Raw genomic sequence first — 1,153,433 nt, 5'->3', positions numbered from 1 at the left:
AATGATGATGGAAAAATTGATTCTAAGGGGTAAGTACATAGAGTGCATGGTAAGGAGGCTGAAGCGTCAGCTATGTACTACTTTTCCAAGAAGCGTGGCCATGAAAGGAAGGAAAGTAATGGAATGCTAACAAGATGAATAGGAGGATTAAGAGAATGCTCTTCTTAGAATCAGGAAGACCTGATCATGTTTATAGGCAGATAGGAAGGACCCTTTGCAGAAGGAGAGTTTGAAGATAAGTGAGAGAGAGGATATGCTGAAGGGGAGGTGGGAGGAGGTATGATCTGAGGCATAGGTAGAAAAGGATCAGCTTTGACAAAGATATCTCTTCCTATGAGAAAGAAGAAAGCCAAAGAGAATAGGTAATAATACTGAGATGTTTTGAGAGGTGAAGGAGGAGAGTAGAAGGAATTCCTATCACATAAACTGTTTTCTTAATGAATGAAGTAGGAGGCTGGGTCATGTGCTAGTATGAGGATTGGTAGAGGAAAAGAGAAAGGAAAAATGTGAAAGAGGCACTTTGGAGAATGAGACAGGAAGTCCATATATGTAGAATAATTTTCTAACATCTCTTTTTGACCCTGGCAACTTTTAAGGACTGTAAAGGGTGAAGTAGTTTCTGATCTGCGTTGGGAGAAGGAGTTTCCTTATGGGAACCTAATTACCCTGATAAAATCATAAGTCCTAACGGAAAAAGGTGGAGAGGGAGGGAACTATACAAGTGAACTTAGTAAGTTTATCATATTATTATTATTATGGAACACCATGTATTGTATTTGTCTCTTTATACTTTCAAGGACCTCAGTAGCCTTCCTGCCCTGTGCCTATTTAATGTGTTTTTTGGGGTATGAGAATGAAAGTTTGGATGGACCAGTGATTTTTATATTAACTTGGTTCAACTTTTGTATGAATTCTTGTGGTATTTTATTTCTGCCTTTCTAATGTATTTTTACATTATTCTTGGTAAAACATGCATTTTCTTCCAGTCTTAATGTTTCCCTCCCAGGCCCCCTCCACTCTAGCTCGCACATGCGCATACACACACGGTAGGAATCTTAGAATCTCAGAGCTTGCAAACACTTCAAAGGTGATCTAACCCAACTCCTTCCTGATTCATGAATACGCTTATCTGCATCTCCAGCAAGTAGGTATAGAACTTCTGCTTGAACTTTACTAATGAGGAACTCACTCTTTTATGACCACCTTCCCCTTCATTTCTGGTTAACTGTATGGCCAGGAAGTCTTTCCTTATGAAGGGCCAAAATCTATGTCTTTGTAACTTCTAACTACTTGCCCTAGTTCTATGTTTCATGAGACCAAGGAGAAAATGTCTGCATGAATTCCACGAGTTTATAAATCCCTTAAGGACGGAAACATTGTCTTACTCATCCTTTATATTTTATTTAGTTCCTTGCTCAATGCTTTGTACATAGTAGGTATGCACTAGTATTAGTTCAATTAAATTAATTTTTTTTCTTCCTTCTTGGAATTGAATCAGTTACATCCAAAATGCATGTTTTCCTATTAGTCCAAATAATTAGTAATGTGTTAACTCAGTGCATTTGTAGAGTTTAAATACTTATGGTTGGCAACTTCTAATTTTGATATATAATACTATATTTTATATGATGTGTATATATATATATATGTGTGTGTGTGTATGTATATAAAATATATATACTACAGAGCATATATGTACCTATGCCTATGCAACATATTTGGTATACATATTCTAAAACTATTATTAATCACCTCCTGGTGTATAGGATTCACATTCATATATCTTTGTATGAGTTATGTGAATAATACTGATGTTAACTTATGCTTTATAGTTTCAGGTAATACTGCATATCAAACCCAGAAGTATCAGAGTACTCTTTTTCTTTCATAGCTCAGCTATAGAAAACTGCTAACTGAGGAAAGCAGACTATTTGATGTGTTTGCTTTTTCCTCAGGTCTAGCAAATGATTTGGGGATCAAGTTTAGGAGGAAGTCACATGGAATAAAATTTGAAAACCCTGGTTTAAACCAGAACCTGTTCATTTTCCCTCTTCTAGGTTCGTGTTCTGATCCTTGTTCCAGGGAGGAAGAATAAATCATAGAAAAGAAAAGTTTTATTGAAGCAGTTTGCCAATTGAATCATACCATCTTGAGAGACTTCTAACGCTTTTAATTGGAATTCAGTCTGTGTGCTTCTTGTCCTGACTTTGAAAGATGCCTCAGTGTATCTAAGATCAAAGTCATTTAAACCTATCTGTCTAAGCAAGGCAGCCTGGTACTTCTCCTTTTCTTGGCAGTACAGTACATCTGGCTTGCATAAGGATTCTGTCATTCTAAAGTCATTTTCTGGCAGGGCCTCAGAAAAGATAATTCCCTACATGAAATGTGGCTGTTGTGGTGACCTCGTATGGGAGGACTGGTTTAGAAAATGACTGCACGAACTTGAGAAGTCATTGTTCTTGTTCAGAGCTAATACATTTCCCTAAGAACTACTACTGGAGCTGTGATTTAGAAACTGATTTGTACCAGTGATTTCTCATAGTCTGCTCTGGAAGCAGAGCTATCACAGAGAGCCTGGTGATTGAATACCAGGAATTTACTTAACATATCCAAACCAACGTATAAACACATGTGCTCATCTCTGTTGGATATATAAAAGGATCTGTTGTGCGTATAGTACTGAATATAGAGATAGGAGTCAAATTCAAGGGCTACTATGCAGTCATGGGCAAGTCACTTAACCTTAGTTTCCTCATCTGTAAAATGAGTTGGACTAAATTACCGCCAAAAGGTCCCTTCCAGTCCTATATCTTATATCCACATATACGTACATACATATATGTATATACATATACATATATATCCAGTTTCTGAATAATATTACATTTAGAATAAACCAACACTACAGATCTTTCACAGGGAAAAAACAAAAATTGCTTGTCATTTTAGACATGTATAAACTTTGGTACTTCTAGAACTCTGTTAAATCTTTAAAGACATACCAAAGAGACTTTAGAGAATGGGTAAAAAGGGAGTTTGAAGAGGAAAAAAGCCCAATGACTTGAACCAAGTTTCAGTTTTGTTTCAGGCCATATTTAGACTCCCTATCCCCTATGCCTGATGTAAAGCATAGTTATTCACTTCTGCTAAAACATCTAAATTCAGTCCTACTTTGATGAATGGGACAGAATATCACTTCACAATAAAAAATAATAAGGGAAAAATTCAGAGAAATGTGGGAAGGACCTATGTGAGTTAACATAGAGCAAAGTAAGCAGAACCGGGAAAATAATATACTTGACGACCACAACAATGTAATTGAAAGAATGATAAAATAAAACTGAGTCTTGTGTAGTTATACATTTATAATGAGTAAAAGTTGAGAAAATCTACCTTCCTCTTTTCACTGGAGAAAAGATATTGCACATTCTTGTAGATATGGTCTGTGAGTTGTTTGATTTTGTCGATCTTTTTCTCTTCTAAAATTTTTATAAATGCTTTTTCATTCAGTCTTTTGAAATCTTGGTTATAATGTGCATTTGAAATCTCTGTCACTGGTTAGGAGACAGGGAGGTGTATATTTAGAACTGAATGTGATGTAAACACAAGATTTTTTTTAGAAAGCTAAAGAAATACCAACTAAAAAGCCAGAAATACTGTTAAATGTTAAAGGTATTATTTTTCATGTTTGCAAAATAATATTATAATGGGACTTTATTATGTATTTTTGTCTTACTCATTGCCTTAGTTGAAACTTGTTTAGGAAGCTGCCTCCTAACTACATCTCTGACCCAAACCTCCTTCTTGCATTCTTATCCCCTCTCTTGAAGAGTTTTCTGGATATTTCTCCTCTAGTAGAAGGGGTTTGACCTTGATTCTATCAGCAATAAGGAACCCTTGGAGGATTTTTTGTCCCATCCTCACCTTAGACTCCACATGCCATGCCCTGCACACTTCATCTCTGCCTTCCAACTGGTCAGGTAACTCCTAGTCTTTCCCCATTATAATCCATTCTGCCCACCATTGCCGTGCTGATTTTTGGAAAGTACTGTTGTGAAAATGTTTTCTCATTACTCAGAAACCTTAAATAGCTACTCATTGCCTACACAGTAAAGTTCAAGTCCCCCCTTCTGTGAAGGCTTCTCACAATATTTCATCCCACCACAAACTCACTCCTCTTAATTTAAAACATTTACTGTTCATGCCAATTATTTGATAGTCATTTCTTACCTTTTAGCAGATATTATGCTATGGTCTTATTTTTATTTAACTTTTATTACTATTTAACTGTTCACATATTTAATTCTTTTTCTCCTACTAGAGTATAACTCCCTTAAGGGCAGGGGCCATGTCTTTTTTATATTTCTTTTTAGTCTCTACCATATATAGGATAGTGCTTTGCATGCAGTAAGTTCTCAGTAATTATCTAGCTCCTTGAATTTGTTCCATGCTCATATGTAAGTTGTGATGATTCATAATTCTTTAAATTGAACAAAGCAAACTAAACAGAATTTTGTTTTTAATGCGACTAATAGAAACTAAGGTTTTCATTGACCCTATTGACAAACATTTCACCATCTGCCATGTTGCAAGGCATTCTCCTAGGTGGTGGGGAATATGATGAAGCTTCCATTCTCCAGGATGTGGTGGTGGAAAGGAGAGGCTGTAACACATAGGTAGATAAGTATAATACTAGGCAGGGAATGGTGGAGCAAAGGAGACATCCAGATTAAGTGCTCTAGAAAAATTTGAGAAAGGAAAACTCTTTTAGCTGGGAGAATTAGGGGAAGCTACATGTTGAAGGTATGGCACTTGAACTTCAGCTTTGAAAGAAGAGCAGGATTCTGAAATGCAGAAATGAAGAGAAAATGTGTCCTGTAGAAGGGTACCATCCTGGACAAAAACACCAAAATAGGGGTGGCATATTAACTTGTTAAGACATTTCAGCTTGGCTGGAACATAAAATGTCTAAAGAAGAGTAATATGTCAAAAGGCAGGGTGCAGCCATATTGTGGAGGGCTTTACTTGTGGGCTCAGAAATTTGTATTGTGTCATAAAGGCAATAAGGAGCCAGTGAAAGTTTTAAACAGGGGTGAGGCATCATAGGTAAAACCTATGCCTTAAAAAGACCCCCTTTTTATGGGTAGAAGATGGATTAGAGGGGAACAGTTTAGAAACATAAGGACTAACTTGAAGACTATTGAAAAACTCCAGAATGGATTTAATAAGAACTTGAACAAAGGTGTGTAGCTATATGTGGGTAGACAGAAGAGAACATGTGAAAGATGTGGTAGATATCTAATTAACAGGACTTGGCAGCTCAGTAGGTATGGAAAAAGATGGAAGAGGCAAGGATGAACCCAAGATTTCAAACATAGATGAGCATATAGATGGTGCTGCCATCAATAAAATAGGAAAGAAATTTAAAAGAATAGTTTGTTGGAAGGAAGCAAGCAAAGAATTAGACATTTATTATCTCCAGTATGTCAAGTAATATGCTAAGTACTTTACACATATTTTCTCATTTAGTCCTCAAAGAAATCCCGGGAAATAAGTGCTGTTATTGTTCCCATTTTACGATTGAGGAGACAGAGGCAAACAGAGAGTAAGTGACTTATCCCAGGTCACACAGTTAGTAAGAGTCTGAGGTTGTATTTGAACTTAGGCCATCCCGACTCTAGGCCCAGCACTTTATCCGCTGAGTTTGGACATGTTGATTTTGAGGTGTAATCAGTAATTCAATTAGAGATAAACATCTAGTGATACAAGTCGGAAAATCAAGAGATTAGAGTTGGATAGAAAAATTTGTGAATTATTTGCAAAGAGGTGGCAATTGGACCAATGGGAGTAGAGGAGATCACAAAAGAAAGCGGTGTAAAGACAGAAGAGAACAGGATCCTGGAGAGAAGCGCAGAATTTTAGAATCTGAAGGTAATGCATCAGAGACCAGCCCATAGCTAGAAAGAATCTCCATTAAAAGATATCTGGAGGGGTTTGAGGTGAAGGCGATCTTAGCCATTTCTACTAAAGCAGTTTGCATCTTTGAGTAGAGTCGTTTTGATTGATAAGATGCCAGTGGGTAATGTTGAGAAAAGTCTCTTGAGATCTCAGCAAATTTTTTATTTACTCTTTTAGCAAACAGAAAGTTTTAAAAGCCAAAACGCGACCATTCCTGAGCCTGTATGCCTATTAACCCTGTGTTGGTGCCTTATGTCTCCACAGATGTGCACTGGGAACTACACGTTTGTTCCATACATGATAACCCCCCACAACAAGGTCTACTGCTGTGACAGCAGCTTTATGAAGGGATTGACAGAGCTCATGCAGCCTAATTTTGAACTCCTTCTTGGACCTATCTGCTTACCGTTAGTGGATCGTTTTATTCAACTTTTAAAGGTGGCACAGGCTACTTCAAGGTAAAATTTCTGATGACATATCCAACTATCAGTCTTGTCCAGAGTCTTGAGGTGCAGAGTGTTCTGTTGTTCTCACCATAGGGTTTAGTGATAAATGTACGAAATGATCTGGTAGACAACGAGTAGTGAGGGTCCAGGGTTCCAGTTGCCTTAATATCACCTTTGGGATGATTTTGCATGCCTGATAATCCCAGGCACTAACCCTGCCCAGGATGACTAGACTGGACCTGAGGGGCCTAGAACAATTAGCAGGAGGAGGAGGGGTTTTTACTCAGCGGGACCAAAGGACTTGAAGCCACTTAAAAATACACTAATACAAGTAATTATTATAATTCTAATTATTCTGACTACCTTGAATAATTCATATAAGGATAAGAAAAGGATTTGGTAGAACTCTTTTTAGATCAAAAGCTACACTTTCAGATTTATCATTCATTCAGATGGATGGGTGTTCTCTTCAGATGTTTCTTCCCTCCCCTTCCTAGTTCTTATCTTAGACCACATCACTGTGAAATAAGTGCATAATTTGCATAATAACTTCATTTACATGTAGATCACTTGTCCATAACACAACTAAAAACACGGAAGTAAATGAAAATGGCCTCTTAGTAGCCAAAAATTGTTATCACTAAGTCTGTATTTTAAATATCCTGTGTTTTATTCATTAGAGATCTGCCTCTCAGACTCTTGGTGTTTATTTAGGTACAATTCTATTAAGATTGATTGCAAGGTAGCCTTAATTGATTATAAGAAAGCTGTGATCTATTATAAGCATGCTGTTATAGAAAGAACTCTAGAATATTAATAATAGCTAGCATTTATATAGTGTTTTAAGGTGTACAGAATACTTTGTAAATATTATTTTATCATCACAACCATTCGGGGAGGGAAGAGGGGGATGGGATTTGCCATTATCATCCCCATTTATATAGATGAGGAAACTGAGGCAGATAAAAATTAAGTGACTTGCCCAGGGCCATGCAGCTAGTAGTGTTTTAAGGCCAAATTTGTACTCAAGTCTTCCTGACTCCAGATGTGACTCTTTATCCACTCCCAGTTCCACTGCCAAGGACTTGACCCTTAGCCAAGCCACAAAATTTATCTGAGCCCAAGTTTCTTTCTTTAATAAAATTACATTGACCATGCTGGCACTTTCTGACTTTAAGGGTTTTGATGAGGTTCAAATGAAATGATGTATTTTTGATGTGCTTGATAAACTGTGGTATGCCTAACAGATATATCCGTTACCACAATCAATGCTGTCACCATCATTCAGTTAGACAGGCCAAAGGAGCTTAGACTTGGATTCTCTGGCCTTGCTATCTGCTATCCAAATGACCTTGGACAAGTAATTTCAGCTCTCTAGAAGTCATGTTTTTCAACTATAAAATTAAGGGATTAGAATAGTTCATCTCTAAGGTCTCCTCCAACTCTAAAATTCTGTGATCTTAAATGAATTTTGATCAAACAATTGTAATAGAAAGAGGAGGTAAGAATTTAAAAAGCACATTATCACTTCTGTGGCCTGGGTACATCGCTACTTCATAGTATAGTATTCATTCTTTTTAATTGTGAACTGGAATCATCAAGGTTACATTTTGTTCTTCAAGCCCTGTTTAAGAAGGCCGAAAAGTATGTAATGTATTTTAGAAACACATTCATCCCAAATGGTTAAAATTAAAAATTTTTATCTGAAAAATTTCCTTATGTGGAGTATCTCATTTTCCACGATCACAGATGTCCAACAAAATGAGGCATCCCTTTGTATTTCTTAAGAATTTGAAAGCCACAGTTTTTTTTGAGAACTTTGCTTAATTACTTAATTAGCACTTTCTATGAAGATTCCTGAAGAAGTAAAGTGATAACTTGTTGGAATTTATGTTTTCCTTTTAGCCAGTATTTCCGGGAATCCATACTCAGTGATATCCGGAAAGCCCGTAACCTCTACACAGGTAAAGAATTGGCAGCTGAGCTGGAAAGAATCAGACAGCGGGTGGATAACATTGAAGTCTTGTCGGCAGACATTGTCATAAATCTGCTCCTGTCCTACAGGGATATTCAGGTAAGAACACACTGAGGTTAGTCAGAAATTCCAGGGATAGCTAAAGGATAGTTGTTCCTTATACCTGCCTTCATTTTCTTTCTTATTGGCTTCCCCTGCCTTCTTTCCTAATGGTGGAGCTCGCCTTGCATATGAGAGACAGTGCTGGTTATGAAGTCCCTGCACGGCAACAGTTTTACTTTTTTTGTGAAAGACCAGAAACAGCAAAAAAAAAAAAAAAAAAAGAAATCTTAGCATAGCTACCCTCCAGATAATCCAGCTGTTCCATTCCAGTTCTCTGGACACACAGCTGTTACTTGTGAAATTGAAGATTTGTACTGAAGGCTATAAAAAGTCTTGGGTTTTTTAAAATAATTACTCAAGTTATCTCATAGCCAGTTAACTTACATAGCAAATCATTGCCTTTTAAACCTACTGTATTTGAAACTAGCAATTATGCAGCAAAGCCAGCTTGCAACAAGCCAATGGAAACCACTGGTTAGTTATTCAATTTTTTTTTACAATACACACACACACATACACACACACACACACACATTACTATGTTAAGCATAGTAATTCATTTTATTTTAACACTTATTAATTTATATTAAAATTTAATGGATAAGTAGGTGGCACAGTGGATAATGTCAGGAAGACTTCTGTTTCTGACTTCAAATCTGGCCTCAGACACTTATTAGCTGTGTCACCCTAGGCTACTCACTTAACCCTCTTTGCCCCAGTTTCCTCATCTGTCAAATGATCTGCTGAAGGAAATGGCAAACCATTCCACTATCTTTGCCAAGAAAACCGCAAATGAAGTCACAAAGAGTCAGACACAACTGAACAAGAAAATTAAAAATTAGAAACATAACAGAAAATGCAACATGGAATGAACGTGGTCTCTGCAGTAAGAGGACCTTGGTTCAAAGATCAGCTTTAACACTAATTATTTATATGAAGATGGGCTTTCTTCCTCTCTGGACTTCAGTCTCCTAATTTTTAAAATGATAGGGTTAGACTGAATGCCTTTTCAGGTCTCTTCTAGTCCTAAAGTGATGAGTCCTCTGAAAAACAATTTGAGACTTGGGCCTTTGTTTGCATCTTGTGAGTCTTTAGACTCCAAAAGTCAATAATTTAGTAAAATCTTCCCTCACTGGCTTCTTCTTGTCTCCTGTTTCTAGCCCCAACCTCTCAAACTCATGGTCAACTTCAGGTATGGGGGGAGGGGGAGGGAGCGACAGGGAGAGAAAGGAAAATGGGGGAGGTGAGATAGAGATAGATACAGAGAGAGAGAGAGAGAGAGAGAGAGAGAGAGAGAGAGAGAGAGAGAGAGAGAGAGAGAAGCATAAATAGCCACTACATATATAGATGACCCTGAGCCTTAAGGAAGAATATTGTACCTCAGACAACACAGTCCTCATGGAGTGAAGCAGTGTCATTGCACTAGAACTCTGTCAGTCTTGGGTACTAAATTGTCCTCAGACCATGGGATAAAAGGTATTTACCAGTCTGCAGATAGTTGATATGAGAAAGAATTCAGTGAATCCAGGTTCATGGAAAGAAATAATTGTCTGTGTTCTTTATTAATTCAAGAACTGTAACTTTGTAGATCTTTCCTACACAATAAGATTTCTTTATAAAGATGCTAATTTCTTTAGGGAGTAACATCTCTCTAGATTTCTTTAAAAGTTCACCAACTATTCAATACTCCCCTTGATAATACCATTCTCAGAATTAGCTCTCAGTTTCCTGTCTGCCAATAACATTTTCATAGTCAGAGTGTACTGCTTTAATAATTTCATTCTCTGTCGTTTTCTTGCTTAAAAGGACTACGATTCTATTGTGAAGCTTGTAGAAACTTTAGAAAAGCTGCCAACCTTTGATTTGGCCTCCCATCATCATGTGAAGTTCCATTATGCATTTGCACTGAACAGGTAAGAAGAATATTTTTCCTTCTGTGACTCAGGAGTTCATTATTGTTTAACTCACAGGCTGTTGGTCACGGAGTATGTTTATTGCAGCACAGAAACCATTCCCTAGTAGAATTTAATACTGTTATCAGTGAACAAATTATTAAACCACCCAGGCGTGCATTGGGAAGTCCTTCTTATCTTTTTCTGAATCTCAGTTCTTGTAATTCTACTTTCTTTATTTCATATGGTTTGATGTTCTAAAATTATGTAATTACACAAATATCTTTAGCAAATGAAAAACAAGGTACCCATAGCTATTCCCAGAATTGCATTCTGAAACTGAGCAGGAGTAGTGATGGCTGATCGTTGCCCACCCTTGGGTCTTGATTATTGGTAATATTTACTCAAGTACTGCTCTGAGCACTCTTGATTAAACTCAGGTCTTCATAGCTCACATTTTGGATTTTGTTCATGGATCCTAACTGGCACCAATATTATCTACTTTTTCTTCTCTCCTACTCGTTATAAGCCCAGGAGCCTTCTCTCTGCTCTGCTACATATGCAAATACCACTTTCTATTTTGTCTCTGGAATGGTCCTAGAGAGATGAATTTCCCCATTGTTCTCCATGCCATATCCCCCCTTCCTCCCTAGCACATCTCACTTTCATGGAGGAATGGCAGGTGAACTATTTTGTTTTCAGTTATTTATGTCACTGATCATCTATGCTGTGGGAGAACTGACTGAATCATTTCCATTCCAGGGAAGAAGATAATGATAAAATGGAAAAAAAAAGACCCTAAAAAGATAGTGTACCTTTCCCTCCCAAATCCCTACCTCCCTGTCATTTACCAACCATATAATTCCCTAATGTTACCAGTGAAATCAGTCCCTGTGCTGTTGGTTCATCCATTTAATGTTTCCTTCATTTGAAGCATCAGACTTAAAGGAACCTCCAAAGATGATTGATTTTGTACTGCTACCTCCAGGCAAACATTACCCAGATCATTGCAGGAAAATAGAGTGTACTCTATTGCTTTCACTTTTCCAAAGGGGAAGCCAAAGTCCATAAAAACTTAATCTGCAATATCTTTTGTCCCTCATCAATGTTTGAAAGTTGCTTTCTTCTAAAGTAAATTGTGAAGAAAGAGTAAATGTAGTTGTTGCTTAAAGCAGGGTTCTGAATTCTCGCAGTTGAGTGCAAAGGTCAATAGCCTACCTTTAGAACCTAAAACCATATTGAGGAATGGAAATGTGATATCTTTATTACGTTGCTACCCATTCCAATCTGCGAAGGTGATATGTGCAGTCTAGTCATTATATGATAATTGTGTGGTAGCAAATTACTTGGAGCAGCTAAGAGGCTTAGTGGATAGAGCACCAGGACTGGAGTCAGCCACATCTGAGTTCCAACCTGGCCTCACACACTTTCTAGTCATGTGAACCTTGTTTGCCTCAGTTTCCTCATCTGTAAAGTGAGCTGGAGAAGGAGATGACAAACCACTCCAGATCTTTGCCAAGAAAACCCCAATGTGGTACAAAGAGTTGAACAGAACAGATATGACTGAACAAGAACAAAACAGATTGTTCATGACTCAGAGATTGAGAGAACTCTTTAAGTAGGTTGATTATCTTGCTTAAGGAACAGTGTGGTTAAATAAAAGGAAAAATAACCTGCTGAACTTGGAATAAGTACTAATTCCAGCTTCTGATTACTAGGTAGTGGTAATAACAACTGACTTTTAAAGTTTGTGTGCATGATCTAATTTAAGTCTTTCAGCATAGGTGTTAAGGATATGATTATCCTCACATCTCACAAGAGGAAACTGAAGATCAGAAAGTGTGAAAAGACTTGTTAAGGGTATGGGGTTGTATCTGAGGCAAGATTTGAACGCAGGCCTTTGTGATTTCCAGTTTAGCATGCTTTTCCCCTGAGACCTAGGCCACTTTTTCCTCTCCAGTCAACCTACAAAAATCGATTAAGTGCTGCCTTTGTTCCATACCCTGTGCTCTGTCCTGGACAACGAAAAATGAAGTGTGTCCTCCCCTCAGAAGGGCTTATGTTATATTGGGGGGAGAGAACATGGACATATGTAACTCAGTCAGTCAGTCAATAAGCATGAAATTCCTGTTATGTGCCAGGCACTCTGCTGGAATATACATGCATGCATGCATGCATATATGTGTATATACATAGATACATGAATACACATATATGGAGAGAGAGAGACCTATGCACACACATAAATATAAATTCTGTTTTGTTGTTGTTTAGTTGTTTTCTCAGTCTTGCCTGACTCCTTGAAACCCTTTTTGGGGTTTTCGTGGCAGAGATATGGTAGTGGTTTGACATTTCCTTCTCCAACTCATTTTGCAGATGAGGAAAATGAGGCAAATAATATACATATAATATATAATACAGATATACTAAATATATACACATGTATATTATATGTATATATTCTATATACATATGAATGCTATAAGATACATGTATATATCACACATAGAATATATGTCTAATATATAACTACATATATAGTAAAATTATATGTGCATAGAATATATGCATATTACATGTGTACATATATGTGTAAGTGTGATTTATAACATATGTGTATGTCTATATATGTGTATATATAGTATGTGTGCATGTATATCTTACAAGGCACATATAAAACAGACCTTGATGAAAAGACTTAGGCAGGTGAGGGGAATAAGAAAGCCTCCTTGCAGATGGTGGCATTTGAGCTGAGTTTTTAAGGAAATCAAAGAATCCAAGAGGCCAGAAAAAGGAGAGAGCACGTTCTAGGATAGCTCTAGCAAAGAAACAGAAATAGGAAAATGAGGCAATTGGACCAGGGAACCTCTAAAGTCCTTCCTGGCTGCACCATTTTGTGCCTATGGTTTTAAACGTTCTTCTAGAATTGTCTGTTACTAGTTGTTAGCTCACTGGGTGAGAGGGAGTGAGTGGAGCCAAGTAACTTTGCTCTCTTTCACAACCACAAATTTCACCCCTAATCTCAGCTAGCCATCTTACAAAAGCATGCTGTTGCTCCTAAAGTACACAGCAAGAATGTGGAGGGATCCATTCCAGTTCATCAGCACTAAGAGAAAAACAATGCTCAGTGCCTTCCCTATAATTCAGTAAGGGATCAATAGTGATTCCCTTTCATAAATAAAGGATGGCAAGATCATTATGTTGTGATGAAATTAAAAAAGAAGGAAATCAAGCCTAGAACAAAGAAGCACAAACTAGGCAGGGCATGCAAGAGCTGAACAACCAAAATCCTGTTGAAGTTTATTTGCATGTCATTGATATGTGAAGTTTTAGAAAGATAGCTTGTGTCTATTACTATTGTGATGTATGTCAAAATGACAATTTTTTTTAACCACCAGGCGAAATCTCCCTGGAGATAGAGAGAAAGCTCTTGATATTATGATTCCTCTGGTGCAACGTGAAGGCTACGTTGCTTCTGATATGTATTGTCTGGTGGGCCGAATCTACAAAGATATGTTTTTGGACTCCAATTTTACAGACACAGAAAGCAGAGATCATGGAGCCTCCTGGTAAGTGTCCATAATGCAAAAGGTTTTCTACAATTTAGACATCATTGGAGGAAATAAATGGTTCTTGGAATTTTTTTAAACGTAGAATGACATGTTATACTGCGTAAGCTATAGAAGATAGAGGGCTAGTCTTTAGGAAGACCTATGTTCTAGTTAACTCCTGAGGCATACTCTTGGTGATCACAAGCAAGTCATTAACCCCTCAGTGCCCTAGGCAACTTACTGAAGTTATGAGTAATATGCGAGAGTTGTCAGATTGCATCCACAGAGACATTGTTCACACTGACAACTCTCCAATAGATGAAATAACCAAAAAAGAAACCAGCAAGCCAGAATTTTTCACCTGAAACTTGAGCCATCTTTGGTTAAAGGTTAGATTAAAATTTAATTAGAGGTCATACTACTTTACTTTTTTACTGCAATCCTTTGTGGTGGTTCAGTCATTTTGCAGTCATGGCCAAGTCCTTGTGATCCCTTTTTGGAGTTTTCTTGGCAAAGATACTAGAGTGATTTCCCATTTCCCTCCCTGGCTCATTTTACAGATGAGGAATCTGAGGCCAGCACAGTTAAGTGACTTGCCCAGGGTCACACAGCTAATAAGTGTCTGAGGCTGGTTTTGAACTCAGAAAGAAGAGTCTTCCTTATTCCAGATCTAACACTCAATCCAATGAGCCACTCAGCTGCCCTTTACAGTAGTAAAAGTCCCCTCACTTCAAAGCAATCTCCTATCAGGTATAACTAGAAAAGAAGAATTATCCAGTGTTGAAGCTCTCATTTGGGATGACAAGGGGGTTCTTTCTGACATACCAAGTTTTACAACTTTATTGAGCCATGTGTCCTGAAGGGAGAATGTTGTAAAGCTTCCCATTTTTCATCAACTGAATCTTCTGTGGTTCTTCTGTCATACAGTGTCCTGGATAGGATATGGGGTCACAAGGAGTCCCTTGGGCTCTTTCTGTGAGTTTTTAAATATAAACATTAAATGAGAAGGTAGAGAAAAAGACCTTGAGTCTATCAGAGCATTTTAAAAAATTTTTTAGAGAATAATAGATACAGAAATACACATAGATACAGATACAGAAACAGATTTTTAGGGGAAAACTTCTTGATATTTTTGCTGGAGGAAAGAATGGAGGCTAAATTTAAATTTATAATGCTGGCTGTAATATACTAGAGTACATTATGGGGTGTGTGTGTGTACAGAAAGAGAGAGACAGAGAATATTATTGGATTTTTCAAGGAGATAGAACTAGAGTGAATCAGAATCATAGACTTTGGTTATTGATAACATGCAGATAACTTAATCTGTGGAACAGATTCATGGGCAGTATTAGCTTGAGTGAATGGAATAGTAGCAGGAATGTTGGATTCGAGATAAGAAAACCTTGTTTCATATGCTAGCTTTGCTCTTTCCTAGCAGTACAGCTTTCATTTTTCTGGGACTCAGTTTCCTCATCTGTAAAACTAGGGGATAGGCTGAATGAGACTAGATTTGGATTCCTCCAAGACCTAAATCTATGATTCTATAACTAAGCTCCTACCGTGCTTTAGAAGGGGAAAAATACCTTGGTGGCAGTTGGTTTTATGACACATTAAAAGTGAACTCACCCTTGGTTTTGCTATTGTTATTTCCTTATTTTGTTTACTCAGGCTCCTGATTCAGACAAAGGTATTTTTGGCTCAGGTAATAATTTCAGTTTTTATAATTAGACTTAAGGAATAAAATAATTTCCTATCAGCCTTCATTTTCAGGGCTTGCCTTGGAAATGACCAAGTTTAATTGGATTGTTAAGTTTTTAAAATCTGCTTAGAATTTTTAGTCCAGATTATTTGGTTTGGTTTTATGAGTTTTATGTAATTTAACAGCTACATTTTCCCTTATGCTCCTGATATTGAAGGACATTTTCACTTCCAACAGGGAGGAGAACTGGGCTGGGAAAAAAGAAAAAAGTCTAGTTATCAAAAGAATTTTTGATTTTCATTTAAAATCTGAGATTCTCTAACCCAAGAATCTTAGACAACAATCCTACAGATAGAGACTTTGGAGGCTTTTGAAGTGAATGACTGGAAAAATGGGAAATTATCTGAGGAAATATTGTATTTGTATTATACCTGGTTGGGAAGGGGCCCTAATGAATGTAAATTTACCAAGTTTTTTTTCTCATAATTTTTTCATTCCCAGTCTTAAAAGCAAAATCAAGAATAATTATGAGCTCTTGCTCGTAAAGACCTGTTTTTAGAGCATTTAGTTATGTGTCACATTTATATATGCAGAACTAGAAACTGACTTATTTTAGAAAATGAATTATTTGGTGTTAAATTAAACAGAAATATTTATGATGCATAAATATATTCTTTGCTAAGAAAGGAGCACATTTTATAATTTGTAGAAATTTAGAAATAGGTTGGCAGTGTGTCAGGCATTGTGCTAAGTATTGAGGATGCAAAGAAAGGCAAAAAAAAAAGTTCCTGCTCCCACGTAGCTCACAGTCTAGCAGGGAAAAAAAATATGCAAATAACTATGTTCAAACAAGTTATATACAGGATAAATTAGAGAGAATTAACAGGCATTAAAAGAAATTGGGAAAGTCTTCTTTCAGGTAGGTTGGATTTCATCTGGGATAGGAGAGAATTCTAGGCATGGGGTATAGTCATTGAAAATGTTTGGAGTCAGGAGATAGAATGTCATGTATAAGGAACTGCAAAGAGACTAATGTTCCTGGACCTTACAGTATGTGCAAGAGGAATAATATATATATTTTTTAAAACGTGAGAAGGGGGCAGGTTATAAAATGCTTTAAAAAGACAAATAGAGGATTTCATATAATCCTGGAAGTAAAAAAGAGCCACTGTAGTTTATTGCAGGGGCAGTTGGGGTGTGGAGGAGGAGAATGACCTATGCTTCAGGAATATTCATTTGACAACTGAGTGAAGGATAGACTGGAATGAGGAGAAACTTGAGCCAGGAACTTACTGCAGTAGTCACTATTTCATAGTGCAAGCATGGTGTATCAGCAAGCACCCCAACATACACAGAGAGGGGCCTGCTTTCACAGGTTCTTAGGTCTGCATGTATAAAAGGAAAGGCAACTTTTGAGGGGTCAGCAGTCACTTTAATCAAGCACATCTATCATTCACTTAGTTGAGGGGGAAAAAATCAGCACCCGGAACTTCAGAGAAAATACAGAGAAATCAGAGGTCAACAGACATGGCTTCCTCTCCCTGACTATCAACAGACAGGTCCGACTGCCTGACCATCGTTACCAGAGAGGGAAGCACCAACATCTGGGTTTTCAAAGCCAGGGAACTCCTTAGCAGCTCTCCAGAGTCTCCTCTGGCCAAATAAACACTTCCAGTCAGTAAGCCCCCAAATAAAACCTCATCTCAGAGAACTTATACATTTTTCGAGCCAGAGGGCATCACAACCCTTGAGAACCACTGCCTCATTAACAAAAGGTATGAGCCTTTGTACAAATATTCCCAGGCCCATTAATGGGTGAGGAAGATCTTCTTTAATCACATCATTCAATCAGAGGCACTTGATTCTACAAAAACAAAAACAGCCAAAGATCCTGCTTTGCTTGCCATCACACATAGTTCATAATTTCTTGAGCTTTTGCCTAAATCCATTGAGAAGAAATTTAGGCATAAGTGTAAATTCATATACACAGAGTCAAAAAATCAACTTCATAAGCACAGCTGTGCATTGGAAGAAAGACCTTTAGAGACCTTAGGAGACAATAAACTTAGTTTGAGTCAACAGTCTTATATGGAACCCAAGAAAGCTAATGTAATCTTAGGCTGCATGACAAAAGAAGTATTGCCCAGATCTAGGGAGGTGATGGTTCCACTGTACTCTCTGTTCTGTTCAGATCACATTTGGAATAGTGCGTTCTTTTATAGGTGTCACATTTTAGGAAAGACATTAGTAAACTTTAGGACATCCAGAGAGGAGAGCAGACCATGTTGAAAGACCTTAAGTTCATTCCATAGAAGTATTGGTTGAATGAACTGCTGGCAGTGGTAGTGGTGGTGGTGGTGAGTGGTGATGGTAGTGAAGGTGATGGTTGGGAAGAATATTTAGCCTAGAGAAGTGAAGGCTTAGAGAATACTTAGATCTGTACTCAAGGATTCTAAGAATTATCATATAAAAGAAGGATTAAGCTTGTTCTCTTTGGCTCCAAAAGGTAGAAATAAGAGCAATGGTTAGAAGAAGTTAAAAAGAGGAAAATTTAGGCTTGATTGTTTTAAAAATGCTTCTTAAAAATTAGAGATATACAAAAGAGGAATGGCTTCCCTTGGGAGGCAGTGGGTTCCAATAAGGGGTGTGTTGGAGTGTGCTCAGACGGACTTTGTAAGAGCCAATTTTTAAATTTTTATGTGAGCATTAACACCTTGGAAATCAGCAAGTGCTACAAATCAAGTCTTGATATATTGTGTTGTTGCTTGTTTAGACTTAAGAAAATGAAGGAGGAAATGTTAATAACATAGCTTAACTCGAAAGTATACCATGAGTTTTTATAGAATCAGGTGTTCAACATTTCCAAGGCCACCACTGTCTCATGGTCTTCAAGCAAAGAAAGGCCAAATGACTACTTTTCTGATGTTTTGTAGACATGGTTCTTGGTAAGTATGAGTTTAATTTAGATGATCTCTTATGTTCCTGCTAATTCTGAAATTCTGGTTTTCTGTTTGTCCCATTTATGAATGTGAAAACTGGACCTTCGCTTCATAGTAAACTTGAGCTTTTTCTAAAGCCTTTCTAGATGTTGTTCATTTTCTTTTTCTGTTTTTCACTAACTGTCTAAGCTTCTGAGGAAAGCAATGACACATGTTGGTCTTCTTATTCCAGTGAATATATTTGTGTGTTTTTACACTGATGGATTATCATCGAGGAACAGATACTACTTTAGATCACATCTTTTTCTGAAAAAGATGATTCTCTCCTTTTTAAGGGAAGATCTGAAGTCATTTTAAGGATGGGGTCCTCTCTGATATTAATATAATGATAGTTCTCCTGTTGTAATGTCAAAAAGGCCCATAGCCAGGAAACTGAAAGAACAAAGTTTGTTTTTAGCACATTAATGTGTTCATTTTTTCCATAGTAACTTGGGTAAAGAACAGCGAGTCTTACCTTATCAATTAATTTTCTTTTACGTCAATGGCAATGTTATTCAAACAGTTTTGTGTGCCTAATTATAAAAATTTAGTTTTAACATTATTAACTGACCTTGACTTTACCCTGGGACAGTTATATAACACACCAATAATTAAACAGAAGTAAAAGCTCATTTCTTCTTTTCTGTTACCTGACACTAATTTTTTTCATTAAAATAAAGCTGGTAAGTATAAAAATCACCTCTATTTCCTGAATAAGCTGCATTGTTGATACATTATCACTGAGAAACAGAGGTGAACATAGATCATATTTATTTTTGGAAAAGATTTTCAAATTTTTAAAAGATCTTTTGGCATTTTTAAGGATTTTAATGAGAAATTAGGGGGGTTGATTTATAGTAACAGGCTTCTTGTTTTTATATTCTTATTCTTAAATGACCCTAACTCCATTCCATTGACCTAATTTTTAATGATTTGTTACCTTGGCAATCCAATTTAGAAAAGACTACATAAGACTTTATATTCTTATGATACTTTTATGTTACCTTTATGTTTAAGTTGAATTATTTTGGGATTCAAGCTCTTGCACAATCTTGCATAACTATGTAGGACATCTAGCTTCATAGCTGCCTGGGTGCTTATTGACTAATAAAAGGAGAGAATAATACCTGCATGACTCTAGGTATATTGACATAGCAGAGAGTGTGCACAGAATCTTTTTGTATAATGATATACAGAACATTCTGTTCCCAGGAGTTTCATAATACCTTAAGCACACATTGAGTGGATAGTGGATTGGATGAGGGTCTGATATGGCATGACCAGCTTGATGCCCAGCCTTAAGAACATTCACATTTTATTCCAGAACACTGTGGAAATTTCCCAACTGGCTAACAAATGCCACATCCCTGCAAATAGCTACCAGAGGCTACTTTTCTAAATTCAAAGTACTAAATTAAAGTACATACGTGTGTAGCAAAAACAATGTTGAAATAATTGCTGTTGGACTTCTGATTAATATGGTGATCCCAAAAGTCAAGGAGCCCACCTGTCCCAAATAAACTTCACCAGTGATTTCAAAAGGGCACCAGAGTGAATAATGATCAAGAAAGATAAGGATATCAATAAAGTCCTTCATCCAGCCCAGGACTGTATTAAAAAAAATAGAAAACATAGGCACTGGAAGGAGCCAGAAGATCTTATAAGGGAAGATGATGTGAGTTCAACCGAACCATCTAGAAGCCTGGAGCAATGACCAGCTGAGGTCAGTCCTGGAATGGAAGACTGTAGTAGTTCTGTGACTGAGTATGCCCAGGCCAGAGGAATAAGGACACATTAGACTCTGAATGCAGGTCCACACACCAGAGAAGACAGAAGTTAGTGACAGAACCTCAGAAAATTGAGTTTAGAGCCAAGTGGGGCCTGAATATCTAATCAAGAATGTGAAGATGGAAAAAGCCTGACCCTGGCCAGAACCCAAATCAGAAACTGAAGCTAGAGATGTAAGTAAATAGAAGACACTAAACTCTATAAAGAAATATTATGGGTCAAATATCACTCAAGATATAAAGCCAGAAGAGAAAGTAGAAATTAAAAATGGAATTGTGAGTAAAAAAATAAGAGACCTGGAGGAAAGAATTAAGAGAGAGAATTACTATTTTAGAATAGAAAGTACAAAACCCTTGTTGAAGTAGCAGGTTCTCTAAATATATGAATGATCCAAACAATAACTCTGTGAGATAATAAGAAGTATTAGAACAAAATAAAAACAGTGTAAGAATAGAAGAAAATGTAGAGTATAACTAATAATAAATATAATGGAAATAAATAAATAAGATAATAGAAATAAAAAATAAAGATAAATTTAAAATAATAAAAATGAATAATAAAGAAAATGTAGAGTACCCAATAAAAAGAACTAAACTGAAAGATAATTTAAAAATCTTCTATCTTCCTGAAAAACATAGCGAAACAAAAAAAACCTGAATGCCATTTGTTAAGAAATCATAAATTAAGAGCAGGGGAAGAAATAAGCATTTGTATTGTGCTTTCTATGTATCAGGCATGATTTTTAAACACTTTTTACAAATATCTCATTTGAGCTTGACAATAACACTGCAGTGTAGGTGCTGTTATTATTCCCATTTGAAAGCTGAGGAAACTTGGGCAAATATGCCCAGAGTTTTATAGCTAGTAGGTGTCTGAGGCTGGATTTAAATTTAGGACTTCTGACTCCAGGTCCAGTGTTCTTTCCACTGAACCACTAGCTACCTCTATCTGAAATGAAAATTGCCCTGCTATATTCTAGAAGGCAATGTAAAAATAGAAGGAAGCCACCAATCACCTCCTGAAAGAAAGGCCAAAATGACACCTCCCAGTCTTAGTCAAAATTCAGAGCTTTCAGGTCAAAGAAAAAAAAATATGTCAAGTAGTCAGATAGAAACAGTTCAAGGAGTCACAGTCAGAATTATACAAGAACTAGTAGCAGCAACTTTAGAGAAGAAAAATCTTGGAGTGTATTCCAAAAGAAAAAAGAAAAATTGACAACCAAGAATAATTTGCCCTCTAACACTTGGATTTAATTGGGGGGGTGAAAGGGAGGGAGATATTTAATGGATAGAGAACATTGAAGCATTTCTGATGAAGAGACTAGAGTTCATTAGGAGCTTTGAAATGCAAACATAGGAGTCACAGGAAAGCTAGGAAAGTGATATGTGTACAGTAGAAGGAGTTGAGCAATTATGAAATGTTTAGGTTCTAAGAGGGAGAAAAAAGAGAAACATCCATTTAGAATTCTAATACCCTCAAGGTTCATAGATCACATTAAACGAGACAAGAAATGATGAAGAAAGTAGAATATTACTGTCTCTTAAGTGAAGTGCAGAAGAAGAAAAGTATGGGAACATAGAGGTCAGTAAGTAGGAATCACTTGAATCACACTCTAATTTAATCAAAGAAATAAGGGTTGGACATACACATGTAAGAAAGGTTTGTTTGTTTGTTTGTGTGTGTGTTTTTTTTAAGTGTAGTAAGACATTGAACTCAATAGAATAATTTTGGGTTGGGAAAAGGGGAGGGAGGGTTCCATGAGAGAAGGTAGGATTGGAGAAGAGAATCATAAAAAAAAAAAACAAACTTCAGCTTCAGAGAATGGATCATTAAAGAATATTAAGAGGAAAGAAGGTTTTTAAAAAAAAGGAATCCAGGTGGATATGAAGGGGAGGGGAAAAAGGGTAATAGATTAAAAGCAGTCTCTTCAATTACAGTTTACAAGGGTTATTACATGCCTTATCCTGTCAATCTCTCTCTCTCTCTTTCTCTCTTTGTAAAAGAGAAGAAAAATTATAAGATAACATGATGAAGATAAATTTTAATTTGCTATTTCAATTTAATTATGAATGTGAATGAGATGAATTTATCCATAAAACTGGGGAGGATTAGAAAGTAGAATCCAATCACATGTTTAGAACAAAGACAGTTGAAACAAATATTCACATATAGTTAAAATAAGGGACTGGAACCAAATTTATTATGCCTTAGATGAACTGCAAAAAGTGAAGATAATAATTTTGTTCTGGTTTAGTGTATAATTAGATTCCATTTGATTGTAAGCTCCTTGAGCCCTGGAACTGTCTTTAGCTTCTTTTGTTATCTCTAGTGTCTAGCATATGCCTAGCACATAGTAGATGTTTTAATAAATCTCACTGAATTCAATTAAGTTGATCTTAGACATGACAACAGTTAAAAAATGTGGTTAAAAGAGATAAACAGGAAATAAAATACATTTTGATTATAGGCACAAACAAAACCAAATAGCATAACATCCAAATACTTAAAGGGAAAGTGATTTAAATAACAGAGAAATAGACAACAAAAATTTATTTGAAGACTTTAATGTACCCCTTTCAGACCTGGACAAATCTATCAAAATTACAAACAAAAAAGAAATTAAGGACCTGAGCGGAACATGTAAAAAGTTAAAAGTCATCAATTTCTGGCAATTAGTTAATGGAAACATATGTATAAATTTCAAAACTAGTCATATTCTAGGACATAAAACAAAAGCAGAAAACCATACATATTAAGCACATCATTTCCTGGCCATGGCAAAATAACATTATAATCAAGAAAAGTCTTTGAAATAAAGATATGGAGTTTAAAAAATTAAATAACTTAATCCTAAAGATTAAGAAAATCAAAGAAATGATAATTTCATAATTGAAACTGATAATTGATAATTTCTTCCAAGAAAAAAGTAGCAATGAGATAAGTACTAAAACTTTAAGGATGCGAAGTAGTCCTCAGGGAACAATTTATATCTAAATACTTTCATCAACAAGAAGAAATAAAGAGATCAACAAATTAATAATGCATCTTTAAAATAGCATACAATCAAAAAATACCAATTAAATAGAGAAACTCTGAAGATCAAAGATTAATAAAATGAAAAGCAAAAGAAAGTAACCAGCAAAAGGAGGGCATAATGTATATTAAAGTTTTTTATGTAAAAAAAGTTTTCAAGTTTATTTTATTTCAATAAATGTAATTGTTTTTTGTCTCAGTTAATTTGTACACCACTGTATCCCTGGCTTCCATATTGAGCCTTTTGCCTCATACAAAACACATTACTCATTGCTCTCTAAACATATAGTGTGCTATCTTTCCTGTAGGAATTTTCTGATGTTTTTGCATGCTCTGTGATATCTTTTATGCTCTAATATATTGCTGTCTCCTTTATCTCTTTCTGTAAAAACTGTATACGTTTTAAAAGATCAATTCAAATTCACCTCCTCCATAAACCTTTTCTTTGACTACTTTAGAACAAAATGAAAACTCTTCCTCTGAAATCCTACTTGAGTTTATTGCCATTTTGATTCATTTGTAGATTAGGCAAATGAATTGATTTCCTTTTGACTTCTATTGTTTACTTGAAATACTCTTAAGTCTCAAAAGATAACCATTTACCTATCTGTCTTATCTTTATAACTAGATTAGAAGCTTCTAGAAGATGGGAACTACTTCTCTGAAGAAAAATTTTTTAAATTCTGTTTTATCTTAGGTCCACATTCACTCCCTCCTACTTCCCCATCCCTAAAAAACAAACACTGTCAAGCAGTCTTTATTTGTCTATGTACAGAAAGGAAAAAAAATGTCTTAGTCTGCATTTTGAGTACATTATTACCAGAAAGTGGGGTAGCATGTTTCATCATGAACCCTCTAGAACTGTAATTGGTCAGGATTCCTATAGTGTTCCAAAGTTGTTTATAGTATTATTGTTATTTTAAAATTTTTCTCCTGGTTCTGTTGACTTCACCATGTCAGATCATACAAGTCTGCACAGTTTTCTCTCAAACTATCCCCTTCCATCATTTCTTAAATTATAATAGTATTCTCTCATGTTCACAATAGTATTCTCTCATGTTCACATATTATAATTTGTTCAGCCACTAATGGGCACCTTTCAGATTCTAATTCTTTGCCACCACAAAAAAAAGAGCTGTCACAAATATTTTTGTACATAGGAGTCTTTTTCCTTTTTCTTTGATCTCTTTGGAATGTAGACCAACTAGTGGTACCACAGGTTCAAAGGATATACTTTTGGGGGCATAATTACAAATAGTACCTGTTTTCCCACAGTTCCTCCAGCAATCATTTTCCTTGTTTTGAACTTTTCAGATCTGATGGGTGGGAGGTGCTACCTTTAACTTGAATTTCTCTAATTTTTAGTGATTTAGGGATTTTTTTTTTCATGAAACCATTGATAGTTTGAATTCCTTCCTCTGAAAAGTGCCGACTCAGCCTTTGACCTTTCAATTAGAGAATGGCTCTTACAAATTTGAATCAGTTTCCTGTGTATTACATGACTATATCTTTGGAAAGGAAGCACACTGTTGGCTGACCTACTTTCTATTCAACTGCTTTGTATATTTGCAGTTATTCACTTTATATTTGTGATATGTGTGTATATTATATACATATATTTTTTTTGTCTCCTCCATTAGAACATAAGCTCCTTGTGAACAGGGATTTTTTTCATTCTTTATACTTATATTTCAAGCACAATGCCTGGCACATTTTACATGCTTAATAAATGCTTCTTTATTTTATTGATTTTGATTTACTTTATCCAGTTCTTTGTAGCTATAGTGAGCTATATGCCATGTTTTGTGATACCAGCTGTGAAATTTGTTCATGCAAATAATTAAACATATTTAACATAGTATCTTGTGCCATAGTTTGTCAAACTGAATAGTTGGATTTAGTTCTTACTCAAAACTTGCCTTTTCACTTTTTATTTTAATAATAGCATAAATCTGATCTTAGTGATAAATATTCTATATTTGTAGCATATATGTGGAAATACAGTAACTCATTAGCCCATCACCTATTATGTTTTTAAAGTGTTCTTGAAATTGACAGGATTTTGGAATAGTTTTATAAGTACCAGTTTGTGATTGTTAACACATTTGGTAGAACTGAAAGGAAAATTGAAAGTCTTCCCATGGTAAGAATTGTATAGCTAGAAAGATTTCTTGATTTTTTTCCCCCATAATTAAGGGCATAGATTTGTTTTGTAAATATGTCTATTAGAATTCTGCATTTTTTCTAATTTGAAAAAGAATACAAGTTATTACTACAGTTCAAGTGATAGCTTCTTGTGGGTGAGCGCCAAATTATCTTTATATGTATGCTATATAAATACATCTATCTCTTTTACAAATGAGGAGTCTCAACAAAAGTTAATTGTGTCATCTTTTTAGGCATATTAGGAAAATGATGTGTAGTTGAGATGAATAATAGTAAGTCTTAAAGAATTTTTCTGTATATTTTTATAGATTTTTATCTATGTTTTTGAATGTTTGAATCTTTTCATATGTACACTAATCAAACTTTCTTCTCTAGGGAGAGACATAGTCTCTAGATTTAATTCTTTAGGATGGTAACAAATTAAGTATATTATAAGAGTTGCAGAATAAAGTCCAAACTCCTTAGCCTGGCATTTAAGGCTATTGCAAGAGTATTAATGTTTTGTTTTTTAATAGAAAATGAAAGCTAACCCAAAGTATGAATTATAGTCGTATATTTTATTGTGAATATCTTTTTTCTTCCCTTTGGCTCAGCAATTTGAATTTCATGTTGTTCTTTTATGAATGATGATTTTAGAAATACCCCTACATAGATGAATTTTTATGAAGTTCTCATATAATTATTTGTATGTACAAGTTTCACAGCTGGTATCACAGAGATATGGAAGATATCTAGCTCACTAGGATGTACTTTACTCAAGCTCTACCATCATTGTAGATGGGCTCTAGGTGGTATTTTACTAGAAACATTAATTTCAGTAGTGTGCCCTTCCTGGTTTGGTTTAACATCTAAATAAAGAAGCAATAATAGCTTGTCAAAGTGTAGGCTATTAAGCCTTCTTCATTCACTTGCAATTAAAGATTCATTTATTGATCTTAGAGGTAATTTCATTGAAGAGATCAAATGACAAGTCCTTGGAAACAAGTACTGAGATTTAAAGCCTTTGCTTTGAAATAATGATAGTAAACAAAGAGGTGAAGAAAAGTTTGCATCTTTTAAAAGGAAAAAATGTTCATGGCAGAATTAATAATCTAACCTTAATATCCAAGAGAAAAGAATTAATAGAAATGAATTTTACACATTGCTTTGATGTTTGAAAGACCATTCTTGTCTTTATATAGTGAACTGATTCTTCCCTTGAAAGTTAAAGCTCATTTATTCATAAACTCTTCCTTACCTTCACCTTCTTCCAGATATTCCATTACTCTGTTTGAGTATATGGTTTTTACAAAATTTAACCGTTTATTTCTATTTATTCTCATATCTTTTTATGTCAGTTTGACTTTTCTCTAAATTGTAAAATTCCTGAATTTCACGGCCAAGCACTTCATACATACTAGGCAATTACTAAATATGTTCAATGTTCCCCTTAAGTCCTACTGTGACGTCCCATTGCATAGAGAGGTAGCTAGCCCTAGATTTCTCAAAGAGTAAGCCACTATAATGCAAGCTATAGGAGCTTCTGTCTTGCTAAAATGTTTTCAGTATAGTCTTGGCAGTCATGTCCGAGTATGGGTAGATGCATCACTAATTAGTGGCCATGGTATTAATTATTTGACTGTGACAAAATGTTCCCTCTGGGGGCTCCATTTTGGAGATGGACTATGCCTCATTCCTTCCTGGCTGTACATCTGACTTTCTCCAGATTTGGCCCCCATCACTTAACTGCCTTCTGGCCCTGGAACTGTCCTCAATGCAGGAGTCTTCTTAGCTTGGAGCACTGTTCTGCCACACCTCCTGGCCCTCTTCTGCCATTAGTGAATTTCTTACATTTTGAAGATGGTCCAAGGATAGCCATTCTTCATCCCTTTCCCAGTTGTTCTTCCATCTCTAGACTTTACTACCAGGCCCCGTGCAGATATCCTCTCTGCTCCTTACCACCATACTTTTTTATCTCCCTCTTAGGTGTTGTCAGTCTCCAGGAGAAGGTAAGCTCTTTGAGGTCAGGGGCTATCTTTCCTTTTGCTTGTATTTATTACCACCCTCCCCCCCACTGCTTAGCACAGTACTTGGCACATTGTAAGTGCTTGTTTGCCTGTCTGCGTGCCTGTGACAACCCGTGAAACAAAGCAAAATACAAAATGGTATTCAGTGCTTTGTGGTCCTCTTCTGTGTCTACAGTGATGGTTGCATCTTCCTAGACAAGTAACTTATCTTCAGGAAGCAAATTGCATAACAGAGGGGATGTCTCATGGTTTTTGACTGTTGTGTTTTAGAGTTAAGTGGATTATTAATTCTAAAGATGTATGGTGCTTGTAATGCATGGATAACAAGACAAACTAAAAATCTTAATACGAAGAAGCAAAGTGAATGTTAAAGGACTTACTTAGACTTACTGGGGTGAAACCCATGACTGGAATGTGTCTATGAAAGGATATACTTTGCTCAGAAAGAACCAAGTAAGAAAAGGAAGGTTAGGTGGGATAGGATTATCTCTTAAGAACACGTATTCTCCACAGTGATCCAAGACAATTCCAAAAGACTCATGATGGAAAATGCTATCCACATCCAATCCAGAGAAAGAAATATGGAATCTGAATGAGATTGAAGCATACCATTTTCACTTTTTTTGTTTTTTCTTTCTCATGGTTTTTTCCTTCTGTTCTGATTCTTCTTTCATAACATGGCTAATGTGGAAATATGTTTAACATGATTGTACATTTATAACCTATGTCAGATCGCTTTGCTGTCTTGGGGAAGAGGGGGAGGGAGGGAAAAAATTTGGGACTCAAAATCTTACAAAAATGAATACTGAAACTATTTTTACATGTAACTTTTAAAAATACTATTAATAGAGGAAAAAAGAATATATATTCATATACAGATTGAAGCATATTTTATTTTTCTCTTCTTTGGTCTGTTTTCTTTTGCAATATGGCTAATATGAAAATATGTTTTGCATGACTGCGCATGCATACTCTATATAAAACTGCTTCTCTTCTCAAGAAAGGGAGAGGAAAAGGAGGGATCAAATTTGGAACTCAAAATTTTTAAAAACAAATGTTAAAAATTATTTTTACATGTGATTGAGAAAAAAGAGTATATATTCATAGATGGGAATCCAGGAAACAAAAGTAGGAGGCATGGGAAAAGATCAGTGGAGACTGAATCAGAAATGATAGTCATTAGAGTTTATTAAGACCATCTAGTTAAGAGAGTTAGAGAGGAAGAATGTCATATATGGTATTCATGAATATCTGGTGATCTCTATGCCAATATCTAATAATGCATTGACTTATCACAATGTTAATTCTATCCTTCCAAAGAAAGAACAAGCAAAGGAAAAAACAGATTAACTCTTATCCCCAACTTGCTTCCCCTCAAGGAATAGCAGGTTTGTGAAGTCTAAGTGATGAGAGCTAGGAGAAAAAGTGAACATTTCATTTTAGAGTTTGGGACAGGGAAGAGGAAAGCCTGGCATGATCTGAGATGGACCTAGAAGTTAGGCAAGTTAGTTTCCAAAGGAAGGAAGAAAGTGAGATTCTGTCAGCTAAATGTCTATAAAGGAAGTTCTTGTCTAACTCCTAGCTACGGCCTCTGCCACTCAGGTCACCTTCCTCTACTACCAGAACTCAGTGTCTCTCCTTTGGGGCTCTGGACTCTAATAAGTGAGCTTTTCCCTTATCTTGTGGAGAGCCAAGCCACCATGACACTTTCTAACCAGCCCCAAACCAGAACTTTCCCAAGTGCTTCCATTATATGTAATGACTTTATGTAAACCTCAGGGTCTAAAGTGAAGGACTAACTCTCTTTGTCTGCCTTTTTATTCCCAGTGCATAACACCATGCCTGGAACATAATAAGCCCTGACACATGCTTTTTTCTTTCATTCACGTTAGCCCAGTAGGCATGGGATGAGAAGTCAAGAATGACATTTTGAAAGCACACAGAAAAATAGTCTGGAGAAGAATAGAGAGCCAAGGGTATGTGTAAAATTCTCTAAAGTAGAGGCATTTAAACCCAAGATTCATGAACTTTAAAAAAATTTGATAACCATTTCAATGCAATTGACTTCCTTCGTAATCCTATATATTTTGTCTTATACATTTAAAATATTTATTTTGGGAAGAGATCCATTGGCTTCACCACACAACCAGAGGGATCCATGAACCAAAAAGTGTTACCTTTGGTCTAAAGAGATTTCTATAATTGTATATACGGAAGTTACTAGCAAACATAGATTTTGAAAATACATGTAGAAGGATGAAAGTCAGGCAGGGTAATAGAGCTTGAGTGCAGAAGTGGGGCCTGATCTACTCAGTGTAGTGTCAGGGGTGCTACCAGCTTAGACAGAGCAGGCAGGAATCCAGAAAATGAAGAAAGACGCAAGTCATGCTGCGGTGAAGAAGTGATAACACCATCCCTTCCAGATGATGGTGATTAACAAAAAGCATACAGAGCTACCCAATGTTTGTTTCGCCTCTGTGTTCTCTGCCAAGTATATTGCTCTTTCAGCCGGAAAGGCTGGAGCAAAAATGGCTAATAGGAAGTTAGTAACCTCATTTAAATGCAAAGATAATTAAAGAGCACCTAGCTGCCCTCGGTAAGTTCAGGACATCAGTCACAAATGAACCACATTCCAAGATACTGAAAGAATTGACAGATGGGATTTCTGAGCTACCTTCCATGTTCTTTTAAATTTTTTTCTTAATTTTTAAAGTCAATTTATTTTGAACTTAAATACACAATCAGAAAAGAAAAAATATATTATAAACTTAAATATTAAAACTTAAATACAAAATAAGAAAAAAATATTGCCAATACATAGTAGAACTTAAGAGAATATTCAAAATATACAGCAATAAATTTCTGTTTCCCGAAAACCTATATAATAAATACTACCCATTGTCTTCAGAGCTGTTCTTCTTTTCTTTGCTTCCTTGTAAGTTTTTTTTGTTCTCAGCTGCATACTTTTTAACCTTGTTCTTTTTCCTCCCTCCCCAAAAAGTTACAGTTAAGCTTGGATAGGTTTCTATATATACACGTACTATACATGCACACATGTATACATATATGTATACACACATATATGTACACAAAGATAAATACATGCATGTACATGTGTATGCATATACTTACATACACATACATATACTCAGATATGTGTAATCATACTTATATAGACGTAAACATTCATTTGCATCTATGCAAGACTGTACTATACCTATTTGTCCTGTGTTTTTCTGAGGGTGGATAATCTCTTCCTTCATGAGTCACTTTACATGATCTTATGGAGACCAAGAGAAATATGGCCAGAATGGCGAAAAAGACCATGTCCCAGTTTCAAAGAGAATAAAATATGTGAAACTTAGGCTGATGAACTTGACTTTTATTCTTTGAAAAATTCTGGAATGTATACATGGCTAGAATAAAATGAACCGTTAGTATCTAGAAAAAGAACGGTGATCACAAAGAGCCTGACTTCCTCAAGAATGCTGGTTGTGCTTAACTGACCTAATTTCCTTTTCTTGAAAGAGTTGCTAGAGTGGTACTTCAGATAAATGCTACAGATATAATGTACTTTTGTCAAAGCAAAACAGTTCATGCTATTCTTGTGAACACAGTGAAGAGAGGTGGTCTAGAAAACAGTGGAACCTAAACTGATTGAATGGTTGTACCCAAAGAGTATCCGTTAATAGTATAATATCACTTTGGAAGGAAATCTCCAGTGGAGCATCCCAGGGATCTGAGGTTGACTAAAGGGACTGGAAAAGGGTATAGAAAGCCTCATCAGATTTTCCGATAGTTAACATTGGGTAACAGAGTTAAGATCTGAAAAGGTTTCAACTGGTTGGAACATTGGGCAAAATGTAGTAAAATTAAATTTAGATGCATCAATGTGAATTTTTATGTTTGGATTCAAAAACTAAAGTTCACAAGTACTAGAAGGGTGAGGTTTGGCTAGACAGAAGTTCCTCTGAAAAAAAAAATTTTGAGAGTTAAGCACAAAATGATTCTACATTGTGATGTGACAGTCAAAAAAGAGGCATACTAGGGGCAGCTAGGTGGCACAGTGAGTACCTGGGGTCCGAAGAACCTGAGTTCAGACACTTGATACACTAGCTGTGTGACCTTGGGCAAGTCACTCAACCCCAACTGCCTTGCCTTCCCCCTCCAAAAAAAATAAAAGCTAATGCTGTCTTAGGATACTGTGAGAGAAGAATGGTGTTCAAATATGGGAGATAATCATCCTTCTGTGCTCCGACCTGGTCAGAATCATGCTTTAATATTTGTGCTACAATTTAAGAAATTCAGCCATTAGCTGGAGAGCATGGACAGAAGGGCCTTCAAGATGGTAAAGGCCCTCAGGATCATATTATGTAAGGATCGGTTGGAGAAACCAGCAGTTTTTAACCTAAAGAAGAGATGACTTGGGGAAGCAGCTGTTTTCAAATATATTTTCTACATGTAAATCTATGATTTCAAGTAAAATTTAGAAATGCAGCAAAAAATCCCTAGAGTAATTCAAAGAAAGGAAAGATTACTTCTGGACAGTGGAGGGTTCTGGAGGAAAGGGAAGGCAGTGATGAAACAAGGCTTTTCAGAAGGTGATACATGAACTCATCTTTGAAAAGGGTGCAAATTTGCTAGGACTCATTATTTAGATGATTAGACATAAGGTAAACACGTGGAAATGTGAAAGTATGAAGTGTGTTATGGGAATGACAGATGTATATGTGTATATATATATACATATATGTGTATATGTACATACATACATACATACCTGTATATAGGTGTGTGTATATAATGACCTGCAGGAGGAAGGGACTAACAGAAGGAAGATTGTTACAAAAGTTCAAGTAAGAAGCAGTGAGGCCGGAGCTGGGATGGTGGTAATGGGTGGTGTAAAAGGGAAAGGGAGGTAGATTTGAGAGATATTGTGGAAACAGAATCACCAGAATTTTAAAATCTGGATGGGAGTGGAGGAGGTAAGAAAGACAAGTCAAAGAATTAATTTAAAAAGTCAAAAAACTTTAAATGTCTACTTTGTCCCTGGGAACTAGGGACGCAGATAAAAATGATTTTGTCTCTGTTCTCAAAGATCTTTTGTTGTTTTGGAGGAAACTGAGGTTTCAAGTTTGGGTTACAAAGGATACCAGTCACAGACATAGAGAAGTGGAAGAGGAAAAGGTTTTGAGACAAGAATGATGAATTTAGTTTTAGAAATGTTGAGTACAAGGTGGGTCGATGGACATCTAAATGAAAATATCTACCAAACAATTGGGAAAATGTGTCTTGGGAATGAGATCAAGTTAGAGAAAGATTGGGGGGCCATCTTCAAGGAAGTGATAGCTGAAGCCATAAGGAGAACATGAGTTCACCAAAAGAGTAGGTAGCAAGAAGGACGCAAAATAGAATGCTGAGGAATGCCTACATTTAGGGGAGAGGAAGAAGAAAAATAATTGAAAAGAGGTAGAAAAGGAGTGCCCAGAGAGGTAGTAAGAAAATTTGACTTTTAGAATTCAAAGGAAGCTTCAGAAAGGAAGAAGGTGATTAAATCATCAGTCAGTCAACAAGTAAGTCCTTACTCCAGGCTCTGCTGAAATCCTTTCACTTCTTACTACCTGGGTGACTTCGGACAAGTCACTAATCTCTAGGCCTCCGTTTCCTCATTTGTAAAATGAGAGAGGAGCTGGATTACATTATCTTTAGGAACCCTTGCAACTCCAAGTGCTATGAACTATAGGCAAATATTGTCCAGTTCCTTGTTTTAATTTTAGATCTAAATGACGAATCTCCTTTTTGCCTGGATTAATACTGTGCCTGATGGGTTGTCTGGTGTATTCCCATGAAAGGTTTACAAATCACATTTTCCCTGGTCGGAGTAACTTTGATTACCTGCTGCTAGTGTATTTAGTTCCACTTTTTAGTGAAAAAGACTTTGTGGAAAGGGGAAGAAAAGGTGTTTTAATGACTATAATAAAGGAACAGCTAAATAGCATAAATTATTTTCCTAATTCAAGGGCACATAATTACAGGAACCAGCTAGTTAAGATGAATGTTCATTTGGTTTTTGCTTTCATTCAGAGGTTTGTTCTAATTTTCAAAATTCCACCTTTAGATAGTCTTTAGCATTCTTCAGTGAATAATGATAATTGTGACTCCATACAGTTACAAAGTCCTGATCCTTGCACTAGTTCCATGAGGTAGGCAGTGCAAGTATAATTCCCATTTTACAGATTTGGAAACTAGGGCAATGAAAGGTTAAATGACTTGAAGAGTTGGACCTTTGACAAGTCTGATTTCCTCTCTAGGGCCATTTTTATAGTACTGCTTCAGGTCAGATTTCATCATTCCTACTTTGACTATTTTCCGTTTAAGTTCTGTAATTTTAACATCTTTGAGGAAGTCATTTTCCCCACTTTTAAAGTTTCTTAGTATCCTTAAAATAACAGATTTTAAGCAAGTTTCTTTGTATTTAATCGCATCTTCTGTTTTTAAGGTGTTGTTGCTCAGTCGTTCAACTGTATTGTGATCCTGTGAACTTTACTCTCCATGGGGTTTTCTTGGCAAAAATACCAGAATGATTTGCTGTTTTCTTCTCTAGTGGGTTAAGTGACTTGCCCAGGGTCACACAGCTAGGAAGAGTCCAAGGCTGGATTTGTAGTCAGATCTTCCTGACTCCAGGCCCAGCACTCTATCCACAGAACCACCCAGATGCCCTTCTATTTTTAAAGTAGACCTTTAAAAACACAGCAAACTAACTAACTTTTGTACTTTTCCATTTGAGTGCCTGAGGAGCAGCCTATGCTCACGTTAATTTTCTTTTTTCCAGAACCCCTCAATGAAATGCAATTGAATGATGACACTGTTACCTAAATAATGATGTCGTTTTTGAAGAAACTGTCTAAAAACTGATACTGAAAAGCGTCACCAAGAAAATACAGCAGATGTACTGTTCTCATCCTGGGGCTTATGCATAATTCTCAACCTTTGCCAGAATGGCATATGATGTGGGACTGCTATTTCCTTTCCATGAATATTCACAGAAAGGGTTCATTTCAGGCTGATTGTCTTTGAATCCAAATTACTATGCACAGCCACAAATCCCTCTTTCTTAATTTGCATCGTTTGTGGATTGTATATTCTCATTTTTCATTTTTTGCACAACTTCCGCAGAACTGAGTGTCAAATCCAAGGAAATGAGATTTTTTTCTCTTAGATTCTCCCTTTCCCCATCAATGTGTTTCAGTAGAGGTAGAGGTAGAGGTAGACTTTTTTTTTTTTTTTTTTGATGTCCGTATCTTTGATCTTCTGCTGGGTCTCCTTTTTAAGTGTCCATTATAAAATGCAAAAAGTGGTATGTTGTGGCTAAAGGGAAACTGACTGGGTTATGTAAACCATTGAATGTTTAACTGTGACTGAGATTCTGGGGTGAAAGCCAGTGGAATCCTTTTACTTGCTAGAGCATTGTAGTAATGCAAACAGAAGCTAAGCACACCCCAGATTTCATGATTTAGAAAGTAAATTTATGTGTTTGTTTTCATAGGTTCAAAAAGGCATTTGAGTCTGAGCCAACACTACAGTCAGGAATTAATTATGCGGTCCTCCTTCTGGCAGCTGGACACCAGTTCGAATCTTCCTTTGAACTACGGAAAGTTGGTAATTACCCCCTGGTTGAAATCAAGAAAGAGCAGCCTCACCTACCTAACATTGTGCTCCATTACTCTTTATTGATCCACAAGTAAATTGAGAAAGGGAAACCTCTTTATGTAATGTTCCGAGTTTTGCAAAATGCTACATATATTTTATCTCATTTTATCCTGTTGGAGTAAGTGGTATTATTATCCTGATTTTACAGATTTGTAAATTAATGCTGAGATTGAGAGAAGTTAAGTGATTTGCCCAGGATTCCACAGCAGAGAAAGTATCTGAGGAGGGATTTGAACTCAGACCTTTTTAATATTGGAGGCAGCTCGGGCCTCAGTATGTGGAGCACTGGGGCCTGGAGCCAGGAAGACCTGAGTTTGAATGTAGCCTTGGATACTTCCCAACTGTGTGACCCTGGGCAAGTCACTTAACTTCTGTTTGCCTTAATCCATTGGAGAAGGAAGTGGCAAACCTTGGTTTGACAAAAAAACAAAAAAAGACCAACCCAAGGGCAGTACTGGCATACTGCAGTCCTTGGGGTCATGAAGAATCAGACACAATTGAACAAAAATCTTTTGATATCAAGTCCAGCCTTCTATGTATAGCATCACCTAGTTGCCTCATATCACTCAGATATAATGGAGAAAAATTATGGACAGATGGACCCTCTGCCTCACTATTAGATATTTTCAAACTCATTTTGATTCTTCAGCTGATTTTCTAATTTGGAAAAAGTACTGAGGTTCTCTTTGACTAATGATTCATTCTGTTTTGCTAGAGACCAATATTTGGTTCTCGGAATGCACAGTTCTAGGATGTTTTCTGTCATACAGGATATTAGATACATTTGTCTAGCTACACTGAGGTCATTGGTAATCAATTTTTTCCTTCTTCTGTTTTAAACGCCACCTTTCTGGTGGGTGTGTTGTAGCTCCTAAAAGAATTATTATTGTAGTCATATAAATATTATGAGCCATTTCTTTGGAAAAGCCAACCCCCTGACCCCTGGTAAAATTCTAAACTATGTAATTGATTTCTGCTTAGGTTTTTGAACTAGAAAATACAATTTTTTTTTTACCCCTTTCCCTCCAAAGAAAAATGTATAGTTGGTTCTAGATAATTGCTATGTGAGTGAGGGCTTACTAATCTACAGAGCATTAAAATTTCAGAAGAAAATCCTTGAAGGTAAAATGAGTTTGGTAAATAGTAAAATGCTTTTAAGAAATTGTCCAGTCAATCTGAAGAGACTGTGATGAAATATTTGTCAGCACAAGATTGCAAGTCTTTGCTGTTGCATAGAGTGTGAATTTCCATTTTGTTATGAACTTATCAACTGGTAAATAAAACACAAAATTACAAAAAGAAATTGACATGGGCTTTTCAGAAGCCTCATAAGTATAGGAAACTTGACACCTAGAGTTAGTGAGGGGGAAGGAAAGTACAGTAGCTGAAAATCAGACTCTGAATAGTTTTTTATGTCATACATTCTTTGATATGTAAGTTTATTTTTAAATGGGTCACAAGCATTCAGATTCTTCACAGACAGATCATTACTTCCAGTTACACAGGAAGACAGCTGAATTTCTGCTTGCATGTTTAGTAATAGCTGATGACAATTGGATGTTTGAAAGTAGAGTTTCTGCAAAGGTGTCATTTTCCAGTTGAATATGGTTTATGACAGGCTTGATAAAGTTAGATAAAGTTAGAGGCAAATGTGTTTCATACGTCTTTCTAAAGTACAAGAAACATTTTTATTTTGTTTTCTAATAACTGTAGTAATTATACCTAAGGAGAATGCATTTTAAGATCTCTGCCTTGGAAGGCAGATACACTACACTAAAATGTAATTAAACAAGACAACTAATGTCAATAAAATTTTGTTAATTTGGAATCCACTCTTTCCTAGTGGATGTTTCTTCTTGCTTGCCTGGATTAAATTAGATAAGAAAGGATTAAGAAACTATTCAAAGAAAAATAGGATGGCAGTTAATCCATAGTCATTTACTAAGTGTCTACTATGTGCCAGGCTAGTAACTTAGGATAGTTACTAAGCTTTGGGGATACAAAAATAGGCAAAAATCAGCCCCTGTTCTCAAGGTGCTCGCAGATGAATGGAAGAAATGACATGAAAACAAACTATGTACAAACAAGGAATATACAGGATAGATTCTGAGATAATTAAGACTGGGAAAGTACCAACAATAAGGAAGATCAGGAATGACTTCTTGTAGAAGTTGAGTCATTTGAAGGAAGCCAGGAGGTAGAACTGAAGACAGAGAGGGAAAGTCTGTGAAAATACTGGAGTTGGGAAATGGAGTGTCTTTTTCAAAGATCAGCAAGGAAACCAGTCTCATTGGATCACGATGTTCACGTGAGGATAAAGTTATAAAAAGACTGGAAGGGGAAGGGAAGTTATGAAAAGCTTTGAATTCCAAACAAAGATACTGTCCTGTTTGATCTCAAAGGTGGCAGAGAGCCACTGGGAGTTTGCTGAGAAGGGAAGAAACCTGGCCAGACCCATGCTTTAGGAAGATCACTTTTGATACCTAAGTGAAGGATAGACTAGGCCAAGGAAGAAACCTGAGACAGGGAGACCAATCAGTAGGCTTTTATAATAGCCCAGAGGGTAGCTAGGTGGTGCAGTGGATAAAGCACCAGTGCAGGAGTCAGGAGGACCTGAGTTCAAATCTCACCTCAAACACTTGACACTCACTAGCTGTGTGACCTTGAGCAAGTCACTTAACCCCAACTGCCTCATCCTGGGTCATCTTCAGTCATCCTGATGAATATCTGGTCACTGGATGCAGATGGCTCTGGAGAAGAAGTGAGGCTGGTGACCTGCACAGCCCTCCCTCACTCAAAACAGTCAAGTGCAAGTCATGTCATTATTTCTCTGATGGCATGGTCTTCTTCGACAATGAAGGATGAACACACACACATAATAGCCCAGACATGAGGTTATGAGGTCTTGCCTTCTGGTGGTAGCCATGTTAGAAGAGAGAAGGGGGCCATATATGAGTGTTGTTATGAAGACCTGGAGTCAAGATTTGAGTTCAGATCTGGCCTCAGACACATGCTATTTGTATGTCTCTGGGCAAGTCACTTATCCTCTGTTTTCCTCAGTTTCCTCATCTGTAAAATGAAGGTAATAATAAGCACCTACTTCTCAGGGTTGTTGTGAGGATCAAATGAGATAATATTTGTGAAGCGCTGAGCAGAATATTAAGTAGGCACTTAATAAATGATAGCTAGTATTACTGTTATCATTATAGCAAAATTGACAAGACTAGGCAACTGACTGCATGTGAAAGATGAGAAAGAACCAAGCACACAAACAGTATAAGGTTGTGTGTATTTCAAGAGTATGTTTTTTGAGGATTTTACTGTATTGAGGCCTTGTTGTATGGTGTGATTATATTTGTTGCATGTTGTACTTTGGGATGCTTGACCAGAGTTTTTATGGGGCCTCTTTCTTCATCCATGGAGATGTTTCATCGTTTATGTGTCTGTGGCCACTAAAACTGTTTAGGAGTTGAACAGCCCTGGTTTTCAAGAATACACAGAATTCAAACTGTTATCCCAAGATTACACACTTAGAAGTCTATCAGTAATTGATGAATTATCAGATGTTTACATAAATGAAGACAAAATGTGACGGGCATTTTTTATTTCTGTTAGAAATCAAGAGTTAATTATGCTTCAAGAAAGACCAGTGTTATACATCAGGTATACATTTGTGAAATCTGAATTCTTTTTATTCTCTCAGGAGTGAAGCTAAGTAGTCTGCTTGGTAAAAAGGGAAATCTAGAAAAACTCCAGAGCTACTGGGAAGTTGGATTTTTCCTTGGCGCCAGTGTTCTTGCTAATGACCATTTGAGAGTGATACAAGCTTCTGAAAAGCTTTTTAAACTGAAGACACCCGCATGGTAATCTTATGCTAAGTGGATGCTCTTATATGCAACTGTTTTCTTGTATGCCAACCATTCAAGGCCATGTGTTACTGTATTATATTTATTTATTTATAGGATGGACTTGTAGTTGGGGTGTGCATGTGTTGTGTGTGTGTGTGTGTGTGTGTGTGTGTGTGTGTGTGTGTGTGTGTGTGTAGTGGAATAAATGGAGACTAGAAAAAAAGCTATGATGGTTGTAAGAAAAATAAATGTTGAGTAATGCAGTTTAGACCCAAGTGATGTCATCTTTTGCTTAATTAGGTGTTTATGTCACATTTTAAAAACCACTAACAGCAAGTCTGTTAGACCTAAGCACATTAATAATAATAGGAATCTTACAATTATACATCTAGTGAAATAAACACAAAGATGGAGAAAACTCCCGTTTATTTATACACTTCCCGACTCAGTCTCCATGGCCTTTTCTCCCAGTACATTCCTTTATTTTTCCAGGGAATTCATGCTCAGTTCTGGAATTTTCATTGTTTATTTTTAGTTAGCCTTCTTTATATTTTGAGTAACCCATTTTAATATTATGTTTTTATTAGCTTCCCTGGTTTCCTAAAGAAGTGACTCAAATCCCACTTTCTGTACAAGGCCTTTCCTGGTCTCTTCCAACACCCACCTTCCCACCCTCTTAATCCCCCCACCTCCAGCTAGTAATGCCTTCCCTTCTCAGATTATCTTCATCTACCCTCAGTCTATTGGATTGTAAACTCCTTGCTGCCAGGGATTGGCTTCCCTCTTTTTGTTTCCCGTACACTGAGCACAGTGATTGCCACAAAGTATGTGCTTAATAAATTGATTGATTGATTGATTTAATATAGCTCACATATACGTAGTTATATACATGTTGTCTCCCCATGATCATGTGAATTCCTTGATAACAGAGACAAAATTTTTGCCTTTCTCTGCATAGCCAGCACTTAATACAGTGCTTAAACTATGCATTTGAACAGACCTGATTACATATCTACCCATCCATCTGGTTTTAAAATGGAATTAGGCTTCATCATCCATGAAATAACTTTTTAAAAAATTAGTTAGGACAGAGTGGGACTATAGGTAGAGATGGTTACCATCTTCACCTCTCACTACCCCTCTCCAAAAATTTGCATTTGGTACTTTATTTCCAAAACCCTACTCATTTCTGGAATTCCAGGCATGTAGAAGTCACTCATCTCATTTGAATTAAAGATTTCATCTTAAAGAAAGAGAAGCAGCAAATGAAAAAAAAAAAAATAGCCTATATTCCAACACAGATGTTGCTGCCTCTAGGCTGCCTGGGGGTTCCTGGCAGGCAGAGCATTTTCTGACGGTACTTTTTTTCGGGCCTCCGGTTCCCTCCTCTCCTGTGTTAGATCTATAAGAAGATCCATGTTTTAGCAGACAGCCCTCGATGGCCTGGAATTCTGCTTTGTCTAAAGTGAATTAGATTTTAGGCCATCAGCATCCTCTGACAATAACTCACACATCCATCGCGTTGTTCAGGTTTATGTTCTTGCTTGTGAGGTAGGCTGTGCATCGTGCAAATATTATTATTATCCCCATTTTACAAATGAAGAAACTTAACTTCAGTGAAGCCAGGTGGCTTGCCCAGGGTCAGATAGGTACTGTCAGAACCAACTTCCAAGCTCACCATTGTTTTCCTTCTACCAAGTTGTGCCATACATGCTAGTTATAGTATGTGTTGGTTAGTATTGGATAGTATAGAGACAGCTGGTAGCACCAGTGAATAGAGCACTGGCTTGGAGTCAGAAAGACCTGAGCAAACCTCTGTTTGCCTCAGTTTCTTCAGTTGTAAAAAAAAGGATAATAATAGTACCTGCCTCCCAGGGTTGTTGTGAATATCAAAGTTATATCAAACTAATATTAGTTTGAAAAAAAGCTTAGTTCAATGCCTGACAAATAGTAGATACAGTGTAAATACTTTATCCCTTCATTTTATAATCAACCTTTAGGAATTTATTATCTAATTTTCTCAACTACAAGTCACTCAGATCCCATGCACACCTCCCTCTTCTTTCCCCTGTCTATATAGTTGGATAACTCCCTGTTGTTGGGAAAAGATTGGGATCATTGAATTCACCAAACACTGGGATTGTGCATAGTAATAAATTAATTTATTTGGTAATTACATATGTTATTTCCCCCTAGTAGACCTTAAGAACAAGGGCTGTTTAAATTTTCTTTTTGTATCTACCTTCTAGCACATATCCTGGAACGTAAGTAGGTTTCTAATAAATGCTAATTTAATTGGATTAAATTTTCCGACTTGTAGGTACCTCAAGTCTATGGTAGAGACCATTTTGATATATAAGCATTTTATGAAACCAACTACAGAACCACATGGAGCCAAGCAAGAGCTTGTGGATTTCTGGATGGATTTCCTGGTTGAAGCCACAAAGACAGATGTGACAGTAGTTAGGTTTCCGGTAGGTATGCTTCATGCAACTTAAATTTCATTTCTAATTTTGTTTATTTCCCCTAAAAAAAAAAAAAAAGCTTAGAAGAATTCATTTGGTGTAGCTAAATTACTACTGATTTTTGTATCTTGTTTTATATATATATATATATATATATAAACTTAAATAAATTTATCAATTGGCAGATATATGTATATATCTGCCAATTGATAAATTTATTTTAGTTTATATTTTATGCTTCTTGAAATTAAGATTTGGTGACTAGAATCTCAAATGAAAACTCAGTTTTATTTTTTTTTTCTTTTGTGTGGCTTTTTTATGTGGGGAGCATGGGAAGGCAGAAGAAAGAAATATGCAGAAGCAGCCAGCACTGGGGGTTTATAATTTATTATAAGTCATAATGCTGGCCAATACAAATATTAATTCTTGACTTAGCCCAGTTTGCCCGTGCCTGGATTTTAATAGAAACTTTTAATAGAAACTATAACGTTAATAGGCTCATAGGAATTTTTATAAAATGTTCGAAGAACTTACCAGTTTGCTTGTTGAACAATGATGAGGATGATAACAATCTGACCTTTCTCCCCATTTCTGCTAGGGAGAGCTGATAATCTCCCTACCCCCACTCTGAAAAGTGTATGATCAGCCCACTTAGCCAGCTCTGGCTCCTAGCTGGGCGACAGTTCTGGGAATCCTTCAGAAAGCCATGTATCATTGCTTTTGCAGAACAATTCAAACCTGATTGCTGGCTATTCAGGATATGTATGAGTTCTGTTGACTGTTTTCCAAGATGATTCCTTAAAATATATGTGACTTTCAAAGCAACCAGCCCTGTTTATATTCTATATAGTGAGTGTCCCATGGCAAATGGTGGCTTGCAAATTTCTGTCGGCTCTGCCTGGTTAAATGAATTAATGGCATTAGCATGGTCTCTGTTTATTGTTATCTCCAAATTCAGCATGTAACTCAGTAGAATCTTGAAGAGAAAAACCTTCAAGCTAAAAAGAAATTGAATTGGCTCTCTTACTCTGGAGAGGATGCAAACTAAGGAGAGTCCAAGTTTCTAAACTGAGTACAAGCTTGCATTAGGCTAGTGCTGAACATTAGTCTGAAAGGCACCTAGCTGCAAATGGGAATGGCTAAGGACATAGATCAAGTTCCCAGGCAGAGCTCCAGGTAGTTGACTTGCTGAATTGACTGAGAAGAGGGAGTTTCTCGGAAGTTGTAAAACAAAGTTACCCATATCAGTAAAATCTTATTAATTTTCATTAGCTGTGGAGCAGGTAGGTAAAAATTAGTCTTAATTATAAAATATCTTGAAAAATAAAAGCAATTTGACATCTTTCGGGCAAAGTATATATATATAATTATATACTTGAAATATTTTATATGTATATATATATGTACTCTCTATATAGTATATATTATAAAATATACCTAGGAAGAAAGGGAAAAGAAAATTAAGGTCCCTTAGTATAGTATAGACATAGTTGGAATTGGAGAGAAAGGTAGAGAGTGAAAGTAAGCTGTTGCTTAGCTCAGAGAGCTGCCCATACTCTGGAGAGGTTATGATACAGTGAAACAATGTCAGTGAAAAAGAAATATTGCCATAAAAGTTCTCCAGAACTTTTTGACCAGACTAGTACTCTCAAATCTCAGCCAAAACTTAGAAAGGACGAGCAAGGCCACAGGGGAATTAAGAATTGGCGGTAAGAGAGCCAGAGAGGGCAGGGGGAGCATATATCAAGCCCTTACTATCTGCTTGGCACTGTGCTAAACATGGGATTACATTAAAAAAACAAACAACCCATTCTCTGCCCTTGAAGGACTTTACATTCTAATTAATGGGAAAAGACAATACCTAAATGGGAATGGTAGAAAGGATATTGGGATGAAGGGCAGAACAGAAGTGCATGGAAGGAAAGGAGAGCTGGGAGTGGAATCCTTGTTTCTGGTTGGGGTGGAGATGGTCAGAGAATGGAGCCACATCACAGAGAATACAGTAAGTGATCTGATGGCCTATTTCTATCTGGCTATCTAGATGAGACAAAAGACTCACCTTTCAGAGCCTGGAGCCAACAAGGAGATAAAATGGGGAGAAAACAGATTTGTAGAACTCTGAGACTGTGAAGAAAGCCATAGACTGAAATTTGGGGAGGGAAAATTTGAGAGTAGTCAAAGTGAAAAAAAGGCCTTGGGAGAAAGAAATTAAAGGAGAGGAAGGAAGTTGGAAAGTGACAGAAAGGATGTTAGGGGTGTCTATAAAAGGGCCAAAGAGGTGAGAGTTACAGTTATAAGATTAGGTCTCTGGGGGAGCTGGGAACAATAACTGCTATCAAAAATGACAAATGGGACTTTACTTCTCGGAAGTATGGAGAAGAGGGAGAATTTACAGCAACCTGCAATAGAGTGTACCTCATTTATCTTTCTGCTGTGGCCAAGTAATCAGTCAGGCCTCTCTCCTATAAAAGAAAGTAAATTGGCTCAAAGAATGTCTCTCTATGCTGTAGATCCTAAGAGAGATTGAACTATTTCTTTAAAAATGGGGGGACAATGTTTTAATTGCACAAACAAGAGAGGAAAATCACCTAGAAGCAAATTATCATTGTTCCTCCTGATTAAAGGCAGATTTGGAACATGAATAGTTAGTTAAGAAGATGATGTCTGCCTTTCTGTATTGAAAGAAGGAGGAAGTTCAATAAAAGGATAGTATTGGCTGCTTGTGACAATGGAAGGTAACAAAGAAAGCTGCTTAACTGTTATTCTGATTTGATTTGAAAAAAATAATGTTTGGATAAGAAAGGGAAGTAACAAAATATCCAATAGTGAACTTCTGTACAAGATATGTAGGAAGATACTAGAAGACTACCTGTTTTTCCCATAATGTCTTCCAAAAGCAATTAAAGACCAGAGCAAATAGTAGATATTATTACTTGACTTTAAAAGATCAAAGAGAATAGGAGAGGTGCCACAGGACTGGAAAAGAGAAAATACCAGAAAAGGGAAGACAAGAGACTCTGCTAATTCCAGGTCACTGTGCCTGACATTGATTATTGGGGAAATCGGAGGACATAAGGGATATGTGGTAAACATCTCAAGAAAGGAAGTGATGGTAATAAGCAGTTGTTAGGGCTTTATCAGGAACATGTCATGTCAGCCTAATCTTACTTTTGTCTTATGATACAGTTTCTAGAATAGCAGAGCGGAGGAATGCTAGAGATAATAGCTTGCTTAGTTGATAGGAAGACTTTTGACAAAATTTCTGGTGCTATTTTTATGGAAAATGTGGAAAGATGTGAGTTGGATACTAGTATAATTAGGCGGAGTCAGACTGGACTGCAAATGGCTAGAACCAAAGAGTAACGATCTGATGCCATCTTGAGAAGAAGGCTCCGGTGGAGTATGCCAGTGGTCAGTGCTTGATTCTTTGTCAGTTAGCATTTTTATTTTACTTTTATTCTGAACTTAACAAAAACCAAAAAATGAGCATTTTCATACTTCATAGAGCTGGAGAGAAATTGTACATGAAATTGCAAACCTCCATTGTAGAAAACTTGCTTTTCTTTTTGAGTATTTGAAGAATTCGTTATGTAACTTTAAAAGCTGTCCTCTTTATCTTTGATTCTTCCTGCCTGTCTTGCTGTTCTTTTTTTTTCTTAGGGTAAGAAGGAAATTATCCTCAGAACTTCCCCCTCTATTAAAAAAGCAAAAATTTTGTAAGAAATATTCATAGTAAAGCAAGACAAATTCAGTCCATTCTCTACTAAGCTATCAAAGTAAGGCTAACCACATCACACACTATTACCCAAACCTACCCCTCAGTAAACTACTGTGGCTCCCTGTTATCTCCAGAATCACATATAGAATTCTCTGTTTGGCTTTTGGTCTTTTCTAACCTGGCCCCTTCCTACCTTCCCATTCTTCTCAAGCTTTTCATACCATGTATTCTACAATCTAATGGCACCCACACCTTCTTGTTCTTCACACATGTGAATCTCCCTACTCGGTGCATTTTTACCAGCTCCTCCCTGTACCTGGAATGATCTCCCTCCTCACCTCTACCTCTCAGCTTCTGTGGCTTTCTCCAAGTCTCAGCTGAAATCTCCCCTTCTTTAAGAAGTCTTTCCCTAAGCTCCAGTCTCACATCACTGTATGCTTATTGGACATTTCAAAATGGATGTCCTAAAGAAATCTCAAATTCATCTTGTCCAGAACAAAATTCATTATTCTTTTCTAGAAAGCCACCCTCCTTACAAATTTCCCTGTTTCTGTTGGGGGCACCGCCATTTTTCCAGTCTCTCAAGTTTATAACCTTGCAGTTCTCAGTGACTCTTTATTCTCCCTGGCCCGACATATTTAGCAAGCTGCTGTATTTCACCATTATAAAACTCTCACATCTGACCCTTCCTCTCTATTCACACAGTCCCTACTTTAGTCTAGATCCTCATGACTTCTAGCCCAAATTATTGCAACAGCCTTTTCATTGAGTTTACTGGCATATCTCACCCCATTTGAATCTGTCCTTCTAGTGATTTTCCTTAGCTATCGATATGACCATGTCACCCCCTAATCAGTAAAATCCAGTGGTTTTTCTCACCTCTAGGATAAAATATAAAATATACTAGCTTTTAAAACCCATTGACAACCTGGGTCTAATCCATCTTTCCAGTTTCAGTATGTAATGCTTGCTCCTGTACTTTATAACCCAGTCAAATTGACCCATTCTCTGTTCCTTACACGGAACATTCCGTCTCCCACCACCATGCCTTTCCACTGGTTATTCCCTATGTCTGGTATAAATGCCTTCATCTCCATCTCATAGAATTCACCTCTTCCTTCAAAACACAGTTCACCTTGTATGGGAGTCTTTTCCTAATCCCTCAGCTTCCAATTCCCTTCCTAACTACCTCGTATTTATTTAAATTTATTCTTTTTACAGTTATTCTTTTTGTACTTATATGTGTCATATGTATTATTAGAACATGAACTCCTTACATGCTCAAGGAATTGTTTCATTATTTGTATCCCCAGTACTAAGCTTAGTGCCTGGTACAAAGCAGGTACTTAACAAAGGCTTATTAAGTTGTTTTCAGTGAACTGGGAGGTTTTCAGACAAGCTCCCCTCCACCCAATCTATGTTAGGACCAGCTCGGGGCCATCTCCATTCATCCTGATCTATATCTGGTCACTGACTCCAGAGGAGACTTTACACAGCCCTCCCTCACTTAAATCCAATTCATTTGCAAGTCATGGCATCACCTTCCTGATGTCATGGTCCTCTTCAAGAAGAAACAAGGACCAGCTACAGACATGGGGCAAAGCCCACTTAAGGAAAGCTTGAATCTTTTCTAACCTCTTTCTGTTTGTCTAAGTGCCTGCAAATTGAACTCTCCTTTATCCTTATTTCTTCAATTAAAATAATTATAATCATCATCCCACTTAAATCTCTTTCTCCCCTCCTGTTGAAGCATTGTATTAATGTGGTTCAAATTTCTTTTTAGGCCTTGAGTGAGTAGACAGCTAAGATGTCAAGAACCAGTTGTATTCCATGACCTGAATTTTTTCCCTAGGACTTAATTCAATGACTCCTTCTTCTGCACCCACCCACACTACAAAGTTGTGGGGAAATTAGTTGTATTAAGCCTATAGTGTCACTGTGACCTTGAAGAGACTGACTCCCAGTACACGTGGCAACTCACATTACCCAGGGAGAAGAACTTTACCACAAGACCTTCTGACTTTTCCGTGAAGAGACATGACTCCAAAGATTTGTGGTTGTATGTTAACTATTCTAAAGACATTCAATCCTATAGTTAATGTAGAAGCACTTTCTAGCCAACATTTTTGAGGATTGTAATAGGGGAAAGGTAGCAATGTAGAGTAAAGTAGAATTGTCTTCAGGATAGAGCAGACCAAAATAACCAAGGTTGAAATGCACTATTTTCAGTTATCTTTCTTCCAAGTTCTCAGTCACTCTTCTGAGAATGAGATGCCTTGAGCTTGGAAGCACAAGGCAAAACTGCTCTTAGCAGTGAGCTTATTTAGAAAGAGTTGATTAACCTGATATGTCTAGGTGTTTTTCTTCACTTTCTCATTTCTCAGTTCTCTTTTTCTTTCCTCCTTCAAAAAAAGTACCTTGGGCTGACTTAGGGACATTACCTTTGCTAAGAAAAACCTGTTTACTCTAGAAAACTATGTGCGTTCTTCTAAATATGTTACCTCCAGTGAAAGTGTCAACTATTACCTTTTCCTATTTCAGGAATATCAGGTTAGTGGTACACTTAGAGTGACCTAGAATCTAAGACCAGTTAACAGGCAGAATCTTTGTAATGTACTCAAGATGGTTCTGTTTGGTTTTGTAGGTATATACATGTCCTTTATTTTGTTTTTTTCTCAACTGTTGGGTGCCTTATGTAATACAGTCCTTATTATTTGAAATAGTGTACAAAGGGAAAAAGCTTTAGATAGTAAGAATTCAGGCAGGCAGGCACTAAATATTTATTAAATACCTACTATGTGCCGGGTACTGTGCTAAGTTCTGGGAATACAAAAAGATGCAAAAGATAGCCCCTGCCCTCAAGGATCTCACATTCCAATGGGAGAAACAACAAGCAAACAAATATGTGCAAAGAAATCTAGAAAAATAAATAGGAAATAATTTAGAGAAGGAAGACACTAGAATAAGAAGGACTGTGGGCAAGAGCTTCCTTTAGAAGATAGGGCTTTAGGAAGCCAATTAATGGTAGCTTTGGAGAGAGTAGTTGCAGTGGAACGATGAAGTTGAAAGCTGTATAATAAGTGATTAAGAAGAGAATGAGAGGAGAGAAAGTGGAGACATCTGATGTAGACAGCCTTCTCTCAAGCAGATAAGTCACAAAGGGCAGAAGAGACAGAGGACAGTAGGTAGTGGGGAGAGAAGAATTAAGTGGAGTTTTTTGAGGATGGGAGAGACATGGGCATGTCTGTAGGCAGTAGAGGAGACAGTAGGCAGGGAGAAACAGAAGATAAGTGATAGCACAGAGATAACAGATGGAATAGGATGCCTTGTAGAGATAAAGGGATTAGACTTGGTAAGGAATAGGGCCACCTCACCATGTGAGACAGGGGTGAAGGAGGAGATAGTGGTAGAAGGCATCCAAGCAATAGAAGGAAAGATCCAAGGGAGAAGAGGGAACCCACAGTGAATGACTTCAGTGTTTTTCTGCAAAACATGAGACAAGGTTCTCAACTAGGTGGGAGGAGGGGGAGCTGTGAGAAGTTTGAGGAGAGATGAAAAAGTTTGTATAGAAGGACTGTCTCCCAGCATCAAGAGCCTAGCTAAAGTTGTATAATGTCAATTTGCGGTGGATCCAATCAGAACGTTGTTCAGCAGCTTGTATGATGGTGGGAGTTATCTAAGGCAGAAGCTTGGCAGGGCACAATTGACAGTATGATAACTACAATCTTACTCTTTATCTCAATCCAGAAATAGATGAATGAATGACAGGAAAATACCCAAATGGGGCTTTATCTTCTGGCAATATTTGAATTATTAATAACAGAATTTGTGATGAGAAAATCTGCTGCCACCACTCTGTAGCACTGAGGAAAGCTCTTTAAATCATCTATAGCATAAATTATAAGAATGTGCTATGTTGTTAGAGAAGTCTTTGGTATTTGTGGGGAATCAATATTCTATTCTCTGATGTTAATTTTTTCAATTCCAATTGTTTTGTTTTTGACTTATGGAATAAAATAAACATTTCCATAACATAGTATAATAAAAAATGTTTTTACATGAAATTGCAAATCTATTATGTGCAATTTGCTATTCCTTTCAAATATATAACGAAGTTATTAATTTCATATTGCACTATCAATTTTTTCTATTTTTCTGGCCCTCATGCATAACTTCTGGTGAGGGTTTGTGCAGGGAAACTCTCAACCTGGAAACTCCCTCTCTCCCTCCCTCTCTCTCCATATACATATACATATACATATACATATACATATACATATACATATACATATGTATGTGTGTGTGTTTATGTATATATATATATATATATATATATATATACATATATATATATATGTGTGTGTGTGTGTGTGTCCATATCCACTGACTTAGATCAGTATCCATGATTTAGCATGGCCTGAGGCATTGAAAGGCTAAATGACTTACTTGCTCATGATCCCATAGGTAGCATTGACACAGGCTATATTGGAATCCATTTCTTCTTGACTCCAAACCTGGCCTTGTTTTAATTATATCAGAGCACATTCTTTTTCAATGCCCTATGATGCTGAATGTTTCTAATGTTGTATCACTTTAGAGTAATGAGTGATTTTAATTATGAAAAAATACCATTCAGCATTTCTGTTTTAAGGATATGACAGTGGTATTGTATGTACATTTTACCTGAATCTTTTAAGAAATTTATTTGTGGTTTGTTTTATCTGAGTTTTATTCCCAGAAGATGGGAAGGAAATAGATCTTTGAGCCCCAGAACTTTGTTATTCTTCAGGGGAAATAACTTTTGCTTCTGGCATCTTATTGTTCATCTATCCATTTTAACTGTTTTATGAATAAATTTATTGATATAGTATTGATACAGGCAGGTAGTGGACATGGAGGCAAGAAGACCTGTATTTGAATCCAACTAACTCTGTGACCTTGGGCAAGTCACTTAATATCTGTCTACCTTAGTTTTCTCAACTGCAAAACTGAGGATAGTAATAGCACCTTCCTCACAAGGTTGTAAAGATGAAATGAGATAATATTTGAAAGCACTCATCACAATGTTGGAAATAGTAGGTGCTTAATAAATGCTTGTTCCCTTCCCTTGTACTATAATAGTCCTTGAGATAAACAAATACACTGTGTTTGTGGTTTATGGTTAGGAGCAAGTTTTTATAGCCCATATCCTTGTGTAGTTAGGCTTTCTCTCTTAATCTGTACTCTTAGACCACAATGAGTCATAAGGTTGGATCCTCCTCTTGTCATGTCCCAAAGCCATGGGAGGGATTTTCTTCCCCCTCCTTTTATTTAAAAGATGCCATTAGGTACACTATAAATTCTAGCAAATAAAGTGCTTCTTTGAATTTTGAACAAGAGGGTAGGAAATGACTGTTCCAATTTCCCCTGTGCCTTATGTAGACCTGTCTTTTTTTTTTTAACTGTCAGTTGTGACCCTTGATAGGTCTTTATGTGAAAGCTAGATCTTATCAACTCCATGAATCATTTGGACACTTAGTGTTTTGGAATAAGATCTGTATCTTACTGCGTCATATACTTTAAATGTGAAGTACCAACCAGAAGGAAACAGACCATCTCAACTCCTATTTCGAAACCAAAACGAAATGTAGCATGGCCACCTTCCCAAGTAGACTATATAGATCATCCCTCAAGATGCCGGTTTGCTCCTGAAGGCAAAAGTCCCTGAGAAGTAAATGTAGTCTTTTTACATCACCCTAACTAAATGTATATATATTTCCCACAAACAATAACAATTTTTGTTTCTAATGCCATTTAGCTGAATAGATAAACCGCACACCTATATTTGTATGGTAAGGTCCATGAGATCAGGAATTCTTAAAATAAATAAGTGACTGATTCTTTACAGAATATTTTGTATCTTTGTTTTGTGATGTACTGGGCATTTTCATTTTGTCTGTTTTCTATCACTTCTGCCTTTTTCTGCCAAATCCACATTTCACAGAACTTCTAGACATCATTGATTCTTTATGTTTTAAAATTTTGCCCTGTGTTTCTTTAAGAATTTCATTAGAATACTTAGCCTCTGAGTATAGCTAAAAATACATGCAAATGTACTTGTTTTTCCCCAAAGTCTTTCTTCAATGAAAATTCATTATCAAGAAGACAACAGGCACTTATTAAGCATTTATTATGTGCCAAGAACTATGGTAAGCAATTAAAACAAAAAAGAAGGAAGTCTCTTTCCTCAGGGAGCTTAAAGGGAAGGTGAGGGCAAGATTCCCATTAAGAGGAATGGTGATAAAGCCTAGAACGTCAGAAGTACGACTGGGAGGGGAATTTTACATGGCTAGCCTGAGTCTGTCTTCCAAATAGGGCCATTTTGGGAAAACCTCACCTGTAGGAAAAGGGGGCCAACATGACAGAGGGAAGTTCCAAGGTGAGAGGGCATCTGGTGGTCAAGGGCAGATCCCAGTTGTCATTGAGCTTTATCATGATTGTGTAATTCTATAATGATAACAGTCCACAACCAGCATTTACATGGCCCTTTAAGATTTGCAAAGTACTTTACATATACAATCGCATTTGATAAAATATAAAAATAGAGGCTCTTAGGTTGCAGTAATCAGATATTTAAAATGATTTGTACTGAAACAGTGGGCCTCTGAAATATCATTGAATTCTAGCCTACTAAGATTTCATATAGAAAGAGACATAAAAATGGAAAAATAGATATAAGGCGGCCTTAGAGTCAGGAAAATTTCCTGTTTTGTCTGTTTTGCATCACCTGGATTCAGTTCATGCCTCTGATGCATACATGTTATATGTGTGATAGATAAGTCACTCAGTGCTCCAGGAAGTTACCTAAGTTACAGAGGGAATTTCTGTAACAAGAATTCCTTGCATGGATGAAATCCCAGGTCCAGACCAAATGACGTTTGGATATATGTGTGTATTTGGATATATGTGTGTGTGTGTGTGTATATATATATAGAGAGAGACATATATTCATATAGTGCCAGGCACTATGTGCTAAGCACTTTACAATCATTAATCTCATTTGATCTTCACAAAAACCCATTGAGGTGGAGGCTATTAATATGTGTTACGTATAGATGTTTTGGTGTCTTATAATGGTCTTCCTGCCCAATTCTAGTTTTGTTTTATTCTCTGAATTGAAAATAAAATGAAGTTTTTAAAAATTAAGATATAGATGTTTCAATGTACCTGTATTTTTGTTTTATTATATGTCTTTCATCTAGTTTGATTCTCATAAACCACTGAAATGTTAATTTCTTTTTCTTACATTTATAAGGTTTTAATATTAGAACCAACAAAAATCTATCAACCTTCCTATTTGTCTATCAACAATGAAGCTGATGAAAAGACGATATCTATCTGGCATGTGCTTCCTGATGACAAGGTAAATGATTCCATTTTTACTAGAACCAGACTGTTAGATGAAAAGTTTGCTTCACAGAACAGTTAGGCCCCTGTGACATTTAAGTACAACCAGAAAAACTCTGTTCATAGATGATAAAAATGTGCATGAGACTGTTTATTTTGGCACAATCAACTATGATATGTCAACATTCAGTATTTAGGGATTTTGAGTTACATGCATTTACTAAATTATAGAGAAGATGTATTTGGTTTTTTAAAAGTAGAGTTGCACAAAATGACTTCATAATTGTAACATTTTCCTTTGCTTCTTCTCTGATGCTACGTGAACTCATGTCCTAGATTTGAAATGTGTCCAACGAGTCCTTTTCTAAAGTACTTTTGTCTCACCTTCAGGAATATTATGCTGCATAAAACCAGTATAGCCTATGCGTTGGGTTCTTTCAGCCCATTTTCAAACCTTGAATAGAGCAGAGACCTCAGAACATTGTAGAGATAGTAAATACCATTACACTGTGACCATAGTCCATCCAGGTACTAAAAATAACCACACACAAACATATTACATCTTCCTATTTAGTTGGGGGAAAGTTCTAAATTCATAGATCTTTGGCCATCCTGAGAAGCCATCTCATCCGGTATCCTTGTTTTATATCAGATAGGAAAACTGAGACCCAGAGACACTTGCCCAATGTGACCCAGAGATTCAGTTTCCAGTCCAATTCCTTCATTTCACAGATGAAAACATTTAGCCGCAGGGAGTGAAACATGACTTGGTCGAGTCATTGTTGGTGTTTATTCATTTCAGTTGTATTCAACTCTTCATGACCCCATTTGAGGTTTTCTTGGCAAAGATACTGGAATGGTTTAACATTTCCTTCTGTAGCTCATTTGACAGATGAGGAAACTGAGGTGGAGTTAAGTGAATTGCCCAGAGGCACACAGCAAATAAGTGTCTGAGTCTAGATTTGAATTCAGCAAGATACATCTTCCTGACTTCAAGTCTGGCACTCTTTCCACTGTGCCCCTCAGCTGCCAGAGCTAGAGCCAGCATCTAAGTGGTCTAGTCTATAGTCCAGAGTTCTTTTCACTTTTCTAGGCTGCCTGTCTTTACTGAACAAATACTTTCTATGAATAAGACACTGTGGCAGGCCTTTCAGAACTTGAAGATGACTGAAACTCTCAGAGAGTTTTAGTTGCTTATCCTAAAGACAGTATCAAAGATGAAGTAGGAGACTATCCTATTTTAGTTTTAGGAGGGTTTTGAAAACATTGCATTTTTGTTTTTTCTTATCACATTAATCATTGGTGTGTCATTCCTTTTCATTATTATTAGAGGTTTTTTCTTAGTTGAATTCTGGGGATGCCATCCATCTCACTTCTGGGGGAAATAAAATCAAACACCAGGCAAGAATACCCATTAGCCACCAAAGACTTTAGGTATCAGCTCAGGATTCCCAAGATAAACACTACTGACAAGTTTTCCTGTTGCCTGAAATCCACTCCCGGTCCCCCATTGCACCAGAAGTTATCTCAACCTTGCTAAGGCTGGGGAGAGAATCTTCATCCAGATCCTTGGAGATCTCTTATATGTGCTTCCAGGAGTGATGGTGGTGCCATCAAAGAAGGTTGGGGGAAAATATTTCTTGTACTAAATTATTCAGAATAGATCTTTGTGATCTACAAAGTGTGATTACCAGGGCTTTCAAAGGAGGCAAAGGGTAGGCCGGGTGGTATATATGAGTGTGTGTGTGTGTGTGTGTGTGTATACATATCTGTTTCTGGGTTTTTGTAAACCTCTTCTTTTAGCTGAGATGTCTTCCCTTCTCCCCTTTACCCAGTCAAATATTTCTCTTAAATAAAAATTTAAATCAAGACCCATCTTTTGCTTGGCTAATCCAGTCTTTACTCAGATCTCCTGGAGCACTTAGAATCTCTGCCCCACAATTTAGCATTAAATAATATCCTGAATGTGTGGTTTGCTGTCATTTTGTTGTGGTTGTGTTTTATGAAACTTGATAATAAGTTTCTTGAAATCAAAAGTCATTTCTGCCCCTTCCTGTAAATCTAGATAATAACCAAGGTCATTTTTCCAGCTCTAAATCTAGGACCATGCAGGTATTTGTTGTGTATAGAAATGTGCTAGACTGGGTGAGGACTATGGAGGAAATACAAGACATAGCCCCTGCTTTCACCAAATTTGTTCTCTAGGTGTAGAGAAAAGGTGTAACGCATCAAATCACAATCAGCAGCAGAATGCAGTATGTGATTAAGTTCTAAATTGTGTGGTAAAGGTTCCGAGTGCTCAAGCATGTTTGAAAGAAGGAAAAATCTGAAGGACCGAATGAGTCAAGGAAGCATCCAAGAGCTGGTAGGACTGGAGTTGAGCCTTAACTGGCAGGTAATAGTTAATTAGATTGTCAAGGGAAGGGAGCTCAGAGGGCCCAGCTAAAGGAAGACACGTAGAACTCTAGCAAAGGTACAGAAACAGGAATGCTACAAGGAGGACTCAGTCTCATAGGAGAGGAGGGAACATGTTTGATGAATAGACGAGACCTAGGTTAGATAGGTACAGAGAGGTCAGATTCTATTGGGACTTGAAAGTCTGGTGAAGTAGTTTAGTCTTGATGGGGTCAGATATTGGCAGTCACTGATATGTTTGAATAGGGAAGTAGATTGATGAAAGTAGGATTTAAGGAAGATTAGTCTGGCAAACTTGAGACAGCTGAGTAGCACAGTGGAGCTCCAGACTCAAAAGTCAGGAAGATCTTAGTTCAAATCTGGCCCCAGATACTTACTAGCTATGTGACCCTGGATCAGTCACTTTAACCTGTTTGCCTTAGTTTCCTCATCTGTAAAAAATGAGTTGGAGAAGGAAATGGGAAAGCACGCCAGTATCTTTGCCAGGAAAACCCCAAATGAAGTCAACAAAGAGTCAGACACAACTGTGAAAAGCTTAACAATAAAAGTCTGGCAGGAGTTTACATAATGAACTAGGCTAGAATCTGGAGTCAAGAAGGCTAGCCAGGAGCCTCTTCTAGTAATTCCTACTTGAAGGGATTTAAAAAACTGGAATAGGACGGGGGTAGTAGGAATAGGGAAAGGAACAGATTCATGAGACATTTTGAAGAAAAACTGAGCAGTCCTTGGAGACTAATTGGATATGTGTCACGGACAGAGATGTCAAAGATTTACTCCAAAATTTTGAATATGAGTGACTGGGAAAATCGTGGTGCTGTGACAATTCAGGAACTTTGGAGATCATTCAGAGAAAAGATGAATTCAGTTTGTGACATGTTAATTTTGAATTGACTGCAGCACATAGACATGAAAGCTAGGAAAAATGCCATCATTAAACAGGTGACAAAAGTAAATTTACACATGTATATGAATGAGATATTTATGATTTTATTTTTAAAATGTTACACATGTATATGTAAGGATAGGGTACGGTATGCTATTTGTATACACAGAAAAACTTTTAGACAGTCTATCCAAACTATAAACAGAAAAACAGAAAAGATAGAGACTGAAAATTGTAAGCTAAAAAGAGATTTTTGGGAAGCCTGCATGGAAAGAGAAAAGTTATCCAAGGACACTTGGAAGCAGAAAATGGGGTGAGAGAATCTGGAGATGAAGCAAAGCCAGGAGAATGAGAGGGAGTAGCCAGGGGTAATTGGAAGGAAGGAAAGGAAAAGAAAGTAAGCCAGAGTTATTTGGAAAACGAGTATCATTTCCAGCTACTTGTGAACATTTTTTTCATCTCTCTTGCTTAGAGATTCTTTGGATTAGAATCACAACTTTTTAAATTCATTTCTCTGCTGTAACTAAAGAGTGTTTTATATATACATATATATATGTACCTATTTCTATATTGTTGCATTGTTACAATTCAGAGGCGTAGATAGATCTCATCCTTCTATTGTGGATAGAAAGCTGGCCTTGGAGCTAGGAAGATCTGGGTCCCAGTCCTGACTCTTAAAAATACTGTCTATGTGGCCCTTGGCAAGTTGCTTAACCACTTACTGCTCTAGGTAACTTTGTAAGACTCTAACTTACAGAAAAATTGCTCATCTACATTAGTAGAGGACATTTCGTTGTCTCAGAATTCTCAAAATTAAAGAACTCGCAACTTCAGTCCTAATCCCCAAGACAGGCTTAGGAATTTAGTCTGAATCTTACATTTTCACCATTCTTTTTTTCTTAAGAGAACTGCAGGTCTACAGCTGCCTCTTTTTATGCTGGCCACTCTAAAAATTTGTTTTTAAAGTTAAACACTTCTAGTGAAAGTATCTACTCTATTTATGTCCAGTTCTTATAGTGTAAAGGAAAGAGGCCTGAACTGTCAGTCAGAAGACCTGAATCCATACCCTCACTGTAACATTGACTTGCAATGTGACTTTGGGCAAGTTGTCTCCTCCTCTTGAACCTCAATTTCCTCATTTGTAGACTGGCAAAATAATATTTGTGCTACTGACATCACTAGGATGATGTGTAGGAATAATCCTTTGTGGAAGAGTGGAAAGAGCATCGAATTTAGTCAGAATAGGGTTTGAATTTCAACTTTGCTACCTACTACCTTTGTGTCTGGGAGCAAATAATTTAATTTCTCTGGGCTTGTCTTCTAATTTACAAAATGATGGTGTTGGGTCAGTGGGACTTCAGTTATGAAGGTCCCCTCTGGTTCTAAATCCTATGGGCTTGTAACAAGTATATACTGCCAGATGGTACAGTGGATAGAGCACTATCCCTGGACTCAAGAGGACTGAGTTCAAATTGACCTCAGACACTTGCTAGCTGTATGACCCTGGGCAAATCAATTAACTTCCCCCCTTCAAAAAAAAAGTATATTGTAAGTATAGAACATCATAGAAATATGAGTTATTATTATTTCTGCTTATGTGAAATCTGTCATTTTTCTTAGTTTTAGAGAAGTTACATAGGTTGAGCAACCAGGTGGCACAGTGGATAAAACACTGGGCTTAGATCAGCAAAGACTCATCTTCATGAGTTCAAATCTGGCCTCAGATACTGTGTGACCCTGGACAAGTCCCTTCACTCTTTTTGCCTCAATTCATCATCTGTTAAATGAACTGGAGAAGGAAATGGCAAACCACTCTAGTATCTTTGCTAAGAAAACCTTAAATGGGGTCATGAAGAGTTGGACATGACTGAAAAATGACTGAAAACTGAAAAAATAGTTCTCAGGCTTTAATATCTGGCTATAAATAATGGAGATCAAGCTATAAACAAATCTGATCTACATCATTACTATTTTAGCTGCTCTTTGGTTCAAGTAAATAAATAACATATATTGAACAAGCCCTTAATCAGGTTTTATTTATCTAGTGGCAATAATGAAATGGTATTATTTTCTAAATAAAGGCAGAACATTCCTTTTTGCAGTTTATCTGAAAATTAAACTAAACCCTGAAGAAAAACAACTTTGATACATCATATTTGCTCACATATTTAAATCATTTCTCACTTTTTTTTCTTTTTAAAGCAAGAGATTAAAATTTTTCTGAGCATTCCACGCTACTTTTCTCAGAAATTTCAATCTTTGAGATTCTCATCTGTATTTACAAAATGATTGACTCATCCATCCAGAGTTACACGTACAGTGGTCAGTGGCAAAGTTAATGGAAACCCAAATCTCCAAACATTTCTTCCTTCAGTATTTCCTTGCTGCTTAAAATGAATAACTGCTTTAAGTGAAGTTGTGTGTCTTGTCTGTGAACAAGAAACAGCTTATATTTGGGACTCTTCATCCATTCAGATTTGCGTTTGGAATTTAAGTACTGTTAGTCCACAAATTCTTCTCACAACCACATGTATCCCAAGAGATTGGATATATGTTGGAGCTCCAAGGGCCTCATGTCCCCAGACTGGGGGGAGTAGCAGGGGCCAGAGACAATACAGAAGCATCGTAAGAAGTAATTGTGCCGTGGTGGAAGGGTGAGGATCAACTAGCTTTCTCTCAGTCCTACTCTAGCCAGTGACAAGCATCTAGCTAGTCCTGCTTCATTAGAGAAGGAGAGAAAAGAGGTATTTCAAAACAAGGGGAAAAAAACAACTATAAAGAGAATTATAGAAAGAAAGTTTTAAAAATGTTTTTCTCCTCAAGTTAGGAGGAAGAAGAAGGAAAAATATGAATAAATATGGCAGCTCAATTTGAATTAAGCTAAGAAAGAAGGGACATTCTGAATTTTTTTTTAATTTTTAAATTAGGTGTTATTGTCTTTTGTCTTTATGTCACAATTATTTCCTTTTTCTTTTCTTTTTTTCCCATTTCATGGTATTTTATTTTTTCCAGTTACATGTAAAGGCAATTTTCAGCCTTCATTTTTGGAAAGATTTTAAGTTCCAAATTTTTATCCCTCGCGTACCTCCTCACCAAGAAACAGGGGATCTGATATAGGTCGTATATGCATCACAATCATTTCAAACCCTGCCACCCCAGCCTAATTGAACCCTTTCTTTCTACTAATAAAAATAATTAAGAATGAAACATCTAATACAATGACTGCAACTGACCACATATACAATGTCCTCTCCTGGTCATCTTCCTTTTTCTTGTGAGGGGACAGTATGTTGCATTACCTGTTCTCAGGCATGTTTCTTTGGTTTTTCTTTCCCCTGGACAATCTTTTTCTCTGGTGATCTTTTCTATTACATTGTTGTCACTGTGTATGTAATGTGTATGGAATGAAATGTTAATGTACAGTAAGAAATTACAAGTATGAGGAATTCTGAGAAAGATGGAAAGATGCTTAATAAACTAATGTGGAGCAAAATAAGCAAGAGAACAACATAAACAGTGACAACAATGGAAATGAAAAGATCACCAGAGAAAAAGATCCAGGACACACAGGTCCTAGTCTCAGATTTGTAACCTATGTGATTGTGGACAAAATCTAGCCATCCTTCATTTTCAGTTTCCTTATTTCAAAATGTGTTCAATCCTTTTGAAAAGGAATCTACAGGCTTTCTCAAAAATGATTGCATCTGAGCACATCTATTTTGATTTTGTAAGGACATAAATACACACACACATACACATGTATACATGTATGTGTGCATACCATCAATGTTCTACGAATTGTATTAAAATCATATATCACAAGTTGAGAGGCGCTTTGTGTGATGAATAGGGAGCTGGCCCTAGAGCCAGAAAAACTTGAATTCAAGTCTCATTTCTGACACATGTACTTCTTGGGATCTTGGGCAAATCCCTTAATGTCTCATTGCCCTAGGCGACTCTCTAAGACTATGAATTACAGAGGATGTACCAACTTGCATTCATAAAGGGGGGTGTTTTCTAGCACTAATTCCCTCTATCAGTGAAATCACAAAAACAGCTCCCATCATTATTTCAAGTTACTATTTATGACATGAATATTGTATAGCCAAGATTCTAATCAAATTGATCAGCTTATGCCTAATAGTTGAAGAAGAGTAAAAAAAACCTTAATTCAATTACATAGACATTTATTATTGAGTACCTACTATGCACTCTGCACCATACTGTTACAAGGTACAAAGACAGATCTGAAGGGGAGATGCATAAACCTAGGAATCAGAGAAAATTATTCATGCATTCTTTTTAGGAAGTACAATAGATATTGTGTTGCTATGGAGCCATTGTAAAACTAAATTTTGCTTTGCTTCTCCCTGAAATTCTGTGGTCAGAGATTGCAAGGAAATAAATACTTTTGCTTTCAACAGTGTGACAAAGTAAAAGGAAAAAAAACAAAAGAATTTAATTATAAAACAAAGAAATAGCAAAATTCACTGGAAAAAAAATACTCACTGAACTTTAAAATTCAGTTTCATAAGCCATGTGGAGAAAGGGAAAGAGCATGGACTTAGGTCTGGGGTATTATCCCAATGCTATTTACTGACTATGTGACCCCTTAACCCCTCTCTGCTTCAATTTCCTCATTAGAAAAATTAAAGGATTGAACTAGCTGTTTTTATATATGTAGGCCCTATATGTCTGTGACTATATCTTTGCATTTCTCATGGTCTATCCATCTTAGAGATTTCCCATTCTCTTTTTTATTCAATCATGTGTGTACATGTCTTTTCTCCCTTACAGGATTTTAAGGACAAAACATTAAAGACAAAGGTTGCTTCTTATTCATTTTTAGATTCCCCAACATTTAAACACAGTACACTGTACATTCTGGGGGCTTATTAAATAGCTATAAAATTGAACTGAATCAGATGAAGTAGAGAAATCTCAGAAATTTGACTTGATAGTTGAGGTAAAGAAAAGAGTTCTGAACCAGTCTAGACCCCAAGCCTCCCCTTCCTACTACTTGGCCAGAAAAGCAGTCACCTGCCTGACTGTTGAGTTTTTATTTAGGATGAGCCCAAGCTTATCTCCCTGTTTATTTTAGAGTTCCTGAACCAGGGTTATATTAGGATTGAATTTGCTGTTATATTGTCATTGCTAACCATGGCATAAGCTCCAGCCAGTTCGTGTATGTGAGAATATATTAGAAATACCAATTTACGTAAATAACACTTTAAACTTGTAAATTGCCTTCCTGATTACAACCTTGTGTCATGGGCAAGGCAAGTATTTTTATCCCCATTTTACAGATCATAGTCTGGGTGAATTCCCAGTTTTATAGGTGAGTTGACTGAGACTTTGAAAAGTTAAATGACTTAACCTTATGATCACCGAGCTAGAGCCAAACTTAGAACACTGATTTCTTGGATTCAATTTGAACCATCTTTCTACCACACTCCTATTTTCAATTCTGTTGTCACTGTAGCTATATTTTATTATAACATATGTGAACAGTCTTGTAAATTTCACTGAGGCATGTGTGGATTTTCTGTCTCTCAAAAAAAGTAATATAAAGGCTATATATATATGTGTGTGTGCATATATATATATAAAACAGAAGTGAAGTCTTGTAAATTTCACTGAGGCGTGTATAGATTTTATATCTCTTTAAAAAGAAATAATGTAAAGGCTATGTATTATAACAAATGTGATCAAGTCTAGTAAATTTCATTGAGGCATGAATGGATTTTGTATCCCTGTGTGTGTGTTTGTGTGTATAAAAGGGTTAATCCACAAATTCATTTTGTTTGCTTTTATAGCAACAAGTGCACAAATTGATTACATTATATTTGTTTCCTAAGGTTTAAAATTATATTAGAAAATTTAATTTTATATCCTTTTAATCTTTTGATGTTGATTTAATTAGTGCAACGGTCGGACCCTTCTGGCTTTTGCTTTTCTTTTTTGTTTTTATTTTTAGGGGATTTTATTTTAAAGGATTACAAATATCATTTTTGTGGACTCTGAGAAAGTGCATCCTCAAAGGACAATGACTCAGTAATTTAAAAATCATTAAAGGCCATATTCAAATGAAAGCTTTGCTTCTCAAAAAGAAAATGTCCATGCCTTTAATATTTGAGTTTCTCTTAATTTTCCAGAGCAGTATGTGGATTTTTTCCTTCAAAATTCTGTCAGAAAATTTTTACGTTAAATTTTTGAAAATTGAGAGTTAGAATTTCATGAAGCTAATTGTCCTAGGCACTTAAAAACTATTCTGGCTCTCAGGTCACCAGGTAACTGTTCAGTACCTCAACTATAACTCCAGTGACCCAAAAGAGTCCATTCAAAATCCATCCAGAGACACAAAATTTATTCCTGGAGCATAATTTATGCACATGAGGACCATAAATAGTATTGGCAGCAACATTGTGGATGGCAGTGTCTAGCATTTGGGTGGAAACAAGACATGGTCCCACTCATCCCTGTCATCATCTCTCCTCCACTTTTTCCCAGTCTTAAAAGATTTCACCTTTATGTTTATCATAACTATGTACATCCTACAAAAGACAACAAGTGTGTTTTATTTGTGTTTTGAATTTGTTATTTTCATTTTATAACTTGTTTCTTCTTTTATCCTTCTCTGTGTTTTAGAAAGGTATTCATGAGTGGAATTTTAGTGCTTCTTCTGTCAGGGGAGTAAGGTAAGTTTTATTTGATATGTTTTGTTATGCTTAAGTAGAGATAATGTTTCTGGCACATCTTGTTAGGAGTCAATTAGGACGATAAATGCAAAAAAAACTTTACTTAGTTTTCTAATGACCAGCCCTGTTCAATCTTATTACCATAATCTTGAAGATAACTGAGGCAGCTAATGGACAAGGTAAATAGAGTTTTGGGTCTGGAGTCAGGAAGACCTAAGTTCAAAGATACTTTCTAGCTGTGTGACCCTGGGCAAGTCATTCAACTTCTGTTTAACCTCAATTTTTTCATCTGTAAAATGGAGTGATAATAGCACTCACCTCCCAGGGTGGTTGTGAGGATCATATAAGATGATAGTTGTCAAGCACAATAAAAATCCTGGCACATAATAAGTATAAATGTTAATCAGTAACTAAATAAGTACAAAAAAAGTGAGCAGTTATCATTAGTAGTAGGATTTGAAGGATATGTTTCTAATAATAATTTTACTTTTAGAACTGGATGCAACATCAGTCACCTATCAAAAATAAGGCAATGGGGAAGGAAGGTCAAATGTTGATCCAGAAAATAAAAAATAGTAAAGGGTGAGCTAATTTTAATCAGTCAAGCAACATTTATCAACTAGATACATAAGCATAGAAAGCCAGCCTAAAAGCCAGGAAGACCTTAATTCAGGTTCTGTTTCTAATAATACATCTTGTCTGTGTGAACCTCTCCATCAATTACACCAAGCATGTAGCCTCTCATATTCCTAGGCAGCTCTTTAAGACTTTAAGAGACAGCTAAGTAGCATAGCATAGGATAGAGTACTGGACCGGGAGTCAGGAAGACCTGAGTTCAGATCTGGCCAGTCATTTGACCTACTTCGGTTTACTTATCTATGAAATGGAGATAATAAGAGCACCTACTTCCCAGGGTCATTGTGAAATTCAAATGAGATAATATTTGTAACATCTCTTGTAAACCCTAAAGAATTATATTATCTATTATTAATATTAATATAATTAATACAGTTACATATCTATCTATAATTATCTATTCTTATGTTATCCATTATTAATATTAATATAATTAATACAGTTCTGTATAATTATATAATAATATAATTAATGGTTAATATTAAGACTTCTCTTTGGATCTATGCCATGACACAGGCTTGTAGATAATGCCATCTTCTATTCAGAGGGAGGCAGCGTGGTATAGCAGAATGACCACTTATTTTAAAGTCACAGGACCTGGGTTCAGATCTTGCCTCTGTTATTATTTCTTGGACCTCAGGCAGGTGACAATCTCTCTGGAGCTTAGTTTGATCATCTGTGAAATGTAGGTGATGGACTAGGTGTTTTCTAGGATTTCTTCCATTTCTAATCTATGGTCTTAAGAAATTCTTTTGGTGCTCTCATGCCTAAATATTTCTCTGTCCTCTCCCCCACCACCCAGGAGGATGTAGGTCCAAGGTATATCTGTCCTATAGTTAGTAACAATGCTTTTAGAATGAAGGCGCAGTCCATTTAACATTAAGTAATTTCTTTTAGTTAACCTCTAAGTAAAAGTAGTATCCAGTAGTGAATAGAAAGCCTGACCTTGGAGTTCAGAAGACCTGGGCTCAAACCTTATCTCTGACACTTCTGACTTGCTGAATGTTAGCCAGTCATTTATTTTCTCAGCATCTTAGCCAGCTGTTAACTATGTCCATGCTGCTAGTATCCATCAGTGGAACACATTTCCATGCAGAATTCCCCATATTAATGAAATCAGAGATCCAGGTCAAATTTATTTGCAAAGAACAAAGTTACTATTTGGAGTTGAGATCCACTGTGAGTTTGATGGATGCTTACTTTATCTAAACTTAAAATATGCCAGCTCTTACCAATTTCAGTAATTGAATTGTTGGGGTTTCATTAAGAAATGTGAATTCATATATACTTCAAAGAACTGAAAAACAGGGAAAACCAGGATTTTGGCACCTATCTGGCTATAGAAACTGTCTCAATCTCTCCTTTATCGTCATCACTCTCTACTTTACATTTTCATTTTCTTTATCTGGGTCTTATTCTCCTACTCTCCCTAGCAAATATAAATTTCTCAAGGACAGAGATTGCATTATGTTGTCTCTTTGGCACAGATCCTTGCATACAGCAGGTGCCTACTAAGAGATTGTTGAATTCCTGTATCAGTTCTGTTGAAAACTCTGTGTATGCCGACAGTTCCCAAAACTATATGGAATAGGGACAGGATTGGATCTGTGATTTCATTGTTGTTGAATGCCCAGGTGAATAAACTGCCTCTACCAATGCAGATAGGAATCTTGTCTCCGATATAGGCTTAGCCATCTTTCTGGACCACTGGGTGATGGTTCATCATTGTTGTTCAGTTGTTTCAGTAGCGTTCAGCTCTTCATGACCCCATTTGGGGTTTTCTTGGCAGAGCCACTGGAATGGTTTGCCATTTCCTTCTCCAGCTTATTTTACAAATGAGGAAACTGAGGCAAACAGGTTAAGTGACTTGCCCAGGGTGCCCTAGCTAGTAAGTGTCTGAGGCTAGATTTGAACTCAGGAAAGTGAGTCTTCTTTGATCTTCCCAGGTGAAAGACTCTCCCTACTCACATTTCCACTCCCTGCCTTTTGCTATTCTGGTTTGTATGGGGTGTGTACTTCTCCCGCCAATTAATTTCCCCCTGTAATATCCCAAGGCGAGGGCCTGTGCCATTGTAAAAATGGTTTTAAAATATTTTCCAGTGTCTTGTGCATAGTAGGCATTTAATAACTATAAATGAAAATGATAGTTACTGCTTTGGGATACTAGCCAGGTTTCTCAATCAACACTAGCCTAAATTCAGCTTTTCAAATCTTCAGACTTAGTCATAGGATGTATTTAGATCTGGAAGGAATCTTAGAGGCCTTTAAGTATAAAACATTTATTTTACAGCTGAAGAAAATGAATCCTAGGCAGGCTAAATAACTAAATAACTTGCCCCCAGATCATACAACTACTAAGTAGCTCAGCTGAGATTCGAACCTGTATCCTTCAGACTTCGAGTCCATTACCCTCTCCGTTACAGCACACTGCTCTCAGTCTGTAAATGTTATCCTCCTAATTCAATGTAAGGCTTGTATGGTAGGCAGTAGATATTGTGAAGGATGTTAAGTAAAGATTACTGTCTCCCTTCCTTGTATTTATTTTCTGTGGAATCCATTTCCAAGTTTTCTTTGTTGTTGTTCAGTCTTTGCAGTCATGCCCAACTCTTTGTGACCCTCTTTGGGTTTTTCCTGGCAAAGATATGGGAGTGGTTTGACATTTGCTTCTCTAGCTCATTTGACAGATGAGGAAACAGAGGCAAACCAGGTTAAATGACTTACCCAAGGTGACACAGCTAGTATGTGTCAGAGGTCTGATTTGAATTCAGGTCTTCCTGACGCCAGGTCTGGTTTTCTATCCATTGCACCACACCAAGTATACTAAGCATTGCTAATTTCAGAGCATCCATTGTGATTTATTTTCGAGTAGAATTTGCCTGAGTCCTTGCACTAAGTAATGATTTAGGAGACTTGAATTCTAATTTCAGTTCTACTGTCAACTCTGGCTCTGAGAAAATTATATACTCACCATAAAATAGATATTATGACTGAACTCCTATAAGAGAGCTCCGCCAGATCCTCTTTTCTTCCCCTATCAGCCCACAGCTCATCTCTTTTATTTCACTTGCTTATTCTAAACCAAGTCCTAGTGGACTTTGTTTCTTTTAAATCATTTTACCAGCTGTCACAAACCATCTGACCATTTCCTTCTATAAGCAGCCCTCATGACAGCACCACCAGGCATTCACCAAGTATTGGTCCCTAGTAGCATATGGCCATCAGTACTGAGCAGTACTTCCCTCCTGTTGTCAAAGTGTGAGAGTGCAAGAATTTATAGTAACTCCAGTGCCCATACATGAGGATGTAGGATACAACTCAGTGCGCTAAACACTTTTGTCATTACTACACAGGAAATATCACCTTAAGAAATCCCCCACAGTTTTTGTGAGTTTTGCTGCTTCCATTCACTGTATTGGGTTTTTGGTGTATGTTATGTTTATCTCTGTTCTGAGTCCCCAGCCACCTACTAGGTGGTATTTTCCTTAACTAACAACTACTTGTATTGTTTCAGTATTTCAAAGTTCGAGGAACGATGCTGCTTTTTATACGTGCTTCACAACTCAGATGATTTTCAAATCTATTTCTGTACAGAGCTTCACTGCAAAAAGTACGTATTAGTCGTCATATTAAAGGGGGGGGGGGATGAAATTACCTGATTATTATTTTCTTTTAATGAATGAATTCACAGTCTCTGTTGAGAGTTTCCAGCTGTGTAAATTCTTTGTATAAGTTAATACTACCTAATTCTTTTTTTATCACCATTTAATCTTTGGCGCTCTTTAAAAGATCAGACTTTATGTAGAAGCGTAATTCTTCCCACAGGAATAATATTATTTTGAACTTCCTTGGTTAGTTTATAGGTTTTATCTCATTTTAAACACAATCGTTATAATTTTTGATTACCACAGTTATTTTTCCCAAATTCCTTTGTAAGTATCAACACTCATTTTCCCATATTAATGGGACAGAGCACTGAGGCAGGTAATTTTTTTTAAAAAATCATTTCTCTTTGATTCTGTAACAAGTAGTATATAATTTTCCCTAGCCGATTTACCCTCCAAAAATGTGTTTTACTTAGACAGGTAATTAAAATAATGTCTATTCCCTGATCATATAGTGACTAGGAATAGAAATTGCATAGTAGGAGTGAATTGACTTAAAAATCTGGGGTGAATAACTCACGTGTAGATTATTAAAATTTGACTACATCGTGTATAGTTGCAATTCTATTTGCTTATATATAATACATATATATTCTAAGGCATGATTTTCAAGTGTAGCATTATCCTTAATCTTGTATAATGTATAGCTACAAAATTAGTAGGAAATTTAACAAATTTATTTTTGTTTTTTATTAATTTGTAGAAAATTTGTTTAAAATTTTTTGTATTTGTATTGTTTACAAATTTTTTGTATTTCCTACTTTATATTAAATAAATATAAAATGTATTTATAGGAAATTAGCAAATTTGTTAATTATATTTCAGTCTACATTCCAATTCTAAAGGCTAATTATTTGTTTAACACATAAGAAAGGAAATGCAAAGGAACTTGCTTGATTCAGATACTTTTTCATTTACTAATGGCTGTGATTAAGGCAGAAAATCCTTTGATTAGACAGAACAATTTTAAAATAGAAATATGGACAGTAAAAATGCATATGTTAATTGTTCTTGACTCCTGTGGAAATAATTTGGTTTGAACGACATATTCATGAACACATAAAATTTTATATGAGATAATCAACCATGATGAATTCATTTTAAAGTCAACCTCAGTGACTTGAGTATTTTCATTCAATTCTTGCTCTTGATTAAATGCTGTTTCTTTTGCATTTTCCAAATGCGAAAACTCATTGCTGACATCAAAGAATGCTTTGGCAGAGGCTAAGTTTCAGACCTTTATTCTCTGAAGGGGAGGAAGAATCCGTCAAAAGATACGTTTAAGAAAAAAACAAGTTAATTCACTTGTTGGGAGTTAGTAGTTTGGGTTTTGATTCTGTTATTGTTGTTTTTCACAAAAAAGATTAAGGATATACACAGAGAGCTGTCTCTTCTCCCCTCTGCCTTCTCTGACATCACTAAGATATCTTTTCTCCCTATTTGCTGCTTCACTGCAGTCTGAGAGAGGGAAGCTAGGTGGCATAGTGAACAGAGTGGCAGGGCTGGAGTCAGGAAGACTCATCTTCCTAAATTCAAATCCAGCCTCAGACTGTGTGTGTCCCTGTGTGACCCTGGGCAAGTGCCTTAAACCTGTTTGCCTCAGTTTCCTCATCTATAAAAATGAGCTGGAAAAGGAAATGACAAACCACTCCTGTATCTTTGCCAAGGAAAACCCAAATGGAGCCATGAAGAGTTGGACACAAATGATAAACAGCTGGACAACAGCAGTCAGGCCTCAGTCTTTAGCTCAGATCAAATGTACTACATTCTTCTGATCTCATCCCCTCCCATCTTCTCCAGCAGATTGTGCCTATAATCATTCCCACTCTTTCATTTTCATTATTTCTCCATTCTCTCAGTGTCTCTCATTTTTTAAAGAAGACACCAAAAAATCTTTGCATGATTTGACCATGCCACTTCTACTTCTCTTTTCACTCTCTTCTGAACTCTCTACAATCTAGTTTTTGACCTCATCATTCAGGTACAACTGCCTGCTCCAAGGGTACCAATGATCTCTTCATTTCCAAGTCTAATGGTCTTTTTTCTGTCCTCATACTACTTGACCTCTGAAAAGCATTTGACATTACTAACCACCTTCTCTTCCTAGATATCTATTTTTCTCTTATTCTCCCCTGGTTCTCATATCTGCCTGACTACTTTTCATCTCCATCCATGTCATATCCCTTCACCATGAGAATCCCTCAAGACTGTCCTTGGTGCCCTTCTCTTTTTGAGCTGGGCTGTTTTATCTGGTAATCTCATCATTTTCCATGAGTAGTTATCATCTTTATATACATGATTCTTAGATCTAAATATTTATTCTTAATTTATCCCCTAGAGGACCAGTTAGGTGATACCGTGGATAGAGCACCTGGCCTGGAGTCATGAAGACCTGAGTTCAAATTCAGCCTTAGACACATACTAGCTGTGCAAGTCACAACCCTGTTTGTCTCAGTTACTCCTCTATAAAATGATCTGGAGAAGAAAATGGCAAACCACTCCAATGGCTTTGCCAAGAAAACCCCAAATGGAGTCATGAAGAGTTGGAAACTACTGAACAACAAAAAATGTATTTCCTGTGGTCCAACACTGTACCTCTATCTCCCTTTTGGACACATTTAACAGGATGCTCCTTAGTCTTCTCAGACTCAGCATGTCAAAAACAGAACTCATTATGTCCCCCCTTCCTAAGTTCTATCTTACTATTGAGACAACCACTATACTCCTAGTCACTCAGATCTACAACCTTGGTGTCAGCCTCGACTCCTCATCCTCATTCACCGCACACATCCAAACTATTTGCCAAATCTTGTAGTTTCTACTTTTATAACATCTCTGATTTGTGTTCCCTTCTCTCCTCTGACACATCCCAGTTAAGGCACTTATCACTTTTCACCTGGACTATTGAAATAGTTTTTGACCTGGTTTCCTTGCGTCAAGTCCCTCTCCATTCCAATCTATTCTCCATTCAGCCACCAAGATGATTTTTTAAAAATGAAATATTGACCATGTCATCCACCTGCTCAAATGGCTCCACATTACCTCCAGGATTAAATGTAAAGTCTTGTGTTTGACTTTTAAAGATTTTCACAACCTGCCTGTTATCTTCACCCCTTTTCATTTACTCTGAAATCCATCTACACTGGCTTCCTTACAAGTCCATCTCCCATCTCCATGTCTTTTCGCTGGCTTTCCATCATTCCTGGAATGTTCTTGTCCCTGTGACTGCAACGTTCTCTTCCATATCTCTGCTTCTTAGTTTCTTTGGCTTTCTTCAAGATTTACCTTAAATGTCACCTTCTTGGGAGGCCTTTCATCATCCCTCCTGGTGCTAGTTCCTTCCCCTCTGAGATTATCTTCCATCTGCTCTGTGTGCATCTTGTCCTTGCCTATTTATTTACTTCTTGCCTCTATTATTATAATGTGATTTCCTTGAGGGGAGGGGCCATATCTTTGCCCATCTTTGTATCCCTGACACTTAGCTCAATGCCTATTACGTAGTCAAGTCTTTTGACTGACTGATAACATTGTCTCTATTGGTGTCCTGCTTCTCCTTATCTCACTTTGTTCCAGTTCAGTCTTCCTGTGGTTCCATATTCTTCATCTTTTATCAATGGGCTTTTGATTCCAATTCCTTGCAAATACCAAAAAACCCCCCCAAAAACAAAAAAACCCCACTGCTATAAATCTTTTAGCATATATGGGGCCTCTCTTTCTTTGGAAGTCTTTGACTTCCCCTTGAGGTATTTGACTAACTACGCATTCTTAGATTCCAAAGATATGGACAGTTTCATCACTTTATTAGCATAATTCCAGATAGCTTTCCACAATGGTTGAACCAATCCACAGCTCCACCAACAGTGATTCACTGTGCCTCTTTCTACAAGCCCTCCAACACTGAGCCTGCCCATCTGCTGTCATCTTTTGCAATTTGCTGAGTGTGAGGTAAAATCTCTGAATCTGTTCACATCTCTTCAATTGACCTTGGATCTTTATCCCTTTAGAGCTTTCTTCTTAATGAGAAATTTTTAGCAGTCTATGAAGAAATGCTCCAGATAGTGTAAACGTGGATGATGAAATGAATTAAGCCAAGTGCCAAATACCTGTGGGTCTACCCCCTCCCTCCAATTTAGACAACTCTTTAAGATTGATGATCTTTTCCCTCTCTTCTTAATAGCTCAAATGATTCAACAATTCTTGCTAGCTCCAAAAATACCTCCACTACTCAATCAAAGCAGATAATTAATTTTATCTTAATTGGTCATCATTTTTCTGAATTGCATGTCTTCTTATGTGATGCTGTCTTCAACAGTCTTTGACAGAGAAGTTTCTAAGCAAAGCATGCTTGTCTTAGAATGAGGAGTGACTCCTTTTTTCATCTAGACCTCCTTACATGCCATTTTTCTTATATTCATTTTTGCATCTCTCAATCTCTGCCTTTTCTGAAACATGAAGAAATAGGCAGCACAGATCATTTATCCCAGAAGATAATTATTCATGTCATACCCCATCTCTTTGTGTACTATGAAATACTTTGGAATAAAGTGTGATGTGGGAAATTTCAGGGAAAATCCTGCAACACAGAAGGAACTGTTAACTTTTTGAAAATCACATTTTCCTTCTGTTACCTTGTTAGGCACAATATTAGCTATTTTTTGTGCACTGATGTCACATTGAAATTTATGCCTTGCTAATTTAAGATTTACTTTTTTATTTCTGCATTTCAGGTTTTTTGAAATGGTGAATACTATTACCGAAGAAAAGGGGAAAAATACAGAAGAAGGGGAATGTGATAGTGATTCCTTGGAGGTAATATTTAAATTTGTTTAATTGTTAACTGAAGCTTCTTATAAATTGATATTCATAAAGTTGATTATTTAAACCTCAACTAAACTGTTTGGAGCAAAAGAAAAATAAATCTCAAAAAAATCTGGAGCAGCTAAGTGGCACAATAGATAGAGCACAGACCCTGGAGTTAGGAGGACTTGAGTTCAAATGTGACCTCAGACACTTAGTAGCATGTGACCCTGGGCAAATCACTTAACCCTGATTACCTCAAAAAAAAATCTGAAAAATTTTGGCAAATACTCCTTCCTGGCAAGTTCAAAATTAGCTTTTATCTTCTTCAGAAAATTCAAAAGACAGGACAAACATGGTAACCATCATATCTTGGGATTGGAAGCTCAATTCCGTGTGGACAGTCTCGGGCGGGTAAAGGTGGGAGCTTCTAAATCTTAGAGCTCTCACGAGACCCCCCCCCAGGAAACGGCAGGGAATCGAGGTGAACCGAGCTATCTCGAGTAATTCCGCCTCTTCCCGTGAGAAACGTGATGGGAGAGAGATCTCCCCGCCCTCGAGATTGTCCCGGATCTGGGCACACCTAGTTACCTAACAGCACGGTATTCAGATGCAAACTATGCGGCTGAAGGTTAAGTAGGATTGAGGAAGCCTGAAAGCTCTCTTAGCACGTGAGGAGCCAAGAGGACAGTAGGCTCCGCTTTTCCTCTTTCCTCTCTCCCCTCCCCCTCTCTCCCTGCTTGTACTTCTACTTCCAATCCCTTAAGATCTTAGCCTCCTTAGGAAATCTCCCCCTCTTCCTCCTAAGGAAGACCTCCCTGCACTTGTAACCGAGACCCTGAAATAAAGCTCAACCCTTGTTCGACTCTGGAACGTCCTTTCTCTCATATGAGCATCCGGTTTTGGCCAACCGAAGACCTCGGAGGTGAGGTAAGAAGACTCGGGTAGCCCACACAGGCCTCTAGGCCTGGCAATCATAGGTTCCCAAAGTGGGCAATACTGTACCTCCCCTCCCCCAGGGAGTGCTGGAAAGATCCAGGGGGGTAATAATAGCCTTGGGTGAAGTTGCAGGGAGTTGAATAAAAATAAGGGGGCTGTGGAAGCATAAGGAAAGAAGAGAAGAAAATTTTGAAAAACCATTCATACACATTTCATCTGTTGTGTAACAGAGTTAAAGTCATAGTGATTACATTATTTTCCAAATAAACATACAAAATGAAAGTTAGAAACCATCACTGGTCAAGTTCACCAACAGGCCTTAACAAGCAAGTGTTGGCAGGCAAATGTGTTGGGAAGTCCAGCGTGCATCAGCAGGAATATGTGCATGTAATGACTTGCTTACAATACGATACTATACAGTTATATGACACAGTATTGCATCATTAAAATTTCAGTGCAGGAGAAAACCCACAATTTTATAACAAATTATTAAATTTAAGATGCATCATTTAAAAATATATACATATTTTTAAAATGACACAAATATCAAAAAACCATAAAAGAGTTAAAGAAAGTAGATTTCCAGGGAGGTGCTGAATAATTTTTTTTAAGGGGCAGTAGGCCAAATAAATTTGGGAACCTCTGATCTAGATGAATCTTTTGCATTATTTTAGTTTAATTTTATATTAGATCCTTGAACCTTAGTTGAATGTAAGCTTCTTGCAAATAAGAACTTTTTTCATTGATTGTTTAATACTTAAACGTAGCACCTAGCACATACTTAATATTTAACAAATAATTGTTATTGGTTGATTCTCATCTGATATGAAAATGGAGGATGGTTCAAGAAGAATGCATGCACAGAGAAAAGAATTTCACTTCTCTTAAGTTTCATCCTAATTTGAATACCACAGTGGAGATATTTGATTGACATAGTGAGTAGAAACACATACTGTACTACTGAACAGTGTTCAAAATTTCTCTATGTTTCTGTCATTTGGAGCCATGGTCCACTGTGAGGTAAGCTCTTTTGAAAAGCCTAACATGAGGAATTTTACGAAGTGTAGCATAGTAACAACTCAGTTATTTGGCATTTTGGGAGGAGATTAAAGTATTTTGATGAGCAAACTTTTCAGATAACTGAAGTTTAAGTCCCAAACGCAAAACTTTCAAGTTTTCAACAATTTTCAAATGATATCTTTTTTAAATGTATTATATAGCTCCTAACCTTTTTGAAAATGCAGTCTTTTGAGGGGGAGTAAAATGTGAAAGTGGAAGGTAACTTAGGCTTATCATTATACATGACAGTTACCACAAAAGGATAGTGTGGTTTAGTGGAAATTTTAGTGATTTTTTTCCCCAGTCATCAGAATTATACTGGGAATCTAGTCATCTGGGTTTCAGTCCTGGCATTGCCACTGACCAGCTGGGAGTCTTTGAGCAAGTCCCTTAATCATTCTGGATGCCATTGATTTCCTCCTCTATTAAACGAAAGGGCTTGATTATTTGATAAGGGTCCCTTCCATCACTAAACCTATGATTTTTTTTTTCTACACTATTGATGCAAAAATAACATTGAAGAAAATGGACATTGATCTTAGGATGGATCTTAGAATTTGCATCATTGGGGAAAGTCCTCATGTCAGCTTTTTTTTCCGAAGGGGCGGGTGTTTATGGAATGTGAAGAAGGTCAAGGGGAAGTAGAGAAGGAGTCATAGGAGTCCAGTCTTTTTTAGAATTGGAAGGAGCTTCTGAAGTTGTCAAAGTCCTTCCCAGATAAAGAATGCTTTGCTCTATAGCTTAACTGATGCCGAATCACAGATGATGATCCTTTGCTTCTTGCTTATAAAGATGGGATGAAGGGCATGCAGCTGTGTGATCTCTTATGTAGAGTAACCAGCTTTCTTTCCTGCTCAATTAATTATTGCCTCAGAGGTTGAGCATATTTTTCTCATTTGGTTTTTTTGCCCTCCAGAAAAAAAATGCTCTTTCACTGTTGTTTTTGGGAACTTTAGCTTTCTAGCAGCATTATTTTCCTCCATCATGAGTACAGTGGACCCAAGGCATCCCCTTGTTAACTTACACTATCTCTTCTATATTTGCTCTGCCAGTTTGTTGATGGGGTATGGAGGAGACCTACACCCCCAAGGATGTAGGAGTCAGCCCTTGCTATGTCCAAATTGTTAAATTTTCAGTGTGAGCATTTGGATCTCAGAGATCTTGTCTACACATCAGGCCTTGATTTATTGCTTTGCTGACTGTCTTCAGGGCTTTTTAACCTTTTTCCACTTGTGACCCCTTCAGCATTTCTTAAACTGTGGGTCAGGTAACCCTCAGTTTAAGAAGTGCTGGAGACTTAAGTGGTCATGACATAGACTTAAAAGCTTGTGCATACGTTTTGTTTTCTTGAAAATCTGATTGTTAAACATTTACCACCATGCCCCCATATTGCTCTGTAAACATTGCTTGAGCTCAGCGGGAAGGCTCAAGGAGTGATTTTATCAACAAGTTTGAGGTCTCATAACTAAAGGATAGTAACAAACATTTATATAACGCTTTAAGGTTTACAAAGTGCTTTAGATCAATAACCTCACTTGAGTTTCACAATAACTCTGACTGCCCCTCACCACTCCAAGAACTTGTGTGAGAGTATCTTAGGGAAGTCACACTGCAAACTAGAAAACCCAAAGAATTTATGAACATCTGCTTCATTGTCAAGGAGAAGATGGTATTTCTGCTTTCAGGATACCAGGCTAGAATGCTAATGTTTGACTTTGAACAGAATTCTAGGCACTGGCAACATTGATAAAGTGCATTTTTATGAGACAAGGTTGAAATTCCTGTGTCATACCTGCATGATAAATCAACTCTCATGAAATCTCTTTCATTGGTGATATTTATTAATATGAATATCCCCTAGCTAAATAGGCTGATTCAGCAAACACTGGCAGGTAAGAATAAAACAATAACTCACATTCATTAATGCTTTAAGGTCAACAGCCCCATGAATAAATAGTACAAGTAATATTATAGTACAATAAATAGTACAAGTAATATTATCCCCGTCTTATAAAGGAGGAAACTGAGGCCAAAAGAAGTGTTAATTTTACCTGGGGTCAAGAAGTAGTATTGGAGCCAGGATCTGAACACAGGTCTTCCAACTTCAAGCCTAGGACTCTTTCCATTACAGAATTCTGTTTTACAAATAGTGGTAATATCCATCACTAGACCTTGTTCTCTTGGGTGAGTTTTATATGGTGTCTAACAATGAAATATCTTTGCTTTCTTTGAGTAATCCTAGGCTTTTCAAATACCCTTTCCCTGAAAGTACAAAAAGATGGGGAGATCATGCAAAAAATAAAAAAAGTCCTCACCCCCACCCCCAGCCTTTGCCAACTTGCATTCGTTTGTGCCCTGTAAAGCAGTGCACATTTGAAATCTCTTAAGGGGAGTAAATATTCCAGTAACTGAAGAATTTCTTTCCAGAGAGCCTGCAGTATTTGTACATACTAGAACAGCTGATCTGTCAGACCTTTTATTGCATAAGCTTGATTTGCCCAATTCCAAAAGACATTTGATTCCATGAAGCCAAGCACCACCAAAATAGATCATCAGTTTTTAATCAGCACAGTAAAACTTTTCAAAGGAACTTAATAAACATGTTGAGAAATTAGTTCCTTTAAAAAGCCACAGAATTCTTCTGAAACTTTATGATTTGTTGTTTTTTCATCTACTACATCTAGCTTTCTATGGTGAAGTCTTTGTTTGAACTGGCATGGCTACCCTTTGGATAATGCAAAAGTTGGCAGCTATAAATGCTGAACTCATGGATATCTTAGCAAGAATCAGGCTGACACTAAGCTACCAAAGTCATTTCATTTCAATGAGAAATTTCCTAAATAGGTAATCTCATTTCAATGAGAACCTCTTCTAAGCCATGAGTCCCTACCTTTATAGGAAGGAGCTCATAAGCTACCCTTCCCCCTCCCCCCCATTAAGTCCCAAGATTACCAGAAGGTTGGAGAAGATGCTGGAAACCTCCAACTTAGCCACCTTTTCCCAGTTTAAAAGGTCCACAGGCTTCAAAAAGAGGTCTCTTGACACAGATTCCAGCCATCTTTCTGCTCTCAATCCTTACTGGAAATAGCCAAGGGGAGAAGGGTTTGGAATCATGACCATATTTTGACCTGGGTAGATTTTGTGATTGACCAGTGGATTTTATTCCACTGGTTGGATATAACAAGTTTAGATGCTTTGATTTATCCCTGTAAATGGCATGGTAGAGCTCTTAAGCTCTGATTTGATTTACAATTTATAAAGACTTTAAACTTTTGTCTTTTCAGAGACTAGATATTCTCATTACTATATACCCTCACTATCCCTAGTGATAGGGAGATTTGGGGCAGAGATGCCCAAGTCCTGCTCACCTTGATTGAAATTAATCCAGTCCCTACTAAAGTGATTAATATAACTAGTAGAATGGCATTTGGAAGAGAAACTCTGGACAAGCTAGTTGAAATAGCTGAAAATGTTAGTCATCATTGACAAGATTAGAAGGGAATGTCTCAGATTAACTTCTGGGAAATATGAGAGTATTGAGAGAAAATCGCTAAATTAATTCTGTAATATAGATGAACCAGAATTGTACTGATCCTCCTAATTTATCCCATGTTTGCCTTCAAAAAGTTTATACATATTCATCTTCTCTTTAAAGATGAGTGTGATTTTCTTAAGCTTTTGCCTTTTTCCTTTAATTGGAAAATTTTGAAACATGGATGGATGGATGGATGGATGGATGGATGGATGGATGGATGGATGGATGTACTCATACAGGATGTTTTAAAAGTCTCATTCCAGTTTTAAACTTATTAAATCTTGAAGTACAGAAAGATTTTGAAGACATACTATGTATATAGTGCTTTCAGTAGTGATACAGGGTGGGAGGAGGAGAGAGAAAGGAAGGAGTGAGAGAGACAGAGAGAAAAATAGAGGAGAGAAAGGGGAAAAGGGAGAATAGAGAAACAAAAAAAGAGAGAAAGGAGGGAGGGAGAGAGAGGGAAGGAATGCATTTATTAAGTACTTACTATGTGACAAAACATCATGGATAAGGATATAAGCAAGCAAGGCAGTCCTCCTCAAGAAGCTTACATTCTAGAAGTGGAAAGACAGCATATGAAGAGAAGCTAGAAAGCACTGGGGAGTCAGATTGGTTTCTGTAATGGTGACTGGGAGGTGATTTGTCTGGCTGGTTGTGAGTAGGATAAGGTAAAAAGTTCATCTCTCAAAGTGCAAGGTGGTTCCATGGGCAGAATCCCTGATTTGGGTGAGAGGTAAATGGGGATGATGGCTAGGGTACAAACACCAGAGATTGGATATGATGATCAGGAAGCAGAAATTTAGAACTGGAAGAGACTTCTGAGGTTCCCTATAAAGCCATTGAAATGGTAGGACCCAACAGACTCATCCTTTCACTGAATGTGTTGGCCCAACAATTTGATTCACAGAAGGAACTAAACTACATCCATATGGTCAGTGTTGCTATAAATAAAACCAGAAGACATAAAGAAATAAAAAGCAAGTGAAAGGCTGACTCCCAGGTTTTTCTCAGAGGGTTGATGAAAGGAATTGATAGACTTGGTTTTATTGTGTATCCCAAGATATCAAGAAACATCATTTCATGGGACACTTGATTATGATTATCTTGCTTTGTAATGCTTATGAAGCTTTATAAGTAAGTAGAATTCTAAGAAGATCCTTACATTACAGCTCAATCAACAACTTGACATAAAGTACATGAGAAACTATTAAAAATTTACAAAGCTAACATCCAGTCCCAATGAATAAATGAACCTATGAGGTGAACAAATAGATTTTAAAGCAGGAAGCAAGCATTGTTAATTATCCTTTGAAAAAAATGCTCAAGCTCACGAATAGCAAAAGAGTTGCAAATTTAAATGATGTTTAGATACCACCTCACTCCGATTAAATTATCAAAAATATTTAAATGCTATTAACTCAATATTAGAAGTTATAAAGAACCAGATATATATTCTTTGCTGGTGGAATTGCAAACTAATGGTAGGAGAAAAGTCAAGATGACTGGCAATCAGCTATGAAGGATATATGGGAAACCATAGACAAGAATGGCAGCATGAGAATTTGTAGAAGAAGGGAATGGGATTTGCCCTCCGTAATACTGAAGAATGTTCCCACACCAAAGAGATGGTGGATCTATCCAAAACTTGGCTTCCTTAATTTGATCCTAGTAAACTTCCACTTTTATAATTTGGCTTTCTAGAATATTTTTTAATATTCCAAGTTTATGTTAACATTATGAGAGGCAGCATAGAGTGAATAAAGATAAAGAGCCATCCTTAGACCAAAGAGACTGGGGTTCTCACTCTTGACACGTGTGAGCCTGAGAGCTTAATCTCTGATTGCTCTAGACAACTCTCTTAGGTCTATAAGTGCAGAGAAGGTGCTGACCTGTATTGGTGGAGGGGATTTCCTCATCCAGGAATTCTTTATGCCAGGAAAATCTCAGGTCCATTCTTGACCCCTTTTTAGATAGACTAAACATTCTTTATTTTCAATATCTCATATTTCAAAGTGGAATGGTACTTAAGTCTGTGAATATCCCATCCACTTCCACCTCTCACTCTTCACATGATAGACATAGCAATGACCTTATGGATGTCCTTTGCACAGTTTCTTTGAAAATCATAGAATAAAGTCCTGTGATGGCAAAGCCCTCTTACAGATGGTATAAGGACCAGTGTTTTTGGCATTGATGACTACAACCTTTCAGATGCCTTGACAAAAAAAATAAATAAAAGTGTAGAACAGGCCATTTGGTCAGGAAGTGTGTATTTGATTTTCATTCCATCACCCAAGGATATAGTCACCAGTCAGCAAAGATTAACTAAAGCAGTTCTATAAAATACACATTTTGAAGCTTATCTCTAGATTCTTTGCAACTTGTAAAAAATTTACATCGGAAAGGATAGGTTTAAAGTCTCTATTTCTTCTTGCTTTTAATACTTAGGTTTCTTTGAAGCAATAAAACATACAGTTTTATAGGTAAGAACTGGTACAGAGTGTACAAGGATACTTCTAATATACCTCGTTGTCCTCTTGTCTAAAAGAAATGTTCCCATTTATCTACCATTCATATAGCATTTTAAGGGTTGCAAGGCACTTTGTAAATATCTCATTTGATTTTCACAACAAACCTGGGAGGGGGTAGGTGCTATTTTCCCTTTTACACATGAAGAAGTTGAGGCAGACCGAGGCCAAGTGACTTGCCCAGGGTCACACAGTGTCTGAGGCAGAAACTCGGGTCTTTATGACTCCAAGTTCAGCAAATTTTTTTCCTTAATTTTTAAAAATTTCCATATTAGCTATGTTGGATAAGAAAATATAAAAGACCAAAAAAACCCCAAGAAAAATAAAGATAGTGTGCTTAATTTGCATTCAGAATTCACCAGTTCTCTCTCTGGAGGTGGATGGCATTTTTCATCATGGGTCCTTTGGAATTGTCTTGAATAGAGTAGCAAATTTTTCATAGTGAATCATCCTTAAATTGTTGCTGTTACTATGTACAATATTCTTATGGTTCTGCTCACTTTACTTTGCATCAGTTCATGTAAGTCTTCCCAGGTTTTTCTGAAAGTACCCTGCTCATCATTTCTTACAGCAAAATAGTATTCCATCATACATAACCACATACCACAACTTGTTTAGCCATTCCTCAGTTGATGGGCATCCCCTCAATTTCTGATTCTTTGCCACCAAAAAAAAAGCTGCTATAAATATTTTTGTATGAATAGGTTCTTTTCCTTTTTTTCTTTAATGTCTTTGGGGTGTTGTGCTGTATGAACAAAGCAGAAAAGTAGGATGCCTAAATTTGGAGTATCCATCCCAAATGTTCACATGGACTGCCTGCGGCCAACCTGTGGTAGAGCATTCCGACCTCATATTGGCCTGATCAGTTACAGTCAGACACACTGAAACTTGAGTTTATCATGGTGATGTCATTTTGGTCCTCTTCAAGAATGAAGGACAACAACCAATCAACCAACCAATCTCTTTGGGATACACACCTAGTAGTGGTATTTCTGGGTCAAAGAGAATACACACAGTTTTATATCCCTTTTGAGTATTGTTCCAAATGGTTTTCCAGAATGGTTGAACTAGTGCCACCTAGTTGTCTCTTAAATTCATTTCAAGTTTTTTAGAAAAATGATCAGCTATATGCAAAAACCCATGCTAGGATACAATCCAACACTGCCCCCCTCCCCAAAAAAGATTTCCTGCCTTTAGGAATATTACATTCTTCTTCTTGTGGATCAGGGTGATTTTTAAACCCAGAAATTTAACATTTAACAGTTTTGAGCATGACACTAGGAAATCTGTATATTAATATGTTTATACTCAGTTCATTAAACCCCTTGATAAGACAGGATGACATTTTGCCTCCATGAAATTGGGCTTCATCATTATGATTTCAGCAGTCAAATGATATAGTTCTTAGCATGGTTATCAGTAGAAACCTCTGTTCCCTATTAGTTTTCATTTTTATTGATTTCTGTGTCATTGATTTTCTCCTTGTAGATGATGTGAAAATAACAAATATGGAAAACAATTTAAAACCTAAGAGATTAGCACTCCCATTTCTTGCTAAGGCCTGAGCAGGTGGACCTATTATAGTTTAAGGCTCCTTTTCAGGAGATTCTCTGAGATGCTATGGAAATGGAACTAGCCCCTGAAGTAGGAATTGTGCCAGGTTCTATTGCCTACTCTTCTAAATGAATATTGTTACATGAAAATGTGTTTTTACCTGTTCTGATGGATTCTTATTAAGGCAGGCATAGAAGGCTTTTTCTACCAGGGAAGAATTATACTTCCTTATAACATGTATGACTCATTTGGAAAAATCCATGTTTACATATGCATACATGTGTGTGTATGCCCATGCCCTAAAAAATAAAAAGCCAAAACTGAACTCTCCACAAATGTGTTGTTCTTTAGAGCAGATAATTTCACTATAATTCGTTTTTCGTGAACACCCTATTCACCTAGCAACAACAGCCCTCCCTGGTGTCCCATTTCTCTAAATGCCCTTTAAAACATCTGTTTCATACCTAAAGCTGAAAATTGCATCTGAGTTTTGTAAACACTTTGCGCATCATTTGGCCCTGCTACCACACAGCAGACTAATCATAACCCTTTCAACATTCTCTCTCTGAGGAATATTGTGAGGGAGTCCTTTTATTTTTCTACTCAGTGAGAAATAAAAGATCATTTGACTTTGAAACTGCATAAATGAATGGATAAATAGATGAAAAATGCATTTATTAAGCCTTTGCAATGTGTCTAGTCACACTGGAATTGTGATTTGCCTAATCTTCTATTAGGAAATGTCATCATGTCATCAGGAGTCTCCACAGGTTATCACGGTCTTTTCCAATTGATATCCTTTAAATTTCTGTCACCTTCCTTCCCTTATCTCCTTTCCCCTAGCAAACCAGAATTCTTAGTGTCTCCTCTGTTTAATATCTCGGAGTCCATTCAAGCCACAATGTAAATTTCCCACTGCCATTTGAACCTGAAATCAATATTTCCTTTTGTTGATAATGGGGCATTTGCTAGACCTAGCAGAGTGCCAGACACTGTCAGCTGAATGGGATCAGATGGGCTCCTCTTCAGCTCTGTGATAGCTGGTGATCTTCATTTTCAGTGTTTTCTGTAAGGAAGATAAGTGGTCTTCTATCCTTCTCTACTTCTGCCAGGCAGAAGTTTTATCTTAATGACCTTTTGCTACGTATGGACATAAGGAAAGGTCATTTTTCTCAGTTCCCTTATTTCTGTGCATGAAACAAAACTCTCCTTTTTCTGCCAACTCTTTTTCCATGGAAAGAAAAGAAGTTTCTTCCTGTCTTCTCACTGCATCTAGAGGACAAACAGCCACTCATGGTTTAAGTGTCTCCCATGGGTATGACCAACAAGCGAGATTGTTATTTCTCTTAGCTTATATAGGAAGGAGATAATCTCTTCCTTTTTTATATATCGCTTCCCCTCCCACTGGGCATACATTTGGTTGGAAGCCAGCTAGAGAAGCTGACAGAAGGTCTTCTGGGCAGGTTTGTGCACAGCCTTCTGCCAACCTGCACATTTCTTAGCAGAATTTGCTTCTCAGGGTAAGGGACAAGAAGGAAGGCATTTTTCCCATTTGTCTACAACATTTGCAAATTTTCTTAATTTGTATCAATGGCTAAAAGCCTCGCCTTGATGTGAAGATCTGGGTTTGAGCTTTTAAGGCATCTGGGTGGTGCAATGGATAGAGTACTGGGGCTATGGTCAGAAAAGCCTAAGTTCAAATCCAGCCTCAAATATTTACTGGCTGTGTGATCCTGGGCAAGTCACTTAACCTTGCTTGCCTCAGTTTCTTCATCTATAAAATGGGGATGATAATAACAGGTTGTTGCAAGGATCAAATTAGATTAATAATTGTGAAGTGCACTTAGCACCATGCCTGGCACATAGTAAGGGCTGTATAAATATTAGCTACTATTGTTGTTACTGTTATATTTGTAAAGCACTTAGCCAGCCTTAAAATTCTGCATAAGTTCTAACTATTATGTCCTTGGTGCCTGCCCACTGGCAATTACCAGACTTCTGTGTGCCCCATGCATCTCTCCTTCTTTGAGTTGTTCGTCTCTATCAGGCTCTTGTTCATACCAAAAGTTTCCTTACTCTAATGAAATCATAAGCCTAGGCAAAACAAAAGCATGCCCATTGAGGTATTCTGGTTTACTGGCTTTTTTATTCAATGGAGTAAGCTAGGAATACACATTCCTATTTACTCCCAGACATGGTTCAATCAGTGGAAGGAAAACTGAGCCCTGAGGAGCCTCCATGAACCTCCTGGACCACTGCCACCATTGACACAACTACTACTGTTATTACCAACAATACTGCTAGTAATAATAAAAATAACATTACTGCTACTAGCCACACCACCACCACCACCACTAGTAATTAATAATAGTAATCGTGACACTAATATAACAGCTAGCATTTATATAGTGCCTGCCGTGTGCCAGACCCTGTGCTAAGGCTCTGGTCCTCTTCCTCCCCTAAGAGAGTACATCTTGAGAAAGCAAATACACAAATAGATTCCTTTCTCTCTTCCTAGCTTTCATTGCATTGTGTAATCCCAGAAAGATCTGATACCCACCTTATTTGCTAACACATTATTTTCCATGTCCTGCCTTCTATTCCTTCTTTCACCATCTGCTTTTTACCCTCACTTCTCCTTTGTTGGTTCACTCCTTTGCCTTTTGTCATTTTTGGTTGTTAATTTTCCAGTTTCCCTCTGTCCTTTTCAGCCAGGACCACTTCTTTTTTATTCTGTTTTTGCTCACACGGTAAAGATTTGAGGAATAATGTAAAAAGACAGAAGCAGACAAAAGCAGGAGCCAGTTACCTGTGGTGATTGGCATGTTTCTCTCTAGCCTATCTTGCTAAAAGTCCTTCATTTATGATTGTTATCCTTACATACAGATTGAGTAGGTTTCTACACCTAATAGAAATATGTTTTTGTTATTTTGGGCTCCGGAGGAGTACTAAATGGCAGTCCCTTGTTCAGAGCTTGCATATTCTTCAGTCACTGCCTGTCCACTTATGTAGTGGAGTAGGGAGGGGGAAGGAGGCATTCTCTTAACAACAGTGGTAAACTGAAATGATGTGGGGTTTTTTTTGATACCTTCCTTTTCTGTATGACATACATTTCTAAATATGATTGTCCACCTTTCCCCCTCCATCTAGTGAACCTTCCCATATATACATACATATATACTTACACACATATTCAAAAATATATATCTACATGTACCTAGGTATATATATTTATATATGTGCATGTGTGTGAACATAGGAAGGTTCACTGGATGGGAGAACAATCATATTTAGAAATGAATGTCATATGAAAAAAGGAGTGTGTGTGTGTGTACACATGTACATTTAAAAGTATAAGGGGGCCCAGTTGTCAAAGTAAAGCCTCCTGGATTACGTATCATCAACCAAATCGTCCAAGTAGGTTGGCAGCAGACAGAAACATCCTGTACTTGCTTTGAAACACAAGGCAGAACCCTCCATTCTACTTTCCCCGAAGCAGGCTCTTCCCACACCCATGTGTAGGGCAGAGTATGCTCCACATGATAGTAGGGGCAGTTTGCTGGAGAATACGTGAGGAGTCTAGAAAGCATTGTAAGTCTTGGGGTCACAAAGTGGACAACGTTAGGAGCCTGAGTAGAATCATTCAACATTCTTCAGGCACTGACTGTGTGTCAGCCTAAACATTTGGGGATATGAAAAGAGATAGAAGACAGCCCTTGTTCTCAAGAAGTTTACAGTGACTGGGGGCAGGGTATATGTGTGGGTGTGTGTATTTTCACATTGATAGAATGCGTTTATTGGTTGGTCTGAGGGAGTCTCTAAGGTATCTTCAGACATCTCTAGCATGCCACAGTCACTGTTTGATATTTACAGAAAGATCTGTAATTTCTATAGCCAACCTAGATAGCTCTATACTCTCTCCAGGTAAATTCCTTGCTCTTAACTTAAGCTACCAAAAATGAGGCCTCTTTTAAAACCATTGTCCTCCTTGGTCTCAATTCATTTACTATTCTCTCTGTCTCCGTTGAGAAAAGCTTGCTTGTTTTCTCTGTATTGTATGCCACTGTCCTCAACCAGACAGGATCACATTGTCCAGCTTTGTTCCCTTTTGTTTCATCTTATTCCAGGTATATTTTCCAATATTAATAGGCTAGAGGCTGGCATGTATTGGCCAAGAGACAATTTCTAGATCATGAGAATTGTTTCCAGGTAATTCCTTTTAGGTACTGAGAACCCAAAGGCAAATAATCTGAAATCCCAGGTTGCCACGCTTAGAGGAGCACAAATCATCACATTCTCTCCTATGAGTGACTCACTTCTTGAAACATTCCTACAAATACATATTTTGAACACGGTGCTCCCAATTGCCCTGCTAACTGGGGCAGAATTATGTATTATATGTTCAATAAGTAGAATGGCAAATTGCATTTTGATTTTCTTTGTTGATAAAGTTCCCATTTGAAAACGTTTTTTGATCTCTCCTTTTTCCAGATTTGTTTTTCAGAATTTTCTATTGATGCAAAATTTTTCTGTAGAGGTTTTTAAGTACAGATTGTGCTGACAGAGTATCGGTTACTTTGAGAGTCCCTAAAGATCGTAGATAGGAAGAAGATTCATGATAACATTTGGTTAAATGAAAGTCAAAGGGGGCCTCTGGGGCAGAAATCAGTTACATAGGCTTCTAGACTTATGAATGGATTGAATTATCTTTACACAATGTTTTTCTCCAATTCACGTTTCTCTTCTATTAAAATATAACTGTTCTTTGGAAGTGTATATATCAATAAGCATAAGCTGGTGTGACAGTGTCAAAAATATGTTTATATGTATGTATATGTGGGTGGGTGTATGTATGTCTATATACATATGTAAGTGTGTGTTTATGTATGTTTATATATGTTATGTACCAGTCACTATTTGAGTATTAGCTTCTACAGATCTTGTCTTGAAAGTGACATTCTTTCTGACTTCCATTTTCTCTCATTAATGCTATTTTGCAACTCAAGTTTTGAAAGAAAGTTCTTTTAAAAGTGATGCTAAGATATTGAATGATACCTACACTAAACCTTCTCTTTTTTCCTTTTAGTATGACTATGAATATGATGAAAATGGTGACAGAGTCATTTTAGGGAAGGGCACTTACGGTATCGTTTATGCTGGACGTGACCTGAGTAATCAAGTCAGGATTGCCATTAAAGAAATCCCCGAGCGCGATAGCAGGTACAGTAATTGTGGTTCGTCAGGTCTGTTTTCTAAAGAATCTGAGACTTTGAGTCAAAAGTAAAAAAAAATAACTGGGCCATCTGATTAACAAAGGTCTCTCAGAAAAGTTTACTGTTTAAGTTGGCTGCCTTGGATGGTGCCATATCTACCCAAATATAACCCACCAGTTTTTATCCTTCCCTTAAACTGTCTTGTATATCCTATGTGACTGAGTGTGTGGTGTGTGTGTGTGTGTGTGTGTGTGTGTGTGTGTGTGTGTGTAGGATACACGTATGTGTATTATATAGAAATTGAAAAGACGCCTATAAAAGTAACCGACTATGAAAAGCTCTTTATTTGAGTTGAAAATAAAAATTCTTTCACATTGAATATACTTTATGAAATAATTTTGTAAAATTATTTTTCATTATATCTATCTACCTTTCTATGTGTTTATGAGGTGGTGAGGTACCGCAGTAGATAGAGTGTTGGGCCTGAAGTCAGGAAGAGTCATCTTATTAAGTTCAAACCTGTCCTCAGACAGGCACTAGCTGTGTGACCCTGGGCAAGTCCCTTAACCCTGTTTGCCTTAGTACCTCATCTGTCAAATGAGCTGGAGAAGGCAATGGTAAACCGCTCCACCGTCTTCGCCAAGAAAACCCCAAATGGAGTCATGAAGAGTTGGACACACCTGGAATGACTGAACACCAACAAAATACACATTTACATTTTTCCTCATTGAGAGATCTTATTTTAGAAGTGTAGCTTCTGTTTGGGTTAGTAGGCTATAGCTGCCATATTGTAATTATTTATACTTTTTTATTGTTTATGGTGGTGTTTGTTTCACATTTTCCACTTCCTTTAAATATAAAATAACATTTTATATTTATATACATATATATATCAATATATGTATATATATATATGTTATATATGTATATAAAACATTTATTCTTGGTAAAGTAAAACATTATTAGTATGTGCTTATTGTTAATAATTAAATAAGAAGTGATTCTATCAAGAAAGGCAGCATAGTTTAGCATATAGACAGATAGCCTCATGGTCAGGAAATCAAGGTTCAAGTCCCACTTGTGGTACTCACTGTGTAGACAAACCATGGATCCCCAGGCAACTCTCTCTCACTACAATTTGCACAGCGGTCTCTAATCTGCAGTGGTAGTTTCCTCATTCCTAGTTCCCTATACCATAGAAATCAGAAGTCTAGACCAAAAATGTATATACGTTTGTCATCATATTTATTAAGCATTCTCATAGGCTAAACATATATAATATGTTTTGGGGAAACCAGGGGGAAAGATGTGCAAAACTCTTGAAATATAGTATCACTATATTTCTCATGACAGTGGCTAATAATTAGAAGATAATACTTAAAAGCAATCAGTACTGCCCAAACTTCACAATAATCTGGAGAGATATTTCATAAATCACCCGTGCTACCCAAGACTATGTTACTCCCTGGTGGTATGTGCACATACACACATTTGCACAGAGTATGTTGACAAAACAGTACCTTATCCCAATCACAAATATACGTAGGTATATAGATGTAATATCCAGTAGAACATGCTGAAAAGGAATTATATGCAAACTTTCACTATTAAAACTAAGAGCTTGAAGAATTAGTGCATGAAACTTCTTATACTTTATTATATTTTCTATACTATACTGTACTATACTTATACGAGATTATAGAGAAACTTACTATCATGTTAGCATGCTATATAATACAGAAATGTATGTGTAGTGTAAAGGGGTTTGGTGTGCTGTTAAAAAAGGGAGTTATAATTGCTAAGAAGTATAATGCTTGATTATGAATGAGGCACCAATTAGACAATCACTGGGTAGTTGGGTAGCATTATCTATGCTGAAAGATAATGTCTTTGCCAAAATGGCTGAGGAAAATAGTTTCCATCTGAGTTCTCTTCCAATACTGAAGAGGCCTTGCGAATGATTTTTCTCTGGCCTCCATTGTATACACATAGATTAGGTGTAGGCACAATGTAAGTGTAGGCACCTAGTTGATTTCCCTATAATCCTCAGTACATTCCTTAAGCACACATCGTTGGGATAGATACTTAGGCAAGGCTATTTTGAGTGTTACCTTCTCTCAATAAAAACCATTACAAAAGGTCTACTCATTTAGTATGTAGGCAGTGCATTGTTGACATTTAATAAGTACTCAACCAATATTCATTATTATTATAATTATGTATAATAATTATGCAACAAATGATTGTATTATCATTGATTAAACTGAATTCCAAAACCAAATGGAAATTGCTCTTCTGGATTACAGTTTGGCTTTATCTGGAGCACTGATTCCCTCAGCTAATTGCTAGTTGATTACGTTCATTTTTCTCATATCTCTGGACAAGGACGAACTCTGACTTTGTCTTTTGTTCAGTGGCTAGTGTATTTTAAAGTCAATAGAATGTTCAAACTGAAATGAAATTTGGAAATCTAAACCCCTAATTTTCATATGAAAATGAGGTAAGGAAAGATGAAGTGTTGCAGGAATGGGACATGCAAGATTTCTTAAGTCACAATCAGTTGTCTTTCTTCTGTGCCATGTTACCTCTTTTGGAGAGAGGGGGCCCTCAATAAAGTATAAGATCATTTATTCTTAACATTCTTTGTATTTATAATCATTCCATTTCCTTGCCTTAAATGATTTAAAATAATCTGTGCCCACGACATAATAAAGTTAAATATCCATCATGATGCTCATCAGCATGAAGAGTGATGGTCAGTTGATTCTTATAAATACAGAATGATTAAAAGAGAGGATTCCTGATTTGCAGAATGTTTTGAGTATTTCTTAGAAATTTCTATGAGAGCAGAAATATGACTCTTTTCTGACTTTTAACTTATAAACTTATAATGCTCTTATATAGTGAGTAGGAGCTCTGTCTTTTTATCATTTAGAGAACTTGAAATTTAATTAATATGTTGGATGGGGGCTGTAGGTGATATAGTGAATAAGATACACTGACCCAGGAGTCAGAAGAACCTGAGTTCCAATTAATCCTCAGACACTTACTAGCTGTGTGACCCTGGTCAAGTCACTTAACCCTGTTTGCCTCAGAAATAGAAAGGAAGAAAGAATGGAAGGAAGGAAGGAAGGAAGGAAGGAAGGAAGGAAGGAAGGAAGGAAGGAAGGAAGGAAGGAAGGAAGGAAGGAAGGAAGGAAGAAAAAAGGAAGGAATTAATATATTGGAAGTGTCTTGTGTACTTGCTCCATCCATGCTTTTGCTCCATTTCCTCCTCATCTCTGTAGACTGGACACCATACTTGCCACTGAGATATCTCTGAGGGATATTAAGAGTGGCAGTGAAATAACCTCAGTTAAGTGTTTCCATGGAGAGAAGCCCTGTATAAATACAAATATAAAATAGCATTCTCATTCAACATTTATGGCATTTAGTCTTAAATGTAGCATGACAGTTGAGGGTTATTACTTGGGTTATTAATGGTAATGGTTTATCATGCTCTTGCCCTCTCCTGTCCTTGATATAGGAATATAATGGGAGGATTAAAGTAGCATTCAACATTTCCAGCTGCATATTACTGACTTAAGAGATAATTATAGAAAAATGTAAAAAATTGTGTGAAGACATACCCAGAAGAGGTAGCTGGGGGTACAATGGATAGAGCCTATGCCTGAACACAAGAAGAAGTGAGTTTAAATTGATCCTCAGACACCAGTCACTTAACCTCTGCCTCGGTTTTGCCATCTTTAAAATGGGAATGATAATAACATCTCTCTCTCCTACTTGTTGTGAGGATAAAATGGCATAATATTTTAAAGTATTTTGCAAACTTTAAAGTGCTAAATAAATGCTAGCTATTATTATCATTATCATTACTACAAAATAGCTGATGAGTTGAAGTTCCAAAGTGGAGTTAATAGTTGCTTTCAGGCCAGTACTATTAACATTTACGAAACAAGTTATTTTAATCAAGCGCACATTTGGGTTATAATAGTCTACTAGCAGCTTTGGCTTTGTAGCCAAACCAGTAAATCAAGAAGGAAACTTAGGAGGACATGTGACTGTACAGTGAGAACAATGTTATTCCCTGACCAATTAGTTGGTATTTGTGGTTAGCCTTTTAGAGAAACTTGCTGTTTACGATTTCTGATAGATCTATCACTCAGTAATCCCACAAAAATGAAATGCAGATGTATTTCTGGACAGTCGTCCATTTTCTACATGTTGGCCTGCAAAGTAACCATGAGGCCTTTTAAAATAGTGAATTCCAAAGATGATTAGGGTAAAGGGAAAGAACCTATATGTTCTAAAATGTTTATAGCAGCTTTCTTTGTGGTGTCAAAGAACTGGAAATTGTTGGGATGCCTGACAACTGGAGAATGGCTAAACAAGTTGTGGTATATCATTGTGATGCAGTGCTACTGTGCTATAAGAAATGAAGGGTTCAGTGATCTTGGAAAACATGAATAGAGTTACATAAAATAATGGAGAGCGAAATGAGCGGAACTGAGAGAACGTTGTATGCAGCAACCACAGTATTGTTTTAAGAACGACTTTGAGCAAATAAGTCATATTGACTGTTATAAATACCCAAATTAAGTATAAAAGAAAGATGCTCTCTGCATCCAGAGAAAGACTTGATAAATAGAAGTGTGTATGGAATAATTTTACAAACACACACATTTATTCATTCATTCATTCATTTATACATTTGTTTGTTTCGTTTATTTATTTATTTGTGTGATGGTAGCCATCTCTAGGACAGGGGAAGGGGTAGGGAAGAAAAAGAACAAAAAGAAATTTAAATGATAATTTTGTTGCATATTTGAAAGGAGTAGCAAATTGTGCATAGTCAATTAGCAGTTTCTTGTGCAGTCATCTTTTTTTATTGTACTATGTTATAGAAATACTTGTTTTATTCCATAAATTAAAAATAATTTTTTAAAAAAATAGTGAATTCCCATTTAAATACCCTTTCACATCTTTTAATAGTCACAGTACAGCAAGAGGAAAAGATGATTCCTCAGGCTTTTAGACTTACCACTGTTCCTGATGTCTGAGATACTCTTCTGCCTTTCTCCCTCCCTCTTCAGTAGTACAGTGGATTATATACTGTAACTACACAGCAATCAATATAAAAGAGTCTCTCTGAGAGCTTGTCGGTCCTCCCTGCGAGGCAGCCACTGTAGTGGAGGAATAGGGGGTGTGTGTCTGTGCATGCATGTCGAATATGTCAAGCATGTGTATACACACATCTGTACTGTTTTGTGATTTATATGGGAACCATATTGACCAAATCCTTAAAGAAATGTAGACGTCTTTTTTATTTGTTTGTTTTGGGACTTAGAGCCCATGAATTTTTATTAAAGGCATGGCACAAATCAAAACTTGCTCCCGTCAACAGTTTTCTGGGACTTGAAATGTCAATGCCAACAAAATTACTTCAGTATTCCTCCTAAATCCTCATGAAAGGGACGTAATGGCCTTGTTTGGGCATATTGGGAGGTGGATCTATGGTTTGTAGATTTAGTTAGCATTCAGAATCCATAGACTACTACAGGCACTCTCTATGTCTGTGTTGAATTTCTTTGTATTTTGATTACTTCCAGATATTCCCAGCCTTTACATGAGGAAATAGCATTACATAAGCACCTGAAACACAAAAATATTGTCCAGTATCTGGGCTCATTCAGTGAAAACGGCTTCATTAAAATTTTCATGGAACAGGTTCCAGGAGGTAAGAACTTTTTTTCCCTATCTTTATTTTATGGCCTTGAAGGAGAATAGTAATAAAGTTTTTAGAACCGTGTGATCATTTCAGAAAAATTATGGACTGATTTTACAGTTAGACAAGAGGTTTGAAGGGGGAAATGAAAAATTAAACTGATTAAATGGCATAAATAAGTTTGAACTTTTTATTTGATTATAAATCATTTTAAATGTGATTGATATCACAAATTAAGGGGTTTTTAAAAATCCTGCGGAAAAAAACAACTGCTTTTCTTCTCTGCCCTTTCTTTCCACTGTACTATCTAAAACCCGTTTCAATTTTAAAAACTCTGTTATTAATAACTGTCATCAGAGATACTTTCATCTCAAATTATCACTTATCTTTTCACTCATATCTGTTGTTAACCTTGCTTTTAGAAACTACTGGGTCTTCTTTAGTTGGAAAGGAATTCAGACAAAAGGACCCTATGAAAAGTGCACAGTGAACAAGGGTACCAACAAATATGAAGGATCACCAGAACTCGTAGTAATAGAGGGATATATTCTCCCTCTCCCACTCCTCACCCCAGAGGCAAGACTGACTTTATGAGGATTGTATGAAGAAAACTTGGCCTTTTTGAGTGGACAAAATGGCTGACTTCAATGAGAGTATCAAACCCATCTTTCACAAATGCCTGCATTTCCACATCCTCTTACCCTAAAATTACAGTGCAGTGGAAAGAACACTGGATTTAGAGTCAAGAGAACCAAGGTTCTAGTCCAGCTCAGACACTACCTATGTGACCATGGGCATGTGATAGCCTTCCCCTCGCCCTACCCCCCAAGAGTTTCATTTTCCTCATTTTGGCCTAGCTACCTTCTATCATGTAGGCCATGCCTCCTCCCCTGCCTCCCTGAGGTATTGATCCAGGAGACGGAATCAGCATACACCTTGCACCTTAGACCTTCCCTCAATACATGTTCCTGGGAAACCTCTCTTTTGAAATATTCTCCATTCATCAGTATCACTTGGGTCCTTATCTTTATTCCTGTAATCTATTAGGCTCCAGATCAGTCTCTCTTTTCCAAAGGAACTAGTACCTGGCTTATAATGTTCCTCTCTACTTCTGCCCTCTCACTTGGGATCTTCATGTTGATGTTCCCTTAAGCATCTTGCTTTCCCAGGTAATCAGCTTCATTAACTCCCTTGCTCTTCATCTTCATCCCACCTAATTTACCAAAATAGGATATTGAAGAGACAGTAGGAGGAAGTGTTGAGAAAGAGGAGAAGGCCCAAGATAGTCTTGGAGAAGATATATATGTATGAAAGGTAGATGGATGATGATTGAGTGAAGGAGCAGTCAAAGGTAGAAGAAGAACCAGAAGAAAGACATTTGGGGAAACCAAGAAAAAAGAGCATTCAGGAAGAGGAGATGGTCACCTAGACAACCCATTGGTATCTCAAAAATGGAACTTATCTTTCCCTCAAAGCTCTTCCTTCCTCTGAATATCTGTATTTCTATTAGGGTATCACCATTCAACTAGGTAACTGGGTTCACAATCATCACTTCCATCATCCCTGTATGTCTTTTTAAGTTGTTGTTGTTGTTCAGTCGTTTCAGTCATGCCCGGCTCTTTTTGAACCCATTTGGAATTTTCTTGGTAAAGATACTGCAGTGGTTTGTCATTTTCCTCTCCACTGTGTTCCTATTTTACAGATGAGGAACCAAAGCAAATAGGGGTTAAGTGATTTGCCCAGGTTCACACAGTTAGTGAGTGACTGAGGCCAGGCTTAAACTCAGGAAGATGAGTCTTCCTGATTCCATGTCTGTCTGTCTGCATGTTCACCAAGGCTCTGTCCTGTTTTTACTCTACCTACCCATCTATTAATGATGACATCTGTTAACTAGATAACTTCGCTAAGTAACCACATTCCTCCTTAAATCTCACCATCATCTGTAGCTGTGTTTTGTCTGTAATCTTTTACTCCAAATTTCCCCAGTCTGATGATAATCTGTTGTCCTTCCATTTCTCCCTTTGCCCCATTCATTCCAAACCTATTCTTGGTCACCATTATGACCCCCAATTCCTCCATTCCTCCCTGTTTCCTACTCTGGCCTCATCTCTTTCCCTTCCTAATCTTGACCCTATGATTAACCTTTTTAATTATACCCTATTCTCTACCCTTGAATGCATTGCCCCCTTGTTCTCCTGCTATTTGTGCCATGCAGTCTTCCTACTCTGTCTTGTTCCAACTTCTTGGCTGTTGCATATGTGAAGCCCTTCAATCATGGTGACTGCGTTCACTACAAATTGAAGTATCCCACATCAGCTGGGCTATCACTGCTGCACTACTTCTTTATATTTTTCCTTGTGCTATCACATTCCTCACAATAATTCTTAACCCTTCTAAGTCCCATCTCTCAAGAGATGCCCCTGATTCCTGTTTCACTAAGAGGATCAAACCCATCTTCCATGAATGCCTGCATCACCCTAAAATTACAGTGCAGTGGAAAGAACACTGGATTTAGAGTCAAGAGAACCAAGGTTCTAGTCCAGCCCAGACACTACCTATATGACCATGGACATGTGATAGCCTTCCTCTCGCCCTACCCCCCCAAGAGTTTCATTTTCCTCATCCGTAAAATGAAGGAGTTGGACCAGAGGGCCCTTCATATTTTCTGCCCCCCTCCTCTACTCCTTTGCTTCAGTCTCTGATGAAGAGGTAGCCCTTCTCACCCAGGCCAGACTTTCTACTTGGACACCACTGTTCCTTGTTAACTCTGGGAGGTTGACTTTCAGAATAGTTTCCCCATTTTCACCTATATTTTGTCTAGACTTATTAGCTACTTTCCTACTGCCTACAAACATGCCTAGATCTTCCCTAATTTGAAAACCTTCAGATGACCCTGTCATCCCCTCATGTCCTTGCCCTATATCTTCCTTCTTTTCATTGCCAAGCTCCTAGAACAATTGGTCTACTCTTGTTTTCATTTCCTCTCCCCTTAACCACTACCCACCCCACCATAGACACACACAGACATTACAACCTGCCTTCTGACCTCACCACCCAATGAAACCGTTCTCTAAAAGATTACCAGCAGTGGCTTAACTTCTAAATCCTATGGTCTTTTTTCAAGTCTTCAGCTTCCTTGATCCCTCTACAGTTTTGGCCATCACTAACTATCTCTTCTTCCTGAATTCTTTCCTCCCTTTGTTTTCTTCATACCTTTCTTCTGATTCTGCTTCTCTATTTTGACAGCTCCTTCACTTGATCATCATACATCTACTTTTCATCCATATGTGTGTCCGTCAAGACTATCCTGGGCCTGCTTCTCTTCTTTCTCTACACCATGTCCTTATATCTTTCTTATATCTGGGTTCAGTTAACATCTCTCTGCATGTATGTGTTGTCTACTATATGTGTTGTGTTCCCTAATTAGAATGTGAGCTCCATGAGAGAAGGTGCCACCTCAGTTTACTATTTGTATCCCCAGTGCTTGGCACATAGTAAGTGTTTACTAAATGTTTTTTTCATTCATTCACTAATTCGTTCTGCAGATGACTCAGAAATCTAGCTATTTAACACTAATGTCTCTCTTGAATTCTACCACTATATAACCAATTGCCTACTAGCCATCATCACCCAGATGGCCCACTGGCATTTCAAAAGTGAAACTTACTGTCTTTCACCCAAAACCCTTCCCTCCTCTAACTATCTTTATTTCTGTGGAGGATACCACTATTCACTCAAGCAACTAGTTTCATATCCCCCACTCCCATATATCTTTCTATGTCCACTAAGGCTCTATGCTTTGCGTTCCTCTTTTTTACTCATCTGTTAGTTGCCATAGGTACAATGATCACCTTTATGATTACTCCCAGATCTATATATTTAACCCTATCTAGCTTCTCTCCTGAACTCCAGTCCTACGTCACTAACTGCCTATTGAACATTTCCAACTTGGTATCCCTATAGGCACCTCAAACTTAATATATCTGAAACATCTCATCTGTCTCCACCAAGCTACTGCCCTTCTGACTTTCCTGTATGTGTGAGAGCACCACCATCCTTCTAGACAACCAGATTTACAACTTCAGAATCATATTGGACTCTTGACTTCCTCTTGCTTCCCATACCCAATCAATTTTCTTGCTACAACCTCTCTTGCATATATATCCCTTTGTCTCCATTTGTATTATACAATCATCCTACTCCAAGCCCTCACCATATCTTTTCTGTATGATTGTATTCACCTCTTTATTAATCTCTCTGTCTCCAGTTTCTTCCAGCTCCAATTTGCCCTTTACATGGCTACAAAATTAATATTCCTAAAGTAAAGATCTGAAAATGTCACAGCCCTCCTCTTTACCCACTATCTCCCACTTTTCCTCTACCTCCTCCCCCACCAAGATGCAGATAACATAATACCTAATGCTGTGGAAGATTTAATGACTGTGGAGTCAGACAAAACTAGAATAAAATCCCAGCTTTAGAGCCATGATCCTAGTAGAAGATGAGTTCCATGAGAGCAAGGACCATGTCATTACTTTTTAATTGTAGCACAGTGATACATGCACAACAAGCACTTACCCTCTGTTGAACTGAATGATATGTTTATTGAGCTTTGAAAGCAACTTATTAAGCATTTTTTTTCCCGTGAACTTTTTTCCCCATCACACTCCAGGAAGCCTTTCTGCTCTTCTTCGGTCAAAATGGGGTCCCTTAAAAGATAATGAGCAAACTATTGGCTTTTATACAAAGCAAATTCTTGAAGGATTAAAATATCTCCATGACAATCAGATTGTACATCGGGATATAAAGGTAAAATTCTGCTGTTTTTCTTTTCCACAAGCTGTTTGGATAACTCTTTTATGGTTAAAAAAGGACTTTGTGATCCTTTTCTGTGGTCAACCTTAAACGATAAAGTTGAATAAATAAAATTTCAAATAATTTATATTTATATTATTTATCACCTATTATATAATTTATGCCATAAACATATAATAAAACATAGAATAATTCAATATCTGTAGTTTCAAGAATGCTACCCTACACAACTAGAGTATATTTTCTTCAGGAGTTTCCAAGTCCAAACATTTGTCACTCTATAGTCAACCTGGAGGTATTTCCCTGAACTTCACTGAGTAACCTAGTCCTTAGATAACCCAAATATGACCTTATTGTCAAGCATTTCCCACTGGGTCAGAAGTACTGTAGCTTATGTTTCAAAGGCATAGATGAGAAATCAGAGCCATCTTCATACCCCAGGGAGACATTAGAAGAGAACGTTAGTGAAAGAATGTCTTTTTTCTTATCCAGCTACATATTTTTTGTGATTGTTTATTCTCTCTCCCTCTCACTGCGTCCTCTCCTGAACAGTTTTTAAAATCCTCATAACCAATATATATAGTCCAGGAAAACAAATTCTAGCATTGCTCACATCCAGAAATGTCTGACTCATTCTGCATTTTAAGTCCATCACTTCTCCGGCAGAAGATAGACGAGCGGTTTATTTCATCTTCAGTGCTCTGGATTGGTGGTTTATCATGGCACTGCTCAGACTGCTCTGATCAGAAGTCTTAAAAGTATGAAGGATCGTCTTAGATGTGACAGTAAATTCAAAATAAGAGAAGAGAAAACCCTTTTCTCCCTCAGATGGTAGCCAGAGAAAGAGAGGAAGTTCAGCACGAAAAAAAAAATATGACAGCAAAAATAAGTATGCTAATATGAATGTGTATATACATACACACACATATATAAAAATATATGTATATGATCAGATCGATTTACTATCAGATCTAATATATGGCATTTTTATACCACTTTACGGTTTGTGTACCTCTTTACATACCTTATATCATTTGGTTCTCGTAATAATCCGATGAAGTAGGTACTGTAAGTATTCTTATCCACATTTCATAGGGAAAGAAATTCAGGCATTGAGGGGTTAAGTCATTTGTCCATAATCAACCAACTGGTATGTGTTGGAGGCAGGATTTTGTTCTGTATCTTCCTAACTACAAGTCTGGTATTCTACCCACTACTCTCTTTTGCCTCTAAACATTTTTAAAAAGTACAAATGTCTGACTACTTCTGTATTACCAAACTAAGTTCCCATTTTTTACAGCACTTAACTATAGTATTATATGGAAGCCTTTCATATATAACTTAATATTGAATTTAAATCCTCTGTTCTGTAGGGTGACAATGTGTTGATCAACACATATAGCGGTGTTCTAAAGATCTCTGATTTCGGCACATCAAAGAGGCTTGCTGGCATAAATCCATGTACTGAAACTTTCACTGGTATGTTGTTTTGTTTTGTTTTGTTTTAGAGTGAAAGATTGATGATAAGCATACTACAGCTTTCATAAAATGTGTCCGTGAACCTATAAAACAGTTTAATTTTTATGTACCTAAAAAGAAAAATATCTCCTTTTTCAGATCATAGATATTAACACATATTTACCTCAATGTTTTGCATTTGGCAACTTCTAAAATGGATTTGTAAAATGACTATTTAAGAAGAATTTGCCACTTCTATAGAAAGAAGCCCTCCAAAAAATAAAATTAGGAGCTGGTATTGTGAAAAGAGCAATCAGATAGCTAAAACCAAAAAACAAACACAAACTCTTTAACCCTGCATCACTACATTTTATTAGGAATAAAGAGCTTTTAAACAAAACTGAAATCCCTTTCAAGAGTCAGAAGGGCGTCTCTTTCCTGACCTTCATCATCAGCCAAGTCTCTGGAGGACTGGAAGTCCTGAACAACTGGGCTAAATTTTAAATTTTGATTATTTTGATTTAAAAAAGAAAAAAGACCAAACTGTCAGTATCAAAAATAAAAAGGGTGAATGCACTACCAATGAAGATGAAATTAAAGCAATTATTAGAAGCTATTTTGCCCCATTTCATACCAGCAAAATGGATCACCTAAGGAAATAGCCAAATATTTACAAAAATATCAATTGCCCAGTTTAACAGAAGAGGAAGTAGAATAATTGTATAAGCCTGTCTTAGAAAAAGAAACTGAACAAGCCATCATTGGACTCCCTAAGAAAAAAGAAGCCCTCTCCCTATTCTCTGTTCCAATGACTTAGCCCTCTGCTCCTGAGGTCAAAACCTGTAGTCATCTTTGCCACTCTCATTTTTTTTTCAGGAAATCCTTTGATCTCTCCATCCACCTATAACCACTTTTAAAGCTACCAAAAGGTTCTTTTCCTTAACCCTGCCCTCTGTTAAACTTCTTACTCATGCATTAATCACTTCCCATTTTTATTATTACAGTTGCTTTTTTCATAGTTTTGTTTACTCCCTGTGGCTCTCGTTCTCTATCCCACCACACAAATAACTCTGTCTGCCTTAATTCAAAAAAGAGGAAATGACTCACAAATACAAAAAGAGATAGGGGAGGAGGGTACTGGGCTGGGTACAGGAGGGGAGCTTTCCTGAGATGAGGCAATGCAGGGAAAGGAGCCATCTCTAACTTAGTCATAGAAGGTAGGAGGGAAGACAAAGCCTCCAAAAGCAGAATGAACAGGTAAAAAAAAAAAAATGAGGGGAATTTGTGGTCTGTAATCAATTATGAATGGGATTTGGAAATAGAAAAACACCATGGGCTAATGGATTATCTTTCATGTTAAAAGTCAACTTAGCTAACATAGGCTAACTTACACTTACATGCAGAATTCAACATAGATTTATTTGGAGCTAACCATATAGCAGATACAGCTAGTTACTAAGGATATTAAGATTAAACCTGCCCTCAAGGAACTTAGAGTCTATATAAAGCACAATGGTCAAATGGTGTTGTTTTTTTTTTTCTTTTATGGACAGGCACCTTTAAAACAGTTTAATTTTTATGTACCAAAAAAGAAAAATCTTATTTTTCAGGTCATAAATGTTAACACATATTTACCTCAACACTTTAGAAATATACTATTTCATTGGTTCATACCAATGCACTACTTCTATGGTTGCAAATAGTAACTCCTCTTTGCCAAAGTAGGGTTCTTGTGAGTTGTTCTGACCAAAAAGAAAGACTATCAGCATGTGATGGCCATCGAGAATGAGCCTTTCTTAATTTTGTTAAGTTGACCCTTAGAGAACAGGCATGCAATTGCTTTACCAGAACTATACTCAAGTACAACTGCTGGACAAATGAGAGCTTGTTCTCTTCTGCGTAGTTTTTGAGACCACTTGAGTTACCCTCCATGCTCCTGCTAAGGGTTAGCGCTTGAGTGACATGTGTACAGCAATAAAACCTTATACTCCCCTCATGATATGAATTTAGACAGATTCATAAAAAATTCATATCCTTCCTGATGATTAGTTAGATGGCTGACATTTCCTTCTTAGTTATATAATGTTTACACTTAATGCAGACATAACAAAAATCCATTAATAAAATGCAAACAAAATAGTTGGGTGTTTTTTTTTCCGTAAAAGTGCACTTTTAAAATTGAGTCCAGTGTTTCAGGACTTCCAGTCCTCCAGGGAGTTGGTTGATGATGAAGATCAAGAGAGAGACATACTTTTGGCGCTTGAAAGGGATTTCAGGTTTTTTAAAGGCACTTTATTCCTAATAAAATGTAGTGATGGAGGGCTAAAGAGTTTCTGTTTGTTTTTCTTTTCTAAAACCATGTTCTCCCAGGTTTTATGAACAAAACAAAAACACTAACAAATTTTTCTGCCCTCTGTTACTGCATTCTATTAGAATATATATACGTATATGTGTGGAGATTATGTATGAAATGAGAAACATAAATCAAAACCTGAAAGTAATATTAAATATAGTAATTAGCAGAAATTAACATTTATGTTATATAACAGAATATTAATATAATGGAATATATAGTATTATTTTATTTGATATTTATTATACAATATTATTTTAATTGATATTACTATAACATATGTACATATATATAATATTGGGTAGCTAGACGGCACAGTGGATAGAGTGCCAAGCTGAGAATATTCATCTTTGTGAGTTAAAATCTGTCTTCAGACTAGCTGTGTGACCCTGGACAAGACATTTAACCCTCTTTGCCTCAGTCCCTCATCTGTAAAATAAACTAGAGAAGGAAGCAGCAAACCACTTCAGTATCTTTGCCAAGAAAACCTCAATTGCAGTCATGAAGAGTCAGGCATGACTGAAAAATGATCCAACAACCAAAATAATACTTTCAGGTTTTTATTCATGCTTTTCATGCCATCCTCCAAATCAGAGTGGGTCTGTATCCCAGGGTGGGGAGAAGGAGAAAGTTTCATACATAACATGGGTCTGTTTAATTGCAATAATTTAAGTTTAAAAGTTTGCGATTTCCTCCTTCTTTATCTCAACACACTCATACCTTGGCATCAAGCATTTTAAATCTTGCCAACACTCATAAAACTTGTGGAACAAAACCCTCCCTTGAGCACACTTCTTACCAGCAAATCTGAGACTGTGATTTTTTTTAAAAAACATTTCAGAACACCTATAAAGAGAGAAGCCGTTACCAAGGTATAGCACAGATCACCTGCTAGATGCAGAAGATTACCAAGAGGAATAATTTAATACAGTTAGCTTGATGGGGAGAAGGTGATCAGAAGTTGAATTCACAAAAATTAGAGTTTCATACATATTAGGTGCCTAAGAAACCATAGGGTTTAGAGCTGCAAGCATCCTTTGTCCTACCCCTTCCCATTATAGAAGAGGAAAGCTAGTTCCCAAAAAGAGAGAGAACTAATCCAACACAGAAGAGGTAATAAGTAACAGAGCTAGGTGAGATTCAAACCTATGTTTCTGAATCCATATCCAGCACTTTCCAATGCAACAGTGGTTGTTTTGAATGAATGATAAGAAGCAGAAGGATGGTCTGAAAAATCTAGAAAAAAAAGAGCAGAGTTTTAAATGGGCCAGAGTTTTTATATAGCGTTGTCAAAGTTAGAGAGACACTCACTGTACCAGGCTGACAGTAACATTCTGAACCCTAGAAAAGAATACAATGGTACGATCACAAATTTTTAGGCTCTACCAAAGCTTAAATGAAATATCTGGTAACATTACCTCTCTTTGTTCCAAGAAAACCTCTGATAACTAATTCCGTTGCCCATGTATCAATGGAATGACTTTTTGCTGGTTTTAAATGACTGTTGGCATCTGGTTTCTAAATCAGTGTCTTGTGGGTACAGTTGACATAAATCTTGTTTCCTAGAGTCTGATCAATCATTCTTGAGTAAATGTGAATTTCTGAAAATGTAAAGATGAGGTCCAGAATTCAGGATGTTAGTAATGACACAGAGGCCTAACTTGCCATCAGACAACTGGCCTCTATTTTTCTCTCCCTGTTAAATTCAACAGGGAATGGCAGACCATTTTAGTTCTGATAACATGACTATCAGAGGAGGATAGTGGAATATTATGAACAGAATCCTATTACAAGAAAGCAAGAAGTTGTAGAGAGTAAAAACAAATTTACCGGAAGTTGCATGAGGGATCCAGTTAAGTCAGATCATTCTGAGTGTTTTGTATATATTGATTTCCCTGTTGTAGGCACAAATAGTCCACATGAACATTTGGAATGGAGATGTCTCTAAATTTGTACATCTTCCATTTCTTTTGAGCTACCACATTTCTGCTTTTCTCAAAGAGCACAGTGCCTTCTTTGATGCAGGAATGCCAAGGTGGGCAATTCTGTCACTTCCAGGATCATATGTAATATCTTCTGTTTCATGTTCAAAATCCTGCATAGCTTACTCCCCACTCCCCAATGTTCTTATACCTTACTCCCCACCCCCACCTCCATGTATTCTGCAATCCAGAGACACTGGCCTCCTTGATGTCCCTCAGACAAAACATGCCATCTCTTGCTTGGCATTTTCACTGACTATCCCCCAGGTCTAAAGTACTCTCTCTCCTTATCTTTTCCTCCTGTCTTTCCTAACTTCTTTCAAGTCCCAGGAAGCCTTTCCCAGTCCCCTTTAATTCCTGAGCATTTCTTCTCTTGATTGTCTCCAACAAATCTTGTCTGTGTCTTGTTTGTACATTTTTACGTATTGTCTGTGCACTCCTTGAAAGCAAAAACTGTTTTTACCTTTCGTTGCATCCCTAGTGCTTAGCCCAGTGTCTGGCACCTAATAGGCACTTAGTAAACGTTTGCTGACTAGCAAATTCAATAATTGTTCAACATTAATACAGTTTAAAATCAGCTCATTCATTCTGTCTTGAATCCATTAAGAATGAAAGGAAGAGGGTGAACATCAACCTCTGGTACCCTGTAGCGCCATCTGGTTGAATACAGAGACCTAGATAATTCATAAGGGCTGTCACTTGGGTCCTTTTCTTTAGTTGGAAATGAAGGAAAAGATTAATTTTTCCTGTGTACTATTAAATTTTTGTGACTCATTGGGGAAAGTCCCTAGTGTGGGTCAAAGATCATGCAAGTTCTTTCCTTAGGTTTTTGATTATTTAAATTGAGAAAAGACAAGTTCAGTGCTTAAGTATTAATTGATAGTCCCCTGAAAATGGGTTTTTGAGGATAAGATTGTTAATTGACATTTGTTGTAGTAAATGAGCTTTGATTATTCTATGAAGCTGATAGCTTTATTAGTAGTTAGTTCATGGATCCTTAAGGTGTAAACTTAATTCCTTGCAGAAGTTTTTTGGTTTTTTTTTTTTTTGCACTAATGGGTAATAGTACAATGTGATTCATAAAAAGATATTGGTGATAGGTGTTCATATTGTGAAAAGTCTTTCACTTTGGTCAAGGATCATCATGTATTGAAATAGCTTGTGTAGCAAAAGGCTCAGAATTTGAAATTAATTGAGCATGGCATCTTAGAAGTCTTTGCCCATAGTAGATTATCTGAGTAGACCTTTAAGAAGCATGACACTTGCAGAAAGAGGAAAGAAATAAAAAGTTCTACTCATTATTGTGCTTCTGACAAATTGCTGGACTTTGGGAAAAATCACAATGTATTGGTGCTCCACCTGGCACTATCTGGAAAAGGGGAGAGCATGGCATTGTCACCAAATAACGGTCATCATCCATTTTTATTCCCTTGATAAATAGATTTAAAAAAAGAAATAGTACTATTTATTGTAAGGCCCTTTTTCTCCATTGTGGAAGGTGGAGACTAGCAGAGATGAAAATTAAAACTCAAAGCACATTTTACAAATTATTTCATCACTGTAGAAATAAACTCATTAGAAATCAATAGAAAATATATTTGAACTATTTCCAGGTACTCTTCAATATATGGCACCAGAAATAATAGATAAAGGACCAAGAGGATATGGAAAAGCAGCAGACATATGGTCTTTGGGTTGTACAATCATTGAAATGGCCACAGGAAAACCACCATTTTATGAACTGGGAGAACCTCAAGCAGCTATGTTCAAGGTCAGATTTTTCTTTGGTGCCTTATTTCATGTAATGTCCTATTTAAACTGTCATATGCATAAAAATTCATGGTCAAATATTATATGCATGTATGTATATGTGTATTATATAGATCTATGTCAGAAATATGGAAGGTTTTGGAATTTATATGTTAGTACTAGTCATACTAGTTATATATATATATTTTAAGATCTCATTGGATGAGATATATATATATATATATATATACACATATATATATATATATATATATATATACACATATATATATATATATATATATATATATATATATGGTAGCTAGACGGCACAGTGGATAGAGTGCCAAGCCGAGAATATTCATCTTTGTGAGTTAAAATCCATCCTCAGACTAGCTGGGTAACCCTGGACAAGTTATTTAACCCTCTTTGCCTCAGTCCCTCATCTGTATGACATATTAATACATATTTGGAAAAGGATGTTTTTATAGGTCACTCACTAGTGTGTGTAGTATGAGAGTTAGTGTTAATATGGATAAATCTAATCTACAGAAAACAAAAAAAAAGTTCATTTAAATTACGATTTCATTTGCCACATTTGCCCGAACTGTTACCATGGTTGCTGCCAAATAATTAAGTTGTATTATTTAGATTTCTTCTGTTCTCTCTACTATTCCTTCTATTCTGATAGAGGCTCTAATGACCATTGTAGTCAATAATCATAAGTAACATGTATGTTGAATTTTAAAATTTGCAAAGTTCATATCCCTCATAACACCCACTTAGGAGGTGTAATCTTTAGGATTCACAGCTTCAGACAGATTAGGTAACTTGCCCAGGGTTATAGTGCTAGTGAATGTTAGACCCAGGATTCAAACCCAGGTGACTTAGTTCCCAATTCAACACTTTTTCCTCTCTACCTACAAAATTTTCTTGATAATCAGATAGTTCACTTAATCGGGAGTAAGCAGCATTTTCTCTTAGTCAGAAGTAAAATCTAGAGAGAGCATTTTGATCATTCAGTCCATATTTTGGAGAAAAGATATGTTCCATTTTTGTCTGTGACCCAGTAAACAGATTGTGTGTGTGTATGTGTGTGTGTGTGTGTGTGTGTGTGTGTGTGTGTGTGTGTGTAATACAAGTCTTGAAACTGATTCTTTTTGCTAGTATCAGTACATGTGTCCACTGAAGCATTCTAGAGATAGTGTGATTTTTTAGAAAGCCTACTACTCTTGGAGTCAGCAGAGTTAACTCTCTTTTTGGAGCTGGAAGACTTGAGCTTGAATCCTAGCTGTCACATTGGAAAATGACTTCAATTTTGTGAACCTTAGTCATATTATCTGGAAAATGGGTATAATCATAATTTTATTACCTGCTTCACTGGGTTTCTGAAAAAAAATGTACGTTATAAATCTGAAAGCACATACAAGTTTTGACTGTTATTACAAAATCTTAGTTTTTTTATTCTGAAATAGGATTAAATATATATACATATACACACTTAACATCCTTTCTAGCAAAGCAGTTTGAATAACACATTGACACAAGGGAAGTGAGTTCAGCTCTTCAAAGAGAACCTGTAAAATATCGTTGAAAGCTAAGCCTAAAGAACTTATTAGTCTACAAAAATATTGCACTAACCATCTCCTTGGGAAATTTTCAGGTATAAAATAAAACCAATATTTTATCCTACTTGCCTGGCTTGTCATTTATTTTCACCAACAGTCACAAGGCAGAGTTTTTTTAAGTAATAGGATTATAATAATATTATTATATAACATAATTATATATTATAATATATAATTTTACAATATGGTTATAATATAATACAAGAAACTTCAATTCATGTTCTCTTATCTCTACTTCAACATCCTGCCTGACAAAGAAAGCCCAAGTAGCCACTCTTGGAACGTAAAGCAAGAGCTCATCACTGCAGTTTTTGGTGTTTATCCTTCATTTTCAAAGAGGACCATGACATCAGGAATGTGATGCCGTGATTTGCAAGTGAATTGGATTTAAGTGAGGGAGGTCTGTACAGAGTGCAAAACAGTGGACCCACAAAATTTCCTTCATCTCTCCCCGCCATGAAAGAAGAAGCCTGATTAGCCTAGTTTTAACAAAAATCACCACCCCTACTTGGATCTTTGGAAATTAATATGCCAAGGGAGGAGCTTTTCCTGTGTTCTTCAACCTGCCAAATAAAATAAATCGGGGGGAAATTCCATAGCCATAAAGTTCCACCGCGTCTTCTATATTATTCTTCTTTAAAGGTAGATTTGGATGGGGGTAGGAGGGACAGGAAGGGTACATGGCAGCAGGTGCTCAGACCTGTGATTTCATTAGTATGGGAGAACTCCCAGGATGGAAACTTTTTTCACTGTTATAAATCTAAAACTCTTCTATAGTCTTAAGAGCATTATCAGGGACACTGAGCTATGAAATGACTTATCCGTGGTCACATATAGACTATATGAGTCAGAAGCAGGACTTGAACCCAGGGTTTCTCATCTCCATGGCTAATACTTGATCTACCATATCAGTAATTCTTAACCATTTTTTGTGCTATGGTGACAGTCTGATGAAGCCTATAGACCCCTCCACAGAATAATATTTTTAAATACATAAGATAAATACATGGGATTACAAAGGAATAAAATTATATTTAAATAAGTATGTCATTTTTCTCATCCAAGTACACAGACCCCAGGTTTTTTAAGAATAACCCTGCATTGTTATTCTGTCTCACAGAAATGGGATTTTAATAGTTGTTATGTTGTTTTTTCCACTAGGAAATTTATCCCATTTGGGAAATTTTTCATGTGTATTTTTCCACATGTCATATGACTTCTACCTCTGGCATGTAATTAATGGGGCATAATCTGATCTAATGGTGACTTTTCATAATCTTTGAATTTTTCCAACCATAGAGGGTAGCATATCTTGTGGAAATTTATATTCATATTCATAGACAGTGGGAGTTAGAAAAGATCTTAGAGATGCTTTAGTAAAATACTCCCATTCACCTCCTCCTTTTAACTTTTACTTACTCCTTCCAGTTATTTCCCAGTATGCACCACATCTGACTTCCTCACCATTGCATCCCTCTTCTTTTTGTCAGTCAAGAGGATCTAAATGTTTTCTCCCCTTTTCTCTTGGGGCCGTGATTAGTCATTTCAACTCATCTGAATTTATCAGCATTTTAGAGTTTTTATTTAAGTTATCATAATCCCAGTATCCACATTTTGTGGATGAAAGAAATAGAGGCCCAGAAAGGAACGAGGATGTGTGCAAATCAAATTCATAGTATATCTAAGACTGGAATCCAGTTTTTCAGCCTAACACATCTATATTTGTCCAGATAACACCATCCTGCTTCCCTGTGACAGCCAAGATATACATATACATATATATATATTTATACACACACATACACGGAATACACACATATATGTATGTGTGTACATGTGTATGTATATATGATGTATGTATATATGTGTGTGCGTGTATATAAATGTGTCTGTTATAAATATATTTGTATGTTATTTATGAATATATATAAACCTTTATATGCATATATGAAACTTTTGTTGCAGTCTCTCTCTATATATACACATACACACATACACACATAGATGCATACAACTTTATATACATATACACACATATGTATGAACACATACATATGCATATTTACATGTGTGTGTATATATAAACACACACCTTTGTTGCAATACCTCTGCTTTGGGAAGATTAGGAAGTCTTCCTATCTCTTCATAAATTATTTATTCTCTGTACAATATGCCATTAACTAATTATAATGATAGGCTATAAAGGAGTTAGCCGGTATTTCATTTTAATGTCTCCTGCTGTTGACAGCAAAATTTGTTGACAAACAATTTTTATTGTATTATCTGTTTTATAAACTCTATGCTGTATTTGATTCTCCTAATCTTGGCATCCCAGTTTATAATTTTTTAATAGCAGTGAGTGGAAAACATGTAATTAATTTGTAATTCAAATAGGACTATGTTAGAAATTGTGTGTCCTGAATCAAAAGTATGAAAATAGCAATAATTAAAAAGAACAAAGCTTATCATAGAATTAATATGAAATTTCAAGTTAGAATAAAATAGAGTCATATTTCTCTTTTTAAAATATTTTAATTAAATTAAACCAATTGAAAATACAATATCAATACTTGATCAATATTAACAGATTCTTCTGTCTTAACTGTTTCATTTGTGAGAGTCTTGCTACAATCTAGGGGTGTTCACAATAAATTCTGGTAGACGGAACACTGACTTATGACTGAAATGTCTGGGTCTGTTACCAACTTCACTAATTGTCCTGTGAATCTTTGGTCAGGTAAAAGTAGGATGTTCTTTAGGTAGGGGATTTAATGAATAAGATATATGCATAAGAGGTAAGAAGATGTCATCCTCCTTAGGGGTAAAACTTATGGTTTTATTTTCTGTTTTTTTTAGGTAGGGATGTTCAAGATACACCCAGAGATCCCTGAGTCTATGTCAGCAGAGGCCAAGGCTTTCATATTGCACTGTTTTGAACCAGATCCTGACAAAAGGGCCTGTGCCAGTGATTTGCTCGTTGATGAATTCTTAAAAGTTTCCAGCAAAAAGAAGAAGTCACAACCTAAACTTTCAGGTATGTATCTGCATTGAAATAAGAATGAGTCAGCAGGCACAATGGTAAACACCTGTAATTCCAGATATCTGGGAGGCTGTGACTGATAGATCCCTTAAGACAAGGAGTTCTGAGCTATCATAAACAGAACTAATTGGATAGCTGCACTGTTTGGCATTAACACGCTAAGGTTGCCTAAGGAAGGATGAACAGGCCTATATCAGAACAAAACAGGTCAAAGTTCCTGTTCTGAGCAAAGTAGGACCTTTAAAAAAAAATAAAGGAAAAAAGATATAGAGATGAATCAAAGTCACCAAGCCCTAGCTGAATAAAGTGTCAGGTAAATTATAAATTTAGGTGGCACAGTGGATGGAGTGCTCAACCTGAGGTCAGGAAGTCATCTTTCTGAGTTCAAATCTGGCTTCAGACACTTACTAGCTGTGTGACCCTGGGCAAGTCACTTAACCCTGTTTGCCTCACTTTCTTCATCTGCCAAATGAGTTGGAGAAGGAAATGGCAGATTAGTATTTTGCCAGGAAAAGCTTAAATGGGGTCACAAAGAATCAGACATGATTAAAATAAACTTTTACCTGTTCCCAGCTATCACTGGAAATTAGGAATGATCCTTATCTAAGAAGTCAGAGAGTCTGTTCTTTAACTTCAAAATGTTATAGTGTCATAGCATGGTGTTTGAGGTCTAATTACAGACCAGAAATAACAGGGCTATGTCTTTAACATCCCATTGCTGTAAATCCTGTTAAAATATATGAGATTCGGTGCTTTGTTGTAGCTGCTACCCAGAGTACGCTAAATAAAACTTTCAAATGTTCTTGTAGTTGTTGAGTACTGTAAATGGCATGTCTCTTTAAGCTTCAGGTGTGAGAGAATACCTGCTCTACCTTTAAGAATGTCTCTGACTATTGAACAAAAGTAGATGTAAAATAGACTTTCAGTTATACAAAATTTGTAAAAAAACAAACAAACAAAACCAGTACATGAAAGAATAGCCCTTTAAAGCAGGTTTTGGGGGGAACTCTCTCCTTTCCCCTTCCCCTAGAGGGATATCATGGCCAACCACTCCTAAAGACCTCTTCATGGAAGCAGCCTAGTACTTGACCTTGGAGTCAGACAACAGATGTTCATGTTCCACCTTTGACCCTTCATACACCAATAATTCATTCAACAAACACTTATTAAGCACAGACATAAAAAATGAAACAATCCCTCCTCCCAAGGAACTGATATTCTAAAGGAGGGAATAGCAAGTAAATATATAAGTATGTACTCCCATACTATGAGGAGAATAAATACCAAGTAGTTATTAAATACAAGGTAGTTGAGGAAGGAGGACCCCAGCAGTTAGGGGATCAATCTTAAAGGAAAAGTGTGATTCTAGGAGGAGGTAAGGAGAGAGTGTGTTCCAAGGTATGCAAGAATGGCCACTGCAGAGAAGGGAAATGGAGTATTGTGTAAGAAACTGAAAAGGCCAGTTTGGCAGGATCACTGAGTGTGGGAAGGGGAATACTGTACAGTGAGGCTGGAAAGGCAGTTTGGAGTCAGGTTGTGGAAGACTTTAAAAGTTAAACAGAGAAATCTGCATTTTAGCCTTGAAGCACTAGGGAGCCAGTGGGGTTTATTGAGTAGAGGAGTAATAGGGTCAGATCTACATTTAAGGAAAATCACTTTGGCAGCAATGTAGAGGGTAGGCCAGAGTAAGAAGAGACTTTAGGCAGGAAGATTAGTTTGGATGCTGCTGCAATAATCTGTGTAAGAGGTGATGAATATCTTGAAGTAAGGAGATGACTCATAAGTAGAAAGAAGGGTTAGGAGATGTTTTGGAGGTAAAAGGACAAGATGACAACTGGCAGGATATGTGGAGTGAGCAGAAAGTAAGGAGTTGACGATATCATCAGGATTACAAACCTGGGAGACTGGAAGAATTGTGGTGCCTTTGACTGAAATAGGGAAGTTTGCAAGAGGAATGGGTGTTAGGGAAAAGAGAATGAATTCTGATTTGGATATATTGAGTTTGAGATGTCTTTGGGACATCCACTTTGAAATGTCCAGCAGGCAACTGTTCATGGGGGTCTGAGGCTCAAAGGAGAGACAGAAACTGGATATAGAGATCTGAGTCACCTTACAAGAGATGATGAAGCTAAGAGGAGCTGAGGTTTCTGAGAGTATGTAGGGTATGTTCCAGACAGAATTATGGGGAATCTCCAAAGTTGGGGGATGCGATGTGGATGATGAGGCATCAAAGGAGACTGAAAAGAACAGTCTGGAATGGAGGAAAAGTAGGAGCGAGTGAGTATCATGAAACCCAAGAGAGGAAAGAGGATCCGGAAAGAGAATGTGCTTGTCAGCATCAGATGTGGCATATGGGTTGAGAAGGATGAAAATCAAGAAAAAATCCAGTCTGGCAATTGTTGGTAACTTTGGAGAGAACATTTTCACTTGAGTGAAGAGATCTGAAGTCAGATGGTAGAGTTGAGTGAGTGAGAAAAGAGTGAAAGCAACCAGTTTTTTTTTCTTTAGGAATTTGGCTGAGAAAGGGAAAGAAAGACGTAGGACGGTAGCTTGATGGGATGGTAAGGTGTTAAAGGATGGGAGAAACTTGTGCTTGGTTAAAGGTGGTAGAGAATGAAGCAGTATGTAAGATGAGGTTGACAATTAAGAGGATAAAAGGTGACTGAAGTTGCAAACTGCTGGCAAAGATGTGGAGGGATTGGCTTTGGCAAGGAAGAATGGCAGTATTGATTTGATTGTGGCTGTAGAATTGGAAACTAATTGGGGTGGGGGCAGGGGAGTGGGGTGGGGTGAGGAACATGAATCTTTTCTCCCAGATACTTAGGCATGAATCATAAGAGTCTTTGGGGCAGGACACAAAAATCTGGTTCATTCTCCTATTTTTTTTCTTGAGATGACTTTTTAAAAATTGCTAACAATAATATTGAAAACTCAGTTCAGGACATATTTATATGTGATATATATACACATAGACATAGATATATACATACATACGTATATGTATACATATTTTTCATGAAATGAGTTCTGAAAATATATACATTTATAGTTTTTCTGAAGCATTTCTGAAGCATTCTCTATATATTATACATTATATTTGTTTTTATATATATTTTAAATAACATATCTAAAACTTAGGATACATCATATATATTACTTGGAAATATGTGATAAAATATATACTATACTAAAATATGTAATATATTATCTGAAAATATGTGTATATATTTTCATATATATATACATACATATGCTGTCATTTCTTGTCCATATATTAAAAAGCTATCTTTTGAGAGGAATCTATTCTTTGCCCACTGCTTTGGTTTTTGGTTAGTTCCTAAGAATGAGAACATTGTGTATTCATCCTTCGTTGCCAAAGAAGACCATGCCATCAGAGAAATGATGACATGACTTGCACTTGACTTTGTTTTGAGTGAGGGAGGGCTGTGCAGGTCACAAGCCTCAGTTCTCCACAGCCATCTGAATCCAGTGACCAGATATTCATCAGGATGACTGGAGATGACCCAGGATGAGGCAATTGGGGTTAAGTGACTTGCCCAAGGTCACACAGCCAGTGAGTGTCAAGTGTCTGAGATGAGATTTGAACTCAGATCCTCCTGACTCCTGCACTGGTGCTCTATCCGCTGCACCACCTAGCTGCCCCCTCTAGAAGTGATATTACATTCCCCAATTGATAAATGGCCAAAGGAGATGAACAGGTAGTTTTCAGAGGAAGAAATTAAAGCTATCTATAGTCATATAAAAAAATACTCTAATCATTATTAATTAGAGAGATGCAAATCAAAACAACTCTGAAGGACCGACCACATCACACCTATCAGATTGGCTAACATGACAAAACAGGAAGATGATAAATGTTGGAGAAGATGTGGGAGAGTTGAAACACTAATTCATTGTTGGTGGAGCTGTGAGCTGATCCAACCATTCTGGAGAGCAATTTGGAACTCTGCCCAAAGGGCTACAAAAGTGTGCATACCCTTTGACCCAGCAATATTGCTTCTGGGACTCTATCAAAGAGATCATAGAAATGGGAAAGGGTAGCACATGTACAAAAATATTTTTAGCAGCTCTGTTTGTGGTGGACAAAAACTGGAAATCAAGGGGATGCCCATCAGTTGGGGAATGGCTGAACAAGTTGTGGTATATGAATATAATGGAATACTATTGTGCTATAAAAAATGATGAACAGGAAGATTTCAGAGAGCCTGGGAAGACTTATATGAACTGATGCTGAGTGAAAGGAACAGAACCAGGAAAACTTTGTACACAGCAACAACCAAAGTCTGCGAGGAATTTTTCTGGTAGACTTAGTATTTCATAGAAATGCAAGGACTTAAAAAATTCTTTATTGGAAACAGTTCTTTATTGGAAAGAAATTTGATTTTAATCTATCATTAGGGAATATTTAAAATTATGGCTCCAAAGAAAAGACAAACTTTCTTTTTCTCCTTAAGTCATATAGATCACATAACTCTAAACATGAACCACCAAAAAATGGTTCGCATTCTGTGCTCATATCCAACCATATGATAAGACATTAAAAACAAAAACAAAAAAAATTGATCTCAATTCTAAAACTCTTAGAAAATGAAATCTCATTACCTGTTATCTCTTAACTATGGATTGTGTGTTAAGAATGACTTGAAAAGAAAATATTGTATGTAGCATAAATCTATTATTTTCAAAGTTTTGCTAGGTTTTTCATTTTGATATTTCAGAAACTGAAACTCTGATAAGTAGTAGGAAAACAATAAAATTTTAAATTGTGGAAATAAAAACAGGAAATTTGTTGATCAGAACATACTTAAAATGAGAACATACTAACTGTATGTATTTCCCTCCACAGCTCTTTCAGCTGGATCAAATGGTAAGTCCAATTTTCTTTTTAAACTTTACCTATTTATAAAGCTATTTTTAAAAATTTTCACCCCTCAGGGGAACAAAACCTGGTGTGTTGTGTGCTCAGCTCTAGCTTCCTTCATCAATTAGTTTAAATAATTTTATTCTGTGTTATGTGCCAGTGCTGGCCAAAAGAGCAGTAAACCAGATTAGGTACCCTGTTGAATTTTTCTGCCTTAACTGAACTTCGATTGCTATTTCCTGGTGGTAAGCTGGTGACCATATTCTTTGAAATTTTGGCTTTGAATATAGTCAGATATCTCAGTATTACCTCTGTATTAACTAACCACTTTGTAGATTTTTTGAGGCAAATTTTCAGTCTAAACATTTTACAGTCACCTTGGACTGCAAAGTCCATCTGCTAGTTGGTAGGAGCTCAGAGAGTACAAATGAATTTTCAACATTAGCCTAAGGAAATCATTACGAGGAAGGCAAATATGCTCCAAAGTGATAGTGCAAAGCCAAATGAGAGTAATTTTTAAATTATCCCTGCCCTGGATTACCCCATGTTTGTTCCTCTCTACTGCATTATTATATTACAATGTGAATAAATAGGTGAAACTGACTTTTTATGGGGTCTAATCAAATATCCTTCCCTTTATTTCTGAGAATACTATTTCTCAAGGTTGGAATGAGAGTCAGAAGACTTAGGTACCAGTCCCGTCTCTACCATTAACTATCTGTGTGGCATTAGCATATCACTTTACCTCAGTTTCCTCATTTGTAAAGTGACAATCGGACTAAATGTTCTTTGAGACCTCTATATGGATCAAAAAATACAATAGGAGCAATTGTTTGTAGAACAAATTCTTAATGATTTCTAGAAAAAAGACCAATCTGCTATTCTTATTATTTTTGTAAACTTGAGGTGTGAGCAGAGGCAGCACATCTGGACTGCATAGTTTATGCCCTACTTGGTACATAAACCCTGTATATAAAGCATGATATAGTCAGCATAGAGCAGTGTCAGTTGTCCATTACTTTATTATTATCACAGGAGTTAGAATAGGAATGGACCCTAGAGATTATCCAGTCTAACTTCATTTTCTTAAGAAACCAAAGCCCAGAGAGATGTTACTTGCCTGAGATCATGTTAGAAGATGGAAGAGCAGGTCATCCAGATCCCAACCCAGTGTTTTCTCCACTACATCAAACTACCTCTTTCCCCACTGAGACTAATGCTATTGATGATCTATCGCAGTGTCAAGAAAAGTCAAGTGTCTTAGAGGATTCTGTGTAGAAGTAGAGTTGGTGTTCCTAACATCTTTGCATTTAGCTGAAGCACACAGTTGACACTTAATCAGCATTTGCTATGTACCAGCTAGGTTGTGCGATGATTAGAGCCCTGGACTTGGAATCAGGAAGACCTGAGTTCCAGTTCTACCTCAGACACTTACTAACTGTACTCTTTGCCTCAGTTTCCTCAAACTGTAAAGTGGGGATAATTGTTGTTATTACTGTCCAGTCATTTCATCATGTCTGACTCTTTGTGACCCCATTTGGGGTTTTCTTGGCAAAACTACTAGATTGGTTTGTCATTTCCTTCTCCAGCTCATTTGACAGATGAGGAAATGGAGGCAAACAAAGTGACTTGTGCAGGGTCACACAACTAGTATCTGAGGCCACATCTGAACTCTCAAAGCTGAGTCTTCCTGACTCCCGGTCTGGGGCTCTATCCACTTTGTCACCTAACTGCTGTGGGGATAATAATAGCACCTACCTTGTGCAGTTATTGTGAAGATCAACTGAGATAACATTTATAAAGAGCTTAGCATGATGCCTAAGATGTGGTAGATACTAGGTAAATGCTAGCTAATTTTATTGTTATCTGTGCCTAGCAGTTCAAATACAAATAGAAGCAGAAAGACGTCCTCTGCCCTCCAATTCTAATGAGGACGTCTAAATATAAAAGAGAGCAGAAAAGCAGATGGAAGAAAGAGGGAACCTGGAGAAAAGGAGCTGGGGGTGAACAGTAGAGAAAATATTGTGGAGATGAGCTGGCGATGAAGCCTGGAGAGGGATGAAGTGTGGTGTATTGAATGGGGTGGTGGGTTGGATTTGGAAGCCTGAGTCCTCCATTCCACCATTTACTGCGGTACGACCATGGGCAATTTATTTAACTGTTTTCAAATTTTCTTCATTTTTCCATCTATACAACAGGTGAATACTACTTAAACTCTTTCACAGAATTCCTATAGGGTCAGCCAGTTAATCAGTAAACATTTATTAAGCGCCTGCTATGTGCCGGTCTTTGTACTCAGCACTGGGGATACAAAAAGAGGCCAAATATAGTCCCCACTCTTGAGGAGTTCACAGCTGTACAAGGCTGTACAATTGTGAGCTACTTTCTTTTGAAGCAGACTCGGAATTTCGTCCGTGTAGTAGCTAAGTGGAGCAGTAGATAGAGTGCCAGGCTTGAAGTCAAGAAGTCTCATCTTCATGAGTTCAAATCTGGTCTCAAACACTTACCAGCTACTTGTGTGACCCTGGGCAAGTCACTTAAGCCTGCTTGCCTCAGTTTCCTTATCTGTAAAATGAGCTGAAAATGGCAAACTGCTGCAGGATCTTTGCCAAGAAAACTCCAAATTTCAGACATGACTGAAAAATGACTAAACAGATAAAATCAGCAAATACTGGTGGAATTTTGGTGACTACTGGACCAATGACTTTCAAACTAACTGAAAATCATTCTATATTTAAAGTTAGAGTATAACCTATAACTGCTGGTGAGTGTAACAGGATCAGAAGGTTCTTAATGTTTAAAAGAACCTTCATATTGTCAACAGTTCATAGATACATTTCCTTCCATAAATGATAGTTTTAAAAAAATCGATCATGCTTTTCTCCCTCTTCATTAATGAACAGAATATCTTAGGAGCATATCCTTGCCGGTCCCTGTGCTAGTGGAAGACACAAGCAGCAGCAGCGAGTACGGGTCCGTTTCACCTGACACAGATTTAAAAGTGGATCCCTTCTCTTTCAAAACAAGAGCCAAATCCTGTGGAGAAAAAGATGGGAAAGGAATACGGACACTCTTTTTGGGGTAAAGACCTGGCTTGGTCTGAGTGGATAGGGCAGGGGGGCGAAGGGAGAGAGAAAGAGGGTGAGTAGCAGGAGGGAGGGATGGGAAGAGAAAAAGAAGGAACAAAGGCAGGAAGGAGGGATAGAGAGAGAGAAAGAAGGGGGGAAGGATGGAGAGAAAGAGAAGGAAGGAGAGGGGGCAAGAAGGAGGTATAGAGAGAGCCAGAGTGAGAGACTATATTTGTATCTTTGTTTTCTAAACGAAACCATGATTTTAGTGCACGTATATTTATAGAATTCCAGATGAGAATTTTGAAGATCACAGTGCTCCTCCTTCTCCTGAAGAAAAAGATTCTGGATTCTTTATGCTGAGAAAAGACAGTGAACGAAGAGCCACTCTCCATAGGATATTAACAGAAGACCAAGATGAAGTTGTAAGAAACCTGATGGAATCATTGGCTCAGGTAAAAATCACTTCTGGACATAATTTTGAAATATAAGATGGCAGATTCAGATAGTTGGCAAGTAATTGTACTGATAATAAACTAAAACAGGATCACAAGATCATTAGTTTGGAGTTGAGACCTTAGAGGACACTGAGTCCTGTCCTCTTGTGGTACTGATGAGAAAACAGAGATGCAGCAGTAAGATGACTTACCCAGGGTCACACAGCTAGGAAGTGCCTGAAGCAAGATTTGAACCAAATTAAAAGGCTGCTGTGAGGAGTCAGAGTTTAGGGAACAACCAGTGAAGGAAGGGCAGAAATGGGGAAATAGAAGGCTATGTTTCCTCCTCTATAAAATGGAGCTCATAATAGTAACTACTACACAAGGTTGTTTTGAGAAGCAGATAAGAAAATAGGTGTAAAGGGCTTTGCTAAAACTTAAAGATTTTTTGGGGGCAGCTAGATGGCAAAGTGGATAGAGTCAAGAGGACCTGAGTTCAAATTCAGCCTCTGACACGTAACAGTTGTTTGACCCTGGTCAAGTCATTTAACCCCAATTACCTCAAAAAAAATGGTAAAGATTATAACATCATAGATTTAGAACTGTAGGGAACATCAAGGGCCATCTAGTCTAATTTCCTCACTTTATAGATAAGGGAGTAAGGCCAAAAGGTGCTCAGTGATTTGCCCAGAGTTTCCTCACCTGGGATTTGAAGCTGGACTTCAGTGTTCCTCATTCCAGGTCCAGCACCATGTTGCTTTACACAGGAGCTCAATAGAAATCAGCCAGTCTCTGCTCTTTTGTTTTATCAGTTTGAGAGCAAGTCACAGAATTTTAAAAATATTTTTCCCTAGAAACAATGTTGTTCATGGAAACCAGTTCTCAAGACCAGCCTATAAAAGCTAATGTAAACCTATAACATCCTAATTTAGGGCATCTGTCCTAAGCCCTCTTCACTTTTTGCTCTGACTTGCATCACTTGGTAATCTCATCATTGATTTTGGCTATAATCTCAATGCAGATGATTCCCAGATCCATATCTGTTGTTGTTGTTCAGTTGTTTCAGATGTGCCCAATGCTACATGAGCCTCTTTGGGCTTTTCTTGGAAGAGGTACTAGAGAGGTTTGCTGTTTCCTTCTTCAGCTCATTTGACAGATGAAGAAACCTAGGCAGATAAGGTTAAGTGACTTGCCCAGGGTCCCATAGCTAGTAAGTGTCTGAGGTCAGATTTGAACTCAGGTCTTTCTGACTCCAAGCCTGGCACCACATCTACTGTGCCACTTTACTGCCCCTAGATCTATATACCCAACCCTCATTTCCCAGAGGCATCTCAAAACAGAACATTTCTTCACCTTCAAGCACTCCCTGCTTCTGAATTTGCCCATCACTATTTAGGGTGCCACCATCTTCCAAGTCACCCAGTCTTCCCAGGTTCCTACTTCAGGGTTACCCGTTCAGTACATACCTCCCAAAGTTGTTGGGAGGATCAAATGAAGTAACATGTAAAATGTTCTGCAAACCTCAAAGCACTATATAAAATGGCAGATATTATTATTATCATGATTTTCAACTGGTCTACCATGATAGCCTCTGGCTGACCTCCCAACCTAAAGGCTTTCCCCATCCAATCCATCCTTCACTCAGGTACCAGGATTTTCCTAAGGTGAAAGTCTGATTATGTGATGTCTCCTGCTCAGAGAGCTCCAACAACTTCCTGTAATCTCCAGGATCAACCATAAACTCCTGTTTGGCGTTTAAAACCTACTAGCCAGGCCCCTTTCTACTTTTCCAGTCTCTTAGACCTTACTCTTCTCCATTCTGAGGTCTAGCTGCACTGACCTACTTCATAATAGCTAGTATGCGTATAGTATTTTGCTTTACAGAAACCCTTGACAGACATCATCTCATCTGTTTCTCACATCTCTAATTCCTTGCACATAACAATCCATCTCCTGATTCCAGATATTTTCATTGGCCTGTACCGCTATGTCTGGCATTCTCTTCTTTCTCATTTCCATCTCCTGACTTCTCTAACTTACTTCAAGTCTCAGCTAATAATCTGCCTTTTACAAGAAGTCAAAACTCTTTCCCAGGTCTCCTAAATAATAGTGCCTTTCCTCTGAGATTATTTCTAGTTTTGTAAATATCTTATTTGTACATGGTTGTTTACCCCATTAGACTATGAATTCCTTTAGGACAGGGGCAGTTTTTTGCCATTTTTTTTTTTTTGTATCCTTGCTGCTTAGCAGAATACCTCATACATAGTAAACACTTAATAAAATATTAGTTGACTTGGCTCTTCCTCTGATCCATTCTCACAGATTCCTCTAGATTTCTGTCCTGAAAGCAAGGAAGGAAAAAAAAAATCCTCATGAGCTGTTCTAGGGACTTTTAGTTCAAGTAACAATGGCAAACAAGAGGGTCAGAAGCAAAATTTCAAGAAATCCTTAAAAGTCTTACCCTGAAATTTGTTCTTTGTATTTGAATAGAAGTAGAACTGGGCCTCATTCAGTTCAGTTCAATCTGCATTTTTTTTTAGTGTGGTGTATCAGACACTGCAGGCCTCTGAGCCTATAAAGATAAAAACCAATTATTTCCTGCCCTCAAGGAACTTACATCCTGTTGGCCATGCATAGAGATAAAGAAGTATAAAATTATTCAGAATAGTGTCTAGAGAGAAGACAACTAATAACTTGGGTGGAGGGAGAATGGAAGTCATCTTTCTTGGGCTCTACAATTCATCTTTCTTCTTGATGGTCCAGTTCAATCCAATATAACCTTTGTAATCCTAGCACTAGGGCTTCTAGCTCCCAGTTCCTTCCATAAAGAAATTCTCCCTTCTTTGACTCTTTCCCTCCTTCCTTCACAACCCTACCAACCAATACATAGATACAGTCAAAAGAAAGTACCACTCAGGTATTAATGGAAGCTTTGAGGGCATGCAGACAATTGAATTAATGTTCACACAGGTTTCAGAGAAAAACCTGAACTCTGTTAGGTTTCCTTTGGAAAGAAGGAAGACCATCTTGTAAATGTCACTAGAGAAACTGAGAAAGGAGCTCTGGAGTGAGAGATACGGGAGACAGTTGCTTAGACTGGTAGATTGGAAAGGATGGAACCCAACATGGGCAATATAGTTTTGGGGGAGGGAGACGCCATAATAGAGATTCATCTTTCCCCACCTTCTCCTCAATTTTGATTTGGTGTGTGGTTGGGTTAGTTAGTTTTGGTTTTTGGTTTGGTTTTTTTTTTTTTTTTGTATTTTTGGTCATGTTAGAAAGAAAGAGATCAAGTTTGTTTGTGTTCCACAGAAAGATAACTAAGTGATAGGGAGGGAGTACTGAGAAGAAAGAAGCCCCAAGGTCCCGCTTCTGAAGGAGATGTGTGGCACTACAGAGGGGTACCAGAGCAAGGTATTCCCTCAACTGTGCTTGCTTCATAAACTTCTTGCATATTAACTGACACACCCCGCATAAAATTATCCCTCCATTTTCTGATCATGGGATCTACGTTGAAGTATGTTTGGGAGGAGGGAACATGCCAAGAGTGACATGTGGTGGGTAGCTTAAAAAGATTGTGATGCAGAAGAGCTAGGACCAATCCCAGCTCTGAAAGGAGGAACAAAGTGGCACTGACAATGTTTAAAATTGTTCTTGCTTTTGTACTGTGTGTCTGTTCTTGGGGAACAGCACCCACGGCTCAAGACGTGTAGAATAAGCCGCCTTTCTCTGCCCACTCTGTCTTTGAGTTGTTTTCATGAGAGTGGCACGTTTCCAACAGTTATTTCTCTACTTTCCTTCACCAACCTTAGCTCTACTGGGTCTGAAGTCAAATAAGCAACGGAGGCCAAGTTTGGGTGGGGAGGCTGGAGAGGAAGGGGACAGACAAATGATGGATTTGTGGCAGCAAAAGGAAAGATGAATGAAATAGGTGAGGGAAGGAAGGGTGGTTCCTCTAGTTGCTTTTCTGGGGTCTGTGGTAGCTCTTTCTATGCAACAGATCCATATATGTTGAATATACATGAATTAGACGGTTTCTGTATACTGGATGGGCCAAAGGTCTTGGTGTAGTTTTAAGCTTTGACAGCTTAAGCTTTATAGTTTGGGGGACACTGATATTTTAAGTTATCAAAGCATAAAACTGCGCCAAGATCTTTGGGTCACCCTATATTAATAATCACAGTTGATTTTTCTAGTTCAGAAGGGATATTTACTTACCAAGTTTTCCTCAAAGATACAGAGTTGAATTTTGAATACTGGATTTGGAATGAGAGGCATAGGAGAGAAAATGCTAGCCATAGAATCAGGAAGACCTGGGTTCAAGTTCTACCTCAAGCCCTTACTAGTTCTGTGTGACCCTAGGCAAGTCATTGAATCTCTCCGAGTCTCCCTTTCCTTATCTGTGAATGAAGGACAAGACTCCCCTCTGAGCTCTAAATCTGTGATCCTACAAATCAAGTGTTATAATTGTACTTTTAGAAACAATGAAATAGGGAAGGACGAAGTCATGTGACTGCCACACAGTGAATTAATATAGCTATCAGGAAAGAGAATCCAGGTGCCTATTGTTGTTCAGTTGTTAAATCATGTCTGACTCTGTGAACCCGTGGATATTGTCCATGGGATTTTCTTGGCAGATACAGGAGTGGTTTGCCATTTCCTTCTCCAGTGTGTTCCCATTCCACAAATGGGGAACAGAGGCAAATAGGGGTTAAGTGAGTTGTCCAGGGTCACACAGCTAGTAAGTATCTGAGGCTGGATTTGAACTGAGATCTTCCTGACTCCAGGTCCAGTGCTCTGTCCACTGTAACATATCTCCACCCCTTGTAGATGCCCAGGCATATCCTAATGATGATATCTCATAGCTTTTTTTTTTAATTGCGACATAGCTAGCTTTTCTTTGAATTCATTTGCTGGGTGTTTTTTTTTCCTCCCCAGCACTCACCGCAATGCATTGCGCATAGTAGGTCCTTAATAAATTCTCTGTTGATGGATACATTTTTCTGTTTCTGCTCCATAGAACAAAGTGGTTTCTAGTTCTAAATGCCTCTGAATAGCCTTTTAGAAGAATGCTGAATTTGCTTATTAAATGCCAGCTGTTGATGATTCCATCAGATATTACTAACAGTGAATCAGGCTCTCAGGCCTCTCTTTAAGGCACTTTAAGGAATATCCAAGAGGACCCATGATTTGGGCCAATATTACATAAGCCAGATAAATAGAAGCTAAAGTGATACCATATAGAGAAAAACTAAAGCACTAAATGTTCCTTCTTAGGACATTGGTACAGGACAAGAAGCAACATGTTTTTCTGTTATAAAAACCAAGCTAATGCCAAGAAAGTTTGCTATCAACTTTTTTCGCGAACAGGCAGATTTTTCAGGAAGATTAAGTATCTGAATAGCGAACATGACTCCTTTTTTTTGCATTGTTATGATTTTGTTTATTTTTCTACCCCAATTGCAGTTCAGTTTCAATTTAGAAAAAATGAGTTTTTATAGCTTTTGTAGTCTATAAATTGGAAAAAGAAGGGAAAAGAGAACAAGTCTTTTAATCACAGCTACGAGTATTCTTATGCTAGATAGCTCAGTGTATGGAGAGCTGGGCCTGGAATCAGGAAAACTCATCTTCTTGAGTTCAAATGTGACCTCAGACACTTAGCTTAGCTGTATGACCCTGGGCAAGTCACTTAACCCTGGTTTCCTCAGTTTCTTTATCTGTCAAATGAGCTGGGGAAGGAAATGGCAAACTTCTCCAGCATCTCCGTCCCCAAATGGGGTCACAAAGAGTGAGACATGACTGAAACGACTGAACAAATATTATTTGAGAAAAGCTTTGCCTGTAAAATGTAAGTATGTAGTGCAGGTATCCTAAATATTTTAAAGGGAAAAAAAAAGGATAGTCTGACATATCTTTCTGTAGCCTTCATAAGATATAACTCTGGAATCTCGTCTGGGAATGTGTTGAAATGGTTAATGAATTGTGGATTTATTATAGTGAATTTGCACCTTTGGAAAGATATGAGAAGAGATGTTCATTATCTCCAATCCCCACAAATCAGAAGATTTTCATCCTCCTCAGATGTTCCCAGACATTCTATCTAGCTTTTATCCTTTCCCTCTCTCATTCTCTACCTTATAATATACTTATCTGTGCACATCATACAAACCAGTGGCTCTGGGTCTTGGCCTAGAGTCAAGAAGTTCAAATCCCACCTCAAACACTAACAGGGTAACCTTGGGCAAATCACTTAAGCTCTGTTGGCCTCAGTTTCCTCATCAGTAAAATGGATATAAGAATAATGGCATCTGCCTCACAGGGTTGTTGTGAGGATCAAATGAAGTAATATTGTAAAGGGCTTCACATTGTAAGTGCCTGATACAAAGTAGGTGCTTAATTAATGCTTCTTCCAGGGTAGCTAGATAGCTCAGTGAATAGAGTGCCAGCCCTGAAGTCAGGAGGCGTACCTAAGTTCAAATTCAGGCTGTGTGACCCTGGGCAAGCCACTTAACCTCAATTACCTCCAACAAATAAATGCTTCTTCCCTTCCCTCCCTAAATAAAAAGTTAGAAGGCAGGCACCATCTTTGTATCCCAGGAGCCTAGCACAGTGTTTTGAACATCTTAGGCATTTAATAAAAAAAAACAATAACAACAATTTCCTTTTCCGTATGGATTCTACCATACCCAACTGAGGTCACTTCCAACTCTCAAATTCTAAGAATTAAGCTGAAGGTGTGGCTTAATTTTTAATGTTAAACGACAGTTTCTTTCCTAGTGTTTTTGTGTATCATTAATACAAAGGGATATGGAGGAGGAATGTCTTTCATGGGAATAACATTCCTCACTCAGAGCAAAGCAAATAGAGATGAGAGAGAATTTGTCATAAGCTTTACATTTTGCCTAAAGTATCTTTATCTGCATCCATCACTGATTAAAATCATTAGGGGTAGGGTGAGTGATGAAGAAAAGGTTGCAGGGATGGGATGTTTACCTGACAAGCTGATTTCTTCCTCAGGGAGCGGAGACACCCAAACTAAGATGGGAGCACATCACAACTTTAGTCACGTGCCTCAGAGAGTTTGTGAGGTCCACAGATCGGAAAATCATAGCCACCACCTTGTCAAAGCTGAAGCTGGAGCTGGACTTTGATAGCCACGGCATTAGTCAAGTTCAGGTGGTTCTGTTCGGTTTCCAAGATGCTGTAAGTATCGTCCCTCTCACCTCAGCCTTCTTAAAAGCCAGGCTAAAATTCATGAACCACGTGGGATAGAACCAGAATTGTCTTATCTTAATTTTTCTTTATTAAAAAAAAAATGGATTCCATTCACTGCTGATGAAGCACCTGCCTTCTTACAATCATACTTCTAAAAAAAAAAGGAGGGGCATATTTTCAGTTTGTTTTCTTGTTTTGTTTTGTTTTTTTGAGGAGAGAGTGAGTTGCAGAACCAAGACAACTATATTTAAGAGAGTGTTATTAAATGTTATAGGCAGCTAGGTGGTGCAGTGATTACAGCACCAGTGCAGGCGTCAGGAGGACCTGAGTTCCAATCTCACCTCAGACACTTGACACTCACTGGCTGTGTGACCTTGGCCAAGTCACTTAACCCCAGTTGCCTCATCCTGGGCCACCTCCAGTCATCCTGATGAATATCTGGTCACTGGATTCAGATGGCTCTGCAGGAGAAGTGAGGCTGGTGACCTGCACAGCCCTCCCGCACTCAGAATAAAGTCAAGTCCAAGTCATGTCATCATTTCTCTGATGGCCTGGTCTTCTTCGGCAATGAAGGATGAATACACTAAATGTTATACCATAAATGTGTATATAGTATTTGATATCTATGTATTTGGTTATAGATAGATAGGTAGATAAGTAGATACAGCTCATTTTACAAACTCTAAAGTGCTTCTGTTATATCAACAAGTAAAGAAAGAAAAGCTAGGGGTTTTTTTTTTATTTTAAAAATATTACTCATGTATTAATGTATTTGTGTTACCTTGCATCAAACCTAATCACCATGGAAAACAGCGAATTGACAAACATCTCCCGGAGCTGAACTTTGTGCTTATGAAATCATGCAGTAGTAGGTCATCATATTTATTTTGATGACTTTAGCAGCCCCATAGCATTCTTCAACTCGCACTTTCTTTGCATAAGAGTGAGACATCTGGTGGTCGTTGGGAATGGGAAATAGAACGAATGGAAATGGATCTGGCCCCTGCTCCATAAAACCAGCACTTTCTTGCAATGTTCCTTTGACTTCTTTCCTAATGTTTGGTTTTGTTTTTTTCCACCTAAGTTTGTCCATTTTATAAATGTTTCCTATTCCCTAGCTGGTAGTGTACTCCAGACTTCTGTTCATTACTGAGTCAATAAAAACCCCACATGACCCATTAGAGAGTTTGTTGTTTTTTCACTCTAAAAGTACGTTGCTACGACATGGCCTTCCTTTTGACATAATAGCTCTGCTAGAGTCTGTTACAGGCATTATCCAAAAATAAGATGGATGATGTTGTCTGCCTTAGCTGCTTACTACATATTCTGTATCTTGCTTCCATGAGCTTATCTCCAAGAAGCCATTACAGTGCCTAAGAGAACAGGAGAGCAGGGGACTTTGGGGTATGTGGCAGAGGTGATTTGTAGACCGTGGTCTTAATAGAGAACCTCTTTGCAAAATTTGCTAGAGAGCCAAAAAATTAAATGCCTCATCGCTGCTTCCCGATATATTTAATTGCTTCACTCTACAGTCTGATTTATAGTATTATTGTGGTCACTCCTTTAAGAAAGGTGTTTTTTAAGAGCCAGGCCCTGTGCTAAGGGCATTACAAATAATATCCCGTTTGATCCTCACAACCACCCTGGGAGGTAGATGCTAGAGGATCCTCATTTTATACTTGAGAAACTAAGGCAAACCTGATACCTTGATTACTAGTCACAACAGGGTCTGCCTGCCTCGAGTCTCTCCCCAGTCTAGTCCATTTTCCATTCAGCCACTAAAATGATTTTCCTAAAATATACATCTGATCGTGTCACACACATTCCCTACTCAGTAAATTCCTGTGGCTTCTTGTTATCTCCAAGATCGGATACAAAATGCTCTGTTTGGTGCTGAAAGCCCTTTCATAACATAGCTGCTTCCTACTTTTCCGGTCTTCTTACGTGTGTCCCCCTGATACATACTCTTCAATCCAGTGACACTGGCTTCCTGGGTGTTCTGCAAACAAGACAGTCCATCAAGTCATTTTCCATGACTATTACCTGTCCCTGGAACACTCTCATTCCTCTATGCAGACTACCAACCTCCTTGGCTTTCTTTAAGTCCCAACTGAAATCCCACCTTGTAGCAGAAGTCTTCCCCAACTCTTCTTAATTCTAGTGCTTTCCCTTCATTATTTCCTTTTTATTCTGCCTGTAGCCTGCTTTCTATATATTGGTTTGTATACTGTCTTCCCCATTGGATTGTTCCTTGAAGGCAGCAGCTGTCTTTTGCCTCATTTTGTATCCTCTGTGCTTTGCACAATGCCTGGCACCTAGTAAGTGTGTGGGTGTGTTAATAAACGTTTATTGAATTGAAGTGAAACCGTTTGGCAAGTTGATTTACTTGCCTAAGGACACATAGCTAGTGAGTATCTGGGTCTGGATTTGAACTTGGATCTTCCTGACTATTTCACCACCTATGTGCCTCTAAGACTGTATTCTAATCTTTGGCCTTCCTGTTGTGGTCTATTCATTGGATCTCTGCAAAATAGAGACAAAAAACCTCCTCCTTTCTTTAGATAACTAAGTTCCTAAAATGGTGATAAAATGCATTAACAATAAGATGTTGTTTCATAAATGCTAAAGGGGAATGAAAACCAGGCCTGGGGGAACTTAACACTTCATTTTGTTCTAGAAGTAGATGAAATAGTCTGGTTAATTTGCAGTTGTCCGCACTTCTGGCTTCCCGCCTGGAAGTTAGAAAGCAAATTAGCCAGTTAGATTCAGATTCAGAGCTGTTGAATATCAGGCCTGGGCAAAGGGCCTGTTTTACTAGGACATACATACAAATACTATCTCTCCTGTTTCTTCTCTTCAAGAGGACCCAGAGAAGAGTCCGAATTTCTTTGTTGCTTTTATTACCCAAGAGAGTGAGAGTGTCTGTGTGTCTGTGTGTCTGTGTAAAAAGGTCTTCCTTATTTCAGCCCTGCAACCTCACCAGCTATTTTGGCTGACAAGAGTGTGAGGGAGGTTACTAAAGCAGGTAATCATTTCATTTCGTTGAATAGGGCCATGCTGTCACCATCAACAATGATGCAGCTTCTCCACTGAAATGAATTGGTGGAAACCAGGTTTAGTCACCACGTGTTCTTGGAACTAGAAGTGGTCCGGGAATGAACTAGACCTTCCTCAGGAGTAGCTCCTCCAAGCCTAGGTAGACTCAGTACCAAATGAAGAAATTTAGGTATAAATAGACCAGTATGAGAATTTTTACCACCCAAATACCAGCTGCATTACCAACTGTGAGGAAGGCTACTTGTGTTTGTGAAACTAGTTGTCTTCCTGTTGAGGTCGCTTCTTCCAAGGTGACCTTTCAGATTGGGCCCAGAGTTACTAGGCAGATTGCCTCTTTCCTCAAAGCCCCACTGCACCTCCTACTAGCCATTAGTGGGTCTACTCCAAAATAAATAAATGTGTTGAATTTAGCCTGATTGTGCATTATTTTGTGTCAAAATGATAACAAACATATTCATTGAATCTTTTTTCTACCATTCTCTTTCTAAATGTGTCAATTATACTTTAATACATTTCCCCATACAAGTGCTCAGAACATTCTTAGCACTTGACCATGGCAGCATAAGATTTTTTTAAAAGGGCAGATTTGTTGGCAGTTTTACAGATAATAGTTATTTACCTGCCTTACAACACAGTTAGAGCTGATAAGAGAAACCCTGGGCATGAAAGATGACCAACCAGGAGATACTGTGTAAATGCTCCCCTTCTCCCTCTCATACCACTAGGCTGTGCTGGAGTGCTTTATTTGAGTGAAGGAGTAGTGTAACATCCCTGATGCACAGTATATTTTTTATCTCAAAATCCTCCTTTACTGTTACAACAACCCAGATTATCGTTATAGCATTTATATAGCTTCTACTCTATGCCTTTTACTGAGTGCCAGGCACAGTGTTAAGCACTTTACTGTTATTATCTCATCTGATTTGATGCTCACAACAAGCTTGGGAGGTAGGTGCTGTTATGAGCCCTGTCTTAGGGAGGAGAAAACAGGCTGAGGGAATACAAGTGACCTGACCAGAATCATACAACTCTAGTAAGTATCAGAAACCAGATTTGAAATTCAGATCTTCCTGACTCCAGGTTCAGGGCTCTATCCACTGTGCCTCCTAGCTGCCTGTACTGTGGAATGGTATCTGCTGCCAAATTTGAACTCAGGTCTTCCTTACTCCAGGCCACCAGCTGCCTAAATATAATATATTTGTTGTATTGTATTTTTTTATTTTGTTAAATATTTCCCAATGACATTATAATGTGGGTCAAGCTGGACTCTGTGGCCACTTATGGACCATGGGCTGTACATTTGACACTTCTGGTTTAGTGGAAAGAGAATAGGACTTAGAAGATCCAATGAGTTCAAGTTCCTAGCTTCATCATCTAGTTTTGTGACTGGAAAGTCACTTTAACTCAGTTTCTTCATCAGCAAAAAGGAGGGGGGGAACAATCATATTTTCATCACCTTTCTCACCAGGTTGTTGTGCAAAAAGACTTTTGTAAACTGTAAAGCACTGAGTAAGTTGTTATTACAGGAAGAATTTCATTCAAAAAGACCAACTAGTATACTGACTTTTTTTTTCCTTCTAAACCTCTAATTTCATTAGTGGAACAAATTGCCAATGAAGAATTCCCCTCTCCCGGTGCAAATGAGCAACTCTTTAGCAACTTAACGGCCTAGAGAGTCACTGGTATGTTTTTAAGAGATCAGGCTTGAATCCAGGCTCTCCTTACTCCAAAGCTGTCAGTCCATCTCCAGCACCATATGGCCTCTGAGAGTATTGAGGATGAATTGACAATTTTTTTCATGTCATTTTCTTTCTCCAGGTGAATAAAGTCCTCCGGAATCACAACATCAAGCCTCACTGGATGTTTGCCTTAGACAGCATCATTCGAAAAGCGGTCCAAACAGCCATTACCATTCTCGTTCCAGGTTAGGCACATTTCATTACTCTGAAAATATTTTGTATCTAAGCAGCATCTGTAACTGTAGATCCATTGTTCCCAATGGCTCATTGTTGCGTTGAGGAATGACAGGGGCTGCCTTTGAGTCAGTATCATCCCAGCTAATATTTATTGGGGTTGGGGTAGGAATATGTGCCAAGCACTGTTCTAAGCACTTTACACATATTATCTTATTTGATCTTCTGCAAGATAGGTGGCCTTAGTATTCCCCTTTTATAATTAAGGAAACTGTGGGAAACAGTACTTCATTGATTTGCCCAGGGTCGTACAGGTGGTAGGTGTCCAAGGAGGGATTTGAACTCTGGTCTTCCTGACTCCAGGCCCAATGCTCTATCCACTGTGCCACTTAGTTGCCTCAGTGGTTATTAGTAACATATTGGGCATTATGGCTATGTACAGAATAGATTGGTCCCTGTCCTTCAAAGAACTTTTATAATACAATTAAAATAGGGCATATACAGTAATGATTAATGTTAGTATATATTTAAATACATAAATATTTACACATACAGTGAAATGAATATATGCATCGATATCATCTAGGCAGATGAAGGGTTTTGTTGGGAGTACAAAAGAGGTCTGGAAATTTTAGTCAAGGACATTTCTTATGATGCAAATGAGTATTTGCCCTCTGAAGTGTGGAAGGTAATTAGATGATGTAGAAGGCTCTCTCTGTGTTCTCTTCTCTACATCTTTTCTCATGGACATCTCACTGGCTTCAGTGGGTTTCATTAGTATCTTATGCAAATGACTCCCCTATCTTTGGATTCAATTCTAGTATCCTTCCTAAGCTCTGATCTTAACTACCTGTTGGATATTTCAAACTGCAGGTTCTATAAGCATCTCAGTCATAAACAGAGCTCATTATCATTTCCCCCAAACCCATTCTTCTTCCTAACTTCCCTGATTGTGTCAAGGCACTCAGAGTCACATATGCAGTCACCTTAGACTTTTCACTCTCCTTACTTCCCCTCTCCAGTCATTTGCCAAGGCTTACCATATCTTTCTCCACAGCTGCTCTTGTCTTTATTCACATAGCCACCACCTTAATCTAGGATTTTATCATCTCTTTCCCGGACTATTTTCTCTTAGTTGGTTTTCTTGTTGCCAATCTCTCCCCTCCCCAATCCAACTTCCACGGAACTGTTGAAATGATATTTCTAAAACAGTTCTGACTTTATTGCTTCCCTTTATTCCTGACTTTCTTCCTCCCTTCCTCTTTAAAAAAAAGTATTCATATCTTTTATATTACTTTAATTTCCAAATATATAACTCCACCCCTACACATGCAGTCACACACACACAGCCATCCTTTCTATTGAAGAATAAAAATGAAAGCAGAAGCAATTCAGCAAAACTAACAGAATTTGTCAGAATACACTGTGTTCCATACTCCCAAATCCTTACAAAGAAGGGAGGGAAGCACATCTTTTCATCTCTTTTTTCAGGGCCGAACATTAGCATTTTGTTTATCTAGTGGCTTTGTATTAATGCTAGGAGAAAATGCCAGCTCTTCCGTTTAGCATTTGAAGTCCTGCCTAATAGTGCTCTGGTCCACCTTTCTAGGCTGGCGTATTCTTTGGGCTAGCCAAAGTTTTCTCCTGGCTATTCCTCATGCACAACATTGCATCTTCCATCCCTATGCCTTTATATCTGCCTTCCCTCACTTATAACAGATTGTGTGTCCTCTGTCCAAAAATGAGATCAGCAAGATTTGAAGTCAATGAAATTGAGGTCAACAAAGACTGCCATGCAAGGGGGGTGATTTCTTTCAGCCGCTGCATCTCAAGAATGTCACCTGCCAGGGTATGGAGACGTTGCCACCACATCAGCTGAGAATATCCACACCCATCAAAAACACATCCTCAATATATTGAAATCTGAGTTTTTGTAGAATCAGAACAACTAGATCACAGCACCTAAAATTGGATGGTTTCAAACTATATTACAGCCACTGCTACTCACTGTGTGTTTAATACAGGCATAATGATTGTTGTTGACCGTCCAGAAGGCTAAAATTACAGAAGCAATCAAAGGCATCTCTTTTTTTCTACTCGAGGTCAAGATAAAGATTTGAAAATGATCAGTTATTTGGGGTGAAGGGAAAAGAGGAAGATTGGAGCAAGTCCCACATGTCATTTTCCTGAAGGTGGTAGTGGTGGCTTGGGGTCAGTCAGTTTGCATCTCATACCTTCCTTCTGTCCCACTCCAGTCAGGCTGAACATGGGCAGGATTTTTAAATGTCCAGAATGCTTGAATTAGCTATTTTCTTTACTGAATTCTCAAACAATCCAACTAGGCAGCTAGTAAACAGCTTTGTTCCTACCCTCCCTGTTTCCTCCCCCCTCAGCATTCCCTGGAGCTATGGAGAGAAAATTTCCAAGTTAAACTAATACTTTGCATTTCCAGACTACTGTTTCCCTGTCTTCCATTGTTGGGATTCAGAAACATTTTGGGGTAAAGGTATGATAACCAATACCTCTGATCTCTGTTTCCCAGCACTCACTTCCTCATCCATATACCCACTTCTGCAAAAAAACAAAATTCTAGCTGTTTTATGCCTCACAAGTTTCAAACTAAGAAAAATAAGCACAGAAATATATCCCTGCAAATTATTAAAGAATTCATAGACCCACCTGTTCGTGGCCTCTAGAGCTGGTGCATTCTACAAGTATAAGATGAAATAAAATGATGGATTTTCCAGATCAAAAGGCAGCATTTGTATAACTCAAAAGGCATATTTAGGACTGGCAGAAAGGATAACAATATCGTATTGTTTTTGAAAAGTAGCCTCTTTAAATGTTTTTCTTATGCCCAGAAAGTAAATATGTAGGGGGAAAAAAGGCTGGGCTTAATAAAAAAGAACATTTAATAGCTACTAATAATACTATCTAACATTAAAATAATGCTTTAAAGTTCACAAAGAGCTTTCCATCTGCTGTCTCATTTGATCCTTGCACAACTCTGTGAAGGAGATATTATTATTCTCTCCATTGTATAGATGAGGAAACTGAGGTTGAGAAGTTAAGTGACTTTCCCAGGGTCACACACTTACTAAAAGTTTGAGGTGGGATATGAACCCAGGTCTTCTCGACTACGTTCATTCTTCTGTACCTTAGTCCAAGCAGTCTCATTTGAATTTAAATGAAAATATTAAAAATGTATATATATATATTATGCATAGTGTGTATATATATGTGTTTTATATATATATATACACAAATATATGTGTCTATATATACGTATACATGTATGTATGTGTGTACAATTTTTTAAACTTCACATTGCTCCACTAATTCATGTTCTTTAGAAAGGACACAAAGCATATTCCAGGCAACAGATTGTGTCTGCCTGAGCACCTAGAGGCTCATTAGTGGGATGTCTGTGGCTCATGAATTCTTTGATGGATGCAATCAAGGAAATAAAAAAGGATGACACTTGCTCCTGTGCAGCTTCCTGCTCTTTCTGGAGGAGGGTGGCAGGAAGGGAGGCAAAGATAACTGAGGTCCATACCAGATTCTGTTTTCCTTGGTTATTGTTTCTGTAATCAAGAGATCCTTGTCTAGCAACCATCACATGAAGAGACTACAGAACAAACTGACTCATTGATCTTGACATTCTCTTATGAAATGAAATCAGGAAACAAAGGGAGAAGGTTGCAGCCTGATGGAATGTTGACTCACAGGTTGTCCTTGCACAAGCACAAAAAGAAATGCTTGAGTTCATATTAGCTCGCCCTCCAATGACGAGAAGCACCATTTCTTTGGCCACTTTGTCATCTCGTATTGAACTGCTCCACACGCTGTCACACTCAGTGGCCTCATCATCTCCCAAGGGTTTAATTATAGTCTCTATACAGATGACTCCCAGATCTATATACCTAATCCTAGTCTCTTTCTGATCCCAAATCATGCATCTCCAGCTACCTATTGCATATTTCAAACTAACTGCCCCAAGGCATTTCACACTCAAACCCGAATTCATTATCTTTCCTACAAAATTCACCCAGCTTCCCAAAATTCACCCAGCTTCCCAACATTCCTGCCTCTATCGAGGCTCCTCAGCATCCTTGCAGTAATTTTGAGTTACAGTTTTGATGTTAGCCTTGACTGCACCCTCTCCTTCAATCCCACATAGCCCCAGAATTTCTAAATATTTTTGTTTCTACCTATACAGTGTCTCTGTCCTCTACATAGCCACTACTCTCACCTTGACTATTATGATGATCTTTCTAATTGGTCTTCATGCCTCAAGTCTCTCCCTTCTCCAATCCATCCTACCTGGATCACCCAAAGTGATTCTCCTTAAATATACATCTAACCTCATCACTTCCCTATTCAATGAATTCTGATGTCTCCCGATTGCCTCTAAGATCTCCTCTGTTCTGCTTTTTAAAGTCTCCCAGCTGCTCTTCATGCTTTCAAACCACCAGACTCAAATAAAAGAACTAGTATATGTTGTTGTCAGTGGTTTTTGACTGTGGAGAATAAGAAAGGTACTCTAGGATAGGAGAGAAGGAAGTGCCCCAGTTTTCCAGGAAGAAAAGACAATGGCGTCTGAAAACTGGCTATCAGTAACCTAGTCTTTGACTCCTGGCAAAATTCTGGGTTGTATTGTTAAAAGGATGGTTAGTGGATTCCTAGAAAAGAAAACAGTGAGAGAGAAAGCCAGGAGCATTTTCTTCTGTGCCACACCCCCTTCCCTGGAGATTTAAGGGGCACGTGAACTAGAGTCCACAGAAGGATTTGCACTTTGTATCATTTCAGTAAGTAGTTGCTTAGATGAGATTACTGATCCGTCAAAATACTGCAACTTGAAAGGATAAGGGGGAAAGATTTTCATTCTTCTTTGGTAGAGATTTTTCTCCATCTGCCAGATTTTTCAGTTTAGCTCATATTTTTTTTTTTTACTGCATTTACTATTTACACAGTTTTGTGGGTTGATGAATATTGACTTCGAGAAGACACTTAGAGTTCACAGAGTTTTCTGTTATGATGCCTGATTAAAGAGAAGTGAGTTGACAATACCTTGTTAATGTGTTTGATATTAGATGTATGATTGTCAAAAGAGATTTTTTTTAAAAAAAAGGAGTTAGAAGTGTTTGGATACTTCTACGAGGAACATGATTTTAGAATTTTTTAGAATAACAATATAGTTATTAGACTGTATCTACTATTTACCAGTTTTCTCATCTGGTACACTGCTTCCCAATTTTAATTCCTTTTGCTATCTTTCTTTTTACTGACTTAGGTTTTCTGTATCCATTAACATACTTGTACATGTAATTCCATCAGTTAATTTGAAAGTCTAAAAATGGGAAATTGTGCTATCATCTGCATTTCTGAGTGGCTCCCATTCTTGAAGATTTAATACATTTTCTGATTTTTTTTTTCATCTCTTAACTTCTCTCTTCCAAGTAGCTGTCGCTCTAGTTCACTCTCATCTTGGCAATGACAGAAGGGGAGTGATTTTAGTTCTAAATCTGATGCTAAATTCATTGCATTGACCCAATAGAAGTGGATGAGAAAGAGGAAAATGGAGAAAGAGAGCCAGTGGTTCTCATTCCCCCTGCACCCCATTACTTACAAGTGGCAAGTGGAAAGGCAAGCTTTTGTTGCCCTAATAGAAGCAAAGCACTTGGGGTTTTATGGAAAGGGTGCTCTATAAGGAAACCATTCTGCCTTCATCTGCAAAACTGACTAATGTGGTTAAATACCCCCTGGCAGTCTCTGCTGACTGTTGTGGCTGCTGTTTCAAAACAGGAAGAGGATGTTGGAGTGGAAGCAGTGCCTCTGAGAGGAAGGAGGAGGAGGCTTAGACTGAAAAAAATCTTCTTTCTTGACTTTCTTCTTAAAATAGGAAAGATTATAACTAATTTGGAAAGAATAACATGTGAGCCATATAAACCTAGAAAGTTTGGGTCTACAATGTCAAATAAAAATTCTCTGTCAAGATACAATAAAAAGATCATACAACTAAGACACAAAGAGTTAATCAAATGATCCTAGGAGGTATTTATATGGTACTTTGAACTTTGAAAAGCAGTTTGAAAACTTTAATCTCATTTGAGTCTCACAGTAACTTTGTGAGGTAGGCAGTATGATTATCATTACCATCCCATTTTCATAGATGAAGCAACCGAGGCAAGAGAGGCTGTATCTTGCCTAGGGTCATGCAGGTAATACGTGTGCAAGTCAGAATTTGAGTTCAGTTCTTCTTGATTCCAAATCCACCACTCTTATCAGTATTCCACAGTACCTCTTACTAAATGATACAAACCTCCTCAAGATTTCTTTAGAAAGGGAATAAGATGTTTTCATGAATATCTAAAAATTCAAAGTTGATGAAGGAAACAACAACACAATAAACTTAAGAGCTTAAACACTTCAGTCCTTCTAGAGAAAGCAACCATTCAACGAAGAAGCAAAATTCAAGCATTTTGGAAACAATTCAGTGTTACACTTCAATTCTCAAGCTGTTTCTTAATTGAATATAAGACCATCAACATTGAGGTTATGGTAAGATAGAAAGAGTATCTTTTGTTTTGTTGTGGCTCAGTTGCTTCAGTCGTGTCTGACTCTTTGTGACCTCATTTGGGGTTTTCTTGGCAAAGATGCTGGAGGGGTTTGCCATTTTCTTCTCCAGCTCATTTGACATGTAAGGAAACTGAGGCAGACAGGATGAAATGACTTGCCCAGAGTCATACAGCTAATAAGCTAATGAGGCCAGATTGAACTCTTATATATGGGTCAGCATTAAGACAGAAAAAGATGCTTACCTTTACAGTTTGTAAAGGTATTAGTCAAGTAAAAAGAGAGGTAAAATGGGGATACTTTTTGTTATAAATAGTAGAATCCTGTTTTAACTAGAAGGACTGGAATTTAAGAATAATAATACAAAGGATGAAACTGCAAAAATTGACACTGCATTTTTTAAAACCATAAAACAAAGAAAATAGATACAGGATGAAAATTTTTGTTTCAAAGTAAAATAATAATAAACATTTTTGCATCAGCTGATGCCCCATATCCTTGGTATCTAGCCACAGCACTGATTCTTGCAATCTGTATCAAATTATTCACTGTCCCTCTGAACATAGCCCAACATGAAAAGTGACTGTCTTTTTCACTGAACTGCTAAAATTCATGGTATATTAGTCTCTTCTCCCAAGTAGTATTGGGCAGCTAGGTGGCACAGTGGATCGAATGCTGGACCTGAAGTCAGGTGACCCTGGGCAAGTCCCTCAACTGTTTGCCTTAGTTCCTCATCTATAAAATGAGCTGAAGAAGGAAATGGCAAACCACTCCAGTATCTAACCATGGTTGCCTCAGTTTCCTCATCTGTAAAATGAACTGGAGAAGGAAATGGCAAACCACTCCAGTATCTTTGCCAGGAAAACTCCAAATGGGGTCACAAAGAGTTGAACATGATTGAAACAATTAAACAGCAACAAGAACAACCAATTAATATTATCTGAACTTAAGTAATTAGAAGCATAATGTATAGAAGGAAAATTACCCTGGTTCTATTTATCTGAGGGGTGATGCTTCTTCTGGGGAAATCGTGTTACTTTGATGATGCCATTTTCTTTTCCCCAGACCTGCTGTAGCACCCATGTCTCTCCCATATTTGTTTTGAAGCAACATTGGCACCCTAGCCACGGTACCTAACTGAATTTTCTTACTTATTTTCTTACTTATGATGTGCTTTCTGCTTTTCTCCACCAAGGCAAGATCTTCCCTTTTTTAACCCTATTCAAGAGCCCCTCCTCTAAGAATCTATCATATGAATTCCTGTCTGACTCCAACATTGCAAATTCACTCAACTTAACCCTTCGCACACTACCTTTATGTAATTCTTTGTAGTCATTTTATTTCTGTGGTTCCACATAGCTATATAGTTACTTAGCAATATTGATTGATTTTCATTTGTTTCTATGATTCTGCTTGAATGTTTATCCCTCTATGTTCTTTCCATTTATTCTTATGTCTTTAATATGTAATTATCTAGGCTCCTTCTGTAGATTGTCATCTATTTGAGGGCAAGGACCCTGCTTCTTATTTTAAGCTGGATGATTGACAGAAATAAGAGTCCTCCCCCTCCCCTCTAGATTATAATCTTGCAGGCAGAAGTTATTTTCTCTCATTTCTACTCACTTTACCAACATCAGTTCATAGAAGTTTTCCCAGTTTTCTCTGTCCATTTTGACATTTCTTATTAAACAAAAAATATTACATTACATTTGTTGTTGTCCTATCTACATGTACGTAGGACAGTGGATAGAGTGCCAGGGCTGGAGTCAGAATGACTCCTCTTTCTGAGTTCAAATCTGGCCTCAGACACTTAATAGCTATGTGACCCTTGGCGCGTCACTATTTGCCTCCCTTCCTTATCTGCAAAATGAGCTAGAAAAGAAAATGGCAAACCACTCCAGTATCTTTACCAAGAAAATCCCAAATGGCGACACAAAGAGTTGGACATAACTGAAACAACTGAATAACAACAAACAAAAGTGGAGCAAAAATATTTTATAATTTATTTCATCATTTCCCTAATAGGTGGGTACTCCTTTAATTTACAGCTTGAGTATTCTGTGAAAAGAACTACTATAAATACCTTTAAACATATGGGTATTTCTCTTCTTTCTTTGATCTATTTGTAGCATAAACCTCATGGTGTTTGTTATAGCTTAGTAAATTCTCACAGCTTAGTAAATTTTTGGACATAATCCCAAATTACTTTCCAAAATGGCTAGACCAACTCATAGCTCCACGAAGAGTGAATTAATATGCTTTTTCCTACAGCCCCTCCGGCATTTGTAATTTTCCTCTTTTTTTCATTATTGTCATCTGATAAGTATGAAGTAGAACTTCAGGGTTATGTTAATTTATATTCTCCAGTTATTGGTGATTTAGAGAAGTTTTTCATACAGCTATTGAAAGCTTGAATTTCTTCCTTTAAAAATGGCCTATTCATATTCTTTGATATACTCATGATCTTTTGGGGAATGGCTCCTTATTGCATAAAATGTAATCGTTTCCTTACATATTTTGGAAATGTGACCTTTATCAGATAACCTTGATGCAAAATTGTACATTCTATCTTCGGTGATCCTCTCTTTCACTTGTTTAGTAATGAACTTTTCCCCTCTTCATAGATCTGAAAGTTAATTGCTACTTATTTTTTAATTTGCTTGGGATGTTACTCCTACGTCTAGGTCATAGATCCATTTGGAGCTTATTCTGTCATGTGATGTGAGATGTTGCCCTATACCTAATTTCTGCCAAACTGCTTTCCAATTTTCCTAGCAGACAAATAGTGAATCTTTTCTCCTGTACCTAGGGTCTTTGGGTCTACTGAACAGTTATTCTACTGTGTCTGTATGTTGTTGAGTACCTAATCTTTACCACTGATCAACCTCTCTATTTTTTAACCAGTACCAAATAATTTTAGTAATTGCTACTTTATAGTAGAGTTTGAGATTTAGTACTCATACCTTCCTTCCCACTTTTTTTTGTTATTACCCATGAGAGTACTTTATCTGTACCATGTGAATTTCATCATTATTTTGTCTGACTTAATAAAATAATGCACTGGTAATTTGATTATATGGCACTGAAAAAGTAAATTAATTTAGGTACTATTGTCAGTTTTATTATATTGGCTTCACCTACTCATGCATGAGTAATTAATATTTCTCCAATTATTTATGTTTGTGTTTCTACAAAGAGTGCTTTATAATTGGATTCTAATAGTTTCTAGATATTCCTTCCAGATAGGCTCCCAAATATTTTATATCCTCTCAAACAATTTTGAATGTAATTTCTCTTTCCAGCTATTTCTGCTGAGTTTTATTGTGGATTTATTTTATGTCCTGCAACTTTGCTGAATTTATTGTTTAATTTTGACTCTTAAAGATTTTCTAAATAAATTACCATGTTATTTGTAGAAGTGATCATTTTTGTTTCCTTTTTGCCTGTGCTCATTCCCTCAGTTTCCCTTTTTTGTTTTATTCCTATAGCTAACATTTCTAGATTGTGTTAAATAGCGTTGGTGATAATGGGCATCCTTGCTTCACCCCTGATCCTTTTGGAGAGTCCTCTAATTTTTTTTGATTACATATGATGTTTGTTCTTGATTTTAGATAGATATGATCTATTATATTTTAAAACATTCATTTATTCTTAAACTTTCTAGTGTTTTCACCAGAAATTTGGGTTGGATTTTGCCAAAAGACTTTTTGGCATCTATTGACCTGATCATGTATTTTAAAATTATTTTTATTATTAACATGATTTATTACATTTATAGTTTTCCTTATGTTGAAACCATCCTTTATTCTTGGTAATAATATATACATATATGTTTATGTATTACATATTACAGATGTAATGTATAATCTTAATAGATCACTGTAGCCTATTCTTTTTCAAAATTTCATTTAAAAATTTTGCATTAATATCCTTAGGGGTCAAAGCTGATTTTTTTCCTGCTTTGTCTTTCTCTGATTTAGGTATCAAGACCTTATTTGTGTCATAGAAAAAAATATTGAAAGGTTCTCTCCTTTTCCTGTTATTGCAAATAGTTGATGTAATACCAGAATTCATTGTTCTTTCAATGTCTGATAACATTCACTGGTAAATCCATCTGACTGGTTTTGGAGCTGTTGTTTATTTTGGAATTCATTTAAGGCTTGTTCAGTCTTTTTATACTGGGTTAATTAAATAGTGCATTATTTATTTTGTTCATCTGGGTATTTTATATTTTTCCACAGTGAATTTCCAAAATAGATAATCTTCCTCTTCCCTTCCAATAATGTGCCAACTTCTGAACTGTCTCCTTCCTCTGTATAAATGGCCTAAGAACAAAACATCCCAAGCTTGTAGTTATGTATTAAAGAGCACCAATTAATCTTTTCAACTTTCTACCTTCTCTGTCTACCCTCTCAACCTTGCCAGCTTTTCATCCTCATCCACGTAGATTCTTTTGACCCCTCCTTAGTTTGTCTTTCCCAGCTTCTCTTGTTTTCCTACCCAGCTTAGGCTCCATAGTAAGCCATTCTAAGGACTCTAGCATATGATGATCCTTCATTCCCCCTTAACATTAAACCACACTTCTCTATTCTACATTATGGAAATACTAGTTTTATTTGGAGTTTATTAAGTTCAGAATAAGTTTGTATGTGAACTATAACAGCTTTCACAGGCTGACTAAATGATACCAGTGGCATTCTTCACACCAGTTATAGGGCTACCAAATATGAGTAGAGAAAATTCCAAAAGTGTGCCAACTGATTTCACTAAAAATGAATGCCTCCCTCAACTGGGTGTTCACAAATACTAAGAAATATTTTTATTTTTCTTGAATTTATTCCTTGACTTACTCCCCAGAGCAATTATTGTAGACTTTTAACAGTTTTCTTAACATCCCAACCCTATCCCCATTTCCCTCATTCAAGGCAGGTTATGTTGCCTTGGACTTTACTGAGGTCCCTCAGCCATGGGCTTCTCAACTTCCCTCTTCTCAATCTCAGTATTTCTCTGTATTTTCAGTCTCCTCTCTTCACTTCTGGTTATCTATGAGGGAACAGAGGCAGCTAGGTGGTGCAGTGGTTACAGCACCAGTTCAGGAGACCTGAGTTCCAATCTCACCTCAGACACTTGACACTCACTACCTGTGTGACCTTGGGCAAATCACTTAACCCCAGTTGCTTCATCTGAGTCATCTCCAGTCATCCTGATGAATATCTGGTCACTGGACCCAGATGGCTCTGGAGGAGAAGTGAGGCTGGTGACCTGCACAGCCCTCCCTCACTCAAAACAAAGTCAAGTGCAAGTCATGTCATCATTTCTCTGATGGCATGGTCTTCTTCAGCAATGAAGGATGAACACATCTATGAGGGAGTAATGTTGCTTTTTCTTTTCAAGATTAAATCTATTGACCTGTTGACTTCCCTGTCTTACTTCATCAGTTATTCTCTCTCTCTCTCTCTCTCTCTCTCTCTCTCTCTCTCTCTCTCTCTCTCTCTCTCTCTCTCTCTCCCCCTCCCTCCCCCTTCCTCCTTCCCTCTTCCCCCACCACCCCTCCTAAAAAAAGCCATCCATAGGACCCTTCTATACCCTTATGTTACCCTCCCATATTTCTTCTTCCTTTCACCACCAAACTTTTCAAGAATAGCATGCACTTAATACCACTGCTCCTTAGCTTTTTACCTTCTTCCTCAGCCTCATGAACTGAGGCTTCATACACACACACACACAGACACAGACACACACCACACACACAACACACACACACACCACACACACACACAGACACACACACACATACACACTCACACAGATACACACACACACACACACACACTTTTGAAACTTTCCCCCCTTGTTAAAAATGCTTTATTGAGACTTTTTTTCTGTTGCTGGCATTTCCTAATGACTGCATCTTCCTCCTTATAACAAATAACAGCCAACTAAAACAAAGCAACACACTGAACTTATATGTGAGCCACATTCCACAATCTGCTATAAAATATACACAATAACAGGATTTTTGAAAATGAAATAATGATTAAATAAATGGCATTTTTAAAAGTATTATCATACCTTTTTTACTTTAACAAAAATGAAAGAAAGGTAATTGAACATATGTCATTATTTTTAAAAATCTTGGCTTAACATTGTATGATATAGGGGGTAAAAGGGCAGGTTCTGAGTTGAGTTTAATACATGCTCTTAATGGCTGGGATGGATGGAAAAGATATGTTATAAGGATAAATAGATCCAAATGGATGAATGGGTTGAGGTCAGCACTTACTTAGTCATGGTCCTCAGTTTTCAACCTACTCCATCCTACACTGCAAAGGGCTGTATTGAAATTCAGCTGGCAAATTTTCATTTTCTGTGAGGTCAGTGAATTGTTTTACAAACTAATCAAAAAATATGCATATTTGTATTTTAACAAATTGTTCAAAATCTGTGGATACTCTTTGGAAGCTTTAAACAGAAAACTGGGATGGGTAAGATATGAGAATTTTGGTAGGTGTATCACATTTTCATAATTTCTGGCAACAAAATGATACGAGTGGAAACATTCCCAGAACCCCTTGTCCAAGATGTTCTCTCCACGGTATGAGTAGTTTCCTTTGAAAAGCAGTTACTTTTCTCACTCATTGTTAGAAAGTTACCCTTTACCTTGAAGAGATGGACTGTATGTTTTATTTTTTTAAAATATCTTCTAGGTAACATACTACTGTCAACATTTTGTTATAGAAAACGTCAACAGACTTAGAACACTAGTCTTCTTTTGTAAAAGAAAAATGAATATGTAACTCATCTTGAAGCTCAACCATTCTTTTTTTTAAATTAATTTATTTGTTTTCAGTTTTCAACAATCACTTCCCTGAGTCTTAAATTTTCTCCCCCTCTCTCCCTGCTCCATCCCCGAGACAGCATGCAATCTTATATTCTTATTAATATTTAGTTATAATATATTTAGTTATAATAATTATTTAGTTATGTTGCATAGAAGAATTAAAGTCAATGGGAGAAACCGTGAGAAAAAACAAAACATAACATAAGAGAAAACAGTCTGCTTCGTTCTGTGATCCAGTTCCGTAGTTCTTTCTCTGGATGTGGATGGCATTTTGCTTCAAGAGTTCTTTGGGAATGTTTTAGGTCTTTGTATTGTTGTGAAGGGCTAAGTCTGTCAGAAACAGTCATCTCACACTGTGGTTGTTACTGTGTACAGTGTTCTTCTGGTTCTGCTCATTTTACTCAGCATCAGTTCACATAAGTCCTTCCAGGCCTCTCTGAAGTCCACCTGTTCATCATTTCTTATAGCACAATAGTATTCCATTACATTCATATGACACAACTTGTTCAGCCATTCCCCAGTTGATGGACATCCCCTTGATTTCCAGTTCTCTCCATTTGATAAATGGTCAAAGGATATGAACAGGGAGTTTTCAGAGGAAGAAATTAAAACTGCCTATAGTCATATGAAAAAATGCTCTAAATAACTATTGATTGGAGAGATGCAAATCAAAACAACTCTGAGGTACCACATCACACCTGTCAGATTGGCTAACATGGCAAAACAGGAAGATGATAAATGTTGAAGATGTGGGAGAGTTGGAACACTAATTCATCATTGGTGGAGTTGTGAGCTGATCCAACCATTCTGGAGAGTAATTTGGAACTATGCCCAAAGGGCTACAAAAATATGCATATCCTTTGACCCAGCAATACCACTTCTAGGACTGTATCCCAAAGAGATCATAAAAATGGGAAAGGGTCACACATGTACAAAAATATTTATAGCAGCTCTCTTTGTGGAGGTCAACCATTCTTTTCAGCAGTGGCACAAGATAGCCAGGGAACCTCTGAGTTGTCCAAGAGATTTTCATGATCACCACCCATCAGATATTCTGTCTGATCTGATTAGATCATAGCTTTTATTTTATCATGTGGCTAATAAAGAACTAGTCACAGAATGGGAAAGGTGTCAGCTCTGTCTTTTTCCTGTTGTTCCTCTGTGTTTACATGTTTAATATTGTATTTAATCTCTTTCTCCTCCTCCTCCTTTTTCTTCTTTTTTCCTAAAACACTCACCCATCCTATGAGGGTTAGTGTAGTTACAACCAAATAATTTTCACAATTCTGCTTAACTGGGTACAGATAAGTTGCAATACATTGCATTGTGCTCACAACACATGAGTGAGGGTATCAGTGTCAACCCCTCCAAAGTGGAACTCTCACTTCGGGCTACTTCATGTATCATATGTATCTCTCTGACACACAGATTATAGAAGGGTGTTGGTATCAATAAATATACTAAGTATTAGCAAATCATAATTCATTTCTATTTTTAGGCAAAAAAAAATGAAGCAGCATGATACAGTAGATATCAAAATGACCTTGGAGTCAGGAGGAACTCTGGATTCAAATCCTTCCTCAGACAGTTACTAGTTCCGTGACCTTGGGCAAATCATTTCACTTAATCTTTGTCTCAGTTTCTTCGTCTGCAAAATGAAGGGTTATATTCAAAGACCTCTGAGGCCCCCTTCTAGTTTGAAATCTGAAGGTAGATGATGCAGCGTGATCTAATCTAGCCTCAGACGTTTACTAGCTGTGTGTTAAGTAACTAGTTGTCACTTAATTGTTTGCCTCAGTTTCCTCCTCTGTAAAATGAGCTAGACAACAACCACAGTGTGCGAGGAATTTTTGTGGTAGACTTAGTACTTCATTGCAATACAAGGACTTAAAAAATTCCCAATGGACTCTTGAGGCCAAATGACTTCCACATCCAGAGAAAGAACTATGGAAATGGATCACAGAATGAAGCAGATCATTTTCTTTTGTATTATGTTTTGTCTTGTTTTGTTTTATGGTTTCTCCCATTCATTTTAATTCTTCTATGCAACATGACTAAGGAGAAAACATATTTAATAGGAATGTATGTGTAGAACCCATATAAGATTGTACACTGTTTCAGGAAGGGAGTGGGAAAAGAGGGGGAAGAAAATCTAAGATATATTGAAGTGATTGTAGAACACTGAAAACAAATAAAATAATTTAATTAAAAAAATAAAAAAGTAAAAAATAAAATTTCTATTAACGCTTGCCTAAAAAAATATGAGCTAGTAAAGGAAATGGCAAACCACTATAGTATCCTTGCCAAGAAAACCCCAAAAGGGGTGATAAAGGGTCAGACGCAACTGAAACAACTCAACAACGTTTCTAACATTTTCTACCTCTCCCTCAGGGTACCATCTTACATACCCCCTAAGATGTGTATACCCCACTTTGGAGATCACTAGCCTAAACTATTTATTTTATTCATCACAGCATTACCAGATTATTCTTCCTAAAACCTGGACCCTCCTGGGACACTCTCCAGCTCTAAAGCCTTTATTGTTTCCCCTTTGTTTATAGGATAAAGTACAAATGCCTTAACAAGGCAGCTAAATCTTTAACAAATGGACCCTAAAACTACCCTTTCAATCTTACCGCTCACTGTTACCTTCTGCCATTACTTTATCCCAATCCCTGTGGACTATTCACCATGTCCTTACTGTATCCTTTTTCACCTTTGCTCACAGCATTCATTCCTACTTCTGAAATGCCTTCTCCTTTCCATAGCTCTGTCATCACTTCTCAACATCCTACCCATTGTTGAAGGAAGGCCCCACTCACTGCTACCTCTTCTACAAAGCTTTCCCTATTCCCAAAACTGGAATTCCTCTTTTTTTTTTATGTCAGCCCATATACTTTGGATTGGGGTTATTTGTGGTTTATATCTTATCTTTACTGCTATACTCCAAGTTCCTAAAGGGCAGAGACCATGTCTTCATCTGCACACTTCTCAATAGTGTCTAGCTTAGTGCTTTGCTTATAGAGAGGGTTCGGATCATTGCTTAATGAAAGATTCTCTATGAAATAACAATTCACCACATTTGCTGTGTGACTTTAGGGGTTAGTTTAGTCACTAATGAGGGTTACTTTAGTTACAACCAGGTAATTTGCATGAGTCTATTTAAATGAGTCCATTTAAATATATTGTAAACTCATTTCCATATTTAAGGAGACACTACTTGCTTTGCAGATATCACATTTTAAAATGGACACTGAGGCTCTGCTTCCTCCCTTCTCTTCCTTTCCCTTCCCCAAATGCCACCACCATTGGGATGAGAACCCCTACCTCTGAATTCCTTCAGGCACCATAACTTGCTATCTTGGACTCCCCTCCTTTATCATTTCCTTCATTGGATCCTTCCCACTCCCAACCAAACCATAATAGCCAATACTGCTACATTCTGTCTCATTCAGCCACAACTTCTACATCACACTTCCTTCCCCCACCTCACTTCCCATAGTGTCTAGAACATTAAGTACTCTCTCCTGTTTTTTTTTGGAGGGGGCGATCAGAGTGTGGAGTTAGTGGGAGTACGATGTGGACAGGATAGAAGGCTATGTTTCCACTGATATGGTAGGAGGAAAGATGTGTTCCTGGTCCTCCCTGGACTTTAGATTATAGTTTCCCAAAGAGAATAGTATTATAAATAATTACACTTTCCAGAACTGTTATTATTAATGATATTAATCTCCTTGCTTCCAGTCTCCCCACTTTAATCCATTTTCCACATGGCTGCCAGGTTCATATTCCTGAAAGCCAGATGTGACCCCATCTCTCCCCCACTCGAAAATCCTTCAATAACCTCCTTTTGGCTCCTGTGTAAAACAAAAACATCTTTGCTTGGCATTTAAAGCCTTCCATAACTGGGCTTCCACCTTAGCTTTCCAGTCTTATTTCATAGTTCTTTTCACACATTCAGCCTTACAGCCAAACCAAGCTGTTCCCTGAAGTCTTGCCAAGAATACTCTTCTCTCCTTAGCATCACCTCCAAGAAAGAACCCCTCTTTTCCTTCAGTGTACAGCTCAGGTGTCTCTTCCTATAAAATGCCTTTCTCAGTTCTCCCAGTTATTATTTTTTCTCTCTTTAAATTACCTGATATTTACTCTTCTGTCTACATATGTTATTCATCCTACTCCCCCTACCCCCAAGGAAAATGTTACTTCCTTGAAAGCAGGAATTGACCCATTTTTACTTGGTATTCCCAGTGCCTAATATGGCACTTTATTCAACAAACTTAAGTATTTGTTGCATTGAATTGTTTATATCATGCATTTATTATCTCATTTGATCTTCACAGAAACCCTGTGATATAGCTAGAGAAGATATAGTCCCATTTCATAGATGAGGAAACAGTTTCAAAGAAACTAAGTCAATTTTGCCCAAGGTCACATAACTAGTAACTGGTGGAGGAAGGCCTAGAATCAAGGCTTCTAGTGAATTGTTCTTCTGAATACATCATATTTGCTGTTAAGTGGACTTTTGTGAGCTGACTTAGAAACCTAAGTGGTATTGATAACATTTTTTTTATGGGTATGCGTTCCAAGTTCCACACAACCAACTCTGTCACTAACTAGCTGTGTGGTACTTTCACCCTCTCTAGGCCTCTTTTTCCTTATTTGTAAAATGATCATGTAATTATTTTTTAATGATATTTTATTCCCCGCCCCCATTAAATATAAAAATAATTTTTAGTATTCACTGGGTCTTTTTTAAGTTTTGAGTTCCAGATTCTCTCTCTTCCTCCTTCCCTTCCCTTCCCCCTTCCTAAGATGGTAAGCAATCTGATACAGGTTATATATGGCAATCACATAAAACATTTCCATATTAGGCCCATGTAATTCTTGATGTCTCTTCCACTTCGGAACTTCTTTGTCTCTGTGACTTTGTAGTACAGAAACAAAGTGAATGCCAGTCACATTATATAAGAATGTCAGGGTCACATGCTATATTTTGGTTAATGCTATTGTTAATGTTCTCTCTCCTAGAACTGAGGCCACATTTTAGTCTTGCATCTGAAAGTGATACAGCTGATCAGGATGACCTGGATGTTGACGATGACCATGATGAACAGCCTCCCACTCAAACAAATCGAAGACCTCAGGCAGTCATTGAAGATGCTGTGGCCACCTCTGGGGTGAGCACACTCAGTTCCACAGTATCTCATGATTCCCAGGGTGCTCACAGGTCTCTGAATGTCCAGCTTGGGAGAATGAAAATAGAGACAAATAGGTAAGTCTTCATTTTGTGAATCTCTTTTCTAAAAAATTAGTTTTATTGTTTCTGTTAAAAATTTTTTTACATCTCTCTCCTCCTTCCTCCTATAATTCAAAGAATTTAACCCTCCCTATAAGAATGAAAAAGTTAAAATTGATTCATTGTTCCTATTTGATAACATATGCAACATTTTATCCTACTAGTTCTCTGCCTCTTTGCTGAGGGAAGGGGGGAGATAGGTTTCATTATCTGTTCTCTGGGATCATTCTTGGTTTTTCACTTACCAGTTGACTGCCTTTTAGTGACATTATATTTACATTGGTATTGCTGTAATAATTAGGAATATCGTTTTTGTTCTCCTTATTTCACCATGCATGTTTTCCCATGTTTCTCAGAATTCATTGTATTGGTAATGTTTTGCTGCCCAATAACAGTCTGTAATATTCATATATCAGTTTTCAGCCATTCCCCAATCTATGAGAACCTGCTTTGTTTCTGGGTTTTTGCTAGCACAAAAAGTTGCCACTTTGAATACTGGAGTATATATTAGGATTTTCTTTCTGTTTTGACCACCTCAGGATATAGGCCCAATAGTGGCGTCACTGGATCAAAGGATATGAATCATTTAGTCACTTTTCTTGAACAATTTCAAATTGTTTTCTAGAATGGGTATGCCCAGTTCACAGGAATGCCTACTATATATTAGTGTGCCCATCTTCCCACAGCCTCTCCAATATTGATTTTTCTTGGGTGTTTCTTGATTTTATAAAATCAATTCTCTTTTTATCCTCTCTACTTTGATAGACATTGAAAATCCAAATATAATTCAGTTCTGTATTTTTTCATTTTAACATGATTTCCAACCTATTCTTTACAAAATAGCATCAATGCATACATGATTTCATCAGTTTACGCCTCGTTTCCCCCACAGAAATCACAAATCCTCTGTGCCTTCTTGCCCTATGTCATTTTTGTTCATATTTCCCACACAGATTCTCTAAGGCAGATCAATCCAATGGCAGAAGAGACCCTCTGTTTGTACTTTGGCTATCATTGGGATAGCTGTATATGAAACAAAATGTTTTAACTGAGCTAGTTTGGTTGAAAACCACTTATTGTTCCCATCAACGTAGATGTCAATTCATTCTTTGGATCTTCATCTCTAGGATTTCTAGAGCAACTCAGATGTAACATCTCATAGACTGCCGATGAAACAGACTCCAGAGCATCATATTCCTTCTGACAGATAGTTAAACAAAGAACAGAAAGTATACATTCTTAAAAATCCATGGATAGAAATATAGAGTCCTTTCCAGGAGGAAAAAAAAGACAAAGTTAATGCTGCTAAAGCATTTGCTTTTGCTCTAATAAAAGGATGAACATTAGCAAATAGTTACTAAGTCAGTTTCATTTGACCAAAAATACCAAATGTATTAAACTTAATTTGTCTTCATGAGACCTTGGTAGCACAGAGAATACATAATATGTGTGACTTAAACTGACTTAATATTTCCTCTTTTCCCCCTGCCTTTGGTATAGCACACGATCTAAATCTTTATAATTTATGCTTCCTGTAATAACAAATAACAAATCATTGGTATCATGATAACCAATAACATGAGGCAGTTTATTTTAGAACTCTGAGGTTTCTTTTGTTTTTTAGCAAAGCAGGGGAGGGAGGAAAATATTCAACAGGTGAGGGCTTGTTATAAAGTCTCAAACTTCACTACTAGGTTTATTATTAAAGAGAAAAGACCCCTATTATCTTATTATCATTTAAGATAAATGTTCCATTCTTCTCTAGGCATTTCAATAAAATTACTTTTCAGTGACTCATTTAGGCTTTGAAAAATTAGTCTGAAAAATGTGAAACTCATTCCATATTTAGCAATATATATTGACTTCCCAAGGTTAAAATAAATAAATAAAATCTCAGTCTGGTTTGGTTTGATGAGTTTTTCTTGTTACGTCTTGTTATGGAGTGAGGGAGGGGAGATTAGGAGGCATGACTTTCAATGCTGGAGTTCTCATTTCATACCTTGATACATGCATTCTTTATTTGCCAGAACCACAACTCTCAGGGTAAGAGAACTTTCTTGTTTTCAAAGCCACCCTTTGAGTCCGGTTTCACTTACCCTCTCCTCATATCCGACCATACTTTGAGTTCTTCGGCCACTTGTGGAAATTCAGCGTGACATGTACTAGAAGTGATACATGACCTTTGCTTGAAGAGTGCCTCTTAGAAGAAATACATTACCTCTTGAGGCAGGCAGCTTATTCCATCAAGGGATAGCTCTAATTATTGGGAACTTTAATTATTAGTTTGCCTTCCTGAAACTTCTAACCATTAACCTTTCCATCTATGCCCTTAACTCTTCACACTTTCTTGGTTAGCCTTTTCCCAATACTTCTATTCCTTTGTCTTAGAAGATTACATAAATAACAAATCTTTTTATATTGGCATTAATTCCAAAATCTTTTATTTCATAATATGTTAGTGTCCCTGACTCACCAGCAGACTGTATTCCAAAAGGGCATCTATTTATAATTTAGATGTTTATTTCCCTATAAAAACAACTTTATAAACAGTTATTAGGCTCCCAGCTTGCCCACAGATGTCTCTTTATTCAGTGTTCACATGAAGTTCTCATTGATTTCGTTGTTTCTTTCAAAGTAATGCAGATTCCAACTCACCCAGACACCTTCTTCTTCTTCTCCTCACTGGGGAGTCAGTAGACCTTGCTTTGAATACTACCTTTAGTGATCACTCTAGTCTCCTCATGTGCAATATGAAGGTATTGGACCAGTCTTCTCCAGTTCTATGAGTTCCTCTAGTCTCTTTCCAGTGCATGGATACTCCTGAGCACATTAGGGGTCCATCAGTCCTTCACTCAAGCCCCATGACACCAACCCACCTCCATTTCTCAGTATACACCTCTCTGGTCATATCCTTTGTGCTGCTTCATTCTCCATAATATGTCTTAATCTATTCGTGCCTCCCATGCACCTTTTGATATTCAGGTTCCTGAGTTCTTATGGGCTAGTGAAGCACTTCAGAAAGTTCTATCATGCTGAAAAGGCTTTGAGTCCTATCTAAAATTCTTCTGGCATAAGGATTATATTTCAATTATTATTTTATTTTCCCATCCTCCATGGAAACATGTCCCAGGAAAGGATCCTATATGAATATAGATTTAAAGCTTGACAGAACCTTGCAGAGCATTTACAGATGAGATTTTGGTAAGTTAAGTCAAGTCACATAGGTAGCAAGTGGTGAAACCAGTATTTGAATCCTGATCTTCTGTCTTCAAATACAGTACGCTCCTCTAGAAGAGAAAAGAATATCACCTCCCCCAAAGGATTCCCCACCTCCTACCCCCATCCCAGTAACTGAGAAGAGTGTCCTTGCATACATCCCAATAGTCATACTAAGCACAGATTCGTTTTCTCTTATATATGCTTCTCATCTCTAAGAGCAGGTGCCATCTTTTTCTCCTTCTCTAATTGTATCAGCAAGAGGAGAATCCCCATGTGACTCACTATAGGAACAGTTCACATGTAAGGGATGTTTATAACTATATTATTTGTGTCTCAAAGGTTGCTGTTTTTTCTTGTAATAAATAGTCATAACTAAAGAAGATGATTTCTCAAATTTTATCAGTTTGGAAGGAGAAATGGAATGTTTTTCTTCTTTGCATAAACATATTAATCTGTTTTTATGGAGAACTAGACTTTGTATGGTAAGTTTGTGAGCCCCAAGTTTTAATTTGTTACTTAGAAAATAGGATATAGAATTCAAGTGATTTTGGTTGGAAATTACTGTTCCGTGATAGGTCATTTCAAGTCCTTCCTACAGACAAAGGGTAACCTGGAAGATTTCTTAATGATATTTTTAACTCAACAAAATTTAGTCATATTGTTCATTTTTCTCCCTACAGATTGCTAGAGGAATTAGTTCGGAAGGAGAGAGAATTCCAAGCACTCCTTCATCAAGCAATTGAAGAAAAAGATCAAGAAATTAAACACTTGAAGCTTAAGTCACAACCAATAGGTAAATGGTGGAGAGTTTTAAAGTCTTAAAGTAATGGATTTCAAAGGGGCTGCAACAACCAAAATGTATGTGTGTGTATACATGCACACACACGCTTACACTCATAGACAAGCATAGATATATAGGTGTGTGTGCATATGTTTGGAAGAAAGACAGATGTTTGTGTTTCCTGCACACAAAGTCACTATGTGTCACTTGAATCATACCTATTAGCAGCCATTGCTTTGGGGGCCGGGGGTGTGGGGGAGTGTGTCATTGTTGGTAGCAATCAGTCAATAACCAGTTATTAAGTACCTACTAGGTGCCAGGTACTGCACCAAGTGCTCCAAAAGAAGCAAACAAGTAAAAATAGGGGTTTTTTAAAATTATGCACATACACATATATACATATACACACGTGTGTATATGTGTGTATACACATATACATTTATATTCAAGGATAATGTTATTGAAATAGGCTGCTGCTCTCCTTTCTTTTTCTCCATTTCTCTTTAAGTCTGTATTTTACTGCCTTGCCATGATATTGTGTTTTTCCCTGCCTTATTTAGAATTTGAAAGGCATACTTACCTTAAAGGTTCATAGAGCAACACTGTAGCAATATCCCCCCTAACAGTTACAGGCCTTTGTGGGGTAGAAAAGAGAAATCATTATCTACCTGGCTTAGAAAGGGGAAAAAAGAGAGGTCATTGGTCATATCAATGGTCATACTTCAGAAGCTCCATTGATTTCTCCCAATGTGGATTGTTCTCTTTATCCACAAAAGATCACAATCCTTCTGTATTTTAGTAGACAGTCTTCATGAGTTACTATTACCCCCAAAAGATATCACCTGGTAGGCATACTTTGGGTGATAAACCCTTCCAAACTTAGCCATACTGGTTTGTGGACAAGAGACATACAAAGTCACAAGAGACATGCTTCATCATCACGCATACAAGAATTCTTCCCAGCTTGCAAATAAGCCCTGCTGGAACTTAATTCTGCTGGCCTCCCCTTTGACATCCTAGAGTGAGGCATCCCAGTAGGGCTTCAGTGGAGGTTGCTGTTAGCTTTGTTTGAAAGTGGCTACTTCAAAGACTAGAGATTGTTAAATATATGAGAATATCTCCAAATTATGCCCATGCTATGTCAAGTGAAAAGACAAACACCGCACAGATGGCATAAATTCTGAAAGCTTACCAAGCTAATTAAATGGATAAAAAAGTAAAATATGAGAATCATTCTGTCATTTCCAAAAAGCAATTACAATGCTGCAGTATACTTCACCTATAAGATATATAGCACTTCATTCAATGCTGTAAAAAAAGAAAAATTTTCATGCCCCTGATCAAGACCCAGATTAACATTGCTCTTCACAAGGAAGCACCAATAATCCATGACAACCTACAATAAGCCTATGTTCATCAGAAATGATATTTGATATTAAGTACATCATTAATTTAGGCATTATTTCTGTGAAATTTGTAATTATTTGGACACAGCCATGGCTGAAATATTCCTATATGAATTTTACATATATAGTATATACCAAAAGAGTCTTAAGTGTGCATATATATGTATAAACATATACCTATATATACATATGCACATGGTTTATTTATATGCATATACACATACATATATGTGATTGTATATATTATATATAGCAAATATATTTATATATGTACATATATATACATACCTATATACACACATATATTCAACTAGTTTTTGTTTCTACCAATTATATTTTTTCAAAGACAGAGTGAAAACCTAGGAAAATGTTCATTCAAATTCTTGTAACTGGAAGGTCAGGGTTCTCAGATATCCAAGTATATGAAGTACACATGGTGTAGAAACTAAACATTTACAAACTCCATCTTCCCTAGATATTCCTGGACTGTATGTTTGTCGCCTAAATTCTCCTAGCATAGGAGCTGAAGACCCTGCACTTATCGACTGGCTGAGAGAGAAGGGAGCTGATGAGGACACTATAAGCAGGGTAAAAAAAATCAAGTTAGAAATCTGTGAGATGACTGTTAATCTTCTGAGAGCTGAAGGGTTGAGGGGGAGAAAATTTCAATCATATTTCCCACATCAGATTAGAAAAAGGTTGAAAAGGCAGAATGGGGAAGTAGATCCAAGAAGAACAAGAAGTATTTATTCTAATGCAGTAACTGCCACAACTCAAGAAATATTTTGATAGACGCTAGAAATGTTAGAGGTTCTTGTGTCATTTCTTTGCAGCTTTCACTCTTTTTGAGCGATGAATATTTGTGGCTGTTTAACGAAATGATGGCCTTAATAAAGGTACAAGCCATTCCTTACGGTCAGATAGGATAGTATATTTAAGGGTAGGATTCTCACTGTACATTTTTCCTGGGTTAGAAATAACCAGCATAAATGATAATTGCCTAAATGTGTATATACATGTTTGCTATAGGATGCGTGAGTTAGAGGCACTCCTTTTGTGCTAATTCAGCATTCTTACAAAAAATGACATTGTCAAGTTCCCAGATTTTTGTTTAAAATAAAATTATCAGAGATCAGTTGTTCCACCTTTACCATCACACCCTCCAAGTAAAAACTATTGAGTGACCAGACAAAACTTAGATCAGCTTTAGAAAACTGCAACTTCTCAAGTTACTGATAAATAACTGGAAAGAATACACCCCACCTATAAGATATATACCACTTCATTGAATGCTGTCAAAAATAAAAATTTCATGCCCCTAACCAGGACCCAAATTAACACTTCTCTGCACAGTGAAAAACCAGCGGTCTCTGATGACTTACAGCAAGCCCATGTTCATCAGAAACGATAGTTGAAATGAAGCACATCATTAACTCAGACTTTTGTTTTGTGCAATTTGTAATTATTTGGATACCAGCATGACTGAAATATTCCTCTGTGTGAGAGATGTCTGCTAATCATAGAATGTTGACTGAATTGAAGTGGTGATAATAATGTTTAGCCCATCTGACAGAGAGCACAGTAAACATTTGAAAATCACTTGAAAAGCACACATTTGCATGTTGACAATTCCCCTGGGGACTCCTAGATGGCCACGCCTTGCTAGCCTAAACTTCCTATTATACTGAATATGCATAGAAGTAATAAATGACTATGTGGTTCCTTAAAGATATTCTCTAATTCAGCCTTTTAATAAATTAATGTTTAATTTCAAAACTCTCCCTCAATTCCACAATAATGAAGTTACACTAAATTTTCTTTGATTTCTTTTTAAAATTATTGCCGTAGTGTAGTCTAAAATTCTAGACCTTCTCACATGGCCTTAAAAGTACTTATTTTTATATCTTTTATTTTTCCCCTCAGTTTTTGGCTGAAGACTATACTCTGGTCGATGTTCTCTATTATGTCACTCGGGATGATTTGAAATGCCTGCAACTGAGGTAACCTGCTGTTTTTATTGTTGTTTAAGGTATATAGTTGGGGCAGCTGGGTGGTGCATTGGATAGAACACCAGACCTGGAGTCAGGAAGACTCATCTTCTTGAGCTCAAATATGGCCTCAGACACTTACTAGCTATGTGACCCTGGACAAGTCACTTAACCTTGCTTGCCTCAGTACCCTCATCTGTCAAATGAGATAGAGAAGGAAATGACAAACTACTCCAGTATCTTTACCAAGAAAACCTCAAATGGGGTCATGAAGAGTCAGACATGAGTGAAAAATGACTCAATGACAAGGCATATAGTGTGGTAGAAAGAACAAGATGGTAGAAGTAACAAAGTCCAGGTACTAGTATACTGCCAGCCCTGTGAACCTGGTCTTCAGTTTCTTCATCTGTACAAGAAGGTTGAACTTTATAAAGTTCCATTCTAGCACTAAAATTCTAAATTTTTTACGAAGACATACAGATTAACTGGAAGAATTTCTTGAAACATACTAGACAGTAATTTTTTTTTAATTTTTTTTTGACGGTCTAAAAATTCTAAGACATTCCATTTGTGGATGTACCATACTTTATGAGAATGGGAGTCCTATGGAAGAATTTTATTGTTGCTTAGGCATTTCAGTCATAACTGACTCTTCATGACCCCATGTGGGGTTTTCTTGACAAAGATATTAGAGTGATTTGCCATTTCCTTCTCCAGCACATTTTATAGATAAGGAAACTAAGGAAAATAGGATTTAGTGATTTGCCGAGGGTAACACAGCAAATAAGTATCTGAGATGAGATTCAACCTCAGGAAGGTTCTCCTGACTCCAGACCTGGTGCTTCATCCACTGTGCCACCTAGTTGCCTAGAGAGAGAAGATGCTCCTTAATAATTTTTAAAGTTTATATCATTTAGTTTCTGATAAATAGTTCTTTATATTATATTGAGCATATAAAAAGCCACTTCCCAAGAATGGCTGATTTGAAAGATGCCATATTTTAAAATTTTCAGTTGTTTTGTTTCTTGAGACTGTGGATTAGAGGGGGAAAGGAGGTAAGGAGTGAGGTAAGGATAAATTTTGGGGATACCAGCAACCAAAGAAAGATACTTAGTATCATATTAGGATGTTAAATCCAGGCCTTTTCTCATCATAGTAACTCAGTGTTAAGAAACCATATTATATAGAGAATTGAGGGCATTGTGGAAATGAAATATTATAGACTTGTTTATTGTATGTTTTTACCCAGGGGAGGAATGCTGTGTACACTGTGGAAAGCTATCACTGACTTTCGAGAAAAACAACCTTGATCTCTTCAGTGGAGATTCTGAAAATTCACCCAGCACAGGACTGATGTTTTGAAGAAGGGTGGGTGGCAGGCAGAGGGAGGCGAGGATGGGATAGGGAGGGAGATTTGGAAGAGGTGGAGAAGAAAGACCCTGCACTTTAATACAGTATTTGTTTACCAGTGCTACAAACAACACTGCAGCTTCCTAACTGCTTAAATTTCTACAGTTCATATGGACTCTCTTTAAAGAATGTTTAGTCTAAACATTTTTTACACAGGGACGTATTTTTATTCTAGCAGCTATGATCCTTTAAAGAAGCAAATGTTAATTTCACACAAAAGAGATGTAACATTTCATATAATTGTGCATCACTGGAACAAAGGCAAAATGTGACCATAATTTTTTTTAGGTTTACGTTTGTAACATATTCTAATATCCTACAGTAGTAATTCATAATTTCAATTATTGTGTAAAGCTTATTTTTTAAGTGTGCAGAACCTGTGAGCAGTTGTTTTTACTTCCTAGTTTATGTTAATTATACTATTGTATAGTTTTTGTAACTTAAGTTTCTGGTCTATGGTACATTTGTTTTAGAGTTGTTTATGTACTACTGAACTGTACCAGTTGTATATGCCTGAATCATAGTACCGTTAGCTTGTTCTAAAGCTATCTATTGTGACACACATTCTTAAAAGTAAAAAGAATCTAAACATAGTTTTTGATAAATTCTGACTGGAGTTTTTATTTTATTTTGTGAAATCAGGTTAACTCTTGGGTGAAATTCTTAGACAGTGTGCTCACCTATTACATTTAATGGAATGTAGGTTCTGTGCAAGAGATTCCAGATCCTCCCCCTCAGGAAAAATAAAGGCAAACTATGGTTTAATGGAAAACTCAGTGGATCTGGAGTCAGAGGCCAACAGCAGCAATACTGGCTGCTATTTATAGTCAAGTCAACAAATATTTATTAGGGGCTTCCTACAAGCCAGGCCCAGTGCCAGGCCAGCAGACACCAATAAGAAAAAGAAAGCGGTAGTCGGCTGCAGGGAGCTTATAATCTAATGGAGAAGACTACATAGAAAAGGAAGCTGGGAGCTGGAGTGGGGGATGGGGTAAGGAGGGCATCAAAGAGGAGCTGGATGTCCCATACCTGCCTCTATAAAGGAAAGCTTTGGGAGAATTTAGAACTCCAGCCTTCCAGTTAGAGGGGAGAGGAGGCCAACACAGGTGGGAAAGGGGTGAGTATTCACGGCTGCATTAGAAGTATGATTATGAGGTATGGTTGTTGTTCAATTCTCTCTAACTCTTCATGACCCCACTTGGAGTTTTCTTGGGGGAGATACTACAGTGGTTTTCCATTTCCTTCTCCAGCTCATTTGACAGAGGAGTAAACTGAGGCAAACAGGCTGAAGTGACTTGCGCAGGGTCACACAGCTAGTCTGAGGACAGATTTGAAATCAGAAAGATGAGTCTATCTGACTGCAGGCCCAGCACTCTATCCATTGATCCACCTAGCTGCCCTAGCATACAGTATACTGTACACACATATGCCAGATGTATTATATACTATAGGCATCATACACTAGTACATTAGCTGCCCCCACTTATCCTGGGAGGAGAGTCTTGTTCTTTGGAACCAAACAGAGCAGCAGATGAAGAGCGGAGTGACTTACTTAGTGCTTACTATGTGCTAAGCATTAAGCAGATAGACAAAACCAAAAGTATTGAATGTTGAGGGACTCAAGGCCGAGACGACTTGGGCAAAGTCACAGAGGCAGGGGAGGGAATGAAATATACAGGGACAAGCTAATAAGCCAGACCAAGTCTAAATAAGTCATCAGTCACTGTCCAACAAAACAAGCCCAAATGCGATGCCATAGGAGAGGTAGGAGGGAGGGTACAAGCATTTATATTATCTCATTTGATCTTCACAACAACCCTGCAAGGTAAGAGCTATAATTATCTCTGGGGAAACTGAAGCAAACAGGTTAACTGACTTGCCCAGGGTCACACAGGCTGGATTTGAACTCAGGTATATGCCTAATTCCAGGTCAGTGCTCTATCCACTGTATCATCTCATATAGTTTCTGCCCTTGAAGAATATTGTCTTGGAAACACAACTTACCATGAAGTAATCAGCAAACAGTATCATAATCTCATATGTATTATGTATAGCATGTTATATTTAATATCTTTCTACTCTAGTGACATACTTACATATTCTGTGTAATATATGTATGTTTGTGCTAGGTATATCTTTAAGGTTCCTTATAGAAGGATAATGTATATGCTAGATATATATATAGAATGTACTATATGTAGTATATGCCATGTTTGGCATACATGCAGTAAATACTACCTGTAGTATAGTCTACACGATACCATAGGATAAAAATAATCTTTAATAAATTTGAGTATATGAGATATAACTGACTTATTATAGTGTTCTTTTTAAAAAAACATTTTAGATGTATTTATCCTGTAAGTAGCACTTTAGTAGCATTATACTATGTGTAGCATATAAATTATGAGTATACACTAACCTCATATAAAAATTATATTGTAGCAAATACTATATGTAGCATATAGATCTGGACTGTTTTTAACATGTACATTGCCTACTTAGCACTGTTTTTAGTTTAATACTATGTTTAGCACTAAATATAGATGTGTATATATACATATACACATACTGTTCAATGGGCACATACTATTATATTTAGTATCTGCGTATTTACTGTATATATTCGATGTAGTATATTCTATATATAGCGTGATATACATTGGTTGGTGGTTGTCCTTTGTTCTTGAGGAGGACCGAAAGGACATCATTTTGACATCAGATGACATCAAAATGGCTACATATATTATGCTACAGGGTGTATACTAACCTCATCTTTAATCTTTATATATACTTTACATGCTATTTGTAGTCATATGTAACCTTTATGCTTTATATGCTATGCAAATATGTAGTATACTATGTGTAGAATGTACTATATGTTATCTATAGTATACAATGTGTAGAATGTACTATATGATATCTGAGCATTGGTAGTATGCATCATGTCTGGCATATGTGTGTAGGGTATACTAGGGCACTAAGTGGCACTGTGGATAGAGTGCTGGCCTGAAGTTGGGAAGATTTATCTTCTTGAGTTGAAATCTGGCCTCAGACACCTACTGGCTATGTAGTCACACACAGGGCAAGTCACTTAACTCTGTTTGCCTTGGTTTCCTCATCTGTCAGATGAGCTGGAAAAAGAAATGGCAAACCACTCCACTCTCTTTGCTAAGAAAAGCCCTGAAGATTCAGACACAACTGAATGACATATACCACATACCATCGTACCTCAAAAATCTCCAACATTTTTTTAAATAATAAGAGCTAGCATTTATAAAGCATTTTAAGGTTTGCAAATTGCTTTATAAATATCATGTCATTTTATCCTCACAAAAACTGTGGAAGGTAGATGTTCTTGTCCCCATTATTGCAAATGAAAAAGCCGAGGCTGACTGAGGTTGTTAACTTTGGGTCACAGAACTAACAAAGTATATGAGGTCAAATTTGAGTCTTCCTGACTCAAGGTCTCTGTAGAATAATCACTAACATGTATATAGTGCTTACTCTGCGCCAGGCTCTGTGCTAAGGCCTTTGCAATTATTTCCTCATTTGAGCCTTACAACAATCCTGGAAGGCAGATGCTATTTTATCATTATGGTATAAGATGGAAACATAACACATCATTGCAAAAAGCCATACTAGCTACAAGAACTCAAAGGAATTTTTAAGGAGGTGTGGTAATACTAAATTCCTAGCATACCACGCATTAGAAACAAAAAATTCCTAAGAATAGTGGAGGTGATTTAGTCACATAGTGGGCTTAGTTGTGTTTCTTTTGCAAACAAGGAGTGAACTACCAGATTGGGGCTTAAAGTAGGAGCTGGGAACATGAGCTAAGGGTGGGTGGAAGAGAAGGACTTGGCAAAATGAAAAGGTGGAGAACATGACTACATAACATTCAGGAAACAAGGACTAGACTGGTTTGGCTGGAGTAGTTGGAGATAAGGTTGGAGTGGGAGGAGGTAGGTAGTTGCCAAATTAAGGAGCACTTTGAATACCAGAGTAAGGAATCTGGACTCTACAATGCTTCTATCATTACCTGGGATAATCTAGCAGCTGCATAAATGCAGAAGGATAGGAAAAACATCCACATCCACCAAAGAAAAATAACAGGTAAAAATATTTCAGTGAGAAGACTAGACTACTTTCTGATAAAAAGTGAGCTTTTTAGGAAATTTTGATACAATGTACCAGAAGTAGATCAGCATTCTTTTCAAGGGCTCTACTAGAAATTTTAATGGGTTTCAGATAATGCAGTATTCTTTAAATGCCCAAACAGGAAGGTGTTCAGTCATATTTATTTATTTCATTTGAAAGAACCTCTTAGATCTTAGCTCACATTCAAATGACTTTATTAGTAGAAAATCTGGTTAAAAAAAAAAGAATCATTTGGATTTTGTAAGCCTGCTAAAATAGCTTAGTTTGCCTATAAAACTGTTCTAGAGATGTCACCATGAAAGAAATCTCCATTTTTGACAATACTTTGAAAAGTTACTCACCTGGTATGTATGCCCAGGCCTTCTGTCACTCCAGATTATAAAAAAAGTTCCAGAATAATTTCCATTTATGAGATAGTTTCAGACACAAAACAACTGTAAAATCTTTTTAACTGCTATACAATATCTGTAAGTGCATATACATGTGTACATCATCTAAAATTTTTGAAGGTTTACAAAACACTTTCTCTACAACAGCCCTATCAGGAATGTAACATTATCCCCAATTTACAGATGAGCAAACTGAGCCTTAGGATAGTTAAGTAATCACACCTGTGGTAAATGATGTAGAAAACAGAAATCAGGCCTCCTTATTCTCAAATCCACTAATCTGCTATGCTGTGCCCAACTGTGTATAAAAAGTGAATAACAGTTTATATTTTACAGAGGGTCTGTGTGTTTTCACGTTCATTATCTTTCAACCCTGTGAGAGATACAAGTATCTTTACCAGTTGGGAAAGCTGAGGCCAGGTGATCAAGTGGCAGAGTTGTAGCTCAAACCCAGATCTGATTCCAAAGTGTTTCCACTTTTTCCACCCTGATTCCATGTCAATCAATCTTAAGTGTCTGCAGTATGCCAGACAATGCACTCAATGTTTGCTATTCACCACCATCCACTGCATCGTGGGCCATAGGTAGTCATCTTGACCTTCCAGTTGCCGCTGGACTTTGTTGACTCTGGAGGACAGAGTGTGGCTGATGACTTTGCACACTTTTATAAAGAACCACCACCACCACCACGGAGGAGCTTGAGGGAGAGAAGGTTGTTGGGGGTTTGCAGGAGATGGTCAAGTATAGGGTGGACTCAGAAGCTTTTTTTTTTTTTTAAGTATTGACAGGCTATTATATAGAAGAGGGCTTAGACTTTTCTGCTTGGAAACAAAAGAGAATTAGGAGCAACAGAGATTTAAAAGAAGCAAAGTCAGGCTTGATTCAAGGAAAAAATAGCTTATAATTTGAACTATTCAGAAGTAGAATGGGCTTCCTTTGGAAGGAAGGGGTTCACCCTCACTGAAGGTCTTTCAAAAGTTCAATGAATTTCCTTAGAAGGGAGTACAAGTTCCACTTGACTAGAGGTCTTCAAGCAAAAGGTGTAAAGGAGAGGATTACTTTTTGAGTAATGGCTGGATGACCTCCAAAATCTTTTACACCTTTCACAAGAATAGGAATTGGACTTGTGATTTGATTGACTGGAGAACTGAGGAAATTCCTTCTACCAACGTAGGTTGGCATCTTCTCTGCAACTAATAATCTTAACTGCTTAGAGCACAGAAAAGACAAGCAGCTTCCTCAGGATCACACAACCAATGGTCAGAAATTGAAACCACATTTTCCTGGTTCAGGGGCCAGATAAATTCACTACACCAGACTGCCAACTCAGATTCAGTTCAGTCTTGTCCAACTCTTTGTGACCCCATTTAGGGTTTTCTTGGCAAAGATACTGGAGTGGTTTGCTATTTCCTTCTCTGGCTCCTTTGAAAATGAGGGAACTAAGGTAAACAGGGTTAAGTGACTTGCCCAGGGTCACACAGCTAGGAAGTGTCCAACCCACTGTATTTGAATTCAAAAAGGTGAGTTTTTCTGACTGTAGGCTGAGATCTCTATCCACTGCGCCCCCTAGGTGCCCCAACTCAGAGATGGTTGATAAAAATAAGGTTCATTCTATGAGCTCCAGAAAACATATTCTTAACCTAAGATCAATGCATAGATTTTAGGAGATTTGTGAGTTATAGAACAATTGTATTTTTTTTTAAATTTGTAACTTTCCATTTAACTAGTTTTCTTTGTAATCCTATGTATTGCATTTTATTCATTTAAAAACATTATTCTGAGGAGAGGTCCCTAGGCTTCACCAGATTTTCAAAGGACTCATGATCCAAAAAAGGTTAAGAACTGATAAATGGTCAAAGGATATGAACTGGCAATTTCCAGAGGAAGAAATTAAAGATATCTATAGTCATATGAAAAAATGCTCTAAATCACTTTTGATTAGAGAGATGCAAATCAAAACAACTCTAAGGTACCACATCACACCTATCAGATTGGCAAACATGACAGAACAGGAAAATGATAAATGTTGGGCAGGATGTGGGAGAGTTGGAACACATATATTGTTGGTGAAGCTGTGAGCTGATCCAACCATTCTGGAGGGAAATTTGGAACTATGCCCAAAGGGCTACAAAAATATGCATACCCTTTGATCCAGCAATATCACTTCTAGCACTATATTGCCAAGGGATCAAAAAAATAGGAAAGGGTCCCACAAGTACAAAAGTATTTATAGCAGCACTCTTTGTGGTGGCCAAAAACTGGAAATCAAGGGGATGCGCGTCAATTGGGGAATGGCTGAATAAATTATGGTATATGAATGTAATGGAATACTATTGTGCTATGAGAAGTGATAAACAGGAAGACTTCAGAGAGGCTTGGAAAGATATATGAACTGATGCTCAGTGAAAGGAGCAAAACCAGGAGAACTTTGTGCACAGCAAGGACCACAGTGTACTAGAGTTTTTTCTGGTAGACTTGGAACTTTGTAGCAATACAAGGACTTTAAAAAAATTCCCGGTGGTCTTCTGAGGCAAAATGCCTTCCGCGTCCAGAGGAAGAACTATGGAATTCAATCGCAGAATGTAGCAGATCATTTTTTTGTGTGTGTTTATGTTTATGTTTTGGTGTGTTATATGATTTTTCCCATTCATTTTAATTCTTCTACACAGCATGACTATAGTGAAAATGTATTTAATAGGAATGTATGTGTAGAACCTATATAAAATTGTATGCCAGCTCCGGGAGGGAGGAAGTAGGGGGGGAGGGAAAAATAATAATCCAAGTTATGTGGTAGTGATTGTAGAACACTGAAAATAAATAAAATTAATTAAAAAATAAGAATTTGATCTAGAGGCTTCCGGTGTTGTAAAAAACATGAGAACTAACCTCCCTGGAAGTAAATCCAACACCATTCTCTGTCAGACAAGGACTTTAAAAGGATTTTAAAGGATTGGCAGTTGTCTTTCTGCTTTTTCTGGATTATGCTCAGCCAACCTGAAGGTGTGGGTGTGTATTTTTGTGTAACTAAGCAGAAATGAATCACTCCCCCTTTTGTTTCTCGGTGTTGTTTCCATTTATCATGTAGGCTACATCACGGGGCTTTAACATTTTGTTGGGTGCTGTTTGCATGCTAACGAACAAATTGGTTTTCAGCGTTCCTAGCCAGTTGTCTGGGGCTTTTGCTTTTCATCCTTATTTTATTGGACAAAGACATTTTTAGTTAAAAATATCTGGAGCAGACAGTGGCGGTCAGGGGGAAATAACAGTCGCAACAAATAATAGTTATATGCCTCGTCGGCGAACAATGGGGATCGCTAAGTCCCAAGACCCAGAGTGTAGATCGAGTCTTCGGAAATAGCCCTGGAGGAGGCCGAGGGACCCATCCGATCACACCGTGGTGGGGCAATTCGCCAAGACTCTCCACGTAGGAACTGGTCCGGCCATTGACATCACCTTTCTCGGACTACCCCGTAGGAGGGCAGAAAGAGTGGAGGCCCCCCGGTGATCTCTCCTCACCTGTACTGGAGTGTCCGTGGCCCAGGGACATAACGCGGCCAATCGCACTGACTCGGAAAACAGGGCAGCTAGATCCGAGCCCTTTATGAAAGTCTAAAAGTGCCCCATTCCAGCCGACCTCGCTGGCTCGGAGCGCCTGCCATCTCTCACCTGTCCAGGAGGGGGCGCCGCTGCTCCCCTTGCGCCAGGCTGCTGCGTTTCCTCACACTCCTCCCTTTGGAGGCGCTCACCTGTCTGCGCCCTGGAGGCGGGGGACTGGCTAGAGGGAAACAGGGGAAGAGGGCGGAGCGGCTCTCCCTGGACGCGTCACAGGAGCACCATGGCGGAGCTGGGAGCTGGCGGAGGGAATAACATCCACGGGGGGAGCGACGGCGCTTCCTGGAGCGAAACAGGTGAGAAAGGTGACGGCCCAGGAGCGCCCCGCGTCCCAGCTGGGAGGGGGTCGGGGTCGGGGGGTGGGCAGGTGACCGGTGCCGGGAGTTCTACTTAGAACGTTGCCAATGCCAACGTTCTTCCCCTCCCCCTTCTTTGGAACGCTCCCGGGAATAGGCTTCGGGGCGCGGGGCGCTCGGCTCGGCTCCCCTCTCCGCCTGGCTGGGGAGGGGGAGGCCACGAGGGCAGGAGGTGGGGGTGGTCGCCGCCGCTGAGCCCTAGATGCCGTCGTCACGCCCGGGCTCGGTTGAGGTCATCCCGCCCGCGGCCAATCGATCCTTGCCTTGTAGCCTTCTCTTTTCCTGCTAACAGGTGGAAGCCGCAGAGAGCGAGCGAAGGAAATGGAGAAGGGGTGAATGTTCTCCTCCCACCCCAGGGTGTTAGGTTCAATTCAACTAAAGCAGGAAACCGTATCCCTAAAAGAAACCCCGTACAGGTGTGAATAGGGATCTTTCCTGAACTGAAGGATTAAACTGCTTCTGGGGCCGCGATGCGTCCCCAGGAGCAGGTTAAGGTACAGTCGAGTTTTGTTTCTTGGGTGTTTTTGTTTGTTTGTTTGTTTGCCTTACCCAGAAACACCTTGGATCACACTATCTCAACCCTGCGTTGTCCAAGGAGACGGCTTAGGCTTACTAAGCTCACACCTTCTCTTTTCTATTCGAGGTTACAACTGGACACTTCGTAGCATCTGAACTTGAAAGGGAAGGGGAGCGGGGACTAATAGAATGATGGTGCAGCTGGTTAAAATTGATCTTTGGTTTGAGTGAAATCACTAGTTTCCAAACGTGTATACAGAAATGTAGGAATCGGTTGGTTGTCCTGCGCAATATAGTGTTCACAGCATGGAAATTCACATGTATTATGGATCCACCTTGCATGCTGCCAGTGGAAACTGACTTCCAAATCAGCCAAAAATAATTGAGGTTGAAACTCACTTGCGTCCTTGAACTTGTCCTGGATGAAGCTGGATTGTCTCTTGAAATGTGGATTGGCTTGTCTTTAACATGTAAATCCAGATATTAAATCATTATTTTGTTTTGGGGTGGGAAAAGGGGATGGCTAACTATGCTGTAGGGATCCGGAGGAGCTGGGTGCTGCACCTAAGTTCCCACCCTGAGGGCAGGCTAGGAACAGCCTACTCATTTATTTAAGGTAAATAAAGGGCTATTTTTATCCTTCAGAACATAATTTTTCGAGGGAGGGAGGGAATCCTATTTCATTAGGCTTATGCATATTTATGGAAGGAAATGTTGAGCACTTTTTGCCATCTCCCTGAGAACTCTTATTAAAAAATACATGCAGAAGAATAAACTGATAGGTATTTCAGTGTCAGATACTTTTAGATAATTGGTGATCTAGTGATGAGTAATGAATATTTGGATAAACCCAGAGGAATGCCAATAAAATATTTTGCTTTATAAAGGATGATATGCTGTTGTTTTCAGTATCCTTCAATAAAAACAATTGCTTGTTTCTGTCTAAAAAGATATCGTACACATACATATGCATGTACGTCTTTCCAATATATTTTATTTTCCAAAGTTAACTTAAAATATTAAGATGATATTTGCCCAAATTTTTCTAGTTTTGTATTTATTTTCTTTTTAGCTCTGAGTACCTTTTATAAGTGTGTTAAAGAAATTTGCAGATTAGATATAATTTGGATTTTTTTGGTCCAGATTTGTGGTTTAATTGAGGTAGGTAATTCCGGTCACAGCTCCCTTCATGTAGCCAAGTCTTCTAAGATTGCCTGCCACACTGAGAAATTAAGTGACTTGTCCACGATCTCAAAATCAGAATGCATCAGATAAAATTTGAACTGTAGTCTATCAGGCTCCAGGGATAGCACTGTATCCATTATGTCAGGCTGCCTCTCTAGGTATAATTATTGGCAATATAAAGGTCTCTAAGGACAAGTATTTTGAAAGAAAGTATTTTTTTTACCTGACAGCATTATCTTAATGCACATAAAAAGTCATTGAATTTGTAACAGCTCAAAGGATTTGATCTTTTAACTCAAGTTTGGGAGGTGCAGGAGTTCACCAAGGACTGCTTTAAGTCATGTGATAGACATGTGAGCTCAATTTTAGTGATTAATCATCCTGTATGTAATATTGCATGTCTTACACACCCAGCAGCTGCAGATCTTCCTTCTTTTATTTTTTTTTTATTTAACTTTTAACATTCATTTTCACAAAATTTTGGGTTACAAATTTTCTCCCCTTTTATCCCCCCCCCCCAAACCCAAGCATTCTAATTGCCCCTGTGACCAATCTGCTCTCTCTTCTATCATCCCTCTCTGCCCTTGTCTCCGTCTTCTCTTTTGTCCTGTAGGGCCAGATAGCTTTCTTTACCCCTTTACCTGTATTTCTTATTTCCTAGTGGTAAGAACATTACAGTTGATCCTAACACTTTGAGTTCCAACTTCTTTACCTCCCTCCCTCTCCACCCCTTCCCTTTGGAAGGCAAGCAGATCTTCCTTCTTTTAAAGGCTCTCTCTGCTTCTTTGTATTACTCCTTTTTATTCTCTGCTTTTTATTGCAACTGAAAGGCTCCAGTTGCAACCCTAATGGTAAGATCTGGTTGAGAGACACATTTGATTGCTTTCTTAATAGTGTTTATCAAGAGCATAATCTGTCCTTAAACTTCTCTGTGTATCATCTTCAAGGATCCTGGTCTAATTTTAAAGCAACTTATTGGATATAATCTTGATTTACTGCTTTGAAAACAAACCCGATATATTGAAAATACAACATAAAATACACACAATCATAAATTATACTGGTCTTGAATAAATCAGTGGAAGAAGCTGCAGGATGTATGATTTAAATAATTTGGAATAAAAAGATAAGAAATATAATATCTGTAAAATAATTATATTGTCTGTTACTAGTCATCGGTGAGAGAAGGGATAATGCAGCACCTTTGGTAAAAGGCACTTTATAAAGCCTAGTGTTACAAAAATCAAAGTGATACTATCTTTGTTATTGGGCATTTTTTCTTCTGTTAATCCCACTGATACCAGCAGAGGCAGCATGGTGCAAATGGAATAATACCATCCTTGTTTGCAGGAAACCTGAATGCCTCTCTCAATTCCTTTTCCACTTAGCATTGTAGTGGACTAGGCATTTAATCTGTCTTCACCTTCATTTCTTCAAATAAGGTTAGCAATGCTTGGAGTACTTACTCATAAAATTGTATGGACAAAAGGAACCTTTTGCAAAGAATATTAAATAGATGTTTTATTTTTAATCCAGGGTGAATAATTTTGTTTCAAGGTACCCAATTAAAAGAAAAGGTAGGTGCCAAAGGACAGGGAAATCTATTAGAATAAAAACAACAGCAACAGTAATAATTATTATTATTAATAGTAGAATAGGATACAATTTTAGTTATTAGTATTATTTGTGATGAGGGAAGGGACTAACACATCTGTCATTTAAGATATAGGTTAAATTGGAGGCAATTAGGAATTCAGAAAACGTACCAGAATTGACTAGTTACTGAAAACACCATCTAGATTTCACCACTAGAGGATCTCATGTCCTTTTCCTGTGGAACTAAGAGTACCTAGAGATTATTTACAGAAATAACTCAGCTGAAGTCACATGTGCCAAATGCGCCGAGTCAATAGAAAGTATTAAAGGTATAATTTGAAGATCTAATTGACCCCTGTAAGAAAACCTGATGATTGAAATATTGCTTCTTGATAAATTTTTATAGCCATATTTCATCACATGAAAGAATAATAAATCAGTTTTATCTATGAATACAACTAGTATTCTTTTGAAGATATTTTATCTAGAAAGTTTCGAATTTTGGAAAATCCACTGGCTATGGAGTCAGAGGGTGGCATCAAACCACTCCCCTGATTTTACTGCTTACTTACCAGCAGCTTTACCTTGCTTGGGATAAACTTCCCTTTCCCCCCTTTCTAACTCCTCCATTATAATGTAAATTTATTGAGGGATAAAGAGAGTCTTGTTTGATTGTTTTTGCATTCCAGGCATCCCAGTACTTAACATGATGCCTGACACATAGTAATTGCTTAATAAATCTCCTACTCATATATAAGGGGCATCAAGGTGGTGCAGTAGATAGAGCACTAGACCAGGAATTAGGGAAGCTCCTATTTCTCTGGCCTCAAACACTTACTAGCTGTGTGACGCTGGACAAATCACTTAACTCTATTTGCCTCAATTTTCTCCTGTTAAATGACCTGGAGAAGAAAATGGCGAACCATTCCAGTACCTTTACCAAGGAAACCCCAAATGGGGTCGTGAAGAGTCAGGCACAACTGAAAAATGACTGACACTCATATCCATAGCAGATATGTCTTAGAGTAAGTTCTTGCTAGTATCCAGGAGCCACATGTGTTTCCTTATATCTTTAGGGTCATGCAGAAATTGATCCTAAATTAATTGCCTTTTTGGCCAAAAGAGAGCATGATTTTTTGTAGTTCTCTCTAGAAATAGAGAGCTCTAGAATAAAAGGGATCTCAGAAGACATCTGGTCAGAGAATCAAAGGTATAGAACCAGAAAGAACCTCCAAGGCCATTTTAGCTTAACACTCTAATTTATTACTTATTTGTTAATTTTTTAGACAGATGAATGAATTGAAACCCACACATGCCCCAAACACTAAGGCAGTAAATGTTAGAAGCGGCTTTGAATTCAGGTCCTCTGCCTCAGCGGTGCATTGTTCTATCTCTTGGACCATATTGCCTCCATAATCATATTTTATTTTTGTGTTAATATATTATGTCCATATATAATATATATGTCCACTTACAATGTATATGTTATATTCACCCTTTGTTAAGCACCTACTATGTGTCCTAGTACTGTCCTAGGTACGAGATATAAAGAGAAAAAAATGAAACTTCTGTCATCAAGTGAGAGATACAGCATATGCATAAAGAAATACAAAATACATATGAAGTAAATATAACTTAATTTATAAATTGGCAGGGAGGCAATACCTGAGCTGAGCTTCAAGCAATCCAAGGCTTCCAAGAGGTGGAAGTATGATGGGATAGCATTGTATAAGTGAATTTTTTCATAAAACAACAAGGAGTTGAGTGGTTGCTTAACATGGTGTCTTCTAGCCTCTGTATGGCATGAGGTAGGAAAGATTATAAAAGAAACAAGATGTGACATGAGGTGAGTTGTTCTGTTCCTTTCAAACAAAATCGTTTATTAAATTTAATATCATCACTTGTGATCTCAGTAATGAAAGTGCGCATCAACATGCACTAAGTAATCTTCAAACAGAAATTCCATCTCACTTGAAAAACATGAGGCAGACAAACAGGTAGTTATATTTTTCATGCTGTGACATGCTCTGTGCAATCAAGATGTGGGGATTTTCACAGTGTTAGAACCCAGGAGAGCAAAGCCTGCAGGATGAATGACAGCCAACTTCAGGTGAATGATAGGAACTTGATCTAACTATTGTTCTTTTTCCAAATTAAAAAGATAAGTGAAAAAACAAAGTTAAAAAGAATTAAAAGTCAGGAACCCAGATTGTCATTTTGGTTAGTCTCTGCTCAAAGTATGTTATTAAGTTGTCTGGACAGCTCTTGTCCTCTCCAATGGTTGACTGGACGTCATGGCAAGTGGGAGGATGTGTCATTAAAAGAATGCCTAAGAGCTTGCATTCATGTACATGTGTGAAATACTTAAATATATTTAGGCTTTTGACTATATATTTCCTAATCCTCCTTCCTACTTGCAGAGGAGAGGAACTGGACTTGTGATTTCATTGGTATAAGACACTCCCAGATGAGGTAACTTCCTTTACCTATTCAGGTTGGCCCCTTCTCTGCAACTTAAAATCTTAGTTGCCTAGGACAGTGAGAAATTGAATGACTCCCTCGAGGTCACCCAGCTGGTATACATCAGAGATGGCATAACTCTTTGGAAATGAGTCTAAAAGAACTTGTAATTAAAGAATCATTGAAGTAATAATTTATGTAAAGATAATCTGAATTCAGAAAATATCATTTACATTTATTCTGTCTTAATTTGTATTAGAGATACTCATGACTGTTTTCTCACCCAAACTCTTGTAAAAGAGTCAGTGTGTTGTAATGTAGAGAGAGCCAACTTTGGAGGAGTGAAAGCTGGTTTCAGGTCCTGCCTTTGACACATACTTTGTATGACCTGGGACAAGTCATTCCATCTCCCTGTACCCCCACAAATCTGGAAGACTATAAAGTGAAGAACAGTTACTGATTTTATTTGTCAAAAGAGCTTCTTCTTGGGGCACTTGGAGTTCTGTATGTCAATAAAGTCATAGATCCAAATGAAAAAAAATATAAGCTTCTTGAGGATAGGGACCGTCTTATTTATCTTCCTTAATCCTGACTTTGACACATTAATTTGAGAGTAAGTCAAGTAACCTTTCTGGATCTGTTTCCTTAATTTCTTTAAAATGAGGATGTTGGGCTAGATGACCTCTGATGTTCCTTCCAGCTTTAAATCTACTGATTTTTTTCCCCAATTACATGCTAAAAATAATTTTTAGCATTCTTTTTAAAAATTTTTGAGTCCTGAATTGTCTCCCTCTCTCCCACCCCCTCCACTGAGAAGGCAAGCAACTAGTTTTAAATCTATGAATCTGTGATCCTAATGATCCAGAAATAAGAGTCGCTAACTTCTGGAGGACTTTCATTTGTCAAGGTGACTAGTAGTAAAATTACTATTACTGTAATCTGTAAAACTATTCTGGTAGTATTTTTTTAAAGTAGCAGTAAAAATTTTAAGTAAATGGGAGGTGTAAAGTGGTTTTTGAGACTGAGAAAGGAAAGATTATTACTGAAATAAAAGCATTAGAAATGAAACCTCTAGATTTTTCTCTAATCCTCTATATTTTTCTCATCCAAGAAATCTATTATGGGTCCTGCAAATAATCTGTGGGAGGAGTTATGCAAGAGGTCTGCAAATCCATATTGCATCATGGATTTTTCTCAGTCAGTGGTTACTAATACACTCTAATACAGCTGTTATTATATGAAAGTCTTAAATTGTTTTGACATGACTTTATATTAAAAAAAAGAAAAAAAGATTGGGAACTACTGTGGCTTTAGGCATGGGAGGATAATGACCTGGCAATAGAATGGTAAGGAAGGGAGAGATTGAGGAAAAATAAGTTGAGAGGACTTTGTAACTGATTGGCCACAGGGGACCTAGGAGTGGAAGGAGTTGGGGACAGTTCTTGTTTTGAACTCATGTCAATGGGATGATGATGACATTGTTAACATAAATAGAAAATATGCAAACTGAATTGAGAGTGAGTGGTTAGTTTTAGTTTTACTTATGGTGAGGTGCTGGATATTTGTGACAAGGTCAGGAAAGAAAATAGCGTGGGAAATAAATAAGTGGATGAGATATCTTATAAGGAAGTGATAATATAGATAGAAGAAAAGATGTTGGATATCACCAAATGCACAGGGTGGAAGGAAGAGAGACCTGTGGATGAGAAGAAAAAGGAACCATCAGAGACAGGAAGAAAACTAATATAATGCCTTATAAAGGAAGCCCCCCCCCCCAAAAAAAACTCAAAGAATCCCAACAAAGAAGGTTAGTTCAAAGTTTCAAGTGCTGAAGTAAGATCAGAGAAAACAAGCATTAAAAAAAGATCATAGAATTTATGGTAGGGGGGTCATTGATGACATTTGTTTATTTGGGGCAATCAGGGTTAAGTGACTTGCCCAGGATTAAACAGCTAGTAAGTGTCTGAGGCCGGTTTTGAACTCAGGTCCTCCTGACTCTAGGGCAGGTGCTCTATCCAGGACTGTGTTTGAAAATGCTGAGTGTGGAGTTCAGGTGGGAGAGGAAGATGTATTCTGTTTTTTGGAAAGGTTTGTGCCCAGTTTTGATCTCCTGCTCATTAAACTACAGGAGCTCCCTATTACCTCTAGGATCAAATATAAATTCCGCTGACATTTGAAGCCTTTACAGCCTTATGCTACATTACTCCTCTGTTTGCCTCAGTAACTGTAAAATGGGATAATAATAGGTTGTACCTCTCAGATGTGTTGCAATGATCACATGAGGCAACATTTGTAAAAGTACTTAGCACAGTGCCTAGCGCAATAATTTTTTTATTGTTGTTGAATTGATTCAGTCCTGTCCTACTCTTCATGACCCCATTTGAGGTTTTCTTGACAAAGATACTGGAGTGGTTGGCCATCTCCTTCTCCAGCTCATTTTACTGATGAGGAAACTCAGGCAAACAGGGTTGAGTGACTTGCCCAAGGTCACACAGATAGGAAGTGTCTGAGGCCAGACTTGAACTCTGGAAGAGGAATCTTCTTGACTCCAAACCTCGAAATCCATCTACTGCATCATCTAGCTGCCCTCTAGCATAGCGCAGGCCCTATATTAATACTTACTCCCTTTCCTTCCCTGTTGCACTTCTCATAGTCTACATAAAGTCCAGGAAAACCAGGCTTCTTGGCTGGTCCTCACTCATGAAATTCTACCTTCTGTCTCTTCCTATGTACAGGCTGGACCCAGTGCCCAGAATGTCCTCCCTCCATCCCTTCTCACTTTTCCTCTTAGAATGGCCAGTTTCCTTCAAAGCTCAGCTCAAGTGCCACTTCCCAAAGAAAGCCTTTTCTGATTACCCCCTCCCCTCATAGCTAGTGCCAGCTCCGTACCCCACAAATTATCTTGAATTTATTCTGTACATGCTTACATATGTCCAAACTGTCTCCTTTAATAGAAGGTAGGCTTCTCGAGGGCAAAGATAATTTTATTTTTTTTTCTATATCCCCACTGACAGGACATAGGAAACTTATAATAAATAAATGAATACTTGTTGGTTGATTGAAAGGAGGGAAAAAGCTTTTAGATAGATTGCTACTTAACATCTAGATTTTAAAGCCCTAGGGTTTCTTGGTTTAAGCATTCCTCTGACCCAGGCAGCCCCTGCAGGTCAGCGTTATCTCATTGACCTATTTTCCTTCTTCCCTGGCTGTTCACTGTTTGTGTTATCTCAGGCTCTAACCTTGGGAAACAAGACACAGTAGATCTCCCGCTTGCCAATGGTGTTTTTATATTCGCATAATTACAGCCTTCTAGAGAAGTCATTGCTGGATGAAAGTCTGGGAGAGAATACAGATAATATGCTACCAAATTCAGTTAAGATAGGCCTTATGATGTCTTAAGTTCCTGGAGTTGGGCATGGCGGCAGACTTTCATTTCTAAGGGTTGCAATATACAAATAGAAACCAAGATCTGATTTCCTGGACAAGAAAAGGCTTAAAGGTGCTTGCAAAATTTAGCAACAGTAGTTCTCTCTTATCATCTTCATCCTCTTGTTTCATTCTGTACTATGATCACAAACATTTTGCCCTATTTTCTAATATTGCCCTATTTTCAATATCTAAAACTCTAGGCAATCTTCTCTTGCATTCATGGCAACCAGAAAGTTGTTTCAGTGCAAGAGCCCTGTATTGGTGCAATTTACATATGTCTTCACTTGCATCCTTTTCTGCTCTGGGACCTTTGTTTTTCTCTGGAGCCTACCATGATAAATGGTAATGGATCTGCCTTTTTTTTAACTGCATTTCATGCCCATTGAGAACCATGGTATCTCTTCAGATAAGTTCATGTATGTGAAAGCATTATGTAAATGTTAAGAGGTTTATGTTCTTCCAGTTCCTTCTGTCTCTCCTTTCTGACTTTGGATCATTATTTACATACTAGGACATGGAACACATGGTTAAACATGGTGGTACTTGATCATATGACTTGCTTCTAGGCCCAGAGACTTAAATCCTTGCTTATAGAAATTAAAAGCCTAAGTACTTAGTATCATTTCATTACTTACATGGATGACTTACTTGATGGAATCTATGTGGGTACCTCCTTCCACCAATGCAAACTGAAATCCCTTCAGGCTTAATGAATATTTGTGGGAAAAAAAAAGGAAAACCTGTTGACTAACAGTAATGTGTCTCTCTGAAGTTAGGTAAACTTGAATATAGAACTAAAGCCTGTAACCACACTCGTCCACCAGAGTTTGAACTTCATTGGCAAAGCTTTCAAAAACTTTTAATGTTTGACAAAATAGACAAATATACAGTGCAACACAGATAATATTAATTTGTGGTTTTCTAAGTCAATATGTACCCTATGGAGTATTCTATTTGTGTTTCATATCACTGCTTTAAACAATTCTCAAATGATTCCAGTCTCCTCACCATATTGATAACCCTCCTCTGGAGACTCTCCACCATTCCAGTGTTTTCTTAAAATATGGCTCCCATTACTATGATGTGTATTTAAGAATAAAAAGATAATTCGATATTATAAGTCCCATGTGGAATCCATGAAGGAAGACAGATGTATTGATGTCAATTTAAATTTGGAGCCTCCAAATAAAAATTCTCAAGAGGGCTCCCCTCATTCTGTAAGATCACCCCCAGTACAAGGTCAACTCAGGTAATATTTGGGCCCATACCTGATGCTACTGATGAAACTTATTCCTATGGCTCACAACTTGGCTTCTTATTAGGAATCCAGCCCATCCCACTAGTTCTTAGAAGCTCCTAACTTCATCATTTGGCATGCCAGAGAGACTGACTTGGACCTTGTTGTAACATTCCTAGGTACCAGGTGTTTGTGGACATCCACTGAGGCTACCTCTTAATTAACTGGGTGACTTCCTTGCCTGGCGACTCTGCTTATTCATCTCAGTATGGTTCATCCATCTGGCATTGGGCTATTACTCATTTACAACAACTATGCCAAATCAAGCATAAAATTAGACACATGCCCTACTTAGTGGTTTTTCGATGATGTCCAGTTGGGCAGAGTTCACTGCATACTATTCTCATGAGACATTTTAGATTATCCCATTCATCTTACGTGCATGAAGTCCATTTCATTTCTAGTATTCTTCACTATATTTCTGTTCCAGGTGGAGTGTAACCCTAGCTGGGCAAGTAGTCCCTGGTTTCCTTAGTTTCCTCATCTGTAAAATGGGATTAACCTTGCATCTCAGGGTTTTTGTGAGGATCAAATAAGATAATAGTTGTAAAAGAGCCTAGCACTTACTAGGGTGCTATACAAATGCTGGCTAGTATCATCATTATTGAAAATCTTACCCAAACTAATTTTTTTTTTTTGGAGAGAGATCTTTTTTAAAATTCTGATGAATTTACTCAGATTGTTTCTTATTTTCACATAAGAGTGTTTTGGGGGGAATTATAGACATACTTAGAGACAGTGGTGGATAAATATTATCTACTCATTCCCTGTTATCATTATCCTTTCTAAGTGGGGCAGCTAGGTGGTGCAGTGGATAGAGCACCAGTGCAGGAGTCAGGAGGACCTGAGTTCAAATCTCACTTCAGACACTTGACACTCACTAGCTGTGTGACCTTGGGCAAGTCACTTAACCCCAATTGCCTCATCCTGGGTCATCTCCAGTCATCCTGATGAATATCTGGTCACTGGATTCAGATGGCTCTGGAGGAGAAGTGAGGCTGGTGACCTGCACAGCCCTCCCTCACTCAAAACAAAGTCAAGTGCAAGTCTTGTCATCATTTCTCTGATGGCATGGTCTTCTTCGGCAATGAAGGATGAACACACACACACACCCCTTTCTAACTATAGTATTCATAATTGGAGACTCTTGGCTCTGATGCCCCATGAACCCTACCTCAAATTAAATTGAAGGTAACCTCAGCTTCCTCATCTGAAAACTGGTGATTACTTCACAGAATTATCACAATGATCAAATGAGAAAAATGTGTATAAAATACTTTATAAGCCATCAATTGCTATATATATGTGGCTATGTTTCGTTCTTATCTCATCTCATATTGATACTCCTCAAAGTTTATCTTCACTTATTGTTTCTGTGTTTTTATATACAGAGCTCACGATTAGTATATGCAAAAAAACCATCATATCATTTATAGCTCTTGTCTAAATAACTATTACAGACCACGGATGGGGAAATTGTTAAACCAATTGTGGTACATTTGAAGAATCTAGAGAACCATAGAAAAATTTATATTAACAGATACAGAGAGAAGTTAATCCAGGAAAACAATTTATACAATAATTCCAATGGTATAAATGGAAAGAACAGAAAGATTAAACTGAACATTAGGTAATTATAATGACTTGAGTTTGACTCTGCAGAACAGATGAGAAAATGCTACTCCCTCTCTTCTTCAAAGAGATGGGAGACAATAATTGTGGAACATTACAATAACATTTTGATGTATTTGCTTTTTTTTTTTGATGCATTTCCCCTTTTACTTCTTTGTTTTTAATTCTTTGTTACAAAGCCTTTGTATACTCATCATGTGCTCTGGGTAGGGACACAGGAAGGGATATAAATAAAGGAAATAAAGGTAATACAAAAGAAAAGGCTCATCAGTCAGTTTTTTTAAAAAAAAATCTGTTGTAGATGCAAAAATTTGAGAAATTCTGTAAGAAACTCACTTAAATTCTTAAATCAAAATATACTTTCATACTTGATGACTTCAGTGGGCATCAGAGTAAATAGAAGAGAAAGATGTTGGAAAATATGGTTCAAAAGAAGCAAAAGAAGGCAAAGGTTTGTAGCCTAACCAGAACACTCATACCTGTTTTCTTCAAGAAAAGAGGTGGGTGGTGCTGGACATGTCCAACACCAAGGAACATCACAAAAAAGTAAAACAGTCTTAACAGACAAGAAATGACTAGTCCCAATGTTGGGGTGACTTCTGAATCAGCCCTTTGTATATTGTCAGACCATCAACTTGTTAGAGCAAAGAAATTAACACAAAATGAGAGGAAAGGATAAAGATGAAAAGAGGATTTGGCATGCAATAGAAGAGCCCTACCCTGACCTAGTCAAGCTGCTCATGCTGAAAAATGAAAACTGGTGGGCTAGTGATGCAATGAGTGGGAGGGACCATAGACAATCTGCCTGTGTGCTGTACTTTACGACTTGGTGTAGTGGGAAAAGCAAAGGATTTGGATCTCAGTTCAAACCCAGGCTTCGTCATACTCAGCTGCTCACTCTGACTCACCTCACCTATCCATCCAGTCAATCAGTTTCCAAATCTTGTGGTTTCTCCCTCCACGACAACACTCTTCTCTGTCTCCTTCTTCTCATTCACACAGTCACCACACCATAGTTCAAGCTGTCAGTACCTGTAGCTTAAACTATTGCAATAACTTCTTAATTAGTTTCTCAGCTTTAAATCTCTCCCCCTTCCACTCCATCCTACACACAGTTACCAAAGTGATTTTTCTAATGTATAGCACCAGCTTACTACTCAGTAAATGGGTCTTTATTATCTGTAGGATCAAATAAAATGCTTCTTTTTGGAATTTAAAGCTCTTCATAGTCTAGTTCTTTCCTAATTACACTTAATCAGACTGGCCTCTTCTGTCCTCTTCTGCTTCAGTGCTTTTACATTGGCTGTCCTACATGCCTAGAACGTACTTCTTCTAATTCTACCCCTTGGGATCCCTACTTTCCTTCAAGACTCAGCTCAAGTGACACCTTCTACATGAGGCCTTTCCTGGTCCTACACCCCCTCCCTAGCCTATTAGTGCCTTTCCCCAGAGTTTGCCTCCATTTGTTTTGTATGTGTTTCATTTACATCTGTATAGGTAATACTATCTACCTCCTTGGAAATTAAGGTCTTTGAGGGCAGAGATTGCTTTGATTTTTTTTCCTAAGCATCTCCAGTCCTTGTCACAGTCTCTGCTACATAGGTGCTTAATCACTGTTTATTGATTAATTTATTATATATGTGTCTTTGAGGAGGTAATTTAATTTTCTGCACTTTGATTTTTTGATACGTAGAATGAAGTGGTTGGATTCTGGGGTCCCTCACACTTCCAAAAGTATGATTTTATTATGCTGTTTTACCCTTGTAATGCAGTAGGGTGTTTTAAATGCTAAAATGACAAGTCTAAAGGCTTGTCAGATATTATAAGTATGTGTTTACCTTATATGGGGCAAGATGCTTAACTAGAAACATTCCAAGATGGGGAGGAAGGGAAGGTGAAACAAGGATACACTTGGTATCACAGTCACCCAGAATGGATAGATTACAACTAAATCTCTAAAGTGGGGAGTATACGTAGGGTCCCAGTGTAGAGCAATGATCTTCAGGCCAGCAGGAGGAAGAAGGACATCAGTGAATTATCCTCCTGTCCTGGGACTCAGGTTATGATAGGCTTTCATTCACTTCTCTAGTTCTCAGTGTAAGACACCTGGGCTGCCACACCCAATAGGGTATGCCTACATATGTAATATTAAGGGACCTAAAGGATGATGACCATCACCAAATCACTACTCCTTACCCTCCCTAGCCCAATGGGTGAACCTCTTTCAAGCATCTATCAGAGGAGACAGACAAGAGTAGCCTAGGAGGCCTAATCTTGGGTGGATTGAAATCCACATAGTTGAGTTACCCATGTTGGTAAGATTCCTAATACGTGAAAGTAGAACTCTGTAACCTGTGGGTCCGTGAATTTATGGATGGATGGATGGATAGATAGATATTTCAATGTAATTGATTTCCTTTATAATCCTATGTACTTTAGTAGTCATAGGTTTCATCATACTGCCATAAAGGTCCAAGAGACACACAAAAGAGAGAGAGAGAGAAAGAGAGATGATCTCTGCATTAAAATATCAATGTATATTTCTTTACTTTTAAAAAAATTTAAATTTTTATTTCTAGTTCCAAAGTCTCTCTCTCCCTCTCTCACCTTCCCCACCTATTGAGAAGGCAAGATACCCATTATACATATGAAGTCATGTAAAACACATTTCTACATTAGCTATATTGAGAAAACTTCATCACTGTAAAACAGTAACACATTCTTGGGCTCTGAGACCTGACATGCCAAATTACTCCTTTAAGCAAATATTTATTTGTAATGATACACACCTAATAAGGAGAGAATCAAAAGACTGATTAAGGCTTAAATGTGGCTGCTTATTGTTACCATCAGATGAACTTGGCATCCTGTAAACATGTCAGAAACATTGCTTCTTCAAATACTGACTAAAATGTTGGTCATTTGTGATGGAGTGCCAGGAAAACAAATCAAGTGTTTGATTTCTGTTGTTTTATCACTGTAAAAATTCATTTGTTCTTCCAGAAATTTGCTACCACTCTTGTCTAAGCTTAAATTGTAAATTGTGTACTTATTTAAAATTTTAAAGGCACTTAAAAAATTTTATATCACCACAACAATCTGTCACAAATTCATTCTGTGACTTTAGCTTTTTTTCTTTTCTAATTTTGAGCTTCAGTTTTTTCACCTGGAAACTGGGCAAGTAATCGGTAGCAAGAATCCACTGATACCATGGGAAGGTAATAGGGGGATGATGTCTATAAAATATTTTTAATTTCTTGGATGAAGAGATACAGAAATATCAATTGCTGGCAATTATATTTTGCTTAATTTCTATAAATTCTATGATACCTTTCTCACTAGGAAATGCTATCATCTTATGAACTCTTACTCTTAATTATTTTTTTTAAAGAGATACAGTATTATATAGAGAATAGAAAGCCAGCCACTGAGAAAGGAAGACCTGGTTACAAGTCTTAACACTGATGTATAATAGTTCTAGACTGTTAACTGATCTAGTAACTTAGTCTCTCAGTACCTCCAGACAATTCTCTAAGACTATTAAAAAAAAAACACACAACTCTTTGCATGAGTTTCCTCACCAGGAGTTTTATTAAACCAATAGAATCATAGATAAGCCCCCCCCCCCATTTCTTTTTTAAAAAGATGAATGACCTTTTAAAAAAAGATAGTAAATAACTTAAGAAATTATGTCAGGAAAAAATAGCCATTTGTTACTTCTTTGGGGAGGAGGTAGTCTTGGATCCTCTAGTGATACAACAACCTCAAGTCATGTTTGAGAAAAGAGGTCAGTACAAGTAATTTGTTTTTCAGTGGTTTCAGTCATGTCTGATTCTTTGTGTCTCCATTTGGGATTTTCTTGGCAAACACACTGGAGTGGTTTGCCATTTCCTTTTCCAACTTATTTGACAGATAAGGAAACTGAGGCAAACAGAGTGAAGTGACTTATCCAAGGTCATGCAGCTAATAAGTGTCCTAGGCCAGGTTTGAACTCAGGAAGAGGAGTCTTCCTGACTCCTCTATCTTTTATTTGCCTTTTAAGTTCCTATAGCTCTGCTGATAGTGACAATCCAATAAATGTTGACTGAAACAAAAGAAACTTCAGGAAACAGCCTAGCCCTTGCACTACATCCTTGGAATTTAGAGATTCAGTTTCAGGCAGACCAAGGAATGTGGGAGAGCTGTCAAAATTAGTATTCTATCTGCTGCACCACCAAGCTGTCCTAATACAAGTAATATCTTGGAATAATACAAGTATTATATCATGAAACTTTTACAGCAAAGTCACAAGGTCAGATTTCAAATAAGAAGAAGCCTGAGAAGTAAGCTATTGCAAGATATCCTTTTATGTTGGAAGGTAGACATCTATCTCCTAAGTTTTCTGCACAGACATTAGTATAGGTAGTATAGTATAGGTGTAGGTATATATACATATATATGGGATATATAGATAGGGAGAGGTGGGAAGGAAAGGATGGGGTTAAATGGATATTGAGCCAACTGTTGCGTAGTGAGAGAGATGACTTAAGGTTAGCAGCATGGAGTAGGTGTGTAGTTGGTGTCACCCTGGGAGCAAACCCAAGAGGGATATTTCTCCCATGGGAGAATAAGGGCATAAACTATTGACTGGGAAGAGCCTTTATTATACAGTTTCACTTGATATTATTGAAACCTTACTCTAGGTGGCTGTTTTGACAGCTCTCCCACATTCCCTGCTCTGCCTGAAACTGGATCTCTCAATTCCAAGGATGTAGTGCAAGGGTTAGGCTGTTTCCTGAAGTTTCTTTTGTGTCAGTCAACACTTATTGGACTGTCACTACCAGCAGAGCTATAGGAACTTACAAGGCAAATAAAAGAAAAATGTGACCTATTCTCAATGTGTCCTATGCTCTAATAAGGACAATAAGTATAATAAAAGGATGGGTAGAAAAATACAAGAAATTTAAAACAATTATAGCTAAGGGGTAGTTAAAGTAGCATTATTGGCTATAGCCAGGATGAGGGCAAATTTCATGAAGGAGAGGAATCTTGAACAGTATTTTTAAATGAGAAATATGTATTGCTAGTTAGCTAGATGTACGACTCCTCCACTCAGTGCAAGTGGAATTGGTACTTAGCAGTTTAAACCTACACTGATTCTAGATAGGAATTGCTATGGAATATTACTTAGCATTTTAAAAAAAATGAAATCTATAGCTCCAAGACTCCCACCCTACATTTAGACTCTTCTCTGTGGTCACGGTGGTCTCCTTTACTTAAAGATTTCCAGTGAGGGTGAGTCTACCACCTCCCAAGGGAGTTCACCCTAGTTTGGAAAGCTCTCATTGTTAAGAAGTTTTTGCTTACATCAGGTTTAAATCTGCTACTTTGCAACTTCCATTCATCACTACTGCTTGTGGCCTCTGGGGCCAAGTTGAACAATCTCAATCCCTCTTCTGTATGACTGTCCTTCAAGTACTTAAAGAAAGTCATGTCTTCTCTTTGCTAGGTGATTCTGTGAGAGAGCTGCTGTGAAATAAATAGAAAGAACATGGACCGTAGGGTCAAAAGCCCTTGGAGTGAATTCCATCTCTGCCACTTACTGATTGTAATCTTGGACTTCCCTGGGATACTGAATCACAACTCAATTAAATTCTGCCTATGACATATATTAGCTGTATGACCCTGGAAAGGTCCGCTAACCTCCCAGGGCCCCTGAGCAATTCTACAAATTGTAGAAGACATGTAATCTGCATTGATAGAGGGAGTTTCCTTACTTGGAGTTTCCTATACCCAAGAAATCATGTCTAGACAAAAAATAAATATTAGAGAATAATACTCCCTACCTCACAAAGTTGTAAGCCTTAAAGCGCTGTGTAAGTAAGTTGGTGTGTGTTTTATTGCATGAGTCAAGCAAAAGCACTTTTCCCAGTTGGTTGTTGTGATTGAAACCTTCTCATATATGGAAACTGAGGGGCCCTTTAGTTGGAAGAGGGCAACTAGGTGGCAAAGTGGATAGAGCACTGGCCATGGAGTCAGGAGGTCCTGAGTTCAAATTCAGTCTCAGATACTTACTAGCTGCGTGACTCTGAGCAAGTCCCTTAACCCTATTTAGCCTTAGTTCCTCATCTGTAAAATGAGCTGGAGAAGGAAATGGCAAAACTACTCCAGTATCTTTGCCAAGAAAACGCTCTGACTGGGTCATGGAGAGTCAGACAGACAGGACGGGAACCACTCAACCACCACAACAAAATGGTTGGAAGGTCTCTACGTGCTTGATGAAGAGCTCAAAATATTTATCAGGTTTATCTCTAAAGGCGAAGCCTTTGTATTTATATCTCCAGTAGCTTTCTGGACAGATCACCACCATAGTTCAGTAGGCAAAATGACCTCTTTTAGCAGGATTTCAAAATCACGGTAAATCTATTTTTATCAGACTTTGTACTAACAAAAAGAAATTGGCATTTAGATGTGGGCAGTGGCAGGATTTAATTCCTGAGTAGGATTTCAGAAATTATATCCTGCAACTAAATTAAATAAATGTGGTTGAACATCTTCATCTGTGGATGTTGGAAGGATCTTGTTTTATCTGAATCTAAAAAATTAATATCTGTGGTAGAACCCTTAAAAAGAGTGTTGCCCTATTGTGTGCCTCCTAGCATTTACTTTGGGCAACTAGGAATATCATGAGAAGTTCCTTTTCTGACAGAAGAGTCCCAGCTTGTTGTTGAAAAAGGCATTTTAACCCCTTCTCTCTGACTTTCTGTATAGCTTCATAGATTAGCATTGTACTTGATAATCTCCAGTGGTTTCCTCTTGCCTACAGCATAAAGTCCACATTTTTTATGCTAGCATTCAAAGCTCACCATTTTAGGATGACTACATTTATAACAAACCTTACTTATTTTTTAAGTTTTCTAGGTATTAACGGTAGCATCAAAATGTAAATCTATTTGTTTTTCTTTCTAAATCCCACTTGCAGTCTTAGAACAGAAATATCAGGGCGCTCTGTTACTGAATTTTGGTGGTCAGTATTGGGGCACAAGCAATTAAAAGTTGGTTTTGGTGGTCTAGAATTGTAAATGGCATTTTTATTTCCTTTCAGAAGGAAACTCTTCCTCCTCTTTCATTTACAATCCAATGTAAATTTAAAGTGTTAACCAATACCGCCCCCCCCCCCCCCCAACTGTCTGTATGCTTTAGTTACCTTTGCAAATCCTTGACCTTATCAGTTCCTGTAAGGGGGTAAGGTACAGTATGCCACAAAGCATCCTTGTGTTTGGAATTTGTTCCTGTGTTTTAATAGCAAAAACTGGGCCTGCTTAGGCCTTTCTCTTAAAGACAATATTTCTTATACCAGTGCTCCTAGGTTAGACAAGCCTGAGATAATGGATTTACTGAAAAACCTAGTCAATTGCTAGGAACACTACTGAATTATTAAGAATTAATATTTTATTCCTGTACTGCACATCCCAGGAGTAATTTATAACAATTATTGCTGCATTTAGATTTTTTAATCTTGCAAATACAATTTAAACAAAATTTGTAAGGCTGACCTACAGGACAGTAGGTAGTGTGGGTCCATATGGATTACCTTGTGTATGGACCTGGCCTTCAGCTTAAAATCTCACAGTATTCTGAACCTCTAATCACCTTACCATTTGAAGGAAATGGATTCAGAAGAGTTTGAAAGTAATGTATAATCAATATTCTACTGGTAACTTCAAAGTATTCACTTTAGTACACATAACCAAGCATTTCCTCTGATCTGAGAAAAGAAAATGTGGCTTTAGATTCTATCTTCCTGTTTTCTTATGGGGAGACAATGATGTACATACATGGTCCTGCTTCTGAGCCCAGCCCTTACAGCCAGGGCAATAGTTCCCATGGAGAAGGAGCCAGCCATCTCTACCAACTGCTGATCAACTGTCATTCACAAAGCAGTTAGGCCAGTCTAGCTGAAGCAACACGGTACCTTGAGGGGAGGCATGAGGTAGTATGTGCTAGGGAGGTCAAACTACAACCACTATCACCTTGACCGCCATCACTCCTTGGACCCTGATGGATGTAGTTCAGGTCCCTGAATCCAAGAGCCTTGGGAATACCAGTCATTCCCTCCCCGCAAATGGCTAGCTGTGCTTCTAGCCCAGTCTTTCTAGCCATCATTCAAGAGAGACATTGTGGAGAGCAAAGCCACCTTCTTTATCACCACTGGCAACAATAGGCAGATAAACACAGGAGTCCTGCAAATGGCAGCACTCCCCCCATCCCTAGACCTCCAGTCCATCCAGTGTAGCCTTCAAAACCATTCTTTTGGGAGGTGGCTCCTATGGAGAGAGGGCCAGTCATCCCCACTAGCTATCAACCTTTTGCCACTCAGGTCACAGGCAACTAGTCACCCTTGCATGCACTAGGTAGGTCAGACAACTACCACCACCTTGGCAACCATCGCCCCTGAGACCCTGATGAAGGCACCCCAAGTTCTTGAATCCAAGTGCCTTGAGAATAGTGGCGCTACCAGCCCAGTGTCCACAACCAACATTCCTGTTATGTGGGAAACTACCCCTACATGGATGCAGCCTGGCAACTGCACCTGTGAGTACATTACCCCCAGCTGTTGAAGACCCAGAAAAGAAATTCTTGTCACCAAAGTCCTTGGCGTTGTCAAGTCCTTAAATCATTCACCATCAGAAATTGCTATGATTTTCATCAGTGGAAATAACAAAAGAAGAATTTTTGCTATCAGCTGTTGTTGCCCCCTCCTTGCATGGGGCATTTCCATCTGGCTTATAGCTGAGGCCTCCCTCCATCAGAATGTGAACTTCCTGAGGGCAGGCATTATCTTTTCTATTTGTATCTCCAGTGTCTGGCACACAGTAGGTGCTTAATAAATGCCTTATTAATTATTCATTCATATTTTCATATTCTTCCATTCAACAAGCATCTATCTAGCCACTATTATTTTTGCCAGCCATTGAGAATACCAAGATAAAAACAAAATCTTTGGTGTCCTCTCCTCAAATGTACAAACATAAAGAAATATGAGATACATAGAAAATACAAAGTAAACAAATAATTACCAAAGTAAATACAAGATAATTTGGGGGAGGCACTAACAATTGGGAGGGTCAGGAAAAGTGGGAGATGACATTGACCTGAAATGTGAAGGAAGCTAGGGTGTCTACAAAATGATGTAAGTAGGGAAGGCACTCCAGGAATGGGAGACAATCTATGCAGAGGAGTGGAAGTGGGCATTGCAAGTTTGTATGCAGGAAATAAGTAGGTCAGCTTGACCGGAACACAGAATTCATAAAAGAAAGTAATATGTATCAGCTTGGAAAGGTAGTCTAAAACCAGATTGGAAAGGACCTTAAATGCTAACCAAGGGAGTTTGCATTTAATTCCAGAGGCAGTGGAGCATAATTGGATCTTTTGGAGCAGGGGAGTAACATGTACTTCAGAACTTTCAAGTTGGCAGTTGTAAGGGGGAGTGGACTGAAAAAAAAAGGAGAGACTGAGAGGCCCACGGGGTGGTTCAGTGGACCCAGCACCAGCCTTGATGTCAGGGGGAGCTGAGTTCAAATTTGTTCTCAGACACTTAACCCCAGCAAGTCACTTAACCCCAATTGCCTTCACCAAAAAAAAAAAAAAGAAAAAAAAAGGAAAGAAAAAGAAAAGAAACTGGAGGAAGGGAGAACAATTACAAGAGTATTGTACTAGTACAGACAAGAGGTTGATAACATCAGTAAGGGTGGAGTCCATGTGAGTGGAGGTAAGAAGAAAGTATGAAAGATGTGGAGGAAGAATTAACAAGATTTGGCAAATGATTTAGAAATGAAGAGGAGAGAAGAGTCTTAGTTTGAAAACCTGGGTGACCAGAAGAATGATGATGCCCTCAACAGAAAAAGGGAAAGTCTGGCAAGGGGGAGAGGGGGAAGGAAGAGAATGGATTGTGTTTTGGACTAGCTGAGTTTGAGATGCCTATGGAAAAAGTACTTAGAAATGTTCGGTAGGCAGAAAATTTTGTGGAAATGAACTTTAAGAAAGAGGGTAGGGTTGGATATATAGATCTGGGATTCAGTTGTGTAGATTTGATAATTAAATTCATGAGAGATGATGAGATGACTGTAAGAGAGTATAGAAGAGGAAAAGCATAGCCCCCTCATCAACCTTGGAAAAGTACACCCACAGAGGATGGGACAGGAACAATGATCTAGCGAAGGAAATGTAGGGGTTATCAGACAAGAAGAGAAAAAGGCATAGGGAAATCATCAAAATTCAGAGAAGAGAGTATATCCAGAAGGCAAGGGGAGTCAACAGTATAATCAAGCTATCAACATGCATTTATTAAGCACCACTGTATGCTAGTCACTGGGGACACAAAGAGTTCTTGCCTTGAAGGCGTTTACATTCTATCAAAGAAAATGGAATGAACTTTGGAAACTATATATAACAACAATATCATTGCACATATTTTCCCATTTCAGACTAAGACAAATCATACAAACTTGTCCATTTTTATTTAAAATGTATATGAAATAGATTTGGTCTTTGGTTATGAAACAACCCTACCTGTAGTACTTGCCCATCAATAAGAACTTTTAAAAGTGAAAATGACAAAACCAAAATTTTGCTCTGTCATTTGACACAGCTGTTGAGCATTCATCTCGTAATTCCCCTGGTGTGTATATTTATAGTAGATTTAATGATGAGAACCTCACATGTAGCCTACTTCCTGGGGTCCAGGTGAGCTATGATATACGTACTAGTTGAAAACTACAACATTCACATCTTTCTATTTTTTACTGATTCATTTTCTTATTCTCTAGAATTTCTTATTCTCTAGAAAGTTCTGAGGCAATCACAGGGTATGTTTGGTTGCTCCCTCCTAAATTAATAGAAATTCATAATCTCTTCTTAATCAATTAGCTTGGAGGTCAGTTACCAGAAAGTTAAAAGTTAACCAGAGAAATCTCCTTTCTTATTGACTTTGGATCATCACTCAACCTTAATCTCAGTCCCCTTGGTCTCATAGGTTTAAACAAAGCATCCATGATATTAGGATATCAAATAATATTGCAAAGACATAGATAAGTACTTACAATCTATTGTCAGTAAGAAAAATTCATAGGCAGAGCCACTTCTGTGCTCTTCAGAAGGAAGTAAAAGAGGAAAAATAGAATTCCCTCACCAATGCTGCCATTTAATCTTTTCAAACCTTAAAACACGGTTCTTTCTCAAGATGGTAGTACAAGTCTCAGGATCTCTCGTCATAATATTGCTTTTAAAAAATAGTAGTTAAGCTTGGTTTTTTCATAGTATCTCCGCAAGTAGTCTCACATGTAACAGCTAATTCTAATATTGCTCTCAAAGACTTTTCACCCCTGACACTAACTTTCATTCTGTTTCCTCAAGAAATGTCAGTCTTCTTATAAGACCTCCACCCACTCTTCCTGCCAGCGTAGTAAATGGTCAGCTCACCAAATTTTCTTCCCTCTTACATATATGATGAAAATATTGATAGTCTTTGTGGAAGCAGTTATTGAAGCTGGTGTTGTATGTTAATTAGATGAATTTTTTTGTGATCAGCTGTTTCAGTTGTGTCCAATTCTTCATGACCCCATTTGGGGTTTTCTTGGCAGAGGTACTGGAATGATTTGCCATTTCCTTCTCTAGCTTATTTGACAGCTGAGGAAACTGAGTCAAACAAAATGCCCAGGGTCATGCAGCTAACAAGCCTGAGGCCATATTTGAACTCAGGTCTTACTGACTCCAGGCCTCACACTCTAAACACTGCACCACCTAGCCACCCCAAATTAGACCATAATATTGTCATATACCAATAACTTTTGATATCTTTATTATCAACTTATTATTTTCCGTTTTACTTATGACTATTTTCCAGTTATTGAAGAAGCTGATGAAAATAGGTAACTTAATCTATTAAATTGTTATGTACACAACTTAAAAAATATTTTCCACCTCTAAGCAATTCTAATATATTAACTTTGTAAAGCTTCATAATAACTATGAAGAGAGTTTGAAAAATATAGCCTCCATTTCTCTGTACCAAGGCTACCTGCATAACCTGTATTTAAGATCCCAGGTACTGAGAACACTAGAAACAGCTAACATTGAGTTGCTCTTGAAAGAAAACAGTTGATAACATTTAAACAATAGCAGTTCACATATAGATTACTCAGTGGATCATACTTGATTTATGTCTTAGAAGAGTCATGATTTCATCTACTTTGGTATTTCTTCTACTTCTGGTTTTCTGCATATGTTTTCCTATGCATGCCCAATCCATCCAAGGTGGTAAGGGTATTCCTGTCATTCTCTGGTATTCTGGCTCTCCAAACTATGCCACTCAAGATGTCTTGCTCCGTATTATAATAATATGACTGTTTATTGTCAGCTATATTTATGAAATATGCTAAGTTATTTCTCCCTTGTCTTTCATTATTGTACAACTGGCATGGGGTTACATTACTTCTTGCACACAGATGTTCATTTGTAGTATGCTTGAGTCTGCTTGTACCCATGAGATGTGTCATTTCTCATTTTTCTTTTGGATTGTTTGCTAACTTGGAGTCTTCTAAGATGTTTGTGTTCCATGATTCACAGCTATGCAGTACCATTGCGAGATATCACTATTGAAGAAAATGGGCTTTTGTAGCAACACGCAATTTGTCATCAGTAAAATCATTTTCTGGTCTACATTTGAGTCTCTTTGATGTTTAATTGTTGTGGTTCAGTTGTTTTAGTGTTGTCTCTTTATGACTCTATCTATGACTTGGTAGAGATGCTAGGGTGGTCTGCCATTTTTCTTCAGCTCATTTGACAGATGAGGAAACAGGGGCAAACAGTGTGAAGTGACTTGTCTAGGGTCACATAGCTAATAAGGGTCAGAGGCCAGATTTGAACTCAAGAAGATGAGTCCTCCTGATTTTAGACCTGACAGTCTATCCAGCTTCATCTGGGCAGCATGTCTTTTTCATCCACTTTGTTTTTGAAGTGTGATTGATGAGCCCAAGATGAGATTTTTCACTCAAGAGTCTATTATGCACTTAGTTCAAATCAATATGTAGAATGTAATCTACAAATATGAGAATTTACAGAATCTCACCATCTGGAGGAAATCCTTTCACAGAGCATTTTTCATGATACTAGAGAATAGTATCATGGAAATTTGGTAATTTTGAATACTCTGCTCTTTACTTAGGCTGTAGGTTTTCAAAGTGTTACCCCAGTTTTTGTCTCTACCTTTGTTTAGCTAATTAGCTGATCAACCACTTTTCTGAGGTCTTCTCTTGTTCTTTAACCTTTAAATTAGGTTAGAAAGTTAAAAGAAGTTCATTAATAAAATAGAGCGTAACATAGCAAACAACTGTTCAACTGTTATTGAGTAAATGTTTGTAGGAACACCAAGAATGGTAGCTGAGGCTTACAATGGATGGTAAGACCTCATTAAATAACAGAACCACAGAGTTGAACTAAAGCACTGTGGGACCCCTAGACCAAACCTTGTCTGAACAGAATCCCCTGTAAAACACCCCAAAATGTACTCAACTAGTTTCCAATTGAAAATTGGAATGGTTGTCTAGTATAAAATGAAATGACAGATGAATAGAGTGTTTCATATTTCTCTCTCTGAAAATAAACCAAAAAAGTACTGGTTTATGACTTTTTAAAAGTTTACTTGTTTGATGAGTTAATGGCCTTTGTTTATTTTTAAAAGATTCCATCTGTTTTAGAAAAATGCTCATTTCCATGAAGATTTTTAGGAAGTGTGAGAAAAACAACAACATGGCACCCCAATTATATTTTTATGAGTCTGTGGTTCCAATCTTTCTAGTATTAGTCAACACTCTATATTTGTTAGGAATTCTTCTCCCCTAAAAATATGCTCCATGAAACACACATACATACACATATATATATATATATATATATATATATATATATATATATATATATATATATATATATATATATATATATACCTCAAAGTCATGTAATGGAAATGGGAATTGCTAATCCAAAATAATGCAATAGCAGCTAATATAGTAAATTCTTACCCATTTCTGTAGTCTGAATTAATGAAAAGTCAGAAATATTTCATTTTTAAATGGTATTTTAATTACATCCAACCATAAATATTGACCCTCTGCTAGTCCTACTACTACTTTAACGGTTAAAAAAAGAAATCATTTATAATTAGCATGTCAGTTGTTTATAGTGAATCAGTACTTTTAGAATAAATTAAACTTGTCCATGTAACTTTGATTACACTTTTCATCTATTTGATAAACTCCTTATCAGCCATAGAAAGAGTAAAGATGAACTTGAGTCCAATCCCTATCCATTATTATAAATTCCAAACGAGTGAGGCATAGATATATTTTATTGTATTTCATTTAATCAGCAATTCCATGTTGAGTGCTTCCTGTGTAGCCAGGGCTGGTCAGGAAAATGGTATTATGATCATCAAAAACCTCTTATTTCCTCTGCATTATTTTCCTATTTCCTAGACTAGCATTCATCTTAAAAGATTTGTACAAGAAAGTTTGACATTCTTTTATATTTTCAAATGCCATATTCTAATAGAATTGTACTCCCTGGATGGCACTCATCTGGATTGCATCTTCCTTTATAAGAACTGCATATCTCAATCTTACCAGATTTATTAGAAATGTTCTGTTTGAAGTGTAGGAAAGAACAGGGATGAATATAAATGATCAACTACCGATGCAGATCCTTTCCTGGGCTACCATTGTGTTGGTTTACATGCTAACATTCATTACCCATTTTACAAATTACTCACTGGGAAGTAGTGCTTTGGGTAAGTTACCCTATGAGGCACCTTTTACCCTATGGGGCAAGCAGGTTAGCCTGAAGGAGAAACAAGAGGTGGCATGTGCTATTTAAGTCAAACCACCACCACCTCTCCTCAGAGAATTATCTCTGATAGAGATAATTCAGGTCCCAGAACCCAAGAGCCTTGGAAATAGCAATGTCCTCAAGACCATCAACCTTACTCTCACCCCAGGCTCTTCAGTCATCACTGAAGGATGCAATTATTATGGGGAAGGGACTCACTTTCCTTTCCACCACCAATACCAACCTTGACCAGCTTCCACCAATGGGAAGGTAAGCCCGAGTCCCTGCTAACTGCTTCTTCAGGTACCACAGTTGTCAACAGCCACAGCTACTAAAGACCTGGAAAACAAAGCTGTTGCCTGCCCCTAAAGTTCTTGGCAATGTCAGGTAGTTCAGTATTAGAAATGGATATGAATCAGGAGAAATTACATTGAGGGAGATACATCACCATCTGTTTGCCATGGCCTCCTAAGGACTATGGGGTTTTTCCATCTGACTTGCTGTTGAAACCTGTATGTCTTACCTCCCCCACTAGGGTGCAAATTCTTTGAGAGCACGTTCTATCTTGCAGTTCTAGTTATATCCTCAGCATTTTGCACATTACTAGTTTTTTTTTTAATCCATCCATCCATCCATCCATCCATCCATCCATCTATCCATCTCTCCCTCCCTCCATCCCTCCCTCCATCCATCCATCCATCTATCCATCTCTCCCTCCCTCCCTCCATCCATCCATCCCTCCCTCCCTCCCTCCCTCCATCCATCCATCCATCCATCCATCCATCCATCTCTCCCTCCCTCCCTCCCTCCATCCATCCATCCATCCATCTATCCATCTCTCCCTCCCTCCATCCATCCATCCCTCCATCCATCCATGTCAGTGTTGCAGTTCTGACTGTGCTATGGTCCTGTGGATGTCAATATGATAACCTTAGTTATCATAGTGTCAATGTGATGATGTTGATTTTGATGACATTTTTGACAGGACTGCGAGACACGGAATAAAGCAGGGGATTTACTAGTTTGAGGGCAGAGGGAGTAATAAAAAGGGAGAAACGTTAGACTAACGCATCCCCAAGGTTCTAATTAGAATGCCCTGATGGAGTCTTTCCTGCCTGCTTCTCAAGGTAAGACATGACCAACACTCTCCTCGTTGCTGCCATTTATTGAACCTTCAGCACACTCTTTCATGTTTGTCAGTAACTATACCAGTTATAGTTCAGACACTGGTTTAGAGTTGTTTGTTAGTTTTGTTTTGTTGTTTTATGTCTAGACTTAACCTCTGCCATCACTTTTTGACTACTTCATGATGATGGCTCACATCTAACACTCTGGCTTCTTCTCACTTTGTCTCCATCGGTCCCTATTCCAGTCATGCACAAGGATGACATCGGAATTTAGAGGTGGAATGGATATAGTCCAGCCCCCTCCTTTTACAAGTGAAGAAACTCAAGAGATGAAGTGACTTTGCCCGAGTTCTCATAGGTAGTAAGGAGCAAAACTAAGATTCAAGCCTAGGTATTCTTATTCCAAATTAAATGGAAGAAATAAACAAAGAGGAGTTAAATGACTTGCCCAAGGTCATAGACCTAGTAAGTAGCAAAGTCCAAAACCCAACTCAGGTTTTCTAAATCCGAAACGAGTATTCTCTCCATGATACCATGCTCACACTCCCACCACCATAGGTCAGACTATCATTTCCCCTTGCCTAAAGTGGTGAAACAGACACCTTACTTGTTTTCCTGCCTCCAGGCTTTCTCCTCTCCAATAAAGCCTTTACATAATTGACAATATTAATCTTCCAATTGCTCATATAACTCTCTTCTCTAGTCAAAAAAATACACACTTCTTAACCTGGTATTTAACTTTACACAACTGGGCTCTAACCTACTTTCCTGTCTTATTTCATTCTATTCCTCTTTATACATCCTCTTCCTTCCAGCTGGATAAGACATCAAACTGTTCCATGATCTCATCCTGTTCCACTCATGTCTGTGTGTTTGCATGGGTCACTGCCCTCCTCACCCTCCAAACCCTAGAATAGCCTCTCTATACATTAAAGTCTATTGAAGCCAATTGAAATTCTTCTCTTTCTCAGGTTCTACAATCACCACTTCATCTCTGATACCCCCTACTGAAAATCCCACCTCCATCTCTCATCAAATTCTCTCCATGTATTTTGTGTGGATCTTATCTTTGCCCTTATGTTCTGCTGGGTAATATTTATTGCATACGTGTTTATCCTCCATCCAGTAAACTCCTCCAGGAATAAGGACTATGTGGGCTTATTGTTTTGTACTGCTGTTTTTTAAGTTTTTGTTATCCTTAGCACCTACCACAGAGCTTTTTCTATGTTGGCACCTCAATAAATCTTAGGAATTTCATTCAATCTAGCAAACTAATGGGAAGGAGATATTTTTTTGGGTCAAGTGGGTCTTCAGTCATCATTCAAATCATAGCACAGAGGCAGTTTACTACTCTGTTGGTCTTAGAATTGCTTACTTGGCAATTCAATGTTTTTTCCTACTTATTTCACCAGACCCTTTTTTGTTTCTTCCATTTCTGTCTGAATCCTGCTGTAGGCATGATTAGTAAAATGATGAACAGATAATGGAACTTATGACAATTGGGCACAAGTATTTGGTTGAAAATCTTGCCATAATTTCCAAGGATTCCATTTACCTCTTTAGGATCTTCTACTGACATGTTCATTTTTAACTGAGTTCATTCAACACATTTCAAATAAAGAACATTTATTATGTATGTGCCAGGCACTGAGGATACAAAGATGAAATATAACACAAGGTGCTGGAAGAAATAGCTGTGTGACCCTGGGCAAGTCGCATAACCTTGTTTACCTCAGTTTCCTCATCTGTAAAATGAGCTGGAGAATGAAATGGCAAACCACTCCAGTATCTTTGCCAAGAAAACCCCTAATGGGATCTCGAAGATTTAGACACGACTGAAATGAATGAACAACAGTAACAACTAACTAATTAGAATTTTCTGTAAAAACCATTGGCAGTTTCACCTAGTCATGATTATGAACATGGTTCCCTGAGCCTAGTGATCAAGAAGGTTAAAGTGAGATGGGTTGTACCGTGCCATTTCTTTAAATACTTTGGCAACATTCAGGTTATGTAAATATATGTCTCTGGCTCAAGGATTAGTTAATGAAAAAAGCATTTATTAAGTACCAGGGACAAAAAGGAAAAACTCAGATGCTGCCTGCCCCCAATTGGCTTATACTTGGATTAGGAGAAACAATACATAGGAAAAAGTTCAACTTCAGGGCAGATGGAAGAGGCTCCAAGCCCTAAAAGTACAATGGCAGATCTGATGCCAGATCCAGAGATCCTTTAAGAAGAAGCATATTTATAGCAAAGACACCATAAAAAGTCAGCAGTGATTGATAGACAGGCAGAAGTCAAGAGGAGAAATAAATTAAAGAAAAGGCCCATCTCAGTGGACAAATATTTCCTAACAGACAGCTGAATCAATCATCCAACTGGAAAATTTTGTGGAAAGCTAATTCCTAGAAGCAGTTTAAATCCTAATTTGAGAAATTCTGTTCTTAAATTCTATCTTATAGCTTCCTGCAAGAAAGATGTTATCAGTTACCTCAGTTTCTTCATTTATGCAGTGTCATGGCTTAAATAGTGTTTGACCCTTTGATAGATTTTTTTTAAAAAAAAAAAACAACTAATATGACTTAAGTACCATTTGATATGGATGAATGAAAAATTATTATTAAGCGTTTACCAAAGGTCAGGCACTGTGATAAACTGAGAATATGAACACGAAAAGTAAGACAATCTCTTCCCTCAAGGAGTTTATATTCTAATAGAGGAAGATAATATATATATATGGGAACTGGAGATCCGAGAAAGTTATTTTGGTCAGAGACATCACAGAGATGGTGAATGTAGTTATAAGGTTAATTGACTCCTCCTTTCCAATAATGGTTGGGTTGATTTGATTACTACTCCCAGAGCTGAAGGTGGAATTTGTGGAGATGAAGGGGAAGAAAGGAACAGGGTACTCACAGAGTCTCCTGCCAGGGAGCACAGTGTCCTGAATCAGGGCTAGTTGGGTTGGAAGCTCAGTGATTGGAAGCCCAGGACCCCAGGGAGGAAGTTGGTGTATCTGCTGGGGGATGAAAGCTGGAGTACATGGCATGCAGATAGCTGGGAACGCGATTTTGAAGGTCATAGTCTCACCTTAGTCTCTATGTATATGCCCTGATTGTATGCCTTATTGTCATAGGATCATAAATTGGGACCTGAAAGGGACCTTGAAGGTCAAACTGATGAGGAAACTGAGATGGAAAGAGGTTAAACATCTTGCTTGTGGTCACAAAATTATTTAATATCTAAGACAGGATTTCAATTTAGTTCTTGCTTCCAAACACTCCATCTTCTGCCTCAAGTTTAAAAAGAAAAACTAGATACCTTGAATTATTGACAAGATGAGTAAAGCAGATCTATAGAACACTAAATTTTTATAAAGTAGTTTTATCTAATACATGTGGAAGTCTGTATCATCTACTATAAATAAAATGTAACTGCCAGTTAAAATTCAAGGACAAGCGAGCCCAAGGGAATTTTTGCTGTGGGCTTTGTGATTTACTAGAATTTATGTCAACATATTTAATCTGATATTATACCACATTTGCAGCTTGGCTTTGTGATACCTAATGAATGATTAGAGGCTCTGAGTGGTTAAGGACCTAGTTCACATTCAAATGAACGCGTAGGGTAGAATGGACTCCTTGGAACCTCAAAGTGCTTGACATGTGTGTGGAAGATTTATAGAAATGTTAGAAAATGCTCTCCAGGGACTTGGAACTTCTTGGATGATGGCCCTATCACTCCTGAAATAGTATTCACTGTTTGTGGGACACACTTGACACAAAGACATTCAAATGAAGAACATCAGCGTGAACTTGCTCTCTTTGGTTTTTACTTAGAAGGTCAAGCATTCTTTTAGAGCCATAATTTGTTGGCAGCTATAAATAATACTTCAGAAATAGGTGTGCTGCAGAGCAAAAAACATCAGCAAATGGTGGTATCCTGGTTGATAGTGAGAGTACCCCTGAAGGGAGCCTGAGGGTGGTCGAGAAACAGCAAGCAGTGTGTCAGCAGCCTGAAATAACTGGGAATCCACATACACTATCAATTCAATTGAGCAAATGCTTATTAAACTCCTAATATGTACCATTGTAGTAGGCAGCTTGAATATAGAACCTTATGGAGCTTATATACAAATGATAACAGTATATATGATACCAATATATAAAATATAAAATAATTCACAAATAGTTACGATAGAAAATGGAACATAATGTGTGTATAAGAGAGTTGGGAGGGATATGAGAGAGAGAGAGAGAGAGAGAGAGAGAGAAGACTATTTCTGACTAATGGGGGAAGGGAAGGCTATGGATTAGGGAAGTTTTCATAGAGGAGATGATATATTAGGTTCCTTCTAAAATTACCTCGTATTTTTTTTTTACCCTATACTCATGTTTGCATATATTGCCTATCCCAGCTAAACTGTAAGTTCCTTGAAGGTAGGGACTTTTATTTTTATCTTTGGATCCACAGCACAATGCTTATATATGGGAGATATTTAGGAAATCCTTGTTTATTGATTGATTAGTTGGGCCTTGGAGGACAGATAAGATTGATAAAGCAATTAGAGTGCTAGATATGTAATTTTCAAAGAAAGTTTTTTTAAGAATTCAGATAAAATTGTGACTATCATTCAAATAGCAACAGAGGTTACTAAATCATTCTTAAGGTTCCCTAAGGGCTGCTGACTTAGAAAATCACATATTAACACTCTCTGTGTTCTATTGTATTTTTATCTATTTCTGTCAAATATATTCTAATTGCATTTTAAATTGGTTCAGGACACAGTGGGGAGTTTGTAAGCTGCACATTTGACACCTCTGAAATATTAGAAGTGAAGTAAAGCATACTTCAGGGAAGTAGATGAAGAACTAAGATATAACAAATTCTTTTTTAAAGTGATGTCCCATAATTACCAGTGGAAATGAGTAAAGGGAAGGAAATATCATTTTGAGACCTCTAAGTCTCATCAAAAAGCAAATAATTTAGCACTATGCAGTGTATATGTAATTTAATAGTGATATAGTATGGATCCCCCATATAAATTAATTTATGTTGATACAGAAGCCCTTTAATAATAAGATCTGTCCCATTTAATATTTTCTCATTTAATATTTTGAAATGTCTTAGACTTTTAGAAAGGGGAAAAAATGAGTACAGGTTTATCTAATCAATCAATTGGAGGGAGAGGGGAAGAGGTAATCAAGGTTAAATGACTTGAACAGGGTCACAGAGCTAGTTAGTGTCTTGAGGTAAAATTTGAACTCAGATCCTTCTGACTCCAAGGCTAGTGATCTATCTACTGAACCACCGGAAAAATTTTTTTAACCCACTCATGGATTGAATTGTTTTACAAATTTATTGTAAGCAAATAATAGCCCCAGAAAATAAGAGTGAATGAATCCTTCATGTATATTGTTTAGCGTGACTAGTTAACTCAGTGGTTATATACCACATTGCTAACTAAGCCAGCATCATTAGTTTGATACCCATAGGTACCAGTAGTTATTTCCCTTTATTTAGTTGCTGGTTACAAACTGGTGCAAATCTGTCAGCAATCTGGCGAAAGGGAGGGGGAAGATAACCGATAACTTATTCTGACGTTAGGTTAGTGGCATCATCTTCATATCTGCACACGCTTTTAAAGTCTACTTTAAAAGAGATTTCTTAAAAATTATAACCCTTTGTTTTATCAGTTTAATCATAAAACTGTGATCCCCCTCACTAAAGTACTGGGAAATTTTATATCTCTCACATAAAATGTGAAACCTTTATTAATGTTAAGACAGTGATCCTCAAAGTGTGGTCTGAAGACCCCTGAAGGTCTACAAGACCCTTTCAGGGGATCTGTGAGGTTGAAATTGTTTTCATAATAAAGACATTTGTTTGCCTATTAAAATACTCCTTGATTTTCCAACAAGAAAGCCAGATTTTCTTCATGTATTTCAACTAAAACAAGATTTCAACACATTGAATGTGATAGAAATACAGTAGAATGAAGAATCCAGCTGTCTTCAAGTAAGCCAAACGTGAGGTTTGCAAAAATATGTAAAACTGAATTACCCTTCTCATTAATTTTTTCCTTTAAAATATAGCTATTTTTCCAAAAATGGTATTTTTATTAAGATGTAATAGATTTATCATTATTTTAAATGAATTGATGAATAAATATTTTAATATTTTATCAGTTTTCATTTCTAGTTCGGTAAGGTGGCACAGTGGATAGATAGAGTGCTGGGCCTGAAGTCAGGAAGATTTATCTTCCTGAGTTCAAATCCGACTTCAGAAACTTATTAGCTGTGTGACTTTGGGCAAGTCACTTTACATAGGTGCCTCAGTTTCCTCATCTGTAAAATGAACTACAGAAGGAATTGGCAAACCACTGTGGTATTTTTGCCAAGAAAACCTCAAACGGGGTCACAAAGAATCAGACACTGCTGAAATGACTGAATGACAGTAACAACAAACTGTTGAGAGCTATAACCCACATAAACTAAATCCCTTTGGGCTCCTCAATAATTTTTACAAGTATAAAGGAGTCCTGAGACCAGAGAGTTTGAGAATCATAGAACTGTTAGGTTTTTATTGTCTTAGACATCTCTAACCTCCCTCATCCTCCACTCCACCACTAGCTTATATAAAAAGAGAAACATACCTATGTATATTCACTCTATTCATTTTTCATAGAATCTAAATGAAGAATGCTTCATAGGTGCTCTAGGAACAAGTATTCACGATTACATTTATATTTGAATTTCTTTAGATTTATTTTGATAGAAAAGGAAGGTCTCCAGCTACCACCCAATCCCACTCTAAGGGCACTTCACATAATTGGATTAAAGATTAAAATGAAAAATAAAAAAGCGAACTGACTCTGCCACTTATATGGTTACCAGTAAGCAAGCGACAGCAAATCTGTTGAGAATCAACAGTATATCTGGCACAGCATTAGACACTTGAGAAGAAACAGTCATTTGGGTTACTATACTTATCAAATATTGATTCTATGTATTTATGAAACTGGACACAAAATTACATAATATCAAGGTGAATGATGATAATGCTTTACGGTTCTGTGATAATTTATAGTTTTTAAAGGACTTTCACAAATACCTCATTTGATGATTTTGTACCTCACAGCCACAAAAGAATGGACTCTACAGTTGGAAAGAGTTTTTTGTTTGTTTGGTTTTGTTAATAGATATTCTGAATTCCTCAGTGAATACCAAAGGAAAACTCCCACATATCAGAAATAACATAGTATTTGGAAAATAGAAAGTGTTAACTATTACAAATAAAAGGAATTTGAATAATAATAATTTAGTTTCCTTTTTTTAGTGACAAAAAGAAATATATGTTCTCTCCTACCACTTGAGCAATGTTCGTTATTAAAGAAAAGTATGGGTAAATTCTGCGGTATGGAGGTGCTGCTTAGGAGTGAAAGAATCATCGAATGTCAGATTTAGAAGAGACTGCAAGGGTCATCTAGTTCAACTCTGGCGTAGGTCTAAGCTTTTCCATTTCTTTAATTAATATTATTTATTTTCAGTGTTCTACAGTCACTACCATATAACTTAGATTTTTTTTCTCCTCCCTCCCTCTTCCCTCCCTGAGACTGCATACAATTTTATATAGGTTCTACACATACATTCCTATTAAATACATTTTCACTATAGTCATACTGTGTAGAAGAATTAAAATGAATGGGAGAAATCATATAACAAGCCAAAACATGAACATAAACACACACACAAAAAATGATCTGCTACATTCTGCAATTGAATTCCATAGTTCTTTCTCTGGATGTGGAAGGCATTTTGCCTTAAAAGACCACTGGGAATTTTTTTAATTTTTGCATTACAATGAAGTTCCAAATCTACCAGAAAAAACTCTAGTACACTGTGGTCTTTGCTGTGCACAAAGTTCTCCTGGTTCTGCTCCTTTCACTGAGCATCAGATCATATAAGTCTTTCCAGGCCTCTCTGAAGTCTTCCTGTTCATCATTTCTTATAGCACAATAGTATTCCATTACATTCATATACCGTAATTTATTCAGCCATTCCCCAGTTGATGGGCATCTCCTTGATTTCCAGTTTTTGGCCACCACAAAGAGTGCTGCTATAAATATTTTTGTACATGTGGGACCCTTTCCCATTTTTATGATCTCTTGGGAATACAATCCTAGAAGTGGTATTACTGGGTCAAAGGGTATGCATATTTTTGTAGCCCTTTGGGCATAGTTCCAAGTTGCTCTCCAGCATGGTTGGATCAGCTCACAGCTCCATCAACGATGAATTAGTGTTCCACCTTTCCCATATCCTCTCCAACATTTTATCATCTTCCTGTTCTGTCATGTTTGCCAATCTGATAGGTGTGATGTGCTCCCTCAGAGTTGTTTGATTTGCATCTTTCTAGTCAAAAGTGATTTAGAGCATTTTTTCGTATGACTATAGATATCTTTAATTTCTTCCTCTGAAAACTGCCTGTTCATATCCTTTGACCATTTATCCATTGGGAAATGACTTATATTTTGTACATTTGACTCAATTCTCTATATATTCTAGAAATGAGACCTTTGTCACAGACACTAACTGCAAAAATTCTTTCCCAGTTTTCTGCATCTCTCCGAATCTTGGTTAGCTTTTCCATTTCTTATGCCTCGATGCTTTAATGACTGTGATTTTTGTCCATGAGAACATTCCCTCCATTGATATAGGTCTCAAGCCATCCCTGCCTGTGGCATGTTCACCCATAGAGCCTTTCTAGACTTTGTCTTTTTTTTCCATTATGTGGGGATCAGAGAAGCACATGGCTTATCCATCTCTTATCCTTCTCTGTCAACATATTTTGGATATTGCTTTAATGATATTCCTTATACCAGTTCTTCTGCATAGATTACTGTTGGAAATATACTGTAGCTTACTAGTGCTTGCTATGCATTTATCTGGTGTTTTTTGGCCACACACAACTTTGATGCCTTGTTGATTAGGCTATTCCAAAATTCACAGGTATATAGTACTGACAGGAGAGCCTTTGTGTTGAAAAGATGAGTTGCACACAGTAATTGTTTAAAATAAGATTGTTTCCCAAATGGAACCCACCTTTCTCTCTTCCTCCTAGTCAAGTCTGTACCCAGCTCATTTTCTCTTGTCAGTGCCAATTCTAAATATACATAATGACCTATTAACTCTAACTATCCAACTGCATGATCTGAATGACAGATATTTTGCATCCATTTAGTTTTTTGTGTATGCGTCGTCAGGTCAATCTCCTTTGAATATTTGTGGATTTCTCTGTAATGTTTGCCTTCATAGCTTGATTAATTTTAGATTCTTCCCCTAGTATCAGTGTTGCTTCCTTCTCTACCACTACTGACAGAAGACCTAGGTTACCCTCAAAATAAATCTAAATTTGAAAATATAGTCTCTTTGTTTTTATAAAATTCTACAGAGTGAGAGTCCAGCTTATGTTATAGGGAATGCTGCTTGTTTACTCATATATTACATTGGTTTTTAGTGATTATGGGGTGCTATTTTGGTGAGAGATAGCCAAGAGTAGTGGTAAGAGTGTCAGCCTTGGAATAAGGAAGATGTGGAACCAAGTCCCACCTTTGACACATACTGAATGCATAGCATGATATCTGGAACATAACAAGTGCCTAATACATGCGTGTTGATTGATTGGTTAATTGATTGATACTATCTCTATGATGATAGGCAAGTCACTTAATCTCCCAGTGCTACAAGCAACTCCAAAATTATAAATTACAAATGAAAACCTAATCTGCCTAGGTGGAAGGAGTTTCTACACACTGATAAAATCATGGGTCTGGGTCAAAAAGAAGACTATTTTAATTGTAAATCTTGTTATGGAGTTGCACTGCCAGCTACTAATAAAGAATACGTGAAGGCTTTTACAGATTAACCTTCCTGAACAGGGGACTCAGTCTGCACACATAAGAATCTAGGCTACCTTACCACAATTTGTTTTGAGGGGGAAACAATGAGGAGGACAGCGAGGAAAGTAAAAGGCAGGTCTCTATGTTAATGATTCAAGATGAAGATTCAGTTGAATTTGCTGTCCCAATCCATTAAATAGCATTCAATAAGCATTTATTATTTGCTGTGTGCTAGGCACTGTGCTAAGAGCTGATGATACAAAGGCAAAAATACTTCCTACTTTCAAAGAACTCACACTCTAACAGGGGAGAGAACATGCTGACAACGGCATACAAACAAGATTTATTAAATTGGGGATGGCCTCAGAGGGAAGGAACTAAGATTAAGGATGATTGGGAAAGACCTCTTGCAGAAGTGTGGACTTTAGGAAGCCAGGGAAGCTAGGAGAAGGGAGAGAAAAAGAGGGAGAGAGCTCCATTCATGGGGACAGTCAATGAAAATCCTCAACGATGGTAGATAGTGTGCCCTGTGGAAAGAATGACAAGGAGGCTAGTGTCAATGGATCACAGAATACATGAAGCGGGGAGTAAAGAGCAAGAAGACTGAAAAGGTAAGAAGGGGCCAGGTTATAAAGCCAAACAGGATTTTATATTTGATCCTGAAGGTAATAGGGAGCCACTGGATTTGATTGTTGGGGAAGGAGTGACATTATCAAACTTGTGCTGTAGGAAGATCAATTTGGCGGGTAAAAGGAAGATGAATTGGAGTGGAGAGAGTCTTGAGGCAGGGAGACCAACTGAAGGACTATTGTAGTAGCCTAGGCATGAGGTGCCAGAGGAGAGAAGGGGATGTCTATGAGAGATGTTACCAAGGCAGGAATAACAAGACTTGACAACTGATTGGATGTGGGGATTGAGAAAAAGTGAGGAGTTGAGCATCACACCTAGGTGGTGAACCCTGGTGAATGGGAGGATGGTGGAAACCCTAAGTGGAACAGAATAGTAATACCTCACTTTTCTGTAGCACTTTCAGGCTTCTGTTAGAATATAAGCTCCTTAAGGGCATCTTGATCTCTTTGTTTTTGTATTTCTAGTGCTTCATGTAGTGCCCGGCACATAATAAGTACTTAATAAGTGCTTGCTAATTTAACTTAATCTGAGGAAGAGGGGAAGATTTGTTGGGGAAAGATGAGTCAGTTTTAGATATGCTGAGTTTAAGATGTCCACAGGATACCTAGTTTGAGATGTCTAATAGGAAGCTGGAGATGTAAGACTGATATCAGGAGATAAATTAGGACTGGACAAGTAGATCAGAGTCATCTGCATAGAGATGATCATTTAAGAGGGTCTATGATAGAGCCTTGGGACTCTATCTATCCTCCAGAGTTAGCAGGCATGAAGTGACTGAAGATCCAGCAAAGGAAACAGAGGAAGACAGGTCAGACAGGTAGTAGGAGAAGGAGGAGAGAGCAGTGTCATGAAAGAGAGGAGAGAGTATTAAGAAGAGGGTGGACAGTATCAAAGGCTACAAAGAGGTCAAGAACACTCATTCATATAACTCATTTACAAGCTTTCGAGTTCCTACTTCATTCCCTCTGGTCAGACTCCAGCTACCTTAAGGTGCCCTGGTTTTGAGTGAGTAGCATTAAGGACAATGCTGGCAAAATGATGGCAATTCTCATACTTTATAATTAAAACAAACTAGAATTCACCACCAGAATCTATTGTTGGCATTAAGATGGCAAAGAATCACCTATCACCTGGCACATTCTACTGAAGCCTTCTTTGTGAAAGCTTGGAAATTAGCATAACATTTCTGCAAGATTTAAGTAAAGTGAAAACCAGGAGCAGACTGGGTGTGGTGCTTAAGACCCAATTCTGAGCCACTTGGGTGCAAGCTGATAAACTTGATTTCTCAGAGGGAGTTTCACAAGAAAGAGACTGTGTCTTCCTCCACAATAAGTAGAGAGAGGGAAAGAGAAATGGAGGGGGGAGTAGGACGAGATATGTGTTCCTTGGAAGGTAGAGCATGAATAAATCACAGTTTCTGTCTTCATGAGACTGTTCTTTAGGCAAGCTAAATTATCAAATAGCTTCTCAGTTTGATCCTGTGCTCCCCTCATAAAATGGTTTTAAAACCATTTAAGCCACATCCTTGAGAGTAAGATGGAAAATAAATATTAAGTAGTGGCCAAGTGATTTGGATTCCTGTCAGCACTTAGCCTTTCAAATGCCTGCTTATCAATTTGAGAAAGTTTTCTCTCACTTCCCCACTAGCAATAGGTTGCCAATTTCCTTTTTATATCTAAAGTGCAAGGAGATCCTTTTAACCTTACCTCTTCTAAAAATGATAGTGATTTTAGATCAGTAGAGAAGTTAACTATTTCCTTGAAGCCAGGTCATTCTAAATATAATCTGTCATTTGACTTGAGACTGATGGAGGTTCTTCTACTTTCTTTATCCAATGAGCAAAAGTGGTATTTTTAAACATGCTTATTTTGTGTGTGATCCTGCTGTTGTCAGAATGAGTCTGACTGACCCTGTGGAAGAAGTGGGTAAAAAAAAAATGGTTCTGAGAAACCTGTTCATTTAGTGTGGATGTGCTGGCAAAAGAAAAAGAGATTTTAAAAAGTCAATTGCTTGTATCAGTTTCAGAAGAGAAAAGCATCAGAGAGGGAAGCATAAGAAAGAAAAAGGAATTTCTGAAAATAACATTTTAATTTTAAAAAATAGGCTCTTCCTCAGCCTATCTCTGATTATTTACTGTCTCAGGGAGGGAAAAGGGAAAGAGAAGTAGAATTTGGAATTCAAAAGTATTTTTTTTAATGTTGAAAATTGTTTTAACATGTAATTGGGGGAAAATAAAATATATTAAATTAAAAAAAAGAAAACAGAAAAACCAAAAAAAAAATGCCTCTCCCAAAGAAACATTACATAAATGAACAAAACTTGGCCAGAAACTCAAGTTTGAACTTACCTCTGTTTCCTTGGACTCCAGGTTTAGTGGATATTAATTTAATCCTTAAGCCTCCCAAGGAACAGATTTATGGGAACCATGAGTATCCAGTCATTTACTATGTACCTAGTATTGCAGTGGGCATTGTGGGAAGTCAATCAGAGATCTCAAGGCTCCCCTGGAGGAAAATTTCAGTCTGTGGAGACAGAGAAAACATTCTCATATAGTATAAGTAGGAAATGGTTATAAAGCTGCGAATGAACTAGTACAAAAATACATGTAGTAAAACACTTCCTGGTGAGAATGGGATTTTTACTAGTATGGAAAAACCTATATGGTGGATCTCATCCTGGTTTTGGAACACACTGTAGTTCTTACTATTGTATAAACTACACACAAATGGTGGAAGGACAAATCAGAATATAGTCATGGTTGTTTGTTGTTTTTTAAAAAAAACAATCGCTAAGGCAAGGATTCTCTCCACTTGAGAGATGTTGCAAAGTTATGTCATTTTCTCCTTTGTCTGAAAACTTTGAGAGGTACAAATTTTCAAATGTTCAGTGCTTTGGGGTGGGGCATAACTAGGGAATCCAAATGCGAGAGTCTCATTTTTCAAAGAAACCCCAAATGGTTCCTAGGATTGTCTGCTTTAGAGATAAGAGCCCAAGGGGGAAACAAGTGAAATTTGGGTCAAGGGCCACAATTGCCAGGAATACCCAGAATTGCCAGTAGCAACTTTGCTTGTACAAAGGGAAAAATTTTCTGAATGAGCTCTAATTGTGTCAGGGTTTTCTATTCCACAGAACTAATTTACTCAATTCTGTTCTGTCAACTTGACATTGAAGTGCTCTGTATACATTCCAAGTTATGATCTATGTGGATATCAAGCAGAATCCATGTTATTGGCATTCTTTGGAGACTGCTTTGTACTGCGTACACAATGTGCTGCTTGACAACTACTGGCAAACTTAAGTTTTGGAGGGTATGCCTATGTTTATACACAGGGATGCCAGCAAGTCTTGGGTGTGACATTGGACTTGAGATGATGGGAGATGATCCCAACCATGGTTTTGATTTAGCCAGGGATTTAGAGTGTAAGAATTGAGTACCTGGCCAAAAAAAAAAAAAAAAAATCAGGCTTCCTGCCTGGAGCCCTTTCTCTTGACTGAATCCTCCTCTGCTTGTGCAAGCAAAACTCCATCCCTCCTCCCATTCTGCTGTTGCCTCCGCTGCCACTGCCACCAGTGCCACTGCTGCTGCTGCTCTGGGAAGGAAAGGAGCTGCCCAGGTTCACACTGCTTTTGAGTTCCCAGGACCTGGCATTCCGGGAAGCTGCTGCTTTGCAGCTGGGGGAGTCAGAGACGCTCCCAGCCCTCCTTTGATTAGGATATGTCAGGGTTGTCAGGGCAACTGTTAACGGTGGCGTATCATATTTTCCCCTCTTGTGTTGCGTGCTGAATATTTTAGTGTGCTGTAGCTGAAAGAAGATTGGGAAAGGGTGCGGAAGGAGGACCTGATTGAACAGGTTAGGCAGTGGAGAGAGGCATCGCACCGATGCACTGTGCCTTTAATCGGGGCTTTCCTTGAGAGCGCGGGGATGGGTGAATGCGGAGAGTGAGTGGGAGTGGGAAGGGGCTCGGGAGGGAGGCAGGTGGGGGGAACCGCAGGCCCTCCGCTGCTGAGCCGATGGTAGTATTTGTCAGCTGTTTGCACTGTTTACCCGTAGGGGATCTATTACAAGTGCTCAAATGATCCGGCCGCTTAGGAGCTAGCAGCTTCACCAGGCTGCAGTTACATAAACATATATTTTTAATAACAAACAAACCCCCTCAAGTGGCAGCGACATGCCTGGATCAGCTACTGCTATCCGACAAGAGAGATTGAAGAGGACCAGTTCAAGGCCAAATCCCCCTGGTTTATTCACCATTAATGAGGAAGAGGAACACCTAAAGAATGGAAATTCCAGAAGACCGAAAGGTATGCCTTAGCTCTCTCTCCAGTTCGCTCAGGTTTGTGCACACTGCCCAAGGCAGGCTGCTACCCACTGTACGTACAGGGCATGCTGCACTGTGGAGTGTTTATGACCTAGCAGGATAGTTTGCCGGCTGACGTTTCCACGCTTTGTACATTTTTTTTTAATTCGGGGAGTATTCAGTACCTCTCCTCCTCTCGCCTAACCCCCTTGATTTTGTAGGTTTGTTGAACAAAGCCACCTCCTTTGCTCTCTCTGCTTTGAGACCCTTATTTTACACACGGGTCTCCACTGATGGTTAATAATTGCACCATCAGTGTCAGGAGGAGGTAATTTAAGTTGTCACGGTTTGAAATAAGCAGGTCCCCACTTTCTTTAGAAGGATCAGATGATTCCTGTGTTGTTTTACGGAAGGGGGTTTTAGGTAGAAGAATAGGGATTTGGAGTTTGTAGCATAATGAATTCAACCTTACCTGGGCCAAGGATGGAAGGATAGTATGCTGTGTTTCTATACTGAAGTGTGTGTGCATTAAGAGTGGGAAAAAGAAAATACCATGAGTGAGGGGGGGTGGGGAAGGGCTGAGGGCAGTTAGAGGGACAACAGAGGAATGGTAGTAACAAGAACATTTAACTTTTTTCCAAAGAATATTTATTTTTTTTCTTAATTACATGTAAAAATTTAATATTCCTTTAAAGCAATTTTTTAGTTCCAAATTTCCTCCCCCCGCCTTGAAAAGGCAGTCAGAGCATTGAACTTTGGAGGATAACCTTGTTTCTAAATGTTTTTTCTGGAAGGTAAAATATACTGAGTGTGTGTATGCATATAGATAAATGTGTGTATATATGGGTCACGGAGGAGGGTTTGCTGATCTTTACATAATGATGGAATATAACAGAAGCTCACCCAGCCAGTTGAGTCACTGGGTACTGCATCATGTACAGCCCTGTCTTCCAGCCAGGACTCCTAGAGTTTTAATTAGCACATTGAGAAGGCAGCATTTCAGAATTGTGACTTCCATTCTTGAGTTTGAAGTTTTTAGTATGCTAGCTCTCTGCTCAGCTTCCCAACTCATTTGTCAGTGCTTTTTTTCTCTTGGCTACATTAGGGACTGTCTTTTGGGATTCTTCCCTCCGGCATTACCCCCACTTCCACCACCAGCCCCAAGCTCTTTGTAGCAATTAGTGTACTATGTGTTATTGTTCTGTCCCTGAATTATCACATTTTCCTCTTATACTTACAGGGAAGAAACCTAGAGTTCTGGTGGGAAAATATTTAAACAGCAGAAGACTAAATGCTTAATCAGGACCCCATGTCTGAGGACTAGTGATTTTTCTGGTGCTTGAATGAATTGTAATCTAATTTACAGACTCTGCTTTTTGCAATAGCACTGATGATTTTTAGTCTTTCATTTTAATCTCATTCAGTGTGTTCCTGTAACATATAATCTTATTACTATAGTCATTCTTATTTAATATCTGGCATGGTTTTATCTGGAGACTGCCATTCCTTGCAGAATGACCTTAGTGATTTAGCACTACTGTGAATAGAAGTTTGTTTATTTTCTGTCCTCTTAGTTTGCCTGGGAGTTAGCCACATATTCTAGTTCAAATGGCTGTTGACAATGAACTAAGTCCTCTAAACTGTATTAGCAAATCATCTGGTCACCTAGGAGTTGGTGACTTTCAAAATTAATGATCATGTGGATTTTATGGGATTGTTCCCATGGGGTCTTTTTTAGAAGCATTCTTCTGATTTGTGATGATTTTCCTTTGTGTGGTTGGGACAGTGGTTCATGAGAATGGCATTTTTCATTCTTGTATTACCCTTTTCTGTAGATTTTTTTTTCCTTGATGCCTTCCCTCATTACTCTTATCTTTCTTTATCCATCTCATTTGAAGGGGAAACAATGAGAATATTTTAAAAAGAAAACTACTGTACAAATATATCCTCTTTGTATTGATCAATAGTGGTTTAGGAAAATAAGAGACTTTAATCCTGGGGGTTGGGGTTGCAGAATCTTTAGTCTTTCTCTTCTTTCTCTCTTCTCCCCCAAAGAAATGGAAATTCACTGTGCTGGCAAAGGGTCTCATACCTTTTCTTACTCATTACAAGCTGGACCCCTTCTGAAGTGGTCCAGTGTCTTTCAATGACTTATGCCAGCAAATCTGCCAGTGAGAATAGAGAGAAAAGGTCTTTAGTATCTTATCTAGTTACTTAGTATCTTATCTAATGGGTATTCTCCGCATTCTTAAGAGAAACAACTGATTAGTCTAAGACCAAGTTTCTGATCATAACTTTATTAAAAAACTTGCTTGCTAGACCATGGGGAAATGACTTTATGAACTCTGGCATCTCTACTAAAAGTAATCCTATCTTCAGTGGCACTCAGTAAGGCTATGAACCTGGATAATTGACATAGGACCGCAGGATCAAAGATTTAGAGCTAGAATCATCTAGTTCAACTCTCTCATTTTACAGATGAAAAAACTGAGGATCAGAGAGCTGAAGTGACTCATTACTTTGCAGAAGGATAAACTAAATCAGTGAGTTACCTTACCCCATGACAATAGTTGGGTGGAAAATTTCAAATATTTCCTACTCCAGTTTGTGTCTGTTACTTGACAGACTAGTTTTTGTTGTTGGGTTTTTTTTTTTTTAATTCTCTGCTAGCTGTCTGTTACCTGTACCTTTCCTCTGCAGCTCTTATAGGGTGTTTCAGTTCTTAATGATTATTCTCAAAACAGACCCAGATAACCTAATTGGACCTTTTCTGTGTGCCATTATTAAGATTAGTGATCAAAAACTTGTTTTCTTTTCTACCAATTTCCCAGCCTAGCCAGACAATCATGTCTAAACCTAGTTTTCATGACTGATATCTCTTTGCACTATCAGTCCTGGGAAGAAAGAGGCACGATAACTAAATTGAAAATGCTAAAGGGCTTCTATCCAGAGATACATTTTGTGTCTGTTTTAATGATGAATTGTAGCTTTCCCAGGTAGCCTAAATGAAAGGTAACTGCTTAGAATGAATTTTAAAAAGGAATGCTTCTACTAGCTTGACTTCCCCTCAACCCCCAATTGGCTGGCCTTAAAGGTACCTATCTCTTCTTGTGGATTGGTACTGGACCTTTGATTTCAGTGGCCTAAGGAACTCCCTGAACCCTTGTAGAGGAAAATCCTACTACCAATGCAAGTGCCCAAGTCTTTGTACCTTATAGTGTTGGATGCTTGATTCATTTTAACAAACAAATAATCAGGTTACTATGTGAGATACAAAGATAAAAAACAAAACCCCTCAAGTCCCTGCCCTTTACAATCTTATAATCTAGTTTACAAACACTCAAAAAGAGTCTATTCATTTTGTAAGCCACATCTCCCACAGTAAAATTCAAGTTGGTCAGGCCCACTCTGCAAATTGACCAGAACTCATGACTCCATGTGAATGTTCACTTTGTGAGATTTCATTCTCAATCCAGCCATGCTGCCATTACTCAGAATATTTCTTTGTAGCTTCTTTTGGATTGGCTTACAGAGTGAGCTGCACAAGAGATTCATTTAATTCAATACTTATTAAGTGCCTACTGTGTGGCAGTGTTTGAGTCATGGTTTAGTCTGGTGATGTGGATAACTCAGAACCTGAGGTTTCAAACAATCAATTACCTTTGATGAATCGTTAATATATCCCCCCTCCCCCATGAAAGCAGTCCTCAGGGTGATTAAAAAGCACCTCACATGAGATCAAACCAGGTAAAAGTCATAAAAATAGGTAAAAGTTAAAAGCAAAGGACAAGGAAGTTCCCTGGGGGTCTCTAGAGTTTCTTCTAGAGTCTGAAAGCTCAATTTCTTACCCCAAGAGCCTATAAACCGTCACTGCAAGTAGCTTACATTTTACTATTTTTTATTGATTGATTGATATTTAGTATAGGAACTCCCTGAACTGGAAATTCCCTCCTCAGCTACATATAACAACTTTTCTGTAACTTAGAGTTGTGAAGAGTCCCTGGAGTACCCAAAAGTTGCAACTTGCCCATAATCACTCAGGCAACATGTGCCAGAGGCAGACCTTGAACTTGGATCTTCTTGAATCTAAGGCCAGGTAGCCCTATACTCCACTCCATTGTCTGTCTTCTCATCTAATAATAGTCACTAACATTTGTATATCGAGCACTGTGCTATGCACTTTATAATTATTATCTCCTCTGGTCCTCACAACAATCAGTATCCCAATTTTACAGATAAGGAAAGTGAGGCAAACAGAGGCAAAGTGACTGGCCTAAGTTCACACAGCTAGTGTATATATGAGTTCAAATTTGAACTCAGGTCTTCTTGACCCCAGATCCAGAGCTCTATCCACCAAGCCACCCAAATGCCCCAATCTATTTATTTTTTTCCTCATAATAATAGTGCCTAAATTGATTACCAGGATTGTCTTTGAATGACTTTTGACTGTTTCTGAAGATCAAAGCCATTTTCAAGGGATGAAGATTGATCACTCTTGAGCTTATTTAAGTGAATATACCATAGAGAGTGAAAGCAATTCCAGAGAAATTCTGAAAATGTTCTGAGGAATGGGCAGTAGTGAGTCCCTTTTTTTTTTTTCTTATTATAACGACTTTCAGTCTCCTTTGGCAAACCAATGTATCACTATTCCAGAGGTGGTAGTAGTTGACTACTGTGTTACTGTGAATGCTAATCATTCTGCCTCCCCACCCCACCTTTTTGCTGTCAATCAATTAACTGCTAGTTGGCTTGGGAAGAGAAGTAGAATCCTGCCTCACATTTCCTGTGAAACTAGGCATAGGTATTCTCTTCCATGTTGTTAAAGTGTTGTAGATTTCTGGAACCTGCACTGGCTTTTTTTTTGGCTCGCTCACTACAAAGGTAGAGTTTCTTGCCTGTTAAAGCTTCCAAATGAAATGTTAGCTGCCATTTACCATTTATATTCCCATTGGACGGGTGATGATCCAGCCACTGTAATGCCCTCTTTGTAAGTCATGGGTCTTTTTTGTTTGCAGAGGAGTCTTGTGTCGAGAAGTGTGAATACCACTCTAGATTCATTCACACACAACATTCCTTGTTTCTTTTCTTCTTTTGTCTGTTTTTTGTCTGTTTCCAGTGTCCTTATTTGTGCCATTTCAGGAACTAGGTAAAACTTTTTAGCAGGAAAATTTAACAGCTAATAGACTAAAATTATTATTTTAAAGAGAACAAGAAATTCAATTGATCCATGCTGTGTAAAGGAAATATTGAACCCAAAGTCAACTGGATAACCCTACTTGTGAAGAATGATCCAAATATAAATTTAAAAATTAGAATTTACAATCAGATGTTTGTTTTAAAAAACCCAACAGATACTGTAGGGCATATCAGAGATAAGACTGACATAGTGCTGTGTACTAAGAGATGGAGAGGTCATAGTACAGCCCAAATTTCTCTACAGCACATGTGGCAAATAGTCACCCACCCCTTCCTAGCTGACCTCCAATAAGGAAGAATCTGCTCCTTCTTAGGATAGTTCAGTCTACTATTGGAGAGTTTTCCTTACATCAAGCCCAAATATGCTTCTTTGCAACTTCTGGCCATCCTGCCTAGCTCTGCTCTCTGGGGCCAAGTAGAACAAATTTACTGCCCAGTGCATGTCTCAGTCTTTCAGACATAAGATACATATCATGTCCCCCCTGCCTTAGTTCTCCCCTCATCCCCACTAAAAGCATCTTCAATTCCTTCAATGGATCCTATATGATATGATCATCAGCCTTTCATTATCCTAGTTGTTTTCCTCTGGCTGCTCTCCAACTTATCAACATCCTTCCTGAAATTTGGTACCCAGAACTGAATGCAATATTTCAGATGCAGCCTTCACAGGACAGAGTACAGTGGAACTGTCACACCCCCACCCTCCACCCCCAGTCTCTGAACAATATTCCTCTCTGTTGTAGCTGAAGATTGCTGATGCAGTGCTTTTTTGGTGATACTGTACAGTACTTAGGACTTATATTGAGCTTGCAGCCCCCTAAAATATTTAGACCTTTGTCTAGCCCAGGGGTGGGGAATCTGTGTCCTTGAGAGCACATGTGGCCCTCTATGTGTTCTGTTATGGTCCTTTCAGTCAAAGGGCTGCACTTGAGGACCTAAAAGACCAGATATGGCCTCAAGGCCACAGGTTCCCCACCCTTAGGCTAGCCATTATCTCCCTATTGTGTACTTATAAAGTTGCTTTTTGAACCTGAGTATAACTTTACATTTGTTCCCGTTAAATTTCTTCTTATTATGTAGACTCAACAAATATTTGTTGACCAGATTAATGAATAACATCCATGTTATTGCCTTTCTCTGTTTTGGTAAAGGAGATACCTAGTGGGTGCAAGTGGGGGAAGAGAAGAAAGGGGCAGTTAGATAGCACAGTGGATGGAGGGCTGGGCCTGGAGTCAGGAAGACCTGAGTTCAAATCTGGCTTCAGAAATTTACCAGCAATGTGAGCCTGGGCCAGTCACTTAACCCTGTTTGCGTCAGTTTCCTCATCTGTAAAGTGAGCTGGAGAAGAAACTGGCAAACCACTCCAGTAACTTTGCCAAGAAAATCCAAAATGGGCTCTAGGAGAGTCAGACATGACTAAAATGACTAAATGGTGACAGCAATAATGTGCCAGGGTCTGGGCTAAGTGCTTTACAAATATTATCACAGTTGTCTCTTACGACAATCCTATGAGGTGGATGCTATTATTATCCCCACTTTACAGCAAGGAAACTGAGGCAGAGAGCCTGTTAAGTGATTTGCCCAGGGTCACATCTGGTAAGTGAACTCAGGTCTTCCGAATTCCAAATCTAACACTATTCACTGTGCCACTTAACTGCACTCATGGGGCAAGGTAGGATTTAAACTGTAGCATAACCAGATTTTTTGTGAGCTACTTTATGGACTTTGCTGTGCCATAGTTAAAGTAAACAACTTTCTTAGACATATATAGATCTATTTCATTAGTTATACTTGGAGAACCAGAATAATTATGAGTGCCTCAACACCAGAAACAAATAATGGTTTCCTGAATCATGCCTTATGGGTCCCATTTACTGGAAGGTTATGGTCTATACTTGAATGAAATATCCATTTGCACTAAGATCAGCATATCTCTAAAAAGCAAACTTAAGTTAGATTCTCTGTTGCTTTTTTTGGCTTGGAAGAATCTTGCTGATGTTCTTTTATTGTGTCTTACGGTAGCAGAAAATGATACCACATATAAAAAGTGACTTTTAATACAATCTATATTTTGTCAAATAATCATGAATTTTGACCTTGGTTTCCCCCTAGAAACTGTCTAGATCCTGGGGCCATCAGTTGTGTTTGGGGCTCTAATTAGGTTTGCCAACTTCCAAGTGTTTCCAACTAAAAGGTAAGGTAGACACTTCATACTACTCCAAGACCCAAGTCCATTGGTCCAAAGCAGTAGCATGACAAGAAGTTAGTGGGACTAGACTCTTCAATTCTATTCGACAGGTATTTTTAAAGAATCTTCTATATGCAAGGCTTTGCTATGTGCTAGAAATACAAAGACAAAAAGAAAACAATCTCTAACTTCAAGCAATTTGCATTCTTTTTTGGGGGGGGTGACAGGATATGATATATACGCAAGTTAATAAATACAAAGTACATGCAGATTAGCACAAAATAGTTTTAAGAGTAGATTAATAAATGGGGGGGGGGGGTTGGAATCAAGGGTTCCTTGTAGGCAGTGACAAACAAGTGAGCTGTCCTGTGAAGGAAGGCAGGGATTCTAGGAGGGTGAGGACAAAAAAAGGTGATACCTGGCTAGATGGCTCAGTGGATTGAGAGCTGGGCCCAGAGTCAGGAAGTCCTGAGTTCAAATACAGATTTACACATTTACTAGCTGTGTGACCCTGGGCAAGTCACTTAACCTCTGTTTGCCTCAGTTTCCTCATCTGTAAAATGAGGATGATACTAGCACCTACCTCTCAGGGTTGATTTGAGGATCAAATGGGGATAATAGTTGTAAAGGACTTAGCATCGTGCCTGGCACATAGTAAACTCTATAAATATAAGCTATTATTATTATTGGCAGATGACTACCTAGTACCTTGTAGAAACTCCACAAGTTCAAGGTTCCATGGTTTAGTCTGCATGTCCCATTAGCTGCCCTTACTGAATCACAGAATGTAGGGCTGAAAGAAAATTTTAAAATCTAGTCCAGGGGTTCTTAACCTTTCTGTTCTGTCCTGGATCCCTTTGGCAGTCTGGTAAAGTCCGTGATCTTCTTTTCATTATAGTGTTTTTAAATACTGTATAATTTTTAATTAAATGTTATAATTAAATACTATATATAAATACCATGCTATATAATATTTAAATAATGTAAAATGCATAGAATTAAAAAGGAAACCAGGTAAAATGAAATATGATTGTTAAAATAGTAAAAAAAAAAAATTACAAAACAGTACATTTAAAAATATAGGAGTGTCCCCAAAATCCTACTTAATTCTTAAGCTTTAAGAAGCTTAAGACTCTTAGGACATCCTGTATAGTCAAGTTAAATTTTATTTTTAAAAGGGATATCACTGTGCAGGCTGTTGTTGCTTAACTCAAATATTAAATTATTCAAGATTAAATTATTAGCCAATATTAAATTGATATTAAAATATTAATTAAAACTGGTGGGATGGTAGTTGACAAGACAATGCATGTGTTATATGGGAGAATATGGGGAAAGCTGATATATAAAGGGAAACTAGAGAGGTGAAGTCAATACTTGCTCAGTTGCATGACTGAAGGTGTTCAGGAAGGATAGACTGAGGCCTCAGACTGAGCATGGTGGCCCAAACTGGGCTATTAAAGCCAATCATAGTGGTAGAATCCATTTTCATGTGGAGAGAAGAAATGGAGATGGTGGCTCCACGGAGTGCCAATGACATGGCTGGAGATGTCCAGAAAGTTCTTTATGCTAACTCAGTTTGTTACTAATGAAACATCTAGGTATATAATGTTTAATAATAAAAAAAATAATATTTAAAGAACAAAAACAGTAGCCTAGAAAACTAGGGCAAAGCTGTGGTGTCTGTAAACTTCCAGGATGCTTTTGCTCCTCCTAGGGAGTGTTTTCAGTCACACCTACACAGCTAATATAGATAAACATTCTCTCCCTCCCCCTCCCCCTCTCCTTCTCCCTCCCTGTCCCCATCCCCGTCCCCATCCCACTCTTCCATTTTCCATTTTTGTGTATTCATTACCTAGTACAATGTAAATCAGAGCATATGACAGATGCTTAGAAATGGTTGTTGCCCTGGCTTGACTTTTCAGGCCATGGTTATTTACGTATAGACCAAATGTGCTCTGTGTCATGTAGATTAGGCACCAAAACACCCTGTAATTTTGTGATGGTAAATGAAGGGAAAGACATGGCCATTATGTCAGAGCCCAATCCTGCCTCTGCTGCTTGTTGTGTTAAAGGTGATTATGGAAGTGAACCTTTTAAGCCATGGGATTTAGAGAGCAACTGGAACCTTTTTGGGGCTGCTGAGTCTCAGAATACATGCAGCACACCAGCTGTGATTCTTAGTGATCTCTGAAATCAAAGCACAAACAATTGTTTTCACCCCTGTCCCAGCTCAGGCAACTTTTTTGCCTTTGCTTATTTTCTACTGCTCTTTGGATCATATCAGAGTTAGAAGATTGGGGTTTCAGCCAGTGAAATAAGAGAAAATCACAGGACATAGGTCATACTCATGTTTTTTACTGAATCTCATCCGTTCACAGTATCTGCAGTGATTTTTTTCCCCCCTCATATACAAGCTGTCATCAACATACCTTCCTGGTATGAGGGAAATCTTTGTCACTTTACTCTGATAGTATTTGTAGACAGGCTACTTCCCCCTTTAATTTCACTAGCTTTTACTTTGATGGTATTTTCTGTTTCTCTTATGAACAGACAGCAGGTACAGAGAAACCACTCTGAGGAAAAAAAATCAGCATATGTTGTGCTGTGGTATATGATGGCCAGATAAAGAATGAATGTGATAGTTGGGAGTTACTAATACACTGGAGGAGATAGGAAAAACACATATCAAAAGTACTCAGGAAGAACTCCTATATTTTTTCAAAGGCTTAAATAAAACTCACAATCCTAGAAGCTTCTTGTGTGTGTGTGTGTGTGTGTGTGTGTGTGTGTATGTGTGTGTATGTGTATGTGTGTGTATGTGTGTGTATTAAGTACTACATAAAATGAGAATTTTCACATACGTAGCAGAACAGAAAGAGGATTCTACATAAAATTACAAATCTCTTATTTGTAGTTAGCTTTTCTTTTAAAATATATAACAAATTCAAAATATAAATTTCAAAGCTTCCCTGTTTGTTACTACCCTTCCTTTTCCTCGTCACTCTTCCACTTCCCCTTCCCTCTTTCCTTTCCCCTTCCTTTATCCCTTCTCTTCCCTTTCACCTTCCATTTCCCTCAGTCTCTCTTTCCACCCTGTAAGACTAATTTATAACAAAACAAAATCCCTGTAGAAAATAGGTAGTCAAAACAAATTTTCATATTGGTCTAGTCCAAAATGTCATGACCATGCCTCTGTCACTTCTGTTAGGAGGTGAGTGACCTCTGCTCATCAGCCCTCTAGAATTATAATTTATGGTTTCATTGATCAGAATTCTCAAGTCTCACATAAAGTTGTTTTTCTTTACAATTTTGTTTTTATATAACTTTTTCTCTGGATTCTTTCCATTTCAATCTGCGTCAGTACAGGCAAGCCTTCTCATGTTTCTTTGAAAGTCTCTCGTGCTGCGTTATAGTATATTAATATTCTGTACTATCCATAAGCTGTAGTTTGTTAAGCAATTCCTCAGTTGGTGGGCACCTTCTTATGTTCCAAGTCTTTACTATAACAAAAGGATCAGTTCTGTTTTCAGACAGAGTTGCTGCCCTACTTTTAATGGGTCCTTATTGAACCCAGAAGGCTTTACTGGATACCCTTGAAGGGCTATGGTGTCTGGATTTGGGGCCTCCAGTCACATCAGTGTTTACCCTCTGATGGGATTACTGATGAAAGATGACATGCTGAAGCTCCAAGCCAGGAATAATGTTTGGAGGTGGAGTTGGGAAGACCATTACACATTCCAGGAACCAGGACTCTGCCCTGAACTCAGGGCAGGTCCAGAGAAATAGTTGCCCTTTCCTGACCGTGTGATAGTGGCTTTTGTAATGAAGACCTTTGTTCACTAGGTGCTGCACTGAGATTACCAATTCATGCCACGTAAGGCCATTTCAGTCATCAGATTCTGGTCACCCTGTAATGACCTGGTTGACTCAAATTCCAGTGCTAGAGGCAAAAGCTTCCATTTCCCTAAGTTTTTAGAGCCTCCCTGTTTCCTTTTGTGAGATTTTTCTTTTTTTACTGTATCCCTACAAACATGTTTGTTGTTCATAGTGTTATGGGAGCATGCTTTCCATTCTGAGGTCAGTCCTTTACTAATCTGTTCCTGCTATAAACCATTGAGTTGTGAACTAGGGTGCAAAAAACTGTGTTAAAGAAACAAGTTCTCTTTGGTCTTAAACTTTGGTCCAAACTATTTTTATTTTTAGTGTTACCAGTGTCAAGAGTGTTCTTCTTCACATTGGGAAACATTCTATAGCAAGAGATGACCCTAGCTTAACAAAATCCAAAATGTAATTCTCTTGGGTACCCCACCCATTCCTAGGCCTCACCCAGCCACCTTTGGAAATTTCCTTTTATATACGTCTTTTATAATGTTGTCTTTACTTCAGCCTAGACTCTTTGTTTTCAGACGGTAGAAAAACAGGTTTCTCAGAATAGGTAGATCCCTACTGTCAGAAGTGTGAAGTATGAAAGGAGTCTTTATGATTGTAGGATCATAGGCCTAAGCTAGAACAGACCTCATTGGTCATCTAGTTCAAATTTTGAGAACTAAATTAAGTTCCTTCCCTATAATATAAACATCAGCACTTAGAACAGTGCCTATCACATAGTGGGCACTTAATAAATGTTTATTGACTGTTATTGATTGACTCTGGGGTAACTGAAGTTTATACTTTGAGGTTTCACATTAGGCAAATGTGGACCCACTTTCTTTGGTTACAAGACTGTACCAACCTCTGACTTACTGAATTGCCTTAGATATCAGTACTACATTGATGCTTTTTTTTTTCAAGTTTTTCTTCTAAGTTTCTTCTTTTTCAAATTGGCTACTTAGCCATTTAAGTCCAATCTTTTCTACACAGTGGTATGTCTGAATGGGATTGAAGTTAGCACCATTGACCACATTTGCATCACTTACAGGTTGAAGTCTCTACAGAGCAGCATATTAGACAGAGTAGTTGTAAAGTCAATAAGTATGACTAGGACTGCCTACCTGAGATCTAACATCATGAGATCATAGCTCTAGAACTGGGAGAGACTTTAGAGGCCATCAATTTTACAGATGAGGAAACTGAGGCCCAGTTTAAATAACTTGCTCCGTATCAAGCAGAACTGGAGGCAGAATTTGAACCCATTTTCTCTGAATTCAGAACCAGTGATCTTTCAGAAGTTACCAGATTGTCTCACTACTTGATTATCAAAAGATCTTGCTTTTCTCCAATGAAAGAATCTAGGTCTTTGAAGGAAGGGAGGAAGTGAAAGGATGTTATTACAAAGACCTGTAGCAACTGCTTTTTCTAATCAAGCTTCACAAGTCAAAATTGGAGAAAAGAAACAAGAAAGGAAGGAAAATGGGAATCTCTTTTCCCCTTTTGATGTTGTTTTGGGAGAAGAATCACCAACAGTTCAGTTTGATGGACTGCTTAGAGAGAGACATCAAAAACAGGGACTACAGCAGCTTGTCCGTGTTAACTGATTTCCTGACCAATTAGCATAATCTTCTTTTCCACAGGGATAATTCATCAGGACTTGGAGAACTGTCTGTGTTCGTACCTTCTCCCCTGCTTTCTATATGTTATCATCTCTCAAACCATTGCCGATGAGATTCTGGATAATTATGTTTGTTTTGCTTTATTTAGGTTTCTTCCCCCACTCTCAAAGGGTTTGTTTTTAAATGTTGTTTGCTTTTTTTCATCACTATTTTACCCCAAATTGAACCCTCTGTTGTAACAAAATAAGTACAGTCAAACAAAACAAATAAACACATGGGAAGCCAAGGTTTCTCATCTGGAAAATAAAGGGGACTGAACTAGAAGATGTCCCAAGTCTTTCCTAGATCTGGAATTCCACGAATCTATGAAGTTTAAAACTAGAGACGTGTGCCAAATAACTTACTTTATTGTTTAATAAATAATAAATAGACTGTGGGTCCATCTACAATAGATATGAATGCCTTTTCTCTCTGTAGTTATGGGCAACCAGTGTTTCTGCCAAGCATTTTTTATTTTCACAAAATTGCCTCGGTTTCAGAGGCCAAGTGGAGAAAACATATTTATCTAATGCTCCTCCTCACCCACTACCTAGAACTTCTTTCCCACAGCCTATGAGCCCAGAATCTCTATCCTTCATCCTATATCCAATCAGTTGGCAAGACCTGCCAATTTTATCTTTGTTGCATCTTTTGAGTAAGTCCCCTTGTCTCTTCTTTTCCTGCTACCACCCTGCCCCCATTGCTTCACATGTAGACTATTGAAATAGCTTGCCACAGAGGTTGATCTGCCACAAGTTTCTCCCTACACCATTCCTTCCTTTACTCAGCTTTCAAAGTGATCTTCCTAATGTCTAACCATGGCGGTCCCTGCCCCCTTCTTAATAAACTCCAGCAGCTCTGTATTACTTCCAGGATCAAATATAGAATCCTCCAGTGTTCATAACCTGCCCCCCCATTTTTGAGTTTTCTTACACCCCATCCCCTTTCTCCCATGCATTCTTTAATCTAGTGACACTGGCCCCTTTTGCTGTTCTTTGACTAAGGCATTTCATCCCTCAACTCCAGGCAATTTCAGTGGCTGTTCCTCGTGTATGGAATGCTCCATCCCTCTTCATCTCTACCTTCTAGCCCCAGCTAAAGTCCCACTTTCTACAGAAAGTCTTTCCCAATCCCTCTAAACTCCAGTACATTTCCTCTATTGATTATTTCCATTTTATTTTGTACATAGCGTGTTTGTATACAGTTATTTGTTGTCTCCCCCCTTATACCATGAGCTCTGTGAGAACAGGGACCGTCTTTGACTTTGTACTCCCAGCACTTAGCACAATGCCTGGTCCATGTTGTTGAGTCACCTCCAACACTTCTTGATCTTATTTGGGGTTTTCTTGGCATAGATACTGGAGTGTTCTGCTATTTCTTTCTCCAGCTCATTTGACAGATGAGGAACTGAGACAAACAGGGTGAAGTGACTTGCCCAGGGTCATACAGCTAGTAGGTAAGTGTCTCAGGCCACATCTGAACTCCAGAAGATGAGTCTCCCAGACTCTAGGCACGACAGCATTCTATCCACTCTACCATCTAGCTGCTTCATGATAGACAATCAATATTTCTTGACTGTCTACTCTAATCACAGTAAGTTCTGTTGCCAGATGTTCCATGTTCTATATCAGGGGTGGGAGACCTATGGTCTTAGGGCCACGTGTGGCCTTTTAGGTCCTTAAGTTCTGTAAAATTTCAATTCAGTCAAAAGACTGCAGTTAAGGACCTAGAAGGCCACATGTGGCCTTAAGGCCCCAGGTTCCCTACTCCTGTCCTAAATCATCCCTTCTCTTTCCCTAGGCAAGTCAAAACTCCTATTTCCTTGCCTCACATGAATCTCAGCACCACACTCTTTAATCTTAAGAAGAACTTTGATTCTTCTGCTCCAGGAAGTTTACTTATAAAGCAACCTATGAGGCAAGCTGCCATCTTCCCATCTATTCATCTCTCAGTAAAACGCCAAGCAAAGGGAGGATACCAGCCCAATTAATGCCTCGTGTCTATTTGGCCCCAGTATCTGGAGGAGGGGCATGTCTTTGGATTGTAGATTTAGAATTAGGAAGTGACCTTAGAGATCATTGGATTCAATGCCCTCATTTTACAGATGAGGAAACTGGAACAGAGAGAGGTTAAGTGACTTGCCCAGGGTTACATAACCATTAGGAGTCTCGGGTAGTATTTGAACTCAGACCTAAGCCCAACGTCCTTTTTATTTATAATACCCTCCTGATTCTACAGGATGAAAAAGTGCATCTTCTGTTGGAAATTGAGGCCAGGAATTTTCAAAGAGATTCTACCTAGTTCTGCCTCCACCCCGTTTAGGCCCAGAAGTACTTGGTTTAGCTGTATAAAAGTAAAAGCACTTACAGCAGTTTAAAGAACTGCTTGCTATTTGTGGCTCATTATAATGCAGCATAAGAACCATGCATATCATTAAACTTATGTTATAAATTTAACCTGATTACAACAGTAAACAATTATTAATTTGTTCCCAATCTCTTAGTGTTAATTATGTAGCTTGGTGGTCCATTCACAACTTTAAAAAAATTCAGTTGGTCCTGTGGTGAGTTTGTAACAATATCTTTCACATAAAAACGGAAATTTGCAGTTTACCCTAAAAATGTCATTGGAAAAAATTTCCCATTTTTTCTCTTTTCTCTCTTTTTGTGAACTAGAATACATAAATCTCATTTAAAATACTTTGAAAGGCTCATGATTACCCATTAGATATAATTTACCATTCATTGCATTTTGCAGTTTCATAAGAAGGGACTTTCATAAAAAATATAATTTCACTATACTTTCAAAGCTTGAATAATATTACTTATTTAACTTTGAGTGAGTTATTTAGCCTCTCTAGGCTTTTCTTCGTGTATAAAATTAGAAGAATTGGACTAGATAATCTCTCAAGTCCTTTTCAACTTTAAATTTATGCCTCTATACAGCACAGTGCCTCTAAGACCTTAATAGCAAATTCCAAGTTGTGTCTAGAGTGTCTGAAGCTGGATTTGAACTTCAGGCCACCTCAGGATGCATGCCATCATGCCATATAGGATGCCATCATGGTGGCAAGACTTCTTTCCCTCCTCTGGATGCTATCCAGTTTGAGGCTTTTTGGGGGGCAGGGAGCTGCCATATTACATGGTTCATACATTTTTGAAGGTCATTAAAGTTTCTTGATTTTTTTCCAGAGGAAGTGCTGTCTAAACTAAACACCCTCTTCTTTCCCATTCTGTACCTGTGAAATTGATTCCTCCATTAGAATTTCAGTGGTGGACAGGACCTGATGAGTCATCTCCAACCAGCAATGCCTTATTAAGAATCCCTCTCTAAGACATTCAGCAAGTGTTTGCTTAAAGATCTGATCCAGTAAGGGGAAAACCTTTACTCTTGTATAGTTCTAATTATTAGGAAATGTTTTCCTTATGTCAAGCCCAAAAATGACTCTTTGAAACTTCCAACCATTGTTCCTAGTTGGAACCATTGGCAACCATTGGCTCCTTCTAGAGCCAATCAGGAGAAGACTAATCCTTCTTTCACATGACAGTTTCTCAAGTACTTAAAGACAGCTTTTCTCCAGGTAAGCGTCCAGGTGATCCTCAAAGGGCATGTACCTGAGGCCTTTCACCAGCTTGATTGCCCTTCTTTGGATACTCTATGACTTATTAACGTCCTTCCTAATATGTGGTGCCCAGGATTGTATTCAGTAACTCAGCTGTGCTATAGCTGTGATAGACTATCATGGGACTGTCGCTGCCTGATTCCTGGAATCTATGTCCCTCTTTTTTTTTTTTTTTCCAGATAAACTGCTTTCTAATCACATCTCCATCTTGTACTCATGAAGCAGACTTCTTGAACCCAAATGCAAACTTTTACATGTATCCTTATTAAATTTCATCTTATTTAATTCAGCTCAGTCTTCTCAACAGTCAAGATCTTCTTGGAGTGTGCTGCCATCCCATGTGTTAATTATCCCTCCCAGTTTTGTATCCTGAAATATGATGAATGTGTTGTCTATGCTTTCATCATAGGCATCTATCTTTATTTTATCAAATCATTGATTAAAATGTTAAACAGTATAGGGCCAAGTGCAGATCCCTGGAGAACTCCTTCCCACTTAATAAAGAGCTACTGATTATTGCCATTTGAGTCCAATCATTCAACCATTTACTAAGTCTATCTTATGATATCACCATCATCATCATCTTCACCATCACCATCATCATCATAGCTAGCGCTTATATACATTATAAGGTTTGCAGAGTGTTTTACAAATATTATCTCATTTGTTCCTTACAACTCCCCTGGGAGCGAGGTGATTTATTATTATTATTACTGTACAGAAGAAGAAACTGAGGCAAGAAGAAATTAAGTGACTTGCCCCCCACAGCAACTAAGTTTCTGATGTCAGATTTGCGTTTCAGTCTTCCAAAGTCCAGTGCCACTGCTCTATACACTGTCACCTAGATTCCCACATCTTCCCACCTTTTCTTAAAGAAAATGGCCTTTCCAAAATTGGTTACATAGAATTGAGTACTGTACTCCTGATATTATCTGACCAGTGAGGTAAAGCAGAACTGTCATTTCTTTAGTCCTAGAAACAATGCCTTTCTCAGTGCAGTCTGAGATTTTTTTTTTACCTTTTTTTGAATGACCTATCAAACTGTTGGCTCATGGAGCCTGAAGTCCACAAGAACTTACAGATCATTTTTTTAAAGAACAACTGCTGTCTAACAGAGGGTCACTTCCTCCCCCACTTTATGCTTAAGAAATTGATTTCACCGCCATAATTCATTCCTTTTAGTTAAAGCTGTTTCTTTCTCCAACCTCTTATAATGTGCCCTTAAAGGGTTCATGTCAACATGGATTTATCAAATTGCTTCAGGGAAAGACTGCAGAAAACCAATAGATTGTTGCAGGAGGTTACAAAAATGAATTAAAGAAGTTAGTACCTTTGAGATTTGGGGGGGGGGGCAAACAAGACATTGAAATGACTATACTGTAAGTCAGAATGTTGCCAAGTCCTGTCATTTCTCCTTCCTCACTATCTCTTCTTATATGTCGCTTAGCTTGTCTGACACAGTTGTAACCTGGTTCAGGCCCTTATAACCTTACAACTGGACTATTGCAGTAACTGCCTCATTGGTATCCCCTCATTTTAGTCCATCCTCCACTCAGCTGATTAAGTGGTCTTCCTATAGCAAGACTGTGCCATTCCTCTACTCAATAAATTCCACTGATTCCCTATACCTCCAAGGTAATATAAATATAATATTCTCTGTTTGTCTTTTAAAGCCTTTTACAGATTGACTTCTTCCTACCTTTCCAGTCTTCTTACACTGTACTCCCCTCCTTCTACTATCCAGCAGCTCTGGTCTCCTGATAGTATTTTCTTTTCTTTTTAAAATTAATTTATTTATTTTTAGTTTTCAACATTCACTTCCACAAGATTGTGAGTTCCAAATTTTCTCCCTATCCCTCCCCTCTCCCCACCCTAAGACACTGTGCATTCTGATTGCCCCTTCTCCCATTCTGCCCTCCCTTCTATCACACCCCTCCCTTCTCTTATCCCCATTCCCTCTATTTTCTTGTAGGGCAAGATAGATTTCTATACTCCATTGCCTGTATGTCTTATTTCCCAGTTTCATGTAAAAACAATTTCTAACATTCATTTTTAAAACTTTGAGTTCCAACTTTTCTCCCATCCTCCCTCACCACCCACCCCCACTGAGAAGGCAAGCAGTTCAATATAGGCCGTACGTGTGTATCCTGGTGATATTTCCTTTTATTATCCCCAATGCCTGGAATGCTCTCACTCTCTCTTCTCATCTCTGCCTTCTGGCTTCCTCCAAGACTGAGATCAAATCCTGCCCTCTCCAAGAAGCTTTCCCCAGGCCCCCCTTCCTCGTTATGTCTCCTGCTAGATTACCTCCAGTTTGCCTGTTTATTTGTTGTTTTCATATTGGTTGTGTCTGTCATCAGAATATGAGCTCCTTGAGGGCAGGGGTGGGTTTTGCCTTTCCTTGTATCTCCAGCACTTAGGACATTACCTGGCACATAGTAAATGCTTGTTAACTTGAGCGGTACACAAGACAGATGTATTGTTAGACAATGGAAGAAGGAGAGAGAGAGAAAAATTACTTTTGTTTGGTAAGTAGAGAAATCAGAGATGCCTTCCATAGGAAGGGGAAATGGATTACAAGATTGCAAGCTTTCAACAGTAGATGATTGGGAGAGAGGGAGGAAACGTGTTTCATATTTAAGTTACAATCTGAGCAAAAGGCACAGAGTTAGGAAAGGGCAGGCTAAGTTTAGAGAATGATGAATAGTTTGGGGCTGGAAAGGAGAGTAATGAGATAAAGCTGAAAAGATAAGTTCTGGAAGGTCTTAAATGCTGGTCTGGAGAAAATGGACCTTATAACAAGCAATAGACATAGAAGGATTTTGAATAGAGGGTGGTACTTAGAGAGCTAAGTACTGGGTTATTCTGGCAAGTGATGTATTGAATGGATTGGAGGGCAGAGAAACTGAAGGCAGGAAGGCCTATCAGGCAGTTAATTCCATTGCCCAGGTAAGGATTATCCCATATTGGAAGGACTGCCCAAGGCCACTTGTCTGCAGCTTGGAAAGGAGATGGCAGATATTTCAAAAATAAAGATAAGGCTGTAGATAAAAGAGGAGAGAAAGGGTGGAGCAGGATGCTGACTAGGGAGTATTGGGAGCTTCATCTCTTTTCAAATTTAATTTGGGACTGAACCTGATTTCCATAATCAGATTTCAGCTATTAAGATGCATGTGCAAGATTTTATAAATACTACACTAGTTAAGCAGATGTTATCCTTATTCTCAAGATGATTTTCAAAATTTTGGAGTTGCCATCCTTTACTGCTGTTTGATTTTACATATACAATTTCTTCTTAATTAAAAAAAAAATTCATGGCATCCCTTAACACAATTGGAGACATTCCATACTGTGAAATCTGAGTTAGGAAATAGCATCTGTAACAGTTACACTCCAAACCATCTGATCTAGAGAACAGGCATTTTTTCTGGAGGAGAATGAGAAACTAAGGAGTTTCTCTGAGTAGAGATAACTGATACACTGTGGCTTTGCTCACCCTGTGTTCAGGAAAAGTTTCTTCTCTAATCATGAGGATGCTTCAGGACCTTGGTATGTGCTCTCCCTACTCCTCCAGAGTATGTGATTGGGAAGCAAGAAATAATCAAGTCCTTGGCCTTGTGCTTTAAATTGGAAGCTTCAGCTTGCTTCTCAAAGTACATGACTCATTCATCAGCCTTGCCCTGTTCCAATCAAAGGGTTGCTCTTAAAATCTTTTTGTCACAGAAGTGAAACTAAGTTCAAGGAATGCCCTAAAATTACAAAGGATAAGAAACAATGACTTCAGTTTTAAATTTATCATCCTACTCCTCAGTGCAGAAATATGTCTCTGGAGGGAGAGAGGGGGAGGAATCCCTGCAAGAAACAGATTTAGTCAAAAGGTGCTGCAAAAAACTTCCTGAAAAAGATTGGGTCGGGGTAGAATGTGTCACAGTGCCTATTTTCTGATGAGAAATGGGAAAAAACAATAGTTGACTGCAGAGATATCAAATATTCTTAAGTTCCCTTTCTCATTGTTCACTAATGATGAATCATATGTCTGTTGAATTGATTTAATGAAAATCTAATTAAGGATTAATTTCTCATTAAACTAGGACTTTTAGAAACTTGAAAGCAATTTCAAATATATGCTATTAAAGATATTTGAGGATGATGGCAAGTGTGCTAACTTTTATCTAGTAGCAATTATCTTTAGTTTAGCTACTGGAAATAAGTTTTAGAATGCAAATGCCTTCGGAGCAGTGTTTTCATTCAGGCCACATAGTAGAGGTGAGTTTGTTACTATTCACTGTGGTACACTGTAGATTTAGAGGCAAGAGATTTGTTGTGGTTCAGTCGTGTAATTCTGTGGCACCATGGACCGTAGCACGCCAGTACTGGCCGTGGGGTTTTCTTGGCAAAGGTGCCATAGTAGTTTGCCATTTCTTTCTCCAATGAGTTAAAGCAAACAAAGGTTAAGTGACTTGCCCAGGGTCACTCAGCTAGTAATTATCTGAGGCCAAATTTGAACTCAGATCTTCCTGACTCCAGGCACAGTGATCAAGAGATAGCTGCTATCAGAAACTCTGAAACTTGCATTTTGTGACTCTGGGCAAGTCACTTGACCTCTAAAGCCTTGGTTTACTCATCTCTAAAATAGTGACAATAATACCTGTTGACAATAATACTGCCTTCCCTGAGCTGTTGTGGGGATCAGGTGAGATAGCATATATAAAATATTTTGCAATTCTTACGCTGCTCCATAAATATTAACCATTGTCATTATTTCTGTATTCCTTTAGAAAAATCTACAAATGAATGTGCTTTTGAAAATACTGAACAATTATATAATTATTGTTTTTAGCAGATGTTCTTGAAAAGAATTTATCTTTTTGGAAAAGAAACACCACAAACATACCTTAAAAGGTATTTAACTGGTTATTGATAAACATCTATTTAGGCAACCCGTTTTCAAAGTGCTGGGGACACAGATACCTCTTGCATTATGAGATCTTATAATTTAGCTTATTTTATCCCAATAAGGAAGAGCATGTCTATTATTTGGAAAACTTTTAAGTATAGGAAAATTTGATATTAGTTTGAGAGTAATTCAAGATTGAACAGATTTCTTGAAATAGTGTGTGATATTATTATTTTAGGTTTCATTCGTGTTTTTCAAGTGACACCAGTATGTGGCTGACCAAGCCTTTGATGCACAGCTTGGGAGTGGGGTTTGGGGGGGGGAGGGAGGGAGAATGGGGGAATGTTTTTTTTCATCCTTGTGGTTTGAAAATGACCTGATACAGAATCAAAAAGGAGGGAAAACCAAACCAGTTGGTACCAGCACTCTGTGTGTCTAAAGGGAGAACAGTTAGCATCTGCACAGATTTGTCGTGTTATCTGGAGAGCCAAGTTGCTGATTCCTTTTTTCAAACCAGTGAATCCAACACGTAACTATGTGGAGCTGATATTCCATCATTTAGATTACACCCAAGTTCCTAGCATTTCCTCTGCTCTCTTCTCTGGTGCCTGTTTTGGGATCCTTTTAAAGTAGGAATATTCCCTACTTGCTGGTCTGCAGAGAAAACAAAAGGAAGTGAAAGTTAAATCACTCAACTTTACCATCATTCTTAAAAACAAAAAAAGGTTTGTGGCAGGAAAAAGGATGTGCCTGTGTGCTGAGGAGGAGGGGGAAAGGGGAGGGAAAGTCCTAGGGTGGGCAGGTGTTGGAAACCTTGGTAAAATTAGATTTGGGAATTATCTGTGGATTTCCATTATTCATGTGATTTCAATTCCTGATTAACATTTGTAAAGTCGAAGCTAACAAATGTAAGGCATTAGCATGGATAATCTCGAAGTAGCTGGTTGTACTGTGAGTTTTCTTAGGTTGGGCAGGGAGGGGAATGATTTGAATAATAAAAGACAAGCCAGTCTAATGGATAGAACTGGACTGAGCATCAGGAGATATGGACTCTCCCCACATGTAGGGCAAGACCAGTCCCCTTATTTTCAAGGGGGGGAAATATTTTTTTTTCCCAGAGTGAGAACCTAAATTTGTCAGTACTTCTTATCTATAGTATCAAGGTAAAGAGTAATAGTGAGAGACCATACAGTTACTAGTTTTGAGTGACAAGAAAGCAGACTCTGGGAACTGCAGGTCTAAACGGTCATTTGCTAATGAGGGAGAAGATGATGGGGAACCAAAAGGAACAGAAAAGTCCTTGGTGCTATAAAGAATGTTATGGTTAAATGCTTGCTAAAGAAAGGAAAGTTGGGCAGAAAGCAGCCTGTACTGTAGCGATAGCTTACATCTTATTCTGATTGTCTTTACAGTGCTGAAAGATAAATAATAATAATAGCTTCTAGATAGTGCTTTACGGTTTGCAGAGTGTTTTACATGTGATCCTCACACCGGTCTATGAGCCATGTGTACAGATGACGAATCGGAGTTAGAGCAGTGAAGTGACTAGTTTACAGTCACCCAGGCATGTTTGTGGCAGGATTCCAACTCAGATCTTCCTAACTCCACATGCAGCACACCAACAGGTTCAGAGATGTTAAGGGAATTGCCCTGTGGTATAACAGTTATTAAATGGTAGGGCCTAGACCTAAATCCAGGGTTTTCTGCCTTCAAACCTCATACCTTTTCCATTATGTTTTGCTACAGTTTAGATAAAAAGATAGTTGATATGAGAACAATCAATGGAAACTAGACAGATTCCGCTTAATTCAACAAATATATAATGAAAAAATGTTCCTTGATATTGATTCCAGCTCATCATTTTGGAAAATAGAAGTAGGAATTTTGGGTTGAAAGTCAGTGCATTGGGACATCCGATCAATTGAGTTCCCCATCCCAAATTCACTTGATGTAATTAATTACAAGATGGAAGGGGAATGTAACCGAGGTTATGAATGGTATGTAAGGACTTGCCTCCTAGACTTTGAGTGATTCATTTGCACTTAGGATAGTGGTCTGTTTGCATATGGAAAGGTCAGAAAATGGTTAAGGATTGGCAAAAACTAGAAGCCTGCCCTATGAGTACCCTTTACTTTGTCCACTTAGTGACCTGGGCAAACAGGAAGAAAGAATATAAAAGCAGAGGAGCCAGTCTAACTAGTAATTGAACTGCAGAGAGAGTTAAGAGGGCCAGCTCTTAAGAGCATTTCTTTCAGAGTGCAGCAAGAAGTGGGAAGGAGAATTCTCTTTCCTCTTCCCTATATCCTTTCTTGGCAGTGGTATCTTAGAGCAGAAGCATATGGGAGGGCGTCCTCTTCATGCTAGTGCCTTCTGTCTGTGATTATCTCCAGTCATTCTGGATATATCTTGTTTATCTTAGTTGTATGCAGACTATCTCCTCCTCAGGCCCTGAGAGTGCCTTTCTTTGTACACTTTCCTAGTATTTAGCACATTGCCCTACGTACAGGAGGCACTTAACAAATAATTCTTGATTTAGAAGTTTAGAGGGTCCAGCACCAGGAACTACGAGATCTGCTCAGATCCTGGCAGGCCCCAAAGCCAGAACTGCTGCGGGTCCTATGGTGTGGACTCTGAGCCTTTCTACAAAATCAGAAACTAGAGTTGAGGGTAACTACAGTTTCCAGATTGTGACACTAAGATTAGTGGAAACAGTTGAAAGACATCAGTGGCCCTGCAGTGTCAAAGACAGTGATTGTCCCTCTTTACAAATGCCTTGGCTCATGGGTTCAATACATGTGAATCTCTTTGTGACTTCCCTCTCTGTCCATTATCTCTGCTGATGCTGGCTGTATCTGTGGGACAGTGCACTGCAGGTTTATGGGGGAAATATTTTGTTCATATTCATACTATATTATTTTAGTTCGTTTGCTTTAAATGTCATTTAGCTGATTAGAGACAAAATAAACACGGTGGCCAAGTGGATGGAGTGTCAGGTCCTGAGTTCAGATCTGACCTCAGATGCTTACTAGCTTTGGGGCAGCTCGGTGGTGCAGTGAATAAAGCACTGACCCAGGAGTCAGAAGGACCTGAGTTCAAATTTGGCCTCAGATACTTGACACTTGGTAGCTGTGTGACCTTGGGCAAATCACTTAACTCCAATTGCCTTGCCTTCCCCTCTCCAAAAAAAAACCCAAAGAGTCACTTAACCCCATTTGTCTCAGTTTGCTCATCCGTAAAATGAGCTGGAGAAGGAATTGGCAACTCCAGTATCTTTGCCAAGAAAACCCCAAATGGGATCATGAAGAGTTGGACATGACTGAAAAAAGACTGAGCAATAAAAATACATTGGTTGTGGCTCATAAGCCATAGTTCTAGAAATCTGGGCCCACACAGTCCCTTTTAGAGTTAGTGGGGGTAGACTGACTATGTAGGCAGTTATAACTCTACAAAACCGCTCTCTACTTGGTTATGGAGTTGGAAGGAGTACAGTTCTATTCACATATCATACTCCACTCTGGTACCCATGGTACCCCAAAGGGTATCCACCGAAGCCATGGGCACGCTCTTGCTCATGGCCTTCATCCTCATTCCAGTGCTGAAGGAATGAAGAGATGAGTGTGATGGTTATTATTGCCACCTAAGGCAATGCATTATGTCATTTATTATTTGACCACTGATAGTGACCAGTAAGTCTGAGTGGAGCATATTTTACCATGTTGGCAATTTACGAAAGCTATAGTTTAATGGAAAGCTAGATCAGCCATGTCATGGTCTAGTTGCTCTCTTAGTTGATTGTTCCAAGTTAAAAATCCAGATCCCATTCCTAATATAATTATTTGAGTACTGATTGTTTGGACTTGAAAATTAGTTGCATGGAGTTAGAATAGCTAAAGATCAAGCTGAGTCTCTGACTCAGGAAGGAAGCCGGCTTTCAAGACCAATGGAATGGAGAAGACAGTCAGTAGGGGAGGAGGGGCAGTGTTTTCATCCATGGCATCCATTTCCCAGTTTCCCAATATTGAGTTTTGTGTTGGTTAAATTTTGATTCTCATCTCAGATAAATTTTGATTCATATGACTCCTTTCCCCTCTAGAGGAGCTGCCAGTTTTGCTGCCTTTCTGAAAGTCATCTATTAAACATGAATCTTTGAATACTGGTCTAGTCTTCAGATACCAAGCATAGCCTTTGGGGAGATGGAGACAAGGAGAGAAAGTGAGTGAGCAAACCTCCGAGGACATGGTAAACTATCTCAGTGTGTAAAGAGGCTAAAGCAGTTCATTTAATCTAATCATTGCATACCTCAACAGATATGGTATTTCTTTTCTAAAAGAAAACCTGGGGAAATGTTTTTAAGACTAGGGAGTCACTACTGGAAATACTCCTTATCAAAAATCATTTAATCATGTTGGAATGAGTTCCCTTTTCACTCAAATCCCTGATGTATACTACCAGCTTAAAGCAATTAGTAGTAGCCGCAGTAACACTCCAAGACTTGTTTTTAAGATATTTCTAGTACTGGAAATGAGAGGGAATCCTTTACTTGGCAGTTCCTTTATGAAATGTTTTCTTAAGGACAGTGGCAATTTAAAAAAGTAAATCTTGAGGGACCTTTGGGTCTGTGATTAGATAAATTATTTGTTACTATTATTGTTAGACTTTTGATCTCTCCCTATCTTGACCAAGGTGCCAGAGCCCAGTCTCATTACTGATTGGCTCGGAGTTGTGCCTTGCTCTGTTTTCTGACCTGGGCCAGTTTACCTCTCCTTAGGTAACCTGATGATTCTCCATTCCCAGGGGATCAGTCATCCAGTCAGTAAGTGCCTGCTGTGTGCTAGTCCTTGAGAGTTGGGGGTACAAAGAGAGCCCCTGCTCTCAAAGAACTCATAGGCTTTTGATGCTCACAACATGCAAACAGCTACGTACAAACACGGTATGGGGCAATAAACAGGGGTAAGACACTAGCCTTAAGGGGATCAAGAATGGCTGCTTGTGGAAGGTGAGATTCTATCTGGGACTTGAAGGCATATTAATCCTCCGTCAACCTCTGCTTCCATCACTAATGAAGATTGCATTGCTACCACACATGATGCCTGAATAGATTCCTGAATGCACAAATCTTACACAAGTGTTAGAGGCTAATGTGGAGCTAAAAGGTTAAAAATTTGGTATTAATAATCTTCCCTGAAAGGGAGAAAACTTCCCTGGAAATAAGCTTAGTGAAAGGTGTAGCCACATTCACAGTCATGAGTGGTGGAGAAAAGCCCAATATAATGATCCTTCTGTTAACATCTTTTGAATAAAATAAAAGGATTTAAGTTAGAAAGGGCTTTTAAATTAGATTTAAGTTAGATCTAGCCTGAATTTTCCATTTCACAGAGGAGAAAATGAAAACTCAGAAAAGTTGAAATGGAAAATATTTACTATTTTTGTGTAGTCATTTCTCCCCCCCCCCCCCCCCCCCATTTGGATAAGAGACTGATAAGATTTTGAACTGGGAAAAGTTAAAATCCTACACTACAAAGCTTGGAATGGAAAGGGTTAACAGCAAAGTTGAATGATGGACACCATTTACTTAACTGATGATCTTTCATCAGAATTGTTCAAGGTGACATCAACAACATTGAAATTGACTTTCCTTATCCACCTATCCTGTTTCCTTTGCTTTCCCCAAACATGGCATCAAAATTTTTCCATTCCTCCCTCCCCTCTGTATTCCTTTCTCCTAATCTGGTCTTCGTCCTCCCTCACCTCTGTATTCCTTTCTCCTAATCTGGTCTCCATCCTCCCTCACTTCTGTATTCCTTTCTCCTAATCTGGTCTCCGTTCTCCATTGCCTGCAGAATCCTTCCCAGGTTTCTGGAGTTATGTAATGATCAAGTGCTTGCAGAATTGCACTGTGGCTCCCAGCCAAACTAATATCATCACAAGGCAGCAGGATCCAGTAAAGAGTGCCATGGGTTTGGAATCAGAGCATGCTAATTCAAATCCCATATCTCCTACTTATGACCTGAGTGACTTTGGTCAATTCATTCCTCTTCTCAGTTTATTCAATAATACAGTAGGGATAGGAAGCAAGATGGTACAGTGGGTAGAGTGCTGGGTCTGGTGTCAGGAAGACTCATCTTTCTGAGTTCAAATCTAGCCTGAGATACTTACTAGCTGTGTGACCCTGGATAAGTCACTTAATCCTGTTTGCCTCAGTTTCCTCTTCTGTGAAATTGAGCTGGAGAAGGAAATGGCAAACCACTCTAGGATCTTTGCCAAGAAAACCCCCAATGTGGTTATTAAGAGTCAGACATGACCAAAACAACTGAACAACAACAAAGGGTAATAAAAATCCTTACACAGCTTTCCTCATAGGGTGGTTGTGGGGCTCATTAGACAGTGGATATGAAGATATTTTTAAAATTCTGCGTCATTATAAGTTACTATTTTTCCTAATTCCTAATGTGGTTTATCATTTTAAAAGAAAAACTGGAAGGCACCTTAAGAACTCATCTAGTCTGTCTGCTTTCCTTTAAAAGGTACACTGTCCTTGCTAAGTGCCAGTTTGGAAAGTATGAAGGACTCTTCATAGACTCCTTTGGTGTTCAATGCTCTGCATAATCAAGTACCTTTTTTATGTCTAATTAAAGGGGACCCTACAATCCCCAAGTACCTGAAAGAAGTCAAACCTGGTCTAAAAGATAGAAGACTGATAAAATTTTTCTTTAATAATATATTGAAGTAGACTCAGTACTGTTGATTTGTGGTTCATTTGTTTTTAGTGGCATCCAAATTTTCATGACCCCATTTGGGGTTTTCTTCGCAAAGATACTAAAGTGGTTTGACGTTTTCTTTGACAGATGAGGAAACTGAGATATACAAGGTTAAGTGACTTACCTGGGGTTACACAGCTAGTAAGTGTCTGAGGTTCAATTTGAACTCAGGTTTTCTGGGCTCCAGGTGTGGCTAGTTGCCTGCCTATGATAGAGCTGTCTATGTATGTGTACATGTGTGTATTGTTCTACAGTGATGTTGAGAAATAAACATCCTTGGGCATACAAAGTGTTGACTCCCTCCCCAATGATTTTTTAGTTCTTAAATCCATAGAATTATGGCCTGGCACATGTCCTATTCCTTACTGTTCTAGTGACTCATTGGGATCAGGGTTTGCTGACTTTTTCTATGTGAGCACTCAACCTTCTACTAACTTTCTAGCCCAACAAGGAATTAAGGGCCACTGACATGAATAAGACAGTCCAGTGTTCCACCCAAACAAATTTCAAGACTGTTCCCTTGCTTGGGCATGAGTCACATACCTCGACAACAAAATGGTTCAAACAAGGCCATTTTTAAGGCCATTTTTTCAAGAGCCATTGATTTATTGGGAGTGGAGTGTGAATGAGTCCAGTTGATTCATGTGACAGGAGGACTCTAAGTCAATAATTCATGTTGATCTGGTCACAAAATATTTTATAATTTGGAAATGTGGAGATCAGGAGTCTAAGATTACAAGGAATGAAATTATAGTTCAGCATTTTGATATTTTTTTCCATTTTAAATTTACTTCCTTAAAGCTGAAGTCCTCTGGGATTCAATTCTTTCCAAATAGCCCTCACTTGCAGGACTCAGGTATGTCTTATTAATATTTCTTGGAAGCCTCACCTTCTACTTTAGTGCCTTCCTGATGTATACAGGAGAGGGTCCTCATAGGTGAGACTGGCTCAAAGCAAAAAGAATCAACATCATCTTTAAGGATAACAAAATTGTAAACCTTGAATATGTGTATTGTACCCAGACGTTCAGCTTTTAGATTCATCTTTATGAGCAGTACTTAGATGTAAATATACGAATAGACCTCTTCTTTTACACAGTTGGTATGTGGTCCTGGGGAAACTGAAGTGCTTAACTTTAATCTCTAGGGTATAGCTATTGTGCCTAGCTGGTTTATTATGTTTACAAATATGGATATATACATGTACTTTTTTTTTTTTTTTACCAGTCATAAATATAAGCCTGTGTGCTTGTGTCCAGTGTCTAGAGCAAGTCAAGCAATGGCCTTCCCTAACTTTACTGATGCGGCCTCTCCTTTCTTTCTTTTCTTATTCCTTTTTCTTTCTTTCCTTCTTTATTTCTTTGCTTCTGTCTTTCTTATTCTTTCTTTATTTCTCTTTCTTTCTTTTTTCCTTTCTTTCTTCCTTTTCCTCCTTCCTCTCTCCCTCCCTTCCTTTCTCTTCCCTTCCTTTTCTTCCTGTCTTTTTTCCTTCCTTCCTTTACTTCCTTTTCCTTGTTTGCTTCCTTCTTTTTTCCCTGCTTTTTTTTTTTGTTTGGCTATGGATTAGGGGTAAGAAAGATAAAGAAAGAGGAAGCCTCTAAGGCTAATGCTTGTACTTTCTTAGCCTACAAATGTGTTGAGCAGTAGCAGGAAGTAGATATGGCTAGGAAGAATTTGGAATGATGTTGATAATTGTAGACAGGTCCGTGCAGATTTGAAGGTTGATTGAAATGGTTACAGATTTTTAATTAGGCTTTCAATTCAGAAACAGCCTATGGGGTCGTGTGTAAATAGTGTCGAAGACTAGCTTAGCTGTATAGAACATAGTGCACAATGATTTTTTCCCCTTCCCTTCTCCCCATCCAAGGGGTCGATTTTATAGCTCCAGGGCCAAATCTGATCTGCTTGCCTGTTTTTCTACAGCCCAGGAGCTAAGAATGGTTTTTATATTATAAAATACAATAAAACTTTATTTTTATAAGTGTAAAAAAGAAAAACCCAAAACCCATTGTACAAAAAACAGATAGAGAGCAGCCTTTGACCCACCAGCATGCATTATAAACTCATATTATACAAAAGGGCAAAAACATGTCTGGTGTTTTTATGTCTTAAACTCAAGGAAGTAGGAAGCTGTCTGCCAGCTCAGGTTTTCTTGCTTACTCCTCTCTAAGATGTAGACATCTCTCTTTTGTCACTGTGACTCATTTTCTACCTTGTCTGTCTCCTATCTCTATGATAATGCTTTCTGTCTCTTATAAACATGACTATATCGTAAGGGAATGCATGGCACAGACATCATTTTGGATTTCCCAAAAGCTTTTGGATTAGTAGTAATGATTAGACTGTCTTAATGATGGATCTCCCCATGCCAGACTTAAACAAACACTCCTCAGAAAACCATAGCCTCATCCCCATAGGACAAAACAACTAAAAGCTTTGTGCTATAATAACCATAACTAAATACAGCATTTCAGAAGATATTTATGGTGAAAAAGAATCAGCTGTCAATTTCTGCAACTATATTGTGACATTCAATTGGGAATTCCAATTCAGGTGTATGAATCGCCTCCAATAGCCTGGAATAATAGCTGCGCATCTAAATAGAACTTAAGGTTTGTAAAACACTTTACAGGTGATATTTGATTCCCACAACAACCTGGTGAGGTAGGGGGTATTATTACCCCATTTTTGAAGATGAGGAAACTGAGGCTGAAGACAGAATGAAGTGACTGGCTCAGTGTTGCTCAGTAGTCTAGAGCAGGATTTTGAATTCAAATCTTTCTCAGTCCAGCTCCAACACTATTCACCCCAATATTTAGCTTCCAAATCTATCCGAAGAGATTCTGTATGTAGAGCCCTCAGCAAATTTTAATGCACCAAACAAATGTTTATTATTATTGTCACTTATCGTACTACATGACTCAGCCATTGTTGTAGCAGTTCTTTTATGGTTCCAGTAAAGGCAGCTTGCTTCCATGTTATAGGATCTTTAGCCCTGATTTGGCTACTTTTAGGGTTGAATGGATGAGGGCAGTTAGGTGGTACAGTGGACAGAATGCTGGCCCTGGAGTCAGGAAGACCTGACTTCAACCTCAAATACATCCTAGATGGTGACCCTGGGCAAGTCTCTTAACTCTTTGCCTCAGTTTCCTGAATTGTAAAATGAGCTGAAGAAGGAAATGACAAACTACTCCAAGTGTCTTTTGCCAAGAAAATCCCAAATGGGGTCAGGAAGGAGTCGGACACAACTGAACAACAACAACAGAGCTGACTCCAGTGACCTGAAAGGGTTTTCTTACATATCTCCTCTCCCAAGTACTTTAAATCAAAATCAATTTGCTTTTTAAATTTTTTTAAAAGATGAGCATATGCCTTACAATTCAGAAAGTGATAGTTTGTGTCATTCCGAAAGGTTGGCAGTCAAGCCTTTTGGAATATCAATGGATTAAATGTCATTTTAGACCTGTGGGGAGAAAAATAATATTAAGCTAGAAAATCAAAGGGCCAGTTATATTCCTGCATCGTTTGTCTCTCCCATGTGCTTTGTAGAAGCAATCTGTAGCCTAGGTAGCAAGGGATGACATTGCTACTGAGGTTCTAGTGGACTTCATGGATCGCCTCTGAAGTGCTGCACAGGAATCATATTGCAAAGAAATTTTTCTTGAGCAAAAAAACCGAAAAATAACAAAGCTCTAGTTTTACTGCCAGAGATTCGGGCCATCTTTCTTTTCCAAATAAACGAATAAAAAAATTTTCAAGCATAGTGTAAAGAGAATTTGATTTAGGGTCAGGGCCTCATATGTCACCTTGGAAAAACCACTTCCCCCTCTTTGCTTTACTTTGCACATGTATAAAATGGGCAGGTTTAGACTAATCCTCTGACCCCAGGAACTTCAGTGGGGTGTGCTCTTTGGACACACCTAAGTATGATAATATTACCAGTCCCATCTAAAGTCATTCAGGTTAGATTTTTTTTGTGTGTCTTCAGTTTTCCAGTAGAGAAGAAATCGAGATCAGTGATTTTTATAAACCAGAATTCTAGTGGAATAGTTTAGTGCACTGCTTTCAGTTGCCTGGCCTAGAAACTCAGAACATTTCCTCTGAAGCAGACCTCAAATAAATAGTGATTTATTTGACAGTACTCTGAGCAGCTATTATACATGTGCCACTATTTGCCTTCGACCTGCAAGAACAGATTGCACAGAGGTACCATTTACTCCGGTTGTCAGGGTAATTTCTTGGGTGCCTCTAGCAAGATTAAGATGCATGATTGTTTTTTCCTTGCTTTCCTTCATGTTGTGCCCTTCACAATTCCTAGATTTCCTATTATGGCTTTATACAACAATCCTAGATTGTGTTACAATCCATTATTAGTCTTGTGGTTTCTACCCCGCCTCTCTTTGCCAATATCAATGAGTTATGAGAACCATTTCCCAGTTTTTCAAGTAAACAAACTTAGTTAAATTTCTCTATGCTTGACTTTCTGCAAGGTCACATGGAAGGAGAGTTAGTGGAACTCAGATTAGAATTGAGCTGTCCTACATCCTGTCTAGTGTTCTGTTAAGTAGGTCACCAATGATGGTTTTTTTTTTTTTAAGGGTACAGGTTTTCTTAATTTCTTAAGCTCTCTCTTCCATTAGCAGGAAAATTTAAAGGGGCAGTAGGGTCCCAGCAGTTGATATGAGATGTTGGAGTGTATATGCTTTAGGCCAATGGTATCAAACTCAAAAATAAATGGGGCCCACTAAAGCGTACATAGGGATGCCTGCAACCTTAGAAAACTACATATTAAAATTATCTATCTTCTATTTTATTTATTAAGTGTTTCCCAGTTATATTTTAATCTGGTTCAGTTACACTCCTGAGTGTTGTGGTATGTGCTTTAAGCTACAGGTTAAGCATATTGTCATCTGGCAGTTTCTTAGTGTTTTTGAAGACCCTTGTTGTAATTCTTAGTGTATAAACAGTGATGAGCAACATTACTGGACATAAAGGAGGCTTTATAAGGAATCAAATGCCTTCATTTATAATGATGTCTTGTCTCCTCTGCTGGATTGTAAGCTTCTAGGACCCAGGGTCCTTGTCTCATTCCTTCTGCATGTTTTTTAGCACTTAGCTCAGACCTGCCTATTAGGTTATGGGGTGCCTGTTAAGTTCATAAACAGTTGAATTAATCAATCTTTGGCATGACTTCCCTGTTTAACTCCCTGCTTTTCATCCACGTCAGGATGTGAAAGGCCTAGGAAATAGGTAATATGGGGAAGATTACAATGAGTACCCTTGTACTGTGTTCATGCTCTGGGCAATTTAAAGACTTACCAAGGTTTTCAATATACACCTTCCTAAGATTGTTAAATTCACATAATAAATAAAGAATGGTTCTGGGAAAAGAAATGAGGGAAATGTTGCTCTCCTCATTAGATGTAACCTTCATGCTTTTTGTTTGTTTACTGATTAAACGTTAATCTTGTATAAATCCAGCAATCTGGCTTCCTGGTTTAATTGAAACATGAGCTCCCTCACCATAGATGTTTTCCTCATCTCTCCTGTTGGATGAGCTATGGTTATCCCTCGCTTGTAGCAGGAGTTATGATAAACCTCTCTGGTACTGTCATTTTAATAGACTTGGTCCAGATTTCTCAAGGTGTGGAATCTAGGTCACTAGTCATAAACAACACTGTCAAAGTAACAAGCTGTTTGTTGACTGTCTTATTTCTTTGTGTACAAAGGACATCTTGGCACTTGAAATCATTGGCTTGCTAGGCTAAAATGTGAAGTACAAGAGTTCCTAAAATAGAGTTCCTAAAATCAGAGAAAAAGGGTCAGGGTTGGAAAATGTCATGAAGTACTAACTAAAATGCCAGTTATGTCAGAAAACAAAATATAGTTCAAATGGGAATCTGTGGAGCAGAAAGAAGAGAGGTCTATTTCGGGGCTGGAGGTGAGAAAGATGACCTATAACTGGGGAAGGAAGGCAGAAGTGAGGTTAGGGGATCAGCAACCAATCAGATATGCTTATACTATTTAGAATGGACTCCAGGGTCTCAGAAGCTAGTGAGGATGGGCCAGCCTCTAGTATTTTCTTCTCTAAAAGCAAGGAATCATCATCTGAGAAGGAACTGGGACACTGTCTTCTGTACTTCCTTCACCTCCCTCTTAATTCCTCCCTGACATTCTCTACCCTGCCAACCATGCTCACCTCCTTCCAGTAGCCTAAGTTAGTTTTACACTCAGGACTAGTCTTCAGGAAGCCATGGTGTAATGTTAGGATTCCACTGTCCTCCCTCTGCACCTCCCCCCAAAAAAGCCCCAAAACAAAAACTCCCACCTGATTGCTCCAGTCTAAAAATCCTTTTATTCCATCTTTAGAGACAAGATGGTTAGGCAACCTTAAGCAGAATAAACATTGAAACTCATCTGTAAAATAGAGAGACCATATGGGTAAGACCCTGGACTTGGAAACTGGAAGACCTGGGTTCAAATCCTTCTTCAGACACTGGGCAATTCACAACCTCTCTTTGCTTTGGTTTCCTCCTATCTAAAATGATAGGGTTTAGAATGGCTTCTAAGGTGCCTTCCATCTCTAGCTCTGTGACTCTGTAGTTAGCTCATAGTCAATCAATAGTCAATCAATAAACATGACCAATATCTGATCTCAAATCTTTTCCTCTTCTAGCAAGGGGAGAAGTTTATCAAGAAAGAAAGCACAGGTGCCTGAATGCAGGAAGAGGTCATTACCAAGAGGGCAGGGTGGAAAACGCCAGAATGGGAAGTCAGAAAAGTTTTGCTGTCTCCTCCATTTTGCCCGCCCTAGGACTCTGCCAGATACGGACCAAAGTCATATACGTAGGTATTTCTATTGTAGGAAAGTGGGGCCACATCTAGTTTAGCAAGAGCTTTTCCATGGAAGCAGGTGGGGCCAGCCAATGCTGCTTTGCATAATTGTTAGAGATCTTTTAATGTTTGTTTGTTTGTCTTGTTGGCCAGTTTCCTTATAGAGGTACATAATTTCCAACTGATTCACTAATCAAGGTATTAATTGTCATCTCTTACTGTAAGTATTGAATATTCCTTTATCATAGAAAATACGTGGACCTGTTGATATTATTTCCTTGGATACTTTGGTTCAGATATATAAATAATCATTATTAGCTTTTCTCCTAGCTACTTAAGAAAAGCTCTCTGGGCTTTAAGTGGGTGTCCTTTAATCTTCAAAGTACTTTTCTATTCTTAGCACTTTAGGTTGCTTACTCTGTTACTGTTTTTAAATTAGAGCTTAATAACAATTATTGAGCTAGCAATTACATTTGTGATTTTGCAAGTCTGATGGTTAGAGTACTGAGTTTCTGGTGTGTGAGTGACTTTTCTTTAGAACTAGAAAAAATACTACCATTTATTGGATTCCAAAGCCAATGATTTTGTTTGAAAAAAATGAACCAATTAGAAAATTCATCCACAAGGAAGTCCAAGCAGCCTCATTGTTACCTGTACAACAAATAAATGAACAAAATAAATAAATAAAGTCTTATGTACATTTGGGCCATATACAGTGAAGCATGTTTGTTGTGTCAAAACAACTGAAATTATCTTAACAGAAAGCAGTCCTATAGCAGAAAACAGCCTGCATGTTATTCTACTGCTTCAGATTCCACCCCTGCCATAAATAATTGCCATACAAATGAGTAAACAAATAGTAAATAAATAAAAGTGTCATAATGGTAAAATGTTAGAGCTGACTGCCACCTCTCTAGTTCAGGTCATAATTACCTTTGGTCTTATCCTTTTCACTGGTTTCCAGTCTTTCCCCTTTCTAATCCTTTTTCTGCATGGCTGTCAAAAGGGTTATTCCTGAAGCTTAAGTCTTACCACACTACTCCTCGAGAAGCTTTTATGGCTGCCATTTGCCTCTAGGACAGAAATATTAGCTGCTGTCTTTAACATTTAAAGCCCTTTGTAATTTAGCTCTAGACTATCTTTCTAGATTTATTACAGACTATTCCCCTTCACACACTGTACTTTTCTTCATCCAAACTAACTTTCTTGATGTTCTTGCATATGACATTCCAGTAGACTTTAGCTATAATGCATTTCTCCCTCACCTCTTTGACTTAGCGTCCCTACCTTCCTTCAAACATTTTCTCCTACATAAGACTTTTCCTGATCCTTTCCCTTTCTACACCCTTCCCCAATACTATGGACTTGCTTTGTATTTTGAGGTGGTAAAACAGATGAACCACTGGGCTTGGAGGCAGGAAGACTTGAGTTCAAATCCAACCTCATTCACTTCTTAGCTGTGTGACCCTGGGCAAGTCATTTAACCTCTGTCTACCTCAGCTTCCTCAACTATAAAATGGGAATATTAATGGCACCTATTTCCCAGGGTTATTGTGAGGATCGTATGAGGTAATAACTGTAAAGGGCTTAGCTTGTGCTTGGCACATAGTACTCAATAAATGCTTGTTGATTGATTAAGGCTAGGCAGATCAGGGAACAGAGCCATATTACCCAATATCATTTGTCCATTAGATAGGCACTTCATAAAATAGTTGATTGATTGAAGGAAAGACTATAGTTTTATTTTTAAAAGAGAAAAGGTATGATTTTTTTGTCATTAAGAGCCATTTTTCTTGGTGCTCAGTCTTTTTCATAAAAGGCCTTTTGTGTGTATGTGCACGCCTTGTTTTTGCCACATTTGTCGACAGCAAAAGCGGAGAGGGGGAAGGAGTGTTTTCCAAAGACTGCCAAATGTGTGTCGTCACTCTTTCTGAAATAAGGAGGCTGGATTGAAATATAAATGAAATGTCACACCTAACATATGGACTTTCCTAATCTGAAAGACCTGTGTATGAACATTTTCTGGAAGCTGCTTAATATTTTTGAAGTGATAGAAAATAAAATTGTACTTACAGTTCTTGGCTCTCTGTGAAATGTTATAATTAAAAATGTAAGAAAGTGGTGGAATAAGATGCAGGCCTGTCTCCTGCCATTCTTTTTGTTAAGAGAATCTGAGTTGTTTTGATCACAACAAACATGCTTTTTAAGAGGACACTATATATGACCCAAATGTCCATATGAATAAGTCATTTGTACATAGGCATTAAATTCCTGCCACTACCAGCATCTTCCCTATGCTTGTTGACACCATAGAGGGGTATAGTACAGGAAAGTATTCTCCACCCAAACCTCTGCCTCTGGCAGCAGTGGTGGCCATAAATTTGACAGTCTTGGTAGCTAAGATACCAAATACCTACCTCATTTTGAAAAGACTCTTGAGACTTGGACTCGAGGAAAAATTGGGTTTGAAATCCATGCTCTGACAGTGGCTATGTGAACCTCAATTAACTTTAAAATGCCATGTAAAGGTGAGCTAATCAGTATTGTGGAGGCTGTGTGGTACTGTGGAAAGAGCGGTGGCTTTGGAGTCCTAGGACCTAGGTTCAAATTCCATCCCTGCCATTTTACCACCTGTATGAGCTTAGGCAATCACTTCTCTTTTTTGGGTCTCAGTGTTCTCATATGTAAAATGGAGAGGTTAAACTAGTAAATGACCCCTAAGCTCCTGTCCATCTTCCATCTCTAAATCTATGATCCTCTTATCTTCAGAGTTCAACTATGCATTATCTCATATCGGTTTTTACGGTATTGTCCTTGTTTCTAACACTGCACTCTCTATTTCATTGGGATTAACTTATTTATTACAGTACTCTCAACACTTTGAAATGCTTTGAATGTCTATCAAATGAAATGGAATTACCATCTTCCTATGACATGTCCATTCCTGTCTCCTGACCCAGATTGATTTCTGCCTCAGTAAGAAACATGATAATCCACTTCTCAAATACGAACTGTCTCAATTTGAAGGTCTTCTGGACACCAGTGGCTCTTGTCTGGTCCCTAACATCGTGTCTTGCCTGAATCTTGACAGTCCTTTACCTCTTCACCCTAGTTTCCCTTGTTTTCTTTAGTCTTGCCTGATATCCTGGTTTCTCCCCTCTGACCCTACATAGCTTCTTGTACCCTCCCTGACTGTAGTTTACTCCTGTGCCTTCTCCTTTTGTTTCTGCCTTTCCCCCTCCCCACACTGCCCATTCCTAAAGGACCACTGCCTACCTTCTCATCTTGTTTACTCCTTAATCTTTATTACTGCTTGTTAAGCATTTCCCTATGGGAACCATGGCAGATGATAGATTGAGGTGTTCTACTCTGTTGTCATTAGATATTCAGAAACCTCATAGTTCATGCCTCAAAAACTAAATCTTTCTTTGGAAATTGAAGTTTGAGAATTTTAAAGAAGCAAATGTTTCCAAGCATGAAAAGTATCCTGTGGTCTTTTAGACCTGTGAGGAAGAGTTTTGGCCCTAGTTGGAGGGAATGTATAATGGCGATGGAAAGAACATTGAATTTGAGTCCTAAAAGGGGTATTAAGTACTGAGTCTGTTACTCACTAGGTCTGTAATCTTGGTCAAGTCTTGCTTAAGTACTTAGTTGCCTTAACTGTAAAATGAGGGTGTGGGGGTAGATGAACTCTAAAATCTCTTACAATTAAAAAAAAAAATCTTATAACACCTCTTTTCATCTTAACCCCTGCTTCTCTCTTACTCATCACTCAGTAGCTCAACAGAGGGCACTTGAAGTGATTCATCATATCACTTTCATTTTGAAACCTCACAAACTCTGTACTTTTCCTCAACCTAGCTTTCCAGGTGGTTTCTCTCCCTTTAATAAAACAATCCTTGAAATTTTATCTTCTCCATGAAGATTGCCTGATGTGATGTAAAATAAACTTGGTTCCTATGTCATTTCTTGGCCACTATATTTCTCCAAGTTCCCTTTCATGTATTATGTACTTTACACTTGCCTCCTATCCCTAAAATGAAGTTGGCTTTGACATAAATTTGCTCTCTCTAGTTTCTTTCCTTCCTTCTCTAGTTTCAAGAATTTTTTTTATTTTATTCTTATTGCACGTACACACATATACCACCAGTGTTGCCTTGAAAATTTCGGGTGAATTTGGGGTAAGCAGCTTTATGCATTTAGATGTTTAATAAACTTTTTCTCATGGTAATGATGTTGAGTTCTTAGTTTTCCTTGGGGAATTGGGTTTCTCTGAGTTAACAATAATTGCAGTAGCAGCATAGAGATCTGTTATGAAGGCAGCTAGGTGGTGCAGTAGATAGAGCACTGACCTGAAGTCAGGAAGACTTGAGTTCAAGTCCAGCCACAGACATTGCCTGGCTGTGTGACCCTGGGCAAATCCCTTAGCCTCTGTTTGCCTCTGTTTCCCCATGTGTAAAATGGGGATAATAATAGCACTTACCTTGCCGAGTTGTTGTGAGGATCAAAGGAGGTAATATTTGTCAAGTGCTTAGCACAGTGCCTGGTGTGTAGTAGGGGCTGTATAAATGTTAGCTATTATTATTGATTATTATCAATGAACTCCTTGCCTGCCTCAGAGGGAAAATGGAGATGAAAATAGCACCTGACTCTCAGGGTTGCTGTGAAGATAAAATGAAATAATATTTGATAATTGCTTCATAAACCTTAAAAACGCTATTTAACTGGTAGCTGCCCTTATTAGCACCTCTATTATTATTAGAGAGCTGAAGGGAACCTCTCAGGTCTAAACGTCCATCCCTCTTATTTTACATATGTGGAAACTAAAACTTGTTCAAAGTCACATAGAAAAGAAGCTTTCAAGGTGGGATTAGAACCCAGGTCTTCTGTGCTCTTCTCCTCAGCCCTTCTGTGTATTACCTCATTTGATCCTTAAGGTAATCCTTTGAGGTGGAAGGGAAGACATAGTCTTATTATTCCTATTTTAAAGAAACTGAAGCACAGGCAAATTACATGACTCACTTAAGGTCAAGATTCCAGGCTAGTCTTTGTTGTTGTTGTGGAGGCAATCTAAGTTAAGTGACTTGCTAGTCACACAGCTGGTAAGTATCTGAGGCTGGATTTGAACTCAGGTCTTTCTGATGCCAGAACCAGTACTCTCTCCATTGAGCCCAGGCTTCTTAATCTAAATATGGCATCCTACCTCTTGTATGCCAGCTGTCATAAGATGTGGCCCAACAGGCAGGTTTTATCAGGCATATCCTGAAGTAGTTCCAAAAACCCAGAATTGTGTTAGCCATTTTGTGACCCTTAAGACTTGTAGATATTTAGCACGAGGCCGGATTTCCTGTTCTTCCAAAGAAGGCAGGGCCCATTTTGGATAAACCTCAGTGCCACTTTGCCTGCTGATTCCTCATGGTTCTAACTAGGTCAGTTGGCAGCATACGTTGCTATTTTTGTCAATGTTCCTTCTTAGACTTAGAACTGAGGGAAGCTACAGATGCTTACCATATGGTTGCTATGAATGAATTTGATGTACAGATGATTTAAGTTCTTTTAATTTGGGAAGGGAAGGTACACATTAATAATAACTTATAGAATTAAAAGGCTAGAATCAGGGGTGGGGAACCTGCAGCCTCAAGGTCACATGTGGCCCTCTAGGTCCTCAAGTGTGGCTTCAAGTCCTTCACCTCCTTGAGTGTGGATTCAATTAAAGGGCTGTGCTTGAAGACCTATGGGGCCACATGTGGCCTCGAGGCCATGGGTTCCTCACCCATGATTGAAAACTCTTAGATATCAGCCACCCCACTGTCACCTCCCAATCCCACAGGTTTCACCCGAGTCTTCTCAGACATCATTTTCTGCCCAGATTCCCAGTGATTTCCAATGATGCTACATTTATGTAGGTCTTCACAGATAGAAAGGGCACTTTTATAGATGATCTCATTTGATTCTTTCAACAACCTTGGGAATTGCCTGAGGTCTCATTGTTATTTAGTCTTTTTGAATTTTCTGTGACTCTTTGTGACCTCATTTGGGGTTTTCTTGGCAAAGATACTGAAGTTGCTTGCCATTTCCTTCTCCAGCTCATTTGACAGATGGGGAAACTGAGGCAAACAAGGTTAAATGACTTACACAGAGTCACACAGCTAGTAAGTAAATGTCCTAAGTTGGATTTGAACTCAGGTCTCCAACCCAGCACTCTATGCACTGCTCTACCCACCTACCTGAGGTCTCATTACCGTGTAGCAATCTTTCCATTATGACAGGTTGATAGGTTGCTTCTCCAAGGTATACTCCCAGTGGCTCCCAGTGTTAATGATCTTCCCTAAGATCAATATATTACTTTTTTTGGTGATAGGTAGATCCATATATTTTTACCTTCATTTTTTTATCCTTTTTACAAGTGGAACCACCAGTGTGGTACAGTTTCCTCATCTATAAAATGAAGAGGGGTATGGGAGGAAACTAGATGTACCCTTCCAATTCTTAATCCTGTCATCTGCTTCACTAGGGTTTAAAAAGAAAAAAAGGTTAGTGTTTATTGGACTCTTGAAACCCACTAATGGAATTTAATATCTATTTTTGACATCTGTGAAAAGTATTATGGATTTAGATTTAAAAGCATTTTAAAAAACTACAATAGAATCGATTGCTATCTGATTTGATTACCTTCTATTAAGACAGTCTAGTTTCAGCTCTAAATTTCATTTCCAACGGAGTGTTTATCTAATATGTCTTACCAGATCAAGAGAGAATTTACTGGTAGTGTGAGTTCACTTTATGGGAAAGACTGTCTTCCTGAAGCATTGTGGTGAAAGGATATATCTATCCTTTTCAGAGAATCATTTGCCAACAGTATGGTGTAGATGTTATTAGAGGTGAGTAAATGAAAATTATTATTATGATTCCAATTCTAAAGTTAATTAACCTAGACAATGCAATCTATCATTATCTCTGCCGCCCTCCCACCCCCCCCTCCAGTATTTAGGATATTAAAGAAATGTATCCAGTGAAAATATACATACTGAGATAGCATAGAAAGTGCATATATAGAAGAGAGCCAAGAAGACAATTTTAGTTTTGCCACTGACAAACACTATTTAATAGAGATGCTTTTTCTCCCCCTCCCCACTACCATAAAAACCCAAGCCCAGGTGTGCACACCCACACACCCACACCCCACATACACCCATGAAATAAGAAACTGTCTCCTAACATAAAGAAAGGGTTATGATATTGGTGTTATACTGACTGCCAATGGGTCTTGTTAAAGAAGGCTGACTGATGATAGCTCATTACCTGAGAACCATATTAATGTCAGTACCCAAACTAGACTGGAGCGTTTCAAGGGAAGACTCCATCTGGGGATACCCAACGTCCAGTTGTATTCCTTCTCTCACCATGCACTGCCAAGATTTCTAGTTTCCTAGATTTTTATGTGCCTCATAGCTATATCTGAGGGCTCCAGTGATAGGCAGTTCTTATAGCTGTTTAGAATCAAAGTAAATTAACTTTTATTTCTTATTTGTTCACTATTTTCATTTTGCTTGGGAGGGAAGGGTGTGAAGTTATTGCTTTAAGTCAGAAGTAATACAAGTGATCTTCATAATCTCTGTTGTAATCCTGGTATCCTGAACATGGGATGTCTGGGTTGAGTCTGGAGTGGGAAACGGAAGGCACACCGTGGTAAATAGCTGCTAGTACTAGGAACCAGTTGCTTTGGGCTCAACTTCAGTTAAGAAGCTCAAATTGATTGACATGGTGCTTTGAGAAAGCTCTTGGTGAAGTTCTCTGCACTAATCTCCTGCTGCTGTGAATGTGACAAACTCTGTTTCACTCAGACATTGGGTCAGAAATTGAAGGGAGCTGTTATGTTTGCTCTCAAGATAGGATCACAGATGGATTTTTAAATTTATTTCTTCCCAGTTTGAAGTCATCCAGCAGAGAGCTTCCTTGTTTCTTTTTCCCAGTTATCCAAATCAAATTGATTTTTTTCTGTCATCTGTGAAAAAAAAGGACAGAGCTCTGCAGGGGGTCCAGCATGTAAAGAGATGGATTCTCTCAGTCCCCCTGCAGTTCCTAAGAGCATGTTTGCAAAAGTGATGGAGAAGGAAATAGGTAAGGAGCCTATTTTTATTGTTGTTGAGAAAATTCTAGTGACTGTCTTAATATATAATTTGGAGGATAAATAGTCTTCTATTTTTAGTGAGTTTCATTTTTTTAATTGGATGTGGTCCATGGTATGTCTTGTTTTTTGTTTACCACTCAGAGAACAATCTGTATTTATGTTGATCCTTTTTTTCCCTGAAGGAAGGCAAAGAGGATATTAAAGCATGTGGAAATGATTTGAAGTTGTTTTTCTATGTCAATTGTAGTTGTTTCCTCATGGGCGAGGAACAATTGATAGGGACTCTGGTGATCCTTCTAAATCTGACTGCACTTGAGCTTTGTATCAGATATCCCATATACATGTCTCTTTCCTTCTACATAATGGAGATATTTCATAATTACAGTTACCATTTATCTATGTGTCCATTTGACTACAAAGTGAAAGAAGATTTAGGGAGGGTTTTGCTCACACTAGTCCTGGGAGGCAGGTTGGGCGAGCTTTATACTCTCCTTTTATGGGTGAGAAATCTGGGGTTTTAATGAGCTGTTTTGGCTTGGCTACAGTTTCCCAGCGAGTGAGGGGCAAACTAGGACTTCACCCTGGCTCTTCTACTTTTACTCTACATTCAGCCCAATGGTCTTTCTAATAAGAATACCAACAGCAGCATTAATAATAGCTACCATTTGTATGGAACTTGAAGGTTTACAAAACATTTTATTTGGTTCTCGCAATAGTCACGTAAGGTAGGTATTGTTTTTATCCCCATCTTACAGATGAGAAAATTGAGACTGAGAGAGGTTAAGTCATTTGTTCAGGATCATGCAGCCAGTAAATGTAAGAGGCAGGATTTGAATTCTGAGGTTCTGCTCCAAATCCAGTATTCTAACCACATACCATCTGGCTGCCAGTAGACATCTTAAACTAGAACACCAAGTATCCATAGTGTTATTGTGAAATGAGATAGAAGCATAGTTTAATGAAAGGAGGACTAGACTGGTAATTCAGGGGACAGAATTTAAAATCGGATGGACTCTTGGAGGATGCTTACTCTAAACCTCTCCTTTTCCAAAAGAGAAAACTAAATCCGAGATTAAATGACTTTACTCAAGAGAACATGAGTAGTAAGAAGCAGAGCTGGTATTCATTAGAATATAAGCTCCTTGAGAGTAGGGAATGTTTCATATGTATTTGCAATCTCCAGTGCCCAGCATATGGCCTGGTGTATAGTGGGTGCTCTGTTTGTAACCTAACCTTGCTGGGTGTAGGTTTAGTCAACGAGGAAAAATCATCGAGTTGGATGAGATGGTCTTTAAAGTTAGTACCTACATTAATAGGGACACTGGTGACCCTTCTTGATCTGACTTACCCTTTAGATTTGTATCTCACCTATTTAGATTTGTATGTACACCTCTTTCTCTTTCCACGCAATGGAAATAATTACAGTTACCATTTATTTGATGCTTTTAAATTCTATAAATGTAATCTGTTTTAAGAATAGCCACCATAATCCTTTTTTATTGTGGTGGGGAAAAAATTTCAAGACCATTGAATCTTAGAATTTTAGAGATGTAAAAGACCTTAGAAATCATCTAATCTGATTCATTTTCTTTTTTGTTTTAATTAACAAGGAATAGTGTGTGTTTTTATGGCATTTAAAATTTTAAAAGAATTTTATTATGAACCAAAAACACATTAACCAAAATGAATAGTTCAGTTAAACAAAGAAAAGGAAGAGGATTGTCTTTAATATTGTAAACTTATATATTTATACCATATTTTATAAAGTAGGTGTTTATTTACTATGGTAGTGACAAAACTTCCCTGCTTATTTTCCAAATCATTTTCCACAGAAAGCTTTTGCTAAAAGATTATTCCATGCTATTACTGTTCTGACTTCCAATTTTTAAAAAATGTATTAGCTTCTCAAAATAGGTGAATTTGGAGGGTAGTGACTTTATAGAGTGTTATTCTAGGATCACAGATTTTTCAAGCTGAAAGGGATCTTAGGGATTACTTTATATAATCCCCTCATTTTATGAAAAAGGAAACTGGGTCTCTGAATGGTGATGCTATAATGTAAGAATTTGGGCCCTGAATATTACTAATAGAAGACATCAAACCCCTGCCTTGATTGCCTGCACTATTTTTAAGCATACCTGAGTATTGGTATTTAAGGTAGTCCCTTAAAAGGGTGTGATGTCTTAGTGTTTAGGGGAAGAAGAGAGAGGTTAAATGAGAAACAGGAGATGCACTAGTTTGTCTGCTGGAAGTTAGACATTGGTGGTGTTTGGTTGGAGGTCTCATCTGTGCCAATAATCGGCAGACTGCTGTTCCTCACACAGGTGGGAATCATATTTCCACTTCCTGTAACAATCCTTGGTCTTAAGCACTGTAGGCAAATCCCAATCAGGCTGCTCTGTGGTTTTGTGAAATGAACAAAACACCCTTTCTGAAACTAGGCCAAGACCTCATTTTAATTTCTGACCCAACCCAGGTCTCCAGCTGTCAGGAGCTCTTGCATTAATCCTCTGCCAGTGAAAAACCCTTCTGGCATACATTACTATTAACTCATTGGCACTGGTCATAGAAGATAGTTATAGTCATATATGGCTGCAAGATTCTCAAGTGAAAAGGGGCATTACAACTTGGTGGCAAGGGTTGGGAATTCAGAAGGGGAAAATGTCATGTTAATATCATGTAGGAAAAGTGCTGCCTTTATATTACACGAAGAATTGCAAATGGCTGATTGCTTATACCAGTGACATTGCCAGGAAGCCAGTTTGAGAGATTTATATCTTGAATAAATGCTTAATAAAAGGTTTTATTTGAACAGTGCAACATTTTAATATCTACCCTAAAATTATTCCCAAACCAGTGAGATTTGGCAAGCCTGGCAGAAAATGGAATTCCATCCAGGCATATGTCTATGAGACACTGTGCTAGAGGGTAGGCATGAACATTAATGAAATTCAGGAATGAGTGGTTTCTTAATGTCAGTACAAAAGGTATTAGCACACCAACATTTTTAAAATGTAGCAAAAACCTATTAAGCACCTACTGTATCCCAGGTGCTGAGGATACAAAGATTGAACACACACACACACACACACACACACACACACACACACACACACACTCACACTAACACTCACTCCCTGCCATCAAGGAGCTTGCCATGTAAGGAAAGTTCTGGCATATACACAGATAAACACAGTACAAAGTAGTCTATGATAAGAATAAAAGGAAGACCAAGACCACTAAGAAGATTGGAGGAGGGAGTCATCATCATGGGCCACAGGGTGCAGGCAAGTATAGAGAGGAGGAGGTGGTACTTCATTGTTCCTTGAAGATTTGAATATGTGAAAATAAGGAGAGAGTGCATTCTAGGTACTTGCATTGAGGTGGGGAAGTACACTAGATGATCAGAGAATGATTGGTAATCCAGTTTCACTGGAATGTAAAGTGCCTAAAGGGGAGTGGTGTGAAATGTGGGTGAATTGATAGAGCCAGCTTATATAAAAAGCCAGAAAAAGAGGTTTGCATTTTATCCCCCGGGCAATGGGAGCTACAGATGGTATATTTGAACCTACTGAGTGTCATATTTAGGCCTTTGGCAAGCTTGCATTGTGAAGAATAAACTGGGTAGGGGACAGACTAGACCCTGATTGAGCAGTCAAGAAGTTCTTATTATTATCCTTTGGTAAAGGATGATAACAGTTTGAACTAGGTCATGACATTTCCTCCTAATGATCTTACATAGCATTTTAAAATATATTTCATTTTTTTTCCAGTCAGCATAAATCCTCCTTTCCTTCCCAAATGTCAGCCCTTTCCACAACTGAGAATGAAAGAAAAACAAAATCCCGGTTACAAACATATCTTCCAATAAAACAAATCATGTCCAAAAAAAGTCTCATTTTGAACTCAGTCTCTTGTCTTTGTTAAGAAGTGGATAGCATGTTTCATCATTAGTCCTCTAGAGTTGCAGTTGGTCATTACACTAAGTGGAATCTCTAATTCTTTCAAAGTTTTTTGTTATTGTATAAATTGTTCTGATTCTGTTCACTCTGTATCAGTTTGTATAACTTTTCACATCTTTCTTTGAAACTGTTCACTTCATCTTTTCTTATAGCACAGTAGTATTCCGTTATATTTATATACCATAACATGTTGTCATTTATGTGTACCCCCTCAGATTCCCAATTTTGCCACCTCAGAAGTTGTAAATATTTTTGTACATCCTTGGTTAGAGTTCATTTGGCTTAAGACTAATCTCTCTCTTAATCTATTTTCCTTCTAATTCCCACTTCTCCCTTTTCCCCTTTCCCTCTTGAGTGAAATGTATTTCTGTACCTAAATCTGTCTATGGTCGCACATTTTATTTGCATCTCTCTTATGCACTTATCATGTTTTATTTTATATTATAATATTAAAAGTGACAGTGGAATAAAATATATTCCAAAAGTAGTGATCTCAGTTTTTTTCCACGTGCCTAGAATATAAGGAAAATTCATTTTTAAGTTCAATTTTCTAAAATTTGGAGACTTCAGAGCAAATGGAGTGATAAATGGGTGAACATGGTTTCTGGGAAATTGAAGGATAGGTTGCTCTTATTCCTACCATGAGTATTTTGAAGGAAAAAATCCATCAATAAAAAGTATATAATTTCAGCTGGTTTGGTTTTCACATGAACAAGTACCATGAGATTACATGTCACTGTCCAAGGTACCTGTGGAGAGACCATGAAAGAATCTGCCTCCCCTGATCCTGTATTTCTCACAAATTGATAAGGGGGAGTTTCTGAGGTTAAAGTGAGCAAGAGGGAAGTATTAATGAGCAAACAGTGCAGAACTAGAGATATTATACAGACTGAAAAAAAAACATTGACTGTAGAACTTAAAGAGAGGTCAAATTTAAGTATTGCAGGAGATAGGGGCAGGGGAGGGAACAGAATCTTTACAACTGGTAAGATGTTGGAAAGAGGATTCCTTAAGGATTTTTTTTTTTTTTGTGGCTTGTTCTAATATACTAGAATTAGGCCTAACATGAGAAAAAAAGAGAAGTAGATATTAAGCTGAAGCAACTGTCTATTTTAATTGAAATATAGAAACACAAGCTTCTGAACCAAATGAAGCCCCTGGTTCTCCTTCTCCATAGATGCAAAGAAATAGAATGCTGAAAGAGATAGCATGGTGTAGTAGGTCAAGTTCAGTACTTGGAATCATGAAGAACTATATTTAAATTCCCTCTTCTATATCTCTGTGAACCTGGATAAGTAACTTAACTTCTCTGTGCCTTATCTCTAAGGTTTCTCATCTTTAAAATGAAGGGACTGGATTTAATTATCTCTTATGTGTCTTTCAACTCTAAATCTATCACTATGATCCTGGCCTTAAATAGATATACTAAGTCAATTCAATTCAACAGTTGTTTATTTAGCATCTACTATGCTTAAGTCATGCCTGTTCTTGGCAGCAGGGACCAAAAGACAAAAATGATAAAAAGTTCTTTACTTCAAAAAATTCATTTTCCATAATGATGTGTGATGGGACATATATAAACAGATAAAAGAAGATGTGAGGAGAGAAATAACCATGTAATGATCAGAAAAGATTTCATGTAAGAAGGCAATGATTTGCCTTAGGTCACATGGGCAGTAATTGAGCTGAAGTTTGAACTTGGGTCATCTGACTCCAAATTCCATACTCTTTCAACTATGCCATTTTATGATCTATTCTTTGGAATCTGAATGCTGAGATTCATCAGGATTCTTAACCTTCATGTCTGTTCTTTTTCAAGAGCATTAGCAAAATATCTAATATTTTATGTAAAATTAGAAAAACCAAACAGCAGTAAAAGAACATTTTTTGGGGCTCTACTCCTAGTTTACGTGGTTTTTTTATATAGCAAAAAGTCTAAAACAACTTCTTCTGCAAAGTTTCAAGGTCTTAAAAATGAGGGGAATACAAGTGAAAAATAGGTTTAAGGAACTAAGGTTCCCATCATGTGCTTTCAAATTCTGAATCTGACATTTCATTTTTAAAAGTGAATGACGTCTATATACATAGTACCCAGTACATTTTATATAATAATAATTATATAATAATATATATAATAATCAATATAATAATAATATTATTTTATAATAATAATAGACTTATTATATCTTAGTGTATAATTGTCATTTGAAAGTATTATGGTGTGTTGGAAAGTGCAATGGGTTTAGGGTCAGAAGACTTCAAGTCCTAATGCATTCCCTTTCTGATTGTATGATCTAGGACCATAGCATCTTAGATCTGGGGGTATAGGGGACATTAGAAGTCATCTGGTATTGAATTTCTTACCTTCTCAATAAGTGGGGGGGGGAGGGGCTGGAGAAAAAGAGCTCATTTTGAACTAAAAAAAAAATTTTTAATTAAAAAAATCCAGGAAGATGTTATTTAGTCCAGTCTCTTCACTGAGGTTGGAAAAAACTAGGGTGAGAAAACCAAGCTCCGGAGAGATTAATTGGCTTGCCCAGCATTATGCAGGAAGTAAATAGATAATTACCAGGCTACTAGTTGATTCACTCTTGAGTCTCGCAGTATGACTGGCTTACCTCTATTTCTGTTAAGTTATTTCTGATGATATCTTTTTTACCGGCTCTTTACTTCACAGTTCTTCTTTGCTAATATTCTACAGCCTCGCCATGCTCACCAGACAACTCTTGAGTACCCATTGTGTGGGTCAAGTCTTTATTTTTTCAGAAACTGTAGCCAACTTTTGTATCGGTATAGCATCACTGGAAGAATATTTGTGTCAAAAAGATGGGCCTACATTTCAAGGAGAAGTTTGGGGTCAGTAAAAGCTCTGTAGAATGTCCCAAAAGGAATCCAACTGGAGCAGCATCTATAATATTCAATTCTTGGCCCAGTTCAGTGTCCATCTACAGTATGTGTCTTAGATATATGTGCTGATGGACCAGTCCTAAGGACTGCCCATCTAAGTGCTTATCATAATTTGGGTAATAGACTGGTTTTTATCCATTTGTTTTTTCCTATTTAGGTAAATTAGCTAAAGTACTTTGAGTAATTTTATATCTTAGAATGATCAAGTGGATAGAAGGGAGGAAACAAGTATTTATTAAATGCTTACTGTATGCCTGATGCTGTGCTAAGCGTTTTACAAATATCATCTCATCCAATCCTCACAACAGCCTTGGGAGATATAGGTACTATTACTAGTCCCATTTTATGGTTAAAAAAAACTGAGGCAGACAGTTTAAGTGACTTACCCAGGGTCACAGAGCTAGTAAGTATCTGTGGCCACATTTGAATTCAAGTCTTCCTGACTTCAGATCCAGTGCTCTACCCACTCTCCTACTTACATGAATAGGTGCCACAAAGACCCGAGTTCAAGTCTTACTTCTGATGGTGTGACCCTGGGCAAGTCATTTAATCTTTTAATGCTCTGGTCAACGCTCTAAGACTTGATAGAGGGAATTTCCTTATCTAGAAGTTCCCTATATCCATGAAATCCCAGACCCTCTCTTTCCCTGTGTAATTAATTTACTGCAGTATTCCAAGGCTTGATGTTGTCATTACATTGCTATCCTTACCAGCACTTAGCACTATGCCTGGCTAATAGTAGATATTTAATAAATATTTATTTACTGACCGACAACATCATCTGCAAACAGGAGGAGGAGTTCCTTCCCTGCAGGGTATCTCTCTTGAATGAACTGTCATTTGTTAAGTGTCTATCATGGGTCAAAACTGTGCTAAGCCCTAGTAACACAAATACAAAAAAGCAAAACAGTCTATGTTCAAGGAGCTTACATTATCATAGAAGATGACAACTCATGTAGGGAAGCTATAGATAGTGAAGGGTTTTTTTGGATAACATGGATGTTGAATGGAGTTACAGGTCAAATGACAGACATATTCTTTCCTGGAATGGTTCTTTGATTACCACTCCCAGAGCGAAAAGGTGAAAGGTAGAGATGGGAGAAGGAGAGACATCCAGAAACACGGTAGGAATATGAACAAAATGCCTTCTGGTGGGTGATCTACTTAGACTCTGCACAAAACCTCCACCGTATTGGTGGCAAACACCTTTGGTCAAGGATATATTGCCCTGTTTTATGCCTCATTTGATATTGACAGAGGTTGTTTTAAAAAAAAGTTCTCTGAGTTTGTCTTTTAAGAAATCTTACATGATTTTAATATGTTTGGGTAGATAAATATGGTAGTGACCTTGAAAATGGACGGATGGATCCACATATTGGGGAGAGCTCTTCCATCAAGAAATTTCAGAAGCATTATTTTTTACTGTGCTGGAAACAAATTTCTCCTGATTAGTGTTTAATTTTTCAAGAAATTAGCCTGTTTTAATTATTGTTATTAGTACGTTAAAACAAAATTTTCTTCTTGTGTCAATAAGTTTTTTTACTTTTATAATTGTAACAATATGTACTTTTCAATTGTGTCTTATGTCAGAAAATGAAAAATAGACATAAAGACAATGTGAAAGGTTGATCCCACCACAGCATTAATGTATAATTGTATTAAAATGAATAATCGACAGGAAAAAAGACATTTCAGTACTAGGTATAAAATGATAATTAATGGTTTTAATGTGTTTTCTACTACCCCACTCACTTTGATGAAAGAAATAATTTCTTGAGTCACTTGTTAAACTTAAAATTCTTTAGTCAGCTGTGTTTGGAGATGAATGCATGGTCAGTTAGTTTTCATTCAATAGTGGTGTTCTTGAGAGAAGACTGGAAACATTGTCATCTTCTGTCCCTTCCTCCCTTTCATCTCTCATTGTGGTACCAGTCATTTCCTGTCATCAGCCAGCACTGGCTTGAAGCTGCCTAGGTACCAAGAACTACACATTCTTGTTCTTGAATAATGAGCTTTGTGAGTAGAGATTTTTTTGGGTCCTTTTAGACATTGTTTATAGTCCTTTGAGTGACCTGTGAAATAGGGACAGTGGTCTCTACCACTATTGAGCTCTAATCTGTTTACCCTTTTCGTGCTTAAAGTATACATAGTAATAATATAGCATATCCCCATGAAGATTACTCAAACTTATTTTTTATTACAGAGAAGAAAGGCACTGTGCACTGGAGATATTGATTTGGAAGTGAAGAAGAAACAGAAATACCCTTTCAGAAAGATTTGCTTACAGGCCCAGAAAGCCAGTTTCTTCCACTGATACAGCAAATAGTAAGCTTACTGTCAGCAGTTACAGAACTATACCAACCTCAGACACTTGACACTTACTCGTTTGTGTGACCCTGGGCAAGTCATTTAACCCCAACTGTCTTGCAAAAAAACAACTGTACCAGTCATCAGTCATCTGCCCTTACTGAGGGATGAAATATTTCATGTAAATAAATAGTCTAGATAACATAAGCTTTCCCTTTTAAGCACCAAAATAGTTTCTTAATTTTTTTTTTAAATCTGGCATGGAATTTTCTCAAATGCATTACACTTTCCCTCTCTTGTTAGTTGAAAAAAAAGGCAATAAAATTTTTTTTAAAAAAGTAAAGCTAGTTCACTGAGTCTAGGAGAAAATCATAGAGCTGGAGCAGAATGGAGCTGGAGGAAGGAAAGTTCTAACACGTCATGTGGAATTATGAGAGTGTAAGTATAGGCAGAGTTGGTTATTGTTCAGTCATCTCAGTTGTATCTGACTTTTCATGACCCTGTTGGGATTTTCTTGGCAGATACTGGAATGGTTTGCTATTTCCTTTTCCAGCTCATTTTACAGATGAGGAAACTGAAGCAAATAGACTTGCCCAGGGTCACACAGCTAATAAATGTCTGAGGCCAGATTTGAACTCATGAAGATGAGTCTTTCTGACTGCAGGCAAGCACTCTATAGACTGTGCCATCTAGCTGCCAAATAGGCAGAGTTAGCTATCACAAAGAAAGGGGCCAGGCTTCGTGGAGGGAGAGGGAGGCTATTTGGGAAAATTATTGTTACTAAAACCCCCCCTATGTTATAAATACCAAGAAGATAATATTGTGTCCCCTTTCTCCCATTTGGCTTTTTGAAGAAGTCTGAAACATTTCCCTCTGGACATGGGGAAAGTCTCTTTACCTCATTCATTTTATCTTTATAAACAGCATTAGCCACAGGCCTTTGCTAGTGGGGTGTCTATATTGGAAACACAGGGTGGAGGCGGTATCTGAGGGGGAAACATTCCCGGGGAAGAAATAGAAATGTTTTGCCAGAAGTACTGTGTCTTGCTGGGAGCTTAGAGCTACCAGAAGGATAAAGAGAATTACAGATAACTTTGACGCTATTACTCAGAGTAGGAAACAATTTATACAGGGAAATCCATCTGGGCAGCAAGTCAGTATTACTGAACAACCCTGACCATTACCCCCACCCTGCCATTGCTATAAATGCAATAGTGAATAAATTAGAAAGAATTGACATCTGGCTTTGGGTTATTGTTTTTACTCAAGAAAAGATTCTTTCCTATCTGGTCTGAGATTCTCATATCAATATCAATTAAGCAGCATCCAAGTAATGGGTTCTGGTATGCTGAGCTCCATATGGTTATGACTCTGACATGCTGCTCAGAGGGGAGAAGGTAGGTTAATCATTTAGAATATGAAAAAATCAAAGGAGCATTTCTTAATCCAGAAATCTGCTGTTGCTGATAATCTCTTAAGATGAAATTTAAAGTTATTAACCCAATTGATAAAATAGCATTACTAAGAAGAAAAATCCAAATTATATTCATTTACTTTCTTGATTAAGTTAAATGATACAAATTAAGGGACAGGATAGTAGAAAGAACATTGTACTGGAAATCAGAAAAGAAAGCGATTTTGACTCTTACCTTCAACATTTACTGTGTGCTCTCAGGAAAGTTCTCTGAGCCTGTTTCTTCATCTATAAAATGGGAGTAATGATGCTGCCTACCTTTTGTAAATCTTCAAGTGCTTTATGTGTGAGTTATTAATGTCATTCACATATTTTTGTTCCTTAAAGTATATAACAAATGGGATGTTGCATTCAGTATTAAAGACAACCATAGGTTGTTTTTGTTTTCTTCAGAATCCTAAATTTGAGCTACTTTGGTGCTAAAATTATCTCTTGATGTGAAGGATAAGGAGATGCTATCAGTAAAGTTTAATAATAGGGCTTATTTTATAGCTCTTTATACTTACAAATTGCTTTTATGTGAATTGTTTCATTGGATCCTTATAACAACTCTAAGAGGTAGGTAATGCAGACAATATTAACTATACTTTGCAGATGATGCAATTGAAAAACTGAGGCTCAGAGACATTAATTGCCTGACCCAAAGTCACATGACTAGTAAGTTGTAAAACTTGGACCAGAACCCAGGTCTTAAGATTCAAGTTCTACCACTGTTTCTACTATACCATCACTGCCCAGGAACAAATCTAGACACAACCAGCATGTATTGACCATTTCTGCTCTATGCAAAAGGTTGTAAAAATTAAATTAATAAGCTATCTGACCTGATTTTATTGATAAATGAAGAGTTTGTCATACCCTTTATAAAGGTTGTTTCCTGCTTTAAGGTGATTGGAAGTGATGGTGGTCGTTGTCCTTCGTTCTCAAAGAGGACCAGAATGATATCACTGTTAGAGAGTCAAGTTACAGTGTGTCCTACTATGGCTGATCAGACCATAGGAGCTCAGAATGCTCTACCACAGGTTAGGCACATGTGAACATGTCCATGTGAACATTTGAGGTGGATTCTTCAAATATGCATATCTCATGTTTCTTTTGATTTGAAGTATTACCTAGCTCTACATAGCCTGGTTTTTTTTTAAATCTGTAAATCAATCATATTGATTATGGCTGGGACTGATTGCTTGTATCTGGGTAGAAGGGAGCGCTGGGTCCTGAGAAATTATGCCTGAGAGCTAAGCAAAGCTGGAACCACTTTTATGGCATTTGGAAAATGGTCACTAGACCTAAGGTCTAGAAAAATGTGGTTGTAAATCACTGTAATGTGCTGCTCTGACAAAACTTGTGTATGTAACTGATTTGCTGTATTGGACAAGACTATTTGCTAATAACCAATCCTCATATCTAAAAAATAATGAATGTGCTCCGCCCCTCCCCCACTCTCCACCCAAGCTATGACTATCCTTCTCCTAATATGGCTCATCATTGACCAACAATTACTGAACAACCCTGAGAATACTGTTACTACTAATGATGTTGCTCATTAACATTAAAAACTCATGTTTACAGAGCACTCTGATATTTATAAAGTATAATACATGCATTTCATCCTCACAGCAACTCTGTGAAGTATGTTCTATTATCTCTTATTTTACAGGTTAGGAAATTGAGGCTGAGAAAAGTTAAGTAACTTATCCAGAGTCACATGTAGTGATTGTCTGAAGTAGGATCCAACCCCAGGTGTTCCTGACTCGGAAACCAGCATTCTATCTGCTGTGTCCCATTCCTTCTATTAGCAATTTCACCAGTACAGGGAACACCTGGTGTGTGTTTGAAACCTCACAGTGGTCCTTAATTCTTCACTCATTCGCATCCCATGTTCCAATCAGTTGCCAATTCTTATTTTTCTTCCCCTATGATATCTCTCATCTTTCCCTTTCTATACACTCACACAGTTGGCACTTCAGATCTTCATTCCCTCTCACCTGGATGATTGCAGTTTCTTTTATATTTCGTTTCTTTGCCTCAGAGTTCACTAAGCTGGATGTTGTCTGAATACAGATCTCTCTTTCTTTTTTTCTTCTTTTCCTTCTTTCCTTTCTTTTTTCAAGTCTTCTTGCACAGAATAACTAATATGGAAATGTTTCACATGACTTCACACATATATCTATATCATCGCTTCCTGTCTCATGGTGGGGGTAAGGGGAGAGAGGGATAGAATTTGGAGGTCAAAACTTAAAGCAAATCCCAACAAATGTTAGAAATTGTTTTTGCATGTAAATCGGGAGAAAATACAATATTTAAAAATAACAATAGCAACAACAAAAACTAAGTTGAGTGGGTTCTCATCAATATCCATATTGGGTTTCTCTTGATAGTTCCCCCTTTATAAAGTGAGATAATATATGCAAACCTTAAAGTAGTAAGTAAATGTTAGCTATTTCTTCCTCATCAGAATCATGTTTACATGATCATAATTTCTTCAGTTTCTCTTTTTTCTTGAATGGACTTCTATGTACAATTTTAGGCTACAGTCAGTCAGCTAGCATTTATTAAGCACCTACTATGTGCCAGGTATATGTGCGAAGCACAAGCACTGGGAATACAAAGAAAGGCTCCTCTTGAGGGACTCATAGTCTAATTCCACAAGATCCTACCTGCCCTTTCTTTGAGTTCTTTGTAACCTATTTTTTCCCCAAATCTTGTGTGTACATCAGAGTGGTATACTTGGATAAGAAGACCAGAGTTCATATCTTGACTATGTCACTTAAAGTCGCACATGCTTGTGTGATTTAAGGGAAGTCATTTGACCTCTTTGAACCTCACTCTGCTCATTTATAAAATGAGATAGTTAGAATAGATGACCTTTAAGTCTCTCTCCAGCTCAGATCTAAGGGCCCCTGTCTAGCTTTCCTTTCTTGATCTTCACTTGCCTATTCTCCTTAGCATTGAGATGTGTAAGTACAGAGCTAAGGAATCCTTTATTGTTTTTTCTGCTTTTTTTCTCTTTATACTACAATACTCCACAGAATACCTGACTTCACATGCATTTTTAAAGATGGGCTTCATATCCAAAGGAAAGAAACATATATTCTGCAGCTTACAGTACAACTATTCCTGGCTAGCAGAAACAAATTGAGAACATGCACAACCTATAAAAGGATTTTCAAACCAATTAATGAGCTGAATCTTCTGGCAGTATTTCTCAGAGTTGTAAGAGTTTTTCCTTTACCATTATGCTTTTCCCTTCCTCCCGGAGTGATCCTTAAAAATTCCCAAATGACTTCCTATTGAAGGTCAGCTTTGTGACCTTCTGAGCAGACCCACGAAACTTCATTTTGTGAAATTTCTCAGTGTTCTGTGTCAATTTCCAACAATGATGGAGAAGAGGGACTGGTGTCATCTCTGCATGGCTGATTTTAAATTACCAACTTGTTTAGATGCTTTTAACATGGAAGCATCATTAGCCACAGCAGTCAGTATCTCATACATCACAGTTAATGTCTTGGGGAAGATACCCAGTAGAGGAATTTAGAAAACTGCTCATAGAATTTAGAAAATTTGTGTACTCGTTTGCATTTTTCATATATATTTCACACAAACCCACAATCCCTTTTTGAGCTCCTACATGAGCTTCTGAAGGAGCCCTTGAGAGACTGGGTTATGTTTAGCAATCAACCATTACTTAACCAGGAATGTATTGGCAGGATTGGGGAAGGGGGAGGCACCCATTTGAGCCTGACTACCCATTTTGAAAAGAATCCTCTCTTGGTTTGTATTCGGTTCAGTGAGCAGGGTTGCTGTTTGAAAACAGTGTGGTGTAGAGTTGTGTGTCTCATCCCCCTTCTGCTCTTACCCAGAGTGACCCCCAAGCTGTGTAGACACAATACCTCAATAGTGATTCATCAGTCTTTCACTTGTTACTGTGGGTCATTTGCCTGGATGAGGGACCTAGAGCAAGAAGAAGGAAATCCCATTTGATTTTCACAATTACCCTGGGAGGGAGGTGTTATTATTATCCCCATTTTACAGATGAGGAAGCTAAGCATGTGTTGAATCATACTTATCTTTAACATTTCTTCTTGTTGAACAAACTTTGAGAACACATACATATGGTAGTCAATCTAAAAAAGATTCATACAAATGCATAATTCACGTCTCATAGGAGAGTTAAACTTTTTTTGAAATCTAAAAAATATATGGTGTATGTGTGTATATGTAAAATATATTTTCTTTTTTTTCTGTTACATATAATATTGCCCTGAAAATCTTTGAAAAGAAAGCTCCTTTAAAATAACATTTCATGTTTAATATAGCATTTTGAAAGTAGATGTTATGGAGAAGCATACAGACTTTGCTCTATTGATTCTAGATTTGAAAAATACAGAAAGCTTCCCAAATGTTACTTTTTAGTTTCTAATAATTGGGCTCCTAGGCTCTCATTGTTTATTCTTCAGGTAACATTCCTGTATTCTAAACAGGATGAGATGTTTATCACATTTACTTAACCTTAGGGGTTATGCTAAAGTCATAAATAATTTCATTACCTTTTCAAATAAAGTAGAAAGGAAAAATGGAGCTTTCCCTATGAGGTAGTCAGTGCCTTTCAGGGCTGTTCTGGATGAGTTATAAGACTATGCTTTGGGGCAGCCTTTTAATAGAGCTGACATTTACTGCCTCTGTAACCCTGGGCTCGTCACTCCACCTCCTTGATTCTCTTTCCTTCTCTATAAAATGATGGCCTCCAAAGTCTTACATCTACAATCCTAGGACCCTATGAGCCTATGTTAATCATCCTATTATTTAGGTTATTCTTCAAGACTTCTTATTCTCCCTCACACAACCAGTGCCTACTCCAGATTGACCTGTTTGCTGTTTCTCATTCATTCCATCTCATACCGCTGAGCTTTTTTCAGGGGTGAAAAACCTGTGGCTCTCTTGGTCCTTGTGTGTGACCTTTTGAATGAGTCCAAGTTTTACAGAATAAATCCTTTTATTTAGGGGATTTTTTCTGTGAATTTGTATTGAGTCACAGGGCCACACTTGAGGACCTAGAGGAACATGTGGCCTCAAGGCCGCAGGTTTCTCTACCCCTGTAGGCTGTTCCCCATATCTGGAATTTGCCAAAGTTGGCCCGTGTTATTTTGTATTTATTGTGTATACAGCCTGAATTTACTTACCTGTGAACATGTCAGATCATCCAGTAAGATGTAAGATCCTTGAGAGCAGGGACTGTCTCATTATTGTCATTGAATCTCCAATGTTTGGCATATAGTAGGCATGCAATAAGTGCTTGATGGTTGATTGATTATTTTAGATTTAAGGGAAGAATTTGAGTAGAAGGAAGGAAAAAAAGACTGCCATTTTGCTTATGGGTGATGTTTGTGCTAGAATTAAGGAAAGTTCTCTTGCGCAAAGTTTTGATAATTTGCTCAGGTCTTGAGACTACTCCAGTGTTTTAAGTTCTACTTTCAGTCAGTATGTCAACAAATACCCAGTACTATGTGCCAGGCACCATGCCAAACTCTGGGGATACAAATTGAGGCAATAACACCATCCCTGCTTGATCTCTGGGGATCATACTCTAATGGTATGGGGAGATAACATGCAAACAGTTAAATACATGTAAGATATAATCAAGGTAAGTGGGAATTAATCTCTGATGGAAGGAATTAGCATGGGGAGGGGTGCGGGGAGTGGGGACTAGCAAAGGCCTCTTGCAGATGGTAGGATTTTAGCTGAGTCTTAGAAGCCAGAAGGCAAAGAAGAAAAGGGAGGGCACTCCAGGACTGGGGAGACAGGCAGTGAAAAGCCACAGTCACGTCGATGAGTGTGTCTTGTGAGGAACATTAAGATGGCAGGTGTTGCTGGATGGTGAAGGTCATGGAGGGGAATAGAGTGTAAGAAGGTAGGAAGGGGCTATGTTATGAACGACTTTTAAAGCCAAATTGCATTTTTTCTTTGATTGTGGAGGAAGACACTGGAGTTTATTGAGAGAGAGGTGGGGAGGGACACAGTCAACCCTACATTTTAGGAAGATTGCTTTGGTTGCTGAATGGAGGATGACTTGGAGTGAGGAGAGACTTGAATCGGGAACACCAGTCACAAGGGTTGCAAAAAGACTTGGCAGTAGATTGGTTACATGGGGTGAGTGTGAGGGGGTATTGAGCATGACAATAATGTTGTAAGCCAAGGTGAGCAGAGGTACCTTCAACAATGACAAGAAGATTCAGAAGAAGGATGGACATTTTGACTCTGAGGTGTCTGCAAGGTATCTAGTTTGTTTGATATCAGGAGAGAGAATTGGATTGGATAAATAGATCTGAGAATTATGTGCGTAATGATAATTGAACCCATCAGAGCTGATGATGAGTTCACAAAATGAGTATAGGGAGAAGAGGGCCCAGGACAGAGCCTTGGGGGACACTCTAGTGGGTGTGACCTGGAGGAAGATCCTGTAAAGGATACTGAGAAGACAGTCATACAAGTTAAGAGAAGAACCGAACCAGGAGAGAGCAGCAGTGTCCTGAAAACCAAGAGAACAGGTGAACAGCCTCAGTTTGGGAGCCATATAACAAGGCTTGCTTCCCTGTTTATGTCAGTGCTATTGCTTGTCCAATAGTGCTATGATATGTGCAAAATGCTTTGCAAACCTTAAAAGGGAATTTTAAATGTCAGCTAGTATCATTATTATTAGTGGCTATTATAATCAAAGCAGGTATGACTGCAGCAGGATTGGATATGTTTTATTTTGCTAGCTTTTTCTGTTTTTCTTAATTCCCATAACATGGTCTGGGTGATTTTTATCTAGCCAATCTGAGCATGTTTTAGGACTGAACTTTTTTTCACTTTTTTCTTTTCTTTTTTTCACTTTTTTGATCACATTGGTGAAGGGAGCTCCTAGAGAAGAAACTCTTTTCCAATTCAGATCTGCTCTATAACTTACAGCTTTAGAGTTTCCTGAAGTATCCTAAAGAGTCTCATTTATTAAATTACTCTTGTATGTGTTACTGTCTCTATGAATTTTAGCCATTTTGTTGTGATTCAGATTCCAATAAACAGGAAGGAATGAAGGAAGGGAGGAAGGAAGGAAGAAAGCAAGAAAGAAAAGGAGGGAGGGAGGCAGGCACCAGGATGACCTACCAGCACAGGTTCTTAGATCTGCTTAACTAAAAGGAAAGCAACTTTTGAGGGTCAACAATCTTCTTTAATCATATTCACCAGTAGAGAAAATACAAGTAGAGAAATAAAGACCAACAGACAGGGTTTCCAGCTGATTCATCATAAGCAATACATATATCACAGATCAATAGACAGATCCAGCTGTCTGACCATTACATACATACAGAATTACTAGACAGAGAAGCACTATTTCAAAGCTGGGGGGTGTGGGTGGGGATGGGGGATGGGGCAGCATCCTTAACAGCTACCCAGAATCTCTTCTGATACATGAACTTTTTTCCAAAGAGTAAGCCCCAAAGCACAACCTGACTTTAGAGTTTATATTTACACTTTTCAGAGCAGGAGAGCATCATGACTCTCATGACCCAGTGCCTCATTAGAAATCAACAAAAGGTGTGAGTCTTCCTACAAAACAAGCCTCCCCTAATCAAGCTTCCCTTAATGGGCTCCACCTGAGGCCTGTTAATGGAGAGGAAGATCTTTAACTCTCATTAACATCAATTGCATTAACAAGAAGGAAGGAAGGAAGGAAAAAAAAAGAGAGGGAGCATGTGTTAACCACCTACTGTGTGCCAGACACTGTGCTCAACTCTTTACAAATATCATCTCATGTAATCCTCACAACAACCTTGAGTGGTAGGTACTGTTATTACCTCCACTTTATAGCTGGAAACCAAGACAAAAAAAGTTAAGTGACTTGCTCTGGGTCACACAGTTAGGAAGCATCTGAGACCACCTTTGAATTCAGGTCTTCCTGCTTCCAGGCCCAGCACACTCTGCCACGTAGTTGCTGATGGAACAGGCTCACCTGGCTAGGATTTATCAGAGAACTTTTGAATACTGCTTCTGGTTTCAAAAATCCACTGATTCTGAATCTGCCTCTTCTTATACTTAGGAGTTCATAGGTAATTAAAATCAGGTAATATGTTCTTGATGTAATACTAATAAGGGTTAACAAATAATATAGGACTTATAAGATTTATAAAACATTTTACAAAATCATATCATCTTGTTATCACAAACAAACCAAGAAATAGGTACTATAGCTGTTACCATTCCTGTTTGATAGATGAAGAAACTGAGGTTTGAAGAAGTTGTCAATGGTTTCAAAGCTTGTCCTTGTCAGAGGCTGGATTTCAGTACACATTTTGACTCTACCTAGTCCCTTTTCTTTGAGGAGTCATCCTGTGGAAATGCAGGTTAAGTGAATTTCCAGCATTTTTGTAATGGTGTTTTTCCCAATGATAGAGATTTTTAGTTTTCAGCAAATATAACTACCCTGCCACCCCAGCCAAATTTTTTATTACCATTTGCCAGGTGAAAGGACTGCTCTATTCTGTTGTTTTGGGGTGAAGCTGATTGAATTAATAACTAAAAAGACAGGGAGCTGATAATTTGTTGCCTTACATATATTAATTTCTAACCTTCCATTTTATCATAAAGGAAGGAAGGAGCATGTGTTAAACACCTACTATTTGCCAGGCACTGGCACATCCTGCTGGCCACTGAATTGAACTATTAGCAGGAAGGAAGAAAGAAGAGCTCTTTAATTCCCTGTTCTGTCTGGAAAGCCATAACCATCCATCATCCTACACTAACGTTGTTAATCATTTACATGGATTGTAGATGCTGGCATTTCTCTTTAACTTGGTCTTTGGCTAATAGTTTCACTTCTCCCAGCAGCTAGACCCAAACTAAGGAAGTCTAAAGTTCTTGGTGGTGGTTTACCATCAACAGACAGTTTTCCTGGGGCAGTCGTGTTCTTGTGAATAACAGGAAATAGAACTCCACTCATTTAATAACACATTTACTCTTATTATGTTAGGTGAGGTCCCTAGGGTTAACATGGATCCCAAACAGCTGGTGGAATCAAAGACCTAGAAAATTAGGAAGCTGTGATCTTTTCTGAAGTAACTCTTCAGGCTCCTGCCAGCAGTTCTTCAGGTGTTACTACTTAATCTACTAGAAAACCCCCAAATTCTACATCTGCAGCAGTGTTGAATATAGGTACTGCCACCTATTATCAAATGAGATAATATTTGTAAAGCACTTAGTACAGTCCCTGGCATAGGATAGGTGTTTAATAAATGCTTATTCCTTCGCTCCATTCTCCTTTCTGCCATATTCTTATCTATAGTGCATACAGGGAATGTTTTTCTCCCACCAATGCATTCACCAATTCTACAGGTTTTACCTTTGGAGTTCAATATGATACACAAAAATCCTACCCTTATTAAAGCGTTATTCAGTCATTTTCAGTAGTGTTCGACTCTTTGTGGCAACACTTGGGGTTTTCTTGGCAGAGATACTGGAGTGTTTGCCATTTCCTTCTTCAGCTCACTTGACAGAGGAGGAAACTGAGGCAGACAGGATCACACTGACTTAACCAAGGTCACACAGTGTCTGAGGCCAGATGTGAACTCAGAAACATGTCTTCCTGATTCTAGGCCTAGCATTCTATCCACTGTGTGAGTATGACGGCCATATAAAACTGGGTCAATACGATACAAATACAATACCCAGCTATCCAAATGAGTCTGGGACCTCATTGATGTGAATGCTGCCCCCAAACATTCACATTGTAACCTATGCAAACTTGCCCATCTTATGCCATTCTTGTCAGTGCGGTCCCACAGGAGACACCCAACATGCTGAGGACTGCCTTTACTTCCTTCTGACATTGCAGTTATCAGTGGAGAACACAGGCTATCCATCTCTTTGTCTTACCATGTGATAAGCCCATCTTTTTCAATCATATATATCTTAAGGACTTCATGATCCTACAGGATCTATAGGATCTCTCTGACTTTTCCTAGTTCCTTATTTGCTGTGTGTCACAGCCTGCTTACACCCATCCTATATTTTTCCATTGCTTTCTTAATTGATAATTGTTTTTAATTCTTGAGACACCAAAGGGTTCTATGACTCAACTACACTGGTAGAATGCTGGTATTTTTAAAATGGACTTGTGTTTTGGAACGAAGGTTAGGGGACTTCAAGGACAGATTTCCTGAAGACAATTTGACCAACTCTCCTCTCATTTAATTATAAGCCAAGTTAGTTGTCCATTTTTAGTGTTTTTCCAAGACATCTATCCTGAGGGGTGAGCTCTACTGGCTGTCCATCTAATAAAATTCATAATCTATTTAATAGACATATTTCTATCCCACTTGTTTTTTCCTCCTGTAGTTTAAAGCCTTGTGAGTGGTTATAATGTCATCTGCAAACTTGAATATGGTAGACTCATTAAGTGCCTCCTATGTGCAAAGCAGTGTTAGATGATGGGGGAGATAACTCGGAACCAGAATTAGGCATCTAGATATATGGAAACCGCCCTTTGTAGGATGATATATTTAGAGGTGAGGAGAGAGACCTGAGAGGTCATCTCCTTGAACCTGTCAATTTCACTGAACTGGAATATTTGTTAATTGAATGACTAAACAGAAGAAGTAGGGTTTGAACTCAAGTCCTCTAATTTTAGATTTGTAGTGTCATTTTTTTTTGTAGACTGAACACCCAAATATTTTAATATTTTTCTGATTTTCTAAATTTCATTCAAGTGTGTGTAGAAGCAATTAGATGGTACAATTTATAGAATGTAGGACTTGGAGTCAACAAGACTTGAGTTTGAATCCTAGCTCGGACTCTTACTAGATGTACGACTCTGGGCAAGTCACTTAAGCTCTCTCAGCTCCAATTTCCTCATCTGTAAAATGGGGATAATATCGCCTCTTTTCTCCAAGGATTATGAGGACCATTTGAGTCAGTATATGTAAAGTACTTTGCAAACATTAAAGTGTTCCATAAATGCTATTATTATCAGATATAGCCAAAGTAGAGAGACATTCAAAAAAGCTAACTTAATAACACCTTACATTTGGGATTGCATTTGATACTTTTCAAGTAGATTATCTCATATGTGACTTTTCCTGGACTCGAAGTCAAAGTGCTATGAAATAGTTGCGTAGAGAAAGAGTTTCACAACAGAGCAAAAATGTGTTTATTTATTTGTTTGTTTTTGCTGTACAAGGAAGAAGAGACATGACCTTGGAGTGTTAGGTTGATTCTTTGGGCCTGAAAGAGGCAGAAGCTTTCTTTCCCTTCGTGTCATTCATGACAGCAAGTATGTCAGTAGGTTCTGGCAAGCACTTGGCAAATCGTGGACATAAATAACTGTGATGATTTATGCTGAATCTTGCAGTTCATATTTAAGAAAATTATCAATCTGTGCTCTCTGTGTTATCAAGGTAGTTAACAAGAATACTGTCAGTCCTTCTATTTAAAAGAAAACAACTTTCTCTACTGTCAGTTAAAATAACTAGCTGAGAAGCATGTATTAATTGCCTGCTGTAGGCCAGGTGCCTTGCCACACAGTAGGGCTACAAAGACAAAAATGAAAGGAGCTTATATTTCATTGAGAAGACCACAAATACATATTAGATACACACTCGCACTCCTGGGGATGGAGAGGAAGGCTTTAGCAATGGCTTCATGTAGAAGGTGATGTGTGAACTGAGGGTTGATGGAAACTATGGATTATAAAAGGCAGAAAGGTAAGGAAGGAGTTGCATTGCATGCCTGGAAATATTCAGAGAGAGGAAATGGAGTGGCATTTGTAAGAAATAGCAAATAGCCCTGTTTGGATGGTGAAGTCCATGAAGGGTAGTAATATTTAATAAGGCAGCTTGGAGCCAGGTTGTAAAGGACCTTAAATGCTAAACACAGGCCTGCTTATTTGATCCCAGAGGTAATAGGGATCCATTGGAATGGGGGGGAGCGGGGTGTTGGGGAATGACATGATCTGGTCTCTGTTTTAAGAAAATTACTTTGGCAGCTCTATGGAGAATGGATAAGGGGGGGCGGAGAGAGTCAGAGGGTGGAGGCAGGAAGATCAATTAGGAGGCTGTTTGTAATAAAAGCAGGTTGGAGACAGGTTTTAGTGTACTTTAAAAGCCAAGCATAGCTGTTTGTGTTTTATCCTTGAAACAACTGTGCCTATGTTACGGAGTTGTTATTAAGATAGGGCATTGTAAACCTTGATGTGTTATATAAACATAAGTAAACATTGTTGTTATTGAGTCATTTCAGTCATATCCAACTCTTGGTGACCCTATTTGGGGTTTTCTTCGCAAAAATACTAGGGTGGTTTTCCATTTCCTTCTCCAGCTCATTTAACAGATGAGGAAACTGAGGCAAACAGGGTGAAGTGATTTGCCCAGGGTCACACAGCTACAAAGTGTCTGAGGCTAGATTTGAACTCAGAAAGAGGAGTCTTCCTGACTCCAGCTCTAGCACTGTATCGACTCTCAGACAATGGTGGAGGCACTAGAGTTGGCCCAACGAGGTGACTGGTTTAATCTAAATGGTTGATCTAATAGCCCCAGGGTGAAAACCCACTCATGTAAGAATAAGGCTGCCATTGAGAAAGAAGAAGAGGTAAGAAGTCTCACTGTTCACTAATATAGAGGATATTCTTGGATTTAAGGGAGGAGAAAAAGAGGGGTCTGAAAGGTATCTTACTCCCATAATTCTAATACTCATGCTGATGCCAAGCAACAGCCACAAAAACAAAGCTCCCCACCAATTACAGAAAGCAATTAGGCCTTTCTACTGCTTCTAGAATCCGTAAGCTCATTAGACGTTAGCTTGGTTTCTCTGAAAGCATATTATGACTAATACAAATCAAGGCAGATGAGAGCTGCCCCAACACACCTGATTCGCATTTGGTTGGAAGGCTGAGCGATGCATCTCCTGCTTTTAAAATTCAGACAGGATCAGTGTAGATTTATTATCAGTTAATAGCAGAGGATGTTCATTAATTATTAAGCTTTGTTTAAATGTACTGAATGTTTTACACAAGTTTATAGCCAATATAATGTCATCAGAAGGTTCTGACATTACACCCATGAGAAAAAGAAAGTGCTTTTTTTCTACCCTTCTGCAGTTGCTTTCTTGCAGCTGCTCCAGCTTTTGTCATAACCTAAAAGAAATAAGACATTGATTTAGCATATTTGGCAATTACTCCTTCTGCAAAACTTGGCCATTTAAAAAATTAGTGGCCTACAGAAAAGAATAGAAGGAAGGCCAGAAAATCACAGAGAAGCGGAGCATCACGGAAAGCTATAGGTTGAACTTATTATATATTTTGGAGAAGAGAACAAGGGATGCATAATAGAGATCCATAATTTTACGTACAGTCTTCTTTTCTGCTCTAGGAAGAAATGCTCCTTTCCTTGGGTTTAAGTTAGGAATAAAAATCCTTATCGCAACAAATGCCATGAGAAAGATTTTTTTTTATTAAATAAAAAGAAATTGGCTAATCAGAAAAACAATAAAATGTGGCCTATACTTGTAAATGTCACACTAACAATAAAGGATCTAATAATTAAGTATTGATTTTATTCTGAATTGACTTTGTAGATGTAAGTGACAGTTTCAGGATAGTGATACTCCCATAGAGGAAACAAGGATATTTCATCATAGGAATCATGTTCTGCTTAACCTGCTACAAATAAGGTAAAAAAAAAAATCTGAACAGTATTGACACCATAGTCCTTAAATGTCACCTTGTGCACCCACACCCCCATTTCCCTTTTTAGAAATGACAAAACAGGTCTCTCAGAGTGATTTACTCAGGGTCACACAGGTAGAAGGCAGCAGAGTTGAGATTAGAATTCAGGTCTCCTGACACTGACTGAAACACCCTTGAATAGTCTTCTTGTTTCTGCAGCTCTAGTTGGTGTAGTTGATAAAGTGGCAGGATTGGAACTGGGAATACTTGAGTTCAAGTGTTACCTTCAGCAGCTACCTGTGTGATCCTGGGCAAGTCACTTAATTTCTGTTTGCTACCCTTTCCTCAACTGTAAAGTGGGGGTAATGATTGAACCTACCTTCTGTGGTTGCTACGAAGATCAAAGGAGACGATATTTTTTATAATGCCTGGCACATAGGTGCTTAGTATGTATTTGTTTCCTTGCTTCTTTTTCTTCCAGAGGAGTCTAAAAAGCTCATGTTGATCGCTCTTTTCCTTTTTGGACTTAGGAATTTGAGTTACTGAGATATCAGTGTCTAGTAGAGCCAAGAGATGAACAGATTGGCTGATTTACTCAAAATTCTAAACGTTAAAACTTGAAAGTGACTTTAGGATCATGTAGCCCAACTTGTACCTCAGCTGGAATCCTTCCTACATGATTCCAAAAAATGTCATCCAGCTTTTGCTCAAAGACCTCTAGTCATAAAAATAAGGATATTAAACCCAAAAGAGGTGAGGTGTTTACCCATGATCACCTACATAGTCATCATCAGAGGTTGAACCTAGGTCCTTTGACTCCAGAATTACTGCTCTTTCCACCATCCCATGCTGCCTTAACTGCTTGAATTACAGAATGTGATCACATGGAAATAGGGGCTTAATAGAGATTTTGACTGCAACAACTTAGAAATCAGTTACCTGTCAGTAACCCACAGGATTCAGGAATGTTTGTGAAAGTGTCAAAGACTGAGATCCTTTGCATTGAAAAAAATGGAGTTATAGGCATTTCCATCATTTAGACTTGAATTAATATTTTGATATTTAAGACTTTAAAATTTACATTAATGATCACCATTTAAATATTTGTTACCTGTGAATGCTCTTTGTTACAATGCCATGTCACTATTTTTCTTAAAATAGTCATTTCTGGATATTTTGTTTCTATGACCAAAAAATGAGGTAAACCAGTAATGAATCAAGAATGAAGAGTCACTGATAGAAAGTCCAAATCCTGAACTGGTATGCATGGAATATAGAAGTGCTAGAGGAAGACTTCTTGCTCAGTGAATAAATCCTCTGGATTTCTGGGATAATCATTGTACATTATAAGAAAGTATGGTGAGGTATGGTCTGCATGGGCAGAGGAACACCCACACCATAACGCCAAAGCTGTGAGTGCATGTGCTATCATTAACTGTTTTAAAAACCTTGTATAAACTGCATTTAAAATGTTCCTTTCTATGTAAAAGAGATAGGTTCTTCCAGGAATGTTTTAAAGAGCTTATATGCCAAGGCAGTTTATCAAAACTGTAGTTGCTAAGGCATTGCAAGAGAATTACAAGTTTTTCATATATGAATTACATACATATTTATATACATATCTTTGTGTCTCTCTCTACCTGTCTCTCTGTGTCTCTGTCTCTATCTCTGTCAAGAGAATTACAAGAAATTTTTCATATATGAATTACATACGTACATATCTTTGTGTCTCTTTCTCTACCTGTCTCTCTGTATCTCTGTCTTTGTATCTATCTCTGAATCTCTTTCTCTCTGTCTCTGTCTCTGTCCCTGTCTCTGTCCCTGTCTCTCTGTCTCTGTCCCTGTCTCTCATCCAAACAGAAGTTAGCTTTTGGGAGACAGGTACATTAAGTTTTATCATCTTCATAACCATCATCATTAATAATAATAACAGATATGTACATGGTGTTTATGGCTTAAATGTGCTTAACATATTCTTTAATTTGATCCTTACAACAGCTTTGTGAGATAGGCAGTATAGGTATTAGCTCTATTTCACTAAGGAGAATAAGGCTGAAACCTATCAAAATGACATGCTCAAGGTCACACCATAGGTCGTAGAACTGGAATTTAAATCCAAGTCTTCTGAGCCCCAATCTAGGAAATTCACCTTCTCTTGACTGAAGTTATAATTGAAGTTATGTTCCTGTGGCTTCTGTGTGAAGAAGAGGAAGGTGGAATTTTGAAATTGGGAAGGAAGAATCTGTGAGATTTATTTAAATTACTTAAAGCAGCATAAAGGAAGATAGGAATGATTTTTCTTAAGTGAAGGTTTTTCATAACAGACTGGCTTCTATATAAAAATATTTAGGTAGAAGTCTCAGAGCCATGTATGTACTTCCTAACAAGAGATAAGGAGAATTCCAAGATAGAATTCAAGGTTCATTTAGAACAGGGGTTCTTAACTTAGGGCTTATGAATTTATTTTTGTTTTAATTTTTATAACTATATTTCAATATATTTTGGGTTCTTTTGTACTCATATATATTGGGGGGGTGCAGCTAGGTGGCACAGTTGGTAGAGTGCTGGGACTAGAGTCAGGAAGACTCTTCTTTGTGAGTTCATATCTGGCCTCAGACACTTCTTAGCTGTGTGACCCTGGGCAAGTCATTTATCCCTCTTTGCCCCAGTATCTTTGCCAAGGAAACCTCAAATGGAGTCATGAGGAGTCAGACACAACTGAAATGACTGGACAACAGCAAAAATATTGTATTTTGTGCCTTTTAAAACATCATTCTAAGAAGTGACCCTCGGGCTTCACCAAGCTGCCAAGGGAATCCACTACAAAAAAAGTGAGAGACCCCTGATGTCCAAGGAATTTTCTAATCAAAATCTTTAGTGTAAAACTGGAGACAAATTAAATTAGAATTGGTTAGGAAATAAGTATCTAATTGTATATGTAAATTAGCTTGCTTTAAAAAAAACTTTTTGTGAATTAAGATGTATTTTTGTAAAAGGTTAGCAGTTCATGATTGTAAGAACCGTAAGTAAAAAGTCCCATTTTCACCTCAAGCTAATCTTGCATTTGAGGTGCCCATCAAAGTTAGGGCCACATAATGAAGGTGAATCTGTAGCCTGGTTCTGGTGTTACCTTACTGCTGCAGGAAGAATGTCTGAGAGAGAGAGAGAGAGCACTCCAAAATGGTAAATCCTCCAGTTTAAGTGAGGAAGCTACAATAAACTCAGTTTTACACATGGAAAAAGAGGAAACAGCAATAATTTTCATGGGAGAAAATAACTAAACTATTGAATTATATCTCCCCTAAGCACTGGGCTAGCATAGTGTCCTGCATGGAGTATGTGCTTGAAGGTTTGTTTAATTGAATTGTATGTCTAATTATTACATTACCTCAGTATTATCACTTTCAGACTGTAAATGCCTGGAATCCAAGCGCTCATTTTTAAGCCTTTTATATTTCCATATAAAAGATGGGCGTTGGAAAAATTGCAATGGATATTTTCATCAAAGCATTTATGTTCACTAAATTATGTGAGCTTGATATGCCTTTAAAAATATAATATGCCTGTTTTTCTTCCAATCTAAAAATACTTAGATAGTTGAAATGTAAGGAATGGCTTAAATTTTTGAATTTTTAAAGCAAAACTTTCCCAGAAGATAATGCAAACTGGCTTGCAGATCTTGCATAAAAATGCATGTTATTATGCAAACTTGACTGCAGTTTTCATTTGGTAATTGGTTACATTTTTTAAAAGCCTTATTGATGTCTTTTAGTTTCTTATATCAGTCATTTCTGCATATTCTCCCTGAGTCCTCTCTCTCTAATCCTGGGCTTGAACATTCTCTTATTAAAAAGAAAAGCAATTAAGCAAAAAACAACAGATAAAATTTGTGTGTGTAATATTCTGCCCTCTTAGTCTCCCTCCTTCCTGCCAAGAGAATGGAGCTGAGTTCCATTGTTTGCTCTCTTCCACCCCTATTTACTTCTCATTTATTTAGAGTTCAGCTAAATTTTCATTTCATAATTTAGAAAAAAACTTTTTTAATATTGAAGTTTCATACCAAATATCATTTCTAATGTAGTTTTAAACTGAATATATCCTAAACTGATAGGAATGTATAGGAAGAGGGTGAGAACAATTTTTATTCAATGCCAGAGAATAAAAAGGAATATTTCACATGAAGGCTGTCAGTCCTGTCTTGTAACTGCTTTGTGTACTCATCTCAATAATGCTGTGCCTTTTATATTGTCATATAAAAGGTGGGTATTGGATAAGCCTTGGTAGATGTGTCTAATGTGTATCTCCTCCTTTTAGGTATCATAACGATTAAACCAATGTTTATTTTCTGTCTCCAATTACAGTGAACAGACAGGCCTTTGTTAAACTTTACTTTTGCAGTGATGTAATATTTGAGCACAGAAGGATAACTTCCACTAGCAAACACAGGGGTTTCCTTCATTTTTTAAAATCCTTACAAGCTCCTAGTTACCACATGCATTGCTACCACTGAAATATGTTCAAGTATCCTTGAAGGTTTTTGGTCTGCTGTATCTCCCAGAGCTAATTTTAGAGTCTGAGAACACAGGAAAATGCTGATTCTTAGAGAAAGGCAAGAGGTTACCTTGGAGCTGGAAGAAATGGCACTGAAATTGATGCTTTCTGAGGCCTAGTGCTGCAAATTATGCAGCCAGACAGCTTAATTACATAGGTAGCTCACCAGTAAGCACAGGGAAATCCAGAGACATCTGTGCACAAAAAACTGAAATGAGTTATACTCAGATTTACAGTGTTGAAATCCCATTCTTAGAACTCCCGAGATTCTGCAGCAGCAAATGTATTGCACTTATGCCCAGTGTCATAATGGAATGTTACATAATATGGGAAAGTCTAGGGAAGAGCAATTGATCTTATTTATTTCAGAAAAGCTCCATCCTTCTTTGACATTAAAAAAAACATCAGGACTTCACTGTACTTATTTTCTAATAAATGAGTTTTCTCTGACAGCCATCCCATTTTCCAAGCTGTTTTCTTCTACCAGTTTGATAACTGCTAGAGCTGAGGTCCGTAAGTCCCTCTAGTAACGCCTTCATGTGAGCCCCAGAAAGAAGAACCATGTTGTTTTGGAACATGCTAGACATGGGTTCTGACATGGGGCTCCTGGACTTATTTTTCATATACATATGTATAATACACACACATATATACATACATACATATATATAAAACTTTTTAAATATAATTAGTTTCCTTTGTAAGCTGTATTTTGTGTTGTACATTAAAAAACCTTATTCTGAAAAGGGGTCCTTAGGTTTTACCAGACTGCCCAAGGGTTCCATGATAATAATTGTTGCTGTTTTCATTTCATTCCTTCGTTTTCAGTTCTGTCTGACTCTTCATTGATCCCTTTGGGGATTTTCTTGGCAAAATACTGGAGTGGTTTGCCATTTCATTCTCCAGCTCATTTTACAGATAAGGAAACTGAGGCAAACAGGTTTAAATGACCGGCTCAGGGTCACACAGCTAGTAAGTGTCTGAGCCCAGATTTGATCTCAGAAAGATGTCTTCTTGACTTCAGGCCCAGCACTTTATCCACTGTCACCCAGCTGCCTGCTGATGAGGAGGAGGAGGATGATAATGATAGCTAATATTTATATGACTATGTGTCAGGCACTATGCTAAGTGCTTTACGATTATTTCGTTTGATTAATTTAATTTGATAATTACAATTAATTTGATCCTTACAACAACCCTGGGAGGTAGATGCCATTCTTATCCCCATTTTACAGTTGAAGAATCAGCCAAGTAGAAGTTAAGTGACTTGCCCAGGGTCACACATCTAGAAGGGGTTTGAAGCTAGATTTGGTTTCAGAAAGATGTCTTCCTGACTCTAGCTCAGTACTCTATCCACTGTGAAACCTGTGTGGCCACATGTGCCATCACACAAAAAAGTTTAAGAATCTCTGGACTGCAGATTCCCTTCCCCATCCTAAAATTTGGGAAAATATATTGTGTTAATTCTGTAGGTTACTCTACATATCATGAAGCTGTGAGTTATCATTCCTCTGAAAACAAAGATGTATTTTTAAAACATGAATAAAAAAAGTTCCTATCTTTCATGTAAGGAAGTGAAAGGACTAAAAGTTCCATCCCTACACATTTTTGCAGGTGTTGTTCTGAGTGCTGCTTCCTGGTCTCCTTCCCTTCTCTTTTTCCCTTGTAACCAACATATTTGTGATTGGCTATTGAGGCTTTCCTGGGCTCTTTCTGAACATCAAGCACAGGGATTTCTCTGTGTGAAATGAATTCACCTATATGAGGATCAAGGCTTCTACCTGAATTTGATCAGCACTAGGTTTAAGCAAATGAATGAGTCTGCCTGGATCATTATGCTAAAGGGAGGGTCCAAACAGAATCTCATAAACATTGTATTTGATGAAAGCAGCTTGACTCAAGGAGCAGAGGCAGAAATGAAGCCAGCTTCCTTCTGGCTGTGCTCTTGCTTTGCCTACTAGTCTATTGACAGATGCCTCAGTTCCATGGCTGTCTGCTCTATTGGCTGAGGTTTTTTCTGTCCCCAAGCCTTCCACCACTAATCACCCAGTTTTGGGGCACTGAAGGTTATAACTTGAAACACAGGAGGATCTGGCTAATGTCAGGTCCATCCTGAACCTCAAAAATATCAAGATAATGATGCATTTAAGGCAACGTGAAGAAGCTGTGGAAGGTTTTGCTACTTTTGGAAAGGCTTAAACAATAAGACAATCCAGCATGAGCCTCTGCTATAGAGAGACCTTGTTGCAGTGTGTTTTCTGTAGTTTGCATGTTCAGATATAGGTATTAAGCCACTTCACCTTAATTATCAAAGGTGAAATTGAATATAAAATTGACATCTCACTTTGATGAAAGACAACTTAGTAGGGTGTAGAAATGAGCTGCACAATGATTCTGTTTTTGAACATATATGCCAAGTAAATTCTTGTGTTGGCCAAGAAAAAGGAAAGTGATAGTAGCCTTATGTTATATGATGATAATTTCTATCACACTTTATTGTGTGAGATTGTTTAGAATTTATTGTTCCCTGTTCAGCTTGATATATCTTAATTCATCATTTGGTTAAACTAGAAGGGAAATGGAGAAGAGAGACTATATTTTCTGTATTGAGTTAGATTTTCTCTAATCCAGTTAAATTACTTGCTCCTGTTGTCTTGGAGACTCTAATAATCCTTTTTCAGCATACATTTCTTCTCTGTGTGGATATCTGATCTCTGTGTATATATACACACTAATCTGTGTGCATGGAGGCTCTAGGGTGGTGCTTTTTACCTTTAAATTGTGGTTTAAAATAATTTTCAGATGAGTGAAAACTAAAATATACTATTTTCTGATGTGTCTTTGGAAGCCCTGTGAAATGAGTTTTCAGTCTCTATTCACATCTTTAAATTTTGATGAAACTGACGTTCTTGTGTTACAGTCTGAGCAGAATGTTGCAAGATTGAATAAAGCCTAATCGATATTTGTGTATTCATAATCCGGGTGCACACAAAACCAGCATTGATTCTCAAGAGCAGTAGTAACTTTCAGAGGCATCCAAGAGAGCTCTTTCTATGTGGAGAGCAATGCTGGCTTTACTTTGTTAGAAGGGAGGAGATATATGCCCATATTCCCAGTAAGACCTTGGAAGCAAAATAGAATGATGACGACAGCAATGGTCAGTGGTTCATCCCACCCAGCTTTGGGCCTTCTTGTCAGTTGTTAGGAGATCCAGTCTATTTATTTTGTGATCACTGGATTTAGTGCCCTTTAGAAATCCAGAGTGTCCTGCGGTAGTGTCAAAGTCGAATAGAATCAGGGGCCACCTAACCCCACACATGTGAGCTGCATATTGACTTGGAAAACCACATATTAGCATTATCTGTGTGCTCTTGTGTTTTTCTTAATTTTGTTAAATATTTCCCAATTATGTCTTAATCTGGTTCCCCTGCACTCAGGAATGTTGTATGTCTGTTGTATGACACCTATGCTGTATGACTATGAGTTTCCTAGAATTTTTTTGCAATTTAGACTTACCCCAATACACCTGCTTCCCCCTCTTTCCCTCCCCCCACCACCAATGGAGTTTCTTATTTGTTGTTCAGTTCCTTATAGTCCATCATTTGGATGAATAGTGTGATAAATGGAATAGAGTGGTTTGTCCATCATTCTTTCCATTGGCTATTGAATAAAACAACTGTTTTTGTCATCATGTCATGGACTAGCATTGTAATAAGTAGATCAAGCTGTAAGCAGGGTTATTACAAGGGCTCTGTGAAGATACTCATACATCCCTAGTAATTATCATTTTGATCTTTATTTAGTCCCAACAAAACATGCAGCATGACTCCATATAATAAGGAAACTCATCCTCTAAAGGTCTCATACATATTTGTTTTAGGGAAGACTTTGTGTCAGAATAGATAGAGCATTACTTGCAGTCAGGAAACCCTAGGTTCAAATCCTACCTCCATTATGAATATTGGCGTGTGGAAATGGCAAGCCACTCCAGTATCTTAGATGGGGTCACAGAGACTCAGATGTAACTAAAACAACTCAACAACAGCAACAAATAGATGCTTTGTACCAATGAAATACAAATAATAATAAATACAAATAGTGATAAGGGTCAATTGAATTCATATTAGCTTGTTATCATTGTGTGTTTTTAGTCTCACTAGTAATAGGACAACTACTATCTTGTGAAAGGGATGTTTATGCTTGAAGAGATTGTGCACTGCTGGTATAGGTCATTGTGGTCAGTTCTGTGTGGTTATAACGTCTCCTCTTTTGATATACCTTTTCTTAATGACTGAAATGTCTCTGTTTTTTTCCATGTGTAATTGTTTTATTGACTGAGATCCTTCAGTGTTGAGGTGATGGTCGGTGGGTCAGGAAATGTGTGTTTCTTCCCCCAGAACTCTGATTTGTAGTTGCATAAAATTTGGCAAGAAGATGCCTTTCATGAGTGCTCCTCCCAGAGTTATTGCCCCAAGTCACGTGAAGTGCTGGTATGCCATATTATCGGATGATAAAGGGCATCTTTTACAAAAAAGACAAATGGAACTCCATGCCAGGTAAAAGTGGTTACCACGACCTTGCCTCTGGAACGTGTGTTACAAAGCTGAGTGCAGTCTGACAGAAAATCTTTCCTGGGGAAAATTCTGTGGCTGTTCTTAAGCTAATTGGCAGGAGAGTTTATGAATAGTTATGTCTAAGGTGTGTTCTTTTAAGAACCGAAATGACTACTTGTACTAAACCATTATAAAACAAACTTCCTTCTCAACTAATTTGTAGCAGTACTCTGGGGTGCCCGCCTAATCCTTCTCTTTTGTACACATTTGTTTGTCTAAGACCTCTATTGTAGTCTTTTAAATGAATAGCTATTATATTAAGGCAATCCGGATACTAACCTAGGTTATTCTATACTGAGTTTTGTCCTCCAGGAGGAAAAACCTTCACGCTTTGTGTATCTTACCGAGCCATGGTGATTTTATATACTTTGGCAGTAATCCCCCACCCCACCCCACTTTCACGCACATTCTCATTTAGGGAATATTGTTTGTTTTAATTAAAATAAAATGGGCACATCTGGTTGATTTGACACTTTTTAAATTTTTGGTAACTTGTTAGGCAATAGTTGAAACTATTGTGAATTATGTAGAAGTTTTATAAAGCAAATTAGTAGAACACTTTCTCAGCTGGCCTGATCTCTTAATGGTTACTAACCTTACTTTGATTTCTTGTCCCATATATTTCCTTTCTAAAAAGCAGGTTTCAATGTTGCTCTAAAGTGAGGGTTTTTAACCTGTATCTCATGAACTTAAAAAAAGATGGTAGCTGTATTTCAATGTAAATTGGTTTCCATGGTAATTTTATGTATTTTATTTTCTGCATTTATAAATATTCTTAGAAGGGGCCCTTGATACAAAAAGTCTAAGAACCCCTGATGTGAAGCAAAATATTAACATGCCATTGCTTTAAATCCCAGGCTGCACCTATTCTGCACTGGTTTTTTTTGCCAGGAGCTCTAATGTTACTTTGAATAATAATTCTAATCACTGATAATTTTGGAAAAGTAGAACCTGACAGTTGCATTAAGGAATTAGTGATAAGAAATTTATAATTACTAAGTGCTTACAAGTAATACATTCATAAAGCAATTTGTGAATTAAAAAAATTCAGTGGAACTTGTGGTTTTATTGGTATGGGGAGTTCCCATTTAGGAACTTCTTTTCCAGTGTTGAACTTCACCTGCTCTGAAACTCACAGCCCTCCTTAGAAGGTTGTCTGGGGAACAGAGAGATTAAGTCACTTGACCAGGGCTTCTTGATTCCGAGGTCAGCTCCCTATCCACTAAGCAAATTGCCTTCTTGTAAACCTTATTTAATCCTCACACCAGTGCTGGATGTAGCTCAATTAGAAATCTGTATGAGTAGCCTTAATTTGTATAAGTGTACACACTGATCATCAACTTCAAACCATCTTATATGCACATTGGAGAGCTTTGTGCTTTGCCTAGAACCCTTGAAATCGTTTTTCAAAAAATGTGCCTGGTTGAAAGAAGTCATTTTGGAGGAGAGTAGACAGAACAATTGACCTGTGATGGTGATATATCAAAATATAGGAGCACAAGACATAAGGACAAAGGATAGACAGAACTGATGTATCCAGTAGAGGAAAACATGCCCCCAAAAGAACCTAAAAGGATTAGATGAGTTCCTAATTTATTTTCCTGTGTTTGGATCTGTCTCAACTTTCTTGCTGTGGTTTTCCCTGATTTCACAGTAACTGTGGAAAGGTTTGGAAGGGAGCTGAGCATTGTAACTAGAAACTGCAGCAAAACTGAGAGACAGCCTGCTCTAGTGGCTGCCCTGCACAACTTCAAGTCAAGAGCATCTGAGTTCAAGTCCCTCTTCAGACACTTGCTAGTTGTGTGACCCAGGGAAAATTACTTAACCTCTCTGTGCCTCATTTTCCTCATCTGAAAAATGAGCCAGTTGGATTCAGTGGCTTTCAAAGTCCTTTCCAGATTCTAATTTATTTCTATGTATTTTATATTGGACAAAACATCTTTTTGATTTTTTGCTTACAAAACCCTTTGTTAGGAAGGAGTTCCCATCTACACTGAGTTGATAATCATTAGGGATAGTTTATGTAAACTCCCAGTGCCATCAGAAGAGCCTTCTCATCTGACCCTCACACCATTTGCCAGGTTTGTGATGCCTGCAACACAGTATCCTTTGTCCTTCCTTGAGAGTTGGCACAACCCAATAAAAACTGTTGTACTTGTCTCAGCTGTTTTTCATTCAGAGCTCCTCTCCAATGTTTTGTCTAGTCTTGGTTTGCTCTCTGTAGTCTGGTCTTTGAGAGGTCCCACTATTGAGATCCTTTGTCCGGTGACGTCCTGAGCATGATACAATCAGGGAGAAAGGTCAGCTCCTATCAAAAGTCAAGCCTGGCTAAAAGGTCAGAGGACAGACCTCTAAAAGAGGTTATTTTCCTTTAGTCCATAAGAGAAATTCCAAGTGATCTAAGTCCCTTCCCTTACCCTCAGCCTGCTACTAGGTTCTTTGTTACGGCTATGAACCTATCTGGTTGATTTGCTCTTAATTCAGACATTTATTTTGATAGAGAAAACATTAGAATCTGATATAGACAGGGAGTCATCCCTGCATAGATTCCAATTTGTTGTGATGCCTGGTATAGTGCAAAAAAAAAAACCAAGCATTGATGTATTCGGAGGATCTGGGTACCCATTCTGGCTCTACCTGTGTGATCTTGGGAAAGTAGTTTAGCCCCTCCAGAATTTAGTTTCCTCATTTGTAAAATAAGGGGTTTGACCAGATGGCCTCTTAACTTCCTGCCAGTTCTAGAACCATGATATTATTTTCTGCATATAGAGAATGAATCACAATTCCTTGCCCTTCTCTCTGGAATCAAAGGGCCTGGGCCCAAAGCCTACCTCTGACAGTGGTTAGTTGTGTGATTTTGGCCAGGACCTCACTTTCCTCATCTATAAAATGAGGGGGTTAGACTACATGGTCTCTGAGATCCCTGCCAGTTTAAATCTATAATCCTATGACTAAATGGCCCCTGAGGTCCCTGCCAGCTCTAGGCCTATGATTCTGTGAGTCATCTGACTAAAGAGGTAATAATTGAAGCCTTGGGAGTTAATGAGATCACCATAAGATAGTATGTAGATAGAGGAGAGTGCCAAGGGCACTGTCTTGGGCTACAATTACACTTAAAGGCTAAGAAGAAACAGACCAGGATAGGTCCATAAGAGTCAAGTATTTGAAAAGTCACTGGATTTAATGATAAGTTTATTAGTGGCCTTGGAAAGAGCTATTTCATATGATTTTTAAAATTATTATTATTGATGTAATCAGTTATGTTAATAATTTTCCTTATGTTAACATCCCTGCATTTCTGATGTAAAACCTACTTGGTCATAATGTATAATCTTTATAGTAGTAGTAGTATTTTATTCAGGATTTTTACATCCTATTGATTAATGAAATTGGTTTATAATTTTCTTTCTCTGTTTTTCTTCTTCCAGGTTTAGGTATCAATAGAATATTTCTTTCATAAAAAGAGTTTGGTAGGTGGTAGCCATCTCTAGAGGTTGGAGAAAAAAAGAAAAAAGGAATTTGCATGATAACTTTATCATGTATTTAAAAGGAATAGCAAATTGTACCTAATAGATTGGCAGTTTCATGCGCATCTTTATTATTATGCTATGTTATGGAAATGTTTGTTTTATCCCATAAATTTTAAATACATAAATTTCATTTATTTTTTTTTATAAGTTTCTTTTAAAAAAGAGAGAGCTGTTTCAGTAGCAGGTTTAGATGCTAAATCATAAGTGATTGAGAAATGGGTGGTGAAATAGTTAAGGCAGCCAATGTAGACTGCCCTTTCTAGGAGTGAGTACAGGAAAAGAGAGAAAATGGATGATAACCTAGCAAATAATAGGGTCAAGAGAAGCTTGTCTCTATCTTTTTAAAGTTTTGGGGCTTTTTGGTCTTGATTTTGTTCTTTAACACTGAGTTGACTTTCTGGAGGAAAAAATACAACAACAATGACTTAGAGGTAGGATCACAGATAAACTTGTCATTTTTCTTTTATCTTTACACCCTCAGTGACTAGGTAACTATGGTCCTGAGGCTGCCTATATTTCAAAAGATCCAAGTTAAAAATCTTAGAAGGCCTAATTGCTGCTATGATGTGGGAGGTTCTTATAGGAAGAATTAGCAAATGGCTGAGCCCTTTCAGTCCTTCCTGGTAGCTGTTGCATTTTAAACTCCTCTTGCTTTTCCTTTTCACTGCCTTCCGATTTAATGGAGAGAAAAACTATTGAACTCTTAGCCCCCATACTTTTAGCTGTGAGGTATTCAACACCACCCCTTGGCCCAGATGTAGGACAGAGGAAAAGACCAAGGCATTAGAGTGTGAGGAGAGGTTGGGAGGAGATCCTCGGCAGGGCCAGCACATCCAGAGTGATTTCTGTCTCTTTAAACTGAGACTAGAACCTGTTTTTAAGCTGAGCCTTTAAAGAGGGAGATATGAAAAATAAGAGAGTTAGTGATGATGTAAGATCACAGAGAAGACTAGAGAGGAGAATGCACTCTCTTCTCACTTGTCCTCAGAATCCCTTACTTCCTCAAACCCTCAACTCACAGGTATAAGGTATGATTGAGTTTTGTTTCCACAGAAATTATGTAAAAACAAATTATAATTCATACTGATATCTAATGTCAGAGATAAAAACTGCTTGTAGAAGACAGTGGGGGTGCTGATGCCTGAAAATCAGCATACCTACTACTGTTCATTGTTCTGAAAAGACTCCTTTCTATATATCAAAAGGACTGCCAGGTCAGGTCTCATTCACAAATGATGAGGAGGATGAGGTCCATAAACCCAGACTAGGTTTCAGATAATGAGACTTTTATCATTAATATCCTGGGTATCTTTAAACTCATAGCTTTTGTCAATTCCCTTAGCAATTGAAAATTCCTCTCTCATGTTATCTGATGCAGACAAATAGACTAAAACTATAAAGAGTAAAGTATATGAGAGGGGGGATTGAAATGTGGAAATGAGAAGATGTAATCAAGGGGTGGGATTTAGTGAACCTTGGAATGCTGGCCAATGGGGTTCAAGGCACGAAATTCGAATCTGAATGAATTATAAAGGGCTTTTGTAACTAGCTTAAAATGTGCTTGTGCCTATCTCTCCTTCACAAGGGCTTAAAGGCCAAGTCACCTGTCTGAAATGATGTGAAATAAAATCCTTTTTTTTTTCTAAATTCACTCATAGCCAGGTAGATAGAATTCTTGGTTAAACACAAGTTATCATCAAGACATCAACCCTCTTCAAAACAAAGAACAAGCAACAATGACAGTAATGGTTATCTTCTTCATGAGACCATTCTCTATCCCATCCTCTTTACAGGTGCTAGGGTCTCCCCCCTCCCCCCAACAATAACTTGAATTTATTATCTGTGGACCTAAATTTATACATGACTCCTTGTGATAGACTGTAAGATCTTTGAGGGAAAGGACTGTTTCAGTTTTGCCTTTGTATCTCCCAGACCTAGCAGAGTGCTTGACATGTGGTAGACACTAAGTAAGTGTTTGCTTTTCTGATGATAGATTGATAGGATCCAGGGTACTCATAGGGGCAGTTATCTTGAGAAAGGAAGAGAATTGGCTCTTCCTTTGAGTCTAGAGGGAAGGATGGTGGGAGATTAAGAGGAGGGGAGCTTGATTTGGATGGCCTCATACCTTAGTAAAGTCAAAGACAAGAATAAGGGCATAGGAGTTGAATTTAGGGGATTTGAGAAAAAATTTGAAATCATAGTGTTAAGGAATTTGGCATAAAGGCAATAGAAAATGAATGCATTTGTGTGTACAAAGAATGGTATGCAGTAGTGGCCCAGTTGAGATTAGATAGCATGAATTTGTATGATATCTCTAGTGGGCTTGAATCTTGGCTCTTACTGCTTACTGGAATAACTAGCTAGTGCAGTGGATAAAGCACTGGGCCTGGAGTCGGGAAGATCTAAATTCAAATCTGACCTCAGACATTTAATAGCTGTGTGACCTGGGGCAAGTCACTTTCCGTTTGCCTCAGTTTCCTTGTCTGTAAAATGGGGATGATAATAACAGCTTGTACCTTCCAGGATTGTTGAGGATATCGACTAAGATGATTATTTTAAAAGACTTGGCGCAGTGCCTGGCACATAGTAAGCAGTAATTTTACGTGTTATTATTACTATTGTTAATTTCTGTGTTGCTTTGGGCAGTAGTTAACCTTCCTGGTCCTCAGTTTTCTCATATATAAAATGAATGGGTTTGGATTAAATAACCTTGAAGTTCCCTTCAAGTTCCAAATCTATTCCCCAGGGAATAAAGGAATAAGGTGGAGCTAGAGAGCTGGGAAGTCCTTATTCACTGCTCTTTCTCCCTTTTCTCTGGGTTATTTCTGTTTCCTCTGCAGAGAAATTTACCAGAGAAGCAATTCCATTCCCACCCAGCCCATGACGCTTCCCCATCAGAGCTGGCAGAAACAACAGCTTGGAGCTGATGCAGATTTGGCTATGAAGTCAGAGGGGGAGGGAGAAATGGATTCATCAATATGAAACAAACCCAGATTTTTAAGCTTCTCGTTCTGTCCCAACAGGGTAGTGTCGTGAAGATCATCCCCCCAGTCTTTGTCTTTTTGTTACACCACATTGCAGAGGTCTGATGTCTCTTTCTGGTTCTTCTTCCCTTGGAAGTGAGAGCCTATTTCACTTTAGGTTAGAGGAGCAAAAGCAGGGGTTTGGGGGGCACAAGAGATGAAGTAGGGTCATAGTGGAGATGGCACAAATGGTTACATTGTGAGTGTAACTGCAAACTCATGTAGTTATTTAAAAGAAATATAAACTGTGCTCTGTACCTAGAAGGCTGTAATTTGCTTCTTCCTCCATCTCTTAGTGTCTCTGGTATCCTTCAAGACTCAGGTCAGATGCTGCCTTCTGTGGGAAACCTTTCTTGATATCTTAGTTATTAATGATCTCCCACTACTTGAATTATCTTAGGGCCATAGACTTAGAGGTGATAGAGTCAGGAAGAATCATCTTCCTGAGTTAAAATCTGACCTCAGACACATGCAAGCTGTGTGACCCTGGGCAAGTCAATTAACCCTGTTTGCCTCAGTTTCCTCATCTGTCAAATGTGCTGGAGAAGGAAATGACAAACCATTCTAGCCTTAGACACTTACTGTGTGACCTTGGACAAGACTCTTTACCTTGTTTGTCTCAGTTTCCTCATCTGTGAAATGAGCCCGAGAAGGAAGTGACAAACCACTCCAGTATCTTTGCCAAGAAAACCCCAAATGGGATCACAAAGAGTCGGACATGACTGAAAAATGGGTGAACAACTGAGGGGAGTCCAAGTCCTCTCATTTTACAGTTCAGGAAGTTGAAACTGAGAGAATTTAAGTGACTTGCCCAGAGACACAGAGTCAGGTTCTGAATTCAGGTTCAGCGTTGTTCTTTACATGGGGTTACCTGCACACTACATTTTATTTTGCTTCTGGAATGAATCATAATACTTCAGATTATTGTAGCACTGTGACATCTGACTCATTGTTGGAACTTAGGTGTGCTTGCTTTTTCTTGATCTTCCAGTTGCTAGTGCTGCTCCCTCCCCCAAATCACCTTGTATTTACTTTTTTTTATTTGATTGTAAATATACATATTATATTCCCTCATTAGAATGGAAAGTCCTTGGAGACAGGGGCTATTTCATTTTTATCTCTTTATCACCAGAATTAGCTGAGTGCCCAGTGTAGAGTGGGCACTTAATAAATAGTTGCTTATTGATTGATTATCAATGCTTCAAATATTTCCAGTCGAGGAAAATAAGTATCTCATTTTACATAATCTTAGGGGTAAGGGTAAGAACCAGAACTGTGCTTCTGTTAATGTAAGGAAGTCCTGGATGAGGAAATTCCCCTTACTAATGTGGCTTGGTACCTCTGCAACTTGGGTCTTAAAGAGTTGCTATTTGAGAGGCTGTGTGACTTAGACAATGTTATGTAGGCAGCATGTATCAGAGCAGAGATTTGAACCCAGACCACCTCTCAATCTACAAATTTTTCTAGATTATCAAATTGACTTCATTCATTGTTTTGGTTGCTTTTGTATGTTGTTGCCACCTTCCTTCACTTTTGCCTCTGTGATTTTCAACCAATACTTATCCTTACTTTCATGGTATTACTTCTCATCCCCTTTCCACCTAACAACTGCCCAGCCCCCAAGAGATCCCTCTTTGCAGACTTCTCTTATCTTCTCTACCCCTGGAGAGCTTCACATGGAGTAGAAGATTCATTTGAAGGAGCAGTAAGAAAGGTGAAGTTGGAAGGGAGATAAATATGGAGGAACTTTAAACATCTAGCTGAAGACTTTGGACTTTACCCTGTAGGGTATAAGATCCACTGAAGGGTTTATGTGATGAAAGAAAAAGTTTTAGGATGTTGAATCCAATGGCAGTGTAGAATATAGTGGGAATGCGAGGAGCAGGGATGCTTGTTAGGAAGCTATTCAGGCATGGGTAGTTGAGGACCACCAATAAATATAACATATCAGGATGATGGTAATGGAAAGAAAAGGACAAGTATGAGATAAATTACAAAGGAAACTCCATGGCTCTTGGGGAGGGAGGGAGATGAGTGACTCAGTAATTATGCCTAGAATTCAAACCTGGATGACTGCAAAAATAATGGCATCACTGGCAGAAAAAAGGAAATCAGGAGATTCTTTGACTTGACCCCTAGATTTAATCTTGACCTTATCATGGAGCCATCCTCCTCCTTTTCCACCATACCATTAGGTGTTATATTCCCCAGTCCCCAGTTAAGGCAATTTTGCTTTAACGTGATTTACAGATGTCCATGTTCCCAGTAGTGCATAGCACTATGCAGAACCAGGCAACAATAAACATATTGCTTATGAGGGAATGGATTAATGGCACAGCACTCAAAAACTTCATTAGGGACATAAAAAAATAGGGATAGGAACTTTTTAAAAGATAGCACAGTTTTACGCATGTTAAATATACATAAATACTACAATAAATAGTGGCCTTGAGCTGCTGCTCTGCCTTTGCCCCTGTTGCCCAACACCTAGGGTGGAGTGAGGGAGTCTTGGACCAGCCCTTCTCTGCTCTCAACTTCTGTTGCACCAAAAGACATACAGTTAGGGACCATCAAAATGGTCCCTAACAAATCAGTTGTGTTGGACCAAATTTGCATTTGCAAAACATGAGTTATAGCTGAATTGTGTAACATAAGCACCCTGAGGGCAGGGACTGGCTTGTTTGCATTTGTATCTTGTATCCCTCATGCTTAACACAGTGCCTGGCACATAGCAAGAACTTAGTCATGCTCTATCTGATTATAACAAATAATTTTTAATGAGTTTTTGGTTAAGGAAATAAATCCCCGGGATGTATTTTAATGTCATTTTAGCCCAGTTCTTAAGTTAGTGGAAGGACACAATGACACAATGGAAAGACTACTGCTCTAAATTTAGAGTAGTGATACCCAGGTTTGAATTCTGGTGCCAACACATGTGTGACCATGGGCCCATTATCTGTAAAATGAGGATATTGGACCAGATAAACTCTAAAGTGCTTTCCAGCTGTAATCTATAATCCTGTGGTCTAACTATCCTTAATTGTTTGGTTCTGTTGGTCTGAGAACACCTATGAGCTATTTGCCTGTTAATGGGCAGACTACAACTTTTCTTTCTCATCCATGTTCATGGACAATCTCATCGTTCTGCATTGCAGATCTTCAAAGGAAATATGCTATGTGGCACAATAGATAGAGTCCCAGGCCTGGAGTCAGGAGGATTCATTTTCATGTGTTCAAATCTAGCCTCAGACACTTAATAGCAGTGTCATTGCAGGCAAGTCACTTCACTCTGCCTCAGTTTCCCTATCTGTGAAATGAGCTGGAAATGGCAAACTACTCCATTATCGTTACCAAGAAAGCCCCAAATGGGGGTCACAAAGAGTCAGATGAGACTGAAAATGACTCAGTACCAACAAGGAAAACAAAAATGCCTCAGCTGGCCTTTCTGGCAGTTCAATCAACTACAGTAAACAGGGAGGGAAATAGATGCTGAGTGCCCCTGAAAGTATTGTGCCACCACATTGCTGCATTACGACCATACCTACTTGGATAGCATAAAACACTGTTATAATGTTGTTTGGTCCAGAGCTTCGATGCAGATTGGGTGGTTAGTGATGATGCAAAGTGGCACTTAAGCTCTGGTGCATTAAGGAAATCCTCCCAGCATTAGCCTGCTTACATTGACATCGTTCCTATGAAACTAGTCGCCCTTGCTGGCCATGTTCCTTCTCATCTGTTTTCAAGGAACCAGTTAGGGGAAGCATCTCATATCAGTTTGCCAGTAATTGATATAATGAAAGTGTTAGTGTGAGTCATGATGAAGACAGCAGACATTCTGGGCCTGGAGCTAAAATCCCAGACCGTGATGAAGATCATAGCATCGTAGATTTAGAGCTGGAAAGGACCCCAGGGGCCATCAAAGCTAACCCCCTCATTTTACAGATAAGGGAGGCTTGGGAAGGTAAATGGCTCGCAGAAGAGCTTGTAATACAAGCCCTTAATTCCCATTCATCAGTCATTAAGTATTTAGAGGGTTCCTACTTCTCCTTTAGCTCAGTGCTATTCCTGTATCCTAGAAGACCAACATAACACATGGTCTCGATTTTAGGGAGCTTATCCTCAAGACTTGTGAACTGGATCAAGCATTGACTAGCATGGTATAGATTCTAAAGGCAATAGGAATAGAAAGGAGAGAGTTAGAGCTGGGGGGGTAGAGTAACTGGGAGTGTGCTCATGGAGTATGTGCTTCATCAATGCTTATTGACTTAACTTGGAGGAATTGTTGAATTGGAGCTGAGCCTTGAACGATGCCAAATTGGATGGACAGAAAAAATGACGAGGATAAGGCAGCTACCTGGCCCAGTAGAGAGAATGCTGGTCTTGGATTCAAGAAAACCTGAGTTCACATCCTGCCTCTGACACTTAGCCTTAGCTGTGACCCTAAGGAAGTCACTTAACCTCTCTGTGACTCAGTTTTCCCACTTCTAAAATGGGGATGATAATAATAGCACCTACCTCATAGAGTTCTTGGGAGGGTCAAATGAGATAATATATATAAAGCATTTTACAGACCTTAAGCACTACATAAATGTAATTAAGACCATGATTGTACTGAGAAGGTGTAGTCTGGTAACAGAATCATAGCTTACACAAAGAGGTCTGGGGATAGAAATAATTATATTGCATATAAGGAACAGTGAATGAGATCACAGGATCATAAATGTAAAGACAGTAGAGACCAAAGGGCATAGGTAACTCCAACAGTTTGCAAGTATCTGCAGGTGAAAAAACTGAGTGCAAACTTGCCTTTATAAATGAAGTGTTTCGGTGCCATCTTGACCCTGCACAGGTCATATTTGCCTGCCACCAATTCCCATTGAGTTCTGAGTATTTAAAGGTTGAACATTTAACAGGGTTTCCCCGCCTCCCTTCAAAAAAAAGATGTGATTATGCATACAGATTTCCAGTCAATACTTTACAAGCATATAGGATTGTCTTAATCTGCAGATTAAAATAAAGAGTTGCCTATTTCTTGTAAGATAAAACTCACATTTAATTAATTCTCTTTCCCCAAGTAATATTTAAATTTGAGTCTACTTGGGCTTATTTGCCAAGCCTGTGCATTTTCCCTCACATCATTGTATTTTTCATTCATTTTAGTTTGAAGTGCAGCCATATTCAGAACACCAGTAATCTTTCCCTTCAAAAAATTCTGACTTGTCTTTGCCTGTTGATGGGAAGTGTCTAATTCTTTTTTTAATGGTGTTAAAAGTAACAACCAACCTCTTTCTTCACAGTTGAGGCATCTAAATTAATTGAACCAAGGACCTTGTAAAATTAAGCATAAATTCGAGTTCCATCATTTAAATTGTCCTTTCAATATCTTCAGTGAGTCCTCTTTCATTTAACAAATGCTGATGAACCAGCTGCTGAAGTTTAATGAGTTAACTATCAACTCTGTAATGTCTCCCTCCTCCAGAGTCTCTGGAAAACATTAACATGCTTAAATACTCTTGGAAAAAAAATATTATCTAGTACTTTGTCCTATACTTTGCTGAGTTGGAGACATTCAAATAGCATGTCTGAGGGCAAGAATAACAGTGCAGAGTGTAACCTTGTGATTGCTGCTAAATTCCCAAGATGTAAGTTTGTCATGACTTACACTAAGAAATGTAGTTTGAGAGGAAAGGTCTTTGCTTTTAATGTGGTTTAAATTTGTGCATGTGGAAAAGGCAGAAGTTTCCTATTTATAGCTCTGCCATCTGGCTAGTGGATGTTGGAGTTTTACCTAGAAAAGCTACCCTTTTTTGTAGTATTAAATTAAAAGTAGATGTTAACACCTGGCAATTTTGAGCGTCAGGAGGAATTTGCAACTTCGAATGTGGACTTCTTCTAGGGCTAGAAAAAAAATAGATGAAAGAATGATTACCCAGTAGTTGTTGCAGAAATTCTGACACTTCAGTAGAATGAGACCTTCTATTTTATCTAAGGTAGATTTTGCTCTTGTGTTTTTAGAGTAGATATGATTATAGGAGGGCAAGGGGGATTATAAATTATTTTCATATCTCATAGGCTTACAGAGCTAGAACTGAAAGGGATGGTCTTAAGCGACCATCAGTTCAACTCCTTGATTTTGTAGGCAAGAAGGCCCACAGCTTAAGTGACCTGCCCAAGGTCACACAGGCAATAAGCATTAGAGGAGTGTTTTGAACCCAGACCTTCTGACTTCAGAATGCACACTTTTTCCACCATGCTACATCCTCTGCATTTATAGGGACATACTGAATAGTAAGCTGGTCCAGAAACCAGGAAAAACCTGGGTTCAGGTCTCATCTTTGATATATCCTGACTGTGTGAGTGTCAGGTAACTTCTAAGTAATTCTCTAAAACTCTTAACTTACATTGAAGGTGGTGATCCACATTGGCAAAGGAAGTTTCTTTACAAGTTCCCTATACCAATTAAATCACTGGTTCAGTACTTATGCCCATAGTAGAATTAGCACATAAAACAATTCAAGAAAAGGACATATATGGTGGTGTCTCCTCCTCCACTCATAACCCTCCCCATAAAAAACTTGTTGGGCACCTTTTCTGGCTTTCAGTGACATTTCAGGAGTTTTCTGTGCCTACATGCATTTTCCCAGGTATTGTGTATTTTTATTGTTTTTATTCAGAGACTTGCTAAATCCTGAGGTACAGAGGGAGGAAATGAAGCCAGCAATGTTGAATAGAAGTGCCCAGCCTTGCTGCTACAAAGATTTTACATGCTGCTGGATATGATTTTTAAAGTATTCCCAGAGCAGCATACAGTGGTATCTTACTCTTCTGTCTTCCGTGCAAGACTAACATTGACCAATCTCTGGGGAAGTGACACCAGGCTGCCTCCTTCTTTGGCTGAATGTGAAAAGATAGGGTCAGTTCAGGGTACGCAGGGATTAGGAGGCTAGTTTCAGCAGCTGTGGGAAAAAAAAATAAGAGCATTTCTTTTTTTATCCTATTGTTTATGCAGTACCCTGTCTTTATACTTACTTGGTTTTGGCATCTAGCCACATGTTGCCAGCAGGTAAGCGAAGAATTTTAACAAGTAAAGTCATTATGGGTATTTTATAGTGTTATAATCCATTCAACAAGCATGTCCTAAGTACCTACTGTGTGACTAGCGCTGTCATGCTGTGATAGGTGTTAGGGATACAGAGACCAAAATGAAATAAGCTGCTGCCTTCAAAAAACTTACATTCTGTTGGGGAGAAATAGTATATGTAGCTATGTATACATACAAGCATGCATATATGTATTCTGCTATAACTCATATTTTGAAATGTGAATTTGTTCCAACTCATTTGATACATTAGGGAATTTTGAGCAGAACTCAAATTTTGATCTGACTTCCATTCAGTTTCTTCAGAGAGAAACCAGAAGAGAACTCAGAACACTTCATCTGTTCACAAGAACCCACGAGCTGGAGCCCTCCTAATGTGCCCCGCCCCCCAGTAAACTTCAGGTCTTTGTCAAGGCAAAATGTCATGTTTATTGTATATCTTCTGATGCAGTACTGTATTGTATATTATGTGTGTATGTGTGTATATATATGTATAATATATGTAGTGTAGGTATAATATTAGTGTATTGTATATATATGTACACATATATTATATATTGTATTCACATACTGTATTTGGTATTGTATATTTTCTGATGCTTTGGGAGATGAGAGCTGGTCCAAACTACCACTACTATCACTGCCATCATGCCTTCTGCCGGACCCTTCAGAGTTTTGAGCCTATCTAACTCATGGGAGATTGTACCAGGCCAGGCCATGGGAATGGAGGCGTAGGCTAAGCAGCAGGCCTGGGCTGCGGAGGTTACTATTATTTATTGTAATATTTATGTATTTCTTAACCATTTCACATCTATAAAATAGTGCCACCATTTTTGTTAGGTTCCTCTGTGTGTGTGTATGTGTGTGTGCGTGCGTAAGATAAACTTTTTGAGCTTTTTGTCCCACTTTATTTCGGTTTTTATTTGTGATTTTGCTTCGCACTGTGCTTTTTGGGAATGTATATATTGAGTTACAGCAGAACTGACTGAATATATATATACATATATGATATATATGTATGTATATTTATTCTTATATATAGGTGGCTCAGTGGATAGAGCGCTGAGCCTGGAATCAAAAAGACTACTCTTCATGAGATCAAATCTGATCTCAGACACTTACTAGCTATGTGACCTGGGGGAAGTCACTTAATCCTGTCTGCCTCAGTTTCTTCATCTGTCAAATGAGCTACAGAAGGAAATGGCAAAAACTACTCCAGTGTCTTTGCCAAGAAAACCCCAAATGAGGTCATAAAGAGTAGGACACCAGTGAAAAACAATTGAACAACCACACAAATGTATATTTGTTGGTTTAGGGGAAGTTACTAACAATTTGGAGGAGGGAATCAGGAAAGGCCCCATGTGGAAGGTGGTGTTCTAAAGGAAACCAGAGACTATCAGTCAGAGATTAGGAGGGAGTGAATTCCAGGAACAGGAGGTTTGGCCTGTCCAAAGGTTCATAAATGAAAAATGCGTTTTATCACTCCGATTGGACTTCCATCTCTAGTGCCTGGTATTTGAGGCCTTTGGCTTAGAGAGTATCTGTTGCTTTATTTTTTTAATTTTAATTTTTTGGAAACAATCAGGGTTGAGTGATCTTCCCAGCTAATAAATTTCTGAGGCAGTGTTTGAACTCCAATCTTCTTGACTCTGAGGTTGGTACTCTATCCACTGCACCATCTAGCTGCCCTTTTTCCTTTATTTCTGCAAAGTTTTTGAGGGTATTTGATGAACTGGAGAAAGATATAAATATTCCTAACTAATTTTTTTAAAAAATCATCCCCATCAGGATCAAACATTTAAATGAATACATTATTTATTACTTACTATGTGCAAAATGCTGTGCTAAAAATAAAAAAAAAATAAGGCAATCTCAGCTTTTATGAGGCTCATTCTAATCAGGAGGCAACATACATAGAAGGTTTCAACTACATGTCAGATGGAAAGGTCCTGTGGTTCTTGGGATGCAGTGGCAATGGGGATAGTCATGCCCCTTTAATGGCATTTCCACTGATAAGATCTTTTCAGTTTCTGATGTTGAACCATTTTACAGTGAGGTGACAAGAATTTTATTGTCTGCCCGTTGGTGACACTTGGTGAGCAGTTATTGCTGCTGCTGATGAGGAAGATGGGTCTCTTTTCTACAAGAATTCCTCACTACAAGATGAGGGGCTATGGGGACTGGTCTGGGAATTGGGAGGACACTGCTATTACCAAGGGTCTTAGACTCAGGGTCCTGGGCTGTCTCCATCAGAATCTGAGGGGAGATAGCAGGTAGTGTGGCGGTGTTGATTTCATTTACATAGTCCATGCCGCCTTCTGCCTGTCCCTCAGGGTGTCTTGCTACTTCACCAAAGCTGGTCTGCCTAGGTAAGCCTAAATCCTCTTAATAAAGCATGAAAGAATGGGAACAGGTCTGGTCATAACTTCTTTGGAAAAAGTTGCATATCTACTATATATTCATTTGGTCAAGTTTTAAATACACATAGGCTGAATTCAATATGTACATATAAAACCTTTTTTAAGCATTTGTTTTTCAATAACCTAAACATAAGTGCCCCAAAACAACCATGCACAGGAACGCTAATGTCACAGGTCTCTTGGGTAACTTACCTTTGTCATCCTGACTTGATGAGCACCGAGGAGATTCAATTTCAATTCAGCAATCTGAACAAATAAAGCTATTTCAGCTCAAAGTCTTTTATTGTGTCTCAGTTCCCAGCTGTTTAAAACCACAAATACTCACCCATGGGGTAGTTGAAGAGAGAGAATTTCCAATGACAATTTTTTTTTCCATAAGATGTAGTAGAAGGCATTTTGACATAGCCCCAAGATGCTAGGATCAGATTTAGATCTGGACCCCTTCCTCCCATATTATGAGAAAAATATTACAGATGAGGAAACTGAGGCACCTAGAGGTTAAGTAAGTTGCTCGAGGTCACATAGATAGTAAGAGGCAGAATTTGGACCTGTAGTCCTTTGTTCCAAAGCTGGGGCTCTTTCTGTTTTACCACATTGCCTCTCTCAGAGTTCAAATACTGGTTCCAATACTTACTAGCTATGAGACCTTAGACTAGCCCCATCATCTGAGTATTTATTTATGTATAAAATGAGGATAATAATAACTGCCCCAAAAGACTGTGAGAAAAGTACCTTCTTACCTTTAAAACACAATATTAATATCAGCTGTTATTGTTGTTTGGACCAGTCTGGCCTCTGTTTAAATCAATAGTGGAAAAAAAAATCATCCTGAAAAAGTTATGATCAGATCATAACTGCTGCCTCATGTCTAGACGCACTCAGTAGAAAAGCACTGCTCAGTTTTTCATGCCTTACTTAGTCCTCGAGATGGGAAGTGGCGTCTGTGGCAGAATCTGGCTCCCATGACTTGAATTGACTATAAATTGCTTCAAGTTTTATTTTTAAAATCGATGTGTTGGTGCCATGTTGGCATTCTTTTACCAGTGAACTCGTTTCTATGTCTCTTGGCTGAACATTCTTCTCCATTAAAGTGTCATAAATTCTTTATTTCTGAATTGTGATGAGATAGAGAAATTAGAACATGTGCTTCAAGTAAGACTCGGTGGGGTGGGGTGGGGGGAATGCATTGCCTGGGTCTTGAGAAAGTCTTTCTGAAAATGTCAGCGCTTTCCTTCCAGCTTCCATGCTGCTCCATTACAGTCACCAAATTTCTGCTGCTCACTTAAGTAGAGCACCTACACATACATGGCCAGGATAGATCTGAATTGAATTGTTTCAGTCAGCAGGCTGAGGGAAAAACTGAGTATCTTCATCCCATGGTTGTATTGAATTCTTGTTTTCTCACCAAGTAATCATGGGTAATGAGGTGTTAAATAAGGAATGGCTTGTTGCTATGAATGAGAACTCAGCTAGAATTTGTACCATTTCTGAATGGGAAGGAATGTGGGGTAGTGGTAGAAAGATAAATTTAATGTCTGAGATTCTCTCTGTTCTCTGTGATACTCCACGGACTCTCTGTAGTGCTTCACATTTATTTCATTCACATGGACTTGAACTACAAGTTGGAATAGGGGCTTTGCTGTTTTCCTATGGTGGTCTGTTAAAATTAAGATCTTCAGCTGGACAAGACAGACTTGAATTTCATTCACCTTTCTTCGCTGGCAAAATAACCTCCAAAATATTGACATATTTGACCCCTTCTCTCTTCATTCTCTACCTTCCATTTCTCTTTTCATTCTTCTAGTTTCTGTTTCTTTCCCTCTTTTTCTGGGGGCCATGGTTCTACCATCACATAAATCCACAGTTTTACCCTTGTGGGTTTGGAATAGTCTGGCTAATCCAGATGATGGAAAAATTAGATGAATTTTGTAGATTCAGACGATTTTTATCCTTCTTTCCTGTCCCCAAGCATTATATTATATTATTTTATTTTTCCAAGTTGTTTCTTATAGAAATATATGTTGTATTTTCTAGTCTGCTGGAACCACTTCCTAGCTGATTTCTTGGAGATCTTTTTGTCCTTTAGAAACTCCTCCTCCCCAAAGATAAAAAGTGCCTTTTTATTTAAAAACAAACAAACAAACAACTTTTCATTGCAAAATGTTATTCAAAGCAACCCTCCGATTCTTCTGGGCCTCCTACAAGCAGGGTGCTTTGCCCTTTGCCAGTGGATAAATTGGAGCAGAGAGTGATTTTGCACTTAGCAACAGAGGATTAGACCTGAGGCTTCTGGGTTTCTTGAGAGCTTGTCTTGATGGTTATAGAGATTAACCAGTAAAATATGCAGTGAATCGCTGCCCAAGGCAGGGAATGACTACCCAAAGTAGAGAACAAACCATGTGAGACTCACTGCAGCATACAGTAGCTTCCATTGGGGAGGATTCTCTGTGAAGATACTATCTCCTTCCTGGTGAGTAAATGATCCTGGGAAATCTTTTCACTCCTATAGATTGTAAGATTGTGTTCCAAGAAAAATGTGTTTACTTGAAAAAAAAATTTATAGCAGATTGACTGGGAGGTTTTCTCACACAGTTCATGAACTTTGCGTAAAATGTGCAAGCTACCATATTATTATTAAGCTCTCCTTCTGTTCTGCCCTGTTTTCAAAATTTCATTGAAACAAATGAGGCAGAAATTTCATTCAGCACAGGATGCCTGTGCTCGTTGAAACTGTCAACACTGCTTTTGTGATGTTGCCTCTGTGGGGTGCTAGCTGTTTGAATGAACAAAACCCTGCATGCCTACTATGTTATATATGTTAAGTGCAGTGAGGGTAGTGATCAATCAACAAACAATGACCACTTTCTGTGTGCCAGGAAATGTACTAGGCCCTATAGATACAAAGACAAAAATGAATAGTCCCTGCCCTCAAGGAGCTTTTTATTCTATTGGATTAACAACATATAGAGAGAAGTATATGCAGATATATATACAAAGCACCTTTAAGGTAATTCTTGGCAGGAAGGAGGCCATGGTAGCTGGGAAAGCTTGGGAAGGTCTTCTTAAAGGAGATGGAGCTTGAGTTCAGCTTTGAAAGAATACCAAAGCTATATGCAACAGTGCCTGAACTTGAAAGAGCTCATAGCCAAAGTGAGGAAATGTGACTTCAGTTTAGTTTATTGCCAGGCATGGTTTTAATGGACATAGAAAAATGAATAAGACCTGTCAGTTCAAGGAACTCATAAGTTCTTCAGTCATTTTCAGTTGTGTCTTACTCTTTGTGACCCCATTTGAAGTTTTGTTGGCAAAGATACTGGAGTAATTTGCTGTATCCTTCTCCAGGTCATTTTACAGATGAGGAAACTGGGGCAAACAGGGTTAAGTGACTTGCTCAGGGTCGAACAGCTAGTAAATGTCTGAGACTGGATTTCAACTCCGGAAGATGAGTCTTCTTGATTCCAGGCTCAGCACTCTATGCATTCTACCACCTAGCTACCCTTTAATAGGTCAGAATATGTATGGAAATAGCTAGAACATACATGCTGTGTAAGAGGTACTAAAAATGTGTTGTGGGACTTTGTGAGGACAGATAATCCATATGATTGGGAAGTGGAGAGAAGCTTTCTTTAAGGAGGAGGTTTTGGGAGGGCCTTGAAACATAACTGGGGCTTATGGGAAAAGGAAGGAAGCCTAAAAGACCTATGGGAATAACAAGTTGTACATAGTAGATTTGCGGCTTCATGTGAAACTTTTTAAAAGTTATCCTATGTTATGGAAATGCTTGTTTTAATCCATAAATTAAAAATAAAATAAATTTTAGAAAAACTTATGAGTTGGCTTAAGGGAAGATAAATCATAGGGAAATTCATAGGCATATTGAGGAAGCAGGAAGTAACCTAATTGACTGGGACATATGGTACATTTGGGGGAATAGAAGGGGATAAGTCCAGAAAGTTGACTTGGATCTAGATTATGCAAGACCAGAGTCCAGAGAGTTGACTTGGATCTAGATTATGCAAGCCAGAGATGCCACACAAAGGCATTTTAACTTTATTGGTGTGATGAAAAAATCACTGAATTTGGAGTCACTGGGCCTAGGTCTGGGGTGTATTGGCATAGACTGAAGGCAGTTCTGGTTCTCTTGGTTAAATAATCTATTTGTAACATGATAGTAGTCCTGCAACATACTCCTAAAGAGGAAGGAAAAGTTCTAAAGTACACTCTGGCCACCGTGCCAGTACCTGATCCTGGCCTGTTTTCACATAGGATCCCATTGTCACCATTATCAAGGGAGCAAATCAGAGCACTGACCCATCTGATTTAAACCCCCTGAGACCCAAGACTGTTCCTCCATAGAGCTACTGGAGCAACCATTTTGATGGAATTGATAAGTCCTTTATTTGAATTAACTGATTGTTTTGCCTACTTGGAGAGACAGGATTTCACAGCTGATGGAAATACAGTTTTCATGAGGGGGATGGAAGGAAGGATAGTGAATCCTCATAATCGTAATAGGAAAAATGTAACAGACAAATTTCCATTAAGTTGGAATATCAGTGACAACTAGGCAATCTTGATTATAGAAGCATATTCACTTCCGCAGCATTTAGATATTTGTAAATTCAGTTTTTATATTTAAGTGGAGGTTCCCAATATTTTCTTCAAGTATGCGCATAAGAGAGAACAAGAGGGAAATAGAATGGGGGAGAGTGAAAGACAGAGAAAAAGATGTGTATGTACAACACAGATTAACAGAACAGGAAGAGAGATAGATGCACAGGAAGAATGGGGAGGCATAGACACAATAGGGTGAAAGAGAGAAGGGGGAGAGACAAGATGAAAACCACAAAAAGTTGCTTGTTTTGCTTGTATCTTTTCTTCAGCCCTCTAACCTCACATAGGACAGTAATGGAATAAAGTATTGAGCTAGCCAGGAAATGAATGAAGATTTTATAGTATGGAATATATATGGCTCAGGGATTTTTTTGTTTGTTGACTCAAGAATAAATGTCAGAGGATGTTCAAAGAAATTACACTAGAAACCTCCTTGAGGGAGTTTAAAAATTTAAAGATGATATTCCCAGTTCTAGGTCTAGTAGTCTAAGACTTAGAAGCTTTGTGGAACTTTGCACATTGAAGAGAAGGATATTTGTTGTCATTTGGCACTCAAGCAATGAGATTATCTGAACTATCCTCAGAGCAACAAATTGTTATTTCTAACAAGATTATGGTGGCACAGTTTAGTTCAGATTTCCTAAGAAGGATTTTAAATAATTTTTTTTAAAGCTAACAAAATGATGACCAGGCTACAGTGCCAGACTAATCATTCATTGTATATTTGTCAAAACATGGTGACCCAAAATATCATTTTAAAAAGCTAACTCTGTGTGCTGGTTGACTAGTTAGCCACCTTCTCCCATTCTGTCTGCCACGGTGGCTGGCAGTCTTATCTTCCGAGTTATTCCTTGCATTAATGGTACTGTTTCAAGAAGGCCCTTTTGAAAATGTGTAAGCTACAATATCAGCATATTTTCTGTTATTCTGTTAACATGGGCTCATTTTTCCAATTAAAAAGCAAGAAACTAGTTCCGTGAAGGAATGAAGACAACAGATTGATAAATAAATTTATATAGAGAATAGGGTAAGTGCAACAAATACATGGATGAATGAATGAATGAATGAATGAATGAATGAATGAATGAATGAATGAATGAATGAAATGCATCAGCAAACAGAAGAAGGAAGAGTGAGAAGCAGGCTGAGGGGGGAGGAGAGAGGCTGGGCACTGCAGAGGAGACCCTAGTTGTAGACCCAGGACCAAATTCCAGTGCTAGGCAAAGTTTGAAAATTGAATGTCCCCTTCCTGAAAAGTGAGTGCCCCTGACATAAACATCCTTGGAAATTGGATCTAGTTCTTTAGATTCTTCACTGTAACCAATACAAATTGACTCATTCTTCACCACCACCCCCCAAAAAAATACGCACACAGTGTAGAATTTTCTGGCATTCAAAATAAATGCATTTATAAAAAGTAATGTCAGCAACTGTCCCTCATTTCACCTTCATGCATGTTGCATTGCTCTGGCCTGAAAAGCTAGCAGGCAGCTTGAGGATGTCCTGGGATGGAAATACCTTCATGTAAATAAAAGGATGTATCAGTCCAATTTTCTTGCTTTGCAGTTTTACTGGGTCTGAGAACTGAAAGTAGGGAGAGAAAGGGAGGACAGAAGAAGAGAAAGAAGTGGTCTTTGGAGCTAAAAATTTGCTGGCAGATACCTGCTTCTTCTGTGGTGTTATTGAGTCTATCCAGAGGGGAAGGAATCAGGGACAGGAAATTGTAAGGAATAAAGAAACATAAGCTCTGAGGGCTGATTACACAATCTGATGATTGATGTAAAAATTGAAAGTGATCCTACAAAATTTAGTTCTTAGAAAAGGAAGTCTGTGAGCCATTGATAGTAAATTAAACTTGTACTACAGAAGCATGCCAATGATTTTTCTGCTTTATTTTTTGTTTTATTTGAATAACTCAAAATGCCAGTTGTACAAGGTCATAGAAACATTCAAAAGTAGTTTTGGGTTTTTTTTCTCAAGTTTTCTTGTTGTAAACATCCATTAGTGGGCATTCTGACCTAGAAAATGCATTCTGGGAAGCCAAATAAGCCATTGCTCTTAACCTACATGATTTAGAGGACAGGCCTGACATGAGCATAGTGATCTGGCTGGATGAATCCAATCACAGTAAAATTCCAGTAGGCCAGACTCCAACTAACTAGAATACTCAATCAATTGAATTTCTCCATCCCTGCGTATGCTTTGTGAGTGGAAGAAACAAATGACCACAAAATAAGTCAGCAGCAGAATTTATTTAATTTAAACAAATGTTTTAATTTGTACTTGATGAAGGAGAGACTGGGATGGGAAGTAGCATAATAGAGTGGGGAAAACACTGAATTTGATGTCCTAGATCCTGTGTTTGAATCCTCCCACTGCGACTTTCTTTCCTGCATGATTTTAGGCAAATTGTCTTTCTACTTTGTCATGTGCAAAATGGGAGGTGGAGGAAGTTAAGACTGGAAAAGTTTTAAATCCTGTGACCCATTAACTTTCTGTATCCCTCTACATCTTCTATGTTCACAGTACTATTTAGCAATTATTCTGATTTGTGGCACTGAGGCATTTATGGATTTTTAGTTATCAGAGAAAGATTAAACATTATGCCATTATATGGCTAGTATGTTTAAAAGTACACTTGATGATGATGTCAAAGCTGTATCTATTCACACCTGACTCTTTCCTCTTTTTCTGAAACCAATAGAGAAGCAGGTTGTCACTTAATTAACCAGCTAGGGATTATAGTTTATATTTTGGCCACCAGCCAGTGGTGGCCAGACTGCCAGCTGGTGGAGAAGAAGGCATTCCATGTTTATATGGTCTTTCCCAATAGATGCATTATATCCTACTCTTACAAAGGAGACTCAGACTACACAGGAGAAGTCTACACCAGTTGCCCACTGCCCTAACCTCTTCCACGGTGGGAGACTCTGGCCCTAGGCTCTTATATAGATCTAGGAATATATTTCATAATGACCTTTTTAAAAGGATTTTCTAATTAGAATACAGGCATTATAATACAGTGGAAAGAGTGCTAGGATCTGGATTTGAGTCCCTGACCTGCCTCCTCCTTCCCTTGTGATCTGGGACAAGAAACTTTGTCTTTGGAGGATTTCATTGCCTCATCTGTAAAAGGTGGAGGAAGGACTGAATGACCAAGTCCCCTTTCAATTTTATGTCTGTGATCCCGTGATCCCCAACCTACCTAACTCTCCCTCCAAAAAAAAAGGCCCAGACTATCACACTCTGTAATTATTCTGTAAAATTAAAGTTTTATTGTACCACCTGAAATGTTTGTAATTGAAGTTCTCTGCATTTATAGGTATTGTCTGAATTTTGTTGCCCTCTGCTTACTTTTTAAATTTGAATTTTTTTCTGGCAGTAGTCTTCTCATTTTATTTTAAAATTTTATTTATTTTTAATTTATGGAATAAAACAAATATTTCCATGACATAGTATAATAAAATCATTACATATGAAACTGTGAATCTATTTTGACATCTAGAATGAATTTATATATACATGTATGTTAAATACATACATACATATATATACACACACATACACATACATATTTGAATCTGATGACAATAGTCTTTTTATAAGGTTAACCAGGAGAATAAGGTTTTTTTTAGCCTGAAAATAAAAATAATATTTCCAAATATAGTCAGCTTACAATTTTATTAGGGACTGCCTACTAGCTGATGAGCTCCATGAGGGCAAGGACGATCTCTTAACACAAGTTGACATCTCCCTTTCTAGCGATCACAGGATTCTGTACACAATTAGTGTTTAAATTATTGGATTACTGAATGTGTTGACTTTATAGGTGGAGGCCAGAATTGTTGGCTAGGAAGCTCTAGTGTTGGCTGCTTAATAATGACACTGTTCAAATATATTTGGATATTATCTACACTTTTTAGCTTTCCTATTGCAATGTCACACATAGATGGGATGTTTCCTAACTTTATTAGCATCAGTCTCAACCCTGCCCCTAACTATGTTTAGGGTGACAACCTTTGTTGTTTTTGTGGTTAAGTTGTTTCACTCATATCTGACTCTTTGCTATCCCATTTGGGGTTTTCTTGGCAAAGAGACTGGAGTGGTTTCCCATTTCTTTCTCCAGCTCATTGTACAGATGAGGAAACTGAGGCAAACAGGGTTAAGTGACTTCTCCAGAGTCACAGAGCCAGTAAGTGTCTGAGGCCAGATGTGAACTCACAAATATGAGTCTTCTTGACTCCAGGTCTAGTGTTCTATCCACTAAGCCACCTAGCCGCTAGGATGATCTTTTAGCCTTTGCTAAGCTACCAGCTGCTGTTTTGACAAGCAACAAAATCCTGTTGAATACCTCTGGTCTAAGACTTTTGCTTCTCCTCATCTTCCTCTTCCTCATCCCTTGACCATTTCTTTGTTTATTATCATGATCTTTGCTCCTCAGACTTTATGAAACTTATATCAGTAAGTTTGGAAACTCATTAGCAGCTGTGGCAAATAATCAGCAAATATGGAATGTTAAAGCAAATGCTTGAAGGCAGTATTTTAACAATCATAGATTTTTTTGATTGAAGTTGGCCTTATGCCATGTTACAATTTTTTAGGCTATTCACAATTCACAATGTGTCTCAGTCTGAATCCTGACTGAAAGGGCAAGAAATAGGGTGAAATATACCTAACATATACATACACACACACACACACACACACACACACACACACAGAGGATGGGAGGGAGAGAGAGAGAAAGAGAGCACAGAAAGGGATCTTTGAAGGTACTGAGTCTACCCATTTTCATTTTATAGATGAGGAAATTGAAATTAAGTGACTTACCCAAGATCCCATAGCTAGTAAGTGTCTAAGGCAGAATTTGAACTTAGTCCTTTCTAATTCTAGCATTTTATCCCCCTAGCAGGTTGGGGTCCTATATAGTCTATAGATTTAATGACTAAGGGAAATTATGTTAAAGATAAAGGACCATGCTTAATAATTAAGAATAGAACCAGGCCTTGATCTGAAGAACAAAAGAGGGATTTGGTACCAGCTGGCAATATAAAGAGCAGTCAGTTGATCAACAAGCATTTCTTAGCGGCACATTACCTACCACTGTCCTAAGTGCTGGAGAAGATACAAAGAGAATAATGGTATAGTCTTTGCTTTGAAAGAACTCATATTAATTCACAGGGAAACAACATCTCAGTATACGCAAAATGAGATCATATGGCAATTGAGACCACCAGCAGGTGGAATCAGGGAAGGCTTCGTGTAGAACAACACTGTGCTTGAGCTAATTCTTGAAGGAAGTAAGGGATTCTTTAAGATGGAGGTGAGGAGGGAGTGCATTCTAGGCACGAGAACTGGCCAGGATAAAGACACAGAGATAGGAAATGGATGTTTGAGGAATGAGAAAGCTAGTTTGTCTGAACCATAAAAAGGAAGATGGTGAGTGTGGTATAATGAGTCTAGAAAATTAGGTTGGGACCAAGTGGTGAAAAGGGTCACAAGAGCCAAACAGAAGATGTTATCTTTTATGTCACCTGCAGTGTGCTCTCTATCAGAGGCAAAAGAGAGTCTTTGGAATTTATTTAGCTGGAGAGTGATGTAGTTCTGTGACTAAGGAAAATCACATTTGCAGTTACATGAATGATGGATTAGCATAGGGGAGAGACTTGAGGCAAGGGGAACCAATTAGTAGGCCATTGTAGTAGCCCAGGCAAGAGGTGATGAAATTGTGAACACCGTGTTGTGAACCTAGCAGACTGGAAGGATGGGCGATGCTTTGGCAGACATAGCGCATTTTGGCAGAGGAATGGGTTTAGGGGATGGGTTTGGTTTTAGACACACTGAGTTTGAGATGTCCACAGGACATGGATTTTTTTTTCTGGCACAAGGTTAGACCCTTTTAATGTGTTCTAAGACAAGCAGCTGAAGCAGAAACTATGAGAAAACATTTGCCTTTTTTTCTTTATCATCAAAAAAAAAGGATAAAAATAAACAAAAAAAACCCTATAAATATTTGGGGGAGGGTGGTTTTATACATGTGATATAACATTATAAACTCAAGATAGCTCATGGATAAAAAGGTGAACTCCTATATTCATCACCTGTCTCTTCAAAAAGTTTACATGGAACATCCGTCTAGTCAAAACCAACATGCTCTCTCCATTGAAATGTATATCCAGTTTTTTCCAAGAAGACTCTGGCATGCATATTTGGTCGTGGGATATCCTTAGAAGGCTCTGTCAATGACCAGATGACAGGATAACCCTCCAGAATCTATTATAATTGTAGGGGGGAGAAGTTATTCAAATTTTTTTTCTTTGTGGCTTGTTATTTCTACCTTCTCCTTCACTTCTCCTCCATCTGCTCAGAAAGTACTCTGAACTCCAAAGGTCCTCAGCCTGTGCCACCAAAGTCCCCTTGGCCTCCTCTACTGTCTCCTTAGCTACTAGTGTCTATCACTGGGCTTGGCCCAGTCCAGAATCACTCAATTTCCATTGATCTCCCCATCTTCCAATGGTTGCTTTCATAGCTTCAGAATCTTTTTCTGAGTAGAAGCCCACAAAACCAAACCCTTTAGACAACCCTTTCTCCTTTTCTGTGAATATCCTAGCATTAACTAAGCTGGAAAATGAATCTTTCAACATTTCATCTGTTGTGTCTTCTTATAGATCTTTGATGAACAAAATGTTGTAGGACTGGTTCCTTGGTGCCAGTTGTCTTCTGGCTCTTGAGCTCTAGCCTGATTAACCTGCTTTCAATTTCTGCCTTGGTAAGAATTTGAGTTTCCTTTGCTGCTTCTGCAGAGATCAGTTCAATGAACGTGCACCCTCCTTTAGGTCAGCCATAGTTGTTCTGGAGCAAGCTGATGGACATCACCTTCTCAAACCCCTGTTGCAGATTTTCTTCAGGGGTACTGCTGACAAAGTTATTTGGCACCACTGTCTGTGAGTCTGCTGGCTTGCTATTATATTTCCATTCCAGGAATTTTTCGTCCCACTTCTCAAACCCTCTCATCTTTTATTTTTTTCTTCAGAATGAGTGCCCAACCGCCAATCTCAGTTTCCTGTTTCTCTTCCAGGGCTTTTTCCGCATCTGCTTCTGTCTTAAATTCAACACAGGTGATTCCTTTGAGCATCCCATCCTTGGTGCAGGTGAATCTAGCCTCAATCGCATCTTCAAATGCTTCCTCAGTTTCCTCCTGAGTTATTTTATAAGGTAGATTCTTGATGAGCATCCTTACATCTCAATCTTTTCTTTGACCTTTTCTAGTTTCATTTTAAAGTCAAAAACTTTGGAGCCATTGAGTTCCAAAGTCTTTTCCACATCTTCAGCTGGTTTAAATTCTGTATAGCCAAACTTCCTGGTGGCACCAATTTGGATGTCCCCAACTGTAAGGTCCTTTTTAAAATTTAATTTTTTTTTTTTTGGAAAGAAGTCCATGATGCCAGTTTTTAGCTCAGAACTGGCTCTATTAAAGTTTATATTACCAGTGAAAAGATTGGTATTTGTAGGTACTTCAGGTTCCAATTTCTGTTTCTTGACTTTTTTGCCCATTTCTTTTTTCCTCTTTCCTCACATTTATTGGATGGGTGCTTTCTTATCTTCCTCCTCATCTTCATCTTTGTCCTCCTCCTCCAATTTCTTGACTTTTCCAGCTTTCACAGAAACAGCCTTCCTTTGGGCAGGTATGGTACCCAGAGCTGCTTCTTCATTCTCATCACCATCATCTTTCACCCCATCCTCTTTCTCTTCATCCCCAGAGTCTTATTTGGCTAGAGATGCTTCCATTATTGTGACTTTTGGTGGTTCAGATTCTTCACCCTCCTCATCTTCACTGTCTTCTTCAGATTCACTGCCCCCTTTTTTTGCCCATTTGGCCAGGGATAGGGGGGCTGCTGCTTCAGCTGGAGTATCTGGTGTAGTGACAGCTTTGGCTAGAATCATCACTTTCTTGGCAGGGGCCACAGCTGCCTTCTTACCAGGAGTCATGACTACTTTCTTGACAGATGTGGTGGCAAAAATGGCTTTTTTGGCTGGTAACATCTATCTACTAGTGTGGATGAAAATGGAGAAAAAATATAGGATTATAATTGAGGGGATAATGGTCTCATGAGGGTTTTATAAGGATGGAGGAAACATGAGTTTGTCTGTCCAGCCAGAAAGGGACCAGTACTTAGATTAAAGAAAGAGTGAGTGCGATTAAGGTATAATCTACTGGAGAAGAAAGGAAGGGATGGGATCAAGAGCACAGGTAAAGGGGTTGGTCTTGGCCAAGAAAAGGTCACTTCATTGTCAATCAGTAAGCATGTATCAAGTACCTTTTATGTGCAAGGCACCTTGCTAAATGGAGATACAAAAAGAGGCAAAAGACAATCCCCACCCTCAAGGAGCTTATAGTCTAATAGGGGAAGACAATAAGAAAGGAAATATTTACAAACAAACTATAAATTGACTGATTGACTTTTGGGAGGTTTGTGTGTGTTCGTCCTTTGTTGCCGAAGATCATGCCATCATAGAAATAATGACATGACTTGCACTTGACTTTGTTTTGAGTGAGGGAGGGTTGTACAGGTCACTAGCCTCACTTCTCCTCCAGAGCCATCTGGATCCAGTGACTAGATATTCACCAGAATGACTGGAGATGACCCAAGATGAGGCAGTTGGGGTTAAGTGACTTGCCCAAGGTCACGCAGCTAGTGAGTGTCAAGTGTCTGAGGTGAGATTTGGAACTCAGGTCCTCCTGACTCCTGCAGTGGTGCTCTATCCACTGTACCACCTAACTACCCCCTGGGAGGTTTGAGGAGAGAAGAGAAGGTGTAAAATGTTTTCTGTGGACAGTGTAATAATGAATCAGTTAGGAACTAGTTAAAACCTTGCAGAAATGAGGACCTAATTGAAGAATGGTATAACATCAATGCACCATAGTTGCTAAGGGAAACAGAGGAAAAGCAAATATTTTCCTGAAGGTTAAACCTCCCATCATATTCTTTTTCAGAAGATACATCTGTAGAGTCATTGCATAATTATTTGGGAAAGTAGGGTATTAACTTGAACAAAACTCTAAAATGGCAGTGTTTCTAGAGTAAGGGAATAAACACATCTCATTTTTGTCTATCTTTGTAGCATCTGAAAACTCCCAAGTGCAAGATAAGAAGGCTCCTGCACCTGGCCGCCCCACCTCTGCTGCTTTAGGACAAAATCGCAATGTTCCAGGCAACAAACCAGGTGAGCCAATCCAGAGTTTGATGCCAGAATTCCATAGAGTATCCCACAGACCTAGGAGCTGGGCAGGAAGATAAAAGCTGAACTGGGGAGCATATGAGTCCATGGAAATAAATGCAAATGTCTCCCCGTGGATTAAAAAAAATCAACTTCCCAAAGACAGGATGGGGAGGGTGTTTTCTAGACCACCATTTCACAAGAAAAAAAGATCCACAGTCTACAGATCCACAGCTCAGCAGTCAGTAATCTTCATATGGATAAAAAATAAGAAATGATAATCACAATACAATGCTGACTTTGGCTGCAGTGAGAAGCAGTGTTCAAAATAGAGCAGGTGAAGACCCTATTATAATCTGCCATGTCCAGTTCTGGATACCACCACATTTTAGGAAGGACATTCATGACCTTGAGAGTGTCTGTCAAGATTATGAGATCTTAGCACTATCTACGTGAGGATCACCGGATGTTTAGCCTAAAGAAGAGATAATTTGGGGGAACTCGACTGATGTCAGCTAGTTGTTGGGAGACTATCATAGAAGAGAGCTTAGATTTGTTCTGCTTATCGCCTAGAAGCAGAACGAGGACCAATGAGCAGGAACTACTAAGAGACAGATCTTGGTTTAATGTAAAGAAAAACTTTCTAAACATTAGATCTATCAAAAGTAGAATTGCTGCTTTGTGGATAGTGGGTTCCCCCTCATTAGAGACTATCACTAGTAGACTGGTTGACTACTTGTTGGATATGTTAGAAAAGGGTTTCTTACACAGATACAAGTTGGGCTAACTGACCTCTGAGATCTCTTCCAATTCTTGAAATTTTCTCCCCCTCAAGCATCATTCTCCAAACTTCTAAAATGGGTCACTCCATAAGTAAAAACTTTTGAGGATATAATCCCATGTGTGTATATCTGCTTATTTTTAAATTATGCATATGTATTACCAAACTAATAACCAAAATAGTCACTGAAATATGAGGTAAAGGTGAAATAACATTTTGAAAGTATTTTTTAATTCATTAATAGTATTTTTTTCTCACTGAAAATATAATTAATGAAATGTTAAATGGCAAAAATTATCAAATTATATTTAAAATATAAATAATAAAATGAAATTTTAATGAAAGCAATATGAATGGATATATTGATTTAACACTTTTATCATACTGTGATTTGAAGATCTGCTTGTGACTTCAGTTTATTTCAATACTTGGTTTGAATGGTTGTCATTTCTGGGAAGATAACTCACAAAGATAAAAATATATATGCATATATGTATGTATGTGTATGCATGTATGTATATTTGTTGTTCAGTTGTATCCAGCTCTTCATAATCCCATTTGGGATTTTCTTAGCAGAGATACTGGACTGGTTTGCCATTTTCTTCTCCCACTCATTTGACAAATGAGGAATCTGAGGCAAACAGGGTCAAGTGATTTACCCAAGGTCACACATCTAGTAAGTGTCTGAGGCTGCATTTGCACTCACAAAGATCATTCTTCCTTACTACGGCCCGGTTCTCTATCCACTGGGCCATAAATACAAATGGAGGAAGTGCATAATTGCTGTGCTTGCTAAATGATGATCTTCATTTTCAATTCCATCTAGTAATTAGGCGAAGATCTTTATTGAAATCCAACTAGTAAATTTCTCTTTTCTTCAATGTCAATCTGTTGTTCTTACAAACTATTCACAGATTTCTGTATATTTTTAACAAATAGATCAAAGAAGATAGCATATGTAAAGCATTTAACAAACCTTAAAGTGCTATGTAAATGCTAGCTGTCATTATTGTTAATAATAATAACAATAATAAATAGACTCAAAACCCTCTGAAACTCTTTATTTGGAAGATTTTTAAGCAGGGTAGAAAATTCTGTTTTTAGGGTTTCTTTTTAAGTGTGAAGATAGGAGAGTTGTTATAAGTGACACAGTTATATTATTTCTAGCAACCCAAAAAGAAGAGAATAAGTTTCCAAGAGGAAAGGGTGATCGATAGTGTCACATACTACAGAGCAACAAAGAAAAATGAAGATTGATTGAATTTGAAAAATGAAATTGGAAAATGAAGAATTGATTGAATCGATTAATTGAAGTTCAACTTCTCTGACAAATAAGGCACCAACTGGTAACTTGAAAAAGGATAGTTTTAGCCAAGTACAGAATCAAAGATAACAAATATAACAAGAACAGAGGAAACTAGAAAGCTCTTGATGGCACCCTAGGGAAATTCTGAAGATGTAGATCACAATCCGTCCATGTCTATTCATCCTGTGTGGCTTACTCTGTCCCACCAAATCTGAACAGAGAAGAGGGACAGGCTCTTACTCACTAGACACTGCTCCAGAGATCACATCACCCTTTCCTAATGAGGTAATGTGGGGTACAAAGTGTGATTACCCTGGGGAGAGGAAAGAGGATTTTCCTTTGTGGGGATCCAGATCATAATTAGTTTATAAACATCTTAAGGTGCTCAGCCTTAGTGTCAAAAGGGAGATGTTCAGACCTTTCATGCCTACAACCACAAACAGAGTATGGGAGGGAGAAAGTTGTTACAGTAAGGGGCAAATGGAGATAGCAGAATTCAGTTGGTGACAAAAGAGTAATATTCCTATTTTCTGATAGTTTAACCCTTGAAGTCATGCCACAGCCCCCTTCAGGTCATTCATATTGGGGGTTTTCAGGCTCCCACTTCAGATATCATGACCAGAAACCACTATAGTTATTTCTCCCTCCCACTCAATTGAATTTTTCTTAATTAGTCCTTATAGTATTTTCACATAATGAATTGCAAATCAGATTTGAGGATGAATTTCATGCTGCTTGCCCCACTTGGTAGTGTTTGTCTTAGACAGTGGTCGCACTTAAGGCCAAAATTGCTACTTTTGGCTCTGCCCTCACCCCCAATGTTCTGTTGAAAGCAACATAACAGTAGATTTAGCTATAGCTGATAAATGGCTGTAGCCCTCAATATGAAATGGATACAACTTATTTTTATTTATGTTACTTTGCTCAATATTTAATTAATGTCCATCTATTTTATGACCTTTTCAGAAATCATTTTTAAACATTTTTACATTTAGTAAATTGTAAGGAAAATTACACCCTCCCCTTCCCTTGATGCATAATAATAGTGTAATTTCACTAAGATTTCATTTGTGTCCAGCACTTGAAGTGTTAGGAGCCTGTCCTGCTGGGGCACAAAGCAAGCAAGCAGCTATACACAGTACAAACATAATCTCAGCTCACGTGCTCACAAATTGTTCTGTTTGGCTAAGAGAGAGCATACAGCACAATACAATGATAAAAATCCAGTGGGAAAAGTTTAATGATAGTCTGGCTGTAAAGGAAGGTGCTGTTTATGTTCTCTGAAACGCTTGCTCCTTCTCTGTCCTAGATAGAAGTCTGTTCGCTGATCAACAGTGAATTTGGTGGGACCAGAGAGGAAAAAAAAGGCTGCTGCAGAAGCCTGGACAACAGTTCCCCTTATCTTAGCCAGGGGTGAGGAACCTGTGGCCTCAAGGCCACATGTGGTCCTCTAGGTCCTCATGACCCTTTGCCTGAATCCAAACTTCCTGATGTTGCATGAATTTCTATTCTCTTCTTCATGAACTTTGGATTCAGTCAAAGGGTCACACTTGAGGACCTAGAGGGCCACATGTGACCTCAACGTTCTAGGTTCCCCACCTTTGTAGGCTTTCATATTTTATTAATTGAAAGTCTTGATTTTTTTAAATTGAATTTCAGCTTATAATCAAGAAAGAGATGTAAAGGCTTTTGGAGGAAAACCTAGGTAGACCTGGAAGGAAGAACTGATTTGCACAATCAACCAAAAAACCTAGAATGAGTGTATTGGATTTTTCCAGCTCTTCTACTGACTGATCCCAACTTGGGTGTCACTTGAAGAGCAGAGGCTGACTGGAGGACAAGCTGTTGAGAGATGACCTTCTCACCCCTATACTTAAGAGTTTACACTCCTGAAGCATTTCTTACTTATCACCTGTGCTAGAAAGGAAAGTTACTTACTTGGAAACTTTGTCTGGCCCAGCTGGAAGAACAAATAGCAAAGTGGAAGGAGCTTCTGATTGGAAGTCAAAATACTTGTCTAAAGTCATAATGCTCAACTAGCTTTGTTTTTAACTTCCCTGAAGCTCAGTTTCCTTATCTATAAAATGGGATATTGTGAGGATCAAATGAGATATTGACATTTTCCCCTTGTTGGGCTGGTACCTAACCTTTTGTTTAGGGCCAGGCATTATATTATATTTTATTTTGTTAATATATAATTTATTCATTTTTTAGTTCTCAACATTCACTTCCATAAGAATTTGAATTCAAAAATTTTTCCCCATCTCTCCTCACCCCTCACACCAGGACAACATGCACCCCATCCAAGCCTTCCTCCAGTCTGTCCTCCCTTCTATTATCTCCCTTCTTCAATCCCTCTCCCCTCTATTTTCCTATAGGGCAAAATAGATTTCTATACCCCATTGCCTGTACATCTTATTTTCTGGTTGCATGCTAAAACAATTTTTAACATTCATTATTAGATCTTTGAGTTCCATATTCTCTCCCTTCCTCCCTCCCCACCCACCCTCATTGAGAAAACAAGCAATTCAATATGGGTCATACATGTGAAGCCATGCAAAACACTTCCATAATAGTTATGTTGCGAAAGACTAACCAGATTTTCCTCTGTCCTATCCTGCCCTTCATTTATTCCATCCTTTCCCTTGACCTGTCCTCCCCAATAATGTTTGCTTCTGATTATCCCTTTCCCCAATTTGCTGTCCCTTTTATTATCTTCCCTCTCCTATCCCCTTCTCCCCTACCTTCCTGCAGAGTAAAATAGATTTCCATATCCAGTTGAGTGTGTGTTATTCCCTCCTTAAGCCAAATCCCATGAGAATAAGGCTCAGTTATTTCCTTTCATCTCCTCCCTCTTCCTCTCCATTGTAAAAGCTCTTTCTTGTTTCTTTTATGTGACATGATTTGCTACATTCTACCTCTTCCTTTCTCTTATTCCTAGTATATTCTATTCAACAGTAAATTTTATTTTTTAGATATTCTCCCTTCATATTCAGCTCACCCTGTGCCCTCTGTCTATGTGTGTGTGTATGTGTACACACATACACTCATGTACATATACATACCTACATATATATAATATACACATACATACATAACCATATCCCCACACACACATATATTCCCTTTATCTACCCTAATACTGAAAAAGGTCTCATGAGTTACAAATAACATCTTTCTGTGTAGAATGTAAACAGTTCAGCTTTAATGAGTCCTTTAAGGCTTCTCTTTCTTGTTTACCTTTTCATGTTTCTCTTGGTTCTTGTATTTGAAAGTCGAATTTTCTATTCAGCTCTGATCTTTTCAACAAGGATGCCTGGAAGTCCTCTATTTCATTGAAATTTCATATTTTCCCCTTAAGTATTATACTCAGTTTTGCTGGGTAGTTGATTCTTGGTTTTAATCTTATCTCTTTTCACCTCTGGAATATCATTTTCCTAAGCCCTCTGATTCCTTAATGTAGAAGCTCCTAAATCCTGTGTTATACTGATTATATTTCCACAATGCTTGGATTTTTTTTTTTTTTGTGGCTGCTTGTAATATTTCCTCCTTGACCTGGGAACTCTGGAATTTGGCCACAATATTCCTAGGAGTTTTCCATTTGGGATCTCTTTCAGGAGGTGATCAGTGAATTCTTTCCATTTCTATTTTACCCTCTGGTTCTAGAATATCAGGGCAGTTTTCCTTGATAATTTCTTGGAAGATAATGTCTAGGCTCTCTTTTTTAATCATGGTTTTCAGGTAGACCAATAATTTTTAAGAAGAATGGATCTATCTTCCAGGTCAGTTGTTTTTCCAATGAGATATTTCACAGTCTTCTATTTTTTCCTTCTTTTGGTTTTGTTTTATAATTTCTTGATTTCTTATAAAGTCCTTAGCTTTCATCTGCTCCATTCTAATTTTTAAAGAACTATTTTCTTCAGTGAGCTTTTGAATGTCTTTTTTTTGGCCAATTCTGCCTTTTAAAGCATTCTTCTTCTCATTGGCTTTTTGGACCTCTTTTGCATTTGGGTTAGTCTATTTTTAAAGGTGTTATTCTCTTCAGCATTTTTTGGGTCACCTTTAGCAAGCTATTGACTCACTTTTCATGATTTTCTTGCATCGCTGTCATTTCTCTTCCCAATTTTTCCTCCACCTCTCTTACTTGATTTTCAAAATCCTTTTTGAGCTCTTCCATGGCCTGAGGCCATTGTATAGGGTTTTTTTGGAGGCTTTCAATGTGGAATCCTTGACCTTGTTGTCTTCCTCTGATTGTATGCTTTGCTCTTCCTCATCTGAAAGGATGGCAGAAAGTACCTTTTCACCAAGAAAGTAACCTTCTATAGTCTTACTTTTTCCCCTTTTTGGGCATTTTCCCAGCCAGTTACTTGACTTTTGTGTCCTTTCTCAAGGGGAGGGTTTACTACCCTAAGCTTCAGAGGTTTTGTGCAGCTATTCTCTAAGATATCTATAGGGACCTGTAAATTCTCAGTTCCTCCAAGGGGGCACAATCAAGGGAGACAGTAGTTTATTCCTCTCCTGGTCTGCCCTCTGGTCTGTGAGCAACCAAAAGCACTCTTTTCTGCCCTGGAACTGCGAGTAGAATTCCCTCTCCTCAGCTGCCACCAGTTTGCCATGCCAGTGCTCCTCCTCACCCCAGGACCACCACTCAGGATTGAGACTCAGATCAGCTGCTCAATTCCCCCAGGGTCTTTAGGGTGAGGGCTCCAAAAGTAGAGGCTGCTTCTACAGCCCTGGAGCTAGGGCTAGGGCTGAACCTCACTCCCCTCTCACTCAGGTGAAAAAGCTTTCTCACTGACCTTTTAAGCTGTCTTTGGTGTTTGTGGGTTGAGAAATCTAGAAACTGCAGCAACTACCTGTGATTCAGCCCCCTGAAGCCTTCTCCAGTCCTGTCCATGCTGTATGGCCCATGCTGGGCTGCACTTCATACTGAACCTGGTGCAATAGACCTTTCTTGTTGGCCTTTCAGGCTGTCTTGGACTGGAAATCTATTTTAGTCTGTCATTTTGTGGCTTCTACTGCTCTTGAATTTGTTTAGAAATTTTTTACAGGTATTTTAAGGACTTTGAGGGGAGAGCTGAGCAGATCTGTCCTTCTACTGTGCCATCTTGGCTCTGCCCCCCCCCCCCCCCCCATGCATTACATTTTAAGAAAAACATTAATAAGTTGTGTGGTCAGAGGAGGGCAACTCCCACAGGAAGTAAAAGTAAGTCAAATTCTATTGATTCATTCAGCATGCATTTGTTAAGCACCTACTATTCTCAAAAAGCTAAACACTTAAGACATAAAGACAAAAAAATGAAACTATCTACTCTTCAATGGGGATGGTATATGTGTATGCACACACATGTGTGTACGAGGGAGGAGGAGGATTATTCTACCAAGGAGAAACAGTGGGAGCACCAGCAACTAGAAGAATCATGAAAATCTTTGATTGAACTGAGACTTAAGGGAAACTAGACATCCTGCAAGACAGAAGTGAAGAGAGAGCACATTCCAGACATTAGGGACACTCTATGTATGAAAAGACACCAAGGAGGAGAAAAAACCATTCATGGGAAATAGCAATCAGACTGGAAGTTGGCTGGAAAATAAAGTGTGCAAAGTGTATAATGTACAGGAAGCCTGGAAAGGTAATGTGACATCCTATCATGAAGGATTGCAAATGCTAGAGGAGTTGCTCTTTTGTCCTAGGGACAAGGGAGAGTTACTGGAGTTTCTTGAGAAGTGGCATGATCAGACCTGCACTTATGGATGGTCAATTTCTATGGAGGATAGACTGGAGAGAGGAGAGATTAGATTCAAGGAGTCTAGGTAGGAGGCTGTTGCTGTAGTGTGAGTAAGAAATGATGATACCCTGGGCTTGGGTGATTGTATGAATAGAAAGAAACAGATGTGAGAGATGTTGAGGAGGCAAAATCAACAGCATCTTGCTGGGTGGGAGAAGGGACGAGTAGAGTGAATAACTGTGAATAGTCAAGAATGACTCCCAGATTGCAAACATTGGTGACTAGAAGAATGGCATTGCCCATGACAGAAATAGAGAAGTCAGGATGAGGCATTAGCTATAGGAGAAAAAAATGATGAGTTCTCTTTTGGACAAACTGAACTCCACCCCACCTCAGCCATACACAAAGATGGGCATATCTTCATCCTTGCCAATATCCACAAAGGTACTACCTCATGTTCAAGAATTTTGAAATTCCTTTATCCAATCAAAATCAATTGGCTTTTCACCTCTCCCTCTGCCTTCCCTTTCACACCCCTGCTCTTCATCAGCACCATAACCTCCAATCCACTGACCCCTCAATTCTCTCTCAAGCCATTTCCCTTGTACTAATGACTCTCTCCTCTTCTCCCATCTTGATTCCTTGGTGAATTGATTCAACTTTATGCTGTCTTGCTCTTGGCCAGTTATGCCTAACCAAGCTTCAGTCTTGGATCTTTTCCACTATCATCACCTTCACTCCTACACATAGGCTGTTGAAGGAAGGTGGAGAAAATCACACAACCACTCTTACTGGGTCCACTACAGAGTTACATTACTTAACTTCAATTGGGTCCTCACTGCTACTAGGCAATCCTCTACCTCCCTTATTAACTTACTGTCCCACTCTCTCCTGCAGCTCTTCCAAACCTTTTCATCCTTCCTCAGACCTCCTGTGGCCCCCGCTCTCTCAGCTGAGAATCCTGCCTTATAGTAAGAACACAGAACAGATTGCCTCCTCTGTCATCCCCTTTTTCACTTATTTTCAATCTTTCCCTCTCCAGTGGCTCATGTACTGCCTTTAGACTTGCCCGTGTCTCCCCTATCCTGAAAAAACTCTCACCTGATCCTTCTATCCCAGCTGTCATCCTATATCTCATCTGTCCTTTGTAGCTAAACTCCTTGAAAAGGCAATCTACCACAGGTACCCCTACTTTGTCTCCTTACTGTAATGGCCTTTTGCTGGAACTTCTCTCTCCAAAGTTGCTAATGATCTTCGCTGCAAAATTCAACAGCCTTTTCTCGGTCCTCAATCATATTTATTCTGATATAGCTTGCTTTGTGTATATTTGTTTACTTGTTACCTCCCCCTTTAGAGTGTAAGTTCCGTGAGGTCAGTGACTGTCTTTTGTCTCTTTTGTATCCCCAGTACTTAGTACAGTGTCTGACATGTAGGTGCTAAATAAATGTCTGTTGAATTGAAAGAATTATCATACTCACAGTCCTGATCATTGCACTGATGTAGAAAGGCAAGGTTTACCTCTGACCTCAACCTCTGAGGTTAAGGAACAACACCTCCCCTCCCACCCCCATACATTCATAGTTTTTCTTAATAACTTTAGTTGTTTAGTTATTTTTAGTCATACCATACTTTTCATGACCCCTTTTGGAGTGTTTTATCATTTCCTTTTCCAACTCATTAGACAAATGAGGAAACTGAGGCTAACAGGGTGAAGTGACTTGTCCAGGGTCACACAACTAGGAAGTTTCTGAGATCAGATTTGAACTCAGGAAGATGAGTCTTCCTGTCTCCAGGCTCAACACTATCTCTCTCCACTGTGCCACTTAGCTGTTCCTCCCTTAATAACTAGCAGGCCTCCAATTTGCCCTCAGAAATCCCACCACTTCCTATTTACATGAACACGGGCTACTCATTGAAACCTCATTTTGAGAATCAAGTGAGATAAGATATCCAAAAGTGATTTGTAACTCTAAAACAACATATAAATAAAAATATTTGTTGCTATAGTGAATATAAAGACATACTTGGCACTTGGGCAATAACATGATTCTTTGACCAAGCTTTCTTGCTTGGGTACTCACTGGCCCATGCATTCATTAAATGCCTCAAAAATACAAAATGCCTGATAGAGCGTAGAGTAATTAACTAAAAACTGGATCATAAGAGAATTGTAGATTATTGGCGCTCAGAGGTGTTCTAGGTCAATCCCTTCTTTTGATGAAAGAGGAGATGAAGGTTCCAGTGAAAAGACTTGACTAAAATCTTCGAGGTAATGACCTGTCACAGTCAAGACAAAAGCCTAGGACTTGAGAGGAAGTGTGGTACAGTGGGAAGGGCACCTGCTCTAGAATCAGAAAACCTGAGTAAATAACTCCTCTGTGTGACCTTGAACAAATTACTTAACTTCCTGGGGCCGCAGTTTTCCTGTACATAAAATGAGGACATTGGATTAGATGGCCTCTGAGGGCCAGCTAGGCAACCTTAGGCAAATTAGGGGCCTCAGTTTCTCACCTGTAAAGTGGAGTTGGATTAGACTCCCTCCCAGATCCCTTCTAGCTTTAACAGTACACAATTCAGTAGCTTCAAGAAAAGGTTAAAGATATACTCATAATTGATAGATCCATAACAGGTTAATAATGTTCTGCCTTGGCCTTTCCCACCTTTGATTCACCTCCCTTACAAAGGAAGATAAAATCTTCCTTTCTCTTTTTTCTGCACACTTTAACCAAGCATATATGGTGCTATAAAATACTTCAAAGAGTTACCTCAATTTTTAAAAATTGAATTTCATTGTATTTTGTTGGGACAGCTAGGTGTTACAATAGATAAAAGTGCTGGGCCTGGAGTTAGGAAGACCTGTGTTCAAATCTGGCCTCAGATACTTAATTAGCTTAGTGGCCCTGAGCAAGTCACTTAACACTCTTTGCCTCACTTTCCTCACCTGTAAAATAAGCTGGAGAAGGAAATGGCAAACCACTCCAGTATCTTTGTCAAGACAACCCTAAATGGGGTCATGAAGAGTTGGATACAACTGAAATGGCTGAACAACACCACCGCTAACCTATAAAAAATGCTTCAAAATTTGCAAAGAAAGCATGAATTGTATTCAAAGTACACTAATATTACAATTTACCATGATAGTGATGTTTTAAAAACGTAACTAAAATATCCACTGACATCTCTTTTCCCCCACCCTAATTTTATTTTTATTTATCCTATTTTTCAGACCCTCCACCTGTACTAAGAGTTGATGACCGACAACGACTGGCACGGGAACGGAGAGAGGAACGAGAAAAGCAACTAGGTACCACAGAATCAGTGTTTGGTCACTGAATTTGGATTGTTTTATGACTGTAGTCAAGTCACTGAACTCTTCTCAGCCTGAATTTTCTCATCTGAAAAATGGGGGTACTAATGGCACCTGTCTTTCAGGGTTGTCGTGAAGATCAAATGAGATAATATTTGAAAAGTGCTTTGCAAACCTAGAAGCACTGTATAACTGCTAGCTCTTCGTATTAATAATAATGTCAAAGTGAGTTATCCTTTAACCTGTAGGAAGAGGAAAATTCCACTTAGGAGACAAATTTGTATCATTTAACGTAATACTGTACCAGCCAGAGCTGACCTTGAGAAGATGGATTTCACCAAATTTGCCATGATTCAGGATTCCTCCATGACTGTGAACATGACTTTGTTGTCAATGTTATATCATGGATATAATACTCAAATGATGAACTGATATAAATAAATACTGAATGTGAAGTGGTGATTTAGACCATATCACAGAAATACGCTGTTTCCCCTCTTACTGTGTTTTCATCAGAACTCTGTGTGACTCTTTAAAGTGATATTGTGATTGACATATATATACACACACACACACACGGATAGTTTATATTTATTTATATAAAATGTATTTATGTTAATGAGGGGAGGTAATCCTCCCACTGTTCTCTGCACTGGTCAGACAGTATCCTAGAATGTCCTAGTGTATTCATTTCTGGATGGCATATTTAATAGAACATTGACAAGCTAAAAAAAAAAAATCAGATTAATATAAACAAGATGGTGAGAGGAGTATCAAACATGTCGTATGAAGAGCAATTAAAAGCAATAGAGATAATTATCCTGGGGGGGGAAAGGCAGCTAGGGGGAGAAGCAAATCAGCACATTAGCTGTTTAAAAACATTTGAAAAACATCCACAAAAAAAAAGAGATGGATTAAACATATTCTTTACTATACCACCATGAAGAATCAGAACCAGCACACGAAAGTTCTAGAGAACAGGGATTTCAGCTGAATACAGAAAAATCTCACAATTAAGAGCTGTCTGAGAAATAGGTAGGTGAGTTCCCCTTCAGAGGTGGTATTCAAAAAGAGAACGGAGAAGAACCTCTCATGGACAGTTTAGAAAGACCCTCATACATTTAGCTGACAGGACTAGACCACCTGTAGGATCCTTTCTAATGCTAAGATTCTGTGATTCTAGATAATCCATAAATTTTTGATATCAAACTGTGGGAAATAATATGAATAGCTAGCATTCATATGGAAACACTTTCAGGTTTGCAAAATGGCCCTTTTCTTTTTTTTGACATGCACAAAGTTGTGGGGTTGCCTACAGTTATTGCCTTGCATAATTAATCCTAATACTTCCTCCTCCCTTAGGCAATTGCAATGTAGCACATTATGTAGGGCTTACACATGAGAGACATCTGTATTCAAAGATACTGTGGACCAATACTAGTCAGATTTCAGGGAAAAAAAGCTATATTTTGTTGTTGTTCTGTATTGTTATTCAGGTTTAACATCACATTAAAAAACGCTAGAGAGAACATTACCTTTGCCCCAATGCCAAAAGAGTTGGACCATGGAATAGACTCCCCAGGAGGACTTTGCCTTCTGACCATGTTCGTGAGAGCCCGCAGCACACTCAGTATTTGCCAGCCTGAGTAGTGAATGCCACAGCTGGGCAGAAAGATCTGAGTATGCATTTGACACCTTTTCTCCCAAAGAGGAAATGAGAGGCTTTTTGCTTTCTTTTCTCTTATTTTTTTGTCTTCCAGAAAATGTGATCAAAGATCCTATGCCAGCTCCTCCTTAAAGAAAGTGCCTTTTCTTAATGTTCATTTATGTAAGATCTACAACACAAGATTTTCTGTCTACCTTGGGAAGATAAAAGGACTAGTCAGCATGACTGGTTCCAGTGTATCTAGGTACCTTATAAACCGAGTCTTACTTAGATCACTAAAATCTTTCCAGAAGATGACCTATAACATTTCCTGAAGCTACCATATCATTCCTTAACTCTTGTAAATCTTTCAGTCTGGGAGCATGGCACCTATAACCTCAAACCTTAGAAGGGGGTGCTTCCTTGAAAAACCTCAACTTCCAAAACCTAGTGTTATGTAGCACCAGGCTGGTTATCAAATTTCCGTAAACACTTGTAATATTTTGTTTTGTGTCACCAGAGAGCAGCAGTTTAGACTCCAGCCCCCATTCTATCCCATTTCCACTGTGACCACATCTGGACATTTCTTTTACCCCAGAGGGTTTTGCAAACATAAAAAACTCAGTGAATTGTTGAAAGTGAAGAAACAGTAAGCTCTTGATTGTCTGTGTGTAGATTTCCTGCACTGTTATTAACCTGCATGTATCTGAGATCTATTTTCCCCTTGCTCCTAGTGAGAGAGGCTTAAGCTGCCTACTTGGTGTTAGTACTATTTCAGCTTTCTACTTCTCTCTCCCAGTATGAGATCCTTCCTCTTATGAGTACCATCCCAGGCTGCTGCTGTAGTGTGACTCAGGAATTCCAGCAGGAAACAAACCAGAGCTAAGTGACAGAGTTGGGGAGAGAAAGCCAAGCTTTCTTGGGAAGGGGAAAGGCTCTGAGGGAGCAGTTGGATCTGATTAGTTGCTATGTTGCATTGTACAAGCTATAATGGTCCTCATCATTAACACAGGTCATTGAGACTTAGCCTTAAAACTATTTTCATTCTAAAATTCAAACCCATTCAAGGAATATCATGATCTGATCCAAGTAGTACAGGTCTTATGTTATTACATGACTTTTGGAAATTACCAGGCAATTCTGCTACGGAAAAACCCAAGTAAAAATCCTTTGGGCAACTCCCTGAGACGAAGTTGCAGAAAAAGGTAACCCCATCTGTATCTGTTTCTATGTATTTATGGAGTATCCTCCTGAATAATATCCTATGCCCATGAAATCACAAGTATATTTGATATACCCATCACTGGGTATGGGAGTCTGACATAATGAATAATGGGAAAAATCACTTTTTAAGAGTATTCTTCAAGTATTCTTCAGATCTTTCAACAATTCAAGACATTTCCTACGTTATAATATTATGCCATGAAAGCAAGTTTAGTCTTTGTAGTGGATTAGTATACTACATGTTTTCTTCATAATTGGATATTACATGTTTTTTGCTTTTAAAACCAAGTGAGCTATTACACCCTTCTATAAATTATTAAGATTAACCATTTTATTTATATTTATTTAAATTTTATTCTAATGAGCAATAATTTGTTTGCTTTTCTTCATTTCATAATAATAAATGCATATGCCACGTGTGTTACGTTAATGGTTTTTACAAACAGATTTTCTATTTTCCATGTGTTTCAAAGAGAGAATTCAATTGTCTGGGTTATGTAGATTAAGTATTAAGGTTTAAAACGGTTGACTTGAATAAAGGTCATCTAATCAGTTTGATTAGCAGAATATGTTAAGAAAGTAGGTTAAGCACCTTTGAACAAGAGAATGGTTTCTCTGTGATCACTACAGAATTTCATCACTTCCTTCTCTCAACCTTATTCTAAGTAAACAAATATAATGTGATCTTTATCCTCCAGTTTCTTCCTTCACCCCTTTTAGCAGGAATTCTCACTCTTTTTCTGTAAGTCAGATTCTGTATGTATGGATTCAATTGGCAGTCTGGTGAAGCCTGTGAACCCCATCTATAATAATGTTTTTAAAGACATTAAAAAATATAGAGTATTGCAAAGGAAACCAATTATATATTGAAATGAAGATGTAATTTTTTTCCCCATCTAAGTTCATTTCCCCCCACTGCCCTCAGCCTGTCCCTGAAATCTAAGCCCCAGGATAAAAACTCTTGATATGGTCCTTAACTATTTTTTAAAGGGCAGCATATCTGAAATCACATGAGATTCCTATCTGATTTAAACTGAGGCCAAAACACATAAAGGTGACCGTCAACAACTTCAACAAGAAAAAAAAAAACACCAGAAGGTTCTTCTGGCCAACTGTCCATAAATGGTGGTTTCTTGGTAGTAACTGATCCGTGGAACCAGACTACAAGGACTACCACTTAGTGTAACCATACTGGGCTGGGATCAGTTCAGTAGCCATAAATCACCAGTCATACTGATCACTATTGGGTTTTTTAGTGTCCATTTAGAATACAGTAAGAAATTTATGAAACCTCAGGAAAGCAAAATTAAAGATAAATTTCCTTCTCAGTGAAGCTGATGACCAGTGTTTAGTTGTTAGAGGGTTTTGACCAGCAATATTAGAAAAAAGTTCCAGATCATGGAACAAAAGTCTAATTGTCTTGCTTTCAGTGACCTGGTATGTTTGTACTCATTTACAAACAGAAAGGACCTAATAATAACCTTTTCTGAGATGCCTTAATGCATTTATCTTAAACCTACCTCATATGACCTGTTCTTTCTACCTTATCCTTCAATTTGTCATATAAAACCAGGCCTACCATCCTTAACGAACGAGATGGGGTTTTGGTTTGTTTCTGATTTCAGCATAGACTCTCCAAGACTAAATTTCTAAACAGTGTTGTAGAGGATAGAACCTCCTTGACTGCATTTGTCTTTTCACTGCCTCTTCCATGGACAGTTCCTATTCCCATTCTTAACTGTGGATGCCCTTCTAGGCTGAACTTCTGTCGATCCATGTCCCCACCTCCTACCCTTCATTTCTTCCATAATTACTGCCTGGAGAGTTGATCTACATATTTACAACTACTTACAGGATATCACTATTTGGATACCTCACCTACAACTCCAGTTCAGTGAGCATTTAAGAAGCACTTAAGTCTGTGCAGAATCATGCCCATTTGACCTCTTTTCTTAAAACCTCATCAACTTTTTTCCCTCATACTCTCCAAAATAAACACTGGCCAAAAAGCAGTCTGCCCGATGATCCTACCATCTCTACCTTTTTGTCCTGTCATTTATATTGCTCCCTCCCAACTGGGAAATCCAGTGCAAATCTAGTGCTCTCATTAAGGCCAAGCTCAAGCATTAACTCAAAACCCTCCGAAACTGCCAGAGCCCACTGTGAAATTTCTTACTTGAATTCCTGCAGTCTATACCATATAGTCTATTACTTTAACGTACACTGCACTGTTCTGTTCTCTAGTTATTAAAATGCTCCCAATTAAATTTGGAGCATCTGCCTTTTGTGTTTTAAATCATAAATGAGCTGCCTGTGACCTTAACTTATTTTTTTATATAAGGAGAAAGCGATGCTTGAAGGGTAGAAATGTCATTGTACCAAATGAAGTGAAGGAGAAAGGAGTGAAGACTCATATACTTTCTTAACCATTGGCTTATCCAAATTAAATTATTTTTGTGTTGATGGAATCACATTTGAAATGAAGCCTGCAGCTTAAAGTTGTCACTAAATTTTTTTAAGCCCTTATGTTTAATTTCTTTTTAGAAAGTATTTACTGTCCTCTACAGTAAATAAAACTGAGGGGAAGGATCATAAGATCTTAGAGATGGAATAAACAGAGATTATTTAGTCATTAGGATTTAACAGATATTTGTGAACTGCCTGCTGTGCCTGAACAGTACCAAAGGGAGGAGATTTCAAAGATGGGTAAGGGAGACACTGCCCCAGCCTTCAAGGATCTTACAGTATAGTAGGAGGGTTATATAAGACAAGCATATAAACAAGTAAAGTACAGGTGGCATAGGGGATGGAGTGCCACACTTGGATTGAGGAGAACCCAAGTTCAAATTTGGCCTCAGACAAGTCACTTAACCCTATTTGCTCAGTTTCCTCATCTGTCAAATGAGTCAGAGGAGGAAATGGCTAACCACCCCAGTATCCACTGCCAAGAAAACCCCAAATGGGGTCACAGGGAGTTGGACAGGACTGAAAAAAAAAACACAACTCAACAACAGCAAATGCTATATTCTCTCCATCCCTCTCCCCCACCACTCTCAGTAAAATATGAGCTTCTTTCAGTCAAAGACTGGTTCATTTTGTTTCTCTAAGGATCATAGATTTTGAGCAAGAAGAAACTTAAAAAACTATTGATTCCAGTTCCTTCATTTTATAGATAAGGAAACTGAGACTCAGAGGGATTTAGAAACTTGACCGGGATCACACATCTGAGAAATGCCTCAAGTAGAATTTGAACCAGACCTATCTGACTCCATACCACACTGCTTAATAAATGCTTGTTGAATTTTATTTTCTCCAAGATAAAACACATTCCTTCACCTGATCCTATTATAGGTAAATATTTTAGTCCCTTCACCCTCCTCACCATTTTCTGGATATACCCTGGTTTCTCAATGTCCTTGGGAAAATTCAACACTAAGAACTTAACAAGATATTCCAGATGTGGTCTAACCAGGGCAGGGTACAGTATAACTTATCTCCCTTGCTCTAAACATTCTCCCTTTTTTAATGCAGCCTGAGACCACCTTGGTTCTTTTGGCTGCCATATGTAGCATACTACTGACTCATGTTGAACTTGCAACCTACTATAACTATAGTCTCTAAGAGGTCTTTTCACTTGAATTGCTGTCAAACCAGGTCTGTCACCTGGTGTTTGTGCACTTAGTTATGTGGGTAACTTCACCTATGATACTTATCTGATTTTCCATAGCTAAGAAGTAGCAGTGTTCAGACTAGAACCTAGTTCTCCAAGTGCTGGGCACATTCCACTACATCGGAATAATTTCTGAGTGCCTCAGTTGGTCTTCATTATGACCTTGTTTTCTTTCCAGTGAATCAAAGTCAATTCAAATATTTTTCAGTAGAATACATTTTCTCCTTCAAACTCAATGACCAAAACTTATATTTAATAATTGGGAACATTGAATGACTTTCACAGTAAGCATGTTGAGAAGGTGGCTATAATTTCGTCTTAAGAGGTGATATTTGAATTTAATATGAAAACATATTTTTAGTATTTTCAAAGAAACTTTTGTTGTTTTTCAATGTGAACAGTTCATCTCACTGAAAAATATAATCTGTGTATTTACTAGAAGAGGCCTCAGATTCAAATAAGATGCACGACTTCTCTTGCTCAAGCTCTGAGGCAAAAGAGGTACAAACAAAATTTTTTTTAAAATGTAAAAAAAGAGGTACAAAACAAAAGCTTATATCACCCAGAAACTAAAACATTCATTCATTCACTGAACAATTTTGTTGTTCAGTCATTTTTCAGTCATCTTTGACTTTTGGTGACCTCATTTGGGATTTTCTTGGCAGAGATACTGGAGAAGGCTGCCTGTTCGACAGATGAGGAACTGAGGCAAACAGGGTTCAGTGACTTGCCCAGGGTCACACAGCTAATAAGTGTCCTAGGTCATATTTGAACTCAGGAGGAGGAGTCTGCCTCACTCCAGGCCTGGTACTCTGTCCACTGTGCCAGCTAGCTGCTCCTTTATTGAACAGTATTTCATTGAAATTATTGTTCATCATGTTGTTATTTACCTTTACATGCGTGGTCTTATTGTATTCTTATTTACCTTTTGTGTTTTGTCTTCTTAACTTGTTTATAAGTTTTATGTTTTATCTTCCTAAATAGATTATACGTTTCCTGAGAGTAGGAACACCTTCTTATTTGACCTATGGTGCAACACATATGTGGTAGATCACACTCTTTGCCTTGTCTGACAAAATTCCTTCAAATCCTTTTAACTTCTTATGTGTGCTAAGTGGTTTGTTTTGTTTTGTTTTGTTTTTACTGAAGAATACACAGAGGAAGGCATAGATTATCACCTGGGAAAGATAACATTTTAAAAAATCAAGATAGATTTGTTTAATGGACATAAACACCAGAAGTATTTTTGTGGGTATAATAAAGAAATGTGAGGACTGATACCACGGGGACATACAGATTCATTGCAAAACATTATAAAACCATACATCCATTTATAGGCCTTTAGGAGGTGTTAAGATAGAAGTCCACAGTGATTTCAGTTGTACTTTACTAGTAACAACAATATTGGCTAACATTTCTGTAGTGCTTGTTATGTGCCAAGCACCACGATAAGTGTTTACAATTGATATCTCATTTGACCCTCAAAATAACCCTAGGAAGCAGGTGCTCTTATTATCTCCATTTTACAGATGAAGAAACAGAGGTTAAGTGACTTGCCCTGGGTCACACAGCTCTTGATCTGTGCGTGGAGGGTAGTATGAGAATGATCTCAGGCGTACTGTTTGTCCTCACCATCCTCCTTTGTAGTTTATAATAACATTAAGTTAAATGGAATAATAAAACTATTAGAGCATGTGTAATATGTTTGTTATTTTATTATGGGAGGACACTGTGGAGAGAGATGCACAGGATAGGAAAATGAGGGTAAGTTGTGATCTGTGTCTTTGAAGCAGTACCCTACTACATGGATGAGATTTCAAGTGATACCGGAGTGTTGAAATATAATTAAAAAATATCTACTACAAAGCAGTGTAATCAGCAGAAGTTGACGATGAGTGAGGTGCAGGGTAGGTTGGGGGCAGTCACAGTTCTCTGTGCTAGAGAGAAGTTTGTGTCTGGTTATATGCAATTTGCACCCCCAAAGAGGGGTAGTTCACATGGGTCTCCATTCTAAATCGCTCCAGTCAGCCTCCATCTGACCCACCTCTCCCCTCACTTTCTTTCCCTGAAGCTGCAAGAGAAACTGTGTGGTTAGAACGAGAAGAGAGAGCTCGGCAACATTATGAAAAGCACTTAGAAGAGCGCAAGAAGAAATTAGAAGAGCAGAGGTTAAAAGAAGAACGGCGACGGGCTGCTGTGGAGGAGAAGCGAAGGCAGAGACTAGAAGAGGATAAGGTGAGAAGGCTGATGTTGATCACATCTTTTGGTCTCGGATGCAACAAAGTTACAATGTATGCATTTTCAGGAAAATATGGGTATGCAAAGTGAAATTGTTTCACAGTAATGGTCCATTTTGCATATGGTGGGCTTGATTTGGGAGAAGAGACTGTTTGCCTTGTCAAGGAAATTTCCGCTTAAACCTAAATGTTTTAGAAATTAAATTTGCATTGTAGAGTTATTTGTGCTGAAATGCTGAAGAGGTCCCGAAGAGGCAGAAGTATCAGTCCATCTAAATCAGTTATTCTTAAAGGCTTTGATTGCTTTGGAAATCTGGCGAAAGCTACAGATCCCTTCTCAGAATAACACTGTTTTTCTCCTCCAAATTTATTTATTTATTTTCAGTTTTCAACAATCGCTTCCATAAGTTTTTAATTTTCTCCTCCCTCCCTCCCCTAGACAACATGTGATCTTATATGGGCTCTACACATACATTCCTATTAAACACATGTTCATGTTGCATAGAAGAATTAAAACGCATGGGAGAAAGCAGGAGTAAAACTAAACAAAACCAAACATAACAAAAGAGGAAATGGTCTGCTTCAGAATAACATTTTAAAAGACATGAAATAAAATGCATAGGTTCACTAAAGAAATCAGTTATGTTGAATTACAGTATTGAAAAAAAACCAATTTGTGGCCCCCCAAGTTAAGAAATCTGAGCTAAAATTATTTTAGTTAGGGTCTGTGGACAATGTAAGTCAGTGGGCTTCCTAGTAGAAAAAGGCCAAAGCATCTGAGTTGGACTTAGTCAAACTAACCACTGAATCCTCTTTCACATTTAAGGAACGCCATGAGGCTGTTGTCCGCCGCACAATTGAGAGGAGCCAGAAGCCAAAACAGAAACAGAACAGGTGGTCCTGGGGGGGATCCCTCCATGGCAGTACCAGCACCAGCATTCACAATACAGGTAAAAAGGGTAGATAAGGGCTCTAAATTTTTTCCTTTTCTTCTGGAGGCTTAGAATGCACCTTGAATCTCATCAGATAGCAAGCCCAAGAAGGAAATGTTGATTCTTTCTACTCCCCTCATTTTGAATATGTACCTCCATTTTTGCAAAGAGAGCTAAATTCCCCCAAGTAAGGAGAAGCATTGAGGAGTAAGAGACTCATCAAAGAATGAATCCTGTCATCCTCCTATTGACCTGGATGAAAAAAATATTTTTGGCTGTGTTTGCTGTTTGAAGGGGACACGTGATGAATATAGGAAGAGAGATGAGAGTGAAGCCTTTCAGGTGTCAGTGAGGCTGTTGATTTCAAGGGTTCCAAAGATTTTTAGCTGCAGTGTACCATACACAGTTTATAAAGTAAGGTATGGATTTCAACTTGATAACACTAAGCAAATAAGTTGCCATATGTGGTTCAGTAACAATAAATGAATTAAATTTTCATTTTTTTTTTGTAAAGACACAACACATTAAAAAAAATTCCTTTTCTGACCAAAGTTATTTTATTTGTTTGCTAAGTCTCTGTGTGCTGGCTTGAGAATGTATTTCAGTAGCACTAGTAACCAGGCCTGGAAATGAAATTACTTCTAAAGTTAGGAATAGTGCACAGGAAATATTAGAGGTGTTTCCTTGGTTTTTTGACATAATTCTCATTGTGTGTGGGAATTAATCTCAGGGATCAAGAAAGAAATAAACCTCTACATAGTCATTTTAGTGAGTCTTTAATATCATTGTACTGTAAATTCAGCATACCTTTATTTCACATGATGTGTTTATGGTTTTTTTTCTTTATTTTTCATTTGTGTGATACAAATGACCCTGGTGTTTTGTTTTGTTTTTTAATTTACCTTGAAACATCATTGTTTTACATTCTGTCCCTAGGTGGTTTTGTTGAGACATCATTCACCTTTCTCGATTTAGCAGGCCTGGACCACCACTTCAGACCTTTGGGTGGTACTAGAAAATCTGGTACATCCATCATTGTATTTCTTGACTCCCTGTCCTGTAGCTAGTACCACAGACCTAAGACCAGTTCATCCCTAGCTGAGCCATCATCATTTAGACCTAATGCATGCTTAATATCCTACTGCTTAGCTCTAGATCTGGTAGATAGCACAGTCCTTCTCAAGTGTGATCATTATTGTTCGGGGGCTTAAAGAGTCTGAGATAATCCAGCTCTCAATCTGTGATTCTGTGCTACAGGAACATATGGATAAAGGTTGCCTTCTGTTCTCTAGGTGAGCTAGCTATGTCCCTGGCATGACACATTCCTCTGGTACATACTTCAGACATGGTGTAGAGCACTTGATTTGGAGTGAGGTGATATGGATTCCAATTCTGGCATGGCTGCTTGCTCTCAGTGTAGCTTTGGACAAGTCACTTAACCTCCAGTTTCCTATAAACTGTAAAATGACCTAGATGACCTCTAAAGTCTCTTTCCAGTTGTAAATTGATAGTCCTTTGATCCCTTGCAGTAACTGCATTTCCTGCACTCAGTTCTTTTTAAAAAGTGATTATTTTGACATAAAACATTAAAAATGTTTAATAACTAAATGATTCATCAAAGATTCAAGGGTATCCCATTTATTTTAAGTCTTTTTGATCACTATCACCTTTGCCATTTTTGTACTTGAATACATGCAATAAAATTATTTGTTTTTAAAGTTTTTGTACCCCAGGAGCTTGTCTATATATGACACTGAACACCCCTGGTAAAGAATATGAAAAGCACTTGGCCATAAATCCAATTTACTAGGTTGTTAATCACAATATAAAAGTTTTTTTGGGGACCCTCTATTGTTCCTATCGCCCCAATAAACTTGTATTGGTATAATTCATGGAGTGTATATTCAGGGTTGTAATTTCTTTCTTGGAGTGACCAGAAATAGTTTTTCATAACATGTAGGAAAATTAACACACTGTCGATTTTCTTATTCTTGTAGATATTTTTTCATCTGATTTTTCTGTGCTGTACAAATATACCATTATAGATTTCTGGAGACAGAAGGGGGAAAAAGCTACCTAAACTCAATTCTCTTCTTCCACACTCATCGCATTAATAAATCATAACCATTGCTGCCACTAAAAGCAAGAGATGTAGCCCCCTTAGGCTGCTGGAAAAAATCTACTTTTTTTTTTCCAGGGCAGTGAATTGGGGGAATTGATTTGTAGTTTTTGAAAATAGAGACAGTAGACTTACTGTTAAAAAAAAAAAGTGTGGAAAAAATTAGAGTTTGACTAAATTTTCAAGAGTCATAGAATCCCCAAGGTGATTCTGAAACAGAATCTTGCTTCAAGTCAGACCTATATTTCCTATAATTTTCAAAAAGCATTTAGTGCCTTAACAAGGGATGACATACAAGTCTGTACGTTGAGAGATACATGGACAAAGTTCCTGCCCAGGGTTTGATTTAAAATATAATATGTCCTAGAGAGAGAAATAGGTTAGTGCACTTCTAAAATATCCTTGGAAAAAAAAAAAGAGGAGAAAGCTTCTCTAAGCCTTATTTACGTTCCACCATCTCACCACTTGTGAGCAAGATATACTGTTTTATTTTTAGCCTAAATCTTTCTAGTTGCTATTTAAACTCTTTTGGCCTTGCCTTGACAGTAGCCTGGAAAACCATGAAGTTCTACCAAATGGTCAATCATTCTCAAAGATTAGTTCTCTAAAATACTTTATCAACGTAAAAATGTAAAAGAAGTGGCCCTTTTGATAGTCAAAGTGGTTTTCCTAAGAATACCTAAATCACAAGTTTTTAGCCCTACAAAATTAACTATCAGAAGACATATAATCATGTCTGACGTGTATGGAAAGCATATTTAGAGCATAAAACCTGTTGAAAATAGGGATGGGAATACAGATTGGACTTATGATTTCATTGGTATAGGGAATTCCCAGGTGAGCAAATTTTGTTCTATCCACAAACCTTTTCTATAAATGATAGTATTAGAGAGTTTCCTAGAACAATGAAGTTTAAGTGATTTGCCCAGGCTCACATAGCCAATATCTATTAGAGAGCAGACCCAGGTTTTCCTGGCTAACTCCATCCTTTACACCAAAGTATCTCAAACCTTGGAGATAATATAAATGTTATTATAAACATAAATAAATAAAATAGTTCATCTGTTCAGGAAAGAATGGAAGAAGCTATCTGTAGACAAGTAGAAACTTGCTAACATATTATAACATAAGTTAAAAGTTTTCTCTTGGAAAATTCATAAATCCTATGGGACTTTTCAAATTAGTTTAACATATAATATTTTATATATTCATTTTTAGCCATAGAGTTTATTTATAATAATAATATACTTTAATATAACATTTTGTGTATTTATGATATATTAAGATGTTTTAATATAATATTTTTCAAATTATTTTTGAAAATAAAACTCAGCAAAAAAATTCTAGTTATTTTTTTAAGAGACTACTGAAAAAAATTAAGAATAATATGGAAGCTCTTATAATTGGCAGTATTGAGGAGGAGAATTGATGCTTTTCTCATAGGTAAATACTTGTCAGATTTCTATGATTTATTCCTCACTATAAGTTGATATGTTCCTCAGTATACTGGAACCCATGTAACAATGAGCAGGAGCGGTTTCTTTTCTACTCATAGTTATGCTAAGGTCACTTTTGCCATGTCTATCACTATTATCCCCTTCTGACTATGCATGTTACCCTTTGGAATTATTCTAATATGTCTTGCCTAGGACCAGCCCTAAGTTATGATAATCAAGACAAAGAGATCTTATTTCACTTATTTAACTGTTTCTCTCTCGGAAGGCATATTTGGAGGTGGGCAAATAGTGCTGTGTGAGACTGCTCCCAACAAGTATATGATGGTGATAATGACAGTTCTTTAGCAGTCTTGTTTGAGAAACTGGATGCTGAGTTAGCACAAACCTTCCACACCTTGAAAGAGTTTCTTCTTTTGGACACTCAGATGTAGTGCTGCTAGTTTACTTTTGGTGTCCTGGGAAAATTGGCTCTTTTTATACCTTTGTACAATACATTATTCTTCTTTAATTAGAAGAATAATACCCACTTGTTTTTGTTTTGGGGGTATGTTTGGCAGTGGGCGGGGAGGCTCACAATAGTGGTCACCTTTATGATTCCCAATGAAGCAATCCTCAATACAACATAGACTTATGACTAATTCTCCTCAAGGGGAGATTTTCCTCCACCCTAACCCTCTTTCCAGGGAGAGTAAGGTAAGCACATTGTGTTATCCTTATACTCTATGGTCCCTTCAGTTTAATGTACTCATATCCCAGTTGGTTTTTGCTGACACAGAAACTGATGCCCCAGAGACTGACTTTGTTTGTCCTACCAAAGAAAGGAATTTCCTGCCCAGCCTTTAAGTTACCCATCAAACATCCACTGAGAAAACTGTGCTATTTTAAGTGATCTAGCAGTAGAGCTGAATCCATCCAGACCTAGCGTTCCCTTCCATCTGCCAGCTAGGAAGCTTGGGTCTTGCATGTGGGCTGTCAATTAGCATTATCTCCATTTGTTTTAGATCCAGACAGGCGGTCAGTTTCAACAATGAATCTTTCGAAACATGTTGATCCAGTCATTAGCAAGCGGCTCTCCTCTTCATCTGCAACATTACTAAATTCTCCAGATAGAGGTACAGTCAAAAGGAAAATTTTAAAGTGTTCTGTCTCGTTACCTAATGGCTCTTTTACACATTTACAGCTACAGTAAGCATCTGAAGTTGTTTTCCTTCCCCACATTTCTTAAATAGGAAGAAAAACCTCCAAACTTAAAAAAGCAATAAGCGCTGAGCAACGTTTTCCTTGCCGAGAAGAACATTTCTCATTTTAGAACTTGGCTGAATGATTGCATTTAGCACACGGTGAAAACGGTGCTCCCTGTCAAGTTTTTAGTAAAAGAGTTTACAGCTCCAGAAACTACCCACTTTATCCACAAAAAAAATGCACGTGGCCTTTTCTGGGAACATTTATTTGGGCTCCAGCCACGTGGTCATTTTCCTGCTCTTCTGCACTATGGGAATGCCTGATTTTGAATTTCCAAGCCTCACTTCAAGTGGTTCATGTTGGTAGATTTCATTTTTTCAGTTTATTTCTCATTGAACCAGACCTTCTTTATTGCATTTCATGTGTCCGTGTTCTTACTTTTCAATGTCCATTTATTTAGCCTTGAGATTTGTCTTAATTTCCAGAGTGTCTTCATCTTTGCAAACTTCCAGACAAATTAACTAGTCATGGCCTTCCCATGAGCAGCATTTCATTCAGATTTTGAGTTGCTTACATTCCAAGGATTTACAGTACATGAGATGTTAGCAGTTAAAGTTTATTTGTGAAACAAAACCTTATTTTGCCTATGCATATGCCATAGAAAGGGGAAAAAAAAGTCCTGCTTCTTTTAAAAGTATATAGTATATATCCTATATACTATTCACTTTGCAGAAGCTGAGCTGTAAGAAATATCAGGACTCTAAAGTGGACTTATTGTTCAATGTGAAAAACATATCCTTTTAAATAAACACAAGCTAATTACCTTGAGAATTTCATTATGAAACTGATTGGAAAATTCCCATGTTTATAGTCTTCATGTATATGTATAAAAGGTATGTGGTCTGTAGTTGTATGTATGTATATTTCTATACTTTTTGTATTGTATGTTGTCATATCATGTATGTCACATGTTAGAATGTTATGAAAATGTTGAAAGTTGCTGTTAACATATTACTTGTAAATGTTTGAACTTAGAGACAAAAAAAAAATGTGCTCCTCTTGCCCTCTTTTAATCCAAATCCTATTTATTTCTCTTTCCAGGCTATTTGAATTTACTTTCAAAGATTACCCTTAATATATATCTAGAGTCAGGGGTGGAGAACCTATGGCCTCAAGGCCACATGTAGTCCTATAGGTCCTTGAGTGCAGCCTTTTGACTGAATCCAAGTTTTACAGAACAAATCTTTTTATTAGGGGGATTTCTTTTTTGAAGTTTGGACTCAGTCAAAGGGCCACACTTGAGGGCTTAAAGGGCCACGTGTGCCCTTGATGCTGTAGATTCCCCACCCCTGTATCTAGACAATATGGTTAAATGATAGCGATTTCACATACATTTATCTTTTCCACATCTCAGGGGTTAGGGGCAAGATGCCTCCACCATCTAGAAAATCCACTTATAAATTTCTGACCCTCCCTTTGTACGGAAGTCTGAATTATTATGGTATTAAAAGATAAAATATGTTGATGTAATATAATGCTATACATATATTTTGTGCATTTTTGAGTTCCTAACCTTTTTCTTTGTCATCTGCTGGCCTTCACTTGTCATCTGCCACTTCTATAAAACTCCCCAAAAATTCTCATTTAATTCTTACGTTGACCTGTAATATATCAAACTTGTGATGGGTAATGTCATGATGTCGAAGGGATAACTGTTAGTGGGAAGGACCATGAGTTCAAACTCCTCTTTCTGAGTAATATTTGTAGTTGCATACAAGCCCCCAAGCCCAACAAAACAACTGAGGAAAGCTGTCTTTTTATCCATATGTCTTTACTTTCTATGGACTTGATGATCTTTTCAATATGTCAGCAAATGTCACCAGCCTTCCTTGGTGCCATGACTCGAGCTGAGAGGAAAACAAAAGGCTGGATATCTTTTCTTCTAGCTTAGTGTGATAGTGTCTGTCTCAATCAGTAAATCAACTTGTGGATAGAGAGTCCTATATATATAGGCAGCAAGCAATAGAAGGTCCAAGACAGAACCTAACAGGATGATTTCAGAGTCATAGAATCCTAAAGCTAGAAGGAACCTAAGAAGCCATTTAGTACAATCTCTTTTCCACTTCCTCTTCCCCCACTTCTCCACTGACTTTATAAATGGTGGAACTGAGGCAGGAGAGAAGTTAAGTGATTTATCTAAGGCCAAACAAGTAACTAAAGAACAGTGACTGTATGCTAGCATACTGTATTTTAAATGGCTGTTACTAATATATTTCACAGGGATCCATTTTTAGAGCACCTACCCCTAAACACAATCATTTCTTATTGAGGAAGGAATATGGAGAAGGCTTTGTATTTTGGTGGCAAGCAAAGATCAAATAATAGTTTACAGTAAGGATCAGGAAAGAATAAACTTAAAATGAACCATATTTGAATGAGTAAATCAGAATTAGGAGACTGATTACTTGGCATGGGTCTGGGAAACAGAATGAGACAGAAATAGGCCCCAAATTTAGTAGGTCCTCCCTCTCTGCCTCTCTATCAAGACAGCAATGATCACTTACTGAGGCTTATGGGTGAGATCAGGTCAAAGGGCAGGTTTGGTTTCTCCAGGACCCCCAAACAAAGGTTCAGATGGTAGGAGTCAAGAAGCCAGGCAGTCCCCTTACAGTGGATGTGAGGAAGTTAAGGGTTTTGTTTTTGTTTTTTTGTCAACAGACATACATTTAAACTATTATCAGTTCATTGAACTTTTCCAAATTTGTACTTCACTCCTAAAATGGTAAGAATTCAGATAGGGAGAAATTTTCTTTTCCTATTGTCTCTGAAAGAGGAGTTGTTGATGTTGGTATATTACTTTATCTGTTCATTGTAGTAGAATGAGGCAACCCAGACCAAGGAAACACCACTGGAATTGTTGTAAGGACTCATTGTCAAGTCATTTTATCTATAGCAGACCCAATGACATAGAGAAACTTTATCACCCATACTCATATCTTAACTTTTATACCCATGCTAAATTTCATATTTCCTATTCCTACTTTGCTTATTCATGTAATGATTACCCTTATTTTCATTTATTCCTGCACCCTAGTGTGCATTGATTGGTTTTTAACACTCTCCTAATCTTGATGAAGGGATAGCCCACCCACCTGCCTACTTACAGAGCACGGTCCTTATAGTCTAGCTTAAACAAGTAAAGATACCTATGAAATTAGTGTTTCTTCTAAACCCTGAACCTTTAAGACAGGCAGCTAGGTGGTGCAGTGGATAGAAAGTCAGTGCAGGAGTCAGGAGGACCTGAGTTCAAATCTCCCCTCAGACACTTGACACTCACTAGCTGTGTGACCTTGGGCAAGTCACTTAACCCCAGTTGCCTCATCCTGGGTCATCTCCAGTCATCCTGATGAATATCTGGTCACTGGATTCAGATGGCTCTGGAGGAGAAGTGAGGCTGGTGACCTGTACCCTCACTCACTCAAAAACAAAGTCAAAGTGCAAGTCATATCATTATTTCTCTGATGGCATGGTCTTCTTTGGCAACAAAGGATGAACACACACACACACGCGCACACCCCTTTAAAATAATAAAACTTGATTATAATAGGAAATGGATTGAAAAATACTTTTCTTTAAAGAGGGATTGTGATTTGCCCAAATTTTGGGGGTTTGTGTGTGTGTGTGTGTGTGTGTGTGTCATTGTAGACACAGAATAGTTGTAGTCACTGGAAATCCTTAGGTTAAAAGCTTTCAATTAATTTCTTATCCTCTTTGATGTCTCTTGCTTTAGCAAACTTTTCAGAGGAGAGACTTCTTGAAGTATAATAATAATATTAATAATAATAATGTTAATAGGCATGTAGATAGAGCTTTATGATTTTTCAACTACTTTACATTAACTTATCTCATTTGATCCTCACAACAATTCTGCAAGTGTTGCTATTATCCCCATTTGACTGATGAGGAAACCGAGACTGAAAGAGATTAAGTGACTTACCCAGGGTCACACACCTGATCAATGTCTGAGGCAACATTTGGACTCCTCTCTTACTGTCTCCAAGTCCAGGGCTCTACAAAAGGCACCTTTCTTTGAAATGAGATCAAAAACATTTTCACCTGTGTGGACTTCAAATGAACAACATTTCCTTCCTGAGTATATGGCATTTTAAATACTTTTTCCATGCCTATAACTTTATACAATTATTCATAAAGATCTGTTCCCTTTACTCCAGAAACTTCTGGTAAAACATAAAATCTCTGTGGCTTTTTTTGAAATACGTATTGTCATCTGTTTTTCCAGGCCCCTGAATAGACATATTTGATATAGGGGTGAAAACAGATTTTTCCTTGGAAAATACTATCCATACTATAAGTAGTAGCTTTAGAATAATAGATTTATTGTGTCTTACATTTAAGGCAAATTACAATAAATTTTTAAATTTCTCCATTTTAGGTAACGACTTTAAGTAAAGGAAAAAAAGAAGTGTGTACAATACTTCATCATGTTAATTCTTAAACTCACAGTTAGCCTCTAGAGATTATTTTAAGAGGAGGAAAGAGGCACAATATACTCTTTGACCCAGCAATCTCTCACACTGGCATTATCCTCTATTATTAAAGGATGTCTTGCGGTCTTACACAGGGGCTTTTTGAAGCAGTGTTATAGGGAAAGAAGATTCTGTATGAATCCCCATGAGCTCCTTGGAGAACCATATGTACTTATTGTAAAGGAGCTGTTTCATCAAAAGAATAATTCCTATCATAAATGACGCTTGAAAAATAATTTTTGCGTAGAATGGAAGAGATAAGAACACATATTGTTTTGAGGAAGAAAGTAGTGCAGAAATCCTAGATCCTGTCTGGATTTTTGTCACTGTGTAATTTGTAGTAAAACTTCTTGTTTTCTATGCATTGAGTTTTCCATCTACAATTTGAGTTGATGTATGCTATCAATATCAAATTTCCTTCAATGTGTGTTACAGATTAAGAGAAAAAGTGTGTTAGACTTTGCTGGAAGAAAGAAGGTGGTATGCTAGGTAAAACACCCTTCTTATATGTGGAGAGCATCACTGTAATATATTAGCATTATGCTTTCTGGAATACTTAGCAAAATATATGTGAACTCCTAATTAGCTACCATCAGAAAAATTAGTACCAACACATCATAATTCATACTTTATGGAAAAGCCCAACACAAATGCATGTTCTTAAAATCTAAAACACAGCTCTGTATTTTGGGGCAAGGGATGTTATCACTCATATTTTAATGCTGTGCATTCAATTATTTTGCATTTATGGCAAGGCTCTATTTGCAAAATTTTACAAATTAGATGAGTGAGGCAGACAAAATGATAAATCCATGATGCTATATCACATTTTAATATTGTTTATTTTGATGGGTACGATATAGTTTTAATTCCACACCAGTAAGTGAATGAAAAAAACATCCTGTATAGAAGCAAAATCTTAGTCAGTTTAGGATGTGCTATATTCCTTAGCCATTCAGTCTTTAACGGGAAATGGGAGAGAGAGTGTGTTTCTGGAAACAAACAATTAAATCTTTGAGTTACAACTAAGAAGAGTTGAGCTCTATCCCTCAGCAGCTAGAAAGAAAAAGTGGAAAGAGAATTTTCAACCTTTCCTATATCCTTCTCATTCTCTTTCTGCTTCACTTCCTTGCTAACCACCCCCCAACATTTAAAATATAATTATGTGATGAAAACCTTCAATTAATGTAGTTCACCTTCTTCCCATTAATTTTTTCCATTCTAGTATAATGTATTCTAATTTTAGACTGTAGTAGTTTCCATAGAGATTAGATACAGAGTTACACTGTCATTAAAGTCTAAACTATAGTCTCGTTCATTCAGTGCGGTTCACAGAGATTTCTAGATTTTACAATTGCATTCTTTTATTCATGTTTTTATGGAGTTTTATATAGTAATTACTCTGGCAATTATTACATAGTTTAATTATTCAAATTCAGTCTGGTAAAGCCCAAATCTAACAGTGTTTCACTTATCCCTAGCGTGAACATGGAATGTGATTGAAAAAAAAATCAGGATTGAATTCTTTAAATATGTGCTCAAATAATTATACGTTAGGAAAATGGGAATTCCTTCCTATTGTTGATGTCAGAATTAATATGGCTTTCCACATAGTCTTGCCCCAGATAATTTCCAAATAGAAGTCAAGCGCCCTTTTCTTGGGAATCTGGCCTTAAAACGTTAACCTAAGGAAATTGGCTCTGGCGGAATAATTTAAAGATGGAGATGCACCTACTTCATTTGATGCTGAGCAGGAATTACTTTCAAGTTACTCAGCATGAATTTATTAAGGATCTATTAACCCTAACTCTAAATGTGTTGGTCACTGTCCTAGGTGCTGAAAATAACAAAACTCAAACAAAGTACCCGTCCACAAGAAGCATTGAGTCTATTGTACTTTAAAAAAATACAGTTTTCAAGACTTTCAGAGCTTCCTAAACTATGGGTTGCTAAGAAGGGCTGAAGGGTTCATGAGTGGAAAATGTTTAAGAAGCCCTAGAGTCTAGGGGACTACATGCCCAAATACAAATATGGGATTTGTTTTCCATTGGGTCTTCACAGGATCCCCTCATGTTTCTCTTCTGATCTTTCAGGAAAAATAATTCTCTTACCTTCCCTAAAAGGTGGTCACTGAACTTATCTAGGCAATAGAGCTCTAAGAATTGAGTGAAGTGTGTGAAGGATCAATATGTATTTCTTAATGTTAGTTGCCAAGTGTTGATTGTTATTTCAGGCTACCTCTTTTTGTATGATTTTCACTCAAGTACACAGAATGTGACAGTGGCCATCTGAAGAATTATTTTTCTTTCCAAATTGGCTTATGGCTATTGTGTTTAATTTTATCTTGTTCCAACCATAAGCCTTATCCTCTGTCATAAATTTGAATGTGACTTGAAAGCCAGAGACCTGGAAAGCCCTGTTTATTACTTAAAACCATAACCATGGCTGTGCTGAGTAGAAAGATGGGAATAGGAGCACTGTAAGTTCCTACCCTGCAGTCTGTCATTTTTAAATTGTGTTTGATTGTTTCTCTTTTTGTTTAGATAAAAGCTGAGGGGAGTGTATGTTTTGTCATATACGTATATATGTGAATGTTTTCTTCTTTATTAGAATGGAAGCTCCTGGGGGGCAGGGGTTGTTTTAATTTTGTCTTTGTGACCCTGACTGGCTTAATAAATGTTGCTTGATTAATTGACCTAAAAACCCTGAAATAGGTGCCAGGTAACCTGGCTTCAAGTCCCAGTTTCCCACTTCTTTGTTGTGCAGCCATGAGCAAAGCCAGTATCCTTCTCTGAGCCTTTGTTTCTCATTTGCTCCTACCTCACAGGGTTGTTGTGAGGATTTGTTCAGATAATATACCTGTAAGATGCTTTGTGAACCAGAAAGTGCTAGTAGAAACACAAGGTATGAGTGCCTAGTGGTGTTAAAGGGAACCCTTTTCATTTGTCCTTTTTTTCCTGTAAACTCAGATGGAAAGTCTTCTGTTATTCTAGCAAAGTCTTTGTTGTGGCTCATTATGCTATCGTGGATTCAATCTACTAATCTGCTTGGGTGTGGTAGTGCACAATACTCCCACCTATGCCAGGATATTTTATAGATAGCCACCTGTCTAGGGCAAGTAATGGCACCTGCTAAGACTAGAGTCAAAATGTTCTTATTGTTTGTGGAAAGGGGATAGGGGAGACCAAAAGCTGAGAGGGATTCGTAAAGTGCTGTTTGGGTTAGCTACCTTGGTTTAGTAGCAGCCAGGAACCAAGCTGTTTAAGGTGGGTGATAGATGGATCCAACCATGATTGACTAGGACCTTTTTACCTGAAGTGCCCCAGGGCTAAGCACTAGAGGTACAAAGTAGACCATTTGATCCTCTCAGGAACCCCTAATGGTGATGTTCAGCAAAATTCACTTTTCCGGATACCTGAATGTCATTTCAAGACCTGAAGTATGGCGACAGTAGCGATAATGTGCTGAGTCCCCTCATCTGTGGATAGAATGCCCTCTAACATCTTGCTTATGTGGTGACATTTAGCTCGCCGCCTGCAGCTAAGCCCCTGGGAGAGCAGCATTGTAAACAGACTCCTGACGCCCACACATTCGTTCCTGGCCCGAAGTAAAAGCACCGCTGCCTTGTCTGGAGATGCAGGTAAAACTTAACAAAGTGGAGCCTTCTGAGAAGAGCTGAACCATCCTTTCAAAGCATTCTTAACAGGCATTTGGTCTAATCAAATTTCAGCTTTCTCTGAGGTGCACCTTGCCAGGTGAAATGGCTTTGGAAATTTACCTATTTGGTGTTGGTTTCATGCCACCTGGATTGTTTTCTTGTCAAAGTCTTAGCATCTTTATCTGGACACCAGATGCCCGTAGAGACAAAGGGAGCCTCCTCCTATTTATCAGATATCTGTAGATACCTTCTTTCAGTTCATGGGAGATAATTAATCCCCTTTTCACCTTCCTATGCCTTCATTTTAGTAAAGAGCTGATCAGAAGTAGAAATGAGTATTAGTTATTTTGGCACTAATCCTTATAAAGGATTTGGATCTGAAATCTGGAGGTAAGAGTAAAATCAAAGGGCAAGTCTATTAGGTATAAAAGAACATGGTTTCCTTCATGTGATCTCAGGTAACAAAAATTCCCTGTATCTATCATCCATGGATAATTTGTGAAGAATACACCTCCGACCTCAGAGAATTGTGGTGAAGTACCTGAGTATGGTACTTTAGATTTGTGAGTCTTTGAAAAAAACAAAGTTTAAAAATTCCCAATGTGGAATATTTTAAACTGTTATTTAACAACCTCAAATCACAGCACAGAAACAGGTCAATTAATTTAACTGTAAATTAATGGAAAACTATACCTGTTGGAAAGATGTGCCTTAATTTCTCCAAGACATCTTTCATCTTAGAGTGATTCATGTGTTCTCAGGTGCCTTTGGATATATGAGGATTAAGTGACCAGTCCACTTCCCTTTGCCTTCTCCAATTAGAAAACTGCAGATAACCTCCATAAAGTTCCTCCTAAAGATGCTTTGATTCTGCAAGCTTCTTCTGTCCTTTGCCCCATTACTTTGTACTTTTATAGTAACCTTTCATCTAAGGTACTCAGAGAACGTTACTAGCCTCAACCCCATAATTCTTACATCGTCTCTATGAGGCACACAAGGTATCAAGTGTGATTATTCCTATAGCAGAAATGAAGCAGCTAGGGAGACTAAAGGATTTATTCCAGGGTGATTCTATGGCAGAGAAAGAAGTGAAATCTACATCTGCAAGATTTCAGATTTCATCACTACCCTCTGGTCTCTGGGACAGCCATCTGTGTATAATGGGTGTTCAGTTAAAGAGCTAGACCATATTGCCTCTCATCATTTGAAACTCATTACTGGCTGTGATTTTCTAGAAATGTGGAATTTTGATTTTAAAAGCCATAGTTGTTTTTCTGTCCATTGATTCAATCCTTTCATAGTCATCAAACAAAATCTTCTTCATTTACACCTAAATGAAGAACAACATAGTGGTTGTATGGCTTCATGATTCATTATGCCCACACTGCATTTTGTTTGATCTCCAATCAACTTCATATATTGGTATTATTTCCCTACATCTCCCATTGACATTTTTGTCAGAGGTCTCGCTTCTTACTTCATTCTTCAAAATATTCCCTTACTTCTTGCTTCATTCTTTTCCTTTCCTAAGTGGTTCCTACCTTCTTACTTCTTTCATCATTTTGCCTAGCTTGAGTAGTTATCATCAGCTATTCTAACAGGTTCTCCTTGTCTGCTTTGCAGTTCCTTTCTCCCATTTTCTTTTTTCCAAATGGATTTACTCCCATAACTCTCTCTGCAGTATAAACCAATGTACTTCTTTTTATGTTAATTACTTGATGTAATAGAATAGCCTTTGTATTGCATTGTTGCTGATCATTGTTTACTGCATTTCAGTATGTTTTCTGTGTATTTTTTGTTTCCATTGGAGGTCATGTATGAAAAATCTCTTTCATTTACATTTTATGTCAGTGTCTTAATTTCTTTGATTTCTCTTTTGTTTTCTCTTTATTCCTCCATTCCTTTGCTATATCTCTTTTTCCTAGTCACTGCAGGGATGAAGAAAACTAGGCAAAAAACTAGGTTATTTTGAAAACTACAACAGTAATTTTCTGTGCCACTCGGCTAAAGTAAGGGCTTAGAGTGGTTTCAGATCTTGGAAGTAAAAGCAAAAGGGCTGCCTTACTTTTTATTGACGTGGGCAATATACGAGTTACAGAATGAAGGCAGTCCTTCATGGCACTTGCTTTATATATCTTTGCCTTCAGTTGATGTTTCCATAATCATTCAACCCAAATATTTGAAATGTGAGTGATCGTCATTTATTTTAAAACACACAAGCCTGTTTAAGAAAATGCAATTTTCCAAAATTCAGGAAGAACATATTTTAAGAAATTCAGATGTCTTGAGAGGATTGGGGAAAATTATCAGGTGTGTTTTAAATATGGTATTTGCAATGAAGGAGTTGTTGGAAACTAAGTCACTTCCCATGAGAAAGCAATACAGTATGTTGAAAAAAGATATTTCATCTTTTGCATGTTGTAGTCCTGACCACTTGAACTAAACCAGTCGGCTGTTCTATTGCTTTTCCTTGAGTTAACTTGAAACATGAAGGGAAAAGAAAATAGTTAAACCAAGAAGGATTTTTCAAAGACATTCTTATAAAAGAATCTCTGTATTATTCTAGTGCATTGTGATAGAGAAGTATGGACAGGGAATAAACACAAATTATTGCAAGATTATTTTTGCAGAAGGTTGAAATTACAAAATGAGTCATTTAGAGAGGTTTAGCCTTTTAGAGGAAATGCTCATCAGAATAGAAATGAATCCCATAAAAGTCACCGCTTCCCTAGGAGGAATTTGAAACTGTCTGTCTTGTCTGGAAGACAATAGCTTTAACAACTAAGATTTGGGATTTTGCAAATGCTATATTAGGGGAGATTCGAATGTATTCTCATGTTCTCATTTAATATTATCTCCTGCTACATAATAAACTGTAAACCAATAGGAGTGATGAGATTGGCATAGATCCAGGATATTCTCAGGAAATGCTTTTCTGAGACTTGCTGAAATTGCATTGCCCTTTATAGGAGAAAGAAAAAGGTGTATTTGGATGCTTCATTCCATTTTAAAGGTGAAACCTATGACCTTGGAGAGAGTGTGTTTCTGTTTTTTATTTTTTTCTTCAGGGGATTAATGACCAGAAGGAGGCATACAGAACCCTAGGCACAGCCAGGGGCCATTAACATCAATTGATCAATAATCCTGAGGGAAAAAATAAAAACAGAAACATACTGGCTTCCAAGGTCATAGATTTCACCTTTTAAAATGGAGGTTTAGCCTCTGGCTATACCTAGGGCTCTGTATGCTTCCTCCTGGTCTCATTAATCCCATGGAAAAGCTTGGTTTTCCAGAATGACAATATTTAGTCACAATGTTCATAACCTTAAGAATCTCTAGAACCTAGGGGTCAGGATTTTTCCCTGAGGAAATTGAACTCACTTTTTAAGTGATTGGAAAAAAGTGTGGTTCTTTCTGTTGACCCTTACCCAATCTGCAGCTAGCTGAAAGAGAATCTGATGGCATTCTACATAACTTAACTAGGGAAATTATACAACTATGAATTAATTTTCCTTTGTAGATTAACCCTAAATGCCACTGGATGAGAGAGAATAAGCTGTCTGAAAATTCAGAAATCTCTGTGATTGCGGATGTCCCTGTTCATAATGTCCCTATTATAGACCTCTGAGCTTGAATATAATCTCTTGCATTTATGAATTTATGAATAATCCCCCAATCAAACTTTATAGAAACCTATACTTGGTCACATCATAAATTGATCCAAATGTATACATAGAACTTATTTAAATAGTCGTCATGCTTAAGTTTCCTATTTTTAATAAGAGTAACCTTGCCAGCTGAGATATCTGAAAATACATTTTATGATCTACATGTGCTATCTCTGTTACATGATGATACCTATATAGTGCATTATTTTAACAACCTTAAGTCTACAGAACGTTTGCTTTGTTGGTAATGCTCATTTTATGGAGAGCAGGAAGTGGCAAATGAGTGTACTTTTAAAAAGATAGCACAAAAAATATTTCATCCTAATTAAAAATGAGTGTGCCTTAGAAAAAACCTAAAATACATGCAATATTGATTAAAGATTTTAAATATATTCAGATATTGATTCTTTTTTTGACAGTGCTGATTACAGAACAGTAGCTAGAATACTGGATCTGGCATCAGGAAGCCCCGAGTTCAAACCCAGCCTCAGAGGCTTACAGCTCTGTGACCCTGGGACAGTCACTTACCCCCTATATGCCTCTGTTTCCTCATCTGTAAAGAGGGGATAATAATAGCACCTACCTCCCAGGGTTGTTGTGAGGATCAAATGAAATAATAATTACAAAGCACTTAGTATAGTGCCTGGCATAGAGTAAGCTCTATGTAAATGTTTATTATTATCACCCAAAATATTGCATGCTTAATACACATTGATGTCTCTTGTAAAGCACAAAAAGCAAGAACTGCGGGAAATCCAGCATGACACATCTGATCTGTGGGTTTGTAGCTAAAACCTTATGGATTTTTTTTAATGTAAATCATTTAACCCTCTTAATAGGAAGAAACACAATTATTCTTATTCCTTAGGCTGCTGAACTTTCCTCCTGGCATAGTTGTGCTGTGGCTTGCTGTCTGACTTGCTAATGCACTCTCCCTCCCTTCCTCCCTCCCTCCCTCCCTGTGTCTCTCTCTCTCTCTTTCTCTCTCTCTGCCTTTTGTTTCATTATAACGCTAGTACATAGTACGCTGACTTCTCTCTCTATAACCTTTAAACCATTCTTAAATCCTGCATTTGTCTGAAACAAACCACTCTTATATCCTTCAGGTAGAATTTAACCAGAACCATCATTTATCAGATAAGACCATTGCCTGCTGCCTTTCATTATTGGCTACATCTGTTGTCTAAATATGGCTAAATCACTCCTAAGATATCCATCCATTTCATTTGAATGCCCATTCATTCCTTTTGGAGGCATTGTGAGCTCATGGGGCCATGGGAAGAGTTGAGTGATGGTTCTGGGTGACTTATAGATAATAATATCTTCTCCTTCCTTTTCTTCTCTTGGCTTTGCTCCTTTTCCTGCACCTCACTTTTGGCTTTCCCTCTTCGCAACTCCAACTCCAACACTGCCCTGTATAAAACAATCAACTGCATCCTAGTTATCCCCATTTGTCCTCGTTCAGCATCTTGCAGCCCCATCAGCATTATGTCCTACAAAGCTGCACATTGTAGAAATCCAGCTGATCGGCCCAAACTCTTTGTAACACCACCTGAAGGTACTGGACGAAGGAGGCCGCTGCACAACACAATGGTAAGTAACCATTGGGAATGGGTTAATGGGGGCACAAGCCCAAGTGACTATTAAGGCTGCAGAGAGATCTGAATGACCCTTGGGGTAGAGAAGCCATACCTTGGGCTCCAGTGCCCTCTTCACTCCCACCCATTAGAATTCCTAGCTCTTGTCAAAGTGCAGCTTAAATTCAGGCTTCTATCAGAGGTTCCCAAATTTATTTGGCCTACTGCTCCCTTTTAAAAAAAATTTTCCAATGACCCCCTGGAAATCTACTTTAACAGTTTGTTTTTTTTAATTTGCTTCATTTCAAGTTGCTATTGCCCCCCTGGATCGTTCCAGAGTGCGCCTGGGGGCAGTATTGCCTACTTTGGGAACCGATGAGTTTACATGAAGCTTTCCGGCTCTTCCCTCCTACTTAGTGATCAGCAGCCCCACCCCACCCTACCCTGCAACACATCCATTATTCCTCCATTTGCTTAGTAAGGAACTCCCAATGAGGAATATTTTCTCCCACTGCAAATCACCACATTTTTCGGTTTTTTCTCTGTCTCCATATATCTCATCTATCTATCTATCTGTCTGTCTGTCTATCTGCCTGTCTATCCTTAAGGAATTTGCACAAGGCACTGAGAGCACTTAAGATTGTCTCACTTGGACTACTCTGAATACATCCATCAGATAGTTGACTGCTGGATGAGTGTTTAAGAATCCATTAATAAGTATTTATTATATACCTACTGTGTACCAGGACTGTGCTAGATGTCAGGAGTACCAAACAAAACAACTTTTGATTTCAAAGGCCTTACATTATTTTAAGGGAAAATCACATATATACATAGAAATAAAAATAACTAATACATATCTACATGTATGTGTACATGTGTTTTTACACATACATGTATGTGTACATAAGTGTGCCTGTGCTTTATTTGCCTTACATTATTTTAAGGGAAATCACATGTATACATAGATGTGAATGCAAATAGCATGTGTTCACATGTGTTTGTCTATATGTACTGGGTGTACATGTATGTGTGTTTATTTGCCTTGCATTCTTTTAAGGGAAATCACATGTACATGCAGAAAATGGTAAACAACACATGCCTACATGTGTGTGCATGTACAAATAATTTGCTTTGTATGCTTTTAAGGGAAATCACATGTACACATAGACGTGCATACTAATTATATGTACATTTGTGTATATATGTATGTATATGTGTATGGTTTATTAATTTCCCTTAAAAGAAGGAAGATCAAGGATTGTTTTGTTTGGTATCTCTAGCATATAGCACAGCCTGGCATACAGTAGGTACATAATGAATACTAATTGCTGGATTCTCAAACACACGTCTAGCAGCCATCTATCTGCTGGATGTGTCCAGGGTGGTTCAGATAAGACAGCCTTAGGTGTTCTCAGTGCCCTATGCAAACTGACTCCCTAAAGTTTTCTATTTATGTGGCAGAAAAGGTGATGATCTATATTTGGAGAGGAGACCCTTTATTGGGAGCTCCCTCCTAAGCAGGGAGGTATATGTGTCATGGAGTAGGGGTATGGATCACCAAGTAGCAGAGAAGATTAGGAAAGGTTTCAGGGAGGAGCTGAAATTTAAGCTGCACTTGATGGGAACGAGGGCAGGGAGACAGCACGGTGAATAGAGCACTGGGCCTGGAGTCAGGAAGACTGGTGTTCAAATCCAGCCTCAGACACTAGCTAGTAACATAACCCTGTTTGCCTCCGTTTCCCCATCCTTAAAAATGAGCCAAAGAAGGAAATGGCAAAACCACTCTACTATTTTTACCAAGAAATCCCCAAATGAGGTCACAAAGAGGTGAACACAACCGAAAAACAACTAAACGATGACAATTGGTGGGAGCTAAGGAAACCTGAAGAGGTGAGGGAGAGGAGGAAATACATTCCAGGCACTGGCATTGGTGCCAAGGAATAGAGAGAGACATGGAATGCTATGTGCAAGTAATAGCAAATACAACAATGGGAATGGATCATAGAGCATGTGAAGGGGAGTGATGTATAATAAACCTGGAAATGTAGCCTGGAGTTAGATTAATGAAGGACTTTAAATACCGCATGAGGAATTTGCATTTTATCCCAGATTGAGAGTCACTGGAACTTCTTAAACAGGGAAATGAGAATCATTAGACATTAAGGCTATTTGATAGCCTCTAGCACACTTATGGGATTTCTTTAAGGAAAGCTATCTTTAATGCCTAGGGTGTCCCCTACAGACGTGAGCTAGTATTATTATGCCAAACATGAGGGCGACCTTGTGGTGCTGCCTGCCTGTGGTGACAGGCAGCATCTCTAAAGAGGAGCATAAAGATAACTTCCCACCCTGGTGCTATGCCTTGTTGACTGGATTGCTGACCTTGAATGCATCTACCAAAAAAAGTATTCTTTTGGTGCTTTTAGAATGCATTTAGGTGAAAATTAGTTAATTTAGTGTGGAGTCACCAGTGAATAAGACTCAGACATTTAGGAATTGTATGGGCTTGGACAAGTCACATCAGTACTCTGGGTGACGTTTGCTTGTCCATCTGTGAAATAAAGGGATTGAACTAGATGGCCTCCAAGGACCCTCCCAGATCTAATCACTCGGTGTCCTAAACTCTGACCTTTTTTTTCTTTGCAATGATCACTAAGAAAAATAACATGGAGATGCTGTCACAGTCATGTTCATTTCCACTACATACCTTGTACATAATAAGGTAGGTTCAAGATTAGGATGTTTTCCCTTTATTTTGAAGTACATGAGCATTTTACATTTTACTGGAAGAAATGGCCATTATTTCTGTTTTCCCTCTGGCTTTAACTGACTCATCAACCAACTGAAAGACTCCACTTAATTATCCAGCCATGATCATAGCATGACCTGTTTAATGAAAGCCTTAGAACACTTTATTTTAAAACCTTAACTCTATGGAGTGACTCAGATTTAAGATAAAAAGGCTCTTTAAAGGATTTTTCATAGACCTTTGAGGATAATATGTGTGGTTGGGCAAGCCTGATGTTTATGCTAAGAGGTACTGTATTTCTCTTCCAAGCCCCTTGGGGCCTTCTACCGTCTACCTTTAATTCTTGATTGAGACACTTGCCAAAGGTGAAAGAAACTCTCTTTGATGTGAGAATTTCACATATTGACTTTGCACACTTGGGAGATCTTAGCTTTGGACTTAAAGCCATAGATCTGAGCTGAGAGATTTTGTGTGCCACACATTGAATGAACACAGCATGGAAGAAATCCTGCCTTTAGGGCAGGAGTCCTCAACTTTTTATTTTTTTTCTCAGGAACCCCTTTGGCAATCCCATAAAACCTATGGATTCCTTTTCAGAATAATGTTAACTGAATAAAATAAAATACATAGGATTAAAGAGAAAACTAATTATTAGAATATTTAAAGAAGCAAGTTCATAGGCACCAGCTTAATAACCCCTTCTTTAGAAGGAAAGATTAAAAACGTAAAGAAAGAAATCTTTATTTCTTCTATGGATACATGGTGATTTGCATCCATAGAGGAAAGTTCTAGGTTGATGAGATCACAGATCCGTTTCACATTTTTGCTATTAGGTAAATATAACATTTACTGGGAATGGCCTTCAGCAAAACTGAAATGACTTGTATTTTTTCTGTGTTCACCTGTTTGTCTCCCAGTACTAAAAATTAGGGTTCAGTTGGTAGCTCTCTCTCCCTCTCTCCTTCCTATCAGAACCTACTTTAAGGAAAGGATTTGATGAGCTTGTTTCACCTTAGAATGAATTCAAACTCAAATCAAAAATAAATATTAATTATATTTTTTAACATTAAAAAAAAAAAGTTTTGAGTTCCAATTCTATCTTCAGCCTCATTCTTCCCTGAACAAGATCTCCATCTCTGAGTTCTGGGACTTCAAAGAGGTGAAGTCATTTGCCTGTGATAATAGAATTAAGAAGTGTTAGGAAGTGCTCTGAGTGTTTTTAGAACTGGAACATAGGATAAGAGGTTCAGAACTGGAAGGAAGGGGCCTTGGACATCATTTGGACCAGTCCTGCTCATTCCTATAGTTTTGAAGATTAAAATCCAGAGATTAATTTAAGTGACTTATCCAAGACCACAAGATTCAAAACCAGATCTTCTCATTCCAGATCTAGGGCTCTTTGCATTATACTACCAGGTACTGGTAAAGATGCAGAATTTAGTTAAGATTAGGACCTGTCCTCTCCTGGGAAAAGTTGCTTTTGAAGCCGTATTGTGAGATGAAAAGTTTGGTACCCAGTTCAGGGAATCTTTTGATTTAATGGACTAATGTGATATATAATTTGATGAAATGGAAAAAGTATGGAGGATTCAAATCTGACCTCTGTCTGCTGCTACTTGTGTGACCTTGGACAAGTTACTTAACTTCTCTGGGCCTCAGTTTCCTCATCTATACAAGGAGGGGGGATGGAACAGATCCTTTCCAGAACTAAAACTATAGTCCTATAATGTTTCTTCTCCTCCTCCCTCCCCGCCCCAAAACAAAATCCTAGGACAAGCAAGTGTCGCTGTGTATTCCATCTGAGGCTAACTGCAAGGTAGTATATGTTAGCAGCTAGTCAGTGATATAAGAATCATTAATTTCCTACTATGTGCCAGGCATTATGCTAAACACTGGGAATATGAAAAAAAGATATCTCCTGCTCTCAAGGAGATCACAGTCTGATCAAGGAGACAGCATGCAAACAAGCTATGTATACAGTACATTGGAGATACTTCCCAGATGGAGTTCAGAAAGATTGGCAAAGGCTTCCTATGGAAGGTGGGATTTAGCTGAGACTTGAGGAAAGCAGGAGGTGGAGGTGAGGAGGGAGAGTCTTCCAGGCCTGGGGGAAAACCCAGCGAAAATGCCCAGAACAGAGAGATGAAGCATCTTGTTCAAGGAAGAAGAGCGAGGCTGAAGTCACTGGATCATGGAGTTTGTAGTGGGAGGGAACGTAAAATTGGAACTCAAAACTTTTTTTAAAAAATTATTTTAACATGCAATTGGGGAAAAAATATATCTTAAGAAAGAAAGTGTAAGAAGACTGAGATGGTGGGAATGGAGGGACAGGCAAGTTATGCAGGGCTTTGAACTCCAAATAGAGGATTTTATATTTGATCTTGGAGGTGATGCAAAATCGCTGCATTTTATTTGGGGGCACAGGAAGGAGAAGGGGGGATGGTGGTGAGAGGATAGGAAGGAGATGATATGGTCAAACCTGATCTTTAGGAAGATTCCTTTGATAGATGGACAGAGTAGGTAAAGACTTGAATCAAGAAGACCAAGCTATTAAAGTAGTGCAACTAGATTGAACATCCAAAATCAGACCAGGCAATTCACATAATGCCAAGTAATTAGGGCAAGTTTTCAAGGCAGGGGGAGAGGTGGAGCCTCTTCCCATCTTAGTAGAAAAGTACAAAAAAGGAAATGAATCCTGAATCCTGAACGAATTCCTGAAAATGAATCCCACTTTTGTTCAAGTCAACCAGTTTTACAACCTCAGTCATTCTCAACCACTCACCCCCTCCTTACCCCACTTTTCAAATCAGTGACCCAGTCTTTTTGATTCTTCCTCCGCAACATCTCTGGCATCTGTCCCTTTCTTTTCACTCACACAGAAATGTAACTACCCAAGGTCAGGCCCTCCTCGATTCTTACCTACACTATTGCCATAGCCTCCCAATGGGTCTCCCTGTTTCCAGTCTCTTCCACTTCTTGTAAGTCCTCTTCCTAGCTGCCAAAGTGAGATTGGTAAAGTACATGTTGGCCATGACTCAGTAAATTCCAGTAACTCCCTATCCCCTCCTTCAGCCTAAAAAGAGACTAAATAGAAAACGAGTAATAAAGAGATTTCTTCTTCCAATCCTTGTTAAAACCCAGAACATATGAATGTTAAAACTTGTTTGCTACCTCCCTTTCAGGCATCTTTCAAATTCAGAGACTCAGGGAAGAAGGGGACTTTTGGGGTCATTTGGGCCCCCTTATTCAGGAGAATTGACTTATCCAAAGTCGCAACAGGTAGTAACTAACAGAGCTGGGATTTGAACCAAGGTCTTTTGGCTCCAAATCCAATGCTTTTTCCATTGAATGACACAACCTCCTACTGCCCCTCCCCCCCATTTTAAAAAAATTTGCTTTTCCCTTTCAAGTTTATTTTAATCTGATCTCAACTATGTAAAAATGTTGTGCAGGACAGAGAGAGAAAACATTGTTTATTGCACATCAATCTGAAATAGTTCTGACCACAGGAATAATTAAATGGGTAGAAAAATGGCATACTACCAGAGGGAAGGTTAGGAAACAAACAGTTATTCCTTGGAACCACCGGAAAATTATATATTAGCAGATAATTCCTTGTGTTTACCACATTGGAAAATGCCCTTTTTTTCATAAGAAGAAAGTTAACATGATTGACTATTTAGGCCTTCCTGTCTTGTTAGTGATCTTTTAGATAACTGTTTCTTTAGATTTAGGTTAATAGGGAAAGCAGCTAGATGGGAAGGGGTTGAGGAGACATTGAATGGTGAAACAGTGGAGGAACCAGAGGCAGACCATTTAGGCTTCAGGAAGATTTAAAGCACAGGGTAGGTTGGTTCAGGTGTTCTGACAGCTGCCTTAGAATGCTTCTGTTCAGTGCCTTTGCCCTAGCCCAGATATCAAAGGGCCAGATTCATTAGAAGTGTTTGGAGTATAGGGTGACCATATCTAATTCCAGTGGTCCAGCATCATCCCTGCATATCACAATATTCCTTTGAATTTTGCCTCTTCCCAATCCCATATAGATTCTCTGGAGGATAAATCAACCTTCTGGCCACCTTGTGTGAAACTTCAGAAATACTAGTGTTGAGAACCTTTCTCAGATTTCAGACTTTAACTCTGGTAAAGATTTAAAATATCTTAAGTTCCTTAAGTGGACCTGACCTTCTATTACGGATTAGAGGACACCAAGACATACTAGATCCAATTTCTTTCGTGAAGAAATGCCTTTTTACAATATCAGTATTTAAAAAAAAATACAAAATAATATACTTCTTTGAGTTTACAAGTAAGAACAAGTCTTGCCCTGTCTGTGTTGGCAGCAATGGGAGCACAGATTAATGCCTCTTTTGACACATGGGAAGACCAAAAGCTAGATCTGAGATGGGTTAAAAACAAGAATCCACTTCTGGATTTTAGGGAAACAAAAGATGATGAAACTGAATTCTGAATAAGAAAACTTAAACATTTCTAAAGCGTGGGAAACATCCAGGGAGCAAAAAGTTATACTCTGATTTTAGCTCCTTTTCCCAGAACTGAAGCACCAATTTTTATTTAAAGGAGCAAACATTCACCATGGAGTCAGCGTAATCTTTACTATTACCTCATCTTGCTGATTAAAGTCAAATATTTGGTTCCAAGATAACAGGACCCCTGGAGGCCCCTTTGTTTGACTTAAATCATAATACCTGTGATAGCCTGCCCAAAACACTAAAACAAGCACTGACTGATGTCGTCATCACCACCACCACCACCACCAACCGAATGCTGCCCATGTGGGTCTTGTTGCCTCTGTTTGTAGAAGGACCTAATTTTTGTGTGTTTTTTCAACTTAGGGGCATAAAAGAGAAAAGGAAAGAGAAAACCTGCCTTTCCACCTCACATCTGGCATCCGAAGAGCCCTGTCTCCGTCAAACCCCAAAACGAGATCATCAGCTCCCTCCTCAGTTTGGTAAGTGAAATGCTGGTGGCTCATCTTAACCTGAGAATCATCCCAGGTGGAGGAAACTGCCGTGTTCCTCCACAACTGAGCTCTTCTCTACAAGCTTTCTTATTCTTGGATTCACTTGTTTCCATGGCAGGAAATAGGATTGGGAGTGGGAAATCACCTCTTTTCTAAGGAAAACAAATTTTCAGCCACCTGTGCCGAATAAATAACTCAATAAGTAACTAAATATCCTTAACTCTTTCTTGGGAATCCACTGGGAAATACTGAGTTGCCCAGCTTCTGTGTTAAGCAGTGAAGAGAGAAGCAGAAATAACTGCCTCTTATCTCAAGGAGGACACTTTCTTAGGGAAGAGAAAATGTATATATGTGATTAGATATAAGAAATATATAAAACAAACGTAAAGTAATTTGAGGGAAATTCTTTTGGAGAGAGGAAAATGGAGCTCCTGGTCCAAAGGCTGATTCTGACATGTCTCCTTTCATGCCACGTTTCCTTATTTGTTTCCTAGGCACTCATCCAAGTCCTTGTCTCATTTGCCTGGCACACCCAGACCAACATCCTCCTTGTCACTTGGCCCATCCAAAGCTGCATCTGCTCAGGCGTGGCCCCCATCCCCTGGCAACATCCGGCCTATCAAGAAAGAAGTCCGGCTTGAGACAGAGAAAAAAGACCCAGAGAAGGAACCTGAGAAAGTAGTTGAAGCATCGTCATCGGAAGGCCAGACTCCTTCGATGAATGCTGAAGGACCTATAAATGAGGAAGGCTCACCTGCAAAGCCAGAGGCTGCTCCAGGTAAGTCTTTAACTGTCCCAGTGTCCACCACGATGGCTTTACATTTAGTAGGCACTTGACAAATGCTCCTTGTTTTGTTGTTAGACTGGTGCAGTTCAGGATGCCATTTCCCAGCCTACCCCCCAATCCTTACTTATGCTTCTTAGATCTATTTTTCAAATGGAGATGTTAAAAGAAAGGGCTTATTTATTCCTTTTGTTTTTCTAACTGGTTCTATGATTTTCATCTGTTTGGGGACTTCCTTCCCCCAATGCACATTGACACCTTTTCTGTAACTTAATGGTTTCAGAGAGTTTCTAGGGCACTGATAAGTTAAGTGACTTCCCCAGGATCCCATAGCCAGCATGTGTGGTAACAAAGGGTAGAGTGCTTGATGTTTTAGAAAGCAGTTTGACAACTTCTTCCAGCCTTGTTTAGTAACCTTAGGGTAGGAGCAGAGAAAAGGGTCGACTCAATGAGTCATGTTTGGGGAGTAAGAGATTAGAAGCAGCAGAGTGGTCAAGAAGATTTCAGGATCACAGAAGATGAGAGCTAGGTGGACCATCTAGTTCAACCCATCTACAGAAGGAATTCCCAATACCCAACAAGCAGTCATTTGGCCTCTGCTTCAGATCCCATATCCAGTGGTTTTAACAAGGGTTGTCCAGCTCTACCTCCAAGGAGAGTGAAGTGAACTCTTCACCTCCACACTTCTACAGGCAGCTCATTCTACTTCTGAGCAACTCTGATTGTTAGGACATCGTCCCCCTCCCCTTCCCACCACCTCCATATCAAGCCTAAATTTACTTCTTTGTAGTTTCTAGCCATTCTTCCTGGTTCAGTCTTCTGGGGCTACACAGGACAGATCTAATCCCTTCACAGGCTAGTCCTGCAAAATATGCAACTATCTTATCTTCTTTGAGTTTTCTTTTCTCCAGGTTAGACCATGCCTAGTTCCTTCAAGCTATCCTCATGTGACATGGCCTCAAAGCCCTTCACACCATCCTAGTTGCTCCCCTCTGCTCATTCTATAGCTTATCAACATCCTTCTTAAACCATGGGAGACCCAAAGGGAAGACTACAGATGAGGTCTAATGAAGGCAGAGTACAGAAGAACCATCACCTCCATATTCCTAGAAGATATGTCCTTGATACAGCACAAGATTACTCTGACCACATCACCCTGGTGATCATAGTGAGCTTGTAGTCTATAAAAATCCCTAGTTCTTTTTCACAGCAGCTTAGTGATTCAAAGGTGGACTGATAGTACGTTGTTGAAATGACTGACCTCAAGATCATGACTGTAAAGCAAAGGAAGTTGAACTAAAAAGGTGAAGTGTCTTGGAAAAACAGAAGAAAATGGAGGGACTGGAGGTCAAGAAGAGGGCAGAAGGAAGACCCAGGAGACATGGCAAAGGAAGAGGGAAAAGATACTGTGATCAGAGAGGCAGATACTAGAATTCAGTACAGTTGGAGGGAGAACAGTTTCTGGTGAAGGTGTGGTCTGAGTCATAATCATTGGCTTTGGTATTAGATAGACCCACACTGGAACCCCAGCACTGCCACATACTTACCTAGGTGAGCCCAGGAAAGTCACTTTATCTTTTAATATTAGTAGCATTGACAGCATCAAGGCACTTCTAGCTCAATCCTACTTCTAGTGACTGAGTGATATAAGATGAAGATGCCCTGGCTTAAGTGATCAACAAGCTTAGGTACCTCCTTGACCATATACATAATGCTGCCTTGATTCAACATGGAACTTGTCTTTGGTCCTTACTTCAAACTATGCTTTAGAACTTATTATAGACACTCATACAGAGGCTTAGGAAAAGGAATGGACACCTCACAAAAATGTGTACAAAAATTATCAAAGTTAAGTGGTTAGGATATTTTTTCTAAGTCCCTAGAGTCTTCCTTCCATATGATATTTCCAAGAGTGGATTTTCCATACCTTCTCCACTTCCCTCAGTTAAATACATGACCACAAAAGGAGGTGAGCCAGTCAGGAATGAAGGATGGACAGTCCAGGTACTGTACAGGGAGCCCAGAGATACTAAGAAGAAGGTCCAGGGTATGATGAAAGGGCTGGATACAATGAGAAATAGGGGATCTTTAGCCTGGAGAAGAGAAGATTTAGCAGGGGAGATAAATACTTGCTCTCAAGTACCTTCTTGAAGGGCTTTTTACCTAAAAGAGGGATTCAGCTTGCTTTGTATGTGATTTCCTTGAAGCCAGAAGGGAAAGTTAGAAGAAATAGGCAAAAATATGGTTATAGCCATTCATAAGGAAAAAATTCCAAAGAGCTGTCCAAAAGTAGAGCTGGCTGCCTCAAAAGATTTCCTATCATTAAAGAATATCAAGTAGAGGCTAGATAACAATTGGATGGGGATGTTATAAAGGGAATTCTTGGAACAGATGATCTTCCTTCCAAAACTGAATTTTCCAATAATACTATAGACATTGTGAGAATATATTTACATATGTATGTTTAAAATATATATGTATATATGTGTGTATACATATATGTGTGTATATGTATGCATATAAAGAAAAGGAGAAAAGTAATAGAAATAAACATTTATATAGCACTTACTACATGCCAGGGTAAGAGCTTTACAAATACTCTCTTATTTGATCCTCCCAACAGCCCTGCAAGGTAGGTGCTTTTATTATCCCCATTTTATAGTTGAGGAAACCCAGGCAGAGGTGAAGTGATCTGCCCAAAGTCATACAAGATAGTAAATGTCCAAGTGACCTACTGAATGAGGTTTTAATTAATCAACAAACATTTATTAAAAATCTACTATGTGCCAGGCATTCTGCTAGAAGCCAAAGATACCAAGGCAAAAAGGAGTTTACATTCTAATAGTACATGCACATGTGTAGGTATATACAAAACAAGTCGAAGATAACTTGGGTGGAGGAAGGAGAGACAGTAGGATCAGCTACAAAGGACAAGGAAAGACCTTATGTAAAAAGGCCTTATTCTTGAGCTCAGTCTGGAAGGAATCCAAGAATTCCAAGTGTTTGTCTTGTCCAGGCTGAAAGACAGCTATTGAAAAAGTGTAAAGATGGGAGATGAGATGTTTTATGTACAGAATAGCCAGAAGGCAAGTTGTCTTGAATCATAAAGTGCTTAGAGGTGAGTATAGTGGGAAACCTAGGCTAAGGTCCATCTCTGCCATTAGCTGGCTATATGACCTTGGGTGAATTATTTAACCCCTCAGAGCCCCAGTCTTCTTATCTATAAAACAGCCATGATAGACTCATAGAGCTGTAAGAGATTTTAGAAGTAATCCTATAGTTTCCCTGTCAACCTCAGAAGATTACTGTGGGGATCATGAGATAGGACAGTGCTTTGACAATTATAAAGTGCTATAAAACATTATTATTGTTGATGTTGTTCATTTGTTTGCATCTTTGAATCTGTCTTTGTCCATACTGACAGCGTCCCAAAGCTGTCAATGTAAAAGATTTTGGATTATCTGCTATTTTGTCTTCATTGTCTTCTGTTAGCACAGAGAATCGATTACAGTTATGAAAGTTTTGGGAATCAGTTTCATATAGTAGAACGTATTTGATAGGTCCAAAATTAAAGTATAACTTGTGTTTACTTCTGGTAATCAGGATTTAGGTTACATGCTCTTCAAAAATGAGTTTTTAATATTCTTAAAAGTTATTTAAACTTTTTATATGAAATTTAAATTTTATATTTCCAGATAAGGGTGATTTAAATCCTCATGTCCTATGATGTCATTTTCCTTCAATTTCTTTTTGAAGTTGCTAGAAAGCATAAAGTAGAGGGTAATCACCTGAGTAGCTGCTTTGTTAGTTTTCCTATTTGCTAATTCAATATGATCAATGTGTCTCTTAAGTAGGAAAAAATGGAAGGGTTGTATTAGGTTTCATAAACTTGAATGAATGAAGCATTTATTAAGTACTTACTAAGTACACAGTATTCTGTTAAGCACGGGAGATACAAATAGAAGAAGGCAATTTCTGCTTATAAAGAGCTCTCAATCCATTTAGAAAGACAACACATAAGGAAGACTTCATCTGCAAGTCAGATGGAAAAGTCCCATGGTCCTTAGGGTACAGTGGCAAATATAGTAATGCCTCTTTTGAAGTTGTTCTCATGTCACCGATCAAATCACATCAAGTTTCTGATGTTGAACCATTAGGTAGTGCCAAAGATTTGGGTAATAAAGACTTTCTTCCTTGGGTCTTCCATAGATATAACAATTTGTGCACCTGCAAGAGTGGTTACTAGGTGGCATTTCCACAGGAGTTGTTTCCTAGGATGATGGCAGAGGATTGGATGTGCTGTCTTTCCTAGGGCCTTTAGGTTCAGGATCCTGAGCTATCTCCATTTAGGGTAGAGGGAACTGACTTTGCTGCTTCAGCTAGGCTGGCTTGCCAGACTCATGAGTGACAGTTGTTTGGCAGTTGTTGAGGATGGTCAGCCCTTTCTCCACAGGAGATAATGGCTGTGAAGGCTAGGCTGGAAGCAGGACCAATAGTCTGGTGGGGGAGGGTGCTGCCATTCCTAAGGCTCCTGTTGGTGACAGTTGGTTAGCAGTTGCTGGTGGTAATAAGGAAGGTAGGTTCCCCTCTCCACGATGATTTCTCCCCTTCTTTATAGAGCTTTGGGGGTTAGTTGGAAGCAGGTCTGGGTCTTTGAGGGGACACTGCTATTCCCAAGGCTTTTGGGCTCAGGGTTCTGGGTTGTTTCTATCAGGGTCTGTGGGAAGATGGTGGGCAAGGTGATGGTTGTTCTGCTTGTCCATCACAAGTTACCTCCTGTTTTTCCCCCAGGGGTTTTGAAGTGGCAGTTGTTGGGGGATAGGTGGCCCCTTCTGCACAAAAGCCATTTGCCCAGATAGCGGCTCTAAGTACTGAGCCAATAATAGGATCAGTGGTACTGTGAGTAGTAATACTCACAGTAAAGAAAATGTGCATAAGGTTACAGACTGTAAAAATGGCAACTACTGTCAAATTTTTGTTATGCAAATGGAAATCCTGAGGGATTGAGGCTTGTTTGTGGCAGAAATAGAAATAGAACCCTTAGCTCTCCAGTTCAGTCTCCTGTTTTATTGTGTTGTAGCTCTAAAATTATTCTGTATGTGATGTTAGGGATAGGGACTGGGCCTTTGGGGACCTCCCAGTGAAGAAACTCCCTCCACCAATTTAGGCTGACTCCTCTGAAACTCAGTGTTAGTGAGCTGCCTAGAGCACTGAGAGGTTTATTAATTCTTTTTTTTTCACCCTAGAAAGAGTTGGACTTGTCTTATTTGCGTATCCATTCCTTCACCAAACATTTAGAAGCAACTAAGTTGCCTGTTGAATAGAATATTTCTTAAATTAGAGTTAGGAAGGTCTAAGTTTGAAATCTACTAAGGCAAATTGCTTTACCCTCTTTCCAACTCTGTTTCCTCATCTACAAAATGAATCGTTGTGAGGACTGAATGGAAGTATAGGTTAAGTACTCTGTAAACCTTTAAGTTCTATGTCAATGTTAGTTATTACAATTTATCCAGTGCTGTCTAAGTATAGATATACAAGACAATGGAAAGGTTTATAATCAAGTAGGAGAAAGTTAGATGAACATAAATCAATCAATAAAGCACCTTTTATATTCCAGGCACTGGGCTAAGTACTGAATAAGACTGGTGGATATGGAATAAATGAAACAATGGTAATAAATAAAAATAAAGCAAAAGCATTGTAAAGTGTTAGACTGTCAACCTATAGGGATGACTGTGGACCTAGGACAGGTAGGTGGTGAGGCAGAGTGCCAGCCCTAGAGGCAGGAAGACTCCTCTTCATGAGTTCAAATGTGGCCTAAGATATTTACTGTCTGGATGACCCTGAGTAAGTCACTTAATCCTGTTTGCCTCAGTTTCTTCATCTGTCAAATGAACTGGAGAAGGAAATAGTAAACCACTATAGTATCTTTGCCAAGAAAACCCCAAATGGAGTCCTGAAGAGTCAGACATGACTGAAAAAAATTGGCAGCAAAACTGTGGCCCCAGCCTTTTCTAGGTTGTAACAAATCTGATCGATTCACTGAATGTTTGACAATGAGGGTACTATGTTTCTCAAAGCAGTACTCTAAATTTACATACTGGTGCCTTATGCACATGGGTTTATTCTGCTTAAATCCTTTGTATCAGCTCAGCGCCTCCATTGCACAAAAGCTATGCAGTTCAAAAATTCTGATGTGGACATGAGTAGAACTCTTCCTTGCTTAAATGCTTGGTTAAGAGAGAAATCCAATTTTCCGAGATATCCAGAATTTTATCCAGAATTTGCAGATTTTATTTTTAAAACTGATTGTTTCTGTTCCATGCTGTGTCATTTAGGTTGAAAGCATGTATTAACCCACTAATAGACTCCTGTTACGGGGGGTGAATTGCCAAGTAGTTTTGTGTAGATATTACAGAGATTTGCATGCCAGGGAAACATTTGCAAAGCAGAATCAGAATTTGATTTATCTAAAATCCATTTTAATAAAACTCAGTGTTGCACTAGAAAGAAAACTCTGCTGTCTTTGGGCTGAGATAACACAATCGAAAAGTTGAAGATCATCACTGAGTTGCAGTTCAGAGTTTTAAGGGACAAAAAAAACCATTCTTGTAGGGGAGGGAATAGGAAATGCTCTCTCAGTCCTTTCCTGAAGGGTTTCAAGATATCTGTTGCTTCTTTTGCCTATTTTCAAATCTGAGTCTAATGATGAAGGATAATAGGGAAAAAAATTAAAACTGCCACCAGGATTCCTGAGATATTTCTTGGTCATTCTCCCCAATATGCCCTTTGGCAAATTTACTCAGCTTCTATGCATGTGATATATCTTTTTCTGCAAGTTACCGCAGTACTTCAAGCATCAATGATTTAATAATCAGTTTGGGTATTCCCTCCATTGAGGAAGATTGCAACCCCTCTGTGGCTACATGTGCCTTTGTGAGTTGCTGAGGATGAGGCACATGAAACATACAAGCATGCTGGTGAGGAGACTTTCTGAACTTAGCTAGAAAGATAGGCATCAATTCTTACCAGTCAGTAAGTAAGCATTTATGATTACTTGAAGCCTTTCTTGCTTTCTAGAACTTAGACTTTGCTGGGATATACTTTGAGGACCCAGGGTCACCAACATCCCATGATGAAGCATTGGGATGAGACTTTAGAGGGGAAAAGTATAAAATCATATACATGCACACACATGCATACATATGTATATGTGTATATGTATACACATATAACAAAATTATGTGATATATAATAAAAGAACAAAACCATATATAATAATATATAAATATATCTATATATTATAATAACAAAGCCAACATTATTGAGATGTGGGAGTCTGTCCTTATAAGTTGCATTGAAATAAAAGAAGGAAATTGAAACTGGAATCCATCCTGGAGCACTAAGAAAGGTGGGGTGAGTAGCGGTCAGTAGGGAGATGTCCATTTGTTATCTATGGTGTTTCAGGGCAGTCTTCACTGCTTGTGTGGGCGTAGTCACATAAAAGTGAATATGCAAAGAGTCATGGTGTTCTGCCCGCCTCCCTGCCCCCTCCATGCTCACCAGAGTGAGTTAGGAGGGGATTGAGCCAAACCACCAAGCCAAGACTGTCTGCCTGTGTTTTGTTTCCCACTTAGGGTATTCCCATGGTGGCCTGGAGAGCCCAGTGGAGGTATTAACATTCACATTTACAGTTCTCAGCATCAGAAGATGCTAGAGAGAGATTAAGGCATGAAGGGATGTGACAGTGAGAGGGTGGATAAGTGACATAAAAAGAAGTGTTGCCAGAGGGGAAAAAAAAGAATCGAATGCTTATTTATGTGGGAACGCAGTGAGAGATGAAAAAAACAAGAAGGTAGTGTGTGCACGTTCATTTGTTCAACAAATACTTATTCCCTCTTCAGCCTCTAAGCATGTGTGTGCTGGGTGCTTATTTTTCCTAAAAATAAAGAGACACGATTTCTGTTTTCAAGAAGAATACAGAATGCAGTCAGCAGAAGAGCTTATAGTAAAGTGAAAGTAAATGACAAATAATCCTAGATGTGGGGGAAAGATATTATAATATAGCTAATGTTTCTAGAGTGTTTTATAGTTTGCAAAACATTTTACAAATCTCACTTGAGCATCATAGCAACCATGTGAGGTAGGTGCTATCATTATCTCCATCTCACAGATGAACAAACTGAGGCTAAGAAAAGCTAGGTGGTTTGTCCAGAGTCACAAGGCTGGTGGGTGTTTGAGGCAGGATTTGAATTCGCATCTCCCTGAGATGACTTCTTGTATCCTCTATACCACCAGCAACCACAGGGCACACTAAAGTTGATAGCTACCAGAGATGACATGATGCTAGAACCTCACTGTGACGTGTGATTTGATCATAGATAGTGTAGAGCAGTGATGTCAAACTTATATAGAAACAGATATCACCAGGGCCATTAAACAGTAGAATTAGGATCCCTGTGGGCTGCATATTGACTTAGGAAACCATGCAGTTATGTTATGTATGTTCTATTGTATTTTTATTTTATTAAATATTTCCCAATTCCATTTTAATCTAGTCAGGGACTCAGTTGGTTGTGTTGCTAGCAGCCTGGGGGCCTCCTTGTCTTTGACATTTCTGATGTGGATACAACATGGATCCATACTGGATCCCCAATTTCCTTTTTCATCTTATATTGGAGCATGGCCTCTGGACTCTTGTGTAGGGGATAGGAGGGTACAGTGAGTAGTAAGGAGTTTCTTTTTACATCTCCTGTGACTCTAGCTTGGCTCTGGTGAAAGAACCTTGAAATTTGAGTTGTTGGGTGTTGCTTGTTTCTCAGTCAAATGAATGGAGATGGCGGTGTGGGATCCACATATGTTGTGTGCTCTTTGGCCATACCCAGCTCCTTCCTGGTAACAGCATGAGAAGTAGGAAGACAGTGCCTCTTATTCTTGGATCATTATGACATGATTCCAGTTATAATGTCTCCATGGCAAGAATGCTAAGGATTATTATCTAGACCACAGTAAATTAGTAATTATTAGATATCAAACTGAAGATCAAAGAAGAAATGAGAAAATGGGAAATTATCTTCTACTCTGTACAGTTCTGTACCTGATTGAATTGTTTGCAAATAAGACCTTGTTTAAGGAAAAATGAGAAATGTGTGTGTTTCTCAAGGAGCCTTTTTTTTGTTATTTATTGGCCAGATACAGGGATAAAATTTTGCAGCAGGTCCTCAAAACCTCACAATCTTCATTTACCATTTTCTTTTAGGACACCGAATTGTAAACTTAGGGTCTCTGGGCTGTTTGGTCCATTTTGTTTTATGGGATTTGTCTCCATTGAATTCTATTCCTTTGATTGAGCAGCTGCTCCAGCATCAGGACCATCCCTGCCATCCACCGTACCCTCTTCTGGCTTGGGGAAGACCTCTGCAGGGACCACTGACCCAGAGGAGGCCACAAGACTGCTGGCCGAGAAGAGGCGGCTAGCTCGGGAACAGAGAGAGAAGGAAGAACAGGAAAAGAAGGAGAGGGAAGAGCTTGAAAGGTAAAAGGGCAGAGTTGCTTTTTGAGTAAGGGTCTGCCCTAAAGTCACATCTGAGCGATTAATGGACTAAGCCTTAAACACTGATATAAACTAAGTTTTAAAAAGGAAGAGATCAGGCATTTACATAGTGCTCTAAAGTTACAAAGCACTTTACATGTATTGTGTCATTTGATCCTTACAAAAACCTTTGAAGGGAGGTGCCATTATGACCCCCATTTTACAGATGAGAAAACTGAGGCTGGGATTGTTTAAATGACTTACTCAGAGTCATGCAACTAGTGTCTGAAGCAGCATTTGAACTCAGGTCTTCCTGATTCCAAGTCCAAGTTAGCTACTTCAGAAGTATTAATAAGTAGTATTCATTTATCCATTTGGTATTTTTTTTAATATATAAAATAAATACAAATTGTCTTCCTATAAAGAAACTTCTAACTTACATGGAAAAACTTAAATGTTCCATTCCCGTGGCAGTTTGCTCAGACATTATCCCAAGATACCAATGAGTTAAAGTCAACAAATTCATTCCTCATATAAGCTAGTTAGCTTGCCCCTGTCCCATAGGGAAAGACTGTCTAACTTTGGCCAGGAATTATGGAAGTGCCTAACCTTGGACCCCAGCATGGCATAGTGTAAGAAGTGCTGACTTCAGGTCAGCAGACCTTAGCTTCAAAACCCAGCTTTGACACTTTATCACTTAACCTTTTGAGGCCTCAGTGACTGAAGAAGCATAGAATTAGATAAAGCTCAACTTTGAAAGACAGTGCAATCTCTGAACCTTTGTGACCTCCTGCAAGGTATATCAGGGAACCTGTTCCCTTTGGACTGCCAGCCACATCAGTAAATTGTCTTTGTGATAAACCACCGCCCAGTCCTCCTTCAGGCGACTTTTTGTCCTGTTTATTCCTAGGAGGAAGAAGGAGGAATTAGCTCAGAGGGTAGCTGAAGAAAGAGCTCGTCGAGAGGAGGAAGCCCGAAGGCTAGAGGCTGAGAGAGAGCAAGAACAGGCCCGGGAGAGGGTAGAACAGCTGCGCCGGCAAGTGGAAGAGCGAGAACGACGAGAAAAAGAAGAAATGGAGCGGGTGCAGAAACAGGTATGTGGGCCCTAGGAAGGGGAGGCATGTTTTCTGTTTTCTTAATTTGTTTATTTTTAGCCTTCAACATTCACTTCCATAGGTTTTCAATTTTCTCCCCCTCTCTCCCCTATCACCCCCCCAAGACAGCCTGCAAACCAATATAGGTTCTACATATACATTCCTATTAAACATGTTTCCACATTAGTTGTTGTATAGAAGAATTAGAATGAATGGAAGGAACCATGAGAAAGAAAATAGTTTGTTTCACTCTGCATTCAAGACTCCATAGTTCTTTCTCTGGATGTGGATGGCATTTTCCATCACGAGTTCTTTGGAAACGTTTTAGGTCCTGTGAAGGGATAAGTCTATCAAAGACATTCCTCACACACTGTAACTTTTACTGTGTATAAGGTTCTCCTGGTTCTGCTCATTTCACTCAGCATCAGTTCATGTAAATCTTTCCAGGTTTTTCTGAAATCTGCCTGCTCATCCTTTCTTATAGCACAAGAGTATTCCATTACATTCATATACCACAACCTGTTCAGCCATTCCCCAATTGATAAGCATCCCCTCAATTTCTAGTTTTTGGCCTCCACAAAGAGAGCTGCTATAAATATTTTTGTACATGTAGGTCTTTTTCCCATTTTTATGATCTCTTTGGAATACAGCCCTAGAATCAGCATTGCTGGGTCCAAGGGTATGCACATTTTTATAGCTCTTTGGGCAAACTTCCAAATAGATCTCCACAATGGTTGTTTCCCACATCTCCAACATTTATCATTTTCCTGTTTTGTCATGTTAGTCAATCTGATAGGTCTGATGTGGCACTTCAGAGTTGTTTTGATTTGTATATCTCTAATCAATAGTGATTTAGAGCATTTTTTCATATGACTGTTGATAGCTTTAATTTCTTCCTCTGAAAACAGCTTGTTCACATCTTTTGACCATTTATCAACTGGGGAATGATTTGGAATCTTGTAAAGTGAGGCTGTCATCAGAGATACTAGTTGTAAAAATTCTGTCCCAGTTTTCTGCTTCCTTCCTAATCTTGGTTGCATTGGGTTTGTTTGTGAAAAAAACTTTTCAATTTAATGTAATCAAAATTATCCATTCTGCACTTTATAATGTTCTTTATCTCTCTTTGGTCATAAATTCTTCCATTCTCCATAAATCTGACAGATAAACTAGTCCTTGCTAGGAGAGCGTGTTTTCAAAGGGGTAAAAGCTCCCAAGTGGCCTTCTCTTCTGTCTCAGGTTCATTAAAAAAAAGTGTTATTATAATTGTTGTTACCACTGCTGCCATTGTTCTTATTTATAGGAGGCATCATGGGAGAGTGGAAAGATTGCTGACTTTGGAGTCAGAGGACCAGAGTCTCTGTGTCATTTCTTGTGTGATCTTGGGCAAGTCACTTAACCTCTATATTTCTTCATCTTTAAAAAGAAGTAGTTGGACTAGATTACCTCGAAGGTCCCTTCTAGCCCTAAATCTATGATCCTGTGTCAGAGTTCAAATAATAATCCCAAAAGGAAATTATTGTATTTTTCATTGTTATCAACACATACAGTGTTGTTCAGCCATTTTTCAGTCATATCTGACTCTTCACAACCCTATTTGGAGTGATTTGCCATTTCCTTCTCCAGCTTATTTGACAGATGAGGAAACTGAGGCAGACAGGGTAAAGTGATTTGCCCAGTCTCATAGTAGGTATCTGAGGCCAAAATTGAACTCAGATCTTCCTGACCCCAGGCACGGCACTTAATCTTTCCATCTTTTCTTCTGCTTTACCCTCATTGTATCTCTATGAAGTTGCTGGAAGGAGGTAAAAAATCTCCCATTTGGTGGTAAAACAAAAGACTCTCTTTCCCTTCAGAGAGAAGAAGAAGCCCGTCTACGAGAGGAAGCTGAGAGGGTTCGACAAGAACGAGAAAAGCATTTCCAAAGAGAAGAGCAGGCCCGCTTGGAAAGGAAGAAGGTACCGCTTACAGCAAATTTGCACACAAGTGTTCTGGCTACTTATATTTTCTATAGACTTTCAGATCTGGAGGGGGTCTAGAGGAAACCACTTCTCCATTCCTGACCCCTAAAGAAAACCACTGTTCAACAGTCCCAGGAAAATAAGAACCTTTTCTCATTTCATTAATAATCCATCCCAATGCTTAGCAACCATCACTGTAAGGATGTTGTTGGCTGTATCTAACCTAACTCCGCAACTTATAAGTGAGACTCTTACTCTGCTTACTCTCTTCTGCTTAATACCTTGTGTGGGACCTCTGTCCATTCTTGGCAGAGCTGGGGGACTACATTTAGGGAGTATTGCATATATTGCTAGAGATGACTGGTGTGTTTGTTTGTTTTCCTGAATTGCTTTTTCTCCCCCTCTTTCTTTGTTATAACAATTATCTCACTGAGTAGGGGAAGAGAGAGGTGCCTATTTGGAAAAGAAAGTGATATAAAAAAAGATATTGATGTACATTTTAACATGTGAGCACAGTCCTGGCACACATTTGGGCCACAGTTATTGTTTGCTTCGAAAAGAGCACAAAGGTCTGAAGAGATCACTGATTTGCTTCATTTGTAAAATGTGCTGGGCTCTTTCTGTTTCCATATCTAACTCTGGCTTACTGTTTCTTCCCTGGTAGCGACTTGAAGAAATTATGAAAAGAACCAGGCGAACAGAAGCTACAGATAAGGTAATGACACTGTTTTTTCCTAACTGACTTAGAGCAGGTTAATTTTTTCTTTGCTTGTTTTCCATTATTACTTTCGTTTATAAAATAATGTATTTTCTTTTGTAGAAAGCTAGTGACCAGAGAAATGGAGACATAGCCAAGGGAGACACTACAGGTGAAGCAGGTATTTACTTCTCTATACTCTCAGAGACACCCAGAAATATCACAGGATCACATGTTTAGAGTGGAGGAGACTCCAAAGATCATAAAAACCATCCCTTTCACTTTATAGAAAAATTGAGGCCCAAGGAATCTGTGATTTGCCTAGGATCATATAGATAGTTACAGAGCTGGGATTTAAACCCAAGTCCCCTGGGTTCAATTTTCTTTTTACTCTACCACCAGATAGATGAATTTAGAAGTTGTATATTCATGCAGTCTTCGAGAAGTTTTTTGTTGTTTAAAAAAAAAATCAAAACTTTGAAATCATGTAATATCTCAATTGGAAGAGTTCTTAGAGGTCACCAACATCACTGTCATAGTAGAATCTTGACCACTACAGGACACTTCTAGGGAAGGAAAGGTCGTTGCCATTCTTTTAAATGAACTAAATGCAAGTTAAGAACAAAGGTCTCTTTTGTGTTAACTGAAATTTCATTTGCCACTTACCCTGAAATGGAACATCAAAACATTCTTCATCTCCAAGAACTTTTTAACCTGCTTATTTGGGCAATGTGTGCTTGAGGCTGATGTCTAAAAAAGGTCTGCCTGGGTTGACTATTTTTCTGACATTAGGACAATTTCGTAATTAAGAATTTGTTGGAGTTCTTAACAGAAGTTCTTAAATGCAGGCAGTCCTTAATTATAAGTAGATTTTATTCTGAGAGAGCAAACTTCTATAAATGAGCTTTTAGGAGGCATTTTCCCATTGAAACAGTGCTATATCTGAAGGTTAGGTTCCCAAGCCAGCCTGCCAAAGCCCATTTGACCCATAATGTATGTCAAAAGTATTATAGGAATATTTTAAAAGGTAACAGCTGGGGCAGCTAGGCTGTGCAATGGATAGAACACTGGCCCTAGAGTTAGGAGGACCTGCATTCAAATCTGGCCTCAGACACTTGATACTGACTAGCTGTGTGACCCGAGGCAAGTAACTTAACCTCAATTGCCTCAAAAAAAAAAAACAAAAAACAAAAAAAGTAATAGCTTCTGAGGAAAAAAGGCATTAACACACATATCCCTCCACCATACAATTCCTCTCTCTCTCTTCCTCCCTCCACCCCCACTCCATATAGCCTTTTTCTTCCCTTTGCACTACCTCCAGCTTCCTGGCCAACAGAAGAGGGGATGCCCCTAAGCTTAAAACACTAGCCTGTAAACTCCAGGAGGACCCAGGCCATATATCCTGTCTCAGTTTTGTCTCTCACCCAGTGCCGAGTATATTGCTCTGCATATAGAAGGCAGATGGTTAATGTTCTTTGAATCTAAATGTGAACTCTCATGGCCTGTGGCAGAGGCTCTAGCCAACAGTGGACCTGGAATTTGGAAATGTTGGGGGTGCAAGGGCCACTGGTGATCTCTAGGAAAAGTTCCTCATATCCAGGCCCTTTTTTCTTTTTTTGAGAAACAGAGATTGCCACCTCCTTTTGTTTGAGTCTGAGTGTTCTCTTCATCCCATTTTACTAATAGGATGAAGTTTCTATGTAGCTAGATATCTATGTGTAGATGTATGTGTGTATATGTATGAAGTTTGTATATACATATGTACATGTGCACATGTTCATACAGAGGTGTGCATATATAGATATGTGTATACACATCCGTATATGGCCATACGTGTGCGCATGGGAAGGCGTTAAAACCCTTGACAGAAATGGAGCTTGTAGATTATCTCTGAGTGTCATTTATCCAAGTCTGTCCTTACCCTGTAAATCTAATTGTTGACGACGATGCTCAGAACATCAATAGGTTCCACTAAGATCTGTTGCACACTTCTGATATTCTGGGTGTTCCCTGCTTTGTGAATTTCCGTGGCTTCAGCCTCCCCGTGCTTTGTGACTCCAGTTCCCAGGGTCTCTGCAGCTCCTACAGCTTTGCTTTCCACCTGGCACTTAAACCTGTGCTGGATTGCAAAATGAACCCTCTGAAATTGCCACGTTGTTCGCTTATTTACAACGTTAGCCAAAAGCAGCTGCGGATTTGCTTGAAACTTTGCTACCTGGTTGGCTCAGTCTATGAGTAGACAGCTGCAGGCCTTTGAATCTTCCCCTAAATTCTGGGATCAGGTTTCTCAGTGGTTGATATCATTGGCTCCAGATTAAGCTCTCATCATGCTAAACCTTAGGGTGGCACACTTGGGAATAAAAACTCCTACCTTATGAGATCTTAAGAGTTCAAAACAAATATCTCAAGTTTTTAAAATTTCTGTTTTTGATGACTTGCCCTGAAATGTGAAGGAATGGCTTATCAAGTCCAGGCCTTTTGAGGGTTACATTACTTCCATGTTTATGACATAGTCTTAATGAAAAAGCACACAATTGTTTCTGTTTTAGCATATCATACATTTCTTGCTAGAAAACTATAATTTCTGTGGATATAGCACATTATCCCATTTCATTTGGCTTTGTTGGGTGGATACACACATAAGCGTCTCTGTATGTGTGTGTTAACCAGAGGCTTGGTTTGTTTTTTTTCTTAATTCTGATTTCTTCATCTCTGTTGAAATACCTAGGGTTATCACCACTTCCATGTGTGACAGACTCTTCACAGAATGGAGAACCAGTGACCAGCCCACACCAGCCAACAATGACCATGGACAGGTGAGTCAAAGTGAGCAGTGGAGACTTTGGGGGCCCTGGAAAAATTATTTTTGCCACAAGTGAGACTTTTTCTTTTTGGCAACTATGTATCACATATATCTTTCCTAGGCATTCTTAAAAAGAAATCTGACCTTGTATTTTTTGTCTTTTTGTTTTCTTGGCTCATGAAAGAAAAAAGTTTCCATTTCCCTAATGACAAAAGAAAATAGTAAAAGCTAGAATCTATGTAATGCTTTGAGATTTACGAAGAGTTTACATATGCTGCTTCATTCCATCCTCACAACAAATCCTGTGACCTTGGTATGGTTTATGAAATTTTTTAACTGAAATTACTCTTTTCTGCATGGACTGCTCCCATGCCTAGACTAACAGCAACACTAACTATAACAATCAGTAAAATTTGTATGTGCTTTTACACATATTATCTCTCCTTTACCTACTGGACCCTCCAGCTGCCTTCAAGACTTGATTCAAGTACAACCTCATTTCCCCGCCTCATTTATTCTTATTTATATATGCACTTTCTATCCCCTTAATAGACTTGAGAGCACGGACTGTTTCATTTTGTCTTTGGGTCTCCTGGCACAAGGCAGGCATTGAGTGAATACTTATTGATTATTCTTTTGAAGTTATCAACTTCACTGAAGACTCCATAAAAATTATTTTCTTTTCAATAATAATTAGATTAGATGCTCTTTGAGGGCAAGGACTGTCCTTTGCCCTTTTTTGTATCCCCAACACATAGTAGGTACTTAATACATGTTTATTGATTAATAATGATAATACTAGTAACAACAGCTAGAATTTATAGCACTTGAAAGGTATCGCATCTGATTTTATCCTCACACTCATGCTGGGCAGGATGTGTTATCACTATCCTTGCAGTCCAGTAAAATCCCTGGACCCTTTTCAAAGAAGTATTGCATAGCCATGCTCCTTTTAATATATATTTCTTCAGTTTATTTCTGAAGCCTAAATGTGTAACTTCGCTTCTTTTAATTGGGGATAATATCCTCACTTCTCATCATGCCAGATTAGAAGACTGAGGCTAACAGAAGTTAAGTGACTTACCTAGGGGTCACACAGCTAGAGTCTAAGGTCTAATTTGAACTCGGGACTTCCTGACTCTAGTCAAGTGGTCTATCCACTGCACCACCTGGCTGCTTTGAACATTTTGACTAGTAGGCAGTTTACAGTCAATGTTTCTTTATTTTGGGTTCATCGATTTTCAAAATAAAGTGAGCCAATAATGCTACATTCCTAGGAAATAAAAATGTTTATCATTTGTCTATTTAAATATATTATCTTGGGACAGCTAGGCAGTGCAGGGGATAGAGCACTGGCCATGGAGTCAGGAGGGCCTGAGTTCAAAATCCCCTCTCAGACACTTGCCACTTACTAGCTGTGTAATCCTGAGCAAGTCACTTAATCCTGATTCCTTTACAGAAAATAAAATAAAATTAAAATAAATATATTATCTTGCAGTTGGAATGCCAAAGGGAACTGCAAAAGGTGATCCAATTAGTTTTTTTCGTTTTCAAGCCCCAACTTCACCAGGGCCATATTCATTCTCTTCAGTGATCTGTCAACCTTGAATGATGCCAGATTACATTAGAGTGATTCAAAAATTTGTACAATTAGAGTAATTTAAGAAGCCCACATTTATACGGTACATTGATGGCAGTGCCTCTTAGCTAAGAGAGGGCAGGTGATAGCAATTAACTGCCAACAATAGACATGTGATCTGCAAAATACTCCAGGTTACATGGAGTTCATGTCCTTTTCACCTCCTGTGCACTAATATCAATAATATTTACAGCCACGTTTTTTTCAGTTATAAAATGGCCCCAACATATTCTGTGCTTGTTTGAGAATTTATAGAAATATTTAATAATGCTGTTGAAAATATCAACACCCCTTTCTGAACTATAACTAAGCAAAGGCTGATAACTAACAAGGTTTTGTCTAGCATTTTTCTGATTTCTAGAATTCATTTCTGAAGCATCTAAAATAATCCCTCTGAGTATATTATCCCAATGTAGTAGGGGCTTTTGTTTTCTATAGCCAAGACTCAAACCATTAGAAGATGTTGAGACCTGGAGGTCTTAAAATCATTTTATAGTAGTTGATTTTTTTTCTGCTGTCAAACATAATTTTCCTCTCACAAACACACTTACCCTAATTGGAAGGTGGCATCCCACTGTTGGTATCTCTTTTTGCCTGTGGAACTGTTACTCCTTGCAAAACTGACAAAATTATCTCTGCTCAGAGTGTTATTAATAATGATCATTTGGCTGTGTGGAATAAATGATGCAGAGCCAGTTCATAATTACCTTTGGCATATATTAGGCACTAGCTTTTTCTCAGTCTAACACACACCTTGATTTCTATAATATAACAACATACTTGCCTTTCAATGACTGTCACATATTATCTGATTTTTTTAAGAAAATCCTTAATGTTTTAACTGAAAAATAAAAGCGCAGATTCCAAAGTGTTCAAAGAACTCCATACTTAAAAGAGGAGGAGATGCAGGATACAGTAATAGTTTTAATATTTGGCTAATAAATGAACTAAATTATACATTAACCAAGTCTTTATTCCATTAGTATGGTTTTATCCTTGCTTCAAAGAATTTGCCGTGTGATTCTTTACGGGTAAAGCAAGCCTTAGGCTTAATTATATAACATTGGGATAATAATCAGATTAATAATACTGAGCCTTTTGTCAAAGCCAGAAAGCATTTTGGGAGAGTCATTCAAAAAAAAAAAATGTTATCTGCTTGATATGTAACTTTCCATGCCTAACAGACATTCTCTTCATGGTCAAGGGGATAATGTATTTTGTAGGCTATGTCACTGTATTCTAAGGTTCTGATTGGTTCTATCCTCAGCAAAATTCTGGAACAGGTTATCAAATAGTCTGTGACTTTTAAGAGTGGTCACTGATTAATTGCAGAGAATCAACATCGGTCTATGAACATAAATCACTCCATATCTTCCTTGGGTTTTAGATTGTTTGGTTTTTTTTTAAACAAGATTATGAAACCTAAAGACTAGGCATAATGTTTATGGACTGAAATCCACAGATTGTTGCAACATGGCATTTTACAGGCATGATGGAGAAATATTAGGTGGATCTGTAACTGGTTTAATTACTTTCAAAAAAGTATGAATCAGTGGTCCAGTGTCTAATGACTCCATTTTGCAGATGGAGCTTGGATAACTTGCCCAGGGTCACACCACAGCTAGCTAGTGTCCGAGGCAGCATTTGGAAACGTGTGTTTCTGACTTCTAAGTCCAGTGATCCTAACCATTGTACAGTCTGGCTGTTTGTATTTCTACCATTGTATCTAAATGTGTATTTTTTATATAATTTTATATTACATTATATTTATATAAATTTTTATATCATAATAATTATAATAATATTCTGAATATCTTCTCCATTTTTTACAGAGGTAAAAGGTCCATGAGTGTTTTATATTGTACATATTTTTAAATTTTTTTAATAGATTTTTTTCCCTTATCCTCTTTAAAAAATTCTTCCTTTAAACTCTCTTGGGAGAGGGATACAGGGAGAATTTTAAGTAATGGAAAAAAATAAAATTTTCTATATTTGTGTGTGTGTGTGTGTACATTTATTTTTAGAAGAAAAAAAATCAATGAATCAAAAATCAGTGTCAGTCTGGAAGGTGCCCTCTATTATACAGCTCCATCCTCAGTTCTGTTTTCTTCAACATTTTTATCATTAATTTAGATGAAGATCTAGATGAGATGGCATGCTTCTCAACTTTGTGAATGACAGATCTGAGAGAAACAGATAATAGACTCAATACAAAAAACTTATAACTGGAAAGATAGGCCAACTCTAGTAAAAACAAAATGTAGTTGAGATCAATGTAAAATCCCACACCCAGGCTCCAAAAAGCAGCTACACAATGGGGGACATCATGTAGACGTTGAGACATGGCTAGAGAGCAGGTTACATGGAAAAGGGTTTTAAGTTGGTCACAAATTCAAGATGAACCTGCATAGTAGGGTGGCAGCCAAAAATAGCTACCATACCTTTTAGCTGCATTGGTAGCAGTACATAGTGATGTGCAGAACAGAAGAGCCTGGTATTCCCCCATATTGTGAAGCCATTAAACCAACATTAATAGTTTTCAGCTACCTAGTGCACATTTCTGAGAAAGGTCTATGTTTAAGCTGGAACATGAATAAAGAAAATTAAACGAAAGGAAGAATGGGAAGCCCTATCAATCACTGATCAATCAGTACACATGCAGTAAGCACTTACTATGTGCTGGGGATGCAAAAAGAGGCGAAAGACAATTCCTGCCCTCAAGCTTACAGTCCAATGGAAGAGACAACACGCAAACCGATACATACAAAGCAAGCTATATTCAGGATGAATAGGAAATAATGAACAAAGGAAAGATTCTAGAATTCAGAGGGACTGAGGAAGGTTTCCTGTAGAAGGTCATTAAAAAAAATGTCATAATGAATGGTTGAAGTAACTGGAGAAGAAACAATTCACAGCTCAGTAGATTTAAATTTGAAAGCAGCCTTCGAAGTCATCTAGGCCAACCTCAGCATTTTACAGTTGAAGGAATTGAGACCCCAGAGAGTTACCCCAGGTAACTTTTCCATGTTCCCATAGGTAGCAGTAGAGTCCATCTTCACACTTTGGTCTCGGGACTCTTCCTCCAGCTCTTTCCACTACACCCACACGCCTCTCGCATCATGAAAGATATAAAAACAATGTCATGGAAGAAGTATTTGACTTAGCCTTTCTCTATAGGGAATAGAAATAGGACCAACAAGTAGAAGTTAAGGGAAAGTAGACACTGATTTGTCATCATCATCACTAATTGCTCCATGTGAAAAAGGATCTCGAAGGGACAACATACCTCCACCAGGAAGAATTTTCTAATAATCAGTACTGTCCAACAGCAGAAAGGGAGGCCTTGTAGAACAGTGAGTTCTTGTCACTGGAGGGATGTTGACTCAGATTGTCCAAGTGAGTAGACACCAAGTCTTCTTCTAAGTCTTGAGAGGAAATTTAGATTAGAAGCACCTTCCCCTCAAAGGACTTCCAGTCTAGTAGAGGAATAGGACGCACTAACGGATCACTATAACGCCTTGGGGCGTAAAGTTAAGCTTCCCATAGTATTTTGCTGGGACTTAAGGAGAGGGACTGTTACTTCGTGAGAGATCATCATTATGAAAAAGGTAGTATGTGAATTCTCTTTAGAAGCATGAACAGAAATTCAAAAGAAAGAGGTGAAATCAGGCGGAGAGGAAAGTCCAAGCCTAGGAAACTGGACAACTAGAAACACTAAAATAGAAAAGAATGCAGCATGTTCAGGGTGCAAGCTGTCTAGTTTATTTGGTGCATAAATTCTGCTGAGGGGAGTTTTGTGAACTAAGTCTGAGAAAGTAGAGTGTCAAATTGTGGAGAGCCTGGAACCATAGACCAAGAAATTTGACCTTGATTTGGGCAGAATCATAGAACTGAGTAGCTGAAAGGGATCTTAGAGGTCATCAAGTCCAACCCATGCCCGACCAAAAAACTTTTCTATATCATCAAGTTACTGTCCAGCCTTTGCTTCAAAGCCTCCAGTGGAGGGAGACCCATTAACCACCGCAGCTACCTGCCCTCCCCCACCTTTCAATTGTCCTGTTTGTTTAGAAGTTTTCCCTTAGCTTAAGCCTAAATCCGCCTGTCTGCAACTTAGGTTGATTCATTGCTCCCAGTTCCATCTTCTAAGGCTAGAACCTATCTCAGACCTTTGCTACATGACAGCCTTTCATTTGAAAGTAATGATCATATCCACTCCACCCCCCAAGTATTTTCTTCCCCAGCTAGGTGGTTCAGACAATAGAACCAGGGCCTGTGTTTGAATGCAGCCTCAGAAGCTTACTAGTTGTGTGACCCTGGGCAAGTCACTTAACCCCTATTTCCTCAGCTGTAAAATAGGCATAACAATAGCACCTGCCTCCTAGGGTTGTTGTGAAGATCAAATGAGATAATATGTGTAAAACACTTAACACAGTGCCTGGCATTTCTTTCTCTTCCCTTTCCCAGGATTAACAGTCCCATTCCTTTCAACCATTACATGTTCTCCAGTTCTTATACTACCCTGCTTCCTCTCTTCTGGACATGCTCCAATCTGGCAATGTATTTCTTCAAATATAGTACCCAGAATTGAACACGATACTCCAGGTGTAGCTTAAACAGGTCAAAATACCCAGGAACTATCCCCTTATTCTGGCTGCTATATCTCTTAATTCAGACCACCCAGAATACAATGAACTTTTGGGGATACCCTGTTACACCGTTGATTCATAGTATGCTTCCTGTCTACCAAAGCCCCAGAATCTCTTTCAGAAGAAATATTGCTTCCCCAAGCATGTATTTAAGTTTATTTTGAAGCCTATGTAACTTCCTTCTTTTTTTATACCAGACCCATGATTTTATTGGTGTAAGGAATTCCCTGTGAGACTATTCCTTCTACCAGTACTAATCACCACCTGCTCTAAGGAATTGCCTAGGAGACTGAGAATTTAAATGACTTGCCCAGAGTCCCATTTCCCATATGTATCAGATGCAGGTTTTGAACTTGCATTGTCCAGAACCAGAGGCTGGCTGTCTCCACCTTGCCACACAACTTTATACTCATCCCTACTGAATTTCACATTATTAGATGTGGCCTATCATTCTAGCTCATTGAGGTCCCATTGTATTCCAGTTCTGTCATCTAATGCATTATTTATACTACCCAGCTTTGTGTGTAATTTTCATAAGCATGCCATCTATGCCTTTGTTTAAATTACTGATAAAAATATTCACCAGCATACAGCCAAGGGTATGTCCCAGGAGTGCTGGATTAAAGACCTTCCTTCAAGCTGACATGAGCCTATTAATGCATATTCTGTCATTTAGTCATTAGAAATCCACCTTTTCATCTAGCCTCTATCCCTCTACCTTATCCAAAAAAGACAACAAGAAAGACTTTGTCATATACTTTGCTAAAATCTAAGTATATTGTGTATACAGCATTCCCTGATCAACCTGAGTGGTTACCCTATCAGAAAAAGAAATGAGGTTAGTCTGACATAACCTTTTCATGCAGAAGTCATACTGGCTTTTGGTGATCACCACTACCCTTTTTAAGTGGTTATATACCTTCCTCTTAATAGCGTATTCTAGAATTTTATCAAGAATAGTAGACAACATTTGATATTCTCCAGTCCTGTGGCATTTTTCCAAAGTGTTACAAAAACTGTTGATTTTGGCAAATCACATCTGCTCATTGTTTCAGTATCCCAGAATGAGAGCCTCGAATTCATCAAGGAGTGTTATGTGCTGCCTGATAAATGTTTCTTTCTACTTGACTTTAGATTCCTTGTTAACCATTTTTGTTTTGTGCTTCTAAAAATAATTCTCCTTCCAAGAAAAAATAGAAGCAAAATAAAGAGTTTAGTGGTTTTGCTTTCCTTTCCATCATCTGTTTTCATCATTCCACCTACCTTGAGCCTCCAGCATAGCTTTAAGATGGGGGAAGGGGAAACCTGTTTGTTCTTTTTTGATGTGATAATCTGATCCCACAGGTTCAAATATCATCTCTGTCTAGATGAATTCGATATTTACATATCCAACTGAAACTGCTCTCCCACAAAGTGCCAAATAGGATATTCTGAATTGGATATCCCATTGGCACCTCAGACTCCTTGTAAAAACAGAATTCCTTATCTTTCCCCAAGGAACTTAGGGCAGCTATGTGGTACAGTGGATGGAGTGCCAGCCCTGGAGTCGGAGGACCCAAGTTCAAATACGAGGACACTAGCTGGGCATGTCACTTAACCGCATTTGCCTCAGTTTCTTCATCTGTAAAATAAACTGGAGAAGGAAATGGCAAAACACTCCAGTGTTGTTGGCAAGAAAACTCTATAAAGAGTTGGACATGCCTGAAACAACCGAATTCCTAGGAAACCCATCCCTCTTCCAAACTCCCCCACTGTTAACGGCATCATCATCTTTCCAGTCACTCAGTCTTGGTGTCACATTCAGCTTCTCACTCATCCCTCCCAAACAGTTGCCCAAGTCTTGCCATATATCTACTTCTCTCCACTCTCTCAGCCTCTATCTTAGCTCAGGCCCACACCATCTCTTACCTGGTCTATTGCAATAGTCTTCTATCTAGTTTCCATCTCTTGAGTCCCTCCCCACAGTTGCCAAAGTGACGACATGGTATGTTGGCTTCTCTGCCACCCTGCCTCTTTCCTCATCCAATAAACTGAAATGGCTCCCTATTATCTCTTTGAACAAATATAAATCTGACATTTGAAGCTCTTCACAGTCAGACCTCAAACTGATTTTGAAATCTCATATGTTATTCCTCTCCCCTTGAAGGAGGTTCAGCCATATTGTTTTACATGGATAAGAAATCTCATCTCCCATCTTCATGCATTGTCCCTGCCAGAATCCCCTCCTTCCCTCTTCTTTTCTGCTCCTTAGAATCTCTGCTGTCATTCCAAACTCAGTTCAAGTGCCACTTTCTAACACATGAAGCTTTCCTGACTCCCTCAAGCTACTAGTACCCTCCCTCCTAAGTCTACTATGTATTTATTTTGCACATATACTTTATTATACTTATGTATGTATTTTCTTCCTCAAAATGCAGGGCAGGGAACTCCTTGAGGGCAGGGAACTGCCTCATTTTTGCTTTGTATCATGAAACTCTCTGCCTGGCACATCCTAGGGGCTTAAGAATCATTTGCTTGTTAATTGACTGGTTGGTTGACAGTCTTCATCAGCTGGCACAGTTTTTACAAAGGTGGCGATTCTCTTTTATATTTATCCTTGGGCATTGGCTCTTTCTTCTGTCATCTGTACATGTCTTTTAAAAAAATCTGAGTTTGGTCAGTGGGTTCCCTATGTATTCATATCAGTACCTTCTCCCCCATCCCCCACTCCTCCATCAGAATAACTTCTGCTTTTGTCTTTAGAATTTCTTCTTGGAGAGCCTCACCCAATAGGCTTTGGATAACTTTTCCTTAAATTAAAATAAGCCCATTAATTCCTACATATCCTTTTATTTCCTGTCTCAAGTGTATTGTGGTGGGGGCTTAGGAGAGGTAGACATTCTCCACAATTCCAATGCAATTGATTTCCTTTAAAATAGCTTTTGGTGTGGAACTCTGTTAAAGACCTTATTCATGTGCTTTATTTACTCCCCCATACACTGAGTATGATTTCCCTTGCAGAAATCACAATTTCCCTAGTAGATTATTCTTGCTTACATGCTCAGCAATACTTATCTTTATTAATTGCTCCCCCCAAATCAAATATTTATATGGGCACCTACTTTACACCCAGGACTTGAATAAAGATTCCATAAGTTTGCCAAGTATGAAAGCGAGACTACCTAGTTCCCAGGGTCCCCTCTATAGATTTTGGGGATGAGGGGAAAGGAGGGAGGAGAAGGAATAGTTGCCTTGGTGATCCAGTTTAAAATATGCAATGATCAATAGAAACACAGCAGTGTTTGTTCTCACTTGGAAACCAGTAGGGAATGAACACCCTTTTTTTCTATTGGAGGAAGCTCCACTTTTTTCCTTAGGAGGAATAAGGGGGATAACTGGAGTTGGGCCAGGCTAGAAGCATTGACACAAGGAGGGGCAAGGAAAATGGGCATCAAGACATGAGTCTTGAGAGAGTGGGGCAGAGTGTTCAGAAATTTCAGTCTTCTATTTTGATCAAAGCTGGGACTAAGAGTAGGCAAGGCATAGGGGACACAGCTCATAGCAGGGAGATGCAGAGAGACACTTTTTAATGTTACATTTTTATATGCACATTTTTACCCTCAGAAAATTCTACTCCCCATGGCATGTTGGTATGTGCCTTGTGTTGTCAAACTGCCATAAAGGTTCAAAGTCTTTGGTGGACGGTAACTCACAGGGGACCCAATTTTCAAACCTTGCCTAGGGCGCATAAATACCAAGTCCAGATTCTGCTCCCAGTGGATAGATATAGATGGGGGAGGGCTTTGAGCAGGAGGAAGTTACCATCAAAATGACTGTCAGGGAAGTCCTAATTTTTCACATCATTTTAGAGAAGGCACATTGAGTTATGTCCTGAAAGTTTACTAGTGGGAATTGAGAAGAATGCAAGGAACTGAGAGAGAATAAAGAGAAAAGTGGTCCAATTTAGTGACTACTTAAATCTGGGTCATAGAAAAGAAGAGGGTTAAATATAGCTCTGAGAACAAATAGCCAGAGGGTAATGTTCTCAGAGTGTTTGGGCAGGAAGGTAGTAAAGCAGGTTTAAAAAGGGAGGAGGAATTTTTTTAAATAAAGATGATGAGATAGCCAGGTAGTACCAATCATCCATGTTGACAGAGGAGGTTGAATAGGCACAGTATCAGTAAGCCAACAATGTGTGGTGCTAGGAAAAATAGCATTTAGACACAAGAGTCAAATGGTCATGCACTTGACTTTTGGGGTTGGATGTCTTGAGTTGGGCCCAAAGAATCTCAGCTCCAACATGGAGTCACTGTGTGACCAATTCCCTGAGACTTTCTTCACCTAAAATAAGGAACCTATTAACAGTTGTACTTCTAATTTCATTGGAAATGCTTTGAAAAGCATAATATGTTTTTAAAACACAAAATTGTGATCATTACTATAATTGTTAAAATTATAATAGTTGTATAATACAATTGTTTGGTCAAGTTGCTTAGCATATTGAAAATCACCATTCAAATATAAGTCTAAAAGAGAGGAAAAGTAGGATTGGAGTCAGAGGACAAGGTTTGAATTGTGGGTCTGACAGTTATGTCTATGACACTGGGAAAGTCACATGGGTCACAATTTCCTCATCTGGAAAATAAGGAGATCATACTCAACTCTAAGATCTTTTCCAGCTCTAAATCTATGTTCCTCTGTCTTTGTCAGAAAGCAAAAGTGTCATTGAATGAAAAATAAAACCTGGATATTAGCATTTATGCTGTTAATAAAATAATGAATGTTACAAAAAAAGTTTTTTTATGAAGCAATAGTTGTGGCTGCCCTAAAACAGAAATTCCTGTTACTGTTTCAACACTAAATCTTAGTCTATAACTTCGTCCTTTTAAATGTTTTCTAGTACCCTCAATACTGAAAATCAACCAAATGAAAATGGAGTATCTCTTCAGAATGACACCTTTGAAGAAATTATAAACTTACCCATTGGATCTAAACCATCCAGACTGGATATCACGGACAGTGATGGAAGCCCAGAAATTCCTTTGAATCCAATTTTAGCCTTTGATGATAAGGGGACTCTTGGGCCATTGCCTCAGGTAGATAGTGTTCAAACACAGCAAACAGCAGGTAAGTTTGCCTAGGACCAGTTGTTGCAATTGTCAGAAAACTGAAACTCAATTGGCTGGTACCTTATGAAAGGTATGGAGACTATTATAAGCTCTGCCCCTCGGTGTCACCTGATGGGCCTTGTATATTGGAGTTCAAAGTTTTATAACTGTGGAGGAAACAGCCACTATGTAAACACTACTGAAAACTGTTGTAAAGGACAATATCTAATAGGATGAATGAATGACTAAGGTCTCCACCAACTGATTGTTCAAAGCAGGAATCCCTGCAGTATCTGTGCCTTCCTGTATTTGCACAAATTTTTTTCTTCAGTCCTGGAAAATATTTCCTCTTCATCTCTGTCTTCGATAATCTTTCTCTTCCTTTAAATTTTAGCTCAGCTGACTTTAGTTTTAAATTTTACCTACTTCATGAAGCCCTCTTGGATTCATTAGCTGTAAGCATTTCCTCCCTCCTCTAATTTTCAAAGCACTCTGTTCTGTCTCTCCCTTGCTCCTTTTACTTCCTACCTTGCTTTTAGATCAAACTATTGTGCACCCCCAAAAGAATGTAAGCTTCTTGAAGACTAGGATTCTTTTTGTTTTTTTGTCTTTGTATCTCCAGCACCTGGCACACAAAGGGCTTAATAAATGTTTGTTAAATTATATTCAATTATTCAGTCTCTGCTTAAACTGAATGTTTATGATGAGAAATTCACTATTTGAAAGCTCATTTGGGGGTTTACTTTTTCTTCCTTGTATACGGAACTGAGATCTGCATTCTTGTTACTTCTACCTATAGCTGTGTAGCCTGGAGAATAGAAAACTCAGGGTGGGGGATATGCTAACTGGCCATAGGAATTTGAAAGACTGTCATGTGGAGGAGGGATTAGGTTAGTTCCATGAACAATGGCTGGAAATTGCAAGGGGGCAAAATTTAGGTTTGATGTCAAGAAAAACTGTCCAACAGTAAGAGTGGTCTGGAAGTGGAACAGACTGCCTTGAAGTAAAGGGTTCTTCCTCCTTGGAAGGCTGCCAATAGAGGCTAGACAATCACTGATCAGCTATGTTACAGTGGGAATTCCTTTCACAGATGGGAAGACTAGATGGCTGGTGAGATCTGACTCTCAAATTTTGTTCCTAGTATTGTCCTCTAGAGCCACAGAGGACATCCATTCACTCTTCAACATGGCAGCTGTTCAGAGAGTTAGCCATAGCCATCGTGGACCACCTAAACCTTCCTTCCTCTTACCAAAATATCCCCTGTAAATATATCATTTCCTCTTTGTCAAAAGTCATAAAGAAATGCTTATCCTGTTGACCTGTTTGACATGGCCTATGAAATGATGCAATATTACAAGTTAAAGCAAAGACCACAACTTGTCTTCATGGCAATTGGTACAGATCATTTGAATTTAAGAATCTGTGAATCCCAGTCCCAAATTTTAAGTTATTTGAACAGTTATTTAAGTTATTTAGGCAGATGTAGCTAACTTGTCACACTGAACAACTATGAAGTTTGCCCTTTGATTAGGGGTTGTAGATGCCATTGAAGGTACCTGCCCTTGTCTGTGCCATAACCTCCAAGGCTCATGGATGGCCAGAAGTCTTTGTTCGAAAGGAGCAGTTATTAGAGGAGTCAGTGTTACATCATTTGGAGTGTGTCTTAGCCCAACCTCAGGTAGTTACTGTCAGCACCAAGTGTTGCCATCACAGCAGGTGGCAACCCATTGCATGACTGTATGTTGGAGTCATGTAGTCAGTCTCATCATTGTGACTTTAAGATTAAGTGGACTATAGAGGCAATATGGTATAGTGGGTAGAGGGCTAGCCCAGTGTCAGGAAGACCTGGGTTCAAGGCTTTCTTCTGATGCCTGCTGGCTTTGTGGTTCTGTTTTTCAGACAACTAAAGGTCTGAATTCAGGGCAAAGCCAATCTGGATTAATTGGGGAAGTCTCCTCATGTGGAGCTCCTTTCACCAAAGAAATCACAGATTTGGTTCAAAAAGAAAAGCAAGCACATAATAAATGGACTAATTGCTGTGGCTCCTTTCCTTTCACACTTTCTTCAGTTTCTAAGGCAGGTTGCTTTGTACTGTCTCACATGTGAGCCTTAATCCATTGTGAAGAAAGCCAATAAAAATCAGGATGTTTAACCTCCTGAAATAAAAACTTACTAGTGGTCCTGGTGTTTTAGCTTTGAGATGGACTTGAGGTCTTTCAAAAAAAAAAAAAAACTATACAAAATGGTTCAACAAACACATATTATCCTACACAGAGCCCTAGAGGCATTCCTAGGTTTATGTAAGACCTAGAACCTCTCCACTTGGAGTCTATACTGTCACACAAGTCTAGAACACAAATAATTATAAAACCAAACGATAGAGAAGTATATAAGAAAGTACAGGCAAAATGCCCACCAAAGTTACAAGAAAGGGGAAATAGGCTAGAATGGTCAGGCCAGGAAAGATTTCATGGACAGGAATGTGAGAGTGAGAGATAGAGACAGAGATAGAGAGAGAGAGAGAGAGAATGTGTGTGTGTGTGTGTGTGTGTGTGTGTGTGTGTGTGTGTGTGTGTGTCTTGAGAGGGTGGGGAGAATGAACAAAACCAACAGAGACACAAAAGTACCATGCATGGGGTATGGAGTACGTGGTAATATGTCACGATGGTGAAAATGGAGAGAGAAGAGATGGACAGATATGAGAGATATTGCAGAGATGGGATTGGATATGGAAGGAGAGACATGGAAATATTCAGATCAGAAGAAAAAAAACAGGTTTTTCATTTGGTTTTTTTGAAAAGATAAGCTAATCTTTGGACCTGTGAAATCTGAAGTGTCCATTAAAAAGTCCAAGTAGATAGAATGTCCTGAAGGCAATTGGAGATGCAGGGCTGTAACTCAGGAAAGAGATCAGGGTGAGTGACAGATTTGGGAGTGAACTGCACAGAGATTAGACCTGAAACAGCGAGTGAATGAATTTAACAAAAAAGAATAGGGAGAAAAATGATTCAAGGACAGGACCTTTGGGTTAGGATGAGGAGTCAGAAGAAAGAGTAAAGGGAAGGTTAGACAGGCAGAAAAAATGAGTATATGGTGTTTTTGAAATCAACCAAAGAGACTGTGCAGTACATGGGGATGGTGGACAGTGTCAAATGACATTGAGTGGTCAAGGAGGATGAAAACTGAAAAGGCCATTGAATGTGGCAGGTAGGATCCTAGTCAATAAATTGCTTCCTCCTTCTACTTTGTTGGCTATTAAACCATTAGGAAGAATATTATTTCTCCTATGTGATAGAAAACACCCCTGGTATAATTTCCCAATTTCTTCTTGCACAGAATCAAAGAAAAGGAAAGAATTCTAGGTTTTCATTTCTTTGAATTTAGACAACATAACTGATAGTTGTCTCTTTCAAGTGTTTTCTGGGCACCTAATGCCTGTCTCTTGTTAGCACTAGGCCTCCTCCTTTGTGGTACTTTCTAATTTGTATTTCTGCCACAAGTGTCTTTTTTTTTAAATCTTATACACATGTATACACACAATGAAATGACGTGATATTACAAATTAAAGAACCTTTGTCTTCCTGGTGGTTGTCACAGATCATTTGAATGTAAGAATGTTATGAACCCGACTGGTAGGTTTTATATTCTTTGAGCAGGTTTTTCATGTAATTGTCATAACATATTTCTTTTTCCTGTCTCCTAATATAGAAGTTATATGACCATTTCTTCTGAAGAACCAAAGGTGAAGTTTAATAAGCATTTCTACAGTTAATGGAATTCCTTCCATGCTATGAAGGAGTGTTTTTTTTCCTTCCTCTCTCCAGTTTTCTAAAGATTTCTTGGATATCTTTTTGAAGAGACTTTATCAAAACCAGCTAAAGAAACCTTGGGGAATAGACTGGATCGCCTTTCTAATAGTTTTTGCCAATAGAAAAAAAAAAGTCATGCTTCATATACTTGGCACTTTTAAATGGCTTTTTCCAAATGTGCTCCTTCTTAGCAAATCAATATGTTCTGCGTTCTTTGAAAGACCAAATGCACTGGGATTTGAAAGGGATGGGCTAACTGGGATGATAGGCATGATTTTTCAGGTGGATGTTTTGGTTTTTAAATGCTGTAATGTATAAAATTGGCAACAAAAAAATTTATAAATCTAATACTTGAAAAAATAAATACCTCCTTACTCTCCAAGTAGAGCTTAAAAGGGAGGGAGGGGTGTTTAAATTAAGCCTGTTTGTTTAAATATTTCACTGAGCTCTATTTGTAGGGGCGAATGATAGGCTTCTGTATCAGGTTCTTGTAAATTCATTTCCTACATGGACATTCTGTAAATTCAACCATCATCACTTTCTTCTTGCAATCTTCTTTTGAGAAAGCAAACAAAAACATTTTAAAATGTGAAAAAATGGAAAGCATTATTTTTTCATGAATAAGAAATAATCTGCTGTACTCTTAAATAATGTATTTATGAAGTTTGTCCAGTTTAAAAAAATTCAAATAAATTAGAAAAATGTGGCAAATGACCTTTGTAAAGTTTTTTTTAAAGCTTCATTTATTCTTTGAGCACCATAAGAGAATGGCCCTAATGATGGCATTATTTTGGGATTTCTGTAAATTCTGAGGTCTCTGCTGATGGGAAGGATGCATACAATTTCCTTATGAGATGATGGGGTGGGGGGAGGTGGTGGAGGAGGATAAGTAATAATCTGTTAACATGTCATAGGAAACAGAAAAATGAAAAAAGAAACGAGAGAAAACATAAGAGATTCGATAAGGTTAAACTTTCTAGTTCTATAATACAAGATAATACTTGTAACTCTTAAGAACTTTATTACTATAAGGGCAATTAGAAGGAATATATGTAGAAAGAGGATGCAGACATAAGGTGACTTTGGTGGGATGATACCCCAAAACAAAGGGATGAGAAAGAAGATTGCATTGGAAGAAGGAGGTGGGAGATAGAATGTGGTAAATTATCTCACATTAAAAAGAAAAAAAGGCATGAAAGAGCTATTATAATGGAAGGGAAGAAGCAGGGTAGGGGGTAAAGCTTAAACTTTACTTTGATCAAAATTAGCTCAAAGAGGGAAGAACATACTCAGTTGAATAAAGAAATCTGTCTTCCCCTATAACGAAGTAAAAAAGGATGGAAATAAAAGATGGGGGACTGATAAAAGGGAGGGTGGATTGGGGGAGACAGTTATGAGAAGTAAAACCTTTATGAGAAGGGACAGAGTGGGGTAAGAGAGGAATAAACAAGGGAATAATAGCAAGGTGGGAAATACAGTTATTGTATAAATGTGAATGGGATGAACTCACCCATATAAAAGGAAGCAGATAGAATAAATTAAAAACCAGACTACTACAGTATGTTGTTTACAAGAAATAGACTTGAAACACAGACACACACAGAGTAAGGATAAGGGGCTGGAGCAAAATATATTATGCTTTAGCTGAAGCAAAAAATAAAAGGCAAAGGTAGGAATCATGATATCAGACAAAGTAAAAGCAAAAATAAGAGATAAGGAAGGTGACTATCTTGCTGAAATGCACCATAAATAGTAAAGTAATATCAGTACTAAACATATGCACCAAATGACATAGCATCTAAATTTTTTGAGAAGCCGAATGAGTTACAGGAGGGAATAGACAATAAAGCTATACTAGTGGGTGACCTTAACTTTCCCTCCTCAGAACTAGATAATTCTAACCAAAAAATAAACAAAAAAGAAGTTAAGGAGGTAACTAAAATTCTGGAAAAGTTATATATAATATATCTCTGGAGAAAATTAAATTGGAATAGAAAGGAATATGCTTTTTTCTTAGTAGTACATGGCACCTACACAGAAATTGACCATGTATTAGAATATAAAAACCTCACAACCAAATGCAGAAAAGCAATAGCAAATGCATCATTTAGAGATCATAATACTATAAAATTAAATTCAATAATGGGCAATGGAAAGATAGATTAAAAATTAATTAGAAACTAAATAATCTAAAAAATAAGTGGGTCAAAGAACAAATCAAAGAAACAATTGATAATTTCATTAATGAATATGACAATAATGAGACAACATACCAAATTTATGAGATACAACTAAAGCAGTACTTAGGGGAAAATCTATATCTCTAAATGTTTAAATCAAAATAGAGAAAGAGTAGGTAAATGAATTGGCCATGCAACAACAACAATAAAAAACCATCAGAAAAAGAATAAATTAAAAATCCTCAATTAAACACCAAATTGGAAATTCTGAAAAGTCAAATCAGATAGTAATAAAATTGAAAGCCAGGAAACCATTGAAGTAATAAAACTAGAAAGCTAGTTTTGTGGGGGGGAAAATAGGTAAGACATTGGCTAATTTGATTGGAAAAGGAATGAAAAAAAATTACCACTTTTTCATCGGTGACTTCACCAATGAAGATGAAATTAAATTGTTGAGAGCTATTTTGCCTAATTATATGCTAATAAATTTGACAATCTAAATGAAATTAATATCTACAAAAAATATACCTTATCTAGATTAACAGAAGAATAAATAGAATGCTTAAATAACCCAATCTTAGAAAAGCAATCCATCAATGAAACTTCCTAAAAAAAATCCCCAGTACCAGACAGATTCGTAAGCAAATTCTATCAAAAATTTAAAGAACAATTAATCCTAATATATAAACTATTTGGGAAAATAGGCAAAGAAGGAGTTCTACCAAATTCCTTTTATGACAAATATGGTGCTGATACTTAAACCAGGAAGAGCCAAAATGGAGAACGAAAACTAAAGACTAATTTCCCTAATGAACATTGATGCAAAAATTTTAAATAAAATACCAGCAAGGAGATTACAGCAACATATCACAAGGATCATACGCTATGACCAGGTGAGATTTATACCAAAAACACAGGACTGGTTCAGTATTAGGAAAACTATCAACATAATTGACCTTAACAACAAAAGAGAAAGCATAGGATTATCTCAATAGATGCAGAAAAAGCCTTTGACAAAATACAGTACCCATTCCTATTTAAAAACAAAAAAATCAGAACACAGGAATAAAGGGAGCTTTCCTTAAAATGATAAGTAGTATCTTAAAAGAAACATGAGATAGACAAATTTAGAGAATCCACCCCAAATGTTCCCATGGACTATTTGTGCCTGATTTGTGATAGAACATTCTGAGCTCATGTTGATCTGATTAGCCATAGTTGGACACACTGTGACTTGACTGTAGTGTAATGATGTCATTTTGGTCCTTTTCGAGAATGAAGAACAATAGGAAGTATCTATCTAAAACCATGAACAAGTATTATCTGTAATGGGGATAAGCTAAAAGTCTTCCCAATAAGATGGGGTGAAACAAGGATGCCCATTATTAGCTCTTATTCTATATTGTATTAGAAATGTTAGCTATAGCAATAAGAGAAGAAAATAAAAGGAATTATAATAGGCAACGAGGAAACAAAATTACAACTCTTTGCCAATGACATGATGTATACTTAGAGAATTGTAGAGAACTAAAAAAAAAAACTACTTGAAATAATTAACTTTAGCAGGATACAAAGTAAACCCACATAAATCATCAACATTTCTATATATTGCCAACAAAACCCAGATGGAAGAGATAGAGAAATTCCGTTAAAAATAACTGTAGATGATGTAAAATACTTGGGAGTCTATCTGCCAAAACAAACCAAGAAACTATAGAAACACAATTACAAAAACACTTTTCACACAAATGAAATCAGATCTAAACAACTGGAAAAATATTAATTGCTCACGGCTAGGTCAAGTCAATATAACAAAAATGACAATTCTACCGAAATCTATTTATTCAGTACCAATCCATACCAATCAAATTACTAAAAAAATTATTTTATAGAGCTAGAAAAAATAATAGCAAAAATCATCTGGAAGAACGAAAGCTCAAGGATATCAAGGGAATCAATGGAAAAAATGTGAAGGAAGGTGGTCTAGCTCTATCAAATTTCAAACTATATAAAAAGTAGTAATTATCAAAGCAATGAGGAACTGGCTAAGAAATAGAGTGACATAATAGATTTGATATACATTACATTATAGTACACCATGCCCATAGTAATCTAGTATATAATAAACCCAAAGATCCAAGTTTATGGAACAAAAACCTCATTATTTAACAAAAACTGTTGGGAAAACTGAAAAACAGTATGGCTGAAACTTGGTATAGACCAATATCTCACTTCATAAACCAAGATAAGGTCAAAAAGGTACATGATTTACAAATGAAGGGTGAAACCATAAACAAATCAGAAGAGCATGGAATAGTTTGTCAGTTCTATGGATAAGGAAGGAATTTAGGACCAAAGAAAATAGAGAGCATTACAAAATGTAAAACAGAAACTTTGATTAAATAAAATTTTAAAAGTTTTTGCACAAACAAAAGCAATGCAACCAAAATTAAAAGGAAAGCAGAAAATGAGGGAGAAAATATTTGCAACAGGTTATCTCTGATAAGTCTCACTTCTCAAATATATAAACAAACAAGTCAAATTTGTTAGAAAACAAAAGTCCTGATATGAGCAGGCAGTTTTCAGACAAAGAAATCAAAGCTATCTATGGGCATATGAAAAAAATGCTCTAAATCACTATTGATTAGAAAAAAGCAAATTAAAACTCTGATGTACCACCTCTCACACCTATCAAATTGGCTAACATGACAAAACAGCAAAATAATAAATGTTGGAGGGGATGTGGGAAAACGGACGCTAATACACTGTTGGAGTCATGAACTGATCCAAACATTCTGGAAAACAACTTGGAACTATACCCAAAGGGCTATAAAACTGTGCATACCCCTTCAATCCAGCAATATCACTGCTAGGTCTATATCCCAAAGACGCCAAAAAAATAAAAAAGAAAAAGAAAAGAACCTATTTGTACAAAAATTTTATAGTAGTTCTTTCTGTGGTGGCTAGGAACTGGAAATCAAGAGAATGCCCATCAATTGGGGAATGGCTAAAGAAACTGTCATATATGATTGATGGAATATTATTGTGCTTTAAGAAATGATAAGCAGAATGATTTCAGAAAAACCTGCAAAGACTTGCATTGACTGACGCAAAATGAAGTGAACAGAACAGGAACACTGTAACAGCAATACTGTATTATGAACTGTGAATGATTTAGCTATTCCCAGTAATACAATGATCCAAGACAATCCTAAAGGACTCAAGATGAAGCATGTTATCTCTGCCTCCAGATAAAGAACTGTGATACTATCTAAATACAAACTGAAGAATACTATTTTTTTCCCCACTTTCATTCTTTTCAAGTCTTCTTGTACAAAATGACTGAAATGGAATTATTTTACATGATTGCACAAATATAAACTACATCAGATTCCTTACCCATTTCAGGGAGGGAGGGAGAATTTGGAACTCAAAACTTTTAAAAAATGTTTAAAAATTGTTTTAACATGTTATTTGGGGGGAAATAAAATATTATCATTAAAAAATCTGTAAACATGTATGCAGGACAGTTTTAGCCCAAGCTACTTCATTGAATCTGTTCATTCTTTCTCAGTCCCACTCTCCTGAAACCCTCTTTCCCCACCCTCCAAATTTTTAATTTTACACACTTTCTTTTTGCTCCTGAAACTGAGTACAAATTTTCACTTTTTTTCTTATGCTTTTGTAGCTTCATGATAGATATGAAGAAAATACTAATAAGCAAATTTACAAAAAGTTGTTTTCAAAAGAAGTTTTTAGAGAGAAATTGATTTTTTGCCCTACTCAACTGGTGACTGTCTACCACCACTGGATATGGATTTTGCTATAAAGGAATCAATTAATCTATTAAAATCACATGGGAAATATATTGTTTATTGGAATGTAGGAATTCTTCAGACTGGCTGTAAGTGAATTGCCACAATCTCACAGCCCAATGCATCAACACTTATCCATGTCCCTACCATGTGGCATTGCCTCTCACATGCCACAGATTAATTTAGAGATCCTCAGAACCTTGTTTCTTGATCTCATTATGGATATGTTGGCATCACAAGTGGCCAACAGGCTATATAATGGAGTATATATAATAAGGGTATATAATAGAGACATAAAACATAATTTGAGACATACTTTGAAGGAAGACCAAAAGAAGATGGATGAGCTTATGAAGGAAAGTTCCATAGAACCCCAAAGGTATTCTTTTGAAAGCACAACTTTCTAAATTTTATTTGGGAGCACCATTTTTGCAAATTAGCAGCAGTTAAAACTAGTAAACGATTTGGAGGGTAGTATTTAGAGATGGAAAAAATGAAAATCTGTTTAGTCTGGATCATGAGACACCTATGCATAAAGTTGAGTCAGTCTTCTATGTTCATTAATCAGTCAGTAAGCATCTATTAAAGTAGCTGTTGAAAGAGATTGTAAAAGAAATGACTCAAGTAGGAATGTCTTAAAACTCGTAAAGAAATTTGGGGAAAAAAAAGTTAGCATTTTAATATTTAAGATTTGACAAGAATAAGATTTAATAAATATATTCTCGTATCTTACACAGTCTGAAAAAAGGTATTTGTACTTCATTTGAATAACTTAAAACATAACTCATATATTCCTCAGAGAAAAGGATGGTCTAACCAACACCAGTGTGCAGGACTAGAAATGTTTCATGACAAGCAGTGTATTAAACAATAAAAGGGCATGAAAGCTTGCACTGTAAGAATCATCATTTCAGTACAATATTCTGATTTCAATGTGTTACATTAAAATACCACCCACAAGAAGATTCTCCCAATTTTATTTTCTTTTTTGACATTTTGCTTTTTTAAGAACACTTGCCAATTACCGTCTCCCCACCTTAAAACCCACCCTGATAATAAAGAAAAGAAGGTATATTCAATAGTCAATAAACATTAATCACCTACTATGTGCCAGGCGCGGTGCTCAGATCTGGGGTTATAAACATGAAACAAGATAGTTCCTACTCCCAAGGAACTTATAGTCTAACAGGGGAAGATAACGCACAAAAGAAAGCTGTTAAGTCTAGGGGATCCAAAAAAGTCCAAAATGAGTGCTGCTGGAAAGTCAGAGAAGAACCCTCCCTAATAAGGAGGGAAAGCAATTATATAAAACCAAACAACCAAGGAAACTGCATCAAACAACCTATGCAACCTTCTACCATTACCTCTTTGGTAAAAAAAAAAAAAAGGAAATTCATTTCATAATTGTCAGAAACCAAGGGTAGCCATGTAGGATTTAATTTGAGTTACAAAAATAATTTAAAATGAAAACTATACCTCTATTTTCTTCCAAACCTTGCATCTCTCTGGCACAGTGTCCTGCACAAAGTCATTGTTTAATAATATTGAATTGAAATGAGTTTCCATCCCCATGTTATTCTGTCATGGAAGGCCAAAATTATTCATAGAGTTAAAGGAATTGGAGTGAGGACCTGTGGTTCTGAACCCTCTCTATGCCACTGTGTGATCATGGCCAGACTAGTTCATCCATGTAAGCCTCACTTTCCTCATCTCGGGGCAGCTAAGTGGTGTAGTGGATGGAGCACTAGTGCAGGAATCAGGAGGACCCGAGTTCAAATGTCACCTTAGACACTTGACACTCACTAGCTGTGTGACCTTGGGCAAGTCACTTAACTCCAGTTACCTCATCCTGGGTCATCTCTAGTCATCCTGATGAATATCTGGTCGCTGGATTCAGATGGCTATGGAGGAGAAGTGAGGCTGGTGACCTGCACAACCCTCCCTCACTCAAAACAAAGTCAAGTGCAAGTCATGTCATTATTTCTCTGATGGCATGATCTTATTCAGGCAACAAAGGACGAACACACTTTCCTCATCTGTAAAACTGGTAGAGGATACACGGGAAGAATTTATATATAGCACCTGCTGTGTGCCCCAAAAGAAGTACTAAGAGCTTTACAAATATCTCACTTGACACAACAACCCTGCAAGGTAGGTGCTGGTATCATCCTAAGAAAACTGGGGCAAACAGAAGTTGAGTGACTTGCCCAGGGTCACACAGCTGAGGATCAGAGGTCAAATTCGAACTCAGGTCTTCTTTACTCCAGGTCTAGTGCTCTATCTACTGTGCCACCAGCTGCTTCAAATGTAGATAACACTTGGACTATTTACTTCACAGGGACTTTTGAGAAAAGTGCTTTATAAATCTTAAAGAAATTTGAGTTATTCATCTTCTGTGACTTCAGTATCTACACTAATAACCCAAAAAGAGAGAAAGAATTACATAGTGAATAGAGAGCTAGCCTCAAAGTCAGGAGGACTTGCGTTCAGATCGTGTCTCTGACTTAACCTCTCAGTGTCCCAGCCTACAAAGTCGCAAAGAATGTCATCATTTGCATTAGTGAAGGGCCCTACAACAATGAGATCACTATACAGATATCACTATATATTGTTAGATTAGTATAGGACAGGGGAACCTGTAGCCTAAAGGCCACATGTAGCCCTCTAGATCCTTAAGTGCGGCCCTTTGAATCCAAACTTCACAGAACAAATCCCCTTAATAAAAGGTCTAGGAGATAGAACTAATTGTCTCTCTCTATATATACGCACATACACACGTATACATACGGCAGCTAAGTAGTGCAGACCTGAATTTAAATCCAACCTCAGATACATACTAGTTATGTGACCCTGGGCAAGTCCTTTAGCCTCTGTTAGCCTCAATTTCCTCAACTGTAAAATGGAGATAATAATAATACTTAATTCCCTGGGTTGTTCTGAGGCTCAAATGAAATCATAATTGTACATATAAATGCTTATTCCTTTCCTTACCCTCTGTACCTTGATCGGAATCTCTCATCTCCACCTTGGGCTGGCTCCTGCTGATTTTTGTATACGCTGGGAGCTAAGAATGGTTTTGACATTTTTAAATACAATAAAACTATTTAGAATTTTTAAACAATTCTTAGCTTCTAAGTACAAAAACAGGCAACAAGCAAGATGGAGTCTTCCCCTCTGTCCTATACTAACAACATTCCACATTTTAAGGTTTACAAAATACCTATGACCATCTCTCCACTTTAACCAATTCTATCTCTATGGCCTCTACCTCCAGGACTTTGAAATATCTTAAAATTGTTTCAGTCCCAAAGTCTCCCCTCCTTTCTTTCTTTTCCTTTTTTTTTTTTTTTTTGAGGCAATTGCTACTAAGTGTCTGAAGCCAGATTTGAACCTAGGTAGGTCCTCCTGCTGCACTGTCCACTCAATCACCTAGCTGCTCCTTCTCCCTTACTTTTTAACCATGACTTGTTTTTACCTTCTACCTCTCCCACCCCCATAGCCTACTGTTCTTCATCCACTTTGACATGTCTTTGTTCTTCAACCCCTGCCATTCTATAAATCTATCAAGCCTTTGGTCCTATTCACCTCCCTACAATGAAGCTACAATCACTTACTCTTACAATTGGAAGGGACCTCAGAAGTCACCCATCCTTGGAAAGGAAACCCCTCTAAAGCATATCTTACAAGAGGCGTCCATTGGAGACATCCAGGGATGGAAATCCCACTCCCATTGCAGCCCATCTCCACTTTGGTGCACTCAAAGCATTATGGAGTTTTCCTCATACATTAAACCTATATCTGTGTTTGCAATTTCCACTCATTGATTCTAGTCCAAGCAAAACAAACATAAACCTGTTTCCAAAAGTCGGTCCTTTAAGACAGCTATTTTGTCTTTTCCCTTTGTCTTTGGGCTAAACAACTCAAAATCTTTCAGCCAATCCTCATCTGACAGTTCCCTCGTCAGACAGAATGTGAATTCTGAGCCCCTTCCCCTGCACGCTTTCCAGGACATCAATGTCTTTTCTAGAATATAATACCCCAAACTGAATACAGTGTCCTAGAAGAGGTCTAAGTCATATATAAGGAGAACATCGCTTTCCTCAATCTGGACACTATCACTAGTAATGCACTCTGATATCATATTAGAATTTTATCTCCCCAATAGATCATATGCTTCTTGAGGACAGAGACTATTTTTTTTTCTTCATCTGCCAACGGCCTAGGACAACCACTGACATTTTGCTAGTGTTTTTTTCCCCTTTATTCACAAAAAAAAATCTACATCCTATTTGGGAAAATGTAACAAATAAATGTACAAGGCATTCACTTACTTGAGAAACATTTTGCTTACTTATCATACTGCCATGCTGCATTTTTGGGGGGAGGTAATTAAAGATAGAAATGATAGTACTTGGTGTTTACAAAAACTGGTGGACCCTTTGCAATATTCCTAGGGTGGGGGACCTGTAGCCTTCTAGGTCCTTGGGTGCTGCCTTTTGACTGAGTCCAAGTTTTACAGAATAAATCCTTTTATTAAGGGGATTTGTTCTGTGAAGTTTGGATTCAGGGAATGCTAAATATTCCCTGCTCCATTCCCCTGCCAATCCAGTACTCTTCAGTCTGCTGACTGGGAACCACTGACTTAGTGAACAAAATTCGTATTCCTTAACATGGTATATAGTAGACTCCATAATCTGTCCCCTGGTCACATTTCCAGCCTTCCTTTACACTATTCCCCCACCAGAAGCACTAGGTCTTCTGCAACTGTGAAAGGAGGTTTTCCCATCACTCTAAAAATGAATAAATAAATAAAAGGCTAAATTAGAATAAACTTCATGGTTGATGCTGAATGTTTAGGATACAAATGAGACTGATCTTCAAAAATGGTGCCATAGGAAGTTGATTATGTGTAAAGAATAACTTTTTCTCAGTTGTATTGGTTGATATTGTAAAATTGTTCCTGCACCATAAGGAATATTGTACTCTAGATAGACAAATTTTTTCCAGATGAAAATACACACACACACACACGCTAAAATAAAGTTTCATGTATCAAGTTTTTTTTTTCTTGTTTATACTTAAGTACTAGAATGGACCCATGATCTCCTCCCTAAGGATATTCCTTCCTCTGGTAGAGATCTCACCCCTTCTAAACTTCCTTATCCAATTAACTACCCAACACACTGGAGACCTGCATCTAGGGCAAAGTTAACTTCTTTTTTTTAATCCAATGACCTCCTTCCCAATTAAAGATCTTTCCTCCAGTTCCTCCTCCCCTTTGTTATGCTTCACATGTTTCATCACTCCCTTCTTCCAAGTCTCTCCTTCCTTAGCTTTAAATCACTGGATTCTTCTCCTAATTTCTAACTGAACCAGATTTTTTTTAAACTTTTGTCAAACGAAGGCTATGGACTACTTCTCAAAATTATATTTTTTAAATGCATAAAATAAAATACGTAGGATTATAATCAATTATATTGAACAGTTATCAAAATATTTGAAGAAATAAATTTACAGCCTCCTCTAGGATTTCTACCATTTCCCGAATACTAGTTCACCATTCAGAATGCATGTTACCCACCTCTTTCTGATCATATATTCTCCTGATTATATCTTTCACATGAATTCTTTAATGCAAATCAACACTGGTAATACATTGTGCCCTGTTCACACTGCTGTCTCACTCCTTTACCCTTTGGATCATACACAATTTTGATTCTGAGGAGATCATGGTGTTCAATATTGGTCAAGGACCAAAAAAAAGAGGCTGCTTGGTATAAAGGTTAGAACTCTAGAACTGAGTCAAGAAGTTCCAAATTCAATTCTGACCTCAGACACTTACTAACTGTATGATCACTGGCAAATCACTTAACTTTACTCATCCTCAGTTTCCTCATTTGTAAAATGAGGCTAATAATATCACCCATCTTTGGATTGTTGAGGATCAAATTAAGATTTACATATATCTATATATCTATATCTATGTATCTATCTACATATATATAGGTACATATATACACACATACATACATAACATTGTGGAAACCTAAAATGCTACATGTTAGCTATGATGAAGCATCATTGTGTCAATATTTTTGAACACCACTGTCTTCCATCTCCAAGCTTTTTGCAGTGGCTGAACGATGCCTGGACAATACTTCCTCCTTTTCTTCTTATACAGTATTACTTCTTTCAAGACTCAGCTGAAGTTCAACATTCCAGGTGAGCCCAGGGGAAAGTAGACATAAACTTAATGTACTTGTGGCAACGAAGGTAACACCACTCCTGAAAGTCCTTTTGCTAGAATCCTTAAGCTTTGCCCCTTAAGTCTGGTGTAATTTTTCTCCTAGGCATCTATCTTGTAAAGCTTTGAATCTTCCCTTTCTCATCAAATTTAGTTCGTCCTTACCTTCTGATGCTGACACTGTCATCAGCTGTTCCAGGGATGTTGTTAGGACTTGGAGGATGATGGGAAAAGAAGCAATCCTCTCCCTTTCAAAGTTCACAAAGTCCTCTTCCAGATTGAGGTGGGATTGGGGGTAGGAAGAGACTAAAATCAAGGCCTAGGCTAGTAGGCTCTCCTTCCCCTCCTAAGTGACTTCTTCTGAGGACCTTGGCCAGAATACTCTCTCCTAGCTCACCACTCACTTAAATCCTCAGTTCCTCGCTAGTTTCCCAGTTTTATACCGGTCTTGAAAGGCAGGAGCAAAACAGACATCCTATCACACTTGGTTCATATCTCAAATTAATTCAATCAAGGTTTATTCCCACCTGATAAAGGTGTCAGGGGTTTGGAGTTGACTGGTTGACTGACCCAACTCTCACCCTCACACTTATGAAAAAAAAAGGTTAAAAGGGCAGGGGGGAGAGATAAGCAAAACCAATCAAAATATTAAGATTATAACACATAAAATATTTTATACCTACAGCCCCTTTCCTACCCCCACTTCTGCAAAGAGAGGAAGGAGATGTATTTTATTAAGTCTTCTCCAGGGCCAAACTTGCTTATGCACACAATTTGAAGGAATTCAGATATCAGCATCTATTCACTATTGCCATAACTAAAGTGCAGTAGAAAAATAAAAGGAGGGAGCTTTTTTCAGTTAACTGGCAATCACAATAGTTTCCCATTCCCACTCGTAACACCTACATGATGTTACTGATAATTGGTGATGGCCTACATTAAACCAAAGATTTTTAGACTTTTCCAAGTCTCTATTGAATGTTATCTCTTATCCCTCTGAGTCTTTTCTAACAGTTTTATGTAAGACTTTGATCTACACACACCCCCTTGCCTTTTTCCCATGCTCACTCTAGCATTTATTTTCAATTCTCTCCTCCCCCAAAAAACCCTGGCCACAGCTGTTATGTACTTTCCCTAGCACTTAACCTGAAATCTGTTGCCTTGCCCATTATTTCTAAGAGAGTGAGTTTTCCCTGTCATGCACGCAGACTTTGTGTGCAGAGTTGTGGGGGCATTGTGGAGTCCAGAGACCCGATATTTGCTTAGTGGTTCACTGATGAAATTCTATTCAAAGTATTTCACATTTGGCATTTCACTGAGACAGATGTAAATAGACACATAGTCTTTGAAGGAAAAATATATTTACCATGAAGAACCAATCTTTGGATCACCAAAGCAGCCTGAAATGAGGTTATTTCATCCTTTGCCACTGTCACCAGGCACCTGACTTGAATCCATCCTTTCTACCCAACATACAAGGAATAGAAAATTCTCTGGGGAGAAGCAGGAAAATACAAAGTGAAACCAGTGGCCACCCTTCTGTTGCAAAGGCAAAGTGACCAGCCCATTGAAGTGAACGATTGTGTATCCCAGTTGGTAGCTAGGAAATGGTTCACAAATTGACACAATGATTCAGGGTCCTTCCTCTCACTGTGTAGAGAAAGCATAGACCAGAGTAGGGGTTCTTAAACTGCAATTCATGAGGATGGATAGATGGATAGATGATAGATAGATAGATAGATAGATAGATAGATAGATAGATAGATAGATAAATAGATAAATAGATGATAGATAGATGGAGTGATCTATCTATATAGATATATTAAAATATAATTGGTTTCCTTTGTAATCTTATGCATTTTATTTTAGGCATTTAAAATATTATCCTAAGAAGGGATCCATAGGCTTCATCAGACTGCCAAACGAGTCCATGACAAAAAAACTTAAAAATCCTGGTTTAGAGGACATTTATTATGGATAGAGAGCTGGGATAAGTAAAGACCTAAGTTCAGTCTGTCTCTCACACATGCTGACTTTGCTGGGCAAATCATCTGACATCTCAATCTCCCCAAAGCAACTAAGACTTTTAAGTTGCAGGGTATTTATTGACCTGCATTGCTAGGGAAGAAATGAGGAAACAAGTATTTATTAAGTCCCTATTGTACGCCAGGCATCATGTGTGCTGAGCATTTTAAAATATTTAATTCCATTAGTAGAAGGAGTTCCCTAATGACATCGTGATGTCCTTGGTCTTCTTTGAAAACAAAGGACAAACAACCACAACAAATCACAGATCTGGTTCAAAATTTTGAACTAAAACCTCAGTATACATATGGAGCAAAACCAAAATAACCTCCATTTATAACCATCGTCATCTTTACTTTCTCTAGTTTATTGACTTCATTTTTCCCTTCTGGGTCTTGTTAACCTTGATTCACCATTTGCCATATGCTGGGCCTAAATATAGAAATAAGTAAACTGTCATGTCCAACCATTTTGGTAATTGACATTTATACAGCACTTTAAAGTTTGCAAAGCACTTTGCAGAGATCATCCCATTTGAGGTAGGTGCCAAGGTGTCTCATTTAACACACTATGCCAGTTCAGCAAGGCAGGGGATCTCATAAAGTTTTATCTTTGTGCTTGAGTGTAAGGGGGCACTTGAGGGAATCCGTCTACTCATGGATCCAGAAATATCTAGGTAAGGTGGGGAAGAAGTTAGACCTGGAAGACTTTCCTAATTACCTGGATGAGATTACTTAGTGTTGTCTTTTGTCTAGGCTCTGAAGGGCATCACTCCAAAAATCATGACTACCATGTCCTTGCTGAGAAGGACACGGATTGACTGAGAGACTTAGACAGTAAAATGATGTTTGTCACAGAAACCACCCCTTCCTACGGGTAATTGCTGTTGTTATTGGGTTGTTTTGTAATCCCATTTGGGGTTTTGTGGTAGAGATACTGGAATAGTTTGCCATTTGCTTCTCTAGCTCATTTAACAGATGAAGAAACTGAGGTAAATAGGGTTAGGTGACTTTCCCAGGGTCACATAGCTAGTAAGTGTTTGAGGTCAGATTTGAACTCAGAAAGATGAGTCATGCTGATTCCAAGCCTGGCACTCTATCCACTTTGCCACATAGATGCCCCAAAATTTTGGTATGCATACTTCATTCTGATTTAGCAAAACCAAAAAGGTACCCAATAAGTAGACAATAATCAGTCATAGAATGCCTGGACAGACTGTGAAGTAGAAAGTAGGACCTCCATTATACATGTCTGGAAACATCCTCACTCAACATTCACTTGGTTCATCTGTGTATACTCCCAGGACTGGGAGTTTATATCTAGCCTGTTAGCTCTTTCAGCTTGTTGGAAGTATTTTTCTGAATGCTGATGAGTTAAATGAGTTCTTAGCAAAACAATACATCCCTAGAAGCTTAGCCTTATTGAATTTTGTGGATAGGACCATTTCCATCCTCCCTTTGTGGGTCAGTTTGTCATGGAAGATGAGGGCTTTTCCTATGGATCTACTTGTCTCTGTACAGGGATGGGGATGGGAATTCAAAAGTAGTCTCTGAGTGGCTCAGTCTCCCAGAAGGCAGGACCTGTGGTGGTGTTTATTGACTATGTGCTAGCCCCTGGGTCGATTTAAAAATCTTATTCCTCTGAGGCCTTGACTGACCACACCATGGATTCAGTTAAGTTTAGTCAAATTAATTTGCCCTTTTAAATTCTGAAAACACTCACTAGGAAGCAAGATGAGTTGCAAATGTCTGACGTAAACTGATATATCATTGTAAAATGATTTTCTGAACAGAATTAGTTTCCCTAGAAATAGTTATAACAATAATAACAGCATTTAGACAGAATTTTGAGGTTTGCAAAGCACTTTACAAATATTATCTCATTTTATCCTCACAGCAACCTCAAGAGGATAGGGGCTATTATTTATCCTCATTTTACAGTTGAGGAAACTGAGGCAGATAGCTAGTAAGTATCTGAGGCTGGATTTGAACTCACATTTTCCTGATTCCAAGTTTAGTGGTTTAGCCATTGTGACTGACCAAAACAAAAATACTATTCTGGATCGATCTCTCTCTCTGTCTCTCTTTCTTCCTACTATCTCACTTTCTTCATCTTGAGAAGTATAAAGAGCTCTCTAACCTACTGTACTCCTTGACCACCAAAAGATATAGTTCAAGGAACAGGAGTCAGTAAGCTGAGTCTTTATTCTCAAGAGCAATCTTATTTATTAAAAAAAAAAAAAGTCCCTGGGTGAATATTCCAGTTGGAGATATAGAAAATATTTCTCTTTTTTTAGTAGCTCTTGAGCAGAAGAGCTATTCTAATGAAGCTAGAAATCCCAGCCCCAACCATGAGGCCCATTTTGAACTGAAAACAAAGGGAAATCTGAACTCTCTGAGTCGTGATCTCATGGGTCCTGACATTTTCAAACAGGTGACAAGGGTGTGTAGGGATGGAGTCTTTATGAATGATGAATAAATTACAAAGTACATTTAAATCTATTTTTGCTCTGGCTCCAAACTCTGATAATATCATGCATTATGTAAATATTGTGATAACATTGAACTGTCACTGTACCAAAGGGATGAATAATGGAAGAGAAGGCTTGGGTTAGATTTCTGGTGGGTAATATAATCATGAGAAGTTAGACTAGATGATGGTACTAACAAATGCAAATTCAATCGAGTTGGTTCCAAATATTTCCATCCTAATCTCAGAGCTCATTTTCAAAACCCACATAATCACCTATTTCAGAGCTAGCATAATATGATGTGTAGTAGAAATGGAATAAGGACAATTGGGGAGGAAAAATTCTATTCATTTTGAGGTAGATATGAACCTGCAGGGTTCAGGGTTCATTTCTTAAAGCAGAGGCTCAAGGAAGGTGACATCACTTATAAGTGTGTTGTGGAACAACATAGTCAGACCAGTGCTTTGGTCTGTTGTTTTGTTCTCCTTGGTTGTGTCTGACTTCTGCAGAAGCCTACCCCTTGCACCAAGAATTCTCACTCTTTAGCCTCAAGTTCACCCATAATAAAATATGTCCCCTCATTAATCTTTTCTTATGAAGTGTCATTGCTTCATCATTTCCACCAAATCTACGAGGGTATTTCCTCTTTGGGGGCATACCCCCATCCATTCCCTAATCTCTTTTTCTTTGATCACTGTTCATACCTTTCCATGAATATTCAACAGAGGATCCGCATAGTTCATTGGAGGTCTTCCTCTGGTTCTTTATAAATGTCTTTCCTGGCTCAAGAACGCTGGGTTTACACAGACTATATCTGATCCTGGGGACCTGAGCTCCCCATGGGTGGCAAAGAGAGGAGGTCACTTTCTTCAGCTTGTTACCCCATTCTGAAATAAAACTCTGGGGAATTCTGAATAGTGCTTAGTTATATCTCATATCTAGATTTTCCTGAATGTGAGTAACAGGGCTCTCAGTTTCTGTACAGGCAGTAAGTGTACAACAAAGATATCAGGTATGGAGCTGCCTTTATTACATCCACCACATAAAATGAATATAACAAAAGGACTCACAAGAGTCATGAACAAATACAGAAATATAAAAGATTCGAATAGCCTGTTGACACTCCCCCTAGAAGACACAAACACTTCTTGGGACTACTAAACAAATATTCCCCATTCCCCTGAGACCCAAACCATATGGGCAACTTATAGCAATATCATGGCAGAAGAGTATTGGCCAGATCCATATAGTCCTTCAACTGCAGAGTCACACTCTAAAGAATATTCTCTTCCCCTTTAGGAAGTGTGTAGTTTGAGGAAATCTTTTTCCTTTGAGAAACTAGTGCCTGACTCCTGAACTCATAATTATCTACAAGGTAACAACTAAGTCTAGAAATGTTCAGTTTTAGGATTGCTAGTCTCTGATCTGTGTTCAGAAAAGGAAAGACAAAAGAAAAGAGCAGTTAGCCAGGACCTAAAAGCCCAGAACTTCCTCCTCAGATTGACGTGGACAAACATGGGACATTCACGATATATTTCTCTTGCAAGTCACTATTTTCTGTTCTTGGCATGGGACAGGGAGAAATTCTCCCCTTTATCCCCCAACCTTTTTGTACTGTGTCCTCTAAATACAAAGGAAAGAAGGTAAGCTTCTTGAAGGAAGGTGCTGTTTTATTTTTCTCTTTCTGTCCTCAGTAACTATCATAGTACCAGACACACAGTAGTTGGTTAATGATTACAGACTGACTGACCAACTGATTGAAGAAAAGGAGGAAAGTGTGAATACAATTCACAGTTTACCAGTATCTCTTATTTATCAAATCTAATAGCCATTTCTCAAACTCGATCTTTCTCCATCTCTTTGGATCATCTGCCATAGCTGACTACCTCCTATTCATGGATATTCTCTCCTCTAGGTTTTCATGACACTGATCTCTCTTGTTTCTCTACCCACCTACCTGTCTGACCATGCCTTCTTAGACGTCTTTATTGATTCCTCATCCTCATTATACCCACTAACTATGAGTGTCCTACAAGACTCTATCCTGGGACTCCCTTCTCTTTTCTTTCTTTCCTACATCCCTTGGTGATAGTGTTGGAGTTTAGGCTCTGCCCACCCAAGGTTGCCAAAAACTATTGCAGTTTCATGATGTGTTGTAGTGGAACCACCTCTAATCCAAGTATAGTCATTTATTGAGATTGATGCCTCTCATGAAATGGGTTAAGTTCCAAGAGGAACCAGCAACTTCAGAGAAAGCAAAATGGATTTTCATAGCGTAAAGATGAAATTACATAACAGAAATTATGAATATTTAAAAAGCAGGAGGGATTTGTTAAGGGATTAGGTAATAGGGGAGGAGTTCCAGCCACAGTGGAACTGTGCATACGATTACTCACAACGTATACAGAAAAACCCATTGGGAGGATATGTATGTATGATAATGATATTATAATAAGCCTGTCTACATCATAAGTTCACTCTAGGTCAGTTCTTTACTATTACAGCCCAGGTGCCTCCTTAGGGAAAATCCCTTCTATTGTTTTGGGGTCCACATCCTGCTTGGGCATCCTGGTGGTGCTGCTTTCTGATTGGCTGAGTATTGTGGTCCTGTCTAAGACTAAATGGATGTGGTTATGGTGGAGTACATGGGCACACCTGCTGTTTTTGTGGGAAATATGTGAAATGGGTCTCAAGGCAGTGGTTAGCTAGAAGCAGTGACTGGGATCCCATCACATAGCACACCTACTATTTCTGTGAGAAACATAAGTTCGTGGACACACCTGTTGGTCTAGTGAGCAGTGAGGCCTATATGAAGTTAAGATACTGAGTATGGGGAGAAGGGGAGTTGATTGGCTAGGTAGGGGCAGTTGGCCTGCTATTCAGTGGGGCCTTTATATAAGGAAGTTAGAATATTGGAACTGGGGGCAACTTTATTAGGATTCCATCAATACCATCAGCTCATACTGCTTGTCAGTCTGTTATGAAGTCACCACCACAAAGTAATCATGATATATTAAAAACCACTGAAGTATGTTAGTTAGCAAGATTCTTGTAACTAATATGGCTACTCTGTCTTTCTTATCTCATAGCAAGTCAGGGTGCCAGACTGACTATTCAGCAATTCCATTTGACTTTAGCAAGTACCTACAGGGATTGTCTCACAATACTAGTGTAAAGACACACAGGTATTAGGTAATGATAGTGGGATCTGAATGCAAGTTCTCTGAACACCAATTCATCTTCCTATCCATTATATACCATATTGCCTAACCTATCAAAAGACAAGTACATTCTGGGTAAAGAAGCCATTTCACTTTGGTCACTGAAACAGGTAGCAGATGCAATGTTGCCTCTGAGAGCTTGTCATGGAATGGTCCCAGACAAGTATGAAGTGGGGGAGGGGGGGAGCATCCCTTCACTTAACTGAGATGGAACACAAACTATAATAATGGGTGAACAAACACAAGATGAAATGATGATTCCTATAGAGTCATTACAGTTTGGTCAATTTTTTACTGTATGCATATGGATTATAGCCTGAAAAATTTAAATCCCCAGCTAGTTTGGTGTCCTCCTGCCACCCAAAATGACTACAACCTATTTCCCCTCCATCCCCCACCAATCAGTGTGTACTCTGCAAATGCAAACTCATTTCTATGTTAGCTTAAGCCAAAATCGTTAGAAAGTTTAATCTACTAGGGGAAAAAAAAACTCTAATGCATTTTAAAGCTCAAATATAAGTGACAGATAATCAAATGTTGACTTCACAAAATACATGTGTATTTAACGCCTCAGGCAGGACTAATCTGTTTGAATTGATTGATGGAATCTTAAGTATTTATTCCTAAAATACATAGAAGTCACCAATGTGTCTCTTTAAATGAGGATGGCCATGCAGCAGGGTCTCAGACTTAAAGTGCTCAATTCTTAGGGGCTCATACATATTTGTAAAGGCAGCTATGGGAATTGGGAAGACCTAAGTTAAAATCCTGCTTCAGAAACTTATTGTGATATAGGCATGTCACTTAACCTGGTATAACAGCAAGCACCCTGACATACACAGGAGGGCCTGCTATACAGGTTCTTAGATCTGCTTTTCTAAAAGCAAAGCAACTTTTGAGGTATCAACAATCTACTTTAATCAAGCACATATATCACTTCGTTCAGGGGAAAAAGTCAGCACCCTGAACTTCAGAGAAAACACAAACAGAGAAATAAAGACCAACGGACAGGGTTTCCAACTGCCTGACCATAGACAATAATACATACATCATTACCAGAGAGACAAGCATCAACATCTGGGTTCAAAGCCAGGGGGCTCCTCAGCAGCTACCCAGAGTCTCATCTAGTCAAACAAACACTTCCAGTGAGTAACCCACAAAGTAAAATCTCACCTCAGAGTATTTATACACTTTTCAGAGCAGGAGGGCAGGACCCTCTGACCCAGTGCCTCAATAGAAATTAACAAAAGATACTGAGGCCTATTAATGGGTGGGGAAGATCTTTAACTCTTCCCCCCACCCACTTTTCACTTTGTATTAACATTACATCTGGCAGGCCTCTATTTGCTCTTTTATAAAATAAGGATAATAACATTAACTTTCTCATGGAATTGTATGAAGATCATGAAGTTACATGTGTAAAAGTGCTTTCCAAACCATAAAATACTATATAAATTTGATAAAACATTATTGTGAGGGAACCAGAAAATGGAACTGTATGGGACAGATACTACAATTCTTGGTTCAGACTGTCAAAGCATCTGGCAAACCATTGTAACATCTTTCCTCTCTCCACCTTCAAACCCATTGACTATCAGACAAATAACAAAACGTATTCTATGCATCAACCTGGAAGGTCCATGGAGGAACAGTGTGGAGGATGGGGTATGTTGACCTGTGGTTTCCAACAGTATATGGAAATCCTGATGCAGAAACTCCACCTTCTGATGAAGATCTGAAACCTGTCTATAATTTAAAAACCTTAGAGCTGTCTGGATCACCGAAACAGCAAATATATGTCAGTGACAGAACTAGAACTCAAGTATTTCTAATGCCAGGCCTGGCCCATGGTATGCTACAGCATCCATCTTTCTGAAGGAATCATTTGTTGAAGAGAAAATAAAGAAACTTCTTGTTAAAAAAATATAGAACTTTTGTGACCTTGAGCAAGTCTGGGCCTGAGATTCCTCATGTGCAGAATAAGGCAATGGATCACTGGGACACAGTTTTTAACCTTTGACATTTTGTAATTGCAACTATTCAGTAATTATCAAAAATACTAACTTGCATTTCTTTAGTACTTTAAGGCTTACAAAGTATTTTCCCCACACTAACACTGAGGTGGGTTATGTAAGAAATGCATTTGTCACCCATTATACAGGTAAGAAAACAGTTTCAGGAAAGATAAGTGATTTGCCCAAGGCCACTGACCTAGAAAGTGACAGAATGAGTACTGGAGTTCAGATCTCCCTATCACCTCTAGAATCAAATGCAAAATCTTCTGTTTAGTATTCAAAGTCTTACATGTCACCATTTCCCCATGCCCCACATCCTACTTTTCTTATACCTTTCTCCCTGCCACTCACTCTTCAATCCAGTGGCACTAGTCTCCCTGCTAAACCATGAACAAGACATCCCTAGACTCCCAGTATATTCCCTGGTTGTTCTCCCATGCTTGGAATGCTCTCCTTCCTCTTCTCCTAGTCCTAGCTAAAATCCCACTGCATCCTTGACCATCACCAGTCATCTTGACTTTTGTCATGCCACTGGACTCCAGTGACTCTGGAGGAAAGATAGAGACTGATGGCTTTGACTAGCTCTGCTTCACTCAGATTCAAGTCAAAGGCAAGTCTAGAAATCATCCTTGGGATGTCATTGGTCTTCTCTGAGAACTAAGGATGAACAGCAACGGCTAAAATTACCTTCTGTAAAAAGCCTTTCCCAGATCCTCTTAATTGTAGTGCCTTCCCTCTATTCATTATTGCATATTTAACTTCTATCATAGCTTGTTTGTACATATTAGCTTATTATCTTTCCCTTTAGATTGTGATCTTATTGAGGACAGGGTCAGTCTTTTTGTATCCCCAGAGATTAGCACAGTGTCTGGCACATAAAAGATGTTTAATAAATGCTAATTGAGTCCAAGGCTCTTCCTACTCTAAGTACCTTTTACATAAACACGTGTCTTTTTTCTGAGCCTCCAGAAGACTGAATAAATTGCATTCTTTTGTCTGTCTAGAAGAATATTTCTAATTTGCTTGTGGTGGTCGGAATAACTAACTCTCTCAGATCTTTAAAAAAAAATTGTTTTGCTTTTTCTCTTTCATTTTTTGAATGCCCCATATTCAGATGACTATTCAAATTTCAAAACCAAAATCATCATTTCTTTCACCTGAACACCACGTCAGACTGTCACCGAGAAGACCAAGTACATTATGCTAAGGAGTTCTACCAATAATAGCCTGATAATTTGAGTCTGAAATGTAAATGTCAGGAGTTATACTGCCATCAGCTGAGGTGTCAGGCTGTTCACTTGTCTTCTAATGATAATGACATCATCACTCAACCTCCAGCTGGAGGTGACAGGGCTTGCCAAGATAAAACAAATGAGTGCTTTTCGTAGAGGTCTGTTTGCATGAGTGAACATGTGAGTGGGGGTGGGCAAAGGGAGTGTCTCCTGAGCCTTTGGCTCCCACAGCTGCTACAAGTTTCCTATTTGAGCACAGGTAGCTCCATAAACTGGAAAATTCGGTATCATCCCCTCCCTCAAAAAAATACTTTTTAAAACCAATAACATTCTTTGGGGCAACAAACTACAGAAACAGGATATATTAATTTATTATTTAAACTTCTTGAATCTGAAGATAGGAAATCCCCATTTTAATTGCCAAGGAAATTAAATTATAAAATTTACCTTAAAAAGTTTAATTTAAAAATTTATGGAAAAAATTAATTTCCATCCTGAAGGCATATTGGAATGAAAGCTCTTTTATGTAAATTTTGAAAATATTCTATGTGTTACAGTGAGAAAGAGTCAGAAGTGAGTATCATTGCTCTTTTCCTCTTGCTCATCTTTTATGTTAATATGTTGTTAAACCCATCTGTCATCAGAAACGTTTGCTGGCACAGAATAGTAATAAGGGAAGCAATTCAAATGTTGCTTACATAGTCTTGAGGTAGCCACTACTTGGATCAGCACTCTCTGGTGAGCAGAGGGGAAAGGACCTGAAGATATACTTTGTTTTTGGTGTTTGGTCATTTCAGTTGTGTCCAACTCTTTATGACCCATTTTGGGATTTTTCTTGGCAAAGATACTGGAGTGGTTTGCTATTTCCTTCTTCAGTTCATTTTAGAGATGAGGAAACTGAGGCAAACAGGGTTAAGTACTTGTCCAGAGTCACACAATAAGTGTCTGAGACCAGATTTGAACTCAGGAACGACTCCAAGCTTAGCATCACCCACCAGCCCAAAAGAAGTCACTTTTTTTTTAAGGTCCCTTGAGCTCTTCCTGCTCTGTAACCAATAAGGGGATTGCTTCATAACCTTGAAAACACAAGCTTTCGGTGATAAATCACCTTGGTATCTCAGGATGTTGCTAGAGGAACTCAGTCCAGGATTCATGGGATGTACCTGCAGGTCTATGTCCACAATGCTCCATGGGGTGTGACCCTTTCTTCACAATTCTCTTGGCCAAAGACTGAAGGACTGTATAATAGGGCAATGTGATCTAATATGCATGTGTAAAAAAAAAAGAAGTGAGTGTTTTGGTTTTTGGTGTATATTTTTGTTGGGGAAAAAAGTCCCAAACTATTTATTCCATGCTTTTCTCCTATGGCCACATCCTGCTCTTGTCCTATTTCTACCCTCAGTTCTTCTATCCACCCAGTTCCCTTTTCTCTCCCTCCTCTTTCTTACTCTCTTCTCTCTTTTATGTCCTTCCTCCATCCCTTTTTCTTGATTCTCCTTCCCTTTTTCCCTGTCCATATCCTCTTTTTCTCATCTGCTCACTCTTCTTTTCCCTCCTTCTCTTCTTCCCTTACCCTCTCTTTCCTTTGCCTATTTCTTTCTTCTCTCTTCCCTCCCTTCTTTGTTGTTTTTATCCCTCCCTAATCCCAAAGCATTTTAACCTTTTTTTCTTACCAGTTTTAATCTTCTTGCAGATTACAGCAAATGAGATTAGACGATCACAGTTAGCTAAGAAATATCTTCTAACCTTCATGTTAACTCGGGGCATTTTCTGAACAGAATGCTTCAGCCATGTCAACGCTCCATTTTCTTGCCATGTGCTCTTTCCTTGGAGGATTTATCCCCTCAGGACATAGTATGTAATTAGGACAGGATGAGAAAAAGAGACTATACCTCGACCCAAATTTGTTATCCCTTCCTTAAATCTGAATAAAGTAAAAAGCAACCAAACCTCCACAACAAGGCAGGTCAATAGGATCTACTCTGACTTCATCAGTAAGGAAATTCTTTGTTGTTACCCCATTTGGGGTCTTCTTGGCAAAGACATAGGAGTATTTTACCATTTCCTTCTCCATCTCACTTTACAGATGAGAAAACTGAGGCAAATAAGGTTACATGACTTGTCCAGGACCACACAGCTAGTAAGTATCTGAAGCCTGATTTGAACTCAGGGAGATGAGTCTTCCTGAGTTCAGGCCTGGCATGACATCAACTTTGACATCTTAGTGTGATAAAACTCTTCATGAGTATATCAGAATCACCTATGACTTAGTAAATAAATTCCAGGGACTTTGCTAGAAATGACTTGCCCAGGATGGCACATTTACCCAGTGAGATTCAAATCCAGCATAATATAATATCCATTATTCAATGCAGTTCAATAAACACTTAGTAAGCACCTACTAAGTGCTATGTTAAGCTCTGGGGGTACAAAGAAGAAGAGCCAGTCCCTGCCTCAAGGAGCTTACAATCAATAGGACGTGACAAATAGTTGGTTGTTGTCCTTTATTTGCGAAGATGACCAAAATGACATCACCATGATAAAGTGAAGTTTCATTGTATCCAACTGTGGCTGATCAGACCAGTATGAGCTCGGAATGCTCTACCACAGGTTGGGCATAGAGAGTCTGTGTGAATGTTGGGGGTGGATACTCCAAATTTGCACATCCTACGTTTACTTTGTGCTGTCTCAATTCTGCTTTGCTCAAAGAGCACAGCACCCTTTCTGATGTGGGCACACCATGCTGAGCAGTCCTGTGCCAGTGTCTCCCATATTGCACAGTCAAATCCAAAGTTCCTGAGAGAGAGACCAAATAAAAGGAAGCTTAAAAGAGGAGGAGGGATGCTCTTCCAAGTCAAAGCCAAGCAGAGTTGCTAATGGAAAATGAAGTTAGATGCAAGATTTGGGGGCATTCTATAAAGGAAGGCTTTGGAAGGTATTTTTTCAGCCTTCCAATCAGAAAGGAAAGGTAACTGGAGGAGTTGTAGGTGTTGAGTATCAACATTACTATTACTCGACCTGATGACAAGATTTCAGGTAATCAGTCATTTATGAAGGAGTGAGGGAGTAGAAAGGGTGGGAGGTGGGCATGCGGTTCCTTGCCATTGAAGCTTAAGCAGCCTAGCCTACCCCCTGCTGACACTACCATATGTTTTTAATAACATCTTATCTATGAGATAAAAATAATCCATAAATTCAGGGAAAGCTGTTTTCAAGTCCTGCCTCTAGTATATATTGGCTGTGTGATCTTGGACACATCAAAGGACAAAGTAGAATCAAGAGAAAAATTTATACAAAGATGGCAACAATGGGGGCACCTAAATGGCACAGTGAACAGGGTGCCAGGCTTGGAGTCAGGAAAACTCATCTTTCTGAGTTCAAACCCAGCTGCAGATTCTTACTAGCTCTGTGATCCTGGACAAGTCACATAACCCTATTTGCCTCAGTTTCTTCATCAGTCAAATGAGCTGGAGAAGGAAACAGCAAATCACTCCAGTGTCTTGGCCAAGAAAAACCCAAACAAAGAGATGGACAGGACTGTGACAAGACGTCACAGAGGACCTAGGATAAAGCATTGTGATACTCACTACTTGACAAACAGGTAATGAACACAAGATTCAGAGACAATATTTTTGGATATAACCCCTACGTGGATTCATTATGTTCAACCATACTTACTTGTTATAAGGTTTTCCCCACTTTCTTTCTCTCAGAAATGTGAGTGATGTGGTAGTAGTGGGGAATTAGCAGAAGTAATGTCCCCAAAAGAAGATAATTGAAACATCTCTAAAAATGAACAGAAAAGAATAGAAGGAAGCTCAGAGAAGATAGTTTTGAAAGTCATCTGTAGAATTTTAATTAAAATTATTTTGTTAAAGTATTTTAAGCAAGTGCTATGAAACAGAGATCCGTACTGTCATACAGAATCCTCCTCACATTTTGTCGTATATATTGAAATTCTCTCCTGTGTATGTGTGTGTGAGTTCACAATTAAAAAAAAAACAAATTTTTATCAATTTTTATTAATCTTCCCTTCTATTCCCCACAGCATGGAACTTTGTCTTTACCCTGGCCTTCATTATAAATGGTTGGGCCTTCTTAAGTAATAGAGCCAAGGGATGGATGGAGACCTGAACCACTAGATCAAAAGGACTCAAGCATTAAAGCTCACAGTACTGGAAATGGGGAAAAGGGATCATGATATCAATCAAAAGCAAAGAATCTATAGTGACATCCTTAAAAGAAGGGTGGGAAGAGGAATTCAAGCTTTACTCCCCAAGAATCCCTAACTTTAATTTACTATCTAGTGAGAGATCCCAACTCTCAGATGCGTTTGGACTTTATCTGTCATTTTAAAGGGAACAAAAAGTCATTGTTCACAGCTGGGTAAGATACAGCCCATCACCATGAAAGAATAAAGCAACAGAAATCTGCTAAGTATTTCTACTCCCATTGAAAGGGGAATGAATGATCATTGATTAGAAATAGGTCATGAGGGATCAGAGACCAAAATACTCTCTCACTTTCCCACCACCTTGACAAAACTTGAGTATGGAGACCACCAGGACAAGTGACTTTGAACTTAGCATTTTTCTATAAGTTTAAAAGAACTTAAATTTCCACCAACCCCACTCCACCACCACCCTCCATTTCTCTAATTAATTTTTTCAAAAGCAACTAGGTAAACAAGTAATTTTAGGCCTCTTTTTTGTTAATGAATCTGACAAGATTTCAGCCTTTATAGTCACTTAGATGTTAAAGTGTTTAACATCTCTGCATGATAAGGATGTGATACATGACATTCCATTTCCATCTCCAGGTCTTTGGACACTGACAGTTTCCCATTCCCATATGGTTCTCCCTTTTCCATTCTCTGACTTAGAATCCCTCACTCCCCTTCACTGCCAGCTCAGGTGCCACCTTCTACTTGAGGCCCTAATTAATTCTCTCAGCTGCCAATACTCTAGCCTCAAATTATTTTGTATTTATTTTGCATGGATTTGCTATGTATACGTGTACTCTTTGTTCCAACGAGCTATGTAATTTCCTTGAAGGCAGAGATTGTTGCTTTCTTAAAGAAATCTTTGTAGCCCCAGTGCCCAAGACTAAGGAAACGTTAGACTTGTTTTGTTTAGCTCTGGACGGTAGCAATGAGCAACAGTTATTAAGCGGCAAATTTTGGCAAAATCTTCCTAACAATTAGAAAAGTGGAATGGACTAAGTTGGGAGGTCACATTTTTCTCCCTCATTAGGGGCTCATCTATCTAGTATGAGAGCATGAGGTCTTCTGGTTGCATCTGGTATATATCTCTCTCAGCACACCTTCTGATCCCTTTCTTCAGACTAGATGCATCTCCTTGAATGCCTGCTCTCTCGGTTGCATAAAGCTTCCCACAGTTCCTCTTCCAGACCCATTTGACTTCCTAGTCTCTCTACAACTCCCTGTACTTCCTCCCTAGTCTGACTCTTGGATTAAGTTAATTCATTTCTGAAGGTCACCAAGTTACTGACTTGTGGTCTGTCATGACCTAGATCTATCACTAGTCAGTCACCAAGTATTTACTAGGTGCCTACTATGGGCTAGGGCAATTAGGTGACAAAGTGGATAGAATGCCAGACCTGGAACCAAGAAGACTCATATTTCTAAGTTCAAATCCAGCTGCAGACACTTAGCTGTGTGACCCTGGGCAAGTCACTAAACCCTGTTTGCCTCAGTTTTCTCATCTGTCAAATGAGCTGGAGAAGGAAATGGTAAACTAGTGCAGTTTTTTTTGCCAAGAAAATTCTAAATGGGGGCATGAAGAACTGAACACTGAACAGTCACATTATGGGCTAAGCACTGTGCTAAGTGCTTTATAAATATTATTATATAAATATTATTTCATTTGATCCTTATAACTTTGGGAAGCAAGTGTTATTATTATCACCATTTTACAGATGAGCAAACTGAGGCAGACAACAGTTAAGTGATCACAGCTAGTAAGCATCTGAAGCAAAATTTGAATTCAGATCTTTTTGACTCCAAGAGTTCTGGTTGTCTTATTGGTTCTAAGGTGGCTATTCCCTTTTCGATTCAATCAAACGATGATAGTACCTCACAAAATGATCATCTGAGGGGTTGAATTTTATAGTTAGATATCTGGCTTCTTTATTGCGATTGGTCAGTGGGAGACACCTTGCTTACAGGTGTAAAAATTTGTTTTGACGTGAGCTCTACTTTTGTGTGTGCAGATAAACAAGTAGTGAATAGGCAATGAATGGTAATGGTATGTATCTCTTATGAAACTTGACTTTGATCTCTATTTGGGAAGTCATACCCCACCCTATCTCCAAAACATTCTAAGAATTCTAACTGCAAACCACCAAGGTTGATAATAAAGGATATGGAGAGGATAGAGTAAAGAAAACTTGTCAACTTTCTTCTTAAGTATAACACTGTTATAATAACTAGATTCTTTTTTTTTTTAAAGCCTAGAGCCAAAAAATGTCCCCTCAGGTGCACATAGTTCCCCCCATCTGTTTTAGGGAGCTCATTTTAGATGAAAAATTAGGAATTAATGAATGGAAAACATTTATTAAGGTATTAGTCTGAAACGAAGACTGATGTTCTGAGAGACATTGCTATTCTCAAGACTGGGGTTCCCAGACCTCCCGGGTTAGAGGGCTGGTAATGATTCAGGTGGTGGTGATGGTTTCCTGTGTCTCTCTGAGAAGGCATTACTACTTCAGTGAAGTTGGTTTGCCTGTCCCGTAGCTGACAGTCAGCATTTGGTGGGCATGACTGGTCTCTTCTCCACCTAAGTACAATTCCAACTGTTCTAAACCTTGAATTAGGAAAATTACTAACATTTAGACTTTCTGCCTTAATTTCCATTGATTCTAGTTAACCCTAGCCTCTTTGTGGTTGAGGCAAAATTCTGGTTACCAGAAGCATTAGGGTAAAGAAACAATATATTATATTACAATATCCATCAATAATAGACAAGAACTGGGAGAAGAAGTTGGGGAAAGTTAGACCTTTTATTTGAACTCTCCTAACTCCTAAGTAGATGGGTACAATTGGTGGCTTCAGCCAATGCATTTTGCTCCAAGCCTCTAGGGCTGACAGCACTCCTTGTTTCATTTCTCTGCTGTTTAATCACATCTTTTCTCTCCTTTGCTGGCTGCCCTCAGGCTAAAGTTGCTTTCTGGATGTCATCATTCCTTCTTCTCCTGTCTCTTGTCTCTATCTTCGTGTCTCTCTTTCTATCTCTGTATCTCTGCCTCTGGCTCTCTGGCTCTTCTTTCTCTCTTTCCCTGTCTTTACTCCTCTCTGTATCTTTCTTTCTGTCTCTGTCTCTCTCTGACATTCTGTTGCTCCTCTTTCTGCCCCTATCCCTCTCTGTCTCTGCCTCTTTCTGTTTCTCTGTCTATTTCTCTGTTTCTGTGTTTCTCTCAGTGAGAAACACCGAGTGTTCAGGGGTGATGTTTCGTTCTAACATCTATTACATTAACCTCTATTAAAACTTAGGCTTCATTGCTGGGTAGGGAATCTTCCAAAGGGGATCATAAACACATAAAAGCTCTTCTTAAGAGAGAAACAACCCTCTAAGGACCAGTTCCCAGGCTAAGATTATCACTGAATGCTTTCCTAATAAACCAAAGAATAATAGAGAAGTGGGAGAGAGGGAGGTGTTTATTTGAGAGACAGGACCACATGTTCAGAGCTAGAAAGAACCTTAGAACATGAATGTAAACTCCCTCAACTGAGATTGTAACAAATAATGTAAATATAGTTAAGGATGAAAACTCTGGGGCTCAGAGTACCCTCCTTTACAAGCCATGTATCTCTGTATGGTGGGGAGGAGGGCTGTCTCACTAGGAAAGTGTTATCCCCAGCACTTAGCACAGCTGGCACATAGTAGGCGCTTAAAAATGTTTATTGATTGAAAGTTGTTTAACCCCTTTCAGCCTCAATTTCCTTATCTGTAAAATGAGGGTAATAATAACAACTACCTCCTAGGGTTGTTATGAGAATAAAATAATATTTGTAAATCACTTTTCAAACCTTATATAAATGCTAGCTGTTGTTATAATTAATCATCATCATCATCATCATTATACTATCACATGGCACCTTGAGTCCAGAAAAGGACGTTTCCAATAATCAGCGGTAATGGTATGTATCCCTTATGAATCTTGGCTTTGATCACTATTTGGAAATTCCTACCCCATCCTATCTCCAAAATATTCTAAGAATTCTAACTGCAAACCACCAAGGTTGATAGTAAAGGATATGGAGAGGATAGAGTAAAGAAAACTTGTCAGCTTTCTTCTTAAGTATAATACTGTTATAATATCTCTGATTTTTGTCCTTCTTTGACCCTAGGAACTGGTTAATACCATCCCTTTGAAAGCTTGTTGTAACATATCATATTATGCAAAACGTCTTTCCTTCTACCTCCCTAGTATCCCTAAATGTTGCCCTCTCACCACATGATATACTTAATGCAGTTTAAAAATTTCAAGGTTAAATGTAATTGCATAGCTACCTCCTTTCTCCGGCCAGACTTGAACTGGGCTGCATGCTCCTTTCTTAAAGGACAGGGGCTGGGTCAGAATCATTGGACTACCCAAAAGCCATAATCAAAAGGAGGACCTGGACAGTATCTTTCAAGAAATTATCAAGAAAAACTGTCCTGATATCCTGGAAACAGGGCAAAATCGGCATTGAAAGAACCCTCTGATCACTTCAGGAAAGAGGTCCCAAAATAAAACCTCTAAGAAACATAATAACCGAATTACAAAGCTATCAAGTCAAGGAAAAAATACTGCAAGTGGCCAGAAAGAAACAATTCAAATATCAGGAAGTCACAATCAGGATTAAATAGGATTCAGCAGCTGCAACATTAAAGGATTGGAGGTCATGAAACATGATATTCTGGAAGGCAAAAGAACTAGAACTACAACCAAGAATCACCTACTTGGCAAAATTAAACATAATACTTCAAGAGATAAAATGGTTATTTGGTGAAATAGAAGGATTTCAAGTCTTTATCAAGAAAAGACCAGAACTGAACCAAAAATTTGATCTCCAATATCAATACCCAAGAGAAGCCTAGAAAGGGCAAAAGGCTGGGGGCAAACCTATAAGGGACTCAATGGGGTTGAACTGCTCATATCACTACATGGGAAGATGATACTTGTAACTATTAAAATTTGTACCACTGATAGTACAGCTAGTGGGTACTGTTATAAGGTGAATTTGAGGACATGGCATAAAAAAATAACTAAAGGATGAGAAAGAGGAGTACTGTGGGTGCAAAAGGAAGGGAGAGAAGAAAGGGGTAAATTATTTCCCATGAAGAAGCTCAAAAAACCTATAACAGTAGAGGGGAAGATGGGAGGGTGGGCTATGGTCATGGCTTGAACCTTACCCTCATCAGTATTGGCTGAAAGAGGGAATAATGTACACAATCAGCTGAATTTGGGAAGTAGGAGGAGTGATAATTAAGTAAAAGGTTAGGGGGAGGGGAGGAAGGGGAGAGAATGGGACAGAGGGAAGGCTGATGGAGGAGGTGGTAGACAGAAGGAAAGGATAGGACTTGGGCAGCTAGGTAGCATAGTGGATAAAGCACAGGTCCTGGAGTTACGAGAACCTGCAAATTTGACCTCAGACACTTTACTAGCTGTGTGACCCTAAGCAAGTCACTTAACCCCAATTGCCTCAAAAAAAATAAAGTAAAATAAAGAACAGGGCCTTAGACAAAGTCCAAAGAACTGTAAGGATCTTTCTTATACTTCCATTTATGGTGGAAGGAAAGAGGAAGGAAATAAGCATTTGTTAAGTCCCTACTATGTGCCAGACACTATTAAGAGCTGGGGATACAAAAGGAGACAAAATAGTCTCTACCCTCACAGAATTTACAACCTAATGGAGGAAATTGTATATTATAATAGTAATCTTAATCTGGTATTTTATAGCCTTTCTGGATTCCCTTGAATAGAATACTTAATCAAAATACGAAGTGTACTTAATTCCCGAAAAAGATTAACAGGGAGGATGTCCTCTTTTTAACTAAATTGACAGATGTGTCCCCTTAGTTTATTAAAATCAAACTGTCTCTTCCTCATTTATTTTTTTTTAAACTGTGAGCCTAACCTAAAAAGAGCATTCCCTTGATTTGGGGGAAGACAGTTCTTCTTTAAAGATACTTGTATACCTTAACAGTGATGTTGTTGTTTAGAGGGGGGCAACTAGGTGGTGCTGTGGATAGAGCACCAGTGCAGGAGTCAGGAGGATCTGAGTTCCAATCTCACCTCAGAAACTTGACATTCATTTGCTGTGTCACCTTGGACAAGTCACAACTCCAATTGCCTCATCCTGGGTCATCTCCAGTCATCCTGATGAATATCTGGTCACTGGATTCAGATGGCTCTGGAGAAGAAGTGAGGCTGGTGACCTGAACAGCCCTCCCTCACTCAAAACAAAGTCAAGTGCAAGTCATGGCATCATTTCTCGGATGGCATGGTCTTCAGCAATGAAGGGTAAATACACACACCTTTGTTTAGAGATTCTAAAAAATCCTAATTTAATAGATGTACTTTTATAACATTGTTGTGAAATGTCCTCATTTTTTGTTTCATGATTACCAAAAAACTGCTTGAAAGGGGTGGTTTTTCTTAGTTAACAGAAAGAATTTGGTTAGTTTAAAATCTCTCCCCCCAAGTAGAATTTTGGCACATTAATAAATATTTGTCTGACAAATTTGGCTAAGCCATAGCGTATGGAATATTTTTCTTTTGCACAACTCCTCTATACCTTAGTAGGCAGATGGTCTTTATTAGAACTATAACTATGGCAGGGTAATGAAGCTTTTGTTCCGGGGTGATGAATTTAGAAGGCACTGATAACACTTGCCTGAGTCCTTCAGGAAAAGTCTAAACAGAAGAGTTTAGCACTTACAAAGAATATAATTAGCTAAACTAGGAAGCTACTAGATGTTGGGCTGAGGTAGCTAGGTGGCTCAGTGGATAGAACACTGTGGCCTGGAGTTGGAAAGAGTGGAGTTCAAATTCAGCCTCAGACACTAGTTGCAAGTCCTTGGGCAAGTCACTTAACCTCTACCTTAATCCACTGGAGAAGGAAATGGTAAACTACTCTAGGATCTTTACCAAGAAAACCTCATGACCAATATTGGCATGCTATGGTCCACAGTAGCACGAAAAATTAGATACCACTGAACTGTTAACAGATATTGGCCTAGGGTGAATCCCTCTCTTACTCTGTTTTCTTCCTCTGCCCCTAATCCCAGAAGTGACTTTGTGTTGCTACGCAGCATTTTCTATCCCCTCCTCCCCCTCAGAGTATTGGGTCCCAGGTTAGCCACAACCCCTGACCTACCTGGAGTACACTTTGAGTCATTTGCCCCAGGCACTCGGTACTGTACAAAAAAAATGTGGTACTTGTACAAAAAATTCCTAATGATAGCTCTGTTCTTTGTGAGTTACTCTTATCTTTAAAAGTTCCCAAAACACAAACACTGTAGATAAGGACAGACTACAGAATTTGGGAAAAATTTCTTCCCTCCAGAAAGAGGAGCCACTGTTCCTGGAGCCACTGCTGTATTCCCCTCACCACTCAAGAACTGCTGCTGCTACTGTGAAGTCAGAGCTGGGGAATAACCCACTCTTGCCATCAGAGTTGTAAGGACAGAAGAAACCTCTGATCCTCATTCATTGACACAGAGCTGTAACTAGGCTGCAGTGATTGGGGCTTTGTCCCAGGGTTAGTAAATTTTAAAGGACACCAACAGCAATATCTTGGGATCACTCCTTATGATCACCCTATCCCCACAGTGGCAGTAGTGACAATGGAAACAGCTTTACTGGACCCTTTTGTGATGGGGCAGAAATGACCTTATTCCAGGGATATTTCTTACTCTCCCTGCTCAATCTCCATCTCCATAGCAATAACTGCTACAGCTGCCTCATACCAAGGGTTCCTGCTCCTCATTTAGGAATTTTGACATCTTATAATTTGACTTTTTTTTTTTTGGAGGCAATGGGGTTAAGTGACTTGCCTAGGGTCATACAGCTAGTAAGTGTCTGAGGCCAGATTTGAACTCAGGTCCTCCTGGCTCCAGGGTTGGTATTCTATCCCCTGCACCACCTAGCTGCCCCTTAACCTTATAGTTTCTTTGTACTCTATACAAGGTACTTTGTACTGTTCTCTTGTTCAATGTAGTGACCATACTGCCATTAAAAATATCCCTTCTCTTCCTAAGGTACTTGTCTCTGGTGTAGAAATAGCTACTTGTGGCTCAGATTTCAAGGGCTGGGAGATGAGTGGGAAAGGAAAACATCAATTCCAAGTATAACTAGGCTCTGGTTCATGTATAAGTCCCATTAGCTGTTGGGTTGATGCAGCTTTCCCATACTGAGAAATTTATCTATTTCTGGGAGACTCATGACTATGTGTAAGGCAGGTGATGAGAAAAGACTTTCAAACAAGAATAGACATTCAATCTAAAAGATTCAAGTCAACTAATACAGTAAAGAAAGGCTCTTTGATTTGCTGTCAAAAAGACCTATCCACCTTGGCCTAGGACTTTGGGTCGTTACTTTAGGGGCACCCTGGTGGTATGATCCCAGCTTAGCTCATAGATTATGGTAAAAGACAAAATGTAGGAATAGGAAAGGTATGAGAGCCTTTTTTTTAACTCTTGAGGCTACATAGCACTAAGAAGTTGGTCTTGTTTTTGTTTCTTTGGTTGTTTTTTTTAACTTCAGATGGCTTAGAGTGAAGTGTCCACCCTTTTCGGATCCCTTCAGCTTCCCAACCCCCCAATATTCCAGGATCTGTAATGTCATGGAACAAGCATTTAAAGTTACTTTCCAAACTAAGTCAGTTAGAAGCAGAGCCAAAGACTCATCTAGTGGTCATTCCATATCTGAACTGTTGGAATCCATGAGCCTACTCCACCCACCCTCCCAGAGACTGAGGTTGTATGGCGGAGAATGTTAGGGAAGATGTTTGTATGTTTGTTCTTGCCCTATTTTTAAAGTGAATATCCCTCCGTAAAAGCTAATGATGTTAAGTGGCTAACTTGAACTAAGGCTCTAGTAACTGGCCTTTAAGAGTGGAGGGACTAGTTAGTCTTTCACAGCATGACTGCTATGGAAGTGTTTAACATGACTACACATGTATAACCTATATCCAATTGCCTGCCTTCTCAATGAGGGTGCGTGGGGAGGAAGAAAGGCAAAGAATTTGGAACTCGAAGTTTTAAAAGCAGATGTTCACAATTGTTTTTACATGAAAGTTGGAAATAAGATATACAGGCAATGGGGTCTAGAAATCTATCTTCCCCTACAAGAAAATATAAAGGAAGGGCATAACAGAAGAGGTGTGTGTGAGAAATGAGCCCAACAACAAGCCCCCAACTGTGAAAACTATGCTCACTTTAAACAAAGAACAATACTTGTGAAATCAGGAAAGATTTGGTTAATTTCTATGTTCACTTCCCCTGAATGAATGAGTAGCTCCCAAGTAAGGCTACAGGAAGGCTACAATTTGTTCAGATCAATGCAAGCCCTTTTATACTGTTCCAAAATTCAAATCTTCCGCCTCACCATCTATTGACCAGGAGCCTCTTGAATACCTCACTTCATGTTCTCCTCTCAAGGCTTCCCCTCAAACAGCTTGTCAAACCTGTGCACAAGTTTTTGACCTTTTACCTGACCATGCTAGGTCACAACTCTGATTAATTGTTATCACTTAAAGCTGGGAGGAGTTTTAACCCTGTGGAAACAGAACTTCTTCTTTTGTTTCCCAAAGGATAGAAGGGAGGGCAGATTGGGGAAAGCGGTAATCAGAATGCATACCATCTTGGAGTGGGCAGAGAGGAAGGATGGAGAGAAAATTTCAAACTCAAAATCTTGTGGAAGTGAATGTTGAAAACTAAAACTATATAAATAAAAAAAATTTAAAAAAGAGTGTAGGAACAGAGCCAATAAAGAATCAAGGTGATGGATGTAAAGACACTCCAAAATCCCTCCAGGTGCCCCACGACCCTGTAGGGGCAGGCATAGCAGGCTAACTGATGAGGGAACTAGGGCCACACTCTTTCCTCAAGAATCCTTGTTAGAAGTTTGAATTCTGAAAACATTTTCGCATAGGAACAATGTTACATTTTCGTCAGGTTCTAGGATACTATGAGTTCTATTGTTCAGCTCCATTTTGGATTAAATAGGAGTTTGCAATCATGGTTCACTTTTACATTGTGCTCTAAGATTTGTCAATATCTCATTTGACCCCATACAATGTGTGTGTGTTCGTCCTTCATTGCCAAAGAAGACCACTCCATCAGTGAAGTAATGACGTGACTTGCACTTGACTTTGTTTTGAGTGAGGGAGGACTGTGTAGGTCACCAGCCTCACTTCTCCTCCAGAGCCATCTGAATCCAGTGACCAGATATTCATCAGGATGACTGGAGATGACCCAGGATGAGGCAGTTGGGGTTAAGTGACTTGCTCAAGGTCACACAGCTAGTGAGTGTCAGGTATCTGAGGTGAGATTTGAACTCAGGTCCTCCTGACTCCTGCACTGGTGCTCTATCCACTGCATCACCTAGCTGCCTTCCCTCATACAATAACCTTCTGAGGTAACTGTTATTATCATCTCTATCTGACTGATGAGGAAACTGAGACTTGTAGAAGTTAAATGACTTACTCAAGATCACACAGCTAGAATCAAATTGCGGACTTCCTGATTTCAAATAGAGAGCTTTAGCCACAGTGAGTATTATCTTTTCACCTAGCCCATCTTCCCTTAGAGCATGAGCTTACATCTATCGGCTGTTCATTACATGTTTGAAGAAATCTAACTATGCTCCTTCATCCAAGCCATTTTCCATCCTTCTGCAGAGCCTGGAGTCAAGAAGACTCCTCTTTCAGAGTTCAAATCCAGCCTCAGACACTTACTAGTTGTGTGACCCTGGGCAAGTCATTTACCTGTTTGCTCAGGTTCCTCTTCTGTAAAATGAGCTGGAGAAGGAAATTGTAGATCACTCCAGTATCTTTGCCAAGAAAACCCCAAATAGGGTCATGAAGAGTCAGACACTATTGGGGAAAAAAGGACTAAAAAATGAAACTATCCCTGCTACTGTTGCTATTGCCCTAAGACCATGCTGCCCAGACTGATGAGAGCCCTCCTTATCTAGTTAGACCAAGGCATCAACCAAGCTTCTTTACTGTGTCTACTTTATAACCTGTCCACTCTCTCTTGCTTTGAGAATTGTAAAGAAGACTAGCATGGCTTCTGGGAAGGGAAGAAGGGAGGGATACAGGGAGAAGGGAAGGAAGGAAGAGAAAAGGAAGGAAAGGAGAGAAGAAACATTTATTAAGTGCCTACTATGTTCCAGACACTATATGCTGCTAAGTTTTGTTTTACAAACATTATCTCATTTGATCCTCACAACAACCCTGGGAGGTAGGTGCTATTTTTGTCCCATATTTTTGTCGTCTTATATTCATATTTCATAGTATTATTTTTATCCTATTTATTTTATTTTATGATGGTTAAAACTTTTTTCTTTTTTTCTCACAGATGCTATTTCTAGACAAATAAAGCTATGAGGGAAACATGTAATAACTTCTGTGGAGTAATCCCCCCAACTTGTACTCATACTTAATGAATCAGGTCCTCAAAGTGGTAAAGGTACATCAGTTTCTAGGGATAGCTCTGTGGATCTATACTCCTGACACTATAACTCATGAGACCCTACCAGTGTACTTCTCATTACTGTCAGCTAGTAGACATAATTTGCTCTCAGCAAAAGCATTTACTAAGTTGATATAGAACAGAAGTTTCCAAACTTATTTGGCCCACTGCCCCCTAAAAGAAAAAGAAAAATTACTCAGAGCCCCCTTAGAAATCTACTTTCTTTAACCCTTTAATTTTTTTAAAATTTGCATCATTTAAAAATTATATTTTTTTAAAATGACATTTTAAACAATTTATTGTAAATTTGTGGTATTTTTTGTGCATTGAAATTTTGATGATGCAGTTAATCATACTGTAAACAAGTTATTACACAGACATATTCCTGCCAATGCACACTGCACTTCCTGTCAATGCGGGGGCACATGCTAGTCTGCCAACATTTGATTTTTAAGACCTGTTGGCAGATTTGACCACTGAGGGATTATAACTTGCATATTGTGTGTTTATCTGGAAAATAATGTAATCACTACAACTTTAACTCTGTCACACAACAAATGAAACATGTATGAACAGCTTTTCAAAATTTTCTTCTCTTCTTTCCTATGCTTCCACCACCCCTTGTTTTTATCAGTGCCCCCCCTATAGCATCAGAGGCTATTACTGCCCCCTGGATCATTCCAGTGCCTCCCAGGCACAGTATCACCTACTTTAGGAACCTATGGATAGAACAAAAGTAGCTTTAAACTTTCTCCCCATAACCTTTGGGCATACTTCCCCACAAATAGAGCATCTTGGATAAATATGGTCAATTCAAGAGTTATGTTGGTGTTACTGAGGCAAATGTATAAGATACCTTAGTGGAAAATGTAATTCACAACTTGGCTACTATGGGGTTTGGATGTCCCTTTTCTCTTTGTAGCGTCCTTGTACAACACATCCTGGATGTATTTTTGTTGGATTTTCTTTACTCCTTTCTAGAGTCTGTCTTCTCTGCTGCTGGGAAGCGGGGGAAGCTTTTCTTCCACTGTCTCTTTGAATTTAAGTCTTTCTGGAGTGAATGTCCTTCCTTACTCTCTGTTGGATGCAGTGTGTGTCCCCTACAGGTCCAGTAGTTTCCCTTCAAGGCTACATGGCCAACATGAGTATGAATCAGGGTATGGTGAGGAAGAGGAGAGGATTTCTTTTCCGTTCCCCCAGGTCCCAGTTGCCCCCAATCTTGAACTGCTGGCTAAGTTGTCTACAGCTCTGATTCTGGATACTGTGATCAAGTCTGAAGATTCTCAGTCTGCAACTACTCTGTCTTGAAGCTTCAAATTCCTTAGGACTCAGATATTGAAATCCTCTAATATGCCTAAGATGTTTGCTCTGTTGTTCTCTTTTGTAGCCCTTTTGACTCAATCAGAAGAGTGTTAATGTATCATAAAGGAACGAGGCTGAAAACTCATCTTTACAGTTAAATATTTCATTAATACCTTGTGATTTCATTCTGGGCCTCTGTGACTACTAGGAAAATAAAGAAAATGTTTAGTGGTTTTTAAAATTCCCTTAAACCATAAGATCATTATTTCATATTCTTTCTTTTTCTTCCTTTTCTGTTTATCCCAGTTGATTCTCTTATTTCTATGACAGATTTTTCCCACTGGAATGGATCTCAGGGACCAGCTATTTCCACTTATCCCTTAACAGAAAACTGAACAAATCCTACAGCAAAGCCTACAAGTCTTCTTGTGAAAGAAAAGCTTTCAATAACTTCAACATTTCTAGTCTCATTTCTCTCTATTCCTAGGCTTGTGATGAAGCCTGATTTATTAAAAGATGATGGGAAAACAGCTGGTACTGACAATTCTCTGCAAGAAAGGCCATGACTTTAACTGAACCTTGAGGTTATTCTTAAAATAGCCAGGAGGTGGAGGCAGAGGACCACTACTGGCACTAGATTGGACTTGTTTTTTTCCTGCCTTCCAAAATCATAGAGAAGATTTGCTATAAAAATGCAGAGAACCCTCAACCATTTGCCCCCTTACTAATCTGTTAGAGGCTTAGGAAAGATTTAAGAGAGACAAGTTTGTTGTATGTAAGTATTTTTAGAGCTATCAAATGGAAATGGGATGAGACTAAAATTCTGGTTGGCCCCAGAAGGCAGAAATCACAGAAAGGCAAGTTTCAGCTTGTTATAAGAAAACTCTTCCTAAAGATTATAGTTCTCCAAAAACAAGTGAGGTCCTCTTCCTTAGCAATCTTCAAGCAAAAACTAGTTTATCACTTTGGCAGCTAAGTGACATTATTTTTGTGGTTTGTCCTTCATTTTTGAAGACCAATGATATCTCGATGTGATGGGTAATTTCTTGGCTTGTTTGTGAATTGGAGTTAAATGAGGCAAGATTGCATAAAGTTTACAGCCTCACTCTTTCTTCCAGAGTCATCAAAGTCCAGTGGCAGGAAAAAAGTCAAGATAACTGAGGTCCTGAAATGCAGTGGATGACCTTGGTGTCTTCAACGTCTGACCAAACTCTAAGTGCCCCACAAAGCCTGCTTCAGCCATTTTCTTGGCCAGTGGAACAAATTGTTCTCATCTGTTCATTTTGCTGGGGAAAATCTTCACATGCTTGGGGTAGACATCCCACTAACTCACTGATGGATTTGAGTCCTGTCGGTTATTCCCAGTCTGGTTTTATGGGATGTGGACACTGGGCATGCTACAGCTTCTTAGAGCCACAGGTAAGAGTTGGGAGCCAGGTGAACACCAAAGGTTGATAAGCAGCCCTGAAAAGGACTCGGTAATACCTCATACCAGAGATGCTAGTCCTTCTTGAGCACCCCACACAATTCCACTTTGGTGGCTAAGTGACATAATGGATGGAGCCCTGATCTCAGAATCAGGGAAACCTGAACTCAAATTCTGCCTCAGACGCTACTTCTGTGCCCTTAGAAAAGTCACTTAACTTCTCTCCATTTCAATTTCCTTATATGTAAATAGGGACTATACAAATAGCTACCTCATAGAGTTCTTGTGAGGACCTGAGGGAGGAAATATTGGTAAAGTACTTTGTAAACCTTAAAGCACTATATAACCAGAAGATGTTAGTATTTGTTAGGAATATGGTAGAGGGAATTCTTATCTGGGCACAGATTGGAGCAGAAGATGTCTGAGGTCCTTTGTAACTTTGAGAAGCAGAGTCTGTGAGCCTGCCTTTGGCTTGTAAGGAACAGGAGCTATTTTGAGTATGGAAATGAAGATAAGTAGAATTGACTGGTCTCATTCCTAATAGAATAGAAAAAAGGCTAGCTATTGAAAGACCATTTTTATTAATTCATTATTCAATGAACATTTGTTAATGATCAGTAATCAATTCATTAAGTGCCTACTGGGAGAATGGTTCAGTCTCCACCTGCAAGGAGCTAACATTCTCTTTAAGTTTCTGTTATGTGCAATGCCATATAGATAACACTGGAGGAATATACCTGTAATAACACCACAGGGGAACTGAGGCACTAAACTGCCATCTTCTTGTTAAGGAGCTCCCTTGAATCTGGGTTCCTGTTCACAGACTTGATTTAGTACCTAAGGAGCCTGGGCCCTAAAGAGAGGGATCAGACTTTTTTCCTCATGCTTTCTGGCTCTTTACAACTCCCTAGAGCCCTAGCGAAAACCCCCTAAAATTTAAATTTGGTTCATATCTAGGGTCTTCCCCCAAAGGGTGAGTACAAAAGTATTCAATGTGCTATATAAATCAGTTGTAGGACACTTACCTATTTCTCCCACACAAAAGGAATACTTAACACAGAAGACTCAGGATACAGACTTAAGTAAGCGATAGCTCAGAGAAAAGGAACAAAGCAGAAGACAGTTGTTAGGGCTTTGAAATTGAATCAAAAATTTACTTATAAACACATGTTCTGGCTGCCATGTGAAAGAAGTTCACCGTTTCTACTGAGATAGAATCACCCTTTCTTGGAGATTCTAGAAGAATCCTGATATCTAGACATATTAGAAAAAGACAGAGGTCTAGAGAATAGGGTCACTCCACTTAACATCTTCTGAGCGGGCAAGTGTTTCCAAGTCAGTAGCCAATCCTCTCTGATGGAACTCTTCCTTTATGGTGTAATGGGCTGAGAGAGGACCAAGTGACCACCCAAGTCTGCATTATCAAAAACAAATGCCAATTCTTTCAGCACTGAGCCAGCACAAGCCATGGACTGTGACACAGAATACATGTATCACCAGAAAGAGGTCAACAATAGAAGCAATCAAAATATGTGACCCTGGAAGCGGTCTTGCTCTAGGCATGCTCCACGGTTTATACTCTGTTGTTTTTCAGTTGTCTTCATGACCCCATTTGGAGTTAACTTGACCCTAACCACATGCAATGATTTACCATTCCCTACGCCAGCTCATTTGACAGATGAGAAAACTGTGCCCAGAGTCACATAACTAGTAAGTATCTGAAGCGAGATTTGAACTTATGAAGAGTCTTCCTCACTCCAGGCCCAGTATTCTACCCACTGTACTCCCAGCTGCTCATATACACTATTATACACTACATAGAGCCTTCTTCCTTCTCTACATTTTTAAGAGTGGAACCTTTAAAGTCACAGAAAAGATCATTCTGTGCTTTTCTTCATTTTATGATATGAATTCTCTGGTTGGAAATTATTCCTTGAATTCTCTGAGTGTTTTCTCAGAACACTGGTTTATAGCAATTTATTACTCTCTAGTACTTTTGTAAGAGGTCCACTTTTGAGTTTTCATACCACTGAAATAAAAATAAAAATAAAAATATTTCCTAACATGATAGAGAATTAGTATAAAAAAAAAATAGTACCTCTGCAACTAGAATGGTTCCTAAAAGATGTTTCAAAGTATTCAGCAATCTTAGAAACTATATTTGGAGACTGAGGTTTTTCCACTCACCAAAACAGACTTTGCTGCTGACTGATAATACATAATAAAGACAGATTACAGACTAGACAGTGAAGAACAAAGACCTTTAATCCCTTTTCCTTTTTCTTACTCAAATTAATTTGCATGTTATGTCTAAGAGGATCTTGGGAGTAGTAACATTAAATCTAGGAGAGTTATCTGTGACACAGGTTCTTTGATCTTACATACAGGACATCAAAAAGGAAATACTTGATCTTAGCCTTTGCATACTCTAGCCAGCTTTTGTCAACTGGTCAAATCTTGAAGATTGAGGAGTTATCAGCCCACTATTAAAAGAAATGGATAGAACACCATCATATCAAGGCAGGCTGAAGCTGAATTAGTGTGGGCAGGCCTGAACAAAAGTGCCCAGATGATAGTAGCAGGAAACAATGCTCAACGGAGGATAGCAGATCAAGTTCTCAGCTGCCTTTCATTTGACCATGAGCCAACTTCGCAGATTGCCAGTTACAGGAGGGTCTTCGGCACTGCTTTTTGTTTGCAAAGTAAGCATTCTGTTGCTTTAAAAATATCTGAAGATACTTGGACCTTAGAGTCAAATGACATGGAATTACCACAGGTGCTGTCCTTGTCTCTTGTTAACCTCTTTGAAGAAAGATCTTTGCATAGAACTGAATAACAACATACTAAGTTGTTCCTAAGGGTGGGAAACCTTTCTCTTCGAGGCCACACGTGATCTTCTAGGTCCTTGGGTGCAGTCTTTGACTGAGTCCAAGTTTTACAGAACAAATCCTTTCATTAAGGGGATTTGTTGTGTAAAAGTTTGGATTTAGTCAAAGGGCCACAAGTTCGGCCCTTTGACTAAATCCAAATTTTTTTCCATGAAATTTGGATTCAGTCCAGGGGCTGAACTTGAGGACCTAGGTGTTGGGGGACAGCTCTGGACCGGGGTCCCCCGTGAGGACCGTGAGACGCCTGAGGGTCCGAACCTGCCCCCTTGTGGGGTACTGGGATGGCCCTGGTAACAGGCTGGCTCCACCCACGGGGAGGCACTTGGGAGGAGCTCGCCCACCCATGGGAGGTACGGGGGAGGAGACAGGGGATAATAAAAGGGGATGACCACGAGAGCTGGAGAAGAAACGCAATAAAGCTTGCTGGCTGCAACTCCTTTCGGGTGCTCTGCCTGTTTATTCCCCTCCCCCAACAGGGAGAGGGAATTCCCCTCCCCCAACCAGGAGAGGGGCCGGAGACGTCCGAAGACCGGGGATAGGTAAGTAGAAGGCGAAGGCCCGGGAGTCGCCCCGGGCACCTAGGGGGCCACATGTGGCCTCAAGGCCACAAGTTTCCCACCCCTGAGCCAGGATGTTTAGAAAGTCTTGAGCAAGGTCTTGAGTTTGCAGCTGCTGCTCAAGTTTGCCCTTGCTGTTCAGTTTCTGTCAGCTACAGGCAACTCCATTCAGCTAGGGTTCATTCAACAAGGATCACTGGTATGTCAAACAGCTCTGAGCCTCAGAAATGCTCAGAAATGTTGTGACTCCATTGTCCTGCTCTCTGGTAAAGAAGGAAAGTTCTAACATATAGTCATTACAGAGCCCATGTTCACAAACTTGGGCCAAGTCTTCCCCAGGGAACAACTCTCCTGTCCTTCTGTCTCCTTGTCAGAAATAGGGGTGATTCAGCCTCTAAGGGAGAGACCAGAGGTGGGGAGGAGAGAGGGGAAATCTGGTATGGTTCTGATTTTCTGACCAAGATTACTAGAAGCTTCAGAGGCCCATAAAGCAATTATCATTTCCTAATTGTCAGAGAGGGAGGTGATCAGCCATACCTGAAGGTCAACCCACTTTCTCCAGAGGCAAGTCAATCTTATGACCTGATGATTACTTCTGTTCCCTCCCCATCTCCACCCACCACCACTGAGGAAGTAATAGAGAGGATCTGAGGTAACTCTTAACCAATCTCCTCATTATAATGTCTAGCAATTGGAATTGTCTTACCTTTGCAAAGGGAGGCCCAAATGATGTACTGTCAGCTAATCAGAAGGTACACCTAGGTTTAAAAGATCCTGTCAGTCCTTACTCAGGGTCTTTGACCCAATTTATTGGTTATTGCTAGTCTAATTAATAAACTGATCATGCTCAGGATTCTGGCTAAGATAGCCAGTGTGATCCACTTTCTGAACAGTTTATGTATCCCTGTTAATGTACTATAATCTTGCCCTCGAGAAAACTATGTCTTCACCTGCCCTTGTTACAATTTTACTTGCCACACCTTCCAATTATCACCAATTAGCTTTTACAAGTGAAATGTACTGTGAAAATGTACTGTGAAAATGTACAGCAAGAACAGAAGTAGGCACCCTTCCTCTCAACACCCTAGGGTGTTATATCCCTAAGTCCCTGGGGGAAGTACTTGCACCAGGGAAAGACCTTAGCTTAAAAAGGCCAAGGTCTCCCACTGCAGCAGGGCCATCCCCAAGTCGTCTTGATTTATATCTTGCCACTAGACCCAGATGGCCAGGATGAATGATAAAAAAGAAACACAACTTCCACAGATCACTGCCCTTTGAATACATCAGGCCTGGCTTCACAGTCAATCAAAAAGGCCCCTTTTCACCACATGGTTAGTGGACAAATCAGTTACTCAATGCCTGGGCATGCTCCAAAGTTCACCTGGCTGATTGCATCAACCAAGAATATCGTACCTGCTCACAAGCACTGGGTTCATTGGCCAGTTATTCCCTGCTCCAATTATATATCATCATCATCAAAATAGCAAGCATTTACATAGTGTTCAAAAGTTTGCAAAATGCTTTTCAAATATCTTCTCAACAACTCTGGGAGATTCTGATGTTATTTTTATTCCCAATTTACAGAGGGCAAAACTGAAGTAGGCATCAGTTAAGTGATTTGTCCAGGGTCACAGAGCTAATAAATTTCTGAGGATGGATTTGAACTCAGATTTTCTCAACTGTAGGCCTAATGAACCACCTAGCTGTCACATATACACATATGTACGTACATATAAATATGTGTATGTATATGTAAGTATGTACACACTTATATCTATATACATTCCACAATATTTTCCCTTAACATAAATGATGACTTCAAACATAAACTTAAGGTTCAAAGTATCACAGGATTTTAAGTTGAAAAGGACCTTTGAGATTATCTAACCTCCCCACCCCCGACATTTGACAGATGAGAAAAAGTAAGGTCCAAAGAGGGAAATTCACTCAAGGTCACAGAAATAGTAAGTAGAACAGCCAGAATTTGAATGTGAAGCTCTTCTACCTCCAATTCAATGCTCTTTCTGCTACAACACACTGTTTGTATTATAACACTATAATGGGGAAGTCTTTCAATTATCTTCCCAGAGAGGAAAACATAAAATTTTGGAAACTAAAGGCTTTATTTTAATTTTACTTTTAAATATTCATTTCCTTACTTATAGCTGCATCTGGATCTTCTCTCAAATGACTAGCCATAAAACTGGGAAAATGAAATTAAAATGCAAACATTTCTAAAGACTAATTTCCTTTTTAATCAAAAGTAGTTTTATTTGATCCTAAAATGCCTGATGAATCATTGTTTCCAAGTACTATAACCATTTAACATGTGAATAACTCATAATACTGTAATTTCTTCTTCCAAATATCTTTAGTACATGTTTTAAAAACTTCTTCCCAAGTTAATCATACAAATAAAAAATGATAGGTATTACAGAAGTAGTATAAAACTGTTAGGTTTCACAAATGTAGGTTGTTAGTTTGTAGCTATTAAATGTGTGATGTTAATAATTCTGAATCTGTCTCAAGATTTAATTCTAGGGTCACCCTTTTTAAGCAATGAATACCTTTCCCTCACCCCAACATTTTCTCACTCCATCTTTTAAAATTATGTTAAACTTCATATTCAAGAAACTTTGATTAAACTGGGAGACATAAAAAGTTTAGGCAAAGTTCCTACTCTTGTGCATCCCCAATGCTTTCCTACTCATGACCTAAAAATCTATCATCAGCTTTCCCACTCTAGGGCTTCCAGGAGAATTATAGTCAAAGACATCAAGGTTGAATTGGCCTATTGGGATCATCTTATGCAGTATGTTCCTAGTTGTCATCTTGGGTTCTTGTTAAGCATGTGGGAACTTTGAGGCTTACTTCTTCTGGCCATGTGTGTCTTCAGGGCAACAGGGCTTGGACTTTGAGGTGAAATAGTCCCTTTACTGGCTACAGAGCCAGAAGAACACATTGGATATATAAAGGAATCCTCTATGCCTTCAGCCTTTCTCTTCCTTTCTGGTGGCTTCACAAACCCCTTCCCAAGAGGTTTTGAGGTGGTTTGCCCTGCTCCTCCCCTGGCCTTTATGTGGTGGGGAGTATGTGGCATTTATGGCACATGTTCTGCATGGACAAGCTTGAACTTGGGATTGGGATTGGGCTGCTTCTTTAATGTTTGGTTTTTCCTTTTCTTAGTTGAACTAGTGTCTAACCTGAAGTAGATGAGGAAAGACTTGGAGGCAACCTTGTGAGTTTGAGAGGTCTGTAAGACTTGGGTCCCATTAGGTCAAAGCTATAAATGGCAGCAAGGGGGGGATGCTCCAGCATGGTAATAATTGTGTATTATGTATCTCATGGGGTGTTTTGAGGAAAGTACTTGAAACTTTCTACATAAGAGGAAACTACTATTTATCCTGTTTGACCAAGTGGTAGAGAATATGAAAGGCAGCATCATGAGATACAGCTGAAAGGATAAGTTGGAACAAGGTCTTAAGAGGCTTAAATATGGGCAAAAGAGTTTGGAAATATATTTAATAATAATAAATAATAATAATAGCTGACATTTGTATAGTACTTTAAGGTTTGTAAAATGTCTTTGTATGCTATGTTACTTAATCCTCACAACAACACCGTGAATAGATACTATTATTATCCCCATTTTACTGTTGAGGAAACTGAGGCAAACAGGAGTTAAGTGACTTGCCCAGGGTTACACAACTAGTAAGTATCAGAGACCAGATTTGAACTCAGGTCTTCCTGACTTCAAGTCCAGCACTCTAAGCACTGTATCACCTCGTTGCCTCCATATCATTGTTACTGTTTTAATTGAACTATCACTATACTACCATCATGAAACTTTGAAAGACAATTGGCTGAGAGCATTTAGGGGTTCATCCTAATGCAAACAGCAAGTAGGCATTTGTCATAAATATTATAAGTATGATATTAATATTAACAATCATAGCTGAAACATATAGTTTTTTCATATTCATCTCATCTACAGCTCTCTGAGGTAGATGGTGAAGGTTATCCACATTTTATAGATAAAGGCACAGGTCTGGCAATGTCATTCTCCTCTTCCAGACTGTCACCTGCTCTCTGCAACCTCTAGGGTAAAAAACAATTTCCTGAGCTTGACATTTAAAGACTTTTGATAGTCTAGGGGGCATCCTATTTTTTCAGCCTTGTTTCACATTATTCCTCTTAGCATATTCTTAGGGGTAGCCTAACTAGCTGTTGCTTGAAGTGGACATGCCACCTTCTACTTAATGTACTCATTCTTCAAATCTGATTTCAAGGAGCTCATACTGTAATAGGGGAGGGCCATCTCCAGTCATCTTGATCTCAGCACTGGACCCTGGTGGCTCTGGAAGAGGAAGTAAGGCTGGTGATTTTGTACAGCTGTCTCTCACTTCAATCCAATTCACTTGCATGTCATGGCATCACCTCCACAACAACAGCTCTAATTGGGGGAGATAACAGATTAGGGGAATATAGCTGCAGTGGTCCTTAGTGTATAGCTATTGGCACCTTGTTGAGAGGAAAAAAGAAAATTCTAGATTAAATTTCAGTGATTAGGACTATCCCTAAAATTAGCTGTTTGATTCAAGTCCTCCCTCTTAGAAGATTTTCACAAATGAGGGCTCTCCCCAAAATGGCTTGGAAAAATTGACTGTGGTAAGAATATCTATCTTTTTGTTCTGGCTTATAAAGCCAGAAAAAAATAGCAAACTTTTTGTCTTTTTTCCCTCCTTTTTTTTTTTTTTATAGAGATCCTAAAATGGCAGCTTCAAGGGTCATCTCTTCTGGCTTGGGGCAGAAACGGACACATGCTCTGGAGAGAAGAATTTCTAGACAATGTTTTAATTGAGGCTGGCATTACTGAACAGGTCTTAGCATCACATAACTTGAAGAAATGCAAGAAATATGTCATGAAAGCAAAAGTACAACTATAAATTTCTATGAACAATTAAAATCTTAGAACTATGATCCAAATCCCATAAAATAAACATAAGCATATATATACATTATCTAACAAGGGTCTCTATTGTGCTATAAAGTGTACATAAAATACAACTTAACTGTGTCATCAATGCAGCCTATCCAAAATTAGTAAGCTAGCATAATAAACATTAATTAAACATTTTATTAACAGTCATTTTCCTTGCATTACCATTTAGAAGACTCTTTTGAGATAATTTGGATCAACCGTATCTCTTTAAAAAGCTGCCTAGAGAATTTCTTCTTCTAGTCAATTGCAAGCAAAGGCACTCATTCTAATTACCTCCCCATTGTAATCATCTTAGACTTCTGTTACTCCATCCTCATCATGACTACTACTGTTATGAGCAGGAGCAGCAGCAGCTTAATTTATCTCTCTTGGTTCTAACAACAATTCTTCAAAGTTGGTATTGGAAGTGTTGGAGTTACTGTTCAATAAAGGAGGTGTTGAATCTAGTCTTTATGTTCATTGAATTTTACTTTTACTGCAAAGAAAGAGAAGCAAAGGGCTGTCTTGGATATGGTCCTGTACTTGGGATCTAAAAGACCTGAGACTGAGCTCCAAATCAGGAATTTCCTGGCTATGTGAACCTTGGGTAATTCATTCACCTCTGTAGGTTTCCTTCCATCTTCTCATCTGTAAAATGAAGAGGTTGTGCTCAGTGCCCTCTAAGGTCTTTTAGCTTTACATGTGTGATCCCCTTTTGTAACTGCTTTTTGTATATATACTCTATGTTTTAATTGGGACCTGTCCCCTCACACTGTGGATCCAGGCATGATTTTGATAGTACTATTTCCTTATCTGAAAACTAGGGATATTAATAGCAGTTATGTCACGGTGTAGTTGTGAAGATTAAATGAAATATTTTTAAAGTACTTGAAAACCTTAACGTGTTATATATTAATTATTGGGGGAAATCTTTTTGGCTAGTGATCCCATTTAGCATTTTGCCTGGGAACATTAGAATTTGGCTTGGGACTCTCCCCTGGCAAAGGGTCCTGAATTCTATTGCAAGTATTCAAGCTAAGAAGACATCAGAAATAGGACAGGTTTTATTTAACCCAACAAAAAAATTACAAAAAGTGCTTCTACTCACACTTCTAGAGAGTCTTTTTTTTGTAAGGGATCAGCTACATTACTGCCCCCCTGCCTTCCCAGACTCTTTGGACCTCTAAGTCCACATGACTAGGACAGGATAGGTCCAATCCAGGTTGTCCCTTGTTGCACCCTGCTTTGTCAATCTACCTTTCCCTTCACGACTTACAGTTAGCCTGAAATCTCCTCTTCAGGTCTGAGTAAGCCTCTCCAGTTTCTTCCATTAAAGTTCTGAATCCCTTTTCTTTCTGTCAATCTTTAATGCCAAATGCAACTTTGAAACTGTGAATTTGTGCCAATTTTGGAATAAAGACTACATGAATGCAATAAGGGAGACATACATTCATATTTCATCTAGAGATTTCTCCTTCTGTCCAAAGAAATATCACCTTGTCCAAAAGATAGAAGAGGAACTTAAATCATCTCTCTTAATGGATGCCTGAGTATGCTTTCTATGTAGACATGAACATAAATGTCACTCATATAAATTATAAGGGGCCCCTCTGTGCTATATATACAGTTTTCATAGAAAGTTCTTGGAGTGGATCATCTAAACCTTGCCAGTGAATGATTTATAACATGGTTATTAAGAGAGTGCAAAATGTCAAGCAGATATAGATGAGATGTCAGCATTGAAAAAGAATTATAAAATGAAAAAGAATTATAAGAATCTTAGCTGAACTTTACATAGACTGCCAGACCTGGAATCAGGAAGAATCGAGTTCAAATGCAGACCCTGGTCAATTCACTTAAATTCTGTTTGCCTCAGTTTTCTAATTGATAAAATGAGGAAAACAATAGTACCTATCTTCCAGGGTTGAGTGAGGACCAAATGAGATAATATTTGTAAAGCACCTGGAATACAGTAGGTAAGATATAAATGATACTGTTGTCATCATGATTATAAACATGTGTCTCCCATGCCTAGCACAGTGACTGACCTGTAGTAGGTGCTTGACAAAGGCTTATTGATTAATTGCCTTATCTGAGACACAGCCCCAGAGAGGAAGAAACTGAGGCTCTGCGAAATTGGGGGATTTGCCCAGTCACGTAGATATAGATGGAGAGTTGGTAGATAGATAGACAGATCATTTATTAATCACTTACTGTATTTCCAGCAGTGTACTAAGTGCTGGGGATACATCTAAAAGGGAGCAAGACTGTCCCTGAATTCAAGGAGCTTATATTATAATGGAGGAAGAGAACACCTAAAGGAGAGGTGGGAACATTGATTCAGGAATGTGAGTGAGACTTTTCTCATTGTTTTATTTTTATTTCAATACCTACTAAATGTTTTGCTTATTCATTTAGTGCTATATTAAAAAAAATTTTTTGCATGAGAGGCATGCTAAACATCCAGTGTTGAGTGACTTTGAAAGTTCCTGGTTTCAAATGGGGCAGAAGCAAATGAGCAAGATTTTTTAAATTAAAAACATGGGAATTACTCCCACTTTTGAAGTCCTAAACTGTGTGAATCCATTTCTGGATTTCATTGGATTTCAGTTAACTTACAGATAAAACACCGTGTTATGCTTTTGGGGAAACAAAAAGACAACTCCTTGCACCCAAAGAGATTGCAATCTGGTTGAGATGATAGAACATTTATATAAACAATTTGAAATACATTATTCATAAGGATGTTGTTTCTGTGTTTTCTTTGCTTATTAGATGGGTGCCATAAATTATAGAACTTTCATGATATAATTCAGTCTTTAAGAAATTCTTTCATAAGTGTGATTGTTTGATTTCGTTTGTACAGTAAGAATTTTGTGAATTGGTCATGTGAGTCAGAGTAAAGAAGGGCAGAAGTAAGGAAAGGCATATTTTTTTCCTCTGAGGAAAGAAAAAGCCCTGTGTTGTTTTGAGTCATGAAAATAATTATTAAACACAAAAACCATTCTCCTCTTTCATAATGATTCAATAGATGAAAACAACTATTGTACATATCTTTTTCATTTGGTGGTAGAATAGACATGTCTGGGTTCTGAGTTCTTGAGCTTCTAGCAAGCACATTTACTGAGGTTCTTAACCCTTTTTGTGTGTCATGGACTCTTTTGGCTTCTATAGGCTTGTCAGAATAACGTTTTTAAGTGCATAATATAAAATGGAAATGATTACAGTGGAAATCAACTACTAACTAGATTACAATGGAAATCAACTACTAACTTTTGATAACTAGGGTTATCAAAATATTTTTTTGAAAACAAGTTTACGATCCTCAAGTTAATGATCTCTGGATTAAAGAAAATGATCCCTTGAGATTTTATAGAAGGTACAACAGCTTCTTCCTCATGTTAAAACAAGACGCACCCTGGTCTGACTAGTACATCCTTGCCAAAGAGCTGACTCATTCATATTGGTTGTGTTAAAAGGAGGAAGAAAAAAGGAAGAGAAAGATAAAAAACATTTTTCCTCACCTGTCCAGGAGCTCAATTTATGTATTTTTTCCAGATATTAAGATAGCAAATATTTTCAATATTACTTTTATCAAGGAAGCTTTGAGTCTAAACTAAATTTAATTTTAATATTGATATATTAACCACACCTTGTATTCTCCTTTGTGAGGTCCAAGAGCTAGCTCTTCAGAAGTTTTAGTATAGGAATAATTATTTTATCCTTTTAATTTGATAAAATAAATCAAGAAATTTAAAAAACATAGAATCTGCTTTTGTTCCATGAAAATTTTGTGGAGCACAATGTAAGAAAACTTGTGAAAACCCAACAAGAAGCTGTGGGAAAACAAAGAGCATTGTGTTCATAGTAGAAAGTCACATCACATTGGAAAGACAGGCACAGCCTTGTCCAAACCTCTGCTAACTACAGTGACCAGTGGAAAAGAGAAACCAGAAGAAAGGAAGAAAGAAAAAAGAAAACTCTATAAGCCATAAATTACAATAGTTTTTATATTCACTTGCCATTGGAAACAAATTTATCCTCTGGACATACATAATTTTCAAAAGAAGAATCAAAAGTAATAGAAATATAGAGGGAAAAAATTAGGATGAAAATGGGAGAGCAAATGGGGAGAATTTGAAATATTACATCTGGGATTTTAGAATATAGCATAGATTCTATTTTTGCCTTTATGTTCGTGTTATGTAGAAAAAATGAAAAAGAAAGTGAAAAAATTATAGTAGAGAATCTACTTTTATTACTGAAAATTAGCTGCATAAAAATAAGTAGCTTTGAGAAAAATCATAATAAAAAAAAATGTGAAAACAGCAAAAATATTTAAAAGGATAGGTATGGTTAAAAAGTGCAGAACTTATCGTGAAGTTCAAAGTTAAATCTGGTAAAAATGTAAAATGATGAGTGATAACTGGAAGAAATGGAATCCTTCGCCAAAACTAAACACATATTAATGCAAAAATGAGAGAATTATGTTAAGTAATACTACCTTCAGGATATATAATACTTAACAATACATTTATATACAAACTTTCATTTTCTAGGCTTTGGCCAGAAGGTTTCTTTGGAAGTAATAAGCTTAAATCTACTTCATTTGTTTTCTAAAGCACAAGTTTCACTAAATTATTTCCTTGCTCATGGAGCTCCAGTGGCTCCATATTACCTCCAGGATCAAAGAGAAGCTCTTCTGGCATTTAAACTTCCTTACAATTAAGAACTCTGATCACTGGAATCAACCATGATTCCAGAGGATTAGTAATATAGAATACTCCCTATCTCATGGCAGAGAAGCGATAAAGTAAGTAGGAAGAATGAGACACATTTTTTGATATGGCCAGCATGGGAGTTTGTTTTTTTTACTCGACCATCTATAGTTGTTACAAAAGCTTGTTTTTTTTTCTTTTCCTTTTTGTGGGATTGAGGAAAGTGGGAAGGAGAAAAAAAAAAATGTTTTAGAATTGAAAAAAATAAACTCTTTAGCACCTAGCCCCTTCCTACTTTCTGAGTCTTCTCGATACTTCAGGATTAAGTTACACTGGCCCACTTGCTATACCTCACCCATCATCTTTTTGTCTTGCACTGATTGACCCTCATACCTGGAATGTTCTTCCTCCTCACCTCAGCCTCCTGATTTCCCTTAAGACTCAGTTCAAGGCCCACTTTCCAGTGGAGGCCTTTCCTAGTCCCTTCAGCTGCTGGTATTTCCCTCCTGAGATTATATCATGAAGCAGTTGCTGTGGAACACTTAGTGCATGGTTACACATTGAAGACATCACTTCATCCACTGCATCCTGGGCTACTGCCAGTCGTCTTGACTTTTGTCTTGCCACTGAACTCTGATGACTCTGGAAGAGAGAATGAGACTAGTGATTTTGTACAACTCTGACTCACTTTAATCCAATTCACATGCTGGTCAAGACATCACCCTGTGATGTCACTAGTTGTCTTGGAAAATGAAGAATGAACAACACAACCATAGCCACCTTCATATACTTCGTACCTATCTTCTATGGGTATTGATATGTTGTTTCCCCCTTTAGGATGGAAGCTCCTGGAGGGCAGGGACTGTGTTTATGCCTTTCTTAGTTAAGCAATTTTCCCAGAATCACACAGCCAGTGTGTGGCTGAGGTAGGACTTGGTACCAGAGCTTTCTGACTCTGAAGACAGCTCTCTAGCCACTATACTGCATCACCTTTCTAATGAAAACAATTACATAGATCATTTAGACAAAAGAACTGCATGTACCAGAACAGCACTGAAATTTCATAGGTATAAATTAGTTACTAGTAATTATGGAAAGATAAGGTAAATGTCATTTCTTCACATTTCTTTTACTTCATGAATCCCATAATTAGATAGACGGACAGAAAGAGTTTTTGTTAAGTATATACCACGAGCCAGGCACAGTGCTGGGTGCTAGGAGTGCAAAAACAAGCAAAAAGAATGAAAGCCCCCATTTTCAAGGAATGTACATTCACATAGGGGAAGAAAACACATAAAACGGACAGAGAAAAGGTATATGCAGGGACTCAAGGAGGAAAGGTCCAGAGAGTCAGGCCTGGAGCCAGAAGAGGAGTAAGCAAGGCTAGCCTGGGCACTTCCTTATCTGGAAGTTCTGGGCAGGGACTCACCAATCAAAGGAGGGGCCAGAGGGGTGAAAAGTACTTTTCTGAGTAGTCATATAGTGATTTAATATTTCACTGTCAGTATGTCCTATATTGGTTTATGTATATTAGCAAGTTAATCTTAAATTGTCAAAATTTTAATTTAAAATTTAAATTGTTAAAATGTCAAAAATGAGCTACTTTGTGTTTTTAGTTCTTTTTCTTAGTGTCTATCATAATACTGAACCCAACTCGCTACAGTATTTACAGATTCCTTTGGAGTATTAATTCATGATGGTAAATCATTTGCTAAGATGTCTTCAAAGATTAGAGGCTTTTATTTTTATAAAACTCTACATGGCTTAATATCTAGATTTATCCCAAGCTAAAAGAGAGTAGATAATGGTTTCATGCATTATTCAGAGGGGTAGAGACCTCTGCCAGAAGCTTCTTCTCCCTTATTTTCAGTAGTACTTCCTTATTTCTCCACTAGTTCTTACTGCCCTACTACTCATTGGTCACGGAACGTGGTATAAACATAGATTCCTTCAGTGGTCAGGTGCAGCTGGCTGAGCAAGAGTCTCTAGGCAATCTGCAGACTCTGATAGCTTGCCAGCTTAGGTGGGCAGAGGTCCAAGTGCAGCTCAGCAAGTCAGTAAATGAGGTGACTGAGTGGGTCAGCTCTGGAAATTGCAAAGAGAGTGTGTGTGTGTGTGTGTGTGTGTGTGTGTGTGTGTGTGTGTGTGTGTGTGTGTGTGTCCCAGAGACTTTACTTTATCAGTTCTTTCTCCCCGCCCCAGAACAAAATAATTATTAAAACTTCATATATTTTCACACACACACACACACACACACACACACACACACACACACACACACACACACACACTCTGAAGCAGCGGAGGACTCTGAGAGAGACAGGAAGTAGTATATGCCAAGAAGGTCAAACCCCCACCATTATGTTGACCATCATGTCTCCTCAGACCCTGCTGGAGACAGACCAATAACCTAAACCCCAGAGCCTTGAGAATAGAAGTGGCCCCCAAATCAACAGATTTGCTTATAGCCAAGCCCCTACAACTATCATTGAGGGTGCAAATCACTTGGAGGAGGGCGGGGAAGGTCTGTCTACCTTGCCATGGCCAGCAACAAACTGCTAACCAACTGCTGCGAATACAAACAGGCAAATAGGAACAACCCCCCTGGGTGCTGCACTACCCTTCAGACCAGCAGTCCTGCTTCTAGCTCAGTCCTCTGAGCCGTTATCTCCCATGGAGAAGGGCCCAGCCATCCCCACCAACTACCAACAAACTGCCACTCATGGGGTAGGCAGGCTAGCCTGGCTTAAGCAGCAAGTTCCCTGAGGTAGAGAAAGAAGGCAGCATCTATCAGTTAGGTCAAACCACCACTGTGACCACCATCTCCCTCCTGACCCATGGAGAGATACCAGAACCTGAACCCAAGAGGCATTAGAATAGCAGCACTTCCAGACCATTTCCTGCAGTTCTCATCTTGGGAAGCAACTCCCTGCAATAGTAGCCTGGAAACTTCTTCTACAGGTGCTGTTGTTTCATTCTTGAAGGAAATAAGGACATCAGGGAGGTGATGCTATGACATGCAAGTGAACTGGATTTATGTGAGGGAGGGCGGTGCCAAAGTCACCAGCCTCACTTTCTCCCCTGAAGCCATCTGGGTCCAGTGGCCAGACATGGATCAGGATAATTGGAGATGGCCCTGGATGCAATGGGAGAACTTGGTCTTTTTAAGCTAAGATCTTTACAAGTCTTAGTTTGACTAAGGCAATGCTCAATCAGTGATTAAGGCTAGGGAAGAAATGAGGCTGAGAATGTCTTCTTTTACCTATTCAAAAAAAAATTATTCTAGAAGGGGAAGTCACTCAGAATTTCTGGCTAAAACAGAAACAACTGCTATTTACATTCACTCTGAGCCAGTCAGGGCCCAAACAATGACCAAGTGGGGCTTGGCCTTGGACCTATTGTTGGCCAGTCAGTGAGAGCCAGAGTGATATGGGTTTAAGGCATGATGCTCAAGAAAGAAATCTAGCCCACGAACCCCAAGATATCTTGCTGGGCTTTCAGCAATCAAAATTTACATTCCTTTGGGCAGAGCACTGGCAGGTAAGGGTATGATACCCTATGTGGACAGAAGAAAGGGAAGGGAAAGAAGAAATAAAGAAGGGGAGAGAGAGGAGAGAAAGACAGAGAGATAGAAGAGGAGGAAAGAAGGAAAAAGGAAGAAAGGAGGAAGAAAGAAAGTAGGAGTTGTGTTGCCCAACTGGTGTTACAGTCATATCAAAGATCCAGAAAAGAAAGTTTTTGTCACCAAATTCTTTGCCACTGTCGAATGGTTCAATATTAGAACATTCCACAGATATTATTTTATCAGTGGAAATTGTATTAAAGAAGAAACATTGCTATCTCCTTTGCCATTGCACTCTAAAAATCATGGAACCTTTCCATCTGACATGGAGCTGAAACTTTTTGTCTTCCAAATAAGAATGTGAGCTCATTGAGAACAGGGATTTTCTTACTTTTCTATTTGTATCCAATATGATGAATATTTATTAAGTGCTTATTATGTGCCAGGAACTATGTTAAATGCTGGGGATAAAAAAACAAAGAGTCCTTGCCCTCAAGAAGGTTGTAATCCAATGAGGGAAAACAATACACAAAGGGAAGCTGAAAAGGAAGGGGGTACCAGAGCATACCTGGCAGGGAGGGTATGATGTTGATGGCTAGCAGGAAAGGGGCAACATGTACTCAGAAAAGTAAATATAAATGTACTAGGGACATTCTGTTTTCATATTATGTTTTCTTGCAGAGTACCTTTCCATAATACTTGAAAGCCTATGGAGCATCAATCATTGGGAGAAATTTTCAAGCCTCCATTTCGTAGAGACTCTCTACTTGGGTTGTAGCACCTGCATCATGAGACAAGGACTCAAGGAAGTCTGCTGAGACGTGGGAGTGTTAAGGTAGCTAGTTTATGGGGGGTTGATCATCAGAGACAGTAGGAGCAACCCGCCAGCTATTGTTAGACTAAGAAGATGGAAAAGTAGGCTATGGAGTAGGGTTACAGTGATGTCCCTAAATTTAGGAGTGTGGTAAAGATCCTGAAGTACAGTAAAAAGAGCAGAGTAGAGTCAACCCATAGATCTGTGCTTAAATTACTGTCTTCTAAGAACAGTTTTGGCAAGGAGAAGGGTCACTACTTCAGAGTGGAGAGGGTACATTATTGAGGTATGGAGTAGGGAGGAGGCAGTTCATAATGAAAGACTTTTTCTCAGTAAAGTAAGATTGTTAGCTGAGATTGGCTAGGAAGAAGGCTTGAGGAAAGAGAAGGTTTGGAATTGTTCCTGTGGAAGTATAATATTTACTCAATAAAAGAAGAAGAAAAGGGTTAATAGGCATCAAGGAGGCCCCAGTTGACATCAGATAATGTTCATCTTTAGTGAGTCAAGATGGCACAAATGACTTTCTTCAACCATGTTCATCAATACGGAAAGAAACAGTGAAGGTAGTTTGTGGGAATAACAAGGTTCGTGGGGTCATAGGGACCATATATTTGAAGTTGGAAGGGGCCTTGAGGTTTATCTAGTCCAAACTGTCATTTTACAGTCATTTTACATTTTACTGTCATTTTACATTTTACTGAGATCAAAGAAGTTAAGTGACTTTCCCAAGGTCAGTAAATGGCGTAACAGGGATTCAAACCTAGGTCTTTCAGTTGTAAATTCAGTGTTCTTTCTAGCGCACCCAAAGCCCAATTGGCCATAAGACAAGAAACAAAGGGTTATGGGCAGAGGATAGGGCATGGTTGAACTGATTAACTCTAGGATCAAAACCTTGAATGACAGAAAGTAAGATTAGAGCAGAGGTGGTCTAGAAAAACAGGGAGTAGTGGAAGGACTAAAGCTTCAGTAAATATGACTGAGATAGATTTAGGAGTAAGGCAAAGGGAAACACTAAAGTATAAGAATTTATGATCAGAGAGAATGTTGAAGGAAAAAAAACCAACCCAAAGTTTCACAGTTCTAGATATGTAAACACATTAAATATCTCCTTTTCAGTTTCTCTGGATATATCAAGAAACAACCATATTGTGGTCTAAAAGCCCCTTTCAGACGACTCCCCCTCCCCAACTTAGAGAGGTAGGCTAAGTCAAAGACAAAATAATAAAGCATCTCTTATCTAGATAAGATTATAATCTCTTCATTACTCCATTTCCAAGTGATAGGTCCCATGATACACACAATTCATCACAGAAAGAAAAGAAAAATTGTGTCTACTATATGCGAGGCACTGTACAAAATGCTTTATAAATATGACCCCAGTTGGTTCTCTGGGGATTTGGTATAATTATTTTCCCCATTTTTTATAGTTGAGGAAACTGAGGTTAACTAAGTAACTTGTCTAGATCACACAGCTAGTATCTGAGGTTAGATTTGAATGCAGGTCTTGACTCCAGACACAGCACTCCATTCACTGTACTACCTAGCTGCTTCTATCAATACCTTTCAGTCCTTGTGGGGAGTGCTCAAGAAGAAATTGAATTATATTCTATTTTGGACCCAAAATGTCAATTCTCACTCAACTTCCACTCAGCTTTCAAATTGATCTTTCTAAAGCAAATATCTGACCACAACACCCTCCCTCACATCCCCCATTCAATAAACTCTAGTGGTGGCCTATTACCTCCAAGATAAAATATAAAACCCAGTATGACTTTTAAAGTTCTTCATAACCAGGTCCCTTCCTCCTTTTCCAGTATTCTTACACCTTACTCCCCCCTACAAGGACTCTGCAGTCCAGTGACTCTAGTCTCCTTGTTATTTTTGAAACACACTGGCTGTTCCCCATGTCTGAAATGCTCTTTCCTCACAAGTCCCCTGGCTTCAAGTTCCAGCTAAAATTCTACCTTCAAGAAACCTTCCTTGATCCCCCTTAATGCTAGAGATTATCTTCAATTCATGCTGTACAGATTTTGGAGGTATATTAGTTGTTTGCATATTGTTTTTCTCATTAAACTATGAGGTTCTTGAGAGAAGGGATTGTTTTTTGCGTTTACTTGTATCACTAGTGCTTAGCACAGTGCTTGATATGTAGTTGACAATAAATGCTTGTTGACAATAAAAGCTTGAAAAAGCTTTAAAATTTTTTAAAAATAAAAACGGAACATATATTTTGTAGCATTATATTCAGATTTTTCTAAGTTTTTGAAATATTTTATTTTTTCAGACAGCAAAAAATCTACCTTCTCATCCTCCACCCTTAACTAAGAATAAAAGAAAAACAAAATCCTAGTTACAAATACATGTAAATTAGCCAAACAAATGTCCATATTGGCCATTTCCAAATAAATACGTGTATCATTCTGCATTGAGTCCTTCACTTCTTTATCAGGAGGTGGGTAGCATATATTTAATCATTGGTTCCCTGGAATCATTGTTGCTCTCACTCATCAGAATTCTCTATTCTTTTAAAGTTATTTATCTTTATTATATTGTTGTCAGGTTATTATTTATTCTCCTAGTTCTATTTACTCTGCATCAGTTCATGTTAAGTCTTTCAAGATTTCTCTGGAACACTATCTTTTACCATTTCTTATGGAAGAATACTACTCCATCATATTTATATACCATAACTTGTTCAGCTAAGTGCTCTGGGTAGTTTTAAGAGTTCTTGAAGTATGATGTCTAAACTCGTCTCTCGCCCAGGATGTTCAGATAGGTCAATGATTCTTAAATATTTTTTTTCCTAGATCTGTTTTCCAGGTCAGTTGTTGCAATAAGAAGATACTTTACATTTTCTTCTAAATCTTTTAGTCTTTTGATCTTGTTTTAATATTTCTTATTGTCTCAAGGAGTCATTGGTTTCTATTTGGTCCATTCTGATTTTGGCGGAGTTTGCTGCTAAGGTAAGGTTTTATACCCCTTATGCCAATCTGTTAATTCTCTTTCAAATTCTTTCTTCCATAACTCTCATTTCTTTTCCATTCTTTTCCAGTTTTTCCTCAAGCACTCTCATTGCATTGGCAAAAATATTTTAAATTCATTAAAAAAAAAAACCTCTTGCTCCTTCTCTTCCAGGAATTCTAATTGAATTTGTGTCCATACTGTGTTTTTCTCTGATACTTTGGAGTCATTTTCTTCTTCTGAATTTGTTTCTTCAGCATCCGTGTCACCATCTTAACTTTTTGGTAGGATTCTTTTCTGTTTGTTTGTTCATTCTCCCAACCTACTTCCTGATTTTGGACTTAATGGGAGAGCAGACCTCTGTGAACTTCTGGAAGGCAGGTCTAGCCTGGTCCTGTCGCTGCTCCACCCCAACCTCATTACTTAGTGTTGTATTAATGATTTATTCCTTGATTTCAGAGACTGACTAGAGGCCCCATTCTGAGCCCTACAAGTTCCTGACCTGAGTTTTAGATCTGAACAACAGTCAATTGCTATAGGACTTATCCACTATCGGCTGGCTAGGAAATTCTGCTGGTTCAAAGTGATGGAACTGCAGGCTCCTCTTTGGTCTAGGATTCCTAGCCTGGTTATTTCTCTATACTGCTTGCTTCTGAGCTGCCTAGGATGACACACATGTAAGCATATGCATACAAAAACCTAATTGAAAGTGGCATGCCTATAATTAGGAATTTTGATATTTTGGACAAGAGGTAGGAAAGTGAGCAGAGATGGCTTGTTCTAGGAGTTTGGCTGTAAAAGAAAAAGATGCATATACCTATTTAACTAATTATCAGGTGGTAGTCAGACCATACCTGGTAGTTCCAGCCTGGTGAGGATATATGCACATGTGGTCTACCACTCTTTCCCACTGACTTGTCTTCACTCTCCATCATGAATGGGGTACTTGAGTGCCTGTGCTTGAAGCCCAGTTATAAAACACATTTGTCTCTAAAAATCCATTTGTCCCTAAGCTCAAAACACTCTCAGGCAGTTTCTCCCCAGCTCAAGAACAGCCTGCCCCAGTAAAAACTGTTATCTCCCTTCCTGCTACAGTGGCCAGCTACACCTGGAATGTATTAGTTTGAACCAGCTGTGTACTGGCTGAACTGGCTGTGTATTGGGTCATAATGACATTTACTACTCACTAACCAATCACATGTATCCTAGACTTAGACATAAGGGTACACCCTTACATTTATCTTGTCTAACAAGACATTGATGATAGTAGTCTGGAATTACTTAGACCTGACTGTCAGGCTTAAAACCACATCTCCATTTAGTCCCACTTTGGGCTATTTCCCAATGAACTCAGGATAAAACAAAAAGTGCATGTTCCTTTAAGAACTAACCACTCCTTAACCACTCCCTAATCCCACTCTGAATCACTCAGTCATCACACTTGGCACATGCTTTATTATATAATATCCTATATAAACTTTAACTGTGCCCCTCTAAGGTTGCAGTTTCCCTATTTGTGGGGTACTGAGACCCTTATCAATGAATCAGAGACTCAGAGATATTAGCAAAAAGAATATTCATTTATTGACTTTCTCAAGAAAGAGCTCCCTCAGAGTGCCTGAAAGATGGCACCAACTGAAGAGAGGTGAGCTGTGTTTAGCTCAACAGATTATATAGGCCCTAATTGCAATTCCCCCTCCCTAGCCCTCTTAGGGCTCATTGGTACAAGCCCTGAAGGTACAATCTATTCAAGGCAATCTACCCCAGCAACAGAGAACAAAGACAGTTTTCACACATTAGCCCTAAAAAAAGGGGGGGAGGTGTTATTCCTCCCTGTTATGTGTCTAAAAACAAGGAATGGAAAGGCTGGGAAAATACGGAGGGCAGTCTGGGAAATTAAAGGGGGTAGTCTTGGGAAAATATAGGGAGTAGTCTGGGAGAATACAGAATATGTTGAAACATTTCTTCTACAAGGTCAACCTGCTGCAAATGTTTCAACCAGGCAAGAAACAATTAACCCCTTGAAGAGGCTTCCCTCCTCAGAGATCATCTCTCACACCTAAGAACTCTTGCCCACTGAAAAGTGTAATAAATCTTTTACCTTGACTTCAAGAATGCTTGAGTCCTCAAATTCTTTTCCAGATAGCCCATGCAGGGAACTTCAGTCTTCAGGTTCCTCTGTCATTCCTCTACCTCCCAAGCCCTCATCATCACTACTTTGCCTCTTTTATATACGCGTAGGATCCTGGGCACTCATCTTTTCCCCTCTTTGCCATCTGGCTCCAACTTATCTGATTTTACATTACTCCTACTCATTAACTCTATATTCTGGTCAAATAAAACATGGCCCCAGTAAAACATTTCATCTCTTGCCTCTGTAGTTTTGACCAGGCTGTCCCCAAGGCCTAGAATGTTTTCAGTCCTTATCTCTGTCTCTTTTAGGTTCAAACCAAGAGATATATAAATGAGAGATATTTTGTGATTTCCCAATTCTCCTCCCTCCCCCTCATCTCTATAGTTAGTGCTCAAACACCCCCTCTACCCGCCAACAAATAACATTTACTTTATTTGTGTTTTCTAATGAATCATCTGTGAACATCTTGATTCCCCAGAGAAGACTATAAGCTCCTTGATGGCAGGGACTTTCCCCAAGTTTAGAATATATTCCCTTTTTACCTACAATTTGTAGAATTCTCACAACTCAATTGCTACCTCCTGCTGGTGGCCTTTGTCAGTACTTTAGGTATTAGTATACTCTGCCTCTTAAAATTACTTTGTGTTACTTTATGTATATTTTTGTATTTATTTTTATTACTAATGAGACAGAGGATAGTAGGCCCAGGCCTAAGACTCAGGATGCCCTGAGTTCAAATTCAGTCTCAGACACTAACTAGTTGTCTGAGCCTGTGCAAGTCACTTAACCTCTGCCTGCCTCAGTACACATAGCAGGTGCTTAATAAATGCTTAGTCCCTCCCCTTTATCTCATTTAATCATTTGTTTTTATCTGTTTATGTGTGTCTCCCTAATAGAATCTAAATCGGATCCTGTTTCATTTTTGTCTTTATATCCCCAGGACTGTGCATATAGCAATAACTCAAAACTTGTTGAATTTAATTTAGCTGAGTTCAGCCAAGACTTGTTCTCAGGTAAGGAATGGTAAAACTTAAGGTCCATCCCAAGTAGCCCAATGGTGGTAAAAATAGGAGTTTACCTGCTAAATTCAAAAGAAGTGTGCTCAAGTAATTTTGCCCTAATTCTGTCTTTGTGTAGGCTATGACAAAAGGGAATGTATGGTGACAGGCAAAGTGCAGCCTCATCATAGTATCCATTTGAAGCCTAGTTACAGGGGAAAATGGTACATGATATGGGAGCTTATGGTTCCTGGTAGCCTGTGTTGACCTGAAAACTTGGTTAGAGAAAAGGCAACATGGATAAATGCATACATTTTATGATTTAATTAATTAATTGATCAATTCCCCATAAAGAAAACAGTTACATAGCGCTATGGAGTCAGAGGTGACTGACTATCTAGTACAGAAATCATCTGTCTTAAGTACATTTTGCCATGAGAAAGAAACTCTCCTAATTAAGCAAATCATAAATTCAGTAAGACAGAACAATTAACAAAGCAATGTTAGTCAGGCCTTGGGATTTCAGGCTGGGTAAGCATATGTCTCGGTGATAAGGAAAGAAACCCCACCACTAGTAAGTGGCAGGCTTCCTCCCCTAAACAGATAATTGACATAGGAAAGGGTAAACAATGTTCAATAGAAATTATGATCTAAGATGTCTATATTTTCTTTATCATTAATACGCCATAACATAGTATATGTCTATAGATCAAAGGAAAGTCCCATTATTCATAACATAGTATGTGTCTATAGATAATAAGATTCATCAAAGGAAAGTCTCATTATTCATCAAAGGAAAGTCTTATTATTCAAGATATAGTGTCTTAGGTTAAAGGTCTCCTTAAGGAGTGTAGAGTCAGCCTTGGCTGGCTTTTGCTGACATAGGAAGAGGCACTCTCTGAGTTTACTTCAGAGAGAACAAAGAGATTATTCCAAAATTTTGTATTAAACATTATCACCTGGATGATGATAAAATGCCCCGCTTTTTATATGCCCAAGGGAAACTTTAAGGCTAGGTGATACTGCTCTGGGAAGCCTCTGGTTTTGGCCTGGATTGCCTTCCTTCTGGTTGCTATTCATCTTATGGGGCGATACCATTTGCATAGGACCTACAGGGCCAGAGTAACAGACAAATCCCCATTTTCCTCCTATTTCTCTGTGTCCAGTTACCCATTGTATTCTGTGAGTAAAGTTTAATTACTAGCACCAACAACTATTCCCATCACACTATCATCTTCTGAACTTAGACTCAGGTCAAAGACACTGAGGATATGGCAATCAGTGGAAAACAGATATACCGTGATCCAGCTTCCTCAGAGCCCAATGGAGGAGCAGGAGTGAATAAATCGTGTAGATGGAGGAAGTTGTAATTTTGTTAGTCCTTTCCCCTCCTCTGTCACTCTGTCTTGGATGAACCTGTTACCATTTCCCTCATGCCTGTGGGTACCCTCTTATTCAGCTACACTGGTGGTTTGTCCTGCCTTAGTTACAACTTTGAGTAAATGTCAGAGGAAGAAAGATTATTGAGAGATAGTAGCAGGAGAGTCTGGAAGAGGCAGTGAGTGGTAATAAAAATGATAATATTTGGCATCTATATAGCCCTTTCAGGCTTGCCCAGTGCTTTACATGTTCTCTTATTTATCCTAGCAATAACCCTGTGCTGTAGGTATTACTATTATCCTACAGATGAGAAAACTGAAAGTGAGAGATTGTAAGTGACTTGTCACTTATATTCTGGGTTAGGTGTCTAAAGCAGAATTCAAACTCAGATCTTCCTCACTCCAAGTTTAACACTCTGTCTACTATGTCATCTAGTTGCCTAGCCAGGAATATGCTGACTCCTTCTGGCCTCCTATGACCCTTCATATGGGTATTATCCCTTGGTAGCTTTTTGGAAGATGGGTCCTCAATGGCTAGGGTTGGCTCCCACTCTTATGGGACAAACTTTTGTGGGAAGAGTCATTACTTAAAAATAATAAAAGGGCTCCTACAACTTTTTTCTCCCTTTTCTCTCACCTTTCCCCTTCAAAGATTCTTAGAGCACAGAAGAACAAAGTATGGATCTTGGTACTGGAGTTGGGGGTGCAGTTTGGGGACAGAATCATGTAGGAACTCTGGAAGGGGTGGGCTAGAACCAGTTCCTGTTAGTGAGCTGAGTGTCAGGTTTTCAGTGTGAATGTTTACACCTCTAAAATCAGCAAATGCTACAAATCAAGGTCTGATTTATGAGTAAGGAAGATTTAAGAGTAAGGAAGAAAATGTTAATGAGGCAGATTAAATTTAAATGTGTATCTGAGCATTTTTTTTTTTCAGAACTGCTTGTTAAACATTTACCAGCATACCCTTGGAACTGGGTCTGCTTGCCCAAGTGATCTAAGAAAGTACCTGGGCAGTCACCTCCCAACCCCATACGATGGCATAATCTCTCAATCATGTGGCAGATTGCAGGAGGAAACAAAGGGATGATATAAAGAAGAGACTGTTGTTTTTGGAGTTAGAGGACTGTAATAGCAAGGACCCCAGCACACTCAGGAGGGCCTGCTGTATGGGTTCTTAGATCTGCTTTTCTAAAAGGAAAGCAACTTTTGAGGTGTCAGCAATCTACTTTAATCAAACACATATATCATTCACTTAGTTCAGGGGGAAAAGTCAGCACCCTGAACTTCAGAGAAAATACAAACAGAAATTACAAGCAGAAATTACAAACAGAAAGACCAACAGACAGGGCTTCCAACTGTCTGACCATAGACAATACATATCAGAGAGAGAAGCACCATAGACAATACATATCAGAGAGAAAAGCACCAACATCTGTGTTTTGGAGGGGAGAGGGTGCTCCTTAGTAGCTTCCCAGAGTCTCATCTGGCACACGAACCTTCTTCCAAAAAATAAGCCCCAAAGTAAAACCTTACCTCAGCACACACACACACATATATGCGTGTGTATATACATACAAACACTTTTCAGAGCTGGAGGGCATGAACCTCACGACCCAGTGCATTATTAGAAATTCACAAAAGGTATCTGAGGCCTATTAATGGGCTGGGAAGATCTTTAACTCTAACCCCTTCCCCCACCCCCCCACTATTAACCTTACATTACCATTATAAAGACTTGGGTTCAAATTGTGTCAGTCAATAAACATTTATTCAGTGTTGCTAGGTCTGGTGCTAAATACTAGGGATTAAAAACCAAAAGGCAAAAGCTCATCCCTGCCTGCAAGGAACTCACAACCTTGGTAACCTCGACCAGTTATCTAATCTCTCCTGGCCTCTCTGTAACATGAAATCTTAGGTGATGCCTAAAATTCCTTACAGCTGTAAAAATATTGTTAATGATTCTGAACAGGCAGGATCATAGATGGAGCAGAAAGGGATCTTTGAGGTCTTCTGGTGCAATGTTTCACGTTATATTAGTTGAGGACTATGAGACCCAGAAGATTTAAGAGCTAAACTCAGAAGATTATATTGGATGCCCAATAAATTTGTTTTTAATCATTCTCCCACTGAAGAAAGGTCTGACCTTTTAAATCTTTCACCCTGTTGCACCTGACTATGCAAAACTCAAAGTTCCATTACTTAGCAGCAGAAAACAACAAGTATTTGTGACCAGCACTAAGGCAGGCAACCGCAAATTTGGGTGAGTATGGAATGAAAAAGCGCAAACCGGGCGGGAATCTGAGCTGAATCCATTTATTGATCTGAGGGTCAAGGTTTATATACTCTCTTAACAAGCAAGCAAGCAGGGTTATTCCCACGAGAACATTTTATTTTACTTCTTTTACTTCCTTATCTTGGGGTGCACAGTCAGGGTCAGGACTTTCTCATTCTTACGTATCAGGAGTGTGATGGTGAACCAATATCCTAAGAATGTCAGCCCTAATGCTAGTACAAGTCTTAAGTAAAACCTGGACAGTACTTCATATTTCAGACTCTATCAGTACTGGCCCTCTACAAGTATTGTTAAAAAATTACACTCCTCTAGCCTTTAGCTTACTATTGTACTTTTCATAATACATTTAAAAAGGATTTTTGAATTCTTCACAGAATTAAGACAAGATAAACACAGGATTTAGGCAATGAATATTTTCCTATTCAATTGAATTATTATTGATAACTAGGTCCAAGGTCAGGTGTTTCTTCATACTTGGCATTCAAGAAATTTGATTAATGAGAGTTGAGGTAGAGTAGTAACCATTACAATAAACAGATATTGGGGGGAAAGGGCAGAAAGCTTAAATTAATTAATCTCATTTATTAAGCACCCTACTTAGTACTTTGAGGATTCAAAAAGAGGAAAAAGGTAGCCCCTGCCTAAAAGGAGCTATCTAATAGGGGAGACAGAATGCAAACAAAGCAAACTATATACCGAACTAGAATTAAGAGGTGTTGGGGAAGACTTTCTCTATAACATGGTATAACATGGACTTAAAGGAAGCCAGAGAGTCAATAGCTAGAGCAGAGAAGTGAGAACATTCCAGGCACAGGAACAGCGAGAGAAAAATCCAGAGCTAGAAGCCTGGATTATTTTGAAGGCAACATCTCCCAAACCTTCAAAGTAGTTTGTTGGAGGTGGAAGGTGCCCTAATCTAAACCTTAAATTGTTTTAAATTTTAAGAAACTTAAATAAATCTCTTAAGTAGGAGACATGCCACTCTACTGGGGTCATGGCATGACCTCAAGGGGTGTGTGATCAGTCCAAAGGGTAAAATTCTACTATGGAAGTGCTTCTGAGCTTAATATATCTGTTTTCTACGAGAAACCTTACCAGGCAGATGCACTGCATACAGAATACACCTGTTTGCTGCAAGGAGCCAATCAGGATCCTGAAGTGAGCCAAAGTCTTGCTCACCCCCAGATGCCTTTGCTGATGTTTGCTGGCTGACCTTGCTGAGCTGTTCCCCCTCGCCCCCAAACTGGCCCAAACCAGTCTTGTGGTCAACTCTTCCTGCAAAACATTTTGCTTCTATTTATTTGTGTGTTCCTGGGAAAGATTGTCCATTCTTTTTCCCAATCCTTTCCTGAACCTCCCCTTTGTTGCTTTCAAGCATAAATCAACCCTGCCTCTTCTGGACTATGGGCTCTTCTGTATGGGGGTGGGGGAGAGTGGGGGGCCCTGGGCACTAGTGTCTGACTTTCCTTCTAATAAAACTTTTCTGCTTTCGACCCAGCCTGGACTACTCTGCATTTCAAGGGTTGAGCTTCACCCAGCTGACACTACCCCTTCCGCAAGAGACAATCGAGGTCTTTTCTCCAATCAGTTACACTACTTCTTCCTACACTGATTTCCACTTATCCTCCATTAGCTTCCCCTCTTACAATGTCTTTAGGAGCTGTGCTGGATATAGGTCTTATGAAAAAGTTATAACCTAACCTGCAGCAGCTGGCAGGTAAAACCCACCATCCTTCTCCATCCCTGCATCCTGACTTCCAGACCATCTTCTTGCAGGTGTACCTCATTAAATCTGTTTAGTGGCCAGCAAAAGCTCCATTTTCCTCCCCATTTTGGGTCAGAGAATGAGTCATGAAGGAAGAGCAGGTATAAACAGATTTCAGTATATATTACAGATTTTATATTATCTTTCCCCACAAATCTACCTCTCTTCCAAATGTCCCTGTATCTGTCAAGAACACCACCATCCCTTCAGCCATTCAGGTTTGGATTCACCTTGTTATCTTTGACATGTTTCTCCTCACCCCACGTATCCAAGTCACTTGCCAAATCTAGTTGTTTCTCGTATCTTCACCATTCTCTGCTCCTACCCTGGTTTAGGCCCTCATCACTTTTTTACCAGGATTATTTAAGTAGGCTCTCAAATGACCTGGCAATCTCAAATCTTTCCTCATTCCTACCCATGTTCCATTTGCCAGTGATTTTCCTAAGGTACAGATGTGACCAATAAACTCTAGTGACTTTAGAGTAGGTACTATTTTATCTTATTCCTTTTAAAATTTTTTGTGTAAGTTTGGCAATATACATAATTATTAGCATTGTAGTACATATGCATAATTATAAATCAGTAAATACACACTCATGGGGTTATTGGCACGTGTTCTCTCTCTCTCTCTCTGGGGACGTGATTAAAAAAAAGTTGAAGAACATCTAGACAGTAACTCTCTCTCTCCTTACCTCCACTTCTGAAAATCCCTTGTTTCCTTCAAGATTCAGCTCCACTGCTACCTTCTTCAGGAGTCTTTCCACTTAAAAATCACCTTTTATCTACTTTATGTGTGTTCTGTATATGTTTAGTTCTATGCTTCTTGTGCTCCCTTCCCATTAGAATATAAGCTCCTTGAGGGACAGGCCCTTATTTTTTTTTTTTTGCCTCTGTTAGTATCCAAAGAACTTTGCACATTACTTGACACTTAATAGCCCTTAATAAATGCTTGTTGCCTAATAGATGCAACTCCTCAATTTTACATAAGAGGAAAATGAGGGAACTCAATTAGAATTTACAGACAGGAAAGCTTATTCAACTCTTACTGAGGCTGAGCTTAGGTGGAGTAGAATAGAATCCAAATATCAGGCTCACTAATTGTTAAACTGGAACAGAACATGGAACAGTTGCCAATCTTCATCTTTCCAGGGAATTTCTTCATTGTCAGTTCCCTTCACCAGTGAAATCATCACTTGAGAACAATAACTGAAACCAAGAAGGTTTCTGTGTTTAGGAGAGGGAGAGAGATAGGAGGAAGGAAGGGAGGGAGAGAGGGGAGAGAAGGGAGAGATAAAGAGAAAGAGAGAGAGAGAGAGAGAGAGAGAGAGAGAGAGAGAGAGAGAGAGAGAATGAGAATCTTTGCTTCCTTTTTATTTTATACTCTAGTCTCCTGGCCCAGATAAGAAATAGTTCAGAATCCTTCCTGCCCACTAATAGGTATAATGCAAAATAGAACCTGATAATTGCATACAAGAGGAACAGATTCTTTTGGGTGAAGGGGGGGGGGGATTCAGGATTATGACAAAGATGGGAATGGACATAAAAGAAATAAGGAGCTGGGGGATCAATGGCATGGGAACAGGAAATCATGACTTAAAGATTCTCACAAGTTTTAAAAAGGGCATTGGTATTTATAGTTCAATGCTGCCAACCTTAATTATGAAAAATGTCATTGAGTACTTGTTCTTTATCCATTGATAGAAAGAAATGATGATTAGATATAAATTCCTTCTACTTACTCTAAACTGCATGAGTCCTAAACACCAAAGATAAAAAATTAAAAATAGCCTCCAGGAGTAGAATGCAAAAAAGGTGCTAAGACTTATTAGAAAATGTTTCAGCCTGTAACTGAGTCCGTGAAATCTGTCCAAATGCAGAATTGTCCACTTGTTTGAAATCCTGTCTTGTGTGGAATGTAGTCTATGCGAAGTGGTCAGCATGGTCAGAAACACTGGATCTAGCTTAGCAAATCAGCACCACAGACAACAGTGACGACGAGCTTGACCAGCTTCCAGTTTAGCTTGGGGAGGTTCTCTTCCTAAGAGCACCAACTGATCACTGTTGAAAGCTAGCAGGATTTGCAGCCTTTAATGTATCCTTTTTCTCTTCCCACGGCCTTTGTTCACGTTTTGGAATGATTCGGTTACAAGGGAACACTGCACTGAGTGGGTGTGGTGGGAGAACTTCTTAGGAAAGTAACTGCAGGAAAAGCCCGGCTAAGCGGCACACTGACCTGAGGCTTTTCCTCTCATCCAATCTGCCCCCACACAGCTCCAATTGAATTTCACTCCTTCCTTCTACCACATTCCCACCAGAGCTCAACCAACCCCACCTGAAGATCGTTTCATCGGACCGCAGACGCACAGCCCCGATGGTGTCCCTCGACCGTTAGTGGAGTGCACTTATTACTATGTATTGATATACTACGAAGTCGTTCTGAAGGGCTTACTGCGCGCTGAGCGCGGAGGGTACAAAAGAACCGCCCACCTCGGCCCCTGCTCTCCAGGAGCTCACGTTCTAGTAGGGGAGAGAAGGTTCCGATCACTACGGACACAGAGGAGAGGGGCAGGAGGGAATCTGTACTATACTGTCTCCGGATTTCTGCCCATTTCTTCCGCTTTTCAGCTCGGTTTAAAGGTGCCAGGGGAAAGAGCCTCGTTAGGCGGCTGAGCAGACGGCGTCAGACGCCGCTTTCCTCGGGGGTAACTGACAGGACGGGCATGACGCAGCAATCTTGGCGGCCCTCAGCGCGCCTGCGCGTGGGAGCCTATGGGGGGAGGGGAATTGTTCTTCCAGCAGCACCAACCTAACCAGCGTTCGGAACCGCGACAGAAAAATGTCAGCAACAAAGAATTTAAGGAGGTGGCAAATCCATTCTTTTTCTTTTACTTCTGCTGCGCAAAGGAAAGATCCGCCACACTAAACAAGTCGGGGGTCACAGAGGCTCTGCAGAGCGACACCACTCCAAGCCCGCCTCCTCCGGTTCCCGAGAGCCCAGAGCGAGGGCGGGAATACAGCCCCGTGACCCACTCGTGGTGACGCTCATGTGACGGCCCGGAAAGCTCCTTGCCACCATCTATGTAGAGGGCAAAGCGTTGCGGATACTAGGCCCGAGTTTGCCCAGAAGCATGATGGCGGCCCTAGGCCCCGCCCACCCAGCGGAAGTGACGCCATCGATCTAGCGCGTCGAGAATGCCTCTATGGTTCTTCTCCTGTTTGTGAGGGGGAAATGGCCGCTGTGTAGCTACAGCGGAGATAAGTGCCGGGATCCGCGTTCGGCCCGTCAGGTAAGGCCTCACGTTAGCAGAAGAGTTTGAACTAGATGTATATAGACCTAGGGGAAAGGTTGGCCTTAAGAGGAATGGTCGAGATGACGGTGTAAGTGGGGTGGGGGTAACATCGAGCCGTTATTTGTGCCTTTCAGGACCTGAGTCACTCGGGCCCTCGAGGCCCTGCTCGCCCCCGAGGCCGGGAGGAGGGGCGAGGGAAGGGAGGGGAGCGCGCGTGGCCGCGGACCTGCCCCGAGACCCTCTCATGGTACCGCGCGCATGCCCGCTCTCGTCTCCCGCCCCTTGGGGCTCCGCAGGCCCCAGCCCCCAGCGCGCTCCCTTCTGCCTCCCTCGCTCCCCCTCCCCCCCCCCTCGGATCGCGCACGCGCCTCCGTTGTCTTTCCCCCGCCTACGGCCCCCGCTGACGCGCGGCTGGCAACTTGTGTCGGACTCCCATTGGCCGAGAGTCGCTCCCCGCCGCCCTCCTTCCCGCCCCCTCCTCCCGCGGCGAGGTGCTCTACCTGGATTTGTTCAGGTAGTGGCAGGGAGGGGGCGAGAACGTGCCGAATATTTGCTCCCGCGGCTCTTCCCCTTTCCCACTGGCCTTTCGCGGTGCGGAGCCCTGGGCAGGCCTTTCTCCGTCGTCACAGTTGGACTGTGACTCCAATCCGGCCCGGTGCGTGAGGCCCGAGTCCCTCGCGGTGGCCTAGCCCTGCCCTGGAGGGCGAGGCGGGGGCGAGGCAGGAATTCCAGGCCTGGGGCCCCACCTGGGCCTCAGGAAGCCTTAGGTGAGACGCCGTCCCCTTCGGATGCTTCTGCTCCGCCAGACGAAATGGTGGATGAGGGGGTGGGGCGGCTAGAGGCGTGTAAGTTGTGGTGAGGGACTTTTGGTGGGAAACTTGACCTTAGTGCTGTACAGGCTTCTAGATTCAGGGTTGGGAGGGACCTTCTCCTTGCGATTAAGGAAACTGAGCCTCGGGTTAAAAGGGACTTAAAACATGCCACAGCTGTTTAGTCCCCATCATAGCCCTATTTGCCCACTTATATTTGTGTTAAATCCTGTTTTTCTAGTTTAAACCTCGGTACTGGGATTGTTGATGATAAATTCTTTTAACTTTTTTCAGTTTTAAGGTTGCTGACATTGAAACGACTCACTGACTTAGTAGCTAGTTTAATTGCTTTGGCCAAAGTATAAACAAAAACAACAAAAATGCCCTTTAGGACAAATTTCGTAGGTTATAAACTCCATGAAGGCAGAGACTCTGTACAGTATTATCTGTTCATTGTTTCTCCTCCCCCCTAACCCCCACAATCCTTATCATCCTGTGCACTGTAGTTACTTAAATATTGGATGAATAAATGGATAGTCTCTCTACTGAGCTGGTCCTGGGACAGTAGGCCATAAATTTCAGGTTAAGACTTATCGGAACTTCTTGTCTGTTTTCACAGCCATATTTTTCTGTGTCAAAAGGAAACATTAGAATAGAACTTAAGTTGGTGGCTAAAATGAGTGAATTGGGGAAAAAAATTAGTAAAGAAGGGAACAAATGGGTCTAAAAATAGGAAAGAACAGGTAGAATATTTGACATAAGTATTTGGATTTGGGTGTTATTTCCGTTAATTCAATCTTGGGCAGATTTCGATAGTGATACATGGTTTTTGGATTATTACCAATTATTAGTTAGCAGAGTAGTTACAGCATGATGAGAGGTTATGGCTTCCTTTCCCATGAATTTGTTTTTATACAGAGAATTTTTATCATGCTATATTGTTTCCATCCTTTCTTCCTCCTATCCCTTTAGAAAATTCCTCTGTTGATCACAAAGGGAGAGCAGATTAATGTGGGTGGCTCATGTAAAAACCTTCCTATTGGAACATTCAGAGCCTCTTGTAGATAGGTGATAGCAATTTTTTTTTTTAAGAATAGTACACTTCATTTGGGAGTAAAAATAGATTAAGATTGAGACTTGATGATCAGATTCTCCCCATTGGAAATCACACATGTCATTGTTCTGCCTTGTTACTTTCTCGGATTGCATTTCCAGTGACCAAGGAAGTAACACCAAGCAAACACTGGAGATCAGAAGCTCACCTATCTAATTGTAGGGCACTTAGGTATGTAGTCTTATAAGAAAGAGAAGTGACTACCACTTACTGTGGGCTCAACAGAGTTGATTTGGGATTAGGAGACAGGTGTATTTTTCAGTTTTCCAGAAAAGGAAGCATGTTGCTAATCCCTCACCTCAAGTAGTCTTAAATCCTGTGGCCAATATTCTACCCCTCCTGCCTCAAAAGATGATAAGCATGCCCTCTCCCTCAATCCGTTCTCCCTTCCTGACCCCCTAAGTGGATTTTTGCTGTTGCTTTCACTGAGGTGCTGCAGATTATTTTAAAGCTATGATTATACGAAAACATGAAAACACCTGATTGGGAAGACCATCAGTTTACTTGTTAGGTTAGATTGTGCTAAAATTACTGTATGATGGCAATCTGGTGCTCAAACTTTGGTGGCTTCCCTGTCATTGAGCCAAGTTAGTTAAGATAAGTATACTTATCACTTCCTTGTGCAGATCCAATTATTATTGTGTAACTAGGCATACCCTCTGCATCTGGAGTGTCTCTGGTTGTCCTAATCTGTATCTTGCTACTGGACCCAGATGTCCCTTGAGGAGAGATTGAGACTGGTGACTTTGCACAGCCCTCTGCCACTTAAGTCCATTTCACTTGTAAATCATAACATCACCTTGCAGATGTCTTGGTCCTCTTCAAGAATGAAGGACAAACAACCGGTGAGAAATAGTAGCTATCCCACTGTGAACCCAACTGGCCAGTTCTAGTTGGGCAACACAATCCCTCCCTCTCTCTTCTCTTCCCCTTTTCTCCCTCTCTTCACATAGGGAATTGTGCCTTTTATTTGCTGGTGCTCTGCCCAAAGAAATAAGTATTTTGATCACCTAAACCTCAGCAAGATATCTTGGGATTTATGGGCTATATATCTTTCTTAAGGACCATGCCTTAAACACCAGCTCATTCTGACTCTCCTTGATTGGCCAACAATAGGTCCCTGCCCAAGCAACTCATAGTGGTCATTGTTTGTGCCCTGATTGGCTCAGAGGGAATATAAGTAGGAATTGTTTCTGTTTTAGCCAGAAACCCTGAAGGATATTCCCTTCCGGATTGATTTTTTTTTTTTGATTAGATGAAAGATGCTATTCTCCTGCCCCATGTCTTACTAGCTTCTATCACTGAATGGGCATTGCCTCAGTGAAACTGAGACCTGTTAAAGATTTTAGCTTGAAAAGACCAAGGTCAGGGCCACCTCCAGTCATTCTGATCTGTATCTTGCCAATGGACCCAGATGGCTCTGGAGGAGAAAATAAGATTGGTGACTTGGCACAGCCCTCCCTCACTTAAATCCAATTCACTAGCAAGTCATGGCATCACCTTCCTGATGGTGATGGTTCTCTTTAAGAATGACGGACAAACAACAACTAGGCATACATTTGGTTGAACCACTTTTCAGTGTTACAGAAATTTGAAATGTACCACACCAGAGGAACCTTTTCATATGGCCAAAGAATTTCACTGGAAGTCTTCAGTCATTTTACTACTTAGGCAGGACACTTTACAATGATTTATCGAGCACTTTGTCTTTTGGAGATTGACGGAAGTCTGTGCTAATGTGACCACGTGTATATGTTTAGACAGTAGTTCTTTAATACAACTTCACTAGACAGTTGGTAGGATCATGGAATTTTAGAAGGGACTTCTAAATGACATGTATACCAGTCTTGTCATTTTATTGATGAAGAAATGGAGGCCAGAGGGCCTCTGACTTGTTTAAGGTCACAAAGCTGATTAGGGGTACAACCCAGACTAGAACTCTTGATTCCTACGCAGATTTTTTTACCCTTAGGATGATAGGTGTTATCAAAGCAGTATAAGGAACCAAAGAATTGTGATTAAACATACCAAAGTATAATTATAACACAGTTCTGTGTTGGAATCCACTTGGTATTCAGGAATTAGAATAAATGGTTTGTTTTGAGTAAAAATGTACTGAATAGTTTTTTGGGTGAAGTGGCAGAATCCCTAAGGGTCTGCCAGTGTTGGCAGTAGCCATTATTGCTTGTCCTTTATATACACACATTTATGAATAGCAGTAACTCAGATAATATCTGGATGTTCCACTAGCTAAATCTATGAGCCTAGGCAAGTCATGTACTTTATCTGCGCCTAAAAATGAGGGAGTTGGACTAGGAATAAGAGAGCTGCCTGGAGAACAGTGTAGAGAAATAGGGAGGGATACTTTATTCTTCCTGTGCTTATTGTTAAGGTTAGAAAACTGTTCTTCATGGAATTTGGGTATTTCTGATTGAAGTGTTAATGTATTAAACTAAGTGAAAGCTTAAAATCTTTGGCATGTAGTCAATTCAGTTTCCAGATTTTGAATAGGATATATAAATACCTCATCCTGGTTCTGTCCCATTATCCCTTCCAACTCCCAACTTTTATAATTTTTTTAAATAAGGCACATACTTGTACAGAATTAACAGAAAATATTACCATTTAATATCTAATATTAAATTAGATGATCTAAACTGATCAATTTAGGGGGGTTTCTTAAAAAGTAAAAAAAAAAACACCTCACATTAGTGTTACGCTTACTGAATCCATGTTTATCTTAGCAAGGGGATATTAAATATATTGGGGAGCTACATGGCTTAGTGGGTAGAGGAGTGCCTGTATGGATTCATGAGGACCTGAGTTCAGATCTGGCCTTAAGACTCTTACTGGTTGTGTGTAAACCACTTAATCCTGTTTTCCTCAATTCCTCATCAGTAAAATGAGCTGGAGAAGGAAATGGCAAATTACTCCAGTATCTTTGGCAAGAAAACCCCAAGTGGGATCAGGAAGCGTTGGAGTTGGACAGGACTGAAATGACTCAACAATTAAATATGTCATGGGAATAAAATATAAAAATCCCTATTAAAATGCTAAATAATTACTTTCCTCAATATGAGGGAAGATTTGTGTTCAAGAGCTTTTTATATGAGAACCTTTTGTACAGGTGTTGAATGAAATGTTGCGTATTTACTCCTTGTACAGTGGAAAGAACCCTGCATTTGAAGTCCCGATGATCAGTGTTCAAATACTGACTGCTATTTGCCTGTGACATTGGGCTTTTTTTTCATCTGTAAAATGAGATTGGTTGAGGTGACACCTCTTAGGTCCACTCCAGTTCTAAACCTTTGATCCTATTTACTTTTTTACTCTCTTGTCAACCAGCCAGTGATTTTAAGGGGAGAAGTCAATGTAGCTTTTTTACCAAACTTGAAAATGAACAGATATATTTATTGGCAAGTAATCTTGATTTGACAAATAGAAACATTCTGGTATTTTGCCTTTATTAACTATTACCAAGGCTTTTATGTTGAACTTTAGTGTAGGCATTGTGTTACACAGTTCATATATACTCGCTAGAATTCTTCACATGAATACTTGAGGAGAATATATGTAAGAATCTGTAACAAGAACAAATGTCCGATGTTTGGTATTAACTATCCTGGGTCTTCTGAAGATGGGTCCAGTGTGGTTTGTATTGTGTCAACTCTGCACACCTATTTTCACTTTCTGTTCCCCCTTCAAACCATCATTTGGAATTTTAAAATGTAAAGATAATTATGGATGGTAGTCTAGATAATGTGAAAAATTTATAAAGATTTTGATTTTTTATTTTTCAGTTCTCTGCTCTCTGTTTAGTACTTCTGACCATTACAAGACTCGTATTCTTCTCTGGAAATAGAACATGAGGAGACAGAGTACCTAATTGCTACATTGATATATTCATTTTTAATATCTTTATTCTAAACTGATGAAGCTGTAATGGAGGGGAGTTAGATATGTTGACCTTCTAAGTGATGTTTGGTAATTTGCAACAGCAGAAGACTACTTTATAAGCCAGAATTTGAATTGTCATTCGTTTTGTGACTTAATTCATTTGTTGTCAGTTATGTGTAAGGTATTGTTTTAGGAGATGGGATGCCAAGACAAAGGAAAAAGAGTTACTGTCCTCATTGAGTTTACACTTTACTGGAGGAGATAGCATATAAACATATTTCATTTTTTTTTACATCCTTTTATTAAGGGAATTTGTTCTGTGAAGTTTGGGTTCAGGCCCTTTCAGGCCTAGAGGCCCAAAGTTCCTCTCCCCTGAGACCAACCTTGTCGTTTTATAGGTGAGGCATAGAGAGCTTAAATGAATTGCCCAAGGTCCCAAAGGCAGGAGAGACTTGAACCCATGTCCTCTTACTCCAGTGGTAGTGTTTTTTCCACTGTTACATGCTGCTTCCCAGTTATTGCCTACATGGTAATGAGAATTTGAAGAGCTTTAAATGTTAGACGAAGGGTTTTATCCTCCTTCAATCCTTTATCCTTCCTTGTCTGGACACACTCAGTTTAGATTCCTATCTGCCTGAACATTCAGTCTTCTCTGAAGATTCATCATATGAACTGTTGGCCTACTTTAAAGCTCTGTCCTGAACTCTCTGAAGCTCTTCCCTTTAAGCTTTTCACTTTGTTGGTGACTTAGCAGCACCCAAGGATTATTTCTATATATCCATCTCAATTCTTTCTGGAACACTAGTCTTGTGTCATTAACTTTTAGGCATTTCAGATTGTATGTCACAAATACATCTGAAAATCAGTGTGTCCAAACTGAACACATTGTTTTCTGAAACCTTTTTCTCTATCAAATTTTCCCTTCTCCGTCAAGGGTATATAACCAGTTATTTGCCAAGACTTGCCATTTCTACTTCTACATTTTTTGTATCAGTCCCATTGTCACAGCTCACCCAGCCACCACCTTGGTTCACACCCCCATTATTTTTTAAGTGTTTTCTCCTTGCCTCATCTCACCTCTTTCCAAGCTACCCTCCCCAAATGATTTTCCTTAAGTACAGATTTTTACCAGGTTGCTTCCTGACTCAATAAATTCTAGTAGTTTCTTATTGCCTCGAGGATAAATTATAAATTTTTTGATTTCTAAGGGCCTGGAACCGACCTATCTTCCTGGTTTCATTATACTTTTTACATCCTTTGTCCTTACTTGACAGTTCTGTTAAATTGGCTTTCTCTCTGTTCTTTATGTGTAGTATTCCATCGTTCTGTCTCAGCTTTGTGAATCCTTTATACCTGCAATGCATTCTCTTCTTTTAGAATAGAATCTAAGAGAATCAGAGAATGGCTCAAACAGTTACAGTATATGCAAAATATAGAATCTCTCATTTTCTTCAAGACTCCACTTTCTACATAAAGCCTTTCTTGATTTCCTTATCTCCTTGCAAGTGATTAGTGTCATCCCCTCCTAAATACCCATGTGTATGACTGGACAACTACTTTGTATGTATTGTTATCTCTCTCTATGAAATGTAAGCTTCTTGAGAGCAGGAAGGGTTTCATTTTTTCTACTTGTATCCCTTGCACCTAGAATAGTGGCTGACAATAGTGGGAAGTTAAATGTATATTGATTAATTTTGAGATTTATATTTTAGGAATCAAAGATTCATGCCATTAAAATAGGAGACATTTAACACATTCTTTTATTTGCATGAATTTCTGTAAGATACCCCATGTGACCAGTATTCACAAAGTATAAACTTGTTGAAACTGCTCTTACTAAAAAAATTAACTTAAGATAATTTCTATCTAATTCTGTGAAAGAAAATATTTATACCCATTTGTATGCTAGCAAAATGTAAGTAGATCATTATAAAAATCTTAGAATAGTTTGAAATTTTAGATAAGAATTTATTAGCTATATTGCTGTGGACACTAGAGGCAGGTTAAGTGGTATGTGTTGGTCCTCAAGTAGTATTACTTTAATTTCTTTGAAATTATTTTTTGGAAAGATAGACAACTGCCTTTTCCTTAATAGAATACTAAATATTTCTCATGGCCTGTTTTCAGTTGCATATTAATTAATGAACAAATATTTATGTAGTTGAAAAATTATTAGTATTTCAGCTTTATTGGGCATTATTTAATTTATTCTAATATTTCTTTAGGATTGGCGGCATCTTGGGTATGTCTTTAAAGTTCTTCAGTGTTAAAATTTGCAATTGTTCGTTTGATAACATAAGTTCCTTGAACGGATAATATTTTAGTATATATTCTGTGTATGCAGAACCCACTATAATGTCCAAAATTAATGAAATTTTTTTGTCATTGTTAGGAATTGGGATTAGACTTTAAATTTTGGAGAACATTATCTCCAGGAGGAATTTTACAGTGTTTCAACGATATCACTTGACTGCTTGCCACTTATCAGAACCCAAGGTAAGTGTGTCATTGAGTATTCTCATTTTCACATTTTGTAATGGTTTGGGGATTTGTCTGACAGATTTGTCTTTTTAAGCATTTGATTTTAAAAGGTTATGTGCTTTTAAACTTTGCTGAGAGTGTATATTATCATATTGCTTTCAACTTTAAAAGGTAGAATTTTAAGAAAATGATTGCTTTCTAAGTTATAACATAGCTTATTCTTACACAAATTTCATCTAAAAAAAAGGTGTCAGCCTCCATTTCCATCATTATTTTCTAGTTGAATAATTTCTCTGTAAACAAACAAAAGCAGCTTTTGAAAGTAAAACAAACACCACTGCTATTGATCTCTTTCCTAAAGCAAAAGTCTTGACTGCACCTGGGTTTCTGTGTGAATTCTTTTCTTTTCCCTTTCCCCCACATTTGGAATTAAACTGTAGTTATGCAGAGAGGAAGAAATTAAAAAGTCAACTTTAGGAAGAGGGCAATAATTCTGTGTGTGTGTGTGTGAAAAACTCTTTATTTTGCCTTTTTTTCTTATTTTTTTGGTGAAAGACATAACATTTAGAAGGGAGAGTGCTAAGGAGTATGTGGTGATGCCAAGTAAAATGATAGTTTTCACAAATATAAAAAGACTGAATTACTGTCCTACTGTTTAAGAGTATAATTTCTGGAAGAATGGCTTATTATTTTTGAATCTAATTACCATTTGGTAGCCTTATTCAGTTTATTATAATGGAATTTTACATTTTAACTTTTAATGACTTGAATTATTTTCTATTATAAATTAAGTTCATATTGTTGCAATTCTTCATCCTTTCATTGTTAAAACTTTTTTTGGTTATTCTGAACTCGACAGACATAAATATTTCCATATATAAAGAACAGAAAAGGAGAATTGATTGTGTATGAAACCATGAATCTCATTACCTATACCTTATTTAAAGAAATATGTGTGTATGTGCACGCATATGCTCAATTCACCACATTAGTTCCAAAGCTTGTCTGTGTTGCTCTCTGAACCTCCTTCAGATCTTTTTTTGTTTTAAAAATGCTTTATTGGTGCTTTTTTCTTCCCTAAGATATCAGTATCCCCTTTCTCCAAATTCCCTTCCCCCCCCAAATTCACTCTGTGAAGGAAAATATTTATACCCATAGTTTTGTCTCAGCTTTGCGAATGGTCAAGCAGAACAGTTCTACACATTAACCATGTCTGAAAATGTTTGATCCTTCTCTCAATTCATTGCCTCCCTGTTAAGATGTGGGAAGCATTCTTTATCACTAGTTCTCTGGCATCGTGGCTGGTTATTGCATTGATCAAATTTCTTAGGTCTTTCAAAGCTGTTTTTCTTTACAATACTGTAGTAATAAAATTTTTGTGTTCTACTCACTTTCCTCTGTAATAGTTCATAGAACTTCCTTCAGGTTGCTCTGAATCCCCCACTGCCCTCATATTTTGCATATACTATAATTGGTTGAGCCATTCTCTGATTGATGGGTACTTCCTTAGTTTCCACTTACAACAGAAAAATGCTGCTGTGACTGTTTTGGTACATATGGATTGTTTCTCCCCTTTTTTAATCTCTTTGGACTTTAGGATATATAGATATAGATTTATGAGGAAGATAGGGGGTTAGGAAGGGAAAAGTAATTTTAAGCACTTATGTGCCAGGCCTGGGTTAAGCCCTTTACAAATAATTGCATTTGTTATATAACATCAAGGTAGCATAATGGAGTCAGGAAGACCTGAATTTTAATCCTTTTTCAGACATATTTCAGCCTTAGACAAATCTCTTCATTATGCTCAGCCTCAGTTTTCTTGTCAGTAAGATGGGGATGATAATAACATTTCTTTTTCAGAGTTTATTGTCAAGATTGGATGAGATAAGATGCAAAATGCTTTGCAAACTTTTAAGAGTTATATAAATGTCAGCATTTTAAAATTTAGTTATATCATTTGCTCATAAGGTAAGCACAATTTAGTGATTTTTGGATGTGGTTCCAATTTGTTCCAGAATGATTGAACCAATTCACAGCTGTATTAGCTGCCCAGATGTTCCTGTTCTGCATCCTTTCCGGGAACTATCATTTTCCTTTTTTGTCATCTTTGTCAGTTTGATAAATGTAAAGTGGATCCTCAGAGGTTCTTTAATTTGTGTTTCTTTTAGTAGTGATGTGTAGTTTTTTTTAATATTATTGCGAACTAGCCTTTGAAGACTGCTTGTACATATCTTTTGGGAATGACATTTGTTTTTATGCATTGGAGTAATTTCTCTAAATATTTTGGATATCAGAAACTTACTGCACAGATTTTTCTTAGTTAATTGTTTCTATATTAAATTTTGTTTTATTGATTTGTGCAAAAGCTTTTGAATTTTAAGTAGTCAAATGATCCATTTGACCTCTTGTGATCCTCCTTGCTTAGTCAAGAACTCTTCTACTTTTCCAGTATATTGGAAACATATTTGCTTCCCTCCTACTCCTATTTGTTTATGATGTGACCTTTTATTATTTAGATCATCCGTCAGTTTGTAGTATGTTTTGTATTTGCATTCGTATAATTCCTTTGTGAATCTTGGTGAGTCAAAAACCAAGTATTTTTTATATTCAACAGTGTTGAATAGAATTTCATTCATTTCCTGCTGTTAGAGAAAGGCTGATTTTTTTTTTGAGGGAGTATATTTTATATCCTACTTTGATGAAGTTATTGTTTGTTTGAGTTTTTAGTTAAATCTCCAAGGTTCTCCAAGTAGACCATTATCTTTACAAAAAGGGATAATTTTATGTCATCTTTGTCAATTTTTATTCTCTTGATTTCTTTTTCTCCTTATAATTATCATATTTAGAACTTTATGACATAATAGTGATGATAAATGGATATTCTTGCTTTGCATTTATTCTCATTAGAAAGGCTATTAGGGATTCTTTATTACAGATAATGCTAGCTCTTGGTTTAAAATGCATACTATTATGTAAGGAAAAGATGCATTTATTCCCATGGTTTTGTTTTTTTTTTAAAGCAAGTGGATGTTATATTTTGTTTTTTCTGAATGCTGTTAATGTTTACCATTTTCTTAATACTGAACCAACCCTGCATTCTTAGTATAAATCCAACTTGGTCAAAGTGCAGTCTTTTAAATTATGTTGCTAGATTCTTTGCTGATAATTTATTGAATTTTTTATAGTTATTTGGGATATTGATCTGTAGTGTTCTCTGCGTTGTCTTATCTTGGCCTAAATATCATGACTAATCATGCAGGGAATTTAGTAGAATCACTTTTTTTGTTGTTGCTGTTAAGTCTTGTGTGATCCTCACTATGGTTCTTTGCTACTTGAATTCCTAGTCTGGCTGCTTGCACAAAGTTGGGTTTGTTTTTTTTTGTTTTTTTGACCTGGGAGTTTTGAATTTTAGCTATTATTCTTGGGAATTCTTATTTTGAGGATTCCTTTAGGAGGTGACTGTTCCTGATTTTATTTTGCCCTATTTCTAGTAAATCTTGGCAGTTTTCATTTATGGTTTCTTGAAGTATGCTATCCAAGTTGGGGGTGGGGGTGGTATGTGCGTGCATGCGCACGCGTGTGTTTTCAGGGAGTTTCATTGTTAGATTATACTTTTTTCACATGTATTCCGTTTCTGATAGATACCTTAGATTTGCTTTACTTTTTCAATCTTTTAATTTTGTGTTATGTTTCTTGTCTCATCATCAAGTTCTGTTTGCTTTATTTCAATTTTTAGATTGTTCATGATTTACTTCCTCCAGAGCTCCTATTTTCCTTCAAAAATTTCATTTAAAAAACACTTTTATGTCTTCTGGATGCTTCTGTAGTCTTTGTGGGCGAACTTGATGTGTTTTTTTTTTTCCCCTGATGCTGTATTTTTTTGAATTTACCTCTTGGAAGTGTCTTTATCCCACAACATTTTTTTGGGTGTTTTCTTTACTTACATCTCCAGATTCTGATCCTTACATGAGTTTTTAAGTCAGGACCAGTTTCCATACTGTAGGATAGGCTGGTTAGGCCCTCTTTGTCCTGATCTGGATTTGTTAGGCTCCTGGTACTGGTTTTCACCTCCTCCATGTGTCTGTGCCCAGAGTAGCGTAGAGATCAGTAGTTCACTGTCTGGTTGAGGGGTTGTTGTTGGCTTCTGGCCTGTTCACCCCAAACTCGTGCTGACTTTCTAAGTGAGACACCTTTCTTAATCCTTTCAGTTTGTCTTTTATTTTGTTCAGTCTTGGATTGAATGAAGTAACGTACTGATATTTCTCTTTGCATTTGTAAATTATCATTTGTTTTGGTGCTCTTAGCTTCTTGATGAAGGAGAGCTGGGCTTTTTCTATGACCTTTCTCACTGCCATTTGAACCAGATTTGAACCAAGACTTTAAAGAATTAGTCTTGACCCATATTTCCAAACTGTAGACTTGGAACTTTGTGCTGTTTTGTTTTTCTCATGTTTAGTCAAGAACATTTATGGAATAAGATCTCAGCTACCTTTTTTTAGGGAATAAAGCTTTTCACTTAGAAAAGGTTTAACTTTCAAATATATTTTTAAAAGTTTAAGCCCTGTGTATTTTTTTATGGAAGAAAGGTTCAGGTATTAATGATTTCCTGGGAATTCCTTCCTCGCCTCTGAAATATAGATATGAGGTATACATTAAAAAGTATTTGGGGCTAGTGATTAAAAACACACAAAAACCTCAAACCATTTATTAAGCCCTAGCATCTACCAAACATCATGCTAAATGTAGGAGTAGAAATAGAAAAGCAAGATCATATCTGTTTTTGAGGAACTCACCACATTCCAGTTGGGGGGAACAGTGTGTACAAGAGATTTCAACTTCAGGTCAGATATAATGGCCCTAGTTCTTAGGGTGTAGTGGCAGGACAAAGAAAATGTTAATGTATCTTTAATGTTATTTCCATGGATTAAAAACCATATCCATTTTTGATATTGAATTATTTATTGGTGCCAAGGACTTTGATAGCAGGAACTTTTCTTTTTGGGTATTCATTTGCTGTGTCTTCAGATTATGCAAAGGACTTTAGCACTGCAGAAGCCATTGCCAGGTTACATATCCTCAATGTTTTCTCCCTCAGGTGATGACTTTGGGAGACTGGGCCTGAGGCAAGGCCAGTAGGCTGGGGAGCACTACCATTTCTGGGAGTCTTGCTTACCTGCTTATTAATAACAGTTGGTCAAAGGTTGGTGCTAGTTGTAGGGGTGACAGGCCTCCTCTCCACAAGTGAAACAACAGGCTGCAGCAGCTCAGAAGCTGTTAGCAGTTCACTCTCTGCAAGGATTTTTCTCCTTAGTGGTGTCTTTGGGGGCTAGGCCATGGACTGTCAGTATTGGTCTAAACTTAATTTCAGTCACAGACTATCAGTCAGGTGGTGGCAATGGTTTGGTTTACCTTGGCACATCTTATCTCCTGTATTTCTCTCACAGTGCCTTCCTGTTTCAGCTAAGTTGATATTCTTGCCTCATGGGCGGGAATTGTTTGGCATGGGAATGGCTGACCCTTTTTGTTTCGTATGGTTGCCTGGCATAGACTTTCTTAAGAAGGTGCTAGAATGAATAAATTCAGTGTAAACTTTTTTAAAGAGAAATGTAGAGATTTGAGAGGGAGGGAGTCAAATGGAAGCTTGTAGAAACACAGTTTAGTGTGGCAAGAAATGCCTGGGAATAAGAAAATTTTTGAAAGGCATGAACTAGTGAATGGCTTAAAGAAATGCAAACAAACTCTTCATGCCTCTTAACTGTCCAATGGCATATGAAACCCATAGTTTAAATTTTAATTTTACACTATGTAGCATTTGGGAAAAAGTTTAAATTGCTATCCAATATTTCTTTTTATATGTCTATTTCTACCTTTTTTGAATTGACCTAACCAAATGTGATGTCTCTATTCCTTCTCAATTTTTTTTCTTGCCAGTGTCATATAGTGCAGAACTTTAGTATCAAATTAGACATTGTTGGAATTGTTTATTCTATTACTCTTCTAGGAAACTGTCCAGCTCCATTCCAGTCATTGTTGTGTGTGGAATAGCCTGTTTAGTCCAATTGCCAGATGAAAATTGGTAGTCTGGTAGGTTAATTTTTTGATCTCTGGCATTGTTCATTTGCATATGCTTTGTTTCAGGTTACTTATCTGTAATTCTGATATATTTGTCTTAGAGTTGAGGCATTTGTATTGGGCATAGAATAACTGTTGTTGCTGCAGTCTAATACAATTGCCATTTCTGGCCTGCAGCTTTTGGCTTTTTTTGGATTGAGACATTATAGGGGGGTCCAGAATTTAGAAATCTTGATTCTTTTTTTAAAAAAATAATTAATTTATTTTTAGTTTTCAACATTCACTTGCATAAATTCTAAATTTTTTCCTCCTCTTTTCCCCTGCCCTCCCCAAGATGGCATGCAGTGATATGGCTCTCCACATACGTTCTGTTAAGCATACTTTCACATTAGTCATGTTGCATAACAAATAAAACAAAACCAAAAAAGTAAATAGTCTGCTTTGCTCTACATTCTGACTCCATATTTCTTTCTCTGGATGTGGATGGCTTTTTCCTGTTACATATAGTGCTTTCTTGTCCAGGTGAACAATTGGATTTTATTTTACTTATTTATTATCTTCTGAATTCACTCAGATTATTTGAAAAAGAAAAACAAGGATGAATTCTAATCATTTTGAGACAGCTAATTGTTTTGTCATTTTATTTTTATCGATTACAACATACTTTAAAGACAGTATTGTGAATTTATATCAATCACATCCTTTTAACCTTTATTGCTTTTTCATTTCATTAGGAATAATCCACTGGAAGAAATGGGTCGTTCCAACTCTAGATCACACTCTTCAAGGTCAAAGTCCAGATCACAATCTAGTTCCAGGTCAAGGTCCAGATCACATTCTAGAAAGAAGAGATACAGGTGAATTCATCAATTTGTACCTTTTTTGTTCCCTGTTTATTGTTTTAATTCATTGCTTTCAGATTTTTATCAATTCATAGTCATACAGATATACTTTGGTAGAAACAGCATAGTTTTCTTTACATTGCATTTTATTCTTTTTCATTATTTTTTAAATCTTACTCATTATACCTTTGTTTCTTTTTTTAACAATGGCGATGTAGAAATTATACTTTCCTGTTTACCAATAGTAAGTTTTTTTATCCAGGTTTTACTTTTAAAAAATATACTTTTCTTGATAACAGTTTTATGAAACAGAATGGGAAGGAAAAGAAAAAAGTATTAAGCTGGTGTTTCCAGTTTTGTTTTTACAAAAGAGAGCAATATTTTGTTTTAACTTTAATTCCATATTTGTTACATTTAATGGGAAACATCCAGAATGCTAAAAATGATGTATTTTCCATTCTCATTACATTAATTATTCTTTTCAATTTCAGTTCTAGGTCCCGTTCCAGGACATACTCGCGATCTCGTAGTAGAGATCGTGTTTATTCTAGAGATTATCGTCGAGATTACAGAAATAATAGAGGAATGAGAAGGCCTTATGGGTACAGAGGAAGGGGTAGAGGGTATTATCAAGGAGGTGGTGGTAGATATCATCGAGGTGGCTATAGACCTGTTTGGAATAGAAGACACTCACGGAGCCCTAGACGGGGTCGTTCACGTTCCAGGAGTCCAAAACGACGATCTGTGTCTTCTCAGAGATCTAGAAGTCGATCTCGCCGGTCTTACAGATCTTCCAGGTCTCCGAGGTCATCTTCGTCTCGATCATCTTCCCCATATAGCAAATCACCTGTCTCTTCAAAAAGACGAGGGTCTCTTGAAAAGCAGACCAAAAAAACTGAAGGGGCTCCCCAAGAAGATAGCCCTTTGAAAAACAAATCACAGGATGAACAGAAAGATACATTTGAACATGACCCCTCTGAACCCATTGATGATTTTAATAAATCATCAGCAGCATCTGGTGACATTTGGCCTGGTCTTTCAGCATATGATAATAGCCCAAGATCACCCCATAGCCCTTCTCCTATTGCTACACCACCTAGTCAAAGTTCATCTTGTTCAGATGCTCCCGTGCTCAGCACAGCCCACTCTGCAAAAAATACTCCTTCTCAGCATTCACATTCCATTCAGCATAGTCCTGAGAGGTCTGGATCTGGTTCCCTTGGAAATGGTTCTAGTCGCTACAGCCCCTCTCAGAATAGTCCAATTCATCATATACCTTCACGAAGAAGCCCTGCAAAGACAATCCCACCACAGAATGTTCCAAGGGAAGAAACTAGAATTCGTTCTTCATTTTATCCTGATGGTGGAGATCAGGAAACTGCAAAGACTGGAAAGTTTTTAAAAAGGTAAGAAAAATTATTATTTTTTTTACATTATGGATAATTCTTGTTAAAAAATAGTGTTGTTCGTTTCATCTTTTAAATTCTGTTTGGCCATATGAGTTTGGGAATCAGGGTTACACATATTTTAACTTTAGCCTGGTCATGCTAAATTTGTACTTTTTGTCATAATATAGTCCCAAATTATTTTTTTAAATTTTTGGAGAATGATCTGAATCTTAGGATAAACAGATTTGTACTTCTTTTTTGATTCTATTAATTTTCAGACCTTCCTGGCATAGTTATGTGTAAAAAACTAAGACGTGTTAGAAAGTTAAATTGTTGATTAATTTCTGAAGAGTTTTAATTTTAGCCAACCGAAGTTAATTATATAAATTTTGGACATTTTGACTCTAAATAAGTGGTGTTGAATTATGTAAATGTTTTTCTGGGTAATCCTCTCTGTTAACTGCATTATAAGAAGTTTAATTTTTCCAACTGATTTATAATCACAGTATTTTAATATGAGAGAGCTTAAAATATGAGTTGTATGTGTTTTGCTACATAGCTTTTAATTTACAGTTTTACTTTCAAGTGTTTTAGACACTTGCTGAGCAAGCTTACTGAAAATTTACTTTTATTGGAGTACTTTTGATTTTTTTTATGTCAGGAAATTGAATACACATATAGTTTGCACTGTCACCACAGTTTTGTTTATTCAGCTCATATGAGAATTCCTTTTTATGAATGTCAGGAGTCTTTTTTTCCTAAAGTATATTTGTATATCTCCAAAGTATCTTTGGAAGCATTTTGTGATTGAAATGAAGGTTATGATAAGAAATACATATTTTTACTGTTATTTATTCCCTGAACTTGTGTAAAACTCTTAGTGTTGAAAGTAATTTGCTAAGGACTAATTAAGTGAAATAGTCCGATTCTTTTGGAAGGTGGTTTTAAACAAAAAGTAATTTTGTGCAAAAATAGCTTTTAGTTAGCTTTTGAAAAGCTTGCTTTGTGAGTTGTAGAAATTATTTTTGAAGCTTTGTAAAAATGTGTGAATTTGGCAAACAGAATTATGGACTGTGGTGTTAATTAGGATGGACTTTTGAGGAAATTCTTTTGTTAAATTCTAGGAGCTTATTATGTAATTCGTATAGCCTTCAAAATTAGCTTTGTAAAGTACCACATGTATACGCTTAATGCTTTGCAAAAGCATAATGTCAAAATAGAAATGTTTTTCAGTGTGGGATTTATTTCTTTTGTTGCTGATCCTGTGATGTTGGGCAGGACATAAATTATAAAAGTGAATGACAGTGAATGCAATCCAGAGTTACCATCTTCTTCTTTGCTATTTACAGGTACACAGATGAAGAGTCTAGAGTATACCTGCTTGATAGGGGTAATACCAGGGAGAAAGAGGCCCCAAAGGAGAAAGGAACAGAAAAAGGGAGGGCAGAGGGAGAATGGGAGGATCAGGAAGCATTAGATTATTTCAGTGATAAAGAGGCTGGAAAACGAAAGTTTAATGATTCAGAAGGGGATGACACAGAGGAGACAGAGGATTATAGACAGTTCAGGAAGTCTGTCCTGGCAGATCAGGGTAAAAATTTTGCTACTGCATCTCATCGGAATGCTGAGGAGGAAGGAACCAAGTACAAAACTAAAGTTTCACTCAAGGGCAATAGAGAAAGTGATGGATTTAGAGAAGATAAAAATTATAAACTTAAAGAGACTGGATACGTAGTGGAAAGGCCTAGCACTACAAAAGATAAGCACAAGGAAGACGACAAAAGTTCTGAGAGAATAATGGTGAAGAAAGAAACTCAGTCACCTGAGCAGGTAAAGTCTGAAAAGCTCAAAGAACTCTTTGATTACAGTCCCCCTCTACACAAGAATCTGGAGTCGAGAGAAAAGTCTACCTTCAGAGAGGAGAGCCCACTTAGGATCAAAATGATAGCCAGTGATTCCCATCGCCCTGAAGTCAAACTCAAAATGGCACCTGTACCTCTTGATGATTCCAACAGGTAAATGATCTGACAGAGGAGTTCTGTAAACCTTGTGGATATATGAGTTAATACTGAACAGTTAATCTTGTTTTTTTCCCTGATAATGTTTCTCTCCATGATATTCAAACCAATGGTATTTTTTCTTTTGTGTGTGTGTTTTTGTTATTGACATACTCTAGACCTGCTTCCTTGACTAAAGACAGGCTGCTTGCTAGTACACTTGTCCATTCTGTCAAGAAAGAACAAGAATTCCGGTCCATCTTTGACCACATTAAGTTGCCACAGGCCAGCAAAAGCACTTCAGAGTCATTTATTCAACACATTGTGTCCTTGGTTCATCATGTTAAAGGTAAGTTTAGATTGTACAATTGTTACATGAAAATAAAAAATTAAGAGAAATGAACAGAAATATAATCTCAGCTAACTAAGCATTAAAGGTTTTGGGGAAAACTTTTTTGTAATCAGAGTACTTAGTATATTAAACCCCTGAAATATTTAATAAAAATGTGACTTAAATTTTAGATAATTTAATAAAGAAAACCTATCCCTAGAAATAAACTTTTATGATAAAATAAGAAAATTTGTTTATTAACATGAAACTTAATACAATATTTGAACCTTGCCCACTTGGGTATTTTGAAATTTAAAACTTTCATATTATAAACTTATTTTATTCACTGAATAGACAACATGGAGATCATTTTTATCTCTCATTTGTTTTGGTGGTTCTGTTGGTATATACCAGAACTAATTAGAATAGTTTCATTCTTCGTCAGCATTACTTGCCTATTATAGTGCATGCATTACTGTATATCTTTACTATGTTTGATTATGTAGTACTCAAGGTTTTATGATATAAATTTGGCGGTATTTTTGTTAATATTCCTGAAATAAGTATTTTGAAAGTTCTAGGTAAATGTAGATTGTTGTACTATTATACAATATTGTACTATTGTATCGTACGGTACTCCTGTACTAGGGAGACAGTACTGTAATTAAATAATTTAACATATTCAACTTCCCAGTTTTGAATAGTTAATTTGAAGCCAAGTGAAATGCTGGATTAAAACTACATCATCTCTTGTTTCTATGCTACTTAATTTTTATGGTGATAGTTTTTATTAAATAGTGAATAAAGCAAAAAGTAATCATGTGTCTTGTCATGGGACTTAAGGGGAAAATCTAATCCATTTAAAAGGATATAAACTAAAAGGAGATTGGACAGTTGTTAAGTCAGTTTTTATATGTAAGAAACAACATTCATAAGATTCTAAATATTTTGGAGTTCCTGTGTTTTCATCAATATTTAATGTTAGTTTCAAAGGTTATAAAGCTGTTCAGAAGTTTTGGGGCATTACTTTTTAGACAGCTGCATCAGTTGTCAGCAGCTTAACGGAAATGTTTTTTCCCCCAGAATACTTCCTGGCTGGTTAGTATTGAAACCAAACCTCTTTTTCCTTTTTCTGAAGAATCTTTTGGCTACTGCTAACTCTACTAGCCTAAATTTGCCATCCACAATTTATCACATGCCAATATTTCAAATTTCTTCTGTTGGATAGACTACTGAATTTCTCTTGAAATGTAGTTATATCACTGTATTTACTAACAAAAGGCAAACATTTTAGCCTTTGCCAGTACAACTAGGTTTGAGAACCAGTTTGTGGCCAAATTATTGATGTATGTCAAACATTAGAATTATTGGTTTCTATTTTTTTCCCCTTCCTTTTTTCTCCTTTTTTGGCCTTTCTCGATATTTCACGAATAATGTTGAATTTTGAGATCAGATTTTAGTAAATTTCTTCCTTTTTCATTTTATTTTTCTTTTTTAAACTGTAGTTATGTTTCATTATTGGTATTGTGCAACCGATCTGAACAGCTCTTTCTTCATATAGAGCTGAAAATGCCCAGTGATGTTTTCTTTTTCATTGTAACTAGGTCCTGGAATATGTTTTGAAATGGCAAAATCCATGTTTCAAAGTAAAATAGCTGTTGAAAGATACAGATGCAAAAACAGGCAAAGTTGAATCTTCTGTCTTCCTGGCAAAAATGGCATAAAAACTGAGTTGCTAGCTCAAATTCCTGGGTTTCATGGAATTATGATTGAGGCACTACCCTTGTAGTGGCCATTTCAAGTTTTAATGATTGGTTATGAGACATGTGCTGGATGTTGGGCGGTAAGTTGACACAGATGTATGTTGACCTGTTAAGCAGATAGCTTGCTTCATATGTAACATTTCATAGTTCATGACTTTTTGCGTCTTTCTAGTTTACATTGAAAACACATTTGTTGAGCTGGTCTTTATAAACAAAAAAGAAAGTTGCTGTTACTGATTTTTAAAAATTGTCTAAAGAAAAGCAAGTTAAAAATCAGTTATCAAATATGCTGTCAGGTTTGCCAAGATGCCAGATGTTTTTTTAAAATAAATATCAATAAAAGGGTAGTTTCGTTCCCCCCCCCATTAGAACTGGCAGTGTAAAGACATTTTCTACACATAATAATGTGTCATAGTTCTTAATGCAGAAATTATAGCTTGTGTTTTATTAAAACATTTGTAGACATTTCAATATTGCACTAATTTGGAATACTCTGTTTCCTCCAATTAATGACTTGAAACTACATATGGGCAACGTATAGAAATGCCTATAGACTACTGTTCTTTTATTTCTTCTATTTAAGGAAAGAATACATTAGTGAAATGGGAAAAGAGATTCTTGACTTAATCCTACAGATGTTTAGTTTGTAGGGAGTATTGATAGGACATACTTTTGAGGTAGCTAGCACTGGTAGCTGTTACCATCACTACAAATTGAGGTACAAGAATTAAGGGAATAGGGAGGGAATTCTTTGTAATACTTGTATTTCTCCTGCTAGGTTTCTTGAATATTTTATTTACTTTTTCACCTGCTACATCCCCTTCTGTCAGGAATGGAAATGCCTGTGAATGTAGAAATAACTAACCAAGTAGTATTTCTCCCAACCAACAGAGCAATACTTCAAATCAGCTGCAATGACCCTAAATGAAAGGTTCACCTCATATCAGAAGGCTACTGAAGAACATTGCACCCGGCAAAAAAGCCCAGAAATACACAGGTATGTGGCATTGTATACGCATTACATAAAGATTATGACTTCATTTGGAAAGTATGAATTTGGAGAATTATGACACGTGTGTTGGTTTTGGGACCATTCCAATACTTTCAAGAGTAACAGCTTTGGTTTAAGATATGTTAAAAAAAATATAATTTTTTCCATTTTATGCTATAAAGACTTAGCTTTGTATGTGAAATTTGCCAGAATTTCTCATTGAGCATTCTAAGAAAGGCAAGTTTCTAACAATCTGGTTTTGATTGGGATTAGAACATACTGTGCTAAATGTTTCTCCTTTCCTTACAAGTATCACATTTTGGAGGAATTGCTGAATGATATGTTTTGGGAGGTACTTCTGATAAAAATTCTTACTTGCTTTTTTAAAAAAAATTTTCTTAACAATCTTAATATAGTATTTTTTTCCCATGTAAAGATAGTTTTTAATAGTCATTTTTGTACAGTTTTGAGTCGCATCTTCCTCACTTTTTGCATAGTAATTCAAATTATGTTAAATGTTGTTAAAAGACATGAAACAAGATATAAAAATCTCAGTTACACATAGGAACTGTATTATTTTACTTCATCCTATAAGCTAGTGTTTGTACAACTCTGTACATAGTGTTCTGTAGATAAGGCTGAAAACATACATGAATTTTTAAAGAAGCTTATTTACTTAGAATTATTTATGAATAAATCTCCAAGAAATTGTCCTTTTAATTTTCCATTGAACACTTCTTTGAAGAACAGCTGATCATAAATGGGAAGGGTAGGAATTTATTTAAGAGGCGGTGAAAAATGGCAGTTGATAGCTTTATGGCAAGTGAATAGACACAGAAATATTTTTAAAAAGATAGGGAATGATAAAAGTCACAGTATATTGAGGGCAAAGAGGTAAATGATTGGACGTTCCCTAGTTTCCAAATCACTATTATAATAGCAGTTGATGTTTATAATGATAACAACCAAGTATTAAGGTCTTAAGCTATACTGAGAATATCCTGTTTATGGAGGCAAGGCCATGTGAAATTTTCTTTTTAAATAAGCTTTACATTGAAATTTTTTAAGGTTTTGTGCTTAAAGGAACAACAGGGTTCAGTTGTCTAGAAAATTTGCTCTTGTGGAATTCTTCATTCTGCAGTGGTGGCCGATAAGGATGTATTATAATATAGTAGATCGATTTATTACTACTGTGCTAATTTCCTTACTTTGCTAAGTCATTTTACTGGTTTAAAAAAATCCTACATTTTTTCTTTACCAGAATAGGCAATATGTAACCACAATGATAACAAATACACTTAATTTTACTTTATGTTAAGGAGAATTGACATCTCTCCCAGTGCCCTGAGGAAGCATACCCGATTATCAGGAGAAGAGAAAGTTTTTAAAGAAGAAAATCAAAAGGTATGGATTTGATGGTTATTTCATGTTAGGTTTAGTGTCTTGATAATCTTACATTTAAATTTCATCTAATTGGCAAACCAAATATAGTAGTCATATATATTTCTTCCTGTTTATAATTTTGAGGAATGTCTCGTAAATGTATAGATATTTATGAAGCATGTAAAAAGATACAACTTTGGCCTTAAAATAACATAGTTGGACTTAGACTTAACAGATAGACTTTTTGTGAGGAGTTAGTTTTGGTAAGGAAGATATATTTGTCTATGATAAGGTATGTTTCTAAGTTTACAAAGACAGTTAAGACTTAGAAAATAAAGGGAAGAAAAGGTCAAGATTAATAATTAGATTGTGATGGTAATCAGAACCCTGATCTTTTTGGTCTGGATTGTGTTTTAATTGGTATAGATTTAGTGCCCACTGAGAAAAGTCCCTTTATCAAGATAGATTACCAGCTGTGGTGCATTTTATGATTTGAGGATTGCAAGGGCACTGAGACCTTAAGGGACTTATTCAAGAACACATAAGCCAATCTATGTGAAATGTGAGACAACTCCCAGGTGTTCCTTATTATAGCTATTTATCACTGTGCTACACTTACTTATGAAACAGGCAGAAGCAATAGAATTATGCCTTAATTTTTAAGCAACTGACTTAGTATTTATTGTCCTATGTGTAAAAGTGGCCAGCCCAGGAAAACAAAACATATTCCTTTCTTATTGGGTGGCTAGTAATAGCCTTTTGTGGATGGTCTAAGAACCTAACCACCATTTTTAATGCTATTCTCATATGAGAGTTTGTTCTGAGTTCCAAGCATCTGAATTACAAATGAACCCTTGGAACATAAGCCTTTTTGAAGTTAGCAATATAAAATCTTCATGTTGGAAAAATAAGGCCTAACCTGTAAATTTGTGAGAAGATATTGCAACAGAGTAACCATGAAACTAAGTGGCAAAATGAAAGATAATTTTACCTTCTCTGCTTATATAAATCCATTTTCATGTTACTTCACAGCCAGGCATGGTTTTGAAGGGTAGAGTAGTAGAAATGTGGCAGAGTTGAGCTAACCTGAAATGCATTTTTTCCTTTTCAGGATATAAATTTTCATGCTGTAAATCGCTTTTAATAGGGCATGACATTAATAATATCCACTAAAGACCTACAATGCTGGCCTCTTCATGCTCTATAAGATACCCTGGATTCTTGGAAGTCTTTGCCAACAGTGACATACTAAGCTGAAAAAGACATTGTTAGTTTGGACCTAGTGATGCTATGATCTGAGGACCAGCCTCTTAAGTTTGGCCACAAGGTGACACTGTTTTGGCCAAAAAAAAATTTCTTAAATTATCACTAGTTTGTGTGGGAGTTGTAGTTTGTGTTGCTAGCAGGGGAGAAACCATACTGATGAAATCACAAATTCTGGAAGGATTGAAGACAGTAACCTCTGTTAACATATTTCAAGTGCCTACAATAGACTTTTAGTGGGTTGAGAAGTTACTGAATTTGACCACTTTTGTGTGTGGGTTGGGAACATGTAGTACAATATTTTAATGGGTCTTTACTGTATTTTGACATTTTGGGGTAACTCATTTTCCTTTGGTAGTTTTTGTTATAGATGTTGGAAGTTAGTGGTAACCATGATGAATTTTGTGCATATATGTGTGATTGACTAATGGCATGAGTGTATTGATTTATTTATACATATGTGGGAGGGTAGGGATGTAAAAATCCATTTGACCAGATAAGTAGAGGTATTCCCCTCATTGTTTTCATTGTATTTTGAAGTTCTTAGGGATAACGTGAACTGAAAAAGTTTAGGGGAAACATTAAGGTCAAGGACTTTGTCTAATTCTTTTTTGTATCTTCCACAGCACCTAGCACAGTGTCTTGAACGTAGTAGGCAGTCAATATAGATTTGTTGACTAAATGAATGAATGGATCATTTAAGATCCTGTGCTGGAAACTTAAAAGCAGTGATATTCAGACTGTGATACTCAAGCTTCATTTAGCTCTTTCAGTCAGGTACAACCTATCTTTTCTGTAGTTAGAATATTATTTTATACACACTCTAATTGGATGTACAGTAGCTTTGTGACTTTTTTGTTTAATAGCAAAGGTAAAAGTGGCTCCAGAGTCATCTAACTGTGAGTACCACTGCTTTAAAGATTAAAAACCATGATACCGCAGGTGATAAGAAGCAGCTGGAAGACATTACATTGGCACCTCTCTCCTTACCTCTCCTCTTTTTCTTTCATGGTGGGGTTTTAATTTTAGTTTTGGCTCTTTGTATAGGTATGAAAAGATTAAAAGTAAGAGGCTTACTGTTCTTTTTTCCTCCATTATCCTAGGAGCAAATATATACATCTTAGTGGCTTGGAGTATTTTATATTATTAGTAAATTGTTTTTTTCCTGTCATTACTATCAAGGATAACTGTATTGGTTTGCATCTTAGTAATTATATAATTCTCCAACACCCCTAACCACCAGCCCAAGTTTCCCTTCATCTACCCAAATGCCTAGCAGTTAAGAAAAAAAAATCAGTGAAATTGATTGCAAAGAATGAAACTTCTTTAAATTAATACCTTTTGCGACACCTGAATTGAAAGATAGATGGTAGAATATGGTTTAGGTTACAGAGTTAAGGATTGGGAATTAACATATTTCTGACTGTGCCTCTCCTGTAGTGTAGTCAGTTTAATTGTTAACTTGCAAATTATAGAATGTGACTCTTCTGGTATTTATATGGCTATTAAGTTCACAAAAGAAGCAACTGTTTATGGCCACAGATTGTACTTTTAATACTAGCTACTCAAAAATATGTTGGTGGAACAAGGGGCACTCAGTGATGAAGTGTGTACAAATCTTTGTTGTTATAATTGAAAAAATTCTACACAGTATGTAACTGACAGCAAGGAATATGTAAGGGACAACACATTTTATTTTTAAAAACTTGTAACATTCATTGGAAAATTAACTTTTAGAATATGCCCATTCTCTTCATATTTATATTTTCTCTTTAATTTTTTAGGGAATCATCTTCCTAAGTACATATTTATTATAAAAAATTCACTAGTATATAGTATGTAGTGTATATTATAACATTGTTTCTGTGATTAAATTCCAGGTTTGATATGGATAGATAGGTTGACTATATTTTTCGCTTTCATGTATATATATATATATGTATATATATATATATATATACATACATACATATATATTGTAAATTCTTTATTTCACATTTGTTCCTTTCATAGGGAGATAAAAAATTAAGGTGTGATTCTGCTGATCTTCGACATGACATTGATCGTCGTAGAAAAGAAAGAAGTAAAGAACGGGGGGATTCCAAGGGCTCCAGGGAATCCAGTGGATCCAGAAAACAAGAAAAAACTCCTAAAGATTACAAAGAATACAAATCTTACAAAGATGACAGGTAATTGTTAAAATGATCTAAGTAGGTTTTAGCTTCTAATTAGCCTTTTGTAATTGTCAGCTTAATTGCTTTCAATTTTCACTGTATAATCGAATGTTTAAATTTAAACAATTAAAATTATTTGTTTTACAGCAAAAATGTATTTGTCTTTTACACGGCTTATGGTGGATGAGGACAAAAACTTTGGAATAGCAAGCTAACACTGAAAAAAAAAATGACAAATTAATGTGTCCTATTATCCAGGCTACATCAGGAGGTTGGACTTCAATGCAGTGCATTTCTAGAAACAGTTTGTGTAAGAACTTTGGTTCGTTATGCTTGATTCCGCACTTTTTCAACTCATAACACCCAGAGTACAAGAATTTTTAAATGATGGCCAGAGGTTTTTAACATGGGTGAGATGGGGGGGGAGGAAGTACTAATTTTTAAGAAGTATCAATGTGTACTAGTCTTTCTTAGTAATATTTTCCATGGATACTGTGTAAGCAGTGGTAAGAGTTACTGCAGGTATGAACCTTTTGGGTGTTTTGTTAGTATCTGTAAATCTGATTTCCATTAGTGCCAAATGTTATTACATATATACACACATATATGCATATATTTATATGTTAACTAGCTAGTGAAATTGAAGTATTGTTTAGATTTTTTATTGTCATTCATTGGATCAGTGTGGATTTTATTTGTGCCTCCTTCTTGGACTGGTCTCTGTAGTATTATACATTTTGTACTTCTACGTGGTGCTACATAGGGACCATATCTTACCAGCTGTTGGTCACGAGTATGTAGAGATTTCATTTACGTTGAATTAGGTAGCTACTTTGAAACTTGCCTCTGAGGCATTCTTTCCTTACCCTGCTCTTGATTTCCTTTCCCAAAGAAAATTAAAAGAAACAAGCTAATATTTGAAATTTTAAAGTACAGAAACTTGTTCTTGTAGTTTGCTGCCTTCTGACTGGCTGGCTACAGTAGGTTTTTTTTTTCCACTAACAAAATAAAATCAAAATGTGAAAGGAGAATGGAAACTGAAAATGTATCCAAGTTTAACATGCAATTATTTCATTTTCATTATTTTTAGTAGACCAGAGCTTTTTTTAAAAAAAAAAAAAACAACCCAAAGTTCTCCTATAGTTTTAAGATTCTACAGATTGTTCATCATTTTAAAAATAGCACACAGTATTTTTTTCTATTTTTACAGTAAACATAAAAGCAGAGAGCCAGACCGTTCTCGATCTTCATCCTCTTCATCCTCCTCTTCCTCAGCAAGCTCTCGAGAAGAAAAAGAAAGTAAGAAGGAAAGAGAAGAAGAGTTTAAAACCCACCATGAACCAAAAGAATATTCAGGCTTTACAGGAGTCAGCCGACCCAGAGGAACTTTTGTAAGTTCTGAAACTCTCTGATGCTCTCAGGGAATTGTATTACAGAGAGTGCTGTCCTTCAGGAAAGTAATGGATCTGATCGATGATAATGGATATGATTGTTTATTATTCTTAAAGTTTATTCCATTGTCAGTAGAAAACTGGGCATTGGAAATGCTGCTGTCAGTAGTATAACATCAGTAAATGACAAGTAATTGTGGCACATTTAGAGTCAGAGTATAGAGAGAATGGTGGACTTGGAGTCAGGGAGACCTGGGTCCAAGCCCCACCGCCAACAGACACATGACTGTGACCATATGCAAGTCACTTAACTCCTCTGAGCCTTAGGCAATTCTTAAGACTTTAAATTAGATTGGTTGCTATCTGGGTCCATGGAGGGAGTTCACACACTGGTGAAACCACAGGTCCTTTGTTTAATGACGTATATAAACTGGGCAGTTTCCCTGGCTCTGAACGTGATTGTGACTATTGTACACATCTCCAAAGAAAGAGAGCTTATATTTTGAAGAGGCAGGGGCAGTTATTTTCCTTTGTGTGAAATCTGATATTCCTGCCACTTCTGATTTTGATTACTACTCTGGGTCAGAAGCTCCCTGATAAATGAGGGTGAATGAAGACCAGAGGTTGTAGTAGTATAAAGTCCTTGGCTTGTAGTAGGTCAGAGGATTCATTCATTCAGTGGCTCTACAGCAATCTCTAAAGGAAGTAAGAGTACTTTGTTGGTTGTGAGAAAACAGAAACAACTGAATGTTTCTATACTCTGAGTATAGTCCTTGAAATCTCCCTTTTTTAGGTTTTTTTTTCTTTATCTTGTGTATTTCCACCAATTTCCAGTGGGCAGAGTTTTTTCTGATCATCTGAACTTTGTATTTTCACTCCTCATGGGCTTGAAAGAGGCAGGACAAATAATGCAGTGAAATGATGGTTTGCATGTAACTAAACAGCTTTTGACTGCCTAACTAAACAACTTTGTTAATGTTAATCAGTTTCGAATTAGAGGCAGAGGAAGAGCCAGAGGAGTTTTTGCTGGGACAAATACTGGTCCAAACAACTCAAATACTACTTTTCAAAAGAGACCGAAGGAAGAGGAATGGGATCCAGAATATACCCCAAAGAGCAAGAAGTACTTCTTGGTGGGTGTTAGAAATCTGTGTGTTTGGTTTGCATTATTTTTTAAAGCATACTGGCTGAATAAACTTTAGTATAGGTATCCTTCATGCTAATAAAATTTCTAAATAAAATTTCACCATAATGTTTATAAAACAAAGAATAAATGTGTTGCACATTTTTAGTTGACTTGCAGTATAGGTAGTTTGAAGGGCTTTTAATCCCCTTGTTACACATCTTGTTTGTTCCAGTGGAGGACATGCTACAAATGGATGGCAGCCATAATTAGGATGGAATATTATAACTATGGTTTATGTGTTTGTTTGAATACTGCTATGGTAGCATTTTTTTTTAAAAAGTAAAATAAATCCAAACAAAGCCTACAGCGTATTTTAAAACAGTTCGTGGAGACACCATTATTTTACTATTTGTGAATTACTTAGTGGGAAGTTGTTATTGGGAAAAGAGATGGTCCTAGGTAGACTTCTTGGTAGATTGACCTAGGCATTTCACTGGTATTGAGATGAGAATCATTTGCTAAGGAAATAACTTTTCGCAAAATGAATAGGGCAGGAGGGGAAAAGTTTGATTTGAAACAGAAGTAATGGCCTGGTGTAGGTTGAAATACCTTTAGTATGTGATTAAGAAGGGGAAAAAAGTATCAGATTTTCAAGAAAACCAGTCAAGCTTTGGGAAATAACTTGGATCACTTTCTTGGGTCATTTTCAGACCACTTTTCCCTTCCTTCTTTTCCCAGACTCTAAAAGAAACTGTTTTAGGAAACATTTTTCTGAATATGTGAAACTTAGTGGATCACTGTGGGGGAAATAGTATTCTATTTATAAAATTTTGCTTTATATATAGCTTTTTAAGGACTGCTCTTAGTCCTTAAGTGATATAATATATATATATTATCCAGTTCCCCTGACATAGTCGGTGCTGCATCAGTGTTCCTTTTAAACAAGTCACTTCTTTTTGGGGGGTGGTAGTAATGGTAAAACGTTTCACAAAATGTTCATATCTATTTCTCTAGTTAAGCATCACCAAACCTGAACTGAGTTAAACATAACAAACCTTATTATGTTTGTGAGTTTGCAATCAGTCACTCTTCTACCTAGTATCTAAATAAAAATTAAGGTAACGCCTTTACTCAATATTTTATGTGTTATAAAGTCTAAAGAAGATAATACCACCTCAGATTTAGAAAGAGCTTGTTTTAGTAGTTTGGCACTGGTGGTGTTTAAAATACTCAAATCAGATAGCTTTTTCTTCCATATTAACTCCAGGTAGCATTGATACAGGCTATAGCTGTTCCTACCTCCAGAAAGAGGCAGGTTGGTATGAGCACAATTACATTGATTTCTTGTCTGCTTTTAGATATAATTTTCATAAATAAATTACACCTTCCAGATTTTTGGGAGTTAGAACAACTTTTTTATTTCTTTCTGACAATCTATTTTTTTCAGGATTAAGGATTAAGAACTTCTTAGAGTTTCCAATTGGGTATTCCTGTATTAAGTATGGTGACTTTTAATGTATAATTTAATGCATATTCATTGGCTTAACTTATAGTTATTGAAGAACTTTACAAATCACTAAGGATAAAAAAGGGCTATTTCAATAATTAAGCTACCTATAAATAACAGGAGCATTTAAAAAAACACATTGCCATCTTATCAGTATTAATTTATATAAGAAGCAGCTAAATGTTTATCACAGCCTCATTTTAACAAAAACAAATTTCAAATCCACAGTCTCTTTTCTAGCTACTGAGCATTTCCAAAGTTGACCAAACTTGTGCCCTGATTTGCTACCGTCTATTAATAATACATAGTTTTGATTTTACATATATAAATTTGAATTTCATATTATGAAATTAAACTTAGCTAACTGCTTTGAACAGGATACAAGGATTCAAACAATTAGCTTTCTGAGTAGAACTTTTGCTTGGAAGGACTATTGAGAGGGGGTAGGGGACTTAGAGTCTAGTAAAGATTTAATGGAAAAGATCTGTAGTGTGATAGATTGTAAAAACATTTCCTATCCCATTGAGTGGTTCTTAGGGCATTAGAAAATTAAATGACTAAAACTAGAAATTTGATCTGTACTGTCAAAGTTATTTGATATTGATACCACTGAAATAATGGAAGATAAACAACTGGCCTCAGAGCCAGGAGGACCTTGGTGTGTAACCCAGGACAAGTCATTGAACCTCTCTATCCTCCTATAGGCAGCTCTCACACCATAAGTCTAATTTGTATCCTGGTAACATTGTTAATGTTTTTTCTGAAATTTCCCATAACACTCCATAGGTGAAGGTACCTGTGATACCATTTAGAAATGAAGGTTTTTATAACATTAGGTATGTGAAAATTTAAAAGGTCATAACTGTTAAGGAACATAAAATGCTGAAGAGAAGTTTTGGTAGTTATCCCAGTGCTAGGTCAGTGGTGACAGTTTAGTCAGTCCAGGGGTGCTGTCTATTATAGAGACTCCTTGAAGGGGGTAAAGGGATGTTTTACTTGTTTAGAAGATTCATTCACATTGTGGTAGGAATGCTTTGTGGAAGAAAAGAGGATTGGATAGAGTTAGCATGCCTGGGTTCTAATCTTTGTCATGGTCCTAATTAGTTTCTTTTTACCCTCCAGCACATCATTTTAATTAGTTTGACCAGATTAGGTAATATTAGCATTTTTTGTGTCATAGGACCCCTCTGATAGTCTGGTGAAACCTGTGGACCTCTTCTCACAATGTTTTTAAATGTTTTAAAAAAATTAGATTACAAAGGAAAACAGTTAATGATGAAATTGTAAGTCAAAATGTTTAGATACAAAACAAACAATTCATAGACCCCAGGTTAAGAATTCTATAGAGTCTATATGATGCTTAAGTTCTAGTTTAACTCGAGGTTCAGTTCATGGTCATGTATAGCCAGTATGAGAATTTGAGGGTCAGAAGTTTGAGATTTTCATCAAAAGCCTTGTTTACTCCTCTTACCTGAGGGAGGAGAGAGATTGTCAGATTTGACACCCTAAACCCCCTGCCCCCCCCAAGTTTTTGCTGCCTCTTTTTCTCTCCTTGAAAACATGCTTTTACTCTTTTTAGGAGAGGATATTTCCTTTTATCCCCTATTTGAGGTCCTGAGCATTAGCTGCATTTCCATTGCTTACAAAATCAAAGAGGAGGAGTGGACCTCAAGGAAATAACTCTCAAAGGTAGAAACTTTGAGGAGGAGCTGAGGTTTAGGGTAGCATACCCAGAAGTCTCCCTTCCTCCTTCTAGGCACTTTCTCTCTAGTATTAACTAGTTAATCTCTTCAGCAACAAACTGGCAGTAACAATTCTCTTGATCTCTCAGAATTGGTTGTTATTCTTCTTTGTTTTAATCTGCCCCCTCCCAGTATCTCCTGTCAGAGAACATTTAATAGAGAAATGCAATAGAATTTAAAGTCTTAAACTGCCATTTTCTTTAAGGGAATTTAATTGGGTTTGGGATTAAATTAAACTTCCATTATATTTGGTGGTCCAGTTTCAGTTTGGCACACTTGTTTCAAAATTTTTTGTACCATAAACCCTGGAACTAATTCTTGGAATTAGTCAAACTAAATAATATAATATCCTGGAGTATATTCTTTTGCAACTGTTACATTTATACCTCTGTAAACAAAATTCCTTATGAAGATATACATTGGAACATATTAGTAAAGAATTTGATCTTTAATTGGCAAAGTATGATTAGGACATATTGGAATCTAGCGGTGCTAATTGTCAAATGCTCAAATATCTTCAGCTTAATGTATGTATACCTTTAGATATATCTTGAAATTTTCAAATGAAAGTATTAGCAATTATTGAATAATCATTGAATGTTTTGAAGAATCTTTCAGTTTTATGAAGAAATATAAATGGGCTACCGATGGCCACAGTTTTGCAGATGTTCCATGATTCTCCTCGTGGCTGGATTCATTTAGTTTCAAATTGTTTTCTCTCCTCTCCCTTTTATCATTTAGCAGTGGGCAGCAGCTCATTTACTAGTTGCTCCTGTAATTTATAAATACAGAGTTGTATGTAAAACTTCACATATAGAATGCTTCAAAGAGGAGATGATAGAACTTGGAGCCAATTGTTAACATTCACAGCTAGTATGATTGTGGTTAAGTATTGGAAATTTATGAAAAAATGCTAACCCTTGATAAAAAATTCTGCATGTTAAAAGACTTTATGACAATTTACCAGATGTTTGTGGTTGGTTTCAAAAGAAAGAATCCTTATAAATTGGAAAAGATAACATTTAGTTATGGACTTGGAGTCTCCTTGATTTCAGCAGGTCTACCTGACAAATTTACATGTTAAAAATTACTGGAAGCCTAACAAATCATACTTCCTAAACACCTACCTGATACATGTAAAAAGTTTTGAAATTAACACTTAGATGATTATCAACGTGCTTTAAATGGGGCTGAAAAGCATCTCATTGATTATTTTTAACATTTCTCTAGCATGACGACAGGGATGATGGTGTGGATTATTGGGCCAAAAGAGGAAGAGGCCGCGGCACTTTCCAACGTGGCAGAGGGCGGTTTAACTTCAAAAAATCAGGTAGCAGTCCAAAATGGACACATGACAAATACCAAGGGGATGGGATTGTTGAAGATGAAGAAGAGACCATGGAAAATAATGAAGAAAAGAAGGACAGACGCAAAGAAGAAAAGGTAGAAAATTCCAACTTGTCAGTGAATTGAAGAGCAGTTTTCCGTCTATGGGCTAGGAGGGTGACAATTTGCTAAAACTTAGTAAATCTAATTTTATAAACAGAGCTTGCTATGGTTTATATATGGTATGTAGTTCCCCCCCCGGCTCTGTTAATCTTCACTTTCTGTGTTTTTTTTATTATAGGAATAGTAAATCTGAAGTAAGATTGCAACTGAGAGCAGAACTTGCACCCACCATTTTTTTACGTGATTTTTTTGTTTTCAAAAACGAATGTAAGCATTTTACTTAAATTTTACTGTTTGCAAGTAGTCTGTAGAATTTTTGTTTTAAGTCTTTAAATATCTCAATAATAGTAGAGTGTATGTTGAGGATTGTATTGAAGCAAAGTAGAAAGTTGCTACATACCATATTTGTAACTATCAACTTTTAAAAAAAAAAACTTTTACTGTTTTTGTTATATGCATTGTAATTCTGCTTTGTCTATAAGATATGGTCAAGTACAACTCTGTGAAAGTTCTGATTTTTCCTTCCCCCTGTTTGTCAGTGTTTTATTCTGAAGTAAACTTTAGTGCTATATACAAATCCCTGAACAGAAATTGTTTATACAAATTGTTAATTATTTTAACAGTACACAGCTGTTAGCATCTTCCTTAAGTAGAACACATTACACTGTAGGGTGAAGTGTACTTTAAAGTGTACTACAGAACAAGTTGTGTTGCTTTGGTGAACTAATAATAAGCAAGTTCAGCACTACAGTGAATATTCTAAAAGGGGGAAAATAGCATTTTTGCTCAGCCTAACATTTGAGAAGTAAAAAAGGTAAGCACTTCTCATTGTATACGTAATATTAAAATCAGATTAAATAGTTTGATGAAATGCTTTTCTACTGAGAGCAAGGACTAAGTATGAATGCAGAAAAGCTTGAAAGCCATTCCTTTTTGGCTTCACAACTCACTGTTGGCACTCTTTGAGGACTGATTCATGGTCTTGGACAATCAACTACTCTTTGAGGAACGAAATTAGTCTGTAACTAACAACGTTATAGTTAAAATTCCACCTAATTTGTGCTAAGTTTAAAAACCCTTCAATGCTCATGTGATGTGGCTGATAGCTAGGATGGGGAAGATCCTACAGAAAAATTTTCATGTAGATGCTTGTAGAACCGAAGTATTTAATGGAAAGAAAGTAGTCATATTTTACATGATTTAAATAAGTGAAATGTCTCAGATTGAAAAAGATCAGCTACTTATATGTTAGGCAATAAGGACAAATTATTCACTAGAAGTGTTTTGAATTACTTGTTTTTCAAATATCACCAATAAAAAGTTTTTGTCAGGAAGTTTGTTGCAGCATTGACCCAGCCTGCATTTGTTTCTGTTTTAGTTACAGTTTGTAAAATGGCTTTATCATTTTCTTTTCGGGGTTTTCTTTAGGCAGATAGTCTTGCAGCTGGAATTGTCTTCATTAGTATTTACAGCTTTAAAAGGAATAAAAATCTGAAATAGTGAAAATGAACTGTTAATTCAAACCCTTATAATTGGGGGACAAAAAGGAAATTCTTCTTTTTCAGAGTTGAGAAGAAAACCAAAATAGCTGTGCACAAGTATAAGGACAAGTGCTTGCTATTTCTGTTAAAGTTTTGAACATCTCAAAATGAAATCCTTACCTCTCTTCTGCCCTCATTTTTTGATCAGTGTGTGATCCGGCACTTTGGTGGTTGCAGCAATAGCATTTGCTAAAAAAAAAGCTGGTTTAAAAATAAAATGGGGTTGGGTTGAGGGAAGAAAAGGTAAATATATTTGGAAAAGCAAAAGAAAACTTCAATTATGCAAATTTCCCTGTACTAATTTTCTACCTTAAAGTGTTTTTTAAAACAAGGAAATAATTGTCAAAACAAAAATTACATCATTGCCATTACTCAGGAAGTTACTCAGGCTGAGGTACCATCTTATCAATGAGTTGATCATCTCCAAGCAAACATTTTTTTTTTAAGACACTTTAGCATTTGCTAGATAGATAATTTATTTGAACATATTTGCTACTTTTAGAAGGGACACTCACTATACACTGCTGTACATTTTTGTCTTTCACTGAAGAAAATGAGTGTTTTTCTGTGGTAGTAAACTAGATAGGGCCCACAGGACCTTGTAGTTAAAGGCTATCCTAGGAGCGAACCTCACATCAGATTTTGAAAGCAGATAACACTGCTTTAACTTGCTATCTGTACAACAAATTTTTGTTAACTTCCCTAATTAAGAGGGAAGAATCCCAGATGGGATGCAAATTCATGTCTTTTCAGAGCCCAGGGGTAAAGCACACTGTGCATTTTTTTTCCAATCCACAATTTAGCTTCATAATTACTGACATGTACACCAAAGCTAAATTGCTCTTGTTAAGAAATTGTCTAATGTTTACAGTAGCAGGAAATATTAACCCTTTGGTACCTGCATTGACAGACTTCCTTTTGCCCAGAGAAGGGAAACAAAATGAACCAAAGGATGTTTCCAGGAAGGATTAAGAAAGCTGCTTAATCACAAGAAGGCCATGACTCAGTTCTTAGGTGTGTATACCTTCCAACATCCTAGGAGTTTTACTATTAAATGCAAAATATATTTTTTACAATATCAGGAGTCATTATTCCTTTTTGTCACAGTTTAAACCAGTGTTGGGCATTAATTTGAGAAAAGTCTTCCCCAGTAAAGATGGCTATATAGATGGTTAGATGACTCCAGTGTGATGTATATTGCAATAGGGACCCTTGTAAAATTGTCATATGCCAATAAAATGTCGTAAGTGGTAATGTGTTATTGTTTGATTACCATAATTAAGAATAATTTTTCTTCCTATCAGTTTCTATGACTTTTTTTTAGAACTTGGATTAATTGCCTTCTAAAAACTATAGTTGTATGCTGAGTTCTACTCTCAGGATATGGAAGTGCTTTATTTTCTCAAACCTCATATCTACTAGTTGGCCTGTGGCATTATCAGTGAAAGAACTTAGGCCACATTTTTAGCCACTTATGTCACTATTTTGAGAAAGTAATTTAACATGGGATGGAAATGCTTCTGTTTTTATTTAAGTTTAAACCAACATTCGTTGAAGGTACTGTGTCTAAGTGCTAGGAAAGACTGGGTCTGCTTCTCAAAGATGGCTGATCATTAGTGGTTTAAATATTAAAAATCCATTTTGTCTAATTCTTTGCCAAAAAAATTAGGGGGAGGGGAGGAAGAGAAGGCTACCATTACCTCTTTGAGCAAGATATGATTTAACTCTTAGTACATCTCCCAAGAACTATTTGAAATGTAAAGCTGGTGACCCATTTGATTTTCAACAAAACTTCACATAGATGTCCTGTGATCTAAGGAAAAGTGGAAAATAAATGGTAATAACAAATAGTAATTTCATTGGTTCCTTGATTTCATTGTTGTAGGCACTTTATCAGTGCAAACTGCCACCATCCTTGCCTTCTCACCCTGTGTGAGTCCTAGAAAGAAGAAAATAAAATGGAGACCTTTCTTCCTTAGCAGGAAGCTTTGAACAAAAACGAGAATTTTGCCTTCTACCATATGCCTTTCATTAGCCTACACATAGATCAGATGAAGTATTTGTAACAAGTTAATGCACTTTATACAGTATTGGCTGATGGCCTGCTTGCCAATTCTTAATTGTCTCCCTGAAGGAAAAAAATGATTTAACTTAGGCCCCAGCAACTAATGGCCTTTACCTTGTTATAGCCACAGACTACAGCCCATCCCTGGCCATCCAGCTATGTAAACATATGCTACTGGTTGAAAAGGAGAATATGAGAACAGCACAAATCCATCACCACTCCTGGAAAAACAACTCAGAGTACTCACCTCAGTTTCTAGTCCTTGGATTTAAAGGGTAATAGTCTTTGCTGTCTTATTTGAATTAGTGAGTAAAGACTTTGTTTTAAACTTGTTTAGAAATTCTGGAGTACTTTTAAAGGAAACATTCATTGCATTTGGTATCTTTTGGTAAGAAGCTGAATATCATCACCAATATCATTTCTGCATAAAGAAAAAAGATATATGCTTTTTGTAGAGGTTTTTTTTTTTAACGTTAGTGATAAATTATGATTATCTAAATGGGATTGTCCTGGTAGTCTTTATGTGACGACAAAAAAATTCACTTCCCTTCCATGGAAAAAAACGTAAGCAAGGAACCAAAGTCGGGTACTATTATTGAGACTGTTCCTTCATCTATCTACATTTCTTGAATTCAGAAATGGGATATTATGCTAGTGCCTGGTGCTCATTCCAGAACTTAATGAAAGAAAATATTATACCCTAGGTAGTAGCTATACTTCAAGGTCAGTAATCTGAATTTTGTATAGATTATGTTTTTCCCCAAATTGCTGATCTTATAATATGTAATCCAGAGAGATTGGGTGTTATTGCCATTTTATAGATCAACAGCTACTGGATGGTAGATAGGGGATTAGAATTTGGGTCTCTGGACTCCATCCTTTTGCATACAAATCTATTATTAAACCAGAAGGGGAGGGCAGAAAGAAGGGGAATACCTACAGGCTCTGAGAAAGAGGTAGCCTGAGTTAATGGCTGAAAGTTAGAAACTTGTTTGACAGCATTGGGTACCACTGTTCTTTAGTTTTAGACTTACCCCATAACCCATTCACCTGTCTGGAAAATATTATTCCAGCCATAGGGGGAAAGAACTGGTAAAATCTTATCAAAACATGAAAAAATAACTCCATGCTCAGTTCCTTCTTGCTTTTAGGATAAAATACAAACTACAATTGGCACTAAGATTTCTTCAGTTTGGCTGCAGCATACCTTTCTAAGATTATTGCCTGTATGTACTTCATGCTGCTGACATCTCATTTCTGTCTCCCTGGCCTTGGATGTTCTTGGAGCACAAACTGCTTCTATCCTTCCCTCAGCCCCTCCCCCCAACTTTGTATGTTTCTTTAGAAACAATAAAGGAAACTCCTGGTGAGTAAACTTTTTTTACCCTTGCAGATCATCTTCTTTGCAAACTTAGAATCTTGGAGTTGCCTGGGGCCACTGAAACATTGAGTGATTTGCCCATATTGGTCACACAGCCAGCATGTTGGTCAGAATTCGAATTTACATTTTCCTGGCTCAGAGATCAGTTCTCTATCCCATAAGTCATGCTGCTTCTCAGTGTGTAAAAAATGAAACGCAGCATAATATACATACAAATCTCCCCCTTTCCTCACCAGAATGTAAGCTCATTGAGAGAGAGCATTTAGGACTGTGCCTGGAACAGAGTAGGCATTTAATAAATGCCTGTGGAATGAATAGCGAGTAACATAACTGCAGTTTCTGTATTTTTTTTATAGAAAGTGAAAGGAGCCAATTCAACTTTAATAAAATTTTATTGAGATTAAAGTTGGGGCCTTTAGCATTTTTATATTCATTATCCAAAAAATGGAAAGAGTCTTTGATGAATAATCATTCTGAAACACTGAGCAAATGACTTGTTTGTACTCTAAAAGATGTTGGAGACTACAGAACCCCATAAAACTCTTGAATATTCAGCCTCAAAATTACATTTCATTTTTCTTAAATCTTAAGCCTTTAGGGTATGTATATATGTACAGTGCTAGTTAAGTCCCTGAGCAAGAGTGGTGATGGGACAGGTTAAAGATTTAGGAATAGATGTCTTTACTTGATTTTAAAGTCCTTCAGTGAATAAACAGGCACCATAAAAGTCTCAGCAAACTAAGGAAAAAGGGGTTTGGGACTCTTAGTGGTAACTGATAAAAGTTTGATCATGTAAGTTCTACTTATTAGAAACTTTTGATAAAGTATAATAGTACATTTAGTGAACTAGTAGGGAAAAAATTGGGTGGGATTAGAAAGGAATTTACACAGGTATATTTCACTACTTACTAGAAAAATCAAAATACCTGGAAGGGACTTGAGATAATTTTGAATTCTAAAAACATTTTATGCAAATTAATTTGGCAATTTCCATCAATTTATGATATTCTTGTGTAAATCTGGGTTTTTATATTAGATAGCCAAATCTAAGAAAATAGCATTTATATGGGGCATTTGATTTATAATCAAATATTTTGTACAAGGTTATCTAGTTTTCCTTGTCATCTTTAAAATTTACTGAGTTGTGAATGAGAGAATTAAGTTTTACAAGATAATTGTGGTACAAGTTTTATGAGACAGAAAATTCAAAAGAAGCTAACTCTACCTCAAAATATAAAGGAATAATAATAGTAACTCTACCTCAAAATAAAAAGGAATAATAATAGGTCATCATAATAAAGCTAACATTTATATTGTAATTTAAGATTTTGTAAAGTGCTTTATAAATATTCTTATTTAATTCTCACAGCAACCCTGGGGTGATAGGTGCTATTATTCTCCCTGTTTTACAGATAAGGAAACTGAAGCAAACAGAGGTTAAGTGTCTGCCCAGGATCAACACAGCTAATAAGTGTATGAGACAGGATTTGAATACTAGTATTCCTAGGTCCAAGTCCGCTATGGCACTTTATGCATACCATTTTTTGTTTTTTTTTACAGTGAACTACATCTTTCAAGTAAGACAGCTGTCATGCACAATATAATGTTCTTCTGTTGTTTTTGATCCTGTATAGTAAAATGCAGGCTTGAATGGTTACAGATAATTGACAAATGTAAAAAAAACTTTAATAAGGGTCTATAACTGTAGTGCCAATGCGATATTCACAGTGCCCCCGGTGGCCATGAATATCCCAGTGGAATTCTGAATCGCGAAATACAACAGACTCTCCACATGGAAGACAGAACCAAAACATTTATTCAGACACCGGAAAGCCAAATCCATCATAGTAACAAAGACGTCTATACAAGTAACAATGCAGAGGGCAACACCATCCACAAGCCTTCCCCATGCTAGGCTTTCCCCAAACCAGCTCCATTAAACAAATCACAAGCAGACTCTATTAAACAAAACACAGACTCTCACACTAGCCAGCTGCCTGCTTGCCTGCATCCTTCCTACCTCTGACTGCTCTCATCACTAAACTTCCTCTCAGCTCTGTTCTAGTTCTGCCTCTTCCTGTTACACTCTTCCTGCTCCACCCCTTCCTCTTCCATGTAACTTAGATTCCTGTAACTCAGGCTTCCATGTGACCCAGGCAGGTCACATGGGCCTATTAATAAATGGGATCTTCCCATTTAAATTACCATTACAACAGCACAAAAATTTTGTTCAAAACCCAGTGGATATTGAAAGTACAACATGCCAGTTGAACACCAGTTATTAATGACATCAAGACCAGTGTAAAATGATTTTTAGTAAATATTTATGTGCTCCACAGTTTCATGAAAGCTGTTCCATGTAAGGTCAGAATCAAAGAATTTCATGTTAATGGTGACAGTTCTCCAAAAATTCTTTTCACAGTTGACATTGCATTAAGCCCAGAACATTACAAAACCTTTTTAGCAATGGGAAAAATATTGGAAAACAAAGTAAATGGAAAAAAGTATCCATAACTCCTTATACTAATAGTTAAATATCTCATTTGATCTTCCCAACGAACTTATTAGAACTATACTGTAATTGTCCCCATTTTACAAATAAGGAAGCTGAGGAGAGAGGTTAAGTGAATTTAACCAGGACTAAACAGGTAGTGTCAGTTATCAAACCCAGGTCTCTGACTTCAAATCCTCTGTTCAATTCACCATGTCACACTGCCTCTTTACATATACATATATGTGTGTGTTTGTAGCTGGGCTTGGCGATGAATCAGGAGTTGGAGATCAGCCTGGAATGCATTGAGGAAATAGCAAGAGTTTCAGTGATGGCAAACTGTTTACTGCCACATAGGTCCATCTCTTAGATTTCATTGTGGTGATGCTAACTTATTGTGAGTTCTTGTACGTAAAAGAATTAAAAGATGCCTAGTGGATATAAGTAAATAATGAAGATTTGGCATAAAATATATTATTGAGCCTATTAATTATTAATATTATTATTATTAATGGCCAGAAATGTAGTTGTCAATGATGTGAGGATAGATGTTATTCTCTTACTTTTACTAATTTAAAAGAATAGTTAGGAAGGCATTCTGTGGCCTACAGTGGATTTTTGGGAAAACTCACAGGAATGGCAGATTACAAAATCTCTTTGTTGGTAGTCTGAGAATAAACTGATGGCAATCACAATTGTTCATCTTTCACAAGGGTTGGGTATCTTCAAAAACTGCTTTTTATAGTTGAACACCCAATTATATAAGGCATGATGGAAGTAATAAACAAAGCCCTCATGCCTCCAAAATGTTTAAAAATTATCCTAGTCCAGAGTCTTTGCACTAATATATGAGAAATGTCCAGCTCCTCTATCTTTAATTCGTCTTTTAGAGAGGAAGTTTCCTCTCTAAAGTAATTAAGATGTCATAGGACAAGGATCCTAGATCTTAAGAACAGTAGCCTCTTCTCTCCATACCCAGAAGAAATTGAGGCTAATGACACACCTAAGAGAAGGAAGAAGCTACTGTTTACCTCACTTATTTGAAATACCTCTTGGGTTCACTTCTGACCGTCTGGAAAGGAGAACTCCTGAAGAAGATAGTTAAAGGGGTATGAATGATTTTTAGGAAAATTAAAAAGAAAACAATGTGCCAATTTAAATTAAGTAATTTATTTTGAGAAGCAAACTGCTAAATATTGCCTAAACTCTGCATCCTTGTTCAAATTTGACTGAATGAAGAATCTTACACATTTTGACTCTGAAATGACATATATTAGATGTCTGAGCACATGTGATTGTGCCAGTTTGAATATTTTTCTAAGCTGAAAGAAAGGTTAGATATAGGGTAATTAATTATTTCTTCAGGCTTGTGCCTATAACAGAGTACAGTTCAGAATTTTCTTCCACACCATGTTGCATGTTCGAAGACTCCTATGAAATCAGGAATCCTTTAAGGTAATGCAAGTGGAGACAAGCAAGAATATCTAATTTTCCCATAGGCATTATAAAATTAAGGGAGTATGAAAAAACTGAGGCACTGTGGTGGAGCGAATAGTTTGGAAGACTTGGATTCTTGCTCTGCCACTGACACTAGCTTTGTGTCCTTGGGTGAGTCACTTACTAACTTCATTGCCCCCAGGCAATCTGCATTAGTGGAAGGAGTTTCTCCTTAATGAATAACTTTTTAAGAATGAAGTTATCAGTCCAGCTTTTTTCTGGTCCCCCCTATCCCCCTCATAATTCTTCCCTATTTATTGTCATTTAAGACACAGCATGATCTTTATAAAATCACATATAGGAAAGACAGGTACCTTGAAGGACAGGTTAGGGATCTCCCTACGTGGAAATGACCAATACAGGATCAGAATTTTCTATAACCTAAATCACAGGGTATTTCATGAGAGACAGAGGTTACCTGATCAGGTCTGCACAGCTAACATCTAAAGTCAGATTTGAACCTCTGCCTTTCTCACTCAAGCCTAATGTACTTCATCCATTATGCCATGCTGCCCATATTCCTCATAATAATAAAGACATTTTCCTTATTTTTTCCAGGTTTTTGATCATTCCAAACTATGTCATTATGTCAGAAAGGCATTCTGAAAGATAATTTGAGTGCCTCCACATTGGAAAAGATTGGGAAATTAGTACAAATACTTTATATAGGAAAAGGTGACTTTTTAGGTGATTTAGTGGGTTGTTTTTTTTTTGAAGAATACATATCTGATTCCAATTTAAGTTACATGTTAATATAATATGTTAATGCTTTGGAAATATTTTACATACATTGTTAAGTCGATTCAATTTAAAACCACAGATTTCCTAACTCCTTTGGATGTTTCCCTTTTTGGGGAAGAGGGCAGAGAACCTGATTTCATTTTTTTTAACTCTGGATGACATACTGCTAGATGTTGGAAAATTCAAGTTGAAAACAGTATGGTAAGAAAAGAGTATTTTATACTACATTAAATAAAGTGCTATAACACATGTTTCTACTTTAATACTAAAAAAAAATCATTTCTAAATGAGTGGCTTCTGGGAAAAGGATGAACTGAAACATTTCAAACAGTATTCTCTGAAATAAATACTGATATTTCTATAGTCTCACAGGATCACAATAAGTGATTTTACAGTTTCTTGATTTAAAAAAAAAACTAGTAAAATCTCCGAATTCTCTGGGATGAAATGTAAATAGTATGAATATTTAAGCTGAGGAGAGATTAAAAAATATAGCTGGCACTTATCTAGTACTTTAAGTTTGAAAAGTGCTTTTACACACGATCTCATTTGATTCTCACAAAAATCCTATGAAGTAGGAGGTATTTCCTGTTTACATATGAAGAAAATGAAGCTGATGGAGATTGTTTCTTTTTACACAATCACAATAAATTACACAGTAAGTATATATGAGGTACTTGACTCTGCAGCACTCCATCCATTGTGCCGTAGTTGTGATGTTTTTCATGAATTAAGTAGGATGCCATTTAATTATTACAAGAGTAATTCATACTTCTGGCATTTTTTGAAAAAACCATACAACTCTGCTTGTCTGGTCCACTAGAAATTTAGTGGTGACCAGGACCTTCTCTATTGTATCACAGTCTTTTTTTTCTTTTTGTAAATTTTTAAAAATTTAAGTTTTCAACATTTGTTTCCACAAAATTTTGAGTTCCAGATTTTCTCCCCATCTCTCCTCGTCCCTCTCCCCAAAGTGACGAGCATTCTAATTACCCATATCACCAATCTGCCCTCCCTTCTAACATCTCTCCCTTCTCTTATCCCCATCTTCTCTTCTGTCCTGTAGGGCAAGATAAATTTCTATACCCCATTACCTGTATTTCTTGTTTCCTAGTTGTAAGCAAGAACAATACTCAACAGTTGTTCCTAAAACTTTGAGTTCCAACTTTTTCCTCCCCACCCCATCCCCATTGGGAAGGCAAGCAATTCAATATAGGCTATATATGTGTAGTTTTGCAAATGACTTCCATAATAGTCATGTTATGTAAGACTATATTTCCCTCCATCCTATCCTGCCCCCCATTTCTTCTATTCTCTCTTTTGACCTTGTCCCTGCCCAAGAGTATTGACTTCTAATTGCTCCCTCCTCCCATTGCCCTCTTTTCCATCATCCCCCCCACCCTGGTTATCCCCTTATCCCCCACTTTCCTGTATTGTAAGATAGGTTTTCATACCAAAATGAGGGTGCATTTTATTCCTTCCTTTAGTTGAATGTGATGAGAGGAAGCTTCATGTTTTCCCTCTCATCTCCCTCCTTTTTCCCTCCATTGAAAAGTCTTTTTCTTGCCTCTGTTATGAGAGATAATTTGCCCCATTCCATTTCTCCCTTTGTCCTCCCAATATATTCCTCCTCACCCCTTAATTTCATTTTTTTTTTTAGATATGATCCCTTCCTATTCTGTGTGCATGTGTGTGTGTGTGTAATCCCACCAACTACTCAGATACTGAAAAAAAGTTTCAAGAGTTACAAATGTTGTCTTTCCATGTAGGAATGTAAACAATTCAACTTTAGTAAGTCCCTTATGACTTCTCTTTGCTGTTCACCTTTTCATGCTTCTCTTGATTCTTGTGTTTGAAAGTCAAATTTTCTTTTCAGCTCTGGTCTTTTCATTAAGAATGCTTGAAAGTCCTCTATTTCATTGAAGGACCATTTTTTCTCCTGAAGTATTATACTCAGTTTTGCTGGGTAGGTGATTCCTGGTTTTAGTCCTAGTTCCTTTGATTTCTGGAATATCATATTCCAAGTCCTTTGATCCCTTAATGTAGAACCTACCAGATCTTGTGTTATACTGATTCTATTTCCATAATACTCAAATTGTTTCTTTCTAGCTGCTTGCAATATTTTCTCCTTTACCTGGGAACTCTGGAATTTGCTACAATGTTCCTAGGAAGTTTCCCTTTTTGGATCTCTTTCAGGAGGTAACAGGTGGATTCTTTAAATATTTATTTTGCCCTCTGGTTCTAGAATATCAGGGCAGTTTTCCTTGTTAATTTCATGAAAAATGATGTCTAGGCTCTTTTTTTGCTCATGGCTTTCCCATCCCATAATTTTTAAATTGTCTCTCCTGGATCTGTTTTCCAGGTCAAGTTGTTTTTCCAATGAGATATTTCACATTATCTTCCATTTTTTTATTCTTTTGATATTGTTTTGTGATTTCTTGGTTTCTCATAAAATCATTAGCCTCCATCTGTTCCATTATAATTGTTAAAGCACTATTTCTCCAGTGAGCTTTTGGACCTCCTTTTCCATGTGGCTAATTCTCCTTTTTAAAGCATTCTTCTCACTGGCTTTTTGAACCTCTTTTGCCAATTGAGTTAGCCTATTTTTGAAGGTGTTATTTTCTTCAGCATTTTTTGGGTCTCCTTTAGCAAGTCGTTGACATGCTTTTCATGATTTTCTCGTATCATTTCTCTTCCCAATTTTTCTTCCATCTCTCATACTTGATTTTGAAAATCCTTTTTGAGCTCTTCCATGGCCTGAGACCATTGAATATTTATTTTGGATGTTTGGGATACGGAAGCCTTGACTTTTATGTCTTTCCCTGATGGGAAGACATTGTTCTTCTTCACCCAAAAGGATAGGAGAAGATATCTGTTCACTAAGAAAGTAACCTTCTATAGTCTTATTTTTTATTTTATTTTTCCCTCTTTTGGGCATTTTCCCAACCAGTTACTTGACTTTTAAGTCCTTTGTCAAGAGTAGGGTTTACTCTGGGGATCTGTAAGATCTCAGTTCCTCCAAGGTGGCACAATCAAGCATGGACACTGGTCTGGGAGCAACCAGAAACTTTTGTGCCCAGAATCTGAGTAGTAGTATCCTCTTCACAACCACCTGGTCTCCAGTTCCACCAAGCCAGCATTGGGGGGCTGAGATTCAGACAAACTGCTCTATTCCCCCAGGGTTTTGGCTGGGGCGGGACTGCCATTCAGTGTGAGATAAAAATCAGCTGCTCAATTCCTCCAGGAGCATTAGGTGGGGGCAGGGTCTTCACACTGGGCTGAGGTAAGGATCAGCTGCTCAGTGCCCTCAGGGGTTTTAATGATCCAGCTGTGGATGAAGGCTGCTGTGGGAGCTGCTGCTGGCTGTTGCTGCCTGCTGGGGCCTCTGCCACTGCCACCTGAGGCCAGAGCTATGGGAAGACCCTGCTCCCATCTTGGCCACCTGTGGGTTGAGGGATCTGCAAATCACTGCTACTGATGCTGGCGATTCTGCCCCCAAGGCCTGCTTAGGTCCTCCTGGTGCCATGCTGCCTGGGTTTGAGAGACCTCTCCCATCGGCCTTTCAGGTCACCCTGGGCTGGAAATCTCCGTTGGTCTGTGGCTTCTGCTGCTCTAGAATTTGTTGAGAGTCTTTCTTTACAGGTATTATATATGGGCTGTGGGGAAGAGCTGGTGTATGTGGAGTCTTTGTACTCTGCCATCTTGGCTCTGCCCCCATCACATTCCTTTTTGCTGTATTCTACCACACTTGGAAACATGGCTTACCCTACATGAGAGTCAACTATCACAAATTCTAAGGATGCACCTGTTATGTACATGATATAATGTGGAACTGGGGTGTGTAGGATGGAGATCTCTTCATCATGTCATTTCCCTTCTCCCAAACCTAAACTCTGCTAGGCCTTAGGCATTCAAAACTTCTTCCCTCCTACTTCCTCATCCAAGCTGAAGGACAGATGCTCAACATCCACAGTAACAAAGTATGCTCATTCCCATCTTTATTCCTTTGTTCATATTGTAGTTGTATTCTCCTGTCCCTTTCCAAATTTTCTTTCAAACTCTAGCTTGAAATCTTACCTCTTCTATAATACCTTTACAGAGTTAAGAGACTACAAATCTAATCCAACTCCTTAATTTTATAAATGATAAAACTGAGGTGACCTAGAGAATTTAAATTTTGGCCAAGGTCATACAGGTAATAAAAAGCATAGCAGAGATACCTATCTAGTTTTTAAAACTTGCTATTTCAAGCTTTTCTCTTAATTTTCACTAGTTTTTCTTAATACAATTTAAGGATATACTGTTTTATGTTTCTTGTTGTTTCATGTATTAGTCTTTTACAAGATGGTAAATTCCTTGAATGAAGGGATGAATTTTAAATTTCTCCAGGTTTTCACTAGGTGCTCAACAAATATTTATTGAATTAGTAAAGTCAGAGCTGTGGTGACTGGTTTTAGCTATGAAAGGTAGAGATACTGCAGAAACAAATTTCAGTGTTGGAAGACTGGTTTACATCTAATGACTCCCTTCAGAACCTACTACATTTCTTGCCCTCTCCCCTTCTCCAATGCATGCCTTATTGCAACAAGGGAACAGATGTTTTAATTATCATAAATTAGAGATTTCAACTTAAAGAGCACTGGTTCATACTTTTAGGGAATAGTAAAATTCCTGTAATTTAAGATAAGGTCTTTTGATATTAGTTTTTATTAAGCTCTTAGGCCTTTAGTGACTTTTGACTACTTTTCACTGCATTCATGGTTCTATTTGAACAAAATTCATTTATGTTTTAAATAAGTTTTCTCGAATTGTCCCAACTGCAGGAAATGCAATGCTTCTTTGTAAGAACTTTTTGAAACCAAGTATTTGGATAAGAGTCATAAAAGCACAAAATATTAAAAGCAAATAGCCTTGAATAAGAAACATTTGCTATAATGGTAAAAATAAACATGGGTAAGTAAGATGGTGAAGGGAGGGAGGGAAGAGGTGGAATTATGTTAACCACACACTTAAAAACACATGAAAATAAGCCGTTAGGTTTTATATGAGAAGTTTTTGATAACCACTTTCTCTTTTGCTGTTTGACTAGACTATTAAAATCAAGTACAATTTCAATTTTCACTTAAGAGAAAAAATAGATTAAAAAACTTCTTGCCTGAAGAGATGAATGAAAAATTTCAGGATGATCCAGAAGCGTGAGACCAGGATGATACCCTTTAGCAATTGTTACTCTTCTGTGGGTCTGAAGCTAAATCTCATGACAGTTGTTAAGGCATCCGTGCTTGTAAATGCGTTTGGAAACATATAATAGACCCTTCCTTGCGATCATACATATATCCCTTTAAAAATGTAAGCAGAGACAGACAGCACAAATTTATACTTTTGGATGTTTATTTAATTCATCAGTTATTTCTGTTTAAAAACTGTTCTTATTTGCTATTAATGAAGTATCTAGTATTTAACCCTTAAGATTATCTTTCACACTTAGTTTCTTTGAAAGCTTAAAGCTTTTATTTAATGTATTTAAAATAAATTGTGCTTACTGCAATAAACCCAGGAATAATACATGAATCTCCTAAAGCAGATTCATAACCATTCGAAAGTTTCACATAGGAAAAATCAAATGAATGAAAAATGCATACAGTTTAGATCGTTATGGCATGGCAAGTTGTATGGCCTATTGAATTAGTCCATCAGTGCCTCTGTTTTGGACAGGCTTCAGACAGAAAATGAGTTGGATCCAGATTTGGCTTTTAATAATTTCAAGCAGCTCCCTAATACAAAATCCCACTGAATTCTCTTTCTTCTAAATTAATAATCTGTATTTATGCCTTTAAAAAAAATCAGTCATCTCTCTGACATATATCCCAGTCTCACTAAATCTTCATATTCAAAAATGAGTTTGGGCAAAAACTAAGTGGGTCTGACAGTACAAACTACATTCCATTCTTTTATTTTCCTATTAAAATTTTTTCTCATCATTCAAGGAATACAAAAGAATCGTTTAAAAAACTTCCCTACTCTTCTGAAATCTCCTCTTTTTCTCCTGAAAGTCTCTTCTCCTTTTTTCTGGGATCAAGATTAATCTTTGCACAGCATTTTAATGTTAGTATTGTCATGTATATTTTCCTCTTGGTTCTGCTCTCTTTAAACTCCATCTTTTTAACATCACTATTTTTGCTGATACTGTGTATTGGGTGAATTTTGGAACACTACAATTTTAGAAGAATGAAAAACAAAACAGCTTCAAGCTCAGTGGATGCTTGGTAAGTATAAGGATGATGCAGCAGACTATTATAAATGTGTAAGAAATTCTATAAAAAAGAATGGAGACTGATGGTGTAGTAATAGACCAATAACAAGTGATGTACATGCTAAGTGTAGCACTGGTAAATATAAAAATCAAAAGATTTAAAGGAGGGATTCTAGCAGGTTGGTTTGATGCCCTTGGGAGGACTTTAAGGACATGAAATAAAAATCACATAGGATGAAAAGTAATGGATGGCATACAATTCTTAAGTTCTGGGAGTGTCAGGATCAATGAAATAAATCCATTAATTAGTATTTCAATAAATTCTTAAAAGTCAATCTTAAATATAGCTGATGACTCTTAAGAGGGCCAAGGAGAAGGGTAGGGATATGAGACAAACGTAGGTGATGTAAAAACAAAAGATATCAATAGAATTTTTTTACACATTTTGATTAGATTTTAATGTTTCCACAGTAGTACTCCTGTAACTTGACTCTTATTATTTAGTGTGTTGCTTTACTCTCTTAAATAAAGGAAAAGGATAGAACATTTTCATAATTAGAGACAATTTTCAAAAGTATTTGATTTAAAACATTTTAGTACAGAAGACAGCAGTTGTTTTTATATGGAGAAGATTCTCTCATGAAACAATTTTTATAACCTTTAAAGAAGCAATCAAGCCATTACAAAATATAGGTTGAGACTAGACCAAAGTCAGTTGGTGACTGAATTGGGATTAGAATCCAAACTCCTGACTCCCATACTCTGACCCACTAAAGCATGCTGCAGTATAGATAAGAGTGCAAAGAAAACCAATGCACAGAACAATGCCTCCAAAAACAAAAACATAAATCTCAAGAACCCTGGTGGTAGGTGCTATTTACATCCTCATTTTATTGATAAAGAAATTGACGTAGATTAAGTGACTTGCTCAGGATAACACTGCTAGTGAGAGTTTGAAGCTGGATTTTAACTGGGTCATCCTCACTCTAGTACACTTATCTGTCCTCTATGACAACCACCTGCCCCCATTTAACCATTAAACTCCCTCTTTACATTTCAAAAACTCCTTAGTTATGCCCTTTTCTTTGTCTTTACTCCAGTTTCTTCTGGAGTTTTCTCTAGCCACCTGCCCCCACACATCATCCTACCTACTTAATTTTCATCATCTATGTGATTGTCCTTCCTTGTTGCCTACAAACAAGCTCAGATCTCTCTTATGCTTAACAAATTTTCACGTCCCTACTGCCTCTGAAAACTATCGTCCTATATATCCTTTGCTTTATACCCAAAACTCCTTAGAAAAAGTTAACCACTCTCCTCCCCTTTTACATACTTTTCAACCCATTTCAATTTCATCACTCATCCAAGACCATCTCCAGAGTTACCAGTGTGATCTCTTGACTGCAAAATCTGATGACTTTTCAACTACTCTGAATCCTTAAGGATTCTGCAGCTTTTGGAAACTGCTGACTGACCATTCATTTTTGTCTTGGCATTGTTTTTGTGTTGTCAGTGCCTCAATAAAATAGCTGGTTAATAACGGTGTATTGATTCACTGATTGTTACTTTAAATTCCTGGCTTTTGGCCCTACATTTTTACCATCAAAAGTTGACTACATGGAACAGTTAGTTAATCCAAGCAGTCTATTCATTGGAAAAGAAACTTTTTTAAATCAAGCGTACAGAGCCTTTTGACAATTAAAAAATTTTCAATTGATCAAGTAAAGCATTTAACAAGTACTTGCAGTGTGCCAGGCAATGTGCTAAATGCTGAGTACACAAATGTAAGGACACAAAAATACACCCTACCCTCAGGGAGCTTACCATGTAAACAAATAGGTACATACAAGATACAAAGTATAAGGAAAGGTAATTTGAGGATAAAGTTCAATATGACTTAATTTCAACCACTTTTAGCAAAGTGATATATATATATAGTGGAAACAACTGATTTCGAAGCCAGAGGGCCTGGATTCAGATGCTGACTGCTACTCAATCATTTATTCTTTCTAAGTCTTAGACTTTTAATCTCTAAAAATAAATTCTTTTAGATGATCCTTATGATCCTTTCTATCTCTAAATCTATGGTCCTCATATAGAAACACAGCTGTAGATAGGATTCTTAGTGCTGTCCAAAGTTGGCTTTTGCTGGCCATACACACGTATACACAAATTGTTACAGAAATTAAATGCTTCAACTAAGAATTAGGTTTAACAGGAATGGCTTAAAACAATTAAAAAAGTCACAAGTTTTCTGGGCTCCAGTCAGTTAAATTATTCTTTCCAAAGTATATATCACCTAACCCCAACAACTGAGGCTGGGAATTAACTCCAGAGGATCCACATCACCTCCAGGTTTAAATAGACGATCTGTTCAAAGCCTTTCACTACCTTTCCGTTCTTCACGTCTTAATCTCCCCCGATCCAGTGACACCGACCCAGTGGCTGTTTCTCACTCCGGACCCCATTTCTTATGTTAATATTAACAGGATTTTACTGAGCCAGTCTCTTACCCGAGAAGGATGAAACAGCCGGCTCGGGGCAAAGTACTAGATTTCCGGTAGCCGTTTAATCAGTTCACCCGGAGGAACGGATGCCCTGCACCCTTAGCTTGGAGCACTCCAAGCCTGGGCTGCCCTCCCTCCGCACCTCTGCCTCCCGGCCAAAATCCCATCTACGAGTAGCCTTTCCCTAGCCCCGTCAATGTTGGCGTCTCATTCCCATCGGGCTGTGAATGTCCCAGCACAGAGCCTGCAGAGAGCACGTGACTAAGAAATGCTTCGTGATGCGGACCTCCCGAGGCCTGGATGTGATTCCTGATCCGGGTGCCTCTTCCCTGCCCCCTGCCGCTCACTGCAGCTGTATCTGGGCGTGGGGAAGACCTGGTGTGAAGTGGGTGCCCCTTAAAAATACTTGGTAGCCCGAAGTTGCATTCTCGATGACAATTGAGCAGCCTAAGGGGCGCGGGTGGCACAATTAATTAGGAACCCACGGCATTAAATGCGGCTGTCCAGCCAGCAAAATGGTGCAAAGTGCCACCGCCCCAAATGCTCATCCCTCACTGTTCGGGGGAAGGGTTACGAGGGTTCTCGAAGCACTGCCAGATCTGAGTGAGCACAGTTCACACTGTCCGAGCCGGGGCTGAATTTGGGACCAGGCCAGGATGCTTTGCCAAAGTGGAAAACGCCCGAAACGTGAGCCACTCAGCCTAGAGGGCGATAAGAGCGAGCCCCGGGCCGCGGGAGGCAGAAGGGCCCCGAGATAGCTCCGAGCTGGAGGCGAGGGTGGGTGTGGCTGCAGCGGCCCGACATCCCACCTGAACTTTGGTGGCGGGCCGGCAGGCGTCCAGCAAAAAGCGGCGGGGAAGGAGGACGGGCCACATTCCGGGGACTTCCGGACACTCGAGGTGGCCCCGAGGAAGCAGAAAGCGGGAGCGTGGCGGTACGAGCTCTAACTCAGGTCCAGCGACCCAAACCCCACCAGTGGGCTTACCTCGGGGCCGAAACCGGTGCTTGGCTTGCCCGGCGGGAGTTCCCATTGGTCTCCCGAACTGAAGACCCGCCTTCCCAGGGGCGGGACAAACTCCCTCTGCCCACGCCCATGTTTTGATTGTCAGGTAAGACCGTCCAATGGTGGGCAGGAAGCTGCAGGTCGGTCCAATAGGAAGCTCTTTAGGTCGTGGCGCGCGGAGTTTGAGTGCTCTCGCTCGCGGGTGACGGCCTCAGGCGGTAGGAGGACGGAGCGTGAGCTGCGGGGGTGGGTCGGAGGACGGACTCGAGGCTGGACGGTTGACGCGAGTGCGAGCCCCCGGCTCCCGGCGGCCTCTCGAGGGCCCGAGCGGAGCGAGAGGTGAGTGAGGCGGCGCCCGGTGGACGGTGCCACGGCTTCTGCCTCCTCCTTCCCCGGGGTGGTCACCGAACCCGGAAGCCGAAGCCCGGGGCCGAGGAAGGGGGAAGCGGAGGAGACGAGGGTCTGGGCCGCGACCCCGGGGCCCGCCCGAAGCCGAGCGGGCAGCGGCACTTCCTCCTCCCTCAGTTTGCTCTGCGGTGGCGTGGCCTAGATTAGATGGACCGCCTTTGTACTCAGGCCTTGCTCAGGCACGCCCGCCTCTTCGTGAGCCCGTTTGGCGTTTTCTTGGCACAGGTACCGGAAGGCTCTGCCGGGTCCTCCTCCAGCTCGTTGTACGGAGGAGGAAACGGAGGCACACAGGGGCACCCGGCCGGGGTCTTAGTTCGAGCTCGCGTGTGGTCCTCCGGCCCCGCCGCTTCCCCTGCTTGCCCCGAGCCTGGAGGACCGGGTGGCTCGCTGCGTCCCGGGCCTGCCTCTGTTATCTCTACCCCGGCGTTACAGTTAATGCAGAGAAAAACCCGCGCCTGCCCTCTGGGAGTGCGGAGACAGCTGTTGTTTAAAAATGCCAGCTAGAGGAGGCGCCAAACTCGTGTTTATTCACTGCTCCGTGGGGCTGAGTGGCTTACTTCGATCGAATTAAAAACAACAAAACGCATTGGTTTCGGGGATCCCGCCCAGAACCAGACCCCACCGTCCAAAGGATGACCTCTTGTCCGAGGAGATAACCGGAAGTTTTTACAGCCTAAACTAGGTTTTCGTAATACGCTAATAACTCTTGCTTAACCATTTCAAATTTAGACCTCTTCCTTGGGTATATGACTGATTGATTTTCAAGCTTTCCTAGACAAGGTTAATGGAATTTCTTAAGCCACAGGGCTGTGGAACGTATTCCTGAAGTGTGGGCCTGACCATGACACTCCCCAGATCAGGGAGATTTGGAGGCTCCCCATTGACTTCAGGTCCTCTGTCAGTTTGAAGCCCTTCCTCTGCTGGCATCAAAGAAAATCACTTGTGGCAACTTGATAGGGGTTGGGAAGGGGAGAGATTTGAAGCATTCAGGCCATTTAGGAGGTCTTGTTTAAACAAGAGGTGATGAGGGCTTGAACTTGGGAGATGGACACATGAGTATGCCCAAGGGACAACATTGAGTAGGAGAGTCACCTTGGCAGCAGTACACATAGGATGTATTGGAATGGGGAGAGCCCTTGGAGCAGAGAGACCAGAAGGTTGTTGGAGGAATCCAGGTGAGAGGGAATGAGGGCACAAACTAGGTTGTGGCTGGTGAGTGGAGAGAAGGATTGATATAACAAGACTTGACAGTCAGGTGAGATTGAAAAAGATGACTCTAAGATTTTAGGACCGAGTGATTGGGAGGGTGGTGGGTCCCTTAACAGTAAAAATTCAGAAGGTTGAAAGGTATGAGGGAAAAAATAATGAGTTCTGTTTGACACATGTTGAATGTAGGATGCTAATGGAACATCCAGTTGGAGAGATTAAAGAGGCAGTTGGATATGTGTGGGATGGCTCAGGTCCCTACATAAATCAATTACTCAGAGGCCTCTCAAAGTGATGACAGAAAAGAGATTTATTCGATTCTCGAGAAGCGGGGCTAACCTGTAGGAGTAGGAAAGCCGAAGACAAAGAAAAGGCAGTGATTTATATAGACTCTAACACAAGTCCCTCTCCCCCCCCACTGACCATTATTCTCATTAGCTGAGAATATGATCTTACATTCTAGACACGAAATCTAACCAATCCCTTTTGAAATGAAGACACTGAAGAATTAGGTAAACTTTATCCAATCATTGAGACCCTAATGTACTACACAGTTTTATATCCTTATATGGAATTATTCTGTTCTAAAAATATAGTAACCTTGAGCCTCTCAGTCTTCCCTCACCCCTGGGAGAAGAATTACAATCTGAGAAGTCTTCACTAAACCTATCCCACTCAGATATATATGTGTGACTGTAGCTCAGGAGAGGGATTTGGCAACTAATTGGTTACCTGGGAGGTGAAGAGTGAGGAAATGAAATGTCTTTCAAACCTGGGTGAGTGGAAGATGAAGCCCTCAAGCAGAAATGGGGAATTTCTGGAAAGCAGAGGGGTTAGTAGGAAAGATAATTAGTTTGGTTCTTGCTGTGTTGAGTTTGAGATACTTAGGAGCCAACAATAAGTAGTTGATGATGCAGAGTTGGAAGTCAGAGACATTAAAATATATATTAGTTTAAAATTGCACTAAAGCTTTTGGGACACTAGATTTGGAATTTAGCCATATAGAGATGATAATTCAACTTATCTTGATGAAGTCAAGGCTAGAGTGAGTGTAGAGTTGCACTGAACCTTTCCGTGAATCCACAGGGGTTGTGATGAAGTAATTGATCTAGCAAAAGAGACTGAGAAGGATTGGTCAGACAGGAGGAAAACTAACAGACTAATCTCATGAAAACCCAAACAAGAGAGAGTATCCCCTCAGGTGGATGGGATGATTAATAGTATCAAATGATGCACAGAGGTCAAGGATGAAGGGGAAGAAAAGATAATCAGATTTGTTGCATAACAGATAACTGGTGATTTCGAAGTGCAGTTTTAGTGGAGTGGTGAAGCTGGAAGCAGCAAAGGATTGAGAAGGAAAGTATTTAGCTTTTTCTCAGTTTGCCCATGATAAGGAAGATACATGATTGATGGGGAGAATGTTAAGCTCAAGTGAGGACTTTTAAAGGATTGGAGAGACCTGGATTTGTTTGTAGACATTAGGGAAGGACTCAGATTACTTTGTACATTTTATGAACACAGTAATTTTGTAGGGAGGGCAAAGTCTGAACAACTGGGGGAATCAGAAGGGACTTGTTAAAGTGGTGCCATTTGAGCTAATCTTTGAGAGAAGCTAGAATTGGAATCTCAGAAGAAGAGGTGAGGAGGGATTGTATTTCAGCCTAAGGATGCAGCCTGTGCGAGACAGGTTAGAGGCAGAATGTCCTGCTATGGGAAATAACAAATAAGGCTACTTGCCAGGGAGATCAATTAGGGCACTAGTTCTGGGGGAGTAATCATCCTGGAAAAACTCTTTGGAGATAGCATATGAAGGGCTTCACATGACAGACGACCTGAAGTCAGTTGGGAGCCTCCAAATCTCACTGATCTGGGGAGTGTCATGGTCAGACCCACACTTAAGGATATGTTCCACAGCCCTGTGGCTTAAGAAATTCCATTAATTTCATCTTGGAAAGCTTGAAAATAAATCACATACCCAAGTAAGAAGTCTAAATTTGAAATGGTTAAGCAAGAAAATAGTTAGTGCATTGGGAAAACTTAGTTTAGGCTTTAAAAACTTTCTAATAATTAGAGCTATCTGGAAGTGTAATGAGATGGTGATTATTCAGATGACCACTTGTCTGTTCTGTTGAAGTGACACTTGTTTGTAGGAGTTCGACCAGATGGCCTTTAAGGCCCCTTCCCCCTCAGAAGTCTTTGATTGTTTAAATTCAATGGTAGTAGCCCCCAGCTTGGAGAGCTAATGGAAGTTCTAGGGGTTTGCAGATCCTTGGCCTATGTAAATTCCAACTAAAATAAAATTCTCTGTTTGAACACACCACCACTAAGAGAGTGTGACTTTACCTTCCTTTTGGCACATTTCTTCCAACATCTTTTGTCCTTCCAGAATAAATAATTCTTGTTAAGGATAGAGTTGTTGGTGTTGCCTGTGGGTGCTTGCTTCATGTCCTTTAACACAATTTCTATGTCAGTTTCTTTCTCCTTTAAAGTAGTGGTCTCAAATTTTCCCAAATCTGACATTTGTCCTTTTTATTTTCAGTTTAAATAATAATTTCCATTTTTTCCTGAGTCCAGTGTTTTATTGAACTTCTATCATTTCAGTGTCAATGTCTCTCATGTTGAATCTGCTCAGGCAGCTCTTGGAATATTTTGGCATCCCCATAGAACAGGTAAATATATTTTCCCAGACAATTGACCTCATTGCATTTGTCTCCAGGTTGCTTTAGGTAAATATAAAATAAAAACACTTAGTTTAAGGCAACATTTAAATTTCTCGTTAGGCAGGAAGAATGCACATTGCTTAGTATATAATTTTTTAAGATATCGAACGTGTCAAGTTTTCCCTTCTTCTGCCCCTTCATTCAACACTTCTGTGTCCCAAACTGCTAGCTTCAATTGAGAGCACAAAAGAAGTTAAAGAACATGGAGAGCTTTTATAATTGAGGAATTTTTATGAGATAGTTAGATCAAAAAGATAAGATATATATGATAATATGTAAGCAAGTATGAGATTTGTGTGCATAATACAAGTATGTATTTGTATGTATTGTATGTATGTATGTACACTAACCTGAATAAATTCAGAGAAATTCTTTGAAGGGGAGGGGTTGATTGAGATGGTAATAACATAGACAAAGACATTTGGATGGCAGTTGACTGTTGGCAGTGATTTATTGAGTACCTATTGTGCTAGTAAGCCGGTGATTCAGAAAATTGTAGGACGGTCACAGTCTTTAAAGGACTTACAGTCTAGTAAAGATGGCAAAACTAATAGTCAATCAGAAGGCATATATAAAGTGCGTTCTCTGGGAACAGAAGATATATTTTCTATTTTCAATGAGCTTCTATTTTTCATGGGGTCATGTGCATATACACAAGTATGTACAAAATAAGGTAATTTTGCTGACCCAGAGTATAAACATCTAAGGAGATCAGGAAAGGCTTCACATAAGTTACAGGGCAGGATCGTGGATTTAGAGCTGTATGGGACCTGTTTTACCCGTGAGGAAACTGAGACCTAGAGAGTTTTGAGATTATATAGATAAAAAGTGTCAACAGGGATGTTTGAAACCCTTATTCTGATCCCCATACCATTGCATTTCCTGACCTTGAGCTGAACCTTGAAGGAAACTAGGAATTCCAAGGAGCAGAAACAAAGAGGAAATGCATTCTTGGTAGTTAGGGGATTTAGGGAATAAGGTGCCAGGCCCAGAGTCCAGAGGCATTGCCTCAGGGCTTCAAATTCTGCCTCAGAAGCTTAATTGTATTATTAACTACCTCAGGTTTTTAAAAGTGTAAAATGAGGATAATAGCCCCTAGCTCATAGAGTTGTTTTGATGATCAAGTGAGACAGTATTAGTAAAGCATTTAGCACAGTGCGTGGCACGTAGTAACTACTTAATAAATACCTGTTTCCTCCCAGTTTCCCTAGATAGCATTTATTTGGAGTATTTGGTGAAAATTTCTTCCAAAATGATAATTGTTGTCTATTGTTTTTGTGGGTCTTTGGGAACAGTTTACACCAATATGGGAAGCTCATGCAAATGGTCGAAGTATTGTTCGAGTTATAGTGACCCGTTTACCTTCAAATCTCTTTTCAAGAGCTGATTTGTACCAGTTATGGTCCGCTGTAAGTAAACACCAGCCTTTTCCTTTCTGTTAGGGGCTAAAAGGTCTTTCTGGATGGTTATTCAATCTTTTCTTTGTTCCTTTGTTTGTATGTAATTTTATCTTATTGTAATTTTTAAAAATTTTATTTGAATTTCATTTTTATTTTCAGTTCCAAATTCCCTCTCTCCCTCCCTCCACTCCTCTTTCACCCACTGAGAAGACAAGAAATATGATACCTTTTATACGTAAGAAATCATGAAAAACATTTCCACATTAGCCACATTATGATAAAAAGAAACCGGAAAGATAAAGGAGGAGAAAAGAATATGCTTTAATTTGCACTCAAGAGTTCCATCAGTTCTCTGTTTGGAGTTGCATAGCATTTTTCATCATGAGTTCTTTGGAACTGTGGATCATGTATTGACCGAAGTAGCCAAGTCTTCCACAGTTGATCATCATTACAATGTGACTGTTACTGTGTGCGATGTTCTTTTATTGCAGGTCACTTCATTTTGCTTCAGTTCACATAAGTCTTCAATTTTTCAGAAATAATCCCCTTAATCATTTCTTACATCACAATAGTATTACAGCACCAATCATATACTACCATTTGTTCAGCTATTCCCCAGTTGATGGGCATCTCCTCAGTTTCCAATTCTTTGCTGCCACGGAAAGAACTGCTGTAAATATTTTTGTACAAATAGGTCCTTTCCCTTTTCTTTGATCCATTTGGATATAGAACTAGTAGTGATATTGCTAAGTCAAAGGGTTTGCACAGTTTTGTAGTCCTTTGACCATAGTTGCAAATTGTTTTATGGAGTGGTTGGATCAATTTACAAGGTATACCCACAGCCTCATCAGCATTTGTCATTTTTTCTTTTCTGTCATGTTAGTCAACCTGATGGGTGTGAGGTGGCGCTTCAGAGTTGTTTTAATTTGCATTTCTCTTAATAATTTAGAGCATTTTTTCATGTGGCTATTGATAGCTTTTAGTCTTTTCACATCCTTTGACCATTTATTAGTTAGGGAATGGCTCTTATTTTTATAAATTTGGCTCAATTCTCTACGTATTTGAGAAAGATGGCCTTTATCAGAGAAAACTGATTAACATATATAAAAGTTTTTGACAAATGTTTCATGATATATAGATTCATGATAGGAAAGAAAGGTAACTGATTAAGTATTTGAAAGACCACACCTACAGCATATTGAGCACAGTATTAGCTTGACTGACAATGCCTGTTAAAATGCTTCTGGGGTTTCTCATTGGTTTTGTCTTGATCATTATTTTTATTAGTAACTTAGATGAGAAAATAGATGATATTATTAAATTTGTAGACAACACAAAGCTAATATAATAGATGATAGAGTAGAATAATGGGCAAATATAGGAAAATGAAATTTAATAGGAATTAAAACCTTTATAATTTTTGTTGGATACTAGTACAGAAAGAGAGAAATGTACCTAGAAAGTAGTTCATGTGAAGAAAATTTATGGGTTTTATGAAATCCCTTTCAATTCCAAAGGCTTCAGTCTAAGTACTTTTTGTATGTATTGATAACACTAGATTTTAAATCAGTTTTCCAAAATAAATGTTTAAGTATGTTTTTATGTTTAAATAGATTTCAGCAGTTTGGGAAAATAAGGAATATGGATCAACTCGAAGTATTGTTCGTAGCATTGGGAAAATTCTTCCTTTAGAACCTTGTCCAAGGCCTAATTTTGAGGTAGGTCAATTATTATTTGATATACTTAGTTCTGCTAAGGGTGAAGTATAGAGGGTAAGGATAGAAGAGAAATGGAAAAAATAGCCCTTGTTCTTAGTGAATTTAAAACCTAATTTGGAAAAGAAGTAATTTTACTTTTGAGCTGAGGTGAACTTTTTTACCTTTCACTCCCACAATAACAGTTGCCTACCACATGTTCCAAAGTGGAAGTGCTGGAGGCATCTCAAAAACTGACCTCATTATCTTTGTTCCAGAAAATTTTCCAGTTGTCTCAACTTTCTTGTTAGATGTGCCACCATCCATCTAGAACCCGTCAAGTTCATGTTGAAAATCTTGGCATTATTCTCAACTCTTTTCTCTCTCATCTCATCTATATCCAAATCAGTTGCAAATTGCTTTTTCTACAGCTACAACTTTTCTCACATCTGTCCCCTTCTCTTTAACTGCTTTATCTTAGTGCTGACCCTTGGCCAACTCTGTCTCTTCTGAACTTGAATGTCAGTAAAAAAAAAAAAGCATTTCCTTAAACAGAAAAAGAGGATTACTTAGGAAATCTTGAATCTCAGTTTCATACCTTTCAAAATGATCCTTTTTGACTGTGCTTTGTAATATGCTTTTGTAATGTGCTTTTTCCTTCTGTATATTTTTTAAAATGTTTCACTAGATCTATTTTTGGTGTCACCATTTCATACTCTCCTCTGTTTACACTAACTTCTCTTTCACTGGTTTTTTATTGGCTCTCAGATAAAGTTTAATTTAATTTTTAATTTAATATTTTTTACATATAATTTACATGTAAAAACTATCTTAACATTTTTTTCAAATTTTGAGTTTCAAATTCTCTCCCTGCCTTCCCTCTTCCCCTCCCCACACTGACAACGCAAGCCGTTTGATAGAGGTCATACATGTGTAGTCATGTAAAACATATTTCCATGTGAGTCATGCTGTGAAAGAAAATTACAAAAAATCCCAAGAAAAATAAAGAAAAAGTATCTTTGATCTCCATTTGGGCTCCATCAATACTTTCTCTGGAGATGGACAGTGCACCCTTCATTGTAAGTCCTTCAGAATTGCCTTGTATCATTATGTTGCTGAGAATAGCTAAGTTATTCACAGAGCTCATCTTACAGTATCTCTGTTACTGTATGCAATGTTCTGCTCATTTCACTTTTATTCAATTCATGTAAATCTTTCCAGGTTTTTCTGAGAGTTTCCTGTTTGTCATTTCTTATAGCACAATTATATACAACTTATTCAGCCAGTCCATGATTGATGGATATTTCCTCAATCTTCAGTTCTTTGCCACCACAAAAAGAGCTGCTGTAAATATTTTTGTACATATAGGTGCCTTTCCTTTTTCTTTTTTTATCACTTTGGGATATAGACCTAGTAGTGGTATTGTTGAGTATACATGGTGTTATAGCCTTCCAGAATGGTTGAATCAGTGTACAACTTTACCAACAGTGCATTAGTATTTTAATTTTCTTTTATTCTCCTCCAAAATTTGTCATTTTCCTTTTCTGTCATATTAGCCAATTTATAAATTTGACTCAGTGTTCTATATATTTGAGAAATGAAGTCTTTAACAGAGAAACTTCATGTAAAATTTTTTTTACTTTAATGATTACCAACTATGTGTTTCTTTCCATCCTATTTTTCCTGTTTATCCTACTTTCTCTCTCTTTTCAACCTGACCCTTTTCAGAATGTTTTCCTTCTGACTTTTACCTCCCCAAATCTGCCCTGCCTTCTATCAACACCCCTCCCATCTACCCCAGTCCTTTCCTCCTCCTACGTTCTTGTATGGTAAGATAGATTTCTGTACTCAACTGAATGTGTATGTTATTCCCTCTTTGAGCCAATTCTAGTAAGGTTCACTTGCTACCCCCACTGGCCCCTCCCTCTTCTTTCCCTCTGCTGCCCCTCCACTGTAAAATCTCTTTCAGGCTTCTTTTATTATATTGGATAATTTATCCCTTCTACCTTTCTCTTCCCTCTTCCAGTGCATTTTTCTTTCTCACCCCTTAATTTAGGTTTTTTAGATAATTATCCCATCACATTCAGCTTATACCTGTGCCTTCTATCTACGTATACTCCTTCTAACTGTCATAATGATGAAAAATTTTAAGAGTTGCAAGTTTTCTTTTCCCATGTAGGAATGTAAACAATTTAACCTTATTGAATCCCTTATGATTTCTCTTTACTGTTTACCTTTTTGTGCTTCTTTTGAATCTTATGCTTGAAAGTCAGATTTTCTATCCAGCTCTGGTTTTTTCATCAGGAATGCTGGAAAGTCCTTTATTTCATTGAATGTCTGTTTTTTACCCTAAAGGATTATACACAGTTTTGTTGGGTAGGTGATTCTTGCTTGTAACCCTAGCTCCTTTACCCTCCGGAATGTTATATTCAAAGCCCTCTGATCTTTTTACGTAGGAACTGCTAAATCTTGTGTTCTTCTTACTGTGACTCTACAATATTTGAAATGTGTTTTTGGCTGCTTGTAATATTTTCTCCTTGACCTGGAAGCTCTGGAATTTGACTATATAATATTCCTGGATATTTTCATTTTTGAGATCTTTTTCAGGAGGTGATAGGTGGGTTCTTTTGATTTCTAATTTCTGTTTTACCTTCTAGTTCTAAAACATCAGGGCAGTTTTCCTTGATAATTTCTTGAAAGATGATGTCTCGTCACTTTTTTTTTTATCATAGCTTTCAGGTAGTCCAATAATTCTTGAATTATCACTCCTGGATCTATTTTCCAGTTCAGTTGTTTTTCCAATGAGATATTTCACATTTTCTTCTATTTTTTCATTCTTTTGATTTTGTTTTGTTGATGTCTCATAAAGTCATTAGCTTCTATTTTCAGTTCTAATTTTTAAGGGATTATTTTCATCAGTGAGCTTTTGTACCTCCTTTTCCATTTGACCAGTTCTACTTTTTAAGGAGTTCTTTTCATTAGTTGATTTTTGTACCTCTTTTTACATTTGACCAATTTTGCTTTTCAAGGCATTCTCTTTACTAGATTTTTGTGCCTGTTTTATCATTTGGTCTATTTTGTTTTTTTCAGTATTTTTTTGTACCCTCTTTACCAAGCTCTGTTGACTCTTTTTTCATGATTTTCTTGCATCAGTCTCATCACTTTTTCCAATTTTTCCTCTACCTATCTTATTTTAAAAATTCCTTTTGAGCTGTTGCATGGCATATTCATATATTCAATTCATATTTTTCTTTGAGGCTTTAGATGTAGGAGTTTTAACTTTGTTGTCTTCTTCTGAGTTTGTGTTTTGATCTTTGTGTCACCATAGTAAGTTTCTGTAGTCAGAATCCTTTTCACTCTTCGCTCATTTTTCACCCTATTTCTTCACTTTTAACTCTAAGCTAAAATGGGACCCTGCTTCCAGAGTGGAGGGGCAAAAAAATCTTCAGGTTTTTTGTGCAGCCATTTTTGGTGATAAATCTGGGGCCCTGTAAATTTTTGGTTCTTCCAAGGAGGTATCATCTAAGGAGACGTGTTTTTACTACTCTCCTGTACTGTACTGGTGTTTGAGCAACCACAAGTACTCTTTTCCACCCTGGTTCCGTGACCAGGGTCTTCACTCGCCTGAAGCAACAAGCTCTGGTGTGCTAGTGTTCCTCCTTGCCCTAGGACTGAGACCCAAGATTGAGACCCAGATCCAAAGTATGGGCAGTGTGATAGAGTCCTGCCTCCAGTGCCAGCAAATGGACCTCTGTAATCTCCTTCTGGCTGGTTTACCATCTGGACTAAGAGGTCTGAAACTGCCCACCAAGGTCTCCTCCTGCTTTGGTGGGTCCTGGTCTGCACTGGCATGGCCACCCCAGTGCAACAGACCTTTGCTGCCAGACTTCTAAGTTGTCTTGGTTTGGAAAATTGTTTCACTCTGTCCTTTTGTGGGTTCTGCTGCTCTAGAATTTTATAGCGGATGGCCTGCATCCCTATAGACCAACTCCATTTATTGATCTGAGGGTCAGGGTATTTATAGACAGAAACTGCAAACCTACCTGACATTCTGCTTGTCTCCTGCCCTGGTAATTTAATCAGTCTTATCTTAAAGACTGTGAGTCTAGAGGGCATTTATTTTACATATCCCTTGTTTTCTGTAATTCTCATGTTTGTCTGGGTGGGGTGGGGGCATGGAGAGCCATTATGTAGGATAAAGAGCACAGTTTCAACCCTGGCCCTGAACAGAATTAGTTTTGAGACATTATTAAAAGGTATTTGGAGGGACTTAGGGGAGAACAGGGGAGTCCTTGCCTTTTGTTTACCATCTTGGTTCCGCCTTTAGCTGAGTTTTAAAAGCCCTTCACAGCCTGATCCCTTTCTCTTTCCATCGTCATTGCATGTTACTCTGCCCCCTGCACTTTTGCTACTCCATGAAACTGCCTCTCTATTCCTCACAAGTGAGACTGCATTTCCCATCTTTGAGCCTTTAACCCTGGCAGACTCACATGTGTGTTTTGTACTCCCTCCCTACATCTATTTCACAAAGTCCTTTTGCTTCATTACTCAGTTCAGGTAACATCATCTTCGTGAAATCTTTGTTCCGTGCAAGTGCTAAATTACCTTGTATTTATTCATTTTATGTTTAGGTGGTGTGGGTGTGTGTGTGGGTGGTGAGTATGGGTTGTATTATTCTTTGTTCTTTTATCAATAGCATCTTGTGCAGTGCCTGGAACATTCTCAGTTACTTAACTGCGATCAGCCTCAGTTTCCTCAACTATAAAATGGGGATAATAATGTCACCTACCTTACAGGATTATTATGAGGATCAAATGAGATAATATTTGTAAAGTGTGTTGCACAGTCCTTGGCATTAAGCCTTAGTGTTTAATTGCTTCCCTTTCCCTCTCCCCGGTGTGCACTTCCATCATTGGTTCCAATGATGGGATCTTAGACTACTCTTACCACCTGCTCTCTTCACTGTATTTATTGGACAAAGCCACAAAACCAAGGTGACTGGGGGCACTGTAAATTTGTTCCCTAAATCTCAACAGGGCCTTTATTGCATCAAGGGAATCCTTTTATGCCCCTTTAATCAGTTCATTTTCCCAGTCATCAAAGCAGCTTTTCAATATTCTTCAAGTATTCTTTGGCACCTTCTACCCCCACTGGAGATCCTCACCTCCTACTTCATTAAAAAAATTGAGAGCATTTACTAAGAGCTCCCTTTTCTTTCCTCCTCTTCATATTATATTACTCTGATGTCTTCCTTCAGTATCTCCTTCATCCTTCTTGTGAAAAGGTGACTTTTCTTGTCAGGCAAATTCCTCTGTGTGCATCCTTTCTTCCACCCCAGCCCAATCTAGCTCAGCACAGGATAGCCAGACCTATTCCATCTTCTCCAGTAGATTGGCCCTTTTTCCTCACTCTCTGTAATCTTCAGTCTCTGTCAATCTACTGACTCCTTCCCTGTTGCTTACAAGTATGCTCGCATCTCTTTAACCTTAAAAACCCTTCACTTGGTCTTAGAATTGCTTCTATTTAGCTCCCTTCCCTTTATCTGCTAAATTTCTTGAGAGAGCCACCTGTAACTGGTGTCTCTGTTTCTCTCATTCTCTTTTAAACTTTGTGCAGTCTTTCAGTAGCATTGTTCTACTGAAACTGTTCTCTAAAAAGTCACAAGTGAGCCCTGTCAAATCAAATAACCTTTTCTTAGCCCTAATCCTTCTTGACCTCTTGGTAACATTTGATATTATTGATTGACCCTCTTCTCCTTTTCTCAAGTTTTCATGACACTACTGTCTCTTGGGTTCCCTCTCTTTCTTATCATTCCTTCTCATTCTCCTTTGCTGGATCTTTATCTAGGTCATACTTACTAACTGTGGGTGTCCTCATCTCTTTTTTCTCTTTACTGTCTTGTTTAATGATTTTATCAGTTCTCCTAGTCTCAGTGATACTGTCTTTGTAGGTTATACTCAGCTCTGTCAGCCCTAATCTTCCTCCTGAGGTCTAGACCCATACCATCATCTGCCTTTTGGACATCTTGTCCTAGATATCACATAGGCATTTCAAACACTGCATGTCCAAAACTCGTTGTCTTTTCTTCTAGATCCTTTTCTGAATTTCCCTTATATGATCAATCTGTTGCCAAGTCTTGTTGGCATAGCTTTCCCTCACTTAAATCCAGTTCACTTGCATGTCATGGCATCACTTCCTCTAAGTGGTCATGATCCTCTTCTAGAACAAAGGACAAATAGGTACCTCTGTGAGTAGAGAAAGAGCTTGGCCACTAGGAACCAAGCTTCCAGCTGGGTAACATGACTTCCTCCCTCTCTCCCTCCCTCCCTCGTTCTCTCTCTCTCCCCCCCCCCCACCCCCTCCCTTCTTTCCTTTCCTCTCTCTCCACATAGGGCATCACACCCTTACCTGCCAGTGCCCTGCCCAAAGGGAATGTAAATTTTAATCTCAATTTTTTTCCTTTTTATTTTTTTCTCTTGAAGGCCAGCCTTAACCCCAAATCACTATGGTCCCAGACCAAGCCCGACTTGGTCACTGTTTGGGCACTGATTGTTTCCGAATGAATGTAAATAACAGTTGTTTTTGTTTTGGCCAGAAGCCCTGATGGTCTTCTCCTCCTAGATTTTTTTTTTTTTAAGAGATCTTTCTTTGCCTCATTTTTTAAGCCTTTACTAAATGGGTGCTGCCTCAATCAGACTGAGATCTGTTAAAGACTTCAGTTTGAAAAGACCAAGACCTCCTGTGGCATCCTGGTCCATTTCCAGTTGTCCTGATCCATATTTGGCCATTGGACCCAGATGACTCCAAAGTGACTTTGCACAGCCCTCTTTCACTTAAATCCAAATCACTTTTAGGTCATGGCATCACCTCCCTGATGTCATGGTCCTCTTTGAGAATGAAGGATGGTTTATAGTGTACTTCCCTTCTCTCCACTCACACAATTGCCACCTTGGAGCAGGCTCTTAACACGTCATCACTGTAACCTTCTGATTAGTATCATAGACTCAAGGCTTTCCCTACCCCAGTCCTTCTTCTGATTCCACTGTACACATGCCTTGAATGTCCTTCCTTAGCTCGCTCCGACTTCCTTCAAGTTGTTGTTTAGTTATTTTCATTTGGGTCCAACTCTTTGTGACCTCATTTAGGATTTTCTTGGGAAAGAGACTGGAGTGGATTGCTGTTTCCTTCTCTAGCTCATTTGACAGATGAGGAAACTGATGCAAAACAGCATTAAGTCACTTGCGCAGAGTCATACTGGTAGTGACTATCTGAGGCTGGTTTTGAACTTAAGTATTCCTGACTCCAGGGTCTGGTGCTCTTTCCATTGTGCCTTCCCAAATTAAAATTGCTCATCGATTGATTTTCAGAAGCTGTTGGTTTTTCAATGGGAAGATCTGGGTTCAAGTCCCGCCTCTGACACTAATTTTGTGACCTTGGCAAATCACTTAATTTTCTTTGAGCCTTGATTTCCTTATCTATAAAATGAGAATAATGATATCTAAAGTGCTTCCTGCGTAGAAGTTCTAATGAGATAATGAATGTAAAGTGCTTTGTTAGATTTAATTTGCCATATAAATATCAGTATTACATTATACATTTTTCTGTGGATAATAGGGATTCATAAAATATAATAGTATCTACTGTGCAAATTTCCATAGCTAGTTATTTTCTTATATATGACTGGTGAGGTTAATTAGGGACATTTATCAGAGAAAACTTAACAGAATGTTACTATTTATATCATTTTAGAAAATAGAATAACTTAATCACTGTTAATCTTCCTAACAGTAGTATGTTTATATTCTTTTATCTTTTAATCTTTTTTCACACTTAAATTTTTAAATTATTTTGTTTCTATGGATTATATTTTTTGGTCAGACAGAATACATTTATCTCTGGAGACTTGACCTTTTTTCCCCTCTTTTTCCTTTAGCAATTCCAGTACTTGAACTCCTTAGACTATGATCAATATGGATCTGCTCTGACCCCCATGGTTCCATCATTTGCTGATATCCTCTGTGTGGCAAATGATGAAGTCAGATATGCCAAATTTAGGTAAGTTCAGTGTTCTGTGCTGAACTTGGAAAATATTAGAGTAGGTAATGATTTAAATCTTTGCAAATTCTAGGTGCTTAATGAATGTTTGAGTTGAATTGAATATCTTTAAAATTTTGACATTATGCTTATTTTATGTGCCTTTATGGTTTGGTCAGTCTCTCCATTTTAATAAGTGTTTGCCATATCCAGTGTATACATAGGTAGTTATCTTCCCAATAAAGAATTAGACTTAGTGAGGAGTAATAGGTATAGAAAAGATCAGTATTGATCAGAATTGTCTGGTCCATTATTATTAAAATGCTTTTTCTTATTTTAGATACAAGCCTATTTCAATGCTTGAATTATTAGCCATGTGGACAGTAGTAAGGAATACAGCTTGATTTGCTGTGTGATAGAGGGCTTTTGCTAGGGGAGATGGAAGTTTTGTGTGTGTTTTTCTAGGATGCAAATCTTTTCTTACTAATGTAGAAGTCTGGATTAAATTACTAGGAAGTATATAGTATACCTTTTGAATTTCCATGTTTCATTTATATAATGAAACTCATGTTACTTGTTATGTCATGGAATATTGTACTTAATCAAATATTCTATTTAATTTTATCATATTTGCCATAGATAGAATGCTTATTTTCAAGGAATTAGAATACAGTAAACTTGACCTTAACATTCCTTTTAGGATCTCCATATTATTATCATGACTCTCATTTATTATTTACTGTTTTAATGTTGAAGTGTTTTTGATGTCAAGTTCAGAATAAAAATCAAATTTTTAAAAAAGGGATGGGCAAGATTTTGCAAATTCATAGATCATGACTCATTCCTTCAAAATTTTGAATAGTAGTTATAGACCTTGCTATGTCTATTTTTTTGTCAGTTACAAAAAAAGCATTTCACTTAGTAGAGATGAATAGTTTTAGTGTAGTATTGGTATACACAAAATGGTCCTCTTGTCAGTTGGGGTAAATGCTCTATGGAGGATTTATAGAAAGATGTCTGACTCACAGGATGAGAAGGAGTGGATGGACATGTGATGTGCACCAGTGGAGAGAGCATACCTGCTGACATTTTAGTTACTTTTATTAACATTACTCCAGTTTGTTTTCTAAAGTGGATGTACTGATCCTTGGCTCTACCAACAACGTACCAAGATGCTTATTTCCCACAATAACTCCAGCACCGACTATTGTCAACTTTTGTAATCCATGCTAATTTGCTGAGTTTGAGGTGAAACCTCAGAGTGGTTTTGATTTTGATTTTACTTCTTACTAGTGATTTGGAGCATTCTTTCATGTGGTTATTAATAGGCTGCAGTTCTAGTTTTGAGAATTATTCATATCCTTTCACTGCTTCACTAGATGTAATAAATTTAATTGTGTAAATATATGAAAGTTTTAAATTTTTTTTGTAAAATAAGGTAACTAGTTCTAGGGATGGAGAGTGAGTGTCTCTCTCTTTGTAGGGGAAAGTAATTTCCTTTTCCCTAGAAATGTTTTAGCTGTTCCTTCTTTTCTTTTCAGAAATTGTATATGGAAAAATTATGAGGACAAAGATGAATTTTTCAATCTAATGCCTCCATCTTTAATTCCTGTTTCAAGACAAAGAAAGCAAATAAATGATCTTCCTGTTACTGAAGCAGCAATTAAAAAAATAGCTGCCCTTGAAGATGAGCTATCTATTCTTCGTTCCCAGATTGCTGCAATTGTTGGAATGCAAGAAACAGAAAACAGGTCTACTTTTGGTAAGTTTACTTCAGCTTTTGTTTTGACTAGGTAATTCTCAACTAGCATTTGAATCAACCTTATAGTCCAAAGCATATACAAAGGTATTCCCATTATAACATACCCAACAAGTGGTTGCCCAACCTCTGCTTTAAGACCTAAAGAAGAGCTGGTTGGTCACTGTGATGATCAGAATTTCTAATTCTCTCAGTTATTTGTTTTGAGCATATTCCTGTCATTATTAAGTCTTCTTTTCACTCCATATCAGTTCATATAAATCTTCTCCATTTCTTACAGAACTATAATATTTCATTACATTTATACACTATAACTTGTATTCCCCAATATGTGGGCACCTCATCATAGTTTTATTCTTTGTTACCTTAAAAAGAGCTGTAAGTATTTTTGCACATCCCTAGTTAAGAGTTTGTTTTGTTTAGGACTAAGTACTCTCCTACTAATTCCCCCTTCTCTCATTTTCCCATTACATGAGATGCATTTTTGTACCTGCCTGTGTGTGTGTCTATGTATGTATATATGTGTTCTTCCCTCCCTTGCCAAGTTCAGATGAAATTGCAGTTCAAGTGTCATTTCAATCCTCTCCTCCCAAACCCACTTTTCTTGCATGTGAGTCATTGCATAATGTCTCTTATTCTCAAAAATGATTGGATTTTCTGCCTTGTTTCTTTCATACTTGTGGATGTTTGCAGGTCAACCTTAAGAACCTAGTTGTAATTTCAAAGTCAGTTTTCACCTAATTTAGTTAGGCAGCTAGGTGGTACGGTGGATAGTTGCTGTACCTGAAGTCAGGAAGATTCATCTTCTGAGTTCAAATCTGTCCTCAGACACTAATCCTCAGACACTAACTGTGTGACCCTGGGCAAGTCACCAACCCTGTTTGGCTCAGATGAGCTAGAGTTTGCCAAGAAAACTCCAAATGGGCTCTAGAAGAATCTGACACAGCTGAAAAATGCTGAAAAACAATGTGAAGCTTAACAATTCTAATCAAATTCCTTTCCTTTGTTTCATTACTCTAGGGACACCTCCACCTTCCAACCAACTTCTGTTTCATTAATTGACCCCACCCACTGTTCCTCTTTTTTCTTAACTTTCTAGCCTTTGACCTTTTTAACCTAGCTGTGGACAGTAGTTAGGACAATCAGGCCTGGAGTCAGGAAGACCTCAGCTCAAAACGGACCTTAAGTACTTACTAGCTGTGTGATCCTGAGTAAGTCATTTAACTCTGTTCACTTTAGTTTCCTCATCTGTCAAATGAGCTGGAGAGGGAAAGGACAAACGTCTCCAGTGTCTTTGCTAAGAAAACCCCAAATGGGGTCACAAATGCCTTGTCCAACTAGATTGTCTTTATTCTTCTGTCTTGTGCTTCTACTCCCTAGTCCTCCATTTTTTTTTTTTGATGGTAAGGATTCAAAAACATTTTTATTCCATGTTCATTAAACACCTGGAACATTTCCTTGTGCAAAGTAGGGTAGAACAAGAGGATTGTGTGTAAAACAGCAAGTCTATTGCTTATAGCTTGCTTTTTAAAGAAAGTACATAAGAAATAGAACGTTACTTTCAAAGCTGTCTTGTTTGTCTGCTTGCTTCTGAAATTATTTGTCTTTTATTCTGACCTTCCTACTTCGTGCTTCTATACCTTTTTGGAGTAAATTTTTTAAAAGAAGAAAACCCTGAAATACAGACATACATAGATACTAGTAAAACACATTTCCAACAAAATTCTCCTTTCTGCATTCTGAATTCATCACTTTTCTGGCAGAAGGTAGGTTGAATGTTTCATCAGAGTTCTAAAGTCTTACAAAGTTGTTTTCCTTGATAATGTTATCATTCTATATATTATTTTAGTTCTATTCAGTTTATTTAGCATCCCTTCCTTATAGGTCTTTGTAGTTTGCTCTGAAACTATTTTGTCATTTCTTAGGGCACATAATGTCCCATTTACATTCATATACAACAATTTACTTAACCATTTCCCATTAGGGAGATACCCAGTAAGTCTCTAATTTTTGGTTAAGAAAAGAGCTGCTGCATTTTTGTACTGTATGGGACCTTTTTTTTCTTTGATTTTTTTGGGGTTATAGGCGTACTAGTCTCATTGGATATGCACAAAGGGTATGCACAGTTTAGTAACTTTTGGGGCAAAAGGAAAGGATCTGTTCATAACTTCATCAACAGTGTATTTATTTTCCTGGCAACATTTGTAATTTTCTTTTGTCACATTTGCCAGTTCTATGACTGTGAGGTTGAATCCTCAAAATTTGCTTTAATTTGCATTTTTCTAATTGTTAGTAATTTAGGGAGCTGTTATATGATTGTTGATAGTTTGGATTTCTTTTTATGAGAGCTGCCTTGTATACCTTTTACCATGCATCTGTTGGGTTATGGCTTTTAGCCTTATAAATTTGAATCAGCTATTATTTTGGAAATAGGACCTTTATTAGAGAAATTTACTGCAAAGATTTTTTTCCCCTGTTCCTTATTTTCCTTATAATCATAATGATCTTAGATTTATTTGTGCAGAAACTTTAAGTTCTTTAAAATCATCATCAATTTTATCTTATGTGACCTACTATCATTTGTTTAGTAAATCATCCATAGATTCCTAAAGTTAATTTCTTCCTTAATGCTTTAATTTGTTTGACATGAACTTTTACGTTGATGTCATGTATCCATTTGGAGCTTATTTTGATATATGTTTTGAAGTGTTTGCATAAGCCTGATTTCTTCAAGCCTGCTGTTCCAGTAGTTTTCATTAAATGAATCCTTTACTCAGTAATTGTTTTTTGGAGGGATTTATTCAACACTGTGTTACTATGTTCCTGATCATCCCTCATCCTCTTCAGTTATCCTTAATCTTTTTATATCCTCCTTAAAAGTTGACCCTGTTCCATATTCTTTTACTCCCTCAGTGTGCACAGTCTAGATGATTTTCCAGACCTCAAGATTATTCAAATTTCCTCAGTTTCTCTTAAATTTTGTCAAGTTTCTTCTCACAAAATCCAGTTTCACCTACTAATCCAAACTAGACTTTAGTTCCAAGCCCTCCAACTCACCTGTGTGATTTTTTTTTTTTGTTCATATATGACTCATATCCTCCTCTCTTCTCTTACTTCCACTTCCACATGCTTCTCCAGAAATTGCATTGGTACCATTAGTACTTTGGGAACCCATGATCTTATTGATACACTACCTATAGATTGCAGTTATTTCACAACTTACCAGGTGGTATTTGTAAATTGTAAATTCAGCCACTTAATTCTGGTGTACACCATCCCCAGTGAGCTCCGCCTGCTCTCAGACTGCCCAGCTTTACAGGCCATTGCCACATCATAGTCGAAGTGTTTCCCTGGTCATCTTCATGCCACAATGAGGCATTTGATTAGCTCTCTTAAAAGTTTTGATGCTTATGTTTTGTGAACTAAGTAAACACTGTAAAAGTTCTATTTTTGTATGCTTTAAAGTAGGTGAAATAATCTAGAAAGACCCCCAGAACTGGTGTCAGAAGAACTGAGTTGAAGTTTCAGGTCCACTATTGTTGATCAATTATGTGACTGGGGGCAAGATGCTTTACTTGTCTGTCTCAGAGTTCTCGTCTTTAAATGGAGAATAATTATGTTTGCATTACCTCCTTCACTGTAAGGAAAATGAGTCCTACCATTGTGAGCTATTGTTATTGATACTGCTGACCTATATTTAAAATAAGGCCTTTATGTAAAAGATACAGAAAACTTTAATTATGTTGAGGTGGATGATATTTCTCAGAGGAGAACTTCCTAGTTTTCTTTAGGCATGTCTTGCTTCTCCTAGGAAGTTTGACTAACTTTCCAGTGTCATTTGTATAAACTTACTACTTTTAAGGGATCATTTGTTGTATATTTTGAAGTTGCGTTTATGAATATTGGCTATTGTCCTGTTTACTGGAACTTCAAGGTAGCTACGGTGATTTCTCTTGTATTGACAGAGTAGAGTAAAATGCTACTGTACAGTAGGTAAATATATCAGGTTTAATACTTGGATTTGCAAGTTAGTCTTGTTTATAGCACACATAATTTTTACAGATATTTAAAACTTTCTATTGGTAAGTGTAATTAAAATTGTATATCATGTTAATTAATAACACTTGATATTTTCCTTTCAAAGTAGTCTTTGTAATCATATCAGCATTTTTATTCTGGATTGCTAATTTGGAATATAGAGTAAGCTTTCTGTTTGACTTGATTCATTGGAACGCCTTTGCTGGGGAATTTGCTTCTGCCCAAGGAATCACATCGCTATTTTAATAACATTTCAGGAGCAGTTCCTAATTTTGCACAGAAATCTTAACAACTCTTATTTACCTGTGATTTTGTGAGATGCTTTTAATTTTTAAAATTTTACTTATATTTGTTACATTTTTACATTCCAAACTGTTTCCCTCCCTTCCTCCTCACCCTGCACTAGAGGTTACCATTTGACACAGATTTATTTTTTTCCCATTTAATGGTATTTTTTTCCCAGTTATATGTAAAGGTAGTTTTCAACATTCACTTTGATAAAATTTTGAATTCCAGATTTTTTCTCTCTCCCTCATCCCCCAAGACAACAAGCAATCAGGTTTAGGTTATACTTGTACTATTATGTTAAACATATTTCCATATTAGTCATGTTGTGAAAGAAGAATTAGGACAAAAGAGAAAAACCTAAACAGTATTCGTGTGTGTGTGTGTGTGTGTGTGTGTGTGTGTGTGTGTGTGTGTGTGTGTGTGTGAGAGTGTGATGCATTTGGGGTTAAGTAACTTGCCCAGGGTCACCGAGCTGGTAAGTGTCAAGTGTCTAAGACTGGATTTGAACTCAGATCCTCCTGATTCCAAGGTTGGCTCTCTATCTACTGTGCCACCAATTAACCCTGACACAGATTTATAAATGTATGTTAAATCTTTTTTTTTTTTTAATTTTAATTTATTTATTTAACTTTTGCAACATTCATTTCCACGAAATTTTGATTTTCTCCCCATTTCTCCCCTCCCCCACCCCTTATATATTATATAATATAGAATGCTGAGCATTCTAATTGCCCCATCACCAATCTGCCCTGTCTTCTAACATCCCTCCCTTCCCTTATCCCCATCTTCTCTTTTGTCATGTAGGGCAAGATAACTTTCTATACCCCATTACCTGTATTTCTTATTTCCTAGTTGCAAGAACAATACTCAACAGTTGTTCCTAAAACTTTGAGTTCCAACTTCTCCCCATCCCTCCCTCCCCACCCAGTCCCTTTGGAAAGGCAAGCAATTCAGTGTAGGCCATATCTGTGTAGTTTTGCAAATGACTTCCATAATAGTCGTGTTGTGTAAGACTAACTATATTTCCCTCCATCCTATCCTGCCTTCCATTGCTGCTATTCTCTCTTTTGATCCTGTCCCTCCCCAACAGTGTTGACTTCAAATTGCTCCCTCCCCCCACTGCCCTCCCTTCCATCATCCCCCCACCCTGCTTATCCCCTTCTCCCCACTTTCTTGTATTGTAAGATAGGTTTTCATAACAAAATGAGTGTGCATTTTATTCCTTCCTTTAGTTGAATGTGATGAGAGTAAGCTTCATGTTTTTTTCTCTCACCTCCCTTCTTTTTCCTTCCACTGAGAAGTCTTTTACTTGCCTCTTTTATGAGAGATAATTTGCCCCATTCCATTTCTTCCTTTCTCCTCCCAATATATTTCTCTCTCACCACTTAATTTCATTTTTTTTAAGATATGATGCCAACCTATTCAATTCACCTTGTGCTCTCTGTCTCTGTTTGTGTATGTATGTGTGCGTGCGTGCGTGCGTGTGTGTGTGTGTGTGTGTGTGTAATTCCACCAACTACCCAGATACTGAAAAAAGTTTCAAGAGTTACAAATATTGCCTTTCCATGTAGGAATGTAAACAGTTCAGCTTTAGTAAGTCCCTTATGACTTCTCTTTGCTGTTTACCTTTTCATGCTTCTCTTGATTCTTGTGTTTGAAAGTCAAATTTTCTTTTCAGCTCTGGTCTTTTCCTCAAGAGTGCTTGAAAGGAAAGTCCTCTATTTTATTGAAAGACCGTTTTTTCCCCTGAAGTATTATACTCAGTTTTGCTGGGTAGGTGATTCTTGGTTTTAGTCCTAGTTCCTTTGACTTCTGGAATATCATATTCCATGCCTTTCTATCCCTTACTGTAGAAGCTGCAAGATCTTGCGTTATCCTGATTTGTATTTCCACAATACTTGAATTGTTTCTTTCTAGCTGTTTGCAATATTTTCTCCTTGACCTGGGAACTCTGGAATTTGGCCACAATGTTCCTAGGAGTTTCTCTTTTTGGATCTCTTTCAGGAGGTGATAGGTGGATTCTTTCAATATTTATTTTGCCCTCTGGTTCTAGAATATCAGGGCAGTTTTCCTTGATAATTTCATGAAAGATGATGTCTAGGCTCTTTTTCTCATCATGGCTTTCAGGAGTCCCATAATTTTTAAATTGTCTCTCCTGGATCTATTTTCCAGGTCAAGTTGTTCTTCCAATGAGGTATTTCACATTATCTTCCATTTTTTCATTCTTTTGGTTTTGTTTTGTGATTTTTTGGTTTCTCATAAAGCCATTAGCCTCCATCTGTTCCATTCTAATTTTGAAAGAACTATTTTCTTCAGTGAGCTTTTGAACCTCCTTTTCCATGTGGCTAATTCTGCTTTTTAAAGCATTCTCCTCCTTATTGGCTTTTTGAACCTCTTTTGCCAATTGAGTTAGCCTATTTTTAAAAGTGGTATTTTCTTCAGCATTTTTTGGGCCTCCTTTAGCAAGGTGTTGACCTGCTTTTCATGCTTTTCTTGCATCTCTCTCATTTCTCTTCCCAGTTTTTCCCCCACCTCTCTTACTTGATTTTGAAAATCTTTTTGAGCTCTTCCATGGCCTGAGACCATTGAATATTTATTTTGGATGTTTGGGATATAGAAGCCTTGACTTTTATGTCTTTCCCTGATGGTAAGCATTGTTCTTCCTCATCAGAAAGGATGGAAGGAGATATCTGTTCACCAAGAAAGTAACCTTCTATGGTCTTATTTTTTTTTCCCTTTTTTGGGCATTTTCCCAACCAGTTACTTGACTTTTGGGTCCCTTGTCAAGAGTAGGGTATACTCTGGGGACCTGTAAGATATCAGTTCCTCCAACGTGGGACAATCTAGTGTGTACTGGTCTGGGTGCAGGGAGGGATTTTTGTGCCCAGAATCTTAGCAGAATTTTCTCTCTGGTTCCACCAAGCCAGCATAGGGGGGGTGGGATTCAGTCAAACTGTGGGGGCAGGGTCACCATTCAGAGCAAGACAAAGATGAGCTCCCTCAGGCCCTCTACACAGGGTAGAGGCACGAATCAGCTCCTCAGTGCCCCTAAGGGTTTTTTTTACAATCCAGCAATGGTCTCAGGCTGCTGTAGGGGCTGGCTGCTGTAGGGGCTGACATCAAAACTGTTGTCACCCACCATCTGCCTCTGCTGGCCGCTGCCTGAGGCCGGAGCTGTGGGAAGGCCCTTCTCCCTTCCCAGCCAGCTGAAAAAACCCATCATTGACCTTTGGTGCCTGTGGGTTGAGGGATCTGTGGATCATTACTGCTGTGACTAGGGATTCTGAGACTGGAGATTCCGCCCCAGAGGGCTGTTCACCAGCAGCCACGTGGCCAAGGCTGGGCTGGGCTCCGTGTCTAGTGCAACAGACGTTTCCCGTGGGCATTTCAGGTCACCCTGGGCTGGAAATCTCCTTCACTCTGTTGTTCTCCACTTCTGCTGCTCCAGAATTTGTTGAGAGTCCCTCTCTACAGGTATTTTATGGTCTGTGTGGGGAGCGCCTGCATTTTTGTGTCTTTCTACTCTGCCATCTTGGCTCGGCCCCTGCTAAATCATTTTATACATACTTCTACTTTATTTTTCTGGAAGTGGATAGCATCTTCCTTCATAGGTCCTTTGTAGTTGATTTGAGTATTTAAAATACTCATAATAACTTGGTTGTTCACAATTATTCTTCAAACAATTGCTGTTACTGTATACAGTGTTCTCTTGGCACTGTTCCTTTCACTTTTTATTATTTCCATGCTTTTCTAAAATCAACCAGCTCCTCATTTCTTACAGTAGTATTCCATCAGAATCATATACCACAACTTGTTTAGCCATTCCCCAATTGATGGGCTTCTCCTCAGTTTGAAATTCTTTGCCATGACAAAGAGAGCTGCTTTAAATATTTGAAAACATATAAGTTCTTTTCCTTTTTCCCTGATCAACTTGGGAAACAGATCTAATTAGTGGTATTGCTGGGTCAAAAGGTGTTTACATTTTATAACTCTTTGAGCATAATTCTAGATTGTTCTCCACAGTGGTTGAATCAGTTCACAGTTCCATTAACAATGTATTAGTGTCTCAATTTTTCCACATCCCTGCTTAACATTTATCATTTTTTCCTTCTGTAATCTTAGCCAATCTGCTCGGTGTGAGATGTTATCTCAAAGTTTTAATTTGCATTTTTCTAATCATTAATGATTTAGAACATTTTTTTACATGACTATGTAGTTTTGGTTTCTTCATCAAAAAGCTTCACCAAAGTTCATATCCTTTGACGATTTATAAATTGGGGAGTGACTCACATTCTTATACATTTGATAAAGTTTTCTATACATTTGAGATATGAGACCTTTATCTGAAAAACTGTCTAACCCCCCCCCCCCCAATTTTCTGCTTTCCTTCTAATCTTGGCTACATTGGTTTTATTTGTATAAAAACTTAATTTAATGTAGCCAGTATTATCTGTTTTACATCTCATAATGCTCTTTGTCTATTTATTCTTAAGATTTTCTGCTGTCCGTAAGTCTAATAATGTTTTCCATGTTCTTCTTTTCATATGATATCTCCCTTTATATCTAGGTGATGTATCCATTTTGACCATATCTTGGTAAATGGTGTAAAATATTGGTCTACCCAATTTCTGCCAAGCTGTTTTCTAGTTTTCCCAATAATTTTTTTTTTAAACAAATACTGTATTCTTATTTTATCTCAAGAGCTTAAATCTTTCCAATTGTCAAAAACAAGGCTACTTTAATAATTTACCACTGTGTATTGTATATCTACTCTGTTTCACTGATCTAGTTTTCTATTTATAAGCCAGTATCAGTGTTGATAATTTTGCCATAATACAGTTAAGATCTGGTACTGCTAAACCTTCTTCTTGAGATGCTTTTTAAATAAACAATTTTGTTTTTAGATTCCTCGAAATCTTATGATATGCCTGATAATTTGGGACCACTACCACCAATGACTTCTTCACCTTCCCCTGTACCAGAATGTTTTTCAGCTTCAGTGGTTCATCCACCCCCTCCTCCACCTCTTCCACCTTCTCTACCTCCTCTCTCAGGATCTAATATCAGTGATTCAGGCAGTTCAAGAAAAGAGCACCATGTTGCAAATAAGACCAACTCTAGCAAATGTGCAGAAAACCAGAGAACCAAAGATGTTCCCAGCATGATGGATGTTCTGAAAGATATGGATAAAGTCAAGCTGCGTGCTATTGAACGGTAAGTTGGTTTAATTTGATGTACAAATAAACGTTTCCCAGTGAGGATTTTCACTTAAATGAGATTTTTAAGTATTGAAGAAATGACAACATTTAAGAATGCATTGTACAAAATACAATTATCCAGGCTATTTAGGTCACTTGATGCTGTAACTTAAACTACTATTCTTGTGTTATACAGTTAACTTTACACAGAAAAACAGTTGTTTCTTTTTAAAAAATAAGCTTTAACTGGTATATTTTGTTTTTTATATCCCTAGATTTTCTCCCAGTATCCCTTCTGCTCCTTCTGTCAGAGACATATAAAAAATAATTGTTTAAAAAGTGGAAGAAGAGGGAAAAAAAAAGCAAAATGAATCAGTATATTAAGATGTCTGATAATATATGCAGTGTGCCACAACTGTGACTTCCCATCTCTGCAGAGGAGTGGCATATTTCTTTTTTGGGACCATGCTTATGCTTTTTAACTTTGGAGCATTCACTTTTGATTGTTTTGCTTCTTCTATTTTATTATAATGTTTTATGTATATTTGTTGCCTCTGCTTCATTCTGCATCAGATCTTGTAAATCTTTTTATTTATATTTCATTTTTTCCTCCAATTACATGTTAAAACAATCTTTTTAATATTAAAAAAAAAGTTTTGAGTTCCAATTCTTTTCCTTCTTCCCTCTTTCCCTTCCCCTTTGCCTCTGCTGGTAAACAATTAGATATAGGTTATACATATGTAATCATGTAAAACATCTTCATGTTAGTCATTTTGTACAAGAAGACTTGAATGAAAGAAAAAGAATGAAAGAAAGTGAAAAATAACATGCTTCAGTCTTTATTCAAACAGTATCAATTCTTTCTCTGGTGGCAGATAGTAATCATTAGTCCTTTGAATTTTCTTGGATCTTTGTATTGCTGAGAATACTTAAGTCATTCACAGTTCTTCATCAAACAACATTGCTGTTACTGTATATAGCATTCTCCTAGTTCTTTACTTTATATCAGTTCATGTGAGTCTTTTCTTGAGTCTTTTTCTTTTTTCTCTTTTATTATTTTTTAATTGAATTATTTTGTTTGTTTTCAGTGTTTTTGTTTCCCATTCCCTCCCTCTTATTCCCCCCTCCCTCTCCACTCCCTCCCTGAGACGGTGTACAATCTTATATAGGCTCTACACATACATTCCTATTAAATGCATGTTGCATAGAAGAATTAAAATGAATGGGGGAAACCATAAAACAAAACGAAGCATAATAAATACAAATGAAAATGGTCGTTTCTGTCTGCAATCCAGTTCCATAGTTCTTTCTGTGGATGTGGAAGGTGTTTTGCCTCAAGAGTCCATTGGAAATTTTTTAAGTCCATGTATTTCAATGAAGTACTAAGTCTACCAAAAAAATTCCTCACACACTGTGGTTGTTGCTGTGTATGAAGTTCTCTTGATTCTACTCCTTTCGCTCAGCATCAGTTTATATAAGTCTTTCCATGCTTCTCTGAAGTCTTCCTGTTCATTGTTTCTCATAATGCAATAGTATTACATTACATTCATATACCACAAGTTGTTTAGCCATCTCCCAATTGATGGGCATCCCCTTGATTTCATTTTTTGGCCACCACAAAGAGAGCTGCTATAAATATTTTTGTACATGTGAGACCCTTTCCCATTTCTGTGATCTCTTTGAGATAGAGTCCCAAAAGTGACATTGGTGGGTCAAAGAGTATGAACATTTTTGTAGCCCTTTGGGCATAGTTCCAAATTGCTCTCCAGAATGGTGGGATCAGCTCACAGCTCCACCAACAATGAATTAGTGTTCTAACTCTCCTACATCTTCTCCAACATTGATCATCTTCCTGTTTTGTCATGTTAGCCAATCTGATAGGTGTGATGTGGTACCTCAGAGTTGTTCTGATTTGCATCTCTCTAATCAGTAGTGAGTTAGAGCATTTTTTCATATGATTATAGATAGCTTTAATTTCTTCCTCTGAAAATTCCCTGTTCATATCCTTTGACCATTTATCAGTTGGGGAATGACTTGTATTCTTGTACATTTGACTCAGTTATAGAAATGAGGCCTTTATCACAGACATTAGTTGCAAAAATTCTTCTTTCTGCTTCCCTCCTAATCTTGGTTGCATTCGGTTTGTTTGTGCAAAAACTTTTCAATTTAATGTAATCAAAATCACCCATTTTGCATTTCAATAATGTTCTCTGTCTTGTTTTGTCATAAATTTCTTTATTCTCCATAAATCTGACAAAAACACTATTCCTTACTCCCCTAATTTGTTTACAGTATCAGTCTGTATAACTAGATCATGTGTCCCTTTGGACTTGATTCTTGTGTACGGTGTCAGGCATTGGGCTATGCCCAGTTTCCACCACACTTTTATCCAGTTTTCCCAGTAATGTTTGTCAAACAGTGAGTTCTTCTCCCAGAAGCTTGGGGTCCTTGGGTTTATCAAACGATATTTTTAGGTACAGGAACTGTGCCCCAGATGCAGAGATCTACTTTAAAAGCCAGAAAAAGGGTGATTATCATGAGTAAGAAGCAAAGCAGAAAAGACCATAGAATCTTTCTGTGGGGACAAGAACCAAGCACAGATACCAAAGAGGTCAGCATTGAGACTTGTACTCCCATCTGAAACTTCAGAAGGGAATATGAACTGGTCTGAAGCACAAAGAGCCTTCTTGGAAGAGCTCAGGAAGGATTTTAAAACCCAAATTAGAGAAATAGAAGAAAAACTGAACAATTACTTTAAAAATACAAAAAGAGAAATCAAAGAAGAATTTAAAAGGACAATTGGACAAATGGAATAGGAAGTACAAAACCTAACTGGAGAAACGCCTTAAAAGGAACAATTGGACAGATGGAAAAGGAGATGCAAAAGTTAACTGAAGAAACAATTTGATAAAAAATAGAATTGGACAAGTAGAAGCTAATGAATCTATGAGACATCAAGAATCAGTCAGACAGAATCTAAAGAATGAAAAGATAGAAGAAAATGTAAAATATCTAATTGGAAAAACAACTGACCTGGAAAATAGATCCAAGAGAGAAAATCTTAAGGATTATTGGTCTACCAGAAAGCCATGAAGAAAAAAAGAGCTTGGACAATATCTTCCAAAAAATTATCAAGAAAAGTTGCGCAGAAGTCCTAGACCCAGAGGGCAAAATAGTCTTTGAAAGAATCCACCATTCACCTCCTGAAAGGGACCCCAAACTAAAAACACCAAGGAATATCATTGCCAGATTCCAGAACTATCAAGTAAAGGAGAAAATACTGCAGGCAGCCAGAAAGAAACAATTCAAATATCGAGGAGCTACAGTTAGGATCACACAGGACCTTGTAGCTTGTACATTAAAAAAAAATCAAAGGAATTGGAATACAATATTCTGTAAGGCAAAGGAGCTGAGACTACAACCAAAGATTAATTACCCAGTAAAGTTGAGCATAGTATCTCAGGCAAGGAGATGGACAATTCAATAAAATAAGGGATTTCCAGACCTTCTTAATGAAGAGGCCAGAACTCAGTTTGAAAATTTCGATCTTCAAGCTGCAGGTCTTAAGAGAGGCATAAAAAGGTAAACGGGGTAAAAAAGCAAAACAGATCATACTTGTTAATCTTGAGAGTTGTGTATTTATTATGAAATGTAAAAGGGATATACATAGAGGGGAGTGGGTATAAATTAAATGATGCAATGATAACAAATGTGATTTAAGGGTGGAAAGGAATTGTAATGGGAGATGTGAAAAGGAAGAGGCAGAAAAAAATAAATTCCATCACAGGAAGAGGCACAAAAATATATTACAGTAGGGGGAAAGGGGAGGGAGAGCATTGTTTGAGAGGTACTCTCATCTAATTGGATTCAAGGAGGGTACAACAAACTTAGTTTAAGTATAGAAATACAATTAGCTCTATTGGCAGTAGGAGGGGAAGGGGGAAAGAAAAAGGGAGGGGAGGCTAAAAGGGAGGGAAGAAATAGTAAGGGAAAAGGGGATTAAAAGGGCGGGGGGCTGAAAGAAGGGAGGCAAGACTGAGGGAGGGAGAACTAAAAGTGCAAATGGGGAAAGGGGATGGGGGAAAGACAGTAATCTTAGCTGTGAATGTGAATGGGATGAACAGACAGCAGAATGGATTAAAAACCATAATCCAGCAATATGTTGTTTACGAGAAGCACATTTGAAAGGGGAGGAGGGATGTGCACAGGGTAAAGGTAAAAGGTTGGAACAAAATATTTAGTTCTTCAGCTGATGTAAAAAAAGCAGGGGTAGCAGTCCTAATCTTAGACAAAAGCAAAGGCAGAAATATATCTAATCAAAACAGATAAGGAAGGAAACTATCCTGCTAAAAGGCACCATAGACAGTGAAGCAATTTCATTACTAAACATATATGCTTCAAGTGGTATAGCATCCAGATTCTTAGAGGAGAAATTAAGGGAGTTACAGGAAGAAATAGATAGCAGAACTATACTAGTGAGGGACTCCCCCTCCCCCTCTCTGAACTTGAATAGAACTCTGAGTAAGGTGAATAGAACTCTGGATAAGGCAGATATGATAGATCTCTGGAGAAAACTGAATGGGGATAGAAAGGAATACATCTTCTCCATGGTACATGGCACATACCCCAAAATAGACCATATACTAGGCCATAAAAACCTCAAAATCCAGTGCAGAAAGGCAGAGATAGTCAATGCATCCTTCTCGGATCACAATGCAATAAAACTTATAAGTAATGAAAGGCCATGGAAATATAAACTGGAAACTAAACAATCTCATCCTAAAGAATGAGTGAATTAACAAATTATAGAAACATTCAGCAACTTCATTCAAGAGAATGACAATAATGAGACAACCTACCAAATTTTATGGGATACTGGAAAAGCAGTTCTAAGGGGAAGTTTTATATCTTTGAATGCCTACATGAGTAAAATAGAGAAAGAGGAGATCAGTGAATTGGGCATGCAGCTGGAAAAGCTAGAAAAGAACAAATTGAAAATCCCCAAGTAAATACCAAATTAGAAATACTGAAAACCAAAGGAGAGTTTAATAAAATTGAAATTAAGAAAACTATTGAACAGATAAATAAAACTAAGAGTTGGGTTTATGAAAAAACCAATAAAATTGATAAATCTTTGGTCAGTTTGATTAAAAAAAAAGAAGAAACCCAAATGACAAATATCAAAAATGAAAAGTGTGAACTAACCTCCAATGAGGAGGAAATTAAAACAATAATTAGAAATTACTTTGCCCAGTTGTATGCCCATAAATTCAACAGTCTGAATGAGATGGATGATTGTTTTAAAAAATATAAATTGCCCAGATTAACAGAAGAGGAAGGTGAGAAATAACCCCATCTCAGAAAAGGAAATTGAACAAGCCATAAATGAATTTCCTAGGAAAAAAATCTCCAGGGCCAGATGTATTTACAATTGAATTCTATCAAACATGTAGAGAACAGTTAATTCCAATACTATATAGACTATTTGGGAAAATTGAGGAAGAAGGAGTCCTACCAAATTCTTTTTAATGATACAAATATGGTTCTGATACTTAAACCAGAAAGAGCCAAAACAGAGAAAGAAAATTATAGACCAATTTCTCTAATGAGTATAGATGCAAAAATTGTAAGTAAGATACTAGCAAAAAGAATACAGCAACTTATCATGAGAATAGTACATTATGATTAGCTAGGATTTATACCAGGAATGCAGGGCTTTTTCAGTATTAGAAAAACTATTAGCATTATTGATCATATCAATAACAAAGCTAACAGAAACCACATGATTATCTCAATAGATGCAGAAAAAGCTTTTGACAAAATACAACACCCATTCCTATTAAACACTGGAAAGCATAGGAATAAATGGAGCTTTCCATAAAATAACAAACAGTATCTATCTAAAACCATCAGCAGTCATTATATGTAATGGGGATAAGCTAGATGCATTTCCAGAAGATCAGGGGTGAAACAGGGATGTCCATTATCACCACTGTTATTCGATACAGTATTAGAAATGCTAGCTATAGCAATAAGAGAAGAAAAAGAAATTGAAGGAATTAGAATAGGCAAAGAAGAAACTAAGTTATCACTCTTTGCAGATGATATGATATACTTAGAGAATTCCAGAGATTCAAGTAAAAAACTACTTGAAATAATAAACAACTTTGACAAAGTTGCAGCTTACAAAATAAACCTACATAAATCATCTGCATTTCTTTATATCAGTAACAAAGCCCAACAGCAAGAGATAGAATCTTTTTTCTTTTTAAAAGAAGAAATTATTGATATGTTTTGTTTTTCATTACCACATTTATACATTATTTCTACTTCACTGAGAGTTCCCTTGTAACCAAATAAAACAATTGGATAAAACAAATAATGCTATGACCTTATCTGAAAGTGCATGCAGTTATACACATCTGTATACTTCTTCTCCTTTTTAAAAATGAACAGAACTCTATTTTCTCTCCCACCCCCTCCCCATTGGGAAAAAAGGCAAATTTTCTGTTAACAAAAATGCATAGTGAAGCAAAACAAATTCCCTTGTATATATGAATATCTATGGCTGTATATATGTCTCATTTTGTACTCCAACTCAATCACCTGTAATGGATGACTTGTAAATCCTTTCATACTTTTCTATATTCATTGTAATTACAATTTCTTGTAGCACATTATTTTCATATACCGCAATTGGTTTAGCTATTTCCCAACGATGGACTAATGTCCGTCATTTTGTTTCCATTTCTTTGCTACTCCAAAAAGTTCTGCTATAAATTTTTTGGTGTAAAAAGGGTTTCTTATCAATGACCTTCTTGAGGTATAAGCCTAATAGTACATTTTTCAGGAATAAACTGTATGGACATTTTAGACACTTTTTTTGTATAACTTCAAATTGGCATACTGATTCACAGCTCTGTCAACTATTCCCTTCTTTTGTTGTCTTTGTCAGTTTTCTTTGTGTGAGGTTAAACCTCAGGGTTGTTTTGATATGCTTTTCTCTTATTTGCGGTGATTTGGAGCATTTTATTCATAAAGTTGTTAATAGTTCTTTTCTTGGTAACTTGTATTTTCTGGTTAGTTGAATGTTTGGTGATTAATATTAAGTTCTATTGTTTGATTCTTCCTCATCTAATCTGTTACATTGGTCGGTTTCTCTATAGTTTAAGCATTACCAAATGGTTTTGATGACTGCGGCTTTACAGTATAATTTGAAGTCTGAAAGTTTTCTCCTAACACTGCTCCCTTGTCTCTCTCTTAGCCCCCATTTCTATCTTTTTTCATTATTTCCTTTATGTGCTAATTTTTTTTGTTTCTCCACATGAATTGAATTATTTTAAGTTCTACAAAGGATTCCTTTGCTATTTTAGTGTAGCATTAAAATTGTAGGCTAGCTTTTCTAGTCTTATTATCTTTGTTAATTAGTATAGCCCAGTCATGACCACAGAATATTCCTACCACCATTTAAGTTCCTTGTTTTTTTATGGAGTGCTTTGTATTTTGAATCTCTTTTGTGTGCTTCTATAGACTGATACACAAATATTTGATCTTTTTTGTAGTTATTATGAATGTAATTTCTTTTTCTATTATTGCCTTTTGGGTTTTGTTATTATAGAGAAGTGATACTGAGAAAAAATTATTTCATTAGATACATGCTATTCCCAGCTAAGCCTCTTTATAGATATTATTGGATACTAAAGACCTCAGTTAAAATGGAGTGAAGTGTCATCATTCCTGGGAAAAGTGTATGCCATATTAATAGAATAACTAAATTCATCTTCATATAGAAAGGATAAGTGTATTGTCATAGGGCTTTAAAAAAATTCTCTGTATAATTTCTTTGTACACATGGAGGAATTGTTTTGGCACAGGATCGTTTTGACAAGGCTAAAAACGTATAGCAGATTTGCTTAATTTGCTATTTTTCAGTAAAGTCTGTAATTTAATAAAGTGTTTCTCTCACTGTTTAGTTTTTAACTTCACTGTCTAGCTTAGGGTAGACTCCTACAGATGATCCTTCCGTCTTATAAGTAAGGTACGTTTAGTGAAGACAGTTTGGGCCCATTTAGGTTATGGTATGTGTTGAAAAATAACAGATTAGCAGCAGGGCTTAGAGATTAAAATTGTAGTTCAGGGAGATAAAACTATAGTGCCATCAAAATTTTAAGTTGAAAGGGACTTCAGAGATAATCTAGTCTAACAACATTTAATAAACACACAGCTCCCTTTTAGAGAGCTTTTCCTTTAATTTATGCAGTCATGTATTTTGTTCTCTGGTTCAGCTTATGTTGCTGCATCAGTTCATAACACGTCTTCCTATCTCCCTAGGTTTAAATTACTAATAATAACCATCTTTAACTGCATAGTTTTATTCCGTCACAGCAATATTACGATGAACACTCACTTTTTTTTTTCCAATTCTTTTTTTTCCATAAAAAGTGCTTCTGTGAATGTTTTTGTGTGTATGGAACCTTTGTATCTTTCTTTGACCTCATTGGAGTGTATATCCAGCAGTAGGCTTGCTGGGATATTAGAATCAGAACAATTTTTTGACTTTTCTTTCATAATTCCAGTTTGTTTTCCAGAAAGGTTAGACTATTTCATAGCTCCACCAGCTGTGTATTAGTGAGCCTATCTTCTCATATCACTCCAATATTGATTTTTTTTCCTGTGTTTGACAATTTGAGAGGTGAAACTTGATGGTTTTAACTTGTATTTCTATTATTAGTAATTTGGAGTATATTTTGTTTTGAAAACTATTCCTTCCCTTTCATCATTTACCTATTGAGTAATGATCTTGCTGTTATAGTTTTGTCAGTTCCTTATATGCTTGATTATCAGAATTTTATTAGTGATACTTGATGGAAAATTCTTCCTTTACTTTTCTTGATATAAGGACTTTTATATGCAAAGCAAATTTGTCAAGCTCTGCCTTATATTTCTCTTCCCATATATGTACATTTACATATCAACAAGGTGATTGAAGTTTTAATTTATTGAAATTTCTCTAGGTCACCTGGAGGGAGACCTGTTCGTAAGACAAGAAGACAAAGCTCACATTGGGATCCAGTGTCTATAATTTCTCATGCCCTTAAGCAAAAATTTGCATTCCAGGAAGATGATTCCTTTGAAATAGAAAACAGTTCTTGGGACTCTTCATTTTCTAGTCCAGAAACTACAAAGGTAACCCTGTTATAGTGTATCATCAAGATACAGTTTTTCTGAGGTAAACTATCTATATGACAGAATTTTGAAGGTAGAGCTTGTGTCCAAATTCTGTTATTAAGTATAGATTTGTTGATGCTAGTTACCATGTTTTATTTATTTCCACTGTAGCTTGGGACCCAAAGAAATAGGCTTTTAAAACTGAAATACTTCTATTTTTTTTCCCCTCAATTATAATAATCATTCTTTGAAATTCTCATTTGATCCTCAAAACAATCCTGTCAATCCTGCTCATATTGCATTTTAAGTGAGCTACTCAAGTTTATACATCTGGTGATTGAGCCAAAACTTTAGATAAGAATGCATGTAAAGGGATTTGTAAACTTTTAATATGATAATAGTTAACATTTACATAGTGCTTACTATGTGGCAGAAACTGTTTTATTATCTTATTTGATCATCAGAACAGCCTTGAGAAGTAGATGCCATTATATTCTTTTTACAGATGAGAAAACTGAGGCAAATAGATAGAATGACCTTTTCGGTGTCGCACAGCAACTCTTAACTGTCTGGGGCTGGGTTTGAATTTAACTTTTCCTGACTCTTGAGGCCTAGTACTCTATTGTTGAGCCACCTAGTTGCCCAATATGATACATAAATGTAAACTTCCATCTGGTCAATCAAAAATAAAAGGTCATCAATAATTAATATTTATTGAGCACCTAAAATACTTTATTTTTAGGACAGCTCTATTTGACTTCAGTTACACTAATATTGCTTATTTTGTTTTCTAGCCAATAGTAGTTTAGGAGCAGAAAATTAGGTGTTGTCAAGACAGCTTCAGACACAGATATGCAGAAAGTAGCAAGGTGATACAGCTGATAGCCTGGTAGTAAGGAAGGAGATATGAGGCAGCAGACACTCTCACATATTTCAGTAATTCCAAGGATATTACTGAATTGCAACATAGAATAAGAGCTAATATCCAATAAAAGATAATTCTGAATAATTAAGAGAAGATTAAGTTATGTTCAGTAGATTGTTTAAGAGGACAAAAAAGATGGAAGATTTCCATGGACATGGGTAAAATATAATTTGAAGTTTAAAGTGATATTTATCCAAAGAACCATATGAAGATGGTAAGTAAATCAGATGTTATTATACTGTCATGTGTTCAAAAATTATTTCCATGAATGTTAATTGTTTTCTCATCAATTAGATTGTAACTTCCTTGACAGTAGGGACTGTTTTTTTGTTTGTTCTTCATGCCCATTAGCTCCTAGCACAGTGTGGTATTGAAACACCTGGCTATTGATTGAACATTTGTTTGCATTTTTTTTCTTTTTCACAGTATATTCAATTAATTTTTATGTTTTAAAATATGTTTAATTTTAGTTTGGACGTCGTATATTGCAGCCGAACGGACAATGTGCCAAAGAAGAAATTGATAAAGTATCACAAAAGTGTCATTGTTAAAAGCTTCTTTTCTATAGTTAAGAATGAGCCAGACTTGAAGGAAAATGCATGTGCTTCGTAATATGTTAAGTAGTGGCAGGACCACTTTTTAAAGCAACTAAATAAAATATATGCACTGGAATATATTAATATGTAACTGAAAAACTTACAAGCCTACCTATGTGACGGACCTCTTAAAGATTTCTCAACAGTCAAACTTCTGTGTGAAATGTGTATAGGTTTTTCTTGCATATGCAGTTGTGTCTTGAGAATAAATATTAGGTGACTTAATATTTCTCATGATAGAAGGCCTTGAATATTATCATGAGAGAGAAACCATTTTTATGTATAAATGAAACCTTAGACTGCAGTATAATATTGAAAAACCATTTACTTGGCAAGGTGCTAAGGAATCAGAGCTCCTCTTCCAGTTTTATCAAAGCTGCTATGCCAGCATCATGGATATTCTTCCTAATTTACTTGATTAATTCAGGTAGGTAGCCTTGTGCCTTTTCTTCAAGTTATAGTAATCTCAGCTGACTTTCAATTTTTAATAATCTGATGATCTTTCAAGATTGTAAGATTATAGTTTCTTTATTCGAACAGCTGTAGGTTGACTCACTAAATGGTTGCACTTTAATACTTGTAAAATTATTCATGTCATGTTCTTGGGTTCACAGTTTGGTTTTTTTGTCCTTAAGTACAGTTTTACTGAAATGCTACAAGTATAAATTTTTAGGGAATCTTTTGCTTCTTAAATATTGCATAAACTTGTTATGTAAATGTGTATCATGATTTTTCTCTGTTTATTCATTTTTTATGCTGAATTTTTGTAAAATAAATGTACCTTCCACACTTGTACTTGATAGCTATTGAAGTATGTTTATTTTGTCCTGAAATATATTTTGCTAGTAGATTTGGGGTTGAGGAGCAAAGAAGAAATGCATCACTTTTCCCCTTCATTGATGTGTGTACATTTCTTAATAAATTAGGTTCCCTAGATGGCATTTATAAAATCCCAAGTTTGAGGCTGCCATCTGACTGGTTTGCAAAGTCCTCTAGGTATCCTGAAAGATATGAAAACTGTTTAATTTCTTTTAAGATGTATAAATGATAACATTTCTTTTAACTATTTGCAAAAAAAAGATCCTTAAACACAAGATTTTATTAAAACAATTGTTCTTTGAATCACCTAGTAGTGATTCATTCTCAGTTTTCTGAAATTGTTTTATCTACTGTTTCCCCTATTTTTAGGAAAAAATAAAACAAAATTTCCTTATTATTATGGAAATTGTGTGTAGGGGGAAATTACAAGTGAGGAATATATTAATTGATAAAAACAGTTGAAATTGCACTGGTTTGTGCACTGGGTTCTGGTCCGGAGTCTGCCACCATCTAGTTTTGTGATCTTATACAATTGTAATATAATTTTTCTGAAATTTAGTTTCTCTATCTGTTAAGAGGTGGTGGGACTAGAGGCTGTTCTGCAAGGTCTCTTGTTGTTTCAGCATCCTGTGATAATTGTGGATTATAGATACTTGAAATACTATTACTTTCTCTTTAGTGATACAGATCACAACCTCTCTCTATGTATAACTTAATAGATATTCTTTGAAAGTTGCTGTAACTGGAAAATTCACTGGGCAGTCAGCTTGTTGATAAGCCTCTGAACTTGTTCTTTGATAACATCTGGTCTAAGTAATAAGATTTTGAAAAATCAAAATCTAGAATATTGTTGCAATTCTTTCCTCAACTTAACTAGTATTTGATTCAATTCAACAAATATTTATTGATTACTAATATAATGACAAATCTTTCTGTCCTTAAGAGGCTTACATTCTACTGGAGAGGAAACAACATAGTTTGTCAATACAAATACAAAATACTTTTGGGAGAAGTAGCATTGGCAAATGAGAGGGAATAGGAAGGCCCTCTTGGAGGAGCCAGTTGAGCTGGGTCTTCTGGGGAACTTGAAATTGGTTGGAGATAGAATATTATGTTTGGGGTACAGAAATTAGGCCAGTTTGGAGTGTATGGCCTGTGACGAAGATCATATGAAGTTACTCTAGAAAGAGATTAAAACCAGATTGTCATTTAACCTCACTTTGCCTCTTGTTTTCTTAACTCTAAAATGGGAATAACCTTGCAGGGTTGTTGTGAGGCTCAAATAAAATTTGTAAAGCTCATCAGCCTGTCTGCACAGGTAAGCACTTTTAAAATGCTTAATCCTGTCCTTCCCCCTTCTTTTTTCTTGTTTGGATCTTCATCCAAGTCATGCCTGCTGACTGGGAGTGTCCCACAGGGCTCTGTCCTTGGGCCCTCTTTTCCTTACATGCTGTTTTACTGGTAATTTTAATAGCTTTCATGAATTCCATTATCTCCATGGTGATGATTCTCAAATGTTATCTAGCCTTGACTATTCTGTTGACCTATAGTCTCACATCTCCAAGTGCCTTTCAGGCATCTCAAAACTGGATGTTGTATAGACATCTTAAATTTTACATGTCCAAAACTGAACTCATCTTTCTCTTAAAGCCCTCCCCTCTTCCTAACTTCTGTATTATTATTAAAGATACCACCATTCTCTCAGTTACCCAGGTTTGCAACTAGATGTCATCCTTTACTGCTCAGTCTCACCTCATATCTCATCTGTTGCCAGTGGCCTGTTGATTTTAGTTTTGTGATAGCTCTTGCCTCCTCTTGCCCATTCTCTTCTGCCACTTCCAGCACCCTGGTGCATGTTCTTCTCATTTCATGCCTGGAATATTGTAGTAGCGTGCTGGTTGGTCTCTCCCCACTATAGCCCTTTTTCCTCATCAGAGTGATTTTCCTAAAATGCAGATCTGACAATGTCACTGCCTTACACTCCAGTGGCTTCTGATTAACTTCAGATATAAAGTCCTGTTATTCAAGGCCATTCATATCCTCTTCTTCCTCTGCTCCCCACACATATATACCTTTCCAGTCTTATACCTTACTCATCCCCACATGCTCTGTGACATGGGCTTCTGTAGCAACAATGTGATATTGACAGCGCCTATGGCAGCCATGAATATCCTGGCACAATTCTGAAATCATGAAATAAAACAGACTCTCCACATGGAAGATAGAACCTAAGCATTTATTCAGACACCAGAAAGTCACATCCATCATAATCTATACACCATAATAATGCAGAGGAACACCATCCCCAAACCTTCCCCCTGCTAGGCTTCCCACAAACCAGCTCCCTTTAATAAAATCACAAACAAGCTCTCATATACTAGCCAGCTGCCTGCTTGCCTGCATCCTTCGTAGCTCTGACTGCTCTCATCACTAACTTCCCCTCAGCTCTGCTCTAGCTCTGCCTCTTCCTACTCCTCCCATTCAGCAAGCTCCTCCCACCACAGGTTCCATGTGACTCAGGCTTTCATGTGACCTAGGCAGGTCACATAGACCTATTAATCAGTGGGAAAGATCTTCCCATTTAAGTTACCATTACAGCTTCCTTGCTATTTCTTGTACAAGATGCTCCGTGTCCAGACTCCATGCATTTTCATGGCTGTTCCCTCATACCTGAAATTCTCTCCCTCTTTTATCTGTGCCTCCTGATTTCCCCAACTTCAAATCTCAGTCAAAATTCTACCTTTTACATGAAGTTTTTCCTGATCTGTCTTAATGCTAGCGCCTTCCCTCTTGATTATCTCATATCACTTGCTTGTACCAAGTTGTTTGCACATTATCTCATTAGATTTTGAGCTCCTTGAGGACAGTGACTATCAGTTGATTTTCCTTGTATCCACCTCAGTGTACAGTGCCTGGCATATGGTGGGTACTTAACATTTATTGACTGATGAATCAGCTGTCTTTGACAGTTTTAAGAAGTGACATTTCCCCGCCTTTGCCACAAGAGAGCAGTATAATACCAATAACAGCATTATTGGTTGCTAGGATTTTCATTTTTAGCAGTCTTGGAATCCCAGAGTCAGTCTTAGAGGTTGCCTAGTTAAACTTGTACTGGAACAAGAATTCCCTCTACAATATTCTCCTATATGGTCATCCAGACTCCCTTTAAATGAAGTTTTCTAGGGATGGGAAGCCTTATGATGGTAAACCATTCTACTTTGGGGAAACTTTAATGGTTTGGAAGTTTATATTGTTCTGAAACTTCACTACAATATGCCTTTATGTGGCCCAACAGAAAAAGTCTTACTTCCTCTTTTTTCTTTGAAGACCCTTCACATATTGGAAGATAGCCACTAGGTCCTCCCTGAAGTTACTTCTAGGCTAAAAGTTCTTAGTTCCTCTGATTAATCTTTGTGTGGTTCTCTTATCCTCCTGACCACTCTCCTTTGCATATATTTCAGCTTGTCAGTGACCTTCCCAAAATATAATGCCTACAAATGAATAGCAGCTTTTCTGGTTGCTAGCATCACGTTATTGAGTTGAACTCAAACTCATGCTACCCATCTGGCAAGGACAAACATTATATAATTATTGTCATCTAGGCCATCTCTATATTATGTCCCCAAGGATTATATAGGTTTCTTGTCAAATGCCTCACCTTAATCCAGAAGTACTATCTGCCCTACATTGGTTTACCAGTTTAACAACTCTGTCAGAAGATAAAATGAACTTACCCTGGCATGACATTTCTAATGAAGCCAAGCTAGCTTGCAATGATCACTTATTCTTCTGAATATTCACAAACTGTTTCCTTAAAAATGATGTAAAATCTTTTGCCTGGGATCAAAGTCAATTTCATTGGCTTACAGTATGAGAAATTCATTTTCCTTCTCACCTCTTTCCCCCAATTGGGATCATGTACCTGTTTCCAACTCCATGGAAGCTTTCTCATTATTTAAGATGGATTTAAAAAAAAAATTGATAGCTCAATAGTCACAGATTATTTTGGTATTCTGAGAAATTAATCCAGGCCTGGTGACCTTGAATTTGCTTTTAGTTGTTAGGTTCATTTTTTGGTTAAAACTTTAAGTATTAAATGTATTTAGAAGTAGCCAAGAAAAAAGTATTCAAAAGTACCATGTTTTTTCAGAAGAATATTTGTCATTAAACTGATCATATCATCAGACTGAGAATTCTCATGCTCTTTCTGGAGAAGTATTTTCTGATTATGTGACTTTATAGACTTAAAAATTGTAGTGGGATCTGAGTTAGTCTCTTAGGGAAGGGTATAAAGCTTACCTAAATAATACATATACTCACCTTCATTAAGGTCCCATTTTGTCTTTACCTCTGATTTTTTTTTTTATATAATTGTTCCTTCCAAAAATGATGGCCACCCATGCACATTTGACGATATGTGACTCTGCTACATGCTTTCCTGTCAGTCTTCCGTAAGAGTTCTGTTCAATGCACTGGAAGCCTTCCTTTAGATCTCTTGAAATTGTATTGTTACCATTGGAGCATATGGCCTACCACTCAATGATCTCTTATTCTCTCTATATGCTAGCCTACCTCTTTGATGATAACTTTTATGTGACTTTTCCTGCACAAGTCCTGGTTGATAATTTGTTAAGTGTGCTCATGCCTGCCCTCTTCCCCCATTGCTCTTCAAGTGACCTTAATTCTTTTCACATTTTCTATGACTCAAAGCCATATACTATCACTGGAACAATATTGTTAAAAAATATGGGCCTTTGTTTCAGGAAGATGAAAAGGCAATCCACTTTACTTTCCTCTTCATGTTAACTCTAGGACCAACTTATTGTCCATTTGCAGTGTCTACTGTTGGGATATCTCTGTGTCTATCCAATGGCATATCTTTCTGGACAATAATCTGTCTTCATCCCCTTGGTTTTTCCTGTGTTGATAGTTAGGATGAACTATTAATTTTGGATCCCATTTAAGAGGCTTGGTAGTGTTTCAGGGCACATACTGATGTAGTAGTTATGGTGTCATCCACAAACAAGAACATCCAGAGGACTTCATCATTTATAAGGAAACTCTCGTGTGGAGTCTGCATTATTTTCTCTGACAATGACAAACACCTTTGGGGAACATGCACTCATTTTCCTGTTTTAGGTCTCACTGGATATTTATAATCAGAGGGTTTTTATGCATAATTTTTCCATTACATTGTTCAAGGAATTTTGTATTACTTTTACATATGCATGGGAGACACCTTAATGGAGGAGAGCCTTTAAAATTACATTTTGCCTACCAAATGAAATGTTTTTTCAATAATCAACAGTCAGTGAAATCTCTCATTTAATCAGTCTAAGCATATGAATAGCTATAGATTGTTTGCGAAGCCTGCCTATTTCCTTTCTCTTGCCTTTAAGGGAATAGGGAGCTGCTCTTTCTATGAGGATTTGTACCCTGGGCAATTTCAGGCTATTCTCTTAAGACTTGATTGCTAAGAAGGTGTGGATCCTGTTGGGGTTGGTACTGATATTCTCAAGATAGGAAGAAGAGCTAAACTTGATCAAGTTTGCATGGAAGAGGTATGTGTTGGAATAACATGATTTTGAGGGGATGGCATGGTTTTTCAGGCCAAATAATTCATCACAAAGTATCTAATCTACTCATGATGAACTTCTCCATACTCAGTTGATAAATATTATGCACCTACTTTGCTATGTGCCAGGCGCTGTGCTAAGTGCCAGGGATACAAAAAAGAGGCAAAAGATAGTCGCTGCCCTTAAGGAGCTCACAGTCTAATGGGAAAGACAACATGCAAATATTTACAAACAAGGTATAAACACCGCACTTAGCACTGTGCCTGGCCCATAGTAGGTGTTCAAGGAATGTGGATTGCACTAGAATTAAGGAGGTATTGGGAAAAGCAGCCAGTGGAAGATGAGATTTCAGATGGAACATAAAGGGAGGTCACTAGTCTGAAATGAAGAAGAAAATTTCAGGCATAGGGGATGGCCAGAAAACAGTATTGCCAGGAGGATAAAAGAAGCCTTTGTAACAAGGCATTGAAGAACATAAGGTCACCTCCATGCTCCAGATGAGACTTGGTAGAGATAGCTATGAGGTTTTTTTTCCCCAAAGAAAACATCTAAGTGAGTGTCATGCCCTTTGAAGTAGTTGCCCTAGTAATCTTACCATTTTGCTCAAAACATTTTGGACTTGCCCTTTTGAAGTTGTCTTCAGAGGTGACAGTAAGTACATTCTTCAGAATATCCTTAAGGGTGACAAACCTTCATCCTTTGAGAATGGATTTGATATTGTGAAATAGTCAAAAGCCATTTGGAAATATATCTGATGAATAAAGTGACTCAAAAAATGAAGCATTGCTGTTTCGACTTTTAAATTGAAGCATGCTTGCTTGCTTATGAAGTAAGGATACTGATTTCTTGTGTGTCTCTTCAGATGACTGAAATCATATGGTTTCAACATACATTTATGAAGTGTGCCTACTATGTGCAAAGCACCATATGCTAGATGTGGGAATACAAAAACCAAAGTGAAATTATTCCCACTCTCAAGGAATTTGCATGAGGAGGACATTCAACGTGTACACAAGTCAATATGCAAAATGCTGCAAAGTGTTTTCCAGATGGAAAAAAATACCGATAACTAGAGAAATCAGGAAAAATCTAATGTAAGAGGTGGTGGGTGGTACCTGTGTTATTCTTTGAAGGATATTCGGGATTCTTCAAGACAGGGAGGAAGATAAAAGTGCATTTCAGACATGGGAGACTACTTGTGCTAAGATGGGGCAATGGGAAATGAATTGTAGTTTGGGAAGAGTTAATAGATCAGTTTGATTGAACTAATGAAAGCGAGTCAGATGAAATAAGACTAGAAAGGTTGGTGGAAACCAGGCTATGGATGACTTTTTACATCACAGTAGCTCAATATTTATTTGAAAAATCAATGATTAATTCCATAAGAAGCATTCCAAACATATTTGAGTAACAGCAAAATTATTGAAATGAGATCTTTTAAAAATGTCTAGTGGTTTTGTTTCTCCAAGGGCATCTCTTGATATTTTTGATGGTAGCTCTTGAGGAGGATGGCTCGCTTTTCAATTCTTAACCCTGCCTCTCCCCTGGAAGTCCAATGGTTTTTGGATGCTATGAAGAGTTAAAATGGCCACTATTTTAGTCTTTCAGAATTCATGGGATTTCTTTTCTACCACCTAAGGACTTTGTGCAAGCAGACAACAACTTACACTAAAAATACCTTAAAGTGACAAGACATTTTATTTTCTTTAAGTCTCAGCGTCCAAAATTGAGCTAAATGCTTTCAATTTTGGGTTTTTCAATATGTCATTTGGTAAATAAAACAAAAACAGTCATCCCTCTTCTGTTCTTTTTTCAATAAACAATACGAAAATACATGTATTTTCATAGCACATTCGAATGGGGTCTCCTTTCTTGCCTCAACTTCCCACCTCACCCCTATTAGATAAGCTTTCTTAAAAGAGCTAAATAGTGATGGATGAATACAATTTTCAGGGGAAAATATTTCGGGTCTTTATATGTAAAGTTATAAAGGAGGAAAATCTATTTTTTAGATTTATGGAACTAACAAGAGGTTTACAGTCATTTGTGCATATTTATAGTGTAAATAATAAATATCTATTAAGCACCTACTTCATGCCAAGTGCTCTGGGTATACAAATACAAAAAAAAAAGACAGTACCTGCTCTCAAGGAGCTTGTAATCTAATGGGGAAAGGCAACATGTAAAAGGCTGAAAAGAACCAGAAAGAGGTGCACTACTGGAGGTTTGGTAGGAAACTCAAGTCCAGGAATAATGCAGTCAAGTGTGAAATGAAATGTTGAGTTCCCTCCTTAAATGGAGATTTTGGAGTTCAAGGCTCTAACATTCAGTCAGAGGGTGAGCTGTAGGAGATATAGTCAAGAATGATTTTTGTGTTTCATGGGATCTATAATTTCAGGGGCATTGAGAACTCTGGGTTAAGAACTTCATCTCCCATTGCAGATCTATTCCTTCATTGTAACATATTGTCTTAGAGGATTGCTTGGAGCACTAAGAAATTGAATCTCTTACCTAGGACCTCACAGCTCATGTCAGAGGTCAGACTTGAATGAAGTTCTCCTGACTCCTGGGCCAGCTTCATCTCTATTACACCAGACTGTCTCTCAACCAGAAAAAATATTTAAAAATCTAAAATTGCACATGTAGACTCAGCTTCTTTCTTTTTCTTCATTACTATAAGGGACATAATGAGTCATCTTGCCCAAAACTCTCATTTAATAGATGAGGCCCTCATTGAATAGATGAGGAAACAGACACAGAAGCACTCTTACCCAAGGTTGTGCCACTCAGTGGCAGTTTTATCACAATTATAGGAGGGAGAGTGACAAAATTAGAGGTCAATATGTCCCATGCAAAAGGTGAGTGCAGAACTTGGATTGCGGAAGTACTAAAGCTGGAATATTTCCAAAGTAATACTTTGTTTAAACCCAGGAAAATCTTAAATTTTTAGCACATAAGCAGTGATTCAAGATCAGCAGAAGACAGCAAGAAAATTTTCATTCTCTGAAAATACTGGTATCTTCTGTGCCAATAGGACAAATGAGAGTAAAGAGGTAACAAATGATACAGAAAACCCATTTGTATTGTTAAAGATTAATGATGGCATGTGTGTATTATTAAAATCAGGGAAGTGTTTCAGGGTGATGCTTGATCTGTTTATAGGTCTGTTAAACTTTGTCATAACATTTAGTTGGGAGGAAAAAGCAGGTTCTCAATGAAAGTTCCATGTACATTTTAAGGAATGTGAGGAAAAGTAATATATTTACAATGCAGCCTTTCATGAATTTTTCTCTCAAATCATATTTTTAGAACTATAGTTTGTTTACTTTTGAGCTAACTATTCAAAGGTATTTTTAAAAAATCTACATCTAAAAACTTACACTTCATTTGCATCTAGTTATTCCTGCTCAAATCTGAGATCTGAAAATACCAGATGATGTCAAAGTGACTACAAAATGATAGATTTTTAAAACAAGAAAACATACATGAAAACATATCTAAAGAAACTAGAGAATCAAAGAATTTTCACATGGAAAAGGCCCTCAGAGGTTACCTGTACCAACTCATGCTAGGAATGCCATCTACAACATCTAACTTTTCCTTGAAGATAAAAAATGAGGAGAAACCTATGAACTTCCCCAGTAACTCATAATTCTAATTGCTGGGATGTTTTCCCTTGCATCCTACCTAGATCTGTAACTACATTTTTTACCCATTGTTCTTAGTTCTGCCATCAAAGACTCAGCTGGATGAATTTAATCCCTTTACCTTATGACGGTTCTTCATGAGCTCAAAGATAGCTACAATGACCTATTTTTAAAATTAAATCTTAATATCTTTCAAATGAAGATTCAGCTCCTCTCCTTTTTCATACTGTTTACCCTCACAAATTGGGAAAAGAAGAAAAAACCCCTGCAACAAACATGCATAGTAAAGCAAAACAAATTTCCACATTGACCACGTCCCCCAAAAACTGTCTGAATCTGCAGAGTCCATCACTTCTCTGGAGATGGGCAGCATGCTTGACAAGAGTCTTCTGGAATTGTAGTTGATCATTTTCAAAGTTGTCTTTATTGTTTTTATCTTATAAATTATTCTCCTATTTCTGCTCACTTCACTATGACATCAGTTCGTACAAGAATCCCCAGATTTCTCTAAACCCACTCCTTTCACAATTTCTTACAGTATTATGCCACCAAATTCATACCCCATGCCTTATTCAGTCATTTCCCTATTGATCCTCTCCCACAATTTCTAAATTCTTTGCCACTGCACAGAGCTGTTATAAGTATTTTTGTATCAATGTGTCCTTTTCCCTGTTCTTTAATCTTTTTGAGGTATAGACCTAGTAGCAGTATCTCTGGTTCAAAGGCTTTAAAACAATTTAATAGTTTTTTGAGCATAGTTCCAAATTGCTTTCCAGAATGCTTGGATCAATTCACAGATGTGGAAAAAAAAGCAAAACAAACAAAAAACCTGTTTTCCAACCACCCTTCCAGTTTGTTTTTTTTCCTTGTCACCTTCACTTATCTAATGGGGGTGAGCTGATACTTCAGAGATGCCTTAATTTGCATTTCTCTAATTATTAGTTATTCAGAGCATTTTTTCATATGTCTAGTAATAACTTGGATTTCTTTCTCTGAAAACTGCCTATTGATAATCCTTTGATTATCAGTTAGGAAAAGACTCTTCTTTTACATTTGAATGAGAGCTATCTTTATCCTAAAAACTAGACTTTTATCAAAGAAATTTGCTGTAAAGGTCCCCCTCCCCAGTTCCTTCTTTTCTAATTTTATTTCTGTTATTTCCATTGATTTTGTTTATTTAATCAAAACTGTCCATTTTACTTTCTGTGAACCTGTTTCTCTGTCTCTATCTTTTTTTTTCATGATTTCTTCCCATAATCAGATTTGACAGGAAATTTCTCCTATTTTCTTCTTATTTATTATGTCACTATTTCTTAATCATGTACCTATTTGGGACTTCTTTTTGTATATGGTGTTAAGATGTTGGTCTATACCTATTTTCTCCCAGACTCTTTACAGTTTTCCAAACAATTTTTGTCAAGGTGAGTTCTTGCCCCAATAACTAAGTCCTTGGGTTTATCAAACCATGCCCATTTGCATCTGCATATTGTTGAGCCAATCTGTTCCATTGATCAGCCTCTCTATTTCTTACACAGTACCAAAACGTTTTGAGGATTATGGTTTTGTAGAATAGTTTGAGATCTGGTGTTGCTAGATTCTTTCCTCAAGATTCTTGACATTTTGTTACTCTACAACTTTATTATTTTAGCTCATAAAGTAATCCTTTGGTAGTTTGATTGTATCAAACATCAAATTGCATCAAATTAATTTTGGTAGTATTGTCATTTTTATTGGCTTACTCATGAACAATTAACATTTCTCTAATTATTTAGTTCTGTTTTTACTTACGTAAAGAATGTTTTGTACCTGTGTTCATATAATTCTTGTGTATGTCTTGGCAGGTTTACTCTCAAGTAATTTATGTTTCATGTAGTTATTTTTTCATAGTAATTTTTTCCAATTACATATAAAGATAGTTTTCAACATTCATTTTTTTAATTAGATTTTTGAGTTCCAAATTTTTCTCCCTCCCTCCCTTCTTCCCTCCCTTTCTCTCTTCCCTCTCACTTCCCAAGATGGCTAGCAATCTGATATAAGCTATACTTGGGCAATCATATTAAACATATTTCACATTAGTCATGATGTAAAAGAAGAAACAGAACCAAAGGAGAAAACCATGAAAAACAAAAATAAAAAGTGAAAATAGTGTGCTTTGATCTGCACTCAGACTCCATAGTTCTTTCTCTAGATGTGGACAGCATTTTCCATCATGAGTCTTGAGGAATTGTCTTGTATCATTGTATTGCTGAGAAGAGCTAAGTCTGTCTTAGTTAACCATCACACAATGTTGCTATTACTGTGTATAATGTTCTGGTTTTGCTCACTTCACTCAGCTTCAGTTCATGTAAGTCCAGGTTTTTCTGAAATCCGCCTACTCATCATTTCTTATAGTATGATAGTATTCTATTACATTCATATACCTCAACTTGTTCAGTTATTCCTCAATTGATAGACATTTCCTCAGTTTCTATTTCTTTGCTACCACAAAAAGAGCTGCTATAAATATTTTTGTACATGTGGGTCCTTTTCCTGTTTTTATTATCTCTTCAGGATACTGACCTAGGAGTGGTATTCCTGGATCAAAGGATATTCACAGTTTGATTGTCCTTTGGACATAGTTCCAACATCAGCAATGCATTAGTGTCCTAATTTTCTCACATTGTCAACATTTATCATTTTCCTTTTCTGTCATATTGGCCAGTCTAATAGGTGTGAGGTGGTATCTCAGGTATCTTAATTTGCATTTCTCTAATCAATAGTGATTAAGAGCATTTTTCCATATAACTATAGATAGCTTTAATTTCTTCATCTGAAAACTGCCTGTTCATATCCTTTGACCTTTTATCAGTTTGTCATGTAGTTATTTTAAATGGAATTTCTTTTCCTCCTCTTCCTGATCTCTTTTGTTGGTAATACACAGAAATGCTAATGGTACTTGTAGCTTTATTTTATGTCTTGCCACTTTACTGAAGTTAACTATTTCAATTTAGTTTTTTAGTTGACTCTCTAGGGTTCTCTACGAAAACTATCTTACTATCAGCACAAGATAATAATTTTATTTCCTTTTTGCCAATTCTTCTTCCATAAAGTTCTTTTTCTTGTTTTGTTATTATAGCTAGCATTTCTAGCATTATCAAATAGTAATGGTGGTCATGGATATTCTTGTTTTATCCCTGATCTTACTGGAAAGGACTCTTGTTTATTTCCCCATCACAGATAATACTAGCTTTTGATTTTATATAGATACTAACTTATCATTTTAGGGAATGCTCCATTTATTCTTATATTTTCTCCCATTTTCCCCTCCACAAGAATGAGTGTATATCTTGTCAAAAGTTTTTCTGAATAGATTGATACAAACATGATTTTTGTTGTTCTTATTATTAATATAGTATATTAAGTTTTATTTTCCTCAATATTGAATGAACCTCACATTCCTGGTGCAAGTTAGTCACAGTGTGCAATTTTTGGGATATATTGCTGTAGTCTCTTTGCTAATATTTTATTCAAAATTTTTGCATCAATATTCATGGGGAATCTTGGTCTACAGAATTCTTTCTCTGTTTTGACTCTCCCTGATTTAGGTATCAAGATATTTGTGTCATAGAAGGAATTTGGTAGGATTGCCTACTTTTTTTTTTCAATTGATGTATATAATGTTAGAATGAATTGTTCTTTAAACATTTGATATAATTCCCTTGTAAATTCATATAGTCCTGGAGGTTTTCCTTTGGTAGTTAATTTATGGTTTTTAAAAATTCTTTTTTTTTTTAAATAGGATTACTTAAGTATTTTATTTCTTAGGTTGTTGATCTGCATGGTTTATATTTTATTGGCATAGAGTTGGTGAAAGAGCTCCTAATAGTTTTTGTGTCTTCATTTGTTATGAATTTACCTTCAAAATTTTTTTTTTATACCATTATTTTGATTTTCTTTTTTAAAAATCAAGTTAGATAATGGCATCTCTTCTATTAAGTTTTTTTTTAAATCTAGTTTTATTTATTAATCTTTTAAAACTCAATTTTTTGATCTCTTCTTTGATTTTCAGGGTGTTTATTTAAGCGTTTTAAATTTATTCATTTTCTGTTTCTTTAGCTATGTGCACAATTCATTGACCTGATGTTTCTCTTTTTTACTGATGAGTATTTAGAATTAGAAATTTTCCCCTAAGTATTACTTTGTCTGCATCCCCAAAATTATGGAATGTCATCTTGTCATTTAATTTAAATTAATTTAATTAGTTAATTATTTATATGATTTATTCCTTGACCCATCCATTGTTTAGGATTGTTAGTTTCCAGTTGATTTTAATCTTTTCTTCAAAGGCCCTTTACTGAATATAATTTTTATTGCATTGTGGTTGGTAAAAGATCAATTTATTATTTCTGCTTTCCTGCATGTTTGTGAGGTTTTTATGCTTCAATACATGATCATTGATTGCAAAGATATCATACAGAATTGAAAAATAGGTATAGTCTTTTTTATTCCCACTCAATCTTCTATATAGGTTCATCATATCTTATTTTTCTAAAATACTCTTCAAGTCCTTCATTTCTTTTTTGTTTCTTTTTTTGTTGAATTTTTCTAGATCTGAGAGGAATAAATTCAGTTCCCACACCATTATAGTTTTTCTTTTTTTCTAGAATTCATTTAAATTTTCCTTTAAGAATTTAGATGCTATGTTATTTGATACATATGTTTAGTTTTGGTAGTAGTAATCCATTTTCTATGACACCTTTCAGCAAAATGTAGTTTTCCTATTTATATCTTTTGATTAGGTCTATTGTTTGTTGTTGCTTTATGTGAGACCATGATTTCTACCCTTGCTTTTTTAACTTCAGCTGAAGCATATAATAGATTATTCTTCGGCTTTTTATTTTAACTCTGTGTATATATTTCTGTTTCAAGTGTGTTTCTCATAACAGCATATTGTTGCATTCTAGTTTCTAATCCATTTGACTTTCATCTTTTATTTTATGAGTAAATTCATTTTATTCACATTCATGGTTATGGATTATTAATTATGTATTTCCCTCCATTCTCTTCTTTTATATTTTTCTTTCTTTTTTTTGGCACACCCCTCTCCCCCCACCTTTAAGGGTTTGTTTTGCTTCTGGCTAATCCCTCCATTAATCTGCTTTGTCTCTTATTTCATCAGCTCCCCTCAATCCTTTTTCCTGTTTGTTTTCTGTGTGAAATTTATTTCTGTACCCAGGTGTGTGTGTGTGTGTGTGTGTGTGTGTGTGTGTGTGTGTGTGTGTGTGTGTGTGTGTGTGTGTATTCTTCCCTCTTTTGACCAATTCAGATAAGAGTGAGGTTCAAATGTCATCTGCTCTCCCTTTTTCCTTCTTGTTTGTATATTATTCTACTTTCATGCCCCCAAGTATGTGAGATAGCTTTCCCCATTTTTCCTCTCTCTTCTTGTTCTTTTCATATCATCAAACATAACACTTTCTGTTTATTTAGCATTCTTCTGTCTCCTTTAATGAAGATAGAGTTTTGAGAGGCTACATGTATCTTCTTCCCATATAAGAATGTGGACAGTTTATTCTTGTTTAGTCCTTTATGATTATTAGCATATTTTTACCTTTTTAAAAAATGTATCTCTTGTTTGTTGTGTTTCTAAATCAGAGTTTCTACTCAGCTCTGATCTTTTCATCAAGAATGCCTGGAAGTCCTCTATTTCATTACAGGTTTATTCCCGCCCCACCCCCCACCCCCCACCCCACCGTAGAATTGTATTCAGTTTTGCTGGGTAAGTTATTTTTTGTTGTAAGCCTAAATCTTTTGTCTTCTGAAATATCATATTCCAGTCTCTCTGCTTCTTTATTGTGGTGGCTACTGAATCTTGTGTGAACTTGATTGTGACTCCTTTTTACTTGAATGAATTCTTTCTTTTTGGATGTTTGTAGTATTTTGCTTTGACTTGGGAGTGCTGGACTTTGGCCAATATATTCCTGGGAGTTTTCAGTTTGGGGTTTCTCTCAGGGACTGCTGGATTCTTTTGATTTTCATTTTGCCCTCTGGTTCTGAAGAGATTAAATTTTTTTTTTTTGGAAATATGATGTCTAGACTTTTTTTTTATCATGGTTTTTAGGTAGTCTTATGATTATTAAATGATCTCTCCTCAATCTATTTTCCAGGTCAGTTATTTTTGCTACTCAGTAGTCAGTAAACATTTATTAAACACTTACTATATTCCAGGCACTGTGCTAAGTGCTGGGGATACAAAGAAAGGCATGAGAGTTTTTGTCATCAAGGAGCTCACATTGGTGAATAAACAGGGATGAGGGTAGAAAAGGAAAGTACTCAGTGTAGGATGGTGAAGTCCTGCAGCCAGGTGGGAAATGAGATATGCTATGAGATGCTATATATTTTCTTCTATTTTTTTTGTCTTTTGACTTTGATTGAATATTTCTTGTTTCATGGAGTCGTTATCTTCTATTTGACCCATTCTGATTTTCAGGAAACTTGTTGTACCTGTTATACTAAGTTATTAATTACCCTTCTAATTCTCCCATAGTTCTAATTTCTTTTCCATTTTTTTCCTCTAGTGTTCTATTTTCATTTCTACAAACTTTTAAATCTCTTTTTGAAACTCTTATTTCATCTCCAACAGGAATTCTAGTTGAACTTGTACCCAAGTTGTGTTTTTCTTGAGTCTTTCCTTGTAGCTGTTTTGGAATCATTCTTTTCTTTTGGGGTTGTGTCTTGAGTATTCTTTTCACTATTATAATGCTTTATGTTGGGATTCTTTTTCTGCTGGCACATTTTCCAGCCTTCATCTTGGATTTGAACTTTATGTTAGGAATAGGCTCCTAGGCACTTCTGGACGAAATATTTGGGCTGGTCCTGCTGCTGCTTTCTTTGAATATTGAATATTGTGTTATTCTAAGATCTCAGAGACAGCTCAGACTAGATATCCTGCAAAATTTCAGTACTCTCAAAACAGTCTGCTTTAGGGTAAAGAATGATTTAACAACAAATTCCTGGATTATGACTGGGAAATCCAGGAAAAAGAGTGAATAATTTTTCCAGGCCAGGTCACTTAGGGAGTCAGGTAGTCTTTGGGGACTATGAACAGGTTCTGGCCAAGAGCACACAAATGGAGGTTTTCAGCAATTAGGAACTGAAAGAGTAGTGAGATCAGGCACCATGGCAGGAAGAGATATCCAAGGGGAATCCCTGGGTACTGCTCAGAGTACAGGAATATGTGCCATCTGGCAGCCTACTACCTAGTTCTGGGTCACAGCTCCATGAGACTTTGAAGAAGTTTGTGCCCCAGAAGTGGCAGAGAATAGTGGTCACTGTCATGGGTCTTAGCTGTGTGGTGAGCAAGCAACAAGTTCAGAGACAAATAGTAGGTGTGTGGCAGGAGTAGAGCAGGGGCTCAATTCTGGCCACCAGCCCAGGCTGAAGTCTGCAGTGGAATAACCAGAGCAGGAATCCAATACCAAAGAGGAGCCTATAGTTCATGTCCTCTGAACCTGCAGACCCTCTCAGAGGGTTAATAGTTACTGAGTCCAGCAGCATGATTATGGAGCATCCAACCAAGGAGACCAAGACTGGGTCAGGATCTTTACAGAGCTTAGACCGGGAGAACAGTGAGCAGATATCACCCCAAACGACCTCACTTTGGGAGCACTGTATGCTTGCAGGTCTTCAGTCTGAGCTGTGAAAGCAGAAAGACACGAAAGGAGAGAAATCCATTCTAGATATCCCCCCCACCATGTGCAAAATATAGCTCTAGTATAAAGTCCAAAGTAAAAAGATTGGTTGGCACAATGCGCAAATAGCAACAGAAAAGAATCCCACTATAAGTTCAAGACATAAACCCAGAAGAAAAGAATTATTCTAAAATATTTACAAGCAAATCTTCAAAGACAGTTTGGGTACCAAACCAAAATTCCAACCAGAATTTCTGGAAGAGAAAAAGCAATACTCAAAAATTATTTTAAAAACCAAATGAGAGCAATAGGAGAAAAAATGAGAAGAGAAATGAGGGCTATGGAAGAAAGCTACAAAAAGAGAATTAACAGCTTAGAACAAGAAGTATAAACATTTTACCTAAGGAAATAACACCCAGAAAACTGGAATTCTAATAATTCCACGAGACATCATGAAATATTTAAGAAAGTCAAAAGACCAAAAAAAGTAGAAAATATGAAGTATTTTACAGCAAAAATAACTGACTTGCATAACAGATAGAGGAGAGATTATTTAGGAATCACTGGACTACCTGAAAACCATGACAAAGAAAAAAATAAGCCTAGACCTCATATTTCAAGAAGTTGTAAAAAAAAAAACCAAATAGGAAGAACAGTTGGATTAGATTGAGGAAGTACATTCTGAAAGTGATACAGTTTTAAGGATGTTGAGGGATTGAAGCTTAAGAAATCTGAAAAAGGGGAGGAAGGACCCCAAAAGCCTAGATAAAAACTCTGACCTTAATTTTGCCAAAAATGTTACCTAGAGAAAATAAATACCAATTCTTATCTACTTTCCCTTCCCTGTATGTTTTCTCTTTTTGTTATTCAAGCTATTTTAAACATTTTAATATCTAAGTGTAAGATTAAATTTACTTATATTTACATTCCAGCCCACTAGATTTGATCCACTGTTCAATGAATCATGGAATTGTGCGAAGTAGCATTTGAATGATTTTAGAATCTTTATTTTAAAATATAGCCAAATTTCAGTCAGTCAATAAAAGATTTATTGAGCATCTGCACTGTGCCAAGTGTTAGGGATACGAAGAAGGCATTTGTTCAGTCCACAACCAAATTTCAACCAACAGGATATGGAAGTCAAGATTTTTCGTAATAGGACCATGTAGAGACAACCTGGTGTTATAGAAAGATGGTTAGACTTGGAGTTAGGAAAACCTGGATTTGAACTTTCATCTCTGACATTTAAATCAGCTTCCATCAAATTGTTTTCCCTAAACAATGCCTATAGTACCTAACACATAGGATTGTTGTGAAGATAATTCTATAACACACTTCAAAATCTCTAAACTGCTATAGAAAGGTACACTTAAGACTGTCATTATGATTACCACACTACAGTATTGCTGGCAAATTTAACCTTACTTATGACTCCCCCACTTCTGTGTTTCTTTTTTTCTACATTGTGAGTAGGGTCTTCCCCAGCAGAATGTTATGAAGCCAGTCTACTTCAGAATGTTCTCCTTAGGCAAATACATTTCAGCGCACTGCCTTTGACTGAAGAGTCCCATTCTATCAGTATTAAATCTTTGTTCTTTGTCTGAGCTAACGTCTGGCTAAAAAAATGTATTACAGTCTTTTGGTCAAGCTTTCATTTCTTAGCCTTTGCTGGTTGCCTTTCAAAAACAAATGTAGGGAGATTGTGAAGGCTTTGTCTTTGTCATCAGTTGGCTGAACCATTGACCAGTCTATGTGATGGCATGATGCAATAGATAAGAATTGGAAAAGCTGGAATTATTTAATGGTGAAGTAATATCCTTTCTACCTAGACCTGTGCTTCAAATAAATAATCCTGGGAGGCAAAAGGATAACAAAGGCTTCTTCAGTAATTAAAGGCTTCTGTTGCTTTTCTGTCATTTTGGGAGTAGTTTCCTCACTTTGCCCTCAAAATCTTCCAGTATTGGTATGATGCCGTCTGGCAGGAAGGGGCATTTTGTACTGTGGCCCACCGTCCTTTAAACTCAAACCCCAAGAGGTTGCCTTATGTCTTGCACTTAAACTATCTCAATGTTCTGCTTCAAAAGCTTGTTAAGTTTTCTGTAAACATCTCTAGCGTCGCCTGGCAACCTGTTATATACCTATTGTTTACGATTTATCTATCCTCCCCTTGAACCCATTGATTGATTCTCTCTGTAATGAGTTTATTTTTTTCTGCTGCTGTTTGCCTCCCAGGTCCCCTGCTCACATTTTCCATAGGTGAAATCAGGTTACAGTGAGCATCAAGGGCTTCTTGGAAAAGCGAGTCACTGAAAGGTTTCATGTGAACCGGAAGGTGCTGTGAGTGGAAGGGGAAAGGAGCAGTTACCTAGCTTTACCCTGGTTAATGTTATATGGGCATTCCTAAAGGGTGAAAGTGGGGCTGAGGAATGGTATTAAAGGTTAATTTTATGTAGATGAACCTCAGGTCATTTCTGAAATCATATGGTAGAACCAACTTCTTCTCCTCCACTGGCTGCCTCCCTGAATAGTGCTACCCATCAAATGAGAACAAGTGAGAATATTTGTAAAGCACTTAACACAGTGCCTGGCACATATCAAGTCCTCAATATATGCTTGTTACCTTCTTCCTTCCTTTCAATGTGTCCAATCCCACAGGACTGCCTGAAGTACAAGGAGACACGAAAGTCTAAGATATGGAACTTGTTCTCCAGAGCTTATAGTCAGGCTAGTTGGGAGAGCATAGGTATGACCAAGTCATTCCTGGGCTTTCGAAGTTTCATGAATTCTGTGTTGTCTCTGGAAAAAAGTATAACATCTATTTGGCATTTAAAATTCTTTACAACATCTATCTACTCCAATCTGTGTTTCCAGACTGATTTCACATCACTTCCTTTCACATACTTTGTGTTCAGCCACATGGCCCTCATCCCCTCATGCTGGACTACTGAGATAGCCTGATTATTGGTCTTTCTGTATCAAGTCTCTCCCCACTCCAGTCCCTCCTCCACTTAGCCATCAAGATCTTTCTAAAGAGCAAATATGATCATATTGCCCTACTATTTAATTCTAGTGGCTCCCTCTTAGATAAACAATCCTCTATTTCGCATTCAAAGCCCTTCATGATATGGCCCCTCCTACCTTTCTAGTCTGCTTACACCTTACTCTTCTTCATCACCTATTCTGTGATCCAGTGACATTGGGCTCCTTGCTGCTCCTCACACAAAACACTCTGTCTCCCAACCACATGCATTTTCTTTGGCTGTCCATGCCGAGAATACTCTCCTTCCTTATCTCTACCTCCTGGTTTCCCTGACTTCCTTCAAGTCCCAGCTAAAATTCCACCTTCTACAAGAAGACTTTTGCAATTCCCTTTATTTCTAGTAGCTTCCTTCTTTTTGATTATTTCTCATTTATATCTTCATATATATGTATATATACATATACATATATATACACATATATATGTGCATATATCTTCTTTGTACATAGTTGTTTTCATGGGGACTGGGTTTTTTTTTTTGCCTGTCTTTGTATCCCCAGGCTTCAGTACTGGCACATAGTGGGTGCTTAATAAATGTTTATTGATTGATTGGTTGAACGAGGGTGGTAGCCACACAAGTGGAAGCAATGTGACAGACATGAGACTTTGTGGAGATAGAATTGGACTGGAGAGAGAGAGAGTAGAGTTGAGGAATACTCATGGTGTGCTGGAAGGATGGTGGTACTTTTGAGAGAAATAGAGAAGTCAGGATTAGGGGAGGATTTAAGGACAAAGATGAGCTGTCTTAAACATGTTAAATTTGAGATGTCTGTGAGACATCTAGGTAGAGATAGGCAGTTAGGATACAGGACTAGATCTTAGGAGATCTGTAAGGACAAGGACTAGATATGCAGATTTGGGAGTTATCTGCATAGACTTCATAAGATGACAGCTGGAAAGTACCTTAGAGTCCAAAGCCCTCATTTTGCAGACAATTTGCTTGAGGTTCACTGAAGTTAACCTAGTTTAACTTCATCCAGCTAGTTTCAGAGCCCAGATCTTTCTGACTCTCAATTCCAATTCTTTGTTCATTATGCTTTGTCATGCTAGCTAAATCCAAAGGAGTTGAGACCAGTTAAGGAGAAGGCCCAGGACAGAGCCTTGTAGGACACTTATACATACAGAGTGGATGATGAATGAAGCTCCTGCTGAGGGGACTGAGCAGTAGTCAGGTGAGTTGAGGAACCAGGAGTGAGCAATGTTAGGAAAAGCCAAAGGGGAGAGAGTTACCTAGTGAAGGAGAGGGTCAACAATGCTACATGTTATAGAGAGGTGAAAAAAGTTGAGGATTTAGAAAAGGCTTAGACATTAAGAAATCACTGGCAACTTTGGAGAGAGCTATTTCAGTTGAGGGGGTAGAGTCACGAGTGAATTTTTAAGGGATGGAGGAGTGGGAGGAGGGAAAATAGAAAGAAAGGAGTATACATTGGTTTTTTTTTTTTTTTAGGAGTTTTGACTGTGAATAGGAGGAGAAATATTGGATGGTATCTTTGAGCAGTGACCATGACAGATGAAAGTTTCTTTTAAGGTTGGGGGCTACATGAGATATTTGTAGTTAGTGCCTTTAGGAGAGAAAAGAAAATTTGGAACAAATGTGGAGAGTACAAACGAGTTAGGGAAATTTAAAAATATTGCTGGATAGTATAAAGGCCCACTGATTGATATTATATAACATAAATTTGTAGTGAATCCAACCAATACACTTGGGTGACCTCTTCCAACATTGTTTTGGCATGAAATTAGGAACGGAGAAGGCAGATGGAGGGAACAATCCAGAGCTGAAATTGGGAGAGGGTGAGCCATAATAGTATGTGGGGAGGCAAAGCGTGCAAGAGTAAAGGATAATCTAACAGTGCTTGCAAGGCACATGGTGTATCCTTAATTAATGCCTGACTTGGTTAACTCTAGGTTCCAAATTCCAAAGGGAATACAGAGAAGTCAAGTAATAGGTGACAGGAAAGTGGGACAAGGTGGAATGACTGGAGGTCGAGAATAAGGGTTAAGAATAAGGGTTAAGGATTAAGAGGATGAAAAGATAGGGAAGGAATAGTAAAATATACTCTTTGTCCTCCTTTTACTCCTATTCCACTTCCCTTGACAAAACCTTTCTTGATTCTCCTCCTTTATAATGACTCCCCAATTACCTTTATTGCATCATCAGCCCTCTCCCAACAACTGAGTGTCCCTGAAAGAATAAGGTCGGATCCTGTGATTTTGTTGGTATGAGAACTCCAGGTAAGGAATCTCCCTCTAACGTTGCAGGTCAGCTCTTTTCTGCAACTCAGTCTTAGAGTTTCCAGAGTCCTAAGAGATTAAATGACTTGCTTTGGGTCACAAAGCCAATGTAAGTCAGAAAAAGGACTTGAACACAGGTCACCCTGGCTATGAGGCTGACTCCCTTTCCTTTATTGGATCCACTTTGCCTGACTTCATCTTAATTAGGTTTAGGTCTCTTTTCCTTCTCTTCCTCCTTCCTTAATGACCTCATTAACTTCTGTGGTAGCCTGATGCATCAGCTGATCACTACGTGTTTGAATTTAAAGATGCTGGCAGTCACTTAGATAAGAAGCCTACAAGGCTAGAGATATTAATTGAAGGATGCATAGGACCGAGTGGAAATCAGTAGCTACATCATCCGTTTCTAATAGCTCTGGAGTGGAAGTCTAGTTTAGCTGGCCTCATGTTTCAGTCTTCCTGCATTCTGTGGGCTCCACTAATCAAAACATGTGTTGACTTGCAGGACATTGTCCCATCATTAAACCAACCTATAGCACTTTTCAAAGGATAGGTTTTTATATTCCAAACAACAACTGGATGGAAAAATACTTTCAATGCTCCCATGCAATTTCCAAGGACAGTCTTGTGCAAGGTCCTTTGGGGGATATGGGAAGAGGGAAAAATGTAATGAGGAATATGACATTATCTTTGGTAGAAATTTGTGGAAGCTGAGAATGAATGTACATATCTTCCACAGTGGAGATTATAGATTAAAGTTTTCTGAGCCAAACTGCAAGCTACTGATTTTCTGCAGGCCTCTACAATGAATCAATGAATTAAAAAAAACATTTATTAGGTACTTACTAATTGCTAGGCATTGTGCTAAGCAAGAGAGATGCAAATACAGCTAGGTCCCAGTTAGTGCAAATAATGAATCCCTGGTTGTGTGTATTTGAATTCTCACTAGTTGAAGTTATAATTATGTAAAATATGTGGAAATGTACAGTGTGAATTCAAATAATGTAGCTACTCCATGGGATTCATTATTTGCAATAATTGAGAACTATCAGTGTAGAAGAGAAGTCAGTTCCTGCCCTCAAGAATCTTACATTTTAATAGAGAAAGACAACATATGGGGGATGTGATGGCTAGGAAAGAGCATTTTGGTCTGGCAAGTCACAGGACTGGTGAGGGGAGCCATAAGGCAGTAGGCTGAGAGATCCTTTCCAGAAGCAATAGTAGTGTTGATTTGACAATTCCTAAAGCAAGAAATGAAAAGTGGTAGAAACATGTGAGGAAACAGGATGGAGAGAAGCATGGTCCAGAATTGGGGTTGGCTAAATATAATGGGTTTTCACCAGTTGGGACAACATAGCCCCTGGGCAGAGGTTCCAAAGTTGTGTGACTTAACATAGGATTAGAGATTTAGAGGTGGAAGGAACTTTAGAGGTCATCAAGCCCAACATTCTCCTTTTACAGATGAAGGGAGTGAGGCTCAGAGAAATTAAATGACTTGCCCAAGGACACACAGCTAAAAAGTGTCTGACTTGCTGACTCCAATCTGGTGCCTTTCCACTATACTTAGCTCCTTCTGGACTTGTTCCCTGGGGTGTCCAGTTCAGAAAATGCAACAAGAATCAGAGAATCATGAAATTTTTAGCATTGGGACTTCAGTGATCATCTAAGTTCAATTCCTAACTGAAAAATAATACCTACAACAACATACTCCACATTTTGTCACCCAGCTTGAATATCCTTAGCCTGGTATTTAGGACCCTCCACAATCTGGCTCCAGCCTTCCTTTTTGACCTAATTTAAATTGATTCCTTTTAGATAGGACAATCCATTTTGGCCAAACTGGATGATCAGTTATCGCTTTATGACAATAATAAGCACATTTATTTCCCTGTTGTGTGCCTTGTTTGATGTTAATACTCCAAAGGCCATTGAACACAAGTATCTTTATTGTGACATCTTTCAAGGAGTCTTGTATGATTTTGGCATAAACTTGGAAGATGCCTTGTTGTTGGAAGGCTCTGTCAAGAAAAAATATTTTTTTATAGTTATCAAATAACCAATATAGTGGGATATTTTGTAATTTCTCCCTTTCAATCAATCGGGCTATTGCAAAGATGTGGTCTATGGCAGTGTGTTATTGTGAAAGATGTCCCATTTCCTTCTCAGACGTTCATCAAGGTTGTCATTGATGTATAAGATTATTCTCATGAAGATTTTTGTAGAGATGTGAAAGTAGCCATGTGAATTGGTTGTTATTCATATTGCCACATTTTTTGATATTAATAAGGTACAAGACTTTTCTCAAGCCTTTGTCACTTTCCCTTTTATCTGATACCTTGAGAATCTATCCCTGAATACATGCAAAAATAGACCCAATTTATACTTCTTTTTGATTTAGTTTAGTTGGTCTTCCCATTTAGTTTTATTCAATTGTATTCAACAAGCATTACTTTTTGGCCATACTCTAATCAGTCTACTTGTTGCTGGACCAGAAACTATGCCCCAGAGTATTCCATTCAGCTCTGAAACTCCTGTCCTGGAGATCAACTGTCCTGATTGGTGAATGCCTCAGATGGTTTGACATATGTAGCTGTATACAGTATGGCTCTATCCAAGCTTGATTTTGCTCTCTGGCCATCTTCTCTCTAATTGCTTTCTACTGGTCAGTTTACATCTCCTTACCTTGCTCCAGGAACCATAATAAAATCAATAACTACCTTTGCTACTATGGGAAGAATGTATCAAATCTACTGTCCTACAGTTCCACTCATCATTAGGGTAACTTTCCAATCCAGGTCATGTCTCACTTATGTATGTTGTCTCCTCCATTAACACCCAAGGTCCTAGAGGACAGTGGTTCTCTTTGCTTTTACGTTTGTTTGTTCAACACTTAGCACAGTGGTTGGCATTTAAGCGATACCGAATACATGCCTTTTCATTAATTCAATGCCTTCTATGTGCCAATCACTCTACAGGTTGGGATATAAAGTTAAAAATGGAACAGTTCCTATCCCCAAAGAGCTTATATTTTGGGGCTGAAGTGAAGGAGGGGAAAGTAGAGGAGGAGCTACAGGAACAAAATGAACCCAGCTGAGAGAAAGAACACATGAATCCCACCTTTTGGTAGCTGGCTGGTACAATGGATAAAGTGCTGGGCCTAGAGTCAGGAAGATTTGAGGTCAGCTGTGCCTCAGACACTGATCAGCTCTTTTACCCTAGGCAAGTCAACTTTGCTTGCCTTAATTTCCTCATCTGCAAAATGGGGATAGTAAGAGCACCTACCTTTTAGAATGGTTGATGATAAAATGAGATGTTTTCAAAGAACTTTGCAGTCCCTTAAAGTGCTATATAAATGCTAGCATTATAATTATATTTATTTTTACTTCATGTAGCACTTAAGAGATTGTGAAATTAGAGATCAAATGTGGTAGCTTTATTATAATTGATAGAGAAAGCAGTTTGTTATAAAAATCTTTTTTGGTTTTCCTCCTCGCTCTTTCATATTTTAATATCATTGGGTTAATTTTGCATATTTGAACTTCTCACCAAGGTTTCTACAACTGGTTTTGCTCTACACTGCTTCCTGCTGTTTGGTGAGGCAATATTGTTGATTAATTCCTTAGAATTCAATTTGGAAAGATCAGAGATATTTTTGGTGGTGATATTATCATCTTCTGGTTAATTAAGAAGGCTGGATTACCCTGGCTTATGATCTGAAACAAAACAAACACATCTTGACCTCCTCTCTACCAGGACGGTGTCCCATCTACATTTTATATTAACAGAATCTATGGGGTTTACAAAGATTACTCACCTGAATCAAATTCTTAGTAGAAACTCAAAGAAGAAGAAGAGGTTTTGAATTTAAAGGCAAAGAAGTATTCTGCCTTAAGTCTAAAGTCAAGTTTTAAGTTAAAACCTTAATAAGTCTTAAGAACTGACTCACTCTTAAGTATTAGCAGTGTCAGCTTAGCCAGTGATGTGTTTGTTGTTCCCTGGAGCCTGTGCTTTTTGGTTGGAACAAAACCCTTTCTTTCTTTGTTTCTTCCTTCCTTTCTTCCTTCCTTTCTTTCTTTCTTTTTCCTTCTTTCCTTCCTTCCTTTTTTCTTTCTTTCTTTCCTTTCTTTTTTCTTTCTTTCCCTCCTTCTTCCTTCCTTCCTTCCTTCCTCCCTCCCTTCCTTCTTTTCTTCCTTCCTTCCTTCCATTGTGTGTGTCAGTTTCTTTGACTAGTTGCTTCCTGACATATCCCTAAAGTACATGTGAACTGGCGCTGTAGGTAAGAGTTGGGATTTCATCTAAGATCTGTATGCTATATTGCTGGCATTTCAAATTCTAGTTGTTTGGAGGACTGTGATAGGAACTCCTCTATTTTTTACTGACATTCTCTTGAAATTGTTTTGAATCATTGATGCATAATGTTTTCAGTCATTTAAGGAGAGTTAAGTTGGTTAGTTTGGAACTGACTCCATTCTGTTTTTCAAATTTATTGTACTTTTCCCTTTCATCCAGAGACTGGAAGACTGGATAGCTGTTGCTTTGAACAGCAAACTCCCTGTTTTCATCAATTTTGGTTTGGCTCTCCTTTCAGAAGCAAGGGCAGAGGTCTTTTGGCTGACTGCCTCTCATCCTGACCCCTAATTGTCAGCGCCCAACTGTTGTCTGATTGGTTGGAAAAGAAGCCTCACTCTCCTTAGAGATCTCATTTGGGGTTTTTGTGCCTCAGGTTTCTTTGGCTGGTTGCCTCTTGACTTATGGATGTGAATGATTCCTTGCTCTTTATTCCAAATTAGGTGTGATTTCTTAACACGTAGTATCTGTTAGCATCTACAGCCCTATAAAGAAAAGCGGAATCTGACTGCAAATATTCAGTGATTTCCTATGGCACACAGGATAAAAGAAAATCCCTTTGTTCTGTATTTGAACCTTTACAATCTAGCTTTCACCTCCCTTTTCAATCTCATTTGAATCTCCTCTCTCCCTGTCCCTCCTCATTGTACTCAGTTTTAGTTAGATTTGAATACCAGCTGTTCCCTGATCTCATCCTGCTCTTGCTTGCATCTATTTATACTTATTCAGATGAGAAAAACACATAGGAATTAAAGCAGGAAGGGAGTTTAGAGGAAATCTGAGTTCAAATCCCTTATTTTACAGGTGAAGGAACTGAGGCAAAGAGAGATTAAGTTACCTGTGCAAGGGAAGACAGCTAGTGTCTGAGATGCAATTTGAAATCAGGTCCCTGTGATGCCAAGTACAGTAAACTAACTCTTCATTACTCCATCTTCCTAACATTCACCATGTCTTCCTTTTCTTTCAAGCTCTTCTACCATTTCTTTTATGAAGTCATCCCTGATTCCCCTAGCTGAAAGTGGTCTTCCTTTCTCATGTGTTTCTAGAGCACTTTTTTAGACCCCTCTTTTCCCCTCTATTCTCTTATTACACTTACTTGAGTACATATAATATCTCTCTATTAGACAATAAGTTCTTTGAGGTCAGGAATAATGCCATTTCTTATCTTTACATTCCTAGTGCCTGGCATATCAACATACTACTAAATATTTGTTTAATTAAACTGGATCATAAAATCTTTTTTTTAATGTCAGTTGCTGATTTTTGTTGTCAAATATCAAAGCCCCCAAGGTAATGTTGGAGTTCAAAAAGCAAGCAAGATGAAATATCAGATGTGAGCAGGAGATACTTCTCTATTTGTTCCTAGTTGACCAACACAGGGAGTTTTTTTCCTTTGAAAGAAAAGAAGGAAGAAGAAAGAAAAAAAGAAAGAAAAGATCTATACTGGCGAAGAATGAATGTGGAGAAAAGTAGAAAGAAAATAAAGTGTGACCTGTTTCTTTCTGTTAATGGGCTCCCTATCTTTCTGTCATTATCTTGGTCCCTTTCTGCCTCTGCCTCTCTGTTTCTCTGTCTCTATCTCTGTTTTCTCTTCTTTCCTTTCTTCATTCTTTGATTTAAAAAAATATATTTTGCTTAATTTAAACCCCATTCAGTGACAGTTCAGGGTCTTGAGGAATTTTGCCTTTTTGTGGCTAGATTGTTTTTGAATTTAATATCCTACCCCAAAGGCACTTCTTTCTCCTAAGAAATTGAGGAAGGGTCCCTATAAGCTTGCTCTCATTTCCACTTGTTATGCTCGCATCTCCTTTTTTTTTTTTTTTTTTTGCCCTAGCCTCATTTTTGGAAGAATAATTGTTTTTTCCCAACAAATGCTACAAAAACTTTTTCCCAAGTGATTTCTGTTTTCCATGATACATCAGAAGCAGCCACATCCTCTGTAATTTCCTTTTATTAGTTGCCATTTTCTGAAATTATGAATGCTTACAACATTGAATTTGAAAAGATACATTTAAAGCTCTGGATCTGATTCTTGGCTTTATTGTGTGGCAGTCATGGCATTTTCACATAGTCTAATGCTTTTTCTCAGCATTGTGATATGACATCACATACATGCACATCCCTCCAATATTTGTACATACATATATTTCACTACAAGCATGATGTTTGAGACAAGTGAATTGATTCAAGTGGGAGAAGTTCAGTAATTTTCTTTAAATCTGGTCAGATCTTTTATGCTGTACATGGAAAATTCTGATATAATGAACTGTATATGCCAGAGTATTACAAATGTGAGGAGGTTCTCTTCTCCCTGATGGCTGTAATGTTTCTTTCTGGGAGTAGGGACCAACTCCCTTACAAGAACAATAAATAATATATTTCTAATAAAAGAACAGCAATTATACCTTTAATAGTTGTAACCTACTCCATGGTCTACAATAATAAGACTTTGGAGATATTAAAGTTGGCATCTTAGACCTTAAATAGTTCATATAATCACGGAGCTGGAAGGGACCTTAGAGGCCTGCAAGCTCAACTCCTTCCTTTTTACAGATAAGGAAACTAAATTTGAGGGAAGTTAAGTGACTTGCTCAGGATTGTACAGCTAGTTAAATGTTAGAGACAGGATTTGAACTCAGGTCTTCCTGACTCAGAGTCCAGCTGAACATGAAGTCAAATAATATATGAATGAAGTCAAATATATATCAATGAAGTCAAATAACATAGTCAAATAATCTCATTCTTGTTCTGTGGCATAGAATACACCAAAGAAACAATCCAATTTATTCAGATCAGTCCGCTCCACTTGTGATAACCAGGGCATCTACCCCAGTTCAGTGAGTTGTTAGATGGAATATTTACACTGTCCCTCCACAATTGGGAGGCTGATCACTACTTTTATAAGTTATTGTTTGGGGATGAATGTTGGTTAAATCATATTAAATAGAGATGGTGCTATCAAAGCAGGCAGGCTTTATAACCTGTTGGAGTTTTGAGTTAAAAGAAAACTTTGGAAGTATGTAGATGAGCTATTTAGAAATAAAATATTTTTTTTATTAAAGCCCATGTCGACCTCTAAAATGAATTTAACTACATGAAGCTTATAATTTGAAGGGGCCTCAGCTATCAGTCACTTAGTGTTTCTTCTCATTCCTCCTCCTTCTCTCTCCCCCCTCCCCATTTTGCAAATAAGGAAACTGAAGTTGGGGGAGTTAAGTGATAAGTCCAAGATCATACAGATAATAAATAGATGCACTGAGATTTGAGATAATTTTTTCCAGATATGAATTAAATGATTTTTCCCATTATATTAAAGTACCTCATAGAATATAGGATGTCCCAAAAGTCTTAGTGCAAAATTAAGCTTTAATAACATCAGAAGTATGAGTGCTACAGACATACAAAAACATCATTTGAAAATTTATTTAAATTTCTATACCATATAGTTTTTTACAAAGTTCAATGAGAGTTTCTAGTGTGAAAACTGCCTAGAACCATGACACAAGACAGTTATGCTGAATTTTAATAAGAATCACATCAATATTTTTAAAAGTTCAATAACCTTTTACATATTTTTATTTATAAATAAAAAAATAAGTTGTAGCATTTATACTTCTAAGTTATTAAAACTTAAAACTGCATTAAGATGTTTGGGACACCTGAATGAATCCTCACCAATGGAAAGACTTGTCTTTTCCTGAGCATCTGAACTGGGCTGACCATATTGAATTTTGTACAATATGGGTTTCCTTTGGAAATGTGGCCTAACTGAGCTGTGTTTTTTGCATTAGGCTTTAATGGTTGCATTGATTGAGAGCACCCTTGAATCTGAAAAGCAGTCCAGTTTTTTCTCTGTTGTGTTTTCTAAGGTTGAGAACTTCCAAAATTCCACCAAGTCACTTTTCTTTGTGCTCCAAACCCCATTTATTTTGAAAGCTATGGTTTCTCTTGAGACCATGAAATAAATTTAGTTTGTTTTTATTAATAATAAAATCCCCATGGAATTGAATCCCACACTGATGACACTGTCCAAACACTATTTAATTTTTTTTATGTGACTTTTTCCTCCCACATGTGAGACTTTCTTATTAGCACTGAAATTTTTATAAATGTAGTAGCTCTGAATATCAGAAGATTTGATTTCAAGTGAAAAAGTGGGAAGTAGGTAGAAACTGATAACCAAGTAGCACTTTCTAAACCTCTCATTTAGGGTCCCTTTATATCTACTGCTGAAAAAAATACACACATTTGCCCATTGAAGGAACAGTGAATCTCATCTCATTTGTTTGCTCAGTGGATATACTGAAGGACATGACTATGTACTTTCTCTGTTTAAATATAAGAATAGTGATCGACATGTCAACAATGTGGTGACATTCTTGCCATTTTCTTTTTCACAAGAAATGATTTCCTTATGGAAACTGTCTTTCCCATGAAAAAATGACCTGTCTTTCATTTTGTCATTCAGATGGGCCCTCAACTGCTTACCTTTGGTGATCAAAAAGTCATCTAGATCAATTACTTAAGAGTTTAATTTAGTGCAGCTTGGCAGCTATTGCTCCCATGCTCAGGAACTCACCTGAATGTTCGATAGCCAGATGAAGGAAAATGAACGAGAGATACTGAAAGAGTCAAGGATCTTTGCCACTCTCTGGATATATGATGGGTTGGTGGACATTTCACTGGCTTAATGAAAACTTGGAGAGCTTGGCATGTTTTATGAATGCAACCCAACTTTTTTTTTTTTTTAAAGCTAGATATATTCATTATCTTCCCTAGCAAAGTCAGAAAACAAATAGAACCATGTTTCTCTGTTTTCTGTGCTAAAGAATGTTAACATCAAAATGAAAGAAAACAAGGAAGACAGACTCTTATTTATATAAAAAGTAATCCAGCTGCATCCAATTAAAGCAGTGTAGTTCAGAGCCCTATACCTCTAATTTCCCCCTTCCCCTTAATTACCTCAGCATTTTTTGTTCACATTTACTGAATATTTGATGGCTAAAATGTTCAGGTCAAAGGTATAATATAAACTGACTCTATCTTTCTTTAACTGCAAAGGATGAATAAATGTTGACAAAGGACTGGAAGTAGAAACCCAATTTCTTTGGACTTTTTCCCCTTAAAAGCAAAAGCAAAATTTTAATTGAGTTAATGTGGGTTACAGTGCTATACTCTCAAATTTTTCAGGCTATTATATTGTGTGGATGTTGAGGCTCATCAATTGATAATAATCTCTAACATAAACTCTCGAAAAATCTACATGACTTAGTATGAAAACCAACTATGTCTCATACCATGTCCTATCAAAAGGGTCCCAAATGACAAATAGGGATAAAGTTCCTTACTTTGTCAGTGTTCAAGTGTCTTGATACTCAACTGTATCCCCAGGAAGTACAAGTACTAATTCTTTTGCTCCATTTTTAGCTTTTTTGTTTTTTAAACTAACAATAATATACAACTCTATGTCAGGCAATGAACATCAACTGAGAAGTTGCTTTATTTACCTCTTTCTCTGGGGACAGTAAATGTGGAATTCAGGAGGCATCCAATACAATCTAATCATGAAGCACCTGTTGCCAGAGGTTTCCTGAGACAGTCTAATAGGTATCATCATGGAAAAGAATCTGAATAAGACAAAGTAACTAAAACCATAACTCAAGTGAATGATTGCTTTAGTTCATATACCACTAACATGAATGTTGAAGTGAATCCTAACTTTATTTTAAAAGATTGTTTTTTAACAAAACCTTATTTTTCATATTTGAGTTCCATACAAAGCCAAGTGCCCTGCTGTAGGAGAGCAATAACGTTGACAAGGACAGAGATCATTAAGTAATAGTTTTCTTAGGTGTAATTTAAGCAAGAGATTTCAAGAATCGTCTTAACCAACCTGACAAAGAAGTAAAAAAAAATTATAAATCCATGGTAATGATTTTTTTCTTTTCTAATTAACTAGGCAGGTTTCCCAATGTAAAATAAATGAAAAAACAATTCTTTGCTGCTATTTGCCTTGCACTTAAAATTTTCTTTGGCCATGGTTAATTGTCTCTTTTCAAAGTTATTTCTAAGCCAGTAGCTAAAAGACACTCAAGGCTCAGGGTAATTTGAGTGGGAACCTTTTGAAGCTAAGTTGTACTATACCATGCTGACTATAAAACTACTAGCAAGCAAAACATTAGCTGTTTTGAATAACTAGAGTTTATCTTCATTAACTCTATTAGCAGGCAGTATCTAAGGGGAGACAAATCTGTCTCTTCCCATTTGGCTTGGCCCCAGGGATGTTCAAGGTTCAGATGGGGCCAGATGCACTTATGAAAAGCATGCCTGACCTTCACATTAGAGCACTAGATTTTGACTATTGTTTATTATTTCCTGGTATAGAATATCTGAGAGTGAAGGAAAGGACATTTTTCCTTGTAAACAGATCATGGGTTTTTTGTTCCTCTAAGAAATCTGTAGGAATTTGACCATAAAGTTTGATAAAAATGGATCTGAAATGATTAAATAAAAAGGCACCCAGGTATGAGTGTGTGGCAACACAGACTATATTGTTTTTCTTTCTAATTTCTGGAAATATTTGGGCACTTCACCTATACCTATTGGACTCAGCAATTATCTTTAGAGGGTTATGATTCTGATATGCAAGACTATATTCTTATCAAGTGGTTCTTTGAAATGATCTTTTGGGGATAATTGCACAATCAAATGAATACATCTTTGTTTCACTGCTCACTTCTCTGAGAGGGGAATCTGGCTTACTGTTTGTTTATTCTGCAGGAGATATCTCAAGTGTAAGAGGGGAAAAGCATTTTTGGACATAGCAGTTAATTAGGAGAAGAGGTTGTTCTTATTAATGCCTTCACTGGCAAGTCCTATTGCTATCCCTCCCCCTGGAATGAATGAAGGTGGTAATGTTTATAACAGTGAAGCTGACCTGGGGAATCATTCTTTCCTGTTGTAGCCCTCTAAGGAAACTGACAGATTGATCCTTGAAATGAGTGTATTTGTGAGAAGTACACCATTTACATAGCATAGAAGTTTTATATGAATTATCTTTATTTTTCACTGTTCATCTGGAATATCCAATGACTGGAGAGGCCAAGGTTGGACAAAATTGTTGTTAGTTTTTGAAATCTAAAAGGTCCCCCTGAGGAGCTTGTTCAAAGGGAGCCACTTACAGTAGTTTGCCTTATAAATCAGGGTGAGATCTAAGCTCATGAGGATAAGTCAATTCCTTACTGTTACTTGGTAACAGTATGTTATCATGTCATGGTATCATGATGTCATTGCAAGAAGTACTCATAACAGGTTGTAATAGGGAGTATCACAAGGTATTCATAATAGTTGGCTACTATCGGTGTCCCTTAAGCAATTAGGAAAGGAACATAATTGTCACTTTGAATTTAGGAGAATGCCCATGGATGTCTCCTCTACTGGATGGTTTCTTCACTGCTACCATAATAGAGAAAAGCAATCAAATGTCTAATCTCACCTAGCAAGCGGTGTACTCTTTCATCTCGATCTTGATTTTACTTTTAATTTTTGTGGCTTTTTGACTCCTTTTTTCCAAAGAAATGGGGTCAATTGAGGATTCATGGATCATGGCAGAATGAAATGAGTAGTACAAATAAAATTCAGTGAATCCATTACCTTTCTTGTAACTAACAATCTTCTTTAAGCACCCCTCCTGAGTGAAACATTCTATGAAAGTAGCTAACGTGAAGAAGACCCTTGATGTGATTTTAGTTTTGCCACCCCCTGCCTTTGCCAGTCTTCTGTTGGAAGTACTAATGCTAGGCAATGTTTAAATGGCATGCAGTTGGAGAAACAGAGTTTACAAAGTGGACAAGCAGGCACTGAGTAACTGACGGTCAGTGATATCTAGGTCATGCAACATTGCTCATAACCTGTAGCCTAGATGCCAGCTCCATGAGTTTTAACTCCTTAGGTATTTGGTAGTATTCTGTAGCATTCTCTTCCCCTCCCCCAAATTCTAAGGTTTATATTTTTGACATTATGCAATCTTGGATACTGTTAAAAATAAAAACAACACCCCACAAACCTTATTCATTTATTTAAATTATAATTTAAACATGAGGCATTTCTTAAACACAAAGAAGCCACATATCTAGCTACAAGAGATCTCACCTTTTTCGGTCTCTACTTTATTAGCCCCATAATTACCTTCCCTGACACAATCTTAAAGATGATGTTAAACAATAGGCTATTCAAAAGCCCACTCTACAGCATCCAACTAAAACTGGTAGACTAGAGAGATTTGGGAGGAGGAGCTATCCAAACTTTCATTTACTGGTGTCTCATTAAGCTCAGAGACAGTAAAGAACATCTTGAAGTATTGTTATGAAGTCAGTTTGAAACCACTGCAGAGCAAGGAGAACTAATGTCATGTATTTGCAACAGCACTCTCCTCACTTAACTTTTTTATGAACTTCAATGTGACATTCATCCATTTTATACAGTTTTCATGACTTGAAGCAGATTAGATGAGAAACCTAGTAGTTTCCTTTGTTATACCACAATATCCCACATTCCTAAATTTTCTATCGAATTTTTAATTCTGCTAAGCTCACACCCTCTCCAAATATGCTCGTTATAATTAGGTCATCTTTCTAATGTATCATTATATCAAATGAGAGGGAGCTGTTGCATTTTAGAAAATAAGACTGAGCTGTGCACCTCTGGGATTGCAGGAACATTAGTGATGGCAGATGTGGTCATCTTTCCCCTGCAGTTGCTTAAAGGATAAAAGAAAGCAGCAATACCTATCTTCATCTGATGTGACTTAAGCTAGAACTTGTGCGGCCACCTGTGTGGCTCAATGCACAGAACTCGGCAGAGGAACAGATTGCCATAATTGATTTAACGTGCAAATCCTTGCAAAAAAAAAAAAAAAAGACATCGGAACTAAAAAGAACAATCTAAGGTGACTACTCTAGCCAAAGCTGTAATTAGCCAGTGACCTTTGACAGTAAGAATAAAGTTTTAAAGGAAAACAAAATGTTTTCCTTTATTTTTTTTTTTAAAAAGACACCCTTCAACTGAAACAGTTGGACTGAGTGTTTTGTGAAATGAGGAAATCAAAACCAGCTACTTTTAAGACCAAAGAAATTAATCCAAATCTTAATGAAGGGATACTTTGGTACTGTAGCCATAACAGACAACTTCATAGGTGTAAAAAGCATGGAATCCCCAAACTGGTACATGGTGGCAGAGTCATAGGTGGTCTGGGAAACCTGCTAGGTCTCCTGTGGAGATTGCTGACTGCCATAGCCCATAACAAGAGTCTAAGAAACACAAGCATAAGCATATCAGTTAGCTTGTCAAACTATAATGGGTAACATTGCTGTGTTGAAAAATTACTTCAGGCTTTGTGAAGGATCTCATTCTTTTGAGGAAGTGATGTTAGGTGCCATAGATTAAACTCTATGGTCTTGAGTGGAATGCATATGAAGTTTCCAAAAACTCTCCTAAAAGGACTATTACACAGTTTTGTCTTATGATCTCAGCTAGAAAAGCAGAAAAGATGGGCATGAAAAGGCAGTTCAGAAACACATCTGAGAGGACATGAGTTCAGAAAGCTTTCAGAAGATGAAAGATGATTAAAGTTAAGGCCTTTATCTGCAAACAATAGTGTATTAATAAACTCTATACCATATTTACAAATGCTTTTTCTTGTATTAAAACTAACAATATTCTGTTCACAGTGCCATTGTTTATACAGGTAGCAATCCTATAATACTTATGGATTTTGGCATGGGAATCAGTAGCGCCTTGTATTTACAGGAAATGTACATGCATGAATATAAACATGTCATTGAAATGGAGGCATCAAAAATGACAGATTGGTCAATTATGCAAAAGAATGGACTGTACAACACCTTCCCTGCAGATCTGACAGGAAACCACTGTTCTTTAAATTGAGAAGATGCCAGTCTTTTAACCTAAAGTGGCATAAAAATTATTAACAAAATGAGCCTCCTCTGGGACTGGTTGGGTAGATAGAGTATTCTTAGTCCAGAGTTTTAGATCCTTTGTCTAGTGCACAGAATATAAAAGTTAAAAAGGTTTATTATTATAATTATTATTATTATTAAAATAAAAGATTCTTTCTCTTGCCCTCTTTTATGCCCACACACTTAAAACCAGTGTCCTCTGAGTTCCAAGTTTGCTGGTGGTTTATTGTGCAGCTCAGTAGCCAGATTTTAAAAAACTGTCCAGTGCTCTGGACCTATGAGCTGCTGCATGTCACAGTATGACCAAGGGCAAATGGAGTTTGTGGCCAAGAATGCCTTCCTTCCTCTCCAATCTTCCCCTGATAGTTGCGAAGCCTGTTCCTGGGACAAGTCTTAGCACTTATTGAACGGAGTTCCTCACTGAAGCAGCTAATGATCAGAAGTGACAAATGGCTTTGATACACTTAGAAAAATGGGGACGGAGGGGGTCAAAGGAGCACAGGAACAAAACCCAGAAGCAGTCTGGGTTTATTGACAAGGACACCCTTAGAGATGCTGTTTCCTTTCATGCTCTTGATGGCCCTGTGCACACTGAGATTTCAAACTTCATCCTGACTAGCAGAGAGAAGATCACAGTGCCAAAGGGCAGGGCTGCTATTATGGGGTGTCTCCATTTCCAGTCTGCTCCTCATTTTCAGTTCCTTGGCCTGTTTGGTCATTGATCTTGTTGCTATTACTGTCACTGCTGCCACTACCACTGCTGGGTTGCGTATGTTGTAAACTTTTCCATTTGGCCAGGTTTCTTGTGAGATTGTTTATCATATTTTCAGCCAGGGGACTGTTTTCTGTAAAATGGGACCATTCCTTGAAGAGAGGCTCGGCAATGTGGGTCATGAAACCTGGAAGAACACAAAATTGAAAGATCACATGAGACGACCACAAAGGGAGTGATACTATGAAACGAATACTTGTTCTGGAATCAGAGCACCTAGGTTCCAATCTTCAGACACTACAACATGCGTGACACTGGCAAATTACTTCAACTCACGGGATCTCAATGTACTCATCTGTAAAATCAATAATCATTGAGATAAGTTCCAGCTCTAGCTCTATGATCCTATGAAAAAAAAAACCTCACCAACTTGGACTAAGTGAGGTATAAGGATTGTCTGATTAAAGTCCAAAGATTGGATTACTAGATTCTCTCTTTAATTTTGTGTAGAACCTATTTTACAATACAAAATACCTTTAAATATGTAGGCATAGGCATCAATGGCAACTTAGCCAGAAATCCTTCTGTTCATACATTCACGTGTGTACATATACATACATACATTTTTTAAAAAGAAATATAGTTTTATTATTTTCAAAGCTATACAAAACCTTGACCTAGAGTATTGGAGTAGTTCATGCACTACTCCGATGTAAACTCATTTTTGGGTAGAGGCTCTTGAGGAGTTTGCTTTAATGAACTGATAAAATTAGTTTGTATTTAGAATCTGAGTTGTTTTCATGCAAATGAATGCTTAACAGAGAACACACTGTTAGACATTTTAGATATTTATATTATCAACTTATATTGTTTATTAAGCAAAGGTAAACTTTAGGTCAGCATCTGTCTGTGCACAGATTCTAAATGAATAAGATTTTTATTGTACTTCTTTGCATGGGAATTAGAAATCAATGCAGTGAGATCCTCCTGTAAAAATACCACTATAAACATGTCACCAACTTAGAATTGCTGAGGATATTTCAAACACCTGTTTTAGCAGAAAGATACCAATTCAGCTTCTCACTGGTTAATTTCAGTTAGAAAAGAACCAAAGGACATGCTGACTAGCACTGTATATTAGGTATCTTCTCATACTCTGTGAAAAATTGGCTATATGTCAAAATTATAAAATTATAATCCCAGAATCATTTATACCTCATGGACCTGAGGGAAAACAATGAAATGTGGGTTTCCATCTGGATTTAGGATTTTTAAAAAACCATACCAAGGGTTGCATATAAGATAACATTTTTCCCCTTCAACTTCTTTATTTTTCTTACTTCTAATACCTATCTCATCTTTTAAAAACTATCTTTAATCCTCAAGATAGTTTTCTTGTAAATCAATATGTTTTGTACCATTGAATACAAAAAGTTTACTCTTCTAAAATATTTAAACACCAGCTTATTCTCCTTCATGAGAATTGCCCCATTCACCTGTTACCCCCCCCCCCCCTTCAATCATCTTCACTCTGCCCCTAATTTTCAATATATGAATCCTTCCCTGTTGTCTACAACATGCCTGGATCTCCCTCATCCTTAAAAAAGCAAAACAAAACAAACTGAAAACAACAACAACAAAATCCTAACTAAAAACCAAACTAAAACCCTTCACTTAACTCTGCTATCCCCCTAAGTTTTTATTATATCTGTCCTGTTCACAGTCAGACTCCCAGAAAATCAAAAAGAACATTAATTCTCTTCCCTTTCTCACCTTCCACTCATTTGATAACCTCTTATAACCTAGCTTCCATTCCTGTCACTTCACTGAATCTGTTCTCTTCAAGCTCATCGATGAGAGACCTTTATTGTATTCAGTGACACTTATTTCTCAGTCCTCATCTTGACCATGCTGTAGTATTTGACACCATTGACTACTTTTTCTTTCTAGATAGTCTTTTCTTCCTGGATTTACCTCATAGCTCTGTAATAGTTCTCCTCTCTCCTCAGTTTTCTTTGAAGGGATATCATCCATCATCTCCTCTTTATGTGTGAGTGTATCCCAAATCTCTGACTCGGGCTGACTTCTCTTTTCTCTCTGTAATCTCCTTCTTGGTAATTTCATCAGTGGGTTCAATTATTATTTTTATGCAGATTACACTCACATTTATGTATCTAGTCATCATCTTGATCCTAAGCTCTAAGCTTGCCTCTCAAACTCCTTTCTGGACTTCACTCAGATGTGTCATAGACATGCCTTAAACTGAACATGTTCAAAATGGAATCCGTTATCTTTCTGACTCCATCTCTTATCTTTCCCATTTCTGTGTAGAACATTTTTATTTTCCAGGCCATCATGTTTCTTGTCTAGGAGTCATCCTGGACTCTTCACTCTTATGTGGTCTCCATATCCATTCAATTGCCAAGTGTTTATCATTATTTTATTACCCCAATAGCTTACCTCTGTACTGATAAGTAAATACAAGATATATAGGAATAGGGATTGAACCTGTGATTTCGTAGTTCTAGACAATTCTGAGGTGAGGAAACTCCCTTTGCCAACATAGGTCAGCCTATTATCTGTAACTTGTAGTCTTCAACAGTTGCATGCTAATGGTCACAAAGCTCACATATGCTGGACAAGACTTGCATTTGTGTCTTCCTGGTTTGGAGACTAGCTTTTTATCCACTCTGCTCTGATTACCTCTCAACCAAATGATATGTCATTTCTACAATGCAAGGAGCCATTTTTTGAATTAGCGTGATTGTATTATGAGTGGGGAGAAAGGATGGATGAAAGATGGCTGTGGGGCTAGTGTGTAGGATTATAAGGGAGAGGGAGGAGTCAAAGATTTCCTAAGGTTATACACCTGAGTGACTGGAAGGATGTCTTTAACAAAAAAGGAAATTTGGAGAAAAGATGGGCTTAGGGAGGAGGATAATAAACTCACTTTTGGACATACTGAATTTGAGATACCTATGGAAAAATCCTTAGATAGTAATGTCCAGAAGGACAGGAATTCAAGAGAAAGGTTAGAGTTGGATATCTAAATCTGAAAGTCATTTGTGTAGAAATGATATTTGAGCCCAAAGGAGAAGACAATATCACCAAGGAATAGAATGGGAAGAAGAAGAGAGGATGACTGAGTGAAAAGCCCTCACTAAGGAAGCAGGAAGCAGGAGATGAATGACCTTAATTCTCTCAGTAAATTAAATAGCAAAGACATTTGCTGACAAAAAGAGGAATTGGTGTGGCATTGTGTACATTTTGGGGGAAAAGGAATGAAATAGCTTCTGAGAAGAGTATGGAAGTCAATTAAGAAAGAATAAAAGGAATACAGTGTCAAGTGTCAAGATTAGATAATATGAATCTGTAGTGGACCCAGGGGGAAAACAGTGATGTGATTCCCTCTATTGTGTTTTGGAATTTCAGAAGTAGAAGCAGAGAAAGTGGAAGGTAGAGATGGGGGTGATTCAAAGTTGGAAATGGTAGGGTATAGATGGCAGAAAAGCAAAGGGGCAAGAAATTCCAAAGTAGAAGACAATGTGCTGAACTGGATAATTATAGGGTCAAGACAGTGAAAGAAGAAAAATGAGGCCAAAGGAAAAAGGGAGAAATGGAGGTTTTGGTTTTGGTTAGGATGAATAATAGGTTTAGGAGCAGTAAGGCTAATGGTGAGATAGAAAGATAGGTGAATGTCAAAGAGGGGAGATGTCAGAGTCCAAGATCATGCTGCTAACACAGTTATAGGTGATAGTGAGATTTAAAATGTTATTGTCCCCATGGATAGTTGAGGTGGAGTGAAGATATGTTACTGGATTTGAGAAGGTTGATTAATTGGGAGGCTAGGGAAGGGATAGCCACATAAACTCTCAGTATAGAGGTAGACATGTGAGCCAGTATTTTGAGAAATGTGGGAAAGTAACTTGAAGGTCCATCAATCACTGCAACAAGAATGTGTCCTAGATAACATAGATACATAGAGTGAACCTCAAAGGAAGAGAGGTTGTTGTATGAAGGCAAGGAATGTGTCAACCTCCCCCCCCCCCACTCTCCCCACCCCCCACCCCCCAGCCCAGTGTATTGGAAAGTATGAGAGGATTCAAAACTACTGGAGATGATAAGTGGACAAAGGTGCAACATTTTCCAAAGAATCAGATTTCCATGAGCAAAAGACGGAACAAGTATGAAAAGAGGGTATTTTAGTTTGAAGAGAATATCACTGAGATATTGAAGGTTCTAGAGGGTACAAAGGAAGAGAGGGAAGACAAGGAAAGGGAGGGAAACTGGATGTGGATGACAGTACAGGGAGAGACAATGGGAAGGAAAGTTTTGCCTTTGTAAACAGTTATTAATTGACAAATGATGTCTACATGAGCTACTTCCTTGTGTTTTTATACAGAAAGTGCTTTGTAAAACATCAAAGCACCAGGAAAAAGTGGATTGTTATTATTTCCACCTGATTCTCTTCTGTTGTGAAGAGGAAGGAAAAAGTTGGAGGAAGAAGAAGAGATGTTCTTCTGTGACCCCTTTTTTAACTCAATGTCTGAGTCCTTTCTCCTCTTTATTACCATGAAGGTGATAATTCTCTTCTCTTGTCATCCTCAGAATGTAGCCCCCATTATTGTAAATATTGTCCAGGGTTAAAAAATTTCTTTATCAATGACTAATCAAATTTCTTAAAAGTTATTATTTCAAAGAAGTGATGATCTCTACTAGAATACCTCTGTTCTGAGTTTGTGCATTCATTTATTCAATGAGCTTTTGTTGTTGTTGTAAAGCACCTATGATATCATGGGAACATTTCATGCAAAAATGGGCATGATAAAAAACAAAAATGGTAGGGACTTATTAACAGAAGCAGAAGAGATTAAGAAGAGTGTCATAAAAACACAAAAGAACTATACAAGAAAGATCTTAACATCTCCTAGAACCATGATTGTGTGGTTACTGATGTAGAACCAGACATTCTAGAGAATGAAATCAAGTGGGCCAACAGGGCGAGTGGAGATCATGAATTTCAACTGAGCTATTTAAATTCCTAAAAGATGATGATTTTAGAGTGCTGCACTGAATATACCAGCAAATTTGAAAAATTCAGCAGTGGCCATTGGATTAAAAAATATAAGTTTACACCCCAATTCTAAAGAAGAACGATGCCAAAGAATAGTCAGATTACTGAACAATTGTGCTCATTTCACATGCCAGCAAAGTTATGCTTAAGATTCTGTGAATTAGGCTTTAGCAATATGTGAACCAAGATTTACTAGAAGAGCAGGCAGAGGAACTAGAGACCAAATTGCCAACATTTGCTAGATTATGGAGAAAGCAAGAGAGTTCCAGAAAAAAAACATCTTCCTCTGCTTTACTGACTAAACTTCAAATCTTTGACTGTCTGGACTATAACAAAATGTGGCAAGTCCTCAAAGAGATGGGAGTACCAGATCATCTTATTTGTCTTCTGAGAAACATGTATGTAGGCCAAGAAGCAACAGTTAGAACCAAACATGGAACAACCGATTGGTTTAAGATTGGAAAAGGAGTATGACAAGGCTGTGTACTGTCACCTTATTTACTTAACTTTTATTCAAAATACATCATGTGAAATACCAGGCTGGATGAATCATAAGCCAGAATTAAGTTTGCTGGGAGAAATATCAACAATCTCAGATGTGCAGAGGATACAACTCTGATGGCAGAAAGTGAAGAGGAATTAAGAAGGCTATTGATGAGGGTCAAAGAAGAGAGGTGTAAAAGTTGGCCTGAAGCTTAACATCAAAAAAACCCTAAAATCTTGGCAACTGGTCCCATCAATTCCTGGCAAATAAGAGGGAGAAGAAATGGAAGCTGTGTCAGATTTTATATTGTTGGGGTTTTATTAAAGATCACTGTAGATGGTGACTGCAACTATGAAATTAAAAGATGTTTCTTGGAAGGAAAGCTATGGCAAATCTGGACAACAAAGTAAAAAAGAGAGTCATTAGCTTCCTGACGAAGGTCCGTATGGTTTTTCCAGTAGCAACATGTGGCTATGAGAGTTGGACTACAGGGAAAGCTTGAGTGCTGCAGAACTTTCCAATTAGGGTACTAGAGAAGACTTTTGAGAGTCCCTAGGACAGCAAGGAGATCAAATCAGTCAATACTTAAAGAAATTGATTCATGCTATTTACTAGAAGGTCAAATTATGAAGCTGAAGCTTAAATACTTTGGCCACATAATGAGAAGACAGGACTCCTTGGGAAAGATTGAAAACAAAAGGAAAAAGGGACAGCAGAGGATGAGATGGATAGATAGTATCATGGAAACAAAAAACATGAACTTGGACAGACTCTGAGAGATAGTGGAGGATAGAGAAGAGTTGGATATGTCTGAACAACAAAATTATATGCCAGGTACCATACTAAATGCTGGGGATTCAAGGAGCTTCAAATTAACTTCACAATAAAATAAAATTAGGTATTTATTTCAAGGTTACAAAACTTTGAAAGTAACTCAAATTATACCCCTCACATCAAATTATGAAAGCAAAAAAAATTTTTTTTAAAGCATGGGAATCTTCATAAGGATTGAGAAGAACATGAAGCCGACTGAGAATTGAAATGTCATAAAACATATAATAGAAGTTTAAGTTGATAATATGGCAAGACTTCCTCCTTCATACCTAGCCATTACATAAACATTGCAAGTTTAATAACGTAGGATTAATTCTATAGGATTAAATGCTCTTAATTAAGGAAGTGTGCTGAAAGAAGTATTAAAAAATAATTGAATTGTGAGCTTCTTACTATTTTTGTTCATTCAATTCTAAATTGCAGAGTTAATGCACTTAATTCATGTTCTTCAACAAAACCTTTGTCCTGTTTTTCATTTTTCCTTTAAATCTGCATACTTTAATAAGTATTGTACATATGCTATTTAGTTAAATAACCAACAGTTCATATTCTTTCTTCTCACTCAGCATTCAACCATTCAAAGGGATCATATCAAACTCCATTTTCAGTCTTACAGATCTCTGTAGGGGTTTGTTTATTTGTTGTGTTACTCCTGGCAGTGAGTCCATAACAAACTAAATTAAAACAAAAATTCAAGGCCAGCTTACCAATTTGTATACTAGGGATTGAATCCTTCTGTTGATTACAAAGAGGACTTATTTCCAGTTTTAATTTCTGCTCGAGGTGACCTAAGAAGAAAGGAAGAGAGGATATATTTGTGGTTTGGAATTCATGAAAATGAGTTTATAATTCCTTATCACCTGGTTGAGAAAAGAAATTCCAGAAACTGGTACTTGGTTTGTTATCATCATCCTGCCCCAGTAGTTACTGTGAGATTTTAAAATATCCAGGAATCAACAGTCTATTCAGGTTACCACAAGGTCTGGCCAACTAGTCTCAGATCAGGAGAGGTCTTACATCAGGGACCACAGAACCTAAAGCAGGCTTATGTCCTAGAAAAGAAGGTCAAAGGTCAGTCTCTGAGTTATTAGTTAAGAAGATGGATTTGCTCTTAACAGTTTTCTTTTCATCCAAGGGTAGCTAGGAATGAACAATAAACAGGGACTAGGGAGACCTGATTTTTTTTAAAGTTTATTTATTTTTAGTTTTCAACATTCACTTCCGTAAGTTTTAAATTTTCTCCCCCTCTCTCCCCTTCTACCTCCCCAAGATGGCATGCAGTCTGATATATATTCCTATCAAACATATTTTCACATTAGTCATGTTGTATGGAAGAATTAGAATGAATTTGAGGAACCATGAGAAAGAAAAAACAAAACAAAAAAGGAAAATAGCCTGCTTTGTTTTTTCAGACTCCATAGTTCTTTCTCTGGATGTCAATAGTATTTTCTGTCTTTAGGTCCTTGTATTACTGAGAAGGGCTAAGTCTATCAAAGTCAGTCATTGAACACTGTGGCTGTTAATGTGTACAATGTTCTCCTTGTTCTGCTCATCTCCCTCAGCATCAGTTCATAGAAGTCTTTCTAGGTTTTTCTGAAAGTCAACCTGTTTATCATTTCTTATAGCACAATTGTATTCTGTTATATTCATATACCACAAAACTTGTTCAGCCATTCCATAAATGATGGGCATCCCCCCAATTTCTAGTTCTTGGCCACCCCAAAAAGAAGAGAGACTGGATTTTTAAAAAACAAACAAAAGACCCTTTCCTTTGCAAATATATCATAACTCATTTTAACAAAATCTACTTTCCATGTGTCTGTTAGGTCTTTAAATGGATAATCAGTGATGGAGTAAGCTTTCTGTAACAGAAATAAAAGGCAAAAGGTCCAACTCTTTATAGGGATGGTAAATATGCCTTTTGTTAGCTCAATGGTAGGGAAAAGAAAGAACCATCATAGGAAGCTGACCTTACCATGTATAGTACCTACATGTACCATTTGTATCCTCTTACATGAAGGTACTTTTGAGGTAGCTTGATTAGACTAGTCATTCAAAATGTAGTCAGTAACAGAGGAGTATTGATTGTAAGCCGCTGTTATAGTACCTCTAATGATGGCAGGAGAGCTTTGAATTCCACACCCACCTAGCTAACCTCTTCAGATATGAAGGACTTAAGCTGAAGCAACATTAGGAACTTTTAAGCCCTTAGCAATCCAGTCCACATTGTTCATCTCTAGCTATTACCCACATCTTTTACCCTTAGATTTCCAGAAGGCATGCAGTTCCCTCATTAAAGAGAAAGTCTTCTCAAATTAGTTCTCTTTCCTCACTTCCCTATTTTTGTCAATTGTAACATCAGCCTCCAAGTCACTTGTGTTTGAAGCTTTGGATTCACATTTCACTTATACCTTTCCTTTATGTCCTCCACACATAATCTGCCACAACCTCCTGCCTTGTTTTGTTTTTTTTCCTCTCCCCTTCGCAATATCTCTTAAATGAATCTGGCTCTTTTTTATGATATCTGCCACCATGCTGGTCTGAAGAATCTTCTACCTTAGCTTCTAGTCTTTTCCACTCAAATAACTGTATAGTATTCATATTTCTATATCACTTTAAGGTTAATATAGCACTTTCCTCACAACCTGTGACAACTCTGTTTTACAGAGAAGAGAACTGAGGTTCAGAGATTAAGAAGTGGCTGGCCCAAGGTCATATAGCTAGTAAATGAAGTATAATTTCAACCAATCTTTCCTGAATCCAAGTCAGTGTTACTCTTTTCACTATATCACATTGCCTTGCATCTATTCTATCCAAATGAATCTTCCCAAAAGACCATTGTCAGTAAGTCACCTCTCTACTCAAAGCCCCTAAATGGCTCACAATTACCTATAAGGTTAATTTCTAACTCCTTGGCTTGACTTTTAAAGACCCCTCAAATCTGGGTTAAATTTAACTTTCTAATCTTCTCTTACTACCCTGCATGAAAACTTTAGTCATACTGTTTTACCGTTTGTCTCCTGAACATATCTTTGTTCATTTCTACCTTCATGTCATCTTTTCTCCTTTCTTGTAAAACTGTCCATCACTCAAAGTTGAGCTTTAGTTCTATTTTCTCCATGAAACATTCCACATATATTCCAAATCATAACAACCCAACTTATCATAGGCTACTAGAGTTGGAAGTGGCCTCAGAGGTGATCTAGTCTAATTCTTAATGCTCTACAACGTCTTTAGCAAGTGATCATTCATTCTCTGCTTGGATATTTCCAGTGACAGAGAACTTATCTTGTAAAGATATTTTTGGATCTTGGCTATCATTTCAATATACTATCTTTTCAAGTTTTTTGTTATTTGTAAATTTGATTATTCCATCTGTGCCTTTATCCAAGTTATTGATAAAAATGTTAAAAAACACACCGTACTTCAATTTTAGAGACATCTATCTAAAGTGACAGGTGATTAAGGACTGATCTTAGGGTCTAGACATTCAATCAGTTCTATATATATTCCCCCTAAGCATGTATCATCTAATCTGTCACAATATAGTCCCCAAGAAAAACATGAAACCTTTGCTAAAATATGTTGCTAAAATCTACATCAACTATGTTTATAGCATGCCCTTATTTACCAGTCCAACATTTCACAACATAGACTTAAGACAGTTTGGAATACCCAAAGTCCAGTACAGGAAAATATGGAACTCAAAACAGAATACTAAAAACAAGTCAGCTTTATTGAGGGGAGTTATAATATGAAGGGCAGGTCAGGAATATGGTAGAAACAGGTCTGGTACACTGGGGTCCAGAGTGGAATTGGGTACCCTCTATAGGTCCCCCCAGAGGGAGTGTGGCACCCTCTCTCCCCAAACCAGTAAAGTCTGGTAGTTTTATATAGGGTTCTTATCTGGATCTCTAGGACTAGGCATTGGGGGAAGGGAACTAGGATCTTGGACCTGGGAATGGGTACTGATTCATTTTAGCAGACAAAGGGAAGACTCCAGGGGAATTAGAAGCTAATTGATATTTAAACTCCCTGCTGGTTGATAAAAAGTTGGTAAAAGGCTGTTACTCCTGGTCATACTCTTGACAGCATGACTCAACTTCCCTCTCAGGAGTTTTTGAGCTTCCCTATGTGGTCTTCGTTTAGTGTGAAGGAGACGCTACTCTGATTATTACAAGCAAATCTTTTTAAAGAAGGAAGAGGGATTACTTTGGCATGTCCTGTTCTTAATGAGCATATGCTGGTTCCTTATAATCACAAATTCCTTTTCTCTCTATTCACAAACCAGGCCTTTAATAATACCCTAGAGTTTTCCCAGGAAAGTTTACTGACTTATGGCCCAAAGACTTTGCCGCTTCCCTCTTTTGAATATTGAGAAAACATTTGCTCTTCTCTAGGCCTATACTCTCTCATTTTCTACAGACTTTCAAAGACTAATAACAGTAGCTTTGCACAATCACATCTTCCTGTTTTCTCAATACCCTGGGCCTGAGACTTGAAATAATCGATGGCAACTAGTTGCTTTCTTACTGTATATTTATTTATACCTTGGTTCCCTATTTTTATTTTATCATGTCTTGTTCAAAGATCATTCTCTTTGGTGGAGAATACTGAAGAAAAATTTGATTTCACTAGTTCTCCCTTCTTTCTGTTGTCTGTGATCATCGTTGCATCCACCCCAAGTAGCATTCAGATCACTTCTTTCTCTTTTCTATCCTTTTAGCAAAATAAACAAAAAACCCTGTCATTTTTGTTGCCTTGCTATTCCTATTCCTTCTCAGCTCTAGTTGATCATGAACATTAGCACTAGACATTATTCATCTAGGACTGTGTCATGCTTTTCTATCAGCTGATAAATTTCCTGCATATTCACACCATTTTCTTCAAGTAGATCTCCATTTTCTTCTTCTTAGGAAATATTTTTATCTCTCTTTAGGACTTTATTCTTGACAAGGTCACATCTCTCCATGGAAAACTTCCCCTGTAGAATTTTTAGGCCATGCAACTTTTCCATCTTTGAACTATTTGACAAATGCTCTCCCAAAATCTAGGGTGTATGTCAGACTACATCTGACTTTCCTTTATTTCATGTATTTTAAACTGAGAACAGTCACTTCCTTCCCAGGTTCCTATAATTCCTACTTCAGCACCTATGGCTTATATTGCTCTTAAAATGTGGAAGTCAGAACTGAACAGAAAATTCTGGGGATGCTCTGACCAATGCAGAGCATAATGGAGGCCATTACTTCTCTGGTTCTGGTCACTGAACTTCTATTAATAATGCATTTTAAGCTTGCATTAGTAATTTTAATGACAATTTTGCTGTAAGCCCAGTAAACTTGTTGGGATGGGGAAGTTCCATGGATACACACAATATTGTAAAATACCAATGTTTGTGATGAAATACTGAAATGAATTTTCTTTTCTCTATCCTATCATTAAATCCACAGGGAAAGGTATTCTATAATCTCTCTCAGTAAGCTCTTTTATAATTTTATGGTTTACACATTCAAGATATCTTTCTTTGAGTGTAGCCTAAAGGAAGTTTCGGCTGAATGCAAGAGTGACTCACAGGTTGTGCTTAGAGGGAATAAAGGAATTGGCAATACTGGTTTTATTATGAACCTGAAGGCAAGAAACATGATTTTCTGGAACCTTGCTCATATTGCCTTGCATTACTCATGGTGAAAATATAAAGAAGGGAACCCACCAGGAACAGTTCATGGGATCATAGATTCAGGATCTGGAAGGGACCTCAAACACCATAATAGTGTAAACCCTTTGTTTTACAGATAAGGAAACAGGCTCAGAGAAGTTAAATAACTTGCCCAAGATTTCACAGGTGGGATGGATTAGGAGCAGCATTTGAAGGAAAGACCTCTGATTCTAGAGTGATTGCTATAACCTTTAGAGAAAATTTCAAATGACCTTGACATAAGGTTCTCCAAAACAAATTCAAATATGTGCTGATAACCAGTCACTTCTGTATGAAGATGGACACATAGGAGAATGGGGGAAAATACACAAAATATGGTTGTGGATTAAGAAATGAAAGGGCCAAAGGCTTGTAGATTTTTTCCAGAAGTCTCACTCTTCTCGATTATGATTAAAAAAAAAGTTGGAGGGTATTGACCATGGTAAACAGTGAATATCACAAAAAATGAAATTGAGCATATTTTAAGAGATAAGAAATGATGGATTATTGACATGGCAGTCGTTTTGAAATCAGCTACTTATGTGCAATCAGATCATTGACTGATGAGAGCAAAGGTAAAATTAGAAGAAAGAATAAAGATGAAAAATCATCATGTACAATGACAGCAGCTCTCCAATGCAACCTATTTAAATAAACTATTGACTCAAAAATGGGAAGTGGAGGAAAATATAGATACTAATTTTTGCCATTTCTTAGATATTTTTAGCTGATGCCAAAAATTGCTATAATTAAGAAGCCAAAGTATCTCAGAAACCTCTTCAATATATTTGATTCTGAAGGATGGCACTAAGTCAGTTGGTCAACACGCATTTATTATGTGCTTTCTAGGTGTCAGGCATTGTGTGAAGTGCTAGGGATAAAGAAGAAAGGCAAAAGACAGTCCCTAACCTCAGGGAGCTCACATTCTAATGGAGGTTGAGGGAGAGACAACATACAAACGAATGATAGATGAATCAGATAGATACAGTAAAAATTAGAGATCATCTCAGAGGGAAGAGCACCAGCATTTAAGAGGGATCAGTAACAGCTTCTTGTAGGGGACTTGTAGTTGTGACTTGAAACTTGTAGGCATAAATGAGAAGAGGGAGCATTCCAGGCATGGGAGACAGTCAGTGGAAATGCCTAAAGTGGAGAGACGGAGTGTCTTAGTCAAAGAATAGCGAGGAGGTCAGTATCAATGGACATTAAGTACTTGGGGGTGATTAAGGCGTATGAAGACTGGATAAGTAGGAGGAGGCCAGATCACATACGTGAGGAAATGAAAGTGCTGAAATGTATAATGTATAATCCACTCTTTAGTAATATTCTTGAAAATCAATACAACCATGAAGTGTCTATGCATGGTTCTTCCTAGGTGCTCTTATCTGATGTGTCAGCGTTAATGAGGACCAAGCATGAGGAGCAGCGGTCATAATGTGAAAAGCAAAGCAGAAGACTTCTTGCCAGGGTCAGCCACCTTCTCGTGTCTCACTCACCAGCTGCTGCACTAATGTCAAGAGTATTAAAGTATTAAAGAAATAACCTAAATTCTTGCCACAACTCCAGCATGTTTGCTCTTGGGTCTGTTCTTGGTGTGGAGATATTATAAATTATCATGTAACTGGAACTGATTCTGTGTTTTTATCAACCTACTCAATCCAAGAGAAATCTGTAAGAACTATCCCATTACTCATTGGTTCTGAAGGAGAAAGATGGCAAAAGAGATGGTCTGGTGGTCCTAAGTGAACTGAATAAATGTGTCTTTGTAATCGTCTTTAAAGACTTACTCAGACAACTTTTCAACAAACTCTCCTCCAAAAGAACTACTGCTGTTATTTGATGTCCCACCAATACCAGAATATGATGTTACTATTGGTAGTAATCCTTTCAAGCTCATTCTTGGATTGGGACCTGATCAGTCCCACTCACATAAAACCCGACCCTCTCACCATTAACAGAGAAGGGCTGTGACAGGTTAATCAACTCAAATATGGTTTCAGCAATGAAGTAGAAAAGCTCTGACTTATCCAAAAATCAAATTACCCCACCCATTAGGGAAGAAACTGATGAGGAATAAGTGTTGGACTAAATGGATTCTAAGGTATTTTCTAACTGTACCTCTAAGAATCAATGACCACAAAAGAGGCTAGTCTGAGCCCCTCATTTTACAGATGAGGAAATAGAAAATTAAATGGCTTGTTGAAATTCACATAGCTAGTTAATAATGGTGGAACTGAGCCTCAACTCAGGTTCCTGGACTTTCTCGTCAGTGTACTCTTTGCAGCTATTCTTATATCTCCTTATTAGGTTAATTCTTTAAAACTTCTTCCCTAATGTTTGGGGTCATTTGATTTTTGGATAAGTCAGAGCTTTTCTACCTCATTGTTGAAACCATATTTGAGTTGATTTACCTAGCTTTTTTTTAAAAATTTGGCAGGCATCTTTCATTCCTTAAAAGAGGATGTTTGACTGCTTTTGCAATATTCCCCCTGTCCTGCTGCTCTCCATTTAGTGAAGATAACATTGTCCTTTCTCTGTCTCCTCTCCCTGCCTCCCTTCCCACCCCCTATTCTAACCTAAGCATTTAAATGACTTTTTTAAGGTTTAGCACAGCTCATTAAAATGAAAGTCAGAGTAGTATAAGCAGAACTGTGCCTGACACTTGGCTCTTAGTATACCATCACAGGAGCCCATCAAATATTTTCCCTTCCTTTCCAATCCATCCTGTTGCTTCCCTCCTTATTTCTCCTGTTCACTCCCACTAATTTTGAAAAAGTAGGAATTCCTTCCTTTCCTCACTTCCTCCTTCCCTCTTCCCTGCTTTTTCTTTTTCTTTCTTTCATCTTTCCTCTTCTTTCCCCTCCTTCCTTTTTTCTTCTTTCTTTTCTTCCTTCCTTTTCCTTCTCTTCTTTCCTTCTCTTGTTTCTTTTTTCTTTCCCTCTCTGTACTTTCTTTTCCTTTGTTCATTCCCCTTCCTCCCTTTCTCTTTTCCTTCCTTCCTCTCTCTTTTCCTTCCTTCCTTCCTTCCTTCCTTCCTTCCTTCCTTCCTTCCTTCCTTCCTTCCTTCCTTCCTTCCTTCCTTCCTTCCCCTTCTACTCATTCATTTATGTATTTATTTTTTGTATTGTTTCCTTCTTTATTTCATCTTTTTTTTTCTTTACCAGAATAGTTTGTAAGACATTTCAAAGGGAGGATTAAGGTAACCAGAGCTGATTGCAGAAACTGATATCCATGTGAGATGACCCACTTTCAGTTTGAAATCCTTGACCTGGGAAGGTAAAAGGAGAAAAGCTCAGTTACCAGAGGACTCACCTTGCCTGTAGAACTCCTCACAGACCCTTTCACTCCACTGTTTGCTCAACTCCCACATCCTACAAGGATTGCAAATGTCAGCACACTTCAGCGAAATCTGAAAAATGAACAGAGGGAAGTGAGGGAGGGAGGGAGCAGAGGCAGACTGTTAGCAGGCAATCTGTCAGAAGCACATGGATCATGAGTCAAAGGCCAGACAGCAGCACCCTTTTTAAAAAGTTACCCCTCCTGACAGGCCTCTTTAAGGAAATGGTCCTTGTTCACCACTTGCCACAGAACATTCCTTCAGAACTCTCATTTGTAAAAGAGAATAAGAGAAGACTCCAATTTCAAGGAGCTGGAGTTGACTGGATGGGAGAAGGTTTGGGAGGAAGCTGCTGCAGCCCGCCTCTAGCCAGGGCTAGGCCTGGAAGCTGCCAGCCAATGCTGAGGATGCAGTGGGCTAGGAGCCAAGCCAGTGGGAGAATGCTTGGGCCTCACTTCCCTAGTGGTCACGTTGATTGACCTTACATATCACTTTAATTATGTTTGTTTGGATTTGTGCTGCCTGCTTCTGTATGTGTGTGTGAAAGTCGGCCCTGACGGCCCAGGCTAGGTTTTCATTTGCGCCCACTTAGCTTGTGCCAGGCTGGCGGTTGAACTCAAATCTGGTCAATAGCAAAAGCAGGTTGACCTCAGGTTTGCCAGAATGCCAATTGTTTCCAGGAGTTCTCTAAACCAAAGAGGCGTGTTGCGTTCCCAGGACAATGGTTTTGTCCACAAACATTCCAGTAAAACATAGGAGTTCTTTCAACATAAGTGAGTTTCCAATATGCAAAAGAGAATGTCTCTAATTTTTACTGAGATTGGGGAAGTTAGGGTGTACCTTGATAGACTTAAGAACTCTAATCATTGCAGTGACATAAGTACAAAAATATTTATGATCTTTTTTGTGGTGGCAAAGAACTAGAAACTAAGGGGTACCTATTTGGGGAATTGCTAAATAAATTATGACATAAATGTAATGGAATATTACTGCTCCTAAAAAATGGTGAAATGAATAGAGGAAACATTTCTATGAACTGATACATAGTGAACAATTTATACAATAAGAAGAGCACCAGAAATACAGCCAACTTTTTAAGACTCAGGACTCTGATCGATAGGACTCGACTCAGGATGCAAAACGAGGCATACCTTTGGGGAATTTGTTTTGCTTATCTATAGTTGTTACAAGGTTTTTCTTCTCATTTTGGAGGTGAGGGAAGGAAATAAATGAGAAGAAAAGAGGAGTCGGGGAGAGGTATGTATGTTGTGGGGTTAACAATTCTATTTGCATGTATTTGTCCTGAGTCAAGAAGATGGTGAAAAGACTTCCATCACTGGCAAGGAGCAGTGGATGATTCCCTCTTCCTTCTACCCCATTCATAAATACCTCTCCATACATACATCCTATCAATTAGGGCTTCATTTGAGTCAGCAGGATCCTCTTTTAATATGCAAATACCCTACAGGCACTAAGTGGAGCCATAAATAGAGTGAACAACTTGGGAGTAAGGAAGACAAGCTCATGTATTGCCCCAGATGCTAGCAGAGTAATAGCAAGTAAGCTAACTTCTCTCAGCCTCAATTTCCTCATTTGTAAAATGAGAATAATAATAGCACTTACCTACCTCACAGAGTTGTTGTATCAAAAGAGATAATATAAGTAAAGCACTTTGCAAACCTTAAAGCTATTATTACTACTGGGAAGACAAAACCTAGCCATCCATGATACTTTGGTGGGAATTTCATTCTACAAACATTTTAATCATTACCAACTGTACAAACAACACCATGCTAGGTACTGTGCCTGGTACAGTAGGTATTTAATAAATGCTTGTTGAATAAGGTTGACTGAGTGAGATACAATTATGCTCTCTGTCCTCATAGAATGGACAGTGTGGTAGGGGAACAAGAAACAATCACAGAGAACCATAATATACACTATTACATATTAAGTGCTTTAGAAAATTGCAAAGCAAAGTTCTATGTGAAGTTCAAGTTGGAGAGGGCATTAGTGACTAGGAATCATAGGACTACAGATTTAGAGTTGGAAGATATCTTCGTATGCCAAGTCCCCTCATTTTTCAGGTGAGGGGACTGAAGTCAAGGGTGATGAATTGACTTGGCCAAGTCAAAGAGTTAGTGTGAGTTATACCTGGGGCCTCTGACCTCAAATTCTCTTTTTTTCTCTTTCTACTATGTTACATTGGCTCTACCAGGAGAAAAAGGAGGTCAACACTTGGCTGACACTTATGGACATCCCAGGCCAGTCTTGATTGTATAAGAGGAAGGAGAGGTGATTTTGGAATTGGATACTTTTCTAGAAGCCAGACTTGGGTAAGATGGAAGACTGGGCAAGTAGGGGCATCCTGTGCACACTGGGCACGTGGAGGGTGGGGCAGAACAAAAGGAGACAAGACCAAAGGATAGAAGAGTCTGCTTGAGATTGACCTGAGGCCCTAGTAGCAGTTAACGTGTATTGGCCCTACATTTTGGCAAGAATACCTCAATTTGCTGATAGGGATAGTTTCTGTAATGTAATTGGCATGTGGACTTGGGTGAGGAAATTCTCCTTAACAATGCAGATTGATGCCTGTTCTGCAACTAAACTGAGACCTGGGAAACACCTTGGTTGAAAAAGGCCAAGGTCTCCCACTGCAACTAGGGCCATTGCCAGTAGTCTTGACCTATGTCTTGCCACTAGACTCCGATGACTCTGGAGGAGACAGTAAGATTGATGGTTTTTCAGAGTCCTGTTTCACTTAAATCCAATTCACTTGCAAGTCAAGATATCCCCCCATAACATCCTCTACAAGAATGAAGGATGAACAACAACCAACAACAATCCAGCCTTAGAAAGCTTGCTACCTAGAACACTGAGAAGGCAGTGATTTTCCCAGGGTCACACAGCCATCATCTTTCAGAGAAGAGACTTAAAGTAGGCTTTTCTTGCTCTAAGGCTCTATACACCAGACTATGCATCCTCTCTATGTTGCTGTTGCATTAGTTAAAATATTAGGGCTAGTTAGAAGACTTTAAGCCTCAATCCAGTTGAGTTTTTCAAGTTCAGTCCAGTGTCTCCTCCAGTCAATCATTATCAGTCAATTCCATTGCCCCACCCCAAGCACTTGAGTGAGGGGAAAAAAAAAAGAAAAAAGAAATAATAGATTTAGAGCTGGGAAGGACCTTACAGGTCAACTAGTCCAATTCTCTCATTTTAAAGATAAAGAAACTTAGGCTCAGAATAAGTGCTTAATAAGTTTTCTGACTGACTGAGTGACTGCCTCAGGATGCACAGGAAGTGAACAGCAGAGCAGAGATTCCCATCCAGGTCCTCTGACTCTCGTTCTAGGGCTCCTTCTACTCTTGCTTGACCTTATTTTTGAATCTCTTTGGCATGAACACAACCATGATGTGCTAGAAAACAAAGAGCTAGGCATGGTTTCTGCTAGTCTGTTTAGGAGAACTGCCATAGGTATTCAAGGAGCATTTTTAGTTGTTGATTTGGTTCTTCTGTATCATCACTTGATACTTCTAGGCTGAAGGAGAAAATAGGCATGTTCCTGTAAGTGTTCTCTGCTGCCTATCAATCTGTGTGCAACGGAAGGGCCCACTCCCCATTTCAGAGCATAGTCAGGGATGCCCTGTTGGCTTTCTGCATGTGGATGAAATGTCTTTTAATTGGCTGCTAGGCCAGAAATGGGGGAGTTAGGTGCTGCAGTGGTTAGAGTCATCTTCCAGTCAACTTCCAGACTCATCTTTCAGACTTCAAACATGGCTCAAATACTTCCTAGCTGTGTGACACTGGGCAAATCACTTAATCCTCATCTGTCAAATGAGCTGGAGAAGGAAATGGCAAACCACTTCAGTATCTTTGCCAAGAAAACCCCTGAAATGAGTCACAAAGAGTCAGACATGACTGAAAATGACCAAATGACATAACAACAGAAGGCCAGAAAGGCGTTTGGGTAGAAGAGGCTCCAGTGGAGGAAAAAGGCCTGAGAGCCATGGTATCCAAAACGATGCTGTAGCAGAAGTTGCAGTATCTAAGCCCATTTAGCCCTATGAAATGACCTTTTTGACCCAGCCCAGCAATGGATGAACCAGGGGGATATGGAAGGCTATGTCTGTATTTCTGTTGTTGCTGTATCTTCTTAGTAAATATCTTTTTATAAATGATTTATATTGAAGTGAGATAACTGATATTAGGGCTATAATTATGGGTGAGAGATATTGAGGAGAAATTCAACTGATCAAATTAACATTGAGGAGATGGTTAACTGAGTGAATGATATTGGGAGGAACACAAAAGATGCTCATGAGTGATAGCATTAGAATAATCACTTAGGACCTTGAGGGGAAGATGAAGCCTACCCTCATTCTGGGGATCTGATCTACTACTCCAAGTGTGGGTTGGGAAAGTGATCTTAGAACCTGTATGCATTACATATGGGGCTTCTTTCATTCTTGGCTGCTGGAGTTCCCAGTAGAATGGGTCTTCTGACCTTTGAAACTCATGAGGTCCTGACCTGGTTGGTCTGTATTGTCTCTTCTATTGTCGCCTAAGATCAGGGAAGAATAAATATGATACAGCCCAAAACAGCAGTACTAAGTAAGAGAGAGGAGCTGAGTCTTCCCTACCTAGGCCCCCCCCCAAGCAGTTCCTGTCTACTCAGGTAAAAGAGGTAAGAGTTTTTTCTTAGGGAAAAAAAACTGGATACATATTCAGTTCTAGCCCAGCATTTGATTAAAAGGCTTTTCATCCCTGTACAATAAGCCACAGGAAATAGTAAAATAATACCTGCACATGGCCTGAGGTTAATTAAGCCTCTCCATTAATGTCTTGGGCTTAATAAAACCTAAACTCTGAATCAAGCAAATTAAAAAAAAAAATTGTCAATAGTTTTCATTGAAACTGGTTTTTTGGTAACTCTCTAGACATTTACAAATTGTTTGAAAAAGTTTGACAAGACTTGGAAAATTGGTTAAAAAGTGTGCACATCCCAAATTTGAAGTGAGTGTCTTACAGCTTTCAGTCTCAGATTTTCAGTTATACCTTTGTTTTCCATAATTGCCTAGCTTATTTCCAGCGATTTGTCTATTTTGTGAGAAAATTAGGAGAATACAGATACTTATGTGAACTGTAAACTTCCCAATTCACCCCCCTCCTTCCATAATAGACTCCAAACTGGGCTACAATAAAATAATATTGTAAATCTTCAGTTATCTAGTATTCCATGACCTGAAAAACAATAAAAATCTGCTCTTTTCTTTTGGCTTTTTCCAGTAAGTACAATAGTACACATGTCTTTAGTACCTTTTACTTCACAGAGTGTTTTATAGAAATACTTCATTTGCATTTGAACTTCACAGCAACCCTGGGAAACTCAGAGGAGAAAAGTGATTTGCAAAGAACCCAATGGCTATTTCTTGTCAAAGGCGGGATTCACACCCAGGTTTCTTGACTACGAAACCAGTACTCTTTTCATAAACCAATTCTTCCTACAAATTTCCTCCAGAAATTGATGGTTAATGATGTTAATAATGAAGGTGTTGGGGTTATTTGAAAATCCTATGAAATATGAAATTCCTATTTTAGAATCATCTAAGAATGATTGAAGGATATTCAGTTTTTATGCCAAAGATATTTTATTGCACTCTAAGTTTTTTAAAATTGGCAATCCACTTCTGGTAGAAAGGCCATGAACCCCAAATCACTGATTCCCTGACCATGCTGGTTAACAGGAGGCTCACTCCATCTTCCCAGCCCTTTGGAGTCCCCTGTTCCTTCAGTTTTTGATTAGGTTCTGATTAGTTACCATGCAAGCAGTCTTATTTGTGAGATGGTTTGTGGTTCTGAGTGGAAGCAGGAAGGGCTGGACAGGTTCAATTCAAATAAATTCAAAATAATTTTTTATAGTTTACCTATTACTAGGTAAAGTGGGGTAAGTAAAAATTGAACCATCAAATATTAATGTTGGCAGGGACCTTAGTAATTATCTTGTCTAATTTCCTTATTTTACAGATGAGGAAACTGGGACCCAGATAAGCAAAGTGACTTTTACGCTCATACAAGCTAGTAGCCGTCCTGGGACTGGAGTCACCTCATCTCTAGATTCCCAGGCCAGTGTTCTTTTCAGGGAGCCACACCATGCTTAAGTGAAATGTAAAAATGTCCTAAGTTTGAAACAGGGATTGATCAAAAAGGATTAAAGCAAGGGAAAGCTATTCTTCTCCCTTTTGTACTGCATGAAATTGTCCTATGTTAACATAGCAGCCTTTTCAAATTGCCAAGGTGCCATGGTGATACCCTCCTCTCAACACATGAAGTATGATGCATGTCATGCTGGCAGCAGCACTTCAGGGGCATTTTGTGTGGTGCTCTTGGCTCATCAAGAACATCAAGTGAAGCATTTTCCAAACAAGGGAAATGAGACTCTACCAGCTCCCAGAAATAAAACAGAGATTCTTTATAGGGATGTTTAAAAACATTTTTTTCCTAAGTGTCTCATGTCTTTTAATAAAGAGGGTCACAATTCTGAACCATAGGGTTCAACATACTCTGTCTCTAATCAGCTCAATCTGTGGTCCCTGTCCCTAAAGGTTTTTTTCCCTCCAAGCAAATGTGGAAAACAGTTTACTTTTTTTTTTACCTGAAGTATAAAATGTCGGTCCTGAGCATCTTCCAATCTCAAATTCTGATTGCTGAGCTGATCTCTTAAGCGGGTTAGGAATTCATTCTGCCGGTTGATGTCCGTGGCCTTGATGAGAGAACCCAGCTGTTGTTCAATATCCTGTCTGCACCCACCGGAGAGAAGATAAAAGACAAACAAAAGGGCAAATCTTTTTGACCATGGGATTGATTCGTCACCTCGCAGTTCTAAACCACATCCCTGATAGCTCATTCTGTGTATTACAACTGGTAGAGAAAGCCTCTTTTCCTTACTGACCCATTATTAGTAGTAATAATAATAGCTAGTATATATATAGATATAGATATCTATATCTATATCTATATATATACGTATATTTTTATATATACACACACAAATATATACACATATACATATATGTGTATGTATATATAGAGATTTAATTTATTTAAAATATATTTCTGGAGAAGAAAAAATCACTTCATTATCTTTGCCAAGAAAACCTTGTGACCTCATGGACAGCACTGGTGTGCTATGGTCATGAAGAGTTGGACACAAAGTTTGCAAAGCACATAACACATATTATCTTATTATATCCTCACCGCTGCACTGGTAGATGGGTGCTATTATTATACCAGTTTATAGATGAGGAAAACTGAGGCAGACTTGCTCAGGGCTGCACAGACCCTTTAAAGTTAAGATTTTTCACAGTTCGGGTCTAGTGATCTATCCATTATATCACCTAGCTGCTTCCCAGTCTTCCAAGCAGTGGCAGTGATATAGCTTGAATGAAACCTTGGCAAATGGAATTGGGATAATTTGTGCCTCATAACATCCATATGTGTGTGTGGAGAAAGCCAGGAGAGCACAGAAGACTTAAAGAATCAGGGCAGGTAGTGAGAATGCAAAGGAGTATTCCTCAACTCTTGATTTGTGACAGAAGCAAAAGCAAGCAGCAGGAGTAATAGTAATAATGATGGCTTACATCTGTCAAGCATTTTACAGTTTATCACGTGCTTCCACACACATGATCTCATTCAATTCGATATATTATCCTACCAGATGTCTTTCAGGGCCTGTCAGCCAAAAAAGACCCATAAGCATGTTTTTGTTTTGAATCCATGGTGATCCTGCTAACTAGGAAATTTATACTCTGAAGAAAATGACATGAACATAGGACAACTCTGTGTATTGCAGGGACAAAGCTGGTCAACCCTTGAATTTATTCTCTTTTCTCTCCACCTACCCTTTGTCCCCTTCCAATTTTTAGAGGATTGGTTTGCTTCTGTTGTTTGCCTTTCTTTCAGTCTTTGGAATTGATTGATAAAGTGGAAGGCATAAGCTTTCATCCAACCCTTTGCATTGCTGTTACTGGGTCAAGGGAGTGAGAAAGTTCATAAGAACTGATGGTTCAAGAGGCTCCACACTCCTCCAACTGTGGGATCAAAGGATCAGCCCTTTAGAGCTGGGAGAGATCTCAGAGGCCATTTAGTTCAACTTCCTCATTACACAGATGAGGAGCTGAGAGGTCAAGTAGTTTGGCCAGGGTTGATATGTGTCTGATGCAGGATTGAAATTCAGGTCCTTCCCTACTCTAACTCTAAAATTCGATCTACTCTTCTGTGCCATTTAGGCAGCATGACCTGAAGAAACTAAAAAATAAAACATACTGTCCTAAGATGATAATCATTTTGTCAGGAGGGCATGTTCTTTGAATTATATATATTGCATAGGTATGGATTATGAAAACTAGTCACATGCTCTTCATCAGTATCCCTTAAGGGTAGTACTTCCTTTTATAAGCTGGAGGGTCAGAATTAAGGATGTCTTTTGAAGAAGGCCTATTTAATTGGGGCAACAAACAGACAAAAGCTATGTCTGTGGTCTCATTCTCTCTGTGAGCTCCCTAATTGAATTAAAAGCCATATGCTGGGAAACTCTTCCCCTCTACCCCTTTTTTCCCTCCTAACTTGTCGTCTTTTTAATGTAATCCATGAGAACGTAAGCTCCTTCAGGGTACAGACTGTCTTTTGCCTTTTAATCCCAAGAACTTAGTACAGTGCCTGGCACAACTTGTTCTGTGTCTGAGTCTGTGGATCATAATGTTCCATGAAGTTTTTCTTGGCAAAGATACTGGAGTGGTTTGCTATTTCCTCTCCAGTGGATTAAAACAAACAGAGGGCAAGTGACTTGCCTAGGGCCAACACAGTGTTTGAGACTAGATCTGAAACTGGGTCTTCCTGACTAGGCCCAGTGCTCTATCCACTGAGCCATCTACCTGCCTTCTCTGCAACATACTAAGCACTTAATAAATATTTATTGACTCTATTTACTCTTCTTTTCTACTTAAAAGGTCCTATGTGCAAAATTTAAACATAGAAGTTTTTATTGGAACCAGTATAATTCCTCTGAAAAATTTAATCTTTAGTTAAGACTTTTGAATTCTTACTCCTACAAAGATAACATAACAAAAATATGTAATCCTATCTTTTGTTTAGTTGTGTCTGACTCTTCATGACCTCATTTGGGATTTTCTTGGTAAAGATGCTGGAGTGATTTTCCATTTCCTTCTCCAGCTCATTTGATGGGGAAACTGAGGTAAGTAGGATTAAGTGATTTGCCCAAGGTCACATAACTAGTAAGTATCTGAAGCCAGATTTGAACTTAAGAAGGGGAGTCTTCCTAACTCCAGGTCCAGCACTCTATCCACTGTACTACCTAACTGCCCATAATGTCATCTACACTTCACTTAAAATTTCAAGGTTATAGTTTTGGTCTTTAGTTTTAAAACCCTTTATTACCTGGACCTTGAGAATGCCTCTATTTTATTATATAAGATGTGTAGGGAGAACCATTTAGTAACATAAAGCACAGAATTTTGGTGGTTCTGAAGGGTACTAAAGTAGAGAGCTACATATTATCCTAAGCTTTTTCTGCTTGCAAGTCATGGGTCTTTTATAGCTATTCTGAGAAACTTCCTGGTTTCTGGGTTGGTGTTTCTGATACCTCTGTACCTCCCTCAGACTTGACACGGAAGTTCAGGCAAGAGACAGCTGCTAGGATCTTGTGGGATCTTTAGACATCCCTGGAGTGAGTGAGTGGCTGATCTCTGATGTGTCTGCATCAGTATGTTTCATCTCAATGGCACTTACATAATTTCCTTTGGCAAATGTGCAAGGAGCCTTGATTCTCGGAGCATGCCAATTGTAGATCTCCAGTGGTGATTCTCCAGCACAGACTCATTCTAAGGAGGAAGAAAATAAAAGCCAGGATGAAAGAGAGGACAGATACTGATCTCTAACACTGAACACGCCTGTAGTGAGGCCTACACTTCCTATTTGGCAATAGCCAGGCTTCATAACACAGAGTAATAGGGCAAACCTTCTTTACCCCCAAACACAAAAGCTCCATAAAACCATACAAGGACTTTTCTCAGAAGCACTGCCTTCCTTTCCCTACTCCATGGAAAAGAGTGAAAGAAGATTAATTTCCATCTTCACCTGTCAATTCCATGTTCTCCCTTTAGATCACAATGGAGAACAGAGAAGACATTATGGTTATTTGCTGAGGGCTAGAGCTCATCATCCCTTCGTGTTTCTGTGCATGACATAGAGAACTTTTAAGGATGAACCTATCATCAATTTAGAACTGGAATGAGCCTAGCCGAACCTCATTTTACAGATGGGGAAACTGAGTCCACAGCAAGTGACTTGCTTAAAGTCACACAGGTGACAGCAGCAGGGACAGTACTCGAACCCAGGTTCTGTGAATCCAAATCCCAGTACTCTTTCTGCTGAATCACAGCAGCAGGATGAAAAGGAAATTAAAACTATGAGGCTGGAAAAACATAGCCAGGCATCTCTGTTTTTTTTTTAATCTCTGATTTATCCTGTATATATCGTGTCCATATTTAGTTGTTTCCATGTTGTTGTCCTCTCCCCTCTCCAATTAGAAGGTGAGCTCCTTGAGAGTAGGACTGTATTCTGCCTTTCTTTGTACCTCTTAGTACAAAGTCGCTGGAACATAGTAGGCACTTAGTTGATTGACTGCCGCACAGTAGTCACTTAATAAGTGTGTGTTGAATTGTATTGACTAGCATAACCCCAAATAGTGAGCCACCAGACTTGCCCTGAAAAACAGAGAGCCCAAAATATCCAAACCTAAACTTGTCCCTCAGATGCAGTACCAGGAGCAGCCTTGGGGTAAGGCAACACCATGCAACAGAAGGAACCAAGTCCACGCCAGAGACCTTAGGCTTAATCCTGGCGCAACTACTTATTATCGTTATGACTTCCCATAAGTCATTTAGCTCCTGTATACCTCAGTTTCCTTGTCTATAAAATTCAGGGATGGAATAAAGTTTGTTGTTTTTTTTAAATGAAGGGATTGAACTGGTTGACCTCTAACTTTTCTTCTAGCTTGAAATCTTGTACTCATAATGAGAAATTTAGGGTAGCTTATGTGGTACAGTGAATAGAGGTCAAGAACACCTGAATTCAGATCTGGCTTCAGATACTTACTAGCCGTGGGAATCTGGGCAAGTCATTTAACTTTGTTTGCCTCAGTTTCTTCATCTGTCAAATGAACTGGAGAAAAAAATAGCAAGCCACTCTGGTATCTTTGCTAAGAAAACCCCAAAAGGGGTTTTGAAGAGTTGGATACAACTACAAAACAACAAACTTGTGTGAAGTGATAGTGGTTTGCTCTGTGTGCACCTCACCTTTAGATATTCATGCCTGTTTTTCCTTGCCATGTAGACCTTATGACTGATTTTAAAACATATTTACAATTTGAGAGTTAGTTTTTCTTATAGATCTTCTAATGTGTCTCATGAGAGGCAGTGTTGCATAGTGGATACAGAGGTAGCCTTGGAATTAGGAAGACTTGGGTTCAAATCTTGCCTCTGATACATATTGACTGTGGGATGGGGTGAGTCATTGAACTTCTCAGTGTCCCAGGCAACTCTCTAAGTGCCAGTCTGCATTGGTGGAGGGAATTGCCTCATCTGGGAGCTCCCTACAATGATGACATCACATTTGATTAGAAAAAGAGAAATAGTTTCATAAATGGCAACATTAACAACATTATTAACAACATTAGTGCCATTAGTAATGTGGGTCTCTCTGGAGCCTCATTATGACACGGCAGTGGTCTTGGGTTCTCCAGGGATATGTCAGAGGAGACTATTTTTAAGCCATTCCTGCCAAGTAGAAAAGACTGAGTGATGAATGAGGTTTATTGTCAATCAATCAATCAATCAATCAACAATTATCAAGTGCCTACTATGTTTCAGGAATTATGTTAAAACTAGGGATTCAAAAAGAAGCAAAAGACAGTCCTTGCCCTCAAGTAGCTTGAGCTTCTCTAATGATGTTTGTTATTTGAAGATCAGCCCAGTCAAGCCTAGAAAAGCTCATCACCAGAAGGCTGACTACAACAATTCTACACTGTCTTCTAAAGGTGTGACTAGATTGCAAAGTGCAGAGGTGGAAGGACAACCCACATGGATATTATCACAGATATTTTGAAGCATTTTAGTCATTTCTTTCTTCAGGTTTTAAATATATAGAAGATTCCCTAGTATCTCATCTGACCCGTAGGGTACCTATTATGATGTAATTCTCATATTTTCAAGGACCCATTATTCCTGGTAATATCCATGAATTGGCCACGATCATCCAGTAATACCCATGAGTTGGATATGGTCATTCATCATGAGATTTTGCTCCTTCAACTAAGCTATTATCATCTTAGCATGATCTTAACAAAAGAAAGAACGAAAGAAAAATCAGACTATGCTGGACTAGTTTGCTTTGCTTTTAAAGAATCATGGGAGTGATAGATCAGTATAAAGTAATGGATGTCATGTCTTGGTATGACATTTAATTCAGCACCTCATGAGCTTTTATTTATGCATCTAATTCATATTGGCATGGCTATGAGTGCCATCACATGGGCTTTTAAGGGGGCCACAAATTGCAATGAGTTAATAATATATGACGCAGTGTCCCTGTTGAATAGAGGAAAGATATCTGAAGAATTGCCTCAAGCATTGTTATAATGTCAGCCTGATTTAACATCTTCATTAATAATATTTGAAAGGAGGGAATAAAAAAAGGCATTTATGAAATTTACAAGGGAAACTTAATTTGTAGGTAAACACCAGGAAAATTGATGGGACCAGAGTGGGTTGGATATGACAGAGAATAAACCCAAAAGGCTACATATCACAAAAATGGAAATGTGCACCATTTGGTAAAAGTAATTACAAATACAGGGACTCCTCATCTTATGAACACTAAATCTCTGAATTTCCCATGTAAATGAAACAGCAGCCGGTGCTATCCTAGGGGGTAGGAGTAAGGTTATTACAGTGGTGAGATCTAGAAAATGAGAAACATTCCTTTAATTGCTACATTCCCCAAAAGTCCAAGTTTAGTTTTATTAATCAGTAGTACTGTTTGTTTGTTTTTTAAATTGCTATAGGTTAGCCTGAGAAGTTACCATTTATAACTTCAAAAAAATGTGTTCTCACAAACGAACTTTTGAACACAAGTTATTTATAAGTTGGAGATAGACTATAAACAGGGCAGAGACAAAACACATAAATGATAATTAAACATTAATTGAACTTGATATTGCTTGTCAGTCAAAGACATTTATTAAATGCTTACTATGTGCCACGACATAAAGAAAGGCTAGCGAGTAAATCTGTATTCAGATGTGCTATACCATTTGGGATGGGATTGCAATCAATATTGCCCTTTTGGCCCTTTATACATTTGGATTATTTTTGCCAGCCTTATCAGAAATGATAAATGAGCACGGGGAGAGAATAACAAGGTTAACATTCCTGACATTTGCTCTATACACTTAGACCAGCTTGTCTAGGTCTATTTACCTGCAGGACACAATCCCACCTTCCTTGTTGATTTCAGTATCCAATTCTTTTCTTTCCAGCTCATCCTTTGCCCTTCTCCCCTGTGATTTCAGCATGGAGGTTGAGCTCCCTCCTCCCCCTTTCATTTCACAATTCCTTTTGCAGCCTCCTTTATTTCTATCTCTGTTCAACTTTACTCAGCTTGGCCAAACCACGGACATTATCATCACTCAGAACTCTTCGGAGCCTACAATCTCGACTTCTCAGCTTTCCCCATACTTCATTTTCTCTCACTCCCTCATCCCATGAAACCTGCTTTTTGCTCCTGTCATGACGTCTAATCTCTCACTTTCTCTCTTTTGTCTCAGTCTACTAATGCCCTTTTTTATCCTTTTTTTGGGGGTATTTATTTGTATTTCTTTTTATATTATTATTTATAACTACATTTATTTATACTCACACATATACTTCTTGTCTCTCCCATTAGGATGTAGTAGGAATGAAAGCAGGGGTTGTCTCATTTGTTATATTTGTGTCACTAGTAGCTAGCACAGTGGTTGTTTCAGCCACATCAGTCATGTCCAACTCTTCATAACCCCATTTGGGGTTTTCATGGCAAAGATACTGGAGTGGTTTGCCATTTCTTTCTCCAGATGAGGAAATGGAGGCAAATAAGGCTAAGTGACTTGCCCAAGGTCACACAGCTGGTAAGTATCTGAGTCTAAATTTGAACTCACACCCTCCTGACTCTAGGCTGGGTACTCTATCCACTGCACCACCTAGCACAGTGCTTAGAACCAAGAAAATACTTAACAAACACTTGTGAGAGATTGTAAGAGATTGACCATTACTAATCCCATATCAATAATGTCTTTTTTTTTGAAGTACACTAAAATCCTTTACTTCCTTTATCTACCCGTTTACTGTGCTAAGCTCCAACTCTGGGTTATTCACATAATATACTCTATCCATTTTTACTTAAGACTCACTCATGGAACATTACTAGAGAAAACAACAAACCATACTGACAGGGACCACTCTAAACATAGGCCATCTAATTGCAATTGGGCCCTCACCACTACTTAACAATTCTTTGATTTATTTCTTATTAGCTTTCTTTAGCATTTACTCACACCCAGATTATCTTTAAATGTTTCAATTATTTTTACAGATCTATTAGCTTTCATTGAGGCTAAATGGTCAATAGCAATAAGGATTCTTTTGAAAAAAGAAAGTTTCTACAGAAGTAATGATAATAAAGAATAAAAAGGCTAAGTCCAATTACAGTTATCTAACAGTGTAAAAAAGCCACATATCCCTGAAAAGTTATGCCAGCAAATAATCTGTCTACCTTTTACTTTAAAAATCACTAGAGGACATTCCAGTCTCCCATGGCAACCTAGTCCAGCTTTTCCTAATCTTTACATTCACAACTTAAATAATATTGGTCATATTTAAGTTAAAAGGTGAATGCATGTCTTTCATGGCTACAAAACCAATACACATTTCATTTAGGGAGTGGGTGGTTTAGAAAATTAAATGGTAAAACCATTAATTGACTTTTGGTTCCCACAAGTCTTTATTACTAATTCTGGGAGCAAAAGAGCTATTTTATTCCTATCTTTTAATAAAATATCAGTATTTCCATGTCTTAAAAGTAAGAATATTGTTGTTTTTGGGAGAGAGAGAGAGAGAGAAAAGCAGAATGAGAGGGAAAAGGAGAAGGGGAGGAGAGGGACAGGATGAGATAGAAAAAAGGGAGAGGGAGAGAGAGGAAAGAAAAATGGAAAAGGAGAGGGAAAATGTAGAGAGAAGAGAAGAAAAAAGGAAGAGGAGAGAGGAGAGGAGGAATGAGAGAGGAGAAGAGAGACTGGAGAGAGAGAGAGGAGGAGAAAAGTCTGACGGTAGTTCAGCAGGAATTTATCAGGCAATGAAGCTTTAAATGGTGTTCTATTTACTGGGTACTCTCTTCTGATTAGAAAAACAGCAAGCCTGATGCAGATAATTGAGTCATGGTGTACAACTGGAATCAGAGTTAATTACAACTTTTAAATATATAGTGACAAAGGAGGAAAAACAACAGGGAAACATTCTGTGCTTTCATTTTTAATTGCCCAGGAAAAGTAGAAGCCAAAGTGTTAGCTAACGAAGCCTGCTCTGCCCTGCTGAGGTCCTTCCAAATAAACTGGGGAGGCCTGAGACCTTGGCTATGTCTTTACTGGGTTCTCCGGCTTAAAAACAAACAAACAAAAACTCTGTGGTCTCTCTGATGGCTGAGAATAAGACTTTGATCATTAAAGCTCTCCTTCCCCTAATGACACTGTTTTCCCTTGTTCACCCTGCATCTGCTAGAGAACCTGGTTGTTGTGCTAAGATTACAACTATTTCCTTCCAATCTAAGCCCTCTGCTTGGGGTAATCCCTGTAAGACTGGGGGTCAGAGTAAGAAATAGACACATTATACTTAAGCCTCAATAAACATTGCCAATCAGGGTCCTTAACCTGGAGATGGTGAACGTCATTGCATTTCAACATAACTGTTTTTTTTTTGTAATTCAGTGGATTTTATTTTATGCATTGAAAACATTGTTTTGAGAAGGGGACCCCAGGCTTCACTAGACTGCCAGTGCGGGCCATAGCACAAAAACGATTAAGAGCTCCTGTATAAGAAGCATTTTTTAAAAAATAGAGGAGTGAAATTAGATGAAACATTTCCAGGTGTCTACAAGTACAAAGAATGTGTTTTTAAAAGATGGAATTCTGAATCAGGAGGTAGGTAAGTGTCATTCCTGGTTCTACCTATGGATATTACTTCTATCTGTCTGGCTCAGGGTACACAATCAGGTTAATAGCACAAATCTAACTGAATATAGTTGTGATGGATAATTCAGAAAAACACTTTAAAGGTCTTCAAAGTAACACAGGAAACAATGTATATTATATTTTACACATGTGATCCCCTTTTTTTAATAAAAGAATCTAATTGCTTCTGAAATCATACTTGAAAGGCATATTGTGGCATGGAAGTGATCCTTGACTTTTTTTACACATCTATATTCTCATTTGATCTTTACAACAATGGTGTGATGTAGGGATTATTGTTATTCCCATTTCACTGAGAACAAGAAAGGTTGTGACTTGCTTATTACTGATTATCTGAGGCAGAATTTGAATTCAACTCTATCCTGACTGTAAGTCTAACACGTTATCCAACATGTCCCCTAAGAGCCTCTGATCTTTGACTTTCAAAGGCATTGCTAGTAGAGTGCAAACTCTGACAAATTCTATCTAGAAAAACTGAAGGATAAGCCCAGAAATAAACTGTGTCCATCATCTGAGGGCCATCTTAAGTTCACAGAGGCTCCTCACTAGACGCATGATTTAAAGTGGTTTATTTTATTTTATTCTTTTTTTGGTTATAGAAATCCAAAGAGACCATCTCCTAAAGTGTAGATGAATTGAAATCTCAGTTGTTGAAGGAGGTGTCCAAAGTGATGGAATCACAGATATCTTGAAAAAAAAATTCCTTTAAATAAGCTTCCGTTTTCACTAAGTAATAATGTACAGCTGTTCTTTGTCACTTGATTTCAGTCATGTCTGACTCTTCATGACCCTATTTGGGATTTTCTTGGCAAAGATACTGGAGTGTTTTGCCATTTCCTTCTCTAGCTCATTTTACAGATGAGGAAACTGAGGCAAACAGGGTTAACTCACTTGCCCGGAGTCACACAGCTAAGTTAAGTATCTGAGGCTAGATTTGAACTCAGGTCTTCCTGACTCCAGGCCTGGTGCTCTATCCACTGTGCTGTCCAGCTGCCTTCTAACATATAGCTAGTCTGTGCCGAATGTAATATTAAATCTTGAGGTGAATCAGGTTGCCTTTCTTTGATCATTCAAAAACCCAGCATTAATTCATTCAAAAGACATTTATCAATTGCTTACTGTGTTCAGAATGTTATAATAAGACATAGGAAGATACAAAATTTATCATGGATATAGTCCTGGAACAAATTAGCATTTATTAAGTACTAACTATGTTTCAAGCACTGTGTTTGGCACAAATACAAGTAAACATATTCTATTTGTATTCTACAAATACAAGTAGGAAGAAATATAGTCCCTGACCTCAAGGGCTTTACATTCTAATGAGGAAAGACAACACATAAAAGAAGTCTTGTTAAGAGGTACATGGGGACATGGCAGAGGATGTCTGGAATACAGCCTGGAGAAGTATGAGACACGGCTGGGCTGCAAGGTGGGTGGAGAGTACTTGTAATATATGGATTCCTTGGCTATAGTTGAGGCATAACTATGGCTCTGTGTTCATAAACATAATTATAATTCATAATGTCACACAATGAATGCATTAAAAAAACACAACAAAAAAAAAGAGGTATTTGAAGTTGGAGGGGAAAAGAAGGTCAAGGAAGAATTCCCAATTGAAGTAATGCTTGATTTGGATTTTAAAGGATGGACAGGAATTTAATTGATGTAGGAAGGAGACAGGGCATTTCAGGTGTAGGGGATAGCCTGAGCAAAAACATATAGAAAAAAATACAGGGCATGTTTGGAGGACAGAAATAGTCTAGACTCCTCTGGATTTATGAAATATAAAAAGATCTGGGAGAAGGCCTCCAGGTTGTTGGGTGGAGGACCTGAGAAAGAATTTGGGCAAGAATTATGCAGGATAGTGTATAGGCTGCCATGTGTACCAATGGAGGAAAAATACCCCAATGGATGAGGTTGTAGATCTATGGATGTTTTAAAGTACTCTATGATATCAAACTTATCCTACCCTATTGCTGACTCTATCAGATTTTAGGAGGTAGCTTATTTTGACACTCTATATTTTTTTCTATCCCAACGTATGACCGTTTTTCTTGACATTTCACCCCAATTGATTTCTAATCTCTGATCTAGAGAGAATACAGGAGAGAAATATCTCCAATTCATTTACTTGACTATGAATTGCAGAAGTTGTTCAGTCAAAGGACCTAACCCCTTGGTTACAAACAATGGAAACATCATCGTGACCTGGCCTTCCCTCCTGTGATCTGGCCCTTCCTCTATCTCAGGACAGAAGAATAAGCAGGACATTGTACTGGGAGCCTCTTATCTGTCCAACCACCAGAGCCAAGATATGCAAAGGAAAGGGAGGAAGCCCTCTTCTATTTGGATGTTTTCCTCCTAAGTCTGCTTTTTAGTGAAGTCACGCTAAGAGTGTTCAGAAACCAACTTGGTTCCTGGCATGGTTCCTCTCTACTTTACTTATTCTCTTTCATAGGAACCTCCATGCACACATAATGCCTCAACTATTCCCTTAACCAATGTTCTTGAATGCTAAAACCCGACATTTTGTTCATAGTCATTATATAACGACACTTTATTTAATGTCTCTATTTTTCTCTTTAAATGAATCTTTTTTCCATACAAAAAATAGATTTTCTTGCTAACAATGTCATTAATGGAATTATTCAAATCTCTTCTAAATTCCTTAGAATTTCCAACTTCTGTATAATTTCATTTCAGTGATTAAAAAGAAGTGAGGGTAAACTGTGGTAAAAATCTAAATTTTCATTGGCTCTACCTGTGAATTTCATTTCAGTGGTTAAAAAAAATGCAGTGACATTGTGGTAAAAATCTAAAACATTATTTTTTTCTTTTTACAAAGCTCTTTGCCGAGCTCATAGTCTATGTACACTTTAAACTATTTTTTTGTTTGTTTCTAGAACTTGAAATTTCTCTAGAATTATATATGTCAATTTCTCATCCACAACTTCATGTAGAGAGAAGATTTTTGTAGCAGTGCTATGGTGGAAACGAGCTAATTTACACCTGACAAGAAACCTTCTTCTCTTTATAGAGCTTTTCCATTATGATTGAAAAGGTTATCTTTTAGAAAATTATACTGGTATGAAACTTTTTTCCCAAGGATAAGACTGTTATTTGCCATTTTTGTCAAGTCATTGTTACTTTGTCAAACTATGCAGACCAGCTATGGTACATAAGACTCGCTTAATTGACAATGTCTACAGCTCATTGAAAAGAATCTTTCCAGTAGCAAAAACTCGTGTGTCAGTTGGCCATCGAAACCACTCACTATTGTAACCTCTTATCTATAGAATGGAGATAATAATAATAGTACCTGTCTGAGAGAGGGTTATAAAGATCCATACTCAAATGACATACTATGTGTACAGTGCTTTGCAAACATTAAATCATCATATAATTGTCATCATGTAATGTAAATGTAAAATGTTGCATAAAAGAGTAGGGATTGATGAAATCCATTTAGTTACCCCAATTTACCTAAAGTAAGTGATAAAATGCTATGCCTAGTATGATGGCAAGTAAAGTAGGATCTTTCAGCTGTTTTTGTTTTGATATAATCAAGCACCTCTGATTGAATCTTGCCTTTATCAACCAAGAGTCTTTACTAGGAGTAAAGTACAGAATCTAGAGTTTCTTTACCTAGAAACTGTAGGTATTTGTATTGTTAATGTGATTAAAGATCTTCCCCACCCATTAATGGGCCTGGAAAGATTTGTAGGAAGGCTTACACCTTTTGTTAATTTTCTAATGAGGTACTGGTTCTTAAGGGTTGTGATGCCCTCTGGCTCTAAGAAGTCCCCACCCTGACCTCCCCAGCTCCCTCTTTGGAAACCCAGATATTGGTGCTTCCCTCTCTGGTAGCTATGGTTAGACAGTTGGATTTGTCTGTTGATCTGTCAGACATTTGGTAATATATCTGTTGACCTTTAATTTCTCTGTATTTTCTCTGAAGTTCAGGGTGCTGACTTTTTCCTCAGAACTAAGAGAATGATATATGTGCTTGATTAAAGTGATTGTTGACCCCTCAAAAGTTGCCTTTCCTTTTATAAATGTAGATCTTAAGAATCTGTGATAGCAGACCCGCCCTGTGTATGCTGGGGTGCTTAATTACACCTAGGTACCTTAAATCAGGTGGGTGGGAACACATTTTGATTGAGTCAAATCAATCAAAGGCATTTTAACAAAGTGTGACAGACTTTGATCAATTTAGTTGTCTCTAATGAACCACTGGATAAAGTAGAAATGACGTTGTACAAAAATAGTGCACAGACTGGCTAAGAAAACTTGGTCATGCTCTCAGGATGTGCTATAAAATATCAAATCTCAGTTTAGGCCTGAGGGAAATTTCGATTTTAGTGGGCCACTAGTAGTGGAGAGAAGACAGGGCCATCTTTGTGAAAGAATGCTTAGGGTTTATGGAGGCATGTGCTTCTACTCTGGTAGTTCAACTCTGAGTTCAACTCTGCCTTCAGACACTTAATAGCTGTGTGATCCTGGGCAAGTCATTTAACTTCTATTTGCCTCTGTCCTTTCTTTTATCTGCAGAATGGGGATAATAATAGTACCTACCTCCCAGAGTTGTGAAGCTCAAATGAGACAATAATTGTAAAGTGCTTAGCACAGTGCCTGGCATACAGTCAGTGCTATATAAATGTTAGCTATTATTATAACTTAGCCAGGATGGTCCTTGGGCAACAGACAGTGGTCTATTATTGTTCCCTATGGTGCAGGTGTGGCTGCATCACTACCCAACTCAATTAACTTCAGTGGATCCCTATTACCTCTAGCAGTAACTATAAACTCCTCTTCTGGCCCTTAGAGTCCTTCACCATCTGCACAAACCTATATTTTTAGCCATATTACACATTATTCCCTTTCATGCACTTCCACGGTAATCAAACCTATGAAGGTACTTCATAACCTTCTCTTTGTGTCCTTGCATTGGCATCCTCCATGCCTACAATATACGCCCTCCTTTTCTCTGCCTCTTAGAAACTCTAGTTCCTTTCATGTTTTTCTTTTTTTTTCTTTTTTTAGGAGTGAGATTTTTTTTAAATTTAGTTCTTTTTAAAACTCAATTTGAGCACAACTTCACAAAGTCTTTCCTGATCCCACTACCCATTTGTGCCTTCTCTTTTCTGCTGTCCCAAAAGTGTCAGTACACTTTAAAGCTTTTAGTACCTATATCTATCCTACCTGGATACCCATATGTGTATCCATATGTCATCTCTGTTAATAGAGTGCAAACTCCTTGAGAGCAGGGACTGGCTGACATTTGTCTTGGTACATCTCTAGATAGGCAGAGAAATCTTCAAGTATTGACCCAGAGGTGGACTATAAGTCTTTTGTCCAGGGATCAGTTTTCTGTGTTTAGAGAAAATATCAGATTAGCTTCAGTGAGGTGAATTTTTTTTAGTCATGGCAATTGTGGCAGACCATCTACTAAGTTTTAAAGGGATTTTTGATTTCTGCCCGTAGAAGATATACAAACACAGATGCAATTACAGGTAAAAGAAGTATTGAAGAATGAAAAGTGACCCTGGGTAGGGCCATTCTTCTTCATCTGGGCTTTATTGATTTGCTGATTTAATTCATAGGCTTTACTGATTTAATCCATGTCACTGAGACTGAGCCAGAAATGCAGCCATCTTTGGAGGGTTAGAGGGGAAGGAGTCAGTGCTGAGTAAGAAACCAAGAGAAGTTTGCTTCATTATATTTCTTCTATGCATTATCTGAATAACAAATTGAATTACTAGATTTTCTTACCTGATATAGACTGCAAAGATAGTGATTAGTCTTGATCAAAAATGGTTGGCTCACCCCTGGGTGGTCTACATCATGGGTTGCAGCTGACAGCAGTCCAAGCATAATGTCCAGTGGTGTGAGGAAGCTGCTGAGCTGTGGAAACAACAGAGAAAGGTGATTTACCAGTTTGTTTCTACAGACTGGTCAATATATATATACATATATATATTTTGTTTACTAAACCAAACCCAATTATAATAGCATTATTCTGTTCCTTTGATTATGGAAGGTATGTCAGGTCTTCATCAATTGTGATATTCTTGTAGCTCATTTTTTGGAATGACACTCACTTGATCAAGTTGTTAAGGAATGTAGCCATAGGTTCCCAAAGTGGGTGATGCCACCCCCCTGGGGGGGGGGGGATGCTGGAATGATCCAGAAGGGCGATAGTAGGTAGCCTCGACTGCATTTGGGGGGTGTTGAATAAAAATAAGGGGGCAGTAGAAGCATAAGGAAAGAAGGGAAGATGAGGAAATTTTAAAAAAACCATTTGTATGTTTCATCTCTCGTATTAGAGTTAAAGTTGTAGTGATTACATTATTTTCCAAATAAACACACAAAATGCAAGTTACAGCTGATCAGTGGTCAGCTCTGTCGACTGGTCTTAACAAGCAAGTGTTGACAGGAAAGCACACTGTGCATTGTTGGGAAGTCCAGCGTGTATTGACAAGAATATGTGCATATAATGACTTGTTTGCAATATGATACTATACACAGTATAGTATATGGTTACATGACACAATATTGCAGCATCAAAATTTCAATGCAGGAAAAGCCCCACAAATTTACAATAAATTATTAAATTTAAGATGCATCATTAAAAATATTTTGTATTTTTTTGAAATGATAGCAATTAAAAAAACTGTTAAAGAAAGTAGGTTTTTGGGGGGTGCTGAGTAATTTTTTTTAAAGGAGGTGGTAGACCATATAAGTTTAGGAACCTCTGATGGTAGCCAACATTCAATTATTCAATTTATGGATTATATAAGTCCGTTCTCTCTATCTCCACTGCTAGCCTTTTGGTTACTTCATATCTTGTTAGCACTTCATCAAATTGTGAATAGGGAAAAAAGGAACAAATCAGATCAGTTATTAGTTACCGTCCTGGAAAATGATTTAGTGAAGGAAATTGTTGAGACTAAAGCCAATGGCATTCTTACATTATCCATGGTTTTAAAATACCCAAACCAGCCTTGTCACACATCGCAGCAGAGTGAGAGGGGGTTCAGCTTCAGTAATGAAAGAGAATTGTAGCATTTGAATGCTATCTTCAGTGTACAATAAGTAGTCTGGATTATGTGAGATCAAATGTAATGAAATCCTCTTATTAGCCACCCAGGCACCGCTACGATGAGCTTTCTCTCCTTCCTAGTAGAATGGGAGGGGCTATAGACCCAAGAAGAGAACTGGGGACCAATTTACAACTTGCATGAACTGAAGCTGATGGAGGCCTTCTACCACAGCCTTGAGGTGGATCCATTGTATGGAGAGATATTATGTGTCAGAGAGTACAGCTGCGATATCACAGCTCAACAGCGGGCTAACAGAAAAGACGGTATCTAAGGCTAATTCCCTCTAGTTGATACTTTAAGGTTCCCTCCCCTGTGGTAGTTCCCTGATTTTATTCCCTGCAAACTACCCCCTATCTTTAGCCTTTCTGCTCTTGGACTCAGTTCACACTTCCCTGCTTAGTCATCTGGATAGTTGCCTCTGGAGCTCCTAGCTTTGACCTCAGTCCACCTTTCTGTTCATTCTCTTAGCTTTTGGTTAGAATAATTTTGCCCTTAGATTTGGTTCTCAATTTTGTAGACTGTTAAGAAGTCTTTTATCTAAATCTAAATCTATTGGAGGTCAGAAATGGGACGTCTGAAGAAGTGAAATGATTTGTCCAGGTATATAGTTTTGGGGAATTTTTTTTTTAATTTAAAAGAATGAACCAAGTCAGAATTTGTCTTTCAGATACCAGGTTATGCATAATTGTGCCTAGAATTAGCTTGGAGCCTAAGGTAGAGCCTCCTTTGATTTTGGCTTTGTCATACACCATGTGATTCTCCACAACTCTGATGTCTTGGAGTTGTGCTCAGAACTTGCTATGTCATGTTTGGCCTAGAGTAAGCATAATGTGAGTCTGCAGTTCTTCCAAGTTCATTTTGGAAATCGGAAGCCATGGATTAAACTCTAGTATGACTCAATATGTTTTCTCAGGTCAATGAAATCATTGGTATTTGTTAGTGACAAATGCCCACTTCCAAGTACTCTACATATTTACCAGCAAGTGTAATACATAGGACATACAGGGGGAGCAGTTTTCTCCAAATGAAGCTTTTCCAATACATAATAAGAAAAAGGTAGTCTTCTTGTGTCTTCCCCTCTGAAATTATCTCCCATGTAATCTTCTATGTTCCTGATTATTTATTTACATGTTATCACCATCATTAGAATATGAGCTCATTGAGACTAGAGACTACATTTTTTTTCTTTGTATGTCTAATGCTTAGCACAGTGCCTGGCAAATAGTGGCAGCGAGGTTGGGCAGTGGATAGAGTACCACCCTGGAGTCAGGAGGACCTGAATTCAAATCCGACCTCAAGTACTTACTAGTAAATGGGCTAAGATGATGATGTTTGTGAATGAGATCTAGATTTCTGAACCATGGCTTAAAATACAGGTATAACAGTCTACAGGGCAGGTAGGTGGTGCAGTAGCACAGCTAGGTGACAGTGGCTAGAGTGCTGGAGGAAGACTCCTCTTCCCCAGTTCAAATTTGACCTCAGACACTTACTAGCTGTGTGACCCAAGGTAAGTCACTTAACCTTGTTTGCTTCAGTTCCCTCATCTATAAAATGAGTTGGAGAAGTAAAAGGCAAACCACTCTAGGATCTTTGCCAAGAAAATGCCAAATAGGGTCGTAAAGAATTGGAAACAACTGAAATGACTCAACAACAATAATCAGTAGATGGTAAGTACTTGATAAATGCTTTTTGATTACTTGAAATATAGATCACTTATACACAATTATTTATGAACATTTATGAGCATATCCTCACATTCTTTCTTATTGTAGAAGTGAAAGGGCTTTTCCTTGCAATATCAATACTCTGTTCTATTGAGTTGCATTGGTTTAGGCAATGGGAAATATGAACTGCCAAATTTGGCATCGGAAGTCTTGGATTCAAATTCTACTTTAGACATTCATTGGCTGCATGACTTTGGAAGGTCGTGACCTCTCCTCATTTTTCGTTTGGCTTCAGTATTTTGAGACTTATTGGAAAAACATTATCATCCTGCAAGATCCCTTCAGTCTTGGGGCTGTACTTTATCACCACCCTCTGACCCTATGATTGGAAGATGGAGTCATGGAGTCTAAAACCTCCATTTAAGGAAGGAGGCACAGCTCAGAATATCTCTTTACTTCTCATCTGGCTGCACTATGACTTTCCCACCATTTCCATCCCTCTTCCCTTTTTAGTCTCTTTTGTGTGTTGTCCTCTCTCATTAGATTATAAGCTCTCTGAGGTCAGGGGCTATCTTCCTTGTTAAAAATTTGTACGTCTGGCATGTAGCACAGTGCCTGGCACACAGTAGGAATTTAATAGATGTTTACTGACTTTCTGATTCACCTTAGTGAGTCTCAGAAGTCACTAACTTGTAAAACAAGGATGATAATGGCATCTCCCACTTAAGGTCTAAGGTAAAGGTCGATGAACCAATGTAGATAAGAAGTGTTTTTGCCAACATTAAAATGTTAAAATATTTTCATTATTGCTATAATTAATTTTGTAAAAGATATGTAACTAAGTTTTTCTAATGTAATGACTATTAACTGAAGTAAGAAAATCAATTTACCAAGGTTTCCAGATGGTTGTGAAAAAAGTAATTATATCATATTATCTTACCTTAGGCTCCATTAGAAAGCAGTGCATGGCCTGGGTGACATCAGCCGCGTGGACAGCATTATGATAAGGATTTTGGCTATGGTAATCTTCTTGAACCATAACTGGCAGGTAAGCAAAATTTAGAATTATGCACCATCACTTTCCAGGGCATTTCCAAAGCTAAAACAAGGATTTCACTAGGATCTGGGAGTTATTTTTCTTTAAAAATATTGACATCCAGGAGTTGTGCAGCCTAGGGACCTTCTGCAAATCTATATAGTTAGCAGACTTGGCAATCTTACTGGATTTTTTTGAGAGGGTTTGGGGAAAGGGACTACAAGGATTTGTGAGGCCCTAGAGAATTCCTGACCTCCTTCATAAATCACCCCTTTCTTGCTCTCATGAAGGCTTTCATTCAGAAGTAAAATAAATATGTAGAAAAAAGAGCACATTTACTCCACAGTATCATGTAATTATTTTAGGGTGCTGCCATTTATGAGCAATATGTCATCAAGGTATTTTCCTTTAAAAAATTTAGTAGCAGTCTAAGGTTACTGATCTCCAAAGGGTCGTTTACTGCTTCCCCAAAACACACTGATTTCAGGCAAATATGTATACCTGGGACTTTTGCTTGCTTTGGGCTGGAGCTCGAGTTATAGAGTAGGTCCAAGTGGGGATTTGGGTTTGTTTTCACCTTGTTAAGGTCAAATTATCATCTTATCCCTACACTCCTGCTGTCTTCTTCCAGGCACAGAGAACTCTTTGAATCAAAAGGGATGGGGGGAAGAGACAGAGGAGGAAGGTGTACTCGGTTTGCTATTCACCATAGCCCTTAGTCTGGTAGGCTTATGACTAAGGCTGACTCTAAGGTACAAAAAATAGTCAACATGTGTACTGTGACTATTGAGGATTGTAAATGTCACTATGTACTTGAGGGATGCATGCTATGCCGTTCATTCTGGAATTTCCCGTTATTTAGGTGACCCAACTATTGTAGTCCTCATTTGTTCTTAAGTGTAATTATTTGATATTTTCAGTTATTCATATGAATGGATCAGTGTAGCCTAAGTAAACTTTGAAAATATCTCTCTAAAACCCTTTTTAGAGAAATAAAAACTAACCACACAAAAAACTTTTATTCATAGCATCTCTGTTCCATAGCCACATGTAATTAACTCTAGATTGGCCATACTTGTGGGAGGAAAACAGGACTATGGATATTTCCACACATTTCTATTGAAAGGAGTGTATTATATGATATCTGTCTGCCTCTTTCTCCCACAGAAAATTCATTTCACAATTATAGTTTCTTGGGCTTGTATTAAAATGAATTTGCATTTTTCTGAGAACAAATCTAAAACATGAGGGGTGGCAGCGGGAAGCCACTTTGGAATAGAAAATGTACCCTAGATAATCCCCAGGTAGATAATTGGAAATATGCTAAAAGCCAAAACAATTATCTGTGCTACATGGTAACGAGCAAATGAACTTACTGAAAATTAAGGTTACATTCTAGCTCCATATTTCTAACAGCCTGCTGGACATTTCCTCCTCTCTATCCCATTGACATCTCAAGTTGGCATGCCTCAAACTGAACTCATGTTATCAAAATTCACCACTTCTTTCAGCCCTTCCATTTCTGCTGATAGCATTGCTATCCTCCCTAGTCACTCAGTCTTAGAGCGATCACTCTTTCTTTCTTCCACTTCTGTCCTAACAATGTCCATTCACAGTTGCCAAGTCCTGTTGACCTCTTGCCTCCACATTTGCTTTTCTGCTCCTGCAACCATCCCTAACTCAAGCCCTCTTCACCTCTTTCATGGATTGTTGTAATATCATCAAAACTGCTCTTTTATTCTCTCTGATCTATCCTTCACAGCACTACACAAATAATATATAGCCTTGTTCATGTCTAGTCATCTGCCATAAATCTTGTAATGGTTATCCATTGCCCACCAAATAAAGTAAAAATTCCTTATAATGGGATAGAAGATCCTTTGCAATTTAGCTTCAACTCCTCTCAGCTTTCACTTTTTATGTCTTCCACATTTCTGCCATATTTCCCCCTGCCACTCTTCATGTACTTTATTATCCTGCCTAATCACTAGCAATAACTAAATCAACCAATCAATAACTAAACACTCCATTAACCATCTTTGCTCATACCATTCCTTGTGCTTAGAATCTCAAAAAAGAAATCTACATGAAAGCTTTATTATATATTTAAAAGAAATAGCAAGTGGTACATAACAGATCTGTCATTTCATGAATAATCATCTTTTTATTATACTATATTATGGAAATTCTTCTTTTATTCCATAAATTAAAAAAAAAAGAATCCCCTAGTTCTATCCTAGTTCTATCTATTGTAATTTTATTTATCCTTCATGCCTTCATGATCTAGGCTTTATTGCCATCTTCTCCCCAATAGCTCTAGCTAAAAAAAAAAAAAAAAAGATCTTTTCTCCCTTGAAACTTTCATATGGCATTCTGTACCATGTATGTTCATTTTCCTTCGTAGCTATTTCTGTATAAGTTTCATCTGCCTTAATAGAGTACAAGCTTCTTGAGGTAAGGGAATGCATCATATTTATCTTTCCTTGCAGCTTTGCACAAAGTAGACACTTGAGAATGTTGACTCAATTTTTAAATTTATCATAGGCAAAGAATTTCTTGTCATCTTATTTCTTGTAAATGAGTGTAGGTCATTCTTTACTTGTTACCAGTCTTTTTCTACATCAGCCTTTTAAGAGAATAAATCTGGGTCCTCACAACATCAGACTATTTGAGACTGCTGACCCTTCACTTTAAAAAGTAAACTGCTCCTTTTAATTGTTTGGAAACACAAGAGGAAATTACTTACCTAAAAACTTATGTAAGGTCACCATGTCTAAATGAAAATGATGAATAAGCCCATGGGTGTTGAAGAGGTGGCACAGCAATGTGACCAGGCTGTTTCCTAAAGGAACATGTGAATGTCATTAAACAAAAAGATGTTCATAGAAACTGATATCAAACCTCCCCTAATGCTAGGTTTCTTAATTTGGAGTCCATAAACACTTGGGGGGACTGTGGGTGGATTTTTTGGGGAGGTCTGTGAACTTGGATGAGAAAAATTAGATCTTTATTTTATTTTATTCATGTTTTATTTTATTCACTTCATTTTATTCACATTACTAGTTTTCTTTGTAAACCTGTACTTTTTATTTGATGCATTTAAAAATATTATTCTAAGAAGATGTCCATAGGTTTTACCAGACTCCCAAAGAGGTCCATAACATAAAAGAGGTTAAAAATCCCTGCTCTAATGGAATTAATTTTCTACCTTGTTTTTGAAATATTATTTAAATTACTGAAATATTTAAGGAGGAATTATGGCCTGACTTAATTGAGGTTTTCCTGAGCTAATTTAACCTGTATAGGAACTCTCTATGCTAAATTCAATTAATAACAATAACAACAACCAAAATAAAAGATGAAAGCTGCTGTTATGAGCATAGGAATCTTTTAATTTTTTTTTTTTTGCTTTAAAAATATACATGTGTCTCAAATACATTAGTCCTGTTAACTTTAAAAATCTTTACAAAAAAACATCATGGGGATATTTTCAAGAGTCATTCAGAAAGAACCAGGTTAAAATGTGCAGTTGGACTAGTGAGGGAAAATTTACTCATCTCACACACACACACACACACACACACACTCACACACACACACACACACTTGTTGGTAGAGAATGTCAGTGTGAAATTTATGAAGAAATACTGATTTCCACCTTTTATTTTGTTTTACTTTTTTAAAAGATGGACATGATGTATAGTTGCATGCCCAGTGTGGAAGTGTATGGTGATAACAAAGCTATAGCCATATATACAACAACTCTGCTGGTAACAGTTTGGGGCTAGACCTGTGAATTTATTAGCAGAAGAAAATCCTGGTAAGGAAATGCCCTTACCAAAGTATATTGCCAACAGTGCTGTGTCTTATCATTTTAAAGAATTAGTTGCCTGGAGCACTGAGAGATTTTGATCAGGGTAACTTGTTTCAGAGGAAGGACTTGAGCCCAGATGTTCTTGGCTCCAAAGGTCAGTCCTTCTACCCACTATGCCATTCCTTCTACAGGACAGTGGTTAGGCTAAGTTCCTAGTCTTACTAGTCATGTTACAAATGTGTATTTGCTATGTTTTGCTAGGGTGAATAAAAAGCAAGCAAAAAATCCTAGAAAGCAATCTGAAATAATAATTAATTTGGAAAAAGAATTAAATTTAAATGTATATGGAGATAATTACTTTAGTTTTTTCTCCCCTTCCTTACTTTTAAGGATACTTTCATGAACACTCTCATAATAAAACAAAATATGAGACAGTTTCCTATGCTATATTTCATCTACTTAACACACAGTAGGTGCTTAATAAATGTTTATTGACTTTGGCTAGTAGTAGAAGAAGCTGTGATAATACTATGTGTGTACATATACGTACACACACACACACACACACACACACACACACACACACACACACACACACACACACACACACACAATCCTTCCTGGGACTAGGAGCAATGAGACCTGGGTACAAAATCTGCTGCAGATATTCTATTAGCTAATGACCACTGGCAACTTATACAACCTCTCTGAATCTCAGTTTTCTCATCTGTCAAAAATGGGTATAAGAAAAGCAGCTTCAAGTAGTTTAGATTTCTTAAACTTTTTGGTTTCAAGACTCCATTACACTTTTAAAAATTATTGAAGATCCCATATCCATGAGTCATATATGAGTCATATCTATAGATATTTTTATAGAAGAAATTAAAATGGATAAATTTTAATTTTTTAAAAAAACAATAAACCTCTTTTGTATTAACAAATAAGATATTTTAATGAAAATTACTATTTTCCAAAACAAAACACAATTTAGTGAAAAGAGTGGCATTGTTTTACATATTTTTACAAATCTCTCGAATGTCTGGCTTAATAGGAGACAGTTGGATTTGCACAGCTGTTTCTGCATTCAGTCTGTTTCAATACATTGTTTTTGTTGAAGTACATGAAGAAAATCTGGCCTTACAGAAAGATGTAGTTAGAAAAGGGAGGAGTATTTTAATAGGCAAATAATGTCTTAGTATTATTATGAAAATAGTTTTGACCTGGCAGCTCCCCCTGAGAGAGTCTTGGGATCCAGTGAGCAGGCATCCAAGGATCATACTTTGATAGTATACTTTGAGAACTGATATATAGAGAGAGTTGATCTCAGACTCAGAATGACAGTACTCAAACTCTGCCTTTGGCACACACTGGCTAGGGGACCCTAGTTTCCTTACCAGGAGTTCTCTGCAATGGTCCAGCTTCCCTACCTATGTCACAGGTTGTTGTAAGGAGAGTATTTTTGGCACAGTGGATAGAGACTGGCCCTAGAATCAGGAATACCCGAGTTCAAATCCAGCCTGAGACATGTCCTAGATGTATAATCTTGTGCAAGTAACTTAACCTCTGTTTGCTTCACTTCAATATAAAATATGGATGATGACAGCATTTACCCCACAGGGCTGTTGTGAGAATCAAATGACGTCATATTTGTAGTGCTTAGAACAGTGCCTGGCTCATAGTAGATATTATATAAATGCTGTTATTATTTTTATTATCATTATCTATTGCTAGAACAGGAGATTACTCTTATAATTAATACAATAGATAGGGATTTTCTTAGCATCATCATGATAGCATATATGTAGAGTTAGGCAGGACCTTAGAGATCATCTGCTCTAAGTCCTTTATTTTACAGATGAAGAAACTAAGGCTCAGAAGCTTAACGCCTTGCCCAAAGTTACACAGGATACAAATGTCAAAATCAGAATTGAACCCAGGCCTTTTGACTCCAAATTTGGTCCTTTTCTTCTACTACCCTGTTAAGTTTGAGTATTATCAGTTTCACTATTTTATTATCATACATTATATAGCCATTGTGATTTGACTATAGAGTAAATCCTAAAATCTATATCTTTAAAGTACAAAGAATTATTTTAGCCAATTGACCAGGAAATTGAATTTCACTTAACAAAATACCACCGCCACATCTTCATGACCCCATTTGGGGTTTTCTTTCATGTTCTTTCACCATTGAGAAAGGTTCCATATATAAAACAAAACAAATCATCCCAGAAACACTGAATTTCAGGGTTGGAAGGGACCTCAGGGGTGTTCTAATTGGCACCTGAGTAGGAATTATCTCAACATCACCAATAAGTGCCAATCATCTGTGTTGGAATACTTTCAGTAAAAGAGAATCCACCACCCTTGGGACATCCCCTGGGGTAGCCCATGCCACTTTTATACAAATATTCATTTTAAGAAGCTCTGCTCTTTGGGGATGAGGAAAATTAATCTCATACATCATCATTTCTAATATTTGAAGACATCTAGCATTTTTCATGATCACATGTCAACTGATTCACATATTACATTATTTCTTCTACCCCATAGTGATCTCCTTGCCCTTTCCTCCAAATTGTCAATGACTGCTTGTTAACATCCCTCCTAAAAGGTAACATCCAGAATTCAACATTGCCCTACTGAGGTGTCCTGACCGAGATGGACTACAAACTGACTGCTGTCTCCTTTGTTCTAGATGCCAATCTCTCTTAGTAAAGCCTTAGGTCACATTAGCCCTTTCTACTGTAATGTCACATTTTTGAGCCTCAAGACCACCCAAACTCCCAAATATTTTTCAGATGAACTGTTTTCTGGTCATGCCTTTCTTTTCCTGTACTTGGTTCTTGAGTCCAAGTGTAGGACTTTATATTTATATTTCATTTTTTATTGATTTTACACTTCATTTTAGATTGTCCAGATATTCCTGGAATGTTATTCTTAACATGACTCCAACTGTTAGTATCTCCCCCCTATTTCCTTACCATTTATCTATTTTCTGTCTATTTTGTAGCTATCTATATCTATAGGTATCTATACATACATGTGGTCTCCCCTTGCTAGATAATAAGTTCCTTAAGAGTAGGAACTGATTTCATTTTTACCTCTGTACACCTAGCACCTAGCACCTAGCATAGTAACACATTTGTTGTCATTCTTTAGTTGTTTCAGTCATGTCTGACTCTTCATGATCCCATTTGGGTGCTTTTTTGGCAAAGATACTAGAATGGTTTGCCATTTCTTTTTCCAACTCATTTTATAGGTGAGGAAACTGATGCAAACAGGGTTAAGTGATTTGCCCAGGGTCACACAGCTAGTAAGTGTCTGAGGCCAGATTTGAACTTGGGAAGATGGGTCTTAACTCCAGGCCTGTCACCCTATCCACTGTGCCAACTAGCTCTCCATAGTTGTTGTCTGTCCTTCATTCTCAAAGAGGACCATGACATCAGGAAGTTTTGCCATGACTTTCAAATAAATTGGATTTAAGTGAGGAAGGGCTGTGCAAGGTCACCAGCCTCACTTTCTCCTCCAGAGTCAACTGGGTCCAATAGAAAGATATAGATCAGGATAATTGGAGATAAACAACTCTGTGAGGTGGGTATGACAGGTGTCATAATTTCCATTTTACTGATAATGGAACTGAGCTGTCCATAGTAGCACATAGTAGGAGCCTAATAAACTTTTGTGGATTAATTGACTCTGAATTCTAAGGTGTTACCCATCTCTTCCAGTTTTGTGTTTTCTGCAAATTTGACAAGCAAGCACCTAAACCTTCCATTTAAATCATGGTTATAAATGTTAATGAGCTCAGAGCCTTGGGTGAATCCATGTGGTAATGTAGAGATTTCCCTCAAGGTTGACATTGACCTATCAATGGCGGCACTTTGAATCTCTATTCAAACAGCATAGAATCTACCCAACTGTACTATCATCCAACTCACATCTCACTATCTTGTCCACAAAGATGGAAAGAGAGACTTTGTCAAAAGCTTTACAAAAGGAATAGGGACTAGACATTTCATTAATATAGCAAACTCCCTCTACCTGAGCAAATGGACTATTTTCTCTGAAAAGTATGGCTTTAAAGAGTTGTCTAGAGCATTCTCAAGCACAGCCAGAGAGGTTAAATGATTTGTCATATAGCCAGCATATGTCAGAGGCAAGATTAAACAAAGTTTTCCTGACTCTAAACACTTTCTATCAAGTATGCTAGTCTATAATGGATATTTATGTCTATATCCACATACATATAAGCTTTTTGTTGTTCCTTCATTTTCAGTTGTGTCCAATTCTTTGTGACCCATTTTTGGGGTTTTCTTGGCAAAGATACTGGAGTGCTTTGCCTTTTTCTTCTCCAGCTCATTTTATAGATAAGAAAACTGAGGCAAACGGGATTAAGTCATTTACCTAGGTTCACACAGCTAGTATCTCAGGCCAGATTTGAACTCAGAAAGATGAGTCTTCCTGATTCCAAGCCCAGTGCTCTATTCACTGTCCACCTAGCTATTCCACATATGTGCTAGATACATAATTATATAATGATATTCCATGAGGCTACTTGTGACAGTTTAATTATATATATGTGTGTTGGGTATATAATTATATAATGAAATTTTGTGGGACCACTTGTGATATGTTAAAACTTCATGTGTTTACATTAAAATAATGTGGTATAGTGAAAAGAACATGACCAAAGCACTGCTATGCTACTTACTAGTTGTGTAATTTTGAGGAAGGCATCAAACTTCTCTTGATTTCAATTTCCTCATCTCTAAAATGAGGAAGTTGGATTAGTTCTTCTCTATAATACTTAAATTTTATTATTCACATCATTTAGCAACAAAAATAAAATCTTTTCATAAATCAAACTGACACAGATGTGAAATTGACATTGTGATAATTTGTGTATATGAAGGAGGCAGTTAGGTGGTGCAGTGGGTAGAGCACTGGGCTGGAATCAGGAAAATCTGAGTTCAAATCCAGCTTCAGGTACTTACTGGCAAATCACAATCTCTGTTTGCCTCAGTTTTTTCAACTGTAAAATGGGGATTAATAACAGCACTTAGTGCCCAGGGTAATGTTGCAAGGATCAAATGAGATGGTAATTATAAAGCACTGAGAACAGTGTCTGGCACATGTATAACTGCTTATTCCCTTCCCTTTCTCAACTGAGGAACTCTTTTCTTAATAGCAATGATTTTTACATTGCAGAGTAATTTAGAGTTTTTTTTAGTTAGTGTAAAATATCATTTGTCTGGACCTTTATGCTCAGTGTTAGAGCATAGCACCATGAGCTCTGCTCTCCACACAACCTAGAAAGCTTTGCATAAGAAATGCATGGCCAGTGCCTATCCCTTTATGATGGTCAGTCATTTCACAATCCATGTTGTTGCATGATGAAGCATTATGAATGGTGGGTACAGTCTATAACTCTTAAAGTGCATGTCCCATTAATGGAGGGGTTAATCAAAAGATGTCATCTTTGTATGTGAAGTAATGCAAAAGCGTTTTAAATTTTAGTGGTCTGTCTGATTCAGAATAGCTAATATATTTCACCATAGTAGAATTTGATCAACAGGTGATGAAAGTTCAACATGGGTCTTCAAGATTTCTTTGTGAAAAGCTATAAAGAAATTTTCAACCTATATGGCAGAAAAAAATCAGAAGAGTACTGGGCAAATTTCTGGTGTTTTTGGATTGTTTAGCCATTCAAATGCTTCATTCATTTGGAGGCCTAAATTATAGAGTAGATGTAGGTGTTTTATGAAGCTTGAATGAAGTTTTGATCATAAAGCATTCTGCAAGACTTAAAATGTTATAAAATATCAGTTATCATCATCATCATCACCACCACCACCACCACCACCATCATCATCATCATTACTGTTAGACTCCAGTTACTGGACCTCCAGTCTGGCAATGATTTCATTCATTCTCTGAGTCTTCCATTGCACTTTTGCTGAATTCAAGTAATATTTATAGATCAATATAAGGGTGTGCTGGTAAATGTTTAACAACTGGGCTCTCCAAAAAAACACAAAAAAGCATGTACACATGGCTTTTTAGTTTAATCTGCATTATTAACATTTTCTTAAGTCCAGATAATCAATAAAACAATAACTTGAGCCTTGACTTGTAGTGATTTCTGATCTCTAAATGCTTACACAATCAGCTCTCATAAGCTGGCTCCAGCAGATCCCTGGGAAGACTCCACTTTTGCATTGCTTCTCGTTTTCTACCACAATCATATAATCCTACCTAAAAAGTAACCATAGTACACCCAGCATTTCTCTTGATAATGTCAAATATGTTTATAGAAATGAATACGACAGTTTTTGTTAAATCCTCTGACAATCTGCCTTATGATACTGTTTCCAGGAATATATCACTGTTAAGTCACCCATATGTCCATATTTCTTTTTTGAAATGGGAGTAAGCCACAAGCTCAGTTGATGTGATTTGGATCAATACATTCCAGACTGAATCTGCTCTTACACTATTATCATGGCTTTTAAACTCTATTTGCCTCACTTCCTTATCTGTATATTGGGAACACCCTGGAGAAGGAAAATCACTCCAGTATCTTTGCCAAGAAAACCCCAAATGGGGTTATGAAGAGTTGGACATGACTGAAAATGACTACAACAGAAACTCCCCACAAACCACAATCATCATAAAGGGTGGAAAATCAGTGCCAATACCCAGGAATGTGGCCACTTTCTTGCCTCTTCCACTCATTGTGTAGCAAAAAGAGTGCTGATTTTGGAGTCCAATCCACTCCTTTTCTGAAACAAGATTGTTCTTCCTTAAACTAACTGCCATATACCAGTCATCACATTATGATTTCCTGAAACCAGTAAATGCTTCTTGCATTTGCAATGAATTGCTTTTCATCTTATGTGTTCTGTAACAGTGAGAGTTATGGAGGGGACTTTACACTCAGCACTCTAAGTGACAGTGCCTGTATACGCCTTCATTGCCTAGCCTCACAACTGTCCTGTTCCTGACAGTAGTATCATTGGTAGTAATAATGACGATGACAATGATGATAAGTACGTATATAGCACATTATGGTTTTCTAATCACTGTACATATATTATCTCACTTGCTCCTCACAATGACCCTGTGAAATAAATGCTGTTATTATCCCCATTTTGCACATAAGAAAACTGAAGCTCAAAGAGGCTTAAAGTGACTTGTCTAGGGTCACACAGCTAGTGAGTGTCTGAGATGGAATTTGAATTCAGATCTTCTTGTCTCCAAGTTGAGAAGGCTTACCAGAATGGACCACTGACTTGTTTTAAAAATAGGGACTACTCATTTTGTTTGGGTTGCCTATAAAACCCAATACCCACTGACTAACTACCAATTCTCTGTGCTCTCAAGATTTGAAGAAATCTAGTCTTTGCTTTTTAAAAGTGTTCTGGAGTTATTAATGATAAATAATCAGAGCACAGAGTTAGGGAATATTCAGAAATGAAGTGATAGAAAAGTAAAAGACATCAACAAAATTAAAAAAGATAAATGGGCAAATGGTAACTTTATTGGGAGAAACAACATATGTGTAAATAGGTAAGGGCTGATACATACATGTTAACTGCTACATCTTAAGATTCTTTAAAGGATTTTATATAAATTACCTACTTTGGTCTTCATAATAATTCCATAAGTTATATATAATTCTATAAGTCATACACACACACACACACACACACACACACACTTTATAGATGAGGCAAATAGATTTAGGTTTAAATGACTTGCCCATGGTCATTCAGCTAGTAATTGTCAGAGGTGGGATTCATAACAACCTGTGTCCTAAGTCTAGATCTTGTCCACTTTCCACTATACCACATCTGCTTCTCAAAGAAAAAAGAAGGGGGAGGAGTATGAAATAGATTAAGACTATGGGAACAAATTCATTTCTACTTTTATTCAACTCTGACCCTGTTTATGTGATGAAGTCTCCATGTGTGTCCAGAGCAGTAGAAGAATGATTGAATCTGGCCAGCAATGAGGAGTGATTTTTAGATTTGTGAAAAATGTAAAAAAAAACAACCCAAAATAAACAGGAAATGCAATACTGGGTGATTAATAAGTAAATAATCTCATGGAAATCATTGTAAGTTAAGGCTTCTATTCCAAAGAGAATTCTTTTAAATGACTTACCATTTGTCAAGCGATCAAATAAGAAGATGTCAAAATCCCACATTCCCACTTTGGAAAGCATATGCTGAAAATACAAATAGCAGAAGAGATGAGTCATGTTACAGATTGTAAAACTGACTTTGATAAATAATTACATTAAACAGTAGAAAAAGTGCTAAGCTTTTATATAGTTGAAGGAAGCATCATAGACACATTCTCTTAAAAACTGGGTTCCAAAAGAACAAATCTTAACTTAATTCTAATAGAAGAGTCTTTCTACCTCATTTGAATTTATTTGTATGGGTGTGGCCCAAATGGCAAACTACAATCAATAGCCTTGGTTGGAAATGTCATCTCTAACTAAAAATGACATCAAAACCAGTAATGAGCATATAGTAAGTTTATTGAACAAATATTGGGAGACTGAGTTCTTGATCATTCAGGCTAATAGAGCAGACACATGGAACATAATTTTAAAAACAATTTATTTTGCTTTGAAATGTATTAATCTGAAAATGGAATTTTTGATGTTCCAGGAATTTATAATATTTCAAGGAAAACAAAGAATACTTTGAAACCTTGACTCTGAAGGACCTGAAGAGTAATCTATTTCCATTTCCCCTCCTTGTTTTAACTCGTTGTTAATTCAACTTACTGCATTTTAAGATTAGAAATCATCACCCCTTGGAACGACTCAAAACACAAATAAATAGGACTGATAATAAAAGCTTACATTTATGTGATGTGTCTCAGTTGACAAACCTCAATCAAATGGGAACTTTTATTATGACATCATATTGCCAAACTTCTTTTTTCTACTCAAGCCTATTTGAGAAGCATTTATTAAATATTTACTAGGTGCCAGGAACAAAAGAAAAATAATGAAAGAATCCCTGACAGCAAGGAACTTTTTACTGGAGAAACAACATCTTTCTCTCTCTCTCTCTCTCTTTCTCTCTCTCTCTCTCTCTCTCTCTGTATGTATATATATATATATATATATATATATATATAGGCAAAATATGTAGAAAGTAAAAATTTATCAATTCATCTATCAATATATCTATTGGGGTGGGGAGCGGGGTAGGGATTGCTACAAACAAGTTTGTTCTCCCAGTATTGTAGGTATTGTACCAGGTATTGTAGAAGTTTTTATGAACTACTAGGAGAAACTTTTCTGAACTTCTTACAGAACTCCAGTCAGTAATATTTGGAGAGTTATGTTAGAAGGGATTTGAATTCAGTTCATTTGCAAGAAATTGCCCTTCCTTATTTAGGTTATATTTATAATACAAAATGGAGTAGAGGATTTACTGGGTTAATCTGAGGGTAGAAAATCTGGCTGGATAACTCATCGTGGCAAAAACATTTGGTGAATCAAAATTCACTTGATAATTGCCAACTGTCCATTCCACTTTGTGCTGTATAGATAAATCTGGGCTTTGAGCAAAGAGTTGTTACAGGGGAAAATATTAGGGATCCTCAGGGAAAAAATATTTCAGTGCTCCTCTGACTGTTGTATTTTAGAATAGTAAGTTAAGAAAGAGTACCAGCCCATTATACTTCTGAGAAAGGTCAAGAGAGAAAGGCTTCCTACCCTTGCCTGGCCCAAATAGTCTTCATCCAGGAAGTGGAGAGGGGATGGAGGTATAGCTCCTCGGAGTAGCCGGGATGCATGGAAATATCTTTGAAAGCTCAACAGTCTTTTGACTTTCTTCTTGGTACCAATTTCCCCTGAGTGTGCTGCATCTATGAAAAGAGATCAGAGAGGGAACTGTAATGACCAACATAGGAATATAAGGCTATTCTTACAAATTATCACTACTTATACAAATACAAAAGCTGTAGGATTTTTTGGGGGGGAGGGAGAGAAAAGCTTGACCTCCTGTGATTATGTTAGTATAATCTTGGCATAGTTGTTAAATCCCAATGAGGAAACTTCCTGTACCAATGCAGATAACCATCCCTTTTGCAAACTGAGAAGTTAAGAAACTAAAAGGAAAAGGATTTGTTTTTTCTACTCATTTAAAACTATACCAAATGATCTCAAAGATTTCCTGAAAACTTAGTATAGTTCACTGGGTAAAATGATATAAATTCATCCAGGTATAATGTTTTCTTGTAGCACCACTCTGATGAAAAACAGGCTCGTTGTTGCATTTAGTCATTTTCAGTCGTGTCTGATTCTTCATGACCTCACTGGGGTTTTCTTGGCAGAGATGGTAGAATGATTTGCTTTTCCAGCTAATTTTACAGATGACAAAATCATGGCAAATAGGGTTAAGTGACTTGCCCAGGGTTACACAGCTAGTAAGTGTCTGAGGTCAGATTTGAACTTAAGTCTTCTTGACTCCAGGCGTGGTGTGATATGCTCAGCTTTGAATATGAAGCATGCTTCCTATAACTCTTTGCTTCTTTCATGTCCCGATTCAAGGATAATTGAAATTTTTGTTTGATCAAATTTCCTATTTATAATGACAGGACAGTAGTTTGGATACAAGGAAACCAAGAAGAAAGAGATGAAAAAATCTTCATGTATGTATATGTATATATACACACATGTATATGTATGTATATATGTATATATATGTGTGTGTGTATATATGTATGTATATATACTTCTTGCCCCAGTGATAACGAACAGCTAGAAATAGTAAAGCTTCCTTAGACTACTCATGGAAAGAGAGATGGAAAACCCAATGCTAGATAATTTAGGGGGGAACACACATGTACACATGCATACATCTTACAGAGAGACAGAGACAGAGAGATAGAGAGACACAGAGAGACAGACGTACTAACAGGATAATGTGCTACTTTCTAAATCCTATAAAATACTTTTGATTTCCTGGAAAAATCCTCTATTCTGATGAACTCAAAGAAAATTTCCAGTGTGTTTAATGTATGCCAAGGAAATGATCTGTAGTTTCCTTGGATAATGACTATAGTTAAATAGTTGTAAGAGATATCAATAATTCTCTTTTAATATTGTATATGATAGAAACAGAAGCATCCAATCAAATCTCAAAAGTGATGCAAAGATGGTATAAAGCAGAATATTCAAAGGAGGATAAATTCTTTTTGAATTTTCATAGAATTTCAGAGATAGAAGGGAATTTGGAGGTCACCTAGTTCAATCCAACCTCCCTCCTCCCTCAACTCCCCCTCCCCCGCTTTCCCTGCCCAAGTATGAATACCCTTTATAGCACTCCCAATAAAGGTCATCCAGCCTCTTCTGGAAGATCACCAGTGACAGGAAACTTATTACCTTTCCAGGAAGCCTGTTCTATTTGTGAACAGCTCTAATTATTAGGAAGTTTTCTTATATTGAGCCAAAATCTGACTTTCCTATAACTTCTACCTACTGGTCTCAATTTTGTCTTCTAGGGCCAAGCAGAATCATTCTAATTCCTATTCCAATTTGACAACCCTTTCAGTATCTGAAAGATGACTGTCATCCACAATTCACTTGCACTCCAAAGTACACCCACTTCTAGGCTAAACATCCCCAGTTCTTTCAAGGAATCTCTATATAGCCTATATGAAGTCTTTTGATAATTCTGGTTTCCCCTTCTCTGGACATACTAATATTACCTTTCTCCAAATTTTGCAACTGGACGCAATATTCCAGGTTTAGTTTGACGAGGACAGAGTTGAGTGGACCTATAGCTTCTTTTGTTCTGGACACTATACTCCTACAGTATTAATGAAGTGATAAATGACATTCCATATCGTACACATCGCTGATCCATACTTAGCTTGAAGTCAGTTCAATAGACACTTATTGTCTACTGGGTGAAGGGTACTGTGTCACATGCTGGGGATAAAAGACAAAAATTAAACAGGCCCTTCTCTCAAGGAGCTTATATAATACTTACTCTTACTTTCTTAGCTCATTAACATCTATTTTTTATACCCACTATCATTTCCCAATAACTCCATTCCCACCAATAGAACCTTCTCTTTTAACAAAGAAAAATGATGAAGTAAAATTAATTCTTATAGTGACTACTAAGGAAGTGACTTGAACAAGGTAGACCAGAGACTTTGACCCCAGGTGGACAACACAAGTGGCTTATTAATATCCTCATTATATGAGAACAAGAGAAGGGCTTTCAGCATGTGGGAGAGATCATTCAAGGTAGCAATGGCCATGTTTTCTGAACCCCAAACTGGGACATGTGTTTTTACCAAAGATGTACCTGATAAGGAGTATAGTTTATTTGACTGAAATTGAGATTGTCTGAGAAAATCCAGGACATGGGAGATTTATGGTAAAATGTAGAAGAGTTACATAGGAAAGATAAGGCAGAATAGAGCTGTGGTTTGAATGACTAAGAGGGAATATCCATACCCAGGAAATCATAGATCATTCTAAGTAAGTATTCCCAATGGCCAAGTCTAACCATGACTATTCTCATATGTGTATGCTAATAGCTGACTATGTCATTATCTGATTATAGTGAAGTTCATTCAGAAGTAATGCCTTAGAATCATCTATGCAAATAATAGGGCTTAGAGTGCCAAAGTTAAGAGATATGATTGGGCCTAAATCAATACTCTCTCGCTACATTTTTTTAAAGGTGGTGGGCAGAGTATTTAATAAGGAAGGAAAGAAGAAAGGGAAGGAAGAGAGAAAACAATTTATTGAGTGTCTACTATGTGCCAAACACTGTGCTAAGTGCTTTATCTATACATCATTTGATCCTTACAGTGACTTTGGAGGTGGGTTCTATTATTATCTCCATTTTACAGTTGAAGAAACTGAGACACAAAGATTTTTTTAAGGTGACTTGTCCAGGGTTACGTAGCTAGTATCTGAGACTAGATTTGAACTCAGATATTTCTGACTCCAGGACCAGTACTCTACTATGCCATCTACCTGCCTCAATTCAACAAAATAATATTAATGCACTTATTGAATAAAATTCTAGTTACCAGTCAATAGTATGATACAGAGGAGAGTCAAAAGACTTGGGTTAAAAATTGAGCCCTTCTATTAACTACTGATATGACCTTAGTCAATTCATTCAGTGTCCATACCAGTGCCTTAGTGTCCCTACCTGTAAAACGAAAGCTTCAGGCCAGATGCTTTCTTGGGTACCATCTAACTCTTAAAAAATTTTTTTTATCATAATTTTATTTCCAGTTCTTACATTTTTCCCTCCTTCCTCCTTGTCTCTCTCCCCTACTCATTGAGAGGGTAAGAAAAACAAAACCTATTGCTTTCAATCTTCACTCTGAGTCCATTAGCTCTCTCTCTGGAAGTGGATATCATGTTTTTATCATGAATCTTTTGGAACTGTGTGCTAATCAGAGTTCCCAAATCTTTCAAAATTGATTATCTTTACAATATTGGATTTATTATATGAATTGCTCTCTTGGTTTTTTACTCACTTCATTTTGCATCAGTTCCTATAAGTCTTCCCAGGTTTTTCTGAAATTATCCCCCCTTCATCATTTCTTATAGCACAATAGTTTTACATCACAGTCATTTGTCATAACGTATTCAGTCATGGTCCAATTGATGAGCATCCCCTTGATTTCCAATTCTTTAACACCACAAATATAGCTGATATAAGTAATTTTTGTACATACAGGTCTTTTGCATCATTCTTTGATCTATTTGAGATATAGACCTAATAGTGGTATCATTTGGTCAAAGGGTATGCAGTTTAATAATTTGGGCATGGTTCCAAATTGCTTTCCAAAATGACTGGATTAGTTCACAACTCCACCAACAATGCATTAAAGTAACTTTTCTCACAGTCCCTCCAGCATGTGTCATTTTTCTTTTTGGCCAACTTGGTCAATCTGATGCATGTGAGGTGGCACACCTCAGGGTTATTTTAATTTATATTTCTCTAATTACCAGTAATTTAGAACATTTTCCCCATATAGCTATTGATAGCTTAGATTTCTTCCTCAGGGAAAAAAAAACTTCCTAATCATATCCTTTGACTGCTGATCTTATCCAGTTCTAACTTTATCATCTTATTTTGTGCCCAGTCCTGTGACAGGGACTGTGGAGTACAGGAGGCAATGGTGAGGTGAGAAAAGCCAGAACTAAGAGTCAAGAAGCCTTAGCTTTAGTCTCAGACTTACTATGTGACCTTAGACAAGTCACATCACTTTTCTGTTCTTAGTTCCCTCATATGCAAAAGGAGGCAGGTGGACTAATGATTTCTAAGACTCTGTTCAGTAATTAACATTCTATAATTTAAACATTATACAGGATATCTGCTCAAGAGGAATTTAAATTTGGATGAAGAAATAGCATATATATATATATATATATATATATATATATATATATATATATATATATATATATATATATACACATATATAATTAGTGGGCTAGACACTACTTCATATTCTCACTAAAACATCCTGATATAGTAAAATGCTAAACTGTACAAAAGAGGCGATTAGACCTCTAGAGAGTTTGACCTCATGAATATGATTTGTGTGAATGCTCACTGAGTAGGTATACTTGTTGTTCAGTTGTGTCCAATTCTTCATGACCCCTTTTGTGGGGTTTTCTTGGCAAATATATTGGAGTAGTTTGCCATTTTCTTTCACCAGTGGATTCATCTTGTTAGGCAATCAGAGGTTAAGTGACTTGCCCAGGGTCGCATAGCTAGGAAGTGTCTGAGACTGGAATTGAACTCAGGTCTTCCGAACTCCAGGGTCAGTAGTCTATCTACTGTGCCACTAGCTTCCCCAGGTATAATACTTGGGCAAAATACTGTACAATCAGAGATGTGATGATATGCTGCCTTGAATTTGTCATAGTATCTCTTATAAGAGGAAGATAGATGTGATGGGTAGGCTGATATACCAAACAAGTTTTTTTTCCCTTGAGAATCAACAAGAAAAAGTATCTGACCTGAAATTTGTGAAGTGAAGTGATTTTGAATATGTTTTTATATCTAATGATGAGTGGATTTTAACACACATTTACATAAGATAATGTTACTTTATTTTAAAAAAATTATTCATTTTAAACTTAAATATAAAATGAGGGGAATAAAGCATTTCCATGTACATAGTAAGAGCATAGAAAGAGGATTTAATATAAAATAAATTTCCATTTCAAACTGTTTACTTTAAAAAAACCTATGTAATAAATACTATACCTTGTAAATAATGTTATATACTATTTGTGTATAATAATTATATATAATAATCTTTTATTAAATTTTACTATTTATTTCTAGTGTGCTTTAAGGTTTGCAAAATGTTTTTCTCACAACAACCCTGAGGTAGGTGGTGCAAATGTTAATAATCCTATCTTACAAATAAAGAAACTGAGACCCAGAGAGTTTAAATGAATTACCAAGGGTCAGATGAAAAATAAGACTCTGAGTCGTAGGTCTTTTGACTCCAAGACAAGCTTGTCTTTTACCTATATATGCTGAGAGTAGGACTGAGTTGGCTGTCTCTCTGCCAAATTTCAACTGGAATAGTTGTAGAAAATGAGGCATCAGCATGCTTTATTGACTGTTTCTATATTCATATGAATGGCAATGAGCCTAGCTGTGAAACTGACATTCTGCTCACATTTTAAAAAAAAGATTTTTATGAATATCGCAAATATGTACATGTAAACACTTTTCTGGCACATTTAGATACTAACTTTAGCATTACAGAATTTATCTTGGCACCTTACAGTATAGTAATTTATAAATTTCACAAGTTTGCTTTGGCTTGACGGCAAGGAATGTTAATAAAAATTATTTTCACTTTGCACACCTTCTTGGTGGAAGTTCTCATCATAAAGGAAAAGAAACCTCAGTGAGATGAAAAAGTGTACAAGTAAGAGTCGACAAAAACCCTACAGGGATGTGGATAATGGGCTATTCGTGATCAGTTGTCTCACCATGTGAGGAGTTCTCTCCAAAGTGAAATGGTTAATAACTGGCTCTGGAGTTGCTAAGGGACCACTGAGGACAGAGCTGCAAAGGTTAGGTTGTCGGTTCAGACTCCAGCTGACCTATGGAATTTAACATCAAATGTCTTTGGAGAGTGAATATGACCAGATGGTTTTAATAATGCATGAAAATACTTTCCATCCTTGGGTAATTGTTACATCAAACAATTGTTGGAATGAGTCTGGCAAGGGTGAATGGATGCAAAAATGGACAGATCTGAGATTGATGAAGTCTTCAGGTAACCTGCTAAAAAGAGGCAGGAAAAAAGGGAACATTCTTTGGTTGTGAAATTCTCATTATCAAATGGCATTTAAAAATAAGAATCTATTTACATGTAGTGCTAGGCGACTCAATAACAATATATTTTAGACACTGGTAATTGTCATTTTAAGCTTCCTAATCCGAGTCTCAATGCCCACTGTCAACTAAAGGAATACTGTTCCCTGGGAAGAACAGGTGGCTACTTTCTTTCTCTAACATGCACCTTTAAAGCGACCTATTCTCTGCCAGAGAAAGTTAAATGTCTTTTCAGGGTGGAATGTAATGGAAGCTTTCAGTTTTTTCATAAATCCCTGTCTCTTTCCTGTGAACTTACTCAAACTGTAGGTACAGGACTCTGGTAGAGGAGCTAAGGAAGTTTTCTAATACATTTAAAATTCTTTTAAAAATACCTTTATGGATTTCAAGATCTGAATGGTCAAATGTGGGGGCATAGTTTAGTAAGAAGTCATCTTAAGTAGGTTATTTCAGAATTCTGATCAATAAGAAAAATGTAGAAAATATGTAAAAAAAATAAGAAAAAAATCCCTATGAATTGTAAAACTTATTTTTAATTATTTTAGTTGACAAGGTACACGGTTAGTCTTGTCACTGTCTTATTAAATTTAAAAGATTTCATCTTATTAAATACAAAAGATTCATTTTCTTGTCCTTTCTCACAAATCCTACTCTAGTCTTGGCTGCAGTAGCTTAGTACCTGAATTTTTCAGACATTTAATTTCCACTGGTCTATGAAGTCTTCTTTTATTCATAAAACTTGTTCAATTGTTTTTAGTCGTGTCTGACTCTTCGTGACCTCATTTGGGGTTTTCTTGGCAAAGATACTGGAGCAATTTGTTATTTCCTTCTCCAGCTCATTTTATAGATGAGAAAACTGAGGCAAACAAGGATGAAGTGACTTGTCCAGGGTCACCCAGATGTAAGAAACTGAGGCCAGATTTGAATTCAGGAAGATGAGTCTTTCTGATTCCAAGACCCATGCTCTACCAGTGGTGGGGAACCTGAAATCTTGAGGTCAACATGTGACCTTCTAGGTCCTTGGGTATGGTATTTTGCCTGAGTCCAATTTTTTTTTTTTTATTTTGTAATGTTTAACAATCACTGCCATACAATTGTGATTTTATCCCCCCCACCTAGCCCCCACTCCCCCCCTCCCTCCCCACGACTGCATACAATTCTGTATAGATTCTACATACACTTTCCTATTGAGTATATTTTCACTATAGTCATGCTATGTAGTCAGACTAAGATAAATGAAAGAAATCGTATAACAAATCAGAACATGATACACAAACACATACACATACACAAACATGATCTGCTACAATATGTGAGTGACTTCCATATTTCTCTCTCTGAGTGTGGCAGGCATTTTGCCTTGAGATCCTCCATTGGGATTTTTTTTTTTTTTTTGGTAAGAAGTTCTTGTGTTATTACAAAAATCTAAGTCTACCAGAAAAAACTCTCACACACTGTGGTTGTTGCTGTGCATAAAGTTCTCCTGGTTCTGCTCCTTTCACTCAGCATCAGGTCATATAAGTCCTTCCAGGCCTCTCTGAAGTCTTCTTGTTCATCATTTCTTATGGCACAATAGTACTCCATTACATTCATATACCATAATTTATTCAGCCATTCCCCAATTGATGGACATCCCCTTGACTTCCAGTTTTTGGCAACTACATAGAGTGCTGCTATAAATATTTTTGTACATGTGGGACCCTTTCCCATTTTTATGATCTCTTGGGGATATAGTCCTAGTAGCGATATTGCTGGGTCAAAGGGTATGCACATTTTTGCAGCCCTTTGGGCATAGTTCCAAATTGCTCTCCAGAATGGTTGGATGTGCTCGCAGCTCCACCAACAATGAATTAGTGTTCCAACTTTCCCACATCCTCTCCAGCATTTATCATTTTCTTGTTCTGTCATGTTTGCCAATCTTATAGGTGTGATGTGGTACCTCAGAGTTGTTTTGATTTGCATCTCTCTAACCAATAGTGATTTAGAGCATTTTTTCATATGATTATAGATAGCCTTAACCTCTTCCTCTGAAAATTGCCTGTTCATATCCTTTGACCATTTATCAATTGGGGAATGACTTGTATGATTATACATTTGGATCAGTTCTCTATATATTCTAGAAATGAGGCCTTTATCCCCGAGCTTAGCTGTAAAAATTCTTTCCCAATTTACTACATCCCTCCGGATTTTGGTTGCATTGGGTTTGGTTGTGCAAAAACTTCTCAGTTTAATGTAATCAAAGTTATCCATTTTGCATTTCATAATGCATTCTATCTCTCCTTTAGTAAAGAATTCTTCCCTTCTCCATAGATCTGATAAATACACTATTCCTTGCTTCTTCAGTTTATTCATGGTATCAATCTTTATACCTAAATCATGTACCCATTTGGACTTTATTCTTGTGTACGGTGTCAGGGATGGGTCTATGCCTAATTTCCGCCACACTGTTATCCAGTTTTCCCAGCAATTTTTGTCAAACAATGAGTTCTTATCCCAGAAGCTGGGGTCCTTGGGTTTATCAAACAGAAGGTTGCTATATTCCTTGCCTACTGCATCTTGAGTGCCAAGTCTATTCCACTTGTCTACCTCTCTGTTTCTTAGCCAATACCAAGTGGTTTTGATAATTGCTGCTTTATAGTACAGTTTGAGGTCTGGTAGCGCTAGGCCACCTTCCCAAGCATTTCTTTTCATTAGTCCCTTTGATATTCTGGACCTTTTGTTTTACCAAATGAATTTTGATATTATTTTGTCCAGCTCTAGAAAGTAATTGTCTGATAGTTTAATTGGTATGGCACTAAATAAGTATATTAATTTGGGTAGAATTGTCATTTTTATTATATTAGCACGGCCTATCCCTGAGTCCAAATTTTACAGAACCAATCCTTTTATTAAAGGGATTTGTTCTCTGAAGTTTGGATTCAGTCAAAAGGGCCTCATCTGAGGACCTAGAGGGCCACATGTGGCCTTGAGGCTGCAGATACTCCACCCCTGCATCCACTGCACCATCTAGCTGCCCACTGCCAGAGCATTTTAGCTACTTAGAGATCACCATTAGACATGAATTTTTGTCTTCATTTGTTTCTCTCTCTACTCCTTCCATCTTTTTGTCCTTTTTCTAGTAGTCAGACAAATAGAGAAAGACAGGGCAGGAAAGACCAAGTGTTTAACAGCCATCACAGATTTAATCTCATAAGTCACACCTCCAAACATGAGAGCATTTTTTTTGCTAAATCATATGCTTTAGAAATATATAACAAAGTCAGTATGATGACCTTTAACTCCTAAAATATTGAACCAAGATATAAAGTTGAAAATGTTTATAAAATTTAAGGGATATGACACATTTAGTGAGTATAAAAAGAAAAATAAGAAAATCAGTTATAAACAAAAAATAAAGAATTTAATTTGAACCTAGAAAATCAAGCTAAATCTCAGGAAGCTGCAAAGTTGCATTTCAACCCTGTAAGTTTCAGAACTTAAAAAGACTCTTATTAAAGTCATATGTTATTAGCTTTTCAAAACAGAGAAGACACTCACGACTCCTTGACAGATGTCACTTGGAGAAGAGCTCAGCTCTAATATTGCCACAGAGTGGGAGGAAGAGGTCTATTTTAAAGGCAGGTTAAAAAATATTATTTCTCTAGATCTACAATTTAATATGTTAAAACATTTCTAATAGCCAGGTTTAAAAGAAAAATCTTCATGACAATGAAGAGAAAAACAGTATGAACTGGATTGAGGCCCAGGGAAAAATAACACAGAAGAGATCCTTTCTCAGATCACTTGAGTAATCTGTCAGTCAACAAGCTAACCACTGTTTATTAATCTTTACATGCCAGGTATGATACTAGGTATTGCTATCCATAGGAGCTATCAGAACTAAACAAAATGTTTCAGAAGTAGTAAATAGGGACCAGTTCTTACCTACCTGATCAATATGCCCCACTAAGTGAAAAGCACTGGTTCTATTTTGATATTTCTTATATAATTGGTGCCACTACCAGTGGGTGAATGTCTACTATAAAACTTGCAGATTCTGAATCCCTAACCCAATTCAAACCCATTTGGAGGTTGAATTCATTTATAGTTTGAAAAACCTGATTTCCTTCTTGCAAAGGAGGAAAAAGGGGCTTAGAGAAGAGACCTCAAAAAGTCATCTGGGCAATTGAAAACTTGTGGATAATCCTATTCTGAATGAACATTTAAATGAATTAGGAAAAAGCAGATCAAATTTCCTTGGTTCTGAATAAAAAAATACATGCCAGGCATGATGTGGTTTTATTGAATCCCATATTTTTGAAAGTTTGAGGTATTTAGTAAACCCCAAATATAGCTGGATTTGCTTTTTCGTGTAACTTGGGGACAATAGTTTGTGGTCAGCAAATTGATTTGACCAATCCCTCATTTGATCCCAGGTCTCTAGAGGTTAAGTCCTTAGTATATTAACTCCATAGTTCTTAGTATGTATATAAAAGAAAAAAAAAATTCCTCTCATTCCTTATTTTATGCTACAACATTTCAGCCTAAACAACAAATTCTCCAGTTACTTGTTAATATAATAATTTCTACAGAGATGTATAATACTACCCTGAGGAGTGGCTGCCTACCTTTGGAGAACTCAGTATACATGTTCTTTTCTGAATTTAGTGGTTGTAGAATTTACTGACCATAGACCTGCAACTGGAATAATAACAACCAATGCTAGAACTTATCTAGCATCCCCTATGTGCCAGGCACTGTGTTAATTAGTGCTTTACAGATATTTCATTTAATCCTCACAACAACCTTGGGAGGTAGGTCCTATTATCCTCATTTTACAGTTGAGGAAACAGTTAAGTGACTTGCACAAAGTTACTACGTGTCTATGGCTGTTTTGACTTCAGGTCCAGTACTCTGTATCTGGTACGCCATCATCTAGCTGGCTGGAAGGGACAGAGCTTGTAGGCCATATAGTCCAATCCTCTAATTTTATAGATGAAGAACCTAAGGGTTAAGGAAGTCAAATGACTTGCCCAAGATCTCACAGGCAGTAAGTAAGCCTCTTGCTTAGGGGCTTACTTAGTGGAACTCAGGTCTTGTGACTTGAGAGCCGTTTCTTTCACTACTATATAAGACTGTTTCTTCTTTCTAGAGTGAATGTAAATGGCAACTTTAGAACAAGTAATGGGTTTATATCTCTTTATATCTATTGGTAATGGCTTGACCAGAAATTTCAGGCCCCTTTTCTGATCAGTCCTGTTAGCTAACCCTTATTAAATGTAAAAATAAACTGATGTTATACTCACCCATCTCTCTTCTAGTACAGAAGGCTGCTTGGGTTTTATTTGTGCCTGAGTAGCCCTGGTGAATTTAGTGTAGTCATATAGAGATTTGTGAATGAAGGTTATTACCAGAGTTCCAGAAATTCATAAATATTATTTTCCAAATATTTTTTTTGAATTAGTGGAATTTTTGGAGGCAGATAGGGAAGACAGAGACCTAACCTACAGCCCTTGCATTCTCAGGCTATGTTGCGGCTCCTTAGGAACTAGTTTTGTCTGTTTGTGTTGACATTCTTAGTAATGTTTAATGATTTCTTAAGGAATTTTATTTTATATCTATGCCTATGGATAGGAAATTGGCAGCTAGAATATTTTATGTGAGTCAAATCAGTCTGATTAAATCCTAGGATAATGTGAAAATATTGTAGAATCTATCTATCTATCTATCTATCTATCTATCTATCTATCTATCTATCTATCTATCTATCTATTATATATTATATATATGCCTGAAATACCCCAGAGATTCAACTGACATAATTGAGATGTAGAGAATACAATTATTCTTCCATATCATAAGCCCAATATATAATAGGATTATACGCACAAAGAAAATTCAACATGTAATTTTTTTTTCCTCTGGTGTCCATTGATAATTAGGAAATAATGATGATGACAGATTGAAAAAATCTTGGATTTGTGCTTGATATTAATAACCTTTTCTCTCATCCTCATTTTTAAATTTTTAAATTTTAAATTTTAAAATTAGAGTGTAAAAAACAAAAAGAAATCCAGAGTCTGCTAATCTTTAAGTGACTTAAAGTCAGTAAGTGAAGATTTCATATTAAACTCATGTTAATCATGGTAGAGAATGGTCAGTTTTAGCCCTATATTAATTTTTTGGGGAGTGAATCTTTATATGCTGTTTTCCTATTTTTTTCCTGCTAAATGTAATAATGAAGTTAGGAAACTAATAACTACATCATTTGGCAATAAGAAAATGGAAGATCAACCAACCAGTATTTATTAGGAAATTACTATGTGCTGGGTTTGGGAGACAAAAATATAATAGCTAACGTTCAGATGGGGAGACAAAGACATGCATAAGTATATTCGGCACACAGATACACATATACGGTCACTGATAACTACTTGAGTTGTTCAGGCATTTCAGTTGTTTCCAACTCTCCATGACCCCATTGGGGGTTTTCTTGGCAAGAAACTGGAGTGGTTTTCCACTTCCTTCTCCAGCTTATTTTGTAGATGAAGAAACTGAGGCAAACAGGGTTAAGTGACTTGCCCAGGGTCACACAATCAGTATCTGAGTCCAGATTTGAACACAGGAAGATGAGTCTTTCTCATTCCAAGTTCAGCTCTCTATCCATTACACCACCTAGCTACCCTGAAAGCTATTTTGTATAGTTTAAATAGTATAAGTGATCACACTCATATGAAACTGTTTTTACAAGTTTATAGTTTGGTTGCAGAATTATAGACACTTGTTTTTATGTAGTAACTAGCAGGCTTGAAAATAGAAAAATATTTTATGCTTATCTGTGAAGCACATATCAACTCAGTCAATTCAGAGCCTTATGAAACAGATGTTCTTGAGGTGTGATCACATTTCCCCCAGCTTTCTTTATTTGATACATGGACAAGGGTCTATGAACTTTTCATAGATTCATACACTAAGGTAATAATATCACTGGACCTTAGGTTTTGAGCTTGAAGGGACCCTAGAAAGACATCAAGTCTAACTTCATTTTATGAATGAGGAAACTAAGGCACGAAGAGGTTCCACAGACTTTCCTAGAGTTACTCAGTGAGTAAGTTTCTGAAGGAGGATTCATATTTGGGCCTTCCTGACTCTCCAAGTCTAAGGTCACATAGCTAGTGTCTGAGACTTGATTCCAACCCAGGTCTCTCCTGACCCCAGGTGCAGCATTCTTTCCACAGTACTACAGTTCTCTCTCTTTTCCTTTTGTTAATTTCTAGTTGGCCAGGTTCTCCTTATTCTCATCACTTCAAAATGCTGAATTGTAGCATTTTAATTAGCAAAGATTATAACAGCATAATAAATAACTTTTATTTTGGTAGTTATAAAATAAAGCTATAGGAAAACTATAAGAGGCCTGTGCTCATGTATGCCCTGCCTGTTATTGTCCAAGTTTTACCCAAGGAAAAGTCCATTATCATTATAGGACAAGCTCTGTGCCTCCTTGGGGGTGGGGAGTGAGGGTTAGGGATCAATTCATCAACCAATAGATCTTAACTGAGCATCTACTATACGGAGGAGGGGAATTAAGAAATAGAAAACCTGGTCCTTGTTCTTTAATAAAATTGCCTAGGGGAAACTAAGCAGGAGGGTGCTGGTAAGTGTTTAAATAGCCCTCTAGAGAAGAAAATGTATGTACAACACATTTTTGGGTTTAATTTCCATTGTTCACATTTCCTTCATCACTTTCTTAAGTCTAGATAATCAGCAAAACAATCTCCGGAGGAGAGAGTGAGGCTGATGACTTTGGAGCAGGGCTCTGCCTCACTTCAATCTAATTCATACAAGTCAAGACATCACCCTCATGATATCATTGGTCCTCTTTGAGAATGAAGGCTGAACAGCCACAAATAAAGCCCTAATTTGTAGCATTTTCCAGTTCCACAGGTAAATGATTGTACTGAAAATTTAGAAATCAGCTCCCACCAGCCTGCACAAGCTGGTTCCAGCACACTTCTGGAACTAAGCTCTAATTCTTGTCCCAGAAATTTATAAGTAGATAGGGAAGAGGTGGTAGAATCAAAGCAAATAACATTTAGGGTAGAAAAAAAATGCACTAAACAAATATATAACCTTTGCTAACTGCACAAAGAATACAAAAGCAAGACATCATCAAAGGAGGGGAATTTTGAGGGATGATAGGTAGGAATACCATACAGCATGAAATGTTTACCCTGATAATTTTCCAGTGTCCTCTCTTCCCACTTCTGGTAGGAACAGTGTTTGGGAAGGAGCATTCAGGTAGCCGGATGTTTTTGCTGGAGGGTGTGGTGAGGAGGAGATGTCGTTCATTCTCTCATCTCCATGCCTTTCTACTGACTATCCCACATACCCAAAATGCTCTTTCCTCTCACCTCTACCTCTTGGCTTTCCTGGCTTCCTTCAAGACTCATTTCAAACACCAAACACTTCAGAAGAGAAGGAGATCTTTCTTGTTTTTCCCTAGGTACTGGAGCCTTTTCCTTAAAGCTTGCCTTCAATCTCTATGTATTTTATTTATTTACATGTTATCTCTTCCATTAGATTGTAAGTTCTTTGAGAACAGGAGATTCACTTTTGTTTTTTTGGGGGGGAGGAGTTGCCTTTCATATATGGCTTGTGCTTAGCACAGTGCTTGCTACAAGATAAGCACTAAAGGCTTGTTGACTAATTGACTATGGTACCTTGAAGGCTAACCTAAAATTTTGTTGAGTTAATGAAAGGGAAGGGTCAGACTGTCCATGATAATGTCCTAGATCTGTAACTGAGAATGACTGATAACAGAGAATAGTCACAGTAGAAATGTATCTAAATTTAAATAAAATTTAGTTGTTAAATTAAAAATTAAAAAAACCCACAAACTTGGCCAAGTTTTAGTTTCTTTAGCTTGTTGGATGAATAAATATACTTTTTGCTTGAGTATTCAATAAATGTTGACCATAAAATGAATAACATTCCCTGAATGCTAACTCTAACAATGTGTACTATACGTAGTTATGCTTGTCTGGAACATTTTTGATCCATGTGTACACATACTCTGATTCAAGGATCCATTTGAAGGAATATCACAACCTTCTTCAGGTGCAGCAAAGGCAGTCATATATGTCTTAATAAAAAATAAGACACACCAAGTGTGCCCAGTGATGGAGATTTTTTAATCCATGTAGGTAGAGGTAACTGATGCAAATGGTCCTGATCGGCCTTTGGGTGACCTGCCTTGCATGCCAGATTTCATGCTCAGAAAGATTACTGAGGAGTCTACTGTTTGGGCACCAGCCAGAACTATCCTTCTGAATGTCAGCCAGAATCACAAACTCATGCTAAGTTCAAAGTTCAGAGGAGACCCTTCTTCCTTTCCCTTCATTCCCACCATAGTTTCATCTTGGTCAATCCTACTTGTCCATTATCAGTCAGAGTCCTTTATTTTCTTTTAAAGCTTAAAAAAAAAGCTTTTGAAGCATCAGTTTCTTAAAATGGATACCATTTTCTAATGTTTCTGGAAAACTTTTCCCTTAAATAGCAACCCCTCCCATCCTCTGTTCTCAGCAAATAATAGAACATTAACTCTAGGAGAAGGGTTTGTAAAAAAAAAAAAAAAAAAGATTCTATGCTCCAGCTTTCATACCCCAGGGTCTATTTAAATGACTAATTGGGAAAATTGCTCTTTCATGGATAGAACTGAAAATAAAAGCATAATTCATCATTACTGTTACACAATAATGGAGCAGATATTGATCAGTGGCATATTAAGCTTTCTGTACAAGTTGAGGTTCTCAGGCAAGGGTTAGTGGATATGCTTATTATTTCTTTCGCTCTTTGGTATTCAGCCACATGCAGAAAAAAGGAAGAGGATTTTTCTTAAAGTTGTATGTTCCCTGGACCTCTTCTGCCAATATTCCTAAGTGTTCATTGCATAGCCTGATTTTTGAATGACTCAAGTAGTGGGATTTTCTCTGCTCCCTTTGACTCCACAATGAAAGATTTCCTAACATTCAACCAGAGTTTTCCTTTCCCAGTGTAATTTTGAATTGTCCTTGGATTGCCCTGAAGAGTTTATTCTCCCTTCCTGTTATTTATATCCCTCACATAAATAGTATATCATTATTAGAGCCTCTTGCTTACTTCAGAGACTTCAAGGATATGTTATTTCCGCTAGGTGAATACTCCCTCTATTAATGCAGACTGCATGCAACCCCTCAGTGCCCTTAGTAGATGAGTGTTGTTTTTTTTTTCATAAGTTGCTCTGGCCTTTTCCAGAGTAGCTTCATGAGTGGTTCTGGCCAAAATATCCATCACCTGATGGCTAGTGATAGGCTTCTGGTGATGAGCCTTTCAGAAGAGAGTGAGGGTGGTCCTGGGATGATGGACATCAGACTGCCTGGCTGCTGAAATCTTGTTAGCTTGGTAGTTGCTCTTGGAATTTATACTGTGTACCTAATTTATGATAAGTCAAAGTCACCTATACATCAGTATGAGGAACTGGCGTGGGATGGTTGTGGACCATTAGAGCATCACAGTTGAAATTTAATAAATCACACTAGTAGATTGCTTAATTTACTTGTTAAATAAACTGGTTTTCATCTTTAACAATCCCTTTTCAAAGTCTCTGGAAGTATTTCTGGACTTTGTGAATTTTCAAATGTAACTGATCAATCAATCAACAAGCATTTGTTAAGTGCCTTAAGTACTGGGGAATAAGAAAAAAGATGGAAACAATTCCTGCCCTCAAGGAGTTCACAATTGAATGTGGGGAAACAACATGTAGGTATTTATAAGCCTGGGGACAACTAGGTGATATAGTGGATAGAGTGCCAGGCCTGTAGTTAAGAAGAATCCTCTTCCTGAGTTCAAATCCAGCCTCAAGACACTTACTAGCTGGGTGACCCTGGGTAAGAACCTTAACCTGTTTGCCTCAGTTTCCTCATCTGTAAAATGAGCTGGAGAAGGAAATGGCAAATCATTCCAGTATCTCTGCCAGGAAAACCCCAAATGGGGTCATGAAGAGTTGGACATGACAGAAACAATGATGACATATAAGATACACAGAGTAAATGGACTATAACTTTGTTTTAAGGGAGAGATCTTAAAGATAAGCCTCTAGTGAATTGGTTCAAATATAGTAAAACCTCATTTATCTAGACTTACATTACTTGTCAATGATAATCAGTGATCATCACGATGGCTTTGAGATATCGCAAGATCCTTTGAAATCATCAAAGAAAGATTAAAAAGAGTATTTTCAGTATAGCTCAAATGTTGCATATTTTGTTATATGATTACTCTTTGAAAACTACTAATACTAAAGGGTATATATGCATATTTTGAGTTAAAAGAATACTCAGGTAACTAAAGTACTCCCCTCAGTCTGGATAAATGAGGTTTCACTACATTTCAACCAATTTACTAGATGAGCATTTTGAAGAGCTTCCTGCCTCTTCCTCAAAACAAACAAATAAACTAGCCTTTTCATTTTTGCCTATGGAGCTCATTTTTAAAGTACATATCTAGACATTTTGGTCATATTAGTGAGAGTAATGTTAACCTTCATGTGTGCCTTTTGATTATCTCTTAAGGATTAATGTTATAAATAAGAGGGTTGCACATTGTAGAAAAAAAATGAAAGGTTGTCACAGAAACCTCAGCCTCCTGGGATATATACCTTGCTGATAAATATGTGTGTGTGTATCATCTGAGTTACTAGGAATTGTTATGAGGAATAATTGTATAATACACCTTAGAGGTTAGCACTTTATAAGAATATGAACTTAAGGAACTCAATGTGATAGAATGACTTATACATAGACTGGTAGGATGCTGTTATCAGAGCAAGCTATGTAGCATTTATTACACACATGTGCCAGGCACTATGTTATGGGCTATTATTAACTAAATCCTAAATTTAGTTATGGGGCAGCTGGGTGGCGCAGTGGGTGGATTGCTGGGCCTGAAGTCAGGTAAACTCATCCTTGCAGGTTCAAATTTGGCCTCAGACAGAGGCAAGATACTTAATGCTGTTTGCCTCAGTTTCCTCATCCATCAAAATGAGCTGGAGAAGGAAACAAATCACTCAGTATCTTTGCCAAGAAAACCCCAAATGGAGTTACGAAGAGTTAGACATGACTGAAAAATGACTGAACAACAAAAAAATTCAGTTATAAACAAAGCTGAACTAAGAAGGTCAAGTGGTTAGATGTCACTGATTTATTTAGTCGAGCATTTTATTTTCTATGCTGAAAAATGTCATTTTTTCTAATGAGGGACAAGTGAGTGTCTGTTAGAAAGAATTTCTGTTTAGTGAACAAGAAATACTCAGCAAGAAAGGAGGGGGTAGGAATGGTTTTCTCTGCTTTAGGTTTTTTTCTTTCAAAAATGGAAAGCATTCCAATTGATGCTACCTTTACCAAGCTTTTATCTTGAGAAAAGGAGAGAAATCTTAGTAGACCACAACATGAAAGAAGGAAGAACTGCATCCTGTTCTAAGAGGAATTTGTAGAGCAGGAGGTGCTAATTGCTGAGGATGAAGGAGGTAAGAATCATCTACTTTCCTTATTTCTGGGGCTTTCTGAGTAGAGAAGAGCTGAGAAATCTCCACACTTTAAAAGGACTCAGTCATTTCAAAGTCTAGCAGAGGAAGTGGAATAGGAGTCATGGAATCGCTCCTGAGGATGAGCTGGAGGCTTCCATTAATATCTTTCCTATACTAGAGAACATCAGGGAGTCAGATGGACTTTCATCCTGATGATTCTCGGTCTTGTTCTCATTCATTTTTTCCTGTTCTTATTGGAGTCTCTTGCTTATTTTTCTTGTTATGTTTTGGTATTTTTTCTTTGTCCTATTCCTTTTGTTATGGTGGTAGCAGCACCCTGTGCTCCCTGTAGAAACCTGCTTAGAAATGTCCTCCATCCTCCATTTCCTCTATCTGGTACTGAAGAAAGCTTAGGAAATAGGTTGTTAGTTTTGATTTTGGAATCCATGCTTTGTAGCTTTGCAGAAATATGGAGGTTTTGAAGGTAGGGCAGAAAGGGAATGCATCCACTGTCATGTATTAATAACCTACGATGTCATGAGTAGAGGCAGCAAGGTGGTACAGGAGAGAGCATTCAGTCTGGAATCAGGAAGACCTTAATTCAATGTGATCTCAGACACTTATTAGCAACATAACCCTGGGTAAGTCACTTAACCTCTATTTGCCTCAGTTTCCTCAATTAAAAAGTGAGCATAATAATACCTCCCAGGGTTGTTGTGAGTTTCAAATAAAGTATCTGTAAGGTACTTAGCAAAGTGTGTGGCACACGGTAGCTGCTTAATAAGCACTTGCGCCACCCTCATTACTTTACATCGTAGGTATTTGTGGACAAATTATCTTCCCAGTAGATTGTAAACCCCATGAATGAAGGGTATTCCAAGTTCCTAGGATGGTCCCTTGCACATGCTTAACCAGCATTCCCAGAATGTGTGACTACAAATATTTGATATGATCTCATATGCAGACAGATGGCACCATGAACAGAGTGTTAGCTTTGGTTTCAGAAAGTCCTGAGTTCAGATTTGACTTCAGAAAGTTATTAGCTGTGTGATCCTGGGGGCAAGTCGCTTAATCCTTCACTCTTCATTTTCTTCATCGGTAAATGGGGATAATAATAATATCTACATACACAACTGCCAGTAATGACTTCAGACTGTGAACAAATCTAGAAAATAATGGCATAACTTCTCAGGTGTAGAAGTCTGATTGGTCCACTAAAATTTCCTACTAACCACAGTAATGTCACATTTCTGATAGATCCAATGGCTGCATTAGTAGCCAGAAGTAGGGTGACTTCGCTTTCAAAATGCCACTTTGTGCCTCTCTTACAGCACTGAACACATACTACTTTACATGAAAAGTATTTATGGACACATTATCTCCCCAGTAGATGGTAAAGTCCATGAAGGCAGGTGCTATGAGTATAAAATGAGATAATATTTGTAAGTGCTTTGCAAACCTCAAAGTGCTACAAGTAATTTAGGAATCAATTTGACACCCAACGATGATATTTTTAAATGATGAAAATGAACCATTTTCTAAGACATGTTTTGTAAATATAGAATCTACGTGAGTATTTTTTATTTCTCTTTGATGTTTTGAAGTAACCTATACTTTAACATAAAATGGTATTCTAAAAGAGTTAAATATACAAAAACCAGAAAAAGATTAATGTAACTATACTTATTAAGTCTATTTTATTTTACATTTGAATAGTGCATCATATTTTCTAAGTCCTCTCCTGGACTTCATCTTATTTGATGTTCATTTCCTGTTCTTGACATATGACACATATGTCTTGTGTTCTTGACACAGATGACACACATCATCTGTGTGACTCCGGACAAGTTACTTAATCCAGTCTCTCAGTCTCAACTTCTTCATCTGTAAAATGGGTATCATGGGTATCATGATAGTTTTTGTGAGGATCAAAGAAGATAACGTGGGTGAAGTGCTTTACAAAACTTAAAGTATTAAGTAAATTAGCTATAACTATAAATTTATAATCTATTTCATATTCAAAATTGTGTGTGTGTATGTGTGTGTGTATGTGTGTGTATGTGCATATCATCTCCCTTATGACATCATAAGCTTCCAGAAAGGAGAACTATCTCTTTGCATGAACAGTGCCTTTGTGCAAAAGATAGGCAGAGTTAATGTTTATTGAATGAATAACTGAATGAATTAAAGGATAAATGAATGAATGGACAAATCCCTGATCTTTCCTTCTCTATAATACTGGGTTGAAGGCAAAGATGATTCCTTATTTCTTGTGTTTAAAGGCAAAGCAAGGAAGCATTAGGTTTTAGTCATCTAACTCCACCCCTACCTTATTTGATAAGTCTTTTCATCTCTTTGGACACCAGTTTCCTCTCACGTAAAATAAGGATACTGAATGAGAGAGCTTTAAGGTTTCTCACAATTCTGCCATTCTGTGGTTCTCTGCTCTCCTGGAGATTTTTCATCTCCAGAGCACAGACCGTCAGTGTGAGACACAGCACATAGTCCTTGGCAAAAAAAACAACTTGAGGGCTTCCATTCTGGTTTTAATCCTGACTGGTAAACAACATTTTCTTGCCTATGACCAAAACTTCATTTTCAGTACCCAGAGTTCATTTTATTCAGACAAAGGATCTGCTAGTGGTTACCCAGTGAGATATTTTTTTAACTGCTGCAAATGAATGCATACTGATGGATGAAAACTGTGTGGATGACGGGAAATAATCACCTCCCCCTTGAGGAAAATTTAAGTAACCTGTAACAATAGCAAACTTGACTTGGCTTATCATGTTAGTGAATCCCTCACACTATTCCTTTCTTTGCCATAGCTAAAAAGTCTCCTCAGAGTTATCAGCACACTAATTCTCATTTTTAAAAATCAAAGAATGGAAGGTCAGGTGACAAAATGATCAATTTGTCATTTGGCACCTTCTGCCCAAACAGTAGGAATGTTGCAGCTGAAATGCTGTGAAATCCCAAGCCTTTTTAGATATTTCAGGAATTACTCATACCTCCTCATTAAATTATAGAAACATTTATGTGATAATATTGAATAGATTTCAAAACAATAAGAAACATTGTATAGTCTAAAGATACTCCAAAAAGAAAAACTGTAGTGTTATAGTAGGTGCAAAATGTTAAGCATGATTTTTACTAAACAAAACGTCATTCTGTATAGGTATATGTATACCTATATATGTGTGTGTGTTCATCCTTCGTTGCTGAAGAAGACCATGCCATCAGAGAAATGATGACATGACTTGGACTTGACTTTGTTTTGAATAAGGAGGGCTGTGCAGGTCCCCAGCCTCACTTCTCCTCCAGAGCCATCTGAATTCAGTGACCAGATATTCATCAGGATGACTGGAGATGACCCAGGATGAGACAATGGGGGTTAAGTGACTTGCCCAAGGTCACACAGCTAGTGAGTGTCAAATGTCTGAGGTGAGATTTGAACTCAGGTCCTCCTGACTCCTGCACTGGTGCTCTATCCACTCCACACCTAGCTGCCCCATACCTATATACATGACTGTGCACAAGTGTATACATATGAATGGGCTGCTAGTTGGCACAGTGGCTAAAGCACCAGCCCTGGAGTAAGGATGACCTGCTAGCTGCAGACACTTATTAGTTGTGTGATTCTGGGCAAATCACTTAACCCCAATTGCCTCAGTTTCCTCATCTGTAAAATTAGCTGGAGAAGGAAATAGCAAAAACTCCTCCAGTATCTTTGCCAAAAAAACCCTAAATGGAGTTACAAAGAGTCAGACATGACTGAAAGGACTTAATAACATATACATGTACATACACATATACACACACATATATATTATATACACATAAAATATTCATGTGCATACATATTATATACATATAGCAGTCACTTGTGATTTAAAAAAATTCTTATGTAAAAAATTCCCTTGCTTCAATACTCTATTTTATTATTATGACATAACACATGATTTTGTGTATTAATATACGATTGATTATATGTGCTTGGATATGACTAAAAAGTCTATTTGATACCTCATTGGAGGGTGGGAAGTGATCTTAGATTCTCAAAGGTCATGGCAGCAGAGCAAAACTCTAGAAGCTCCTACTTACATAGAAATATTTTAGGGATAGCCTCAGCAACAGACTGTCTTCAGGTAGTTTTCCCCATCCCTCTTAATTCTAGTGCCCCTGTTGATTGTTTCCTATTTATCCTGCATATAAATTGCCTACTTATATAGTTGCTTGCATGATGTCTCCTTTATTAGATTGTGAGATTATCAAGGGTATGGATTGTCTTTGGCTTTTCTTTGTATCCCTAGTGCTTAACACACAGTGACTGGCACATAGTAGGCGCTTAATAAACGTTTATTGTCTGCCTGCCTGAGTCACCCTATGTAAGTAAGCACAGAGAGGAACATCACCACTAGATTGGCCAGTAAATGATAAAAAGTTTTTGACCTTGTTGACCCATGAAAGAGTTAAAGATATAAAAATTGACAACAGGTTCCACTTGCATTCTTCTTTTGCTCCTACTGTGATGATTAAGTGGTTGCAGAGAAAAAGGTCAGAGAGTGGTAAGAAAGAGGTTTAGACCATTTGCAAACATGGCTAATTATTGGTACTCTACATATGAAATTGTTGATTTATTTCTGAAGAAACTAAAATATATTCACAAGGATATTCTTGCTATAATGGAAAGGAGAAGACAAAAAAGAGTTATAGCAGATGGTGGAGTGGGTTTCTAGATTCTTCTTGGAATTGTGAATAAATTGGCAGAGATAGTTTGAAAATATATCTAAGGACATTTCATGGGATGTAGGATCATCTCTCCTTGGAGTATTCATGATGAGGGGAATACCATAAAGACATCTGTAGCTACTTGGCAAAATTCTCTTCCAAAACAAGTCAACATATACCTTAATATTCCATGATTTAAATGCATATTTAGGCAGAAGAGAGCAATGGTGAAACATATTTTGGAAAATATGTTTTGAGATTAAGAAATGCAAGATACTGAAGGCCAAAAAAGTTTCCGTCTGTTCGTCATGAATATTTTATTCAAGAAGAGAGTTGGAAGGTGTAGGACATGGTAAATATCAAACAATATCACAAACAATTACTGCATCTTAACAGACTAGAAAGGACATATTCCCGAGTTCAAATCTGACCTCAGACACTTACTAGCTGTGTGACCCTGGGCAAGTCACTTAATTATGTTTGCCTCAGTTTTCTCATCTGTAAAATGAGCTGGAGAAGGAAATGGCAAATCACTCCAGTATCTTTGCCAAGAAAATTCCAAATGAGGTCATGAAGAGTTGGACACCATTGAAATGACTGAACATGGACACAACAACAATCAGATCATGGGTCATAATTAAAAGTGAATTAGAAAAAAAAGGAAGACTGCATGCATTTACAGTGTTCTCAACCTGATCTGTTTAAATAAAGAGTTGAATCTGAAAATATTGGAAATCAATAATAATAATAATAATAATGACAGATTATCATAATTTCTTAAGAGACATTTATTTAACATATTAAAAAATTCATTGCCACCACAAAGGTTCAAAAGACATGAGAAACTACCTCATCCATTAGATACCTGATCTCTTAACCAAATGGAGAGGTGTGTTAAGATGAGGAAAGGACAACATTAGTTTAGAATCTGTATTCTCATTTGTAAAATATTATGTAAGAGGATGATGGAAGATCATCTCAGAAAACATAACAAGCAGTGGAGGACAAAACAAAATAGAGAGAAGGATTGAACCCGGGATTTCATAGGTGTAAGGAGTATAAGAAACTCCTGGATAAGAAAACCCTCTAATGAAATGCATGCTGGTAACTTCTTTGATCTTATTGTTTTAGAGAACTACACAGAACACTAGGAGATTAAATGATTGTTCAGGCTCATACAACTGGTATGTGTCAGAATCGTTCTCTATCCATTACACCATAAAACGTGGTGTGAGATTCAACTAAAAGAACTTTCCCCCAGAACATTTAAAGTTGAAACTTGATGGAGGACAAAGAGGCAAAAGAGTACAGGTTTCTCGGTGTTTTGAGGATATATTCTTAATATTGATGACTTTAAAGCCATCACAATTGTTCTTTTATACCAATTTTTGCTATAACAACCAAAATTGTTCTTTTATACCAATGTGTGATAAAAGACATGCCACCAAAGAAAATTAAGTCAGAAAAAGTGACTGGAGAAAATCTATCCTGGATGTAAAAAAAAAAAAAAAGTAAAGGAACTCAAAGATTTTAAATATCTCAAAAATTCCAAATCCCAAGGGAAATAATAAAAATCCCAAAGAAGGAATTTAAAAAAATAAAATAAATGAATACATATAAATAGAAATAACAAAATAAAATTTGAAAAAATGAAAAAATTACAGACAATATCCACACAAAAAATAAAACTGAGATGGAATCAGTAAATAGTCATTCATATTCTTGCTTTTTCATCTGTAAAATTTTATTTTGAGAAAAGTCTATGCATATTTCAGGTATGTTCTTGGTAAAAAAAAAAAATGATAGGGAAATCCTTATTGTCTGCTGAATTGGAAGAGAATCAGATTAATTGGATCTTTAAAAAGAACTGATCTACTCTTAACCTCATACTTCTTTAATTGTTTGCACATGTTGTTAGAACTATTTAAGTCTACCTTTGAAGATATGGTGGGGAGGAGGTGAGTATGGACTAATTGCCAACCACACACACACATTGGTAGCTAAAGCACAGGTATAAACTTGGGCAAACCTAAAACTGGCTTTGTGTCCCTGACTGTCTCTTTTGTTTTATTTCTTGAGAATAGGTGACACAAGACTGGATATGTCTCTTTTGGGATCACTATTATGTCATATTGGATCAATGACATATTGCAAAGGCAAATTCTGCACTGGAAAGAATGACCACCAATAGGAGGAGGAGGAGGAGGAGGAGGAGGAGGAGCCAGCCCCCTGGTCTTGACTTGTTAGAAGACACTTAAAAGAGTGAAAAGAGCCTTAAAGGCTCATCTCATGTAGGACATGCTTGTTAGAATCATAGAAGATTCCTTGATAGATACTACCACACAAATAATTTTCCCCAAATGATCCTCTATTAATTTAAGTAAGGCATGAACCAAAACAGGGGCACATAGCTAAAGGCATTTGCCACTTCCTGGGCAAAGTTCAAATGGCAAAGGAATCCCATAGAGATGGGGAGGTTCTCCAAATTCTCCTTTATTTGTAAATGGCATGATATTGATCACATTGAGCCCTTGGTATATTAAAAGGTCATCTCTGTGAGATTTATGACCAATCAAAATGGATCAGCCTAATCATCCATTTAGGGAAAAAAACAATATGATGAAAGATCTACACATGTGTAATATGTATACATTACTCAGATTATGACAGGTAGTTGGATAGATAGTTCATTTAGTTGGTCCACTAGTACATATATGTCTTTGGTGGGCATAGTACAGTCAGCTAAGCTTAAATTTGAATAGGAGGAGAGGAGTTAAGATATGTTGTAGTAAAGATTCTTTCATGGGCATGGGGTGGACTGGGTAACCTCTAAGGCCCCTTTGCATTCTAAGAGTCTGTGTCTCCTTGAGAGTAAGGTTGTTAAAAAGCAAAAGTCTATTTGCAGATATTACAAAAGTGCTGGATCCTAATAATGTAGGGAAGAGTTCCAAAAGAAGAATTAGGAGAGTATTGAAGATAAACTTAATCTACACTCCACTATTTTGTGTAAGGAGCAATAATCAGGGGTGGGCGGGAAGTTGTAAGTTTTTATAGACTTTTTATGGAATGGAATAGGAAAAGGTATTTATTAAGTACTTACTAAGTGCAAAGCCCTGTGCTGTGGAGGCAAATAAAAAATCATGACAGTCCCTGTTCTCAAGGAGTTCATCTTCTGGTGGGGGAGATAACACATCAAAAGTGATTCACATTCATATTTATTGCATGGCAGAAGGAGAGATCAGGGAAAGGAATGAAGCAGATGGTAAGTATTAGAGTCCTGGGGGACCTTGTGGGTCAACTACCAAGAGAATAATGTGTTCAAGGATTAGAGTGAGAATCTGGGATACCTGCAGCAGAGGTAGAGATATAGGAGTTAGCATCCAGCTGATAGTGGGCATCCATCCTTGTGCCTGTTGATAATAAGTCAACATGCAATGAGGACTAGGAAAGGGAAAGGCACATGGCTTCCCTCACTGGCAGCAGATGATGCTGGTCTGTCTTCTTTCAGGAAGGTGACTGCCTTTTGGTGGACTAGAGTATGGGAGGGGAAAGGGAAATAATTATACATATACATATACATCCACTTATACATGTGGAATCCATGATCTAATTTTTTTTTCCTTTTATCTCTCTAGAGGTAAAGACATCACATAAATCACACTGGACAGATATAGTTGTTCTAACTTCAACAATCTCCAGGGAATGAGATTCCATTTTCATTATTTGTTATATTTAGAAAAGATTTTCATCATTTGATCTAATCTCTTACTGAATTTAGACTCCTTTCTTTGATGGGGCATAGTGACATTTTCTGGCTGTTGCTGATGCATAATTGAAATGTCTAGATGAAGAGTTATTATTTCCACCTTGGCTATGTTATAACTCTAACATGAAAACCCAGTTTCATTATCTACTCCAGGGTTTGTAGAAAGATGCTCCAGAATCTGGAGAAGAGATGTTCTCTCTTCTATCCCAAAAGCATAGCACTGTGGCTATTGAAGCAGTATAGGGAGGTGGAAAACAATGGCAATGCCAGCCTCAGGTAATATGGTGGTCTGGACCTTGGAGTCAACAGGAGGACATAGAACTACTGTAGAATTAGATATGGAATTAGATATTGGAATTAGCTGTCCTTTGGAAGGTAGGGGTTATTGATACTTAATTTCAGAGGATTCATGATTTTAATAGTGTGTATATTCCTTCCACTGATTCAGATGACAATCTTTCTACACTTTAACAGATAGTCTTCATGAACTGATGTGGTTAAAAAACTTCAAGTGGTCAACCCTGTGATGAACATTTTTCAAACTTAGTCTGGTTCTTGGAAAAGAGACACATAAACTAAAGGCATTTCAAATTCAATGCCTTTTCATCTTGGTAGGACCTAGGATAGCATATGATTTAGAACTTGAAGGGATCTTTAGAGATCAAGGAAATACAGATTCTCCATGTTTGGAGGGACCCCAGAGTCTATCTATCTAGTTCAATCTGTACTTGAAAAATAATCCTATCTAATGTACAAGTAGTTATCCATCCTCAACTTGGAAGATCTTCAGTGAGAGAATGATCTCCTTAGGCATCCCATCTTTAGGCAGCATGATGTCACAGATAGAACACAAGACTTTGTGTCAGTAAGGAATGAATTTGATTCTTTCCTCTCAGCCTCAGTTTCCTCATCTATAAAGCAGATAACAGTATCCACCTCACTGAGTTATGATGATCAGATGAGATAATATACAAAAAATACCTTTCAAGCTTCCAAGTACTATATGTTAGCTATTATTAATTACCTTTGAATAGTGCTTATTGTTAGGAAGACTATTTGTCTCCCCTTTTTGAAAATTAAGACAGTATTTGCTTGTCTGCTATGCTATAGTATTTCTACTGTTCTCCTGATCTTTCAAAGGTCATTGTCTTTGGATCAACAATTGTATTTGAAAAGTTCTTTCAACAGATGTAGTTCACCTAGATCTGGTGACAAATTCAACAAAAGTGGTGAGATGCTCTCTTATTATTTTCCTAAATATCTTAGGTAGATCAATTCTCTATCAGCCATTTTCCCCATCTTTTCCAGTCCAAAGATCATTCTCTTTGTAAAGAACACAGACACAAAGTAAATGCTGAGTGGCTCTACCTACTCTTCATCATCACTTAACCATATTCCCATTCACCCTGGGCTGTCATCCCATTGCTTCTTTTATCCTCTTTTCTCCAATATAGCTAAAAACTACCCTTTTAGTTGTCTTTGGCTTTTCCTCTCGGTCTTAGCTTGTTCTGAATGTTTGCCCTCCTGAATTGTACCTGTAGGATTGAGTAATATTTTGTGCTCATCTCTATTACACGTCCTGCTTTCATCTTCTAGATGTGCCTTAAAAATCTCAGTTGGAGAGATAAGATGTATCCCATTTCATTTTCTTATCCATTTCATTTAGATGACTCTCTCTTTTCCTCCTCAGTGGAATTATTTCTCTCTGTGACTTCAAAATGTCATTCCTAAGAGCTTCCCTTTCCTTCTTTGCTGATGTCCACTATAGATTTTTATTTCATTTTTTAGTTACCTATCCTTTCTCTGAACCCTTTGAAATCTGCTCTGCTCAAACTAGAGTTTATGTTAAACTCTGTAAAGCTTTCTTCTGTTCTATCACACATACCGACAGTAATAGATATTTCTTCATAATGTTCCCACTGTTTCCACCCTTGTATCCAAATCTTTAGTTGAAAACTCCTCATTTTATAGATGAGAGAAATGAAGTCTAGAGAGATCAGGGGATCTGTCCAAGATGAACAAAGGTAGTAAGCAGCAAACTTGGAAATTTGAATCCATATCTCCTGACTCTATATCCAAGAATTTTCCCCCTAAACCAAACTGATCTGCAAAGGCCTGAACTTGGCTGGCACAAGACTTCAGGAACCTAGGATATTTTTTGTACAACATGATTAGACATTAGATTCATCGACCAAAAAAAAAATAGCTCTCATTATTTTGTGTCTTTCATTTGATCCTTATAATAATAACCCTATGAGGTAGCTATAATAGTCATTATTATTCCTATTTCATAGCTGATAAACAAGTTCATAGCTAGGAGTTACGGTACCAGGAGGATATTCTGACTGCAAGTTTTCTTTTTCCATGAGGATCCAAGTCCTTAGAAACTCCAATGAAAACCATGATGCCATAAAAATCAGATGTCATGCCCTTCCCCCCAAATCATGACTGTATGGCATTCAATCATATTCCAAGCATTCAATCGCAGTTCCTCATCTGGAGGCCATCAGCAGGAGGTGGATGTCCTAACGTGGTCCTGACTTATGGATGTCCATATCTTAAAATGGGCTTTCTGACTGGAAAGAGTTAAAAGAGGCAGCTAGGTGGTGCAGTGGATAGAGCTCTGGACATGTAATTATGAAGACTAAACTCAAATTCAGCTTCAGACACTTAGTTGTGTAAGCCCAGGCAAATCACATAACCTCTGTATTCCTCTATAAAATGGGGATAGCACCTACCTCCCAGAATTGTTGTGAGGATCAAATGAGATAATATTTGTAAAGTGTACTTAGTATAGGGCTTGACCCATAATAGGTGCTTAATCGATGCTTGTTAAAAAACCTCAACACTTTCCCTTAGACCTTTTGCTGCTGTTCAATGTAACAACATCCATCACCCTTCGTATGGGGTTTCCCCAGTCGTTGGTGCCGCCTTATTCTGATGTGCCTCCATCACTGCCAAGGTTATTCTTAAGTAATAAATTGCAATGGTGCCCCTAGGTAATTTGCCTTGCTAGTTGGAAAGATAACATTACTTTCTCAATTTTACTCAGCTAGCAGTGTGCATAGAGATAAGAAAGGGGAGACTTTCTCTTTTAATTTATGAGCTAAGATTGCCAGTCGCTATACATGCTTTTTACATTTTTCTAGAGAGTCTGAAATGAGGGTTACAAAATAAGGAAATACCTTTTATCTTTCTTAAAAACAAACAAACAACAATGAATTCAGTCAAGGCATGTACCATAAGAGAGTCACTATAGGAAGATGAATCCTATTTTATTTAAAAACTTGAGCTCAATGATTCACTAGGTAGCTTCAGTCAGGAGATTACTGCTTTCCATTTTAATTCTCCAACTCTTCCCAAAGTCCAAATGCTCCATCCCAGGATGATTCTGACTAGGTCCAGGTTATACTCATCAAATGCTGCACTTCAGAAAGACTCTCATATACTGTGTTTAGGTCTTAAACTCACCAAGCTCCTCTTATGGCAGGTTTCCTCTCTGCCCTCCCCCACCGCCCAACAACTCCCCCTCCCAGCAACTATTTGATAGAATAGAATGCATAATTCATCATGGAATCTGGCAGTTTTAGTGTTTTTTGTTTTGTTTTGTTTTGCTTTTTGCCAAAGAGAATGAGTAGCTGGTAAATCTCACAACTATGTCAATTTTACCATTAAGAGTCATGAAAGTTCTTGGTTCCATCCAGTCCTTTACACTATTTTTGAGGTTTCCATTGTTACATAAAACACAATGCTGTCTTCATCTGCAAACTGTTTGGTTGAAGATCTACATAGATCAATAACACTTTCTGAAAACTCCTTAAGTATATGTTTGGGGCTAGTTTCCAAGGCCATGCTGAATAGTACTTCCTAAGAGAGTGAAGACATCTCAGACTCTAAGTCCTGCAGACATTTTAAATTCAACATGATCAAAAGTGAACTCATTTCCTTTCCCTCAAATACTCACCTCTTTCTAACTTCCCAATTACTTGTCCTTCCAGTCACATAGGCTCACATCCTAAATACTATCCTTGACTTCTAACCCTCTCTCACCCTCCTATCTGGTGCATCGCCAAGGCCTGTCAATTTTATCTTTGTAACATTGGTTTTATATATCCCATTCTCTTTTCTGTGCCCTGGTGTAGGCCTTCATCACCTCCTGACTGGATTATTGCTGTTGCCTGTTGGGTCATCTCTGTGTCTCAAGTCTCTCCCTACTTAAGTCCATCTTCCACTTAACTTCCAAAGTTACTTTTCTAAAACAGTCCCAACCAGCCTTTTATCAATAAAATCCAGTGGTTCCCTGTTACCTACAGCATCAAATATAAAATCCTCTGTTTGGCATTCAAAGATAAATAAACTTCCCCTTCAAACCCTTCACCCCTCTTTTCCAGCCTTACACTGTATTCTTCCCCTGTACTTCACAATCCAGTGATATTGCTTGCCTGCTATTCCTAGAACAAGACGCTCCATCTCAACTCTATTTGTACTGGTTGTCCTTCAGGAAATCTCCCTTCTCATCTTGGCTTCCTCTAAGTCCCAGATAAAATCTTACCTTCTACAGGAAACCTTTCCTGATCTGCCTTACTATTAGTTCCTACTTACTGCTGAGAATATCAAATTTAACCTGTATTTAATTTCTTCATATGCAGTTGTTTGCATGTTGTCTCCCCCAGTAGACTGTGAGCTCTTCAAAGGTAGGGGCTCTCCTTTGCCTTTCTTCGTATCCTCAGAGCTTAGCATAATGCCTTGCACATAGCAGATGTTTAATGAATGCTCATTGACTGGCTAAGGTGTTTTTTTTTTTTTTTTTGTCTTTAACCATATGTGTGATTTCATGGGCACAGGATGCTCCCTGAGAAATTTCCAATGAAAACACCTTCTCTTTGACTTACAGACTTAAAAAAAAAAATTGGCTAAAGAATTAATAGGGTAATTTACTTCTCTAGGGTTATATATACAGTAGGTGGTCTGAGGCAGTACTTGAACCAAAGTCTTCCTGAATCAATTGGGGCATTTAGGATTAAGTGATTTGCCCAGGGTTACACAGCTAGTAAGTGTCTGAGGCCAGATTTGAGCTGAGGTCCTCTTGACTCTAGGGTCAGTGCTCTATCCACTGCACCACCTCATTGTCCCACTCTTGTCTTTTTTCTTTTCTTTTCCTTTCCTTTCTTTTCCTTTTTCATTTCATTTCTTTTCTTTTTCTTTCATTTTCTTTTTGTTTTTCTGAATCTGAGGCCAACTTTCTATATCTTATCTCCCATTGCTTCTCAAACTGAGGCTACAAGGGTGAATGTAGGATTTTGTTGTGGGTTTTAGGAACCAATTCCAATGTTCTCACACTCCAAATAGATCTGGAATTTCATATATTTGGTTGCTCCCTCTGATGATATAACTTGCCTCTCATCCATGCTTACCAACCCATGCAACTCTTATCCATGTCCTCTACCAAGTGTTAGGGGGAGGAGGTGTGTCTTCCTTAATAACATATAGGATGTTCATTGGTTTTCATTCACATTTGCAATTTCACTGTGGCATTTTTTTTTCGTTTCTACACTTTTATGACAAGGGTCAGCAAATGACAACGTAAGGGCCAAATCTGGTCTACCACATTTTCATTTACATAGCCTATGAGCTAAGAGTGGTTTTTATATTTTGAAATGCAATTTAAATACAGTATGAATTTACCCTGTGGGTTGTAGTTTCCTGACCTATTTTATGACATTCCTTACACCACTTCTGCATACTTCCAGGTTTGTAATGAACTACAAGCAACCTACCACAATGTGGCTCCTACCTTTTCAATTTTGTTTCATATTACTTCCCTTTCTGTCCCACTTTACTGTTGTTGCACAGGACTTTTTCCATTTCTGGAATATTCTCTGTCTGTCTGTCTGTCTGTCTCTCTCCCTTTCTCTCTCTGTCTGTCTCTTTCTCTCACCTCTCTCTTCCCTCACCTTTACCTTGCAGGATCTCTTTTTCTTTTAAGGCATGGCTCGGGTTCTAACTTCCTATGTGAGGCCTTTTTTATTCCTCTCCATTAGTTCTCTTATGTCTTGAAATTACTTTCTTTTCTTTTGTATAAACTTTATGTTTTTTACTTATGTGATATTATCCCCATGATACTTTACTAGAAATCTCCTTCCAGGTTGATAACAACCAGTTTACAAATTAATTAATTAAACTCATTTAATTAACTAATCTTTGATCTGGTCATTCAACCAAATTCTGGATTCATATAATTGTCTGACTCAAATGTCTTTATCTGGTTGTAAAAGACTCCCCCGGTAGGATGCAAACTCCTTGAGGTCAGGAACTTGCTGAGGATGGAGAGACAGCATCAGAAGTTTGATTATTGTACGATGAATCATACCTCCTTGAGGGTAGGTTCATTTTTATGTTGGTATAGCCACTGCCTAAGATAATGCTTTGCATATACTAAGTGGTTAGCAAATATTTTGTTGAATGGAATGGAATTATATTTAGGTGCAAGTTTGTATTTCCCCTGTAGAATATATGCTCCTTCAGGACAGGTTTTGGTTTTTTCTCTTCTCAATGTTTTGCCCAGGGCCTCCTACGTAGTAGACATTTAATCAATGTTTGCTGGATTTAATTAAATTGAATTACACTTCTGAACCTGGAGCTTAGTGACAACTGCATTAACATGAAAGCCGAACCAAGATTTTGGAAGGCACTGCTGAAAGTAGCTTGCAGAGAATTAAGGATGGTATTATTCCATGTAGTTCTGTCTTTAAAGGTTGAAGCAAAGTTCCTACTGCATATGGACAGTATCTTGATATAAACTCTATGAAGTGATGTTATCATCACTTGTAGGTATTTGCGCTCAGAAAAATCACATTATCTTTTCCTCAGTGTCCAAAGAGGAGAAAGAAAAGCTAGAGCTCCCTGAAGTGTCTTGGATAAACACTTCTTAAAAAGCTGGTGTCCAGTCTCTCAATTATTTCTCCCTCACAAAGCAAATAAAAAACAACCTGATATCTTGACCAGGAGAAAAACAATAAGGGGAAAAGTGACTTTTGTAGCACTACTAAAATTACCTCAATACTTACGGAGCCAAATATACCCTTTGCAATTGAAGTCTTGAGAGTAGAGTGCTGGAAATCAACATGAACAAATTGACAAGGAGGACCAAACAGCCAATTAACCGACTGACGCAAAGCCTCTCTCTGCTTCTGGAGTCTCTGGTTCTCAGTGGCTAATGATGTTTAGGCCCTTAAGGCCCTAAGCAGGGGCGCTTTAATTCTCTCCAACCCTATGGCTCCTACCAGGAATATTTCCTTTGTATGTCACTTCCTTTTCTGAGGAACGTGGGAATCTCTCTGACTTGCTCTCAAATGGTTGCCATGGGAACATCTCGAAGTAATCATTATTTGCTCACCGTTGCCAGCTATATTAAGTCAGGAGACAGAGAATCAAAAATCAAGAAGAGCCTTCTTTAAGTTCACCTGCTTTTCAGACAATTGTATTTATCCTTACTAGTTTCCTTAATGGATTCACTGCTTTGGCAATACTACAACCAAGTCTTTTTTCTGCTCTCCTTCCAACACTTTTTTCCTCCTTCAAAAATACTTTCTGCTTAGAACAAAAAATCTGTGATTCACTAGGTGTGAGAGGTGTCAAAGTAGATCACAACTCCTCTATGCCTTAGTAGAGGGTTTCATTGCTTTTCTGTGACCAAAATGATTTATCATATAATGATCAAACTTCTGGTGTTGTCTTTCTGTCCTTAGCAAGTTCTTGCCCTCAAGGAGTTTATATTCTATTGGGAGGAAGACAGAGTACAATTATATGAATTCAGAATTGGCTGAATGACCACTCCCAAAGATGAGCCATAAATTGATAAGTTATCATCCTGGAAGGAGATCTTTAGTAGAGTGCCATGGGATTATATCAGATAAGATGCTAACACTTTTGTAGGGCCTGTACTCAAATAATTTTTTTCTTGTCTAATCTTGTGCTTTAATGTCATAATCTTTGGGAACCCAACATTATCTTCCTAACAGGATGTGGCACTAGAATGAGCCTTGCCCATATATAAGGGAATCCACCACCATTCATGATTCTGATGATACTATATCACAGTACAGCTTTGTATTTGTAAAACATCTTAGCACATTATAAAATAATCCATTGCAGTTTAGTCTACTATGTCCCATGCCTTTACTCTTTGACATTCATTACATCATGCTTCCTTTGATGGATCAAAGCTTTAATCAGTTGACAATTTCGTTAATGAAGCTGCATCACCATGCATCTGGAGTCAGAAATCCCAAATTTCAATCCTGTCTCTCTCACTTACTGTTTATTATACCTTGGGAAAGTCACTTAACTTCTCTGGGCCTCAGTTTCTTCATTTGAAAATTAGGACGTTGGATTAGACGATGTCTTTCCATCTGTGGTCCTCTGTAGGTATTGCTTTCTGAGATGCATACTGCAACCCATCCATGCCTTCTTATTCTGTGTGATTCTTGTTTATACCCAAGTACTCAATGATCAAATGAATCCGCAGTCTCCTCAGTTTGGATGTTAGCTCTAATCCATGCATGACCTCCCATCCTTTATAACTGTTACTCAAATCCCTCTTATAAGTTTGCTTTAGGGGGTCTACCCAGCAAGCTGGAGGTCTTCCTTGCTTTTTCCTGACATGCTAAAGATACTAGTGGAGCATTTGGGCTGTCTCTCTGTTATCCCTTACCACATGACCACTGTATCTTCTTTTTTATCATACATTTTTTCTGATGGCATCTGTTATTCTTGTTGTTCAATTTAATTCTGGGCTGAACTCATTATCCATTTGTACTCTTTGGCCTAGATATATGTACTGATGGATAAGTTCTACAGACTGTCCATTCAACTGAAGGCTCCCCCCTTCCACCCAATAATTCCTCCAAAGAAGGACTTTGTATCTGCAGCATTTACCAAATATAGGTGATTAATATTAGTTGACTGACTGACTTACTCTTATGCCAAATTTTATTATTTCTTCCCCCATAATCTGTATTGCCTGTATCCTATCCCCTTCTCTTTATTCATACAGCTACCTCTCTGGTTCAGGCCTTTGTAACTTTTCACTTGAATGACTGCAATAGCCTCCTGATTGGTCTCCCCCTTTTTCAATCCACCTTCCACATATCTGTCAAAATGACATCCCTAAATTATAGACACTTCTCTGCTCACTACACTCCAGTGGCTCCTTATAACCTCTAGGATCAGAAAGAGCCTTTTGCTTGAATTTTAAAGCCCTTCACAAACAGATCCCAACATTCTTTTCCAACCTTATTATACATTTCTCCCCTTAGTGCACTATAGAGTCTTTTCAAACTGTTTATTTTTTCTGTTTATCATACATGACTCTCTATTTCCCATCTCTGGAACTTTGTACTACCTGTCTCCCATGTCTGGAAAGCATTCCCATCCTGTAGCCACTGCTCAGAACCTTTTGTTTCCTTAAAAAAATCTGCTTAAAACACCACTTTCTGCATGAAACTTACCCCACTCCCCCGGCTGCTAGTGCCTCCCCCTCCGTACTTTGCATTTATTTTGTATATGCTTATTTATGCACATATTGTCTCCCTCAACAGAACAACACAAGGGCAGGGATTATTTCATTTTGTTAATTTTTTTATCCCTAGTTCCCTGCATGATATCTGGCACATAGTAAACAATTAATAAACTCTTGCTGGTTGATTTGTTTCAAGATCACCAGCCATATAACACCATTGGAAGAATGTTGGTTTTAAAGACATGAGTTTTTGTTGGAGAGAACATCTTGGGTTTTTTGGAAATACTTCATGATTTCTTGATTGTTTGCTTCTTTCATCTTATTCAGTTCTGAGCCCTGCTTGTTCACATGTGTCCATGAAGAATGCCCATTTTTCAGACTATACTATGCAGCTGAAAGGGATAATATACTTGGTTTGTACATCAGTACATATTTTGAGAATTGATGTCCTAAAATAGAGCTGAATCATGGTTGTCTGAGAATAGAGGAGATGCTTTTAGTAGCATGTAAGTACATGTGTGTGCACGTGTGCACACACACATACACACACACATCTTTGTCAAAATTGTCAAAGGGTGAATGGAAAGCCAAATTGATGTCTTAAATGAATGAATAGCATGATCTCAATTATCCCTGTAGAACATAATAGAACTTATGTTGTAAATAGTTTTTTTTTTTTTCATGCAATGTACTGTCTATCCTTCCAATTTGCCAGTAAGGTGAAAGGTGCCATAGAGACAGATTAAAGTGAGAAAAAGAGGGAAAATACCTCTGAGAAGCTAATCAGGTGATTTAGGTACTGTCTTTGCCCCCCTCTCTCTTCAAACAAACAAACCTCAAATCTTGGGAAATTACTTAGGAATTTCAGAACTACAACATTTTAGATCTGGAAAAGATCTTAGAGATAATCCCATCCAATCCCATTACTTAGTAAACTAGGAACTGAAGGCCTTTGAATTCCATTTCATTCAAACTTTTTGGGCATAGAATCAGTTAAGAACTGTCAATATGAAAAACTTTTTCTTTAAAAGTGAACTTCATACTTAAAATTAGTCAACACAATAAGCATGATACTGTAGCCCAAGAAGCTAACAAGGTTTAGGCTGTATTAATAAAAACTCAAGTGTCCAGAACAAGGGTTGAGATAGTCTTATTGACCTCATCAAGGCATACCTATATGATTTTGATCAGTTTGAGATGTCACATTTTGGGAAGGATTTTTAAGAAATGGAGAATATCCAGCAACCAACATTTGTTAAGCACCTACTGTGTACAAAACATTAGGTTGGAGCTGGGTAGAATATGAAGCTTTTTTTTAGACACAATCTCTCTCTTTAACTTACAGTTTAGTGGAAAGGAGAGAAACAGATAGTTAAAAATAATATTGCATGACAAATGTATTAGGAGGGAATGAAACAAAGTGATATATGAGAGGAAATGTTATTACCAATGAGGGGATCAAGGAAAGAAGGATAACTGGGTTGGCAAAAGGACTGGAACACATGTCTTATAGGGGAACTGGGGATAGATAGATTTCAGAAGAAAAATTAGAATTATTTTGTTTGGTTACTCAGGGCAGAACTAAGGAGCAATAAATGGAAATTGTGAGGAAGCAGATTCTGTTTAATTATGAGGAAAAGCTTCCTAACTGGAGTTGGCTGTCTCAGGAATTATTGCATCCCCTATCACTGGAAGTCTTGAAAGTAGAGACTGGGTGACGACTTGTTAGAAATGTTCCAGAGTGAATTTTCCCTCAAATTGGATGTCAACTGAATCACCTTGGAACCATCTCCGAGATTCTACAACTCTAAGCATTTACTGATTGGTAGTGTCCCAGGTACTATGAAGGGGCTTAGTTAACTGTAGAAATGGAAGACAGGGTTCCTTGCTCTATAGAACATGACAATCTAATTGAAATTGCATAGAATATACTCTTTAAAAGACTTAAGACCTTTCTACTTCTTAAATGAGTCTGAGTAAAGACGGTCTCAAATCAATGTTTAACTGCAGTGAAAGAGTGATCAAAGTGTGGTAGGGTTAGTCAGGGATGGCTACCTGGAAGAATTTAGTTTTGAACTGGTATTTGGAAGTGGTGGAGACAAAAGTTGTTGGAGACCAGCAGGAAGGGCAACCTAGGTGGTCGTAATGACCTATACAAAGAACCAAAGGTGGACGATGCACTACATGCCTCTGTATTAGGAAGGAAGAAAATAAACATTTAATAAGCACCTACTATGTGTGAGGCATTGTGCTACACCAACAAATATTATCTCATTCAGTCCTCACAACAACTCTGAGAGGTAGGTGCTATTATTATCCCTATTTGACTGATGAGGAGGCAGACAGAGATTAAGTTATTTGCCCAGGGTCTCACAGGTAGTAAGTATTTGAGTCTGGATTTGAATTCAGGTCTTCCTGACTCCAGGACTAGTACTCTATTTATTGTTGCCACTTAGTTACCTATCAGGTCCTTGGGAGTGATACAGCACGGTCTTGTTCTCATCGAGTTTATCATCTTATAGAGAAAAAAGATCCAGATGTACCCTCACATAGATGTTGTGTCTGTAGACAACACAGAGACACACGCCTTCTATACAGAGGCAGTTATTTGTACTGGGACCCAGAGTGAACTGGGTCATAAGGATGTAGATCCTATGGGGCAAATGAAAGAACCAAGTAACAGGTGGAACAAATACTTTTCATTATTTGTGGCATACTCAATACATCACTCAAATTTTGTATGAAGAGAGGAGCTGAAGAATCTGAAAATAGGTTAAGTATGCCCACTGGCTAATTAGATTACTGGTGGGCCAGCCTGGATCGCTTTTATCATGTGCATTTCTAAAGCCTGCCTTCTAGAAGCTTATAACAAATATACATATGTGTGTATATGTATGTATGTGTATATATACCTATATATAAATTACATACATAATATTAAATATACATTGCTATATGAATGTATTTTATATAAGATTATCTATAACCTTTTGCCTTTATCACCATATTTCTTTTAACTAAATGACTTAAGTATCAGTGACTGATTTTTTTTTTAATTTCAAAATGTGAAAATAATTTCAAAAATAATTTGCAACTACTCATAGTGTACATATGGGGATTTATAGAATTCTTTCATGTATTACGCATCATATATTCTGCTACGTGTTATCAGACTAATTTTGAAAACAAAGAAGAAAATTGTTTGGTTTTACTTCTAATGGTTTGTGAAGTGTTTGTCAATTTATTTTTCCTCTCTTCCTTCTTTTACTTCTTAAAATGGCTTTGGAATGAACTAATTTCACCCCTTCCCTAGGCCAGGGGACTTAACCTTCTTTGTATTATGGATCCTTTGGCAGTCTGGTGAAACCCTACTGACCCTTTCCTAATGAGATACATACACATATATATGTGCACACATAATGAACACACACAATGCACAATACACACATGTAATAAACATAACACATATATACACATGTGCATGTGCACACATATATAATATATTGAAAATTCATAACTGAAGGAAATGCCAAATTTTAATTAGAGGCTAGTGAGCATAACAATGTAATTTCTTTCCCTCACCCAAGTTCATGAACCCTCTGAAATCTGTTCATGGATTCCAGGTCCCTTAGTCTGTTCCAGTGATGTAAGGCTTCTAAGATAATTTTTTTTTTTACTTGAAGATGAATAGCTTAGAAATATGTATAGACCTGACTTGATTTATGTTCCAAAAAACTATTTTCTGTCATTGTATATGACAATCCATATAAATCACATTTGCTGAGAGCTAATTCTCTTCTCTCCATCTCACATTCCTCTGATCATCATTACTTACTATCTTTTCCTTCATTTCAGTCTCTGATGGTGAGATGGCCCTTCTTCTTAACTAGGTTAACACTCTACACATATGATTGATACTATCCCCTCCTGTCTTTTCCAGTAGACTACTTCCTACCATCTCTCTCATTTTCTAATTTTCATTCTCTCCCTATCTATTAATTATTCCTTCTTTGCTCCCTGGAAATATACTCATTTTCTTTTATCATTTTAAAAAAACCCTCACTAGATGCTACCATATCTCCTAGTTATCATTCTATATCTACCTTCCCCTTCTTCTGGAAAAAAAAATACTGTATTAGTCCCTTCCATTTCCTTTTTTCTCACTTGCTTTTAAACTTCTATAATCTGACCTCCAACTTCATTATTCAACTGAAATCTTCTTTAAAACTAACAACAGTCTCTTTAATTGTCAAATCTAGTGGCTTGCTCTAGCTGCTCATCCTTCTTGGTGTTTATTTAGCATTTGACACTGTCAAGCACCTTAACCTCCTGGATATTCTTTCTTTTCTGTTTTTTTTTTCTTTCTCTTAGTTCTCCTTCTACCATCCTGATTAGTTCCTTTTCAGTTGATTTTTTTGAATTTGCATCCACATTGTACCTATTAACTGTGGATGTTTCCCAAGGTTCTCTCTTGGACCTTCTCTTTTCTCTCTGGACTCTCTTCCCTTGGCCCTATGCTTAGTTAGCTCTTGTGGGTTCTATGATCCTATCTATGCAAATGATTTCCAGATTTACATATGCAGCCTTGGTTTCTCTACTAAGCTTTCATCCATTATCACAAACTGATGGTTAAACATTTAGAACTGGGTGTTCCACAGGCATCTCAAATTCAATAGGTACAAATCCTTTTCCTCTTCCCTACTTTCTTTGTACTGTCAAAGGCACTGTCATCCTTCCACTGTCACCCTTGCTCTCTCAGCCTTGTGTCATCCTGGATTCTCCTTCACTCACTGTATCTGTCCATCAATTGACAAATCTTGTAATTTTTTTTTCTACAACATCTTTCACATATGGTCCCTTCCTTATACTCACCGAACCCTTGATACCTCTCTCCTGGACTACTGCAACCGTCTTCTTTGGTCTCCCTGCCTCAAATATCTTCCTACTACAATTCATCCTCCAATTCAGCTGCCAAAATAATTGTCTTTAAAACAGAGGTCTGACCATGTTATTTGACACTTAAAAATCTTCCTAATTGAGCCCAGCCCTTTCCTACCTTTACAATCTTCTTGTGTTATTGTCCTTTTCACACACAGGAGGCAGAAGGGTGGCACAGTGTATTAGAGTGCTGGGCTGGGTCAAGAAGATCCAAGTTCTAATCCAGTCTGACACTTCAGTAACTATGATCCTGGGTAAGTCACAATCTCAGTTTTCTCAAATGTAAAGTAGCATCACAAAAGCACCTACCTCATAAGGTTATTGTGAGGATCAAATGAGGTAATTTTTGTAAAATGCTTACTTAGCATAATGCCTAGGTATTGTATATTAATACATGCTTGTTTCCTTCTCCATTACCCACTCTATGATCTAGACCAGGGGTGGGGAACCTGTGACCACATGTGGCCTTGTAGGTCCTCAAGTGTGGCCCTTTGACATAATCCAAACTTTGCAGAACAAATTCCCTTAATAAAAGGATCTGTTCTGTCAAACTTGGACTTGATCAAAAGGCTGCACTTGAAGACCTAGAAGGCCATATGTGACCTCAAGGTTTCAGGTTCCCCACCCCTGATAGTCATACTGTTCTAATTGCTCTTTCTCACACATGACACTGTCTCCCATTGCCATTTATACTGGCTCTTTCCCCATTCCTGAAATGCTCCTACCTTCCTATAAGACTCAGCTCAAGTGTTTGTGTCTGTCCTTTGTTGCTGAAGAAGACCATGCCATCAGAGAAATAATGACATGACTTGCACTTGACTTTGTTTTGAGTGAGGGAGGGCTGTGCAGGTCACCAGCCTCACTTCTCCTCCAGAGCCATCTGAATGCAGTGACCAGATCAAGTACCAATTTATGGAAGACTTTCTTGTTTCTACCAGCTGCTCAAACGTTATTTTCCATTCACTTTGTATTTGTCTTGTATGTTCTGTTTTTCATATGTTGTCTCTCCCATTAGAATATAAGCTCCTCGAGGGAGGACATTGTTTTTGCTTTTCCTTTGTATCCATTAAAGCAAAGCTTAAAATATATCTATTTCTTTCCTCAAGCTCAGAGTTAAGGTTGTTTGTTTGAGGAAGGAGATATTTAAATGTAGAACTACAATTAGTAACCAGATCCTAATCAACTCAGCAAATGATGGAATTATGAAGTAAAAGCCGAAACCAAATTGCTTAATCAAAAGCAGAGGGGGAGGGAGAATTCCAAAATTCCAAAGGAAGAGGTAGGATGGGGAGCAAAGAGAAGAAGGTGGAACTTTGGAGGTTGTCAGAGTGAAGTGAGTGGGTATGGAGTTATATAAATCAACTGTGGTGGTGGAAAGAAAGCAGGGGCTTAGTATGAGAATTTAGTTCAGACAGGGAAGTCAGATTAGTGAAACAGTTTCATAAGTTATCAAAGAAAGCTATGGAATGTCTTCTCTGCAGGGTTTTAAAAATAAGAATAGTTTCACATATCTTCAGGAGTTCAAGGAAGTAGCAATAAAAATAGTAATCTCATATTTATATAGCATTATAACCTTTCCAAGCAATTCGACATTTGATACCTTATTTAATCCACACAACAACTAAGAATTAGGGTAGGGTAATGTTATTGTCAGATTAGGAAACAGACACAATAAAGTTAAAGGCTAGGTTGGGAGGAGATATATGGAGAAGGAAGGAAATTAAGGACGGAAAGCCTTAGAAGATTTTTGAAGTTCAGAGGAAAATTATGATTTTTTTTTTAATAGAAAACTTCTTTCTTTTCAGGTATGTTTATTACTCACTGTTAAGAAGGCGGAAGTCAATGAATGGGTAGGAGCCACGGCGTTCAGCAGGAACCCCTGTCTGACCTCTTACTCGTACATCTCCTAGAAAACAGAAGATAAATGTTTGAAAACACTGCCAAGCATATCCACGCTCACTCCACAAATACTCCAAAATCATCAGGTGAATGGCATCAGTGCCAAAGGCCAAAGAAGACAAATTCTAACCAACAGGGTCTAGAGAATGTGTTTATACAAAAAGACTTTTATTCAATACTTTTGATGATGATGATGGTTTCCAACAAATGATGATGATAGCAGTCCATACAATCCTTAAGTTAAATAGAACAGGTATTATTATTCCCTTTTTGTAGATGAGGAAATAGAGAGGTGAAGCCACAATTTGTTTTCAGGTCTTTTCACTCAAAATTCAGTGTTCTTTCTACTCTACCAGACTGTCTCCCGGAATAAAGACCATCCCCACATTAGAAAGTGTGCCCTGAACTTTCTAGTCAGCTACAAAGCCTCCATAAGCATTATTCCTCTGTAGCGTCATAATGGCAGTACATCTGAAGTATTCTGAAAGAGTGCTGTAAGTTGTATTTTTCGCTTTTTATTCAAACTCACATTTGCCCACAATATTATTTCTTGTAGGTTTGGTACAACTGATTTTTATTTAGGGTCTTCTATTCCCCAGTTGACATCCTTCCCCCTTTCCAGAATTCTGCTCAGATCCCCTTACGTTCTTCCATGACTAAGCCACTGGGAATATCAACAGAGGACCCGACAATGAAAAAAAAATGAGGATTGCTGCCGTTCTTTGTTAAAGTATCTTATAAAAAGAGATATCTTCATGGAGCTAAAAAGCATGAAGCAGAGTGTCAGATTTTTCTCTATTGTGAATTTACTATTTGTTTCATATTTGTATTGTCTTTAAATTTATAACTTAATCTGTTGTATTGGCTAATAGGCTATTTTACATAATGAACCAACAAAGGGACAGGAACTGAACTTGGAATTTCATTTGTTTAGGAAATGCTTGGGTAAGGGAACTCCTATCAATGCAGACTAGCAACTGCTGGGATCTTAAAGAGCTAGCTATCTCCTTGGCACTGAGACTCAATGACGTGTGTGTGCAGGGTCACACAGCCAGGTCTTCCTGCTTCTCTTATTTGCTAAGCTACCCTCTCTCCTAAAGAAGATAATAGCTTATGGAAAATAGGACAAAGCAAAGGGTAAGGACAGCCAGAAAAGTCCATATTACCTTTACTTCTGAAGAGAAAAAGTAGGTTCTTTGGGAAACCTAAATGAATAGCCCTAATAAATGAAGAGGAAAATCATGTTAACCTTTAAAAATTGCCTGTATTTCTGACCGATGATTTAATTTCTCTAGGGAACTCTTGGTGTGGAATTTAACCCAACTGATAAAAAGTATAGATTTGTGTGTAACTGAAAGTCTTAAAATATTGATAGGGGGCAGTAAGATTTTAAATGTAGTCATTCTTCCAGCACTTACTAAGTGCCTAGGGGCAGCTAGGTGGTGCAGTGGATAGAGCACCAGTGCAAAAGTCAGGAGGACCTGAATTCAAATGTCACCTCAGACACCTGACACTCACTAGCTGTGTGACCTTGGGCAAGTTACTTAACCCCAACTGCCTCATCCTGGATCATCTCTAGTCATCCTGATGAATATCTGGTCACTGGATTCAGATGGCTCTGGAGGAGAAGTGAGGCTGGTGACCTGCACACCCTCCCTCACTCAAAACAAAGTCAAGTGCAAGTCACATCATCATTTCTCTGATGGCATGGTCTTCTTTGGCAACAAAGGATGAACATACACACACACACACACACACAAGTGCTTATCATATGTCAGAAAAAGATCATACAGCTAGAATATGTCAGAGGGAGGATCTGAATCTAGGTTATTTATTACTCTAAAGTTTGGCCCCAATCAGCCATATGTGCCCATGCATATATGTATATACACACACAAATATATATATATGTATATATGCATACACAGTATATGTACACATAAGCATGTCTATATGTAAGATGACAGGATATGCACATATATACATATAAACACATATGCATCTACACCAATATATACTCTCTGTACAGAGCAGGGCAGAAGAATTTCTCCCTACCTAGAATACACATAATACCTTTTCTCCAGATTAGCTTAAAGCCCCTTTATGACTATTGTCCTTGCTGCTGTTCCAATAGAATGAGGTAAAAACAGCTCAAGGCCTTCCTCCCAACTGCAGATTTAATTTGGGAAACAGAGAGCAAGTCTACTCTGCGCCTCCATTACATAAGACATACGTTAGAATCATTCTAGACTCATCCTTTTCAGCAGCCATGTTGCTGAAGAATAACCTTGAGAAATCTCCAACATGATGGATGACTCTCTTCCCACAGGATAATCTTTGTAAGAAAGACCCCGACATTCTTCATTTCACTACTACCTGACCTTTGTCCAGAATCTTTCATCTTCACTTGCCCCTATGTGGTTACCTTTCTTCTCTTTTTAGACTCCCAGTTCCTGCTGTATATAAGTTGTTTGAGGGGAGTGATTGTCTTCCTTGCTTGTACATGTAACTCCAGTGCTTAGTACAGCGACTGACACATAGTAAGCTCTTAATAATTTCTCTCTTGGGTGTTCTCTCCCTCCCTCCTTCCCTCTCCCCCTTTCTCTTGCTCTCCCTCTCCCTCTAGCTCTTGCTCAGTGGATAAGAGTGCTGGGCCTGGAGTCAGAGAGATTCATCTTCCTGAGTTCAAATTTGGCCTTAGACACTTACTAGCTGTGTGACCCTTGGCAAGTCACTTACCCATTTGTCTTACTTTCCTTATCTGTAAAATGACTTGGAGAAGGCAATGACAAGCCACTCCAGTTAGGAGAGTATGAATGTCTATGGTCAAGAAATATTTCCCAACTTAGGAGCTTTTGTTGTAGTGTGTTATAGGTAGACTCTTACCACTTATGGGCCAGGCCTGCACTGTAAACAATAAATAGAAAAAAAATTCTTCTCCAGTGTTCTGGTAATTCATACATAAATAAAGGGAGACAATGCCTGTATTCTAAATTAATGGCCAATAGCTTGCTTTCCTTTAGCAAAATAGGTATTTTAAAGTCTTTAAAATGAAATTTTCAATAACATTTCTACTTCACCAAATAGTGTCTAATGTTCAAAGATGTTCTTTTCATATGATCTGTCTGCTGTATGGTCCCTTCACACAGTGTTTTCACTAAAAAAAAAAATGCCCAATGGGGTCACGAGAGTCAGACATGCCTGAAAATGATTGAATATCTATCTATCTTCTCTCTGTTACTTAAGTATACTGTTCATTGTCAAATTGCTTCTCAAACCTTCTTGACAAATTCATGGTTGAACATTTGAAGTATTTATTCTATCAGCTTCAAGGCATTCCACTACTTTGGTTTGTGCCCTTATGTGCATTCTCCATCACATCTAGGCACACTCATTTTGCCTCTTTTGTCCTGGAAAAAATGTCATTTTTTTCATCAGCAACTAGCTGACTTTTTTTCCCTTTGTCTAGGGGGTGCTTAAGTAATAATTTATAAATACCTCTTGGCTTGAACTTAGCTCTTTATAATAATTTAGTTTAAAATCCTTCTTCAGGAAGCCTTTCCTGATTAAAAATAACTAGAATTAAAAATTAATTAAGCAAAGTTCAAGCAGGTTGCTAACTCCTTTTGTCTTTTTTATATGGAAAATTTCATGGGAGGTAGAATGATGTAGTGGAGGCAGCGGATAGAGTGCTGGGCCTGGACTAAGGAAGACCTGAGTTCAAATCCAGCCTCAGACACTTAGCAGCTGTGTGACCCTGGGCAACATTTGCCTCAGTTTCCTCATCTGTAAAATGAGCTGGAGGAGGAAATGGAAAATCACTCCAGTATTTTGGCCAAGAAAACCTTATGGACAGTATTGATGTGATATGGTCCATGGAGTCACAAAGAGTTGGCCACAACTAAATGATCGAACAACTAAGTATAACATGGTAGAAAGAATACTGAGCAAGCCAGAAGATCTGAATTCTAATTCTAGATTTGCTAGGACTTGCTATATGACCTTGAACAAGGCATGCCAAGAGAATTTTGTACCTTAATTACTGCATTCACAAAGTGTGGGGGTTGAAAAAGTTTCTTTATATCTAAAATGGGCAAATTGGTTCTCTAACCTTCTAGGACCCAAATTTAAATGAAAAATACGATTCTCTGATTATTTGTATCACTCTTTACAGTGTTCAGAAGGCTTTTATACATAATCTTATTATTTTGTGACTAAATAATGAAAGTTGACTTTGCACCTAAGAATTTAATCCTTCCTATGTGCTCTATGTATATGCACAAGGAAGAAAACATGTACAAATGCATACATAAACTATGCAGAAAGAGAAAGAAATTGGGTTGCCATTGGCTTCATAGTTCCTGTTGAGTGTGAATTTTGTTTGCTTTTGGTCAACAAAACAGTCATCAATTCAGCACCATTTCTGGAATTCCATGAATCCCATTCCTATTTACATCCTTTGTGATACTAGGGCTCAAGAAGATGGCTATCATTTATACATATGTTTCATTAATTAATAAATTCCTGTACTGATAAGGAAGAATAATTATCAAGAAAGTATCTTCTGGTTTTTATTTTCAAGTAAATAATGGAAAGCAATTATAAAAATTTATATTGAACTTTCTATTAATGGGATTACACAGAACAGAACCCTAAATTAAACTGAATTTCCTTTTGAGATCCTTCTTTTGGATAATTAGACAAATGACAATAGACACCATATTTCATAGATTCCGTGACCTCATCATTTTAGGTCCTATCTTCTTTTATGTCTTTTCATCCCATGTGATTCTGTTCAATGTCTTTCTATAACTTTTCTAGAGACAATTCATCCAAGACCTAGACTCTCTCCTTTTGTAACTCTACTGTGGTGAGTGTCTGTATGAGGCGTATTCAGAGACAACTGCGTAGTGCAAAAGGTAGGATGCACACAGAGGGATACCCCCAAATTGGAGGTATAAAGTCTGTGCATTCTGGGCCAGCTTACCTGAAATGTACCTGCTGCGTTGACTCTTTAGAGACAGGCTGCCTGGGAGCAGGTACTGACTGGCTTCACCTGGCACCAATAGGTACCTAAGGCAAAGAAGGCACCACAAGGGACCAAGCTTTTCTTTTCCCCTGGCCCAGCCCACCCGATGCCCCATGCCCATCAGGCATGGGACACCCTCTCCTAGTTAGAAGCTAGTCCCTTATCCTTTTCCTCATGGGAAGTAACCCAGAGTCCTCTCTGGTATTTTTAGTATCTCTGAGCTACCAATATAGCATTCTGCAATCAAAGATTGAAAATCATTCAAGAGATCAAATGACCCTGGGAAGAACAGGTCGGAGAAAAACCAGGAGAGAGTAATGTCACCAAAACCTAGAGAGAAGAGACGATCAAGGAGAAAAGGGTGATGGACAATGTCAAAGATTATAGTGAGGTCAAGACTGAGAAGAGGTCATTAGATTTGGCAACTGAGAAATCACTGGTTTTTTGGAAGAGAGTATTTTCAGCCAAATGACAAAATTACAAGTCAGACTGCAGAGTCAAGTATTGAGTGAGGAGAAAGGAAGTGGAGACAATGATTAGAAGGTGGTCTCCTCAATAAGTTTAGCCATGAAAGGAGAGGGAGAGAGAGAGAGAGAAAGAGAGAGAGAGACACCCACACACACACACACACACACACACACACACACACACACACACACACACACGGGGGGAGGGGGTTATGGGGGAGAGAGAGAGAGAGACAGAGAACAGAGGTTAGCAGGGTTGGATGGATCAAGCAAGGGTTTTCTGAGAATAGGAGAGACATAGGCATATTTATGAGCAGAAGGGAAATAGCCAATAGAGTAGGAGACATTAAATGAGAAGGTGGATATGATAGAGGAATCAAACTATTTGGAGAAGATGGGATGGAATGGGATCCGTGCAAAGGGTTTTGTCTTGGCAAAGAAGAGGATCACTTCTCTGTGTGATACTGGGGTGAAGGAGACAGTGGCAGAAGGCACTTGAGTAATATCAGATGAGGAAGAGGACAGAAGAGGAAGTTCTGGCAAATGGTGTCAATATTTTTTCAGTAAAATATGAGGCAATGTTCTCAGCTGAGAGTGTGTGAAGAGGAAGACCATGGGAATTTTGAGGAGATGAAAAAGTTTTGAAAAGCTGCTGTAGTGAGTGGGATAGTCAATTAGGAAAGGCTAGAAGTATTGCCTTGCCATGGTGAGGGCACAGTTGAGATTAAGCAGCATGATTTTGGAGTGGAGCTAGCCAGTCAGTAAGGCTTCCTGATTTTCTCTAGCTTTGCTCAGCAGCATGTGAGTACGAGCAAAAGCAGTGGATGGTGGGAGTAATCCAACCCTGAGGTTTAGCAACGTACTATTGGCAACAGACTAAAGGGCAAGGGACTCAAAAGAGAAGGACAGAGAAGAATAAAATCCTTCTGTAAGGCTTTGCAAATGTATTTGTAGTACTTTAAACCACCATTGCCTTTATCTGCACCGTGTCTCTCTTGCTTGCTGAATTTTAGGGATCTTCTAACATCCTAATTGGAGTATTTGTATCCGTTAAACTTCCTGAAGAATGAGAGTGAGAGTCATGCTTTTTACTTTTGCCCATTTCACGTGTCCAACAGTCTCATTTCTTTGTCCCAAGTTACATTTTTTCCAAAATAATTTTTACTATTCTCTCCTGTACCTTTTGCATTCAAGTCACCTATCAAAGTATATGTTGCTTGAATCTGGAAAATCTTGTTAAGTACTTCAGAGAATTTCTCTAATTCTTCATGTTCTGCTATGGATGTTGGCATATAAACTACCATTATCTTCATGGTGGTCTGTTAACATTATTATGGGTATTTTAAGGCAAGTGGGCAAAACCCCATAAAATGGTGTTTTTTATTTCTTATGAGCCCACAATGCAACCAACTTCTCCAGTTCCTTTGTCACCCTCTGTAAGGAGAACTTGTAAGGATTTAAATTTAATTTTAAATTTCTAACTGCACTTCTTTATGTATTTAATTTTTATTTATAACAAAAATGTCAATATGGATGCAGTTTTGTTTTTTTAGAGGTGTGTTGATTTTTGGGTAACTGAACAAAATTCATATATTAAGAGGACTCTCACACCAGAGATATGAACACCCATAGACACCATTAAGAGGATCAATAATGAAATCAATCTGTATAGATGGTCTAAAAATTATGTGATTTTTAACTTACTTTATTCATTTATATGACATTATCATTTTCCTAAAGCATGGGTCTATGTAAATTCCCCCCAACATCACCCCTACTCAATAAACTTCACTGGCTGTGTATTGATTCCAGGATCAAATACAAATAACTCTTATGTTCAAAGTCCTTTATAATCTAGTCCTTTCCTACCTTTCCAGTCTTCTTCCACATTACTCCCTGCCATGTACTCTTTGATCCAGTAACATCAACCTTCTTGCTCTTCTATGAACAAGACACTCTATCTCTTGGTTCTGGTCATTTTTTTTTTATGACTGTCCCCCATGCCTGGAATACTCTACCTCCTCATCTCTGACTGCTGGCTTCCCTTAAGTTCCAGCTAAAATCCCATCTTCTACAGGAAACTTTACCCAAACCCTCTTAATTCTAGCACTTCTCCCTTCTTAATTATTTCCAGTTTATCCTGTAGATAGCTTGTTTGTACATGTTTGCTTGTTGTCTGCCATATCAGATTGTAAGCTCCTTGAAGGGAAGTACTGTCTTTTGCCTCTTTTTTGTATTCCTAGAATTTAGCACAGTGCCTGCCTGACATGTAGTAGACATTTAATAAATGCTGATTGACTGACTGGCCATCACTGTGGAAGTAGAATGGTATTTCATATAACTGAGAGATACTTTGTATTTTATGAATTGGATAGATTTCTGTGACTATAGTGATTGGCCACATGGGGGACAGACTGGTGGCAATAAACCTCAGTAAGGGTAATTCTAAGACAACAGATAGCCTGGCTCCAAACCCAAACTCAAATACTTTCTAGCTTGGAAAAACTTGCACTCTGCAGGCATAGCTTAGATTTTGAGAAGCCAAGTTCACCTACCACAGTGAGCTAACATGGTAGAAGTTTTGTGTACTCCTCCTGAGGATGGTTGTACATATACATAATAGATGCAAATATAATACAGTCACTTCTGCTATAACATGACATATGTTCCTAAAAATTACTGCACTTTGCAAAATTGCACAATAAAAACTATAGGGCTTATGGGAAAAATGGAGTTGGGAGCGAACTACTTCCAGCCATCAACATTTCTTTTCTTTTTGTGGCTTTGTCTTTGATGGTCTTCAATGTGGATTCTTTTATGACTGCTACTGAGGAGATATCACATGTTCTCTCATTCCTTTTGAAATGCTTTATTATTTTAAGCTTCCCCTAGATACAGAAAGCTTTTCTTTTGCATGCACTATGTAGGGTTTTTGAACCAGGATACTTAGACATGTTTAGGATGTTGAATGAATAGGCTGTTTTTTTTTTTTAATATAGAAAAGTTCACAAGTTGTGAAAGAATAGCAAAATACAGTATTGTAGGATAACACAGTAAACTGAGGTAGCTAGTAGATGTTTGAGGTATTGTGTGTGTGTGTGTGTGTGTGTCTGTCTGTCTGTCTGCATTTTGTATATTCCTATGTAATCAGATCCATTTGGGTGCAGCAGCTTTCTGTATTCATCTAGTATTTCTTGTGGACAACACTGTACATTTGCAAACATGAAATTCATGCTATGTTTAAGTTGCTCCCTAATATATCAATTGCATTGGAAAAAATCTGCATTTTCAAAACAAGTGTTATAGTAGACCTGACTTTATAAAATAAATATATGTATGTACATAACAACAATTAGAGTTTCACACAAGGTTAAAATAGAATTTTATGTACCTTCTGCATTGCCCCTATTCATTCATTCATTCAACATTTACCCCTATTTTCAAGTCTAATGATTATTGTTTTTCAGTATTAATCCTGAGGCACTGAAAGGTCCCAGTTTTAAAAAATAATTGTGTTTACTATTCCTTCCTAAGTGAACTTATACATTCATTTATTAAACAAATTTTTACGAAATGCCTTTTATCCTCAAGGCACAGTTTGGGAAAGATTTTTTTAAGAATAAAAGTTGAAAAAAAGTTTTCTGGTAACCTGGTAACCTGGTTTTCTGGTAGCTAACAGAAAAATGAAATTAATTAGAATTCCCTGTTATATGAACATTAGGGTTTATTATGATTTTATTGCATTAAAAGTAATGCAGTTGCCTTTCTAAGCAACAGAGTTTTATGATAAAAATGTTTAAAAGTCTCTTTATTTTCTTTCATGAACCATCTTGGAATATTTAAGTACCTTCAACAACTCAAGAGAGTTGAGTTACTTGGTAACAACTGTTTCCACTTACCTCAGTTTCATCATCTGTAAAATGGGGATACCTACCTCCCAGGATTGTTGTGAGGATCAAATGAGACAATAATTGTAAAGGGCATAGCATAGTGCCTGGCGCATAATAAGCATTTTATAAATGTTACCTATTATTACCTAAAGAAGCAATGGTTACTGAGTTGATATCAAAATAATGAGACAAGTGGTATTGTATTGAAAGGATTTTACTGGCTCACCTTCACAGCTATCCATCTATTTATGCAAGGCATTAGATCCAAGTTCAACAATTGTTCTGAGTATTCATTAAACCCTTCTTTTACTTAAGTAACCTTTTCTGGCAAAAGGAAGGTTCCGTGGGAGCAGGATAGGAAGTGTTGACAGCCCAAAGTCATATCTTTAGTCTCTACTTATTGTGTTCCAAAATCAAACCAACAGCAGAAGAATTTTTATTTTGAAAGGGCTGCTTCCCTCTTGCCCCTTCAGGCTGAAGATACAACATATCACCCTGGAATATTTAATGGTGCAAAGACATACAGAGAGCTACATTTCCACAAGAGCCAAGAACTGGAGGCAGTCACTCAACTTCCCAGGGGACATATTTTCTGCATGGATCTGTTGCCCACTTGGCATTTCACTTTGTCTCTGTTTAATAAAAGCCTGTACTAGGTAACAGAAGTTTATGTGGCTTCTTATGTAACTGTCAGCAAGGGTGGAGACTGTGGCCGTGATGACAACTTACAGTTGCTGAAACATCAGCCACATGACAAGAACCAGAATCTGGCTATAACCATGGTGTCAAGGTCATTTCAGGGTGGGGAGAAGGGGTGAGAGAAAGAGGGACGAACCAGTGACTACAATGAAGAAGGGTAAAGAATTCTTCAAAATAAACTGATTGTAAAGGAGATAAAACTGAAATTCAATATGGATACACCCATTAAAGATCAAGGAAAATAAGACAGTGGTGGTAATTGGACAAATGTGACAGAAGCTGAGGGGCTCCCAGGAAATAGATTTATTTTAGCTTTATATGCCAGTCATTGATTTCACAGTCGAATCCTGTAAGTTAGAGACACTGATGGACAGATAACCCAGCCCTCTGCTTTTCAGGCTAGAATTCAATATACCACATGGTGCTATTAAGAGGATCAAATGAGATAATGTTACAAAAAATGCTCCATAACCATAGAGTATTACGTAAGCCTAAGCTATCTTTGTAATACATGGCATTCCCTAGACTGACAACTTTGTAAATTCTAGCTGGTCATTTCCCAAGGCCTGCAAAATGATCTCCTCTGTCTTATCTGGTCTACCTAACTAAGTTAAAGTGGAGGTTTGTATAATTTAATTGTCTGGTGAATTTACAGGTTGGTGTGGATATTTGAGACAGAGACTTTGAGGATTACGATTTTTCCTTTTATTTAAATTGGTTGATTAGATTGCCCTAAATTCACCAGATAAACATGAAACCCTCCTTCACTTTGGTGAGCAGGCTGGGCCACTGAGGATTATTTATTGAACAAGCTAAGTCTGAAGCTTCAGGTCTTTCTGTCTGATTTCATCAGTGCTGTGCTCCCAGGTTCTCAATGAGAGCTCTGTGTGCAGTAAGAAAAACTACGTGCCTGTAGCACAGAGCCTACTCTATCGAGGATAGGAACAAAATAATTTCCTGGCATGTGAAATGTTTTTTTTTTAATCACTTAAAAACCCCCATTAATATTGGTTTAAACTCAAACACAGATAAAGTGAACACTTCACAAAGTTAAGAAAGACTGGAGACCATGGAAAATCATCTTGACTTATTAAATTCTGCAGTACAAATGGTTTTAAATACATTCAGGGTCAGGTATATGGGTTAGGGCAGTGAATCAGAGAAAGCTATGCTCTCAAATGGTACAGACTTTTATAAGCTAGGCAGGGAGGATTCTGACTCAGACTGGAGTCCCTAGGTCCTCCTCCCTCCTCTGGGCTTTTCTTCAGTGGATGTTTTTTTCCAGAGGGAAAATGAGAGAAAAATAAGCCTCAATCATTGGGAGTGCAGGAGTCTAATAAAAAAAGATATTGAACAAAGAGCAGTAGGAATGTTTAAAGAAAGTTCCAAGAACTGTCAAAGCTCAGGAGAACACAGCGGCATGTTCTTTTATGGAGATCAGGACAAGAGGAAAAAGGGAAAAGAAAAATCACCTCTTGGAATGTGAAATATATCTTAAGGTATTAACAAAAGCACCAGGCTAATCTCAAAACAAATCCCTGACTTCAATTCTGTGAGCATACCTAGTTTCTTCTGCATCTTACATGAGACACCAGTAGGGAGAATATCTCTGCCCTGACTAAACTGTCCTAAGTCATCTTCCTGAAACCATGATTCTTCAAATTGTCATCCAGTGTGGATTACAGATGAGTACTCTGTTGTCCCGTGACTCTTCCTCCTCTTTCTGCTCTTTTTGGTGAGAGGACAGAGATGGGAGAAAAGGGGTTCCATTACTGTAGCATTCACATGTGTTCAGTAACCTAGCGTAGGCATAACTGGGTTACCGTGATTCTTGGCTCAGACTGTATACATTGGTCTGATTTTGAGGGCATAGAGTAAAACCACAGTGAATGTGGGGGGCATCAACTCGGAGGACCACCTAGAAAGATGAAACCCCTGAGGTGAGATAGTCAGTTTCACCCTGGGTTTGCCTTCTTTTACAGACAACTCTTATTTTCTGATACAGTTGAAAAACCTGAAACAATTTTAAAGGTCTAGCAACTGCTGGTATTTTATCCTCACCTGGCCAGTTCTAGGGAACCCTAAAGCACTTCCATATTCTTTGGGAATATAGATCTATGACTAATAGACTGGCTATGGCTTCCTGGAACTTTGGGATGGTTTCAGCTAGCAGAGGTTCTTAACTTTTTCTGTAAGTGGGTAATGGACCCCTTTGATAGATAGCTTGGTGAAGCCTATAGAGTCCTTCTTCAAATAATGCATTTAAGTGCATAAAATAAAACACATGGTATTACAAAGGAAGCCAATTGTACTGAAATAAAGATGTATTTTTTAGAAATCTAAGTTCATGAACTCCTAAAACCTATTCACAGATACCCTGGAGCTAGAGAGTTTCATTATCCTTTCTCTCCTTTCTTCTGCCAATGATCTCCCTGCCCTACATAAAGAAACATCAGCCTTAATGATAACCTTAAAAACAAAAAAAATAAAATAACTTGAACATTGCCTAAATCAACTTCCTAGGTCAGGTAGTCACCTGTAAAAGTCTTCATGATCTGCCTAATTATTTCCTTTACCTGAAGTCTGATCAAAGTCATTGCTCTAAACATTATCAGCTGGAAAAAAATTGTCATATCAGGCATGATTAATTGGGCAAAATAAGAATTAGCTACAAACTCTTGTGTTTTGAATTTTGAATAAGTCAAGTGAAACTTTTTTTTTAATGTATTGTTTGTTTTCATGTGCTTCTGAACTTCCTGGTTCTGGCTGGGAACAAGGACAAACCTGCCAAAATACTGCAAGAAAAGATGTTGCTGATCAGCAGCAGGAAATACTCCACATCCCATGAGGGAGCCTGTTCTCAGAAGACTGCCTGGCCAAGTCTGCAGAACGGAGAAGTACTGTTGGGCAGTCATGCTTGTAAGAGGAGGCTTCATTGATCCTAGAACTAATTGGAAGGTCTTGCATGGTGGCTCATCTCTGCTGTGTGGCACCGAGGCTTTAAAGGTGTAAGTGCTTGCTTTTTAGAAAAAGGAAAAAGAATTTGTAACTCAGTTAGAAATACATTTGAATTCAAATCTTATGAGTTGGGAGAGACCTTAGAGAGCACTGAGCACATATTCCATCCCAGATCCAAATTCTTCTTGACAGAATTGCTTCCAAGGATCATCCAGGCTTAGTTTGAATATTTCTGAACACATGGAGCTGACTACTTTTTTAGGTAGTCCTTTCCATGGCAGGGATACTCTTGGTGTCAAAAAGTTCTTCCTTATTTTTTTTTATTTTCTTTTTTTAAATTATTATTATTTTTAATGGTTTACAATCGCTGCCATAAAATTAAGATTTTATCCCCCCCACACCTACCCCTCACTACCCCCCTCCTCCCCACTACCGCATACAATTCTGTATAGGTTCTACATATACTTTCCTATTGAGTACATTTTCACTATAGTCATGCTATGTAATCGAACTAAAATAAATGGAAGAAATCATATAACAAATCAAAACATGATACACAAAAACACACATACACACAAACATGATCTGCTACATTCTGGGAATGACTTCCATATTTCTTTCTCTGAGTGTGGAAGGCATTTTGCCTTAGAAATCCACCATTGGGATTTTTTTTTTTATAAGTTCTTGCATTATTACGAAATTCCAAGTCTACCAGAAAAAACTCTCGCACACTGTGGTCGTTGCTGTGCACAAAGTTGTCCTGGTTCTGCTCCTTTCACTCAGCATCAGATCATATAAGTCCTTCCAGGCCTGTCTGAAGTTCTTCCTTATTTTGATTGAATTAAGATTTATTTCTCTGTAACTTCTACCCAGTCAAGGGTCCTGGTTCTGACTCTTGGAACGACATAATAAATCTGTGCCTTTCCCCTCCAGCTCTTAAGATATTTGGAGACAGGTATGGTAATGCCAGGCTAATATGAAACTTCTCCAGGCTAAAAATGCCTAAAAATGACATAGTTTCCTATTTTCCCAGGATCCTCCTGTTTGTCAAGTTTCACTCTTAAACTAGACTAGACTAGACTAGAGTTATATGTGACATACCAGGGCAGGGTATGATAGGACTATTATTTCCCTTGACCTCAATATCAATTCAACTTTGTTGACTTAAAATTTTTTAAAGCTAATTTAATCATGCTCTTGGCCTATTTTGAGCTTGTGGTTGTCTCAAGCCTCCAGATCTTTTTCATATGAATACTTTATCTCCTCTATTTGTAAAACTGATTTTTAAAAAAGAAATCCAACTGTCAAGTTTTACATTTACTACTGTTGCATTAAATCTTAGTGGTTTTAGTCTTCCATTTTGATTTAGTTATCCAAATTAAATATCTTAGCTCTCTGTATGTCATCTATAGATCTGATGAGCATCAAAAATTATTGGACTAAGCACAGAACCTTGTGGCATGAAACTGAAAGACAGTGTGTCATAGCAGATAGAAGGCTGGTCTTGGAATCAAGGTCTGGGTTTGAGTTCTATATGATCCTATATATGACTCATCTATAAAATGGGGATAATAATATGCTCTTAGTCTCACAGAGTTGTTGTGAGGGTCAAATGAAATAATATATTAAAGTATACTACAAAGTGTTATTTGAATGTTAGTTATTATTATTGACATCATGTGATTAATTAATACTTTCAATAAGTCATAATTCCACATAACTGCACTATTCTTCTCTAGCCTATACTACTTCATCTTTCCTATAAAACTAATATGAGATACTTTGTCAAATTATCCACTTAAAGCAAGATATACTACATCTGCGGTATTCCCCTGACACACCAGTTTGATAACTCTATCAAAAAGAGGAAATGAGCTTAGTTTGGCATGACCTACTCTTAGTGAATCTGTGCTGACTCCTCGTAACATAACTTCCCTTTCTAGGTGGTTACAAGACATCAACTTAAAGATCTCTTTTGGAATTCTGCCTGGTATTGACATTCAGTTTACCAGTCTGCAGTTTCCAGAGTTCATCCCCCCCCTTCTGAAAAAAAAAAGAGACATTTACTCTTTTCTAGTTTTCTGGTGCTTCTCCATGTTCCATGAGTTCTCAGAGATTATTCAGTTCTGCAATCCCATTTGCCAATTCCTTCAGCACATTGATATGTAATTCATCTAAGCCTGTTGCCTTGACCTAGGCTTGGGTCCTTTGCTATTCTGGTCTATTCTCTCTTGGGTTTCAATTTCTTCTGCATAATGTTTGTTTCACACTTCATATTTTGAAGGCCACTCTTCACCAGGATCGTCTGTCATCCAGTAGTATTACAATATATTCCTCAGGCAATTTTCCAGTTTTGTACTTATCCATCTCACTTTGAATATCACTAAAAAGAGAACTTTTTTTTAAAAAAATGGTGCTTAGTATGTCTTGCAAGCCTCAGCTTTTTCCAGCTTTACCTTTCTGGGCACTGCTGTTCTTCCTTGTTTGTCCTCTGCCTTCTCTCTTCTGTACATCTTTTTTAATCCAAGCTCATCAAAGAGCTTTCTGTGTAGTCACATTGTTTTCTTTAAGTATCTTCTCTTTTATTTTCTCTACTGGGGCCTTGGTCATTATATTGTCGCAATGTATCTAACCTCTATGGGGCTCCTTTTCTTCACCTATAATATTCATGGGGTTGAACTAGGTGATTTATAAGAATTTTTTTCAGCTCCAAAAATTAATAATGTAACTCTTGAGCCATATTCTCTCTTTGAGTTTCTGTTTAGGGAATTACAGCTATTTCTTCTTTAATTTTTAAAAATTGCTTTCTGAGAGTAGAAGCTACCCATTTGATTATATCCAATCTTCCTCCTTTTTAGCTATTGTGAAGTCTAAGATGGAATGGTCATTTTCTCCCAAGTTTTCAGTACTTTCTATAGCCTCAATTAATTCTTCCTTATTAGTCAGAATTAAGATAGCAATTCCTCTCATTGTTCCCTTTGCCCTCTGAAAAATAAATTAAATTTATTTAGGTCTCCCAACCCACTTGTACTTTTCTGTCATTGTTTTCCGTTTTCTTCTAATCTCTTATAACATATGAATTTATATTTCTTAAGGAAGGCAAATTTTCCATGTAACATGCAAGATGAAATCAATCATTGTAAAGCTGATGAGCAATATAATGTGTTTACTTTGTATCTATAGTTAAAGAAATTGCTTATTTTAGGCTTGTTTTATATTTACAAAAGTGTAGACTATCTAACAACTTTTGACTTGTTCCCTATAGGCAGGTCATTCTGTATATTTGTACCACACAATTGTCTGTTACTCCCAGTCCAGTTTCCACCAAGGAGCTCAGGGTTCAAAGCTTGGTCTCTGAGGATTTGGCAAACAGGACTTTGGATTTAGGGAGATGAAAGGCTCTAACAACCTGACGTCAGAGTTTTCTGACCTAACTACTTCATTTTTCATTGAACTTGGGTTTCGTCATCCCTCTCAACTTTGACACCTTTGAAATCCCAAACTGAAATTCCCCTCTCTGAATTGCAACCCATGGTTCTTTCCCCTTATTCCAGCTATACCTTTCTTTCAACCTCATCCAAGTCTCCATTTTATCAACCTCTCCCTAGCTTCCCAGCATATCAGCGCCCTTCTGATTTTATTTCCCTCCCATGTAACGGGACTCCTCTCCTAGTCAGACATATCAATGAGACTCTATCAAGCACCCTAGAAGCCTTCACCCTTTTGACCTTCCCCCATATCAACCTTGTCAGCCCTGAGTCTTGGTTAACTCCAACTTTCTGTTTTTTACACTTCCAGGCCTCCAAGCACTGTTGGAGAAAGTCGTCAAAACAGGCTCGTTGGATCAATTACAAATTCATGCTAGTTAACCTTAGCAGAGACCTCACCGCTTCTTGGCAGTCCTCTCATTCATCTCATTAACTCCCTATTGCATTACACTCAGTGGCTATTCCAATCTTCTTCCACTCTCCTAAGCCCCTAGTCCATCAGGGTCACTGTTAGCAGATTTCCTTCAAAGCCTTAAAATGTGTACAACTCCCTCACTTTCCCTTGTCTACACCTCAAAATATCTCCACTTTTCCATCCTTTCCTTTCTAGTTCCTATCTCATATTCTTTGTCCTTTCTACCCATCAATCAACAAGCATTTAGTAAGCCCTTACTATAGTCACTGTACTAGGTAGTAGGGAATAAAGATAAAAAAGAAATAGGTCTTTCCCTCAAGGACCTTACATTCTAATTTGAGGGGACAATGTATACATAAATCAGTTACTCAGCAAGAATTTATTATTATTGCTTAGTAACAGGCATTATATTCCTCACTGGGGATACAAATATAAAAATCAAAACAATTCTTAACTTTTTAATTCTAATAAGGCAACAAGGCAAATATTTAAGTATAAGCTGTCTTAGTGTTGTTTTAAATTTTAATGGTTTCAGAAGTATAAATTTGATAAACTTACAAAGATATAATTTAAAAGTTTAATTCTGCATATTTTATTTACATTTATTTAGTTTTGTGAATTTTAAATAATAAATTACGAAATTTCATTTTTACAAGATGAGATGTCCTGTCTCATGCAACTGTTTCTGGATTATACTTGCTCAGATTGGCAGACTGGTAAAAGTTCTCTCGCAAGGTTATGTTGGTTACCTGATCTACCTTCCTTGGATATTTTCATGTGGGGGTGATATCAACACTGTTGTCCATGTATCAATAGTTCATTCTTTATGTGATCTTATGGCTCAATTACAAATGCGATCCTTTCTTGTCACAGAACAACAGCTAATAAAAATTCTTACAGAATTAAAAAATCAACTAGGATGATGTACAGCACAAGCTTATATTACATTTTAATAAGAAACTGATATTTAAAAATTTAAATAATTAACCTTTCAGATTTTTTTGGTAAATTTCTAGCATTTATATTTCCAAAGGTATCAAAGCTTAAAACTGCACTAAGTCTTTTGGGATGCCCTGTATATATACAGGATAAATACAAATAAATATAAAAGAATGCATATTGGGAATGCCCTAGTAGTTAGGGGGATCAGGAAAGGCTTTATGTAAAGAGGGGACTTTGCCCTGGATGGATCGATAGCCCAGATTTTATTCTCTCTTCTCTCCTACGTGATTTTTTATCCTAATGACTATCCTTACTCTCAAGTCTTCAGTCTTTCTCTATTGTCTTTCCTCTCCGGCTATAAAATACTTAAGTCTTCCAAATCTTAAAACAGAACAAAGCCTATCACTTTTTTCTATCATTCCAAAGGAAATGGAAATAAAACCTCCCCTTACTCTATCATACCTTCTTTATCCTCCTTTTCACCATAAAACTTTTAAAAGCAAAATATTGTTAGCTTAATTTTAAACATCAGGAGAATCCATTAAACATACTTTATAGTGATTCACATTTGATGTGAATTTCATTGTGCAAAATACTTGTAGCACCTTATCAATTATACTACATCTTTTTAAGTTTGGGGCAGTAGAGCACTGGGACCGGAGTCAGGAAGACCTGAGTTTGAATCTAACCTCAGACACTTAATGAGCTGTGTGACCCTGAGCAAATCATTCAACCCTGTTTACTTCAGTTTCCTCATCTGTAAAATAAGTTGGAGAAGGAAATGTAGAACCATTCCAATATCTCGGCCAAGAAAACTCTAAGAGGGATCATGAAGAATTGGATACGACTGAACAACAACTTTTAAATTTTCTTTTTGCCCAGTCAGTTTTATATGTATGTTTTCTTATATACATATACACTATACACACACACACACATAGAGAATTGTAGTTAGTGTGCACATTTTTCTTGTCTGTTTTCTTTGTCTGGAATAATTCTTATATATCTTTCCACATTTCTTTACATTTTTTTCTTTATAATATATCAATCTTGATCATGTATAATAAATGCTACATTGCTACATATCAGTTTGTTCAATGATTCCCTCAGCTGTTGGCCATTTTGGTTGTTTCAGTTGATACCAGTGCATTCTCCCAGTCTATTGCCTTGAAATCTTTGAGTCATATTTGACTCCTCACTCTTCTTTCATTCCCTGTACATCACCAAATCCAATTGATTTTATCTCCAAAAAGTCTCTTTTAGCCAACCCCTCCTCTCCTGTATCACTGCCACCTCCTGCCTAGAATATTACCGCAACTACTTAACCATCAATCAACAAGCATTATCACAACTTTGTGACAGGGACTGTGCTAGGCAAAGACAAAAATGACATGGTACCTGGTCTCAAGGAACTTAGATTCTCTAAAATATATAGAAAATTGGTACAGGATCATTTTTAGGAGATGCCACTAGCCAAGGGAAATCAGGAAAGGTCTGTTTGGAGTTGGTATTTGCACCTAGTTGAGCGGCTAGGTGGTGCAACAGATACAATGTCTGGTCTAAAGTCAGGAAGACTCATCTTCCTGAGTTCAAACTGGCCTCAGACACTTACTAGCTGCGTGACCTTGGACAAGTCACTTATCTCTGTTTGCCTCAGTTTCCTCATCTATAAAATGAACTGGAGAAGGAAATGCCAAACCACTCCAGTATCTTTGTCCAGAAACCCTAAAAGGTCATGAAAAGTCAGACATGACTGACGTGACCGAATAACAACAACACAAGAAAACAACAGAAAAACAACAAAGGAATTCTAAGAGTTAGAGGTAAGGAGAGATTACATTCCAGGCATGGAATTCTGGTGCAAACATCTTCTATCACTCCAATTCATCCTATGCACTGCTGTCAGATTAATCTTCTAATGTTGTTCAAAACAAGAACATGTAATGGCTGTTTCACTGAACAGTTTGCCATACAGAAGGATCATTCTGACCCCTGCTACTCCTCTTTGTTTACCCTATACTCTAGTGAGAGCCAATACAAAGTATTTACTCCCCCCAGGTAGTATTTGAACATTGTAACCCTCAGTGTTTGAAAATTAGGCTTCCTGGGTTCTTACTATCTACTGGAGTTTTCATAAGGCATCATTATAAACCATATGACTCAACTTCTTACAAAACAAATACCTCTAGGCCAGAGGAGACTTTTTTGGCACTGACACTTTGTGTATTTATTAAAAATGATATTAAAATGTGTCCTTTATTAAACAACTCCTTTTTGTTCTGCATCCTAAGAAGCTGCCTGCCTTGCTTACCCTAAGTCCTGGCTCTGACTCCAGTCAATGTGAATTACTGTATTCATTCAATAAATATTTATTAAGTTCGTTTGCTATGTGCAGTGCACTGTGTTAGGCACCAGGGAAGATACCAAGTACAGATAAGACACAGGCCTTCCCCTCATGAATGCTGCGCTGGAACCAGACTTTCTTGTCTCCGTGCCTTTCCTCATCCTCTGCTTCTAACCCCATGTACTCTCATCTTTATTTGCTGAAAGCCTACTCATCCTTCAAAGCCGGGCTCAAAGCTGCCTTGATTTTACCCATGCACTTATGATCCTTATCATACTCTTTCTTGTATTATGATTATATGTGTATATATGCTATATTCAGGTACAGAGTTGAAACTGAGTAGAAAAGGTGATTTATTTAGGTGAAATAGAAGGTGTGGAAAAGGAAATCAGAGATAAAGGGAATGGGGTATATGGTGACCAGGTAAAGGTCCTTGAAATTGAAGTGAAGACCTTGGTCTTGGTGTATTTTTCATCTGGACTGAAAGAATGTGCAACACAGCATAGCTAGCTAGCTCCAGTTTGTTATAGATAGTTCCAACTTAGAAATAGTAATAAAATATGCTTATGCTTGGGATAACATGGCCAAATAAGGACTAGGAAAAGAGAACTTTAACAACAGCATGCTTGAGTTAGATTTACAGGAAAATAATAAAAAATACAAATGCCAAAACTCCAAACAAACAAACCAATTCTGTGAAAGTATTCTTAGTTTATTGATGAGTCAGATTAAGATTCACTATAACAACGCACTGGGTATCACTTTATTTTTCTGATTTTGCTTGACAACGGCCTCCTTCTGCAATCCTAAGCAAGAATAACTTCTCCTTCATCAATAAAGTTGCTATTCTCTAACGTTGTGGGACTCCTGGCCTCGACTCCCTGGACTCCCATGGAATGAAGGATTGGATCCGGGAACCAAGTCAATACAAACTAAGAAGTATGAAATGAACATTTGCTTCAGGACAAAGTCAATTTCACTTTTGTAGAGAAATATTGGGGTCATTCCAAAGATTTTCAATAGTAATTGACATTTATGTGACACTTTTAAGTTTTACAAAGTGCTTTATATCCATCATCTCATTTAATTGTCATAACAACTCTGTGAGGTAAGTAACCACAGGCATTATTCTATAGGTGAGGGCAACATATATAAGAGTAGATAGAGTCAATGATTTATTGTCCATGGTCGTGGGGGAGTGGGACAGCTAGATATCACACCAAAGTCTCTCTAAATTTTGGTGCCCAATGCCTTAGTGTCCTTTCTCAACTGGCTTTCTCAGGGATTTCTCAACTGGCTAACTTCTAATGGGTAAGCTAAAAATATTTTATATGTTCACTGAAAGTATTACATGTGAGAAGGGACCCAAAGGAACAAAAGTATTTATTTAGTATATAAGGTAGAAAGCAGAGATTATAAAGTACCAAGTCTATGTCCTGCATATGAAGTGCTCAATAAATATTATTTAGTTATGATGATATTTCCTTCAAATATAATTTTTTCCACATTAGTTTTTGCCAAGTAGAGAGATCCACAGTTCTATTTTACATTGGTTTTATGCAAAAAAAAAATGTTGTTCACTTTGGCCAATTTATTTCCTTTCACCCATCCCTTGTTTTCCCTGTGTTTGGAAAATCTACAACAGTATAAATGTAACACGTTGATTATATTTTTTAACTTCCCTATTCATTAGTTTGGCTTTGTGCGGAAAGCATATTCAAAATATGGAACCAAGGAAAATATTGTGGACACCAGGGACTAAGTGCACAATTACATCTTTCTCTGAGAAGGCAGCAGGGGAGAATGGAGGTAGAGGTTACTTGTTTGCATTCATCCTTTTTTTTCTCTCATATTTGTAATAGGATGAAACCATTTATTTATTGGCTGGTTAGAGGAGAGTCAAAAAGAAGAACTTTGTAAATGCTCCAGTCCCTTTTGTAAGATCTACCTCGTGCCAATCTTTTTTGTTGTTGTGTGTTATAAGAAGACCTCAGAAGGCTTGCATGTCTGCTTTTTCATCCAAACATGTGAATGGTGAGTTAAAGCTCCTTTGTTTAGAAAGTAGGCTGGACAATAATTCATGAGCTCACAATGCCCTTAGGGCAGGACTGGAAACCTCTGAAGCCTTACAGTTAGGCAGAGTTTGAGAGGGTGGATTATGAGGACATGCCATTATAATTCTTTTCTGGAGGCCCATAATTTGATTTCACAGCTTCTAGTGGGTTTACACTATTCAGGAACTCCCTTTGTTAGGGAGGTAGGGGATAGAAATAATTGAATGGGTCATGTTAAGGGAAAAGAATTAGGACACATTACAGGAGGGAATGGACAAGTGTTGCACAGGCAGAAAAGGCATGCCTGGATTGTAATCTGTATTATTGGTAGGTTTATCCACAATAAAATCCTAGATACCTCAAAGTATGATTCAGACTGACCATTATCTCTTCCAATTATTTCCATTATCTCTGCAATTTTGTCTAGTGTGATTTTATATTCTCTGGCTTTTAACTTTTCATATTTATTTTCTACTGGGTTGTAAATTTTTTGAGATCAGAAATTGGGTATTAGGTGTTTTGCTCCCATCCCTCACAGCGCCTAGCACATTGCTGTGCACATTATAAGTACTCAATTTGTGTAAGTCAGTCCACAGTACATCTTTTTAAAAAGTAGCTGTTTTTGGAAGTAGAGAGAAAATCGTTTGGTAGAAGATAGAGAGGCAGCTAAGTAGTGGTACTGGGCCTAGAGTCAGGAGAGTCTGAGTTAAAATTTGGTCTTAGACCAGGGGTGGGGAGGCCTGTGGCCACAGGTGACCCTCTAGAGTGCAGCCCTTTGACTGAATCCAAACTTCACAGAAGAAATCCTTTTATTAAGTGGAGATATGTTCTGTGAAGTTTGGATTCAGTTAAAGGGCTGCCCTTGCGGATCATTCTAGAGGGCCACATGTGGCCTCGAAGCTGCAGGTTTCCCACCCCTGCCTTAGAGGCTTACTAGCTGGGTGACGATGGGCAAGTCACTTAACCTGTCTGTCTCAGTTTTCTTATATGTAAAATGAGAATAATAGCACCTACTTTCCAGGGAGATTGTGAGGATCAAATGAGACAACACAGAACTTTGCACAGCACCTGAATAGATAACATTAGTTTAATAAATGCTTAGAAGAAAAATTCTGGTGTTCAGCTAAAAGACTTGGGAAGACTAGCTGTTCTAGATGGGATATTAGTGAATTAAGTGCCCTGCAGAACTTGCTTTAATTTATTTATATATGTATCATTAATCAATACAAGATGCTTAGTTGTACTGTAATCACAATTTCAAGACCATGAAAATATTTGCTGTCACAAAATGAAATTAAATAGGAAGGTGTGTTTCATCTTGTTCCCTCTCTCATTCCTTCCCATGATTGGAGAATGAGTTGTTATAAATGGAACTAATTATATACATAATCATAAAATTACGTTGGCAACGACATAAAATGACTTATTTCCCAATCGATAGGTATTATTACATGGACCCTTTCCCCTATTTGATGGCATCAGTTGTTTCAGTTTGAACGGTAATAATTGCACTCGAATGCTAACAGGAATAAACAGCTGGTTCCTTGAAAAGCTGTGTTGGCCACGCTGGTACCATTCGTCTATGACTTTAACTGCTGAAACAATCAGGATGCTGCTGAACGTCTCCCATAGCAAGTTGTTTTCTTTTAAATCCCAACAGTCAGCATGTACATAGCACTTTGAGGTTTGCAAAGAACTCTATAAGTATTTTATCCTCACAATCCTGGAGGTAGATGCTACTATGACTCCTATTTTGCAGATGAGAAAACTGCAAAATATTGATATCTTTCATCTTTTGTTAAAGAAAGTACAAATGAAAGCCAGCCTAGAATGGAATCTAAGCATTTCTTTGCATTTTTAGTCTTACTAGTGTTGGAGCATATGAAAAGTGCCATCCATGGTTCTGCTTTTTGGAAAGTGAGAAACTACAGTATATTTCCTCCTATGTTAATCAGGTGGTGTGTACTTATAGGCAAAGACAGAGCAAGTCAATAGTAACAGAAGATGGAAGGGCTATGAAAGGGGAATTATGGAAAGAAGTAGGCTCTGGTAGGATCAAAGAATTTTAGACCTGGAAGGGGCCTTAGAGATCAGATAGTCCAACCCTCTTACGTTATAAATGAGGAAACTGAGACCCAGATAGGTTAAGTAACTTACTGAAGGTCATAGTTATTTACTGCAGAGCTGAAATGAGAACCCAAGTTCTCTGATTCCTAGTTCAATGCTTTTTCTACTACTTGGGAATTTAAGAACCATTGAGGAAGCAACAGGAGTACTAAATTGTTCATGTCACCATGCTAGTTAAACACTAAAGACTCATATAATTTTATAGATGGGACAACAGAGGTTACCTGGTTCAATGCCTTCATTTTATAGAGGAGGAAATAAAGCTCAGAGGTAGTGATTTCCCTATGATTATCTGGTCAATAAATGTGGAAGCTAAGATTTGAACACCATTCTTCTGAGCCCAGTAAGATTGGATTTGTTATGCATTGTTTGTACTGCTCAACTATGTTCAAAACATTAAAAAAATCATAGTTCTTGATGATAATTTAGCTGAACATTTCAGTTCTATGGACACAATTCAATTATGAATTGGTCCAAATGAGAATCTATAAATCCTTATCTGTAAAATGGGAGTAATATTAGCACCCACCTCCCAGTTTTTCTCTGAGGATAAAATGAGATAATATTTATAAGGTATTTTATAAACTTTAAAATATTTATATATAAATGTTAGCAATGATCACGATGGTGATGAGAAGGAGGAGGAGGTGGAAGATGATGTTGGACAAAAATACATTGGGTAGGAAAAATTATTCACAGTCTTTAAGGGATAACTATATTGTAAAGCTTATGGAGGGTAAGACCCTATGAAATAAGGTTAAAGTAAAAGGGGCACAGAACAAAACAAATAACTCTTATAGAAAGTTCCAGAATGGAGCACACATTAGGGAAATGGAAAGCATATGTTTGTATTCTGAAATACAGTTTTAACCAAACTCCAGGGAGCAGTGCCTCAGTGGACATTGCAGCTGCCATAGTAAGTGTTACACTTCATGTTACACTTGATTTTTTTTTCAGTAGCTCTATGATGTCAATGATGTGGGTGCTAACATCCACACCTTCCCATCCTATGAGACACTCACCTATGTCTTCCCATGTATTCTCCATAGAGAGCCTTCCCCATGGGTTAGAGATCTTTCTCCATGTCTTTTACCATTCTGCAAATACCAGTGCATTGCTTAGACTGTGCATCTGTTTTTCCCTTGCTCTTCTCACATGAATGATCTAGATCCATTTCTGATCATACAGTTTTTGAGTGTTATCTTTTAGACCACTTCTTGAGTGTGAGTCATCATGGTTGATATACCATGCCCACCACTTATTTCTCCTTTGCCCTTTGGGATACTTGTAATTTTGATTTTTTGGAGATTATGGCACGTCTCATAGTGACATACCATCACTGGAAAGACTGGTTACTACATAGCCATTAAATGTCCTATGATAAATGAATGAATTACTATTATCTCTTCTACATCATGGAGGTTAGGGGTCAGCACCCCTACAATCTAGAAAATTGATGTAAAATTTCTTGGTCCTCCCTAACAGAGAAGAAATCTGAATTATTATGGTATTAAAAGATAAATTAGGTTGATATTATACAATACTATACATATATTTTATTATTTCTGAGTCTCTAAACCTTTTCTGTGTCATCTGCTAGCCTTCGTATGTCATCTGTAGCTTCTACAAAACTCCCCCAAAATGCCCATTTAAGCTGTAATGGGAAAGTTGCAGTGTGGAAGGGATAACTATATTGTAAAGCTAAAAATTAAAATGGGTTTAAAATGACTAATGAGGAAATTAATATGACACCTAACTTGATTCCCAATAAAAAAGAGATGGGGAGCTCATACCTCAAAAAGGATAAGAGCTTTGTAAATTTCCTCTAATGTGCTAGGTCTACATTACCTTCTTTTCTACATTTTCAGCTGTGGCCCAACCATCCCCAAGTAGCTGAATTAAAAATCCTTCTGTTGTGGTTTTCATCCCTGCCTAGGTTTGTTGATCGATCCAACCAGCTATGAAGTTTGTAATATAGAGAATTAGCCCTTGAACACTCTGTCCACCAAAGCATTACAAAGCAAGGCAAACAAGCTTGAATTACTCTGAAGTTTAACTCTCCACTTTTCACAACTCTGTAAATTTCAAAACAGATTAGTACCAAGACAGGACTTTTTGGCACACACATGTGAAGTCAGGCCATAAAAACAATTTCCTGAGTTGTATCCCTGTGCAATTCCTACTAAAAGGAGATCTCCTCCCTTCCTTTCACTGAGAATTGTAACTACATAGCAGGGGAGAGCTATGGAACTATTTTCTTTTCCTGTTTCAGAACTGAGGCTCAATCAAACTATGTGAATAGAAATGTTAACCGATAAAAAGTTAATGTCCTTTTTGAGATGTTAGTAATTGCTCAGGTTGTCCTACCACAGTCAATCAATAAGCATTTATTAAACACCTATTATGTGTCAGGCCTGGTGCTAAGTGTTGGGGGGTATAAAGAAAGATAAAAGAAAGTTCCTGATCTCAAGAAGTTCACAGTCTACTGGGGATTAAATATTAATGAGTCTAACTCATCAGAATTTTTTTTATGGAGCTACTTCTTAGTCTTGTGTTGGGAGAAAAATTAAAATTATAGGTAAGGGGTGTAAAGAGGTAGTTTAGATGGCTCAGTGGATTGAGTGTTGGCCTGGAGTCAGGAAGACCTAAATTCAAATCCAGCCCCAGACATTTACTTAGCTGTGTGACCCTGGGCAAGTCACTTAACCTCTCTTTGACTAATCCACTGGAGAAGGAAATGGAAAAGCACTCCAGTATTTTGCCAAGAAAAACCCATGGACAGTATTGGCATTCTAGGGTCCAGAGGTCCTGAGGAAGGGACATAACTGAACAACAAGGATTTGAGAATCATAGATGACCACTGAGGTGGATGAAATTTCAGAGGCTACTTGGTTCAAATCCTTTGTTTTAGAGATTGAGAGAAATTACAATTCCCGTTTTATAGATGAGGAAACAGAAGGTCAAAGATGTTAAATGACTTGTGTGTGAATTACCCTTTGAGTATCTTTTCAAACCTTGTGTTTAACTGCCTTATATTTTTATGTTGTATTTATTCTGTTTTGTTATTGCTGTTCAACCATTTCAGTTGTGTCCAACTCTTCCTGACCTTATTTGGAGTTTTCTTGGTAAAGATGCTGGAATGATTTGCCATGTCCTTCTCCAGTTCCTTTTATAGATGAGGAAACTGAGGCAAACAGGTTCAAGTGACTTGCACAGGGCCACACAGCTAGTAAGTGTCTGAGGTCAGATTTGAACTCAGGAAGAGGAATCTCCCTAACTCTAAGCATGGTATTCTATCAACAGTGCCACTTAGCTGCCTCATTTATTCTGTATATGTTTCTAAATGTGCATGTTGAACTTATGAACATAGCTTGTTTCAATACAAGTTGTCATTCACATAAGATTTGTAGGTTAAAAAAATAAATGTTTGAATGTAAACTCTTCAGGTGTTGTAGCCACCACCTGCAGTTCTAGTTATGGGGAAGGTGAGGCTGCTCAGAAGTTCTAAGCTGCAGTGAGCAATGGGTATCCACACTGCTTTGTGTTAATATGGCGAGTCCTTGGGAATAGGGGGCACCAAAGTGTCTACACAAGGCAAATTGGCATAGGTAAAAAATTGAAGAGGTGAAAGTTCCTCTGGGATAGAGCCTGTGAGTAGCCTTTGTACCCCTAGTCTTGATGAGAAAGGGTGACTTGGACTTGAAAAAAAAATGGTTAAGAATGTATTCTCCTTGAGGACAGGGACTGTATCCACAGGATTTTGCCCAGTGTCTGCCACTTAACAGGTACTTAATAATGGCTTGTTGGTAGTTTGGCTCATTGTACTTAATAATGGCTTGTTGGTAGTTTGGCTCATTGCCAGAGGTCACACTCAAGTAATAAAGAGGTAGAGGACTCCACAGTCAATGCCCTTTCCACTTTTCTCCTCTTTCTTTATTATGCATCTTGTACTTTTCTTTTCCTACAAATCACGGTACTGATGAGTCCTGTATTCAGGCAAAGTAAAGTACAGGATATTACTTCTAGCTTTGACCTATTTACCACAAAACAGACTTACCCAGTGGATATTCACCAGGAAACTCATAGTATTGCTTTCAGAACTACTGATTTATTTCATCAAATATTTCCCATTTTCATTTTTAATAATTATTTTTTATTTATTTCATTACATATTTAGAAAATTTGATATGAAAGAACTACTGATTTACATCTTATATACTTGCAACATGTTGTACAGTTATTTGTATTACTTAGTTCTCACTTGAGTCCACTGACAGAGGTTATTATTTCCTTTTAAGAGATTAGAAAATAAGAGGCATTTTGGAGCAGTTAGTTGATACTTATGAAGACCTGATACATATTGGCTGTGTGACCCTTGGCTTACTTGACCTCAGCAGCTCACTCTAAATTGCTGAACAAGGGCTGATGATCATTGGCAGAAGGAATACCCTTTCTGGTCTATGCTGATAAAATTATAGTTTTGGTTCAAAAAAGAAAAAGAGAGAAAAAACACTCCAAAACTTGTGTATTCGTCCTTTGTTGCCAAAGAAGATCATGCCATCAGAGAAATGATGACATGACTTGCACTTGACTTTGTTTTGAGTGAGTGAGGGCTGTGCAGGTCCATCCAGAGCCATCGGAATCCAGTAACCAGATATTCATCAGGATGACTACAGATGACCCAGGATGAGGCAACTGGGGTTGTGACTTGCTGTCCAAGGTCACACAGCTAGTGAATGTCAAGTGTCTGAGGTGAGATTTGAACTCAGGTCCTCCTGACTTCTGTACTGATGCTCTATCCACTGTACCACCTAGCTGCCCAACTCCAAAACTTAAAGTTGAGCTAAATGGTACCAGTTTACAAAAATGAATTACCGATGTAGGAGAACCTTCAGTCCCTACGGTGCTGAACTGCTATCACAACTGCTAGACTGTGTGATACTATTTTTACTTAGGAATATAAAAACCCTACTTCCACGTAGGGGAAGAAAAAGCATTTATTAAGCTCTTACTATATATGCCAGACACTGTGCTAAGCACAGCATCATCTCTGTGGGAGTGGGTGTTATTATGATCCCGATTTTACAGTTGAGGAAACTGAGACAAACAGGGCTTAAGTGATTTGCCTAAGGTCACACAGATAGTAAATGTTGGAGGTTGCATTTGAACTCAAGTGTTCCTGACTCCAGGCCCAGAACTCTATTCAGCATGCTACCTAGCTGCCTCGCAGACAGTGAATGCTAAAAATTGAGATTTAGATGTTGGTTATTAATGTAATTATATTGGGAAGGTGCCAACTGCGGAATTCAAATCCTTTACTGCCTTTGTCCTCAGTTTTCCCAAGTTCATCAATACTCCTTATTGTACATCTAAAGAGGGAGACTGAATGTGAGGGGCCATTAAAAATAACTAATTTGTTTCATAAGAAATTACTTTGGCCTGATTTTTGCAACAATACAGAATTTCAAAAGTATGGTTTGGGTATATTGGCCATAACTGACTTGAGATTTTCATGTACATCAAGGATCTATGATTTTGCAGGAGTAGATAGTCCTTCAATTATTGCATACCATGATCACTTTATAAATTAAGTCTTGAGAGATGGTGGTGGCTCAGAGACCCACTAGCTGTGGTCACATCTAGTGTCAGTGGCAAGATCTGAACCCAAGCCTTTCTGCCTTCAAGTTCAGCATTCTATCTACTACACCACACTGGAATGCCTCTTGATAGTTCCATATTTTAAAGTTATTTGTTGGTGAGGGGTCTTCCCCTAGTAGCTAAATATAAGATAGTATACATAGCAGGCACGTAATAATAAATTCACAACCAAATACAGTGATTATATAAATGATGTTCTAGAATTACTGAATCAGTTTTCCAAATTTGGACCTTTAGAGCTTGCTTAATTTTTAGTTTTTCTTAAAAGAAAACATCAATTACAAACTTGTCATCCTCAGCAATACTATCCCTAGATTCAAATTGGGGATATGCTGATGTATAATATCGTTGGACAAATTGTTTAATGTTGTTGAGCCTCAGTTTTCTTGTCTATAAGGCAGTAATGTCTACCTTACTTGAGGCTGAATTATCCTGTCTGTTGACTAGGATTGTTATAAGTTAGACCTCTCAGAACTAAAAACTTCAGAGTAAACAGAAACAAAGAGACTGGTTATATCTTCTCTCCAAGAACTTTCTCCCTGTCCCCCCATTTTTAATGGTTCTGGGAGCTATTAAGGCCTGATCATGAGAACCAGAGGAGACATTTCCTCTTCTACCCTACTCTGGAACCGGATTCCACTCATTAGGAAGTAAGGATGCCTAAACTATATGACTTTCTTGGGGTGGGTTTTAGTTAACATGGAACCTCTGTAACACTCCAATGAGCCAAAACTAGGAAGAAAAATGGCTAGGCACATCTACTGCTCTTTCTCCCCATGAGTCACTTCTAAGAACTTTCCATAGAGGATTCTTCTGCTCCCCAGTCTTTCCAACTAGTTCAAAATGGAAAAAGTTAGGGAAGTTATAGGGCTAGTGGTGCCTAGGAAGGGAGTCAGGAGAATCTTAATCCATTACTGCCTACCTACCTTTCAAGGATATTTAGGGCCAAATAAGATTGGTAAGCTGTAAATCACTTTATAAATATATTATTAGTAGTAGTATTTAAAAGAATGAGACAGTATTGGTTTATTTTGGTGCTAGAGTCAGCCCTGTTTTTGATATTCTTTTCTGCATGACCATAGAGTATCATGAATGCACATAATGAAGTCCTTGGAATACCTGTTTTAAAAAATGCTTTGATTAAATGGGTGACAAAACAAGGTACTCACCCTGGAGAGACTGCTGTAGTGTTTTCATTACTGAGGTCTGTTGGCTGGAGAGGCCACTACATTTCGAAAGAGCCCATAGAGAAATAAGGGAGGTGTTTTCATCTCACTACACCAATCTCACTATGCAATTTTGAAAAAAAAATCATAACTTTTTGGTCAGCAAATTAGTAATGTGGCAATAATTCACATATTTTAATATATAGTACATTAGCTTGGTGTTCTCTGCTAGATTATTAAGTTTGGAGGCCTGAGACGTCTTATACTTCTCCAGTGATTACCAAAACACCTAGCATCTCGATGATCATATGGAAAATGTTTAATAAACATTGGCTATGTGATTGATATTGAAAGATATATCTTAGATCTATTCAGTGCCATATGATATCTGAACTACAGTTCAAAATGGTGAAGAAATGTTCTGGGCTCAGTCACATGGTGAAAGTGAGTAAATGTCCACTAGGTGAGAAACACCCAGCTAGGTGATTGATGCAAGAAATGACGAAGGATATGTATCACAGTCCCTGCCCTTAAGCTGTGATGAACCTGGTCGATAAGCAGTCTGGGGAGTGCACCAGAGTCTTGGGTTTGTTTTTACTGGCTGCATTTTTCCTAACCAAGAGAACTGCAATAGAATTGAGGTAATCACCTAATAAAATAACTCCAGGGAGAAAAGAAATCTATGGCTCCATTATCTGGATACTTCAGGTGAAAGTGGTTTTGGGGAATGAATTACACAAATAATTGCCAAAGTTATTCACTTCCCTTTGTTAATGTAGGCAAGGTCACTGACTCATATTTTAACTTGTGGGAAACCACTCAGTCTCACTGTGAGGCAGACTTCCTTTTCTAATGTTTGGACCCATCTCTCATGAGTGTTGTGAAGATTGATGGGTTAATGCACATAAGGAACTTTCAGATATTTGGATCTAAAGATATTTTCAATGTCCCTAAGTGTTTTCTCATTAAAGTAGAATTGGCAAAAATGGGAACGTTTAATGTTCTACGGTTGAAGCAAAAAAAAAAAATCATTCACAGAAGGGTACTTCACATTTTAGAACCACACTGAAGGTATGATTAAATGTCTCTTACATGAGATCTCTAGCAATCTGTTTGCCATGGGCTAGAAATACAGGCATGCCAATTTTAATTAAAAACCTTATTTTTTACAGACCACTTAAGAGTTTACACTAGGGTGAGTTGTGTTCCTCACTGACTGAGCTTGCAGCTTTCTGAAAAACTGATGCATCTTTCTTTAAAGGAAGGCGAAGGAGGGGGGAAAAACCCAAAGCAAATGGTTAGCCCAGAAAGAAGGCCAATCAAAATCCAAGACTGTTCCAAGCCAACCAAGGCGTCTGGTTTCTCTAATTTGGTACACTTCATACTAAAAAGCCCAGTTTGTTTACACTGCATATTTTGAGTTATGTGAAATGCCTTGTCCAAACCTCTGGGTATGCAGTTTCAGGGGAGGCTGTTTGAATATGACATTGATATCCTATGGCAAAACTGATATGAAAAAAGGAGATGCATATTATTCCTATCAAAGAACTTAAAAATTCTCCCCTCTCCCCAATACAGAGGGCAACTAAATTGTTTTCTCCTTACAGGTACGTAGATCCACTCCCATAAGCACACAGAGATGTCTCCCTTTTTTTCACAAATACATCTGGCACCCTCATGTATTAACTCAGAAATCGTTCATTTAAGCACTCAAAGTGTAGAAGGAAGGAAAATATAGGAGTGTATCATGACTCATTAGAAGCCTTTCTGCTTGGGATGGTAAAAGCAAGACCTTAAACCTCTGTACATTTCTTGATACTCAGGGCTTAAATTCTATGGTGGTAACTACCAAAAGCATATCTTTAGCCCTCAGGGATGTATTCTTGATGAGTGGTAACTGGTTATTTTTTTTTATCTATTCAGATAATACCTAGTATAGTGTTTTACACATAGTAGGTACTTAATAGATTGTTGAATTGAATAGCCTTCAAACCTGTATTTCAGTGTGAGTTCATCTTAAGCATTTCTCTCCCTGTCTTTGTATTATATTTGATGAGGAAGAGCTTCTACTGGAAGTAGGGAGGTGGTAGGTTAGTGGGTATGACAGATACGCAAGAAGGATATGAAATTTTTTTTAATGTACAAAAAATAAAACCAAAAAGTACAGAAATAACCACAAATAGAATCGCTTTGATAGAACCTTGTTTAATTATGTACGAACATTATGTAAATGTACTTCTCAAAAATCAAACTAGATAATAGAAATTCACAAATTCTTTTTCAATCCTTTTTCTTATTCTTTGCATATTGAAATTCCTGTGATTGTTGAAAACTGTTAAGTTCACTAAAAATCAGAAAAAGTGGAAATATCAGGAGCAGAATTTACTTTGGTTTCTTTTTAGTTGGAATCACCACTTGTGTGGTCCAGGAACATGCCCACCCACAAGGATATATTAAAAAGATTAATAGAAGCCTATTAACACTAGTTTTATAGGATCTGGATCTGGTAGACACTTTAGAAGGCATCTAATCTAATCTCCCTCATTTTATAGATAAGGCTGAGAGAGAAGTTTAGTACCTTACTTAAAGTTACGCAGTAAATAAAGAGTAGATTAAGGATCTGAAACAAATTGATTCCTGAACTAATGCTTTTCACATTAGACTATAATTTTAAGCAAATAGCCTCTTCTGACTGATGAGAACTGACTAATCCTCTTAAAGTCTTGCTGAGTTTCTAATGGCCCAAATATGAGGTATCTGCATATTCTTTTTTGCCTTAACTAATATCTGAGAGTTTGGGACTTCCCTTTCTACATCTACCAACCCTGTTTTTCCCCCCTCCTGCTTGAGCAGGACTCTTGGACTTTTTGCGAACTTGGGCTTATAATAACTTTCTATTCCTTCCTGCCTTTGCTGACCTCCTTGGTATGGACCCCTTGTGTACTTCCAGAACCTGTCCTATTTTAGGTGGACCCCTACTTGTACAAAAATATTTATGGCAGCTCTTTTTCTGGTATCTGAGGATTGGAGATTGAAGGGATGCCCATCAGTTGGGGAATGGCTGAAAAAGTTGTGGTATATGATTGTAGTGGAATATTATTGTGCAATAAGAAATGACAAACAGGATAAGTTCAGAAAAACCTGGAAAGACTTACATGACTGATGCATTCTGAAGTGAGCAGAACCAGAAGAATGTTGTACACAGTAAGAGGGCAACACTGTATGATAAAGAACTGTGAATGACTTAGCTATTCTCAGAAACACAATAATTGAAGACTACCCTAAAGGACTCATGATGAAAAATGCTATCCACCTCCAGAAAAAGAAATGATGTTGCCTGAATACAGACTGAACCTTCCTTCCTTCCTTTCTTCCTTCCTTCCTTCTTCTTTTTTCTTTCTCTCTTCTTCCATCCATCCTTCTTTCTCCTTCTCTCTGTCTCTTTATTTTCTAGTCTCCTTGCACAAAATGACTAATATGAAAGTATTTTATATGATTACACATGTATAACACACATTAGATTGCTTACCATTGCAGGAAGTGGGGAGAGAGGGAGGGAAGGAGGGGGTAAAAAGTGGAATTCAAAACTTTAAAAAAAGTTGCAATTGGGGAAAGTGTTATTAAAGAAATTTTTTAAAAAAGAAAAAAAATCATATGGTTGCCCATGTCTGCTCTAGTAAGGTTGGTCTTCTCATTGTCCCCTAAATATTCCCCTTTCATTCATTAGAATGTAAGCTGCTTATTTCTTTCTTTGTATTTGTATCCCCAGAAGCTAGTACAATGCCCAGCACATGGCATATACCTAATAAATGCCTGATGATTAATCGTTTGAATATGTCATATACTTCCATCTCAGATGTTTCTGAGAATGTCCCCCCAATCACATCTCTGCCTATTCAAAGTTTAACCACCTTTAAGATACATTTCAACTATCACTTCCTGTACAAAACCATTTTCTCCATGAAGTCTTCTCTAGTTCTTCCAGTCAAAAATGATCTCTTTACCTGACATATACATTTACATGTGTATGGCAGAGATGGGAAAATATATATATGTATGTATAGATAAATAGATATATGACAGAGAGAGTATACTATCAAACAATTAGACATTAAAAGCTTTTTACTACATCTTTTTAGCTCCTTGTAGCTCTCTCATGGTCTGATTAGACCTTATAAGTGTTGTAGCTTTAAAAGTAGTCACCCTGGGAGACTATATGCTTATTTCAACAATACAATTATTGCTTAAAACATTTGGAATTGTGTTCAAAGTTAGTTTATGATTTACTTAAGAAAACCATTCATTTATAGTCTTGATTTTTTTTTGGGGGGGGGGAGGGCCAGGAACAGTTGTACCAAGCTTAAATATCAAGCCCCTTTACCAACGTTGCTGGTGGCAAATGATTCCTGGCAGCTTTCAGAAATCAAATCCAACCTCAGAGGATTAATATTTGCCACTACTGAGGATATTCAAAGAAATGTGTCAGAAGCTTTGACAGAAATTCTTGATTCCATATTGACTCAGAGGGAGAAAAAAACATTTTGGGATGTTTGTTAAAACAATCAGTCATATCTTAGACTTGTTTTTAATCTTGATAGTTTCTAACAGTGCTGAACACACACTAGATGTACAATAATAAATAGCTATTGAATTGAACGGTGGTATTATATGTATGCCATTACTGCTTCGAGAGATGGAGAAATAATTCAACAGGAAATAAGATTCAGCTGTTCTTATCTATAACATGCAGCAGCTGTAGCTTGTAGAATGATAGGGCTAAGGAATGGACCTGTGATTTCCTTGGTATAGTAGAAATGGGGAACCTGTGGAGCTCAAGACCACATGTGGCCTTCTAGGTTCTCAAGTATGCCTCTTTGACAGAATCCAAACTTCACAGAACAAATCTTTTTATTAATTAATATCAAGTCCTATTATTATTTGTTCTATGAAGTCTGGATTCAGTCAAAAGGCCACATTTGAGGACCTAGAGGGCCACATGTGGCCTTGAGGCTACATGTTCCCCCCCATAAAGATTTCTTGGGTGTTGGATTTCCCTCTACTGATGCAGATTGGCACCTTCTTTGCAACTTATTAGTCTTAAAGACCTTCCTAGAGCTCTGAGAAATTAAGTGACTTGCCTAGGGTCACACAGCTGGCATATGTCAGACCTATCTAGGTCTTTCTGAATTCAAAGATGACTTTGTAGACACTATGCCTTAAATTTTTGATTAAGGCTATTTTCATACCAAGAATTTTCCTAGGGAAGCCTGATGATAAAAGACAAGTCTTCATTTGCATCCTCGAGAAAACTCTGCTTTGCTCTCAGCCTTGCCTTACCAGCAAAGGGATTGCCTCTGTGCAAGTTGAATAACTCTTGATTAAGAAGTCAATACTAAAGAACGCCAGTATTGGATAGGACAGGGAAAGAAAGGTCAGAATGTGAGGGCCTACAAAATGCAGAGATTCTTATTATAAGCAAATAGGAGTTTTGCAGATGATAATTTTTGAAGAAGAGTAAATTTATAGGTAAGGAAATTGGTAAGTTGCCAAGTTCACAAAGCTGTCATAAAGCAGGGGATTTTTACTCCCTTGTTTCCTCCTGCCATTTATTTATCTTTATTTAGCACCAGGCTAACCCCATCACTGGTCCAGTGTTTGAAACTCTTCTAGCATCTAAAACCATTTGGCTACCTTCCCCTTCCCTCCCATAAAGATGATTCAGTGATTTGCAAGACTTAATAGACTAGTAGAACAGGCAGAGAAAAAAAAATGCTTGCTCCCAGATCCCTAGTCTCTCCAGCTGGGACTGTTTGATATCATCAAGAGCGGTAACTGCAGCAACCCAAGGGGTAACAGCAACAGCAGTGTCCAATGGGAAATGGAACTAAAAAACATCAGAGTAAGCCTAAGCAATGAGGTGTTGGTCATAAATACTTAAGGGCTCAACGTGACATCGTTGATGTATGTGTAATTCCCATTGACGTCAATTGGGTGTTATGGATAAATAATACTATAGCAAAGAGCCTTAAGGGGCTCCCTAAGCCAAAATTTTCATTTTGAATCACCCTTGTAAAGTAAAATAATAACAATAGGGACTTGTATTTGTTTAGTCCCTACTGTCTACTGAAGAAAGTTCAAACTCTTTAGCTTAGAGTTCAAGAGCCTTGCACAATCTGGCACAGTCCTACCTTTCCAGCCTTATCTTACAGCACTCTTCTCCATACACTCTAAGTTCCATCTAGCTAAGCAGCTAGATGGAGAATATTTCAATCCCCAAATATATTTTTTACTTACTATTTCTTATATCTAGAAGACCCTCCTTTTTCCTCTTTGCCTGTTGAATTCCTACTCATCCTGTAATACCAAACTCAAATTCCAGCAAGGTTCTTCTATCAGGGAACCTTTCCTAATTTCCTGATTAGTAACGACCTTCCCTCTCTGAATTCATGCTGTTTGTAGCTCTAACGTTTTGTCATGAAATATTGTGATCTATAGTTATCGGTGTGTATTTGCAACTAAACTTTTAGCTCCACCAGGGTGGTGACTCTAGTTTATCTACCCTCTTATTGCTTCCAGAATTTGAACTGAATTGCATTCAAAATATACAACCAAGTTTGCACTGCCTTAGATCTGTACTTTTCAGAGATATGTCAAGTTCGAGTCATAGAGAATTAACCAGAGTCTTCATTAAAAGACATGGGTAAGCCAAGCATTGACTTGTTTTAAAAAGGTCAAATGAAGTCTTTCCAGTTATCACTAACAAAGGCTCAGAATACTTCCTGGCACATAGTACAGGTGCCAAATGGAAACTTTAACAATATATTTTTAATAACAATAATAAACACTACCCTATTAGACTATAAATTCCATGAGGTCATGTATCTCTCTCATCTCACAGTATCTCTTTCATCAACTAGTATAGTTTTTTACACATGCTAGTCAATGAGTATTTGGTGAATTCAACTGAAAACCTCTTAAAAAAAACCAAACTACCATGAAAGACTAGAGCATTTTTGTTTGAGATTCTAGTCCTATCAAAGGTAGTACTTTAGAACAGAAAACTACTGGGAGTTTTTTGTCGGGCCAATATCCCCTCAACAAAAAAGGGGGTTGACAAGAAATGACTGATAAGTCAGTTCCTTCCCAATGAGGGACAATTCCAACTCTTTCTAAAAATCTTAAACTGAGCCTTTGTGGGAGTCCTAAGACACTTTTAGCATTTTTTCCCCCACACCTTTATTTTCTAGGTTCCCATTAGGACTGTAAGAATGCTGAAATGTTTTTTCCCCACACGACTTTCAAGGTATTCTTCCAAGTTAACTGGAAGAAGAAGTATCAGAAATCTTGTGAGAAAGTCTATTCTCATTGCCATCTTTTAAAGCCCAAGAAATGCAAAAGGACTTTGGATAAGACTAGAGTTAGCACATGAGTTTTAGATGCTCATCAAAATGGAACCCAAACTCTGAATTTTCCTAAGTTGACCTTCTATAAATGACTTGTGAGAGAATGAGAAACAGGCTAGCATAAAGTTCTGTAGCTGAGCAGATGATCCCCTTCTCCTATATTATGGTAGGCACCCAAACTGTAGCTGAGTGATTCAAATCCAGTTCACATTCCCTGATCCTCTTTACTTGTCTTTGTTTCCTTTATATTTGGATTCCAATATATTCTGATTGGCTTTCCCAATGCTTTTTCCAAGTTGGCTTTCCCATGCTATATGGGTCTCATGCTGTTGTAGAGGCACCAATGAGTCCTCTCTTCCAGCTCCATTTCCAGCTCCCACACTATTCCCACATCAAGAGGTAAGTAAAATGTTATGAATAGAGGACAGTGTCAAGAAAGGAACTGCTCTGGTCAAATGAACAGCTAAATGCCATGACTTGCTCTTTAGGAAGTCATCTGAATTGATGAGAACAATTTCCCCCACCCACCTCCTTCACCCCAATGACAGGACACTGAATCATGACAGTTGCCACAGGAGCTGGGATTTAAATCTCCAAAAACGGGACTGACCCTTTCCAAAAGAAGTTTGAAAATACAGAAGGATGCTTGAAATCCCAGGCCCTTTCAATGACCTCTGCCTGAAAACATCTGTCCTATGAGACAATTCTCAGGATATAAAACACATCCACAAAGAAGGTTTGAAGGAACAGAGTACAGTCATTATGTGACAGTGTCCTCAGAATGCATGGTAAAAGTCCACCTATTCAATGAAGGGGACACAGCTCCCTTCGTTTACAATTCTTTAATTTAAAAAAATACATGGGTTGTGGATGAGTTCAATTATATACCAAACAGTGCATACTTTGCTTTTTTACAAAAAAAGGTATGTGTAGATAGAAAAGGAAGGGTTTTAAAAGTGTAAATGGTACTTTGTCCACAAAGATAAATCAAAGTCTAATTCTTTTTTTCCCCTCTTCTTTTTGAGGTACCTGAAACTAGTCTGAACTTGGTTAAATTTAGTCAATTGGTTAATTAGCTTTAAATCTTGGTTAACCTTCTTTTCACACACACATATTTACTTCTACGGTTTTCTGATATACCATACTATCCTATGGATATTTTCATCCTATTTGAAATTGGAATGTATAGGTAACTAAAATCTTTGGGAAAACAACTATTATTTTTCTCTGTTTTACATTAAAGGTCATGGGACTTAGGAGTCAGAGAACCAGGGTTTATTTTCCAGCCCTCTACCACTTAGTGCCTTTCCAGGGCAAGTATGGTGACTTCTTTGAGCCTCAGTTTCTTTATTTGCAGAATGAGGGGATTGGACTCAGATCTCTCAGTTCCAGATCTATGAGCCTATGTTTATGTCCATTATTCCTCACAGGGCAATTGTGAAGAAAGCTCTCCTTCTAAATAATAATAATAAGAATGAGCACACCACCACCAGTGATATAAGCAATGTATGAAGAAGAAACATTTGATTACAGATATGGAGGAGCTTTTGAGATGATACAGGAGCAAGTCACTGCCATCAGAAATTACAGAAAGACTACCTTTAAGGAATCTTGATTTAAAAATTGCTGTGAATGATGCAAGAAAATGCTATTCATTGTGTAATATTATTGTAGGCTAAAAAATATAACATCAACCGAATACCTAGAAAGATACAATGAAATGAGCAAAAATGTACTTTAGAAGCTATGTATTATATTCTATATTATATATGCATGTTAGTAATGCAATAATAGATATTTATAATTATAATTATATATAGGTGACTATATACATTTATATAGATGACAATAATAGATGAAAAATTCCTTAATAAGTACATACGCCAAATTATCCTTAGGGCATTATTGACCCCAATTACTCCAAAGCAACATTGATCCATAAAGTTTAAGAACAGTATTTTTAAATAGCTTTTTTCATACTGAATACTCATAATTTTCAGACTATCTGGAATGAGTCTGTTTTAAAATATAGAGGCCTAGCAGAAGAAATCAAAATCATGTGCTTTTGGGGAAACAAAACAAGGTATAGGTGATTCTTATTTTTTGTACTACTGCGGTTGTTCTGAAGATGTATTCCATGAGTATGTGGAAGATGAGCTTACATCCTGGCACACTGTACCAGGAGTGAAGAACCTGCAGCATGAGGCCACATGTGGCCCTCTAGGTCTTCAAGTGTGGTCCCATGAATGAATCCAAACGTCACAGAACAAATTCTTTTAGTAAGAATTCATCTGGATTCAAGGGGCCTCATATGAGGACCTAGAGGGACACGACTGGCCTCGAGGTTGCAGGTTCCTCACCCCTGTAGGCACTTAATAAATATATTGATTGACTGACATCCCAATACTTTTATCCAATTACAAAAAGCAAGCATTTTATTCACTTACACAGAATATTAAATATAAAAGGAGAGCAACATCATTTCATAAGGGATAGAGAATAAAGTCTTGGATTCAGGAAAACCTGACCTGCCTTTAACATCTTCTACCTGTGTGATGATAAGTTGCCCTGGACAACTATCTCAGATTATAAGTAACAAAAGCATAGCTAAACTGGATCAGAGGAGGGACTTTCTACACATGGAGTTCCCAGAAGTGCTGGACCCAAAATAACAATTAACATTTATAGTGCTTTAAGTTTTGCAAAGCACTTTACCTACATTGTCTCATTTGATCTTCCAGTAAGTCTGCGATGGCAAGTGCAATTCTTAGCTTCATTTCACTGATGATGAAAATAAGTCTGAGGAAGGTCGGGTGACTTATTATAGGGGTGTGCTGAAACTATCGCTAACTAGATCATGATCATTTATACCTCAGAAACTGCCCCCTTTTAGAAAGAAGGTTGCTTAATCTATTATTTTGTTGCTTTCTCACTTTAAGAAAGTGTTAATAATGCTGATTAAACTTGAAATTATCTGCGTAATTTTTTTTCCTTCTGGTTTTTAAACATTTACCAGCATACTCCTGTAATGTTCCATAAACATTACTTGAACTCATCAGGACTGCAGTAGAAAGCTCAGGGAAGGAAATCACTAGATGGTAGGTTAATAATAATTAATAATAATAACAAATGACATTCACATAGTGCTTCTCATCCATTATTTTCTTTAAACCTCACAACACCCTTGCTTGTCCAAGGTTACACAACTCATCAATATCTGGATTCGGATTCAAATTCAGCTTTTCCTGATTTCTAGCACTAAAATAGAGATGAAGCCATTTGCTTCACGGGCCTCTCTTCCCTCCCTCTAGCAGCTGCCCCTGGGTTGTAGTGGACACATCAGCAACTCAGCTCTGAGTCTGAAATCCAAAGGCTCTTGGACACTTCACCTCTATTAAGCTCTGGATGACATCAAAGGATAGGGAGAGTCAGATAAGCATGTAACTCTGAGTATTATGTGACCCAGATTGGACTTTCCAATTTGTCATTAATTAACTCAGCTTTTCAGCTGGCAGTAGAAGAACAGCTGCTCTGTGGAATGCTTGAAGAGGATTAATAAACTAGAGGAAACCAGGATTGATAAATCTTAATTAAAAATAATAGTAATAATAATTTCACTGCAGCAATGATGTAAGTTTCAATGGATACAATTCTCTTTGAAACTCATAGATAATTGATATTTACAAATAGGTTTGAAATCTTTTGTTCCATTATTTAAAAAAAAACCCAAGACATTAAAGTATGTCCGATGTGTTGGCTAAATGCTTTTCAGCTATTTATTATATCCTTACAACAATGAAATTTATTATCTTTCCTGTATTCATATAGAAATGAAATCACAGAGTAACTGGACTAAGATCCAGCCTGCTAGTTAATGAACACATCACACAATTGTATCTTTGAGAGATACCTTTTCTGCTTTTATCTACCCATGCCTCTTTTTGAAGCATTATCACTTAGCCCTGTCAATTCTGCTTTGAAGTGGCTACCGCTCAAAGGGGTGGTGTCCTAAGAGTAAAGGCAGATTAAAGAGATGGGGAAAATCACAATAATAAAGGATTCACATTTGGGTTCTCTGAGGAAAAAGAAAGGAGAGATGTGAAGCCATGCTTACAGTTGGGACTCCCAATGGTTGCTCACCATGACAATACACCCAGAATTAGGTTTTCAAATTATATAGCAGTCCAATTGAAAATCACAACACACACACACACAATTCATAGAGTTAGGTTAGAAATGCTGCGGTGCTGATCATTGTTATAACCGGGAAAATTCTGAGAACATGATGTTCTTGAGAGTGTCACGGCTATTGTGACATCTTTAAAATACCTCATTTATTATTGTACAAAAGAGGAGATTTAATACGATAGATGCTCTGCAGAGATAGGGTAGGTCCAACATCCTTCCTCTTTTGTGTGGAAATTTGTAATGGGGGGTCATCTAACACTTTGTAATTGTTCTCCATTAGTAATGATTTACATGATACTACAGCTGTCACAGAATGTCAAGATAATTTCCCTGTTTTTTTCTTTCTTTAATCCTTTGAACAATTCAACTTTAAAGGAGTCTAAAGATATATTATTGCTAAAGATGTGGTTGAAGATGCAAGGAGAGAGAAGGGGAAAAAAGATTACTTGAAATTGTTTTCTCTATAGTGGAAAAATCCTAATCAGTTCCATGACTTCTATGACCATCTTTGGGAGTTTTTTTTTTTTCTTTCCACTAGGCAAATAAAGAAATTAAATGAGGTCCACTTTAGTTTGCCTTTTGAATGAACCCTTACACTAAAGTGTGTGTTCTGTTCAATAGAATAAAAACCCTGAATGCTTTCATTAATTTATATCAGGAACCTCCAGCAATAAGGAACTAATAGTCTCATTGTACTCTTTTGGTTAGATAGCATTTGGAGTAATATTTTCAGTTGGGGATGCCACAATTTCAGGAAGGACATGGATAAACTGGAAGGTAATCAGGATGATGAGGGGTGGAATCCACACCATAAAAAGGCAGTTTGAAGGAGCTGGGAATGTTTAGTCTGGAGAAGAGAAATACTTGGGTTGAGCTTTGGGAGTGGGTGGGGGATGGCCATGATTTGAAGGGTTTTTATATGGAAGAAGGATTTATTTGTCTGATGTTGTTGTTTAGTTGTGTTCAACTCTTTATGGCCTCATGAGATTTTCTTGGAAAAGATACTGGAGTGGTTTGCCAGCTTATTTTATAGTTCTCTAGCTTATTTTATAGATGAGGAAACTGAAGTAAACATGGTTAAGTGACTTACCTAAGGTCACACAGCTAGTTTCTGAGGTCAGATCTGAACTCAGAAAGATAAATCTTTCTGACTCCTGGCCCAGTACTTTATATACTGCACCACCTAGCTCCCCAGTTTAAATCAGAGAGTAAGTCAAACATGTAAGTACCACACTGTAAAGTTTTCAGAAAAGTCCAGCAAACAAGTAACATTACTCCCTGGGACCCTTCCAAACCAGGACAGAAAATCTGAGTGGAACTTCACTGTCCCTGCCAGAGTCCACAGGTGAATCAATAAAACTCAGAAGATCAACCTTATCAAAGACTGCTGACAAGTCTCAGAGACCCAGCATGGACACCTGACTCGTGTTGTCTGTTGTCAGGAGATCATCCTCCATGGTAACCAGGATAATTTCCATCTCTTAGCCGAGCCTAAAGTTAGACTTAAACAGATCAGGAAAGTCTTGGATTCAAAGTAAATACAACCCGACTCTGTCACAGACTCTGCTGTGACCTTTTCCTGAAAAGGAAATAGAATGATAAGATGAAAGCTAGCCAGGTTGAATGTGTCAAGAAGTGGCCTCTTCAGGACAGCTCCAACAGCTGCTGATTTGAAAGAGGTGAACTCCATATTCACTCTCTACCCCACCAAGTGTGCTGGAAATATTTTCCAATGGAAATCACATTATGGTTCTAAGTTAAAACATGTCAAGGCAAAACAATTATTCCTAGACCACTAATTTTTTTCTTAAGATTAAGAGACAATGAAGATAACACAAAATTAAAGTACCAACCAGTGCTAAGGCTTGGGATTGTCCTAAGTAATTTTCCAATGCTTAACTATTACTGCTGCAACTAAAAAGTCAGTATATGGTCTTATATTAAAAATATTGGAATCAAACTTTTAAAATAGGTATACCTTTCCTTACTTTTCCTCTTTGAATCATAAAAAAACCCAATTTTTATGGTCCATGAGCAGCAAGCAATGTTGGGATGGAGGATGTGGTTAACTGAAGCGACTAAGGGAATACAGCTACAAGGCAGTTGCTGTAATATTGTTTTCATTAGTTATTTACAATATATTTATTAGGCTGTTAAACTGAACTGTCTTCATTGCTCTCAGCCCAGGTTTCTTTGGGAGAAAAAAGGGCTGCATTAAACCTTACAGACCGTAGTGAAAGACTCTAATACTTGTAGGTGAAATCCTTAAACTAAATTACTGATGGGCAAATCATTAGGGGGTCAGAGGTTCAACACAATCTTTTCCAAACCTCTCTGGTTTGGAAATCTAACTAGAAACCTCCTGGGATCAAGAGTTCTGATGAGATTCCTGGAGCTTCTTGGTTCAAACATGGGTTTGGAATACTTGGAGAACATATACCCACAAGGGATTTCAAAGTTCCTCATCCCAGCTTACTGGGAAGTGCTGAGACACAGAAAAGTAGAAGACTTCTGGGGGTTGTGGAGACTTTTGTAAACCTCAACAAAACTTTCAAATTCAACTATTTAGTTCAAGCCAAATTTGGGGTTTGGTTCCTGTGTTATCCCAAATAGTTGAATTCATGATTTACTGAGCTTAGGGTTTCTTGTTGTGGGTCTATCATGGTGGAGTAAAACAATCAAAATATTAGTAATCATTTTGTTGATTTATTGATAACAAGAATTGTCTATTGAAAATTAATAGAGGTATCAAAATAGTGTTTTGTGAAGCATCCACTCTCACATGGCTGAAATGGCTATCCTTTCTGAATAAATTATTATCCTGTTTTATTTAACAACAAAATGTTAGTTTTCTCTAAAAGAAATTTCTCTTTGAACTTGTCAAAATTACACTATTTGCATTTATGATTCACTACCCTATGCTAATATTCTTCCTCTGAGAATAACATAGCAATACAATTATGTAAAAATGTGAAAAGATTAATTTTGAAGGCAGATTGGGGTGGATATTCGTAGGAATTAATAAGAGCAGACTCTACTAGGATCCCATTGTGGAAATTATAATGAATTTCCACTAATACCTCAAGGCAGAGGGATAATTATTCTAGTCACAAGGGAAGAGAATATTGTGCTTTATTGAAATTTAAAGCCTCAGTCCACTTCTAATTGGATTTTTTTAGAAGCTACCCGAAAAATCTGTGTATCAATTGATCAGTTTCCTGTCCAACTCCAGTCAGTTCTTCAAACTGATTTTGGATCTCACCTAACTTTCTTTTGTGCTTTGTTTTTTTCTTAAAGTAGAACTAAGGAAAGTTCAGACTCTTTTAATTGCTGAAAACATGGCCCCTATTTAGGAAATATCCTGAATGCCTACAACCAAATATGAAGCTGAGAAAGGCAGCTGATTCAAAGGGGCCTTCCTGGTTTGTGATAACTATCAGATTAATCACCCTCATCTTTGGGGCTGGATGGAGTCCCAGTTAACTAAGAGAATGATGGAGCTCTTTTAAAAAGTGACTCACAGATGATTAAAATCTCTTTCAGAACTCAGAGGCTTTCTTGGTCAGGATTAAAATTCTGGGCTATGCACATTCATAGTTCTGGATTTCCTTTTTTATTTCCAAACTTTCATTTTAGATATTTCTCTCTTTCCTCACCCTACTTTCCTTTCTCCCCTTCTCCCTTCTCCTCACCCATGGTTCCCATTTCAAGACTGATACAGTGTTATACACTGAAGATCTCTTGGCTTTGACTTATCTATTTAAAAGAAAAAAAAAAGGAATCTATTATTTTGTCAATGTTTCAGATAACTAATTTGATTTAGTGATGGAAACTTTTACTCAAAGGACTTAGGTTGGACTAGATAACTTCTAAATTCCTTTCCAGTTCAAAGATTCTTTGAGTCTATTCTCAGAGTTTTTGATAAGACGTAGAATTACTTTGTTAAAAATTTAGATAGATCTCCAGAGAAAGAGCAGGTGGAGCCTTAATACAGATCGAAGACACTTTTTTTTGCTGTATTTTTCTTGTTTTCTTTCATAGCATGACTTACATGGAAATGTGTTTTACATGACTATACATGTACAACCTATGTAAAATTGCTTGCCTTACCATTGAGGGAGGAGGGGAAAGAGGGAGAGAATTTGGAACTTAAAATCTGAAAAAAGAATGTTAAGACAATTTTTATATGTAATTGGGAAAAACAACATTACATTTAGAAAATATAGCAGTATTTCATCCCTCAGATTTCTAAATTTCTAAGCACTTACAATCTTAATCTAAGTAATATTCATTATTAGGAGTTTTCCCCAGTGAGTGACCAGAATTCTAGCCTTATCTTATGTATAGAAATGGCAGCTTAGGTGATGCAGTGGATAGAGCATAGGGCATGATATCAGGAAGAACTAAGTTCAAACCGACCTGAGACACTTACTAGCTACGTGACCCTGGGTAAGTCACTTAATTCTATTTGCCTCAGGTCCTTATCTGTAAAATTAGAAGGAGGTGGCAAACTACTTCAGTATTCTTGCCAGGAAATCCCAAATGTGGGGTCATGAAGAGTTGGATATGACTGAAAACTGAACAACAACAAATGTGTATTGAAATCTCATGAACCATGTTCCTTTCTATTGACACACTTGCTTTCTTGGACATTATGTGAAAAGTGATACATGTGTATCTATGTCCCTATGTGGGTTCTGCCATTTCATATGACTGATGAAGTAATCCTTGAATTCCACTTATGTATTTTTGTTGTTGGTGACAAATACATAATTTATAATTGTCACAGAGAAAGCATTTCAAAGTTACATAAAAATTCTCTCTTGCTGCATATATTAATGCTATGAATGTGACTTCCTTTTGAACCATTTCTCAGATTAAAAGTTTTAATTTATAAATTTTTCTTCCACATTATTTTTTTACCCTTTCTTCTCTCCTACAAATCAGGAATGAGAAATTATTCAAAATATCTATCATCTATCATTTTTCCTTTTTAAAGATCTTCTGTCTTCCCACCTCTCTCATTGTGTTTCTGTTCATTTCAAAGGAATGCTTGCAATTTTGCGGTATTATGCAAACTTCAGTTAGTGAGCCACAAGGTTTGTTGAAAAAACACAACTCGATATGTGGGAAACACTTGGTGGCTGACTTTCAGCAACTTAAAAAACACCTTTCTTGCAAAGAAATCCCCTCAAATGAAGCCACCTCAGTATCACTACAAAATTCTGGTAAAAAAAAATATATATTTCCAACGGTCAGAGAGGAAAAAAAAGCCTCTCTGACACTAGGATGGCTTTACACAAAGGCACTGGAAACCTGCAGAGTTGGTTTTGTCTGCTGTGTCTAGATTTGATCCTCAGAATTTAAATGACACATGGATTGGATAACTGAAGAAAGACAATGGAAACAGAAAATTGGGAGACAGATACAATGAGGAAAGGAAACATTTGGAAATAGATTTTATTTAACCTGGTGATAAGAAAGCTAAGGCTATCATGCGAAAGTATTTTGAACCATCTGTTTGTTGAGGTTCAGGAATATATTCGTGTTTGATAAAAGTTATAATTAAATATTAATAATAGCTATCATTTATGCAGCGTTTTAAAGTTGGCAATGCTATCTATCCCTTTGATCCTCAAAACAACACTGGGTAGTAGGTACTATTATTACCCCATTTTACAGATGAGGATGTTGAGATTGAGAAAGGTTGTGGCATGCCCAGGGACACAAAACTAGTTAGCATTTGAGATGGGATTTAAAGTCAGGTCTTTCTAACTCTACTGCATCTGCAAACTTCATCTCCTTATCTCCAGTTCATGAGAGGATTAATATACAGATAATTTTCTCCTTTGGTCAAATGAGGGGGTTGGGTTTGATGAGCTAAATCCCTTCTAGTTTTAAAAGTCTATAATCTATGGAGTGAGTATTCCAAGCACACTCCGGCCTCAATGGCAGAATGGAAATGAGAACCTACATTTCCCAAGTTCCAAATGAATGTTCCATAACCCTTTCTAAGCTTCTTCTGTTGCCAAGTGATGCCACGCAACTGCAATTTGGAGACTCTTTATCATGCTGTTTTATGTAATAGAGTGTATGTAGGTCATGACAATGAAAAAAATATTTTTTTTCTTCTTAAGTAGCTGTGCACCAAACAGATCTGCATCCTTACAATGAGGATGTAGGCCATCACATTTATTAGTTACCCAAGTTAACCATATTCTTTTAAATCATTTTGCATGTCATGGACCCCTTGGGCATTCTGGTGAAACTTATTCAGAACCCTTCTCTGAATAATGTTTTTAAATGCATAAAATAAAATATATAGGCGTTACACAGGGAATCAATTATATTGAAATACAACCATCAAAATATTAAAATAACAAACTCACTGTTCTCAGACTAACAACCCTACTCTAATCTAGTCAGCTTGTCCAAAAGGTAGAATTCCCTCAGGGTTTTACATTTCTGAGAAGTTAGGAGAATGTTTTCTATGTCCACATTCACAATGCTATCAGGTATGACCTTTTTTTTCATCATGTATGAGAAAATGACAGCTTTTTAATATGCAAATACAACTTAATACATCATCTGACTTCATTTCAAGGCAACTCCACCCCTTACCTCTACTCTTAATCCACACAGACGGTTTTTAAAAGAAACAAACCAAAAGGAGGAAAAACAAGAAATTCCAGTATGATGTTCAGAGGGATTGTTGAGAGCCAGACTCCCCAGACTTCAGCGTATAATCAGCAGCAGCATCAGGGCCCCGTGCTATAAAAGCTACGTCGCATCACTGACCACCGTTTATGGGGCTCTGGTGCCCCAGAGGTTTTTGTTTTTGTTCAGCAACAAAGTACAGAAGGTCTTCTTTCTGAATGACCCAATGTCAGGAAAGAGAGACAGACCTTCATTTCTGGATAAGGCTTTCTCTTTAGACCTGAACAAAGGTACTGAAATGTGAGAACCTTTTGAAGAGGCATTAGAATAGTCAAGTGTGAAATGACTATAAAATGGCAGTTAAAATCATGACAATTTCAGAGGATGGGAAGGACTAATTTCAGGTTATTATGAAGAAATAAGAAAATGTGAAATAATATAAAGTAGGATCTGAATTCTGAAACATTAGCTGGATGGTGAGTAATGATATTCTGAAGGACTATTTCTTGCCCCCACCTCCACAAAGTAATATCATGGTCAGAATCCCCTTTCCTTTCATTATTCAGAACAAAAAACATCTTTTTAGATTACAGCTCCACCTTTTTCTTTTATGACTTTTCTCCCCTGTTCTAACAGTCTATGATTCTATAACTGAGTTTCCTGAACTTAATGTACTGCAGAGTGCTGACTGTTCCCATCAGTTAAAGTTGAGGGGTAACAATAAATAATAAAGTCTCCCATTTATGTAATAATTTCTATATAATGTCTAATTTGAGCAGCAAAATTACCCTCTGAGTCAGATATTGTACTATCCCTATTTTACAGATGAGGAAAGTCAAGTTCAGAGAAATTGAATGACAGAGGGAGGGTTGAAGGCAGGATTTGAATACAGGCCTTCCTGACTTTAAGGCTAGTACTCTGTCCCTTATGCTATACTGTCTCTGCTGGAAAAGAAAAGGAAAGAAAGAAAAGGAGGTTTTATGAACTTTTGGATCTATTCTCCCTATTTTCTATGCACTATTTTTAAGGAGGAAATTGAGCAATTTTAGAAGTTATTCCAACTCTTTCAGATTCCCTAGGAAAATACTGACTGTGCTGGAAAAATTAATTTATTCAATCCAATCTGGTCCAGTGAGTTTAATTAGGGTGTTATTTATTCATGATTATATCTGAAAAGAAGTTGGAATTTTACTTTACCATATTATCTAGCCTTAGTATTTTACTTAACTTGCCTTAAAATGTAGTTTGGGGAAATATTCATAAGCCTTACTTTCTCCCTATTAAAATCTAAGATACTCAAGGGTAGGGATTACTTCTTTGTATCACCAGTGGCTAAAACAGTGCCTCACATATAGTAGGTATGTAATAAATGTTTGGGGCAGGGGATAGAACACTGGATTTGGAATCAGGAAGACTCATCTTCCTGAGTTCAAATCTAGCCTCAGACATCTACTCGCTGTGTGACTCTGGGCAAGTCACTTAACCCTGTTTGCCTCAGTTTCCTCATCTGTAAAATGAGCTCAGGACAGAAACTACTCCAGTGTCTTTGCCCAGAAAACCCCAAATGGGGTCACGGATAGTCATGGCGGAAATGACTAAACAACAATAAAAAGTGATTATTCATTGATAGTTTCTTTGAGGATTGTATTGAAGAAATAATTAATCATATGTTTAGCATTTTCTCTTCAAATAAATTGAGGGAATACTCAGCATGCCAAGAGCACATCAGCTTCTGGATCTGGGTTAGCTCTTGATGTTTCTTTTTTTCCCCTGGAGAAGGGCAAACAATGTAGGTCACTTACATGCCATCACATTTGACCAATAAGGTCATCCTCTGGTCTCATAGATGCTTTTTGATGACATCCAAACACACACGGATGACACAAAATCCTATACACTTTCAAAAGTATACTGTATTGATCTCTCTCTCTCTAATGATTAGTCTATAAAGAATTCAGATTCATTTACTCACTTTGAAAAGGTCCAGAAATGGTGCAACTAGCATGAGTAGACAAAAGGGAATTTTGCCCTCACTGCAGAGCAGAGGTCTTTCCTTTGGGAGTCAATAGGAAGAGAAGTTCAAAAGGACAAATGACTAATGGTGTTTTAATTAAGATTGTTATGAGGCACTCTAGGAATCCTGACACTTTGAGAGCTAAGGGAGATTTCTACAAAACCCCACTGACCTCACATCTCCAGAACTGCAGTAATTCTAAATAACAGAAGTAGAGTCTCCTTGTAGAGTGCCCATAACTGTGAGGTCCTAGGAAACTGACTACATTAACTAGAGCAGAGTTTTGGTGGTGCGGTGATACAAACATTGTATTTGGAGTCAGAGACCATAGATTTAAATTCAAGCTAGGCTATTTGCTACTTGTTTGACATAAGGTAAATTCCTTTACCTTTATGGGCCTCAGTCTCATCATCTGTGGTTTGGAATAGATGACCTGTGATCTAATAAGGTTACTTTCATTAGCGTAATATAAAGGACACCAGACAAAGTCAAAAGAGGTTGGTGTGGGGACCATTTATATTGAATTCATCATTAGTTGTGTGAATGGGGCAGAGGTGCTTAACTTCTCTGTGGCAGAAGAATAAAAATATCCTCTGTATGCACATCACCAGCTTAAGAAGACTGTTGTGAGGAAAGTGCTTTAGGTGGTTATGGAGATAGCATCAAACTTGGGGTCTAGAAGACCTGAGTTCAAATCTGGCCTCAGACACTTGCTAGCTCTGTTACCCTGGGCAAGTCACTTAACCCTGTTTGCCTCAATTTCCTCATCCACAAAATGAGCCAGGGAAGGAAATGCAAACACTCTAATATCTGCCAAGAAAACCCAAATTGTGGTCATTAAGAGTTGGGCATGACTGAAATGACTAAATGACAAAAAGCTGTCAAAAGCCATGAAACGACAGCCATTTGACAATGTATATACTGCAAGGACCTTCTGCAAACTGCTTTCTTCCTAAAGCAAAGCTGTGGGGATACATACATCATGACATATTCATAAGATGATGGAAAACTAAAGCTTTCTTGTTTTTGGCTCTCCAGTTGGATAATCCTCTGCCCCCAAATGTATTTAAGTTGTATATAAAAAGTGATTTACAAGTAAATGCTTTTCTTTCTTTTTAAACCATTTATTTAGATGTTTGCATTTTACCTTTACAGCTACAGTGTCAACATGGCTGTAGTACTAGAAGCAATTTCAGCTAGGATATCAGTCAGCTTTTGCAACCCTAGAAACAATGCAAAGAGCTGAGAATTCCCAGTTTTGACTGGAGAAATATTTTATCTTGTCACCATTTTGATGGATTCGTAAAAGTAGCATGTCCAATGGAAATTCAGGTGTCATTATAATGATAAGAATGATTATATGAGCAGTAACATTCACATAAATTCAGTACAAAGAGATAGTCTTGTTTATACAAGTTTATACACATAGTAACATTGGGATACTAATTTTTAATAATCTCTTGAGGGGGCTAGAGAAGATGTCATTCATGAGTGATTTGAAGTAACTAGAGATGTTTAGCTTAGAGAAAGGAAGGTGGGTGGAGAGGGCAGCCATGATAACTGTTTTAAAGTATTTGAAGGTTTGCCATGTGAAGAGGGATTACCTCATTCTGTCCAATGAACCCCAGAAAGCTAGAATCAGGAACAAAGGGTACTTGCTTCAAAGATATTAATTTAGGCAAAAGTTAGGATTAATTTCCTATCAAGTAGAGCTACTCCCAAAGGCAGTGATGGACTCCCCTTTACTGATAGTCTTTAAAGAAAGGTGCCATAATCATTCTCCAGGGTACAGGGTTACTGTGAGATACAACTTATGAGATGTGTGAGGGTACTTTGCAAACTAGAAAGTGTTTATAAATGTTAATTATTATTACTAGTAATAATTAGGAATTCTTAGGTAAGTGTTAGATGAGATGGATACTGAGAACCTTTCCAGTGATGAGATTCTATGATTCAATGAGGATTTTCCCTGTTTTGTTTTTTGGAGTGGGGAAGAGGAAAGTTGCAGGGGGGCAAGATGAAAAAGAAACTGACAAAGCGGTAACGAGTTTGACTCTAGAATCATACTCATCTCCTTTGGGGGTAATGGAGTTTTCTGAATAAAGAAGTTCTGAAAATAAAGCACCCTTTCTTTACTGGGAATGGGAGTGGGTAGGTAAAGAACATGAACTATTAAAGGAGAGAATATGACAGTTCATTATAAACTTCATGGTATTTACTGAGTGTCTACTGACCACAGGGTTCGTTCCCCTGACTAAAAATATTTTTCATCCACTTTGTATATATTTTGCATGTGTGTATAGGCATGATATTCTACCAGGGAAAAATATCATACCTCTACACGCACACAGTGCATACCTTGGCACTTTTGTTGTTCTAATTTCTAACACCAAGTACAGTACCAAGTACACAATAGGTGCTTAATAAATAAATACTTATTATTAAATTGGACACTACCAGAAGTTTTTCCCTCTTGGACCAAGCAGAATAAGTTTAATCTCTTTCCTACATTACAGTTGTTCAAATACTAGAAAACAATTACAAAAATCACATCACTTAGTCCTTTCTCCAGGCTAAATATCCCCAGGTCCTTTAAATGATCCTGTGATTGTGGTTAGCTTCATTTGTCTTTTCCAAAATGTGGCACCCAGAATTAAAAACAGCCCTTCAGACATGGTTTGACTAGGGTAGCATACAGCGGAACACTTCATACTCTGAACATTATACTCACTTACTAAAAGTATTAGGGAATTAGTTTTTTTTGGCTTCTGTGTTGCACTAAATAATCATAATTGTGCATGCAGTTCACTAAACTCCTCAGATCATTTTTTTTTGCTTGACCTGTTTAGCCACACTTTCTCCATCTTATACTTGCAAAGTTGCTTTTTTCTGAACCTAAGTGGAATACTTTACCTCATCTCTATTTAAAATACATCACATTACATTTGGTTCATCATTTTAACCTACTGAAACCTTTTTGGGTACCTATTTTGTCATTTATTGTTGGCTATCTTTCCTAGTTTTGAAATATCTACAAAATTATATGCATACATATATACATACACACACATACACACCCCATTTATTCCTCTTTTCAAGCCATTGATAAACATGTTATTGATGTTGGTACAGGGCCAAGGACAAATTCCCTGGGATATTTTTAATGTTGCTAATATATTGAGATCCTAAAAATATTCACCCATTTCTTTTGCAAAGCCAAAGAAACTTTTTAAAAATTTAAATTGTCAACTAATTTTTAACATTTTAATTTATTTTATTTTAAATTTATGAAATAAAATAATCATTCCCATAACGTAAAAAGATGATTGCACATGAAACTGCAAATCTTATTATGTACAACTTGCTATTCCCTTTAAATATATAATAAAATTATCGTGTAAATTTCTTTTTTCCCCTTTTTTCCTTCTCTCTTCTCTCCTGCCCTAGAGTTGGCTGTCATTAGACACAAATATGCATATATGTAAAATCAATTACACACTTTTAGCAGTTTATAATATAAAATCAGTTTACATTCTTTATTAAATCCAAAGAAATAAAAACTATTTTGGGAATGAAGATATAGGAAAGTTAATAGTCAGTGAAAGAAGTTACTGAAAGAAGGTAATTCATTATTGGTTTATTTTGGAATAAATCTGATTTTTCATAATGTAAAATTTATATGCTGCTACTACTACTACTATTACAGCTGCAGATATAAACCTATAATTTGAGTACTGAAACTTTGATGCTTAATCAAATCTTCTGTACTGACTGACTCAATAAGGGTCTCCAATGAGTACTAAAATTTTCTTTATGTGCTCTAAATGATCTATAAGAAAGCCTCAGGAACTCCATAAGGTGGAGTTCATTTTATATACATACATACATACACACACACACACACACACACACACACACACACACATTTTCTTTTAAAAGAAAATATTACCTTGAATATAAAATTAGAATTTATATTCCATGATATATTTTGTAATAATAGCTTTAAATTATTTTATTTTATATAGTTTTTTTAAAAAATAAAATAAATTCTAACCCATTTAAAATAAAACCTTCCTGGCAAAGACCCTTGGGGTATATCAACAGTTAATAAGTGTGGTTAAGAAGAGGGGCTAGCAAAAGATATAGAAAACAATTAGGAGAGCAGAATGACACCAATTGTGGAAGGAAAGTTTCTAGGAGGGAGTATTGTTAATGTGTTTTTAATGGAATTAATGTATTTTTAATTGAATTAATGTATTTTTAATGAAATGGGAAGGTCTTTCTAGGCCTACGTGACCTGCTTAAGTCACATGGAAGCCTACGTTTGAGTCACATGAAGCCTGTGGTGGGAGGAGCTTGCTGAACAGAAAGGGGCAGAACAGGAAGAGGTGGAGCAGAACTGAGAGGAGTTGGTCAGAGCAGTCAGAGCAGGGCAAGAGCAGGCAGCAGCTAACATGAGTGGGAGAGCCTGTGATTGGTGTAAGGGAGCCTGTTTGTTTTTTGTTTAAGGGAGCTGGTTTGTGGGAAGCCTAGCAGGGGAAGGGTTGGGGAGGGGGTTGCCCTTGGCATTGTTATTGTATATAGATGTCTTTGTTACTATGATGGATTTGGCTTTCTGGTGTCTGAATAAATGTTTTGGTTCTGTCTTCCATGTGGAGAATCTCTTATATTTCATGATTCAGAATTGTGCCAGCATGTTCATAGCTGTTGTAGGTGCTGTGAATGTTGCGTTGGTGCTACAGAGGGGCTGATAGGTAGTTTCAAAAACAACAGAAATATCAGCAGTGACAAGTGAGAACTTTACTAAAATTGCATTATGTAGCTCTCCTGCTCAAAAACTTTTCACAGCTACCTACTGTTTGTAGGATAACATTTTAGCATTGGCTAAACAAACCTTTTCCAAATCTTGCCCTCCCTTCTAATCTTAACCCATAGTTAAGCCATTAACTTAACCCATTCATCCTGACCTATGTCTTGCCACTGGACTTTAATGACTCTGGAGAAGAGAGTGAGGCTGGTGACTTTGCACAGCTCTGCCTCACTTAAATCCAATTTACTTGCAAGTCAAGACGTCACCCTCTTGATGTCATACTTCATTTCTTACTGGTCCTGCTACATATTGTTATTTTCTTATTTGTGCCTTTGTTTTCATCATCCTACATCCTGGAATTAATTTTCTAGTCTCTCTCTCTTCCCCTGTCCAAATTCTATCCATCATCCAAGGCCAACTGTCTCCAGAGTCTTTTCTAGTCATTCCTGTACACAGGAGCTTCAATTAAAAAAAAATCTCTTATAACACTTGTCTGAGTCATTCGTTCTGACTCTTATTTATACATTTCCTTATATGGTCACTTAAATTCTTCATATATATGTCTTAAGTTCCTGACTAGATTTTTTGGCTGTCTGAGGGGGAGTACTGTTTCTTGTAGTTCCTCCATGGTCCTGAGTACCCTGTAGATGCCCAATGAACAACTGTAAACTGGAGAATGAATGAAAAGACAACTAGATTTATTTAACCTTTAAGAAATCAGGGTTCAACTTGTCATTCAGTGGTTCTCAAACTTTTTGGTCTTGGGAGCCCTTTCCTCAAAGTTTCTGAGTACCCTCCAAAAAGATTTGTTTATGTGTTTTATACATAGTTATATTTACTATATTAGAGATTAAAACACTGTATGATGCATGAAGATAGTTTTGACCTCACAAACTCCTTGACAGGATGTTGGGGAGCTGCAGGGGTCCCCAAATCATACTTTGAGGACCATTTTTATAAGAGAAAGCATAAGGGCACAAGTTTTGTTGGTGCTCAGCACTGTGGATTTTCTTGTGACCATTTTCTTTCTTGAGTTAATAAAGTCCTACAATTATTAGTCTCTTAATTATGTAAGCACTTGCTGTATTTACACTGCTAGGAATTACGACTGGGATTCTGGAAATGTGAAACAGTTGTGACAGTTCAGTGGCATGGGCTCTGGGAGAACCCATTTGGTGATTTTAGAATATTGTCCAATCCATCAGGATGTTCTTGGAGTCTACAAAATTTCACCTTAAGGATTTATGGACACAATTTAAGATCCTTTCCTGTTCAAATGCAACAGAGCCTGAGAGAAGTTGCCACTCTGAACTTAAATCAAGTGTATTTAAGCATGGCTCCATTTCAAGTTACTGCGCATTCCTGGAATTGTTCCATCCCAGCTCAAATCTCTGTGGCCTCAATTTTGGCTGGTTTCTGCTACACAGAGAGAAGGTTTACATCTGCATCGCAAATAAGAAGGCGCCTTTTGATTCCATGTCCGCGGATCTGATTAATTCTGCATAATTACATTATAGAGCTGTTGAGGAGCCTGAGCCAGGAGTGAAGTCTGCTTTCAATCTCTATGTCTTCTCCCAGGCCCAGAAACCAAACACTGCACCTACCACACAGCATGAAGGCATGGTCAGACCACCTCTGATCCAAGACACAGGTCACCTGTGACACGTCAACACTGCTCACTCTGAACAACTTCTCGGAGTGGCTGATGCATAATTCATGCTTCCTTAAAGTGGCTTATGTAGGTTTCAGTTGCTGACTTTCGGAGACTGTTTCTGATATGTTGCATGGAAGGGTCTAAGTACCTGAGGCCCTCAAAAAGGAGACTGCATCCTTGTATAAATCACCATTTGGTCCAGTCTTACCCTGTGAAATCCTCTCAGGCTAAACCTCATTTAAAAGAATATGCACATCAGCTAGTGTGTTTTCCTCTGAATTCTTGTGGAAACCACCAAAGAAAATATGCAGCAATCGTTCCCAACTCCTTGCTCTCCCTTCATTTCTTTCCTCTTTTCTTGGTTATATTTTCCACCAAAGGAAGCTACCCACCAACAGTTAGTTAGCACTGACTTTTGGGGAGAGGCTAGTTGCTCAAATATTTTGAATCTACCATTGATAACGATTTCAGATACTTATAAACTGCTCCTCAATTAAAGTTACTGATAGTATAGCATTCCCATAATATTTGTCCTCAGAGCACAGATAGCTAGACTCTGGCACACTTGGCCATCTTTTCTACATTCATGTGATCTATGTTCTAACTAAATTTACCTGTTATTCTCCATCCTTAGTTCTCATCCTGTTCTGTCCTGTCTTTGTACCTTTGTTTGCAATATCTCACATGACTAGAATGGGCTTCTTCTCCCACTCCCACCTATTCCCCTCCCCCCTTAGTCTCTTTCTGTTGACAGAGTTGGGTCTTTATGGACCAACTCAGAAGCCAAGTCTCCCATGAAATCTTTAACTGGTGAAGATAATCTCCCTCTCCTCAAATGTTTGAACTTCTCCTTTGCATCCTTCTCAGTATCCCTTACAATACATTTATTTATGCATGTATCTTTCCCTTGTAAGTTCTAGAAGAGTAGGGGTGGTGTTCCTGATTTGTCAGACTCTACTGATTATAATAGGTACTTGAAAAATGTTTGCTAAGTGAAAGAGTAAAAAGTACTTTTCCCTAATAAATACTGTTTCCAAAGAAGCCATAGATAGCTTATGTGCTTAATAAATACTTATCAGGTTGACCTGAATGAAAACATTGTTACTTGGATCATGTTTGGGTTTTTGGAGGCCATGTCAGTGGAGTTCCAGTTCTGGAGTATTTAGAGCCAGTGGGTTTGAATCAGAACTCTCCTATTGAATATACCTGTGTAGCTGTAGGCAAGTCAGCTACTCTCTTTGACCCTCAGTTTCCTCATTAAATGGGAGAGTGTACTAGATCATGTTTAAGGTCCCTTCTCGTTCTAAATTTTATGGTCCTATAGTCCCATTCCACCAATCCAGAAAGTTCTCATATCCAACAGGGATAGATTAAAAGTCATCTTAGAACCAATATCATTAAATTCAGAGAGGCTGATCAGAGAAGTTAATCATCAGGAGATGAATTTTTCTGGTCCCAGCATTTTATGAAATAATCTACCAAGGTGCAGAGGAGCTGCTATCTTTACAGGTAGAAGAAACATCTATATTAATGAAATCATTAATCTTCTGAAGTATCTTCCAAACTCGCATAACAAGAGAAAGATAGATTTGTCAACATTGTAGGAGAAAAAAAAAAGAGACACCCTGGCAAACGGAAAGAGAAGTCATTTAGCCCTAATGTAGATGTATGTTGGCTGTGTGACTTTCAGCAAGTGTTACTTAATTTCTCAGAATTTCCAGGCAACTCTTCACGATTATATAAATTCTGCTGGTGAAAGGATTTTCCTCATCTGAATCTCATTTTACCAATAAAATCACAGGTTTGGCCACAAACAAAAAGAAAAAAAAAGACCCATTCAAAATAAAAATAAAAGTATAGAGATCTAGTACGTATTTAGTCAAAGTGCCTTCAATGGAATCCCCAAATGAACTATCACAAGCAAAGTATAGAGGGCCTATGTAACCTCTTCCTTTATCTATTTCTTTTTGCAATGAAACAGGAAGCCTAAGGATACAGAGGAACTTCTAAAAGGGACCATCAAAAAATAAAAGGAACAGTAGTCTAGCTTTTAATGCTGGAGTATCATATACAGTATGTTTACGTCACCATGTCTTGTGATCTGCTCTCAATTCAAGGCTGATTTCCAATGAATGGGCAAGGTTGTTCAATTTAGAGCAGGAAAAACTGTGATAATATGAGGGTACAGTGATTGTCGTTAGTCTGTGCCTCACCCTGACCTTGGCAAGCCAGAGGGGATAAGAGCAGTGTAATTCTCAGAAACAGAAAGATACAGCATGGAGCTAGTCTTTTCAAAGTCACCCAAATTCCTCCCCTTCAGTATTATTTTCAGCCTTAAAGCCTGTGTTACCTTGGGTGATTATCTGCCTCTAGCCTCCCCCACTCCTTTTTTTTTAGCATTACTTCCTCAGTTCCTCATCTTCTTTCACTGTCTTTCTCAAGCCCAAGGCATCTTCTTAATTCTGTCTTTACTTTCTGCTTTCCAAATTTCTTTTTCCTATCTTGCAAGATCTTTACCTGCTTTAGATGGAGTTAGACTGAAGTCCAAAGCTTCCTTCCCTTTCTAACACTAATATGGACCTTTTAAAAATCCCCAGCTGGTACCATTTTGGTGACTTCCCTCCCACTTTGGCATAAGTATCCTTTGGAAGTATTTCTGTCTGCCTGCATGAAAGGCACACTAGCAGCTGCTGTATGGAGACTTGGCTCCAAGGCTCTGTGCCATGGTTGTTCTGAAATGGGCTAAGTCCACTTAAAATCTTCACACTTACAATGTTTTCCTGCCTGTAGCATTTATGTTTTAAATCCAAACACACGCATTCTTTCTAATATTGTTCTGTCTGGAAAACTTTAAAGGGAGATGGGGAGGGGATGGTTTAATTAGGGAAATATCCAGAGACAATTTGAAAAACTTTTAAATTTAAATGAAATTTAAATTATTAAAATTAAAATTTAAATGAGATTATTAACTCAGGCTTTTGGATTCAACAACTAATTGAGTCACAGAGTCTTAAAGCTGAAAGACAGAAGTGGGAATCCACCTTAGAGGTCATCTCAGCCAACTCCTTTACTAATGCAGAAATACCCTTTATAAAATCTTCAACAAAGGGTCATCTAGACTCTGTCTGAAATACCTTCAGGAACAAAGAATTCATAACTTCATAAATCACCCTGCTGTGTGTGGGGGGCACTATGATGAGTTAGGAGGGGAGAAAGGGAGGAGAAGGCTGGTATGAAAGATGTACGTGGTATGATCTTTATCCTTCAGTAGTCGAGTGAAGCAATAGATAATGTGAGCAGAGTCACAGAATTTTAGAGGAGGAGAGCCCTTTGAAATAATCTATGTTGGGGTTCCTTAGAGGACTTGGGTTTATTTAGTAATTTATTCACATATTCAGCCCAATTTTTTTCCACCTAAGATATTATAGTATATGATGCCATACATACCATTCTTACAGAGGAATAGAATTATTTGCCAAAATGCATCATCCTGGGCAAGGCACTTAATCTCTGAGCCTCAGTTCCCTTATCTATAAAATGGGAGTAATAACAGCTATCCTAGATATTTAATGGGGTCATTGAGAAGATTACACAAGATTATACACATATGTGTACATATAGGTTTGTGAATGTATGTATATAAATGTACAGGAATGATACATGTGTGTATCTAAGTAAATATAGGTATTATAATGTGTAAATATTACACAAATCTAAGTGATAATGATTCATTTCAATTCAACAAGCATTTATTATCTATTATGTTTCAGGTACTATGCTAGTACTAAAACCTAATCAGTCCTTGCCCATTAGGAGTTTATATTCTATTAGAATATTAGAATTCTATTAGAATATAAATGCATAATTTATACATATAGAATATAAATGTGTAAAATATAAATTGTATGCACAGCATGCACACAAATAATTATAATACAAGGAAGAATAGGGAAGGTGAGTACACTAATAGTAGATTGGGGAGGGGGGGGGGAGGAACTATTAGATGATCACTAAGGTCCTTTCCAATGCTAAATGAGTGATCCAACTACCAAACCTTTCTATGACTGTTCCAGACCATGTGCAATTCTTCCTTTCTCTTAACTCTCAAAACATTTGGTTTGTACTTTTTATGCACTTATCATACTTTATTTTGTGTAACAGTTCTTGTGTATAAATCTTATTTCATCTACTAGATTGTAAATTTCTTGAGAGAGGAAGACCTTCATTTTCCATCAACACCCAGTTATGGTATCTGGATTTAATAGACTTTTGTTAAATTGAACTGAATTAACTTGATTTAGAGTCTTAGATCTTGAACAGGATACAGTAGAAGATACCGTTTGGTTAATTTTTATTGATTTTAAGGAAAACTTGATCCTAAAGTACAGCATGCAGGCCTGAAGGTTCTCTTCACAATTATACAGGATTCTATCACCAACATGAATATAGAGATAACCTTGTCCAATAGTCTGCTCAGTATATATATAAAACATGGTTTCCTATGGATGATAGTCTTCCAAATTTTCCTATTTACAGATAGCATATTACATATAATATGCATAATACATAATAATATAAAATTACCTAACCATCCATATTTTTCATTCAATAAAATGGATGAAAAAATACAAATTGCCCAGATTGTGACATGACAAAAATATTTATGTTTGATAAGTGCCTGAACTAAACCCAGAATAAAGGAAAAGGAGGAGGAGGAGGACTGTAGGCTTGATCAGACTTGGGAAATTGCAAAGAGTTTTTCATTGTAAACTGTTAATTATTGCAGAAATATATTTCTTTAAAACTGATATTTTCCTGGTGATGCTATATGGCTGTAAAACATGGAACACTATGAACTCAGAAAAATTACAATGAAAAACATAAACAGAGGTTAATAGAAAGCTAAATGACTGACATAAGTAGGCCTTAGTTTGTTACCACTGATAGCTTATATGCAAGAAGTGGCATAAAAACATTATCAAGGCTTCATATGACCAGGAAGGGAGGGCCAGGGTGTGTGTTGAGAACAAGATGGCTGACTGGAGTGGTACATTCACACTCCTGAGATATGGAAAGAATGAGATGAAGGTCTCCAATGTGTTAGTTAGCTAGATCTTAAACAGAAGGTTTAAGGAAAGATGTATAAAAATTGTATGAGACAAGAAGATGTGAAAGAATTGTGATCTCCTTAAGTGGAGGTAGTACTCATTATGATAACATAGCATTTTAAATATCTCTGTAAGAAACGTTCTATCCATATTTTGTAATGTACCAAATAAATGGAATTAGGTTACAAAACATTTCTTGATTACAGAATACCTGTATATAATATTTTTACATTGCCCAACATGGAAATGATATTCATAATTTAGAATTTCAAGATATTATTTTGGGGGGATTGGCAGAGGCTGTGGGAGTTAAATAACAACATATGAGTTCAAGAGGTTTGGAGATCCATTTTGGATATTTGGATAGGCACTCCAGAGTTCATAGGATGCTTATCTGAACTCTTCAAATCTCTGACGTCAAGAGAATAGTCTAGAAATCTCATGATTACAGTCTCTCTTGTGATCTTTTCTGGTATTTCCTGTTTCCCGTCAGGCCAAATACACTACAGGAGGAGGTTATTTCATGGTATTTCACCAATGCTGTTTCTGCTGATGTTTGGAACTCACAGATGCAGGGGAGCATGAAAATGAAAATAATTAGAAACAATACCACCACCAACACTGAAGATGTCCATGTTATGAATGGTCACTGACATGCATTTCTTTTTAAACATCTCAAAAATTTCTGTAATGGTTCAACACAGCATTTTATTTTTAATGGAATAGAGTTGATTATTCATAGAGAGAGAGAGAGAGAGAGAGAGAGAGAGAGAGAGAGAGAGAGAGAGAATGAGATCCTGTTGAAATTTGGGTGATGTTAAGTAAATGAACAGTGGTGCTCATTGGGAGAAAGGGTTAGAATCTGGCAAACATATTTGGCCAGGGGTGGGGAGAAGAGTATGGGTGGGGGAGGGAAGAGAACCTGCAATTTCCCCATGGTGCTGGAATTACTTATACCAGATCAAACTAAAAACAAAACAAAACAAACAAAAAATGTGTCTGCAGCTTCCTGGTGGAGATATCATGTGAGTTGGTGCCTTTTGTGAGTCTGGTTTGTAAAATCTAGTCTAAAAAGTTGCCAATTCTGCCACTTCCTAAACCAGGTTATGACAAGCACTTAACACTCCATTTCCAAAGAAATGCAAAGAGTTTCGGTGACATATTGGTAAGTGAAACCATGTCAACTCTCATTCTACTAATTCCTTCTTGGTACATTCTTGTCCCCCAACTTCTACTGTACCCACAAATTATCATGATAAAAGAACAAGAATATTGACCAAGACTGTAGCTGAATGAGAATCCTGTTAGTGCCCACCATTTGTTTTATTTGTGTGGCCTAGAATTTCCTGGAATCACAGAATTAATCAAAATACCTACTATGTGCTTGCTAGTCATTGTGCTAAGCACACAGTCATCCTGGATGCTAAGACTGGAAGAGACATTATACCTAGTCATAGGTATCACAGTATTTAAGATGAGAGACCTCTGATATCTAGTTTAGACCATTTTGTCAATGAAGGAGCTCAGATTTGTCCACATAGAGCTGACATTACAACTCACGTCCCTTGACTTCCAGTCTACTACTATTTCCCCTACAAGGCATCCACTTATCTTACAGAGAAGGAACCTATGGTTTGGCTCAAATAATTTGTACAAGGCTATCCAACCTTTTAAAGGCTGAGTAGATAACAATTTTCATGGTTAAAGTTTAACCTCTCTTATATATGATCAAAATCTTGTTAAATACATAAGGAAATACTATGTCAGACCTAAGAAAGAAGACAGCACTATTCATAGGTACCTCTATAAACAAAAGTTAAAATGTTCCATATATCACAGCACTCATATATTTAGATAAATAAATAAATGTTATCTACCATTTATTTACTTATCTATCTGCCTATCTATGAACATAACTCCAATCATGCCACTCCTTTCTCAAATACTATCCATGGTTCCTCACTTTCTTTAAAAAAAAAGTTAGGTGAAGTCTTTAGAATTCCCAGTAGTCAAGGCTGTTCCCAACATGAGCTCCTTTTCAAGTCTTTTCTCTCTCACTCTCCTCCTACAGATACAGACCAGTTAAACTGGATCACTTATTCCTTGAACAACCCCCTTCCTCTCTTGCCCTTCACTTTAGCTTAAACTATTCCTCCTTCCTAAAATAATAGCTGACATTCATATAGCATTTTGAGATTTCTGAATCACTTTACCTACATTATCTCATCGGTGCTCACAACAAGCCTGTTGAAGAACTACAAATGTTATTTTCATTTTATAGATGAAGAAACTGAGGCTGTGAGGAAGTGTGACTTGCCTATGGTCACCTAGCTCTAAGTGTCAGAGGTAGCATTTGAATGGAGGTCTTTCCTGACTCCAAAGTCAATACTCTTTCTATTATACCATGTTGCTTTTCAGCAAAGAACATTTTTGCTTCATCTGTAACCGTGAAATTCTACTTTAAATCTAGGACTCAGCTTACATGAAACTTCATTCAGCCTTTTCAACAAAGGAATGTGATTTCTCCCTTCCCAACTCAGTGTTTTGTCTCTCTCTCTCCCTCCCTCCCCTCCCTCTTGCCGTCCCTCCCTCTCTCTGTCTCTGTCTCTTTCTCTCTGTCTCTTTTTCCCTCTCTCTCTCTCTCTTCCTCTCTCTCTCTCTCTCTCTGCTCCTCTGTCTCCATCTCCATTTATCACATCCCATTATGTTTTTTACCTACCTGTCTTCTCCCTTCTACTCAGTGACAAGTTCCACAAAAGCAGGGACTGCTTACTAATCTTTCCATCACCTTAATAACCTAGTATAATACCTTATACATGGTAGGCACTGGACAAATAGTTGCTAAATTGAATTTAGTTGCAAAAAAAAAGCATGATACTTGTGAAGGGAGGTTTATAAAATGACTGCTTTTACTAAAATCTTCAAAATGAACCAAGAATAGAAGAGGTGCGATTCAGTAGAAAGGGCATAGGTTCTGAGGTCGGAAAAACTGACTCTGATAGGACTTGTATGATCTTGGACAATTCAATCAGTTTCCTAAAATCTAAAATGAGATGATTGAATTGGATGACCTCTGGGGGTAGATTTATGATCCTATGACCATAATATGAAAAACACTTATTTTCAATGAAACTAAATAAATGGCAAATTAGACAAAATTCCATAGGAACAATAATATTGCTCACAATGTGGTTTGTTTAGAGTAGCAGGTCAGTTTTAGTTGGGATCTACTGATTGCTTTTATAAAGTTTGTTGTTATTGCCCTGTTTTCTGTTGTGTCTGACTCTCTGTGACCCCATTTGAGGTTTTCTTGGCAAAGACATTGGGGTGGTTTGCCATTTCCTTCTCCAGTTCATTTTACAGATGAGAAAACTGAGGCAAATAGGGTTAGGTCACTTGCTCAGGGTCATAAAGCTAGTAAGTGTATGAGGAGAGGTTTGAACTAAAGAAGATGGGTCTTCCTGACTCTAGGCCTGGCACTCTATCCACTGTGCCACCTGGGCAGCCTTTTATAAAGTTAGAGAAAGTTAATTTTTGGATACAAGATACCTAGGAATGACAGCTCCCAATTCTTCAGGGAATGTTTGCTTAGACATTTTAAAATGTTTCCAATTATTTTCAGAAGTTTTGTGAAATTTTCAAAAATAAATAAAATCCCTCCAAACAAAATTAATTTTGTATTGGAATCTTTGAACATATTACCAACACTTTTAAATATGGGGCAAAGGTCTATTACACAACTGAACAAAGAGGGTGTCACAGGCCAAGTAGATGGGGAACCATTTTTGGAAAAATTTGGTGAATTCATAATCTCCAAATTCATGAGACTAATCAATGTGACAAGGAAATACTTTTAATCTCCTGTTATATCTTAACCAAGCAAGGTAGGAAAATGCGTGGTGAAAAGGTCTTTGGATTTGAATCTAAAAGACCTGGGCTGGGATAATGGCAGATGGGGCTCTGCTTTTTCCTAAGTACACTAAGTATATTGTTCAAGTCATTTACCTCCTTTGATAATAATAATTCTGTAAAATGAAGGAGTTGGCTTACATGGTCTCCAAGATTCCCTCCAGTTCTAAGTGTCCAATGTAAGGCTGGATTGGAAAGTATGAAGACCATACCTGAATTCACCTTGGGTCAGACACATGTTGGTATGGAAATCATAGTTTCAAGAGGGAGGTTAATTTTTAAAAAGGGTTTGGGGCAGAAAGGTACACAATGATGGGGAAGGGGGAAAGAAGAAGATTTCAGTCACCATGGAAGACTGCAACATAGACTTTTGGGGAGGCCAGGAAAAGTTGTAACATTTAGCTTGTATAATTTTCTCATCTCCTGTTCTCTCAAGGGGTCTGGGTGTGGAAAAGGAAAAGGAAAAGGAAAACCTTTCAGAAATTTCCAATGAGAACATTTACACATTGCCAACAAAGAAAGTGTATCAGACCCCAAATACTCCTTAAAAGTACAATGTATTGTGTGATTAGAATTATAGTTCAAGATTAGCAGGTTCCTAAGACATAAAAATTTCAGCATTCATAGTGAAACATACCAGACTGCAAGTGCCACACACCTTGCTGAATATCCTGTTTCATTTACTATCATCACTGCTGAACTTTTCAGGAAACCACTTCAGGGATGGCTACTGAAAATTGGTAAGAGCTTTCAGGGAGAAGAGAACAGAAGTAGAATGGTCTGGGTGCAGAATATAGTGTGTGTGTCCAAAATAATTGTTTCAATTTCCATTTTGTTTTTATTTCTGATTATACATCTTTCTCTTTTCATTTGATTTCTTCACTATGATCTCATCTCACTTTTCCCTTTACTGATGTGTTTATAACACCCCTCTCTTGTCCTCTCTTTCTATACATTCCCTGAAACAGTTTTGCTTTGTCTCTTGGATCATTTTTGGCTAAAACCTCCTAAGTTGATATGAACCTGTCAGATTCTTCAGAAATGGAATTTAGGCTCGTATCAAAGCATGGCATTGAGTGAGAGCTGAACAAAAGAGGGGATGAGAGAAAAAGGAGATACCTGTACCTGCAGAGTCTGGAATGTGGAAAATCCATTTAGAAGAGGTATGTGATGATGTGTTTTTTGCATCCTTCTTGAAGATCCACTGCCAAATGCATTATGCCTCCATGCGATTTTTATCCTAGTCCTCTTTCCCAGGACTTGCTAAAGTCCAGGGATTGCTATTCCACAGGGCTCTTCCTTTGCAGAATGGTGCATTTTACTTTTTTCTTTTTCCTTCTTTTCTTTTTCTAATTCTTTAGCTAAACATTTAAATTCAGCTCATTTTCTACTCTTACCTTGATGATTTCTTACTCTTTCCTGACTGCCCAACTTTTCATTTATCTTCTATCAAATTTATTAAAATGCCACATCAAAGATAGATGCTCTTGCCGCTTGGTCTTTTTTAATTTCTCTCTTCCCCTTCCCCTTTTGACGTCTGTCTCAGTCCATTTGCCACAAGCTGACCTTTCTGGTTCTCACTTTCAAGGCATTACCTGACTTTGCTTCTCTTTGTCTACTGTTCTTTTCAGTTGCAGACTGGTCAGACTTTTCTAATTCATTTTTTTACTAATGACATCACTGTGACTCATTTGCTGTTCCTGGTAATCAGTGTATGTCTGAAATCTAGCCTACATTATAAATTGCTTGGGGGCAAGGGTCTTATCTGTAATCCATAAAGCACACAGAATCCTGTGCAGGGGAAGATAACTTTAAAAGAAGAGGTTATGTCAGTGATGGGGGTTGAAATATAAGGAGGAGCTTAAAGATAAATGGGAAGTTTCAAGGTACAAGATGTCACTGATAGCCTCTTAGGGATCTTGAAGAAAGAAGTGGTCAACACTGAAGGGAAATTTATAAAAAGCAAGAAAAGGACTAAATAGCTATTTTAAAATACAGCAAAAAGAGGAACAAGATTTGCATTGCAAAATATGTGGATTTTAGTTTTTAAAAAAAATTTAGAAAAATATTTTTGATTTATGCTTATTATTTTTGATATTGTCATCTGTGTTCATTTGGTTGTGTTACATGTTTTTCACCTTCTAAAACCGTTAGAGAAAATTCAGAATGGGTGGAAAACAGTGCATATTTTCAGCAGCATGGATGAAATATAAGATGAAATCCAAACTTTCCATCTTCCACATAATGAAGTATCTGATGTTTTACTTTAAGGAGGTCAGTTAGAAGCAAAAGTCAATGTATTGCTCTCCGTCTCAAGCAGCTTTGCAGAAAACTGTCTCCAGACAAATAGCAGAAGGAAGAAGTAGGAACAACATCCTCCATTCACTTCAACCCCCTAAAAGCTCATTTGTAGAACCAAGTAAACATACACATTTCTGCACTATATTTTGAAATCACATTAAGGCCTTTCCAGACTAGCATCTGGAATAGGAGCTGCTTTTGAATATTTAGCCTTTGCAAAACATCAGAAGATGCAAAAATGGTTGAGTGCTTATCCAGGAATTTGCTGTCTCCCCCACCCCATGCAATATATAAAGATATAACGAGATGCATTAATTATAAAATTACATGATTGTAACTTCTTGGTACTTTTTAAGCATGATTCAGTTTTGATAGAATTCTTTTAATTTACTACTCTGTTTCCACAACGTTGTGTTGTTGTTTTCTGTAAAGACTAATTTTTTAATCTATTGCCTGTAATATCTAACAATTTTTTTCAATGGAAAGAAAGAATTAAAATTTGTTTCTGGAATAACAATTGACTAGAAAATCTGCTCATTAATATATTTAATGCCAAACTAGTCATTATTTTATTTATTTTTGATTGATTTGCTCCATTTTATCTTCTGCCACATTTACTGCAAGGAAACTTTTGTAGGTTAGTAATTACTGCTAAAGAATGAACAGGAGAAATTGTTAATGAGGCATTTTCATGAATTAAGATTCTATTTGCACATCTATTGTTAAGCCAATTTATTCTTTGCTTTAAATCAAAAGAGCTGCCTTTAGTAAAATAAATTAGGGCTCATAAGAAAATGAAAATGCATTTGAATTACAACAAGTATCCCGGAACATTACATTTTGCATTTCATAGCAATCATTCAGAATCTACTAACATTTCCTGACACCTAGAGTAAAAGCATAAATTTTATTTTAAATGAACAAATTCTTGTTCTTCATAGTACACTTTTAAACTGATTTTATTGATTTTCTAATTGTTCTTCCATGATAAGGTCATGATGTATTTGGTCCCTCCCTGCAATATGTAACCTCTTGGTTACATTGGCAGAGTTCTAACTGTCTTATTTGAGACACAAAATCATAGGATCATAGAGTTAAAGCCATAAGAGATCTTAGAGGTCATGATAAACCTTAATCAGAGGAGTCTTTTCTCTGATACTTCTCATACTTCCCATTCTTGTCTTTCTCAGGGTCTGATTTTCAGGGCTGAGTAAAAAACACATTTCTCATAGTTGCCTCCTCCTCAAAAGGAATAAGGAGTTGTAATGGCCAAGGAGGAGCGAACATTAGTGGGGTCTTTTCTTTCATGTCTTTTGTCTTATGCTCCTGAGAGCTACTGAAGTGGGAATATTACATACAAGTTTAACAAATAAATGAAATATATTAGAAAATTTAGATCACAATCACCCAAAATGAAAGATGATCAACATGACCACAGCATTTGGTCTGATCCTGAAAAACAGATTGCTTCTAGAACCAAGAATGAGCTCTGATCAGTACTGGCTAGTCTTAGATTTGCTGCTGATTGGAATCAGAGTCAAAACAGTATTTTTGAAATGCCCATGCACTCAAGTGATGATGCTTGATACTCAATATTATTTAAACTAACCAAGATGTGGCCCCTGCTCATTAGGAGCTAAAGTCATGTACTATCCAGATGAAAAAAAAATGGATGAACCTAGAACACAGGCTCAACAGAAGAGAGACTGACACATAATCAAGGATTCTATGAGCTTCTCATTTTATTTTGTTGGATGTAGATGGATAGGAAGAGAAAAGATGATGGTGGCAATGGTGAATTTTGGTTCAGACTTAGAACACATTCAACAAACATTTATTAAGCACTTAAAAAAGTACAGAGCACCATGGGTAGTAATGGGGACATAAAGATAGCAATGAAAAAGTTCCTCACTTCAGGGAGCTCATATTCTACTGGGCGGATACAGCATGCACAGAGAAAAATAAATGCAATGTAAAGTGAGGAGGGAGAGAACACTCTGAGGGAATGGAAGAGAAAGGCACAATTAAGGTTGAAGCAGATGCTAACAAGAAGGTAAGTTTCAAAAGGAGACAGTGTCCTGAAAGCACAAAATCAGTACAGGAAGGAAGGAGAAAGTAATGAGATTGAAAGAAAAGGTACAGGGGGATGATTAGCTACAGAGATCAAACCATCAGTCACATTCCTCTTGCTGCCATATAACAAAGTGTATCACACACCTGCTTCATCTTTGCTCTGCTTAGCAGATCACCTTCCATTTACTTTGTAAGTAATAAAGCAATTGTGGTGTAGGGATTAGTCTGCGATTTCATGGGCTGAGGAACTCCCAGGTGAGGACACTACCTCTCCCAAAGCAGGTTGGAACCTTCTCTGCAATCTAGTCCTAGAGAGTTGTCTAGGACGTTGAGAAGTGAAGGGATTTGAGCTGTCACATAGTTATAGCCAGTATGTATCCAAGGTGGGGCCTGAATCTAGTACTTGTTGAGAACAACTCTATCTCACCAGGCTGCCTCAAAAACCAAGCAAATTATGGTTAGTTTTGAATGAAGTAAAATAAAGTTAAAAACATAAGTATTTCACCATGAGCCAGTGCTGTTAAATAATGCTTAGCTAGAGACCCTTGCTGAGTTAAGGACATTTGACTTGTGAATGTCCCATATGTAAGAGTCATTTCCTCCTCCACCCCACTGAGGACACATTCAAAATCCTCCTCTCCCACAATCCCTGCCATAAATTGTTTTAAACTCATGGCTCCATCTGGTGGCCATGATGTGGAGAACTGTCTGACAATGCCTTCTCCATTATCTTTTTTCCCCAACTAGGGAAAGAGTGAACATGCCACAGCCCCATCTTTTCTTGATTTTTCACAATTCACATCTCTGTTCTACCTTATGAAATTCTGTCTGACCCTCTGTCCCTCAGTTACATACACACACACACACACACACACACACACACACACACACTCATACACACACACACACACACACACACACACCCTTCCTACTTCCTCTTTCTTTCAACTCTTTCCCTATGAGTAGGAAAATGTCTTTTTTCTTTCACTCTCTTTTTATTTTTCTTTCCTCTACCCTTCATTTCACTTATGAGATCCAACTGACCCTAATCATTGTTGGTAAGCCTAACTTTGGGACTAGTGGCACGTGTAGCAAGGAAAATGAAAGGTGGCAAACATTTATTAAGCTACAATTATGTGCAGGGCGATCTGTTAGGGCTGGGAACACAAGAACACAAATGAGGTGGATTCCTGCCTTCAGGGAACTTATAATCTATATAGGGGAGACAATACATGTACCAACGAGCATAATACAAGGAAAAGAGAGGCAAGAGAGAGAGAGTACTACACCTGAGGAATTGGAAAAATAGATTCTGTCAGGAGGTAGCATCTAAGCTGGGCCTTGAAGAAAGACAGTCCATAGCAAGTGCCCTGGATTTTACAGTCCAAGGAGCTGAAGTTTGAATTCTGCCTCAACAACATTCTAGATATGTGATCTTGAGCAAATCACTTCCATTATTTCTACCTCAGATTTTTCTTCTATGAAAAGAGGAAATTGTACTAAATGACCTCCAAAGTCCCTTCTAACCCTAAATTCTACCATGAAATTTTGAAGTGAAATTAGATGTATTAAGAACTTTCGATTTCTATAATTCTTGAAAATACCCTTTAGACCCTTTCTGAAAGTCATAGTGTGACACAGTAAAACTAGATTAGTATCATTGGATCATAGATTTATGGTTGTAAAGGGCCATAGAGGTCATCTAGTTTAACTCTGATGTAACATGCATTAATTAAGTGTATACTATGTACCAGTCACTATACTAAGTACTAGAGATACAAGTCCAAACAAAAAGAAAGATAATCCTTACCCTCAAAGAGCTTACATTTTTATGGGGGGACACAATACATAAAAGGGAGATGAAAGAGGGGGAGGATGATGGGAAGTGCTGAGAGTCAGAAACATAGAAGAATAAAGGAAGATTCCCATAGTCAAGTACCTAGAAGGAACTCACCCATCAGAGAAACGGACTGAAGTAAAGGCATATTCCAGAGTGTGAAGGCCCCATGCACTGAAGGAAGTTCCAGTGTGATGAAGCAGTTGAGGCATGATGGCAAAGCCCGGAAAGGTCCAGAGGGAGAAATTAACTTATTTTCATAAGGTAACACAAGTAATAAGTAGCAGAGATTGGATTTGAATCCAGACCTAGTCATCTTTCTGATTATCATGTTTCCCTATCCACTGGCTCTAATTAAAACTTATCCTTAAGCACCAACATCTACGCTACATAAGAAAACAATTTCTTAGTCAATTTGTTTCTCTACTTTCTGTGATTTTTTCATAGCAAACATGCAGTAGTATGGATACTCTCTCCACTGATACAGACTGCAACTCCATTATGGCTTGGTAGAACTGAACTGTGCTAAGGTGATCTGCAGATAACAGACATGCAGTCCACCACCAGGCCAAGGTTTTCCTAGTTTGGAAGGACAATGTCAGAACTGGTAAGTCCTTTGAGAATTTTACCATACGGTAAAGAACCAAGTAGGACATTCAGTCAGTCAAAAAACATGTATTAAGTGCCTGTTATATTACCAGGTCCTATGCAATCAGTAGATAATTTCTGTTACCTTCTTGGTGAAATAGATTTTGGTGGGCCAAAAACATAAACGCCACTGATTACACTATTTATATGGAGCTATGTTCTCAATTTCAAAACCATTTGTATGTTGGAGACTTCCTATGTCCTAGATATAAATGTCAACTGCCTCAGCTTCTTCTTACCCCTATCTATTGTATTATTTAAGTAATTAATTCCATTAATGACTCAATTTAGTTAAGTTTAATTCAATTCAGTTCAATTCTATTTAACTGAATGAGATCAAGGTCAAATTGCTTAACCTATATAGCACCTAGCTAGAATGTTAGACTTGGAATCAGGAACACCTCAAATCCAGGTTCAGATACTTATTAGCAGTATGACGCCACACAAGTCACTTATCTGCTTCCTGCCTCAGTTTCCTTATCTGTAAAATAGGGAAAATAATATCATACCTCCTAGAGCTGTTTTGAGGATCACAAGACATAATATTTGTAAAGTACTTTGTCAACTTTAAAGCACCATATAAATGCTAGCTATCATTGTTATTAATGACTAAACCAACTTTAAAAACTGTGATTCTAGTGTTTAAGACTATGTCTAACACCGTAAGGGAAAATGAGAAGTATAAGGCACAGTCCTTGCCTTTGGGTTGTTTATCAACACGGCTGGATAAAAGAGACTTACACACAGGAAACAATCTGCAAACAATTCATACTAGGTAGTATATAATTAAGTGCTAGGGTTGGAGGAACAGATTACTGAGTGATAGAAATATTCAGGGAAACAAAAATGCATATTAGGGCATTCAAAGAGGGTTCCACATAGGATTTGGGCTTCCACTTGGGTCCTAAAGGATATAGAGGATTCAGAGTGGTAGGGAAAGATACTGTAGGAAGGAGTAATGATCTAACAGAGTCAGTGCAACTTTGAAAAGTTTATAGTTAGGAATCTTTTAGGAACTAGGTACATGAAATTATGTATTTTGGTATTCAGAAGTTTAACTAGCTTTAAGAAGCTTTTTTGTATATCATTAATATTATATGGCATTGTCACTCTGGCAGAAATTTCACTGAGGTCTTATAGCTCATGTATTTTTTTTGTATTTAGGATCCAACAGATATTCTAGAGTTTCATTTACCTCATCACCTCAACTATGTGAAAACGTATACTTACAATTTTTTGTCTACTGACTTAGTTCTTCCTTATCAGTATAATGAGAATATTAATATTCACTTTTGACCTGTGTAGTTCAAATGAGATGATGTACAGACAGGTGTTTTGTTACTATCAAGTGTTATATACACAGATATAACATAGCTATATATTATATATAGCACTATACTTTTATATAGCTCTATAATATAGTGCTATATAATATAGGCATCAAGTGCTATATATAACATACATAGCTATATATAATAGAGCCATATATTACATATAGCATCACATTTATATATAGTGCTATATATAACATAGCTATCGAGTATTATATATAGTGCTAAATGTAATACACCTATTAAGTGCTTTATATAATACATACGTATATTGCTACATATAATATAGCCATATATTCTATGTAGCACTACATTTTGTATATATGGCTATATATATGGTGCTATATATAATATTGCTATCAAGTCTTCTATATAATACACACAAACACACACATAATGCCAAAGAGCTAAATACAAGAGAGTTTGGGAGGGAGACTAACCAATCTGAGGTGATCAGGGAAAGCAGGAGGTCTTCACCTTGCAGAAAGAAAGGGATTTTAGGAAGTGGGGTAAGGAGAGAGACATGGGGGAAAACCAGAGCAAAGATACAAAGATAAAAGAAACTGAGAAAAAATTTGTTTGCCTGGATTGTAGAGGATGGGAGGGGTGTAATATACAAAGAAATTAGGAAGGTAGGTTGCAGGCATGGTTGTGATGGGCTTTAATAGATAAACAGAGGAGTTTCTTTTTGATTCCGGTGGCAATAGAAGCCATAGGAGTTTTCTGAGTAGGGGAGGGACGATGGCAACACCTGCACTTGAGCAGAATGACTTTAGTGACAGTGCTGAGTCTGGAATGAAAAAGGGAGAGACTTCTGGCAGGAAGACCAATAAAGTGAGTTGCAATAAACTAGGTGAGAGTTGATGAGGCTGTGAGCTAAGTAGAGAGAAGGGGTCACACAGAAAGATGATGTAGACTGAGACGGAAAGAAGATTTGGCTATTTGCTGGATATGAGGAATTGAGAATAGTTTATGAACCTGGGAAACTAGAGGATGTTTGTGTCTTTGACAAAAAGAGGGAAGAGGTGTTTGGGGGGAAAGAAAGTGAGTTCTACTTGGGATGTACTGAGTTTGAGATAATACTACCTAATGAATATACAGCACTTTTAAGTTTTCAAAACTTTTGCCTTATATTATCTCATTTAAGCTTCACGACCTCTGGGTACTAGTTGTATGCCATCCCTGTTTTACAGAGAAAACTGAGGATCAAAGAGGTTAACTGGTGGGTAAAAAGTGCAAACGATGAATCAATCAATATGAAAGGAGGGTCATGGAGTTCAAGTATTCGTGAGGATCTTAGAGGTTATTCAGTCCAACTCCAACTTTTAACAGGTGAGGAAACTGAAGCCCAGAGAAGGCATGTTTGACTTGCCCAAGACCATGCTGGTAGCAGAAACACCTTTAATGTGAAATCTGGCCACAAGCTGATGCAACTTTTTGATTCCATGCAGGGTCGGTGTTGTGTACCAGAAAGACCCATAGGTTTGGAACTGGAAGACCTGGTTGTAAATCTTGAACTCTGCTGCCTTGCTACTGCGCCTTGTGACCTTCGACAAAGCTTTCAGTTTCTCCTCTATAAAAAGCAGTTTAGATGATCTCTAAAGTGTCCCTTCACTCTAATCCTAGGCTCCCTCCTCTCTGGTGTTTGGTGATCATACAGTCACATTCCTATTTTATTGCCTTCAAACATAAACAACTTGTTCCAGAAGGGTTTCTCACAAATGTAAAAAGATAGTCATCAGGAAGAGAAACAGAAATGCATTTTATGCTTAAGTGCAGTCTCTAAGGATAGATTTGAACTGGTCTCCTCATAGAAATAACAGAACAGACAGCACCTACTCTAGAAACCAAGATGACAGACAGTAAACAAGCATGTACTATGTGCTTACTATATGCCAAGCTCTGTGTGCCTTATAAGCATTGGGAGTTTTTTTTAAGGCCCAAAACAAAAAATCATCCCTACCCTTAAAAAGCTTACATTTTAATGTAAATTATATTTAATTTATATTCAACAGGTAAATCACTAAGTACATGCAAGATATGTACAGAATAGGTAGAAGGCAGTCTCAGAGGGAAAGAATAAACAGCTGACAATAAGTAGGGGCTGGAAAGGCCTTCAGGAAAAAGAGAGATTCAATTATTTGATGAACTGAGATAATATTTTTAAAGCATTTAGTACAGTGCCTAGTATATAGCTACTATATAAATGTTTCCCCCTTCCTTCTTCCCTTCCCCTTTCCCTTCTCTTATTTAAGAATATGCTATTGGAAAAAAAAAAGAGGTGATGGCCATGATGCATACTGAGAATGAAGAAAGTTTACTCCTACACTCAACCCAGGAAACTTCTCTCTAACCCCCAAATTCCTGGAGTTCTCTTTCCTATCTGCTGTTTTTTTTTTTTAAAACCAAGAACTTGACACTTAGTAACACACTGTATGAACAATACAAAAATACATGTACACATAGACATACCAACACTTGTTTGAATAGGTAGGTTTTCAAGGTGTAGTTTGAAATGTGACCTGTGCTCATGTCATCAGTTGGAATAAACCAAGTATGAGTTGTCCTAGATCCTGGGACATAGACTCAGTTTCTTGCCCTAGGCAGCTTTTTCAATTTTCCTTGCACTGCTCAGATGAAATATGTACTTGCTTTCACATTTGCTCATTTCTTTTGACCAAAGTCCATCTTCCTGGATCGGTCCACCTCCCCTTTGCCACACAAACCTCAAAATCTCATTGGTCCTTCTCTTTTCCAACCACTCATTCATAGTACAAATGAGGAAGTGAGACCTGAAAGGTGAGCAATTTGCCTAAGGTCACACAGGTAGTCAGTTACAGAGCTGGAATTTGAACCAAGGACCTCTGACTCTCAGTTTCATTAGAGCTCTAAGGTCCTTTTTCATTCTGAGAATTTGTGATCATATGTTCCTACCAGATGATATAATGGAAGAAAAAATATGAAATTGAGAGAAAGAGGTCTTGGTTCAAATTCCAGCTCTGTAACTGACTACCTGTGTGACCTTAGGCAAATTACTCACCTTTCAGATCTCATTTCCTCATTTCTACAGTGAAGAAGTGAAGGCTTATAAAGTCCCTCTGAGCTCTAGATCTGTGAACCTATGATCATTATATTCTATTAACCTAGTAGTCCTCCCCCTTGTGCCCACGCCCCTCTGACTATACCCCTCCCATAGCATCACTATGTCCAAATGCTACTGCACACACCCTACACATCCCAAAGAGGACACCTTTACTTTCTAACAATTTCAATCTCACTTCCTTTCACTTGTGTGTCTCAAGAATTTACATAAGACAAAGAACTTTTCAGCTGGTTGTAGAATTTTCAGTTGATATACTCTGGGTCACTTAAGTGATTTTTTTTTTTATAGAACCCAAACCCTAGCTAAAGTTGTCATAGTTCTCATTTTCTTTTCAAAGCTCAGCTCAAATGTTATCTCTTACATGAGAATTTTCCCGATTACCCCTGCTACTTGCACCTCCCGCCCCAGGTAATGATTTTTTTAAATCTAAATTTTTTTACATATTTAAATATGTATATGTGGTCTAATTTTATAGAATGAAAATTCACTGAAGATAGTGACTGTTTCATTTATGCCTTTTTATTTCCACTACTGAGCAGAGTGCCCAGTACATAGTAGGCATTTAATAAATGCTTGTTGATTGGTTGATACTTGTCAGCTTTTTTTTTCTGGCTGCACCTGGGGTATCCAAGTGGTGTACTTATTTTCCCAAAGGGGAAGCTAAGGAAAAGAGGATTAGCAACTTGCCCCCAAAGTATGTGGGCTCTGACTAGAATGAAAGCCAATATAAACTACTGTGGTTTTATATAATTATGGGAAAATACATTACTTTTTACATAAAGAACCTCCCCAAACAGTCGAAGAAGAAGGTTCTTTTCAGAAACTCACTTAACTTTCCATACTCTAAAATACATTCTGAAATGTAGTTTCCAATGGACTATAGGTCTCTCTGCTACACATCTGGTCCTTCTGCCTATTCCTCACCCCAAGCCCTTTTCCATCCTAGTCAAATTCCTCCATGGCAGGAATTGGGGAGTTGACAGATTTGCCCTTGTCACCTTTTACACCCTACAATTCAAGTTACCTGAGAAACTGGTGACAGCATCTTCGGCTTCCAGAAGCCCTCTTTGTTTGGTCCCCTGCAGCTCACTTTTGGATTTCCAGACAAGCTTTACCATCCTGATCATCTCTGGCAGCTCCCAGGTCAATGGTCCCTGCTGATAGTCTGGCCGGCTGCCCGTGGGAGAGGGCAGCAGACCTTCTCGTGGAGTCCACCTTCTGCCCAGCTCTGCCGAGTTAAAACATCGATCTAGCACAGGCATTCTGCCCTGTTCTCCAGAGGTGCTGCCGCCGCCGCCGCCGCCGCCGCAACCAGAGGGGTGCTTCTTCACAGACAGGGGAAGGCGAACGCGAGAAAAAGAAAAATCATGTCCAGCCACTGAAAGGGAGGGCTTCTCCAGCACTGCCCCTTTGGTCTCTCAACAAACTCTGAGGAGCGATTGACTCTCCAAGACTCCTCACTGGCCAGCGATCTCAAACAGTTACTGTACTTCTCCTTCCTTAGATATAGAACGCACTCCCCCCCTCCACCCCCTAGGCACCGAGTTCACAACACTTAATTAATCCCAGGCTACAGCTGGAATGACAGCAGGGGAAAAAAAGCCACTGAGGTTTCAGGATTTGCTTTTCTTCCTTTCCCCTTCATTTATCTAGTCCTTATTTCCTTTCGGCTCTTTTCAAAGATCCTCCACACTGCTACAAGGCACCAGAGAATTCCATGAAATGCAGTGGGGTTTTCTTCTCCTTCTTCGTCCCGTTTCACCGTAGAGGTCTGTTATCTGAGGTTCTCAGGTGAACAGCTGCTAATTTAGTAAACTGAAAAAACTCCACCAAACCATGCCCTGCAGCCTGAAGGAGCCGTCAATAAACAGAAGGAAGCTAGAACAGTCCAGCCTAACCAGTTCACAGCTGCCTCTCTCTGGATGGCCTGGCAGGGGGCCATCTCTCTCCTTTCCACTAATGACTGCACTATGATGAAGATATTAAGAAAGCTGTTTGAATTTATTCACAGTAACACAATGAAATACTGCAATTCCTTCTCCCCCTCCAACCCTTCCCGTTTCTTCTCCTTGCTTGTCCCTTGGTTTTCCAGCAAACCTAAAGGGGGTTTTGACCTATTAGTCAAATCCCTTTGTAACCTCAGCTGCCCTTCAGCTGGAAGGGGAATAACATTGATTCACATTCCTAAGCTAACTGTGAAAGAAGTGAGTTAGGGAAACATCAAGATCTGCATGCATAAGTCCAGTGCTGTTGTGTAATCTGAACAAAAACTCAGACAGTTTTAGTCCAGTTTCGAAGAAAAGTAGCAAGTTGAAAAAATATATACATATATAAAGGAGTCTGAAAAAGACCAAGGGGCATGTCTGGCAGGCAGTGAGAAGGAAGAAAAGGAGCTCAAGAAAGTCACTTTCCCAGGAGATAGCACTGTGGACTTCGGATCTGGGCCCTAGAACTATTGGGCCTCCACCTGAGACAGGTTCATCCGAGGACAGTCAGGATGGCTTTAACAATTTCCCTGCAGTTTAGAGATATAAGCACTAATTCTGGAAGTCAAAAGCCAATATATAAAAAAGGAACACACCCCTGTGGATGATTTGAAAGACCCTGGACATAAATGTAAATGAGGCAGTATTGTATTTGGCACTTCTGCCAGCAAGTAGGGTTTATAGGAACATTTTGAACCCGAGCATTCACATGGACATCCCTTATTTTCCTGTAGCATTTTACATCTTTCCCCTTGCATCCCTGCACTGCAAAATGCTTTATTTTGCTTGGCATTTTCTTCTGCTGATGTACAATCAGTTGTTCCTGATCTACATTCCTTTTGGGGCTGGTTTATCATACGAAAATCTGATGTTTCTTCAGGGGTGGAGAAGGAAATTTAGGGGAGAGGAGGAGGAAGACTGTCAGGAGACTGTGTTTTATTTTTACTCTCTCTTCTTTTTAAAGGAGGCTGCTGAAAGCTTCCTTAATATGTTTTCTTATTATTCTTATTACTCTCAACCCATGGCTAATAAGTTTGGTTTTTCCACACTGAATTCAGTGACTTGTCCCCTTTTTTTTCCAGATGGAAAAGTACACTGGCAAACAAATTCTATCTTTCCTCATAGATGAAGAAGATCCAAGTGAGTGTGCGGAAATATAAAAGTATAAACATATGAAAAAGGCACCTGGTGCCTTCCCTTTGTGAACTTTGTAATCAAAATATTAATAAAGCACTTATAATTATTATAACTAAGCATTTAGGTAGCCTAAATTTAGAATATTTAAAGATTTGCTCATAACAAAAACATACCTTTTCTCCTTCCTTTTTTTCCAAGCAGAGGTGAGAGGTATCAAGTACTAGTATGATACTTTCATAACTGTTTTTTTTAACAACCATTGCTACTTTTATTTTACCATTCCCATTAAAACTTGACATGTTAAAGCTTTCTAGAAAATAGATTTAAAAAACTTTTAGTTGTGCATGGACTAATGGAGCCTACTTGCATTTTATCTGGATAGAATCTTAAACTCATTCCACAGTCACAAACTTCCCTGATGATACCAACTGTAGGGCTTCCGAAGCATCTGCCTGTTTTTATTTTTGTTCAGTTATTTTGCCATAGTCATAAGTATCAGGATATCCTGACCCTTTGAACAAAGGGGTTAAGAACAAAGAAAACAAATATATGATTTTATATGTCACAAATACTAATGCACTAATATAACTCTCTGGTTACACATTTGCACAAGAATGGCATTTTCTTTTATCTAAGATTATATAATTTCCATTGTAATTATTTTTCATTATTTTATACATCTCCTCACAACAAAAATGGAGAAGTTATAAATTAATAGATCATTGAAGATGAGTACTTACTAACAGGGTTGAATGTGATGACTTAAAAAGAATCGTTATCAATTTCAATTATTACCTTTGAAGAGGGACCTAATCTGTTTAAAGTTTTGAAAAATGAAAATGCTCAACTTTAAGAATTCCCTTGTTATTTTGTGAGGATCAAGGAAAGGACTCTATATCGTCCTCATCCTGGACTAGAGGTTCAAAAATACCACGAGAAAGGTCATTCTCGTGGTATTTCTGGCTCATCTAGAAACAGGAAGTACAGGAAATCTTGCGAGAAAGTCTGGCTCAAGAGATTTTTTGGCTCAACTTTTCAGACCCAAGAGATTGGGATGGTTCAAATAAGCTTCAGATAAACAGACAGTGTTTCAGCACTTGTCTGAGTCTTCAGTTTCAGTCATTTTTCTTCTAATTAGTTTCAATGATATTGTATGGCTACCATCTTCTAAATTGTGATAACCAGTGTCTTAAAAAACAGCAACAACACACACAAAAAACAATCTCTTCTCCATTTATTCATCCATTGCTAGAAAAGTCTGTATCTGGAAACTTGGAACAAACACAAAGACCTTGGAGAAAGAAATTAATGGAGATGAGCTGTACGGAGAAGTAATCCCATTATAAAGGTGGTTTCTAATCCATGTGGCTGATTTAATCTCATTCATATTCTGAGTTCTGAAATTAAGATGCCATAAAATAATAAGATTTCAGATGGATTATATGAAGAATTTCAAAACAGACTCTTTTCTTTCCAGATACCATAAGTAAATTTGAGCACTACTTCTGGCAAAGAGTTGTTCCTCTTTCTCCATGTAAAAGAAAATAAAACTAAGTCCAGTGGCATCGATCCACCGCACACTCAGTTCTAACAAGGCTTCTTTCCTCTGATACTTATGAAGAGCTAATCCGTAACCTCAACATAACAGGGTGCAAGGAAGAAGAAAAAGTCCAGGCCATGACAGGTTTAAGAATCTGTTTTCTTGGCAAAATCTCTAAGATTTATTTACTTTCATTTTTCACATAGGATGCAAGGAGGAATGGTGTCTGCTATGCTCATTGTTATGTCATGAGTTCAACACCTTAAAAAATAGGCTCTCAGTTAGTATTATTTGATGATGGCAATGATAAGTACATTGATGTGATATACTTCTAACAATATCATTTTTCTTCTCTGGGAACATCACACCTGTATTTGTTTCTTTGCGTTATCTCTCTTTAGATTAAGTATAGCACATATCAATTTAGCTTTATCCAGAAATTTTCACAGAGCCCAATAACTTCTAGCAATTCAAACAAATATTCATATTAAACAATAGCTTATTTTTAGAAAGCATTTTAAGATTTACAGAGTTCTTCTATTGCAACAAGTCTGCTAGTTTTACAGGTGAGTGAACTCAGGGAGTTTGAATGATCTGCCCATGACCGTGTGGCTAATGTCAGGGTCAGAATCTGGACCCACTTCTGCTTCCAGTTTCCTTGTGCTCTGTGCTGCCTTAAATTGCCTCTCCCAGTAGATGGTGTGTGGGACAAACAGTGAAGATGCTCTGCTTGGCCAGGTTTTCCTTTCATAGTTGCAGCTCTCATCAACTCAGATCAGTAACGGGGAAAAAAAGTGAGTGCTTCTGTGTGACTGATGTACTCTAAAGCAAAGAAACCCCAACATCCTTCTGGAGAAACAGAAATGTAATCACTCTGGCCTTAACGAATCTCAAAGGACCAATGCCAGCAAGTAAGCAAAATCACTCTGTCTTACAGAGTAGAAAAGACTGCCTATCTCCACAGCCCCATGAAAACTGGGTGGGGACTGGGGGTGGGGGAAGAGGGGCAGGGGGCCCTGGAAGAAAAGAGGTGAAAGACAAGGGGACAGAGTCATCATTCCAGTTTCACAACAGGTGTCTCTTAAATATTCCTTCTTTTCTCATTCATTCTGAAGCTATGCATGAATGGCAGTAGCTGCAGGAATGCTGGCAATTGGTTTGGTGCCAGACAGTGGAGGAAGCACCTTACGGGTCTCTTTCCAGTCTCTTGGAGCTTGCCTGGCCTTCATTAACCCAGTGCTCTGGTTTTCCCTGCAGGAAAGTCTCTTTACTTTCCCTGCCTTCAACCTCAACACTCTGCCTCCCCCAACCCTTCATCCCAATCCACCCCTTTACTGCTCTTTCTTTCTTTAAAGAAAGAAGCCAGGGTTTTTAGCTGGCAACAGACCTTTCTCCTGGCTCTTAGCTTCCCTAACTAGTGCCAAATCTACTGTCTCCAATAGTTCTCCCACAACAAATCAGTCCAGTAACACAAAGGCTCTGGTGGGGAAAATGGCAAGAAAAACTCAGTTTGCTCTACTTTACTCCATTCTCTTCTATCATTTTGTTCCCCCATGTATATGGTCTCCCTTTCTGTTTCTATCCCTAACTGGTCATTTGTTAGTTTGTTCTGTGATGTTGGCATTACGCTCCCTGGATTTAGTTTTTTACAAGTGGTTTCTGGGTTTTCTTCTGATTGTAAAACACTACACATGGAAACACAACAAATTTCCCTTTGCTTCTATTTTCCTTATTTAGCTCTGGCACCTGTCACCGCAATAAAAAAAGCAAATCAACTTCCTCCTCCTCTCTATACCCAACATCCATATCTTCTTGAGCATGTGTGTCTCTAATGAGGCCCACAAATCTATCGATTCCTAATGTTAGGCTATTTTTTCCAGGTTCTGAAGAATGAATGTCAAACAAAATCTTTTTCTTTCTTTCTTTCTTTCTTTTCTTTCTTTCTTTCTTTCTTTCTTTCTTTCTCTCTCTCTCTCTTTCTTCTTTCTTTCTTTCTTTCTTTCTTTCTTTCTTTCTTTCTTTCTTCCTTCCTTCCTTCCTTCCTTCCTTCCTTCCTTCCTTCCTTCCTTCCTTCCTTCCTTCCTTTCTTTCTTTCTTTCTTTCTTTCTTTCTTTCTTTCTTTCTTTCTTTCTTTCTTTCTTTTCTTCTTTCCTTTCTTTCATATCTTTATCTTATTTTATTATTTATTTATTTTGTTTTTAATTCATGCAATATGTTTTATTTCCATAACACAGTGCAATAAAAAAGATGCAAACCTACCATGTACAACTTGCTATTCCCTCCAAATATGCAATAAAATGTTTTAGGCAAGAGTTACTTTATCATTCCATGTTTCCTACGAAAGGGCAGAAGTAGTGCATATATGAAGGGGGAAATTTCTTGGGAGAGGAGGTGAGAGGATAAACAGAGTTTTGAAAAATAAGGAATAGTGGGTAGAGTTGAAAAGGAGGAAAGACTATATAACCAGACAAGTGGGAAGTCAGTGAGGTAACCACAGCATGCTATGTATAACTGTTGTATAACTCATTTCAAGAACCATATCCAGAGGTTTGAGTTTGAATGAACTCTAGTAAGGATTTTTAGCCTCCCGATGACTCCAAAAATCTATGTATTAAACACTAATCATGGAATTCCAAAAGCATTGAATTTGAGGGTAGAAAGCAACATTGGCCACTTAGTCCAACCCATTCCTAAAAAAGGACTCATTTGATGATACACTGGTCAAGTGATCATTCAGCTTATGTTAAAATATAAGAAATGATGGAGAGCCTTCTTCTAGCAGAAGCTCATTCCATTTGTGGATACTCTAGTTGTTAGGAAAATTTTCCTTGACATTAAATCTAAATTTTCCTCATAATTCCTGCAAATTATTGCTAGTTCTTCCCTCTAGGAATAAACAGAGTAAGTCGAGTCATCTTCTACATGATACACCTTCAAATACTTGAATATGTCTATCATATCCTCTCTCATCCCTCTACTGTCTTCTTCAGGCTCAACTTTCCAATTTCTTTCAACCAGTCCTCATATAGAACATATGGACTTAGAATACCTTCATATCCATGGTTTTTTTTTAGCTACTAAATGTCCTTCTTAAAACTGGACTGGAATACAACACTCCAAATGTTGTATGATGAAGGCAGAATACAAGGGGACCATCATCTATTTATTCATGGAAAGTGTGCTTCTTCTCTATTATGCAGTTCAATTATTAATTGAGTCTAGCTCCACATCACCAACTGCTTGCTAGACATCTCCATCTAGATATCTCAATGGAATCTCAAACTCAACCTATCTAAGGTAGAACTTACTTTTTTCCTCCTCTTCTAAACTCACTTGCCCTTCAAATCTCCCATTTCTGTTGGGGGTGCCACCATTTTTCTAGTCACTCAACCTCATAATCTTAAGATTATTATTTTTTTGTCCACCTGCCTCTCCCTCTCCTTCCAATCAATTCAGCACCAAACCATGTTGATTTTGTCTCCATAGTATCTCCTGAATCCACCCTCTCATCTCCACTCATATTACCACTAGACAGTTCAAGACTTTATTACATCTGGACTATTGCAATAGTTTTCAAATCAGTTTCTGTGCCACTAGCCTCCCTCCATCTCTAAACCATCATCTGCATAGTAGTCAAATTGATATTCCAAAAGCCAAAATCTGACCCCCTCCTCAAAATCCTGAGTGGCTGGCTCTCTAGTGCTTCTAGAGTCAAAATCAAACTTCTCAGCGTGGCATCTAAAATCCTTCACAATCTGACTCTATACTCTCCCTTCCCACCTACCTAGCCTTTATTTGTTTTCATATTAATCCCCTTTATGACCATATACTCCAGTCAAACTGGTCTAATTGCTGTTTCTTAAACATAACATTGGCAGCTAGATGGTGTCATGGATAGAGTACTAAGGATTTGTCTTCATTAGTTCAAATCCCACCTTGGTTGTGTGACTGTGGGCAAGTCACTTAATCCTGTTTTCCCCAGTTTCCTTATCTGTAAAAAATGAACTGGAGAATAAATAGGGAACCACTCCTGTATCTTTGCCAAGAAAGCCCCAAATGGGGTCATGAAGAGTCAGACATGATTAAACAAGAACTAAACTCAAATTCTGTCTTTCTCTCTGCCTCTCTCCTCGAGCACTTAGACATTTTGCAACCCATGCCTGGAATGCATTTCCTCACCTCCTTGAGGGGAAGAACTATTTGATTTTTCCTTTTGTTTTGTTAGGGTCCAGCATTTAGGCTTTGCTGATTTGATGATCTACAGCTAAAAGCTGAAACCTGAATTTTCATAATGAGAATTGTTTATTATACTCTTGACAATATGTTCCAGTGCTTTAATTATTCTTATGATTCCCTGATGGGTGACTTGAATTTCCTTTACTATAACCATTATTTCTCAGGGAGTCCACAGTGATGAATGGGGATATTTGATTTCTGAGCCTAATATCATGTCTTCTACATATTTTTAGGCAGTGATCATGTCTCCCTAGGCCTCTTACTGTCATTGTTTCACCAGACTGAACATGGATGATTCTCTTAACCTTTCTATTAGAGGGTTTATTGTTCAACTCATTTTTATCACTTGAATTGCCCTTATGTATTCTCCCCTTAATTTATCATTTTCTTTCTTAGAACCATGGAGAATAGAACTGAATTTAATGCTCAGAGAGAAACTTAAATAAAGTCTGAAATTTGTGCTTTTTGTTGTTGTTGAAAAAGTGACTTGTGAATGCTGGGAGATGCTTAGAATTGCACTAGGCAAAGACCACCTCAAGGAGATTAGAAAAGAGATTACCTAGGCACCTCAATGAAGTACTAGGAACTGCATGAGAAATTTCTTTTCCCCTTAATATTAAAAAAAAATCAATGAGGTTACTAATAAGATAAAGACTGTCCATATGAACTACCAGAAAATAAATGAAAAGTAAATAAGCATTCCCATTGCCTTCAATTGATCAATTGATTGCCAGTCTTTTCATCATTCCAGTCACCCTCCTCTGGGTACATCCTAGTCAGTCAGTGTCCTTAAGATGTGGTACTTGGGAACTGAACATAGTACTCCAGGTGTGGTCTGACCAGAGCAGAATACAGTGGTGCCTCCCTCATTCTAGACACTATGCCTTTATTACTGAAACCTAAGATTGAGTTAGTTTTTGGGGGGGGGGGGGGAATAGGGAGATGAATGACATGTTGACTCACATTGAACTTGCAGTCCACTGAAACTCCTAAATCTTTTTCAAAGAAACTGTTGTCCAGCCATGCCTCTCCTGTCCTGTACTTGGGAAGCTGATTTCACTAGAGAGTAATTTATTTTGGGTACTATGATTTCACTGGTGTAGGGAATGTACCACGAGTAAAACCCCTTTATGAGTGTGGATCAGCACGGACTCTTCAACTTGGAGTTTTAGAGAAATTCCTGGCCTTGCAGAAAAAGGAAGTGGATTTTCCAGGGTAACCCAGTCAGGCCTTGAGCTGACTCTGAGACAGCTCTCTAGCCACTACATAACCATGCCTTCCTAAGAGTAATTTATTCCTATTCAATTTCATCTTGTTACATTTAACCCATCATTTTAGCTCATGGAGAACTTTTGGAATTTTCTTTTGTCAAATATGAGAGCTATTCCTCCAATAGTCCTTGCCCTCAATGAATTTATAGCCCATAAATTTTATAGGTACACGTACTTAAAAAAGAGCCCCCAAAATATTATATAGGGGAAACAAGGGACTCTCCTCTAGGAAGAAGGTACATTGGAGTTGGGCTTGGAGGATGGGGAGGAATTCATCAGGTAAAGAGAAATAAGGAAGAATAGTCAGAGAGGAAGGCAATTTTCAGGTGACACACTGGTAATGCATCATGGGGGAGGGGAGGGAAAGGAATCAGCCACTCTGCTTCACAAATATTATCTCACTTGATTCTCACAGCAACCCAGCAAGGTAGGTGCTATATTTTACAACTAAGGAAACTCAACTCCATTTTATAGTTGAGGAAACTGAGGTAAACAGGGGCAAGTGACTTGCCTGAGGTCACACTGCTGGTAAGGCTAGATTTGTACTCAGGTCTTTGTGATTCTAGGTCCCTGCTCTTGATCCACCACACCACATAGCTGCCTAGCTTGGTGATTGCGTAGAGTATTTGGAAGTAAGTAATATGAAAGAAGTCTGAGAAGAAGAGCGGTATTATATTGTGAAGGAGAATCTTATTCCTTTTTCTCCTTTTTTCTTCTTTTCATTCATCAAAAAAACTATTCTCTGAAATCTAATAATTGTAAAATAACAATTGTGAGTTATTATACATGCTACATAAAACAAATAAGAGATGGCTTCCACAAGGGTCACCTCTCCAATTTCTTGCCCATTAGATATGAATATTTTTAGTAAGAGTTGAGAAAGGTCCCAGTCTTTAAGGATGGATACATTGATATCTTTAGAGCTGAAATATCAAGGTTTCTATGCAGAATACCCCACAAAGGAAATGGGCATATTTTTCCCTTCAGGAAAAAGGTAAAGGCAGGGCTAAAGGTCTGTGCTGGGAGTGCTGGGAGTGCTGGGGTGGGGTTACTCTGTGGGTTTTACTTCAGCCTTCATACCTTTGATTTAGCTTTCATGTTAAGGTGAATGTCAAACCCAAGCCACTCTGGCGAATCAATATTTACGGTGTGGTCTCACCAGCCTACTGGCTAGATAGACAGTTTGGTAAGATTCTATCCACACCAAAGTTCTCTCGGATACACACACACACACACACACACACACACACACACACACACACACAAACATACATACATACATACACACACACACACAAACAGAAATTAGTTAAGTCTAGGTCTCCCTGCTCTGGCTTCCTTCAGCAATATTTTGTTGAGCTCCTGTAGCTATTTTCAGAGAGGGCGGAATTACAGACGCAATCCTGTCTCTTTGATCTCCATCACTGGGAACATTGCCAGCCAAGACCAGCCCCTTCATTTAATTTATTAAAGAGCTGTGTGAATCGGGCTCTGGATGAAGGCAGGCGATCTTTCCCACCGTAAGATTCCAGGCAGTAACAGAATGAATGGCAACCAGATGGCTCCACAGAGATAGAGGGATGGAAAGAAATAAAAGGGTCATTCATGGAAGGAAGGCCATAGTAGGTGGCCCATGGTGATTCTGAGTCATAGAAATGTGCTTCCTTGTCAGTCTTGTTGAAAAAAAAAAATCAGCTGGGAGAACCAATCAAGAGCATTACCTATTATCAGGTACAGCCTAGAATTCATGCGGCTGTAGACTTGTGATGGTTCAGAGAAAGGAACGCCCTGCTTGGGAATCAGTTGAAAGAAACTGGAAGAGAGAGAAAGCAAGGGCATGAGGCTGGAATGGCCGTACATTTAGATGATTAAAAATTTGCACTGTTAACTAAACAAGAATGCCCAGAATAAAGGAAAGCATCTGTTTTTAATTGGAAACATGGGAGTTTCTGTTGTCTTTTTCTTTTCATTGTATTTTCTGGTTTCTATAATGCTACAGGTAACACATAACCTATAGGAATGCTACAGTTATATGTTCAAAAAACCCATAAGTCTCAAATTTGTTCTCATAGCTTCTTGAGTGTTATTGTCCTCCTATCACAGGAAAAGAAGGTCCTGAAGACCTCCTAGGACTAGGTAATCTGGTGCAAGAGACATCTGAATGGGAACAGGAATTCCTCCCACAATACCCATTTTAAATGGTCTATTACATTCTGTTTGAAGACTTCTGGTGATGGGGTAACCCCTTACCTTGCAGGGCGGCCTATTCCATTTTTGGTTTAAGAAGATTTGCTTTGTATGGGGCATAAAAACTACTTCATTGTGATTTCCTGAGGCTCATTTGGAATGTGCTATATCTCCAGGCATTATGTTTGATTTGTACATTTGACCCATTTAATCAATCCTCTAGGGTTTCCTTGGATAGTGTGCCTGGAGTGGGGAAAACCTAAATTCAAATAGATACTTGCTAGTCATGTGACCCTAGGCAAGTCACTTAATCTCTTTTTTGCCTCAGTTTCTTCATCTGTAAAATAGGTATAATAATACACCTCCTCAGGGTTATTGTGAGACTCAAGTTAAATAATAATTATAAAGTGCTTAGCATGGTACCTGGCACATAGTAAATGCTATATAAATGTTAGCTATTATTATTATTAATATTATTATGTACTTCTTGAATTGAATTTTCTGCAGGTTTTCCCATAGGATCCTTAAAATTGGCCCCTCTAAGGATGATATTTATTTAATTAAATTAATCATTATTATTGTCTCAGTAAGGATATATTGAATGATGATATTAATGAATAAGTATAATATTTTCTTAATCTTCCAAAAAAGGCAATATTGACTTTTTTTTCAAACTTTCATTTCTATGTCATTGAAAAGCAGTTTTTCAGGGTAGCTAGAGAGCCAGATTGAAAGTCAGGAATACCTGGATCCTAGACATGCCTTGGACACACAATGGTCATATTACCTGGGACAACTCACTCAATCTTTCACTGTTCTGGACAACTCCCTAGGAATATAAGTTGCTCACTGGAATTTTCTCACCGGGAAGTTCTCTACATGAATGAAACTACAAGTATAATTACAGTTGCTTTCTATAATAGCCAGTATGTAATATGCTCTATATGTAGACATATATACTCAAGACACATACATATATCGCTTTGTTTGCAAAGTGCTTAACATGTTATCTTATTTGATCCATATTCAAATCTTTACTAAATTTTGAAACTTTCTTACAAACATTTCAAAATTTAGTATTTTCTTTTTCATGCTTAATGTTCTCTTTTATTCAATTCATTCAATAAACACTTATTAAGCCCACGTAGCAGGCTGGTCTGGGCACTAGGTGATACAAAATGAAAATAAGACATAGTCTCTCCCTGATAGCCTAGTAAGGGAGATAAGATGCACACAAGAATAATCATTATACAAACTAGAACACAAGTGCTTAAAAGAGGTATAAATATGATGCCATTCGAAATGTGCAGTTGCTGAGTTTGTTTTCTACTTCTTTGAAAGAGTCAGTTTGGTGGAGGTGGAACCAGCCTTGGTCTTGGATCAAGACTTAGGTTCACATGTTTCTGACACGTGCTGCTGCCTAATCTCAGGCAAGTCATTTAATTTCTCCAAGTTTCATTCCCTGTTTTAAAATAAAGAAAATTGTACCTGAGTTGCCTCCCTCACAGGTTTATTGTGAAGGTAAAATGAGAAAAAACAAATGAAAGCACTTTTTGAACTACAAAGGAGGAAACAAGAATTCATTAAGTAACCATTAGGTATCAGGCATTATGCTAGGCACTTTAGAAAAATTTCAATTGGTCCCCACAACAGTCCTGGGAGGTAGGTGCTATTATTATCTCCACTTTACAACTGAGGAAACTGAGGCAGACAGAGATTAAATGTCTGGATCATACAGCCAAGAAGGGTCTGAGGCCAGGTTTGAACTCATATCTCTCTGACTGTGGGTCTAGTTGTCTCTCTCTACTGTACTACCCAGCTGCCTCTAAAGACTATAAATGGTTTACAGCATTGATTGTTGACATTAACTTCTCTTGTCTTTTTAAATTAAATTAAGCCTGTTATATTTTAATATGTTATTCATAAATAATAAATTAGAAAATAACATATTTTATGATAGATAATAATATAGTCAATCCTTAACATTTATGTGTTTAACTTTTGTGATTTCTAACATTAGTGTGATTTTCTTAAACCTCATTTTGACTTTCACATTGGCAGCCACACATATACTCAGCTATGTGCAGTAGAAAAACAAATGAGAGACGTGATGTGCCCAAGTGTGTGGAGGAGCTGACAGCCTATTAGGAACTTCACTGGTCTTGTTCACCCTATTGTACGGAGCTCCCCATGCATTTGATGCACATTGTAATTGCCTTTAAAACTCAAGTTGTGTGTTGCAATTATGACCCTAAAGTGCAGTGTAAATCCTTTGGGATCTAAGCCCAAGTGTGCAAATTCAGTGATGAGGATTAGTGGGAAAATAAAGGTGTTAGATAAATTTCTTCCTGAAATGTCTGCAGTCTCTGTCTGCCATGAGTTTGGTGTTAATGAGTCAATGCTTAGTTTTACAGTACAATGTCCTCATACCACCGTGATCTGACACAGTAGAAGGTAAGATTCAAGTTAAAAAAGTTTTAGGTTTAAAGAATTTTATTTACTATACTGTATTTGTGATACTGTAGATTTCATGTGTTATAAAAAGTGAATATTAGCTGAAATAATTTTTTTTAATTGAGATGTTATAACAAAAGGTCACAGAATTCTAGAGCATTATTAGTGACAAAAAATGTTTTACATGGTAACAATTTTATTTTGTGTACTGCATTTTATATTTTATGTTTACTATGTTACTACTTAGGAAAGGTGCATATAATCAGAATTAATGTTCTGTTACAAATAATTGCATGCAGAAAACTGTATTATTTGTAATCTCTAGCAAAAGATTACAGGTGATCATGGGTACCCAACCCCCTATTTCCCAAAGATTTGATGTATCATTATTCACGTTTTTTACTTTCACATTGTTTTCCAGGGAGCTTACCCCCATGAATGCTGCAGGTTGACTATATTTTATAACAATATATAATAATAAATATATTATTTGTAAATATAATCTATAAACAAACACACATATACACTTACATACACACATGGGTATGTGTATAAATGCACACACATACGTATACATACACAATGAAGATCATGAAGTTCAGCCTTCTCTGAATAAGAAGAAGCTCCTTAAAGCTATACAATGCCAAGGCAGCTAAGCCTTTAATAAATAAGTGTTGATGTTGTCACAGTTTTACATTTTCATTTTCAGAACTCTGAGTAATTTGGAGGCCTTCTCTTCACTTCTATGATAGCAATTTAACAAATAGGTTGAATAGGGTACTTTATAAAGGATAGATGTTTTCAAGTTCTTTCACTACTGAAAAGGAGTCTAATTAATTTCTGTGAGTCTCGACTATAGCTTCTAAGTCTTTTTCATACAAATGTTGGAAGGAAGCTAAGGGGCTTGAGGCAGCTAGGTAGTGTAGTGGAAAGAGTGCTTGAGTTCGAGTCAGGAAGACCTGAGTTTAAATCCTGCCCTGGATACTTATTAGCTGAGGGAACTTCATTTAACTTCTCAGCCTCAGTTTCTTTATCTGTAAAATGAGGATAATAAAGCACTTACCTTTCAAGGATTTTGTGGAGACCAAACTAACGATCTGTGCAAAATATTAGCTGCTATGATTATAGTTCAATCTTGTCTTTTTCAGAAAGCAGTGTGGTGTCATGGAAAGTGCATTCTAGTATCAGAAGATCTGGCTTTGAGTTCTGGTTCTGCTGCTCAATACCCATGGAACCTTGGTCAACTGCCTTTTCTGGACCAAAGTTTTCTAATCTATAAAATGAGATCATTGAGCTAGATAATTTCTAAGGCTCCTTACAGTTATAACATTCTATGATAATAGACCCAAGATTGGGCATTACTTTCATATGGGCATGTAATGGTGTATGGAAAAGGGACAGCAATTTTTCACATTAATTGGACGATAACTGATGATTGCTTATAAGATAAAGTCCAAATTCCTTCACCTGGCATTCAAAATTATCCATAAACTTGACTTTACATACTTCATTTTATTTCCCACAATTCTACTACATGAACTCCTCCATTCCAGCCAAATTGGCCTCATTATTTCTCAGACATTAAATATACAATGCTTCTTTATCCTTAGTCATATTGTTTCCCCTGTCTGGAATGCCACTTGTCTGAATGTTATCCATTCTTTATGGCCCAGCTCATTTAGCATTTATCAGATGCTACATTATATTCTTATTTATCCTTTTGCACTTTTAGCCTGTATTCCTATCTAGATTACAAGCCCCTAAGTAGAGGGGACATTGTCTCATATCTCTTTGTATTCCTAGTACCTAGGACAGCATCTTACACAGTTCCACAAATGAACTATAGATAATAATAATGTATTTATTTTATTGTATTATTTTATGTATAAAGGACTATGAAAATTCTAAATAAAATGTTATGCTCTATTATAAGTCTAACTGAAATAGCCATAAGAATCTGGGATGATCTGGTTTCATAGGTGCACACTCTTTCTCATTTCCTTCCTTCCTTCCTTCCTTCCTTCCTTCCTTCCTTCCTTCCTTCCTTCCTTCCTTCCTTCCTTCCTTCCTTCCTTCCTTCTTTCCTTTCTTCCTTCCTCTCTGCCTCTGTCTCTTTCTCTCCCTTCTTCCCTCCCCCCAATATATATGTTGGTATGAAATCATATCTAAATAATGATAGAATTTTTACTATTTCTTTGCAGATTATAGGAATACTTTGTTTCTGACAAACTCTCATACTCTTAACTTAGGAGACCTCTATTTTCAGCAGTTTATCCAATAAAACTGAGCCTCAATTTCCTTTTCTGCAAAACAGTCAGTTGCACTAGAGCATCTTAATGTACTTTCTAGTTCTTAGTCTAGTATCTTGTGATACTATAAAAGTACAGCAGAGCAAGAATCAGAATTATAAAAGAACCTAGGAAATTACCCAGTTCAACCCTTTTAATTCATAAATAGGGAAAGTAAAGAGAGCTTTATTAATTTGCTCAAATCAATGTAGTTTGTTCCTGGCAAGACAAGATCAGAACCCAGGGTTTGTGAATCAAATGTAAATATTATGATAACTATATGACTATCTTAAGACCTGATTTTCTCCCATACTCGGAAATTAGAAAAGTGGCCAAGAAAATTTTACTGATATGCTTTTGCTTTGAGCAAGGCATTTGAAAAAATTATCATAATGTACTTGTGGAAAATTTGGAGAAATGTGTTCTGGATAGATATTAGTGAATTCATAGACAGTTGAATAGTACCACCCACACCAATGAACTATGTCAACCTAGGAAGTTTCTCGTGGAGTGACTAAGAACTCTGCCCATGGTTATGTCCACCTTATCGTTTTCACCACAACTTACAGAAAGACAAAAAAGTAATTCTTATCAAATTCATAGATGATATAAAATTGGGAGAGATAGCTGATATGCTGAATGGCAACCACAGAATTAAAACCTGGACAGGCTAGAATAGTATTGAAACAATGCAAAATTTAATGTAGACTGGATTTCTGTCCTCCTTTTCAAATAACTGCTTTTGTTCACTCCATCCTCTATGATTGGAATGTACTTTCCATTTCTCTATTGCCATGAATGAAGAACCTATCTTCCCCAAATCCTCACCCAGATGTTATATGTACAGGGCCCTGAAGGCCAAGATAAGGCTAGAATTTGTTCCAATGGGGCTGCCGTTGCTCAGAACACTTCTGGAATTTCTCTAGGAATTTCTTTAAAAATCTTTGGCACAAATGCCTGAATATCCTAAATAGTGGAAAATTTTTATCCTTTTAGGGTGGGTTTGATTTTTAGAAATAGCCCATATTTTTTGGGGGGCGAAAATCCCCAAACTATGGCTTTAACCCCTTCTGAGGCACTATCTGGATGTACAATATTGGGAAAGTTATTTCACCCCCTCAGCCTCAGTTTTCTCATTCATAAAATAAACAAATTAGCCTAAATAACAATTTAATCTAATCTACTAAATAATCTAAGACCTGTTCCAGTTCTAATAATCCAGTTCATTGATTTGTTTTCTCATAGGACTTTGCCTGGCCCACTCCTTTTCACTTACTATATTTTCCATTATATCTTAATGATTCATATATTCTCTATTAGATTTTTAAGCTTCCTGAACTCAGAAATAATGTCATTTTTCATCTTTGCTTTCCCATCACCTAACTCAGTGCCTTGCAAATGGTAGACATTAAAAATCTTTATTGAATTAAACAGCTTCCCCAGATAACTATTTTGAAGGGGAAAATATTCATTTGGATTAATTTTGGTATGTTTGTGAAAACATCAGAAATACTAATTTCCCCTGGCACGTGGAAGTTAGGAACTATTCTAAATAATATTTAGAGACACTAAAAGAAATGTTTCTTGGCTTTTGAAAAATGTGTTTATTAAAATTAGACATCACAACTTGATTTAATAAGCCAAGAGGATATGTTCATTCAACTATCCTCTTCCCAAGCACCCACTCAGTCAGAGTAACTTTTGTTGCTGTTTGCCCCAAAACAGCATAGCATTCAATTACATTCAATGTACATTTATTATGCACTTAGTATGTACAAGAAATAGTGCTAGTGACATGGAATAACAAGGTAAAAATGCAAAGTCTCAAAGCATAGTATCTATATTGTTTAAACATAGCTGTAGTGAGACCTTAACTTCTCCTGACCTAAATTCTTAGGCCTTCAGAGGCAGGGAATAAATGATGTGGAACTAGTGAATGGTTCTATTGGATTTGCAGAAGACTTTCTGAACAAATGTTGTCCTCTTGGACGCAATTGACAAGACTGCTTTCAGTCATCCTGCGTCAGCTGCATTCTCTACTATATGAAAAAAAAGACCTATAAATGTTTCTTAATGTTAAGGAAATAATTTGGGTTTCTCTTCAGCCATAGTCCACAGTACATGTGGTAAGTTCTGATGTGGTCTCCAGCTTTTTTCCCCTCTCTGGCTTGCTGTATCTTGGATGTAGAGCTAGGGGCTGAAGAAAACAATTTCTCTAATAGGTCTGACGACTTCTGTTTTTCTTCACTAGTTATACTTCTTGATTTTATTTTTATCTGGTAAATTTGGATTTATAACTCTTATAGTAAAATGCAAAAATTATAGATATGGCATCATTTTTTTACAGCACTTTATTTCTCTAAGAATACTATAAAAGTGAAGTGCTTAAGCCTTTCTACCACTGTCTTGGAAGGATTAAGCACCATTTTTAATTAGCAAAGGAAGAATAGAGCAGTGAAGAGATTAACTCCTGGCCAAAGGATCCAGGTGAGGATTGAAGAATTCTGGGTGCTCAGTTCCTCTGTTCTTAATGTTCCTTCATTATCTGTCCATCTATCCATCCAACCATCAATCAATAACTATATAAGTAAACAAAAGAACACGTTCCAAAGCCTTGACTAATTAGACCCAACTATATCCAGTCATTCTTCTTCTGCATCTGCGTCCTTGTGCACTATATATGCTTCTATGTAGCTGATAGACTAGACATTTTTATATGTTCTTTGTATGAAATATTATACTTTGTAAAGTTCTTTCTTCCCTATAAGACTGTAATGAAATTTCTCCTCTCTTCCTCAAAGCATTTATAAGCAATGCTCTGGATCCAACAGGTGTTAAGTCTCTGCCATTATTGCTGCTGTTTTAATAGGTAGGGTTGTGTAGATGTGTGAAACAGTCCCGGTTTTGCTGAGAAACTTAGGCTAGAACACGTAGGGTTGCAGAGTCTGGGCCTTGTCCTTAACCTAAAGAAATTTTTGAGTCTCTTCAAAATATTTATGGTCTGATTTTTTTCTTTTTCTTGAAATAGTCAATAATTATGCATTTCCTCCATTCTGGGAATAAAAGAGGCTGCTTAAAGAACCTTATGTTGGATTAATTTGGTTGTCAATATGCTCTAGGGATGAATCTCATGCTGGATTTTTTCAGTTCCTTCTTCTTTCTCAAGGAAACACTTCAGGAAAAAGTGCTGCCTGTTTGTTATTTCCAACGTGATATTTTCTTGAGTTATGTCCTCATGTATTGATATACTTCATGTGCAAAAGGAATTCCCCCAAATTGACTTTCTTTTTTAGTGGACCCAAGGGTTCTGGGAAAAAAAGTTAAACTGTATTCTTAGGTATGTCTTAGGTTTTATGGATATGTATATAAAGGGTAGCTCCCATATATTTGATAAAATATCAGTATACTTCATCTAATATATACCAATTTCTATCTACACCACAGGGTTATTATGAGAAAGGTCTCTGCACACATAAAGGTGCCATAGAAATGTGAGCTATTATTATTTCCTTGTTCTGCTTTCTGCAAACAGTGTTTCTTTAACATATTGACAAGCTAAGATCTCCAGTTTCCCCTTCTCTTTTACAAATAACCACAAGGTCCTACTGTCTCCTTTCTACAGTTGAGGTTAGCAAAATTTTTTAGTTCCTGGTAATTCTCAGTGAAACTAAACAGTGTTTGTGGAAGCCATTGGTTGTCACAGGAAGGCCTACAGACAATGGAATGTGGAAAAGGAAAAGAGACTAGAACATAGACCAAAAAAAAAAGGGAAGGAAATAGAGGAAAGAAAGACTGGGAGAAGATGAAAGGGAGTCTGACAATTATTTTGTATGATACTTATTGGTAAAAGCAGTGCAGAACTCCAACCACCTTGGTGCCATAGTACTTCTCTAGAGCTGCCAATCTTACACTCCCCATCCCTTACCAACTTACATGCTTTCCTCAGATTTGGACTTTCTGTCTAAATCCTGACATACTCTATGGGCTCTCCAGACTTTGTCCTTGAAATTGTCTTCATTTTTACTAGTCCTTCTTTAAAATTCCTCTACCTTACACCAACTCTAAATTTTGAGCCCATTTTCTCCTTATTCTATGAAAACTCCATTGTAATATCTCACTTCTTACACACTCTGGAATTCCTTTATAACATTGTTTAACTTACAGCATAAATCATTAAGTGGTTTTTCTTTGACTTGAATCAAGAGGGGCCAAAAGACTCCTTGAGTGAATAATATGGAGATATAGAGAGGGAGAAAGAGGAGGGAGAAAAAGAGGGGGAGGAGAGAAAGAAGGGGAGGAAGACATAGAGGGAGGGGCAAAGAGTTAGAAACAGAAACTTAGAGATGGAAACAGAATTAGAAATAGAGAAATATGGTGTGTGTGTGCATGTGTGTGTGTGTGTGTGTGTGTGAGAGAGAGAGAGAGAGAGACAGAGAGACAGAGAGAGACAGAGAGACAGAGACAGAGACACACAGAGAGAGACACACACACAGAGAGTGAGAGAGAGGAGAGACAAAGAGACAGTCAGAGAGAGAAGACAGAAAGAGAGAGAGAGAGAAAAGGAAAAAGAGACAAATTGACAGATGGAAGAGAGACAGAAAGAAGCTATGACACCTATCAGACCATCTTGTGGCATAATTTTTGAGGCCAGAAAGTTTTCATCTGATTGACTGAAGCGCTAGTGGAAGCTGCTTTGCTTTCTCAGGCCATAAGGATATTATTTAGCACCAAATTTCTAAATGATGCCCTTTTATCCCCCCTCCCCCAAAAGGAAAGCATCTCCAGGAGGATTTTACTTATTACTGGAGAATAATTTATGCACAGAGAGAATGAAAATGTCATCATCAAAGGGACTGCCAGACTTTCCAGATTGTGAGGAAGTGAAAGATGACTGGGCCAGGTGGGATCAGGAGAAGGACTTATTTTCATGCTTGAAGAATTGGTCCTGCTTTGTTAGGGAATGAGGATATGGGGTGGGTCACTAAAGCTTTGAAGTTGCCCACAGTTACCAGAGCTCCCCAGAGTTTTCTTCTTTAGGGCAGTGAATCAGCTGCAGGCTGTATGAGCTTTTGACCAGTCTGGAGCTTTTGGAGTATGCCACAAGATGGTCTGAGAGGTGTTATAGCTTCTGTCTGTCTGTCTGTCTGTCTGTCTCTTTCTTTCTCTCTTGTTCCCAGTACTGCTTAAAGAGTGTAGTTAGGTCTTGGGTAATGTGAGTGTTCTGGAGAGAAGGGTCTATTTCAAAAGCCAAGGACAGAGGACCCCAGAGTGAATAAAGGAGTTTTAACCTTCTCTGCTTCTTAAGATTCTGACCAGAGAAAAAGGTTCTTTGTTGTAGGCCTAAAAGGCTGGGCATACTAAAGGAATACTAAAACTATTCCATTAAATTGGGGATTCTTACCTTGGGATTCATGAACTTTAAAAAATCATGATTATATTACAATATAATTGGTTTCCTTTGTAATCCTATTTTAAATGAATTTAAAATTATTATTCTGAGGAGGTATCCATAGGCTTTGCCACACTACTAAAAGACTCCATGACACATAGATAGGTTAAGAACCCCTACTTTAAGTTAATAGGAACCTGGAGCTTTTCAGTTTTTTGTTATTTGTTGAAGGAATTAAAGACTCCATGAATGAATTAAATTGGGTCTCCTGAGCATCCTCTGTGTCCTCTAATTCTATTACAGGATTCAAGGGGTGACCAGGCAAACCCAGATATTGTCAGGTATTGCCAGGCATCATAGCTGATAGCTATTTGCAACATTAGATTCAAGAGACATGTAGAAGTCATATTATCATGGGGCTCTTCTCTGAGTTCTTCCTTCCTCTGTCTTTTTACCACAGATACTTTAATGTAGTTATTTCTTGGGAGTTCTTCCCATCCATCGTTGCTTCCTATTGGGACCAAGAAGCATTGTCCCTATGGGGCACTCATCTTTGCCAGTCAAAGGCCTTAACCACACTCTGTCTGAGATTGTCAGGAAAGCAGAACATCCTGTGGTGAGAACAGCCTGTGTATCGGTCACAGTAAGCCACTACAGCGCTGCTGGGAATGGGACAGGAAGGTCACCCTTCCTGATAGCTGAAAAGCAGTTGCTTCCACCTCCTGTACTGCGGGTATCACTGCACATGGTCAGGGCAATGGGGCAAAAGGGATCACTCTGGCTCTTCATGTGTCAAGATGAGGAAAATCAAAGTCAGGCCCCAAAGTTTGGAACTGCTGGGGACAAAAGGTTACTAAACATTAACAATCACCCCATGGTGTGGCATAACTAAGAGATCTAGAAGAAACCTACAAAGAAGAAAGGGGAAAAGAAACAGGAATCTCTAGCCTGTCTCCTAGAGGAAAAAAATCTAAGGAAAAGTTACATCGCATATCAGTTTGATAGGTGTGGTCCGCTTTTCCAGCAATGTTGCGAATGGTGGCAACATTCTCAAAAAGCCAGTGTTTTTATGCTAGCTGTGACCTTAAGCAAGTCCCATGATTTCTCTGAGCCTCTGTTTCCCCATCTATAAACAAGAGGAGTTGATCTCAAGGTCCTTTTAACCTGATCTTTCATTAATTCTAATTATAAGGTTTCCCTTTCTTGGCTTCATGACTGTGAGAGCTGGTTAAGCCCCTGTTCTTTCTCTTTTCCACTGGTGAAATAAAGATCTTATTACTACAAACATTCATTCCTATGAGTGGCAGCAGCTCTTATAAAGTACCACTTAATTCACTGGAAGAGAGAATTTGCTAAATGGTACTTTATTCTGCTTCAAGTGTTTAGTTTCACTGAGGCAAGCTATTGACTCCCACAGAGTCATTTATTCATCATAGGAACAGGTCAATTTTAATAACAGTACTTGGTATTTCTATAGCGTTTTTCTGCCTGTACTACTCTAAAGACACCAACTCAGTAATATCCCCATGAGGTAGGTACAGACAGTGGCTCTGCTCTTATGGGTAGGGAAAAGTAGCACAGAAGGGCCACTTATGAGACCCTTCAAGACTTCATAGAGCACCCTGAGACAAGCCTGTCTTGGTGAAGGTCATGGGCACCAAAACTGGTTTGGCATCTGTCTGTCCACAGAGGGAAGCATCATGGCCCAGGTACAAGCCAAGCTATAGGCAGAAGACTCTCCCAACTACCCTTCTCTTCAAGCTGAATTTGTACCTGGGCCTGCTTATTCAGCCATAAAACATTTATTTGATAACCTTTTTTGCAAGCTCATTGTATACAAAAAGCACTGTATTTGGTGCTATGAGAGAAGCTACCGCATGGTCTCTTATCCTCATGAGAATTTGGGCCTGGTCTCAAGCTTAGTCTTTTTTTTGGGGGGGGTAGGGGAGACTGAGAGAAAACTGTATACAATAGATGAAGCAGATTCTTTTAGACTTTTAAGAATTAGATTTAAGTGCCTAAGGAGACTAGGACTAGTTTTGAAGTCTCTATATATCCATTAGAACTCATTTTGCATGCATTCCATCCCAAAGACTGCTTTAAAAGTGACCTGACCTATTGTTATTGTTCAGTCATGCCCCCATTTGGAGTTTTCTTGGCTAAAATCCTGGAGTGGTTTGCCATTTCCTTCTCCAGATCATTTTAGAGATGAGGAAACTGAGATAAGCAGGGTTAAGTGACTTGCCCAGGGTCACACAGCTAGTAGGTGGCTAAGACCAGATTTGAACTCTGGTTTCCTGATTCTTGGCCCTGGTGCTCTATCCACTGTGTTACTTAGCTGCCCATGACCTGACCTGTGGGATGAGGATTTTTTTTATCTCAGTATATTTGGATGACTTGGGTTGGAATCGATGAACTTGGCATTTTACTTGTCTAGTTTTCTTCCTTACTTAAGCTAGGTAAGAAGGCAACATGGAACCATGGAACAAGCCCTGATTCTGGAGTCAGAGGACCTGGGTTCAATCCTCCTTCTGATGTTTAGCATGTATATGACCTTGGGCAAGTCAATGAACTTCTCTGAGTCTCAATTTCCTCATCTGAAAAGTGGGGCAGGGATTGGGCTCGATTATTTCTCAGGTCCCCTTTGAACCTTGGAGCTACGATCCCAAACAGCAGGAATCCTCCAGAGGAATTAAATTGCTTTTCCAAGGAAATATGAAAATTTGGAAATAAAAGTCAAAACAGAAACTTATACTTCAGGCAAGTGTCATGAAGTCTTTTCAGTATTCAACATCAATACCTTTACTTAGGAAACACTGGACTTGTCTCCATAATCAGAGAAGTGGTTTATGTGGGGGAACAAAACAGTAGAGTTTTGGATATGGTGCCTTGACATACTAGGTTGGAGTTCCCAGTCACTAAAACATGTAATAGGCACACAGAATATTTTAAGTTACTTAACAAATACTTAGCTAAGATGTATTTCCTTCCTTCCCTCTTCTCTCCATTTTCCTTCATAAATCTGGTGAATCTACTTTTTGTCTACATTTTAGATGCTGACTTCAATGGCAAAATTTAAAGTTTCTGAATTCTCCATGTGATACTGAAAAAGTGCCCTGAATCAATAGAGGGTGTTCAGTGATTTTCATTCATGCCCAACTCTTCATGACTCTATTTGAGGTTTTTGTGGCAAAATACTGGAGTGGTTTGCTATTTCCTTCTCCAGTTCACTTAATAGATGAGGAAACTGAGGTAAACATGGTTAAATGATTTGCCCAGGGTCACACAGGTAATAAATTCTTGAGATCAGATTTGAACTCAAGCAAATGAGTCTTCCTGACTCGAGGCCCAGTGCTCTATGCCACTTAGCTGCCCTCAACAAAAGACCTGGGTTCAAATCCCAGTTCTAATACCTACTACTTGCTCTTTCCCTCCAAGTCTGATGTCTTTCTTTTTCTTGGTGCCATTTAAAGGGCCATGGCCTGGATACTTCTTAAACATTCCTATTCAATGAATGGGAGTTGCCTCACCCTATGTGAGTACCTGCAAAGACCATGGCCTAAAGGGTCCAAGGTCTTCCAGTCGTCTCCAGTCATCCTGATGAATATCTGGTCACTGCATTCAGATGGCTCTGGAGGAGAAGTGAGGCTGGTGACCTGCACAGCCCTCCCTCACTCAAAACAAAGTCAAGTGCAAGTCATGTCACCATTTCTCTGAAGGCATGGTCTTCTTTGTCAATGAAGGACAAACACAATTAAATACCTATTGTGGGCAGAGAACTGTGCTACCACTGGAGAAAAATAGAAAGTATAGATGAAGTAATGCCACTGCCCTGGTGGAGCTTATAGTCTAGAAGAGGATAAGACACAGAATTAATTGTAATATACAAAATTACATACTAAGTTCATTAGAGAGGGTTGAAACAAAGCATTATGGGAGATATACGGGGGAAAGTAGTTATTGAAGAGGTAATTTTCAGAAGATGGGAAACTTGACGTTGACACTCAGATTGTCCTTCTCAAATAACTAATAGATATGAATTATTCTGCTAATTCTAGCTTATCTTGAATTTGGAATTTAGGAGTGGAAATTATATGGATTACAATTATATAATTCCTTAGCCAGTAACAGCTAGCATTTATATATCACTTTGTAAGTATTATCTCATTTTATCCTCTCAAAAGCTCTGGGAGATATATATTATTACCCCATTTTACAGATGAAACTAAGTAAGGGTAAGATACTTGATCCAGGTCACATGGCTAGCAAGTGCCTGAGGCAGGATTTGAATTCAGATATTGTTTACTCCTTACTCCAGTACTCTAACCACTGGACTTTTGGGGAGCTAATGAGAGGATGATGAACACCACTTTTTTTCTTAGTCATCACTATGAACATTAGTTATTGCATTATACTGTGATATAGAGATACCTTTGGCAACTGTTGAAGATGTATCTACTTTAGGTGACCTCAGAATGATGTGCTCTTTGAGTTTTTGTGGCTGCTTTTTATAGTTTTTCTGTCTCCTCTCTAGCTGTCTGGTCATTAACTACCTCTTCTTGCTGCTATCGATGTGTTTGCCCTGAGTAACTCCTCTATCCCTTGAATTTACTGCATTGAGTCTATTGGGAGATAGAGATAGCCAAACTTTGTAGAATTGTAGTCAAAATGAGTATTCAATAGATGTGCTGCTCATACAGAATTAGGTGAATGGGTTAGAGTACATACACAAAGGTGACTGCTACTTTGTCTATTCCACAACCCTGTCCTCTTATTTGGGAAGTCTGTGGCTAGGTTTTTAATCACAGATGCTGCCAAAAGTCTGACTGAATACATCAGCAGGGGCTTATTGTATTTATTTCCAATGAGATGTAAAGACCATTGAAAGACTTGTGTAAGTCTTTAAGAAACTGGGGGGATAAACACCAATTCTCTATGTGTTTTACATTTAGGCATCATGGTGGCATAGTAGATAGAGCACCTGGCCAGGAGTCACAAAGACTTGAGTTCAAATTCTGCTGTGTGATCTTGAGCAGATCTCTTAATCTCAGCTTCTTTCATTGTCATATGGAGATAATAATACCACTAGCTCCCAGGTGGCAAGGATCAGAGGCAATGTTTGTAGAGTTCTTAGTACAGTATCTGGCACATAGTGGATATTATATAAATGCTAGTTATGATGATGATGATAATTCATCCCATAATATCAAACAGGAAGAAGAGGGAAAGCCAATATTTATAGAACAAATTCAACATAAGGGGGAAAAATTCACATAATGTAAACCTCTGAAATTGAAATTAATATTCTAATCAGTCCACTTTGGCTTGTTAATGAAACATCTATCAAGTTATTCTTTTGAACCATTAAAATGGTGAAAAACGGAGAAAATTTCTTTTTAAAACCTATGAAAAGAGAGATTCTAAGTTATTATTATTCTTTGCTGTTTAACAGACAGATGCTTTTGTAGTTCTTTGCCTGAGTAAAGAGCTGAATTACTTTGGTCTAATCAGAATGCATACTAAGGTTTGTCAAAGTGTTTGTTTAGAAAATTGTTCATAGATCATACAGACACATTCCCAGAAAAGACACAAATGGAAAATCCCATGTGAAGATGTTCAAGCATTGCAACAAGAACAGAAGGTATCTGAGAATGTGGATCATATTTTTCACTGGTGAAAAGACAAGTTATCAAAATACCTGCTTCTGTATTTGACTTCTCTCTCTCTCTGTCTCTATCTCTCTCTGTCTCTGTCTGTCTGTCTGTCTCTCCCCCCTTTCCCTCCCCTCTTTCTTCCTCTCCCCACAACCTTCCCTTTGTCTTCACTAATCCACTTTATACACTCAATTTTACTTCCTCTCCCTTAGCAATAATACGTGACTGTTCACAGAAGGAAAGGGTCTTGGGAGCAAACTTCTATTTTGTTTCTATCTTTCCACAGAAAGGTGAAAATGAGATATAGTGGATTAATCTTTCCACTTCCATTTTTAAAAAGAAATGTCTCTCAGGTGTTGCCTTTTCACTCTGCAGACTTTACCTTGGAACACTGTACTCTTCTTCCCTAAACCAGAGACCTGATTCATCTGGTCAGGTCACTTGTTTTCTAAAGACTGATAACTAGCACTTCAAAGAAAGGCACCCTCCCCCGCCTTTGCTACATCCTCAGACCATTGTGCAAGTCTGTACTGACTGAAGAGTCTTTCCTGACCCCTGCAGTGAGCTGTATGTATATCCTGAAGCACTAGAGACTTGATGACGTCTGTTGTGGTTTGCTAACTCCCAGCAGGCTTGATTCTGCAGCCTTGATTCAGGGGAAAAAAATCAAATTGGCTTCAAGGGAAATTCTGCCCTAGTAAAGATTAGTAATAATAATATTGTGGAATTGGCTCCACTGTTCTTTTTGGTCATAAAAATGCTGCATGCTTTTTAAAAGCCCAACAACATTATTTCTTTTGATCTTCTAGAATTCCATAAGTTCATGGTATCCCACTGCCCCTAATCCTACCTTCAGGCATTCAGGCAAAATGTAGAGATGCCTTTTTCCAGCAAATATTCACATGCAATTGGCTTGGATTTCTATCGAAATGTATGAACATCTGATGGTCAGATTTTTGTTCTGGATTCATGGACAAATAATACAGCATAAAATATGTCTTATAGTGCTAGGCTTCAAAATGAAAGGATTTTTAGATAGAGGTTTAGCTGCCCAAGGGCTCTCTTTCTAGACCTGTAACTATTACACAATTACTACCTTCTTTTGATTGCCCCATCTATACTGCGATGATAACAATGCTTTCCATCTACATAATTTCACAGTGTTATTTTAAGGCTGAAAGGCAGCATGGAGTAGTGGATAGAGAACCAAGCATGGAGACAGGAAGTTCTGTATTGGGAGTCTTGCTTCTTTCTGACACATACTGGCTATGTGACTGAATCACTAAAAAATCTCAGTTCCAGACAAATTCCAGGCAGCTCTCTAAGATTATAAAATTACAAACAAATTGTTGATATGCATTGGTAGCAGAAGTTGAGAAGGGAGGAAGAAAGAGGAGGAAAGAGGGGAAGAGGTGAAGGGAGGGAAGGGAGAGAGGGAAGAAAGGAAGGAGGGAAGGGAGAGAGGAAGGAGAGGAAGGAGGGAAAGGAGGGAAAGGAGCAAAGAGGAAAGGGAGGGAAGGAAAGGAGAAGAAAAGAAGGGAAGGGAGGACACGAGGGAGGAAAGAAGCGAGGAAGGAAGGGAGAGAGGAAGGAGGGAGGAAGGAAGGAGTATGGGACACTAGAAAGGCCAACAGGATTTAAAGTCAGAGGACCTGGGTTCAAGTATTGCCTCTGAAGTTTACTACTTCTGTGGCCTTGGGCAAATCACTTAATTTCTCTAACCCTAGTTTCACCTGTGAAATGAAGAGTCCGACTAGGAACCCCATCCTATTCCCCCTGCCCATCTAGCTTTCCTAGGAAAGTAAAGAGGAAGAAACGTATACATTTGAATAGAATATTTCTTAAACTTTATGGATTCCAGAAAAAAAAAGCAAGGTTTCACAGTTAGATGTAACTAACCCTGGATAAGAAATAAAGGAAAACTTGTGTAACAGGTGATAGCTATAAAAAGTATTCTACAGTCACTGCTTCCAAGTACTGTAATCAAATTTCTTTGAACTTTAGAGAAAGGAATCCTTTGAGGAAGACACAAGAAGAATAAATTAACTAGATCTGTTTATTAATAGTAGGATACAGGTCCTATAGAATGTGGTTTTGAACAAAGTTTTGAATAGAAACAGTAGCTCAGGATTAATCTATGATTCAAGGAAACAGGGTGCTTATGGTGTGTATGATAAGATGGCAATAAGATTGTCTAGTTTCCTAACATCTCATAGATTTAGAGCATGTTTAGTCATAATCTGCAAAGAACCTAGTATGCTTCTCAAACTCAGTACATGGACTGTATTCCAAATAAAGAGATATTTGATGATTCTCATGGATTTCCCTTTTTACTAACCAAAGCCTTGACATGTGACATGACTCATGCCCCTCTTCTTGCACCATCACAGACAGTGATGTGGTGGGAAGACCAGAGGACCTGAGATTTTAATCTAAATTCTATCACTTACTTCTTGTGTCACCTTGGGTCAATCATTCCCTTTCTCTGGGACTCAGTTTCCTTCCTTTTCTAAATGAAGAGGATGGACTAAATGTACCTGGAAGACTTCTTCCAGCTCTAAATCCCACAAAATTGACTTCTATGTTGTTAGATTTCCATGGAATAGGACAAGGCTCTAGATTTGCCAAAGGTGGGAATAAGCAGAGGAATTCAGTCTTTTTGATGTTACCCTATCTTAATTCAATTCAACAAGTTTTTATTAAGATACCCCGTAATGTGCAAGACACTGTGGCAGAAATAATCTTTAGGAAAATTATCTTTGTCCTTATGGAACTTACAGTCTACTGGGTTACATCTAAGCTATTCTTGTTTTATTAGATAGCCAAAGGGGTAGACACATAAAATTTATTAATAATGAATCTAAGCTTTTAAAAAATCTAGTTTTGCTGTATACTTTGTTTATGATAATTTGGGGTTCCTAAATGATGCAATTATGACCCAGCCTGAGAGAAATGACTGCATACATGTAGGGTGTTTTAGAAAAAAAAAAATGGAAAAGAGCCATCTTTTTGTCATTGACTCTTGTAAGCTTCAAAAACAAACATTTGTGTTAGTTCTGCATATGTTACATCAAAGTTAGCATCATTTGTGTTTCTGCTTCTTTTGAAAACCCACTGTGTAAAATTTGGCATCTGTGAACCATCCATCTTTTTTTTTTCCTGACTCTGTGAGATTGAATTAGTTACTTGAACCCCATGTGTAAGTCGCTAATCCAAAGTCTCCATTCGTCCAGCTACAGAATGGAATTAACACCCCTTGTCACCTCCCTGAAGTGAAAAGTCATATCCAGAATAGAGAATTAGCGCTAAGAGGAGCACATTGAGTTTGTTGGTATTGGAGGACTGAATTCATATTATAGGTTGCTGTGATTATTTTTCTTTGAATCTGATCCAAACAAATTGTCTCTCTCTTTTTTTCTGACATAGGAGTTCTTTTTTTTAAAATATATATCTTTTGGAATATCTTGTTTCCCCTCAATGTACATCTTGGAGTCTTCTTTCTCTTCCTTGTACTACACAGAAAGATATAAAGGACATGTTTCATTAGTTTGATTTGATCACTGTATATAGATATTCAGGAAGTCCCTGACAATAATTAATAGCCCCTGTTGGGTGTAGGATTCCTACTTTACTTCCCACTTCAATCATTCCACCTTGCAGGAACTGAGGGCTTGCAGACTTCCAGAACTAACTCTGAGAAAGCACCTGGCAGGAATGAAAGTCCTCTTGGAGGGGGTGATCATCAACTGGGAAATGGCAGTACAAGTTGTGGCATATGAATGTAATGGAATACTATTGTGCCATGAGAAATGATGTACAGGTGGACTACAGAAAAACCTGAACTTATATGAACTGATGCTGAGTGAAGTGAGAAAAACCAAGAGAACATTTTACACTGTAAAACCAGTGTGCAAAGACTGATTTTGATAGATTTAGCCCATCTAAGCAAGGTAAGGACCTAAAACAATTCTAAAGGACTCATGATGGAAAATGCTATCCACATCTAGAGAAAGAGCTATGGAGTCTGAATGCAGAGCAAAACAGACTATTTTCTTTTTTGTTTTGTTTTCTTTCTCATGATTTCTCCCATTCGTTATAATTCTTATATTTAACATGACTAATATGAAAATGTGTTTAATGGGAATGTATGTGTAGAACCTATATCAGATTGCATGCCATCTTGGGGAGGAGGGGAGAAAATTTAAAACTTATGGAAGTGAATGTTGAAAACTAAAAATAAATAAATAATAAAGTTCTCTTGGAGAAGGATGGGGAAAGATGAGGCTAGAGATATTTATTCTGTCTCCCTTACAGCCACACATAACCATAACCCCTAACCACATGTGGACCATTACTTCTTAGGATTTTCCTACTCTCATCTATGCTTTGACTCAGTAATACCATTACTATGTCAATACTCCAAAGAGATCAAAGTGGAGAAGGACTCATATGGAGAAAAATATTTGTAGCTGCTCTTTTTTTGTGGTGGCAATGAACTAGAAATTAAGTGAGTATCTTTTTCTCTCCATTGGTTACTTACATGAACTATTTCCCCATTCTTTTCTTCCCTATGGTACATTCAACATGGGATCTCAATTCTTCAGGGGCTTATACTATGTATATCGTATAAGGTGTTAAGTTGCTGGTGAGGAACAGGAGAGGTATGATGAGAGAAGAATGAAGAGGTTCAGCAAGACACCTTGTGGATGAGACCATGACTGGGGCAAAGTAAAACAGAGGCAGGGGTTTGGGGGAGGAGGGGAAGGGAAACTAAATCCCATGTCAACTCCTTCCACCTTCTCTCTCCTCTGTCTCACTTAGCTCCAGCTCTGATCTCTTCTACAAGGTGTCTGGCTGTATTTCCTCACTCCTTATCCAAAGGGTCTGTCTTGTTCTTTATCTAGTACTCTGGAAACCCAGGATGTCTCTGGTGAAAGGCCCTGTATAGCCTGGAACTGTTTCTCCTCTGGAACTCTCAGTTTTTTGTGTAAAGGGGAAGAGTGATACACAAACATTAGCTGCATAATGTACCAGTTACCCTGCTTAAGCACTTTACATTTGATCACATTTATCTCATTTGATCCTTATATGAGACAGGTGCTATTACTACTGCCATTTTGTAGTCATGGAAACTGATATAGATGAAGTGATTTGTCCAGGGTCTCACATCTGGTATCTAGTCTGGATTTGAACTCAGATCTTCCAGAGATGAGTTGTACAGTGCTCTAACCATTGTATCCTGCAGCTGCCTCAATGTTAGAGTCAATTTTAGCACCTGTGTGTGATCTGGTGTTTCCCTACAGGATCTAGTGTCTTATTGATTTCTGTTCATGGGCTAAAGAATAAAGAAAAAAATCCTGGTCAAAAGCAATAAGTACAGGGAGTGGAGCCAAGATGGCAGAGTAGAAAGATGGACCTGCTCTAGCTCTCCCCACCATAGCCCATAAAATACCTGTAAAAAATGACTCTAAAAAAATTCTGGAGCAGCAGAAGCCATAAAATGACAGAGTGAAAGAGATTTCTAGCCCAAGACAGCATGGAAGGCCAAAAGGAAGGGTCTATCGCTATAGGCTCAGAATGGAGCATAGTCCAGACTGGGCCACATGGCAGGGACAAGACTGGAGCAGACTTCAGGGTGTGGAATCATGGGTAGCAGCTGCAGTTCCCAGATTTCTCAACCTACAAACTCCAAAGACTGCTTCAAAGGTCAGTAAGAAGGCTCTTTCACCTGGGTGAGAAGGGATCGCAGTCTAGTCCCAGCCCTGGCCCTAGGGCAATGGCAGCCACTGCAGCAGCAGCATCCACTTTTGGAGCCCTCAGCCTAAAAATCCTGGAGGAATGAAGTGGCTGATCTGGGTCTCAGTTCTGAATGGCGGTCCTGGGGTGAGGAGGGGCACTGGCATGGTGGAGCTGGTAGAGTCTCTGGAAAGGGAATCCTACTCACAGATTCTGGGCAGAAAAGAGTGCTTGTGGTTGTTCCCAGACCAGAGCACAGGCCAGGAGAGGAGTAAACTCCTTTCCTTTGATCGTGCCACCTTTGAGGAACTGAGAACTTACAGGTCCCTAGAGTATACCCTCCACTTGACAATGGATTTAAAGTCAAGTAACTGGCTGGGAAAATGCTCCAAAAAGGGAAAAAATAAGACTTTGGAAGGTTACTTTCTTGGTGGAAAGGTATTTTCTTCCATCCTTTTGGATGAGGAAGAACAAAGCATACCATCAGAAGAAGACATCAAAGTCAAGGCTTCTACATCCAAAACCTCCAAAAAAAAAAATGCAATGGTCTCAGGCCATGGAAGAGCTCAAAAAGGATTTTGAAAATCAAGTAAGAGAGGTGGAGGAAAAATTGGGAAGAGAAATGAGAACGATGCAAGAAAATCATGAAAAGCAAGTCAATAGCTTGCTAAAGGAGACCCCAAAAAATGCTGAAGAAAATAACACCTTTAAAAATAGACTAACCCAAGCAAAGACTGGAAATTGGGGGGATGTCCATCATTGGGGAATGGCTAAATCAGTTGTGGCATATGATTGTGATGGGATATTACTGTGCTCTAAAAAATGATAAGAAATTGATTTTAGAAAAACATGGATAGATTTGCACAAAATAATGAAAAGCAAAATGAACAGGGCCAAGGAACATTGTATACAGTAACAGCAATATGTCTGAGAACAACTTTGAATGACTAAGTCATTTTGACTATTATAAATACTCAAATTAACTACAAAGAACTTATGAAGGAAAATGCCATCTACATCCAGAGAAAGAACTGATAAATAGAAGTATGTATAGAATGATTTTACATATGTGTATATGTAAAAAAGAAAGTTAATCATAACTTTAATATATATTTTAAAAGACAGCAAAATATACATAATAGATTTGCAGTTTCATGTACAATCATATTTTTTTCCCCTATTCTATGATGTTATGGAAATTTCTTGTTTTATTTCTTAAGTTCAAAATAAAATTTTTTAAAAAAGAAAAATTGACTAAACCAAAATTGCCAAATGGCAAAAGACTAACCCAAATGGTCAAAAAACCAATGAGGAGAAGAATGCTTGAAAAAGCATAATTAGACAAATGGAAAAGGAGGTTCAAAAGCTCACTGAAAAAAATAGTTTTTTAAAAATTAGAATAGAACAGATGGAGGCTAATGGCTTTATGAGAAACCAAGAAATCACAAAACAAAACCAAAAGAATGAAAAAATGGAAGATAATGTGAAATATCTCATTGGAAAAACAACTGACCTGGAAAATTGATCCAGGAGAGATAATTTAAAAATTATTAGTCTACCTGAAATTCATGATAAAAAAAAGAACCTAAACATTATCTTCCAAGAAATTATCAAGGAAAACTGCACTGGTACTCTAGAACCAGAGGATAAAATAGAAATGGAAAGAATTCATTGATCACCTCCTCAAAGAGACCATAAAAGGAAAACTCCTAGGAATATTGTAGCCAAATTCCAGAGTTCCCAGGTCAAGGAGAAAATATTGCAAGTAGCCAGAAAGAAACAATTCAATTATTGTAGAAATACGATCAGGACAACACAGGATTTAGCAGCTTCTACACTAAGGGATCAAAGAACTTGGAATATGATATTCCAGAGGTCAAAGAAGATAGGATTAAAACCAAGAATCACCTACCCAGCAAAACTGAATATAATACTTCAGGGGAATAAATGGAATTTCAATGAAATAGAGAACTTCCAAACATTCCTGTTAAAAAGATCAGAGCTGAATAGAAAATTTGACTTTCAAATACAAGAATCAAGAGAAACATGAAAAAGTAAACAGGAAAGAGAAGCCTTAAGGAACTTATTAAAGTTTAGCTGTTTACATTCTTACATGGAAAGATGTTATTTGTAATTCGTGAGACATTTTTCAGCATTAGGGTGGTTAGAGGGAATATATATATATATATATATATATATATATATATATATATATATATATATATATATGTAGGTATGTATGGGTATGTATGTGTATATTATATATGTGTAGGTATAGATATATGTACATGTGTGTGTATATATATATATATATATATATATATATATATATATTCATAGACAGAGGGCACAAGGTGAGCTGAATATGAAGGGAGAATACCTAAAAAAATAAAATTTACTGTTGAATGGAATGTACTAGGAGTAAGAGAAAGGGAGAGGTGGAACGTAGCAAATCATCTCACATACAAGAGGGAAGAAAGAACTTCTACAATAGAGGGGAGGAGGGGGGAGATGAAAGGAAATAATTGAGCCTTACTCTCATGGAATTTGGCTTAAGGAGGGAATAACACACACTCCACTGGATGTGGAAATCTATTTTACCCTGCAGGAAGGCAAGGAGGATGGGGACAGGAGAGGGAAGATAATAGAAGGGACAGCAAATTGGGGAAAGGGATAATCAGAAGCAAACACTATTGTGGGAGGACAGGTCAAGGGACAGAATGGAATAAATGAAGGGCAGGATAAGACAGAGGGAAATGTGGTTAGTCTTTTACAACATAACTATTTTGAAAGTGCTTTGCATTGTTACACATGTATGACCTATACTGAATTGCTTATTTTCTCAATGAGAGTGAGTGGGGAGGGAGGGAGAGAATATGGAACTCAGAGCTTTAAGAATGAATGTTAAAAATTGTTTTAGCATGCAACTGGAAATTAAGCTATACAAACAATGGAGTATATTTTGCCCAACAAGAAAATAGAGGGGAAGGGGGATGGAAGAAGGGTGGGTAATAGAAGGAAGGACAGACTGGAGGAAGGGGTAGATGGGGTACATGCTGTCCTGGGGTAGGGGGTGGGGAGAGATGGGGAGAAACTTTTGAATTTAAATTCTTTTGGAAATGAATGTTAAGAATTGAAAAATAAATAAATTGTACATTAAACATTAAAAAAAATCAATAAGTACAGCAGTAGACAGGGGGCAGGAAAATTCCTGGGGCCTATGAAATAAAAGAAAAGGAGGGCATAGGGTTTGTGGGCTGCGGGACAGAGGGGAGTGACTTTCAGGGATCCATAGAGTAGAGGTCCTTGTTTTTCTGCTCTTCCCTCAGCTCTCTGTCTGATCCCTGATGCTCCTTCTCTCAACTACACCATGACAAATTTGAAGAGGGAAAGATCATTTTCAACTGCATTGTTCCATAAAGGAGTCAGGAAAGGCTTCTTATATACTTATTATAATATATACATGATATCTAAGCTACTTGAGAATAGCACTTGTGGTTGTTTTTTTTTCTTTTTTTTTGTTTGTATCCCCTTCATCTAATATAGTACCTGGAATACAGTAGGTATTGAATAAATGCTTGTTGATTGAGAATATATGTATAGAATCCACACACATTATGGCTTAGGTCTACAGTGTAGAAAAACAATTAGCTAATTCAGGATCTATTCTTCAATTCCAAATGTCTAAATGTAAGTTGTCATGCTTCACACATTGTATAGAGGTGTGCTACTGCAAAAAAAATGTTGACTGAACTTAGCTCCCTGATGTGAAATACAAACAGTTTTGTTGAATTTTGATCACTACTTCAATCGTGGCATAAACTATTAGGTATTTCCTTCACCAAAGCTGAACCTATTGGTACAGAAGAAACAATTAAACTAATTGCTTGAAGCTTAGAAGCTAAGTAACACATCTGTTCATTGTTTTTTTCTGTTGTCATCTAATCCTTAGCTTTTTATTTATATCCTAAATTATTTTATTTGAGCTATTTGGAAATTACAGTGCCTGTTCTCTCTTCTCTCACTTGAGGAAATTTGATTATTAACTATTCATTGATTATATGATTATATTCACATGATTATGTTAGCCTATGGCTAATTAGCTAGTTAGGTTAGATGATACAAATTTACTTCCTTCTATTAACCATTTTATATATCAAAGACCTTTGGGCAGATTAATATTCATTCTTTTGCCCATTTAGCAAACATAATAACTGATCAATCAGCTGCCAAGAATTTAACTGTCTGCTATGTGCCAGCACTATGCTAGGTTCTGGGGATACAAATACCTTTGATATTAGGAGTTTTTTTTTATGTGTGGAAAGCTATGTAAAGCACTATGAAAGATACAAAGTTTAGAAAATGTACATGCTCATGAATCTACATTCTCAGATGAGATCATGATACCTCATCAATAGCAAATATGGCATCACAGATCTAGAGAGGGAAGGGACCTTGGAATTTTTCTGGTTCAGTGATTCTTAACCTTTGTTAGTGTCATGGACCCTTTGGCAGACTGGTGAAGTCCACAGAAGTCCACCTTTTCAGAATAATGATTTTAAATAACTAAAGGAAATGTTAAATTTTAGGTAGAGATTAGTGAAAATAAAATCGTATATATGTTTTGTTTTCTCATCCAAGTTCATGGATCCTCTGAGATCTATCTGCACAGTCCAATCTATAATAAAATAAGGTAGCTGGACTAGATGACCTCTGAGGTCCCTTCCAGTTTAAGATCCATGATCCTACAAATGACTTACTGAAGGTCATATAGCTAGTAATTGGGATAGGAAAGCCCAGGTCATTACTATTTTCACTCTACCATTTTCAGGGAAGGTATAAACCGAGATCTTAACCTCTATCATTTAAGATATAGATAAGATATAGAGGTTTAACTCTACAAAAATTCTTTTCCTTTCTTTTAAAGGTAAAAATCTTTACAACCCATTTCTATAGATCTCTTTGTTACCATGAATTCAAGATATCATCAATCAAGGCTGAACAACATTAAAAATGAATCCCTCTTTGGGATTTGGCCTGCCAAGCTAGCCAATACCAACAATATCTGGCCAGTGTTAGTTTGGGGTACAATTTTGGCTAACAGACACAGGAACTCTCTCTCTCTCTCTCTCTCTCTCTCTCTCTCTCTCTCTCTCTCTCTCTCTCTCTCTCTCACACACACACACACACACACACACACGTAGATGCCTGCCTCCTGGGGTAGTTCCATTGGAAGCCTCTGGTCAATCAAGATAGCCAAATTTATATACAAAATGAGATCATAAGTCAAAATACCAATATCCACATAATGGACACAACAGGCTGCAAACATGTGAAACAGCTAATCCAAGACCAGTCAGTGCAGACAACCTATAATAATAAGAGATTTATTTATGAAATGTAAATAGTATTTTCCATCACTTTGGCTGCTTAATTCAATAGGACTGGTCATATTTTAGAGTAATAGTGATGAATGTGTCTGTGGAGACCCAAAGTCAGGCTCATTTTAATATGAAAGATGTTCCATGTTTAATATACAGTTAAACAGGGGTGACTCAAACACTTGGAATGGTTAAATATTGAGATTTAAGGATGGGTGAGAAAGAAAGCACATAACCCAAGGCACTTACTGTAGAAAATTTTGCTAGGAGGGGAAAAAAGAAGTTGTGGGACTCTGGTAGTCAGGACTGTGGGCAACATGTTACCATAAGAAGATAGCCAAACCATCTTATACTCTGTATCACCAAAGCTCTGAGTCAGTGTTTTGCTCTATGATCAAAGCTAAGTCAAAAAACCAACCAAGAACCTAAACTAAAGAAATAAAGAAACCCAGTGATATGGATGCATTAATCTATTACCAAATTAAAATTCTACAGGGAAGAAGGTGATCTGTGCATTTAAATCAAAGTAGGTGGTAGAAGATGCATTCTGCAAATGGGTTCTGTGTTCCATAGAACCTGGGGTGAATCAATGACTGAATCCCTAGCTGAGTGAAAGGGAAAGGTATCAAGTGTCTGTTGGCTCTCACGTGTGTCTGTCAGGTTACCTTGACCTACAAGGGAGCAGGGAGCAGGGAGCAGGTCTACTTAGGTACTATAGGACAGTCAGAGACTTAAGTTTTCAGATACTCTACTCTCTGATAATATCCTACACCTCTGTTCCTATCTTGTTCTAGATTCTGGAGCTTGATTGAAATTTTCCCACCTCTCCTGAATGTGAACACTGGAGCTCCTGACTTCAACTTAATAATTTGACTTTACTGCTTGTTTTCCTGTTTCAATTTCACCCTAATAATTTAGTTTCAATGCTTCTATCTACAGATTTAACACCGTAATCTCTTCTAACTCTAGAGTCTCTTCACAAATAAAGACATACTAGAAAGGGAAAAAGAAAAACAAGATCAAGGGGAGAAATATGCTAGGTTTAAAAGCTGACATTGCTCCTCTAAAACAGAGATTTATAACCACAGAATTTCAGAACAGTAAGGGACCTCAGAGGCCATTTTTGCCCAACCTGTTCTCAAACAAGGCACCAACAAGTGGATATGCAGACTTTCTTGATTGAAAGAGAAACTACCACTTCCAATGGTAGGTCATTCCACTTTTGTATAACTATAATTACTAGGAAATTTCTTTTACATCAGGTCTAAATCATATCATTAAGGATTCTGTCCTCTGAGACCTGCTAGAACAAGTCTTATCTCTCTTTCACATGATGGAACTTTAGACATGTAAGTATCTATATCTTTTTGCCGTTTGTTTTTTTTGCCTTTAATATAGTCAAGCAGTAAATGAAAGGGGAAGATCTGTAGTAGACTTCCATTACATAGACTCTTCAATTTATATTTATGCCAATTCTTTTGTATCATCTGATCTTCAGCAGGTGGTTTTAGAGAAGATTTAAAGGCATGCGATCATTGTGTATACTTTATAAATAGAACTGAACACGTGATTTATCCAGTATTATAATCTGCTTGTCCTATGCTTGAATACTATTCACTTCCAAACTATATGCCAATCCATACCTAGTGCCACTAATTTTTTTTTCCCTTTATTTGGTTGGTTATTGCTTTTCCCCCCTAAGTTGTACCACTCCACCATCTTTGTGTATAATCATATCTTTTCTTCCAGGAAAGGGTAGAACCATATCATTAGAGTGGATTGAGCTCATAGTTTAGTCCTAGAATGACATTGGCCCATGGAGACACAGAATCTCTAACCATCAAAGAGCTATAGCCTATAAGTGACCACTAAACTCTTCTAGTTCATAAAATGACTCAATGTGATTTGAGTATTTCAAGAGATACATGCTTTCCTCAGTGTGGGACACACCTTCCATAGATCTATACTGAAACACCTCCATTTCTTAATAGAAGGTACTTCATAAATTGTCATAGTCAAAAAAATTCATTACCTGGTGACCAACCCTCTGGTGGTTAACTTCTCAAGACTTCACTAGGCTGAATTTCCAACAAAAGACACTCAACACAATCCACTGATGTCTATATTTGAAGTCTAGAGCTCACTAGGACCTGCTAGAACTTGTGTTCCACAGCAAAGCCTTTGAGAACTCAGTGCCTCCATATCACAAACAGGTATCAGAATATCACTCTGCCAGTCCTTCAAAAACATTCCACTGCTAACCCTGTCACATCCTTCCTGTGATCCAAATACTGAGTTGTTTGCTCACAAAGAAAAAACACACGGAAGTTCTAATTCTCCCCTAGCAACCAACCATATTTACTACCAAAGATGCAGTGAAGACTATAGGTGAACCTTTAGTTGGCTAACTTGTACTATGCTAGAATAGAGGGATTTTTCTCCCTAGGACTGAGTGAAAGTTAAAGACTACATATTGGGTCAAATTGGGTTATTCTTATAGGGTAAAATTCCACAAATATTGAGGTCAGGAGATACAGTAAGAAAAACAAAAAGTTTCTCCCTTCAGCATAGGGGAACTCCTAAATTTAAACAAAACAAAACAACTCCCTACCAACGCATTGAAATTTATAAAGTTTATAAATTTCACGAGGGCACTGAGGTTAAGTGCCTTACTCAATGTCACATAGTAGATATCAGAAGCTGAACTCAGGTCTTCCTCATTCCAAGGTCAGCTCTCTACCACACCACTACTTATTCTGTATTGACAAAATTAGTACATTGATAGAGTACTTCTCTGACAGTATTTGCATTGTTTCCTTAGGGAAAGAATAATATCCTAGCATGACATATCAAAGGATAGGGTACTGAATGATCTAGATTTGATGATTCAGGGAATTTTTAAGGTGAAGTTTAATTTTTTTTCCCTGGAAAAATGTATGACTTAAGTTAAAAATAGGCCACCTAGGTGGTACAGTAGACAGAGGGCTGGGCCTAGAGTCAGGAAGACATCTTCCTGAGTTCAAATCTGGCCTCAGACACTTACTAGCCGTGTGACCCTCAGCAAGTCACTTAACCCTATTTGCCTCATTTCCTCATCTATAAAATGAGCTGGAGAAGGACATAGAAAACTATTCCAATATCTTTGACAAGAAAACTCCAAATGGAGTCATGAAGAGTCAGACACAACTGAGAAACTACAAAAAGTTGAAAAACAAATCTCAATTTAACTCATTAATGTATGAGACATATTTATTCTCTATGGTACATCCTTATTTAGAATCATCATTTTAATATATAAGTATGTAACTTTGCATTTTATAGCAATCTCCCTTGTACTGATTATTATAAAAATTCTAGCACTTTGAGGGATGCAAAGAAAGCACTTTGCAAATATTTTCTCATTTTTGTCCCTACAATAACTATGGGAGCGTGGTGAGTGCAATGATTACCTGTGATTTACAAATGAGTTAACAGGCAAACTGAAGTTAAGGTAACTTGTCTTGGGTCACACAGGTGGAAAGCATCTGAGGTCATATTTGAACACCTATCTTCCTGATTCCAGGTCTAGTGTTCTATCTACTTTACCACCCACCCAGCTAGTACACAGTATCTTCCCTAATAAAACAAAAACTAACCACTCCCACAAAATTTATATCATTGAATAGGGCTCAAAGATCAGGTCTAAAAAAGCCTTCAAGCTGACTATGTCCACATACTCAAGGAATGAACCAGTTAAGGCAGTTAACTGGTTTGTGAGAAGGAAGGCAGCAGATGTTGCAATAACTCTAAAAAAGACATACCATTTCTCCTCGCCATTTTGAGGCTAACTGAAGTAGGAGATAGTTCAAACCTCTGGATTAGTGTTAGACTGCCTTATTCCAGGGGGATGTGTTGACAAGAGACAGACAGACAGAGAGAGGAGAGAGAGAGGGGTGAGGCTTTTTGTGGCAGAACAGTAAAGCTTTAGGGAGTTTAGTTACCTGGGTGGATCTCCTTGTATGTATGTGTTTTTCCCCTGTGTTATGTGTATCCCTGTAGAAAATCTTTAGTGTTGGGCTGTATCACATCATCGTTGCTGGTTGTCCATCATTCTCAAAGAGAACCATGACATCAGGGTGGTGATGCCAGCACATGCAAGTGAATTGGATTTAAGTAAGGGAGGGCTGTGCAAAATCACCGGCCTTTCTCCTCTGGAGTCATCCAGGTCTAGTGGACAGATATAGAATGACTGGAGATGACCCAGAATACAGTGGGAGATGTTGGCCTTTAACATGCTCAAGGTCTCAGGAACAGGCTACACTTTGGCAGGCATGACTGTCAAAAACCATCAACTGCTGTGTCTTTCACAAGCCCTCCTCTGTTTTCTTGGTCATACCTGTGTTGGCAGCTGTGGGATCCTTGCAGTCTGTGATTGTGAGAAACTGACCAACTCCAGTTGTCCATAGCTACTTCCTTTGATGAAAATAATATTATTGGGGGGTAATTTAAGGATAGAACTTACATCACAAGGGTGGGTTTCTAGAAGTTGTTGTAAAGGTTGCCATCCAGGGCTTTGTTTATTCAAGATAATTATACTCCTCATCATATTTATTTGGATGGATCTGAAACTTTATAACAGTTGAATGCAGTTAACTTGTAAAATAAAGAAAGGGCCTTTCATACTACCATTAAAACTTTTCCTATGAGAGAAAGGAAATTCAAAGCTAAACCTGAAAATCTGGGGACTTCTTATTAGTCACCCTGGTAATCTACCTGTATTTTGAGGTTTGATCTGTTTTCATGTTTGCTATTAGTTTACCCCATCAGTTCACCATAGACCCTATAATAAAATCCCACAGAAATTCCTTACTAGACTCAACTCTATGGTTAGTTTGGAAATTGTACAAGGTCTCTCCATGGAAATGGTTGGAATTATAAACAAACATACTTTTTTACCCAGTTTGGTGGGAGCAGAAAAGATGCTTCACTTTTGCCAGTTTACACTGTCTGTTCCCTCTTCTTTATGTTTTAGTTCTCAGGACAAAGAGTTGCTCTCAAATCTCCTTCATTTGAAGGATGATGTAGCCAAAGGTTCTTTCCAGGCCACTGTGGCATTCAAACACTTTTTCCACCTTTCCTGACTGTATACACATGCATATTGAATTGCAGGCAGGGACTACTTAGTTCCCTCTTACAGAAGAACTTGGGGAATGTCACTACCCTTCTTGCCTCAAATTCTCTGCTGACCTTCAATCTAGCATCTCTAACTGCCTTGCAGACATCTTGAAGTGGATGTCCAGTAGACATCTTAAATTCAACATGTCCAAAACAGAACTCATTGTCTTTCTCCCTAAATCTTCCTCCTGCCCCCACCTTCCCTGTCACTGTAGAAGGCACACTATCCTCCCTGACAACCTAGAAGTTATTTTGGATTTTCCACTATGTCTGAACCCCCATATTCAATATTGCTAATTCTTGTTGATTTTTACCTTTGCAGTATCTCTCAAATATGCCTCCTCTCCTCCGATACTGCCACCACTGTAGTGAGGCCCTCATCACCTTATATCTTGATTACTGCCATAGGCTGCTGATGGTTCTGCCTGCTTCAGGTTTCTCCCCACTCCAATTCATTCTTCATTCAGGCACTACAGTGATTTTCCTAAACACAGGACTGATCATGTCACTTGAGTGGCTTCTTATTGCCTCTAACAGTAAATACAAAATGATCTGCATGGCATTCAAAGTCCTTTGTAACTGAGCCCCCTTCTCACTTTCCAGTCTTCTTATGCCCTCCTCCCCAACATGTATTCTTTGATCTAGCAACCCTGGCTTCCTGGCTGTTCCACAGACAAGATGTCTGTCTCTTGGTTCTGTACATTTTTTCTGGCTCTCTCTCATGCCTGGAATCTTCTCTCTTCTCCACTCTGATAACTGACCAGTCAAACTGAGACCTGATAAAGACTTTAGCTTGAAAAGGCCAATATCCCTGCGCCGTCTCCAGTTGTCCTGATCTATATCTGGCCACTGGACCCAGATGGCTCTGAAGGTGAAAGTGAGTCTGGTGACTTTGCACAGCCCTCTCTCACTTAAATCTATTTCACCTGCATGTCATGGCATCACCCTCCTGATGTTATGGTCTTTGAGAATGCAGCAGCAAGGACCAACTGAAATCCTATCTTCTACAGGAAGCCTTCCCTAATTCCACTGAATTCCATACTTTTCCTTTTTTGTCCTATTAAATTAGACCTACCTAGGAGTTGACAAGGATGGAACCTGGCACAGAATGACAGGCTCTTTCCATAGCTTGGTTGGCTTTTGCCAAGCAAATATATAACTTGCCATACATATATCTATATATCTATATCTATATTCATATCTATCTATCTATCATCTATCTATCTATCTATCTATCTATCTATCTATCTATCTATCTATCTATCTATCTATCTATCTATCTATCTGTTTCCATGTTGTCTTCTTCATTAGATTTTAAGTTCCTTGAGGGTAAGAACTGTCTTTTGATTTACTATATGTCTGGCATATAGTAGGTGAACAATAAATATTTATTGAATTGAATTGTCATATTGACCACAATAGAACCAGTATTATCTCCAGGAAGGATCAGGATGAAGAAATGCTGCTAGAATCCACCAAAGGAAGCAGGGCTTTCTATTTTTTTCTTTTCCACGTCACCCTGAAATTTCTAAATGTGCTGTAGCCAACCTGGGGTGGAAAGAAGCCTTACAGGTGGAGGAAAACTCATTTTTGTTTTGGTGGGGGAGTAATCTGTACTTATGATGACAAAGAGTAGGATAGCAGAAAAGATTAGGTTAGAAATTGAAGGTAATCCCCACCCAAGATAAATCGTAGCTGGAAAGCTGCGAAGAGACTTCAGAAGAAATCTAATCTAATCCTCTCATTTTATAGATAAGGAAATATCCCCAGGGAAGTTAGATAACTTGCCCCTAGTCACTCAGAGAAGTATTAGTATCTGATTCTAGAATTCTCTCCCTTCTACTTTCTCTCCACTAGGCATTAATTTAGAATCTTGGAGGAAGGACAATGGACAATGATGATGGATAAATAACAAAAAGGGAAAAGAATAAGCTTTTATATAGTACTTACTATGTGCCAGGCACTGTGCTAAACTTTTTACAAATAGTACTTCATTAGATACTAACAACAATCCTACGAGGTAGGTGTCGTTATTATCCCATTTTATGGTTGAGGAAACTGTGGTTAAGTCACTTGCTCAGGGTCACTCAACTATCAAACGTCTAAGTCCACACGGGAACTGAGTTCTGCCTAACTCTAGGCTAACCATTCTATCCACAGCACCACATAGCTGCCTCTGAGAGCACAGGAAAAGGAAACACTTGAAATCAATCAACGTGGCAGCCCATAAGTGGAAGAACATAGAGAATGAATTGGAGGGGAATTCTTGCCTTGCCAAAACAATGCTAGACCTTCCAAGGTAAATGTGAGGCTAGACGCAGTGGTTGGGAAACACTGGGAAGAAACAGCAACACTTCTCCTTAAAAAAAAAATTCAAATGAGAAACATTTTTAGACTGAGGAATTTGGAATTATTTAATTATAGCATGAAAGATTTTTCTCCTATGAAAGAAACTGTAGGGGTCAGCAAACACAGGTGAAAAGTGCTTTGTTTTGGTGGGGTTCATGGGGATTAAAATTTCTATTAGACCCACTGGATTGTTCCTAAAGAATAAAATGTCTTTAGTCCTTTTATGGTGAATAGGGGAGGGCTCCTGTGGATGGCAGTGCTTGAGTTGTAGGGCTATTTCTAATGATAAAATTGCTGGGATCTCAGTCTCAGTAACTTTTGGAGGCAGAAGAGCCTGCCTGCTTACTCTGATCTAGCTTAGATCTGCTGACGGACTCGTCCATTCAGAACACCTCCACTTCTCTAAATGTTACTGCTTGGTTCTTTTCCCCTTTGAGACTCTCAGATAAACATGTGTTTTTAGGTCCACTTACCATGTGACTTTTAGTTATTATTTAACCCCATTCCTTTGACGTCCTGGGAACACATCCCTATGCCTTATATGTTGTTTCTATTTCTGGTTATAGACCTGACAAAGAATTCTATTGTGGGAACATATCCTCTTTCATAGAATCATAAAATTACAGAGTGGAATAGACATTCAGAATTCATCCAATTTAACCTACACCCAAGGCATGGATCCTATCTATAATGTTTCTGCCAACTGGTCACTTACCTTCTGTTTGAAGACTTCCAGGGATGGCAGACTCACTGGCCTGCCTCCCCGTTGAGCAGCCATTCTTGTCTCTGCTAGCTCCGATAGCTAGGAGGTTTTTCATTATATTAAACTGAAATATGCTTCCTCTTAATTTCCATCCTTCTCCTTTGATGAAAGATTATGGACTTAAATACGTACAATGAGACACACTTTTGGACATGGTCATTTTGGTAATTTATTTTCTTGACTCTGCATATTTACTACAAGGTTTTGTTGTTTTGCTTCCCCTACTCCCATCCCCCAAATTGAGGTGGGTAGGGAAGGGAAACAGAAGAGAGAGAGGAAAGATGAAAAAAAGAACTCATTACAAATTTACCCATTTATATTACAGATGAGTCCAACCTTAAATCATCAACCTCTGGTGACCTGGCACTTGATTTTTCAAATGTCTAAATATAAAGCAACATTTGTTGGGTTTACATTCCCCAGACTAGTTTCCCTCTTCTTGGGATGCATTTTCTGTTCCCCATCTGGACAAAACTGGTTCCCATTTAGGAGGAAGCAGAGGTGAAGCAATAACTGAGGTGGGGCAATCATCTCAGGGCTTTGTCCCAGGACAAATTTAGGGAGCCTAACAGCAGTCCTTTATTGTGAAGAAATAACATACCTTAGTACCTAGGAAGCAAACATTGTGAAAATAGGAGGCTACCAGGTAGAGGTTGGATTGATCTCCTCTCATACACTGTCCTGCTCTCTACTAGTACAAATGGTCTCCCCAATGGTATCTCTGTCTCCCACCCTTCCACAATAGAGGAAACATTTTGTACCACTTGGCCAAGGTGGAAAAAGTTCTTAGTTTTGGTTCCAAGTTTAGGCGAGCAGAAACTTTCTGGAACAGTGGCCCATATGAAGGATCATAGGGGGTAGGTTCTGTACATACAAGCTTAAAAGGAAAGATTCCTAACCTTTTTTGAGAGTAATGGACTTCTTTGGCAGTTTGGTGAAGCCTATGGATCTCTTCTCACAATTACTTTTCAATTCATACAATACATTAGACTACTAAGAAAACCAATGATAGCTAAAATAAAGATGCATTTTTCCCATCCAAATTCACAGATCCCTTAAAAGGAAATGGGAACCCCAGGTTAGGATTGTTGTCCATCCTTCATTCTCAAAGACAACCAAAGAGATCAGGAAGGTGATGTCTTGACTTGCAAATGAATTGGATTTAAATGTGGCAGGGCTGTGCAAAATCATCAACCCCACTCTCCTTCAGAGTCATGGGGTCCAGTGGCAAGAGGACTACAGGCAATGGCCCCGTATACAATGGGAGACCTTGGCCTTTTTAAGCCTTTAAGTCTTTCCCAGGTTTCAGTTTGTGTCTGAGGCAACACCTGTTTAGTAGTTAAAGGCCAGGTAAGAATTGAGGTAAAAGATGTCCTACTTTGTCTTCACAAAAGAATCAACCAGGGAGGCAGAGACCCTCAGAATTTCTGGCCAGAACAGAAATAATTGCCATTTATCCTCACTCTTGCCCATAAAACCTTAAACAATGAGCAAGTAAGGCTTGGGCTGGGTCCTATTTTTGGCCAATCAGTGACAGTGATTTGGGTTTAAAAGCATAATCAAGTAGTTCCCCTTGCTTTGAAGGTCCCCAGGGTATGCAGCTTTCAAAGCATGCAAAATGTGGGATCTACTTTTCTTGGACCTAATTACGAAGTTTTCCTGGCCCTTGCTTGGACTTTAGGTGGTCAATTCTGCCTACACCCTCACATTTTTAACTCTTTAAAAAATTTAACTGCAAGGCAAGGTATTGACAGATCCATTTGCTCCTGGTCCTTTATAGACGTGATAACTGTCAGCTTGTCACTATTGCCCCTCCTCCTCACTCCCTTTGTATCATATGATTCACATCTGTCTTCTTTTGCTTTGTCTCTTCTGGGACTTAACGTTTGACAGTCTGGTCTTTCATCTCATCTTCTATGCATATGACTCATCTCTCTCCTTGTGTCCTTTATGAACTCAAAACACGAACTACCTCACAACTGACTCTCTTTCTCATCTAATTCTGTTTCCTTGTAACATAGTGCCCAATGAGATCTCTGTCAATACTATGGAAGAATTCCAGTCACTTCAGAATTCTGCTCTTGTCTTTCACCCCTGCCACCAAAGTTTCAGGTATTTTTAGAAGGGAAAGCAATTTTGAAGATGGTGCTAGCATGTCTAATCTATGGAATGTTAGAAAAAATTGAATTTCTATCACTTTCCAACAACAAATGACAAAATTAAGTGACACCACTCTTACAAAGCTCACATACACGTTAATTTCCTTTTTGAAATGAGAGGCCATTGACTAGGCTGATCAAACCTATGATTTTAGAGTTAGTGATAGTCTTGCAGAAAACCCTCTGAAATATATGCCAAGCCACACAATTTAATCAGTCTGCCCTTCCCAAGGGAAGAATATATGAAGAAATGAAACCAGCAAGTTTGGAGGAATTAACTTAGCATAAATTATTTTCTTTAGGTCAGTATCTTCCAGGGTTCCCAAACAATGCACTCTCTCCTGTCCCCCCACCCTGGCTCTAAAGAGAACTCATTGGAATGCTGCAGAATATTTTAAGTTTTGTGTAAAAACAGCAAACCTAGACAACTGTTGGACACTGGTTGAACTACTAACTCAAAGTGGTATACAGTTTCAACATTACAGGACACTATATTCGTTTTGATGACCATGATATCCTTGAATGTTTGAGAGGCTTTTTAAAATTTGTACTTCCCTCTGTGCCAGTAGCTTCTCAAGATTTCTTGTGACATATCTTTTCCAAGGTAGGTTTCCAGTGATCCCTGTGATTAAAAAGCAAGTATTTCATGGAAATCAACATAGAAAAAGAAATGAGGGGGTGGTCTCCAATATGATTTCAAAGCTTGGGAAGTTATGCAATGCTAACATCCCACTAATTAATAACTGTGGCTATTTAAGAATGAAATAAAATATTTTCCTTTCAATTTATGTATTTTTAAAAAAATAATTATGAAATTGTTTGGACTTAAATGCTACTTAAATTGTTTGTGCTGTTAGGAAATTCTAGGTTTGGGAACCTATGTCCTAAAGTGGAAATAAAAATTCAAGGTTTTTCTTGAATGTATTAATGTTTAGAAAATTGTCTTGCTATACTACTATTCCTAGAATGCCACATGCTTCTAAGTATGTTGAATGTTCTTTTCTATGATATGCTGTACAAATGAAAGGTGGTGAGGTATGGTAGAAAAAGTGGTGGACTTGGAATCAGAAGACCTAAGTGTCAAATCCTAGCTCTGGCTTTTACTTACTAGCTGAGTAAACCTGAGCAAGCGACATGACCTTTCTAAACCTTGACTTCTTCATCTATAAAATTACTTATAACATTACTGACATTATCAATCTCACAGAGTCATTGTGAGGAAAGTGTATCAGTCTTACAGAATGTTAATAATATTGTCAGGTTTCTACCATGGAATGTGATTGCTACTCTTTACTTGGATTTGACTTGCTTTGTAATAATTGATCCATGAAGGAATTAGTATTCACAAAGTAGAAACTTTTTCACTCTTGATGGATCTTAAAATTACACAGAACCTATGATATTACAAAGATGAATGTAATTACACTGCAAAGGAATGACAGATGTTAAGGACTTGGAGAAACATGAGTAGATTTTGTTTGAAGTAACGCAGAATGAAAAAAGTAGCACTGAAAGATCAGTATAGAAGATGAATCTAACAGAATAAATGAAGATAACAATTAAAGGGAGGAAAAACCCTTCAGGTCATAAATCATGTACCATGTTGTAACAAATTATTAAAGTTAAAGGACACATCCTTCTAGGGAATCTGCCTGGTATGAAAACTTCTTATCTAAATGGAACTCCTCTGTAACTTATAGTCCTAGAGACTTCTGGGTCTTAGAGACTTTAAGTGACTTTATAATAGCCACACAGTATGCATCATCACAGGTAGTTCTTGAATCTAAGATTACTTCTTAATTTGCTAAATCTTACTGCCTTGTTTGCCTTCCATAGAAGATAAACTCCTTGAGGGCAGACAGTGTTTCATTTTTGTCTTTGTATCAGCAGTACTTGGTTTAAAACAATTATTGATTTATATTGCTAAACATACCCTGAAAATGTGAAGTGATATTATATATTATCTAGTTATTTTTTTTATCATTTTTAAGAAATGTACTTTTGGAGAATTACTTGGATATTTATTAGGAAGAGTGTTATGTCAAAGTAAAATGAATCATTAAAAAAAAAAAAGATGTTATAGGCTGAAGCCTAAAGAAATGCTCAGAAATAATAATTATGTTTAGCTCCCAGATAAATATTTTGTAAGATTTGGACAATTATTCCCCAAACCAACAAACTTTAAAAAAAATTTGGTGGGAAAAATGACTTTTTAAAAATCAGAGAACACAATCCCTTTGGCTTGATTTCAAGGACAATCTTTTAAATTGCTTGTCCAGATAGAATCAGAATTCTCTCTGGGAGAATTTCAATCCAAAAGAATTTCTCAAGGAAGGAAAAAAATAGATATTTTTCCCCCCTTTGCTCTTTCTGCATCTTTGAAAAAATGTATTATTGATGTTCTTTTTCTTTGAAAAGAAGATATCACTGCTACTTCCCCCCTTGTCCTGCCCCTTCCTTTTTCCAAATAAAAAGGAAAACATAGATAATGTTATAAATCATCCTTTCATTTTCAAATGATCTAAAAGCTAAACAGTGTTAAAGGTAAGGTTACAGAATCAGTCATTAACTTTCATTCTCTCTCCTATTCCTCCAACTCACTTGATTAGTTATACTCTTGTATATTTATCACTTTTTATTATGGTTATTTATATGCCTACCATATCCTTTTGCTAAATTATGACCTCTACAGGGCAGGGATGATGTCTGATTTTCTTCTTATTTCTTGCCTAGTACATAAAACATGTAGGAGTTACTTAACAAATGCCTGTTGCAGGAATATTTGAAGTTGAAGAATCACAGCATTTAAACTTTGGAATCTAGCCATTATGAATTCTATGATGTCCAATAAATGTTAAATTCTTAGTAAATTATTGACCACATGGTTTGTATTTGTAAGTCTCACAAGTCTTCAAGTATAATCTCCTTTATGGTAAAGTAATCTCTTCTTTGATTTCCTTGACAAGTTTTTGCCCAGTCACTAGTTATATTCTGGGGTTATTGGAAGAACTTCAAATTATATGACATAGCCCTTTCCATTCTGAATAACTTATTGTTAAGAGTTTAGAAAAATTATGTCTTTCTTCAACTATCCAAAAAGCTGCCATGTAGGAAGAATAAGACTTGTTTACTATAACACCAGAGAGCAAAACAGAAGCAAATTTTTATTCATTATAAAGGAATTTAATCATGACTTTCCTTAATCTTCTTTTCTTTAAAATAAATATTAAGTTCCCATAAACATCATTCATGTGTTCATTTCTAGGACCTTCAACATTCTCTCTAAGCATCTGCAGACATGCTCTAGTAAAGTTTATGAAAGCTCCTCTTAACATGTCTTGTTGAGAGTCAGTCACTGCACTGCCGATCTCATTTGACCAGGGCAGAATGCTCTTGGACTGTACTACCCTTTTTCCTCTTTCTTGTCCTTGCACAAATCATAACTTATGTAAGCTTCAGTTTCCTTAACTGTAAAACTAAAGGATTTTATCTGATGACTTCTAAGGTCCCTTGAAGCTTTAAATCTGCTGGTCCTATGATCTAGTTTTCTTACCTATAAAATGAGGGTTGGACTAGAGGACAGCTAAGATCCCTTTCTGCTCCAACATCCTATGATTCTTTCACATTTGTTTAGTTGGTTTTTAAAAACCAAGTACAGGAATTTGTATTTATCCCTACATAAGTTGCTTCTTAGTACTTCCAGCCCATGAAGATCTTTCTGAATTCCAGTTCTGTTGATTAACATTAATCAATAAACAGATATTTATTAAGTACCTACTATATGCAAAGCACTTGGGATGCCAGTTCAAAGAATGAAATAATCTCTACTCACAAAGATCATATTAATAATTTGTCCTAGGTTTTCTGCCTTCCACAAATTTGATAAGCATTCAATCTTTACATTTATAAGAAAGAAACTAATGACATTATAGTGATGTCTACTAGGCAGCTCTAAAAGGATCAGTAGTAGATGTTGCCACCTATATACTTTCTTTTAACTATTCTCTGAAATCCCTTTGATTAATTTAATAATTCAATAAATATATCTCAAGTACCTGCTTTGCGGAAGATTAAGGTATTTTTCCTCTCTCTTATAGGTACAAAAACTCTGAAAATCTGATTGCCTTGTGAATGATAATTAATTTTTTACAGGTTTTTAAAATCTTGAAAACTGAAATTCAGTGAAGGAAAAAAGTCATTTTAGTGATATCCATGGTATTATAATTGTGTAAAGAAGAGTACATTTGACATGTAAATAATTCATATAGGAGAGAATTTCCTAGCTTTTGTTATTATCTATATTTGTTGTCTACTCATGAAATACTCCTCGTTTTACACATTCATTACTGTATCTAAACAAAAGTGAGTAGCCATGACTTAAAGAAAAATAAGGACCTTTATTTTACTAAAGGATCTTAATTCTTTCTTCTAGAGCAAAGAGTTATCTTTATCTATATTATGTACACCCTTATCTATCACAGCATAAGCATATGTTGTCTTTGGACTTGATAAATATCTGTAGTAATAACTGGGATTTGTGTCCTATAGGTTAGCTCAACCACCACTAACTGGCAATCAAAGAAAGCTCTAGTTTAATGGCCTCCATTTTTTCTACAGTCACAAATAGTGCATTTGTGTACACACACACATACACACACATATTACAAATTCACTGTTTCAATGTGGACTTAACTTTACAAACATTTTTATGTAAATCAGCTGGTTCTAACTCTTAGCTCCTTTTCCTTTGTAGATATGGGCAATGGAGGCATCCTTGATCTCCTGTGGGATAACCTGCTTTTGCCATATAACTTAGAAGATTACAGTCAGCTTTTATATGAGTAGTGGGCCCCTTGCCTTATAAATCTCTTCTGGAATGGAATCAGCACAGGACTCTTTGTCATACAAAAGGAGTCTAATGGCATTCAAAACCTCTTCAGCAGGAAGCTTAGCTAGAGAAGTATTGACTTCAACCTGAGGTATATGGTCAATGGCTTCAGCACTGGTTGATGATGATTTGCTGAGAACACTATGAAAATGTTCACACCACCTCTCCAGGATCATGTCCTTATCACTGATCAGCATGGCTCTATCAGCTCTGAGTAGTAGAGATTCACTATAGGTCTTTGGCTCATAAATAGCCTTCAGGGCATTGTGGAAATGGGTTCTTACTATCAGTGTAAAACTGAATTTCATCTGCCTTCTTACTGTGTCAAGAATTCTGCATCTCTCTTTGCATTTCACTTTTTAAAAATAATATTTTCTCCAATGTTAAAACAATTTTTAACACTTAAAAAAAGTTTTGAGTCTCAAATTCTATCCCTTCCTTCCTCCTTCCCCTTGCTCTTCCCTTGGATGTCAAGCAATCTGATATAGGTTATACATGTGCAATCATGTAAAATACTTTCATATCAGTCATTTTGTACAAGAAGACAAACAAAAAGAAAGAAAAGAAGGAAGAAAGGAGCAAAGAAAGGAAGGGAGGGAGGGAGAAAGGAAGGAAGGAAGAACAAAGAAAAAAAGTAGCAAGCTTTAGTCTGTTCTCAGACAATATCAACTCTTTCTCTGGAGGTAGATAGCTCCTTTTAGTCTTTTGGTAGACTCTGTGACCTAGAATCAGTTGGTCACATACATAAATAAATAGACCTCAGTGCCCAGACTCTAACTCAATCATTACCCAAAAATCCTAGGGCAATGTTCATCATTTTGGGAACCCCTCATCTTCTTAATCCCTGACTCAATACTTCCTTGGTCTTGTGAGATATTTAGGGTTATGGGGTCAGTGAACGTAGACGTAGACTTACTAAGAATCAAGGACAGTTACAGGCCATTAATAACTTTAAATGAGAACAGTAAAGAGTTTGCTTCCTGCCTTGACTACAGAATGCACACAGATACAGCCCTTCTAGCAAGTACATCCTTGATGTATGTAAAATTGTGAATGCTCTGTTCAAAGAAGCTTCAAATCTTTCTGTAGTGGAGGGATAGGAGGGAAGGAAGAGTGAGTGAGGATGAAGAAGGCATGATGGGTAAGTGAAAGTCTTCTACTACATTTTGCATATCAGATTTGAAGGAATTTACTACATCTGGGTAGCTTCCATCCCTTATTTCCATCCCTTATATAGTGTTTGTATATACTTAAGACTTCCTGAAAATTAGAAATGTTTGTTGGATAATATAGCAAATATGGGGTTAGCTTTTATCCACCATAACAACTCACATATCTGAAGGCCACCTAACCAATAGTCTCAGATACATAGAATGAAGATATACAAAGGAAGCAAAGATGGTTGAGATAAGCAGCCAAGTTAGCAATTGCAAAACCATTCAAGTCTGGATTCAGAGTATGTGGACTCTTATTTTACATACAATTTTAAGAAATTTAATTTGCCTGATTTCCTAGCCCATAACAGATCAGAAATACTACAAAAGAAAAGGAAGGCAATTAGAAATGAACATAGTGATAAGAACATGAATTCATATATGATGAACACAGAAAAATGGTAAGAGAAGACACAAAAACTTAAAAGGCAGAGAAGTCTGGAAGCTTGAGGGCAAATGGCCCTTTTGTACTTTAATAGGTCCCAAAGGTTTCACTGAATTACGATTTAGTATAATAATGGATGTTCCTAATGATCTCGAGTCATTAAAAAGTTTGACACCCTTTCTTAAAAAAGGCAAGAAGGTATACAATCTGTTTCAGCAAAATTTTCCCCAAAATGGCTAACACTTTTTTTTAAAAAGACATCTTCAGCACTTTCAGTTAACACTCAAAAGCAAAGTAACACATTTCAGTTATGGGCAAAATCACTTATGGAATTACTTCTTCCCTCATGACAAAACAGGATGCATAACCATCTTTTGTATGAATGCTCTCTTTCCCTAACACCTGGGGATGACAAATACACTTGCATACTAGATTATTTCCAACATTACTGAAATTCTCTTTCAATGGGAAAGTTATAATTTTTGGATTTGGATGTGAATGTAGAAAGATCCATGTCTCCACTTTACTTTTTGGTTCTTATATATTCTCTAACTTGGACAAGAATTAAATCAAGAATGTGGATATTTACGTAACAGGGAGAGAGATATTTTAATCTCTTCCCATGAAACACTATATGTTAAATCTTGCTAAATTCAAGAACTAGTAGATAGGTATTGTCTCTGAAAGGAGATAACTAATCATTCTCATGTTTATCATGCTGGCAAACTAGAAAATAATAACACTTGTCAAGGTACCCTGATTTACCCAGTTTCTTAGCATCTATTTATTTTCTTCGTACTCCCTTTTGTAGCTCAAGGATCATTTCTGAAAGTCACCCTAATACAAGTTGTCTGAGGGACAGAGAAGGTAGATTCAAAAGAAGTAAGCAGACGAAAAATCAGTGAATAAGGATTACCTTTCTATTTTCTCACTCTTCTGTGATTCAGATCAGGCACACTGAATTGACTATAGAACATAGTAAAGAAAAAATGATGAGATATCCTCTGGCAACTTGCTATGAGTTGTCAAGCCAAAAAGTTGTTTTTAATAGATGAGTTGAAGAAATATCCCAAAAACTGTTCTCTTGTATGTCTGTGAACTAGTTTGGCTCTTCTCTTTACTCTGTTTATGTATAAATCTGCCCAGCTAAATAGCTAATAACAGTATCTGAAAATTATCATGCTAAGAAAGAATAATCAAATATTTTGCTTTAGGTCAAAACTTACTTAGCATGATCAGAAAGAAGTCCAAGATATTTTTTGTAAAATTATAATGGACTTCCAGTAGAATGCTAAGGGGGACATTTCGTCACTTGTTAATTTACTAGTGTTCCAATTGTCTTATCTGCAAAACAAAGCAGCTAATACTCATCATGTGCCTACTGTGCTCATCAAGATAAAACTTACAAAGGATTATGTTTTCAGTGATGTGAAACATGGACTGGAAGAGCAGAAAAAGAATACAGCCTAATCCAGCCCTTTGGATTCTGACATCCCTAGTGAGAAGTATAGATGTTGTGCACAACATGCAGAGCTGGCATCTCTGCAGGGGAAGGAGTCAGTGAAATAATTGGATCCCCAGAGGTTTTGTTCTGAGTAGAAAAGCGATGGGAGTTGGAGTCCTTCTTCTGGGTGCCTAAGCAACAAGTGTAGCAACCACCATTCTGTAGGGATCATCTGATGGTAAAAGGAGAATGTTTCTCCTAGGGACTAAGTGGCCCAGTTATGTTGCCACTGGGTCAGGGGCATCAGAGGCAACCCTCCTCCAAGTTGTAAACATTAGAGATCACCATCACTTACACTCACACATGAAGGTCCCTGAGACAAAGTCAGCTTTGGGCCAACTAAAGGGCAAAATTTTTTGTTCTAATTCTCTTTGAACTTTAATTTTTCTGCAGAAGGGTACTCTTCTAAGAAAAGGGGGTCCCTTGCATTGCAAAGCTCGGGAGACTTCTAGGGTGCCAATTTATGACAAAAGCAATTGCTTTGTTCAATCTTTCAGAAGCATTCAACATTCTGCTTTTGTCTATGATTTGGACCTGGAATTTGTGTGTGTGTGTGTGTGTGTGTGTGTGTGGAGGGGGGTAGGGAACTCCCTGGAGAGGAAACTCCCCCCAAAGCAACGCAGATCTGCAATTTCTTCTCAATTTATAATCTGGGGAGCTCCCAGGGATATTGAGAGATTAAATGACTTTCCCTAGGGTTGCAATATAAGTCACTGGCAGGACTTGAATCCTAGGCTTACTGGTACAGAGACCAGCTCTTTAGGTACTGTATTATGCCACTTTTGAGGATATCTACACAATGGCTTTACAGAGGATTTTGATGGACCAAATTTGCAAAACATAGAACTGTGTCCAGAGGAAGTTATTTTTTGAGATGAGAAATATCTCAACACATTCCTCTCCCCTATTCTCACTCTTTTTCACATTCTTGACTATATAAGGGTCTTTACTATATACAGATCCCCATAGGATCTACAATTGATTCCTCTGAAGTCCAGAGACTTCATTCACCCTTTACTCACCCTTCACTCCTCTGGTAGAATCTTGAGAATAGAGACTGTCTCATTTTTGTGTTTACATATCCACTGCTTAACACAGTGCCCCACATAGAGCATATACTTAAATGTATGTTTACTGATTGATCAGGTCCCTTAAACCTTGATATTTTTCTCATTCTGGAGGTTCTCAGTAGCAGGGATATTCCAATTTCGATTCAGTAAACATCAATCAATTATAGTGTTCAGAGGATTGTACTAAATGTTAGTGGAGATACAAGGTTTAGATAAGACAAGTTCTCTGTCCTCATGGAACTTGAAATCTATAAATAACTATAATACACAGTATTACTCATTCATTCAAAATATTTATCAAGCATCTACTGTTCATCAAACTCTGCTGGATGTCACTGATACAAAGACAAAATCAAAAAGTCTAGGGCTTCAAGGAGCTCATGTGCTACTAGAACAGAGATTCTTAACTTGGTCCCGTTAACTTGTTCTTAAAAAATATTTTGATGACTGCATTTCAATATAATTGGTTTCCTTTGTAATCTTATATGTTTTATTTCATGTATTTAAAAACATTATTCTCAGAAAAGTTCCATAGGATTCACTGGACAGCCACAGGGATCCATGACACACAGAAATATTTATCCCTGTATAATGAAGGAAGCAACAGATTTTAAGGAATGAAGGTGAGGAAGAAATGCATTTCAAGCATAGAGGACAATCAAGATAGGCATAGAAATGGGAAATGGATTGTTGTCCATGAGGAACAACAAGTAGGCAGGTATGGCTGAAGTGAGATTTCATGAGGGAAAATAATGTGAAATCATGCTGGACAGATAGGATGGAGTCATATTATGAAAGGCTTTAAATGGTAACCAGAGGAACATGTATATTATCCTAGAGCCACAGGAAACTACCAGAGATTCTCAAACAGGGGAATGACTTTTCCTTTAAGGGGATCAATTGCAAAGGGGAAAGACTTCAGTTAGGGGCTATTGCAATAGCTCAGGTGAGAGGTAATGAGAATTTGAATGAGGCTGATGGCTGAATGAATGGAAAGAAGATAGATGGGAGAGATGGAAGAGATATTCTGAAGTCAGAACTGACAAGACTTACAAACAAATTGGATGAGGAGTAGGAGTCAAAAAACATAGAATATTGAAAGATAAGTATATTAGAGAGTTGCAAAACTGTGGTCTGAGGAGTAAAAAGTTATTGCCAGCAGTGGGAGGCCTCATGGAGGAAGTGGTGTTTGAATTGGCTTTTAAAGCATGAGTCACAGTTTAGCAGGTAAGGAAGGGGTGGGAGGGCATTCTAGAAGGAGAAAATAACATGAGGAAAAACAGAGGGAGGAAAGCATCAGACAACTGAAAAACAGCTTTGAAGAATGGTGTTGGCGATACCACTGAACTATATGAAGATCCCCAAATCTTTAAAGTAAGGGCTAGTTGGGTTGTTTGGAAGGATTGTATCCTTCCTCTTTCAAAGGTGCTCCCTTCTGGAATTATAGCCACATCTTGACATGAAAAAAATGTAATCACATTACATTACAAAATTCCAGGTTGACTGTACTATTATGTGACATAGAGCCCAAAGCTGATGAGGAGGATTAGAAATGGGAGTGGAGAGAGACAGAATAGTCCTCCAGATCTCTTCTGAGGGGATTTAATTTTAATTTTCCCCTTCTTAGTGGGAATTTCTGAATATTCTGTATAATTCTCTCCCCCTCCCTTCTCTCAGTTTCCTTCTTATTTTGCCTCCTTATCTCTCCTTTTTTTCTTTGCTATTTTTCCTCTAGAGATGGGGAGGGTGAGGCCAGGGCTGGTCTGAGCAAGAGAGACAATACAGAAACGAATCATTCCTGATATAATACTAGCTTATACTTATATGGCACCTTAGGATTTACCCAGCATGTTTCCCACATTATCTTTTACGTGACTAACATCTTCAATGCCCAGAGAGAGAGGAAGAAACAGAACAAGAAAGAAAGAAAGAGAGAGTATACACATATATGTATATGTATTGGTATATGTGTATATACATAGATATGCATATATCTATATATACATATACACACATATAGTTCTAATACCACAATAGGGAAAGGGATAGACAGAACCCAAGATTTCATTGGTACAGGGACCTCCCAGATGAAGGAACTATTGAGGCAGATCAGTGCCTTCTCTACAGCTTAAGTCTTAGAGAGCTGCCTAGAGTAATAAGAGATGAAAGAATTTGTTCAGGGTTATATATGACCCACTATGAGCCAGACGTGAGATCAGAACCCAGCTTTTCCTAGCTCTTGTGCTGGCTCTAAATTCACTATCTCAAGTTGCCTCTTAGGTGTCTAATAGCAGTCATCATAAATGGGATCTCTTAAGGCTTTTCTAGGAAATTTCATGATATAAGCATAAGGCCTGGAGAAAATACCTTATTTTGTTAGGCACTGTAAGCATGACTGTCTTATTTTACAGATATATACATTGAGACTCAAAGGAAGTAAGTGTCTTGCCCACAGTCACAAGGTTAATAAGTGTCAGAATGGTGATTCAAACCCATGTCACCTTAATTTAAGCCCAGCTTTCATTTTCTTATATCATACTGTCTCATTTCTTTTCCCTTAAGCCCTATTCTTAGTCGTATTTTGTAACTGAACATATAGTGTGCGCTAAGATCAGAATAGACCTGGTTTGGCCCTGTGCTATAGATACCACATGCCATGTGGTATAATAGAGCCAGTTAATTGATTTCTGTGACTGTCAGATTAACATAACCATTCACTAGTTCGGTCTTAGAATAAGGAAATTAAATAAACTGGAGATATCTTTCCTTCTTAAACTAGATTAAAACACTTTAAAAGATGAATAGAAACATGGTCTGGGGAGATATTAAGCTAGACACATAAGAGAATTATCATTGTTGACTGTGGGTTACCATCTGCATGGCATCATATCTTTAAAACTGAGATGAATACAATTTCCTTCCACATGATGAATAACCTTGGTGTCTAAGGCAGGGCCTCCTATATGCGTCACTCCTCACCACAATATAACTGTTTTATCAACAGCACTGACCGTTGAAAAAATCTTCCTTTATTGTTTTCCTCTTATTCAGAGAATGCTGCCTTCCAAACCATCATAGACATCTTAATGAACAGAAAGAGTGGCTTACATATGCTTTGCTTGATTTGACCATCTAAAATCATAAGAATGATTCCCTCCCCCACCCCCCAATGACTATTTATTTCATTTCTTTATTCCTTAGGAATCTCTCCACTTCCATATTTCTTCAGAATTTGAGATAAAATAGGAAAGTCTGCTCTGTAAGAAAGTGCTCCTGATGGAAGCAAGGACACAAATCAGTTTTTGTTACCTTTTGTAAGCAGAGAAGGCAGCTATTGATTTACTCCCAGATTTTCAAGCCGTTAGGTGCAAAGTGCAGCACAAACACTACCTTGCTGAAATAGATTCCAGGCTGTTTACCTAGAAGATCAATAACTTTTAGTTTTAGAAATCGATGTGATCCTTATTAGGCTACAGAGGATCAATGTGCTTCAAGGCTATTTCATGAGGGTGGCTATATAAATGCCCAAACCTGACACTAGAGAAAGCATTTAAAAATTTTTTTTAACACTACTCCCAGAAGTTAGAACATAATTTATTTGTACTGGATAGATTTCAAGGTGTTGTGGAAAGAACCCTGGATTTGGAGTTCAAAAAATGGTATTTGAATCTTAAATTGTCCTATTGAATTCAGCTGTCACTGAGTATTGTTTTAATTATGGTAGCCACTGTATATAATATTCTCCTATTTTTGCTTTCTTTGCTGCTTGGTATAGTTGTGAAGAAAGCTAAATTTAATTTTGTAGGATCCAAGATAGCATCCAGGCTCTGATTTTACCTGTGCCACTTTGGGTGAGTCATTTCATCTCTGTGGACATCAGTTTCCTCATTTGTAAAATGGGGGGAGGGATTGGGATTAGAGTATTTCTGAGGTCCCTTCCACTTCTAAATCGATGATCCTGAAATTTCAATAGAAAGCCTGTGATTATCAAATGGTGGCTAACCTGTGAACTAGGCACAGCTTTAGGTGATACTGGTCATTCTTCTTACCTTTCTACTAGATAATCCCTTTTTCATTTTTGCTGATGTATTATTTCAGTTATATCTGACTCTCGGTGAATCCTTGTTGATCATTATTGTTGTTGTTTAGCTGTTTTAGTCTTGTTTGACTCTTCATGAACCCATTTGGGTTCTTGGCAAAGATACTGGAGATGTTTGTCATTTCCTTCTCTATCTCATTTGACCGATGAGGAAACTGAGGCAAACAGGGTTAAGTGACTTGCCCAGGGTCACACAGCCAGTAAGTGTCTGAGGCCAGATTTGAACTCATGAAGATGAGTCTTCCTCATTCCACGCCCAGTGTTCTACCCACTCCACCAACTAGTTGCCCATTTTTTTTCCATTTAAATACACTTAAATATTGATTGTGTACTTCATGAGTTAAGAACAGAGTAGGGCTTTTCCTGATTTTAAAACTAAATAGAGAGTAGAAAATATCTCCATCATATCATTCAAAAAGGAGACAGTGTATTTTTATTTAAATGATCTGAAGGCTTATGAAATATGTAATCCACCTGGGTCTCTTGATTCTTTCTTAACAGCCTCACTCCCACCTCCTGCCCATCAATCTTGTCCGAAACTGAAAGAACTTCACTCAAAATGGCCAACAGATTGGACAGCAAGGATGTGCTTCTTTTCCAAGGACATGGTTATAGTTATTAAAACTAATTGGAAAAGTACATGGGAATATGCTTTAATCGTATTCTGGCATGAAAGCTAATATTAAAACCAAGCAGGTATAATTGAAAGAATGTTAGAAATACCTTCCCACTTGTCTGCCCTAGTGCCTGAAATTCCACCAATAAACATTAATTCTTGGGAGGAGGGAAATAAAAAAAGGCAAAAAAAGAGAAAGTTACGTGATACCTTTATTATATATTTAAAAATAATAGCAAGTTGTACCTAATAGACTTGCAGTTTCATGTGTAATCATCTTTTTTTCTGTTCTACTATGTTATGGAAATGCTTGTTTTATTTCTTAAGTTCAGGATAAAATAAGTAAAAATTTTGAAAAAATTAATTCTAGTTATTTAAAACCTCTAAGCATCCTTTTCAGACATGTGAAGACCTGTTCAAGAATTAAGGGCTGCTAGGGTTCTCTCTCCTTCTTAAAACTACCTTGTAATAATTTTGCATTCATATTTTTGTTCTCATATACTGAGAAGTCTCAAAGCTGGGAGAGCTTAAAACTGAAATAAGACTTTTGGGACACCCTGTATATGCATGTTGTCTCCCTGTTAGAATATATGCTGCTTGAGGGCAAAGATGGTTTCACTTTTATCCTTGTGGCCCCATCACTTGGCAATGTGTATGGAACATAATAAATGCTTGTTGATTGACTAATCAATTACCTTTGGTATGAATTAGTTCAAAAGATTCTAGTTTCTTCCATGACATCAACTGAGAATGACCTGAGAAAACCGAACCTTTAACAGAGGCAACAGTGAGGGAGAATGGGATACATAATTTTGTACCCTTTAAAAGGAACGCGCATGTGGGGTATCAGACAACATATAAATTCGGACAAGACATTAAAATGATTTCATATGATCCTTCAAAAAGAAAATCCTAGCAAAAAGAATACACTTAGTACTCCTTGTCTGCTAGCATTTCAAAATGGCAACCTATAAACATTAGTTAGGGAATGTACATTGTATATTAAGCAGGTAGGTGGCAGCAGAGGATAGAGTTCTGGGTCTAGAGTCAGGAAGACCTGAATTTGAATTTCACCTCAGACACTTATTAGCTGTATGACCCTGGGCAAGTCAATTAATTCTATTTTGGCCTTAGTTTCTTCAAGTGAAAAAGGGGATAATAATAGCACCTGTCTCCCAGGATTGCTGAAAGGACTAAATGAGATATTATTTGTAAAGTTCTTAATACAGTATTGGCACATAATAGTTACTCAATAAATCTTCCTTCCTTCCTTCCCTCCCCCATATGTGGCTAGCATCTTCAACGTTTTCCTGCCAATCCCTCTTTTTCCTTATTAAGTGTTCCTAGCAAAGCCTACCACAAAGCCCAAAATGGACAGTTCTAACTATGGCAATCTGAGGGCTCTCAGAATGTCTGGGATACAAAAGGTAGGTTCTTGCTATACAAGAGGGCACAATCGTAATAGTAGTAGAATAAGTATAGAGTCTTGATCTGCAATTTTATTGGTATAGGGAACTCTCAGGTGAGGGAACTCCTAGTAATGCATGCTCCCTGTAGGGGTAAGTCAGTCAACAAGTCAGACACTGTGCTAAATGTAGCGGTTACAAGGAAAAGAAAAGAACAGTCCATGTACTCAATGGCTTACATTCTAATGGGAGAAACAACATGTAAATATCACTTGCTTTAGAAAAAGCATCACCTTGGCAGCTGAGTGGATGATGGATTGAAATAGTGCGATAATTGAGACAGGAAGACTATTAATGAGTCTGTTATAGTAGTTCCAGTACAAAGATGGTGGCCATTATTTTGTTTGTGAGACTACTGGGGAAATCCTGACTAACTTCACTCATATTATCGGAATATTTGTGAATCATAATGAATTTGACTATCAATAAAAATAATTTGGTTATCAGACCAAAACCAAGTTCTACTCCAGATATAGGAATTATATGGAATCTTTGAAACATCTTACTGGTATTTATTATTTTAAAATTTTGAATACTGTCAAAAGATCTTACCCCTAAGGTCTTATATGAACTGGTGCAGAGTGAAGTAAATAGAACCAGGAAACTACTATTCATAACAATGTAAATGGAAAGAACCAAAAAAAATTAAATATTATATAACTATAATGACCAAGAAGCTTTTGACTCTTGGGAAAAACTGAGAAAATGCATTTTCTCTCTTCTTTGCAGAGGTGGAAGACTATGGATATGTAACATTGCATGTTCTGTTAGACTCAGTTGAGATGTTGGTTTAACTTGGTTGAACTTTTCTCTTCTCACCCTCCCCTTTTTTGTTATTCATTTTCTTTTGTTATCAGGAATGGCTTTCTGAGGAAGGGAGGAGGGAGAAGGATATATATGGAAATGAAGGAGATATAAAAAGAAAAGATAAAAAAAGAAAAAAATTAGGTTAACTCTGCTCTATCTACTTAAATCTAACTTTCACAGTATGATATAAGCATTCCCTGAATCAACTGTTAACAACAAATATATTCCAGAAAGTAGGCAGAGAGAGGTTGCAAGAAAACCTACAAGGCCTGGGAGTCCTGTTGTCTTGTTTTCTCCTAACCGGCTTAATAACTTGCACACCTCTGTGACTTTTTGTCAGTTAAAAGGCACATGAGCTTCAGAGCTCATCAGTGAAATGAGACTAGCCACTTAGGATCACCACAGAAGATGAGATCTGACTGTGATGTTCAAGGAATCTTTGAACTTCCTCTGATTCTCCTGATGCCCTACATGGCCCAGAAAACCCAGAGTAAATGAATGAAAATGCATTTAGTAAGCACCTACTATGTGCAAAGCCCTGTACTAAATGCTTGGGATACAAATAAAAAAAGCCAGACAGGAGTCTCACATTATTCTAATCAGGATACAATAAAACACAGGAGATTTCACTTGGAAGTCAATTAAGGAAGGGGGAAACAACAAGGGGTATCTGGTATGGAGAGCTCTTCTTCTGTAAGGGTTCAAACAAAGCAAAACTATGGATGAAAAGTGGAGAATAATCTGGGAAGTCCAGACACTGCCCTCTATAAAGGAAAACTTAGGAAGGATTTAGTGTTTCATTCCCTGGTCTTCCAATCAGAGGGGAGAGGAGACTGAGGGAAGTGGGAAGGAGATTCATCTTCAAGGCTAAGTCGAACAGCATCTCATCATGAGATTTCCAGCTAGGATACGAGGAGGGGAATCTTGTTCGTGAAGTTCAAATTAAGCAGAGTTGCAGATGGAAAGATTCCACGGTCCTTAGTGTACGTGGCAAAGTAAATGGTAATGCCTCTCTTCCTTAATGTAATTTCCACTGATAAACTCACATCAATTAGTGGCACTGAACTATTTTACAATTCTAAGAACTTTGGTGGCAAAAATTTTCCCTTCTGGATCTTCCATAGCTGTGGCCACAGCACCCTCCGAAGCAATTGCCAGACCGCTTTTCCACAGGGGTTGCTTTTCTTTAGGTGATGGCTGAGGGGGATAGACTAGATGCAGTGCTATTTCTAAGTCTCTTGCATCCAGGGTCCTGAGCCATCTCTCTCTGGGTGTGAAGAGAGGTAGGGGTGGTGATTTGACTCACCTGGCACACAATGCTTTCTGTGTTCCCTTTTCCTGTCTCCTTGTTGCTTCAGTTAGTCTGGCTTGCCTGCTCTAGAAACGGATATTAGTAGGGATGTCTGGCCCCTTCTCAACAGGAATTGTCTCCCCATTGTAGCATTCAGGGCCAGACAATAAAGAATTAACTTAGTAAAATAGCTTTGGGTAATGAAATGACATTGTCTTTACATCAACAGAGAATGAGATCTTTCATGTAAATAAATTTTCCAGATAAATGAAGTTGATTTAAATGACAGTTTTAAAAGGTAAAATTATTGATGAGAATTTGCTGAAGAATCATACTTTTTTTTTCTTTCTTGAAATAGGAAACTGAAGAGAATTTAACCTTTTCTTGATGGATAAAGGTCATCATTATGAACTTCAATTGCTGCACAATTTTATAACAATGTTGTAGCAGAGGCTATTGGGGTGAGTCTAAGAGTGGTTTGCTCAAGACTTCTATGACTTATTGAATTTTCATTTCTGCTTTTTATAGTGTTTGGTTCTTCCTCCCGCCAGTCACTCAGGCGATTGACCATTTGCTTGCTTTGTGATGTTGGTATGTCTGCATATATGACCCCGCACTGGGGTTAAAGTTAGGAAGATGAGTTCAAATGCAGCTTCAAACACTAGCTGTGTGGCCCTGGGCGAGTCACTTTACCCTGTTTGCCTCAATTTCCTCATCTGTCAAATGAGCAGGAGAAGAAAACAGCAAACTACTCCAGTATCTTTGCCAAGAATCCTCAAATAGGGTCATGAAGAGTTGGCCACAATTGAAAAATGACCAACAACACAGTGTTAAATTGTACAAGCGCATGTCTTTTTTCCTTATCCTTTAAATCAATTTCAACCGCCCACTCTGTCCCCAGTTTATATTTATGTTCAATATTCCTTTGTATATAAATAAAGTACTGCAGTGGGCTGCAGAAGGAGTTCAGTTTAGTATCTCATAAGTACTTTTGCTTGCATTTTAATGGAAGCCTATGCATTCATCAAATGTTTACTTTGAGCAAGACACTATGATAAGAATCATTCAAAGGCAGAGTTGTCCTCAGGAAGGATCACATCTAATAAAACAGATAAGAAAAATACAAACACAAATGAATTATCACACAAAGTCCAGTGAAATAGAGCTGCCAAAAGATAAAGGGACAGTGTATGGTAATGGTAGAAAGAACACTGCTTTTGGAGGCAAAGGACTTCAAATCCTGCCTCTGATACTACTTGGGTGATCTTGGGCAAGTTATGTAACCTCCCTATTTTCTTATCTGTAAATGAGGTCATCTGAATTACCTTCCAAATCCAGATCTACGAGAGATGAATTATGAAAAAATAGTATTATGAAGAGAGAAAGGTTATTTTCAATTGGGTGAAAGAGAGGAGATGAAGAAAGGCTCAGTAGGGAGGCAGAAAACATTTGATCTAGACCTTGAAATAAAAGAAGAATCTCAGTAGGAAATAAAGTGGAATGTGCTCCAGGCATGGAGGATGACCTTTAGGAATACTTGGAGAAAGGGTGTTACAGGAAGCAAGACCCTTGTTCCAAGATTCAGGAAAATTTCATTATGAATACTGTTTACTATATTAATTTGCCAAATAAAGATAATGATACCTGGAGTGCTTACCTCAAAAGGTGGTTTGCAAGGATCAAATTAGATGATGTAAGTTCAGGACTTTGCAAAACTTAAAAGGGCTACATAAATTTCAGTTATTATTATTATAACTTCTGGTGCTGTTGCAGAGTTAAGCGGTGGTGAGATTCAGGAACAGTAAGTAAATATACAGCCTAATTTGGTTGAAAAAAAGCATGCATGAAAAGGAATATTATGAAATAATATAGGTCAGGTAGGTGGTGCAATAGTTAGAGTTCTGGGTCTGAAATCAGGAAGTCTCCTCTTACTGAGATCAAATCCACCCTCAGACACTTGTTGTGTGACTCTGGGCAAATCACTTAACTATGCCTCAGTTTCCTCATCTGTCAAATGAGCTAGAGAAGGAAATGGCAAACGACTTCAGTACCTTTGTCAAGAAAACACCAAATGGGGTCAAGAAGAGTCAAAATGACTGAGCAACAACAAAATGAAATAGGACAGGAAAGGCAATCCAGAGACAGATAAAGGATCTTCAACTCTAGACTAAGGCATTTCTATTTTATGCTGGACTGAGATGAAACTGAGAGCTGTCAAGGTGTTTTGAGTACATGAGTATCATGGTTAGACTGGTATATTGGGAAGGAGAAGGATGGATTTGGAGGGGGTGCGGCAGATTGAATTCATTTTCTTATATTGAAGTGATGATATATTTTCTGGTGCCGGCTTTATCAGCTTGAAGATATATAGAACTCAGGAAGAGAGACATTATTGGTTTAGTGAAGCAAGCCCTGGATTTGGAATCAAATTTGAGTTCCATCAACTAGTTGTGTGATCTTTGCTAGACTGCCCGACCTTTCTGAGCTTCATCTGTAAAATGGGAGTAGGACCTTCACTACCTCTCTCAATGGGTTTTGATGAAAGTGTTTTATAAACATTTGTTGTTCAGTCATGTCTGATTCTTTGTGACTCCAATGGAATTTTCTTGGCAAAGATAATGGAGTGATTTGCCATTTCCTTCTCCAGTTCATTTAATAGATGAGGAACTGAGGCAAACAGGGCTAGTGACTTGTCCAGGGTCACACATCTATTAGGTGTCTGAGGCCAGATTTGAACTTAGGTCTTCCTGGCTCCAGGCTCAGCACTCTACTTATTGTGCCACCTCATTGCCCTGCTTTGTAAAGCTTAAAGCACTCTGAAAATGATTTATTAGAATAATTAAAAAATAACTTAATAATTTAATAAGTAAAATATTAAAAATTATTATTCTTATATTATTAAGGGAACCACAAATATAGTGGATGGATCATAATTCTTAAAGTCAGAAGACAAGATCAAGATCTCCATCTAATGATTATTAGCTGTGTATGATTATGAACAAATAATTCCAATTATATGAGCTTTAGTTTCTTCCTCTGTAAAATGGCTAGCTGTGAGTAAAAGGTCTTTTAAAAACACAAAACCCTATAGGAGAGTTACATTTTCTCTTATCATTAAATATTGTCTTTCTTTTCATACCACTCCATTTTTTCAGGTTTGTTTCCACAATGCAGGATGATGCTAAGTATTGTGCCTTGCCCAAACATAGGAGTGAATGGATTAGATTGAGATTGCCCACAATTTTGGGACGAGGAGCTCATTCCCATTTTCCTGAAGCCTCAGGAACACCTTGTCTCTGTGTGTGATTGGGTTGGGGAGCAGAGCCAAGGGTGGTACAGGGTTGCTATCAACAAAGAAGGTGATCAAAGCAGGAGAAGAGGAGGTACAAGCAGTAGCCCTTGGGGTACACTTGTCAAGGGGATATTGTACTTACAAACAATTTGGAGGCAAAATTTTAAGAAAGATCTCTCAGTAGTTAACTGACCTGGTTAGGGAATTTGGGGCTTTCAGTGACTAGAACAGCACAGTGATTAGTGATTGAATAGCTATAATGTGAGAAAGCTATGAACCTTAATTTATTTCAGGTACTTTAAGTGTGATTAACTGTTCTTCTCATTATTGAGTCATCTTTCTGGAATTCATAGACAGTACCATTTTATTTATTAGCTTCACAGCTAAGAAATGACATAATGTTAATAGTGGGTACTTATATAAGATTTTAAAGTTTGCAAAGCACTTTAAACATATTATTTGTATTTGATCTCATAATATAGTGGAAAGAGCACTGGAATTGGAGTCTGAGGTCTTGGGTTCAAATCCTTCCACTAATATTTAACTAGCAGCATATCTCTGGGTGAGTCACTTATTTTCTCTGAACCTCAGTGTACTCATCTTTTAGACTAAATCAGTGCTGTCAAACCTGAATAGAAACAGATCTCTGAAGGACAGATATTGACTTAGAAAACTACAATTATTATTATTATCTATATTGTATTTTTATTAAACATTTCCCAATTACATTTTAATCTGGTTCCTGTCCACAGACTCCTCTGAATTTTTAAGGCCCCTTTCAGTTCTAAATTTTTGATCCCATGTACACCTGCAAGGACTATATAAATGTCAGCTTTTATTATTACTATAATCCTCACAACAGTCTTGTGAGCTAGCCAGTATAGGCATCATTATGACCATATTTACGGAGGAGCAAATTGAAATAACAGAAGTTAGATGACTTTACAGAATATGACAGACTATTTAGTTCAGCCTTTGCCCAAAAAAGTTATATGCACTATCACATACTTGATAGTCATCCAACTTGTATCTGAAGCCATGCAGTAAAGGTGAACCCTATATGCTCAGAAGCAGGTCAGTTTCACCTTTTGACAGCTCTGAGGGTTAAGACAAGTTTCCTTATAGCAAACCTAAACCCATCTCTTTGGAACTGTGCCCTGGGGCCAAAAAAGAACAAGTCTAGCACTTCTTCCATGTGACAGCCTTAGAAGTACTTGCCAATGGTCACACAGCTAGTAAGGCTTAATAGAAGGATTTGAACCCTAGCCTCTCTGGAGACTAAACCCAATGTTCTTTCCATTGCACTACACTGCCACTCAGAAATGGACATTTACAAGATTCATCATTTTCCAGGTTAAGGTAAGGAATGGTTTTCTTTTTCCCTCCTTTTCTTTATTTCTTCTCACCTGACCTTGCTTTATGTATACACATATACATGTATATGTAGGGGTATATGCATATATATGTATACACATATACACATCTAGGTGTGTATAAATATACACATATGTGTATATAGATATATATGAGCATAAAGATGTATACACATACAAGTATATGGAGGCATCATGTATACATAAACAGTATATATACATACATATATCTATAGATGCATACACATACATATATAGATTACATATGAATACATACATAGATGTATATATGTATACCAATACATGCATCTATGGACATGTAGGTACATGTACATATATAAACACACATGAGTATGTTTACTTATAGATGTACATGTGTATACATTTATACACTGTTATCTATACATAGATATAATGCATCTAGATGTATGTCCATATAATATATCTATATAATATCATACATAATATATAACATAACATAACAATATAACTTATTTGTAGATATATAGATGCATATATATACACTATATATAGATGTATATATGTATGCACATATGTAGACTATCATATACACATGTCTATCTATAGACATTTATGCACATGTATACATGCATGCACACATATAGGCTATGTTACATGTATATATCTCTATAAACATACATAAGAAATAGAGAGAGGGAGAGGAAGGGGGATAAAAAGAGAAAGAGAAGGGGGGAGAGACTGTATATGTATACATATGGGCAACTAGGTGGCACAGTAGATAGAGCACAGGGCCTGGAGTCAGGAAGATCTGAGTTCTAATCTAGTTTCAGACACTTACTAGCTGTGAGAGCCTAGACAGGTCACAACCCTCTTTGCCCCGGTTTCTTCCACTATAAAATGAGCTGCAGAAGGAAATAGCAAAAAACACTCCAGTATCTTCGCCAAGAAAATACCAAATAGGGTCACAAAGAGTCGAACATGACTGAAATGACTGAATATCAAAACTGTTTACATATGCATGTATATATAAATATATACATATATAAAATGCATCTATAGATAAATGTGTGTACCTATGAGTGTGTGCGTGTAATTAAAACATTTTATCAAAGAAAAAAAGGGCTATGAAAATAGCTGAGTCCTTGGTTATGAGTTAGGATTTTTCTCCAATGTGAAATATGGTTGACCATCAGTGTCAGAGAATTAAAGATATAGACTTGATCTTACAATACGCAGAATTTCATATCTAGTACTCTGTTGATGAACATAAGGAGAAAGATATTAAGAAGAAATATGTGCTTAGTTAATTGGAACAAGAGGAATCTTATGGTCTTAAAAAATCAAATCCTCATCACCTTCAGGTCATATACTGTGAATAAATTCATGGCAGGTGTAAGTCTTCATTCTCAGCACTTGGGAAGAACATTGTGGAAGCATTAGTCATTGAGTGATCTGGAATGAGTTGGTAGTTTTACTCCATTTCCTTCAGTGACAAGAAATGCTGTCATACTTAGAATGTCAAGGTCTTAGCAAAGAGGCCAAGGATCACATCTGCATAGAGGCTAAATGGTCTCTTTGTCTCCAGGAGTACTGGGGCCCTCCAGGTCAACACTGAAGCACACTGGGGTGGGAATGGGGGGAGAAGACAAATCTGTGGAGCTGATGCCTGCTCAGTTCTCCACAATTGAAAAGAGACTATGTCTCTGAATTTGGGCTGCTATTACTCAGATATGGTGCACACCAAGAAAATTTTTAGTTTTTATTTTAGAAATAAAATAAAAATTTTTAAAAATTTAGTTTTTATTTTAGAAATAAAAGATAGAAATTAAAAAGAGGGGGGGAAAGGAGTTCTGTAAAATGGAACAAACACATTTAGAAGTTTGATATTATATATAATGTCCAGACTCAGTAAAGTAGGTGGAAGATGCCTTCTCAAATATCATTGTTAAGGTCAAGCTTGGTCATTACAATTTCACATCATTCATTTCCCCTCCCCACCTCTTTTTTGCTGCGTTGTTTCAATTACGTCTGACTCTCTGTGATCCCATTTAGGATTTCTTGACAAAGATACTGGAGCAATTTGCCATTTCTTTCTCCAGCTCATTTTTACAGATGAAGAAACTGAGGGAAAGCTAGGAAATGTCTGAGGCCAGATTTGAACTCATAAAGATGAGTCTTCCTGACACCAGGCCCAGCACTCCATCAACTTTGGCATCACCTAGCTGCCCCAATTCATTTTCTATTGTTATGCAACTGTATTTCTTTGTTGTGGTCATCATGTATATTGTTTTCTTGCTTTTACTTACTTAGCTTTATATCAATTCACAAAGGTCTTCCTATGCTACTCTGTATTCATTACATTCATTGTTTCATATAGAAGGGTAATACTTATTACATTCATTTTCTACAATTTATTTGGCCATTTCCCAGGCTAAGGGCATCTACTTTGTTTCTGGTTCTTTACTACTACTGCTACTTCTCCTCTTTTTATTTTAAAAGATAGTTCTTTTGGAGGGAAGACATAAAAACAAAAGATTGCACAATTAAAAAAAAGAATAAAGGACAGGATTATACATTTTATAAACAAGCCAAGGGGGAAAAAGCTAGTTTAGTATGCCTCTGTTTTGAACACAAATTCTTCCCCACCTTTTTCTTTCCCCCAATTTGAACCCGTTTCCTATTCATGACAACCCTTACATCTGCCTTTGCTTCCCTTTCTACCTATTCAGATGACAACTATCAGGAGTCTTCTTATTTGATTTCCATGCCCAGCACAACTTGAAGCAACTGTGGTAGCTGAAATGGTTCCTTTTTAAAAAACAAGAGCTACTTTATGACATAGATACTGGCCTTAATTTTTTTTAAACACAAATTCCTATAACATTATTTTCTTTCCAAAAAGTTCTAAGAAACAAAATGTGATTTTTTTTTTGGTAATAAATAAACACACTGACTTCAAAGGCCTCCAGCTTGTTTTCATACAATCTAAATGAGATTAGATGGCTTGTGATTTATGCTACCACAATCTCTCTCCTCTTCCCAATTTAAATGAAAATGTGGTCATAATTAAAATCACATGAACTTAAATTCTTTTAGCTCCTAAAATAATAGCATGGGTGACTTGAGTGCCTGCCTAAAGCCATCTTCTGACATCTTCCTAACATCAAGGATCTGAGATGAGTGTGTACTGGTATTTACATCTTTTTCTCCCCCGCTTCTAATTACAGCTCTGATTGACCCAGAGGATCAGAGCCTGTAAGAACACTCTTTGGTGATGTCAGAACTTCTGCACAACCAAGAATCTTCTTTCTTGATCTGAATCTTTTCATCATGCCTTCCATTGTAGTTGCGCCAGGCTACTACAGATACCAAAACATGGCATGTGCAAACAATATAGCCCTAATTATCCTCTTACTTTAATTTTCACTTATTCATTCAATCTATTTTTACTGTGTGCCTAGAATTCACCATGAAATATGCTAAGTTCTAGGAAAGATACACAGATAATTAAGATTTAGGCTCTACTCTCAAGGACACTGAAAAGATGTAGGATATTGGTAAGATGTAGAAGAAGGCCTTTTTGTCTAATGCCTTCTTATGGGTAATGAAAATGTAATGACTTCACCAAGGTCAGATAGGTGGTGAGATGTCAACCCAGGTACTCTGACTCTATAGCCAGTAACTTCTCTTTCTTTCTCTATCCCCTTATCTTCTGATGTATGTGTGTGTGCGTGTGTGTGTGTATGTGTGTGTGTTAAACATACAAGACACTGAAAATGGTGGGGAGTGATAGAATTTCCAGTTTGTGCCAAGCTTTGCAGAGGTTTATGAATAATACCTGCTTAATAATGGTTTTATTGTATGGCAGGTATTGATTGAAAACTCCCAATCTGAAGTTCTTAAAGTCAAAGAATCTTTTTAAAAAATTTACTATAAAATCTTGGTGGCCAAGTCAAGCCAGATTAAGGTAACATTTCAGGCTCTGCTTACAAATATAGTGACCTATCTCTTGAACCATAGGACCATTTTGCTGAAATAATGTTATTGACAGTTTCAGAAACTGGATAAGATGCCAGTGAACTCTTTTCAAAAAACGGTCATAGGAGATTAGATATAAATGTATATCATAAAAGCTCATTTGAAGATTAGTTCTTAAGTCATTTGCATCAATATAAATTTAAATATGAATTCAATCTGGTTGTCTTTCTTTAAAAGCAATAGCATTCTTGCAAAGTCTTTCAAGGAGAATACTTCCCTATAATTCATTGAATTTCTCCCATTTCAAGTACCTTGGTTTGGGAAATTATATTCACAGTGAATATTTAAGTACAGGCCAAGTGGCATTATCAGCTCTCTTTTGGTTATCTTTTGTGCACTGTTCACCATGACCTCACTTATTCTCCCTCATTATCCTTCTTTACACTCAGTTTCTTTAATGTCAATATGGATGTTGGAAGAAAGAATGGAAAGGCCAAGCCATTCATTCTCATGAGTTAAGTGTCAGTGATGTTAAAAAAAATGAGTGCTGCAGCAACGAGCCATATTAGATCAGCTAATTTATATGTTACTGTTTGGTAAGTGCATCTACTAAGGAGGGCAGGCATTAAATCACTTTTTATGACATCCCAATAATGTCATGATGATAGGGGAGAGGATAGCTCAAGGCTAACTATCTGTAGCAACAGGTCAGTCAACAAGTATGAGCTTCTATTCTAAACGAAATGGAATATAAATAACCAGGGACATGCAAAATGTGTATACACACATATATTTCTTATATGGTAGAAAGCAATCTGAGAGGGGAAGGCATTAATGGAAGGTGAGAAAACTGAAATATTTAACCCATTCAATTTTACAAGAAACCATTTCAGTAAAACCAAGCAAAAGCCAGAGCATCTATTTCTTGCTTTGCGGATCATAAGCTTATAAATCCAGAACTGGAAAGTACCTCAGAGACTATCTGGTTGAGCCCCCTAATTTTATAGAAGAGGAAACTGAGGTCCAGGGAGGCAAAGAATAGAAATGTGATCCACCTTTTCCCAAGACCAAAGAGAATAGTAGACAGAAATCTGACCTTGGAGTCAGCAAGACCCAGATTTGTACCCTGCCTGTGACACATACTGACTGTGTGACCCTGGGCAAGTCACTTGAATCTTCCAGTGCTTGAGCCAGTTCTCCAAAGCTATAAGTTGCAGAAAAGGTGCCTATGCATGTTGGCAGAGGGAGTTTCCTTCTCTGGGAGTTCCCTGTGCCAAAGAAATCATGGGCCCAATCCCTATCTCTATGCCTTCCTTTCGTTAAATAATAATTGAATTATTTTACATTTAATTTTGAATATTATAATTTTTGGATAACGACTATTAATAAGGGAGCATTTGTCTTTCTCATACTTTGGCCCCAAATAGGGGAAAAACCAAAGCTAAATATGCTCTTCTCCATGCTCTTCCAATCTCCATTTTGGGACTAAAGGAAATATCATTGTACCAAGACAACTCAGACAAAGACAGAAATCCAGAAGAAAGCAAAGCTGTCTGAATAAACACCTGGCAAACATTTTTCTTTTTCAAAGCTACTACTGCAACATGACTCGTCATCTTGTTGAAATTTCTATGCTCAATAAATATTCATGTCCATAAAATTCATAGCATATGTTGGTCATTGATACCATGCATCTAGATAGGATATGAGACTTTTCCCACCCACTGTTAGGACCCTCAGTGTTCACGGACAGTTGAAGTTTCTAGAGCAGACATTCTTCCAGAAGTTAATTAGCTGTTGTTTATTTTTAATCAATATTTATCCAGCACTATCATACAATGATGCCCTATAATTTCATATGTTCTCTACTCTACAATAACTAAATCCAGGCTCAGATCTTAGGTAACATTAAACTGTACCAGAAATACTTTTGAAAATGTACCAAAGGATTTCTCCCTCTGTTCAGTGGAGCCAACTTTTTTTTAAAATTCATCCTCAGAACACCCTTTTCTTCACGACCTCACTGTTCTTAATCATGATGGTGCTGTGAAGTTTAGAAGCGATATCCTTTTTGGAAAGTTACCGAAAATCCTTCGAATGTGATAACTAATATTAAACATTGACTCATGAAAGCTCTTGACTTTAGAAACAGATTAACTTCTTAAATGGGTCACCCCACATTTTAATTTTACTCAGAGAAAATAATAAGGGAGAAGACAGCCAGAATAAATGCACAAGGCTTTCTTCTTAACACTCAAAAATGTTCTCAATCCAGGGGTCTTGTCCTTGAACAACCTTTTGGTACCTCTTAAATATTCACAGACCCAAAACCAGACTTTCTTTCCCCAAATTTCTTTTAGTTCATTTTTTTGGGGGGAAGCAAAATTATAAGCAGGAATTTTCTTTTTTGAAATGATTAACCAGTGCCCATGATTTATTCAGACTCTACTATATACTCAGCATTATTTTGGGGGAGGGTGTTTTTAAAAAAAAGAAATAGAAAATGATGGTGATAAATGCTATCCAGAAGTATTCACCTTTTCTCTCAGGTCCCTGATTTGAAGCTACAAAAGTAAGTAGTCCAAATGTGAGTGGAAGAAAACCATCTACCTCCATTTTGACATTCCCATTTCTTGAGTCAAGAAATCATACCATGGGGTACTTTAAGACAGCACCAAAAAAAAAACCGAGGTAGATATAACTCACTCTGCTTGATGTACCCAAGGTAGTGGGCCTGGAATAATTTCATACTTGTGGGTTCCTGGGCTGTACGAGGGAGATAATAAGAGTGAAAGCTACAGCCTGTACTGGCATAATAGAAACACCCTGTCATTCATCCTCCATGGGGTCACCAAAAGCAGTCATTGTATGTTTTAGCTGTAGCTGCTTGTGAATTGAATGAAGTTTCATAATGTTTTGTTCTATATCATGACAGGTCATTTTTGAAACCATCCCTGGTACAAAATGATTTGGGTGTTTATGCACAAAGGCTGCTCACAAATCTCTAATTTCCCATGTAACCACAAGCTTCCATTACCAGAATTTCATATTGTTTTCTGTGTTATTTCATGAAATAGGTGGGGAGAGGTGACATTTCACTCAGAGACACAAACACAGAAAATCGTTTTGATTATCAGTGTTCTGCTATGGAGATGGTTCCCTGCAGGAAGTTTATTTGCTTTCCAAAAGGCAGATTCATTAGAAACAGTTCAATGAAAGCTAACCTGGGGCTGAGATTTTCAAAACTGGTTTGTGTATACTGTAGAAGACATATCATCTGGACCCTTTCTCTACGCTTTCACCTCCTCTCACTGTTAGGCCTCCTAACTGATTGGACACATGTCGTTTTCAACAACAACAAAACATACAAACAAGGCACTATGTGCTTTGTTTGCTCCTCCATGACACCAGAAAACTTCTTGGATGTTTGACAAGTACAATCCTCTCACTTACCTCAACTCTGGCACTGTCTGAAGGTGAGAAAAATAATAGTGTGCAGATGAAGTGATGGCAGGCCAAAATGGAAATGCAATATTTTTGTACCCCCTTAAGGATTATTTTTCTTTTTCTGTGGTAAGATTGAATTGGAAATACTTTACCATGTGATTTAATCATTTCAGAATGTGTGTAACTAATAAGATCTTCTCTTATTAGCTATATGATGTTCTAATTTGGGGTTTGGAACACAATAAATGTACTTGTTATACATACATATATACACTCTGATGAGTGTTCTTGTATGTACTTGTGCACATATATGTTATGAACGTCCTTGTATATATATACATTATCACAATAGAAGATAGAAGGGCCTGGTGTGCTATGATCCATAGGGTCATAAAGAGTTGGATATGACTCAAAAACGACTAAAACGACTAACAGCCTTCAAGAACCAAGGATTATTCTCTACATCATAGTGAAACATCAGAGTTGAATTTTGATGGAAGACATCATATATACACACACACATATATACATATATGTATATATATGTATATTGAAAGGTATATCTACATCTGTAATGGAGAATGTATCTTGATAAATATATTTATACAGGGGAGAATATCTATATATCCATTCATCTATCTATACATCAATAGTGGAGTATATATCTGTATACCTATAATGGAGATTATATCTGTCTATATGCCTATGTCTACAGGAATGTATCTTTCTATATATTTAATATCTGTGTGTGCTTACATAGCACCTAGGTGGCATAGTAGATAGAGTGCCAGGAGTCAAAAAGACTTCATGGGTTCAAACCTGACCTCAGACACTTATTAGCTATGCGACCCTGGGCAAGTCACTTAACCCTATTTACCTCAATTTCCTCATCTGTCAAATGAACTGGAGAAGGAAATGGCAAACTGCTCCAGTATCTTTGCCAAGAAAACCCCAAATGGAGTCATGAAAAGTCAGACATGACTGAATGACTGAACAACAACAAAATGTACATATGTAGAACTAGTCTTTATGTTCTATTTCAAACTCCAAATTAGAACTTTATATAGCTAATAAAAATGTCATTAGTTCTTATTAGAACATATATTCTAATACTATTGTCGCATGCTAAAGTATTTCTAAATCAATCTTTACACAGAAAAAGAAAAATAGTACACATAGGGGTACAAAAATAAAAGTCTTCATAAGTTGCTGTGTTCTGAAAATTACTTGTTGACAAACTTTCTGTCAGTGAAACTCTCCAAACTTAAACCTAGCTAGGCTCATTCTTACATGGCAGATACTGAATCTCTCACTGGAATCTTACTTGATCAAATCCTTTTCAATTTAAAGCCTGGTAAGACCTTCCCAAGATTATGCTTCACTGGTAGCCTCCAAGAATCAATGGTCACCTTTCATCAATGGAGTGAAACATCAGAGTTAGATATATCCTTCACTATTGTTATAGAAATATTAATTAATCTAATTATATCTACACCTATATCTAGATCCATCTATACATATTTATAGATCTTCCTATTTATACCTATATATAGATAGATGTAATTGAGTCTAGCAATCTGTAAATACATACACATTGAGAGAAATTATTATTTCTCTCTTGTACAAATAAGTAATTACTGAATCAGGACCAAAGTTTTTCCCTTTTTCTACTTCCTCATCCAGAAATCAACAAGTATGAGAAATCTTGCTCAAAGACTTATACAGCTAGGATGGCTAAAATTTAATCAAAGACAGTACAAGAATTCTAAGTTTAGGTGAATGGGTAGATTCCTAATCGTGGTGTTTGGTCCAAGTCTTGGGTAGAAGTGAATTCCCTTTTTGATACGTATATTGATGAGTTTCTTTGACCCAGATTTAAGTGCTCATTGTCACTTTTTCATGACCCTGTTTGGAATGTAACCCACCTCTCATTATAATATTCATTCTCTTACTAATTGTTAACAAATCACAGTTAATTGCTACTCTTAGTAACAAGGTATACAATTTATAAACTCACTGTCACGAGGGGTCGGTCTTTGGCATTTGAGAATGCCACTGACCTCTTACATTGATAACATGCTAGTATTATTAATGAAATGATAAATTACCCAGAAACTATGTCACAACACACATATAAGACATAAGTGTATGATCTGTGACATATACACATATAAGCTGTAATCATCCATATGTTTTATGGTACATATTGATTTCTAGACTTGGTACATATTGATTGTTTTCTATACTTCAAATTATTATAACTAGTCAGATTATAAAATTTAGATTTCCAAATGATTTCCTCATTTTATAGATGAAGAATCATAGAATTCTAGAGTTGTAAGGTGCTTCAGTGGCTGACTCTTTAATCCATCCCTGAAATAAAATCCCCACCATAAAATACCCAAGAAGCATTTGAAGACTTCCACTGAAGGGGAATCACTACCTCCAGAAGCAATTCATTCCACTTTTCAGTGACCCAATTGTTGAGAAGTACTGCTGAACATCAAGCCTAAATTTGCCTCTTTGCTATTTCCATCCATTGCTCTGCCCTCTGAGGGCAATTTTATACAAAGAAAGTATACTTTCTCTTCCACATGGCAGCCTTTCAAATACAGTACTTGAACACTGGTATTATATTCCTTTTAAGTCTTCTCTTTTCCAGGATAAATATCCCCAGTTCCTTCAAGTTATCATTCTATGGAATTAACTTAAAGCCCTTTACCTTTCTAGTTGCCCTGTTTTAGGCAACAAACTTCCTCCCTGCAGCAGTTATGGTCACCACACATAACTGGGATGACTCTCCTGTTCTCTCCTTGGGCAACCACAATGAAGGTTCCACAATGGTGGTACTTCCCTATCCTGGAGTTTGTTTCACTCATATTCCAACTGCCTTTGGGACAAAAATCAGGGGTTAGGTGCTGATAAACAGATCATTGGGCTTGTAGTTAGGAAGACCTGAGTTCAAATTCTGACTAGATACCTAATAACTATGTGACTGTGGACAAGTCATTTCACGTCTGTCTGTCTCATCTCCAGTTTTATCTTTGTGTAATACTTGGAATCAAGAGACTTGGATTGAAATTGATATTAAAGCTGATGCTCTAATATTTGTTATTTTTTGAACATAAGTAAGTCACAGCCTTGATGAGGCTTTTTATGATCAGTGAGATCCTCTCATTACCTAAGTAATTGAAAGGAAATTGTTTTAAATTCCATTTAAAATGCTACTAAAGTGTGTTACTTTAATTATTGCGCATTGGGTACATTATTGTTGAAAATAATTTATGAGTTTAGTTTAGACTCCTTTGCCTCAATACCTGATAGAAAGAGAAAATATGAAATTTAAATGTTTCTACAAATAGAATTAATGTAATAATTGTTGACTAAATATTTCATACGTCTTAGACCATAACTTAAAATATAATATCTGACATTATTTGGCACTTAGTCTTTACAAGTCATTTTCCTCACATTCCCATGGAGAATATGGTGGGAATAATAATAATTTTGTTTTATAAATTTGAAAAAAGAGGCTTAGAGAGTTTATGACAGGAGTGGCCTCGAGGCCACATGTGGCCCTCTAGGTCCTCAAGTGTGGTCTTTTGAGCGAATCCAAGTAAAGGGCGGCACTTGAGGACCTAGAGGGCCACAAATGGTCTCAAAGCCACAGGTTCCTCACCCCTGGTTTATGACATTACCTGGGGTCATACAACTAATCAGTTTTAGAACTGGGATTTGAATCTAGGTATCTTCATATTTCAAGTCAAGCACTCACTCTTTCTGCCACCCTAAATATCTGCAATCACCAAAGCAAAGCTCAGAGCATAAAACAGACATTTAATATTTACTGACTGATTTACTGTGGTTTACTAAGGAGCATGGATGGCAGTAGAACTTTGATTAAAAAAAAACCTTAAATACATCTAAGAATCTGATTTTGAGTATATATATGAACCACCTCCTAGAGGTAGCATTCAATTTTAGGGAGCAGTAGGAAACCTAACATTAACACCCCATACTTGCTTCTCTGTCACCCCTAGGAGAACACTGCAGCAGTCTTCAGGGAGAAAAAACTGAAAAACCAAACCTCTTCCACAGCCACTATGACGACTTTTTGAAATGCTTCTGACAGCTATTCATAGCTGTCAGCTTGCAAATCACACCTATTCAGTTCTATCCTCTTGTGATAAAAAGCTTTTTCCCTAAGGACAAAGAAGTGTGAACTTAGATTGAAGCAAGATAAGAAAACAGCTTGCCCCTGTACCAATTACCAAAATTTCATCTCAAGAGACTACAGGAAAACAAAGAAATTCACTTAAAAATATTCTTTTTCTTATGCAAATTTACAATTTATTGAGAGTGAAAAGCTGCCCTTTGTGTTTCTTAGCCTTGAGAGGAAAAGACATTTTATTAGTGCCCTCCTTGGAAAATTTTCAGCTCACTAGACTAGAAATATGGCCAAAATTTATTTTATGACCTGATTACATTCTTATATAAATCCTAGAAATAAAAGCACCTTGGGAATCCCCTTTTATTTTTAAGAGGAAAATAATTCTCTTCCAGAAAGGGTGTGAGGCATCTTGTTTTAATCACCACATTTTTTTTTCATGCAAGAACATCTCCATCTGCTGAAAGTTTAACATACTGACACAAAACTCTTTAAAATGTAGGTTAAAAAATATTACATTTTTACAACTACTGGCATAAATGAATAAAGTTGGCAATGGAAGCATAAACAGAATCTTAGTCAGCTGTTTAATTATTCTTCCTTAGCGCATTTACTAACATGTAGTCTTTTGTTGTAGGAAATATTTAGTAGTTAATATTGATAACATACCTTTTTATTCAAATGTGTCACCTGATAAATCTATCTCATTGTTGATAAGTCTTCTCCACCTTTTGATTTATTTATAGAAAAAGGATGGCTTTTATCTTTATGGGCTATTAACAACAACAATTTAAGTAATGACTAGAATTTATGTGACTAGTGCCAGGCACTAGTGAAGTACTTTACAAATATTTGATCCCTATAACAAACCTGTGAAGTAAGTTTTATTGTTGCTCTCATTTTACAATTGGAGAAACAGGCAAATAGAGGTTCAGCGACTTGTTTTAGTCCCAGCCTTAGTAAATGTCTCAGACTTCTAAGATTTTGCACCATTAGTTGCCTTTGCAACTAACATATGAAAGGTGGCAAAGTGGGGGAAAAATTTCCTTTTTTATACCAAAATAAATACAAACCTAGTTTTTGGTTTTTAAAATGTTTTGGATTTGGAAAATTGTAGGCAATGATTCTAGTGATCCTAAACACCTAGTGGCTGCAGAATCCCATCAATCAATCAACAATAGGCATTTATTTAAAGACCTACTATGCACTAGTTACTGTGCTGGGGAGGCAAAGGCAAAGATGAAACAAAATGGAAAATTAGTCATATTAGCCATCTGGGAAACAATATTCTGCCTATGGATGGCCTTAATCAATTTAATAGTGGGAGTTGTTGGTCAGGAGGTGAGAAATTGGAGGGCATGTGGCTTTTTAGTACTCCTCATATCACCTTTAAGTAGGCAGCCTCCTAATCTGCCTACACTCAGAATTGGCCCTGCCTAAAGAATCCATTTACAAAGAAGTAAATTGCAACTTGAAGAGAGAATTTAATTAGTAGTCCTTTCCCCCATTCTTTCTGATTCAGGCAAAATGAAACTTTGAGAACTGTTGTTTTGACATTTGCAGTGACACTTCAATTAGCAAATTCTCTGGGAACAAAGAATCTTTTAACAAATTTATTCCCTGATAAGGAGGGAGATGAGAGAATTTTCCCATCTTCTCCAGCATGGGGTTGGTTGCTGTGGTTGTTGAAGATAACCAATAAACAGTATTGACTCAGGTACAGGGCTTAAGGGATGTGCTGGATTCCCTGGGCTTCAGAGACGTGGAAGGGATGCCTCACTCCCCTTTTCATGATGTCTACTCCCCTTAGTTCTCTGCATTGTTGTGTGAGGAGACTCACTGGTCTGAGACAGGGTGAACTGCCCACTTTTGAGCCAAGAAGGTTATGGAATAATCTCTTTAATTGAATGGGGGTAGAGTCAATGGGATTTTAGTAATCAGCAGGTGATTTCCCCTAGGCAGGAAAAGAACATCTAAAACCTGACTGAATTCTGGGAAATTTAGTCTTAGACAGACTTTTTTCTTCCCACCCTTGGGGGACACAGCTGAGATGGCAACACTGTGGGCAACAAGAACTTGAGGGGCTTTGTCCAGACAGAGGGGGCCTTCTGATGGAAGAGGAATAAGAGAGAGAACTAGATGAATGGGACATCCTTGTTTCCAATGGAAATTAAGGCTAGGCTCTTGAGGTGGCAGCTCAAAGGGCCCAAATCTCTATTTAAATTCCCTGTGGAGAGATATAGTTGAATTATTTCTCTCCAAGAAACTGCTGAAGTACTTCATTTGCTTACTTCCCCTTTTGTTATTTTTCCTACCTATAGGTTGTAAGTAGTTACTACAGTCTGTTTATAATTTCTGGTTTCTTTGAAAGTCTCTTACTCTTGATATAAAACTATGACTGATCATAACTGTTTTGTGACACCTACATGGATATGAAGAATCAAACAACAGATATTAATTACCTACAAAGAGGATCACAATGAAGGAAGCCAGCAAGTAGCTTGCTGCACACAGAGCTAAATAGGTCAGAGGTTTAATTCTCTAAAACATTGATGCTTTTTCACTCTGGGGACTTTGAACTAAGTAGAGAGAAGTTCTCTATTTTTGATAAAGAATTCTTTTTAATTTTGATAAATAATTCTTGATAAAAACCCTAAAAGGCAGAAGTAGATGGAATCCAGTTTTTCTCTCCCTCAAAACTAGAATGAGTGTTATTTTTTTTTCTGTCTCAGTCTAAGAAGGGGTTGTCAATTCCTAATGTCCTCATTTATTCTTTTCGTCTTGTGGAATTGAAGATGTTGAATAAAAAAATCAATCCAGCTTTATTAAGCACTTAAGGTACATTATTCAAGTTGTGTACTAGGGAGTGAGAACCACTTAGTATGAGGAAAAAGAGGTGTGGCTGGATTTGGTTAGTAATTCCTAAGGGAGTGACAGAAGATTGAGTACCTTTTATTTTTGGTTTCTTTTATATAGCCAAACCTTGACAGATAGCTCCTCCAGGATATGGAATTACCTGAAGAATGGTGAGGAACATCCCAGAATGCATTTCTATGCCTCATTTGTTATTTCTACATTTTCCAACAAAGTTTGTAACCATGAAGTGGGCTATCATTTTAATAGAAATAGGATTGCAAACTCCTATTTTTTAAAAAGAGGACATTAGAAATTTTTTTTTCACAAAAAATTTCAGATTTCAGATCAGGAATAATTTTTTCATTAGGTGGATGTGTTTATGTGTTTTGTGAGAGGGATGATGAGATATGGAAAAGTCAAGTCAACAAACTTATTAAGTGACCACTAAATGGTAGGCATCATGCTAAGTGCTGCGGATAGAAAGAAAGGAAAAAATAAACAAAAAAAGTCCCCAGTCATTGGCCTAAAGGGACTTCCATTCTTGTGTTATGTTTTGTTTGTTTGGGTTTTTCTCATGGTTTCTCCCATTCATTTTAATCCTTCTATGCAGCATGACTAATGTGAAAATGTGTTTAATAAGAATGTATGTGTAGAACCCATATAAGATTACATGCCATCTAGAGGAGGGAGGCGGGAGGGAGGGAGAGAAAATCTAAGACTTATGGAAGTGATTGTAGAAAACTGAAAACAAATAAATTAATAATAAAAAAATATAAAAGAAAGAAAAAAAGAAATAAACTATATAAATCCTAGCTATGTTAAAGATGGTGATGATGATGATGATGGTGAAAAGGATAATGATAATAATTTAGTGTGGAGGATTTTGCTAAAGTCTCAGAGAATGACTTTCCTTCTGAAAGACAAGTTGGTTCACAAGTCGCACTTATCATCTTAGCCCTATCTCCTTATGCCTCTTACGGTGACAGCAAGACAAGGTGATCGTGGAATAATATTTCCTGTTGCCTTTGGACATATAATAAAACCAAACTCTATCTTCATTTCTTAAAGACATTTATTAGAAAGAAAACAGTCATCACAACTAAGAGATTAAAAGAAGTCAGAGAAATTCTTCACTCAGCATGTATTTGATCTCCTTGCCAAATGGAGAGACATAGCAACCAAAGGGAACATCACCGGTTTAAAGTACAAGCTCATTTGTGAAACATCACAGAGGAAGAAGATGGAAGACTACAAAGCAATGTGGAGTCACTAACAATGAAAATCATTTTAGGACAGAGAAAACAGCCTGCAGAGAACTTGGCATAAGAACAGGCTTAGACATCAGCCTGAAAGCATATGAAACCAGAAGGCCAGCATATGAGAAATGCAATAGATGTGCCAGTTTTTTTTTTAATAGTGATCTATTTTCATTGACAACAGAGTTAGCACTAGAACCCTATAGACTCTGTGAACAAGTAGTAATGACATTTAACAGGTTGAAATTGTGAAGAGAAGCTAGACCCAACCAAATACAAATAGAAGAAAATTCCTTTTGAAGACAGCACAATTTTAAAGGCATTAAGGGATCAACTTCATAGATATCTTTAAAAAGAAATTAGAAAAGAATGGAAAAGATCACAACTAGATTTTTCCAAAAAAAAAAAGTGACCAAAAATATGTCAGAAGTTATTGACTAACACCTATGCTTTCTTATCTTTAAAAATAGTTGTGGGAATTATCTATGTAAGTATTAACAATATTCAAATGAACATATGAGAAGGGAAGTTCTTAGAGATGATTTTCTTTAGCAGGGCACATTTTTACAAAGGATTGAGAGGGGTAGAAAACATATAATCCTGCTCTATCTGTTATTTATGGATTTTTAAAAAAGCATTTGATTCAATAAAACAGAATGTGACCTTGAAAGATGTCTTCAGAAAAGATTTTTCTAGTGAATATATTAACATTGTACAAGGCTCTATGACAGATGTTACTTTACAGATAACTTTGTTCAACTATCTACTAATATTGATGTGAGACATATGCTCACCAAAGGGATTTGCTAGGGTCATGGAAGAAATCTTCCACAGAGTGCAAGCAGGAAAAAAGGTGTGCCTGTTTATGACAGGTGATATTGTACTAATTGTACCAAACCTGAGAACACTCCCCTATAAAGACTCCTCAGAGAGATCTATAACGGTGTGAATTAGATTAATTTATCAAAACAGGAAAATGAAATTTCTCAGGCTATGAAATGCAGTTGGATGGAGCAGCTTATTAAGTCACTGCAATAATACATTTGAAAGGCAGTGTGGTGCAGTGGGTAGAGCACTGGTCATGAAGTCAGGAGGATCTGGGTTGAAGCCTTGCCTCCTTTGGCACATATGAGCTATTTGAGCATGGGCAAGTCACCTGATTTAGACAAACTCTTAAAGACTATAGTGTGTAGATAATATGAGGATCTCCATTAGGAAGTTGCTGATCTGTGGAGAGAGTTTTGACACCAGAAATTTTTCATATTGATGAAATGATATGCCTGGAACCCAGTCAATATCTTGGCATCCTTTTTGGACAGCACCTGCAATTTCTTTGATTCAGGGAAATCACAAATGGGGATACTCAATCTACCAATGCATGTCAATACCTTCTCTGCAATATCTTCTCTGCAACTTCTAGTCTAGAGAGTTATCTTGAAAGCACTGAAAGTGTGAATGGCTTGGCCATTGTTATGCATTGAGCACCCCTTTGAGGTGGGAGTGGAACCCAGGTCTTTCTGGTTTCAAGGTTGACTCCCTATCCACTAGGCCATGTCCATCAGTCAAGTGACACTTATTAAGTACTTACTATATGCTATGGTACCTCTCCTTCTTCAGTAGAGGGGAGACATTTGCCCAGCAAGCAAATTCACTAGCTTCATAACCCAACAGTTCTGTTATTAGTATAACACGGGGTAAGACAGGTATTTCTAGACCAATGTGATAACAAAGGGACAGTGAGTGGCCTGTAAGAAACTAGTTTTTCACAAATAATATATATTTACCTTCGGTTTCCACAAACAGAAATTTAAGTTGATTGCCTTAGCTGGTGAAGAAATCAGCCAAGTTCTGGGCAGTAGCACTGTCACCAGAACAGTCGCTACGAATGGTAGCCTATGCTGTTGAAGAAAGAAGCTCCTCCTTTCTGCTGGTCTGTTCCAGTACAGATACAGTCAAACAGTCAAGCAGTATTAATAATAATTTGTTGCTGTTAGTTCATTTCAGTTATGTCCAACTCTGTGACCCCATTTGGAGTTTTCTTGTCAAAGACACTGGAGTATTTTGCCATTTCCCTTTCCAATTCATTTTACAGATGAGAAAACTGAGGCAAATAGGGTTAAGTAACTTGCCCAGGGTCTGTAAGTGTGAATGTCTGCAACCAGATTTGAACTCAGATCTTTCTGTCTCCAGACCATGGGGTTCTATCCACCATGCCTCCTAGCTGCTTCTATTAATAATACCTAGCTTTTACATATTTTAAGGTTTGCAAAGTGCTTTACAAATATTGTCTCTTTTTATATTCAAAATATCCCTGGGAATTAAGTGCTGCTATTAACCCCCTTTTACAGAAGAAAATAAATTGAGGCAGACAAGGGTTAAGTGACATGCCCAGGGTCACCCACTTGGTAAGTGTTTGAGGCTGGATGTGAAGTCAGCTCTTACTGACTCCAGGACCAGTGCTCTATCTACTCTACTGTATCACCTGGCTACCTGAGGGAAGGAGAATGTTTTAAGTTCATTTGTAGGGTTATATGTAAGACCTTTGTATTTGCACATTCTTTAAGGTGAAACAAAGGCTATCCTGTATTCCATCTATTTTATAAGCCAGAGTGCTTCCATATAATGTATGTGTTTGGAGCCAGGGCTACCACAAGGGGAATGAAAGGCTGAGAAATCTTTAACCTTTTCTGGAGAGGCCTGGGCATTAGCCCCCTCCTTGGGTTTGTAGGGAAAAGCCAGCATGACCTAAGAGCGATTTTTGGGAAACCTGTCCCCCTTTCCACTGAGACTGAATTGAATCAGTGGAGACCCAGGATTTGGGACCATGAAGTACACTATGATCTTCTCTAATAAGAATCAAAATAATAAGTAATGCAATAGAAAAATGAAAAGATTCACGATAAGTATCCATTGTTTGCAGCATATTAGTAATAATGTGCTCACCAAAAACACTATTAAGGACAAAGTACGACCAGAAAAGGAGGTGAGATGGGAATGAAAGACACTAGCGAGATAGCCTGTGTGCCCCACTGGTATACCTAAGACATTAAAAGAGCACTGGGAAGGTTTTCAGTGCCATTAGGCAAAGTTTCTATGGAATATTTATGGAAAGACAATTGAGTTACACAGGATGAGACGCATTCGGTTTGTATGTTATACCCATGGAGGGACCACATTATCAAAGTATCAAAGTGAGTAATAACTGAGTTAAAAAAAAATAAACTTCTGAAAACAAAATAGCATTCCTTATTCAGGTTTCAAAACATAATTTCTTATTAATAACTAAATTGCAGACAAGCGGCTTGGCAAAGTAAGTAGAAGTCTGAACTTAAAGTTAGGAAGTCTTAGGTTTAAGTCCTTAAGGAAGTCCTTAGGTTTAAGACTATGTGACTCTGGGCAATCCATTTAAATTCTCAGAATCCTAAGAAACTCTTGATGACAATAAATTGCAGAAATTACCAATCTACATTGTCTTCTTAGAAAACCTCTACACCTATGAAATTACAGGTCCAATCTCAAAACAAAACTCTATTATAATCTCTATGAAGCCAGGGACTATATTTTATACTTGATATCCATAAGGTTGCTTAGCTCATCTTAAGAATAATCAATGTTTGCTGATTGGCAAAGTCCAATGGTGAATACTGAGTGACTATTTGGTGGGAAACAGATATATTTGAGACTTTACCTAGGGTGATCAGTACTGGAAACCTGTTTGCCTCAGTTTCCTCATCAGAAAAATGAGCTGGAGAAGGAAATGGCAAACCACTCCAATATCTTGGCCAAGAAAACCCCAAGTGGAGTCATGAAGAATTAAATATGAAAAGAATGAATAACAGCCATTAGGTAGTTGTGTGGTGTATTGCAACATGTACCAGATTTAGAGTCAGTTTTCATATTTGGAAAATGAAGAATTTGGGTGTGGTGACTTCTACAATCTCTTTTAGCTTTGAATCTATGATTCTGTGACCCTCATTTATGGCCAAAAGAAGTATCTTCTTGGGTGAAGGATGATTTGATGATTATGAATCTTGTGCCCAATACAGTCAGGATACAGGGAAGAAGGCACATGGAATGGAGTGACATGGTTGTTACCGACTCTATCACTCTTTATCACACTCTCAGGATGAATCCCTTCTTCTCCATACCACCCCCAGCACTTTTCAGTTTCTTTTCATGTACTGTTTTCTTCTAGCATGTATCTTCTAGAGGGTAGGGACTCTCTTTTCTGTTCATATTTGTTTTCCCAGCACAAAGCAGTGCCTAAAAACATATTAACCATTTAATAAATAGTTGTTAAGTGACTAACTGATACTGTTAGCCCCAATATGGAGGAAATAGTTATTGGTGGAGTTGTAGGCTTTCATACTTTCTACCCCCTACAAGTCTGAGGGCACATAAAGGTTGGACGATGTTTGGGGGAAATATAGAAAAGTGTGTGTGTGTGTGTGTGTGTGTGTGTGTGCGCGCGCATGCGCGTATGTGTGTGTGTACATAGTTGCATACATGTGTATTGGAGGTGGGGTATCTTCCAAACTTTCAGAAGTACTATTTGGAAGAAAACAATGACATGTCATCTAGCATCTACAGTCACAATTTCTATTGGGTATCCCTACCCCATCCTTGAGCCCCTTATAAAGCCCCCCCTTTAGTTATAGGACTCTGCACATAAAAGATCTGGAAGTCAGTCTTTATGCCTATACGTGTGATCTTAGCCTAGACTAAAGTTTGAGAACAGTTTTTCCCAAGAAAAATTGACCTTTAGGTGGTGCTTTATGGTTATCTCAAGTGTAAACAATCATATTCTCACCACTTTAATATTCGGAACCCGTGTAATTGAGACTTCCAAATAAATCACCACATTGATGAGTCATGGAATTTTTTTTAAAAGGATGGTAGACAGAAAAGTAGTAAGAGATAAATGTACATACATATTTACTAATATATTTGTATATTATATTAACATATATGCACATATATAATAAAAATACTATCACACAATGTACTTATGTGTGCTCCATTGGTATCCACAAGAGAGGTGGAGCAAGGCCCCAACATATTGGATAGATACCTTGTAGAGTAATTGTGGGGGGATGATGGATAATGGATAATTTCAATCTATTTCACTGTAAGGAAATGCCCACATGGATAACATCATAGAAAAGTGTCAATTATATGTACAATTATATGTATATAGCTAGCAACAAGTTGCCAAAATAGACCAAGTATCATGAAATAAAGTTCCCATTATATTTATTGATAACAGCAAAAGCAGCTCACACTTTATCAGTTTAAACTTTACAAGGCACTTTCCTCGCCAAAGTTCTGTAAGACATATGTTATTATTACATTTTGCAGGCTATAACAGTTATACAACAAATAACAGCTAACATTTATATGTGAATTTGAGATTACAAGTAGTTGGTATTGTAGAAAAAACCCCACTAGGTTTATAGTCAGAAAACCTGATTCTGCTTTTTGGGGGAAATATAGAAAAGTGTGTGTGTGTGTGTGTGTGTGTGTGTGTGTGTGTACATAGTTGCACAACCTGAACCCTGATTCTGCTGTTTACAAATTGTGTGACCTAACTTCTCTTAGTCTCAAATTCCTCATTTGTAAAGGGAAGCTTATACCCAATTCTCTCTCAAGTCCTATGTAGTTATAGCTCTGTGATTCTATGATGTCATTTAAGCCTCACAAAACCCTACAAAGTAGATATGAGAGGTATTGTTATTCCCATTTTATAGTTAAGGAAATGGAAGATCAGAATTTGTGACTTACTTCTAGTCACAAACCTAGTGTCAGATATAGATTTGAACCCATGGCTCCTGGGTCCAAATTCAGCGTTCTTTCCAATATCCCATTCTGTCCATACTCCAAAAATGATAATAATTAACCACAATAATAATAGTGATGATAGATAACTCACAGTTCTATAGTGTTTTAATATTCACAAATGTTGTTCTCGCAACAACCCTTTGAGGTAGGTTGAGCAAGTTTTATCATCTCCATTTTACATTTGAGAGAGCTAAGACTCTAAAAGTCCAGGGTTACACAGTCTGCAAATATCAGAGTCAGAATTTTAACTCAGGTCTCTAATTGGTTTCCCTTCACTAGGAATGTTTTTTTCAAAGAAAGTCTATATCCTTATACAAAGTAAAATGACAAAAAAAAGGATGATTATATATGAAACTGCAAATCTCTGCTACTTCCTTTTTAAAAAGTATGTCATAAATTCAACATGCTTCGTCTCAAAGCTATTCTGCTCGTCTATGCCTCCTTCTGAATTTTCTTGTTTTCTTTTGTGCATTTTCTTTTAAATGCTTCAGTGACCTTTTCCTTTTCTTTTTTTCTAACACCATTGCTCTTTATTCTCTCCTAAAATCCCTGACCCCTCAAGTGATAAAAGCAAAACTCTTGCTACAATTAGCACAATCAAGCAAAAAAGAAAATCCCTATCTCAGCCATGTCTGAAAATTTGTCCCATCCTGCACCTTGAGGTCATCAACTCTCCCTTAGGAAGTGGGCAGCATGCCCAGTTCTCTGAAATTGTGGTTGGTCATTGCATTGGTAAGAATTCTTATGTCTTTCAGGGTTGTTTTTCTTTGTAATTAAAAAAAAAACTGCATAAATTTCTGAGTTGTACTCACTCTGCATCGGTTCTTACAAATCTAGGTTTCTCTGAAACCATCTCTTTTGTCATTTCTTATAGCTCAATATCTTTCTATTGCATTCATATAGCATAATTGATAGGTACCTCCTCAGTTTCCAATTCTTACCTACAACAAAAAATTTAGAGGGGCTCTAAAGATTTTGGCATAATGAGTCCCTTTCCTCTTTTTATAGTCTCTTTAGCATATAAGTCTAGTAATGGTATTAGTGGTTCCAAGGAACTGTACGCAGCTTAGTGACTTTTTGGGAATAGTCCCCAAATCACCTTCCAGAACGGATGCACCAGTTCACAATTCTACCAATAGTGCGTTCGTATCACCTGTCTTCCTGCAGCCCCTCCTACATTTCTCTCTCTCTTTTTTAGGTCAACATTGCCAATATGATAAGTATGAGACAGAACTACAGAACTGTTTTAATATTTCTATCATTATTAGTGATTTGGTACATTGTTTGTTTGTCCTTTGAGAACTATCTGTCCATAATTTTCCACTATTTATTTATTCGGAAATTTATTTTTTTATTTATCTATCTTTCCAGGAACTTTTATTTATTTTTGTTTGTTTGTTTGTTTGCTTATTTATTTATTCAGGAACTTGAATCAGGTTCCTCTATGTCTTGGAAACGAGGCCTTTATTAGAGAAAGTTGCTGCAAAGATATCTTATTAGTTCACTGTTTCCTTTCTAAGGTTAATTGCATTGATATTTGTGTAGAAACCTTTCAGTTTTAGGTAATCAAAATAAACCAGTTTATCTTCTCTCTCCCTATCAGTTCTATATCCCTTTTATCTCTCTATTCCTTGTTTGGTCATGAGCTCTTCCTTGATCCACATTTGTGAAAGGGATTTATACCCTTTGCCTTCTATTTGTTTATGATATGAATTTATTTAGGACGTTTTCATTTCATCCTCCTTCCTTCCTTCTTTCCTTCCTTTCTTCCTTCCTTTCTTTTTTCCTGCACATCACTGGTAATAAGCCACAACCCACATGCAGGCAACCTTTTCAGAATGAGTGATAATTCTACTGTCCCACTTTTGAATTGTTTTCCTAACAGTAGTAGTGATGACATTTCACTGAGTCACCCGTATTTTCCTATTTGATCTAGATTGTGACCAGGAGCACGTATTTACAAGGTGGGTGGCCTGTGTTAAGGGTTCGGAACAGTCACAGAACAGAGCTAACTGGCACACCTAGGGATGGAATGACAACCCTGGTCTTGTTCATCCAGCACTTTCACCACTAAACTAACAAATCAGACATATATATCCAAGATAATTTATTCTATTGTCAAAGTCAGTCAATCAATAAGCATTTATCAAGTCCCTACTATGTGTTAGACACTGTGTAAGCACCAAGAATACAAAGAATGGCAAAAGATGGTCCTAGCCCTGGAGAAGCTCACAATTTAATAAGGTCTTCTTGAAGGGAATCTCATATTCTCCTTTAGTACCTTTTTGGTTTTAAGTACTTTGATTTTCACTTTGATAAGCCATGGTATAGTCAGGAGAATAATCAGATCTGGGTTCAATTTCTGTCTTTTGCATTGACTCATCTTTTAACTTTGGGCAAGTCAATTTTCTTTTTTTCTTTTAAGCCTCAGGTTCATTACTTCTAGAAGTAATGTGGTGCAATGGAAAGGACACTAGGTGGTGCAGTGGATAGAGTACAGGTCCTGAAGTAAGGAGGATCTGAGTTCCAGTTTGACATCAGACACTTGATACTCACTTATTGTGACCCTGGGCCAAATCACTTAACCCCAATTTCCTTGCACAAAACAAACAAAAAAAACCCCCACTAGACACTAATCAGAGGGACCTGAATTCTTACTCTCTGATGTTACATAAGATATCGAATCTTGCTATTTCCTAGTTCATTCACATCTGTAAAATGAAAATGATAATATATATCTTCCCAGTCCCTAGAAGTTGTTGAGAGAAAAGTATTTTCAAATCTAAAAGCTGTATGTAAATATGCATTGTTATCTCTGAAGCGGGTTTGGACTAGGCTTTTAATAAAGTCAGAACTATAAATAAGATGTTTTGTACCTGGGACAAGTATCAGAAATAGCTCAAACTCCATCTTTATCATCACTCGATTGAAAGGTATAGAAAGCAAGATACTACTCTGCTTAGAGTAATTTCATTGACTATTAAAAAGAAAACATTTGAACCTATGGATCAAAATGGCACCTTAAAGGTTCTTTTGCAATAAGTTGCATACCCTGCATGTGTTAAAATTCTAAAAATTCTTTGAAAGACATAACAATAGACACATCCTTATTATTAATGTAAGGTAAGGTATAAGCAGGAGTCAAAGGAGTTTACTGTTGTTATGGGGTCCGAGACAAGGTGAGGTCATATACCTGTTTCTGTTTGTGACTGGCACTGTGTTCCTACTTGTATCAAGGCCAACAGCACTGCATATACTATACCTACACACACATACACTCATATATTTATAGAGATGCATATATGGGGTATCCCAAAAGATCAGTTAAAGCTTAAAACTACACTAAGATTTTTAGGATACTCTGTTTGCATATACATTTTGGATAACTACTGCAAATGGAGAAGGAAATAGTTCTAGATTTGAAAAAGCGGAAAGAAACAGGTGGAATTAATTGTCTCTGTTAAGTTTCTAGGTTTATCAAATGACCTTAAGCTTCTCCCTGAAATAATGTTTTTTTTTTTTTAAAGACACTCCTAGCGTTGTCATAGGATAATCATGGGATACTATAATCTCTGAAGATTTGAAACTGAAAACCATCCAAAAGGCAATGGAAGACTTCTTGGTGGGTATGAGGAGCTCTACCCCACTGTATTTCTGACCTGCCACTGATCTTCCCCTTTGCCTTCTTCCTTAGAGGATAATAAATGCTTTGGGGGGGAATCCTGAAAATTTTCTTGCCCTGGAGCAAATTTCCCAGCTTGAGGTAAAGCCACAGTTGTTCTGCTCTGTTATGGTCCTATCTCAAACTAAGCCCTGTGTGAAGTCTAAACTGTGCTGATCTAAACCTAATTTAGACCCATTTTTCTTTGGCAAAATCAGAAAGTTCATCATCGAGAACACAGGAAACATTAATTATCCTTTCCATATCTTATGAATGAAGAGCTTAATGACCTTGAAAGGATTAATTTGGACTCCTGAGATGTTTTAACTCTTGAGGGAAACAGAGTTGGGTACAGTTTTTTTTAAGGCATCAATGATATTAACTACACTAACTGTAAAAGTTACATGTATAATGTAACATATTGCATGGGGATTTCATTCTTAGAATCTGCAAGAATCTTTCTTTAGCAATTTACATGAGAAATATTTATAAATTTTATAATTTGCTGATATGTATGTTGAAAATATTCATTGATCTGCACTGATTGAATAGAGAGTATCCTACTGGAAATATGTTGAAAATGATGGTGAATAAAATAGCTGAGGCCAAAGGTGAATTGAATATCAACATGACTTTGAAAAATTATAAAGATTTTTAGCAGATAACTATAAGTTTTCCTTATGTTGTCATGTATGATTCTCATTTTGGTTTAGAGATCATTAGAAAAAATAATTTATTAAACTCTTAAAAAGTCCACATTCAAAATCACAGGATGATGATAGCAATACTAGAAAAATAATAAACATTTCTCCAGTCTCCCAAGACGACAAAATGATATAAGCCAAAAAACAGATAAATTTTCTTCACTGTAATTAATGATATTACTGTTCTGTTTCAGAAATGAAATATTGGGGAGATGTGATCTCTTGGGGAAAAAGAATTGTTGTTTTTCTGATACTGACTAAAGTAGAAAAATCCCCCAACCTAGTTAATATTGTACATAGAGAATTATGGGATGAGAGATTTGAAGCTTGAAGGAAATTTAGAGATTATCTAGTCCTGTCATTCTTAGACTTTTTTGTGTTATGGACCCTTTTTTTAGCAACTGGTGAAGCCTATGCCTCCCTTCTTAGAATAATATTTTAAATGCATAAAATTCAATACATAGGATTACAAAGGAAACACTAGATAGAGATAGAGTTATCAAAATATTTTTATCAAGTAGTTCATAGACCCCAAGTTAACAAACACTGATCTAATACAATGTTCTTATTTTACAGATGAGAAAACTGAGGTACAAAGAAGGAAAATCCCAGGGTTACACAAAATCTAGGGCAATCAACAAAAATACTCTCTTGTGTACTTTTACTTCCTTTTCTTAAGTAGCAGTGCTGAGGTTCTACTGATGATCTCCTTTGTGATTGTGTGTATTTATGCGATGGTTGGTATGGGTTAGGGACACAGTCTACCAGCAGGAGCATCTGATGAATTTGTTCTTCAGTCATATCCAACTTTTCATGACCCCATTTGGAATTTTCTTGGCAAAGATACTGGAGTGTTTGGTCATTTCCTTCTCTGGCTCATTCGACAAATGAAGAGACTGAGGCAAATAGGGCTTAGTGATTTGTCCTGGGTCACACAGCTAGTAAGGGTCTGAGGTTGAATCTGAACTCAGGAGAATTCATCTTCCTGACTCTAGGCCCAGCACTCTATCCATTGCATCGCCTATCACCATTATTGCTACTCCCAACAAAAAGTTATTGAATCTGGGCTACATGTTGGGTGCCATCTCACGGGATGTTTTTATTTTTATCTTATTTATTTATTTATACCCTATTTATTTATTTTATATTTTTATATTTATTTATAAATATTTATAAATTTATTTATTCATAGATATTTATAAATATTTTATATTCATTTATTTATATAAATTTATAAATATTTATAAATTTATTTATTCATAAATATTTATAAATATTTTATATTTATTTACATAAATTTATATTTATTTATTGTTATATTATATTTATTTATATTTTTATTTTGTCTCCATAACAAAATTGCCAAGTAGGTAAGAAGACTGTTTCAGTGGTGTGCTGGCAAAAGTTTAACAACTGGCACTCCTCCCCCCAAAAATTAAAAATTCAAGTTTAATTTGAATTATTAATATTTTCTCCATCACTACATAAATTTAGACACTCAAAATAATAAATCAAGTGTTTATATGTATGTTTGCTGATTTCTGAAGTATAAATGGTCACACTAAAAATTTAACAATCAGGTCTAAGGCCTGATTTAAGTTGGTTATAGCACACCCTTGGTTATTATCCTAATTTTATAGTGGACATGGAAATTGAGGGCCAGAGGTCTTCACAAACTTCCTCAACATCACAGGATTGGGAGAGCTGATATTGGAATCCATGCTCCTTGTTTTAGTATAGTTATAATATTGACTCTTGTTTTATTATGCTCTGATGTTTTGAAAATTAATAATCAACCCTATCTTGGTTGAGTCAATAGACTCTCTTTGAGATATCATTTCTCTTCGTTCTCTTCTGAACTTATTTATTAACAGATCAAATTGCCCACCCACAGGACAAAGAGTATGTACGAGAATGTGTGTTACTTCTACAATACCATCATCTCCGAGTCCTGGGAGCAGTCCAGAAGACACAAAAGCAAGCAGTAAGCAATCTGAAGACATGGGGGCAAGATTTGGGGCTGACTGCTACAGTCAGGGCAACCTAGAAATACATTTAGGTGCTTTGTTAACATCTAAGGAGCAGCATGACTCAGTCTATAAACATCAATCAACCCATAGTACCAAATAATGACCCTCTAAAAATCAAGCCTTGGAGTGTAGGTAAACATAAAGGCTTGACGAATCACAGCAGAAGAGTGAACTGTATTCATTAGGTGACAGAGTGGATAGAGTTCTGGATCTAGAGTCGGCATAAGGCTAAGTTCAAATCCACTCTCAGAAGTTTAGTAGCTCTGAAACCCTGGGAAAGTCTTTTAACCTCTGTATGCCTGTTTCTTCATCTGTAAAAAGAGGATAAGAATAGTACCTACCTCCCAGGGTTATTGTGAGGATCTAATGAGTTAATATATGTAAAACAGCTACATGGTACAGTGGATAAAAGGCTGGGACTAGAATCAGAAAATTCATCTTTCTGAGTTCAAATCTAGCTGTGACTCTGGGCAAGTCACTAAACCCTACTGGCCTCAGTTGCCCCATCTGTCAAATGAGCTGCAGAAGGAAATGGCAAACCATTCCAGTATCTTTGCCAAGGAAATACCAAATGGCGTCACAAAGAGTCAGGCATGCCTGAACAACTTAATCACAACATATAAAACACTTTGCAAATCTTGAAGTGATACCTAAATATTATCATGGTGATGAGCTTTATAAGTAAGTAGGTACACACAAACAGTCCAAAGCTTGTAAAATAATGGCAGTCTTCTGCAAACCATTCACAGTATCTTAGATCATAGATAGAGTCAGAGCTGGAATATACCTTAGAGGTCATCTAGAGTTCTAGACCAACCTCCCTCATTTTATAAACAGAAGAGAAAACTGATACCCAGAGAGGCTGTGGCTATTTCAAAATCACATAGGTATTAAATGAAAGAGCCTAGATTACAACCCAGGTCCTCTGGCTCCAGATCTAATATTTTTTCCTCTGCAGTATGCTTTGTTGTTGTTCGGCTGCATCAGTCATATCTGACTTTTTGTGACCCCATTTGGAGTTTTCTTGGCAAAGATAATGGAGTGGTTTGTTACTTCCTTTTGCAGCTCATTTGACAGATGGGGAAACTGAGGCCAGAAGGTTTAAGTGAATTGCCCAGGATCATACAGCTAGTAAGTGTCTGAGACCAGATTTAAACTCAGGATGATGAGTCTTCCTGACTTCAGGCCCAGCATGTTATCCACTGTGGAACCTAACTGCTCTTGTACTATGCTACCTAACCATTTGCATAGGTTTCCAAAGTGGGCAATACAGCCCTCTGTGGGGTACTGGAATGATCCAGGGCATTGGTAGTAGTCTTGGGTGCAAGTGGGGAGGTTTTGAATAAAAATAAGAGGGTGGTAGAAGCACAAGGAAAGAAAATAAGAAAATTTTGAAAAATTACTAGTATGTGTTTCATCTGTTGATTAATAGAGTTAAAACTGTAGTGGTTATATTATTTTCCAAATAATCACACAAAATGCAATAACCAGTCAGTCAAGTCCACCAACAGGTCTCAACAAGCAAGCATTGGCAGGTCAGTGTGTTGGACATTGTTGGGAAGTCCAGCGTGCATCAGCAGGAATATGTGCATGGGATGACTTGCTTACAACACAGTACCATACAGTTACATGATGCAATGTTGCAGCATCAAAATTTCAATGCAGGAAAAAAGTCACAAATTTATAATAAATTATTAAATTTAGGATGAATCATTTAAGATATATTTTATATATTTTTTGAAATGATGCAAATTAAAAAAAAAACTAAAGGAGTTAAAGTAGATTTCCAGGAGGGCACTGAGTAATTTTTTTGAAAAGGGGGTGGTAGACAGTATGTGAGGAATTTTTCTGGTAGACTTAGTACTTCATTGAAATGCATGGACTTAAGAAATTTCCAGTGGACTCTTGAGGCAAAACACCTTCCACCTCTAGAGAAAGAACTATGGAATTGGATTGTAGACAGAAATAGATCATTTTCTTTTGTATTATGTTATGTTTTGTTTTGCTTCATGGTTTCCCCCATTCATTTTAATTCTTCTATGCAACATGCATTTAATAGGAATACACGTGTCGAACCTATATAAGACTGTACACCCAGACTCAGGGAGGGAGTGGGGAGGGAGGGAGGAGTAAAGGGGAGGGAGTGGAAAAAAATCTAAGATATATGGAAGTGATTGTCAAACATTGAAAACAAATAAAATAATTCAATTTTAAAAAAAAGGGAAAAGGGGTGGTAAACCAAGTGAGTTTTGGAACCCCTGATTTAGAGTTCCACACCCTGTGCTAGACAGGTTCTCTGAACTGGTACATGTAGTAACTCTCCAAGAGACACTGAGTAATCAGAATATCCCATTACAATTCATGACAGCAAATAGAGAGTTCAGTGCATATGATTTTAAAGGATGATGCCACAGATCAGAGATGACATTACAGATCGGTAATGGACCTAGTGTTAAGAAGCTCTGAGATCAAATCCTGTCTCAGACACTTAATAGATTTGTGATCCTGGGCAAGTGATCTAAACTGTATGTCTCAGCTTCAGTTAATTCATATGTAAAGTCATGGAGTTGGTCTTTATATAATCATCCTATGGATTATGGGGAAATCTGAAAGAAACAAATCCTTGCTGTCAAAATAATAGAAGGGGGAAAAAGGTTTGAAATGAGGAAATGAGTACACAGATGCCTATGAACCACAAATTCAGGCTTACTGCTCAAAGCACTCCACTATAACAATTATGAATAGAGGGGAAACAGCAGCAAGAATCAACAAGTCTAAGCCAGAGCTTTCTTCTGAAACCTTTAATTAAGTGTTTGAGATAGTTCAGATTAAATTTCTTTTCTCAGGATTTATTATTGTTTCACATGGCTTGAAAAATAAATTCATCAAATATGCTGAGAAATGAATTAGAACTGCCAATTTTTTTCTTTTACCCCATTTGTTCTCAGTATCTAGATCCAAACAAGTATTTTGTATTTTTAGAGAATAAGATACATAAAATCAATCCTTGGACCTTATGTGGAAACTGTGATTTGAGAGACCCTTTCCCCCTTTTCCTCTCCCAAAGACTATGTGAGTCATATCTCATCACAACGCACATTCTTTCTATGTGATTGTATGTACTTAGATGTGAATCTGAAATTGTAAGCCCCTCTTTAAATGTTCTTGAGATCAAACTCATGACTGAACCAAAAGAATTCCAAACAGTGCTGCAAATATGAACAGTTTTAAGAAGCAAAGAGTTAATTCCCAGTACACCCTTGTTTACTTTCCTACCTCACACTAATTACCCTCCTGAAACCATGTATTTCCCATAAGACTCTTTCACCACAGTACTTTGTCCCCACTTCCAAGCATGTAGAGTTGAACGATTCAGAGGAACTTGTGGGGAGTTTAGAATATGCACCACTTTCAATCAAAGCCATTGTTTAAGGAAGCAGAATTGTGGACTAGGATGGTTGGAAATATGATGCTTGCAAGGTAGACAGCCTAATGTACAAAAACTAATCTTTTTAGAATGACTGGGGGAAGACCTTTGGGATAGAATACTGCAAATGATGTCCCTGACAGCTGGCTTTCTCTTTATTTTTTAACATGAGGACAAAAAAAAGGAAAAAGGAAGAAGGAGGAGGAGGAGAAAGAGGAAGAAGAGGAGGAGGAAGAAGACTATAACAGATTAGAAGTGTATTTGGGCAGAGATGATGAAATAAGTTTAGCTAAAAGCTGGACATGTTGAAGCAACAGGATATCTCAGACTGGTTCCCATCACTGCCTTCCACATTGTAATTATCTAATTGGTCTAAAGGATTAGATTAGAAAATTCTGTGAAGCTGATTTTTCTGTACATTTGATTTCTCTGACTAGATTTCACTTAAAGGAAATCTGGGGAGAAAATGGTTTATTGTGCTACAAGCCCCATGTAAGTCAATAGTGTGACCTAGAAGGAAGCAAAGCTAATGTAATCAAGGTCTGTATTAGTGAAAGTAGAACAAGAGACGAGGCAGTGCCCTGTTGAGACCACATCTAGAGGATTATGCTCCTCATTTTAGAAATATGAATGCCACATTTTATAAAGAATCCTGAGAGCTGCTAAGGCAACTAAGTATTGAAGTGGATAGAGTACTGAGCTTGGATTCAGGATAACCTGAGTTCAAATCCTACTTCAGACATTTAGTTGTGTAACCTTGGTGACAAGTCACTTCATTTCTCTTATCTTCATTTTCCTCATGTGTAAAATGGGGATAATTATGCCTGCTTCACAGGATCAAATGAGAATAAGAAATGTAAAGTGTTTTGCAAACGTTAAAGTGCCACATAAATGCTAGATGTTATTAGCTATAAATGAGTTGATCCGAAGAAGGATTTAGAGAATGATGAGATAACTCAAAACCATGGAATAAAAGGATTTATATAACTGGAAATATTTTAGTCCAGAGAAAAGAAGATTTAGGGGTGAGGATGGGATGTGATGGCTAGAGCAACAAGTCCTGAAGAGTTATCATTAGCAGTTCTCCAAAAAAAATGCACCTAGGACACACTTTTAAGTTTAATCTCCATTTTAAACATTTTCTCCATCACTTTATTGTCTACAAATCAATAATCAACAAAATAATAAATCAATCCCTCCCCAGTTTGTAAGTTTGTTGATTTCTAAGATGTGAATGCTCCTGCTGAAGATTTAACAGTTGGCTCTCACAAGCTGGGTCGATCTGGCTTCAGCACACCCCAGTTCTCATGGAGTCACAGGATTAGATCTATTTTGTTTTTGTGAAGCCTTCTCCCTCTCCATCTCCTCATCGAAACAGAAGCAATAAGTGGAAATTAAAGAGAGGCAGATTTAGGATTGACATAAGGAAAAACTTCCTAATAAATAGTGTTGTGCAAGGCAGGATGAACTAACTGCCTTGAAAGATACTCAATTTCCCAATGCTGACAATCTTAAAGCAGAGGCAAGTGGAGCACTCTGAAGGGAACATGGCAGATAAGATTCCTGTTCAGCTACATCTAGATAAAATAATTTCTGAGGTCCTTCCAACTCAGAGATATTACGGTTCTTTGATTCCTATTTATGCTCTGTTTGAGAGATGACTTATTCTTCAAAGTTATAGGAAATTGACAGCAATAGAAAAACATTGCATAATTAGTGTAAATAAACACTAAAAGTTAAACGGGTACCATGGGTACCAAATCATTGGTATTCTTTAAAGACTTTGAGAGGTTTATTAACCCTTATTGTCCTTGGTTAAGGCTATTTATGCCAACTTGGAGTTCTCTGTTCAGTATCAAGTAGATTTATCCCCTTGGCAGGGATTTATTGGAGTGGTTTTGGTATGGTAGAACTATGTGGGCCTCAGAGTTAGAAGACTCATGTTAGCATCCCTTATTGTGGAGCAGTCACAAATTCTTTAAGCCTATTCACTGGGGATATTTTTGTGCTAGGATGCAAAGGGTAGTGGAAAACTTTCTTAAAATGAAAAATCCTTGAAGATTTGGATTTCAATCCTGTCTCCAGCACTTATGAACTGTGGGAACCTGGGCAAATCACTTAACTTTTCTAGGTTCCAGTTTCAACCTCTGAAATTGATAATAACAATACTCATAGCATGGTGTGAGGGACAGAGAGCTGGTGTTTGAGTCATTACACTATATAGGTGGATCACAGAAGAGATTTTAAAAACTATAACCAACTCTTGGCTATTCAATAGGTAATTGTTCTATATCATATTATTCCTGGAAATCCATTGATCTCCATTTCCCTCCCCCCATTTTCATCTTTCTCCCTGGTTTGGAAGTCATTTCAATGGGTACTAAGTCTGTTATGTTATAAATCTGTTATAGTAAAAGGAAAGGAAATTAATTATTTAGTTCCTTTGTCAAACTCCAGTTAAAGGTTTAATGGAGAATTCAATTCATTTCAATTTAATTCAACAAACATAATTGTGTTTCCATGGTGTGAGGAAAAGAACATTGTACTAGGAATTAAGTTAGAGAATCTGTGTTCATGTCCTGGCTTCATCATTTAGTACCTGTGCGACTTTGGGCAAACCAGTTAATCAAAATATTTGTAAAATGCTTAGGAAATCCTAAAGCTTTGTGGAAATGCCAGATATTATTTTTATCTGAGATTCTCTATTTCCTAAATTATAAAATAGAGAAAATGCTAGCTTGTGCTAACTACCTCTTAGACTTGTTATGAGAAAAGTATTCCACAAACAATAGAGAATGAAATGAAAGTCAGTTTTCACTATTCTTATTCTTATTATAGAATCAATACATCTTAGCTTATAGAATGCTTTACTTCAGGTCAGAAGGACCTAGATTCCAGTCTTGGATACTTATCAGCTACTTCCTACCCATGGTCCAATGTGCTTTTCTCTTTCCTCTGATTTTTATTTTATAATTTGAATTGTTCATAAGGTTACATGCCATGACTTCCCACCATAAAGTACAGGGTTTGTACCTAAGCATTGTCTAAATTCTGTAGTAATTAAATGAGTTTATCTTAATAAGGTGAATATGCATTTGATGTCTACTGATCATAGACTAAACACACTTTAAAATACAACACACACACACACACACACGCGCTGGGCAAATCTCTTAACCTTAGAATATCTTAGTAGCTCCGTCTACTAGGGAATAAAATGGATTTCAATCTTGTTTCAATGCGGAAACTGATAAATTCATAGCACAATATTATTTAGGTAGCACAATATTATTATAACTGATATTTGTCTAGAACTTCAAGATTTATGAAGAACATTACATTATCTCATTTTATCCTCACAAAAAAGTGAGGAAGGTACCATAGATATTTTTATTTTACAGAAGAGAAAACTGAACTGTGGAGAGACTGATGTGTTTAGGCTCACATAGTTAATAAGAATCCGAGGCAGGATTCAAGTACAGGTCTTTCTGGTTCTAAAACTCAGCACTCTATATAAGCAGGATGCTCTGCTGAAGAAATTGTAGACAGATAAGAACTGGATAAGTTTTTCCGCATGGAATTCAAAATTTAGCAAGCAGAACAGAGAAAGCAAAGTGCTATTTGAATCTGAAAAAGAAAGTATCCGTTTATACTGGGATGATCAAAGATGACTTCATGGAGAAGATAATATTTGAATGGGGTCTTAGAAAATTATAGGAAATCAACTAATAAAGATGACCAAAACACAGGGAAGACAGTTAGGTGGTGCAATGGATAGAGTAATGGCCCTGGAGTCAGGAGGAACTGAGTTCAAATCTGGCCTCAGACATTTACTAGCTGTGTGACTCTGGGTAAGGCACTTTACCCTGTTTGCCTCAGTTTCCTCATCTGTCAATTAAGCTGGAGAAGGAAATGACAAACCACTCCAGTGTCTTTGTCAAGAAAGCACCAAATGGGGTCAGAAGGAGTAAAAAATGACTCAACAACAACAAATGAGAACAGGGAGAGGATATTCTAGGTATAGGAGACGGAAAGAACAAAGGCACAGTTAGAAGAGGATAGGATTTATAACAGGAGATGATGGTAAATAGCTGATTTTGGCAGCAAAAAGGGAATATGTGAAGGGGAAGTAATATGAAACAAATCTGGAAAATGTAAAGTGTCTTTGGGCCTGGGCCTAATCCCTGTCAGTTCAACTTCCTGTGATTCGAAAAGTAATCTGGCAGCAGAGGGAAGTATAGATTGGAGGGGACAGGAACCAGAAGAGAAAGTCTGGTTGGGTTGCTCCTATGATTCAGGCTGGTAGGAGAAACTATAGTCTAGGGTTTTTACTGGAGAAGAATCAATAAGATTTGAAAACTGACTGTAGGAGGGAAGGAAGAAAAGAGAATCAAAGATAAAACCAAGGATGAAAGCAGTAAATAAGTAAGAAGAAGCAGATTTTGGGGAAAAGAGAGTAAGTTCAATTTTAGACGTGTTAAATTTAAAGAATGAAGCAGTATAGTATAGTAGGTAACCACCTCCAGAGCCAAGTAAACTTAGGTTCAAGTTCTTCTCTATGACCCTAAGCAAATCCCTTAACTTTTTGATGCTCTAGGTAAGGGGCAGAGATGGCACTAACACGAAATGGTAGAGGGAGTTTTCTCACCTGGAAGTTCCCTATCTGGGTTAAGCCTCTATCTTAAGTTTGGGGTAATGGCTGGTATCCAGGTAGATATAAACAGCAGACAGTTGGACATCTGAGACTAGTGGTGAGGAAAATGATCAGGACCATAAATTTAGGTTTAAAGTCATCTGCACAAAGGTCACTTTGTTGGAGCTATAGCAATGCATGAGATGGCCAAACATTGGTAGGTGAAGCTTTGGGTTAGAGTGTGATTTAGGATTTTTGGTGTTTTCTATTTTTCTGTGCTATCTTCTTAGCACAGATAACTGAGAGTTGACTGGATACAGTCTAGTGGTTGACATATAAGCCTAGACATAAGACATCTAGAATTTTAATCACAGTTTTGACAATTATTCACTCTTTGGAATTAATAAAACACTTAACCTCACTGCCCTAGTTTTCTAATCTATAATATAGGAGGGAAATAAGAAATACTTCTTTCCTAAAAGCACTTTATGAATATTAATGAGTTAATGTGAGCAAAGTGCTTTGAAGACGACATTACAGAAAAGCCAAGAATTATTCATTACGACACTTCTAATGTGCAGTTGCAAATGCTATATGTGGTAATTGCTGGCTGTCTTCAGAAATTTATAACAGATTTACTTAGTTATGCATTTCTCCCAGGGGATGATTTTGTAATTCAGGGATATGCTCTGGAATGGGAAGCAATAATATATCACTAATCTCTCCTTTAAGCCATGCCTTGTTAACTGTAAAGATGATGGTTGTTTTTTTCTCAGTACACTTGCCAAGACCCCCGCCTCCCCCCAACCCCAACAACAAGAACAAGAACATTGACTGGGTTGAGTTAATGCTTGACAAAGTGAATGCTTGACAAATGCTATTTAACTGAATGAGGAATTAAACTGTTAATATAATTCTTTTTAAAAAATCAATTAAATTACAAAGGAGGTTCAGACCTTCATTGGCAGAGGATTTCCTCATCTGACATTCCCCTGTATCAGTGAAATCACAGGTCAGTCCCTCTCCCTATAATTAAAGAATAAGTTGTAGTCTATCTCCTTCAAGCACAAAAACCAGTGGTTCCAAATGATTATCCTTCAGTGTTTATCCTTCAGAATTTGTGATGCTCCACTACTTGGAAAATACTGGTATGACCAACACTAAAGATCCATCAAAGTATCCAAGTATGGAAACTATGTTGCATAACAGACCTCCTTGTTTATCATCAAATGATTCACCTTTCTGTTTATTACAGGCGACCAACTGCTCTTACTTGGCTGGACACACAAGCCTTCCTTTGCCAACTGCTTATGGGCACAATGAAACAGAGTAGTATAGTGCACATGCTTCCTTAACTGCTCAAAGAAAAGAGACATCTTACCTAGCATGCAAACACATTTGGCATTCTGATCAGGGTTATCAAACGAGATTTCGCCACACCTCTGAAAGAGAAAGATGATGATTAAATTTAATTCAGGATTCAATATAAGTGTTTCTAAAACAATACTGTCTCACAATTATATAGTGCAGTAAAGTTTGCAATCTGCTTTTCTCACAAAAGCTCTGGGAGGTAGGTATGGCAAATATTTCTATTCCTACTTTATAGAAGAAGAAATTGAACCTGTGAGTAATTTGTGACTCGCTTGTTGACTGAATGATGTATGGCTATGCATATAATAATAACAATAAAAACACATTTTATAGAAATTTAAGATTTGTCAAGTACTTTACCTTCATTATCTGATTTGGTTCTCATTATAATCCTGTGAGGTAGGCGCTATTATTTTTCCCATTTTATAGATGAACAAATGAGATCCAAAAAGGCTAAGTGATACACCCGAGGGTGTATTGATGCTAAATTTCCAAGGAAGGTATTTTCTGTGTACAAGTCCAGTATTCTGGTGAGAATAGGAAGGCTGCCATTATAGATTTTGCTTCTTAAAATCTCCACAAAAATGATGATGATTTCTATGATGACTTCTGTTCCTCTTATTTTCATTGACTATTTGAGTCTACCCCCATAGGTCATTGTCAAAGAGTAAAACCTCTGGGATGGGTAAACTAAGAATGTTTTTTATTCATCAAGAACAAATTATTCCAGGGGCTCTTCTTGTTACCTGCACAGAGTTAATTCTGTATGTTATCCTGAGGGGTCATGGCCAGACAAGCAATCAGCTGAATCAAATGCTTTTCATTTTAATGGAAGGTGTGCAGCCTACTTGGAAGACTCAATGGTTTGGTACTAATTTCATTCAGTTTTGGATATCCTCCAATACCTGGCATATTCAAAAAGGAAACCTCTCAGAGCTACAACCAACTGTCCAAAATTACCAAAAAAACCCACAGGAATAGCATCAGTCTCACTGACAATATGAACAGTGAGATTCTAAAGAAAGAGAGGTCTCTTAAGGAGTCAGGGGACATCTACTAAGACAACTAAGTCACGTCAATAGTAGTACTTTTATTCAACATCATTAATCATTAATTTAACTCACTAATTACACAGTACTTATTAAATGTTTTGAATAGAGGTGCTAACAGAATGGTAAATATCTAATTTATGCCAACCTCATGCACACATCCCATGTATACTGCCTCCCCTCACTAACCCCATGATCATGCTGTCTTGGGATACTTGGAATTGAGAAAAAGAACTATCTGACTCAGCATTATTTCCCCATTACCTTTTTTCTTTCTCCTCAGGGGAATCATACAATATGATGTGCCCTTTTCTTTCTTCTGTCTTTCATGGCTCATGGTCCAGTTAATTTCATCTGAAATGCTTTCTATCTCACACATGCACAAACGTTCTCTCCAAACACCTTCGTTCTTCTCCTTTCTCACCTAACCCTTGATATCTTACATTAGGCCACCACAATAAGGAATGGGATCCGGAGGTCAGGTCACCAGTTTGGTCTGATTCCAAAGCCATTCAGCTTCCAGGGTAATATTGAGAGCTCTCTCAGTTAGTTAGTGATAGCTAACTCTTATATAGCACTTGTAAAGTATTTTCCAAGTGTTATTTTATCCTCCCAACAACATTGGGACATAGGTGTTATTATTATCCCAATTTTTAAAGTGGGGAAACTAAGGGACAGGGAAATTAAATGACTTTTCCAGGGTCACACAGTTAGTAAGCACTCAAAACCACACTTGCACTTACGACTTCCTGACTCCAAGTCCACTGTACACTACATAGATGATCTTTGGGGCCTCAACTCTGAATCCCAATGCTTCTGATCATAGAATCTTAGCTTTTGAAGGAAACTTAGGGGTCATCACTAGCCTTCTATCTGATGTTGCTTTACTCCCTTTCCTAATATTTCCACAAGTGATCATCCATCTTCTCCCCAAAAAAACACATTCCATTTTCTGACAGTGTAGCAGAAAGAACATTGGACTTGTAACCAGAGAACCTAGGTTGTGTTCCCAATGCTAGTACTTACAAATGGCATGAATCTGAGTTCACCACATCTTTTCTGCACTTCAGTTCTTAAAACACAACATCTTATAATCTTCCTGAATCAGGGCCCCTTCACGCGAACTGGTTTCATCTACATGATGATTTACAAATGGACTGATTTATATTCAGTGAAAAGGCATGTCAAGGAATAGAAAGTAGGTCAATGACAATGTGTCTTAGAGTGTGTGGAAGGGAATAAAGTGAAAACAGACTGGAAAGTTAGGAAGTGGCCATGCTGTAAATAAATGTTTGTTGAACTGACTTGTACAGACTACACCACAGGATTTTTTTGTGAGGAAAGTACTTCATGGTCCTCAAGTACTATGGGTTCATCTTAGCTATAACCATTTTTTTTACCATCTTGTTGTAGATCTTAGAAAATGTTAAGCATTATTTTATCTCCTTTACATTTCTTTTTAAAAATGTTTATTTCTTTTATTTCTCATTTATGAAATCAAACAAACTTTTCCACAACACAATAAAACAACAAAAAGGTGGTTGCACATGAAACTGCAGACCCACTATGCACAACTTGCCATTCCTTTTAAATATATAATCAATACATCAAGCAAATTTTTTTCTTCCCCCATCCTAGAGATGGCTACTGTTGGATAGAAATATGTAAGTATATGTAAAAGCATTCTATACACGCTTCTATTTATCAGTTCTTTTTCTGGACGCAAATACTTCAAATGTCCTTAGTAGTTAATTTGGATATTTAAAATAGTCAAAATGATTTAGTTGCTCAGAGTTGCTCTTAAAACACTGTTTTTAGTATACACAATGTTCTCTTGGTTCTACTCATTTCATTCTGCATTATTTTGTGCAAGTCTGTTCTAAAATCAATGAGCTCATCATTTCTTATAGCACAGTAGTATTCCATCATGATCATATATGACAACTTGTGTAGCCATCCCCCAGTTCATGGGCATCTTCCCAATTGTCAGTTTTTTGTCACCACAAAGAGAGCTGCTATGAATATTTTAGAACATATAGGTTCTTTTCCTTTTTTTGTGATCATTTTTGGAAACAGACTTAGCAGTGATACTACTGGGTCAAAGGGTATATACAGTTTTGTAACTCTTTTCCAGACTGCTTTCTGAAATGGTTGGATAAATTCACAATTCTACCAACAGTGAATTAATGTTCAACATTTGTTAGATTTGATCTATTATTCTAGTTTGTTGATATCTTTTGGGATCCCATTTAATTTATCCAACAAATTAATACTCCTTCTTGCCTCTCAACTGTATGTCATCTTCAAATGTGATATGTATGACATCTATGTTTTTAAACTAAATCATTAATGAAAATATTGAAGACAAGAAGTCTAAGGATGGAAACTTTTGTTGTGCCAGTAGAAACCTTCCCTTGTGGTCCTACTTGTGCCTGGGATTGTACTAGTTATTAGGGATACAATGACAAAAGTGAAATAGTCCCTTCCTTCAAAGAACTTAGATTCAAATGGGGGAGATAGCATATGGATACATTGGTATGCAGAATACATTTAAGATAACCTGGGAATAGACACTAGCTGCTTGTGTGGGGGAAAGAGAATTAAGAAAAATCTCATGGAGGAGGTAGCACTTGAGCTGAAACCTGAAGGAAACCAGGGATTACAAGAGGCAGATATGGTCCATGGAAGTCAGACAAAGGAAAGGCATGAAGATAGGCTATGGAGTATCAGATACATATGAGAAACAGTTGGATGGACAGTTGGCTGGAATGTAGATGGGAGAGTATGAGGAGGAGAGTAATGTATCATAAAGTTGGAAGATAGGATGGGTTCAGATTGAAAAGGTTTTAAATATAAAACAAAGGAGTTATATTTGATCTTGGAGGAAACAGGGAGCCTTTCAAGTTTTATTGGGCCAACTAGTTGGTTCAGAGGACAGAGCACCGAGTTTGGAGTTAGGAATACTTAACTTCCTGAATTCAAATCTGGCCTCAGACACTTCCTAGATATGTGACCCTGGGTAAGTCAGTTAACTCTGTTTGTCTGAGTGTCCTCATCTATCAAATGAACTGAAAATGACAAACCACTCCAGTTTCTTTACTAAGAAAATCCCAAATGGGGTCACAAGGAGACGGACATGATTGAAGGATGACTGAACAAAAAGAGTTTACTGAAAAGTAAGTTGACATGACCTTCAATTTAGGGAAATCACTCATGACTATGTCAATCAATAGTTAAATAGAGTATGGATTGGAGAGAGAAATTTCAAGCAGGGAAATAATTAGGAAACTTTTTCAATAGGCTGGGTAAAAGCATAAAGACATGAATTAGGTTTCTGTGTGAGTAGATAGAAGGGGAAAGATGTGAGAGATATTGAGGACATCATATTCATTAGACATGGGGACTTATTGGCTATGTCAGGTAAGCATAGAATCAAGGATGGCACCAAGATGGTAAACCTGAGTAGCTAGAATCATGGTGTCTTTGACAAAAATAGGGAGATTCAGAAGAGAGGTCTTTTTTTTTAAATGAAAGTTCTGTTTTGTAAATGTTGAGTTTGAGATGGCACAACATTCAAAATATCCAATACGCACTTGGTAATGTGGGTCCAAGGACAAAACCTTGGGGTACATGTCATAGATGAGGATGCGGCACTCTGAAAGGGGGAGATCAAACAAGAAGAGAACCAAGAAAATACAGTGTCATGAAAACCAAAAGAGAAGAGAGAATCAACAGCGCCAAGTATTGCAGAAAAGTCAGGAAGGATGAGAATTGAGGAAAGGCCATCAGTATTGGCAATGATGTCATCTCAACCTTCCTTAGGTATAGCTATTTAATCTAGTATTAAGCCAATTATGTTACAATGCAGTCTACACTTACCATATCAGTTTTATCCTCAAGAATATACAAAAGGGAAGATTTTGTAAAATGTTTTGCTGAAATCTAGATACCCCATGTCCACATAGTATTTTTATGCTATGTAGAGAAGTAGATTTCTCTATTTTACTATATCACATCATGCACAGATATTCTGAGAAAGCAATTTGACCTTCCTGTCAGCAACAGCGGAATCAATTTAATTTGCCCCAAAGCCTAAGTGCTATGAAATTTGGAATATTTTATTATTTCTGTCACATAGATGCAACCCTAGATTTGTGAGTATCTGGGTTACAAATGAATCTTTCTCTTGGGAAGCTTCTATTAGATTTTTTTTCTGGCTATAGCTAGCAGGTATATGATGCTTTACAAATATTTCATTTGATCCTTACAATAGCTCTGGGAATTAGTTGTTATTATTATCCAAATTTTATGGATGAGGAACTTGAGGTAAGCAGAGGTTAAATGACTTGGCCAGGGCTACCCAGTTAGTAAATTTCTGAGGTCAGATTTAAATTCAGGTATTTCTGAATCCAGGTCCAGTGCTCTAGCCATCGTACTACTTAGTTAACTATATCTAGTTACCATCTAGATATTTGGAAGGAGAAGTAATAATAAAGTTCACTTTCTAGCCCCTCCTTTTCCATCTCAGTTCTGTCTAGGAGGCTGGATTTTCAAAAAGGTCCATGATGTGCCTGAATTAAATAGTCAGTAACAGAGCAGGATCTTCCCAAGCCAAAATTGGATTGTCCCTTAAAATGAGATGACTTTCCCAATTAGATTCAGCAATGAACTAAATGTACAATGTGTAATTTTGTCTACAACCTTCAGTGGGAGGAGCAAGGCAGGCCACAAAAATGTTAAAAGTAATAATAGCTGATATGTATCACTTTAAGATTTTCAAAGTGCTTTTAGAAACTCTAGCAAAAATAACTTTTAAAAGACTTTAAAATCAAATGAAAGAGATGGAGGAAAACTAAAAAAATAAGAATAATTCAGAAAAACAAGATGATATATATAAATATACACAAAAGAAAGTCAATCAAGTAGAAAAGGAGATTCAGAATCTTAAGGAAGAAAATGATACCTTGAAAATCAGAATTGGGCAAGGTGAAGCCAGTAAAGTTATAAGAGATCAAGAAAGAATTAAACAAAATATGAATAATGAAAAAAATAGAAAAGAAAGTGAAGTAACTTATAAGAAAAACAACTGATCTGGAGAACAGATCAAGGAGAGAAAACAAGAATAATTAGACTATTTGAAAATCATGATCAAAATAAGAATCTTGATACAATAATATAAGAAATAATTAAAGGAAATTGTCCTGAAGAATTAGAACAAGGAAAGGAAAGTAGAAATAGAAAAAAGTCTATCAAACACCCCTTGAAAGAGATCCTATGAGGAAATCTCATAGTAATATTACAGCCAAATTCCAAAACCCCCAAGTAAAGGACAAAATATTTAAAGAAAAATCAATTTAAATATGATGGTACCACAATTAGAATCATGCAAGACCTAGCAGTGGAGACGTTAAAGGAACACTATATATCAAAGAGAAAAAAAAAACTGGGACTGTGGCCAAAAACTTCATATCCAGTAAAGTTAAACATAATGATGAATGAAAAAAAAATGGACATTTGGTCAACTGTCAGACTTTTAAGACTGTTCAAAAAAAAACCAACCTGAACTTAATAGAAGGTTTGACATACAAAAGCCAAGAGAAACATAAGGTACATACTAAAGACTGATTACAAGAAGTTCAATAAGGATAGACCGTTTACTTTGTACATATGTAAAATGTATACATGTCTAATATTGTCATTAGTAATTGGGTAGTTCGTAAGAAAAATTGGGTTAGACCTGAGTATGATATCCTTTAAGAAGTAAAACCATTTTGGAACAGCTCAAGAGAACAATTATTTTATACAAATGAGGTGCACGAGGAATAACTGATAGAGAGGAATTAGATGGGGAGGAGGGCTGGTAGTTCTGGTAACCTGCTTTCATTGGGTGTGGGTTTAAGAAGGAACAATGTATTTACATCTAAAAGAGTATAGAAGTCTTCTAAAATCAGAAGAAATAAAATGGTAAGGGGATAGGGAGGGAGGAGAGGACAAGGGAGAAATCTTTAGAGGGGAGGATGAGGGAATAGGTTGAAGGGGCATTATAGAAGGGTGCATAGATCAATGGGAATGGGAAGATAAGGGAGGGATTTCTAGAGAAGAGGGTGAGGGAATAAGTTATGGGGACTACAGAAGGGTGGTTAGATTTATGGGACTGGGAGGATAGGGGAAAGATCCTTGAGGGGTAAGATAAATAATAGGAGGGCAAAGTAAAGGATAGAAGCAAAGTAGAGGAGTCAGGAGGGATAGAATCAAGAGATATGTACAGACATAAAAACAAAGATCAAGAATAGAATTTGTTAAGGAAAGTATATCTTTATATATGTATGTAAATTTGTATATGTATGTGTATGTGTACATTTACATAGTAACATATCTGCACTTAATTGTAGCCTTGGGGGAGAAAGAGGGAAGGAAAGGTGGGAAAAAAGAATAAAATAAAAAACGCACAGTAGAGTACAAAAGAAAACTTATGAGGAAGCAAAGAAAAGGACAGCTTTCAGCACAACTTATAGTATTTATCATACAGACTTTCATGAAATGAAAATTTACTGTTACACATTCTGAATCCTTTCTTTTGTTCTGCTATGTACATGGCATTTTTTTCTTTTTCTTACTTTGAATATGTTTTTTGCTTCTTTTCTCTATTCTGTATTTGTGTTCTGGTATTTGAGTATAGAATAAAATTACACCACCACTTCCCCCCAAAAAAGAAACTCTAGCAAGAAAGAAGGTAATTACAAATGACTGGGCTCTATACAGGAAGTAGTAAGAAGGCTATGGTAGATACATACTGAACTTTTACTCTGTAAGTTTTTTGTCTTTCTTTTCCTTCTTCCCTCTCATTCCTTTTCCTTTTCTTCTTCTATTTCTTCCTCCCCTCCCCTCACCAATAGGGTGCATGACTTCATATCAAGTAATCCTAATAAACTCTAAGAAAGTATTAATTTGTAAATTCATTCCAGTTTTGTAGCGATGCTTGCATCTATGTATTTAGGATTATCATGAAAAATATATATCCTTAATTTGTCACTGTAAAAATAGATGTACATGTTTTCTACTGACCTAGAAATTTCCTTGAACATCCAAACACTTACTAATCCTCTTTAAGTAACACCTTCTCCTTGGCCCTCTTTCGTATCATCCCAGGACTGTGCTAAGTGACATGAAACTCACCTCTATCTTCTATTGGGCATTTGTTTGTCTCAAGAGTTGGAGGTTGACAAGTATTAGTCACTATACATACTACCCCAAGTGCTGCTATTGCTGAAACATCTATTTTCTATTTACCTTTGCCCTACTCTCTACCCAACCTTGTTACCTCACCCATCTGGTGACATAATCCCTGCCGAAGCCCTTGAGGGACGAACACTAAAGGTAAGAAAATCCTAAATTATTCCCTCTACCCACCTATTCCCCTCAACTATGACTACCAGTAAAAAAAAAAAAAAAAAGTGAAGTCAACAAATCAATAGGCATTTATTGAGATTTACTTTGGGCCAGGCATTGTACTAAGAACTGGGGATACAAAGAAAGGCAGTGTCTGTCCTCAAGGTGTTTACAATTTAATGGAGGACACAACATGTAAACAACTATGAAAAAACAATATATATTCAGGGATAATTTGAAGATAATCTCAGAGGGAAGGTTCTAGCATTAAACGGGATGATGAAAGGCTTCTTGCAGAAGGTGAAATTTTAGCTGATCTTGAAGGAAGCCAGAAAAACCAGGAAGGAGAGACAAGAAAGGAAAGAAGCAGAGACAATAATTCTTGTCTATCTATCTTACAAGGTTATTATGACAAAAAAAGTGCTTTGTAAACCTTGAAGTTTGCCATAGTGAATAAAGTTCTGGACTTGGGAATTAGGAAATTCTGCCCTTGAATCTTATTAGCTATATGTAACTACTTCAAGCCTCAATTTCCTCTTCTGTTAAATTAGGCGATTTGACCAGATAGTCTACAGGGTTCTTATAAAGAGTTCCTTCATTGTCTGTGAACATCAGCTACTACTGTCAGAGTAAAATCAACGCTAAGGTAGAATAAGTTAAAACAATAAAAATGAGAAGATATGGCATGCCACTAAAAAAATAAATCCAACTTACCTCTTTTAAAGAAATTATTAATCCCCCCAAATGGCAAACAGATACAAGGACAGATAAGCAGTGATTATCATTATTCCTTGAGGAAGTTTAATCACAGTGAATTGATCATTATCACAATGAGAATAAGAGAATGTTATCATCTTGTAAGTAAGCATCATTTCTTGGTGCTAGTGTCCCCAGCACCTAGCACAGTGACTGGCACATAGTAGGTCCTTAATAAAAGCATAGTGATTGGCTGACCAAAAAAGTCTAGAAATGGCCTCAGAGGCAGCAAGTGCTTCATGTCTTTGCCAAGACAAGTGCAACACTACAAACAAATAATATAAACACATAAAATTATGGTGGCTGATATTGGAAGATCATGAGCAGTTTTATTTCATGAGAGAATGAGAAGTAGTAGAAGGAGCAATAAATTTACAGAAAGTTGGATGACATACTCAAGTCAGATCATCCAGAGTACATATAAGGAAGAAACCACAGCCAAAACAGATTCACAATGGAAAAGAATGATCAAGTTTGCTACCGCAAACAACTTTCTCCATTAATGAAAATGGAACTAACATAGTTGGACTTTTACCATCATAGCTCCCACTGTACTGCATAAAGAAAATATAGTATTGAGGGATGAACAAATCTGTTGTCCAGACCACAATATTCAATAGGAAAGACAGTTCATAAAGCTCATTCATTGGTATGAATTTTGGAAAGAAACTAAAAAAGGGTAATGCACTTAACTCAGAATAGAAAAGAAGGGTGACCGCAAGATAGGTTGCATTTAGGAAACTATGCTGTGTTTTAATTGACACCTAGTCACTCCCTGGACTTGGTATAGGAAACTCCCAAGGGAAGAAACTCCATCTGCCAATGAAAGCAGCTTAGTAGTGTAGAAATTGTGCTGGACCTGGAATCAAGAAGACCTGAATATAAATCTGGCCTCAGATATTTTCTAGCTCTGTGACCCTGGCCAAGTGACTTAATCTGCTTGCCTGCCTCAATTTCCTCATCTGTAAAATGGAGATAATAATAAAGCACCTACCTCCTAGGGTTATGGTAAGAATCAAATAAGAAAATGATTGTAAAACACTTGATAAAGTGCCTTATGTTGGCTATTATTATTTTCTGGAATATATGGCCTTACACATTTTTGTAGACTTGCACTGAGAAGTTAGGTGCACAGAGTAACACAGCGAATTATGTGTTAAAGGCAGAACTGAGAATTTCTGGTTTTGGGCCATTATTCCACATGTCTCTCATCATTATATTATTAGTATTATAAAACCTCTAGTGTTATGAATTTTATAGTTTTATTCATGAAGTGGCTCAGTTACACCATAGACCAAACAGGCTTCTGTGAATGAGTTTAGAAGCCTCAGCATTACTAATGACATAATTTCTATGGAAAAAATATGGTGTAAGTTCCAAACAACTGAATTATGGGTTAAATTTTGGAATGTAGCCAGACTATAAGTAGGGTGGGGCCTCTGAAGGTAAGACTGAATTTAGAGGATGCCAAATTTAATGGGTACTTGTAGTTCTTCCCCAGTGGAGAAACAATAGCACTTAGCACTTCATTAGCAAGTATAAAGGTATTTATGATAATTCATTTTAAAAGGAAGTTACCAACTATAGTTGTATGAGAAAAGTTCTGGATCAAAATTTGTGGAAAGTGAAAATTATCATTCTATGTATACAATCTGAGAAGCTTTTCTACTATTAAGAAATTTAGGGGCAAAGGGGATTTTAAAGATCAAATTTAATCTTACAAATCTGGTCTCTGCTATACACAAAGACAGAAGGGAAATTGAACTTCCATTTTTCCTGAATCCTTTTTTCCACAACTGGACTCAGAGAAAGTAGCCAGGAACCAGGGGCCAGGATGGCTCAGTCCAACAAAGGGGATGGTGGAGAGAGAAGAGTGGCAATGTATTTGGGGGCAGACTGACAAAGAGTCCTTCAGAAACAGCCTGGAGTCAGTCATCCTGGGTTTTATTTTTAGCTCTTCTACTGACCTAGTAGGGTTCTTTTTTTTGCTCATCAAGTTATTTGATCTCTTTATGCTTCATTTTTCTCATTCGTAAAATGAAAATAATATATAATGATATATTATGTTAATATAATAATATAATTAACAATTAATACAATATAATCAATATAATAATATATAATATAACATATATATAATATAATAATAATATGTACCACATAAGCAAGTATGGGGTGTATATGAAGATTAATGATCCACTGAGTCTGATCTTATTTCCAGGGACAGAGTAAAGTGTTCCTTTTTGGGTGGTGCGTTAAGTGCTTAAAACCCTTTAGGGATCACTAAGATCTATTTATTGAATTACTTCTTCCACTAATTTATGCCTTTCTGATTTAAAAGAGTTAATTTTTTAAAAAGTCAGTTATGTTGTTCCAGACAGGAACAAATCAAGAATTTCTAGCATGCTTTCAGTTCTTGGTAAAATGATAAAAAGGAGCACTGGATAGTCATACTTTGGCCCAACAAAGGAAAGTTTCAGGAAGAGTCGTTTACCTGCTATTAACTGCAAAATAAGGAGGTCTCTTTTGGTGGTCTCCCCTTCTTTTTTTTAAACCCTCTTTATTGCAAGGTCAGTGTGGGCTGCTAGTAGCCCTATGGGATTCTGAAATGCTAAGCGCTGCATTACGTAACTGATCTTTCAGAGCACTGTGGGTGTTGAGAGCTGTAGAGAGGGCTCGTGCTTTAATTCAGGCTCACGAAGAAATCTGAGGGCAGCTTCTACCACATTCACGGAGCACGCATTCCTTAGCATTCCTTTCCTTCTCAGGTTCACTGAACAGTCAAGCTAAGGGGGAGTTGGGGTGAATCACTGCTCCGAATAAAGATACTTTTCTCTTCCCCTGTCACAGGAGCTGCAGAAGTGACTGCTCATCTCATAACGAGTTCCTATCCTGTGAATGCATTGTGTTATAAAGTTACCTGATGACGGTAACAGATTTTCATTCAATGCCCAGAAGAGAATCTGATTGCTTTGCAGACATCAAAGTAACTAGATTCTTTCCACCCTCTTTTCTCATCAATCCTGGCATTTACTCAAGCCAAAGCAGTGAGAGCCCATCAGCTGCCAGACCTAGAATGGCCTTACCCTTGCTGTGCAACTCAGGGGCATGACCCAAGTTAGGAGATTAGCTGGGGCTGTAATCTTGGCTCAGAGCAAATAGAAGACTCTAAGATTTGCCATAATGGAAAGTCAGATGAGATGACAGAAACCTACCAAATTCTGTCTGCCAAATTCTAAACCTGAGTGTTGAGCTGTAGTCCCAGTGAAGAAGCAGAGGAAGGAAGCAGATCTGAACTTTTAAATGATGGCCAGTAAGACATAAACAATTAGTGCTGGAGTGAGGAAAATATGTCATTCGTGAGAAGCTAACTTTTCCGTATTCCTCTTGGATGGAATATATGGCTTCTGAGTTTCACTTCAGCTCTCCCTTCCATGTTTTTATTGCCTTGGTTTTGGAAACTTAGTTGAGTGGAGTCAACACAAGCAAAATAGGGGGAAAAGAGCTTAGGCAACTATCTGGATAATTAAGGCCCTGAACCTTGTTAGTTCAAATATAGAAGTATTCTTATTAATACCTATCTAACTTGTCTAAATTGATAATATTTTATAGGGGCATGAGACTTTTCAACTTTTAAAACATGTTCACTTTTGTTATTTTATTTCATCACTACAACTGTGTAGATTGGGAAAATATTATCTCCTTTTAACAAGAGGAAACTGAGGCCCAGAGAAGTTGAGTGAATTACCTACAACCATGGACAAGTGAGAGGTAGAGTTAGAATTACTACGTTTACTGACTCCCCAGGTCTTGATTGCACTAAATCAGATATCTGAGAAAAATGACTTTGCTTCACTTTTGCCCATGTAGACACAAGCTGATAGGTAGGAAAGGAACCTCAGAAGTCTTCCAGCTCAACTTCTTTATTTAACAGACAAGGAAATGAAAGTCTACAGATCTAACTTGACTTGCCTAATGTCCCACAGATAGTAAGTCAGGCAGTCAATAAGTAGGCCATATGTGTCAGGCACATAGTAGGTGCTTAATCAATGTTTGTTGGCTGACTGATTGCCAGACACTCTGCTAAACACTGGGGATACAAAAAAAGAAAAGTTAGTTCCTGGCCTCAAGGGGCTTACAATCTAAAGGAGGAGAAAACAAGCAAATCAATATATAAAAAGTACATCCAAGATAAATAGGAAATAATGAAAAAAGGAAAGGTACTAAAATTAAGAGAGGTTAGAAATGGATTTTTGTAAGAGATGGGATCTTAGTTGGGGCTTGAAGGAAATCAGAGAAGCCAATAGGCAGGCAGAGATGAGGAGGAAGAGCATTCCAGGTAGGGGTGGGAGGTGGGGGAGTGGGGCAGATGAGACGCAGCCAGAGAAAATGCCTGAAGCCAAGAGATGGAATGTTTTGACTGCAGAACAGCAAAGTGGCCACTGTTACTGGATGGAAGAGTAAGGTTGAAGAATAACATGTAAGAAGACTGGAAAGGTGAGAGAAGTAGATTATGAAGGACTTTGAATGCTAGAAGATTTTGTATTTGATCCTAGAGGCAATAGGGAGCCAGTGGAGTTTACTAAATGGTAGGAGAGGGAGGGGGTAACACCATCAGACTTAGACTTCAGGAAAATCACTTTGGTGGCTTCATGGAGGATGGATTAGCATAGGAAATTACCTGAGGCAGGCAGACCCATCATCTGGCTGTTATAGTAGCCCAGGAGTGGGATGATGAAGATGTGCACCAGAGTGTTGGCAGTATTCAAGAACAGAATACATTGCAAACTGGCAGAGCTGGGATTCAAACCCAGGTTGTTTGAGGCCAAATCCAAAAGTCTTTCCACTGCATCCCAAACCATCATGAATGCACTGTATCTTAGGACATGGTACATCCATCTTTTCTCAATAAAGAGAGCAATGAGAGGAGGAAGGAAGGCAGAAAAATGGAGAAGGAAAGAAAAACTGAGGATGTGGAGTGGATGGTGATGCCTCAGACCCATAATTGGCTGGTCCTGCTTGAGACCTTTGTAAGTATAAAGTTAGCCAACAGATCTGTCATAACCTTTTCTGAAAGTAAATTTCTCAGCAGCTCCTTTCTACAACAATAATTTTAAAAAAGAAGAAACAAAAAAAATGAATAAATCAAACTCTAGACATTGAAATAGTTGCTCTAGAAATTCTAAAAGACAAAAAAATTCTAAATTAAAAAAAATCAACTAAGATTATTTGCTTTCCATTTTCTCTTTGGGGAAATGCGTAAGAAACATTCCTGAAATAAATAATTTGAAGGCTCCTTTTCCTAAGAAGTTTGCAATTGCCATTTCTTTTGGGCACTGCCTGGCTACAAATGACTTTTAGAAATTCTCTCCATTTTCTAAAGGCTTTCAAATAACACTCTGGAGATGAATCTGCCAGTGAGGAAGGCCTCTGTGCACCTTGAGAGGGTGGGGTCTCACTTCCATGGCACTTACAGTGTATTTTCCAAGAGCACATTTGCGGTTTCTTGACGCTTTTTCTGTGGTAATAAATTTTGCTCCTGTTAATGGGTAAAAGGTAAATGTTTTATGCAGAATGAAGCTAGCTGTTTAAAAGTCTTGTGTCTTTCTTCATTTTGCAATATGTGCTATTTGGGGTTGAACCAAACCTAGAACAATTCCTGCTTTTAAAAACAGCTTTGTTAGACTGTTTAGTGTGGAAGCTAACAGAAATATTTGTTGCTTTTCTGGAAAACTGACAGGTAGTGGAGAATCTGGGAAGGAATAAGTCATTCCTTAATTCTTTTCTTTCTTTCTTTTTTTTTAAACAGTGGTTGCTATTCATTTTAAAGTCCCATGGAAATTTTCAGAAGAGAAAAAGTACAAATAAAACAAATTTGTGCCACACACTTAAGAAAAAAAACATTCTACAGGTTGGGTTTCAAACTTATTGTCTTGATTATTCTGAATAAGAAGAGATCATCGCCTTAATTATTTGCATATGAAAGTCAATCAAAAGACGGGGACAGAACTGCCACAAGTCCCTTAGCTCTTTCATTGCTCATGTTAACCTAAGGATCCCAAAGCAGAAAAACAATGAAGATATCTTGGTACTGGGAAAATAGAGCTGAAAAATTTTATAAAAGTTGATGCTAATTCTTCATAGCAAAGGGAATTTCACTAATTAGGTTACAAATGTTGCTTTCTCATAAGAATATGCCAGCTTTACATGCCAGTTTCAATTCACATTTACTCAACAAGCATGCAACAAATATAATGGTTCTATCCTAATTTCTAAGGCTAAGGGTTGAGGCTGTGATTTTTGTTGGCAAAAGAAACTGCTTCTATTACTGTAGGTCAGCACTTTCCCTGCAACCTGTCTAGAATATAGAGAGGTTAAGCCCAATAGCACACAAGTATGTAAGAGATGAGGGTGGAACCATGGCTGACTTTAAGGACAGCTTTCTACTCATCATGCCATTCTGATTCTTGTTAGGGATTTAAATACCTGACCTATTGGAGTTTGTAATTTACTTTTCTTCAGTCATATCTGTGACCCCTTTTGGAGTTTTTCTGGCAAAGATATTGGAGTGATTTGTCATTTCCTTCTCCATCTTGTTTTACAGATGAGGAAACGGAGGCAGACAGAATTAAATGAGTTGCCCAGGGTCACACGGCTAGTAAGTGTCTGAGGCCAGGTTTGAACTCAAGAAGAAGAGTCTTCCTGAGTCTAGGCACTGTGCTACCTGCTTGGAGGTGATTAAACATACATACAAATAAATATAGTCCATGGCAAAGTATGGTGGGGAAAAATATTCAAATAAAGTGGCCAAGGCAAATTTGAAGAAGGGATTGCTTTCAGTGGAAGAGAGCCAGGAAGTCTTCAAATTACACATGAGTTGGGCCTTGTTGTTTATTCTTCCTTCTGGAAGAGGACCAATGACATCAGAAGGGTGATTATCTTGACTTGTGAGGGAAATGGGTTTAAGTGAGGCAGAGCTGTGCAAAGTCCTCAGCCTCACAATCTCCTCCAGAGTCACCAGAGTCTAATGGCAAGACAGGAATCAAGACAACTGGTGGTTGTATTTCATTCTATACACAATGGAAAGACACACTATAGGTTGATCAACTGAATATTAATTACATGATTAGACCTGTGCATTAAGATTATTTTGGCAGTTGAGTGAAAGGTAGCCTGGAGAGTAGAGAGATTGTAGAGAGGACAACCAGCCTAAAGTTGATCATTGTAATTTAGGTGACAGATGACCAAGGTCCAGACTACGGCAAGTGTGAAGGGAGACTAGGGGATGACTGAAAGTGATGTCATGGAGGAAGAATGAGCAGAGATTGACAAAGGATTGGATGTGGGTGGGAGGAAAAAAGTGAGTCAAGACTGATTCTAGTGTTTTGAACCTGGGTCACTGAGATAGTAGCATCTTGCTTGATTATTTCTATTTACCATCATAAAGAAATAATGCAAATCTACCAAGAGCACAAGTACCTCTCATTTGGGTTGGAGCTCTGATTTCATTGGTTTAGGAAACTAATGCAGAATAATATCTGGTCTGAATCTCAGGGTCTTACCCAGAGCACTTAGAGGTTAAAAGACTTGCCCAGGGTCACGCAGTGAGTATGTGTCGGAGGTAAGACTTGAACCAAGATTTTCTTAACTCTGAAGCTGGTCTCCTGTCCTATGCTATGATACTTTTTTCTTCATTTATCTAAATATAATTGTTATAGTAGGATTTTTAATCAAACGAATTTCACTTACAAGACTTCTATTTTTCCATTCATTTTCATCACACTACAAGTCACAATAGGTAATAAAAACCACTTGAGAATTTAGGAAATCTTTTTTCAGATGATCTAGTTAAAGAAAGAGTACCTACTACTATTGCTACCTGTTGGGGGTGGAAGCTCAATTCCATGTGGACAGTCTCGGGCGGGTAAAGGTGGGAACTTCTAAATCTTAGAGTTCTCATGAGGCCCCCCAGAAAACAGCAGGGAATTGAGGAGTGAGACTGAGCTATCTCGTGGATTTCCGCCTCTTCCTGTGAGAAACATGATGGGAGGAGCATCCCCGCCCTCGAGACTGACCCGGATCTGGGCACACCTATTGTCATCTAACAGGCACGGTATTCAGGTGCAAACTATGCGGCTGGAGAGCTTAATTAGGGTCAGGAAAGCCTGAAGGCACTCTTAGCGCTGAGGGGCCCTTACAGGACAGAAGGCCCCTTTTCCTCTCTTCGCTCTTCCCTCTCCCCTCTCTCCCCACTTCCACTTCTGCTTGTAATCTCTTACTGTAAGATCTTTGCCTCCTTGGGAGATTTCTCTCTCCCTCCTAAGGAAGAATTCCCCCTGCACAATTAACCAGGACCCTGAATAAAGCCTAACCCTTGTTCGACTCCGGAAAGTCTCTTCTCTCATACGTTTATCCGGTTTGGCCAACCGAAGACCTGGGACAGGTAAGGTAAGACTCGGGTAGCCCTCAGGCCTCTAGGCCTGGCAGCTACCAATAATACTCCACTATTTAAATTGTCTTGTTCTGTACTCAAACACAGATTTCAAAACAAAATAAAACTGAATGGGAAAATATACTAGGGTCTCGGAAAGTCTGGTAATATCATCTGTGTCCTTGCCTTACGTTTCCCTGTAGACATAACATTCCCCAAAGCTTTCTTAAAATGTTTTTTTTAAAACCAGCTCCAAAGAGCTTTACCATTTCCAAATGTATTTTTCTATACTTTTCTCCTTACTTAGACTTTGCTTCTTTTCAGACAAAATGTGATTTTCTTCATTAGGATATAAGCACCTTAAAGGCAGGGGGTTGTTTTATTTTTTATCTTTGTATACCCAGCGCCTAGCAGATTGCTTGGCCTGTAATAAATGCTTAATGAAAGTTTCCTGATTTATCAATTGAGGGCAGGGATTGTTAAGCTGTTTGTATTCTTAGCACAGTGTCTCCCACATGTTAAATTCTCAATAAATACTGGGTTTTACAGAACAGTAATATGCATTTATATGGCATTCTGTGATTACAAAGCACTTTCAAGCCTTCTCTCATCCAATTGTCATACAAGGCTTGTGAGATTGATAGGTTGGGCATTACTAACATTATTTTCAATTTACAGAAAAGGAAATTTAGACTCTATGTAGATTACCTAAGGTCACATAGCTGCTAAGTGTGACTAGTTTTAGGACTAAAATTAAACTCAGGTTTTCTGATTCCAAGTCTGGTGTTCTTTTCACTAAAATATCCCACATTTTTCTGTAGAATATCATAGGATTCCAGAATCACAGAATGTCAGACCTGGAAAATCGTCATGTAGTCCAATTCCATTACTTTACCAAGGCTCATAAAGTTGAGTGGAATTGCTCAGCATCCCACGGCTAAGAAATGACAGAGCTGAATCGTCGAACTCAGGACTTCTGACTCCAAGGCCTGATCTTTTTATAGTATAACAGTTTTCCATCTGACAATATCCTCAGTTTGTTGCTATGTCCATGAAACAACTTTCAAGATGCAGCAGCAAACAGAGCTAAGGACTGAAATCCTTGCTTAATTAATGAAGGCTCTCTCTATTGCCTGCTGAAACAGCAGTAGTTGCCCAACTATTAACGAATGATTGACTAGGATCTGAAAATTAGTAGATTGTGCATGGGTTTACCATTTCGTTCCCAGCCTAATAGCTTACTATCTATTTAAATTTGTAGCTGTCCCCATCAAGGATAAACATAGCAAAATACTATAGAAATTGGCTCACCATTGTCAGTCAGTCAATAGACATTTAATAAGTGCCTACTATGTGCCAGGCACAGTGCTAAGAGCTGGAGCTTCAAAGAAAGGCAAAAAACAAAACAAAAAACCTCCCAAAAAACAGGTCCTGCTCTCAAGAAAGTAACAATCTAATGGTGGAGAAAACCCAAAACAGAAAAAGCAAAGGTGGGGAAAAGGGGGAAGGGTATTATGCTTAGGACATGATTAAGTCCAGAGGCTTGGAGGGGAAAGTCTATGGAAATGAAAAGATGGATGTCCTGAGAGCCCTCTTTAAATAGAAGATCTGGGAGGAGTTTTTGGCTGTATCCTCCAGTCTCTCATCCAAGAGAGTAAAGGGCCTCAAGTGTGGGGGTTGCGGGAGGCACTAACAAGGTATGAGTTCTAGCATTGTAAGATCATTCTTACAGGATGATGAGGTTCCAGGGGACCTCATGAAGTCGAAAGGAGCCCAGAAGGGTGGAGAGTAAGGGGTCATTGTTAGACTATTAACTGCTTGTGAGAATTTTGCCATAAACTATCTAGTATGAAAAGTCTATTCTAGCTGGCTAGAGCAGTAGGAAAAAAATGGTGGCTCTGTTCCTTCAAGTCTATTAGGGACACACTTCATAAATTCCTTATATTAGGTTTATTGTTAGATGTATCTCTGTTAATAGTAAGATTACCTGTTTTCTAATACTTCCATTTAAAAAAAACTTGCCTTATAATACTCTGAGTAAGGTAGCTTGCTGTCATGAACACAGAGGGTCTCACATCCAAGAAAACCTGGTGTCATGTCCCTCCTCTGACACATATTGGCTCTGTGATGATAGGCAAGTCACTTAACTCTCAGTATCCTAGACAACTCTATAAGAGTATAAATTATAGAAAAGTGCCAACCTATAAAAATAGAAGGAATTTGCTCATTTTAGAATTCCCTATACTAACAGTGGCACTGCAGATAGAGTGCCAGGCCTGAAGTATCCACTTCCTGACTTCAGATCTGGCCTCAGATACTTAGTATGCTGTGTGATCCTGGCAAATTATTTAAGCCTGTTTGCCTCAGTTTCCTCATCTGTAAAATGAGTTGGAGAAGGAAATTGCAAACTACTCCAGTATCTCTTCCAAGAAAAACCCCAAATGGGATCATGAAAAGAAGTCAGACACAACTGAAACAATTAAACAACAAGAAATACTAATAAAATCACAAACCACACTGCAATAACACCTTACCTGGGTCCAGAGTTTTACAACTGACAAAGAACTTTTATATGGGTACCTGTGTGCATCCATTACAAGTCTCACAATAATTTGAAGTGGGCAGGGAAAATATGATTATTCTTACTTATAGATAAGGAAACTAAACTAGTAATCAATGGAATAAAAAATTGGAATTCTAGAACCCCAGTCTTTGGACAGGCTGGTACTCTTCTCTTTACCATACTGAAAGCAAAGGCCTCAGCATATGCCCTTCTCCATGTAACCTTAGGCCTTATGTCCATTTCCATGGGAAGTTCCACTGGTCATCAGATCAGGGAGATTCTCTGGTCACACCAATGACGCATTATTGAAGTGATCTAACATACAGATAAAATCTGAGGTAACATGAATCGAGGAAATATTCTCTCCCATGAGACCACCTTCCCACATAAAATATAACTTCCCACAAGCTCAGGCCTGGCCTTTGAAATGGTGACAATTGTTCAGGATGGTATCTTGGCACAGAAAATGAAAACTAGAAAAATAACCTGGGTCAATGCCACTTCTACTTTCCCTACCCTTTGTGGTTCTAACCAAATTAAAGCCTATATGAGGATTCTGAAGAGTATAATCCTCTGGATGGGGAAAGTATTGATTTGGTCTGATGCAGTTTAAGGAAAATGTCTACCTTGAATGGAGAATTCTTAGGAAACAGGACAACTAGTCAGGGAACAAGGAGAAAAGATGGCAAAAGGGATACAGGAAGAAAATAAACTAATGAGTATTTACAAGGAGTGTTGAATACAGCACCAAGCCTCCTCTTCTTGAGTTCAAATCTGGCCTCAGATACTAGTTATGTGATCCTGGGTAAGTCACAACCCCATTTACATCAGTTTCATCACTGTAAAATAAGCTGGAGAAGGAAATGGCAAACCACTCCAGTATCTTTTCCAAGAAAATGCCAAATAAGGTCACGAAGAATTGGACGTGACTGAAACGAATGAGCAAGAGCAGCAGCATATACCCAGGTATTTATCCTGGTGAATTTTCTAATGTTGAGACACAAAAAAATGAAAATAAGATAAAAATGAATGGGTTACAGATAAGCCAAGGCTATAGATCCCTGGCTCTTCCATCTACTCCCACCCACAAACAAGTCTGAGGTCATAGTAATTTTTTCCTCCTCCTTTCTCCCAGTTTTAGCTACTGGATGGCCAAGGAAAATAGAATTCCCACTAAAACATCCTGCTGGGATCATATGTGAAGCTAGTTTGTGCTACTGCTCAAACTGTTAGCACCATAGTGTTGAACACATCACAATTTCCCCCAGCTCCTGGTGAATGCTTTTTCTGGGTTGTCTATTTCACAGTAGCCTAAGTACAGATGCTTCATTTTCTCTCCACTATGTGGGTGGCACCGAGGGGTTTAATCTCTAAATGATGTGGTAGCCCCTGGAACTCTTGTTACTATAGGACAGCCGATTTGGAACTGGGGCTGATCTCAGTTTGAGCTCATGTTTTCTTTCTAAGCTTTTCCAATGAAAGAGCAGATTTCTATCCCATTCCAGGCTGTTAAAACGTCAGGCTAATACTTTTCAACAATCTGTCAGTGCTGATCTCCAGCAGCAACCTGGCACTTCGTGGCTCTCCGGCTCTTACTGTCTAACTTAACCTCAGCCAGTCAAAATAGAAGACACACCAGCAAAAAAAAAAAATAATAATTGCTTTAAACTGAGGGGAAAATTCCTAATGAACCTATTGTTGCCAGTAGTCAACAACTAATCTATTGGCTAAATAGCCTGAGCTAACCTTCAGGAAGGCCAGGTACTCATAAACCTCTAATTAGCTTTGGTTAGGAGGTACTTGAGAGATATTAGGATTTTTGGAAGATGGGCCTTCTAGTTTTTATTTTTTAAAAATTATTATTTTAAACAGCCTTGTTTTTTTCTTTGGTCTAGGAACAAAATATTAGCTTAATGTTGTATGCTTTCTATTAGCAAAGTGCCAGGAGTCAGAGAGTCTCTCAGCATTTCACTACAAATCCCTATTTTTAAATGTTTAAAACTCAGTTATTGTGAGGTAAAATTTGGAAAACCAAGTTTTTGCTCAAGTGATTTTTCTTCTCTTTTTTTTTCTCTTTTTCTTCCCTTTTTTTTTTCTTCATGAAATTGTTCAGAATATGTCCCAATCCATGAGTGCAGATTTTGTCTTTTTTTGCCACTGGACGGTAGAGGGCATTGGCAGTAGGGTATGCTCAGAGTGCAAGGAGACACCCTCAGGAAGGAAAGAAGGCATTTAGAATGGGGCGGATGCCAGGAGGCCACTGCAGTGACTGCAGATGTCTCTAGTTTTATCCAGCCACATTTCATGTACTAGTTTCATTCTTGGTTTCTACTACACCCAGAAATGACACACGGCAACAACAAACACCACAGTTAAAGAGACCAACGTTTCATTGGCACAGAAGCAGGGACTGCAGACTAGTGGAGTACTGTAGCCAACATTTTAGGAGGGGGTGTGGAATTTGTTCATTCAGAGGCAAAGCGTATGCTGGCCTGTCGTAAGGTTTATGGACTGTAACTAAATCATCCCTGGGGTATTTCTTAAGCATATTTCAGATTTCTACTGTACAGCAGGTCTGTCTGTCTTGGTCTGAGAAGATTTATTGCTTTAAAAGACAGAAGAGTCTTGTGATAATACTGTTTTACTTATAACACCAGACAGTGTTATAGACTCTGAGGATACCAATGCATCAGATGAAAACATTTGTGCAATCTTCTAAGAGGGAGAAAAAAATATCAGAACTGAGAGAGCATGGCACTAACTAATTCTATTTTTGTTGCTGTTTAGTCATTTTTCTGTCATGCCTAACTGTTTGTGACCCTATTTGAGGTTTTCTTCCCAAAGATACTGATGCAAAGATACTTCCCAAAGAGTGGTTTCCCATTTTCTTCCCCAACTCATTTTACAGGTGAGGAAACTGAGGCAAATGGGATTAAGTGACTTGTCCAGGGTCACATAGCTAATAAATGTCTGAGGCCAGATTTGAACTCATAAAAATGAGTCGTCCTGACTTCAGAGCCATGCTATATCCTCGGCACCACCTCACTGCCTTGTGAATTCTATATCACATTTCTACTGTTCACACAATCTTCACAGAGGATTAGGTCATTCCCTCCAGGAGGAGAGCCCAGCTGCCTTACAACATAGTAGGGAGCCTCAGGGAAATAAATGATGTGGAGAGATGGGAGTCAGATAGTGCTGAAGGGGCAAGGACAGAAGATACTAGTATCACTAAACATCTAAGAAATAGTCAAATTCCAGAGAGGAACCAAAAAGTCTAGCCTATGAGGTATACAACTTGGTTGATGGGCAACTTTCATTCTGGAGCTGATCAGACCAATAAGTGCTCAGAAGGCTCTACCACAGGTCAGACATAAATAGTCCCTGTGAACATTTCGAGTGGATTCTCTAAATTTGCTCATCTTACATTTCTTTTAAACTACTTTAATTCATTTTTGCTTACAGACCACAACACCTTCTCTGATGAGGGCATGCCATGCTGTGTGGTCCTGTGCCAATGTCTTCTATGTCACACAATCAATTCCAAAGTTCTTAAGAGACCTTGAGAGTGTCCTTGTATTACTTCTTCTGACCACTGTGTGAGTATTTGCCCTGGGTGAATTCTCCATAAAATAGTCTTTTTGATAAGTGCACATTTGCCATTTGAACAACATAGCCAGCCCATCATAGTTGTGCCCTCTGCAGTAGAGTTTGAATAGTTGGCAGTTTAGTTTGAGAAAGAACTTCACCGTCTGATATCTTATCTTGCCTGGTGATACTCAGAATCTTTCTAAGACAATTCAAATGGAAGCAATTCAGTTTCCTGGCATGGTGCTGGTACACTGTTCAGGTTTCACAGGCACACACCTATGAGGTCAGCATGATGGCTCTGCAGACCTTCAGTTTTATAGGCAGTTTAATACCTCTTCTCTCCCACACCAAGACCAAAGTGGAAGGAGTATTGGTGAGTGCTTTTTTGTTTGCAGATGATTGTGTGCTCAATGCAACCTCTGAAGCTGAGATGCAACAAAATATGGATCAGTTCTTTGCTGCTTGTGCTAATTTTGGCTTGACAATTAACACCAAGAAAATGTAATTGCTCTATCAGCCAACACCACATCATCCATAAGTGGAACCATTGGTTACAACAAATGGAGAAATTTTGAATGCTGTGGATAAGTTCACTTACCTTGGCAGTATACTTTCCAGGAATGCACACAGTGATAATGAGGTTGATAACATTCATCACCAGAGCAAAGTCAGTGTTTGGGAGGCTCCAAAGGGAAGGTGTGGATGTAAGTTCAAGGAGACATCAAATAAATGTCTAGGTCAGCTTAGCCTACACTGGGGTCAGTGTTGGTTCTGGGCCAATACATTAAAGGGAGATTTTCAGAGTATTGAGTATTGAGTTCAAAAGTCAGTTTAAATCAGAGACCGTGGGGATAATTGGTGTTGTTCAGTTGTTTTGCAGTCCTTTCCCACTCTTTGAGACCCCGAGGTTTTCATGTCAAAAAATTGGAGTGGTTTGCCATTTCCTTCTCTGACTTGTTTGATGAGGAAGTGAGGTATACGGGGTTAAGTAACCGGCCGGGATCACATAGCTAATAAGTGTTTGAGACTGGATTTGAACTCATGAAAATGAGTCTTTCTGACTCCAGGACTGCACTGTAGGCATGTGCCAATGAGCTGCCCTTGGAGATGTTTAGGAATCATTAGACTGTAAGCTTTTTGAGGGTAGGGACTGTTTTGCCACTTTTTGTATCCCAACCACTTGGTACAATGCTTAGCACATAATAGGTGCTCAATAAATGTTTATTGATTGATTGAAGGCAGGAATTTACCGAGTGTTAGCAACTACAGGCAATTTGCTTCCCAGGATTTGCTGGTTCATGCTACTTCGGTTTGAAACTAGTCCTTCCCTTCTGCCTGATAAATCAGAATGGTGTTATTGCTGGTGACAGTAGACATTATGCTGCCTGCAGGGATCTAATGAATATTAATTAATGGTAAAGATGAAAATTGATTCTTTGTTCTATTAAGTCAACATGTTCTAGGGAAAGATAAATTTTCCTAATGGGAGCTCCAAAGATCTGGGTTCAAATCCTTCTTCAGACATTTACTAGTGGTTTAGGCTTGGGCAAGTTCTTTGGCCTCTGTTTCCTCATCTTTAAAATAGGGAAAATAAGAGCACCTACTTACTAGGACTAGTATTTCAAGTGCTTTGTAAATACTAGCTCTTATGCAAACTGGGGAAGAATTTCTTTTTTCATTAAGGGCAGATAAATAAATTATTTATTAAGTAGCTATTTGATGTGCTGGAAGCCATCACCTTGCTAGGCGCTGAACATAAAAAAACAAAAATAAAAATAGTCCTTGTCCCCAAAGAGTTTCCAGTCTAGCTAAGGGAAACTTGCCCATATTTAGGTATAGATATATTTAGGTATAAATAGATAATTTGTCAAATAGATACAAATAGATGAAAGGGGAAGCACACTATCACCTGGGAAGACTGAGAAAGGCCTCATGAAGAAAGTGGTCCTTGAGCTGAATCTGGAAAAAAAGTTAGGGATTTTGGGAAGCAGACATGAGGAGGGAGTTCCAGGCATAGGAGCACAGCTAGTATGAAAGTATAGAGGAAAGAAGAGATAGTCTTGTATATAAGTAGCAGCAATAAGGCCACTTTGACTGGACATTTCAGTGCAGAAAGGGAAATAATGGGTAGTAAGAAAGGAAAGGTAGATCGAACCCATGTTATAAAGAGCTTTAAATGCCAAACGAGGAGTTTATATTTGATCTTAGAAGTAAAAGGAAGTCATTTTGTCTTACATGGGAGTCCTATTGGTATATATAAAGTCATAGAAATGTTATCTGATAAGACCATAGATTTTGAGCTGGAAGGGAACTTAGAAATCATAAACTGCAACATGTCATCGTGCAAAGAATGCAGAACTCAGTGACAGGAAGACACTTTGCCCATTTGATTCTCAGTATTTAAATCTGTAAAATTCAGGTGTTGGATTAGATGGCTTACAAGAAGAGGCCATTGGAAGAAACCTAAGGAATCATCCAGGGTTCTATAGATAAGAAAGCTAAGACAGAGAACAGTAAGGTGACTCCGTCAAAGTTACACATTCACATAATTCACGTAAATTTTTTAATGGGATGGCACCTCTATTTCCTCATCCTTTAAGCTTCAAACTTGTGTGAGTACAACAAAGGGAACAGGGAGATAATTCCATGTCAATACACATACACACACACTTTCTCTCTCTCCTTCCCCACATATGTATGTATATATACATACATATATGTATATACATATGTACACACACACATATATATATTATATACATACACATAAACAGATCCATCCACCCAAACATATATATATACACATACACACACACACACACACACACACACACACACACACTTTCCACATCTGTTCAGGGATATGAAGGGTAGAGGAACTAAATGACTGAGGAGTATGTAGAAGCTCGTTGACAGTGGGGCAGTGTAGAGTGCCCCAACTTTGACCTGGAAGAGGTATAGAAACTTTCGCAATATTATGTAACAGAATGAGACTGAAATATGTTTGAGAATTTTTTCAGTTTAAAAATTTCCAATTCTTCTTTAAGGTCTAAAATTTATTTTATTGGTTGAAGCAGGAGGAACTGCAGGGAAAGATACTTGACATCTTACCACTGTTTTTGTTTCTTTAAAGGCTAGATATTAAAAATTGCTTGTCAGTTTTCCTTGTGGTTTTACTTCAGTTTCACTTTGAGATTCTTATACATGGCAGACATATTGTTCTGTTCAGGTCTTTTGACAGTGCAGGAGAATGTCTGAATAATTTTTAAAAAGGTGATTTTTTTTAAAGTATTCATGAAGATTCTTCATTTAGATTATATTCCTACTCTTGCCCCCTTTTCAGTACTCATACAGTGAACTCTGATCCAAAATTATGCTGATAAAATCTCTTTTCAAGATAAAAGTATGATTTCCATCATGGCTAGGGAAATCACTGCCTAGAGAATAGTGAAATAAAAAGAGACTTCTACCCCTACCCTGCCCTTACCATTCCAGGTAATAGATCCAGACTTGCCTGTAACTAACTCAACAAAAACCAGAATTTTCCTCAACTGAATTATGAAATTTCATTTTTTTGAGTAAATTACAACTGTTACAATGAAATGGATTTAGTCAGTAGAAAGCTTTCTCTCTGTGTTTTTTGCTCCCAAGACTCCATATTGTAATTTCCTATGGGGCTAGTTCTGCCCACAACCCCACATCCGCTGCTCTTAATGAAGTCACTCAGAGTTAGAGGCAGCGTGCCCAGAACAGGACTGGACCCAGAATACTCTTGGAACGCAATTTGTTACAGGAGTTGATCACAGAGATGTGTGCTGAACCAGAACAGTTTTTAACTGCTAAACATGGCAGTATCCTTAAGCTGGCAGTAGATCGGACAAGCTATACACCATGAGGTACATTGGCTATGACCTCACTGTAGACCATTTAGTTCTCCCAGATCTCATGAAGTGGCGTAGAGTAATTCATTCCATATTTGGCCTACAGTATGCTGAATTCTGACAGTCATTCACAGAGGTATGCTTATTTAATTCAATTCCATACATAATTATGTATCTGTATACATTTCTAAATAGACAATGACAGATAGGTAGGCAGACAGGGTATAAATCAGTTTGCTACATTATAGAGGAGATCATAAGTTTATAACACAATACTTTTACAGGATGTAGATTAGCCAGGTTTCATTCCCTTATAGGAATGTATATAAAAGAATATGGAAAGATATGAGAGACACATAAATAACTTCTGTATAAAAGAAAACATGATAAGTGCACCAGGGGCATCTAGGTGTCACAATTTTCTGGGCCTGGAGTCAGGAAGACCCCTCTTACTGGGTTCAAATCTAGCCTCAGACATTTAACTAGATGGGTGACCCTGGGCAAGTCACTTAACCCTATTTGCTTCAATTTCCTGATCTGTAAATGATCTGGAGAAAGAAATGATAAACCACTGTAGTATATTTGCCAAGAAAATACCAAATGGGCTCATGAAGAGTGAGACATGACTGAACAGCAGCAGCAACAACAAAGTACATAAGAGATATAGAAAATGTAAAACTACACAATGCTCAAATGTAAAAGGTTATTTATTGGAGAATTGATCGGGGAATCATCAACCAGTAAACGTTTATTATAAGCACCTATTATGTGTCAGGCACTATGCTAAATGATAAGTGGTAAGGACACAAAAAGAGGCTCATAGGAAGCTCACTAATAAGAGAGATGAAACACAACAAGCAAACAAACATGTACAAACAAGCTATAGGATAAGTAAGAGAGGGAGGACACAAGAATTTCTTGTAGAAGATAAGATTTTAGTTGGGAATCAAGGACCACTTCATGGAAGAATGGATCCAATCCAATTCAATCCAGTCTAAGAGTAGTTATTCATAGCCAACTTCATGCTAGATACTGGAGATACAAAAGATACTACAAAGAAACAACAAAAATAAGAAAACGAACTGTTCTAGCCTTTAAGGAGCTTATATTCTACTGGATGATACAGTATGTAAATAAATCAGTGTGATCATGAAAAGATGAAGAGAAAGAGAGCAGTAATAGCAAGACAGGATGAGGAAAAACTTTCTGTAGGAGGTAACAAATGATCTGAGTCTCAAAGAAAACTAAGGTTTTTAAGTGGCAACGGTTAAATAAAGGGGAGTGTATTTCAGGCATGGAAGGCAGTCTATGCAAACGTATAGAGAGAGGAGATGGAATACCTAGTTTGGGCAACAGTAAATATATTAGTTTGGCTAGAACATGGAGTGAATGGAAGGATATAATGGTCAATAGGACTGGAAAGGTAGAGTGGAGTTATCCCATATTGGGACAGCAATGGGTACTGGACCTGTGATTTCATTGGTGTAGGGCAGAGGTACCCACTACTTGAGACATATTGCCCACAACACTCCTGAGTGTAGTCGAACCAGATTAAAATGAAATTGGGAAATAGTTAACACACAAAAAAGTCCAATAGAATATAGAATATGCCAATATATGTTTTTCTAAGTCATTATGCAGCTTGTAGGGATCTCTGTTTCTATTTGTTTAACACTATTAGTAGGGAACATTTGGACAAAGAAACTCCCTTTCTCCCAATGGAGATCATCACTTTCTGAAAATGTAATGTGTTGGAGATTTTCCTCATTCAGAATCATACAGCTAGTATATGTCAGAAATGGGACAGGTCTTTGGGGTTGAGTCTCTTTCCATGCTATGTTGCTTCTGTGCAAAGCTTTAAAGCCATCCAGGATGTCAAGTTCATATTTTATAGGCAACTAAAAGTTCTTGAGCAAATGAGTGGCAAAATCAAATGTGAGCTGTAAGAGTATCATTTTGGCAGCTCTGTGGAGTATGGATTGGGGAAAGGGAGAGACTGGGATGTTCTCATCCAGGCAGGAGGAAATGAGGGCTTGAATTATAGTGATGACCATAGGGGTTGGAGGAGAGAGAAAAAAAGAAAAACATTGGCCAAAGAGAAATTAATTCACTAGTTAATCTGGCAATGTTTAAGATGAGAGACAGACACAAAGACAGAGGCAGAGGCAGAGAGAGAGAGAGAGAGAGAGAGAGAGAGAGAGAGAGAGAGAGAGAGAGAGAGAGAGAGAGAGAGAGAGAGAATGAGATAAACTATGGAAGTAGATGAAGAAAGGAGATCTTCAAGGCAGAGAGAAGACTGTATGTAAAACAGGGCAAAGCTGAGAAAAACAAAACAAAAAACCCAAAAGGGCATTCATTCTCTGAACAAAAGCTGTCTGGTTTGACTGTAGCATAGACTATATGATGGAGAATAATCCTTACAGGGTTTAGAGTAGGAAAGAACCTTAGAAATCATATAGTTCAACTTTCTCATTTGGATGAATTGTGCCAGCCAGATGGGACAGTGAGTATAAAAGATGATGGACAGGAAGACCTGAGTTCAAATCCATCTTCTAACATTTGCATGGCCTTGGGCATGCCACTTAACATTTGTTTGCCTGCCTCAGTTTCCTCATCTATAAAATGGGAATAATAATAGCACCTATCTCCCAGGACTGTTGTAAGGATCAAATAAGATATTTGTAAAGTGCTTAGCACAGTGCCTGGTGCACAGTAGGAATTTAATAAATGCTTATTTCCTTTCTATACATAGGAAACCGTAAGAGTATTCAGTCTAGATTCAGGAAGACATGAGTTCAAATCTAATCTGTGATATATTAGCTTTGTGAGTTTTGATAAGTTCCTTAACTTCTCAGATCCTTAGTTTTCTCATCTGAAAAATGGAGATAATAATAACTTCAGTGCCTACCTCAAAGGCTAGTTGGTCTATGAATGAAATGAAATAATGTGTTTATTATGTTAACGTTATATTACGTTAAAGCACTAGAGAGATGTCAGCTATTTGTACTCAAGTTTACACGGGTATTAAGTAAGCAGATCCAAAATTCAGATCGAGAGATCTTTTTTTACAACGCCATGTTGTGTTATAAAATATAACAAGAAACATAAATTGGTACCAGATTTTGAAAGTTTTAAATGTTAGGCCAAGATATTTCAATTTTTACTCAGTAGCTAGAGGGAGCCACTGAATATTTTTGAGCAGTGTAATGACATGAGCAGATCTATCCACGTGGATGATTAGTCCGGGAACAGTATGAAGGATAGTTTTAAGAGTAGAAAGGAGGCATTAAGAGCTGACAGGAACCAGCTTGAACTGGTGGGCTGATTGTTAAATTTTTAGTGTGCATATTTGTAACTGAAAAATTGGCAAATATTACAATCAGGGTTTGATTTCTTGTTTTCTTGATTTTTTCTAGACTGAAGAAAGTGATAGAGAAAATGTTAAAAATGAAAATTGAACTTAAAAGTGCTTTATGTGCACATTTTAGGGGGTATGTGGGGAGTGAACCTAGTTGTTAAATATTTACCAGCGAAACTGTTGCCTGTTTAGGATCCTACTGTACTAGTTCAGAAAAGTGAGAAAGAGGACCAGAGATTTAGATTTGAAATTATTGCATCAAAACGGTAGCTGAAGCAATGGGTACAAATGAGATTACTAAGGGAAAGTAGGGAAGAGGGATTGAAACAGTTCTGGGCAACACTCAACTTACAGGCTCAGGAAGTAGACAAGGATTCCTCTGGCACTTATAATCACTTTCAAAATGCTTTGGAGGCCAAAATAGGCTTTAGTATTCTCATTCTTAAGCTCCTTCCTAACATTAGACATTGTGTAAGGATGTCTCCAGATTGCTGACACCCATGAAAAGCTTAGACAGTGAAGTCTGAGAAGGAATTATTTAGAATAGTTGGCTGAGAAGCAGGGAAATGCATTATTTATCAAGCCAAGAAAGTATACAGAACGCAGAAGTGGTCAACAATGGCTAATGCCTTTGCTGGATTAGGAAGATGATTACTAAAAAAAGTTACGGTTTTTGGCAATTCATTAGTTAATTGTCAGTGACCTTTGAGAAGGCAGTTTCAGTGGAGTGGTGGTGTGCAAGGGAAATTACAAAAGGGTTGAGGAGAGAGGGGACAGAAGAAGAGATATTACATGAAATACAGCTTTTTCCAAGAAGTTCAGTAGTGTAGAGAGAGATGGGGTGAGTATTCTAAGGAGAAACCTTTTTTTCTCTTTCAAAGCTTTTGCTTCTTGTCTTCACCATTATATTATGAGTTCCTTGAGAGTAAGGTCTGTGTTTTGCCTTTTTTTTTTTTTTTTGTATTCCCAGCACTTAGTATAAGTGCCTGGTATATAGTTGATGCTTAATAAATGCTACTTGCCTGACTGAGTATATTTCTAGATAAGTAAAAAATACACTTACTAACTGCATGATTCTAGGATCTAACTTCTGTTTGCCTTAATCCAATGGAGAAGGAAATGGTAAACCACTCCAGTATCTTTGCCATGAAAACTTCTCGACATCTTTGACCTGCTATGGTCTATGGGCTTACAAAGAATCAAGTACAACAAAAAAGGGAAGGAGTGAGGAAAGAAAGATTGAAGATGTATGCAATACAGGAAAGAAAGGTACCAGAGGAGAAAGCAAGGGGATATGATCAAGATTAAAAATGAGAATTATTAGTCTTGTCGAGGAATAAGGATAAATTTTCTTCTGAGACCAGAGAAAAGTGGGAAAGATTAGGTAGAGATGGATATTTACCATTAAAACTCTCCATCCATAAAGACATATTTCTTTTGCATGCTTACCAGAACTGTGAAGTTATCAATAACTGGGTTATAGTTAGTCTGAGAGTGGACAACAAAAGATTAGAGAGATTACCAGATAGAGTAGTTCTGTAGTATCGTTAAAGGAATGGTTATAACCAAAATAAATATGCTTGATTGCCTTGAATCTGAGTGACAGTGGCAGGAGCAGACTATTAAAAGGGAAACACTAAACTTTTCCTATTTTCAATCTTACAGAAACAGGAATAAAAATCACAAATGAAATCAGCATAGAATAGCTGAGTCTGAGCCCAAGTTTCACTACTGTTCCTTAGACCCCAATATGGGAGCAAAATACTCAAGGGCCAGGGGAAAAAATCAACCATTTTCCCAAAAAGCTCATTTTCAGTCCATCTTTTCTCAGAGAGCCTGCTAGGATGGTGCCTTATTTCCAGTAAGCCATTCTTCTAGCACTTATCATCACCTTCAAAAGTGATTTTGAGGCCAGAGTAGTTTTCAGTGTTTTCATTTCTCTCTCTCTCTCTCTCTCTCTCTCTCTCTCTCTCTCTCTCTCTCTCTCTCTCTCTCTCTCTCTCTCACTTTCTCTGTCTCTCCCTCTATCTCTCTGTCTCTTGTAAATAATATTTCATTTTTTCCAATGACATGTAAGGATAGTTTTCAACATTCACTTTTTTATAAGATTTTGAGTTTCAAATTTTTCTCCCTCCCTCCCTTTTCTTCCCCCTCCCCAAGATGGCAAGCAATCTGTTGTAGGTTATATATGCGCAATCATGTAAACATATTTCCACATCAGTCATGTTGTGAAAGAAGAAACAGAAGTGTTCTCATTCTTTAACTCCTTCTTTCTACTAGAGATTGTATAAGGATGTGTCCAGATAGCTGTTACCCATGGCAGGCTTAGACAATAACCCATCTGACCAGGTGGCCAGTTATTTGATGGGATGGCTGCTCTCAGCTAATACACATTCACAACTGATAGACTGTACATAACTATAACTTTTCCATTTCTAGCCTTTGGGGTGACTTGAATTGCACTATAATTTGTAGCCTGCTTTGAAATCCTCTATAGGCAACCGAAACTTCATAGATACCATCAGCATTATCTCCAGATCTTTTGTACAGACATCATGATATGGAGCTTCATGGGATCTGATTTGGCTGTAACTGAATGAATATTTTTACCCAGTACAAAAGAGTTCTTGTAATGTATGCTTTATATCTCAGTGCTACGATGCTCCTGTATGTACAACCAACAATTAAATGTAATCCTACACACTTAGAGTTTTAAAAGAAATTTAAACCAGGCCTTGGAACTAAATAACCCCAGTTCAAGAGAAAATGATTTCCAGAACTTTCAGTGTAACACAAATACTGGGTTTCTCTGAACAGGGCCTCTGGAGCCACAAAAGAGCAAATGCTTTCCCATAGGGATTAGAGCTTACATTTTAACCATTCATGAGGTCAAAGATCTGGGTGTTCTCATCAGGCAATCAAAAAAGGATTACTGACTAACTAATACTGACCATCTCCATATGTGAAGCTCTTCTGCACTGGCCTAGGCAAGCCCAACATAGCACCAAGAAAAGAGATTTGTGTAATTTCTATGAGATTAAGCAAAGGAAAAAAAAATCCTCTATATTCTAATAATCCTGGGATTGCAGTCCAGAACTGGAGAACTATTATTTTTTTCTACTGTCATAGAAGAATGATTGACAAAATATGAAATTGTAAGTGAAAACTGGCCTTCTGTTTCATTTTCCTTTAAAAGTTCAACTGTAGGGCGGAGCCAAGATGGCGGAGTAGAAAGACGCACATACACATAGCTCCGAACCCACAACCCATTGAACATCTGTACAAAGTAACTCACGGCGAATTCTGGAGCACCAGAGGCCACAGAACAGTGGAGCGAAGGAGATTTCTGTTCCAGAGGGACCTGCAAACCTCTCACAAAAGGTCCTCTGCGCCGCGGACTGGCCACCGCAGACTGGGAGCCCAGCCCAGCCCTGCCGCGGCCACGGCACCAAGAGGAGCAGATCCGAGCAGGCTTCAGGGACAGAATCTCCAGTGGCCACGTGGGTCCCTCCACCCACAGGTGACAGGGGTCGGTGAGAGGGTCTCTTTGGCGGGTCGAGAGGGGAGTGGGGTGCCCCCATAACTCAGGCCCCCTTGGGAGGCAGAAGCTGAGGCAGCAGCAGACCAGGGCTCCCCAAGCAGGCAGGAGCCTGGATCCATTGTTGAAGGTCTGTGCACAAACCCCCTGAGGGAGCTGAGTCCATGAGGTGGCCCTGCCCCCACCTGAGCACCTAAACTTAATCTCACACTGAATAGCAGCCCTGCCCCCGCCAAAAGCCCTGAGGCTGGGGAGCAGCATTTGAATCTCAGACCCCAAACGCTGGCTGGGAGGATCAGGAGGCAAGGTGGGTGTGAGGAGAATATTCAGAGGTCAAGTCACTGGCTGGGAAAATGCCCAGAAAAAGGAAAAGAAATAAGACTATAGAAGGTTACTTTCTTGGTGAACAGGCATTTCCTCCCTTCCTTTCTGATGAGGAAAAACAATGCTTACCATCAGGCAAAGACACAGAAGTCAAGGCTTCTGTATCCCAGCCCACTCAATGGGCTCAGGCCATGGAAGAGCTCAAAAAGAATTTTGAAAATCAAGTTAGAGAGGTGGAGGAAAATCTGGGAAGAGAAATGAGAGACATGCAGTCAAAGCATGAACAGCAGGTCAGCACCCTGCTAAAGGAGACCCAAAAAAATGCTGAAGAAAATAACACCTTGAAAAATAGGCTAACTCAATTGGCAAAAGAGGTTCAAAAAGCCAATGAGGAGAAGAATGCTTTCAAAAGCAGAATTAGCCAAATGGAAAAGGAGGTTCAAAAGTTCACTGAAGAAAATAATTTCTTGCCACTAGGTGTTGGGATTGGAAGTTCAAATCTGTGTGGATGGTCTCAGGCGGGTAAAAGTGGGACTTCTAAATCTTAGAGTCTTACGAGGCCCTCCATTAACAGCAGGGATTCGAGAAGGTCAGACTGAGCTAGCTCGGCTAGCTCGGGTATTTCCGCCTCTCCCTGGGAGATACGTGATGGGTGGAGTCTCCCTGCCCTCGAGGTCGTCCCGGATCTGGGCACACTATTGTTATCTAACAGCACGGTATTCAGATGCAAACTGTGTGGCTGAAGGTTAAGTAGGATTGAGGAAGCCTGAAAGCTCTCTTAGCACGTGAGGAGCCAAGAGGACAGTAGGCTCCGCTTTTCTTCTTTCCTCTCTCCCCTCCCCCTCTCTTCCCACTTGTACTTCTACTTCCAATCCCTTAAGATCCTAGCCTCCTTAGGAAATCTCCCCCTCTTCCTCCTAAGGAAGACCCCCCTGCACTTGTAACCGAGACCCTGAAATAAAGCTCAACCCTTGTTCGACTCTGGAACGTCCTTTCTCTCATATGAGCATCCGGTTTTGGCCAACCGAAGACCTCGGAGGTGAGGTAAGAAGACTTGGGTAGCCCACACAGGCCTCTAGGCCTGGCAACTAGGAGATAAGAAATACAGGTAAAGGGGTAAAGAAAGCTATCTGGCCCTACAGGACAAAAGAGAAGATGGAGACAAGGGCAGAGAGGGATGATAGAAGAGAGAGCAGATTGGTCATAGGGGCAATTAGAATGCTTGGTGTTTGGTGGGGGGGAGGGGATAAAAGGGGAGAAAATTTGTAACCCAAAATTTTGTTAAAATGAATGTCAAATAAATAAATAAATAAATAAAAAAGAAAGAAACTCTCTAAGACTATTTGTTGGTGCAAGTGGAATTTCCTCATCAGGAATTCCCTACACTGATGAAATCATACATCCCAACTAATAAATCACTAAGTTGCTCTTATCTTTGCTGTTTAGTCTTCAGGGCTAATTGTTGTTTTCAATATGGCCCTAACATACTAAAACTCCTAGTGAAAAAAAAAATTTTAAAGCATCTGTTTGAGAAACTGAAGTACAATTCCAATTTACTTGCTATTTAATGTCTTAATCTCCTTTGCTGGTTCATCATCCATATCACACTCCATGTCTGTCGATGTCTCCAATGTTCTATCCCAGGCGCACTTGTTACTCTTTACCCTCTCTTGGTAATTTCCTCAGATTCCAAGAGTTTAACTATCATTTCTATAAAGATTCTTCCTTCCTTCTCTCCCTCCTTCCTTTATTCCTTCCTTCCCTCCTTCTTTCCCTCCCTTCCTTTCTTCCTTCATTCCCTCCTTCCTTCCTTTTCTCTCTCTCTCTCTCTCTCTCTCTCTCTCTCACACACACACACACACACGTATACATGCATACACATAGACACCTCTCCTTGTCTACTATTTTTTTCCTACAGCCTTCAAAAATGTCCAATTCTTCCTCATCCTGTAAAGAAACAAAACCAAAACTTCGCTAGAGCCTAGAATCCTGTCATGCTAATGTCCTATAACTCATCCTATATCTTTCCTTCCTTTTTCAACCAAATTACTTTAAAAATCTATTTACACTTGCTGCCTTCACTTCTTTAGTCACTCCTAAGCCATTTTTTTTATGGAGCTTCCAACCCCACCCCTCAACTGAAACTGCCCCCTCCAAAGTTACTAATGATCTAATTGCCAAATTTGATAGTCTTCTCTCGGTTCCAATTTGTCTCAACCTAATCAACTACATTTGAAACTCTAAACCACTCTTTCCTCTTGGGTACTTCTTTCCTCTCTTGATTTTTAGACACTACCTTCTCCTGGTTCTTTTACATCTTCCTTCATCATCTGTCACCTAGGTTATCACCCAAACCTCATCATTGATCTCTTGACCTTAAGTCTCTCACCATTCCTATGCATTCTGCACGATGGTACCAAAGTAACTTTCCTAAAGTGCACACCTGATCATGTGACTCCTCTACTCAGTCAGCTACAGTTGCCTTTAGAATAAAATATAAACTTTTCTATTTTTTTAAGGCCTTTATAGCCTGACCCTAGACTATCTTTACAACCCCATTGGCTATTATTCCCTCTCTAATCTATTTACCTAATTACTTTGTATTTAGCTACTTTGTTTCTATTTGTATTAATTCATTTTACAATTATGCTATATATACTTATATGTATTTCTTGTCTACCACATTAGAAAGTTGGCTCCTTGCAAGAAAATATTATTTCATTTATTTTACTTGTATCCCCAGCAACTGGACCGGTTATATAGTAGAGCCTTAATAAATGCTTGTTGATTTGATAAATAGATAGATAAATCTTAATTATTCTGGGGCAGGTAACCTAAAATGCAGAGTTTAAAGGTTCTCTCTTTCTCACCCTTGGTACTTAATTTTTAGTTATTTCACTACATTTTAGTACTCATACTATGGAATGTGCAGAAAATATAAGAGGATCATAAACTCAAAACAACTTTTGCACTAGTTAGAAGCATGGTGGCTCAAACTATTTAACTATATTGTTTCTGCCTTCTATTACTACAAATAATCTAGAATTGGTCATATAATATCATCCTTCTTCCCATCCCAATGATCCACAGTCATTCTCTCACATTAATTCTCAAAATATGCTTATATGCATCTATGTATGTATGTTCATAGAGGTATGTATGAGATTTGCATATGTACATATGCAAACATGCATATGTATGTATAAGTAACTTCCCACCTTGACCAGACCTATGATTTCTTTGGAACTGTTGGTTGATCTATAACTTCTCTTTAAATTACAGAATTCTAGCTTTGCCCAGACATACAGCCAATATATGTCAGAAGTAGTACTGTAGAAGTGAAACCAGTCTTCCTGATACCCTGACTAGTTCTCTATCAACTATAACACCTTGACTCTCCAGTAAAAATACAGACGTTTTAGTAGAGTAAAATTCAATCACAACCTCTACTATACCAAGAGAGATACCAGTCCATAGGAAAGTCAAATGAAATGGTGGTGTTCGTATAAACCAACTGATGTGGAAATAGAACTTATAACTCCTGATTCACAGTCAAAAAGACCATACAAGCAGCATCTGTTTCCTTTCTCATCAAAATCACCAAGTGCTCTTAAAATGTGACCAAAATTTACTGGCTCTGTCCTTAATGGATTCCAGTCTGAGACCTTTGTCTCTAGGACCATACCTGAAGTATCCCAGGTAGACTGTCTGTTTTTGTCTCATCAGCTGAGAGTTAAAGTTCCTATACAAAGTGGGTCATCTGACATTCCTGATCATTGGTGATTTGAGCACTTGCAGGGTTCAGAAGTGATTTTCAATAATTTCCCAATTCTACTTACATTTCTACTGTCATAAATGGGTAACCTATTTGAGTATATTTATATCAGCATGTGTAAATTAAACAGTGGATTTTTTATCATTGTCAGCAAACTGTACTTGGGCAGGATGTTTTTGGTTGTTGTACTTCATTCTTGAAAAGAATCAAAATGATATCACTATGTTGGAGTCAAGGTACATTGTGTCCAGCTGTGGCTGATCAGACCAGTAAGAGCTCTGAAGGCTCTACCACAGGTCGGGTACAAATAGTCCATGTGAACATTTGGAGTGCAGTTGTATCTAAATTTGTGCATCTCACATTTCTTTTGAGCTACTGCAAGTCAGCTTCACTGGTAGATCACAGTGCCTTCTTTGATGTGGGCCACCATGCTGGGCAGTCATCTTTGCCAGCATCTCTTATGTCACACAATTTATTCCCAAGTTCTTGAGAGACCTTAAGAGTGTCCTTGTACTGCTTTTCCTGATCTCCAGGTGAGCACCTTCCTTGAGTGACTTTTCTGTAAAATAGTCTCTTAGGCAAATGTAGGTTCAACATTTGAACAACGTGGCTAGCCAATTGGAGTTGTGCTCTCTGTAGTAGGATTTGAATGCTTGGCAACTTAGCTCAAGAAAGGACCTCACCCTCCATTACCTTATTTTCCCAGGTGATTGTCATAATCTTCCTAAAAGTAATAGAAATATAACGAAAGAGAACTATAAGGAATGTCAGAAGACCTGCCAATTGCTAACTATGAACAAGTAACTGAGTCTCAGTTTCCTCATCTGTAAAATGAGAAAAATAATCATTGTATTACTTTAAATATTGCCTCACAGTGTTATTGCTAGGAAAACATTGTATAAATCTTATTATGTATGCTATCATGTATGTTATTATGTACTTTATCATATATGTTAACATGAGCTATTGTTGAATTCTTGAAAATACTTTTTTTCAAAGGATGTTTAAGGGAATAGCTAGCCAGAGACCTAAAACAGATGTAACAAGACCAGCTGGACTAATGATTAAGAATAATTATTTTACCTTGGTACAGTTGGACTTTTTTTTTTTAATTAATTAATTTATTTAACTTTTAACATTCATTTTAACAAAATTTTGGGTTCCAAATTTTCTCCCCTTTTGTCCCCTCCCCCCCAAACACCAAGCAATCTAATTGCCCCTATGACCAATCTGCTCTCTCTTCTACCATCCCTATCTGCCCTTGCCTCCATCTTCTCTTTTGTCCTGTAGGGCCAGATAACTTTCTATACCCCTTTACCTGTATTTCTTATTTCCTAGTGGCAAGAACATTACTCAACAGTTGTTCCTAACACTTTGAGTTCCAAATTCTTTACCTCCCTCCCTCCCCACCCCTTCCCTTTGGAGGGCAAGCAATTCAATATAGGCCAAATCTGTGTGGTTTTGCAAATGACTTCCATAATAGTTGTGTTGTATAAGACTAACTATATTTCCCTCCATCCTATCCTGTCCCCCATTACTTCTGTTCTCTTTTGATCCTGTCCTTCCCCATGAGTGTCGACCTCAAATTGCTCCCTCCTCCCCATGTCCTCCCTTCCATCATCACCCCCACCCTGCTTATCCCCTTATCCCCCACTTTCCTGTATTGTAAGATAGGTTTTCATACCAAAATGAGTGTGCATTTTATTCCTTCCTTTAGTGGAATGTGATGAGAGTAAGCTTCATGTTTTTCTCTCACCTCCTCTCTTTATCCCTCCACTAATAAGTCTTTTGCTTGCCTCTTTTATGAGAGATAATTTGCCCCATTCCATTTCTCCCTTTCTCCTCCCAATATATTTCTCTCTCACTGCTTGATTTCATTTTTTTAAGATATGATCCCATCCTCTTCAATTCACTCTGTGCACTCTGTCTCTATGTTTGTGTGTGTGTGCATGTGCATGTGTGTGTGTGTGTAATCCCACCCAGTACCCAGATACTGAAAAGTTTCAAGAGTTACAAATATTGTCTTTCCATGTAGGAATGTAAACAGTTCAACTTTAGTAAGTCCCTTATGACTTCTCTTTGCTGTTCACCTTTTCGTGCTTCTCTTCATTCTTGTGTTTGAAAGTCAAATTTTCTTTTCAGCTCTGGTCTTTTCATCAAGAATGCTTGAAAGTCCTCTACTTCATTGAAAGACCATTTTTTCCCCTAAAGTATTATACTCAGTTTTGCTGGGTAGGTGATTCTTGGTTTTAGTCCTAGTTCCTTTGACTTCTGAAATATCCTATTCCACGCCCTTTGATCCCTTAATGTAGAAGCTGCTAGATTTTGTGTTATCCTGATTGTATTTCCACAATACTTGAATTGTTTCTTTCTAGCTGCCTGCGATATTTTCTCCTTGACCTGGGAACTCTGGAATTTGGCCACAATGTTCCTAGGAGTTTCTCTTTTTGGATCTCTTTCAGGCGGTGTTCTGTGGATTCCTTGAATATTTATTTTGCCCTCTGGTTCTAGAATCTCAGGGCAGTTTTCCTTGATAATTTCATGAAAGATGATGTCTAGGCTCTTTTTTTGATCAAGGCTTTCAGGTAGTCCCATAATTTTTAAATTGTCTCTCCAGGATCTATTTTCCAGGTCAGTTGTTTTTCCAATGAGATATTTCACATTATCTTCCATTTTTTCATTCTTTTGGTTTTGTTTTGTGATTTCTTGGTTTCTCATAAAGTCATTAGCCTCCATCTGTTCCATTCTAGTTTTGAAAGAACTATTTTCTTCAGTGAGCTTTTGAACCTCCTTTTCCATTTGGCTAATTCTGCTTTTGAAAGCATTCTTCTTCTCATTGGCTTTTTGAACCTCTTTTGCCAATTGAGTTAGCCTATTTTTCAAGGTGTTATTTTCTTCAGCATTTTTTTGGGTCTCCTTTAGCAGGGTGCTGACCTGCTGTTCATGCTTTGACTGCATGTCTCTCATTTCTCTTCCCAGATTTTCCTCCACCTCTCTAACTTGATTTTCAAAATTCTTTTTGAGCTCTTCCATGGCCTGAGCCCATTGAGTGGGCTGGGATACAGAAGCCTTGACTTCTGTGTCTTTGCCTGATGGTAAGCATTGTTCTTCCTCATCAGAAAGGAAGGGAGGAAATGCCTGTTCACCAAGAAAGTAACCTTCTATAGTCTTATTTCTTTTCCTTTTTCTGGGCATTTTCCCAGCCAGTGACTTGACTTCTGAATATTCTCCTCACACCCACCTTGCCTCCTGATCCTCCCAGCCAGAGCTTGGAGTCTGAGATTCAAATGCTGCTCCCCAGCCTCAGGGCTTTTGGCGGGGGCAGGGCTGCTATTCAGTGTGAGATTAAGTTTAGGTGCTCAGGTGGGGGCAGGGCCGCCTCATGGACTCAGCTCCCTCAGGGGGTTTGTGCACAGACCTTCAACAATGGATCCAGGCTCCTGCCTGCTTGGGGAGCCCTGGTCTGCTGCTGCCTCAGCTTCTGCCTCCCAAGGGGGCCTGAGTTATGGGGGCACCCCACTCCCCTCTCGACCCGCCAAAGAGACCCTCTCACCGACCCCTGTCACCTGTGGGTGGAGGGACCCACGTGGCCACTGGAGATTCTGTCCCTGAAGCCTGCTCGGATCTGCTCCTCTTGGTGCCGTGGCTGCGGCAGGGCTGGGCTGGGCTCCCAGTCTGCGGTGGCCAGTCCGCGGCGCAGAGGACCTTTTGTGAGAGGTTTGCAGGTCCCTCTGGAACAGAAATCTCCTTCGCTCCACTGTTCTGTGGCCTCTGGTGCTCCAGAATTTGCCGTGAGTTTCTTTATACAGATGTTCAATGGGTTGTGGGTTCGGAGCTATGTGTATGTGCGTCTTTCTACTCCGCCATCTTGGCTCCGCCCCTCTAGAGAGTTTCTTGAGGACACTGAGAAGTTAGACAATTTGCCCAGGGTCACATAGTCAGAGACAAGGCAAAAAGCCAGGTTTCCTCTACTCTTGAGATCAACTCTATGCCTTATCCAATCTTGCCTCTCTTTCATATAGGTGATATTTACTAAACATTTATTTAATTTAATTGAACTATGATTTTTCAAAGAAAGCCTATGAAAACTGTTACTTAATATTTCTTTCTGTACTTTAAGAACCTAAAAGATCTGTGGATTCATGGTTGTAGTTATTCCATTGGCATAGATTTTGACTCCTCCATGGCTTAGCAGATTGTTTCATGTGTTGCAGCCTCTGTCTTCCCCACCCCATCTCTCTCCCTCTCTCTCTCTCTCTCTTTCTCTCTCTCTCTCACTTTCTCCCTCCCTTCCCACCTCCCTCCCTCATCACTTACTGGTGAAACCGTCTCTGATAATGGGCTTCTCTGAACTTAGTTTGGATAATATATTTTTTGTTAGCAGAACCAAACTATATGCTTCTGGGACTTACCAAAACTTATGTTCTACTAATCTATCCCTAGAGAATCAAGGGTAAGCTTTGGAGGAGGGAATTCTCATTTATCACAAATGCAAATGTTCAGCTTTTAGGGTCAAAGAAATAATCTTCTTTACATTGTTAATCTTCTGTTCTTCCTATCTTTCACCTTTTCCATTGCCAACATTATCAAACCATTTTTCATAGTAATTGCAAAGTAATGTGTGTTTAAAATTTTTGAAAACAAACAAGTCTTGTATTAAATAAGAATATCTAGTTGAGCTCACTAGATTCAGAGGCTAGAGGTGATATGACTTGAACTATTACACAGAGAATGTTGTGCAATACATTTCAAAGCATTGCACAATGTACCCCGTGGCATTCTACATCAAAGTATATGGTATTGTTCTCAGAGCAGTCACTCAGAACACACACTGGTCCTTAAAGCACTGCCACCATGGTGGAAGGAGAAGAACTGATTTTTCCTAATTGATTTTCTATTTAGATGGAGGAGGAAACACATTTCATACTCTGCAGCACACCACATAAAAATAAATTTAATAAAAAGCCTCAAATAGATTGTACTCAGTACTGAGAACCACCACTAGATGAGAATAAAAAGATAATATAAGTATAATACAAAAACACAAGACATCAGTTTTTTTAGTCATCTCTAAATGTTACATTATCAGTGACAGTTGTACTGCTTCTGGCTAATATGAAAATTCTGGGATTTCTTGATAGTTTTTGTCCCAAGAGAAACTCTATCAACCTATTCTTACATATTCTTATTGTCCAAAGTCTACATCCTGGCTTCCCCAGCATGTGACATGTTTATTTCTACCTCATCCTCTTATATATGACTTCTGTTTTCCTCTACTAATCTTCCTTTCTGTCCCCACTGCTTTAACCTTAGTATGTGCCCTCATTATGACCTTCATGGACTACTTTGGTGTCCTCCTAATGGAAGCGAATCTCTTGCTTCCATTTTTTCTTGCCTCCAATTCATTCTTCAAATCATATCCAGCCAAGATCTTCACCTGCTGGTGATTTGGCAGACAGCAGGATCTAAGGGAGGAAGGGCAATTCTCTTAAGGAGAGGAATGGGGTCTAAATCAGTATCTATATAAACACTACCAGTATTAACATCCTCATTTGTAGAGCTTCTCTTTACATCCTCAAAAATGACTTCCTATTGTCTGATGAGTAAATTTTAAGCTCCTTAACCTGACATTCAAGGCCCTCATAAATATAGCTCTGCCCAATCTTTGCAGATAATACTCTATGTATTAGTCAAACTAGATTAGTCACCAAGCCTGCCCTTTCCCATTTCTATGTCTCTGGAGTACCCCTCATATCCTGCCTGCTGAATAGCAATGTGATTTTCTAATTAATTTCTATCAATATTAAACAGATCTCTCTGTGTATATAACACTGTGCTAGGCATTGGGAAAGGTACAAAGTTGAAACACGCACAGTGGAGCTTACAGTTTTCTGGGGGATGAGATAAAAATATAGATAACTACAAAATACAACATTACATGACAAACCTATTAGAGGGGAGCAGAAAAAAATGTTAATGAGGTTGAGTTTGTTGGTGTTGTTATTTTTCCTTCATTTTCAAAGAGGACCAATGACATCATGGGGTGAAGTCTTGACTCATGAGTGAATTGGATTTAGGTGAGGCAGAGTTGCACAAAAAAAGCCTCACTGTCTCTGTCAATGTCATCAAAGCCAGTGGCAAGATAAAAGTCAGAAGAATGGGTGATGGCCTGAAATGCAGTGGATGACCTTGGTGTTATCAATATCTGACCAACCTCTAAATACTCTACCATGCCTGCTTCAGCCACCTTCATGGCTGTTGTAACAAATTGTTTTCATCCATTCATTCTGCTGGAGTAAGTCTTCACATGCTTGGAGTAGACATTCCCCTAACTGATCAATGGGCTTGAGGCCCCTCAGTTTTACCCTCAACCTGTTTTTTTGAGTATGTTTGCTGGGTATGTTATAGCTTCTAGGAGCCACAGGTGAGAGATGAGTGCCAGGTAGACACTAAAGTTGGATGAGCAGCCCTGAAAAGGGCTCAGCAAGCCCTCATACCAGAGGTGCTAGTTCTCCTTGAACAGTGACCTTTCCAAATAAAATGTTATCTTTTTCATCAAGGAAACCCTAATTTCCTTAGTTAGTGACAATCTTCTTTCTCCTCCTGATTAGACCTCAAATACCACTTTGTTTTGCACTTCTGCATTCTTCCACATACTTATTTTTAAAAGGATACTATCATTTTTCATATGCTCATCATACTTCCCTACCAAATTGGAAGCAATGACTATGAATAATCTTAACTTTGAGTAGCCCTTGTTATCTAGCAGAGTGTTCTGCATGTAGTAAATGCTAAATGGTTGTCAAATTCGGTTTCAGTCAAGGGCCATCGCTAACTTCAATGGTTCAACTGGCTTCCTCCAAGAAGCCTTTCATGATTCAATCTACTTGACATAGGTCACTTATTCACTCTTCATGTCTCTGCACATGTTTTATTTCCTATTATTTTGCATACGAAATATATTTTTTGCATTTTTCTTTTTATTGATATCTTTTGTTTTTGTACCATGTTCATTTGTTTCTAGATAGCTATAGACATAGGTATATATATATATATATATATATATATATATTTATATATATATATATATATAAATATATATGATATATATATATATATAAATATATATGATACATATAGATAGGTAAATATATGTATATAAATTTAGATCACATAGATAGGTATATGTATTGATATAGATACAGATAGATATACATATGTATAGAGATAGATATGTTCTTGTTTAGTCATTTTTCAATCATGTCAAACACTTCATGAACCCTTTTGGGATTTTCCTGGCAGAGATAAAGGAATGATTTGCCATTCCCTTTTCCTGCTCATTTTCCAGATGAAGAAATTGAGGTAAACAGGGTTAAGTGACTTGCTCAGGGTTGTGTAGCTGGTAAGTATCTGAGGCAGGATTTGAACTCATGAAGATTAATGTCCTTGACTTCAGGCCTGGCACCTTATCCATTATGCCAACTAGCTGTTCTAAAGATTTACACACACCCACATATTTATGTGTGTGTATATATGTACATATACACACATATATACATACTATATATATGTAGATTAAAACCTATTGATATATATGATGGCTATAGATATAAATATTTATAGATGCAGGTGAGATACAGATATAGCAGTAGATGTAGACATGTATAATACAAATATAGCTATAGATAGATACAGATTATAAATAGAGATGCAGATATAGATACAAATATGGATCCTGTCTCTCCCCCCTTCTCCCCTCCAGAGTCATCCTTGGAAAAAAGAAGGCAAACAATTCACCCGAACTAACTGCTACACTCACAGAGTTTGACGGCACATACGATGTCCCGCACATGCAGTTCTCTACTTCGGCAAAGAAGGAGTGGAAGGATGTTTTCTCCTATTTTCTTTGAGCTCAAGCTTGGTCATTGTAATTTCATAGCATTCAGTTTCAAGCTGTGGTTATTATTTCTATGTATAAACCATTAGAGTCATTGGTATATTATTTTCTTGGTTTTACTTACTGTATTTTTCCTAAGTCATTTCATGTTTGTTTTTGTTTTACTATTGTTTTTGCTTACCCAAATGTATTACAAAATGGGCTTCGGATGTAGTAGAAAGAACTCAGTACTAGGAGTTAGAAGCCCTGAATTCTAATAGTCTTAGCCCTATTACTAATTGCGTGAGCTTAGATAAGTCACTTCTTTGGACCTCGGTTCCTTCATCTATAAAATGAATAGTATAGGCTCTAATATTCTATGGTCTTTACCTCATAATTCTTCTGTTTTTTTATTTTATTTTATTTTATTTTTTTAATAATGCTGACTACTGTTCTGGCCATTTTATAGGAACTAAAAGGATACTATGCTAGTGAAGTCAACAAGAATTTATTAAGGACCTACCACATGCCAAGTATTATACTCGAGCTTAAGTTCCTGCCCTCAAGGTGTTTATATTCAAATGGAAGTCAAAACACCTCCATTTTAGTCCCAGATCTGCCCCTGGAAACCCATGTGAACCTGAGTAAATCATTTAACTTCTGTGAGCCTGAGGTTTTGGGTTTTTTTGGATCAAAGAGGTGTGAATTTAGGTTCTCAGTTTCCTTCCAGCTCTAAAAAATATGAAATACTTACTAAATTTAAATGAATTCATTATGATTTTATAGCCTTAACCACAAACAGGTTAAGTATATAAAAAATTAAGATGAGACTACTGCCTCTAGTCACCACATGTCCTGGTACTTTTCAAAAGCATTACTATTTATTAGAGATAAAATTCTCGAATTTGGCAGCCTTGTGAAATTCATTTAAATATTAAATTGCAGTGGTACACTTCATAGTCGGTGGAGTCTGTATATCTTAGGACAAATGTAACATGACAATAGTTATTTTCTTAACATTATTCATATTGCTCGTCCTTGTTATTTCAGGAAAATAATCAAAATATATTCTCAACTGACTCTTCCTTCCTCAAGATCTTTTGTAAACAAACAATACTAATTTGAAGGAGCATAAAGCTATGTACCTATCCTTATTTTGATATGTTCATATGTGTATTGTTATACAGATCTATTGAGAAAATTCTTCTAAAACATGTCTGGTATTACTTGTAGTCTAGTGGGAATGCCTGGTATTTCAAATCTTATTCCACCTTAGGAAGAGAAGTCTTTTTCAAACCCATTCTATATTTAAAACTGATGGACAAATGCAAACCACTGAAGACAAGAAGTTTCTAAGTGAGGCTACCCTTTCCATCTGGATGTAATAGACTCCAGTGGAACGATAACAAAGTTTCGGTTTGAGTTTATAATTTTTGTGTGTTTTATGTGGTATTTTACCGCCCTTTGGGGCTTCTTCTATTTGACTGTTAAGAAGCATGCAGTGTTGACATCCAACGCCCTGTGTTAAAAAACATCCCACTAGTAATTTGGTTCTTGAAAACTAGAGGCTTACTTCTTTCGCATTTAAACACAGACTTTTGATAGATGCAAGAAGAACAAAACTGAGAGGGTTCCAAAAGATGACGATTTTGGCCATTCATATATAAATGGTCGTAACCGGGAATGCATCACCTCTTGGTAGTAAGTATGTAGTTTATACATACATATTATACCCACATATACATACATACAAGCATACACACACACACATACACACACACTCCTGATAGAAAAGTTCCAGGTTACGTTATAACAGAGAATCTCTTTTGTTTGTGACAGCTAGCTTTTCTGTAGATGTGGGATCTCGTTAAAGGTTTACTCCTGGGGGACATAGCCCTCTATGTTTTGCACAAGAACTAGGTGGCACAGTGAGTAAAGCACTGATGTGGAATCAGAAAGACTCATCTTTCATGAGTTCATATCTGGCTTAGATGCCTATTAGCTGTGTGACCCTGGACAAGCCACTTAAACCTGTTCACCTCAGTCTCCTTATACATTAAATAAGCTGGAGAAAGAAATGGCAAACCACTTCAGTATCTTTGTCAAGAAAACGCCTCTACCAGGTCTTGAGATCCAGCTATGAGAGAAGTATCAAAAATAGCCCTTTGGGTAGATTTTGTTTCAAACTATCATAGGATGAATAATAATAATATTTCATGCTTATATACTATTTTAAGTTTGGCAGAGTGCTTTATATACATTTTTTCACCAAACCTTTGCAAAAAAAACCCAAAAACCCAACTTTAAGTGGTCGCTGCTGTAGGCATTATTATCGAAGTTTTACTGATGAGGAAACTGAGGCTTAGATGGTTAAGTGACTTGCCCATTGTTACACAGTCAAGAGGTAGCAGAGGCAGGGTTTAAAACCAGGTCTTCCTGGCTCCAAGTCCAACGTACGTCACTGAGTCATTTTCTGCTCCAAGATGCCAGACTACTCTGTAACACAAATCCAAGTAGTTTTCTCGGTTATATATAGCTTATCATCACCACCACCACCACCACCACCATCATCATCAATTTAACATGACTACAAAATGTAAGATTAAAACATGATGCCTAGTTGCTGATTCTTCAAAAGAATTACATTTGAAATGAGGATAATAGATTAGCTCCTGACATCAGGAACCATGGGTATAGCTCAGACATACAGCAGGCCTTCCTAATTTTGTACTAATGAGCTGAAGAACAGATTCATAGCACATTAGAGTTGAAGGATCCCTGAGAGTTCTGACTTTCCATGCAATGGATTAAACTCTTCTGTAGCATTCTTAACAGATGTTCTTCTAAATTCTTTTTTAAATACCCACAGTTACCAGCTTGTGAGCCAGCTCCTTCATTGTTGGACATCTCTGGTTGCTAGAAAAATTTCTTGTTTTATTGAACCAAAATATGTCTTTCTTTGTAACCTGAACAATGTACAGTGCTTGGAACTTAATAAATGCTTAACTAATTCCCTGGTCCTTTGTACTGGGACCTGGAGCAATATAAAACAAATCCACTACTTTAGTTTCTCTCTTCGTGTGTTTCTATATATCTATCTATATAAAATTTATTATATCTATATATAAAATTTATTATATACAATCATATATATGTATACACACACATATATAATTTTTCTTAGTCTGTTAAATAACCCATATTTCTTAAACCATTAGACTTAGTTTCCAAATCCCTCCCTATGTTGATAATTTTCCTTTTGATATACTTGCTTGCCACCCTTCCTTCTAAAACATGTTACTAAAAACTGAGCACAAAATTCCCAATGAGGATTTATTAGTAGTGAAATTGGATCTATTCATAATATAGCTTACGACAATGCTGTTTTCTAATAGCCACATTCCTCTCCTCTGCTCAAGTCTCTTTAATAGCTCCTTATCACATACCATAGGAAGTTCAATCTGCTCATACTAGTGTTCAAAGCCCTCCACAACTGAATCTACTCTACCCTTTCAGCCTAAAGCTATGTCCTTTCATATACTTCATGTTTCAAACAAACTGGCTAAATCTCTTCTCTCCCTCCCCCACCTCCAAACTCATATCTCTATTTCCTTGCTCATGCTTTGTTCAGTACAGCTAAATCTTCCGTAGATGGGGGATCTCGTTGAAGGTTTACTCCTGGGGCTCACAACCCTCTGCATTTTGCAGAAGAGCTAGGTGGCACAGTGAATACAGCATTGGTGTAGAATCAGGAAGACTCACCTTCACGAGTTCAAATATGGCTTAGACACTTAGTAGGTGTGTGAATGCTTAGAATTCTGTCCTCTTTCTGATTGCTGAATTCCTACCCTCAATACCAGCTCCTCCTGAATCCTTCCCTAGCTGATAATGGCCTTTACTCAAACATCTCAAAACACTGCATTTCTCTTAAGCTCTTACTTTATATTATTTTGTACCACAGTTACTTGTGCTATTTATCAACTCCAATCTCTGTTTCCTCCAAGACAAATAAAAAAAATCTCTGTTTGGCTCTTAAAGTCCTTCATAATTTGGCCCCTTTTTATCTTTCCAGTTTTTTTGCGCCTTACATGCTTCTCCCCCCCCCCCCCCCCCAATATACTCTGTGATCCAGTGACTCTGGCCACCTTGCTGTACATGATATTCATATCTTTCAGTTCTAGGTATTTCACTGCCTATTACCCTGCCTAGAATTCTCTTCCTCCCCATGTCTGCCTTTTGACTTCACTGGCTTTCTTCAGCTCTCAGCTAAAGTCTTTCCTTATACAACGAGTCTTTTCCAGTCTTCCTTAATCTTAGTGCCACCCTTTGAGATATTTCCAATTTGTCCTGCATATATATTGTTTATATTTGATTTCAAGTAGTTTCCCTTATTAGACTATAAGGTCCTGGAGAGCAGGGGCATGGTTTTTGTTTGCTTGTTGTTTTTTTCCCTCTTTGTATCCCTAGAGTTTAGCACAATGCTAGGCACAGGTGAGGTGGTTTAATAAATGCTTGTTAACTTGATTTGTGTATTGTTAAGAGCCCTCTCACAGGAGGAACTCTCTTATCTGAAGTTCTTGCTACCAGCACTCAACAAAATACTCTGCATGTAATAGATACTCAACAAATATTTGATGAAATTGTTGGGATTATGATATTGGTTCACAAAAAACCCAAAAATAAAACTAGTGATTAATCAATACCACTCACCACCCACCCCAGTATTTTTTTTGTTATGAAACACATTTATCTTTCTCCCATCCTTCATGGGTATGTTGACAATTTTGAACTTAAAGGTAGGATATCACATTTATATCTCTCATATGTCATCTCACTGGTTTGGATCTCATGACTTGGTCTTTTGAGTTCATTATGAATGAATCCTCAATCTATCAGCCAGTATGCTAGCAGTGCCTCCAAGAATTCATCATCTGCCAATTTAATCAGCCATTTCAAATGAAAGAATATATATAACTTGCTTTGAAAATAATATATTAATATTAGTTATCATTTAGGTTTTCATTGAGAACTTTTCTTTTGAGAACAATCAGAAATGGACATTTTAATATAACATGTGTGGTTTCTGCTTGCTGAAAATCTTGACAAAAATACATTTGTTGTAGGAATTTGATTGTTTTTCCAACCCAATGACTCCTATAAGATACTTTAATTTGCTCAGTAACTTTCTATACTTTAAGAAATTTTCTTAATATATCTATTTCAAAAATCTAAAGTAGAGCTACTGAGATGCTCATCTTCCAGATGAACAAGACACATCTTGAGGACTTTGGAACTGCTTTTTGCTCATCCTGGCGCCAACAGAATTTGTTAATCCACTAGGAGCCTTCTCTATAAAGGTGGCATCCTAGGAAAATAATTGGCTGTTTTGGCCCTGATTTGAGATGATTCTAAATAGTGAACTCAATGTGAGGTTAGTAAAATGCCTCCACAGTTTCTTTAAATAGTTCTGTTTGGATTTAAACATTCCTTGATAGTGCCGGAATACCAAATGTGGCAGCTCTGTGCCAGGCCTCCAGAACTAGAAAATGAAGTCAATTATAAACAGACAGTGAAAAGCACCATTATCTTTTAAGTTGAGTGAATTTTTTAAAGACCTAAAACTTAAATAGTTTATGAGACTGTCAAGCCTTTAAGAATTATCCAGTAAGAACTTGATATAAGGAAAAGAGAGTATTGAATCTAGATGGGAGAGGTTGAAGCACCTGAGCTCCACTTCTGCTTCCTCCCTGGGTGACTTTGGCCAAGTCACTTAACCTTTCAGTTTTCTAATCTGTATAATAAGGGGGATGGAATGGAGGACTTCTCACATATCTTTTTCTTCTAATTCTGGGATCCTTTGAGTCTAACCACTGAATTTGTAACTAAAGGACTTGGAATGGTTTGCCATTTCCTTCTTCATCTCATTTTACAGATGAGGAAACTGAGACAGACTGAAGTGACTTGCCCAGGATCACACACCTAGAAAGTGCTTGAGGCCACATTGGAACCCAGATGCTCCTGACCTCAGCATGGACACTCTATCCACTGAGCCACCTAGCTTCATCACTCGCTATGTAACTAAGCACAAATCACTTAACCTCTTTAGGTCCCAGGTTCTTCCCATGTGAAATGATGTATTGACTCACATGATCCAGCTCTACATCTCACACCCTGTGGTCTAGGTCAGGAGAGATGTTTTACTTCTATGTCTTAAGTATATATACTATTTCTTACATTTAAGAGGTAACAATTTTAAAAGTTATTTTGTACTGCAACTCAGCCCTGATTGGTGAATCCCATGTATCGAATTCATTCTACTCTTCTTTACTCCCCACAGCCCTTTATGTCACATATCTAGGATCAGATGGTTTAGTGATTCAAGGAACCTTAGAAGCCCTAGTCTGAGGTTCTTAACTTGGGGTCTGTGTGTATTTTTTCTTAAATATTTTGACAACTTTATTTCAGTAAAACCAGATTCCTTCATAATCCTATGTATTTTATTTTATGCATTTTAAGACATTATTCTGAGAAGGGATCCATAGAGTCCATCCATCTGTGACATTAAAAAAAGGTTAAGAATCCCAGAAATGAAATCTCATTTTATAGAATCAGAAATGGATCTCCCTCCCTAAAGGGGGAGATGGCTTGTCCAAAGTTATAAAAGTAGTTAAGTTATAGAATTAGGACTGGAAGTTTGTTCCAAATCCACAGCTCTTTCAACTATTACCCATTGTTCTTTTCATCAGAAAAATTCATAATAATCATAATCCCAGTAAGTCACATTTCTGTGTCACTTTAAGGTTTGCAAAGGATTTTGTCACATATTTATACAAGAAAAGAAGGAGCATAAAGCAGCCCCTGTTACAGCATAGGTCATGCCATCCTGTCTACGTCAGTAGTTTCTTTTATAGAAAGCTAATAAAACAGGATTGATGGCTCTTAAAAGTAGGAGGTAGAACAAGGCTCCTCTCCAGGACATAGCTGGATTCCATTATTTAAAGTATCTGTGCCCTACTCTGTCCTGTGGCAGAAGCCCAAATACCCCAGAGTGGTTGGAGCAAGCTGGGCACAGACCTACAGTTTACAGCCAAGTTTTGTGATGGAACAAAGTGTAAAATAACACTGCATCTTAATTTCAGGACAAACAGGAAAGGCCTTTCTGTCTCATCAGATGATATTAGGCAAGGAGATTTATGAGGTCCTAGCGTGTCTTGGGTGTTTCTAGTGCTGATAAAAGCTGTAATGAGAGATATTTATAAATGCTATTATATAGTCTTTATATAGCATTTCATTCCTAAAATTTTCACAATCAAAGTGATTAGTCCCGTTCTCTGCATATGTCAGCTTCTATTGTCCAGGACTCCAGATATCCATCTGCAGTCAAATGAATTCTATTAGGGATCACATGTTTCTAAAGCAGAAAAAAAATACCCCAACCCCTCTTAGTAAAGTCATTTGAGGGAAAGGGAATGTTATTGTGCTGAATTTTCAGGCTAATGGATTCCTAGTCATACATACCTCAGAAGGTCAAAATGAATGCCATACATTTATTCTAAACTATGCTCAATAATTACTTTCAACCAACTCTTGATTACATATAGTAATGCGTGGCAACAGTGGTAGACAGAATGGGTAATCCCAAAGTCATTTCACTTTTGAAATGTGTGTGTGTGTGTGTGTGTGTGTGTGTGCGCACGTGTGTGTGTGTGTGTGTGTGTTTTACTTAAATTTAATATGGCTGTGATGAATCTTCTGGGAATTCAGAATCCTTCAAACTACATTTTAAAAGCCATGTGGTGAAGGCTTGATTCCAGAAGAATTCAGAAACTGTTTAGCATTTCCATCTAGCCTTTTTTCTCTGAATTGTGTTCTGACGCCCTTTCCCCTGTGGAAACAAGATCACCTTTCAGAAGATGGCTGAGCTAGAGATATGCTTGGTTTACCTTCCCTGAAATTTGCAGGGGGTGAGAGAAAGGTGATTAACTAGTTGAGTTATAGAGGCTTGCTAGTAGGTTACACTATGTGCCCCGGAGTAAAAGAAAACCTGAATTAGAGGAATGGTGCCCTAGGTACTTAATTATATATAGGAGAACTTGGAAGTAGGATTGTCTTTACGTAAACCGCAAGGTAGATATTTCAATACAAAGTCATCAAATTGTGTACATGCCTCTGTCTGAGGCCTGGGAATGTAAAAGTTAAAACAACAATAAAACCAACAGAACACTGTCTCTGCCCCCCCAAGAGGCTTACTCTCCAATAAAGAGATTCAAGGTTATAATGGCAAAGCAGAGATTCAAGCCAATTGACACAAGAAATTTCAGAGGTGAGATAATAGAATTTAAATCAATTTTGTCTAACATTTAAGGTCCTGTTTAAATCACTTTATCTTTCTAGCCTTCTTATATTTTTCCCCGCCATGCATTGTTAGAGCCAATTTAATCTTTGTCTGAATACCTCACATATCTCACAGCTCCGTGAGAAACGCTTGTCTTCCTTTGAGGCTACTCTATTTCTACATATCCTTTAAAGCAGGGGTTCTTAATCTCTCTCTCTCTCTCTCTCTCTCTCTGTCTCTGTCTCTCTTTCTGTGTGTGTGTGTGTATGTGTGTATGTGTGTGTGTGATAGACTGCTTTGGCAGTCTGGTGAAGGCTTTAGAGCTCTTCTTAGAAGAATACTTTTACATGCATAAAATAAAATGCATAGCATATAGCATCATATTGAAATGTAGTTAATGAAATTTTTAAAAGTTTATGGATTTGGGATTCAGAATTTTTAAAAAAAGGTATCCTGGTTAGATCACATATGTAGTACTGTATTTAGTTCTTGGGGTTACATTTAACAAGGAGCCTCAATATAAAGAATTATAAACAGAATGATAAGGGTTCTGGAGGTCATGGCATATGAGGACTGATCAAAGGAGCTGAGATTTGCGTAGCCTAGATAAAAGGAGATTTTTCAAGAGCAGGTGAGCATGGGGGTGAAGGAGGCAGGATAGTTGTATTAAAGAATTCAAAGGCAGGGGTAGGTAGGGAAGAAAGAATAAACTTGTTTTGTTTGGTCTCACAAAACAGAACAAAGAACAATGATCAGAAGTTCAGAGCATTAGATTTTGACTACATGTGAGAAAAACCTTAGGAAGTTAAAAGTCTCGCCTCATTGGAGGTTTTCAAATGGAGGCTGAATGATTAATTCATTTTGTAGGAAGGATTTGTTTTTCCAATTCAGGCTAGACTTGGTGGCCTCTAAGAGTCTTACAACTCAAATTCCATGATTCTGAAAGAGGTATCTTGTTTTATTTGCTAATTTCAGATTTATTAAATTGGAGAAGCAAATACATCTAATTTGGTTAGTTTGTCATAGTAAGATCTAGCACCTTAGAACAAACTAGTACATTTTAAGATGAATATTGAGGAAAAAGTTTGGGTGAGAGAGGGAAGGGTACCTAACAACTTTTTGATAAGAAGATGAAATATGTCCTGCCTTTATCTAAAGGCAATGAGAAAACAATGAGATTACGTGAAGTACATTTCACTTATTTTTTCTCAACAACAAATAATTTGTTTTATCAAAGAATAAGAAAATTTCTTTCCTAAAATGTATTTCAGTACTTTTCAGAAGGAAAATTACCTTTCCCTTCAGAATTCCAAGATGGTATGGCTTATTCTGCTTTGAAAGTTTAAAATACAAGGATATATTATAATGGGAACAACTTAAGAAGCAGGAGTTTACATCCATTCATTTAAGGACAGCATTATTTTGATTCCAAGTTTAGATACAGTAGTATGTCTCCTGGCTTCATTGGTAGGATAAACTGTGCCCAAATTGCCTGGAGGATTCATCCATCGTTGTTATTGATGCTAGAGGGAACTTAACCACCAACATGTTACCCTACTAGTTCCTGAATGCAACTATTCATCTAAGAGAGTGAAATCCAAGATAACCTTAGCCATCTGGATCTTGCCACAGGGCCTTCTTTAATTCTTATTTTTTCTTCCTGAATTCTCTGGGCAAGATGGAGACTGAAATAGGAGACAAGCAGTGGTTACTTAGAAATAGTTTATTTTTCAAGAAGCTTCATTTTTTTCTCATTCTCTCCCCCAACCCCTACACAAAATAGAGTTAAACTGAACCAACACGTCTTGCCCAGGTCTTGCTAATCTTAGTAGGAGATCCCTCCTGGCCTTTGCTTACATTTTTCTGGCCATGCCTATTCTTCCTCTGTTATCCCAGATTTACGCAAAGCATTGTGATGAAGGAGGGATTTCACTGGCAATCCCTTAGAGGAAAAGGCTTAGCCATGGCAGTAACCACCACTGTATTGTTTATAGGAACAAAAAGTACAGGAGAAATCCCACAGCTACATTACCCCTCAAGCTCTGAGACATTTCCAAGATGGTTGCGATGTGCACTGGATATCCTGAACAGGAAATAGTCAATTGCTTTTTACTTCAAAGATGCTTCCTTAGTTGGTTGCCTTTTCAAAAAAGTAGAAAGTAACAGACATAGGATGAGGTGGTACTTAGCAGGATCCTCAAGGGAACTCTCAGAGATGTTGGATAAATGTGTATGTTTTTTTGGCAGCTTGTTATTTTTCCCAATAGTTATAGCAGGAAATATGCCATTAGAAACACTATGAGAATGGCTGAGCCTTATTCCAGGTGCAGAAAATGGCTTGAAGATATTATAGCAGACCAAATGCCAGGGGATGACCTCAAAAATGTTTCTGAGGCTGACAAAAAAGGTCAAGCCACTGAAAGAAATAGAAGGAGCTTAGCTCAAACTATACAATGACAAAGTTAGGTCCAAGGAGCCATCCTCTACGGAAAGCTAATGACTGAAAGGAAAAAGATAAAGGAATGACTACCCACAAGATTTATTTATCAATTCATTGATACCCCGCTTCATTCATCAAATACTTACTTAGTAGTTGCTATGTACATGCCACTGTGTTAGGTACTGCGGAGAATAAAAGTTGAATGTGGCATGATATCTATCCTTATATGCCATGGGATTTAGAGATATAAGAAACTTGAGAGATCATCTAATTCAACAACCTCATTCTGTAGAGAAGGAAACATTTAGGTTGGGAAATTCAACCTAGAATATTAAGGTGGAATTAGAGGTATAAAGTAAAGGCTTTGCTAGTTCAAAAGAGGAAAATAGAACTTACACTTTTTCAGTCATGGAAGACTTAATGGAGGTTGTATACTGAGCTTGCATAGTGAGAAGGGCTGAAGGAATAGGATATTCTAGGAAGAGGGAACAAGGGAGGGAAAGGCAAGAAATTGTAAGGTGTACTTAGGGAGGGTCCAAAGTCCATTTTGATCAGAGAATCTTTTAGATCTTGAATTTAGGGCATTTACTTGGGAAGGGTCATTAATACTAAGTATAGTGATAGTTGGAAAGAATATCAGAAGGAATGAAAATCTATTATTAATTTATAACAGCTATTCATGAGAAGTCCATGTCATAATTTTGAGCAACTATTTGCCAAAAAACTTTTCTAGAATCATAGATTCTTTCACATGGTAGGGACCTTAGGGATCAGCTATTATAATCTCTACTGGAAGCATCAATTCCTTTCTATAGCTTAACTGACTTGTAATATTATAGCCTCTGACTGAAGCTCTCCCAATGGCACAGAATTCACTCCCTCTTGAGGCATCCCCCTCCATTTTTGGGAAGGACCTAGGTCAATTACATTTTATTTTCTTGACTTCACTACCATGCCTCAGCTGCCTTATCTATCCATTTCTGTAATTTCCTTCTCCTATTGGTGAGTTCTTCCCAGAACCAGCCATCTTTCATTCTCTGGCTCTGTCACCTCCCTGATGTGAGTACAATCTCCTCCCCATTTTCAACTCCCTTTTCCATGCTTTCTTCTAGCAGAATGTAAGTTCCAGGAGGGCAGGGGCTGTATCCTTTTGTTTTGTAGTATTTGCACTGCTAACACTTAGTCTAGCACTTGTCTCAGAGTAGGTGCTTAATAAATGCATGTTGACTTGGTTCTACTTATAAATATGCTTTTCTTCCTATTGTTTAAAAAACTCTCTCTCTGAAGCTTTTACTCATTGGCTCTGATTCTGCAGCCAAGCAAAAAGGCTAATTTGCCTTTCATATGATGACGATTCACATATCTGAAGACAGCAATCATGCTAGCCCTAGTATTTTCTTCCCTAAGCTAAACATCTTCAGTTCCTTTAACTAATCTTCATACTGCAATAATTTCAAGTCCCCTCAACATCCTGGCCATTCTCCTCTGGACATAATTGGTCAATGTCCTTCCTAAAATGTGATGTGCAGAACTACACATAATAATCTAAGTTTTTATTAAATAGAATCAAAGGATCATGGGACTGTGGCCACTAGGTTTTGTATTTTTTTTTTTGCCTTAACTTGACAAAAATACTTTTTGATTGAATCAAACAATCAGAACTGAGTGTGAACAAATCTGATGTACTTCCTTCAATGGTGAAAACCATCATGTGAGAGATGGAGTGACACCCTAAGTAATTAGTTTAAAAGAAAGAACTATCACAGAAGTAGGCAAGAGATTCTGAGCAACTGGATTTTAGAAATTAAAGAAAGCATGACTCTTCTGGCATGTTTTTGAGGAGCAAAGCACTGAGCTGTGATAGAGAAGGGAGATATTATTGACCATCATTGATTCTATGGACATCTTGGAGTTGAGGACTCAGACAGAAGGAAGTCCCCAGAAAAGTTTAGCTCTTTCTTTAGCCTCCTTTCCTATCTATCCAAAGACATTATAATATAACTCGCCATTTCATTACCCAAATGTTTCTGGTATATTAAATTTTGCCTCAACTACAAAGAGACTAAAGTTTAACTAGAGGTAGATAAAAATGTAAGATTAGGCAGAAATCATGACCTCTTCATAGTTGTTAAGAATTTTCTTAACTAGAGGTCAATTGTGACTGAACTCTGAACTTTTCGTCTAAAAAAATCTCAAGCCAACGAGAAAGGGATGAAGTTGACGTTAAGATCATTAGAATGGTAACTCCATTTCCCATCAACTGCTGAGTTTGACTTTGACTTCATGGCACAACAGGCCCTTCTACTGGGTACCCACTGGTCCTCACCTTCTCTATCTCTCCCTGCTTTGACTTTCTTTTTGGCACAGTGCTGGGCACATAGTGATATTTAATAAATACATATTGAATTGAATTATACTACCCCTTCAGTTTAAAAAGAGCTAATTATTATAAAAAGACACTATACACATAACATTAACTAATGGAGCACTAAGCGTTCATCACAGAACGATATTATATTAACCACTTTTTTGTGAAGATATAAACATATCTATGTATATATGTTATTACATGTATACACAGGGAAATGTACATAATATGCATATATATGAATATATGCACATGTGAACAAGTTATAGTATATGAATGTAATAAAAAATGATGAAGAGTATGGTTTCAGAAAGACCTGGGAAGATTTGTATGAACTGATGCAAAGTAAAGTGAACAGAACTAGGAGAACAAGTTCTATAATAAGAATAATATTGTAAAGATAAACAACTTTAAAAGGCCTAAGAACTCTCATCACCACAAGTCAGAACTGAAAATCAAATCAAATGAATCAAATTTAAAAATAAAATAAAGACAAAAAAACTAGTAATAAGAAAGCTTATTAAACCATGGTGGCAGGACCTGATGAATTATTTTTTGTAAATCCTTTATACAATTCTCAGCAGCATTTTATGCGGTCGCATATTAAGGCTGAGATAAGGTGGTGGGGGAAGTCTTCCCCTCACAAAATCTGAGGTATAAGTAAGCAATAGCAGAATTTAGGAAGTTCTATTAGTAATATCACTGTAGAACTAAAATCTAAAGGACTGGGTCCTTACGTATCTGCTTCTTAGAAGTATCCACATTATGCCAAGGAGAAAAAATTTTTTATTACATGGGTCTGAATGATTTTGAATTTCAGCTAAAGTTAAGAGGGTTTGTGTACCTTCTTCTTTTATGCTTCAGCATTATGATTGGAAATATTCCTTAGGAGACCTTGAATTGTCTGGATTTATCAAAATCACTATTATTATATACTAAATTTCCTTGGTATCTCTGGGTTTATACTCATTATCTTTTCTTCTTCCTCTTTTATATATCACACCAAGAATGTATCTATAGAAGTCAGGAGACAGTATTGGAGAAAAATATTTCTCATTCTTCTTTTTAAAAAATGGGAGGGGCATATAATAGGATTTGTTTCTGGGTCTTAAGTCAGGAAAACCCGAATTCAAATCCAAACTCAAATGTTTCCTAGCTGAGCAAATCTGTTTGCCTCAGTTTCCTTATCTGTAAAATGGGAATAATAAATAGCAACTACCTCCCAGGGTAGTTGTAAGTATCCAATGAGATAATAATTGTATAGTATTTAGCAAAATGCCTGGCATTGGAAAACTGCCTGCATCTCTTTTGTGCTTTTACGCCTTTGTCTTACACCTTTGAATCCATTTACTCTGTATCACATTTATATATGTATATGTTATATCTTCCCTGGTCTATTGTAAGTTCCTTCAAGGCAAAGATGGTTTCATTTTTGTCATTATTTCCTCAAGGCTTGAAGGACAGCATGACATAATTGTTAGAGGTCTAGCCTTAGTCATGATATTATAGGATAAGGTTGAAGCCTTCACTCCTAAAACCTATATTAGCTAAGTATGATCATGGGCAAGTCAATCTCTAAAACTGCTTATTCTAGATGAGGTAATGAACAGAATTGTTGAAGGCAATTTCCACACTTAGGAGTCCCCCACACTAATAAAACAACAAATTCAAATAATACAAAATCAAACAAAAAAATTAGTATTTTGCACATAGTAGGTGTAAATAAATATTTATTGAAATGATTTCAACAACCATCATATCACCAATAAGTAAACAAGTAGGAGACATAAGCTTGCCTACATTCTAATGTACCAAGAATCGAGGTCTTAATCTTTACTATCTCAATAATTGAGTTCCTAACCTTGGGCAAGTTATTTAACTTCTTTGAATTTCTGTTTCCCTATCCATAAAACAACACATCTACTTGAAAGGAATGTTGTCTGAGTCATCTGGTTAACATTTACAAAGTATGTTGGAAATGTAAATATTCTTTCAATGTTAAACATTATTATGGGAAAATAATTTTCTTTGAAAAAACATGCTAGGCCTCATTCTCCCCTATTTCTAGAAGTGAATCATTCTTACAGACTTAAAGGACAGTGATATAAGTCTAAATTCTGGAGCAAACAAGTAATATTTTTCAAACAATCACTACTAGACTATCCTTTCTTTCTCCTTAACCCTAAGGTACTTTTCCCCTTTTATGCTTTAGCCATAAGATTGAAAGTATTCCTTAGGAGACCTTGAATTGTCTGAATTTACCAAAAAAATCACCATTATTGTATACTGAGTTTCCTTAGTATCTGATTTTTTTTTATTCATTGTCTTTTCTTCCTCCTCTTTAATACACCACACCAAGAAACCATTTTTAGATGACAGGAGACAGTATTGAGAAGAATAATTCTTATTTTTCCTTTAAAAAATTATAAAGTGTCTAAAAGGAGGTCTTCCATAAAAGTCCTACTCTTATGTTTCATTGCACCCTGGATTCTTGAAGACTATGCAAATTCCTATCATGCCTGGTGGTAGAGTACATTTTCTCCTTTAATTAGAGTCCATGCTCCTTGAGATCAGAGACTCACTTTTTCTTTTTCTTTTTCTTTTTTTGTACCCTTATAACTTAAATAAATACTTTTTCTTTCTTTCTTTCATTCATTCATTCATTCATTCATTCATTCATTCATTCATTCATTCATTTATTCTCTGAGGCCTAGGCTAAGTAACTTTGGTATGGCTCATCATTACATTACCTAGACAAAGAATAGTGAATTTTTTAACCATAGCAATGTTCACATGTCTTCTACTAAAACCCAGAAGGATTGTGATCTGCCAATGGAGAGAAAATACTCAGTGACAAAATCACAGATCCTTGACTATTGACATATGGTCAATGGAGCCAAAGGAAACAATCAATCACAAGCATTTAGTAAGTACTCACTAGGTACTACTTGATACTGTGTTAGACACTGGCAATATATGTTACAGATATGTTACAAAAACCCAAAGAGTTTCTACCCTCAAGGAACTGAGGGGAACATGTACTTGCATAGTTATTTAGGAAGAAGAAAAAAAATTATTTGAGGGAGAAGCCCTAGCTTCAGGGAAGATACAAAGAACCTTGGATTTGGAGTCAAAAGACCTCTGCTATTTACTAACTGCATGACCTTGGGAAGCCACTTTACTTTTTTGGAGTCTAGTTTTCTCATTTCTAAAATGAGAGAGTTCAGACGGATGATCCAAATCTGGCTCCACACCCTATTATTCTCTTGTTGACACATTCGAGCACCATTGGCATATTCCTCTTGAGGCATCCAAAGCACTTTAAATACACTGTTCTATCTCCTCCTCTGGCATAAACATGGAATGACAGCGACAGCAGAAAAGGCTAGATAGACCAGCTATATTTTTCTGAAGAGGCTGAATCACTGCCCTTTCTGCTAATTCATTTAGACACTCTACTGCTCTGATCCCTCCTCATCCCTTTTAGAGTGGCCACCTGTCTTAGAGTCTCATCACTGTGGTTATTAACTTTGTCAACCTATCACATGGATTGGGTATATGTCTAGAGAACACCTAAAAGCTTCACCAGATACTTTTAACTACAGCTAGGCTGTTTTCCCTATTGTTCTCAGCATTTGTCAGATTTTGTCATTTGTCGTGCCTTTATTTTATACTGTTCTCTCTCACTGGAACGGCCCTCTCACTTCTCTTTGCCAACTCTCTTCCTACCAATCCTTACCTTCATTTTCTTAGTCATTTTCCCTCCCTTAACTCCCTTATTCAAACACCTGGTAGGGAGTAAGGAAGTGCTAGGTGAATAGCAGAGCACTCATCCACTCTGTTAGAACAGCTCTGCAATTAAGTGGGACACAGTGTTAGATTCACTGTAATTTTGGTGTGCCCTGAACACATAAGTAGTTACACCCCATTTACTTTCCTTCTCAAGATATTCATAGGCATGCTCTTGGCACAGTTTTACCTGTAAGTACATAACTACATACTTAGGAGGATTTATGACCTTGATTCTTCAACTAATCCCGTGCCACTTAGGAGTCTTTGATTTTCACAAGAGGGATGCCCTGCATGACCTGCAGTAATACTAATTACTAATACTAATACTAAAACATGGCCTTAATTTGGGTGGCAATGGGGGATGGGAATAAGCATTTATATAGGACCTATTATGTGCCAGGCACTGTGCTAAATGTTGGACAAATATTATCTCATTTGATCCTCATTACAAGTCTGAGAGGGAGGTGTTGTTATCTTCATTTTTATAGCTGAGGAAACTGAAGCAAACAGAGGTTAGTGACTTGCTGTAAAAGCAAGCACTCTGACATACACAGGAGGGCCTGCTATCACAGGTTCTTTAGTCTGCTTGTCTAAAAAAAAAGGCAACTTTTGAGGGGTCAACAATCACTTTAATCAAGCACATGTATCATTCACTTGGTTCAGGGAAAAAAGTCAGCACCCTGAACTTCAGAGAAAATACAGAGAAATCAAAGTCAATAGACAGAGTTTCCAACTGTCTGACGGTAAGCAATACATACATCACAAATCAATAGGCAAATAACTGTCTGATCATACATACGTAGTTACCAGAGAGAGAGAGAAGCACCAAGATTTGGGTTTTCAAAGCTAAGGGGATATTTAGCGGCTTCCCAGAGTCTCATCTGGCACATAAATCTTCTTACAAAAACCAAGCCCCAAAATAAAACCTCACCTCAGAGTATTTATACATTTTTAGAGCCAGATGGCATCACAGCCCTTGAGAACCAGTGCCTCATTAACAAAAGTTGTGGGCTTTCCCCCAAATCTTCCCAGACCCATTAATGGGTGGGGAAAATCTTCTTTAATCACATCATTCAATCAGAGGCACTTGATTATACTAAAACAAAAAAATGCATTATCAATTCACTTGCTCAGGGTCAAATAGCTAGACTGTATCTGAGGAAGGGGACAAATATAACATGATAAAGTCATATTCATATTCAAATTTTAAGATGAGAACATCTGATTAAAAATAGGATTCTGGATCTAGTTATAAGAATTAATTTGTTAATTAAATTCCAAATCCCCATAAATTATTTTACATTACTTAATAGGTTAATAATGGAAAGACTCTTTATTCAATATAAAGAAATAAAAAACTTATTGAGTATTTATTGGTGCTGCGGTGATACAAAGTTTAGATCAATCACAGTCTCTATCCTAAGGGAATTCAGTTTAGTAGGGGAATAAGACACCAATAGTACTGGCTGGACTATAATCAATCTATAGAAATCCACAGTTTGGTCTTAATTACTGTCAATAATGAACCCCTGATATAATTATATTATTTGAATTTGAACTAGATATTTCCACTGGATTGGAAACAATAATGATCACCATTATTATAATAATTGCAATTCTGAACTGTGTGAATTAGAATACATGTGACCACTTTAGTAGATTCATTATTTACACTAATTGGAACCTACCTGTATTAAGTACCAAAGTGCTAGGGATATGCAAACAAGAACTAAAAAGCTGAATTCCATTAGGGAGACAACATGTGCAAAAATATGTTTCTTCAAATATGTGGAAGATAGAAACAAGGTAGATTTTTGCATAATATGCAGTCACATGAAAAGTCCACTTTAGAGATACAAAACAAAGCAGTGCATATGTGTTGTGTGGTGTGTGTGTGCGCGTGTGTGCATGCTGGGCATGAGCCATTATTCTTGTCTCTAGGATAAATGAATGTTGTTGAATTCTGAGAAAATAGCAACTCTGTTGTATAACATGCAACCAAAGACAAAACAATGCAGCTAATTGACTAACAGCAAACCATTTCCCTGCAGGCATCTGAAACAACTCAGGAGGCTTACTTAAACCTACCCTGTGTTTCTGTAGTTGTAGCAGCACTCTAATGGATCACCTTGAATTTTTCAGCCATAGTGAATTATTCATGGAGACAGTTTATGAATTAAATCAGGGTACCCACAGCCCTTTTGGGGAAAAAAAAAGGGAGTAATGAGACACTTCACTGCAATTTCTTCATCTCTTCTTTCAGCCAAGTTCTCTTTTTTAACTGTATTTTTTTCCTTCTCTTGCAGGGTATGGTGTATATCCTGAAGCTTTGAGGGAATCATGCAGCCAGAAAACATTTATTAAGCATTTAGTGTATGCCAGTCACTGTCCTAAGTGCAGAAGATACAAAGAAAGGCAAGAAAAAAAAACACAACAATCCCAGCTCTCAAGGAACTCACAGTCTAAGGTAGTAGCCCCCCTATTCCCTTTAAAATGATCTTTTACCTATTTTTTATCATGCTTAGTCAATTTTAAAATTAATTTAATTCAATTCTAATTCATAAGATTATGGGATCATAGATTTGGAGTTGGAAACTTAGAGACCTTTAAGTCCAGTCCCCTAATTTTCCAGGCAGGAAAACTAAGAGGTCCAAGGAGTTTTAAGTGAATCACCCAAAGTTATACTGGTAGTATGTGGGAAACTGGGATTTGAACTGATGCCTTTCAAGCCAAACCACTTAAGCTGTTAATCCTATCCATGTAGACAAATGTGTACCATTTGCCTCCTAAATCTTCCTTGTGATACTATTGCTTGATTTCTGTTATCTATTATGCCACACTTCCCAGGAATCTGGAGGCCTTGAAAGGGATAGCATACTCATGCCATAGTAAATACCAAGACCATGTCTTCCTAAATTTTGTAATTAGCCCCAGCACCTAGCCACATACTCAATAGCAGAACATAATGTCTTGTACAACAGAGACATTTATTGCTTGTTGAAACAAACTGAATCTTCAGGTAAGACCTCTGTCCCCAAAGTAGATACCTAGGGCATAAAGGATACCAGTTGGGATTTGCCTACTAGCCTTTCATTGGTGCAGTGGATACAGCACCAGTGTAGGAGTCAGGAGGACCTGAGTTCAAATATCACCTCAGACACTTGACATTCACTAGCTGTGTGACCTTGGGCAAGTCACTTAACCCCAATTGCCTCATCCTGGGTCATCTCCAGTCATCCTGATGAATATCTGGTCACTGGATTCAGATGGCTCTGGAGGAGAAGTGAGGCTGGTGACCTGCACAGCCCTCCCTCACTCAAAACAAAGTCCAGTGCAAGTCATGTCATCATTTCTCTGATGGTGTGGTCTTCTTCGGCAACAAAGGATGAACACACACAGCAAACAGCAGAGTGAGTTTGTGATAAAGGAGACAGAAGTTGGAAGGAATATTGAATGTGGAAGGAGAATAAGCATTAATATTATCCTACTATGTGCTAAAAATATTATCTCATTTAATCCTCACAACCACCCTCTGAGGTACGTACTTTTACCATCCCCATTTTATGGTTGAAGAAACTGAGGCAAGTAAAAGTGAAAGGGTTGGCCTAGTGTTGGAAGCCAAATTTGAACTTAAGTCTTTCTGATTCCAGGACCATCATTCTATCCCCTGCATCACCTAGTAGCCTCTTAATGGAAATGGACTTTTCAGGAGAAATTCAAGGTGAGAGAGAATAGGCTTATTCCTAAAATTTTTGCTCAAAATATTATTTTAAGTTTCAAAATAACTAATAACTATACTCTTCTTTACATGAGTTAAGTATATGCAATTCTTTTAAAACAGATATAGATATAAAGTATCTAGATATTCAGATACATGTATATTCTCTTCATACACAATGAATTTTAAGGAATAATAATAACAGTTAACATTTATATAGCACTTACTGTGCTAGGTACTGTGCTAAGTAATTTCCAATTATTCTCTCATTTGATCCTCACAACAGCCTTGGGAGGTAGGTACTTATTTTATCCTCATTTTATAGATGAGGAAATTGAGGCAAACAGAGGTCAAGTGAGTTGCAATACAGCTGGCAAGTGTCTGAGGTTGAATTTGAACTTAGTCTTTCTGTCCGAGATCAGTAACCCATTATTCTTTGTGCCACTTAGCTGTTACTATCATAACCACTGACATTATTTATTTGTATGGAAATTTTAATTGGTCCTTTTAGATTCATCTCCTGTATTTCATTGTTGAAATATATTACACTTTTGTAGTTAAATTAGGACAAGAGAACTAATTGAACCAGTTAAATAGATTCTTTAATGCCAGTGACATGAAAAACTTAGCTGATGAAAAGTACCTGGTGGCTCTCTTGGGAAGATCAGAACATAGACAATTAATCAATGAATCAATCAATTCATTGGCACTCTCCTTCACCTGAGCTACAGGACCAAACTTGTCCTCCTTCTTCCTTTAGCTCTCTAAATTGTTCTCATCCTGGCATTAAGAATAGAATTTCAGGGGAAGAAAAAAGAAATCCAACAAAAGTGGCAAAACATGGAGGTCTTCCTTGAAATAGCTTAGTACAAAAGAAAGAACAAAGGAGTTTAAATTACAGGCCTTGGACTGAAATCCCTCTAGAACTTAGTACCTTTTGACTTTGTACAAGGCATCTCACCCATTGGGGCTCTCAGTTCCCTCATCTGTAAAAGAAAGTGGTCAAACTTGTTGTCTTCTAGGTGTCTTTCAATTCTCAATTTACTAATTACCCCCCAAACCACTAGCATTATATTGTTGGTAGTATCTCCTTTTGTATTATGAATTTCATCATGGCACTTCATCATTACACTGTGATCTCATATTATGACATCAAATCAGGCTACTCCCTGCCTCTCACCCCACATATACCTTGTGTTTTCTTGTCTTTTTGTGCTCATGTTGCAACCCGTGCCTCAAGTTCTCCATCTTCCTCTTGGTCAGCTGCATTCCCACTTATCCTGCTCAAATTCCCTTCCAGGAAGCTTTTCCCAATTTTCCCTTACTGGTAATAACTCCGTGCCTTTGGATTTCATGGGAGAATTTTGTTTTTCACTTTCCCTAGTGAAGTTATTTAATATTATGTTTTAGAGTTCACTTTGTAGATAATCTATCATAATCCTCCATCACCACTACGATGAGGACAAGCACCTTGATTTATCTAAATTTTCTATGTCCTCTAGAACCTGGTTGCATGAGCTCTGTGCACAATAGGCACTTCATAAACATTTTAAAAATTGAAATGAATTGAATGAATGCCAGGAACAATGGGGAACAGAGGTTCCCACAGCCCCATAATACAATGAAGACTAAGGCAGAAATCAAGTGATTTGCTAGAAGTTAGATAGGAAAGGAGTTTTGTTCCCTGACATCTGATGGACAGGATGATAGGATTATAGATCTGAAGCTGAAAGGGGTCTTGTAGGTGATCTAGTCTTCCCCCTTCTCTGCCTCCAAACCCATTTTACAGATGAAAAATCTGAAGTTCAATGAGAAGTGACTTATCCAAGGTTGTATAAGTAGTACGTGCCAGTGGCTGAAATATAAACCAGTTCTTTTGACTACAGAGTCAATGGTTTCTCCACTATATCATAACTTTGTAAAATTATAGGCAATGGTTCAATATGTAATTAAATATGGTTCAGTATGTAATAAAAATAAATTTTTTTTTGGCAAACAATTTAAATTTTTGGTGAACTTGGAAATGTGAAAATAAATTATTCATAAGATTGTAGGACCATAGAATTGGAAAGGACCCTAGTCCAATTCTCTCATTTTATATATATGAAGACAATGAAAGCCAGAGAAATGAAATTATTTCAACATTTCATGGATGTAGAGGCAAAAGGGACCACAGAGGTAATCCAGCAACTAATTCAACCTTCTCATTTTACTGATAAGAGATGAGCGCCTGGAAAAATAAAGTGACTACTTCCAGTGCGTAGCAAGTAGTAAGTGCTTAATAAATGCTTACTAATTGATTAATTACCTAAGGTCACACAGGGAGCAACTAGAAGGGACAATGAATCAAACTCAGGTCTTTTGACCCCAAGTCTTCTTTTCACTGTCTCACACTGTCTTCATGCCCACAGCGAATAAATGGAGCCAGATCCACTCTTCCAATACCCCATGCTGATTCACTGTCCCCTTATCTTCCTACGCTAAATCTTTATATAACATTATTTGCTATAAAGAAGAATCATCTCAAAGGCCCTGTGCAGAAAGGTTTAATTCCTGAAGTGCCTAAAAGACCCCATTAGATGGTGGTCTCACCAGTAAGACATCCATAGAACTAGGACCTGTGGATAGGGTCCAAGAGAGGATCTAGAGTAAAAATATTTGGAAATCTTATCTTACAACATCATTCTGGTCATAGAAGCAGAATGAAACTGCTTCTAAAATGGAAGAAGCAGAGGTATTCATTTCTGAAACAACAGCATCTAATTGAGAAAACAATGTTGAGAAATTCTGAACACATTGAATTTTCCTCCCATTTACTTCTTAAACAAAGAATAAGGGAAAAACCAGGGGGCAAGCTGAGTACAGGTCAGTCGAGTTCTTCTCTCTCTGCCATTATTTTGTTGCTTCTCTCGAAATACATCCAAATGAAGACTGCTAACTACGAATGAAAGTGACTGACACACATTCCAGTTGCTTATCACACAATCAGTCCATTCTATAAACAAAAAAAGCCTGAGATTCATGTCGACATTTGCATAGTGCCTTCAAGCTTCATAGTGGCCCACTTCCCACCCCTTTGCACCCACACACAGAAAGAAAGAGAAACATGGCAAGACTATTGGTTCATGCCCAGTAATCACTACAAAGAGATCCAGTCCTCAGGCTCCTATGTGGTTAGTCTGTCTATGCTGTTCTCAAGTTTGCTGACATTTTGCACATCTGCAGTGCTTATGAAAAGTATAATATCTCACAGATAATGAAAAAGATGATTCTGAAATTTTTGAAAGTGAAAGAGACAATATAATCAGTATCCTGAAAAAAAGTCCTTATTGAAGAGCTAAAGAGTTTAATTGAGTAAGTTGGAAGAATTAGAATGTATGATTTATTTTCAGCCACACGTTAATTCTCCACTTCTCCAATTTGTTTTATTCTATGCACATTTCTACCAGAGGCCTCTGGGCTCAGGCACCCAAAATAAAAATACATAATAAATTTCAGTATTTAAAAAACAGGAAGCAGTTTTATGTTGTTCTTGCTCAATAGAATGCCTTAATTAATGAGTGAAATCAGACTGGTCAGTTTTAGTATCTGGTTCTCATGCCTTAGAACAATGAAACTGACTGCTATATTCATAACATTAAAGGAGTATGTTTGTATTGCCACAAATCTACAAGAGAAAAGGAACACTATGCCCCCATTCTATGAAGAGAAAAATAGCAAATAGCAGCAATAAAAGGTGAATTACATCCCCTAAGGTCTACTAAGTAGTGTTCATCTAGAATTTAGACAGTCTGAAACATCAGCTTGTAGACCAAGGGTCACACATGACTCTTCTGATATTCTTATCTGGTTTTTGAAGCAGGTATACATTTTGAAATATAGTTCCTGTGAAAGAACAACTCCACTAATAACCAAAAAGAAGAAAGTTAAAGCAACTCTGAGGCACCACTTCACACCTGTAAAAATGGCAAAAATAATGCAAAGTTCCATACTCAATGACAAGGTTGCAGAAAACCAGGTACACTTACTCACTGCTGGAAGAACTGCAATCTAGGATAATATTTCTGGAAACTCTCCGGGAGTACGTAGCAAAAGTTGCAGAAATTATCCCTACCCTTTGATCTTACAACTTTTTTTGTTGAGGCTATATCCTGATAGTGTTTTTTTTAAAAACAAAACTGTATGTCTAAATAGTTTTATAGTAATAATCAATAACATTTACACAGCACTTTAAAGTTTGCAAAGTCCATGACATTTGCCATCTTATTTTATCCTCACAACAGTCCTGTAAGGAAAGTATTAATATTCTTGTTTCACAATTAAGGAAACTGAGATAAGCCAGAAGTTTAGTAACTTCTCTAGAGTTACACAGCTAGCATTTGAGGCTGGATTTGAACTAAGATCTTCCCACTTCCAACATCACAATGCCCAATGTGCTATTGGTCGAGACAGAAATGGCTCTAAAGAAAAGAAGGATGTGATAAACAGCTGGACTTGACCAAGTACATATGGAGGAAGTTTGTATTGGGAAGGGGGCAATCTACACAATTTTGAGGTCCCGAAGATCAATTATATCATGATTTCTGACAGAAAGAAGGATAACAAATGATCAGAAAAATTCATGGCCTTTATTATGACAATAACAAAAATGATGACAGAGAAAATGCCAATTAGCTTCCTTTCATGTCTCTACAAAATTTTTATGAGAATTACCTACATACAAATCAAGGGCATCCTTAATAAAAGTATGAGAATGGAATAGGTAGGGTTTTGCAAATGATATTCTACAGTAGATCAAGTCTTTAAAGTCACTTAATTGACCAGAAGGAACATATACTATGATGTCCACTGTGCTTATTATTTGTTGGCTATTATTATTTCTTGATTCAGTAGAGCAAGATAGTTCCTTAAAGTTTCCCTCCCAACAGCATGTTCTCCCTTCCTCATGCATATGTCGAAAACGTACAAGATTCCTTAAAAGGTCTAACAAGAGAAGAAATTATTTTAGAGAACCTTCTGATTATTGATATCAAGTGATGCACAATGCTCAAAAATATAAGTGCTCCAGTGGTATTTTCTATTGTCATGGAAGGTATTCAGCAGAGTTCAAATGAAAGAGGTTTTCCATATACAACAAGGGTTCTTTTCCTGGGATCAAAAACTTGTTCTTTAAAAAAATATTTTGACAACTATATTTTAATCTAATTGACTTCTTTATAATCCTATGTATTTCATTTTATTCATTTAAAAACATTATTTTGAGAAGGAATCTAGAGGTTTCATCAGAATGATAAAAGGGTCTATGACACAAAGAAGATTATAAAAAACCCTTCTATAGAAAGTGAATTCCTCCAGGTGCTCATTTGTAGGTGACATGGTACTTATTTTGTCTGACCACACCATAGTGCAGAACCTCCTAAATATGATTCTCCAAAAGGTTTAAATTTGAAGAGATTCAGTCTAGCTATTCACAAAAGAAATATTCAGCCAGTGAAGAACACTGATTGTCTAAATAAGATAAACAATTACGTGGACAATCCATCCTATATCAAACAGTACACACATAACAGTCTTCCAGGAAGATTTAGACTGGCTGTCTTGCACGGGCCTCTCCATCATTCGAGACTTACTAGTTTGGGAAAATGGGAAAGCTAATACAAAATCAGAATTGGAGATCAGAGTTTTCTGCTAAAGGGGCATTTGAGAAAGATCTTTCTCCTGAGGAGAAGGAACACATACAAAGAGGAGATGGTGATGGAGGGAAGTGGCCTTTCCTTCCCTTGGAATATGATTGGGTCAAGGATGGTGACAACAGTGACTTCCCTCCTCAAATTCATGGCTCCAAGGAGACAGAGGGTGAAAGCTAAAAGAACCAAGTACTAAGGGATGACTTAAAAAAAATTGTGGCTGATTGCTCTAGTGACTGGACTGTTGAGGGAAAAAAATATGTATACATACATATAGACAGATAGAGAGATAGATAGATAAACTGGGAGCAGAATATTTAGTAACTGGCAGTCCTGAAGTCCTTGTCTCCTCCCTCTGCATTATCTTAGCTGCTTTCAATTGGCACTTAGTTTCTAAGACTGTTCTTTTATTCAGTTAGAGAATACATCCGACTGATCTAATCGTGTTTCTCATAAACAGTTGTGGCTGACCCTATTCCTTGCATTCTCTTGTGTCTCTTTGTTCATGGCATGAGGGCATTGGATAGCTCCAGGAGCCACATGAGAAAAAAGTGACCTTTCCTAACCCTAGGCTGGCTTCTCAATCCCCTTCCCTCTCCAGTCCATTGTTAGTGCTCCCTAACTGTGGGCATAATCACTAATGACTAATAAGTTTCATAATTATATCCCCAAGGGTGGAATTCCTACAAACTTGGACTTTTCCATCTGCCCCATCAGACCACAGGCTTAAACCTGCAGCAATAATATCTAGTGTTATTCACATATCATGAACAGAAACACTAGAGAGACAATGGACTGGGACCAGAATTGAATAGGAAGAGGATGAACTGCCTTTGGGAAATTGGATAGTGTTTAAAATAATAACAGTAATAAGGTACAGTACTTTTAATAATAATAATCATGTAAATAATAACTTCAAGTAATGTTCCAGCTCTTATGCTAAGCACTTCACAGTTATTACAACAACCCCAGGGAGACACATGCTATTGTTATACCTATTTCATAGATAATGAAATTGAGGAAAACAGAGCTTAAGTGATTTGCCCAGAGTCATACATCTAGTAAGTGATTGAGGTCACATTTGAATGCAAGTCTTTCCAACTCCAGGCCTGGCACTCTATTGACTGTACCAAGTAAAAGTCTATCAAAGAGTCCTAATATCCTTCTGTTTATACATCAAGCTATGGACTAGCTCCATCATTATAATGATAATAGCTAGTATTTGTGCAGCACTTTAAGGGTTATAAAGTGCTTTTATGACTATGATTTCATTTTATTTTCACAATAAACCTGAGAAATAGGTGATATCATTATCTTCATTTTATAGATAAGGAAACCAAGGCAAACAGAGACTTGCCTGGGTTACCTACTTAGTAAGATTCTGAGGGAGGATTTGAACTCAAGTCCTCCTGATGCCAGGTCCAGCATTCTATCCACGATTCTACCTAGCTACATCTTTGAAGAATTAAAGTTGGTTGTCACCCAAAGCTGATAATGAAGAGGACTAAGATGCCTAGACAGATACATTGTGGGCATAAATTGCCCACAGTATATTGCCAATGAAAAGTTGTGCAAGGCATCTCTCTTCCATATCTGTAAGGTGTATGTGTAGGGGTATGAAATACTGCTTAAAGATCAGGATCAGGGGATGTGCTGATTGGTTTTATAGAATTGACTTTTTTTTCTCTTTTTGTTTGGTATAAAGGATAACTTACTGGATAGGAGAGGGAGACAAAATATATTTAGGAAAAAAGGTGATGTAAAAACAAGAGATATCACTAAATATATGTGCATTTTGGAATACTTGCTCAAGAAAAGCATAAAACATATCATTAGAGAGTTGTGTATACCAGGTATGCAGGAAGAGAAAGCCTAAATTATGGATAGTCCAAGTAGTTCAATGACATACATAATGTCAATAGTTCTAGCAAAAGCCCCCAAATATGGTGAGCAGACTGTGGATCATTTGTGGGAAAACATAGATAAATGTGGATGAAATTGTGTATGAGTTTCAACCTGGAGGAAGTACTTAAACTGAGAAGACCACAGATCCATTGAAGTATTGAAGTAGATGTGAATTATTATACTTCAGTTAAAAAATAGTTGGGTTCAAATGCATATTGTGAGAATGGGTAGAAAACAATTTACATGAAAAAATCTGTGAGTTTTAGTATACTGTAAGCTCAAAGACTAAAAATGTATCATATGGTTCACAAAACTAATGTGATCTGGGTCTTAAAAGAATATATTACATTATATTATACATTAAAGAATATATTATACATTAAAAGAATTATATAATGTCTAGCCCAAGGAAGATGAGAGTCCTACTGTACTCTACTTTGGCCAGATAACATCTAGAGTTTTGAATAATGAATTTTTAAAAAGGATCTTGACAAGACTGCAATATACAGAGAAGGGCAATCAGAATGATGATGTGTATGGGGACCATGTCAGATCATTTGAAGAAACTAGGGATATTTATCTTGGATAAAAAAATACTTGGGTATAATGGATAGAGAACCGAGTCAAGATAGACTAAGAGTCAGGAAGATGGATTCAAGCCTTGCCTCTGCCATAATGCTGGCTGTATGACCATGGGCAAGTCACTTAATTGCTCACTGCTTCATGCAGCTTTTAAGATTAAAAGTTATAGAGGAGCTGTAATACTGCATATGAGAAAAGGAAATCTCTATAATCAGACAGAATTCCTCTACAGCAGGGTTAGAAGAACAAAAGAGAAGGGAAGAAGAAAGAAAAGAAAAGAATAATTTGTTAGAGAAAGAGGAGAGAGAGAGAGAGAGAGAGAGAGAGAGAGAGAGAGAGAGAGAGAGAGAGAGAGAGAGAGAGAGAGAGAGAGAGAGAGAAAGAGGAGGGAGAAAAAGAGACAGAAAGAAAGGAAAAAAGAAAGGAAGGAAGGAAGAAAGAAAGAGAAAGGAATCCTCCATGGATAAATCATGGACAAGGATCACATCACATAGGAGAAGTCTCAGTACAGCTTTCCCCCCAAATACTTAATGCTTTACTTTATTCATCTCTAATGCACTTAAGCTTCATTAGTTGGTTATATCATTTGTCCTTGCCTTCTACTGGACTCTATGTTCTATGAGGGCAAGGAATATGTTTTATCCAAACTCTGCATTTTTCCCAGTTACTAGCACAGTGCTCAGCACACAGTAGATGTTTCCTGAATGTTAGTTAAATGAATATATGACTAGAAGGACCATCTACATTGATGAAATCAAAGATCTATGAAAAAAATGAAAGCATCTAAAGCCAACCTGGCTATTCTTTATCTAAAGAGTGTTAAATCTTCATCAAAATAACTAGTTGGACTGTGGAAGTTGGACTAACATGGACCAAGGAAGTCTGTTCTTCTGTAATCATATTACTGGATTTTCCAGATATCTCCAAGTCAGAGTTTATAAGAGTTGACTTGTAGACACCATAGATCATATGTTGGGGAGCTATTCTTTTTTTTTTTTGTCTTCTTGCCTTTCTATTGTTCTCCATCCACAAAATGTAGGGTCAAGGTTTGTCAATATAAAGGATAAACATTTTCTCCAATCTGGAAAAAAAAGGTCTTCTGACATCTTGGAAGCTCTTCTTTCCTTTGTCAGACTGAACTACTTATTCATTTTGACTCATCACTATCAGGTGAGTCATTCCATTTTTGTAATAATTTAGTCTTTGGCAAAGGACATGTTCTGGCCATAACAAGGCATGGAGAGATCCATTCAAAACATACAATTTCTCATGCATTTTGTGGTATTTGGAAATAAACTATACATTTGTTATGATGTGAACACATTTCAAAAGTACTATATAAAGTCCCAATTACTCTAATTTAATGGACAATTTCTTTTGGAGGAAAATATTTCTACTCAAAGAAAATGGCAATATAAAATCTTTGGGTTTATATAATGTCTTTCTATGGAAATGAATAGCACATTAATTCCTTATTCTTATCTTATGAAATTCACAAAATACTTTCTGGAGTGATATATACTCAAATTCATAATGCACATGACTTCAGTTTTGCATTTCTGAATCAATACTGCCATTTTATTTAATTACTTCCTATTAATTTTTTGGGAAAATTTCCATGTCCGTAACATAAAACTGACTTGTATTAGGGAGAGGTGTTATAATAGATGACTTCTAACAACTCTACAATTTATATTTAGAGGCAGAGAAAGATACATGCATTTAACCCCATCTTATAGAAGAAGAAACTGAGGAACAAGGAAGTTCAGTTACTTGTCCCCACACAGCAGTCAGTGGAGGAAATAAAAAAGGCAATAATACAAATTTTCCTTGATTTTAATTTGCATTCAAATTTTTCAATAGAAAAGAACTTTAAGTGGCAAAAATGCAGAAAGATGCAATCCCATGTGCACTGAGTGATCTGACATTTGATATTCTTTGAGGATAGTATCTAATATAATCACTGGAAGAAGAGTAAAAATGTAAGGCACCTGTATACAAAGTGGGTACCCATAGGGTGTAAAATGGATGAACTAATTGTGGCATACTTGTGTGATGAGATATTACTGAACCATTTGGAATGATAAACATGAGGAATTCAAAACAACATAGGGAAATGTGTTATGAACTGATACAAATTTTAAAAAAAGTAGGGAAGAACAATATATACAATTGAAGATAACAGTATAAATGAAAAAGATCACTAAAAGGAAGTTGAATTGGATTTGGACGTAGGGACGTTATCTTACCTCTGCTACTTACATATGTGACATAATCCCTTTGGGCTTCTTTTCTCATCTGTCAAATGAAGAGATTAGTCTAGATGACTTCTAAAGTCCCTTGGACTTTTAAATATGTGATGTTGAAACTATCTTGATTGTTTTTTAGCTATTTTATTTCTTCATAAGAAGGTATGATTTAATTCAAGTAAGGAGAGAGGGGGCACGTTCAGAAATGACTGTGATAAAAACATAAACTTAAAATGATGGCAATAAAACTTGATTAAATTAAATTCTAAGTTCAGTCAGAATGATATTATGTCACTTCTCCTTTGTAAAAAAAATTATTTAATTATATTTTTCTTTCTGAAATGTGGAGCAAAGTTCCTGAAATTTGACTAATAAGATAAAAGTAATGTACCACAAGTAGAGAGTACAACACTAACTCCGCAAGGTTGAAAGATGTAATTATATATCAAATTGAACTCATTCTAGCCACAACCTCAGTCTTTTCTTCATTTGGCTTCTCTTTAGTTTCATTTTAATTCTTCCAAAATTACTGGACCATTTTTAATTTTAATTTTACAAATGATCTTCAATGAATTCCCTGTGCATATTTTTTCAATAAACAATTAATTTTAATCTTTCTCTTTGGGCACCCACCTGAGATTTATTAGCTCTTTGCTTGATGGGAAGAAATTTCAAATATTTATTAAGAAAAATGAGAAGCAGGAGAAGCTGTCTCCTCCTCTGAGCTTTCCTCAGTGATGTCTATGTCCTTTGTTCATCTTTTTTTACTTTTAAGAAAATGTTCGGAACAGACAGATAAACTCATGGCCTGAGACTCTAAAAGGGAATTAGGTGCAAAATGAAACTGAGGGCTTAAAAATGGAAACTGACTATGATCATGAATAATTGCACTGAGGAAGAAAAAAGGGATTCCTAGAAGGAAACAAATGGAACTGTATAGGAATTGTATATGTTTTCTGCAAGTTTGATTTTAAAGGCATGGATCATGGGGTAATGGCTAGTGCCCCAGTCTGTGGAGTGTATGCAATTGTTTTGCCTCCTTCAGACCTCAGTGGACACTTACAGAGCCTATTTCAAGGAGTGAAAAATGGAAGTTCCCTTACCTTGCTTCAGACCATGCTCATGTATCTCCCAACTGTTTTCTCTCAGTTTACTGTATAATGACAGTAAAAAACAAATTGACTGCTGAGCCAGAACTGAAGGTGCATACAAAAGGTGTGGACAATCTTTAGCTCTCCATCCTCCAGTTTCCCTTTGGATAAGGAAGGAATCTCCAGTTTTGTTTCCTCACTTCAACCACCTCTGAATGTATGGTGCCTTTGCTTCTTATATTTATTTTTTCCCAATCTTAGGATAATGAGTATTAGGAGATGAAACAAATCAAGTTATGACCATGTGGGATCTGAAAAATCAGAAGAGCTGTCGGGAGTGTAGCTATGGAAACAGAAACAGAGTCTGCTGACAGTCATAATAACTGACTGGTAAGGAGCCAGAGCTGAGGAACAACCTCCTTGACCCAGGCCAACCGTGACTTGACCTTGCAGTAGAGACACCATGCCCTGTAAGCGGGGAAGCAACTTATCCACTGACCACACCAGACCCAGAAGTAAACTTGGCTGGAATATCATGAAGGGAGAAGAGAATATTATACTCAGGAAATGCACCTACTGTCAGGTTGGTTATGGAGGCTAGAATTTTTATACAAAAACATTTTAAGTTTGAGACTGTTCTCTCCGGTGACCAATGATGTGGTAAGAGGTGAGAGTGTATCACCTACTTTTTTTTTGTGCTATGATCTTTGCTATACATTTTTACTAAATATCACTTTATAAGAGTAATTGATATCTGTTACTAAATTGATATGGGGGAGATGTTAGCTGATTAATCAATATTGAAGACCATGTTGCATGGAGGTTCATGAATGATGAACGTTAGCTCCTCAGAGTTACCCCTTGAACCCAAAGGGAAAAAGTAGAAAGCCATCCTACAGGGATCTGGATTGTCAATGCTTTTGAGAATATAGGGAAAGCTACCCTGGAGGGACAGGCTACAACAGTACCAAAGATTAGACTTGGAAGAGACTTTAGAGGTCATCTTTAAGAAGGACTTTAATTTTACAAATGAAAAAATACTAATATAGAGATAAAAAGACTTTCTGAGGGTCATACAGCTAATAAAAGGTGGAGTGAATATTTTAAGTCAGCCTCTCAGCCTCAAAAACCCTTTCTTTGGTATCACTGGAGAAGTATGCCACTAATGACAAATAAAAATAAATGAGAAAAACCAGTATGAACAATATCAGGAAGGCTAAAGACCTGAATCAGCTAAGGTGGGTAAAAAAATGCTAAGGACAACGAGAGGGGTTTTCTTGGCTATGTTTGGAGCTAGATGAGTCAAGAAGGGTTAGGTCCACTGTTCGGGGTTAAGGTAACATTAACAGATAACACAAAGAAAACAAGGCCTCAATTCCTATTTTGCTTTCATCTTCTTCTTCAAAAGCCAAGATCTTTAAACTAGGAAACAGATTATAAGATGGAAGGGACTTAGATATCATGTAATCCAACCTTATTTTTTCATAAATAAAGAAAATGAGACTCAGAGAGGTTAAGTGACTTATCCTGACGAGGGAGTTCAAACTCAGATAAAGTAAATGAATTCCCTTTGTGCACATAGCTAGTACATGTCAGAGGCAAGATTCAGATCCAATTCTCTCCTGACTCTGTCTTTCCTCTATACCCAGGTAAATATTTAACAACCAATTCTCTTTAAAACAAAACAAACATCACTACCACCGCCAAAGAACATTTAGATTTGTTTGAATTTTTTTGTATCATATTCTTAAGTCTAGATAATCCATAAAACAATAATTAAAGACATTATTTGTAATATTTCTCGGTTTCTGAGGTATAAATAATCACACTGAAAAATTTAGCAATTGACTCTTAAGAGCCAGTATGAACTGGCTCCAACATGGGTAGGATTTCAAATATTATATCAATATTTGTTTAATTTTATTTAATCTTCTGTTGCTTTAGAGCATAAACTTTGGAGAAATAGGGGTAGAACATGGTTCAATAAAAGGATAAACTTTTTAACAGTTAGTTGTCCAACCTTGAAATGGGCTAGATAGTGAGTTTTCTTCTATAGGAAATGTTCAACTAGGTGCAGTAGAAGTTATTCCTGAATTGGGCAGAGGACTGGGCAGCAGACTAGAGGCCTCAAGGATCACTTCCAACACTAAGGTAACTATTTTTAAAAGAGTTGTTTCTCCTATTCGTTTATTGCTAAAACTCACAGTTTTTGACCAGTGGTCACATAGGCGTGGATGTGGAAAGGAAATCTTATGATCACACCAGAAATCCACAGGTAGAACACAGCCAGATAATTGCTAAACCTAAGGATTGTTGAAAGCAGCTCCTTCACATTGGCTGCTAGTTAGACTCAACATTGAAATGTAAAAAAAAAAAAAAAGGTTATTATGGACCAAATTCCTGTGAGTTTTACCCTAGTGGGGTTTTTTTTTTTTGAGTGAAAGGAATTTTACTGTTTTTCTTTATTGTCTTCCCCCTCCCCCCCTTATTTTGTATCTGGGTCTTAAAAAATGGAATGGAAATAGGCGAGGGCTCCATGGTTTCCATGCAAGTCAATGAACCAACTACCAATAATAGGAAGTTGAGCTGAATATAAAACAGTTGATCTGAGAGATTATGTCTAATATAAATTGTGAGCTTGATCCAATGGCACTTGATTAAAATGATTACCCCACTCCCTTTAAGATTTTCTGTTTCTGAAACATGGAAAACAAAAAAATCACTATGCTGTACTGGGTACCAAGTCATTTTATTAAACTGACATGCTTTTCTGTAACATATTTCTCTTTTTTTCCACCCTGCACATAATTGTGGTTAGTGGAAGATTTTGAGAGAAGTATTCTAGGAGCATTTGTGGAGAATAAAAAGATACAATTATTGACCATATTTCTTTACTTCCCCTTCTCTCCCTGCCCCCATATCCCCACAAAGGCTAGTGGTAAAAGGTTGTATCCATCTTCACTTAAAACAATCAAACAAAACACCCCCACCTCAACCCCAATCCTACAAGCCAGTGTAGAAGGTTCACTGTGGATAGAGGATCAGAACACCACAGACCATGGGAATGTGACATTTGAGTCTGTGGTTCCCCACGTTCAGTAACTCTGAGAGAAGTCAAGGGAAAGGATCTGAAGAGTGTTTGATGAAGGCTACTTTGTAGTAGTGTCAGGCACCAAAGCAGTAGCTGATGAGGTAACTGGGACTTAGATTGGGAGGCATCTTATGAATCTCGTATTGGGTGCTTTTGAGAAGTTACTAAAGCAAAAGACATTCAGAGGAGAAACTGTGGTCAAAATAGTCAAGAGAGGATTCATGGAAGATATATTAAATTGTATCATGAAATAACTGTAAGAAAGAGATTTGTAATGATTAAAAAAGCTCATTATTCTAACACTGTTGTGCCCAGAAGGCTAGAATACTCCACTCATCCTTCCCCAAGAAGCTCTTCTACTTTGGAGTCATCAACACTGGTCCAGGACAGATCAAGACCTTGGAGAAGTCTGGATTCTAATAAGCGGGGAGATGGGTTTCCTTTTTTATATTTTTCAATGAATTAAACCTCCAACCCAGCATCCCAGGGGCACATTCTTAAAAGCTTCAGTTTTGGCTCATGTTCAAGCTTCCGCAAAGTGAAGAGTAAAAGGTATTCAATATACAATATGAATGAGGTGTTATCATGTATAAGAGGCAACTAGACTTAAAGTGAGGAAAACCTGAGTTCCAAATTCAGCCTCAGATACTTAGTAAATGTGTGATTCTGGGCAAACCATTTAACTTCTTTCTGTCTCAATTTCCTATTCTATAAAATAAGAATAGTAATAGCACCACCTCTTATTGTGAGAACAAAATGAGATAACATTTGTAAAGCACTTAGCAAAACCTTAAAGCTGTATATAAACACTAGAATAATTATTAATAATAGTAGTAGTGGTAGTAGTAGTAGCAGTAGCAGCAGCTGTATCAGCAGCAGTAGTAGTAATAGTATGGGACAGGTATGAATATACCACTCACAAAAGCAACATTAAAACACCAAAAACATTCACAAGCATGCATTTACAGAACAACTTAAAACAGAATTTAGTACTATATCTTATATAGGCTGATTTTTAAACATAAAGCAATTTACAGGACCGCTACTTAGACAGTGTTTATTTCATCTCAGCTTTTCATCCTATCTCTCAAAATTCTTGTATTCTGGCAAGTCAGGCCATGGTCACAGATTACTTCTTTCATCTGCAACTATCTTCTCTAAGAAAAATGCTTTTCTTGACCCCAGGTAGAATCCCTAAAGGGGCCATGACCCCTAGATCTCCTGAACTAATAAAGTTATTTCCAAACCTTCACACGGCCACCTAAAGAACAATGTGTGATTACCCACCCAGGAAAGGAAACATAAAGTAGAGAAGTGTCTAAGGGCCCAAAGCCCAAGCTGTCTTAGCTGAGTCAATGTTCCATCTCAGATGAGCCATGGACTCAGAGGAAAGAACACCACTCATTTCCACATTCCCTGCAAAGTAAATCTAGAGACAGAGTATTACTTGCCACACAGGAGAAATGAAGCAAGAGAGCTAGCAATAAGCTATCTCTTCTTTTTAGCTAGTTCAGCACCCCTCTTTCTGCTATCACAGGTTTAAGAAACACCAAAAGATCACCCATGGTTTGCTGCATTATACCAAAAACCAACTCCTTTTGGGGCCAAGTCACTACAAAAAGAAAAAGCCATCACCTTGGGTGCACCCAGTTACAAGCCTGGTCATCAGGAAGGCAATTTTGCACACCTACCATTGATGATCAGTTCTAAGGTTTTGGTGATTAACTAATACTAACCTTTTGTTTCCTTTCTGATTAAAGATGTATGCCTGTGATGGTGATTTATTTATAAAAGATGCTTAATAAATATCTGTTTAATTTAAATTAATCAACATTCTTTGTGAGTTTCATTTGTCTCATTTATAAAATTAAGGGGTTGGACTAAATAAAGTCTATCCTAAATCTAAATCTATTACTTTAGCTGTCTTCCAACCCAGTACATTCATTTTTGTAAAGGAGGAAATGGAGGTCTAAAGAATCAATAAACCAATCAATTAACAACCATTTATGAAGTATTTATTATGTGCTGGACACTCTGCTAGATAGAGGAGGTGCAAAGACAAAAACCAAAATAGTCTTTGCCCTCAAGATAGTATTCTAAGGAAAGGGAAGAAGGGCAAAGTGTAACATTACACGTATAAGTAAATACAAAACATGCTAATGTCAGGAGGACACTAACCGCTAGGGAGAAGTATCAGGAAAGGTCTAAAGTAGGATGTGTCTCTTGAGATGAGCTTTGGAGAGAGCGAAGCAGTCTAAGAGGCAGAGGAGAGATGGAAGTGTAATCTAGCAATATTTCTATGTGTCTTGTGTGTTTCTCTATATATTTAAGTATATACACAAATATACAACTTATGTTACATATTTGTGTTTTACCTTTATGCTGAGTATGTATGTCTGAATGTATGCAGGTACATATATATATACATATATATATATATGTATAGAAATGTTTATATATATATTTACTGTCTCTCCCATTACAACATAAACCCATTGCTAGTAGGGATTACTTCGTTATTTGTACACATATCCTCAGCTCCTAGCATAATGGCACATAGCAGGTGTATGCATAATATGTGTGTGTAATGTATATGTATATATAAATATATATGTGTGTGTATGCATATGCATATATAATACATGCACACATTAAGCACATCTATATGTGTATACCTATCAGTTTTCTTCTATGTTTTCCTACCACTATTTAGCAATGAAAAGTAGATAAAGCATCTTGGGGAAAACACCAGCTCCTCCATTCCAGTCCCTCCAATCTTAACCCCAAAAGAACCTAAAAATCTTTGGGCTTGCTTGGTCTTTGGTTACAGAAATACCTTCTGTCCTCTTCTGTTAAATTAGTCTAGTCTAAATTTTGGGAAATCATGTCTGTAAACTCTAGCAGTTATTTAAAGTAAATAAATGAGTAGATTTTCTGCTAATTTCTTGTATATTCATTGCGCATGTGTGCTTTGCTATTTGTATTTTTTTGGTCAGAAAATAATATTGGAGCATAAGGAAATTTATATTTTTACATAGATACATACATATTTATTCATACTTATTTTTGTTAAAACTACTCAGTGGTCTCTTTTATCAAGGTTGAGTGATCTCTGCATTGTTTACAAAAAGCTATCAGCTCATCAATATCAACACATCAAAAGACCCTTCTATACCATCTAGGGCCTAGGTGTCTCTTCATAGATGCATATCCAAGAGCTGGGACAACAAAGAATTATTAGAGATAAATTTTAAATTTGTCTGTTGATGCCCTTTGGGGCTCCCTTTTGAGCCCCAAATATATAAACATCCAATATTACTACTACCTAATAGACATTGAATTATAGAATCAATGGACTCATAGAATATTAGCATTAGAAAAACTTTAGACATCATCTAAGCAAACTTCTTTTTTGAGAGGAGGGAATGAAGGACCAATGGATTGCCCAGGGTTACAGAGCTAATTAGCTATAGTTATAGAAATACAGAATTTGGTAGTTTGAAGGGACCTTAGTGGCCATTTAGTATGCTGGATACACAGAACTAAATAGATTTCTTTAGTTCTTGTGGGGGTATCTAGGTAGTACAGTGGATAGAGCTCTGACTGCGGAGTCAGGAGAATCTGCGTTCAAATCCAGCCTTGAACACTTATTAGTAATGTGACCCTGGGTAGGTCACTTACCCTGTTTGCCTCAGTTTCCTTACCTGTAAAATCAGTTGGAGAAGGAAATAACAAATCACCCCAGTATCTTTGCCAAGAAAACCCCAAATGGGATCACAAAGAGTCTGACACTATTACTTGACCAAACAATGACAACAACCTTTCCTATGATACCATGATCTCAGTGCAGTACAATAGAAAATGTGTTGACTTTGGAGTGATGTGACTTGAGATCATACTCCAGCCCTACTATCTATGACCCACACAGGTCACAGTTGCATGACTTTTGTTTTGGCAAGTAATTTTATATGGAATGAGGAGGTGGAGAGAGATGAGCTCAAATCTCCCTTCTGATCTGAGTATGTGACTCTATGACTTTGTCATTGAACCTGTAAGATGAAAATGGTTTAACTTAATGACCTCTAAATGCCCTTGAAGATTAAAAACTCATAATTCCATGATTATAAGAACACTCAAAATAAGTAAAATAAAGAAATAATTTATAAATAATTTAACATACTATCCTTTATGTAAAAATCTGATGCCATTAATGAACAATTGTATACGTCTCTATTAGATTGTAACTCCTCACAATCCCAACCAAGGCTAAAGCATCTTTTTATTCACCACTGGATGTTGCACAGAATAGATGTTAAGAATTGTTAAATGAATGAATCATTAATTAAACATGTGTTTTAAGTTACTCTCTCTCATTGGTGGTGATAAATTGTATTGAATCATTCACACTCTTTCATTAGACAATGGGTATATGTTGGCAAAAGAATTATTGAGATTATGGGTGCTGTCTGTCATTAGCAAGACTATTTATTTTCCTCTCATTTGATCAAACCTGTGGCCTTGGTCTCCCTAAATACCATGCTCTAAGCACCAAAGCTGAGTCTTGATATTTACTTATTGGATGGGATCGGTTAATTCACATCCAAGGCAGCGAGGATATTATCACATGCTATTTACTGTGCTGTAAATAATCACGAAATACTGTTCATAAAGCCAAAGTAATTACTTCAAAGAGGGATGTTGTGTGAAAAGTGGTGTTTCTCTCATGCACATTGTGTGTCACACATTTCTGGCTGTAGCACAATCATCAAATCACATGGAAAAAATTTGAGGCACAAAAAAATCCAAGTAGAGAGCTTTCCTTGTGTCCATGAGGAGTTGAGTTGGGGGAAACAGAACAAAAAAAGTCACTGTAGTGGTCACAAACAATGCAGAAATAGCATCAGTCTAGGTAGGAGTCAGGACTCCTAGGTTGGAGATCTGACTTCTTATCAATCTGCTGTGAGATCTTTTTTGTTTATTTGTTTTGTTTGTTTTTGGCTCATGAATTTTTTTTTCTGTTTTGTCATTGAAATGTGGGAGTGGAATGTTAACACATTTCAGTTTACTTCTGTAATGTCAAGAATTAAAAAAAAATTAAAAGATGGATCAGAGCTTTAAAAAAAAATGACAAGTCACTTAACCCCTCTGGGCTTCTGTGTCTTCATTTGTAAAATGAGGGGACTGGAGTAGGTTAATTCTAAGTTCCCTTCTAAAGGAAATATGATTCTCTGATATACATAAATCATAAAAACAGATTCTCTGAGGTGTAATGTTAATGAGAGTTAAAGGTCTTCTCCCATTAATAGGTCTCAGGTGGAGCCTATTAAGGGAAGCTTGATGGGGGGGTGGTTTTATACGAAGGACCACACCTTTTCTTAATTTCTAATGAAGCACAGGGTCATGAGGGTCTTGATGCCCTCTGGCTCAGAAAAGTGTATATATTCTCTGAGATGAGGTTTTGCTTTGGGGCTTATTCTTTGGAAGAAGGTTCTTGAGCCAGATGAGAGTATGGGTAGCTGTTAAGGACCCCCTTGGCTTTGAAAACCCAGAGGTTATTGCTTCTCTCTCTGGTAACTATGTATGTATGTAATTGTCAGACAGTTAGATCTGTCAGTCTATAATGTATGTAATGCTTATAGTTAGAAAAAAAATACCAAAACTTGAAGTGTATATACCCAAGTACAAATACTTCCTATATTACCTCTCAATTATGACTAAGAGAGGTTAGATGAATTGCCCAGGTTCATATACCTAATAAGTGGCTCCCAGTGAAGCAGCATCCAGTAACTCATATTCCGTGTTAAGAGAGTCAAAGGCAGGATCACATGTGGAGGGAGAATAGAAATAAAAGAATATAGAAAGAAAGGGGAAAATGAGAGAAAAAGTAGAGAAATAATATGGTGTCCTTATCTTTTTCTATTGCCAACAGAAGTGGGCAGTTAATGCTACTAATAGTTATCCTACTGACAGGAAACTCAATGCCCCTCATATGATAACACTTGCTGAAGAATATTGTCTTTTTAAATGTCCAAATACACAGCACATGCATGAAGCTGAAATTCAGTCTTCTATAGAAAGAAGACAGGACGGTCAAATAGCAGAAGAGAGAACAGGAAATGTAAGCCTGCAAAGCAACCTTCCTAAGAGCAACCCTGGAATATTGAGTGACAATTTTTAAAGAGACGATTGGTTTTATCTGCTCTGTGCAAATAATGGCATCTCTACTTGGCAGTTCTGCCAGACACTTGGAGGGAAGAAATGACGAATAACTTCACATACAGTGAACAACAGGTGCCTCTTAAGAGAGAAGCCTGGGAGAGGCCCCTTTGTAAACTCAGTGCATGCACCAAATATTGATTTTTAAGGTCTTATCCTGAAATACTCTGCGTGGTAACTGGAAAGGTAACTGGTTTATTTACCTTTAGCTGAAAATGTCAATGCTGAATTTTTGCTGATGGCAAACCTCAGAATCCTGAGACTAGCAGGAACTGGAAAAGATCATCTAATTTCCTTCTACTGTGTTCCATACAAATTGGAATAGACTTTGTGTCTGTCAACCTACTTATTCCTCTTTCTATGTTATTTTTGATCATTCTGTTCCTCTTGTCCGGAATGTCCCCCAGCACCCTGGCAAATGCCACCACCACCAATTTCCATCAGCTGAAGTATCTCTTGTACTTCAAGATCCCCATAATCTCTTTCTTCCTACCATCAGTTGAAAGTGATCTCTCTCCTTAAATTTCCCATGGTACTATGGTTGAATCTTTTGCTTTGTGTTTATCTCAAATTTGTTATGTATATTTCTCCTCGTCACTCACACTCCCTTATTAAATTACAACTTTCTGGAAAAAAAAAGAGCTTGAGTCTTACCTATCTTGGAATTTCCAGTCCCTAAGCATGGTGATATAATCATAGCAGGTTAGGTATTTAATAAAGGCTTAATGAATTTAATTTGAGTTGATTTAAATTGAATTCAATCTAGGCCACCATCCTTCTTTAGACCAAGGGTTCTTAATCTGGGATCTCTGAGTTGGTTTTTCTCTTAATACTTTGATAACTGTGTTTCAATATAGTTAATTTCCTTTATAAGTCTATATTTCATTTTATAAATTCATACTGTCTTGAGAAGAGATCCATAGGCTTCACTAGCCTGTCAAAAGGATCCATACTGTAAAACAGGTTAATGACCCCCACTTTAAACATAATCACTTCTAAAGTATCCAGAAACTACCCTTTTTGTAAAGAAACCCAAAGAAGTTCCAATGTCTTCCCTTCTGAATCTTCAGAACCTTTGTTGGGAGGTGATTCTTTCTCATATTTAGCCAGTCTGAATCCACCTTTTCTGTTCTGCCATCAGTCAAAATGGAAAAGATTGATTTACCTTATTTGAGATTACCTTATGTGAATACTTCTTATATTCAAAGACGATTATTAAGTCATCAACTCAGTATTTTTTCAGTTTAAATTATCCTACTTGTCATCTAAAGTTTCAATTGAGGAAATCATTCTTAAAGACAATTTACTGTAGTTTTTCATGATGTAGAAAGGTGACATGGGAGAAAAGTAGCATAAACATGACGGTGTATGATTATAATAGCCTTGCCTTCCTAATCCATGAGTTAAAGGAAGTTTTAACCTTTACAACATGCCTCCCTCTAAGGTTGCTGGTGCTGTTCTAATGTCAAGAGGACTGAATCCAATTTATTTTTCTAGTGATGTGAGAGATTATGTAGTCTAATGTTCTTCAGTCATAAGAGGGTATGAGGGCAGTACTTTCTGTGCTGATGTTAAGTTGTTTCATTTGTGTATGCCTGTGACTCCATTTGGAGTTTTCTTGGCAAGGATATTGGAATAATTGGCCATTTCCTTCTCTAGCTCATTTAAAAGATAAGGAAACCTAGGCAAACAGAGTTAAGTGACTTGCCTAGAGTCACACAGCTAATCAGTGTCTGAGGCCGAATTTGAACTCAGAAAAATGAGTTTTCCTGACTCTAGGTCTAGGACTCTAAGCACTGCACCTCCTTGCCCTTTGTGCTGAAAGAGCCAGGTTTACTATTTTTAATTTCAAAGAATCTACAAAATTATGACTATAAACAGCTATAAGGCTGCAAAACAGATAAATATTACGCATATAAAAATATAAATATTATATATATATATATATATATATAAATAAATAGTCTAAGAAGGAATGGAACATTTTGGTACTCTGTTCAATATTGAATGTAATACAAATAAGAAACATTTATGGATTACATAGGAAGATATTTCATTCATTTATTAAATTATTGAGCACCTACAAGGGGCAAAGTGTTGTGCAGAAGAAAGAGCATTGGACCTGAAACCTAGATTCAAATCATGGCTCTGCCACTTACTTACTTGCTTGCCATGGGCAAGTGAGTTAAACTCTTGGTGCCTTGGAATATCATAAAATTTTGTATTATTACTATTGCTGAGGAAGCTGGAGGTACAGTTGACAGCCTGGAGTCAGGAAGACCTGAATTTAAATCTGGCCTCAGATACATATTAACTGTGTGACCATGGGGCAAGTCACATAACTTATGCCTCAGTTTACTTAATTGTAAAAGAATTGTGAAGATCAAATGAGATAATATTTACACAAAACACAGTGCCTGGCACATACTAAGCACTATATAAAATGCTTATTTCCTTCTCTCCCCTTCCCCTCCCTCTTCATTCCCCCCCCCCCCTTCTTTTTCTTGTTATTACTACAGAATCACACAATGTCAGAGCTGGATGGCTCCTGGGAGTCTATCTACCTACCTGTTTAACCTGAACAGGAATTCCCTCTGGAACATCACTCACCAATGGCCGCCCAATTGGCAATGGAAGACCTACAGTGATGAGAACCCACTACCATCTGAGGCAGTGTGTTCTACTTTTGTATAGTAATAACTGTTCAGAGATTTTTCATTATATTAAGTAAAAATTGGGTCCTACGCACCTAGCTATGGTCTTTGGGGCTCAACCCTCTCATATATGAAAGTCCTGAAGAAAACTATTACATTCCTTCAAAGTCTTGATATGAAGTATTTAATCATGTCTAAATAACAATGTCTCACATTTTTTTGTAGTGCTTTATACCTGGTGTATAAGGCATTTTCTTCAATAACCCTGTGAAAAATATACATATGTATATTATATAGATATATTATACAAATATACTATTATATATCATAAATATGTGTTCATAATCTATAAATATACTATTATATAAATATATTATAAAAACAAGTTATAGAAATATGCTATTATATATTGTAAACACATGTTTATAATATATTAATATACTATTCTATAATTATAAACAAATACACCATTATACATTATCTAAATATACTATTATATAAACATATGTAAATATATGTAAATATATGTAAATATATACACATATAGCTATAAATTTAACATTTACATAAGACCTTAAGGCTTGCAAAGTGCTTTACAAATACTTACAACAACCCTTGGAGGTAGGTGCTGCTATTACCCCCATTTTACAGATGAGAAAACCAAAGCAGACAGGGATTAAATTATTTGCCCAGGGTCACACAACTTGAAAGTGTTTGCAGCCAGATTTGAATTTAAGTAACATTAATACAAAAACAACAACTAAGTGCTTACTATGTGCTAGGTAGGCACCATGCTAAGTTATTTACAATTATTATCTCACTTGATCTTTACCACAATCCCGCGAGGTAGGTACTATCATCATCCTCATCTGTATGAAGATAATGAGGCAAACAAGAGTTAAATTACTTGTCCAGATCATACATCTAATAAATGTGTGAGTCTGCATTTGAATTCAGGTCTTCCTGACTCCAGGTTCAGCACTCTACTGTGTCCCCTAGCTGTCAACCAGTGTGTTAGACCCAATTTATACATGAGGAAATAGTCTCAGAGAGTTTGATTTGTCCATAGTCTGACAGCTGAGTTGGATTTTGATAGAACAGCATTTAAACTCTAGTCTTCTGTCTCTAAGTTATATTTCCACTAAATTATGCTGTCTATCTTATACATCATACATGCTGTTTCTCTGATGGCATGATCTTCTTTGGTAACGAAGGATGAACACACATATACACGCTATATATGCATGTTATATCTATTGTATATGTATTTTTCTTGAGTTAGAGTATTAGCATTTTAAATTGATTAGCTAAGATTAACTTAATTGGAGGTAAGAAACTCTTTTTTTAAAAAAAAAACAGACAGGCAAAAAGTTCTTTGATGTGCTACATATCCACCTATTGCATGCAACACTACATACATCTGACCAAACCCTGGATTTCTTCACATAAGTGAGACCATGGAATAAAATAAGATGTAGTCTTATACAGGAATAGGCTCCTATGTATAAGCATCTGGCTGTTTAGGACTCAGAATCTGGAAGGTAAGTTCAACTCTGTGACCCTGGTTAACCTCTACCTGCCTCAATTTCCTCATCTGTAAAGTGTCAATAATAATAACACCTTGCCCCCAGGGTTGTTGTGAAACTAAAACACTTTTCTTAACCTTAAAATGCAATATAAATGCTAGTTTTTATTAGCTATAAATTCAGGTCAAGTTGACTTCTTACTCATGAAAAACACAATCTTGATTTATAGATAATCCATTGTTGGAGCTAATAGTAAAAAGACTAGCACAAACCGTCTGTTTGGAGTCATTGGATGCTAAAATGATGACCAAGAGCATCATAGGTGGTGACTAGTACCATTAAGCTGCTATGTACCCTCATCAGCATGCTCTCTTCTACTTCTCTGTCTTTTCTTCTGGATTCCACTCTAAAGTGAACGATACTGAGAGGTCATGCTGCATCACTTTTATCCACCCCACTCCAACCCCCACCTCAGTGATACCAGCCACTTCTATTACTTTGACATTTAATGCAAGGATCTCAACTGGGAGTGTAACATCAGAAGGGCTTAAATTTTACTATAAAGATGAAGACAGTTCTGTGGTTCCTACAAAATAATAATTATGTTAACCATTGTTACTAAGTAATAATTTTGGCACACTACAAGCTTCACACTATGTGAATGAGGCAACCAACAAAGAAAAGCACTATCAAGTCAACTTGTTTTGGTTGAGATTCTTGGGGTAGAGTAGCAGTGGAGACCAGAGAACACAAGGCATCACTCTGTGTTGGGGTGACAAGAGATTCTAAATACTGGTCTCAATGGGCAGGCACCACAAGACATTATGAGTTAATAGCCATTTAGACTGCTAATGAGAAAGGGCTCACCTTGGGTACAGCCTCTGAAGAGTACCTTGAATTCCCTATTTTAGTTAATTATTTTTGAAAACTAGGTGTTAAGCTCAGTTGTTATATGTTGTTGATGGAGTGTAAGAACAATCAGCACCCTTTAAATCTCAGTGCCCTAGGTCAAAGTCCTGCTTACCCCACCCTCGTGAGAGCTCTCCTTATTTAAGCAACTTTTATAGTAGTAGCTCTTCACACTAGAAACAACTACACAGTTCATATGCTCTTTTCTTTAGAGTTTATATATTTGTTCTAACATGAAATTACAAATAGATTATTATAACTTTAGCATGACTGTTCTCCATGTTTTTTGAGTAGCTTTTCACTTTATAGAATAAATGATTTCTTGCCAAAGTTGGTCATAAAGTTAGCATTAGTAAAATGAATCTTATTTTTCTATGAACTGACATAATAAAATCAAAGCTATACTCCAGTGGGGAAATATCCCTCAAGAAACTGAGTTGACAGTGTTTCACAATGAAGTGGATGAGATAACAAACAATTTAAGTGGTAGATGAGTATTGAAGTACAATCAAGGTTATGTATATGGGGAATGACAGAAATTGAACTATATAGATTACAATGGACCTTTCAAGGTCACACTTGCTTTGGGATCAAGGAATGAAAAAGGCAAAAAACTTACAGACTATTTAGATGTCTGTGAGACAACAAGCATTTATTAAGCACGTACTATGTGCCTGGTATTGTGTTAAACACTGGGGATATCAAGCAAAAAAGATGACAGCCTCTGCTCTCAGGTAGTTTACTGTCTAATGGGAGAAGACAATTACCTAAAAGCAAAGCTAAAAAGTCCAGAGAAAGGGTTAGGGAGGGAGATACCCAGTACAGGGGTATGAGGAAATTCATATTGTGGCCTGATGATATTGCTACCATGTAATTAGAGGGAGGAAGAGCAGAGGTAGAGGATATTTTCCTCTCCATGCATATACATTGTAAACATTTTCTTCAACAAGAAAATTGGAAGGACTTGGTAAGGAACAGATGTTATTACAAAAAAATGAAAATGACCATATTTTAACAGACTGAATGGTTATCAATGTAGTGGCCCTCTCAGAAGCAAACAACTCTTGTGGTCACATCATCAACCAGCAAAAATTTGATCTCCTTATCAAACAGAAAGATGTAGCAACCAAAGGCAACACCAATTCAGAGTACAAACTTATTTGCAAATCATTATGAAAGAAGACAGAAAATTATTAGCATTATTCGCTCACAAAAATAGCAAGACTCAGTTAAGTGGCAAATATATCTCCTAGAAAATTTAGATATTCTCAAGAGCAGTGTGCAGATGAAAGTAGAAGGAGAACAAAATAAATATGGAATGGAATAGATCTGCCAGACTTTCTACAGTGATCTTTTCTAAAATGTTGGAAATACCACATATGAACTCTATCACCTCAAATATAAGACTCAAGAGAAGCACAAAAAGGTAAACAGGAAAGGGAAATCACAAGGGATTTTAGGTTAAACTCTTCATATTCCCACAGGGGAGATGAAACTTGTGACTCATAAAAACTTCCTCACTGTTAGGGCAGTTAGGAGTATATATAGACAGAGGGCACAGGTGAGAGTTGAATATGAAGGGATGATATCTAAAAAAATAAAATTAAGGAGTGAGAAAGAGGAATGCATTGAGAGAAAGGGAAAGGGAGGGGTAGAATGGGGTAAATTACATGAAAGAGGCAAGAAAAAGCTTTTACAGTGGAAAGGAGGATGGAGGATGGGGGTGAGTGAGTAAATCTCACTCTCATCAGGATTGGTTCAAAAAGGAAATAACATACATACTCAATTGGCTATAGAAATCTATCTTGCCCTACAGGAAAGTAGGAAGGGAAGGGAGAAGAGAATGATGTGATAGAAGGGGGGGCAGAAGGGAGAAGGGGCAGTCAGGAACAAAACACTTTTGAGGAGGGATAGGGTGAAAGAAAGGAGAGAACAGAATAAATGGGGTGGGGGAATAGGATGGAGGGAAATACATTTAGCAATCTTAACTGTGAAAAAAATTCTGAAGCAAGTTTCTCTGATAAAGACCTCATTGCTCAAATATATAGAGAACTGAATCAAATTTATAAAAATAGGAGCCATTCCACAATTGATAAATGATCAAGAGAAATGGACAATTTTCAGATGAAGTAACCAAAGCTAGCTATGACCATATTCTGAGAATGTGCTCTAGATCACCATTGCTTGGAGGAATGCAAATTGAAATAATTCTGAGGTACTACCTCATACTTATTAGATTGACTAATAGGACAGAAAAGGAGAATGACAAATGTTGGAAGGGATGCCAGAAAAATGAGACTTTAATGCACTGTTAGTGGAGTTGTGAACTGATTCAACCATTCTTTAGAGCAATTTGGAACTATGCCCAAAGGGCTATAAAACCATGCATACCCTTTGATGTAGCAGTGCCTCTACTAGGTCTGTATCCAAAAAGAGATAAAAAAACAAAAGGGAAAAGGACCTATATGTGTGGAAATATTTATAGCAGTTCTTTTCTGCTGGCACACAGTTAGAAATTGGGAGAATGTCCATCAATTAGGGAAGAGCTGGACAAATTACACTATATGATTATTATGGAATACTATTGTGCTATAAAAACTGATGAGCAGGGTGCTCTCAGGAAAACCTGAAAAGACTTACATGAGCTAATGCAAAGTGAAATGTATCTGTGCAAAGTACCAGCAATATTATAAGATGATTAGCTGTGAATGGCTTAGCTACTCTCATCAATACAATCATCCAAGGAGTTATGATGAAAAGGGCAATTCATCCCTAGACAAAGAACTGATGGTGTCCGAATAAAGACAGAAGTATACAATTTTTTAACTCTATTTCTTGAGGGTTTTTTTGGTTTACTTTTTTCACAACATGACTAATATGGAAATATGTTTTGAATGACTACACATGTATAATCTATATTGAATTGCTTGCCTTCTGAATGGAGTGGGAGAGAGGAAGGGAGAGAATTTGGAACTCCAAGTTTTAAAAACAAATATTAAAAATTATTTTTACATGTAATTGGGGGAAAATAAAATATTAAATAAATCTTAAAACAGCTTATAGTTTAATTTGTTAGTTAAATGGTTTTCTTACTTTCAATTTTATTAATCTCTCCTTTGATTTTCAGGATTTCCAATTTGGTGTTTAACTGAGAATCTTTAATTTCTTTTTTTCTAGTTTTTTTAGTTGCATGCCCAATTCATTGATCTGCTTCTTCTCAATGTTATTGATGCAAGCAATTAGAGATATAAAATTTCATCTAAGTATTGCTTTGGCTGTATCCCCCACACATATATTATGATTATATAAGGTTTGATGACAGATGCAATTTTGTACAAAGAACAGTTGAGTATTGCAACCAAATAGAATGCTTATGGATGTGTCTGAGTGCTGACAAGTTTTATGGAGGATGTCTTGCACATAATACAAACAGAAGAGGGATTCCTTTTTAATACTGAAGTTCTATAAATACTTTTATTTGCAGATGACATTATTCTAATTACATTGGCTCTTGAGTATTACAAAATCTTTTTAATAAAATTGTAGATTCTTCAAAGTGACTGGTTTAATCATTCACAAGAAAAAAACAAATTGGATGAAAAACAAATATTAGTCAAATAATAACATAGTCTATGGAGTTAATCCATATAGGTACATCTGAAGGGAGCTCTAGATAGATAGTGAGCTTGATCAAAAATTGAATAGCAGGTGACAGACTGGACTGGATTGAATTGGGGAAGTTGTGTAGCACTTCATTGATCCCAAGTTGTTTGCTATCTTTTTGATATCAACATTTTTCTAGCAATGCCATCTGGCTGTACACAGTGTACACAGTGATCTCAAAGTGTACAAAGATACACAAAGTGATCTTAGCATAACTGAAACTCAAGGTTACCCAAAGGGAAAGATTAAGGGTGGGAGTAAATAGGTTCTGACCCCAGAGACCCATAATCCTCTGTTCCTTCCATCTCCAACCAGAACCTAGATGAAGGTGCCATCTGGTGAAGATGGCAGTGGCCGTGGTTGGAAACATAGGCTGCTGGCTCTGACTCTGAGTTGCTCAGCTGCTCACCATCCAGACTGTTTCCCATGGCTCCACGATTGTCACCTGACACATTCAAGTTATGCAGTTTGAACAACAGAAGCTGATGGCACTGACCCAATATTTCCCCCCCACCCCGCAACCTGCCATTTTTTCATGTTGTTTTTCCTTTCCTCCCAAGCCACCCTTGGAAAAACTGGACTTGAATTGACTGCTCAAGAGGGATGGGACAGAAGTTTTCAGAAAAAAAAGATGGAACGATTGCTATCTGTCAGAATATGGCCTTGAGTACTGAGGAAAAAAGGCTCCTTGTCAGGCACCAGTTTTGGAACAACATCTCTGTGAAGGTTTTTCCCAATTCAATCCTGAAGCCATTCCTGGCAGAATCCAAGTACTAAAACCTTCTGCCTCCCTTTGTCGTGCATAACATGCCACTGGTGAGGTCAGAATTCAAGGCCAAGGAGATTCTTTCAGTCTTGAAGACCATGCCAGTCTGACCCCTAGTTGGTGGCTGCTTTGATGAAACCATCCTTAGCTATCAAGGTTTCCTGGACTATTGAAAACTACCCTGGAAATCTTTGAAACAGTGGAAACTGACGGGGGTGGCCTGACCCTTCTGCTATCTCAGATCCTCTCCCTCCTACAGCACCAGACCCTTTAGTTAACTGTTGGATAAGTACATCAGACAGCAGCCCAAAGATGACAACACAGTACCCAGCACTGGAAAGCTGGGTCCCCTGACCCTGTAACAAACACTTAGCTGGGGGAGCCTCAGCATTCATAAATGTACTTTGATTAAAAAAAATACAATATCTCCTTCTACACACACACACACACACACATACACACACACACACGTGACTTTATTTCATGGCATGAATAATAGCCTAAAAGTTAACATGGGAAATCCTTATATTCTTTCTTCTGTCATCACATGCCCAAATTTATATCACCAACAATGACTTGTAACTCATTAAGTGACAAAAAAAGATTTCTTCAAGACTGCTCATAAAAAGAACAGACAATGGAATGGAATATATATATATATATATATATATATATATATATATATATATATATATATATATATATATATATATATATATATATATATATATATACACACACACACATATAGTCTAAGGACCACATTATACATGAAATATTTAAAGAAAAAACAGAGGAAGATATCTAGAATGTTGGATATATAAGGGATTTATGGAAAGACATAAGCAAGAAGGAATGTGTTTGGGTATTGGGGAAGGGAGTTGGAAGGAGAGTTTGCAATCTACAATGGTGGAGAATTTTTGATGTGATTGCAAATCCACTTAAATATTGAAGAAGAAGACTTCTTCACAGTGTAGAAATAATTATGAGGATCTGAGGACAAAAATGAAATTCCTTCCTTCCTTCCTTCCTTCCTTCCTTCCTTCCTTCCTTCCTTCCTTCCTTCCTTCCTTCCTTTCTTTTTTTTCTTCTCCTCAGGCAGTTTGTTCCATTAATCTTCAGAGAGGTTAATTAACTTGCTGGGGATACACAGCAAGGACAGTGAATATGTTGGGAACCAAACCCAGGACAAAATAGAATGAATTAGTAATGCTTTTTCCCAGTAGTCTCTCAACCTGTGAATTATCAGGCTTTTAGAGTACTGTGAAATGTTACACTGAATCTATTTAAAAAAAACACCCCAGGAACTCCCGTGCAGAAATTGCCTGGGAATTAAAAAAATCAGTGCTTAATATTCTTATTTCCATTATGATCCTGTTTTTGAAGAATCTCTCGCTTTATTTTTCACATTACGGCTATTGCTGACTCAGGACGCAAGGAAGAACAAATTGTGTAATTTGAGTTGAGAGGAATCTTTTCTGCAGTTGTTCTTAAATAAAAACACATATAATGAGCCAAAACCTGCCTAGAGATCTGTGTGCACAGCTCCCATTGACGTCACTTGGAAGTATGTGTGGGCAGAAATTGGCCCACTTACTCAAGCATAATCTTTTGAAAACTGAACATTTTAAATCCTTTAATCTCAAGCTACAGTAGGTAGAAAGCAGCTATCATATGGAACTTTTCTTATTTACTTGGAAATAAACTTATTTAGAGCTCTGCAAGGAATAGTCTTATAGGAATCCTCTCCATTTGGAGACTAGTTAGCTTTTTTTAAAAAACAGATTCAAATACAAGAGGCCTTAAAATAGTTCATGTAGTCCAATCCTCTTGTTTTACAGATGAGGAAACTGAGTCTCCAATATATTGGGTGACTTAGCCAGGATCACACAATGAATTAGTGAGAGAGTTGGCACCGATGTCCATATTCCTAATCAAGGCTCTGTCACGACAGGACAATACAATAGGACAAACATCTCCATTCTGTTTCCACGTAGATTCTCAGTCTTACAGTGATTACCTAATGGAGTCTGTTCCCCAGAAGTCGCTAAGGGCTACAGATATAAGGGGCTGACAATGGCTCACTAAAATAGAAAGAATGTGGGCCAGAAGGTGGCGTGGAAAGCAGTTGAAACCCACTAGAAACACATTCATCCCAAGGAATTAGAATGCCAGACAAATTAAAGAATGTCTTGAGAGCCTTTCTCAACTGTGAGAACTCAACAGTTCCAAATGTACTTCAAACATAACCCATACAGGCAATATCTAGGAATGAGAAAGCAGCACCCTTACTGCGCCAGGTTCATTTTGGCAAGCATGTTTTTCTATATTATATGACCACTCATTTATTACACATAATTCCAAATTCAGTTCACAATGAGCAACTAACTAAAAAGAAATCAATTACTTCTTGCGTAATTATTTACATATTTATAGGTATATATCTGTATTTATGTCTGTGCATATTTCCATGTATCCACACGTGTATATGTGTATGCATGTACATATGCATGCATGTGTGTGGGGGGGGGCGTGTGGGTGTATGAAGAAATAGAGAGGCAGCATGGATAGAGTTGTTTTTCTGAGCCAGGAAGACATGGGCTCGAGTCTAGCCTTTGACATATGCTGACAAATATGACCTTGGGCAAATCACTTATCTATTAGTATTCTAAGAAATTCTTTAAGATACAAAGATGCAGAAAAGATGTTTGTTGGCTTGCATTGGTAGAGGGGGTTTTCTTATCTAGAAGTTGCATGTGCCAGTGAAATCACACACATACACAAATATACATGTATATTTAATGTACATGTATAAATATATATTTCATATATATTATATGTACATATGATATCACACATAGATATAGGTATGTACCTATATCTGTATTATACATCTATCATAGGTATATTTATAATAAAGCATATGCTTCTATCTATCTTTCTACCTAGATATAGGTATATACCTTTATTATAGAGACAATAGATGTCTATATATAATGGATATGTTATATATATTATATATACATATATATACATGTATATGTATAAATACATAAGGGATATGGTAATGTTATATATAATAGATATGTCTATATATATGGATATATAATGGATATATGTATATATATCCAAATCTATGATAAATGTGTGTAAAACTAATCATGAATTTGGAACTAAAAGTGAATTTAGAGGTCACGTGGTCCAATCAGATGAAGAAACTGAAACCCAGAAAGGACAAATGACTTTCCTTATGTCATACAGATAATAACAAATCTAGAGCAAGAACCAAAGTCCTCTGGCACCAAATGCAGTACTCCATTACACCACATTGCTTTCCTATATAGGCGGATTAAAGGTTAAAGACTCTATGTACCCTATATATTTCATATGCCAGAGGTCTTTTTCTTTTTTTAACCTATTTTGTGTCATAGACTCCTTTGGCAGCCTGGTGAAGTCTGTAGACCTTATCTCAAAATAAATTTTTAATGCATAAAGTAAAATACATAAGATTATAAAATAAATCAGATATACTGAAATACAGTTGACAAAAATGTGTGTTTGTCCTTCATTGCTGAAGAAGACCATGCCATCAGAGAAATGATGACATGCCTTGCACTGGACTTTGTTATGAGTGAGGAAGGGCTGTGCAGGTCACCAGCCTCACTTCACCTCCAGAGCTATCTGAATCCAGTGACCAGATATTCATCAGGATGACTGGAAATGATCCAGGATGAGGCAACTGGGGTTAAGTGATTTGCCCAAGATCACACAGCTAGTGAGTGTCAAGTGTCTGAGGTGAGATTTGAACTCAGGTCCTCCTGACTCCTGCACTGGTGCTCTATCCACTGCACCACCTAGCTGTCCCCAGTTGACAAAATATATATATTTTAAAAGGTGCATGGATCCTTGGTTAAGAACCCCTGCTCTGTATGACAGACTGCTACTTATTTCAAAAGCCATCAAGTTTACCTACAGATAAGAATTGACTTTGAAGATTCTCACCTTAATGGAAATGATCTTCTTTCCTACCAGCCTTGGAAAATATCTGCCTATCAGAGAGCTTTTCTCTACCCTTTAATAATACTTTGCTCTTCCTACTTTCTCCTTGTCTTGCTTTGCCTCTGCCTAAAAAGAATTACTACCCACTGGTAGAATGTGTCATCCCCCCATTACCCCCACCTTTTTTTCCCTCCTTGAGGACACTCTGTGGTAGTTGGTCTCTTTCATTTCTTCAGTAAATGTTTGTGGTGGTCCAAGTTACAGAAGTGTTGTAACTGGACACCCAAGTTTTTGTTTTCTTCCTCTAACCACAAGTACAGCACAGACTGTGGGGCTAGAGTTTTGTGGGGAAAGGCATGGGCACATCATTCTGTACAGGAAAGGTAGTATTCAAAAACCTCCTCACTGGTTCAATCTTATAAGCTTATCATTTTTAGTGTCACCAGAGTAGAACATTACAGAGAAAAACAGTAATAATGGTATTTTTCATTTATAAAATGCTGAAAGGTTTCCTCACAACAGCTCCAAGAAGGAGATGGTATGAGTATTATTACCCATATTTGGCTAAAGAGGAGAGTGAGCCTCAGAGAAGTTATGTGACCATCTCAAGATTCTAAAATTTATTATTAGAACTATGATTTGAACCTGAGTCTGAAGACTGTGAAGTCAGTGCTTTTTCCATGATGCTAATGAGATGAGCAATAATGAAAGCTAATTTGGATATAATAGCATTTCTTGAGAAATTTCTGGGAACAAAGCTTGATTTATTTTGTTATCACTTTTTTTCATAATTGAAAAGTGATCCTTGCTTTTCCATTTTAGTCTCAGAAAATTTTATTTTCCTTAAAGAGAAAACCAAGCAGCAGCCTGACTGTAGAGTCTTGATGGGATCAAGTAGGCTAAACATTTAAATAAAGGCTTTCTTCTTCCAAAATATGTATGGTTTTGAGTCCCTGATTCATTCTGAAAATTTACTAGATGATGCTCCTTGGCAGATATAACCAAATGCATGACTAATAAGGGACAAGAGGGCAATTCTATTTATTTTGTATATTAAATTGGCTCTCCTTCCTATAAGTGTACTTTTGTATTCACATAAAATAATGATTTTAACCAGCAACAACAATATTTTGTATTTTGGTGGAGTCTTTTCATGAAAAGAAATAAAGAAACCTTAGATTTCAATAAGTTCAACCAATATTTATTGATTTATTACCTACTACATGATACATTATGCTAGGTGATAAAGAAAATCCAAGATAAAGTCCTGCTCAAAAGGAGTGTGCAGTCTAGTAAGACAGACAAGATATGCAACACCCCTTCCCTCCAAATCACCCAACATTCACACTACTAAATAGCATATGAACAATTAGGAGAGGCAGGGAGAAAGTAGCTAAATTCCTAGAAGGACCAGCTCACTGGGGGAATTTTATTTGCATAGTCCTCTAAACTTCTTTTTTTTAACTCATTTGTTTCTCCATAATCATGGTGGAAGGTACATATAAATATTCATACTCCTTTTTTCAGATAAGAAAATTGAGTCTTCAAGGGTTAGTCAAGAGGCATTAACTGTTTGTAATATTCTGGGCACTGTGCTAAGGAGTTGTCATTCATCCTTCACTTTTTGAAGAAGCCTAATGACATCATGATGTTGGATCAGAGTACAGTGTGTTTGGCTGTGGCTGATCAGTCCAATACAAGTTTGGAAGGCTCTACCACAGGTCAGGCACAAGTAATCCATTTGGCATGGAGATGTCTTTGGATTTATGCTGCTCATGTTTCCTTTGGGTTATTGCAATTCTGCTTTGCTCACAGAGCACAGTGGTTTCTTTGATGTGGGCATGTCATACTGGGCAGTCCTGTGCTAACATCTCCCATGTCTCACAATTCATCCTAAAGTTCTTCAGAGAAATCTTGAGAATATCCTTGTATTGCTTCTTCTGACAACCAAGTGAGCACTTGCCTTGTGTGAGTTCTACATAAAATAGTATTTCAGAAGTATGTGTTTAGCATTTGGACTATGTGGCCAGCCCATCAGAGTTGTGTTGTCTATAGTAGAGTCAGAATGCTTGGCAGTTCAGCTTGAGAGAGGACCTCAGTGTCCAGTACCTTTCCTTGTTGGGTGATCTTCAGCCTCTTCCTAAGACAGATCAAGAGGATGTGGTTCAGTTTTCTGGCATGGTGCTGATAGACTGCCCATATTTTATAGGAATGCAATAATGAAGTCAGCACAATGGTTCTGTAAACCTTTAGTTTAGTTTGTACTTAATATCTCTTCTCTACCACACTTTCAGAGCCTCACAATGCTGAGTGAGCTCTGACAATGCATGTGTCAACCTCACCATCTATGTGGACACCCCTGGAAAGTATACTCCCAAGGTAAGCGAACTTATCCACAGCATTCAGAATTTCTCCATTTGCTGTAATTGATGGTTCTACATATGAATGGTGTGGTGTTGGATGGTGTAGAACCCCTGTTTTCTTGGTGTTAACCATCAGGCCAAAATTAGCATAAGTGGCAGCGAATTGATCCGCATTCTGTTGCACCTCAGTCTCAGAGGCTGTATTAAACGCACAATCATCTGCCAATATAAAAGGCATGTATCAACTCTCCCTTCACTTTGGTCTTGGCTTGTAGGCTTTTCAAGTTAATATTTTAGCATAAGTGCAGTAGCTGACCATGATGTCATTTTTTGTCTTTGTTGAAGGATCTGACAACACCACAGAAAATAACATGCTGAAAAGCAATAGAGCAAGCACACAGTCATGATTCAGTCCATTGGTGAATGAGAAAGCATAAAAGCATCATCCTATATCCAGAACTTGTGCAAGCATGCCATTGAGAAACTGGAGTATGATACTGATGAACTTCTCTGGGCAACCAAATTTTGCCATGATCTTCCACAAGCCTTCACAACTGACAGAATCAAAGGCCTTGGTTAGGTTGAGAAATGCTATGTACAGACCTCTGTTCTGCTCCTGGCATTTCTCCTAGAGCTGTCAGGCAGCAAACACCATGTCGACTGTTACTCAGTTTGTTATTCAGTCCTTTATGTAGCCACCTTGGCTCTTAGGTTGATAACCTTCTTTCAGGTGAAAGACTGGTCCATTAAGGAAGATTCTGCAAGAATCTTGCCAGCAATAACTAAGAGAGAGAGAGATCTCTTTTTGATTGTCACAGGACAGCCTGTTTCCTTTTCCTTCATAGAGTTGGATAATGGTGCTATCTTTATCCCCTAGGGAATAATTTCTTCTTGCCATATAATCCAAAAGATTTGTCAGCTTCTGTATGAGCAGTGAATCTTCTGCTTTGTGGATTTCTGCTGGGATGGAATCAGTACTAAGTACTTTGCCACTTGAGGGGGGCCTGATGGCATTCAACACCTCTTCTTCAGTTGGAAGTTTGACTAGAGAGGGATTGATTGTATCCTGAGGCTTATGGTCAATGGTTTCAGTACTGGTTGATGATGGTCTGTTGAGAGCACTATGGAAGTGTTCAAACCATCTCTCCAGGATCCTGTTCTTTTTACTGATCAGTGTGACTCCATCAGCACTGAGTAGTTTAGATGTACCACAGGTCTTTGACACATAAATAGCCTTTAGTGCATCACAGAAGCACTTTGGATTACTATATCAGTGTAAAACAGAATTTTATCTGCTGCCTTCTTTATCAGCCAAGAATCCTGCATCTCTCTAAACTTTGCTCACACTTTTCTTTTAGTGGAGTTAAATGCTCAGTAGTGGGGGCAAAGGAAACCTCCCCCCCAATATAATCCATCCTCTGAAGAAGAGTACCTTCTAATGAGAAAGAAAGTATGTAATTGTATGTAAATACATCCAAATGTACAAGATTTTATATATATATATATACATATACATACATATATATGGGTGTGTTTGTGTATTTTATATATATATATATATATATATATATATATATATATATATATATATATATATATATATATATATACACACACACACACACATAGAGAGAGACAGACAGAGAGAATAGATTAAATAAATTTGAAAGAGAAAGGCATTAATAGCTAGAAGGGACTGGGAAAAACCTTTTGCAGAAGAGATTTGAGTTGAGACTTGAAGGAAACAGGGGAAGTTAAGAGATAGAGGTGTAGGAGTAGAACATTTAGGCATGGGGACAATCAGTGCAACATCACAAAGAAGGGAAATGTAATATCATCTTGAAGAAACTGCAGTTAGGTTTATGTAGCTAGAGATTGTAGAGTGTATATATAAAAGAGTAGGGTATAAGAAGGTTGGGAAGGCAGTAAGGACTCAGGTTAGGTAAAGTTTTAAATTCTAAGCAGAAGACATTATTTTTTATCCTGGAGACCTAGGGAGCTATTGGAACTCATTGAGAAGGGATGGTAGGGGGCAGACAAGGGGAGGGATATATCGAGACCCACACTTTAGAAAAATCACCTTGGCAGCTAAGGGAAGAAGAGTTGGGAGTAGAAAGAGACTTGAGGCAGGGAGCCCAGTTAAAAAAACTCTATGACATTAGCCAGGTAATACAGGAATGAGCTAAGGTGGAAAAGAACATAGAGATGTTGTAAAGATAGAAAGTCGAGATTTGCCAGTAGATTAGATAAGAGTTTAAGATTGCACCAAAGTTGAGGGGTGGGTGACTGGCAGTACCCTTAAAGTGATAGGGAAGTTTATAAGGGGAGAGAGTTGGGGTGGGGAGGGAAGAGATGTCTTATTTTGTATATTACAAGTTTGAAATGCCTACACAGGAAATCTGGTTTGAGATATCTAAGAGGCATCTGAGATGTAGGAAAGAGACAAAAGATGGATATGTAGATATGGGAATCATCTGCAAAGAAATGATATTTAAACAAATGAGCTTGTGACTTGTATCCACACAGTTACTAAATTGCAAAGACAGAGATGGAAATCAAAAACTCAATCTATGTTCTCCTCCTATAGTACTTACCTTAAAACACCAAATCTCATCTCAGCGAGGCAGATAGGGAATTAAACATACAGCAATTTAAATATGTTTGCTTCTAAGGTAGAATGAAGCAACTGTTACAGAAACACTACCAGCCAAGACATAGGGAAGTTCTGGTATCTAATATTAATTAGAGTTTATGGGGGCAGCATCTGATTGACTGAGTTGAAACATTCAAAATTACTATGACTAAAGCTTACAAAAAGATTCGTGGAAATGATTAACAGGTGCAACCTATTTTTGGTTTTAAATTTCATTTGTGAAATCATACTTTATTAATTATCCTGGTTTTAAAAATAATACTTTCCATTTGTATAATACTTTTAACTTTTTAATGTGACTTAATATACTTTTTCTCCAATGTGCATATCCTGGAGATTGCAGAAAAAAATATGTCTGGTGGTGGGTGACCTATTCCTTCTTGTGCAAAGATGGCACACTTGAACAGCATTTAGAAGTCTTTTGTAAAACTGAAGAAACTGTCCCTTATGTTACCTAATGTTCTGTATACAAGGACTTACATGATAAATTTCTGCTGGAGCTTATTTCCAGGAAATGATTTGTTTCTACAGACACTGTCTACTTTCTATTGTCAAACAATGAAAACTGTGCCTTAGCCATCAGAAAACTTACAGCCAAACTCAGAATCCAAAGTAGCAGTAAATTCATCACAGATGCCTGGTAATAACTATTCCCTTCCCCAAATTAGATCATCTCTGTTTTGGTTTTTATCCTTGATTGTCCAATATTACTTTTTCAATAAATACTTTTAAAAATTTTTTTCCACCACCACAAATCACAAACCCTTCACAACTTAATAGATTGTCTTCATGAATTGCTGTGGCCAAAAGAATCATATGATGGTAGACACAGAGTGCATTGATGGGCTGATATTTAAAGTTTTTCCAGCTTATTGGGACCTGGCAGAGCTTGTGTTAGACCAGAATAGTTTTCAATAACCTGAGGTCACATCCATGCCATGATGAGGCTTTAGTGCAGATCTTCAGTGGCATAATATAGCTTACACTATGTTTAATCTTGGTAGCTGACTCCCTCAAATTCTTTTGGAAGTAGGTATAAATCTTACACGCATATACATATCCACATACACACATGAGGAATTGAGGGTATTAGAACAGCAAGAGGTAGTGTGAATTGAATGAACCACATTGACTCCATCTTGTGACTCAGTTCTGGAGCTTGCTCAATTCCTTTTCTATTCAATTATGGGTCTAGTCCAAGTTCTGTCTTGTGAGAAAACTTTATTCAATTTTGGGAGTTGTGAGAGGACTTTGTTGCATTGTTTGAACCTAGCCCTGTATGGCTGGGAAGCTGAACCATCTCTACTTATTGCTTAGAGACATTTAACTAAGAACCTAGATTATTCTGATCAGAAATCCAGTCATGTCTGAAGACTGATGAAAGGAGTTTTCTCACAGTTAGACATCTCAAGCAAACCATGTCTTATCTGAAAACTGGCCCCATACTAGTTAGTCAGTTATTATTTCCATGTTCCTTTGATTGAATACAGGCCTGTGGAAGAGTAGGACACCTCTTTTTCTGAATTCAGGGAATTGCACCTCTTTGCTCTCCCCTTCCCAACTTGGAAAGTCTCTAATATTTTCTCCAATTAAAAATTAAACTACTTAATTTTTTATCTTAGTTAATTGTTTTCTTTTAATTAATTGGTCTTATTTAGTTGCTTGTAATGTATAAAAATCTGTCACCCTCTATATTTGGAGTCTAGTGCCAAAGCTGAGAAAGGCTGCTGGTCATGATTTGTTATGCAAGTAGCATGCATTGCTTAATATTCTCAGAAGCTTGAATCTTTGTTTCTTTCATCTTTCACCTGACACACACATACAGATGGGTCCATCCCAAAAAGGACTTTAGAGGTCATTGAATCCCAACCCTACTCACCATTTTACAGAGGAGAAAGCAGGCCAAGAAAGATTAAGTGACTTGCACTGGATCACACAACTATTAAATGTCTGAGTCAGGATTCAAACCCGGGTGTGACTTGCTGACTCTAAGTCCAATGTTTTTTCCTCTGTACCAAGCTTCCACTTACTACTTTTCTTTTCCCTTTTCTTTTCAACAGTTTGTATTTATGTATATATTCAAAATATAAGAATTTATTGAGTATGTATTGTGTATATAGAACTATATTCTGCTTGGAGGGACTGCAAAATGGTGTGATAACACTGAAAAAAGCAGAAGATTCTGTCTCTACTCTCAAAATGCCTAAAGTCAAATTGGGGAAAGTATATGACTTCCCTTCCACAGCTATCCCTTTTACCTTTACATTGTTCTGTTTCAATTACTTTTTTCTCTACATATTAAACAAATGTTAGAGATGAACAATGAGCTAGACCCAGAAGTGAGCAGGAGAAGACTGAGCTTTGCCATATTTGAGAAATGGCACCCTGCTTTCAAGTATCCCAAAGAACTCCATGTCAAAAAAGCTCATCAATTTAATTTCTATGATGAGGATGGCAGGACTGAGAAAAGAAAAAGGGGCAGGGGGGAGATGTTGATGGAGAATATTAGGCACTAGGTTTTGTCTCTGATAAACCTTCCTTTTCCTCATTCCTTTTATTGCCTTCCTCTCTCAGTTCCAGTGGAAAAATATAACTCATAACTTGTGAACTACTATTTTTTAAACTTATTTTTTAACAGAAATCTATCTCTTCTTTTCCCCATCTTATTGGAAAACAAAAAAGAAAAACAAAAACCTCATAACAAATATACATAGTCAAACAAAAGAAATTTCCTCAAATGTCCAAAAAAATATGTTATTCTGTTCCTTAATTTTACCAGCTCTCAGTCAGAATACTTTATCTTTAGTCCTCTGTAATTATGGATGGTCATTGCATTGATTAGAGTTCTTAACATTTTCAAAGCTATTTGCTGGGTTTTAAAAAATTATTATGTAATTTTTTTTATACAAATGAAGAAATTGGAGGGAGATGGAGCCAAGAGGTGGAGAGATGCCAGAAAGTTGCCTGAGCTCTCCTCGGAAATAACATGAAATCAAGCCTCTAAACAAAGTCTGGAGTGACAGAACCCACAGAAAGACAGACTGAAACAATTTTCCCAATTAAGATAACTTATAAGGACTTCAGGAAGAGTCTGTCTCACTTCGGTAGAAGGGGGGTACAGCCCAGTGCAGACGTTGTCCAGGCAAGCCAGCAGGAGGCTCTTAGTCATAGCACAGATCAGCAACCGAGACCCCTCATACCTGGCTTAGCAGGCTACTGGCACAGCAAGCCAGCTGTGAGGCCTACAGCCCCAGTGCAGAAGGCAAACTGCCAGTCCCTAAATTCCAGCACAACAAGCATGACAAGGCCAGGCCACCCCACCGCAGTGAGCAAGGCTCTAGCACTTGAGGACCCAGCATGGAAAGACAGTTACCAGGCCCCTGGGCTCCAGCACAGGAAACTTGGGACAATGCCTCCTGTGCCTCAAGAGAAAAGCTCAACTTTTAAAAATGAACAAAAAACAAAAAGGAGCCCTAACCACAGAAAGCTGCTGTGATGACAGGAAAGATTAAGGCACAGACTCAGAAGAGAACAACATCCAAATGCTTACATATGAAGTCTCAAAGGGGAATATGAATTCATCTCAAGCCCGAACAGTCCTCTTAGGGGAGCTCAAAAAGAATTTTAAAAAGGAAGTTGGAGAGATGGAAGAGGGATTGAGAGGGAAAATGAGAGTTATGCAGAAGAGTTATGAAGGAGGAGTCAATAGCTTGGGAAAGGAAGCACAAGAATTGACTGAGGAGAGCAACTCCTTGAGAAGTAGAATTGGCCCATCAGAAAAAAAATCCATCAAATAAAATAACTCCTTTAAAAGTTGAATTGGCCAAGTGGAAAAGAAGCTAACTGAAGGAATTAATTCCTTGAGGACTGGAATTGGGTAAGTGCAAGCTAATGACTCTATGAGACAGCAAGAATCAGTCAAACAAAATCAAGGGAATGAAGGAATGGAAGGAAAAGTAAAATACCTTATTGGAAAAGCAACTGACCTGGAAAATAGATCCAGGGGAGATAATTTAAGAATTACTTGGATTACCTGAAGGCCATGATCAAAAGAAGAGCCTGGACAGCATCTTTTAAGGGATTATCAGGGAAGACTACCCTTATATCCTGGAGCCTGAGGTAAAATGGTAATTGAAAGAATCCACAGATCACCTTCTGAAAGAGATCCCAAGGTGAAAACTCCAGGGAATATTGTAGTCAAATTCCAGAATTATTGGGTCAAGGAGAAGATACTGTGAGTGGCCAGGGAGAGACAATTCAAATATTGGGAAGTCATGGTCAAGATTGCATAGGACTTAGCAACTTCTACATTAAAGGATCAGAAAGCTTGGAATATGATATTCCAGAAGGCAGGTGAGTTTATATTATAGTCAAGAATAAACTACCCAGCAAAATTAAACATAATCTTTTAGGGGAAAAGATGGAAATTCAGTGATAAAGGGGACTTCCAAGCTTTCTTGATGAAAAGACCAGAGCTGAACAGAAAATTCAGTCTTCAAATACAGGACTAAAGAGAAGCGTAAAAAGGTAAACAGGAAAGGAAAAGAAACATATTATTCAATAAGATTAAAGTGATTGCATCCCTACATGGGAAGATGATGCTTGTAACTCTTGAGGACTAGATCTCTGTTAGGGCAGTTGGAGGGAGTATTCATGGACAGAAGGTGTAGTATAAGTTGATTTTAATGTGATGATATTAAGAGGTGGAAAAAAAGAATTGTACTGGGAGAATGGTAAAGGGGGAGGAAAAATAGGGTAAATTATATCACATGAAGAGGTACAAAAGACCTATTAGAGTAGAGGGAAAGAAAGGAGAGGGTGATCATTGTTTGAATCTTACCATCATAAGATTTGGGTCAAATAAGGAATAATATGTATGTACTCTGTGGGAACAGACATTTAGCTTACCCTGTAGGGAAAGAGAAGGGGAAAGAAAAGGGGGGCTGATAGAAGGGAGGGCAGATTGAGGGAGGCAGTTATCAGAATCAAACACTGATGTGGAGGGACAGCATGAAAGGAGAGAGAAAAGTTTAGACAGGGGGATAATAGGATGGAGGGAAATACACAGTAATCACAACTGTGAATGTGAATGTGAAGAACTCTTCCATAAAACAAAAACCAGTATCCTACAATAAATTGTTTACAACAAACACATTTGAAGCAGAAAGGTACACATAGAATAAAAGCCTGGAGCAGAATATATTATGCTTCAGCTGAAATTAATAAAAAGTAGGGATAGCAGTTCCGATCTCAGACAAAGCAAAAGCAAAAATAGATTTAATTAAGAGACAAGGAAAGAAACTACATCTTACTAAAAGGTACCACAAACAATGAAGTAGTATCAATACTAAGCATACTGCATCCAAATTCTTAGAGGAGAAGTTAAGTGAATTACAGAAAAAATAGATAGCAAAACTGTACTCGTAGAGGACCTCAACCTTTCTCCCCTCAGAACTAGATAAATCTAACCCCAAAATAAACAAGAAAGAAGATAAGGAGGTGAATAGAATTTTTAGAAAAGTCAGATATGGTAGATCTCTAGAGAAAACTGAATGGGAATAGAAAGGAATATACCTTTTTCTCAGCAGTACATAGCACCTACACAAAAATTGACCATGCATTAGGGTATAAAGATCTCACAATCAAATACAGAAAAGTATCCCTTTCAGATTATGATGCAATCAAAATTCCATGTAATAAAAGGCCACGGAAAGATAGATGAAAAATTAATTGGCAGCTAAATAATCTAATACTAAAGAATAAGTGGGTCAAAGAACAAATCATAGAAACAACCAATAATTTCATCAAAGAGAATTATAATAATGAGACAACATTCCAGATCTAATGGATCTAATAGCCATAACAGTTCTTAGGGGAAATTTTATATCTGTAAATGCTCACATGAGTAAAACAGAAAAAAGAGGAAATTAAAGGGCATGCAACTAAAAAAGCTAGAAAAAGAACAAATTAAAGGTCCCTAATTAAATACCAAATTAGAAATTCTGAAAACCAAAAGAGAGATAAATAAAACTGAAAGTGAGAAAACTATTGAACTAATAAATAAAACTAAGAGTTGATTTTATGCAAAAAAGTAGATAATCCTTTGGTTAATTTGATTTACAAAAGAAAGAAGAAAACCAAATTATACATATCAAAAAATGAAAAGGGTAAATTCACCACCAATGAAAAGAAAATTAAAGTAATAATAGTAATAATTAGGAGCTATTTTGCCCAACTGTATGACAATAAATTTGACAATCTTAGTGAAATGAGTGAATATTTGCAAAAATATAAATTGCCCAGATTAACAGAAGTGGAAATAAAATACTAAATAACCCTATTTAGAAAAAGAAATTCAATAAGCCATCAATGAATTGTCTAAGAAAAAATCTCTAGGGCCAAATGGATTTACAAGTGAATTCTACCAAACATTTAAAGAACAATTAATTACAATACTATATGAACTACTGGGAAAATAGGCAAAGGAGTCCTATCAAATTCCTTTTAGGACACAAATATGGTGCTGATATATAAACCAGGAAGAGCCAAAACAGAGAAAGAAAATTACAGGCCAATTCCCTAATGAACATTGATGCAAAAATTTTAAATAAAATATTAGCAAAGAGATTACAGCAATTTGTCACAGGGATAATACACTATGACTAGGTAGGATTTATACCAGGAATGTAGGGCTGGTTTAATACTAGGAAATCTAATATCAATGACCATATCAATAAGAAAACTTACAGAAATCATATTATTATCTCAAGAGATGCAAAAAAAAACTTTTGACAAAAGACAGAAAATATTCCTATTAAAAAACACTGGAGAGCAAAGGAATAAACGAAATTTTCCTTAAAATGATAAGTAGCATCTATCTAAAATCATCCACAAGCATTATTCATAATGGGGATAAGCAAGAAGCATTCCCAGTAAGATCAGGGTGAAACAAAAATGCCCATTATCACTGTTGTTATTCAATATTGTTGTAGAAATGTTAGCTTTAGCAATGAGAGAAGAAAAAGAAATGAAAGGAATTAGAAAAAGCAACGAGGAGATAAAACTATCACTCTTTGCAGATGACACAATACCTACAGAATCCTAGAGAATCAGCTTAAAAACTACTTGCAACAATCAACAACTTTAGAATAGTTGCAGGATATAAAATAAACCCCTATAAACCATCAACATTTCTATATATTACCAAGAAAGCCCAGCAGCTAGAGATAGAAAGAGAAATTCCATTTAAAATAACTGTAGAAACAATATAAAATATTTGGTTTCCCTGCCAAGACAAACAAAGGAACTATACAAACACAATTACAAAACACTTTTCACACAAATAAAGTCAGATCTAAACAATTGGGAAAATGTCAACTGCTGATGGGTAGGCCAAGCTAATATAATAGAAATGGCAATTCTATCTAAATTAATTTACTTATTCAGTGCCATACCAGTTAAACTATCAAAAGATTATTTTATAGAGTTGGAAAATATAATAAACAAAATTCATCTGGAAGAACAAAAGGTCAAGAATATCAAGAGAACTAATGAAAAAAATGCAAAGGGAGGTGGTCTAGCCATACCAGATCTAAAACTATATTATAAAGTGGCAATCATCGAATCTATTTAGTACTGACTAAAAAACAGAGTGGTGAATCGGTGGGATAGGTTAGGTGCGCAAGACATAGTAGTCCCTGACTATAGTAATGTACTGTTTGATTAACCCAAAGACTCCACCTTCTGGGAAAAGAACAAAGACAAAAGACAAAAACTGTAAAGAAAAATTGGAAAATAGATGGCCAAAACTAGACAGAGAGCAAACTTTCATACCTGATTCCAAGATAAGGTCAAAATGGTTACATGACTTAGACATAAAGGATTGTGTCGTAAGTAAATTAAGAGAGGAAAGAACAGTTTACCTGTCAGATCTACAGAGAAGGGAATAATGTGACCACACAAGAGATATAGACCTTATGCAATGCAAAATGGATAATGATTACATTTAATTAAAAAGGTTTTGCACAGACAAAACCAATACAACGAAGATTAGAAGGAAAGCAGAAAGCTTGGAAACAATTTTTATGGTCAGTGTTTCTGATAAGTACCTCATTTCTAAAATATATAGAGAACTGAGTCAAATTACAGGAATACAAGCCATTCCCCAATTGATAAATGGTCAAAGGATATGAATAGGCAGTTTTCAGTTAAAAAAATTAAAACTATCTATAGTCATATGAAAAAATGCTTTAAATGACTATAGATTAGAGAAATGCAAATTAAAACAACTCTGAGGTACCACTTCACACTGATCAAATTGGCTAATATGACAGAAAATGAAATGATGGGTGTTGATGAAGATGTGCGGAACACTAATATATTGTTGGTGGAGTTGTGAATTGAATCAACCATTTTGAAGAGCAATTTGAAACTATGCCAAAGGGCTATAAAACTGTGCATACCCTTTGATCCAGGAATACCACTATTAAGGTCTATATCCCAAAGAGATCATTAAAAAAGAGAAAAGACTCACATGTAAAAAAATATTTATAGCAGCTCTTCTGTGTTGGCAAAGTATTGGCAATTGAGAGGATACCCATTAATTGGGCAATGGCTGAACAAGTTGTATGGTATGTGAATGTAATGGAATACTATTGTACTGCAAGAAATGATAAGCAGGTAGATTTCAGAAAAAGCTGGAAAGACTTATATGAATTGATGCTGAGTGAAGTGAGCAGAACTAGGAGAACAATGTACATGGTAATAACAACATTGTGTGATGATCAACTATGATAGACTTACGTCTTCTCAGCAATGTAATAATCTAAGGCAATTCCAAAAAACTATGGAGTCTGAATACTACTTTCAGTTTTTTTTGTTTTTTGTTCTTTCTTTCTCAAGTTTTTTTGTTCTTTCTTTTGCTCTGATTTTTCTTTCACAATATGACTAATATGAAAATATGTTTAACATGATTGCACATATATAACCTATATCAAATTGTTTGCTCTCTTGGGGAAGGGGGGGTAGAAGGAAGGAAGGGAGAAAAATTTGGGACTCAAAGTCTTACAAAAAATGAATGTTGAAAATCATCTTTACATGTAATTGGGAAAAAAAAATAACCCTACCCTTATGAGCTGTCATCTGGGCCTTGAATTCTCATCTAAAAATCCTGGGGGAGAGGGAGGAGAAGAACGTTTGACTAAATGTTTTCTGAGTTCGTTTATAACTCTTAAGCTATGATCACATGAGCCTAAGTTTAGTGAATTACAAATGGTCCAAGGTTCATGGAGTCAGTATTAGAGAAAAACCTCATGGAAGCTCATGCATCACTTAGTACCAGTGATTTTAAGGAAACACAAAGAGACACAAATTCAACTAAATATGAATTCATTTTCTAGGATTTCAATAGGTAGCATTCAACTTGAAAATGAGTCCTTTCACTCCAATGGTTCACTCTAAGAACCACTGAATATTTAGACTCCTAAATAGTTACGTGGTGATAAGACATAGTTCTACTTATTATAGAGGTACCTTTTGCAAGGTGGCTGACTGATCCTCCTCATCTCTAACATGTAGCCAGTGGAAATGTGGGTATCAAAAAGGTTTGTCCTCATGTCTAAAACAAATTGTATCTCATTGAATTACTTAATTTTATTCTTCTATAGAAAAGGCCAAAGTTTTTCATCTAGCAAATTAAATCAAAATTGTATTTTGCATATTGGGAATAATTGCATAATTGTCTCCACCTGGCTTTATCTTCTATCTTTAGTAGGATCCATATCTACTTGATGTGTCAAAGTATTTCACATTCAATTTAAATGAGATGTTTGAGACGCACATTTTAACAGAACTATGTGGGCCATTTGGAGCATTTGCCACATGACTCAGTACAACACGTTAATTGTGAAGCTAATTGGTATCATGCAATTTGGGAAGTGCACTTAGGTGAAGGAAATGTAGGAGGCTTTTGTCTCCAAGGTCGCCTTTTTTCTTCTTGTCTATCACTTTTAGCACAAAGTTCTTATGTTTACTTAGGAATCTTCACCCTGAATTACCTTTTTAAGAAAATGGAGACAAGTTATAAGTCCTATCATGGAGATTTTACTAATAACTTACATTTCCATAGCGCTTTTCCAAGTGTTCTCCTCACCTCCACTCTGTGAGGTAGGTAGTACAAGCATGTTTGTCCCCATTTTCTAGATGAGGAAACTGAGAGTCAGGAAGGTAAAGGAATTTGTCTAAGGTTACAAAGATATTAAGTGTCAGAATGGAGATTCAAGTCCAGGGGTCATACACTTTCTATGAATCCTTTGATGCTTTCTCAATAACAACATCCATCATTATGTATATATACTCATTGGAAGCTAGAAATCTTGGTATTTTTATTCCCTCTAACTGAATGTGACTTCCCCCCATCCTTTCACTTCTTTTACTAAATTTCATTGTGAATTCAAAGCATATAAAGCATTTATGTCTTCAAACAGGTCTAGGTCTCATTGATGAGGGTATTCTAGTAGTACAAATAACAACCTGTTTATGCCTTCTCATCCTAGTTGACTCTTGTCCATATTTCCTGAAAATATTAGGTGTAAATTACATGGAAAGAATTTAAACAGAAACCACAAAAATGACATGTTTCTAACATGAGGCCATGAGAAACTAAAGTTATATAAAAATATTGAATAAACCGACTACTCCAAAACATCTTTAACATGGAGAAACTGAAACATAGTATCACCAATCTTTTAATTTATAGTCATTAAATAATGTTAAGCAGTCACAAAGAATGCTTCATACTGTAGCACGTCCAGATTTCTTGACAAATGGTTTTAGACAGAAAAAATAACACAGATAATCAACACAAGTATGTTTGGGAACACCAAGTTATTGTCAGTATTAATTTTTGGATGGCAAATATAACTAGCCTTACATGGATTTTAAAAGAATGATAGAGTAACAGGTTTTTATTATCTTCAATCATCAATATACTAGACCCAAAATATTTATTTAAATAACTATCAGATGTAATGGAAATATTAAACGACAGCAGTATTTGGCTGATGATAACTGACGTGAAGATAACTAGCTGAGCACTTGAATTTTTATTTTTGAGATATCGGAGTGATTCAGTGGTAACACAGATTTTACTTTGATATGTCTCAGCATTCTCAGTGATTTCTGGGTAGAAGTAAATGGCAATCTAAGCATTAGGAAGAAATGGGATATAAGAATGGTCCATGTAGGGGACTGGATAGAGTGTCATCATTTTATAGCCCTCCTTCCATATACTTTATAGAAAAGAATGAAATTAATTGGATAATAATAACCATGGTAGAAAAATTGGAAAAACGCTTTGAATTTATGCTATCATTATTATCATTAGCATAATTATTAGGAAACAGCAACTTCCTAAAAAATTTGAAGACATGATAAAATGTGTTCCTGTTATATTTTGGTATCAATAAATGATTTATTCCCTATAACTGTAAAATTAACTACACTTAATTATTGTTGTTACTGTTCATCCTTAGATGTAGAAGAAGATAAGTGACATCATGGTGTCTTGGTGCAACAGGTGAGAGTTACGCTCATAAAGTACATAACTGGGGAATGGGGGAGTCAGAGAGGAGGTTGTATGTACAGAATGTCACATACACTGCTGGGCATGACTACTGTGTCATTTGGCTTTGTAGAATTTTTGGGAAGTAATTGGTATAAAAGCCAAATGAGATTGATAAAATTTTATAAATAAAGATGTAGAAAGGGCAGTGATGTAAAATGTATAAGTAAAGAAGTGAGACAATGTGAGGTGTGACTATGAGACAGACTTCTACAGTAAATGTTCAAAGAAACAATCTCTTCGTATCATGGGCACACATAAAATGAGGGTCAAATGGATTTAAAATATTTATTATTTGTTAAGCACTTACTACTTACCAAATTCTGTGAAAAGGGCTGTGGATACAAGTAGGGGAAAAAGAGGGCAGTTCCTGATCTCAAATAATTCACAGTCTAAAGCAGGAGACAATATATAGGAGGGCTCAGGAGCAGGGAACATGGGCAGGAGAAAAGAGAAAGGAATAAGTATTTATTAAAAGTCTACTATGTGCCAGGCACTGTGCTAAGTGCTATTACAAACATTGCCCATTTGATCCTCATAACACCTCTGCGAATTAAGTACTATTAATATCCCCATTTCACAGTCAAGGAAACTGAGACAGATACAATTTAAGTGATTTTCCCATGGTCATATAGCTACTACGTGTCTGAGGCTGGATTTGAACTTAGTTCTTCTTGATATCAGGCCCAGTGCTTTATCCACTGTGCAGCTCAGTAGTTCAGGCACATGGCGAAGCCCAGGGAGAGTGGGATAAGACTTCTGGGGAAGGGACCAGAAAGGAAGCCAGTCTTCATTCATAGATTCTAGACATGAACAAAAAAATTTAGGGATAGGACTTTGTTGTTGTCCAGTAGTTCAATAGCGTCTGACTCTTTTTGACCCCTGGCACATCAAGCCCTTCTACTCTCCATTATCTCTCAAAATCTGCCCAGGTTCATATTTGTCATTTCCATGACACTATCTATGCATCTCATCCTCTCCCATCCCCTTTTCCTTTTGCCTTCAATCTTTCCCAACATAATGAGTCTAGATGACCAAAGAATTTAAACTTCAGCTTCAGTATTTGTCCTTCCAATGAGTAGCCTGAATTAATTTCTTTAAGTTTTCATTGATTTGATGTCCTTGCTATCCCAGGGACTTTCAAAAGTCTTTCAGCACTACAATTCAAAAACATAATTCTGTTGTATTCAGCTTTCCTGATCTTTCCCGTTAGGATGGGACCTAAAGGACCACCAAATTCAGTGCCTTCAATTTCCTGAGATCCGAGGAAAGAAAATGTCTGGTTTTCCCAGGCAAGTTACTGGCAAAGCCAGAATGGAAGATCTCGAAGGAAATTACTATTAAAATTACAACCCTATTTTAAAGGTAAGAAGTGAGGTGACTTGTATGAGGTAGTGAAGACAATATTAAAAACACTCAGGTTCAAACTCTACATCTGCTTCTTATTAGCTATAATATAGATCAAGTTACTTAACCTGATTTTCAGTTTTGTTATCTGAGAAAGCGAAGACTAAGAGATGGCCTTGGAGCCAGGAATCTTATGTTCAAATCTAACCTCAGAAACTTTACAGCTGTGTGAGCATGGGCAAATCACTTAAACTCTCTCCGTCTAGTTTCCTCATCTGTAAAACAAGGATAATGATAGCACCTACCTCCCAGGGTTGTTGTGAGGATCAAATAAGATAATATTTGTAAAATGCTTTGCAAACCCTACTGTTGCTATTATAACATGACATTTTTATATAGTTGGTAATATAGGGATATAGGTTTCTAGGTGTTGATGTTCTACTGGTTGTCTTTTTCCGTGTTAGTAGGATCCAACTTTTTCCCATATCTTAGACATCTCCTTCAGATGCCTTATGAATTCATTTCGCAGTGTTTTCACAATAGTAGTAACTCCAGCATGAATCTCTTCTTTGTGGACTTGTTTTAACCTGGTTGTTTTTATGTCTTTGTTCTTTTTAGAACAATTTCTACCTCCTCTGTAAGCACTGCCATAACTATGAGTCCAAACATGGTAGCTCATCTGTCCTTAATGGTAAAAAAGAGATTGTTATAAAAATCTTCACATTTCCCCATTTTTCTTCTGCTTCCTTTATCCTTAAATGCCATTAGGATGATTTTGCTTAGTTGAGTCTCTCACCAAAGCACTCCTTATGGTGATTTTACCCTTCATTGCTTCAATCTATTTTATGAGGTGATGTTGCTCATAATTTTCCATCATCCTTTTCCATATAGTTTTACAAACAAGGTGATATTTAAAGTAGTGTTTCCTTTGGCTCTCATTTCTCAGTGGTTGGCATGTAAGCCAAGTGTTTGCTGATTAAAGTACTTTTGGGGATTTTTTTATCACCTTGTTTAGCAATGTAGTTACATTAGTAAACTTCTACATGAAATTATCATCAGTATGTAGGTCCTTTCTTCTATGCATTACCCATTTTCTATGATCAATAATTTATTTGAATAGGTGTCAGTATCAGATTATTTCTATTGTACACTATATCTTTTTTTCTCATTTTTATTCTTTCTCCTAGCTTTGTACTAATTTTGGTCTTTGCTTTAACAAATCCGTGATTTAACTCCACATAGGCATCTAGCTAATTTGGACAAATGACTCCTATATCATTAATAAGTGGCTCTCTTCTGCTAAAATATAAGTAATTTCATTTTATTGTGATATTACCAATTTCCCACCATATTAAGCACTCATTAATCCCTTTCTCAAAGAAGATATTTAAGTGTAAAATGAAGCTTCAATGTAGTCTACTCAGCGGTATGCTTCTAAATATTTAATTACCATCTCAGTGAAAAAAAAGGGGTCCATAGGAAACTTAAGTTTAATCTGCATTATTAACTTTTACTCCATCCCTTCTCAATGCTAGAGAATTGACACAACATTAAATGAAATCCTGATTTGCAATTTGTTAAGTGTAAATTAAAATTTAACAAATAGTTGTGAATAGGTTCAAGCTAGTTACAGCATACTCTGGATTCTACCATTCTTTGACATTTCATTTCTTTTTCTTGATTCAGCATTGGAGTTAGGATAATCTGGGTTCAAGTTCTGCCTCTGACACATTTCAGAGGTTATAAATTGCAGATAGGTTGTCAATCTGCATTGGTGGAAGGAGCTTTCACACACAACTAGCTGTCTGTACTGGTTAAATCACAGGTAAAGGTCAAAAATAAAAATGAAAGCCAATTTCTCTTTAAGAATTACTAATGGGAGTACAGAAAGGCAGAAAGAGTCAATGCATCCTTTCCAAATCATGATGCAATAAAAATTATATGTAATAAAGGGCCATGGAAAGATAGACCAAAAATTAACTGGAAAATAAACAATCTAATCCTAAAGAATAAGTGGGCCAAACAACAAATCATAGAAACAATAACTAATTTCATTCAAGAGAATGACAATACTGAGATAACATACCTAAATTTATATGATGCAAGGAAAGCAGTTCTTAGGGGGAAGTTTTATATCTCTGAATGTTTACATGAATAAAATAGAGAAAGAGAAGATCAATGAATTGGGCATGCAACTGAAAAGGTTTAAAAGAACAAATTAAAAATCCCTAATTAAATACCAAATTAGAAATACTGAAAACCAAAGGAGAGATTAATAAAAGTGAAATAAAAAAAATTTTGAACTAATGAATAAAACTAAGAGCTGGTTTTATGAAAAAACAACTAACATTTATAAACCTTTGATCAATTTGATTTAAAAAAGAAAACCAAATTACTAGTATCAAAAATGAAAAGGATGAATTCACCTCCAAAGAAGAGGAAATTAAAACAATAATTAGAAATTATTTTGCCAAACTGTATGACCATAAATTTGACAATTTTAGTGAAATGGATAAATATTTACAAAAATGTAAATTGCCCAGATTAACACAAGAGGAAGCAAAACACTTAAATAACCCCATCTCAGAAAAAGAAATTGAACAAACCATCAACAAACTCACTAAGAAAAAATCTCCAGGGCCAGATGGATTTACAAGGGAATTCTATCAAACATTTAAAGAACAGTTAATTTCAATACTACATATACTACTTGGGAAAATTGGTGGAGTCCTATCAAATTATTTTTATGATACAAATATGGTGCTGATCCCTAAACTGGGAAGAGTCAAAACAGAGAAAGAAAATTATAGACCAACTTCCCTAATGAATGTAGTTGCAAGAAATTTTAACTAAGACGTTAGCAAAAAGATTACAGCAACTTATCATGAGAATAATACACTTTGGCCAGGTAGGATTTATACCAGGAATGCAGGGCTGGTTCAGTATTAGGAAAACTATCAGCATAATTGATCAAAACAACAACAAAATTAACAGAAACCAGATGATTATCTCAATAGATGCTGAAAAAGCTTTTGACAAACTACAACACCCATTCCTATTGAAAACACTGGAGAGCATAGGAATAAATGAAACCTTCCTTAAAATAATAAGTAGTATCTACCTAAAATCATCAATAAGCATTATATGTAATGGGGATAAGCTAGATGCATTTCCAATAAGATCAGGAGCGAAACAAGGATGTCCATTATCACCACTGTTATTCACTATGGTACTAGAAATGTTAGCTTTAGCAATAAGAGAAGAAAAAGAAACAGAAGGAATTAGTATAGGCAAAGAAAAAACTAAGTTATTACTCATTGCAGATGATATGATGATATACTTAGAGAATCCTAGAGAATCAAGTAAAAAATTACTTGAAATAATAAACAACTTTAGCAAAGTAGCAGGATACAAAATAAACCCTCATGAATCATCTGCATTTCTATACATTACTAACAAAGCCCAACAGCAAGAGGCAGAAAAAGAAATCCCATTTAAAGTTACTGTAGACACTAGGAAATTTTTGGGAATCTACCTGCCAAAATAAACCCAAGGACTATATGAACACAATTATAAAACACTTTTTTTGCACAAATAAAGTCAGATTTAAATAATTGGAAAACCATCAGTTACTTATGAGTAGGCTAAGCCAATATGATAAAAATGACAATTCTACCTAAATTAATTTACTTATTCAGTGCCATACCAATCAAACTACCAGAAATTTATTTTCTAGAGCTAGAAAAAATAATATCAAAATTCCTCTGGAAGAATAAAAGGCCCAGAATATCAAAAGAATTAATAAAAAGAAACACTTGGGAAGGAGGCCTAGGCATACCAGATCTTAAATTGTATTATAAAGCAGTAATCATCAAAGCCACTTGTTACTGGCTAAGAAACAGAGGGGTAGATCAGTGGAATAGGTTAGGAACTCAAGACAGAGTAGGCAATGACTATAGCAGTCACCTGTTTGATAAACCCAAGGACCCCAGCTTCTGGGATAAGAACTCACTGTCTGACAAAAACTGCTGGGAAAACTGGAAAATAGTGTGGCAAAAACTGGGCACAGACCAATTTCTGACACTGTATACCACAATAAAGTCCAAAGAGGTAGACGATTTGGATATAAAGGCTGATACTATAAACAAACTAGGGGAGTGAGAAATAATTTATTTGTCAGATTTATGGAGAATGGAGGAATTTATGACCAAATAAGAGATAGAGAACATTATGAAATGCAAAATGGATAACTTTGATTACATTAAATTGAAAAGATTTGCACAAACAAAGCCAATGCAACCAAGATTAGGAGGGAAACAGAAAACCAGTAAAGAATTTTTGCAACTAGTGTCTGTGATAAAGGCCTCATTTCTAAAATATATAGAGAACTGGGTCAAATTTACAAGAATACAAGCCATTCCCCAATTGTTAAGTGGTCAAAGGATATGAACAGGCAGTTTTCAGAGGAAGAAATTAAAGCCATCTAAAATCATATGAAAAAATGCTCTAAATCATTATTAATTAGAGAATCGCAACTCCAAACAACTCCGAGGTATAACATCACACCTATCTGATTGGCTAACATGACAAATCAGGAGAATGATAAATGTTGGAGAAGATGTGGGAGATTTGGAACACTCATTCATTGTTGATGGAGCTGTGAGCTCATCCAAACATTCTGGAGAGCAATTTGGAACTATGCCCAAATGGCTATAAAAATGTACATACCAATGTGTATCCCAAAGAGATCATGAAAATGGAGAAAGGACCCACATGTACAAAAATATTTATAGCAGCTCTTTTTGCAGTGGCCAAGAATTGAAAATCGAGGGGAGGCCCATCAACTGGGGAATGACTGAACAAGTTGTGGTATATGAATGTAATGGAATACTAATATGCTATAAGAAATGTCAAATAGGTAGACTTCAGAGAAACCTGGAAAGATAAATATGAACTGATGATGAGGGAAGAGCAGACCCAGGAGAACATTATACACAGTATAATACACAGTAACAGCCACAGTGTGCAAAGACTGTTTTTGATAGACTTAGTCCTTCACAGCATTGGAAGGACCTAAAACATTTCCAAAGCACTCATGATGCAAAATACCATTCACATCCAGAGAAAGAACTATGGAGCCGGAGGGCAGAATGAAGCAGACTATTTTCTCCTTTGTTATGTTTTGTTTTGTTTTTCTCATGGTTTCTCCCATTTAATACTTCTATGCAACATGACTAATGTGAAAGTGTGTTGAATAGGAATGTATGTGTAGAACCCATATAAGACTGCATGTGGTCTTGGGGAAGGAGGGAGGATGAAGGGGCAAATAATTTGGATTTTATGGAAGTGATTGTTGAAAACTGAAAATAAATAAATTAATAAATTTGGGGAAAAAAAGAAATCTACAGTGGTGAAGAGCTCCTGACTTACCAATGCAAAGAACAAACTGTTTGGTAGTTCTTACTCATTTTCACCCTAAATATGCCCTTCCATAATTTCTTCCTATTTTTCCTACTTCTATTCTCCATGGCCACTAAAACAAATAGACAAAATAAATAAATAATCCATTTAAAGGATTTAAAAAAAGAATTACTAATGGGAGATTATATAATTTCCCAAAGTAAAATGGCTCTAGAATTTCACCAGTCTGTTCAGAACTGGTTCTCAATATATTAGATGTCTCTTTTCATAAAATTAAAGCCTACCTTGAATTCTACTGCACAACTCTTCCTTCAGTTTCTGTGAAGAAATGTCTTCTTTAGAGTCTACTAATTTTCACCAGCTCTCTCTGTATCTCTCTGTCTCTGTCTTTCTCTGTGTGGGTGTTTGTCTCTGTCTTTCTTTGTCTCTATCTCTCCATCTCTGTCTCCTTCTCTCTGTCTCTTTCTGTCTCTCTCTTTCTCTCTCTCCTTAAAGATAAATGACCATTCTTTCACCCTCCTCTCAATGGCTGCTACAGGTTCATAATTTTCAGGGGTCTCTTATTGAAACAGAGACAACTATTCCTTTCTCAAAATACAGGGATGCAAACAGCAAATACTATTCTACACAAAGCTTTAACAGATAGAAGATATTTCTATCCAGAGTACTCCTGCAGATTGGAGATGGGAAAAGGTGGATTTTGGAAAGCATTAAACAAAGCCCATCCTCAGGAGAACTGTGACATACAATTATAGGGAAGCACAATTTTCCAGCACTGTCATTTAAAAGGCTAAAAGTTCTTGGTTGTATTCCTTTGATTATAACTCACAGAAACAGCCTTTTGGCCTAAATTCATAAACTGAGACAGGTTAAGTAGTACTCCCAGATTTTGAAACTTCTATGAGGATAAGTTGATTATTGTCCATAAATTTAGAAGGATAGAATTCTATCTACAACAGCAGCATAAACACCTTTCTGCCAGGTTGGCCAAGTCTCTCCTCCTGTTGGCAGTTTCTGCTATTCTCTCTGCAGATATCCAAGAACTTACTCTTATTCCCTGTAGCTAAGTCAAGCCACTTCCCTCCCCCAGACAAAAGTGAAACTGTAGGTACTTCTTCTGGCATTTCTCCAAGGGCCTTTCCTTTCACTCGTTTTTCTGAGATCTGTAAGAATCTCAGTGATGATGGTACTGCTTCCATGGAAAGTTTATGCATATTTTAAAATCAGTTCCACTGATTGACACGGTGGGCTGCCAGCAGAGTCAAGCTATACCTTTGAAGCTCTGTACATTTTATTCCTTCTGTTTTATCTCTTTCAGGACATGTACTACCAAACATAAATCATTTACGTTCAACAGAGTAAAACAAATCAATGGCAGCACTCTCTGATCTGCTACTTTGAACTGTTCAAGGGTTTAAAGGAATCCACAGCTCAAATTCACAATAGGGATTGTCTAGAGCCTACCTAATAAAGCTCCAGAGCATTAATAACATTAAAAGCTAAGGACAGCTTTCCAAAGAGAGCAGAAGAATTTTTCACAATCCTTTTTATATTGTTTTTCTCAGCAATTTCTAATCATAATATTTCATTTTCAGAAACACCCTTCTAGTGCTCACATCTAAAAAAGAAGTATGATATTGCGAGTTGTATCAAATGTGAAAGTCCAAAAATACAGCCAAATCCATCCAGGGGGAGGGAGAGAGAAGAGTGGTGAAAAACCTGGCAAATGACATCCCTAAATACCACTCTAATTTCACTCTGACCCTGGGGCTGATGTGGGTCCAGACAGGGAGCAGAGATCTCCCTTTGGCTATACTGATACTAGTAAGTCTGGCATAGCCTCAAGTCGCTCCTGAAATCCCCAGAAGATGGTTCTATTTCATCCCTACCCTTGAAGGTTTAGAAGCATTCTAATATAAGCCAAGGAATACTATACTTAATCCAGATCTTCAGTTCTTCCCTAAAGGGACTCTGATGACATAGCACCCTCAGGTCAATCAGTCTCCCCCAGGAGGTTGTCCAAACTGGGCAGGATGTAGAACCAGGTTTCAGGAACATCTGTAGGACTGCCAACGAACAGATCCAGTCTCTAAGTGATGAGAGAAACTACATGCTCCCTTCCTCTCTAGATCTTGGACACAAGTGTAGTATCTATTTCTATCCTTTATTGAGGAGAAGCTAAACAGGTAATCAAATCTTATCGAATGAATGGAAAGGAAAAAAAAAACCCAAAACATGTACTTTTCTTTCCCACCTGAAAGGAACATATTAATTATGAAAATAATGAATACTCATAAGAATTAATGTATCCTAATGATCCCTAATCTGTGGATCTTAAGAGGGAAAGCACTATGGAGCTGTTTCAAGGACTCTTCAAATCCATATCCATACTGAACATTTTGATGCTCCAACAAAATAGCACAAGTAATAGGGTTGGTCTTGAGCACTGCATATTTATTAATGCTTCCTTGATAACTGATAGGAAACCATTATTTAAAACTAATCTTCACAAAAAGTACCTTGCTGACTTCTGGATACATGCTTTTTCTAGGCTCCTGGAACTGCATGAGAAAACTATGAAAGAAATATTGGATGCCACAACATATTTTTGTGATTTTTTTGTATTTGCTGAATCTAAATGAAAATACAAGTTGAACATGAAACCACATCTAAGGATAAAGTTTCCATCTTTAACAAGACTGCTGTTCTCTGAAAACCATATAGCAGCTATCTCGTTAAAAAAACCCTCAATATAATAAATAAGCAAATATAACTTCTAAGATTGAATAAATAATTCTCACACATAGATGTGTCACTATTTTAAAAATATATGCCACTCATAGCCCAGAGGTCTAAGCTCTGAGACCATATGGACTGGTTTCAATTTTGGGAGCAGCCCCGTTTAACCTCCAGTCATAACTCCATGCCTCTATCTAGAGATACTTCAGGAAAATCTTAGAATATATCACATATCTAGATCTACATGTGTGGACAACAGGATGTTCATATTCCAAACAGGAACTCAAAGAAACAGTTGCATAAACTGGATACAAGAGAGTCTTTACTTTTCTCCACCGAAACTGAAGAGAACATATAAGGGACTCAAAGTATCCCACAAATATTTTTTAAAAATTCTCTCTCCTTTCTTGAATACCTCTTTTTCTCTACAGGTCCTATTCGTTCTTCAAGCTTAAAGACCAAACTCAAAGACCACCCTGAATAACCAATCTTCTCATTATCCCTCTCCACATATACATTGTAGTGAATCATACTTTGATATCCAGGGTCCCACACAGGTATTTAGGCTTTTGGTACTACCTTCAGATTGAGATTTCTCCAAAAAGAAAATGCACGTGGGGTTGCTAGATATGTCATTTTCTGATACTCTGGTGAATCTCACTCTTACAGAAACATTAGCCTTACATTCAGCCTTATGGTACTGAAAGCTTAGATTGCCTCTAGATGGAAAACAAATTCAGCGTTGCCAGAGGCTCAAAACCTGTGTTATATAAATAATTCACAATAATAGAGGAGATTAAATTTCAAATCTTTTGTTCTCTCATGTCATGCTTTAGTCCCTTTCTGGCTCTTCACTTTTTCAGTTCTGGAAGCCATATGAACAATCTCTTCTCCAGGAGAGACTGGTCCTTCCAAGGAGTTCCCCTTTCTTTTTCTAAGAGGTTAGACTTTCAGAACTTGCAGTCACTGAACCCTACTCTTGGACTTTGTTGGTTATATCACCCACATGCAAAGAAAGTAGAAAAGGCAAAAAGATAAAATTCAAAAATTGGTTCCTTTGCTATAGGTCATCACAAAAATGTGACCTCCAACTTATAGCAGTCTGGACCAATCAGTTTATCTTAATCAAAACAGAAGTTCAAGCTAATTAATTCATCCCCAATAGATGAGGGAAAATGAAAGTCACACAGGCTCTCTACCCACTAAGATGATCAGAGAATTTCCCTCAATCAACCCCCTACATGTATATAGTTGCTGATGTGATTAATATGTAATTCCCTGTAACGCTTGTGAACCCTTTCCTAGTGCCCTGCTACCTAGTTCAAGTTCTACTTTCCTGATGACTACAGAAAGACAATTCATTATTATTAATTATTCAGTATTAATTATTCAGTAAGAGAGTACAAATCTGAGTTGCCCACAAGGTGGTGCTCTACTTGAACCAACTACTTGTTATAACCATGCTGACGAGTAAGTGAACCAGACACCTGAGATTCCTCAGCCTGCAGATGCTGACATCTTCTACTGCCAAGACCTCAGTGTTTATGGCAGGGTTGGCCATACCTAGAATTAGTCTAGGGGAAGAAATGAAATATTACTCAAATATAAAATCTACAGTCTGTACATAGCTCTAGAATCCTTAACCTGTGCCAAAGCCTTCCTCTCTTTTATCATGGCCCTAACCCTAAAAGCACACATACACAGGACTCAGGTGTTTAGCATCTGTGTGGTTACACAGTTTATTGGACAGAGGAAAAAATGGAAGAAAATAATTTACATGCTCCTGTATAGATCCATATTTCTCTTTCCATGTTTTACAACTCCTCCTCCTTACCCTCCCAGATCTTGAGGCTTGGTTGAAGAAGAGGAAACTCTGAACCCACATACCCGTAGCTCATGAGAAAGGAATGAAGAAGAATTGTGTTTAGAATCTCCTCTCAGGATCATGGACTACAGAAGGGGAAAGCAGGGAAAAAGTGATTGGAGAAAAGTCTTCTTCCTCCAGATCACCAGTCTGGCAGGAATCACCTTAAGTGCTAGGCTACAACTCAAGAGTATCATGCCTAATGAAGGACTCCTGTGCCATTCTCCACTTTCTGCTCCAGGGTTTGCAGAACAGCTGTAGCTCAACTCCAGCAGCCACACTCCCAGCCATGCCAATCAATTAGTCCATCAGTAAACATTTATTAAATACTTACTATGTGATGATACTGTGCTAAGCACTGGGCAAAAGACAACCCCTACCCTCAAGGAACTTACAAATTAGTGGGGGTGAACAATCTAACCTAAGACCTCCCAGAAGCCCACAGCCCAGGGTAGCAACCCCATACTTATGCATGGTGACCAGGTAGTCCAATTTTCAAGAGCAACAGAAGGGAAAAATAGGTATCCACCTGGGGCCACAGATTTCATACCTTTCTCTCCTCTATTTGCTAACCACTTGCCCTTTGCAACTATGTCCTCTCCAAGGTTGGGGGAAAGGTATATTTATGTGTGTCAGGTTCATCAGAAACCAGTTTAGTCATGTCCCTTTCTTTGAATCATCATAACTCCAGATCCTGAGGAAAGTAATACCTTTTTTTTTTTTAGCAGGGAAGTCACTGCACAGATTAAAATAAAATTTCTGAAGTAGCTTTCTGTCATTATCCGTTTTCTAAATCTATGGATAAAGAGTAGTGCAACTATCATAATGTGGATGTATGTGAAATTTTTTAAAAGTATAGAAATATTGGTGTACACCATAAACTATGAGTAGACTTGCAGCAGGCTGGTCATGGAAACACTATGTAGGCATTCTCACTAAGTAAAAGAAAATGGAGACCTTTTCTAAAAAAGAACTTTCCAATGAGCTCTTGAAAAGTCATTCAACATAAAGGGTAGAAGTGGGATTCTTCCCCCTTAAGGTCTAGAACTGGTTAGTTACCTTCTCCCTGCAATGAGTTCTCTACACCAAGCAACTGAACTTCTCTGACTTAGCTAGTGTAGGAAAAGACAACCATCCCCATGGTATTTTAGTAACATGCCATTCTTTTTAAGATTCTACTCAAGAATACCAAGAAAATTTCTCTCAAAACTATTTTCAAACTAGTTTGTAACCTAAAGGTAACAATCTTAAAGAACAATCAAGGGAATTGAGAGGTTAAATGACTTGGTTGTGGTTTAACAACAATGGGAGACAAGCTATTAAAATAATTATTTTACCTAATATGTTTTCAAGATACTATAGTAGACTAAAAATAGATATAAAAGGGTTTAAGCTATGTTTTTTGTCCTCTAGGTTCTTACAATCTGGTTGGGGAGCCGTGACAGACACACATAAAATGTTAAGTAGCAATACAAGGCAGTATTTAATTGAATGTTTAAAAAGTGGGGAAAAATAAATGCTAATAGGATTTAGAGGAGGAAGAGATTCCTATGAATTGGAGCAGGTGCAGAATGCCTCATGGAGAATGTAGCACTTACTAGAAATGATAATAATCATTTGCATAGAACTTTATTTATAATTTTCAAAGAGCATTCACATATATTTTCTCATTTAATCCCCATAACAAGCCTAGGGGGTAAGAAGAACAACTATCACTTTTCCATAATGAAGTTAGTTCAACCCATTAATTTTATAGTGGAGAAAATTGAGGCCAGGGAACCCAAGCTCACCTGGGGAAGAGTCAAAAGTCAGATTGAAATTGACTCCTCTGATTCAAGAGCCAGTCTTCTTCCCACTCTAACATGCTGCTTGCCAGATAAGGAAATGGAGGTAGAGAGTTGTTACCTGGACTACCCAAAGTCACAATAGATACTTGCTTATATACTTATATATTTGCTCTCCTCCTCCCACTCTACCTCATTTAAGGTAATCACAGAAGGCCCCAGGCATCTCATTTGAATCAGTCAACAAAGTGAAGTTTTAAATGTAGAAATGAGATGGCTTGCATCCTGTAATCTCTGTCTATAGCGTATGAACCCATTTGACTCGGACAAAAAGGGAATAACTCATTTACTACCCAAACAAATTAACTATGCTTCTGAGAGCTTTAAATAGCCAGAGGAATTTAAGCTGTTGGTTACTCAAGCAGTCAGCCAGTCTAGCAGTGGAAGATTCTTAAGTTTTGGCAATTGAGGATTCCAGACGTGTTGGGGCCAGAACCCTGAGGAGGAATCATTCTTGAGGGAAGGTGAGAATTTCTACCTCTTTCTTTTTGTTTTTCCATGCTCCTCCTAGAGGATGCTAGATAATGTTCAGTGGATAAAGTGCTGGGCCTGGAAACAGGAAGACCTGAATTCAAATCTGCCCTCAGACACTTAACAGCTGTGTTCCCCTGGGTAAGGCAATCTACCTCAGTTTCCTCAACAGTAAGATGGGGCAAATAATAGAACTTAGCTCTCAGGTTGTTGTGAGGATCAAATGAGATAATATTTGTACAATGCCTAGCATAATTCCTAGATGCATGGCAAGTGTCTAATAAATGCTCATTTCTTTCCTTCCTTTCTTCCCCTTCCCTGACAGTTCTTCAAAATGACCATGTCATTGAAAAGTCCAAACCAGTAGCAGGTAATGCATCTAGTTTGGATGTGAGACATTAGACCAGTAAGATAAAACATGAAGCCAGAAGCAGAGAGATACATTGAGAACAAAAGGATGTGCACAGAGAGTAATCCAAGGAAGGAAGGAACTTCAAGAACCATGATCCCTGGCTCTAGGGAAGAATGCAGGCTTTGCATTCAAGAAAGGACATCCATTTACCAATGCCTCATTACCACTGCACACTGTACTCCCATAGATCTGTGTGTATCTATGAGGCAGAGTGCCCCATGCTTTGGGGAAGAATGCACTGACCCTTCTTACTATTATATGCCTATTACATATCATTAAGCATATTCAAAAAGCTAATTAAGGTTGCTAGCTAATTGGTAATGAGAAGCACTCTGGTTGAACTTGTGATCTATGGCAGATCTATGTGATCTATGAACTTACAGATCTATGATCTGGATGGTTAAAATAAAGAAGATCCTTAGTGCTTAAAGAGTCACTGGCAAAAAAAAAAAAATAAAGTGGGAAGATGGACTTGGTGTTAATGTGCAATGTGGCCTGAAGCTCAGAGGCTGAAGTGAGAAGAACAGTTAGGCTATTATAATAACACAAAGGTGGCATGTGGAGTCTAGTCCTGGACTAGAATGATGGAAGTGGTAACGGAGAAGTAGGTCAGATTCTAAGACGATAGAGACATTATTAAAAACAATCAACAGTATTTAGTGACACATTAAATGGGAGTTGGGAGAGGCTTGAGGTGAGGAAGGGAAAGATACAAGGATGCCTCTGAGGTTTTCAACCTGAATGATTGGGAGAATGATGAAAAGAAATAAAGAAATAAAGAAGAGATCCATTTTGGAGGCAGAATATATGAGTTTCAGCATGTACAGATATTTTGAGATGCTATAGCCATGCGGAACCTGTAGCCTCGAGGCCACATGTGGCCCTGTTGGTCCTCAAGTGCTACCTTTTGAATCCAAACTTCACAAAACAAATCCCCTTGATGAAAAGATTTCTTCTATGAAGTTTGGATTCAGTCAAAGGTCCGCACTTGAGGACCAAGAGGGCCAAACATGATCTTGAGGCCTCAAGGTCCCTACCCCTGCTATGGAGAGCCTATCTAAAGCAAGGCTTATTAGGTTCTCACAATCAGTAGGTATCATAGGAGTGTATAGGGAAAAGGTTGGCAAACTATGGCCCAAGGCTCAAATCTAGCCCACAGATATTTTTGTTTTTACATTTGAAAATAGAATAAAACTCTATTCTAAAGTATAAAAAACCCCAAAACATTCTTAGCTTATAGGCCATACTAAAGCAGGTGGTGAGTCAGATTTGACTCACTGGCCATAGTTTTCCGATCACTGTCATACAGCATAGGCTGGATGTGTCAGCACACCCTATTTCCATCAATTTTTCCTTTCCCTCTTCTCCTTAACCTGTCTAAAGGATCTTGCAAATTTCAAAGGGCAAGAGCCAAAGGGAACGAGCACCGAAGGTACTGCTGGAACATCTAGTCCATATTCTGTGCATGACTATTGCTATGACATATATCCTATAAATGTCTAATTGAATACTGGAGTAGAATCTCTTTTCCAAAGTTCCTTGTATCATTGTTCCCTTTTTTTCTTCTCCTCTCCAAGTCCAGACACTCTATCCACTGCACCACCTAGCTGCCTCTTGCCATTAAATATCATACTATCTATTATCATAGAAGAGCTATAGCCTGAACCATCAGATAAAATCATGGATCCTGGAAATAATGACCTATAATAACCCATAAAATACATAACCTTTGTAGGTGATGTACAATTTGAACTCTGCATTTTAAAACTAGTTCTAAATAATGTCCTTCTAGGGTATTGGTGAATCTCCAGTGAGCTGCCATGGTAAGACTTGGAATTCTACAGAAGATACCCATTGCACACTGTTTTGGTTCTCTTAGTGCTTTCCAAATCTTTTCAATTGGTAACATCTTAGACAAATGACTAGAGCCTAGAGTGGGGGGTGGGAGATGGAGGATTAGGGAAAAAAAATCTTCCTTCTTCATTACTTTACCTCTTATCCTTGACTGCATCTACCTTTTAGTTTAGACATTGCTTTAGCTACACCCACTGCTGCTACCCATCTAGAGAAAATGTAACTGGGCACGGTCATGTGCCACAGGTAAATCTTAGAGATAACTTAAGTAGACAATAAAGGAATGTTTGTCTCTCAGATAAAGAAGAATCCTTTTTTAGGTAGGACTAGAAGGAACCCAGAAAAAAGTTATTCATGGATGAATGAATACACATTCATTCACTTTATCTCATCACTTGGAGCTATCGCATTCTAGAGAAAATATTGGTGTAATCTAGAAGACAACCTAATAAGAGATGTCATACCTAAAAGGAGTGATTTACATATGCTTTTCATTTGAGCCTGTATCTTTGCTTATAACGTAATTTTGGCTGCAAATGCTCTAGGATTTGGCCTTCCACAATAAGCTGTTCCAAAAACCAGGGGTAGGCCAGGAGAAGCTAATGGCTAGCAAGCATTTGATTACTGCCTTAAGGTTTACAAAACACTTTAAATATATTATGCCAGTTGATCCTCACAACAGCCTTCTGAAGTTGGTACTATTTATTAATTCCCTTTTAAATATTTGTCAGCTGGGGCAAACAGAGATTTAAGCAACTTGCCCAAGGTCACACAACTAATAAGAGTCTGAACAGGATTCACACTCAGGTCTTCCTGACTCCAAGTCCAACATTCTACCTATCATGCCACTTAGCTATCTAAGATGAATTATCCTCCTTTTTTAAAAACAATGTTCAATGAACAAACATACTTTTCTCTCCCACCTATGCCCCCAAATTGAGGGAAAAGGAAAACAAAATCCTTATAAAAATATGCAAATTTAGCAAAATAAATTCTGACATTTTTGGTCATTTTTTTTTTGCCTTTATAAAAAGAACTGATATAGCTAGGTCTAGATCTCTATTTCTATCTGTATATCCTTTTCCTCTTCTGCCTCTTTGGGCTATGGGCCTAGTAATCCTAAAGAATTGGTCAGTCAAAGAAGAAATCACTGAAACAATAGATAATGTGTCAGAGTTATTCTTTGATGGTTTGTTTTCTCCTGCCATTCCCTTATTCTTGTCATTCTGAATGCACAAAAAAATCTCACAAACTCAGATGCTTTCAGTTATGTTCTGAAGCATCATGGGCTCTTCAGAGGAAACATGATATAGGAATACAACATAAAGTGATGAAGAAGAAAAAAGATATCCGAACTATTAGGGGCTTGCAATGATTGATTTGGCCCTGTGTTTGGGCAGGCTGTCTTATTTACAGGAAACTTGGATTTTGTTTTATTTTGGTTATGGTTCCTGAGGGTCTTCAGGCCTGGAATGGATTCATATAATAAGGCCATTACTGTAGATCTTAGCTATTAAAAAGCAAATTGTAGGACTGGGCCATTAAAATGCAGTCTACATCACTGACCTTCCTATATTTTTCATAGAACTCTGTGACTTGAATACAGACTATTCATCAAAGTCTAACAGATCTGTTCCTGCGCAGCCAGCTCTAATAGCAAAGGCAACTTCCATGTCCCAGAAATTAAAAGTGATAAAAATAAATGATGTGTGTCCTCCCTGAGGAGCTTCCCTGTGTATTTCAGACTGGGAGTTATACCAGAAAAGAAACACATCAAATCAGGTCTAAGAATCACCTTCCAAAGAACTTTATCAGGAAAGGAGACCTCTCTGAAATACTGAATGAACAAATTTTGTTCATTCTTCTGTGTTTTGCAGACCTGAACTCTTTAGTACAGTATTTTCTTGGGTATAAAAGAAAGGTGCTAGGTTACTGCCTCTTTTCACCCTTGTCTTATCTTACACTGATGACAAAATAAAATTAGTCAAAAAATATGCAGCCTACTTTGTTAAAGGATATCATTTGTGTTTTGAGTCCCTAGGATAAAGAATTCATCTTTCATTTCTGTCCTCATACTCCTGATTATGGGAGACCAACACCAAATGATCACCTCCTTCAAAGGCTTTTCACAACACAAAGAAGGGCTAACTCTCTTTATATCCTCATTCTCCCCCCTCCTGGACAAATTTATTGAATGCCCATTCATTCAGTCATCTACTACATCTACTTTTGAGCCTTCAGGTTGTGAGCATTTGCCTAGACCACTCCTATAGGTCTAGATTTCATTCAAATAGTGCCTAAAATCAGGTAGCATGTTCAGCAGCCACATTCCTGTAAACCATCTCAGCAGCCAGTCTAAGCCAAGTTGAGAGTAAATGACAAGTGACTTAGGAGGGTGTCTCCCCGAAGCATATGGGTGCATAAGAACAATTTATTGCAATGGCCATAAAGGCAGGTGAAGCAAGTGCTGTGGAGTGTTTAGTTGATCAGACATCAAAGATGCCAAGATCATCCACTGCCTCCTGGGCCACTGTCATTGTACTGACTTTTGTATTACCACTGGACTTTGATAATGCTGGAAGAGATAGTGGGGCTGATGATTTTGTGCAATGCAGCCTCACTTAAATCCAATTTATGTGCAAGTCAAGACATCACCAGTGATGTCATTGGTCTTCTTTGAAAATGAAGGATAAACAGCAGCCTAAAATTAAGTGCCTGTTATGTTGTCTTTCTTGATAAACTGGGTAACAGGTGATGTTGTCATTGACTCCATCAATCTAAATAGGCAACTCCCTTTAGATGCAATTTTAACATATGCATTTATATCTTGGTTTACACTAATATGATATACACTAATATTCCTTTAAGATTCACCTCAAAGGCCACCTTCTATATGAAGCCTTTTCTGATTCCACCCAACCCCCATGACTAATATCCTCCCTCCCAAATGAGCTTATATTTAATAAGTCTGTTGTACTTGTATCCCTAGAACCTAGCCTAGTCTCTGGAATATATTAGAAGCTTAATAAATGCCCCTTTAATTGATATGAATACACTAGAGTCAATTCAATTATCCATAAATAGATTGTCTGTTTGGGGGATTATCTGTAACCTCTTTTCTCTATTTCTCTTCCCATCAGTTTCTCAAATTGCTGACGTTCAGGTCAAGAGTGGAAGCTATCACACTTGGAACAAATGAGTGGACAAATTACTTAACCTCTTCGAACTATGTTTGCCTCATCTGGGTTAAAAAGATTGTTGGACAAGGTGATCTTAAAGGTACTTTTCAGTTAAAATGTTCTGTGATTTAATAAAAGTAAAACTATTTTCTGTTCCACTAAATTAGTCTGGAAAACCAAAGATGCTTATCATTATTCACCTAGGTCATGTACTTAAGTATTTTTTCATGTTTATTTTTCCTTTTGTGCTTTATATTTTGGATTGAACTGCTGATTGGAATTCCACAAGAGGGAAGGAACCTGCCTAATTATCACTTTGCTCATCACCTAACACAGCATGGTAGTTAGGTGGTGTAATGGATAGAGTGGAAGGCTTGGAATCAGAAAGATTGGAATTCCAGTTTGAATTTAGATACTCCCTGTGTGACCTTGGGAAAGTCATTTAGCTTCTGTCTCAGTTTCCTCAACTGTAAAATGAATCTCATAATAGCACGTACATCCTAAAGCTGTTTTGACAATCAAATGAGATAATATTTGCTAAGTACTTAGTATCTGGCACATATCAGGTGCTTGTTTAATAAATGTTTGTTGCCCTCTTTCCTGAAACAGTGTAACAAACATATTGTTTAATGAATGCTTTTCGAGGATCACAATGACACTAAGCTTCTCTGTTAGCATAGACCTGAAGAGCTATATTTTTCTTTAGGGTTAATTGTTCTATTTTTGTTTAACAAATTCATGTTCTTCTCACCTATAATCTCTTCAATAGGAGGAAGCGAGTCTTATATAGTTATAATTCCATTCAATTGGTTAAAAGAAACATTTCTTAAATATCTATTACATTGTAGTTGAGAATAGTGCCAGGGATGAGATATGACCCTTGCCTTCAGGAAATTTAGAGTCTAGAAAGAGGGGATATGATACTATACAAATGAATTTGGTATACAATAATGCATAAGAGTTATAGTAAAAAGATAAAACAAAATGCTGTAATAAAGGGTTAAATTTTCATACTGTTTTACATAACACTTGCCAGATAATATCCTTGTGAGGGAGTTGTATGTGTTGTTAGCTTTATAATTTTTTCTTTGTTCTGGACTTTTAATTTCATTAATGTAGGCAATTCTCTGCGTGGGTGGAAACTCTCTCAACCAAGACACAACAGCAATTCCTCTGTAACTTGTATTATTAAACAGTTGTCTAGGGCAAGGAGAGGTTAAAATGGCTTGCAAACAGGCACACAGCTGGTACATACAGAAGTAGGGTGTAAGCCCAGGTCTTTCTGACTTCAGGGCCAGCTCTCTATACAACACACCGTGTTATTTCTCCTATTCCTATTTTATAGATAAAGAAATTGAAGATGTGTTACATAATAGAGGTAAAGTCATTTGGCCAAAGTTAGATATCCAAGAAGTGTCAGAACCAAGACTAGAAAACCCAGGTTGTCTGACTCCTACTCCTTTTCCTTCTATAACACTATTTCTGCCACTACATTGTATTCTTACATGCCTCACAACATTTTACATAGTACCAATCACATATTAAACACTTCATGAATACAAAGGGAACATTCAATCAATCAATAATCATTTATTAAGTACCTACTATGTGCCAGGTAAAAGCTACACAAAGAAAGGTAAAAGTTCCTGCTCTTGAGCAACTCAAGATCTAATGGGTAAGCAAACATGAAAATAACTATGTACAAGCAAAATATGCACAAGATAAAGTGAAGATAATCAATAGAGGGAAGGGACTAACATCAAAGGAGATCAGAAAAACTTTTCATAGAAGGTGGGATTTTTGTTGTTGTTTAGGGTTTCCAATTCTCTATGACTCCATTTAGGATTTTCCTGGCAAAGATGCTAGAGTAGTTTATCATTTCCTTCCCCAGCTCATTTTACAGAAGAGAAAACTAAGGCAAATGGGTTTAAGCTAGTAAGTGTCTGTGACCAGATTTGAACTCACGAAAATGCATCTTCCTGACTCTAGGCTAGACACTCTATCCACTGCACCACCTAGCTACCTTTAGGAAGCCAGAAAAGTTAGCAGGCAGAGATGAAAAGGGAAAGAATCTTAGGCATGGGGCACAGTCAGTGAAAATGCCTGGAGTTAGGAGAGGGAGTATTTTGTACAAAGAATATCGTAGAGGCCAGTCTCATTAGAATATAAAAAAGTATTTAAAATGTCTGTTACTATTAGTATTAATAACCTGATTCACCTAATGAAGAAAGCAGCTGTGCAACTAAGGCTCACCCTAATGAACTTTGAATCTTGAGCTCTACTTTCCTGCAGAGCTATTCTAATGATTTCTATTAGGCATATTGATGCTTTTACTAATTCAATGATTTTTTTTAAAAAGAAACACTCATTAGGAAGACAAATTTTATTTTTTCCCCTTTATTCTTCAAAAGAATGCCTTTTATGTTCACTAAAAGAGAACTGAATTATATTATTTATAGTATAAATTCATGGGCAGCTAGGTGGTGCAGTGGATAGAGCATCAGTCGGGAGGACCTGAGTTAAAATTGGGCTTGAGATGCTTCCTAGCTGTGTCACCCTGAGAAAGTTACTTAACCTATTTGCCTCAGTTTCCTTATCTGTAAAATGAACTGGAGAAGGAAATAGACAACCACTCTAGTACCTTTGCCAAGAAAATGCCAAACTGGGTCAAGAAAAGTCAGACATAACTAACTAACAAACAACAAAATAAATTCTACCATACTTATTTGATATTTACTTAGTGTTCTGACTATAGAGTGGGATATCAGAATTACCACACTGCCATTACATGTATTACCATAAGACTTTGTAGTACTGGAATTTTGTTATAATGAATATATATAGCTAAAAATCATATTCCAAGTCTGTGTAATGAAGAGGTCAAAAAAGATTTCATATACAGCCTCCTTATGTTGAAGCATTAAATATAAAGAAGTATAAAGAAGGTCCAGTGGGGAACAGTGGGCAGTACTGGTATTTTTTATTCTTACTCCTAGATCATTATGTCTATTCATTTATTCATATGTCTGTAATTCAAGGTTGTTGTGATCTCATCCATGAGGGTACTCCTTCCATTAACTCAGAGAATAACACACATTCTCATTTTCTCATCCTATGTAATTATTGCTCATGAATTCCCATAAATTCTCCAGAAGAGATCTAATCAATGTGTTGGAATTCTTTTCACATTTTGTGGGTACGAGTAGAGTACTTGGTCTGTCTAGTTATTATTTCTTGCTTTCACTTTGTGGCCTGTCCACCTCTTTTGCTGATCATGAATTTTCTGAATTATATTACTGATACCACTTCTTCCATCCAAGTGACCACATGTATTCTGCTGTATCCCATTAACCCATCCATTCATTCATCCATTTCCAACAAATATTTCTGAAAAGGATAATTTGGATGTCTGAAAATAGGCAAGGATGAAAGGAGTTGAAGAATTCTTGCTTCCTAATGATAGAACAACAGATCTATGAGCTTAGCTACAGCTCAGATAAGGACCATTTTCTCCTGTCTTTTTCCACATGAAATGTAAACACTATATTCTAGTTATTTTCATCTTAGGAAGTGATTATTCCATGAGCTAGAGTCAATATTGCAGAATCTCATGGTTGTATAGGACTTCAGAAACCATCTAGTCCAACCACCATACAAGTAAGAATCTCCCTATGAGACACCTAATGTGGTAGATTAGTCTTCTTAAAGCCTTTGAGATAGAAGAAGCCCACTACTTCCTGACATGTTCTATTCTACTTTGAGATAACTCTAACTGTTAGGAATTTTTTCCTTATGAAAGGTGAAATTTCCCTTGTGAATGAATCGAATTCCTTTGCCATTATATAACCCTTCAAATATTTGAAGAAAGCTATCATGCCCTAAGTCTTTTCTTCAATTTAAGCAATTCACAACAACTGTCTATTGAAGCAAGAAGAGGTTGCCATTTGCAATTTTAGAAGTGGTACTCAGTGTGATGAAATCATGGGCGTAGGAAGTCCTAAAGTTCCAGTAACTAGACACATCTTCAGAGTAGAAAGAGCCATTTAAGTAAGAGTACCCAAACTGATATTCCATGAAGAGAAAAAAATGTTGCTTGAGAGCTCTAATATTTAAATGGGTGCCACTTGATGACCAGTCGAATATTCTGATTAATTTACAACCACACTCAAATAAATACTCACCTTTTGGGACCAAATGGCATATATCCAAGTCATTAATAGATGTGTAGTGTTTTATAACATACACTTGGTCAATGTGTTCTCTTTAGTGTAGTCCCAGGTTGAATCATTCAAAATCCAGCATGCACTCTCAATATGTTTTTATTAACTTGTCAAGTAGTGGTTTGTTCAACAGAAAAGTGGATTAACTGGTATGAAGTTACATAGCAGTTAAAAATAAACACTCTGCTAGAACTGTCTCCCAGACTCTGTTGACATAATTCTTTGTAGTAATCAACTAACCAGAGAGTTCTACTGTGACCCAGTGGTGCAAATTTACAATTTGTTCTCCTTATGAGAATGTGTTAGTAAGAATGGACCCATAAAGTACAGTTTCATTCTGAAACATTTCTTCTCTGTGAGCTCATCCATAATTTAGATGTAGCCATAACCTGCTTAAGGAAACTACCCAGAATGAAAAATGAAACCATTTTAGGGGCTTTAAAAGTTCTTGATACACTACATAGGAATGGGTGAGTTAAGCTCTTTGGATACAACATAGAACTATTTTTTGCCTCCTTTGCTTCAGAGTCTAAATTAGAACCCAAACTCTACAGTTATGCTTGCAAAGCTAATTTGACATACTTGTATTCCCTACCTCCCCAAAGTTTAAACCAAATAATCGATAAGGAGAACATTGGTAAAAATCTAGGGAGGAAACAATCAGTTATTTTATATAGTTTTTCCTTTGGATCATTTTTCTTTTTACTTTCTTATACTTCTCAAATCCTGTCATTCATCTTTTTAAAAAAAGCATACTAGACTTATTTACACACAAAAAAATGAGAAGTTGCTAAACTTGTATTAAGACACAATTGGGCAGGGAATAGTGGCCTTTTGTTTTATTCTAAAGACTTTTTTTTTGCATATCTCAAAGCAAATGGAAAGTCTAAAACCCCTGGTTATGAGTTGGGAGAGGAAAAGATGCTTCATCTTGTTTGCCCGACCTTAGAATCGTAGGATGATAAATTGAGAATTGTAAAACATGCTCTCCAGTCTAAACCTTTCATTGTATAAATGAAGAAGCTGGGGCTAGGAGAAACTTGTTACTTGCTAATATCAGATGTAGTTAAGTGTCAAGATAGAATTTGAACCTAACCTCTCTGTCTCTAAATCTAAAGCACTTTCCACTAGATGTTGCCATTTGATACTACTATTCACAGTCCTTATTCTTAGATAGATCTTTCTTCCTTTTGTACTCTACCTTCCCCTTTTGGACATGCTCATAGCACGATTTTCATTATCATTGAGTTTCTTACACACTGGTACCATTTCCCTGGGTTTATGTTCTTGACAGCAATATGCTGGAAAAGTGGCCTGACTGGTGGATAGAGTCAGGAAGACTAAGTCCAATTCCTGACTGACATATACTAGTTGAATGATCATGCATAAGTCACACAAGCCCTCAGCAGCTCAGGAAATTCTCTAAAAATATAAATCACAGATAGAGAAATTGTTGATATACTTAAGGAGCTCCCATATGAGGAATTCTCAACACTGATGAAATAATAGGTCTAGACAAAAAATGTTACAAAGCAAAGCACTTTCACATCTGTTCTCCCTTTTTATCCTCATATTTCCCAAATTATCCTAGACAAAGCCATAATGATTATCTCTGTTTCACACATACAGAAACTGTGGCAAAAACATTAACAGAAATCTGTGGAGTCACACAGCTAATTAGTGGCAGAACCAAGATTGGAATCTGGGTCTACTAATTCAGAGTGTAAAGTTGTTTCCATGATGCTACCAATATTGGTTTATACAGGTATATCTTAACACACATACATAAGTTAATTGCTTATATCCAAATGATTGGATCTAAAAGAAGTTTTCTTCCCTTCATACCTTAGATCTTGTGGTTCCCTTCTACCCTTCCTCTACTTCCTTAGCCACTCAATCCTGGTCACCGATTCTCCTCTTTATATTTGACCTAGAGATAATAGAACTTATTGAACAGGAAGAGTAACATGATCAAATCTATGTTTTCGAAAAAAACATTTTGCCACTTGTGGAGAAGATGGATTGGAGTGGGGAGATATTTGGAGACAGTGAGTCCAGTTAGAAAAATACTATAGTAATCCAAGCAAGAAGCAATGAGGGCTTGAATCAGGGTGATGGCTCTATCAGTAGAATCTGGAACATATACACAAGAGATAATGTAGAAAAGGAAATTATTAGATTGGACAAATGACTGTGGGGGTGAACAAGAATGAGTAGCTAAGGATAACATCAGATCTGATAACCTGAGTGATTGGAAAAATAGTGGTACCCTCTCTGATAACAGGAAGATTTGTCTGGTAAGATAATACGGACAATGTCCAAGAGAAGACAGTAACAGATGATATTATGGGTATATGTACAGAGGTTAGCTTTGACAAGTATAAAGGCTACTTATCATCAGAGATTGGAATATAAAGCAATAATGGGGGATGATGCCGGGGGTGTGTGAAATGAGGAAGAAAGGAGAAGAGAGAGGTATTGGTCAATGGCCTCAATATTTTTGGCCAAGGTCCTCAGTTGAGAAAATGAAGAGTAATTTAAAGGAAGCAAAAATGGTTTCGAACAATTGCTACAGTGAGTGGAAACAGGGGATCAATTAGGGGGGAGAAGGAGGACTGACACTGTAGTGATGATGCATTGGAGATTAGTGAGCATAGCGAGGACCTCTCAGTTTAGCTTCACAATTTCCTCCAAATCTATTCAGCAGCATATGAGTTGAATTGGAGGACATGGATGGTGGGAGCATTCCAGGGCTGGAGTTTATCAAGGCAAGACAAGAAAACAAGGAAGGGTTAGCATAGAATTGAATTGATTGACAAATGTGTCAATATTAGGAAGGTGGGAAAGCTTAGCCAGCACAAGGGTGATGCATTTTGATATTCTTGAGGAACAGAGAAACGGGAAATCATGGTGAGGACAGAGAATAGGGTTTAGGATGAGTAAAGCCTATGCTTTACATCTCATATCATTCATTTATATATTTTCTTAAGAAGAGTTGGATAAAAGATAATGAGTAAATAACATAATTTCATAATTCTTAAACATGGAAGTAAAAAATTTGTGGATGATGGCAAGATCAAGAGTATGATCATTTTTGTGTGTATGTGAGATAGAGAAAAGGTCATGGAGGTTGTGCGTATTGGGGAAATGGGAAGTTAAGAGTATTTGAGAGAGCATCAGCATGTGTGTTTTAGGAGGTGAACTCCCAGTTATTTATGCATTTTATAGAAATTTTGAGCAGGCTTACTTTTTCCTATCTTTTCCCACTGGATTCTGTGAATAATTTACAGAAACATGATAATTTTGTGGGTTTATTTTATCCAACTACACTGTTGTTATTGCTATTTTAAATTACATTTTTTGGTTGAATTCCTGGAACTCTTTAGATAAAAAGTGACATCATCAGGACATAAAGATAATTTTGCTTCCTTTTTGTCCAAAAAAGGTTAAGTCCTTCAATTTTTTCTCACTTTATTTATACAGCTAGCATTCCTAGAACGATATAAATGATTACTGGTAACAATGGACATTCTTGTGTTATCCCCCATCTTTTGAATAGCTTTTATTGTTTTTCCGTTATAAGTAATGCTTGTTCTTGGTTTTAGATAGATAATGTTTATCATATTAAGAGAAGGTCCATTAATTCATATGTTTTAGTGGCTTTTTTTTTAACCATTAGTGCTATATTTTACCTTGGACTTTATTGATAAAATCATGTGATTTTTATTTTGTTAACATAAACTGTCCTTTATAGCTTTCCTGACGTTGAGTCATTTCTTCACTACAATATGAAATCCAATCTGATAATTAAAATGAATTTTAATCTCTAATCTTTTTGCTAATTATTTAACATTTCCTTATCAATATTCATTAGTGATATTGATTTATAGCTTTATTTATTCCCTTTATCTTTCCCTGGTTTGGCTGTCAGTATAAAGACCATCTTTGTCTCCTTCAAAGGAGATTGCCAAAATGCATTTTATTTTAGTAAAACAATTTAGGTTTGATATAGGTTAAATAGTCTTTGAATTTTGGATAAAATTTATTTGTACTGTAAGTTCATTTTTAACTTAAATTTTTATTTTTCTTTGGAAATGCACTTACAACTAGTTCAGTTTCCATTCCTGAAACCAAGTTGTTTATATTCTCTATTTTTTATATTTTTGAATATAAAATATGTACTATCTTTATAAATATTCATCCATTTTGTTTAAGTGTTCAATGTTATTGGCATATGTTTGGGTATGACAATTTCTTTCAGTCTTTTTTATTTTCTCCAATTTGTTATGAATCTCTTTTCATTTTTGATTTTGCAATTTGATTTTCATCTCTTATTTTCAATTAAATTAACTGTCGGTTCTTTGTTTTAAATAATGAAACCTCTTTTAGTTTTAATTGCTACTTCAATAGTAGTTTTTAATTTTTATCTCCCCTTTGATTTTCAGAATCTTATTTTGTTAACTTTAAAATTGTTAATTTGCTGATTTTCTGTTTTTTACTCATATGCTCAATTAATTGACTTCTTCCTTTTTCTCTTTCACTGATATAAGTGCTTAAAGACATCAGTTTTCTCGTATGAACTGCTTTGGTCATATTCTATAAGTTTTGTATAATGTCTTATTGATATCTTTCTTTGGACAAAAATATTTATTTCTATTATTTGATGTCTGATTCATTCTTTAAGGGTACATTATTTAGTCTCTAGTTAAAGCTAATTCCTTTCTTCAAATTTCTATTATCAATTGCATTTGTTTTCATTGTGGGTTATAAAGTATACATATATGTATATGTCTTTGTGTTTATGAGTAATTTATGCCTTAGCATGTTAATTTTTAAAAACTAATGTGAAATGCTTAAAATAGGTATCCTTCTGCTTTTTATTCAATAATCACCAGAAGTCAGTCATTTTAAAATTCTGTAATAATTCCTTAATTTATCACTTATTTTTCTTTGCCTGTTAGATCTGTCTAGGTCCTTTTAAATTTTGTTCTATCTAATTCCTGCTGTGGTTCATTTAGCTTCTGCTTTAAGTACTTTGAGAAAATGCCATACATAATGCATTTTTATTCAATGGTGATTTTTTTGGTTCTAAATATATTATTTCATTTGTTCAGGAAACTCCCTACGCCAATGTACAACTACAACTGTTCTTTAACTTGTAGTGCTGAGGGCTGCTAGGGGAACTAGGGCTTAAGTGACTTTCTCAAGACCATAGAGTCAGGCTATATCACAGGCAGGACATGAATCAGATCTTCCTGACTCTCAGGTATTCTATCTTCTATGCAACACTGCCTTTCTTTATAGTGACACTTTTTAATTATCTATGGTGCCTTTACGCATAATTACAGTTTCTGTGCTTAGCACTCTTAAATATATATTTGTATATATATACACATACATATATATTTACTCTTGCATTGTCTCTGAGATCATGATTACCAGGTTCCTGGTTCATTATCTATCTATCCACCTATTTCTCTATCCATTTATCTATTCATCTATCTGTTCATTTATTTATTCATCTATCTATTCATTTATGTATTCATCTATCATCTATTCATCTATTTAATGATCTGAAATGTAATACATTCTTTACCAACCCTTACTTTAACTTCATGAATTTCTATGTCCAAGTTTATTTTTTGTAGACAAAAATTGTTGCATTTTGATTTCTGACCTATTCTATCACCCTCTTCTTTTAATGGGCCAAATTATCTCATTCATTTTCATGGTTATGATTGTTAGTTCCCCCCCGCCCATATACAATTACAGTGTGTCCTCCCTTTGTTCCTACTCCCCCCTTTGAAAAAGAGAATAAAGCTGGGCAGAGGGAATGAAATCAACCCTACATATCTTCACTTCAAAAAGTCTAACCGTATTCCTTTCTTCTCTTTATCCACTACATCACTGAATCTTATCTGTTTCATTCTCTCTCTCTCCTTGTCTTTCTGTCTCTCTCTCTCTCTCTCCTTGTCTTTCTGTCTCTTTCTCGCTTTCTCTATCTCTCTCTGTTTCTCTCTCTCTTTAACTCTCTCTCCTTTTGTAATAAACTTTTCATATTTGAAGCTTGTTTTGCTTGTGATTAGTTTCTCCCCAATTCTACATCTCTCATAGACTCAACAACTCCTTTTCTTTGTCCCATACTACTTCCCTATTTAATTCATTGCATTTACACACCACTCTGTTTCTCCTTACTCACTAAATCTTCCCATGTGTGGTCCATATTAGAATCAGGTCCATAAGACCCCACTCCATCCTTACCTCATATTTATATAGTCTACTCTTTTGTACCCCAATTGTGAAAAATAATTTTATACCTCTCCCTTCTCCTCCTTTCCTTTCTTTTCCCTTCCCCTGTTTTTTCCTTCCTATCTTCTCATCTTCTCACCTTCATTTGCTTCTTGATTTCCTCCCCTCCCCTCCCTTCCTCTCCTCTTCTCTCCTCTCCTGTCTTTTCCTTTCCTTTGCTTGTCTTCCCTTCTCTTAAAAAATGGGTCTGTTTTTATCTTTCTTTATTCCCTCATTGACCCTTAGACATAATGATTTTTCTGGCCTCTCTCCTACTTTTAGGACATAACCACTTGATTGTCATTTAGAACTTTCAAGTTGTTTAAACTCTACTGTATATTCGAATAAGGTTAGAGGATGAAAAGAAAATTTAAATGTGCAATTGTAAAAAAAAGATTGAATTGTGTAACATGAAAAGACTTATAAACCCTTTAATCTAAATGTATATCTAGATATAATTAGATACATCGCTTTCATTTTTCTCACTTAAAAATATCCCCTTTCTTCAGGCAATGGTAATATAAAAAAGAAGAAGATCTAGAATTAATAAATATTCTAAAGATGGCTCTAATACACACCAAATACAAGAGAAAAAATTGAAGGAGAAAATATGAGGGGACTACAAGGGATGAGGTAGAAGAGGAAGCAAAAAGGGTAGATTATAAATATGGAATATAGCTTCATGATAGCTCCCTTTACTTATAGAAAACCATTCTTATACTTTAACAATAAAATATAAGTTTATTAAAATATCTACTATGTGCAACTGACTCCAAGTTTATCAGCTTTGGTGAATAGGATCACAGTAGTGCTTTTAAATGAAAAAGGGAAGTCCTGAGGAGAGAACATATATTTAGAATTAGAAATGACCACATAAATAATGTAGAATGACCTCTTCATTTTACAGCTGAGAAAACTGAGCGAGATGGAGAGATTAAGTGATATGCCCAAAGTCATACAATATTAAGTATCAATCAGGATTTGAACGTGGATCATCTGATCTGACTGCAATATCCAGTACCTTTTTTCCTACTATGTATGGTTACAGAATACGATGAGTTTGCTCTTGTACATTTCAAGTCAAAGCAAAAAGAACCAAGTGGAATATATCTAATAGTTTGAAATAAGGAAATGAAACTCAGAGGAATGCTAGGACCTGGATAATAGATTTAGAATTAATTTGAATGCGTGATAAAAATAAAGTCATGGGGTCAGATAAAGAGCGTACAGCTCAGATTCAGTCTAGCTCAGATTCTGTTTAGCCCGCTTGTCAATACAAGCATCACAAATGGGAGACTTCTTAAGAGTCAAGCCAATATGATGGATCTTAAATAAACTTTGTTTTTCTTTGGATAAAAAAATACAAAGAATATACAACGAGGAGATCAGAGGGTGGAAGAGAGAGTTTTTGAGTATACCCACACTTAGAGAGGAGCAATTGGAAACAGAAGGAAATTGAATATTAGCACAAGAGACAGCCAGGAGAAGAATGAGGATGGACAAGAGATTATTAAGAAAAAACTGGTCAAAAGTATCAAATCCTGAAGAAAGTTCCTAGAAGATGAAGACAGAGAAATAAAAGTAATTGGATTTGTCAATGAAGAGTTTGGTGGTGACCTTGGAGAGAAGAGTGGTGGAGAGAAGCCAAATAGGAAAGGTCTGAGGAATGAGTGAATGGTGAGGAAGTATAAGTGGTAAAAACAGACTATTCTTTTTTTTTTTTTGATGTGTAGCAGCAAAGGGAAGATAGAGTGAATAATAATTTTAGGGGGTAGCAAGGGAAGAATTTTGTTTTGAGATGGGGGGATCAGAGCATGCAGGTATAAGGAAGGAAGGAAGGAAGAAGACAAAAGAATCATCTCCATAGAAGACAAATCCATAGAAGTGGATAAGACTGTGAAAGGATTGGTGGGATGATGGCGGGAGCAAAGTCCCAGAGAAGAAGGGAGGAGAAGGAAACAAGTCGAAGATTAGCCTGAGCAACGAAGAAGACTACCTCATGCTACAGAGGTGAGGGAACTTCAGAAAGCAACATCAAAATGAATGATTTCATTCCAAAATCAAATAAGGTTAAAATAAAAGGAGGAAATAGGAACCCAAAAATCAAAAGGGAGATAACTTTTTATAATCTCATGAAAAAAATTTAATTTTTTAATTAAATCATAGTAATTTTCTTAATGTACAGGTCTAACCCCAATACTCCCTTCCTTAAACATAAAATGCTTTATGGGAAATAAAATAGGAAAAACCTTTACTTAGGGTACAAGGGAAGATAAAAATATGGAAAATGATCCCCTATGGCTACCTGAATGAAATACTAATTCCTTAGCCTGGCATTCAAAGTCAATATTCTGGCTCCAATCTACATGTCTAGTTTTATATCATGATTAAAGTTCATAAATCAGATCAAGTGGATCACTTCTTGTTTCCTAGTCCCATCTTGGTCTTTCCTGGAACTGACTTTTCATTTTCCTTCTTGTATGCCTAGAATATCCTCCCATTACCCACTCACCTCACCCCACTCACAACTCTGCCTATTAAAATCCTTCTTTTTCAAGACCCAGCTTAGGTGTCAGCTCTTTCATGATGCTTCCCTCATCTTTCCGGATGTAGGTGAATCATCTCTCCTTTAATTTCTCATGCCTCTTTATTCCTTGTTTTCTATGCAATATTTTCTCATTTATATTATAGTTATCTGTTTTCAAACTTCATCATCCTAGTAGATTAACATCCTTAAAAGCCTATAAAATGTCATTTCATCTTGGTAGCCAAAAATAGTGCCTTCCATAGAGAAGACACTTAATAGTAATTAGTTTGTTGAATTCTATAATCCATGCCAAGTTTCATGAAAATAAGTGTTTATAACACGAATCATGCCTTTGTTTTTATTCTAAGGCATTAAATCTGTTTGTGTTGAGACTAATAAAAGTGTAAAACAATTTGGATAATGAAGAAAGTTGTTAACATCACATTGTGGCTAATTTTTGCCTGCTACTATGAGAGAATACATTAATTTCCATGCCTCACATCTAGAAATTGAGTTGCAAGAGAATGTGTTTTTGCATAAGTAAAGGGAAAAATTGAAATGTTTTGTAGCAAAATGTCTTGGAGTTCTGCATTTCAAACAGTCATGAAGGTGCCCACTGATCTAAAGGATAAGTATAGCACTTGTCAGAAAACTACAACAAATGACGATTTGAAAACAAGGACATTATCCAGTGGAAAGAATCTCAATTTCACATTGTTTCCAGGTTGTGAGAAATACAAACTCTTCCAAGTGGATGGCCATTTGGAAATTTAGGATGACCCTGTAACTTCCAAAATGACCATGACAACCACAGTAGAGGGCAGAACAAGGAAGATGAATGTACTGATTTTTTATTTATTTGAAATCAAATTTGATTGTATTTGAAATTTCACAACTGGAACTTTTCATTTGGGAAGCAACAGGCATAAACTGTTAGGATGGATTTGGAATCAGGAAGTCTAAAGGTCAAGTCTTGACTGATACATAGTGTGTGACCATGACCATGAGCAAGTGTGTTTGCCCTTCATTGCCGAAGAAGACCATGCCATCAGAGAAATGATGACATGACTTGCACTTGACTTTGTTTTGAGTGAGGGAGGGCTGTGCAGGTCACCAGCCTCACTTCTCCTCCAGAGCCATCTGAATCCAGTGACCAGATACTCATCAGGATGACTAGAGATGACCCAGGATGAGGCAATTGGGGTTAAGTGACTTGCCCAAGGTCACCCAGCTAGTGAGTGTCAAGTGTCTGAGGGGAGATTTGAACTCAGGTCCTCCTGACTCCTGCACTGGTACTCTATCCACTGCACCACCTAGCTGCCCCCCATGAGCAAGTACCTCAAGATCAAGGGAGTGTGTATTTATTAAATGCCTACTGCATGCCATTGTGCTTATTATTTTATTTGATGCCCATAACAAGTCTTTGAGATAAAGCTATTACCATCCTCATTTTATAGCAGGAAACTGAAGCAGACAGAGGTTAAATGACTTATCCAAGGTCTACACAGCTAGTTAAGTGTCTGATGTTAGATTTGAACTCAGCTTGACCTTCTGAGAGCCCCAGTCAATTCTTCAACATAATAGTTCCACACCTTACTGATCTGAACCTTAGACTGATGAAATTACAGGTTCAAACAAAAGCAAACAAAAGCAGACAAACAAAACTTTTCATTTACTTCAAGAGCAACAGTAAAGTTAAAACTAACAAAAGAAATTTGGTGGTCCACTTCTGCTAAGTTCCAGAGAATTCTAAAGTAATTTTTGTGACTCTGAATTCCCACTTGCCCTTCTGCTCTCCATTCTCCAATTCTCAAAGATAAAACCTCACAAGCACCAAAGGGTAATCTGAGGAATATCTAATTAAGAAGCCTTAGATGCAACATATCACAATAGTGCTAGACACATAAAAGTTACTCAATAAATAGTTATTTATTAAATACCAGTGTACTCTAAGAAAGGCAAGAGAAGGGTAAAGTTATTAGAGAATTTACCTTTCCATGACTGAAAAACTTCACATTTTATATAATATATTAACCAAAATGGAAATAGCTTAAAAAAAAAACACAATGTTGCCATTATTTGGGCTTGAAAGTCCTTTGAAAAATTCTATCCCACAGACTTCTCTAGAATCATTCTTATGAATAGTTACATATTTCATGGCAATACACATTTTATATAAACCTTCACATTGTTAAGTCATTATATTGCATACTCTGACTGTAGCAAAGGTAGGCAATTAGAAATGGTCCCAAAGCTCTAAGATTGCAATAGGGCAGGGAGGGAGATCCTTTTGGGAGATTTCCATTGGCTTGCCATTACTGAATTTTATAGTCTGCTCCCTCATTGTTTTCTGAGACACGACTTTCTATGGTCCCCATCACAGTAATGTATATGTCTCTTAATCCAACACCAACATTCTGCCCAGAGGCATGTGCCCAGGGTTAAGGACACTTGACTATGTCTTAAAGGTTCAGGTCAGACTCTCTGAGATCTCATTTTTTCTAAGGGGCAATTGATCCCCTCTCTAGGCACAACTTAAACAAGAGCATCTTCACCACCACAAATGAATTTGTTCTAATTAAAAAATTCACAATTATGGCTCTGTGCATACTTATAATGAATCAAAATTCACAATATTTTTGAAACACAAAATAGTAATAGGGGTGCTATAATTAGTTTCTCAGAAAGTGTTAAACCTCACGTGCAGAAACTAGCTTATTTGGCAGATGCAATCAACATAAATGCAAGACTTAAAAATAACTTAAGTATTTTTATTTGGTTTACATGCAGTGAGTCTTTAAAAAGTCAATGAACATTTTCACCATTAGATTTAATGAATATATTTTATTTTATTTTTAAACTTGCTGTTAACTAAGTAAAGATGTTTTCAATTGAAAGGTATTTTCAAACTCATTATGTGTATATGCATATATATGCACATTTATAAAAACACAGATATACATATATATGCTTTTCAAATTAGTCTGTCTAAAATGTGTATAGAGACATATATAATGAAAGAGAACATTTTTTCAGAAAAGGATGTAATGTAATTTTTAATAATTTATCCTTTTTTTTCAATTATCACATGGATCAGGAAGGGACTTGAGATGCCTACAAAAACAACTCCCGTATAAGAATTAAAAAACTGAGGCACAAAGTGGTTAAAGTAGCTTGGTCACTCACACAGTTATTAAGTAACAAGTAGAATTGATACCTAGGCCTTCCTGACTCTAGGTTCAGTGAATACCTTTTCTACTGTGCAATGATACTTCTTGCAACCTCTCTATCCACTAAATATTGAGTAATTGATAGAAAAATTTTAAGTTAAATTACACCATAGTGTCAAACAACTATTAAAATGACACTAAGCATAAATCTGTTTTATCATTTTGTCTTCATTTATTTTAAAGACTTCTTATACTTAGAACAAAAAATGAGCCTAGGAAAATAAAAAAAACCCGTAAAAACAAAGAATTTATTGAAAACACTTGTCAAAATATATGAAGAATAAGAGTAAAATATTTTTAAAAATACAGATATCAGGAATACTTGTTTTTTAAAAACATTTTAGAAATAGATTTTCTCCCTCTACCAACACTCAGTAATTGTTATTTTATTTTGTGGACAAAAGAATATGAAAAAGAAAAAAAATCTTAAATTTTCAGCTTATAAAGGATGCTTATCAACCATAGGCTTGGCATTTTGAGAAATATAAATCATGACTACCCTGATAGCTCTCTTACAAAATTAAGCTTTCTGTTACTAACATAAGGATAACCACAATTCAGAAAGAAGTTAAAATCTAACTTTCTTCCATTGCAGGGAAAATGAAGTTGCTTTTTCCCTGTAATGATGTTTCCCGACTGTCCATGAAAATCAAAACTTGCTTTAGAGCTCTGTATTGCTATGGCATCTCCTTCATGGGGATGCTTTCAACACTTTTCTGAATGACTGAGTTCTTTCATCTCACTGGACACAGCTGGGATTTGGAATACCAGGAAAGGGAACAGAAGGCATTTTTCCCCCCAGAGGTCAAAAGTGTACAGATCACATTGGTATTGTAGGAGCATCATTTTCATGCATTAGTACACACACACACACACACACACACACACACACACACGTGCACACACGTGCACTCCATTTTCTTCTTTGTAAAATGGGGATAATAATGTATGTTCTATTGAGCGTGGAACAGGTCATAAAATTCTAGTCGTCTTGCAGGTTGTTACAAGGACCGAACAAGACCATAGCATTTCTATAGGGAGGACACTTTGGAGATCATTCAGTCCAATACTCTCAGTTTGGGTAAAGTGATTTACCTGAGGTCACTTAGCTAGTAAGTGGGAGAACTGGGATTTGAGCTTCAATCTCTTAAAATTAGATTGATCTTTCAAGAGTCCTATGCAAACACACATGATTTGCTTTTTAACTGTAAAGGGATATACAAACATCCCTGTCTTTTCCTTTTCCACTATATTCTTAGCATTGAGGTCAGAATAACCTTCATAATGCATAGGCTAAATCATATCACTTCACTTACTAAAAACTTTTTCTCATTGTCAATAGAATAAAATCCAAATTCCCTAGCCTGGAAGTGAAGGCCCTCTGCAATCTGGCTTCAATCTATTCTCCCATCCTAATTTTAGTCTCCTCCTCTGTTTCATCCCTTAGCCACATATCCTACACCAAGCCACAGTGAACAAGCTCCCCAGGATGTCCTGGACTTTTTCTACTACCCTCACATGGCCATATAATTCTCCCCATCACCCCAATGCTGCCTCAGATGTTGACATCCAACCAATCTTTCATGACCTAGACCCACTGTCATAAAGCTTTCCCTGCTTCCTCCAAAGAGGAGGAATCTCTCCCTCTCCTAATTTCACAGCATTGGGAAATTCTGTGATACATTTATCATAATATAATTTTTACTTACATTTTGATTTTCTTTCACTGGAAAATTTATGACTGAAACTTTTAATTTCTTTCAAGACTGATAGTAAAATTGGAAAAAAGGAAATGAGTATGATAGTCTACTCCTACTAAATGCCACAGACTTTTCAAGTCACTTTTGCAGACCTGAATTTCTTGACTTCATAATCCCCCAAAGACAAAACAGTCAAAGGGGGAATGTGTAGCTAAGTGGTTTTCTAAAACTAAACTCAAGCTCTCAGGGAATGGGGAACCTGCGGCCTCAAGGCTTGTGGACTTATCCTTATTGCATTATAAATTTCTTGAAGACAGGGATTATGCCTAGCATGTTTGAATGTTTTTCTCAGGGGCAAGTCTAATGTGTTGCACATAAGACGGTTCTTATACAAATGAATGGAAGTATGTACAAATAAATGAAAAGTTTTAGTACTTAATGGGTTTTTCTGTCAGCATATATACATCAATTAAATGCACCCTGTAGATGCATAGGGTATACCCAAAATTGACTAGGAGAAGAATAACAGCTTGGGCTCCCTTTGGGAAACTTCACAGAGCTTATTATAATTACTCCAAGCTTCTTCCTGAAACAAAGGCTCATCTAACATTAGTATTCTTCCACTGATGCTGAAATTCATAAAGTATTACAGTCTCTGAAGAATTAGAATTATGGGTTTCCCAGGAAGCTATGAGGAGGCATATGATGGAAGCTATAATGTATTTCCAATGAAGAACTGTGAAGAAAGAGTAGTGTAAAAATAATGGACAAAGAAATGTAGAATGAGATATATATTCTCAGAAATGGCCAATGGGTTGATTTATTTTTCTGGACTTTACATATCTGTTAAAAAGGAAGGCTTCTATGTGGAGGTGGGTGACGGTGATGATAGCTTAATGGGAAGTAAGAAGTATACAAAAAAAGAATATTAATAAGACATTGTTTTTAAAGAGCAGAAAAAAGTAATGAAATATAACAACGAACCCTAAAAGACAGAACAACTTTACTACTTTATTAAATTTACTACTTCATTAAATGTAAAACATATACATCCTATATGTGTATGTATATACATATACCTGAACAAACTAATGGGTGTTCATTTTCTAATGTAAACTTGCTTTTTCTTTGTATATGGATGTCTTTATGTTTGTTGATCATTGCTGAGTTCATAATAAAAAAAGGAATTTAAAAAATAAATGTCATGAGAAAGTTATAGGACCATAATTTATGCAGCAAGCCTTGAATAGCAAAAGGAAAGGATAACCAATGAATGGCCTCCATGTTCCACCGAAAGTCAAAAATATCAAGAAATGTAGAGAATGGCCTCTGGTATATTGGATGGACCTTTGTGGAAGTCCATGGACAAGATTCACACACAGTATGAGAAGACACAAACAGAACGTAGAATACAGATTTAGAGCTGGAAGAGACTTCAGAATTCATTGAGATGAAACATTTACCCATCCCCCTCCCCACTCCACTCGTTTTAGAGATGAGTTAACTGAATCCCAAAGAGGTTTACTCATTCAGGTTGTTTTCAGTAAGTGACAGAGTCAGGAATCCAAATACAGAACACTCTGGATCCAAATACAACACACTTTCCACTGCATCATGCTGTGTTTTGATCTGCACCTTTGGAATAGTATGTACACCGAAGAGATTACAGATACGTCAAGGTAAGTATCAAAAAAACTAATTAGCCATCACATAGCCTAAGAAAGACTCTAAATGCTCCAGACCCTAAAGTCTAGGGATTATCTTAACTGTACTTTAATAAAACTATTTTTCACATACTACCAACTTGGCTATTTTGACTAGACTATTATTAGTCAGTTTAGTCAAAATGGTTAAATCAACTGCACATACAGACAGCCTTTGGAAGAACTCAGATGGGTCTGGGTAAAGCCTGTTGGTAAAAATCCACTACAGAATTATAGAATATTAGGCCTTGAGGTATCATTCATATCATGCCCTTGATGAATGGGGAACATGAAACAAAGAGTAGCAGGGCCAAGGCTAAAACCACATCTTCTGGCCTAATTCAAAATGGTTTCCATGCTGTTCTAGTTATTTGCTCATTCGGCTAAAACTAAGTTCCTTCCTCCCATTCTATTCATATGTCTACTTTCAACAAAGGAAATTAACTAATAAATGCTCTGAAATCCTGAAGATCAATACTCAGTGTCTTCAAAATATCAAGTCCTTACTAGTCCAGCACTATTGGACTTTTCAAGTACTTGATGCTGTCTTCAGTGAGAAATCTGTGTTTAGGTTTGGTTAAGGAATAAAAAAAATAGCATTTTTTTCCTTATATAAGAAAGCTCAGCAATAATGAATTTCATCATTTAAGAAATATCAATATCAATTTTGTTGAAGACAACGTAACCGATAACGTATCAACAGGAAAAAATCATAGTATCTGGATTGGAAACCATCAAAATACTAAAGATAAAACCAATTCTCAATCTTCTTTTTCCCATCTTCCCAGTAAAAATTCATAAAGTAGAAATTTAAAGGAGTAACATGAAAATTTCCTTTGATTGTTAATTGATGAGAGATTATTTTCATACTGAATATAACATGAAACAATTGCATGTAACCATAACCCACCTGCTGAAAACTTTCAAATTTTGAAGAATTTTATTGTAATTCCTAATAAATAATCATTTATAATGATGAGAATTTTTGCTTAAAAATTTAATTGAAAACTGAAAACAAACAAACTTGATGGCCAGTTATTCACTCATGGATAGAACAAGCTATCCCAGTAAAGTGGGGATTTCTAGGAGCAAGGTTCTCAAGTCATCCAGTGGTCATACGACTTGGTTTGGTCAGAGACACTGAGAAATCCTAAGGCTTGATGCATGACTCTGAGCTAAGAGTGTATATAGCACACACAGCTTTAGATTAGAGAGGACATTATGATATAATGAAATCCACACATAAGCCTGGGTCCCCAAAAGACCTGTCTTCAAGTCCTGAATTTTCCATTTTTAAGTTATGTGAACATGAGCAAGATACTTGACCACTCTGATCATTAATTTACTCAGCTGTGAAATGGGTTGCCACCCTTTATAATACACAGTTGCTGTGAAGAAAACGCTTCATAAACTTTAAAGAGCTATATAAAAATGAATTATCATTATAATCTATGTCTCAAAGGGTTTTATTGGAAAATACTACTGTGATTTTAATTAGTATTATTTATGATACATTTTCTGCCACTGATCCAAGGGCTCAATAGTTGACTTTATTAGATCTATATAACAATTTTAACTAAGGGTATAAAAATTTCTGAGCAATGTTTTAAATCATTTTCCTTCACTATCTATTATTTGGTACAAGTAGAGCTTAAGGAACCTTAAAGGCATTGTTCAAGTTCACAAGACAAATTAAGAGGAAGAAAAACCGGTGGATTCCATCTGCAACAGTGAAGTACCACAAACCCTAATGTCCTGAATAACTGACTTTGTAGTCAGTATAAATATTAACCCTCTAGTACTGGAAATGGGTTCAGAATGCCATAGGTATTATTTCTATTCTCATTTATTGGAGGTGGGTTTATTCAAAGGCAGAAAATTTTCCCATAGCAGCACTTGTGTGGTTGGGAATCTTTTCCAGATCCATGTTTTCAAGGAGGAACTTTGTGGCAAAATGATGGAAATCTGTGTCCTATATAACAATAGTGATATTGGGTTAGGAAGTAATGGCAATAAGGGCTAGGAGAGATGGAAGAATGAACATAATTGTACATGAATGAGTTAACAAAAAAGTCATCATTCTCAGAGTAAATTATTAAAATTTAGCCCAGGAAGCAATTTTGTGGATGCCTTCAACATTAGCTCAGGAATTTCAGAGACACATCCACCTTGTTTTACAGATTGGTAAACTGAGACTCCGAAAAAGTAATTTGCCAAAGTTTACAAAGACAGTAACTAAGTCAAGATGTGAAGCAGGTCATCTCTAACTTTAGATCTTGCATGCTTTTTGTTATATTATTTCACTATGTATTCAAACATTCCTATATTTTAGATAAGAAAACTGAGCCCTGGAGAGGTCAAGTGACTTGTTTGTGGTGACGTTGCCAACTGATGACAGAGAACTGGGACCAGAGATCAGATGCTTCCATTAAAGACTAGATCTAATGTTCTTTTAACTGAATCACAATGCCATATTATTTATGTCAATAAAAGCTTTATGGGTCATCCTACCAGGAATGCAAATGGTTTTGGGGACTTGGGCTTTTTTCAAACCTCTCTGAATTCTGGATTCCTTATTTACACAATTCTTAGAGAGCTGTAAGCCTGCTAAGATGGTTGCAAGCAATGTAGCAATTCACTAATTATTCAGTTTACCATTGAATACCTAATGTATTTGAAATAGTCCAGATGAAAAGCCTTAGCTCTCTTTTATAGAACTTTTCTATATAAAATATTCAAACTGTACTTCTTTAAAAGATATTAAAACCTTTAATTAATCATAGCCATAAAACGAACTTATTCCCAAGCAGGACAATCATATATATATATATACATATATATATATATATATAAAATATATGCATATGTGTGTGTACTATATATATATATACACTCATTTAATGCACAGAAATACACATATATAAAACTATGGATAGTTATATAACTATAGTTACATGCGTATGTGTGTTAGATGGATAGATGTGTATACACAAACATATCTGTGTGTATGCATATATATATATGTACACACACACACACACACACATACACACACATAATTTGTTCTCTATAAAGCTAGACTGTGAGCTCCTTGAAAACAGGGACTGTATTTTGCATTTCTTTGCATTCCTAGCACTCAGCACAGTGCCTGGCGAATAGTAAACTCTTAATAAATGTTTATTGACGGACTGACAAGGCTGTATTGCTATCACCTTCACATTCCCATTTAAGTAACTTCTTCATAGATTGATTGATGGAAATTTTTAAAAAATTACAAAGCAAGGAATTAGCCCCTTGATGACTCAATGTGAAAATTAAATTAATTAGCTAAATGGGCCTCCTAGTTTCTGTCATAACTATGTGGCTGCAGTGAATTAAAATGTGACAAATTTGAAGAAAAAAGCTAGATAAGCAGCCTGAAATACGAAAATTCAGACATTTTTAATTTGTTACATTTTGTACAATGAACACATCAGTTTGCTCTTATATGCTACAGTGGTGATTAACAAAGAAATTACACTAGTAATAATGTTAAATTTTTGTTGTAAAGGAAAGGAAGTGGGGTTAAATTAAGATGTTAAGTACCTCAATTAGATAATGGAATTTGACTCTTCCCCTTTTTTTCCTCTCCCCTCTCACCCCAAAGTTTGGGGCATTTTCATATGTAACCTTAAAATTCCAGGTTGCCTCAAATAGATTTCTCTTCCTACAAATAAAATTAATTTGGTAAAAAAGACTAAATAGAACAGCAAAGGAAGCTAAGGCTAATGATCCAGAGGATAAGTTCCATATGTTCCTATAATGTTGCTACAGTAATTATCCAATTTAGGGGAAAAGATGGGTCACAGTGGGAAGATCTAGAAAAGGAAAATATTGGGGGATTAACAAATTCCCCATCATTTTGATTTTTTCATCTTCTGTCATATATCTCCATGCAGTGTACTTGGTGGAAGATATAACTATATCTATGTATACCAGTAGAGATTCTGCTGGAATATGAGAGAAGTTGTTGATATTAATAAAATGACAAAATTCTTCAGACATGGATTTCTATTCTCAGACACATCACAGAAATCACAGCCATGTACTTTATACCTAACCTACCTATTAGCAGCTGCATTGTTAGCATTTGAATATCGCACTAATATCTAATTTTGTTAATCTCTTTCATCCTAACTATGGTTTAAGTAAAGTCTTGAGTGGACTTCCTCCCTGGCTAGTTTCCTTCCAAACCTGTGTCCCATGATTCTATAACAAATAGTCTTTGCTTTGACTTGAACCTGGCTCACACCTAATTCAGACTTTGGCAGATTAATTAGCAGTCAGGGAGGCTTTGCTAAATGGAATGTTCCCACTGAAAGCAAACTTGGTCGATTTACTTTCACCATTTTCAGAGGCAGATCTGTTTCTGAATGAAATGTCCTCAAACTGCATTGTATACAATGTCTATGGGAAATTCCCTAGATATGCAACACTAGAGGAGATTCCAGACTAGTCTTATCACAAAAATAAACAAATGAATCATGCTATATGAAAATGTCTGATGAAGCAAATATATTTCACTATTTTCAATCCATAAATTATTGCCCCTAGCATGGAACTGATTAAATAAGTACTCACCAAGCACTCCTATAGCATTGTGTTGGGCACTGGAGATAGTGGAAATAGTAAAAAGATGTATTTTTTATAATTACATGCCCCCCCTTTCCTCCCAGCACACACAGGCAAAGTTTAAAGTCTATGCTTTTCTCAGCCGGGATTTTTTCTCTCTTCCTCACCATCAGGAACATGAATTTGTGTGTGTGGACATGGTTAAGGTGTCTCCACTAATTCACCACTGGTTTTTGCCTCCTGTGGTTCATCTGAGTGAGTATTCTCTGAGATCAGATAGTTCCCAGTTTCCCAAAAGTAAAAGAAAAGCCCTTATAAAGCAGCTTAAAGGTTAGGAAGCAGCAGCTAATAAGACCTAACTCTGGGCTACCACTTGACCCAAAAAGATGCTGTGATTTATCAGAGAAGATGCCAGTGAAGACTTATTACTGACAGGCTTCTTTGTTTCACTAGACAGGAGTGAAAGATAGAGCAGAGGAAATGGAGGAGCTGTAGCTATGCATTTGCAATACACAAAGTCCTTGTTTTCCCACTAGGCACTGCAGAATAGCAATTGTCCATTCACAGCACATCCTCTGCATTTCAGAGCTAATATTTTTGCAGTCCTTAACTTAGTACATTAGAGTCTAGTGCACTTAATTTTTTTTTAACCCTTTGTGATTCACTGAGTGAGCTGTACCCTGCCTGGTACTGCTGCTTACATGACCTGATTTTAAAGGCTTCTGTTCTCTGAAGTTCAGAATGGAAACCAAATAAATAAATAAATAAAGCGAGTGCTATTTTGCAAGCACAGTAACATATTTAAATAGTTTTGCCTTATTTATTATTGCATAAGTGTGTGATGGGGGTAGGATCACTCCCTAAACATTACCATCCCTTAGTTGATACATATTTACCATGCATTACTTGAATTTCACCGGATGGATTTAATATTAGGATAGGTTTTTTTAAAGCAAAGTCCCTAGCAACAGTGTCTCCCTCAACACATATTAATACTGTGCCACTGAAACCAATGATTCTAGTCCTGAGTTAACAATCATCCCAGATTCCTGCAGTACTTACTGTGTTTCTTATACTTGTATGTATGCACTCTCTGTCCTATACAGAGATGTTTACTGTAACACTGCAATAGTTATTCAGGCCAGACCACATGATGGATTGGATCTATATGTCATTAAAAAGCCATCCGGCTCAATCATTTCAGTCCCTAATTCAATTTCCTACTCTGTCTCCAACTATTGTAGGAAAGGACTATTTGCAAATTTGTGGTATGAGAAAGGAAGCTGCTTTTTCTATTTCTTTTAAATAAATAAACCATTTGTCATACACGAAAATGGTTGGATCTTGCCTTTTGACTTATCCATTCAAAACATACTGAAAATGCAACAAGGTGAGGAGATGAAATCTGACATCAGGTTAATTATTCTGACACACTTTTTGAAGGCTGGTTGTTCTCTGTCTTAGAGCCCCCATCCCCTTCTTTCCATTCCAAATTTAAGCTTATGGCTGCAGTGAAAACCCCCAATCAATGGGGGGACACCTCTTGCTTCCCCATTTTTTCTTGTTGTGAGCCTCCCCCACCTCACTCTTCCCCCCTCCCCACTTTTTCCCCCACCCCAACTCCCTTCCCTTCCCCCTCCCCAGCAAAGCAAAGAACTCAACTCCAGGGTTTCTGCTGTTGCCTTTGAAAGAGACCTTCCAGGAGGGAAGTCACCCCTTTTCCTCCAAGAGGGTTCGTAGGGCTGCTGCCAGCATCTCCCTTGACCCCCTCTCTCACTTGGCCAAGAATCTTCCAGAAAGGGTTAATTCAGGGGCAAGTAAAAATGTTCCAGTCAGTTTGCATGGGGGTGGGGAGGGGGGAGAAGGAAATTCAAAAGCTTGTTGCTGTAGTAACAATCACAGGCAGAAGTGTGTGTGTGTGTGTGTGTGTGTGTGTGTGTGTGTGTGTGTGTGTGTGCAACCACTTAAAATACAAATGCAGCGCAGACCCCTTGCAGCCCCAGTTGTGTGACTCTCTCAAAAACAAACACACACGCATGAAGAATGCCGCCTGCAGTGGCAGTACGTACCTCAACCATTAAACAAGACATTTAACCATAGTGGCAGCTCTGTGACCTCGGGATGCCGTGAAATCTCGGAGCGGTGCTGCTCGTTCATGAAGACTTGTGCTGCAGGATCCAGAAACTTCATCCAGGATTAGGAGTAGAATGCAGGTTTAAAAAAAAAAGGAAGAAGAAGGAAAAAGAGAAAAGAAACCCGCAAGCCAACCAAAAGCCCGCGCGCACACGCACGAGATGGGAAGGAGCAGGGGAGGGGGCGAGGAGGCGCGGGGAGCGGGGTTCTCCCTCTCTCCTCTCTCTCTCTCTCTCTCTCTCTCCCTCCCTCTCTCCTCTCTCCTCTCTCCTCTCTCCTCTCTCCTCTCCTCTCCCTCTCCTCTCTCAGTCTACTTTTCTCCCAGGCGAGCGAGTGCTGGGCTTGGAGGGTGAGCCTTGGTGCAGTCCGGCTGCCGCCGCCGCCGCCGGGCCGCCGGGCTGCAGGGTTGCTGCCTGGCCCGCTTCGGTTCCCCAGCAGAAGGCCCTGCTAAGCTGGGAGCTGCTGCTGTCAGTGGCCACAGGCAAGGAAAGTCAGGGACCCAATCCGCTTCGGCACTGGTAGCTCTCACTGGAGTGGAGCCTTTAGTGTTTATGTTTCCTCATTTCAGGAGTGACGTCAAAGGCTTTAGTTTTTCCTCGGCATGTGCTATTAATTTTAAAGTACTGTACTATGGGAAGAATTTGGGACAGTGATTAGGCAGGATCCCCCACACACTAAGCAGCCCAGGAAGCCTTGGACACGTTTAGGTTTAAACTGTACGTGCGTAGAGAAAAACTCAGAGATAGGCAAAGGGACGGAAACAGAAATATAGGTACAGGACATCCATAATATATGTAAATACACATATACATAGAAACAGAAAAAGACAGGAGAATAGGCAGAAGCAGAAATACAGATACATACATACATATGTATAGAGATAATTATAGATATACATATGTACAGAGACAGAGACAGAAAAAGGCAGAGAGACAGCGATAGGCAAATAGGCAGAAACAAATATAGATGCATATAGACATAGAGAGAGATGGTTGTAGATATATACATATACACACGTATACATACAGAAAAAGGCAAATAGATATATGTATGTATGTGTGCATATACATGTGCACAGAGACAGAAAACTCAGATGCAGAGATAAGCAGAAACAGAAATATAGATATGCAGACATGTATGTATGCATAGCTATATTTCTCTATTTATCTGTTATCTATCTATCTAACTTTTCAGTGACCTTTTAGGTACAGACTAAGATAGGGGTCAAAGCAACAATTAAAAAAACCCTAAAAGGAATAACATCCTAGTTTACATCTATTACAGGTGAATGCATCTAGACACATCGACACTTCGCTAGTGTTGCTCATTTCATGAGCAACTGCATCTTCCCTTATTTTCTTCCCTAAATAAAGGGGATTATTTCAGAGAAAAATCCCCTGACAGGTAGGGAGAGGGCACAGAATCAGATGGCTGGGGTTCAAGCCCTACTTCTGATTCTACTGGCTTTGTGACCCTCAGCAAGTTATTGAACCTCTCTGAGAACCCTGACAACTCTGTTAAAACAGTAAGCTGTTGGATAGTCAGAGATGTACATTGATAGAGGGAGTATTCTTCAGTGGGAGTTCCTTCCACTAACAGAATCCCAGTCTAGTCCAAACACACACACACACACACACACACACACACACACACACACCACGTGTACACTTAACCTTGCTTAACAGGAAGTCAGCATGATGCCGTGGAAAGAGTATTGGGTTAGTAGTCAGAGTCTACTTGTTTAAATCTGTTGCTGCTACGTATAAGCTGTGTGACGTTAGGAGAGTCACTTCACTTCTTTGGGATAAATTTCAACTGTAAAATGAGGAAATTGTGTTAGATGACCTTTGAGATCCTTTCTGATTCCAAAAATCTATGAATTGTGCAAATCAGCTGAGGGTCTACATTACCTGGAGTGAAAATATGAAACAGAATATTTTTAGCTTCTGGTCATTTTTTTTCTGTCTTTCACTCATACCTTGAGATGGACAGTAACTTCTGAGCTGGGGAGATAGTGCAGGACAGAAAGGCCTGGTATGCTGTGGTCCATGAGGTCAAGAAGAGTCTGTCATAACTGAACATCTGAATAGCAATAATAGAATTATCCGAGCTAGGGGACTTTTATTATTTGGGACATATTAGCAATTTTCCCAATTACCCTATCACTCATATTTTATTAGTTACAGGATAATATTCCACAACGCGTATATAGTCCTCCCTTCAGGCCTCCCTGTTCTCCTCAGTTCCTTCTTCATAACATATACATCTTAGAAGCCACCACTCTAAAGTCATTTTCTTCCCTTTCTAATTCAACAGTCCTTTTCTTTAATAATGGACTAGAAATGAAGGAGAAAATTATATTCCTTGCTGTAACTTGTTATGTTCTGGATAATGGGTGCCCCAAATTATTCACAGATGTCTATCTACTTTTAAAATGTGCTCAAAAGTATTGTTGCTACTACCATAGTAGTGTGGCTAAGGTTTTGATTCTTAATCAGGGAAAACTGAGAAGACAATTGAATTCCCTTTTGACACATTTTTCCCTCTATGGCACCCAACTGCCCAGTGCCCTGGCTTTCTAGAACCCCAATAGTGGTATTCCATTCCAGGTGTCTGCTTGTAAAGGGCAGAATGCTAACAGCCAAACATATCTGTCAACCCTGCCAGTCATCAAAATTTCCTTGTCTCATGCCCCATTCCTTTGGAGTCCTGCTTTCTTCCTTCAACATAACAACTAGCTTTGTGATAAACTGAACTTTGCAAAAATGATAATGGCTGGTACTTTTATGCATCTGTTCCTTCCTGTGATGTAGATTGTAACACATCTACTTTTTCTCATCCTTCAGATTCTTGTCCATGTCCTTTCATGAATCTTCCATAGAGGACCTACCCAACGCATCAGAGCTTTTCTTGTAGCTTTTTAAACATTGTTCTTCCTCATCCCCACCCCACTTCCAGTACCACAACAGTCTTGGACCACCCATTTGGTTTCCATCCTTCTCACTACATGACTGATCCACCTATTTTTCATGATGCATTTTATAGGTTATGTCCCTTACATTCCTTACCTTTAAGTACTGTTGGAAATATACAGCAGCCTATTTATATCTGCCACGTGTCTCTTTATCACCCTTTCAGTCACCTATAATTTTGATTCTTTAGAGGTTATGGTGTTCATTATTCATCTTCCTTACAGTATCATAGGGAGAATGCTGGTATTAAAAATATGGAGTTTTGTGGCAATGAACAACTTGAAATTATTGAAAGGGTTGCGCAATTTCTTACATGTAGCCTAGCCTATTTTCTTCTTTCTTCTGCATAATTCTGGGTTTGGCTTATTGTTCATCTGTAGTACCTATCTAAGGGCTATGTCCTGATGGAGTAAAGGAGTGGCTGCCCAATCAGTTATGTGTCATATATTGGCTAATAGCCATATTTTATCAATTTATTTTTTTCTTCTAAATGGACTGCTGGGCCAATCACTTCTGACTGGTAATGTTTTCATTAAGGAGGATTTGTGGCATTGTAGTAGGATCATAGCTGGAATTGACCTTAGAATCCATTCAGTTCCATTCTCTCATTTTGTGAATGAGCAAAGTTAGGCCCAGGCAGGTTAAGTGATTTGCCCAAAGTGGCAGAGATGGAATTTCCACTGAGATCACCTGACTCCAAATCTACCACTTTTTCTATAGAACCACTTTTCCTCTCACAGTTATTCACGAACAGGAGCATCCCAGACACCACCATTTATAGAGAAAACCTCTTGCATTTTTTGGGACCATGCAGGATATCTTCCATAACAATGAAAGACACTTTTGGCAAGGATGTGTCCCATGTTCTATACTTCTGTTGATACTGTTGATCAGAGGATTATGAAACAAAGCTTTCCCTGCAGGCATCTACCAAAGAATCTTATATCATTTTAGCATCTACATTGGAGAGATAATGCTGGAAGAAATCCTTTAAGATTGTTTTCCTCTACTGAGTCAAATACTTTCTGTAACAAAAATTACTTTCAGTGAGATCTTGAATTCTCTGTTTCTTTTGGTTGAATTTGGCTATAAAGCAGTCTACTATAGAAAACTGCCTATATGTTCCCTCCACAAATTTTTACCAAAAAACCTTCTATGCCTTGTGTAGATTATTCTTACAAATTTTTATAGAGGTAAGAAAGTAGACCAGTGTATTGATTGTCACTAGTATCTTCTCGATCACCTTTTATTTTATAGAGGCTCATAATGTTATATACATTTTCCCCAGTTGTTCAATATTTTTCATCTTTAAAATATGGGAAAATTGATTTCTCAAAGTTTTCAAAATTTTGTTGTCACCATCACAGATTTCTTTAGTGTGAATTTATTCTTTTCTATCTTCTCTTTCTGGTTTCATCTTCTTAAGATGCTTTTCTGTTTCCCCATGGAAAACTATAGAATCACTAGCAAATCTATTCAATTCATACCTCTTTATGTCCTTCCAGTTCCATTTAAAAGTGTTCTTGGTGTGATCTGGTTTAGTACAGATTTATGTTAAACTTCCAGTAGATTCCACTCCTTTTTGCTGTTTTGTGAACTGCTACTACTTATAACCTTCCACCACTGTTGTCCATTTTGTGTTCTAAACTACCCTTGCCTTTGGCCACTCACAGATCTAATCCCCAAACTGAACAACATGGAAGCATTAGCCTGCTCAATTTTTTCTACCTAGAGTCCTCAGGCTACCTGATGATCTCTTCCCTCAGAGACTTGCCATATTTCTGCTGGATATAGTATGGACACCCAATCAGTTTTAGCTTTATGGAATTCAGAACTCCTAAACTCAAACTCATTAACAGTTTCAACCTCTCTTAGTAGCAGAGATTATTAATTATGTACAATCATGTCTAGCGATCTCTTCTTATACACAGATAAGAGGCTTGTGAGTAGTTTGCAATCTTTTGATACCTTTTGCTAATCTCAATAAATGACTTATAACGTATTTTTCCATTGTCATCTCTTGTGCCTATCTTCCATCAGCAGTAACTGAGCATCAAGGTATATGGTGACTTATTTTGAAGAATATTGTCAAAGTCCTTTTAGAATTTTCTACTAATGAGTAATTTGTTATTTTTCTAATGGTTTTGTTTGTTTGTTTTGCTAATGTTCATCCAGAACAGAAGAGTAAGAAAAAAGAATACAAGAAGGTAAAATGAGACTTCCTTATTGCTTTGGGCACATGATGGAAACAATTTTGATAAATGCTTATATTTTTTCTATAGGAAAAGACTGTGTGGCATGCCTCCATTTAGATGTAACTACATAATGTTTTCAAGTTTTATTTATAGTAAGAATACTGATATTGTTGTTCCCTCAGAAGCATATTAACCAATTGTGTATTGGACAATGAACTCAGATTGAGAGTACGTTGATAAATCAGTGTTGACAAAGCCAAAAACTATGATCCTTAGAACCTTCTCTCTTTTCCATAATACTTTGTCATAATGAAAGAAATAGAAGGGAGATATACAAGACTGGGGACTATTTGGGATTTCTCTTTGTTTTGTAGATGCATTTCATAGTGGATAACCTATTAGTAAGGAGCCTCTCTGTTTTTATCTAGTTCTGACCCTTGGACATCAGATACAGTCAGATACCAGGTCTATGCTCAGAGCCTTTCCAACCTAGTAGCACCTGCCAAAACTTGTGCTTTATTAGTATAGAGTTTAAGAACTCAGACTAGTCACATCAAGTGTAAATGAGGTCTCATAGAAGCCTCAGGAGGCAATGTCATGGTATGGTAGAGAGAGCAATGATTTTGGAATCAGAGGACCTCATTCAAAGTCTGCCTCTGATGATTATTACCCCTCTGACTTTAGGCAAATCATTTTCCCAAATCCTCAGTTTCCTCATCTGTAAAATGAGGGAGTTGGATTAGATAACTTCAGAGGTCCCTTGTAACTTCATCTAACTCTACAGCTGATAATGCTTAAACATTCCCTATCTTAGGGTCTATCTCTCTGAATAGAGAACCTCCGGGCACATGATGCCTTATCCCATAAAACTTACACTTCTACAGTTAGAATCTGAGACAATTTGGTGAATGGATAGAAATATTTGGAGTACCTTTTGGAATATTTCAAATCACACTATGTGGGTAGCTGACACTGTTTAGTTGGTAGTCTCAATCCTCTTTTACAGTGTGGTTTAGATCTCCAAAAGCTGAAGTGGCCCCAAGACATAAATGCTAAAGTAAGGCTGCTATGTGCTCCAGTAGTGCGAGCTCTCTCTCTCTTTCTCCCTGTCTGTCTGTCTGTCTCTGTCTTTTTTCTCTTATTCACACACTTATTGAGTTTAACACATGACATTTATATCAATTTATTAGGCTCCATCAAAGAGCACATTATATACAAAGCCTACTTCAGCTAGACTTTTAAAATTTTATTTTATTTTTAATTTATGGAATAAAACAAGCATTCCATAACACAGTATAATAAAAATGCACATGAAACTGCAAATCTGTGCTATTTCTTTTAAATATATAATAAAGTTATCATGTAAATTTCTTTTTTCCTTTCTTTTCTTTCCTCCCTACCACCAGTCCTAAAAATGGCTACTATTAGACATAAATATGTATACACATATATACATGCACACATTATACACACACATACTATGTATGCATATGTAGGATCATGCATACTTCTATTTGTCAGTTCTTTCTCTGGATGCAGATAGCATCTTCTTTCATATGTCCCTTTTTAGTTAATCTATTTATAATAGTCAAAATGACTTATTCTCTCAACATTGTCCTTAAAATAGCATTGTTGCTACTATATGTAATTCTCTTGGTTCTGCTCATTTTACTTTTCCTTATTTCATGCAAGTCTATCTATGTTTTTCTAAGATCACTGAGTTCATCTTTTTAAAAAATTTTCACATTAGTCATGCTGTAAAAAAGAATTGGAAACAATGAGAGGAACCACGAGAAAGAAAAAACAAACAAAAAAAGGACAAATAGTTTGCTTTGATCTGCATTCAGACTCCACAGTTATTTTTCTGGATGTGGATAGCATTTTCCATCATGAATCTTTTGGAGTTGTCTTAGATCCTTGCATGGCTGAGAAGAGCTAAGTGTATCAAAGTTAGTCATCCCACAATGTTGCTATTACTGTGTACAATATTCTCTTGGCTCTGCTCACTACACTCAGCATGTAAGTCTTCCCAGGTTTTTCTGAAATCCTCCTGCTCGTCATTTCTTATAGCACAGTAATATTCCATCACAATCATATACCACAACTTGTTCAGCCATTCCCCAATTGATGGGCATCCCAGCAATTTCCAGTTCTTTGCCACCACAGAAAGAGCTGCTTTAAATATTAAAAAAAATATGGGTTCCTTTCCTTTCCCTCTAAACATCTTTGGGAAAAACTTAGTAGTAGAATTGCTGGGTCAAAAATTATATGCAGTTTAATAATTCTTTGGGCATAGTTCCAAATTGCTCTCCAAAATGGTTAAATCAGTTCACAATTCTACAGGCAACGAATTGGTGTCCCAGTTTTCTCACATCCTCTCCAACATTTTTCGCCTTTCCTTTCTATCATTTTAGACTATCCATACTTGTAGGAGATAGTTTGAAGAGGCTTAATTAAATCATGTGGCTCTAATATATCCGAAGAAAATGCAAGAGTCGATGAACAAAGAACAAAAATCAACCCAAGGGACAGAGCCTTGGGAAAGTCCCTCTGTTCCCCTCTCTAACAGCAGCTAGTGATTAGACAGAAGAGTTAGTACTAAGGAAGGGAGGAGGCATGAAAGAAAGAACTCTTTCCCCTGGAGAAACTGTTTTTCAATTAGGAAATTTTGTGAATTGTGAAATTTTTGTTTGTGAGCAAGGAATTAAATTTTCATTATGAGGACCTAAATAATACTAAATCTTGATTCTCTTTGCATCGGGTGATAAAAGCCAGATACATCGATGGGTGAATGATGAGGATTTTAAGAGTCTTATTACATTCATAAAGGAAGAGTTCATAGGATCACATCTTTAGAGCTGGAAAGGACCAAGGAAGTCATCTAGTCAAATCCTTCATTTTAATGACTAGGAAATATACTTAGAGAAGTTGTGACTTGCCAAGGGACATACTATAATGTTACACAATATACAAATCATTTGTATCTACAAAACTAAAAGAAAAAAGATGGATGGATTTTAAAAGCAATGGAAATAGCAGAATTAGTGTAACTGAACTACTACAAATATTCACCAGTTATCTATTTTTGTTATTCATCATCTACTTGTAAAATTTGTTCTATAACTCCAAAATTTGGGGTTAATATAAGATTGCAAGAAAGAATTCTAGTACATTGACTGTCTATCTAGTACTGGACTTGGAATGAGGAAGACCCAAGTTCAAATCCTGACTCAGATACTTACTTGCTATGTGACTCTTGGCAAATTACTTACCTCTCAGGTTAAGCCTCAGTTCCCTCATCTGTAAAGTGGAGGGGGTTTGGATTTGAGGACCTCTAAGTTCCTTTCCATCTGGGATCTGAAAACTCTATGAATCTATAGGGTGACACAAACTAGAATTATATAGAATAAGTTGTCATTTACATGTTTAGGAATACTCATTTGCAGAGATTGCATAATGTATTTTTATAAAAATTTCTTGTCTTTGTTTTTCCCATTTTGATCTAAATTTCCCAATGATGTTTCATTCTTTAAACCACCCCATTCTTCCAGTTCAAATTCCCTCCTTCATCTTTGATTCACTTACCTCAGTGTCCAGCCTTGAATCCATCATCTTACACTTTTGACATTTTAATGCTTTGTTAGCTACTGCACTAGAATCCTAAAGCCTCCTGAGTTTTCAACATTTACACTCAAGTGTCTATGTGTCTATGCCTAGTTTCTGCCATATTATTTTTCAGTTTTCCCAGCAGTTTTTGTTAAATAGTGAATTCTTTTCCCAGAAGCTAGAGTCTTTGGATTTATCAAACAGTAGATTACTATAGTCATTGACTACTGTGTCTTGCATATCTAGCCTATTCCACTGATCCATCATTCTATTTTTTAGCCAGTACCGAGTAGTTTTGATAATTGCTGCTTTATAACACAGTTTAAGAACTGGTGTGACTAGATCACCTTCCCTAGCATTTCTTTCCATTAATTCCCTTTATATTCTGGATCTTTTGTTCTTTTGGATGAATTTTGTTATTATTTTTTCTAGCTCTATAAAATAACTTTTGGTAGTTTGATTGGCATGGCACTGAATAAGTAAATTAATTTAGGTAGAATTGCCATTTTTATTATATTAGCTCAGCCTACCCATGAGCAACTGATATTTTCCCAAGTATTTAGATCTGACTTTAATTGTGTGAAAATTGTTTTGTAATTGTATATAGTTCCTAGGCTTCTTTTGGCAGGTAGACTCCCAAACATTTTATAATGTCTGTAGGAACTTTAAATAGAATTTCTCTATCTCTTGCTGTTGGGCTTTGTTAGTAATATACAGAAATGATTTATGTGGGTTTATTTTTTTATCCTGCAACTTTGCTAAATTTGTTTATTATTTGATGTAATTTTTTACTTGATTCTTTCGAATTCTCTAAGTATACCATCATATCATATGCAAATGAGTGATAACTTTGTTTCTTTGTTTATTCTAATTACTTTAATTTCTTTTTCTTCTCTTATTGATAAATCTAACATTTCTAATACCATATTGAATAGCAGTGGTGATAATGGACCTCCTTGCTTCATCCCTAATTTTATTGAAAATGCTTATAACTTATCTCCACTATATATAATGCTTGTTGATGGTTTCAGATAGATACTACCTATCACTTTAAGGAACACTCCATCTATTCCTATGTTCTCTAGTGTTTTTTAATAGTAATGGGTATTGTATTTTGTCAAATGTTTTTTCTGCATCTATTAAGATGATCATATAATTTCTGTTGGTTTTATTGTTGATATGGTCAATTATGCTGATAGTTGCTCTAATATCGAATCCCTGCATTACTGGTATACATCCTACCTGATCATAACATGTGATTCTGGAGATAAGTTGCTGTAATCTCTGTGCTGATATTCTTTTAAAAAATTTCACATCTATGTTCATTAGGGAAATTGGTCTCTAATTTTCTTTCTCTGTTTTGAATCTTCACAGTTTAGTATCAGCACCATATTTCTATCATAAAAAGAATTTGGTAGGACTCTTTCTTTGCCTATTTTCCCAAATAGTTTATATAGTATTGGAATTAATTGTTCTTTAAATGTTTGATAGAAATCACTTGTAAAGCCATCTGGCCCTGGAGATTTTTTTCTTAGGGAGTTCATTGACAGCTTTTTCAATTTTTTTTTATGAAATGATGTTATTGAAGTATTTTATTTCCTCTTCTGTTAATCTGGGCAATTTATATTTTTGTAAATATTCATCCATTTCACTAAGATCATAAAATTTATTGGTATACGGTTGGGCAAAATGACTCCTAATTGTTGCTTTAATATCCTCTTCATTGGTGATGAGTTCACTTTTTTCATTTTTGATACTGGTAACTTGGTTTGCTTCTTTCTTTTTTTAAATCAAATTAACCAAAGGTTAGTTTATTGGGGTTTTTTTTTTCATAAAATCTGCTCTTAGTTTTATCTATTAGTTCAATAGTTTTCTGGTGTTTCATTGGGGATTTTTAATTTGTTCTAGAATACTGTTTTTAACTACATCAAATAAAAACATACAGGTTACAAAGGAAATCAGTTATATTGAAATACAGTCATCCACATGTATAATACATGTGTATGCATACATATGTATACATATACATGCGTGTGTTTATGTGTTTATATACATATATTTTTTTTTTGTTAAGGATTTTATATTATCCTTCTTATCCCTTTAAGACGAGGATGGCTTGTGACAAACATAACAAGTACTTTAAATAACTGGTATATGTATGTGATAAATTTTAGCTTTTTGACATGTGTCAATTGTTTAGTTCAGTTGATACATCAGAACTTTAGGATTTTAAATTATGTAATGGATGAGTCTGAGTGTTGTGCTGGGGATCTCAGGTCAAAACCCCCTGGTACAGAGGATATGGTACTGGGATTTTAGAGACCTGAGTTCTCCCTAATGACTCCTGGAAACATCATACTCAGTCATGAGTCAGTGATTCAAAATGTAAAACTACTTTGCAAAGAAATCCTGCCATCCTGAAACCTAGTGCATAAGATCTACAGTTAGATAATTTACAATTCAATTCGATGATTATTTTTCAAGTGCATGTAAAAAGCCAGGAACAGTACTAGTCTTTGGGGCTACAAAGAAAAAAATCTCTGCCTTTAAGGCATTCATATTCCACTTTGGGGCTATAACATTTAAATTATATAATTCAAAAAAGAGTTCATTTGAAGAGGGAAAAAACTGTGTGTGGTAAGATTGGGGAAATCTTCTTGGCAGAGGTGGCACCATAGGTTGCTGCTGCCATTTGTTCTTCATTCTTGAAGAGGACCATGACATCAGGGAGGCAATGCCATGATATGGTACCATAGGAGAGCCTTGAAGGAAAAGAAAGATTCCAGAAAGCAGAGAAGGTAAGGGTTTAAGGACAGTTTGTGCCGGTGGACAGACCTGGGAGATGGAAATTTCAATTCAGGTTACAGCTAGTCATCCAGTTTGACTGGAACAGAGAGTGCATTATTCTTGGAATCTAGCTTGACTCAGTTTAGCACAACACTCAGGCTTTTACCACGTTTTCTCTGTATGCTTCCTAGTTCTAGCCTTATTTCTGGCCCCAATCTAAGCCAAGGTCCTCTTTCTTAGCTCCCCTGTCTGGTTTTTCCAGTTTTCTTATTCTCAAGTTGGGGCTGGACTGCACCCCAGGCAGCTCATGACCTCCCAGTGGTAACATTTGGCCTCCCACACAGAACTCTCAGGTACTAGTCATCTCTTTCCTTCAGCACATCCTCTCCTGCAACCACTTCAGTTTCTTTCTGTAGATCCTTTTTTTCAAATTTTAAAGAACACTGAACTTGGAATCATAGCACCTGAGTTTGGATACAGGTTCTACCACTTGTCCTCTATGTGACTTTGGAGACTTAATCTCTCTAGGACTCAGTTTCCTAATCTGTAAAGTGAAGGGGTTGGGTTATATTATCTCAAATTATCCTTCCATCTTTAGATTTCTGATGTCATGGTTCTTAACTGACTTGCCTCTAGTCGGTTGGCATCTTCTTTCTTACTGCCTACTGAGGCATCTTCATCCTTGAATGAAACATTATGCTTCCTGGAATGTTTTTTTTTTTCAACTACAGTGGTGTAGACATTATCAGTGATTCAAATCAATAAATATTTATTAAATACTTACTATATTCCAGGAACTATGTTAAATTCTGGGGATACAAATAACAAGAAAAAAATTCCTGCCTTCAAGGAGTTTACAATCCAATGGGGAAAGACAACATACAAAATAAAGCTGAAAAAAATTGCAGGGAAGGTGGAGGAAGAGGGGCATAATAGAAAAGCCCAAAGGAATATAGTAGCTAGACTAGAAATGAATCCTTGGTTCTAATCCTGGCTCAACTTTATTTCGTAACCTTGGGCAAAACACTTGAACTTTATGGGTCTCAGGTCCCTTTTTTGTTAAATGAAGAGCCAGACTCACATTACATCTAAATTTCTTGCCAGATCTAACATTTTATGAATTCTATGATTCTAGTAGTAGATTCTAGATTGGAGCAGCTAGATAGTTCAGTGGATAGGCTGCTGAATCTAGGATCAGGAAGACTCATCTGTGTGAGTTCAAATCTGGCCTCAGACATTGGCTGTATGACCTAGGGCAGGTCACTTCACCCTGTTTGCCTCAATTTTCTCATCTGTCAAATGAGCTACAGAAGGAAATGACAAACCCCTCCATTATCTTTGCCAAGAGAACCCCAAATGGGATCGTGTGGAGTTGGGCATGACTGAGTAACAGAGTACCTTTTTTCTATATCTCTTCCCAGTTCTTGGTCATGGGTCAGTATGGATGTTCAATCAAGCAAACAATAAGCACTTATTAAGCACTTACTGTATTCTCGGTACTGTGATAATCACTAGAGATAAAAAGCAAAATTATTATTGCCCTCAAGAAGGGAAGAAATTATAGATTCAACATGTATAGAAATAGGTAGATAAAAGAATTGATCTTTGACATCCCAGAAGCAAATTACAGAAAAGGGTCAGCAGGGTAAAGGGGAGCAGAGGAAATGGTTAAACAGTCTTACCACTGAGGAGTATGCTGGGACCTGCTCAAATAAACTCTAAAGTCAATTGTTAAATCTTCAGTACGAGCACTTATGCTCAAGAATCAGCAAACATTATAAATTATGACTTGATTTATTATTTTGTTGATTGCCTAGACTTAAAAAAGTGATGGAAAAAATGTTATTAATGCAGATTAAATTTAAAGACATGCTCTGAGTACATTTTTATTTTTCAGACAGTCATTTGTTAAACATTTACTAGTACGTTCCTGTCAGCACCCTGCTCCACCACTGACTCACTGCCTAGATGGGTAGCCTGGTATAAATGCTCCATCTCTCATTCTCTCTCTCTCTGTTTCTGTCTCTCTGTCTCTGTCTCTGAATATTTTTCTTACTGCTTTGCCATGAATACTCCTCAATTCTTGTGTAAAGTTAGAAAATGGAGGTAGACCTTTTCAGATGAAGGGAATTATAAATCAAGTTCAATTGTCCTTGTTGTTAAATTTCTGTGAATGAGAAATTTATGAAAAACATTTCACTGTCCTGACTCATATCCTCATCTTTTTTCCTTCCCCATTCTTATCTTTTCTCTTTTTTATTAAAATTTTTATTAAAAGAACACTAAACATCAGTACAAATCGTTGTTGTTGTTGAGTCGTTTCAGTTATGTCCGACACTTCATGACCCCATTTGGGGTTTTCTTGGCAATGATACTGGAGTGGTTTGCATTTTACATATGAGGAAACTGAGGCAAACAGGGTCAAGTGACTTGCCCAGAATCACACAGCTAATAGTGTCAGGCTGGATTTGAATTTGTGAAGATGAGTCTTCCTGACTCCAAACCCTGTGTTCTCTCCAGTATGCCCCCTAATTAACTTGTTTAATAACTTTTAACATTCAAAAGAATTAATCCCATAGCATAAAGTATCAGAACATTTTTTTCAAGGTTTCCTTGTCCCTTCAATTCACTTTATATTTTTGTAGTTAGTATATGTTCTATTCTTTTGGTTCTATCTTTTTTGCTTTGCATTATTTCATGAAGATCGTTTCAGATTTCTTTGTCTCTTTTTCAGACTTGTCCATTTTCATTTCATTAGGGTATTGCATTATATTAGCACATTGTAATTTAGACATTCCTCTATCGGTAGATATGTATTTTGTTGTTTTTTTAATTCTATACTGAAACTCTTTGAACAGTTAGCTCTTTTTTGTTTGTTTTTGACAATACTATCAGGATGTGTGATCAACAATGAAATTAGTGGGTGAAAGGACACGTTTATTTCTTGTAAATTTAATGTATACTGCCAGATTGCTCTCCAAAAAGATACTGTATATATTATAGTGTTGTAGGAAACGAGGAGGGTGGTTTTAGAGAAATCTGGAAAATCTTGTATGAACTGGTTGATTCTGTGTGAATAGAATGAATCAAGCAGAAGCAGTAAAACAATTTGTACAATAACAATACTGCAAAGACAAATAATTCTGAAAGTCATAGGAACTCTGATAAATACAATGTTCAACTATGATCCCACAGAACTAATGATGAACAAAGCTAGCCCTCTCCTCACAGAGAAATGAGGGACTTAGGGTAAAAATTGAATTTTTTTTAACATGGTCAGTTGGTGAACTTGTTTTGCTTGAATAAATATGTTTGTTACAGGGGTTTTGTGTGTGTGTGTGTGTGTGTGTGTTTGTGTGTACATGTGTTTTTTGCTTTTTGGTTTTTGTTTTCACAGGGTGGGGAAGTAAGAGGGAGACAAGGCTGAATTTTGTTTGAAAAAAAAAACACAACTTTAATTAAAATATAAAATAAAAAGATCTCCCAAGCACAATTCCACCAATAATGAAAAAATAGATTTGTTTCTCCATATTGCCACCAGCAATGAATTTTATTACTTTTAATTATTTTTGTCAATTTGATGAGTGTACCTTATTTCAACTATCTCGACTTGTGGTAAGAATTATGCCACCTCCTTTTTTTTATTTAGCACCTAAAGCAAGGTGCTAAATCATTATTTTTCCCCTGACATGTTGACTGTTTCACATTTACCCAAAGGGCAACTGAAAATACTGCAGGGGATTAAGAGGCATAAGATCAACTCTTTCCTTGTTGTACCTTGAATTTTAATGTTATATTTTGGATGTTAAAGCTTCCTCTGAGGAAAATTCATACATTAAAGAAAAATGATGACTAGTATGTATTTTTGTTCACTGTTTGCTTCTAAACTTTGTAATAACAATATTCAACCATATTAATTTTTGGTCCCATTTAGAAAATCACATGAAGCTGGGAATTTAAAAGGTTCCTCCCCTTTCATAAAAACAGTGCTGTTCATGTTGAGAAATGACATCACCTGTGACTAATAACTATTGGTGTAAAAAGCTGAAAAAAACAGGAGAGAGATAGTTACCAGAGACAATGTGGCAGAGTGATAATTGAAAGACTTGCATCTGAGTTTGGGCTTCAACACTTACCTGCATGACCCTGGGCGCATCATTGGATCTCAGTGTCTTCACTGATAACATGAAGATAATAACACTTGAACTCTTTACCTCATGGAGTTATTGTGAGGAAAGTCTCTGTTCTGGTTAGAATTTAGTCAGTGCCTCATTCCATGTCCATGCCTCTTACTTGGGTGAATTCAATTTAATAAATATTTCTTAAGGACCTGAAACGTTGCAGGCACCGCTAAGTGCTGGGAGTACAAATAAGAAAAAGAGAAAGCCCCTCCTTAAGGAGCTTAGAATGGATTGGGGGAAGACAATCTACAAAAGGAAGCTGAAAAGAAGGGTGTACTGAGGGCAGGGAAACAGGGGTTCCTTAGTGGTGGGGGAGCTTGTGATTTTGTGGAGTCAAAGCCAAGTAGAGCAGCTGATAGAAAATGATCCAACTGAAGAGGAGGGGGGAAGCATTGTCGAAATAATAATATTCTTTAAGCATTATTTCGAGCATCCTATCCCTTCTCTGTTGAAGAACCATTAATGGCTCCCTGTCTTAGGATGTCGTACTTCTGGACCTGGTGTCTTTCTACATTTATTGCCTCAGTACAACACTACAATACAGATATACAATATCTTCCCTTGTTACTTTACTTTAGACAAATCAGTCTTCTTGCTGTCCATTGCATGACCACTGCCCAACTCGCTTTTTGCCCGCTATGTCAATCACCACCTTCATGTCCTGGCTCCGTGGCTCAGGAAACCTTCCCAGAATGTTTCTACTCCAGTTTCATGACTCCTTTATTCCACAGTCCCCTCCTCCTACTTACATATTTAATTTACACTCCATCATTTTCAAGTTGCGGATAATGTTATATAATTATTCTTATGTAATTGTGTGTGGACATTCTATTGTGAATTCCTTAGGCATAGGAACTCTTCAGTTTCTTTTAAATTCTCTCCCCTTTCTTTCCCCAGCTCCTTCTTTCCTGCATGTTCTCTTCATTACCCTCCCCCTTTCTCCAAGTCAATAAATATTCGTTACCTGATAGTCCTTTATATCCTGTTCTTTCATTTTAGATTCTGTTGAAAAGGAACAAACTCTAAATGTAATAAAGATCACAGAATGTCCTGACAGGATTGCCTATATTTTCATTCACGACTCTCTGAACTCTTTCACAGACATCAAGGTTCTCAGAATGAATCCGCTGATCTTTGTGATTTCTCTGAATTTGCAATTTCTAGAAAATTCATATTGAATTGTGCCCTCTCCCAGTCCTTTACACTTTAATCATGAGAGGAAAGAGCATCCTGTTTGCAGCAGAAAAGGGGTTGAAATGAGTAGAAGGATACCTACGTATAAAAATGGTTGGGGTGAGTTTGCAAATCCCAATAAGTCAAGACTATATAAACGAGGCAAGGAACTGGGCTATACACCTGTGTAGATGCTGGCAGAATTCCCAGCTGATGACTGACCATAGGGAATTGAAACCCAACAACCCTAGGCTAAAGCAGTAGTAATAGTAACCTTCAGCATTTGGGGGTGAAAGCTGAAAGTAGCATATAGACTTAGCAGGTCCAGAGTTCAAAGAAATTCTGTCACCTTCATCCTGAGTGAGACATGAAGCAGTCTCTGGGCTGACATTTGCTTCAGGGATTTTTCTGTGTTTGGGCTAGGGGATATAATTATAGTTTATGGTCCTATACTCTCCTGTTTACAGGAATACAATTAGATTCTTTTCAATCCCTCCCTCTCCTCTCCCCTTATTTACTGAAAAGGGATAATGTCTTTTAAAGGGGCAAAAACTTCTGAAATCTTTTTATCCTCATTGTCTTTAATCATGCAATACGAATTTTGGCAACCCCCCAGCACCCCCGCCTTGATTTTATATTTGTCAGGCACATGGGCACACATAAGAATTCAAAGGAGTTCATTTAGGAAGCTATCAACAGAAGCATTGGTTGCTTTGCACTGGTAGCCATGAGGGCAGATACCTATCTCTCACTTCTTTCTCTCTGAGATGAAGGCGATGTAAAGTGGGGTTGGTAACAAGAATTCCACATTTAGGCTGGAAATTAGGGGATTTTGAGCTATTCTCCTTAATATTCCCACAATACATTGTGGGAACCACAATGCCTACTCAGTGTAGCAGTTCAAAATTTGATGGTATATATTCAGCTATACCTGCCACCCTTCCTTCACATAGAGTGCACATTGTGATATCCTACAACTTCTCTTTCTGAGAAATCTCCATGCCAAGTTCAAAAAAAGTCACCAAACATGTGAATTCTGGGACAGAATCTATCCATTTCAGTTGTCTGACTTCTCTATAGCAATACTCTCAACTTGAAGATCTGGGAACTAAAACATCTGCATAATCACTAAAAAACACAATCCATTTAGGGACTGTGTTTGGGCAGATTATTATATGATCTGAAGATAGTTTTCCTTGATCTTGAATCTCATTAACAAAAAGTGATTTCATTGTTGCTAAGAGTAGGCTTTTCTCATTATGGGATTATAGATTTATAGCTAGGCCTGTAGGAGATCATTTAGTTCTGCCTCCTCTTTTGTAAAAGTGGGGAAATTGGTATCTTAAATAATTTAAGTGACTCAAATAGAAGATGGAAGATCTTGGATTCAACCTTGTTCCTCTGACTTCAAGTCCATACTTCTTTCCACTTTATCATGTTCTTTCTAATGATGGTACTTAGAAACACTCCTTTTTAATATCTTTTCTTTATGCAACTCAACCTTCCTAGAATACAATGAACATGATGCAGATATCTGTGATGGAGGTTTCCTATTTGCCTCACCTTGTGTTTTGTTTTCTATTGTTTAATTCTCTGATCCCTCTTCTCTGCTTTCCATCTTCAGTTGTAACCATGTCATTATCATATGTCCTCTGGGTCATTGACCTTCCAGCTACCATGATGTCTGAGTTGCTTCATGTGCTCAGTTTTGGAATTCCTGGGGTCCAATGTCCTGGGAACTAATGTCCTGGCTAGGGAGTGCAAAAATACAAAAAAATTCATGTGGCTCATAATTTTCTAGCCAGCCCCAGCTATGCTTCGTATTCTATCTACCCCAACCATCTTCTTACCATCTAGCCTATGCATAAACTTCCCTTTTCCCCCAATATACTTTCTGGCTTTAAAACTTTAATCCAATCAATACTGTCAGTACTACTAATCAGCTCCATCCACTGTGACTCCATTCAACATCCTTATATGTCCTAAACAAAAAGAAAAAGGAAATGAAGCAAATAAACAAAAAAAACCTACACCAGCACCATGAACAAAACCCCTCCATTGCCAGTGTTACCCCCATACGTAGTGCTATTAAAAGGTGAACTGGTTAAGGACAGGGGAATTTAGTGTAGTTCTTAGAACACAGTAAGTGTTTAACAAACACTTTTAAATTCATTCATACGTTTATTGAGAAGAGGAAAGAGGAGAGTAAGAGATTAAAGAGGGAATTAAGAGCAAAGAGAGCATGTCACCTTCCCAGGGAAATCTATGGAAGAAAATTGCTCAGTGCCTCAATGTTAAATACAATTCTCCCATGACCTTCTGACAGGCCTAGGGTAATTTGGATCAGGTTGACACAAAAGAAAAAATGTCAAAGGTATTCATTATCTAGACAACACAAAATGCTTGATGGAGGAGATACATAAAGATAATGAAATAGCCCTAATGCCTAATAGCCCTTAGCCTGATAGTAGCTTGTGGTAATTGATCTCAAGAATGTGGATTATCCTCTTCAAAATGATATAGCAAATAGATTTAGGGCTAAAGGATAGTTGAAATAAGCATCACCATCTGCCATTCTCATTCACTCTTGCACCAAAGGCATAAATTTCATAATATTTAATTCAGTTTTGCAAAGAAATATGAAGTCACTACTCCCATTGACCACCTTCAGCAAAAAAAAAAAAAAGACAAAATCTTGCACAAGAGGTAAATGAGTGAAAAAAAAGTCATTCCTTCGCTATCAATCAGCATCTCTGGTTAGTCACCCTCAGAGACAAACAAGATTATTGGTTAGGCAGCCTAATTAATAGGTCATTTTAAAAATTTTCTAACTGAGAACAAGTAATTAATTTGGCAACAGGACGTGTGTAGGAGCAAGGAGATGGTAAAGCCAGTTCAGACCAAACTAGAGAGTTAATAGTTAAATTTTCAGAGTAAGAAACTCTATCAATCAGGGCTTGGTTTATTCTTTTGTTGATTGTCTAGATTTAAGAAAGTGAAGGATAAAATGTTAGTATTGCAGATTAAATTCAGAAGTATGTTAGGTGGACATTTTCCCCGCAGAGATCTGGTTGTTACACATTTACCAGCACACCCTTGAGCAGAAATCACTGGAGTATTGCAAATTGTGGCCTGCTGGGTGTTAGCTCCAGCTCCACTAACTAGTCACACAACCTTTGGAAAATCACTCTGAATGAGAGATGAAGGAGTGATTTCAGTGAATAAACATTACGTCTTCTATGTTCAGTGGAAAGGATTATGTCTTAACCATGTACCTTGTGGAGTTTGGGTGACAAAAAAGGATAATGTGTGCAAAAATTCTTGAAAAAGTAAAAATGATTCTACAAATGAGATGCTAAGTATAGAAAAGAAAGAAAATGATATATTTAGTATACAGGTATCTGATAGTATATAGATGCTCTATCAGTGAGTCAAGTGAAGGTGATTTGGAGGAGATGATCTTGAAAAATCTTAGCTAAAACATAATGAGGATAGGGGCTGGAACTATATGTTTCATTAGTATTGGGAACTCACGAATGAGAGTACTTCCTCTATTAATGCAGATTAGTACCTTCTCTGCAACTTGTAGTCTTAGAGGGTTGCCTTGGGCACTAAGAGGTCAAATGACCTGCTGAGGATGGCATAATTGATATATAGGCTCATGGGTTTATACGTTTGTCTTTGGAAAGGACATTACAGTTCATCAAATCCATCCAAATCCATCATTTTGGAGATGAGGAAATGGAATCCTAAAGAGGTTAAATGATCTGCTTGGGGTCACTAGGAAGCTAGGAAGATTCAGAGATAGGTCTTCCTAGTCAAAAGGTTATCTATCTATCCACTGCCATGCTCTGTCTAAAACAAGATGTGACTTTGCTATTCCACACTCCTCATATTTTTTAAGCTCTCCAGTTCTTCTAGTTTATTCTGTCAAAACCAAATAATATTCTAGTAATCTTATTTGGGACAGCTTTTTTTTGTGGGGGAGAACTCTGGTTTCACTTAAGTCCCTAAGCAGCAATGAAATTTCTATTATGTATGCATTGGGAAACTTGAAAATAATAGAAATAAAACAAAGAAAAAATAAATGTTCAGAGAAATGACATTCCCCAATTATATATGAAGGAGAAAAAGATACAACTGACCAAGAACCCAAACATTTGAAATTGGCAAGACTCAAGGGAGAAAGAAACACACTCTGCAGTAGCTTCCAGTCCCAACTGATGATTTTGATGCTGTCAGCATCTCAGGAGCACAACAGCACATTTATTGCAAAAGTTCTTTGGAACATAGTGATGGCAAGACTTTCTGAAGGTTGGCCAGAGTTACAGAATGTAACAAGTACTAGCCAAAAAAGAGGATAATGACGGAATGTCAAAGTGACAGCCCATAATGAATCTTCAAATAATGCTAGTGTTTTAGATGAAGGCTTGCGAATAAACCATTGTAGGTATATTCTAAATAACATATGTGATACATAAAATATGTTATACATTATATTTTATGTTGATAAAAACGTAGCAATATAGTATAATATATGATATATAATATGCCTCCCCTTAGTCAAGCTACTTCTAGCTCACAGAAATAATTAGTGTTCTATAACTAAATACTTAAATATATATCAGAGGAGCTCCCATTTAAATGATCTCTATGATAAATAGGGGAGAGGAAAACTATATTTACGTAAATAGTTTATGTGTAATAAAGTATTTTTCTTTCTAATTTCTAACCGTTGCCAACTAATACTTAATTTAATCCTGTTTCTCTCCTCATCTTTACTAAAATTAAGTTATCTTGAATCTCTTTTTGACTTTGTGTTTGGACTAGTAGGGACAGAAAACCAATAACTGGTTAATGAAAATATAAACAAAAGATAATTAAGATGTAATGAGATTGTGTGTATATGTGGTTGCATTTCCTCAGTTTCCTTATTTTTATATTGTTATAGTATGTTATATTATTTCTGACATGCACACACATATATATATTATTTAGGAAAATATACCTACAATGGGTTTATTTGTCATATATTAAATATACCTATTTGACATATATTATAGCAGGTTGTAAACTCCATGAAAATGGAACTACGTCTTCTTCCTGGATTCCCCAAAACAGAAGAGCAAAAGTCTATTATTGCATATGGCAGAGCCCAATAAATATTAGTTGACTGGAACAACAGTTTAAAAAATGGAACCCTATTTTCATGTTGAGTTCTGTTATCTACAATTATATGGACATATATATGTATATATATAGTCTTCATTTCTGATTACCTCGCATTTGACAATCCCTACTGATACTTTAACCTTAAATACTCACTTCCCCTATCCTTGTCAAGTTGTCCCTAGCCCATTCAATTCATTAGTGTTCAATAAGTAAATACTTATATATAACAGAAGAGCTCCCATTTAAATGACCTCTATGAAAAATCTTTCTGTAAAGTGAATAATTTTACAATGAAAATTTTCCTTTCTAATTTTGGGCAACTTTACGTAGGTTTTCTGTGCATAAGTTTTCTTTAAGCAGGAAGTAGTCATTGGATTCTGTTCCATGTTAGGTGGACCCAGTGATGTAGAAAGAGCACAGAATTTGGAGTCAGAAGCTCTGTTTCTTCCTGCCTGTGTGCTCTCTTTTTGTTTGTTCTTCTTGTCCTGAATTCTGCTACCTTTACCAATTTAAGACCTTAAGAAGTTCAGCTGCCTCAGATTCACTTTGTGAATTGTGGCTTGACTCTGTGCACCTTGGAAATCTCTTACTTTCTAGTCCTATATCAACACTAGTTGTTGATTATTATTATTAATTATTATTGTTGTTATTTTTACAGGACAACTATGCATATATATATAATTAAGTATTTTTCTTATTAATTTTCAACTGTTGTCAATTACTACTTCATTTAATTCTGTTTCTCTCTTCATCCTAGTAGAGCTAAATCATCTTAGATCTCCTTTTGGTTTTATCTTTGTCCAACATGGATTAAAAAAAAAATTGGTCAACAAAAAATGTAGCACAAAATAAATAAGATGTAAAGAAAGCGTGTGTGTGCGTGGACATGTGTGCGTGTGTGTGTGTGTGTGTGTGCTCACATGTCTCCTCCGGTAACTTCTATCTGATCTTCTTTTACACACAGCAATAGATAAACACTGAATTTTTATATTAAAGATGAAATAACCCTTTCCCTAGAATATGACATTTTAAAATGTCTTTCGATGTAACATTATAAGGTTTTAGAGCATAAAAAAAGTGACTTCTCCTTAGGTTCTCCAGATCTAGTAGTAAAAGTGCTTTATATTCCTGATGACAACTGCTAAGTACTGTGCTCTAGGATTGGAAAATAATGACTAAGTTCATATGATACAGTATAGATAGGCAGATCAAGGCTGACTCTGCTCATACGGTTCATTATCACCTTCTCTGATCCTGTATCATACTGTATATAGACACCTGTGGACCCCACTTGCTTGCTGAATCCCTCTTCCCTATGGGAGATGAGAATGACATTTATTACTTATCAAGAGCCTATAACAAGGCCTGAGTCAAAGAACCTTCCTAGAGAAAGAGGACATGGTCCAAGTGATGATACAAGAAAGCAGACTAGATATTATACCAGGTCAAGTCATGACTCACAAGGTGAATCTGAGATACTTGATGTTTGTAGCAATAGTCCCAAACCAGGCAAGTCAGTTGAATTCAGGACAAGAACAAACCATAAGGAGTCACAGAAGGTGCTGGCCAGATGATGGATTGTGTCTTTAAATATCAAGAAAGCATAATTAAATGAAGATGTAAATGAAACAAATGAAGGAAGAGAAGAGAAGCACGGTGGACCAAAGGAAAGGGGGAGAAAAAAATAACATTGTTATGGGAAAATGCAATAGACCATTTGATGAGGAGGTCAGAAAAGAAATTACAAACCTGACATGGAGGCAGGACAACAGTAGTATTGGAGCTTCAGTTATCTGACTCTCTGCCACCATAAGTGTGGAATAACTAACAAATCCTTGACTTAATCATAAATTCATGCCTTTAATGGTGGAGGAAAAAAATGGGAGGAAGAGGGCTACTGGATCTAGTTTTGACCACAGATCATAAACTTCAGATGATGTTGAAATGGTGACAACCTTGGGAAGAAATGATCACTTCAAGGTAAGGTATATTCCTATATATACCTCTGATTTTATGAGAGTAGATTTCACTGAGTTTAGCCCACAGGGCCACTTGATTTAGAATTGGAAGGTGCTTCATAAGCTTCTTCAAGTAAGGGTCATTTTGTTTGTTATATTTTTTATGTGCAATGCCAACCATGGTACCAGGCACACAATAAACATAATAAATGCTTAAAAATATTTCTTTATTGATTGATTTCATTCAGTCTGATTTTCTTATTATATGGATACGTAAACTGAAAGTCAGAGAGGTTATGACTTGATGGAGTTCACATAGGTAGTAAGTAGCAGAGCTGAGCTTTAACCCAAAAAGGACAAGTAGATTTCACTTTTTTAAAACTATATAGGAGTAGTCAACTCAAGAACAGAAGGATAATTTCAAGGATGTAAGTCTGATGAAACAAATACAAAGAATGAAGGGGGAAAGGAGGAACAGACAAAGAGACTGATATAGAATTATATAAAAATCATTAACCACCCTAGAATTGAAGATGAAAGTAAAAGAAGATACCTGAAAATTCAACAAAATACAATGGTAACTCAACAAAAAAAGGCACGGACCATCCCTAAAAAAATAACGCCAAGAGTGTTAAACAAGCTGATGCAATTAAAAAAAAATCTTCTTGCAAAAGATGAAAAACCTTTTAAAAAGCTATGTTGGAGTGGACTCTAGGAAGTTGGAGGAGTAAGTCAGAAAATTGTAAGCTCTCTAGAATTTCCTCCAGAAAAAAGATAAAATAGTGCCTCTGGGCAAACATAGAGAGATTTCCTCCTTGTGAAGAGTAAACACCTCCAAGCTATGGTCCATTTCAACAACCAACAGCAAGCTACTTAAACAATAAGCCCTAGGGTTAGTTGGTTTGAGAGGCTGCCTGGGGAAGTTGGGCATCTGACCTGGGGAAGGTCTAGGGAACCTCTGTTGACAAGGAATGCCAGAACCAGCTGTGCTGAGGAGAGAGGTGGGGGTGAGAAGAACCAGCACACAGCCAGAGATGCAGAAGCAGTGGTGCAGAAAGACCCTGGCTGTTGGCACTTACAGGAGGTTGGAGGTCTTGATTTGAGTTCAAGGTCATAGAGGAGAACTGAAGAGGATCAGAGGTCAGAGGCACCATCTCCCATATCCCAGGACTAGAGGTGATTATAAAAGCTAAATTATTGCAAAAAAGAAATGCACATGCAAAGGAGAAAGAATCCAACCATAGAAGCTACTATGGGAATAGAGAAGACCAGAGTTCATCTCCAGAGGAGGACACTAAAGCAAAGAAACCTTCCTCTTCTCCAAGAGTAATGTCAAATGGTCACCTGCCCAAAAAGAATTCATTGAAGAAATTAAAAAAAAACTTTAAAAATCAAATGAGAGAGATGGAGAAAAAATTAAAAAGAAAAATAAGAATAATACAAGAAAAACAAGAAGATTATGACAAGAAATTCAAACAATTAGAAAAGGAGATCCAGAATCTTAAGGAAGAAAATGACTCCTTGAAAATCAGAATTGGGCAAGGAGAAGCAAGCAAAGTTGTAAGAGATGAAGAAATTTAAAAACATATGTATATATATATATAAAGAATGAAAACAATGGAAGACAATGTGAGGCATCTCATAAGAAAAGCAATGGATCTGGAGACCACATCAAGAAGAGAAAACATAAGAATAATTGGACTACCTGAAAGTTCTGATTTAAAAAAAGAATTGATACAATAATACAAGAAATAATTACAGAAAATTGTCCTGAAGCATTAGAACAAGAGGGGAAAGTAGAAAAAGAAAAAATCCACTGATTACCACCTGAAAGAGATTCTATGAGGAAAACTCACAGAAATATTGGAGATGAAGGACAAAACATTATGAGCCACAATTAGAATCATAGAAGACCTAGTGCTGGCAACACTAAAAGATCACAGGTCTTGGAACACTATATATTGAAGAACAAAAGAACTCGTCTTCTGGGTGAAAATATCATGCCCAGCAAAGCTAAGCATGATTCTGAATTTAAAAAAAAATAGACATTTGATAAGCTGTCAGACTTTCAGGTCACTGTTAAAAAACACAAAAAACCCTGAACTCAATAGAAGATTTGACATACAAGAGCCAAGAGAAATAAAGGGACATACCAATTGAGCAAATACAAGGGATGAAATAAGCATAGAATAAGGTAAACACCTTATATGTATGGAAAATATAAAACCTATGTCTAAAATTGTTACTAGTGATTAGGTAGCTTGTAATAAAGATTGGGGTAGACCTGAGTATGAGATGACTTCAAAAAGTAAAACCATTCAAAAACAGCTAAAAGAGTAATTATCTTATACAAATAAAGAGCAAGAGGAAGAACCAACACAGAGCAATTAGATGGAGGAGGGGGGCTGTTAGTTCTGGAAACCTACTTTCATCGGAAACTAAGAGGGGAAAATACATATACATCTAGAAGAATATAAAAGTCTTCCAAATTTAGAAAGAAATAAAACTCTAAGGGTATAGGGAGGGAGGAGAGGATAAAGGAGGTATCTTTAGAGGGGAGGGTAAGGGAATAGGTTAAAAGAAGAATATAGAAGGATCTTTAGATTTAGGGGAGTGGGAGGATAAGGGAGGGATTGCTAGAGTTAGGATAGGTTAAGTAACAGGAGGGCAAGGTAGCAGGAGGAGGAAAGTGGAAGAGTTAGGAGAGATAGGAAAAAAGATGTGTACAAACATAAAAACAAGGCTAGGAGTAGACTGTCTTAGGGAAAATATATGTTTATATACGTATGTATGTACATATTTATATAAGGGTATATATGTATACCTGTATGTATATATCATTACTGATACATAAATATATTGGTGCTCAATTGTAGCCTTGGGGTGGCAGGTAGGGAGTAAGAAGGGGGAAAAAGAGCAAAGTAAAAAATGTGCAGTAGAGAACAAAAGAATATCTACAAGGAAGCAAAGAAAAGATGGAAAGCTTTCAACATAATGTAAAGTGTTTAATATAGAGGCTTTCTTGAAATAAGTTATTGCTATATATTCTGAATCCTCTCCTATGTTCTGCTGTGCACATGATATGTTTTCTTTTTTCTCTTATATTTAAGTTTTGTTTCTTTTTTCTTTTATATTTAAGTTCAATATATGTTTATAATGTTTGTTTTTCTTTTCTTATCATGTATTTAAGTTTTAATCTTTGTCTAAAATGAAAAAAAAATAAAGCTATGTCAGAAGCAACAGGAATATCAAAGAAAGGATAGAACCACTTTTGAGGATAAATGGATGATGAGGTGGAGAGGAGGCACAATTATGCAACTGTATTGGGGTTCCCCTTTCTCTGAAAAAGAGAATGATCTTTGGACAAGGACAGATAGATCCAAACTGGCTAATGGAATTTAAGATCAAGATACATTTATCTTAACGGACCATTAAGTAGCACAATGGATGTGTTGGAGTCCCTTAGATCTGAATTTAGTTCCTGCCTCAGCTGCTTCCTAGCTGTATGGCTCTGAGGAAATCATTTAATCTCTCTCAGCCTCAGTTCCCTTATTTGTAAAATAGGGCTGATAAAACATCTCTATCTTTTATGGGGTTATTGTGAGACTGAAATGAGATTATATATGTAACATATATATATATAGAGAGAGAGACATACATATATGTGCACATATATACATAAAGTACTTTGCGAACTTAAAGTGCTATTTAAATATCATCTGTTTGTTGTTATTATTATATGAAAGGAGAAGTAAAGAGAGTACCTGAATGCACTATGTCCCATAGTGTTGAAATAACTTGTGAATATGATTATTGAACCCTCATTGATCTTTGAACAGAACAGGAATCACCAAATGGAATGAAGATTAATATCCTGACTTTTTCTTTTAAATCAGGGGAGGTAACAAAGAGGGAATATTCTTCTAATTCTAGACTAGTGAATTTGAATTTGATTTCTAGAAAATTGTAGAATGTTATTTTTTCATTATTATCTTCTCATTCATCTTACCATTTATGAGGTTCAGATAGAAATTATCCTGGGTCCAATTCCTATTCTATGATTATTCCTTTATATTTAATGTCCTATGGACTGTTGAACAGATGGATAAAATAACTACCTTTTGTGGTTGAGTAAAAGCATTAGACGAGAAATTTCATTGTCTGCAGGTTCAATGAAAACATATTTGGTACAACTCCATTAGCAGACACAGACACGTTAGCAGGTATGAGACAAACCCCATCTCATTCCCACATGATTTTGATATCCTCTGGTAAGTTTCTAACTTGAAAGCATTTTGTTCCATGTATTTGGCATAGCAAGAGTTATTAAAATTTTGTTCTGAAACTTTTTGTATCAATTTCACCTCTAGGAGTGGTGGGCAACAGTCTAATCTTTGATAATGGTCTAGTTCCAGCATGGTTCATTGGTTGAATTTTCCAGGATATTCTGACATAGGTATTTATGGCATGAAGTTTTGTCATCTCTCAGGACCTAAAAAATAGTGAATGTCTGATATATATATTTCTACCCACCAGATTGAGGTAGGTTATGTATTTGGGAGGTGCTTAGTATTGACAACCTGCATGGGTGAATTGCACAGTCATTAATGTTTTCTTGTACAGTCTGCATTTATCATTGTGTCCAGGATGCTTAAGTATAACACTTCTGTAATTTCTGGTGGCAATGACCTGGTCTTGAATTGCCATCAAAAACACCTCCATTTCCATAAACAAACACGAATGAATCAGCCATTTGTTTGATGTTTCTTTGTTAACATATTCTTGGATTAGTTCATGCAGATGTCACCTGCGGAAGGCCTTTACATTTAGTTGTTGAAGTTTAGCCATTTCATAAGATTGATCTGGAGGTAAATCACTTCTGGTTGCAAGCTGCAGATCAAATAGCATATATATTTGATTAACTTGAACTACTGTTAAATGGAAAAAGGTGTTAGTTTGTTCCAAAAGTATTTCTGTACTTTTTTTTTTACTTGTTTATCATGTATTCTAAGATTATCTATTCATTTTCTTCTTCCTTTTTGGTAAGGATGCATTAGGGTGATGACCCTTATATTTTACTAGTTTTATATTGGTTTACTTTCTGGATCTTTTATGGTCCATTTTATAGTTTTGAAGTGGATGTTGAATGGTATTGCTTAATGGCTTTAAAGGTGTACTTTCCATTCAGCTTTGACTTTGGGATGCCAATAAGTCAATATAGGGTATTGCAAAAGAAACGTGGAATATGCAGATTTAGAGACATCTCTACTCTAAATGTTCCTATGAAGTATCTATGCCCGACCTCTGGTAGAGCCTTTTGGGCTGACCAGCCGCAGTCAGATGCAGTGTACCTTGACCCTAATATAGTGATGTCATTTGGATTCTCTTCAAGAATAAAGGACAACAACTAACCAATCAATTACTAGGGTGTCCCAAAATTCTCAGTGTGGTTTTAAGCCTTAATGACTCCAGAAGCACAAATGCTATTACAAACTTTTAAAAATGTGAAAGGTTAATTATTTAAAATTTTAAAATATTGATGTTTCTTATAAAATTCAACATAACCCTTATTTGTGTCATATTTCAGTTTAGTTGATTTTTTTAACTGTGAAAAAATTAATTAGTTGCTACTCTGTGACTGAAACAATTGCATCGGTAATGCTATCCTTAAATTCATATAAGTAATGAGGTTTTGATGTATGCATGCTGATTTTTGCTTGATGGCACCCCCCTCCCCCGCCCCGAAGACATCTAATGGTGATGGCAGACAATGGAGGTAGCCAAGAAAGAGGACCTCCTCTACCAGACCAACAGTCTGAGAAGGTGTCATTCATAAACTATCTCCTACACAAAATGCATGATGAAAGGGTTTCCCATCCTATTAAAGTTAAAACAAAAATGTTATTCAACCTTCACAAAACATAAAACAAATATAAATGAATTTCCACATGATGTTTTTTGTAAGTTTAGAGTGTTTATACTTCTGAAGTTATTAAAGCTTAAAACTACACTAAGGTTTTTGAGACACCCTATATCTTCATCTGCAATCTTCTCTTTGATGCATAATTTTTATACTTGATCTGTCTAGCCTGGAGGAAAACAAGACATTTATACATATCACTTTTATTTACTGGTTCAGTGTGACTCAAGTTTTAAGCCTTCAGTCTACCATAATAATGATAACAATTCTTATCATGTCATAAATTAGATTTGGAAAGGATTTTAGAGAGTATTTGGTCCAGAACCCCAATTTTGCAGAATAGGAAACTGAAAGCTAATGAGAGCGACAATTTACCAATAACTATGAATAAATAAGAAGCAAGTACAGGATGTGAACATAGATTCACTAACTTCAGATTAAGTGCTCTTTCACCAGACCACAGAAATTTTATAGGCATTTAAGAAGGGAAGTGGTGAATATTAATAGTATTTTTATCAATAACAAATCAAATTGTACTCTCCTCATTTCCTTTTTTGGCAGTCTTACTCAGCTAATAAAAGAGAGGAATGCTTTTAGTTGTGTATAGAATGTTGTGCCAGGTTTAACAGGGACACCCCCTGCAGTGGACATTCTCAACAGTTCTCCCCTTTCAATGCTCCTTATTCTCCAGGAAGCAAAGTGCTTCATAGGGTGTGAAGGTACATCTACCACACCCTTCTAGTCATGCCCATAGGAATGCCATAGACCTACTACATCTATATTTCAGGAAGGCATTCCACAAAATTTCCCATGATACTATCATAAATGAGGTGGTGAAATATGGATTAGATGATAAAACCTTAGGTGGATTTAGAACATGAAGAATGATTTAATCAATTAGAATAATGACAGATTAATTTCAAAGAACAGTACAGTTAGTTGTAAAAAGATCTATATTTAGCAAATTGCAATGGCAGTATAAAATAATAGTTTGACTGGTTGTTGTTGTTTTAAAGTAATGTGACCTTTGGCTACCTTGACAGAAGCAGAGCATCTGGAACAATAGTCCTGTTGTCCCATGAACTGGTCAGATCACATGTGCACAATAGTGTTTATAATGAAAGAAGCAGTGGTGAGTAGGGTTAAGGAAGGGCTTGAGCAAAGTGTGGAGACGACTGCGTACAAAGAACAGCTGAAGCCATTTTGGCCAGAACACAGATTGCATGAAAGAGAGTAAAGTGAAAGAAATATTTTGAGGTAGAATGTGAAGGACTTTAAATAGGAAAAAGAGAAACTTCTATTTTATTATAGAAACTTACAGATCTAGCAAAATTTCTTGATTAGAGCAGTTGTGTGGTGAATGATACTTTAGGAATGCCTCTCTGACAGGTAGGGGAAGCTAGACTGAAGAGGGAGAGACTGAGAGGAGGGAGGCTAATACAAAGGTGATGGGGGCCTGAACTAAGGTCATGATGCGACCTATTTTTTCCTGCTACTGTATAGAAAAGTAACATTCAGTCTGCCTTGAATTTTATCTGTCATTCTCCCTGCAAGACTGGCCCATTCACTTTTCTGTTCTTACATCGCTTACTAGTTTTTATACCACTTTTTGCATGGAAGTCATTGTTAGTAAAATTCTATAGGATTTTGATGACAATTACATTTTTTTCCTCCATTTCCAATCTCTTTGTACATTACTCTGCTTCCTGCACTCTGGGATCCAACCATAATGACACCCTCTCTGTTTCTCATTCTTTTTAAAAATTTAATTAATGTATTTGTTTTCAGTTTTCAACAGTCACTTCCATAAGTTTTAAGTGAGAGGAAGCATACTTCAGTCCCTTCCACTGTTCCTCCAAACTGGAATAGTCTCCTCACCTGCTGAGTGTCTGCCATGCCTGGAATTCTTTCCCTTCTCCTCTTTGCCTCCTGGTTTCCCTGGATTCCTTTAAGTCTTCTCTAAAGTCCCACTTTTCCCAAGAATACTGGGATCCCTGGGTGGCAAGAGCTCAACTGTACCTAGAGTCAAGAACACCTGAGTTCAAATTCAACCTCACATCCAGTGTGACCCTGGGCACTTAAGTGACTTGACCTCTGCTTGCCTTATTTTTTCATCCATAAAATGGGGGTAAAAATAGCACCTACCTTCCAATGTTGTTATGAGAATCAAATGAGAAGTCATCAAACAATTATTATACCATCAAATATTACATTGGATGATGTATTGATATATTATTATTTTATCAAATAATTAAGTGCTTTGTACTATACATAGTAGGCATTATATAAATGTTAGCTATTATTATTGTTAGTTCTAGTACTTTCCCTCTGTTGATTACCTACAATTTACCATATATATATGTATATATATGCATGTATATATACACATACACACATATATCCTTGTACTTGTTTGCATGTTGTTTCACCCGTGATAAAGTGAGCTCCTTGTGGGTAGGAACTGCTTTTGCCTGTCCTTGTACTCCTAGCACTTAGCACAGTACTTGTACATAATAAATGCTTGCTGTTTACTTGATTGATTGATTGGAATCCCTAGCCCCCTTCAAAGCTCAGCTCTAGTGTTATTTCATAGCTGAGACCTTTCTTGATTTTCCCAGTCATTAGTGTTCACACACAGAAAAATATATATTAAAATTGCATAAACATTGATACATTTTTAATTTCTAGTTATAGATTATATACTCCAATATGCCAATACTTCAATGTATCTGTGATTTCACTGAAGTGGAAATCCCCTCCAGTGACGCAAATTATAATCCATTTGTGCTTGTCTAGTTTATGCAAATCTGGTACATCTCCTCCTATGTAGCTGCGAATTTGAAGGGGGAGTGGAAGTGTGCTTCCTCTCCTTACCCCCTGGCATTACAGGGAAACCAATATAGAATTGACTGTCCTTCACTCTCATTATTTATCCGGTCCTCTTTTATTTCATTTCTACATTTCTCTGATGACATCCTTCATGCCATTTCTCCTGTATAATTGCCCATCTGTAATATTATAGTGTTCTCAGAAAGCTTAAAGGCTTACAGTTTTTTAGGTAACTGCTCATTGATGTTTCAGGAAACTAGGTGGCCTAGGATAAAGTGCAGGGCTTGGACTCATCTTACTGAGTTCAAATCTGGCCTTAAACACCTACTAGCTGTGTGACCCTGGACAAGACACTTAACTCTGCCTCAGTTTCCTCATCTGTAAAATGGGCTGGAGAAGGACATGACAAACCACTCCAGTATCTTTGCTAAAAAAACCCAAATGGGATCACAAAGAGTCAGTTACAGCTGAAAAATGACTAAAAGAATGACCATGTCATGCTTTCTCTTTCTTTAGCACACCTTAAAATGAATGTGCATCATTTTCACAAGGATTTTACCTACATAGAACAAGCTTTCCAAATCCAAACTTCAGAGTTATGCTAAAGTTACAGAGGGGGAAAAATAGTAAGTGTGCTTTAAATAGTGTGTAGGGGAGAGACACATTATCTCCTCTATACAGATATTTGGTTACTAGAAGGGTATGTTCTATAATTAAGCAGACATGGTTAATCGGGTCCAGAAAATGTAGAAGAACTATCCCCTGGAGGATCTGACTCCATTTGCTTAGTTTCTGTTCTTACCAATCAACCTTATTCTCACAAATTCAGTTTCCCAAGTGGCTTGTACCAAGAAAAAGATGTCATACATAGGAACTGAACATATTTCTTCACTGGAAAGGTATAGTCCACTCTGTAAACTATTAAGCTGGCTTTCTGGTACAAATCAGTCTCTTGTGTATTTGGGCAACACAACCCAGATTTTCCAGTTCCTGACCACATTCTAGATTTTTAAGGTTCCAGATTTATTTATTTATTTATTTTATTTTTATTTTTTATTAATTTATTTAACTTTTAATATTCATTTTCACAAAATTTTGGGTTCCACATTTTTTCCCCTTTTGTCCCCTCCCCCCATCCCAAAACACCGAGCGTTCTAATTGCCCCTGTCTGCCAGTCTGCTCTCCCTCCCTCCCCACCCCTTCCCTTTGGAAGGCAAGCAATTCAATATAGGCCAGATCTGTGTAGTTTTATGACTTCCATAATAGTAGTGTTGTGTAAGAACTAATTATATTTCCCTCCATCCTATCCTGTCCCCCATTACTTCTGTTCTCTCTTTTGATCCTGACCCTCCCCATCAGTGCTGACCTCAAATTGCTCCCTCCTCCCCATGCCCTCCCTTCCATCATCACCCCCACCCTGCTTATCCCCTTATCCCCCACTTTCCTGTATTGTAAGATAGGTTTTCATACCAAAATGACTGTGCATTTTATTCCTTCCTTTAGTGGAATGTGATGAGAGTAAGCTTCATGTTTTTCTCTCACCTCCCCTCTTTTTCCCTTCACTAAAAAGTCTTTTGCTTGCCTCTTTTATGAGAGATAATTTGCCCCATTCCATTTCTCCCTTTCTCCTCCCAATATATTTCTCTCTCACTACTTGATTTCATTTTTTTAAGATATGATCCCCTCCTCTTCAGTTCACTCTGTGCACTCTGTCTCTATGTGTGTGTGCGTGTGTGTGTGCATGTGTGTGTGTGTTATCCCACCCTGTACCCAGATGCTGAATAGTTTCAAGAGTTACAAATATTGTCTTTCCATGTAGTAATGTAAACAGTTCAACTTTTGTAAAGTCCCTTATGACTTCTCTTTGCTATTTACTTTTTCATGCTTCTCTTCATTCTTGTGTTTGAAAGTCAAATTTTCTTTTCAGCTCTGGTCTTTTCATCAAGAATGCTTGAAAGTCCTCTATTTCATTGAAAGACCATTTTCTCCCCTGAAGTATTATACTCAGTTTTGCTGGGTAGGTGATTCTTGGTTTTAGTCCTAGTTCCTTTGACTTCTGGAATATCCTATTCCATGCCCTTCGATCCCTTAATGTGGAAGCTGCTAGATCTTGTGTTATCCTGATTGTATTTCCACAATACTTGAATTGTTTCTTTCTAGCTGCTTGCAATATCCTCTCCTTGACCAGGGAACTCTGGAATTTGGCCACAATGTTCCTAGGAGTTTCTCTTTTTGGATCTCTTTCAGGCGGTGATCTGTGGATTCCCTGAATACTTATTTTGCCCTCTGGTTCCAGAATCTCAGGGCAGCTTTCCTTGATAATTTCCTGAAAGATGATGTCTAGGCTCTTTTTTTGATCAAGGCTTTCAGGTAGTCCCATAATTTTTAAATTGTCTCTCCTGGATCTACTCTCCAGGTCAGTTGTTTTTCCAATGAGATATTTCACATTATCTTCCATTTTTTCATTCTTTTGGTTTTGTTTTGTGATTTCTTGGTTTCTCATAAAGTCATTAGCCTCCATCTGTTCCATTCTAATTTTGAAAGAATTATTTTCTTCAGTGAGCTTTTGAATCTCCTTTTCCATTTGGCTAATTCTGCTTTTGAAAGCATTCTTCTCCTCATTGGCTTTTTGAACCTCTTTTGCCAATTGAGTTAGCCTATTTTTCAAGGTGTTATTTTCTTCAGCATTTTTTTGGGTCTCCTTTAGCAGGGAGCTGATCTGCTGTTCATGCTTTGACTGCATGTCTCTCATTTCTCTTCCCAGGTTTTCTTCCACCTCTCTAACTTGATTTTCTATGAGCTCTTCTATGGCCTGAGCCCATTGAGTGGGCTGGGATATAGAGGCCTTGACTTCTGTGTCTTTGCCTGATGGTAAGCATTGTTCTTTCTCATCAGAAAGGAGGAGAGGAAATGCCTGTTCCCCAAGAAAGTAACCTTCTATAGTCTTATTTCTTTTCCCTTTTCTGGGCATTTTCCCAGCCAGTGATTTGACTTCTGAATGTTCTCTTCACACCCACTTCGCCTCTGGATCCTCCCAGCCAGTGCTTGGGGTTTGAGATTCAAATGCTGCTTGCCAGCCTCAGGGCTTTTGGCGGGGGCAGGGCTGCTATTCAGTGTGAGATTAAGTTCAGCTGCTCAGGTGGGGGCAGGGCCGCCTCACGGGCTCAGTTCCCTCAAGAGGTTTATGGAGAGACCTTCAACAGTGGATCCAGGCTCCTGCCTGCTTGGGGAGCCCCAGTATGCTCCCATCTCCGCTGTTGCCTCCCGAGGGGGCCTGAGTTATGGGGGCACCCCACTCCCCTCTCGACCTGCCAAAGAGACCCTCTCACCGACCTCTGTCACCTGTGGGTGGAGGGCCCCGCGTGGCCGCTGGAGATTCCGTCCCTGAAGCCCGCTCGGATCTTTTCCTCTCAGTGCCACGGCCGCGGCAGGGCTGTACTCAGCTCCCAGTCCCGGCGCCCAGTCCGCGGCGTGAAGGACCTTTTGCGAGAGGTTTGCAGTTCTCTCTGGAACAGAAATCTCCCTCGCTCCAATGTTCTGTGGCCTCTGGGTGCAGAATTTGCAGTGAGTTACTTTTTTGTAGATGTTCTATGGGTTGTGGGTTTGGAGCTATGTGTATGTGCGTCTTTCTACTCCGCCATCTTGGCTCCGCCCCTGAGGTTCCAGATTTATAAAAGTAAGAGACTAGTTCTTGAAATGTATAGACCCCACCAACGTACCATCTCCTATTGTAGGGTCATAGGATACTAGAATAAGATCTTGACAGGAATGTAGAGGACATCTAATCCAACCTCTTTATTTTACAGGTGAGAAAATTGAGGCCCAGAGAGATTAAGTGATCTGCCCTTAGAGTTGTTTAGTTGTTTTTCAATTGTGCTTGACTCTTGGATTTGGAAAACTTGTTCCATATAGGTTGATTAATTCCTCCTCAGTACTCTACAAAATTCTTGAGAAAATGAAAGACATTCATTTTAAAGTGTACTCAAGAAAAAGAAAATATTAACTGGTAATGTTGTTGTTGAGACATTTTTTCAGTTGTTCCTGACACTTCATGACCCTATTTGGAGTTTTCTTAGCGAAGGTACTGGAGTGATTTGTTATTTCCTTCTCCAGTTCATTTTGCAGATAAGGAAACTGAGGCAAACAAGATTAAGTGATTTGCCTAAAGTCACATAGCTAGTAAGTATCTGAGGCCAGAATTAAACTCAGGAAGATGAGACTTCCTGATTCCAAGCGCAGTGTTCTCTTTGATGTGCCACCTAACTGCTTGCCCTTGGGGACTCAGTTTGAATACCCAACTCATTCTCATTCACTATTTTATCTGTTCTATCTAAAAATGTCATTTGATTTCTTAGTTGTAGGCTAGAGTGAAGAGTCTATCCCTTAACTTCCCCAATCTTTATCCTTTATGCTGGTCTTTCATTTTATGCCCACTCTGAATTTCCCTGAAACTTTTTTTATGACACAATATACTTCATTTATACGTATCTTGCCTATATCAAGGAAAATATTTGTTTTACAATGCATATGAACAAATAAACCAGAATGGGATAGTACCCAGGGAACCGTCTTTGGATTTAGGAAGATCTAGGTTCAGTTGCTGTTTCTGATATATACTGGCTGTATGAACCTGAGCAAGTTATAACAGAAAAAAAACTGGGTTTTAGAGTCAGAAGACCTAGGCTTGAACACTAGCAATGCTATTTGCCACCTGTGTGACTTTGGGAAAGTCACTTCACTTCATGTAACTCAATTTGCTCATCTGTAAAATGGAAGTGAGGTTGGACCAGATGATTTCTGAGATCCCTTTCAATTCTAAACTCTATCTTCTATATATTTTAATTATATAATGACAGAGATGGAACTAGCAATTTCTACAGCTTAGGTAAGTAGTAGAGGGGTATATGATGGTCTTCAAAGGGCAATGAAGAACATCTTGGAAGAAGTTGCCAATGCCATTGCAGGATGCAATGGGGAAGGAAGGAAATAGTCCTGATAGCGACTGTTGCTTTCTGCTACTTCTGAGGGGGATACGGTGAACAGCAGAAGGCCAGAATGACTCTGTTAGCAACTCTAAATTCCCTGCCTGTGACAAAGATCCATTTTCTGAACCCTGGTTGCTATTCTATATAGACATACAATATTCTTAGCTTCAAAAGAAGGATTTTTGCTCAGTTCACCAAGATTATACAAGAAGCAACCTCCAGCCTTCTACATGCCCCTGGAAAAGACTTATTGCAACTGCTCTGCTACTTGGAAGGAATGAGATATTTGTGCATAGAAAAACATGCTGTGGAGGAGAAGGAGTAAAATAAACTTGTTCTAAACAGATTCCCCCCCCTCCCCCCCCCCGTTAAGATAGTAACGCCATGGTGCTGAAGCTAAAATTCATTATCTGAGAACATTGTGACATGATTAAATTGGGACCAGAGTCCTGTAGTCACCATTTTATAGTTTTAGATTTGATGATACATGTTTCAGTCTTTTTATAACCTATTGCAAAAATTCTTTTCCTTTCTCCTTAATGCGTGAGCATAAAAATGTAGCTAACTCAGAAAATTTAGATCTAAATTCTTGCTTAGGGAAAGCTAGATGAGTCAGTAGATGGATCTTTGGACCTGGAATCAAGAAAACCTGAGTTCAAATCCAGCCTCACACTTACTAGCTGTGTGACTCTGGGTAGGTCACTTAACGTCCGTTTATCCTGGAGAAGGAAATGACAAAATGTTGCAGTATCTTTGCCAAGAAAAGCCCATAGACAATAGGGTCCATGGGTCACAAACTGTCAGATATGACTGAACAACAAAGTTCTTGCTGACATCTGAACATTTCAGTCTGTTACTTTGTCATCTTTGCCATCTTTTCATGATACTACTTATGTATGTAGCCTAAATGGCATCCATCCAGATTACTCAATTCATAGACTTTACTCTCCTAAGTGTTTCTATGGATAAAAGTTAATGGAGAATTAACAATGTTCGATGCACTTTATTCTATAGTCGTCCGAAAAAATGTTTAACTGATTATTTATTAGGAAACAGAAAATAGCAGGTCTTTTGCATGAATAGTCCATTCAATATTGTTGGATTTAATAAAATTTCCACTGAATTTTTACTGTTTCTAATTTATTAATTTTTAATTAAAGAATCCCTCTCATCCTCTCACCTTCCCTTCCTTTTCCTTCCCCTCCAGTGCTGTGTTAAAAACCTACCTTGGGAAAGGTTACCTTGTTCTGTACCCCAATATACATTTTGAGAAAGAAGAAACTCCTCAGAGACTTATCTATGTCACTGACTGGCCTCTATGGCTCAAGAATGGGAAGTCCTTCAAATCCCACAGAGTGGCCCTCGCTATTTTTGCAGGTCCTAGGCTTAAAGAGACCTGTTTTTACCTCAGAACATGTTAGTTACGATTCATCAGTATCTTACCAAGGGAACAGACTTGGAAAGCTCTGCATGTCCCAGGCTTGAGACTGTTGATTGCTGAAAGAACTTAATATTTCTCTGTCAGTCTAACTAGTAGAAAAGTGTCTTCAACAGGAGAGTGGATAGGACAGGAAGAAAAGTACTATTGCCCTCCAGGTGACATATGATTTATTTTAGACTCTTCCCTAAATAGATTTAATCTAGGTTCATAGATTTGGCTAGTCCATTACTTGATTACTAGGTTTCTCTAAGTTTTTTTCCCCCACTCCTCTCCTTATCCATGAAGAACATATGCATTAATGGGAGAATATGGACTATACGTTTTTATTAGAATTATATTTTGATTAGATTATATATAGGTATATAAAAATATATAGACTATATACTAAGTGATTTGGGGAAAAGGCATTAGCAACTGAGATTGGCATAGACTTCATTTTTAAGTGATGCTTGAACTGAGCCTTGAAGAAAGAAAAGACTTCTAATAGAAGTGGGGGAATGTAGGGAGATAGCATATTTAAGTTTGAGGTAAGAAAAATCTTCCAAACAAGCAGATTTGTCCAAAAGTAGAATTGGCTGCCTTGGGGGATATGAGGTTTCCATTCAATGGAGGTCTTCAAGACCAAGGAGGATGACTACTTGGAGTATAGTGTAGGAGGTTTCTTCTTCCGATGTTGGTGATTTGGATGACCTCTGAAGTCACTCTAACTTCTGAGATTCTGGGCTTCTACCTTTTATGTGAAAAATGACACCTTAAATTACCTTGTCCTGCTTTTCATTTTCAAAAATTAGGCAAAGAAAAAAATTCATAAATTCACATAACCATGAAAATTGCATTTTTAGACTCTTGTCACCAAATTGGCCGCCACTGACATTTCCACCGGCTTCTATGTGGTCTTTCCAGCTGTCAAAAACCAAACAACTTTTCCATGAAAATAAAACACTTTCCAAAGAAAGACCTCAGAAGTTCTAAAGCATCTGCAAGGAATATCCTAAATTGTTATTTTTTTCCAAAGGTTCTAATGATTTCACAATCTTGATGGAGGATCCAAGTCTTCTTGTCCCTAATTTGTTCTAGTGGGTTTTTGTTTGCTTTCACATAGAGCATTTTCTCAACTGTGTTCTTGAGTTCAAATCTTTAAAGAGAAGCAAAAAAAAAAATTCTTACTATGTGCCAAAAGAGTGGTTACCACATAAGAACAAGATGTAGTTGCTCAGTAGCATTTCCCTTCTGCAGAATCCAAAAAGCCAGCACAATACCTGGGAGGTAACCAAATAATCAGACACCAGGGAAGAAAATTATTCAGTTTAAACAATATCAAGGATGTGATATTCATCATGAAAGACAGGCCACATACAGGTGTTTAGCAGGCTTTCTACCCAACTGACACTGGTCATTTAGATGAGACACGTCTGACAAAAATATTGTTTGGAAAAAAGTACCCACAAGTATGTTCTGGAGGAAACAACTGTAGGGAATGTACACAAAGGGAGGAATGATTACTAGGTTGGAAAAGCAAACCTCTATGAAATTGTTCTGCATCTAAAGCAGATATAAACACCGTCCCCTAACCGTGCTCCTCCCAATTCCCCTAGCAAACCTCCTACTACTTTGATGGTGTTTACACAATAACTACTCAACTGAGTTATTCACTTGGGGAAAAATCAGACTGGCATGTTTTTTACTATATAGGATCCCAGAAAGAATCCCTGTGGAGATTTGACGGATTTTTTTATTTTTCAACCCATTGTGTTATCATTATGTGGACCTTGCCTTTGAGTCAGCATCTAATCATAGCCCATCCTACGTGGAAAAAAATACTGTGTTTCCCCCTCTTTGGGTGGCTTTTTGTTCAAATTGTGTCAACATTGCTGAATGTGCTTACATGTAAAGAGGAGGGGAAATGTCCTTTCAAAAGTCATAAGATTGTCAACAGTTGCCTTTGCTCCTACCTGCAAAAGGGGAAAAATTTCTTGAAATGTTGCTGATTTGGAGTCTTTGGGGTACACTCAATAATTACACAATTTTGCCACCTTATTGTGGGTATGCCCTAGGGCACTTTCCTAATTGTCCTTCTTTTAGTATATTCTCTCTTTTGTTGACCTCAATTTCTCCAATGGGTTTAATTTTCATATCTATGCAGATGACTCCCAGATACATCTATTTATGTATATATCCTGACCTAATCCTACACTCTAAATCTGTATCACTAACTGCCCTTTTTGACATTTGAACTAGGTGTCCTATAAGTATTTAAAATTCATCAGATCTAAAGAAGAACTCATGATTTTTTCCCCCTAAATCTATCCCTTTTCTGAATTTCCTAATTACTGTTGAGGGCACCATGATCCTTTCATTCAACGTCAGCATCACATATAATCCCTTACTCTCATTCACCTCACATTCAATCTTAGTTCACCAGAACTTTTCATTTCTGTGTCCACAACATCATTCGCACATGTCCCTTTTGCTACACCCACACAGCCACCATCAGTCAATGAAGATATAATATTTACTCTGTACCAGGTAATGTGCCAAGGCTTGCAAAAAAAAGAGTCTCTGACATTAGGGGGAACATATCCTAAAGGGGGGACAATATATAAATGATTGGGCACATATAAATATATCTATGCATATATATATTCAAATACACATGTGTGTCTATGAATGTATATGTATGTATGTTATGTGTGTATAATAGTTACCAGATAATCTGAAAAGGGAAGGAAGCTGGGTAGGGTGGAGAATGATGGGGGAAACCAGAAAAGGCTTCCTTCAGAAGCCAGCTCTTGAGCTGAGTCTTGAAGGAGGCTAGAAAAACTAAGAAGCAGAGTTGAGTTGACAGAGTATTCTAGGAATGGGGAAAACCAGCATAAGTACAATGACTAGAGGTGGAATGTTGTGTAATTACATTGCAGAGTGTGTGCAGAATAGTAAAATATGAGAAGCCTGGAAAGATAGGAAGGAGGCAAGTGACAAAGAAGTTTAAATCTTAAATGGAAGAGTTTATATTTTATCCTTAAGGTATCCTAGAGAGCCTCTAGAGATAAGTAGGGGGAGGTGACATTATTGGATCTATCATTTAGAAAAATCACCTTGGCTACTGAGTGGAAGATGAATTAGAGTGGGAAGAGACCTGAGACAGGGAGAATCTGTTTTACAGATGCAGAACAATTTCAGAGGTTTGCTTTTCCAACCTAGTAATCATTCCTGACATCATATACATTTCTTACAGATTTTATTCTCCAGAACGTATTTGGGGCTACTTTTTTCTAAATAATATTTTTGTCAAGCGTATCTCATGTAAATGACCAATGTCAGTTGAGTGGAAAGCCTTCTAAATACCTGCATATGGTCTCTCTCTCATGATGAATGCCAGATCTGTGACATTGTTTCACCTGAGTATTTTTCCGCCCTGGAGTTTTGATTATTTGTAAAGGAGACAGAAGGCTATTGCTACCACATAACATCAATTTAGGTCTTGCCTTTACCCCTTTTCACCTAGACTGTTGCAAAAACCTTCTAACTGGAATCCTTGCATGTATATGTGTATAGTATATATAACATGTATAGTATATATAATATATGCAAATCATATGTGTGCATATATATGTATATACATAGTATATATGCACATATACTATGTATATATATATGTATATATACATATAGAATAGGTATATGTGATTATAATATTTATCTGCATGTGTATTGTTTGCTCAAAATAGAATGTAATCTCTGAGGACAGTTATTATTATTTTTTTACCTTTGTATCCTCAGTGCCTACTTGAGTGTGAGGCACATAGTGGGTACTCAACAAATAAACAATTGCTAAATTGAATCAATGCTCAAACATTCAAATGGATCTGTGATCTTATTGCTTTGGAAACTCTCTTCTACGATGTAGATTACAACCCTGCCATACCTGTCCAAGTGACTCGTGTCCTTGTCTACTGATAAGTCCATCATAGGAAGTCCATCAGTATTCTAGATATCTTCTTCCTTTTCTTCTGATATAATGAGGGTACCACTGGACCACTCATGTTGTCCACCAATCATCTCTCACTATTGCCATGGGACCAGCTTTTCTTTTCTTTTTATCATAAATTTCCTTGATTACTTCTTTGACTTCTGTAGCTCAAAGCTCCTCATTGGTTACTTGTTCCAGCTTGCTTACACCAACAATGTACCTCTTGCCCATTGTGTGAGATTCATTTTTAATTCTTTAGATATAGTTGTATTGCATTTATTACTGTGATGCATCAACAGTCATTCTACTCATCTCTTCCTATAAGAAACTTATGCTACAGCCAAGTCAGATTCTTCCTAAATACCTGAACACACCTTAGTTGAACACCTACATATTAAACACTGACCTGTTTTCCTTTCATTAGAGGGGTGAAGCCTATGTTCAGAATTGGGCCACAAGAGTCCCATATTTCATTCTTAGTTTTTGTTTTTGTTTTATAAATGTGCATATGCCTTCTCTCCTGAATTAGATTATATAGTTCTCCAAAACAGGAATTATGTCCTACTTGTCTCTCTCAGTACCTACCCTGCTCCTAGTGCTTTGAATAAAGGAATAACTGAAAAGATAAACTTTTTTTTCTTTTCAAAGTCTGTTATAAATGTACTTTACTTTTAAAAAAAATCATACACACTGTTCTTTCATGAATTACTTGCTTTATTCTGCGGATCAACTTGTGTGAGCATATGTGCACACTTCTGTGTCTATGAAATACCTTATCAATGAAATGGAAGGTACAATATACGCCTTTGGTGTCTACCTTTCACCCAACTCTCACCTGTGGCTCCAAGAAGCTGTAGCATGCACAGTGGCCACACCCCATCATAACTATCTTGGCAGACAGGGTAAACCAGGTTGATGTCTACCCCAAGTATGTGGAGACCTCCCCTAGCAGAATAGGCAGATGAGAACAATTTATTCCTATAGCAATGAAGACACCTGAAGCAGGTGCTGTGAAGTGCTCAGAGCTTGATCAGGCATTGAAGATGTCAAAGTCATCCACTGTATCCTGGACCATCACCAGATATCTTGACATTTGTCTTGACACTGGACTTTGATAAGTGTGGGAGAGAGTGAGGCTGACAAATCTGTGCAACTCTGCGTCAGCCTTGTGATGATATTGGTCCTCTTTCAAAATGAAGGAATACCACATTAACACTGGTAGAATATTTATATCTAAGAGATGGGCTTTTGTTATGTAGAAACTTTGGATATACTAAATGAACTTTATAATTTTCTAAAGGCAAGACAGTCTGTTCTCCTCATGCTTATCTCTGGACCCAACTTGCTGTCATTTATACATTTATGTCCATTTATACATTGTGGTTGTTGTTACTCAGTTATGTCTGACTCTTCTTGAGCCTGTGGACCCTACTGTCCATGGGGTTTTCCTGGCAAAGATGCTGGAGTGGTTTGCCATTTCCTTCTCCAGTGAATTAAAGAAAACAGAGGTTAAGTGACTTGCTCAGGGTCACATAGCATGTAAATGTTTGAGGCCAGATTTGAACTGAGGTCTTATTGACTCCAGACCTAGCATTTTATCCACTGAACCCCCTAAGTACCTGATGGAAATACTGTAAATTGTCTATCTAAATTCATGTCATTACTTGAGTCATATTCTCCATCCATTTGATCTTTCTTATGTTGATGTTCAGACCAAACCCTTTTAAGTGGTTAGAAATCAATTCTAGTATGCTCTGTGATGTTTTAGGGTTTGATGGAATCAGAACAGTGTCATCCATAAACACAAAGATGTCATCGTTTGCAGAGAAACCCTCTTTGATATGTATGCTGTGCTAGATCTCCATGACTATGAGATACATCTCTAGCAAATATACATCTGCCTGTTTTATCTCTTGACTGATGTCTATAATCAGACATTCACTGAAAAAAGTTATTTCTGTTGTTAGGTCATCAAGAGAATTTGAATGATTTTGCTGTATGAATAGGAAATACATTGTTGGAAAATAGCCTGTAAGGTCATGTTTTACTCTGAGAAATCAAATGCTTTTCAAAATCAATGATCATAGTAAGATCTTATATTTCAACGTATTTCAGTCAATTGTAACATGGTAAAGATATGGCTCACTGTTAAGTATTATTAGTGAAAGCCCACTTGTTCTTGACTAAAACCCTTATTGAAGATGCCTTCAATTTTTATGTAGATGACTATTATAGATATTTGTATAGAAGGAGCAGTAGGCATATAGATTTATAGTTATTGATTTTTTGGTCAATTTTTGACTATTACTAAGGTCCAAGATTTCTTCTGTGTCTTGGGAATCAATCTCTCCTTCAGATACCATGCATACCAACTCTTCAGTGCATTCAAAAATCACTTCCATCACACATCTCTATGTAGACTTCATCCAGTCTGGCTGCTCTTCTGGTCTTAGTTCAGTTTGGTGACATTTTTACCTAGCCTAAGCATTTTTACCTAAGCAAATCTGGGACTATCCTATCAGGATTTAAGCAAAATGGTTAACTGCCCTTGATGATGCCAGTTTATTACAGTAAATGTCATAGATCTTTTCAATTTTTCTTGTTTGCTGTCCTCCTGTCATTTTTTGTTCTTAAAGACCCTCAGGATGACTTTACTTAATTGGATCTTTTTCAAGTTTTCTTTAAACTGATGTTAACTATCTATTACTTCCCTTTGCTTTATAAGACAACATTATTTATAATTGCCATCATTTTAAAATAGTGCTGTTTTTGGAAGCCAATTCTATTCCCAGAAAATAAGGATCGAAATAAATAATACAAATTTGCTTGAATATGTATGTTTTCTGACACCAGAGTACTTTTACATACACTATGTCATTTGATCCTTACAGTATTTTAGGCAAGGTAGGCATTGTTATTGCTATTTTACACATAAGGAAACTGAAGTCATAGAGATTCAGTGATTTGTTCAAGGTCAAACAATAAATGTGGACACACCCAGACTTGAATTATAGAAATTTCTCTTGACTAGATAAAAGCCGCCTATGTATGTAGTCACCATAATATTAATTCTAAGCTGTAATAAATGCATTTTATAAATATGAATGCAAGTTCTGTTTCCTTACTAATGAAATTATTATCCATGATCCTAAGATAATTACTGAGAAAGATGTAGGTCCTATTCCAATAAAGAGAATAGAAATAAAATGAATTTTCATGCACCTTCCCAGAGATTTTTCCCACAATTAAAATAGTTAATGGGAATGTTTATGTTGAATCAACATACTTTCCTTTGGCATTAATATGAATATTTAAAAATTAGAACAATATGGTTTTTGACAATATTTAATGTTTAAATTCAGGACTCTAAGCAAAAATTTATGAAACAGTTTGTAACCTTTTTAAAATTAGAAAATAAGTAGATATTGAATCCTCCAGCTATGCAGGGCTACTCTGCAGTATTTTTGTCTCTGTAGGTGTACTACATTTCTCATAAAAGGTGACAGGAAAACCAACACCCAAAGCCCAAGAAGTAGAACTAACACAAATCAGTACCATAAAACTAGTCTAGAATTGGCAGTGCAAAATATGATGCATTAATTCCAGAAACTCCCAGACTCACCAATATCCAAGTCATTTATTAATCAGTTTTAATAATTCAGAGGTCTTTTTGGGTAAAAATAAAATTGATTTCTGTTCATGCTGTTTCCATTAATTCTATTCTTAAAGAAGAAAAGTCAGGTTCCTTTAAACTTTGTTACCTTGAAAAAACTTTGAATATTATCTTGAAGTAGATATTTTCTTCAGTTCTACATTGAATCATTCCCCTTCTGTCCAGTGCTGTATATGACACAGAGGGTCTAGGAATGGCTCATTACTTTCTTCAGCCATATATATATTATATACACACATATATATAACATGCATATTATATATAATAATAGTAAAGACATATATATAAAAATATATATATTGAGAAAGAGAGAGAGAGAGAGAGAGAGCGTTTTGAGGTGTGCAAAGCACTTTACATATGTTTATCTCACTTGATTCTCACAGCAACCTTGTCATGAAGATGAAAAAAGGTTGTGATTTGGCCAGCATCACATGCCAATGAATATCTGAGGTATCTAGTATTGTAATAGGTCTTCCTGACTCCAAGTCCAATACTTCATCTATTACACCACTTACCTTGGGGGAGGACCATATGCTGTTGTTTGCTCAACTTGAGTTTCAAAAAATAAAAGCTTTCATGGTTTGGGAAGACCAGAAGTATTATTCTGGAGAAGGTAGGGACCAATGAAACTTATAATCTTCCCCAAACGAATTCAGACACACCCCAAACACCAAATTCTCCTAAGGGCTGACACTGAACCTACTCTAACATCCCAAGGAAGTTGTGTAACGTTAGGTTATGTGAACCACTGCCCCAGGTTTAATTGCAAAAATGTCCTTTTCCAACGTCTCAAAACTTCTTTCCCTTGGGCAAGAGGAATGAAAATAAAACAAGTTCATAAATAGCAACTGCAAACACAAAACACCCACTCTCTACGTGACACTGGTCTACATACTTAGTGAAATGTGTTAAAGGGAAGGCATGTTTCCCTGATATCACAAAGCCTATAATCTAATATAAAAATCTTCATGGACATGAATAGACTAGAATGAAGCAAGGGATTTAGCAACAACAACTCACACATATACATCAATAAGGGCAAGAGTTTTGCACTGAAAATCAGATGTTCTGGATCTGAAAACCAACTCGTTGTGCAATCATGTGTCTATGTGACCTTGGACATATGCTTCCCTCCTCTAGCCTTCAGTTTCCTTACCTATAAAATAGTGACAGGTAAGCCTTGGTGATCTCGGAGTTTCTTTCCAGATCTAATATTCTATAATTACTTTTTTATCTTTCCTTTTTTTTGTATGTGGAAAACTAGAGACATATATATATATATATATATATGCCATTTTGCTATTATTATTACTATTATTGTTATTGTATAGAAGGCTGAGAAAACTGGGTCAGATATCACTTTAGATCTATATTTAAAAATTATATGTTTGGTTATTTTTGAACTTAGATAACACATCAAAGTAGAATAATAGAAGCTTAGAATTGGAAGTAACTAGGGCACCTAGGTGGAGCAATGGATAGAGTACTTGACCTGGAGCCAGGAAGACTCCTGTCCCTGAATTCAAATCTAGCCTCAGACACTTATTAGCTGTGCAACCCTGGGCAAGTCACTAAACCCTGTTTGCCTCAATTTCCTTATCTATGAAATAAACTAGAGAAGGAAATGGCAAACTATTCCAGCATCTTTGGCAAGAAAACTCCAAATGGGATCATGGTGAGTCAAACATGACTGAAAAACAAGAATATGAGTTGGAAGAGCTCTCAGACATTATCTAGTACAACTCTCTACCTAAAGATGAACTCATGTTACCCTGGCAAAAATCACCGAGTGTCTACTTGAAACCTTCTGTGATGGGAAATTCACTAGCTTCCAAGGGAGTTCATTCTATTTTTGTGTAGTTCAAATCATTAGAAATATTTTCCTTATGTTGAACTCACATCTGCTTCTATGTAGCTTCCACTCATTGGTCCTACCTCTGTCTGCCCTCTGGGCCCACATAAAGCACATTCAATCCATTGTGACATATAACAAGCCTTTAAATATTTGAAGACATCTATCATTTCTCTCCATTTTCTTCTCCTACAGAATAAACAATAGTTCTACAAACTATGCATACTTATTTTGGTCTGCAGACAACTCCATACTCAAGTTGCTCTCTGTTGTTCCTGTAGAGTCATCCACAATTTGTCTACAAAGTACTTTTCTAGCTTTATTTCTTTCTTTTGTCCTTGAATTCTGTATTCTGGATAAATTGGTTCACTACCTGTTTCCTAATCTCATTCTATATTTACCTGTGCCTGTATATCTGCACAGATGATTCTCTCCACCCCACCAATACTTAGAATATTTTCTGTCCAAGGGACATCTAGGTGGCTCAAAGAATAGTCAAGAAGACTCATCTTCCTGAGTTCAAATCTGGCCTCAGACATTTACTGTCTGTGTGAGCCTGGGCTCAATTTCCTCATCTGTAAAATGAGCTGGAGAAAAAAATGGCAAATCACTCCAATATCTTTGCCAAGAAAACCTCAGATGGGGTCATGAAGAGTAGGACACAACTGAAGAATGACTGAAATTCCATCCAAGTCTCTGTCTGTAGAAATTCTTATCTTTCTTCATGGTCTAGTTCAGGTTTCACTTCCTCTTAGAAGACTTTCTTGATTTCTCAGCAAAGATTTGCCTTTCACTCCCCAAACTTCCTAGAGCACATTGTCTCTATCTCTCCCTTACACTTAGGACACTGTGCCTTGTGTCACACTCATTTGCGTGCATATCTTATCCTTTCTGTAAGACAAATCTCATAAGAGACAGGAACTCTGATATTTATCATAATTTAATTTCTAGGACTTATAACAATGTCTTGTAAATGATATGTATTCAATAAATGTTTTAAAATTAAATTCAGTTGTTGAAATTTGAGGTTTAATATGTGCTTTCAGCTTGTCAGGATCTTTATTCATCTTGATTATATAACCTAGACATTAGCTGTCTTTTATAGCTTTGTTTTACTAACATATTTGATAAATACGATTCATTCAAATCTTTGATAACAATTTCAGCCAGACTTTGACAAAGGTCACTAGTTCTGAACCCACTGTCCGTGCTATTATTTAGCCTGTTTATTTCCATATTGTCCTCTTTGTCAAGTGGCTCACTAAAATCCAGTGTCTAGTTACACTGTCAAAAAATGACCATGAGGTTATTCTCACAGGATTGTTCTCACTAAATCCAACCTATCTAGAGGTGATCATTGTTTCCCTTCCTGAATATTTGTAATGCACACTTTTAATAATTTATTTTAGTATTTTTCCAGAAATTGATGCCAAACTTGAGGTAATACAGTTTTTGCTAAAATTGGAGTATATAATACAGTATTGATGCTGTGGTTGTTTTTCCTTTGTCCTCAAAGAGGACAATGACATTGAGTAGGTGATGTCATGACCCGCAAGTGAATTGGATTTAAGTGAGGCAGGGATGTGCAAAGTCACCAGCCTCACTTTCTCCTCCAGGGTCTAATGGCAAGATAGAGATCAGGACCCACTGGAGATGGCCCAGTATTGTATAGTATTGACACCAATCCTATGGAAAACTTGTAGGTTAATTAATATTGCTGAATGGGAAACATGAACTAGAAATGTTTATTCCTTCTCATAATTAAATAATTCATGTGGGCATTTGTATTTTAGGTGTTTATCTATACTGACCTGTACTATCTCATTTCTAATCTCAAAGTAATTCTGGATGAATATCTGAAGACAGCATGATTGTCTCCAACATAATACATTGTGTATAATATGGCTTTTCATCCTAGCCATCTGGGAAGTGCCTCTTATTGAGCTTTGGGGGAATCTATAAGACCAACAACTTAAGTGCCCTAGAGAGGATAGTTATTCTAAGCCCAAGGTAATTGAAGAAGTTCTTGAGGTATCACAGTATGTGGTTTGTGAAGTATGGGGTACTGGGTCAGATATCACTTTAGATCTATATGTGTCTTCACAGGTCATCATTACTGGGGATAAAAAAAACTCCCAAACAAGCAACAAACTGTTGAATCTAAGATCTGTGAGAGACTTTAGAGTTCATATAGTCCAACCTCTGCTCTTTGTAAATGAGAAAATAGGTTTGAAGACTTAAAACCTCAGAAGTAGTAAGTGGTGGAGCTGGCTATAAAATCTAACTCTCTTGACTTGCAGTTCAGTATTCTTTTCATCACATCATGCTGTAGGGTTTAGTGGACACCAAAAATCAGTGAGATGAAATTTATCCTTTACACTTATTTGAGATTGGTTCATTTTCAGTCATCTTTTTTTTTCTCACCTGAATGTCAATTTTCTCAGGTCCCCTCTATCTCTGAGATTTTATTATCCAGTGAGTCTATACGCTTTATTGGTGACTTGTTCAGTCATTCATTTGTGCCTGGCTATTCACAACCCTGTGGATCATATAATACCATCCATGGGATTTTCTTGGCAAAGATACTGGAGTGGTTTGCCATTTCTTTCTCTCTCCAGCACATCTCCAGGAAGAGTTATCAGTCACAAACTCTCTACAAATCATAGGGTCACAGATCTACATCTGGAAGGGACATCAGAGATGATCTAGTTCAACAACTTCATTTTACAAGGGAAAGTGAGCTCAAAGGAGATTGTAGGTTGCACAACATCAAATATGTGGAAAACATCAGAGATGAAATTTGAACCCAGGTCTTCTGAATCTAAGATCAGTGCTCTTTCCTCTGTACTATACTGCCTTACAAACTGCCTTCACTTGTCACTGTTCATCATCACTATTAAGCAGCTACAGATCCATAGTGCAATGCAATGGAATAAAGCAGAACTCATTCCTAACTTCTAGGGTTTATACTTTGCCACCTGGGTTCCTGGTACCTTTATATCTCTGTAAGCCACTTTACATCTCTGACCTTCAGGTTCCCAAACTTTAAAAATGAGGAGCCCAATTAGATGACCTCTAGGTCCATGATCCTAAGATGTACCATAGAGTCAAGTCAAATCTCATTAGGTCAAATACTTTAAAAGCATGATTTTGAAAACTTTCAAGATATGTTCCTTTGTATTTTGGTCAGAATGATCATTTTCTGTCTTTTTCCTCTCTTCTGAACAGTTGACTTGAGGGGGCTTCCCATAAGAAAAGTAGATGGGTATTTTTTTTCCTTCTTTCCTGGGAGCAATGCCCTATACTCACACATGCTAGTAAGAAGGGCACATGTTTCTTTAGGTGAGCCTAAAACTGGATCTCAGGGTTCTATGTGCTCCTATATTTCTTTCCCTGAATACAGGTAATTGAATAATGAACCTGAGAGAGAGATTTCTAGCTTCAACATCACCTTTATGAATCAGAGAGACAGAAGTTCTGTCACAGCCAGTATCGATGTGACTTGGCAACAGACTGGATATGTAGGATGAGTGAGAGTGGGAATTAAAAGATGACACCTAAGTTGTAAACCTAGGTAACAGAGAAGATGATGATGTCCTGGAGTTCAGTAGATAACAGCTGCCAGAATCTTGATTGGGTGATAAATATGGATACATATGGAACCTCAAAGGAGCAGGAGTTGCTAAGAGAGGAAGAGTGGGGAGCATCACACTTCTTCCACTGGGACTAGTGAATCAAGAGTATGACTAAAAGTGCAGCCAGTACTGGAAAGAGTGGCCAGAGATGATCTAGCATGAAGAGGGAGCCAGGTCTCCATGAGAGTGAGTGACGGATTAAATGGGAAAGGGGAAAGCTTAAAATGAAATTTATGGAGCAGACAGTATAGAGAGCACAGTGGAAAGAGTGGGGGAGATGTGGAGTGTGGCATCAGGGGAGGGGAGTAAGATTGAGGGGAAAGAGAGTAAAAGAGTTGCAATGGAGGATGGAGAATGGGCTTTATGCAATGACAAGTAGGGTTCAACATCACTGTGATGGGGTGGGAGTATGCTAACTGCTGAGGAATAAGTCCAAGCAGATCATCAGTGGCTAGAGAGAAGTTCTTTGAAGGACCGGGGGGGTCTCCCTTTATGTCCAACTTTGTGGTGTGTCCTGTGAGGTCTAGGCAGGGAAGAAATAGGCTGGGTAAGTTTAGATGGGAGGCATATGCTGGCATTTTTAGACAGATCTGATCCTAGAACAGTCTCGAGAGTATGGAAAAGGCCTTGGGACAGAGGCAGAAGCCACAGACAGGTGAGCTGGATCCAGGGCTAACATTATACCAGCCAACACTTGTATCTAGTTTTTACTGAGTCTGCGGCTGGTTCTCCATCATACCATGCTGTTTCTCTAATAATTTCTTACTCTAACAATTTAGCATCTTTGACAGAATTCAAGACCTAAAATCTGAAAATGATTTTGAGAAAAAAAATATGCATTGTATTTTTCAAGACACCTTTTCAGATGCATCATTAAGGAATTCTAGTAACAAATTACAAATCTGGTGACATCTGACAAGATGGCTTATAGAATTTCCAACTATTATAAAAATCTACTTATTTTTTAAAATTGCTTTTTGTTATGAACTTCACAAGCATCATCAAACAAAAACATTTCACCATACAAAGAAAAAAAAGATGATTGCACATGAATCCATGAAATTTCTTTTAAGCACGGTTTTTAAAAGGTGGATATTACATATAACAAAGTGGTAACAAAATTGTTCAGTTTGAATTTCTACCTAAATGTTTTTTCTTATTCCTTGTTACTTAAATTCAATCTTTTGTTGAAGGTTTTATTTTCCTTTATTTACTTTTTTGCTTTTACTTTTTTCCCTTTCCTTTCTTTATCTTTCACCTTCATTTCATTTCATTTTCCCCTTCCTTTTCGTTCTCTATCCTTCCCTTCCCTTCCCTTCTCTTTTCTTTCCATCTTTATTAGTATCCATTAACATGCTCCCCCATTAGAAAATACACCACATGCATATTTTTAGCCATCTAGAGCACAAAATACCTGATTTATTGAGAAATAAGGCACCAGATTAGCTAACGGCATTCCCAGAGCCCATCCATGTCCTAGCACTTTACTTTCTAGACAAACTCTTAGACTCTCATTCAGGGTACATCTCCTCCTACTTAAAACACCATTCTTAATAAGCTTGGTTAGCTGGTCTACCAGCCTATAGTATTTTAGAAGCAGCAATCTAGAGAAAGGCTTTCTTGGGACATGATTGTTAGAGACAGACACAATGACAGCAGAATTAGAGAATGCTGAGGAATGACAGCTCACAGCTTGGCAGTGAAATAGGAAAAATAAAAACTGAAAAGGAGAACCTGAATCATATAATACAACGACTGATGGTCATCACATCAAAGTGTGATATTATCAAGGAAAGCTCAAATCAAGTCTAATATTCTCTCCTTAAGAGGGCTGGCATATGTCCGACATTTAGAAATATTTCTCAACTTATCTGAGACTCAATTTTTTTCCATCAGTAAAATCTGGATAATATTGCTTTCACTATCTACTTGAAAGGGGTATTTAAGAAAAATACTCTGTAAACCTTAAGTTGCTTCTTGTTGTCATTCTGTCAGCCTGACTCTTTGTGACCCCATTTGGGGTTTCTTGGCAGAGATACTGCAGTGGTTTGCTATTTCCTTTTCAAGCTCATTTTACTTAGAAGGAAACAGGGTCACACAGCTAGTAAGTATCTGAAGCTGAATTTGAACTCAGGTCTTACTGGCTCTGGGCAGGGCCCTCTATCCACTGTGCCATCTAGCATCTCTCTTAAATTGCTAGATAAAAAGCTATTAATATTATTATTAATTGTTAATATTGTTATATTTCTTTCCAAAATGGCTGGACTAACACTTTTAATAAGTAGGCTATACTTGGTTGACTTGAGAAGTTCACTTCTGGGTAGCAAATAGGCAGTTATGTGCCTAAAATGGAAAAATAGAATATGCAGTAGAAAGTCAATGCTTGAGAGACAGTATATAGTAAGGTGGGAAGAAGAGTAGATTTAGTGTGAAAGGACCTGGTTTCAAATCCTGACTCTGTCTACCACTTGTATGAGTTTTGACAAGTAACTAAAAGTCCCTGGACCTTAGTTTCCTCTTGGACTAAATGAACAATAGACTCACTTTCAGAGCCAAACATATGATGCTAGCAATGGATAAAATTCAAAGGCACATCATGATTTAAATCTCCAAAGCCCTCTAACAATAAAACTTGGATTGAGGTGGTAAGGTGACTTCATAATATAGTGTCAATAATGCTGTAAAATCTTTTTGAGCATTTCCAAAAGATTTTTATTTTATTTTTAAATTTAAATTTTATTTTATTTCATTATTCATTTTATTTATTAGTATTATATGCTATTTTTGTCAGAGTGAAATAGTAGGGTACCAAGACTATTTTGCTAAATTCACAATATACCATAGGTGTCACTAAAAGATGAAAAAAATTAAAAAGATGAAGTCTTACATGAAAATAAAAGATACTATGTAAGAGAATTAGTCAGTGAGTCAACAGACATTTTAAAAATGGCTACCATGTGCCAGGCACTGTGCTAAACACTGGGCCCTAGACCAGAGTCAGAAGACATGAATTCCAGCTCCAACACTGATCCATATATCATGACTTTGGAAAACATCTTACCATTCTTCCTGTCTCAGTTTTTTCCAGCTGTCTAAGGTAAATAACCTGTTGGTCAAATCATAAGAAATATCTCTACAACAACAAAACATTTTATAAGAAATATTACTGGGCTACAACCAGTGATGTATGTATTTGCTTCAAACAATATTCAGTACAGTGGAATTACATGAAAGGGTAAGAATTTAGGTATTTTCCTGATGTCTGACCCAGAATGGCATTGTGATTAAGGAATCAGATTTAATTTAAGATCCAGTAGCTGTAAGTCTGGAGGTGCCTAGCATATATACATATATGTATAGATACATATGGATATATAAATAAATGTTAGCTATTGTTGTTATTGTAACCTGTGTAGCCCTGGCCGGTCATTTAGCTTCCTTCAGTCCGAGTTTCTTTATTGTAAAAGGAGAAAGCTGGATTAGATAGTCTCTATGGTCCCTTCCAACTCTGAATATATGATCCTATGATACTTCTATAGTGAGCTTTAAGGGACTGGCCCAAAATGTATTTTCTTATTGGAATCCATTTATTATAAAGGCTTCCCAACCCAAAGTGGCTCATTAGTCTAGAAACATTTTTGTGTAGTGAAATGTTTGTCCTAATGGGATTTGACCTTTCAGATCACTTGTTTTTTATTCTAATTCACTTGCATACAAAAGGGAGCATCAACGACTAGTAAGGCTGTGAGTGATTGTTGGGAAAAGTCATATATCTACCACGGGATTTTAGATTTAGAGCTAGAAGGGAACTTAGAGCCTTAAGTTAAAATTCTGACATTTTAGGAGTAGAATGCATTGGATTGGTGATTTTCCTTGACAGACAGGAACATTACTTTTTTACATGCTTAATCTTAGGGTTTTTTCATAAACATTTTTTTTGGCTGGCAAACATTTTGTCACATTCTGGAAAGGATGCTCAGAATATGCAACAGAGGCCTTCATAAAATTATAGGAACTTAGACCATAGACCTAGTTTTGGAAGGGATTTCAGAGACCACCCCATCTAAATCCTTTATTTGGCAGATGAAGAAACTGAGACCAAAAGAATTTAATGACTTGTCCAGTCATACAGATAATAAATTGTAATGATAAGTAAAATAGAATCTTTTGCTGTTTTTGTTTTACTAAAAGTGCATCTGATTGAATAATTGATTAAGCAGAATCTTTTCCATCCACTGATGGGCCTGTCCATTGTGAGAAACTTGATTAGGGGAGTTGTTTTGTAGGAGGTCCCAAGTACCTTTGTTGTTTTGGTTTTTTTTTCTATTGAGGCACTGGGTCAGAGGGTTATGCCCTCTGGCTCTAAAAATAAATAAATACTCTGAAGGTGAGGTTTTACTTTGGGGCTTACTGACTGGAAGTGTTTGGTCAAAGAGACTCTGGGAAGCCACTAAGGAGCACCCCCCCAAAAAACCCAGAAGTTGATGCTTCCCTCTCTGGCAACTGTGTATGTATGTAATGGTCAGACATGTCTGTTCACTTTTAATTTCTCTGTATTTTCTCCAAAAATTTTGATTTTGATTTTCTCTAATACCTGTGCTTGATTAAAGTGATTGTTAACCCCTTGAAAGTTGCTTTCCTTTTATGAATGCAGATCTAAGAACCTGTGGTAGCAGGTCCCCCTGTATATGTTGGGGTGCTTACTATTATCTAAGTGTAAGAAGCAAGGTTGTGAACCCAGGTCCTCTAACTGCAGAGAAAAGAAAGAAACAAACATTTTTTTTAATTCGAGAAGTTACTTTATTTTTATTTAATATTTTTAACAATATTTTATTTATTCCCAATTATATGTAAAAACAATTTTAAACATTTATTTTTTAAAAATTTGAGTTCCCTCCCCCTGTCCCCTCTCTCTCCCTGAGATGGTAAGCAATTTGATATAGATTATACATGTGTAATCATGATAAACATATTTCCATATTAGACATATTATGTAAGAAAACAGACAAAAATGAAAAAAAGTGAAAAATAATATGCTTCAATTTGCATTCAGACTCCATCAGTTCTTTCTCTGGAGGTGAATAGCATTTTTCATCATAAGTCTTGGACCATTGTATTACTAATAGCCAAGTCATTCACAGTTGACCATTGTACAATATTACTGTAATTGTGTATAATGTTCTGGTTCTGCTCACCTCACTTTGGATCAGTTCATATAAGTCTTTCTAGGTTTTTCTGAAATCACCCTGCTCATTTTTTTACATAATCATATACCACAACTTATTCAGCCATTCCCCTGTTTATAGACATCCCCTCAGTTTCCAATTCTTTGCCATTGCAAAAAGAGCTGCTATAAATGTTTTTGTACAAATTGACCCTATTTCCTTTTTTAAAAAAATCTTTTTGAGATACAGATCTATTAGTGGAATTGTTGGGTCAAAGGGTATGCACTTTTATAGGCACAGAGAAACCATGCATTTTAAAGCACCTACTGTGTGTGTTACCTTCTGCACTGAGTGCTTTATGAATATTACCTCATCTAATCCTCACAATAACACTATTAGGTAGGTGCTAAGAAACTGAGACAGCCAGAGGTTGTCACTTGTCTAGTGTCACACCATTAGTAAGCATCTGAGGCTAGATTTAAACTCACATCTTCATGACTCCAGGACCAGCACTCTATCTCCTGTGCCACTTAGCTGGCTCTAGAGCTAGTGGACTTTCTGCTGTTCCACAATGAATAATTCCCCAGTGCAGGCAGAGGAGATGGTTCATTACGTTGTTTCATTGAGAAATTTTTGGAATTTTGATACTTTTCAATATTTGAAATATTGTAAATTTTTATTTCTCAAGATGTGCCAGGGTGGAAAGACAGTCTTCCTGAAAGTCCTAATAGACAATAGAACCAAAAATGGGACAGAACATATTGTTGGTTGTGCACTTTCCAAAAAAAAAAATGTCTTATCTTTCCCATGCTTTAAAATGTCTACTTCTGATGCCCTATTCCAGGGACTGTGTTGTCAGTAAATATTATCATCCTCAGTACAGACCAGATTTGGGGTCAGGGTAAGTACCTGGCATGAATAGGGAGATGGGAAGTAAATAGACTCATTCCCGATAGAGGCTGGAGTCAGCTACCCAATGAAAGGAAAGATATAGGATTTGAAAGACAAATCCTTATGAAAGTGGCAGTGGGTATAAAGGAAAGGAATGAATGTGGGCTTTCAAGCAATATATACAGAGGTCAAAATGATGTGGAATTGTTGGCACATGATGCTGTTTTTACAGTAAATGGTCCAGATAACCAAGGAATGCTGACTAGTTGGGAAAGCTATACACTGACCTATATCTGAGGTCAAACTATTGTTTTTTAAATGTTTTGTATAAATATAATGATAATGATGGCACCCCACAGGGATGGCTCCAGACCCTTAAGTCTTCCACATAGTAATAGAGTGTGTAGGAGAGAAAGGACGTTGGGGGTTCAAGTAGGCCTTTGCTGGTCCTTCAACAATTCAAAATAACCAAGAGATAGGAGTGTGTAGGGGGTTGCGGTGGAGAGAACGCTACTCTTGGGCCCATTTAATTTCTCCACTTATTTACTGAAACTATCAATTAGTGGCAGTTGTGACAGGATTGGGGGTAGGGCTGGAGGCATGAGGCCTTTTCTCCTAAGAAGCAAATTGCTAGATAATATCATATAATTCCCCCTTTACTGACCACAGAATGGCTAATTGTTACATGGCAACAGTTTTTAGGAATTATTGTGTTTTTATTGTTATTTATTACCATATGAATATAAGATACCACAAGTTTTGGGAAGGGGCTTTCAAAAGCAAGTCTCAGGGTTAGAGCAACTGGTCTGGCATATGAAACAATTCCAAAGGAAGAAAACATGGGACTTCAAGGACACATGGGTTTTTAAGGAGAGGGAAAGGAGATGAAATGGAGGATGTTATGCTGTTGCTAACACAAGAGTGGAGAAGAAGGTGTGATGAAAAAACTTGCATCTCTCTTTTTTTTTTTGCATTCTCTTCTCAACAAATTAGTCAAAATTGTGAGTCAAGTAAAGATTTTCTTTTTTCCCCATACTTCCCATTAACACATCCTTTCTCTTCTTTAAATAGAATTTTCTCCAACCTCTCCACAACCAGTTCCAACCAATGACTCAATGGTCAAAACCTATTCTCAAGAAATGATTTACTAAATTTATTCTGTTATGATTATTGTAATTTTTTATAGGGCAGTGGGAGGAAAGAAGAGATGAGACAGGGCATGTGAGGAACAACTCACAGTGTAAAGACTCTTCATTGATGTACCTTGGGTAACTCATTGTTACTTCTCATCTTAGAGAGATATTTGGGACATTGAGAAGTTGACACGCCATGCTCAAAGTCAATGACTTAGTTTTGACAGATAGGGATGATCTTTTAGCAAGGATATGCCAAAGGCAGGGTTTGAATCCAGACTCTAGCAAATCTGATGTGATCTCTCACTCATTCAATAAATAATTAATTAGAAATAATTTATTGATGGCTTACTATGTGCCAAGTACTGAACTAAGTGCCAAGAATATAAATAAAAAAGTCATATAATTCATCATGGATACCTTAAACAAATAAAAAAAGCATTTCTAATTCTATGATTATAATTGCATAAACTGAGTGAAATCTGTCAGTCAATAAACATTTTTGTTTCTGGAATTATGCTAAGGCCAGGAAGTATTGATTAAGGTGCCTTCCTGCCACCTCTGAAAATACACCACACAGGCAGTTGGCTTACTCTAGTTACACATCAACAACCAGATAAGAAAGATTATGGGGCTCCAGCAAGCTACAATCTCAATCTGAGTCAAAAGTGTCCTATGTGCAGGGGACAATTTCCCCTGACATCTGGCTTACTGTGTTCAGTTTTGAATGTCACATTTTATTTTATTTTTTTCAAAGAGCAACAATTTAATTATTTGACTTTGATATTAAGAATCTATAAGAAACTTATATGAGCAACCAATATCCAGAATTGTAAAAGTAAAAAAGCACATTTTACCAAAAAAAGGAAAAGACAATTTTTGAAGATGAAATATTCAACATTATTTTTGATCAGAATATCACTGAAAACCATTTTGGACCTTTTCCCAAAGTTCCTCCTTACTGCTGATTTTTTTCTACCTTTGTCAAATCCTTAAGATTTTTTTTTTTGGAATTGTAAAAAGAATCTATTTTGTTTCAAGTGAATGCAATTGGTATATCAACTTGCATCTCCCAATGCTTCTCTGGAAAAAGAATATCGTTTATAACTCAGCTAGCCCTCACAAAGTTTTGCAAGACTGTGATGAAGACAAAGAACGTTAACATTTTCCTTAACATACATTATCAGGTAAGTATTAGTATAGTCCCCATTTTACAGATGAGGAGATTTAGGATTAGAGGGATGAGAGCTCTGGTCTCCAGAGAATATTCTGTAGTTAAGAAGATTCTCAAGCATTTTTTAAAAATTTAATTGTATTTATTTATTTATTTAGTTTTAGATTTCAATATTCATTTCCACAAAATGTTGAGTTCCAATTGTTGTCCCCATCTCTCTCCTCCTCCCACCCCATAATACCTTGCATTCTGATTACCCCTTCCCTCAGTGTACCCTCCCTTCTATCACGCCCCACCCTTCCCTTATCCCCATCTTCTCTTTTCTTGTAGGGCAAGATAAATTTCTATACTCCATTACCTGTGCTTCTTATTTCCCACTTATATGCAATAATAATTCTCAACATTCGTTTCTAATACTTTGAATTCCAATTTCTCTCCCTCTCTTCCCTTCTCCCTCCCTCCCCATCCCCACTGAGAAGGCAAGCAATTCAATACAGGTTATATATGTGTCATTTTGCAAAAGACTTCCATAATAGTCATGTTGTGTAAGACTAACTATATTGCCCTCCATCCTACCCTATGCCCCACTTTTTTTATTCTCTCATTTGACCTTGTCCCTTCCCAAATGTATTTATGTCTAGTTACTCCCTTTTCCCATTTGCTCCCTTCTATCATCCCCCTCAGCCTATTTGTCCCCTCCTCCCTTACTTTCCTGTAGTGTAAGATAGATTTTCATACCAAATTGAGTGAGCATGTTATTCCCTCCTTAAGCCATATGTGAAGAGAGTAAGTTTCACTTTTCCCCTCTCACCTTCTCCCTTTTCTCCTCCATTGAACAAGATTTTTCTTGTCTCTTTTATGAATTATAGCCTGCCCCATTCCATTTCTCCCTTTCTCCTCCTAGTATTTTCCTCCCTTACCCCTTAATTTTTACTTTTTTTATGGATATCATCTCTTCTGATTCAACTCAACCTGTACTTTCTGTGTGTGTGTGTGTGTGTGTGTGTGTGTGTGTGTGTGTGTACAATCCCTCCACCTACCCAAATACTGAGAAAAGTCTCAAGAGTTGCATATATTATCTTTCCATGTAGGCATGTAAACAGTTCAGCTTTAGAAAGTCTTTCATGATGTCTCTTTCCTGTTTACCTTTTCATACTTCTCTTGATTCTTGAGTTTGAAAGTCAAATTTTCTATTCATTTCTGGTATTTTCATCATGAATGGTTGAAAGTCTTCTATATCATTGAATGACCATTTTTTTCCCCTTGAAGTACTATACTCAGTTTTGCTGGGTAGGTGATTCTTGGTTTTAATCCCAGTTCCTTTGGCTTCTGGAATATCCTGTTCCAAGCTCTTTAATCCCTTAAGGTAGAAGCTGATAGATCCTGTGTTATCCTGATTGTATTTCCACAATACTCAAATTGTTTCTTTCTAGCTGCTTGCAATATTTTCTCCTTGACCTGGGAACTCTGGAATTTGGCTACAATATTCCTAGGACTTTCTCTTTTTGGGTGTCTTTCAGGAGGTGATAGGTGGATTCTTTCGATATTTATTTTGCCCTCTGGATCTAGAATATGAGGGCAGTTTTCCTTGATAATTTAATGGAAAATGATGTCTAGGCTCTTTTTTTGATCATGGCTTTCAGGTAGGTAGTCCCATAACTTTTAAATTGTCTCTCCTGGATCTATTTTCCAGGTCAGTTGTTTTTTCCAATGAGATGCTTCATGTTATCTTCTACTTTTTCAAACTTCTGGTTTTGTTTTCTAACTTTTTAGTTTATCTCATAGTCATTAACTTCCCTGAACTTGATTCTCTCTTTTAAAGAACTATTTTGTTCAGTGAGCTTTTGAACCTTCTTTTCCATTTGGCTAATTCTGCTTTCTAAAGCCTCCTTCTCCTCACTGGCTTTTTGGACCTCTTTTTTCCAATTGAGTTGGCCTCTTTTTAAAGGTGTTATTTTCCTCAGAATTTTTTTGGTTCTCCTTTAGCAGGCTGCTGAGATGCTTTTCAAGCTCTTTTATGGTCTGAGCCCATTTCATATTCATTTTGAAGGTACTGGAGACAGAGGCCTTGACTTCCTTTGACAGTATGCCTGGTTCTTCCTCTTCTGAAAGGATGGAAGGAGACACCTGTTCACCAAGAAAATAACCTTCTGTGGTCTTATATTTTTTCCCTTTTTTGGGCATTTTCCCAGGCAGTTACTTGACTTTTGAATCCTTTGTCAACAGGAGAGTCCTAGTGCTCCTCTTCTCCCCAGTACCGTGCTCAAGGCTGAGATTCATATCAGCTGCTCAACTCCCCCAGGGGCTTTGGGTGGGGGCAGGGCTGCCACTGATGGCTGAAGTTTAGATCAGCTGCTCCCTACTGCCAGAGGGTTTAAGTTGAGCTGCCTGGACAGTGAACCCAGGATGCTTCCACATAGCTGCATGCTGCTGCCGCTGCCTGAGGCTAGTGCAGGGGAAACCCTGTTCCCTCTTGTCCAGTTGGGAAAGCCCTCCCACACTGACCTTTGGAGCTTTCTTTGTCACTTGTGGGTTGAGGGATCTGGGACTCTCCCTGTTGGGAACTCTGCCCCAGAGGTCTGGTCAGGTCCTGTTCCTCCCAATGCTATGTTACCAGAGCTGGGCTCCACTCTGCTCAGTGTCCCGTGAGATAAACCTTTCCTGTTGGCCTTACAGGTTGCCTTTGGCTGGAAATTTCTTTCACTTTGTTGTTCTGTGGCTTCTGCTACTCTAGAATTTGTTGAGAGTCATTTTTTACAGGTATTTTTTAAGCTGTGGGGGAAGCACTAGATATGCATCTTTCTACTCTGCCATCTTTACTCCATCCCAAGATTTTTCTTAAATGGAAAAAACGAGGTGGTATTTGTTGCATTAAGTAAAAATGGCACTCATTGGAAGGATCAGGGGAGCCATAAACCAGACATTATGAATTAATGAAAAAATTATTTATTGAATTCCTATTCCTACTAAGTTCCTAGTGCTATGCTCAGTACTGAGCATGGTCTACAACTACAGAAAGACAATCTATGGTCAAGTTCACACTTTGTTGGTGGAGGTGGGGGGAAGACAATATATTAGAGAGTTCAGTTGCTGGATAAATGAAAATACTTTTAAAAGTTCTAAGTCCCAAAAGTCATGAGAATGCACCAGAGAGGCAGATTGCATGGCCTAGACAGGTATTTTTATTGTTGGAAGGTCAGATGATATTGGGACATTGTAGGGCATACAAGCAGAGTAAATGATAAAGCCAGGAAGTCCTTAGAAAGCAGTATCAGGGCAGATAGCAAGGTTTGTTTCACAGTCCATTTTACCTAAAGGAAAAATTGGTGACTCCCATTAACCCAAAGTCACATGAGCAGGCAAGCAGTCTGGATTGGTTTCTAGGTGGTTTGGGGCAAGAGTTCAACAAGTCAAGAGTTTGGTTGGATCTGACAGACATGAAGATATCTGCCTTTTTCTTTTTATTATTAGCACATGTGAAAAATTTCTACAGTTATTTATAGTATGTTTATAGTATAGTATGTAGTATTTTGTTTATATTATTGGAGAAAAATTAAATAGCACATAGAAAAAGCAAGAAAGCAAAGAAAAAAATGACCAAAGATAGCCATGGAAGACAGCTGAAGGAGGGGAAAGGGTAAAGAGATTGATTTGGAGATTATATTGCAAGGTTAAGAAGTGTGACACTTTAAATTTCACTGTCTGCAAAGTATTGATCGAAGCTTCTCACTTTCTATTTGATTCACTGGATAAGTTTTGAGCTTCAGAATTGCCTTCAACTTTTGAACAGGCAGGTACATACTTCCACTCAGCATTCATGCCACGAGTCATAGTATCCAGCTTAATGAATTGGTCTTTGTGGACAAAATCTTTATTTTTACTTGTTTTCCAGCCATTTTCTTTCCAGTTGCCAACCTACTCATTCATCCCTTTGGTGATAAGTTGATTATCTGTGTACACAGTAAGTCTGTCCTTATTTTAGCCTTTGCTTGCTCAGTCTCTTTGGTAGCTGCTTCTAAAGACGTTTTCTTTGCTGTATGTGATCCAGAATGTGTACCACTTGTGATTAGATCATGATCTGGTCCCCAGTAGACACCAATACCTCCTTGTTCTCCTTCTTTTCCATTATTTTTGCAGCCACCCTTGATATACATAGTGTTAGGGTCTGATGCCTGGTGTGGTTGCCTATATCGACCAGAGCCTCTAGTCTCCCAGCCATAGTCATAACTCCTTGGACTGTGTTTCTAACTCACATCTCCAAAAGCCTGGTATGAAAAGAAAATGAGTTCGACTTCAGAGATGATCTGAATGCCACATTTTAGAAGGGTCATAAGAAAGGTTATTAGGGTGATGAGGAAAGTGGCAGTCATGTTCTTTTATCATAGGTTGATGTCTACTAAGATTTCTTCCAAATCTGAAATTCTCTGATTCTGATTATGTCACTGGTGGTGATTGGATAGGAGAAGAGAAAACTTGGGAGTAAGATGATGAAAACAGTCTTTAAATATCTTAAATTTTGTCATGTCGGTGTGGACTAGATCTACCTGGTCCTATAGGGCTACTGGGTGGGTGCTAAAATAGAATGAAAAACTTTCTAAAAATTAGAGCTGTACTCAAGTGACACAGGTTATTTTAGGGGGAATGGATTCTTCTCCAGCTAGATCACGCTCTCTCAGAGGTAGCTGGTGATGCAGGGGATAGAGCCCTGATTCTGGAGTCAGGAAGACAGGAGTTCAAATTTGACTTCTGGAACTTACGAGCTGTGTGGCCCTGGACAAGTCACCTAACAACTCTCTGTTTCAGTTTCCTCATCTCTAAAATGAGCATCTCTGAACCCTACCTCAAAGGGTTGTTGTGAAAATCAAATAAAATAATATTTGTAAAAAAACTAAAGGGATCTAGTAGGTTCCATATAAATGCTTATTCTTCTTCCTTCCTTCTCTTTCCCCCCATTTTAATAGGATGCCAGTTCCTTGAGAAGAAGGATCATTTCATTTTCTGTTGTTATCCCCAGCACCTAACTTAGTGCCTGGAACATAGGAGGTGCTTATTACATGATGGTTATATTGGATTATCAGGGATGTTATGACAAAAATCATGATTTAGTTAGGTATAGGACCTCTATGGGCCCTTTGGTTCTGTGATCCCTTCCATAGTCCTTACCAAAATGTCAACAAGCTGAGAGTACATTGCCAGGGTATAGAGTAACAAAATAGGTTTAGAACATTGGGTACTTCCAAAAGACTTGATCAAAGATGGGATGAGATGGGGAAAGATCCTTAATCTGCTAGAGATTAACACAAAAGAACTAAGCATTTTAAAGATATACAGCATTTTAGGATTCTACTGAATAATAATGCTTAGGATCAAGACAGGTGATAATCGTGTTTAGACTAAATCTCAGTTTTCCTGATTCCTCATCCAATGCTTGAGTGATATTAGAATAAGAATCTAGAACTACAGCTGGAAGGGATTGTAAAGACCATCTAGTCTGACCTTCTCATTTTTGAGGTGAAAAAACTGGGGCTCCAAGAGGTGAGTTAATGGTTAATATAACATAATATAGTTAATATATGACAGAAGTGGGATTCAAACTCAGGTCTTCTGATGCAAAACTGGTACTCTTTCCACTATACCTCTTTGCCTTTCTATTTAGTATCACAACTCTTTGGCTCCCTTCACTTAGAGGGTAGAACAAATTCCCATGTTTTTACGATACTGCATCAACCTTCTGATAGTAGGATTTTCTTTAAAAATTTGTATTTAGTTTTCAACCTTCAACATTTCGTTTTCAACATTCAACACTTTTATAAGACTTTGAATTCCCAATTTTTTCTTCCTCCCTCCCTTCCCCTTCCCCAAGGTGGCAGTCAAACTAATATAGGCTTTACATGCAAAATCATGTTAAAAATATTTCACATTGCTCATGTTGTGAAAGAAGAATCAGGATAAAAGGAATAAAACACAAGAAAGTGAAAAACAACAAAAAAGTGAAAATAGTATGCTTTGATCTGCATTCAGACTCCATAGTTCTTTCTCTGGCTGTGGATATCATTTTCCATCAAGAGTCTTTCCAAATTGTCTTAGATCATTGTATTTCTGCAAGAGTTAAGTCTATCAAATTTGAACATCATACAATGTTGCTGCTACTGTGTATAATGTTCTCCTGGTTCTGCTCACTTCACTTCAGTTGTGGTAAATCTTTCCAAGTTTTCCTGAAATCCAGCTGCTCATCATTTCTTATAGCACAACAGTATTCCAATACATTCATATATGACAACTTGTTCAGCCATTCCCCAGTTGAAGGGCATCCCCTTAATTTCCAGTTCTTTGCCACCACAAAAAGAACTGGCAGTAGGAATGCAGGGAGAGTTGATACCCTATATGATGTCACTTTGGCATGGAATTTCAGAAAGAGTAAAATGGGAGCTTGACAGGTGACTGCTACTCCATCTTGGACCCTTGAATGAATTCAGAGAGGTCAAGTAGAAACAATTTATAAAGGTTCTTGGATCCATTTACTGTCCTGAATATGGTATTTAATTGATTTGGGGACTGAATGCAATTTAATGTATTTGCAATTTTCCTTGAAGGGCAATTTAGTATGGAGGATACAGAATCTTCCTCAGAGTCAGGATAAACAGGGTTCGAGTCATACCTGTGACATATAGCATCTCCTGACCCTGAGCAATTTCTTTAACCTCTCAGTATGGTAGGTAGCCCTCTCAGACTCTAAGTAGCAGAACTGTTTTCAATCTGCATGAGTAGAGGGAGTTTCCACTTTAGGTAGTTCCTTACACTGAGGAAATCATGTCTGTTTTGTCACTGTTGTTGTTTTTAAGGAGCATGTGTTAAGCATCTCAGGTAGACTGCTAGATACTAGGGATGCAATATTTAGGAATTCAGTGTGTTGTCAGGAAGAGCATGCTGTCTTGGGAGTCACTTGAACTGGGTTGGAATCTCAGTGGTATTGTCTGTTTGATTACGGGCAAGTAACAACCTCTTTGAGTTTCGTCTTCCTCATCCGTTAAAATAAGGGTTTTGAATGAGGTAACTTTTGACACCTTTTCTAGCTCAAAATCTAGGATATACTAATGGAGGAAATTTAGCAATATAAAGATTTAACTTTCTTCTTTCTCTATGCTAGGTCAACTTTTCCCTTTGGAAAGGTATATTAATAGAGTAAACTTCTGATACTTTGGCAGATCTGTAATCCCATCAATGGGGGTACCTTCTTCCAGTGACTCAGATCGTATCTCATTCCTCCCTTCCCATCCTATGTGATGGACAAAGCAGTTTTTCAAGTCCTGGATATACAAAAACATAAAGCTAATTAGACTTTACCTTCAATGAACTTAGACCACTTTCACACTTTGCCTAACAAACCTTCAAAATATTTTTGTAACAAAAATTGTTATCAATCAAATTTGCCAAAAAATTAAAAAAAATTTCATGTCTATCCAAAGCATTAGTCATTTACAAATTTTTCTCAATGCTTCCCACACTTACCATAACTATTTTTTAAGCAGACCTATAATTTCATCAGTGGGTAGAATTCCCAGCACCAGTGCTGATCAGCAACAATTCTGTAATTTAGAGTCAGATATTTCTGTGGGTCACTGGGAGTTTAATAGGTACTTTTATGTTCACACAGCAAGATTGTCTGAGAGGTGAGACCTGAATTCAGCTCTTCTATGAGCAGATCACTTATATTTGTAAGTTTATCTGTAAAGTGAGATAAGCTTGATGGCCTCTGACATCCTTCTCAGCTTCTCCTATCTACTATACCATTCTTACATCACTGAAATTATGGGTTCTAACCATTTTTTGGTGTTTACCATGATCCCCTTTGACAGTCTGGTAAAACCTGTGGGTTTCTTTTCAGAATAATGTTTATTGCCTACATTCTTAATTGAAGGAAATGTTAAATTATAGTTAGACATTAGTGAAAATAAAGATGCATTTTTTCCCTATTCAACTTCACAAACCCCCTGAAATTGAAGAACCCTTAATTTAAATAATGAATAAGTGAGTACTTGTACACTAAACTGGTGAGGCACTAGCATAATAGATGGTATTTTTTTAAATACTCTTTTTCAAAACCCTTCTTCGAGTGATATTTTTTAAGACCTTGGGCTTCTGATCCAGTCATTGCTTACATGAATGTCTGTTCACTGGATAAATATTTTCATCCCTTTTTATATTAAAAAACAAAACAGAGAACATTGTTTTTCTGACAAGTCAGGTGGGAGCTTGACTATTAAACATCACAGAAGGATAATGTTCCAAAAATGTAAACAACAGAAGGATGTGCCTCCAGGTACCTAGTTGTTGAATGAATGCATATCTTCACTCAGACTCCGTTGGTTCTTTCTTTGGAGGTGGGTAGTATTTTTCATCATGATCTTTTTGGAATTGTATTGGATCTTTGTATGGTTGAAAGTAGCTAAGTAATTCACAGTTAATTATATAATATTATTATAATTATATAATATTGCTGTTACTGTGTTCTCCTGGTTCTACTCATATCATTTTGTATCAGTTCATATAAATCTTCCCAGGTTTTTCTGTGACCACTCTCTTGCTCATTACTTATAGAATAACAGTTTTACATCACAATCACATACTACAACTTGTTCAGCTATTTCCCAATTGATAGGCAGATTTGAGAGGATCTTCAATTTCCAATTCTTTGCTAAGACAAAAAGAACTATAAATATTTTTGTACATATAAGTTCTTTTCCTTTAATTTCTCTGAGATTTTGCTGGGTCTAAGGATACATACAGTTTTGTAGACCTTTGGGCATAGTTCATAATTTTTTTAACCTATTGATCTTGTGCTCTGAAAACATGTACTTATCTTTTTCTTACTTTTTGATGAAAACACACTAATCTTTCTATAGCTGCCTGAGGATGATGGTCTCTCTATTTCATTAGTTTTGTATAAGTTCTGATTTAAAAATTTCCAAATTCGTTATGTTTCATTTTGTAGTTCCAAAAGTATATTTTAAAGTTGCTGTGGCATATATATCAATTATTTTAAACATATATCATTCCCATTGAGGTCTGATTTCAGAATGATGATGGTTCTCTTAAAACACATGATCACAATTTTTGCAATAGTCATTTTGTGTTTTATATGCCTTGAATGGAATATAAACAGATATTTGAAAATAAGATTTTTGTTCATTGGTTCTCATTGACCTCTAGATTCAAACTCACAGTCTTTAGTCTCTATCATTCTTGGGTCACTTATTATTATTATTATCCTTGCATGACCTAGGAAAAACTTTTCACTTTTAGAAATATTAACAAATCGAAATAATTTAGATTATAAAGTAACAAGTTAAAATGTATAGTTAAGAATATCATAAATACTTATGGTAACATTTTACATACTGAATTGTATATTAGATTTTAACTTTTAAGAAGAAAAAGAAACACTGGAAATGCAAATGAAAAATATTCATTTATTTGAAAAGATCATATGATAACTAGTGACATTATTTAGTTGTTGTTGTTTTAGTAAGAAACTATTCTAATACAGTGATACTCAAACATTCTGAAGCTTTTAACTATTTCTTAATACCACTGCTCCCTAAAACGGAAACGTGTTGCAACCAATTTTAAGAATGGGGAAGAGCACTACCTATAAACTTCTGTGGTCATGAAGGCACAAGAATGTGTTGCAAAAGAAAAATAAATCAAATTTAGCACTGGATGATTGTAATGACCAAGTCTGGCCCCTTAGGAGAGGTATGAGATTTCTCCTCTCCCTTATTTGCAGAGATGGGAAACTATGGCTTATACTGTTGAACTTCCTTGATGTTTTATTTACTTTTGATAAATTACATTAAAAAAATATATTATTTGTTACAAAGGATGACTCTCTGGCTGGGCAAGTAGAAGGTTTTATAAGGAAATAAAGGCAATATAAATTAAAGATATCAATACAAACTTTGAAAATTAAAAAAGTCAGCTTTAGAGATATTCTATAACATGCCGTGGTAACACATTGTATTTTTTCAAAATCCTTATAGTCAACCAAGAAAATAAATTATATATCTAGGTATGTGTAGGAAATATTCTATATGTTATTTATAATGCAAAAATGAATAAAATGTGGGCCATAGCCTTCAGGAACTTACAATCTAATTAGAGGGGCCAGAGATAGGCTTCTTACTTCAGTATGGTATCTTTATTCTGTAGATACTCACGTATGTACACGTTATCTCTCCTGATAACATATGTCTTGAGACTTTTTCTTAATTATATATTTGTATTCCCAATGTTCAGCACATAACACACACCTGATGCATGTTGAATGTGTTAAAAATACAAAATCAAAAGCTATTGAATAATTCAATAGCTCCATCAAGAGTGGCAAAATGGAGTGGTGGAAGGGGTTGGATTTAATATGCTCCTCAAGGGATGACTTCTGGAAGGAAAGAGGACAATTGAGCTGGCAGAATGTCATGAACCAAGATGTAGAAATGGGAAAGCTTATTTGGGAATGATATACATTCTCTCTGCCTCCTTAATACTTTCTAAACCATTTTTGTGTCATCAACAAACAAGAATTCAGGGATACTAAATTAATTTTTAAATATCATTCTAAGTGTAAAGTGGGCAAGAAGATTCTTAAAATTCTATTTCATTTAAGGGCATTTCTTATTTCTGTAATTTCCATGTCAAATAAAAATGTGGCTGTGGTTTTTCTTAAGCCTTGTATCTAACTAGGCTTTATGTTATGGAATCTCAATATGATCCTATTCACTACAAAATAAAATCTAGTATGAAGCATAGCTATTTTGGAGCCATTCCAGTGAATTGATTTATGTAAGTGCTGTAATTTTTAATAATTCATTCTTAGAGCATGAATTCAAAGAGTTGAAAAAATATGGAAATTAGTGGTAGGAGACATCAGCTTGATTTGTGTAAGAGTACATATCACCCCAGGCCTTGGAAATGTTTCTAAATTACAAGATCTCAGACCTAGAAAGGTCTTCAGATGCTATCCAGTGCAACTCATACCTAAACAACACTATCTTCTCCTACATACCTGACAAGTGGTCAGTCTTTGCTCAAAACCTTTGAATGAGGTGAGATGGTATTAATCCATTATTGCGCAAGGCATTGCATAGAATATTATTAGATAGCTCTAATTTTTAGGAAACTTTTGTTTTTTAAACATCAAGTCAAAACCTGCCTTTCTGTGGCTTTTGCTGCAGAAGTTATTATCCTAGTTCTTCTCATGGAAAAGAATAATTCTAATCCTTCTTTGACATGAGAATCCTTAAAATACTTGCAGTCCATGATACTGCCCATCATCCTAAATCTTCTCTCTCAATCCATCAATCAAGAAGTATTTATTACATGCCTACCAGGTGCCCCTGTAGGGGTAAAAATAAAATGAACCAAACTTAATAGTGAACTGCCGAGCATTAAAACTCTATGGTGGAGAATGCAAGTCAGATGGGCTGGCTACATTGCTAAAATACCAAACAAACATTTGCTTACAAGACTATTTTACAGAGAAAGAAGGCACTCACATGGTAGTCAGAAGAAGCAATACAAGGACATTCTCATAGTCCCTCTGAAGAACTTTGGAATAGATTGTGAGGCAGAGGAGACACTGGCATAGGACTGCCCAGCATGGTGGGCACACATCAAAGAAGGCACTGTGTTCCATAAGCAAAGGAGGATTGCAATAACTCAAAAGAAAAATGAGGTGTGCAAATTTACTACTCCAAATGGTCTTATTGACTCTTTGTGCCTAACCTGCAGTAGAACCTTCTGAGTTCTCAATGGTCTGATCCGCCATAGTCAGATATGCTGTACCTTGACCCTGACATAATGATGTCATTTTGGTTTTCTTTGAGCATGAAGAATACCATTTTGTATTTGGGGAGATACACTCCACATATGTACATACACAAAAATATAAAATTAATACAAAGTCATAAACAGTGTAGTCAAGGAGGAAGGGCAGTGATGCAGAGATGAGATGGGGATGGATTACATGCATGATGGAATGCTGTGTCTAAGGAGCAGAGAGAAAGACATTTTAACTGGACCACAGAGTGTGGGAAGGTGAGCTCTTTTAACCAATTTTAATATAGTTAACATTTCAGATAGCTAACATTTATACAGGCTTGATCTCATTTGATCTTCACCATGACACTATAAGGTTGGCATTATTATTATCCCCATTTTTATAGATGAGGAAACAGACGAAGAGAGGTTAAGTGACTTGCCCCAAATTTCAGAGCTAGTAAGTGTTGGAAGAAGGATCTGAACTCAGATCTTCTGACTCTTAGTGCAATGTTCCATCCACTGTACCACTTAGCTGTTACCTTGAGGTTTTTCATCATTGTGGTTCCTTCCTTTTGGACACTTTCTAATTAAACACTAACCTTCCTAATATATGGCACCCAGGATACAGCATTCCAGTTCTGGTCTGGTCAGGACAGAGAACAGCAAGACTGTCAGCTTGCTGATTGTGGATACTGTATATCTTTAATTACTAGGAAAGCCCAAAATGGTTTTTATTGGAGGCTAAAGCACAATGTTAACTCATATTAAACTTTCAGCACATTAAAACACCTAAATGTTTCATACAAACTGCTACCAAGCCCTGAATCCCCCATCTTTTATAGATGAAGTTCATATTTTCACCTCAAGCCTACAGCTGTACATTTATCCCTATTTAATTAAAGTTTTTTTGTTCAACCTGTCAAGATATTTCTCAATTTGTATCACCTATAAATTTTATGAACATGCCCTCTATGTCTTTATTAAACAGCCCAATGAGTTAATAGAAACCTCTCTCTAAACTGTCATAGATCCATTAATGGCTATTCTTTGGGTCTTACTCTTGAGATCCAACCAGTTTTGAATCCACCTTATTGTACTATCAGTTAGCTCCCATTCCCATATTTTTCACAAATGTAATATTAATGACTTCATGAAATGTTTTTCTAATAACTAGGTAAATAATATCCATAAAATTACCTTGAGTTATTATTCTTGTAATTCTGTTTTAAAAAAGAAAAAAGGAAATCTGTTTAGTCTGGCATGATATGGTTTTTATAAAATCACACTGAATCTTTGTTTATTAACTATGCCTTTAATAATTCTTACGTGGATCTGGGATCTTATCGATTTGAAATTCCCTTCAAATAATGCAGATTATGACCAATCTATTCTTGCTTATCTTGTCCAACTCTCATCCTTATCTTCCCATAAGTTTGCATTAGGGAGTTTACCTACAGTGTTGGGGGCCTTGAGTTGTCCTGATATCTCAAGGGTACTAGTGGAACACTTCAGCTGTCTTCTATTACTTTCCCTTACTGCATGAACTTTAGTAATGTGTTTTGGAATATTTCCAAAAATTGAATTAAAACTTAGTAATTTGTCTATTACATTGTCTTTCCTTCTTTGGGAACAGGGACATTTGTGCTCTAGTAGTCCTGTGACATCTCTCCTATTCTCCACAATCTTTACATATATATACACACACACAAAACCACATATGTAGCATGTATACATGTATGCGTATGCATGCATATGCACACACAGGTATATGCATACATATTACAAACATGTATATGTATACATATTCATGCATGTATATACACATGTGAACATATGCATATATGTATATATTTAACAAAGATGAATATTTCAGTAGAATATTTCAGTATACAAAGAATAAAAAAATAAGATTGTAAATAAAATTGATTTTGTTATATGGGTTTTGAAAGTGAACATTAAATATAGCACAATGGTGATAAAATGTCATGGTTTCTTTATGAGCCCATGTAAACCTTATTTTGTTTTCTTCTGAGGATTAAATTTTTTAAAATTTCATTTTTAATGACAGAAACCTATTTTTTCCCTCTTACCTGCATTCCTTCCACTTTAAAAGAAAAATAAATATAGTAATCAAAACAAATCCTTGCGTTAGCCATGTCTTCCCCAATATATCTTAATCTGTACATTGTGTCCAGTCAAGTTTTTTTTTCCACTTTGTAATTGAATCTCTAGGATTTTCTAAGTAAACCAATTTATCATCTGTGTAAAGTTACAATTTTGTTTGTTCTTTGCTTATGCTTATTTCGTCAATTTCTTTTGCTTGTCAGTTCAAGCAACATAGCAAATAATAAACAACTTTGCTCTACTCCTTACCTTGTTATAAAGGTCTCTGGCTTATTCCCATTACATATAGTTCTGGTTTTTGGTGTTAGATATTATTTGTTAAGTGCTTACCATGTGCCAAGTACTGTGCTTAGCCCTGGAATATAAACATAAGAAAAAAAAGACAGAGAGGAGTTCCAAAATTTGAGTTCGAAGGCTGAAATTTTTGAAACATAATGGAAAAGTTCAGAAGGTTATAGCTTGGTGAGGTAAACGAAGAGATGGCTGATCTCAGCGCTCTTCTTGAACCGAAGTTCTGCAAGGAGCTCTCTGTCTTTCAACACAAAATGAACCATTTATTCTCATATTTTCTCTAATTGTTGTTGTTTTTAACAGGAATGATTATTATATTTTGTCAGGTTTTTTCACATCTATCAATGTATGATTTTTTGTTATTTTTATTAATATAATCTATTATGTAGATAGTTTTCCCATTATTTAACCAATCTTGCATTCCTGGGATAATTCTAACCTGGCTATAGTGTAGAATATTGATTATATGTTACAGTAAGCTCTTTGCTAATATTTTGTTGTAAAATTTTTGGGTGAATATTCATTGAGGATATTGTACTGTAATTTTCTTTCTCTGTTTTGACTCTTAGGTTTGGGTATCAGGAACATTTTTGTACCATAGAATAATTTTGGTAGATAGAACTCTTTCTTTTCTTACTTTTTAAACAATTTGTGTAACAATGAAATTAATTTTTCTTTAAATGCTTGAAAGAATTCATTTATAAATCCATATGATCTTGGGTATTTTATCCTTTGTGATCTCCTTTATGCATTTTTCCATTTTTTTCTTACATTGATTTATCTATTCTCTATTGTTTTATTTATGTATATTTTTTAATGTTCCAGATATTCATCATTTCATTTAGATTACCAATTTTATTAGCATGTGATTGCCTAAAATAGTCTCTAATAGTTCACTTCACTTAATTTGTTGTAAATTTACTTTTTTGTTTTAGATACTGTTAATTTAGTTTTCTTTTAAAAAAATCAAATTAGCTATGAGTTTATTTCTATTCTATTTTCTCTCCTCCAAGGGAAAAACATTTCCTACTTTCATTTGTTAATTTGGTATTCTTTTTCTTTTTGCTCACAAAGTTGTTAATGTTTTCTTTGGTTTGTATTTCTATTTTTGTGTTTAATCAGATTTGTTAAAAAATTTCATTGATTCTCTATATTTTAAAAGTGATTTTTAAGTTTTTAGTTGCTCACCCATTTTTTCTTGTATTAATGAAAATATCTAGAGATATAAATTCTTTTCTAAAGACTGACTTAATGATTCTCCAAATTTGATATGCCATATCCTCATCATTATTTTTTATGAATTCTACCCATTTTTAGTATTAGAATATTTAGTCTTCAATTAACTTTAATTATTTCTTGTAGGTAATTTATTGAATTTCATTTTTATTGTATTGAGGATTATAAAAGATATATTTTAACTTTTCTGCTTTTCTACTTTTGTTTGAAGTTTTTTATATACTAATCCTTGACACTTTTGTAAAGGTTCCAAGTATAGTTGAGAAATATGCAAACTTCTTTATGTTCCAATTTAATTATCACTGGAGGTATATCATATTGAACTTTCCTACAATTCTGTTCAGGTTTTTAAATTCTTTCTCTTTTGTTGTTGTTAGATCTTTGTAGATTTAAAAGAGTACATTAAGGTCCCTCACTATTACAGCTTTTAGGTCTGTTTCCATTTAACTTATTCAACTTTTTCTTCAAATATTTAGATTTCAGTGCATATATGTTTAGAAATGATGTTGATTCGTTGTTGATAGAAGCTTTCAGTAAAATGTAGTTTCCCTGATTATACCTCCTTTAATCAGATCTTGTTGTGACCTTGTTGAATATCATGATTTCTAACTTTTTTTTTATTAGCTGAAGCATGAATAATTTGGCTTTCCCCTCACTTTAATCCTGTGAGTTTTTATGTTTACGTGTTTTACTTATAAATAATATTGTTATGGTCTGCTTTCTAATCTATATGCTATTTTCCATTTTATGAGTAAATTCATCTCACTCACTTTCACAGATAAGATAGTTAACTGTGTATTACCTTTTAGTCTATTCTCATATTTCCCCCTCTTTTGCTTCCTTCCCTCTTTTTATTAAGAAGGGAGCAGTGAATGAGAAGTATGCTCAACAACAGTGCATAGGTAAGGGTGTGCTGGAGCCAGCTCTAACTGATGTGTGAGAGCCCACGTACTTTAGAAACTGCTACAAGTCAGAGTGTAATTTACTGTGTTGTTGATGGTCTTGACTTATGGAAGTGTTAATCATATAAATTAAGCTTAAAAGTGAATTTGAATGCATTTTTTTTCTCTTGGAGAGTCATGTTATTGAACATTTACCAGCAGTCTCCTCTATTGCTTTATAAAACATTGATTGAGATCATCAGAAGTGCAGCAGGAGGTTTAGAGAATGAAGTCATCACCAGACTGGATGCCTGGTGATTTTAGGCTGATGATGGTAATAAAAACTGACATCTGTATAACGCTTGAAGGTCTACAAAGTGCTTTACATGAATTACCTCATTTAAACTTCACAATACCCCTGCTGCTAGGTTTAATGCAATTTACTGCCTCTACTCCTCTGCCTCTGTTTCCTTTCCTTCATCCAGAGCCCAATTGAAGGATCTAACTCCTTCCTGCCTCTTTTCTTCAGTTCCTTCCTTCCTTCCTTCCTTCCTTCCTTCCTTCCTTCCTTCCTTCCTTCCTTCCTTCCTTCCTTCCTTCCTTCCTTCCTTCCTCTCTCTCTCTCTCTCTCTCTCTCTCTCTCTCTCTCTCTCTCTCTCTCTCTCTCTCTCTCTCTCTCTCTCTCTCTCTCCCTCTCTCTCTCTCTCTCTCTGTGCATGCACACATACCCTGAATTAACCAATTCAGGTGAGTGTAAGGTACAAGTATCTTCCATCATTTCTGCCTTGTTTATATATCTTCATTTATTTTCCTAATTATCTGAGGCAATTTCCCTCACTCTTCCTTACTCTTTCCTTTCCCCTTTTAAGATCTCCCAAACATAACAAAACCACCACAAGTCCTCATCTTACTTGACTCTTTGACCACTGATGATTTTAGGGTTCTGAGGAGAACTCCCCTTCTATTAGAAGGTAAACCCAATACTTGTTTACTCCTTTATGAAATCTCACTTGTATTCCCTTTTTAATGTATTTCTTGACTGCTGTGACCATATTTCAGTTTCTACTTATCTCTGGTCTTCATCAAGAATGTTTGGAAGTCCTCTGTTTCGTTAATGGTCTGCTTCCATCCTACACTCTCCCATATGGTTATGTTTTTCTGTTAAAGTTATTCTGACCACTTATGGTGGTTTTTTTTTCCTTTGCCCTGGTAACACATAGTTTTAGCTCTAATGTTCCTAGAAGATTTCATCCTGGGGTTTTTTATAGGAAGTATATGACACAGTCTTTTTATTTTTTTATTTGCCCTCTGATAAATGAGATAAAATTATTTCTCCTTACCTGTCCTTCACGTCGGTTTTGTTTAAATGATACTTTATATTTTCTACTATTTTTCAGTTTTATCTTTTAATATTTCCTGCTGTCTTATGGAACCATTACCTTCTTTTTGGTTCATTTTGAATCTTCAAGGAGTCTGTTGCATTGGTAGGATCTTATACCTCTTTTGCTACATTATTAATACTCTCCCTAAGAATTTCTTCCATTTTTTCAAGTTCTTTCTTTACTTCAATCATTTCATTTACCAAGTCATTTCAACTTAACTTTTAATTTTTTTTTCAGAAATAATAGTTGAACTCATGCCCAAGTTGTATTTTTTTTATAAATGTTTCAAAGTCATTCTCTTTTTCTAGCATCATGTTTTGAGCATGTCTGTCACCTGTATAGCTCTTTATAGCAGGATCCATTTTTTATTTACTCCTTTTTAAATTTATTTTCCAACTTTGAAATTTGTGTTGGGGCCAGTCTCTAAACACTTCTGGAGGGATGGTCTGGGCCATACTTTTTCCTTTTTGGTGTTCTGTTGGATTTTTTTTTTAATTTTTTTTTTTTTTACTGAGTGTTGTATTTTTCAAGGATTTAGAGACAACTTAGATATAGGACCTGCAGACTTTCAGTGTGCCCAAAAGTGTATCCAGGGTGAATTTTTATTGCTGCCTGTTTTGAGTCTGAGCAACATAACTGTGAGCTGACCCCTGGTTGGAACTCCAGTAGAATGCTACTGGACCATCATCAATTATCTTTGCAGGTTCAGAGTAACAGAACTGTATGTTCCCTTTCTGGTCTGAGCTTCTTCACTGGTTGTTTCAGTACAGGATTAAGAAAGAATTGGGTGTGGATCTGATATTGTGCTCCACTTTCTATGTCAGTCACACAACAGCTGCTTGCTTGTTACTTCTTTCTGCACAGTACACATTCTTGGATTGCAACCACTACTTGCCTTGTTCTACCATTTTCCTCTGAATATACTGCATCTATTACTGAATTCTGTGGTATGAGTGACAGTTGGTACCTATTCCACTCCCTTACATGGTGTCAGGCTTCTCTGTGCTACATCTTGGTATCTTTTCATGCCCTAAAACACAGTGATAGCCTCTCTATTAGCTCCAAACTAGAAGGCTCTTTAGCACCCTTTTAGTTAAACCCCATCTTGGTTGTCCACAGATCTTTTTCCCCCTATGTCTACTTGTGCTAGAAAAATGACTCACTGTATTTTTTCCCTGAATTTTGGTAGTGCCTTTGTCAATTCTTTCAATGGCCTAGGATATAGTTCAACTGTGCCAAGTAACTTGAATTTATCTAACTGCTTTCTGAAGATGATGATTCCATACATGACCATCAGAATTGCTATCATTAAAATCTTTTGGAAAATGGGACTTTGCCACTTTAACAAATACCCAATGGTTCATGCTATCATGTGTATTTTTCCATATCATATGAGCATTTTGTGAAAGATTGATGCTATGTGTCCAATACAATGAATAATATTACAAATTTTACAAAATTTGTAATATTACAAATATTACAAAATATAGTACAAAGATTAATGTCAATACGAAATCAAAACACCTATGGTTTAGTTATACAATGCTACCATTTCAATGGTGATGGGTAGTCATATCTCAGATGAATTATTTTTATGCTCATTTCTTATCAGTTCTTTACTAGAAACACATATAGGGAACTATTGAAAGAGCAGATGTTACTCGTATTTTATTTCTGCTGTAGAGTACTTACATATTCACTGGCTTAGGACATGTTTAAAAGTCTGGCATTCAAAGCTGCTACTACTTTGGGGAAAAAACACCCACACAGCAGGCTGATGTTAATCACAAGTGTATTCTTTCAGCAGGATAATTGAAAGCTTTAGTGGTTATGTAAATAAATTTTACCCAAAGTAAATAATAGAGATTTATAGTGGATAAAAGAGAAGAATCCAAAGAGAACAAACAGAAAATGGTAACTATTATTCTAATAATGTATTCTAACAAAAACTTATGGACTTAATAGTTTACAAAAAAAGAAACACATATCTTTTCCACTGATTTAAAAAGAATAAATGTGAGATATTATAAGCTGATAAACAGGAAAAAAAGTGTACAGGCATTTTTCCTATATTTATGTCATGTGTACTCTTGCATATAATTTCTATAAGATCTCCCCCAAAACTAATGGTAAAGTGCCAGATATATTTTTTAATGATTATTTTCTAAGAAAATTCAGTGGACTTAGTGACAACAAAGACTTCTGTTGGAAAAATTGTAATATGATTTTGTTGAAAGAGGACTGTACTTGAAGTAAAAAGAAATGTAGGTTCAAATCCTACCCCAGATATTCACTGTCGTTTATGACACTGAGTAAGTCACTTCTCCTCAAGTGTGTTTTGATTTCTGCCTCCCTGGTCTGAGCTTTGCAAGCCCCTTACCAATTTTAGACTTCAGTAATACAACTGTGAGCTTGTCCCTGAATGGAACTCCAGTAGAATGCTACTAGACCAAACTACCATCAACTAGCTCAGCAGGTTCAGATTACAGAACTATATGCTCCTCTTTGGTCTGAGCTTCTGCCCTAGTTATTTCAGCGTAGACTTCAGAATGAATCTACCAGGCCTGCATCTGAGTACAAGTTTGCTTTGTATTCTAGGTAAGAGCCACACAGTAGCTGCTACTTCTATTACTTTTTGCCCATTACACATTCAATTTCTCATATATATAAAGGAGGTGTGTGTGTGTGTATGTGTGTGTGTGTGTGTGTGTGTGTGTGTGTGTGTGTGTGTGCGTATAGGCCAATAAAAGTATCTATCTCGTGGGGTTATTTTGAATATTAAATGAGATCACCGATATAAAGCACTTTGACAACCTTAAAGCCCTGCAAAATGGTAGCTATTATTATGGTCCTGGCCATGCTAATGAATTGCCTCTTTTCCCTTACTTTGGACACATTTTTTTCTGGTTTTTCTGGTTCCCTCTTTTGTAAAATGAGAGTTGAGCTAAAGGGTCTTTATGGTCCCCTCCACTTCTAAATTCTCTGATTAACATATTGTAGGTAAAGGGTTTCAAGTCCTTCTATATAATAATAATTGACATTTACATAGTACTTAATGGTCTTAAAAATGCTGTCACCTGCCTTATGTCATTTGATCCTCTAAACCACCCTTAGAAATAAGAGCAGGCTGCATTACATAACCCATGTTCTTTGAAGTTCCTTCCAACTAAAGTTCTATGATTTTGTAATACTGCAATTTTAGCTAGACTTTCACTATTGCCCTGTAGTCCCTTATAACCTTTGACTTTCTATCATATCCACATCGCCAGTCCTTAACCTTAATCCAGTCTCGCCATTTTTTTTTCCTCTAGCCCCATTGCTGGCCTTCCTAGCACTCCTCATTGGTTACACTCAAATTCATATTATCTGATTTTGATGACCTCTTACTCCAACTCCCTTTATCCACTTCTTCGTTACACTTTCTTTTATTTCTCGCAGCAATTGCTCTAAAATTTTCCCTCTCTCTTCAAGTTCTCATCCTTACTTCAATTACTTTCAGCTCCATTACTGATAAGATAGAGCCCTTTCAATGTGAACTTTCTCCACTCTTCCATCTCCACCTCAAATTTGTCTAAAGTTCCACCTATCTTCTTTTCTCAGGGCTCAGAGAATGAGGTTTTCTTCTTCCTTGCCAATGCTAACCCCAATGTCTGCACCTTACATCTCATTTTTTCTCCTTTAACCATATGAGTTTAGTCTATTAATCACTTTTTTCTTTCAATTTCAATCCTTAGATCTTTTGTTGACTCCTCTAGTTGTTTATATGTCTTAAATATAAGGCACTAGCAACCTCATCGACTGACATGACTATCACCTCTATGAAGATGCTCCCAAATCAGCATTGCCAGTTGTGAACTTTCTGTCAAATTCCCAGTCTCTATTTTCAATTATTGGTTGGAATTCGCCAGTTTTCAATGCTGACACATTTACATGTTGAAAACTGAATGTGTTATCTTCTAGCTCAAACACTATTCACTCAACATCTCCCCAAATTTGTGGATAATATGATCATCTTATATCACTCAGAAATGTAGTTAACTGTAGTTATCTGTCACTGTATGTTTGGAACTCATTTTTTGAACCCATGTATAAGAATTTATATTTCTCTTTATATTTTATCTTATTAATTTTGGTCCATTGTTTTAATCTGTTGGTTAGCATTACATTTGTATCCTGACCCTCTTATTCAATGTGTTAGGTATCCCTCCCACAATCTGCAACCTTGACAGTCTCCCAGTATTCCCCTGCTTTCTGTTTAATGGAGCTGGAGACTATCACCAAATTTTGCTGACGTGGTCTATTGTAAATTATTGTTACATAATTTCAACTGTGGCTATACTTCAGTAAGAAATTCATTTTACATTTCCTTTATTGATTCACTATTACTTTCACACAGAGACAATAACAAACCTTTTTATCCCTTCCTCCCACTTTATCTCTCCATCCCACCCACTCAGCAGAGACTCTCACCTCATACTTCACCAAAAAATTGAGGTCATTTTCTAAGACATCCCTCTTCTTCCCTCCTCTTCACATCACTCAAATGTCTTTCTCCAGTCAATCAATCAATCAATCAGTCAATCAGTCAATCAATCAATCAGTATTTGTTAAGCACCTGTTAGATCCTTCTTTACCTCTAACACAAATAAGTAGTCCTTCCTCTTGTTAAGGAAAACCCCTCTATCTGAACCCTTAATTTTGCCTTCTTTTTTTCTTAGCAAATTGATCCCACTATCCAAGGATAAAAAATAAAGGATGTAAAGCACATTTTAAACCTTAAAACGCTATATACACACACATATATGTATGTATGTATATATATATATATATACCATTTGTAATAATAATGACAGTGAAGATGAGTATAGTGACCAGCCTACAAAGTGAAGACTTTATTCACTGAATCTTCTATTGAAGTCCATCTGAGATTAAGCAATGTCTATAGGGCAACACGGGGTATGTCAGCAAATATTTCACATCCTTACTCTTGGGAGGAGGAAATGTATGCATGATGCACTTTTAAGTTTAATACGCATTTAGAGTTTACAATTTTTGGCATATTGTCTCCATTGTTAGAATATGAGCTCCTTGAGGGCAGGACCAATATTTTTGCCTTACTTTGTATTCCCTTCTTAGATCAGTGCCTGACATGTAATAAATATTTAACAAATACTTCTTGACTGACTAAAAATAAAAATTGAGTGATTCTTCCTTCTCATCATCATTTGTTACTACCTTTCTGTCCATCACACAGCAGCGGCACCTTCTTTAAAAAAAAAACTTAATAACTCGACCTTGTATATTGATGTGTTAAAGAAAAAATGCATTACTCAATTACAAGAACAAATTAAAAGTGCATATGGATAATACCTAAAGACAGCAACATAAAGTACAAGACCATCTGTCACAAGATGTTTATATTAAACAATCCTGCTCTATAAGCCCATAAATCTGGCTTTTATAGGTTTCACTTTTCTTATAAAGTGGTTTATTAACTTTGAAATAGATGTGTTTACAGATTAATTGTGAAGATTTTGACTTTTTAAAAAGGCTAATTAATACTACAAATGAATTGTATTCAAGGATACATATATACATATATGCATATATATAAAACATTGATTTTGTGTTTTGATACTTTTTAGGTAACTTTAGAAAGCTATTGGATGTTAATTAACATGTAATATGAAAACATGAGATTCAATGTATCATCATGGCACTGCTCTTAGTGACAGAAAATCATGTTTTAAATCCCAACATTGCCATGTTCTGATTGCACGTCACTTTAAGCCTCAATTTCCTTATCTGCTAAATGAAAATCATTATATTACTTCCCAGGGTTTGGAGAGGGAGGGAAGCATTTTGTAAGTCTTAAAGCTCAATGTAAAGTTGAGTAATTTTTTAAAAAACTTCTTCGATTCACAGAAACTGTCATCTTTAAAGGTCTCATCAAACAGTTTTTTCTAATTCTCATTGTCCTAGAGTACACTCATTAAAACCTTGTAAAATATCAGCTTGAAGCTATTTTTACATCAAAATTTAATCAGATATTTTATCTAGTTTGGTCTATTAAAATGTGCATTCCACTACCATGTAAAGAGAAAGTGAAAACAAAACAAAATCCGAAATGAGAATGAATGCTGTTTAACTTTGACCAACTTTGGTCTGAGACAATAATTGAGAAAATGCATCTTTTCCCTTCAAGACAGAGAAAGGAGCCTACAGGTATGGAATCAATCAATTCTCAAGAATTTATTTTCTGTGGACCAGGCATTGTCTTAAACGCTGGAGTTGCAAACAAAAGCATATTGCTTATATTTTCAGACACAGTTCAAGTTCTGGTTAGTCTTGCTGAACTTTTTTTTTTCTTTTTGCAATTTTTTTTAAGGAATAGCTCACTGGATAGGGGAAGATGGAGGAATATATTTGGAAAACCGAAACATCAATAAAAATAAGATGCAATTTAAAATAGAGATAGAAAAAGCAAAGTAGGATAAAATAAAATTGAAAACTTGTTTAAATACTTAGTATTTCAAGTATTTATAAACAAGTCAATAAAATAAACAGCATATTATAAAGAAAGCCTTTGGAACATCCTTTGACCAATGGAAAACCTATAGACTGGCCTCCCGAGTCACTGATTTATACAACCTGCCTCCCCCTGGAATAGGGTTCTACTGAAAAGAATTATTTTCTTCATGTTTTCTGGAGTCCCCCAGGACACCTTTGCTATCTCTCTGGCTGTTTTGGCCTTCTTCCCAGGCATAGCTGTTAAACCTTGCTGAACGGTGCACTGACGTATATGTTCCAGAAATTTTTACTGGTTTGCTTTCTCTGTTACCCAGTTTCTCCACCCTTTGGCTACTGTGCTTGTCTATTCCTTCTCTCAGCTTTTTGTGCTTTCTTGTGACAGGGTTACTTCAGCTCAGCACCTGCACCTGAGACTAAGTGCCTTTGTGGGTATTCTTACTCAGTATAAAACTCCACTTGTGGGCCATATCCTCTCACCACACAGCTTAACAACCATGTAGTGTCTAGGTTCAGAAACTGTCTGAACGCAATTGCATGGAGGGCCCGGCAGCTTTCCAACTCCATGCAGCTGCTATTTTTGTGTGTGTCAGTTCTAAGAAGCAATTGTTTTCGCAGGAATGAGGTACTTAACTTCTCTCCGACAACATTGGCAAATTCCTCTTTACGACTTGAATTTCTCTGAGGAAATTATTTTTTAGATGTGTTTCTTTTTTTCCCCATGCTTTCTACACACGTCCTCTAAAACTTGATTATGGCCTACACTTTTTGAGTCAATAATGAGGATTTGTGCTTTTTCAGACCAATATCTATCCACGTTAGCCCTAGTTGCCCTTCCAGGGCCAGGTCTGCATGGACAAAGTTAGGGCTGGAACAATTCTAGCTCAAAGTCCACTTTTTGTACTTATAACAGAATTTCCTCAGAATCATCTTTATGGGGCATATCTCAAATTTTTTGACCCGTTTACACTTCTAAAATTTATTGAGGGTATTTCAAAGAACTTTTGTTTATATGAGTTGTATCTTGCAATATTTACCATATCGGAAACTAAAATATATTATCATTATTATGAAAATAGTTTTGACCTTGCAGACAGACCCCCTGAAAAGCTCTTGGGGACCTGTGGTGCTCCCTAACCACACTGCTCTATATGTCTATTATCTTCATATATTCATATATCTTTGTCTATAACTATCTCTATAGCTATATCTATCTATATATCTATAACTATCTATATTTACATCTATATGTACATTATATCTATATCTGCATCTATTTATATCTTTCTATCTCTACATGTATCTATATATCAATGTCTGTCTATCTATCTCCTCTCTATTTCCATCTCTAACTCTATATCTATCTGCATATTGATATTATCAATATCTATATCTGTATACCTATCTGTATTAATATCCATATCTATAGGTGCCCTAAACCTCAACTTCATTATAGTCATGAAGACATGTTCTATATGAGTCCCTCTACTTTCCTCAGAATTATATTTATGTAGTGTCTGATCACATTAGTTTTAATTCTTTGAAGATTTCACTTTATAAAGAATATGACTTGTTGAGGAAATATTCAACACACTGATTCAAGGATGCTCTCCTCTCTTTTATTTGGAAGGTGATAAAAATCATCTGAGGTTTTATAATTATCCTTCCTTATCTTTAGGACTGATTCCTAGTTAAAGAATAAGTAATTATTTAATTAATTTAATTAAATGTTTTAATTTAAAATGAATTCAGTCATATATTCAAATCTATCATGGTTCAGCACTGGTATGAACATGAATCCACCTGCAATAAATAGCAGCATTTAATTAACTCAATTAATGTTAGTACTGAAGGCTCAGAAACCTTGACTGAGAAAATCAATCCAAATTGTAAACTAGGTTTACAATTTTTAAAGGATTATCATGCTTCAACCATTGGATGAAGGTAGATGATTATCACCTAGGAACTATTTTATGATTAGTTGAAAGAACTAGGCATACCTCTCAGTTTATGTATTTTTTTTAAAAGGCAATCTATTGTGGTGAACCCCATATAATTCTGAAAGAGTTTTAGTGCAGAAGATTCCCATTCAAGAGATGGAACCAAGACTCTGAGAAGGAAGCACTCTTGAGGTGGGAGATGAGAAGAGGAAAGTTTTTATCCCCACCCTTCTGTTGAATATGTCTACTGAGAGGTCAAACAGCAGAAGCAGTGCATCCAGCTGAGATCAGAAAGTTGAACTAGTAAGAAGCAAATGCAACCATATAGGACAAGTACTCACCTGAAGAAAGGTAGATTCAGGGAACTCAGAGAGAAGAACCAAATCAGGAGAGAGCTACACAATCTATCATTCCAGATTCTTCTATGAGACACCTTGGTCAACATCAATAAAGTAAAAAAAGCTCTAATATTTTAGTTTAATCATACTGATTAAAATTCTAAGTCTACTCAAACCTTGACTGTTCTTGCTAATTGAATGAGTGAATTATTGGTCATACAAATGTGACTGAAACTAATCTAAAACATTTTTTGTCTTCTGGTCCTTTCTTCCATGTTATTATGGTGAGTAAGGTAACAATAAAATATTAGAGAAAAAAGAGATGAAAGAAAAATATTCTGTGATCATTAAATGGTCAGCAGGAGATTGAGGCTGAGGATGAAATTTGAAATAAAATTGCTTATTTTTGAAATAAGAACAATGAATAAATGTAGGCAGTTACCAAGACTGACTCGAAAAAAATGTTATTAATAAGGGCAAACTGTTTATATCCCTACAAGAGAAGATGACACTTGTAACTCTTGAGAACTGCATTATTATGCCATTTAAAATGGGAATACCTAGACAGAAGACATGGGTATACATTGACTTTGATATGATGATAAAAAATCTTTAAGTGGTGAAAAGGGATTGTATGGAGAGAAAACGAAAGGAGGAGTCAGGCAAGCAGAAATTACATCACATGAAATGGCATAAAAACCCATTGCAATAGAAGGACAGAAGTGGGGGGAGATGAGCATTATTGTGAACCTTGCTCTCATCAGATGGAATAACAATCAGTTAACTATAGAAATCTAACTTATCCCATGGGAAGTATGAGGGGAAAGGGGAAAGAGGGGGAGGGAGTGGGTAGAAGGTAGGGCAGATTGAGGGAGGTGGTGGTCAAAAACAAAACTTTTATGAGGAAGGAAAGGGAGAAAGAAGGGAGAAAAGCAGAAACAGGGTGTGTGGGGGAATTGGATGCAGATAAAGACACAGAGAGTAATTATAACTGTGAGTGTGAATGGGATAAACTCTTTCACAAAAGGGAAGTTGATAGCAAAGTGGATTAAGAACCATAATCCTGCAATATGATGTTTACAAGAAACACATTTGAGGCAGAGGGATGCACACAGAATAAAAGTTAACAGCTGGAGCAGAATATATTATGCTTCAGCTGAAGTGAAAAAAAAAGGGGGGGTAGCAATCCTGACATTAAATTGAAAAGTTTTTGCACAAAGGAAATGCCACCAAGGTTGGAAGGGAAGCAGAAAGCTGGGAAATAATTTTTACGATCAGTGCCTCTGATAAAGGCCTCATTTTTAAAATTTATTGAGAACTGAGTCAAATTTATACAAATACAAGTCATTCCCCAAATGATAAATGGTCAAAGCATATGAACAAGCAGTTTTCAGAGGAAGAAGTTAAAGCTATCTCTAGTCATATAAAAAATGCTCTAGATCACTATTGATTAGAGAAATGCAAATCAAAATGACTCTGAGGTACCACATCACACCTATCAGATTGGCTAACATGACACAACAGGAAAATGACAAATGTTGGAGATGTAGGAACATTAATGCATTGCTGGTAGAATTGTGAACTGATGCAACCATTCTGGAGAGCAATTTGGAACTATGCCCAAAGGGCTACAAAACTGTCCATACTCTTTGACTCAGCAATTTCACTTCTAGCGCTGTATGCAAAAGAGATCATAGAAACAGAAAAGGACCCATATGTATAAAAATATTTATAGCAGCTCTTTTTTTGTGGTGCAAAGAATTGGAAATTGAAAGGATGTCCACCAATGGCGAAGGACTAAACAAGTTATGGTATATGAATGTAATGGAATACTATTGTACTGTAAGGGCTGAGCAGGCAGGCTTCAGAAAAACCTGAAAAGACTCATAAACTGATGCTGAGTGAAATGAGCAGAACCAGGAGAACATTATATACAATAACAGCTACATTGTGTAATGACTAGCCTTGATAGCTAAGTTCAGCTTTTCTCAACAGATCTAAGACAACTCCCAAAGACTCATAATGGAAAATGCTGTCCACATCTAGAGAAAGAACTTTGGAGTCTGAATGTGGATGGAAGGATACTATTTGCTCTTCTTTTGTTTTGTTTTGTTTTCTCTTTCATGTGGTTCTTCCCATTAGTTCTAATTCTTCTTTACATCTTGACTAATGTGAAAATACTTTTAATATGAATGGATAAGTAGACCCTATCTCAGATTGCATTGCATCTTAGGAGAAGGAAGAAGGAAGTGGAAGAGAAAATTCAAGATCTTATGGAAGTGCATGTTGAAAACTAAAAATAAATCAATTAATTGTATTTAAAAAAAGCAAAGACATAACACAAAATAAAACTGAAAGTATAGAAAAAAATTTACTATGCATCAAGTGAATCCAAAAATGAAGAAACTGCCACCATACTCTCTGACAAAGCAAAAACAAGCTTTGAAAAAAATGAATAAACAAGGAAATTATATTATATTGAAAGGTACAAATATTACAAACTAGTATCAGTAATAAGCTTATGTTCTCCAAATACCTTAGCCTGCAAATTCAAAACAGAAACATTATTTGAGCTATAAGGAAACATAGACAAACAAAATAGTGATATCTAAATTTTGGATAACTCTAGCAGAGAAACTGAAAAGGAAAATACAAAACTAAATAAATTGCTGAAGAAACTAGATTTAAAAGACTTATGACATCTTTTAAATGTGATACCAAAAATACACATATTTCTCAACGTTACATGGAGCTTTTATAAAAATTGACTGTGGATATAAAAAACAATGTAAAAACGCAAATATACCTACAACATCCTTTACAGATCAGAATCTATAAAAATAGACAGTGGTCCAGGGAGTACAAAAAGCTATAAACCCAAATAGAGACTTAACAATGAAGTCCTAAATAATGAGTGGGTAAAAAAATTAATCATAACAACAATTTACAGCTATATAAAAGAAAATGATAATTATCAAAGAAACAAAATCCTGGCATGCAGCTAAACAGTCCTCCAGGAAAATCATATCTTTACAAACATATGTCAACAAAATTGAAAAAAAGAGGCTTAATGAAATGAATATGTATGCTTAAAAAAATAGAAAATCAAGAAACAAACAAAATAAACACAAAAGAAAAGTTATAAATTTAGAAGGGAAATAGAAAATTGGAAACAAAAAAGAATTCAATAAAAATAACAACCAAAGTAAAACCTGGTTCTTTGAAAAGACTAATGAAATTGATAAGCCTTTAGCTAATATGATTAAAAATAAAAGAACAGAAAAATCAAATCAATTAAGTAGCAAATGCACTAGGTGGAATCACAGTAAAATCAGAATAAAAAGAATAATCAAATCCTATTGTGCAGTTATATGCTAACAAAATTGAGAACCCCAAAGAAATAGAATACTCAAACTATGAGATTAGTAATCTTTGAAAACTAAATAACAGAAAAAGAAATAGATATACATATGAAGGAAGTACTAAAGAAAAAACTCCTGCTCCTGATGGATTTACAGAATTCTAGCAAACTTTTAAAGAAGAGTCAGTATCCATATTTCACAAGTTATTTTCAAAAATTGAGAAAGCACCTTTCCAGAAACCTTTCATTAGACAAGATAGTCTTAATAACTAAATATAGAAGGATAAAACACAGAAATAAATCTAAAGACCAGTAAGATTAATGAACATTGAGCCCAAAAAATTAAACAAACTCTTATTTCATAGACTACAGAGAAATCCAAGAAAGCACATATTGTGATCAAGTGAGATTTATACCAAGGATACAAGAATGGTTCAACATTGGAAGAACAATATGCATAATTAATCATATTACAAACCCAAACATCCTAAGACCACATGATAACCTCAATAAATATGAGTTTACATTGTAATGAACATAAATATGCATTCAAGATACACTGACTAGATGAAAGGTAACATTACAGAAGGAGTACTAATTGTTGCACTTGATTCTTTGTAGAATCTTCACAATTGGAACCATTAGATGAAAACTGGCAGATTAGAAGGTATAGCCTCATATATCAATCTCAGGTCACAACATATTATGAATAAGTTTTGTCGTGGAGTAGAAATGGCGTATCGTAGGTGAGTTTTCTGAGTACTCTCAATGATGTGAAGTCATATGGAATTCCATTCTACAGGCTTAAGTTTCATCCCAGTGGTTATAACAGTCATGTGTGTTTAAGGAAAATATAATCAAACTATTCAAAAGAAATCTAGTTACTGAAAGGTAGAGGAGGGCTTTGAAGTGGAAATATTGGCAGCATTGGAGAAAGATACATTTTTCTGTTGCCCAAAGAAATTTTTCTTGTCACTGTCTCTGATGTAGCACAGTAATTTTTAAGATGTGTTTACCTTCTGAATTATTTTAATTTGACCAAGGAATGAGGAAGAGGAAAGACACTGAGGAGACAATATGGGCACTGCTTCAGAAAGTTGAGCAAATTGTCATTTTGGAAATCATCTTTTCCTGAGATAATAGTACTTGGCGACCCTAGCAGGCCAGTGGACAATGATTGTGGCCAAAGAAAGCTGAGAAAAGAGCCAAATCCAAGGTCTAACTTGGCTGTATTCTCTGAGGCTAAAATATAGTCTTAGCCATTGCAGCTGAATGTACATGAAAAAGAAAACACATAGCATGACCCATAAAGTTGCTCTGGCTGTCAGGAAGGCATGCCAGGCAATTTCTAAGTTTGGCTTTCTTCTACTAAGATGCTCCAAGTTTAAGCCCAGAGGAAAAGAGTGTTCTTGGACTGCCCAGCCTTCTCAGGAAAATTATACCCTGTCAACGGTCGTTGTGTATATGTATACTGGTTACCTTTAAATCACTCAACCAACAAGCACTTATTAAGTGCCTCCTACATACCAGATTCTCTGATAGGTGTGGGGATGCAAACTCCTAAAATTAAATGGTTCAGCTGAGGTTTGAAGGTCATGAGGTATTCTATAAAGTGGGTGTAAGGAAGTAGTGGTGATTCTTTTTGATATTTCACTTGTAGGCAATGGGGTTTAGCATCTAATGTAACATTTGTATCTCTCTTTTCTCTCTTGATGGGTTCATTCACCCCAAATTATAAGAGAAGAGCAGTTATGATTGTCATAGTGCTACAACTCACTCTTAGGATCCTAGGAATAACCTTGGTTTGGGGAAAATTCATATCTATACTTATAATTGTAGCAGTTTGCTTGCTTCCCATTTACATAAATCAATCATAATATCACTATTAAAGCAAACACAAAATAGCTACTAAATGAGGAAGCAAAAGCAAGGATAATCAAAACACGACATATTAAATAAAAGGTAAAATCAAGAATAATCAAACCATAGAGTTCACTTTTAAATTTTAATTATATATCCCATCAGTATTGGTTGGTTGTTGCCCTTCTTACTCAGAAGATCAAAATGACATTACTCTGTTGGGGTCAATGGACAGTGTGACTGACGTGGCTCATCAGACCAATATGAGCTTGGAAAGCTCTAACACAGGGTGGGCACAAACAATCCATATGAATGTTTGAAGTGGAGATGTCTAAATTTGCACATTTCATGTTTCTTTTGAGCTACTGATATTTTTCTCTGCTAATAGAGCACGGTGCCTTCTTTGATGTGGGCATGTCATGTTGTGAGCAGTCTTGTACCACTGTCTCCCATGTCTTACAAATTATCCCAGAGAGTGACCTTGAAAGTGTCCTTTTATCACTTCTGATCACTGTGTGAGCACTTGCCTTCTGCGAGTTCTCCATAAAATAGTCTTTTAGGTATACATAAGTTTGGCATTCAATGTGGCTAGCCCATCATAGTTGTACTCTCTACAGTAGAATTTTAATGCTTGGCAGTTCAGTTTGAGAAAGGACCTCAGTGTCCAGTATCTTGTCAGAATCTTCCTAAAACAATGCAAATGGAAGCAATTACTTACAATTCACTTGTGAGCTTTAATTATATGATCCCACCAGTGTATACAATGTCCACAGTTATTTGAGAAGAGAAAGAAGCATTACCAACTCCTAGAAAGAGCAGTGAGATATTCATCTTCAAATTCATCTTTGGCTTGAAGGCCCACATGTCTGTGGTCTGTTTAAGGAAAAGTCTATACTGTGTGTCACTTGCTGACCAGGACTTTACCTCTTCTGAGCTTCCCTTCTGTTCTGCTGAAAGATACAACTTTTCTGGTATTCTTAATTTAATATACAATTTTAGACATTAAAAAAAGATTCCAATCCAGGTCTTCTTCCCTGACTGGATGTTAAGGTGGTATAAAATTCTTTCAGTAAGAAGAGTTTCTTTTTAAGACTGAGATCTGCACATTTATTCAGGTCAGCTTTCTAACCCTCTCAAATCATGCAGGAAAATCACATCTAGATAAACATCTGTCAAGCTAAAGATAGCAGTAGAAAGCAAGGCAGCCTGTCCTTGGTCAGCTCGTTCCACACCATAGTTAGTATACTACTTTTTTCCATTAGCTCCCAGAATCAGTATTCCTCCAATCATATTAGCTCTCAGTATCTACTCAATGCCTAGTGATTTCTAGTCATCTTGTCTTAGCTGTGTTCAGTTTTTATCAGATTTTTGGTTCCATTGGCTTCTACCATCTTTTCTCAGCTTCTTTTCTCCAAGGTCCTCAATGCCATTAGCTTCTATGTTTTACCTTCTGTAAATAGTTTCTCAACTGACTTCTGATCTGGCTGATATTGAGAATGCCCAAATCTAAATTTCCACCAGATATAACACAAATATTAGAGAGGCTGCACGAAACAGTGCACATAGTGTTTGTGTTGGAGTTAAGGAGACCCTAAATTCATTAACGTCCTATCTCTGACATTCTATGTATGTAACGCTAGACAAGCCACTCAATGTCTTAGTTCCACTGACAACTTTTAAGTCCTTAGTCACATGTAAATTGCAGCTATCTTTATAATCAACTGGTATTTTAGAGGCTTCCTTTCATTCCCGTCCTCTCAGAACTTTATGTTTTTCTCCTCAAACACTTTTATCAGAGGTATTTCTTTTCTCTGTTTCTCTCAGTAGTCTATGTCTTTCCTCAGGCTGCTTTTCTGTGTATTTCACACACAATGTCCTTTTTAAGTCTCTTTTCCATTAAGCAAATGACCATATAAGAAAGGCACAACACCTTAAACACATTCCACAATAAAAGGCAAGCTCTTTATTCAGTGTCAAGGGGTCAAAGTCTTTATATTTTATAAATTAGCCTCATTTTCTTGGCGGGGGAGGGTAGAGGGTGGAATGAGAAAGAGAGCCTAGAACTGTAACTTCACTGGTTTATGGAAATCCCGAGGTAGAAACTCCTTCTCTATCACTGCAGATCAGCACCTAGCCTGCAACTTATAATCTTAGAAAGTAGTTTGTGTACATTCATGCAACTTGACCACAGTTGTGCAGCTAATATCATTCAATTCATCAATCAATAAGCATTTATTAAGAACCTCCTATGTGTTATGCACTATAGCACGTGTTGGGGAATACAAAGGCAAAACTGACATTGTCCCTACTCTCAGGGAACTCATATTCAAAGGGGGAAGGCAATATGAATATATGCTGTTCCACAAACTCAATATAATAATTATATCAAGACAGATAAAAGGAAATTTGAGATAAAGGTATTAGTAACTGTGGGGTGGGGGGGAGGTGGTGGTGAGGAAAAGTGTGTTGTCAGAGCCAGAACTTGAAAGAGTTCTTCCTAACTGCAAGGCTGACCCTCTATCCAACATGCCGCATTTCTGCTCTTGCTTCAGGTTAATGAAGGAATGAATCAATTAATGAATTCATTTCAGCATCACACATGCGCATGCACACACGTACACACACATGTACACATACACATATGACATCTATATAACTATATTTGTCACATATAACATTTATTGATATAACCTATAATATCTGACAGAAGAAAGTAACGTTAACTTTCTACTATATACCAGACACATAAATTAGCTCTCTGTCACTATACATAAAGGTCCTTTCCTAAGCAATAGATTCCTGGTTTAATGTTCTGGATGGACAGTTTCACTGGTTTCAGACAATATTTTGAAAATGTGCTTTCCTTTTTAAGGTTGATCATTTAACAAGTACCATTTTTTGAAACATTATTTGATTATTTAAAAAGTATTAATTATTTACTGTGAGAATAAAACAATACACATGCTATTGTTTCTGCCCTGAAGAGCTTAAGATGAGAGATTGCACACACACACACACACACACACACACACACACACACACACACACGCACAAATGCCTCTAATATCAAGGAGAAAGAAGTGGATACATAGGGAAGGTACACACATGATGCTATAAGGCCACACAACTTTATACTTTAAAGTACTATCACATGTGCATAGCCTATATTTCATCTGTATGAAGTTCTTAATGACTAAGAACATTATGAATTTGCAGGATATGTGTGTACATATGCATGTGAATGTGTTAACCATAATCTTTTCCATTCTGTAAGGGGTCAGTTCCATTGTCTGATATCCATGCTTCAGTTAAATATTAAAGGCCAGTTCAAATTGTTTTGCAAAGATTTCTGGAGTGCATTCATTGTGATATACTCACTTGGGAGTTTAACATCCTTTAATACAGATGAACATCCTTTAATACAGAGAACAACGTGTCTTAAAATAATATGTGTTTTGGATGCAGTAGAGACATCTCTTTGGAAACATGCCTAATATACAGTTATTGACCCATAATCAACAGCTGGAACTCTTGGCTATTTATCTACAGTGATGCTAACATATGATCTTTTGACTTTTAAAAATATATGTGTCTTTCAATACATGAGAGCTTAAAACAAAAAATAAATGCCATTTGAATTTTATGACAACTAGTTGAAATGCATAACAATTCTTTAATAATTAGGAGATTTTTAGGTTTCAAAATGTGGCTCACTTCACTTATGTTCTTGGAGAAAATTCTTTGGAACTGTTACTTCCTAAGCTCTTAGAAAAAGATTTGCCTTCAGTGTTTTGAAATACCATACCTATCACATTGTAATATCATTAATTATTAGTTGTATTATGCTTGTAAAAACTTGAGAAGAAAGTGATAAAAAAAATTAAGTTGATTTGTATCAGGATTATTTTAAGATGACAAATCCATTCTTTGTAGATAATAGTTCTTATAAAGTCAAGAATTTGGTCAGAATGCCTTCATGAACCATAACATTCTGAAGAGAGTAAATCAGAGGATATGATTAAAGTTTAGACATTTAAAATCACAGTTTACATGGGTGTCTCACCCATACAACTCAGATATACATAGAATACATTTCTAAACAACCTTCCCCTCCCCCACAATTCAGCAAATTATACTTACTTATTTCTCACCAGGACAGCTTAGGTGACAAATAAATATGATTATCCACTTGATTAGTAATTTTGGTGACATTCCTATTTTTGTATACTGTGAAACATTGTTAACATAAAAGGTAAATAATGATCTGAACACAGTTACATGAAACTCTTTTTTAATATAATATTTTTAAGACTCATTGATCATCTTCTTAGCTGGCTAACAGCAATTATTTTGTAGTGTGCAATTTTGAATAAACAGATACAAACTTAACAAAATTTTGTTCTACATCTACCCATGATTTAAAGTCATATACAAGTAAACTGAAATCAAATTTCTCTTGGTCTAAATCTGATAAATGAGATAATCTCCTGTTTTCTATAAATCATTTCCTTAGATCCCCTCCATAAATGTATTTTTGCAAAGTGAAGAAAACTAGCATAAAATGAACTAACTTCTGATAAGAGCATAAACATACAATGCCTGGATCTTTAATCTTCTAGAACGTATTTTCTCTCAGACAGATTCACTTTGGAACAATTCCTGCTTTTGAGGTCAAAGCATACAATGACCCTTGAACATATATCTTTCGGAACCTCTTAAAAATTCTCCATGATTAGTGTAATTAATGGAGGATAGTATTTCAGCCTATGGAACTAATTTGATAGGTCTGAAATCATAGTCTAAATAATCTTGGAATTTTACTAAATCCTTGGGAAAAATTGGTGAAAAACTGTTGGGATTGGAAGTTCAAATCCTTGTGGACGGTCTCGGGTGGGTAAAAGTGGGACTTCTAAATCTTAGAGTCTTACGAGGCCCTCCATGAACAGCGGGGATTCGAGAAGGTCAGACTGAGCTAGCTCGGCTAGCTCGGGTATTTCCGCCTCTCCCCGGGAGATACGTGATGGGTGGAGTCTCCCTGCCCTCAAGGTCGTCCCGGATCTGGGCACACTATTGTTATCTAACAGCACAGTATTCAGATGCAAACTGTGTGGCTGAAGGTTAAGTAGGATTGAGGAAGCCTGAAAGCTCTCTTAGCATGTGAGGAGCCAAGAGGACAGTAGGCTCCGCTTCTCTTCTTTCCTCTCTCCCCTCCCCCTCTCTCCCCGCTTGTACTTCTACTTCCAATCCCTTAAGATCCTAGCCTCCTTAGGAAATCTCCCCTTCTTCCTCCTAAGGAAGACCCCCCTGCACTTGTAACTAGACCCTGAAATAAAGCTCAACCCTTGTTCGACTCTGGAACGTCCTTTCTCTCATATGAGCATCTGGTTTTGGCCAACGGAAGACCTCGGAGGTGAGGTAAGAAGACTCGGGTAGCCCACACAGGCCTCTAGGCCTGGCAAAAAACAATAACAAAAACCCAAGTTTCTTATTCTTTTGATTATAGTTATAAAATGCCAACTATGAATTATAGTAATGCCAAAAAAGGGGTGCACCCTGAAGACCAGGATTAAATTCATCTGTTTCTAATATCTTGTGTCCAGATCAGAAAAAAAAAATACATTCATTATCAGATACTATTTTGCATTCGGGTTTTTTATCCATTCTCTTTTTCTGCAAGAGCGCCATGATCAATGAGAGCCAACCAGTATCATGGCCATTCTAATGATTAATTGACTCTAACTTGTGTTTATTCTTTTAAAATGAAACAAGCACATATATACCTGAGGAATGGGAAATAATTTGCTTCTGTGGTAACAAGGTCTCTGATAAATAATAGATTTCAGTTGCTGGGACTGTTAATATTTCACAAGAACTAATTTTATTGTTGATGTAAAATAAATCTAGACCAGGTTCAAGTTCTGACTATGACACTAATTAGTTGTGTGACCCTGGCTAAGTTACTTAATCTTTTTGTGCTTTAATTTTTTCACATAAAAAAGGGTATAATTATATTGGCACCATTTGCCTCACAGGATTGTTATGAAGAAAGTGTTTTATAGTCCTGAAGGAGACATAGCTGGTAAGTAGCAAAGTAAGGCTTTAAATCTAGGTCTTGTGATTCAGATTTCCACACCTTTTTTTCCAACCCATGTCATACTTCCTCCAATATAACACAACTTGTCTGGGAATCATTTAAAATGTTATTCAATGCCAACAAAGCCCATCCTTTTTTATAGCCATATAATCCTGGTCTTACAATTATATAATCATAGATTTAGAACTGGAAGGAACTTGTGAGTTCAATTTCCTCATTTTACAGATTAAGAAACTGAGACCAGAAGAGATTCTTACAGGTAGTATTAGAATAGAATTTGTGTATTCTGACTTCAAATGAAGTCCTCTTTTTCCCTGCTTATAATTATGAATGTTGGAACAGCCCAATCATAAAAGAATTATGGAAAAGGCAATAGAAATGGATATTTGCACAGTGGTTGTAAGTGGACTATAGCATGTTATCAATTAACATCCAAAATTTACATAAACTTCAACCAGAATGTATCAAAAAAAAAAAATGAAGTGGCCAGTCACATATCTAGAAAGAAAAACAAAAGATGGACTATTAAAGTGGCTCATTGACACACTCAAAATAATAAAGAAAAAAAGAGAAATATACAGAATCTAGAGTGATTGTTCTATGGCACAATTATGGAAAGATATGGATTAGAATAACACAAAAAAAATTTCACATCTATACTGATGAAATCATGTATTCACATCAGTATAAAGTACAAATTTATACATCCAAATAAGTATTATCTTTCAAGGTTGCCACATTGGGAGGCTATGAATTTATTCTCTGAAATTGCAATTGGTCAAAACATTTTTGAGACTCGTTATTAAGAATGTTTTCATGACTCATTTAACAAAGTAAGTCTATTTTAAAATTAAAAATTAAGTCTCAATCTTGATCTCCAGCACAGTTCATGGAAAGTGGGACAAAATGATTTTTGGCTACTCCAAAAATTAAATCCATCTTCAAAAGAAGAATGTTTGCCACCAATGAGTTCAAAATAAATTAGATTGTAGAATCTGAAGGAAATTCCAAAAGAAAAGTTTCAAAAATAGATTGGACCATGGCAAATTTATTGGAATAAGGTGACTGCTTTAAAGGATACAGTACTTATTTTGATTTGTACAATCTGATGTATCTGTTAAGTAAATTATATTACTTTATAGTCACACCCTATAATACAGTTCCTTTAGATGTAAAATCTTTTTTTTTTGTTTAAAGTTGAAAGAATATAAAATGTAGTCAAGGTAGTATTTAGTTAAATCAAAGTTGCCTTTCAGTTAATTTTTATTTTGTTTTGTTTAAAGGGGCTAAACACAAAAATTATGCAATCACATCTTTATGTTCCAAAAAAAGCTGAAACATGAGAGTAGTGCTATGTAGGAACCACTTCACATATAATTCTTTGAAGGATTTGGTCTTTAGACAGCCAGCTTCCAGAACTCCCACACATTGGGCAGTGTTACTGCTCAAATGAGAAAAGGAAAATGGGCTATGAAGTATAGTGCTTGTCATTCAATGAAGCGTAGATACCAGAAACACACCTTTCATTAAGAGTGCTCTTCTTGGAATTCCTTCATCATAGCATGAGGCAATAAATATTTCCACTCTGCAATGCTAGCTGAGAAAGCATGCTGCTCTTGAAAATTCTTATTTCTGACCTATGTGGAAAAGAAATAAAAACATAAAAACTATGAAAAGATGGTCAAAGTGAAGCAGAATTGATGAAACAAGTTTTTATTTTGGGATCAAATTTGTTTGTCCACTCCAATTCTACTCTGATGCCTCTTCATGACATGGAGATTACCCTAGGTTCCCAAAATCAATACCAGAGGAGTACAAATTCTGTCGTGTTCAACGAATCTGGCAAAGCTTCAGTTATGGTCCCCATGACAGATTGTGTCTGCTGTTTGAAGAATAACTTAGCTGTGAATAGAGAAACTCATTATCTATGGCCTATTACCTAGGTAATAAAGTCTTTGCTTATAGTGACCCATGAAACAAAGAATAATATAAATAGCTCTCAGTCTTCATCAGTGAGGGTGGCAGAGTAGTAGGCAAAGAAGGCACAGGGTGTTAAGAATTACAGTTTTCAAAATGCTTCAAAGTATGAATTTAACTTTGATACTCCAGTCCAGTATGAAAGCACTGAACCATGTCAGTATCAACATATTCTATAAATGAAACAAGTGGACAAAAAGAAGTTGCAGCTAAATAAAAAATGGTGTCCTTGGAGGGGCAAAAGTGAAGAATTGCTGGAATTGATTACCTCACATACCCTAAAGTAAGAAGATGCATCATTCAATGAGAATGTACTCATATCACTTGGTTATGTCCATGAAGCAGAAAAGCTACAGTGATATTTGCATTGTATATACCGATCTGTTACAGGGGATAAGCAAATAGAAAAAGAACTGAAGAAGTTCCTCCAAATCGAGTACATACATACACAGATACACACACATGTATGTATGTGTTCATAAGTATGTACATGTATGTGTGCATGAATCATGATGTGCCTGCAACTGTACTAAGTGTACTAAGGGAATACTAAGAAAGGCAAAATAGTCCTTGACCTCAAAGAGTTCATATTCAAATGGAGGGGACAACATACAAATAACTACATATGTCCAAAATATATACAGTCAATTGCAAGCAATTCTAGAGAGAAGACATCACAAATGAAGAGACTTCCTGGAAAAGGCAGGATTTTAGCTAAGAATCAAAGGAAGCCAGGGAAAGCAGGAAGAATAGAAAAGGAGAAAGAGATTTCTAGGCATGGGGGACAACCAGTGGAAAAGCAGTCAGGAGAGGGGTTTTCATGTGCAATGAGCAGAAAGAAGGCCAGCATTGCTGGATCATGGAGTAGATTATAAGAAAGTTGGAAAGGTAGGAATGGACCAGGTCATGGAGTTCTTTAAAAGTCGAACGGAAGACTTTGTATTTGATCCTGAAGGCAATAGTCAATTGCTAGAGGTACAGGAAAGACATGACATAGTCAGACCTGTGCTTTTGGAAGTTTACTTTGGCAGCTAAGTAGAAGACAGACTGGAATAAAGCATCAAGGTAGGGAGACCAATATAGTAGGCTCTTTCAGTTATCTAGGAGGCAATGAGGGCATGCACTGGGATGAAGGCTGTTTCAGAGAAGAGAAGATACATTGGAGATGCAATGCAAAGGTAGAAATGATGAGATTTGGCAACTGACTGGCTATGTAGAGTGAATGAAAGTGTGGAGTCAAAGATTATATTGAAGTTGCAGAGTGAAGGAGGAAATAGTGGGAGAACTTAACCTGAGTGTTGTAAGATGGGGAGGACAAGAAAAGAGGGAACTCATAGTGTAGAACCTCAATTTTTTCCATAAAATATGAAGCCCAGTCAACACCATTTCATGCATTTCTCCAGTTGTGCTCAGTAGCAAATGAACAGAGTGAAGGTGATATTGGGAATAATCCAGGGCTGAGAGTCTGCAGGGAATGATTGGTGATAGGAAAGGGAGGCAAGGAAAAAAGTTAACCAATATAGTAATAATAATTACCAATTTATGTGCCTATTTTGAACCTCTAAAATTTTAATTAAAAACCTATGCATACATAGAAGATGTCTGATAAATATATGAGAAAACAACAGATAATTTGTCATAAATAATAATCTACAGCATATGATATCTTAAGGTGTCAAGAATAGGTGATTCTATCCATTGAACTTATTGTTTCTTAACTATAAAAAAACATTTTATTTGGTAGAGCAAAAGAACACCTAAACTTTGTGTGTGTGTGTGTGTGTGTGTATGTGTGTGTGTATGTGAAGTCAACAAGCAATTTTAAAAGTACTCACCATGTGACTGGCATTGTGCTAAGCCTTGAGAATACAAATTTGCATTCTAAGAGAATAAGATCCCACAGAAATGATGCTGAAAAGCTAGGGGTAGTGAGAAGGTACCTACAGAGGCCTTGTGGTGAAATCTGGAGAATCAGGACTGGGGCCAGAAGAGAAAGTGTCATGGATTACTCTGATAACTTGGTGAAGCCTACAGATCCTTTCTTAGAATAATGTTGTTGTTGTTTTAGCTCATTATGGAAAGATGTACTACATTTCAGCTAGAGGTTAATGAAATAAAGACATAGCTGCTTTTCTTCCCCATCTAAATTTACAGATTCTGTGAAATCTATTCATGGATCTCTTGGAGGATCTCTTGGAGGATCTCTTAACCCCAGGTGAAGACTCCCTGACCTAAAGTGTTCCCCATGCCTATGTCAAAATCATAAAACAACACTTGAAAGATGTAACTTTATTATTAATTCATAGCTACATTATTAATTCAATAGGGGCAGCTAGGTGGTGCAGTGGATAGAGTACCAGTGCAGGAGTCAGGAGGACCTGAGTCCAAATCTCACCTTAGACACTTGACACTCACTAGCTGTGTGACTTTGAGCAAGTCACTTAACCCCAGTTGCCTCACCCTGGGTCATCTCCAGTCATCCTCATTAATATCTGGTCACTGGATTCAGATGGCTCTGGAGGAGAAGTGAGGCTGGTGACCTGCACAGCCCTCCCTCACTCAAAACAAAGTCAAGTGCAAGTCATGTCATCATTTCTCTGATGGCATGGTCTTCTTTGACAATGAAGGATGAACACACATTAATTCAATAACTCTCTATAAACGGTAAGCAAAAAATAAAACAAAGAAGCATTAAATGAGTACCATTCTCTGAAGCAATTGGAATGAGGACTCTCTGAGTTTGAGGAGTTAAGCAATGAAGAGACTTGATCTGTTTTTCCCATTTCAATTTCTACATCTTGCATCAAATAACTCTCTAAATTAGTGATATGTGGTAACTCAGTGTTTGCCCAGAGAAAAAGAAAAAAACCCACAGACAAATCTTATGCATGTAAGAGATTTATTCAAAGATGTTCTTTACATCCAGCTAGAGACAGAAATTGGATGCTACAGGACTCTTAATCTGTATATACAGATTGGGAGTGATGGTGTGGTCATTTCCCAAGCTAGAGTGATGTGGTAGCTCTCAAGATGACTTCCCAGACTTCCCTTTTTGTATCAGAGAAGTCCCATCTCTGATGTGAGTTAGAGATGTCAATAAATATTTATTAAATGCCTACTATGCCAGTTATTGTGCTAAATGCTTGGGAAACAAAAAAAAATGAAAAAAGATAATTCTTGCTCCAAGGACCTCCTAGTCTAAGGGGAAGAATTTTAAGATGGTGATTCATGGAAAGTAATGGACCTCCTTCCCACTCGGCTTTCTGATCTGTACCTTAGGATCTGTCCTTTTGGAAGAAAATGAGAATATGAGATCTTAATGTTTCCTGATCTACTCAATTTTAGCTTTCAGGGGATATGGAGGGTCTTATACATGATGCCATATATTTGGGGGCTGTTTGGACCAAGAAGGATACTTATCTATGAAGCTATTGTTTGTCTTTCATTTTTGAAGAGGACTGATGATATCATGAAGTGATGTCTTGACTCATGTGTGAAGTGTGTTTAAATGAGGCAGAGTTTCACAAAGCTTTTCTTTCTCTTCCAGAGTCATTAAAGTCCAGTAGTGAGACAAAAGTCGGAATGACAGGTGATGGCCAGAGACACAACAGAGATCTTGGTATCTTCAATATCTGACCCAAGCTCTAAGTGCTCCACAACATCTGATTCAGTCACCTTCGTGGCTATTGGAACAAATTGCTCTCATTCATCCCTTTTACCAAGAAATGTCTTCACATGCTTGGGGTAGATACCCTGCCTAACTCACTGATGAGTTTGAGTCCTGTTGGTTACCCTCAACCTGTCTTAGACCATCTAGCAAGAAAACTTGTTTCTGTGCATGCTATAGCTTCTTGGAGCCACAGGTGAGAGTAAGGTGAAGGTGGATGCCAAACATGGATGAGCAAGCCTTCATATCAAAGGTGCTAGTCCTCTATGAGCTCCTGGTAGACCCCGATGAAGTTGCAATTTGAGAAAGAAGAAGTCTTCTTAGTTGGTTATAGGACTGAGAGCAAAATAAAGTAAATGATAAGCCCTTTCTTTCTATGGGTAGTCAAAAGAGTTTGGCTTAGGAATCTGTGCTGGAAAAACCAGTGGGTAAATAATATTTATTTCTCAAATTATGAAATGCAGGTGGATAAGCAGCCCATTGCATTAATCCATCAGTGCATATATCTTGGACAGATCACTATAGATTAGTGAGTTGGGCCCAGGATTGAACTGAAAGAAGAGAATGAGATATTGTGTGTTACATATTACATAAGCTGCTTCTTGCCACAAAAGAAATTGAAAAAATTTTTTTTAACTTTAAACATTTTTGATTTAAAGTTTTGAATTTCAAATTCTATCTCTCCTTCCCTGACATGGCAAGCAATCAGATATAGGTAATACATGGGCAGTTATATAAAACACTTCCAAATTAGTCATTTTGTATGACAAGATTTGAATAAAAGAAAAAAATGTGAGAAAGTGAAAAACAGCATGCTTCAGTCTGTATTCAGATAATATCAGTTTTTTTCTCTGGTGGTGCATAGTATGCTTCATCATTACTCCTTTGGAATTGTCTTAGATCATTATATTTCTGAAAATAGCAAAGTCATTCGGAATTCCTCATCATACAATATTGTTGTTACTTTATACAACATTTTAGTGGTTCTGTTCACTTCACTACTTATCAGTTCATGTTTTTCCAGGTTTTTCTGAAATCATCCTGCTTGTCATTTTTTATTGCACAATAATATTCCATTACAACCATATACCACATCTTGTTTAGCCATTCCCCAGTTGATGACCATCCCTTTGATTTCCAATTCTTAGCCACCAAAAAAGGCTATAAATATTTTTGTACAGATAAGTCCTTTTCCTTTTTTTTATGTCTTTGGGATATAGACCTAGCAGTGGTATCATTTATTTTTCAGCATAGTTCCAAATTACTCTCCAGAATGGTTGGATCAGTTCACAACTCCACTAACATTGTATTAGCATCCCAGTTTTCCTACATCTCTTAAAACATTCAATATTTTCCTTTCTTTCATATTAACCAATCTGATAGGTTTAAACTTTTTAAAAACAATATTCTCATGTAAATGATCTCAAGTTATGAATCATGGAACACTGTGATCTCAGAATAATTAAATTGGAGATGATGTAAAGGATAATTGAAATATATAGGATGGTTTTAAAGTAGGCTAAAGCATATTACTAATAATGACATGCACATAAAGGAGTTTGGAAGATATCATAAAGGAAACATAGTATGGGAAAGTTAATTGGGCATGTCATGTCATGTAGCTGAATTCAGTTCAGTTAAATTCACTACATTTAAACTATTTGCAAGTCATGGTACTAGGTGCTGGGGATACAGTGGTAGAAATGAAAGGTCTCAATCATCAGAAACTTTACATTTTCCTGTAGTAGTGAGAGCATGAAATAGCAGCAGGACAACTCAGATGTTGCCCTTCTTTCTCTAATATGTTAATTGACCCAGGGAAAGGCCCCCAATCAATCAGTCAATAAGGGTTTATGAAGTATGTGTCAGGTACTAAGTGCTGGGGAGACAAAGAAGGAAGTAAGATAATTGCTACCTCAAGAACAGGGGTGGGTGGGGAACCTGTGGCCTTGAGGCCACATCTGGCTTTGTAGATGCTTGGGTGTGGCCTTTTGACTGAGTCCAAGTTTTAAGGAAGAGATTTTTTTATTAAGGAGATATGTTCTGTGAAGTTTGGATTCAGTCAAATGGCTGCACTTAAGGCC

At 37.4% G+C, this 1,153,433-nt stretch overlaps 5 protein-coding genes, 5 long non-coding RNA genes and 2 pseudogenes across 45 annotated transcripts in view; 6 read left to right on the top strand and 6 right to left on the bottom strand.

The window, feature by feature from the left end:
• The window catches only part of MAP3K5 (mitogen-activated protein kinase kinase kinase 5), a 452,961-nt gene extending 126,347 nt beyond the window's left edge, over positions 1-326,614 (top strand). The window contains exons 4-33 of the mRNA XM_072637677.1: positions 6,223-6,416; positions 8,310-8,478; positions 10,288-10,394; positions 13,772-13,942; positions 35,141-35,253; positions 39,008-39,167; positions 41,473-41,626; positions 52,630-52,737; positions 62,668-62,717; positions 66,865-66,960; positions 71,743-71,824; positions 86,517-86,650; positions 92,253-92,380; positions 97,041-97,177; positions 98,557-98,662; positions 104,590-104,747; positions 109,210-109,387; positions 114,261-114,281; positions 117,179-117,356; positions 117,630-117,798; positions 124,798-124,983; positions 129,871-129,976; positions 148,411-148,654; positions 152,578-152,690; positions 154,560-154,672; positions 156,008-156,084; positions 157,322-165,940; positions 313,362-313,498; positions 315,407-315,508; positions 326,545-326,614. Of these exons, the coding sequence (XP_072493778.1) occupies positions 6,223-6,416; positions 8,310-8,478; positions 10,288-10,394; positions 13,772-13,942; positions 35,141-35,253; positions 39,008-39,167; positions 41,473-41,626; positions 52,630-52,737; positions 62,668-62,717; positions 66,865-66,960; positions 71,743-71,824; positions 86,517-86,650; positions 92,253-92,380; positions 97,041-97,177; positions 98,557-98,662; positions 104,590-104,747; positions 109,210-109,387; positions 114,261-114,281; positions 117,179-117,356; positions 117,630-117,798; positions 124,798-124,983; positions 129,871-129,976; positions 148,411-148,654; positions 152,578-152,690; positions 154,560-154,672; positions 156,008-156,084; positions 157,322-157,382 (3,513 nt within the window). The 3' untranslated portion in view covers positions 157,383-165,940; positions 313,362-313,498; positions 315,407-315,508; positions 326,545-326,614. The remainder of the gene's footprint in view (positions 1-6,222; positions 6,417-8,309; positions 8,479-10,287; positions 10,395-13,771; positions 13,943-35,140; positions 35,254-39,007; positions 39,168-41,472; positions 41,627-52,629; positions 52,738-62,667; positions 62,718-66,864; positions 66,961-71,742; positions 71,825-86,516; positions 86,651-92,252; positions 92,381-97,040; positions 97,178-98,556; positions 98,663-104,589; positions 104,748-109,209; positions 109,388-114,260; positions 114,282-117,178; positions 117,357-117,629; positions 117,799-124,797; positions 124,984-129,870; positions 129,977-148,410; positions 148,655-152,577; positions 152,691-154,559; positions 154,673-156,007; positions 156,085-157,321; positions 165,941-313,361; positions 313,499-315,406; positions 315,509-326,544) is intronic.
• On the top strand, positions 165,813-395,034 carry MAP7 (microtubule associated protein 7). Of its 5 annotated transcripts, none has more exons than XM_072637682.1 (18): positions 165,813-165,940; positions 315,407-315,508; positions 326,545-326,622; positions 335,236-335,399; positions 336,228-336,351; positions 340,911-341,021; positions 349,165-349,278; positions 354,430-354,557; positions 362,147-362,262; positions 362,769-363,052; positions 372,413-372,593; positions 373,501-373,684; positions 375,538-375,639; positions 376,307-376,357; positions 376,463-376,520; positions 379,068-379,155; positions 390,307-390,533; positions 394,223-395,034. In XM_072637682.1, exons 1-18 carry the CDS (start codon positions 165,868-165,870, stop codon positions 394,231-394,233), a joined length of 2,196 nt encoding a protein of 731 aa, XP_072493783.1. In that variant the 5' UTR covers positions 165,813-165,867; the 3' UTR covers positions 394,234-395,034. The 5 variants fall into 5 exon arrangements, with proteins under 5 accessions (XP_072493783.1, XP_072493782.1, XP_072493779.1 ...); XM_072637681.1 differs by having other exon boundaries at positions 354,406-354,557; XM_072637678.1 differs by lacking the exon at positions 165,813-165,940 and adding an exon at positions 202,274-208,938 and having other exon boundaries at positions 354,406-354,557.
• Positions 298,612-302,737, bottom strand: LOC140522353 (uncharacterized). Its single transcript, XR_011973307.1, has 3 exons — positions 302,410-302,737; positions 301,862-301,915; positions 298,612-299,106 (listed from the first exon to the last, which is right to left on the bottom strand). It is a non-coding gene; the product is annotated as an uncharacterized lncRNA (long non-coding RNA).
• LOC140522350 (nucleolin pseudogene) lies at positions 312,427-314,754 on the bottom strand (annotated as a pseudogene).
• Positions 395,035-417,872: 22,838 nt separating the features above from the next.
• Positions 417,873-468,868, bottom strand: LOC140522345 (uncharacterized). 2 transcript variants are annotated; one of them, XR_011973303.1, is made up of 6 exons: positions 468,798-468,868; positions 457,293-468,341; positions 449,517-449,743; positions 421,204-421,311; positions 419,199-419,368; positions 417,873-418,785 (listed from the first exon to the last, which is right to left on the bottom strand). It is a non-coding gene; the product is annotated as an uncharacterized lncRNA (long non-coding RNA). The 2 variants fall into 2 exon arrangements; XR_011973302.1 differs by having other exon boundaries at positions 419,199-421,311.
• BCLAF1 (BCL2 associated transcription factor 1) lies at positions 468,181-505,899 on the top strand. Of its 16 annotated transcripts, none has more exons than XR_011973292.1 (14): positions 468,181-468,294; positions 476,510-476,613; positions 483,405-483,527; positions 484,004-484,918; positions 486,250-486,915; positions 487,077-487,246; positions 489,883-489,988; positions 491,302-491,386; positions 494,642-494,817; positions 496,013-496,193; positions 497,180-497,326; positions 501,799-501,898; positions 502,196-502,284; positions 505,748-505,899. XR_011973292.1 is itself a non-coding variant. In XM_072637659.1 (13 exons), the coding sequence occupies exons 3-13, from the start codon at positions 483,424-483,426 to the stop codon at positions 502,213-502,215; spliced, it is 2,670 nt and encodes an 889-aa protein (XP_072493760.1). In that variant the 5' UTR covers positions 468,181-468,294; positions 476,510-476,613; positions 483,405-483,423; the 3' UTR covers positions 502,216-504,812. The 16 variants fall into 16 exon arrangements, 12 of the variants coding, with proteins under 12 accessions (XP_072493760.1, XP_072493759.1, XP_072493764.1 ...); XR_011973291.1 differs by lacking the exon at positions 505,748-505,899 and adding an exon at positions 504,469-504,812; XR_011973290.1 differs by lacking the exon at positions 505,748-505,899 and adding an exon at positions 504,469-504,812 and having other exon boundaries at positions 501,799-502,011.
• Positions 503,116-521,568, bottom strand: LOC140522343 (uncharacterized). 7 transcript variants are annotated; one of them, XR_011973296.1, is made up of 4 exons: positions 520,500-521,296; positions 516,889-517,072; positions 505,871-506,044; positions 503,116-505,371 (listed from the first exon to the last, which is right to left on the bottom strand). It is a non-coding gene; the product is annotated as an uncharacterized lncRNA (long non-coding RNA). The 7 variants fall into 7 exon arrangements; XR_011973298.1 differs by lacking the exon at positions 520,500-521,296 and adding an exon at positions 521,479-521,568 and having other exon boundaries at positions 503,116-506,044; XR_011973301.1 differs by lacking the exon at positions 505,871-506,044 and having other exon boundaries at positions 520,378-521,471.
• A 71-nt stretch (positions 521,569-521,639) lies between these two features.
• MTFR2 (mitochondrial fission regulator 2) lies at positions 521,640-618,968 on the top strand. Of its 7 annotated transcripts, none has more exons than XR_011973294.1 (10): positions 521,679-521,835; positions 525,712-525,779; positions 527,126-527,239; positions 528,844-528,948; positions 536,858-536,979; positions 538,500-538,720; positions 547,948-548,257; positions 557,256-557,427; positions 614,596-614,713; positions 618,402-618,968. XR_011973294.1 is itself a non-coding variant. In XM_072637673.1 (10 exons), exons 2-9 carry the CDS (start codon positions 525,717-525,719, stop codon positions 610,473-610,475), a joined length of 1,167 nt encoding a protein of 388 aa, XP_072493774.1. In that variant the 5' UTR covers positions 521,679-521,835; positions 525,712-525,716; the 3' UTR covers positions 610,476-610,508; positions 614,596-614,699. The 7 variants fall into 7 exon arrangements, 6 of the variants coding, with proteins under 6 accessions (XP_072493771.1, XP_072493774.1, XP_072493775.1 ...); XM_072637673.1 differs by lacking the exon at positions 618,402-618,968 and adding an exon at positions 610,416-610,508 and having other exon boundaries at positions 614,596-614,699; XM_072637670.1 differs by lacking the exons at positions 614,596-614,713; positions 618,402-618,968 and adding an exon at positions 558,805-559,730 and having other exon boundaries at positions 521,640-521,835.
• On the bottom strand, positions 594,322-1,047,654 carry PDE7B (phosphodiesterase 7B). Of its 3 annotated transcripts, none has more exons than XM_072637668.1 (13): positions 1,047,078-1,047,654; positions 883,451-883,511; positions 696,052-696,135; positions 652,097-652,248; positions 650,521-650,584; positions 641,284-641,379; positions 638,442-638,542; positions 634,507-634,638; positions 622,182-622,273; positions 619,030-619,174; positions 612,353-612,449; positions 604,050-604,130; positions 594,322-597,137 (listed from the first exon to the last, which is right to left on the bottom strand). In XM_072637668.1, the coding sequence occupies exons 1-13, from the start codon at positions 1,047,096-1,047,098 to the stop codon at positions 596,896-596,898; spliced, it is 1,368 nt and encodes a 455-aa protein (XP_072493769.1). In that variant the 5' UTR covers positions 1,047,099-1,047,654; the 3' UTR covers positions 594,322-596,895. The 3 variants fall into 3 exon arrangements, with proteins under 3 accessions (XP_072493769.1, XP_072493770.1, XP_072493767.1); XM_072637669.1 differs by lacking the exons at positions 883,451-883,511; positions 1,047,078-1,047,654 and adding exons at positions 727,369-727,488; positions 815,692-819,982; XM_072637666.1 differs by lacking the exons at positions 883,451-883,511; positions 1,047,078-1,047,654 and adding an exon at positions 775,426-781,046.
• Positions 654,101-694,435, bottom strand: LOC140522346 (uncharacterized). The gene is made up of 3 exons (XR_011973304.1): positions 694,348-694,435; positions 686,839-687,176; positions 654,101-654,316 (listed from the first exon to the last, which is right to left on the bottom strand). It is a non-coding gene; the product is annotated as an uncharacterized lncRNA (long non-coding RNA).
• On the top strand, positions 718,223-773,381 carry LOC140522347 (uncharacterized). 2 transcript variants are annotated; one of them, XR_011973306.1, is made up of 4 exons: positions 718,223-718,394; positions 769,767-769,926; positions 772,492-772,630; positions 772,750-773,381. It is a non-coding gene; the product is annotated as an uncharacterized lncRNA (long non-coding RNA). The 2 variants fall into 2 exon arrangements; XR_011973305.1 differs by lacking the exon at positions 718,223-718,394 and adding an exon at positions 763,715-764,271.
• Positions 980,542-981,336, top strand: LOC140526843 (large ribosomal subunit protein uL10m pseudogene; annotated as a pseudogene).
• Positions 1,047,655-1,153,433: the final 105,779 nt, after the last annotated feature.

The sequence above is a fragment of the Notamacropus eugenii genome, chromosome 2 (assembly GCF_028372415.1).
Source record: "Notamacropus eugenii isolate mMacEug1 chromosome 2, mMacEug1.pri_v2, whole genome shotgun sequence".
Classification (NCBI taxonomy): domain Eukaryota; kingdom Metazoa; phylum Chordata; class Mammalia; order Diprotodontia; family Macropodidae; genus Notamacropus; species Notamacropus eugenii.
This window is presented reverse-complemented; position numbering and strand designations above follow the sequence as displayed.

Coding starts and splice junctions, on each gene's coding strand:
- MAP7 (XM_072637678.1), top strand. CDS start 208,806: ATGCCTGGATCAGCTACTGCTATCCGACAAGAGAGATTGAAGAGGACC. Junction 372,594..373,500: donor GAGAGGGAAGAGCTTGAAAG/GTAAAAGGGCAG, acceptor GTTTATTCCTAG/GAGGAAGAAGGAGGAATTAG. Junction 376,521..379,067: donor AGACACTACAGGTGAAGCAG/GTATTTACTTCT, acceptor TGAAATACCTAG/GGTTATCACCACTTCCATGT.
- BCLAF1 (XM_072637654.1), top strand. CDS start 483,424: ATGGGTCGTTCCAACTCTAGATCACACTCTTCAAGGTCAAAGTCCAGA. Junction 483,528..484,003: donor TCTAGAAAGAAGAGATACAG/GTGAATTCATCA, acceptor TTTCAATTTCAG/TTCTAGGTCCCGTTCCAGGA. Junction 496,194..497,179: donor GCCGACCCAGAGGAACTTTT/GTAAGTTCTGAA, acceptor AATGTTAATCAG/TTTCGAATTAGAGGCAGAGG.
- MTFR2 (XM_072637670.1), top strand. CDS start 525,717: ATGTCTCTCATGTTGAATCTGCTCAGGCAGCTCTTGGAATATTTTGGC. Junction 536,980..538,499: donor GTCAGATATGCCAAATTTAG/GTAAGTTCAGTG, acceptor TTTTCTTTTCAG/AAATTGTATATGGAAAAATT. Junction 538,721..547,947: donor AGAAAACAGGTCTACTTTTG/GTAAGTTTACTT, acceptor TTTTGTTTTTAG/ATTCCTCGAAATCTTATGAT.
- PDE7B (XM_072637666.1), bottom strand. CDS start 775,663: ATGCCTGTGCTAGATCGATGTTTTAACTCGGCAGAGCTGGGCAGAAGG. Junction 650,585..652,096: donor ACTATTTGGGCCAGGCAAGG/GTAGGAAGCCTT, acceptor TTGTATTTTCAG/CATATGCTTTCCAAAGTGGG. Junction 612,450..619,029: donor ACCGACATTTTATACTTCAG/GTAAAAAAAAAA, acceptor TTCATTTTTCAG/ATTTCGCTGAAGTGTGCTGA.